At 46.1% G+C, this 988,622-nt stretch overlaps 3 protein-coding genes across 5 annotated transcripts; 1 reads left to right on the plus strand and 2 right to left on the minus strand.

The window, feature by feature from the left end:
• Positions 1 to 13,808: 13,808 nt before the first annotated feature.
• Positions 13,809 to 233,778, minus strand: LOC147731173 (glycophorin-C-like). The gene is made up of 3 exons (XM_086956165.1): positions 233,516 to 233,778; positions 76,808 to 76,852; positions 13,809 to 15,031 (listed from the first exon to the last, which is right to left on the minus strand). Exons 1-3 carry the CDS (start codon positions 233,553 to 233,555, stop codon positions 14,835 to 14,837), a joined length of 282 nt encoding a protein of 93 aa, XP_086812291.1. The 5' UTR covers positions 233,556 to 233,778; the 3' UTR covers positions 13,809 to 14,834.
• An 18,402-nt stretch (positions 233,779 to 252,180) lies between these two features.
• On the plus strand, positions 252,181 to 277,343 carry LOC147731174 (uncharacterized). Its single transcript, XM_086954159.1, has 2 exons — positions 252,181 to 252,741; positions 276,903 to 277,343. Exons 1-2 carry the CDS (start codon positions 252,181 to 252,183, stop codon positions 277,341 to 277,343), a joined length of 1,002 nt encoding a protein of 333 aa, XP_086810285.1.
• Positions 277,344 to 371,837: 94,494 nt separating this feature from the next.
• On the minus strand, positions 371,838 to 876,667 carry WIPF1 (WAS/WASL interacting protein family member 1). 3 transcript variants are annotated; one of them, XM_086956166.1, is made up of 10 exons: positions 876,451 to 876,667; positions 809,683 to 809,781; positions 732,530 to 732,635; positions 570,093 to 570,185; positions 531,591 to 531,720; positions 482,523 to 482,699; positions 424,567 to 425,496; positions 403,191 to 403,412; positions 383,255 to 383,368; positions 371,838 to 373,431 (listed from the first exon to the last, which is right to left on the minus strand). In XM_086956166.1, the coding sequence occupies exons 4-10, from the start codon at positions 570,144 to 570,146 to the stop codon at positions 373,376 to 373,378; spliced, it is 1,683 nt and encodes a 560-aa protein (XP_086812292.1). In that variant the 5' UTR covers positions 570,147 to 570,185; positions 732,530 to 732,635; positions 809,683 to 809,781; positions 876,451 to 876,667; the 3' UTR covers positions 371,838 to 373,375. The 3 variants fall into 3 exon arrangements, with proteins under 3 accessions (XP_086812292.1, XP_086812293.1, XP_086812294.1); XM_086956167.1 differs by lacking the exon at positions 876,451 to 876,667 and adding an exon at positions 841,041 to 841,059; XM_086956168.1 differs by lacking the exons at positions 809,683 to 809,781; positions 876,451 to 876,667 and adding an exon at positions 753,833 to 753,899.
• Between the last annotated feature and the right edge of the window lie 111,955 nt (positions 876,668 to 988,622).

Here is a 988,622-nt window from a genome sequence, read left to right on the forward strand (position 1 = left end):
ACTGCATGTCTGCCTTTGAATTGTATCTCAGCCTCAACATATCCAATCACAGCGCCAGATAGAGATAGCGCTAGGTACAGTCACTTAAAACATATTACTTCACTGGAAGACACCTCGGGTTGGCTTCAGCGATTGTCGCACATACTAGGGATGGAGAAGATATCACTCACGTTGGCAGGGAAGGGCTCGACTTTTGGCAAACTCTGGTAATCATTCTTAGCTCTCCTGGTCCAAGAATTCCAGGACCTTACGTGCCCCAGATACCTCCGTCTCTTACGTCTTATCTCCCTGGAGGCTCTTACTCAGCGTGATCCGCCACAGCGGTGAACCATTTACACTTAGACACGATTCCCAACACGCAGTGGACAGGGGGAGAGAATTGGGAGGGGGGGAATTGTTATTGTTTTAGATTTGGGCTGGCTTAGAGTAGGGTGGGGATTGCACACTCCAAGTGCACCTGACTGCTTTGCTGGCCGTCTTGGCCTGGCCAAACAGTCATGTGCACTTTGCATGTTCCCCACCAGGCTGCATTACACAGCCTGGTGGGGAAAATGCCCAGGCCCACAGTACCCATCTGAGCACCAATCCAGGGCACTCAGACCAATCACAACGCTGCATTGCAGCGTAGTGACTGGCTATGGGGAGCCTGGGTGCTTCCTGGTTCCAGGACTCACCGGAGAAGCAGGAGTAGAGATACGGCTGGTGGAAGAGGTAAGTGGTATTTTTTCCCCCTCTCTTCTTCTTGTACTCTCTATCTCGCTCCCTCTTTCTCTGCCACTCCCCTGGTCTCTTTCACCCTATCTTTGTTTCTCTCTCTCTCTGTCTAACCTTAGCTCTCAGTATTTTTTCTCGCCCTCTCACCAACAGTTCATGGTACCTAGGGACTGAATCCAGATAGGCGTATAAAACTACTCTGGCTATACGAGCCTGAGACCAGCCTTTGAAGATTTTAGTGTTTGAAATTGCTAGCTTTTAAACTGTACTTTGCCTGCAGTCGCATTTCTCGGTTAGACATGCATTTTTCAGCATTTGAGCTGTAAAAGTGGTAAGGGGTTCTGAATTCAGGTAGTATAACAAAGAGTGGGAGAGAGAAAGAAAGAAAACAAGAAGTGCATGAATCAGGTAGTGTATTTTCAAAATAGATTTCACTTTAGGGGGAAGCAAAGCTTATTGACTCCCACTACCCGCTCATACCGAAATATTCTAGACAAGCATGAAGCCCTGGTTCCCTCACCCGTGGGTAGTCAGACAGTATCAAAATACTGTATCAAGAAAGTCCTCTTTCATAACATGTGACTGTAGACTTCTCCCTTTGAGGGTCTGCCTGTTTGTTGTGCCGGTTCTAAACCTTTTTAGATTTCTTTTCAGAGCCACACTATAAGTATTACGGAGGGAGCACATATGGCACAGTTTTGGAGACATTGGCCCATGATGTAGCATCCAGACTCAGGCTGACTCATTATTCTCCTGAAACACCAGAGCATCTATCATTGGTTGTCAACACAAATGTAACAGAACTGCCTATTGCGCAAGCATTTGTTACTATGAACACTTGCATGTGTTATGGCTGTTTGTAGATGCGCCTTATGGTGGACCGCATTTCCCTCGGCAATTATTAGTTTTTCTCAACCCCGGCGACATTCAGATCTGCTGCTATTTTATTTATTTATTTTATTTTATATAGCGCAAACTTGGACCAAGGCCATAAGAGCATTTTACATGGGCTCCAGATTACATTTCACATGTCAAGTTTTTTTAGGCACCTGGAGATTTTGTGATATGCCCAGAATCACAGGAAGTTGAGTTAAGACGGGACTTACGTTTCCAAGTCTTGCAGCTTCAGCCGTTAGGTCACATATGCTAAAAGAGGGGCAGCAGTGTGAGCTTAAATCTTGGTTATTTTGCGGGTCTGTCTGTCTGAGGTCCCCTCCCACCCCCACCTCATCTTCACCACTCCCAAACCTCACCAGCTGCCACTGGTAAGGAGTGATTCAAAGTGGAAGATGTGTTACATATTGATTGCAATTTCCACCAGGACTATCATTTTGTGGATACTTCCTGTGCAGGGTAATAACATACAACTGCTGCATGGTCTTGGGGAGAAAGTCAATCTCTACAAACAAACATAAAGAAAATGAACATCATAAACAAGTAAATGATTTAAGTCCATTTTCTAAACATTAGAATAGGCTGGGTGAGTGTTTACACTTTTCTAATATCTCAGATCACCACCATCCTGACAGAACTCCATTGGCTCCCCTCACCAGCCTGCACCATCTTCAAAACCAGCTGCATCTTTACAAAGTCATTACAACCAGCATCCAAGCTTATCTTACAGAAAAGCTCACCATCTCTTGTGGTCTCTGCATATCCCCAGCCAGAACCCCACCAAACTGCAAACTAAATAATTTTAAAAAGTAAAAACAAGGCAAACTGGCTTTTTTCATCTATGCAGTCAGGATCTAGAACAACATCCGTGTACCCTTTAGGACCACCCCAACAATGCTCCAATTTCGGCAGGAGTTGGAGACACATCTCCCTTGTGGTAAATATTTTAGTAATTTACCTTGATCGGAATTTCTATAATATCAATAAGGTCAAGCATGAAGAGCAGAGTCCGTGGTAGTTAGAATTCAGGGTCTTTATTCAGTAACTCGAGTTAAGGGAGAGCTCCGTCACCTAAGGAGGCTCGGGAATAGTCTCTACTTTAATCCATGAAAACATGGCATTTATACATTCTTGACATGAAAAAGAGGAAGGAGCTTCCCTTGAGCAAATTTCAGTTACTTGTGTTGTAATCATACAGAAGTCATGGCAGAAGCGTCGTAACTGTGTCATAATCGTGAGGAAGTCACGGCAGAAGCAGAGTGTTGAGAAATAATCCTAGGCTGGTTCCTTAGATGAGAGAGAGAAATGGTCGTGACAGGATGTCTGGTGTCATGTCTTAGCAAACAGGAGCTGGTTTCTCGGAATTGGTCGTCGTGTCTTGGCAAACGGGGCTTATTTCTCGGAATCGGCCTGACCATAAGAGTGTGTGGTTACAACGGGGCTCGTTTCTTGGAATCGGCTTGGCCATAAGAATGTAAGGTTGCAGTTAGAGGAAGAAGTGCGTTGTGTGCAACCTTACGTTTATGTGCCTGGGTTTTCTAGTTACCATCATGATGAGCTCGGGACGAAAAAGAAAGGGTGTATAATGGGACATAAATAACGAAAAATATCCATTTTCCACATTTCCTCCTTGTCCCATAATATACCCTTTTAAGATTGTCTTTCTTAATCTACCTCTATGTTCATTAGGTTGTCCACTTGTTTCTGTAACATGATCTTTTCCTTCTCTTTCTTTCTAGTTTGGGGTCTGGGAATGCAGGTAGTGATACAGAAACTACAGAGTGCTGGGCCACACTGAATACAGAGGCAACAGGTGAAGAGAATGGCTAGAGCGAGACCTATTATCGTAAGGGTCTTCCATCCCCATGAGGACAGGAGGTCCCAGAGCCATCCCGTCAGGGACCAGGCAGCAGTGTCTGTATCTAGTTTCCTGGAAAGTACATGAAGGCGGGAAATAGCAGAATACACCGAGGGTGCATTATCTGGAATATATATACAGCAGCTGTACCCGATCAGTTCACATACGCCACCACGGTCGGCCAATATAATATCTAGAACCATGCTGTTCTGCAACGTCATGAGTCTGTCGGCAGCCATCTCAGCTGTGATGTTGCTTAATGCACCGGCTGTTTCGTTTATGGCTCCCTGGACTACACGAGTTAGTTGCCTTATGTGGCGGCTGTTGATCATGGGCCCACAGAAAGGGATGATTCCTTTAAAGAAATCGCCAGCCTCTTGGTCCGCTGTATCTTCAGCATCTATGGCCCCCCTTCACCGTCTATTAATTACGGTCGGAGGGTCACTTAGATGGTAATCTGCTGGGGCGGTGTAGGTAGGGGGGAGGAGCAATGCAATGTAGCACTTCCCGGACCAGCCTTGGGGTAGCCAAGTACGTGCGTGAGGTCCACAGATAAAATAGGTGTTGGGGGCAGTGGCCATCGTTGGGAAATTTAGGTCAGGTAGGGTAAATGTCTTATTACACTCAATGTCTCCCATTTTCTGACCCTTGCCCTTTCCTCTTACACAAAATAGGCCCTTATGGGGCACAGCCCATCCTCCCTGTTCTGTCTGTCTCTTTTGGACTGAAAACGTTTCCCTAAAGGAGGTAGTGTCGTTAAAAAGGGAATAACTGGTATTTTCATTATTATCTGCTCGTCCCCATGTCGCGGTGAAATTTACCATCTTTTCAACGGCTCGTACTGTCTTTGTTTTTATCTCGTTCCAGGTACTAGTGTTCTTGGCCTTGATCTCAGGAATGTTTCTAACAGAAGCGGAGAATATCATAGAGAGTGCATAGGTAGATCCAGCATAGCCAAAAGGGAGAGGGATAAAAGGCATTCCTCCGTGTACGGAATGTGGCATTAAACCACAGACCCAACAGTTGGTTTTGTTAATAACCATTTGGTGTTGGTGGAGTGTGGAGATGAATGTGTTATTGAAAAATTCTTTTCTTCTATTTTCGAGATGTGGAGGGAGATCTACATGTGAATGCATAGCTGTGTTATTCAAAAGCGTGGGGGAAGAAGGTGGGAAAGCTAGATGAAGGAACCAACCTAGGCAAGCCGTGATACAAAAAATAAGAATCATCATAGAGAGGAAGATTGAAACTTTGTTATGTAATAATTTTACGTATTTAAACCTATTTTCCATGATTGGCTGCTAGTCTGAGTCAATTATGCATACATGACCGGACACTTCCCAGCAACCGCTTCACCAGAACTATGTCTTGGACTTAATTAGCCACCGGTAGGTCAAGGTCAGATGCAATATCTCTAGTTTGTTTCTGATGGGATCGCAGCCGCGATCTGTACTCTTCTTGAGGGGAAAGTTCAGGAAGGGGTGAAATAAAGTCTGTCGTTTCAGTGTCTATATTCTCGGGGTCAGCAACAATGTCAGTAGGAGTTGGTCCGAAGAATTTCTTACAATGACTGACATGGAGCCACCCTTTTCTTCCTTCCACCTTGACTGCAGTCCTCGTCGTGAGTAGCACCAACTTGGGAGATGTCCACCTTCTTTCCAGGGGGCTGGCGCGATCAAAATTTTGAATCAGGATCCAATCCCCAGGTTGGATGGCGTGTTCCTCGGGCGTTGTTTTGTCTGGAAAGGCTGCAGCCACTTGTGAATGCAAGAGTGTAGTGCAGACATCAAAGAAGCTAGGTAATCTGTCAGAACATTTGAATCAATATCAGTTAACTTTCTAGGGGATGGGACACCCCAGATATTCGGAGGTCTCCCATATGTGACCTCATAGGGCGACAGACCCGTCCGGGAATGTGCCACCATTCGCATGTAGAAGAGAGCAACCGGAAGGGCTGTAACCCAGTCTATTTGTTTGTCAGCACATATTTTAGCTAGTTTGGTCTTTAAAGTCTGATTATGTCGTTCGACTAGGCCTGCCGCTTGGGGTGTCGAACACAGTGGAATTTCCAGGTGTATCCCAACAGTAAGGAAACAGCCTCCATTAGTTTAGAGGAAAATGGTTGTCCATTGTCAGAGTATATGACTCTTGGCAACCCATATCGGGGGAAAAATTCCCTCATCAATTGTTTAGCTGTCATCTGGGCACCGTAGTCTGGGACAGGGTATGCGTCAGTCCATCGGGTTAAGGTACAGACTACTACGAGGACATACTTATGTCCCCGACATCTTTCCATTTGTATGTAGTCCATTTGGAGGACTTCAAAGGGGTAATTTGGGCGATGGAACCCTCCTTGTTCAACCGAGACACTTTTCCCTGGATTGAACTGACAGCAAATCATACAGGTTCGTACTTTTTGTTTGGCTGCTGAGCGCAGGTGCTTGTTATGCCATACCAAATTTAGACTGTCCAACATCCCTTTTTCTCCTAGATGTGCGGGGCCATGGGTAGTTTCTATGATTACAGGAACCATTATGTCAGGGAGAAACCATTTGGACTTATCTTTTTGTTATCCAGCACTGATCTGTGGGAGAACCTCCCTCTTCTTTCCATTTCCTCTTTTCGGTCTCTGTAGCTTGGTTTTGGATATCTACTACATCTTTGGCAGGATCGATAACTGGATAAACAGTCTTAATGGTAGTTTCAGTATTCAGTGTTCCTGTCTGAGCAGCGTGTTTAGCTGTGGCATCCGCCAGAGCATTACCTCTGGTGACAGAGTCCATGACTTTTGTGTGTGCTTTGCATTTCAGTATAGCTACTTCTGCGGGTCTGTGTATTGATTCTAGTAGCTGAAGAATAAGATCCCCATGCTGTATCTTAGTTCCATGAGAGGTTAGAAAACCTCTCTCCTTCCACAAAATTCCAAAGTTGTGGACTACCCCGAACGCATATTGCGAATCAGTGTAGATGTTAACCCGTTTCCCTTTTGACCACTCGCATGCTTGTGTAAGAGCTATGAGTTCTGCTGCTTGGGCTGAATGCACAGGTATTCTGGCTGCTAGGAGGACCGTATTTTCTGTAGTGACAGCATAAGTGGCTGAAAGTTCGCCTGTTTGGAGGCGCATACAGGAACCATCTACGAACAGTGTGTGTTCGGGTGCACTTAAAGGTACGTCTACAAGATCAGACCGGGGTTTTGTGACTAATTCGACTATCTCTAAGCAGTCGTGAGTTTGGTTGTCTACTGGAACAGTGGGTAGCAGCGTAGCTGGGTTGAGGATATTGCATCGTTTGATGATAATGTGGGGTTGGAATAATGTGACTTCATAACCTGTGAGTCGAGCTATGGTCAAGTGTTGTGTCTGTGTCCTATTCAAAAGTAATTCTACCGCATGTGGGACTTGTACTTCAAGAGGATGTCCTAGCACTATGGAATCACTTTGTCGAATTGCCAGAGCCGTAGCTGCAACGGATTTTAAACAGGCAGGCAAGCCTTGTGCAACAGGGTCGAGAGTACTGGAGAAATAAGCACAGGGACGATGTTTATTGGCCTGTGTTTGTGTGAGCACTGACAAGGCTGTACCTTCCCGTTCCGTGACGAAGAGGACAAAAGGTTTGGCATAATCGGGTGTAGCTAGGACAGCATAATGCTTGTTTAAGGGTGTCAAAAGCAAAGGTATGGGCAGGTGTCCATGGCAATGGAGAAGGGGTGGCAAAATCGGAGGTCGTTAATTGTATCAGGGGTTTGGCCAAATAGGCGAACTGGGGAATCCACTGCCTAAAATAGGAAGTGAGGCCAATAAAAGCACGGACTTCTTTCTGTGTCTTAGGGACAGGAATGTTAAAAATGAGTTGGATCCTTTCAGGTGTGAGTGCCCTACCCTCCTTTGACAGAAGGTGTCCTAAGTATGCAACCTGCTGTAAACACAATTGCAATTTAGTGGGTGATACTTTGTGGCCATGTTGTGCAAGAAACATTAGGACAATTCGTGAGGCATGTTCGCAATCCGGTTCGGAACGTGCGGTGATCAGTAGGTCATCGACATATTGTAACAATGTCGTATTGGAGGGCAGGGCAATGTCGTCCAACTGTCTTTTAAGTGCCTGACTGTAGATACTGGGTCTTTATGTATACCCTTGAGGAGCTCTTGTGAAACAGAAACTACAACCTTGTAGTTAGAATCCGAATAGGTGCTGACTGTCTGGATGAATGGGTATACTGAAGAAAGCATTTTTAAGGTCAATAACGGTAAAATGTGTGGCATCAGGATCTATAGCTGTTAGCAGAGTACTGATGTCTGAGACCACAGGGTACTGTGGTACCACACATTTATTGAGCTCACGTAAGTCAACCACAAGTCTGTAAACTGGTGGTGCACCGTCATCTGTTTTCTTTCGCACTGGCAAAACTGGCGAATTACATATGTTGGAAGGTACCTCTCTGACTACTCCTTTTTGTATCAAGTCATCGATAATCTGAATAAGGGCTTGTTCCGCATCTGGAGGTAACTTGTATTGGCGGACACGAGGTAGGACAACACCTTCCTTTAACGTGACTATGTGTGGTGTAATATCCATGAATCCTACGTCAGTTGGATCCGTAGCCCATAATGTAGCAGGAATGTCCCTTAATCTGACATCTAACTCTCGAGTGGTGAAATGACCTTTGAAATCTCGGAGGAATAGTCGGATTCCTTCCGGGGAACAGCATATCACAGCACCCAGTTCCTTTAATATCTGGATGCCAAGTAGATTTTGGGGACAGGACTTAGTATGTACCAAATCGGTGGAAGTTGTAAGAGGGCCAACCTGAAGTGACACTGATTCAGAAACTTTGTTGATGACTGGTGTACCTGAAAAACCCAAGGAAATACTATTTGGGCCAGAGAGGGGTACCTTGGGAACTTCGTTGTTTTGTACTGTCGTCCTACTGGCCCCGGTGTCAATCAGAAATTTTGTTTCTTTACCTAGGAGCTTAGCATGTACATAGGGACCCTTTTGGTTGACGGGGACCGGGATCAGTGGACGACTATCGTGTTCCTCCCAGCTATCTCATGAAATCGTGGGGAATTCAGGATAGGATGACACTGGATACTGATAGAGTTGTGTGGCTAATTTAGTATCAGCTGGGGAAGTTGATGTTGGAGCAGAGGGACGAGTGGTATAGGTGCGAGGTTGTGTCTTTCCAGTAGCAATATCGTGTTGTAAGACTGGACAATCACGTACAAAGTGGCAAAGGCTTTTTGCAATAATTACAGGTAACCCTTTCTTGTGATACTGGAGGTTGCTTATGGGTCTGAGGAATTGTATTGGTCTGAGGAATTGTATTGGTCTGGGCTACCAATACCTTCATTTTAGTATCTTTTGTCCTTCTTTTCTCCTGTTCCTGTTCGTCTCTAATTCTGTTCTGATGGTACTGGAGCATCTGAAGTGCTTGTGAAGGGGAACTTGCTTGCCAAGTGCTTTCAACTTTTAATACTCTATTTTTGATCATAGGTAAAACATTTTCTACAAATTTTGAGACAAACAATCGACTATAGGCGTCTCCACCAGAGGAGAGACCGCTATTGATAAGAAAACATTTCTCTAATCTTGTATAATAGTCCCCTATATCCTCATCTGGTTTTTGTTTGCATGCAGAGATAGCATCCCAATCTTCCTTTTTAGTGGCCAACAACTGGGAGAGTATTTTCGGGAGAAGGCGAGGGAGTTCCAGAACTAGAGATCCCAGGCCTTGTCCAGGATCACGGGTATTTTCTTCTGTCTTTAAAGCTGCCCATGCTACCTTTTTCCCTTCAACCTCCCAATCTTTTCCCTTTAGTTTGTCGTATGTTCCTTGAGGCAGTAGGACTTTGAGGAGAATATTGAGATCCTTATAAGTAAAAGAACCCATTTGAAGAATATCCTTGAGTTCCCTATGGAATCCCGTAGGATCTTTTTCATGAGAAGGGACCATTTTCTTCATTTCTAATATCTCTAGTTTTGTCAAGGGAGTGTAGACAAATGTTTGTTGTAGCTTTCCTGCAGAATCTACGACGGGGTGCACTTCTCGGAGGGGAAATTGGCCTTGGCCGTACTGAGTGGGATTTGAGTCACAAACATCAGAAAGGTATTGGACATAGCGTTGTCGCTGATCCAGGAAAATGTTGAGGAATTCTTGTCCCCTTGCCACCCACCTCCCTTCTAGACAGTCTCGTAAGAGAGGATGTAACATTTTGGGCGGGTAGTCAGTGTCTTCGTACAATGTAATGAGGTGTTGAACCATATAGATGCTGGCTAGTCTTTGAGATGTCATAGGGAGCGATAAAAACATTTGAGCGACTATGTCAGGGCCGTATATATAGTATTGGGACACCCAATGGGTGCTTGATCGAGCGAGTTCTTTTTCTTGTGTGGTGAGTGGAGGTTCGTCGTCCATCCAATCATCCAGGGCTTCTTGTGTTAGTTGGAACGATCTATCTGAAGAAGCTGACAATGTTTTAGTCTTATTCCTGAGTTGTCCGCTACTTTGGGAACGAGGGATACGGGAACGTACTGCTCCTTGAAAAGTAGTTCCTTCTTCCCTGTCTTCGTCTGTACCCTGATTCTCGGTCTCCTGGGTCGGGGCATTTTTCTGGTGTGAGTCAGAAACCTTACTGGTAAAGAGAGGGATGAAGAGATCTATTTATTTTATTTTATTATAATTTCCCGCTACCACTGCTTGATCTAGCTGAAGTAGGTCGTCAGGAACCTTTTTCCCAGCACTTGAGATCATACGGATGAAACAGGTAATCATAAATCGTGAGAGACATTTTCTATGAGCGATAGGTCTATTTTTAATAGCCTCTTGTAGGACTTCTAAATTTTCTCCTGTTCGGAGAGCCTCGTAAATTTTATTCAGGCAATTTGTGATATTTGGTACCTCCTGTATGCTTTCTAGAGCTTCCTGTAAGCGATAGGAGACATCTGCTTGTGGACCTTCCCCTGGAGTCGGGTCGTACTCACATTCTAACATAGGTAAAACACCACCCGTAGTGTTAGGGATGGGTTCCGTCTGGGTAACTACTCGTCTGGCCGCTATTTGATTAGTATAAGCAGGAGGTGGTTCCATTAAATAGATGGTAATGAAGTCTTCGGGCACGGAGGGAACCTTAGGACGTGGAGGTGCTGTGGGAATGTTAGGGTCTGAACTACCATCGGACCCTGTCTTTTGCGAGAGGACGGGATATATACCCGTCACGGAGGCCGAGACCTCCCTTTTCTTTTGTTCGAAATTATTATCCTCATTCTGATCCTGTAACTTTCTCATCTTACTTTCTTCTGACATTCTCTTTGCTTTCTCCACTTTCCCTTGCTCTTTCTGTTCCCTTCAATGTGCTTCCTTTCGCCATATTTCGACACTCTCTAACATCGAGGGCCTTGTTTTCTTTTTCCAACATTTTTTTCAACTGCCATGATACAATTTAAATCCCATGTGCCACTCTTTGGCCATCTGATCGCAATTTCTAAATCTTGAGTGTAATCTTCCCAAAGATCTAAGTACAAGATGGCACCAATTCCATATTTCGTATACATGAAGTAACCAGGAGTATCCTTCGGGGGGACTGGTACATGTTGTTCCAGTAACCCCTTCCGGGTACCCAGTTTACACAATTTAGAAAACAAAGGCATTGCGTCAATATATAAAAAATTTACACTAGAAATGAAATGAAATGATTTCGCACTTGTATAGCGCACGACTACCCGTAGGCATCTCGGCGCTTGTACGAATACCGCCGAGGAACCCTTCCTGGCCTTTCCCTGTGAGGAGCCCACTTCTGGGGACCCCCAAAGGTGAAGTCAGGAATCCTCAGCGTTGTTGGGGCCGTTGTAGAGATTAAGCAAGCTATTGCCCAGAGGTGCAGAGTGGGACTCATGATTAGAATAGGCACCGAAGCGAGAATTATCAGGTCCGAGGAAATTGAGCCCGAGACCCGCTGAGGCGGGAATTGAACCCTGGTCCCGGCCAGACTACTGCATCAAGGTCTGCCGCTCTAACCATTGAGCCACACTTCTCTACTTGATAACTTGATATACCCTGAGTATCAGAGTACAAACATACCGTTTTCTAGAAACCTAGAACCCGTCTTGACCGTGCTCTGAAAATCAGAACCCGTCTTGATACACCCCCAGCAGTACTCACCGAGGTGCAGAGAACTTGAAGACCTTGAAGATCTGGTCACTGGACTAGTTACGCTGCGCTCTTGTTCAGGGACTTGTCGGGGTTCTGAAGACCTCGGACTCGGCAACTTCACAAGGTTCGGGCTCTGGGTCGAGACTTCCGCTGTCGTCCTTACCGCCTCGTGTGGATGGTCAGGCCGTGCCACAGCCTCTCCTTGGCACGAAGGAGTTCATGCAGGAACACCCCACATTGTGCACTTTGAAGTCCGTCAGTGTTCTGGAGAGACAGGTTCGGGTCTGCATCACCGGCGCGTGGGGAGAAAGGGAAGTCCCTATTCGGGCGCCAATTTACTGTGGTAAATATTTTAGTAATTTACCTTGATCGGAATTTCTATAATATCAATAAGGTCAAGCATGAAGAGCAGAGTCCGTGGTGGTTAGAATTCAGGGTCTTTATTCAGTAACTCGAGTTAAGGGAGAGCTCCGTCACCTAAGGAGGCTCGGGAATAGTCTCTACTTTAATCAATGAAAACATGGCATTTATGCATTCTTGACATGAAAAAGAGGAAGGAGCTTCCCTTGAGCAAATTTCAGTTACTTGTGTTGTAATCATACAGAAGTCATGGCAGAAGCATCGTAACTGTGTCATAATCGTGAGGAAGTCACGGCAGAAGCAGAGTGTTGAGAAATTACCCTAGGCTGGTTCCTTAGATGAGAGAGAGAAATGGTCGTGACAATATGTCTGGTGTCATGTCTTAGCAAACAGGAGCTGGTTTCTCGGAATTGGTCGTCGTGTCTTGGCAAACGGGGGCTTATTTCTCGGAATCGGCCTGACCATAAGAGTGTGTGGTTACAACGGGGCTCGTTTCTTGGAATCGTCTTGGCCATAAGAATATACGGTTGCAGTTAGAGGAAGAAGTGCGTTGTGTGCAACCTTACGTTTATGTGCCCGGGTTTTCTAGTTACCATCATGATGAGCTCTGGACGAAAAAGAGAGGGTGTATAATGGGACTTAAATAACGAAAAATATCCATTTTCCACACCCTAAAGAATCCTAAAACCAGCTACCTCTCCTAGCACTCGCTGAGTTTATGCTCATCTTTGACCATGTACAGAGCTCTGCTGCCGTTTGGCTAGGGTCGGGCTATAGAAATACCATATACATACATACATTACTAAATAATCAATCTTAGTAATTTTTCTTTTCGTATATATTCACTTACTAATGAATAGCCATGCATCCGAAAATTAACACATCACAATAAGAGAGAGGACATTCCACTGATGATTCCTAACTTCGTAAAAATATGATTCTCTGGGAATTTGGATCTGTGTCTTTGTGCTCATCTGCTGGCAGTAATTGTTGTTTTTATTTGTTAAGCAACACATGCAGGTTTTATTAAAGTTAATGAGTTGAAGGTAACCAAAAACGCTCACTTTACCCTTCCAGATATAATATTGTAAGTCCGTCCTTGGATAACATTCTAAGAAAACAAGTTACTTACCTGTAACTACAGTTATCCAGTATTGGTATCTTTCATAGATTCACATGCCTGAATCATTCCCCGTCGCCGAGGCGGGAGTCCCACAGTAAATAAAAAAGTAGTGCCAACGGTAGATAACAGTAGTAGGCCCAAAAGAAAAAAGGCCTGAGGCCTAGAGCTTAGTAGCCTATCTACATCATTATGCTAAAAGAACCAAACTTTGTTCACAACCAATCAGCTATCAGCACCCTATAGAACACTCTCTGCAGAGCCAGCTCTCCTCAGATTTTCACTGTACGTCGTGTGGAAGGGAGTCTTCCTGAGCGCCACTCACTTTTTTCTTCAATATGTCTGACAAGAAGGCCTTGTTCAAGCCCTGCAGAACCTGCGACAAGAAGAGAGTCCATGTTGATGATCAACATAAGGACTGCATCTACTGCCTCTACCCAAAGCATGAGGCAAAAGATTGTAAAATTTGCCGTACCTTCCCTTCTAAAACTCTCAGGGATAGGGAGGCAAGAGTCCTGTTGTGGCTTAAATCCTCTGTTATCTACCTTTAGCACTGCTTTTTTATTTACCGTGGGACTCCCGCCTCGGCGACGGGGAATGATTCAGGCATGTGAATCTATGAAAGATACCCCAATACTGGATAATAAACATTTCCACTGCAGCATAAAGTGTAGCGCTAGCCATCAGACTTCAAGCAAGTAGCAGTATAATTGAATGCACCAGTTTAATAGTATTTCCAATACTTTACAATACATAAAACATTCCACTGATAATGATGGACATGGTAGATGGTTTTTAGCAGGAAAGTATCAAAGAAAAAGTATGCAAAGTACGTGGTAATAGGGAGGGTAATGCTAGTTTCTATAGCTTCAGCAGGTCCTACTTAACAAATATTTATTTAGGCGTTTGCATTATCTGTTTGGTTCTTATAACGCTTCTTTTAAAAAACATGAACATCGCAACAAACAAGATCGATCGGGTGACTTTCATTAATGATAGAAGCGGTGATACAGCGTAATGAACAGCAAGCATGGACATTGTTGAGGACAGTTGTACAAAAATACACCCGAAACCAATTGGGTTCTTGTCTCTCTGCTCCAGACACAGCTTTTAAAGTTAGTTGCAAAATACACTCACAATTTTAAATTAATGTATACCTTAAACAGAACAAATCTCACACTCACACAAAAAGACCATTAAACATTGTGCCACTGCTTTGAGAAGTATGGACTTTTTCCTGTTGCTTTGAGTATCTCATCATGCACTATAATACGCCCATTGAAGAAGCTGTTCAGTTGTGTAGATTGTGTACTTTGAGCTCTGAATGGCCATTTTTGGTGGACTCCCGAAACAGATTCTGTATTATCTGTATTTTGATGTAGATTATTAATCATTTTTTTGTTTTTAAATGTTGCCAACAGTGTTTCTTTTGATGTTATCTCACCCTCAATTCAGTGTGTTGATGGAAAATCTGGAAAAGCAGGAGTTTTCACACATGGGGCAGGACACTCATCACGGATGGGATAGAACTGCTCCACGCACACAGATATGACACTCATGAGGAAGTTTTTGAAGGACTGACTTCCTTCTTGGGTTCTTTACATATAATAGATACTCTACTTTACTATTGCTCCATGTTCAATTTCAAATGCACACAAGCTTCAAATAATAAAGAGAGCATGAAGGGCTAGAAGGATGTTTTCTGTTTTTTATGTCTCTCAAAGTTATTGTTGTGGCTAAATAAAATACTCCTTTTTGCTATCGGTCAAGCCTTCCTGGAGGGAAGGATCATTTTTCAACGCAGCATCCGCAGTCTCTGCAAATTCTGTGCCCTTTGCCTCGTTGGTGCGATAGCTTCCCTTGTGCCGGTACATGTAACGCAGCAGCACGATCAGGAGACAGAGTACAACCACCACCACTGCAGCAATGACACCTATCAGTGAAAAAATTAATGTCAGTATGAAGTCACAAGCCTCTGCTATGATCCTAACTGCTGAAAAATATTGCATTCATTATCGTTTACAGATTGCATATTTTCTAAGAAATACAAAGGGCAAGGCATGCACTTCCTGCCAACCAAGGATATTTTCTTCTCCGTTGACATTCATAAATTAATGTACCTGATCCAGAAGTATAAATTCTGGGATGTGTAGCGTATTACTAAACTTATGTGTGGAAAATCTCTGAATTTCTTATGCTCCATGTGCATACTGGTTTGAAATAAGATATATTAAAAATATCTTTCAGCTTGATTCCTTCCTCTCAATCACAAGGAAAATATTATCCATTAAATCTATTTAATACTTCTATTCAACGATGAAAATTCGGAATATTAATGTATTTTCTGCACAACTTAGACCTGGTTCATTCAAGTCTGAGTTTAGAGTCATTAAATCACCTTTATATTTCTGGATGTGTCAGTCACGCCTTTCAGCTCAACCGTAGTCACTACAAGCTACTGGGCTTTCTTTCTTTGGGTACTTCCTTCTTCTCCAAGTGTCAATGGTTCAAGGGCTTGGTTAGTAGTGAAGAGCTCTGCTGTCGCTTCTTGAGCAAGATTGGATGAGCTGAATGTTTCTCCTACAATAATCCTATCTGTACCGCAAACTGTATGGTTCAAGGAGGGCCATCCATAAACTTTTCTCCTGTATATTACACATTGACATTGTTTCTTGATGTCTCAACTTTCTCTGTATAACATCTTTTTATTTCATATACTGTTCATAGCTTCAGATGTCAGGCCAGGGTTGGGGTTTGAAAAGTATCCGGGTTGTGTATGTTGGTTTCTCACCATGGAAATCGTCACCTTGTAAGTTACTCAACATCCTTTAATAAATACGTGTTTTGAGGAAGGTCCTACAAGTCTCAGCCCTCAACTATTGTATAAAGTCACCTGGAATTACTGGGCCTGCTAGACCTGTGGATTCTTCATTCTGTGGCCAAATCCTCTCCTATTAACACCTACTCCCAGCAGGTGGCAAATGGAACTGGGAGAAATATGCAGGATGAAGTGGTTCTCAAATGTAGGATGGGGTGGTTCTCAGGGGATCGGCCAGGTTGTTGGCAGGTAGAGAAGAGTTTCCCTGCCTTCTCTGTGACATAGGAAAGAATCAGGTATTGGCTGGGCAGCACTTGTGAGAACAACTCAAATTTGGGACCTTATTAGTGACAAATTCTTTAAACTGCTAAACCTATGGCCATTAATGATAACAATTAATTTCACGAAATTGATCAGGAGGATTCCTTCTCCATCAGTATGATAGATAGAGCAAGCACATTTAGTAATTTTAACAACTTTTTGGCCTCATTTATAGCTGTAGAACAGTGACATGTCACCTCAGATATGACAGTCAGAGGTAAGACGAAACAATTCTATGCCTCATTAAGTCCGAAAAGCGCAGTATTGCTATGCAAAGGTAGAGCTTGCCCCCTTTATAGCATTCAGCATCTAATGTCAACTACTCCCCAATTTGCATGACTTTTTAGAGATTTTCTTCAGACATCTTTTCAAATGATAATACATTTGACAGAAACTCAGATTAACAGTTGCACAACCTGCTCCTGAGAAAAGTGCTAAAAGGCTATGGAAAAGATACAAGAAATATAAACTTCCAGTCATTTGAGAATCCTCGTTTAGCAGCGCCAAGCTCAAAAGTGAGGATGAATATCTCCGAACTGAAAGCAATACTGACTTGTGTATAAAATTGGCACAACACAGGAAAGCAAAATGGTAGTAAAAGATTCCATCAGCCGATACAGCGATTTCAAAGCAAAGATTATCCGCCCGATTCATCATAGAAAATTGCGCTCGCAAAGGGCCAGATTCTGAGAATCTGGCCCTTTGCGAGTGCGATTTTTGCATTTGGGATTCATCATCCCAAACGATCTCGCAATTTTGCGAGGAATTACATTTAAGGAATCTCTATTTGAGATTCCTTAAATGCAATTCATCATGCAAATTCATTTTGCGAATTCGCAATTTCTGGCCGCAATTTACCGCGAGGTCAAACCTCGCGGTAAATTGCGAAAACTCAGAAAAATGCATTTAAATGCATTTTTCTGAGTTGCATGTTACACACACACATGTCCTTTGGACATGTGTGTGTGCAACACCTGTGTCAAATGTCATTTGAGGGGTGCTACAGGGTGTCCTTGGGACACCCCTGGCACCCTTCAAATCGCAATCTTATTTGCGATTAGCTAATTGCTAATCGCAAATAAGGAATACTCCCCATTCATTTTGGCCCATAGGAATGAATGGGGAGTTATTCCTTATTTGCGATTAGTAAATTGCTAATCGCAAATAAGGAATCATTAGGAATCGCAAATATTTTTGCTATTCCTACATGAATCCCGTTTTGCGAGTCCTCAATAGCGATTCGCTATGAATCGCTAATAGGCCCTTGCAAAACGGGAGATTGATGAATCAGGCTGTATGCAATTTCACAATCCTAACATTTCAGAAACATGTTCCATCTTGATTTTTCAGAGCGACTGGTCTGCATTCAGTGGAACACAATTTCTTTCATCTCTGGTCATCGTGCACATGATTAAATTTGAAAATAGCTGCTATTATTGCTTACTTGATAGCATAGTTCATATTCAGTGTACAGGGGTCAACATAAAAAAGGAGGTCAAATTACACTCAGAAGTAGATTTTTAAATCTATGTCTGAGTGTGGTTTTACTACTTTAATAAGTTCATGAATTCTTATTGGCGTCCACCTGCAAAACTGTGCCTGGTGCACGTAGCCATGCTGATTTCTTTTGGAAATTACTTGATTTCCAAGTTTGGAACCCCCTTTCTCTGTGTGGTGTTCCTGTGGCAGGGGAATGGATTTCCCTGTGCAAATGCTCATTATTTTCTTTTTTGCCTGCAGGTAAAATATTTTTCCATATAAAGAAATCATCTTCTCCTACAGCCCCCAATATATTTAGTGAATTTTCATTATTATTATTATTTATTATTTGTAATGCGCAACAAATCATCCCCAAGGGGATATCTCGGCGCATGGGTAGCAGACAACATAATTAGGGAGTGCTCATTAAAACAGCCAGGTTTTAAGAAGTTTCTTAAATTGCACCAAATTGGAACACGCTCAGATCTCATCAAGCAATCTGTTCCAGTGGGCGGGGGCTAGATGAGAAAAAGCCTGCCCGCCCATTTTGGTCTTCCTGATTCTCTGAGTCATCCACTTCCAACACTGGAGAGAGATTTATGTCAGCACTTGGATGTTGTACAAATATGGCCCTCCTCAGGGTGAAAAGAGGAAGGATAGGACTTTGTGAAAGCCCACAAAGGCACTAGTTTGAGTGGGTTCACATAATTATAAGGCAAATAACGCCTTGGAACCAGTAGCAACTGTTATGGAATCAAAGTGGTGGGCAGAGTGGAGAGAAGAATATAAAAAAAATTGCTTACCTGCTGTCTCTGTGCTCTTCTGCACCTCGACTCCCAGCAGTCCACAGGCTCCCCTACGTCAATCCAGACATTGCTGTAATGCCAGTATTACCCAGCATGAGAGAAGGGCGTGAATTGGTCTGAGCATGCTGATTCGGTGCTCCCTTAGGGACTACGCCCCAGTGCCTGTTCTCCACCCAGCCAAACCGGCATGCGCACTTGCAGCAATGCTACCACTCCTCCTCCTTGCTGCAGCAGTCCATCTGGATGGCCTTGGCCCCGCCCAAGTAAGTGAGTTAAAATAAAATGATAATAACCTGCATTATTATCATTTTATTTTTCATATATTCACTGCTGCAAGAGCAGTGGAGCGATGCTCCTCTGCCTTAACGGAGAAGGTGCTGCTGCTTGGAACAACCAGGAATATCGTCAGTCTCACCAACTGAGTGGGATTTACTTGATTTACTAGTGCAGAGAATTCTGCACTTGTGTGAGAGATCTCCACATACAAATAATCGCTTCCGCCTGCCAAATATCCCTTTGTGAATTACTAGCAGGCATGAGTGGGATAAATTTGGGGGGCGTGGCTATGCACGCAACGAGACAAGGCGTCCTCGGGTAGAGCTCCTGCGTGAGCTTCCCTTTACCGGGGCATTTCTCCGGTAATTACCCGGCACAGCACGCCCACACTACGGGAATTGCAGCTCGGACCCACAGGCCACCACCCTGCCCAAAATCGTGCTGCTGGGTGGCTCCGGACCGCACCGCACCGCGTCGGCGTAAACCATCACGCAACCCCGGGGTTCGCAGCGGAAGTCCAGGCCGCACTACTGGGCCTACAACGAGAGGAAGCAGTGACGAGACCGGACCGCGGCGCCGGGCCCGAGCTTACGGCCCGCCGCAGGGAGACCGAACCTGCACCAACAGTCCCTGCCTGTCGCCTGGTGCGACATCGTGGGTCACGGATCCGAGGCACACTTCCTGCCTGCAGCGCTCGGCAGGAGCGGAGCCTGCCGGACTGGCATTCCCGAGTGCACCCCAGTGCGTGACTACCAGGAGTGAGCGTGGGTGGCCCTCCGGGGGACCCCAGCAGCAAGCATCGAGCCCCGGATGGTAGGAGGGCGCGTTCATTGAGAGTGTGACCGACCGAGGCCCGGGACCCTGTAACCTACCAAGACCGCCCATACGGAGCGGCGCCCGGAGACCGCCGGGCCCCAGCCTGCGCCCCGCCGCAGGGAGACTGAGTCTGCACCGATACTCCCTGCCCGTCACCTGGTGAGACATCGTGGATCACGCACCCGAGGCACGCTTCATGCATAGAGCTCTCGGCGGAAGTGGAGCCTGCCGGCCTGGCACCCCTGACCGAAACCCAGCGCGTGACGACCAGGAAAAGACGCAGTGAAGGCCCGGACCTGTAAGTAGCTCACTGGGGGCCCCCTGCAGCAAGCGCGTCCCAGATGGCAGAAGAGCGCGCTCACTGAGGGAGTGACCGTCCGAGGCTCGGGACTATATACCCCATCAAGACCACCCATACAAAGCAGCGCCCGGGGATCACCCGGGGCCACGCTACGCCGAATCACCACAACGACACACAACCCGTGTGACGCGACTGCTGGTTTCCGTGGATGGCTGATAGATCGGATCGCTCGCAACGCCACGCGGCATAGCAGTGGACTGGCTGGGGCTGCGGACACTGCGGGGGCCCGGGGCAGGACATTCCCTGAGGGGCCTGCAGGTGGCCGCCGGGAAGAAACGCCGCTGCGCTCGGGACCCGGGACACATTCATGGGGGCATCCTGCTGTGAGTAAAATGCTCCACATACTCAGAGGCCGAACCTGGAGGGGGCGCGAGCGTCTGCAGTTCGGGGCCCTGTAACCCGCCGAGATAACACGCGCCACACAGCGACTGGGGGAACTGAGCTGTCGCACCCACTCATGTGGCAAGATCACCAGCGGGCACGTTACGCTGGAGGAGCGGATCACTCAAGACGGCGAACGGCGCAGCAGTGACCAGATTCACGCCATAGACCACACTGACACCCAGGGGCTGAGGTCGACGGGCGAACACGAGGCATGCAAGACGGCGATTTGGCCTAGGAGAGCTTAGTGGACACTACTCTTTTGTGGCAGGCTTGCCCACATGCACTAGAACGCTACAGCCTGCTCTGAACGGACATGTGGCGCTGTGAATACAGCCAGGGCCCTGCCGAGGCTCCTATCCCCCCTCTCTGCCCAGGCGTGCTTCCTTGCCTGCGCCTGTTGAGACCGAGACGACACCCGGGCACGGTGCTGGTCGCTGTACCCACTACCACATCACGGACACCCTCAACACTGCCCATGTCTGGAGGCGCCGGGAAACGTACAGGCACTGGTGGAGCGCAAACAAAAGGCAAGATGGATAAGCCCTCAAAAGAGGGGGAGGCCGACCCCGTAACGGCCAGGCTGGACACTGTACTGGCGGCAATGGAGAGACTAGAGGAATCGGTACAATCCACGCGCACGTCACTGGAAACGGAGATAGATGGAGTTGCCATTGACTTAACACACCTGAGAGCGGATCACAAGAAGCTCGCAGAGCGCACCACCACCCTGGAAAACTCTGTGTCGGACCTGGAATCCCGGGTCACTCAGTCAGATAAACTAATGAGAGACCTCCTCAACAGAGTCGAGTTCCTAGAGGACAGGGCAGAGGATGCGGAAGGACGGGCAAGACGGAACAACGTGCGGATAGTGGGAGTGCCGGAAAGATGGGAAGGGAGAGATCCCACGACGCACATGGAAGATTGGCTGCGAACACTGCTGCCGGAGGGAACACTGTCGCCTCACTTTGTGGTGCAACGGGCATATCGGGTTTCATCGAGGACTCTTCCGACGGGCTCCAACCCTCGTCCACTTCTCCTCCGAATCCTGAACTATCGAGACCGGGACTCCATATTGAGGGAAACTCGCAAGCTTCATAATATCCAGATTGATAATGCCAACATCATGTTTTTCCCCGACTACACAGTCCAGGTGCAGCGTCAGAGGCACTCTTTTCTGGCGGTGAAACGTCGATTGCGCCAGCTTGGACTCACATACTCACTCCTGTTTCCTGCGAAACTCCGGGTGGTGGCGCAGGACAAAACGCACTTCTTTACTAGCTCCGATGAGGTGGAAGCCTGGCTAGACAGTGGAACAGACAAAGCTCCTGCAAAACCAGCGGAAACTTTCCACGCGAAACGGAATAGAGGCCCGAGGCGGAGGCGCCGGAACAGATCATCGCCAGCACCTGCGGACCGAACACAACCGGGCACCAGCCCGCCCGAGGACGAAATGCACTGGGAACAACAGGACGCATTGCGCATAGCTGCGGAACTCAGCAATTCGCCAATCCCACATTGGATCCCGACAACCAGCCCTAGAGCCTTATTGAGTGATGACGAGGCTATATACGGACTGCCAGATTCTCAGATATCCACAGACCTACCAGATGTCACGCCGCAGACAGTAGACCTGTTTGGCTAAAAGACCGGTGCGCTCCTCTCTCCCCCCTCCCCTCCCCCCTTCATGCTTCCCCTCCATTGCCGGGCCGGGACACCTGGCCGACGAACCACAACGCCTGGCCTTGATTGGCGCTGACTGAGCGTGGGCACTGGAGTGGTGGGCCGCTCCCCTGGATCGATTGCCTGACAACTGGGGGACGCAGTGAGTATTGTCCAAGATTGCACGAGAGCTGACAGCTGGACAAGCACCCAATTCAGGTAACTGTGCCGTCCAGCGCGATCTGGTCTATTACCCCTTTGGCCTGCTGAAACCAGCAGACTCACGCTGCTGATACACTCCACTGACATGTGCCAGAGACAGCATATTGTCACTGCTCCCACCTGACCCATCACAAGGCCAGCTGTGAAAGATAATTGCTCCCCCGAGTGGGAGAATGTACATTCACGTTTTGCCAATTGGTCACGGCACCCTGCCTTGTGTGACAAGCAACAACACCCCCAGACTTAAATGTTGACTATCTCGATAGAGTGTTTGGATGTCTGCACGTTTTGCAGCCGACCTTTTGGTATTATTCCCTGTATTTGTTCTTCAAGTTCTGCTATATTTACTGGATGGTTTGTTAATTCACTGTACCCCTATTCATTCACTGCAGGTAACCATGATTGTGCCTTTGAAGCGGGTGGCGGAGGTTTTCGCGGTGGGACTGATGCCCCCAGATGGGAGGGGGGGCGTGATTTGCCCGAATACACGTAATGGCTGTAGTTAAATTTTGCAAATGGAATGTGCGTGGTATGCATACACCCTCACGCAGGAACCAGATTTATTCTTACCTAAAGAGATCAAATTGCGCTCCTACAAGAAACACACCTAAATAACGCAGAGGTGCACACTCTGCGCCGCAGATGGCGCGGGCAACTCTATGCCACGGCTTTCTCCTCTTATACCCGAGGTGCGCTCGTATGGGTTCGACCGGGAACTCCCTTTGAGGTGGAGGATTCCCACATCGACAGAAAGGGAAGACTGGTGGTGGTAAGGGGGCGCCTAGATGGACGCCCTGTAGTGCTGGCATCGGTGTATGCTCCCAACACGGACCAACAAGGGTTCCTCACGAAGCTCTCGGCGGTCTTGTCCTCCTGGCATGGTCTCCCATGGATACTGGGCGGAGATTACAACTGCGTCTTGGACGCCACACTAGATCGCTCCTTCCCGCCCTTACCGAGCGCGCCTGTGGTGGGATCTATGAGGGCTTTCACAGCCTGGGCCACGCAATGGGATCTGCATGACGCATGGAGATACCGCAATCCAGACTCCCGGATATATTCATATTATTCGGGTGCACATGACTTACATGTATGTTTGGACAGATACATGCTCACCAATGACCTACTCCCACTAGTGACCGACACCTATTACATGGGCCGCACGCATTCGGACCACAATCCACATGTTTTAGATCTAACATGGGCACACACGTATCCTCCTGTCCCCACCTGGAGACTGCAACCGGACCTACTACTTGACGCCCCATTTCGTGACTCCTTATTTGCGCAAATTGTTCACTATTTCGAGGACAACACGGGCACAGCATCCACCCCCCCAAATAGAATGGGATGCGTTTAAGGTAGTGGTAAGGGGCCACTACCTAGGCACGCAGGTTAACATAAGAAGGCAGCTGGAGAAGGATTTAACGAAGATCGAGGTAGATCTATTACGGAATGAACAAGGAGTGGACGGGGATGGCAGGGGAGACATACCGGAAATCCGGGCGGAACATGAGCGACTGATGGAGAGGCTACGCTGCCTTAATTATGCGGCCCATTCGGCACACACACACAACAGGGGTGACAAGCCTGGCAAATTATTGACCTGGCTGATCAGCAGAGAGGGCAGAACGAAACCAGTGACGGAGATACAGGGAGATAGGGGCAACATGCTCTACACGCAACAAGAGATACATCATGCATTTACCAACCACTATGACACACTGTATCGCTCCTGCCTGCCAACCCCTGCCGCGGACACTACCGACTATCTAACGGCGATACCGTTGCCGACACTGCAGGAGGCTCAACGCGATGAGCTGGCGGCACCCATAGCGTCGGATGAACTCCGCGTAGTCATTGCGGCGCTCCAACGGTAAATCCCCGGGTCCGGACGGACTCCCGGCGGAGTTTTATAAAGCAAATTCGGATCTGCTGATCCGGGAGCTGATCCGGATGTACAAAACGGCAATTGGAGGACTCCTCCCTCCCACCTACACTCAACGAAGCCACCCTGGTCTCCCTTTTAAAGCCTGGCAGAGATGGGACACAGCTGGGTTCGTACCGACCGCTCGCCCTCCTGAACACCGATTATAAAATACTGGCGTCCACTTTGGCCCAGAGGCTGGCCCCATTCACACCCACACTGGTCCATGCTGATCAAAACGGGTTTGTGCCCACGCGCAGCATCTCACACAATATCCGCCGGCTATTTAGAGTGCAAAAATACGCAATGGCACCATGGCCACGATCGGGGTGCCTAGTGCTTGATTTAGAGAAAGCGTTTGACTCTGTGGAGTGGCCATACCTCCGTGCTGTAATGCAGAAATTCGAGCTTGGAGAGGCTTTCACGGATATGGTCAGCCTACATTACCAGACACCCACAGTGCTAGTTCGAACCGGGGGCTTATTGTCCACTGCCATAAGAGTCAGGAGAGGCACAAGACAGGGTTGCCCCCTGTCGCCACTGCTCTTTTCTCTAGCAATGGAGCCGTTGGCGGAACTGCTGAGAGGTCAGGGTGAGGTGTGGGGCATCCCCCTAATAGATGGCACCCATGCGGTCTTGCTATATGCAGATGACCTACTTCTGTACGTTAGGGATCTCACACAGATACCACAGCAGCTCACCGACAATCTGTGCGCCTTTGCAGCCCACTCAGGACTCAAAGTTAACTGGGGGAAATCGGGAGTGTACCCCTTCAGCCCCGACATGCAGGAATGCGAGGTGCGACTGGGCGGTATGAGACTGGCCTGGCATGCTACCACCTTCCGATACCTGGGCATTCACATCTACCGGTCCCCGGCGGATGTACTGGAGGGCAACCTGGTCAGGGCAATCTCTTCCCTGCAAGCCCAAGTGGCCTTTTGGAAAACACTCCCCCTGAACGTCCCTGGTCGGGTCACCCTGGCGAAAATGATCGTACTGCTGAGGCTACAATACTTTTATTCCAATATACCGGTATATGTCCCCAACCGCATCTTCAGGGAACTGGAAACTATGGTTCGGGCGCTCGTCTGGAATACCGGTAGACCTAGAGTGGCGCTGAGGAAACTCTATGCCCCAACGGCAGCGGGGGGACTGGCGTTTCCCAACCAGGAGCTCTATTACTTGGCGGCGCAACTGCAATGGGTGGTTGGCTGGCTGGCTGGGAAGCACCTGGCGGACACGACCTCGGATACCCCAGCTCTGACTCACACTCAGATTCTCGCATTGTTTCACCCCCTGGCCAAACCGCCCCGCCCAACACAGTTACATTTAGCAGTGGCGTACAAATGTTACACGCGCGGCTTGCGGCTCACGCGGGCGATGTCGCCCTATGCGCCTGCACTCCCTCTTTTGGGCACCCCCAAGGATGGAGGAATCGTGACTGCGTCTGCACTAGAGCGATGGGAGCAAGCCGGGATAGACACGATGGCTGACCTCTACACAGATGGCGTCCTGATCCCATTCGAGAGGCTCATCACAGATGCAGATCTACCGGTGGGACAGTTCCTGTTGCACGCGTCCCTGATACGCGCATATACAAAAGTCTGGGGGGCCATGGCAGAAGAGCCGCAGACGCATCTGCTGATGCAGTACCTACATGTCATGGGAAATGGATCCCATGTGATACATTGGTTAGCACAGGCATTATTGTCACACACAGTTTGCACCCTTCAACCACTGAGGGACAAATGGGCGGCCGACAGAGGCAGAGACTGGACGGACAAAGAATGGGAGAAGATACTGGAAGGACCCATTAATATCCCACGTAATTCACGTTTCAAGATAATCCAATTCTATATTATACATAGAGCATATCTGTCACCGGACAAAATTAACCGTTATTTCGCAATAGACACGTCCGAATGCCCGCGCTGCTCATTGGTGAATGCAGATATCCTGCACATGCTCTGGGCTTGTCCTAGACTACAAACGTATTGGCAGGGCATAACGGCGCTGTTAACGAAAGGGGCAGGAGTAGAACTGCCGAGCACATGGGAGGCGTGCTTATTGGGATTGTTCAAAAGGACGAAACACACTAAAGTTCATGCCAGATTTTGGGACCTGGGACAAGTAACCGCCAAGAGGCTTATCACGAGGCATTGGAAGAGTAAAGACCCGCCGCAGATCCAACACTGGTACAATAACTGGGCGATAGCAGAGGGCACAACCCTCCGCAGAGAGGAGACGGCGGGACTGAGGGCCATACCAATAGCGCAACCCTGGGACGACATCCTAAAGTCCTTTTGTCAAGCGTGCCTTGACCAGGGAGTCACGTAGGCGCAAAGATTGCCGGGTAACATACACATGACAGATATACGGTGAGGCAGCCCACTCAGGGGAAATGACAGGATACCAATAGAAGACACCACGTCATACACGCGGCGCAAGAGGAAACACACGCATCGCCAATACGTAGCTCTAACCCACCCCACCGTACTCATCATCAGACACTGAAGCCGCACTGTAACCCCACGATAGACGAAACCTTCTGCCCCAACACCATGCTTCATGCACCTGACCTCGGCAACGTGAACCCATCGACACATACAGACATGTTACCTGATTATACATCTTGTCAGACCAGCTTCAATATACGAAGCTTTTTCTTGTTTCTTTTCCCCAGATATTATTCCGCCCCCATCTTCCATCATTTAGTTTAAGTATTTGTTCTCCCCCCAGTTGACTGAGTTCGTAGTTTCACAGAGACCTAACTCGGGGTGAAATAGCTGCACTACTGGATGCCAATCGAGCAGCCAGATACACGGTTGCTCCTCAAGGGGTTAGCAACAAGTGAGCCAATACCTGAGGAGACAATCCACATGACGGCTTCCCTGAGAATATTAAGAGAGGACACACATTGCACCACACAAATGGAGCGGGGTACTAACTAACACACACCATTAAGTCACATGGTATTCACAGCAGATCTGGGTGTTAGCCTGCCCGTATGACAACCCACTGGGCACACATTCACGACACATGTTGGGACATGGTCATGCGATAGACACCGTGGGCCAATTTCCTCAGACGCCATTCCTTACACCGTTACTGACCCAGAGCTCTGTGGAGATGGAAAGCACTCTTTGATACACAGTATCGAGAGGAAATGTTATATGGTTTGCATAATCCTTTTCCTTTCTTGCAGCGACAGCCAAGTTATGGGACGATTGTAATGCACAAGTTACTACTTGTGTAACGATATATCTGTAAGAGACATTAGTTAGTGATAGATTCCTTACCTTAGAATATCCCCAGGCGTCAGACTGGATCCGGAAATTTTTGCGTAGCAATACCCCTGCGCGCCGGTAGGCGTCGTCTGCGGCTCCGCGTCCGTCGTCGGCGTCGTGAGCGCCGGGATGACGTCGTCGGAGTATATAGACGGCGCCCATGCGCGCTGACGTCAGTTCTGATAACACAGCTTTTCCGCGCCAGATACGCAGAGCCATGATAGAACTAACACTGGTGCCATGAAACTAGGGCCCTGAAAGGGGATGACCTTAACCCTAATTATCGGTTCGCAGAACGGGGAGGATGGGAGGGCGGTAAGGAATCTATCACTAACTAATGTCTCTTACAGATATATCGTTACACAAGTAGTAACTTGTGCATCTGAAAGAGACACGTTAGTGATAGATTCCTTACCTTAGAATAGATACCCCAGCAATACCAACCCCGGTGGTGGGTCTGCGAACCAATATTACACCAGAAAGTCCTGGAGGACGGAACGGCCAAAGAAGCCATCCCTCCGGACTTGACTGTCCAGGCAGTAGTGTCTTGCGAACGTGTGCAGCGAGGCCCACGTGGCTGCCTGACAGATGTCCTGCAGGGGGACACCGCGGCCCAGGGCAGTTGTCGTTGCCGTGGCCCGAGTGGAGTGAGCCCGTAATCCAGCCGGGGGCTCCTTCCTCGCCATGGAGTAGCATGCTTGGATGCACAAGATGATCCATCTGGAGATGGTCCTCTTGTGTACAGCCTTTCCCTTCTTCGCGCCCACGTAACCAACGAAGAGTTGGTCATCCACCCGGAATTGGCGAGTGCGGTCTAGGTAGTAGGAGAGCGCACGTTTTGGATCCAGACGGTGGAGCCTCTCCTCCTCTTTCGAGGGATGCGGAGGCGGAAAGAAGGTGGGCAAAGTGATGGACTGCCCGATGTGGAAGGCCGTGACAACCTTGGGCAGAAAGGAAGGTCGTGTACGCAACACCACCTTATCAGGATGAACAGACAGGAAAGGTGGAGAAGAAGAAAGAGCCTGGAGCTCACTCACCCGCCTGGCAGAGGTGATGGCAACCAGGAAGGCCGTCTTTAGAGTAAGGAGACGAAGAGGGCAGTTATGAAGTGGCTCAAAGGGAGCACACATCAGATAGGTGAGAACCAGATTCAAGTCCCACTGGGGCATCACGAAGGGAACAGGAGGAAACATGTGCGTGATGCCCTTCAGAAATATACTCACAATAGGGGACTTGAATAAAGAAGGCTGATCTGGTAGCCTCAAGAAGGCTGAAAGAGCAGAAAGGTACCCTTTAAGAGTGCCCAGAGCAGAGCCCTGCTGGGCAAGGTAAAGAAGAAAGAGCAGCACTTCCGAAAGGGGTGCAGAGAGGGGATCCACAGCCTTTGCTGCGCACCATGCCACAAATCTGTTCCACCGGCAGGCGTATACCGACTTAGTGGAGGGACGCCTGGCTGCCAGAATGATGTCACAGACCTCGGGAGGCAAGTCAAATGGCCTCAACTGCCGCCGCTCAATCTCCAAGCTTGTAGGTGGAGACTGGACAGGTTCGGGTGCAGGACCGTCCCCTGCTGCTGCGACAGAAGGTCCTACCGAAGAGGCAGACGAATCGGGGGATCGACTGACATGCTGAGTAGCTCGGGATACCAGTATCTTCGTGCCCAGTCCGGAGCCACAAGGACGACCTCGGCCCGGTCGCGCCTGATCTTCTTCAGCACTCTGGGCAGAAGTGGTATAGGCGGAAAGGCGTACAACAGACCGCAGCTCCACTCGCGACGAAAAGCGTCTCCGAGCGAGTGCCGCCTTGGAAACTCCAACGCGCAGAACTGCTGACATTGCGCGTTCTCTTCTGTGGCGAATAGATCTAACCAAGGCTCTCCCCACTGTCGAAAGAGACCTTGCGCCACGTCCGAGTTCAGACGCCATTCGTGATCCATCATGCACCGGCGGCTGAGTTCGTCCGCCCTGGCATTCAGAGAGCCTGCCAGGTGTTGAACCACCAGGGTCACGCCCTGATGTTCCAGCCACTGCCAGAGGCGCAGAGCCTCCTGGCAAAGGGTCCACGACCCCACACCGCCCTGTTTGTTGCAGTACCACATGGCGGTGGTGTTGTCGGTGAACACTTGCACCACGCTCCCCCTGACAGAGGGGAGGAATGCCTTCAGTGCAAGACGAATCGCCCGCAGCTCCAGAAGGTTGATGTGGAGCCGGGACTCCGCCGGAGACCAGAGGCCTCTGATCTCCGCCTCTCCCATGTGGCCTCCCCAGCCCTGGAGGGACGCGTCCGTCACAACTACGTGCTCCGGCTGGGGGAGGGAGAGGGGTCTGCCACTGACCCATTCGCGGTCCGTGAGCCACCACTGCAGTTGCTTCGCAGTGCCCTCCGAGATCAGGACATGATCGGACAGGTTGCCCTGATGCTGGGCCCACTGAAACTTCAGGTCCCACTGCAGAGCCCGCATCCGCCACCTGGCGTGACGCACCAGAAGGATGCAGGAGGCCATCAGTCCCAGAAGCCGCAGCGTCAACCTGACCGAGACCCGGGATAACGGTCTGAAGACAGGAATCAGAGCCTGAATATCCCGAACCCGCTGCTCGGGTGGGTAAACCCGAAACTGCGCCGAGTCGAGAACCGCTCCGATGAAAAGGAGCTTCTGAGAGGGACACAGGTGCGACTTCGGCACATTGATGGAGAACCCCAGCAAGTGCAGGAGGTCGGCCGTAGTCTGAAGGTGGCTGACGACTGTCTGGGCGAGCCCGCCTTCAACAACCAGTCGTCGAGGTAGGGGAAGACTGACACTCCCTGCCTGCGCAGATGGGCTGCGACCACCGCCATCACCTTCGTGAACACCCGTGGGGCGCTGGTAAGGCCGAAGGGGAGCACGGTAAACTGAAAGTGCTCTAGGCCTACCGTGAACCGCAGGTAACGCCGGTGGGCCGGCAGGACGGGGATGTGGAAATAGGCGTCCTGCAAGTCCAACGCTACCATCCAGTCTCCTGGGTCCAGGGCAGCCAGGACCTGAGCCAAAGTGAGCATCTTGAACTTCTCCGTCCGGAGGAAGCCGTTGACGTTCCGCAGATCCAAGATAGGGCGTAGGCCCCCTTTGCCCTTCTTGGGCACCAGAAAGTAGTGGGAGTAACAACCACGTCCTACTTCTGGCCCAGGAACGCGCTCGATGGCCCTCTTGGCCAAGAGGGCCGAAACTTCCCCTTGCAGAAGTTGCAAGTGATCCCCCGACACACGGTGGTATTGAGGTGGCATGGATGGAGGGGAAGACTCGAAGGGGAGGGAGAAACCCCTTCGGACAATTTGCAGCACCCACCTGTCCGAAGTGACTGTATGCCAGTGGGAGAGGTGATGGCGAACCCTGCCTCCCACAGGCGTCACATGGGCCTGAAAACTCGGACTAGGAAGGTTTTGAGGCGGGGGCTGCTGAGGGAGGTGTGGACTGGCCTCGCCGCTGACCCCGACCACCGCCACGGCGGTTCCCACGTCCGCCACCGCGCTGCTGGACATTTTGCGGCGTGTGGCTGGCGGTCCGTGGTGGGGCGCCCCTTCCGTGGCCACGAAAGGAGCGAAAGGCACCCGATTGCTGGCGTGGGGCCGTAAGGCCCAAGGACTTGGCCGTGGCCCTGGAGTCCTTGAAACGTTCCAGCGCATGGTCTGCCTTGTCGCCGAAGAGGCGACGGCCATCAAACGGCATGTCCAGGAGGGTGGCCTGGACATCGGCCGAGAAGTTGGCGGACCTCAACCAGGCGTGGCGTCGAACCGCCACCGTCGTTGCCATCGCCCTACCCAGTGAGTCCGTGGTATCCAGCCCACACCGGATAGAAAAGCGTGCCGCATCTCGGCCGTCCGCAAGGGTTTGGCTGAGTTTAGCCCTGACCTCCTCAGGGCATTGTGGCAGCACCTCCGCAACCGTGTCCCACAGGGTGTGGGTGTAGCGGCCCAAGAGACAGTTGGTGTTCACAGACCGTAGCCCTAGGCTCACAGACGAGAAGACCTTCTTCCCGAACTGCTCATATCTCTTGGATTCCCTGTCGGGCGGGGCCGACGGGAATGCGGAATGGGAGGTAGAGGCCTGGATGACCAGGCTCTCGGGGGTGGGATGGGTGGACAAAAAGCATGGGTCGCCCGGTGCCGGGCGGTAGCGTCTGGCCACGTTCCTGTCCACAGGGGGGCCTGTGGCGGGCTTGGACCAAGTGCCCAGCAGAACGTCACACAAGGCCTCATTGAACGGCAGAAGGGGCTCCGTGGAGCCGGACTGCTGTTTGAGGACCTCAGTGAGGAGATTAGTCCTCACGGCCGCGACGGGGAGCTGAAGGTTTAAGGCCTTAGCTGCCTTCGTCAACACTACGCTGTAAGCAGAACCCGCCTCCGAAGCCACAGTCGGGGGCGACGTAAATCCAGTGTCTGGCGAGGTGTCAATACCACTGGCCTCCCCAAGCTCATATGTCCAGTCCTGATGCGACTGGCAATCACGTGCCAGAGGGTCCTCGGACCCCTCCCATTGCTCCTCGTCACCTGGCTCCTGGAGACCAGGATTAACAGCCAGGGCCTCCTCGTGGAGATAGAAGTCTCCAAAGGCTGACGGAATCGGCGCCCAGCGGCGCCCCTCCGACACCTGAGTAGGACCGTAGGGAACAATGGGGTCGGCAACCACATCGGCTGTCGGGGACGACACCTGAAGGGACGGCGCCGGCGAGGTCGTAAGGTCGACCGGCGAGGTCCCGGATCCGGAGCCGGATCCAGCGAGGTCGCGCGGCGCCGGGACCGAAGTCGCCAGCGGCGCCGGGCCCGAAGAACCCGACGTCGTCGGGGCCGAAGCGCCCGACCCGGAAGGACCTCCAGACGGAGCCGATCGGCCCGAAGGCGCCACGGGAACCGACTGAGGAGGGAGGGCCCTCATGGCCATGAGGTACCTCTCGACCTCCTCCTGCGGCGCGCCGTGCCCAGGGACCCGAAGGTGTGGGGCAGGCGGCGACGCTTGCGACTCCCGCGGAGCCGCGTGGGCGGTGTCGCCCGAGTCCCCGGCCGCATCGAGCGAGCGTCGGGGCGGGTCGGAGGACCGATGGTGTCGCTCCGACCTCTCATGCCTCTTACCTGAGGACTTGGAACCAGACGATCGGTGTCCACTCCCGGAACGTCGATGACTCCGACCTCGCGACCTGTCCCTCGACCTCCCGTGGGACCGGGACCGGGACCTGGAGCGGCGCGGAGCCGAGTGCCTCAGCTCGAGACGCTTGCGGGACCGCTCCCGCCTAGCCTTCGACGTCAGAGCCCGGCAGTCGACGCAGGTTCGATCGTCGTGGTCGAGGCCTAAGCACTTCAGGCACCGGCGATGGGGGTCCGTGACCGACATGAGTCGGCCGCACTTCGAGCAAGGCTTGAACCCGGGCATCCCTGGCACCGATAGTCGATAGTCGACTAAATAGAGGATCAAAAAGATCAAAAAGTTTTCAGTCAAAAAGTGACTGGGGGTAGAGCTTCTTCCGGATCTGCGCTAGCTGGCGCGGAAAAAAGAAGAACTGACGTCAGCGCGCATGGGCGCCGTCTATATACTCCGACGACGTCATCCCGGCGCTCACGACGCCGACGACGGACGCGGAGCCGCAGACGACGCCTACCGGCGCGCAGGGGTATTGCTACGCAAAAATTTCCGGATCCAGTCTGACGCCTGGGGATATTCTAAGGTAAGGAATCTATCACTAACGTGTCTCTTTCAGATGTATAATATCACCGCTGTACATGCTTATTGATATGCTTTGGATATGACGCTGCTCATTACTCCTCCTCAACCTATTGCTCTGTAATGAAACTATATGTTGCATTCTCAATAAAAAATATTCAAACAAAAAAAAATGAGTGGGATAAATGTTGTTGTAAACTTATATTATTACTACATTTACCTTTGTGACTAGACCCCATGGTCCATATGGATAAAAAATGGTGGACATAACTACAATCGTTTTTTTTTAATTTCTTTTTTGCCTCCCCTATGATTTATCAGTGCGTTTATCAGTCAGGTTTACATTCCGAGAACCATTAAATAATGACAGTTTGTGGTTTTACAGTGTTTCTTTGTTTGTGGCACTATATCCTTCTCTTTAAAAAACACATCATCTTCTATGCAATACAAAGAGAAATTAGTAATCTTCCCCAGGACAATCATATCACCACCTAATTAAAACGATAGGTGGAGTATAAAATAAACTGTTAAGGCCTGATTACGATGTAGGTCGGAAAGCCTCCTACCGCTCCTTGGAGGCTTTCCGACCTACAAGGTAGGTTTACATTCCGACCGCTGAATTATAATGTCAGCGGTTGGAGTGTAAACCGGCTGGGGAACCGACTGGGTTCAGACGGGCTCAAGGAACTTCCATTTCTCAATGGGAACTTGTGCTGCAGGCGGTTACCACTCACAGCACAAGCTCCCATTGAGAAATGGGAGTTTGCGGCCGTACCATGTGCGGTAGCCTCATAATAAGGTGTGCGGAACCACCGACCTATGCTCGGTCGGGTCTCACACGAGACAGTGCCGCCTGACATCGTAATAGGCCCTTTATTGTGCTGTGTTTTGAATCTTATCTGGCCGCTATTATGGAACTTCAGTAATGAATGAATGAATGAAACAAGTTTGTAGAGCGCAACAAACTTCTCCAATCGAAGCCTCCCGGCGCTAAGCTAATGAAGTGAAGCAAGTCCCTAGCCACAGCAGGATCTCTAAAAAGAAAGGAAGGCCTGTGTCTTCAGAAGTGCCTTGAAAATGGACTCTTTGGGGATACACCTAAGATGTTCTGGAATTGAATTCCACAAACTGAGAGCCAGATAAGAGAAGGATCTAACGCCAGACCTTGCTTTTTCAACTTAGGAATACACAAAAGATTTTGGCTGGCACAGTGAAGGGTCCTAGAGGGCCGATACTTTTTAATCTTATTCTGGATCTAGGCTGGGCCCATCTGATGTAAAACCCTGTAGGTGATCATGAGGGTTTTGAACTTTATTCTTTGCCTGATTGGTAGCCAATGTAGTGGTATCAGACCTTGCCAAATCAGTTTTTGCTTAGGAATGTTCGATACAATTTGAGCAGCCAAATTTTGAACCCATTGTAGTCTATTGATCAGCTCCTGTGGTGCTCTAAGGAAAGGGACATTGGCGTAGTCCAATCTTGATGTAATTAAGGGATGGACAATATCTTTGAGAGTATTTTCTGGCAGAAATGTTAAGGTTTTTCTCAAATATCTTAGTAAAGAAAAACAGACAATGGCAGTCGACTTAACCTGGGGTTTATATGAAAGGGCTGTGTCCATTTTTACCTCAAGATTTTTCGTAACAAGTGTGGGAGGAGGTTTGCCCAGCTCATTAGGTCATATTCTGGTCATATCAATAGAAGAAGGGGTGCCAAGAACGAGTATCTCAGAGTTGTCAGAGTTGAGGCAGAGGAAGCTATTTGCATCCACTCAGTCACTGCCAGAAAGCAGCCATGAAAGTTAGCTGCAATTGAGTCATTCAGATGGTTGAAAGCGTACATCAACTGAAAGTCATCTGCATAGGACACAACAATAAAGCCCCATACCTGTACAATGGAGGAGAGGGGGGGTCCATATGAATGTTAAATATAGCATGAGCTAAGGGCCGATCCTTGACGGGGCACCACAGTTCACTTCCCTATAGAAAGCAGTATAATGAGGTAAGTAAACTGTTTGTTTTCTGTCAGAAGGAAAGGATTTTATCCCATTCCAGACAGTGCTGACTATGTCAGCCTTTTCCAACCGCTGCAGTAAGATGTTGTGAGACACCATATCGAAAGCGGCAGACAGGTCAAGCAGTATTACAATCGATTTTTTTACAAGATCGAACCTAGTTTTAAGAAAATCTGTTACCTCTAAAAGGCTGGTTCTGTACTGAAACCATCATGAAAGCCAAATTGCGATGGATGTAGAGAACTGGTGTTTATGATAAACCTAGTAATCTGACAGTTGACCAAAGACTTTAACATTTTCTCTAAGGCACCTAGGGGGGGAAGATGGCGGCCGGCTGAGACGCTCGGTCGTGAGCTCCGGCAAGACTCCAGGGCGATACAAATCTAAAAAGTGCTTCTCGAGGCAGAACCAGCCAAGAAAATTATGAGAATTGTGGCGCTATAATGGATTAGTCTCTAGGGCCTAACTAGACACCAACACGCTCATAGAAAACAGCATCGTAAGAAAGGGAAAGCCCTCCCCGGCGGCAGCAGACAGAGCCTGATTACCTGACCGGAGCTGTGCAGCCGGAGAGCGGCAGCGCCTGCGGCATCGTCGGCAACATTTCAAACTCAGGCGGTTACGCCCTCACTCTGACTTGCCGATAACCTGTTTTGCGGACTGGCTGAGAGAGGCGTGCATGACAGGGGTGGGTCGCGGTGGTGGTGAGGCGAAGCCTGGATCCGGCAGTCAACTCATCGAGCGGAGACGGGCTGTGGGAGAGAGCGCGAGACGCTGCCCGGAATTACAGGAAGAAACTCGGCGAGATCAATTTCTTCTTCCGGGGTAAGAGCAGCAGAGACTGCAATGCCGCTGTGCGTGCTTGTATAGATGGGGCAGGTGCAGACACAAAAGTTTCAGTGAGAGCTCCACAAGGCAGCAGCGAGGTCTCCAGTACAGGGGATTGGAAAAGAGAGGGGAGCCCTAATCTGCCTAATTTGCCTAAAAACCGACTGAGTTTACTAGGAAAAAAGTGTAAAGAGAGACATTGTGAGAATTTTATAAAGAAAAATTTGCTGAAAATTCCTTGCTGGATGAATGAGAGGAGAAGTGAAAGTCTCTCCTCTAAGGAAATACTGGGAGAAGGGGGACACACATACAATACGCAACAGAGTGGAATTGAGGCAGAGGCAGAGAGTGTGACAGAGGAATTAGAAATTCAAAACAAAAAAGATCTGACATCACAAAATTCAGGGGAAACTGACAAAAAACACATTACTTCACCGCTGGGAAAAGAAAAAAGTATCAAAAACAAAAAGGCCTCCCACATTTCCCTTATTCCACTAGATCTAGATCGAAGAAGATACAAGTAGCAGGAGCCTTGTTTTCTGCGCTAGAGAGATCGGAAGAGGGGGGAGCAAGGTCAGCATACTGCCTCAGGAATCAAAATAGGTAAACAGAGCCTTTTACAGCCCACAAAAAGGTGCATGACCCCGAGAAGCACAAAGAAAAACGTGAAACACCCCCCACGTTTAGAGGAATTAACAGAGAATATAAAAAGTAGAGGCTCTAAGAAAAGCAAAGATCAGAAAATCAAGATTACACCATCCCTAAGATCATACTTTAAGGTACAACAAGTGGTGCAAGTAAGAGGAGGGGGTCACGGTCTAACATCCGTGCCAGTATCAATACCAATACCAGTACCTGTATTAGACAATCAGTGTGTCAGTCCAATCTCCGAAGAAGAATTGGTGGAGTTTGCTGACAAGGAGGCACCGGTGAAAGCAGATATGCAGTCGTCCCCAACTCAAAACACAAGTGTGACTTTCCCACTGACACAATCAATATCACCAAATCAGTCACCTGAACCAATACATCCAATACATCTACCACAAGCAAGCGCTATGATGACACCACGAGTCGAATTACAAAATGATCAAGAAATCGACCAAGAGACTCAAGAGGACGAACCAGAACAAGAACATATGGAGTATATGGCTAAAAATAAGACAGAAAAAATCCTGGAGGTGTGCATGGATAAAATGATGGATAAAATAATGGGGGAAATGAGAGAAAAATTTTCAATCTCAGAAGGAAACCAGAATAAAATACAAGAAGTTGTTGAAAGTCTAGACCAGAAACTAAATGATTTAGGGGTCAGAGTTACAGCGGTCGAAAATGAGCTTGGCTCCTTAAGCAAAAAAATAGGCACAAATCAAAGAGAAATAAGACATCTAAAAGACAGCGAGAAAGCCATCAAGGAGAAACTAGAATCCCTGGAAAACCAAGGAAGAAGGAACAACATCAGAGTGCTGAATGTCCCTGAAAATTTAGAGGGATCTGATATTAAGGCTTACGTTCTAACTCTCCTAGAAGAATTTCTTCCCTGGACGAAGGACTGTGACTTGGCCGCAGATATTCAACGAGTTCACAGAGACCCATTCAGAAAAAGTAAGGAGAGGAAAACTCCGAGAAAAATCTTGGTAAATTTCAGAACTTATTCCCTGAAGGAAAAATTTTTGAGTGAGGGTCTAAAAACTGGGAATTTCAATAAAGACAATTGGTCGTTCCGTATACGATCAGATATCTGTAAAGCCACACAAGACGGGCAATGAGAGCTAGGGCAACATATGCAGGAACTGAAGGCTCTGGGAGCAAGTGTACAACTGAAATTCCCTGCTTCCTTAAGAATAATGTGGCGAAATAAAATGCATAACCTAAGGGAGCCAAAAGAGGTAGAAAACCTTATTCAGTTAATAAAAGACCAAATCGAGACCGATAAACTAAACAAGGAATAATGCAGTTAATGAAGTACTAGAAGGAATAAACTTTTTTACTAAAAAGTGTAAGCAGAAATCAGGAAACTGGAAACTGGAAAAATACGAAAATACATATACATATACATACACATATGTATAAACATATAACGGGACAGAACATCAGCAGTTGAATATATACTGAGAAGCATTTACGCAATGTAGAACAAAAGAATAAAACACCTGGAGAATCGGAGCACGAAATCGGGTGTAATAACACCTGAAAGAAGAAAAAGGGAGGCTTCCCCAGGGAGGGAATCTCAAGTAGCACTCAAACACAAAAATGCAATTATGTAAATACACACGGGTGGGGAGCAAGGTAGGGAAAAAAAAAGAAACAAAAAAATCCTCAAAATTGGAATACAAAAGGAATAGTATGGGAGTTAATGGCTGCCTCAATCGAAACAACAACTTAAGATGACAAAAGAAAAATCAATAAAAATTCTAACATGGAATGTTAATGGGCTTAGAACTCTCTCAAGAAGAAGAAGGATTGTGGAATACTTGAAAGAAATAGATAGTGAAATTATTATTCTTCAAGAAACACATCTAATAAATGCAGAGTGGTCTCAATTGGTAAAAAATCTTCATTGGATTGGAGTAAGTGTACATACAACACAAGAGTGCAATATAAAGGGGGTGGCAATCATCATAAAAAAATCCCTGAATGCCAAAATAGAATCTAAAGAAGTAGATAGTAATGGTAGATGGGCAATTGCTAAAGTTAGAATTGAGGACCGCACCCTCACAATTGTGGGATATTATGGACCAAACAGGGATGATCCAGCGCCCCTTAAAAAACTGTACTCTGAACTTTTAACATTTCCAACTCCGATCGTCATGGGAGGAGATTTCAATATTATAGAGGATCCTAAAACAGACAGAATGCCTTCAACAAAACAATGGAATCTACCAAAAATGAGGGAATGGCTAGGGATCTACAAAAAAGACCTAATTCTGGAAGACATGTGGAAGCTAAAAGGTGTAAAAAACTATCCGTATACCTACCATAATAAGAAATTAGGACACAAATCCAGAATAGATTTCTTCCTAATGAACAAATCTCTGAGAGCGAATGTAAAAAGTATTGAACACCTACCTGCGCACTTATCAGACCACTCTGCGGTACAGTTAACCATAGCACTTCCACAACCCCATCTGTCCAACAGGTGGACAGCTGACCGATCAATCCTTAGAGACGAACAAAGTGTGGAGCAACTCATAACAACTTCTCTTCACTACTTTGAAGATAATGCTGTCGGAACATCTAAAAGAGTATTGTGGGATGCTTATAAAGCGGTAATAAGAGGTAAACTGCTTAGTTTGGGAGCACACAAACATAAAACAAAAAAATTAGATATTAAGAAGTTGGAACTGGAAATTAAAGAAGTAGAACTACAACTAGAGTGTGACACAACTCAAGAATCAAGGAAAAATTTAGAAGAGAAACATCGTAATTTAAAAGAGAACCTGACGGATTACCTGGAGAACATAGTCAAAGAAAAATGGGAGAACAGCAAATTAGCAAATTATGAATACGGAGAAGGTTGCGGGAAAATGCTAGCCTGGAAAATGAAATCTAATCAGACTAGAAATAATATATTAAGCATTTATACCCAAGACCAATCATCCACCTGCTCAGATGATGTTTTAATAAGGCAAGAATTCTCTAAATTTTTCACCTCAATATATAAAGAAGACATAAATCCAACAGATGAAGACATCAAGAACTACCTTGAGAATGTTCCCCTTCCAAGCCTGTCAGAGGAAGAAGCGAATTTCTTGAACGCTGAAATAACACCAGAAGAAATAAGAATTGCCATAGGTAATCTAAAGAGAGGAAAAGCTGGGGGTCCAGATGCGCTGCCCAATGAATTTTATATCGCATTAAAAGAAACCTTAATTGAACACCTAACAGAAATAATGAATAAGACTTATCTGGGACACGAAACGATACCTGACTCATGGAATGATGCGACGATTAGCATCTTACTAAAACCAGGAAAAAATCCAAAGAATTGCGCATCGTACAGACCAATATCACTTCTCAACTGTGACTACAAGCTGTATATGAATGTAATAGCTAAAAGATTATCAAAGGTTATGGTTAAATTAATTAACCCAGATCAAAAGGGTTTCATAAAGGGCAGACAAATCCAGGAAATTACGCATGAACTAGTGGCGACAATTGACGTAGCTGTCTGCGAAAAGTTACCTCTAACGATTGTTACATACGATGCTGCCAAAACCTTTGACCGTGTCAACTGGGCCTTTCTAAATAAAACCATAGAAAAAAGCAAATTAGGGAGCAACTTTAGTCACATGGTAAAAGAAATCTACACAAACCCAAGAGCAAGGATAGCAGTTAACGGGAAACTCACGGACAATATTAAGATTCAGAGAGGCACAAGGCAAGGTTGCCCCTTGTCTCCGCTACTTTTCAATTTGTATATTGAACCCTTGGCCTGCACTATCAGAAATCATCCGCTCATAACACCTTTCAAATATCAAAATTGGTCCAAGAAAGTAGCCCTCTACACTGATGATCTTATGGTGTTTACTGACAATTATAACTTATCTGAACTAGCGATAGAGGATGTAATGAACAAATTTGGCAAGGTTTCAGGTTATCTGATAAATATCGACAAAACAGAGGCAATGAGCTGGAATACTAACTTAAACTTTTTTTAAACCTTTATTAGTTGCGGTCAACCGAGACACATGACACTTACAGCATCAACAATCCAATAAAGCATGATACTTATGGTCCATTCATTAGAAAAGCATTAATCGTACATGGGCTGGTACATCACATTTAGGCCGGCCATCACCACATTCCCCAGTGATCTGCAGTGTGAGGATATCCAAGTCTGAACACACCACCTACACATTCATGGATATAAGGAGTGGGGAGCCCCCAGCACCCTCGCATACAGGTGTAGTGCCAATCAGGAAGGGGAGGTGCCACAAAACCCCCCGACCTCCTTCTGTCTCAGTCCTCACTAGTCCGCCAGTAACGGCACCGTATATAGTAGTGTGCCACATGTGTATCAATAAAAGGTGGTCTCACCCGTCACCCCAGTAAGCGCGAAGTGTATAGGCAATAGGAGTGCAACGCGTCTGGAAGGGGGTGCACAGTGGTCAACCATGCAAATGCCATCTCTACCGATGCGCAGTTATAGGACCCAATGTGTACATCCACCCCCTGCTGTTCTACAGTTGCAGGATATCAGGAGGGTCAGGAAGGAGTGCTCTGTAAGTAGCAGCGCATGTCTTGCAAGTATCCCAGAGTCCCCAGCCCCACTCCAGCGGTAAGCCTACCACCCCTGACCACGCAGGAGGGGCTGTGGTCCCACCCATTGTGTAATATATAGTATGGTGAGTGTATTACACGACATCCACTCGCTCAGGGGCCAGACAACAGACCTTCATCCCCAGAGGAGTCACTGTGAGTCGCCTGGGACATCCAGTAAACCTGCAAGGGGGACCAAAAATCACTGGGTCTACAGCGAGCGGGTAGCAATTCCGCATAGATGCCATGCTGGTCTTGGCAGTATGTGAGGTCGTCCAGCCATTCCTTAAACTTTGGTGCCCTGCCTCTCCCCCACCTGCAAGCGATCCTCCTCTTAGCCAGCAGTAGCGCGATATCAACAAACCTACGGTCCGCCTTGGGTACATCCTTGGTATACCCCAGCAACATCACCACCGGGTCCAGAGGAAGAGGGCCAGCAATCATGACTTGGAGCGCAGCATGCACCTGCGACCAGTATGCATGTATCGCTCCACACTCCCAGGCCAAATGAAGGAATCCCGCGCCTTCCGCACGACAGCGGGCGCACCTGTCATCCTCTGCGAGGTGAAAACGTAGCTTCTTGACTGGAGTATAATAATATCTCTGTACAAACTTGTAATGAATGATTTTCAACCGACAGCTGGAAGATATGTGAGCCGTGACCGAGCAGCAATACTTCCACTGCTCATCAGTGAGTTCGACATTCAGTTCAGAGCTCCAGTCAACCCGCGCTTTAGACAGAGCCGGTGGTCGCTGCCCACGGATGGCTGCATACAGTTTTGACACCAAGTGCCGGCCATCCGACACCAGCAGCACATGCAAGGGCAGTACTGTCCCCGGCTCCTCCGGGAAGCTAGGGAGTATGTCCCGCATACCCTGACGAAGTCTAATATAATAAAACGCCTCCATCGGTGTCGGGGGATCAGTATGAAATATCTGATCTTTGGTACGGAACAACCCATCCTGAAACAAGTCACCCCATGTAGTAAGGTGAACGCGTTTGCACATGGATCGAAACCCAGTTTCCAGCAAGAGCGATAGCTTCGGATGGTACGCAAGGGGCATTGCTGGTGAATAAAGCATGGGCGCGGCAAGCAGTTTAGTCACCCTCCTCCAAGAGTCAATAGTGCAAGTTACAGTGGTAGCAGGCGTCTCGACATCGCCAATCAGACCCATAAGCATGCCCTTGAGCGGGAGTGGATGTACTATCCAATCCTCGGCAGCAACCTGCGGCAGAAAGGGGGCAGGGCTAACCCAGTGATAGGCATGCTGTGCCTGAGCACTGAGGTAATACACTTCTAGATCAGGGACATCGAACCCGCCCCTGTCATATGGCTGTGTCAGAACAGTCCAGCTAAGGCGCGGTTGTTTGCCGCCCCAGAAGAGTCGAAGCAGCTCAGTCCGAAGCCTCTTAAAAAAATAGGTGCCCGGGTAGTAGGGAATGTTCTGGAATAGGTATAGGAAACGCGGGAGGATGACCATTTTTATCAGGGAGGCTCTGCCTGCCATCGAAAGCGGGAGGGCCAGCCAGCGGGTCACATTGTCAGTCAATTGCGAGATTGCCACCCCATAGTTCAGTCGGATCGTGTCCTCCCTATTGAGTGATATCTCAATGCCCAAGTATCGCAGGTCAGAGCCACACCACTCTAAGGGGTAGTCTAATGGAAATTGGGTAACTGAGGTTGTGAGGGGAAAGAACTGTGACTTCTGCCAATTAATGTGCACTCCGGATATGCCGCCAAACACTATAAATTCTCTCAGAAGTGGGTTAAGGTGCTGTTGTGGGTGTCGCACGTACAGTGTAACGTCATCTGCATACAGGGAAATCCCAATCTGCCGTTGGTTACAGTTAAAGGCGCTGGCCTTATGCAATTGCCGGATCCTGCATGCCAGTGGTTCAATTGCCAAGGCAAAAAGCAGGGGCGACAGGGGGCAGCCCTGTCTGGTCCCTCTCGTGATCGGCATTTGGGCAGAGAGCACCCCATTAATGATGACCCTGGCGACTGGAGAAGTGTAGAGTAGTTTCACCCAAGCAATGAATATCTGGGGGAACCCCATTCTGCCCAAGATAGCCATAAGATAACCCCACTCCACTGAATCAAACGCTTTGGTGGCGTCCAGAAACACAGCAGCAACCGGTAGCTCAGGCGCTATAGTGGGTATAAGGGAGAACAGCGTACGCAGGTTATGCGAAGTGGCTCGACCTGGGACAAACCCAGATTGGTCTGGTAGTACCAGGTTATTCATGAGCAGGGACAGCCTAGTCGCCAGCACCTTAGCAAGTATTTTTGCGTCGCAATTTAACAGCGAGAGGGGTCTATAGGCGTCGGTATCAACCAGATTTTTCCCCGGTTTCAGAAGTGAGGTTATCGCTACCTCCCTCATGGAGCCTGGCAGTATCCCCACCTCAAGCGACTCTTCGAAGACTTCCTTTAGCACCGGTGCCATGATGTCTATGTAGCACTTATAGAATTCGGCCGGAAGGCCGTCTAGCCCCGCAGCCTTGCCATTGCTGAGGGACATTATCGCTTCCCTGATCTCATCCAGTTCGAAAGGACATCCCAAGAATGCCCTGTCGCCGTCACTCAGCCAGCATAGCGCTATGTCATCTAGGAAGTTTCCGAATTCCACATCGCCCTCCTGCTGTGTGGTATACAATCGTTTGTAGAGCTGAAGGAAGGTGTCCTGGATCCTCTTAGTATCCTGATAGGACCTGCCGTCGCCATCAGTGATTTCTAATATGTGGGAGGCATGGCGCTGGTGTCTCGTTAGCGCCGCGAGTACTTTTCCCGGCCGGTCACCCTCACAATAGCGCCTAGCCGTCCAGTACTTGCCTCGGAACTTCACCTCTCTAGCAGCTTCCTCCTCAGAGGACGAGAGTTTGGCCCTGAATTCCTCCGCCAGGTCAGGGCGAGGATTTCTGACCATCTCTGCCTCCAGCGCTTTAAGCTCCAATTCAAGTTTAGACAATGTGCACACTATGTCCCTGAGTATACCACAGCTCTTAGAGATCGGGACCCCCCTTACAGTCACTTTAAAGGCTTCCCAGATCGTTTCTACCTTATCAACCGACCCCTTATTTCTAGGGAAGAATGCTTCTATCTCCTCGCCAAGATCATGTTTAAAGACAGGGTCAAGCAGGGCAGAGGGGAAGAGCCGCCACGGCGGACGCACTCTGGCATATCCAGGCATCTCTAATACAGCCAGTACAGGGCAGTGGTCCGAATACGTACGAGGTAGATGTTTCACCTGAACGACACCCCCAGCCAGCCCTCGCGAGATAAAGCAGTAGTCAATCCTCGCCCATGAGCGTGCGTGCGCCGTGAAATGCGTGCCCTCCCTAGACGCCGTGTGTGTGTGTCTCCAGCTATCTAATAGGCCTGCCTCCGTCAGTATACCCTGAAGAGTGTCTCGAGCTTTCGTGTTGTACTGCCCACTGCCATCTGACCTATCTGCCCCAGGATTCAGTGACAGGTTGAAGTCTCCCCCCCAGATTATGTGTGCAGCCTCGACCTCCAACACATGACCCCACAACGCTAGGAAGAAACCGGGTGTGTCAATATTGGGTGCATAACATTTAACAAGCATGACCACATCAGCGCCCAGCCTGCCCCAGAGTATCACATACCTCCCCTCAGTGTCCACCTTCACACCCAGCTTTTGGAAAGGCAGTGCTTTATTGACCAGAATAACCGTACCCCTCGAGTAGGTGAAATACGAGGAAAACTCCCTCACAGTTGCCCATCTACATGCAAACTTAGGGGCACTACGAGGGTTCAGGTGGGATTCCTGAAGCATCGCTATCTGCACATGATGCCTATCGAAATATGCAAGTACATTTCTGCATTTCCTGGGGTCATTAAGGCCTCGAACATTCCAGGACAGTATTGAGACGTTACTCAAGGCGGCATCACCCATGCTCAACATCGTATTCCTGAAAAAAGCCCATGGCCAGTGCTCCAGCCCTCATTCGGAACGTACCAATTACAAGTCTCTCTGCTGTTTGGAACCTCCGCATCACCCATCCACTAATGCATACGCACACTATGACATTGATCTCTGCATACATGTCATTAACATCTCCCGCAAAACAGCCTCTAGGCTCAACAACACATACCCCAACAGTCAGACAACCCCCCTCCCCCCACGTGTAGCATCCCAACCCCCACGCTCCAAGTCATCCCCCCTCCCACTGAAGCAACCCAAACTTGCCAGTACCGTAGTCCCCCCCCCCCAACCCGAACCCCGCACTCAAAAACCATAGAAGAACTGTGTGGGGAATCCCCTTCTGGGGGCAGCTGAGGTACACACCAATACACCCCTACAATCCCCTCCCGCCCCGCACAGATCATACGGGAACAGTCAGAGAAGGGGGGGGTGGTGCCTGGTATACATTACCCCTGCAGGTCAGAGCCTGTCCATCATATCAAGGTCTCTCGCGGCAACCTCTCCAGTTGGAGAAGATGCCAGGTAAGTAAAGTGAGCCATCCATGCAACTGCTGCTGCTCACGCCCCCTCTAATAGTTCCACTATCCTGGACATTCCAATATCAATCCCAACCCTGGCGCACAGTGTACGACCTGTCCGCCATTCCACAGCCAGTCCACACAGTGATGATACTGCAATCCAGTTCCTCAACCCTGATCAGGACAACCAGGGCTAAGACAGGCCACAGGATCCAAACCGAATGCCAGTTCAACAACGGGAGGTCACACAGCTAGTAGCAAAGAGGCACTCTCAGTCTTCAGCTTGCTCCTCTGGGACTCTGTCCGCATCTCCATTTTCCGCGTTTCGTCTGTCTCTCCTAGGAGCTCGGAGTTTCTCAATGTAGTCCTCCACCTGCTGCGGATTGGTGAAAAAATGTTGTTTGCCCTGATGGGTCACCCTAAGTCGTGCCGGGTACAGGAGTGCGTAATCCACTTGCATGTCTCTCAACTTTTTCTTTACCACCAAAAACTTCTTCCGCTGTTCCTGCACCAGGGGTGTAAAGTCCGGATACACTGAAAAGGGCACACCTTCGCAAGACAAGTTTTGATTCATCCGAGCTGCTCGTAGTGCCGCATCGCGGTCGCGGTAGTTAAGCAACCGGGCGATGATAGGTCGCGGCTGCGCCCCTGGCTTGGGCACTGGACCCAGAGAACGGTGCGCTCTCTCGACGATAAATTGACCAGAGAAGGCCTCCTTGCCCACTGCAGCGACTAGGATTTTCTCTACATATTCCTCTGTCATGTGCTTATCTAGGTTCCTGATCGATACTGTGACCTTATGCCCCTATTCGGCTATAAAGCCCTTTATTCCCTATATTGGCATAACCGTTCAAGTGCGATTTTCTGAAAAGTCATCTCTGGCCTCACACGAGCAGAGCCACAGAGCCACATTCCAGCATGACTCTCTGCTACTTCCTTTGCGACCAATTAGTGCAATGACAGAGCAGCAGTCACTATCTGATATTCCTAGATAACACTCCGAGTTCTTCAACAAGATAAAAACTTAGCAAACCTGGAAATCCCCGCTTGCTATGTTTTGATTAGTAATAGAACTCTAATGAGCAACTGATAACTGCCACTTCCTAGTGACATCTTTAATTGACGTCTTATGTCCAGCAAACTTGCGTCAAACCCGGCACCTGTCAGGTATAAATATTACCAACGTTGCCTTAAGCAATGAGCGTTGCCTGTTGCTGATGCCAGCTGCCTGCATGACCCGTGTTGGTAAAAACTAGCACTCTGTCGCTGCAGCCTGCTATCCTGTGGTGGTGAAGCTACTGATTACCATTATCGCCGCTACAGCGCGAACTGTGGTTCAGTACGCTTGAGGAGCCGTGCAGCCGTCCTCTGCGAAGACATCCAGCCCAGCTGCCCGCGGACGCTGTCACCCCTCCTTCCTCGACGCGCTGAGAGAAGCCGCTGCATTTCTCGTGCAGAGAAATCCAGTCCCGGCGCTTCCGGTTTACCCTCGCGGGTGACTGGGATATCGAGAGAGACCCCTGAAGGAGATACCAATCCTCCATCATTCTATTCAGAGGTATGGTGTTGACTAAACCCTTAGACGAGAATTCTTGAAACAAACCTTGGCAAAACCAACTTAACTTAAGCTACTTACTTACTCCCCCTTCTCACGTGTTAGGCTTAGGTCAGGCACACCGGGGTAGGCTTAGTTAGAAGCACCAGTTGAGTATGTTAGCCTAATGTATATATGACTGTATATATGTTTTATTACTTTTAAACCATTGTATGGCTAAGAAACCATATCAATGCTTTTACAGTTCTATTTCGCAATACTTATCTTACTGTACGTACTTTTTATAATAACAGTTATTGCAATTGTGGCAATACATTTCTCTTGTATGAGAAGAAAGACTGTTCAATAAATGTTAACCTTTATTGATAAACGCCCGTCTCTCTATTCTCTACATATTGTGAAAGTAAACTGCACCAGACTGACTGAGTGAAATCTATGTCTATTGTTTCACACGACCCTAGAGATCGACTCTTGATCTGAGGAGCAAAGTTGTCATGTTGCACGGTTGTTGGAAAACTGAATCCCTTCTTGTCTGTGCCAAGGAAGCTGATCACTTCCTATGCAGAGAAGAAAGTTTCCAGTGACCTCTGAGCTAGTTGGTAACACAACCCAATTAAGTTTAGCATAGTCAGTGGAGGCCTGGAATATAGCCAGTTCCACGTCGATACTACTGTTTATGTTATTCCAATGCGCAGGGCCTAGTGGGAAACTAGGAACTACACTACATGGCGCCCAAACGTTTGGTAAGGCGATAAACTAACGTAAGACTTGTAGAGTAACTCAGTCGTGCATATTTCACACCCCTTTCACCCGTAAATACTCCAATAGACGTCTGGAGTGGGTGAAAGGTTAAAATCCGCCCGACCTTAGTAGGAAGAGATTCCTATGTAAAGCTCTGGTTTATTCAACGTTGAAGGATACAGTGTTCCAAAATATTGTGCACCTAATCTTTGTCTCCTTGGAGACCTACTCTGCAAACCTGCATTTTTTGAAATGTCAGTGGAAAACAACGGAACCTCTGGGGCCGCAGTAGATGCGACTCAGCAAGGTCCCGAACAAGCAGACCCGGATGCTATTATCATCCCGGTCCAGTTAAGAAGATCTATAACTTTAAAACTTATAGAAAACGGACTGCCACCTCAAGGTGGTACAGTAATTTTCGTGATAGAGGCTCACGAGTATCGGCAGACAGAGGTATTCTATTCATGGATAAACTTTCCAGCGGTAAACGCTATAACAAAAGAGTTTCACTATTACAAAATAGAGGAACCTCCGGATGAGTACGCCCCTTTCGAGGAGGTTGAAATTCCACTTAAATTTCAAGAGCACCTGCTCTGGTTTAATGGCGCCCTAAAACACAATAATCACATAACCAGGCTCGGTCCACTAGGTAGACCAGGAGCCACGTGGCCGGTTCTAGCCAGCTACACACCACATCCTGACATTATAAAAATGTCTAAGGAAGAGCTGTTAGCACAGCTAAACACATTAATAAAAATACATAGGCAATTAGTCCAATATGTAATACGGACTGCAACAGTCCAGCCAGCTGTTAATACTCCACAGCTGACCCCTCATCAGGGGAACACAAATAAAATTACACCACAGAACATACAGTCATGTCTTGGTAAAACACCCGTAAAACGGGAACAAATTCCTTTCTGGTTAGCCCAGAAAATCACTCAAATAGAGGCAGTATTTCCTGATACTACCCCTATTGAGAAACACAGAATCTTGACCATCTGCCTTCCTATGGGAATCGCACCACACGTGGAGGACTGCGACACTTGGGGTACAGTCTTTGCTTCCATTTACACAAAAACACACGGTGTTCCGTCTATGGCGGTAATACCAGACGTGCTAAAACAGATTCAAAATGAATTCGGTCCAGAGCCCGCTTTAAATCTAGGTATGAAATTACTGAAAGACTTCAAGCAGGTCACGGCTATATTATTAGCCAATGTAAAGGGAGAAGCAGCATCTGTGGCGATTCGCCAGAAGTTGAGGGAAACAGATATAAAAGATCCTGTTGAGCTTGCAAAAATCATAGAAAAATGCTATGAAGAATTAGGTAGAGACAGCTTGGGTGGAAAACCAGTTAAACCCCAACTGCTCGAAAATCCTGAAAAATTATTTATTAAAAATAATTTAAATACTCCTAAAAAGAGCTGGGATGGAAATAAACAATCCACTCCCAAGGAAAAAGTTTTCCAGACCAGAGGAAGGTCTCCTCGACGGAGGGAAAGAACTCCGACTCGAGAACGCCAGTCTCCCCAACGGGAGCCCTCTGAGAAGAGATATAACCTTAGAAATAGGGATAATATAAAAAGACCTGATAGATATCAAAGTATTGATACACGTCCCTCTCGATCTCTTCCACAGAATTCGGAAAGAAGAGGACGGTCAGACCCAGGAGAGCACACCAAGTCCAAAGACAAGGAACCTGCTCAAAATAAGAAATCTCAATTTCCTAAAAAGAAGGTAGCCAGTATTAGAGTAATCAACCATGCCGAGAATACTGAGGACACAGTTGAAAAACGGGGAGTGGGCATTGACAATGTTGGACAGTGCAGCAGAGATCAGTATAGCGCGCAAGAACTTGATGAGTCATCTGGAGACAGTGGACACGAATGAATACATTCAGGTTGAAACTGCCGACGCCAGACTTAGCAAGCCCCATAAAATATACGAAATAACATTGCGTATAGAGGGTGATAAGACTAGGAAAATTAAGGGTCTGTTTTGGGATAAGCTCTCAAAAGGCTATGATATTCTGTTAGCTGAAAAAGATTGGCCCCCGGAGTTTGTCAGGGAGTGCCCTCGTGGCGAAGAGGTGATTATGCCTGCCTTCTCGAATCACATACCGATTCATAAAAAATACACATATGCAAGGAAATGGGCAGTAGCCCAGGCACCTGCATTGTATAAAAATCATGTAGGATGGGATGAGGATTCTCCTCCTCACAAAATCCAGCTAAAAAGTGAACCAACTGCCCAACGGCAGTATCCCATAAAGCAAGAAGCTAAAAAACAGGTCAGGGAGATCTTAGATCAACTTGAGTACCAGGGGGTGATTGAAACATGCACCTCTCAAATGAACAATCCTTTGTTTCCTGTCTCCAAGCCAGACAATTCATATCGTCTAGTTTTGGACTACAGACATCTTAATACATGTTGCAAAACTTTTGCAGTACAAAACTCGCATAGTGCAGCCCTAATGAATAATATAGTTAGGAAAAAATATAAAACGACATTAGACATTTCTAATGGTTTCTTTTGTCAAAACATTGCACCAGAAAGCAGATATCTGACCGCTTTCTCCGCATTTGGGTCGCAGAAAAAATTCTGTCGACTCCCACAGGGGTTCAAGAACAGCCCAGGACTATTCTCAGCTAGGGTAACAGAGTTACTACAGATCTATGATGATGAAGCATTATCTTACGTAGATGATATTTATCTCACAGACGACGACTTGGATACTCACTTGAAAAGAGTGAACACCATCATACTTGGGTTCGCAGCAGAGGGTTACAAATTCAACTTTAAAAAGTCCCGAATTGCCCATCTGACAGTACTATTTTTAGGGTACGAATTATCAAGTGAAGGGAAAAGCCTAGCGGACAACTTCTTAGAGAAGTGCGCTGTACTCCAAGCTCCAAAAACGCTGAAGAATTTACAATCAATACTAGGTTTTCTGAATTTCGGAAGAACTTACATCCTAAATTACGCAGAGAGGGTTAAACCTCTCTACGAACTAATTAAACCTGATTTAAAACAAATCAATTGGACTCAAAAACACACAGAAATTTTGAGATCACTGCAAACAGACATGTTAGCAAAAACAAACTTAGACACACGTGACAACACGATCGATCTTGTAATCCGAGTCATCCCAGGAAGATGCGGATTCACGTACCTAACCTCTAATGAGGGAGAAAAGGTACCAATTTCAATTAAATCTCACTTGTACACACAAGCAGAAAAAACATTCAGTCGCACAGAAAAAACTGTGAACGCAGTGCAAATCGCATTAGCAAATGAAAGAGAACTAGCACACGGCAAACGGATTAATATCCTCACAGCGGAATCCGCCTTCGAAGCGCTATTCAGCCCAATAAACCTGCCTACAGTGTCACTGGATCCGAAATGGATAGAGTGTATAGATTCTCTAGGAGCGGAAGACGTAAAATACTATTTCGCCCCGCAATACAAAGAACTGAATGATTTAGAATATGAAGAAGAATATCCTCTGCCAATCGAAATCCTGCCTCTCCCACAATACGCCTGTATAATCTATACAGATGGCTTTGTACAGCATTTTAATGTAGAGAGAAAATCCTACGATGCAGCATTTGCGATCATTAAATGTCGTTGGCTGTGCGGTAAAATCAAACCGAAAATAACAAAAACTGAATCAGTAAAGTACTGTTCGGCTCAAAGAACTGAAATCAGATCTTTAAAGATGGCGCTCGAAAATGCAGAACGCGAATTCCCCACACTTATCGTGTGCGATTCTCATTTTTGCGTCAATTCTTTCAATAACAAACTGCAGAGTTGGATCGAAAACGACTACAAAGATGACACAGGTGCCACAATAAAGCATAAAAAGCTCTGGAACGAGGTAGCTCTTTTACACAAAGAACTACAAAAGACTCACGTGATTCACGCACAGAGTCTTCAGCGTGATGGCGTTCACGTTGCAGGGAATTCATTGGCTAATACAGCCACCGCGGAAGCACCTAACCCGGCTTCCGTAGCCACAAAAAAGCGTACAGATAAGTACATAGACGGGGAAACCATGCTGGCAGTAAAAACGACCGTAAAAGGCGACTGTGCAGCACTACCCGTAAACTATCCACTCAATTATGCATACATAATCGATGCAAACTCCGTTCCGTTTGCTCGAATCCCTGGAGTGGGGGATAGAGTAATTCCAAACACGAACAGGAGAATATTTTTAATAGCAGATGCACATATGGGTTTGGGTCTGAGACACCAAACAATTAAGGTTTCTCTGACTGAATTACAATCAGTATACTGGTGGCCGGGAATGAGTGTAGAACACCAAATATATGCAAACAACTGTGAAAACTGCAATAGGGATCGCAGTAGCGAACCTTGCTACCGGCTACCAATCAGAAAGAGCATAACGCTGCCTACACCCCAACCTGCGTCCTATTAATTAGTTAAGATGAAAAGCACTTTAAAGATGAGTCCTCCAGCACTCGGCTGACGCCTAGAACTGTTATAAAAGATTTGCGAGTCTTTATCGGCACATACGCAATTACCACGTTCCATTCTGACCAGGGTCCTGCTTTTAGCTCTCGAGCTTATAAGGAGGCCATGGCCAGCATGGGAATTGGGTTGCGGTATTCTTGTCCGTCGCATCCCGAAGGGAATAGTGTGGTAGAAAGAAAAAACCGGGACATAAAGCAATCTATAACAGCGAAGGTATTAGGTTCAGGCGCTGGGTGGGTCAAACATTTAATAAGTGTCCAGACTAGTCTTAACAACATGCCAAGAAATTCTCTAAAAGGTTTCAGCCCATACGAACTATTGTTCGGAATTAGAATGAACGTTCAGGACCTCGATAGTCAGATGTCAGTGGTACAAGAAGAAACAAAGCACTTTGATGTAAAAGACCGTTTGGCTGTTTTACAGGAACTGAATGAAACAAGAAAATCATTAAGCAACATAAAGTTAAAGCAACAGCCAAATACCACTGACGAGGCACCACCCGCAACAGCCCCAGCAAGGCCTGTCTGGATTCCAAAGATTGGGGATCTAGTCAGAGAAAAGATCGCGGTTAAGAAGGAATTTGGGCCTTCTTACAGAAAAGCAGTACCTGTCTTGGCAGTCACCGGAACAAGATCAGTCGTGCTACCGCCCCTTGCTGGTAAAAAGGAGAACAGAATCGTGTCCATCGATCTGGTAAAACCACAAGCATGTGGCCTATAATCAACAGTAGGCCCAGTGGACTCCCAAGAAACAACAGAATACCCAAACTTGCAACAATCCAAGAGGTTCAAACTGAAAGACTCATCACATTCGATCAGCCTGCAGTGCACAATGAAGGACTATGCAATACAGCCATGGAACTCGTGCCTCTTGAAACACAGATTTAAACAGTTCGTCAAGAAACAACACCAGTCTACAATGATGTGGCATCAGAAAGTGCTACCGAGAGACAGATTGAAAAAACAATCCCATCAATTGACAGAACTGCCTCTGGTTATTTCATCAACTTCAACAACTTCTCTGAAGATCTGAACGTCCCCGAAGTGATGCCAGAAACAAAAAAGTCTTTTAAAGAAAAAGCAACGGAACTCTTTCATCAACTGAAGGAAATCTACCTTATTTCCCCTTGGCTAGAGTTCTGGTTCGGTCTAGGTGTATTTTTCCTCCTGCTTTGGCTCATCATGGTACTGTGTTTGGGAAAATTCATTGAAGGAAAATATATTACAATGGACACAGCAAGTCAGAACATCAACCTAGTCCTGAAACCACACAGATCATCCCACGTGAAGAAAAGAGAACTGTCAACAGTAAATGTCACAGCAATTCCAATACCTGGTGGGGTAGTATGGGAGAAAACAGACTATGAGATCTATGGTCCGGTCGAAATCCTGAAGTATCCTCATCAACTAAAGGTTTCCTTAAGTGACTTTGTTACACCAAGTACATTCTCTGATGATTGGGACTTTAACAGTATTAATGACATGATGTCTGATTTAGTAATGTCAGCTAGATTCACAGATCATGATTATTTACAAGGTTCATCTAGTTATGAGCAGTTATTCTGTTACACCCACTATGGGGATCATTACTTGCATAAATCTGCACAGCCTAGAAATGTTTTTATATATAATCAATGGGAACATTGTTCTACACCACCTAAAAGCAGTTCTAAAGCATTTTTTGAGAAATTCAAATACTTCTCAGGGTTTAACACCAGTGATGCAGAAACGTTTTATTACAAACTGTTAGATAAAACAGGAATGAAAACAATGCTGACAAATTCTAAATTGATATATTCAGAAGCATTTTATGACAAAATGATGACATTTGGTTTTGATTATTGGAAAAATAATATTGAAACGAAAACAATTTGGGGTACAAAAGATTGGCAGGTGCAAGGCATAGAAGCACTATTTAGAACCTGCATGATACCAGAACAAATGTTATTTTTAAATGACACTGTACACCAAACATCCTGTCTTGGCCTAGCTAAGAACAAAGAAATGAAAACACCGTCTATACCAAAGCCAATAGCTGAGAATGCAACTGCAGATAATGAGTTAGACGTGTCACACATTTTAAATTTCAACAGAACACATCCTGATTGGAAAAAGTGGTTAATCTGGCCTACAGACACAAATAGCTGTCAAGATAGGTTCCTGAATAAAACACAGGGTTTAAAAATGACCAGATTAGACTCAAGATATTCCCAGAGACAACATCCAGGGATTATAACGACATACAGTGTAGGGAAACTCTGCCTAGAATGGCTAACTACATCCACACTGGCTGAAATTAAGCAACACTTGTCTTTATTAAAAGATGGTGCTGATTTGCGCGATTTCATTCTTGGACCACGCAAACAGCGTCAAAAGCGTTTCATAGCGACCAGCATCTATGCTTCTTACAACGAGGCTTGGAAAGTAAAGCAAATTGAAACTGCTGAAAAGATACGAGAAATTGATCGTATTAATTTGGAGAAATCACTTTCTGTAGTAGACAATGGGTTAATGACTCTGTCTTCCAGAATATATTCTTTGGACAATATTGTATCCTCTGCCTTTGATGTGATAGACAGAGATTTGCTAATGTTACAACATGGCCAGTCTCAATTACGCTCTATTATAGAACTAGGCTGGACGCTGCAAAAACTTCGTTCAGGCTATGTGCCTTGGCGTTTGATAAACACAACGTCATTGTTTTCCATTTTTAACCTTACTGATAAACAGATCAGTTTGGCACAGAAAGGAGCAGACTATACAATCTTGAGCATCGAGAAACTCGAGAGATTACCATTGACAATGTCAGAAAGTCCTGTCATTGAATGGATAATACACGGAATTATCACAATTCCGATAACAACTTTCCGATTTAATAAGTGCCTTGAGTACATACCTGCTGGCCAGTATGAACAATTGGGTAAGGGATATGTTAAATCCGAATGGAAATTACCATACACTCACTCTTGCTATAGTGACAGCGACAAAAATGTATTTCTTAGTGGTGAGAACTGTAAACACTCACTAAGCGGTATACTTTTGTGTCAGGGTATTAATTTACACGGACCATGTGATGGAAATTCAAACAACCTTTCATGCCACCAGCTAGTCACACCTGCAACTCAGATAGAGCCCTTCTTTATGCAACTCGCAAACGGGAGTTACATTCTAAGAACGGATCACAGGTGCTGTGGCCTCGCGCCCGGACTAAGTTATCTAGTAGAAGTAACGTCCATGGTCAAATGCTGTATGCAAGCATTGTTCCCGAGCGGGCCTCCAGACATAGTGACTCCCCTCTGGCCTCGTCTGAATCTCTATTCTATACGAATTGATACATTAAGCAAAATGAAATCTGTGCTTTTACAGACAACAGTGCCTATAACGTCATCTAAAGAGACGTATGATCTTCTAGTCGCAAGGACGGCTACTGAGGTTCATGACCTTTTATCAACAAATTGCCCCGTGCATTTCGTAGAAATGTTTAGCAAACTCCTTAACATGTCTAGTGCTACAAGCATCCCAGGCATATTTAAGACAGTCTTTACGGGACTGCTAACACCCTTCCAGGCAATTTTGGGAATCTTTCCTAATTTTGTGCACTCCATCTTTGGTGGTATTCCACTATTTTTGGGACTCATCGCAGGGATTCTATTTTTGACCATCCTGCTACGTTATGGCAAGCCTCGGCTCAGACATAGCTCCCATGGGAATGGAAGAGACAATCCTAGCAATGCGCTACAGGGACAGGATAACTAACGTCCTCGGATTGGCCAGGCTGAGAGATCTAAACATGACCTGGTTCCTTTCATTCAGACCGATATGGCAAAATTGCATTTTACCTGTGCTACGGTGTATGCTTTGCGGCGAGGAATGCGTGTTGGACATCTGTCTTTCACTTCCATCAGCAGTACCAATGGACGTCAATACTTTGCTCAGTCCAATAACGGCTCACGCATTGTGTTGTCCCCAGCGGCTACCAATCCTGATGACGGCATTCGTGGAGACTCCTGTACTACAGCCAAGTGGTAACAGTGGAGCGAGTGACAAAAGCAACATCATCCAGGTACAACGTGCTGTGAGCATTGCTGGTCCTGCCTTCGATGACAGCAATCATTCTCACACCTGCCAAGTTACAGCGCTATCTAATTTGGTTGAACTATCACCTGATTTTGTAGACCAATTCTTTGCGAGCCTGTCTGATACGATGTTCTCACCCATAGAGAAACAATAACTTTTGAAAAGCTTTCCGACACACAGCGTTCCTATGAACTCTGGATTCGGCCTTCAGTTTTGATCAACAAAAACTGCCAGGAGCTTTGGTAAACTGATTTTTCTTTGAATTGGACAATTTTTAAAATATTGACCTTTGTCTCCTTTTTTGGCACGAACAATTCTTTGCTTAACGTAAAAACTATTCTTAGAGAACAGAAGCTTCACACTTCTATTTCTAAACACATCTAGAGACATAACAACATTACACCAGCCTCTAGCACACATGTTATTACAATGCATTTTTATGTGATGATTTATCTCGCATTTCTTCTGTCAGAGATACTTCATGTGTAAATCTTTTTGCATAATCGTTCATTGATTTTATATGCAATACCTTTTGAATGATTACTATGCTTTAAAACTACGTACAGTACCTAAATTCCATGTATTACAAGTACGCCTATTTCGAATGCATTTATGTATTTTGGGGTGGGCTATGTTACACAATGTTACACATGCATCTAATTGCTTAGTTTTAGTAATTTTGATGGACATGAATTCGTGGAGTGGGTGTCATGTGCTTATCTAGGTTCCTGATCGATACTGTGACCTTATGCCCCTATTCGGCTATAAAGCCCTTTATTCCCTATATTGGCATAACCGTTCAAGTGCGATTTTCTGAAAAGTCATCTCTGGCCTCACACGAGCAGAGCCACAGAGCCACATTCCAGCATGACTCTCTGCTACTTCCTTTGCGACCAATTAGTGCAATGACAGAGCAGCAGTCACTATCTGATATTCCTAGATAACACTCCGAGTTCTTCAACAAGATAAAAACTTAGCAAACCTGGAAATCCCCGCTTGCTATGTTTTGATTAGTAATAGAACTCTAATGAGCAACTGATAACTGCCACTTCCTAGTGACATCTTTAATTGACGTCTTATGTCCAGCAAACTTGCGTCAAACCCGGCACCTGTCAGGTATAAATATTACCAACGTTGCCTTAAGCAATGAGCGTTGCCTGTTGCTGATGCCAGCTGCCTGCATGACCCGTGTTGGTAAAAACTAGCACTCTGTCGCTGCAGCCTGCTATCCTGTGGTGGTGAAGCTACTGATTACCATTATCGCCGCTACAGCGCGAACTGTGGTTCAGTACGCTTGAGGAGCCGTGCAGCCGTCCTCTGCGAAGACATCCAGCCCAGCTGCCCGCGGACGCTGTCACCCCTCCTTCCTCGACGCGCTGAGAGAAGCCGCTGCATTTCTCGTGCAGAGAAATCCAGTCCCGGCGCTTCCGGTTTACCCTCGCGGGTGACTGGGATATCGAGAGAGACCCCTGAAGGAGATACCAATCCTCCATCATTCTATTCAGAGGTATGGTGTTGACTAAACCCTTAGACGAGAATTCTTGAAACAAACCTTGGCAAAACCAACTTAACTTAAGCTTCTTACTTACTCCCCCTTCTCACGTGTTAGGCTTAGGTCAGGCACACCGGGGTAGGCTTAGTTAGAAGCACCAGTTGAGTATGTTAGCCTAATGTATATATGACTGTATATATGTTTTATTACTTTTAAACCATTGTATGGCTAAGAAACCATATCAATGCTTTTACAGTTCTATTTCGCAATACTTATCTTACTGTACGTACTTTTTATAATAACAGTTATTGCAATTGTGGCAATACATTTCTCTTGTATGAGAAGAAAGACTGTTCAATAAATGTTAACCTTTATTGATAAACGCCCGTCTCTCTATTCTCTACATATTGTGAAAGTAAACTGCACCAGACTGACTGAGTGAAATCTATGTCTATTGTTTCACACGACCCTAGAGATCGACTCTTGATCTGAGGAGCAAAGTTGTCATGTTGCACGGTTGTTGGAAAACTGAATCCCTTCTTGTCTGTGCCAAGGAAGCTGATCACTTCCTATGCAGAGAAGAAAGTTTCCAGTGACCTCTGAGCTAGTTGGTAACACAACCCAATTAAGTTTAGCATAGTCAGTGGAGGCCTGGAATATAGCCAGTTCCACGTCGATACTACTGTTTATGTTATTCCAATGCGCAGGGCCTAGTGGGAAACTAGGAACTACACTACACCTCCATGCGACCAGTGTTGGTGGACTCCGGCACACCCGTGACGCGAATGTTATTGCGCCTACTCCTCGCCTCCAACTCCTCATTCTTTGCCGCTATCACACGTAGTATGTTGTCCATTCTGGAGAGGCGCGCGTCGTGGGATGCCGATGAATCCTCAGAGGCAGAAATACGCCTCTCTGCTTCTGTCAGGCGTTCTTCATGGACCTCCAGCTTCTGTACGACCCCATCCATCCTGGAGGATAGGCGGTCCACCTTGTCCACTATCGTGGCGAAGCCCTGCCTCATCTCTTCCAGCATCACTCGCATCTCAGGGGCCATGGATGTGGAGGGGGGCTCAGAGCCCGATGGGTCATGGGTACCGCCAGCGCCAGTCGTGCCACACAGCTGTTTCTTGGGGAGGGCAGGCTCGAAAGAAAGCTTGGGTTGCTTATTGTCGTTCTTCCCCATTTTGCTCCGCCGGTAGGGGCCTGAGGCGCCCAACGAGAGGCGATCAGTGTGGCGCTCACTGCCCCTCGCCAATCCTTTGTGCATTCGCGCCCCCCTGTGAAGTGCTTGCGTCGATGGCAGCACCCTCTGCGTGAGGAGCAGGTCAGCAGCAATAGAACGAGTCTCCCACGTCGATGTGGCCCAGCTCCAGTGCCCAGGGACAGCCGATAACGCTCACGCGGAGGACCGAGGCCCCAGCCAGTCACGTTCCGTGGGTGGCGGGCAGCACCGTGCCGGAAATGATTGATCAAAGTCCGCACACGAGAAACCCCCAGGGGGCGGTGGGGGAGGCAGGGGGAGGGAAGGCCCAGCGCGCCACCACCGGGCAGCAACTCCCGTAGTTCGACCACAGCCTGTGGCCACCAGTGGTCTCCTGACGTTCCTCGACCCCCAGGCCCCACAGGTAGCGAGCCCGCAAAAGGATCAGGGGCACCGCCGGCAATCCGCAGGAAGAGGCCGGGGTCCCGGTCTAGCACCTCCCGGTTCAGGCGGCAGTGTCCGGCACCACCCGCACTCCCAGTAGGGCTCAGGTCCGCCGTCCAGCACCACCACACGGTGTTGCAGCCAGAGGAGAGGGAAGACTCACCGCCACCGCCGTCCTCCAGTCTCCGGCAGGTCTCGCACCCCCTGGGCAGGTCACTCCGTCTCCGAGGCCTACCCGCCTCGTGGCAAGCCCCGACCTCGCGTGGCACGGCGCGCCGGTTCTCGCACTGCCCCTCCTCAGCAGCACGTCCCGGCCAGAGTCCTCGGTCGGCTAAGTTCAGCACCGAGCGTCGGATCGTCCCCAAATTTGGACTGGAGCCGCAGGATAGGGAGGCTCACACTCGCTGGGATTTTCAGGCGGAAATCTGCAGGCAATCAGGATGAAATCAGGATAAAGCTGACCAGGCAGCCAGAGCCTCACTAAAGTGCGGCCATTAGCTCGTGCGCCCTCTAGCGCCCTTAATACTAACTTAAACTTACCTCTTCTAAAGGATAAAATAAAATATTTAGGCATTACTATAACAAAAGATCTTGGAAAACTATCAGAAACAAACCTAAACATAACGGTGAAAGAAATTAGAAGACTCCTTAAAATCTGGTCAGGCCTGCCATTAAGTTTTTTAGGCAAATCTAATGCAATAAAAATGTCAATCATTCCCAAATTCACTTATCTCTTTAATAACATTCCGTTAGAATTTAAAAAAGAAACCCTAAAAAAAATACAAGGAGAAATATCTAGCTTCATTTGGTCAGCAAAAAGTACAAGAATCTCATGGAACAAACTCAGGAGAAAGAAGGAACAAGGAGGAATAGCAAGCCCTGACATATACGAATACTATAGATCCTTCCAATTTAAAAATTTTAGAGTCTTGTTAAAGGTACATCATGCCTATCCAATTTACTTACAACATCTAACAAACGGTGAAGATTTTTTCCTCTTTAAATTTGGTCACCCAAAATTTTTCAAAAAAGTAAAACTGAAGGTTCTGAAGAAAGCTGTTAAGCTTTGGAATCAGATAAGAATCGCCACAAAGATTCCCTACTACAGTAGCATGGCTCCAATATGGGACTCGCCAGGCACCCCAGAATGCTTAAGGGACTTACTATCAAGCCCACTCAGACAATCTGGAATTGAAAAATGGGGACAACTCCTGGTTGAAAATGTTTTAATATCCTGGGAACATCTACAAACAATAACAGAACGAAAAATCTCGAAGTTTAAATATTATCAGCTATGCAGTTGGGCAAATACCATTCCGAAAGGAGCAACAGATCCGAATAATTTAGAACCAGAAATGACGAAAGAAACGGTATTAAAGAAAGAGGTCTCAAAATGGTATTGGACTCTAATCGAATCCGGCGAAGAAAATGTTACTATACCTGAAAAGACATGGAAGAAAGATTTACCAAACAAAGCTTTGGATCTAAATCAAATTTGGAAAAAATCAGTAGAGAAATGCTGGCAGTGTGTAAAGTCCACAGCCCTAAAAAGAAACCATCTTTTCTCTATACATAGAGCCTATTGGACACCCAAAAGACTATCTAAATTTAAAGGCTGGACAGTAAAATCATGTGGCAAATGTGGCGAAGAAAAAGTGGATGATATCCACATGTTTGGTGACTGTCCAGCACTTACACAATATTGGCAAGAGATTGGTAAGACACTAACTGCAGTACTGGCATCACCTATAACTGTGAGTACTCTTTTAATTATTTTTGGGATCCATTGTACAACTCAACCAAATCTGATTAGGTTAAGTAAGCAGCAAGAAAATGTATTGTTCATTACGATCTTGTTAGCACGTAGAGAGATTTGTATTAACTGGATAAAACCGGCTCCACCAACCCATGAAAATTGGCTAAATGCTGTAATAAGAATTAGCAGATTGGATAGAAGAGGGAAACAACCCAAAAGAACGAAGTATTGGGAGATCTGGGAAAATTATATCATCTCCAGATGATAAACTAGAACCCCTCCTTGTTTCGAGGTTTTGGCTTCTTTTTCTTTTTCTTTTTCTTTTTTCTTTTTTGATTCCAATGATTAAGCCGAACAATAATTCCAGGCATGACGTGAAGTCTGCCAAACAGCCCAAGGGCCAGATAGTCCAAGAAACAAAGGAATTATTGAGCAAGATAAAGGTGTACGGAAGGAAAAAGACTGGAAAGTGCTAAGATAATAAGAAACTCCCCTTGTATCCATCGATAGACGATTAGGGGCAGTATGGTGGAACAATCGATCAAACACGGTCAAACTCCCAAAAACCTCTTTTTCTGCATAAACCGCAATATGAGGAAATAAAAAAAAAAAAAAAAAAAAAAAAAAATGCGATGGATGTAGAGAACTGGTGTTTATGATAAACCTAGTAATCTGACAGTTGACCAAACACATTTTCTCTAAGGCAGGGAGTAAAGAGATGGGTCTTTAGTTGCCAAGGTTTAGCGGGTCAAGATTAGCTTTTATTAAAAGTGGCAACACCAGTGACTTTTCCAGCTTGTGGAAACAGAGCCAGAGACTAGTGACAGATTAAACAGAGAGTTAATCTGCAAATTTAGAGAGTCGACGGCTCCTGCCAAAATGTAATGAGGACAAACGTCCAACGGGGGACAAGATCTAACTTTTTGAATGATCATTTCTGAATCAGTTAGAGATATCTTCTCAAAGATAGCTAGCTGGGGGTCATTATACTGAGAAACTGGTACGGGCAGAGACTTAGAAGAATCAGAGTTCTTAGAATTTATGAACTTAGAATCATTTTATCAACCTTTTCATGAAAAAGGTCGACAAGTTGTCAACAAGCTGCTGAGGTGACGTGATGGGTTGTTTACCAGCTTTGGGATTCAGGAAAGAATTTACAATTTTGAAAACAGTTGTGGGCACATTTTCTGCTTCTGCAATTTGTGTTGAGAATGTACAAGCTTTTGCTTTCTTGATATCTTTCCTAAACTGTTCGAGGGCGGATGTATAAGCAAGCTTGTCCTCCGCGGCAAAGGTACGTTGCCATTTCCTCTCTAGCTTTTTACATTTAAGGTTTTCTGCTTTCATTGTGGAGGAGAGTGTAAAGTTGTACTTCACCAAATAAAGCTCCTTGACACAGGTTGGTGAAGTAGGGTTTATTCCACAACATCAGCACCCACTCGACAGCAAAACGCCGGATTCATGAAATGCCACTCATCACTGCATTCCATGACATGGGCAAAGTTCCACAACCATAAATTACAACACATCCCCCCACAATAATGGAAAAGAGCAAAGCTGATAAAAGAAACAAGGATAGAGATAACATATTAAATTAGCAAGAAAGAAAAAACAAAGTAATATTGAAAACAACCTGCGAAGAGAAGTAAGGCGTTAATACAAATCATAATCCTTCAGTCTTGTAGGCAGATTCCTGCATCTACCATCAGAATTACCATCCACTCCATCACGGGTATTCTTACTCCAAGGGTCGTGACCACCCGAAGAGACAGAAGCATGAGCATTTAAAGATCTGCCAGTATACCTGACCAGATGGGCCATGCTCCACATGCAACCAGTATTAACTTTCACAACATTTTTTCTGATGGCAACAATGGTATATGGACCCAGGAAGATTGGATTTCCTTTGCAGGTATGTCTAGGATTCTTTACCAGGACTTGATCACCAAGATACCACTTTTTACTTCTCACACGCATCTTGGAATCATAACTCATCTGGTACTTATGCTGATAGTTGGAAATTCTGGAACGTCTTGCCTCAAGAAAAATCCCCATATTGTTACATGCAGGCAACCAAGATGGGTTCAATTTAGAAGAAGCTTTTCTTCCCCTCAACGCTTCAAAAGAGGAACTCCGCGTGACCACGTTAGGGGCAGTGCGGTGTGCCCATCATGCTTTCCATAAGACACTGCCAAAGGACAACCTTGACTCTAGTGCGCGTTGGGCACAGCTCTTCACAACTCTATTTAGCCTTTTGGTTAAACCATTGCCTTGTGGTGAATACAGAGCCGTCTTCTGATGGACTATGTTGAGATCTTTGAGGAAAATACACATTTCCTGGGACACACATTGTACCCCATTGTCCGTGACTAAAAACCTGGGCACTCCTTCAGAAACAAAAACATCTCTGAGAAACTCAATCACAGTCTTAGTATTAGCAACAGACACACATTTCGTTACAACCCACTTGGAGATATATTCCACCAATAAGAGGACAAATGTTTCATGGGTGGGCATAAGCTCAAAGGGACCAATAACATCCAGACCTAACTTTGTCCAGACAGCATACGGGACCTCAACGGGAGAGACAGGAGCACATGGTTGGTGATGTGAGTCTTGTAGTTGGAGGCACAGGACACACAGTTCTTGACTACATCTTCAGTCATGTAGTCCATACCCGGCCACCAGTATCTCTCCCTCACTCTAGCTTTTGTGAGGCTTCTCCCCAAATGACCTTCATGAGCAAGGTTAACTATCTTAGTCCTGAAATCAATGGGAGGAACTACTCTGTCCCACCTCATGAGGTTTCCACAATAAAACGATAAATCATCTCTCACAGACCAATAAGATTTCATTCATGATCCAAAGTTTTGCAGTCAGGCCACCCCTGAGTTACCCACAATTTGAGGGACAAAAGCACTTTGTCCTTCCTCTCACTTTCCAACCAGTCTCCATTGGATAGTGCTGGCTCTGCAACCCAGCTCACACTCTCAGCTTCGACATCATTCTGCTCACCCTCTAAAGACAACCGGGAAAGGCAATCTGAAGATTTGTTGCTTGGCCAGGTATATATTGTACACGGAAATTAAATTCCTGAAGAGCTTCATTCCAGCACTTGAGCCGGGTGTGATGTGCTCACTGTGGCAACATGAGAAAACCTGCCCTAGTGGGCGATGATCATTTTTGACCAGAAAAGGGATACCCCAGAGATAGAACTTAAAGTGATGTACAGCCCAAAACACACTCAGGGCCTCTCTCTTAATACCGGAGTAATTAGCTTCTGCCTCTCTGAGTGCCCTGGAGGCAGAGGCAACCACCCTCTCTTCATCACCAACAATCTGGGAGAGCACAGCCCCCAATCCCTTAAGGCTGGCGTCAGTGGTCAGGATGGCTTTGCACTTGACGTCAAAGTGCCCCAGAGTGGGCATCCTCCCAATCTCACTCTTGATGCTGTCAAAGGCTTCTTGGCACTCATCAGACCATTCGAAATGTACACCTTTCTTAAGCAAAGCCCTGATGGGTTCCGCAACACTCGCAAATCCCGACACAAACTTAGAAAAGAACTCAGCGAGTCCTAAGAAGGATCTCACTCGAACCTAGTCTTTGGGAGTAGAATATTCCTGATACTCTCTGCAAGCCATATTTTGGGCTGAATCCCCTCTCCGGAGATAACAGACCTTAATCCGATGCAACATTTTTGTTTTTTCACAGTAAGTCCCTTTTCTTTCAATTTCTCCAACACACAAATCAGAGTAGCGCTATGTTCTGTTACATTCTTCCCATAAACCAAAATGTCGTCCTGGAAGAACAGAATGTTAGGTATCCCACCAAAGACCATTTTCATGACCCTCTGAAAGTACGGTGCAGCCGAAGCCAAGCCGAAATGCATTCTCAGAAAGTGGTGAGCTTCCAGAGGTGTCACAAAGGATGTGAGGTGTCTGGAATCTTTATGCAGAACGATCTGGTGGTAGGCTGACGATAGGTCTAAAACACTGACGATTTGGGCTCCCTTGAGCATGCTAATAGCCTCTGAAATATTTGGTAAAGGTTGGCGATCAACCCAGATCCACTCGTTCAGCCCCCTCAAGTCCACACACATCCTCACGTTTGCACCACCATCCTTGGGGGCCGGAACAATGGCAGTGAGCCACTCTGATGCCTCTATTTCCTCGATAACCCCCAAATCCAATTGTTTCTTGAGATGAGCCTTCAAGGGTTCCACCATCATATTGGTCAGTCTCCTCACCTTATGCACATAGGGCACAGCCTTTTCTTTTAGAACGATGCAGTGTTGGAAGCCCTTGAGACAACCTAAGGCATCAGGAAAAAGTATCAGAGAATTTATCAAAATACTCATAATCCTGATTCTCAGAATCTACTAACATGACTTGATCTCTAGGACCGCTTGCACTTGGGTTAAGCAGGATACCCAAATCCCGCTGGTGCCTCCGCCCCAATAGGTTATCGCCTCTCTCAGCTACGTAGCTTTTGCCAACTGCATGTCTGCCTTTGAATTGTATCTCAGCCTCAACATATCCAAGAACATTGATCTTTGCACCCCCATAACTGCCAGGATTAATGTCCGAAGGTAAAAGTGTTACACAGTTCAACCCCACACACTCATCCCATTGTTTGTTGCCGATCATGGTGAAAGGTGAACCAGAGCCAGCTAACACCTCAAAATCATGTCCATCCACCACTATATCGAATTCTGGCATTACTATTTTTCCTGAATCAACACCACTCTCACTTCCTTTGACATTAAAGATAACAGTACGTACAGTTTCGGGCTCACTTTCCATTACACTTGCCGGAGGATCTGCAAAAACGAGCATAGTGTCCCTTGACACCACATTTGTTGCACACTGACCCTCTGGCATTACAATTAGGATAATTAGAAAAGTGTGAGAAACTTCTACACCTAAAACACTTCCGTTTCTGAAAATCACTCACACTTTTGTCACTAGTATTACAATCTGCGTTAGGAAAACGAGCTTCACGCTCTAGGCTTGTCGAAAATCCTTTGTTAGGACCACATACAATGCGTGCGCCCTTCTCAGTACCCTTATTCTTGTCCTTAGGTGAAACCTTGGCTATATTGTCACAAGACTCTGAACAGTCAGAACCCAATACAGCATTCACATCTCTTTGACCATCTTTTTTATCCTCTCAATTCTTTCTCATCTCTTTTACCCACGAAGAAGTGTTCTCCATACCTTCTACTATGGCAACAGCTTATGATAAGGATGGGTTTTTAGACAATAACTTATTTTGGACGCGGGTACTTTTGGTGCACCTCACCAACTGGTCTCTAACCAAAGAGTCCGCCAAATCTCCAAACTCACAGGTTTGTGCTAAAGTCCTTAGGGAGGCAACATAACTCCCAACTCGCTCAACGTGACCTTGAACCCTGATAAAGAACCTGTGACGTTCCAGGACTACATTGATGCAGATACCAAAATATTTCTCCAACACAGTCATCGACATCTCATAATCATCAGTTGGTTCAGTTTCAGTTTGTCTTTATTTCGAATAAAAGCAATTCATAAAAGACAACATACAAACCATACACAATAAAAGGGTTCCACTAGAGGATCCTTAATACAAATAGGATAATTACAACATACACGTCAATTAATACCGTTGGAATCCACAGAATACACAACAAACATGATACAAAAAAATGCATATGGTTAGGACAATCAATTTAAAAACAAATTCATTCTCTTAGCTCGGATCAACCAGGACCAACCCAGAAATTTGGCAACACAAACCACAACCGTTTCTGATCTGATTTCTTGTAATTTGGTCAATGCATCTCGATGACCGCTAAAGTTCAGGGATACACATATGGGTTTTAGCTACTTGTTACGAGGGGATCGATAGACAGGACAACCAAAGAATAGATGACCAACACTTTCTTCCTGGTCAGGACACCAGAAACACTTGCTTCCTGCTTTTGTTACCCACTTCGCTGTAAAGGAATTAACAGGCAAGGTACCTGTACGGAACTGGTGGTACAGTTTACGGTCTAATACTTTGGAGATCAGGTCCAAATACTGCTCTAAAAAGGGAATAGCTTTATGCATCAAGAATAAACCTGTTAAGTTTGCATCCGAAGATTGGGCTACTAAAATAGATTTTTTCCAGGCCCAAAAAAGGGCCTTAAACTCAGGTTTAGATGGAAAGATGCACCCCCCTGGGTTAGACCATAGCTCTGGTAGGCCCATCATGTGCAGAATGTTTTTGACTTCCCTGAGCCATGGTATCTTTAGCGCGCCCCACAATGATTTTACCTCATCAAGCTCACGGCAAAAAAGGCTAAGCTCTGGGGTTGTCCAGAGGCGGCGCCGTAGTGCCACTAGGCGATACTGTGCCAGCTCAGTGATAGGTCTACAACCAAGATCTAGTAACAGGGGTTTTATAGGTGCAGACTGCGGGAGACCTACCAGGTTCCGCAGGAATCTATTCTGGGCAATGGCCAAACATGATAAGTCCTTGTATCCCCACACATCAGCTCCATATAGGGTTGCAGCGATAATCTTGGCATCATAGATTTTTAGGGCGGGGTGATTCGTTTTGTAAAGGATTTCTTTTGTTCTTGGACCAGACAACCAGCCAAGCGATTAAATTTAAGTTTAGTTGTCTCCAGTTGGGGGTTCCAATTGAGTTGATGGTCAAGTGTCACACCTAAATAAGTCATGACCTTGACCTGCTCAATTGATGCGCCATTTAGTGTAACAGAACAATTGGGGGGGGGTTTCTTGCAGAAGACCATAAATTTGGTTTTCTCAACGTTAATCTGCAAGTCATTTTTTTTTACAGAACTCTGAAAATCTATTCAGGGCTACCTGTAACCCACCCCTGGTTTTCGAGAGGAGAAGGGTATCGTCCGCGAAGATTAACATGGGATATTTGAGTCCGCCCAGAGTAGGTGCATCGGACTGTGTGTTGTTGAAATATTGGACCACCTGGTTTATAAACAAAAGAAACAAGGTGGGGGCCAGGACACAGCCTTGGCGCACCCCTCGTTGAACAGGGAAGCTTTTGGTCACCTGTCCCTGACTCCCCCATCTTACCTGAGCGAAATTATCCTCATGTAAGCGCTGGACTAGACTCAACAACTCGAAAGGAAGGCCCATTTGTCTAAGAGCCTCCCATAGTTTCTTCCTAGGGACTAAATCAAAGGCCGACTTAAGGTCGACGAATGCGGCGTATAAAACCCCACCACCCAAAAGAACCACCTTCCAAAAGAGCAACGAGAAACGGAACACCTGATCTATGGTACTGGTACCAACTCTGAACCCTGCCTGCATAGGGGAAAGTATATTGTTCGAATCGATCCAGTCCTGGATTCTTAATAGAACCATCCTTGATACTATTTTCTGGATCGAGTCGATCAGGCTAATAGGCCGATAATTATTTGGAATGGAACGGTCTCCTTTTTTGTATACTGGCAGAATTTCCGCCCCTTTCCAGGATTTAGGAATCTCTGCCCCAGCGGCGATATTATTAGCCAGTTGCGTAATATATGGAACCCATAGGTCGAGGTTTAGTTTAAAAAGGTCGGCTGGTATGGCATCTAAACCAGGGGCTTTACCAGACTTGACAGACTCAAGAGCGTGAACGGTATCAGATTCTAGAAACACAAGTTCGGCCCCCAATTGTAGCTGGGTGGACTGTGATGCTATTGCAATGGGTGAGTCCAGTGCTACACTTGAGTCTTTAAATTGGGCCGAGAAAAATTCCACCCATGACTGTGCTGAGACATGGTTCTCCGGAGCTTGGGGAGCCGAATCCCTGCCCAGCCTAACAATCAACCAGAATTCAGTTTGGTTGGAAGATTCACATGCTCTGAGGAGGTCAAGCCAGTATGAGTCGTCCCAGTCCCGCTTGGCAACCCAAAGAATATGCTTGTAGCGCTGCCTGGCTATTCTAATATCATCTGTATTCCGGCCTTTTACAGCGGTTATTAGGTTGCTATGGGCATCTCTACAACTTTTGTTATACCATTTTTTGTGTGCCTTTACAATACCCGACTTTGACGGTTTGGTAAGGAGGTTTTTAAGGCCCAAAAAACACTCCTCATGAAGAGTGGTAATTGAAGAATCAATGTTACCTAAGGGGGATATAGATGACATCCTGCTCCACACTTTGAGAACCAACTCCTCAATCTTAGGAATAAGCTCTGGATTATCTAAAACTTTGGACCATTTAACTCGCCGCCTATAGTCACACAGAACTACATCAGACGTTAGATAGTTGGTTCCCATAAGGGGGGCATCCATACCGGAGACCAACATCTCCAGAGAAAGAGGATTATGGTCACTCTCAGGTCTGGGCTCCACCACCATATCTTTCACACATGACCATGATTCAATATTGATCAATATATAATCGATACGGCTAGAGCTCAGCCCGTTATCAAATGTTGCTGCCCCTAACTTATCGGAACATGTGCGCCCGTTTACTGCCCGAAGACCCCACTCCAGACAGAAACCCAACCAGTGTAAGGCTGCCTCGGTGCCCCTAACTCCCTTGATAATAGATAGCGGGGGATGTTCCAGACAGTATCCTCATCAGATCCCACATCCTCTGCCAAGGTAAGGATGGGCTCGAAAGATGTATTCATGTCACCCGCTATTATAACTGTCTGATCAGTTTTAAGTGTCTTAAGAAATTGATCAAGGTCATTCAGGACAGTTTGTTTCTTCCCACTAGGACGGCCACGGGCATAAACATCAATTAGGAGAAAACCCCTTGTATTGGCTTTACTAAGGGTATTACCCAAGAGGTCAGCATTCTCATCCAAGATTTCTTTTGCATGAAAACCCAAGTTGTTTTTAATCCAAATGGTTAGGCCACCAGAGGCCCTACCCTTGGGACCCTGAATAGCAGGTTTAAAAAAGTTTAAATAACCCAGCCTAAAAAGGGGGACAGTTGACCATGTTTCCTGAAAGACAACGATATCATAGGTGTCAATAAAATTGACCCAATCGTCGTTGTCCAAACGTCCCCGTAACCCTGCAATGTTCCAGGAGGCCACTCTTAAAGGGTTTTCCGTACCATTTGCAAAAGCAGAGGATGTCGGTTCCAAGCCCATTTCCCCTTTCCTGAACTTAACTGGGATATTATCTGAATCTGAAACTGTGCCTACACTTTTAAGAGGGGTGAAGCCATTTGTGGATGTTGTCAGTGGTGTGGATAGAACAGTCCCCCGTGGGTAAGGGGATTCCACAGTAGGCATAGCATCAACAGACCCCCCAAGTCAATCAACCTCCTCCAAGCATCCATACATATTGGAAGTAGGTGCCCCTTGCCACCAATTGTGCTGGCTGTAACCATCAACCCTACGGGCAGTCCATCTAGAGTTCTTGACGGTTGACCATAAACCCTCCTGCACTCGAGGCTGCCTTGGGGGATAGAAGAAGGTGAGGGGTCTCACTACTATTGTTGCATTAACTTCATGAGAAGGTCATGTACAAAGGTGCTGGGCTGTGTGGGGATCTGCAAAGGAAACCACTATGCAGTCGCCAGTTATGGACTTGTGTGTTGGGCCTATCCAAGGCACTCTACGTACCATTAATATACTGCTTCTTTGGTGGTCGGGGATCTGTTTATGTAAGTTAAGCCAATTAATGACTTTATTTTTCAGGGAGTGATGGTTCTCCTGGGAATGAGGACCTAGTTCAGGAACACCAGCTAATATAATAACATAAGGGCCAGCTTCCGGTGGAAGGTCAATAAAGCCGCCACGAAAGTTGGGACGACTAGCTGGCCGATGAGGATTGTTGACAAAGTCTGGTCTTTTTGCGTAGTGTAGTAAGGTTCGTGGATTAGGTTTCTGTTTGGGATTAACTGAACTTTGCAAAGGAAGAGGGCTTTGTACAGCTGGACTAGGAGTAGACACAACATGGTTTACAACAATTGTTCGGGGCTTTGGTACAGGCTTGGGTATTGGCGGAACTGCTGGGATATTTTGGGGTATTTGTGGGGATAGGCGCATGGGTTCTAACGTCTGGGTTTGTGGAATTGGAACAGTTTCGCGTGGGAGTTTTGCCTCCATTTCCTTTAGGCTAAGACTAGCCAGGGTGACTATGGTTCTATCCATTTCTAGCAAGTTATTCTCTATACGAGACAGACTGAGTTCCAAGGGGGTAAGTAATTTTTTTAATGTACCCCAGACTATTTTAAGGAATTCATCGTCCCCCCCCCTGTCATTCTCGGATCCGCTCAACCGACCCTCAAGTTCGTTCACACTGTTCGGGGCGGATAAGACATCCAAGGAGTGGTCTTCCACAGGTCTAGGTGAACCAAGTACATCTTCCCCACCCAGGGAACAAGAATTAATTTTAGTACTTTCATCCTTCATCCCATTGGAAGACAATGCCCTTCGGCTGTTAAAAAACTTTGCTCTAGCCATTTTTGCTTTTTTCCGTGCGTAAATGGACCTAGCAAGGCATTTCTTTTTATAGATGGCAGCTTTCTTAACCCTGCTTGGCGTCGGGGGAAGATTACTTTTGGAAGGGAAACAAATGCCTGTCACGCAGGTGGGTAGAGCAAGGGCCTGATTAAAATTCACAGGAGTAGGTAAGGAATTAGGGGGAGACTTTGGAGACGTTGGAGAGGCAGTGGTAGGGGCAGGATGGATAGCTGCCGTTATTAACAGAGAACGGGGACCTGATATTTGCTCAGGGGTACGGACAGAAGCAATTTTACCCAGGGATGATTTTTTAGTGCTGGCTAGGTGGACAGAAAGCCTTCGTGCCGCTTCAAGATCCAGAGAGACCCTGTGCTGCATTTTACTAATTTCCTCATCAATAGCCAAATTGGTTTTGATGAGAAAATCATCCAAGGTTCTGTTCGAATTATTTGCAGCCATAAGGGTTTTGCTGCGGCTACCCCGTGTGCACATTATACTAGATATGTGAATTACAATAAATACAAGGACAATACAACTGTATAATGTACCAGCCAGAGGGGGTGGCCCAGCCCTCTTAGTCCTCGAACGGCCTCAAACGGCCCAGTCTTTGTCCAGTCTTCGCCCGGGCTGCGTCCCGCGCTGCGGGAGGAGTGACCCCTATTATAGGAGGGTTAGGGGGTGGTGGGCGGGCCGGCAGGGAGAGTGGACCGGAAGTGGTCGACGGTCTATCAGGGACTCCTGGGAATTGGAGTCCCTGGCACGCTCGCAGCCCTGCAGCCCTCCGCCGAAGTTGAGGCGTCCGTGCACAGGTCTCCCTGACTGCTCCTCCTCACAGTGACCAAACGCAGCGGCACCCGCGGAGCGGGTGCGGTAAGGTCCAAAGGAAGTTCACGCAGTCCACAGTGTCCAGGCAAGGGTGAGCGCGACCAGCAATGCGCTTCTGCAAATTGAGAAAGTGTCCCAGTGAGGGCTAGTCGGCAAGGGGTTTAAAAGAGCCCTCCTGTGGGCGGGGGGCGGGCCGGCAGGGAGAGCGGACCGGAAGTGGTCGACGGTCTATCAGGGACTCCTGGGAATTGGAGTCCCTGGCACGCTCGCAGCCCTGCAGCCCTCCGCCGAAGTTGAGGCGTCCGTGCACAGGTCTCCCTGACTGCTCCTCCTCACAGTGACCAAACGCAGCGGCACCCGCGGAGCGGGTGCGGCAAGGTCCAAAGGAAGTTCACGCAGTCCACAGTGTCCAGGCAAGGGTGAGCGCGACCAGCAATGCGCTTCTGCAAATTGAGAAAGTGTCCCAGTGAGGGCTAGTCGGCAAGGGGTTTAAAAGAGCCCTCCGGTGGGCGGGGGGGCGGGCCGGCAGGGAGAGCGGACCGGAAGTGGTCGACGGTCTATCAGGGACTCCTGGGAATTGGAGTCCCTGGCACGCTCGCAGCCCTGCAGCCCCCCGCCAAAGTTGAGGCGTCCGTGCACAGGTCTCCCTGACTGCTCCTCCTCACAGTGACCAAACGCAGCGGCACCCGCGGAGCGGGTGCGGCAAGGTCCAAAGGAAGTTCACGCAGTCCACAGTGTCCAGGCAAGGGTGAGCGCGACCAGCAATGCGCTTCTGCAAATTGAGAAAGTGTCCCAGTGAGGGCTAGTCGGCAAGGGGTTTAAAAGAGCCCTCCGGTGGGCGGGGGGTGGGCCGGCAGGGAGAGCGGACCGGAAGTGGTCGACGGTCTATCAGGGACTCCTGGGAATTGGAGTCCCTGGCACGCTCGCAGCCCTGCAGCCCTCCGCCGAAGTTGAGGCGTCCGTGCACAGGTCTCCCTGACTGCTCCTCCTCACAGTGACCAAACGCAGCGGCACCCGCGGAGCGGGTGCGGCAAGGTCCAAAGGAAGTTCACGCAGTCCACAGTGTCCAGGCAAGGGTGAGCGCGACCAGCAATGCGCTTCTGCAAATTGAGAAATTGGTTCTCTGTCACCATTACCAACTGGAATCAAATCCAAACTGTCATAAATGTTTCTCCCCTCCACGCCCAAATTGTGGAGAAGTATGCTTGCTTCCTGAAGGCAGAAAACTTTTCCCCACCAATTGCCACTTTGTAAGAGTCGAAAAGATTCCTCCAACGTTTCCACAGAAAAACTGGATCGCCCTTATCTGATAAAAATGCAGGGGGTTGAAACATACTGGTCGAGGTTGCCATTGTAGTATGTGTACAGTTAAATCAAAAATTGTACCGTGCGGCAAAAGTGTCCCAAGATAAAAATGATGAAAAATTTTGTAGACAGCAAGAACAGCAAAATAGCTCCTTAGGTGGAAATATGCAGGCAACAGTCAGAATATGTGTACAATTTGAACTATGTGGGACCAGTGTTTAGATACAATATGACAATAATGTATATAAAACCAAAAACCGAAAAAACAAGAATTAGGGCGATCGTGGACACAGTGTCCGAAACTATCACTGCAACTCTCACCGTAAAATAAGACATACAATGTAAGTATTATTTCTGTTTTCCATAGAAACGCTATGACAAGATGACACTGCGGGTACAATTGACGATCCTTCCTCACGAAAATCCTTCCAAAATGGCCGCACGCACACTGTTGTCAGTACACAGCATGCGTTCCGGCTACGGGCATCAGAAAGAGGCTAGACAGCCTTGCGCATGTCATCAAGTGCGCGAGAGAGAGATACAAGAGCTCGAGGTGAGGCCAGCGTATGGAAGACGAGCCGTTAAGGGAGCTTGCGATGGGGCCGTTGAAAGGTAAGCCTTACGCCCTTAACTCTCTGCAAAATCTCAAAAACTCACTGTTTCTCAAATGTAATATCCCTTGCCACATCTGACGAGCGAAATGAAGGGTGTGTAGTTCTTGAGCCTTCTGTGTGGTCCAGCGAAGGTTCACAGGAAAACTTCTGTTACCGGTGTAGAGAAGGCAGGCAGGGGAATCGGTGATGGCAAGTCCTATCCCATCCTCGTCGCCAGTATAAAGTTGTACTTCACCAAATAAAGCTCCTTGACACAGGCTGGTGGAGTAGGGTTTATTTCACAACATCAGCACCGACTCTAAAGCAAAACGTCCAGCCGCATCACTGCATTCCATGACATGGGCGAAGTTCCACAACCATAATTTACAACTTAGAACCATGGGGCTGAGGCAGCATTTCTTTTCCAACTAGTCTTTTAAATGGGAGCAACGTTATCAAAAATCGCTCAGAGTTATGAATCAAAAGATTTGACTGTTTTATCTCTATCCCCTGAAGGATCCACCATGACTTGTAAGCATATCTTATTGAGGGCTAAATCATAAATGGAATCAGGGCCGGTGCATAAATACCAGTTTATTCTTAGATATCTGATACGGGGAGGACTTTAAGTAAAAAGGTACTAGGAGGTGTTCTGACCAGACTGATGGTACCAGCTTTGCCACCTCTAAAAAGGGGAGATTGGAAAAGATAACATCTAAAGTGTGTCCATCTTTATGCAAGGGGCCTTTCATTTTTTGCATTAGTTTAAAATCCGACATAGCATCAGTTAGCTGTCTAGCAGCTTTGCATTGGGGGGTTCATGAACATGTAAGTTGCAATCTCCCAGCACCATAACACCATAGTATTGTAAAAAGAAAGCAGTAATGGCATTAGATCAGGTCTCGCTAAACTGAGAGTTGCATTTTGGGGGACAGTAGATAAAAACTCCAGAGAGAAAAAAATTATCCGAAATTGTAAGTAAAAAAGCAAGTCTCTCATTCTGTCCCAACCCATCTAGATGCTGAATGGAGGAAAGAAACTTAGCACAGTAGATGACAGCTACCCGCCCCCCTACATTCTAAGTGCAAAATTGAATACGTTTCTGTTAAAAAAATTTAATCGCAAGTGTTATCATTTAAAAGATGTCCCATATCTTCAACTTGTCTTTAAATTCAACTGACCTTTAGGAAAATCTTGTTTACATAGAATGGGGCTGAATGAAACCGTTCTTCTGTTGCCTGGGTTCTGAGATCCTACGCTCAAAGGCAATTTAAAACCACAAATGAGCTAGGTATTGGAGCTACATCCCTCTGAAACACACGAGAGGGAGTGACCACATATGGGCGGATGAAACTTTAGGAGGGTCTCCTTGCTAAAGATCATTCTCCTTGCTAAGTCTGTAGAAAGTTGGGTAGCATGGCTGGCGTTGGTCGCATTCTGGGTGTGGATGGGCGCAGACAGGCTTGCCTTTGGCGCGCCACCTGCACGCGTCTCATTATTAAATGGTTGAGGCGGGTAAACTGACTCTCCCAGCCCAGGCAGAAGTGTGCAGGCCTAAAATGGCATCACCACAAGCAGTGCTATTGAGCAGACACCAAAAACAAATTCAATCAACATTTACCATTTACGCAACATTTAAAATCAAATGCGCAATTAATAATCCATGAGCATTTACAAACTCGGAAAGCACCCTATGGAATTGTAACAAGCACCGTTGATGTCATCAGGGTTAAGGTCATATGCCATCAGTTTGTGGGAAGATTCTGGCTCACAGTTCATATGTTGCCACTTCCTGTGATAACATAGAGGTCATAGGGTGTGTGATGCCATTTCCGCCAACAGTGGCAGTTTGGTAAATCGATGTCCATGTGTGAGAGCCCAATGCTGCTTCTTACATCCTCAGACATAAAGCCCCCACACACCTTTTGGAGAAATGCATTCTCAAAATTGAAACAGAGTATCTGCTTTAAGGTAAAACGCAGTAAATGAGAAACATATTGAAGATAACGAGCATTACTCTTGCACATACACACACATAGATTCAAGTCTAGAAATGCCTTAATGAACAGAATATACATTAAAATATCCAGTGCACAACATACAAAAATCAATCGACTATAAATAAGCTCAAACATTTCCTGTGTCAATAATTGTTTATATGTATTGCAAAAAGCACATTGTCTTACCTCCAATAATTGCTGAATCCATTGTATTGGCACTGTTGGCATCAGCTACAAAACAGTGCACATGGGGAAAAGTTAGTTTGAAACAAAGAGCGAGGAATGACAGCAGAATACTCAATACTTTGCACAGTACATGTACTTATTTACATTACACTGAATGAAATTATACGTTATTATCAATGAAAGAAAGACTGCATCTACGCACAATGCTGATGTTATTATGGGCAAATTAATGAATGGCATTTTACTGCAAATGTCATCCCAGGGCAAGCCAGGCCGAGAATAGTACTCGACAGTGATAGCAGCGTTGCTTTCCTGTTTCTACCCGTGAAGGGGGTGCAGAGGGCTCCTACCATCTTTCTAATGAATGTCGAAGATGACGTGTTTATAAAACATGTATTTTAGGTTATTTCCTAACGTTTTGTGCTGGTGCTCATGTGGCACAAAGTAAATTGTCAATTGCAAATGTACTTATATAGTGCTTATGACGAGTAGGGAAATATATATAAACTATGAACTCAAGCCTCCCCACCTTCTTGGCATGCTTGGAAAAGTTTGGTGGCCTTTTTTGAGAATATTGATAGGTGGAAAAATAAGAGAAAAGATGGCGGTGACTTTTGGGATATGTTGAAGACTTAATAAATTGACCTGTCCAATGATTACATCTTCTTAAAGCAGTTGGGCTATGCAGTAAGTCGTACCTGGCTAACCCAGTAATTCTGCTTGAAGAAGAGAGTCCAATTTCTAAGCACGTGGGCCTCTAGAATCCAGAATGGTCCTTATTACTGATTGGAGATGATATGAGGACAAAAAAATAAAAGGCGTGTACGGCCCCTGACGAGGCAAGTGATTTAAAGCCCTGACAAATGCTGCATTTTTTTTTTTTTTAAGTTTTTATTATTGATTCAACAATTTACAATTCAGGTTGACATTTACTAGTCGTGGAGAATAGCCTAGCTTGCCATTGACCAAACGAAGGGGGACTCAGATCTTTCCAATATGAGGCGATGCTTATCCTGAGAATAGTCATCGCTATAAAAATCAGTGCTCCTCCGGCCTTTGGATCTAGCTGGTCGTATGACCCTAGCAAAATAGTACAAGGTGTGAGTTGGATATTTGAAGATAGTAAATTGCCCAAAAATGTTTTACTTCTTGTATTAGCGGCTGGAGGTTAGGACAGGTGGCAAACATATGTACGATATCCGCATTGAATATTGTGCATCGCGGACAGTTTGCTCCAGAGCCAGATGACCATTTAGCAACTCTGGAAGGAGTTATATACAAGAAGAAGGCAGTCTTGTAAAACTGCGCTTGCAGTTTGGAAGAGAGCAAGAATAACTGAGCTTGATCATAAGCTGAACAAAAAACATTTGGTTGGACATAAAGTTTGAGCTGCCATTTAGCATCGATTTTATCTAGATCATCAGTCCGCTGTCCATTCAGAATGGAGTAAATACTTCCTATCCTAGCGAAATTAGGACTCATTAATTTATCAATTAAGACAACTGTATTAAAGCCAGCAGTCCCACCAGTTTTATGTGTTAAAAACCTCACGATAGCCTGATATTGAAAGATCTGATTGTCGCCCAGTTTATAAAAAGTTTGACGTTCTGAAAACGGACGAATATTACCAGACCTGAATAAGTCCCCTAGTTTATTAATTCCTGCAGTGTGCCAGTGTCGAGTATATGTGTTCTGAAATATCAAAGGCAGATTATCATTACACTTGACAGGAGTATAATAATTTAATTTGGATATTCCAAACAGCTTGCGAACATTGTTGAAGACCTGATACTCGCTGAGTAATGTCTTGAATCAAACTCGCTTAAAGTAACTAAGTTCGAGTTGCCGCCAAAGACACCCCTTTACCTTCTCTCCCAGAGTTAAAAGAAATGGAGAGGGCAGTCCTGAGGGGCTTAAGGCCCGATCTTCATGTAATAGTTCACAGGAATGTTGTAGTGCAGCGGCCCAATAATACAATTTCAAGTTAGGTAGAGCCAGCCTCTCCTTTCCCTAGGAAGAGAGAGTAGGTTAAATGCTCTCCTTGGCTGTGAGTATGACCAAATAAACCGAGAGAAAATTTGCTCAAACAGAGCTAATGATTGATTGTTAAACATTAGCGGAATTGTCCTGAAAAAATACAGAAGTTTAGGAAAATAAGTCATTTTTCAAACGTTACATCTGCCTACTATAGTATCCAGGTCAGAAACTATAGTGACTCCTAAGTATTTAGCCTTTTTAACGACCCTATCATCTACCCAACTTATCTTATGGTTTAAAACTATTTGCGTTTTAGACTTATTCAGGGCATAACCGGACAACAAACCGAATTCTTGTGCTTCTACCTCTAAGGCTCTGACAGAAATCTCAGGGTCGGGGGTGATAATTGACAGGTCGTCAGCATAGGCCATGATTTTAGTTTCCATGCTGAACCTACTGACTGGCAAAGTGAGAGGATTTGACTCAATTCTTTTGATCAGGGGATCGATGTAAAGAGAAAACAGCAGGGGAGAACAAGGACACCCCTGCCTGGTCCCTCTTGTAATTTCAATCTGCTCAGTCAAATGGCCGTTAATAAGAATTTTAGCAGAAGGGGCTACGTACAGTGCTTGAATTGCCTGCAATATTTTGGGGCCAAAACCAATCCGACGCATTACAGCCCATAGGAACTGCCAGGAGACCCGATCAAACGCCTTTTCCGCGTCCAAGAGAATCAGCGAGATCGGGTCTCCTGACACCTCCGCGGCGTCAAATAAGGTGATAGAGCGACAGATGTGCTCTGTGGTCCCTTTTTTCGGTATAAAGTCGTGTTGTCAATTAGAAACTATGGATTCAATGTTAGAAGAAAGTCTAGTGGCAATAATTTTGGAAAATGTTTTTGAGTCAGTGTTGATTAGGGTGATAGGGCGATATGATGACATTTCTAATGGGGATTTATCTTTTTTAGGGAAAATAACAATTTTAGCGGATGACCACGACTCCGGAGGTGTAACCCCCTCGAAGATTGATTTCACCAGTGAAGTAAATATTTCTTTAATTTGTGATGAGAAAATCTTATAAAATTCTACAGGAATGTTGTCGGTTCCAGCAGCTTTGCCATCTGGCAGGCAAGTAAGTGCCATTAAGATCTCGCTCCAGGTCGGGGACATTTCAATTCCTTGTCTTTCATCCTGACTAACCTTATGATTAGGGATGCTGTCTAAATATTCCTTAATTTTAACCTGTATGTCCGTATTAGTTCCTTCTATGTCTTCAGTGTAGAGATCCTTATAATAGTTTCTAAAAGCTTCCTTTATTTTACTAGGGTCAGTAGTTTCTACGTTATCTACATTTATTATATTGATGGTATTAGCCGTTGTCTGCTGTTTGGTTGCTATAGCAAGTTGATGGCCAATACGTTCTCCAAGTTGATAACATTTTTCTTTGGATGCTGCCCATTTCAGGGATATTTTTTCTGTCAAGATAGCACCCATCTCCGACTTAGTCACCATGACTGCAAATTGGGCCTCATCAAGTCCTGTCCCAGCCTGGACCTCGTGGATTAGTTTCCTCTCCGCTTCAATCACCCGTCCCTGTGCCAGACTAATTTGTGCCTTCTCTTCTCGATTCTTCCGGATAGAGAATCGGAGTGTCTCACCCCAAATACCAGCTTTAAGAGTGTCCCAGATGACAGCAGTAGAAGCTTTCCCAACATTTATAGCGACAAATGCTGCAAAAGTGTTCTGTGAGTGTGCAACCTCTGGTAGTTCTAGGCCTTTGTGTATTTTTGGTAAACACTAGCTTGCAAGGAAAACTGAAGGCAGGGCCGGACTTGGAACCCAAAGCAGCCCTGGCAATTTTGTTGGACCTGCCCCTCCTCACTGGGGGTGGGGGAGAGGGGGAAGGGTGGGTGCAAGTTTGAAGCACTGCTGCTTTTGTTATTGGGGGCTGATATTGCAGCACTGCTGCAACACCAACCCTAAGTAACAAAAAAAAACAAGCATTTGCAATGCAATAGGTCGCACATTTACGCTTGTTTGAGCTATTGGCATTGTACACATAAATAAAAGGCATTGTAATTTACAATATTAATAGCTTAAACTCTCGCAAATGCGAGACCTATTGCATTGCAATGCTTTTTAAAGCTAGGACATCCCTTGGTGCCACTGAGCACTATCAATCGTTAAATATATAAACACACTGTCCAGCATATGTAAGACATACAAGAAGCATCCTGGTAATGTACAACCTTTTTATCAATAAACACCCTTGTGTTACATCGGTTTATAAACCAATTGTTCCCTCTGTCACTCCCGGGTGGACCTCCTGGCTAATTATCTAGCTGCTTACAATCACTGCAAGCCAAGTACTGTACATCTGCATTTGGAATAGATCCCAGAAGCGTGCAATCAGTGAACGCCACAGGGGCCTCTTGGGTGGACCCTTTGGACATTTATTAGGCTGCCTGTAACCAGTGCATGCCAAATGCTGTCCTCTGTCACTCCTATAAACTGCATTTACCACTTATCTTGGCTGTCTGAACCAAGGCCTGGGCGAAATTTAAATTACGGAGGCATAATTCGCCACCAGGGGCTAGGATTATGTTGCTGCTTGGTTTACTCCATAATGGACTTCCTTGTGGCTTAAACTATCATCAGAATCTGGGGTTCTGTCACTTCTGGTTGCCTGTATATAGACTTCCAGGGGACCACTATTTTCAGATGGTAGCTATGTTCTTGCATGATTGCTCACTACATTGGTCTCGACAGAACAGCATGCGCATTCACCTAAATGAATGCCTACATGACAAATAGCATAACCTGGGAAAGATATATATGGTATGACCGATTGCATTACAATTTTATAACTCTAAATAACATATTGCATGACAAATTGCATGGAAAACCACTAACGAACTGTGTCACACCTTTGTGATAAACAGCATCACAAATAGTTTACTCAATGAGTATGACAAATATCTCTGTTGGAAGTATCCCACAGGGCAGCTGGCTACCAATCTACACAGTGCTTAAGTACCTTGTAAAGAGTAGGCCTATGTAAATCCTACTACAAATAAAAAATTGTAATGGTGTGAAAGATCTTGTATAGCTCAAAATACAATTTTAACCTCCATATCTGATGAACCCAATGATCCTCCAAAAGTATTTACCTCTGCATCCCGACCCTCCAAAGATTTCACTGACATCAACTCACTAGAGTGGGGAGCCACTCTTCAGGAATCATTGATTCGGCGTGCTTGTCCTTCGCGGAGTTGCAACAAAATTCCAACAGAAAGGAGTTGCCAACTGTCTTTAAAACAGTCAAGATTGTTGAAACTCACATTGTGGATCATCATTATGCTGATAAGATCCGACAATGCGATGACTGTCCCTAAGGAAATCACCAGGGGGGCGGGTCTCACATCAAAACCTTGGGTGTAATAGTGCATTATTTTGATCTTTGGGCAGAGCATCATCTGCGTTCTTTGAAACCAGCCCATATATGAGGCATAAACAATGCACATGCAAAACTCTTGAACAGAGTTTCCTTCATCCCATTAGTCAGTTCTGTCAGAAATATGCAGGCCGTTTAGGACCCCCTTTAGATACATTTTTGCAACCAAGGACAAAGTACAAGTTCCTCATTTTTGCTTGAGGTTCCTCTCCACACAGGTATGGGCATAGATGCCTTGAAAGTGAGCAGGACTCAGGAGATGTTATATAATGCAATCCTTCCAATCCCCTCGATTTCCAAACTGTTACTAGGCTTCAGAAGGAACAGAGGGTTGAGGATATCAGTGGTGCCCTTCTTATCTCCTCTCTCAAAAGCTGGGCCCTCCATTGAGATTTCCAGCATCTCCCTTTCCTCTAAGTTCACTGGAGACTCCAGATCTAGAGAGGTTAGTATTGTTTGTTTGGACCCAGAGAGGACGGGCTTGCACGATAAGGGAGTAACCCCTCATTTACCCAAAGCTATTCAGAATATGCGTGAGCCTTCCATGTTTAATTCATATGCGCAACATTGGAACGTTTTTCAGAATTTGTGTGTTTCCCATAATGGCTTCTTTGCAATGTGTTTTTCCTACAATTGTTCAGTTTTTATTTCAGTGCTGAAGGTGAAGTGGGCAGCCATAATAGCTTTTATGAAACTCTGAAGGCGCTTGGGTAATGGTGAGCATTTATTTTCAAGGTTTCTACTTGTTGTGTCCATCGGGAAGGCCCTTTGCTCCTCCAGTAATTCTCCCTTAGGGTTCCTGCTTACCTTCGATTTTAGGAGAACCTTGAGTATTTACCTTGACTGTTAAGTCTTATGGTATTGGATTATCGGTACTGAAACGATATAATGTATACCAAAGACGATGTAAATGGCCATATCAAGAAAATTAATAAAGTATGTTTAATTAAAAAAAATACCTTGACTGTTCACGTTCCTTTTGAACTGATAACCTGTTTAGGACTTTTAGAGCTTCAGCATTTGTTTTGACAATAAGCTAATGGATTAGATCTAAAATTCCACTGGTTTACTCCTTCGCAGATGTACAGATTCCAGAGAGCATTCATGGTAGATCGACCAGAAAGAAGTCTTCCAGCTTCTTGGGTTAAGCGTCAAATGATTCCTCTTTCAAAATGGTGTAGGCCAGATACCTGGACTACGCTTCCCACCTTTGGAAACCATTAAAGACTTCAATGTTTGGAAATTGATGAAAGGAACTTTGGTAGAGTTGTTTTTAGTCCCATCCCTTTGGTAAATCTTCAGGGAATTCTTGATATACAGACACACAAATAAATCACTGGCTGTAGATTTGGGAAGGAGAATTGTCTTTTTTGTCAAAGACGATGACCACTTTGCTTCGGTATTGCTAGTTACTAATGGCTAGGGCGAGGGAGGTAGAGATAATGTCCTGATTACTACCAATAAGCTTCACTACTCCTAGCCTTACTCATTCCACTCTATACCTACCCACCTGACCATTACGCTTAGGCCTTCACCTAGGTTTGGTTTGTCAGGAAGACGCTGGGAATGCCAGCTTCTTTATAACACCTAGTTTTGGGCGGGAGGGGGGCGGGGTTTTCATTCCAACATTTCCTCGATCAACCTGTCTAGAAGAGATGAACAGGGCCGACCTTTGATCACAGAGGCCTCGATTCCGATCCGGTAAAATCCCCGTCCGTACGAATCGTATCCGGAGCCGTTTCCGTATGACTCGTACACACACCGTACGACTCGGCGAGTACGATCCAGACCGGGTGATCAGGACGCTATTCGTACGGTCCACGTCAGGTAAGGGCGATTCGTACGGAAAAGCGCACAATAACATACACACCGTACGGCGCGTACCCCCCCATGATCGCAGGGGTACGCCACGTACCCCTGCGATCATGGGGGGTGCGTGCCGTACACCCAGCGTACATGGGGTACGCACCGTACACCCACCGTACATGGGGTACGGTGCGTACCCCATGTACGCTGGGTGTACGGCACGTACCCCCCATGATCGCAGGGGTACGTGGCGTACCCCTGCGATCATGGGGGGTACGTGCCGTACCCGGGGGGGGGTGTTCCGTACCTGTTTCGGTGCGAACTCTACGTTTACGGCTGTTTTCGGCTCCCGTAAAAAAAGGGTTGTACGGTGCATACCCGACACGGATCGTACTTGCTGGGTCGTAAAAACCAGCCGCGAACCGTAGTGATGTCGCGTACAGCGGGTTCCGAGTGAGACTCGTACGGATATTTGAGTTGTACGGAGTCCTGTACGACTCGTACGGAGTACGGCTCCTGGTACGGATCGTACTTCGTCGTACGTACGGGACGTTTACGGGTACGATTCGTACGGGGAAAAAATGCTCCGTACGACGATTCGGAGCGCATTTTACCGGATCGGAATCGACGCCAGAATGTCTTGGATATAACACCCCCCCCCATTTGTCCTTTTTAATTGTCTTTATATTAAACATTTTAGTGAAGGGGCAAGATTAAGAACCACCATGTAAACAAAAAAAAAAGCAGAAAAGAGCCTTTTATATTTTTGGCCGTTTTATATAGCGCAAACTCGACCTGAAGATATCAATCAGAACGCTTTACATGAGCACCAGTTATATTACAGAAGGACCCATTCATTTTGCTAGGCACGGGAGATTAAGTGATTTGCCCAGAATCACAGGATGTTGGGTGTCCCTGCCGAGACTCGAACCCGTTCCCCAGCTTCTAAGTCGACCGCTGTAGCCGTTGGGCCACTTCTTTGAAGCTAAATCATAGGGAGACTATTGCAGGAAGTTCCAGCGCCCCTCTGGAAGCTGCCGCCATGGGCGTGAGCCCAGCTCGCACATGTTAAAGGTCGGTCATGGAGGTGGATTCGCCTGACTAGCAATAGTGGCGTGAGCAGGACTAGGAGTACTGAAGATTACAAGGTGAATAATCAGGACATTAACATTTACTCTGCCTTTGGGAGCTAGCAGTGCTTGTTTATCGTCAGTAACAAAACAAAAAAACGTTTCTAGTCAAGTGAGCAGTGACCTGTTAGACGAGTCCTGTATCGCCGCGTATTTGGCTGCGCCTGTAAGACTGGAAACAAAGTCTCAGGGTAGCAATAAACATGTCGTAAAGAGGCGAGCAGCTGTGTTTATGGAGAAACAGGCCCCAGGTGCGCCACGTCGCGGCGGCTAACCCCAGACAGCAGCCCGGGAGTTTGTGTGTTGTATTTCAGACTGAGCAGCCCCTATGCACCGTATAAAAACACAGTCCAAAACAAGCCGTAGAGTTACGTGTTTACTATAGTGCTTTAAATCCGCTTAAAAACCCTGCAGATTCATGCAGCAAGTTCTGCTGTACCAAGTCCCAGCGGTGTGAGGGACCCACTGCACCCCACTGTGGGTCCCTTGTGCCAACCAAGGGCAGGGAACATTGTCCTCTCTTGCATTATTGGCCAGTGACGCTGCGGCCCACAGGTGCATTCATCAGCCTTCAAGCGGATCGCGAAATAACCCAGGGGACTGATGCATGAGCGGCTAAGATTTTTGTTTACAGAACAGGCTGAAATCCTGGTGAACTCGGCGTGCTTCTGCAGTAGATAATTGGTACCAAAATGTTTTGGATATTTATATAAACTATAGATTTGTCTCAACCTTTGCAAGAAATGCCATCTAAGTTTGCATTTAAGTGACTATTTCAATCAAACACCAGCACTACGAGGGGACAGGAAATGTGCACGGGTAACGAGTGCACATCTCCTGTCCGTACGTGTGCACATCTCCTGTCCCCCTTCGGCAGAGAAATTGAACATCTCCTGTCCATACGGGCCCAACACTGAAACTAGCTAGGGAGGGAGGGAGGGAAAGTGGAAGCGCGCCATGCACACGCTGAGTTCAAACATCAGCCCTACACGGGGACAGGAGATGTGCACGAGTATGGAGTGCAGATCTCCTGTCCGTACGTGTGCACATCCCCTGTCCCCCTTAGGCAGAGAAATTGACGACAATAGGTGTCGCCAAGGCTAGCAGCGCATGCACTGCGTTACTAGGTGAGATCTAAAAAGGCCCCCACCCTTCCAGACTCCCGGGAAAACGCATGATGGCCGCTACAGCCAGTCTGAATGCACCACATGAACAACACAATAACAGAGCACAGTAGCACATTAACACATCCCAGTAACAAACAGACCACAGCAAAATAACAGAATAACAATGCAAAACACATCCTACACAACAACACAAAATACAACATTAGTGTGTTGTTTTGTTGTCTGTTTTTTTTATATTACTGTATTAGTATGTTGTGTATTATTGGATTGTGGTTGCTGTGTTGGGTTCTTTCGTTGGCATGTTGTGATCTTATGGTGTAATTATCTCATTGTGCTGTATTGTATATTGTTGGTGTTTTGCAGTTTTTGTTCTGTGTGCAGTTTTGTTGCTGCATAGTTCCATTGCATTAGCCTAGCAATACGTTGTATTGTTGTGTTGTAATGTGGTGTTGTTGTGCTTTTACTGTTGGTTTGATGCATCAATGTTGTGACTAATCTGCAGTCCTTCTGTCTAAACATGAAGAAATATTTTGTCACATATCAGCACCATCACAAATCCACTTGTTTCATACAGTGGCAAATGGTGTTTGCACTAAGCACTGTGGTATTAAACACCCAAGGACATTCAATCATATCAACCAAAATGTTGTGTGATTTGACTGCATGTCATTTCTCAAAATGGAAAACCTTTAATCTGGGAACACACCTCCTAAGCAGGGAGTAGGCAAAGGTTAATCTGCAGTGGTGTGTAATGGCAGGGCCTATGTGTGTCACCACTAAACCCCCAGGAGATGCTTACATTTTCCAGCGATCACAGTACTAGTCAGGTCCATCCAACTGGATGTCCTTCTCTGCTCTTGAAGACTGGCTCCAATACTATCGCCAGCCTTCCTCCAAGCATTTCCCATTAGAATCTGCTGTCATTACCTCTGTGGTCCAGGGGGAGGGTGGTTCCAAAATGGGAGATCACAACCACCCTTCATTTCCATTTGTGTTGCTGGAGGCACCACAGTTCTTACCAAATCCTGTTGTGATGGTTCCAAGAACTGAAAGCCACATATTTTAGCTATGGGTGTAACCTAGTCTACAGCGTCAGGAAATTGATGCTAATATATGCCTCTGGAATCAGTTAAGCTTGAGTAGAGATGTGTATCTGACATCAAAGCTGACTTAAGAGGGACTGCAGAGTGCTCTTCTCACAGGAAGGGGCATTAACTTTAGTTCAGATGACTCCAACCAGTGCATCGCGAGCTACCAGTAGCTCACAGTAACCTTCAGAGTAGCTCTTTGCCTTGAGTTCATTTTTAACTAAGAGGTGTAATAAATAAGTGTTGCTTTACTTTTTAAAGTTAAGGAAAGGCTATGTTTAATTTACATTATTATCAGGCGGCAGATAGCAGAGCCTGATAATGAGCAGTGCTCCACTCACATTTATGACCCATGTTGGTCACAGAGGCTCAGAACAGAAGCACTGAGGTATTTAACTGTTAAATAGAAGTAATTCTGTACTCAATATTGGAGCATGAGAATAAAATGATATTTCTTTTTTTTGTGTCCTCATAAATGCCACTAGAAATATCAACTCTAGACGGGCTTTCTCCAGGCCACTAGCACAAACCAACTGTTCCTGTCCTGGAGTCTGTGGATAGCCAACGGAGGTCACCCAGAGGTAGGTTGTTTCCTAGTCCAACTCCCATTCACGATGTAGCTTGCCTCTTTGGGAGGACAGGACCACTAAACCTCTGGCATAATCATTGGACTCATTGAATATTATCTCTCAGACCATGCATTTAGTGAAGACCAGATGTTAATAGCACTTTCCTCGCCACACAACATGTCTAAACGACTAACAGCCATGATGTTTCTTAAGCAGTCTACGAATCTGGGGGCGTTTGCAGACTTCCACTCCCTACAGATCTCCCTCCTAGCAATAACAATAACATAGAAAATAAACTGTGAGGTACAATTTCTAATGTCATAGTCCTGGGGAAGACCGAAAAGGATCAGTCTAGGACTGCAAATGATTGGTGATAACACTACCTCCTCTATGAACCCACACACCTGTCTCCAGTAGCCAATGATGTCAGGGCAGTCGACAAACATATGCCTGTCGTCTGCAGCTGGAAACCTGCATCTCGGACAAAAATATACATCTGCTGAGATCTTAGAGAATAAAATGATATTTCTGAATTATTTTAAATTAGAGAACATTAAAATGAAGATTTAACTTAATGATTAAGTTAACTCTTCATTTTAATTTGCTCCCTTTTCATGTGTCACATTTACAAACAGCAGACATCTTGCTCCAGGTGGCTGGTAGACACAGTGCAATATGTATAACTGAGAAATACAGACGTTTTCTTTTAAAAGGGAGAAATTTGAATAGCAGAAAAATGTTTCTATGAAACATTTTCTTAATGTTTTTCTGTACATGAAATTAAGCCAATTAAGTCCTGATTTTTTGTGAAGCATGTTTCTTCAATTTAAAATTCCCCACTTTTAAACAAATGACTGTATTTTCCTGCCTTAAATATGGCACCGTATCTACAGGACACTGGCAGTAATATGCCTGCTGTTTGTAAAGACACTTTTACCATGGAGAAATTCTCCCATTTCAAAGTGTCTCATTTACACACCACAGCAGGCACCTTGCTTCCAATGGCTGGTAGACACACTGCTATGTTTATAACTGAAAAATACAGGCATTTGTTTTAAATAGAAGAAATTTAAAGTACAGAAACATGTACTTATTATGAACATTTTTGTAGAATAAAAATAAACGGTTGTATGTTTGTTATGCACATTTAACAGTGCTACATATGGTGAAAGATATGTCCTGTGCCTCAAGTACATACGGCACAGACTCTCAGTCACCCATACACATATATCCCAGTCATTCACGCATATGTTCATACATCCCCACAGATCATGCACTCACTGACACACATGGGAGCCCTATCATAGTATCCCTAGTCACAGTATTTTGTTCAAACCATAATATCGGGCTCCATGGACATTAGGTTTAAGGTTAATGATTCTGGACGAGGGGGATATCTGGTAACAATCCGGGAGTTAGTTGGCCTTCAGAAGCTCACAAGGATTTTCACTGATCAGAAGTAGCTCTCCTTACAGAAAAAGTTGGAGATTCCTGCCTTAGTTCTATCTGAATATGGGCCCCTATGTCTTCAGGTCGTGTGAAGGAGTTTGGATATTTTTTTCATCCACCCTGATGCAGTAACTCGTATGACCATCATATCCCTTAATGTCCTGCAGTGGTGCTATGGCTTTTAAAAATACTTTTCAGGCTAAAGGGTAGACATGTTACTGCTGATCCAAACTCACAAAGCAGACAAATAACTAGCCTTCGTCATTGGTAAGTGCAGGCACACATATTGGGGATGTGGTATAGCCAATAATCTTTCAGGAATGGCCACAATTAGAAACTTTTGTAATGTCTCCATTTTAAAATTTCCTATGGAAATGAAGGGGTTGGCCTCTTTTAAGTCGAGAAACAGCCTGCATTAATCTGTCGAGTCTTCCAACATGAATTAGGGAAAGGTTGAGCTTGTTTTGCAAGAATTGAGTGACTTTCATTCATTTATCTCCTGAAGTAGTTTCCGGATCTCTTCATGCAATGCTAGGTAAATAATACTTTTAGATGGAAAGGCATCTGCATTATTTCACCTCCAGGGTGTTCAAATATAATTAATTCTTATGCCTTTTCTAAACTACCTTCAGGATCTATCTATGTATCACTGATTGCACCTCTGTGGTGAAAATCCTTTGGATCTGTCAAATAAAGGAAACGTCCATGTGCCCTTGACCCGGCACACTGAGTAACGTTGTATCTTTGGGATTAGAGGGCTGACGTCCTTTGTAGCAGCATCTCTCCTAGATTGATACTCTCTTTGCTCAGCCTTCGAATACTAGCTGTTTCGATGATGATAGGGATCATGTCTGTGAAAGTGGCCTAGGTTTTCTTCACCTAGGCCATTTTCTCCTGCACCATTCTCCTTCTTGAAATCACCAATCCATCTATATTTCCAAACGGTGCTGACCCAGAAAAGGTAGGATGAGTAAGGTATTCCTGGCTGCGCTCCTGCAGCCAGTGGTCTTCAAGATTAAAACCAACATCCTGACGTAGTTGAACGCCACATCTAAAATAATCTTTTCTTATAGCTCCTTTATTTTTAGTAAGCCAGTATAGTGTTTCTACTGTTGAATGGTCCCAAAGTTCTTCTGGAGGTTCTTAGTAAAGAGCTCCCAGTAGCAGGTAGCAAAGACACCCAAATTCAAGAAAATTATCTGTTGTCTCTTATGCCTTCTTTTCAGACCTCTCCACTTTCCTACCCACCTGTTCATGTGGGAATGCATCTCTAGATCTGACTTTCCAGAGATATGGCCATCACAGAGCCCATTTCTAGCACCATCTGAAGCGTAGGTTCAGCCCCCTTCAAATCGTGTATCCTTACCATGAACATTAGCACCAATATTTTTTCCTAGTTCTTCTATTCTTCTATCTGTGGCTCCTTCACCACCTGTTGGATGGAACGTTTATCAATGTTGCCATGGAGTGTGTGCCTGTTGTAGTGTTGTGGACAGAAAATATTGTTTTCAAAGCTATTACTGACTTACTGCAGCACAAAAAATACCTTGCACTGCAGCTATTGTGCAGTTCAAGCCTGACATCATCAAGAGCACACATTGTCCTTCCAGCATGAAAAGCCTGCAATCGGCGACTGCATTCATCATCATAGGCTTTCCTCTGCTGTCATGTTGTTGCGTAGGGGCATGTAACGTGAAACTGCATGTGGGTTTTCTCAAGTGTCAAAATCAAGGGTTAGGGAGTGAAGAGGTAGTACTCGCAGGAGTACTACGGTGGATGCATCCTCCTCCAAGCAATGGTTTAGAAAAAAAAAGATCCACCTCAAAGAGGTGTCTAGAGATATAAGGCATACACAGTATTTGTTAAAATACCCCTCACACACCAAAAGGGCCCTTGGTGTCATGCTTCATCATCGGGGTCTTCCCGCCCCACTGCGGGACGGGCGTGCTGCGACTGGCGACTACGCTGGAGCACTTAGATTTTGTAAGTGCTATGTGAGGTGTATTCGTAGTGAGTGAAGTAGGGTCAGGGGTGAATGAGAAAGTGATGTTAAAAGATACCTGGCCTTATGGATACAAAACCACTTTATTTGGTCATAGGCTGGTACCGTTAAAAAAGTGGGTCGGAGGAATCACGCTGTTAATGTGCTGATTTTCCTGGGGATGTCAACATGTTTCGAAGCGGTAGAAGCTTCTTCGTCAGGACGGAGTAAGATCCCTCTGTCACTCACTATGTTGCTATCAATATGTGATGGAAAAATATATACAAGTGATCTAAAATACAATACCCATGTGGTACGAGTATATGGTTTTGTAAAGCTCTGTCAGTATTTCTGAGAATAAGCTAGAAACGTAAGGAGTCAATGCCCCATGAGCCTTCGGGTCGAGAGGTGAAATGAATCTTTCATATGAAGTTGTGAAGTGCTCGCTTCCTCTCTCATCATCCCAGGCTTCCGTAGGGTCATGTAACGTGAAATTGCATGTGGGTTTTCTCAAGTGACCAGGGTTGGAAGCACAGCAGCACTGTCTGCACCCATTGACGTGTAACAAAAGAATAGTGGCTCCAGCAGTAATGGGAAAAAGTTCTATTACTGCAAGAAATATGTGTTTTGGGTCTTTTTATTTTATTTTATTAAGTGTCCTATTTTCCAGTTCTGTAATAAGTACTTTTGAGGGAAATGTATTTATATGAACATCGTGTTTTTCTATTCTGTTCCAACAAATCTCCTACTTGGATGTTAGTTTTACTTGATCATATCCTTCCTCGTTCTGATGATTCTCGGGTGTTATTTTGCTTGATCATACTGTAATTTTTTTCAAGGAAACACATACACAAGGGTGAGATGGAACACCACAGGGGACATGACAGAAAAGATAGAGATTGTGAAAGGAGTCAGACAGGGGTGCGTTCTCACCCCACACTGTTCATCCTATACATCAATGGTGCAGTGAAGAGATTTAAGAAATGCAAACATGATGCCCCTAGAGTGGCAGGAATACCAACCCCAATATTAATGTTTGCAGATGGCACCCTGCTAATCTCCCGAACCCCTATGGGCCTCCAATCTGAACTGAACGCCTTTGTCACTTTTCGTGGGAAAAAAGGACTAGAAGTAAACTCGTCCAAATCCAAAGTTATGATGATTAATCCCCACAAAAGGTGCAGACGTATTGTGACTGTAGAGGTGCTTCCTCTAGAGGTAGTCCATCAATTTGACTATCTTGGGGTGAGACTAAGTGACACCCAAACATGGGGACCCCAGATGAAAAAAATCAAAACTATTCTCCATCAGAAAGCCTCTGCCATAGTGAGGCGCTACAAGGCAGCATCTGGAGGAGCTGTCTCCCCGGTTATCACCATATACAACGCTTCAGCCGTAGCATCAGCAACATATGGAGCCGAGATCTGGGGATATACCGATGTAGAAAGATTAACAAAAGTAGGAAATAGGTTCATTAAAACACTTTTTAAACTTCCCTTAAGCTCCCCTGCCTCTCCAGTACGCCTAGATCTGACTCACAACCCTGTTCATTTGACAGCTGTTTTAAAACCTCTGTTATATTGGGTCAGACTCTGGTCCACTCATGAATTTGCAGCATACAGAGAGTACTGCAAAACAGTCATGCATACTTTGCATGTTCTCCACCCAGGCTTCATTACAGCCTGGGTGGCGAATATGCCCAGGCTCCCATTCCTTGGCTGAGCGCTGAACTATGGCGCAGAGACCAATCACAGTGCTGCAGTCCAGAGTGGTGATTGGCTATGGAAAGCCTGGGAGCCCGGGTGCTTCCTGTTTGCACAGAATAAGACAGCCGGAGAGTGTGGGAAAGATCTTTTGGCTCTCGATAGAAATTTGAGAACACCGTGGCTAAAACACATTCAAGAAATAACACACAGATTAGGCATGAGGGAGCTATGGTTGGCCCCTGACTCAATAGTAAAAGGAGATGCTTAAGATAAAACAGTCTTATTGGAAGGCACTTTTAGTCCAAAGGTGGGAAGTGCACCAGACTAACACCCTTACAGGCAAGTTCTTGAACCACAAGAGTACACCAAGGTTCGAACTATACATGAACAGGATGTATCCAGATCAGTAAAAATGTTTGCATGTGCAATATAGGTGCGGGGTTTTGTCCCTGAGATCACACACTTCTAAATGGGCTATTGTACCCCGTCAGACCGATTCCTGTCCAAATTGCCCAAATTTAGTGGAAACGGAGTCCCATTTTATGTTATTCTGTCCCCTTTACAGAAAGGCCTGTAAAAAATGGCTGTTGGCCGCATGCAATCTCATGGGTGTGAAACATTACTGGGAAGTGGAGAGACTCTTTAACCCCTTCAGCGCGGATGACAAAGCCAGCTCGTCATGGGCGTTACCTGCGCTACGCGCATGACGAGCTGGCTTTGCCACGTAACGAGGGATTTTTAAAAATCCAGCGCACAGCGGGAAAACGCGGTAGCGCGCAAGCGGTTAAGAGTGACACTAGAGAACTTTTAGCTTTTGTGGACTCCCAGTATTTGCACATTGCCTGGGTATTAAGGAATAAGGCTATTCTCAACCTCGAAGCATGACAGAGAATTCGATAAGCACAAGCCCTGTCAGGACACCTTGTGCCTTCGTCGGTCTTGTTCCTTATTCCCTAACTATTGATCCATTTTTCTTATCCACCTAATATGTGATTATGAAATGATGCATACATATATATATATATTTTTTTCTGCATAGCCCCCCATGATTGCCATTTTGCACATCTTCCCTGCTGTAAATATATGAATTTCTCTTGACTGGTGGTAATAGTAGCCATCATATTGTATAATTGGTTGCATCGCCAGACCCACTACTTATTTATTTAGATGATGTCCCTTTCTCTCTTTTTAATGTTGAGACATTCACTTTTAACTTGCCTTTTATAGTATGGCAACTGTACCATGATGTTTTTATGCTTTTATATTGCTTAATCTCCTAATGTATTTAAGAGTACTCTTGCGTTATCAATTTGATGTATTTTATGGGCTGTGCCCGAAATAAACGATCTACTACTACTACTACTACTACTACTACTACTACTGTAATTGTACAGTTTATAAGATCTTTTAATTCACTTTACACTGTGCTTTGGTGCACTTGTTGTGCATTCAAGCAGTTAGTGTGGGCCTTGAACTAGTAAATTTTTAATGCAAACCTGAGCATTCAACAGAAAGCATTCTGGACCACTGGAGGTAAACCACGATGTAGCGGTTATAGGTAAATGATGACTAGGAGTTCAAGGATATTTTAGCAGTAACGTATTCTCCGCTAAGGCGAGAAAAGCTGCCCCACTGCTTTTCGCAGTGTGAAAAAAGGAAAAATAAAATAATAACTTGATGTTATTATCATTTTATTTGTCCCTGCTGCGACGTCTTTTAGGGACGGAGCGGTGTGGATATGCTCTGCTCTCAGAGCAGGGGGAGGAGTCGGTACTGCAAAACAGTCATGCATACTTTGCATGTTCTACACCCAGGCTTCTTTACAGCCTGGGTGGCGAACATGCCCAGGCTCCCATTCCTTGGCTGAGCGCTGAACTAAGGCGTAGAGACCAATCACAGTGCTGCAGTCCAGAGTGATGATTGGCTATGGAAAGCCTGGGAGCCCGGGTGCTTCCTGTTTGCACAGAATAAGACAGCCGGCCTGCCAGCAGGTAAGAGAATTTTCTTTTTAACTCCCCCTCTTCCCTTCTCACCCTTTCCCACCCCACTGATGCTTCCCGGGAGCAACTGCTGCTGCATTTTAGCCATTGAGTGCAAGGCGGATATGTCCAGCAGGTGCGCAAATTCTGAAAATAATTACAAGAAAAGTACGTAGTGTGAAGGAACTGTAAAGTTCAATAGGAAACCAGAAGAAAGAAAGTTCAAAAGAAGTTGTTTTTGCAACAAGGGGAATTCAAAGCAAAGACTATAAAAGCGATGTTCCTAGAAGTTACTGTTGTGACATCAAGGGTCATCTAGTATTTAATAAAACATGTCCTGCGATTAGACAAAACTGTACAGTATGTGGTATAAATATCATTACAAAACTATCTAGGTAGAGGTTGGATAGGGCAAAGTGTGTTGTGAACTGAGAAGTAGCAGAGTGAGTATTATTTTTTTTAACTTGCTTTCTATTCAGCAATTGCACAGTATATAATATAACAGGATGATGAGAATGAAGTTTACAAACGTGAAAATGTGATGAGAGTGAGAGAGAATTACATTTTAAACACTGCAAGCAGAGACCGTAAAAAAACCAACCAGTTTGCTTGATAGACTATTTGTGGGGTTGAGGTACACATGTATAACAACACCAGATCACCTTAAACAATTGTAGAGGATGACGTTTGGAGGAAGAATTTTATTAATAGGATTGGCAGGTCACTATTTCCATCTGACATTCATCCTGAAGGTTACAGCAGGGAAGCAAATTATATGTTGAGCTACCACAATTTGGTGTCCAAATTTAAGACTAGAAAAATAGTAGGTAAACTATATGTGGCTTGGAAGGGACCTTCAGTATTGGGATGGTAGGATCAGAAGAAGAGTCATATAATGTTGGATCCCACTAGCAAAGAACAGATATTGGTGATGGATGAAGGGGAGACTACAGATGTGTGCGAGTTAAACAAGCTTCCTTCTGTTTTTATTGAGGGTGTGATTGGAAGGGTGAATGGGTTAGAGCATAAGATTTTACTAAAGGAAGATGCATATCTTAAAATTCATGAAGTTAGCAATGTACCGAGGCTGTTAAGGGAAGAGCTGTACGGTCATTTAGGGAAACTTGTGGAGTTATGATGCCATCGAGTCTGATGTAGCGTCTGAATGGATTTCACCATTAGCTATATCACAAAGTGTGAGAAATTGGGTTGTTGGTTGAAGGGGTGTGAGCCATTCTCAAGCAAGAGCCGCAATCCTTGTCTGGATGAATCACAAAAGTAACTATGTTAACCTGTGCTTAACCCCCTGGTTGCTTGCCACAAAAGCAGTCAGGCTTAACTTAGAGGCAATGTGTAAAGTAATTATGCAGCAGTAGTAGCAAAGTGAAAACACATCACAAGAGAAATCCCACACCAATTTAGTAAGTTAGAGTAAAATATAATAAATTGACACCAAAAATCCAATCAGTAGAACCTGAGATATGCAATAAAAAATAATTAAGGCAAGTATAGCACTTATAATCACAAAGCGCTTCTCGCTGTTATCTGGTCGTGCGAGACCGGGTGAAAATCACAAGTTCAGGCTGACTGTGATGCAGCGCCGGCTAGATACAGTGACCAGGTTAATCCTGCTGAAAAAGTTACCTTGTAAAGTCATGAGCGAACAGTTCTGTTCATGGTAGAGGAGGCAGCGAGGAGCAGGGAGAGCGTCGCAAATGGTCATCAGAGCAACATGAAGCACAGACCTGGCATCACAGATGGTCGTCGCTGTAGCATGAAGATCCTGACGGGTATTGCGGACGGTCGTTGATGGAGATTTGTGTTGGCGGTCACCACGGTCAGACAATGTTGTATTACGAAGTGCAGATCTTGTTTTGCTGGTCGTTGCTAGTGGTCGCTATAGTGCGAAGAGTTGGGTTCACCAGAGCTTTGCATTGACAGTCAGCACGGAGGCAAGATCTTTGGGTGAACAGCCTTGTTCTCAGTCGTGAACAGCCCAAAACTTCAGGAATTCTCCTTATCTTCAAAGAGGCGCACCACTGATGCCACACCATGGGAGTAATGAAAGTTGAGGGGGCCCCCCCTGCAAGGTACATGGAGGGGCCCCCGCTTCGAATTGAACCCGGAGCTCTCAGGCCTGACTGCTGTGCAGAGGGGGCCCCCTGCAGGTGGGCCCCCCGCAAAGCGGGTGATGCTTGGGCCTGGGTTACGCCACTGTGCCACACCAAGGGTTCAGGACCTGGGAGGCACCTCTTGGGGATCAGGGACTCACTCCAGCAGGCTGGCAGAGCTCAGGCCAGCAGGGCACGTTCTGAGAACTCCTTTCTGTTTACCATTCCGAAGGTCAAAAAGGCTAGGTGTAGTGGCTGTTACTTTGCCTTTCTGGCCGCTATATTGTGGAATACCCTGTCTGCTAATCTTAAAACTGGCCAAGTCAGAAATCTCTTTTAGGAAACTTCTAAAAAATCATCTATTCTAATTCTGGCAGGACTGGCCAAGGCCTTGTATGGGTCTGTCTCAGAGCCAGAAGGCCTTTCAGGGTAGCTGTGCGCTATAGAAGACATCTTGAATAGAAAATAATAGAATAGGCAGGTCCAGTTACAGCAGGTCAGCTGGGCAGTTGCAGAGAGGTCTATGGTGCTTGCTGTGTCCCTGTAGGTCGTAACAGGTCAGTAAGCTGACCCTTGGAGTCACTTCTGCCTGGGATGGTAGATACAGCCCTCCCAGTCAGACAGCAGGACATGCCTCAAGAAGCAGGCCAGTCCTCAGGCAACAAGGCAGTGCTTCTTCTGTAGTATCCACAGGGCAAGGAGTGTACTGAAGAGTGGGTCTAAGAGCCCAATTTTATACTTGGGGCCTCCTTTGAAGTAGAAAAAGCTTTTGAAGTGTTTCCCCTTCAGAAGTGTCTGGAATTTTCTTTCTCTCTGCTGGTCCCAGTCTGCCTACAGGCACAATAGGCTAATGTCAAGTCCTTTGTGTGTGAGCTAAGTAGTGCATTTGAAGTGCAAGAGTGGTGAGACCTCTTGTTAGTTCAGGATGGCTCATCCTGCCAACACCCAGACACTCTATTGTGATACTGTCTGGGAGGAATACAAAAAAGTAAACTGCCAACCATACCTGCTAATGTGACCCGGGATACAGGCTGCAGTCATCAATGCTTAGGACAAGAAAAAGCCAACTTTCTGAAAATGGCATTTTCAGAACTCTGACTTAAAATCGGACTTTACTATTAAGAGGGTTGCTGATAAAGGTGGGAATCGAACCTGGCACCTATACACTGAGATCCTAGTGAACGAAGTTAAGGTTACGTATCTCAATCACAAGATTTACCGTTTCTTTAGGGAAAATGAACACTTGGTCAAATCGCTGATGATATATGGGATGCATTTAAATGTACTATGAGAGAGCAAATCATTAAAAGAATGTTCAGGAAAAACTGTGAAATTAAGTGAACATTCCAATATATTGGGGATGAAATTAAAAGGAAAGAAGAATTGTACAGACACTCCAATAACAAGTCCTTTTTTCACAAAATAAAACAGTTGAAGTACTCCTTTAATTCTATTGTCAGTAAAAGAGCCTACCTTGGTGTCCACACTCAAAAATCTCAACATTTGCTATTACGCAACAGAGTTGGTAAACTTTTACCCTCTTCTCTTAAATTTAGCAACCACAAAACCCAAATTACCCACATAACGGACCAGGATGCTTCTCAAAAATTCCACAACCAAGAGATTCTTGAAGTCTTTAGAGAATTTTACAAAAAGTTGTACACCCCGAAAATGTCTTGCTATAAAGCAAAATATCTTATTAGCTCTCTTCCTATGATCACAGCTTCTGAAGAAGAAATACTGTGCTTGGATAAACCAATTGAAATAGAGGAGATTGTTAAAGTGATTAAAGACATTTGTTCAGGCAAAGCACCCAGCCTGGATGGCTACCCGAGCGCCTTCCCTAAAACATTAACACCCTCGATCATCAAGCACCTTAAAAACATTTTTGATCAATGTGCTTTGTCGGGTAAGGTTTTAGGTAGGGCCGCTGAGGCTGCCATAGTAGTTATACTCAAGGAGGGAAAGGATCATTCTGATCCAAAAAACCTATGTCCCATTTCTTTACTACATATGGAAGCAAAAATCTTTGCGAAAATCCTAGCCAATAGGCTGGAAAGGTACATACTCAAACTTATCTATACTCCCAAACATGCTTTGTCAAAGAAAGGCTTGCAAGAGATAGCATTTGCACTTTTTGCCACATTCTTGAAAAAGCTTGACTCTCCACTGCTGACTGTGGTGATTGCTCTTGACGTGGAGCAATTGATAGAGTATCTTGGCCTTTTTTACACTCGTTCTGGAGTCTCACAACCTCGGTGACTCTTTCATTAACATGGTCTTGGCGCTTTATGCGAATCCCTAAGCAAATTTTAGGATTATTGGCACTACCTCTTCATAGTTTGAAATCCACCAAGGTACGAGACAAGGATGCCCTCTCTCACCCTTGCTCTTTCTTCTATCTATTGACGCATTACTTAGGTTTCTTAATGCAGACTCGAGAATTAAAAAGCCCTTCAATTCGGAACATACAAATTTAAAACAGCTGCATACGCAGATGACATCCTTATTTTCTCTGAAAACGTTGAATCTGCAATCCCTCCTATAATCAGCATTATCCACGAGTTTTCTGAGATCTCTGGTTATACCCTGTAAAGACAAAACTGAGGTATTCATCTTAAATCCACTTTGACTCCCTTCCCACCTAGACGATTCAGGTCTTAAATGGCAATCCACATGCCTTAAATATCTGGGGATCTGGTTCTGTAGGGATCTCATGGATACAGTACTTTTTAATGAATCTCACAGTAACGCAAATGTTAGGGATCTCCTAAAGGCCTGATCACCCAAATATATCTCCTGGTGATTTAGACTCCAAAAACTCAAAATGATGAGTACTCTGACAGTTAATTTTTTATCATCCATGCTCACCCTAAAACTTTCTCCCTCTTTCTTCCAAGAACTTGATAAGCTCACCTCCAAATTCCTTTAGAACGATAAGAGAGCAAGGATTTCCTACAAATCTCTCAGGAAGCTGCTACATTAGGGGGTTGCAGTCTCTAGAGTCACAAAACACTCCACCCTGGGTGTATATTGAACGCAAGCTTTGCTCTGCATTTAGCACATCCTCCTTTATCACAATGTCGAAGTTTACCACATTACACTCTCACCATATTCTCTCTGATACAGCCAGCGCGCTAAAAACCTTAGACAAATGACTTTTGGAGTCTATCCATAACTCCAGATGGGCATTATTATGGTTCAACCCTAAACTCAATACAGATCTTGATCTTAGCATCGCAACTGAGTGGGCCATCAAAGGTATCAGGCTAATTAGAGACCTCTAAAATAATAATCATGATCCCCTCCTCTTTTCATCCCTAGCTAGGAAACTCAATCTCACTAACATGGACTTTTATACATTTCTAAAAATCAAGGTTAGAATATCTAAACTTGTCCATGCTAGAGGAGGAGCTACGCCAGCAAGCAAGATGGCCGCATAAGCTCCCGGCTCCGCCGACCTCCGCCAGCAGCTCGTATATCCTGCAAGTTATCCTGTTTTCACACCGGACTCCCGTGTCCATGAGGAATGACTGACTCTGAAGGCGCAATCCCGATTTTTTATCACATCGGGTGACGGAGATACGCCGTGTTTCATTCTCGGCCTACCCCAGCGTGGAAGCCGGGGCCTCGATTTCCAACTCATCCGGGTTGGAATTGAACAACATCGGCTGTGAACTTTGGGCTTCGTCCGGTCTCCCGAACCTTCTCAACCTCGAAGCATGACAGAGAATTCGATAAGCACAAGCCCTGTCAGGACACCTTGTGCCTTCGTCGGTCTTGTTCCTTATTCCCTAACTATTGATCCATTTTTCTTATCCACCTAATATGTGATTATGAAATGATGCATACATATATATATATATTTTTTTCTGCATAGCCCCCCATGATTGCCATTTTGCACATCTTCCCTGCTGTAAATATATGAATTTCTCTTGACTGGTGGTAATAGTAGCCATCATATTGTATAATTGGTTGCATCGCCAGACCCACTACTTATTTATTTAGATGATGTCCCTTTCTCTCTTTTTAATGTTGAGACATTCACTTTTAACTTGCCTTTTATAGTATGGCAACTGTACCATGATGTTTTTATGCTTTTATATTGCTTAATCTCCTAATGTATTTAAGAGTACTCTTGCGTTATCAATTTGATGTATTTTATGGGCTGTGCCCGAAATAAACGATCTACTACTACTACTACTACTACTACTACTACTGTAATTGTACAGTTTATAATATCTTTTAATTCACTTTACACTGTGCTTTGGTGCACTTGTTGTGCATTCAAGCAGTTAGTGTGGGCCTTGAACTAGTAAATTTTTAATGCAAACCTGAGCATTCAACAGAAAGCATTCTGGACCACTGGAGGTAAACCACGATGTAGCGGTTATAGGTAAATGATGACTAGGAGTTCAAGGATATTTTAGCAGTAACGTATTCTCCGCTAAGGCGAGAAAAGCTGCCCCACTGCTTTTCGCAGTGTGAAAAAAGGAAAAATAAAATAATAACTTGATGTTATTATCATTTTATTTGTCCCTGCTGCGACGTCTTTTAGGGACGGAGCGGTGTGGATATGCTCTGCTCTCAGAGCAGGGGGAGGAGTCGGTACTGCAAAACAGTCATGCATACTTTGCATGTTCTACACCCAGGCTTCTTTACAGCCTGGGTGGCGAACATGCCCAGGCTCCCATTCCTTGGCTGAGCGCTGAACTAAGGCGTAGAGACCAATCACAGTGCTGCAGTCCAGAGTGATGATTGGCTATGGAAAGCCTGGGAGCCCGGGTGCTTCCTGTTTGCACAGAATAAGACAGCCGGCCTGCCAGCAGGTAAGAGAATTTTCTTTTTAACTCCCCCTCTTCCCTTCTCACCCTTTCCCACCCCACTGATGCTTCCCGGGAGCAACTGCTGCTGCATTTTAGCCATTGAGTGCAAGGCGGATATGTCCAGCAGGTGCGCAAATTCTGAAAATAATTACAAGAAAAGTACGTAGTGTGAAGGAACTGTAAAGTTCAATAGGAAACCAGAAGAAAGAAAGTTCAAAAGAAGTTGTTTTTGCAACAAGGGGAATTCAAAGCAAAGACTATAAAAGCGATGTTCCTAGAAGTTACTGTTGTGACATCAAGGGTCATCTAGTATTTAATAAAACATGTCCTGCGATTAGACAAAACTGTACAGTATGTGGTATAAATATCATTACAAAACTATCTAGGTAGAGGTTGGATAGGGCAAAGTGTGTTGTGAACTGAGAAGTAGCAGAGTGAGTATTATTTTTTTTAACTTGCTTTCTATTCAGCAATTGCACAGTATATAATATAACAGGATGATGAGAATGAAGTTTACAAACGTGAAAATGTGATGAGAGTGAGAGAGAATTACATTTTAAACACTGCAAGCAGAGACCGTAAAAAAACCAACCAGTTTGCTTGATAGACTATTTGTGGGGTTGAGGTACACATGTATAACAACACCAGATCACCTTAAACAATTGTAGAGGATGACGTTTGGAGGAAGAATTTTATTAATAGGATTGGCAGGTCACTATTTCCATCTGACATTCATCCTGAAGGTTACAGCAGGGAAGCAAATTATATGTTGAGCTACCACAATTTGGTGTCCAAATTTAAGACTAGAAAAATAGTAGGTAAACTATATGTGGCTTGGAAGGGACCTTCAGTATTGGGATGGTAGGATCAGAAGAAGAGTCATATAATGTTGGATCCCACTAGCAAAGAACAGATATTGGTGATGGATGAAGGGGAGACTACAGATGTGTGCGAGTTAAACAAGCTTCCTTCTGTTTTTATTGAGGGTGTGATTGGAAGGGTGAATGGGTTAGAGCATAAGATTTTACTAAAGGAAGATGCATATCTTAAAATTCATGAAGTTAGCAATGTACCGAGGCTGTTAAGGGAAGAGCTGTACGGTCATTTAGGGAAACTTGTGGAGTTATGATGCCATCGAGTCTGATGTAGCGTCTGAATGGATTTCACCATTAGCTATATCACAAAGTGTGAGAAATTGGGTTGTTGGTTGAAGGGGTGTGAGCCATTCTCAAGCAAGAGCCGCAATCCTTGTCTGGATGAATCACAAAAGTAACTATGTTAACCTGTGCTTAACCCCCTGGTTGCTTGCCACAAAAGCAGTCAGGCTTAACTTAGAGGCAATGTGTAAAGTAATTATGCAGCAGTAGTAGCAAAGTGAAAACACATCACAAGAGAAATCCCACACCAATTTAGTAAGTTAGAGTAAAATATAATAAATTGACACCAAAAATCCAATCAGTAGAACCTGAGATATGCAATAAAAAATAATTAAGGCAAGTATAGCACTTATAATCACAAAGCGCTTCTCGCTGTTATCTGGTCGTGCGAGACCGGGTGAAAATCACAAGTTCAGGCTGACTGTGATGCAGCGCCGGCTAGATACAGTGACCAGGTTAATCCTGCTGAAAAAGTTACCTTGTAAAGTCATGAGCGAACAGTTCTGTTCATGGTAGAGGAGGCAGCGAGGAGCAGGGAGAGCGTCGCAAATGGTCATCAGAGCAACATGAAGCACAGACCTGGCATCACAGATGGTCGTCGCTGTAGCATGAAGATCCTGACGGGTATTGCGGACGGTCGTTGATGGAGATTTGTGTTGGCGGTCACCACGGTCAGACAATGTTGTATTACGAAGTGCAGATCTTGTTTTGCTGGTCGTTGCTAGTGGTGGCTATAGTGCGAAGAGTTGGGTTCACCAGAGCTTTGCATTGACAGTCAGCACGGAGGCAAGATCTTTGGGTGAACAGCCTTGTTCTCAGTCGTGAACAGCCCAAAACTTCAGGAATTCTCCTTATCTTCAAAGAGGCACACCACTGATGCCACACCATGGGAGTAATGAAAGTTGAGGGGGCCCCCCCTGCAAGGTACATGGAGGGGCCCCCGCTTCGAATTGAACCCGGAGCTCTCAGGCCTGACTGCTGTGCAGAGGGGGCCCCCTGCAGGTGGGCCCCCCGCAAAGCGGGTGATGCTTGGGCCTGGGTTACGCCACTGTGCCACACCAAGGGTTCAGGACCTGGGAGGCACCTCTTGGGGATCAGGGACTCACTCCAGCAGGCTGGCAGAGCTCAGGCCAGCAGGGCACGTTCTGAGAACTCCTTTCTGTTTACCATTCCGAAGGTCAAAAAGGCTAGGTGTAGTGGCTGTTACTTTGCCTTTCTGGCCGCTATATTGTGGAATACCCTGTCTGCTAATCTTAAGACTGGCCAAGTCAGAAATCTCTTTTAGGAAACTTCTAAAAAATCATCTATTCTAATTCTGGCAGGACTGGCCAAGGCCTTGTATGGGTCTGTCTCAGAGCCAGAAGGCCTTTCAGGGTAGCTGTGCGCTATAGAAGACATCTTGAATAGAAAATAATAGAATAGGCAGGTCCAGTTACAGCAGGTCAGCTGGGCAGTTGCAGAGAGGTCTATGGTGCTTGCTGTGTCCCTGTAGGTCGTAACAGGTCAGTAAGCTGACCCTTGGAGTCACTTCTGCCTGGGATGGTAGATACAGCCCTCCCAGTCAGACAGCAGGACATGCCTCAAGAAGCAGGCCAGTCCTCAGGCAACAAGGCAGTGCTTCTTCTGTAGTATCCACAGGGCAAGGAGTGTACTGAAGAGTGGGTCTAAGAGCCCAATTTTATACTTGGGGCCTCCTTTGAAGTAGAAAAAGCTTTTGAAGTGTTTCCCCTTCAGAAGTGTCTGGAATTTTCTTTCTCTCTGCTGGTCCCAGTCTGCCTACAGGCACAATAGGCTAATGTCAAGTCCTTTGTGTGTGAGCTAAGTAGTGCATTTGAAGTGCAAGAGTGGTGAGACCTCTTGTTAGTTCAGGATGGCTCATCCTGCCAACACCCAGACACTCTATTGTGATACTGTCTGGGAGGAATACAAAAAAGTAAACTGCCAACCATACCTGCTAATGTGACCCGGGATACAGGCTGCAGTCATCAATGCTTAGGACAAGAAAAAGCCAACTTTCTGAAAATGGCATTTTCAGAACTCTGACTTAAAATCGGACTTTACTATTAAGAGGGTTGCTGATAAAGGTGGGAATCGAACCTGGCACCTATACACTGAGATCCTAGTGAACGAAGTTAAGGTTACGTATCTCAATCACAAGATTTACCGTTTCTTTAGGGAAAATGAACACTTGGTCAAATCGCTGATGATATATGGGATGCATTTAAATGTACTATGAGAGAGCAAATCATTAAAAGAATGTTCAGGAAAAACTGTGAAATTAAGTGAACATTCCAATATATTGGGGATGAAATTAAAAGGAAAGAAGAATTGTACAGACACTCCAATAACAAGTCCTTTTTTCACAAAATAAAACAGTTGAAGTACTCCTTTAATTCTATTGTCAGTAAAAGAGCCTACCTTGGTGTCCACACTCAAAAATCTCAACATTTGCTATTACGCAACAGAGTTGGTAAACTTTTACCCTCTTCTCTTAAATTTAGCAACCACAAAACCCAAATTACCCACATAACGGACCAGGATGCTTCTCAAAAATTCCACAACCAAGAGATTCTTGAAGTCTTTAGAGAATTTTACAAAAAGTTGTACACCCCGAAAATGTCTTGCTATAAAGCAAAATATCTTATTAGCTCTCTTCCTATGATCACAGCTTCTGAAGAAGAAATACTGTGCTTGGATAAACCAATTGAAATAGAGGAGATTGTTAAAGTGATTAAAGACATTTGTTCAGGCAAAGCACCCAGCCTGGATGGCTACCCGAGCGCCTTCCCTAAAACATTAACACCCTCGATCATCAAGCACCTTAAAAACATTTTTGATCAATGTGCTTTGTCGGGTAAGGTTTTAGGTAGGGCCGCTGAGGCTGCCATAGTAGTTATACTCAAGGAGGGAAAGGATCATTCTGATCCAAAAAACCTATGTCCCATTTCTTTACTACATATGGAAGCAAAAATCTTTGCGAAAATCCTAGCCAATAGGCTGGAAAGGTACATACTCAAACTTATCTATACTCCCAAACATGCTTTGTCAAAGAAAGGCTTGCAAGAGATAGCATTTGCACTTTTTGCCACATTCTTGAAAAAGCTTGACTCTCCACTGCTGACTGTGGTGATTGCTCTTGACGTGGAGCAATTGATAGAGTATCTTGGCCTTTTTTACACTCGTTCTGGAGTCTCACAACCTCGGTGACTCTTTCATTAACATGGTCTTGGCGCTTTATGCGAATCCCTAAGCAAATTTTAGGATTATTGGCACTACCTCTTCATAGTTTGAAATCCACCAAGGTACGAGACAAGGATGCCCTCTCTCACCCTTGCTCTTTCTTCTATCTATTGACGCATTACTTAGGTTTCTTAATGCAGACTCGAGAATTAAAAAGCCCTTCAATTCGGAACATACAAATTTAAAACAGCTGCATACGCAGATGACATCCTTATTTTCTCTGAAAACGTTGAATCGGCAATCCCTCCTATAATCAGCATTATCCACGAGTTTTCTGAGATCTCTGGTTATACCCTGTAAAGACAAAACTGAGGTATTCATCTTAAATCCACTTTGACTCCCTTCCCACCTAGACGATTCAGGTCTTAAATGGCAATCCACATGCCTTAAATATCTGGGGATCTGGTTCTGTAGGGATCTCATGGATACAGTACTTTTTAATGAATCTCACAGTAACGCAAATGTTAGGGATCTCCTAAAGGCCTGATCACCCAAATATATCTCCTGGTGATTTAGACTCCAAAAACTCAAAATGATGAGTACTCTGACAGTTAATTTTTTATCATCCATGCTCACCCTAAAACTTTCTCCCTCTTTCTTCCAAGAACTTGATAAGCTCACCTCCAAATTCCTTTAGAACGATAAGAGAGCAAGGATTTCCTACAAATCTCTCAGGAAGCTGCTACATTAGGGGGTTGCAGTCTCTAGAGTCACAAAACACTCCACCCTGGGTGTATATTGAACGCAAGCTTTGCTCTGCATTTAGCACATCCTCCTTTATCACAATGTCGAAGTTTACCACATTACACTCTCACCATATTCTCTCTGATACAGCCAGCGCGTTAAAAACCTTAGACAAATGACTTTTGGAGTCTATCCATAACTCCAGATGGGCATTATTATGGTTCAACCCTAAACTCAATACAGATCTTGATCTTAGCATCGCAACTGAGTGGGCCATCAAAGGTATCAGGCTAATTAGAGACCTCTAAAATAATAATCATGATCCCCTCCTCTTTTCATCCCTAGCTAGGAAACTCAATCTCACTAACATGGACTTTTATACATTTCTAAAAATCAAGGTTAGAATATCTAAACTTGTCCATGCTAGAGGAGGAGCTACGCCAGCAAGCAAGATGGCCGCATAAGCTCCCGGCTCCGCCGACCTCCGCCAGCAGCTCGTATATCCTGCAAGTTATCCTGTTTTCACACCGGACTCCCGTGTACATGAGGAATGACTGACTCTGAAGGCGCAATCCCGATTTTTTATCACATCGGGTGACGGAGATACGCCGTGTTTCATTCTCGGCCTACCCCAGCGTGGAAGCCGGGGCCTCGATTTCCAACTCATCCGGGTTGGAATTGAACAACATCGGCTGTGAACTTTGGGCTTCGTCCGGTCTCCCGAACGGAGACATACTCTACCTGTTTTTAACGGCGATTTCGTATCCTGCCTGCAACGCACACGCTACGGCGTGACACATCGTTTGCTGCGGCCCTGTATCCGACGCCCGGAGACACCATAAGCTTGTCGGGGGGGTGCGGACGGGAGCCCTGATCAGCGGCGAAGGTGCAAAATCGTGAGGTGAGAGCGCCTGTTGTTGGTGTCCGCTCCGGATTTGCCTGCTACCCCGGAGTAGTCGACCTCCGGGGTTCGCATCCTGGTCTGTCGCTTAGGGAGGGAGATGGAGGGGAAAGAAGGCACACCACCGCTGCACGCCGTAATGACGGCCATTAGAGCGCTTCACTCACAGATCATCGTCAACTACCAGGCACTGTCGGTAACAATGGACGATCTTTTCCGGAGACCGGACGGCGGCTTTTCGCCATCATCGCAGCCAGCGGTACTACCCACGGAACATCGTATGTCCAACTTTGAGGTCCCTGTGCAGAAGCCGGATTCCTTTTGCGCTGCTGATCCCTATAAGACAAATCACGCGCCCGTGAACATTGTCAGCGTCCCCTGCTTGAACCCTATCTCGCTGAATATCACTATGGACAACCTTGACTGCCTCAACAAGATCGCCTGTGACTATTGGAGAGTTTTCTCATCCTTCCACGCTTTTCCTCGCTTTCTCTGTGGAGATCGTGAACTTTTATCCTTTACATGGTTTGCTCATACTGACTTGAACTTTCATGAAAGCTTTACCTCTCTCATTGTTGCTGTGGCCTGGGTTCTAAGTGCTCCAGTGAAAATTCGTACTGGCCAGGGTTAACTTGTGGGGCTTTTTAGGGTGCGGGAAAATAATTTCATCTGCTGCTGGGATTGTGACCTGTGAAGTGCGGGAGTCAGGTGATATGTATCATGCTCCCCCGGATTGATAGTGTATTTCGCTGCATTCTATTTTGACCTTGTTTCCGGGTGGTCGCATCTGGTGGGGGGTAAGGGAGTCCGGGAGTGTGTTTTTTGTCTCTCCTCCTCCGCTTCTTTCTCTCTTTTAGGGACGTTTCTGGGCTACAGGCACGCTGCTAGTGGGTTAGGCCGTAGCCATTGCAGGGGTGCAGGGTGGTGTTTTTTTTTTTATTTTGCGTTTGTTCTGTTCTATGGCCCCTTTTTCTTTCTCTCTCTCTCTCTCTCATTAGGGTATTCCTCTGGGCGACAGGCACGCTGCTAGTGGGGTAGGCCGTAGCCATTGCAGGGGTGCAGGGTGGGGGGTGCGTGGGGGGTTTGTTATTTTGCCTTTGTTGTGTTCTATGGCCCCTTTCCTTCTTCTCGCAGGGTCCGGTAGCGATACTTTCGGTTTTCTCCTGAAGTATACAAGTGGGCGGGGTCTGGGGTGGGTGGCTATGATGAGAGATCGGTAGTTTTGTTCTTCACCCTTAGTGAACTTATTAGCGCTTGCATCTTTACTGTTGGTCTACCTTGATTCGCGACTACCTTTTAACACCTACCCGCATTTCTTATACCTCCGAGTGTGTGGCTCCGACTATCCTGTATCTTCTTCTTTATCTTGTCTTTGGGGGGGTGGAGGTCAAATATAAAATGAAACCTTATGTATATCCTTGATCCGAAATGTTTTCAATGCACCGTCTATCCTTTACCGCTGCCGGACCCCTGGGTTGTCGGCTGAAGAGCTGTGTTATTGGAACTCCTGATACGTGTCGCATACAGGTGGTGACCGGCCCCTGTCGTTGCAGGGCTACTTTTGTACTTTGTGTTGAACGATATAATAAAGGTTTTCAAAAATTAAAAAAAAAAAAAAAAAAACTTGTCCATTCTAGACAGTCTGCCCTAATCACACACCTTGCTCTCTGGCAATGCTCGGGGAATATAGTATCCAAAATCTATAAATTCCTATCCGACCCTCAATGCCCACTGGACTCAATTACTTGTGCCAAATGGTCTAAACATTTCGACGAGGGTTTTTTTCAGCATATTACACTATATGCCTGGCATTTGATTGGAAAACGTTCTATGTGTAATAAAAGTTATCCGTCTCTTATACAATCAAACTTCTTCACAATTAATCTCTTACTCTGGACCGCTGCTCGCCCATACAAATTATATTTACGAGATAATGATAAATGCTGGAATGGTAACTAGAAGCTTGGTACATACCAACACATGTTCTTTGATTGCAAGTTGTTAGACTCATACTGGGTTTTGATACAGAAGCATCTGTCAATAATCTTTAATATATCCATTACCCTTTCCTTCTCTTTGACATTCCTACCTGTTCCCAACCAAAGGTTATCACTTATTAAATGTACCAAGTTGCTCCCAATGTTATCCTTTGAGAGAAGATGGTATTGCAATAGTGAAAAACAAATTAGAGAGTTGTTCACTGCCAGGACATGTAAAACTTAAAAGTACATGTCTAACTTTTTAATGACAGTGCACCCTGCCCTATGGGCTGTTTAGGGCTTTCCCTATGGCGTGATGTATTTGTGTTAAAAAGGAAGGTTTAGGCCTGGCAAAATATTTATATTATAAACACAATCCAAAGAGAGGAGGGGGACTAGGAGCTGTTATGAAATATTATTTTAGGTCCTGTACCAATGCTCCAAAAGACATCGTCAAACACAATAAGTGGTATCAGTTCCTCATAGAGATAGAAAAAGATGGGATGCTCTGCATCCACGCGCAACTCTTGTCGGTTGCGCGTGGATGTGGTAGTCTCCAAAGACATATTGAGTGTGCGTGAGTGGGGAGTAATCCTCCTGTGTGTTCTTGTGCCCTCACACACCCTTGCGAGTGTAAAGCATCATCATTGGGTTGTGCTCCTCATGGGGGGGCGCTGCAGTCCGTCATGGGCCTTAAAAGAGGGGGTCCTCTAGGTTAAGCTAAAAAATTAGACGGAATTGGAGATTCGCCTTAAGCAAATGAAGGGAGGGACAGATATATTCCCGCTGCTCTAAATGCGTAAAAAGTGTGCAGTGGGGGGCGTGGCCGGGTAAGATGGCCGAGCAGACGTAATCTGCATCGGCATTCGGTTCGCGTGTTGTCGTTCAGGAATTACCAGCGGTTTCTCCCGTCGGAATCCCCTTCCACTCGCACCCACGGGGATCGGAAGATGTGAGGCGTCTGCGAAGGCACTGTGGCGGCTCTCTGGGGTCTAGGAAGGCCATTGCTCGCGGACTTTGCCTCCCGGCCGGGGACCCGAGATCAAAATGGCGGCGGCGCGGAGGTGCTGAAAGACGCGGCGCTGACGCTGCAACACGGCAGCACCGGCAACAGTATTGGCGAGGGTTCCTTCGCAGCGAAGAGGTCAGGAGCAGTTTGGCCAGGGATGAGTGAGGACGGCTGGACCCCTGAGTGGACGCTCAGAGGCGAGGAGTACCTCTGTGCCTAATTCTAAGATGGCGGCGGCGATGCTACTGCGAGGTGCCGTGTAGGCCTGTCATCCATTTGCTGAGGCCCGGAGAGTGGACATCTACAGCGCTACTTGGCAGACTGAGGGACCTGGCCCCCTGAGGCCAATCGCTACTGCTGAGCCCGGCGGGGAAGAGCTGTCATGGGGGCCCCGGAGCCATGGATGTCAGCCTAGGGACGTCCTCCCTTCCTTAAGCTGAGACGAGGGGCCACGAGGGTGAAACATCCACCTGCTGCAGCTGCATGGGCCCCCAAGCCCAGCGAGACGATCGGCCCTGGAATGATGTAAAGAGGGCCTGAGCCAGGTTACATTGAAATTGCCAAGCACCGGGAGGTTTCTTGAGCCTACTTCCCTCTGAGATTGCGACACTGCCTCGTGGGGCGACACGGAGGAGCCTAGGGAGGTCCTCTACATATGCCGCCGAAGAAGAACACGTCTAAGGGGACCAGCAAAGTGTCAGACTTCTTCACCGCGACCGACAAACGTCCGGCTCTCCGGGTGGACACTGACAAGGCGACCATGGCCCTCTCGAAAGCAGATTTATCATCTATGCTTAAAGACTTTAAGACAGAGCTGCGTACCGAGTTAGGCCACGATATTAAATAGTCCATAGACCAGCTGCGGGCGGACCTGTCTGAGCACTTGGCCTCTCTACAGCAAGATGTGGACTTGGTGGGCACGAGAGTCCTAGATTTAGAGACGCAACACCAAGAACACAAGCGACTGGCTGGAGAGTGCCGCGACGATATCCATGCTCTTAAGGAGCAGATACAGCAGACGCAATTAAAGGCAGAAGATTTGGAAAATCGGGCCCGAAGAGAGAACATACGTATTAAGGACCTGGAGGAAAGAGCAGAGGGGCCCGACATAGAAGCATTCGTGGAGGGGCTATTCGCAGAAATCCTGAGCCCCCAGAAGCTTAAGATCAAGCTGGATAGGGTGCATAGAGTGGGGCCCCCGCAGACCGGCGATCGACGGCGGCCTCGTGATGTGCTGGCAAAGTTCCACTCCTACAAGGTCAAGGAAGCAGTGCTGCAAGCGGCCAGGGCAAGGACTCCATCTCCTTTCAAGACTTCTCTTGTGCAATATACCAAGATGTTACCCCTTCGACGTTGGCGTGCAGGCAGACGTTGAGACCCATCACTACTAAGCTTCAAACAGAAGGCATCCGGTACCGCTGGACTTATCCATTTGGACTCAGTTTCGAGTACCATAATAAGCGGAGGCACATCACTGACTTGAAAGAAGGCCAGACCCTTCTGGGCCTTTCATTAGAGGACAGGGGCCCCTCACCTGATCCATCCGGAGACTCCTCGCGGGGGGCTTCATTCGCCCCTACCTGGATGCCGAGCTCGAGAAGGGGAAACAGATGAAGTCATCTACTTTAGGTTCCCTATGCTGCGAGGTGTCTGGGCCCACGGAAGGATCCTGTTCTGATCCACACCGATGCATCCAAGGTAGGAGGTTCCAAGGGCTCCGGAACTTTGACGGAACTGAGTTGCCGCTTGGCCCTCCCCAGCAGCGCCAGCCCCCAGACTGCCACTTTAAGGTTCTTTTGAGGTGGGGCTAGACTCTCTGTTATAACTATGGGGTGATCAATTGCTCTGAGCGCTGAGTAGTGGAGCCTTTTGCCCTCTCTCTGTCTATCTTGGGGGGAAGGGGAGGGCTCTTTCTTTTGACCGATTTGTCTGCTTGAGCCCTTGATGTTCTTGTGCTTTGTGCTGCGACCTGGCTTTGGCTTTGGGGGTACATGTGGGTGTTTCCACTGCTACGAGAATTCCTTTTTTTATGATCCTGTAGCGACGGGGCGCGAACTGGGTCCCAGGACCCGTTGTTCCCTCTGGTCGATGTGGGGGCGTGCTCGCCCTGCACTGCGATCATGTTGTGGTTTTTACTGCCTGTTTTTGTTACTTACTGTTTGGGGGTGGGGGGGGAGGGGGAGGGGGAAGTGGTGGCAGCACCTATTTGTTTTCACTGCGGGACTTTCTGGCTTATGAGATCTGTTGTTTTGAAGTTGATACGGGGAAGGATTAAGGGGGGCAGGGAGGAGGCTCTTTTGCTATGGGAGACAGCGTCGTCTACTAGACATCTTGGGGACCCACCTAGATACCTCAGTCGAAGGGATGCCTCCATAAGTAATTCAGCACCAGCCGCTGGGGAGGATGGAGGGCCGGGGACTACTGGGCATGGCGCCTTGAGTTTCTGCCCAGATGTTGATCTCCATTGGTACGTGGAACGTAAAGGGGCTTAATTCCCGCCAGAAGCGTCAAAAGCTTTGGAAATATGTTCTGGATCACCAGTTGGACATTGTAGCCCTTCAAGAGACCCACTTAGCTAAGGCGGAAGACACAAGACTCAAACATAAACAATTTCCACTCATTTACCGATCCTCAGCTCCCACGAAGCATAGAGGGGTGGCCCTTATGTTCCGCTTCGCCCTGCAATTTCAGCCTTTAGGGGTCCAGAATGATAGGGAGGGACGCTGGGTCATGGTGAAGGGCCGCCTACGGGGGAGGCTATGCACCTTCGTAGTGGTCTATGCTCCCAACTCTAGCCAAAGCGGGTTCCTCCACACGCTACTGGGGAAGATCACAGACTTTGCAGAAGGGCCGCTAATCCTCCTGGGGGACTTTAACTTAGTTTGGCAGAAGGACCTGGACAGCACCCATCCACAGCGATCGGATATGGGCACATTCGCACTGGACACGCAACAAAAGATACGTGACTTGGGACTTTTAGATGTTTGGAGGACTTTGTACCCCCATACCCGGGATAAAACTTTTTTCTCCCACGTCCATCAGTCCTACTCCCATCTGGACTATATTTTTGTTAGCCAGTCCTTCAGGGTGACCTACGAGAAGCCAAGATCTTCCCGTTGTCAGTTTTGGACCACAGCCTCCTCTCGATTTGTCTTCATTGGGGTGTGAGAGGCCAGGCCCCCACCAGGTGGTACTTTCCGGCGTCCTTGACTCGAGACAAGACTTCTTGTGACGCCCTCAGAAAGGCCATCGCTGACTTTTTTTCCCTTAACAAGCCAGAAGACACATCAATTTATACCACATGGGATGCCTTTAAGGCTTTTTGCAGAGATCAATGCGTGTCCCTCAACTCTGCTCTTAACAAACAAAGAAGGCGGGAGAGGGAACTACTGGAAGACGAACTTTCCACTTTAGAGCAGGCCCACAAAGCGAATCCGACCAGACAGACACATCGAAACTTGACTGCCGTCAGGGATAAGTTGAGGGCTCTTTACAACAATAGGGCAGAATATACTCTATTGAAATTGAGGCATCTATCGTACTTGCAGGGCAATAAAGTCGGCAAACATCTAGCGAGGCAGCTGCGAGATAAAAGGGGGCGGGAGTACATTGGGGGGATCCAGAACCCGTCAGGTGAAGTTATACATGGCGATGAGGTCAAAGCTAAGCTCTTCGGTGCCTTCTATAGCGATTTATATTCAGGGGACTCCTTGGATCCAGCCCAGCAGCGAGACTACTTAAGGGGCCTACCTCTGCCTCAAGTGTCTTCTGAGTGGAACGAGACCCTCTCGGCTCCCATCACTAGGGAGGAAGTGCTATCTGCCATCAAGGCACTGAAACCTCACAAGGCGCCCGGGACGGACGGATATACGGCTATCTTTTATAAGTCGTTCGCCTCTGAGCTCAGCCCGTTCCTGGTCCGCCTATTCAATCAGATGGCGGAAGAAGGAGAGACTTCCGGAACCATGGGAGAGGCCATGATATCGATCATACCCAAGCCAGGGAAGGACCCTAGTAGATGCGCCTCCTATAGGCCCATTGCTCTGCTCAATCTCGACGCGAAGCCGTACTCTTCCATACTGGCAAGCAGACTTAATGATTTAATGCCTGCTCTCATCCACCCGGACCAGTCGGGGTTTATTAAGGGGCGACAGACACACGATAACACACGACGCATAATCCATCTGATTGAGAAGGCCAATAAGTTTAAAGTCCCAGCTGTCCTAGTAGGGCTTGATGCCGAAAAGGCATTTGACAGGGTGGACTGGGCCTTCTTGTTCCAGACGCTGACCGCGTTCGGCTTTTCCTCTAGATTCCTGACCATGCTTCGGGCCAACTATTTGTCTCCCCGGTCTAGAGTTACGGTGAACGGGTGCCACTCCTCTTTTTGTCAACATTCAAGGGGTACCAGGCAGGGGTGCCCCCTTCCTCCCTTGCTTTTTGCCCTGAGCATGGAGCCTCTAGCTTGGCGATCAGAGCTAACCCCGACGTCAAAGGTCTGCCTTTCACAGGAGAGTCACACAAAATCACCCTCTTTGCGGACGATGTCCTCCTTTCCCTCTCCGAACCGGGACGCTCACTTTCAGCAGTACAGGTAGAATTGGAATGCTTTGAGGCCATTGCAGGCTTTAAAGTTAATCTAGATAAATCGTATATTCTTAACCTCAGTCTTCCCCACTCAGAGGTACTTCAGCTTCGAGCCCACACACCTCTCCCATGGGCGACAAACTCCATTCAATATCTGGGGGTCCAGTTGACACCTACGCTTGGGAAACTATATGCAGCTAACTTTCCCCCCATACTGACGCAGATCCAGACTGAGCTCGCTCGGTGGATGCCCCTATTTCTAACCTGGATGGGCCGGATCCATGGGTTTAAAATGTCCCTTCTCCCTAAATTGCTATACTTGTTCCAAGCCCTTCCTATTGAGTTGGACAGGGATTTTTTTAGGAGAATGAAGACTATGATTTTACGCTTTATCTGGCAGGGAGGCCGGGCGCGCTTTTCCTTTTCTATTCTGCGCCGCCCTCGGAGGACGGCGGAGTGGGGCTCCCGGATATCCATCTATATTATAAGGCAGCGTAACTTCGGTTACTGGTGGAATGGACACAATTGGAATCGGAAAAACATTGGCTTCATATGGATCGTAGCGTCACGGGAGGACCATCTGGGACTTGATCTGGAGGCCCAAAAGTGACAGGCCTAAGAACGTATACCTTAGCACTCCCACTCGCACAGCCTTGAGGGTCTTGCACTCAGTCTCTTGGGATGACAGATGGACGACCTTTCCCTCACCATTTACACCTATTCACTTTAATCCCGCTTTCCCTCCGGCGCTTCATGAGGGCCCCTTTGCAGCATGGAAGCAGGGGGGATGCCTTGCATTTACACATCTGTTCCATAATTATGACCCACTGTCCTTTGACAATTGTAAGCGGGATTATGGGGTGGGAGACACGGAGAGATACCATCATGCACAGCTCCTACACTGGGCACTCGCCCCACATGTACGGGACGCCGCTACGCGCCCCCTCACGAAACTCGAGACCTTTCTTACCAGAACCTTCTAGATGAAGGGTGTGATTTCCTTTTTATATGGGCTCCTACTCTCCACAGCGATTACTCCCCGGCCAAGATACATGTCCATGTGGGAGGGAATTTTGCAACGAGATATCTCTTATGAAGAATGGTCACACTTATGGTCAGACATCTCAAAATTTAATCACTTCATAGAGCTTAGAGAGGCACACATGAAGACCATGATGGACTGGTACCTGCATCCCTCTAGACTACGTCAAATCTTTCCTGGGTCCTCCGATAGGTGCTGGAGGGGGTGTGGATTCCTAGGGGACTTCCAGCACATCTGGTGGGACTGCCCTGTTATTCGGCCCTTCTGGCAGCAGCGTGGAAGAAGAGGGAAGCCCCGGCCATCTCCCTATGGCATTCCCGCGTGTGGAAGCTGCTGAGTCTAGAACGCATGGCCTATATTTTTAGGGATGACTTTAAGAATTTTACGTTCCGATGGGGACCCCTAGTGTCCTTCCTCTCGAGAGGGCTTCCGTCTGCAGTTTGTCCTTCTAGTGTGCGGTCCCCCCACCTTTTCCAGCTTTGAGGACATGAGAATGCTAAGGCCAGATTCTTTAGTTCAATTTTTGCCGCCACCACTGGGGGGGCGGGGGTTGGGGAGGGGGGTTGTGTTAGTTTGTTCGCTATTTTTGCTTTTCTTTTTTCCCTTCTTGACAAAAGCTGTCCCGAATCGATTGGCAGGGGGATGCGCTGACTTGCGTTCCTGCTAGCGACAGGCGTCCCGCCTTCCATAGGAGATGCAGATTTCTTAACTTGCTGATTAGAGTCTGGGCGCGGTTGATGCAATGCATTTGCTTTTTCCATTGGACAGGAGTTTTGCTAACCCCGTTCCCTTTAGAAGCTGAAACCCCTAGAGTGCTGCCTTGTTAGCCTGGGGTCGTTGCTCAGTTGGGCTTCTGCTCTGTCCTTGATTGCTACGCTTGATTTTGCATTACTGATTGCCTCCCCCTGCGTGGGATGATGTGCGGTATTGTCGCAAACCCTTTTTTTTTATATTCCAATAAATATATCTTTGACAAAAAAAAAGTGTGTAGTGTTTTTAAAAGGGAAGGGTGGTCGACATGTTTCGCGCTATCAGTGAGTCCCTAATGGATCCCTATGCGCTTCTTCAGGACCGTGAATCAAAAGTAGTGATTGTGGGACAAAGGGAACAACACCCTACAATCCCAATGTACCTATTCAAAGGTCAGGAAAACGTATTGCATTCGAGGCACGTCTTGTTCGTGTGCTCAAAACCCAAGCCTAGTGGAGACAAGAAAAAGAAAAGAAAAAGCAAAAATAAGAAAGTGGGAGAAATATAATTACATCTATTCACAATATACTCATCGTGCTGTGTAACCGTCATATCTGGAAGACCGGATGTGGCATAATACCAGTTTACACAGTGACCCTCAGGCCACCCACTTGGTCCCAAAAAGGGGGTGGGGGGAGCATGCTGGTCAATTTTACACAGAAACTGCTCGAAAGGATTTCAGTCATACTGATTTCTCTTAAACTCAGAAACATAGCATTGTGAAAGGGCTGTGACTGATGTCGACTAGTATTTAGGTCATCATGCTCATGAGGTGATTGTGCCTTATACTCCTTACCCAAGGGTTATTGGGGCTCTCCGTAACCTATGTGCACAGCCTCAAGGTACTTAAAATAGTAATGCAGTGCCCAAGTGTGACTACATGCATCGTTTGACATGCTCGTACGAGTATAGCTTAAATGAATTCAATATAAGAAATGGTAACCATACGCTCCCCGAGATGAAGTAGGGCCGCGTCGGCGTTTGATCAGGAAGAGAGTGGAAAGCTGTATGTAAAGAGTAAAAAGTGCCAGCATGTAAGTCTACACCGAAGGATGGCGCGAGGTCAGATTACCTTTTTTGGGGTGTGGCAGCAGCGGGAACTTACTTTATCACCCTCCTTCAGGAACCTGTAAACCTGTCCGTTGATCAGGTTAGCTGGTGCCTGTATGTCAGGAAAGCCCAGTAAATATAGTGGGACTGCTTCCTGGTCTGGTGAGAGGGCGTGTGCGTCCCTGCTCGCATCAATGGAGCGAGTGAGGGCGTTTGTAGCGTACGGCGGCAGCTATCTTCAAAGATCTTAAAGTGTAAATGAAAGCGTGCCATAATCCCATCATTGTATATGAGAGGAGTCATATGGAACTGGAGGATAAAAAAATTCAATAATACAAATATGGGTTCTCCTGGTATCTCGATATCTGAACTCACAGTTAATGTGTCTGGTTCTCATAAGTCATGTGTGATCTTGTATTGAGGTGCGCTGTGGGCGTATGTATCCCTCTTTGCATCAGTAGAGCGCGTAATGGCGTTCGTAACATACATCTTAAAAGGTCTAAAAATGCAGATAAGACCGTGCCATAATTGTAAAAATCAATGTAAAAGAGGAGTCAGAAAATGAAAACGTACTCCTGATGTCTCGATATCTGAGCTCACACTAACTATGTCTGGTTCTTAAAAGTCATGTGTGATTTTGTATACAGGTGAGCTATCTTTGTAGTCTAATTAGCTACCATGTCGTGTGGTGGTCATGATTATTGTGGGGTATGTGAAGGCTGTACAGAGAACCATCCCTGGTTGTAATATTTCATATCGCTCGACAACTGAATCTGCAAGGGAAATTGATGGCGAGCTAATAGCGTCAGTAATGTATAATCCTCGTCAATTGCTCAACTAGTGTTAAGGATGTTTATTAAGTGAGATGCCTGTTATCTAGTTGATGTCATGGGGACAGTCAATTCCATGCCTGGATGGTGGCAGACAGCTGGATGTGCCAATGTAAATTTCATCTGGTGCAAATTGCAGTAGTTTGCAAATATGTAATGATGACATATGTCCTAAGTGATAGTTGTGTCAGAAGACATCAAGACGTCAGCTCTGCCCAGGGGATGTCATCATTTAAACCACCCACATTACTCTGTAGCCTAAACACCCAACACTGTTTCTGTCTGAACAGCGCAGATGTTGTCCCATTTGGGTTTGATTCAATCACAGTCCATTGTAAGCTTTCTGGAGGATGATTTTTCTCCAGAAAATGATTCTGTAGTTTTGTCGTGGACCTCATGCATCGGATCGTGCTTTTATGTTCTCCGATGCGGACCTCCACTCGTCTGACTGTCATGCCTATGTACTTGGAGTCACATGGGCACGTGATCAAATGTACACAATTGTTTGTGTTAAAATTAGTATGGCGTCTTTGCTGCCACGGTCTCGTCATGCCCAAGTCTATCTCTTTGGATGGTTTTGTCTGAGGACAAACAGTGCAGGACCCACACGGGTAGTGTCCTACCACTGGGGGTAGAGCCCATAAAGTGGGTTGTTGTCGAATGGTGTTCTTGGGATGCATGTGCACAAGGATATCGTTTAGATTTTGTGTGTGTTTAAATGCAAACAAAGGTGCAGGACCTGGACTGAAAACTCCTGTCTCTATTATCGTCCAATGTTTTCTCACAATCTTTTGGATACGATTGGAATTAGGTGTGTATGAAGTTACACAAGTCAGGGTGTCTGTCTTAGTCTTCTCTCTGATTTCCAAGAGAGTTCCCCTTCTTGGCTCTTTTATGGGCTTTTCTAATGATTCTTTTGGGGTACTCTCTTGCTGTCAGATTTTCAGATAGTATTCTGGTCTGGTTCTCGAATTTGTTGAGGGTATTGCAATTTCTACAGAGGCGTAGAAACTGACCCACTGGTAAAATGTCCCTCAATGCCTTAGGGTGATGACTCTGATACATAAGGAGGCTATTCCTGTCAGTGGGTTTTCTGTAGTTGGTTGTCAGCAGGGTGTCCTCCTGTAGAGAAATGAGAAGGTCTAGAAATGGAATGTTATCACGTGAAATTGAGCCTGTAAATTTTAAAAAGGGATCAAGGGTGTTAATCCATCCAAAGAAGTTCTCGCATTCTTCCTCTGCCCCTTTCCAGAAGATAATGAGGTCATCAATGTAGCATTGCCACAATAAGATGTTGGTCCCATGGGGGTTGGTTGCTTTTAGAATATATTCTTCTTCGAAATTGGCCATGTAGAGGCATGCCAGACTCGGCGCGAAGGTACTCCCCATGCTCGTACCTTGTATTTGATGGCATAGTTTCTTTTCAAAAGCGAAAATGTTCTCTTCAAGAGCAATGGTCGCGCAGTCACAGATGAAGGTGACAGGTGTGGCATAAGGCTATGGGTGGAGTTTTCGGAGGGCCCTTTCCAGGACAGCGACTGTGGAGTCCTGGGGGATGCTTGTGTATAGTGCTTCGACATCCAACGTTACCAGGAGATTGATGGACCTTGCTTCTTCAAAATTCTCAATCAGGTTGAGGACATCTGTGGTGTCCCTCAAATACGTAGGAATTTTTGTGACCAAGGGGCGAAGAAAAAAAATCACAAAACTTGCTGAGGGGTTCCAGAAAGGAGTCAATGCCAGACACAATGGGGCGTCCTGGCGGTGGATTCAGCCCCTTGTGAATTTTCGGTATGCTGTAGAAATACGGGATGCGTGGATCGTCGTTGGTCAGAAAAGCTGCTTCATCCCGGGTAATCCAACCTTCCGTCTCTGCTTCGATAACTAGGCTCTGGATCTTGGTAGATAACGGTGTAATGGGGTCTACTTCAATTGGTTGATAGTACCTGCTATTCGATAGTTGGCGCTGGCATTCTGTCTTGTATGCTACCACGTCCTGAATGACAATAAATAAATAATTACATTGCCAGGTCGAAATGGCAGTTTAAAGCGGCACACACAGGTCTGAGACATGTTTTAAAGGTCTATTTAGTGGGTGGCACAATAAGTGCTGCAGGCCCACTAGCATTTAACTTAAAGGCCCTGGATGCCTGTAATACCACTTTACTAGGAGGGAGGAGCTTCGCGCGCAACCGGGATGGTCGCGTGAGCACAGGGCTCCCGGACCTTCGCCACCGCCTGCACTTATCCTGACTATAATCCTGGTTATGACGACGGATTATTGAAGATGCAACCCAGCTGATATGATAGCCGCTTTCAAAAATTGATTTGGTCCAAGGGAACCGATTTTATGACAATCTGAACTTTCCTGGCCTGCTCCACGGATCTGCCCTGGGCTCGAGTTGATGTTCTGCCTGGGCGGTAATTGAACAACAGCGGTTACCCTGATCCTACTCTCGACCCTGGACTTGGCTTTCGGTTTCGCTTTTGGCCCGGACCCTTCTACGCAGCGGATTTGACCCCGCTGCCCCAGGACTGCTTCACTTCGTGGTCCCACTTCAGGGCCGGGACCGTATATCAACGTTCGGTGTGTGACGTGAGACACACTGTCCTTCGGAGGAGCATCTGTGGGTGATTTGGACGTAGCCATTTTCACCAGATCTCAGGGTCCCCTCGGGGGCGCAGCTTTCAAGATGGCCGGCAAGCCCGAGGTTGAAAAGCGAAAGACCAAGACTGTTCACTGTGGGGACTCCATACAATCTAATGTCATGGACCGATGCGCCCATCCCAAGGGATCCCCCGGTGGAACGGGTAAGCCTCCGGTGGACAAGGGAGATGATCCTACGGCGGACGAAGACCTGACTCTGCGCGATGTTATGGGCGCCATTGTGAGTATGAAGACCTCAATCGGTGTGCAGTATGAAACCCTGGCACAAAAACTGGATACAGTGGCGATTGATGTTAACTTGATCAGGGCGGATTTAGCTAAAACGAACGAAAAAGTTAAATCCCTGGACTTGAAGACTTCTAGCCTCACGACGGATGTCTCCGACCTACAAACGGAGGTCCGTAATCTCCGGTCCTCTAATGACTCCTTCTCCCGCCGTTTGGAGGATTTTGAAAGTCGTGCTAGGCGGAACAACGTCCGTATTGTGGGTGTCCCTGAGAATTCAGACAACTTAAATGTTGACCTCATCGCGGAGGACCTCATCGTCAACCATCTCGCACCCAAAGGCCTGAGTAAATTCTTTGCGGTGGAGCGGGCCCACAGAGTGCCGGGTGGTAAACCTAAGCTGGGTGCTACCCCGCGGCCCATAATCGCCAGGATATTTAATTTTCGTGTTCGGGATGCTATCCAGCAGGCGTCGCGCTTGGGTGGCCCCACGAAATTTGAGAACACGACGGTGAGTTTCTACCCAGACTTCACTCAGTTGGTGCAGAAACAAAGGATGGGGTTTCAGGGAGTGAAGAGACGATTGAGAGATAGGGACATGAAATACGCAATGCTATTTCCAGCTCGGCTACATGTGGAACATGGAGATCGGACGTTCTTCTTTGATCACCCTGAGGCTGCAAGTGACTGGCTCGACACACTGCCCAGGCAGCAGGAACACCCTGAACACTCCGGTGGAGCCGGGGGTGGACAGATGGAACAGGAATAGTAATGGGACTTGGTTCGCTGGACTACATATAGATCTTTCAGCTATGGTTTGCAGATCCTTTAACTTGCTTGAATTGAGGTGGTCCTCCAGGGGTGGCGGAGGGAGTGGGTCTCTTCCTCCTCTGGGGTTTCTTTTCGTAGATTAGTTATTTGCTAGGGCGACAGGCACACTGCAAGTTGGGGGGCCTTTGAGTCTAACGCAGGGGTGCAGGGTGGGGGGTCTTGTTTCGAGGGTAGGTTGGGGGGAGGGGGGGGAGTTGTTATTGTTTGGTTCATTTCAAGGCACTATATTGATGGACTTTTGGACTTGGCTGTCGCGACTAATGTGGGGTGGATGCTGCGACCACGTTCGGGATGGGGGTAGGGGGCTAAAATTGCTATGTTGGAATGTTAACGGGTTGGGGGACAGGATAAAACGTGGTGTGGTGTTACAACTCTTGAGACGTCTCTCCCCTGATGTTGTGCTGTTGCAAGAGACACACTTGATAGGCAATACATGCCATGCCATGAATCGAAGGGGCTACCGTCTCCTGGCACACTCCAGCTTCACCACTGGCTCTAGGGGGGTGGGTATCTTGGTCAGAGTCTCCCTCCCCCTTGAGATCGATGCCGTCATTCTTGACGACAGGGGGAGATACGCCGCCAATACTGGACAATGGGAGGGGAAAGTCATCACTCTGCTCTCCGTTTATGTCCCACCTGGCCTTCAGACTACGACCTTTGCTGACTTGGGGAGGGTGATACTGGGGCTCCCAGAGGGCATCGCATGTGGTGGGCGGCGATTTTAACTCAGTGGTCTCCGGGAGTGTTGATCTCTACCCACCTAGGGATCTTGGGAGGTCCCAGTCCTGGCTGGGTGGCTTCCTCGACACTCTGGGATTGATAGATTGCTGGAGGCTGCTACACCCTGGACAATTACAATACACCTTTCACTCTGGTGCACACGGTAGCCTCTCGAGACTTGACTACATCCTGATGCCCGCAACACAGGCCCCGCTTGTTAAAGAGATCAGACATTTGGCTAGGGGTATTTCAGATCACTCCCCCTTATGGCTTGTAATGGAAACAGGGCCGGGAACTGAGGGCCGGGTAGCCCCGATCAACCCTTGGTATCTCCGTGACCCTAAGATCCGTACGGAATTGATCAAATCACTCGACCATTATTTTGTGGATAATGTGGGGTCTGTGTCATCGTCTGTCTCGCTATGGGAAGCCTATAAGACTGTCATCCGCGGCCACGCCTTATCGTTAATTAATAACGCTAAGAAATGTAAGTGCGAGGCAGTGGTCCGACTTGAAACTGAGATATCAGACATAGAAAGAGAACTGGAATCTGATGTTACCCAGGACAGGTTGCACCTTCTCAGCCTCAAACAAACTGACTATAGAGCATTGGTCACTGATGCCGCCAAGGTGATGAGTAGAGAGCAGCAAGGCCGTTTGTATGACGTGGGTGATAAGGCCGGAAAGTTGATAGCTTGGTTGGACAAGAAGGAGAGGGCTAGTCGTGTGGTTCCTTTGATTGAGAAAGCGGATGGAGTGAGAGTGACTGACCCAGTTGAGATTGTGGAGTGTTTTTCTGAGTATTTCCAAACCGTGTACTCCCCAGTATCGGACAGACCGGAACAGGACTCGCATCTGCTTCTAAGAGACATTGCTTTGCCCTGCTTGTCGGATCTGGATAGGGAGCTGATGGACGCGACACTCTCTGTTGAGGAGGTCGCGACCGCAGTCCGCTCTGTGAGATCGGGAAAGGCCTCGGGTCCAAATGGACTTCCCATTGAACTTTATAAGCTACGCCCAGATAAAATAGCACCGTATCTTCGCTCGATGTTTTTAGAATCACTAGAAGCGGGTACCCTCCCTTTCGATCAACGACTTGCATCTATCGTTGTGATTCACAAGGAGGGGAAGCCACGGGATAGCTGCGCGTCGTACAGGCCCATATCGCTCTTAAACGCCGAGCCTAAGATCCTCGCAAAAGTGCTCGCGAATTGCTTGATAACTGTCATCTGTGACTTGATCCATCCAGATCAGTCCGGATTCATTCCACACCGAAACACGGCATTGAACCTTCGGCGTCTACATGGTGCCCTCGCGAGAGCGTCCTCGTTGCGTGAATCGGCCATTTTGGCCTCTTTGGACGCCACAATGGCGTTTGATACGCTGGAATGGCCATACCTCTGGGCTGCCCTCACCAAGTTTGGCTTTGGCCCTGTTTTCATCAGTTGGGTGAAATTACTATATCACGACCCCTTGGCTCAGGTAGTTGTTAATGGTCGTGTTTCTGGCTCCTTTTCTCTCGGAAGGGGTACTCGCCAGGGGTGCCCGTTGTCCCCGCTTCTTTTGGCCCTTGCTTTGGAACCCTTGGCGGCTTGGCTGAGGTGGGAGCCGTCAATGAAGGGTATACGCTGGACCCCTGACTTCGAGGACCGAGTATCGCTCTACGCTGCTGACATCCTGCTATATCTCACGTCACCTCGGAAGTCGCTAGTAGTACTATTCGATGTATTGACTTCCTTTGGTAAAAATTCTGGCCTTGTAATCAATTGGTCCAAGTCCTGCATGTACGTTCTCTCGGGAGATTCTCCTCTCCTGCGGCGTGGGTGCCCAATACAGGTGGTACACGTGGGTTTCAAATACCTGGGGGTGTTTATCACCTTAGATCCTGTGGTTCGCTATGAACGTAACCTGCTACCCCCGCTTCAGCGCCTACGGTCCGATGTGGAGGCCTGGCGTAGACTTCCGTTGTCCCCGCTCGGACGAGCGGCTCTATTCAAGATGATGTCACTGCCCCGATTTCTATATGCCCTACAGAATACCTTTGATACCATCCCGGCCAGCTACTTTCGAGAGGTTGAAAGCTTGCAGAGACAACTGATATGGGGTGGGCGGTCCCGCATAGCCCTTGCCAAGTTAACACTTCCTTGGTATGACGGTGGAATCGCTCTCCCGGATATTAAGCGCTACTACTGGGCCTCCCAACTGGGGGCGATTAACCACGGCACGTACGATCCCGCGTCGAACCCCGCGTCCGAAATGGACAGATGGTTGCTGCCTGGTGGAGACTACAACAGGGCGCTTCATACGAAATCGGCTGGGAGGATGCTCACTGGCCCTACCAAGATAGCGGTGCAAGTATGGCATCGTGCTAACGATGCAATGGGATGGAAGAATAGACTTACACGCGCGACCCCTCTTTATGCTTCCGAGAGGCTGGGCTCCCTATGGAAGACGAAAGGTTTTGATAGGTGGGACCTGATTGGTATATGCAGGGTGAATGATGTATGGACTAAGGATAGGGTCAAAACCTTTGAGGAGTTGAGATTGGAGTATGACTTGAGTGACAAGGAGTTTTTAGATATGCTCAGATCCGAAACGCGCTTGGGGCGGTTTTCCCTCCGGGTACTACTGTTCCGGAGGCGTCGCCGCTTGAAGATCGGGTGCTGGATGGGCACGTTCCCGACAGTACGATTTCGCTTATTTACAAAAAGTTGATAAACAATAGGACCGACCTTCTACAGCGCCTCAGGGAAGCTTGGACCGGCGATGGTTTGGAGTTAGATGACGAGGACTGGCAGTCGGCCATATCCTCGCCGAAAGAGGTTGCAATTCCGGCCCGCCTCCGGTTTGTACAGCTTAAGATTCTCCACAGGATCTATGTTACCGGTCCACGCTTGGTCAGCATGGGTTATGCTTCGGATGGGCTGTGCAGGCGTGGTTGCGGCCTCTCGGGCACTTTTCTCCACATACTCTGGGAGTGCCCGGTGGTTGTTCGTTTCTGGAATCGAGTGCATGCAGTAATGGAAGAGGTCACGGGTGTTGCGTTGTTGCCTGAAGCCAGACGATGTTTGTTGAATGTTTGGGAACCAAATGATTATGATTTGACGCAGACTCAGTGGGTGACCCTTGGCAATATGATCGCTAAGAGGGATATCGCCCAGTTGTGGGGCTCTCACCGGCCGCCCACAGTTCTGGCATGGAAGGAGAATATGGACTGGTGCATGTTCAGGGAGAAGACGGTGTATGTGGCACGTGGCAGGCCTCGCAAGTGGGGTAAGATTTGGGGTCAATGGAACTCCTACCGGGGAGAAATATGTACCCCTCCCTTCACACACTTAGTGGCGGATCCTTCCTCCCCTTGACCCGACATTCCTGCTGTTGTGTTGCTCGGATTGTCTCCGGACCTGCTGCATCCCTCAATCCTCCCATCCGGCACTGTCAATGATTGTATTATGATCCTATGCTTTCCTCCCCGCAGGACGCTTCGCCATTCGCTTGATTGTACTGCCTTGTTATTTTTTCTTGTTTATGTTGTTAAAAGTTTCAATAAAAAGAAATATAAAAAAAAAATACCACTTTACTAGGGTCCTAGAAGTAAGTTTAAATGTGCCAATTGTGTGTAAGCCAATGTTACTATGTTTAAAGGAGACAGCACATGCAGGAGGCGTGAATGCAAAATGTTTGGGAGTGACTCTACAGAGAGGGCCAGGTCCAACGAACCAACAGCAAGATTAGGTTGTGTGTTAGCCTTCATCACCTAAATAGCAACATATATAGGTTTGCTTTACCCCGCATTGCTAAAATGTTAACTCTAGTTAAGCGTGCAATATGCTTTTCAACTGTGGAATTATCATCTGCTTATCATCTGCTTACACTACACCTCGACAGCAAGAAATATACAGCTTTCATTACTGCCCATGAGTTTTTCGATTTCAAACAACAAAGATTGATGTTTTAATATGATATATGTGTGTCTTTTAATATGCAATAAATAATTGAATCACATGTTCCTAACCAACAGATAAGGAACAACATGACAAGAGGCTGGAAAGAGTGTTGAGGATTTTGGGGAAAGGGGCCTTAGCCTGGAGTGCTCTAAATGTATATTTGCTGCCAAAAGTGGCATTTATTTAGCACATATGATTGATCAAGTTGATGTCAAATCTAAACCTTCTTTAGTTGCAGCTATCAAAAACGCTCCTCCACTGCCCAGTAAAGATGATGTGCAGTCAATATTTTCATTTAAAATATATTCCTTAGTTTGCAGAAAAGACAGGTAAAATATTTCCTCACATCTGCTACCGTGCAATGCTTAATAAATAGTATCTCAGTTTTAGCCAATCAGAGGACTGTAGGAGTGCCGTCTTGTAAACATTTATAAATTCATGCTACCGAGGACATTTACTATCTCATACTTTCACTGAAGATCAGTGCAGGCATTTTGGCACCCAAATTACACAATTAAATTCACACTTGTGAGAAGCTGGGCCTTTCTAGTGAACTTACTAACCCTATGTTCTACCTTCAAAACAATAATCACATCATCACAATATAAATGTCTTCTCATCCTTGAGTTTAAATAAAAGTGACTCAATTTACAACGCATTCAGAATTTGGAAGGCTGAACCTGACCCACAAAACTCCTTGGCATGAGCTATGAAAATCTACAAATGTTGTAGATTTCCAGGATTACACTTCATAACACATATCTTTCACTTGGTGGATTTCTCATAGGTGGACATTCGACCGGCTTAGATTTAGGGTTTGCAGTTTTCGTAAACCTCCACCTTCCACAAGGAAATATGCAAAAAAACATTTTGCATAAATCCCATTAACAAAGGACCTTCTGTGAGTTAGGTCACCTAGCCCACTCTTGTGAACACAGGTAGGGTGTACATTTGAGTGAGTTTGGTAAAATGTATGGCAAATATGTGTGATCATAAGACAATCCCTTATACATGTTTGGCCTTATCTGGTTGGAGGGCTCCAAGTACACCTAAAATCAAGCTTCAATTGACATTAACAGTCATTTTTTTAGGTCCCCCCTCTTTTTGTACATGCTTCCTAACCATGGACAGTAGAGAAAGAAGCCCCTTTGCACCATTACCCTGTTCAACAATATGTCTCCTCTTTTCCAGCAGTCGCTGACTGGGATACATATGTACCGGGCACAATGGCTGTTCCATTTCACTTGCCAAGCAAGGGGAAACAAACAGCTGAGCAACATAGCTGAAGTGATTATGACCCTTCTGTTCCGCATGTTAAACTGGAATTACAGGGTAGCTGTTGCATGGCTCCTGGTTATGCATGCAGCTTCCCCAAAGATGGGTAGCCTTCTTCCGCCAGCTTCCGAGCACCATCAGGCCATGGCATAACATGGCAGGCTACAAAATGGCCGGCTGGGCCTGCCACAGTGTACCCAATGGGTCAGTATCCAAAGGGTTCCTTGCTGCTAAGGTGGTCAGTGGGGCCACCAGAATAAGGTGGCGCTAACATGAACAGTGCCACTTGAGCACAACTTGCCCACTAGTTACCAGAGTCAGCTGGGGTGTACACACCGCACCATTTAGCTTTTTAAGCATTTTTATTATGCATTTGCATAGTGCTTACAAGCTGTTCTCAGTAATATTCACAAAATCAGTCTATTGAAAAGGAACACCGTGTTCACTTCTCTGGATTCCGTTAGGTGGAGCTTGAAAGTGCACCTGTACCGCCCTTCTGAAGTAATCCTAGCCTGCCAACAATCAGGAACAACCCGACTTTTAAGAATACGGTATGCATTTCAGAAATGTAATGCTTGCTGAGAAAGGCTAAACAAACTAATCTACAGATGCCTTGCAACATCCCTACTTTGCAGCATACTGTTTTGTGTAGAAAGATGCTTTTTTTGTCCATGTACATGGTGCCTTCTGTCGCGTTCATCCCTCTAGGGTTGTTTACCACCTCTGTGGGGTGCCTGATGTTGGGTTCTTGGAATTTCACACACTTGAAAATTCTCAGAATGTAAGGATGGGTGGTGGCATGGAAAGGCTCAAAGAGCCGGGTGGCACGGGAAAAACACGCTGTGGCCTATACCGCTGGAGGGCTTGAGCATTTAAAGAACGAACCTTGAAGAAGGAATTTCGTGTGCAGTTTACGTCGCTTCACAATTTAACAAGTTAGGCAACGAGCTGGACACTCAAGCCCTGAATCAGCTGTCTACTTTCGACTAATACTCTGCTGTGAATAGGTGTTATTAACAAACGAAATACGAACTTAGATTCCGCAATTTAAAGACAAGGTTTTTATAACAACACGTTCTATCGAGTTTGATGTGATCAGTACCATTAAGGTTAGTCAGTACAATAATTTCTTTTTTGTTTACAAAACAAGATAACAAGCACCCAATATTTAATCAATCAGTATTTGAAAAGCGCAACACTGTCACCCCTAGGGGTATTTGGACGCATTGGTGTTTCCTCCTAAATCGGAGTGGTGTCACATCCCCCATTTCAGAAGTTCTTTCTCTCGAAAGTTTTGATTTCATCATCCAGTGGTCTGATTGCAGGGCTTACCGATTCCAAGCAAATCCCGTTACACTGCCCATGCCTGCCAGATCTTGGTGTATTCCTCGGCCAACCCTTAGCTATATATACTGATTTCTCCATACCCACGTAATAATCCAGGCCCATTTCCATTCATTAAACGCTGGTTGGGATTGCATCTTTCCATCATGCCATATCTCTTTTAGCAACCATTAAACCCAGGTGAAGTAGGGCCATTTTGTACCTATCACTGTCCAGGTGTTCGCTTATATGTAGAAGTACAAGTTTAGAGTCTAGCAGGATTCTCCACCCCAGTACACATGAAGTGGACCGGGAGTCCCCAGAAGGCCCATTTTTCTACAGTGTAAGCCAGGTCGCCTTGGGTGTCATTGCCCCACTGACAATCAGTAGACTTCGACATTGGCCGTTGCAATTTAGATCCACAGAAAGCTGTGGAGAATGTAGTTAATTTTATGGGATAGAAAGCACTAGATCTCATAAGGGTAGTTCTGCAATTGAAAGAGAAACCGGGGCAGGGATACCATTTTAAAATTGGTAGCCCTACCTAATAATGAGAGGGGGGCAGTGACCACGTTTTAATGTCCGAACTTAATCTCTCCATTATGAGTTAGATGCAGGGTCCCCATGCTGGTTTTGAATCTAATGTGACATACACATCTAGGAACCTGAACCCTTGGCTAACCACCTGGAGGTCGGCCGCCCGCCCATCCCTGGCTCTGGAGGTAGCAGTTTGCCAGGAATACTGAGGATTTTGAACGCTGAGGTTCCTTCAAAGATACTAAGGATTTGGAGTGCGCTGGGACCAGTCACTTCAGGGTCAGTTAGGGAGATTAAAACTTTGTCCATTTATAGTACTACTTAGTAGGATAATTCCTCTCCCCATTCAACCCTGCTTATCTGCGAATCTAGTCTAAACCTTATACTAAGGGCTCTACCATGATGGTAAAGAGAAGTGGAGACAGCGGGCACCCCTCTATTGTACCCCAGTGTATTGGAAAGGCCTCAGAGGAATAATTCCCCACACTGGTGTTATGTATGCTGTGAATTTGGGCCCGAGGTTAAGTTGGCTATACAGGGCAAACAGATATAATCAACTTACAAAGTCAAATGCCTTTTCCATGTTGGCCAGCAAAACTACCCTTGGCCTCCCCAATCTTTCACCAGGGCCAAGCATTGTGGAGTATCCTAAAATTATGCCTGGTAGTGCTGTGGCACATGATGCCCAGCTGGTAGTTATGTATCAGGATGGGGACCACTCTTTGCATCCTGTCTGCCAATGACTTAGCAATTATTTTGACCACAAGTTTGAGGAGGAAGATTGGACAGTACGAAAACAGTTAACTGGTGGGCGCCCATGTTTTGGCACTTTATTACTTCTACCTTCTGAAAATCGGGAGGCAGCTGCCGCTTCTCTGTGGCTTCCCTTAGTACCTTGGCAAGAGGGTCTCTTCTTTATGCATGGATGCTTTAAAGATCTCGCCTGGGAGGCCATTCAGACCTGTGGTCTTCCCCAATTTTAGTTGGCTCAGGGCCGTTGTCAGTTCATCAGCTGTGAGGTCATCCTCTAGGGAAAACAAACCTGGTTTGATAGGTTTGAAGGAGCAGATCAGAAACAAACTCCTCTATTTTCTCCTTTGGTAGTGTGTCATTTGGGGCATATAGGTATAGGTAGCATTGTGCAAACTGTTGGGCGATGAGTCGAAGGTCTGTTATTTTCAGGCCTGCTTGGTCTGTGAGATTGGTGTACGGTGCCTAAAATTGTAGCAAAGACAGTGTAAAAATGTACTTCCCCCTATGTTAGCTACAGCTTTGTAAGACCCCCAATATTTGCCTTGCTTCATCCGTCTAGGTCTGTCAGAGAGTCTGGTATATGTGGGACAGTTCTCTATGTGTTATGTCACCCGAATCTTGACAGTTCGGGCTTTGTGTTTACAGATCAAGAATACAGGACTCTCACAGGGATATGGTTCGAGCTCATCTCCATTTCTCCCCTGTTGACTAGCTTATAGCCATTCCCCATAAGGTGGCAGTGAAGGCCTCCCATAGGGTGCCTGTAGAGTTCATAGAGCTGTTATTGTGAGAGAAGTATGAGTCGAATGATTCACCAATATGTTTTTTTATACTTTGAGGCCAGCAGAGACCACGTGGCCATGCTCCATCGAATCTGTGGGTACTGGTGTCGCAGCCTGAAGCATTGACTACCCGGGGAGTGATCCGAATGTCCCCTAAGATTTTGTGAGTCTGTTCCCGAGGCCTCAGAAAGAAGTTTAGGTGGGAAACTGAGTGGTGTGCGTGGGAGTGGAAGGTGTAGCCTGCTTCCCTCGAGTGGTGTAGTTTCCAAACATCCAGCAAACCCAAGGCTTCTGTGAAGGGCATTAAAACAGAGCACCCTCCCACCCTGCTCCGTTCACCTGGTCACCTGTCTACTATTTTATCCATAACTCCATTCCAATTCCCCCCTATAACCAGGTGCTTCTCTGGGACCTCACCCACCAGTATAGGGATGACCTTTAGGAATGTTGCCCCGAGTGGATGTGGGGTGCAAACATTGAAAAGTGTTAAAAGTTCGCCATACAGGAGTCCTGAATCTGACGAGTCTGAGGTGGTGCCAGGAAGCTTTTGACATTATCAAGAGAAACCTTTGTGGTGTTCCAGCTCTACAGGGGTTTAATCCCAGGTGCAAAAATGTCATCACCACTGATGCTAGAGTTAAATAATTAGTGGCAGTTTTGTCTCAACTCGATAACAGGGTGTGGCACGTCATTGCTTGTGCCTCTTGGGCTTTGACATCCAAGGTGGAAAGATACTCTAATAGAAAGGGAGACTTTGGGTTGCGTGTGGTGTCTCACGAACTTTAGACAGTTCATATAGGAGCTAAAGTGGTATTGAGGTGTGATCATAAGCCTCTAACCAAAGTATTTACATCACATGGTCTCACTAATGCTTCTCCTAGAATAGCCAGAATTTCTACGCATCTTCTGGACTACGTTTATGAAGTACAGTATGTACTGGGTGCTCATTATAAAATTGCAAACTTTCTCAGCAGATTACCTTTACCTAATAAGGAAGAGAGCAGGAGTGAATGGGGTGACTGCTCAGTGGCAGTTTTGTGTGGTGGAGATTTACAAGGTTACATCCCATAGAGACGCCCCAGATGTCATAGGAAAGAATTGGTGAGGACATTTTTGGCCCTGTGGAAGGAGAGGATGGTTTGCCCAAATTTGCATTTGTAGTCATCGATCACTTTTCCAAGTGGCCGGAGTTTAAGGTTGTGTGCAAAGCTGATGCTAACTCTGTGGTGGAATTTCTAGAAGACATTTTTCACAGGGAAGGTTCCCAAAACTATCATTAGTGACAAGGGCGGAGTTTTTGTCTGAGAATTAATGGGTAAGGCTAGTAAGGAACATAGGGTTTTATCACCCCGAAGTGGATGGTAATGTGGAATGTTTTAATCATGTGATCAAAGGTATCACTGAGTTATCTCACAACAACAATTTGGATTTGGAATAAGAAATCAAGGAAATGGTGTGTGTTAGAAATGGGGTAGCATGGTGCAGAGCGGGCGGGCCAAACTTCAGAGGACATGTGTGAAGCATCCACGCAGTACACACAGGCGACACACACGGCACACCACAAAAAGAGACCACACCAGATTAGGTGAAAAGAATAACTTTTGTATTGTGTCAAGCATACAATAGTAATCACAATAATGTCTATACCACGCCAACTGGCGCCAGGGAAATATATACAAGGGGATTATTTACATGGCAGGGCCAATCGGGTTGCTGCCAGAACGATTGCAAAGGGATAAAGGATAAATGAAAAAGGTAAGTCCATCAGTTTCAATGCTGCAATAAAGACCTAAAGCATTAGCATTCGGCATAAGGTAGGAACGAGAAGCATGAATCACAGTGACATACTACATTAGGCAGGAACATCTGCTGTAAAACCTCATAGCATGAAGTTCACCATAGGCATGGAATCAGGCAGGATCATTAGGCATTAGTCATGAGGCATCGATCACATTCGGCATGAAGTAACCTTGGACATAACCTTATGCAAATAAGTACCTTATACTTTATTCCCACACCAGTACCTTGGGCCACTCCTCAATGGGAACATCCGGCCTTCCATCAGAGCAAGGCATCCAGCATAAAATAAAAACATTAGGCGTAAATCCCATTAACAATGGGTACCACATTGGCGCAAATCAGGGCCGGCCTAAACAGGTGCATGGGGCAGTAGTATAAGCCCACTAGGTATAATCACAGGAGGTCAAGCACCCTCTGTAGGTCGGAAAACACTAGGCCCAAGACCTGCATTGGGATAAACACATCTGGCATGAAAGCAGTAGGCCTGACCTGTGAGCGTAATCTTATGCAGTAGGCATCATTAGGACGTAACCAGCACATGTATGCAGTATATCAGCATATGTAACCCTGGACCTAAACACATGAGGCATAACCACCCTAGACCCAGCGGAAACCTAGATTACCACATCCTGATATCAGGCAGGCATGTTAGGCACAAATTATGGGCATGAAGTATACAACGGATTAGGCTGGGAATCAACATGGCCTGAATCACATCCTGCATAAAACCCCTAAGGCCTAGACTCAGCACCTAAACATAAAAACTTATCAGTAAGCCTATACCTATTGGCAGTCCAACAGTCGGGGCATAAACATATACCAACCCTGTAGACATCGAGGAAAATCTGCCCAAGTTAGCGGTCACGTCAGCATGTGGGTTATCCTGTCGGTGCCACTTCGCCTAGGGAGCCCCCTCGTTGGGTCTCTGTTAGAAATGGGATCCTTGGCTGGCCAGGGCTTGCGCCAAAGTCAGTCAGAGACCACCACTCCTAAGTCAGGGCAAGGGAGTTACACGCCAAGATAACCCCTACTCACCCTCTAGGTAACGTGGCGCGAGCAGCAAGGCAAAACTTGGAGGCGATGTAAGTTAAGTATTTGCGCACGCACCCCAGCAACAACACCCAAGGCCCACCACAAAGGAAACTCCACACAAGGTTATATAAAAATAGCCTTTGTATTACACCAAAACACATTAGATAAACATACACACTTTACAATGTGCCAACAGGCACGGGCAGAATTTACAGGGGATATGTACAAGACAGGGCCACCTGGACCACTGTCAGGAATCAGCACTTTTAGAACTTAGCACTAGGTAGAATTAGCACTTAGAACATGGAATATAAATCACTGTAGCACAAAATAGAACATAAAGCACACAACCAGTAACTACTGGTAAAGGTAAGTACCACCTACGCAATCCTAACCACCTTAGGAACAGGTCACGCAGGGAACTAGGGCCTCACTAGCACCACCTGTACTAGCAAGAACAACCACCTAAGTATCTCAATACCTGTAGGGGTATAAGCACATAACACATGATGCATTAACAATACATTCAGCGGTGTAAGAAGGAAAACACATGATGCATCAACAATACATTCAGAGGTGTAAGAACAAGGCACATGACGCATAAAAACACATTCAGAGGTGCAGAAAGAACAATTGCGCCAAACTCACATAAGTCACCACCTGTGACTGTCCCTAGGCCAACTGGCCTCTCTAGGGCTAGGACGCCCTGTGTCCCAAAGTCAGGCAGGCTGCGCAGGCAGCCAAGCACACAGCCTAAACGTGGCAGTTGCCCACAAAGTGCTGGGCAACTGTGTAGCAATTGATGGGGCCAGCGTTGGAGCCTCCTAGGCTCTGGACAAAGGAAATGTCCCCTAGAGCCTCTCAGGGCTCAAAACAAATGACTGGCCCCCTTGGGCCTCGCTGGGCCCTTGAAACAACAATGTGGGCACTCAGGAGCCCCTCCGGGCTCGAAGGAATGACATGCCCTGGAGCCTCGTGGCTCTAAGAACAACTGTGGCAGGGGGGCGGCCCTCTGGGGGAGCCTCGCAGCGCTCCAAACAAACAATGCCCCCACGAGCCTCTCTGGGCCCGTCACTATCGTTGGAGTCCCTCCCGGGGGACTCGAAATGACAATTGGGCCCCTGAGCCTCTCTGGGCTCCTTCAACAACCAAATGCTGCCTCTTCGATGGAGCCCCCCTCCTGGGGACTCGAAGCAGCTAGGGCCCCCAAGAGCCTCTGGGCTCGAACAGAATGCAGCCTGAGCCTCCCCCTGCCCGTGCACACTCACCGGGCTCTCAGGCGGAGGCTCCTCGGTGCAGGCGGCGTCCTCCTCCTCCCCCGGTCCTGCTCCTGGGGCCGGGTGCTGGCAATGGCGGCGGGCGGGGCTCTCTTCCTCAGGGGAGCCCCGCGGGGGAACCAACACGCTCCTTGTCCCTCTCCAGGCGAGGGCACCGGGCGCAGGGTAGGCTCCTGCTTGCTCCAGTGCTTAAACCGGCGAGTCTTCGGTGGGAGGCGGGGTAGGCTCCCGCCCTCCTACTTCCGGTTTCCGGTTGTCCCGCCCGGCCTGCCTGACTTCCTGGTCGCGGGCCGGCGGCAATGTTTGGTTTGTCCCGGGCTGCGGCGGTGATGCGGGGGGACACACGAGGGGTAGGCTCCCTCCCGAATTTAAATATAAAGCGAGGTGACACTTGCTATGGGGGCAAACCAACGGCACCAGGTCCCTGGCGGGGTGGGCACCTGCCAGGGGTGCAAAAATCGGCAAAAAGCGGCGTGGGCAGCCGCGAAAGGGCAAGTAACACGCTCCCAGCGCTTAAGGACAATTTACAGCGCTCCCAGGCGCTAGGAACAGGATAACAGCGCTCCCAAGCGCTGGAGGGCAGGATCAAGCGCTCTCAAGCGCTATAAGGAAAATAAAAGCGCTACCAGGTCCCAAAAGTCCAGGGACCAGCACAGAAGTTCCTTTAAGCGGGCAGGGGGCAAGGCTGGGCCCAGAGCCAGCTCACTGGGTCTCCAGGCAGGGAGACAGTCCAAATGGCGGTCCTCTGGCCTAGCAACAGCAGCAGCCCCCTCAGGCAGGATCCTGGAAGAGAACAACATCTGTGGGGACACAGCCCCATTTTTATACACCACATTCCTTTGTCTAAGGGTGCAGGGTGGGGGAGAAACCCGTCGCAGCTGGTTTTGGAGCACTCTTGATGGCTCAACCACCCATTTCATTCACTGGCAGGGCTAGGGTCATCAGTCGCACCACAGGGGGCGGAGCCAGCATTGTCTGGGGAAAACCCAGCCTCATTCAGGACACAGGTACACTCCTCCCCAGCCATCAGCATGCTAATCTCCCACTCACCACCGGGCAGACCCATCCAGCCTTCCTGGAGCCAGGCTCACCAGCCAGCTCCAGCCAATCACACGCCAGGCATATTTTACACTAATATGCCAACTCCGAGAAGTGGCATTTGTACACAAGACACACTCATGCCACATATATCATTGCGAAGCATTCACTCTCACGAGTTCGCACATATCAAATTCGAACCTGTACACCCCACGCATCAGGAACTACCAGGGACACATACATTCCCCATGCATTCCTATGGGAGGGCAGGCCTATCTCATCACATGCACTCAGAGTGCGCACGCACTTTCCACTGGGACACAGTGAAAGTGCGCAGAACCCAAAAATCACTACCACCAGGTCACCATTAAAAGCAAAAAGTCTAGGGGTGAACCTGCCATAAGGGCCAAGTCCAACAGTCTCTATTGGAAGAGGTGCTCTTGTTGCAGCGGCCCGCTATGGCGGTGCCGCTGGGTAGCTCCCGGGACCCTGTGTCCCAGTTCACACTGGGGCCCCCACGTGCACTCCCACGTAACGGCGAATGCACGTTGCAGCTGCCCACTGCTGAGCGAGGCAGCTGGGAAGACCCCCATGTCCACTCCGGTTCTCTGAGAAGGACCCACGGGGGCGGGCACCGACAATGTGCCCCGCTGCCCCCTCCCTTCTTCACTGGTCCCCCAATGAGCCCCACTCACCAGGCTCTGGGGGGGGGGCAGTAGGCTCTCGACGTCTTTCTGCCTCCCGAGGCTCCTCACCGGCCAGCAGACTCAGCGCCAGCACGTGGCTCTTCTCTTCTCCCAGGGAGCCCCACCTCACTAAGCTTCACCCAGGCCCCCTCCTGGGACCCCAGGACTTGGGTGTGGAGCTCTCCAGCTCCAAACTCTCAGCTCCTCCTGCTTCCGCCCCCAATCCGGCTCCAGGAGGCCTGACTTCCTTCCCGGTGGCGGGGCGGGACTTCCGGGGGATGCTCCAGCCAATGCCAGCGCGGCTCCCCTGACGTCAGCGAGGAAGCGGTGCAGCGCTCTGGGACTCCCCGGCCGTCAGCGGTGATCCTTTACACGGCAATGAGGGGTAGGCTCCCTCCGATGTGGAAACACCATGCGGGGTAGGCTCCCGTCAATTTCAAACAGGCACTAAAAGGGTGGCAATACATGGGGTGGGCACCCGTTTCCTTTCTTCTTCTTCTGGCGACCCCCAGGCGGCGGTGATACTGGGCAGCAGTGAAGTGCGGGGTGGGTTCCCGTTGACTTCAGTAAGCACCACGTTGCGGCACACACGTGGGGTAGGCACCCGCTCAGGTTTTAAGTCAGCACAAGGGCGCGATCACGCGGGGTTGGCTCCCGCAGCGCTTCTATATAGAACAGTTCTTCCTGGCGCAGTTCAGGTGCTCGCAGGAATCAGCTCCTCACCTCCGGCGCTCGAAATATAGCGCCGCACTCACCAGGTGCTAGTCAGCAGGCCAGATGGGGACAGTTGTAGCGCTCCCCACCTCCTTATGGGCACAATCAAAGGTGCTCTTTGGCAGTCAGGTAAAGTGCTCTTCTTCTCCAGGCACTTGCCAGCAGTCAGGTACAGTTGTAGCGCTCGCGAGGCGCTAGGCAGGAGAGCAGCAAGCACTTCTGGGCCAGGTCAGCAGTCAGTGGGCACTCATCAGGACAGGGCGGTAGGTCCTAGAAACCATCCTTCTCTGTAACGTGGCACTCCTCCTGTACAGCAGCCTGAACTCCAGCAGCGGGCTCTCACTGGCCCTGTGGACATGGGGGGGGGGGGGTGCAGATGGGCTCAGGGGCCAGCACACAGGCCCATGTGGCGGCATCCCCTGGCAGCAGGTCCCCTCTCTCTCAAGTCCACACTCTGATTGAGCACATGGTGGCACAGCCCCCTACTTATACGCTCCTCACCCCACCTTCCAGACAGTGCCAGAACCTTCTAGAAGCGTCTGGGGAACTGGTTCTAACTGGCTCAGGGGGAGGAGTAGAGCACCCTGGGTGCCAGGCTTTCCCTCCAAAAGCTGGGATGGCAGGGAACCGAACAACTAGACTGCTAACCCACCACAGTCAGGTGGCACCACACACAGCCATGGCATCCATTTTAAATGCAGCATGTTACCAGGGTACATTCTCTTGATGGGGGCATTACAGGTGCACACACCATTGCATTACATTTCACATGACATCTCACACCACACATGGCCTATACATTTCTCTACCATGGTGGTGACATTCTAAAATAGGGCGGTGAAAAGCGAAAAGTTTTGGGAAAATGGGCCAAGTCCAACAGTGTGGGCATACAGGATTACCTTATGCTGTTCAACCGGACATGTTCCTTTTTATTTGAGGGGAGGAAGGACGCCAAGTAATAAGGACAACATGGGTTGAATACTTAACACAAGTACACTTGATTGGTTTCCAGGAGTTTTACAGAACATGTTGGAAAATGAACAAGCATAATACAAGAATAGGTATAATTTGCTATGTGAAAAAAGTTGAACTCATGGTAGGGGATTTGATCAAAGTCAAAAAAGGAAGATTGGGGGAGAATAGTATGAGCAGGTTGACCAAACCTTTTCATGTTGATAAACGTTTGTGCAATGCTGCATTGCTGAGTGATTGTAAGTATGGCATGCTAGTAGATTGCCTTTTCAAAGGAAGGAAAGGAGTTAAAAGGAGTTGTACCTAAAGTTGTGAAGTATGATTGGTTGGAGGATTTAGTCAGAGTACACTACCTGTTATAGCAAAACAGTCTCCGTCTGTGCAACCCATTATTACAGTACAGTCTGCTTTTGAGATTGAACAGAGTGTTTTCACATCTGTGACCAGTGGTGATGTACATCCTGCAATAGGAAGAGATTGTTCTAAGGATTTTATTGCGAGATCTGGAACGTCTTTTGTCAAGCCTAGTGCTTTAATTTTTTTGTGTGCTAGAATTCATATGGTTAAGTATTGATATATAATTTTTCCTTCTAATTTGTGCTAACTGCACATTCATTTATGCATACGTTTTTTGGGCAGTTCTATAGGTATTATGGTGCTTAGATATGAATTTACCTTGAATAAATGAAAAGACAAGAAGCATTTGGCAAAACAGGAACAAGTTGGTTTAATTAAACACTGCGGCCGGGAGAGCCTGTACAGAATGCGCCTGATCAAAGTCTCTCGATGTACAAAGTTTTGGCTGTCAATGTATACAGTTCATGAGGTACAATAAAATGTTCTCTACATTACTAAAGAGCATCTTAGTTGTAAATCAAGTACATGTGCAAAATCTGATAAGGACACAGATGGCTCTTGACCTCTGGGAGAGCTAATGTGGGCCAGTGTGTATGTGTCCAAATGTCTGGTGTGAAGAGCGCATGATGGCTATGTGTGATGTGCATGTCGTGTCCTGATTGGTTGGTTGAGTGTACCTAGCTACATGCGGTATCTAGCTTTATGGTATTTTTGGGGAATACAAGCCTTTGGTCAAATTGGGTATATGGGGGCTAACTACCTTACACTTGTTTATGGTACAACTATCTATCTGTGGAATCCAACAGGGTTTTCCCTGGGTGTGTGTTTGCCTGTAATTTATGGGGGAACCCCACCTGTGACCTGTTACTCGATAATCGTGGGCATGGTTCGCAGGATCGGCCTGACCACGTATCTCTGACTTGCGGTTGATGGGACGGTCACTTTGGGTGAATCCAACAGCAATGATGTGAGTTCATTGGAACTCCTAAGAATAATATGGCAGCCACTGGTATAATTTTTATCAACATTATCAATATTGTGCATACAGTTGTTATCTTGCACATTGGCATCGCTCTTACTGGTGTTGTCGAAGTTATGTTTGCCTTGGTCTGAACGTACATTGACATTGTTCTTATTGGCAACAATAATATTATCGTACAAGTATGGATTATGACATACATTGAAATCATTATTGCTGATGCCGGCGCTGCTGTGTGGCCACAAGTTACGGTATACATTGACATTGCGTTACCGTGCGTTGTCACAGGTGTGTGGGCACAGGCTATGGCATACTTTCAAATTGCATTTACTGATATTGTCGTTGTCGGGCCTGCACATATCACGACATTCATTAACATTGTATTCACCCATCCCAACAATTGAATTAATCTTCCTTTCCTTTGTTGATGGGGGAGATGTGTTGGGTTATTGGAATTTCATGCACTTGAATATTCTCAAGTGGGTGGTGGAATCTAAAGGCTTAGAGTCATGGATGACACTGGAATAGAAGGCTGTGACCTGTACCAATGGGGTGCTTGAGTATTTATGGAATAAACCTTGAAGAACGAACTGCGTGAGAAGTTATCTTTTATGTCGCTTCATAACTTAACATCTGCAAAGGACTCTCAGTACCGCAAATACTGGAGGGAGCCACAGTTTCCTACTGCACCGCACCAGTCATTTTCACTCTAGTTTGCATGTCTCATATGTACACCTTTTCCTTTCTTATGTGATCAGTCTTGATCTTCCTCTTCTCTTGTGTGTGTTATTTCTTGTAAAGGCTCATACCATGCTTACTCTATGTGTAATTTCATGCTCTCTAATGTGACGCATTTTAACACTTCATACCTCAATTTCAGGAAGTGTGGCCCTCCTGCTGACTAAGTCTATGAAACTACTGCTTGTTTCTTGGGTGGAGGAATAAGCTGAGTACCCGTACTGAAGACTGCCTGTGCACCATTCAGATTCCAGCCACCACAGGAGGTGAGGGCGTCAAAGCAGAGCTCCTCTGGAGACCAGCTACAAAGGCCAAGGTACACCTTAGATTCACATAATGGTTGGTACGGGTGTGGCTCTTGGAACCAAGAGACGTAACAGTAGGACTAGGTGAGGGAAGCGGGTGATTTAACCTTCTGTTGTCTGCTGTGGGACTCAGACCTCTGCAACTCACCAAGATGGACAGTCTGCTAAACTGATTTAACTTCTAGTTCATGATTAGTTTGTATCAGGAACCATCCCAATATTCTCCTCGAAACAGTAATATTTTAATGGGTAAGTACATTGAACAGGTGTTAGACCCCCATTGAATACCTTAGGTCATATGATGTGGTTGACCTCACACTGAGATACCTTAAGTGAACGCAACATCCACTGGTCCCTTGGCTAAAGCTTTCCTTTCTCTCAGAGACATGCTGGGAGCATTTGACATGCACTATGCAAAGGGGAGTGATATACAAGATGTCGGAAAGGGACTCACGGTCCACACTAATAAAGCATATCTTAGGAAGGACAGAACCTTCTGACCCGTAATAGATACTCGACGATGTGCACCACTTCTGCTGGGGGTCCACTGACCAAGATGCCAGGTCATGATGTGTATTTCCTGTGCCTACAGCTTGCATCTTGCTGGTGAACAGGTTTAAACTCCAAGCGTGCACAAAGAATGTCTAGCTCGAGCTAGAGGAAAAGTTATGAAGGCCAAATTAATGGGGCTACGGGACTATTATCTATGTTTTTGGCGGAGTTTATTGAATTCCAGTCAGCATTATTTAGGTGTGTTTTTACCCTGGGCAGTAAACTGTATTGCTGCATTCTGTCCTTTTTATGTGGTTTTGAGCAAACCTCCAGCCCAGAGACTGAGTAGCATAGTAAATCTTGAGTAATGCAACACAGTGCAAGTTGCTGCCTTGCTTTACTCTGCCGTGTGAAGATGTTCCATGGGTGAAGCGTGGATGTTCTCAAGCATCCACCCATAGATTTTGGTACTTTCCCAGATTTACTACTAATAGTAAACCTGGGAATGCCTCGAAAAGGTAATCTTTCCCAAGGAGAAGCGCAACAAGGAGAATTAACTTTATTTCACCGCTAAGGATTCCCTTCCTGCACAAAAAGGCATATCCTGTGTCACAAGTACATACCACATAGGCTCCCAGTCACCCTACACATACATCCCACTCTTGCACACCCATGTTCATACATCTCCAAAGACCACGCTCTGACATGCATAGCAGCCCTGTCATAGTAACCCTAATCAAACTATTTTGTTTAAACCATGGTATCTGGCTCTATGAACATTAGGCTTAAAGTCAAGGAAGCTGGGTGTGGGGGTGGCTTGTAACACTATGTAAGTTGTTTAACCTTCAGTAGCTCACTAGGATTTTCTCTTATCAGTACTAGCTCTCACTACTGAAAAAGGGCGGAGACCCCCGCTGTAAAGCATCATGATTAGATCATATACAATTGAGTGAAAATATAAAACTTTTTTTTAGCAACTTTAAGACTTTCCGTGTAAGGTTATTTACTTCTGGTGCTCACTGACAAAGAACCGTGATTATCGACTGACACAACAGTCTCCAACAGGAGTCTCCAACCTTTTTTTTGTAATAGGAGCTAAGTGCGCTCAATGGAAATTCTCCTGAGATACTAACAGTAGTAGAGTTGCAATAGTGCCCACATGAGACAAGATTACATTAGTGGTCATCCCATGCACCATTACCAGCAGTGATCACTCATTGTGTCATGCAGGGTTGCCAGTTGTAATGTCAAAAAGGCTTTGCTAATTTGGAATGCCTCTTCTTAGATAATGCATAACAGCTGCAACACCCCTTGAAGGCACCAAGGGCACTAACATGACTAAAATGCTTCCGAAAGTAGAAAGATTCATCACTTAAACGCTTTAAATATATTTTGGAAATGCAACCATTTTTTACAGACATCGGAAAAGGAATTCCGAAAATACACATCTTTCCGTCTCATACATACACTCTTCAAATTTGGTATACATATTTAAATTCGACCGAGTAAAAACCTTTATTTTAGTTGACAGGTCTGCACATAGGAGAGCTACTTACAAATAGCTGGAGAGTTAGTTACTTGTTGAAGAAGCCTGGTGTAAAAAATGTGACACACCAAGATATTCGATAGGGCAATGACACACATTAACAAAAAGCATACAAGTCTTGTGCAGCTTTTCATAAATCTTCCCTTTCTGTGCATTTCAAAATGTTCAATCCATGAGCCGGAATTAATCGTCTACCCAATATAATGTTATATTTCTTAAGATGGGGCGTTAGTCACGTAACATATGAATCACTGAGGCACAGATATCACCATTTACAAGTTCAAATTCACGTCAGTGATTCACAAAACATGAACTGAACTTTCTCAGAAATAAAACTTTGTCGCCAAAGTGGAATCTTCAATGTGAGCAGAGCTGCTAACTGCGGTGGGTTACGCACAGTCTAGGACTGGCACTCAAGGCAAAGTAGGTAAGCTTCCACAAAATTGAATGTGGGTTTTCACCAACGTTTTGAAGGCACACTGCCAACCAGGATGATGAGGATGTTGCTGATGATAACAATAACAACTTTTTTTTATTACCTAGCGCTTCGTACCACACTTCTGCCCTTTCTAAGCATTGTAAATAAAAGGGCGTCCTATTCCCAACATTGACCCTGTGGCATGCTCATCTCGGCAGGTGTCAGCAGAGAAAGTGAACGCAATCAGACATCCTGAAGGTCAGAAATGCACTGAAAAGCTGGGAATGACAAAGACTGCTCCACAGAATTGGTGGGAATGTGCTGAAGGGGTTCTTCAAAGGAGCAATAATAGAAAAAGCTCAAAACTGCAAACGCACTAGTACAATTTCGATTCAGGTATCAAATGTGCTCTTAAAGCACTTCAACACCTCGTCTGGGGTAGTAAGCACTATATAAATGTAATTAAGCGGGTCTGATGAGAGTGCAGCCTAACATAACTTCCACAACTGAGTCCAGCAGAATGGAGTCTTCCATGAAAAAGCGAATGGTGGAATACACAGGTAGATCTGGTGTTGGTAATGAATGTTTCCTGGTAAGGGGCGGCTAATCTCACACTAAACAATGATAAGTGGAATGTGTCTCTGACTGCAACGCTAATCTTTATCTGCTGTTACATTCCTACCACACCTTTCTCTGGTATTCTTAGTCACAGCTGGTGAATTGCAATACTAAAACGTGAAAAAAACGAGATTTTTTTTTTTCTTTTTTTGAGTTTTATATAGAGCGCGAACTCGACCCGCAGGTATCGGAGCGTTTTACATGAGCACCTGTTGAGGTACAGACGGACACATTTGTTTTGGTAGGCACATGAGATTGAGTGATTTGCCCAGAATTACAGGATGTTGAGCGTCCCTGCCGAGACTCGAACCCGGTTCCCCAGCTTGGAGGTCGACCCTCTCTCTAACCTTTAGGCCGCATCCTCTCCTACTTTAGTGCAAGGAGCCTGCAAATAAATAGGCCTCCTTAAACTTAACCCACCCCCTAACTAACCTCGACCCCTTCCTCAAAAGAAACAAAACAGTAGCCCACGCATGTTACTGCATAGGGAATCATCAATGCAGGTATGGGATTCATACCATGCATAAGAGCTGCACACAGCGAGGATTGATTGTACAGCGGACAGTGCGGCAGAGGGGAAGACAAAAAAGGGACTGTGGGGAGACAGCATCAACTGCAGTGGTATACAAAACCAAGGGGAGCGGTGCTTGGGTGAGGCTTGCAGAGAGGGAAGGACATTGATGGGGGAGGGAGAGTTTGGGTTGGTGAGGGGATGGTTGAGAGAGGTGGAGGTGGAAAATCTTCATGGTTAGTGTTGTCCTGTGTGGAAGTGTTGTTGCAAAACAAGGGTTTTCGAGATCCAGCTGTTTTAAAGTTACCACACATTTCACAGAAATTCCATAGCAGTTTACCACCAGCAAAGAGAATGTTGCTAACATGCCAATGAATGTTGTGAAAGCAGTTGTAAATTGGTTTATTGTTTTTTCTCTTTGTTTTCTCCGTGGTGCTTGTGACATGTTTGCACAACTCCGGTGGGGGAGGGGCGGGAGGAAGGAAGGCGGTGTGCTCTGGGAGGGGGCGGTGGAGCTGGGTCCCGAGCAACGTCAGCGACAGCAGATAGGGAGACCCATCATTTGCCCTGTCATTTAATTGTATGTCCTGGAATGTCAATGGCTTAACTACCCCAACAAGAGACAGCATCTTTGAAAATTTTGGGGGGACCATGGTGTGGGGGTGGTTGCTCTCCAGGAAACCCACTTGAAGAAGGGTGAGGACATTCGTCTTACCCACTTTTGTTCCTCGGCCACCACTAAGCAAAATGGGGTCGCACTCCTTTTCCACTCCTCGGTTCACTTCCTGCCCCACAACACGAAAATGGACACGTCTGGGAGATTTCTCCTGGTTAAAGGGGTCCTGATGGGTCACCCAAGCACCATTGCCATGGTTTATGCACCTAATTCAGGGCAGTCTGAATTTTTCCTCACATTTCTTATGCCGCAGGGGGTGGGGTTGCTACGGGGGACATAATTTTAGTGGGGGACTTCAATCTCATTAGGGACCCTGCTGTGGATACCACCCATACACATAGATCTGCTGGAGTCTTCACCAAGGCGCTCAAAGCTGCTTTGTAACAATTGGGGTTGATAGACACTTGGAGATCCCTCAACCCCACGACCTGGCATTACTCCTTTTTCCTCTCACTATCACAGATCATACTCTGGGATAGACCACATATTCACTAGTCAGGCACTTTGCCAGGCGATCTCAGTGGCACCCTTGCACCCAATTTGCTTATCATTCCATGCTCCTCTAGAAATAAGGATCAACTGGCCCGCACCTCGCTCTAAAGTTAAGAGATGGTACTTCCCCAACATGCTTAGCAGGGATCAACTCCTCCTTGACAGTCGATCAAGGAATTCTTCACTGATAATAATCCCAAAGACACTTCCCTCTTGAATAACTGGGATGCTTTAAATCTGTCATGTAGGGCATATGTATTGCCCTTGCTACCACTCTGCAGAAGCAGTGCAACGAGGAACGTTCATCCCTAGAGAGGGATTTGCAAGGCACAGAGAGGCTACATAAAGACACCCATCATTAATGACCCAAAGGAAAGTCACAGCGCTAAGAGGTAAACCCCATTCACACCAATAGGGCAGAAAAGTCCCTCCTGCGTCTACAAGCTAGGGGATATGATGGTAGCAACAAAGTTGGCACGCTATTAGCACGACAGCTTCGCGCCAAGCAGGGAAAGGAATACATCAGACAAATGATGTCTGGGGTGCCACGCACCATAGCGAGGAGGGGAAAGCAGGAGACTTTCATGAATGTTATAAATCTCTCTACACAGCCGACTCCCTAGATGAGGGAGCCCAATCCCAATATTTGGGGTCACTGGAGATCCCCCAGGTGCCCCCTGCCACCAATGCAATGCTCAGCCAGCCCATAACACACGATGAGGTTCAGAGAGTCATAGACGGTCTTAAACTTCAAAATGCTCCGGGTCCTGATGGGTTCAACTGCCAGTTCTATAAGACATTTGCCGCTGAGCTGACTACCCATCTAACAGATCTCTTTAATGAAATTGGGTCATCTCGGCGGGTGTCCCAGTCGATGGGAGAGGCGTTAATCACCCTGATCCCAAAAGCAGGAAAATGCCCCCAACAGTGCGCCTTATATAGGCCAACTGCACTTGGTTAGCAGATTAGAGGGGATTCTTCCTCACTTGATCCACCCAGACCAATCTGGCTTTATTAGAGGTCGTCAGACCCATGATAACCTGCGCAGGATTATGCTTCTCAAAGTGTAGAAGAAGCATATCCCAGCGGCCTTGCTCTCCTTGGATGCAGAGAAGGCCTTTGACCGGGTTGACTGGCCCTTCCTGATGAGTGTGATGCGTCGTTCCATGTTTAGCGACACCTTCTTGGGCATGGTGAAAGCTAACGATCACTGTCCCAAGTCCCGAGTTCTAGTTAATGGAGTAGCCTCGGATTTCTTTAGCCTATCAAGGGGCACAAGGCAGGGGTGCCGTCTCTCGCCCATGCTTTTCGCGCTCTGCATCAAACCCCTAGCTGCACTCATTAGGGCGAATCCAACATTCACAGGATCAGTTTTGGCTTGGATGAACACAAATCTCTCTTTTTGCAGGTGATGTCCTCTTACCCCTCACGGATACCATCACGTCCCTGCCTGCCATACAAGTTGAACTTACTAGATTTGAGGAAGTGGCGGGTTTTAGAGTTAACCTCTCAAAATCCTACTTACTTTGTCTCTGCCGCAGGAGGTGGTAACCACCATTACTGCAACTACGCCTTTTAGATGGGTACACAAAGAAATCACCTACTTAGGCATTAAAATTACTCCCCAAGCAGCTGACCTAAACTAAGCAAATTTACCCCCTTTGTTACGACAACTTAAATCTGACTTAAAAAAATGGGTCTCTGCTTACATCACTTGGATAGGCCGAATAAATGCGGTGAAGATGAATGTCCTGCCCCGGCCTCTCTCTCTTTTCCAGGGTCTGCCGATTGTCATAGACAAGGAGTTATTTGTTGAATTAAAGATAATGTTGACAAAATGTATCTGGCAAGGCAGCAGGGCTCGTTTATCCGATCGTTTACTGACCAGAGCACGATTAGCACGGGGGCTGCCTCTTCCAGATTTCCTCCTTTACTATAGAGCAGCCCAGCTTCGCGTCCAGTCTGAATGGTCCCTCAGGGTCGCAGATAAATACTGGCTCCATATGGATAGGCTGGTGGCGGGGAGAACTATATGGGACTTTCCTTGGAAACTGAAACAGGACCGACCAAGGAAAGTCTACCTTAGTATCCCTACAGCTACTACTCTTAAAGCCTGGGATATTGTCACCGAATCCTTGCCATTGATGACTTTCCCGTCCCCCTATACCGATCTTAATTTTAATCCTGCCCCCCCCCCTTGTGTTACAGTAGGGCCCCTTTGATAAATGGAAGGAGTGTGGCTGCCTAATTCTGACCAATAGGTGTTTTTTCGTGGGGAACTGCGCTCTTTTGCAAACTGTGTCTCCTCGTTTCATCTCACTCCCACAGAGGAGTATCATTATTTCCAGTTGAAACACTGGGTGCAACAGCCTAGGATGCGAATGGATGCGACCAGGGACCTGTTTCCTATAGAGAGATTTGTGCAGACAGTTGGTATGGCTAAAGGATGCATCTTATTTCTCTAAACTCTCCTCCTGTCAGCGGGCCCCTCTCAACCCATGCGCCATATAGCTTTTAGGGAGGGCATCCTACAAACCTCCATTATGGATAAACAATGGTGTTCCCTATATAAAGACATCACTAAATACAATTGCTCAATGTTTCTAAGGGAATCCCACTACAAGATCATGTATGACTGGTATCTCTACTCCCAGAAGCTACATACCCTTTTGCCGATCACGTAAGACCTCTGTTGGCGGGGTAGTGGGCTTCTGGGGGACTTTCGTCACATCTGGTGGGATTACCCTGCAATCCAGCCTTTTTGGAAGGAGATTCTTTCCCAAATCAGACAGATTTTAGGCTATCCAAACTCTCACTCTCTAGGGCATGTTCTACTTGGGCTGCAGGACCCCAACTTGAAGCACCAAACCATGGGAGATCGTTCCATTATATGGTTGTGTTTGGGGGTGGCCAAAATGGCAGTGGCTGCGGCCTGGAAGAAACCGGAGGCCCCCTCCCTGACTCAATCGCAAACACGGCTGTGGCAGGCGCTGGCCCTGAAACGGATGTCTGCTATCATGACGAATTCCCGTAAAGGGTTTGACTATATTTGGAGCACATTGGTGGAGTATCTCTCGGAGGGTTTGCCACTTTGTGACTGTGGTCCTTGACTGCGGGCCTTACATTTCTTTCAAACCTAGAGCAGCCAAACCCCCTGGTGCCCCCCCCCCCCAGGGGGGGCTGCGGGTTTTGGGGCACTCGCCCCTCCTTGCTTGTGCGGGTCTCCTCGCTCACCCCCTTGTCGGGGGTGAGAGATCTCCTGACCTTCTCCTTGGTTAAGCATTGCCCGCTTCACGCTCTCTCAAGATCATTGCAGCTATTAAGTACCACGGAAATGTTTGTTCGATTTCTTTTTCTTTTTGTTGATACTGTTGGCTCTTGTCAATATTTGCAAAGGTGCTTTGTGTGACATGGGGTTGATACGCGACATATGTTAGCTATTAATTGGGGGAAGTAGCACCTGGCTCTAGTAGAGGTTTTGCTGAGAACTTGGGGAGAAGATGTGTTATATCTCTAGCTATCTAATGCTCTCGGCTTATAGCAAGATTATGTTAAGCCCCACAAGTTGCATAATTGTCTGTTCTGTGCTTTTTTTTGTAATATGCTAATAAAAAGAATTTGACAAAAAAGAGTTCTAAGAAGCAGTACTGAGAGAGGCTTAGGCTCCACCACACGCCAAGTAGTACAGGGTTTGAATTCTGAGCAAGTGTGTTAGTCCACTTTCTTAGTGGTTCCATTACAGTTCGAAGATATCCACCCATCACCCTATAAAAAAGACCCCTTCTGCTGCCAGACTTCACCCCCCACCGCAAAGAGCAGCAACAGTGCATCTTGGCAAGTGCCTGAAGCAGCAGAGCCAGTCATACAAGCACAACGTGCTGTGGCCCTGCTCTGTGTAGTGTGGTTCCCCTTACCTAAAGTTGGCTGCGGCGGTGAAACATAATGGCGTGGCCGCCTTCAAAGGGAAACTTTCTGAATGGAAGCAGGGGATGGCAGGAAAGGGTAAGTTAATGACGGTGTGTTGAGATATTGCCCCAGGAAACAGTAACAACTTTACCATTGTCCTGCACAGTATCAGTCTTATTACTCTGGCACCTTCTTGGGTCACACCAGCCAGTCACTGTTCCCAGCGGGTCACAGGAGGCTGCATCAAAGCTGTCTTTACAAATGTTATAAGGCATCTCGAACGGCAGCCACATCCCCTGCTCTGTCTCTCGTTGAAGCATGCCCACTTGCTTATGTCAGAGCAGAGGCTGGCACAATCTGGGCATGGGACGAGGGGAAATGCCAGCCTGGAATAGTAGGGTATCTAAGGCAGGGCACACTGGCAGAACCCAGAGCGGGCTAAGCCAGCCACTCTGGCTTTCTTTGTAGATTTTTGGGTTGAGCCTGGTCAGCGCATGCACTGCTCTGCGAGGCATGCTGTATTAGAGTATGGCCTTGAAACCCTGCCCACTCTCCGCCCATATTTGTCAGTGTCTTTAGTAAATGCTGGCTTCTGATTCGTTAATAGGCTTGTTATTCCCTCCTTAGTACCGCATTGTCTTCATTGGTAACCTCCCATGAGGACTGGCCCTTTTACTTCAGTTGTTACACGATACGTCTTGTTTAGTCTGTAAGCACTATTTTCTTTAATGAGTTTCTCCTACGGCAGTCATGACATGCTTTCCTGCAACATTCAGCATGCCATACGTGCTTTTACTTTCCAAGCAACCTGGGAGAATGGCGGCCGTTTTTTTTAAATGCAATGGGTCTCGCATTTACAAGAGTTTGAGCTATTGGCATTGTAAATGACAATACATTTTATTTGTGTGTTAATTATCAAAAAGAGAAATAAAAGGCATTGTCATTTACAATGCCAATAGCTTAAACTCTTGCAAAAGCTTGACCTATTGCATTGTAAATGCTTGTTCTTGACTGTCACTATGTTTGAGATTTAAAAGTTGTCATTTCCTGTCTCTCAAAGAGACTACTGTTAAGAGGTTTCTACCAAGACAACTCGATACTCACCTATGTACAGACACTATTTTTCTCTTTTATAAAACTGCCATGGCAGCAACATGAACCGCAAAACATGAGACCCGCTCAGACACATCACTCTTGCCCTCAGCGTTTGGTGATCAAACTACTAGTTATTGTGAATAATAAATACGTTTTATTGTACACAGATGCATAAAGTTATTTAACGTCATGAGAAAATAGCGGCAGCTAGGTTAAATAACTTACTGCACCACCCACCTTAGTCACTCATGAAATTCCCTTATATCAGCGCTGCCCACCTCAAATGACCAGCAGCCGCATGGCCACAAATCAAATACAAATCATTCAAAAGGATGAGAGGCGACACACGTCCAAGTCGAAGTAGTTTAAGTATCTGTCCAATATCCATACAATATGCAATTTAATCCATAGTTCTCCGTTTTTATGAGCACATTTTTAATTTTATTGTTCTTTTATTCTTTTCTTATCACACTTGATTATTCACAAACGATGCAGTAAAAGTGTTTCGCCCTAACACACGGGCTTCTTCAGGGCTGCAGGTGCATAAAAAACACATACAAATATACATTTACCATTAGTAAAACAAAAGGATAAAATACACAAAACCACACAAAATAACACATATAAATTAAAACATCCAATCCCAATATAGTGTTTGATACAGCAGATGGAGACTACAGTGATCACACAGGCCAAATATTAAGATGATTCAATTAGGCAGTTTGCATTGACTTCCTATTTAACAGAGGACATATAGATGGTCATGTTCAAAAGCAAGCAACATACTGAATCGTATAAGATTTGAGAAACCTTACCATAGTAAAACATTAGGGCATAGACACAAAACATGTTAGTTTACACACAAAATTGAAAAGTAGGTAAGTACTGGTAAAAAAGGGGAGGTGAATATAGTGGCATTTCCAATGCTAAATCTTAGACAGTTAAGGTCAAATTGAAGGGCCATCACCTCAATGAGTATCACCACCTATACCGTAAAGATAAAAGACTAAGTCATAAGGTGTTCACCAGTAATGCTTACCACAGCAACTCTTGTATCAAATATCCAATTCCTCATACAAAGCAAACTAACAACTAGTCAAGTTTTGTTGCATGCTTCCATATGTCCTCCAACAGCTAGTAACCAAACAGACAACATTCAATGCTGGTCTTGAGACTCAGTAATACGCACTTCCATGTACACTAAAAGCAACCATTCCACCATATTCTCCCCTTAATTCAGGTCAGCAGAGAGATTTTTGTGATATTTAAGTCCAATAGTGAGATTTGCAACCAACCAGTATACCACCCTATGTGAGTATTACACAAATCTCATTTCCACTTGCCAGGGACTAAGAAAATGTATGGAGAGGAATACCTGTCCATGATCCACTTATACGTTTTCAGTATTTTTTTATTTTATTTTTTAATTTTATTGCATGGGAATTGTTCAATAATACACAACCTCATGCCTACAACCCTGGGGCCGGCAGCCTGATAACAGCAGAAATTTTACACAGCTTGAAGCCAACATCCCAAGGGGGAGGCAGCGTTATATATACCTTAAGTTCCATGTACTACATATGAATCATAACAATGATGCACTCAAGACCAATTACCGTAAATATCGTCATTGCTTGCTGCGGTCAGGAATCTGTTCAGCGCATATTATCACCCAGCGGATGTAATAGAAGAATGTAGCAGATCTAAACTACATCTCTCCCTCCATTTTTCTCAAAACCTTCCGAGGTTCCCATCTTAACTAACTGCTTGTTCCCCTGGCACAGAGCGTCCCTCTGGTCTCACATTAAGGTTAGCTTCGTGACAAGTCTACCACTAACAGGAGCAGCTCACTAAAATTCTCCGATTTTGGCAGGAATAAAGCATATCATGTGACCACTGTGTTATGGAGCATGGCCCCTCATCCAACACGTTGATACCCTGCGCTTTGCCATGAGGAGTCCCATATCCACTAGCTTACGTATTGCTTTAGGCAGGATTTTTAGAGTACCCCAAAAGGGCGATTGCGGGATCAGGTGTGAGCTCCATGTCTACCACATTACCCAATTCTCGGAAAATGGCCTCCCAATAATTAAATACTCCCGGACACTGCCACACTAGATGCATAAAGTCCGCAGGAAGGGCATGGCATCTGTCGCAGAACGCGTCCTCCCTTATCCCGTATCTATGGAGCCTCTCTGGGGTATAATATACTCTACTGATGCATTTGAAGTATATTAGTCTATGCCTGCCGTGTAATGAGATGCGTCTAGTGTTAGTGCAGCAGTAATTCCACATAGAGTCATCTATTATAACCTGTAAGTCTCTTTGCCAGGCCAGCCTGGCCGTCGTATATTGGTTGGCTCTAGGAGACATAGCCAATTTGTATATGATAGAGACCGTTTTACAGGGAGACTTGGGGCCAGATGTAGGTATTCCAGATTTACTGATTCTAAAATACGGAATTTTACTGATTCGGTATTTCAGAATCGGTAAATGGGATGTAGGTATTGATTCAGTAAAATTTACCGAATCGGTAAGATTCGGTAAATACCGAATCAGTATTTACTGATTCGGTAATTCCCATTCATTCCTATGGGCGGAGGCCCATAGGAATGAATGGGAATTACCGAATTGGTAAATACCGGTTCAGTAAAAGGGGGAACACATTCAAGGGTGGCAGGGTGTCACTTTGACACCCTGTTGCACCCCTGAATAGTGCATGGGTGCACATGTGGCACACATACATGCCCTAAGGGCATGTATGTCTGCCACATGGCACTGTTAAAAATTGCAAAAAATGGCTTTTTCAGGGTTTTCGATATTTACCACCAACTTGTAGTTGGTAGTAAATAACGATTCCTATAATGAGAAAAGCACTCATTTGAGTGCTCCCTACATTAAGGATTCGGTAATTTACCGAATCGGTATTTTAAGAATTCGGTAATTTACTGATCCCTTAAATTACCAATTCTGTAAATGACCAAATCCTTCAATTTGGCCTCCTACATCTGAAAAGCCTAATACCGGTCGGTAACGGCCGAAATTCGGTAATTTCGTCAGTTACCGACCGGTATTAGGCTACCTACATCTGGCCATTAGTTTTTATAACATAGGACAGTTCCGGCACCTCTGGGGGTTCGCTCAAGTCCTCCCTCAGCAATTCGCGCATAGCTCTGCGCACTCTATATATATATACTGAAATTGTTATAGCAAGGTGTTAGCATCTGCCGCACTCGCCGCTTGTTCCCACGTCTTAACCACCCCATCCTGAAACAGGTCTCCCGCAGTGTCAATGTTCAGTGTGTGCAGCACTCGAGTAACCCTACCGTCCTTGCAGGGGGCTATCTACAATGCCCATTTAATGGGCATAGCAGGTGAATACAGCAGAGCCCCAGCTTGTAATTGCAATAAGTTATGCCAAGCGTGGCGTGTCGAGTTAATGGAGTCCAGAATTCCGGTACTCCGGGTTCAAATAACGTGGCTGGGAGGGGGAGTGGCTCAGCAAATAGTTTTTCCATATAGAGAAACGGTACGTCGGGCGCACCATGTATCCAATGATGTGCTTGTGCTCCTTGTGCTGCTCTATAATATAAGTCAAAATCTGGCGCTCCCAGGCCCGACATCTGATGTGGTAATGTGAGTATTCGCCATTGCAAACACGCTTGTTTACCCGCCCAAGCCAGTTTTATCATTGATTTATTAAGTCTGTGAAAAAAGGAGCGTGGTAAGACTATTGGAATATTCGTAAAAAGAAACAGAAATCTGGGCAGTATCACCATCTTCATGATGGAAACGCGGCCGATGAGAGACAGCGGCAGCCGGATCCAGGACTCAATGTCGTCCTCCAATTTATCTATGGCAATGCCATAATTCTCTCTAAACACGGTCTCTGAGTCTGTGTGTAGCCGAATACCTAGGTACCTAATCGAATCTGTGGTCCATTGTAAAGTGTAGTCCATCTCAAAATTTACCATGACCGGGGTGAGCGGGAAGACAATGGACTTAGGCCAAGTAACCCATAAGCCCGATAGCGCACCAAAGTGGACTACTTCCCTGAGAACTGAGGAGAGATTGTGTTCCGGGTCTCGAACATATAATAAGGTGTCATCTGCATATGTAAACACTACTATCCTATAGGTCGGGAAACGAATGCCTTTATGTCCATGATATTCTCTGAGAGCACATGCCAGAGGCTAGGCAACCAGTGCATATAATATGGGAGATAGTGGGCAAACCTGCCTAGTCCCCCTGGTTATAGTAAATGAATCCATAACCAGATTACCTACCCGGATCTGAGCTGTGGGCGCATTGTACAATACGCCAATCAGTTGGAGGAAGACTGACCCCAGACCCATCCTATTCAACACGTGCCGCATGAAGGGCCACTCTACAGAGTCAAAGTCCTTCTCCATATCAAGGAAGACCGCCGACGCCTTAGTATCTTGGTTAACGTGTTGCATGGTTCTAAACACAGTGCGCAGGTTATAAGTCAGATTTCTATCAGGGATGAACCCAGCCTGCTCCGGAGCTACCAGCACAGAAGATAGGGGGGCGAGGCGGTTGGCCAGTATTTTAGCGAATATCTTGGTATCCACATTTAGCAGTGAAAGGGGGCGGTAAGAACTGCATTCCTCCGGGGGCTTACACGATTTGGGAATGGCGACCATGATTGCCTCCCTCATAGTCCGGGGCATTGTACCTGATACACACATATTATCTAATTGCACAGAAAGATGTGGGAGCAGTAAGTCGAGAAATGTTTTATAGAAGCAGACTGTGGGGCCGTCCGCTCCTAGGGCGCTAGCGGTTTTCATTCCCGCCAGGGCTTCCATTATTTTGTCCCGTTCAATGGGGTGCATGAGAAACTCTCTGTGTGTGTGGTGAGGAATGGCAATTTAATATGTTCTAAATAATCAAGTATTTCTACATCCGTGCCTGATGAACGAGAAGTATATAATTCCAAATAATACTGTTTAAATCTATCCGCAATGTCTGTTTCTTCAGTTAACATTGCCCCCTCCGTAGACCTAATTTCACAAATCAGCGTTTTGTCGCGCTTTGCATACTTGCCCAGGTGTTTAACTTCGCTAGCTGCAGCTTCCTGGTATTCACCTAGCGTGTCTTTTATTACACTTGCGAGGTCCTTGCCCTCACCTGCCACATGACGCAGTTCCAAGTCCCCCAATTTCTGTTCTAGGTCCGCTAGCCTCTGCCGTATAGATCGGAGAACCCCCGAGTGTTTAGCCATGGCCACACCACAAATATACGCTTTGAAAGCCTCCCAAACGGTCTGGAAGTTATCCACTGATCCTATATTGGTAGTGAAAAACGTATCTATGGCATCTGCCAGTTTCTCCTTGAAGAGGGGGTCAAGCAATGAATAAGGGGGAAAGCGTCATGTGAATGGCGGTATAGTTTTCTTAGGAGTGGCCAGGACCAGCAGCAGCGGCGAGTGATCCGAGAGCGTACGAGGGAGTACCAGACAATGACGGACCTGCTCCATTAGCGACTCAGTGGCTAACCAGTAATCTATTCGAGTGTGCAATTAATAATAGGCAGAATAATGCGTGAACCCTCCCTTGTTGGGATAGCGTTTTCGCCATACACCACAAAGGTCCCTGCTAACCATGACACTCTCCAACACCCGTGTTGCCGCAACAGGCCTCCTCGCCGGTCCTGCGGATCTGTCTAGTTCAGGATTTCTCACTAAATTAAAGTTTCCTCCTCAGAGAAACTGTGCACATTGGAAACGGTACGCCGTAGGTGCCAATGTCGTGAAAAACTCGAGGCAGTCATAATTGGGACCGTATCCATTCACTATAATCAAGTCCATGCCCCTGCCCCGGCATCTAGAGATCACAAAACGTCCTTCACTATCTGAGTGCAGCTGTTGAATCGTGTATTCAGATCTAGAGTTAACCCAAGTCAATACCCCCGTGCATGTGACGTAAATCCTGAGGTGTTGACATTGGCCAGCAATCCCCTACCACGCAGCAGCGTGCTAGACTGTGGGAGATGTGTCTCCTGGAGTAAGGCTAAATCTATGTTTTGCCTGTTCAAACAGCTCAACACCTTACGCAGTTTACGGTAGTCCTTAAGCCCTCAAATATTCCACGACAGTGCGTGTAGGGAGTCTATCTGCCTCGGAGCGCTAACCTCGCTAGGTGTTGTCATACTGCGTTTCAAGTCCCATAGTGATTCCTGACCTGCGCCACGCGTTTACAGTGTGTGCAACGTGTGTAGAACATAAGAAAACTACAATCAAACAATACACTCTAACATCGTCCCTTCCCCTCCCTCCCCCCACCCACAGCAGACCTCCCCCAACTTGGTTGCGCATCATCCCAGAATGCTCCCACTCAACCCCCCGCTACCCTCCCCAATCCAACAATTACAACTCTGGTGTGTGGCACTCGTGGCGGAGATTGCTCGGTGATTAGGAGAAAAAATGCAAACACTCTTCTGCTTCGCCTCAGGGGCACCGTCTGATAAGTTATACAGCATCTTCAACCACACCCCACCTATTAACGTAGTAGAGCGCCGAGCCATATACACCGACTCTCTATCCCAATCTGTACCTGGAGCCCCAGGTCACTGTTCCTGCGACATTCACACTAAGTGGGCCGGGTAGCTCGTGTCTGTCACTGGGTGCCACCCTGCCCGTTTGCTGTAAATGATTCCACAATATCACAAGTAAAGTACTAACATAGTTCGCCAGTGTTCAACTAAACATGGAATAAACAATTATTAGGCATTTCGCCCTCAGGACCTCCCAAACTCCCATAGTGCAATGCCCCCCTATAATACTCATCAGATAGCGGGTGCACTTCTGTTTCAGTCTTGTTCTTCCATCGATCCTGCAGCTGCTTCGTTGAGCAGGTGCTGTTCCAGGCTCCTGCGGTGTTCTTTGGACCAACCCTTTAGGGCCTTCTGCAGGACCTTCGGATCCTGAAAATGTGTGATCGACGCTGCCTATTAACTCGTTATTTGGCAGGATACAACATGGCATAGTCCAAGTCCAAGTCCCGTAGCTCCTTTTTCATAGGAGCGAATTGTCTGCGTGCCTCTTGCACATGAATGGTGAAGTCTGGATAAAGCGATATTGTAGAGCCTTCATACATCAGTGCTTGCTTTTCTCTCGCAAGCCGTAGCGCAGCGTCTCTGTCTCGATAATTGAGCAGCTTAGCAATAATCGGTCGAGGCGGAGCTCCCGGAGGCGAATGTGGGCCCAGGGAGAGATGTGCTCTTTCCACCACAAACATATTGGAGAAAACACCTTCCTCCAGTAGTGTGGTCAGTAGTTTTTCAATAAATTGTTCCATATTACCAGTGGAAGTCGTCTCCGGCAGGCCAGTAATTCTCAAGTTGCAGCGTCGCGAGCGGGCTTCTAAATCCTCTGTTTTATCTTGTAGGACGCGTATAACTGTCCCCAGTTGTTTGTGATCCGAATCAAGCGTGGTGTGCGCCTCCTCCACCTCCGTGAGTCTCCTCTCAGACATATCCAAACGTTCCGCATGTTTATCCAGACGTTCCACCATCCTATTCATCCTGTAGGAGAGAGCATCCATTTTCGTGCCTAGGGAGCTTTTTTCCATGGAGAGGAGCATATTGCGAATATCCGGGCCAGAGTCGTCTTTAACAGGGGTGTGTGACCTGAAAGCCTCGTCAGTGGTGGCGTCATGCGATTTCGAGCGTTTCTGCTCGAAGGAGAGTTTAGATTGTGCTCTATCAACTTTACCCATGTTGGAGGCAGGGTGAGTACGCCAGTCAGGGGCTCAGGAGCACGCCGCGTTAGCCTCCCGCCTCCAGCATGACCAGAGCTATCGCTATGTGCCCCTGGCGGTTGCCGTCTGCGTTCTCCAGCCAGTCAGGCGGTTGTCCATCAATGTGTGGTGCAGCAGGTCCGGCCTCAGAGGGGTGCTCCTCTCCAGATCCAGCCTCCCAGGTCCCAAAACAGTGTAGTCACGTGTGAAGTCCCACCGTGCCCACCCTAGGTGAGGTGCTGGCACCTGCAGGGTACTCCGCTGCCGATCTTAGGCGATCTCTCTGCCCTTTGTCCAGGCCCTTGCTGCACCTCAGACGTCTTCTCCCGAAGGTATATCCGTAAGTCCGTTCAGATTCTGTCCTCAGCTTCACTAGTGCTGGCCCTCGTTCTGTTTCACTGTAGCCACATGAGGGGCTCAGACACCTGTACCACACTGACCTCAGGTGCACCTGGTATTCCGCAAGCAGGTCGTTCTCTGACCCCCTTTGCCAGCAGGAGGTATAGCCAGGCCAAAATATAGGTAGCAATCCGCAGCAGGCGTCTTACCGCTACTCACTATCCCAGTGCGGAGTCCGCTTCTCTGGGAGCCTCAGCGTATCCTTATGAGCCCGGGGATGCTGTGCTCCAGCCACCGCCTTGCTATAGTGGCGGACCCTCTATATAATGGGTCCCGCCAAAGGTGTCGCTCCCCAGGCTTGTACAGGTACCAAATGCAGACAGGCTTTCTCGAGATCTACAGTGTTCCACAGCTCCGCGCTGCTTCAGTAAACGCGCCGCACCATACCTCTGCCCGCGCTCCTGATCTCGCGGTCGGTGGTGTTAATGGCGGTCCGTCACAGCGGGTGCGTCTCCACCGGCGCTGCCCTGCCTCTCCGATTCACAGCCTCGATGTTCCCTCCGGCGCTGCACTGAGTTCCTGGGCCAGTCCCGGTTGGCAAACACCGTCGGAAGTCCGAGGTTCTCCAGTGCCTGCAGGGTCGCAGGACGTTGCGCCGCACGTTGGCAGACACAACTTCGCCCTCAGCTGCACTCTAGTCCGGGCATTACAGGCCTAGCCACCAGCCAGCCACTCACGGCAATAACTCCGGAGCGGCTGGTCAGAGAAGCTGCAGGGTTCGCTCTCGGCTAGCGGGTGTGCTCCGATAGCCAGTCCTCTGTTGGGGAGAGTGTGGTTAATAAAGTGCGGTCGGATAATTGAAAGATAATGAGACGGCCTCACGGAGCTCGAGGCTCAAGCGGCCATCATGGTCGTGAGCAAGCTCCCCCCCCACGTTTTCAGTAATTATTAGTAATTTGAAGAATAATGTATGTTCATTTTCAACCAAATGCTCTGTGCGTCTGTTTAAGAACCATGGTCACATGGGTAGGAATACGAAGAGAAAAAAAATGAGCTATCTCTCCTAGTAATTCATGGTATACTTTTATCAAAATTTGGCAGTACACACAAAATTATCCAGTTTGCACCTCCAACATCTACACCTCAGCAGAAATACTGCATATGGCACACAAACAAGCAGAGAAGAAGCCACGCCTGTTCCATAAAGCCGGAGTGAATCCTGCATACCCCAGACTGCAAAAAAATGGCTGAGTTTGCTTACATTACCACGTTAGAGCCAGATCTGTTGGCTTTGCCAGTGCTGGTCTTGTTTAGGATATATGCCCTCTGCGCTAGCAGTAGCCAGACTTCAATGACATGGGTGTACAAGTCTAAACAAATGAGATATATATATATATATTTATATATATATATATATATATATATATATTGAAAACCAGTCCAAACTCTCAATTAAGAAAGGCGCTGACTCCGTGAATCATAATCCAAAGAAAATGTATTCTCTCAGTTGCTGCTTAGACGCGTTTCGGCGGCTTGCTCCCGCCTTGTTCACTATATATATATAGAGGAAGCCGGCATGTGATTAAAGAAAATTTGAGCACCGCAGAATCTGGTCCTCGCATTGTGTTCCTTGTGCGAGCTGTGACGAGCTGTTTCCGCGCGGGGAAAACTTTGGTTTTGCAATATATATATATCTATATATATATATATTTATATACTAAATACCCAAGTTACAGCGACGTTACAGTTAGGTTCTGAATTTACTCACACAAAACCATAGAAATTCAGCAGTTAGAGTTATTTCAAGTGACTATAACTCATGCCATAAGGTAACTACAGGTTTCTCTACTGTAAACGCAAATATTACATTGATATAATCAATGATTGTATGAAAGATGTTATGAGTGCTGTAATATCTGGGGTAATTAGCAATGCATAATGCATGGCGAGGGTGAGAGTTATAGTTACCTTAGGGAGCGAGTTATAGTTATTTGAAATAACTCTAACTGCATATTTCCACCCAGAGATACAGATGACAACTCAGCTTTCTCCAAATACAATCTGTTTAACAGCTCCTGCTTGCAGAAAGGGGAGTTATGTTTGCTTTTGCTGGGTGGGAGCTGTCAGCTACCACCAAGCAAAACCAAACAGCTACCTCCTGAGGAAGGGAACCTCTGGAGGTAGCAGGAGTCGGCCCTTGGGAGTTGCGGTCCCCAGGGCCATCTATGGCACCTTCATTGCCCAGGGGAGGTAGCGGTCTCCAGGCTGCATGGGCCCCCTGCATAACTTTACATTTATTGCCCTGGTGAGGTGGCGGTCTCAGAGGCTGCATGGGGCCACATGGCCCCCCACACATTATTTTACATTAATTGCCCTGGGGAGTTGATGATCCCTAGGACACAGAGGGCGTGCACGCCCCCCTACAATACAATGATTGTCCCGAGGAGGTGGCGGTCCCCCAGGCTGCGGAGAGCTATGCGGGCCCTATGCCTTCTTTGATCTTTAGCCCCAGGGAGATGGCGGTCCCGGGACTGCAGGACAGGGCAGCACAGGACCCTAGCATGTATATAAACAGTGCCCCCGGAGCGGTGGTGGTTCCCAGGGAATGGGATTGCCCCCGCATAAATAAGGAGCTGTGCAACCTAGGAAGGGGGCTTCTTTTTTCAATTTTGCCTGGATCCACTCATTAATTTACGGCACAATTGAAAATATATTTCGTGGGATTCAGCTTTAAGCCGAGTCTCAAGATGGCAGCCAACACGTCCTGGTAGATGTGTTTGGGGGGGGGGGGGGGGGGGGGGGGGGGGGGTGGTGGTGGTGGTGGTGTGTGTGTGTGTGTGTGTGTGTGTGTGTGTGTGTGTGTGTGTGTGTGTGTGTGTGTGTGTGTGTGTGTGTGTGTGTGTGTGTGTGTGTGTGTGTGTGTGTGTGTGTGTGTGTGTGTGTGTGTGTGTGTGTGTGTGTGTGTGTGTGTGTGTGTGTGTGTGTGTGTGTGTGTGTGTGTGTGTGTGTGTGTGTGTGTTTGTGTTACTATCCTTGTGGGGACTTGGGTGTGATAACACACTCACGCTGTGGGGACTTGATTGCACTGTGGGGACCTGAACCCAGGTCCCCACAAGGTAATGTCCTCTAAATGATAAAAAATGACTTCAGGAACATCTGTGTCAATTTTTACAAATTTTTAAAAAATTGTCTTGTGGGGACCTGTGTTTCATAAAGTGTGTTTATATTTTTGCTCGCTCTGTCCCCGTAGACAGGAGGCGGTACTGCAGTCTTAAACACACTTTGCATTTAAACACACTTTGGTCACCAGGAACACAAGTTAGCAGCAGAAAGCACAGATATTTCAAAGCAAAAGCTGCAAAACCCGTAGTTAAAACATATTTTTCATGCAAAGTAATATTTTCCCCATTTAATAAAGTAAAACTTCATTTACATGAAAATTTTGAATTCAGACTATTTGAGTTTAAAAATTGTTAAACATTGTTACAAGCAATTTGGATACGATATGAATCCCAGATTACATCACTATTGTGGTATGATCCTCATCTACAATTAAAGAATGTAATATAAACTGATCTGATCGCTTTTTACGAATTTGATTACATATTAATATGCACTTTGGAATACGTTCTTAAGCAGGGCCATAGTAATTGTAATAAATGTGACTTTTAGATTTAACCTAAATATTCTTCATGTTGAAGGCTTGCTCTCAATTAACTAAATACCTGACTTTCTGAGGGCTTTTCACAGGGCTGCTGGAGATGTTCACATTATTTTTAAATGGGAAATTCTGTGGTGTGTTTTGAATAACCTGCACTGAATTACCCGCTGTTAAGTTTTATATTAAATCCCATAAATTGTGAGTGCATCAAGCTAGTGCCTCTTCCTTCCATTCAAGGCTGAGGGAGCTCCCCTGGATTATTCTTTTGAAAAATAGCAAAACTACAGAACTTTATTGGCAATACTGGTTTAAAATAGATTCAGATTGCCCCTGCCTCATCTGAAAAAAGCTTGGAGGAAAATAAGTTACACTATAACATAAATATGAGATGAATGGTTTCATCTTTTTATTCTGGCACTTGTGGCACTACATTTAATATAGGGAAACATAAACAAAAGGACCATGGTGCCAACAAACATAAGAGGGCTAAGTATTAGAACCATCATTGATGGTGTACAAGTTGGCAGCAGTGAAAATGCAATCAGCTTAGCAGAAAGATTGATGTAAAATGAAAAGGAGATCTGGACTTATGGAGGTAAGGACAAAGATAAGACACATGTAGATAGAGCAAGACCTGCCATTCGAAAACATGTCAGCAACAACTGTGTAAGCCCATACAGCAAGGTTTGTCATGCAAGCATGGAAAAGGAGTCGAGAACAGGACTTGCTGGTGAAACATGCAACTAAGGCAGGAAGTCCTGCTGCAACGGTCGGGGTCCCTTGCATGATTTGCATGCATGCATTCCTGGGCTGTTACCTCTAGATCAGTGCACACTCAACAATCAAGTGTGTACACTGAGGACCATTTTATGGGTTTTTTGCAGTTTTATATAGCGTGAACTCGACACAAAGTTATTGGAGCGCTTTACATAAGTACCAGTTACATTACACAAGGACACATTCACATTTCACTGCCGCAGTCCAGCCAAGCATATTACAAGTTTCCCCTCCGCCACAGTTTTCATGGTGGTGAGCCCGCAATGAAAACTGTAGTGGAGAGGAAACAAAAAGGCTCCCTTCAGGGCCCCCTGTTGCCTCAGTGCCATGGGGTGCATGTAGGGAGGCACATGTTGTGCCCCATGTGTGAATATACCCCAGTATTGCAGCTGTGCATGAACTGATTTTGATGTTCCCATTGCAGTGCTTATTTCATATGCACCATCGTGGGTACGCCAAATAATTGCCCACCAGACAGGGGAAGAATCCTAATATGGTGGGTCAACCACAGGCTTGGCGGTGCAGGAGTGGGCGGTCCCACTCCCGCAATGCCAAGCTCATAATAAGGCCCATAGACTGCCCATTGTACTGTAATTATCCATTTTAATAGTACTAGCATAAACATTTAGCTCACCTACACTCATTCTTATGTATTGCATACATACATGTGTGCATGCTTGGTGCCATATGTGTTCTTGCTCAGTACATATTTGTAGTTCAAATTAGTTACAGTGAACTGGTCAGTCAGTCCTCCTACCTCATCAGATGCTAGGGTTTTATTATATTGTATTGCATTGCATTTGCATTTGTATAGTGTTTCCTACCCCATGCAAGGTGTCAAAGAGCCCTATAGTGGATGGTACACTACTTCGGAACAGAAGATTAGTGCTTAGTCTAGGTCTCCATTATATGAATTTAATACAGTCTATGGGGTACATTAAATTAATAAGAGTTAGGGATGACTATAGTGGGAAGTATGTGAGCCCATGTCAATGGTTGGCGGAGTAAATAGAGAAGATTAAGTATTGTTAGACTGAAGGGGCGTACTTTCAAAGAAGGACAAGTTGTGATCTATGAAAACTAGGTGTCAGCTTTGCGGAAATACAATAATAGAGAATTGAGCAGACAGATGTGTAACTTAGAGTAGGCTATACTCAGAGTGGAGGCAAGCAGAGGAAGGGGAGTACACAGAGACTCATTTGATACAAAGGAAGGAGAGAGAGAGTTAAAACACTCCATATTTTTAAATTAAGGTTCATTTTTCATTCAGACTTTTGGGAACATAGGGACAGGCTTATTAACTTTAGTGCAATGCAGTGAAACAACTAAAGTTACTGCACCGCATTGTGTCAATAGGAAAGACAAAACAGTGCCATAACTATAAAAGATTTGGCGCTGTTTTGCCCTACCCAGCGCTGGCGCACTTTTGGCTTCTGTGCCCCAATTTACACATCCTTGCACCATAGTGTAAGCGTGTGTGCGTTCTGTCACGAATAGGTATTGTCTTGGAAGAGGACCCACCCAATACAAAAAACTGTCCTTTCATACTTTTCCTATTTTGGATGTGTGCTGTATAGTGTAGCACACACACAAGGTTTGCAGTGTTTTTGGTGCAATACCCTGTGTACCAATGTTAGTAGATAGGAATTTTCATAAATTCCCAGTAGGGGCTGCATGGGAACACCCATACAACAGCCATGGAATCCTCTCTTGCCGCAAAGCAGTACAAAGTAACTCCCAACAACACAACATTTTACGCTAGGTTTGAATCACTTTTATGAAGTTTTATCTATAGAGATTCAAGAGTTCTTATAATAACAGATATGAGCACAGCATAAGAGATGAGGAGAGATGACTTAATGGTCATGAGGAAAGAACTGTGGGTGAGAAGTGACTTTCACTAGATGATTGAACTGCTGCAGGTACTAAAGGGCTTTTGTTTTAGAGAATGTCTTAGTGTGTTATTTTTGATGATGCAGTTAGGGATAGATTTGCAGACACGGTTTAGGGCCTTCTTTCTCTGTATGGGTCTATCTATTAGGTGCAGCTGAGAATGGTAAGCTACTTGTGGTTTACATATGGCATCATCTATTACACTTCTGGTTGGATGAGGGAATATAAATAGGTGCTCATCTTAATGTAATCATATGTGGGGCTATTCTCCCTGTTAGGGTTTCTTCCATATTATTTGGGTATATATCTTTTCTTTCTGTTAATACATATATATATTTTTTTTGAAAGAGAGGATGTGGCCTAACGGCTAGAGTGGTCAAAGTCGAATCTTGGGAACCAGGTTAGAGTCTCTGCAAGGACACTCGACATACTGTGATTCTGGGCGAATCACTTAATCTCACTGTGCCTAACAAAAGAAAAAAAGGAATTAATGTGTCCATCTGTAAGCGACTGTTGCTCCTGCAAAGCGCTCTGATACTTTCGGGTTGAGTTTGAGCTATATAAACTCTGAAAAAAAAATTAAAAATAATTGTGCGCTATTTCCTAAACCTCATTTCTAGGTTTAGTGCTGTTTTTCTTCCAGATATCATCACAAGATTGTTGTAGCCAAAGCTATAACATGCTTGCAGCTTATGTGCAGGAATTATTATGAAGTAAAGAATATTTTTTCTACTGCAACATTTGGAAGTCTTGGAGAAATCATTTGAGTACCCAACTAAAGTGGCATTACATATATTTTGAGCCATTATATTCAGTGTATCTGGACTTTAACACCAATATAACTGATATACTATGAGTGCTCCACTATTCTCTTTTTTCTTTTGTGTGGACAGTAAGGTTCAGTGATCCAAACATACTCGTTTTGGTAACAGTGGTGTTGTAATTTTTTTTAGCACCATTCGTGCCAGTCGCTTCTCCAACAATAGAGATGTGTGACTACTGTACCACTGTTGCTGTTTCTTTTGTATCTAAACATCTGTTCAGTATGCGCAATAACCATTTTTTTCCTTGCTGATGCTGATCACTTAGGGCCGGATGTATCATGAAATCGTTTTGCGATTTCTAAATAGCGAATTTTTGCGAATCGCTATTTAGAAATCGCAAAACGGTATGTATGTAAAAAATCGCAATTTTTTAGCGATTCCTTATCATTCTTTATTAGCGAATTTGCAATTTGCGAAATAGCAAATAAAGAATGATTTCCAATGCATTCCTATGGGCCAAGAGGCCCATAGGAATGATGGTGCAATAATTCTCTAATTGCGAATTCGCAATTTGCTAATCTCAATTTGAGAATTATTACAAGGGTGCTGGGGTGTCTCAAAGACACCCTGCTGCACCCCTCAAGTCTACATGTGTGTGCATGTGGCACACATACATGTCCTACGGGCATGTATGTGTGTCACATACCACCCTCACGAATGCCAAATAGGGCATTATTATGAGAAATCGCAAATTACCACCAACTACAAGTTGGTGGTAAATTGCGATTCCTTAACACAAATTCGCACTTCAAAAATGTATCATACATATCATTTAAGGAATCGCAAAATTTGCGATTCCTTAAATGCAATGGCAAAATAAGGAATCGCAAATTATTGCAATTCCTTAAATTGCGATTGTATGATACATTGGAAATAATGCAAAAAGGCCGTTTGCGAATCGCAAAGGCCGAAATTCTGCGAATTTCGGCCTTTGCAAGTCAAAAACGGCTTCATACATATGGCCCTAAAAGACCGGACCTATTGGCTTTGCTAGTGCTTGTATTTCTCTCTCCATTCTGGCACTTGTGAGCCTATATTTGTAACGAAAAAAATATTATAAATAGCCAATGCAGAGAAGTTGTGCCTGCAACCGAAGATGGAAAATCACACACATTTTACCTCTAAAAGTAAGGTTATGTAAAAAGTTCAGACTAATACAATGTATTTGACATTGCGTGCATTTAAAAAATACTTCAGCGTTAGTGCATGAGTAGAAATAGATTTGTTTTTAAAGAACTGTTTAGGTAATTTAATATGAAAAATGTTTCTTTCACAGGATATGTTATTAATTATTGTATGGGAATTTCATTATATTCTTGAAATTGTCGTGCAGATGCTAGTAGTTTTGGTTGGGTTTCCAAAAGTGCTAGTTACTGAAATGCCCAGGCATGTGTTACCGGTCTTCATTCTCGGCTAACTGTCCTAACCAGAAATATGTAGGCGCGGTATTCATTGCACCAGCCCTCCCAGCTCACCTGTCATATGCAAGTTGGGAGCCTCTCCTCGCGCTCTGTTGTCATGGGGATGGCCCAGGCCCACGGCCAGGCCCAGGGTTAGGTGTGAATGCTTCTGACCCAAGTTCAGCATAACAAAGGGCCGAGCGCTTGACGCTCTCGGCTCCATTCAGGCCTGTTCACACCCCGGCACCAGCGTCTATACAGAGTGAGCATTCCTTGGGCTCACCTGCAGCAGGGGGCTGTAGATGGGGGCGGGGGGAGCCAGTGGGGCTGATGTCTTCTGCTGGTTTCTGCTTCTCAAAGGAAGCTCTCTGGAGCCGAGTTTAGCAGAAAAAAATATCGGCTTTAACTGACTGGGGAAGCCTTGAATTGATTTAAGCAGGGCATGCACGTTTACAGCTTGTGAAAAACGAACTTTTTCAGAACTGCATACCTTCAAATCTTTAACGATTAGAAAATACCATGCCTACTTCAGAGGTAAATACTCAAGGAGACATAGCTAGGTGTTCCCAGGTTTACAACACTATATGATGTTTTTCTGCTTGGTGACAAACTTTAACGCTCTTTCTCCACATGTAAAATGCTCTGACGTTTCAAGCTGCTGGTATCAAAATTTAAATTTTACAATAAATATCAAAGTTATAAAATGTTTATTAATATGATGATCAGCGATGACAGCAGCAATTTGAATTTAATAAACCCACACCAAATCATTTGCAAGCAAAGCATAATTAATGATTTAGCAAAAACAAATGATTTCATTTGCAATTCTATATGTCTTTATAAAGTCCATTTAAACGAAACATTCAACGCTGGAAATACAGATGGTGAAGAGTGAATTATTCATTTTGGTAGGAACATTTAAGTGAATGGTTTTGAACCGCAACTTTTTCGGTCTCATTTATGAGAAAGTGATGCTCTATTCAGTCCAGAGCTTGCCTTATTAAAAAGAGAAGCACTTTCATTTCACAGCAGAATGATATACTGTACACATCACTGGGGGTTCAGCAGAGTCCCAGACACAATCTCTCAGTGTCTAGATTTAGGCCTCCTGTTACCTGTTTGTTGAGATGCAGAACAGCACAGGAGTTAGTGGTGCTCACCATTCACAGTCGCACAGTCAATGCCTCAGCCAGTGGGCGTGGGATTGAGGGCAGCAAACTCACATCTCAGGACTTTATTGATGGATGCAAAATAGCACAACAGACCTTTGCAGTTGTCACTAGTTTTCAACAGTCACAGCCTTAAGGCAGGTGGGAGTCCTTTGCTATGGCAGTATTTTCCTGCCTTCAGGACTGCAGCTCCACCTGTTCACATTGTCTTGATTCCAGATGGAGCACTGTCACTTTGGTTGATAGGGCTTCATGTAGTTACTAAACTACTGAGTCTGGTGGCTTAATGGACGAATGCATCCACTGTAGGAACCTGTGTTTGACCTCATGGTAACATCTTTGGTCGATAAAATGGGTACCATTGTGTAAAAATGAACGTCTGTTTGCTCCGGTTAACATGGCTTTATACATTGCCACCTCCAGAAGACTCGATGGTGTTTTTAGTAACATCCTGGAGTAGGACAACTGAAAGGCCCAAGCGTAGTATACTAGATCCGGTAGGGCTAGGCCCCCCTTCTCCCTTCTCCTCCTCAACTTCTTCCACGCAATTCTGGTTGCCTTGTAATTCCAAATAAAGGAGTTAAGCTCTCGCTGACATCTGTCCAACATCTTCACATCAAACCCCAATGGAATGGCACCAAATATAAATATAAACTTAGGAAGGATAGACATTTTTATTAAGTTGACCCTCCCCATTATGGAAAGTGGCAAGTGTGTCCAAGATTTCAATAGGCCCTTACATTCCCTGAAAACTCGATCTAGGTTAGTTTGGGCAATGGTCCCAATGTCTTGGGTGATTCGGATCCCGAGATAACGCATAGAAGTGGTGATATTAATGCCTAACCATGTTAACCGGAGCAAATTTACCAGCTGACGGATTTTTATTTAAATTTGGGAGTCAGAAATACTTCAAGAAAATAAGACTGAAAATTATACAGTCTTGGGCTAGGGGTTGGCTAGCCATTAGAAGTAGATTGGGGTTGTCCTACTATTCCAACTTCGCTCCCATATGGGACTCCCCGGGTTTACCGGAGTGTCTCAGGGATAGCTTATCTTCCTCACTAGAGGAAGCAGGAATTACTAGATGGGGAGAGTTATTGGTGGATGGATCGATACTTCCCTGGGATGTATTGCATGAACGTATAGGTCCAGCTTTCTCTAGATTTAAATTCATTCAGCTGGAAAGATGGGGGAGAGCCCAGCGGCGCAAAGATGCATTATTCGGGAAATCAAGCTCCCTGGAGCAGCTGCTACTAGAAAGACCTAGGGGTGGTAAGGAGGTGGCCTTCTGGTATTGGCAGCTTCTGGAGGAAACCGATGGGGATTTCACCCTTCCAGATGAATTGTGGAGCGAGACAATGGGCTTACAATGTGAGGAGATATGGTTAAGATCTTTTGCGCTCCTCTATAAAGTGGTGAAACCATCATGGCTGAGGCGTAACCATTTGTTCACAGCACACCGGGCTTATATGACACCGCAGAGACTTTCCAAATTTCTCCCAGACAAGAAGTGTAACAAATGTAATTTATCAGGAGCTTCTGATATTCACATGTTCTTGGAATGTCCCAACATCGGTCAGTTCTGGGAGGAAGTGCTGTCTACCTTAAATTGCATTATGAACACTTCATTAGTAATTTCATTGCCACTAATCATCTTTGGAATCGAGGACAGTATTTCTGGCGAAGCAAGATCTTTTCTGTTTTATGCTATTCTGTTGGCTAGGAGACAGATCTGCATAAGGTGGGTGGAAAAATCTGCTCCAATTTATTCGGATTGGCTCACGTCACTATACGAAACATCAAAGGTGGACATGGCTAGAGCTTGCAATATCCGTAATCTGGCTTTTTGGGATCTGTTGACACAGTGGAGATAGTGTTCCGGGGTTTTTTTTTTTTTTTTGTTTTTTTTTCCCGGGTCCTATGATTATGCCAACACTACTCCTTGGACCGGGTCTGGCCCCGATACGGTGTTTTGGTCCTGCAGGTTGAGACATACCTAGATGGAGTCAGCTTAAGAATTTACATTTCCCTTCTCCTTGGGACTTCTCTGCCACCAGTAAAATATCTCGGAGTCCAGTTCCAGAGATGGGTTTCATCTTCTTGGTTCCCTCTCTTGGTCGGGGACACGCAAGGTGGTTGGCATTTCCTAAGCAGTGGGTAAGGCAAATGAGGACAAAAAAAAAAAAAAAAAAAAAAAATGAACGTCTGTTATTCTGCATCAAGATACCCTTCTGGATGAACGTGCGCTTTACAAATACACATGTTGTTGTTTTAAGCATGCCACAGAAATTTGGGATTTGCTACAAGACTGATCACCAGTCCTGCTCTTCCTGCCCAAAACCTGTTTGACTCCATCCTCTGCTCACATTATTGCCACGCCAATCTCCCTGGATACAAGACTACTTGGGCGCCGTGTTGTGTGGCCGTACCCGGATGTGTGTGTTGTTTTACAGCGATCTCTGATTTAAAACCTCGCTGGTTGTTGCTTTGCTTTTAGAATTGCAGCGCATTGTTATTTCTTAAATAGCAGCTGGTAAAGCGCTTTTTAACCTTACCTGGTATCCTTGAGCCCTGTTACCCTCTAGATCACAGCCCCCACCGCTGCACGCCTCCCGCTCCGACCCCGGTCCACCACAGCCCAGGGCTGCTTGAGTGGAGGGCGGAACGGGGAGAGAGCGAGACACGCCCTCCCAACACAGCTGATCTACATCAGGCTCATAGCCTCGCGCCGGGCTCAGACTACTTGGCCGCCGTGTTGTGTGGCCGTACCCTGATGTGTGTGTTGTGTTACAGCGATCTCTGATTTAAAACCTCGCTGGCTGTTGCTTTGCTTTTAGAATTGCAGTGCATTGTTATTTCTTAAATAGCAGCTGGTAACGCGCTTTTTAACCTTACCTGGTATCCTCGAGCCCTGTTACCCTCTAGATCACAGCCCCCACCGCCGCACGCCTCCCGCTCCGACCCCGGTCCACCACAGCCCAGAGCTGCTTGAGTGGAGGGCGGAACGGGGAGAGAGCGAGACACGCCCCCTGTCTCCTCCCACTAGGACTATTAATGCAGGCCACTTCGAGATCGCGCAGTGGACGCGCGCAGCGGGCGCGCCTAAGGCAAGCCCGTCTGCGCCCCCCGTCCGCGCCTGTACCCGGCTCAGGGCCACATCCCCTGGTCCTAAGATCCCCCACCCTACTTGCACTCCTCTGCGCTACTCCTCCAGACGCCTAATGGATCTTAACATCGGTAAGACCAATCAACGGTGTAAGACACTGCCACTCCCTACTTCCTGCACCTTAGTTCCTGAAATCTGCCCAGGTTGTGCTTTCACTATCCCCTCTCCCCTTTCAGTTTCTTGTCCCCTGCCTAAAATCCAGAATCCCAGACCTCCCTACCGCATGGCACTGATCAATGCTCGATCCCTTCCCAAAAATCATCTGGAAATCAGGGAGTGTATCATTGACCAGGAACTAGATATTCTTTTCATCACAGAATCATGGGGGGATGCGGCCTCTGGCCCAGATTTCTGTGCGGCCACCCCTGAAGGCTTCGGTGTGGCAAGATTTGACAGAGCCGTGGGTAAGGGAGGCGGCCTAGCTATTATTTACAAGGCCACATATTCGGTTAAAATAGAACCTAGCCATCGTTCAGACTGTGAGGCCTTGGCCTACGCCATATCCCTTAACCACAACCAAGCCTTTAAAGGCATCCTGCTATATCGTCCCCCCGGTCCACGCACACGCTTTCTTGCAGCTCTAGACCAATTCACAGAGTTAACCCTAGAACTCCCTGACTACATGATTCTGGGAGATTTTAATTTTCACTTAGTGGCCGCAGATTACAAAGACACTCCTAATTTAATCACTGATCTTCAATCAGTAGGACTTCAACAATTAGTCACCGGCCCTACCCACCAAGCAGGACACACTCTTGATGGCCTATTCACCAACAATAAGGACATCTCGCTGCTTACTATCCTCCCTTTAGCGTGGTCAGGTCACTTTGCGGTTGTCTTTACCATGCCAGTTCATAATTCCAACCCCCCTCAGCCCAAAACCCATGTTCCCAAGAAAACCAGAGTTTGGAAGAACCTTGATATCTCACTGCTCTCCACTACGCTTATCAATTCCCCCTACGAGGCCTCTTCCGACCCTAGTCTAGGGTCCAAAAGATACCACAAATGGATCTTGGAGGCGGCTAATCAGTTAGTCCCGTCCAAACGTATTTCACCTAATCGCGCAGCACCATCTGCGCCATGGTTCACGGAGGACCTGAGACTGCACAGACAATACTGTAGGAACCTTGAGAGACACTGGCGAAAGCACTATACCTCCGTAGATAAACTCACATACAAAAGTGCCCTGGCGATATACAAAAGATCTATCGTTACACACAAGAGCGCCTATTTCTCATCTCAGATTGAGTCTGCTCAGAACTCAGCCAAGAAGCTATTCCAAGTTGTTAATCTCCTTGCTGATCCCCCCTCAGGCCCCTCCATTGAGGCAAAGATCTTTGTAATTCCGTAGCCACCTTCTTTGCAACCAAAGTTACCAAAATATACTCCACCTTTTCCTCCCCCAAAGGTCCGGAAGCTCCCCATCCTCCGTCTCTTTCACAGATGCCTACCTTTTCCTCCTTTCACGCAGTCTCGGTACAACAAATCAGTAAACTCACCACTGCAATTAGGTCAGGCTCCCCTTAGATTCTTGCCCATCCTCTATATCCAACTCCATCACAGAGGTCATTACGCCTCCTCTGACGGACATTTGCAATTCCATTTTTCAAACAGGGATTTACCCAGAAATATGGAAAAAAGCAGTTATCAAACCACTGCTAAAAAAACCCTCTCTTGACCCCGGAGATTCAGCTAACTACAGACCCATCGCCTGTCTTCCCTTCCCTGCCGAAATCTTTGAGTCTGTTATGAACCAGCAGCATTCTGAGTTCATCGACACGCATCAACTACTGGATGACACTCAATTTGGTTTCAGGAAGGGCCACGGAACAGAAACTGCCCTGATAAAGGCCTCTGATGAAATCAGGGCCATTCTAGACCAAGGAGGGGCTGCAGTCCTTATACTTCTTGATCTGTCTGCAGCCTTCGACACGGTCGATCACTCCATATTGATCGACCGTGTCGCATCCCTGGGGGTCAACCATCTGGCCAAAAAACTCCTCACATCCTTAATGGCTAACCGTACGCAGGCAGTTAGGCTAGGGGAATTTTACTCACCCTTCTTCACCTTACCCTGCGGGGTGCCCCAGGGTTCCTAGTTAAGCCCTACATTATTTTATATGTATGTAGCGGACTTGGCGAGGGTCATAAAGGCACATGGGTTGTCTCTAACCACCTACGCGGATGACACTCAGTTGGTGCTGGCTGTAAATAGGGATGGTCCAGCAGTTGCCTCGAGATTCCAGGAGGGGATGCTAGCCATCTGCTCCTGGATGGCGAGGAACTGCTTGAAACTAAACTCTGATAAGGCCGAGGTGATGACCTTTGGCAACCTCTCTCCGGACTGGTCTCCCATTTGGTGGCCAAAGCAGATGGGACCCCCTCCGGTCCCGGTGACCAAGGTCAGAAACCTAGGAGTCATGTTCGACAACAAGTTGTCTTTTAAACATCACGTGAACACCGTGGTCTCGTCCTCTTTTTACATGCTGAGAAAAATTAAAAAGCTGCTTCCTTATCTTCCAGCCTCAGCAGGTAAAACATTGATCACCACCCTGGTCTTTTACAAAATCGATTATAGTAATGCCCTCTTCCTCAACTCACAAGAACAAATCTTAAATAAGCTGTAGTCTATTCAGAATGCAGCGGCCAGGGTCCTGCTTGGTAGCCCTAAACATCACTCAACCTCCTCGGCCATACACCACCTCCACTGGCTACGAATCAGGAGCAGGATTAAGTTTAAGGCACTCTGTATCGCCGATAAGGCCATACACGAGAAAGGACCTGGTTTCCTTAGGAAAGCCTTTCGGATCTATGTGAATAGAAGATCGCTGCGATCAGCCTCCACCTTCCTACTACCTGTTCCTTGCACCAGAACCGCCAGCTGGGGAGACAGACGTTTCTTGGTGGCGACCCCCAGACTCTGGAACTCGCTACCCTTCGCGATCAAACCCTGTCCCACTCTCATTTCCTTCCGCAGATCCTTGAAGACCTGGTTATTTGATCAATGATTCTACCAGCTGGTTGTTTCTCATTGAAGTCTTTAATGTGCCGAGACACCTTAGGGCAGAGGTCTTCAATCTGTGGGGCGCGACCCACAGGGGGGTCGTGGAGTCCTTGAAAGGGGGTCGCAGATTCTGCAGAGTGCAGGTCAGGCGTTGATCTGATTGAGGGTGCTCACGGCGGAGGCCTAATTCACACCGAGGTGTGAAAAACATCCAAGCCTCATTAACAAGTAAAAGGTCTTTTAAAGACCTGTCAAGTACTCGGGTGTGGCTGTGTGTGTGTCCCTGAAGCTGTTTCAGCCGGGCTCACATACACGAGCTGGGCAGGAGGGGGTGGGGGGCTGGGGGGCTGGGGGCTGGGGGAGCAGGCTGCAGTGTGCATCATGCAAAGCATTATCCTGATATTAAAGGTAAGCTTTAACAGTTTGGGATAATCTTTATTCTTCTGTGCTGAGTTACTGAATTGTTCAATTAGTCACTCTTCCTCTACATAACCAGGGTTGGTGCCTCAATATAGCGGGCTAAGGCAGCAGACTACAGGCGCTATCTAGTGGTGGTGCCAAATAACAGCAAAAGTCCCCAAAAAAATACTAACACATTTTCCTTGAATTAAAAGGTTTTCAGTGGCAAAACAGAATTTTTCCTCGATTGCTGAAAATTCTTGTATTGTAGCATATTTAAAGTTATAGTAATGTGAAAGGGTAACTTAAAAAAATCAATGAATGTTGGATCTGAAAAGGAACACGGATTTTCTAAGTAAGTCTATTTTGCTGCACGTCTGGTAGATATTAGCAATAGTACATCATTTCATAGAAACAATGAATGGACTACAAATTGAGAGGGGGGGCCTGGGGGAGCAGGCTGTAGTGTAGCCCTTTGAGTTCAATGGATGTCAAGCGCCTGGAGCTGCGGGTCCCGTGACACGTGACACCCGCCCAGCAGGGAGGCACAGCGATGCCCTCCCATGAGCGGGAAAGAAGGAAGAAGGGTGGACGGATGAAGGATGGATGGATGGATGAAAGGGTGGATGGATGGCTGGATGGATAAAAGGTTGCATGGATGAATTATGGCTGGATGGATGTGTAAAAAGATGGATGGATGAATGATGGATGAATGGATGGATGAAAGGGTGGATGAAAGGGTGGATGAAAGGGTGGATGGATGAATGATGGATGTATGGATGGATGGATGAAGGATAGATGGATGAAGGATAGATGGATGAAGGATAGATGCATGGATGGAAGGATGAAAGGGTGGATGGATGGATGTATAGATGGATAAAAGGTTGCATGGATGAATGATGCATGGATGGATGTGTGAAAAGGTGGGGGGATGAATGATGTGTGGATGGATGGATGAAAGGGTGGGTGGATGGATGAAAGGGTGGATGGATGAAGGATGGATGTATGGATGGGAGGATGAAAGGGTGGATGGATGTATGGATGGATAAAAGGTTGCATGGATGAATGATGGATGGGTGTGTGAAAAGGTGGCTGGATGAATGATGGGTGGATGGATGGAAGGGTGGATGGGTAAAGGATGGATGTATAGATGGAAGGATGAAAGGGTGGATGGATGAAGGATGGATGTATGGATGGAAGGATGAAAGGGTTGATGGACGGATGTGTGAAAGTGTGGGTGAATGAATGATGGACGGATGTGATGAGGTCTAACAGGCGCATTTATGGTTGTCAAAAGTTGATGATGACGAGTACCAGTTTCTAGAAACTTTTGTTGGAAGGGGGTCCTTACGCCTAAAAAGGTTTTACAAGGGGGTCTCGGCATCACAAAGTTTGAAGACCTCTGCCTTAGGGTATTTGTCACGCAATACAAATTACGTAAACATAAACATAAACATCTCAAGACAAGCAGACTAGCGGAATCAATATTTAGGATTTAGAGTGGGTATCGTTTTTTGGGTGGTAAGGGAGTGTTTAGGGCTTAGGGTGGGTATGGGTCTTTGGGTGGCAAGGGATTTGTTAGGGTTTAGGGTGGCAATGGAAATTTTATTTTTAGAGTGGGTTTGGGTTTTTGATTGGCAAGGGATTGTTTAGGGTGGGTATGGTTTTTGGGTGGCAAAGGAAATTTTAAGGTTTAGGGTGGGTGTGGATTTTTGGGGGCAAGGAAAATGTTATGGTTTTGGTTGGGTATGGGTTTTTAGGTGATAAGGGAATTGTTAGGGTTTAGGGTGGGTATGGATTTGTGGGTGGTAAGTTACTTTCAAGGATTTAGGCTGGGTATGGGTTTTCGGGTGGTAATGAATCGTTTAGGTGTAGTATTTATATGGGTATTTGGGTAACAAGGGATTTTTCAGGGTGGTTATGGGTTTTGGGAGGCAAGTGAAATTTTAGGATTTAGGGTGGGTATACGTGTTTGAGTCGTTAGGGATTTTTCCGCATTTAGGCTGGGATGGGTTTTTAAGTGGCAAAGGATTTTTTAAGGCTTAGAGTGGGTGTGGATTTTTGGGGACAAGGGAAATTTATGGTTTTGGGTGGGTATGGGTTTTTGTATGATAAGGGGATTTTTAGGGATTAGAGTGGATGTTGTTTTTTGGGAGGCAAGGGACTTTTTAAGGTTTAGGGTGGCAAGGGAATTTTTATTTCTAGGGTGGGCATGGGTTTCTAATTGGCAAGGGATTTTTTAGGGTTTAGGGTGGGTATGTTTTTTAAGTGGCAAGGGAATTTTTAAGGTTTAGGGTGGGTGTGGATTTTTGGGGCAAGGGAAATGTTATGATTTCGGGTGAGTATGGGTTTTTGGGTGATAAGTTAATTTTTAGGGTTTAGGCTGGGCATCGGTTTTTGGCTGGTAATGAATCGTTTGGGTGTAGTTTTTATATAGGTTTTTGGGTGGCAAGGGATTTTTCAGGGTGGGTATGGGTGTTTGGAAGGCAAGTGAATTTTTAGGATTTAGGGTGGGTGTAAGTTTTTGAGTGGTAAGAGATTTGTTAGGGTTCAGGCTTGGTATGGGTTTTATGGGTGGCAAGGTATTTTTATTTGTGTTCAGTGTGGGTGTGAGATTTTTTGTGATGTTGTAGATTTTACAGTGTGTACAGGTTTTTGGGTCACAAGGGTTTTTAAGGTTTAGGGTGGGTGGAAACTGATTTTTTAGGATTTAGAGTGGGCATGCTTTTTGGGTGGCAATGGAACATTCAAGGTTTAGGGCTGGTATGGGGGTAATGAATCGCAATTTTCCTAATAACATGACAAGAGAATCTGGATTTCATTAAAGACACGGTGGCTAACATTATGCATATTTCCTTTATTGCTAACTCCAAGCAGCCACTTAGAAGCAATACATCATAATGTGAAACAGATCTAGAATAGAATCTTCCAGATGTACAATAGCCATGCACATAGGATAGTCTGCCTCTTCTGTATATGAGGTAATAAGGCAAGTCTTCTTCTGTGTAGAATTTTCTTTCTTTTTTTGTGTGTATTCCAAATGGATAGAAATAATGAAGATTGAATGAAGGGAACACAGAGTTAATTCTTTCTGAACATCTTCCGTGTGGAAACAGCAGTATAGATGAATCAGTTATGTTGAATTATCTGAAATAAGAGAGTATAAGTGCTCTGTTGTCATGTAACTGAGAAAGGCGTAATATCAAAGCGGGCCAGTTATATGACATTTTTAACAATCCATTGAAAAAAGATTTTATGAAACTTTCAACAATACTTTGAATAAAGGTTGTATGAAATTTTCAACAATACAATGAATAAAGGTTGTATCATAAATTATGCATCTATTGTTCAGTAATTCATGTATCCACCCACGGGAGGGCAAGGGTAGGATAATGTTATCCTCTGTGTCTTTAATGAAATCCAGATTCTCTTGTCATGTTATTAGGAGAATCGCAATTTCATTACAAGACCGGAGGCTACCATTATGCATGTTGGTAGTTTAGTAATACGACATCTGACATATGTTTAATAGGTTTACAATAGTGTTTAGCAAGAGTATTAGAATTTGACCAAACAGCTGCTTTAAGAATGTCATCTAGTTTACCCCCTTTTAAAAGTGATTCGCTAGCCATAACGCCCCTTATGAGTTTACCTGGAATCTTTTAGGTAGATACCAGCTGATTGCATTGCTTATTGAACCCATCTTGCTATAGAATCTGATGTAATGGGTTTGAAGGGTTTCACAAAAGGGATAAGTAATTGATTAACACCATTCGCATGATGTTCGCTTATTCTTGCATCTTATTATTTCATACATTCTACCACACAAGGTTTTTTGCACGCGTTAAACTTTGTGTTGAAAATTGTATCTGATATTGACTTAGTTCTCTTAATAATTTCGAAATTGACACCAAATGCATCATAGACTCTGAGATCCTTCTAGTGTTTTAACGTCTGGTACTCTACGGCAAGAGAGTAGGCAGAGTAGAAATGCTAGTTTTATGGAAAGTCTCTTCTTATCTAGGTTTCTGTTCTCAGGCCAGGTAGTGAAAGGGCATAGTAGTAACTTAACCCCTTCGATGCTAGACGAGCTCAGCTCGTCATGAGGCACAGTGGAGCTGTGCTGATGATGAGCTGAGCTCGTCATGAACAATGGGAGTGATGAAATATCAGCACAGGAGGAAAATATCAATAGCAGCGAAGGTGTTAACATCCCATAGGGTTTCATATTTAGGTTTAGGTGGTCTCCTTGGTTTGATACCTTTCATAATCCTGCATATTGTGGCATTTTTCCCTATGGTCTTGCCATTTATTACAGCATCTGTAGCAATTAATTGATCTGTAAGTAAGCCCTCACTCATATTGTTAAACTAAAAAGTTTGCTACGTGTACAATAGTAGCCTCCACAGAATTCAGGTTCCTCTCCAGGCACCAGCGTACCCAAGTTCTCCAGATGCTGTTGCATCTAGTGGGTTCCAGGAGCCCATGACTCTTGCAGGATGTCTCCTATAAGGCCTTCTGCGGGTGGAAGTAGAAAAGGTATTTCACAGGCTAATTCCAAGCTCATCGGAAACCATGCCTGGGAGGGCCAGAAAGGGGTTATTGGTAATAATGAGCATTGGTCTTGCCTAACGTTCCGGAAGACTCCCTGGGTCATTGCAAATGGGGGAAATGCATATGCTCGAATTCTTTTCTAGGCTGGAGAAGAGCATTGACGGCTTGAGCACCGGGGTCGGGCAAGCTGAAATATTTGTGCAGTTGGGATGTCAGTCTGCTTGCGAAAAGATCTACTTTCACAGGGCCCCAGAACTGATTTAAAGTTCTGAAGGCTTTCACGTTGAGTTTCCTGTTGCTGTGGGCTAGGAGGAATCTTGAATTCCAGTCAGCAGTGATGTTGCTTTTTCCTGGTAAGTATGCTGCTTTTAGGGCTATCTTGTGTTCTAGACAGAACATCCAGAGATTTTTGGCTAGATTTGATAGGTCTGAGGATTTTTTACCCCATAAGCAATTTATGTATGCCACAGCTGATATGTTGTCCATTTTTATAATAACCAATCTGCCTTTTAGGGATTGTTTGAAGCTCATCAGAGCGTAAAGGCCAGAAGTTGACTCTAGGTAGTTTCTGTGGTGTGAGCTCTCTGTATAGGACCATAGACCTCCCATGTTCTGGTTCTGTAAGCAAGCTCCCCAGCCATGATGGCTCACATCTGACTCTAGAATGGATTCTGAGGAATTTCCGAAAACGGCTTTGCCATTCCAGGCATCTAGATTCTCTAACCACCAGTTCAGTTCTGGTTTGGCTTTGTGGTCTAGGGTTACTTTGTCTCCGCACCATAGTCCAGCATGGCGGGATTTTACCTTCACTCTTCGAAGGGCTAGATAATGTAAAGGTCCTGGAAAGATAGCTTGGATATAGGAAGATAGGAGGCCCAGGAGTTTGGCTAGTTCTCTCAGGGACAATAGGTCTCGTTTCAATACAAGTCGTATTTCTTTGCGTATTTTCATGATTTTCTTCTTGGGTAGTAGCAAAAGTGTCTACAGTGATTCCCAATAATTCCAGAGTTTTTGAGGGATTCATGATAGATAGCTTTTTTGTTGTTTATTATGAAGCCAAGGCTCTCTAAGAGATTTACTGCTGTATTCAGGTCTTGAAGAATCTGATAGTTGGTATATAATGAGAATGTCGTTGAGATCGACTATCAGTCATATCTCTCTTTCTCTCAAGAAGGATGCTATAGCTCTCAATACCTTGGTGAAACACCAGGGAGCAGAATATAGCTCAAAAGGGAGAGCTTGGAATTGGAATAGACAACAGTTCCATGTGAATTGGAGGTATGGTTGGAACTCTGAGGCCATGGTGATTGTGAAGTAGGCACCTTTCAAGTCCAACTTCACTAGCCAGTCCTTTTCTAGAAGTATGTCTCTCAGGAGGTAGATACCATCCATTTTGAAGTGTTTGTAGATGAGATATTTGTTCAGTTCGCTCAGGTTTAGGACTGGTCTTCAACCCTTGTCTTTTTTCTCTACCAGAAAGATAGTGCTTACCAATTTCATATGATCCCATGGTACTTATATAAATGCTCCGTACTCTATCATGGGCATTACCTCTTCCTCTACTATTTTCTGTTCTGTGATCAGTACTAGGTTCCTTGGGAGTGAGGATTGTGTCAGTGTTTTCAAAAATTATATTTTTAAACCTTGAATGGTTTCTAAAACCCAGGGGTCTTGTGTAATTGTTTTCCAAGTCTTTAAAAAAAATCTGAGTTGACATAATCCTCATTGTCTGTAGTAGGGTGTTTGTTGGACACCGCCGGCAGAGCGTCCCCTTCTGTCAGGTCTGGCAAAAACACTAGGGTTGAATACTCGACGCATGCTGTTCTGAGCTTTGACTAGGGCTGTGGAGGTTGTGACATATTTGCCTAAGATCTTGATCATGTCCTCTCCAAATAAGAGTCTTTTGGGGTTTGCGGAGGCTTCTTTGTCAGCCAGGTCTCTCAACTCAGGGTTGATCTTGGTAAGGACTACTCTTCGTCGTATGCATTTATCCCTGCATTTGCGTTCCCTAATAGGATCAGAGTTTTCTGACTCCATCCTCTTTTCTTAGTTGATCCAAGTCTATCAGGGTACCGTTAATATGGCTGTCTTCCGCCATATCAATTATTCTAGTCAGCGGGCCTAAAATATCAAGCATGCAATCCTGGCAGGCCTTCAGTTACCTTTTCATGCCCTTCCTGGGGTCTTCCTGGGGCCTTCCAACGGGTTCATGTTTTGGTCTCCTTGTGGTGCAATTTCAAGATCTTGTGTATCATGACGAGCACTTAGATATTGTGTACCGCTTTGGACACTTTGATAGGCTGTGTCGCTAAGAACACCTGATACTTTTGAGGTACGTAGACCTCCCTTACAGTTTGAGGTGCTTAGACCTCCTTTATACGATGAGGTGCGTAGACCTACCAAATTATTTGAGGTGCTTAGAGCTCCCAATGTGCTCATGGGGCTTGCTCTTTCAAAGTTGTTTTTTCTCTTTAATCTTGTGCCCCCTTTTTTTATTGTATTCCACTTTTTGGCCTTTCTGTGTTTCAATAGTGCCATCTTCTTTCTCTATTAAGGGTTTTTTGGTTGACATGACCTGATTGAGTGTGTTGCGCATGCAGGAGTGCAACTCTTGTTGAGTTATCTTTTTCATTTCTTCATTATTGATGTTAGGGGTAAGTACCTCAAGGCCATCTGATTCTACATCAGGCATGTTGGATTTTATACTCCTTCACGGGTTGTAGTAGTTAGTAATCTATATAGATGACTTGGAAGGTAGGCAATCTGATTTATTAGTAAGGTTCAGAAGAGCTTATGTAAATTAGGGATTTAGAGGAGCTTATGTAAATTAATGCATTGTTACATCAGGTCTTTTACAGTTTATGCTCCTTTACTGTAAAATGAGGTATTTGGAGTAAAAATAGTTTGAGTATTTGCGGTCGCAGTTAGCAGCTGATCACAGGAGTGTCCAACTGCCAGACTTCCTGACATCGGATATGCTTGTGAGCGATCAGCTGTTGATTTACTGCCCAGGTAGCCCCTCAACTACAGATGGGTTAAATATTTTATTTTAATTTTAATTATTGATTTTTGTTATGGGTTCCCAACTTGTCTGTATTTCGGTCCGTTATTGGGTGGAAATGCAATGTGAGGTCCAGGGTGAGGGCGGAGAGTGGGGGGAGCAGGATTTCCAAAAGTTGGAAATCAATTAGGTGTGAGCCAAAATTTAAGAAGAGTTTGAGGTCAAAGAGGCATAAGTCTATTCAGAAAGGTATACAAATTGAATTGAGAAAACATACATACACATGTAGTTGCCCATTCTAGAAGATACAGGTCATACATGAAAGTGAAGAGAAAATGTACTTATCTGCCTGGAGCCACATTTAAAAAAGGCAGACTATCCTATGTGAATGGCTATTGTACATCTGGAAGATTCTATTCTAGGTCTGTTTCTCTTTATGATGTATTGCTTCCAAGTGGCTGCTTGGAGTTAGCATTAAAAGAAATATGCATAATGGTAGCCTCTGGTCTTGTAATGAAATCATTTAAGGTTTAGTGTTTGTATGGGTATTTGGGCCACAAAGCTTTTTTTATGGTGGGTATGGGTTTTTGAGTGGCAAGTGAATTTTTCGGGTTTAAGTGGGCGTAGGTTTTTGAGGGGACCTGGGCATGTCTATGATCACACATATTCTTTTTGACAACCGTGGTAATATTATAGTCACACACCATCTCTGTGGGGACCTGTGCATGTCTATAATCACACACTATCTCTGTGGGGTCCTGTGCATGTCTATACTCACACACTATCTCTGTGGGGACCTGTGCATGTCTATAATTACACACTATCTCTGTAGGGACCTCGACATCTCTATACCCACACACTATCTCTGTGGGGACCTTGGCATGTCTATATTCACACACTATCTCTGTGGGGACCTGGGCATGTCTATAATCACACACTATCTTTGTGAGGACCTGGGCATGTCTATATTCACACACTATCTCTGTGGGGACCTGTGCATCTCTATAATCACACACTATCTCTGTGGGGACCTGGGCATGTCTATAATTACACACTATCTCTGTGGGGACCTCAGCATCTCTATAATCATACACTGTCTTTGTAGGGATCTTGACATCTCTATAATCACACACTACCTCTGTAGGAATCTTCACATCTCTATAATCATACACTTTCTCTGTGGGGACCGGGGCATGTCTATAATCACACAATATCTTTGTGGGGACCTGGGCATGTCTATAATCACACACTATCTCTGTGGGGACCTCGGCATCTCTATAATCACACACTGTCTTTGTAGGGATCTAGACATCTCTATAATCACACACCATCTCTGTAGGGATCTTGACATCTCTATAATCACACACCATCTCTGTAGGGATCTTGACATCTCTATAATCACACACTTTCTCTGTGAGGACCTGGGCATGTCTATAATCACACACATTATCTGTGGTGACCGTGGTAATACTATGGTCGCACACCATCTCTGTGGGGACTTGACCATTCCTGTAATTACATGCAAGCTCTGTTTTGGCTTGAACATAATCAGCTTAGCATTCTCTGTATGGAGCTTTGTGAATACTGAAATGTAGTAAAGTTAGACTTTTGGTCGAAATTTACCTTTGTGAATCGGGCCCTATTTTAATGAGGACTTCAAGACAAGCATCTTCATGCACTATCTCTGTGGGAACTTAAACATCGCTATAATAACACACTATCTTAGTGGGGACTTGAACATAACGATAAAAATATACCAACTGTGTGGGGAATCGAGCATTCCTGTAATTAAACACATGCTCTGGTTTGACTTGAAGCACCAGGGGGTACCATGAGGCACAGGGTCAAGACTGATTTGCATATAGCTGTGTCTGAACTGGGGTGGCGAAGTGAGCTAAAGAACGATCATGAATTGCACCCAGATCTGTGACTGGGGATGAGTGTCTGAAAGGCTTCATCACTCCGTACATCATCTCCTTGTGTTTGCTTTGACTTGAACATCATCAGCTTCACATTCTCTATATGGGGCTTTATGAATATTGAAAAGTAGTAAAGTTAGACTTTTGGTCTAAATGTACCTTTGTGAATTGGGCCCTATTTTAATGAGGACTTCAACACAATCACCTTCATGCATTATCTTTGTGGGGACTCAAATATCGCTATAATAACACACTATCTTTGTGGGGACTTGAACATCGCTATTAAAACACACTATCTTTGTGGGGACTTGAACAACACTGTAATAGCACACTATCTTTGTGGGGACTTGAACATCACTATAATAACACACCATCTCTGTGGGGACTTGAACATCTCTATGGTAACACACCATCTCTGTGGGGACTTAAGCATTGCTATAATAACATACCATCTCTGTGGGGACTAGATCATTCCTATAATTACACACAACCTCATGAGCTTCACACTCTGTATAATGGGATTTAAGTTTTGAATATGCACACTATTTCTATGGAGACGTAAACACAGTCATATTCACCCACTATCTCTGTGGGGACTTGAACATCTATTTTGGCAAAAATGTAAGCAGTTAATCAAGCTCTGGGTTCGACTTGACCATATTCCTTATTTCCATATGTTAATTTCTTTATGTGTTAGTTCCCTTATCTCCTAAGATTTTAAGCACTAATAAATAGATTAAATACAGCTTTAAGGGCCTTTCTTTAAGCATGATATGATATTTTCTGGCACATTAACATAATGTGTCTTTAACGTATACCCCTAGTATATATTCAACAATTTATATATGGATAGATTATAATGCTGTTTGTGTATATTGTTGATAAAATAAACATTTAGCCATGTGCCTTCAACTGTATACAATCACAATAGTGTTACAGACTAGGTCCCCACAAGGATGGTAGCACGTGTTCAAGTCCCCACAAGGATGGTGCTGTGCGCACGATTAAATAACAATATATTTCCAAATTTGAAGCAGGATCCTGTATCAAGAATTTTTTCTCAACATTTTTCTATTATTAGTGTGTTTTAAAAACATTGGGAAAGGTTAGTCCCCACAAGGCTGGTATTCACACATAGTCCCCACAAGGATGGTAACGTGTGTGTGTGTGTGTGTGTGTGTGTGTGTGTGTGTGTGTGTGTGTGTGTGTGTGTGTGTGTGTGTGTGTGTGTGTGTGTGTGTGTGTGTGTGTGTGTGTGTGTGTGTGTGTGTGTGTGTGTGTGTGTGTGTGTGTGTGTGTGTGTGTGTGTGTGTGTGTGTGTGTGTGTGTGTGTGTGTGTGTGTGTGTGTGTGTGTGTGTGTGTGTGTGTGTGTGTGTGTGTGTGTGTGTGTGTGTGTGTGTGTGTGTGTGTGTGTGTGTGTGTGTGTGTGTGTGTGTGTGTGTGTGTGTGTGTGGGTTTGTGTTACTATCCTTGTGGGGACTTGGGTGTGATAACACACTCACGCTGTGGGGACTTGATTGCACTGTGGGGACCTGAACCCAGGTCCCCACAAGGCAATGCCCTTTAAATAACAAAAAATGACTTCAGGAACATCTGTGTCAATTTTTACAACTTTTTAAAAAATTGCCTTGTGGGGACCTGTGTTTCATGAAGTGTGTTTAGATTTTTGCTCGCTCTGCCCCTGTAGAAAGGAGACGGTACTGCAGCCTTAAACACACTTTGCATTTAAACACACTTTCTTCACCAGGAACACATGCTAGCAGCAGAAAGCACAGACATTTGAAAGGAAAAGCTGCATAACACAGTGTTAAAAATATTTTTCATGCAAAGTAACCTTTTCCCTCTTTATTAAAGTAAACCTTTATTCACATGAAGCTTTTGAATTCAGACCATTTGTGTCTAAAATTGTTAGTTGTTTTATAAACATTTCTAAAAGCAATTTGGGTCAGTTTCGAGTTAAGAACCTGTGAAAGTGCCTTGATACTGCGTCAGGATAGTCAGTGCTATATAGATAGACTTACAATATAATACGATCAACACAGAGCTGAAAATGACAAATTACACTGTTGTAATTAATCTTGTTAAATAGATAAATACGTTATGAATTCAGGGTAGCACATGAATGTAATAATTTGGACAGCTGACATTGCAGAATAACTACTTTTATCCTGTCTGAACTTTCTTTGATTGTACACAACCAAAATAAATAATACAAGCCACTTTTGTTAGTTTTAGTAATATTGATTACCTATTTTGGTGAAAAGCCCTTTTACAACAGTAAGTGATTAATAAATATGAAACGTAAAGACTTCACAAACACTTAATTTGATAATAACTACATCCTGTTTAAACTATCTTGAGGAACTGCTGATGTCGACGAAAAACGGCAGACAACGGCCCATTGTTCAGTTTAAACACAATTTATTATTGCAGAGTAATACAGCAAATTTTTTTAAGTATTTTTGTTATTTTTGTTAAGTGTTCACACATTCGTTATTTACATGTATAGTGTAAATAAACATAAGCATGTTGCCATTCTTAAGTGACTACTGCGTGTGTAGATGCGAGAATTGTTAACTTGATTGGTTTACTGCAAAAAGGTCAAACTTTGTGCAGTGTGAGCGCACACAGGGCTCTGTTTGGAATCCTCTGCTCTGTGTCTCTTTACATCACAGAGTTTGAGAGCAGGCAGCTGAGGTGTGGCTGTGGCAGGAGGAAGCGCTGATCCATAAAAGCGGCCGCTTTGGAGTGCCTTTCGCCTACACACACCTCGGGATAAAGGATTGTATTAGCATATCTATAGCAGGTGGGCAGACGTCCCATCCCCCAGAGCAGCCCCTGTGCTTTCAGCATTCTCCCCAGAAAAGCTTTAACAAGCAGTTTTCAGCCTCAGAGTTCCCAGTCGTGGGAAGTAAACGGTGGTAACACAGAGAGGCCTCACAGGTGCGCAGTCACCAAGAAGCCTTAACACTGTTTAGAAATAAAATATTTTTGTAAAAGAACTGAAAAGTTAAGTTAAATTGCTCCTTTATTATTCTCTGCATGAAAGGGTGCTTTTCGTTCTTAGGTTTCCTACTTCGTATTTTTTTTAAATGGACCGAAATATTACTATGAAATTAATACTTTTATTTGGTAAGCTAGTTTACCCGACTGCATGTTTGGTTAATCAATTGTGCACTTAGCAATTCAAAGAGGGCACTGAAGGTTGTTAGTAACCCCAGCAGTAGGCAACAGTCTGACATTTGAGCACATTTTTGTTTTTTGTGATCATACACAGGCTCTTTGCATCACATCACATTACCATCAGCCTGGAGTTGAAACAGAATGATGGTACACAATTTAAGAAAATAGCTCTTAAGTGACCAATGTTCTATGGGTCGAGCCAGGATTTCACACAAATGCTCTCATTAACGACGTATTTTATAATCCTCCATAATATAAATGTACAGCAATACCGTCTCTGTGTAAACTCTATTTTTTATTTATTTTACTTCTCAGAATGATCAACAACAGACGCAATCCAGATGCATGAGGTGTTTATATACTCTATAATCGCACCATCTGACACAGTAGTGTAACCTGAAAGATGGCTCGCACTGTCTGTCTGTATGCCTTGTATTTTACAGTTTATCTGAGCCCTGCAGTCGTAAGCAGAGGCTGTGTGATGTACGTTATCGAAGAGAAGAGTATTGCAAGTGCAGAGTGTAAGAACTGTATTTGAAGGGATAGCTCTACTGTAATTTATCTGGATTTTGCACCTTTAGGATCCTTCATGTGTCACTGATTATTGTAATCAGTACACTAGGCTTAGACCATGGGTACTCACAAACATTTTCCCAGGGCCTGCAAAGTTTGGTCGTTTGTGTGACCGAGGGCCGTAAGGATGCCAGCAGGGTGGCGTGCAGTCAGTGTAGGGGAAGCAAAGCATAAATATTTAGTGGCTGAACAAAACTGCTCAATGTTAAGCCGGTATACCTAGGATGAATCCGGACTTCTCCACTTGACCAAATTGTGTGATCTGGACAATTGTTTTTTTTTTTATTTCCCTCCGTTTTCTTTATCATCATATAAGAGGAACTTGAAATACATGACCTAAGGATGCATGCTATTCAAAACCATCTCCTGTGCTTGGATGTAGTCACTAATGGCAATGAAATACTTCTGAATGCACTGCTATACTTTGATTTACTAAGGTGAAATAGTTCTACAGGTCAACTAAATACACTTTTAGAATTTTGAAAAGACTATCGTATTTTTACACATTTGCTGTCTTTAAAAATGTAGGTGTTCCTAAAGTTAAGGGCCTTGTTACTGCCTTTCCCTAACTGCAGTTAACCTTTAAATGCGTTCTTGCTATATATTTAACATTTTTTTTCATGTTAGTGCTGAGTCGAGTAAACAGCAGCCCAGTGCTGCTGCCCAGGGGCTGCATGCAAGGGTCAGGAGGGCCGTCATTGCACACCAGACACCAGCACTTTCCAGGGCACTACATCCCCCAACAGGCCCAGCGGCAGGCACCGCCAACGCACACCAGCCATGCCAGGAGGCACATAAAGGCCACTCGGGGCACCTGCGGCATGGGAGCCCGTCATTGCACACCAGGCACTAGCAGTTTCCAGGGGATTACATCCCCCAAAAGGCCCATCGGCTGGCACCGCCAAAGTGTACCAGCAGCACCAGGAGGCGCATAAAGGCAGCTCAGGCTCCTGTGACTCCCGCGGCACGAGATGTGCGCTTGCCAAGGGCGGGCCCATCTACGCCTGTCAAAGCCCGGTGGAGGCAGGGCTGGGACACCCCTCTAACCCCAGTATTTCAGGTCGTCTGGAGCCTGCATCAAGCTGGGTAGGAAAGATCCAACCCTGAATTCTTGTCTAACTATCTCTATTATTGACTCATTATTATCCCTAGCTACTAATGCCATATCTAAAGAGCTAGCCCTTACAGAGCACAGACTCTCTCTGGGGGATGGTGCCTACGGCTCCAATGATGGCGAACAGTACTCTCTACCAGTACACCTGCTTCCTCAGAACTCAGTATCGAGCCCAAGTCGCGGCTTAACATTCAGGGGGCTTCCGAACATTGTGACCTCCCATCAAATAACACTGCACCTGTTATTGACATCCCTCCCTCCCGCACCCACTAACCTCACTGTCCCCTAGCCCCCTCCCTTTCTGACTACGAACAGTAAGAGGAAGAAAGGTCCCACTAAAGAATCTCCCTCAACCCGAGCAAAGAAACTCAGGAAATCATCTCCTCAACAAACAAGATCTAAGACCGGTTCTGATGTTTATAAACTCCCACAGTCGCTGGTCCTATTGGAAGACTCTCTCTATTAATCAGCCTGATATTATCACAATTGGATAATATTGAACAAAAAATCGAGGAGTTACTAGGCCCCAGTAAAGTTCCAACACAGCCACCCTTTACACAATAACCAACCATTACACCCTATGCACACCACAAATAATCATGTTGGTACCCTTGATGGAAGGAGGGGTAGAGGAGGGAAGAGTATGGGGTTTAGGATAAATGAAAGAGGGGAGGTAGAGGATATATTGATAGAGGTATAGGGTTAGAAATGGGGCAGTGCATTGGAGAGATTAGTAGAGTGAGGTTTGAGATGAGTCAGAGTGGAGGTAGAGAATATATTGCGAGAGATATATGGTGAGATCTATGGTAGTGCAAAGTAATAAATATAAAGATACATAAGTTCATGAAAGGTATCTAAATGCATAAGGAAGGTAATTTTTGTACAATACAGTTGCATAAACTAAGACTTTCAAGTGTTTTTGTACTTGTGTGTTTGTGTTAGGTATTAGATAATTCTGTACCATTGCAGACCACTATCCCACCTGAAATAAAGGAAAAAGCTAAAAACCTTTATTTTCACACTATAATTCCTTCCATCAAGCTGAATCTGTTATCAGTTTCATATCTATAGCACCAAGAGGCTCCTAGCGTACATGTTTAACAAATGGCCAGATAATACTAAAGAATGAAGAAAATAACAAAACACACACAAGCCAATTTGCCTAGTAAACAAAATATGAAATGAAGCTAAGAAAAAGTAATTATCCTAGGCTAGACCCATGGCCTGGGAACAAGCCTGGTGTTATATATCAGCTTAACACATTGGGCCTGGCTTCAGATGGAGGAAATTCTTACAAAGAACTGCCAGTTACTTGCAAGAGGCATCTTAAAATGTGTATTATGATGGTGTAACAATTGAATTACAGCACAGTGAATGTTTAAGATTTACAGGTTTTATCGGTCTATATTGAGCTAGAGGGTAAATCGAAGAAAAACGTGAAAATAAAGTGAAAATCCACAAATAAACTTACAAACTTGTCTGCAATACACTTACTACCAATCCAAAATTAGGACATGGTAGACCTATTCGACCATCATCTGTTTTTACAGTCCTGCAGACTTCTTTAGAAAAGCCAACCTACCCCTTGACTGGATGTATGAAAAATGGGCCCCATATGCCTCAAACAACATCACAGACAGGGACACCCCCATGCATGGCACCACTGGCCAGGGCCACTCAGCAGATAAGGTGCTTGTTCTGCTTCACATCAGCATCACATCTCTTGCAAGGACATGCCAGGGGCACAACTGCCTCAAGGCCACTTGATGAAAATGAGGCCACGATCTGCTTCGCAACAGCATCACTTGCAAGTACCACTACCACCCATCTATTGTACTGATGTCCGCGCCACTCAGCAGACATGGGGGCAGGTATGTGTGGCATCACTGCCCCAAGCACACACAGCTGAACTGAGGCCTAGCATGCGCCCCTGACCACCACCTCCATCACACTTGTGGTGTAAGGTGAGGACACACCAGGTGTCGCACAAATTCACAGCCATCATTCTCAACGCAGGATTTCTGCTCTCACTTCACCATGTTACCCTACAACCAACCCAGGAGTGCAGAAACCGAATCCAAGCACCTACATCCATCGATGCACAAGCATTGTGGGAAACCAGGCCTAACATGTTATTTCCAACCAAGTAACGCCCTTCAGTGGCAAGGTTTGTTAAAAATGATAAAAACAGATTGATCGTTGAATGGACCAGTCAAGCAATAAATTAAAGAGTTTCTATCCACTCGGCTGCTAGCGCTGTCCTATTAGAAGTTGGGCCACTGTCGCCAGCTTCTGGCGACAGCACCACCCCAGGCACCAACTGTAGGTGCTTCCATGCTACCTACCTCAATGTGCTGCTTTCATAGCCAGCACGAGCACTGTCTCCAGTGCCACAACCCACTAGGCGCTATATCCATGCTTACGCACATTCACAGCTCCTCTCTATCCCAACGACCACTTCCAACCAATGCAGGGGCCATAGGACGCAATGAGCTGCACTATCGCTCGTCCCTATTCACTATGTTCAGTCAGAAAACTGATAATGCGTGTAAACCTGGGATGTACTGCACGTACAGTGCCGGGTCACACGAAGAATGCCCTTACAGTACCCACAGTACGCCCGTGTGGTGCTCTTGACACAGCCCTCTGACAATTACCATTGCAATGTGTCTCCTCACCTCATGCAGATCTGCGGATTAAGTGCATGCTGCATCGCTCTCATGTGTAGCCTACACATCACAAGCTTGATTCCTGGCACAGCCACTCAACGTTTTGTCCTCCCAACAACAAAAGGAAGAGCACTGAATCTAACAACGCTCCAAGTACAGACAAGTAAGGACAGCTCCTGAGAAAAAAATCAGTTGAGGTATTCCTTGAAAAGTTGTGTCCAAAATGTCCAGGGCAGGTGGGGCCTCACTTGAGAGGTTGTTCATGAAACTCAGGCGCACACAACAGGACTCTTGGGGCAGGGTGTGGGAAGATGTGCACAGCAGGGGTAAAGGGATGGCCAGTGCAGGTGATGCTTTTCCTTTGTAAAGGAATTGCTGCTGGCTTCATATCCCCCTGCTGTGCACATCTTCACACTCCATACTGCACAGCACATCAAACGTGCTTAGGTAAAATCGCTGCTCCAGGCAAGGATATCACCTCGTGGTACCCCTCTCAAAGAAAACAAAAGGTAGGGGCCAGGGAGGGTTGCTGAAACCTTCAGAGGCTGGCTGCCTCCGGCTGGTTCTGGGCCTCTTTGAAGGAGTCTTTAAGATCACATTCTCGGATTCTAAAGCATCGGAGAATAAAAGTGGAGGCTTAATACAAATGAAAGTGGGGAAACGGTTTTCATACTTTCATTATTTTAGATCACTGCAAATCAGGAAAGTGTGTTGTGTTGTCATCTGAACCTTGGCAGCCCGGGCTGAAGTTGACGACGGGGGGGCTGAAGCCCGTTCAGCCCAATTGGTGTTGCACGCCTGGTGTAGAGTGAAGTGTAGTAGAGTAGAGTGGCAGAGAGTGTTGTAGAATGGCATGGAGAAGCATTGAGTGGAGTGTCATAGAGTGAATTGGTGTAGCGTAGACTGGAGTGGTGCCACATGGAGGGTCGTAGAGTGAAGTAAATTGGCATGGAGTGTAATAGTAGTGGAGTGGAGTGGCATAGAGCTGCATAGAGCATCGTAAAGTGGCATTCTGTGAGGTAGAGAGGAATAGCATAGTGATGAGTGTCATAGAGTGGACTAAAGTGACATAGAGTAGAATGGTGTAGAGGGTAGTGTTGTAAAGCGATGTAGAGTTGATTGGCATAGAGTGGAGTAAAGTGGCATGGAACATAGTCAAGTGTAGTGGCATAGAGTGTCAGAGTAGCATTAAGTGGCATAGAGTGGGGTCTCTTAGAGTGGCATGGAGTGGCATAGAGTAGAGTGGCATAGAGTGGCTAAAATGGAGTGTCAGAGTGAGGTGTCATAGAGTGGAGTGGTGTGGCGTAGAGGGGAGTAAAGTGTCAGAGTGGAGTGGACTAGAGCAGATTAGAGTTGTATAGTGGCTCAGAGTGGAGTTGAGTGGCCGAGAGATAAGTTGCATAGAGTGGTGTACCGTAGAGTGGCATAGAGTGGAGTAAAGTTGGTTATAGTGGAGTGGCGAAGAGTGACATAGAGTGGAGTGGAATAGAGTGTCATAGAATGGAGTGATGTAGAGTAGAGAGGTGTAAAATAGTGTTGTAGAGCAGCGTAGTGTAGAGTGTTGTAAAGTAATGTAGGAGCTACATCTTCCTCGGAGTCCTACATTTCCACCTCGACATCCTCAACAACACTGCCATACTCCTTAAAAGCATGAACAATATTAGCCTCACCCATCTAGTAACCAGCCATACTCACAACCCAGGACACATGCATGACCCCATCTTCACAGCCAGTGACCGTCAAGTACAGTCAAGTCACGATTTCACCTAGAGAGACCACACCATTATCCCTTCGTCATCAAAAGACCCTCCCAGCACTTCCACAAAGCCTCCCAGTTCCCCCTCCACAGCTGGATCACAGTGTCAGACAGGCAGTGGACCGATGCCCTCAACACTTCCCACCCTGATACCGCAGCAAACCTAGAACAGGCTGTCAAGAACGTCTTTGTCTGAATCACTGACTGCACCAAAAGAGTCGCCCCCACCAAGCCCAGCAAATGCAAAAGATCCACCAAACAGAAAAGTTGGTACACAATGGAACTAAGAACCATGAAACAACTACAAGCAACTAGAAAGGAAATGGAGCGGTAGCAAGGATTCCACAGACAGAGCCACCTTCAAGACAGCCTTCAACCACTACCACCAGCTCCTGAAGGAGATGAAGATCAACACCCTGGCAGACCGCACTAAAGCCAGCCCAAATCACAGCAAAGAACTCTTCAACAACATAAGAGGGGTTTCCAACCCCTCAGCTACTGAAATCATCATCACCCCTTCCCAGGAACTTTGTGACACCCTGCAAACTTCTTCCATGACAAGATCTCTACCATCTACAAAAACTTAGAACCCCAACCCGCCCCCTCTGACCTCATCAGCCACCTCGTGCATACAAATGTGACCCCTGAACACCTACTCACTTCCCGGGACCAGCATACCCCACAGAACACCGCAGCCCCCATAGACTACTGACCCTACCACATCTGCAGACTCTGGAGCAAGTAAATAAGCAGTAAGCTTACTACCATTTTCAACGCATCCATTGCCACCACCACCTTTCCCTAATAAATGATAGTATTCATAAGTTAAACCCCTTCTGAAGAAACCATCTGTCGACCCCACCAAACTCAAGAACTCCCATCCCATTTCTGTGCTACCCTTTTTCCCCCCAGAGTTCTCGAAAAAAAAACATCACTCCCCAACTGGCAGAACATCTGGAGAATAACAATCTTCTGGACACCTCCCAATCTGGATTTCACACAAACCACAGCACTGAAACTGCCCTGATCGCTGCCTCTGACGACATCAGAACCCTCCTTGACCGGGTGTAAATGGCAACCTTTATCTTCCTCGACCTTTCTGCAGCATTCAACACTGTATCCCACCAGACCCTAATTAAAAGACGTCATCCCATCGGAATCCAAGGAGATGCCCTCACATGGATTGCCTCCTTCCTCACTGGGAGAACCCAAAGAATCTCCCTACCTTCGTTCACCTTGGAACTCAAGAACATCATCGGCGGCATCCTTCGGGGCACGTCCCTAAGCCACACACTGCTCAGCATTTACATGGCCCCTTTGGTCAATATCATCAGAGCCCATGGACTAAACCTCATATCCTATAAACACAAAACCCAGCTCATCCACTCACTCTAAGAAGACCTCACCACCACGAGGGCCAACATCGGCAGTTGTATGAGTGTCACAGACTGACTGAAAAACAACTGCCTGAAATTCAACACAGACAAAGTGGAAGAGCTGACCTTCAGCAACACCTCCTCCCCATGTAACGACTCCTCATGACCCTTCAAACTAGGACCATGGCTCCCCATCAGTACCAGATGAACCATCACTCAAGTCCTAGTCATCAGCCGCCTGGACGACAGCAACTCACTATACACAGGAATCACCACTAAACTCCAGAAGAGACTACAAACCATACAGAACACGGTGGCCAGACTCATCTTTGACCGCCCCAAATAGACCACATCGCCCCTCACCTCCACTGACTCCCCATACAGAAGAGAAGTCAATTCAAAATGCTGATCCACACCTACAAATCCCTACACAACTAAGAACTAGCATACATCAACCACCACCTGAACGTCCAACAACTCTGCAGACACCTACGCTGCTCATCCCTCCATCTTGCACACAACCCCTGCGTCTGCTGAAGTAACAGTGAAGGGTTCTCCTTCTCCAACCTTGCTCCTAAATCCTGGAATGACCTCTCGTTTCACTTCCGGACCTCGATCTCTCTCCTAGAATTCCCGAAGGCACTTAAGACCGGACTGCTCAACTGAACCCACCCAAAGCAGCAAGTCCCTTAGCACCTGGATACCCTCACAGGTGATTAAACACACTTTATAAATCCTGCTTGATTGAGTGATTAATTAGCATTGATTAGCTAGAACACCTCAAAAGTGTGTAGGAAGTGGAAGCCACTTTCAATTATTGACTCATTCACCTCCAATTCAAGAGAAAACCTGATTCTGAAAAATCTGATTAGTCACAAGAAATGAAATACAGTGATAAGGAACTGGAACACTATAGTGAACATGTTAGAGGCTATATGGGCACTAAAAGAATATAGGGATGAATCTGAAAAGACATATTGGTGGAGCAATGTACTCTATCCAAGGAAGTGATCCTTCAAACATTTTGGGTAGAATATATAACTAAACTATTTGGTGTTCAAAACAGCATAGCCCCTGTGCTCATATTTTACAGTTCTGTTCTTATTGCAATTGGGTTAACAAATTAAAAAGTGGGAGTGACTATTCCAATTGATTAAGGGAATTTTTTGATATCATTAGGCTCAGATGGCCTAAATAAGACAGAATGTAAAGCAAGCTCGTATTTGGTGCACCATGGTCTTAGTCTCAATTTTTCCAGTCATGGTAGAGAGCTTCCATGCACTGCAAGTATGAAAGGGAGCACTATTGGTGCCTATCTTTAAGAGGATCAATAGTTTGATACTTCGTATTACAGACTGCTTGTCCTGCTATGTCCACCTACCAAAATATTCACCAAGATACTCTATTATGAATTACATACTTGGATAATCGTAAAGGAAATATTACCTTATAAATAGAAGACCATGTTGGCAATGTATAATGAAGTGACAATAGCACTCTTGGTTAGCCAGAGCTTTACATAGAATGTTGTTCCATATCATAGTGTGTTTGTCAACTTTTCTAGCACTTTTGAGTGTGATGCCCAAAAAGATTTCCTACTAGTGACTAGTTCACAAGAACTAAAACGAGACCTACTGGGTCTGAAATATTACAAGGCTGTGTGATTCAATATGGTTGCACATACCCCATATCATAGAGTACTGAAAGGTGCCATTGCTTGTTTGCCTTCTATGGCCTGTAGTCCTTTTTTTGAAATCGGAAAATTGATACACTGCTAATTCTTTAATCTATAGAAGAAAACCATGATTTCATAGTATGCTCTTAGAGAGCCCAGCGTTTTTGCACTAAACTTCAGCTTTAAGGAGAAGCTTGCTACGATTCAGTGCTAAAAATCGTACATGGAGCACTTAGTGGAATATCTTTTAAGCAAGGTCAGACATTTTGCTAATACAATTCACATTAGAGTAGAAGTGCAAGCACATAGACAGTTCCCGGTGTGCATGTTGCAGATAATCTCTCAGGAATGCAAGATTCGAGTTTAAAAAAATATATATTAACAGATTTAAGGTAGCGTGTCTTTTGTTTTCAATTTAAATTGTTCTCCGTTTCTTTCCCATATTGACTTGCTGGCTGTGTTTAAAAACAATTTGCCAGGTCAGTAAATGAGCCTTCTCACAGGCCTAAGACTCGAAGTTCCTATTCCCGTCACTGCAACCTTTTTAACAATACACTCGAAGGACAGCAGCTCTGCCCGATCCCTGCTCCATCCTCTGTGGCAACCCATCCCCCTCCCCCTCCTGTTGATGTGCAAGGTGAGGGCTCCCATTGTCATTCTTGTGGGCCAGGAAGAGGTGCGAACGAGCGCAGTCCCGGGCAGCTCTGAATGACAAAGAGCCTAGACCTTGACACTGCCAGCTGCAGCCGAGCCGCTTTAACCCTCTGACCCCAGTGTCTGTAGATGTCTACCAACTGCAGAAACAAACTGGAGTCATCTTCAAACCAGCAACTTGTAACATTCTTTACCTTATCTAATGAAGCTTAGCCCCACAGACGAAAATCCCCCCCAAAAAATGTATATTGCAATTCGATGTGGTAATTTTTTTTGCCATAGATAGCTCAGATTTCAACATTAATTTACGCACAAATGTTGCTAGCTTGCCAATGTCTGTGTGTGCGTTTTTTAATGTCCTTTACAGTCTATTGGTCCTTTTTTCCAAATGATATACCTTTTACACGAACACCCTATGAGTAGCATTTGTTTAATTCAAAAATCTTTCATATCTCGTGGTGTTTTCCTCCAAGGTCAATGACATACCCACATTAGTAGGTAGTATCCCTGCCTTTAATAAAACGTTGCAGGACTACTGCTCCGATCACTAACTTCTATTCTTGGCCATCTGTCATCATTTTTAGGTCTGGGCGAAACTAAAAAACACACTATCGTAATTTGTGCAATTTTAGGATTTCTTATTACTCGAAAGTCCTGAAATTATGCCATTTCTCTATGTTGTGTAAATATGTGTTTTTGACAGCAGCATGTTACCGCAAACATATGGGGATAACGCATATGGCCAGAACAAAAGCGGATGTTGCTCTCTTCACCTGTGTTTTTATGTGATTTTTCCCCACGAAATATGTCCTTTCATCAAAATTGACACGAGGACACATTTCATGCTAAAATATAGTGTTAAATGATGGATTCGTATTTTGCATTATTATGCATGATTTTTTTTTTTTAATGTAATGTAATTACACAAAAGCAAATTTAGTATACCCCTCTAATTTTTCTCATTTGACAAGCTCTTTGCCCTGTGCATGCTGCCAATTAGATGTCTAGGCTTTCTCTGATTGTCCCCTTTCTTTGGTGTACATGAACACAGAAAGCCACTCTCTTTCTGATTAGGCTAGCACTGTGTTGCCGACTATAGATGTGTTGTATTCCTACCAATATTATAATTTGTGTGCCTATTTCTCACAGCTCGTGCTCCATCAATAGGCACTACTCCCCAGAACAAAATAAAAGCACCTTTCTGGTAACTCACGCACAACAAAAAAACACTTCCCACATAGGGTGATAAATACAACATTCTGCAAGCCATGCACTCCCTGATGGTTTATTATGTCACCCATCCAAAAATGTGCTTCAGCATCACACACAGGGGTATGAAGCGCTATGTAGGAGCTATAGTACAATACAATTCAATGATAGCAGCACCCCAGTCCTTACTACTGGTAGCAGGCTGCTATTGGCTCTTAACCCCATCTGTGCCTGATAAAACTGCAACTGCTACGCATGTGTTCCATGCTCAGACTAGGATTTGTCTACAGTGAGCTCTTCTTCTCCTTCAGTCCTGGTGCCGCTGTACCTGCTGCACTAATGATAGCTGTGCCCCCGTGCTCTAACCTGGGGGCAGCTTGCACTGTGGTCCTCAGCCATCTGGGCCATGGGAGTAAGTTGCACTGGGCTCCTTACATCGTTATCCCTGGATTGACTCTACCTGCAGCACTAAGGTTAGCTGCATTCCTGTGCAGGAAGCATGCTGCAGATGGCTCCTCAAAGGTCTGAGACCCGGTGCCACTGCACCTGCTGCACTAAGGTAAGCTGCATTCCTGTGCTGAAGCATGCTGCAGACGGCTCCTCAAAGGTCTGAGCCCCGGTGCCACTGCACCTGCTGCACTAAGGTAAGCTGCATTCCTGTGCTGGAAGCATGCTGCAGACTGCTCCTCAAAGGTCTGAGCCCCGGCGCCACTGCACCTGCTGCGCTAATGATAGCTGCATTCCTGTGCTGGAAGCATGCTGCAGACTGCTCCTCAAAGGTCTGAGCCCTGGGGCCACTACACCTGGTGCACTAATGATAGCTGCATTCCTGTGCTGGAAGCATGCTGCAGACGGCTCCTCAAAGTTCTGAGCCTCGGCGCCACTGCACCTGCTGCACTAATGATAGCTGCATTCCAGTGCTGGAAGCATGCTGCTGACGGCTCCTCAAACGTCTTATCCCCAGCGCCATTGCGCCTGCTCAATCCCCATGTCTGGGTTTTCCCAGCAGTTCTCTCAGAAGAATAAACTTCAATAAAAGTGGTGATTAGTTTTCCCATTTACATCAGTCACCACATAGATCTCTATCGAAAGCTTACATGGAAAATCTTGAGGTGGCTCCACTAGGAAGCTTGTCTGTGTAGAGCGGGGTGTCATATAGTGGCCTAGAGTGTTTTAAAGTTGAGCGGTGCAGAGTGGCATGGAGTAGAGTGTAATTGAGTGTTGTGGAGTGGACTAAAGTGGAGTGTCAGAGTGCAGTGTGGGGGCGTAGTGTGAAGTGGCATAGTGTAGAACAGAATGTCGTAGAGTGAAGTGAAGTAGCGTAGAGTGGAGTAGAGTGTTGCAGAGTGGAGTATAGTGGAGTAGAGTAGTATGGAGTAGAATGGAGTGGCATAGCGTAGAATGCCATGGTGGAGTGGTATAGAGTGTGGTAGAGTGGCATGTGGCAGAGTGAAGTGTATCACAGTGGAGTAGAGTGCCCTACAGTTAAGTGGCGGAGAGTGTCATAGAGCAGAGTGGCCTACAATGAAGAAGCTCAAGTTTGACATCCTTCATGCCTTGCAGAATTCTTAAGTCCTGCTGCCGTCATTTACACTAAGATTCAAAAAGGGGGTGGTGATGAACAGAGTGTCTGAATTAAGCAGACCACTCTTACCCAGTCAAGAGATCAGGGCTTGATCCATCACCGTTATTTAGCTCACTGCATCACCCCAGTTCAGAACCTGGCTATATGCAAATTAGTCTGACCCAGTGCCTCATGGAACAGGGCAGACCAAACTACCAAGCCAATTCTTCACCGGAAAGGAGACAAGCTTCCGGGGACCGGTTTCTGGCATTTCAGCCGTCGTCGGCCCGGCTTGCTTGAATCCTGGTGGTGCAGTGAGCAAGGGACTCATGTCTGAGTATACCCTGCCACACTTGTGATGGCCAAAAACGATTCAAAAAGGTTCTGGGCTGAGCTGGGATGGTGCAGTGAGCTAAAAAACGGTGGTGGATCTAGCCCTGATCTCTTGACTGGGTGAGAGTATTCTGCTTAATTCAGAGACTCGGTCCATCACCACCCCTTGTTAAATATTTTGTCCACCCTAAGCGTGGAAGGGTATACTCAGATGTGAGTCCCTTGCTCATTGCACCATCAGGATTCAAGCAAGCCGGGCCGACGACGGCTGAAATACCAGAAACCGGTCCCCGGAAGCTTGTTTCCTTCCCAGTGTAAGAATTGGCTTGGTAGTTTGGTTTGCCCTGTTCCCATCATGCACTGGGACAGGAACAGACTAATTTGCATATAGCCAGGTTCTGAGCTGGGATGGTGCAGTGAGCTAAAAAACGGTGGTGGATCTAGCCCTGATCTCTTGACTGGGTGAGAGTATTCTGCTTAATTCAGAGACTCTGTCCATCACCACCCCTTGTTGTTAAATATTTTGTCCACCTTATATTAAATATTATTATAATTAAAACTCCCCTTTGCTCCTGGAGCATAGTGGATATTCCATTTTCTGAAAGGCAAGTTGTCATAAAGGTGCATTTATACCTCACACATGTGCTTTGTGACAATACACACAAGGCACGGTCTTACAGTGTCAACTTTTCTGTCTTACAGCTTATATAGTACAATTATGGACCAACCAAATGGCCTTGAAGTTCATATAATGAAAACGTTTTCTCTAACTTCTACAACACACATCGAACAGGTACACCATTGCAGCAGTAGTGGAAGAGTCACTCGGATATGCAACAGGTACAATACAGACAATAGTAGTACAAACTTACTTTCACACATAGGGCATGTATAGCATGGCCATACATAGTGAAACCTTGAATGTACACAAAATAGACACAAGAACTAGGACATTTTTCCTCAAGCGCAAGGAGTACAAACTTCCCTAATACACGCAGATCAGACACGGAGCATGCAGCAGCCCTGTAAGCATCTCACACCCACACCCACACACAGCATTTACAGTGTGGTAAGTAGAAATGCAAGCTTTCCTAACCCACATTCATATTAAGTACAAACAGCAGAAAAGCATGTTTTCCTCAGACAAAAACCTGTGCAGCACATGTTGCAGCAGATCAAGCTGATTAACTACTCAACAGAAGCACATTGCAGGAGTAAGACGGTACAGCCCAAACATTTCAGAACCACTTCCCAATTTTCAGAATGACACACTTTTGAGACTCTCCTAACTTTAGCAGTGAAGTTTCCATCACATTAAACAAGTGCAACATGGGAAGTAGTAGTGACTGACAATAGATGCACACTATAGCTAACTATTGTGGCAGCATCTCTTATACCTAGTTCTGTAGTGGCATACATAGAAAGACTCATGGTGATAGGCCCACAGGGAAGCAACCATACCCTGTAGTTACCCGTGGAGGAAAGCAGTGGTGGTACTTTTAAGGTATAAGGTGGGCTTGGGCTATTGAGTGGTGCTACATTTTTTAGGGTTTCGGGTAAATATAGATTTTTGGGTGGTAAGGGATTTTTTAGGGTTTAAGGAGGGTATGTGTTTTTGGTTGGCAAGGGAATTTTTAGAATTTAGGATGAGTATGGTTTTTTGGGTGATTGGGGATTGTTTAGGTACTTTGGTGTATGGGTTTTGAGTTGCAAGGGAACCTTTAGTGTTTAGGGTGTGTATGGGTTTTAGGGTGGTAAGAGATTTTTTTAAGGTTTAGGGAGGGTATTGGTTTTTGGGTGGTAAGGGAATTCTTGGGGTTTTGGGTGGGTGTGGGTTTTAGGTTGCAAGGGAATTTTTAGGGTTTAGGGTTGGTATAGGATTTTGGGTGGTAAGGTATTTTTTAGGGCTTAGGGTGTGCATGAGTATTTCCATGGTAAGGTTTTTTTTTAAAGGTTTAGGGTGGACATGGGTTTTGTGTGGGTATGGGTTTTTGGATGGTGATTAATCTTTTAGGGTTTAGGGTTTGTATGGGATTTTGGGTGGCAAGGGATTTTCTAGGGTGGGTGTGGGTTTTTGGTTGGCAAGTGAATTTTTAGAGTTTAAGATGGGTGTAGGTTTTTAAGTGGTACAGAATTGTTTAGGGTGGGTGTGGGTTTTTGGGTGTTAATGATTTACTTAGGGTTTATTGTTTGTATTGGTTTTTTGGGTGGCGAGGGATTTTTTAGGGTGGGTATGGTTTTTTAGGTGGCAAGGGAATATTTAGGGTTTAGGGTGGGTATGGATTTTTGGTTGGCAATGGAATTTTCAGCATTTAGGATGGGTGTGGGCTTTTGGGTGGCAAGGGCGTTTTTAAGGTTTAAGGTGGGCTTGAGTTTTTGGGTGATAAGGAAATTTTAGGGTTTAGGGTGATAATGGGTTTTTTGGTTGTAAGGTTTGCCTTAGTGTGTGGGGTACATATGGTTTTTTGGGTGACAAGGGAATTTTCGGGTTTAGGGTAGGTATGGGTTTTTGGCTGGCAAGGTATTTTTTAGGTTTTAGCGTGAGTATAGCTTTTTAGGCAAAATTCTTTTTTTAAGGCTTACTGTGGGTGTGGATTTTTGGGGGCAAGGGAAATGTTATGGTTTCAGGTAAGTATGGGTGTTCGGGTGATCGGGGAATTTTTACCATTTAGGGTGGGTATCGATTTTTAGATGGTAAGGGATGTTTTAGGGTTTAGGCTGGGTATGGGTTTTTGGGTGGCAAGGGAATTTTTTATTGTTTAGGCTGGGTGTAAGATTTTTGGTGCAAAGGATTTTGTAGATTTTACTGGGTGTATGGGTTTTTGGGTCGCAAGGGAATTTTTAAGGTTTAGGTTTGGTGTCAGTTTTTGGGTGCAAAGGGATTTTTTAGGGTTTAGGGTGGGCATGGGTTTTGGGTGGCAAGGGAACATATAGAGTTTTGGGCTGATATGGTTTTTTTGGGTGGTAAAAAATAATTTAAGGTTTAGTGTTTGTATGGGTTTTGGGGGCAAGGGATTTTTGATGGTGGGTATGGGGTTTTGGGTGGCAAGTTACATTTTTGGGTTTAAGGTAGGGGTATGTTTTTGAGAGGAAAGGGATTTTTAGAGTTTCGGGTAGGTATGGGTTTTATGGGTTTGAAGGGAATTTTTAAGGTTTAGGGTGGCTGTGGGTTTATGGGGGCATGGGAAATGTTATGGTTTAGGATGGGTATGAGTTTTTGGGTGATAATGAATCTTTAGGGTTAAGGGTGGGTATGAGGTTTTGGGCGATAATGCATCTTTAGGGTTGAGGGTGGTTATGGGTTTTTGGGTGCCAAAAGAATATTGAGGGTTTAGGGTGGGCGTGGGATTTTGGTTGGCAAGGTATTTTTTATGGTTCATGGTGAGTATATGTTTTTAGGAGGTAAGTGCTTTTTGAGTGTTTAGGGTGGGTATGGGTTTTTGGGCTGCAAGGGAATTTTTAGGGTTAGGGTGGGTATGGGTTTTTGGGTTGTAAGGGATTCCTTAGGGTTTAGGGTGGGACTGGGTTTTTTTGGGTGGCAATGGCATTTTTAGGATTTTGGGCAGGAAAGGGTTTTTAGGTGACAAGGGAATTTTGCAGAGTTTAGGGTGGGTATAGATTTTTGGGTGGCAAATTCATTTTTGGGGTTTTGGATGGGTATGGATTTTTGGGTGGTTGGGGATTTTTTAAGGTTTAGAGTGGGTATGGGTTTTTGGTTGGTAATGAATCATCTAGGGTTTAGTGTTTGTATGGGTTTTTGGGTGGCAAGGGATTTGCTAGTGTTTAGGGTGGGTGTGGGATTTTTGGTGGCAAGGGATTTTCTAGGGCTCAGGGTGGGTGTGTCTTTGTGGGTTTTTGGTTGGTAGGGGATTTTTTAGTTTTTAGGGCGGGTAGGGGTTTTGGGTGGCAAGGGAACCTTTAGGCTTTAGTGTGTGTTTTTTTTGGGCTGTAATGGTTTTTTTTAGGGTTTATAGTTTGTATGGGTTTTTCAGTGGGTATGAGTTTTTGGGTGGCAAGGGAATTTTTAGGGTTTAGGGTGGGTGTGGGTATATTTGTGTGTTAAGTTTTTTTAGGGTAGTTATGGGTTTTTAGGTGGCAAGGGAACATTTTGTGTTTAGGGTGAGTATGGGGTTGTTTGGTGGCAAGGGATTTTTTAGGGATTACAGTCAGTGTAGGTTTTCGGTTGGTAAGGGATTTATTTGGGGTTTAAGGTGGGTATGGGTTTTTGGGTGGCAATGGAATTTTTAGCATTTAGGATGGGTGTGGGTTTTTGGGTGGCAAGGGAATTTTTAAGGTTAGGGTGGGCATGAGTTTTTGGGTGATAAGAGCTGTTTTAAGGTTTAGGGTGGGCTGGATTTTTGGGGGGCAAGGGAAATGTTATGGTTTCTGGTGGGTATGGGTGTTTGGGTGATAGGGGAATTTTTAGCGTTTAGGGTGGGTATGGATTTTTGAGTGGTAAGGCTTTTGTAGGGTTTACGCTGGGCTTGGGTTGTGGTGGCAAGGGAACATCTAGGGTTTAGAGCTGAAATGGTTTTTTGGGTGGTAATGAATAATTAAGGTTTTAGTGTTTGGATGGGTTTTTGGGACTCAAGGGATTTTTTATGGTGGGTATGGGTTTTTGGGTGGCAAGTGAATTATTGGTGGTTAGGGTGGGTGTAGTTTGTGAGTGGTAAGGGATTGTTAGCGTTATGGGTGGGTATGGGTTTTGTGGGTTTGATGGGGATTTTTAGCGTTTAGGATGGGTTTAAGATTTTGGTGGCAAGGGATTTTGTAGGGTTTAAGTTAAGTATGGGTTTTTGTGTCACAAGGGAATTTTTAAGGTTTATTGTGGGTGTGGGATTTTGGGGGCAAGGGAAATTTTATGGTTTAGGGTGGGTATGAGTTTTTGGGTGATAAATGATTTTTTGGGTTTAGGGCAGTTATGGGATTTTGGATTCTAAGTTGTGCCTTAGGGTTGATGATGGGTTTGGGGTTTTTTGGTGCCAAGGGAATATTGGGGGTTTAGGATGGTTATGGGATTTTAGGTGGCAAGGTGTTTTTTTATGCTTTAGGGTGTGTATAGGTTTTTGGGTAGCAAGGTATATTTTATGGTTTATAGTGAATATAGGTTTTTGTGTGACAAAGGATTTTTCAGGGTTAGGGTGGGTATGAGTTTTTGGATCGTAAGGGATTTCTTAGGGCTTAGGGTGGGTATGGGTTTTTTGCGTGGCAAGGGAATATTAAGGGGCTCATTATGATAACGGGCGGATCGCCACTGCCCGTATGGCGGTGGCGATCCACCCGCCAAAAACCACCGCCCGCCTCTAACTTCCCCCGCCACATTACCATGGCAGGGGGGACCCCAGCGAACGGGAATACTGTCCGCCGGTTTTCCACAGGTAGGCAATCCACCCGATTGCCTACAGGGTGGAAAAGCAGTTTATATGATGGCAATGTCTGGTAGACACCGTCATCCATATTTGTATGCAGGCTGGGATGTGCCTTTCCGTGGTGGCAACGCCACCACGGAAAGGCAGGCAGGTTTTAACATTGGGGGCCCGTAGCGGGCAGGCAAGCTAGTGATAAATCCTGCTTATTGGTGAAAACAGAGTTAGAAAAAACACATTTAGAAGTGGGTATTTCTGTGTGCTTATGAGTTTTTGCTCCTGCCTGATGTGTATTGACCATTTGGTTTTGACTGGCAGAGAAGGGATGTGCATTCACTCTAGTCCCTGGGGTAGTTGAGGTGTGTCCTGCCCTGCGTGGGTGACTCAGTCCTAGGCTGAATAGACGTTTCCTGAATTTAGAGTGGCAGGGGGAGTTTTCCTTGCACCTGAATAGGCCTGGTCTTCATTTGGTGTGGTGCGAGGAGTTGCCTACCTTCCACAATAATGGCTCCACCCCCTGTGGTGTGTCTGGGGCCGAGGCTTTCAATATGAACAGAAGTGTTGTGCACTTCTAATATGTGGTTGAAGTTCCCTCAGTACAAAGACTTTGGCACTCTAAATACAGGGGCTATGACCCCATGAAAATAAAAAGACACTATGTGGGGCACGTACCCAATGACTGCTGTGTGCCAGGAGGAACCACCGTTTGTGAATACCCTCTTGTGAAACTAACCTGCTGCCTGCTGGGTGGCTGAAGTGACTGCCTCTCTGCTAAGGGACCTTCCGTGCTAGCCAGACTGTGCCCTGTTCTCTGCCCCAGTGTCTTCAGGGACGAGGTAGTGCTTGCCTCCCTGTTTGCTAATAGCGCGTGGTAAGCGTTTTCAATTCTGTTGCCCAAGGAGTTGGCTGTGCTAACCCCATACAGGAGCGCTTTTCCCCTGCAGCATGGGCAGCACAGCTCCCTCATCTAGGGCCTGAACATTGAGAAGGAGGAGGTGAACGGAACAAAACGCTCTCCCTCTTGTATTGCTTGCCTTTGTTTATGTGGGCCAGCAGCCGGGGCTCTGCTACATGGCTGCGAGGCCATGCACAAGCAGCAAGGAATATCAGCCCGGTAGTTCCCTTGGATGTCAGAAGATGTGGCCCAGCCGCACCCGGAAGTGACCAGAGCCTCACATGTCCATTCAGATGCTTCCACACGCAGCCAATGTGAGACCCTAGGTGGCCGACGTGAGCCCCTGGGTGCGGGCATTGCTAAGGAAGGCAAGAGCCTCCCAGCTGCACCAGGCCGCTTGCAGCGAAACATGAAGAGATTCGTACCCATGCCACACTACGGAGCTGTACCGGAGGCATTTGGCTCCCCTTGGCTTCTGGCCCCGTTGTTGTGAATAGTGGGGGCAGGTGGACCCATCACGCTAGATAGTGCGAGCACCCAGGGATAGTGTGCTCGCACCAACAAACAGACCTCCCACTGGGCTGATCTCCAGGAGTAAGATCCTTTGGTGTTTCCTTACCCCGCAGATCACCCCTGTACTTCCGTCATTCCCCTGCTTCCATGGAAACCGGTAGTGTTTCCTTGCAGAGAGTGCAGGCCAGTGGCCCTATCACACTGGTGAGCACAAGCACCCATAGACCGTGTTCTCTCCCCGTCGTGCAGGCAGGAGATCTTTTGGCGTTTTCTATCCCAGTAGGGCGTCTCTGTAATTCCTGGCATTTTCTCTGTTTCTACGGGAACCAGTGGAGCATTTTCATGTAGAAGGAGGCGGGGGGATGTAGAGGGGATGTAGTTGGGTGTTAACAAAGCTGGAAGCAACTATCTTAAAAGATTGCCCTGTCAGACTGGTGACACCGGCTCAAGCGGAAACATGTTTAACTAATCGTTATTGTCTTGATTGCACTAACTGTAATGTTAGGCCTTATGTTTTCAGTGTGGTGTTCACTTATAAGTATTTACTAAAGTTCACTAACATTGTTAATTATGACAATTATCCAATTGGCAAAAGTGCTGTATGACTTTATGTTATGTCATGACAAAGTGCCTAGTGGCACAGTGATTTATGTGATTGTGGTCTAACTTTTTAAAAATAAATAATACAAAAGATATTTTTATGTAACCTTGTGTGGAGTCGCTTTTTATGGTGTGCCTAAAGTGTCACTGTTGTGTGAGTGCGTTGTGCAAACGCTTTAGACATTGCCTCTGGGATAAGCCTGACTGCTCTGCCAGGGGTTGTCTTTGATGTGTTACTACCTTACCCTTACTAGACTGATGGGTTCTGCCCTACCATACCTGCATACCCTAGCCAACCAGAAACACCATGTCAAACAACTGGAATACTAAAAATAAAATGATAATACGGTCCATTATTATCATTTCCTTTTTTCCATTGCCCTGCTTTAAAGCAGTGGGGCGACGCTCTTCCACCTTAGTGGAGCAGCTGCCACTGTTGAAGTGGCTACATTAGTTTGCTAAACCACTAGATTATGACTATCTGTTTAAGTCTTCATAAAACCTATAATCACAAACATCACTGTGGAGACATACTATCTCTGTGGGGACTTGAACAAGTCCATAATCACACACTATCTCAGTGGGATCATGGATATCGATATAATCAATCAAACACTACCTTTGTGGGGAATTGAACCAGACTGTCATCACACACTATTTCTGCGGGGACTATGGTAACGCTATAATCACACACCAACTCTGTGAGAACCTGGATATTTCTATAATTACACACTATCACTGTGGGGAGCTTGACATCTCTATAATTATAGACTATCTCTGTGAGGACCTAGCACCCCTATAATCACACACTATCTCTGTGGGGACCTGCCATCCCCATAAACACACACTATCTTTGAGTAATTGAACATAACTATCATCACACATATCTTTATAGGGGTCTGCCATCCCTATAAACACACAGTATTTCTATGGGGACCTGCCATCCCCATAAACAGACACTATCTCTGTGGGGACCTGCCATCCATATAAACACACACTATCTCTGTGGGGACCCGGTTTCCCTGTGGTCACACACTATCTCTGTGAGGACTTGGGCATCCCTATAATCACACACTATCTCTGTGGGGACCTGGGCATCCTTATAATCACACACTATCTCTGTGGGGACCTGGGCATCCTTATAATCACACACTATATCTGTGGGGACCTGGGCATCAATATAATCAATCAAGCGCTATCTTTTAGTAATTGAACATGAATTTCATCACACATATCTCTATGGGGAACTGGCATGTCTATAATTACACTCTATCTCTGTGGGGACGGGGGTTCATATACTTTAACTTTGTGGGACTTGAATATGACTGTCATCACATACTATCTCCTCAGGGACATCAACATGTATATCATAACAGACTGTCTTTAGAGGGACTGGAACTTTACATGCATCACACACTTTCTCTATAGGTCAATATTCACCATCTTAGTGGGCCTCCCTAATCATGCACTATCGCTTTGGGGACCTAAGCTTCAGTATAATCACAACATATCTCAACATCACTTGAACATGACTGTAACTACACACTACCTGAGCAGGCACCTAGGCATCATTATAATCACATACTACCTCTGCAGGAGCCTCGGCATGACTGTTATAACAGCAAGCACCTCAGCATCATTGTTATAACACTCTCTATGTGGGGCCCTGAACATGACTGTAATCACATACTATCTCTGCGGAGATGTAACATAACAATAATCACACACTATCTCTGAGGGGACTTGAACATGAATATAATCACACATTTTGCCAACGGGGTCTTGAGAGTGACTATAATTAAGCGCTATATGAATTCTGAATGAATATCAGAATGACTCATCGTACATTTTCTCTACAACACTTGAACAACACTATCCTAATACTCTCTATGTGGGACTTTAATATGGTTATAATCACACACTATCTCTGTGGGTGCCCGGGCATTCATATAGTAACACACTATCTCAGTGGGGACTGGAACATGACTATTATCACACACTATCTCTGTGGGGACTTGAACATTACTATGATCACACACTATCTCTGTGGGGTCTTGAACATTACTATTATCACACACTATCTCTGTGGGGACTTGAACATTACTATGATCACACACTATCTCTGTGGGGACTTGAACATTACTATGATCACACACTATCTCTGTGGGGACTTGAACGTGAATATGATCACACTATCTCTGTGGGGACTTGAACATTACTATGATCACACACTATCTCTGTGGGGACTTGAACATGGCTATAATACCACACTATCTCTGTGGAGACCTGGGCATTCCTATAATCACAAACTATCTCTGTGGGACGTGTGCATTACTGTAATAGTGTTATTTCTGCATGAACTGCAGCATGACTATCATCGTACACCAAAACCACAATATCTGTAGGGACTTGGGCATCAATCTAATCATGCAATATCTCTGTGGGGGCTTCAAAATTATCATCATCATACACTTACTCTGTCAGCTCTAGAATATTTATTATAATATCATGCCATCTCTTTGGGGACTATTAATGCACAGCCATACGTAGATGGTGCCAATTGGTGAGGTTGATGAAAAACAACTAGGTGGTCAAATGGCAACTTGGTTTTGCCATCTGACCCCATTGCAGGATCTTAAGCCTCTAAATTAATTTAACTATGTGTTGTTTTCATATTCCTTAATGTTTGTGTGCACTCAGTAATAGGCTAAACATCCGTGAATCCCTGTCCATGCACTTTATATATAAGATCATTTTCTACTGTAATATGCATTATTAGACAAATCTCTGTTCTAGGTGCACCTAGGACATAGTGACCTATTCAAATTTGACTAAAGTATCATGTTGTGTATGTATGGCACTGAAAAATAGCATTTATCTATTAGATAATGAGTGTATTCAATCAGAAATGAGAATTATTGAGTAGGTCCCCACAAGGATGGTAACACATGTCCAAGTCCCCACAATGATGGTTCTGTGCGCGTGACTAAATACCAACATATTTGTAAAATTGAAGCAGGATCCTGTATTATGAATTTTTTCTTAACATTTTTCTGTTATTGGTATATTTTTAAAACATTGGGAAGGGTTAGTCCCCACAAGGCAGGTGAAAACACATAGTCCCCACAAGGATGTGTGTGTGTGTGTGTGTGTGTGTGTGTGTGTGTGTGTGTGTGTGTGTGTGTGTGTGTGTGTGTGTGTGTGTGTGTGTGTGTGTGTGTGTGTGTGTGTGTGTGTGTGTGTGTGTGTGTGTGTGTGTGTGTGTGTGTGTGTGTGTGTGTGTGTGTGTGTGTGTGTGTGTGTGTGTGTGTGTGTGTGTGTGTGTGTGTGTGTGTGTGTGTGTGTGTGTGTGTGTGTGTGTGTGTGTGTGTGTGTGTGTGTGTGTGTGTGTGTGTGTGTGTGTGTGTGTGTGTGTGTGTGTGTGTGTGTGTGTGTGTGTGTGTGTGTGTGTGTGTGTGTGTGTGTGTGTGTGTGTGTGTGTGTGTGTGTGTGTGTGTGTGTGTGTGTGTGTGTGTGTGTGTGTGTGTGTGTGTGTGTGTGTGTGTGTGTGTGTGTGTGTGTGTGTGTGTGTGTGTGTGTGTGTGTGTGTGTGTGTGTGTGTGTGTGTGTGTGTGTGTGTGTGTGTGTGTGTGTGTGTGTGTGTGTGTGTGTGTGTGTGTGTGTGTGTGTGTGTGTGTGTGTGTGTGTGTGTGTGTGTGTGTGTGTGTGTGTGTGTGTGTGTGTGTGTGTGTGTGTGTGTGTGTGTGTGTGTGTGTGTGTGTGTGTGTGTGTGTGTGTGTGTGTGTGTGTGTGTGTGTGTGTGTGTGTGTGTGTGTGTGTGTGTGTGTGTGTGTGTGTGTGTGTGTGTGTGTGTGTGTGTGTGTGTGTGTGTGTGTGTGTGTGTGTGTGTGTGTGTGTGTGTGTGTGTGTGTGTGTGTGTGTGTGTGTGTGTGTGTGTGTGTGTGTGTGTGTGTGTGTGTGTGTGTGTGTGTGTGTGTGTGTGTGTGTGTGTGTGTGTGTGTGTGTGTGTGTGTGTGTGTGTGTGTGTGTGTGTGTGTGTGTGTGGTCAAACCGCTCCCCCTTGCTGGAAGTGGACATTTCATCGTTTTCTCTGCCGCAGACATGCGGGCAAGGAAAGAGATTAAAGTATTGCTCTCACATGCAGGGAGCTGCATTTCCAGTAGCTCCCTGCATAGGAGGCAGGACTCGGCTGGGACCGCAAGGGGTTTGAAGCTTCCCCATTGGTCCCATAGCACACTGGGTGCCCTGGGGGATGGGGTCCCTGGGGTGAAATCAGCCCAGAGAAAGGGGCACGCCTCCACCATTAAATTTCAGCCAAGCCCAGGGCAAGAGGTCTCCAGAGCCAAAATCTTGCAGGGGAGGGGGTCCTCAGCCCTCCTCCCCATTAAGTCAGTAACGGCCAGGGGGGAATGAGGTCCCAGGGGCCGTTCTGGCCCTGATGCTCATTTCACAAAAATTAAACCTCAACAGGAAGCACTCATACATATAAACATAGCAGGTGCCCCCATTGAAGCTTCCCTTCTGTAAAAGACATATGATCCTAACTCCTGGGCTTGGTGAATGCAAAGCAAGTGTGTTTTCTCACAATTCCATACTGAAAAACAATCTGGAATCTTCTGTAGAGGTGACTGAATCATTGCTTCTGTAGAGGTGACTGAATCATTGATCTATTGGAGCACAATCTGTTTGTGACAGTGACAAGTGGGTTATTTCTTGTTTTCACCTGGTGAAATCAGAGTTCATGGTTTTCCCTTTAAATTGCTAGGAGTATGCAAATGTGGAAATCCCTTGGATGCTTCCCCGTTTGGCCCTGCCCTTAGTAGTTTCCAAAGGTCTTCCTGCCTTTTCCCAGGATGATGGACAACTTAACAAGGCGAATTTGGTGAGGAATTCTAGATGCTGAGGAATATGAGGGCATCTCTACTAAGCAGAGAAGCACTTATTCATATAGTTAAGAGGAAGGACCTTTGCTTGATGGAGATTTACCTCTTTGTAGTCTTGTCATCTTCTCTATAGGAGGATTGATGTTATCACATATTTCTGGATAAAGGAACCATCATATTGCTAAACACACACAAGGTCAGTGGTGACAATTCCACTTGCTTCATTACGCATCTGTGGTGCAGAATATGTACGGGACATTTACCTAAAGAGGTAGCACTTCATAATTAACCAGTAGAAAGAAATCCACTTTGGTAGCTATTTTGTGCAAAACTGTGGATTCTTGTTGGATAAAAGGGCAGATGTGGTCCCTGTGTGGCTGTGTCACTCACACAGCTACTGATACACCCACACAGACACTTAGACACCCACTCACATACTCTGACACTCATACGTACACTGGCAGATACACTCAGACACTCATGCACCCACTCACAGACCCATACAGCCACTCACACAACCCCTCAGACACTCATGTACCCACTCACAGACCCACTCAGAGACTCACAAATCCACTAGGAGACTCACCCACTCACAGACCTACTCAGAGGCTAATGCGCCCACCCACAGACCCACTGAGACACTCATGCCCAAACTCTCTCTCAAAGGTTACAGTTAGGAAATAAGATTTGAAAAACCTTATAAATTCACTCAAAAAATCCAAAGGCTACAGGGATGTTATAGTTTAGAAACAAAATTTTTTAAAAACCTAAAAATTCACTGAAAAAAACAAAGGTTATAGTGACATTATAGTTAGGCTAAGATTTCAATAATATAAAACCAGTGAAATTCAGAAATTATAGTTACCTGAGTTAATTATAACTTACGCCTGCGCAATGCACTCCTTATGACCTCACATATTATATCACTCATGACATGGTCAGTGACATCATTGATGACATCATCCACAGACCCACTCACACCCCTATACAACCTCATATACCCGCTCATACACCTACTCAGATAACCAATCACAGACCCATACAAGTACTCACCCAACCACTCTATCATCCATACAGCCACTCACGCACACACACTCACTCATTCTGCCACTCACAAAACCACTCACAGCTGCTCAAACACCCACCTATTCAACCACACAGCCAATCACTCACCCAAACATCCTCTGAACTAAGCCATTCACTCACCCATACAACTACTCACATACCCACAGAACTACTCAACCACTTAGGTAGTTATAGTTAGATCTGATTTTCCATAGACAGAGCGTTTTTTGGTTTGCTACTAACTTTGGCCCTGTTTGGCGAATCTTCATAAAACTTTAAAAAAAAACGTTCATTCACCTCAGCTTCTTCCTGTAAAGTTTCGGAGTGATCTGTCAAACAGGGCCGAGAAAAAAGGGGGGGGTCACAAAAAAACAAAATCACCATGCATTTTCTATCGACTTCTTTAGGCAAGGCTACAGCAAAACTGCTGAACGGAATTACACTAAATTCAGCAGGTAGTTACATCTTGGTCCACAGATTGTGCTTTTTGTGATTTGGTGTAAATTTGTTTAATAGTTTTTGAGAAATTAAGAGTCAAAAATAATTGTATATTTTGGCAGTCGGGCTCACAATAGTCTACGAAACTCTCACGGGAGCACCAATTAAAAAATTGAGCATTCTGATTTGTCCAGGGACCTTTATTTAGCTTGGGCCATCTCGCTCATGCAGGAGTCAGACTCCCAAGAGAGTGAGAATATGAGAACAATTTTGCTGAGAACATGAGAAGCAATTTGCAGACAGACATTACAGGACTAGGGGGCTTAATCCCCTGTCCTGAGCTCTTAAAAAAAAAATATATGGCAGGGCCGTAGTGGGCATCTAGCATTTTCCCGGTGGGCAGGAAGGGTGGGGGCCGGTTTTGGAGCAGTGGGGGGCATTGTTGTTTCTGTGGGCCAGTTTTGCAGCAGTGCTGCAATATCGGCCCCCATTAACAAAAGCAGCAGTGCTGTGGGCCGGTTTAGTGAAGCACCAGTGCTTCACACTAGCACCACCCCCTTCGGGGCCAGTCTCATTGAATTGCCAGGCCTGCTTTGTGTTCTCAGTCCGGCCCTGATATATGGGTGCAGGATAGTGTAACCTTGATCACCTAGGCCCCATGAGGGGGCCAGAGGAATCCCGAGACCAAAAAAGAAAAAATGCTGCAATCCAGCGACACCAGCAGGATCGAAAAAAAAACATGGGGGCAGGGTCCCATTTATTCATTATAAGCCATGGGGAGTCTGGGAGGAGGGGCTGTGTGGCCCCTTTCCCTAAGCATCCTGAGGCCCCAGCGATCCGACCTTTGTAGTCGAAACAATTTGCATGGGCAGAGGGGAAGTGCAGCTCCCTCCCCAAGCCATTAAAAGACCCGGGGAGCCCAACCCTGGGACCATAATTTAACTTAAAAGAGAGGGGGTTGAGTGACCGCCCGCTCCCTGAGCTTGAAAAAAGCCCCAGGAGTCCTCCTCGGGCCAATTTCTTTAAGGGAAGGGGGCCACCCGGCCTACCTCCCTGAGCCATTACTGACCCTGGGGAGCTCATCCCCCAGGGCAGGCTCACAGTCTAGATCCTGAGGTCCCTGCTCCCTGGACATTGTAATTACCCTGAACGTAGTAGCACGGGCAGCAAACACCAAGTCCGCTGCAGTTGTTGGGAGTCTCAAAAATGCTCCTCCCCACTGGTTGGGGACTTTAGCTCAGTGTTCCTGCCTGCAGTGATACGGGCAGGGTAATAGATTTAAATGTTGCTCCTGCCCACAGGGTGCAGCATTATTACTGGTCCCTGCAGGCAGTAGCAATGCTGGCTCATCCCGGCTTCCAGGGAGCTGGTTAGGGCCATGGGGGCCTTAGGGCTACACTTGATGCCCCCAACGAGATTATGGTGGGTGCCCTGGGTGGGCACCAGGGCACCCACCTTTTAATCTGAAGGGCCCGGGGGATGGGCCCAGGAAGGGGGCCCTCCCCCTAATATTAATACCGGCCTCAGGGGATGGGGTCCCCAGGCTGAAATCAGCAGATCGATGGGGGCGACGTGGCCCCCAACATTAACGCTGGGCCCTGGCATTTGAGTTCCCTGTGGCCGAAATCTGCCCAGGAAGGTGGTCTGTGTGTCACCTCCCCCTAATATTAACATAGGGCCCAGGCCAAAAGCGAACCTCTTCCCCTTTTAAACAGTGCCTGGTCCCGAGTGATGGGGCCCCCGGGGCTGAAATCGGCCTGGGGGGACACATTCTTCCTCCCCCTTCAATATAGTGGCTGGGTATGGGGGCTCTGGGGACAAAATCAGACCATGGAGGGGCCCCCTGCCCTTCTAAATGGTGCCAAGCCCCAGGGGATGTGGTCCCCGGCGATTAAATCAGCCTGGAGAATGGGGGCACACGTTCCACCATCCCCCTAAACATGTTGCCAGGAGATGGAGTTCCTGAAGCCAAATTCGGCCCGGGAGGGGGCTGCTTGCCCCCTTCTCCTGATAACTGCGCCAGGCCCCAGGGGATGGGGTCCCTGCAGCCGAAATTTGCCCAGGGAGAGGGGCTGTGTGCCCTATCCCCCAAACAAGCATGCTAGGCAATGGATGAACCTCCATAGGTAAAGCAAGTTTGTATTATTTGCAACATTTCCCCTATGCCATACACATCATGGGTAGCCGAGTTCATGGTGACTATGAACCACAAATAAAATGGTAACTGTTGGACCTGGGGTCTCCAAGTCACATAAGGTAGCTTGGCACTAAATGGCAAGGCTTAACTCCAAAGTACATGTGCAAAGTTTGCGTCACACCCACTCAGTAACTCAGTGCCCATCCATCCCAAAAATGACACTACACCTTACTTATTATAAAAGTAGAAAAGCTTTATCCTTTCTCGAGTTAGTTTTATAGTTGCATACAATTTTTCAAATCAGCATCTAGATTGTTTCTCTGTAATACCTGTACTTATAATCATTTATGAAGGTATTGGCACACAATTCAAAGACAATTCCTCCATGGCACTTTTAGATTGTCAAGACAGGAAATTCTTCATAATCTCATTACATTCCCTAGTAAAAGGTATATAGCTCTAGGGTCACTTCTACATTGGTAACTTGAAGAAAGATTCAAACAGCTTACTGACTGGTAGGTTAATTGCAAGATAACATGAATCCACCAACTCTTTCCTTACATTCATCTCACATTTGTTGTTCAGTACACAGTTCAAGATCCTTCTGGGAATAGGCTTTGATCTATTGGGAAGGCTTACTCATTCTATGAGGGCAGGTCCTTAAGGTTACCCAATCATTAAGGAGAAAGGCGCTGCACCATCAAGATTCCTCGCCTCCTATCTAAAATAGTACAGACTGCACTTTCTTTAAGTTATCTTCTTTACTTCCACCCTCAGATTGGCCCAAGTCTAGATAGAATGGCACCTGAGCGAATAAACCTTCCCCACACGCTTGTGTCAGCTCACAGTACAGTTGGTTTTCTTTCAGGGGCTCTTCCCTCCTGGTTCACCTGCCGGCTGACTGAGCCCCAACTTCCTCAAGTGACCGGAGGCTTTTTAAGCTTGCCCAGCCTCCCCCTTCCCACTTACTGCGCACTCGGTTGGGGAATCAGTGGGTCTGGGGCTTTGGCCAGTCAGGGAATTCAGTTCCCACCTTGCGCTGCCTTCTCTGGACAAGACGGGCCCTTAGCGGCTGACTGCCGGAAAAAGGGGAGATCTCCGCCTCCTCCTGCCGGTACTTGCTCCTCCCGCCGGCTGACTCACCCACAGGACCTGCGCCGTGCAGAGACACCGCCGCGTCTCCTCACAAGCTGCTCACTCGCTGAGACGCCTCTTCATAGAGCCGCGCTTCCAGCTCTGCGCAGGAGGTAGACGCCGACGCCACTCACCACCGGCAAGTCGCCTCAGGCTGCTCCTCCTCTGAGACACTCCCCCCAGGCTCTGCGCCACTGAGCCTGCGCGGAAATCAGACGCAGCTCTCCACTTTCCGCACCGCAGCGGACCTAGCAACGCCACCACACCAGGTCTTCCTCAAACCCCGACGCCACTTCCCTGGGCAGTAGGTCAGCCAGCTGCCGGGCCGTGCACACAGCACAGGTGAGCAAACCACCTTCAGCAACCGCCGGTCTTCTGACGCCAATGGGGGTAATGAGAGAGAAGGGGGGGGGGGAATCCCAGCGTCTCACTGTTCCTAACTTCTGGGAGTCCCTGAGCAGCAATCAGATTTAGAGGGCCCAAGCAGGGTCAGATCCACACGCAGGGGAAGTATCAACAACAGGGGATAGCAGCCCCAAGGGACCATCAACCCGCCTACAGTGCACTGTTCTCCCTGACTAGTGGTCTGGACTCCTAGCTGGACTCTCTCTGGTTTCTTTCCACTTCTAAAATGGCTGCCCTAGCGTTGACCCTTTTATAGGCTAGCCCCAGGCTTCCAGAACCAGCTGGAAGATTCTGGAGCGTCCCTATATTGTCCTATGGGTCTATCCTCTAAGGAAAACAGTTATGGCAGTTAATGACCACCATTTTGTGTATCCCCTACTTTCTAGTCAGAAAAAGCACCTAGGCCTCAGGAAAAAGGACTATGAGGGCCAAAGAGCATCTAACCCCTAGTCAACACCACAAAAATCCAGTAGACACAAAAAGATAAAAAGGGTTTGAGGGGCAAAAAGGGGACAAAAGAAATAATTAATTAGGAGGGACTACCAAAAGGCTTACAGGTCTAACAGTAACCTATTATAGTGCACACAGTGTTCAACCTGTATACAACTGTTTGAGGAAAAACAAGTTCCTCCAGTTACCCAAGCCATGTTATTTAACTAATGCAATACTACGGAGTGTCTTTACCTGTATCAAACCTCACTGAACTTTATTGAGAAATGAAGTGGATATAAGTGGAAAGGTAGGGACTGTTAACACTGTTTACTCTATAGAGATACTTTACTCTGTACCACACAGTTTGCAGACCGTTAAACTCTCATGAGAAATACACCAAAGAGTAGCACCCCTGAAACACAAAAAGGTCAGAGATACCCTGTTGAGAGCTTGGCTCAACAGAGACCTCAACTCTGAAGGAAGACAACTCAGAGCTGCTGAAAGACTCTAGGTAACAAACCAATCCTCGGCCAACCTTCTCTAACTCAGAACAGAATGCAGGCACTACAAAAAAAACATTGTCAAAGAGAAAACCACCTTCTTCCAGAATGCCCTAGACAAGCCAAAAAACAGCCCCTAAGAGCTCATTCAACATTATCTGAAATCAAACCTGCCAAAGAAAATTCCCCTGCCTCAAAACTACAATGTGACAACCTGGCCAAATTCTTCAATGAGAAAATCACCAAAATCGAGCTCTCCTTAGACTATCACCTGCAGACTCAATCCAGCGACTCTTCGCCCAAAATGGAGATAAACCCAACCCTAGTTCACTCCACGATCCCCAAAACAGACTCCTCCCTCTTTAACCGCCAAAGTAATCCATTCCACAAGACTCTCCTCCACACCCAAAAGGGGAAGGTCTTCAAACCCATCACAAATGAGGACATCTTCCTGGTGATTGCCAATCCTAAACCCTCCCCCCACTATGCAGATCCACTACCTGCCACCCTGGCTAAAAACCTCAACCTCACCTTAGCCCCTCTATGGACCAAGATCATTGACAGCTCTTAGAGCAACTGATGCCTGACTACCTTAAACAAGGCCAAGTCACCCCCTTCAAAAGAAATCTGATGCAGGCCAGAACGATCTCAAGATCTTTAGAGCCATCACCTACCTTCTATTCCTAGCACAAATCCTGGAGAAATGTGTTCTCTCCAGACTCAACCAACACTTGGGTTCCAACAACCTACTTGACTAACACCAGTCTGGATTCAGGAAGGATTGCAACACTGAAACAGCTATACTGAGTGTTAGACCTGTCTGGCCTTTTGCGTAGTCTCTCTAATTTATTATTTATTTTGTCCCCTTTTTGCCCCTCATGCCTTTATTTATTTTTGTGTCCACTAGCTTTTTCAAGGTGTTGGCCTAGGGGATAGGTGCTCTTTCGCCCTCATAGTTTTTCACCTCAGGCCTAGAGGCCTTCCCTGACAGGAATTAGTACAGAACCACAAAATGGTGGCTTCTAACTGCCACAACTGACACACCTGAGATCTGTCCCATAGGACAACATAGGGCATTCCAGAACCTTCTGGTCCCTTCTGGACCTCTGAGGGTCAGCCTATAAAAGGCGGAATGCTGGGCAACCATTTTGGTCTTGCCAGTGAGGAACAGCTAGAGTGAAGGCTGAGGTCTGGTAGGGGTAGGGTCCTGAAGGGTGGATTGCTCTACAAGGGTAACCCTTTGTCTAGGTTCTCCACCCCCCATTCCTGTTGACCTAGCCGAGTTAGTTTCGTCCTGCTGACCCTGGACAGTCAGGTGTAGGGGTTAATCCCAGTGGACTGTGAAGCTGCCAAGATCCCTGAGCTGAGAACAGAACTGAGTGCTCCTCCCCAATCACCAGCGCCTGTCCAGTACGGAGAGTTAGTAGGTCCTTGAGAAGGATAGAGAACTGGGAGCTTATATGAAAGGAGATCCATCTCTACTTCCCACCCCCTGGGGTGATAAAACAGGTTCCTGCCCTGCGTGAAGCTGAGTTTCCCCCCCCCCCTCCTTACCAGTGTCTGGTCCTGCAGCGTTAGAGCGAACCTACCCACTCGTGAGGACGAGTGGGGTGTGGGGGATAATTGAAGTCTGCTGTTGCCCTGATTCCGCCGTGAGCGGGTGCCTCTGGGGTGCCGATCGCGCTTCTGTATCAGCGCTGCTTGAGGAAGAAGGAGGAGGGGCTAGGAGTATTGTGCCGGCGCCACTGCGCATAATCCAGGTTGACTTGCTGATCTTTCCCAGGAAGGGCCTAGGATCGAGCAGGCCCACTGCGGAGCCACTATCTGCGTCAGGCGGGCGGAGCAGACTCGGTAGGCTGGTCCGCTTACTCGCCGCGCATGCGCGATTGCGCCTTCGCGGGGGAAAACCCTGTCAGCAACCGGCGAGGAAAGTCTTCAGGAAGCAGCCGCCGAGCACCAGGCTTCCCGCTCAAGTGCCGGGAGCTACCTCAAGGAGGTAGCCTGCTTCCCTGAGAAGAGAGGGAGTGGGGCGGCCCAGTTTTCAACAGGGGAACGCACCTCGAGTGGAGAGGTGCAACTGGTGTATCCTCTCTCCCTGCCCCGCGCTAATCAGGCGGAGGGACGAAAGGCCACAACTTCGAGCGGAGGAGTCTGGGCCCTTCTGTCTGTTTCCTCCCAGTCAAAGGAGACACAGGCCGGAGAGCTTATCATCAAACAAAGTAAGGAGAGATCTTTCAGGGGGAAGTTGGAGGCTTTAGTGTCTCTCTCAAAGGAGCAGAGACTTCCGGTTGGCTAACCTAGGATCGGGCGAGTACTGGGTAATGCCCACCTAGTTTCTGGCAAGGAACTCCTGAAATATAACTTTGAATGTAGGATGTTCTCTCTTTTGTGATCAGACAGCTATATTCGAACGCCATACTTTTGTTAGCTCTGGTGAAAACTTGCTTAAGAAGCTAAAAGCGAGTGAGGCTAGCCAATTCCTCTGAAATCAAAGGTGGAGAGAGCAAAGGTATAAAGCCCTTCAAGGAAGTCAAGTTTGGCAGGGTTTGGAGATTATTGTAATGTGCTGTTAAGTTGAAAAATTGTTTAATGACATGATTTGGCAACTTGAAAAGTATTAATATTCTCTTGACAAAATGTATTTTACTAAGCTGTGATTTCTAAAGACAAGAGAGCAAAGATTATTTTTATAAACAAGCTCATATTTTTCCAAACATTGGTGTAGCGTCATTTTTGGGTGAAATTGCGTTGGTTTACTGCTGGGTGGTTTGCAACCTTTACATATGTGCCTCTAGTGTTAGTGTCTTACCCTAGGCCAGGCTACCCTAGGTGACCTGACATATTTAGGTTCCAACAAGTTGGTGTCTAGCGGTGGGATCTTGACTGTGGTTGCAGCTACTCAGTAGTAATTGAGCGTAATTCACTAGCCTACACCAGGAGTTTTCTCCTAGCGGCCCTCCTAATTTTTACTTTTGTTTTTCCAAATTTGTTCCTGGTGGTGGGGTGGAGGTAGCTTCAGGTTGCCCTTGCAACTCAAATTTCCTTGTGTGTATAACTTGGTATTGCCTATTGTAAAATGGAGTTTGCACTAGAAAACCTAGACACCTATTCTGTGGCTCAGCTGAAAGATTTCTGCCAACAAATGGGGGTATTTTTTAAGCATGGTGCCAGGAAGGGGGAACTCCAGACCAGTCTAAGGGCTTGGGTGGAGGCAGACAAAGAAGGAAAGGAGGAGGATGAAGGGGCAGACCGGGACACGGTTGTGGAGATAGATGGATTATTCCACTCAGAGGGGGAAAACCTACTCCCAGGACCAGTGTCCTACTCCAGGAAGGGCAGTAGTGTCTCCGGGGGAAGCTTGACCGAAGCCGAGCTCACTGACAGGAGGGAAAAAAGGCAATTAAGATGGGAGTTGGCTAAGCTGGAGCAGGAGAAGGAAGAGAGGAGGATGGCTCATGAGTTCAGGTTGAAAGAGTTGGAACTCCAGGCTCTGCAACGGGGGTCCTCTCCTGTAATGAATGGTGGCAACGAATCCAAAGAAACAGCCAGGGAGTCCAGACCCTATTTGCCAAAAGACCTAATTGCTAGCTTTAGTCAGGGGGATGACATAGCCAAATGGTTGGCTGCCTATGAGGTCTCCTTAAGAGCCCATGGGGTGCAGGAGAAGCACTGGGGGGGGGGGTGGTTTGTATAAGTACATGCCTCCTACTGGTCGGGACACCTTGCTGGCCCTGGAACCAGAGGAGCAAACCAACTACCCCACCATGAAGCTAGCGTTGGTAAGGAAGTTTGGGCTTACCCCAGAAAGGTATCGCCAGAAGTTCAGGGGGAGCCACAAGGTAAGCACCCAGAACTGGGTGGACTTCCTTGATTATGCAAGAAAGGCATTTGAGGGCTGGGTCAAGGGCAGTGAGGTGAAGGATTATGAGGGGTTGTATGATCTATTTTTGAAAGAGCACCTCCTCGAGAAATGCTTTCCCGAGCTGCGCCAACACCTGGTGGACAGCAAGCTGACCAATCCCCGGAAGCTTGCAGAGGAGGCGGACATCTGGGCAAGTACCCGGGTGTCCTCAAAGGGGACTGGAGGGGATTCCCAAAAGGCCGGACAGGGCGCCCCTCAGAAGAAGGAGGGGGGAGATAAAAAGCGGAAGTTCTCTAAAGGTCCCCAAAACAATTTCCAGGGAAAGGGAACAGGTTTCACCCCTAAGGCAAACCCGCCCAGAAACCCTAATCCTGGCCAAAGCCAGCAGCCAAGGGTTCTCCACTGCTTTGAGTGTGGTGGTGTTGGACATTATAAGGGAGATGTCAGATGCCCAAAGAGACCACCCCCTCCCACCGGAGGAAAACCACCGGGAGTAGCTAGTGTAGCGCTCGGGGAGGAGTTGCCCTTAGATAAGGGGGTGAGTGGGCGGGTGTCACCTTAGTGTCCCTGGGGGAACGGGAGATGGTTCCTAAGATCCAGGTGCCCCCAAATACTGTTAAGTATGGGCAATGGATCACCATCAATGGCCAGAGAGGGGAGGCTCTGAGAGATACAGGAGCCAGTATGACTATGGTGAGAAGTCGACTGGTGTCTCCAGAGCAGGTGGTTCCCAATGTACTCCACCCCGCCGCGATGGCTGACGGCAGAATGGGCCACTATCCAGTGGCTGAGGTTCCCTTTGAGTGGGAAGGGGTTGCAGGTTCACTTTGAGTTGCCGTAAGCCCTGCCGTGCCAGTTGATTGTCTGCTGGGGAATGATATGGAGCACATCGCTTGGAGAGAGGTGGAATACCGGACGCACACCGCGATGCTGGGTACACCTGACTGGGCCTGTGTGAGCACAAGGTCTGCGACTGCCCGGAGAGGGAGTTCGCCTGGGTTGGAGCCTGGAACAATGGCCCAACCCGCTGCCAAAAAGGGACAGACCCGAAGTCAGGAAGAGCCTGCTTCGGCTTCCACACCCCATGTGACAGATCGGCCACCTGCGGTGGTGGACCAGGAGTCCGTGGAGGGGGAAGTAGTCTCGCTGGAGGACCTACCCATCCCTGCTGAGTGGCATGTGGAGGGAGGGCCTACCAGAGAGGAATTCTGTAAGGGGCAGAGGGAGTGCCCTACCCTTGAGGGACTGAGGCGACAGGCTGAAGCCCAGGCAGCAGGTGATGTTACGGGACACTACCACATTTACTGGGAGGATGGACTCCTCTACAGTGAACCCAAGGTACCCTTACCTGGTTCATCAAGGGCCTTGGTAGTCCCGCAACAATACCGAGCCTTTCTGTTGGAATTGGCTCATGCTATACCCTTGGCAGGACACTTAGGTCAGGACAAGACCTTTGCTCGGCTTGTCCTCCACTTTTACTGGCCTCAGATGAAAGTGGCGTCCAACACTTACTGTCGGACATGTGTATCCTGCCAGGCCAGTGGGAAAACAGGGGTGAAGCTGAAAGCTCCCCTGGAACCACTTCCAGTCGTTAGCACCCCCTTTGAAAGGGTGGGCATCGACATTGTAGGACCTTTAGATCCACCAACAACAGCTGGTCACAGGTTCATCCTGGTTCTGGTGGATCATGCCACACGGTACCCAGAGGCAATTCCTCTGAGGACAGTTACTGCACCTGTGGTGGCTAGGGCCCTAATGGGGATCTTTACCCGAGTGGGTTTCCCCAAAGAAGTTGTGTCTGACAGGGGGACCAACTTTATGTCAGCTTACATGCGGGCAATGTGGAAGGAGTGTGGAGTGACCTACCGGTTCACCACTCCTTATCACCCCCAGTCGAATGGACTGGTTGAGAGGTTCAACAAAACCTTAAAGGGCATGATTAGAAGTCTGCCCGAAAGCCTACGGAGGAAATGGGACGTCCTCCTACCCTGTTTGCTATTCTCTTACAGGGAAGTGCCACAGAAGAGAGTGGGCTTCAGCCCCTTTGAACTTCTGTATGGGCACCCTGTACGCGGTCCTCTCAGCCTGGTGAAGGATGGTTGGGAAAAGTCTCCCAGGAAACCCCCCCAGGACGTGGTGAGCTACATGCTGGCCTACAGGAGCCAAATGGCGAAGTTGTGGAAGCAAGCTTCTGACAACTTGGAGGCCAGCCAGGCAGTCATGAAAGAGTGGTATGACCACAATGCTCACCAGGTGGAATTGGAGCCTGGTCAGAAAGTGTGGGTGATGGAGCCTGGAGAGCTTAGTGCCCTTCAGGATCGCTGGACAGGCCCATTTGAAGTGTTGGAAAAGAAGGGTAAGGCCACCTACCTGATGGACCTTAAGACCCCTCGACAGCCCCTACGGGTGCTGCATGCCAACCGACTCAAACCCCACCATGAGAGGCCCGAGGTCATCTTAATGATGGTGACTGATGGGGGAGAGGAAGCGGAAAGCGAACCTCTCCCCGACTTGTTCTCGTCTCAAGAGAAGGATGGGTCAGTGGAGGGAGTGATTCTCTCTCCCACTCTAACTCCTGAACAGCGGGAGGACTGCCGCCAGATACTGGAGCAGTACTCTACGTTGTTCTCCCTTGTCCCGGGAAGGACTCACCTGTGTACCCATGATGTGGACACAGGGGACAGCCCACCAGTGAAGTCGAAGACCTACCGGCTGTCCGACAAGGTGAAGGCTAGCATCCATGGAGAGGTTGCCAAGATGCTAGAGCTGGGAGTTATAGAACCTTCCAAAAGCCCTTGGTCCAGTCCGGTGGTGCTAGTGCCAAAAGCCGCTCCACCAGGCACCACACCAGAACTGAGGTTCTGTGTGGATTACCGGGGACTGAACTCAGTTACAAAGACTGATGCTCATCCGATCCCTAGGGCGGATGAATTAATTGACCGGCTAGGAGCTGCCCAATACCTAAGTACCTTTGACCTCATTTCAGGGTACTGGCAGATCTCCTTGACAGATGGAGCAAAGGAAAGGTCAGCCTTCTCCACGCCTGAGGGACACTTCCAATTTTGTGTGATGCCCTTTGGGCTCAAAAATGCCCCTGCCACATTTCAGCGGCTGGTGAATCAGGTCCTCTCTGGAATGGAGAGTTTCTCCGCTGCTTACCTGGATGACATTGCTGTCTTCAGTAGCAGTTGGGAGGACCATTTGCAACATCTGCAAGCAGTTCTCCAGGCCCTGAAACAAGCTAGATTGACAATCAAGGCCAGCAAATGCCAGATTGGGCAGGGGTCGGTTGTGTACCTTGGACACTTGGTGGGTAGGGGGACAGTGCAGCCCCTGCAGGCAAAGATTGAGGCAATCATGGCCTGGGAACCCCCCAAGACACAGACTGAGGTCCGAGCTTTCCTGGGCCTCACAGGCTACTACCGTCGCTTTGTGAAGGGGTATGGCACTATTGTAGCGCGCCCCTCACAGAGCTCACCTCCAAGAAACAACCTCGACGGGTAGTTTGGACGAAAGCTTGTCAGCAAGCTTTTGAGAAACTGAAGCAGGCAATGCGTGCAGCACCGGTCCTGAGGGCCCCAGACTTCTCCAAGGAATTCATTGTCCAGACAGATGCATCAGAACATGGCATTGGGGCAGTGTTATCGCAACTAAATGAAGAGGGCCTGGATCAGCCTGTAGTCTTCCTATCCAGGAGACTGCTTCCCCGGGAACAGAAGTGGAGTGCAATTGAGAGGGAAGCTTTTGCGGTGGTGTGGGCTCTGAAGAAGCTACGGCCATACCTGTTTGGCTCGCACTTCCTGGTTCAGACAGACCACCGACCCCTTTGTTGGCTAATGCAGATGAAGGGGGAGAATCCCAAGCTGTTGAGGTGGTCCATCTCCCTACAGGGAATGGACTTCCGGGTGGAACATCGACCTGGAGTGGACCACGCCAATGCAGACGGTCTTTCCAGGTATTTCCGCCTTAGTGATGAGGACTCCCAAGGGGTTGGGTAGCTCTCCCCACTTTCAGCTGGGGGGGACGCGTGTTAGACCTGTCTGGCCTTTTGCGTAGTCTCTCTACTTTATTATTTATTTTGTCCCCTTTTTGCCCCTCATGCCTTTATTTATTTTTGTGTCCACTAGCTTTTTCAAGGTGTTGGCCTAGGGGATAGGTGCTCTTTCGCCCTCATAGTTTTTCACCTCAGGCCTAGAGGCCTTCCCTGACAGGAATTAGTACAGAACCACAAAATGGTGGCTTCTAACTGCCACAACTGACACACCTGAGATCTGTCCCATAGGACAACATAGGGCATTCCAGAACCTTCTGGTCCCTTCTGGACCTCTGAGGGTCAGCCTATAAAAGGCGGAATGCTGGGCAACCATTTTGGTCTTGCCAGTGAGGAACAGCTAGAGTGAAGGCTGAGGTCTGGTAGGGGTAGGGTCCTGAAGGGTGGATTGCTCTACAAGGGTAACCCTCTGTCTAGGTTCTCCACCCCCCATTCCTGTTGACCTAGCCGAGTTAGTTTCGTCCTGCTGACCCTGGACAGTCAGGTGTAGGGGTTAATCCCAGTGGACTGTGGAGCTGCCAAGATCCCTGAGCTGAGAACAGAACTGAGTGCTCCTCCCCAATCACCAGCGCCTGTCCAGTACGGAGAGTTAGTAGGTCCTTGAGAAGGATAGAGAACTGGGAGCTTATATGAAAGGAGATCCATCTCTACTTCCCACCCCCTGGGGTGATAAAACAGGTTCCTGCCCTGCGTGAAGCTGAGTTTTCCCCCCCCCCCTCCTTACCAGTGTCTGGTCCTGCAGCGTTAGAGCGAACCTACCCACTCGTGAGGACGAGTGGGGTGTGGGGGATAATTGAAGTCTGCTGTTGCCCTGATTCCGCCGTGAGCGGGTGCCTCTGGGGTGCCGATCGCGCTTCTGTATCAGCGCTGCTTGAGGAAGAAGGAGGAGGGGCTAGGAGTATTGTGCCGGCGCCACTGCGCATAATCCAGGTTGACTTGCTGATCTTTCCCAGGAAGGGCCTAGGATCGAGCAGGCCCACTGCGGAGCCACTATCTGCGTCAGGCGGGCGGAGCAGACTCGGTAGGCTGGTCCGCTTACTCCCCGCGCATGCGCGATTGCGCCTTCGCGGGGGAAAACCCTGTCAGCAACCGGCGAGGAAAGTCTTCAGGAAGCAGCCGCCGAGCACCAGGCTTCCCGCTCAAGTGCCGGGAGCTACCTCAAGGAGGGCTCCTGCTTCCCTGAGAAGAGAGGGAGTGGGGCGGCCCAGTTTTCCACAGGGGAACGCACCTCGAGTGGAGAGGTGCAACTGGTGTATCCTCTCTCCCTGCCCCGCGCTAATCAGGCGGAGGGACGAAAGGCCACAACTTCGAGCGGAGGAGTCTGGGCCCTTCTGTCTGTTTCCTCCCAGTCAAAGGAGACACAGGACGGAGAGCTTATCATCAAACAAAGTAAGGAGAGATCTTTCAGGGGGAAGTTGGAGGCTTTAGTGTCTCTCTCAAAGGAGCAGAGACTTCCGGTTGGCTAACCTAGGATCGGGCGAGTAAAGGGTAATGCCCACCTAGTTTCTGGCAAGGAACTCCTGAAATATAACTTTGAATGTAGGATGTTCTCTCTTTTGTGATCAGACAGCTATATTCGAACGCCATACTTTTGTTAGCTCTGGTGAAAACTTGCTTAAGAAGCTAAAAGCGAGTGAGGCTAGCCAATTCCTCTGAAATCAAAGGTGGAGAGAGCAAAGGTATAAAGCCCTTCAAGGAAGTCAAGTTTGGCAGGGTTTGGAGATTATTGTAATGTGCTGTTAAGTTGAAAAATTGTTTAATGACATGATTTGGCAACTTGAAAAGTATTAATATTCTCTTGACAAAATGTATTTTACTAAGCTGTGATTTCTAAAGACAAGAGAGCAAAGATTATTTTTATAAACAAGCTCATATTTTTCCAAACATTGGTGTAGCGTCATTTTTGGGTGAAATTGCGTTGGTTTACTGCTGGGTGGTTTGCAACCTTTACATATGTGCCTCTAGTGTTAGTGTCTTACCCTAGGCCAGGCTACCCTAGGTGACCTGACATATTTAGGTTCCAACACTGAGTATAACAGATGACAGTCACAATTCCCATGACTCAAACATATGCTGCCTGCTTGTCCTTCTTGACCTCTCGATGGCTTTCAATACGGTTGATCCCAGGTTACTTTTAGATGCCCTACAAAAACATATCGGAGCTGATGCACTGTTCTGAAATGGTTTTCTTGATTTCTACTTAAATGTTCACAACTCATTAAAATCAACAACTCCATGTCCGACATCTCTCCCATAACCTGAGGTGTCCCACAAGGCTGAGTCCTTTCTCCCATTCTCTTCAACATTTACATGGAACTCCTCACTACCACTGCAAAACAAGCAAATATCTCCGACCACCTATAGGCCGACAACACCCAGCTTTACCTAGAAATATCCTACCTTAATGACATTCAACGACTTAACTCCACACTCATAAAAGTTCAAAACTGGCTATCACTCAACCATCTCAAACTCAACCAAGAAAAAAACAAATGTTTTGCCTTCTCCAATCAAAACCACTGCACACAAATCCAAGAATGGATAAACAATTTAGACTCCCTAAACTGCAAGCTTACTCTAGCTGACTCAGCTAAATCTCTGGGGATCTCTCTGGACACTAAACTAAACATGACCTCTCACATAAGCTCCACAGCAAGGAGCTCCTTTAACAGCCTAAAACTCCTCAACAAAATCAAGCATTTCCTACCAGCTAATGACCTAAAACAGCAACACAAGCTCTAGTTCTGTCAGGCTAGACTATGGTAAGGTAATGCCACACTCACTGGAGAACCCAAAGCACACGTAGCCCCCAATGAGAGCCACCCTAAATGCAACAGTAAGAAGGGTCACAGGAGCTAAGAATCGTGACCACATCACACCTGTGCTGTAAAAGTTAAAATGGCTTCACATCGAAGCGCAGTGTTTTTCAAAACAGCCTGACTCACCCACAAAGCCCTACACACTGGCAGAACAGATTACCTCACAGCCAAACTCACAAAAGCAGGAAAATCGAGAAACCTAAGAGGCTCCAATATGCTCCTTCTCATCACCCCCAAAAGACACAAACAAAAAACTCTCTCACGCTCTTTCTCAAGCAATGCCCTTAAAATCTGGAACTCTCTCCCAATACATATCAGAACAAACCCCTCCTTCACGAGCTTCAAGAGACAATTAAAATAATTGCTCCTCAACTGTTCATCGCTATCCCTCTGGACAATAGCTGCTCTAAGTTACCTCAACTCCTCAAGAGCAATACTTCACTCTGACTGAATGGAACTTTTGCTACATGTTATTGAATTGAAATCTATCTAGAATCTCTGGTTATTATTGTACTGTTGACTATTTATGACTCATATACGTTGCTGTAAAGCACTCTGGTACCCCCTGGGTCGTGCCAGTGCTATATAAAACTCCTAAAATAAAATTAATTTAAAAAATCAATTAAATAAAAAGTTTCTACTAAGTACAGTGTACACTTTATGCAAAACTCATCTAAAGAGCGACTATACACTTAAAATGTAATATGATTTGGGTGAATTCATAGGACTAAGGGGCTCACAGAAAACCACACAGAGTTGCCTAAAATCTGTTTTTTCAACCGCTGTGCTCTTAAAGGGGGAAGATTTACCCACTTCACCCAATCCCAATCGAGGATCAGCAAACAAATTGCATAACATTAAGGGACCCCCTACACAATCCACACGATAGGACAATATGGAGTCCCGAAACAAAATTGTCTTTTCTTATTTGATGATATATTTTCGGGCACTTTACCTCTTCTTTTCAAACTTCATTCATGCTTTAGCCAACATGTGTTTTGTCGTCTTAGGGCATTCCCTATGACTTGATCAGGGCTGTCTCGCTTAGGAGCTCTAAATGGCCATTCCTCAGCTTACAGTTGTAATTCCGACCCAGAATAACTGTTGTGCAATTTACTGTTCAAATCAATGAAACACGTGTTGGCTAGTGCATGAATGAAGTTTGAAAAGCAGAGGCAAAGTGGCTGAAAATAAATCATCAAATCAGAGAAAGACAATTTTGTTTTGTGACTCCATATTGTTCTATCATGTGGATTTTGAAGCTTGTGCTTTCCCTTAAAATGACCACGGTCGGGAGTACTAGAGATCATACTACCTGCAGCCTTCATACTGTGGTGAAAACTTTACTGATAGCTCATCTTCTGAAGCAAAACAAGCTCATGTACAAAGGTTAGTACCAGGTGCACACAGTATTCTATGTTAAGTAGAAATGTTCATGCCGAGACGATTCTGTCCAATAACTTAAGGTTGCTTACAGTACTTAGTATGCAGCATGTGGAATCTTTGCCTTGCTGTAAACCTTTTCTGCATTACCAAAAAACTTGTGTGAACCACAATGAACAAAAGTCAACTGACCTGCAGTTATTCTTCAATACAAACATTTACAATTTATTCAATACCTCTACACACCTATGGTGCATTGGGAGCACATAAGAATAAATGATGTCATAGAACATGTCATAAGTGATGTCATAAGCAGTGCATGGCATGCAAACCTGCTCCCTGACAAGTTCTAGAAAGCGCTGCTATCACTGTAGAATTTCTGTGAATTTTTTAGTTCAAAACGTTTAGGTTTTCACTGATATATGAAACTAACTATAAGGTGAATTTAAAAAATATATATATATATATATATATATATTTTTTCTTATTTTTTTTTCTTTAGAGTGTACTGTAATGTTTCCTTGCTGTGAGCATTCACTATGTTCAATAAAAATGCAGTTAGTTAAGCATGAGCAGGCCTGCCAGCCTTTTCCTCAGCATTAGCATCAAGTTACAGGATGCCATGGCCTGATTGGTGGGCCTGAAACACGAATGAAGTGAGACAGCTTTTAGGAGCAGTGGTATTATCTTCGCGAGCACATGCTTTCATAACCCACCCCTTAATTATTTAGTTGGGCTAGCTCCAGTTGTCTTTTTTCAAGTGAAGTACAAAAAACGAAACGTGAATTCACTTGAATTCGGAATTTCTGTCAGAAAAATAAACAATATGAACATTCTGCCATTCGTTTGAGTTAAACTGCATCGTATTTACTACAGCAAACAAGAAAAGTATTAGGATGTTCCACTGTTCTTACTCTTTGCGATAATTACGAAAAAAAATTCAGGCAGGACTCGTTGGCACGAAGTCCATTTCGAATGTGTGGAAGTAGACGGAAACCTAACACGACTTTAATAATATTCAAGTGTTGTCGCAGTGGAACGGGCCTAACGTTCCCTCACCGGAAATGGACTTCCATGGTAACACAAATAAATAACCGTTACTCACGTGCGCCGTTGTCCACCAGCGAGGGCTCCGTCGACGCCATCGATTCGGTTTCGCTCTCAGTGTCCGCTAACCTGTCCAGAAGCAAAGGACAGACGGAGCGGAACAGCTGGGCGCCGGAGGCTCGTGTTTTTGATCCCCTGCCCGCTTTCTGACCCTCCAAAACTGGCACGGGAGACAGCGCATTCTCCTCTCTAGAAGGGAGGGGCTGCGCTGGTTATTGCAGATAGCAAGCAGTACGTTCAACGGTGAAGCTGGGCTTGTCTAACTGCCAAGCTCATAGCACCTCTTTATCAGCAGCTCTTCTCCTTCCTTCCCCCCCACGCGCACACACCCTTTCACACTTCTTTTTAAAAACGAGAATTAAGCTTATCACATTCTGACTAATAAGCCCCTTTGTGGAGGAAAGTCTCGTCACTGTACATACTTCCAAATATATTTTATGAAAACGTAACTCCTGCGAGCAGGGATACATCATAAAAATGTAATAATTATATCCAGTTTATCCTTACTAAGAGAAACTCTAATTTCCATGGCTCTTCTGATGGATGAATCTTTGCCACAGAGCACAACCCAAAGATATGTCTGAAATAATCATTGTTTGACAGCATTTAATGTTCAGTCAATGATGGCAGGTTTGATGACTTTTTAAAAGTTTTCTTTTCTTTTTAAGAGATCAGTCTGTATTTCTTTTTATTCAGATTAGTCAAATAAACCCATTTACAATAATGTTGAGACCATTTAGCTAGAACACGCATACAAAAAAGAAAAGCATCCATAAAGGAATTATTCTCTATTTTAATCTAAAGGACCTAACCTTTCCTAGCGAGAACTCAAAGAATTCTTTTTAGAAAAGAGCAAGTCAAATTTAGAGTAAAAGAATAATAACTATGAAAAAGTCTAACTCCCTATAAAGAGTAGTTCTGGACAATCGCCCAAGGTCCCATAGAGCTGCTGTAGCAACTGTCTGTTAAAACAGGTAAAAGTAATTAATCATAGTAGTTGCTATGATCAGCATAAAGATAGAAAGCCTCCTCACAAGGTCAAGGAAAATAAAGAAATTACTGCTAGCGGTAGTTTATGGCAATCTGGACTAGCACAACAAAGTGCTAAGGGACATGGTAGGGGTGCATAGAATGCCTTAACTCTAGCTAGGAACACATACAATATAGAAAGCACAAAACATGTTGCAAACTATGAATGTTAAATCATTTCTAACCAATAGGAAAAGATCTTCCGATGGTCTGTCATCTTCTTTTTCAATTCCAACGGTAAGCATCCATGTCAACATGTAGTTATTTGAATGTGGCTACAGCGTTTTACAAAAACTTACATCTGGGAAGGTTCTCATGAGAACCTTTGCAAGCCTACTCTGTTAGCTATTCAATATCTCATTGTGTAACAATGGACTGCTCTTATGAATTGAAACCTTAACATCTAGCATGTCCTGGTTGGACTATGGAATTTCAACCTACAGCAAGCATTTTCTTTCTTTAATATACTTGTTCATTAAAAGCACGTGGCAGAGGAAATTATCTAAAAAAAATATGAAGTCATATGATGTGAGGAAGAAAGAAAAACATTTTTCAGCAAACAACACTTTTTACGAGGGTGTCAAGTTATACAGTTCAGTTATAACATTAAATCAGCATTTACAAAAATGTAATTATTTTATTAAAGGGATAGGAATGAATAAAACAAATAGTGAAGCTTAGCAGCGAAAGAAGGATAGAAATGGGAGCCTTCTGCAGAAATAAGCAGCATTTTAACTTTTTGCACTTTTAATAATAGCAAAAATTTCTCTAACCACTATTTTGACATACATTTGTTAGACCTGGTGTCTTTGCAAAAAGAACAGACGATGGACGGAATGCTAAACAAATCCAACATTCACCCCCGTTACAGATATGGTTTGTATCCATAATTTTGTTGCACGCCATGCCATTCCATTTAGACCCAGCCATATGCAAATCAGCCTTGATCCTGGAAACCTTGTAAAATAATGTCACAATTATGTAACCAATATTTTAGGTTCCTGTTTCTCACTGAGGACACTACGCAATTGTTTTTTTTTTTACTGTATATGGAATTCTGTTTGTAACATATAAAATATGATTGTATCAAACTAAAACCATAGGTGTATGTGGTTTCTTCACCCTCTGACATAATTTTTACCCTTCTATTGCGATTGTGCAACTTATTATCACTATTGATTCTGTTATTCCACAGGAACCACTGTTTCTGACAATACTTTTAGAAAGTGGGCATTTTCTTGCTTTGCCATTCTGGACCTCTGCCTGCATGTGGAATCCATGTCTGTGGGAGGCTGACAGTTGGGCTATTAGTGCATTCACTCTAGACAGTCACAGAAAGGGAGCTGCAGTGTGCCCTGCATATACTGATGGCCCATCACCAGGCTTGTGGGTCTTCCTGAGCTGGAGTGGTGGGAGGAGTTGTCACGGACTCCTGAATAGGGCTGTGCCTATCCTCACACAGAGCTGTCTCCACCCCCGTCGTGTGTCCGGAGTTAGGTGAGGGAAAAGCAGGGTCTTGTGCACTACGGAGACCTTCCCTTGAAGTTTGCCTACTTCAAAGGCAGAAGCTGGTATACGCACTGGAGCTGTGACAACATAACTTCAGAACACTTCTGGACGAAGAGGACATTCCACCAGGAAGAAGAGCTGGATGCTGAACTCTGCTTGTTGCTTTGTTGTGCCGGCCTGCTGGTTGTTGCTTCTGGAGTGAAAGGACTGGACTTTCCTCTCTATATCCTGCTTTCCAAGGTTCTCCAAGTCCTTGTGTGTGCCTGCCTCCTGTTAAGAAGTCTCATGGCCATCAAAGACTTCACCTACCAGTGCCGTGGCACTTCTGCTGAGAGTCTATTCAACAAGGGGGAGCGAGGGGGAGGGGGCGAATTTCCACTCCACAGGGGTGGGAGGTCCAACTACAGCAGGTGCCCCAAAGCGTCAAAACAAAAAGGAGCTGTGCCGTTCCTCAGAAGGAGAAAGGTGTGAGTCACACTATGTGGTGTCACTGGTCTTGATAAGATCACAGTTGGGAATCCATTTTGTTGGATGTAATGCCCTCACACACACTTACAGGTGTCATGCTTCTTCATCTGGGCTGCTCCTCGATGGGTCGGCGGTGCAATACCCAATGGGCTCACCTCAAAGAGGGGCTCTTTACCGGAGATCTTTTATCCAACAGCCGTTTGGTGAAGTGCGGGTGTAGGGCCAGGGGTGGGTAGATTTGGAAGTGAGTTAAAATAAGGCTGAGAGTACCCATAAGAAAATCTATTTATTCTGGGGGCCTCCTGTCTTAATTAATGTTAATGTTAATGTTATATGGCATTTGTTAAGCGCTCGTACGCCCGGAGGCTTCATGGCGCTGTAGAAAGGAACAGGCGTGGCCATCGGTTGGTGGAGAAAAGGCAGCTTAGTGATGCGCCTGAGAGAAGAGCCAGGTCTTCAGAGAGTGTCTGAAGCTGAGGATGTTATCACTAAGTTTCAGATGAAGAGGGAAAGAGTATTAAAATGTGTGATAACAAGCATCTGACGGAAATTTATGTTCCTGTTTCAGTGCTGGTTAGTATTTATAGTGGTCAACATGTTTCTCGCATCTGTGTTAATTCTTTAGCGATTCTTCAGGACCTTAAAAACTATTAATTTGAAAATGTCTACACTAGAGGACCTCATTAAGTATCCGGTAGGCTAGTTTAGGTATCCCAAGAAGAGAAGTGCTTATTGTGTTCATGAGTCTGTGATGGGCAGGATCTCCCTGTAGTAGTGAGAAAAAAGCATATAAACAGGTATAGGTTTCCAGACCATCATACATTTCTCCAGAACACGCTTGATTAAGTGCAGCTGACGTGTTCAGTACTAAAAGGTGGTTAAAAACATTATGGTTAGATGTCCTCAGTGAGCAAGTTGTGTTCTGCATACCCCTGTGGATATTGAAGCATAGCAACCAGTGGTATAAAGAAAGCATTGGACTCACCTATTCTGCAAGAAACCCAGGCATCAACAGTACCCGGCGGTCTGCACAATAGTTTAGGATTCCATCAAGTTATGGCTGTATGTAAAAGGATTAATTTGTCAAGCAACAAGTGTAGTGTCATCTTATTCCTATTCTTAATGTTGAGTTGGTATGGGTTCTATTTTAACAAACTGGCTGTACAGGTTCCTAATTGTTATTTCAGTGACTACCTGTACGTATGTCTCAAGGGCTCTCTGGGTGTTTGAAGAGGCTGTTATTGTTTAACATCTCCTTGCAAGATGTTAATTGAGCCTCTGTTAATTTTATTCATGGCAATGCTGGTAGTATTTACATTGTGTCTTATAGCCGGCATTGGGTGTAAAGTGGATAATCGCATTTGTATTGTACGTGTTATCCCCTGCCGTATTACGGTTTCAACTGGGGCTTAAAAGGAACAGTGCCGAGTCCTCAATGTAACTCCATGTGCTCGTTTTCAATCTCGGTACCTTCCGGGTGTCCCACATCTACGTCTAATATAATTCAAACCGCTGCTAGTTTCCCAGCGTGTTTTAAGTAAAACTAGGTGGTGCTTGTGCCCTTCTCAGTGTTTGTAACTGTGGTTGTAGTTGATCTTGTGTTCCACTGTACACGCCTATTACCGCCCCTGGATATATGCATAGTGGTTAAATAAGATTACGCTATGTTCCCTTATTCAGTGTGTCATCAATCTGGGTTTCAAATCTATGGCTTTTTTTGGGGTTTATCACTAAAACTTCATCAAACTGGGGCTTAAGTCTATGGCGGTATTCTCGCTAAAACTCTGCTCCCTCTCTTAGGTGCGCTTCCTTATTAAGTAGAAAAACATATGGAGGCTAAATTCCGCTGGTTTCCTTAACCACAATATTAACAGTCACATTTCTCCCAGTCAGGCTTGTGTCTTTTACTTACAGTTATCACCTCCTTTGCCCGCCGATCTGATCTACCCCACGCCACCAGGCCCGGGAGGTGATTTCCCAGTGGGGCCATCTAGCTTATCTGCGTACTCCCTGGTCATGTGATTAGGGACGTTTCACTATGAAGGTCATATAATATGTGATTATCAGCGGGCGGTCATGATAGAGTGGTGTCTAGCGCTACATAAGTGTCTTCTCATGGCGTTATCAACTGGTGGTATATGGTAATAGGGTTGATATTCCCTTGGACCTCATGGTTGTAGATAAATTAAAATTTTTGTTTATGGCTTTTCTGCATCTTTTCGCCATGTAGGCGTTCAGTTTGAAGGTCATATGATAATTGCTAATCATCGGGCGGCCATGACAGAGTGGTGTCTTGTGCTGCAGAAGTTCCTTCTTATGGCTAAGTAAACGGGTGTTATAGGGTTATAGGGGGTGATATTTCCTTCGACCTCATGATTATAGGTAACATATATGTTTATGGCTTTTTAACTGCTACTTTTCGCCATTTGAGCGATCAAAGGTATATTGACTGCGTTGTTGGGCTCTAGTCATGGTGAGCATGCTTATATGGTATTCATGTCTATATGGCATAGCATATACTTATAGAGTGTGGCCTTGCCTACTTCAGTTCTTGATGTCTGTTTAGGGCGCTGTACTTGTTAAGTTGTTTGTTGACAAGTGCTTAGTATTGAGTGTGCTGTGCCCACTAGGTTCTTAGTATGGTGTTGACTTTTTTGTCACGTGGCCCATGTGAATTCCCAGATGGCCATGTTTAGGTTTTTGACTTCCTCCCCTAGTGTTACAATAGTAGCGACAAGGTTTATGGTAGCAATCCTCCCAGCTGGTCTAGACTGCCTTGCTCTCCAGAATCGGGTTCTGCCTGAGATTGTACTCCATAGGATTTCCTCATTAAGGCCTGTGTTGTCTGATGATAAGCGGTATATCCATCTTTGCTCTTTTATAAAGAGGTTCTGTTTGGTCGTGTTGGGGCTGGCTTCTAATATTAGCCACTGCAATGAGTATGCTGAATGTTTCTGTTCCAGGTAGTGTGTACACATCTTCGTGTTCGTCTTTTTGCAGCGGAAGTTGCTGCGATGCTCCGAGATGCGTATTTTTATGGGGCGTGTGGTCATGCCCACATAGTAGAGTCCGCATGGGCATGTCAACAGGTAGATGCAGTTGGTGGCATTGCAATTAGTGTGACTCCTCAATTCCCAGGTGAAAGAGTCATTCAGTCTAATTGTTTTGTGGGTGGTTGTGAATACACACGCGCTACACATCCCACATGGATAGTGGCCCTTGACTGTGGGTGATTGCCACAGAGTTGTTTGCTGATTCTGTGTCTTCTTTTTGGGCCTGGTGTGGGTGAGAATGTCTTTGATACTTCTAGAGCATCCACTACAGGGAGATCCAGCCCACCAGACTCATGAACACAATAAGCACTTCTCTTCTTGTGATACCTAAACTCGCATGGTCATGGGCTGGTTTTCCTTTGGCTCACCAGGTGTGTGCTCGAGAAGGATTTCCCTGTGTGGGGGTGGTCGAGAGGCCCTTCAGCGTTCGGTTCTTCGCCGTTGTTGCTGCGGGTGGGGGTTCTCTCCCTATCCCCCCCACACTGCTTGCCGTTGCTGCCTGGGGCTCGGAGCTGCCCGTGCGAGACCCTGCACCGTCCCCTGATCACCTCTCCTGCGCACGCTTTAGGGTTGCTCTTGTTTTCTCTGGCCCGCCAGGGTTAGCTCGGGCCCGTCCTCCCCACCCCCCCCCCCTCATTGTCCTCGCTCACCTGCCTGGTCGGCCGGTCAGTTCTTCCAGCTCTGGGGCTGCTCCCTCCGCTCTCTTTCACAGTGCCTGCCACGATCCAGGTCCCGCGGCGGTCAGCCCCACTGCCCCCTCAGTCCATTGGGTGGGTCGTCTTGGTCGTCGAGCTGTAACTAATACAGCTGCGTGGCTATTAGCTGACCCCCTGACAGGGCGTGAGAGGAGCGGTGCGTGAGGGCTGCCGCAGGTCGGTGGTCCGGGCAGGCGGGTCTAGCTGAGCGGGGGGGTGCCTCTGCAGTGCAGCACACGGGCGGAGAGGCCGTGATACGCTACGCCGCAAAAATTCTGAAGTTCAGCACTCCAGTGGATGGGACGCTGCCAGCTTGCCATTCAGTCAGCAAGCCGGGCAGACAGCCAGCCATCCCGCTATCCAGCCAGCCAGCCAGTCAGTTAGCCACCTAGCCAACCCCGCAGCCCCTGGCTTCTTTCTCAAAGGTCGGGCAATCAAAAACTCTGCTTCATTTGGCAGCGCCCCGCATTGGGAGTCTCACGCAGCACCAGCCCCTTCCTCAGCAGCCGGAACTATGAGGTCAGGGAAAGTAAGGAAGAATGCAGCAGTTCCCAAGCGGAGGAGAACTAAACAAGCTGACCCGGAAGAAGAGCTCCATCAGGGCAGTCAAAACCTGCCCAGAACCTCCCCAGAAACAATAAAAGGGCAAAACCCCTTCAGATCTCCAGCAGCGACTTACATAAAGTCAGCACTATGGAAAAGTCAAAAGCCCTAAAATCCTCGACTTTGCTCAACTACTTTAAAAAAGTCCCTCCAATGATTATCTTGTCATCTCAGCCGCAGCCCCTGTCCCCGTGGCCAATGAGGCCCGTAACCCCGGTTGTTCCAGCCGATTCAAGTGCTTCCTCTTGGTGTCCGCTACTCTCCCAACCATGGGCGTCTGAATTTTAAAACTCGGTCCAGCCTCCGGGAGTCTTCATCTTTGGAGGAACAGCTAGCGATCAGCCTATGGACCAGTCGGGTGATGCAATTCTCAATCAAAAGCTTGAAGTAAATCAACAAGCCCGTTTGCCATTGTGTCAGCTGCTTTTCTCTTCTACAATGGTCACAGAAGTAGCAGGCCAATCACAACCTCAGTTGGCGAGCCCCCAGCCAGAGCCAAGATCGCCTCTCGACCTAATACAGCTGCCTGAAACCGAATCATCACTTACCAAACAAAGTTTGGGGGTGCCAACGGGCCCCTCAAAAATTCCTTCAAAAATTCCTTCTGGCCAACTAACCTATGCGCAAATTCACGGCCAAAACATCAACGTCTGCACAAACAGTAGTCAATTACCTGACCCATTCCAAAACACAATTACTCCAAAGGAGCAGCCAATTGCTCTAAGCCCCGAGTTTGCCTCACTTGCTTCATCTGGTGCAACCAAGATATCACCTCAAAAACAGCTAAAATCCCCCGACCCCAGTGAGCAGCTTCTAGCGGACCTATCATTCTTTTTCAAAAACACCCAAAACTCTCCTAATCCAACACCTAGCAAAAACCTTCATAAAATGGAGCACACAGCGAGCAGTGTCTGGCCACAACTTCTACAGACATTTGAACACACAGTCACTGCTCTAAACTACCACTCAGAAAAGCTGGAGATCCAGGTTGACCTTTTAAATACTCTAGCCCTATTTACGTCAGGGATCGACAGCAAACTCAACAAGTTGAATAACCTAATAATAGGGGCCCAAGCATCCACAAACCTAATACAATCGGTTTGCTGCTGCTCCCCAATCATCGACTCTCTTTCCTCGCTTCCTGAACTGTTACCTTGTATAATAAAGGAAGTCAATTGTGTGAAGGGGGGCACCCCATCTACAAAATCCGGCTTGCAACATCAAAATCAGTCTGCTTCGTCTCCCCATCCGGCCAACACCTGGCCCATCACTAAAGAAGAAACGGAGTCCTCTGACGGAACAGCTCCCTGCTCAACTCAATGCAATGGGCCGGCGTTTGGCGGGCAAACACAAACCCTGCCGATGAGGGCTGCTCAACCTAAACTAACGACAGAAAACGGCGGGCCCCTAGTGAGCGCCTAGTTAGCGTCAACCACTCAGTCATAGGGCCGAGGGCTGGTTTAGTGCCCTTTATTAGGCGCACACTGGAAGAACTTCCAGCCCTCCCCCCACCGTGAAGCAAGAGAGAACGCAAACGTCAACGTAAAAACAGAAACAAAATCAGGGCCAGCGTTAATACGGTTCACCGGAAGCTCTTCCCCCTTTTTGAAAAAACGGTGAACAACAAGTCTCTAGGTGAGACGAGTGCTCCATCACCTCCATCGAATTCTCAAGAAGAAACACAAGGGTCTGACACCCAACAGGGTATGTCAAGCGTCCCAGACACAGGTTAATCGATCATGGAACCAGTAACAGACGAGCCAAGCAGAGCTACGGAAATTTCAGGGACGGAAACCAACAAAATTAACAAGGCAAAACCAACGAGGCCCTTGATAAACCAAGCAAAAACTAATCTAGTGTCGGATTTAGTCCCACTTGGAGCGGCCAATATCACTCCCAGAATGACCTTTAAAAAAACTATTCACAATAAACACGTAAATTGGTCTAGTCTTACACAACACCCATCGAAGGCCGTACACTGGCAGTCGCAACAGAAGCACGAACTGGATGCAGGTCAGCCACCAAATGAAACAAATAAGACTGATCAAGCGAATGAAAATGACCCGCCCCATTATCAGCTCCTACTAGTTCCAGAATATAAATCTAAGGGCCGCCAAGACATTCTTAATAGATCAAACATATTAAAAATAGCGGCGGGCATCCCGGGGCTTGAAGGCTTGGCCTCGGAGCACATTGAATCCATAGAGTTCCTGCCCCCCAGAGGCATCAACCATCCGAGGTAACCTTGGTGTCCTTTAAGTCGGCAAGCTGGGTTGGTGCCTTCATGGACCATAAGACCACCCTGCGAAGCTGGGGCATCGGAGTTTACCCATACATCATGCCTGGCTACCCTACCACCCTGCTATCCCAATCTCCATCACGTCAACAAGTTGTGAGTTCTAGACCGGCCACCATTGCAAGACCATACTCGATCCTAAAAAATGCATCAGGACCTCAAGATCTTTGTAAAACACCACTAACAGAGGTTCCTGACACTGATCCCAGTCAAGGATGGTGGTGGCTCCCCGCGATCTTGTCAAACAAAAGTTCAAAATGAATCCCAGTGGCAGGGTTTGTGGGTACAATAAATCAATCTTTGGACGTGCAAATGTGGCCAACAGTTTTCCCAACCATAGATGAACATCAAGGACATGACAAATTCATATCATGCTCCAGGAACATCAGCGGGCTCCACCACAAAATTGAGAATCAAGAAACTCTCTCTTTTCTATCTGAGCACACAGCAATAGCCCTTCAGGAAACTTGGGCATCTGATTGCCACAGATTTTAACAAAAGGGGGGAGAGAGAGAGTCAGTGGATTCAGTCTCCCTAGTTATATGAATAAACAAAGTAGAATCCACTCCGAGTGATGGTGATCCCTAAAGTGATGGGGAACACACAGTGTTTTTTAAATGCCCCTCACACACCAACAGGCCCCTTGGTGTCATGCTTCATCATCGGGGCCTTCGCACCCCTCTACGGGATGCGGCGTGCTACGACTCGCGGATGCGCAGGAGCACTTGAAAGTGAACTATGTGAGGGGGTGTGTGTTTACCTAAGTGTGAGTGAGGTGAGGTGAAAAAAAGTGAATGGTTAAAAAATACCTGGCACGTGGGAGAAAAATACTTTTTATTTAATCCCCGGCTGGTATTGTTAAAAGAAGTGCAAGGCGTGGTTATATGGATACGTATTAGGGTATCGTAACCACTATCTAGAGTGTCAACATGTTTCGGAGCTCGAGGGCTCCTTTTTCAGGACAAGGATAAGCACTTACCCTCCCCTTACTCACATGTAAATGTAAAAGTGTATTAAAAACAATTACAACAATGTGTAATGTTCCTAATTGTGTTATATATGTTAGTGAATGTAGTTGCGCCCAGTTGGCGATTGAACCTGTGGAGAGAAATGCACAGATAAACACATTGATCTATAATGTACAGACCAGTGGAGAAGAAAAAAGCTTCTGTGAATACAACAAGGTCAACCCAAAAATAATGGAACCCTGTAAGAAATAAAAACACAAATGGACATAGCACAGTACTTACAGACATATATACAAAACACAAAATTACTCTCTGCTCAGATGGAAAGAGAGCAAAAAGTAGGTAAGATAAGGCTTACTTAAAGTTCTCAACTATAAGACCTCATGAGCCTATGCGTTTATTGGGGGATCCTTCCTTTCTGCTCAGAAAATGACCTATAAAACATTAATATATGGGATTCAGTTGGAAATAAGGTACCAAATGCACCAAAGCGACAGAAAACTGCTCCTCTTTATGACCCAAACTCACGGTTACTGCAATGGCTAGTCTCCTGCCTTCCCTCAACGCGGCTCCGATGAAGTGAGCATGGATCGCGTCAAATCCCCTATATATACTCTCCCTGGAGGTAATTGGTGATAGTAAATTGAGTAATGAGGCCCGGGGGATGCCCAAATACGGAGATCGTAATCCCTGGGGGTCCGGTGTTGCGCGATTGGCTACCACTAACTAACGCGCATGCGCATACCGGCTTTTGAAAAGCGCATGCGCGGCACACTAAGCGACCGCGCATGCGTGAAACAGGGGCACTACGCCGCTTGTAAAAGATTGCAAACAGGGAAAGGGGTGTGCCTAGAGCAAGCGCGCTGAGACTAATGGAACCAGGCATGATTACGTGTTAAGTATGATAAACTAGGGCTGAAAACGAAAACAAGATTGTTTTCGTGCTAAATATGAAGGGGGGAAAAAGGTGACCTAGTTTATTAAAAACTCAGAAAGCTGGTGATCGAAATGAACATGCATTCGTGTTGGAGTTAAAAGGGCAACAAGGCTATTGATAGCTCACGAATTAATTCATAAAAGAGCTCACCGTATACAGAGTAATATGGGGAGCGCGTGGCTATAGAAATAGAGAGAATAATTCGCTCAGTGAGTTATTTGTCATAAGGGACCCCAGATGTAGTGAGAAAAGGTCCCTGTTAACTAAGTGATTAACTCATCTATTTGCATGGGTACTGATTAAATAAAGAGAGCAGTGGGAATGACTCAATGGAGGCAATACGACCTAATAAAACCCCAAAAAATCATGGTTTAAGATGCGGCCCAAGACATGCCAGCTGTCAAGTGCATTGACCGAATACAGTTTATCTTAAGAGGTTCCAAGGAATGGAATCATTAAGCCCAGTGGTGTCGGTTCCAAGCCGGAACACCCACCGTTGCTCCTTTTCCAGAAGGCCCATTTCTGAGGGCAGTTGTTCTATTACCGTCCACTGTAACTCATTGACACAGTGTTGGTGTTCAATGAAGTGGGCTGACATTTTTGTTGTGAGTTTTTTACACCTGATGTTACTTTTGTGCTCATTCAGTCTCACTTTCACAGGTCTTGTAGTCATTCCCACATATTCTTTTCCACATGGACACGTGATCAAGTATACAACATTCTTGCTGTTGCAATTTGTGAACACACGTTGCTCCCACTGTGTCCCATTTGAAAAAGTCAGAATCAAGCTTTTTTTAGTGAGATGGCAATTGTTACAGTTGCCACACGGATGGTGACCATGTATGCCCTGCAGTCTTGGCTGGTCCCTTTTTGGAGGGGGTGGTCTTGTGTGAACGAGCATGTCTCTCAAGTTCTTGCCCCTTCTGTGTGCAAAAAGCGGTTTCTCCAATGTTAGGCCGCCACTTGTCAAAGTGCGCCAGTGCTTGTTGACCAGTTTTGTAACTTGGTTTGTTACTGGGCTGTATGTGGTGACACATACTGTTCTTTCCCCTGCATTATCACTCCGTGGATTATCCTCCAGGAGGGCCTCACGGTTATTATTTCTAGCCCTTTTCAACGCTTTTTGGATCACAGTTTCTGGATATTTTCTCTGTCTCAGTTTCATGCTGAGATCCTTGGCCTGAGATTTGTATTTAGCAATGTCACTACAGTTCCGCCGTAAACGTAGGAACTGTCCGTAGGGTAGGTTCTCCCTCAGATGACGCGGATGAAAGCTGTCAAATCTGAGGAGACAATTCCTGGCCGTCGGTTTGAAGTGGGTTTCTGTTTTGAGGATGCCTGCTTCATGATAGATGTTTAAGTCCAAGAAAACCATGCTCTTGTTTGACACCTGGTGTGTAAATCTGAGAAATGCATTCTGGTTGTTAAGCCAGTGAGTGAACTCAGATACCGTGGTCCCATCTCCTTCCCAGATAACCAAGATGTCGTCAATATACCTTCGCCAAGTGCGAATCCTCGCCCTGTGTGGATTGTCTGGATGAAGGATTTTTGTAGATTCCAGGTGATGGACATATAGTCCGGCCAGACTCGGGGCAAAAGTACTGCCCATGCTGGTCCCATGTTTCTGCCAGAAGAGAGTGCCCTCATACTCGAAAAAGTTTTTTGTGAGGGCCAGTGAGATGCATTCCAATACTACACTCCGCGGGGTGTGGTATTCCCAATTCGTAGAGTGCAGTACCTCCTCAATAATTTGTAAGGTCTCATCATGTGGGAGGCTCGCATAGAGGCTCTCCACATCTAGGCTAAGGAGCATCTGAGAGGTGGGATCAAAAGTCTGGTTATGTAACAGTTGGAGTACTGCTTTTGTATCCCTCAGATACGTGTCAGTGGCTTGTACAATGGGTCTCAGAAACGCATCGGCAAACTTGGACAGTGGTTCCAAAATAGATGAGATGCCGGATACAATGGGGCGACCTCGAGGGTTTTCGAGGTTTTTATGCACTTTGGGTATGGTGTAAAAATATGGAATGCGTGGATTCCTCTGTATCAAGAACTCGGACTCCTTCTTGGTTATCCAATCGTGTGCAAGTGCCTCTTCCACCATGCCACCTATTTGTACTCGTAGTGATTCAGTCGGGTCTTCAGTTAGGATCTGGTAATTCCTATTATCGGAGAGAAGCCTTCTGCATTCTTTGTCATAGGCTGGGGTGGTTTGGATAACCACTGCCCCACCTTTGTCAGCAGGTTTTATAGTAAGGTTCTTATTCAACCTCAATTCCTTAATTGCCTCATTCTCCATTCTGGTCATATTCTGAAAGACCCTTTGTTTATTTTCCAAACATTTCAATTCTTGCATTATGGCTTTTTCAAAGGCCAGTACTTCGACAGGGAGTTGGTTATCCAGCGGTGTAAAGGTTGACCTAGGTTTCAAACCTGTATCTGAGGTCTCTGTAGAAGGTTCCTTATCTTTAAAGAAAGCCCGCAGTTTAATAGTTCTGATAAAGTCCTGCATTTCTTTATGCAGTAGAAAAATGTCAGGTTTGTTTGTGGGGACATATCCCAAACCTTTATTGAGTACCTCTCTCTGCAAATCAGTGAGGGGCCAAGGGGTTATGTTGATAACTAGGTCCCCCTGTTGCTCGTTGACGCCTGATTCGCTGTCATGCTCCTCGTCAACACCTGTGGGTCTGCCTCCTCTGTGGGATGCCAATTGACGTTGTTGCCCTTCTTGTTCCTCCCCCTGCGGGATCCATGGCCCCAGGATAAAAAAGGCTGTGCATTCTGGGGTGCATTGGTTTGATCTGGAACCCATTGAGGGTACATTTGTCCCATTTGTGGTGGGACAAACTGGTACTGTGGGAATTGAAAAGGGGGCTGATAAGGGTTGAATTGAGGTCCTTGAAAACCCCGCCAGCCTCTCTGGCGTGGAAATTGGGCTCTTTGTTGTCGAAACCCTCCCCTTTGCTTTCTTTGTTGAAAACCTCCTGACTTTGTGCTTGAGTTACTGCCATCCGAGTTGACACTGTCAGTATCGCTTGTGTTGTCTTTCATAACATAGTCAGCTCGTGTGTATGGGTAGGCTCTTTCAGGGGTAAATCGATCTTTATCTTTCTTCAGTTTGTTAAATTTGCTTTGTTTTAAGCTTGCCTCGAACTCTTTCATTTGTTGGTTCAGCTCTTCCAAGCCTTTCTTTAGATCCGCTGGTGAAATGAAAGCTTTTAACTGTACTTCAGAACTATTAAACTGCGGGCTTTCTTTAAAGATAAGGAACCTTCTACAGAGACCTCAGATACAGGTTTGAAACCTAGGTCAACCTTTACACCGCTGGATAACCAACTCCCGGTCGAAGTACTGGCCTTTGAAAAAGCCATAATGCAAGAATTGAAATGTTTGGAAAATAAACAAAGGGTCTTTCAGAATATGACCAGAATGGAGAATGATTCAGAAAAGGGGGTGGTGATGAACAGAGTGTCTGAATTAAGCAGACCACTCTTACCCAGTCCAAAGATCAGGGCTTGATCCATCACCGTTATTTATCTCACTGCACCATCCCAGCTCAGAACCTGGCTATATGCAAATCAATCTGTCCCTGGCCCAGTGCATCATGGGAACAACCACCCCTTGTTGTAAATAATTTTGTCCACCCTAAGCGTGGAAGGGTATTCTCAGATGTGAGACCCTTGCTCATTGCACCATCAGGATTCAAGCAAACCGGGCCGAAGACGGCTGTAATGCCAGAAACCGGTCCCCGGGAGCTTGTTTCCTTCCCAGTGTAAGAATTGGCTTTTGTAGTTTGGTTTGCCCTGTTCCCATCATGCACTGGGACAGGAACAGACTAATTTGCATACAGCCAGGTTCTGAAACTGGGATGGTGCAGTGAGCTAAAAAACGGTGTTGGATCTAGCCCTGATCTTTTGACTGGGTGAGAGCTTTCTGCTTAATTCAGAGACTCTGTCCCTCACCACCCCTTGTTGTAAATATTTTTGTCCACCCTAAGCGTGGAAGGGTATTCTCAGATGTGAGACCCTTCCTCATTGCACCATCAGGATTCAAGCAAACCGGGCCGAAGACGGCTGTAATGCCAGAAACCGGTCCCCGGGAGCTTGTTTCCTTCCCAGTGTAAGAATTGGCTTTTGTAGTTTGGTTTGCCCTGTTCCCATCATGCACTGGGACAGGAACAGACTAATTTGCATACAGCCAGGTTCTGAAACTGGGATGGTGCAGTGAGCTAAAAAACGGCGTTGGATCTAGCCCTGATCTTTTGACTGGGTGAGAGCTTTCTGCTTAATTCAGAGACTCTTTCCCTCACCACCCCTTGTTGTAAATAATTTTGTCCACCCTAAGCGTGGAAGGGTATTCTCAGATGTGAGACCCTTGCTTATTGCACCATCAGGATTCAAGCAAACCGGGCCGAAGACGGCTGTAATGCCAGAAACCAGTCCCCGGGAGCTTGTTTCCTTCCCAGTGTAAGAATTGGCTTTTGTAGTTTGGTTTGCCCTGTTCCCATCATGCACTGGGACAGGAACAGACTAATTTGCATACAGCCAGGTTCTGAAACTGGGATGGTGCAGTGAGCTAAAAAACGGTGTTGGATCTAGCCCTGATCTTTTGACTGGGTGAGAGCTTTCTGCTTAATTTAGAGACTCTGTCCCTCACCACCCCTTGTTGTAAATATTTTTGTCCACCCTAAGCGTGGAAGGGTATTCTCAGATGTGAGACCCTTGCTCATTGCACCATCAGGATTCAAGCAAACCGGGCCGAAGACGGCTGTAATGCCAGAAACCGGTCCCCGGGAGCTTGTTTCCTTCCCAGTGTAAGAATTGGCTTTTGTAGTTTGGTTTGCCCTGTTCCCATCATGCACTGGGACAGGAACAGACTAATTTGCATACAGCCAGGTTCTGAAACTGGGATGGTGCAGTGAGCTAAAAAACGGTATTGGATCTAGCCCTGATCTTTTGACTGGGTGAGAGCTTTCTGCTTAATTCAGAGACTCTGTCCCTCACCACCCCTTGTTGTAAATATTTTTGTCCACCCTAAGTGTGGAAGGGTATTCTCAGATGTGAGACCCTTGCTCATTGCACCATCAGGATTCAAGCAAACCGGGCCGAAGACGGCTGTAATGCCAGAAACCGGTCCCCAGGAGCTTGTTTCCTTCCCAGTGTAAGAATTGGCTTTTGTAGTTTGGTTTGCCCTGTTCCCATCATGCACTGGGACAGGAACAGACTAATTTGCATACAGCCAGGTTCTGAAACTGGGATGGTGCAGTGAGCTAAAAAACGGTGTTGGATCTAGCCCTGATCTTTTGACTGGGTGAGAGCTTTCTGCTTAATTCAGAGACTCTGTCCCTCACCACCCCTTGTTGTAAATATTTTTGTCCACCCTAAGCGTGGAAGGGTATTCTCAGATGTGAGACCCTTGCTCATTGCACCATCAGGATTCAAGCAAACCGGGCCGAAGACGGCTGTAATGCCAGAAACCGGTCCCCGGGAGCTTGTTTCCTTCCCAGTGTAAGAATTGGCTTTTGTAGTTTGGTTTGCCCTGTTCCCATCATGCACTGGGACAGGAACAGATTAATTTGCATACAGCCAGGTTCTGAAACTGGGATGGTGCAGTGAGCTAAAAAACGGTGTTGGATCTAGCCCTGATCTTTTGACTGGGTGAGAGCTTTCTGCTTAATTCAGAGACTCTGTCCCTCACCACCCCTTGTTGTAAATATTTTTGTCCACCCTAAGCGTGGAAGGGTATTCTCAGATGTGAGACCCTTGCTCATTGCACCATCAGGATTCAAGCAAACCGGGCCGAAGACGGCTGTAATGCCAGAAACCGGTGCCCGGGAGCTTGTTTCCTTCCCAGTATAAGAACTGGCTTTTGTAGTTTGGTTTGCCCTGTTCCCATCATGCACTGGGACAGGAACAGACTAATTTGCATACAGCCAGGTTCTGAAACTGGGATGGTGCAGTGAGCTAAAAAACGGTGTTGGATCTAGCCCTGATCTTTTGACTGGGTGAGAGCTTTCTGCTTAATTCAGAGACTCTGTCCCTCACCACCCCTTGTTGTAAATATTTTTGTCCACCCTAAGCGTGGAAGGGTATTCTCAGATGTGAGACCCTTGCTCATTGCACCATCAGGATTCAAGCAAACCAGGCCGAAGACGGCTGTAATGCCAGAAACCGGTCCCCGGGAGCTTGTTTCCTTCCCAGTGTAAGAATTGGCTTTTGTAGTTTGGTTTGCCCTGTTCCCATCATGCACTGGGACAGGAACAGACTAATTTGCATACAGCCAGGTTCTGAAACTGGGATGGTGCAGTGAGCTAAAAAACGGTGTTGGATCTAGCCCTGATCTTTTGACTGGGTGAGAGCTTTCTGCTTAATTCAGAGACTCTGTCCCTCACCACCCCTTGTTGTAAATATTTTTGTCCACCCTAAGCGTGGAAGGGTATTCTCAGATGTGAGACCCTTGCTCATTGCACCATCAGGATTCAAGCAAACCGGGCCGAAGACGGCTGTAATGCCAGAAACCGGTCCCCGGGAGCTTGTTTCCTTCCCAGTGTAAGAATTGGCTTTTGTAGTTTGGTTTGCCCTGTTCCCATCATGCACTGGGACAGGAACAGACTAATTTGCATACAGCCAGGTTCTGAAACTGGGATGGTGCAGTGAGCTAAAAAACGGTGTTGGATCTAGCCCTGATCTTTTGACTGGGTGAGAGCTTTCTGCTTAATTCAGAGACTCTGTCCCTCACCACCCCTTGTTGTAAATATTTTTGTCCACCCTAAGCGTGGAAGGATATTCTCAGATGTGAGACCCTTGCTCATTGCACCATCAGGATTCAAGCAAACCGGGCCGAAGACGGCTGTAATGCCAGAAACCGGTCCCCGGGAGCTTGTTTCCTTCCCAGTGTAAGAATTGGCTTTTGTAGTTTGGTTTGCCCTGTTCCCATCATGCACTGGGACAGGAACAGACTAATTTGCATGCAGCCAGGTTCTGAAACTGGGATGGTGCAGTGAGCTAAAAAACGGTGTTGGATCTAGCCCTGATCTTTTGACTGGGTGAGAGCTTTCTGCTTAATTCAGAGACTCTGTCCCTCACCACCCCTTGTTGTAAACAGAATGGAGAATGAGGCAATTAAGGAATTGAGGTTGAATAAGAACCTTACTATAAAACTTGCTGACAAAGGTGGGGCAGTGGTTATCCAAACCACCCCAGCCTATGACAAAGAATGCAGAAGGCTTCTCTCCGATAATAGGAATTACCAGATCCTAACTGAAGACCCGACTGAATCACTACGAGTACAAATAGGTGGCATGGTGGAAGAGGCACTTGCACACGATTGGATAACCAAGAAGGAGTCCGAGTTCTTGATACAGAGGAATCCACGCATTCCATATTTTTACACCATACCCAAAGTGCATAAAAACCTCGAAAACCCTCCAGGTCGCCCCATTTTATCCGGCATCTCATCTATTTTGGAACCACTGTCCAAGTTTGCCGATGCGTTTGTGAGACCCATTGTACAAGCCACTGACGCGTATCTGAGGGATACAAAAGCAGTACTCCAACTGTTACATAACCAGACTTTTGATCCCACCTCTCAGATGCTCCTTAGCCTAGATGTGGAGAGCCTCTATACGAGCCTCCCACATGATGAGACCTTACAAATTATTGAGGAGGTACTGCACTCTACGAATTGGGAATACCACACCCCGCGGAGTGTAGTATTGGAATGCATCTCACTGGCCCTCACAAAAAACTTTTTCGAGTATGAGGGCACTCTCTTCTGGCAGAAACATGGGACCAGCATGGGCAGTACTTTTGCCCCGAGTCTGGCCGGACTATATGTCCATCACCTGGAATCTACAAAAATCCTTCATCCAGACAATCCACACAGGGCGAGGATTCGCACTTGGCGAAGGTATATTGACGACATCTTGGTTATCTGGGAAGGAGATGAGACCACGGTATCTGAGTTCACTCACTGGCTTAACAACCAGAATGCATTTCTCAGATTTACACACCAGGTGTCAAACAAGAGCATGGTTTTCTTGGACTTAAACATCTATCATGAAGCAGGCATCCTCAAAACAGAAACCCACTTCAAACCGACGGCCAGGAATTGTCTCCTCAGATTTGACAGCTTTCATCCGCGTCATCTGAGGGAGAACCTACCCTACGGACAGTTCCTACGTTACGTCGGAACTGTAGTGACATTGCTAAATACAAATCTCAGGCCAAGGATCTCAGCATGAAACTGAGACAGAGAAAATATCCAGAAACTGTGATCCAAAAAGCGTTGAAAAGGGCTAGAAATAATAACCGTGAGGCCCTCCTGGAGGATAATCCACGGGGTGATAATGCAGGGGAAAGAACAGTATGTGTCACCACATACAGCCCAGTAACAAACCAAGTTACAAAACTGGTCAACAAGCACTGGCGCACTTTGACAAGTGGCGGCCTAACATTGGAGAAACCGCTTTTTGCACACAGAAGGGGCAAGAACTTGAGAGACATGCTCGTTCACACAAGACCACCCCCTCCAAAAAGGGACCAGCCAAGACTGCAGGGCATACATGGTCACCATCCGTGTGGCAACTGTAACAATTGCCATCTCACTGAAAAAAGCTTGATTCTGACTTTTTCAAATGGGACACAGTGGGAGCAACGTGTGTTCACAAATTGCAACAGCAAGAATGTTGTATATTTGATCACGTGTCCATGTGGAAAAGAATATGTGGGAATGACTACAAGACCTGTGAAAGTGAGACTGAATGAGCACAAAAGTAACATCAGGTGTAAAAAACTCACAACAAAAATGTCAGCCCACTTCATTGAACACCAACACTGTGTCAATGAGTTACAGTGGACGGTAATAGAACAACTGCCCTCAGAAATGGGCCTTCTGGAAAAGGAACAACGGTGGGTGTTCCGGCTTGGAACCGACACCACTGGGCTTAATGATTCCATTCCTTGGAACCTCTTAAGATAAACTGTATTCGGTCAATGCACTTGACAGCTGGCATGTCTTGGGCCGCATCTTAAACCATGATTTTTTGGGGTTTTATTAGGTCGTATTGCCTCCATTGAGTCATTCCCACTGCTCTCTTTATTTAATCAGTACCCATGCAAATAGATGAGTTAATCACTTAGTTAACAGGGACCTTTTCTCACTACATCTGGGGTCCCTTATGACAAATAACTCACTGAGCGAATTATTCTCTCTATTTCTATAGCCACGCGCTCCCCATATTACTCTGTATACGATGAGCTCTTTTATGAATTAATTCGTGAGCTATCAATAAGCCTTGTTGCCCTTTAAACTCCAACACGAATGCGTGTTCATTTCGATCACCAGCTTTCTGAGTTTTTAATAAACTAGGTCACCTTTTTCCCCCCTTTATATTTAGCACGAAAACAATCTTGTTTTCGTTTTCAGCCCTAGTTTATCATACTTAACACGTAATCATGCCTGGTTCCATTAGTCTCAGCGCGCTTGCTCTAGGCACACCCCTTTCCCTGTTTGCAATCTTTTACAAGCGGCGTAGTGCCCCTGTTTCACGCATGCGCAGTCGCTTAGTGTGCCGCGCATGCGCTTTTCAAAAGCCGGTATGCGCATGCGCGTTAGTTAGTGGTAGCCGATCGCGCAACACCGGACCCCCAGGGATTACGATCTCCGTATTTGGGCATCCCCCGGGCCTCATTACTCAATTTACTATCACCAATTACCTCCAGGGAGAGTATATATAGGGGATTTGACGCGATCCATGCTCACTTCATCGGAGCCGCGTTGAGGGAAGGCAGGCGACTAGCCATTGCAGTAACCGTGAGTTTGGGTCATAAAGAGGAGCAGTTTTCTGTCGCTTTGGTGCATTTGGTACCTATTTTCCAACTGAATCCCATATATTAATGTTTTATAGGTCATTTTCTGAGCAGAAAGGAAGGATCCCCCAATAAACGCATAGGCTCATGTGGTCTTATAGTTGAGAACTTTAAGTAAGCCTTATCTTACCTACTTTTTGCTCTCTTTCCATCTGAGCAGAGAGTAATTTTGTGTTTTGTATATATGTCTGTAAGTACTGTGCTATGTCCATTTGTGTTTTTATTTCTTACAGGGTTCCATTATTTTTGGGTTGACCTTGTTGTATTCACAGAAGCTTTTTTCTTCTCCACTGGTCTGTACATTATAGATCAATGTGTTTATCTGTGCATTTCTCTCCACAGGTTCAATCGCCAACTGGGCGCAACTACATTCACTAACATATATAACACAATTAGGAACATTACACATTGTTGTAATTATTTTTAATACACTTTTACATTTACATGTGAGTAAGGGGAGGGTAAGTGCTTATCCTTGTCCTGAAGAAGGAGCCCTCGAGCTCCGAAACATGTTGACACTCTAGATAGTGGTTACGATACCCTAATACGTATCCATATAACCACGCCTTGCACTTCTTTTAACAATACCAGCCGGGGATTTAATAAAAAGTATTTTTCTCCCACGTGCCAGGTATTTTTTAACCATTCACTTTTTTTCACCTCACCTCACTCACACTTAGGTAAACACACACCCCCTCACATAGTTCACTTTCAAGTGCTCCTGCGCATCCGCGAGTCGTAGCACGCCGCATCCCGTAGAGGGGTGCGAAGGCCCCGATGATGAAGCATGACACCAAGAAGCCTGTTGGTGTGTGAGGGGCATTTAAACAACACTGTGTGTTCCCCATCACTTTAGGGATCACCATCACTCGGAGTGGATTCTACTTTGTTTATTCATCTGATTGCCACACCATCATCGGGTTCATCGAATTCTGGAATCCAGCCCTTAGGGATAGCCCCCATGGTCATGCAAAAGGCTGCCTATCAACTTATATATCCACAAATTTGAAAGGCTCAATTAAACGTCTTTCAGTCAATGAAGAGTGGATTCTAGGAGTCCAAATCAATCGGTGGCGAAACCTTCGTTCACTACTCTATTTAAATGTATACATTAACCCAAGTTCCCGCACTAAAAAAATTCACATGGCCCGCTGAATTGAAATTATGAGCAACTTGGCCGCCGATTATCCAACTTCAGACTGTATCGTTACGGGGGATTTCAATACTAACCTATTTCAGGGACTAACTGCGGACACCGAGGAGCCATCCCTGTTTAACATCATTGAGGCCATAACTCAAACCAGACCGCTGAATCAACCCCATAGCGATCTAGGAGAGCTCTGTGTGTCAAGGCTTAATAGTGCAGGTTATGGTAATGAATGGTAGGTCAGCAGGGGACACTCCATCAAACTGGTCCTGGTCTATCGGTAGCCAACACTCCTACTTGGATTACACCATCTGTAATGCTGACCTCTTATACTACCTAGACATCTTCAGCATTCTTCCACGCACCGAAAGCGACCAAAGGCCCCAGGTTTTCTCCTTCAATACAAGACCAGGGACTCATAAATTAGCACCCCCAACTCACCAGGGAATATATTCCGAAAATCTAAAACGCTTGAAGTGGAGCGACGACAATGGCCCGAAAATCCTATAAGCATGCAAGGATTTTACAAACGACGGTATTAACCTAGATGCCTCACCGACCGCCACCTGGACGTCGCTTTGCTTCCACCTGACTAGACGCTTTCCAGCTAACACACAGAGTCACAGCCGAACTCAGACTCGCAAGTTTGCACCATCTCTAAACACAAAATCACTCAAAAAGGCAAGGAACAACGCGCTATGGCTACTTGTTAAATTTCCGGGCAACGGCGAAATTTTGAACAAATATCATAGAGCCCAAAAGGCTTTCAGGTCGGCGATCACCAAGGATAAGCTCATTTATGAAAATAACGTCTGGTGCAAGCTGGTGTGGGAGAGCAAGAGGAAAAACGCCAGGAAATTTTGGGCTCTAATCAATCATTCAAACTTGAGTTATTCAAGTTTTGGAAATGCGAACATTCAAGAAGCTGATTGGGCAATCTATCTTACGGACCACTTCAAGGCACAAGACAATCCAAATCCGGCAGGACATGGCCTGCCAGCAGAACGGGGTACTGGCCCTGGTATTAAAGGGCGCATTTCTATCGATCCAATAGACCGGTCGGACGACCCACACCTGGTGACTGAAGACAGGACAATTACTGCGATAACAAAGGCTAGACAAGATGGAGCACCTTGCCCTAATGGCCTGCCACAAAACTTGTTCAAATCAGGCATAACTTTTTGGTCTGGATTGTTAACTAATCTCTTTAATTATGCATTGAGAACTTCAGCAATCCCAGACTCGTGGTGGGGTGCAATTATTCATCCTATTTATAAATCAGGTTTGCGAGTTGTCCCCAACAACTACAGACTTATAGCCCTGTTGGATATCAAGGCGAAACATTATGCAGGGCTCCTTCTGGAGGACCTGAGGCAATGGGCAAATGATTTCAATAGGGTGCCAATGAACCAAACAAGGTTCACCGCTAATTCAGGGACCATGACCAACCTATTAGTGGTGTCATCTATTGTCGACAAAGCCCTATTAACATCCAGGTTTGTGTTCTGTTGCTTTGTCGACTTCAAAGCCGCATTCGGTAGGGTCCCTAGGGAGGCTCTTTGGGAAAAGCTGAGGAAGTGGGGAATCCCTAACAAATTATTGAATGCAATTATCCAACTTCACTCCTGCACTTGGGTTCGAGTAAAGTTGGGGTCCGGCACGCAGCTCTCGCAAAAAATCTCTACAACAAGAGGGGTTAAGCAGGGATGCGTGCTGGCCCCTCTCTTATTCAACCTGTTCATTGCTGACTTATCCAGTGCCCTGGATTGCGTAAACAGCCACCCGCCAAAGGTAGGAGGTACGGCATTAAGCAACATTTAATATGCCGAAGATCTGGCTCTGTTTAGTCTCACAAGGGTGGGGTTGCAAAGGCTTCTTGACACATTTCTACAATACACGATTAAAAATCAATTAGTTGTCAATCTGAAGAAGACCCAGGTTGTCGTATTTGGGAAAAAGCGATGGTCTTTTAACAACAACAGCCTCGCCATAGGTCACTCGTACAAATACCTGGGGGTCCACTTGGACTCCAGGGGCAACCTTACAAAGCAGCACAAAGAGATTGCTGTTAAAGCAACAATGCTCGTGGTGTCATTGACCAAGCTTGCAAGAAAATATCTTTCAGGCCCCACCCTGACCCCTCTCTTGGAAGTCCTGAAAGCGAAAATTGGCCCCACTTTGTCGTATGGCATAGGGATTTTTAATGGGAAATTAAACACTGCTCTGAATCGACATACAACACATTCTGCATCCCCCCCCACAGATTAGACTTGAGTTGGGGTTATTGAATTACGATGTTTCCTGTATCGGGGTATTCCTTAATCTTTGCCATAAATTAGGGCAATCAAACCCAGGTACATTAGAGTCTCTAGTTTGGCAAGAAATAAGGGATAAAAACCCAGGAGGAACCTTTGGCCGACTCTTTAAGGACTATATCCAACAAATTTCAGAAGAGGGCCTCTGGGCCCCTAATCCTGGTCAGTCTGCATTTAAGCTTGCAATTAAAAAAACATTAAGATCGCTTTCACTCATTACAGACAAAGCACTGTTCTCAAAACGAAGCCACGCGTGGGCAGGTATTAATTCCTACAATCAGCTAGCCCCCTCCACTTACCTCTCAAGTCCTTTTTCATTGTACTTAAAACGCAGCTTCATAAGCATTAAAATGGGTGATTGGCGATTCCTGCAAAACCTTCCCACCTGGCGCCGTATGGAAGGGGATACAACCTGCAGAGGGTGCGGCAAAGCAACAGAAACGCTACTGCATGTTGTCTGCATTTGCCACGCTTTCGACCCCCAACGCAGGCACAAGCTGAGGGGGGAATGGAATCGGCTGGGGGTTCGGACCTGTAGGCAAGCTATTATTGCTGCATTGAGCCCGGATAAGACGGACTTAAATATAAGACTGACAAACCTGATTCAGAATGCTTATCGTAATTTTAAACAAAAAAGCCTTGCTACTGCTCTACCCCCATCTGTTTTAAATTAACCAACCCCTCTTAAACAAAAACCAATCCATTAGGCAGCCAGCGATGAGAACAGTTTAAATAGTAGGCTGCGAGTAAGGGTTGTTTTACGTATGCACTCACAGCTTGGGAAGCGGTTTTAACAATTGACTGTTTGCATTGCTTTATTATGTATGAATAATATAAATCTGTAATTCTCTTTTAAAGATATTTGTTTTATATCTAAATAAAGATTTTTGATTTGATTTGATTTGATTCAGTCAATATACCCTTGATCGCTCACATGGCGAAAAGTAGCAGTTAAAAAGTCATAAACATATATTTTACCTATAATCATGAGGTCGAAGGAAATATCACCCCCTATGACCCTATAACACCCGTTTACTGAGCCATAAGAAGGCACTTCTGCAGCACAAGACACCACTTTGTCATGGCCGCCCGATGAATAGCAATTATCATATGACCTTCAAACTGAACGCCTACATGGCGAAAAGTAGCAGAAAAGCCATAAACAAAACACTTAATGTATCTATAACCATGAGGTCCAAGGAAATATCAACCCTATTACCCTATACCACCAGTTGATAATGCCATGAGAAGATACTTATGTAGCGCTAGACACCACTCTATCATGGCCGGCCGCTGATAATCACATATCACATAACCTTCATAGTGAAACGTCCATAATCACATGACCAGGAAGTACACAGATAAGCAAGAGGGCCCCACTGGGAAATCACCTCCCGGACCTGGCGGCGTGGGGTAGGTCGTATCGACGAGCACACAAGGCGATAACTGTAAGTAAAAGACACGAGCCTGACTGGGAGAAATGTGGCTGTTAATAGTGTGGTTAAGGGGACCAGCGGAATTTAGCCTCCATATGTTTTTCTACTTAATAAGGAAGCGCACCTAAGAGAGGGAGCCGAGTTTTAGCGAGAAAGACCGCCATAGAGTTAAGCCCCAGATTGATCAAGTTTTAGTGATAAAACCAAAAAAACGCCATAGATTTGAAACTCAGATTGATGACACACTTAATAGGGGAACATAGCGTAATCTTATTTAACCGCTATGCATATATCCAGGGGCAGTAATAAGCGTGTACAAAGATCAACTACAACCACAGTTACAAACACTGAGAAGGGCACAAGCACTGCCTAGTTTTACTTTAAACACACTGTGAAACTAGCAGTGGTTTGAATTATATTAGACGTAGATGTGGGACACCCGGAAGGTACCGAGATTGAAAACGAGCACATGGGGTTACATTGAGGACTCGGCACTGATCCTTTTAAGCCCCAGTTGAAACTGTCACACGGCAGGGGATAGCACGTACAATACAAATGCGATTATCCACTTTACACCCAATGCCGGCTATAAGACACAATGTAAATACTACCAGCATTGCCATGAATAAAATTAACAGAGGCTCAATTAACATCTCGCACGGAGATGTTAAACAATAACAGCCTCTTCAAACACCCAGAGAGTGCTCGAGACACACAAGGAGTATAACGTACAGGTAGTCACTGAAATAACAAATTAGGAACCTGTACAGCCAGTTTGTTCAAAGAGAACCCATACCAACTCGACATTAACCCCTTCCACGCTCATGACGAGCTGGGCTCGTCATGGCGTAGCCTCCTCGCACGCTGATGACGAGCCCAGCTCGTCACGTAAAGTGCGGTTTTAAAAAACTCAGCACAGGAGCGGAATTGGTGCAGCAGTGATGGTGTTAATAAGAGGAATAAGATGACACTACACCTGTTGCTTGACAAATGACGAATTACTCTCCTCTTCTTTGTGCTTCTGTTGGTGACTGTGTGGGACTGCGAGCTGCTGAGGCTCTCAGTGCTCTTCCCGCTGCTGCTCGAGGAACCCGCTCCGCGGGTCCCGCTTCGTGTGGGGATTGCATTGCCCTGCTGCTATTTCCGTGACGCTTGGGTTAGGAGGCAAGCACCCATCGTCTGTGGCGGTGTTTGTGGACAACTGCTCGTGCAGGGCTGCGAGCGAGGGCGGGCGCAGGACTACAAGTCCCAGGAGCGCCTGCCAGCCCCTACTGCTGACACCTGGGACGCTCTCCCTGCAGGCTCCTCCCCACCACTACTCCAGTTAAAAACACTGTGCACCTGGTCATCTGGTGGATTACTCTCCTCTTCTTTGTGCTTCTGGTGGTGACTGTGTGGGACTGCGAGCTGCTGAGGCTCTCAGTGCTCTTCCCGCTGCTGCTCGCGGAACCCGCTCCGCGGGTCCCGCTTCGTGTGGGGATTGCATTGCCCTGCTGCTATTTCCGTGACGCTTGGGTTAGGAGGCAAGCACCCATCGTCTGTGGCGGTGTTTGTGGACAACTGCTCGTGCAGGACTGCGAGCGAGGGCGGGCGCAGGACTACAAGTCCCAGGAGCGCCCGCCAGCCCCTACTGCTGACACCTGGGATGCTCTCCCTGCAGGCTCCTCCCCACCACTACTCCAGTTAAAAACACTGTGCACCTGGTCATCTGGTGGATTACTCTCCTCTTCTTTGTGCTTCTGTTGGTGACTGTGTGGGACTGCGAGCTGCTGAGGCTCTCAGTACTCTTCCCGCTGCTGCTCGCGGAACCCGCTCCGCGGGTCCCGCTTCGTGTGGGGATTGCATTGCCCTACTGCTATTTCCGTGACGCTTGGGTTAGGAGGCAAGCACCCATCGTCTGTGGCGGTGTTTGTGGACAACTGCTCGTGCAGGGCTGCGAGCGAGGGCGGGCGCAGGACTACAAGTCCCAGGAGCGCCCGCCAGCCCCTACTGCTGACACCTGGGACGCTCTCCCTGCAGGCTCCTCCCCTCTCACATTGACTCTATTTAGTCTATAGTCTAGTCCCGCTGCGCGGGAGCGACTGGGAGAAGCCCGGGACAAGGGTGGGACCGTCTGTGGCCGTCAGGGGCCGAAGGAGGCCGGGCTGGGCCAGGTCTCTGATACTTATTGTTTATTTATTTTACCCTGTTGTTGTGCCTCTTAGGTGTACCTAGTTTGTGGTTTAGGGTATAGATTGTTACATTTTGTCCTGCCGTTGATATGTCTAGCTCACTTCCATCTGGAGTGGGCGTTTCATTCCTTGGACCTCTTGATAAATATTTCGAGAAGGCACACAAGGAGATAGATAAGGAACTCCTCTTAGCTGAGAGACGCGCTGAGCGTCGTCGCTCTATTGAACATCTCAAGCAACTACCACTGTCCACTCAACTAGATGTAAATAACGTGCAGGAAATGGCTGCCCAAGGGAAGATGGCCAGTGAAGCGGACCTGTTTAGTCTGGACCAAATTTCCAGTATAATTCGGGTTCCTAATATATCCCCCCACGTTCCATTATCAATAGTGAGGGTCACTCAAATAGCCCTTCTTCCGCCTCTATTAGTCTCATTGACCTGAATACTCCAGCTGTTCAGACTACGGCCCCCAACCTGCACTCTACACTTACAAATCATTCTGTTGTCAATGCCGGTCTATGTGAGAACACTCTGTCACATGCTAATAGTGTCATTGGTTCTAAGCCCACCAAAACCAAAAGGGCTGTGAGCTCCCCAACAAGGAAAAAAGAAATAACAAATTAGGAACCTGTACAGCCAGTTTGTTCAAAGAGAACCCATACCAACTCGACATTAATAAGAGGAATAAGATGACACTACACCTGTTGCTTGACAAATGAATCCTTTTACATACAGCCATAACTTGATGGAAGCCTAAACTATTGTGAAGACCGCCGGGTGCTGTTGATGCCTGGGTTTCTTGCAGAATAGGTGAGTCCAATGCTTTCTTTATACCACTGATTGCTATGCTTCAATATCCACAGGGGCATGCAGAACACAACTTGCTCACTGAGGATATCTAGCCATAATGTTTTTAACCACCTTTTAGCACTGAACACGCCAGCTGCACTTAATCAAGCGTGCTCTGGAGAAATGTATGAAGTCACAATTTTCATGGTCTGGAAACCTATACCTGTTTTTATATGCTTTTTTCTCACCACTACAGGGAGATCCAGCCCATCACAAACTCATGAACACAATAAGCACTTCTCTTCTTGTGATACCTAAACTAGCCAACCGGATACTTATTGAGGTTCACTAGTGTAGACATTTTCAAATTAATAGTTTTTAAGGTCCTGAAGAATCGCTAGTGAATTAACAAAGATGCGAGAAACATGTTGACCACTATAAACACTAACCAGCTCTGAAACAGGAACATAAAATTCAGTCAGGTTTTTGTTATCACAAATTTTAATTAAGACAGGAGGCCCCAGAATAAATAGATTTTCTTATAGGTACTCCCAGCCTTATTTTAATTCACTTCCAAGTCTACACACCCCTGGCCCCACACCCGCACTTCACCAAACAGCTGTTAGATAAAAGATCTCCGGTAAAGAGCCCCTCTTTCAGGTGAGCCCATTGGGTATTGCACCACCGACCCAACGAGGAGCAGCCCAGATGATGAAGCATGACGCCTGCAAGGGTGTGTGAGGGCTTAACATCCAACAAAAGGGATGCCCAACTGTGATCTTATCAAGACCAGTGGCATCACATAGTGCGACTCACACCTTTCTCCTTCTGAGGAACGGCATAGCTCCTTTTTTGTTTTGACTTCTGCTGCGAGCCCTGACTTGCCAAGCGGTGGCAAATTCAGTTCCTGGCCCCTTGGAAGTGGAATCTGATAAATCTGACTTTTAGAGCCCTTGTTTCGGACGCAACTCCGCTGTGTGGTTGAAAAACCAATGCATGGCCGCTGTGCCACCAAAGAATCGACACAGTGCCTGCTGGGTGGCTGACAGATCATCGCAAGCTGAATCCTGAGCTACGTGTCACCAACGGCTGTGGCGCATGCTCTGACTCAGGCCCTGTTGTGTGGCAGAAAGTATAGACGCATCACCTACTTCACAGCTGAGAAATTGATGCAGTGTGATGTTCTGTTGCCACCTCTTTGACCCAGCACATCTAGATTTTTGACGCATCGTCCCTGGGTGCCAAGTTTTTCATTGTATGTCCTGAGATCAGCACATCACCTTCCTTCACAGTAAGGAAGGAACTGACACATCACCTCCTCTGATCCCATGGAACTGACACCCCCCTCCCCTGTGATGCAGTAAGGAACTGACGCATCACCTCCCCTGCGATGCAGTAAGGAACTGACGCATCACCACCCTTGGCAGTAAGGAACCAATGCATAACCTCCCCTAGGAGTAAGGAACCGACGCAATGCTTTACTTTTCCGGTGCCTCACCTTCCTGCACCTGTTTAAGCCTTGATTTTGACGCATCCCAGGTACTTTGTGCTAAACGGGAAGCACCCATAGTTTCTTATGAACTGAACTATTTTGAACCTTTTAAAAGAGACATCTTGACTTGTGTATGTTGGATTCTTGTCATTTTGGTCTAATTTCATTCAGATAAATATTGGTTATTTTTCTAATCTAATGTGGTGTCCTTTTGTGATGTGCTCTCAATGCATTACATTGTGTGTGTATACAAATGCTTTACACATTGCCTCTGAGATAAGCCTGGCTGCTCCTGCCAAGCAACCAAGGGGGATAACAGGGGTTATCTTAGCTATGAGACTCCCTTATCGTCACTAGAGTGAGAGTCCCTACTTGGACAGGGTGAAAACCACTGCCAACTAGAGACCCCTTTTCTAACAACATTAAAGCACATTTCCACATTGGTATGAGGTAAACTTACGTAGAAATGTTCAACTTCCACAATCCCTCGTCTGATTATTTTATTAATCATCAGATGTCTAGGTTTCTCATCTGAGTCCGTTTCAGAGTGCACTTTCATTGTCAGTTGAATCTCTTCTTTTTTTTTTTCCAAGCCATAAATTTCAATGAGTTTATGTAGTTGTCATTCATAATACCCCTCAAACCCAAATCCTTCTCATGCCATTTCTTTTACAACTTTTCATTACTCTTGTGAAATGTATATCTACAGCTCAAGAACAGTTAATAAATAAATATTAGACAAAGCCCCACTAGTACTATTGGCATTAGAATAGCCTTTAATATACCCATTCCTGCTGTTGAAAACGAATTTCGAATGGGGGCAACTCACCTTTCCAAAATGGTCAAACAAATCTGGTGATCCCAATTCACGTAAATCAGGTGCTAAACCTGATATATTCTTTGTGAAGCCTTTTATCTCCCTATGCTTATCAGGAATCTATGTATAGCAATAAGTTAATTTAAGCATTTTGCACACCACCCTTTTCTGTAAGATGTGTAAGGCAAGCAATGTTCCCTCTAATTGTTTTCCTCTGTGTGCGGCAGTGGAGGGTCTCTGTGCGCTGCAACCATGGCTATGTGCGCCAGGAACTAAACCGCGTGTGTCTGCAATGCCAAATGGCACTCAAAACGTTTACTTTAAAAAGTGAAAATATGGTGCATTTTCACACATACAGTGCCACAATAAGGGTATTAAGGGCAGTTTTCAAATTTATTGTATTGCCTGTATTTTCATTGTTGTGTCTGTGACTGCTGTTGTCTGTCTTCCCCGCTGCCTGTACGTGGTCCGTGACCCTTTTTCTTCCCTCTGTTCCCCTCGCTGCCCCCGTGCCTCTCTGCCCGTTCTGCCTTCTGTTCTTAGCTGCCCCTATATTTCTGTATTCTGTATTTTGCCTCCGTGCCATTAGTTTTTTGTGCCCGTCTGCCCTCTGTGCCACTCGTTTTTGTGCCCCTTTTGCCTTCTGTTCCACTTGTTTTCCCTCGTTTTTTGTGCCTTTCTGCTCTCTGTTCCACTCGTTTTGTGCATTTCTGCCCTCTGTTCTACTCATTTTTCCCTCATGTTTTGTGCCTTTCTGCCCTCTGTTCCACTCGTTTTTTGTGCCTTTCTGCCCTTCTGCCTTCTGTCCCACTCGTTTTTTGTGCCTTTCTGCCCTCTGTTCCACTCGTTTTTTGTGCCTTTCTGTCCTGTGTCCCACTCGTTTTTTGTGTCTTTATGCCCTCTGACTCACTCGTTTTTTGTGCCTTTCTGCCCTCTGTCCCACTCGTTTTTTCTGCCTTTCTGCCCTCTTGCCATCTGTTCTGCTCGTTTTCCCAGCCGCTGTAGCCTTTTGTTTAAGTATTGGAAGTAATCAGAGCCCCTTCACGGGCTCCAATTAACAGCAATACTTAAACAAAAGGCCACAGTCTGCCCCACGCTTTACTAACAAAAGCGTAGAGACAGTTTCCAAACACAGCGTGTGCTAAAGTACACGTTGTGTTTGGAAACTGAGTAGGCTTTTGTTAGTAAAGGGCGGGGCAGACTTTGGCCTTTTGATATGTATTGCTGTTAATCGGAGCCTGTGAAGGGGCTCTGATTAACAGCAATACTTAAACAAAAGGCCACAGTCTGCCCCGCGCTCCCACATAGCTGCAAGCGCCACAATCCCCACTAGCCCCCCCGCCTCCTTACCTGCACTCCTCACGCCCGCTCTGCCGCCACCGCATGAATCGCGCTGCTCGCTTCTTTAAAGAGTCCGGCGGCACGACTCTCTCTAGCGGCGTCCTGTGTGCGTGCTCCACGCGAGGTGATGCGCGCTGATGTCAGGGGAGGTGCGCGCGCGCCCTAGAGGGAACGGTGAAGGCAAGTCGATCCTGTAAAAACATTGACCGCAAAGTTATCAGTTCTGCACTAATTACAAGCAAAGATCCGGATGTGCTAGTTGCCATTTTGTCGACATCTGTTGACAACTTTCTAATGTTTTCACCATTTAAGATGATGCATACATGGTGAATGACCGCTCCAAAAATGTTTCCGACTGTCCAGTTTCTGTGTTTATACGGTGTTTCTGTCTGTGTGGTAGTATTAATGTTAGTGCATCTAAACTCTTCACATGGTACATCTTTAGAATTAACATGCCAAAATAGCAGATTTCCTCCCAGTTAGATGGAAATAAGTACGCATTCTGTACACAAATGTAATAAACCCTGGAATAGCATTTTTATCTCCCTGTAAAATTTGCCCAGATCCCCTTGTAAATTCAAATGTGTGTTCACTACTACTAATGTCTAGACCTATTGGATGTCCATCTTCTATACAAGCACATTTTCCCTATGGGTTGGCTGTCAAGTCTCCGTTTAGGGTAAACCATCTTCTTTCCAAAATAGTTTTCTTCCTTCTTCCAAACATTTTCTAAAACATCGCTCTTTTAGTCAGTAGTTTGTGTCATATTAGTGTATCTCTCTTTTAAAGCCATGATATAAGCCATCTCTTAAAAAGGTTAAATTGTTTTTGTAAGCCTTCACACTATCTATGGGTCTACGAGGACAGAAATAGTACCAGGATGTGTTCATCTCCTTTGCTTGTGAGTGTAAATTCATGTTCTCAATTAATGGTACACTGGAATGTATTAGGTCATGATTAGAAAAGAAATACCCAAAAACGTCCTGGCCTATAAACTAATGACAGTAAGATGATGCAAGAAATAGCATAAGATTAAGTCATGTGGTAATAGGTAACTTCTTCTTAAACTGATATAAGTAAGTGTGCATACCGATCCTTTGCATCCATTACGTTATTATTATTAGCAGAATAATCATTTTTCTTATAGCTGGCAAAGGAGTAGCTAAAGCGGTCTTCCTTAGTATGTTAAATAGGTGAATTATTAATGTTCTTTGCTTTAGACTAACTCTGGAGCTAAGTAAAATCCTGGTAATACTATAGTATAGCCTTATAGCCCGCCGTAGAGGGCTATACCGGCTATTAAAGGCCCTCTCCAGCGTTAAAGGCCCCGAGCCGAAGGCGAGGGCCTTTAACAAGGGAGAGAGACTTTAATAGAGGTATAGCCCATCTATGAAGGGCTATAAGGCTATTAGAACATTCTGCCACTAGAGGACAGAATGTTCTAACAAAAAAAACAAAGCCTTTTGGAAGCATGAGGGGACTGGAATCCCCTCAGGCTCCCTGAAGCCTTTGTTCACAGCCAGAGCTGTGAACAAAGAAACATTGGAATGTTGGAGCTCCAGGCTTATACCAGCCATTATAAACCCAGAGCACTCCATTGTTTTCAATGGAGCTCCCAACATTCCAATGTTCTAATGATCATTAATACAGTCATTACGAAAATTTAACCCACAATATATTTACATTTATTTCTAATGCAACACATTCTGTGAGTCAGTTCAATAGCTTGTAGCAAATTTTACTTTGTAGCTTTTTGGTGCGGCTAAACCTTTGTTTTTCTCTCTCTCAGTAGACAAGTTTCTAACCAGATAATCCTTAACCCTACTCTGTGTTCTTCTAAAATGTTTCCTAGTTCTTCTATAACTTTCAACTCAGGCCTAGGTTGATCTTCTGCAAAACGAAGAACTACAACAAAAGACATCTAAGAGGTACAGTTCAAAATTATTTCGGTCCAAAATTCCGTTTGGTTTAAAGTATTATTTTTCAGATAATCTCCATTAGAGTTGCTTTCTCTTTTTCAGGGAGGTTCAAATAGTTCAAGATTCACATTACACAAATCTTCCAATCTGACATTTAATGCTGTGTTCATAAAGTATGACCATTCAGGTGCTTAATATATGCAACAGGGTACTTGTGCTCTTTTCGATCTTCTCAGGTTTTGCTGATTTGGATCTAGGCCATCATCGCCCCAAAACTCAACCTCTTCAGGTATAATTCCTGGAATTCAGCTATTGAAGAACTTCTCCTCAAATTTTTGTTTTCATAACTCTTGTGGCCATTATGCTTAAGATTTGTTCTTCACGTTCCAGTGCTGGTTCCTTTGCCTGGATCTTCTTGTCTTAGTACCAAGTCAGCGGCACTCCTTCTCTGTGACGTGAGCGCTGCTTCTCCTCTGTTAGAGATCTCAATGCCACTCTGTGTAATTTCAGGTACTTGCACTTGACATTCCGTAAACTGATCTTCATCCCTTCTTTCTTCCAGTTGGTGGACTGACTCTCTGGTGTTGTTGGCCAGTGTGGTTTTAAAAAAAACTTTTATTTATTGATTTTCAAGATAAATACAGTACAGATCGAAGAAAATTACCAACATAGCAGTGTGTAAATTGCCATATGTACAACCTAATCATGAGTGAAAACAGTTTTCCTAAAACAATAGTTTAGTGACCTCAGCGATGCCCGCCATAGTTTGCAGAGACAACAGTTGACTTCAAGTAAATAGACAGATGTGTCTGTTATCAATTTGACAGTAACATATAGTGGCTCCCCACCATGCCCATTAATGCTATTCACAAAGTGAAACTTCTCCAATTCCCAATTAAGTCACATAGTTAGATACAGTGGTATGTGATTCACACAGGCCCAGCATTGACCCGGTCATCCACCACATCAGCAGGGCTGCCTCACGCAAACCCAGTAAATAAATGGTTCCCATATCTCCTTGGGCTCCCAGTATGTAGCCAGTTGGGTCTGTCCATATGTGTCATCTCTTTTACTCAATCCTTAAGTGTGAGTTTCCTCCTTTTACCCCAAATTAGAGCTCTCTGTCGTTTGGCGAACAGCAAAAGTAGCGCATGCAGTTTGCGTTTAACGCGTGTGTTTCTGACATACCCAAGCAGTCCCAACAGCGGGGGCGGGGACACCGCAAGACTCAAAATCTGATTTATGGACTCAAAAATTTGAAACCAATACTCAGTAATGGCCGGGCATTCCCATGCCATATGGAGGAATGAGGCAGCAGATGCCCTGCAACGCCAGCAACAGTCATCGTCCCTAAGTCCCATCCTATGTAAACTAATGGGCGTTCTGTAGTAGCGATGTATACATTTGAAGTGAATTAGCCGAAGCTTGTAGCTAGGTGATAATTCGTCTTTTGAGAACAACAATATAACCACTGATCATTAGTCAAAGGGAGAGGCAAGCCAGTTTGGTCTCTCGATTGGTGGTGCAACCATTAAAGCTGTTCTTCTTCTAGATTGCTCGCTCTTTTGGTGTGTGAGGCAAGGATCTACAAAATAGGGGGGGTGGGGTGCACACCTTAACTTTACATGCTCGAGAGATTCATCCAGTATTGACAAAGTTTCTCATTTGCGTGCTGGTCGGATTGGTGCCAAAACCCTAAGGCACCTGTTAATAAAGTGAATAGAGGGGGCAACTTGTTGCTCCAGCCGGCCGCACAATTGCATAACGCCATCTGGCAGACACTTTCTTCGTTTTGATTTTTTGACCAATATTTTCCACCATCAACCATAGTTATTATGTTAATCTGAAATTTTTCATCCTTTACTTCAATCCACACACGGGATATTTATGCCATTTTCAAATTTCTAATGTGAGTGCTGTTACACACCAAGTATTGTATGATGTTAATGAATACGTGTTTCTGTATTAATTTCAGCGCACCCTGACGAAGAGCACTTGATGCTCGAAATGCATTGGTTTTTTAATAAACGCTGTTTTGGATGAACCCCTGCATCTGTCGTGTTTGTGCAAGAGGTCTGGATGGGCACAGCACTCACATTAGAAATTTGAAAATGGCATAAATATCCCGTGTGTGGATTGAAGTAAAGGATGAAAAATTTCAGATTAACATAATAACTATGGTTGATGGTGGAAAATATTGGTCAAAAAATCAAAACGAAGAAAGTGTCTGCCAGATGGCGTTATGCAATTGTGCGGCCGGCTGGAGCAACAAGTTGCCCCCTCTATTCAGGCAAGGATCTACCTCACCACTTGTTACATTCTCACTAACGTGGCATATCTCTTTAAATACAATCCTGTCATTGCATGCTTGTGCATGCGACGTGTTTTGCTTTAAGCTGGTTCAGATTCTAATGTCTGGAACCTAAGGTTAGGGCTGTTATGTTTCAGATAAGCTGGACAGGGATTACTGGAAGATGTTACTTGTGCTGTGAATAAACTTAGACATATTTTTTAACAATTTAAATGGCCTTCTCAACTGTGGGAGAAAATTGCCTTTGATATATCAGGTCCTTTTCATATGCTGCCAGAATATTCACAATATGCATTAGTTGTGGTAGATTATCATTCAAAGTGGCCTGAAGTGAAAATTGTCCCCAAGGCTACCACTGAAGCAGTCATCGCATTATTTAAAGAAATTTTTACTAGGGAAGGATGTACATCTGTATTAGTTTATGATAATGGTGTTCAACTGACATCCATATTCTTAAGGAATGTAACATTGTTTATAGGTTGACTTCATTATACGAGTCACATGAAAACGGCCAAGTAGAAAGGGTCGATCGTGTTTTGAAGGGTTTTGGAGCGGAATCTGTCATGTTTGGAACAAATTGGATTAATGCTGTGAAGGAACGTTTATGGACTTACCGTATTACACCCCATACTACTACTGAGGTGAGTCCTTTTAAGTTGTTTAAAGGTCGTAATCCTGCATCAAGAGTGTTGTCATGGTGGTTAAAGGAGAAATGCAATCAGTTTTTTGTGAATAAAGAAAATATTGTTGATGTTGCCAGACGATTGGAGAGTAAGCAATTTAAAACTAAAGTGTGGTATGATAGGAAATGGAATGCAAAATCTCAAGAATTTAATCTAATAAATTTAGCGATCCTATTCAAATAAAAAAGTATTTTCAAACAGTGTTATGACACAAGATGGAAAATTTTGGAACATTAAGAAATTGGCAAAATGTACTTTTGTTAGAAATAATGAATTGAATTTATCTGATAAACAAAGTGATTTGATTGTAAATGATTCTATTGCTTATAGAGTTAAGGATACCAAACGTGTTATCAATTTGCCTAAGAGATATGTAAATTAAATAAATTTTAGTTTATTTTTTTGTTTATTAATAAGGGAGATGTGTTACATTCTCACTAACGTGGCATATCTCTTTAAATATAATCCTGTCATTGCATGCTTGTGCATGCGACGCGTTTTGCTTTAAGCTGGTTCTAGATTCTAATGTCTGGAACCTAAGGTTAGGGCTGTTATGTTTCAGATAAGCTGGACAGGGATTACTGGAAGATGCTACTTGTGTTGTGAATAAACTTAGACCTATTTTTTAACAGTTTTTGTTTGGATATTTACTACACCACTACAGCACAGTTAACAACAGCATGTGTAGTGAGGATCACCTGACAGGGGCCTTTCCATCTCGGTTCAAGGCAGGTCTCCTGAATGTGCTTCTTGATCACAACCCAATCACTAGGATTGAGATTGTGGCACAGTTCTAGATGCAGGTCTTGTGTGGCATCTGGGACCTGATAAGAGACAGAATGAACCACATCAGCCAGCACTTTGCAATAATCTATTATAATATTATTAGTGATAATCAAAAGAGTATTTGCAGGAACAGGAGGTAATCTCATTGCTCTGCCCATCAGTATTTCATGGGGGATAACCCTGTCTTCCTGTCAGGGATACTCTGGATACTCATCAACACCAAATGTAAAGCATCTGGCCATTTCAGAGAGGTTGGTGTACCAACCTTTCCCAATCTAGACTTGATGGTACCATTTATTTGCTCAACAATACCAGAGGCTTCTGGTCTGTAACTGCAGTGTAACCTTGGTTCCATCCGTAAGTCTGAGCAGATCTTCATCACTTCATTGTTGAAGTGTGTTCCTCTATGTGACTCAAGAGAAATCGGCATGCTGAATGTTGGTATTGATTCACATAATAACAGCTTGGCTACAGGAAGACTGTCGCTTCTTCTAGTTGGGTAAGCTTCCAACCATCTTGAGAAGATGCACACAATCACTAGGATATATCTCAGCCCATTATGCACAGGCATCTTGATAAAATCCATTTGCAGACTGTTGAATGGGCCACTTTATCTCCCTAAGTGTGTTAGAGTGACGTGCTTGTTTCCTTACATTTAACTGTAGACATGTTACATACCAATGGCAAACCTCTTATTCCAACATTCTGAATCTGGAGTTGTACCAACTATGCCTGAAAAGTTTCACCATTACGTCTCTCCCTATATGTGTGTATCCATGGTAGTATTGTGTCATAGGAAACAACAAAATGTCCTGTAATATCAATCTCCCATCTGCAGACATCCAGAAGTCGTTTGCATTTATCTTGCATCCTGTCTTTGTCCAACCATTCTTTTCTTCTCCTGACACATTTTCCTGCACTGAAAGAAGTGGGGCGACGTAACACCCCACTCCTGACGCACAGCTGTCGTTTATGCATAGTGATGCAACATTTGTTCCAAATTTGTCAAAAAAGGTTTTTATTTTCATTTTCTCCATAATTTGTTTAACAATCATCTTTTTATCCAGTCACACGGTGGCGCCTATGTTTACACAATCCTTGATGCTGAAGACATGCCAATACTGGGTTTACTCTGCAGCGTGGCGTATTACATAGGTATTCCTCATTAAGTTGCTTCCAATACCCAATGCATTTTGGGCCTTCTTTGGCCCTTCGTCAGGGGTTATCTATAAATTTAAAAACATAGTCATTAGCTACGTTTGTTACATAGATCATGTTTGCCACATTAAGTACATAAATGATATTTAAAACGTACATGTATACAACTAGAGTGAACGCCCTAATCAATGTATTGCCCGCTGAATTCCTAAGAGTGTACCTGATCATTTCCGTACCTATGCTAGAGTATATTAACCCCCTCTAAATTCTCATTACGTTGTTCCCTCACCAATGTGTACACACACCCACGTAATCCAGGTTTCCCCCCTTGTTTTACAAGACTTTTTCAAAAGCAAACCCATACCTTAAACAAACTGGTAACTGCTTGTTCTTCTGTCTTGTGACGTGTCCCGGCCCATTCCAATCCCTCCATTTACAATCTGCTAGTTCAATCAAACTACAAAACCCATAATGCACTTCACCTGTTAAAAGAATCTCTCAAATGATCCCGCTGCCAAATATGGCAATCATAATATTATTGGCAGCGGGAGCATTTGGCACAAGTCAATAACTGTAAACCACTCCAGTATATGAGATCTGAAACATTATGGGAGCTGGATTTGGTACCATAGGACAATAGAGCACTACTATTTCATTTGCCTTTCGTAAATCGTGACCTATCCTTTATTTACCAATGGGTTTCTGCAGATCCATAATTGGAGAGTTAGATAGCCTTCCAATTATTTCCTTCAGTATTCCTTTTTAGGTTTTGCCTGCACAGAGCTTGTACTGTGGTTGTGCAGTCTATTGTATTCAATATACATCTTAACAGAGGCTTACATACCGCCTCCTTGTTTTTTATTGGTTCCGATGCTTGTCACTTACTTTTCCTCTTTTTCTATTGCTTTTATCATAGGGTTTCCTGTTGTTCCTCGTGTACTTCTCTTATCAGTGTCTTATCAGTGTCCTATCACCCAGGTATTGTTTTTATGTTTTGCATTCACATTGCTTGCCCTGTGATTGTTTACATAATCCTTCTCTCCCTAGCTGCACATATTTCAAGCGTGTTTGTCCAACATCTGCACTCCTCTCCCAAAAGTGCTAAACCGACAGGGTCGCACCACATATGACTTTCAAGCCTTTACTAAGCCCCAGAAACAGAGGCCAAAGAGGCCTGCCCTGCAGTCAGTAATGAATAGTATTGAGAAATTGAGAACCATCGACTTCAAGTGGACAGATGGGACAAAAACTTATTCTAGTCCGCACAGCCAACAAACAACTTCAGTGATCTTATTTGCGCATTATATTGGCTCAGCTGACCCCAATACTCCAATTCTAGGCCACCAAACACATTAGCAGAACCACCTACTCCGGGCCGACTCCCAGTATATGTTCTATCTTATGATTGGCTGTTATGCAATCCGGAAGTGCTAAAGTTACTGAAAATGACATCTGTTAAATCAGCCACGGAGGAAGCACTCTGCACATGCAGTAGAAGTGAGTGACCATCCATGTAACAGACAGGTGGTCATCATGCTTACTGAACCAGTGGTATGTTGTTTGTGTTCTCTGCTAAAGCAACTTGGACACTGACTGAATGTGCCTATAATGCGTTGTATACTTAAGTGGGTGCTCCAAGGCGCTTTGAGTGTACTCTATGATAATGCATGCCTTGGTGCTGGTCATTAGACTACGAGCTCTAGATGTGGTAAATTGGAGACTATAAACTGCTTTATTCCTTTCATTGTTCAGCAAATAGTTCTTTTATCCATCACCATGGAGATGATTGAACCAAATTGCTTATATAGGTTCACAGCTGTTCTCTGCCCCTTGGAGCAGAATGGAATGCTAGGCTTTCACCTCAGAACATTTCACAAGAGCCTTTTACTTAGATGTTTTGTGGCTACCCTCGTTGGTAAATTCATCAGCTTCTTTATTAACTTTAGTGTAGCCATCAGCTCATAACATCACTTGGTGGACTTGGTTCTTGTAATTTCTTACTTATATTTCCCAGTATGAGAACAAATTCCAAATGAACCACTATATGTATTTCTTTGCCTTTCATCCTAGGCCAATCCTGTTACTTCCCCCCTCTGACACCACTTTGGTGTGATGACTTGGAGGCAACATGATGTCACACAAAGATCAAAAGAAAGGAGGCTACCTAGACATGCGATAAGGCGATGCACAGCTCAGATACCTGTGGACAACAATGCTCAAAAGGATAATGGGAATCTATCAGCTCTTTCCCAGCCTTCCACCTCTGCTACTCTCTCCAGAGACTTGTTCACCCATAATGTGACTGTTGCTCTCATAGTATGGATCCCTTCAGCATTGTTCCCTTTTACCTTTGTTACTTCCAGTCTGATTTTAATGTCCATAAGAGGCATAAGCTTGAACCAATTCCTTTGATCCACCTTTGGACTGTGTTTCCTCTGTGAAAATATATAACTATATACATATATATAAATATAAATATATATATATATATATATTCACTGAAAAAAACATAGGTTTCAGACATGTTATAGTTAGGAATTAGCATTTAAAAAACCTTAGAAATTCACAGAAAAAAACATAGGTTTTAAGGGTGTTATAGTTAGGTGGACATTTCACTTGTACAAAACCATTGAAATTCCTCTGTTATAGTTAGTTGTACTCACTATAACTCACACACCCGCAATCCACTGCTGCTGATGTCACATATTACATCATTCATATGTCAAATGTCCACCTAGCTATAACACCCCTAAAACCTATGTTTTTTTCAGTGAATTTCAAAGGTTTTTTCAATGATAATTTTTAAATGTATTGTTAAATTTATTTTTTTCATATTGTTTTACTACATTTTTTTAATCTATTTATTTTTAAGTATCTTATTTTTTAAATGACATTACACATTTTTAATATATATATATATGTATTTTGTTAAAATTTTTTAAAAAATCATGTATTTTATTGTATATTTTTTAAAATATATTTATATTTTCTTTATTGGTTTTTTTCCTTCAATTTTTTTGGGGGGGTCGCGCACCTTACTCGATCACTGCGTGGAATCTAGCCGCCATTTTAGAAATGTTGTGTAGGATCCGGGTAGGGTGTGCGACGGGTGCAGAATTTCGTGCACGATCGCTATGGGACTGGTACGCGACTCCAGGCGCATACGCGACACATGCGCATTACTTTACGCGGCGCTTACGAGTGACGTCATATACATGTTCGTGCGGTGGGTGCGGGACTCCTGCGAAATTTTTAAATGTCTAAATGATATAGATATAGATATATATATATTTAATATACATAGTAGGGCAATACATTATCTAACCTAATCATAAAAATAATATATTTTTACATTTAATAAACTTATATTAGTTTTAAATGCAATTTCGCGAAGTCCCGTTGGGTGCGTGCTGCCTGTGCGCAGGGTGCCCGGACCCCATGTGAACTGAAAAAAAAAAAGATTTGATTGGTTCATAACTTTTCCCATTGTAACTATTGAAGGACCCCACTCACTTCAATCATTATTCTTAGAGCTTCTTTGGAGACAGATCTCTTAGCTGAGAAGTACTTCTTTTGGATTATTTCTTTTCAGATATTTTCCAAATTGAGGACACAATGGCTTCAGGACAACAGCCACCACAAGAATCGGACCATTCTTCGGACGAAGAATTTGTTGTCGAAGTTTTTTACCTACCCAGAAGGACAAAAGAAGGTGAATGCCACGAAAGTCACCTGTAAAATCTGTGGTAGCATTTTTTCAAGAGGCAGTGCCAACAAGAAGTACTCGTGCGGCACTGCAAGTATGTACAAACATCTTAAGAGTTTGCACCCTGTTAATCTGTCTCGGGAGGAGTGCAGGAGACTTCGAGACAACCCTCCACCTGCAGTGACAAGTAGTTCTGCCAGTTCCTCTTCACCAGCACGTTCGGAGATACGTAAAGAATTTGCACACCTAAAAATACACTGCATCAAGTGCAACCAACTTCTGTGCTACGGAGAGCAGTCTGTGGACTTAGTCTGTACAGCACGATGAAACTACTGCTGTTAGATTTTTTTTCTGGGCTGTTAGTTCCTGAAGTTCACTGTTTTTTCGTCCTTTTTTTCTTTTGGAAAAAACAACAAAAATCACAAAATTGTTTAAAAAACTACGAAAAATATATAAAACAAAAAAAAAGTTACTTTTAGAACTAACTTCTCTGGTTAAAGAAAGCTATATTTGTATGATAGTGTAGGAACGTTTGTTTGAATGTATGCATAGTGCATAATTGCTTCCCTCTGCACTGCTGCTTAAACTGCAGCAATGCGGTGACACAGGCACCCTTGCACCATGGCGCAAGGATATCTGTGTCATGCAGAATTTGTTTTTGTGCAGGAAGACACACCTTCCATCACAAAAACAATATGTGAAGGCATTTTTCTCCTTCAATGTATGCTGTGCATTTTAGCATACAGTCAAAGACAAACAAGCATTTGCAATGCAATAGGTCTCGCATTAGGAAAGTTTGAGCTATTGGTCTTGTAAATGACAATTTTTTTATTTATGTGTTGGTTTTGAAAATAGCTAAATTAATAGCTTGGTCATTTACAATGCCAATAGTTATAACTTTCACAAATGTGACACCTATAACCTGGGGTTGTGCTGAGAGATGCTGTGGTGGTGCTGTGGTGGTGCTGAGTGATGCTGTGGTGGTGCTGAGTGGTGCTGTGGTGGTGCTGAGTGGTGCTGTGGTGCTGCTGGGGTGGTGCTGAGTGATAATGATGTGGTGCCGAGTGATAATGTGGTGGAGCTGAGTGGGGCTGTGTTGGTGCTGAGTGGTGCTGTGGTGGTGCTGATTGATGCTGTGGTGGTGCCGAGTGGTGCTGTGGTGGTGTGGTGGTGCCGAGTGATAATGTGGTGGTGCTGAGTGATAATGTGGTGGTGCTGAGTGATGCGGGGTAGCGCTGAGTGGTGCTGTGGTGATGCTGAGTGGTGCTGTGGTGGTGCTGAGTGGTGCTGGGGTGGCGCTGAGTGGTGCTGAGTGGTGCTGGGGTGGCGCTGAGTGATGCTGTGGTGGTGCTGAGTGGTGCTGTGGTGGTGCTGAGTGTTGCTGGGGTGGCGCTGAGTGATGCTGTGGTGGTGCTGAGTGATGCTGTGGTGGTGCTGAGTGATGCTGTGGTAGTGCTGAGTGATGCTGTGGTGGCGCTGAGTGATGCTGGGATGGTGCTGAGTGATGCTGGGGTGGTGCTGAGTGGTGCTGTGGTGGTGCTGCAGTGTTCCAGAGGAACACTACAGCAATAGGAAAGTTTGAGGTATTGGTAATGTAAATGACAACTTTTTTTATTTATGTGCTTGTTTTGAAAATAGCTAAATTAACCCTTCCCATGCTGGTGACGAACCCCAGCCATCACGCCCCGCGGTGGGCGTGTGCTGATGACGGCTGGGGTTCGTCAAGGCCCCGCCCTGTTCTTTTGTTCACCGCACAGCGGTAAAATCGGAGTCGCAGCGAAGGGGTTAATAGCTTTGTCATTTACAATGCCAATAGTTTTAACTTTCGCAAATGTGACACCTATAGCGTTTGTTATGTAATATGTGTTGAATTTAAGTGACTTAGATGTATTGATATTACAAATAACAGTGGCTTTTATTTATTTTTAATAATTAGTACTTAAATAAAAGTTATTGTAATTTATAATGGCAATAGCTTAAACTTTTGTATTTAACTTTTGTGAAGATTATTTTCAGTGTATTTTATTGTGACGAAAATCCAAGAACAGAAGTGTAATATTAACATCTTTTTGTGACATTTGTAATAAAGCTTGAAACATTGAGAGAACATATTTGAACCAGTTGTTGTTGAATGGTGGCACAGAGTGATGTTGTGGTGGCGCTGAGTGGTGATGTGGTGGCGATGAGTGATGCTGTAGCATTCAGTGATGCAGTGGTAGCGCATAGTGATGTTGTGGTGCCCCCGAGTGATGCTGTGGAGGTGCTGAGTGATGCTGTGGTGATGCGATAGATAGAGTGAGTGCGATAGATAGATAGATAGATAGATAGATAGATAGATAGATAGATAGATAGATAGATAGATAGATAGATAGATAGATACAGTGAGGGTGATAGATAGAGGGAGGGCGATAGATAGAGGGAGGATGATAGATAGAGTGCGGGCGATAGATAGATAGAGGGTGACAGATAGATAGATAGAGTGAGGGAATCACAGGAGTGACAACAAAAAATACAATGGTGTATAACCAAAAAATAGTCCACTCACAACAACAATTTCAGCGGACACATTTTTTTCCGTAAATGAATAATACTATTAAAAAATAGAGGGCTAAGTTTATTCCATTTATTTTTTCTACGGTACACGTACTATCTCACACGTTCGATAGAGTGTGGGCGATAGATAGAGTGAGGGCGATAGATAGATAGATAGATAGATAGATAGATAGATAGATAGATAGATAGATAGATAGATAGATAGAGTGAGTGCGAGAGATAGATAGATAGATAGATAGATAGATAGATAGATAGATAGATAGATAGATAGATAGATAGATAGATAGATAGATAGATAGATTGAGGCCAATAGATAGATAGAGTGAGGGCAATAGATAGATAGAGTGCAGGTGATAGAGAGATAGATAGATAGATAGATAGATAGATAGATAGATAGATAGATAGATAGATAGATAGATAGATAGATAGATAGAGTGAGGGAATCACAGGAGTGACAACAAAAAATACAATGGTGTATAACCAGGAGAAAATAGTCCACTCACAACAGCAATTTCAGCGGACACATTTTTTTCCCGTAAATGAATAATACTATAATAAAATAGAGGGCTACGTTTTTTCCATTTATTTTTTCTACGGTACACGTACTATCTCACACGTTTTCCAAAGAATGTACATAACCTATAAAATAGGCCCAATAAAACCTTGAGTGAAAGTGCACACGCAAAATACTAGCCTAAGAGGTGTTGCAGCTATCATATATTCTTTCAAATTTCTTTGACAAGAAATGCTAGTTCCAGAAAACAGGTCCTTACGACAAGAAAACAAATAAGGACAAGCATACGTAAATACGTAGTGAAATGACTCGGCCTAATTCCTGGGTGCAGGGAAGGATATGGACCCCCTGTCTGTTGTTTGAAGGCTGAAACACAGCAATAAACAGTGTTCAGTGTTGGGCCCCTCAGGCCTTTCTGCCCGGTGCAACTGCTCCGCCATTGAAAGCTACGCACCTGGCATTACCCTATACATTCCATGGTTTCCGCCAAGCTGTAATGTAACTTATTAACATACTGTTATCTCAAGATTAATAATTACTCTTTTACTCAAAAATCCAAAAGCATGTCCTCTGGGGATGCCCAGTGTACATTTCTAACTACACTGCTAAATGCAGATGGCACCCTTAAATGAGTGCCTCTGGGCATCACAGATTCAGAAAAGGGGGTGGTGATGAAGAGAGTGTCTGAATTAAGCAGACCACTCTTACCCAGTCCAAAGATCAGGGCTTGATCCATCACCGTTATTTATCTCACTGCACCATCCCAGCTCAGAACCTGGCTATATGCAAATCAGTCTGTCCCTGGCCCAGTGCATCATGGGAACAGGGCAGACTAAACTACCAAGCCAATTCTTCACCAGAAAGGAGACAAGCTACCGGGGACCGGTTTCTGGCATTTCAGCCGTCTTCGGCCCGGCTTGCTTGAATCCTGATGGTGCAGTGAGAAAGGGACTCATGTCTGAGTATCCCCTGCCACACCTATAGTGGCCAAAAACGATTCAGAAAAGGGGGTGGTGATGAAGAGAGTGTCTGAATTAAGCAGACCACTCTTACCCAGTCCAAAGATCAGGGCTTGATCCATCACCGTTATTTATCTCACTGCACCATCCCAGCTCAGAACCTGGGTATATGCAAATCAGTCTGTCCCTGGCCCAGTGCATCATGGGAACAGGGCAGACTAAACTACCAAGCCAATTCTTCACCAGAAAGGAGACAAGCTACCGGGGACCGGTTTCTGGCATTTCAGCCGTCTTCGGCCCGGCTTGCTTGAATCCTGATGGTGCAGTGAGAAAGGGACTCATGTCTGAGTATACCCTGCCACACCTATAGTGGCCAAAAACGATTCAGAAAAGGGGGCATCACAGGGCATTCTATGAGGGCACAAGTTGTGACAAGCTATCAGCGTACTTTGAGGGAATTCAGGGGGTATAGGTGGTTATCTGACAACATTCGTCTACACGTATGCACTGGTTTAGTGATTGGTACGGGGCCAGCACCCCTGCAGCCAGCTGCTAGAACAGATCAGAATGTGTCTACCAGGGGCTGTGAGCAAAGGCAGCGGCAGCAGCATGCTGGGCAAACCCCAGCACAGGAGGTGGGGTGGGGGAGGAGGCGAGGGGGTGGAGAGAGCCTGAGGGGAGAGCGGAGAGTGAAGAGGTGTGTAGCAGGTTGTAAGAGGGTGCTAGGAATGGCCAGAGAGAGCGAGGGAGAATGATGACACGTGAGGCGGAGGGAGGGAAGTGGGAAAAAAGTGAGGGAGGGAATTGAAGCCGACAAAAATCGCTGGAAAATAAAAGGGGGCCAGGTCGGAAAGAAGGGGGCGGTTATGTTTCAAAGGGGGAGTGGATAAGGAGGCTAAAAAGCAAAGGGCGAAGCATAGAGGTGAAGAGGGAAGAAGGTGTGAGGCGCAGGGAGCTGAGAGAAGCACAGACGTTTAGTGAAGCAAGAAAGATTAGGATCAAGGAGCAGTGGGAAAAGTAAGATGAAGACGCAATAAGAAAGTGGACGGGCAAAAAAGGCACGGAGAAACAGAGAAAATAAGTTCAAGGAGTAGGCAGCGTGGAAGCAAACGAAGAAAGAGAGGCGAGAACGGCTTAAATGTAGTCATGGGAGAGAAGAAAGGAACTAAGAAAGAGGGAAGTGGAAAAGCAGAGTGGAGAGATGGTGGAAAATAAGGGGGAAGAGGCAGAGTGTGGAAGGGAGAAAAGTGGGGAGGGAACGATTGTCTTTTTCAAGCAATTAAATTAGTTTGCAGCAATACTGCCAAATCTGAAGTGCGTCTCTATGTGGGATGCATAACCATTTTTTATGCTACTTCTTAATTCTCAATTTGACATGGTCCGAGCCCCGTTAACATATCTTCAAAACAGAAAGACAGTCCTCTTATTGTAGACATTTCCACAGTAAATTACTTTTAAGAGAAATGTCACAAATCCATTCTCAATAGTCACGTCTTTGAATTTATGACTAAATCTACTGCACCTTATTCATTCTCTTCCGAACACTTTACTCACCGTTTCCGAGTTCTGCCAAGACATTTCTTTCCTGATTGCGAATGTATTTTCTAGATTAAATTCCCGTCTCTAAAGCCTGTCTAAATACGCCAGTGCCGCACAGAAGTTTAGTAAAGCAAGGAAGATAAGGATCAAAGAGCAGTGGGAGAAGTGAGACAAGGCGCTCAGCAGAAGGTGCGGGGGTGACCCTGCTTGTCTGCTCGCCACCGCATCACAAGATTCAGAGGCAGGGGAGATGAGAAGAGGTTGGGGAGTGGGAGATGCAATGCGAAGGGGCAGGCAGCTTACAAGAAGCACACTGGGTGGGAAGCAATGCGGACTAAACTTATGGCTGCATTACCCGTTCATTTGGAAAAAGGAGAAAAGCCGCAAGGGAGGGGTAGGCTCAGAAGAGATTCAGTAGCCGTTGGACGAAAAGTGGTGCAGCATTTGGAGTCGGGAGGCACACTTTGAGATGTTATCATCCCCCTCACCCCGCCCCTTGCATGGGTCTCATCGGAGGATATTAGGACAAAGTTGCAAGAGTGGGGCAGGGAACACAAAATAAAAGTGAGCACGCCGAGGAGCTAATCGGACAAATGCCAAAAGGTAATAGCCAGTGGCGGCTGGTGACATTTGAAAGTAGTGGGGCGTAAAATGTCAGTCAATGCAGAAATTGATTTTCAGATTGTAAATTGAATAAAAATAAATAAAGCCCTTTCAGCCTGATGGCCGTAATGCGCCTGCCACCTTCTAGCTCAGCACTTTGTCATTAAAAAAACGTTTACCATACCCTCTTATTTGTTCTGCTGCTGCAGAACAAACTACCACAGTGAGCAGGCTGTTTGTCTGCTCTTATCGGATACTTCAATTTATTTTAAAAACAGCAGGCCCCGGTATTGATTTTACAGCCCCACTGGGCTGCCTGTTGATATTGTTCTCGCAGTTTATCCCAGCGAAGCGTTCCCATCGGAGGCGCATTTTTTAACAGACATGCAAGGAATCGCTCCTTTGCCGTATAATTGTGAACGTGTGAAACAGAACCGGTAGGTAGGATTCTTTCCGGCTGCTCTGTTTCACAACACTCTTTGCACAACTGACGTCAACAATGCACTCAATTGATAGTCTGCAACGGTCCCAGACAACACTAATTTATGTACATTCAAGATGGCCTCTTGCCCGTTTTGTCTGGGCATTCTCGGTACTCGTGCCTTGCAGTTGTACAAGTAACAAACTGAGGAGAAAGTCAAACTTTAACAGACAGGTTCTATAACAATGATGAATATTAGGCAGAGATACTTGCCTGTAGCGTCCTTCTATGTCCTCCATATTGGACGCGGGAGCGTGCCTTTACATTCGCATTAATAGCTCTTGGACATTTTGTCATGCTTTTTACTTTGTTACTTCTCTTGCTCTTTGGCCTATTTTAAAAAAAAGTTGTTTCCCCGCCTTAATGATTGTACTAACCTAGCGTTTATACCAACAATTATAGCGTTAAAATTCTAGGATGGAGGAACTAGTATTCCCAGCAAAAACAGTAGTCACTGATCCATTGGTAACATCTCCCTCCACCTTTCAATCCCTGAAGGAAAGTGAAGTAGTTCTAAAGAGGCAATCGTGGCTCCATGACCGGACACTGAGAACAGGATTAAGCATGTTCCAAGCTCATTCAGCGCCCACAGAGAATAAAACTCTATAAATAAATATAAAAAACTTACCTTGGCAATGGCTTCCCGAGTTCCCGCTCTGACTCTTGAGTCCCGAGACTGCTCCCGCCATCCTGAAATTCGAATGCCTCCGCTCTCGTCACGGAAGGCTGCAGGCAGCCTCCCTCCCCTCCATGGCAGCCGGCGCTGATTGGTTCGGCCGGCTGCCCTAAAAACGTCATTCCACTTAGTCTGCATCCTGCAGAACAGAAAGTGGGAGGAGGCTTGGGGGAGCGGCTTGCCCTCTGTTGCTAATACTGTCTGTTTGGACTGCCTCTCAGGCTGTCCAAACAGTCCGTATTAACAACATTGGGCAAGCCACTCCCCCAAGCCACTCCCCCCTTCCCTGAGACTCGAGTCGGGTTAGTAACCAGGAAGGAAGTTCTGTTCTGCTGACTGTAGTGTTTTCTCGCCGTGCGAGAAGGGCAGGCAGAAACAAATGGTAGTTATAAATAAATAACTACCATTTGTTTCTGCCTTCTTCTCGCACGGCGAGAAAACAGGGGGGGCGGCGCCCAAACGCCCCCATGGGGAAACCGCCACTGGTAATAGCATCAGCAATTGTCGCTGCGACGTTGAAATGGAGAGGGGAGGAGAGAGAGAGCGATGAGGACACAGAGTTGGAAGAGGCAGGGGAGGCTGCAGGAGTTGACAGGGAAAGAAGACAGAAGTAGGCCTATGCAAGTTTTTGCTATGAACAAGAGACCGGTAATAATAAACAAGTAATGAAACGTATATCTAGGTCTGGAGCGCGAGAGGAAGAGAGCCCAGGAAAGAGGAGCGCAGCAAGGCACAAAAGTGTGTAAAGAAGGTGATAGATGGGGGTGCGACGAGAGAGAAAACTAGGGAGGCGGGGGAGCGGATCCCTTTGAAGTACGGCCTCGCGGCCGTGAAAAGGGAAACAGCAGGGATGTAATTAGGGGGGAGGAGAAGTGAGGCCAAGCGCGCGCTGGGGTGAATGCCTGAGGCCGCTGGGGAAGCTTCAGATGTCTGTGGGAGGGAGGCTGATGGGTTTGATGTGGACGCGCGTTCCCCACGAGTGCACCACATGAACTGGACTAAATCCGCGATGGTTTCAGAGCTTGGTTTGCCCTCTATACTCTCGTCTATTTATCCCTTATGGGATAGAATAGTCAAGACCTAAAAATGAGAGGAAATCAAAACAATTGTTGTGCCTTGTTACACCAATTGGAGGATGGTGCAGCATTCACACACATGTCCAGATTTTTGATTTCTAATAAATCTGGAGATGTGTCTTGTTCTATGAGTGTTCTGTGCAAACACACTGTTATGGAACGCCCCTTCAACATAGGAGTTTGAGGCTCTCCATGCCCTAAAGCAGAGGTATTCAAACTTTTCCAGGTTGAGCCCCCCCAGCTGAATTCTCCCAGATGTTGGGCCCCCCACCACCCGACCGAAACCTCGGGAATCCGGCACACCACATGATCGACTGCAACGCGCACACCACGGGCAATATCCGGCAAACAATGCTCAACACAACAAGAGTGCCTAGCAAACTGCAGGCCTGTGAGTGGGTGTGGCGAAACGACAGAGGCGTACCACACAGCTCAAAACACAATCCTCCAAGGAAAAGGAAGTCATCACAACCCTCCCCATCCATCATGTACACCTTGTCATCCACCAACTCCCCCACCATTCATTCCGTCCCTCCATCTGTGCCCCATCCACATCCAAACCCCTTCAACCACTTGCAAACCCATCCACCATCCATCCCTCCATCCATCATCTCACCCAACCATCCCTCCATCCACCATCCATCCATCCATCCCTTCACCCAATCCATCCACTCTTCCACCCATCCATCCATCCACCCACTCATCCATCCAACCACTCACCCCTTCACCCAAGCTATCCTCCCACTCATCCATCCACTCCTCCATTCATCCATCCACTCTTCCACCCATCCATCCATCCACTCCTCCACCCATCCATCCACTCACTCATCCATCCAACCACCCACCCTCTCACCCATCCAGCCATCCCCCACTCACTCATCCATCCACCCAGTCACTCATTCGTCCACCCACTCAAACCCCCACTCATCCATCCACCCACCCATCCATCCATCCATCCCTCCCGCTCTCCACCCTCCCCCCACTCATGCATGCACTCTCTGACCCATCCATCTCCATGCTCCTCTCCTCACCCATCCATGCACACACCTGCCCATCCACTCTACCAATCATTCATCCATGTCCTCACTCATCCATCCATGTACTTAATTTATGCATCTATGCAAAGTAAAGACAATGAAGGGCTCATTAAGTGTAAACTGGAGACAGATGAAAGCGGTTATAAATTCCCTCATTTAAACATTTTAACATTTTTACTGGCAGCTTGTGAGAAATTGATTGTGTTGCAGGGTGACAGCGCCTAACTAAGGAAAAATACTCCCACTTAATGCCTGAAAGGCACTTCAGAATTGTATGAGTAACACCAGAGGAGACGGCACAAATATGGCAACCAAATATAATGAATGCACACAAATGTCCCTAGATGCCCTTTCAAAATATCCTCCGGTGGCAGATATAATACAGCCCCCCAGAAACTAATCTGACAGTGTGCTCAGGTGCAGTGGACCATCCAAGTGTCCTGCCTGAAGCGGCGGGGTGCAGAGTCGGGGGTCTCTCAATGTTTTATTCCACGGCTCCCCCTCCATGCCCCCCTCCTTTGCTTTACAAGTGTGAGTTCACACAGCGCTCTGCCCGCCCATCCTCCCAGAGAGCCATACACTGCAGCCGGGACTGCTCCTCCGATGCAGGGGCCTTTTGTTTTTGCGTTTGAGGAAACACACAAATAAAAGGCTCCTGCATCCGAGGAGCAGGCGCGCCAGTGTAGGGGTGGTAAACAGATAGCAGGGCCGCCGAAGTGCGTATATTTTTAGGATGACGCGCACAGTCAGTGTTTTATTTTTGTCATAAATGAAACCGAGAAAACTAACACAGATGGGTCTTGGTTTAGAACTTTGCAAACAGTTTAATACCCGTGGGCCTTTAATGCCTGCAAGGCAAAGGATGGGCTGGTGGCTCGGAGATTTCGCGAGTTGAATTGTAAACTTGGCATTCAAAGTGAAAGTGTGCATCGAGGGCACGGCACAACAAGGCTTACAAGCCCTTACTTACCGAGTTCTTTCTGAAGAGGGTTCAACGAGGCGAGGCACGGCACGGGGAGGCGGACAGGAACAAAGCTACTGAAACGCCCAGTGCTGAGCAGAGTAATGGGAAGACTATGCATCAAATCGGAAATAGACGCGTGCGTACGTACACACGTAGGGCAGTGCGCTCTTGGGCCAAACTATTTGGCCAAACCATTTTTGAAGTTTCTTTTCAACCCCCAGCCCCCCTCTGCAAGTTTCTGCAGCTCCAATTTCCCACAATGGTGAATGGCGGCGCGGCGCCCCGGGCTTCTCATCGTGGCGCACCGGGGTGCCGCGGCGCACAGTTTGGGAAGCACTGACCCATACAAAGGGAAGATCGGAGTGGAGCGCGCGCCCCCCCTGGGATGGTGCCGCGCCCCCCCAGGGGGGCGCGCCCCACAGTTTGAAGAACCGTGCCCTAAAGCCTAGCTCACTGAATGAGTACATGCATACTGACTGAATGATTACACTACTAGAACGAGAGACACTGGGTAAATTCTGAATTGGTTGAGTTTTACTTTAGTGAATGGATTAGTACATGATACTGAAAGAGTCACTATGGGAATGCAAGAGCAGTTACAGGGTGTTTGCTGTAGTGTATGGTTACTGACTGAGGAATTGTAGGCCTGAAACACAATTGTGTACTTAGTTAGTTAATTAGAGTCCTCCACCCAACACGTAGAAGTCGTGCACCAAATGTGTTGGAGGTGCGCACCCTACACATTATGAGTCGTGCATCCAACGTGTGCACACCAGGGGGCCGCACTGAGAGCTGGGTGCGCGACTCATAATTTTACCGTAAAAAAAAGTAGCCCATATCCCTAATTTCTTTTATCCCCGGGCACCCCATCCCCCGGGACTTATATATAACGTTGGGGACCGTGTGGGGAGCCCCAATGCCCTCACGGTCCCAGCCGGCTCCCCGCGTCCTTCAGGAGCCGGCATTGCTTTTCCACATGGGGAGCTGCTAACATGCAGCTCCCCGTGTGGAAAAGCAATTTGGTTTGGATTTTGAAAGAGAGAACAGGTTTCCCTGCTCTTTCTTTCAAAATCCAAACCAAGTTTGCTATGGGAGGGCGGGAGCCGCGAGACTCCCGCCCTCTCATAGCAAACAGCTGTGTCCCGGGGGTGGGCACCCCGGGACACTGCAGGAGCCGGCCATGGGGGATGGCGGTCTCCAGGGCCCTCAACGGCTCCAGGAGGGGGGCCATGCAGCTCCCCACCCACAATACACAAAGCCCCAGGGGGTGGTGGTCCCCTTGGCTTGGGGGTGCCGTTGAGCCCCACCACCCACTTATTTTGCTAGGGGAGGCCTTGGAGCCCCCCCAACCATTTATTTTGTACCCCCAGGGGGTCTACCGAAGCACAAAATGGCTGCCAACACTTCCTGGTTTCGAATGTTGACAACAACCAATTAACATTCAGCGCGTGATCGAGACGGTGCGCTCAGGATGCGCAGGTCCACCGCGGCCATATATCTATATATATATGTACTTTCAATTGTGATTTTCTCAGGAACTACTGAACGGATTTACACCATTTAAGCAAAAGGCACGAGTCTGAACTAAGGACTACCTCTTTGCCAAATTTGGTGTAATTCCGTTCAGCAGTTCGGGCTGTAGCGGAGATGAACGATTCCTATGGAGAATTGCAAGGGGAAAACACGTTTTGGGACCCCCTTATTTCTCGGCCCCGCTTCACGAATCACCCCGAGACTTTCAGGATAGGAGTGGACCGGAGCTGGCCATTAGTTTTCAAAATTTCACGAAGATTCGTCAACCGGCACCAAAGTTATTCCAAATAAAATGTTGCGGATTTCCTATGGAAAATAGGTCCTAACTAGAACTACCTACTGGCAACCGCCAGTAAGTTATATATATATATATATATCTATACTACTATTATAAAGAGAGAACCGAAACCTTTTGGCAAGGTAAACTCGGGAACCACAGCGCCAATCCACACACCCAATACATTGTTGTAATCCTCAGGGTGTGTAGATGGACATAGGCTGCATAAAATAAAAAATAAACGTAAATTAAAAAATTTAAGTTTAAAAACAAAGTAGTCCCCTAAAACAAGCGCCGGCCGCGACATAGCGCTGACCGCGACCTACACCTGCGTGATGACGACAGGCGGGGAGGAGCGGTGACGAGAGGCGACGTGCGGCGAGGAGTGGCACGGTGGCTCAGGTAAGGGGAGGCGGGAGGTGGTCCGGGCAATGTCGGGGCGGGCGGGGGCCCGGGAGTGGGGGCTAAGTCCGGAGTGCGGCTGAGGTAAGGCAGAGGCGGGAGGCGGGCGGGCAGCAGTATAGGCAATGTCGGGGCAGGCGGTATGGAGGCCCGGCCGGGACTAAACAAATGCTCAAATGCTGCCCCCAGCCCCCTTCTGCCCCGGGCAACGCCGGGGCGGGCTGCTAGTGTATATATATATATATATATATTACCTTCTGGCGGTCGCCAGTAGGTAGTTATAGTTAGGATTATTTTGTATAGGGAATTCGCAACATTCTATTGGGAATAACTTTGGCGCCGGTTGAGGAATCTGCCTGAAAATTTCCTGAAATTTCTCAGCTCCTTGCCTGAAAGTTTGGGGGGGGATTCGTCAAGCGGGGGCCGAGATAAAAGGGGGGTCCCAAAACATGTTTCGCCCATGCTAATTTCCATAGGGCGGTTGGACTCACTTTTAGCCCGAGCGGCTGAATGGATTTCCACCAAACTTGGCAAAATTGTAGGGACTGGTAGCCCGATGTGCCTTTGCTATGTCTCAAGATATGTGCTCCAGTGAATTTTGACTAATTTAGGTTCCAAAAAATATATATATCTAGAAGCGCGACCCGGTACGTGCACCGGGGCGCGTACCAGCACGCTACGCGAGTTCGCGCACGGAAAGCTGATTGGCTCTCGGGTGTCTGTCAACATTCCAAACAGTCCGGAGCGGCCGCCATCTTGTGTCTCGGTAGGATCGAGACACAACAGGTGGCAAAAACAAAGGGGGAAATGACCAAAAGGGGGCAGGGTAGACCCCCCCTGACCACCTAGGTTTGATGTGGGGGCCATAAAAGGGCTCCACGGGGCAAAAATCGTTTTTTTTTCTTCGATTTGCACGGGAGAGAGTTTTTAAAAAATGTCGCTTTTTTTATAAATTGGAGGTAGTTCTAAAAAGAACAGTTTTTTTCTTTTTGTTGTTTTATATTTTTTTTATTGTTTTTTTGAACATTTTGTACTTTTTTTGGCATTTATGAACAATTTTATATTTTTTTGTTATTTTTATGGGGACAAACAAAAAACAGGGAATTGTAAACGGCTCAACTGGAGCAAAAAAAATCAGGAAAAAATTAAGGTTTTTTTGGACAAATGTGGTTGTCACCAGCACGGTTGATGAGTTTAATGCTTTGCTCACCATAGGTAATTGTTTTTCCACAAAATATACAAACGATTTTGTATTGTCCAAACTGGGTTTGTATGTTTGGGACCATCTTCCTTGTCTCTGGACCCGATGGAGTGGGTTGCTTACTTTTGGAGGGGCTGGGTGAAGATTGGGGAGGGTTTCTGGTCATTTCTCGGACCTCTGCCGCAGCATAGTTGTTAGGGTGCCGGCGTTGCATGTGGCAAATCATGGTTTTATTGCCAAAAGAGTACTTTTTGTTAGTGTTCCCCCTGGAAAGTACAGTTCCACAGATTAGACAAGTAACCCTTGGCGCATTTACTTTCTTGAGGTCCTTTGGGATTGAAAAAAACTCCCAGATAATGTGCTCCTTTGGCTTATATGGGGTAGTATCTTCAGGCAGGAACCTCCTCCTCTCCTCCTCCTCCTCTTCTTCATCTCCACCACTGTGGTGTTGTGGTGGTCCTCTTGGTGGTGGTGGTGGTGGTGGTGGCTGAGATGCTCCTGCTGCTGCTGCTACTGTAGCCATTTCTGAGTACAAATAGGTAGTAATAGCTCTGGAAACAGGTCTTCCTCACTCAAAGTACAAAGTGAAAATGAGGAAAAAAGGTGGGGGCTTTCATCATTAGGAAAACAAAACTGTCCTGAAACAATGAAAAGTGTTATTCTCAGGTCACATGACCAGGGCTTTCATCATTTGGAAACCAAAACTGTCCTGAACCAATAAAAAGTGTTATTTTTAGTAAATGGAAATGATCTCCATAGTATTGACTAATAACATCTTCCTCTTTGGTGATCAAATATACCACCAACGAAATGGAGCTGCCATGGGCTTCTTCTTCAGCCCAAGCTATGCTTGCATAGCTATGGGCTGGTGGGAGGAGGAGGTGGCATGGAGCAGAGAAAACTCAATCTTCACCCAACACATAGTCACCTGGAAAAGATTTATAGACGATTTATTCATTGTATGGAAGGGGAGTGAAATAGAATTTCAACAATACTTCGACGTCTTAAACAAGAGCACTCCAGGTCTACAATTCACATTTGTGAAAAGCAAAGATAGAATAACCTTCCTGGATACAGAGGTGTATGTGAAGGAGAACCGTGTAGAAACAACCTTACACCGAAAGGCAACATCAACAAATGCCACCTTGGAAGCTACCAGCTTCCACCAACCTGCTTTGATCACAAGCATCCCATACGGAGAATTCCTCAGGATAAAACGTATCTGTAGTGAGAAAGAGGAATGGGAAAAACATAGTGCAGCAACCATTAAACGTTTCCAAAATAGAAAATATGGCAAAAAACTGATTGACAAATGCTGGGATAGAGCCAACCAGAAACAAAGGTCGGAGTGTTTGAAACCCAAAGAGGAACTGAACAATCCAGATGAACCAATCAGATTAATCCTAGATTACAGTCAGGAATCGAAAAAGATCACACAAATATTGAGAAAAAATTGGAGAATTTTACAACTAGACCCCATAATAGGACAACAAATGGGGAAACATCCTGTGATAACATACAGACGAGCAAAAAACTTAAAGGATCAACTAGTGCACAGCCACTTTATCACGAAAAAGAAAAAAACTACGTGGTTACAAACAACAGGATTCACAAAATGTTATAACTGCAAAGTGTGTAAAATTGCTAATCCAACCAAGGAAATAACAATGACAAACAAAAAAGTATGGAAAATAAGAGAATTAATAACATGCAAAAGCCACTACACTATCTACATGATAGAATGTCCTTGCCAGCTCCCTTATATAGGGAGCACAATTTGTGAATTAAAAAAACGCATATTGGAACACGTGCGGGCCACTGTTAACAAAGACAGAGGAAACACAGTGGCCAAACACATGGAGACACACCATAATGACAACTGGAAACTGCTCAAATTCTTTGGATTGGAAACAATGTCTTTGTCAGAAAGAGGTGGCCATTGAGAAAAACTGTTGCGACAAAAAGAGTTGCGTCATATTTTGAACTTTCGCACAATGACTCCTTTTGGACTGAACCAGTCGGAAGAACTGTACATTCACATATAACAGATTGATTTCTCTATTAACTCCGTAAATACTTATCCCACATTCCACACAATCAAAATTAACTAAACAGAACAGATACACCTTTGTAAGGATAAGAAGGGTTGCGTAGGCCCACTGAAGGGCGGTAAGGACATGAGATATGCGAGAACACTGATTTAAATATCTCACACTTTTCAAATGTATCATGGTGAATGCGTGAATCAAACCGTAAATCAATTGTAATCACCACTAACTCATTTATTGTACATGAAATGAATGTCGATAATTACTGTGGGGACAATGTTTAATATTAATTAAAAATCTCAGAATTCCTATCATGGTGACAGGAACGAGGTTAATAACGTGATCATTGTGGGTGGGATCTCCTTCTTTAAATAACAACTAATCAAACTGTGGTTAGCAACCGTGAACAAGGTAGAAGGAGCTACCGAAACGCGTTGGGTATGCTGTGTTAGAAGCGGAAATGGATTTAAGAATAAATTAATTTTGTCTACACAACTACGAGTGACTGGAGTGGCGGCTTTATTGGTTTTCTTCAGAAATCGTTGTTGGAATATATATATATATATATATATATATCTATGTCCGTCGAGTGACCTCCCGAAAGCTCAGGCATTTGGCCAAAAATTGGTTGACACAGCGGCTTGGCCGTGGGGAGGAGCAACATCACAGACTGGAGAGAAATGCATATCCAGTTTGGAGAGGCTGTTGTTTGTACTAACTAAAGCGATTAGCACGGAGTCTCTTATGCTAATTAAGCCTGCCATCCCGCTCAGCACCTACTAAGGATGACAATGAACCACAATGTGCACAGAAACATTAGAACTTACCAAAAGTGCAAACTGATGCTCGCATTCAGGACTGCATGTCCCAGCATTCAAAAAAACCTGCCCGAGAAAACGCCCAATGAGAGGTGGAGCAATACATCAATTAAAAGCTGCCAATGAATGAATGCGAGGCTTCGATGTTTCTCTGCAGGCAGCCCAAGAAGAAGGGGATTCTTTCCTCGAAATGCGTTGGCTTTTAAAATTGAAGAGCGGAAAGGCAGACTGCATTTGACAGCCATAGGGCGAGGCTCCGTCGAGTGACCTCCCAAAAGCTCAGGCATTTGGACAATAATTGGTTGACACAGCGGCCTGGCCGTGGGGAGGAGCAACGTCACAGACTGGAGAGAAATGCATATCCAGTTTGGAGAGGCTGTCGTTTGTACTAACTAAAGCGATTAGAACGGAGTCTCTTATGCTAATTAAGCCTGCCATCCCGCTCAGCACTTTCTAAGGATGACAATGAACCACAATGTGCACAGAAACATTAGAACTTACCAAAAGTGCAAACTGATGCTCGCATTCAGGACTGCGTGTCCCAGCATTCAAAAAAACCTGCGCCAAGAAAACGCCCAATGAGAGGTGGAGCAATACATCAATTAAAAGCTGCCAATGAATGAATGCGAGGCTTCGATGTTTCTCTGCAGGCTGCCCAAGAAGAAGGGGATTCTTTCCTCGAAACGCGTTGGCTTTTAAAATTGAAGAGCAGAAAGGCAGACTGCATTTGACAGCCAGAGGGCGAGGCTCCGTCGAGTGACCTCCCGAAAGCTCAGGCATTTTGACAAAAATTGGTTGACACGGCGGCTTGGCCGTAGGGAGGAGCAACATCACAGACTGGAGAGAAATGCCTATCCAGTTTGGAGAGGCTGTCGTTTGTACTAACTAAAGTGATTAGCACGGAGTCTCTTATGCTAATTAAGCCTGCCATCCCGCTCAGCACCTACTAAGGATGACAATGAACCACAATGTGCACAGAAGCATTAGAACTCACCAAAAGTGCAATCTGATGCTCGCATTCAGGACTGCATGTCCCAGCATTAAAAAAAAAACCTGCCCAAGAAAACGCCCAATGAGAGATGGAGCAATACATCAATTAAAAGCTGCCAATGAATGAATGCAAGGCTTCGATGTTTCTCTGCAGGCAGCCCAAGAAGAAGGGGATTCTTTCCTCGAAACGCATTGGCTTTTAAAATTGAAGAGCGGAAAGGCAGACTGCATTTGACAGCCAGAGGGCGAGGCTCCGTCGAGTGACCTCCCGAAAGCTCAGGCATTTGGACAAAAAAAAAAAACATATATATATATATATATAGATAGATATATATATATATAGATAGATAGATATATATAGATATATAGAGATATATATATATATATTCATTCACTACTCTTCATTCTCCCAATATCACGCATCCATGTCTGAACATCACCAATATATAAATTGTATATTATGTCTATTAATTTATTATTTGTGATAGATTTCTTCTAGTTAGTCTCTGTACCCCAAACTGCCACTCCTGCACTTTTGTGGATGCACTTTGTTGTTGTCGTCCTGCTTAAATTCCATATACTTCTGAAATGACAGGCTTTTTGCTATCTTTGTAAAATGTTTGGATATCGCAGTGTTATTTTTTACCTACTGTTTCATGTACATATCATATAGTTTTGGAAAACTAACTATGGTTCAATTATGTTACTTAATATTTCGACTTCATACTTCTCAATCCTTGCAGAGGGCGCTATTCCAAAGTCCTTGTTTTGAAAAAGGTACAGGTGTTAAAAGTTAGGCTGCAAACGTCAACATTATCGGCGCCATCTTGCTCTTTTTTTCGAGCCCATTCGTGCGCGTAAACGGCAGCCATTTTAAGCACCATGGCCTCCCTGCCCCTCGCTGATAGCCAGCGTGTCTCTCTCTCCTAACCTCGCAGGCATCCCCCGCACGCTGACAACCCCCCCTCCCGCTCTCACATGCTTTGGGTCATAAACCCCTCTTCAGCGCAGCTCTGCCTCGGAATCCCATCCTGTTCTCAGCGCAACACCTCCCTTCATTCCTTTCATGGTCCCAGGTCCTTTGATACAAACCCCCTTTTCCTGTGTGCACCGTTTGTCTTCCTTGTTCCCAGGCTGCCACCTGGCCCTGCGGATACTGTTTATTGCCCCCCCCGTACAGTAGGAAGCTTCCCCCATTGAAGGACCCTCGAATTGATCAAAGCCCCCACCCTATGAGATCCGATCAATCCCACACATTCCGTGAATCGGCGGAATGTCCAGCTGCGCGATAATCATCATCTGTTGTGGCCGGGGTGGGGACTTCAACTGTAAATGTGTGTGGGAACGGGCCTAACGCGGGGATTCCAAGGATGTCTTTCCGTACATCAAAGGGTTGACAGAGATGTGTTTTATGCAATAAAGTAATAAACCTGTGTATAAGAGGCCAGGCCTCGGAGATGCAGTTAGAGCACCTCGTGACGATACTTGCTGTCCGAAACTGATGTGTTCTCCTCCGGAGAGAATAAACCCTTGTTTCCTGCCTTCCTGTCTCCAGCGCCCGCCTCTTCATTGATTAATATTTTGTGGGTAAAAGAGGCGACACCGCCGGGCAACACTAAAGGGTCTTTGGTCATTGGTTGTCTAATCACCCTTTTACAATTGGCGTCCCAAGCGTGGGGCCCATCAGCGACTCGTGGATCCAGTGGGAGAGGTCCTGACGACAGAGTGAACGACTGCAACGATCGGGAGTGCACCTGTCCGATAGACCCTCGTCTGACAGCCGATCATCCGAACTTCACTGGTTCCGAACAGACCTCTCTCGAGTGATCTACGGTCCTGACTGGGAACCATCAGGAGTGCCGCGAGGATTACGAAGAAAAGAGGACGATCGGGCGCTGGATTCGGAAGACAAGAAACTGTCCATGCGGTCCGGGTAAGGTCGTGTAAACACGACGAATTGCGAAATAATTGTTTCATTGATTGAAAAAAATACTAGTATTACTCTTTGTTGATTTATTTGGAGATTCGCTGTCTGCAAACAGAGAAACAACAGGCTCTCTCTTTACAAACAGTGAAGGATAGGTAACGCATCCGTCGTGCCTATCTTTCTCCCCCACTGATTAATTGCCCCCCCCCACTGATTAATTGTTTGAACCCGAACTACTGTTCGCGGATCATTTTCTGGAGATTCTCTGTCTGCAAACAGGAAATAATAGGTTCCCTCTTTGCAGATAGTGAAAGGGTAGGTAACGCAGACCTTTGCGGGCCTACTTATTCTCCCCACTGACCATTTTATTGACCGAACATTGATTGGTTCATGAGGTATTCACTGCCCGCAAACAACGTAGAATAGAAATATTCTGTCTAGTCTTTGCACGCAGTGATAAGATAGGTAGTGCTGACTATTATCCCTATTGTGATCCGTCATGCCTGTCTTCTCCCCACTGATTGGTAGCCTGTTTAGCCCGGACCGCTTATTAGAGATGAACCATCCGGCTCCACTGGAAGGCACCCCTAATAAGGACATGTTCATGAAGCATGGATTGATCGCTATAGCTTATAGCAAGCTGTGGCATAAATATACGAAAAAGGATCGAGAAAGTCAGTGGCCACTGATAGGGTCCTTCGATGATGATAAAATAAACGCGCTAGAAACAGCCCTTGGTAAAAACAAGACAACGCTATGCTTCATAGTTTCGGCATGTGGCGCAAAGAAACTGAACAACGTAAAAAGAGAACTGAGAGTAGGTTGGGAAAGGAGCTGCGAAAAGCAGCCCACCTAGCTGCTCAGAAACTAGAAGAAGAGATAAAGGAAAGAGAGGAAGCCAAACAGAAACTAGAAATGGAAACATCAAGCCAGTGTCCGGTTAGAACGTCCTCCACGCTCTTCCCTGAATTACCCTCGAAACGACGAGCCAACGATGATCTGCTGCTAGGTCCTCCGATCATCTACATGCCCCCTCCATATGCCCCTTCCCAACCCTTAGCACAACGCCCACCACCCCCAGGTACAAACGAGAGTAGCGCCACAGCTTCGGCCCCCATGGCCTCTGTGCCAGCCGAACCCCTTGTATTAGATACTACACAAACGACAACGTTAGGCGACCCTGAGGGTCGAAGGGTTGGTTCTGCAAGAACAAGCAGACTTAGCAAAGATGAGCGAGCAGGGATTGACAAGATAGCAAGGACACTGGTAGGAAGGAAGGAAAATGAAGAGTACATCACGGATATGTTTAACTCGTATACGGGGAATCACAGACGACATTTTACCGTACAACTGTGTTACCATGTCTTGAACGCATACGAGGACCGATATCGAGACAAAGGTCCCCAGAGCCTAACGACTCTGTACCGGAAGGTCGATATCGGGGATGAGGGTGAGTGTGATGTGACGGACCTCCTTATGCGTACGCTTGAGGTTTTCCGCCACCTCACTGAACGAGAATCGGCAACTAAACCCACGACATCCGTAGCGACCGAACCACAAACTGAACAATCTAACGCCATGATGCCGATACGAGAGGCTGCCCCTTACTGGGTTCCTCCACGAGGTGAAGGGACTAACGATGATGCAAACCACAAAGATGCAAAGGGAAGGGTAGTGTACAACTGGGTCTACCAGCCATGGGACCGGCAAGAGATTCTGACATTCCGGAAATCTCTGCCTGACCTACGTAAAAACCCCACTGCCTTCTATACTGAATTAGGTACAGCCCTAGGTTCAACGATTATGACCCTGGCTGACATCGACTTGTTTTTCGGGTTATGTCTACCAGCTGATGTGTGGAAGCAAATCCGGAAAGTCGACCACCTTGAGCTGTTTGGACATACCTGGTCACAACTCGATGGCATTGATAAACAACGGGAACCTGGACAAAAGCCTTTGAAATCCATTTTAGACCTCCCCGATAAAATCGTACAGAAATTAAAAACCTTGATTCCAGAAAAGAAAGTGGACTGGTCGATAGTAACGGCCTGTCGCCAGAAACCCCAGGAAGATGTATCGGACTACTTCTCTCGGTTTGAAACGGTGTTCTCCGATTACAGCGGCCAGGACCTGACCACTGCAACCGGACACCATCTGTTTGTCCAGAATTATGTTAAGGGTCTGTCACCAGAGGTCTCTCAGAAACTGCAGGCCAGCGAGAGTAGTTGGGCGGCCTCCAAACCTACGGCTATCCTCCAGATGGCCCAATATTATGAACATCAGAAAAATGAAAACGATAGAGCAACAGAGAAAAAGAAGAAGGACTTGAAAGAGAGGGTGATGATTGCTCAACTGCAAGGGGTGACTATAGGACGAGACCAATACCGGGGAAACTATCAGACGAACGTCCCTAAGACTGCACCTCCCAGGGACCGCACTTTGACTCCCCACATTGGACGTACAGACATTAGAGAGGACCAGTGTGCTTTCTGTAAAGGAACTGGCCATTGGAAATCCCAGTGCCCGGTTCTTTTGGAAATAATCAGAAACAAAGACCCCAGGGACGTAGCAAGTGGGACGAGAAATAAGGGACAGCAGCGAGGGCCCCCAAATGACACGACTAACGACAGATCAGGCAGACCAAATACATTTGATCGACCCAGACAGAACCAATGCCAGCAATCTGATTACGATGACGTCCACGACTTTGCATAGGACTGCCAAGGGCAAGGGAGGGATCCAGTCGAGCTCTATGTTGACCAGCAAGGCCCTTACGTCACTGCTAAGGTCTTGGGTACAAAGTCTCCATTTCTGGTAGACACTGGCGCAACACGTAGTGCGTTATCTAAACGACTGATTCCAAGGGCACCCTTGTCTGGCTCACTTATAACATTGACAGGTTTCGATGGAACGCCCTCCACTAACCCTTTGTCCGCCCCGATCCTCTTTGACTTAGAAAACAACACCACTGACACCACGTTTTTGCTTTCCTCCAATAGCCCTGACGCCATTATGGGACTTGACTTATTGAAACACTTCCGAGCGACAATTAGATGTTCTCAAGACGGAGTTCGAGTTTTTCTTTACGACAACCCCGTCCTGCTTAGACATTGCCCTCCCAGACACATGTTTTCCATCACCGACGCTGACACATCCCTGCTTGACACTCTGCCTCCGTATCTGTGGGCCAAAACGGATTCTGACGTAGGGCGCATGATGATTGACCCAGTGCACATTACTGTCCGACCAGATGCAACACTCCCAAAACTTCCACAATATCGGATATCGCCCGAGGGCGAGAAGGCATTGGTAAAGATTATTCAGTCACTGATAGACGCAGGAGTGGTAGAGGAAGTGGTTAGCAACGTTTGCAACAGCCCTATCATGCCCATCATCAAGAAACAGGGAGAGGGAGATGAGAAAGCATACCGCTTTATCATTGACCTACGAGAGATCAACAAAGTGGTGGTACCCCAGTACCCCGTGGTCTCAGACATCACCACCATCCTGACTTTGATTCCCTCTACTGCCACCACCTTCACTGTCATTGACCTCAAAAATGCATTCTTTTCCATCCCCATCCACCCAGACAGCCGATATCTCTTCGGCTTCACCCTAAAAGCCCGCTCATATAGGTTCTGCCGAGCACCCCAGGGCTACACAGAAAGCCCTAGCATCTACAGCCAGGCCCTCAAGAGACAACTGGATCAAGTCCAGTTGCCCGATGGAGTGGTGTTAGTGCAATATGTCGATGACATCCTTTTGGCAGCCGACACCACTCCATTAGCAGTTACAGCCACCATTCAACTCCTGCACTTCCTTGCAGAAAATGGCCACAAGGTCTCCAAGAAGAAGTTGCAATTCTGCCAACCCCAGGTCACTTACCTAGGCCATCTTTTGTCCAAAGATGGAAGAAAACTCACTCCCGACCGGATCCAAACCATTCTTGAAACCCCTGTCCCTAAGACTCAGAAACAGGTTCGCTCCCTACTAGGCCTCACCTCCTTCTGCCGACAGTGGTTTCCAAACTTTAGCCTCATTGTGAAACCACTGCTTTCACTGCTAGCTAAAGACGTACCTTTCCCACTCCCTTGGACCCCTGAGTGTCAAACCTCCTTCACGGAACTACGAGATGCCCTTTGTTTGGCCCCTGTCCTAGGTACCCCCGATTACACAAAGCCCTTCTCCCTTTACACTCACGAAAGGGAGGGGTGCGCTTTATCTGTCCTGACCCAGTCCATTGGCCCAAAACAACGACCGTGTGCTTACTTCTCTGCCACTCTTGACCCTGTAGCCAGAGTCTTGCCTGCCTGCCTTCGAGCTGTAGCTGCTGCCGCAATCTCTATCCGACAGAGTGAGGGGATCGTGCTCTCGAATTCCCTCACGGTACTGGTACCCCATGCAGTTGACACCCTCCTGAACCAAACCAAGACGCAACACCTGACGAGTGCACGACTGACTGGATACGAACTGACTTTGCTCGCACCCCATATCACCCTGAAAAGATGCACCACACTGAACCCGGCAACTCTATTACCCTTACCAGAGAACGATCCCAATGTGCACCCTGTACATGACTGCGTGACCCTTACGGACGAACAGACTAGAAGTAGGGTTGACCTCAGAGACACGGCTTTTCCTGACCCTGACGGAGAGCTGTGGGTGGACGGTTCTTGCATCAAACTCCCCGATGGCACCACTTCAGCTGCCTATGCAGTCACCACGGCTCGAACTGTAGTCGAGACAGCCCGCATTACGCAACGATCTGCCCAGGCAGCGGAACTGATTGCCCTGACACGAGCCTGCATTCTAGCAGCAGGAACCACAGCGAACATTTACACCTGACAGCCAGTATGCCTTCGGGGTGGTTCACCATTTTGGGCTCCTTTGGAGGGAAAGGGGATTCTTGACCTCACACGGCACCCCCATTTTGCACGGGGATCTAGTCTCCGCCTTGATCGAAGCTGTCCTTCTCCCCAAAAAGCTTGCAGTCGTCAAATGCCAGGCACACAAAAAGGTGACAGACATTATTGGACAGGGAAATGCACTAGCCGACATCACTGCACGAACGACAGCTGAAAGTAGGGCGACAACACATATGTACGTGACAATGTCACAAGCAGAAAAATGGACTGACGCTAGGGACACTATTAGAGACATTCAAATGGCTAGCACACAACACGAACTCACTGAATGGACACGGTGGGATTAAAAGATGACGAAGGCTGCTGGCGGACAAAGGACACAAACAAATGGTTGCTACCTGACTCGTACCTGATTCCCATACTGACTATGGCACACTCCCCTGCCCACATAGGATCAGCCCCCATGATTGAACTTGTCTCCAGAGTTTGGCACAATGATAAAATCACAGACTCCGCCAAACGTCTGGTCCAGCAATACTTGATATGCCTGCAACACAACCCCGGGAAAGGAGCTGTGGTACCCCGGGGAGGGTTTGGGGTCCCAAATCACCCGTTTGAAGTCCTGCAGATGGACTACATCCAACTAGACAGATGTCAAGGCCTGAAATATGTACTTGTTGTGGTATGCGCATTTAGCAAATGGGTGGAAGCATACCCAACCCGTGACAACACTGCTATGGCCACAGCAAAAGTACTGTTAAAGGAGTTTTTCCCCCGTTACGGCCTTTGTCGTATTTTATGGAGCGACAATGGCCCCCACTTCATAGCCTAAGTCATCCAGCTCATCTTAAAGGGGCTGGGCATCAAACAGAAGTTCCACGCAGTCTTCCACCCCCAGTCTGCTGGACTTGTTGAGCGACACAATGCCACACTAAAGCTCAAACTGGCCAAGATAGTGGCTACCACGGGTCTGAAATGGCCAGACGCCCTCCCACTGGCATTGCTATCGATGCGTTCCACCCCCACCAAACATCACTTGACACCTTATGAGGTTGTTTTTGGTCGGCCCATGAGTGTCTGGTCTGCACCGAAACCAACTTCCATTCATGACGTCCCGGACGTCCTAATGTCCGATTATCTGTATAAATTGACTGAAACTCTGTCTGTCATTCATCAGCAGGTGCAGCAGGCCATCCCCGATGCTTCCAGGGGTCCGGGTCACGCCATCCAACCTGGAGATTTCGTACTGATCCGCAACTTTCAGCGGACGAAGAGTTTGGAACCCCGGTGGACGGGCCCCTGGCAAGTGTTAATCACCACCCGGACGGCTCTTCGTGTGGAGGGGAAAAAGCACTGGCTGCATGCACACCACTGTAAGAAGGTCTCCTCGACCCTGGCCACGACAGAAAACATCGACAACCAAGAAGAGCTCCTGAACAAGGACCGACCGTCGCTAACTTGCTATCCTGATACCGAAGCACTTGAACTTTCAAAATTCTCTGATCCCACTGTGCCATCCAGAGAAGGGTATTTCCTGTGTCGAAAGGAGGGAGCTTCGGCTAAGTAGGCCACGGACTAAGTTGAATCTCAGAACGGTGACCTAATCACAACCAAGGGTTACCGGGAGAGAAGCTAAACGAAGTCTGTGGTTCTGCCCACCACCGAGCACCTTGAAGATCATGGAAGCGCCAGATAAGAAGATGATGGAAGCGCCAAATAAGAAGATGATGGAAGCAACAGGAAATACCCACTACAGAAACCCAAGAACAGACAGACTCCACAGCTCAAAGACAATTGCACTCTTCATCACAATCCTTTTCTGCTTTCTCCTCATGACCACACTCTGGATTATGGAAGAAAATGCACCTGCTCACGAAATATTCCTGACCACTGCTCAGCCAACCACCATGAAGGAACATTATCTGATTTCGCTCTCTCCTCAACTCAGAGAGAGGCGAAAGGAGTTTTGGAATAACTCTTTCGTACAGCTACTTCACCAGCACAATCTCGCCACCAATGCCACCAACTGTTGGATCTGTGGGTTGCTACCCCACGCCACTGGACACTCGATACCATTCATCCCTTCACCCTTCTCAGTTCATGGCTCCTGCCTTGCTTGGCTGATCCTCCTGCAAGAAGGCTATAAGGACAATACCACCTCCAGCAAAACCGTAACGCATTTCTTCCACGGGGTCTGGCAAAACAAAGCAAAGACACACTTTTGCCCGCAGACCTCCAACGACTCAATCCACCTGGACATCCCTGCTAAAGAACGAATTGAAATGCAGGTGTTCAACAATCCCACCAGACCCACCTTCTCTTACCTGCGGAAACGAACGGCTGCCACTCTGACTGTGGCCCTGTCAGTCATCAACGTCACAGGCCACATGTGCATAGAAGGGCTTGGGACACAGCTGGTAGGCCACAGTGCTTGCCGTTTTACCAGAACTTTGGACTCTTCCGATCCACCTTCCTTTGTGTCATCCCCAAACATGTATTTCGTCTGCGGCACGAAGGCGTACACCTGGCTCCCCAAAGGCTGGGGGGGCACTTGTTTCATTTCCTTCGTCCTTCCTCCGACTTATGTGGCTCCAGCGAATCATCATAGACAAAAACGAGCCAAGGACATTGAACAAGCCGACTCAACAGGAGCGCAGTTCCTCGATGCTATGAAGGGACTCGTTCCCCTCTGGGGCCCGATGGCAAACAGCCGTGCCATCCGACATCTGACTCAGGCAGTTGAGACAACAATGAACATCACAGCTGGTATCCTTGCTAACAACACTGCCGAACTTCAAGCAGTCCGCTTGGTGGCCCTCCAGAACCGCCTTGTCCTAGATGTGGTTCTTGCGGACCGTGGTGGAGCATGCCGCATTATTGGGTCCAGCTGCTGTACATACATACCGGACAACTCGCCCTCAGTGTACAAAGCCATCGAACATCTTCACAGACTCTCTTCAGAAGTCCACCAGGAGCAGGAAGAATGGTCGCTTGGTGGTTGGTTCTGGAACACCGTTAAGACCTGGGGCTGGAGACTGTTCACCATTGTCCTGATTCCTGTAGTTGTAATATGTGGTCTATGCTTAGGAATTCAATGTCTGCCACCTCTGTGTTCATTATGTACAAATTGTATTTGCCCTAAGACTGTGGACTTTGGAAACGAGCGCATGAGAGCATTATATGATGCCGAGGTTAGGAATTTGATGAAAATTGACATTGAGTAGGCAAGTTGGCTAGATATGTTGAAAAGGGAGGACTGTTAAAAGTTAGGCTGCAAACGTCAACATTATCGGCGCCATCTTGCTCTTTTTTTCGAGCCCATTCGTGCGCGTAAACGGCAGCCATTTTAAGCACCATGGCCTCCCTGCACCTCGCTGATAGCCAGCGCGTCTCTCTCTCTCCTAACCTCGCAGGCATCCCCCGCACGCTGACAACCCCCCCTCCCGCTCTCACATGCTTTGGGTCATAAACCCCTCTTCAGCGCAGCTCTGCCTTGGAATCCCATCCTGTTCTCAGCGCAACACCTCCCTTCATTCCTTTCATGGTCCCAGGTCCTTTGATACAAACCCCCTTTTCCTGTGTGCACCGTTTGTCTTCCTTGTTCCCAGGCCGCCACCTGGCCCTGCGGATACTGTTTATTGCCCCCCCGTACAGTAGGAAGCTTCCCCCATTGAAGGACCCTCGAATTGATCAAAGCCCCCACCCTATGAGATCCGATCAATCCCACACATTCCGTGAATCGGCGGAATGTCCAGCTGCGCGATAACCATCATCTGTTGTGGCCGGGGTGGGGACTTCAACTGTAAATGTGTGTGGGAACGGGCCTGACGCGGGGATTCCAAGGATGTCTTTCCGTACATCAAAGGGTTGACAGAGATGTGTTTTATGCAATAAAGTAATAAACCTGTGTATAAGAGGCCAGGCCTCGGAGATGCAGTTAGAGCACCTCGTGACGATACTTGCTGTCCGAAACTGATGTGTTCTCCTCCGGAGAGAATAAACCCTTGTTTCATGCCTTCCTGTCTCCAGCGCCCGCCTCTTCATTGATTAATATTTTGTGGGTAAAAGAGGCGACACCGCCGGGCAACACTAAAGGGTCTTTGGTCATTGGTTGTCTAATACCCTTTTACACAGGGCCACTAGAAATATCAGATTCTGTGGCATTTTTATTTTCCATAAAATTTTGGATTTTCTGAATTTGCCTCATATCCTGCTACATTATTTGTATATTGTATAAAAAAAATCTATTTAGCTCAAAATGATCAATAGTTACTGTTAGACCTGGCAGCTCTTGGCGTGGTTACCCCTGTTTCTGACCTGTTTTTGGAGTGTATGCTGGATTTAGTTTTTGCTGGTTTTAGGATTCTAAGCTCTTTACCTGCTGACTAGTGCTAAACTGCATGAGCTCCCTGCACTAAAGTGTGAAGGTAATTGGTCTCTCCATGATTGGCATATTTAATTTACGTGTAAGTCCCTAGTAAAGTGCACTATGTGCGCCCAGCGCCTTTCAACTAAATGCTACCCGTGGACCTGCAACATTGAATGTGCCAACCACAAGTAGCCCTGCAATCATGTCTCAGGCCTGCCATTGCAGTGGCAGTGTGGGCAGTTTTAAACTGCCAATTCAACCAGGCAAGTGCACCCACTTGCCAGGCCCAAACCTTCCCTTTTATTACATGTAAGGTGTAAGGATCCGGTCTCGGTTTCCGCAGGAGTGCCAGGAGCCGATGATAATCCCAACCCCTCCTTCCTACACCACCTGTGCCTATCAAACACTAGGACACAGGGGTGATATGGAGGGAAAGGAGGGAACAAAACAAGGAAAGTAGGGGGAGACAAACACTGGACTCTTTGGACACTGCTCTCTTCCGCTTCTGTCTGATGATGAAGCTACAAGGAATAAGGGGTTAATACAACAACAATCAATACGCCTATCAACCCCCTCAATGGTATTATATAGACCAACAATTACCTGAGAGCATACAGGTGTGTCAAGGAAAACAACTAGGATCTCTTCTGGAAATGTATATGTATTCATAAACTCTTATGGAAATCGGATATGACCTAAATTGAGGAATAGGTTCTTGTTACTTCTGGTATGACCTTGAATAGTTCCTATCTTAGGTATGAATCTCTTTCTTACCTAATCGAATTCACTTCTCAGCTAATGGACTGATGTAGTACAAGGTTGGAATCACAGCAATGACTACCTGTAGGGTAATGAGTACATACATAAACACCCAGATAGTATTCAACAAGAACACAATGTAAATATAGTGCGCTACAAGCGCTTTACCAGGTCTTCTGTCCTTGCACTGTGATAAATGCCAGCATCCGGGAAGTCCAGAGAATGCAAATAATAAGGTAAAAAGGGAATAAAGAAAACTCGCCAGGCGGACCTCAAATCCCACAAAGCCATGCAACAACACACTCCCCTACTCCCGCAAATACCGGCCGTTCGGCGGGACCATAGTCCGGCCCAACGACGAGTCCGCAAGTAGCAGGGTGTATAGAATCACAATGACCCCCGGGTAAGACAGCCGGCACTGGACGAGAGAAATAATAAGTAATAGCACCCACGTTAAACAGAACACGTGGGGCTATCTGGTAACTGAGGCAGGGAAACTCCGTACAGCCTTTACGGAGCGATTACCGAGAAACCCTGGGCTTGCAATGATCAGAGATGCCAGGGATAACTAAGGGATCGTTGTCGGAAGCAATAGATCATTGAATGGCAGCTTTGAATATCCGGGCGTACAAGATACAGGTCCGCTAATGTGACCCCACGCCAGGAATCAAAATATAGCAGAAACCAGCACAGCAAAGGAGAGCTGAGCCCCAAAGTCAGGAACAAGTATCCGCCACCAAACTTAGGCAGAATACGGAACGCGGCCAAGCGGAAGTGACGTCGTAACCCACGAAGAAACTAGAGCGCAAAGCGTTAGACGCCCAGGGAAACGAGCTTATGTTCCGGCCCAATTCCATCGTGCATGCACAGTTCCTCGAGGCCATCTTGCATTGGTCTCGATACTTCGTCTGTACTTTCCGCGGATGCTAGGCAGGCATGACATAAGGCACCCATAAGGTGGGCCCTAGGCAGCCCTATGGACAGGGTACAGTGTATTTAAAAGCTCTTATTACAGTAGGTCACTGAATATATTTGTTTTTTAGTTGTGTATAAGCTCATTTTCTTACCTTATAGAACTTGGTGCTTCAACACAGGAGATTTTTTCATAGTGTTGTCTTAAAGAAATTGCATTAGCCGACCGGCACATCTTCCAATAAGCTTCACATACAGCAGCTGCCAAGAATCGATATTCTGTGAGTCATGATTGTTCGCCGCCTCTAAAATGCAACACTTTTGTGACAAATTGATAAAATGCATCTCAAGGAGTTGGCTAATCCAGGAGGCTGCCAGTTTAATTGAGCTAAATAAGGCTGCTGTGGGTAGGTGTGCCAGGCCCACTCTGCACTGCACTTTAGAGAGAACCCATGTTGCCTGCGCTCGCAAGTGGTTCCTACCCCCTGGCTTTTGGGGCAGAGCTTCCCTCTGCATTTCATGGAACGTGTGTCAGTGTGCATCAGTGCTTTCTTTTATTGTTACAGCATTATGGTATATTTGTGATTCCATGAACATAGTTTGCAAGAAAGCATTGCCTTTCTCAATAAACAAGTCATAAGACTTTAATGAACTTTCAATAACTTATATTACACAACTGATCATCAAGCTACAACTTACAACAAAAAAAGCTTATTATTAATCAGATTGTGAAACCTACTGTATTTACCAATGCTTTTTATAACATGTCATCTATTACTGGTTGATTTCCTGCAATCGTCTCTGGGGTCAAATGATATGGAGGTGTTCTGGGATATGCAGCATCTGGTTTCACAGTGATTTAAACTGGTTCTACACCTTTAATTAGTCTGATGTCTTTCCCTGTAAAATTCCAAACTCCTGAATTCACCATTTCTTACAAATTTTCAGGTAATTAATCAATAATGAGCAAAGGCAATATTCCGGTCTCAACTTGTTGTTTAACTATTTTAAAATCTACATCCTTATCATGTGTTTGGAATGCCACACTGTTGGACTTGGCCTTTTCCCCCCAAATTTTTCGCTTTTTGCCCCCCTAAATTGAATGTCTCCCCCATGGTATTAAACATATAAGGACCATGTGTGGTAAGAGTTACCATGATGTAAAATTACATGCTGTTAAATGGTGTACAGAAAATATCCCCCATTTTGAAAATGTACCTGACTAAAATGTACTGTGATTTTAAAATGGATGCCAGGCCCACTCTGCACTGCACTTTAGAGAGAACCCATGTTGCCTGCGCTCGCAAGTGGTTCCTACCCCCTGGCTTTTGGGGCAGAGCTTCCCTCTGCATTTCATGGATCGTGTGTCAGTGTGCATCAGTGCTTTCTTTTATTGTTGCAGCATTATGGTATATTTGTGATTCCATGAACATAGTTTGCAAGAAAGCATTGCCTTTCTCAATAAACAAGTCATAAGACTTTAATGAACTTTCAATAACTTATATTACACAACTGATCATCAAGCTACAACTTACAACAAAAAAAGCTTATTATTAATCAGATTGTGAAACCTACTGTATTTACCAATGCTTTTTATAACATGTCATCTATTACTGGTTGATTTCCTGCAATCGTCTCTGGGGTCAAATGATATGGAGGTGTTCTGGGATATGCAGCATCTGGTTTCACAGTGATTTAAACTGGTTCTACACCTTTAATTAGTCTGATGTCTTTCCCTGTAAAATTCCAAACTCCTGAATTCACCATCTCTTACAAATTTTCAGGTAATTAATCAATAATGAGCAAAGGCAATATTCCGGTCTCAACTTGTTGTTTAACTATTTTAAAATCTACATCCTTATCATGTGTTTGGAATGCCACACTGTTGGACTTGGCCTTTTCCCCCCAAATTTTTCGCTTTTTGCCCCCCTAAATTGAATGTCTCCCCCATGGTATTAAACATATAAGGACCATGTGTGGTAAGAGTTACCATGATGTGAAATTACATGCTGTTAAATGGTGTACAGAAAATATCCCCCATTTTGAAAATGTACCTGACTAAAATGTACTGTGATTTTAAAATGGATGCCATGGCCCTGGGTAGTGCCACCTGACTGCGTTAGGTTGGCGGTCTAGTTAATATTACCCAGCTACCTCTAGCTTTTGGAGGGAAAGCCTGGCACCCAGGGTGCTCACCCCCTCCCCTAGAACCAGTTTAGGCTAGATGTGCCAACATTCTAGAAGGTCCTGGCACTGCCTGGGAGGAGGGTATAAATAGGGGGAAGTGTCGCCAGAGAGTCAGTCAGCGCTGGGTCAAGGAAGAGAGGGGACCTACTGTGAGGTGCTACCGCCACATGGGCCTGTGAGCTGGGCCCTGCACCCCTATAAACCCCCCCTCTGCTGTCCCCATGGGCCTCTGACAAGGGAGGACTCTTCATAGGTCCCTGACGCTGTGGGACCTAGAACTACGCCAGCGCTGAGGGAAAGAGGTGCCCAGAAGAGGAGGAATGCTGTGGGCTTGAACCCCCCAGGAGGTGAGGAGTGTGCCCCTGGGGCTGGCTGTGGAACTGTTCGCCCCCCCTCCGTGAGCTGCGCCTGTCAGACGCTGTTGGGGAGGTTGGTGCCCCTGGAGAAGCTGTGGCCCCCTTTGGATGCACAGGGCTGTGAGGAGCCTACTTGGAAGCCCTGGTTTGCCTACCTAAGCGCTGTAAATTCCAAGACTGTTGCTGCCCTGACCTAAACTGTACTGCCTGGGAGGCGCTATAATTTGGAAGCACTAGAGAAGGACTGGGAGGAGCTGCGTGTCCCTAGAAGCCCTGAACTGCCTCTATTCTGGCGGGCTGAGAGAGAGGAGCTGAGCGCTGTGAATAGCGCCGTGGGTGCCTACCCCACGTGGTGGTGTCCTTTTGCTGAGGAGATAGTGCCACGGGAGCCTACCCCTTTATTGACGCCTCACGCCGGTTGGAACTGCCCGTGAAATAAATAATGAAATAAAAGGGAGCCTGCCCCTTATCGCCGCCAGAAATCACCGCCGCGGCCCGCCGCTGTGGGAGGCATCGTTGTGGCGACCCCCGGTACCAGGAGGGTGCCGCCGATGAGGAGGAGCGGGCCGCGCTAGGCCCTGAAGCCGGAGAGGCCGGCATCACGTGGCGGGGGCACCGGTGACGTCACCGGTCACATCCCCAGCCCCGCCGCGCACTGATTGGCCTGCGTGGCCGTGCCCCTGGAAGGCCGCGCAGGGATTGGCTGCCGGAAGCTGAGGCAGGAAGAAGCCGGCCGGCGGTGTCGCGGGCCCCCAGTGAGCTGAGGGGAGCCCCGATGGTGTAAGAAGACCGGAGCGGGAGCCTACCCCGCCGGTCTGCGGCCGCGGACAGAAGCTGTGGAGGAGGCGGGGCCGGGGCACACTGTCGGTGCCAGCCCCGCCGCCACAAAAAGAAGCGTAGCCGTGGGGAGAGTGCGGAGGGCGGGAGCCTACCCCGCCTGCCAAGGAAAGCCTGGCCGCAGGAAGACCCTGGAAGACTGGAGCAACGTCGCGGCTGAGGGAAGCCCCGGGTCCCCTTGAGGGAGCGGAGGGGCCCGGGTGAAGCCGCTGTGAGGGAGAGCGGAGGGCGGGAGCCACCCCGCCTCCGCCAGGAGTGCCGCAAGTGTTGTGACTGACTGCCAGAGCACGGAGGGGGCCCCGAGGCACATTGCCGGTGCCTGCCCCCTCCCCTTCGAAATCTGGGGGACGCCTGCAGGACTGCAAGAGGCCGGTGAGTGGGGCCTCTATTAAACTGTGTAGGGGGGTGAAGAGGGCAACGCGGCACAAGGTCGGTGCTCGGAGCCCCCCCTGTTGGAATCTGGGATTGGGCCCTGTTGGCCCCATATACCCCGGCGGTGACCCGGCACAGAAACAGGGCCTTCCTGAAGCAAGTAGGGGGACCCAGAACTGCCCCTCCCCTCAGAAGGACTAGAGACTGGCCCCCTTAAGGTACCAGAACTGGGCCCTATGCCTATTAAGGATTTAACCTCGCGTTGGGGGTACTGGTGATTGTAAATACCTAAGGAAAGGTGCCTACTTACCTGATGTTTCCTGCCTGTTGGTTGATCCATGACTATTGAAATGATGTGCAGGTGCTGGTTCCAGGAAATGCTAATTGAGCTCCTTTTTATTGCATTCCTTGCAGGGGCGGGCTTGGTGGAATGTTTATGGTGAAGCTACCAGGGTCATAGAATTGCACCCCTGTGAAATGTTTTAATAGGGGAAGGTAGTGAGAGGTTGACTACCCCCCTTTACTCCTGCGGTGGGAGGATTAGTAGACTAAGCTGCATTGTGATGACATGCCCAGTGTTACGCCTAAGCTAGGGGATTGATGCCCAGGTGCAGTGGGATTCAAGCCTGGTTTATATGTTATTGATGCCAATGCACTACCTGATGTTTGTGTTGCAGGTTGGGGGCTAAGGAGTCATGCTCCCCAGGTCTTCTCCCTAAGGCTATAACACTGGAGTTCTGAATGCCCTGCAGATCTTGCGAAGGTGGCTTAATAGTCCTATGGTTATACCCGCCTGCTAGTGGATGCTGGGATGCCATGATGTCTTTCCTTACAGGGGTTATGCAGGATGTTGTCTTTTGTAATTACGGCCTACTACCAAGGATGAAGGCCTGAGCTGGCCCTGCCTGACGCGTAGTTCCCTAGGTGGAGGGGGGAAGAAACCTTGTGTTTTATTACAGGTATTCCTGCCTGATGTTATTGCCGGGTGATTCCTATTCTTTTTGCAGGAGTCGCCAATGCCAGCTATTTTGGATTCTTACCCCTAATGTTTGATTACCTGTTTAATGGGCGTACACGCCAAGTGAATTTTTCCCTTACATAGATGTCATTGATGTTACGTGCCAAGTGCTAACCTTTTGATATTTCAGCTATGGACTTTGGACTCAACCCTTTTTGTCCCATGTAAATAATCCCCCACTGAAGTACTTGGCTTGGGTGCCAGTTGGCGCCTTGTTGTGATTACCAGTGTATTTTTCCTTTTTACCTTACAGGTTGGAGATATCACTAAACTTCTTCTTTTCCAAACAAAGGTGGAGTTGCGTCTCTTTTGTAGTGTGCCTGGTGTGTCGACTGTGGGTACTGCGTGAATGCTTCACATGTCCTCGAAGTTTGGCCTGCCCGCTTGATGCCATGCTACCCCCTTGGAGATTTGGGTAACCCCCATTTCTTACATTGGTGGCAAGCGGTGGGATAGGACTTGTGTTTGCGCAGTACCACTGCGGCCACAGGTTACACCACAAGTAGAGCCTTGTGGTGGGGATTATTGTTTGGAAGATTGTTTGCTAAATTGCTTCCTCCTGAAGAGTGTTCTGAACTGTCCCCTTGTTCCACTGGGAGGGTGTGTCCTGGGTGTACCTCGCCACGATGGGGTTGATTTACCAGGAAGTGGAACTGATGGAGTACACCGAACAGGAGGTGATAGACTTCCTCCTGGAGAGAGGGATACCCCCAGTAGGGAACATTAGGAGGAATTTGTTTCTCTATGAGGCCCTCAAGAGGGGAGAGCCCTTAGAGATTGATGGGGACTTATCTGACTACCCCCCGAGGTGTTGAAGGGTCAGTGGGTTAGAGACCAGAGAGAGGGCTCCCCATCCAGAACCCTGGGAGGTAATTACTCCGATGAGGAGGAGGAAGAATTTGAGAGGGCGGAGATGCCAGGAGCTGATGAGGACACTGTAGATAGGGAGTCCAGCACTGGGTCCAGCCCCGGGGGCACTGCCCCATCCCTTTCCCTGTCCCCAGAAGAGTGGGTAGATAGGAGGGAAGAGAGGGAGTATCAGCTGGCGCTGGCAAAGCTCAGGCATGCCGAGGGCTTAGCGCAGCTGAGGGTAGAAGAGCAGCGACTAGAGACTGAAAAAGTCCTAGCGCTGGAGAGGATGGCGGAGGCGGAGAGGGCCTTCGCCAGGGAGAGATCAGCTCAGGTGGGTAGTTTGTCCCCTGAGAGTGGTTTTAGGAGTCTGGATTCACCGAGGTGGGTGGGATCCAGTGGTGGCAGCGAGTGTAGGTCCAGTGCAAGGAGTCCCACTCCCGAAGCCCAGGAGACTGTGCCTGATTCCCCGGAAGAGGAGGACGGGTTAGTGTTCAGGGGTAGGGGAAAGCTGTCCCATCAGTCCTGGGGAGAGTTTGAGGAGGAGTGTTGGACTGTACTGGAGGATTGGGTGGTGAGGAGAGCAGTGGAGGATTGGGAAGGGCTGTGCCATGCCGTTATCCGGGAGCACATGCTGAGGAGTTGTTTCCCAAGACTGCGTCACCATCTGTTGCAGTGCGGGTTCTCAGACCCCAGGGAACTTGCACAGGAGGCAGACCTCTGGGTAAGTGCCAGAGCGTCTGGGAAGGCTGAGGGGAGTGATCCTGAAGGGAGTGAGACGGGGAGGTGTCCCAAGGTGCCCCAGCTGCGGCCACCGGGCCTGGAGTGTTCTTTAAGAGAACCCCAGCTTGGGAGGCTAGGCTGCCCCGATGTGTCATCCAGAGGGAGGGATCCCCTTATGTCAGGAGGACCCGGAGCATCAATACTCAGAGCTCCAGTGGTTCGGGGGTCTGACCAGTCACAGGGTTTAGATCCTGGACTGGGGTTCCAGGTTCAGGGGTTGCCTGACCTGGAGGGTGGGGTTCCTGTAATGCAGGTCCCTACCAAATTGACTCCCAGGGGTACCACTCCCAGTGGGAGGGTGCGGAACTCTGGGAGGGGGTGCAGAGGGAGGAAGGTCTCTTGTCTGTCACCGGCTCAGCCACAGGGCATAGATCCCGGGTTGGGTCGCCAGGGACAGGAGTTGCCTGCCCTGGTGGGAGGGACCTCTGTAACCAGGGTCCCCCCGGAAGTGACTCCCAGGGGTACTTCTCCGGGTAGGAGGGTGCGGAACTCTGGGAGGGTGTGCAGGGAGAGGGAGGACTCGCCCCTGTCACCGGTTCAGCCTGTGGGTTTCGACTCCAGGTTGGGGAGAGAGTTGTGTGAGGGTGTCCCCAGGCGTAGGAGATGGAGGAACCCTAGGAGGAGAAGTAGGGGGAGGAGAGCCTCGCCCCTAAGGGCTGGTCAGTCTGAGGGTGTAGATCCCAGATGGGTGGACCAGTGGCAATTTGGAGAGAGGAGAGTGGTTCAAGAGAATTCCAAGCCTGAGGCTAGAGCCTCCCACTCTAGGAAGGAGAAACATCCCACTAGGGAACACCCGTGGGGTGGTTTTGTTAGTGAAGGGGTTGCGAGAGAGAACCATTGGGTTCCAGAGTGGAGGAGAAACTGCAGGTGCTCCTGTACTTGCAGGCCTGCGTCCACCTTTTTCCGCCCCAAGCAGGGAAGTCCATCAAGGCAATGATTGGCCTACCCTGGCTTTTGGCTGGGGGGGAGTTGTGTTGGACTTGGCCTTTTTCCCCCAAATTTTTCGCTTTTTGCCCCCCTAAATTGAATGTCTCCCCCATGGTATTAAACATATAAGGACCATGTGTGGTAAGAGTTACCATGATGTAAAATTACATGCTGTTAAATGGTGTACAGAAAATATCCCCATTTTGAAAATGTACCTGACTAAAATGTACTGTGATTTTAAAATGGATGCCATGGCCCTGGGTAGTGCCGCCTGACTGCGTTAGGTTGGCGGTCTAGTTAATATTACCCAGCTACCCCTAGCTTTTGGAGGGAAAGCCTGGCACCCAGGGTGCTCACCCCCTCCCCTAGAACCAGTTTAGGCTAGATGTGCCAACATTCTAGAAGGTCCTGGCACTGCCTGGGAAGAGGGTATAAATAGGGGGGAGTGTCACCAGAGAGTCAGTCAGCGGTGGGTCAAGGAAGAGAGGGGACCTACTGTGAGGTGCTACCGCCACATGGGCCTGTGAGCTGGGCCCTGCACCCCTATAAACCCCCCCTCTGCTGTCCCCATGGGCCTCTGACAAGGGAGGACTCTTCATAGGTCCCTGACGCTGTGGGACCTTGAACTACGCCAGCGCTGAGGGAAAGAGGTGCCCAGAAGAGGAGGAATGCTGTGGGCTTGAACCCCCCAGGAGGTGAGGAGTGTGCCCCTGGGGCTGGCTGTGGAACTGTTCGCCCCCCCTCCGTGAGGTGCGCCTGTCAGACGCTGTTGGGGAGGTTGGTGCCCCTGGAGAAGCTGTGGCCCCCTTTGGATGTACAGGGCTGTGAGGAGCCTACTTGGAAGCCCTGGTTTGCCTACCTAAGCGCTGTAAAATCCAAGACTGTTGCTGCCCTGACCTAAACTGTACTGCCTGGGAGGCGCTATAATTTGGAAGCACTAGAGAAGGACTGGGAGGAGCTGTGTGTCCCTAGAAGCCCTGAACTGCCTCTATTCTGGCGGGCTGAGAGAGAGGAGCTGAGCGCTGTGAATAGCGCTGTGGGTGCCTACCCCACGTGGTGGTGTCCTTTTGCTGAGGAGATAGTGCCACGGGAGCCTACCCCTTTATTGACGCCTCACGCCGGTTGGAACTGCCCGTGAAATAAATAATGAAATAAAAGGGAGCCTACCCCTTATCGCCGCCAGAAATCACCGCCGCGGCCCGCCGCTGTGGGAGGCATCGTTGTGGCGACCCCCGGTACCAGGAGGGGGCCGCCGATGAGGAGGAGCGGGCCGCGCTAGGCCCTGAAGCCGGAATCACGTGGCGGGGGCGCCGGTGACGTCACCGGTCACATCCCCAGCCCCGCCGCGCACTGATTGGCCTGCGCGGCCGTGCCCCTGGAAGGCCACGCAGGGATTGGCTGCCGGAAGCTGAGGCAGGAAGAAGCCGGCCGGCGGTGTCGCGGGCCCCCAGTGAGCTGAGGGGAGCCCCGATGGTGTAAGAAGACCGGAGCGGGAGCCTACCCCGCCGGTCTGCGGCCGCAGACAGAAGCTGTGGAGGAGGCGGGGCCAGAGCACACTGTCGGTGCCAGCCCCGCCGCCACAAAAAGAAGCGTAGCCGTGGGGAGAGTGCGGAGGGCGGGAGCCTACCCCGCCTGCCAAGGAAAGCCCGGCCGCAGGAAGACCCCGGAAGACTGGAGCAACGTCGCGGCTGAGGGAAGCCCCGGGTCCCCTTGAGGGAGCGGAGAGGCCCGGGTGAAGCCGCTGTGAGGGAAAGCGGAGGGCGGGAGCCACCCCGCCTCCGCCAGTGCCAGGAGTGCCGCAAGTGTTGTGACTGACTGCCAGAGCACGGAGGGGGCCCCGAGGCACATTGCCAGTGCCTGACCCCTCCCCTTCGAAATCTGGGGGACGCCTGCAGGACTGCAAGAGGCCGGTGAGTGGGGCCTCTATTAAACTGTGTAGGGGGGTGAAGAGGGCAACGCGGCACAAGGTCGGTGCTCGGAGCCCCCCCTGTTGGAATCTGGGATTGGGCCCTGTTGGCCCCAGATACCCCGGCGGTGACCCGGCACAGAAACGGGGCCTTCCTGAAGCAAGTAGGGGGACCCAGAACTGCCCCTCCCCTCAGAAGGACTAGAGACTGGCCCCCTTAAGGTACCAGAACTGGGTCCTGTGCCTATTAAGGATTTAACCCCGCGTTGGGGGTAATGGTGATTGTAAATACCTAAGGAAAGGTGCCTACTTACCTTATGTTTCCTGCCTGTTGGTTGATCCATGACTATTGAAATGATGTGCAGGTGCTGGTTCCAGGAAATGCTAATTGAGCTCCTTTTTAGGTCTCGCCTGTCGATGCGCATGCGCATCGAGCAAGGCGAGAGTATTGGGACTTATCCACTCTTTATCCACACTGCAAGGAATCGTGGCGATTCCTTGCAGTGCCCGTGACTTTTAAGCTCAATGCGCATGCGCATTGAGCTTAAAAGCGCGTGCACGTCCGTCTTTGTTTACCCTCTCCGCCCCCTCCCCTTCCCGCCGTGTCGCATTTCTCCTCCCCCCTCCCCTCTCTTCCCTCCGTCTTGTTTATTTTACCCGCTCCGCCCCCTCCCCTTCCCGCCGTGTCGCATTTCTCCTCCCCCCTCCCCTCTCTTCCCTCCGTCTTGTTTATTTTACCCGCTCCGCCCCCTCCCCTTCCCGCCGTGTCGCATTTTTTCAATAGAGGTTGCCAGATAGCTTCATGGCTGCTAGTCAGTTTTTACATCTACAAACTCAAATATCAAGAAAAAATGCATTTCAAAAGAAAAATAAAGTTACATAACCATTTTAATGTAAGTGGCCTGTTATACAGCAGGAGTCTAGCTTCATTCTGTACAGCGTTATATTTCCCCTGTCCCAGGCTCACCCCTCTGCGGGACGTGGGTGTGTTTCCAGCTGAAAGCGGGCTGGGCTGCCAAGGTACGGGGAACAAGCGCTCCCTGGCACCACATATTGCGATCAGCTGGTATCCCTTTTCCTCCAGAACATGCAGTGACTCTACGCATTGGCTGCAGTTAGATTACCTTTAAGGGCACGATTACCGATGTCGAACATAGACGGCCAGCCATCTTGAGAAGCTATTCTAAACGTAATTGAAAGATTGAGAAAACATCAAAACACGGCTTGGCTAATTCAATTCCTTTCTTTATTAGTGTTGTGTGTATAGGCTACTTTTTATTTATTTTCGGGAGTATCGTTTTTTTGTTGACAAGATTATGTATCTCGGATTACATCATAAAATGTTATTCCTGTCTAGCCACAATAGAGAACCGCATTACACATCTTCCGAGACTTTCTTTTACTTTTAGGTGGTTTTGAATCGGCCCCATTAAAACGGTTAGGCTTTTCACGTAGGCATAGACAGTCACCATATTTGAGTAGATACGTTTGCCAATAGTTGTCTATCAAGTACTGTATGCAGTTTCTAGTGCTAAGGACGCTGCGCAGCACAAAGTGCATGTTTTCATTATACTCTGAAATGAAGCTTTTATAGAAAGGACGCGCAAGCGATTAAAGTCTGTTTCAAAGCACACTCAACAAAAACGGTCGCCTTGAATACTGTCGTTGGACGGGACCTCTGATTGTGTTCTATAGTTGCTCTCAAAAGACTGTTTACTTTACGACTCCTATTTCCCACGTCTTTACCATCTCTGGGTCGCTTTATGCTTTTGTTATTTCCTTTACAGATATTTACGTAAACACATCGCCCTCAAGCCAAATTACACTTTCTACACGTGTCTCCCCTTTGGCTGGCGCGCGCCCTGTCAAGTGGCCTCATGTCCTAGACGCCTAAAGGCATGCTTGACGTTTTTAACCTCCAGCACTTTGCATGATGGGATGTTGAGTCCAGGCTTGCAAGTGTAAAAGCGAAACTGCAAGCCCCAAAATGCAGTTTGCGATCGTCTTGGAATCGGGACAGGCTGACGGCGCAGCAGATGGCGTGGGGCCACTAGACAGTTGGTCATGCTGAATCTAGTGTGCCCGCCTCCCATGGAGGCTGCCATTATGCCTTTTCTCTGGTGCTCTCGAGTCGTCTGCTCCGACCTGCCCCTTCCTCTGGGCCCTGGCACTCGGCGCAACCACGTTCTCCGCCTTTTACTCTTCCAGGCAGTTGCAGCCGTTGTCCCAGAGCACTCCTGTTTTGAGTGGGTGGTCGGTAACTTGATGCCCAGTTGTATAGAAGGGATGTGTTAGTAGGCACTGACTCATTTCCTGGAGTTTCATTAACAGAAGCCGAGAGGAGCTCCGCCCTGCTGTCGCCTCCCAGCTCCTTCTCTCTCTCTCCTCCAAAGGGGGTTATTAGAGCCAGTCTCTCGCTTTCCTGCCTCACTGTGAGTTGGCCTGGCAACAGGGCAGGGAGGAATGCTAGGGCTTTTGTCGGAGTTGACACTTTGGCAGGCTGCAGCAGGGTAAGCGTTTCATTACTTACACCTTATTCTTACTCCTTCATGAACAGGGTGGAATTGCGGGCTCAATATGAGCAGGGTCGGTTTACCTGGGCTGTGGGGGATGAGTGTGAATTATTTGCCAAGGTAGCCCGGCGGTTTTAAATGAGGAACCACATCTTTATCAATAACACACCTTTTTCTTTCTGCACAAGCAAATTATTTGTCGCGCCGCCAAGCTATTTTTGCTTTTAACCCAAAATGCCTTATTTCCAGTGTGTAGCTTCTCAGAACGTGTTAAGTAAGGTGCGTATACTTTGAAGGGTCTCCGATTTAAAGCTATGGATTTTTATATTGGAATACTCTGGTGCGAGTTTACTTTTTCCCTTCAAGATAGGAAAGTCTGTACTCTGATAGAGCGCCTTGATGCGAGAGTCTGGAGAGGGACGTCATGCCCTGCTGCCACTACATTGTCTACACCGCTGAATGTGGCGCTGGGTTAGTTTGGGTTTACATTGTTTGCTTGGGATGCAAGGCTTCGCCTGAGCTGTTTCTGTTTGGGTCACAGTACAAGCAGGTCGAGTTGGACTCGGATGTGAATCACACAACTCCCAACATGCATTAGGAGTTGGGGCTCGTGTATAGAGACCAGGTAGCCTTATTAAATGGCCTTGCAGAGAAATAGGATATCTGAATGAGGTCCGTGGCCATTGTTTACACCCTTTGTGTATATATCTAAAGGTAATTGGAGAAACCCAGCGGTACTCACAATATTCAAGCTGCAGCATTGATGTGCACTGTACCTGCGCTCGCTTGCTGGTTGTGAAGTTTTTTCTCCATTTTATGTGTTTTCGTGTGGTTCTAATGTGTTTTCGTCCTTTGGAGTGGCTGATAGCTGGCATACAGATACTCTGTAAAAGCCAACCAGATATGCATTCCAGTTTTTGCCGGCACACGTTCACGCTTTGGAGGCCAAAACTGTTATTGCCTATACATTTTATTAAAGTGCTGCTCTTATACACATTTGTAGAAGTCCTACCATAAAACACAGATGAGCGAATTCCATAATTGTGTTAGTCCCTATACAGTTAGAACCAACGTTTGCAAAAGACACAGATTCCATTGGTGTAATTTACATTCATTTTGGGACGACCTTTGCAAAATGTCTCTTGCTCTTTTGCACTTGTGAAGCCTTGGAAATATCAGCACCAATTTCAAAAGTGCAAGTTGTGCTTGTAACCTGCCTCCTTGTTGGTAAACAGCTACTTTGATTGCCAGTCATGCCTCACTTCTTTTGTCTCTGATCTGTTAAATACAGCAGAGCCATTTTTTGGTGTGGTCTTGAGTGAATGAAGTTCATAGTGTATCTAAAAAGTAAAAATACTCCTTGGCACTTCATAAAGCCAATTCTACCTGATATTACATTGGCAAAGTAGTTTGCATTGAAGATGTAACTGCTAAATGGAAAACAAATAACCATACAAGAAAAGACTTCAGAATAAAGCAAACAAGGAAAGTATTATATTGGATTCAGTCATAATTGGTTGGTCCCGTTACTATCAACGCTGATGCACTGGTTGTAAACCCCCCCCCCCCCCCCCTCCTTTTTAGGTCTCGCCTGTCGATGCGCATGCGCATCGAGCAAGCGAGAGTATTGGGACTTATCCACTCTTTATCCCAACTTGCAAGGAATCGTGGCGATTCCTTGCAGTGCCCGTGACTTTTAAGCTCAATGCGCATGCGCATTGAGCTTAAAAGCGCGTGCACATGCCCCAGCCGCCTGCCTTGCCTACTCTCCCGCCCCCTCACTTCTTGATTGCACGGCCGCTAGGCCGTGCCTCCCCTACTCCTCCTCCTACTCTCCTCCCCTCCCGTCTGTTCCCGCACTCCTCCCACACCCCCGCTCCGCCCCCTCACTCTCTCTGCCCGCCCGCTCTCCACTCTATCAGGCAGCCAGCCGCACTCCTCCCACACCCCCGCTCCGCCCCCTCACTCTCTCTGTCCGCCCGCTCTCCACTCCATCAGGCAGCCAGCTTCAGGAGAGCAATCTGGAGAGCAATCTGCGGGGTGCCGCCATTTTAGCAGCACGGGCTTTCCCGATCACTGGACACTTACAAATTGGGCAGCAGCATTGAAGGCTTTGCTGCCTTACAAAACCGGCTCAGCGTGGCTGTCGCAACGCAAGTTTCCGTGTCTCCTGGAAGGCATCAAGTGCAATACTCTATTCCTCGTGGAACAGATCCAGCAGGACAGACGAGTACAAGAATAGTAGTTTGTATCAAAAGCATGACCTTCATTACCGCATGATAGCTGGGTGTTAATCAGCATGGCTAAGTCTAATTCCTTACGCACGGTGACATTTCTAATGTAGCTTCAGCGCCATCGGAAGTATAAAGCACTATATCCGTATCATACCATTATCGGCACTACAGGTCTTGTGTTGCGGATTGAGTTTCCTTTTAGAGGAAAGTTTGGTTCTGATTTGCATGTGTGCCAACTGGGGCCTCTGGTCAAGAATTGTAACTTCTGTCATTGCACAGAGCCCTAGAACTTTGGGTGGCTGATTATCTCACAAGAACATAAACTTTACACGAAAAAACACGTCCTTTTGGCAGGGCCACTGGAGCTTACTTGACTAACTATTTACACCTGTTGGCTGGAGACTGTCATGTCTGGGTTCATTATGATATTCCGAGCGTTAAAACATACACTGCCAAACGCGCCTTCACATCCTCACCCCCTCATCCTCACACACCCTCACTCACCCTCACCCTCACTCACCCTCAACCACTCACCCTCACTCACCCTCACCCTCAACCACTCACCCTCACTCACCCTCACCCTCACTCACCCTCACCCTCACTCACCCTCACCCACACTCACCCTCACTCACCCTCACTCACCCTCACTCACCCTCACTCACCCTCAACCCCTCACCCTCACTCACCCTCACCCACACTCACCCTCACCCACACTCACCCTCACTCACCCTCACTCACCCTCACTCACCCTCAACCCCTCACCCTCACTCACACTCACCCTCACTCACCCTCACTCACCCTCAACCCCTCACCCTCACTCACCCTCAACCCCTCACCCTCACCCACCCTCCCTCACCCTCACTTACCCTCAACCCTTCACCCTCAACCCCTCACTCACCCTCACCCTCACTATCACTCACCCTCACTCACCCTCAACCCCTCAGCATCACCCTCACTCACCCTCACCCTCACTCACCCTCAACCCCTCACCTACCCTCACCCTCAACCCCTCACCCTCACTCACCCTCAACACCTCACTCGCCCTCACTCTCACTCACCCTCAACACCTCAACCTCAACCCCTCACCCTCACCCACCCTCACCCACCCTCACTCACCCTCACTCTCACTCACCCTCAACCCCTCACCCTCACTCACCCTCAACCCCTCACCCTCACCCACCCTCAACCCCTCACCCTAACTCACACTCACCCTCACCCTCACTCACCCTCACTCTCCCTCACTCACCCTCACTCTCACTCACCCTCAACCCCTCACTCACCCTCACTCACTCACCCTCACTCACCCTCACCCACCCTCACCCACCCTCACCCTCACCCACCCTCACCCTCACCCTCACCCACCCTCACCCTCACTCACCCTCACTCTCACTCACCCTCACTCACCCTCACCCTCACTCACCCTCAACCCCTCACCCTCACACAGTGCAATAGGTCTCGGAGCATTTGAGTTAGAGCTTTTAGATTTGTTTATGGCTTTTTTTATTTGTAATTCTTTAGCATTGGCTACAGGAAACAAAAATGCTAAAGATTTACAAAAAAAAACCATAAACAATTCTAAAAGCACTAACTCTAATGCTGCGAGACCTATTGCATTTCCAATGCTTGTTATTGCATTCCTTGCAGGGGCGGGCTTGGTGGAATGTTTATGGTGAAGCTACCAGGGTCATAGAATTGCACCCCTGTGAAATGTTTTAATAGGGGAAGGTAGTGAGAGGTTGACTACCCCCCTTTACTCCTGCGGTGGGAGGATTAGTAGACTAAGCTGCATTGTGATGACATGCCCAGTGTTACGCCTAAGCTAGGGGATTGATACCCAGGTGCAGTGGGATCAAGCCTGGATTATATGTTATTGATGCCAATGCACTACCTGATGTTTGTGTTGCAGGTTGGGGGCTAAGGAGTCATGCTCCCCAGGTCTTCTCCCTAAGGCTATAACACTGGAGTTCTGCATGCCCTGTAGATCTTCCGAAGGTGGCTTAATAGTCCTATGGTTATACCCGCCTGCTAGTGGATGCTGGGATGCCATGATGTCTTTCCTTACAGGGGTTATGCAGGATGTTGCCTTTTGTAATTACGGCCTACTACCAAGGATGAAGGCCTGAGCTGGCCCTGCCTGACGCGTAGTTCCCTAGGTGGAGGGGGGAAGAAACCTTATGTTTTATTACAGGTATTCCTGCCTGATGTTATTGCCGGGTGATTCCTATTCTTTTTGCAGGAGTCGCCAATGCCAGCTATTTTGGATTCTTACCCCTAATGTTTGATTACCTGTTTAATGGGCGTACACGCCAAGTGAATTTTTCCCTTACATAGATGTCATTGATGTTATGTGCCAAGTGCTAACCTTTTGATATTTCAGCTATGGACTTTGGACTCAACCCTTTTTGTCCCATGTAAATAATCCCCCACTGAAGTACTTGGCTTGGGTGCCAGTTGGCGCCTTGTTGTGATTACCAGTGTATTTTTCCTTTTTACCTTACAGGTTGGAGATATCACTAAACTTCTTCTTTTCCAACCAAAGGTGGAGTTGCGTCTCTTTTGTAGTGTGCCTGGTGTGTCGACTGTGGGTACTGCGTGAATGCTTCACATGTCCTCGAAGTTTGGCCTGCCCGCTTGATGCCATGCTACCCCCTTGGAGATTTGGGTAACCCCCATTTCTTACACACACCATCTGGTGTACAATAGTGCAATTTAACATGCACAGAAAACTCCTTCCTAACAGGTTCCCAGGATGTGAATCACAAACAACAAATTGGTGCTTTTCTTTAATTGTGCCTATTTTTACGGGAACATTTTCAAAACTAGATGTTGATTTTATTTGTTAATCCTACAACTTGGATACTTTCCCCCAAGAGAGGCAAGTCTGGGACTTCCACTGTTCTAACTGTGGATTTGGTAGCACCGGTATCAATAGGAAATTATACGGGATGCCCTAGACAGCATTGTCAGGATGATATCGTCATTCCCTCTTCCAATTTCCAACTCTATGACAGGTGTGACAAGCTGTAAACTTTTTCATAGCAACAATAGCTGATCCATATCCTGTACCTACAGGAACACCTCTACCTCTACCTACTGACATATTCATTCCTCGTTGATATCCCTGAAAAGCAGACTATGGCACAGTAACTCCTTGCATGTTTCTTTGATTTCCTACAAAAGAAGGGTTCTGAAAACCTTTCTGAGCCAGTTTAATTTGTGCTAACATGCATTTTTCTTTACTCCATTTCTGCTTCATGTCTAACTGATCGCTGCCGTATTTTGCAGATGTTCTGTTTTTCATGGAGTGATTTATTTTGCCAACCATTCACGATTTGAGTTCTGTGTGAACAGATCCTTGGCTACAGCCTGAAAACGAATTGAGAAACAAAAATCCCCATAGCCTACTCCTCAGGATATCCCTGCCCACTGTGCTGCTGAAATACCTACAACAATCTCTCATAATACTTATGTACAGGCTCCTTTGACTCCGGTGTGGTTCTTTTAATTTTGAGCCAATTCATATCTTTCCAGAGGTACTCTGCCTTTCAAAAAGGTATTAACTCCTTCATACTTCATCACCCTAGGATGTGGAGCATTTGTTTTAGCCATTCTCGCTAGTACCTCTCTTGGCCACTGTACCATGGTCTTACATTCAGCTCATAAATCAGCAAGCACCACAATGTAAAAAAATATTCAAATCAGTCCACAACACCTTTGAAATATTTATGGACCTTTCAGCTTGCGCTTTCCACTGCACCAGCTTGTCTCTCAATTTAGGAAAATTGTTTGTGAATGCTGGCAAATCACTGTTGTTACAAGGAGCATGTACATACATTCCTCCTATGATTTCTCTAAGTGGGTAAACTGTCACCTGTCTCTCACTTCCTTCATCTTTCTTCCCTGTATTAGCTGGGCCCCTTCTTTTTCTTCTCATGTTTCTTAGCCCATTTGGTTTAATAATGTTCTGTTTCATTCCACCTGTAAATGCACTTGACCAATTCTATAATATGCAAATGCAGTCCTGTAATCCTCATTTTCTCGAATGCTGGGTCATCCAATTGAACTCTATAGCTTCTGTGTAGATGCACATCTTTTGTAAGATTTTTTCATATTTTTGAGGCAGTTCAGTTATTTTGTCTTGAAGTAATGCTGCCCTTCTCATAACCTCTTTGTCCAGTACATGAATTATTTCCTTTGATATTGTTCTATGTACTCAAACTCCAAACATCCCCTTAATATTTCCTCCAGTTCAACTTTCAGTTGAGAAACGTTTAATGGCTTTTCCTTTTCAACTTCTGATTTCTCAGGTGTTCTTGCACTCTCTGCCTTACTAGGTTATGCTGTTTTGTCAAACCAGGCTGGTATATATACCTCTTTAGTCGCACTGGGCGTACTAACATCCCTCCATCTATTAGTGCTTGCACCATTAGTGGTGACTTCCAGGCGACTATCTATGAAGTTCGGGAAGTCGGACAAAACCTGAGGTGGGTAAACCTCTGGCAACTAGTTGAGTCTCAGATCTTTTCTCCACAGATTGAACATTAACAGGTACTTGTACTACACCAGTTACTGCTGCTGTAGTAGTCACTGCTGGAACATTAACTCCTGGTCGAATTATTACTGGTGAGGTAATCTGCAATATTTGTTATGGTCATTCAATTGGGGGTGCACCTTGATGTGCGGGAGCAGTTGACACTATTGAATTAGTACTAGCGCCTGATTCACTCTGCTCTGCAGAAAATCAATCATTTTCATAAATCAGTACTTGCACTACACAGCACGTGAAACACTATTCCGATCTCCCTGACTAATTGATATTAAAGACCATGCAATCACCTACGATATCTGTTGGACTTTTAAATACAAACCCTACTGCTATCCTAAGTATCGACATCCAGTCTCCCCCTTAAGCTATATGAAAATAAAATTCAAGCAGTACCAATCAACACAAACAGAATTACACAGTCAAATCACAGAAAGCTTAATCTCAACAACCCGAAAAAAGTAACTCTGATACCTGAAAAACAAATTTCTAACTTGGATAACTCACTGAAATCAATAAATTGCCTACTACTAAACTGTCGCTCAGCAAAGAAACATGCCGCAAACATTGCTGACCAAATCTTGAGCCAGGAAATTGACGTGGCTAGCCTAACGGAATCGTGGCTCACTGAATCTTCTTTCCTGTGCCTAGATATGTTGTGTCGACCAAATTACTTTAGTGACAGACTAGATAGGCTAAGCAAAATGGGGGAGGCCTGGCCTGTATCCATAGATCCAGCATCGCCATCTCTAAAGTTCACAAGAACCCCCTGGAAACATGTGAGTACCTCGGTCTCTCTTTAAGATCTTCAGATAACAAGCTCTACAAACTACAAGCGTCTACCATCCTCTAGGTAATAATGTCTCATTCATTGACCAGCTAATGGAAATTATTACAGCCAATTCTGCACCTCACTCCAATTATATTTTTCTAGGGGACTTCAATCTTCACTTGAATGACCTTAAGAATATTCAGGTCAATACTATTGAAGATTTCCTCGCAGACCAATCATTGCTGCAAGCCTGTGCGCTACCAACCCACACTAAATGATCTACTCTAGCTTGGATCTTTTCCAAAGAAAACGCTGTTGATACTATCTCTAGTGTTCCTTGCGACTGGTCAGATCACTACATCAATACTTTCAAATTCCATTCACAGTTAGGAAACCTGTTGCGCAATCAATCAAAAAGAAGCCTTGGGTTTGTGACACTAATGGCCTGAACATGGAGAAACTGGCTGCACTCTGCGAGAAAGATCTTCAACCGCCTAATAACCTGGATGACCTCAACAAACTCACGGATCACTACAACCTCACAATGACAAATATAATTGATACAGCATGCCCTGTAAAATTCAAAAGAAGTCAGGTTAAAGATTCAAACCCATGGTAAACGGATCCCTGAATGAAGAAAGACGAAAACTCAGGCTAACAGAAAGGAAATAAAGACAACATCCTTCACCCCTCCCCCCCCCCCATTTAAACCGGCTAAGAAAGACCAGGAACGCCTACAATAAAAGTGTGCTAATATAACAAAAAACCTTGTTTATAAGGGAACTCGATATCGCAAGCAACAGACCAGGCAAATTATTTGCACTGTTAAAAGATCAATCTAACAAAATGGCCAAATCCTCTCTATCAACATCTAAATCATAAATTACTTGTGAAGAATTCTCTTTATTCTTTACAGCTAAAGCCTGCTCCCTGGAGAGGGAACTCAAGAATGCTGCAGAAATTCCCTCAAACCTAAATAGTACTTTTGCTGAACTTCCATTGCAACTCGCACCTTCAACGACAAAAAAAAGGCCAGTTGGCCAACCTTCAAGCTTTTTAACCATCAGGACATTGCCAAAACCTTGCTGATCATAAAACCCAACAACCACTACAATGATCCTATCCCTTTAAAATGTTGTTCTATAATCAATCATATGCTCATCTCCAGCTGGACTAAGATTATTAATGCTTCACTTCCCCAAGGTTCCCTAACTGACAGTCTAAAAACCGGAGATGTCATCCCTTTCTTAAAAAAAACCTACAGAGAGCCCCTTGGACCCAAATAACTTTCGACTGGTTTCAAACATTCCCATGCTAGGCAAAGTTCTGGAAAAATGCCACAACAACAACTGAGCCAAAACATAGCCAAATTCAAGATACTAGACGACTGCCAAATCAGGGTTCAGACTAGATCAAAGTATGGAAACTGCAATCCTGCACATAGTGGATAACTCTCTATTCGCTCAAGACCGTAATGAAACTTGTCTTCTAGCTCTGCTCAACCAATCGTCCGCGTTCGACACCGTAAACCATGACAAATTACTAGACCATCTTGAGAAAAAGATAGGATTAGGGGGAACAGTCCTAAATTGGTATGAATCCTTCTTATAGCACTGATCACAAAGTTTCCTGGTGAACCAAAAACTGTCTCCAACATCCCAGATTGAAATTGGAGTACCACAAGGTTCAACCCTTTTCTCCTCCCTATTCAATCTGTATGTCGAACCACTAACAGAAACATTATAGCAAGCAAACATATCCTACCACATGTATGCAGATGACACAACTGTATATGAAGATTACATCGTTGGAAGGGATCAACACAATGAATCAGGCATTAAAGATGACCGTTCAATGGTTATCTAGTAATCATCTCAAGCTTAACTCACAGAAAACCGAATTCCTTCCTATTCCTCCGCTAAAAGCTCAACAGTGATATATGAATGGACTAAGATGATCACTGCGCTAAACAGTACCCCAATCCTAGTGGACTCTACCAAATCCCTAGGAATCACGCTGGACAAGGCTCTAAACATGCGTTCACACATCAATACAATGGCAAAAAAATGCCCGCTTCCATCTGAGCTATCTTAGAAAACTGAAACCGTTCACCGATACAGCTGACCTCAAAACGGCAGTCCAGGCTTTGGTCATCTCGAGGATTGACTACGAATCCACAACTCTTATAGGTCTTCCCAAGATCTCAACAGCTCCCCTAAAAGCCTGCCTTAACGAAGCAGCTAGACTCATAACATGGTCTAAGAAATTTGACCATATCACTCCACATTTGAAAGCGATCAATTGGCTTCCTTACGAAGCTAGAATCCACCTAAAGATGGCATATATCACTCACAAAGCACTACACTACAATACACCTCTTTACCTGGCCCAGAAAAGTACATTATTCAGAGTCAGCAGAGTCTCTCGGAGCACCGGAGATATTTACTGAAACCTACATTCTTCCACAAGAAGAGAACATATGATAGAGCTTTCTCTGGAGCTGCGCCAAGAATCTGGAGTCAGCTTCCATTGTACATTAGAAGAATCACGTTCACCGCCCTATTCAAAAAGGAAGTTAAGGGGCTCAATACGATGGCGGAAGCACCGCCACCGTCAGCCATGCAGAGGCGGTCCTTCCACCATTGGATCCCGATTTTCCCACTGCCAAATTAGGATGGCGGTGGGAATACCAATCTGTCTGCGGCGTCTGCCACCAGAAGTAATCAGTCTGATTGTTTGGCGGACAGACAAGGGGGCATAAACTGGTGGCGGTGACTAGCAGGCACCGCCTACCAGATTACAATGCTGGCGTCAGCCAGCCCTTCAATGGCGGTGGAAGCGCCACGGAAAGGCTGGTGGAAGCTGGTTTTGGGGGCCCGTTGTGGGCCCCCTCTGAGTTGGGGGCGGAGTGGCTGCACTGGCGATGGGGGGGGGTTCCCTGCACTGCGTGGCTAGTGCAGGGAAATGCACAGTATGGCATTTTGACACTGCGTACGGGGCTGCAGCCAGCAGCACCATCTGCAATGCTAAATGCCCTGGATGACCGCCGTATGTCTGGTGGACGGTCCCATACACTGCAACGATGGTGGGTGGACTCAGTTCCGCCCGCCATTGCAATGAGCCCCTATTTCCTTCCTTATGAGCAAATTCCTCCCATAACCATTAGTGGTCTCTACTAGGGGTTTATTAGAAATCAACAGTCACTCTCTCGTTTTTCATCTATCGGCTGCTCCTGTAGATACATGGTACTGGATAATAGTTCAGACATTTTTTGATATTGGAATTTCGGGGTAACTTACTCCAGGTCGATATCATTGATTGAAAAGTTCAGCCAAACAGCCTCAGGAAGTATTTGTCTGATCACAATATTGCTTCAAAAACTGATACCATGCAATAATCAATATATGTATTAATCGTAGAGGCGAATTGGTGGCCACTTTTAGAATGATCATTTACATGTGGTAGCCAACTTAGAACTACAGAAATGGAATGCTTTTGCACTGTTAAGCGCTCTGACACCCACTTGTGGGTCATGTTTGCGCTATAGAAAAAGAGGAATTAATAAATAAATAAAAGTCACATGTGGTGAGGGGTCTTGAAGTCAATATTTGTCCAATATTTCATCGCCTGAATCACTATTTGACTCATCCCCTTCTTTCTTAAAGGAATCTTTGTCCTTTTCTTTCTGAGGTAAGCACTGGATATAATCTAGCCCCTTCTGTAATAGCTTTTCTTCATCTACACAGCTCTTTACCCCATCGGGCATTCGCATAATTTTCACCGCCCTATTAGTCCTCCTCTGGTATTTTCCCCTGGCAACTTTCTCCCAAGCATTACATTCTTCATATTGAATGGATCTAGGTGATGGCTTCATTTCGTACAATTTTCCTTTAAAATAATCAAGAATCCTGGTGTTAAATGTCCCATATATAGGAAAACTCAAATCACCCTCATTCTCAGTAATTCTACTCCATTGGTGAAGCCAAAGACATGTGCTTAAACCATGTGTAGTAGTCATAACGAATGCAGGCGTATCCTTAGGAGATGCCTCTTCACCTTTCCGTAAGGTAATAGTAACATCCCTTCTCATCAAACGCTAAAATCTCAAAAACTTTTCATAATGACAGGTCAATTTGAAAAGCACGATTAAACTGAATGTTATGATTTTGTTCCGTATATGTCAATTTTCTGTTGAACAAATTGAATTTCAATTATGATTTTTCACAGTCCTTAATAAAAAATCCAAATACACTATTCACTTTTAGGGAATCCAATCCAAGGGTGGCACCGCAACGTCACCAACCAATCATAGCTCGAAAATACAGTAACCAACCAATCCCAGTGCAAAACACTATGATGCACAACTTCAATCCTCGCAGAAGCCCACCCTCCTTTACAATTTTCTTCGTACTTGCACAACTAGAATTGTCGACTTTTAAAACACTTTCTTGTTTGCTCTACTGGAAGAAAAAGTTTTCCACACAATCAAGAATATTTTTAACAATCACAAGTGAAATCTCGACCAGCATGAAACGGATCAATGTTGATCAGTCACAACAAATTAATAACCCTACGCCACTGGTGTAGGTGATGGCCTCACACATCACACTTTAAAATCTTTGCTAACAAATGTTCAATTATTATGGTATTCCAGGATCTTTCAACTTTGACGAGTCTGAAATCGTCACCTTTTGACACACTTAGCGAGTATTTTCTCCTTACAAACACATTCTCATCAAAAATTCAAACCAGAATAAAGACACAACCACATTGGATTCAGGTATCAGGAATTTTAAAATACTTCTGGGTAGTATTTTATAGCTCCATTCATTGTGTTAAGCTTCCAATCTGCTACCAGATATTGCGAGCGTGCAAATCTCAGAAATATTTTATAAGTAGCTCTACTTTTAAACTTAGTAAGCTAAACTCCAATTTCCACGCCTCTTCAGGTCAATGAATCTTTGCCATCGTATTAGAATGGAACACAACCTAAACATATGTCTAAAATAAATGTCTTACAGCATTTAATGTTCAATCATTGCTGAGAGTGTTGAAGAAGTTTGAAAAGTTTTATTTTTTCTTTAAGATATTGGTCTGTATTTTTGTCTTTTTATTCAGATTAGTCCAATAAATCCATTTACAAAAATATTGAGACCATTTAGTTACAACCAGCATACAAAATAACTGTGTGTCCCATAAAGGAATTAGTCTCTATCTTAATCTAAAGGACCTAACCTATCCTAGGAAGAGCTAAAAAGAGCTCTTTTTGTAAAACAGCAAGTAAAATTTTGAGCAAAAGACTGATAACTATGAAAAAGTTGAACTCCCCATAAAGAGTATTTCTGGAAACCCAGCTGAGTCAGACCTCGAAAAATCATAAAATTGTTACTAGATCTGTAGGTCTAGTGACTTAAATGATCTACTCGGCCTAGTTGGAATACTCTTGATGCATAAATTGGTCTTAAATGTGATGCTGGCCAAATATTTTAAATCACTGATCTGCCATTTTCTTCATTATCACATATGAGAACACCTTCAAACATGGGAGATCAGCATGTCTGCTGTACATTTGATACACCAAACTTTTGCTCCATATATAATACAAATCTAGCCACATACCGGATACAAATGACCCCTAGCTTGCCTCTTAGATCTTTAACAGCATTGTCATCAGGCTGGGGGCAGAAATGTTTCTCTAATCATGTTTAAAAACTATCACTTGTAATAAATGCATAACTAAAGCATGACGTGGTAGTACACTGTAATTTGCAATCAGCAGATTTCACATTGAAGTGGCCACAACATTTTCTACTGACGTGGTATTGCTTATAAACTTATATAGTGTACAACTAATAATATTAGTAAATAAAATTTCTGCAAATAAGTGTAATTTGCACATCACCAAGTAAAGTGTTTTGAATTGTTTTGCTCCTATTTAAATCTTTGTTTGCATCACACTTCTTATTTACAAAAAGATGTGCTTTCATAATGCGTGATATATTTTGAAAAAAGTGTACTATCCACTTACAGGCTTACTTTAAATGTTATGTGTTAGGAAAAAAACTGAGAAGAAGGATACACCAGAGAATTACATATACTCATTTTTGCCCCTCAAGTCCATTGATATGTGCTATGCTCTGCGTTGTGCCAGAAGGCACCAACAAGATATAGCTCCCCGAGTCTGGCCTTGGGGGCATACGTGAACAATTACAAAGAAGACATTTGATAGGTAAGCTTTAATAAGAAATTTCTCCACAATCCCTCCAACCTAGAAGGGAGAGAAAGTCAGTTCCAACCCAGGGCACTTCATAATGCAGTGGCCCTGCTGGGGTACCTGAACAAAAGCAAAGTACTCAAGAAGTACCATTCAGACATTCGGGGGTAGGGCAGGAGGGTCTAGAACCACCAGCAGGTGAGTTCCACCTTCCACCAGCCTGGTTCCCTCATAAATCAGCAACCCCTCCAAGAGTCAGTCCAGTGTCAGCAACCAATTCTTGGGTATCCCCCGTTATTCTGCTGCCAAGGACACCGCCATAGGACGAGGAGGTTACTGGCAAACCTGTCCTCCCCCATCAATGCTGGCAGAGATCCGCAATAGCCCCTAGGATGGTCTGTATGAAAAGGTCATTTCCGGATCCTGGGTGAGGAAGACGGATGCTTCCAATGCCAAATCTTACCTTGTTTTGAAATCTCTCAGGATTCAATTGCCGGAAGAGAGTTGCATTGTCTGTACCCTGAGATGCATCCACCATTACTGCTTGAAGACCAGTAAGTCATTGCTCTGTAGAGTATTTCCGTTGTATACGATTCCTAGGAGTACTTATCTGTTCTGCAGATTCACTTATTAGTTATACTTTGGGGTTGTGAAATTTCCCCAGGGGAAATATCTACACGGCCCACCCAATATATTGGCAGATACCAGTTTGTCCATTCTCCATTACAGATTCCTCATTCAGGGTAACAGACCAGTATTGGATTGGCACCCCTCCCACCCCTGGTTTTATTCTGGTGGTTTGTCCCTCTTTGCCCTGAGGAAGGTGTCACCCCAACATTGGTGGTTCACCAAAAAGCGCATTGGACCAACTCCTGATGGACAAATGGAAACAGTCTACCTGCTTTATAAATGAAATTAGAACTATATATGTACTATTATTTGCATGACTGTATATCACAGTTTAAATATTTCTCCTTTTCCCGTTCAGTTGTTTATAAAAATGTATCAGAATTTGTACTGTATTGTTAATTAAGTACGATTTACCTTGGCAAACTTCTGTTTCAATTTTATTGGTTTGATGTTATGTATGGGAGAGAATGAGGTACGTGGGCTTGATTTATAAATGCAATGTTGATGCTTCTGATTGTTAGGTGGCGGTCTTTATATAAATTCATGTATTATAAAAAAAACTCAAATAAAAAAATATATTTTTTTGGGTTGTCCGCCATGATCGTTTTTGTATATGTTGTATTAATGATGAAAGAAAATAATAAATAAGGATTTTTGCTTCTTAAAATAATGTTGCTTATATCTAAGTTTGGAGTTACATCCTCATATATATCCAAGAGAGTGTTTAGGTTATGTTCATACTTTCTGTGTCATTTCCCCAGGAACCTCTCTCCCCAATTGCTTACAGAGGCCCTCTGTTTTCTGAAATATTAAAAAGCTCATGAACCCTGACAGACAAGTGAACACTGTCACTGTGAAACAACTCCACCCTTGTTAGATGGAGTAAACCGCGCTGTACTGTGCCCATTGAGGAGCCCACCCGGATTTTTTGTACTGAGTGGGTAAGCGTCTTCATTGACTCGTTTTTTGGCCCTGATGGGAGCTCCTGGGGCCAGGTTGACTGTGGGGTTACCTCAGACCACAAGATTGATGTGAATGGTAAGTGTTTCCTAACTTTAGACTGGATAGAGAACAGTGCCTCTCGTTCTCCTCATCTACCCAGTTAGACCATGTCATTGCCACGGGCATGAATAATAAGAATATCTAGGTTGCCACCAGCCCCTGCAGGGATCATTAAGTACTCTTGGGATGCCCTACTGGGGTTAAGACCAAAGGGTGAAGGCCACTCTGACCTCAACCTTAGCATTTGTTCCCCAACTCTCCTCCATTCCCCCTCCAATAAACGTTCTAGGGGTCATAATCTGATTTCAGCCAACGACTCAGTTGAAACTATGTCACCTGATCAGCAACAAAGAATTGATCGTAAGCTAACACCTGAGACCTTCGTATGTATGTTACTAAACACCAGATCTTTAGTAAAGCACCATTTACAGTTTATAGACCTGGTCCAAACGCTTCAAGTAGATATTGCCTTCGTAACTGAAACATGGGCAGACTGTAGTTCGGGCCCAAAAATGGTTGTTGCCACTCCACCAGGTTACTCCATTTATTGGTTAGACAGGAAATTAAAAAAAGGGGGGGGGCTAGTTGTTATATTTCGTTCTTACCTTAAAACCACCTTTGAGCCATTAGCTACCTTGGGCTTCGAGGCTATAGTATGCTTGATGCAACTGCTAGACCTGCAGCAGTTTAGGGGAATCTTAATTTATCGTCCTCCGGGACCAAGAAATAGCTTTGCTGATGAACCAAGTCTGACTCTCGATTCACACATTCTTAATGCTAACTTCTCAGTATTAGGTGATTTTAATTTCTTTTTGGAAAATGAAACCAACGCTCACTCCTCTAAATTAATTGATGCAATGAATGCATTAGGGCTATCTCTAGTCTCTAAAGGCCCAACGCATAAGACTGGACATATGCTTGATAGGATACATTAATCTACTCTCATCTCTTCCTCTTACCTGGACAGATCATTGGGCAGTTAGCTGGCAGGTAAAGATGTAGAAAGTGTCCAGTGTGGAGATATAGTCCAACAAACCTCTAGCAGAACCTGGCATAAGATACAGCCAGTTGAACTGAAAGCTATCCTCACATCGGTCCCTTGGCAACCAGCCGATAACCTGGAGTTGAGTGTGGAAAACCTTTTGCTATGGCTAAACTCGGCGCTAGACATTATAGCCCCGGTTAAACAAAGAACCACAACTAAAAGGAAAGTTCCCAGCCCTGGTATAATGAAACCCTTAGGATTTCGAGGCGAGACGGCCATAGGCAGGAACAAAAATGTAGAAAGGAGGAGAAAATTATCTATAAGAATAAATTAGCAGAACATAAAAAATGTATTATTTTTCCGAGCAGATTAAATCAGCTCATAATGCTAATACAACTCTTTTTCCAAGTAATAACGAAATGGGTGATACCAGTGAGCCCAGACACTGCAGTAAACAATCAAATGTTTGTGACAAGTTTTCAAAAAAAGGTTACTAACATCTTTAATGATTTCAACTCAGGCAATACCACCATTCAATGGGATGGGCAGTCCTCAACTCCCTCATTTCTGCACGCCAATTTCTGCCACTTTATCGCCACATCGGAAGAACGACTTTTAAACCTAATTCCTTCAATCAAATCTTGTTCCCGCAAGATCCTTGCTCGCCAAAGGTAATGCACTAGATTTCTGCACAAGTGGAACAAAACTTGGGACAATTATTAATAAAATGTTCAGCAAGGGAATTTTTCCTGCACAATGAAATATTGCCTCTGTTCTGCCATTGCTGAAGGAGGATAATTTGAATGTATTGGATCAAAACAACTATAGCACTATACCTAGAGTCCCCTTCGCTGCCAAACTGGCAGATAAAGTGATGAATGAACAACTCTCAGAATACATTGAGGAAAATTCCCTTTTGGATGACCCACAGCATGGGTTTAGAAAACATTGGAGTACAGAATTTGCTCTGATAGTAGCTACGGAAGATATCCAACAAAAGATGGACAATGGAGGAACAGCGGACCTGATCCTGCTGGATCTCTCCTCTGCATTTGATACGGTCAATCATGAGATCTTGGTTGTCCATAGGCGGAGATTAGGGAAAATGCTATGGTACTAGAGCTTCTCAAATCATTTTTGGTAACTAGACAACAAAACGTATCACTGGGCAATTTTACATTAAGACCGTTCTGCTTACCCTGCGGAGTTCTGCAGGGTTCAGCCCTGAGTCCTACGTTATTCAATAGTTTACCACCATTAGCGACTCATTAAAAATTCTGGCTTCATATGCCGACAATACCCAAATCGTGGTGTCACTAACAAATACCGAAGAGAAGACAAGCTCTGCCTTCAAAGTGTGCATGAGCAATTTCATCAACTAGATGGACAAAAACTGCCTGACATGTATTTTCTAACTTTTCCTTAAAAATGTCTTGTTAGTAACAACGTAAAAACGGCGATACTCTGTCTGCTCCTCTAAACCAAAGATAGTTTTTTCACTCTCTTCAAAGAGAAAGTACTTCCTATCACTACGAGTAATAAGCACTGTTTACCCTTCACTTAAGCTCGGGGAGGACCTATTACTAGACATCTGTTTGCTACAGCGCTTAAAGCCTGTTGTTTTTGGGGGTCACATCCCTAGCACACCGGAAAAAAAAGTTGAGATGAAATGTCTCTGATAGACTTCAAGGAAGATCCCGATCCAGGTCTGGTGGTGCAGAAAGAAAGGAACTGATCTCAGCACGTGGAAGTGGCACCTATATAGGCCAGCGCATTATTTCCTGATCGGAATGGTGTCAGCGCAAAGTTACAAGGGGCCATCTTCTAGCGCACAGAGGTACTGCAGAAAGGTTTCTGGATCCAGTTTGCCGCCTGGGGAATATACAAAAAATGAGGAATCTGCAGCTAGAACTTTCTATCAGAAAGCTATCTAGTAGTAGGCCCACTTAGTTTGCCATCACGCCTCCCTGTCTCCCCCGACGGGCTCTTACTGCTAGCCGACACCACCTATGCCTTTGCTCTGGTCTTTGCAGCCTGCCCTCTGTCCAAAGCAGCTGCCTACCTTCTGACCTTGGCGCGCGGGCCAATATTTCCAAGCCACACAGACTTGCTGCCCTCAAGCCCGTTGCCATACCGCTTAGCACCTTCCTTGAAGGCGAGCCCAGCCCACACTCATTTCCCCTCCACCTTGACCTGGTGCCAATAAATCCTTGCATCCGGCTTCCTTTAAAAGCCGGATCCCATCCCTCACTATTTCTTCCTGTTTCCTCCTCTGCCAACCTACCTAATCAAACCACTCAAATGTTAAAATTGCTGCCCTGGCCCTGATTGCATCCAAAGAGCCATCTTACCTTGAAGGAATTACGGGGCGGGGACTAGAAGCTCCCAAAATGCCTTTGCCCCCACCACACATACCATGCCTGGCCAATTACAGAGCAGTGTCTCTGGACTGCTTCAACTGTTGGGCCAAAGAGGTCCCCCAGCAACCATAATAATAGCGAGCACTGCTAAGCAAAGGCAAGACACAAATACATATTGTTTTACAAACATGTTTCCACTGGGAATCGCATGGTTTTGTGAAACAAAGAAAGTGCATATGTGCTAGAGTCTGGGACAATGAGTAAGGAAGAATACAGTCTTGCATTTGTTACAAGAATATACACTTTTTGTGGCTGATCAAACTTATTAACAACTTTCACATCTCAAGAACAAAGAGGTGACAGAGAGGCTTCTAGTATCATAGATGTGTGCTTCCTTTAGGAACCTTTAGTATGCGCAGGAAAACATATCTCTAGTAGTTGACAGCACCCATTCTGTGCACTTCAGAGCAACATCTATGAATGACCTGAGGTAATGCGTCCATATTGTGGCCGTTCCACTAGTAATGACCTGATGCACTATACCCTCTCTGCTGACTTTATAGTAATCTTCAGTAACAACTTGGTGGTACTGCACCCTTTTGGCTGACAATTTGCTACATCTACTCTGTATTCTGCCATATGTTCTACTAGATAAATGGTTTTCTTCAATGTGCTGATTGGCTTCCTTTCTTTTGCTTGAAGGCGCCTTGAATCTGAATGTTTTCTCCATTTGTCATACAAAACAAATACATTCAAATACTTCAGAATGACCTCTAGTAACAACCTAAGGTACTGCAACGTTCTGTCGACTTCAGAGGGCCTTCTAGCGCTGACCTTTGGTACTGCACCCTTTCCGCTGGCTTCAGATGGATTTCTACTAGTGACCTGAGGCACTGCCCCTTTAATGTCACTTTGGAGGGATATCCAGCAACAGCAAGTGGTACTACACTCTTATGTAGCTGGCAGCATAAGTAGGACAGAGCAGATAAAGAAATCCCTGCTGGGGAAGAGTGGAAAGGTATGTAGTGTCATCAGAATAACTATAATGTCATTTACATGTGGAAAAGGCTAACTGTAATATCTACAAATGTAGTGTTATTTATATTTTCAAATGGAATATGGCAGTATTACAGTGATGGTTCAAACATGAATATGTGGAAAATTTATGAGTGATGGTGAACATTTCAACATGCACTAATGATAACAGAGTGACGGGCAAATCTGTACCAGCATAATGTAGTAATCAGCATACAATGGGTAATTTGGCACTGGCTTAATGGCCTTAATGCTTGACATTTTTTTGGCAATCCCGGAACAATGGTGGCTACCTTTGCTATAATGTTTGTATCGGCACATTGTGGACATTCTTGGCACCATAGTGTCCACCACAATAAAAAATACTGGTATATTTTTGCATTTTTAGAACAATTTATATTGATGTATGAGGCCTCAGTTTGTAAAAGTGGTGTAACCTATCTGCGTTCAATCAGCCTTTAAACTAATCATGCAATCACCAAATCATGGTCATCCATCAGTGCACTCATGTATTCAACGACTGGTGAATTCACTCACCATATACTTATATATGCACTCAAGTCACGTATTCACCATTTCATGCATGCACTAACTCATCCATTCTACTGTGACTCATCGTATTACCTAGCTTGCCCATCAACACAACCACACAAACAAACTTGCAAGGAAGAGTCACCTGACATAAAAATTGCCAGAAACATTGACTTGGCAATGCTTGCTAGGCGTGACTTTGATTGGATGACTAGATTTCAAGTGAAATCTATCGTTAATATTGAAAATAACAAATGCAATCAGTCTTCAGTTTTCTTTCCACTGCCACTAGTGCATTGCACCAGGCTATACTTTTAGATAGATCCGTTTGCAGACATCCCCGTTACCGAAGTTTGTGTTGTATTTGTCATCTGACAAGAAAACGTTCTCTGCAATGTTACATTTTTTGAGACTTGAGAATCCAAAATCGAAATGTCAAACTATATTTTACTACCATTAATATTCACTTTGTATTGACTTTACATCAGTGCTTAATTTGTTAAAAAAAAAAAGAACCAATTGCCAGGCTCTCAGAGGCCACTGCAGGTGCAGCACACATTGACCCTGCCTTTGGGCCAGTGACAGTAATAAAAGAACTACTACAAGTGTGACAATTCGGACTATTACAGACAGTGGGGTAGCAAGGTCAGGTGGTACCCGGTGCGGAAAACTTGTCAGCCTTCTTGAGGTTAATTCATTGTCAGACAAAGTTATTAAAATAGTTTTAAATAATATGTTTTAAAAAAAAGTGTTGTGAGCTCAAAAAAGATGTTTTTATTTTAAAAACACATAGTTTTGCCATTTTGTCACCCGCCTCAGTGATGACACCCGGGACGGCCCGCAACCACCACACCCCCCTTCCTATGCCCCTGATTACAGGCACCCAAAGCTAGAAGAATGGCTTGGATTGCAAGCAATAGTAATTTCTTATGTATATTGAATAAATAAATAAATAAACTGCTGTTGTGGTGGTCTCTAAATTAGCTAGACCACTGCCACAAGTGCTGGTGTTGAAAATGAAGTGCTGGTGCTGAGCAACGTAAACCACTGGCTCAAATAAGGCACAGCTTTACATGTTAAATCATAGTGACACGAATCCTTTCTATAAAAACATGCAGAGTTAAGGGAAAGCAGTGCACTCAATGGTATACTGAAATCAGTGGGGTTCCCTGACTCAACAAATAGACAGATTTCAGGAGAGGTTCAACACCTCAGCAAAGGCAATTAAACATAATTGTGTAGCAAAGGTTTCTGAGATAATTCAATGCAAGGGTGGAGGTTTGGTGTGGTTTGCTGTAGCTCAATTATCGGTCTATGAGAAATGATACCGCGCCTTAACCATCGCAATTGACCCTAAAGGCCTGGGTAGAAGTTGTACTACTTACTGCCGGACTGCGGATTTTTAGCCTTACTTTCTGCAATATTTCCGCGGACTGGTTGTTTCCCGACATTACGACGGTTTGACCAAGGCAGATATACTTTTCCTGTCTAACCACACCTTTGTACAGTTTCAAGAAAAGATTTTTCATGATACTGGCTCTTGAAAAATAAGAAGGAATAAGGGATATAAAAAAGATTGGGACCACAACGTCCAAGGCCAGTATTGTGGTTCCACCCTACAAATTTATTCATACATTTTTGCTGCCCTGATGAAGTTCCTTTTACAGGAACGAAACGCGTTGGCTGTTGTCGAGTTGTTTTTATGAAGAAAAATAAAAGAACTTTTTGAAATAAAGCGACCAGTTTGTGACTTCATCCCTGGTGCTGCCTCCACCCTTGCATTGAATTATGTCTCTGGATTTCCAGTGGAACCGAGCTGCAGAAGGTCCTGTGGTGGGCTGGCACAGGACATTACTTAATAACGGCCTTTATGATTGATGTGCTCAGAGCAGAGTCAGCTGTAGGTTCATTTTGTTGTATTAGTTTCTGAGATAATTGTACTACTGAATATCGACACCAAGAGTATTGTGGTACAAGAATATTAAGGACAGGATATCGAGGGACTAAATATCAAAAGGTAAGTGCATATAGGGAAGTATAGATTTACTATTCCTAACTACACCTACTCACCTTGAAGATATATGAACAGCAGGTGCAGTGGCGGCTGGCATGTACCGGGACAGAGGGTGGGTACATGCACGGGGGAAATATTATAATTTTTAAAAAAAAGACTTACTGATGTGACGTCCTCGCTCCGGACCTCTCCGTCACTGCAACCAGATGGGGGAACTCCCTTGGCCAATCCGGACACAGCTCACATGCAGCATGCGAGCAGTTCCAGGATCAATAAGAGTGGCCTCACTCTGCGTTCCACAGTGCCCTGGAGACCTGCACAGTCTCTCACCCCAGCTGGCTTAAAACAGCTGGATTGAGATGTTTAAAGTGCACATGTGGGGCTGTCCATCGCAAGACAGCCGGCCCAAACGGCATGTGCACTTTAAACAGTGAACACCAAGCCCACCCTCCTCCCTGCTGAGTGACCATGCTGCTGTCACTTAGCAGCGGCCCCGTCCTGACACTCGCTCGGAACGGGCGATGAAAAATAAAATAGTAATGAACTTGACTTGACTCCAGTGGCTTAGTGAGCCAGACCCGTGCTCACTAAGCCACTGGAGTCAAGCTATCCTGGCTGAAGAAGGCGGATAGCCAGAAACCGGACCAAGGATGCTTGATTCCGGACCAGGGAAGACATGGTTTGGCAGTTCGGGCTGGACTGTTCCAATGAGGCACAGGGTCAAGACTGATTTGCATATGGCCATGTCTGAACTGGGGTGGCTTGGTGATCAAAATAACGATGGATTAAACCCAAATGTGTGACTGGGGATGAATGTTTTGCCATTGTGCAACATTCCGTCCATCATCTTGTGCGTTTTGCTACACTAGCAATGTATGTAACGGAACTAAACTTAACCAAACGAAATCATTTGAGACTAGCAGCTTTACGACCTTTATTAAAAAAAACATTTCTATGGACACATGCATATATGGACATCGATTCTCGACACATACATGACGCACGTAATTTGCACTGTAAAGAAACAGATCACACCCCACATTTAAGGGGTGCACGTGTATGCCTTGATACTAGTCACTGCAATGCTTCCTTCTTTACGTTGTAAGACTTGAAAAGGTGCGTTTGCAAGCTACATGATTGTTTAAGCAAAAGGATGCATTATCATACTGAGCTATATTAATTATTCTTTGTAAACAAAGCTTCTGTTGAGTGAAATGGGACTGTCTTCTGATTACAACAGAAAGTACAGTGGTGCCTCTAAATTTGCCCAAGATCTTCATTCTCACCCTTTGACAGCCTGATCCACCATGATGTATGGCATTCAGGGCTACTCAGACTGTAGGCATGGCCAACTTGGCACCCCAAAAGAACAGGAGTCGTGAGCCCACTCCGACCCTGTCTAGCACCTCAGATCGAGCCTAGGATCCCCCAACGTCGTGGACGCTGTCCCCGAGAGCCCGGTGACAAGCGCTGCTGAGTGCGCTGAAAACGGAGCCCCGGAGGTCGGAAAACCTCACGCCCGATGCGTGAGGTTTGGCATGCCAGCGGAGAAGAAGAGCGGGAACGTGGAAAGTAAGGCGGGAGCCCACCCCAACCTCACCTGGTAGCTGTGGTGGTCGAAGAAAAGTGAGCCCTGATGTGCGCTGCCCCCGAGGACGCCGGTCGGTGAGTCCAGAGTGAGCTAGCAGTGCATGAATCAGGAGAAAGCCTTGTGTGTGACTGCAGTGACGGTGGCCATCTTTAAGTCAGGCGCTCGTCAGGACAGACCCCTTAGCTTTCAACGAGCGGCCATATTGAAGTCAGGCAAGGAAAGATAAACAAGCATTGGCCAACGGAGATAAACAAGCACTGGCGAAGAGCATACAAGCATTGGTACATGCAAGGAACGAGAAAAGATAAACAAGCATTGGCAAACGGAGATAAACAAGCACTGGCAAGAGCAAATAAACAAGCACTGGCGACAGGCATACCAGCATTGGTACCTGCAAAGAAACGAGCATTGGTATATGCAAATAGACAAACATTGATACATGCAAATCAACAAGCATTGGACAAACATAAACAAGTATTGGCGAAGAGTAAACAAGCATTGTTACATGCAAAGAAACAAGCATTGATCCATGCAAAGAGACGCAAGCACTGATACATGCAGATCAGCAAGCATTGGACAAATCGTGGTAAAGGAAGAAAACAGGCATTGGTGAAGGCCAAACAAGCATTGGCGAAAACCAAACAAGCATTGGCAAAGACCAAACAGGCGCTGGTGAAGACCAAACAAGCAGTGGCGAAGGCTGAACAAGTGTTGGCGAAGGCCAACCAAGCACTGGCGAAGAACCAACGAGTATTGATAGGAGCAAATAAACAAACATTGGTATATGCAAATAAACAAGCATTGGCAATGACCAGACAAACACTGACGAAGATAAATAAACAAGCACTGGTAAATGCAAAGAAGTAAGCGTTGGTAAGGCAAATAAATAAGCGTGGATAACGGCGCGTGGACAACAATGAACAAGTCTTGGCGACCAAACAGAATAAGCACATGCTAACACGAGAGTGAATCAACTACCAAGCAAGAGCAACCACAAGAGTGACTTAACCAACAAGCATTGACAAAACAAAGGTCAGCACGGGTGGAAATACGAACAGTGAGATGCGCAGTGGAGAATGTAATGAAGTAACGCGTGTCCATACAACAACAGAAGCGACAAGCAAACATAAACAAAGACAACGCATAAATAATTACAACGGAACGAGCACAAGCCAATGCAAGCGTGGAGTAGCCGATGAACACACACAACCAGCAAGTGAAACCCAACATTGTCACTAACCATGGATAAATTCAAGGGTGCAATGTTGACCAAACACGAGTGCACTGAAGGAAGAACTAATAATCAAGCTCAAGCTAGAACACAAGCAGAAGCAACTGAAACCCGAAGAAAAGTGGACAGCACAATGCCCCGCGTCTACGACCGTTCAGAACCTTCTTCTCTCATGGCGGGAGGAGACGTAACTCAATGTTTCAATCCACACCTTGAAGTATCGCCCCCAGTGGCACGGATTGACGATTGGATCCAGGGCCTCAAACGGCACTGGTGGCTGGAAGCATTGGACAATTTCTTGAAAGCCAACGGTGAGCAAAGAGAAAGAAAATGTCTGGTGCTACTCCTCCATCTGGTGGGTCCCGGGGGCCGATGCCCAATTAGAACTTTTTCCAAAGAAGAAGCAAACTTCTATGATAGACTCCAAGAGGAGCTCTGTGCCCATCTCAATGCACAGGCAGAGGTGGATCATAATCGCATGGTCTTCAACACAGCACGGCAGGAACCAGGCGAACCATTGCCGCATTTCATCACTCGGTTGCAAAGTCTGGTACAAGGCTGCCATTTCAACACGTTTACGAATGAGGATGCTGTTCGGCTCTGAATAATTGAAGGCTGTGAAAACCCCGAAACAAGGCACAAAATACTGAGAGGGCATTGGTCGCTAAAGGAAATTATCAAGAAAGCCGAAATTGGAATGCAAGTCCAAACAAGAGACAAATTGAGGGATGTGCATCTGAGTACAAAACTTCAAGATACCTGGGAAGAGAGAACCCAGAAATCCAACAAACACAAAAGGAGAGAGAGAGAAGGCAGACCAGCGAAAAGACAACGGGGGAGACACTGTGACAAGGAAAGTGACAAGGAGCACTCAGAGTCAGATTACTCAGCGTCCGACCACTCAGAATCAACCAAAGATTACTCAGAGTCAATCATCCAAATAACAACTCCCAGGAGTCATTTAAAGTATGACACACGCTACTCTGACGAGGAGGGAGCGTCCAGTGGGACAGATTGCACTCCTGGACAAGATGGCATTCTGCATAAGTGGGGGAGAAAGACAAACCATAGAAGAAGGGGCCGCAAAGGCCAACACCGCAAATCGACGCCGGAACATCAATCGCCAAGGAGTGAAGATGAGTCTGAGGAAACAGCTGGCAGGAGAACACATCACCAACAGATCAGAGATATTAGAGCACCAAACAATCGGGAAGAAGAACCAAATCGCGCAAGACGGACTGGTCCTTCACAACAACAAGCAAGAAAAGATCCATGCATCCATGGGCCCCGCGACAACGAACAAACAGAGCGGAGGTGGGTAACCTCAAGCGAGAAGGACGAAGAGGCAAAAGCTTGGGATCAAGCACAAGGAACAAACAGGGAATCTTCAAACAATCTCCCAAATGAGACAACATTGAAGATGTTCCAACAAAGACACACGGAGAAGCTTTTCAAAGACAATTCCGAGGTGGAAAGCAGCTCGTCACGGACTACCCGGTTCCGAAGACCACCTGGTAAGACATTCTCAAAGCAACACTCACAGAGGGAACTGACAGAGCACCCCTCTGATTCAGAAAGCACGTCTGTTCGATCCTCTGAGTCGGCAGAGTCGTGGTCCCGACAACGACCACGCGCAACATTCTTAAAGGAACATTCTCAGAGGGAAGTGACGGAGAACCCCTCTGATTCAGATAGCATTTCGGTCCGATCCTTTGAGTCGACAGAGTCGTGGTACCGACAACGGCCATGGCGCCAAGCACCTGAACACATCAGCGAACCAAGGGACACTCTTCCCGTCAAGAGCGACATGTCTCACACCAATGTCAATGCACACTCGATCACTCCACCTGACAACCTGTCACATCGATCACAGGTGCATCGCGACACAAATACTACACCGTCACCCCGGGTAGGGGCAGCAAGGTTGACTCGAAGGTCCTGGTCCTGGTCCTATAAAATGGAAACAGACATCGTGGCCATTAGCACCCAAATAAAGACGGACCAACCAGTCGATCTGCAAAGGAAGCCGGACACGTCAGGAGAGCCAAGTCATCATCGGATAAGAACGAAACACACAAATACCCAGCCGGTTCCAAGGTTTGCCTGTTCTAGGCGCGAGCAGGAGTGGGAGAGACAACCCAAGACAGCCAATCAATCTCCAAGCCATACCAAGATGACCTCCCCAGTTCATACCCCACCGGCTGGCATCCCAGACTCGAAACAGGAAGAAGTGTTGTTCTTAACCTGACAAGGCAAAAGGAAGTAAAAATACATGCAGACACTCGGAAGGGAACTAGAATTACATCCCCTTGGAAAAGAGGCCGAGCGTCACGTGAGCACGAGTCACAAAGGACGACAGACTGCCGATATCAAACTGAGCTCTCCATAGGCACCTCAGACACTGAAGGCTCCATCTGTCCAGAATTCAGCAGCAGAACTTGTCTATTCAAGGACGAACCAGGGGTGATCACGAAGGGGAAAGGAACCATGTTGACTGCGGAGTCCGAGCAGCGGCTAGTCACGAGAAACATCTCACACTTTAAGGAACTGTCACGGGGCACCTCCAGAACCCTGATGAGTGAAATGGACACTCTCAGTTCGGATGAACTGCATCCTGATGATCGTGAAAGCACCGCTCCGATCATTGAGACACTGAGTACTAATAGTCCGAGAGTCAGGTCGCCACAACCTCATTGCGACATACGTCCACCCAAGAGACTGATCGTAGTGATGGACTGAGAAGTCAGTATGTTTTGTTTGTTTTGTTACAAAGGGGGGAGATGTTGTGAAGTCAACACACTAGTAGTTGGGAGTGGGCGGAGCTAGGGGGCCAGAGGAGGAGCGGACACAGGAAAGGGTCAGTTAGAGTAGGGACAGAGTATGAGCAAGATGTACAGAATAAAGCTCCAAGTTATACAGCAGTAAGTGTTTGTATTTATTGTAGCAGGATGCTACAATAACTGATTATTTACTCTCTGCCCGAAGAATTCATTCTTTCATTAGTTTCTCTAAATGTATTGCATTCTGAACAGACTCTGTCACAGCGCTCAAAAACGAGAAGGGATTCTTCAGGTCAGTATCAGGCTATTTATTGGCCTAGTGATCTCAGTCCACATCAAGAAGTCATTAGCCAATTAACGAGGACTGACTACTTCTCTGATTGCTTAACACAACGTTTTAGATGTATTAGAAGCCAGCATCAAAGTGCATCATATGCTGGAGAATTAATAAGCCTAAATAAATCCGAAATGTTTAAGCCTCTTTACATTTTTTCTGTACTTACTTTGCAGTCACTTTCAAAGAAGGACCTATTGAAGCCAGAAGCATGCTTGGAGATCTAGTCTCTGTGGGCGGTGCAGGATACCTCCTTCTCTGAATTCTTATTTTCAATGCAAGACAAATGTCTCCTGATCCGGTTTCCTACCAGAGCTGTGAAGCGAAACAGTACAGCTTCATCCTGTTGTGTGGTATCTGTGTGTAACTAAGGTGAAAAAGTCGGAAGGCAAAAAAATGGCTTTGTAATTTAGACTAATACATCATTTAGTTCTACCACAGCTTTAAACATACAGGTCTGCTATTGTATCTGCAACACCACCTCCCATCTCAGCCAGTGCACATGAAGTCTGAATAGTGGTAACAACTCATGTCAACGCTGACAATCTGCCTAACACTGGAGGGAGAGAAGAGTTCACCACACCCCCACCCCCACCCCCACCCGTAAAATAACTGACATCAGCCACACCAAACCTACAAAAATGCCATCCAAACTGCATAGTCTACAAAACACACAAAGTTCAGAATTAGGAGAAATTAAGGCAATTCAGCTCAAAATGAACATGTGTAGTAAATATATACAAATATATGTAATCTTTTAATGTATATCTTTCGTTTTTTGAAACAGCAAACCCCAAGGATTAGCAATGGCTAAAAGAACAATACTCTCTCAGGGAAAAATATATTGTCGGCCCTGTACACATGTTCCTATACTGTCTGGCCTATTTGAGCCTCCCTTTGGGATTGAAGATCCCATTGCAGCTGTACTGAAGGCATTCAGGGAACTGATTCCTTTAAATGTTAAATAGGTACTTTGTTTTACTATTGGAATGAGCTATGGCATCCAGGGAAATAATTCCTATAAAAGGGACCTTCATTTTATGAAATAACTTCTTGGCTCATGAATAACAATTGAATAGTTTGTACCATCAACCTAGCTATAGATCACTTGGGTCCTAAGGAACCTATGGCTGCGGAGCATGGCCAAGAAATATCTGTTGGATTTGTGTATTTTGTCTAATGCATATTGTACATAATTGCACTTTTACATATAATGTATGTAAAACTTTCTGCTAAACTAGCTCGACTTTTGAAAAAAACAGACAATTGTATAGACTGATTAACATGAAAAGCTGCAACAGTCTTATGTACAAATTGTAGGTCGGTTTCTATGATTGTTTTATACTTGGGTGGCATATTCTGTCCCCCTACATCACCATGTTTTGGATATTGGAATTTATATTAATCTTATTTTCCGTAGCATTAGCAGATACGAGTACCATTTCTGACATGCCCATTGAGGTGCAATTAGGAACATGGCCATGTTGGATCATATCAACGTGTTGACCACTTAATGACTGGAACTGGTGGGAAGTATATGGAAATAACCTGGCAACTTATTGATGTCGTTTCACCTTGTAATATAGGGTATTGATGTCAGAAACACATTTCTAGAAGTATGCGTTTGTGCTGGAACCAAACAGTTCTATGTCTGGTACTCCCCAGAGTTGGAATATGGGTGCCATTAGCGTGACATGCCTAGCTGTTTGCATATGTATTTTCATCTCCTGGAAAATTAAGTGAACAAGTTCAGTGTGTCTCTGTACTACTCAACACCGGATGTCTTGCTCTAGTCTTGAAAGTAGATAAGATAGTGTCCCTCCCTATTAATTTAGTAAATCGTCGTTCCTGTGTGGATTGGCATTATTGTACAACCTGACCATGAACTTGACCATGGAGAGCATTTAGAGGTAGCAGTGTTCAACTTCACTTCATTAATGTGTATTTGCCACATACTTCGGCAACCACTGTCCCTTGATGTTTATTAGTCCCAGATATGCTCCTCAGCTCAAGTGTAATGAATGTGTTGTGGCTGTTATTGAGTCTGGAGGTTTAAATTCTCGACAAATACTTCTTGAGTTTTACAAAAAAGATTTAGTTCTGTCAATATAGTACATTAGAGTTCTTGTAGCAACTAATACATGCAGGGCTCTTTTGGGTACAGTGTCTGGTGAGGGGAAACGTTGGGGAGCTCGATAGCTTGGTTAAGGAGTAAAGAAGATATCACTGTGGGGAGGGACTTGGAGTTAATTCCAAGAAGGACCCTGTCGTTATGCACCTGAATGAAGCGTTCTTCCAAGACAAGAGTGTGTAGCTTACTGATCAGCCTTAAAGATTTACTAGCCACTAGGAAAGTGACTTTCCAAGAGAGTAACTGTAAAGAGCATGAGTGCAACGGTTTAAATGGCGATCCCATAAGTCATGCAAGAACAACACTGACGATCCAGAGAGGAGCAGGTGGAACTGAGTTGAAAAACTCTTCTAAAGCCTTTTAAAAAGCTTTAATGACAGAAATACGAAATACTTTGGATTGTACCATAATCACCAGGTAAGAAGCAACAGCAGCTAGGCATGTAGGTTAACCCTGACATTTGGTGGTGATGTAGATAGATATCCTGGACCACAGATTTGAGGGTGTCCCGGTGTTTCGGAATACTACAGTGTACAAACCTTTTGCATTTTCTGGCATAGCACAAATGTGTAATATGCCTGTGCTTCTAACAGGGTATCCATGCATTCTTGGTAACCAAACTCTAAAACTCCAGGTGCCAAATAGCTAGGTTGAGCTACCTGGAGTCTAGAAGTCTGATCCTGCCTTGGTGCTGCTTAAGAAGGTCAACCCTGTTGGGAAGTTTCTCATGGGGAGTGACAAACATCTCAAGTGTTTTGTGAGACAGGGTAATTGTGGCCCAGTGGGAACCACCAGGAGGAGAGTGAGAGATATTTGTCGGTACTCCCTGACCACATATAGGAGGAGTGGGAGAGAAGGAAACACGATGGCAGATATCCCTGACCTGTTCCCCCACAAAGCATTACTCAAGGACTATGGGTGATGGAATCTGGAGGTAAAGTTTTGGTATTTTGCTTTTGTGAGTAGCGAACAGATCTATTTGTGGAATGCCTTGTGGGTGGAGTTCCCATTGGTGGACTTATGGATGCATCCTACTGAGCAGGTCTGCAAAGTCGTTATCCGCTCTGCTAGGAGGTGTATCTGATGATGTATGCCCAGTGTCATATGCACTGTGCTTATGCTTAGAGTCGCAGAGAGTTGGGCCATCTGGTTTTGGTAAGTAGCACGTGAATCATGCTGTCCATTTTTACAAAGACTAATTTACCCTGGATGCCGAGGTGACCACAAACCCTGAATTAATGTTGAAATGCGCCCCCTAAACTAGAGAAAAATACACCCATGGTAATGGTCACTTGCAGAATAGGATCTTTGAAGGGCCTGACTTTCAAAAGGTTGTTGCTCTTCCACGATTGCAAAAAGCAATGGGCACTGGTCCTTATCAACACTCGATCTTCGAAGTGACACTCCTCCTCCATTGTGACCATCCTCCTCTTCGTGACCCTCTGCGTAAGGCACTCCTGTGAGTGGCACATATGGAGTCTGGCATAGGGAGCTATAGCTTTGCAAGAGGTGCATTATTGTGCCTCTCCTTCAGAGGAGAGCATTTACCACTGGTAAGCATTTTGTGAAGACCCTTGAAGCTGTAATGACCCCTAACAGGCAATACTTTGAATTGGTAGTGCTGCCCACTTACCAGAAAATGGCTGTAGCACTGATGAGCAGTGTGGATGGGTTTGTGAAAGTAGGAGTTCTAGAGGTCTAACTCAGTCACGAAATTCCCTTTTTGGAAAAAGTGGATGACATCCTGCAGAGTTGTCATGCGGAACTGTTCCAAGAGCATATGCTTGTTCAGAGGTCAAAGATTGAGGTTCGGCCCGAGAGAGCCATTCTTTTTTGGGATTAGGAAATATAGGGCATAAACTCCCTTGCCCCGATGTTGACGAAGTACGCGCTCTATTGCTCTTTTGCTGAGAAGTGCTTGGACCTCCTCCTAGAGATGGCAAAAGTGTTCTGCGCTCACGGTGTGTGGTGTTTTGTGGGGTTCAAATGAGTTCTAGGCAATAACATGCAGAATGATTGCACTAACCCACTGGTATGAGATGATTTGCTCCATACATGGACAGAAATATTGTAACCTCCTCCCCAACAGGTTCTCTGTAATAGGGGGGGCAAGTCAATGTTTGAAGTTCTAGACTCCTTTACAGGAGTCCCCTCTACCCCATGTCCTCTATTGGAGTTGCTACCCCTGTATGCTCAGTGGCCATAGCCCCTACGGCCCAAGTGGTGGTCTGCTTGATCGCGGAGGTGGTTTTGGTACTACCCTGTACTGCTGCTTCCAAAAGTATCCCGTAATCACTGGGGTCTGGAGTGCACCTATTGACTTTGCAATATCAGTGTCCTTTTTAGGTCGAGCCTTTGCAGCACATGCGTTGCAAAGGAAATCGACCTCTTCCGAGCGCTTAGGCTTTTCGGCCAAGCACGTGCACACGTTGCCATTGCCTTCAATGGCAACGCGTGCACGTTAGGAGATCCACTCGCCGGAGCGCGCGGCCCATCTGGTCAAAATTATCGCTCCCGCAAGTGAATCCCTCCACTCTGCTGCCGCGCGAGCACTTTTTTAAACTTTGTTATCGGGTGACGTTTCTCCAGGGGTGCGTGGCACAGAACCTACACCCCTGCTGCTCTATCACAGATTGTTTGTGTGCAAACATGCTACAAAAACTGCATTTGCAAAGGGCAGAAACAGACATTCATTGGTGCTGGTGGGCTGCACAGAGCATTGTCTGAGCGCAATTAAAAAAGTATTTTGGGCAGGCTGGAAGTGGCTCGACATCTCGAACACTCACAATCGGGATGTTCACATTCAGCAACACTATTCCTACCACCCATGTTAATGTTGTTAGTTCCTGGGGCGGTCTTGTTTACATTGCAGTGCTTTCTTATGTGCACAGGCAGCAGCATACACAAGTGGTCTCGAGGACTGCACCACATTCCTTTGCCTGCTGGGTTCCCATGTGATCCTTAATTTGCTATTTCATTGTAAAATAAAGTTGTGTGAAAGCGCTGGCACAAAACCCCTTTCCTGAATCGCAGCGTGTTTTATATTCCTTCCTACGTATGTAATTTTTTTGGGCTTGCATACCCGAGCGGTCTTGATAGCACTTATGACCCGTGCATTCCTCCGACCACTGGGTCCTCGTGCGATCCTTATTATATTATCTTTTTCTGTCACCTTTCCAAATTGAACTTAAAAAACAAACCTTGAGAAAGCAGCTTAGTCCATTCATGATGGGCAATGTTTCCATCAATCGGAGTCGAATGTATGTGTGTTCTAACAGGGCGGACAAGTACACAAAACACAGTGTCCATCTTCTATCTTTACCACTGCATCTGCATCCTCTGTTGGTGTGCGTCCTCAATGAGCTGGGCGAAGAGTCGTCCACCTCCCACCACAAGATGCAGTCGCTTATGTGAGGACTTACTGGTTAAGTGTTGAAGTTTTTATTTTATACTTGTTTTTTTTTTTTGCTTCTGGTGCAAGAAGGAGGTTTCTTCTTTTCCGTCCAAGGGAGAAACTTAAAAAAAAAAATTCTGACGAGCGAGAGAAGTGAAAGTCTGGTCTGCGGCAGAGTTACATGCACCACGCTGGTACGTGGTGCAGGCAATCAATACGTCTGTTATCGATCCCTCTGCCCCTGTCAGTGCTGCGAGGGGTGGGGGCAGTTGTATTCTATGTCAGGACGGAGGCTCCGATTATGCTTATCTCAATTTCTTTACTGAAATACAGCAGCCAATCAAGATACAGTAAAGAAAAAACGAAAAACTACATTGCCCATAAACGCTGGGTAACCATAGAGTACATAAACAATATATAAAGAGTCATAGAGGTCCCAACTTCCTCTTTCTTTGCTGCTCCGCAGCCAGTTAAGTGCACTTTTCATCTACTTTGCATTTGTGCTAAATTGTTATTATTAACGCGCTTTAGTTGCTCTGTTTAGCGCTGTTATATGCTAATTTCTGAACCTTCCGGTTCCTGCGCTTTCAATTACTGCTTTGTACGCATTACTTTATTGCCTTTTTCGCCGCTTGCGCTCGGCGTGGTTCGGGGGCGTGTGCTTACCCCCCCGGTTGCAGGCTTGCCTTCGGCGTCTGTTTGTTCGCTTTGTGGAGCAGGAGACGGGGCTGAGAGACGCGCATCCTTCTCGCGCGTCTCTCATTTTCGGCAGGCTCGCTGGTCGCGCATGCGCAGTATCGCCCGTCTTGTTGCCTCAGCGGCCGACGGAGGAACTGCGCTTCATTTGAGGAGACTTTGTTGCTTTTCCTGCGCGTTTCCAGTTATTTCTCCTCAGGAGTTAAGTGAATTGGCTTCTGCCTTTTGCCCACCTGCCTGGTCGTTAGGCCCCTTACGCCCTGGTTCTAATAGTTCTAGGGTTGTAAAATTTGGAATAGGCTTTGCCTAGAGTGTTTTTGCAAGCCCTCCCTCCACACTTTAACAGGTTCTCCTGCTGTGTTTGGCTTGCTTTGGGGTGTACACTCCCCCCTGCATTGCCCTTTGGGTGTTGATATTTATAACTTCTCCTCCTTTGGGCATTAATACCTTTTCTGGTCGAAATGGGTGACTGTTATGAGGATGAAGATAACTTTTATTATGCTGAGGAAGATCCCGCAGGCTCTGTGCGTCCTGAGTACATAGATCAGGCTTTATTTCATGCTATTGCCCCTCTCAAAAGGCATTTATCAGAGTATGCCGCTCAGCAAGGCTGGTTGCCCAAGTCGGGACGTTCCAAGAAGTCACCTAAGAATCCACATATGGCAGATTTTTTAAAATTGGCGAAGACTCTGTCCTCTTCCAAAACTTCTAAGAAATCTTCTACTCCTCTTCAGGCGCCACAAGATTCTCCCATGACGGATGACTCTTCATCCACGGATACATCTTCGGAACCTGTGATTCCACCTCCTAAGAAGAAGGCTCGCAAGGAGCACTTCGTGGATGCCCCCTCCGTTCCCCAAGTGTTAACCTTTGACCCAGATGACATCATCCATCCCAATTCTTCTGTTTGGCTGCCATCCCCTGAAGTTGCTGATTATGTACAATCTCACATTCGTCGCCCTTTTGATAAAGATTTTCGCTCTCGCTTGTGCTCGGAGTGTCCCCGTCCAGATCTTGCAGACAAATTGGCTGATACTCCCGAGGTGGATCCGACTATGGTCACCTACATGCGCAAGTATTCCAAGGATCCTAAAAAAGGTCTGGATAGATCCTGGAGGTCCTGCCAGGACAAGTTGTTGGATCTTTTAGGGCCCCTTACCAAGATTTTGGATTTGGCGTATTGTGCCAAGAACTCTAACTCTTTGATTGATCCTGAGGAACTGGTGGCATGGTCCCAGAGGGCCATCTGCATTTTGGGCAACGCTAATTGTGCCCTGTCCTGAGTGCGTCGTCGCTCCATTCTCATGAAGTTAGATTCTAAATTAACGGATCTCGCTCCTTCAGAATCTGGCTCCTTGGCGCAAGGTTTTCTCTTTGGTCCTCCCTTTCTCAAGGAATTGACTAACTTTGTGGCGACGTTCAGTGGCCTTGATAAAGCGTGGTCCAATCTGCGTCGTGCCTTCCGTCTGGTTTTTGGACGGGCCGGACGCAGGGGACGTTCGTTCGGCCAGGGCAGTAATCAACCTACCCAATGAGGTGGTCAGTCCAAGAGAGGAAACGGACAGGACAATTATGGTTCAGGCAAAACCAGATTCTATCCTTCACGCAAAGGCAGAAGTCACTACAACAAGGGCGGCTACGGAGGTGCTCAAGGAGGACGTCAGGATTCCTCCAATTCAGGTGAGCTTGATTCTGGCTTCCGAAGTTGTTTTAGGGGGCAGACTGAAGTATTTTCTCCACAATTGGCGGCTAACCTCCAGCGATGCCTGGGTGTTGGAGACGGTGCAAGGCTTAAAACTAGAGTTTTACGAATGCCCTCTCCAACACCGCCTTCCGCAACCCCATGTTTTTTCCCAACTAGATCAGGACTTCATCTCCGAGGAAATCGAATCTCTTCTGGCAAAAGGAGCCATCATTCCTTCTTCCCGTCATCCCGACAGCTTCGTCAGCAACATTTTTCTAGTGGAGAAAAAAGGGGGAGGTTCCAGTCTGGTCCTCAACCTCAAAGATTTCAACGGTGGAGTGGTGTACCGTCATTTGAAGATGGAGGGTATCCATCTTCTTCGAGATCTACTTCAGGAGGGGGACTGGATGGTCCGTCTAGACCTGAAGGACGCATACCTTTCTGTTCCGATCTATGTTCCTCACCGTTGCTTCCTTCAGTTTCAATGGCTGGGGAATTGGTTAGAGTATACTGTCCTCCCTTTTGGTCTTTCTTCATCTCCGTGGTGTTTCACGAAGCTCATGCGTCCATTGATGGAATCTTTGCGAGCCCGTGGAGTCCGCCTGATTGTCTACCTCGACGACATTCTTTTGATGGCTCAGTGCCCTCTTCTTTTACAACATCATTTACAATGGTCCACAGAACTCTTACAGTCTCTGGGATTTCTTGTGAATCCTCTGAAGTCAGACTAGCCCTCGCAGACGATGGACTTTCTCGGGTTCCGCATCGATTCGGTGGCCTGCCAGCTCCTTCTTCCCGGTCAGAAGATCAGAGCGATCAAACGGGAGTTGCGCATGGTCTTGTCCAAACATGTGGTCTCTTTACGGACAGTGGCGCGGATTGTGGGTCTGTTGTCCTCTTCAATCCAAGCCATTTTCCCGGGTCCCTTACACTATTGCGCTCTTCAACGCCTCAAGATCAGGCATCTTCAGAAGGGACTTCGTTATTCCGATCTCATTCCTCTTTCGGAGGAGGCTCGCTGGGAAATGTTGTGGTGGCTGGACCACATGGAGTCTTGGAACGGTCGTGTACTGTTCGGGTCGAACTCAGATGTAGTTATCGAGTCGGATGCGAGTTTTTGGGGATGGGGAGCCCGGTGCGGTTCTCTGACGACAGGAGGCCGTTGGTCCCAGGAGGAGTTATCCCTCCACATCAATTGTCTAGAGCTTCTGGCGGGCTCTTTCGCGATCCGTTGTCTCTCTCCTCAAGTGTCGAGCTGTTGCATTCTCCTTCGCATGGACAACATCTCGGCAGTGAGGTATGTCAACAAGCTCGGGGGCACCAAGTCCAAACTCCTGTCAGAGATTGCGAAGGACTTTTGGCATCTGTGTCTGCAACGCCAGATCACGATTATTGCCGAGTACCTTCCTGGTCGCGACAATCGTATAGCGGGTTGGAACTCTCGCAATCTGCGGGATTACAGTGATTGGCGGCTTCACCCTCGGGTGTTTCGGATGTTGTTACGGACTTGGGGTCGTTGCCACATGGACCTCTTTGCCTCTCGCCTGAACAAACAGCTTCCCCTGTTTTACAGCTGGCGTCTGGATCCGGAGGCTCTCGCCACGGATGCCTTTCTCCAGTCTTGGCCGCCTCTCCTGTGCTATGCATTTCCTCCCTTCATGATGATTCCCAGGGTTCTGGCCCGCACAAGGTGTTTTCTTTCGGAGATCGTTCTCATCACTCCTCTTCGGAGGGCTCAGGCTTGGTTTCCAGTTCTTCTGGAGAGGAGTTGCTCCCCGCCACTCCTTCCCAACAGGTGGAACCTGTTACTGGAGCCTCATCCCCTCATTCTTTCGGGACATCTCCGTCTTGTGGCGTGGCGGATTTCGGGGGACGCTGGCAAGTCTCTGGCCTTTCTTCAGACGCTGCCCGATTTATCGGTGAAGCTTGGGCCCCCAACACACAAACGTTACGCGTCAGCTTGGAAACGATGGTGTGATTGGTGTACAAAACGGTCAGTGGATCCCTCTTCTGCAGATGTCACTTTAGTTCTGAATTTTCTTGCTTCTTCAGGATTGGCATACAGAACGGTAAATAACTTTCGTTCTGCTATTTCTGCTGCCCATGTTCCTGTGGATAGTAAGCCTGTTGGGGAACATCCTTTGGTTTCCAAATTACTCAGAGGCATTCGGATGGTAAAACCTCCTTGCCCTAAGTATGTCGCCTTATGGGATGTCTCCGTGGTTCTACGTTTCTTGAATTCTTGGCCTGCCAATCCCTTACTCTCTCGTAAACAATTGTCGGCCAAACTGACTATGTTGCTATGCCTATTGTCCTGCAAGCGCGTGTCGGATGTTCGTGCTCTGGATCTTGCCGGACGCACTTTCTCTCCGGAGGGTGTTTCATTTGCCATTTCTCGCCGTACTAGGTGTAACCCCTCTTCTGCGTCTTATCCTTCTTTTCCACACAATCCGAAGCTTTGTGTGGTGCAATGCATTAAGGATTACGAGGTGAGTACTGCACCTTTTCGACATGATTTGCAGGGTCAGCTGCTTATTGCTTTGCAAAAGCCTTTTAAGCCTGTTTCTCCCACTACCTTGGCACGTTGGGTACGCTGGCTCATGTTGGAAGCGGGCATTGATGTTTCAGTCTTTGGGGCCCACTCTGCTCGGGGAGCCATGGCTTCTAAGGCTTTTTCCTTGGGGGTTGGCCTCCAGGATATCATGAAGGCTGCTAATTGGTCTTCGGAATCTGTTTTTAAAACGTATTATTTCAAGCCTATTGTTGATGTTGCTTCTGTTGTGGTGGCTAAGCTTTGAACAAGCATAATCGGAGCCTCCGTCCTGACATAGAATTTAAAATTTGCTAACATTCGTGCCAAGAATTTTCAATTCTATTAAGGACAGGAGGCAAGGATTATCCCACCCATATTTACAGTCTTTATATTGTTGAATTTCTGCTGTGCCATTATGCTGATTATTCTATGACTTGTTTCCCACCCTGTTTTGAACCTTGTACTTTTTCCTTTTGGAATGGCCTTTACGGCTCTGTTTTTACTTCTTCCAGGCTCCGACCTTAAATGAGGTGTGCTGCGAATTTCTCCTTTTCTTTGGTCTACTGTTGTTCCTGTGGCTCCTTCGTCCCTACTTGCGGATGATGACTTCTCCGTGGGACGGCCTTGATGGATTGCTGGAGTTTCTGTTGTTCTTCCTGAATTATTCTGGACAAAGAAAGAGGAAGTTGGGACCTCTATGACTCTTTATATATTGTTTATGTACTCTATGGTTACCCAGTGTTTATGGGTAATGTAGTTTTTCGTTTTTTCTTTACTGTATCTTGATTGGCTGCTGTATTTCAGTAAAGAAATTGAGATAAGCATAATCCTCGCCTCCTGTACTTAATAGAATTGAAAATTCTTGGCACGAATGTTAGCAAATTTTAAATCCTATGAGCACTTTTAAGAAGGCTGCGCGTGATACCACCATGCTGCAGTGCAGTGTAATCACACTTTGTGTGCACGGTAGAGTGCAGTGTATTTACAGTATTGTGGTCTTGTCGATTTGGCATGCTACAATGCAGTGTATTTACTCGTATTGTGGTCTTGCTGTCGGTTTGCAGTGATACATTGCAGTGTTTTTTTGTTGTTTTTTCCGCCGACACCCGAGCCCGGCCTAGCTCTACCCCCTGCCGCCATCTTGTCTCCTAGCATCCGGGAGGACTGGCCCCCGTTCCTCCCAGCCCCGCTCCGCTAGACCTCCATCCCATTGCAGTGTATTTACACGATGTTGTGATTTACACTGATACAGTGCAGTATATTTTCACGATGTTGTGATTTGCACTGATACAGTGCAGTATATTTACACGATGTTGTGATTTGCACTGATACAGTGAAGTGTATTTACACGATGTGAATTGCACCGATACAGTGCAGTATATTTACACGATCTTGTGATTTGGCATGCTATAATGCATTTTAATTACAGGGCATTATGAAGTCGCTGTTTATTTGTCATTCTACTATGAGTGTGTAATGTATACATAGTGCTACGCTGGTGCTGTTGATCTCTCACACGTCACAGTGCAGTATATTTACACAGCGATGCAGCCGTGAATTGTTCACATTATAGTGCAGTATATTCCTTGGATGGTGCTGTGGGGTTGGCACTATAGAACCTGTGAAGGAAACACTCACTATCCTGACACTTTGAAGGGAGTCTCTAGGTTAAAACAAAAAACGGTGATTTTTAAATACATTTATCAGACAGAAAGACTAAACGTGGGGCAGTTTGTGTATCTTAGTAGAAAGAGAAGAATTTAATGGAATGTGTTCTAGGTCTGAATCCTCTGACCCAGTCTGAGGTCTGCTCTCTTCCCTCTCCCCAGCAGCTTCGCGGTGCAGATCCCACTGGCCCAACCCAGGCAGGGTTCGAGCCAGCTCTGTGACATCTAGCAGTGTCTTCTTCTTTTGACACCTACCATCATTAATCGACCTGACACTTGCCATCACTGTTTTAATTCTTTTGCTTTTTGCTCGTGTTTTGGTGTCAAGTGCCTCGTAACTGTTTTACTGTTTTGCCTGTACCTTTATTCTGTTGCCTGATTCTGTGTATTATATTGCTCTCCCGCTTCTTTCCCACTGATTCCCCGCCTTTATCGCCCGCCTTTCCAGCTGCACATTTCTACCCCCCTCCCCTACATAATGGCGGCTGCTGCACCTAAGGCAAGCCCGTCTGGACCCGTCCGCGCCTGGACCGTGCCTCAACCCCTGGCCCCAGCGAGAGCCACGCCACCCGACGACGCTACAATGCCAATTTCCTCCACAAACTCAACGCCGGCTGATCACCCAACTTCTTCCAGGCCACACCAAAGCTCACCCACAGACCCTTCTCCTGCCGAAGCTGCAGCTTCACCAGCCACCGAACACCTGCACATCCTGCCCCACCCGCCAGGACAGGATGCAACCATCTCAGATGCACACTAATCAACACCCGCTCCGTCCACAGGCATGCCATCTAACTCTGGGACCTACTCGACTCAGCCTCCCCGGACGTCGCCTGCCCTAGCGGAGACCTGGATGAATCCCTCCTCGGCACCAGACATTGCCATAGCCAATCCGGACGGCTACCTGCTCAAGTCATCAAGAAGATCGTCAACAGACAACTGACCCATTTCCTTGAGGAGAACAACATTCTGGACCAGTCCCAATCCGGATTCAGCTGCAATCACATCATCCAAACCGCCCTCATCGCTGCCACCGACGACATCAGGACCCTGTTGGACAACAGCGAAACCGTGGCCCTCATCTTCCTGGACCTCTTGGCCGCCTTCGACACAGTCTGCCATCACAACCCTACGTACATGCCTCCACAACACAGGGATCCGCGACAAAGCCCTAGACTGGATCACCTCCTTCCTCACCGACAAAATCCAGAGGGTCCGCTTCCCCCCCACCGATCTGAAGCCACCAAGATCACCTGCGGCGTGCCCCAAGGATCATCCCTCAGTCCAACCCTTTTCAACGTCTACATGGCAGCGCTCGCCAACATCGTCTGATCACACAACATCAACATCGGCTCCTGCATCGACGCAACCCAGTTGATCCTCTCACTCATCAAGGACCCCCCACCATCAAAACCAACCTCCACGAAGGAATGAAGGCCGTCGCCGACTGGATGAGAACAGTTGACTGAAGCTAAACTCCGACAAGATGGAGGTCCTCATCCTCGGCTCCACGCCCTCCGCCTGGGACGACTCTTGGCGGCCGGCCGCTCTGGGAGCCGCACCGACACCCACCAACCACGCACGCAACCTGGGGTTCATCCTGGACTCATCGATCTCAATGACCCAGCAAGTCAATGCCGTCTCCTCCTCCTACTTCAACACCCTCTGCATGCTTCGCAAGATCTACTGATGGATACCCACTGGAACCAGAAGGACGGTCACCCAGGCCCTCGTCAGCAGCAGACTGGACTACGGCAACGCCCTCTACTCAGGAACCACGGTCAAACTCCAGAAGAGGCTACCGCGCATACAGAATGCCTCTGCACGCCTAATCCTCGACCATACCCCACCACACCCACATCACAGCCCGCCTAAGAGACCTGCACTGGCTCACAGTCAACAAGAGGATCACTTTCAAGCTCCTCACCCATGCTCGCAAAGCTCTCCACAACGCAGGTCCAGCATAGCTCAACAAATTACTCACCTTCTACATCCCGAACTGCCAGCTTCGCTCGCTGACTTCGCCCTTGCCACAGTTCCACACATCCACATGACGACCACCGGCGCCAGATCTTTTTCCTACCTCGCCGCCAAGACATGGAACGCCATCCCACCCATCTGCGACAGACCCAGGAGACGTCTCAAGACCTGGCTGTTCGAGAAGTAGCTGCACCCCCCTCCAGCACCTTGAGACCCTCACGGCTGATTAGTGCGCTTTACAAATGTCTGATTGATTGATTGATCCCTTGGTAGGATGACGTCAATAGTCTTCACTTTGGTCGTCATTAGGTTCAGGATGGAATGGGACCTCAATCATCTGGGGGAATGTGGGGGCTGCCCGCATCTGACTAAGAATGCTGTGACCCTTGAGGGGAGAATTGTGGGGTGGATGAGGGAAAAGTAGAGTGAAAGGAGGAGGGCTAGCAGCCATGTCCCTCAGTCTTTTGGATGTTGGCATTGGCTTCAAAGGGATGTCTGGAGTATGTTCTGCTTCAAAGGCAAACCTCCTTTACCTTAGTAAAGGCTTAGCAGTATTTGGGGGAGACACGTGGGCGGAGATTATACGCATGTGCGGATAAATAACGATGCATTTTTAGCTCTCGTCCAGCTCCTCCTGTAGCTTCTAAATTATTGCCCTCTCGGAATAGTCAGACCCAGATGCGGATTGGGGTCTCAATGCAGATGCTGGCTTTGGCTCTGACGGAGTTGCAAGTGTTGACAGTGTCTTCAGCTTTGAAGGGTGTTGAGGCATTTCGATGATGGAAGTGCTTTTCGTACTTGAAGGACGATGGGGTTGATATCCTTTGGTGGATCCTGTCTCAGCTCTGATGCCTTCCCTAGGAGTCATCTGGAGCCCGAAAGTGGCGGAGGACCCAAGAGTGGCCATTTTATATGCACAGGACAGTATGCCACTCTCTCTCAAGAGTGCTGCTCTGGCTCTGAATGCGGCCACGTATGCGGTTAACAATGGGCTTCAGACTTACCATACTCACAATTCTGGGTATAGTCCGTGTGCAGGGGTCTATATCAGGTGAAATGGATGGAACCCCATATTACACCTGTTAGGAAGGTCTGGGCTGGAATGGACACTTTATGGGCAGGATTGGTGTGACAGGATGCCTGATGTCTTGAAGTCTACTTCCTTCTTGGCACAGAGGGGATCCGGTTTCCCGAAAATGTTTGGGGCTTCTTCAGATGGCAGTCTCTGCATCTAGATGTGGGCCCAGCACCAAGGGACTTTTTACACTGAACACTGAGACAGAAGAAACAGTCTGTCTCTTTATGATCGGGAGACAAAGATTGCAGACTCTATGGGGATTGGCCCAAAGATACTTAGAGTGGCATATAGGGAATAACACAAAGGGCTTTTGTTCCATCACCTTTCACGCATCAACAGTCTTTGACATTGAAAACTGAAGACTGAAAACCAGAGGCCCTGGAAGGGTGGGGACACCGATGACTCCGTGTTGTGCGACAGTCTCCAAAGCGAATTGGCGTGGAAAAACAGCAGCAGAGAGTGACAGTTGGTATCAAATTGTTTTTCTCTAAGGCAGGGAGTAGAGGGTTGGACCGTGAAAGCTCGAAACAGAAAGCGGATCAGTGGAGAAAAACAATCTAATACTGGAGTCAGGCCCATTCGCGTTGTCTACTAAGGGAGGAGTTACTCAACACCCTGTGACTCCAAAAACGTCTTTGAACAATAACAACTTGCAACATCCGAGTCAAACACCAGATGGCAGGAGTATGACGAGCATGTATTTCTACAGCCGCGATTTCTACGAACAAAGGTTTCTGCATTGTGCACAAAGTACCAGCACATACTAATGTGACTTCTGCTGTTGTACGCCAGTGGCATAGCCTCTCATCTTACCACAGAGAAAATAACTTCAGAGAAAGGGTTATGAAGTGTTATGTAAATTAAATCATACAACATTAAGCATTCAGGTAATGTAAGCCCCTTCTTTCAAAAGGAGCATCAAATGTGGGTATTTTTCACCGACAGGCTACCAAGCTTGTTTAATAATTAGTGCTACCTGAAGGTGCCCAAAGATTCAATCCTCTGGGGCGGCATGAGAGCGAGTCATAGCAGATTCTTTTTCCCAAGCACTCAGGTAGGTAATATATACTGCTCAGAGGACTGTTTAACTTGTAGTAAGCCCAAGTGTTTGCTTCTGAGAGACTTCAAAAATACTGTGTTGATAAGATGGGAGGTGGTTTACCCAAGCGGTTAAGTGTTTTATCAAATATGTGTTTCTAATATTTTGCCATTGAACATTCTGGGTCACACATACTTGGACACACCACAAGCCATCCAGTTAGTACAGTCAGGCAGTGCACCAGGTCTGTTAAGTAACTGTTATTTCCTGCTTTCCCAAGTTTTTTACATGGCTACTTCTTGCCTCAAAACTGTGGGTGTAATGAGGTCACAGATTTAACAAACTCACAGCCCTAATGGACATGTTACTTACCTTCGGTAACTACTTATCTGGTAGAGAAATAATCTAGCCGCAAATTCCTTACCTTAGAATTTCCGAGGCTAGATCCGGAAGATTTTTACTTGAGCAATACATTTGCATCACCTATATAGGCGTCACCTCGGTGCGCTGATGTCAGTAACTTTTCACACCTTTCCACGCCAGAAGTGCAGAGTCATGAAGTGTACTGACAGGGGTGTATCAAGAACAACTAGGGCACTGAAAGGTATCAGCCCAGACCTTTACAACCTGTCCCCAATGTGGGGAGGACGTGTGGGTCGGTAAGGAATTTGCAACTAGATTATGTCTTTACCAGATAAGGCATTACCGAAGGTAAGTAACTTGTCCATCGGATAGAGGCATCTAGCCGCAGATTGCTTACCTTAGACTAGATACCCTAGCAATACTATCCCCAAAGGAGGAACTGCGAACAAGTTTAGACCCAGAAGTCCCGACGGACAGAATGACCAAAAAGGCCATCCCTGCAGACATGACTCTCCAGACAGTATAGCTTATTGAATGTGTGCAGTGATGCCCACGTTGCAGCCCGACAAATGTCAAGGACTGGAACCCAATGTTGCAATGCTGTGGTTGCAGTCTTCGCTCTGCTGGGATGAGCGCTTAAGCATTCAAGAGGCTGTTTCTTGGCCAGAGCTCAGCCAATTGTGCTGCAGACGATGACCCATCGTGAGATAGCCTTCTTCTGCACTGCACGACCTTTCTTTGATTCAACATACCCCACGAAGAGTTGCTTGTTCACCTGGAACTCTTTAGTCCGATCAAGATAGAACAACAACGCTCTTTCTGGGTCCAGACAATGTAGTCGGTCCTCCTCTTTAGAGGCCTGTGGAGGAGCATAGATAGTGGGCAAGGTGACTTATTGCCCCATGTGCAATGGTGTTACAATTTTTGGTAGAAAGAGGCCCTTGTGTGAAGCACTTAAGGAAGATGGTCAGGAAAGGAGGCTTGGATGACAGAGCCTGCAATTTGCTCGCCCTCCTGGTAGAATTATTGCCACTTAAAAGGCTATTTTAAAGGAAAGCAGCTGGAGGGGGAAGTTGTGCAGAGGTTTGAACGGAGGGCACATCACGTAGGTGAGAACCAAATTAAGGTCCCACTGAGGCATGATGAATGGGGCAGGTGGGAACATATGTACAAACCCCTTAAGAAACCATTTTATACTAGTGGATTTAAATAAAGAGGGCTGGTCTGGGAGCCTCAGGAAGGCAGAAACGGTCAAAAGGTAACCTTTAAGAATGCCCAGAGCAGAGCCCTGCTGGGCCAGGGTCAGAATAAAGAGAAGGACGTGAGAGAGGGAAGCAAAGAGAGGGTCTGTAAACATGTCTGTACAATCTTTTACACATTTCTGCCACCGGCATGTATACACAGTATTGGTAAAGGGACGCTCGACTGTCAAAATCACATCACAGACTTCGGGAGGAAGGTCGAATGTTGTCAACTGCCACCACTCAATCTCCACCCAAGAAGGCGTAGAGTGGACAGGTTCAGGCGGAGGACCCTTCCCTGCTGCTGTGAGAGAAGAGCCTCCCAAAGGGGCAGTCTGATTGGAGGATCGATGATCAGATGGAGAAGCTTGGGATACCAGACTCTCAGTATCCAGTCCGGAGTCACATGAATGACTTGGGCCCGGTCGCTCCTGATGTTCTTGAGCACTGTGGACAGGAGTGGTATTGGCAGAAAGACGTACAGGAGGCCTGAGCGCCACTCGAGATGAAAAACATCGCCGAGCAAGTGCCGGCTTGGAAATGTCAGCATGAAAAACTGCTGACATTGGGCATTCTTCGCGGAGGCAAAAAGATCTAACCAAGGCTCTCTCCACTTCTGAAAGAGATCTTGCACCACCTCCGGATGCAGATCCTGTGCAGTTCCCTCTGAGATCTGGACCGTGTCAGAGAGATTATCCAGATATTGCGCCCACTGGAACTTCAGGTCCCACTGCAGAGCGCGCATATGCTATCTGACGTGTCACTAACACGATACAGGATGCCATAAGGCCCAGCAGCATCAGAGTCAGTCTCATCGAAATCCAGGATACAGGCTGAAACATCGCTATCATAGCCTCAATATCCTGGACTCGCAACTCGGGAGGATAGGCCAGAAACTGCACTGTATTCGGACAGCTTAGATGAAAGGGAGCTTCTAAGAGGGAGTCAGTTGTGACTTTGGCACATTGATAGTGAAACCCAGCGAAAGCAGGAGATTCACCGTAGTCTGGAGGTGGAAGGGGACAGTCTGAGGGGAGCTCGCCTTCAACTGCCAGTCATCGAGATGGGGGAAGACTGGCACCCCTGATCTGTGCAGATGAATTGCGACTACCAACATCACCTTGGTGAACACCAAGGGAAGCTGGTAATGCCAAAGGTGAGCACTGTGTACTGAAAGTGCTTGTGGCCTGCAGTGAACCGCAGGTAGAGCCGATGGGCAGGCCAGATGGGAATGTGAAAATTAGCATCCTGCAAGTCCAATGCTACCATTCTGAACTTTTCCTTTTTGAGGACGTAGTTGAGGGCTCACAGAACTAGACCAGGACAAAGGCCTTGTCCTTTTTTAGTACCAGAAGGTAGCTGGAATGGCAACCACTGCCTACTTCTGCACCGGAACCCTCTCTATGGCTTCCTTGGCCAAGAGAGTCCTGCCTTCTTCCTGTAGCAAGTTCAGGTGGTCCTCCATCAGCTGGTCGTAAGTCAGAGGCATGGAGGGAGGGGTAGTTTAGAAGGGGAGGGAGTAGCCCCTTCGGACTATCTGAAGAACCCACTTGTCTGATGTGATGTTTTGCCAGGGGTGGAGGTGATCGCTCATTCTGTCACCAACCAGCCAGCCATGATCTTGAAGGGCCAGACTAGGAAAGTTTGGAGGCTGCAGTGGGAAGAGTGGACTGAGTGGACCTCTGGCCACCTGATCCACAGGGTCGAAAGGGGTGCATGAATGTTGCTGAACTTGTGGGGTCTTGTGGCTGGGATATGGCTGGTGTGGCTTAAAGCGTCTGCCGTGGCCAAAAAAGGGCGAAAAGCAGATGGGTAACAGGTGGTCACCAAAAGTCCTTAAAGTGCCCCATGGCCATATCTGTCTAGTCTTCGAAGACACGGGTGCCATCAAAGGCCATGCCCATAAAGAGAGCCTGGACATCCCCAGAAAAACTAGAAGTTGTCAGCCAGGATTGGCATCAACAGCCACTGATGACATTGTGCTGCCCAGCAAGTCGGTGGTGTCAAGCCCACAATGAATGGTTAACTTTGCTGCATCTCTTCCATCTGATATCACTTGGGAGAGAATGGCCTGAGCCTCCTCCGGGACCTGTGGCAGAACTTGTGCAACAGTTTCCCACAAACAGTGGGCGTAACAGCCCAATAGGCATGCAAAGTTCACTGACCGCAATGCAAAGCTAGCAGAAGAAAAAATGTTCTTGCCCCAACTATCCAGCCTCTTGGATTCCCTGTCCAGGTGTGCGGAAGGGAAAGAGCCTTGTGAGGTAGACATCTGGACCACCAAGCTCTTGGGCGTAGGGTGGTTGGCGAGGAATTTTGGGTTGCCCGGGGCAGGGCGATGGTGGCGGGCGACTGTCCTATTCACAGCAGCCTCTGTGCTGGGCTTTTGGACCAGGTTCCCAGAAGGACATCAATCAAGGCCGCGTTGAAAGTCAGAAGCGGTTCCGAGGAAGAGAAACCTGGCTGCAGGACCTTTGTTAAAATGTTCACCTTGACTTCCACCAAAGGGAGCTGAAGGTCCAGGACCTCGGCTGCTCTTCTCACCACCATAGCATATGAAGTTCCCTCCTCTGTAGCCAAGGTAGGGGGTGGAAGCAGACCACAATCTGAGGAAGTATCCATTCAATTGTTCTCACTCAATTCCTCATACCAGTCCATTTCGTTCTAAGGAAGGGTCCAGCGACCCCTCCCAATCTTCCTCCATTCCTAGCCCTTCAAATTAAGGCTGAGGAACTGACCTAGGACCCAGATCGCTGGGGTTAAGAATGGGGCTGGGGCCGCTGGGGGTGCTGGAGACGTCTGGAGTCTTGGCGTGGGGGCCGACAGTGGGTAAGGTCGCAGGAGCACGACCCGCACCGGTCTGGATCCACCACCAGATCCGAAGGTTCACCGGGAGAGTCAGGTCACCCAACGTATAAGGCGCAGGGCGTCAGAATTCTTTAAGCTGGGCAGTGGTTGCTCCGACTCCTGGAAAGGCAGGAAGTGTGGAACCGACCCAGGCGCAGGTTCTGGAAAACGAGGCCTAGAGCATCGAGACTCCTCCATCACGTTGGCCGATGGATGGGGACAAGTTGAAGTGCGTATAAAAAACACAACTTCTTGTGTTTCTTATGCCTCTTACCTGGAAGGACGAGGACTTAAGACTGACTGAGTGGTGTCCGGACCTTCCTCACGACTGGGACCAGGGCCACAAACAGCTTTAGGGACCGCTCTCTCAAAAGCCTTCAGTACCATAACCTGGTAATCGGAGCACGACTTCTAGTTGTGGTGACGTCCCAGGCACCAGAAACAAATTAAGTGTGGATCAGTCACAGACATGGCACGAAGGCAGGCGCCGCATGGTTTGAATTCAGTAGTCTTCTTTGACATTGAGGAAAAACCTACCGACCAAACATCATTCCACAAAAAAAATCAGCTTCAGCCCAAGCCTCTTGTTACGGCGGGCAACACGGCAGGGTCACCACCCCTATTATCTCTACACAATCCAGTGGCAACTTTCTTTTTATAAGAAAAACACTGGCGCCGAAGCCTCAATGAATAAACGTGTTTAAACGCAACACAAAGTCCCTAAACATCATCTACAAAACATTGAAAAAAGTGACAGAGTGGCACACAGAAATGGGGATCAAAGCATTAACACCTGCACCAGTCCTAAAATCCCTGATAATTATATCGAGCAAGATAAGGTGCAATGGGCTTAGGACACAATCCCCTAGGTCCTAAAGAGCGAAACAGGAAACAACTTTCTAATCACTCCAATACAATATAAGCAAAAAAGCCCTGCACACTTCCATGTGTTAAATACATGTACATATCATTATCAGACCATATTCACAATGCAATTGATTTACAATAAACTGTTGTTTTCCCAAGAGAAAAAAGTCGGTAAGATCTTGCGTTGTTAAAAATCATTCTTTATTCGTATTCATTAAAATTCGAAACCGCCAACGCGTTTCGTCCTCAAGCGGACTTCTTCAGGGTTTGAAATGTAAAAGGTACTCATTCATATAGTTGTTGCCAGTTTATAAAACCCAACTGATTTGAATACTATGTAAGTTCAAATATATAGGTTATGTCCATTCAGAAGCTCATGATTTGATAAAGTGTTTCGGCGAATGTAACGCCCGTCTCCATGCGGTCATCTGGCTCGTTAAGGATCCAACAACTATATGAATGAGTACCTTTTACATTTCAAGCCCTGAAGGAAAGGTATTCTGGATAATGCCTGATGCCTGGGATATTCTAAGGTAAGTAATCCGCGGTTAGATTTTGCGATCAGATTTTGACAATGACATTCCTACTGCTTACCTGGTGCTGATCCGACTCCTTGTTTTTTCAGGGTTTGGGAGTGAGTGAATGCTCAATTAGCTGGTCGGGACCTGTAAGCGCACATCAGTAGGAGCTCCCTCCGCAATACCATGCCCCTGGTATGCCAGTTCAATCTAGACTTGCCAAAGCTCTGTGAGGATTGCTCAGTGGTCATGCATGCCAGGATCACTCGTATCAGGGATGGTATTTATGGTTTAACTCTTTTATTAGAGATTGCCACAGAATCAAGCACAAAGCCCTAAATAGAAATCAGATTAAGGGCTACACAGAGCCTTGCAATATGGCAAAGGATGTAAACACCCATGAACAATAAAACAATAATAACAATAAACAAAATCCCCCTCCCACCCCCCTATCCCACCCCCGTCCACTGCAAGGAAAAATGACTGCAGAGTGGAGCAGTGATAGCATCAATGTAACTTATGGCATTGTAATGTCAGGCGTGGTGAGGTGCAAGAGACGCAGGTACCTGGGACATGCGAGTTCCCGAAACTCCTGACGCAAAATGCCTAAGAGTGGTTGCCAGATTTCTCCGAAGGTCGAGCCCTTCCCCACCAGTGTGAGTGATATCTTTTCCATCCCCATCATGTGCCAGAGACGCTGGAGCCAGGCAGTGTAGGTAGGGACCCGTGGTGTCCTCCAGTGGAGCAGGATGTTCTGAACAGCCGAGCCCAGTGCCATTGCAATCTGATGACCCCTCAAAGATTTAAGGGGATAAGTAAGGGGATTTGGCACCCCCCCAAAGGTTGTATTCAAGGAGTCTGGGAAGTTCTGTATCCAAGTGTTTGTCTATATCAGCTATAATCTGGGACCAGTATTGCTTTAAATGTGGACATCCCCAAAGAATGTGTACCAGCGTGCCTGATATCCCACACCCCCTCCAGCAGTCCACGCTCTGGGAAGGGAACAGTGCTGTGTATGCGTTCTGAAGTATAATACCAGTAAGCGACCAATTTGGTCAGTGTGTCGGTAAGGCCCATGTTGCTATTGGTGTGCCTGGCCCTATAACACATCCCCTCCCATTCCTTATTAGTAAGTGCCCTCCCAAAGTCCTTCTCCCACCTAGCACGACCAGCATGGTAAGTAAGCTTATAGCGTGTGATCAACATTTTGTAGAGATCCAAAATCAGTTTCTTGTCGGAGCGTGTGATTAACCCTTTCTCATATGAGGTGAGGTGTCGCTGTGCCTGTGGCCTAATGTCTGGTGAAGTGCCCAGTGGCGAAGCTGAAGATAGTGTGGCCTCTCTGATTCGGGGAGGCCATGGTCTGCCTTAGGTTGAGGAAAAGGAATTACCCTCTGTACATCAAAGAGGTGATCCAGTGCGCAGCACTCCGTAGCTCTCCAAAGTAGGAAAGAAGACTACCATCCCAGGGCAAAATCTGGATTATCGTGAGTGGGGAGGGAAAGGTCGTCAGTCCATGTCTCCTATTGGTCTGGTCCCAAGCGGTCAAAATAGTGTGTGGGATCTGGGAGGCATATAAATTAGGGGGCCGATGCGTCCTACAGAGGAAGGTAATCTTCTTATGGGAGGTACCCGCTATTGCCTGATCTTGAAACAACAAACGTTTCTCTGACTCTGTGCGGTGCCACTCGACCAAGTATCTCAACTGCAAAGCTTTATCATAAAGTTGAATATCTGGGATGTCTAGTTGACCTTCGGTGTGTGAGAGAGCGCCAACTAGCTGTTTCAGCCTTGGTTTACGGCCTTGCCAAATGGAAGATGAAAGCTCAGATTGCATGCATTTTATCCAGCCTATTGGGGATCACTGGGGAAGGGTCTGGAAGACATATAGTATCTTAGGTAAAATCGTCATTTAGATAGCAGCTATCCGTCAAAGCCACGAGATAGGATAATGCTTCCATCTCTGCAGGTCCGATCGGACCTGGGATTATAGCTTGGCGGGGATGGGATTTAGTCTTTCTGCCCAGCTGGTTTACTTATGAAGGCTAGTGGTGGGTTTGAAAGTATCAGGGATTTTCAATGAATGCGACCACAGCTTACCAAATCTACTTTATGATGTCTCAAAGTTCTTCCACCCAACCTGTGTCAGCACAAAGGACAACCTCAAAGGCTCTATTTAAAACAGGAAGTATGTTTCAGAGGAGGGGTCAGCCACAACTACGTGATAATGTTGCCATGTTCCTTGAAGATAGGAAATAAAGAGATCGATACAACTGTTTCACATTATTATAAAGATTTATTTGGATAAAAAAATGTTAAACGGAGCAATGCATTTTTAGTAATTTTTTTGGCGATTTTACTGCAAATTTAAATACATATAGTAACTTTTGTGCTAAAATGCTGCATTTAGTTCATTATGCCATCAAACCTCTCTGCTGCAAAACAAGCAGAGAGATGAAATACACAAACGGCTGCTGCCAGGGACATCTTGAGGTACTGCTAATACCTCAGCAAGTGCAGACCCTCCAAGGGGAAAACATAATTCAGAGTCAAGCTGCTGAAAAGTGGTATGTAGGAGAATGAAGCAAAACTCTGCTCCCTGTATCTGGGTATGTTGTGTGTACCTATGAGTTTATGAGGCGCAAAATGAAGTAAAGCGGAGAACAGCCAGTGTGACTGTCATCTACGTTTTGTTTTTAAATTCTTAGGACACCAAACTTGTTGGTACCATCAGACATATTTCTGTATAATTATATAATTTATTTATTGATAATGAAATACGTAGCTATTATTCTAAAGCGGTTGTTTAAATTTGATTCTCCTATAGTGCCACATTTGTACAAAGACATTTAGAAATATCGTTAATTGCCTGTTTGTTCAAGCCTTTGTATGTACTACATTTAGACATTAACACACAACAAATAATCCAACATTATAATGCGGTAAAAGTTGAGGACTGGTCTACAGTACAAGTTAAGTTTACATAAATGGTAGTTTTACACTCAAATGGGATAAGTGCGTTTCCCTCTACATGTATTTTGGCATAAAAAAGAAAAAAAGTAAGAAACAATCAGATAATGACCAAAAAGTAGCAAGGCTTTGCAAAAAAGAAATAATAAAGGCACGGCAAGAGCAGAAAATCAGCTTCTTGTTGAGGATTACTGAGGACCCCATGGATATTACTTTAGCTACAGTAATACCATACCAGCACAAAAAGTACACGTTTCCATGTTGCACGGTGCCAACAGGCACTTTGTCATTGAGATTTTCTCTGCACAGCAGAAAAGATAGTCTTCGCATAAATATCCTCAAGTTCTTTTAAAATGTGGCTTCAATAGCCCTTTGGAAGTCAGCAAACAAGCAGCGAATGGCTAGGAATGCGATAAACATGCAGCTACTACAGGGCATCCTAAACTTTGAAGCCAATTGACTTTTTTAACAGAAAAGGGGTAGCTCGGCCCGAACCACCGGGCATCAAAAATAGTACATTATGCAGAAGTAATCTGTTTTAACAATAGTTTTTGAAACAGACATTCTTAAACCCAGCTTCAGGACTCAGTGTACATCTTTCACTGAATTGGATCCTGGAATTTAAGATCCACAAAGACCTAGCTAGCTGTGTAATCTAGCAAATTAACAAATATGTGAACTATGACAACATGAGTTGAAATTTGAGAAAGAGATTTTCAAACAGTTCACATGGTTCATAAAAATTGATAAAGCTAGGTTGGTGGATTTTAACCACTTTTGCATAGTATGTTTTGCACAGACACAAAAGTGACAGCAGCAATCCAATTAAGATTTGGCACCCATTTCACCTTGGTATAGGTGGCAGTGGGGGAGCTCCTCTTTCTTTCCTGCCGGAGCTACCTAAAAGAAAAAGAGCATTATGTACACTTTTGTCATAAATACAATTGCATTATTCTATGAACACATATGAAGTTGCAGAACGATTTCTGTGTCTGCCCTGCTTTGCGTACCTGTTAAGAGTGCGGATCACTTTGTATTATACATGTAGTCAGATAGTACATATGCACTTTATTACTATTTAAAAAGTTTGGGGAAATGGCCATTTCTCACTAGAGAAACCTGCCATCTATCGACAATGTCAACAAATGCTTGAATTACTTACCTATAATTCTCTTACTCTGTGTCCATTCTTCCATGTTTCAATCACAACAGATGAGGAATCCAACCTACCAAAGACAGGCAGTCCACTCACCTATACCAATCCAAAACATGTTTTTCCATCTTGATTTAGGACCATAGCACATTCCTAATAGATTGAACTAAGGGTTTAGTAGATACAATAGCTAACTTTAAGGCTTTATTAATCATCCTATTACTGCGTTCCACCAACCCATTGGCACAAGGACAGTATAAAGGGGTAGTCACATGTTTAAGGGCTAAACTTTGGCGAACATTCCTAATTTCTTCTGTAACTAGTTGTACTCCTTCACCTTCACCTGTGAAAACTTCAGACAAGAAACAAATACGGTTTTACGAACTTGATAGTAATCCTCTTCGAAAAATAATCTACTAAAAAAAGAATAAATTTCTCCTGCATTCCTGTCACTGTAATGGGCCAATTACGCCTAACCCCAATTTTTCCCACACTTTAATAAGAACGTCCGCTAGTTGTAAAGGGGCTCTTCGAGTACTCCTTTATCACTTAAATCACAAGCATTACAAAGTTAATAAATAGCCTTACAGTTAGCTATGGTATCTACTACACCCATAGTTCAATCTACTAAGAATATGCTATGGTCCTATCATACTACTCCCAACACTGTTACATGTTACTCTCCTTTCTGTTTGTTGAGGGAAAAAAAAAACAGGTTCCAAACTTACTCCTAACTGGCTTTTTGAAAATAATTTTTTCCAGATGGAAAAACATGAGCTCAAAGACAAAACGTGTCAAACATCAAAGTAGATATAAAAAGGGTAATGACACCGTTAGCTTTCTCATTTCAGACGTAACAGATGAGGAATACTCAAGCTAAATCAAGAAGGTGAATGTTAAAATGGAAGCCCAAAGAACTCCGGGATACGATTTAGGTGAGAAGATTTATTCTCGCTAACAGGTGCTCCCAAACAAACAATTACACATCTCAAGAGTCTAAGAGAACCCTCTCAACATTCTAACCTGCACTCCCGTTGGGTTCTAGAAGTTTGATGGGGCATGAAATTATGATACAAAGGTGGGGGAAAAACAGCTGGTAAATACCAACTACACAATTTACCGAAAATGCTAAACAAAGAAGTAAATATATAAATAATAAGAAATTACAACAGTACTGTTCCTGTAGAAGAAAGAAAAGGTAGGGGGCTAGGTTGGAGAACCCACAGGGATCCTAATCATTATTTCTTAGTTTCCTCACACATCCAAATGAATGTCATGCTTCATCATAGGTTGTGCTTCTTGTCAGGTCAGTATTGCAATGCAAAAAGGATCTTTATTGGAGTTCTTTCTAGTATTAAGCCGTAATGATGCAGGACAACGTGAAACGTGTAGGGTGGAGTAAATGCAAAATAATGTGCAAAATGAATTAAAATGGTCTAAGGTATACCGAACTGGTTTTATTGTGATGGTTCCCTTGGCAGAGTTAAAAACAATGAGAAGGGGCTATTACAAGGGCTCAATGGACCAAGATAGCCTTAACTTATATGTGCAGTCAAGTCGGCAAGTTTCACGCCTATCGGTCCCACCAGTTCTTCTGCCTTTCTTCTGGACATAGAAGATCCCTACTCCACACCTATGGAGTGATGTATAGTGCCAGGTACTTTCAAATATGAAAGTACCTTATTATAGGATTGTCCAACCTAGGTAAAACATAGAAAGATATTACAAAACCAGTTTTTATAACATTTGTCAATTGGTGCTTACGCAATCTGTCAACACAAGGCACAGCGAAGAGTACCAATTGCACAATTACTGAACTCCGTGCCCTGGATACAGTCACATGATGGATGTGTAATACTTTAAGACATATTGTATTTGTCTACTTTTTTATACTCTCTTTCTTAAGATGTGTTTTTGATTGTTGTACTGTATAGGGATACTGTTTTTTCCAGAAACCCAAAACCATTTTTAAGACGAATAAATGAATGAAAATATTTTTTTTAAACAGAGGTTCCTGCTATTCCTTGTTTTATATGGTTCGATCACCTCTTTGAAGGATTAGTGTATTAAGGGAGGGAGATGTTTGGTTTCCATATGACAGTTTGATTGTTGGCTGAGTGTGGAACAAGTTACCTAAAGGGAAACGACTTACTTGTTCTTGTATATTTAGGCCTGGAATATCTAGTTACATAGTTATGAGAAGCTCTTCATACAACTGTGGTCCGTTGTGTGCATGCGAACCAGTTAAAGGTACAGAGTCCACTGACGTGGCGGTAACCTGCTTACGCATGCAAGGAGGAATGATGTATTGTCTGCGGGTCCCCCCAACAAGATGAATGCAGCTGCCTTATTGAACTAAAAATTATACTCCTGCAAAACCAAACGAAGTCCCCGTTGGGCCGGGGGCTGTGTATATAGAGGTTATGGAAAGGACCGTAGCCTATGAATGTATGTCAATAGGGGGACTTGGAATGTGATCACTAGCGATTCTGCATATATATATGACAGCACTGCATAAGGAATACACAGTCCGGGTAAGGAAGCTCACCAGAACGTGAGGCACAACCAGATGATACAGGGTTCCAGATGATACAGGGTCGCGGATGGGACCAGGTCAGTGCACGTGACAATTCCCAAACATAAGGAAGTTGCTGTGAGGGTCGGTTAACCAGACAAATCACTTTTAAGGCAAGAGATGCTGCTTCCATAGGTTATTTGAGCTATTGAGCTTGCCAGGGACCCTTACAACATAGAGGTAATGTCTACAATTAATAGAGAAACACTTGAGGGAGATATGTTGGTATTAGCCAGCATGAGATGTTGAAAAGTTGAATAATAAATGAATGCAAACGGGGCAGTAGCCTAACAGTACATATATCCTCTGTGATCGGTATTATACGTGTAACAGGGTGTTTAACTGCAAATGGTTACAATTCACACCGCAGTATATCATCATTTAGACACTAAGTGTTGGTATAGAGGCAGAACACCCATTGTAATTCTCTTCTAAAGAGGGTCATACTACTCCATAGGTGGTTGGTTCCCAAGATAGTCCACCGTAGATCATCAGGTGTATGATTGAATCGCAGAAATGGACAGATTTTTTATGGTGTTGCGTTTGCATTGGATATTGCTGCGGTATTCCATCATCTTAGTTTTTACCGGTCTAGTGGTCATTCCCACATATTGCAGGTCACAGGGGCAGGTTATAAGATAGACACAATGCTTGGTATTACAATTAGTGTGATTCCTTTGTGACCAAATCTGCCCCAGGCAAAGTTGGATCTCTGTGGGACATCTGGTCAAGTGGCAAACCTAACAGGAACCAAATGGGTAAAGACCCATGACAGAAGGTAGAGTTTAAAGGGAATTCTGTTATGGTATAAGTGTGGTTCTCGGCTTGGTGTGTACCAGGAAGTCTTTAAAATTCTGGGTACACTTAAAGGAGAAGCGGATCGTGGAATTTCCAGGGACCTTGAGTGTAACATAGCCAGTGCTTCATGAGGATGCCTTGTGTGCAGTTGGAATTCGAGGTAAAGGTGGTCGGTCACACAGGTTAGAACGTTCTCCATAGGTTGGTTGTTGCTTGCCTGGCCTTCTGTATGTATGTATGAACATCCTTCACTTTGCGGCAACTCTTAAGAGCCCTTTTTAAAGCATGAGTATGTCTACCATGGGGAGAATTGAGCAGTCAGTGTGCTATATGAGAAGCACCCATTTATAAATAATATAAAAACTGGTTATATAATTCTTTCTATGTTTTATCTAGGTTGGATAATCATATAATAAGGTATTTTTCCTATTGTGGAGTACCTGGAACTACACATCACTCCCTAGGTGTGGGATAGGGATCTTCTAGGTCATGAAGAAACACCAATGCTCTGGTGGGATCTATAGGTGTGAAACTTGTCGACCTGACTGCACATACACGTTAAGGCTATCATGGTCCATTGAGCTTTTATGATAGCCCCTTCTCATGGTTTTTAACTCTGCCAAGGGAACCATCACTTTAAATCCAGTTCGGTATCCCTTAGACAGTTTTATTTAATTTAACACTTTATTTTGCACCCAAAGGAAATGGTGAAAATGCAAAAAGGATTTACCGAGGCAATGGACATGAGAATGCATTTATCTCCCTAGCCCGCTCTTCCTGAACCATTGAACAGAAGCTTGGAAAAAGGGAGTTCCGTTGGTCTACAAAAATGTCTAAAACCGGTGTGACCACCTCATACAATCTTGTGACATAATCAGGACTCTTGAGAAGATGGACACTTTCTGCTGAGTATTTCTGCTAATAAATTCTGCACACCTTTTTTTTTAACTTTATTTTCCATTTCCAAAATACAAAAAGTCTCAGCATTCAGATATGTAGTACACTGCCGCACCGCAGTAAGTAACTCCATGTTGAATCATACAGTGAACATTGAATACATTTGCCGAGATGGTCTCCCCCACCCTCCAACCGACTTTGCATCAGTAACTGCCTATCTATGTAACCAGAACACCCAGACAATGCTTTCCAACCCCACAATGTTCATCTGTAATCTGAGAAGGTTGAGTCCAACCCCCTGTAAGATTAAATATATATACAAATGGGTGCATCTGAGAGGCGTATGCCCACCTTGTAGTGTGTCACCCCACTCCTGTGGGGAGCAGCCCGTCCAGGGGTTGTGAAGAGGGGGTGGTGTTCATGTCCACTAAATAGGCTTTGAAGGGGCCCCAAATATCCTTTGGACGCAACGCTGCAGGTATGGTGTCCACGTACAGATCGCTATTCGTGTTACAGTAGGATAAACTTTGAAGCCAGGCCTTGGTCATTGGAGGGAATTCTGCACACCTTTAATATGAACTACAGATAGAGATCCAAAGAATTTCTCTGCCCAGTGAAAAATAGCTGTCAAAATCGTATAAAGTGATATTGAATATGCTCCTCTGTGACTGACTATATAAAATTTGGCTTGCCTATTTGCCATCCTGAGCAGAACTACCTTTCCCATCAAAGATAGGGCAAATTCCATTTGAGCCAAGCAAATCACCTTCAGTTACCTACAAACAGATGAATGTCTCCTTTTCAAATGATACCATTGGTGTTTAGGAATCTGATCCTCCATCCATGCACCTCATGTCCTGACTGAGGTTATTGATGGTCACCACTGTACAATTTGAAGGAGAAAACACAGTTTCCTAGGATGAAGTCCTGTGAGATCGGGAGGACAAGACATTAGTAGCTCTGGATGAATATTTGAACAAGGAACTGCCATCATTATAGCTGCCATGTCCCCTTGAATCTGTTGCCAGGATCTTACTGCTGAATCCTCCTGTGTCAAGATGGAAGTGAGGTGTGATTTGATCTTCTGAAACCTCCACTGTGAGAGCATCACTTTTTCCAGATCTAGCTTAAAGTGGGCTCCTGTAAACTCCACATCTTGTGAGGGCTCAAAAGGAGATATTTCCCAATTTATTAGGAACTTGTAATTTTGGAAAGTCTGCAGCAGCAAATAAACTGGATTCTAGCAAAAATAAATTAACAAGTCTAGAAACAGACGTAACACAATGCAATTTATGTGCATCAGCCCCATTAGAAAGAGGTCTCACCAGTTTTCCTTGCCAAAGCACAGAATCTTCTTGCATTTTCTGCAATATGTGGTAAGTATTGTCAACCATGAACATGGAACCACCTCTCCCTGCTGCAGACTGGCGCTTTACCTGTACAATACTTATTGGGGATTAAGACACATCGGTGCTCTATTAGGCCGCTTGTTTTGAAGGAGTATGGGCCACAATGTCTTTTCTGCAGTACTTGATTGCATAATGTGTACGTTCACTTTCTTTTCTGCCCTTGGATGAAAAAAGAACTTCCAAGCAACTGACTCTGGCTCGATTTTTAGGGATTTTAGAAGTTGAATGAATTTTAGTAACATCACCTTCTTCCAGTCCAGCTGGTGGAGGTTGTGTGCTGCAGCATACCTTTTTCAGTCTGGGTGTTGAGCACCTTGGACATCTTCATTTGTAGTTAAAGTAGATATATGTGCTAAAATGTTCTGCTCTCCGCAGAGTAGAATTCAAAATGTGTCTCAAAATGGTAGTGCCATAGTTTGTTTGGATCTGTATTTTTTTCCACTTCTACTCAGGCTTCTCCTTTCTTTTATTTTTCGCAGAGGGCTTGTAAAATGCACCAGAAGGCGGGCCTTCCATTCCAAGTATCGCAGCATTAGGACTAAGCACTGCAAATCATGTGATATTTTGGAAAAATCAGAGTTTGGTAGGCCATGTGTCTAGATTTGAAGGTGGGAGTGCCAACTGATACTGGGGGCTTTACTAAAATGTGTGGGGACCCCATCTCTCGCTACCACCTAAGCCTGAACAGTGCATACTTAGGTACGGATGCCCATCTGTGCAACGCGGGTGGCGTTGGGGGACGGAGGGGGGGTATGGGATGGGTGTTTAATTTTTTTTTTTTAAATCACCTCCGGTCCTGCTTCGCGTCTCCTCTCTGCGCCTATCGCATTACAGGAAGCAGGCTGCCTCCCTCTCCTCCCCTAAGCCAATCATAACACTGCAATGGCAGCGTTTTAATTAGCTAGGATGCCGACCCCACAGGCGTCGGGGGGGGGGGGGGTATTTTCTCTATGTAGGCTGCAGATGCAGGATGCAGTGTGTGCATGACTGGTTTGGTCGGCCCTGGGGCCGACCAAACAGTCAGCGCCCATAACAGTGGGCAAGCCACTCCTCCCCTTCCTGGAACAGGAACGCCTACCATTTTATGTTTCTGCTTCTCGTTATGCGAGAAAGCAAAGGGGCGATGTTCCTCCGCCTACGTGGAGTAGCAGCCCTGACTTGAACGAAAAATAGATACCATGGTGACAGGCCCAGGGTTGTTGAGGGATGACCACCGAAGGCTGGCAGAGATGGTCACCACCACAGAGCACACCTTGGAAGATATACCCCCCACCCACCCCCGAGATGGCATCCATGCACAAATGGGTGTCAAACATGGAAAGCAAAGTAAAGAAATTGGAAATTCGAGTGGAGGATGCTTAAAACAGAGCCAGAAGAAACAATCTTTGGATTATCAGACTGCCAGAGCTCATTGAAGGCCCAGGAGCGAACATGACAAGAGCAATGGCTCCACAACGAGATAGCTCCAGAGGGCCTCTCCCCCTTCTCAGTTCAGCTGTAGCTCCTCCGCTAAGGCGGAGGAGCTTTGATTCACTGCGCAAAATAGGAAAAATAAAATGACAATAACGTATCTTTATTGTCATTTTATTTCTGATTGCATGCAGTCAATGGCCTTTTTGGGGCCGGCGGGGCTGGCCAGGCCAGAGCAGGGCAGGAGTGCTGTGCACTCCCAAAGTGCGCATAAACTGTTTAGCCGGCCCGCTTAGGCCGAACAAACAGTTCAAGCACACTTTGCATGTTCCTACCAGGCTGCATTACACAGCCTGGTTCGGAACATGCACAGGCTCCCTGTTCGAGTCTGAGCGCCGATCTATGGCGCTCAGACTAATCACAATGCTGCATTTCAGTACTGTGATTAGCTCAGGGGAGCCTGTGTGCTTCCTGCTGCCAGCCAGGACTGGAACCTGGAAGATGGAGAGGACGCAGGGGAGGTGGTGGGCGGCCGTTGTAAGGTAAGGGAGTTTTTTGTTAATTAACCTTACCACCTAGTCCAGTAGCAGCCGTTACTGCCCCTTCTAGGGACCTCAACGTGCGCACCGAGAGCCAGCGACCCCTCCATTGCCGGGAGAGGGCCCCAGACCTGTAGTAGTTAAATTGCTACACTTCAAGGATCAAGATGATATCCTCAACCAGGCACGCCTCAGAACGGACATTATGGTGGAGAACCACAGAGTGATGATCTTTCCAGACTTCACCAGGAAAGTCCAAAAACAGAGGGCCTTGTTCACAGAAGCTAAAAAGTGACTCAGAAAACTTAGTATAGCGTACGCTATACTATTCCTTGCCAGGCTTCAAGTAACTCATAATAAGGAAGTGCACTTTTTCACCTGGCCTCCCCTGTTGAGGGATTTGATTGAGAGCCTGCCCAGACAAGCAGACAACGTGATCGTTGCTCCCCGGAAGAAGCCCCAGAGACCACTGAGGAAGAGGGCGAAAAATGGAACTAGTGCAATCCTATCTGACTCCCATGCGTTACAACAACGTCCACGAGCAATGGAGGTAGTGGCGGCTGTCACTGGAGCGAGATCTGGCCCTTCTTCAATTCGGAGAGATGAAAAAATGAAATACACTGCCTCTGACCATGCCTCGGTCTCGACTCTCAACTCCAAGGACTCTCTTCCGCTGGTTACACCTAGCACCTCCGACGAAATTATTTGACATTAACTTAGTCGATGAGGTGGCTAGGTAATGTATAACTGGCATAATCCAATAAATAGGCAATAAGTTTCACATGTTCATTATTGGTTCCAGGGTTGAAATTGGTTTATATTTTCCTGAATGCAGCCTGGGTGATGTGATGGGAAGCCGGGAGACGTCCAGATAGGCGCACCCCCGCGTGTTCCGAAGTTGTGCATGAGATGTGTGCAAGAATGTTCAATGTTTGCTGGTTTGGATGGGGAGTCTTTTTCTTCTTATCCTGGGGTTGGGGTACTGTTATTATCTCAGGAAATACATGTGGGATTGCCTCCGACTGCCAGAACCTCTCACAAAGTGGATCTGAGAATCTGGGTATCCAGGAGAGCTGGGGCCACCCAACCAGCGATCCAAGGCACCACTTTGACGTCCCCTCATGGCGTCCCCATCACCTATAACTTCATTAGCTGGTAGATTACATGATCTTTTTCTCAAATTCTGAAGATACGAAGCTCACAGTCTTTATGTGCTATCCTACCGGTATATTTTACACTTTCTGGGCCCAATGCTTTCTTCACTTTTTTTTGTTACTTGAATCCGGTAAGACGTGAAAGGCACGCATTCCAATAACACACATTTGATCCGGTTATTTTCGCGCTGCACTGGCTGAGAGTTAACCAAAGTTAACATACATTGCATCCTACACCTTCTTGTATGCAACATTCTACATATACAATTTATTTTATTTTTATTTTAAAAGTTTTATATAGCGCGGACATGATCTTTGCAGATATCAGAGCGCTTTACATAGATGGTGGCGTACTCATACCAATAAATCAATAAATCAAAACAGTACAAATAGGTTACATAGAGGGGTACATGATGGGGGCGTAAAAATACAAATAAATCAATAAATCAATGAGACTAAAACTCAACCTCATCCACCCCCTTCTCAAGCGGAGAGTTAAGGGAGGGCCGCGTGGAGAAAGAGGGAGGAATCCGTATCAAGAGCATCTCTGGGTGTCTTCTGATCCGTGGTCTTTATTTAGGGAGAAACAATTAAATGTACTTTCAGAACAAATGAATAATTAAATAAAGGCACTCACAAAGAATTACTGATGTTGTGAGTGTAGTCATTCAATATTACAATGTAGGCACAACTTGTATTTACTAATACATAAAACCTATACTTTTAAATATATTGTTTCTCTGATATATTTATGATAAAAATCTCATGTACAATTTTTTGCAACTTACCCCTGTTTTCATTTCTCATCAGTTTGCTGGGATAACTTTTGTTCAGTGGCACAAATGGCTCTGGAGGTGGAAAATCAGACACTGGATGGAATGAAAATCTGTTTTCCCAGTCATCTGAGAAGAGAAGACACATTTCAGTTCAGAACATTAGGCACCAGCTACAAGCTTGTGGCATCACAAAGAGCACAGGAGAATGGATGACAGAAGCCGATAGGACACTTACTGCAGAGAAGGAACAATATTACACCCCGGGCGTGGGGCAAGGACAAATGATAATACAGATCATTATAATATCAAGAATGGGGATCTTCAGTGACATCAGAAAGAGGGAGTGTGCACTAGCCGCAGAGAGACATTTGTCTATACCATGGGATCCCAATGATTTAAACGGATTCATGCAGTGTGAAGTGACTGGATCTCCAAGAAGTCAAATGTAGCACGCAGAAGGGAAAGGTGCACGGTGAGCTGTGTATGATCAGTATGTAGGACATATTTTTGTGAGTTTGGACAGTAGATAGTTTATTTTCAAATATAGATTTTCATATTGTGAAATAACCAAAAAACACTGCAACAAAAGAACTGGTATAAAACGAGCGCTCTGGGCACCAATCAGGTTCAAATGCAGCTTATTCGCAGATGTTGGCGTAAATACTTTGCATCAAATGTTTAGAACAGTTGGTTATGTTTCGGCAAATAGTCAACACTTCTTTGCCTAACTTTTCAAAATTCACCTTGCTCATGCAACTCTTCATTGTCTTCCTGCTTGTCATACAGGTATTCCTATTTATTTTAGGTAATAGGCTATAAAATTACACTTTCGTTTTGGCCCTAATATCGAGAAATCTACATATTATTTATCATCAATATAAAAAAAGATAATTCTTTGGCAACCTTACGAGATAAAACATTTACATCCCGTAGTTTTTTTTTTGAAAATTTCTTTATTGGCAGGATAAACGAAGGTATAACAGTCAGAGCATAACAGTTCTGTACTTAAGTCTCTTATTTGCACCATATGACCGCTCTGTCAGGATATACACATTTCCATTTTACTATATGTTACTGTAACACCCCAACTAAACTCCCCCCTCCCTTGCCCTCCCCCCCTTCAGGCACTTCCTCTTCACTTTTATACCAGCCCTTGATGTCAGACATTCCTACACGTGTGCATGGCGGTTATAACAGCATCCCTGTTGTATGCGCACTAGGGGCTCGTGGGGTTGGGCACTGTTGTGTGAGTGCCATCTGTGGTCGTGCACCTCTATATTCGCGCGATGAGTCCTACCTGTTGGTTGCCGCCGCTTATGTGTCAGTCTATGAAGTGGAACGACCCTCATTCCTGGTGTCCCAAGTCTATGGTGTGTTCTGAATCCGAGTCGTTCCCCGACTCCAATGACCCCAACAAAGCATTCCAGTCTAGGGAAATGGGGAGCTTCCTAAGCCCTCTGCGTTCTTCGCGCTGCAACGTCGTACTTTCAGCCTTTCCCCACCTCACTAGCTCCGCCCTCCACATCTCAGGGTCTGGTGGCTTGGGGGACTTCCACCTCATGGTGATAGCACGCTTCGCTAAGATCATGGCTAAGTCTGTGAACCGTGTACCTACGCTCTTTCTCCGCTCCACAGGGCCCAATCCCAGGAGGGTATATTCCAATGTGTTGTATGGTTTGGAAGGGACCAGCCTGGCTAAATCAGACTGCACGGAGGCCCAGTAGTACCCCAGCTTAGGGCAATCCCATAGCATATGAACCAGTCGGGCATCTTCCCCCCCACATCTTGGGCATGTATCAGGAGTGTTTGGGAACATAGTGTGCAGGCGGTGAGGTGTCAGATATGCCCGGTGGAGGAGCATGAGCTGTATGAATTTAAACTTCTGGTTCCTCGATACCTTTTTGGGGTATCTCAATATCCTGTCCCATTCCGTATCCCTGAGTGTTCGCCCAATGTCGTGTTCCCACTCATCTCGTAATGGTTGTAGTGATATGGCCCTGCCCTCCCTTATGCCATGTGATATCCACCTGGTCAGGTGGCTGCCAGTCCCCATTAGATACTGCATCGTGATTAGCGGGTTCGTGGGTGGCTCCGTCCCGTCGGGGGCCCATGCCTGTGCTATGTAACATTTCACACCTGCGTGTAGCAAGAATAACCTCCCGGGTGAGTGGTGTGTAATGCGAAAGTCTTCAAAAGCCATCATCTTGCCATCGTTAAAGAAATCCCCCACCTGGGTCACTCCCAAGTCGTGCCAATCTGTAAGCAAGTGGTTTGATAGTGTTCGCAGCCCAGCTGGTAACCCTAGTAATGGTATCGTAGGGGCATAGGTTGACGTGGGAGATGTGTATTTCACAGCCCGCCTCCAGTGTTCAATCGCTATGCGGAGAAGGGGGGGTGTGGATCTCGGGATCCCCGCCTTCGGGAGCAATAGGGCATGGACCCTCCCTCTATTCCATTCTGAGTCGGCCATATCGATTTCGTGCAAGTTGCGTCCTGCCAGCCAGTAGGCAAGCCACTGCAGTTGACATGCAAAGTTATATGCCCGGAGGTCCGGGACCCCCATACCACCCGCTGACGTGGGAAGCTGCAATTTCTTTAGGCTGATACGTCGCCTCCCGGTGCCCCAGACCAATTCCGTCAACAGGGTGTCAAGTGTTTTGAATACCGCGGCGGGAATTTTCAGCGGTATTCCGGTAAAATAGTACAGCAAACGTGGCAGGACCACCATCTTGGTAATAGTCACCCTGCCCGCCACCGCTAACGGGAGCGTGATCCAAAATCGCACCTGCGCCCTCAGCTTCGCAATCGCCCTTCCCACGTTGCCCTCTAGCAGGTCCCTTGGATCTCTATACACTTGTAACCCTAGGTAGCGGAAAGTGTGCTCCGCCACCTGGAAAGAGTAAGGTGCAAAGGGAAGATGAGTTTCCATCCTGGTTGCAGAGAAGAAAAACCCATATGACTTGGGTTCGCTAATCGTAAGGCCCGACATGGTGCTAAAGGTATTAAATATTTCGGGCACCGGGTCTAAGTCCCCTCCCAGGTCTCCGAAATAGAGTATAATATCGTCCGCGTACGCTGATACCACATGCGTCGTCTCACCCCTTCGTACACCTCTGTGCTGCGCGGACTTCCGGAGTCTGCATAGTAGAGGCTCTAGCGCTAGTATGAACAGCAGCGGGGATAATGGGCATCCCTGCCTGGTACCCTTGGCCACTGCCAACTGCGCCGATATGCACCTATTTGTGCGGACCCGTGCAGTTGGGTATGTGTAAAGTAGCTTCACCCAACTAATGTACTCGATCGGTAGCCCAAAACATTCGAGTACCGCAAACATGTAGTCCCACTTGATGGAGTCGAAGGCTTGCTTCAGGTCTAGTGATACACAGCCCTCCGTCCCCGGCCCTCCCGGTGTACCTAGCATGATTTGGCTGAGGCGCCGCAGGTTCATAGCAGTGCTTCTGCCCGGAACAAAGCCACACTGGTCTGGGTGTATGAGCGACGGAATGTATTGAGTCAGTCTGCTCGCTAGTAGTTTACTTAATATTTTGTAATCCGTGTTTAGTAGTGATAACGGTCTGTAATTTGCCATGCATTGGCCGTCCCTATCCGGTGTCAGCAGTGATACTATTAGTGCTTGTAGCGTGGTCTGTGGAAGACCCCGGGACTTAAGTGCCTCCCTATAAACCTCCAGTAGTCGTGGTGCCAGAAGATCTATGAAGGCTCCATAGAATTCCACTGGTAGGCCGTCCGTGCCCGGGGCTTTGTTCCGTGGAAGGGCGCGGATGGCCTGTCTAATTTCTGCCACTGTGATGGGCCTCGCCAACTCTTTCCTCTGTCTCTCCTCCAGTTTTGGGATTTCCAACCCCCTCATGAAGTCCCCGAGGGCTCCATCTACCATAGGGTCGTGCGGGCCGTATAACGTCCCATAGTAGTCTTGAAACGCAGCGTTCACGCTCAGTTGTGTTGTGGCCATGGTCCCCCTCTGGTCAAGTACCTCCATTATTGGCAAGTGTATCGGGTCGTCTTTTACCAGCCGGGCTAATAAAGGTCCCGCCTTGTCTGCCTGTGCATGTTGTCTACTCGTATACTCTCGGTAGTCAAGGATACGCAGCTCCTCTAACAGTTCTGCATGTTGAATGTGTGCTTCTTGTAGGGGCGTGAAAGGCACATTCGTGCCGGCAGCTTCACTCTCCAGTGGCGCCAGTCTTCCCTCCACCTCCCGGAGTTTGTCCATCACAATGTGCCTCATGCCCACCCGTGTGCTCATCGCTTCCCCCCGAATCGTGACCTTGAAAGCATCCCACTCCACCTGGCGGGCGCTCGCTGACCCCCTGTTTATGTCAAAGTAAGTTACAATGGCCATCTCTAGTGATGCGCGGAAAGTCGAGTCCTCTAATAGGTCCGGGTTAAGGCGCCAAGTTGGTATGGGAGTTGGGATCCTACCCCACTGAAAAGTGACTTCCACCGGACTGTGGTCTGAGAAAGTTTTCCCCATGTGTTCCGCCGTTAGGATCGACCCCAGGAGTGGAGTGGTGCAGAACACATGATCTATTCTGGTGTGTAACTTATGCGGTGGTGAATAGAATGTATATTCCCTGTCCAATATGTGCCTGCCACGCCATGCATCTGTTAATTGCCAACACTCTGCCCACTGCGCTAGCGCCTCAGCCTGTTTCCTACTTTCTGTGGCCTGTAATGGTGGGTGCGATCTATCCAGTGAGACATCTAGCACTGCATTAAAATCCCCTCCCAGTAACCAGGGAAAATCGGCCCAATCAGCCAGCACTCCGCTGAGCGTCACCAGGAACGCTGATTGGTTCGAGTTCGGCGCATAAACACTCCCCAGCACCACAGGGCAACCATCCAACAACCCCCGGACAAATACATATCTGCCATTCGTATCCGCCCTCAGCTCCACCAGTTTGAAGGGGACCGAGTTCCTCAGCCATACAGCTGCCCCTCTCGAAAATGCTGAGTAAGAGGTGGCGAACAATTGACCCTTCCACTTCTTAAGCAATTTCCCACTTTCTGAGGTCGTTAAGTGGGTTTCCTGAAGGCAGGCAATATTGACCTTCCTGCGATTCAGTTGAGCTAAGATTCTATGCCTTTTGTGGACTGACCCCATGCCACGAACATTCCAAGTGCACAATTTATAGTCATTAAGGGTCCCCATCCCTAGTGGCAGCAGGTGTAGTCGATGGATTCCGCACCATGGAGCGGGTATAATTAAACAACCCTGAGTCTCGTGCCCGTACAAGAAACAACCCCGTAACTCCCAGGTCCCCGAACAAAACCTTCCGGGATCCAAACAGTAGAGCCCAACGTGGGCTTGTCTTACGGTTAAACATGTCTATACGGTGGGGGTCTGGGGCCTCTTACACCAGTCCAGAGTCAGTTGGTAGCACTCCATCGCACCAAGAGCAAAGAAGGCCCCCCCTCCCCCCGACCGCCTCACAGATAGTTCATACATTACCATCCGGCTTGTCGCCTAGTCCCAGTCACAGGTCATGTGCTTCTTGTGCCGTGATCTTGGGAAACAGCTGCAGGCTATCGGCGGACCCTGACACCTCCGTGTGGGTGGTAGAGCGGCTGGTCGAGGCGGCAGGGTCCCGGGCGTCGTGTTCAGCCAAGGCGGCTGATGTCAGATGGACCGGCCCCTCGGTCTTGGCCGATGACGGTCCCCCAGAGTCCGCGTGCCGGTGCGTGTGTTCCTTGGTCGCTCCCCGCTGGTGTCGGCCTCCTTGGTGCGATGATCCCCCGCCGTGGTCCACCCCAAAGGCATCCTGCGAGTTCGGGGGTGTCAGTGTTACCTCGATCCATTCCGCCGCCTCCTCCGGTGATTCAAAAAAGTAGGATCTATTGTTATAAAGCACCTTGAGTCGTGCCGGAAACAGCAGTGCGTACTTCAGATCTCTGTCCCGCAGCATGCGCTTAACTCCCAGGAACGTCGAGCGGGCCCTCTGCACCGCCGGGGTGAAATCTGGATACACAGAGATAGTCTTGTCCTCAAAGCGCAATGGGGCTTTCTCCCTTGCGGCCCTCAGGACCGAGTCACGGTCCTTGTAGTGTAGCAGGCGGGCAATTAAGGGGCGCGGTGACGCTCCCAGTTTAGGTGGCCTTGCCGGCATCCGGTGCGCTCTCTCCACGCTATATAGTGGCGTGAGGTCTTGGGGATCCACTATCTTTTTTAGCCAGTCCTCCACGAATTGGGTAGGGTCTTTCCCTTCGCTTTTCTCTGGAATACCCAGTATGCGCACGTTATTGCGGCGGGCCCGCCCTTCCGCATCATCCAGCTTGTCCCAGATCGATTGGATCTGCTTGTCCATTTGCTCTAGTTTCGTAGAATGGGAAGTTTGTTGTGGTATGAGGTCGTCTAGCGCTATTTTGTGCTCTTTGACTTTCTCCGCCAGCTTTGTGTGGTCCGCCTTGAGCAGTGAGAGGCTCGTCGCCATGCTGTCCATTCGGGATTCGAGCGCCTCCCTGGACGCCTTGATCTCCATTAGTATAAGGTCCAGTTTCGCATCCTGTGAGGATTTGCCCGTCGGGGGAATCATCTCCGCGTTCGAGGACGCCAGCGGGTCCTCCGAGCCTGTGGACTGAAGATCAGCTCCAGCTCGGTGGTCCTGCGCCTTGGTCCTGTTCCTGCCCATATTGCGCGCTGGATGCGTCCCCAGTGCTATCGGTCTGGGCCAGTGGCGAGGGGGTCCCCCGCCGAGTGATATGCCGGTGTCCCCCACGTACAGCCGCCAGGGAGGGGTCACCCGTCGTCGCTCCTCCACGTCCGGCGTGTGCAGGAGGCCTCACCAGCTCCCCCCCCGGGGCCCGGCAGGCACAGTCTAGGGGGTTCAGGAATGGCGTCCAAACAGCTCTCCCAGGAGCTGGCACCTCTTACCCTTATTGCTCCAGGAAAGGGGGGAGGTAGGGGGTCACTCGAGGCTAAATGGTGTCTGAGGCGGGGTGCCTAATATCCCGCTGCCGCCCCGTACCCTGTACCCTGTACCTTCCGGCCGGCGGCCCAAATCAGCTGACAGTGTCCTCGTGGTGGGGGGGGGGGGCCCTGTCCGGCCCGCTATCGACAATGACCTGCGCAGTCCCTCCGGGCAGCGGCACTCGGAGCAGGGCAGTCCTGGTAGCGTTTCCAGGGGGTCCGTTGTGCGTGGCGGGGAAAGACGCGCTCAGGCCGTTAACCAACGCGGTCAGCGCCGCTCTCTCACCCGGCAGACAGGGCGGAGCGGCAGTCCCCGCAGGCAGCGCCCTCACCAGCTTCGGTCTCCCAGGGTGATCGGCAGGTTGCTGTCAAGTGTCCCTCACATGAGTCTTCCGCCGGCGTGTTTCGGCTCACCGCCCCTCTGCGTCCCAGGTTGCACCCGCAGCAGCCCTAGCCGGCTCCGGTCACCCCCACACTCCAGACCGCCGCTTCACCTCGAGGGCCAGGCCGCTCCCGAATCACCGCCGGTAGGCAGCTGTCCGCAGTCCTCCACAGCCGCTGATCGGCGTCGGGGGTCCGCACCGCCTCCCGGGGCCGGGGGGTGTATCTTGGCAATCGGGGGGGGGGTAGGGGGGTACAGGATATTCCGCTAGTTTAGGTGATTATGGACGGAGCCTCTTTAGATCACGTCCGCCATGTTCGGTCCTTGGCCACGCCCCCCTACATCCCGTAGTTTAATGAACATTTTAAACAAGCATTGCAAAAGCCAATAGGTCCGGCTTTAAAGGACTATTGTATGATAATGTCAAGCATTATAAGTTAATAGCATGGTGATGGCTATGTATATGTGTGGAAGCAATGAACTGTAAAATAATACTGGTTAAGGTTAAAAGAAAATGGGACAGTTGCACTTTCAAGTCAGACCTAAACATCCATGTAGGTAAAAGACTGCCCTCCTCCCATCTGTGCTGCTGCCTGAGCAAACCACCATAAATTATCGAGTTAAGACACTTTAATAGCATTTGAAGGAAATGGGTGTGCCCGTGAAAGTTCAAGCTCAAGAAGCTGGATAAATAAATAAAATGATCCTAGCTGTGCGGAGAGCAAACGCTTTTTTGTGGAAGGTCACAACTTCTGCCCAATCAAAACATGTCAAGATTGTGGGGTGGAGCCAACTACATGAAGGTTGGTAGCTTGGACAGCCCTGTGTTCATTAGAAGCTGCGCCAAGGTCATAGCCTGTGGAGGCAAGTAGTCCAGTGGCATCAGCGTAAGAGCCATCGGAACTGCCAAACCATCAGAAGTGGGTCCAGACTTTGGGAGTGGTCCAGACAGGAATGCAGCCGTCCTGAAGCTATCCAGCAGTGCTTCCAGAAGGCCCTGACTTGGGCAGGGTTGGTGGATGAAGTCATACATTCTGGCTTCATTTTTTACAATGTAACAATCCACTCTGAGGATTAGCCAGGAGTTTGGGACATCTTAGGGTACATACCTGTCTCAGTCAACCTTGAAAAGTCCCATTTATCTTCAACCCACAGAGGATTTGACATTTTTAAGAGCCCTTTTTCACCAAAAAGCAGAAGATCTTTCTTACTCAAGATAGTATAATCCAGATACCGTCTCTTCTGACATCCCTGTTACAATGAAGAGCAGCACCTTATGAAACTGGTTAAGAACTCGGGGAATAATGGCAGCCACAGCTTTCATAGTTCCGTAGGTTCATTTCCATCCTAAGTTCCTAGTATTCTTCATTTTGGCACATTGGTCTGCTGCCACACATGGATAGGTCGTTCACTTGAAAGTATCAACGTCTCAGAGTCTCTGGCTTCATGGCTAAGCACAGAAAAGATCCTGAAAAGGATATCCCCATATCCTCAAAGAGGATTAGTCCTAACAACAAATGTCAGTAAAGTAAAGTGGGAGTGCGTCTTGGGAGCGGTCTGCTCATGGTCATTGGTCTCCTTTGCAAGTCTACCAGTCCTCTAACTGGAGGGAATGGACTGCTATACTAAAAGCCCTAATTATTATTATTATTATTATTATTTAATTTTATAGAGCGCGTAGTCACCCGTAAGTATCCCAGCGCTAAAATCAGTACAACTGGAAGTTGACAGGGGGAGGGGAAAGACAGTTTAAGGGAAGAGGTGGGTTGTCAGTTGCTTCCTGAACCGTAGGTAGTTGGATTCCGTTCTCAAGTGGTGCGGTAAGGCGTTCCAGAGACGTGCGGTGTGAACCGAGAAACGTCTTCCTCCTGTTCGGGCCTTCTTAATTCTGGGGGTAACAATGAGGTGTTCCTGGTCCGAGCGGAGGGATCTCGGGGCTTTGTATGGTTTGATGAATTTTTTTAGGCTTGGGGGGCCATTGTTTTGGAGCAATCTGTGAGCAAGGCAGAGAGCCTTGAACATCACCCGTTCTCTCACCGGAAGCCAATGGAGACACTTTAGCGCTGGTTTGGCTGAGGCTCTGGCGGGGGTGTTAGTAAGGATCCGGGCAGCAGCATTTTGGACCCTTTGTAGTTTGTTTAGGGTTGCCTCTGGGGCCCCTAAGTAGATGGAATTGCTAAAGTCGAGCCTAGACAGAATCAGTCCTTGGATCAACAGTTTTTGGGAGTTGTGGGGGAGTAGGGGCAAGATCTTTCGAATAGACCTGAGCAGTCCAAAACACGTCCCGGCTACCTTTTTTGCCTGTGTTGTAAAAGATAGTTCCTTATCGAGCCAGACACCCAGGCTTTTTACCTCTGGTTTCGGATCTGGGATCGGGTCTAAACAAGGTGGCCAGATGTTATGAAGTGAAGTGGGTCCCTTCTGACCAAGGAGGAGAATGTCAGTCTTTGAACCGTTGAGTTTCAGCGACGATCTATTCATCCATCCTTGTATCTGCGTCATACAGTTGTAAAGGTCCGCAGGTTGTTGTTTAGGATGAGAGAGGGACACCACTAACTGAGTGTCGTCAGCATAGCTGACGATGCTCACTCCGAACGGGATAACAACCTCCTCCAATGGGGACATGTAGATGTTAAATAATGTGGGGCTCAGGGAGGAGCCCTGAGGCACACCACATTGGAGGGGAGTGTCGGAGGAGCAGGTGTTATTCTCCCAGCTTTGAAAGGAGCGTTGACTCAAAAAGGACGATATCCAGGACAGGGCAGTTCCTTCAACACCAACGCTCATGAGTCGTTGGATAAGGAGCTGATGGTTGACGGTGTCGAAGGCCGCACTGAGGTCGAGGAGGATCACTGCCACTGATCCTCCTTCGTCTAAGAGTGCTCTAGCCTCCTCCACCGCCATGAGAAGGGCAATGTCGGTGCCCTGCCCGGGGCGGAAACCTGTCAGCGAGTTTTTTAGACGGTTGTTGTTCTCCAAAAATTGTGAGAGTTTTCTGTTCACAATTTTTTCCGCGATCTTGCTGGTTCCCGGGAGAAGGGAGATTGGTCTATAGTTCGCCAGGCCAATTTAACTCCCCCACACAAGACCTCCATAGCAGAGATAAGACTCCCTCCAGCAAGCTAGGGACTGGACTTGCTTGAATAGAAACTGAAACTGCACTTCCCTGCTCTCAAAGCAAAACAACAAAAAGAGGACTAACTATCTATCTTCACTATTTGGTGGCCATTTTAGATTGGTCTCTCTCCCTCTGGGGCGGCCATCTTGGACTAGTCATTCTCTCTATCCGACCATTCCCTAAGACCTGGCCTTGTTAGATAGCACACTTTACATAGCTTTGTATTTAAACCCTCATGTGACTAAGAGTCTACCTTTGATTGCAGTACTATACCTCTACTTGTATTTTGTACATTTTGTGTAACCTGCACAAACCTCACTCTTCTTACTAGTAATGTACAGATCGCTACCTCAATTATTTCTGGCTGCTCGCTAATGTCATTTCTGCTTCATGCAGCTTTTGGTTGCACCGGTACCTTGTATCAGTATATCATTCTTTGATTTGTTTATTGTACTTTTTGTAAGCTGCACGTATTTCACTTTTATGCCTGGAATGCAACAACTGATACCTCACATATACCATCATGCAGCTTCTTGGTTGCACCGGTATCCTGTTCTCAGTACATCATTAGTACCATTCTTGTAGTTGTCTATTGTACATTTTTGTAAGCTGCACCTATCTCACTTTTATCCTGGAATATCTCACTTTTATCCTGGAATGCACCGATTGATACCTCATATATTTACGTATATTTTTGTACATTGTGTAAACTGTATCGTGTGCTACCTCATATTTTTTTGTATCCTGCCCTTATATACTATCAGTACTATACCTACACTTACACCTTGTACTTTGTAATTCACCGTATATACCGTATGCTACTATTGTGTATCTAGTGCACTTGCACCTATTGACACTATGGTTTTAGGGCATGTGAGTCCCCATCCGAAATGGCCAGCTGGACTAGGAGTCTGCAAGACTTGTAGGGCGCCAGGCCAGTAGATATTTGTTGGTGTTGGAAATCGCTTTGCATATAGTATATTCTCCGCACCCTGCCCTGAGCACCTCTACTGATAATCTTAAGATGTTGAGGCTGGTTTGAACACCTAGGCTTTGCTAGTCCCAAACGGCACATGAGCTCTGATATCCTCACCTTAACGTCCGGACTATGTGCCCCCTTTATGCCCTTCTATTTCTCTTCTCCACCGCTTTCCCAGTAACACCTTCCTCTTATCCCCCCCACACTCCTTCGCCACTTTTCACCATCATGGCCACCCCCGAGTTAAGGCTGGAACTAATTGCTACAAAATCATTTATCCTCCTAGCCTGTCTAAAGCCGCAACTAAACAATGGAAACATAACACTATTGAACGTTTCCCAGATTCCCTTTTTGTGGATCAATTTTACAATAGTCGTTTTGGGAGGCTAAAAAATGATTTCATTTTCTTCACTCATGACATCCCCTCCTGGTCCAACAGTTTTTACTATTCCCTCAACGTCACCTCCTCCTCCGCTATCCCCCATGGGAAAAAACTAAAAATTTCCCCCTCTGCTTGCTTCAAAGGTAACCTCACTATCTCACTCTACAACAACGGTACTGTCCTGATCCAAGGCACAGACAACTGCCTCTCGCTCTTTGACTGCCTCTTCCCCTCCTTACTCCCCTCCTCTGCAACCGGATTCCCCCATCACTCTCCTTCCAGCTCCACCCATTACTCCCTTTCTCCTCCGCAGACCCCACCTCACTCCAATTGGCGGCTCCCTCGAGGAGCACAGGTCGGCCCCCTTCCCTCCCCCTCCCTTGTGACCTCCCCTCCTATTCCTCCCCCCTCACAGTATATCCCTTCACACATCATTTCAACCTTACCACAAGCCAATACGCTCCTCGTCCCATCTGCACCATCCCGTTTCTCCAATCTCTTCTCCTCCCCCATCTTCCTTCCCATCACCCCCCTTTTTAGCCCACCTCTCCTCCGTCCCTCTCCCCAAGTGTACTTTCCTTATGCTCCCCTCACCCCTTCCATCCCTCCCCCTTACCCCCTCCTCCCCTCGTTATTCACCCCGTCCTCTCCTCAATCCCACCGCATCTCTCTCCTCCCTCCTACTCCGCCAGGAATGCTGCACTACTCCCCTTCCCCGCCCGGTAACCCCCTCCACTTCCCTCCCTCGGGCCCAGCAGAACCACTTCCTCTCTTCAACTCCCCTTTCTCCCAACACCCCTCACTCTGCCTGATGCCCGTTCCCTCGCAGCCACCTCTCCTAGCTGACAGGTCCTCCACAACCACCTCACCTCTTTTCCTCCCAAACCTCCTACATTCTCATGACGCCACACAGGCCTCCCCTCTCATTCTACCCAACCGCCGAGTTCCGCACACCTCTCCCCCTAAATTTGTCCTTAATTCCTCTCCCTCTTGCAACACCAACATAGACAACTCTCCCTTAACCTCCGTTTCACCAACTCCCGCTCTCACCCACTACCCTTCCCCACTTATGAACCCCACACCCAAAATTACCTCCTTTCCTGCCACCTTTCCCTGCCTGCCACCACCCACTCCACCCCCCCTTGTTTCAATAGAGCCACCCAACCTTCCCCAACCCAACCTTCCGTGCTCTGCCCCATTCTCACTGGAAAACACACTAGGCTCTCTTATCACCTCCATCTCCCAGCTTACAGCTGCCATTTCACTTTTATGCTCTAAGATTGTCACCCCTTCTTGCACCGCTACTCCTTCCCAACTTCCCACGAGATGCACCTCGCCCCCTCACCCCAGTACAGCCAAGCTTAACCTATCGTCGGGAAACTCTGTTAACTCACTCAAGCCCTTGAGCGCCACCCCTCCTCAACCGACATACCCTAGCAACCCCACTATCTACGCCATTCCGATCATCACCTCTGTCAGAACAAAGCATCCACCTAAACCCCCCCGAGCACCCCCTCATAAGTACAATATCCCGATCACCCTTCAGAGCCCTAGTGCCCCCGTCACCAAAACAGTCTTGACAGAGCTGCGCTGCATGCTTCACAACTGCAGATCTGCAGTAAAACACAAACTTGAAATCTCCGATACCATCACCCTTCATAATATTGACATGCTCTTCCTAACAGAGACCTGGTTCAAAGATACATCTCACTCTATATTTGATCTCCTATTACCCACAGGCTACTCTTTACTTAGGAATGACAGAACTGACAACACGGGGGGCGGTGTTGCAGTCATCTTTAGAAACACCCTCCAACTCAAGGCCTCTCCTAACAGCTCCTCCAAAACCTTTGAATGCCTTTCTCTTGAGCTTCAATTGCAACACCGTTCACCCCTCAGATTCCATGTCATTTACCGCCCGCCTCGTAGTGGCCCTTCGTTTATGGATGAACTCACCGACTTCATCAGCGACCAATACTCGCGAAGTGACAATCAGACCTTCGTGGGTGACTTCAATCTCCACTGGGGAGTACCGCAAGACTCCTCTGCGAACTCACTGGCCACTTTCCTATCTACTAACGATCTTATCCAACACTGCACTGAATCAACCCATTCTAAGGGCGCAATCCTGGACCTTGTTATTTCTAAAGCAGGCATGCTTTCTACCACTACCCCAATTCATGTAGATTGGTCTGACCACCTCCTCATCTCATTCTCTCTTCAACTTTCACACTCTATAACTCTTGGCCAACCCAAGAGGGCCATCTCATGGTTCCGGGATGCTAAAAATATTGATGTCGGTCCCCTCTGTGAATCAGCTTTGCTATCTCTTCCAAGGCTCGACCCGAACCTAGATGTTGACGAACTCACCTCTCAAAGCCTCACAGTTCTTGCATCTGAAATTAATAAAGTCGCTCCACTCAAAAGCAAAAGGTTAAGGCCCACTCCCTCAGCACCTTGGTTCAACAAATCCCTTTATGAGGAAAGGAAGCAGCTAAGATCCCTGGAGAAACAATGGAGGCAAGTGCCCTCCTCCGACAATTTGGCCAAGCTTCGCTCAGCAAGATCCAAGTACCACAAGCACATCTTCCTTGGGAAAGCGACACACTTCAAAACCCTCCTTGACTCCGCCAAAAATAGACCCAAAAAACTATTTGATCTCATCAAAATGCCTAACTGCTCTCCCCCAACCTCCAAGGTGGATGATTCTACAAAGAGAGCAGCGGATTTTGCTATTTTCTTTGATGAAAAAGTGAAATCACTTGTGGATCAGGTCGCTCATCCTACCCCTCCAGAGGAGCGCAAATCCTTAGCCATTTGGCAGAGCTTTGACCCTATATCTGAAGATGCCCTTCTCAAGTGCATACGAGAAACGAAGCCATCCAACCATTCTCTTGACCCTATCCCCAGTGCCATTGCCATTGACTTCTATACCCATTCCCTCTCCTATTGGACCACTCTGATCAACCTCTCCCTCTGGCAAGGCTCCCTTCCTGCCTCCTTCAAAACTGGGCAGGTCACCCCTCTTCTGAAAAAACCCACTGCCGATGCGAATGACCTCAACAACTTCCGCCCCATCACTAACCTTCCCTTTCTGGCGAAGATCACAGAAAGATGTGTAGCAAAACAACTCTCCTGTCATATCAAGGACAATGACCTTCTAGACCACTGTCAGTCCGGCTTCATCCAAAACTGCAGCACTGAAACAGCCCTACTGCAAGTGGTTGATGACGCGTTGAGGATACTCGATTCAGGGGGGTCCTGTCTGCAAATTCTCCTTGACCTCTCCGCAGCCTTTGACACTGTCAATCACAATACCCTCCTCAATATTCTTCAACAGAGAATGGGCATGGAGGGCACTGTGCTTAAATGGTTTGCATCCTTCCTTTCTGGCAGATCCCAAATGATCAAAATAGCGAACAGTCTTTCACCTCCTGTGGCGGTAGGTCAAGGTGTTCCCCAAGGCTCGATACTTGCTCCCACACTGTTCAATCTCTATTTAGAACCACTGGGAAATCTCATAAGTAAATCCGGGATTCACTATCATCTTTATGCTGACGACACTCAACTCTACCTCAAGATTGCCTCTACTCACGATCTTTCCATCCTAAGCTCCACTCTCGACTCCATTCAAAACTGGATGTCAACTCATCAACTGATTCTGAATCCCTCCAAAACTGAATTCCTCCTCTTCTCCTCCTCACTCTCTCCTCCCCCGGTTCAATCATGGATGGATCAGATGAATCTACTAAACAATAAACCCATCATTGTCGACAGCGCCAAATCCCTTGGTGTCATACTAGACAAAAAACTTAATCTAATTCCCCACATCAATTCCATTGCGAAATCAGCTCGATACCAACTGCGCCTTCTTTGGGGAATCAGTCGCTTCTTCGCGGAGCGGGACCTTATAACCCTGGTGCAAGCACTGATCCTCTCCAGACTCGACTACTGCAATTCTCTTCTTACGGGCCTCCCCAAATCCCACTTGTCCCCACTTAAGTCTGTTTTCCACTCAGCAACTCGTTTCATCTATGGGGCCAAAAGAAGCGATCACATCACACCGATGTTATCTACCCTCCGCTGGCTTCCCTTTGAGGCTAGAGCTATCTACAAGACCGCTTGTATCACCCACAAAGCCCTGCACTCCTCTTCTCCTCTCTACCTGGCGAATAAACTGAAACTCTCTGGAGGTTCTAGACCTTCACGCAATGCGGAGAATCTACTGCTTGAACCTCCCACTTTCAAGAAGGAAAGAACAATGGCCCAATCATTTTCAGGCAACGCAGTGAGAATCTGGAACTCATTGCCGCCTCAGCTCCGGACCACCGCCTCCTCCCAGGCCTTTAAAAGGGACCTCAAAGCTCTCCTCCTCCAGAGACACCTCCAAAAGTAACTCCCTTCTGTCTGAAGGAAGATCTCCCACTACTGATAATTTCTACTTCTCATGTCCATGGAAGTGCCTTCCCAGTGTGTTCTTGCGGTTAGAGTGTTAATGCAGTGATAATTTCTACTTCTCATGTCCATGGAAGTGCCTTCCCAGTGTGTTCTTGCGGTTAGAGTGTTTGCCTTTTATTGCAGTATTATCCATGTACCTATGTTTGGTACCCTCTTGCAACTTGCACTCACCACTTTGCCCCTGTAACACACGGTTTGCTTCCTCTCACAGGTTTTTTACCTTTGATACTTGCACAAGTGCCACTTTTGCCTACGTAATCGTTTGTTCTTGTGCTTGAGTGTGTAACATATATTGCAGTATTATACCACAAATTATACTCTATTTTCTCTTGTAGCCTGCACACTTGTCACTTTTCCCTCCTGTGCACTATTTACTACCTCATGTATTTTTGGTAGCCCACATTTTTACTACCTCATGTATTTTGTTTGCTCACAAGTGTCACAATTACCTTGTCTACCTCATGTATTTTTGGTTTCTCACAATTTTTACTACCTCATGTATTCTTGGTTGCTCACAATTATCACTTAACCGTATGTAACGTAACGAATGCCTCTGCAATCTGTTGCTCATGTAACGTTCTCAGTTTGTATCTTTTCTGTCCCTATTGTGAAGCGCTCTGACACCTTCGGGTAAAGTCCGCGCTATATAAAATTGCATAAATAAATAAATAAATAAAAGGGTTTTTTTAGAAGTGCCTTGACGACTGCCGCCTTCCAACTGGGGGGGACGACTCCTTGTTGGAGGGAGGCGTTGATGAGGTGAGTGAGAGAAGGAGCGATCGAGGGTGCTACCTTTTTGAGAATGCGTAAAGGGGCCGGGTCCCTTGGGGATCCGCTTTTAATGACTTGCAGCGTATCTTCGACCTCTTCAACTGTCACCTGTCCCCAGGAAGTGAGGCATGGGAGAGTCGGAGGGTTGCTGGCTTCTCTCTCCTCGCTCGAGCTTGTGGATGGAATGGAGTCAAGAATTTTTTGGATTTTCTCCTTGAAGAAATTGGCCAGCTTGTGGCACTTTTCCTCATCAGCTTTGGGGTCTGGGGGGGTCTCTCGGTCCCGAGTCAGGGACTTTGAGGAGTTCCTTTAAAATGGTAAAAGATTCTTTACTAGAGCTAGCGGAGTGTTCTATTCTATCTTGAAAGAATAGACTTTTGGTATCGCGGAGAGCAGTTTTGTAAATTTGTGAAGCGGTGTGATAAGCTTCCTTATTTTCATTGGATTTGTCCTTCCTCCAAAAGCGTTCTGTTCTCTTGCATACCTGTCTCAGCGATTTAAGCGCCGGAGTATACCAGGGAGCGGGAGCCACTCTTTTTGTATGTTTGAGAGTGGTGGTTTTGGGGAGGAGTTGGTCCAGTGAGGATGTGAGCCAGGAATTGAACTGCTCGTCGGCCGTGGCTGGATCCATGGAAAGGGCAGGTGTCGAGTCTGAGAGTAGACTGGTCCACTCTACAGGTTCAAGCTTGTGCCAGCGTCGGTCCGTCACTCGGATTTTAGGGGGTTGGGGGAGTGCCGTGGCAAGGTCCCAGGAGAAGGGAACAAGAAAGTGGTCTGACCACGGAAGAGGGATGGGGGGATCTGAGGTGATATCCCCAATATTGGTCAGGACGGGGTCCAGAAGGTGACCTTTATCGTGGGTGGGTTCGTTGTTGACAAGTCGGATGTTAAATGACCTCAGGTCCTGCAGGAGATCCAAAGCTAAGGGGTCTGTGGGGTCGTTAAGGTGAAGGTTGAGATCGCCCACGAGGAGAAAGTTCGAGGCAGAGGAGGCTGATTGTGATACCATGTCAATGAGGGCGTTGAGGAAACTCCCTGTTGTCCCCGGAGGGCGGTAGATCAACAGTCCTGAGATGGAGTGTGTCGGGGAGATTTGAAGGGCGAAATGGCAGCTTTCGCAGTCTGCAATGTTGGCGTTACTAGTCCTACAGGCGAGATGTTCTCTGTGGATAATTGCCAGCCCCCCTCCTCTCCCTTTAGGTCTATGTAAGGTTTGAATGAGGTAGCCTGGGGAAGGGCAATGACAATGTCCGAGTCCGTGCTCGCAGAAAGCCAGGTTTCTGTAAGAAACAGCACGTCCAGGCCATGATCCTGTATCAACAAGTTGATTTCGTGCGCATGCTTAGGAAGGGAGCGGCAGTTAAGGAGGCCAATCTATAGTCCCGGCTTTCCCAAGCCCTGATCGGCTGGGTTACATCGTACACAGTTGGCGAAGGGTTTACCTTCAGCGTGGACGTAGTGGCAGTCCTGCTTTTTTTCCTTGCGAAGGGCTCGAAGCATGTCACTTGTGTACACCACACGTTTCTGCAGCGGATCCGGCAGAGTTCCTGGGCCTGGGTCCGGCTGGGCCCGGACGGGCCCAGACGGGCTTGCCTTTGGCGCGCCTTCGGCGCGCTGATGGCGCGCCCGTCCGCTTCGCGTCCGGGTGTTACACATCTTTTTATGCAGAGAAAAGAACGAAGGGGGGTGTGGCCTGGAGAAGTGGGCGTGGCCTGTGAGCAGGCTCACTCGCTGATGGCGGTGCTTGCAATTGAAACCCCTCCCCCTTCATCTGGGCATCATGTCAAAACAAACAATCTGCTTTACAGAGTCCACAAAAATGTCCAGGGATGGATAAGGTATTTTTCTCTTAATCAAGTGGTACGGGAAATATTCAGGTGGGCAGAGGTCCATGTCTTGCCTTTATCTGCAGTTAGTCTCCTGGGAAAATGGCATGAGGCTACCAACCTCCTCAGGTCATCTACGGGTTCGGAGGCTGAGCTTACACCAGTTATAATTTTCTAGGTATGTTACCCTAGACTTAGACCACGATAAACAACCAGATACAATAATAAACTATAAAAAAAACGTTGGCAACAATTGTTTATCAGGTGTCCCTCTACATAGAGTATTATGACCCTTTTTGTATGAATGTTTTTTAAGAGAACGTTTTTACTTGTTTTGTCAGTATCCATGCTTAGGGTGCATTAGCAACTATTAAGGTTTTTACATCTAGTTCAGATCTCTCTTCTATTGCCTCTTTAGCACAATGTCTATTGCACATTTTTTCTACTCATAGGCCAGTGATGCACTCTACAGTCCCTACATGGGATGTACCTTTATTTTTAAGAGCTTTGCAAAAACCTCTTTTGGGCCTCTACTTTAATTAATTTTAAACGTATTGCCCACAAACGTTCTGTTAGTGGCTATGATCTCAGAGCAAAGAGTGGGTGAACTAAGGGCTTTTCCAAGTCATTAGCCATATTTACGTTTTCCCTGATACAGAGTCTTTGTTCTGGTCCATCTTTCCAACAGAAGGTTGTTTCTAATGTTCATCCCTTAAGACCTTTAAATTAAAGTATGTCACTCCTTCACGGCAAGCTTTCAAACAAGAAATTTGTCCAGACATGGTGGGGAATCAGCCACTTTCTATCAAGTAACTGCATCCCCACCATACCTGGTGGAGTTCTTTCCCTTACTCTAAACACGGCAAAAAAGCCACCAAATTTATGATTATAAATCTTCAATTTTCTGGTAGATTTTCCATTAGTATATTTTACTCATTTAGGCCCAAAGTCTCCGTTTATGGACACTCTAACTTTAACTTGATACAGAAGTGACTTCACCTGTTCAACCTGTAAATATTCAAGGCTAGATTTGCGTATATGACCAAATACTCTATGATATACAAAAAAATCTGGCAGTTAATAACAGACTAAAATATTTCTCACCTTCACAAGAGTCCTTGAAGCCATTTCTAATTGAGGGTGGTATTGAGGGAGGAAGTGGAGGAGGAGCCTGTCCCGAGCCAGGCCTTTCAGGTGGAAGCGGAGGCCTTGATCCCCCTCGGGGTGTTTCCATTCCACCTCTTGGCGGGAACGGAGCTGTTGGTGATGGTCTTGTGACACTACCATTTCTGTTCACCATAGATGGAGGCGGTGGAGGAAGCGGCCCTGAACAAGAGAATAAAATATTTCAATGTTTAGAGTGTGATAAAACCAAAGGTATATTCCAAGTCCCTGCAGCTCCACCCTTCTTGGGGCCCTAAATTCAGCCTATAACTAGCTGAGAGATTTGTGCCCTATTTGACACTTCACCACGTTCTGCAAGGTGTCCCCACCAGTTTGGGCTACACCGCATAAGAAAAAAGTTTTCGTCCTAACAGTAATAATCGTAGATATCATATAGCATTATGCTGCAAAAAAACAAAGTGCAACTTCTCTGTGCTTGCCGATTTGTCTATCTGTGAAATAGGTCCCTGAAAGCGTGTATGATATAACAAGTCATAGCTAATGGTCAACATATGTTTCGACATAATTTAATTATAATATGTTGAAGGGCTCCAGATAACCAAACATTGTTTAAATATTGATAAATGCTTTTCATTCCAAACAATCTATCAGTGTTGCAGACGCGTGCTAAAGTTCAAGCTACCTTACCGTTCAGCTTCCAAGCTTAATCGATAGCACTCGTACGCTTATCGCAAGCACCATATTTAAGATTATTTGTCTTCTACTTATATTCTTGGCCACTGGAGCTATGAAATAATGGAGGCAGATCTGACTAAAGTATGCTGCAAGAAGGGGTAAAATATGTGGAATAATTCAGCACGTTCAGCTGCAGTGTTATATCCTTACTTTGACATTTTAACACACGTTAATATTGTCAGGGAAAAGTTTTCACCTAATAGTACAAATTTCACACTTGAAAACAGCAATTGGCTGCTAAAAGGTGCGCCCCATTTACCTCTACAAAGCTTCTGTCACTGGGCACTATTGGTGGACGTTTCTTTTAGCAACTAAGCTTAATGAGCTGCAAACATTTTTCGGTGGTAATCAGCATATTACGCAACAGGAGGTGGTTTATGTGGCAAATGCCGTGAACCCATAATTATGCAAAAAACGCTGGGCGCCCGATTCACAAAGGGCCTCTGCACTCCTGGTGGAGGCCCTGCAATCGTGGTGGTGTGTCTGCATTGCAGCTTCTCATCGTGAAGGTCTCGCCACGAGTGCGGGCCCACCGCCACGACTTTCGGTGCCTCTGCCACGAGTGCGGAGGCCCTTTGCGAAGTGGGCCGTACGGCTGCAGGTTTGCATAATTGCTGTGGCACCTCAGAGCGCTAACTATGTTATAATTCCAAATTGGCAAATTTCACTACCTGAGCATTCTTTTCACTGCACATTCAACATATTTTATTTAGACTGAAATATATGCGCCATATTCACTTTGCAATTTAAACTTCTCTGCTAGACTTGCCGCTGCAAACAAATAATAAAATAAAAAAATTCTCTCTCTCTATATATATATATATATCTATACACGATCCAAACTCCTGCTGCACCTCCCTCTCGGATATAGGTTCCAACGAAGAAAAACAGGTACAGACCACTCCACAGCGCTAAGATTAAATTCAAAGGTGGTTTATTGACCCCTTGTCGCCAGCATATATATATATTTATTTTTTTACACACACATATATATATATATATATATATATATATATATATATTACACATGTAAATCTGCTTTTATAATTCACGAAATCAGTTTTGTACTACCAAAATAATTTACCTATTCAGAATTACGCAAGTGAGTTAATCTCCTCCAGTGGGTAGAGAGTAGGCGCTTCAGGTCTCCTTTGCACTGGACGTTTTTTAGATGTAACATATCCACTGCATGCTAGAGACAGAATATCATCTGTTGTGGATATTCCTTCTATCAGAAACTATATTGATACGTACCGAGAAGGTCGTCTACAGGATATCCTATTTTGATTCACTCCTACAGTGTTTCTATAAGGTCTTTTATTAGGAGACTTTTATCAGCTCGGTTTTTAACACTTGCGGTTCAATACGAAGAAACGACTTAGCTGGTGGTATGCCCAATATCATTAGATAACTATTTGGTGAAACTTAAGGATCTCATCCTATGATCCGTTAGATATCTGGTCGCATTTATCTGAATAGAACCGTGATCTATTAAAATACATGAAGTAAATTAGTGGCTTGTCCTGAAGAAGGCGTTTGGATTACGCTGAAACGCGCGTCGATAGAATACATAAAGATTGCCACCTTTATACATTTTGTATATTTTATCAAATTGTAATGAATGTGTATACTAATTTCTGTACTGCTGTATTAATGTTGGTTTCATTTTTATGTCCTTTTTTAATATGATTAAAAATAATGTGCCTTTTCACATGATTCTTGCTGGGCATTTTTCCCTCAAGTGCATTTAGATATATGAACTGATTAATTTAAATTGCCTAGGAAGTTTTTTCTCTCATATACTTGAGATATAGTGCAGATGTGCTCTGCAAACTTGAGTTCCAGTGGGATAGTGAAAAACTTCGTTTCTTCACAATGGATGTCAAAAGTTTATATACGTGTATCAAAATGGAATGTGGCCTTGAGGCTCTGAAGTTTTACCTTTACAAATTTAATGCAAGTCATTTGGAATACAATCTTATGATATTTCAAATGGTTGAAATTGTATTAACAAAAAAAGTATTTCTTCATAAAGGAGATGTGTGTCTCCAGAAACAGGGAACAGCCATGAGTTCCAGGTTTGCTCCATCCTATGGGTCTATTTGAGGTGAAGCATGCCTGGGGCCCTGACTCACATGATTGGACAAATAATATCATCTTCTATGGACGATATATTGATGACATTTTAATGATATGGAATAGAACAGCTGAAAATGTACTGTCCCATCACACCTATTTTAACAATAACAGGTTTAAATTGAAACTGACCCTTAAGTATCACTGTCAGAACATGGACTTCTTGGATCTGACATTATATGTCAATCAAAGAAAAATTCACAGTGACATCTTTAAGAAGCACACAGCCTGTTACGGTGTGCTACATGCCACAAGTGCCCATTCTAGATCCACCATAAATGCCATTTCTTATGGGGAAATGGCGGGGCACGGCAGAATTTTAGCCGGGGCTAAGAGTTCAATAGGAGATTCCAGAATATCAAACGGGATTTGAAAGAAAAAGGCTAAAATAATCATTGCCTCGATGAAGCTGAAAGAAAGGCCCTTAAGCTGGATAGAAAACAAACCTTAATACTAAAAAATACCTCTAAAAAGAGGGAATCCCAGATGGACAGGGAACAAACTTTTATTACACAGTATAACATGCACAGTAGTCACATCTTTGATGTATTAAGTAGGAATTGGCATGTTCTGGTCTATGACACATTACCAAAGGGGGTTATATAACGGGGTTTAGGGAATGGTACTAACAAAATAAGATAAGACATACATGAAGTAAATCCTGATTAAAAATTGAAAAGGAGTCTGTGCCGTATATAATAATTGTGTCTGACTGTGCAGCTTATACAATTATTCAAATGTATGGTGGGGGCTGATAGCCTTTTCTGATTGTTTCTGTGGAACTCTTTTCCCGTATGGGAAGTATGAAAGCTGGTTTTCCAGATCGCTGCACCACTGGAGTGTACACACTTTATTAATAGTGACCAGTGCAATTTTGCTGTCTCAGACTCATTTTTGTAAATCACTCTTTTGAAATGGCTGGAGTACTACTTGGATTTGCAGAGGGGTGAAACCTGGTAACCGGTCCTAGGATGCTTGATTCTGGTCTAGAGAGGACCTGGCCTGGAAGTTTGGGCTGGACTGTTCCTATGCGAGAAGGATCAAGACTGATTTGTATATGGCTGGGTCTAAACTGGAATGGTGTGGCGTGCAAAAAAACAATGGATTTAACCTGGATCTGTGAGCCGAACTTTGACTGTCGTTGGAAAGGACAATGAGAGCCAATTCTTCAGGCAGTAAATTAAATTGTAAAAAAATTGTAAATTGATACTTGTATAGCGCACTACTTACCCACAAATTGTACGAATACCGCTGTGGAACCCATCCTGGCTTTCCCTGTGAGGCGTCCACTCCTGGGCACCCCCAAGGTGGAGGCCAGGCATCCTTAGCGTTGTGGGGGCTGTTGTGGAGATTAAGCAAGCTATTGCCCAGAGTGGGACTCCATGATTGGAATAGGCATCGAGGCGAGAATTATCAGGTCCGTGGAATTTTGAGCCCAAGACCTGCCGCGGCGGGGAATTGAACCCTGGTCCCGGGCTAGTCCTCTGCATCAGGGTCTGCCTATCTAATCATTGAGCCATACTTCTCCGCATCAACATCAATGTGCCTGGGCCGGCGTGGGTTGTGATGCTGGCAGAGGAGTCGGAACAAGAGCTGGAGGCAAGGTAAGAGTGGAGGGTCCAGCTGGTACCAAGCGTCAACCCACAGGCGGTATCCAGGTGGATTAGGAGTTTGTTGGTCCTCTGCGATCCACACACAACTGAGCAAATACTGCTCTGCAAGTGAAAAATAGTCTTATGGTGAATACACACCGGGGTTGTGGTGGGCCGCTCCTTTGCGCCTCACGGTTTCTAGCCCCTCGTCCAATAAATACTAGGTGCACAATTGTGCTTTAGGGGGAAGAGTTTCTCTCTCTGCCCCCAGCTCTTCCAGGCGCACACCAAAAAACAGATCGCCACTAGCAAAGCTGTATGAGGAGAATTTAAAACAAACACTGGTAAAGCCAATAGGTCTGGTTTATGCGACATCTACTGGCTTTGTCAAATGTTTTGTCATATTGCCCCGTAGAACAGCTGGAGTCCAACATGGTTGAACGTAAGCAGGGCTCGAGTCAGGGTACCACGTGGGTGGGCGGCGTCCCCCCACTTAGTTTACGGGGAGCTCGATAGCTGGAGTAAATAGAGCCACACATTTACTCTTTGGCCTCTATGGGGCGAGATATCGCTCCAGAGAGGCCAAAGAGTGAATGTTTGGCTCCATTTGCTAAGGGGTGAGCGAGGGGAGGCAATGATTCAGATGGTGCAAGCCACCTTTCGTGACGTCACTTTCTGTTGTGACGTCAGCGTCCCCCCACTTTTTAGGTTTTGACTAGCGATGCATGCGTACGAAGTACGCATGCGCTAGGAAAAAATCTTATGAGCTGTGTTTGGAGTCGGGTCTACGCCCCCTCCTCTCATTGGCTAGCTCCATAAATGGAGACTAGCCATTGGGAGGAGGGGGCGTCCGTCAATCTCGGACCAGATTCGGGGGCGTTCCCGAGAATTTTTGGCTTTTGGCTACGTCACGCGACGTCAGCCAAAAGCCGGGAACGCCCCCGAATCTGCTCCGGCATTGAAGGCACCCGGAAGAAGTCCAGGTGACTGCTTGCTTTTTTTTGTGGTTTTTTTTTGCCCGTTCCCACCCCCTCTCCCGCTCTCCGTGTCACCGGCCCCGTTCCCGCCCCCCTACCGCTGCCTCGGCTCCCGTTCCCGCCCCCCTACCGCTGCCTCGCTCTCTGTGTCTCCCCGGCCCCGTTCCCGCCCCCCTACCTCCCTCGTCATTTCTTGCCTGCATGCTCCTAACGCCCGTACCTCCCTCGTCATTTTTTTTGAATGCATGCTCCTAACCCAGCTTATATTTTCCTGGTTCACACGTTCTTGATGCAATATTACTTGAAAAGTATATGGCCGCATTTGTTTATGCGTGTCATAAAACGCTTTAAAGGTCTCTCGTAAGATATAATCAACAACCGATCATATAATAAAGCAAATATGTTTAAAGATAAAATACGTTGAGACATTTGCTGAGCCGAATTTGCGTGATTAAGAGAACGTATCGCGGGCTCCTCTCACTCAGGGCTTTGGTCGCTGATTATCCCAGAAATCAGGTGCATTGGATTGCTGCTGCTTGTTGATTGGGCGCCGGGAGTGAAGGAAAGAAAACACTCTCCGCCAGCTGACGAAGCGAGGAAACGGCTGACGTTAGCAATTTCAGAATACATAATGAAAAACATGCAATTACGTATTATAAAGATCATTGGAATGCCTAATATACTTTTAATATAAATGTTCTTGCTGTATTGTCCCCGTGCTAGAAACGTTAATGTTGTGTTCTTGATGCAATATTACTTGAAAAGTATATGGCCGCATTTGTTTATGCGTGTCATAAAACGCTTTAAAGGTCTCTCGTAAGATATAATCAACAACCGATCATATAATAAAGCAAATATGTTTAAAGATAAAATACGTTGAGACATTTGCTGAGCCGAATTTGCGTGATTAAGAGAACGTATTGTAGACTAAAATGTCAGCTTATTTCATAGGCGAGAGATAGGAGTTTTTCTGTTTTTTTAGAAATGCACTTTCCGATTTGGGTAAAATTCCTGAGTTGGATATTCCTATTAGCATTTTCTGGGACCAGGCAGCCTTCCTATAACCAGAGAACTGAGGCGTGTGCTGAGTTGTATTGGTTACAATACCGTTCTGCGCATATGAGGATACGTGCTGACTTATTGACAAAACCGCTAATATTGTGCTAACATATGAAGTCTGGTATATATTCCCAAAACATGTATTTATTGTAATTAAGCCACATATCAATGAGTTGTATTGTTTGTAAAGCTATCGGTCTTATTTTGACCATTGTATTCAAACAATGGCCGCCCGTAGCCCTTAAAATCCTTTCTAAAATATGCGTGAAATGCATTTTTGTTTTGAGTGTAGATGTGACCCTCGGCACGTTTGGCCGGTAAAGCATTCACCGTTTTGCTGCCAGGTGTTCCGTTTCGTGTTTGTTTCCCTCATATTTAAGACATGAGTTAGGGCTAGAATGTCATTAATGCCGTAAGGGCTTCCATCATCTGTCACAGGTGAGGCTCGTTGGTGCCACGGATCATCACTCCGGTTCTATGCATGCTGATAAGCAGATGGGGCTGCCCAGATGTAGTGTCCCGAACTCACCACAGCAACTGGAATGTGTTTTTTTTAATTGAATGCTCAGTCATTGAACTATAAATATAGGGCCATGTTACGTTGGAATGTGTTCGTGCAGGGCACAGCTGTGTGTTGGTTTTTAGGTGAATGAGTGTATTGCTAAAGCACAAACACTTAACTCGGATTTTCTCGGAGTATGTGCAGCAGGCAGTATAACTGGAAAGGCAGGCAGTCCACGCCCAGTGTTTCCAAGATGCGCTCTCTTCAGCACATGCTCTCACTCTGAAAACAACCCGAGTTAACGTTATGCTTTTTAGAAAGTGCCTTGCATATAAACAGGAAGTCATCAATGCCGTGCAGGAACGCATTCTTTCATGACACCACCCCAGATCTTGTCTATGGGTTTAGTATTTATTGTCATCTCACATAGTTCTGTTTAATTATATTTCTCTTAAACCTGTTCCCCACTTATACATCTCTCCTGCGTAGTCAGCATCCATTCCACAATGCTATAGTTTACTGGTCCTCTCCAAAGACTGTAAAGAGAAAAAAAGTGCCTATTTTTCTGATGTTTAACCCATTACATTTCTAGTGCGCTAAAGTCTCGTAATCTTCCAGTTCTGCATGTTTGTTGTTCTGGCAATGTGCCCCGTTGTAGCATCAGCCAAAGGATGCCAGCTGGTTAATTCAAAGTATGTCTTTGTTCCCATATTTGAAGGAAACGCTTCCGTCGGTGTGACCTAGTCTGAAATGTAGCCCGTAGGACTCCCCGCTCCTCCAGATGGCCTACATCATGCTCCGAGAGAAAGGGCTTATCTTGGAATACGAACCCTCGCCACATGTAAGCGCTGCACACAATGTTCTTAAATCATAGACGAAACGTGCCATTATACGCAACCAAACAATAAGTATAAACACATAACCGTAGTACTCGGAAAATCAGTGCATCTAAATTGGACTTGAATAGTTATCAAACTTCGCGTCTTTTTTCGCTCATGAGCACATGACTTTTAGTATAGTTCTCGTTCTTTGCCCATATAAAAGAGACTAATGCATGTTTTGCTGATAACTAAATCCGTTTCGTCCTTCACATATATTCGATTTCAACGGTTAGAAAGGCAACTCGGATTATTTACATATATTAACCCCTTATTGACAGGCATTCCAATTGTTCTGCCATCACCGCATGAAACGTCTCCGAGGCTGGCCCCGCATACTCTAAACATTACACAGTTAGTGCAGTTTAGGTGTTTTGTATAGCTACGCGTGCGTACAGATAGATGAATAGATGAGCTTTTAGGCAAACACGTGGAATACGTTCACTGGGTTTGTACTTTGCTTTACAAGTCTTCTGTGCTGCAGAAGGCTTCTGCATCATGCAAAGGGGAGCAGCTTTTAAAAACTGTCAGAATAACACTGCGTCACTCTTAAATCATATTTGGTTGCAGAATGTTTTGCTTAAAGAGAATGCAGTGTGTTAAGAGAAATATAAATCTGCATTTTAGTGACTTTTTACTGTGCATTTATTTATGTGTAATTGACGCATTTGTACACGTGACACGAACACTTTGTTTTTCTCGGTAACACTTGGAGGAAATGTTACCAAACAAACAAAACGCACCCCGCATAAAGCGAAGTACTTTCTCTGGGGTAGACCTTTCATTCATTTTTTATGTTACTTTTTCAAATGTAAAGATTCTTTAGGGGAGATTGAATTAGAAATAATACTTTTTGTATTTCTGTATTATGCGGCCATGACCCTTTCGGTGGTGGTCAGAGGTTCTGGTGCCAACCTTCCGTTTTTAGGTCAGGCGGGTTCCAGTCTGGTTTCCCATCGGCATTTTGGAGGCCCATTGTTTGGGATTGTTTTTACCTCAGTCCCCAACCAAATTGTATTAAAGTTCACTTTGAATTCTCAGAGTGTAAACATACACATACTATAGTAATTTGTGACTCTCAGCCTCTTCGCTTAACAGAGTTTTTCTTTCGGATCAGTGAGATGTTTAAAAGCGCAATGAGAAATCTTGGTAGATTGTGATCACCTTGTACATGTCCACTCTTCTTAATATCAACAGAGTGAGCTGTGTGTGTGTGTGGGGGGGCCCTGTGTGTGTGTGGGGGGGCTCTGTGTGTGTGGGGGGGGGCTCTGTGTGGAGGGGCTCCTCTGTGTGGGGGGGCTCGGTGTGGGTGTGTGTGGCATTTGCGAGAGATTAAGCTATTGGCATTGTAAATGACAATGCCATTTGTTTATCGGGGATCAAAAAGAAAACATAAATAAAAAAATTGTCATTTACAATGCCAATAGCTCTAACTTTTCCAAAGGCAAAACCGTTGCATTGTAAATGCTTGTTTTAGGACTTGTGCCCTGAACGTAAGACAATAAGAGCGCTAGGACTAGGTCAACATTGGCCACGTCAAAGTGAGTGAGTGATAGAGTGAGTGTGTGTGTATTTGTTTTTAATTTTCAGCCATGCTACTGGGCAACATGACAAAAAACATTGACAAAACCAATGTATCTTGCATTGGCTTTTTCAAAGCTTTTTTAATGGAGTCGCACGTTAATTTAAAATAGTTTTTCCTAATTCCAAGAGGGGGCGGCATTGCACCAGAAACTGAACATCTTGCATTAAATGCAGTTCTGTACAGACCAGTAATGTTACTATGAAAGAGCACACGGCAAAAACCAAACAACTACACACTGATTTTAAAACTGAATTAAATCGGCTACAGATTCGAAATCCATCTCTCCTAATACCTACCGCAATAGAATCAAATTTGTTCACACTAATATGGTATCACTTCTTACTTCTCTAGCTTATAAACTGCCATTGAATATTAGAATTCTGAAATGACCAGAGATCGTTTATGTCAGCCTCCTTATTCTCCACTAGTGTAGGGCCGGCGGTAGATGCTGACGGACGCCGGACGGGATACTGAGTCACAGACGTGACGGATAGTCAGTGCGCATAGGATACCCATCCGCCGAGAAATCCGTCCCGATGCCCTTACAGGTCTAGGAGAGAGCTCCCTCGCCACGAGTCCACCAGCTCCCTGCTCTCCTCTGGCGACACGCACGACACACCCGTCATTCAGCGTGTTTGCTGTGCGGTCAGACCCATGGCTAGTAATGAGGGGGCCAGAATTTGGGATACATCTCCGCCTCATCGATGACGTGTTTAGCATCATCTTGACTTTAGGAGGCCCTCACTGGCCTGCCTTTTCTTTCGCGTCGGGTCTCCTGGATGGCTCGGAGACTGTGTATGGCGCTTTATTAATAAACAAACAATACAATGAAGGCCAGTGGACGAATGCGTCCAGCTGGAAATGTGAATGAATGAATGAATGTCCGGTGGTGAAGGGATGGGCGACTGTCGTTTCACAGATCAAAGACTAAAAGATGGCCAAGCATGAAACTTTGCGGATGGATATGTGCATGAATGATTCAATTCAGGCGCGCAACACCCATTGGGCTCACAGGGCTTCAGCCACCCCCCCCCTCCCCCCCCCTCGTGCCTGTCAGCCCGGGATGACACGTCTTCGCGGGCTGGTGAGCACCTAATTGCACCCGAGTACTTAACAGGTCTTTAAAAGACCATTCATTTTAAATGAAAATGAGGCTTTTGTTGTGTTCACCCATTCTTACAGCGACTTTGTCTGTGGTTGGAAGAATTAGCCCCTCCCCCAAATATTTGTAAACCCCCCCCGAAATTTGGCTCTAGTTGCCAGCCTGATTTAATTATGTATGTATGGGTGGGGTGGATACATACAGAAAAGACCACAGGGATGAGTACATGAAGTGAAATGGACGAAAATGAGAATTCATTTGTGACCAAAACGTGAGTGGTTAATGAATGGATGGTAAATGATTGTGAACATGGATAGGTGAATGAATATAAGCGGACTGATGGACGAGTATGAGGATGGGGGGGGGGGGGGGGGGTTAATGGTACGGACGTGGATTATATGGGAGGCAAAGCCATGAACACATTTTACACATCGCGAGGCAAGCTGCCCCAGGCTCGGATGCAAAGGGTGAGAATTATGAGATTTAATATAACACTAGTTATTCCACACTGATCACGTTCTAGCGCATCTTCTAGGCTGCCATTCAAGGCCTCGAATATATTATGTAGTTGTGTACAGAGTACAAGTCCAAAACACACACAAACATCTCGGCTTCATCTCTTGGACCCTCAGCGCTGGAGTCTGCAGGCCATGCTCGTCCATCTTGCCTGCTGATGATGCAGCTTCACTTTTCGTCCCCGCAGCATCTCTCGTAACCAGTATCTATGGCCATGGTACTAGTCCTAGATTATCTCGGTTTAATGAATAATCCGGGTGTCAATTTGCAGAGGCGTTAAAACAACGTCGCTTGGGCCTCCTCGTTAGTTAGTTACACTGCTACCAACTACGTGAATTTAGGTCAATGCAATCCGTAGTTCTCACTGTGCAGGCCATCCACGTGCAAATTACCACAAGAGCTGTAAACCATAATCCGTAATCACAAATGTAGTATGCGTAAACCTTCTATCAGCCATAAAATGGCCCCAAAAGTAAATGTTTATTTATGAGGGTCTGAAAGAAATTAATTCGTGTAAATACAGCACCCGCAAAAGACGATTCGGTATCGGACCAAGCACTGAGAACTTAAGGTGAACATGGAGACAACCTTTTCCACAAATAGAGTTCCAGGGAGTCCCACGCGCCCCTACACTTGTGACGTGCCAGACACGGTGGCAAACTACCTGAACCACACCTCGCTGAGAAAAGCCCGTCAATCCACTATACCACTAACGAGTACCGTCCAAGACCCAGGCACACGTACCTAGCATCTTTTTTCATATCAGAAAAAAATGCAAAAACGCGGTACTGCCACTCGGAGTACAACTATCACCCAAGGAAGCCTGCAGGGTCTGCAGATCTTGGCTGCTTTCACAACAACTATCGAGGAACCTTTCCTGAAACGAAACTCGGAGAAGTGACAATCACCACTGCACCACAAACATGGAGACATCAGTCACAGGGAATACCCACCCCAACAATTACGTGGAGGGTGACTTATTCTGGACGTGGAGCGCCTTTGGACACGGGTGTCAGGTGAAGCCACTTAAAAAGGACCTGGTCGTGTGTGCTCCGAATCCAGAGGCTACGTATGGACCACCAAGAGGGGGAACTGTTATTGTAAAAGTGTTGTGGGGAGGAAGTGGGTTGTGTGAGCAGTGAACATGCAGAGAGAAGCACAATGAGGGAAACCTATAGACGGACTCGGTGGGGTTTGCGTTCCGGCGTTGTGACCTCCTCAACACCTCCAGCATCAATGGATGCACCAATGGGAGCCGAGGACTCAGCTCGCAGTGTGGGGTCCGTGGGCTCCTTGCACCACCCTGTGCCAACATCATAAGGAGAGAAGGGCGGTAAACAAACCGACATTCCCCACTCCCCCTTCTCTATGCCAAAGCACACAAGGGAACACGCCGCACAAGCCTCATCTCCACAGACCAACCTAGCTCTACTGTGCGTGTGCGGGGTGGGGGATGGAAATAGAACCTTCTGCTTCATCAATTCAGCGAGATGGGGGTTTGGTGGGTGGGCACCTCGTGCTGTGGTCCGTGGTCTCCAAGTAAAGGTCAAAGGGGAAAGAAAAGGTTCAAGTGGATTGCGTCCCTTAACGCAGATGTTATACCGGCAGCAGACACCATACCACCGTAATACAACACAAAGAGAAGAAAACTACTACCTTCCCTATCAAAAGGCGCCAGCCTGCTGCCCCAGCGAAGATACAGTTCGCCTGCCATTGCACTGATGCAAATCTATAGGTTATGAACGTCAGCTACAATATCCCAATGGCTGATGAATGTGGATTGATCCAATTGTGAATGGCGACTCTGACGGGGACGGGTCGTTCTCCTCTCGCTGGCACTGCACAGTCAATGTGTATTTGTTTGCATAGTTAATTCAAACCTTTTCGTACAGCTGTAGATAAAACAATTTCTTACAATGTCTAACCCCGCTAATGTGATAGAGAGAAAAACAAATAAAACATACTCCTGTCAGTAAAATAAGCGGTTAAAAATGTACGAGATTGGACTTCTTGTGTGCAGAAAAATCAATGTCCTCCGTCTTGTTTGGCTCATCTGGTTCCATCATTCTAGTTGGAAAAGTAAGATTTTTTTCGTGTTTCGATTTTAGTCCCCTTATTTTCGGTTATAAAGTGCCTTGTAGCTGGAGCAAAAATGATCCCCTTGAATCGGGTTGTAAAGTGGGGGTGACTTGTGCAAAAGATTTTTCCTAAAATACATCCAGGCCATTGTCATTCACGGGCCCATTGCCCCAGAGTTGTTTTAAAATCGGTTTTAGGAATTGTAATCCCTGGCACGCTAGGAAGACTGGGGTGCCACGTAGCCAGGTGATTAATGCTTGCCTGCAGGTGCGAATTTGTAGTTCCAAAAAGATTGGCTTCAACAACATTTCCCTTTGAGCCATGACCACCGGGAGTAGACAAAGGATGTGTATAATGTCTCTTGTTTGTATCCAAATAGAAGACAAGTTGCATTTTGTGACATGTTTTTCCAGGTTGGGAAGGAAATCTTTAGTGTCTAAAATCCTGAACTGATGTAACATGAACTACTGGTTTAAGGCAGGGGGAAACGGGCAGACAGGAACTCCTGGGGTACCTGCTTTTTTACGAGTTCATTACTGTCCAGGCATGCCGTTTCATTGTGAGTGGATTTTTGTCGATTAAAGGAGACAGAAGGCGGGTTGAGGAGTTGGTTACTCTGTAAAAGGCGGCTTTTCCCATGCTACTGCTGGCCCATGCATCTTGGATTCCTAATTCCATTATTGCTTGACCTAAGTATTCTCCCCAGGAGCATTTTTGGTTGTTCCTCGATTTCGATCCAACATAGGTTGTTAATGGAGCCAACCTCAGAGGTACACAGTCTCCAGCAAAGTTTGACACAAGCATTCATTCTTTGAAGTGTTTGATTTTTAAAGCTAAATTCGAGACAAACCTGGGCTGGAGACGCTGTTTATGGTGAGGAAAACACAGTTTTGTATACTCTTGTTTGGAGCTTATTAACTATTGCGGTTTCCCATCCATGCATGATTTCCATGCCATAAGCCACTGTTGGCATGAGCTGCCTTGCATGACAGTGAGTAGATGATTAAATGATGGACAGCTGAGTTTCTTTTTTAGAAGTCTGAACCCAAAGATTAACGACTGTGCTTTTGCCTGCATTGCAGCTAAACGAGGTTTAACCCCTTCGCGCTCCGCAAATTTTCACGCTGTGCGGGGGTTTTAATTAGTGGGCGGGATTCGGACGGCCCGTCGCCGCCAGTCAGCACACACCCACCATGAGGTCAGACGGCCAGGTGCCGTCTGAAGCACACAAGGGGTTAAAAGCCATTTGATATTCTACGCTGATGCCTAAATATTTATATGTAGAATCAACCTCGATCTTTTTATCCTCTATGAACCAGGTGAATGAATTATATTTAGTGTCAACCAGACGGACCACTTTGGTTTTAGGTTTAGTTCTAACCCCTAGTGGTCCATGTAGGTTTTTAGAGCATTCATACTGCGTTGCAGGCCTATTGGTGTTTAACTCAGGAGAACAATATCGTCCGCATTCTGCAAGCATCCTATTTTCTCTGTTGCCAGGAATGGAGGATGGCTATTCTTTTGTGGAAGGTACCATATAAGGTCTGCTAGATATAGGTTAAACAGACTTTAAGGCCAGTGCACAACGCTGGTTAAGACCGTTCATTTTGACAATTGTATCCGTGACTTTACTCCGGTGTCCTATTTTGACCTGAACCCAGGTTTCTGTGTACAACGCTATAATTGCCATTAACAAGTCTCTCGGGATGCCCCATTCTTCCAATTTTGCCCAGAGACGGCAGCATAGGATCCAGTCAAAGGCAGACTTGATGTCAAAGAAACATGTGAGCAGCTGAGTTTTACTCCATTTAGCTTTCTCTGCTAAGATGGTTTGTGCTGTTAGGTTTGTGAGAGTCCTAATGCCTGGACTAAATTTGGTTTGTATTCGTGGTATCAAATTTTTTTCAATGATCCATGCTTGCAGGTTTTGGAGTAAAACGGGCACGTATAGTTTTGCTTTGACATCAATTAGAGCGATTAGCCTGTAGTTGTTTGGTGAGGATGGACTTCCATTCTTATAGATTAGTTGAAAGATGTTACCTTTTCACCATGAATCTGAAGTGATATTTGTGCAAAAGATTTGGTCAAAAAGAGGTGCTAAATAGTGAGCCCAGCAGGTAATGTCCTGCTTATAGTGAGTGTTAGTGGATCTGTTCGGGCCTGTGGCCGCTTCTGCCTTCAGCTTCCTTGGTATAAAATAATATACACCATCGAAACTGCGTTGTTCTTGTGATTTCTTGTAAAACTCTGTGTTTCTGCAGGGTATGTTTGGCCACCATGTGGTTGTGGGTACTAACTCTGTGTAGAAGGCTGGCTTAGTATGTGGTGCACACTTGCAATAAACCCGACAACCCTTGTGGTGGTTTTAATGGTCTTAGAGAACAATAAAAAGCTCTCCAAGTGGTAGCTGTGGACAGCAGCCTTCAGGCGTATCCAGAAGGCGTGTTAAGCAGCTTGTTTTACCAGATCTAATCATGTAGTGTGGGTTAAACGAAAAAGAACCACACAGTGTATAAATAAAAATATGTCTATTTATTACATAACACTCACTAACACATTGGTGTATATCCTACCTAGAGATATCAACACAAATACACAACAATACTTCAATTGCAAATAATTAGGCACAATACACAGGGGTCTCCAGCGGGAGACCAAACCATATACTAAAAAAGTGTAATGCGAACTGTGACCCCAGTCAGGACTTGGACCAGGAGACTCAGAATGCTGGGGACACAAGGAACCAACCACAGTAAGTATCCAGGAACCTCTCATAGGCTGTGTGCAGAGTGGAAACACAGCTGCTTACTCCATACAAGTCAATGGTTGGAGTTTTGAAGAAGGACCCATCCCAGTGGACCCTGAAGAAGACCGAAGGTTGGAGAGTCTCCCCAACCGTGGTCACCCCAGGAAGCAGGACACCTACACCAGGGAAGCCGTATGCTTAGGTGCGAAGTGACATCGGAAATTGCCATAGATTTGAAAGGAGGAATTCAGAAAAGATGCAGCTGGCGAAGATTGTGCAAAAAAATCGGTGGAATCCACGGGTGGGTTCTGGAAGTAAAGAAACTACAAACAGAGGGAACAGAGTCTATGCCACTCGGATGTGACCAGGAGGCACGGAAGAGCAATGCCCACTGATGTTGGAAGGCGCAGGAGTGATGATGGGGACCATGTCGCTGCACCTGTGAGGACCAGGCGACGCAGAGGAGAGGAACACCAGGAGCCATGCACAACAAGCTGCCCAAGTCAGAAGTTGAGAACCAGGGGGGTCGGTGTCCAGCGGGAGCACCAACAATATTCCAGGGAGCACTTTGGAGAGATAGGCCAGGGGGTCTAAAGATAAAAGTCCTCCTATGTCTTTTTATATACAGGGGGTCTTAAGGAGGTAATGGTCCTATGACCCTAGTATCTTTCCTAGTATTTTGCCAACATGTTCCAGCCCTTAAAAATTGGCCTCTTGGGCTTTCTTCAGGGCAATTCGAAGTTCCCTTCCTGGTTACAATGAAGGCCATACCTAATATTTAATTTGGAGGATGCAGAAAGCTACACCAGGCCCCAAGGATCATGGGTGGTGTAGTTCTGTGTATTTATTGACAAAAGGGACCAATGGGGATTTGTACCATAGTAGGTCACGTTGATCTAGATGGCAATTATTTTCATTAGTCCACATGATAAATAATCACAGCAATTGCATTATGCTCATATTACTACTAGGGTAGACATAGGAGGACTTATCTTTAGACCTCCTGGCCTATCTCTCCAAAGTGCTCCCTGGAATATGGTTGGGCCCTCCCTGACTTTAGTAGTCGGGGTGAACCAGATGATGAAGCATGACACAACTAGAGTGTGTGAGGGTTATTAAACAAAAAGGAACTGCTTCCTTCCCCGCACTATTGTGGTATCACCACGAGAGTATAGCACTGAGCCCTTATAATTTGGATGGGATACTCATAGTAGTTAGTGATTTGTCTCGGGAGGATGTAGCAAAACCTGGCATACTTCTCTACCCTTCCAGCCTAGGTGGAGGTCTCTTTACCCTGGCTTAAGTATAATAGGGAGCACCAACAAGTCTTGGCAGCTGTAACCAGTGTGGAAAACGAAGGAGGAACATTGGGACCAGCAAGGTCCAAGGGACTCACCACAAGCAGGAGAGGCAGAGAATGCCTCAAGCAGGAGAGGGCTACTGGAGCAGAAGAAGACCCTCAAAAGGACCCACAGGCCGAATGCACAGGAGTCGCAAGAGGACATCGAGCAGCTCATCAAGAAGGAAGGCCCGTTAATAAATAATCGTCCGGACCCTTTACTGCATCTAAGACAAAGTTGGAAGGCGGACCTGGTGGACTTAGAGGATGATGACTAGCGTGATGCCCTGGCTTCCCCCAGAGAAGTAGCTACCCAATGAGATTGCACCTGGTCCAATTGAAGATTCTTCATCGAATATACTTAGACGCTGGGACCTTGGTTAAGATAGGTAAAAGGGATGACCCCCTTTGCCTCCAGCAATGGCAACAGTCGGAAACCTTTTTCCATATCCTTTGGGATTGCCCATTAGTGCAGTCCTACTGGAGCAAGGTAACAAAACAGACGGCGAGAGCAGGTGGCAAGGTGCTGAAGGCTTCCCCCAGCTATGTCTCCTAAATATTTGGGAGGACACTGACCCAACACTAATGGAGCAAACGTGGGCCTCACTGAGGAGGGGGGGGGGGGGGTAATCGCAAAACACAATATCGCTGAGAAATGGGGAGTGGGGGCGGTCCCAGCTCTGCGCGACTGGGCAGCTGACAGAGAGGGCAATGATCGCTGAGAAAGAGGTTTTTAAAAATAGGGGTTGCCCTAAGAAATGGGATCATAAATGGGGGAACTGGGATCGATACAGGGGTAGGACCTGGTTGTCCCCTACTGTGGAACTGCGACGTAAACGACAGAGGCTGCTGGATATCTCTGGCATTGATGATGTGCCCTTACCTGGCACTCACTAAGGGGATCACTTCCGTATCAAGCAGGGAATGGCGTAGGTATTGTTTCTCAAACTTAACCTACTATGTGTGCATTATTTGATGGTTATACCTACTAACATTGATATGACTGAACGGAGGGGTTTCAACAATGCTTCCCAGATTTCAACTGTATTGAACAATGTACTTATGTGCTGTGGACTTCATTATTATGTAATTGCTGCTTTAGGTTTTCCTTTTTCAATAAAAAAGTTAAAAAAAATAAAATAAAAAAAAGTAAAGAAGGTAGGCCCACAGTGCAGAGGATGCAGTGAAGACGCTGTACTTGGCAGGAAGAGATTATGGAGGCTGGAGCTTCTTGTAGCCTGAAGATCTCTGGAGTGCAGGCCAACAAACCTTGGCAACATCAAGTCTAGCAGTGCACAGAAGTTCAGGCCCAGTGGTGCTTATGAGGGATGCAGACCTCAAAATTACAGAGACGACAGGCCAGGACTTGAGGAAGTTGCAGAACCACCAACTGTGTTGCTGAGCCTTTCGAAGTCAGTGGGACATCAGAAGAAGCAGACCGGTCAGCTTTGTTGCGGTGCCTGCAGATGCAGGGGAGTGACTTCTTCACTCCAAGGGAGATTACTTTGGGTGTCCTTGATGCCCATAGGTCTGTTGAAGATCCTGAAAAAAGCACACACACAGACGATTAAGAAAACTTGCAGAACAGCGAGACCAGGAGCAGCAGGAGTCTTCTTTGATGCAGTCTCGGTCCAGGCGAAGTCCTAGAGTCCAGAGAGTCGAAGAGTAACATGGTTTCAAGCTTGAGTCTTGTCCCACAATGCATCTGAGGACCCACTCACAGGTAAGCCCTTAAATACCCTAGGAAAGGGGTTAGGACGACCCAGGGGTCCCTCCCTGAAGAGGGGCTGGACAGAGGAGAGGATACTCCAATGCCCTTTGTCCAGTTTTGCACCAGAGCGGAAGCCGGGGGCTCATTGAACTGGCTCAAACCGGACTATGCAAGGAGGGCACCACATGTGCCCTTCAAAGCAGTCTGGTGGTGCTAACAAGCACCCCCACTCCAGCCCAATCTACTAAGTCCTGTCTGGGAGGTAGTCACACCTCCCTGTGACTGGAAACCTATTGTTCTACCTTCCCCTGCTCAAGCTCAGCTCAGCAGCAGGAGTGCAGAATTGTATGTAGCTTGCTGATGGACCCTGGAAGGCTGTTAATGGGAGTATTGGGGGCTTCTTAGAGGAGCCCCTAGTGCCTGGAATCATACCTCCAACACTGGTAATCGTGTAGGGTAGGATTCCAACATGTTTGATAACAAACATTCCCAAGTTCGGCACAGCCACTACATAGTTAGCCATTGCGTATTGAAGGATGGCCAGTATATGTATCAAAATGGCTGACCGCACTTACAAAGCCTGGGTAATCTACTCAGTGGTTTGTAGGGGTGTCCTGCTCATGCAGGGGCACCCACACACTTATAACCCAGCACCATGCCTTCAGGATTGAAAGGCCTGCTTTAGGGGTGACTTATTGATTTAAGTGTAGTGACATCAGATATAAGAAAACGTATATCTGTCATTCGTGGTGCTAGCACCAATTCACAGAGGCTGCAATTGCAGGCCTGTAGTAACAGTTTGAGTGGTCTCTCATGGGTGGCACAATACATGCTGTAGCCAATGAGAGACCCCTGGTGTACCTATGCCCTGGGTACCTCAGTTCCATAAACTAGTGACTTATAGGGGTACACCAGTAGCCAACTGTGGAGGTATAGAAGTACTTACCATAGTCAAATTTAGATAGGAAACACAGTGACTGGGGTCCTGAGTATCGGATCGAAAGTCAGACTAGTCAAAAAAGCATACTGACTTCAGCAAAAAGGGGGGGGCAACCATGAAAGCAGATCCTACCTCCCTACACTCTGCCTCTTGGGAATCCCAGGTTTTTATAGGACGGCAACTGAACAGCAGTGATTTGATAGCCTTCATCCTCACCGTGAATGGCTGGCAGGGCATACATTGATCAAATGTGAGCTTCCCAGGATTTCACTGCATTATTCTGGTGGTTTCTCGTTTAACTCTAGGTTTCTGCAGGGTCCGCTTGGCCACGATGAGATGCAGGTTCTGCCTTTGCTTCTTTGGACTCCCAGGTTTCATCTTTATGTGATGTTGACAGTCCTACTTTGATTTGGTGGCCTTTGTCCTCACTGTGATTGGCTGGCAGGGCATACATTGATCGAATGTGGGCTTCCCAGGATTCCACCGCAATCCCTGCATTTTGATGTCTGGTCTTTCTAGATAGTAGCCCATGTATCACTTGTCAAAATGTTTTGCTGTTTGGTTGAGTGCTGGGCCATAAGAGCTTGTTCCAAATTTCTTCATGGCATCTTCTTTTTACTGTTCAGCATTCCTTGTGAAATTGTAGTCACAGGGTTCGCAATGTGTTTTTTTCCAACCTCTTCCCATTCTTACTAGGAGTAAAGTGCTACAAGAATTGGGTCAAAGACCAGTCGCTCTCCAGATCTACTGAAGTCAAAGGGCCAGGAACCTTAGTCATCAAAATTGCTCATTTTACTTTCATGAATTAACCATGCACATAAACCCATTTTTTAAACAAAAATAGTTGTTTATGGGATTGTTTGTTCGATTGGCTCACTGAAGTGTACTAGCACTACATTTCCCAAAAAAAGCTGCATTGTTTAACGGAAACCCAGGGATGGAGCATCAAGGTTTTGTGGCATTGGTGGCATCTGTTAACCTTAACCAAACATATATACATTAAAAATCTAGGGGAAGCCTCGTATCCCTAAAAGTCTTTGCATTAATTTGATTGCATGCTATGGGAGGGCCAGCTCCTGAGAGCATATAGTGGTCTGCAGAAGAGTCTACATCGTTAAGATGTATGATGTTCAATACTTCTACTGATATGAAATTCCCCAAAAGTATTTCTCTACACAGAAATAAGTATATATTTGAAAGTGTAGGGGATCAGATTGACCAAACTGATAGTAATGAAGTGCATTAAAAAGGCAGACACTTTTCAGTCTATAAAAATCTTTCAACATGTTCTCAATGCACATCTGTGCGCATTTACCTTCGAAAAGCTAAGGAAACTGATTTGATAAATATTTTTTGATTACGTTGTTCAGAAATAGTAAGTAATTTAACATGCTTAACTTTTTTGTCATTTCATATTCTAAAAGAAAATGTTTAATATTGAATGAAAATATTCTATACCTGATCTGCCGGGTGGATCTCGAACTGGTGGCGGTGGCCTCTCGTTTGCAGCTGGAGGAAGAGGAGCTGAACGTGGTGTCACAGGTGTGGCATTTGAAGATACGCCACCTAGGGATATGTTTCGCTGGGGAAGTCGAGGCATATCGTCATTTCCACCTGGACCTGGAGGTATCGGAAGTGCACCAGGCCTGCTTGGAGGTGGAGGCGGTGGAGGAGGGCCTTGATTGACAGACAAAGGCCGTGGTGTGGATGGTACAGGAGGCTTATTGTTTTGAGGCGGTGGTGGAGGAGGAACATCTCGGGTGAGCGGTGGCCTATTTCCTGCTGGAGGGGGAGGGGGCCTGTCATCTACACTGACTGAAGGCCTAATTCCTGCTGGAGGGGGAGGAGGCCTGTCATCTACACTGAATGAGGGCCTATTTCCTGCTGGAAGGGGTGGGGGCCTATCATCTATGCTGAATGATGGCTTATTTCCTCCTGGAGGGGGTGGAGGCCTCTCATCCATAGGCCTTCCAACTGGAGGAGGAGGTGGTCGATTTAGAAATGGAACTGAAGGTGTTGACGGTGATATCTGGCGGGCCTGCCCTCCAAAATGCGCATTTCTGCTTGGTAGAAAGGCTGGAGGCGTAGACCCTAAGCTGCCCTGTCGGCTAACTCCTGGTACAGGCAGGGAACCCCTGTTCTGCAGAGATGATGGGACCGGCCTCGGTGTGTTGGGTACAGGAGGAGGAGGAGTAGCACTCCCTTCAAATTTTAAAGCAAATTCAGGTCTTGGCGGGGGCATTCGGCTCCTCTGCGGCTCTGGCAGGTTGCTTCTTGGCCCAAAAGAAGGACCTGGTCCTCTTGGAGTACTGCTGGGTGGTATGAATGGCCTTGCAGTTGTAGATTTCCCGCCTGGTGGTAGCACTGCGGATCTGCACCCTCCGGAGTCTTAAAAATAAGGCGTCAATGGCAAAAGTTAATACCACATAAAATGCGACAAGTCTATAGTGAATATATTTATATAAAACACATACTTTCAACCATTCATCTTTTATATACATTCTATTAGAATAATGTAAAAACTAATGACACAAACTTGTTTTACATTTTAATCGTATTTACCTTTCAAAGTTTAAGAAAATGGAAACTAAAAAGCAATTTTGCTTCGTTGTCTGATTAAAGCGTTCGACACAAGCAATAATTTTAAATCAAGGAACGAGGCAGCACACCATCCATTCCTTTACTTAGTATGTTTGTACCAAATGTAGGTTTGCCAGATGACTCCGTGTAGCCAAGGACGCAGTGCTGAGGCCCGGACTATTCTTTTACAAATCATTCTTTTTAAGGGTGTTAGTTCGATTGGATCACCTGAGGTGATTTAAGATTACAACAAGATGCCTTATGATGTAAAAATAAATAAGTAACACAGGACTGGAGCACCACAAACTTAGTAGCAAGGCGTCATCTGGTACCCTTAACCAAATGCAAACATATTGCTAGACCATGGGTACTCACAGTTTCCCAGGGGCCGCAAAATGTGGTCTTTGGTGTGACCGAGGGCCGCACTAATGCCAGCGGAGGTTGTAAAGTTGGTGTAGGAGAAGCAATGCATGTATATTTAGTGGCTGAATGTAATTACGCAATGTGCAACCAGAAAACCTGGGATGAATCCTGGCTTCTCCATTCGACTGAATTGTGTGATCCTAGGCAATTGTTTTATTGCAATATCCCTCCTTTTTCTTCATTATCACATATAAGAGGAACTCAAAATACATAACTGCTGGATGCATGCTATTCAAAACCATCTCCTGTGCTTGGACGTAATCTCTAATGGCATTGTTGACAGGGTGAGAGGGGTAAAGCATGAACGTTTCTAAATTGATGTTTGAAAACCATCACTTAAAGAAAAATTCTTTTAGCTGTACTGCTATAATTTGATTCACTATAGTGAATTGGTTCTACAGGTCTACGAAATACACTTTTTAAATTTTTAAAAGACTATTGCATTTTTACACGTTTGCTGTCTAAAAAAATGAAGGTGTTCCAAAAATTAAGGGCCTAGTTACTTCCTTTCCCTAACTGCAATTAACCTTCAAATAAGTATGCGCTGTATATTTTTAAAAAAATGTCATGTTAGAGCGTCGAGTAAACATCAGCCCAATGCTGTTGCTGCTGCCCAGGGGGCCGCATGTAAAGGTCAGGAGGGCTGCATGCGGCCCTGACCGTACTTTGAGTATCACGGTGCGAGACGATAGGAAGAAACCGTTGCTAAGCTTAAACACATTTCAAGAAATGACAACTGGTTTAGCAGATCAATCTTTATTTTCTTGTTGATTGCAAAACGATAAGAGCATTTACCTAAAAGCAAATTATTTCCCAACACATTAACAGAGCGCCAATGACTGGGAGTAAGAATTGCCTACCCGGCTGTATTTCCAAGAAATTTGGTGGTCACTAACATAGGCAAGTGGAATGGTACGAAGTTAGACACGGATGAACAGCAGCACACTATGTTAGTGCACAGATGGTTGAATTTAGAATGTTGACATGTCTCATGATGGTTCAAGATTAAATCTAATGGACTACCTACCTACTCCTACATTTTGAATCTGTAAGTATGAGAGGGAATACCGGGGACGGTAAATGTTTACCAATTATACAGAAGCTTTCCTCTCTGGATTGTTATTCTTCACTATACAGGAAGAGGAAGTAACGTGTTAGAGTGGGTCTACTTTAAGAGCATGGGGCCTCTACTATGCAGAACCAGGGAATTGTTTTAATAGCACAGGAGGGTGCACTTGTGGAAACAATGATGGAGTAGCTGGACTCCTGTGTCTCCAGTTTCAAATAGGTTAGCTTCTCACTCATTCAAATAAAATTAAAAAAAACTATTCCTTTCAAACGTTTACTTATTTATTAGTCACAGTCATCTTTAGTTAAATCAATTTCGAATGTGTTATATCCAATGCTTCCTAGTCCTGGCTGCTCAGCCTGCATGAGTGTGATGTCATGAAATGTTTGGTGTGTGTGCATGCTTTGAATGAGTGATCAGTTAGATTGAGTGGGCTGAGCAGCAGGATGCTGCTCCCGGTGGGGGACCTTGTACCAACTTACTTCAACCATTAAATCTACTTGACTACATCTTTGGCTCCTGGTCTACCTATGATGACAGTGCTTCTTCAGATACAAAAATGGCGACGATGTTAAAAAGAACCACGCGTGAAGAGCCAAGAAATTACAGATGGAACTAAAAGAAGATGGCTAGAGTCTGAAAAGAAGCCTGAAAACTAAGCCTGAGCAACGCCTGGGATGGCCCACCGGTGTCTTTTCCAACAGACAGTCCACAAAGGTATGTGTTGGGCGTTGGACATTATGTGGCTCGAGTGACTTGAAACCTGCTTTTCTACTGACTATTTAGTATGTGCTTGGAAGTACCTGCTAGTGTCTGGGACCTGTTCATGTAGGAAGCGCACCAAAAGTCAGTGACGGAGTGTGTTGTAGAGAGTGTGCTCTGATTTCACCAGCAGCGGAGTACAGTGCACGGTAATGCACGATTAAAGTGCTGTGATGGCACCAGCGGCTGAGTGTGAACAAAGTTGGTGTTAGTAGTACCGGCAGGAAGCGTGAAGGAGAATTAGTGAAGCGGGAAGGGAGAATTAGCGTTGAAGGCAAGCTTCTCTTTAAAAGTAAACAAAGCCTGCTGGTCTTGAAGGTAAATCACCCTGCTGTGCACATGTGTATCCAAGTGCGATGGAGATTAGCGCTGAAAGGAAGCTCTTCGTTAAAAATAAACAAATCCTGCTGGTCTTTGGAAATAAATACAAATCGTTTTATTCATATGGGAAGCTGCTCTAAGATAAATGTGGTTTGGTATGCGGTGAACTGTGTCCAGTTCCACTAGTTGGCAGCACAACTTAAATGAGGAGGTTACAGAAAGTTAAAGTGTAAATTTTCGTGCTGAACAAAGTTTGACCTTGTGCACCCAATCCTGCGTGTCATATCTGCTTGAAGGAAGCAGAGTTTTAGTGAGAAGGAGCGGCATTTGAAGGAGTTTATCTACACAAGATCAAAGCGCAACTAAAAAACTGTCAAGAGTATTTCAGATTGTGACTTGTATGGATCGGGGGCAGGTTTCCAACGAGATGTGATTGTGGAAACAGCGCTGCTTTCAGTGAGTCGGAGTCGTGAAGCAATGTCTTGTGAAATAAGGAATCTGTGTGGAATAAAGAATAGTTTAAATTCCCACCTGAGAAAGACAAATATGTGAAGCGTCACTTTTAAATGCAATGGCTGGTCAGATTTCTTTACAACTGGAAGCCGCCAGTCTCTGTGTCAAGTTCAAATCTACGCTTTTAAGAGACTGAACTGCATGTTTCGATGCATCTTAAGGTTGGAGCTGCGCATGTATCAACTTACAAGGAAAGGAGAGAGTTTAGGAACAACTGCAAAATGTTGGAAGCAGCGTCACCGGAGAGGTTTGATTCAAGACTTGTTATCTGGTGGAGATGTTATTCTAAAAACTCCATTTAATGACAACGGTGACTACATTGTGTTGTTTTAGATTATTATTTTGATTATTTCTGCTAAACAAGGAAGAAGACATTTCATGTTTTACCTGCACAATTAATGCATGTTGTACTGTGGTAATGTTATGTAAGACCCTTCAACCAAAATTTAATGTGAATGTACTTCTATATTATTTTAGCAGCTACTGTTATTTATATGCTGAGATTTTCTATAAAATGTCTGAGGTATGTAACGTGTTTTGTCCAAGCATGTTTTGTGAGTCATGTACCCTGTGTTGTATTTTTGTTGCTTTTCCCTCACACGTCAGGGTTGCGATGGGAGTGTCCTAGGCACATCAGGGTTGCGATGGCAAAGTCTTTTGATTGCACGTCAAGGTTGGGTTGGCAGTGTCCCTCGCACGTCATGGTTGCGTTGGCAGTGTCCCTCGCACGTCATGATTGCGTTAGGAATGTCTTTTGCCTCGCACGTCATGGTTGCGTTGGGAGTGTCCCTCGCACGTCATGGTTGCGTTGAGAGCGTCCCTCACATGTCAGGGTTGTGTTGGGAATGTGCTTTGCCTCGCACGTCAAGGTTGCGTTGGCAGTGTCCCTCGCACGTCATGGTTGTGTCCCTCGCACGTCAGGGTTGCGATGGGAATGTCTTTTGCCACACACGTCAGGGTTGCGTTGGCAGTGTCCCTCGCACGTCATGGTTGCGTTGGGAGCGTCCCTCACGCTTTAGGGTTGTGTTGGGAATGTGCTTTGAATCTAACGTCAAGGTTGCGTTGGAAGTGTCCCTCACACATCATGGTTGCGTTGGGAGTGTTCCTCACACGTCAGGGTTGTGTTGGAAATGTGCTTTGCCTCGCACGTCAAGGTTGCGTTGGCAATATCCCTCGCTGTTTTTTGCGTTGGCAGATTACTCAGGAGTAGTGCTGTATTGTCAGTGTGCATTACATTTTTGTTTTTCCCTCGCACATCATTTATTGTGCGTTATTACATCCTTGCTGGAACATGTGCAATTTTTTTTTCATGTTCCTTTGCAGAGGGAGATAGGTGTGTTGTGGTGATTGGTGGTGTTCTTCAGAGTGTACTGGGTAAGTGTGATGATTGCATTTTCCCTGAAACATTTGCAATCTGTTTTGATTGCAATCTTTTAAATGTGAATTTACATGTTTCATTACCATTCTATATGAAGAATACAATTATTTATGCTATATGTTCTTAAGTGAACTATAGAGTAATCATTTATCTCTTACCATCTTATTTGACCCTATTGACTTTAATATCCTAGAATGCTATTTGATTTTTGTTGTGACCTAAGAATGCATTTGCCTATCAGATATCATTTTTGTGACCCAATTGGACTTCTAAAGGAAGGAGATATGTTCTATCCTATGATTCCTAGACCTGGCTGCTCAGCCTGCATGAGTGTGATGTCATAGAATGTTGGGTGGGTGTGCATGCTTTGAATGAGTGACCGGTTGGATTGAGTGGGGCTGAGCAGCATCATGCTGCTCCCGGTGGGTCACCTTGTACTAACTTACCTTAACTAATAAATCTACTTGACTACATCTCTGGCTCCTGGTCTACCTATGATGACAGTACATCTTCAGATACAAAAGAATGATAGTCAAAAAGTTTCACTTTTTCTTCAGAGCCAAAGCTTGAATTAGTAGATGCTCTAATCATAATGCTATAATCAATTCTTGAATAGTCAACGCTTGCTGCATTTCAAGGCTCCCGTGCAGGGCGCACGTAAGGCGTGCACAGAGTCTCAAGAGAATGCTTGCCTTCATGGCCGATTACTTTGGTGGGGGACATAGCGGGGTCTGTGGTTCTGGTGCACAGATATATGCTCCTCATTTTCCAACAGTGGGATGACCTAATATCCCCCACTCACGTTACACAATGGATATTGTGACATAGGCTAAGTACTGGCAAACACAGCCTCACATAGGGGACCGTAAACTCATTTTTTTTTTAACTAGCAGTACGTTATATAGTTTTACTTGAAAGGGGTAAGTGCAAGCCCACACCCAAAGCATGTGGCCTTTGTACCTGTACCCCTCAAGGGAAAGGTACTATGCCCTTCTCGCTAAAATCTGTGCAGTGCACATAACCAGTATCATTCCTAGTGTCCTCTGTGTGTGTATTTTGTTGGTTGTGTGTGAAATGTTTCATATGCATGAGTGGCTTGGTGGCAGTGTGCACTGAGGTCCACTTTTAGGACGGGACAGTCTCTACAAAGAATCGTGACTGGGGGACAGTAATCTGAAATGATAGGTGTCTGTTGAGCCATAGGATCAGATATCTACTCCCCTGCAAAGAGCTTTCTGACTATCCTGGTACATGAGCTCCCTTTCCTGTGGTACACACACTGGGCTTCTGCTAGAAGCATTGGTGCACTGGATGAGAGCTTCTGGTATCAATGAGAGGCTAATCTGCTAAACTTGAGAATCTGGTCCTCCCCTTGCTCCATCAGTTAAATACCGGAAGATGCACTGTTTCCTCATCTGCACAGTGTTCACGTGTATGCCTTGGCTCACTCTAGCTTACCACAACGAAGGACCAATACATGCCCTGTCCAGCCAGTAGCACAGGTTACAAGTTATGTAACGATATATCTGTAAAAGACATTAGTTAGTGATAGATTCCTTACCTTAGAATATCCCCAGGCGTGAGACTGGATCCGGAAAGGTTTTTCATCAGTAGTACCCCTGCGCGCCAGTAGATGGTGTAGTGTGGCTCCGTGTCCGTATCTGGCGTCTTAAGCACCGAGATTACATTACGGAAACTACTTAGGCACCACCCATGCACGCTGACGTCAGTTCTGTACACGACTTTCCGTGCCAGGAACGCAGAGCCATGCAAGAAACTGACCACTGGTGCCATGAAACTAGGGCCCTGAAAGGGATGACCTTAACCCTAGAAATCAGTTCGCAGAATTTGGAGGATGGGTGGAGCGGTAAGGAATCTATCACTAACTAATGTCTCTTACAGACATATCGTTACACAAGTAGAAACTTGTGCATCTGAAAGAGACACGTTAGTGATAGATTCCTTACCATAGAATAGATACCCCAGCAATACCAACCCAAATGGTGGGTCTGCAAATAAGATTACACCAGAAAGTCACAGAGAACAGAACGGCCAAAGAAGCAGTCTCTCCGGACTTGACAGTCAAGGCAGTAATGCTCGTTAAATGTGTGCAGCGAAGCCCACATAGCTGCCTGACAAATGTCCTGCAAGGGAACGCCGCGTCCCAAGGCAGTAGTGGTTGCCGTAGCCCTGGTAGAATGGGCACATAGCCCCACAGGAGGCTCCTTCTTGGCCATGAGTAACATGCTTTTATGCACAGAACAACCCACCAAGAGATGGTTCATTTGAACACGGCCCGACCTTTTTTGGCGTCCGTGTAGCCAACAAAGAGCTGGTCATCCACTCGGAACTGTTGTGTGCGCTTCAGATAGAACGAGAGCGCATGTTTTGGGTCCAGACGGTGGAGCCTCTCTTCCTCTTTTGAAGGATGCGGAAAGAAGGTGGGCAAAGTGATGGTCTGCCTGATGTGGAAGGGCGTGACAACCTTTGGCAAGAAAGAAGGACGGGTCAAGGATAGAAGGAATAAAAGGACCTCAGAAAGAGGGGCAGAGAGGGGATCCACAGCCTTTGCTGTGCACCATGCCACAAATTTGTTCCACCTGCAGGCGTATCCCGTCTTAGTGGAGGGAAGCCTGGCTGACAGAATGACATCACAGACTTCGGAAGGAAGATCGAAGGTTGTTAACTGTCACCGCTCAATCTCCACGCATGGAGGTGTAGGCTTAACAGGTTCAGGTGGAGGACCGTCCCTTGCTGCTGCGACAGAAGATCCTCCCGAAGAGGCAGTCAGATCGGGGGATCGATCACCTTGCTGAGTAACTCGGGATACCAGTATCTTCGTGCCCAATACGGAGCCACAAGGATAACTTGGGCCCGGTCGTGCTGAATCTTCTTCAGCACTCTGGGCAGAAGTGGTATAGGCGGAAAGGCGTACAATAGACCACAACTCCACTCGCAAAAAAAAGCATCGCAGAGCAAGCGCCGCCTTGGAAATTCCAATGCGCATAACTGATGACATTGTGCATTCTCTTCGGTGGCAAATAGATCTAACCAAGGCTCTCCCCACTGCTGAAAGAGACCTTGCACCACGTCCGAGTTCAGACGCCATTTGTGATCCATCAAGCACCGGCGGCTGAGTTCGTCCACCCTGGCATTCAGAGACCCTGCCAGGTGTTGAACCACCAAGGTAATGCCTTCATGTTCCAGCCATGTCCAGGGGTGCAGAGCCTTCTGACATAGGGTCCAGGACCCCACCCAGCCCAGTTTGTTGCAATATCACATGGCGGTGGTGTTGTCCGTGAACACCTGCACTACACTTCCCCGGACAGAGGGAAGGAATGCCTTTAGTGCAAGACGGATCGCCCGAAGTTCCAAAAGGTTGATATGGAGCCGAGACTCCGCCGGAGACCAGAGGTCTCTGATCTCCACCTCTCCCAGTGGCCTTCCCATCCCAGGAGGGACGCATCCGTCACCACTGTGTGCTCCGGTTGGGGAAGAGAGAGGGATCTGCCATTGACCCAATCGCGATTCGTGAGCCACCACTGCAATTGTCGTGCAGTGCCCTCCGAGATCTGTACATGATCAGACAGGTTGCCCTGATGCTGCTCCCATTGGAACTTCAGGTCCCACTGCAGAACCCGCATATACAAACTGGCATTTTGCACTACAAGGATGCAGGAGGCTATCAGGCCCAGGAGCCGGAGGGTTATCCTGACGGAAACCCGGGATAAAGGCCGAAAGATCCGAATCAAATCTTGAATATCCCTTACTCGCTGCTCGGAGGATAAACCCGAAACTGCGTCGAATCCAGAACCGCTCCGATGAAGGGGTGCTTCTGAGCTGGACTCAGGTGCGACTTCGGCACCTTCATGGAGAACCTCAGCAAATGCAGGAGGTCGACCGTAGTCTGAAGGTGGGTAATGATTGTCTGGGGCGAACCCGCCTTTAACCAGTTGTCGAGGTAGAGGAAGACTGACACCCCTAACCTGCGCAGATAAGCTGTAACCACCGCCATCACTTTGGTGAACACCCGAGGGGCGCTGGTAAGGCCGAAGGGGAGCAGGGCAAACTGAAAATGCTCCTGGCCTACCGTGAACCGCAGGTAACGCTGGTGGGCCGTCAGGACATGGATGTGAAAATATGCATCCTGCAAGTTCAACACTACCATCCAGTCTCCAGGGTCGAGGCAGCCAAGACCTGAGCCAGAGTCAACATCTTGAACTTCTCCTTCCGGAGGAAGCGATTGACGTTCCTGAGGTCCACGATGGGGCGCGAGCCCCCCTTGTCCTTCTTGGGGACCAGAAAGTAGTGGAAACAACAACCACGTCCTACTTCCGGCCCAGGAACGCGCTTGATGGCCCCCTTGGCCAAAAGGGCCATATCTTCCTGTTAGAGAAGCGCAAAATGATCCCCCGACATGCGGTGGAACTAAGGTGGCATGGCTGGGTGGGTAGACTCAAAGGGGAGGGAGTAACCCCTTCGGACAAGTTGCAGCACCCACTTGTCGGAAGTGACAGAGCGCCAGTGGAGGTGGACTGAACCGCCCACTGGCCCCTTGTACCCCGACGGCGGCCTCCATGCCCACGGCCGTGCTGAGTTTGATTCTGTGCAGGCTTCGGACTGAACACGCGTGCAGGGGTGCCCCTTCCGTGACCCCGAAAGGAACGAAAGCTAGACGTGGCTGGGCGTGTGGTGGAGAGACTCAAGGACTTGGTCATAGCCCAGGAGTCCTTAAAACGCTCCAGAGCTCTGTCCGCCTTATCGCCAAACAGGCGAGTGCCATCAAAGGGCATGTCCATGAGTAAGCTCTGGACATCTGGTGAGAACTCGGTAGATCTCAACCAGGCGTGGCGACGAAGCACCACAGTCGTAAAAATTGCTCTACCTAGTGAGTCCGCGGTGTGCAAACAACACCGAATGGCGAACTTAGCTGCATCTTTACCCTCAGAAACAGCTTGAGAAAGCACAGTTTGGGTCTCTCCAGGACACTGAGGCGACACCTGTGCAACTGTATCCCACCCCGCATGGGAATAGCGGCCGAACAGGCATGCGGTATTCACCGACTGCAGCACTAAAGTGGCTGAAGAGAACAACCGCTTGCCGAACTGCTCCAGCTTCTTAGAGTCCTTATACGGCGGAGCCGTGGGAACGGCAATCTGGGACGTCAAAGCTTGGATGACCAGGCTCTCGGGCGTAGGATGAATGGTCAGAAAGGAAGGGTCACCCGGCGCCGGGCGATGACGCCTGGCAACATTCTTATCCGCAGGGGCCCCTGTGGCTGTCCGCGACCAAGTGCCCAGTAACACTAATCTCCTCAGGGAGGAGATTAGTCTCCAGGGCCGCCCTAGGGAGATCAAGGTTGAGGACCTCAGCAGCCCGACGGAGCACCACCGTGTAAGAAGTGCCCTCCTCCATGGTAGGTGGAGGAGAGGCAAACCCCGGGTCAGAGGAGATATCAAGGCCACCGGCCTCCTCTAACTGGTCTGCCTAGTCCTGCTCAGAGTCACACAGACTAGCAAGAGGGTCCTCGGACCCCTCCCAGTTGTCCTCCACCTCTGCCATATGTGGAACAGACTGCGGCGGCAGTACAGTGACCGTGGAAGAAACAAACGGTGCCGGGAAAGGCCCCGGACGGGGCCGTACCGGCGCCGTGTCCCAATGCAGATCCCAGGTGGGGGATAATATTGTCCTGGGACCTGGGCAAGGGCGGAACAAATGGTCTCCACTGCGGCACTGGTAAAGGGTTTCAGGCAGGACACACGCTTGGTTCTAAGCAAGGCTGGCAGTGGTTACTTTACTCACTAGCACATCTCACATTTATATGAGACCTTCTATAAATTTCCCTTCATCAGCTGAACAGAGTACAACCCAATTTGGAATGAATATAATAATTGTTTTGTCACATTTCACAGCTACTAATTGTATATATGGACAGAGCTATTTGAAACTACTCGTGGTACTGTCTTGTGCGCAATGCATTATGGGTAGGATGGATTTACCACATCTTCTGCAGGGTGCAGAACCACATGTGGTACTGCACCCTGCAACATGGCTGCAACCTGGCTAGGAAAAAACATTGCCATTTATAATGCCAATATTCGAACTCCAACAAATATGAGACAGATTGTATTTCCAATTCAATAGGTCTCACATTTGTTAAAGTTAGAGCTGTTGGTGTTAAAAAATTACAATGTTATAAACTTTAGCTTTTTTATACCATTGGCAATAGTGCTATGCCAATATAATAATTCCACTGCAAATAAAACAAAATTAAAAAACATTGTTATTTCCAACGCCAACAGCCCTGACAAATGCGAGACCTTTTGCACTCCAAATGCTTGTTTAGTATCTCTTGCCTCCGTCTGTTTAAACCTGCATATGCGACTTTTAGTGGGTAAATGTGGTATTACACCACAGTCGGGGGGGGGGGGGTAATCTTGGGAAACCATGAGTCAGCTTCCTTAAAGAATGGCAAAATTGGACTTCAGTATTTAATTCCTGCAGGACTGATATTTAATTCCAAAATACAGCGTAACCATAACCTACTGAAGGCCCATATAAACTGCTCTAAACTGATGTTGGTAATGAAACTTCAAAATGTACATAAGTGTTGGCCACACATTATTGCCTATTGTGTGTTACAACTCTGCGAAAGAGATGGTTTTGAAAACACCGACAATATAAACTGCCGGTAGAGAGGTCGGATGAAGAAAACTTTATAAGCAAGTTTATTAATCTAAATTCAGGAGCCGACGTTCCGCATGTGAGCCCACGTTCAGCATGTCCTGACCCCAGAAAATCGAAGGTGTATACCCTTTTCCATGCTCATGACGAGCTCAGCTCGTCATGAGGCATGGTGCTCCGGTGCTCATGACTAGCTCAGCTCGCCATGAGCTGTGGAACGCTCGTATGCGGGGATAATTCCCCTGCTGTGCTGAGCGTTCCACGGGAGTCGATGCACCTGTGATGAGCTGAGCTCGTCATGAGCACCGGAGCGCCATGCTTCATGACGAGCTGAGCTCGTCATGAGCATGCGGGCGCTGAGCGCGCCCCCCTGCCCCCCAGCACAGCGGGGGAATTACCCCCGCAGAGAAGGGGTTAAGATTTAACTGCAGCTGGATACCATGGAGAAGGAATGCAGAGCGAGAGGCAGCATGAAAATCAACACATACAAACAAGTGAGCGTGCTTGCACGCTGAACAGATGTATAACAACTGTAATGTAATGTAGGGCTTTAAGTGGGCTGAAAAAACGGGGGGGGGGGGGTTCTCAAAGGGGCGTGGCCAATGTAATTAGGGGCGCGGCTGACAAACTTAAGCTAAAAATCTGTGCTTAGCATAGTGTACCACCTGCCTTGTATTTTGCTGTTTCGGTCATTGCATCCAGATATATGATACAACAAGTAACATTATACCTACAACAAGTCAGGACCATTGGCTTTGTCAATGGCTATTATTTGCATAAGCTAAATAAGCAGCAACGAAGGCTTGTTATATATATAATAAAAAAGCTTCGACTTAAAGCCCTGGTGACACAGCAACAATGTTGCTGCTCCTGAGATGCAAAAAGAGAAGGGAAATCCAGAGAGAAAAAGACTCTTTAAAGGAGTTCTCTTCCCCTACAACGCTCACGCTTGCGTAATGCCCTACCGTCTCCACTAGTGAAAAGTGAGCAGCGCAAATCGATGTGCCCGCTGTCATTGAAGTCGGTAAAAAAAAACAGACCGCCTGTGCCAGGGCATAGAACAGAGCCCAACAGAGACCCATTTCGAGCCCCCCTTTAACCCCTTCGCTGCGGGGGTTATCCCCCCCGCTCTGCTGGGGGGAGGGGGGCGCGCACAGCGCCTCGCATGCTCATGACGAGCTCAGCTAGTCATGAGCTACGGCGCTCATGACAAGCTCAGCTCGTCAGAGGTGCATTGGCTCCCGTGGAACGCTCAGCACAGCAGGGGAATTCTCCCCGCATCCGAGCGTTCCATGGGCCATGACGAGCTGAGCTCATCATGAGCACCGGAGCGCCGTGGCTCATGACGAGCTCAGCTCGTCATGAGCACCGAAGGTGTTAAAAAACTGCTGGTGCTCAGACCCGTGCAACCCGGCCCACTTAAAGTCCTGATGTAATGGCCACAAAGAAAGGGCAAAGTGTTACACTACACTGCTGCTACGTGTACAAAACAAAGCATGGCTTTTGATCTGACAGACTGTAGATGGTGCCTTCAGTAAAGGCTCGGAAGTGTTCAGAGAAGACTAACACGCACAGAGAACACTTCTGCGCATGCGACAACTAGAATTCAGCACTGCCTACATGTAAAAACGATTTAGAAAAGGGGGTGGTGATGAACAGAGTGTCTGAATTAAACAGACCACTCTTACCCAGTCCAAATATCAGGGCTTGATCCATCACCGTTATTTATCTCACTGCCCCATCCCAGCTTAGAACCTGGCTATATGCAAATCAGTCTGTCCCTGGCCCAGTGCATCATGGGAACAGGGCAGACTAAACTACCAAGCCAATTCTTCACGAGAAAGGAGACAAGCTACCGGGGACCGGTTTCTGGCATTTCAGCCGTCTTCGGCCCGGCTTGCTTGAATCCTGATGGAGCAGTGAGAAAGGGACTCATGTCTGAGTATACCCTGCCACACCTATAGTGGCCAAAAACGATTTAGAAAAGGGGGTGGTGATGAACAGAGTGTCTGAATTAAACAGACCACTCTTACCCAGTCCAAAGATCAGGGCTTGATCCATCACCGTTATTTATCTCACTGCCCCATCCCAGCTTAGAACCTGGCTATATGCAAATCAGTCTGTCCCTGGCCCAGTGCATCATGGGAACAGGGCAGACTAAACTACCAAGCCAATTCTTCACCAGAAAGGAGACAAGCTACCGGGGACCGGTTTCTGGCATGTCAGCCGTCTTCGGCCCGGCTTGCTTGAATCCTGATGGAGCAGTGAGAAAGGGACTCATGTCTGAGTATACCCTGCCACACCTATAGTGGCCAAAAACGATTTAGAAAAGGGGGTGGTGATGAACAGAGTGTCTGAATTAAACAGACCACTCTTACCCAGTCCAAAGATCAGGGCTTGATCCATCACCGTTATTTATCTCACTGCCCCATCCCAGCTTAGAACCTGGCTATATGCAAATCAGTCTGTCCCTGGCCCAGTGCATCATGGGAACAGGGCAAACTAAACTACCAAGCCAATTCTTCACCAGAAAGGAGACAAGCTACCGGGGACCGGTTTCTGGCATTTCAGCCGTCTTCGGCCCGGCTTGCTTGAATCCTGATGGAGCAGTGAGAAAGGGACTCATGTCCCTCACCACCCCTTGTTGTAAATATTTTTGTCCACCCTAAGCGTGGAAGGGTATACTCAGATGTGAGTCCCTTGCTCATTGCACCATCAGGATTCAAGCAAGCCGGGCCGAAGACGGCTGAAATGCCAGAAACCGGTCCCCGGTAGCTTGTTTCCTTCCCAGTGTAAGAATTGGCTTTTGTAGTTTGGTTTGCCCTGTTCCCATCATGCACTGGGACAGGAACAGACTAATTTGCATACAGCCAGGTTCTGAAACTGGGATGGTGCAGTGAGCTAAAAAACGGTGTTGGATCTAGCCCTGATCTCTTGACTGGGTGAGAGTATTCTGCTTAATTCAGAGACTCTGTCCCTCACCACCCCTTGTTGTAAATATTTTTGTCCACCCTAAGCGTGGAAGGGTATACTCAGATGTGAGTCCCTTGCTCATTGCACCACCAGGATTCAAGCAAGCCGGGCCGAAGACGGCTGAAATGCCAGAAACCGGTCCCCGGTAGCTTGTTTCCTTCCCAGTGTAAGAATTGGCTTTTGTAGTTTGATTTGCCCTGTTCCCATCATGCACTGGGACAGGAACAGACTAATTTGCATACAGCCAGGTTCTGAAACTGGGATGGTGCAGTGAGCTAAAAAACGGTGTTGGATCTAGCCCTGATCTCTTGACTGGGTGAGAGTATTCTGCTTAATTCAGAGACTCTGTCCCTCACCACCCCTTGTTGTAAATATTTTTGTCCACCCTAAGCGTGGAAGGGTATACTCAGATGTGAGTCCCTTGCTCATTGCACCATCAGGATTCAAGCAAGCCGGGCCGAAGACGGCTGAAATGCCAGAAACCGGTCCCCGGTAGCTTGTTTCCTTCCCAGTGTAAGAATTGGCTTTTGTAGCTTGGTTTGCCCTGTTCCCATCATGCACCGGGACAGGAACAGACTAATTTGCATACAGCCAGGTTCTAAAACTGGGATGGTGCAGTGAGCTAAAAAACGGTGTTGGATCTAGCCCTGATCTCTTGACTGGGTGAGAGTATTCTGCTTAATTCAGAGACTCTGTCCCTCACCACCCCTTGTTGTAAATATTTTTGTCCACCCTAAGCGTGGAAGGGTATACTCAGATGTGAGTCCCTTGCTCATTGCACCATCAGGATTCAAGCAAGCCGGGCCGAAGACGGCTGAAATGCCAGAACCCGGTCCCCGGTAGCTTGTTTCCTTCCCAGTGTAAGAATTGGCTTTTGTAGTTTGATTTGCCCTGTTCTCATCATGCACTGGGACAGGAACAGACTAATTTGCATACAGCCAGGTTCTGAAACTGGGATGGTGCAGTGAACTAAAAAACGGTGTTGGATCTAGCCCTGATCTCTTGACTGGGTGAGAGCATTCTGCTTAATTCAGAGACTCTGTCCCTCACCACCCCTTGTTGTAAATATTTTTGTCCACCCTAAGCGTGGAAGGGTATACTCAGATGTGAGTCCCTTGCTCATTGCACCATCAGGATTCAAGCAAGCCGGGCCGAAGACGGCTGAAATGCCAGAAACCGGTCCCCGGTAGCTTGTTTCCTTCCCAGTGTAAGAATTGGCTTTTGTAGTTTGGTTTGCCCTGTTCCCATCATGCACCGGGACAGGAACAGACTAATTTGCATACAGCCAGGTTCTGAAACTGGGATGGTGCAGTGAGCTAAAAAACGGTGTTGGATCTAGCCCTGATCTCTTGACTGGGTGAGAGTATTCTGCTTAATTCAGAGACTCTGTCCCTCACCACCCCTTGTTGTAAATATTTTTGTCCACCCTAAGCGTGGAAGGGTATACTCAGATGTGAGTCCCTTGCTCATTGCACCATCAGGATTCAAGCAAGCCGGGCCGAAGACGGCTGAAATGCCAGAACCCGGTCCCCGGTAGCTTGTTTCCTTCCCAGTGTAAGAATTGGCTTTTGTAGTTTGGTTTGCCCTGTTCCCATCATGCACTGGGACAGGAACAGACTAATTTGCATACAGCCAGGTTCTGAAACTGGGATGGTGCAGTGAACTAAAAAACGGTGTTGGATCTAGCCCTGATCTCTTGACTGGGTGAGAGCATTCTGCTTAATTCAGAGACTCTGTCCCTCACCACCCCTTGTTGTAAATATTTTTGTCCACCCTAAGCGTGGAAGGGTATACTCAGATGTGAGTCCCTTGCTCATTGCACCATCAGGATTCAAGCAAGCCGGGCCGAAGACGGCTGAAATGCCAGAAACCGGTCCCCGGTAGCTTGTTTCCTTCCCAGTGTAAGAATTGGCTTTTGTAGTTTGGTTTGCCCTGTTCCCATCATGCACTGGGACAGGAACAGACTAATTTGCATACAGCCAGGTTCTGAAACTGGGATGGTGCAGTGAGCTAAAAAACGGTTTTGGATCTAGCCCTGATCTCTTGACTGGGTGAGAGTATTCTGCTTAATTCAGAGACTCTGTCCCTCACCACCCCTTGTTGTAAATATTTTTGTCCACCCTAAGCGTGGAAGGGTATACTCAGATGTGAGTCCCTTGCTCATTGCACCATCAGGATTCAAGCAAGCCGGGCCGAAGACGGCTGAAATGCCAGAAACCGGTCCCCGGTAGCTTGTTTCCTTCCCAGTGTAAGAATTGGCTTTTGTAGTTTGGTTTGCCCTGTTCCCATCATGCACTGGGACAGGAACAGACTAATTTGCATACAGCCAGGTTCTGAAACTGGGATGGTGCAGTGAGCTAAAAAACGGTGTTGGATCTAGCCCTGATCTCTTGACTGGGTGAGAGTATTCTGCTTAATTCAGAGACTCTGTCCCTCACCACCCCTTGTTGTAAATATTTTTGTCCACCCTAAGCGTGGAAGGGTATACTCAGATGTGAGTCCCTTGCTCATTGCACCATCAGGATTCAAGCAAGCCGGGCCGAAGACGGCTGAAATGCCAGAACCCGGTCCCCGGTAGCTTGTTTCCTTCCCAGTGTAAGAATTGGCTTTTGTAGTTTGGTTTGCCCTGTTCCCATCATGCACTGGGACAGGAACAGACTAATTTGCATACAGCCAGGTTCTGAAACTGGGATGGTGCAGTGAACTAAAAAACGGTGTTGGATCTAGCCCTGATCTCTTGACTGGGTGAGAGCATTCTGCTTAATTCAGAGACTCTGTCCCTCACCACCCCTTGTTGTAAATATTTTTGTCCACCCTAAGCGTGGAAGGGTATACTCAGATGTGAGTCCCTTGCTCATTGCACCATCAGGATTCAAGCAAGCCGGGCCGAAGACGGCTGAAATGCCAGAAACCGGTCCCCGGTAGCTTGTTTCCTTCCCAGTGTAAGAATTGGCTTTTGTAGTTTGGTTTGCCCTGTTCCCATCATGCACTGGGACAGGAACAGACTAATTTGCATACAGCCAGGTTCTGAAACTGGGATGGTGCAGTGAGCTAAAAAACGGTTTTGGATCTAGCCCTGATCTCTTGACTGGGTGAGAGTATTCTGCTTAATTCAGAGACTCTGTCCCTCGCCACCCCTTGTTGTAAATATTTTTGTCCACCCTAAGCGTGGAAGGGTATACTCAGATGTGAGTCCCTTGCTCATTGCACCATCAGGATTCAAGCAAGCCGGGCCGAAGACGGCTGAAATGCCAGAAACCGGTCCCCGGTAGCTTGTTTCCTTCCCAGTGTAAGAATTGGCTTTTGTAGTTTGGTTTGCCCTGTTCCCATCATGCACTGGGACAGGAACAGACTAATTTGCATACAGCCAGGTTCTGAAACTGGGATGGTGCAGTGAGCTAAAAAACGGTGTTGGATCTAGCCCTGATCTCTTGACTGGGTGAGAGTATTCTGCTTAATTCAGAGACTCTGTCCCTCACCACCCCTTGTTGTAAATACATGTAAAAACAGCATGCGCTCAAGGTACATTCATAGAAAACATAGGACCTAATGATCTGTGGCAGTTGTCTCAAAAAACTACTTGTACTGTTGAATTCGCACAATTACCCAGAATTAAGCCATAACAATTCTCTAATCACTACGCCCCCTACCGGTTGATAGTGTGAGTTACACAATGAGCAGCATAACCGCACACAACTACTACATCATTAGAGGAGGGTGAGACTGTGACAACAAATTAACAGGGAGAGCCGAGGGTCTGATTGGGCTCAAATAGCACATGCAGGAGCACAGTCTTGAAAATGTTTGGCCGTAATACTGTCCAACAAACACCCTATAAAAATAGGATCTTTAAAATTCAAAAGGGTACTTTCTTTAACATGCTGAGGCGGTTCAACTTAGTGCATCAGATTAAATCACAGCATTGAGAGACATTGGTTAAAAGTGACCCCTTTTTAAACTTGAACTTAACAATATTGGTGTCCACCCAGCTCCCGCCATGCCGTTAGTCATGTGCATCCTGTATGTGGTCTGGATTCTTAAAGAAGAATCAGTATAGTCTACTTAAGCTCAGGCACTAGAGGTGCACACACATATTTGAAAGTGCTTTCAAAGGAAGAAGAGTGAAATAAAATATTTGCCTAGGATCATATAGTTTGGTCAAGCGAGGAAGCCGGGGGAAAGCCCTAGGTTTTCTGATTTCACACTGTGCCATTCAACTACTAGATGGTTATCTATTCACCTCTAAAGTTTTACATAAAAAGCGGATCTTTTTTCTCAAATTTGTGGCGCATTTGGTGGGGTCAGCAGAAACCACATTAAAGCACGTTTGATTTTGGGCTCCCGGGTCAAAGAGGACCTCGAACTGTGTCAGAGCCAGGCATCTGGCTCGAGCGGTCAGTGGCTCGCCCACTTCCATAGTTTCCAAGAAAGCTGTGTCTATTAATAGATCAGCCACGGAGTTGGAGTAAACAAATGAATTGAAAACAAATGCGGGCACAATTTTTCGCTGACGGAAAAATTGTCATTTTAGAGGCTAAGAATCTAAAAATAGATATTTTTGTGCAGTGAAAGTAAAGTTCAGTATTAGGAGTCAAGTGATAGAAAGCAGTTACCAGATGGTAAATTTAAGGTGGGAAGCCAGTAGCTCCATGGTAAATTAGGCCCCGATGTGAAGGTGACCGATGGCCGAATTCTGTTAATTATTTATTGCTGTATTTATCAACCCTTATGAGACTGGGGTATTCAAGACTAAATTGTAGACTGTGTGTATGTTATATTTGAAACATTCATCTAGTATTGTTTAATAATATGTGAGATACTTTGGTATCCCTAATAAGGCATACTCTTAATTTTCTTATTACAAGCGACTTATGAGGTCACATGTTTGCAATAAGAAGAAAACGTTACTGGACAAACGGCTCAAAGATGAAACTGCAAATACGGGACACATGTTCACCCTGGTACAAATGTTAATCTCAAAATCCGGTATTTAAGGGCTCATGCGTTCACAAAAAAACTAACGCGGATTCTGCAAGTTACTCCATAGTTCCATACCTTATTGGAACTCCACCTGCAGCATAATTACTTTCTATCGTCATCAAATTCCTTGGTGTACTCTACGCGTCTCTGAATGTATGGCTTATGCCATGGTGTTCTATCAGTATACTATCACTCCGGAGATACATTTTCCAACATTGGGAAGTCAGACTGAGGAAATTAGGTTGACAAAACTATTACGTGGAAAAGCCGCACATCAAGAGAAAGGTAAAGGGAGAGGGTGTATAGGGTGGGGGAAAAAGTAGATGAGGTGGGGAAGTAATGAAAGTAAAATAAAAAAAAAGGCGTAAAGTAGGATGGTAGATGACATATGGATATTAAAGAAAGGGAGAGGGAGGTAAACAAATAGAAGGGAGTGAAAGGGGAAAGGTAACAGGGGGAGCCTAAAGAGGATGGGAAAAACATAAATGAGGCGAGGGAATAGTAAAAGTTTTAAAAAGCTGTAAAGTGTTAAAGTAAAAGACGTTTGGGTATTAAAGAAAGGAAAGGGACAAAAGGGGAACTCCCTAAAAAAAATTAAAGTGTTGACACCCCCTCTAAATAATAAAGTTTACATTTAGTTTTATAGAGCAAATGACCAGAGGCGCCTTGGCGCTAGCGAACTGTCAGAAGCAGGAAGATCTATGCTGGTTAATTAACAAAAAGCTAGGTTTTTAGTCCTTTCCTAAAGAGAAACACGTTTGTATATGCCCAGGTAGCTTGTTTCATGCTTTTCCAATAGACAGTAAAAATCTCTTCCCACCCCAGAGTGATTTTTTAAACCTCAGGATTCTTATGTTCCTGGAGAAGGCATAGCGTAGTCTTTTAGAAGAATACCAACAGAACGTTGACTATAGGTATTCTAGTCCAGAGTCATGTAAACTTTATGGGTCACACAGAGAGCCGTTAAAGTGATGCATTTCTTCACCGGCAGTCAGTGTAAGTCAACAATTGTCTGAGAGACGGACTTGAAATTTGGTAATGTTTAATACCAGCCAGCGGCATTTTGTAAAATCCGAAGTTTGTTCAATAGTTGTTGTTGTGGATATATATACACACACCCATAACATAACGTGTATTTGTAAAGCGCACTTATCCCCAATGGTATCAAGGCTCTGAATAACAGATGCTTATTGCTATCCAACTCAATGGTACTCATTTCATCAACTTAAGAAGGATGAAAGGCTGAGTGGACCCTCGGGGATTTGAACCTTTGACCATTCGGTCAAACACAGGGCCCTACAGTGGACACATTAGTCCACTAAGCCAGGCATTTCAGTAAACAATTCTAGATATAAGAAGGTATCAATTACTGTTTTTCTGAGTTCAAAACAAACAAAAGGGAAGATTTTCCTCAGAGTTTTCAACAAATAGAAGCATGTTGAAATTACATGACTGATGTGGTCAGTGAAGATAAGGTGGTCGTTCAAACAGACTCCAAGATTTTTCACTTCCCTGACCGGACAGGGCAAGCTTTCTAGATCCTCTGGCCACTACACGGGAGACCAAAATGAGATGTTGTGGTCAAATAGAAGGATCTCGGTCTTCCCGGAGGTGAGTTTAAGACCATGTTTGTTCATCTATTTTCTCTCCTTCTGCATACCATTACATAAACGAGAGTCTACCTCAAGCAGGTCAGTGGAAACCGAAATCACTATCTGGGAGTCATCCGCATAGAACCCAAAGGAGCGTATAAGCTTTACCAGAGGGGTAAAAAAGAATTCAACAGAGTGGGGATTAATGCTCTGTCCTAGGAGACCCGACACAGAAGAGAGAATGGCTAAGAGATGAAATTCGCAAAAGTTACTGCTTGCTCGCGTACTGCTAGAAAGGACCCTAGCAAAGCCAGGGCGGAGTCCGAGATTACAATACTTTTCAAGTGGGCCAGGAGTACTACACGATTGACGGTGTCAAAAGCTGCTGACAAATCTAAAAGAATGAAAGCAGCTTTGCCAACATTGTCAACGATCTCTGGTATCTTCTGTAACTATAATCAGTGCCGATTCAGTGCTGTGACCACCTCTAAAACCATGTAGAGATGAATCGAGCAGCTGGTTAATAGCAAGGAAAGATGAACATTCTGCATTCATGGCTTTCTCAGCTATTTTGGCAGGAAATGGAAGTAAAGAGATTAGGCGATAACTATGGACTTCAAAATGGTTTAATGAGGGTTTCTTTATTAAAGGTATGATTGAGGCCTTTTTCCAGGTAGTGGAATGAATCCAGCTTTGAAAATACTATTTAGGAGTGTGCTAAGTATGCAGAAGTTTAGGCGGGCAGGGATCATTGATCATATGATTTAGTGACCTCAATTAGCTTAAAAATAAATAAAAAACGAAGAGAAATATTTCTTCAAAATAGTTTTTCTTCATATTGGTTTCGTCAACTATAAAGAAAAAAAATATGTCCAAAGGTTTTGACTAGAAATGTTTGATTTGTCAGAACCATTTTAAGTATGTAATTCCTCAGCAACTAACCATCATTCTATCATCCACATTAGTTGTAAACTGAATTAGTTATAAGTTGAATCATTGTACAATCTCACAATGAAAATCCATAGTGCGAAGCAGCAATGATCTAGATAAAAAGTGGATTTGGCCTCATCACTGTATTGACAGCTGTCCGAGTATGCATTTATTACCATAATAGTGGAGTCAGAACACACCCCTGTTTTAAGCCTCTGTGTATATTTTATTGGTGATAACAATACTTGGACCAAGCTTAATTTTACTCCTGTTTTAGAGTAAAAGTGACAATGGCTCTCAGAAGCACAATGACTATGCCCCAACCTTGCAATCTGGATCACAGTGTACCACGATGGACACAGTGCAAAAGCTGTTTCATAGTTGATAAATACTGCTTGGAGAAGTCTTCCTGTTGCACGGGTTGTGAGATTCATCAAAACTGACAAAGTAGGTGAGCGGTCTTGTCTTCAATGTCACAAAAAGCACAGTTGATGGACAGAATGTAGAACAATGGGTTAGATACTGGCTATATGCGGAGTGCAAAAAAACGATGGATTTAGACCCGATCTTTGTACTGGGGTGAATGTAAGACATTGTTCTGCATTCTGTCCATCAACTGTGTTTTTTGCAATTTTCACCCCGAGTGGGCTGGGTATGCTCGGACGTAAGTCCCAGGCTCTCCACATCACTGGAGTCAAGCTATCCAGGCTGAAGAAGGCTGACAGCCAGAAACCGGTCCTTGGATGCTTGATTCCGGTCTAGGAAAGACATGGCTTGGTAGTTCGGGCTGGACTGTTCCCATGAGGCACAGGGTCAAGGCTGATTTGCATATAGCCATTGTCTGACCTGGGGTGGTGTGGAGTGCAAAAAAACGATGGATTTAGGCCCATATCTTTGTAATGGGGTGAATGTAAGACATTGTTCTGCATTCTGTCCATCAACTGTGTTTTTTGCAATTTTCACCTCTTGTGCATGTACCTCTGTGCCCTTCCCACTACCCTTGTTGCTGCCTTTCCCCTCCACATGCCAGGCCATGTTGGTGGCCTTCCAGACCCACTATCAGACCCTTATAATAATGTTTTTTTTTTTTACTTAAGAGGCCGCAGGGCTACATAATTTTTGTAGGCGTGCATGCATATTTAAAGCATTTACGTGCCTACAAAATGATGCGGCCTGCAACTGCGTTGTACTTAAAAAATGTTTATTCTTTTTAAAAAATCTTTCCTTTATGCTGTACAGCATCTGCTTCGATGTTGTACACCACCAAGAAAAAAATCGGCAGCACCAATAAGTCTCTAGGGTGAGACCTATTGGCTTTGCCAATGCTTGTTGTGAATCTGAAATCGATCTATCTGCAAACCTCTACCGCCAAGGGGGGCGGGGAAAGATGGCGGCTGGTCAGTGAGCCCGGTCGGGAGCTCCGTGCTGACCTCTTGCTGATAATGGCGCATTCAAGCTTACGGATTGTAAGATAATGTAAGCAGCCTCATCCTACACAAACTTATCGGCGCTTGGGAACCTTGCTTTGGAATCTCGCTTATCTACCAGTTTGACTTACGGTAATGGCAACACTTTTGATCTCGGCAGCTCTTTTCACCGCGCCTGACTCTACCTAGCCTCGTCTAATTACGTCAAGACTCTCCTCTTGTAGTAGCGCGAGCCCCCTCGGACATGAGTAAGGGCCCGGGGATATACGAACAAAGACCCGTCTTCAACTTGCAGCCTCTCCTGTGGGTTCACTGGGCAGGCGTGTGAGTCGGGTGCCGCTGTTGCAGCCAAGCTCCGTGTTCCGGTCTCTCCTCGGCCGATGGGAGGTGGCCTCTGAGGCTACCAAGAACTGCCGGAGGGCCGCGAGGAGAATCACCGTCTTCTTCCGGGGCAAGGGAGGAGGCGGCAACACACTCTGCGCTGACGCCGCTGGTCCCCACAATGGCCCCGGGCTTGGGGGTACAGTAGTGAGGCTCGGTCCGGATTCAGAAGGACACGACTCGGAGCTCCCTGTGGGATCCATCCTGATTGTAGACACGGAAAGACAAGACACAGAGAGTCCTTCTTTGCACCACATGATCCGGGTAAGCGAGGGGGGGATCTCGAAGGCGGGGGGCGGCGCAAAAGGGCCTGGTAGGGCACAAACAGAAAGCAACGAAGGTGAAAAGGAGAATTTTGAAGATATCAACAAGTCGAGTATTTCTTCCGGCTCTGGTACCGGAGTGCTCCCCTGTCTTTCTATCAAGGGGGGGGGGGTCAAGGCGTGGCAGAAAAATCACCTGAAATCTCGGAGGCGACAGGGCTGGCATCTGATTGCATAGGAAGATCAACATACTGCTTAAGGAACAGGCAATTTTTAAAATTTAACCCTGTCACTAGTATAAAACCCCCCGCTCCTCCCCCACCCCGAAGTACTAAAAAAAAAACCTAGGAAAGCCGGTAAAGTACAGGCTAAGGGTGGGAAGACACTTAAAAAACCAGGTGGCTCCACTGATTTACGAGAGGGGTCAGACGCCTCGAAGATCAAAGTAACTCCCTCATTAAGATCCTTTTTTGAAATCCAAGAGCAGAAACAGGAAAAGGAAAAAAAGAAGGAATGCGAGTTTAACCTCACTCAAGCGTCTAGTGGTCCCGATCTCAAAGTAGGAGTTCCCCCTAGCACCAACCACAGCTCCCACCAAACCTCACCCGGCTTGATGAGGTCTACTCTGCCTCACCCTCTAACAGAAGATGAATCCTCAGACTCCCAAGGCCTTCTCACTACTCAATCTGAGGCCCAACCTGAGACCCCAAATTTAACCTCTGACCAATCTCAAAACCTGACAAAATCCCCCACTGAAGTCTTCCTAGAGAAAATGTTGGATGAAATGAGGTCCAGATTTGAGATCTCGCAGGGAAACCAAGGTAAGATCCAGGAAGCCTGTGATCTTTTAGACACGAAACTAAACCCCCTTGGAGACAGAGTCACGGCAGTGGAGGCGGAGGTAGTCTCAATAAGCAGAAGAGTGGAATCTAACCAAAAGGAAATAGGAAAGTTGAGAGAAGCCGATAAAATCTTTGCAGATAAGTTGGAGATGCTGGAAAATCAGTCCAGACGCAATAATCTGAGAATTTTAAATGTTCCGGAAGGCAGAGAAGGTACGGACATTAAAAAGTACATTAGAGGAGTATTTCCCATGGTGTAAAGATCTAGGATTAGAGGAGGACATACAGCGGGTTCACAGAGACCCCTTTGGTAAAAGTAAGGAAAGGAAGAACCAGAGAAAAATTCTGATTAACTTTCGAGCATATTCCATCAAAGAAAGACTACTAAGTGAAGCAATAAAAAGTGGCTCCTACAACAAAGACGACTGGTCTTTTAGGATCAGATCAGATATCTCCAAGGCTACCCAAGACAGGCAGTGGGAATTGGGGCAGTTGATGCTGGAGTTGAAAGCTTTGGGCGCCTCAGTCTAGATGAAATTTCCAGCATCTCTACGGATAATGTGGAGAAACAAAATGCATAACATAAAAGGTCACCAAGGAAGCCGAAACATTCCTAGAACAACTGCGTGATCAGATGAGGAACTAGAGGGTGCCTTATGTTTCCTCTTAAAATGTTTACAAGCACGGAGCTCAAAGTGGGCTTTAGCAAGCCCAAGGAAGAAGAAAGGGAGGTTTCCCCGGGGGGAGTCTCTTTTAATCTACCTCTTTTTTACATACACACCACTGAATTAATGAAACAAAAAATCAAAAAATTATGCACGGGATTCGGGAGCAAATTAGGGAAAAAAAAGAAAAAATGGTCCTCAGCTTTAAACAGAATGAACAGAAGGAGAACTCGGAGTGCCCCAAAAACAAAAAAAAACCACACATAAAATAAATAAAGATAATACCCAAGTTAAAATTATTTCTTGGAACGTCAATGGTTTAAGAATTAAGAGTAGAAGAAGGAGAATTAGAGTATTTAAAAACCGTAGATAGTGAAATAATAATACTCCAGGAAACACACTTATTAAAAAAAAGAGTGGGAAGACATCGCGAAAAAGCTACACTGGGTTGACTCATATATCTGTACCAACCAGGAGTGCGTTACCAAAGGCATCACCATCCTCTTTAAAAAATCTCTGAATGCCAAAGTGGAAGCTTATGAAGTGGACCCAAAGGGGAGATGGACCTTGGCTAAAGTAAGGATTCGAAACAACGCCCTAACTGTGGTGGGGTATTATGGTCCAAACTCGGATGATCCGGTCCCGCTACAAACCCTGTACTCTCACCTACTCTCGGTTCCCTCCCCAATAATCTTAGGTGGAGACTTCAATATAATCCCTGACCCAAAAATAGACCGACTCCCCATAAGAAAACAAACAACTTTGCCAAAAATGAGAGACTGGTTAGGGGTATATAAAAGAGATCTGAGGTTAGTGGATATCTGGAAATTAAAAGGGGACAATCAGAACAACTTTACCTTTAAAAATAAAAAACTCGGAGTACAATCAAGAATTGACTTTTTCCTCGTAGACCACAGTTTGACTGAAAAAACAGTCAAAGTAGAACACATCCCTGCCCATCTCTCAGACCACTCAGCAGTCCAGATTACCGTGAAACTAGAGCCAAATAAAGACGTCACTAGATGGACTCTGGATCGTACAATTCTTCTAGACCCCCAGATCATCGACCAGCTAAAATCACGGACTAACATTTTCTTTGAGGAAAATAAAGAAGGTACTTCGGGCCAGACTACTTGGGATGCGTATAAAGCAGTAATAAGGTGATATATCCTTAATGTAGCGGTGCATAAATCGAAGGGCTTAAAACAATCTATATTAATCTTGGAGGGTAAGATCAAAAACCTGGATATACAAATAGATGCAGCTAACTCCTCCGCTCTTAAAGAGCATTTAGAGGCGACCAGATTGAGCCAAAAAGAAAATCTAGCTGAAATTCTTGAAAATAAAGTGAGAGAAAAATGGGAAGCTAGCAAACTAGCCCATTACGAATATGGGGAGGGATGCGGCAAACTTCTTGCCTGGAAAACTAAGACTGAACAAACCAGGAATAAAGTTGTCTGTGTCGACCCTAGAAATCATGTAGAAAATTGAGCTGATGATACTGTAATAAAACAAGAATTCCTCTCTTTTTTCTCTGATCTATACAATGAAGATTGTCATCCAAACTTGGAAGAAATAGATCACTTCCTGGACCCCCTAAACCTCCCCACTTTACCCCTTGAGTTAAGAAAGGAACTAAATGCGGAAGTCTCGATTCAGGAAGTGGAGGAGGTATTAAAAAACCTTAAGAATGGCAAAGCAGCTGGTCCTGACGCCCTTCCTAATGAATTCTACTCAAAATTAAGGGAGGTCTTGATCCAACCTTTAACATCACTGCTGAACAAAATATTCTTAGACAAATCCAACCTTCCCGACTCATGGAACGAAGCCATAATCACCATCCTCTTAAAACAGGGCAAAAATCCAAGAAAATGTGAATCTTATCGTCCTATTTCGATCCCTAATTGCGACTACAAAATTTTCACTCAGATTATGGCGAAGAGACTGGGAAAAATAGCAGGGCTCTTAATAAACAACAATCAGAAGGGTTTCATACCGGGAAGACAGTTACAAGACCTAACGCAGGAGCTGTTTGCCGTCATAGATATCGCTTCCAATGAGAAAATCCCCCTATCAATAATTACTATCGACGCCGGAAAAGCGTTCGATAGAGTTAACTGGGTATACCTAAGTAGAGTCTTGGAAAGATTCAACTTAGGGGGAAATATACTAAACATGGTCTCTAAAATATATACCTCTCCTAGAGCCCAAATCTTAATAAATGGCAGTCTGACCCCAAATATACAGATAAAGAGAGGAACCAGGCAGGGGTGTCCCCTCTCGCCTCTCCTTTTTAACTTTTATATAGAACCAATGGCGGAACATCTCAGAGCAGACCCCCTAATCTCCCCATTTTCCTTTCAAGATTGGTCTAAAAAGATCGCGCTCTACGCAGACGACCTAATGATCTTCACAGACAATCTTAGGGGGACACTAACTGTAGCTGAAGAGGCATTGATCAGGTTTGGGAGTATTTCTGGCTATCAAGTGAATCAAGATAAGACAGAAACTATGAGTTGGAACGACAACTCTTCTAGCCTCTATAACAAAGACAAAATCAGATACCTTGGTATAGATCTAGTTAAAGATTTAGATAAAGTCACCCATATAAACCTCCAAAGAATAGACAAGGATGTTAAAAAGTTATTGAAAGTTTGGGGGGGTCTCCCTTTGTCGTTTCAAGGCAAATTGAACTTAATTAAAATGTTAATCCTGCCAAAGTTTACCTTCGCCTTTGGGGCCATCCCTCTTGAATTTAATAAAGCAACATTAAAAAAAATCCAGAGTGAGATTTCAAGTTTCATATGGTCCTAAAAAAATCCCAGAATTGCCTGGAACAAGTTAAGAAGAAAAAAAATCCAGGGGGGAATTGCAAGTCCGGATCTCTATGAATACTGTAGAGCTTTCCAATTTAAGTCAAATAGAAAGCTTCTAAATACTTTTGAATGCTACCCATTGTATTTCCAAATTATGACTAGTAAAACTAGCAACTTCTTATATAAATTCGGACACCCAAAATACTTAAAAAAAAATAAAACTTAAGATGTTGAAATCTGCGGCCAAACTGTGGTTTAGCATAAGATGTACCCTAAACATTCCCTATTACAGCGACCTAGCCCCCATTTGGGACTCCCCTGGCACCCTAGAGTGTCTTAAAGATAAATTAGCTCTCCCGATAAAAGCAGCAGGATTAACCTTGTGGGGTCATCTGATGTCTGAAAACAATCTTGTGGAGTGGAATATCTTATCCTCCAAGACTATGGGCTCTCTCTCTAAATGTAAGTTTTATCAGCTCTCTGGTTGGTCGAAATCGCTAAAAGAAACTAGAGCTGGAAACCCCTCCCTGGAAAGTGAAATGCAGAAAACCGACACTATTCATAAAGAAATCTCGCTATGGTATTGGGCCTTGATTCTGGCAGGAGAGGAAGATTTCAGGATACCGGAGAGAGTATGGGGGAAAGATCTGCCGACGCTGGAGTTAAACAACCAATGGCAAGTATCTAGAGTAAATGCTGGACAATTTTGGCCTCAGCTGCCTTAAAGAGAAACCATCTTTCCACCTCTCATAGAGCCTACTGGACTCCTAAAAAATTATCGAAATTTGCTGGGTCGACAGTAAAAGCCTGCCCCAAATGTGGGCTGGAAAGAGCCAACGACCTACACATGTTTCGGCAGTGCCCCCTTCTCGACGGCTTCTGGAATGATGTGGGTAAGACTTTGGACGGGGTGTTAGGAAGACATCTAAATGTAAGTATTGACTTAATTATCTTTGGGGTAAGGAGCTCTAATGCATTAGATAAGCGTTCTACTCTTCAGGAAAATCTCCTTTTCTTACTAATACTGCTTGCAAGGAGAGAAATATGTATAAAATGGGTAAGCTCTGCTCCTCCAACTCATAGTGAATGGTTAACTTCCATATTAAGAATATACAGGCTTGATAAAAGAAAGGCCCCCAGAAAAAACTTAAGTTCTGGGAAATCTGGGAAAACTACCAGCAAGGTGTAAATTAAACCTTGGAGGTATTCTAGAATTGATATTGTCCTAGTGATTGGCATGACGAACGTTCACAAAAGTCCAATGATTATGTGTAAGCAATGGAAAGGGAGGAGAAGGCCTGCTTGAGTAGCCATAATGGCTAGCTCCACCCCCTGTACTGAATCCTTCAACAAAGTAATGGAAATAAGGGGGCCCTTCTCTCTCCTAACGACGCTCCAGGGGAACTGTCCAGCTACACACAATCTATTTCAGGACAGTGAAGTATAAGAACCTAAGAGAGGTTGGGGCCCGACAACTCCTTACTTTTAATATTGCACTTATGAGGACTAGAAAAAAAGAAAAAAAAAAAAGATGGAACCCTTCCAGCTGTCTGAAATACTATTAGTTTCTAGGCTGTGCACAAATAAAGGGTTTAAGATATTCCATCAAAAATATATGTTGTTTTTAAAAGAGAAGCCTGGCAGAATATTGGGGCCTGGCAAATCATCACTAATAAAGCACTTCAAGGATTTCTTAAACTCAATTTTGGTAATGAAAGCCAACCTGGTTTGACACGTTTTGTGGGTAGGTCAACCAAGGGGATTTTATCCGTTACATGGAGCTCTTTTATATATCAATCGCTCTCCAATGGTGGGACATAGTTCACCCACGTCTTGTTTCCTTTGGTGCCAAATTTATTGAGATGCTTCCAGAACTTGTGTGGGTCCTTGCTTCACATACCTCAAAAAGGTGCAACAATTTTATTTACCCAGCCTTTTCTTTCGCCTGCCAGATACATTTCCTATAGGCTGCTCCTAGCTCTCTTACCTCATTTAGAAGTGATATTTCATTATTAGCTGACTTTGCTTTTTGTAATGTCTTGTTTAATTAGTTCTTAAGCACTCTTAGCTGTTTGGTGTTACTAAGGCTTCTTGCAGCTCCCTGGTACGGTTCAGTGGAGGCAAAATGTAAAGTAGAAGGGATTGCAGTGCTGCAGCAAAGTCATAAAAACCCCATATCAAACCATGACTTATTTGTATATTCCAGTGAGTTGTACCAGGTCAGTAGTTACTTTTCTTTTCTTTACAAAGTACTAATTTGCTCTTTTCTGACGCTCATGGCCGGAGATGGATCCAACCATAGTTACCATCTCGTGGTGGGAGTGATCACTATAAAGGAATATGTTATGTGTATATGTAAAATGCACTATCACCTACAAGGGTATTCTGGTGCTAAGCAGATGTGTGTGAATAGACCGGCCTATGGTAGGTTGGTTGACTGAAAAGCTAGGTCTTCAGCTTCTTGAGGCATTCAGGAAGAGAGGATGAGGCTCTGATGTGCAGTGGTAGGCCGTCCGTGTTTTAGAAGTCATGTAAGAGAATGTCCAAACCTCCTGATCTGGTTCTTTTTTTATTTTTATTTTATTTTATAGCTTTAATGAAAATACAGACATTACAATATAAAATTTTATCAAAAGAACACTATTGACGTGACAGAAATATAAATTCATCTACAAATTAAACGCATGAGAAATAAAACACGATAATCATATGGAGATACATCCGGGAGAAAGGGGGGGGGGTTCCCTTGTTTCAGTTTCACTGTATTTTGTTTTAGTTGGCATGGTATACGACACAGAGTGCATTCGCTTGGGTTTTTGCCGTGGTGCAGTGTTTAGTAGTGTATGGGGGGAGCACTACACCAACAGTTCAACCTGTGTTATGCACCGGTCTAATATCTGCACTCTTGGGGTTGCCTGCGGATTTGGTGGGTGGGCCTAGGAAGCCTCAGATGCTTGCTGTAGGTACATGCGATATATGCACCATATAGCTCGAGGTCTTGAGGTTGGGGGTTGGAGTGTGGCATAGACCTCTGTTTGCAGACTGCAATAGGCCATACTGTGTGCCCATGCTGTGTTTTTGGGCCTTGTTTTTGCCCTACCAGGTACAGCTATTTCTCTTAGCGAGCATCAGGGCAATAGCTACGACCCTTCGGTAACAGAGCTTCATACGGTTGACCAATCCCAACAGTCCCAATCGCGGAGAAGGAATAAGAGGAGCATCTATAATTTCAGCTATTGTTTGGAAATTTCTATTCAATATGGTTGTATTTGAGGACAAGACCAGGCCATATGGGCAAAGTTGGCATCTTGCATGTAGCATTCGGGGCAGCTAGATGACCTGGAGGGATCAAACCTGGCTAGTTGTTGGGGAGTTATGTAAATCCTATGGATACATTTAAAGTGAAGGAGCTTATGCCTATTGTTCGGGGATATTTTTAGGAATTGGGCAACACAATATGTCCATTCCTTGTCTGTCATTCCTGATCTGGTTCTGTGTTTGCGTGTGAGTAGGAGTCCTGCAGAGCAGAGGAGTCTGAGTGGTTGGTAGAAGTAGATGTGACTGTTAGGCAAGTGGCCTAATTTGTATAGTGCCTTGAAGGTGTACGTGTTGGGGAGAGGGGGAGTTCGAATTGAGCATGTTTGTGTATCAGGAGCCAGTGTAGTTTCCTGAGGTTGGTGTGATGCGAGTTCTGTGAAGAAGGTTGAGGATGTGTCTAGCTGCTGAGTTCTGGATTGTTTGTAGTCTTCTAGTGAATTGCTTGGTGATCCCAGTGGAGAGGGTGTTTTTATAGTCCAACTTGCTGGTCACTAAAGCAATAGTGGCAGTTTTTCTAGTCTTGCTTGGGAGCCATTTGAAAATCTTCCTCAGCACCTTTAGGGTTTGCAAGTAGAATGCAGAAACAAATTTGACTTGGTCACTCATGTCCAGTTTGCTATGATGATTATTCCCAGGTTGCTGGTGTGGGTCCGAGTTCGGCTGGCCAATAGTTGGAGGCCCATGGTGAAGTGTTTTTGCCCAGGATCACTACTCCTTTCTGTCAGTGTTCAGCCAGAGACAGCTGGTTTTCATCCAGTTAGCAACTTCAGTCAAGCAAGGGGTGAACTTGTTTCTTCTATTGGGGGTCTTGTCAGAGGGAGAATATGAGTTGTGTGTCGTCTGCGTAGGAGAAGATGTAGATCTTGTATGAGTTGAAGAGGGTGGGGCTAAACAAAGAGCCTTGAGGTGTTCCATAAATGAGCTTACGTGCTTGCTTCCAAGAAGTAAGGTGTCACACAGACAGCTTGTGTTCTGTCTGTCAAGAAGGAGCGGAGAACAGGTTTTTGGAGGCCAATCTTGTGCAGGTGCCTGATGAGGATGGGGTGTGAGACTATGCTGCAGAGAGGTCTACGAGAATGAGGGCTACCGAGTCTCCTCTGTCAAGGGACATGCAGATGTAGTCTGTGGCGATGATGTTACTGTTTCTGTACTGTGGTTGGGCCCGACACACTAGGGACCAGGTCTTCTAGGTGAAACGTTAAGGTATCCAAGTAGGATGAAGATGCTGTTGTTGATGATAAGGGGTGCAACAAAGTCAGTGATGCCACTTGTGAAATTGTTGCAGGGTCCTGGTGGTCTGTATACAAGGGTTCCGCCCAGGCAGACGTTAGCTGGGATGTCCATATTGAACACAAGGTGTTCTATGTAGCTGGTGGGGGTGTCCATATAGGTGGTGGAGCTAAGGGTATCTTTGAATACGACAGTGACTCTCTTGCCTAACAATCTTGTGGTCGACATGGATAGCTGTAGCAATGCCCGTAACTGAGGTTGGGTTTACCCATGTTTTCGTAACCAGGTCTGGAGTGTGGTTATGCAAGAGGTCCCATAGCTCCATGGCGTGTGTCGTGAGTGAGCGGGTGTTGAGAAGCATGCATGTGAGTGTGGCATGTTGCTTGGGCGGTGTTTGTTCCATTGAAGAAGAAGGTGGCTGGTTTGCCCAGGGGTGAACTAGTGGGGTGCTGAATGCTGTTGGTGCAGGGGTGTAGGGTGTGGGAAAGGGCATGAGAAATTGCAGGAGGAGCATGTGAACACTCCTTCAGTGATGTGTGTTGTATGGAAGCAGTGCGGTGAGTGGTGGCCGGGGTTGAGAACATGGAGGAGCACAGAGCACAGCAGGGTATCAGTGAATAATGAGAGAGCCAGGGTTTCTAGTGCAGAGTCCGGTCCAGGTACAGACATGCTTGACTCTTGCGCACCTGTGGTACGTCTGTGCTGCAACAGTCATTAAATAGCTCCTTGGGAGTAGCGCAGGGTACCGTAGGCAGAAAACCAGCAATATCACTTACTAGGCAGATGGTTGATGGGAATTCCATTGATGCCACTTCCTGTGCAGATGGGCAATGGGAAATAATGTCCTCTTGCTTGGCTTCTTTTTTAAAGACTGTTTTCATGGGAAACAAGTGATGTCACTTCCTGTGCAGGTGGATGATGTGGAAATCCAGTGATGTCACTACCTGTGCATCTGGGCAATGTGAAATGAAGTCCTTTTGCTTGGCTTCTTCTATCTCTTGGGTAAAGTGATCACTACCTGTTATTGGGAATTATAAACATTCTCTTCTAACAGAGTGTAGTCCACATCTATCACCTAGAGGACAATAGATGCGCGTAACATGGAGGTGGTCTTTGGTAAAGAGGCCATTTAATGTGCATAGGCCAAAGCTATGCAATCTTATAGTTTATATCTTTACCGTATTGGGGAAACAAAAAAAAGGGAATACCCCAGAACACACTGTCTAGGAAACACATGCATCATTCTTGCCACATAAAAATAGTTTAGATTATAACCACCCTTGAGCACCATGGAAGCATAATCGTGCTCTGCTTTTAGTTTACTAACTTTGGAAGTGTGAAGAATTCTTTCTTTTTTAATAGGCAGTGAGAGTTAGTTGCGAAGCCTGTGTCTCACATTAGCAAATAATATCATGGAAGCTAATGTTATTTGGCAGCACTATGTCAGGCATTTTCAGGGCAATCTCAGGTACGTGGGAATGACCAGAAGAAAGATTAAAATGCGTATTGGGGAGCACCGCAGTAACGTGAGATGCGGTAGGAGTACCACAAAACTAACTGCTCACTTCCTAGAACGAGGCCACTGTCCTAACGACATCAGATGGACAATAATAGAGCAACTGAACCAGACCAACGAGGGTAACATCTTTGAGAGGGAACAAAGATGGATTTACCGTCTTTCCACGCATACACATGGCCTCAATGATGATATACCTTGGGGGTCAGTGATGCGGAGGTAACCATTTTACCGATACTAGCTGTGCCTTTGTCTGTGGTTGCCAACCTTTCTAGATATAATAATTTTTCTAGATATAATATATTGTTTTCCTGCTCTTAGAGCTTCTGCTAGGCGCTCTTTCTTGTGTCTCCTCTAAAGAAATGTTTGTTTTTATCGAGCAAAACAATAACTGTCACTGTGAAATTACCCCATACCTTTTTTATAACATCTTTTGTAGTAAGAACCCCTTTTTCTACGGTTGTTTTTTTGCAGAGAGGTTCTGTATCAGTTTAATTTGGGTTTTTCACGAACAAAGAAGGCTAGTTGTTTGTATGCATAGAACAAAAGGGTGGAGAAGGGCCCGAGGGGAAGGAAAATATTTATAGACCTATGGATATCTTGTCCCCCAACTATACAATTCAATAGACGAAAGATACCATAGGTCTCTATTTGATCCTATCACAGTGCAGAGCCTATACAGTGTTCTACAGAGATAGCTGAGAAATGAAAAGTCACTGAAGTTCAGGAGAGACACACAGAATAGTGAGTATTAAGATACAGTTCAGAGTAGGAACCCTTAAAAAGTACCCATCAGCCCACTCAATAGTGGAACTTCGTCATCTGGGATTTCATGTTTGAAAAATGGTGTCCAAACAGCCCTTCCTCAAGGAGTACTTCCTCAAGGAGCCCAATCTTTGCTTTAAAAAAAAACCCCAACCTGAAAAACCATCTTGTAAGGGGCAAAATCCAAGAAACATCTGGAAGCAGCCAAACAACCATAACTGGATTGGATCCAGTTTATGGTAACCATAAATGTGGGACATGTCATATCTGCCCACAGGCCATTGTTGGTGATACAGGTTTCAGGTTTTAAAGTCTTTATTTCGATTAAAAAAATCATAAAAGACAATTAATAACAAACATTGATTAGCAATAAATTCATTAACAATAAAAAAAGCATTAACAATGTAAAGACAGTCCTGAGTCAAATTTTCCTTGAGGGGAAAAAGGATTACAAATAAATTCCAAACAGTAAAAAAAGAAGAGGCGTATACCATCGGTGTGTTAAAAAAAAAAAAGGTCTAAGTTAGACTAATGTTTTGCCCTGAGTATCCAGGCCCAGCCCAGGTATTTGGCCGTACACACTGTAATAACTTCTAGTGTGTTAGTTCTTAATACATGAATGGCCTCCTCAGATTTTCTAATGGGCAGGCGCTGAAACAATGGTTTTAGCCATTTAGCCCTAGGAGCATGGTATCTAGGACAAGCAAACAGAAAATGGCCCACAGTTTCCTTATGTCCTGGGCACCATTTACAATGATCCGTGGTACTTGATGGCCAGTTTTTCGTGAAGGTGTTCAATGGCAGTGAGCCCACCCGGAACTGGTGAAAGAGTTTCCTGTCTAAGGATTTGGAAACCTTATCCCAATATTGTTCACGAGATGGGTCCAGTTTGAAGGAAAGGAACCTACCCGTGAGGTTAGTAGAACTAGAGGCATTGATTCTGGTTAGACGAAGCATGGACCAATACAATTCTTTTAATGCCAATTTGGAAGGGAAGGTAACGGTGGCAGGAGATATCCATAACTGCTCTAGGCCCATATCCATCAGGATGGATTTTACCGTTTGGAACCAGGGAATTTTCTCCGATCCCCTGATTGACCTAACTTCTGCTACCCCGTTTGCAAATAGTGTAAGCTCGGGGGAGGTCCATAGGCGCCTCCAGAAAGCAACCAGTCTAAATCTGGCCATCTCATTAATCGGAGGGCATCCTAAGTCCAGGCAGAGGGGAATAGAAGGGGACGACTGTGGCAAGCCTACCAAATTTCGGAGGAATTTACACTGTATTTTATACAGACCCGTAAGATCCATATGGCCCCACAAATCTGCACCATATAGGATCGCAGGATTGGTTTTGGCATCATAGATTTTAAGAGCTGGGGTGACCCGCTTGGTGGTAGATTTCCTTTGCTCGCTAAGGAGGCAGCCAGTAAGTCGGGCAAACTTGAGATGTTGAGCATCAACTTGTGCTTTCCACTTCAGACGACTATCTAGCGTAACCCCCAGATAGATCATGTTCTCCACTTGATCCAACTTGATTCCACCCATACTAACTGAGCTCCGGACGGGACAGTTCTTAGTTAGCACCATGAATTTGGATTTTCCCACGTTCACCTTAAGGTCGCTGATGACACAGAACTCCTCGAAGCGGTCTAAGGCCCGCTGTAATCCGCTGCGTATTCTGGAGAGGAGTAGGGTGTCATCAGCAAAGATGAGCATTGGGAAACGCTGTCCTGCCAACATAGGGGCATCTGTCGGGGTCGATTCAAAAAATTTGACCACTTGGTCAATGAACAGTAAGAAAAGGGTAGGTGCCAATACACACCCCTGACGAACACCTCGGGTGACAGGGAAAGGTTCGGTCACTTGGCCCTGTCCTCCCCATCTTACCCTCGCAAAGTTCTCCTCATGCAATTTGACTATCAGGTCGAGCAATTCTACAGGCATTCCTAAATTCCTCAAGACTCCCCACAATTTGTCCCTCGGGACTAGATCGAAGGCGGACTTCAGATCAATGAACGCTGCGAAGATGGTACCGCCGCCAAGCTGCACCACCTTCCAGTAGATCAGACAGAATCTGAACACCTGGTCGATGGTGCTTGTTCCTGATCTGAAGCCCGCCTGCATGGGGGATAAAATGTCCTCCATTTCGATCCAGCCTTGGACCCTACCCAAAACCATGCGAGCGATGAGTTTTTGCATAGAGTCAATAAGACTAATCGGGCGGTAGTTTCCTGGATCAGACCTACTGCCCTTTTTATAGATCGGTAAGATCTCCGCCCCCCTCCAAGATCTAGGTATTCTTGCACCTGCGGCTATGGAATTTGCCACCTTGATGATATATGGTATCCACAGGGCGGGGTTGTCTTTAAATAGATCGGCGGGTATAAGATCCATACCTGGAGCTTTCCCTCGCATAGTGCAATTTAGTGCCAGCTCGACCTCACCTTCTGTGAAGATGATTGTCTCGCTATGGGTAGTAGGTTGGTATGTCGTTTCCAAAATACTGGAAGGCATAGAAACCTCGCCACAAAACTGAGTTGAGTAGAAAGTCACCCACACGTTAGGGGGCACATGATTTGAGGGAATACGTGCGTCCGGGTCCTTCCCCCACTTAACTAATTCCCAGAATTTAATGGGGTTATTGGACAAGGAAGCTTCCAGTAAATCTAGCCAATACTTGTCCTCCCACTCCAGTTTGGCTTCCCTCTGTATTTTCCTATAGGTTTGTCTAGCCGCTTTCACTAAGCCCATATTCCGAGACTTGACTGCTTTAACCGAGTCAGTGTGGGCTTCCCTACATTTTTTGTTGTACCATTTCTGGGGGCGGGTAGATGCCTTGTGGTTTCCCTGCCGGCAAGGTTGCGAAAGCAGAGATTTTAAATCGTCAAAACAGCGATTATGCAGATTAATGGTAAGCACAGCTATTTCAGAGTTGTCCCCCAGCTCGACGTGGGTCAGCATTTCATTATAAGTATTATTTACCACGCTGAGAATCTTATTCCTCAGTGCCTCATCTTCCTCAACTTTTGACCATTTAAGCCTCTTCCTATCATTTGTTAAATAGGTGTCCCCCGTCTGTGAGGTACCGGGTCCTGCTAGTCTCGCTAATCCTGGCAACCCTAGTTGCAGGGTCAGAGGGTTATGGTCACTTTCTGGACGGGATGATACCTCCATGTCCACCAACAGGGGCCAGTCTCCTACTTTCAGTAGGATATAATCAATGCGGCTTCTTCTTAACCCATTATCAAATGTGCATTTGGCTTCCTGGTCAGATTTTGTCCGACCATTACAGGCCCGAAAGCCACAATTTAGACAAAAGGCCGTCCAATTCACCGCTGCCTCAGTGGCGGGTACCGGTTTGATGGACAGCAGGTCGGGTATGCCCCATACTGCATCCTCCGCTGAACCCCAACAGTCCCCAGGGTCTAGTAAGGGTTCAAAACAACAATTTAGGTCCCCAGCAAGGAGAGTAACGCTATTGCTATCTAGGGCTGCTAGAATAGGGTCCAGGGCCTCCAGCAAAGGTGGCGTACGGCCGCCCAGCAAACCACGTGCATATATGTTGAACAGGATCAGGTCCCGATAGCCAGACCTGCTCAATTTAACTATGAGGAGGTCCGGATTTTGTACACATATCTCCGTGGTGTGATATCCCAGGGATTGTTTCACCCAAATCAGTAGCCCCCCTGAGGCCCTCCCTTTAGCATTTCCAGTAGTGCTTCGAGTGGCTGCTTTATAAAAATTAACATAGCCATGCCTAAAGATTGGGTCAGTGGCCCAAGTTTCCTGGAGTAAGATGATATCAAATTTCTCCATGAACTCCAGCCAATCCTCAGAATGGTTACGACTTTTAACCCCAGCAATATTCCAGGACACAAGGGCAAGAGTTTCCGATGTGGGTACCGCTGCAGGGACCACCACCTCTGAAACTACAAGCTTATCCTGTCCAGCCTCAACAGCCCACCCATTTTCAGAACTTACAACGATGTTCTGACTATTTTCTTTCAACGTTGTGGTGGTTCCCCCTGCCCTATACGATGGTCTGCCCAACCCAGTTGATACTGGGGCCCTCTTACACTCCTCTGCCATAATTGTAGACTGTGGGGACTCCTGACCCTGCCACCAGCTCCCTACCCAGGGGTCAGCTTTTTCTACATGGAGTTTTGGAAGTCAATCAATGGCCTCGAGATCAGACAGAGGACCAAAATGATTAAACAGGGGAGGGAAAAATGGTAGTTGCGGTGTCCTTATCATGGGGTAGCTCCTAAAGGTGGGCCGACCCTGTTTAGGGGCCTTCAGGGCGAGTGCCTGTCTTTGTGGATAGAAATATGAGAGGTCTAGGGTCTGGACGTCCCCCTGCCTAGCAAACCTGGCTTCTCTACAGATTGTGTCCACCACCCATGGATCCCTGAACGATATTAAAATACAGTCACCCTCCAGATCTTTGCTACCCTGGCCCACCCAGTCAACCCTTCTCACAAATAAGATTTCTGTAGGCGAAGAAGGGGGTAGGGGTCTGTTTTTATTCAGCCAGTAAATGACCTTGTTACGCAGGTCACCATGAGTCTCCCTTTTGCCAGATTGTAGTGGGGCTACACCAGTCAGTACCATAGTGTATGGTGTGGCCTCTATGGGGATATCAACCCGGGGTGTTGGATGTCTGGAGTGATTTCCCACCAAAGGGTTTTGAATACTATGTTGATTTACTGGGGGGCCATGTGAGGAAAGGCTATGGGTGGCTGTGCCAGGTTTTGGCAGGGAGGGTGGTTTGGTTGTGTTACGTCTAGTGGGGGTTGATCTAACCGGTTTATTCACGGGTTTTGTCAAGTGGGTACGTTGGGGCATGGTCTCTGGTACCTTACTTGGAATATTTTTAGAAACACCACCCCTGTTTAATCTATCAGTTGCTGTCCCTGGGGGTTTATTGTTGCTGGGATTACCATTAACAGTATTCGGAATGTTCGATATTTTTGGGACAGGAGGAAGAGGTTTAGCCCCCCCTGAGTTAATACCAGGCATAGACAATAATATGGCAGAATTCGCATTGACTACTGCCTCCAGTGCATCTATTTTCAATGTCATTAATCTAGTCCGCTCCAAGACAGGTAATAAAAGGTTTTTCATCAAAGCCTCTATCTTAGCCAACAAGGAATCATCGCTGCTTAGGCATGTTGGGCAGGGGTTCGAGGAGCCTAGGGAGATGAGGGAAGGGCATAAGGCATTAGACAGTGTATTGGTACATTGTGTTTCGCTGGTGCGGCCTAGTGCCGATGGAGGATTACCAGCGGTTTCTTTTAATTTGGGCAACTTACATTCTCTCCCACCCTTGTAACTCGTGTCTTGTTTTCTCTTCCTTGAGACCTTGACTGTACCCAGAGAGTCTATGTGGACTGGGTCATTAGAGACTGTTTTGGGTGAATCAGGGGGTAAGTCAACAGATTCCGAGCTATATTCGGAATTTTGACTGTCCTGAGTATTAATTTCCCCAGTCACTTCATGATCATCTGATGGGTGAACAGGAGGAGGTAATGTGTGTGCAGAAAGGTCAGTCCCCTCGCTATCCATATGAACTATAGCCTCCGTAGTGTCTAGATGTATACAATTAAAAGCTGCGTGTGCTTGTGCGTGAGACACGGGACTTGGAATCTTGGCCAGCCTACCCAGTGAAGAACGTTTTCCGCTGACCAAGTCAATGGAGAGACGTTTTTCCACCATTGCGATTTCCTTTTCTAGGATACCCGTGGCACGTGTAATAAAGGCGTCTAGTGGACCCGAAACCACTCCTGAGGGTGTTTGAATTTGGACATTACGTGTTTTACCAGACCTTAAAACCATGATTTCTAAAAAGTACCAACTGCAGTAATCCGAGCTAAACACACTCTTTACACAAAGAAGGTGATAAATTAATAGTCCAATCAGTCAGTACAAAGTCTCTTATGGCCTTCCAAACTATGGGACACCAGATCGCCTACCTTCCTTGTTTCACAACTAGCCAAGAGATGTGGGCCGGGGCCGTCCTCTGCCGTCCTCGAACGGCCTCAAACGGCCCGCTCTTAGCCCGGTCTTTGCTCCGGGCTGCGTCCCGCACTGCGGGAGGAAAGGTCCCAAATATACCGGCGTACAGGGAGGTGGGCGGGCCGCCAGGGAGAGCGGACCGGAAGTTGTAGCCGGTCTAGCAGGGACTCCTGGGTAATGGAGTCCCTGACGCTCGCAGCCCTGCAGCCCTCAGCCACTGATGACAGAGTCTTCCCTCTGGAAGTCCTGGGCAGTTGCCCCTTGCTTTCTCTGGCGATGCGGCACCCGCGGAGCGGGTGCAGCGAGGTCCGGTGTCGGCTGACACAGAGTCCGGTGAGCGCGTCCTAGAAGTGCGCTGTCCGCTAGGTAGACGAGAGAACAGGAAACCCACTGGTGATTTTGCAGGTGAGGATTTAAAGGCACTTCAGGTGGGCGGTGGGCCGGCCGCCAGGGAGAGCGGACCGGAAGTTGTAGCCGGTCTAGCAGGGACTCCTGGGTAATGGAGTCCCTGACGCTCGCAGCCCTGCAGCCCTCAGCCACTGATGACAGAGTCTTCCCCCTGGAAGTCCTGGGCAGTTGCCCCTTGCTTTCTCTGGCGATGCGGCACCCGCGGAGCGGGTGCGGCGAGGTCCGGTGTCGGCTGACACAGAGTCCGGTGAGCGCGTCCTAGAAGTGCGCTGTCCGCTAGGTAGACGAGAGAACAGGAAACCCACTGGTGATTTTGCAGGTGAGGATTTAAAGGCACTTCAGGTGGGCGGTGGGCCGGCCGCCAGGGAGAGCGGACCGGAAGTTGTAGCCGGTCTAGCAGGGACTCCTGGGTAATGGAGTCCCTGACGCTCGCAGCCCTGCAGCCCTCAGCCACTGATGACAGAGTCTTCCCTCTGGAAGTCCTGGGCAGTTGCCCCTTGCTTTCTCTGGCGATGCGGCACCCGCGGAGCGGGTGCAGCGAGGTCCGGTGTCGGCTGACACAGAGTCCGGTGAGCGCGTCCTAGAAGTGCGCTGTCCGCTAGGTAGACGAGAGAACAGGAAACCCACTGGTGATTTTGCAGGTGAGGATTTAAAGGCACTTCAGGTGGGCGGTGGGCCGGCCGCCAGGGAGAGCGGACCGGAAGTTGTAGCCGGTCTAGCAGGGACTCCTGGGTAATGGAGTCCCTGACGCTCGCAGCCCTGCAGCCCTCAGCCACTGATGACAGAGTCTTCCCCCTGGAAGTCCTGGGCAGTTGCCCCTTGCTTTCTCTGGCGATGCGGCACCCGCGGAGCGGGTGCGGCGAGGTCCGGTGTCGGCTGACACAGAGTCCGGTGAGCGCGTCCTAGAAGTGCGCTGTCCGCTAGGTAGACGAGAGAACAGGAAACCCACTGGTGATTTTGCAGGTGAGGATTTAAAGGCACTTCAGGTGGGCGGTGGGCCGGCCGCCAGGGAGAGCGGACCGGAAGTTGTAGCCGGTCTAGCAGGGACTCCTGGGTAATGGAGTCCCTGACGCTCGCAGCCCTGCAGCCCTCAGCCACTGATGACAGAGTCTTCCCCCTGGAAGTCCTGGGCAGTTGCCCCTTGCTTTCTCTGGCGATGCGGCACCCGCGGAGCGGGTGCGGCGAGGTCCGGTGTCGGCTGACACAGAGTCCGGTGAGCGCGTCCTAGAAGTGCGCTGTCCGCTAGGTAGACGAGAGAACAGGAAACCCACTGGTGATTTTGCAGGTGAGGATTTAAAGGCACTTCAGGTGGGCGGTGGGCCGGCCGACAGGGAGAGCGGACCGGAAGTTGTAGCCGGTCTAGCAGGGACTCCTGGGTAATGGAGTCCCTGACGCTCGCAGCCCTGCAGCCCTCAGCCACTGATGACAGAGTCTTCCCCCTGGAAGTCCTGGGCAGTTGCCCCTTGCTTTCTCTGGCGATGCGGCACCCGCGGAGCGGGTGCGGCGAGGTCCGGTGTCGGCTGACACAGAGTCCGGTGAGCGCGTCCTAGAAGTGCGCTGTCCGCTAGGTAGACGAGAGAACAGGAAACCCACTGGTGATTTTGCAGGTGAGGATTTAAAGGCACTTCAGGTGGGCGGTGGGCCGGCCGCCAGGGAGAGCGGACCGGAAGTTGTAGCTGGTCTAGCAGGGACTCCTGGGTAATGGAGTCCCTGACGCTCGCAGCCCTGCAGCCCTCAGCCACTGATAACAGAGTCTTCCCCCTGGAAGTCCTGGGCAGTTGCCCCTTGCTTTCTCTGGCGATGCGGCACCCGCGGAGCGGGTGCGGCGAGGTCCGGTGTCGGCTGACACAGAGTCCGGTGAGCGCGTCCTAGAAGTGCGCTGTCCGCTAGGTAGACGAGAGAACAGGAAACCGAAACTGATACTGTCAGTACCAACACTCGCACAATATCCGTACGACGCAATGCCAACATGACAAATTGTCGTACTAGTAACATTATTTACCTGGTATTGTGCCCATGTAATCTCCCCTATGTCGGGGAAACAGGCAGAGAATGTTGGGTACGAATTGGGGAGCACAAGTCCAATATTAGGAATCAAAAAGCAGCAGCCCCATTGGTAACACATTGGATCGAGAAAGATCACAAAGAACAAGAACTTCGCTGGTTTATCTTGGAAAAGATAAAGACCAGCCCTGGAACTGACTCTACTAGCCTCCGTAAAAAACGGGAGGTATTCTGGATTTTCTACCTGAATGCTGTTGAAAAAGGACTTAATGAGGAATGTCCTTGGCACCAAGCAATCTTGTAGATAACCCCTTGAGATCTGACTCTGAAATTATATGGAAAATAGGAAACACTCAAAAAGCACATGGCATGGTGTAGAATTTTGTATCTTTACAAAAATATACATGACATAAAATGAATTAACACTATGGACCCTCTGGAATTGGATAACTCTCTGACCCCAAATGGTTTTTATATAATGATTAGAACCATTAGGCTCCTTGGCTATTGCGATTGCATTTAGCCGGTTTTCCCAAAATGGCCGCTGCGAGGCTTCTAAAATGCCCACAAGGAGATTTACCTTAGCGTATGAACACTTTATTGGTTTACACAAGATGGCGGTAGGCTCTCGTGTAGGAGAAAGGAGTCCCTTGTCTATGTTCGGTAACTTCCGACTCAGCTGGGGTAGTTTTGGGAAAGCGTGAAAACAACTGCTTATTTAAACGCAACCGAAGTTTGCACTGGCGAGTGTCCTGTATCCCGCAGTTGGTCGACCGGTGCAGTCGGCGGAACCCCATCTAAAAACGACGAACGAGTTCACGATGGTAAGTGTCCCTGAGCGATCGTCCGAGTCTGTAACTGAATCAGCAAATTCTTACTCGTAATGGGTCCTATTATTTTTCTCATTCGCCCTCAGGAACCCATGTGACCCGTTTCCCCTCGTTACATTAGGCTGACCATTGAAGTCGGCGGAATCCCATCTAAAGTCGCCCACACCCTTCCTTGAAGGTAATTATTTTGACTAACAACTTGGATATCCCAGAATGAATAGGGTCATCCATATATGTAATGGGCTTCCCTCTTTGTTGATTGTTAATAGGACGCCATTCAGAACTACTCGATCCGACCGTTCCGTCTCAACTTGCGATATCAAAGGCACCTGATTAGCGTTCAAAGGTAATTATTACAAGGCGACAATTTATTGTTTCCAGACGGAATCAGGCTATCCATAGATATAATGGGCTTTCTTCTTTTTATTGCCAATAGGACTCCCATCAACTGGCGTCATAAAACACAGTAACGCAATGGGCTTCCTTTTTGATTAATTGCCAATAGGACTCCTATCCACTGGCGGCAGAAATTACAACAGCGATACATCGCTTTACGTACGATCGCTTTGGTATGTGTTCTTGACCTAATGGGGGGCACTTCGTACTGTAAGTCCATAGGGTAGAACTATAGGCATGAGTTACATCTATATCTCCTTTTTCAAAATAGAAAGCACGACGGACAATCACCAGCCGCCCTAAATCGTCAGAAATACGGCTTTCTGTGAGTTACGTCTATGAACACTCTGTATCCCAAAATCTAATTCCGCCGGATGAGGCCTGTTGGAGAACTAATACCTTGGTAACTAAACCTTGCTTCTCTCCCAGTCTATTGCTGAACTCTAGAATGTTATGTGGGCTATAACAATCATGTGTATCTTCTCATTAGGTAGTGATTTGAAACTATCACCCCCTGGTGAGGTGAGGTGTGACTCATTTCTACCATCGCCCGAAGTCAGTTTAATAAAGCAAACAGGTAATTTTTGCGAATAGGACTATCTGTTTAGAGCCGAGTTAAATCAACCTATAAGATCCTTTTGGTCATTGATGGGAATTGAGCCATTTGTTGTGTGTTGTCTGACATCACAGTAGCTCAGACAAAAGGTTAAAAGTTGCCCATCACTAAAGAATTTAGGAACTAAAATTAATATACTTAATATAATAGGAGAAAATCTTTTTTGCTACATTTTGTAATTGTCCTATTAGATTTTCTATTGTATCTGAGCTTTCGAGTGTTGAAGATTCCATCCAGATGCGGGTTTTTACTGTCAATAAATTAAATCTAGGATACAGATTAATACCCTTGTATAATATGGACTGCCTGTGCCAATATTGTTGCCCGAATTTCCTATATGTAATAAAGAATAGTGTGTTGGGAGGTGGGGCCCACCTTTAGTGATGAAAACAACGACAACAACCCTCCTTGCAATACCTTGGGCCTAAATATAACTGTTGGGTCATTTGTGTGTGAGAATGAATGTGTGGATGTATTTATACTAAAATATGTGTATTGTGTTAGAAATTATGCTCTACTGTTCATTTAGCCTAGGCTATCACTATGCCTATCTCTGATTCCACGTAACAGGGAATAGTGTCTCTAGATAGTTTGATGCTGCACAGTTTCAAAAGAGTCAACCATATATATATCATACCAAGATGTACTGTGTATTTAAAAATGGATAACAATGTAAATTGTATGTTAGATGTTTCCTGATATTGCACATGTAGCTAGAACAAAAAAACTAAGACATTGCTTTTTACTTTCAGATTTTATTCCTGTTCCCCACCCAGTTTACTGCCCCAGCCCTGACGAAGGTGTGGCCACATTGGCCTTTCACCGAAACGCGCGTCGGCATGTGTTTCCAGGAATACGGCACTTTGTCCTAACTACACCAGGACCCGTATTAATATCATCTGCCTGGAAAAACTTCTCGATCTGGGCAACATATTGACCATCTATTGTTGCTCACGCCAGGACTAGAAGAATGAATGGATGAATGAAAGTTGAATGTTAGAAATATAGATAGAGTAAACTTCCCTATAAGTGAGTGTGTAAGTATGTTTGAAGTGTGGTCGTTACTGGGTTGGTCTTAATTCAGTTTAAAAAAATTTTTTGGTGTCCCTATAGTATAAATTTTCCCTATTGTATATGTTTCCTTCTGTTCCAAAAGTATCACTTGAAACCAAAAGCACTATTTAATCTTTACATGTTTGTCACTTCAAAATCAAAAAATATATCTAAAAGAAAGAAATAAAAAATATATATTTTTCTAATATATCCCGTTGAGTCTATTTGGATTGACTTTGTGTTTGTGCTGTGCAGTTTCAGCTTCTAGGTTAATCACCCCCTTTTGCATTATGTTTGGATCCTCTGGTTAGGGCCATTATAACCCCAGGCAGGGTACCTTCTTTCATTCTTTTCACAGTTGTTTTTCCCCCCCATGGCCTACCTATATCTTTAAGAAACCCTACGGGGAACCCCCTTCTTTCGCTCTAGTTATAAGCTGACCCGGCCTTCATTTTCCTTAGATACTCTGGGCGTGAAGAATTCCCCCTGCCACAAGCCTAAGGGGCGTCACCACGAATAATTAACTGTGAGTGTCGGATTCTGACATAATTCAATTTACTGATTCTTCCAGTTTGAAGATGTTTTTAACATATTTATTTTCAAACGAGCACTTTTTGAATGTTAACTATATATGGTAATCCCTCATGACACGTTTAGTATAATGTAATACGTGGTATGTTGAGGTGTAGACCCTACTGGCTAATATTACGCCATAAACGCTGCTTAGTTTAAAGCAGAGTTTTTTTCACAGGCAAAAGTTTTGCAATCACAATGGGTGAAATTGTCTGCCCAACGTGAACTGATGGGACATATTGAAGCATTTTTATGTCCCCAAAAACATTGATTGTTGGGTGAGGTTCTAAGGTGTGTGTGTGTTTTTTCAAATGACAAAGTTTATTGCGTTTGATTCTTTTAATGGGGAATTGTTTAAAAACCTGTCTTTTGTCTTTTTGTTTTGTTAATATATTACAGATTCCCCGTCTCTCACATCTTGGAGAGGTCGCACGAGGCAGTACCTGTGCAACTATTACATTCAAGGTTGTAAAGTTTTTGTGTCCCACACCATTAGGTTCTGGCGCCTTAGCGTGCGCCAACCGCGGAGTGAGGACTGTTCTTTGGTCCTGATGAATGCTGAGCTGACTTTTAGCTCTTTAGCAGAAACATGTCGACCCTTCTTTTTTGATTTATAGGACTTTATGGTTCAAATTAACATAACCATTTATACGTCCGCTATTTCACTGGTTTTAATGGAGTTAGAACTACCCCCTTATTAAAAGAATGTTCTGGTTTGGGGAGTAGTCCACACTCCTTTTAAGTCACTTTTTCACTACACTTTTGATACTATTCTTTCTATAAGGACCCAATGAAGACAACTGGCAAACGACTCTGTTGGTGCCTGACGGTTCTTTTTTTCCCCACAATGCATGCCAATTTTACCTCCCTGCTGTCTGTGATCTTGTTTTGGTGGTAGAAACTAAACTTTTCTATGACCCTTTTTCCTCTTTTAAAGTATTTTCATCACTCTTTTGTTGATTTGAATCTATTACTGTTAAGGGGTACAAGAGTGGCCTTCTGACCCTTTCTCTCTTGTTGATTGCATTATTTATTATTTTCAGGGCTCCACCAATAATTCCAGGAACTGATAGTAATCAAGATACTATCAGGGAATGGGCTTGTGAGTTGACTATTTTAGGGATGCTTAATTTCGTTCCCAGGCCAACGAAGACCAGCCTTCAAAGTGGCCCTGATTGGAAGTGCATACACTTATGTCCATCCACTGTCTTGTTCTTAATTAAAACACATTTTTTCCACAACATTATTTTATTGTTGACAGCCAAAGAACACGGCACCTATGGTGCATAGAAAAGATAACAAAAATGGATATGAATATTTTCAGCATGAACATGACAATGGTCATACAAAGGATTAATTACAAAAAAAGATAACTAAAAAACAAATAACTGTGCCACGTTGCGTCCGCCTGACGGGGAGAATTGTTGCATATATATGGAGAGTCTGTGCCACCTGCAATCACATTAAAGAGCAGGATGTCCAGGCCCATACAAAAGTCCAGACCCCTTTTCCATACGCCAATCAAAGGCGGGGAGTCCTCCTTTCAGGCTTGGGCGATGTCCCTCTTTGCCAATGTAAGGCCTAAAAATAAAAGGTGACACGTACACCTGCTACCACCCAAGTCTTCTGTAATATGTAGCATGGCCAGTTTTGGGGAGGATGGGACGTCCCAGCCCAATACTTCAGATAGGCATGCAAACACTCCCCTCCAGAACCTCCACAGGGTAGGGCAGGACCACACAGTATGTAGGAAGGTACCCTCCAGTGACCCACAGCGCAGACAATGCGGAGATGCAATAAGCCCAGCACCCTACAATCTGTGCCTTGTGTAGTAAGCTCTATGGAGATATTTAAACTGGATAAGGCGCAGAGGGGCCGCGATTACTGCACTGCGCGGGGACTCCAGGGTCTCCACCCAATTCTCTTCCTCCAGGGGACCCAGATCTTGCTGCCACACCTCTCTAGTCCTATGTAGGGCAGTGGGTGTGTTATTGATGATTGTACAGTATATTTTGGTAATCTTGTGGTCTCCCAAGTCCCCGATAAAGACTTTAGCCTCAACTGGGTTAAACTCTGCTATTTCTGTGAGGCCGGATATATAGGGGGTGAAAGCATGCCTGAATTGTAGGTAGCAGAAGAATTGTGTGCGGGGCATGTCATATTTCGTTTGAATGTCAAGGAAGGACTTAAGGGAACAACCACGTACGACCGCCTCCACCATATCTATTCCAATGGCTCCCCAGACCCGAAAGCCAGGCAGTTGTGCCAGCTCTGGCAATTGCACATTATTTCATAGTGGAATTTCCCTGGCGATTCTCCCCCCCACCAACACATCTGGCGGTGCGCCGAATTCCAGATCCTAAATATCATGTCAGTGGCGGGTGGTAGCTCCTTTAGCAGCTCAGTCGAATAAAGAACCATGTGCAAGGTATTGTCTCCCAGCAGCCACCGTTCCACGGTGTACGCCTGGTCACCACGATCGCCAAAGCACCATTCATTGAGGACAAGAAGGTGTGAGGCCAGGTAGTACGCTTGGACGTCTGGGGTAGCCACTCCACCGGAATGAGTAGATTGGAAGCAGGTCCGCAGCACGACTCTCAATGCACTGCCCCTAATAGAGAAATCGGGCAAGAATAGCGTTCAGTTGGCGAAACCGTGTCTGCTTGTTTGGGTAGGGGTTATTTTGTAATTGATAAAGGAGGCGGGGTAGGAAATGGCAGATCTACCAAAAAGAGACAGAGGCATAGGAGACCATATACGCGTCTGGTCACCCACCTGTGTCCACAGGTGGGTGAGGTTTTTGTTCCCTGCCATTGTCTGGGACGCAGAGAGAAAGACACCCAAATATTTGAAACCATCTGGAACTACGACTACGTCCTGCGATCAGTCACTCATTAGTTCCCCATCCCCAGCGGCTACAAAAATTATTTTCCCCGGTTCATGTATAGACCAGAGTTCTCGCCAAATATTCGCATAATGCGAAGGAGGTGAGGACGAATCCTGTCAAAGTGAGTGAGAGAAAATAAAACATCATCGGCATACAGCGCGATGGGATTAGAGATTCCCGGTGCCCATTCAAAACCGCACATCTGGGCGTCCACTCGAATCCAGGTCGCCAACAGCTCCATGGCGAGCGCAAAAAGATAAGGGGAGAGTGGACAGCTCTGGCGTGTCCCATGTCTAATAGGAAAACATCTGGAAGTCGAGTAGGCTACACTGACCAGCACAGTGATATCTGTATACGGTAGGCGAATAAGCTTCAGTAGCCGGGGGCCAATATTAGGCGGCTGAGCAGGGCAAAGAGATACGTCCAGCTAAGGGAGTGAAATGCTTTGTTCATGTCCGCCAGAAGGAGTGCGGGGGTGGGGGCACCAGAGACTGGTAACGGCGGCTATAGATTTATGCACACGTCCAATATGCTGCGTGTCGAAAATCCTGCCTGGTCCGAATGGACCAACTCTAAGATGTGTGGGACCAAACGATTGGCAATCACCTTGGCCAAGCTCCACATTGAGTAAAGAGATCGGGCGGTAGGACGAGAATTGGTCTGGGGGCTAAGTACGGTTTTAAGAGTTGCGGAAGATGTTTCTCAAAGAACTCGCAGGGGAAGCCACTCGGGCCCAGTGCCTCACCCGCCCGCATACTGAGCAGTGCAGTCACTAGTTCCTCTAATGACAAAGGAACATCTAAAGCGTCTCACACCTCATCGAATAAGGCCACAGTTAGCAATGGCGGACGGGTCAGTAAGAACGGTCTCGTCTGGGCACTATATACACATGGGAGAGTCTGGGGGCGCAGCGTCTTTTGACAAAGACGGTGCTACAAGGCACTAGATTTGCCTCCCCACTGATCTATTCGGCTGCAAGTGGTGAACCAGTAAAACCTGGCATCATCCAGGAGTTCTCTAGCGTACTTCTGCTGCATATTGACCAATTGTCAGCACAGCAGCGCCACCCTCCATGGCCCTACTCGTGCGTTCCATGTCGAGTAACTGGGCCTTGAGTCATATTAGTCGCGGCGCTGTCAGTAACTCGCCGTACAAAAAGCAATGTCTGCCCCCCTGAGGGTGGGTTTCAACGCCTCCCATAAAATAGCTGGAGAATCTACCGATCCTGTGCTTAATGAGAGGTAATCTGCAAGAGATTTATGGATATGTGCTCTATACTCATCGTCTTGTAGCAGCCACGGTGACATCCGCCACTGAAACTGGGAGCGCCTGGGGTCTAGAGACAAGAGAAGAAAAACCGGCAAGTGATCCGACAAGCTGCGACGAAGAATGTCAGCTGCGGTAATCTATGAGTATGAGACCCTGAGAGAAAAAGATAGTCTAGTCGTGAGAAGGACTCGTGCGGCGCTGGAGAAAAATGTGTTTGCGCATGTAGTGGGGTGCAAGGTTCTCCACGAGTCAATCCAGCCCAACCCCAGAACCAGGGGTAATACTTTAGAATCCTGGGTCCCTGTCATGCGAGCCGCGGCACGCCACCTATCTTACGAATGAGACATTACATCATTCGAGGTTAATTTAAATTAACGATTAAGCCAAAACTCAATCTATACATATGTGTGCAGGTGCCCAGTTCTTTTTGTTGAAGAATGCATGAAGACCTTGGGAAGAAGATACAGTAAATTATGGTAGAAAGCGGACTACACTAAATCTGCAGTTCTTGCTTGGCTCTGCCAACTTCAAAATGAGGCTAAGCTTATTTAACAGGGAAACACAAAATGCCTGTACGTGTAAAATGTGGGTTAATGTGCAATAATTCAATGGCTTTGGTAATACTTTAAGCCAGGGTTCTTTAAACTGTGGGGCGCGCCCCCCTGGGGGGGCGTGGCACCATCCCGGGGGGGGCGCGCGCTCCACTCCGATCTTCCCTTTGTGCCCGTTCCTTTGTCCCTGTGGCAGCGCGATGTAGAGACTCTCTGTGAGGGCGGGCGATTTCCGTCAGAGTGGGGCTGCAGCCGGGGCCTAAGAGCTGAACAAAGCTCATTAGCATGCAAATGGTCTCTTTAAGAGGTGTGAAGTGCTCGGGTGCGGCTGGCTGGCTGGCTGGCTGGCTGAGTGTGTGTGTGCCCAGAAGCTGTGTCAGCCCGGGCACACACAGGCATGGTGAGATGAAGAGGGAGAGGGAGGGAGGAAGGAGACAGAGACAGATAGACAGAGGGAGAGCGAGGGAGGGAGACAGGCAGACAGAGGGGGAGCGAGGGAGACAGAGGCAGCTAGAGGGAGAGCGAGGGAGGGAGACAGGCAGACAGTGGGAGAGCGAGGGAGGGAGACAGGCAGACAGAGGGAGAGCGAGGGAGGGAGACAGAGGCAGACAGAGGGAGAGCGAGGGAGACAGACAGGGAGAGTGAGGGAGGGAGACATGCAGACAGAGGGAGAGGGAGGGAGGGAGACAGGCAGACAGAGGGAGAGCGAGGGAGGGAGACAGGCAGACAGAAGAAAAGCGAGGGAGGGAGACAGAGGCAGACAGAGGGAGAGCGAGGGAGACAGAGGCAGACAGGGAGAGTGAGGGAGGGAGGGAGACATGCAGACAGAGGGAGAGCGAGGGAGGGAGACAGGCAGGCAGACAGAGGGAGACAGAGGGAGAGCGAGGGAGGGAGACAGGCAGACAGAGGGAGAGCTAGGGAGGCAGAGTGAGGGAGAGTGAGGGAGACAGAGGGAGAGCGAGGGAGGCATAGTGAGAGAGAGCGAGGCATAGTGAGAGAGAGCGAGGGAGACAGAGGGAGAGCGAGGGAGACAGAGGGAGAGCGAGGGAGGCATAGCGAGGGAGACATAAGGAGAGCGAGGGAGACAGAGGCAGCTAGAGGGAGAGCGAGGGATGTCGGGTGGAGCCGGCCACCAGACATCCGTTATGTTGCCATGTGGGTGAATAGATGTATGGGTGGAGTGGTGGATGTATGGGTGGAGTGATGGGTGGAATGGTGGATGTGTGGGTGACATGGTGGATGTATTGGTGGGGGGGTGGATGGATGAGTGAGGGGATGGATGGGTGGATGGGTGAAGGGGTGGATGGATGGTGGGAGAGAGGATGGATGCATGAGTGGAGGGATGGATGGAAGTGGATGGATGTGTGGATGGTTGGAAGGGTAGATGGATGGGTGGAGGGATGGATCAGTGAAATGGTGGATGGATCGATGGGGGGTGGATGGTGGACGAGTCGGTGGGTGGATGGGTGAGAGAGGTGATGGATGGATTGATGGGTGAAGGGGTGAATGAATGGATGGATGGATGGATGAGTGAAGGGGTGGATGTGGGGATGGATGGGTGATTAAGGAGGGTGGATGGACGATTAAGGAGGGTGGATGGACGATTAAGGAGGGTGGATGGACGGGGGAATGGATGGAGGAGTGAAGGGGTGGGTGAGAGGTCAATGGATGGATTCATGAGTGGATGAGTGGATGGATGAGTGGGTGGATGGGTGAAGGGTGGATGGAGGGATGGGTGGCTGGGTGAGGGGGGAATGGAGAGAGAGGGGGAGGATGGATGGATGGATGAGTGAGGACATGGTTGAATTATTGGCAGAGTGGATGGGCAGGTGTGTGCATAGATGGGTGAGGAGAGGAGCATGGAGATGGATGGGTCAGAGAGTGCATGCATGAGTGGGGGGAGGGTGGAGTGCGGGATGGATGGGTGGGTGGATGGATGGGTGGGTGGATGGATGAGTGGGGGGACGGATGAGTGACTGGGTGGACGGATGAGTGACTGGGTGGATGGATGAGTGACTGGGTGGATGGATGAGTGGGTGGGGGGATGGCTGATGGGTGAGAGGGTGGGTGGTTGGATGGATGAGTGAGTGGATGGATGGATGGGTGGAGGAGTGGATGGATGGGTGGAAGAGTGGATGGATGAATGGAGGAGTGGATGGATGAATGAATGGAGGAGTGGATGGATGAGTGGGAGGATAGCTTGGGTGAAGGGGTGAGTGGTTGGATGGATGAGTGGGTGGATGGATGGGTGGAAGAGTGGATGGATTTGTGAGGGGATGGATGGGTGAGATGATGGATGGATGGAGGGATGGATGGTGGATGGGTTTGGAAGTGGTTGAAGGGGTTTGGATGTGGATGGGGCACAGATGGAGGGAAGGAATGAATGGTGGGGGAGTTGGTGGATGACAAGGTGTACATGATGGATGGGGAGGGTTGTGATGACTTTCTTTGCCTTGGAGGATTGTGTTTTGAGCTGTGTGGTACGCCTCTCTCGTTTCGCCACACCCACTCACAGGCCTGCAGTTTGCTAGGCACTCTTGTTGTGTTGAGCATTGTTTGCCGGATATGGCCCGTGGTGTGTGCGTTGCAGTCGATCATGTGGTGTGCCGGATTCCCGAGGTTTCGGTCGGGTGGTGGGGGGGCCCAAAATCTGGGGGAATTCAGTTGGGGGGGGCTCAACCTGGAAAAGTTTGAATACCTCTGCTTTAAGCAGATGTAATAACTATTGCACATGCTATAAATTTGTTCTCACCAGCGAGGGTGGAGAGAAATTTCAGGGGTGAATATGGTGATAAGCCACCACCAGTTGGCAGCGGGGGTATATTTGTGTCATGTTCGCGGTTGAAAAGGCCTTGGTTTCGGGTCAAGGTAATGTGATTCTTCTACATGACCCTATTTGTATTCTATAGGCCTGGCCATTTTTCCCTTATTCTTTTCAAACCAGTCTGCTACTAGACTGATATGCATGTTTTGTCAGCTGCCAGCTGGGTTTCTCTGTTCAGCTAAATGCTTGGGGTGGCCTTCATGGGTCGTGTCTGTGTAGGTGTTCGCATGTCTGGACAGGGGTGGAGACATTGCTATGCGAGCGCAAAATCCCCTGCTCATTGGCATGTTTAGAGAGGTTGAGTCACCAGTGGAGTTTCTTGCAAGAATTTCCTTTAAAACTGGTGTCGTCAACAGTATGAAGCATATTCACAGATGGTGCCGGCTTGTCCTATGCCTGTGTTATTTCCCTCCGTGGGAAAAGAGACAAAGCCCCTTGTATTGCGCTAATTCTGCCCTGTGACGAGTGTCAGATATTCCCCTCTTTCCAAGGCTTCTTGTGTTATGATGGTAACAGTAACTCCCATCATTTCTGGGAGCATGAAGAGTGTGTTGAGTTTTGAGCAACATGACCAATTGTTTCTGGTGTCTTTTACCTCTCCTTTTCCCCCAATTTAACAGCTAATGTAGTTGTCCCAGTTTCATTTCAATTGCCATTATGTATGTTGATAGTGTCTGCAAAAGGTCCACTTGCATCTCTAGTTTATCGGTGTGTAACGAGACAGCATTTACTAGTACACCACGAGAATTATTCCGAGAGTTATACCCTTTGGGGAGCTGTTGCCTTTACCTATTAGCTGAGAGAATATGTCACAAGATCTAAGTTCTCCCCCTGAGACAGTGGAGGATGCTGTTATTGAGATCGATTCAAAAAGCTTTGTGACTGCATTTGGACACGGGAGGGTTATTAGAGTTTGCCAAAAACAAGTCAGGCTATTGAGGGTTTATGATTAAAACTACTGGGGAAACACAGACATTAGGAGTTACAGAACATGAGTAGGCTAATTTTACAGGCTCTTCGCCCCAGTCAATAGCAGGAGATGGGTATAAAAGAGGAAACACTTCTTTCTTATGAAGAGGCAGAGGCTTGTTTTTACCACAGAGGTCCACTTGCATGTGACAAGACTGAGGCTTGGTCAAGCATGTAACTTAGTATGAGCCCCCTATCTTGGTGATGTGTGCAATAATGGGTTGCATGTTGGCCACAGCCAAGTCCACACACCCAGCATTTGCCTAATCCCCTCAAAGTGCCTGGCATGAATGCCTGTCCACTAAGATGCAGTCCAAACTTTGTTGTGTGGCTCAACAATGTTGCTCAGTGCCTCACTATCTTCAGAGAGGGCAGTTTGGGCATGTGTCAAACGAACAATGCAGTTCACCATCATGCGCACCCCCCCTCCCATGAGTCTAGCACACCCTGAAGGTCGGCACTACGTTTAGTGACAAGCATAGCAAAAATAGAAAAGGGCCGTTGTAGGTCTGCTGCAAGCCTTCTGGAGTTACAGATCAGTTTTCAGAATCCATCAGCATTCAATCTGTGTGAAGAGATCATAGATGTTTTTGGTTGGCGCAAGTGAGGTGGGTGCCAGGAGCACCTTGGAAGGAGAGTTTCATGCTGCAGAACTAGAAAAAAGCAAGCTGAAGCAGATATGAAAGTGAATGGGGCGAGGGGGCTGGCTACTGGGATTGCAGGTCAACTTTTAAGCAGCAAGTAGTCTGGTATTAGAAAGCCATACTGTTTGGATATTGTAGGTAAAGCTCACTGTTGAGAGTCAATGCAATAAAAGCTACACACAGGGTTCACAGCCTCCATGACTCACCAAACTGAACCTTCTTGATGACCACAGAAGTATAGGTTGATTGACCGGCACAAGGGGAGGATCAGTGGCTTGGCTGGAGTGCTGGCTGACAGGACAATGGAGTTCGGCTGGCAGGCACAAACATGGGACCACCAAATCGAAATCACTATTGCAGGTTTTAATTTCCCTTGTATACAGTATGGCAGCGAAGAAGAGTATAACCATGGTGCTGTTGATTACGTAGAGTTTGACAGTAGAAAAATACTTAAATGAGGGGCCACAAGCTGCACACCTTGCCCCTGTTGCACTGACTTCGGTGGCCCAATTGTCTACACAACACCCTGCTGCTCGCTCAAATTACCCCGGCTCCGCAGGCAGATGGGAGAGTCTGGTTGTAAGGGGTCTGCCAGAGAGAGGCAAGAACGTGCATGCAGGCCTTCAAGGGCACGAGTGAGAGGGGCGGCTTCCATGGTATTGAGCAGGACGTGGAGTAGACGGTTTAGCCAACAGTCACTGTAGTAACAGTACCTTTCTTTTTTTCCACCTGTCACAGCTTTACTTATTATATGGCATAAATGCAAATAAAAATGTGGCTGAGCTAGACACCGCAGTGAGCGCAACAGCACAACAATATGAAGTGAATTATGATAATAAATACAACTAAATGTGATCATGTAAGGCACAAAATATGTCATTACCACTGCAAGCTGAAAGCTACCATCTTAACAGATAGAAAGAAGCAGGTATGAGTCTACTTTTTACCATTTCCTCGGTTTCCAGCTGATTTAAGCTTTGGCATTCCTCCTTGAAATAATCCTCCTAAACCAGGTCCTCCACCACCACCAAATCCAGGGCCGCCGCCCCCGCCACCACCACCACCACCACCAAGGCTTCCACCACCTCCTCCTCCGCCTCCTCCACCAACTGATCCTTTGGGTTCTGTCAAGATATAAAAATTATCAGGTAGAATGACACCAAGTATATGCACAATGATGCATTTTTTCTTGAAAATAATTGATGAACATTAGGGTTATAGTATAACATCTATGAAACCATCTGACCTGCAGTTAAGGTGCCTGAGAGAAACGAAGTACAACACCATAATGAAATGACAATGCCTCTTAGACAAACTTGTTCATGGTAATTTATGACCTCACTGATTGCTGCTGGTACAACCAACCGCATACTCAGGCACTGCTCATATAATTGTACTATTGAGACATTAGATCACAGTTTTCTAGCTTGGTTTAACATGAGTACTCAGCTTACATGTTTTCACAATACTTAAAGGGACGTACAATAAAAGTGTCATAGAGATACCTCTATAGTTGTAGTGCTGCACAAGTAACTGTTGCTTCAGCATCTCTACTTTGCAACACTGCATTAGTGATCACCTTTGTCTCTCTCCGACTCGTAGTGTGCTACTGCTGCGCCCTTTCAGATCAACCAACATGTATTATACCTTCGCACCACAACCTCAGAGAGGATGAGCCACCGTTAATATTTTATGCAGCGCTCTGCCCCTTGCTCATCCACTCTTACTCTGCGCTATCTTGTCTCTACTGTAGTCTTGCATTCATCTGTTCATGAAGACTTTATTTTTTATATTACCAACACACAAGTAGTTGTCTGCAATTGCTTGTTTAGCATTATCAACATAAAAGCATTATTAGCCAAACGCAATATTGCAAAGCAAGGCTCCAAGGAATGGATAGATACATTATTATGAAAGATGTAGATCCATATACCTGGCAAGAGGCAGTCGGCAGAAACATGCCAACCTCTGGTGTCCTTGGACATTCGGTCTTGGTTCAGGTATCAAAGCACTGTATTCGAATATGATCGCTATATACATCGCCAGAAACCTGATCATTTATTCAGCAGTGCTCTTGACATTGGTAAATGTGCCTTGTATAACTTTGTCTCCCTGTAATGGACTACCATGTAACTCAAAAGTCATACATTGACTTATGGCGTATTTGTATATGTTCTATTGAGTAACGCTGCCACATACAATGTTGGGATTTTTCCCTAAAACTGTGCAAAATGCTAAAACAAAATGTTAATAAAAAGATTTAAACAAAAAAAAAACATTGTGTCCCTGTGTTAATGTGAAAAAACTATACTATGCGATACAAAAATATACAACGTTGGTCTCCAATCATTCCTTGTCATATCCCTCATGTTGAATGGCTTCAGTTCTGTTATACTATAGAAGACTGGTCAGAATAGATTAGAACAGGGTCCCCTTCTTATAACTTGGCACTTTCTTCCAATATTACTGGATCACCGGGCACAACCACCATTCATGTCAACATATGTCATCTACATTGCCATGCATCTGTTTTAGCTTATTGGTTGTCATATACAAATTGAACATCGATGTATACATCGCCTCTCTTTTCTGAATGCTTTTGAATATTTTGATGATGCCGCTCTCTTGTCTTTAACCCGGCGAGTCTCCAGGTCCTTATTAATTCCTTTAATGATTTGATGCAAAGCATAGATTTAAAGATAAATCCAGGGAAATCTTTTACAATGTCACGTCAAAGCATTGAAGGAAAAGCATATACCTTCTTTTTTAAAAGGCACCAAGATTGCAAGCATGTAGCAATTCTGCTACTTAGGCTTGATGCTCTCAGCTAATAGGAGTTGGAATGTGCTCAGCGCGGTGAGTGCGGCTAACAAGTCCAGGAACATTGAGGGGATATTTAGATTCGCTGCCAAACTAGGTAACAAACCTACACCAGAAAAGTTAACTTTTTACAGTGCTAAGATGGAAACTGCTGTAACATATGGAGTGGGTATCTGCAGGCTTAGTTGACAACAATATCCTACAAAGACTAGAGGACACATTTCTGAGAAGGTTGTTAGCGGTACCAAAATAAATGCACGGATCTATTGTACATATGGCCTTTCCAGTCTATTTTGGATATTATAGCGGCCAAACGTTTGCTATTATGGCACTCCGTTTGGACAAAACCAGAGGCTCAACTTACCCAAGAAATACATGGATTGCATGGCCCTATGGATCAGGCTCACAAAATACTGTGGTTGTCCCATGTTTATAAGAGCTTGCAACTGATAGAAGTAAAGGATACAAACCTGTGGGAGTAGCTAGAAAAACTCACATTTCCCTAAAACCGTATTAAAATAGTATGTCTGAGATAAGTGCTTGAGAACAACCAAATTTAGGGAGGTGTCTAAAAGTTCTGTGATGGCATATACATCATACCTAAGCCATCAAGGCTTACAGAGTTATCGTCACAAGATGGAAAACATTTACCACAGATTTCTCATAAGATTCCATTTCACTACAATACATCATCTGGTAGCTTTCCAGATGAGAACAAAATGGACCCATAATGACGTTAAATGCCCATCTGACAATTCTACGACACAATCCACCATGCATGTAACCCTCTTTTGTAAATGTTATCTTGAATGTACATAAAAGTATGTAAAGACTCTGTTTTTTCATGAAGGTTTGTATAATTATCAAAAAGCATACCCCATTTTAATGGGCATGTTTGACATCAAGGTCATTTATGTTTTAGCAAAATATTTTATAAATGTTATAGGAATAAGGAAAGGACTGCTGGAAAACCTATAGCACTTTATTATTGATAGATTCAGTCCATTTTCTTTTAGCACTGTGCAATTTAGATCTTCAAAGATTAATTCTTAAGATTGTGACCGATATTTTCTTACTTGTTTGCATTTTAACTAGAAATTCAATTTGAGAAATTGGGTATCAGCACATTGCAGTTTACTCATTGCTTTTATTTTAATCAGAAATTCTATCAATGAAAATGGGAGTGGAGTACTGTCTTTTTTATTTTATTACCTGTATTTTGATGGATGATTTTTTTTTTGTGATGTTGTGCTTTTATGGTTTATTAACGCTATAAACTGAATAACGTTTATTTGATTGAATATTTTTTAAACACCCCGCCATAGTTATTACCATTGGGTTGCTCAACCTTATTCTTATTCACCTGATATGTACAGCACCTGGCTACTCGACAATGGGCTTCCCCACGCTTTCAACAACTGCTGGAGGGTAGTTAAAAATTAATGAGATTAGGGTAACAGGTAAGCTTTTAGTTTCTTTCTAAAACTCATAACAATGTTGTCTTTTCTCAAGCTAATCAGCAGAGAGTTCCAGAGTTTGGGTGCCAGAAAAGTGAAGGAGCGACCTCTACTTCCAGCACTGAACTATGGGAACAGCAAGAAGCTCAAGATTGCTGGTCCTGAGAGTCCTGTTGGTCCGATGGGAGGTGACCAGCTTTTGGAGAACACGAGGGCCCATTTTATATTTTGCCCTATGTGTGATGCATAGTGCCTTGAATTGTACTTTACATCTTATCGACAACCAGTGTAGATTTTACAAAGCTGCACAGGTTGATACTGTTTTAGGGATACCTAACAGAATTCGAGCTGCATTTTGGATCACAATTCTCTGTGGATCCATCCGGAGCCACTTCAGAGTTTTCCTTAAGGCTCTCATAAGAACAAAGCAGCTGCCAGGCAGAACGTAACAACTACACTTGTTTGCTTATAAGGAATACAAAGACCTCACATCCATTTTTGAAAAGGGCTGAAGATACAGAAGGAAAAATGCACAGCAGCAATCTTCATAACCTTGGGATCTCTTCAGAGGTGGAAACCCTGAGCAGTTCCTAGAAAACTGGATTTGTACCTGATCCTAAAAGACAGCCTGTCAGCTTGCTTTATAATGGAGCAAAAACACAACCCTAGTCTTGTGACCCTGTCCCTTCTGGAATGCCCACATGACTTGTCATTGATAGACTATTCGACCACAGACAGATGAAGAAGCTGCCTTCAACAGATTAGGTTTATATCATCTAGGGCTGTGGTCTTTATGGACTAGACCCAATTCGTTCAGCGACAACAGAGGTCACATGAAGACGTAAAGAAGAAATCAAGAGCCATGCACTTGGAGTACTAACGTCTGTTCCGGGATTTGTCAGTATTCCAATAGTATTTGTCCTTCATGAAGCTTTCTCAGACTGGCCCATGGAGCCCTAGGGGCCTGATGGCTAGAAACAGTGGAGGTTGATACAAGTCTCCACAGATGCACCACAAGGAAACAAAGCAAAGGAGAAAGGACAAAACGGGCACATCACCATAGTGTGATCAGTGAGCGGCTTGATAAAGAAATGCAGGTGGAGCTGGACTGGAGAGCAGCCGAAGATTCTAGGCCATAAAGAGGATTCCAGCCGACTCTTTGTATGACTTTTCCCTTGGATGGGTCCACTGAACCTCATGCTTGAAAGACACGTCTATCTTAGTAGCTGGCTAAATGGAGGATGCTTTTGATGAGGCCGCTGGGGCTGCTAATGAATACGGTGTACAGGAGCATGTACCAGCACTGAGATTCACCTTCAATTTGATTGGGAGTGCTGTTGAGGGACAACATTTCAGATTAGGCTGGTGAGTAACAATGGCAGCTTCATTGTTGCATCCCCTAGCAAGGTAACATGGTGCTGTGAGCTCCAATAGTTTGGGTTTAGGTTATATGAGGCTGAACAAGGGAGACAGATGCTTTTGAGGCTGATGTGTACGATGGGAGGGTTCTTCAGGGGGAGATAGGTTTTTGAGGTAGTGTAGGGCGGGGTTGCAATGAGGGGGATCTTCAGAGCGGTCGTGGGGGGTGGAGTTGTACTGTTTTTTCTTTCTTTTTCTATTCAAGCGTGACTCAGGGTTCGGTGAAAAAATCCCAGCAATAGTGCATGACATATGCGGACGCCATGGGGGAATCACACACGTTTTGAGTGTTAATATGGAACATTAATGGACTGGGTGGCAAGATTAAATGGAGTACCATATTGCAATACTTAAAGAGGATGTTTAGACGTGAGGTGGCTACGCCTCTCCTTGGCACCAAGTGCAATTTCCTGTGTATATATGGCACTGTGAGTGTCCCGCAAGTAGTCCCGACTAACCACATATTGAGTGTGGCCATACTTGTTAAGAAATTCTCCTCCTTTGAGGTCACAAACACCATCTTTCATAGTCAGGGTAAATACCCTGTAGTATTGGAGTTCTTTCAGTGACACCTCTGGACATGTATGCTTTCCCACCTTTAGTGAACACAACCCTGCGGTTAATGATTTGGCTGCTCCCACCCCTCGGTACATCATACTTCTGTGAGAGCTGGGTCACTTTAATGAGATAACACATCACAGTCTGGGCTGTCAAACCTCAAGGGCGAGTAAGGCATCTAGGGGCTTTGTGCTGCAATACTGAGCTGTGGTCTAGTGCCTTGGAGAGGCATAGTGCTTCTGGCATCCTAGGGAGGGGCATATATGTTTTAATCTTTAGCCCACAACCACCGTTCTATCTGTTACTACTTCTTAAAATTCGCGATTGAGCTGCACTGTGTGTCAGAAGTCCAGATTCTAGCACAGAGCATCTCTGACCATGCATAGTTGACCTGGCGATTGAGCATCAATATGGGGGCAGAGAACATTTTGGAAGATGACTGCACTGAGGTTCATGGAAGATACATTTACTGAAATCTGCAAAATACTACTTTCATTAAAATAAAGGTTTGGTCCAGTTCTAATGTGTTCTTTGAGAATCTTTTAAGGCAGTGATCCAAGGCAAGGTGATGGCCTACTTGCAGAACAGGTAGATAGGGAGGCGGACACAGTTGTGTTGAAGGAGACACTATTGGACCCTGGAAAGAAGAGCATGTGAACACCGGGGAGGAACAGAGACTATCATATAGAGTATACGCTTACATTGCTGAAACAGACAGCCAAGTGCTGCTAAGAAGAGGTTGGGCACTCACAACAGGAGATAATAATTAGGAGACAAGGAAAGAAAAATGCTATATTATCTCTCTGCAAGTGAAAAGGCAGACAGACTGGTTGCGAGGATAAAAAGTATCAAAAATTAATGGACTCTAGGACCCTGCAAATAGCCCAGGCAGAATACTATGGGCAGTTGTACTTCAAAGTTTGCTATAAACTGGTAAACTAATATGTGCTGCAAGCCCACCGGCCAGAAGTAATTGGGTGTGCTTGTCAAGTGTGACCCTGATGTGGCATGTAACTCTATAGCTCCTATTCAGGAGGCTCTTAGAGTGGATCTGTGGGACTGGAACAGGATATCAGCATCTCATACAGACTGTCAGACAGACATCTGAGGTCCCAGGGCAGGTCTTTAGGGCAATGGGAGGACAGGTGTCCTCGTTGCAGTAGAGGTGAAGGTATGAAGGGACGGACTCCACAGGATGAGCCAGATACATGCTGTCACTCATGTATTAAGGTTGAAGTGTTAACCTGTTTAAAGATGCCAATCTGCTAAGTCTCTTGAACTGGGGTCAAACACTGGAAGATCTTCCACTGGCCACACAGTGGTGCTCAATTATTACTGCAGCGCACTTAAAAGACTTGGGTGGGTTTGTAGCATAAACAAGAAGACCCTACAACGGTTTCATGTTTGGCTGGGAGAGGTGGCGACTTGCTGGTATTCTGTTTCTGGGACTTGATAGCTAGGCCAAGTTTGAGGGTATGTCTGAGTGGGTGATCACATTGGATCCTTTGACGACCTGTCCACGTATGACTTTCAAAAGTCACAATTCTATAAATTCCTGCATCTTTAAAAGCCCTACCTTCACACTTCCATTGTCCTCTTTAGGCTAAACACAGTACTGAGAGTCTTAAAATAAAAGCGGTGTCAAGAACGTATAGAACCCCGATCACCAATGCACCAAATCTCTTTATATCCATCAGAGAAAAATTGGAAAAGGGCGTGGGAACCCTTACTGATGAGAAGAGTGGACCCGTAGGTTACAATCGCTACGCATGAAATATCCATGTTAGCAAGGCAATCACTTGATCACATTTGAAAAAGGAAAATTTCATTCAGAAGCACCTGAACTACCTGAGGTGTTTTCGCCACATGGGAGATTTTTACCACACAGCATGGAGAAGCCGGGTGATCTGGAGATAATAGGAGGAGAAGGCCAGCATGTCATCTGCAGTCATAGGTTCCCAATGGACATCAATGATGGTCTTCTTAGGTTTCATCCATTATTTGAAGCTTAATATTAACACTAAAATTCTAGTCAATAAATGCTATCTTCTAGCTAAGCGAGTCCTACAGCACTGTAGGCGAGAGAACAAGTGAGAGGCATGCATAGGTTCTCCTGGCTGGAGGCACCAATATACCAAATGAGGGAATGGCCTTGTAAACACACAAGTTTGGGTTGTTGGGAATGCGTCATATTGCAGCTTCCCCTGCAGCCGATCCTGTTATCACTTTTCCTACGATTGGGATAGGATTGTCCTAGTGCTTATTTGTTCTTCATAATAATTGTTCCCTTGAATGCCTGTATATGTATAATTTCGGTTGTTGGATTTAACTTCAAATTCAGTATTTTGGTGATTAACCTGTAGCATGTATTTTTGCTATTGTTTTTCATTACAATATGCCACATGCTGATTAATGTTCAAAGTAAACAGAGACAGGGTCAAGACAGCCAAAACACTCCGCTGATGTGCATCTTGGATAACATGGAGAGGCTATTTTATTTATCTGCAGGGTCTCTTATTTTGGCACAGCAGCAGTTGTGTAGATGCGTTAGAACATTAAACACAAGGGATATGGTTTTCAGTGCTTTCCAAAGAAGATGCTTCGAGACCTTATCAAATGTCGACATAAGTTGTCCTTTTCTTAATCTACTGAATCTTGTCAGACACGGAGAAATGCATTACCTTCTGTGGATCAGTGTCTGTTCTCGAAATAATTAGTTTACCAAAGATTTTCACTGGGTGTTAATTTGCTGGATCATTCCTGCAACCTTTCTTATAAATAAGTATTGCCCTCAAATCTGATTAAGGAATGGGGCACCTTTCATTATGACATTGGACAGATGTAGTATATACAGGGCCAACAGTTCTGCTTCAGACATATGAATGAGAAGGTATTCTGTCGAAGAGCCAGGTCTTGAGGTGTTTCCTGAAGGTGAGATGGTCCTTGGTCAGTCGTAGGTGTGCGGGGAGGAAGTTCCATGTTTTGGTTGCCAGGTAGGAGAACGATCTTCCTCCGGTGGTGGTTCTTTGGATCCGTGGGACGGTGGCGAGGGCGAGGCTGGCAGAGCGTAGCTGGCGGGTGGGGGTGTAGAATGAGAGGCGGTTGTTGAGGTATTCACGGCCATTGTCGTGGAGTGCTTTGTGTGCGTGGGTGAGGAGCCTGAACGTGATCCTCTTGTTGACGGGGAGCCAGTGAAGGTTTCTCAGGTGAGCGGATATGTGGCTGTGGCGGGGGGATGTCGAGGATGAGTCGTGCGGAGGCGTTCTGTATGCGCTGGAGTAGTTTCTGAAGTTTGGCTGTGGTTCCTGCGTATAGGGCGTTTCCGTGTGAGTTTAGGAAATAGCTCGCTTAATCTTCTCGGGGGGCCCCAGCGCTGGGACACCAGTTCGGAGGTAGCTGTGCGCTTTACAAATACTGGTATTTCATTTAATTTCATACACCATGCCTAGCAAGATTGGGCTAAAAGCCTACCTGAGCACTTAATTATTATCCTTTCCATCAGCTGTTGCAATTTGACTCCTTTGTTGACACAGAGACAAATAAATAAATAAAAGAAGTACAAACACAGTTTTTCACCATGATGTGTAGCTGTGGTTTGACATCAGTTTCTCTGCAACAATATGTGAAAAGGTAACAAAGAAGGTGGATCATGGCTTTAAACCAGCGAAACCTGTGTTTATGAACAAATTAAATTACTTATGCTTAAATTGATTGGCGGTTCAAGGAAAGGTAAAGTCACCTTGTAGACATAGGTTAATGAGTACATTTGTGCGTAGAGTCCAATGTATATCTCCTTATCAGTTATGGTCACTTTACTTTCAAGGCAATGCAGGAAGAATGGTGCAAGGTTTAAGAGTGCAACCACATCCTTTGAATTTTAATTAGTTCCGTCCTCCAGCGCAGAACAACTAGGCATTTATCAGATTGGTTCAGCATGCAAAATGAAAACATCCCCATTGGCTTTGAAGGATAGGTCAAGCTACTTCAGATACATACACACCACAGCCTTTCCACCACTGACCGGAACAACTGCATGAGGTTAAATATCACCTATTCTTCTGCATCATATTAGTAGACATATCAGAAGCAATATCCCCAGATGGAAGGTATACATTAAACCTAAAAGTTATTCACAGCATCCATCTCCTGTAGCCTCACTGAAAATGGAGGCAGTGGTCCTAATCAGCATGGACAGGTCACTTGCATAGTTAAGGTGTTCTGGTCAAATCCGCTTCGAGATAATGTATTTATAATCTGATATACAGTCAATATTCAACGGTTGGGGGCGTGGCTAGCAGCCGACTGTGATGGCCGCGGACTAGAGGAGCTCCCGTCTCCCCATGGTCGATACTGAGTCATCCGCAGCCATCCCCAAGCAAAATTAGAGAGGCAGTGTGGCGATTTACCCCGAGACCCAATCGGAAGCTTACTAGCCCCAAAACGGGAGGGAACGGTGCGTGATCGGCGTGGCCCTACTATCGGAGCCTCCTGACTGCCGGAAAAGATGGCAGCTCCCCGTCGCTGATGGTCGCGCCAGGGTGCTCTGTATGCCCAGAGTGCCTGGAGTCAAGGAAGTGGAGGTGCGGTGGATCGGCCGTGGTGCCGTTGCAAGAGGCAGGGGAGCAGCGGTATGCTGTCGAGGTGGCCGGCGTGCCCCCCGGCGGACCCAGGAGCGGAGGGCCTACACGAGGCCCCAGTGTCGGGGCCTAAGCGGAGGACACTGCTGCAGCCGGCCCAGAGATCGACTCCCGCCCAGGAGGGAGCGGGTGAGTGGTGGTGGCCGCCGGCCTTTTCTACGGGCCCGCGAAATAGAGGCACCTTTGGGGGCAGAGACAATGAAGGTATGCTGCAGGGGCCCCGAGCAGTCACATGAACCCGGGTGCCCCATTGTGCGTCCCGACCGGGGCTGGGCCCAATTGAGCGCCGCTTTTGAGAGACGGCCTAGCGGCAGGAGCATGGTGACACCCCCCCCCCCCCAGATCCTGGATGACACTGGCTGATTGAGGTCAGTGGGGTCTTTGTGGTAATGCTATACCGGTGGCCGGAAGGACCGGGACGCTAAGCAAAGTCCCGGCTTGACAATTAGTCAGCTTCATTTCTTGACTTCAGCTTGAGGGCTATTTTGGTGAACACTATTATGCTCTTTCAGGGTGCAGCCAAATGTACATATTGATGTTTAAGTTGGGGCCTATTTAACTATGATACTCCGGCGCAGGAAAACACTACAACGCGCCAGCTTATAGATTACCGGGGGATATTGCAGGCTGGAGGATGCCTATGTCAGCAGCCACTATCTCAGATAAACAACGGATTTTTAGGGACCTGCTGAATTGCGGAGGCCCTTGATTGATAGCCGGCTATAGGGGGAACACCCCTGAGGTGGGGTCAGGAGCTGGGAGTCGACGGCTGGCTGTGGTGTCGGGCGGCATCCGGCACGCTTCCCTCCACGGCCTGTGGACTGCACCTACGGACGCTTTTGGAGATCAGAGTGGTGTATGGTGGTACCTGCGGGTGTCGGACAGCAGGAGCGGAGGAGGAGGGGATGAGTGTGTCTTCCCGGGCTATCGGCGAGAACATCCACTGCCAGTGATATATCCCGGGGGCACAGTAAACAAGGCCCGGTGGTGAATCCGGGGCTGTAGCGGCAGGCCGAGAGGGGGACGTGCGGACTCGCGTTCTTGCCCTGGGCCGGACAAGTGGGGCTGCGTCCATACAGCAGTCGAGAAACCAGTGGGAGGACGTGTGGTGGCTGGACTCGTCTCCCGCTCCCCCACGTGCATCAAGTAGTGGTGCTACTGACGCAGTGTCAACATGGCGACTGGGGGAAAGGGCCTCAGGAACAATACCCAAAAGCAAATGGCTAAATTTGCATGGGCTAAAACTGGCGACAAGGGCGACTCCCCGAGATCCGACAAAGAATCCGACACGGGAGGAGGAGCTACACTAGAAAGCAAGATGGCCGCATAAGCTCCCGGCTCCGCCGACCTCCGCCAGCAGCTCGTATATCCTGCAATTTATCCTGCTTTTACACCTGACTCCCGTGTACACGAGGAGTGACTGACTCTGAAGGTGCAAATCCCGAACTTTTTAACTCATCGGGTGACGCAGATACGCCGGGTTTCATTCTCGGCCTAACTCAGCGTGGAAGCCGGGGCCTCGATTTCCAACCCATCCGGGCTGGAGTTGAACAACATCGGCTGTGGACTTTGGGCTTCGTCCGGTCTCCCGAACGGAGACACACTTTACTTGTTTCCAACGGCGATTTAGTATCCTGTCTACACCGCAGACGCTGCAGCGTGACTCTTCGGTTGCTGCGGTCCTGTATCCGACGCCTGGAGACACCGTAAGCCTCCCGGGGGCGACGGACCGGAGCCCTGACTAGCGGCGAAGGTGTAGAAATCGTGAGGTGAGGGCGCCCATTGTTGTCTGCTCCGGTTGTGCCTGCTAGCCCGGAGTAGTCGACTTCCGGGGTTCATATCCTGCTCTGTCGCTTCGCGAGAGGAGATGGAGGGGGCAGAAGGCACACCATCGCTGCATGCCGTAATGGCGGCCATTGGGGCGCTCCACTCGCAGATCATCGTCCAATACCAGGCACTGTCTGAAACAGTGGACAGTATCTGCCGGAGACCGGACGGTGACTTTTTGGCATTATATCAGCCAGCTGTAATACTCATGGAACATTGTATGCTCAACTTCGAGGACCCTGTGCGGAAGCCGGATTCCGTGTGCGCTGCTGATCCCTACAGGATAGATCGCGCGCCCGTGAACATTGTTAGCTTCCCCTGCTGGAGCCATATCCCGCTAAATATCGACATGGACAACCTTGAGTGCCTCAACAAGATCACCAGTGGCTATCAGAGAGTTTCTTTATCCTTCCACGCTTTTCCTCACTTGCTCTGTGGATACCGTGAACTTTTATCCTTTCTTCGATTCGCTCATACTGACTTGAACTTTTATGAACGCTCTGCTTCTTTCACTGTTGTTGTGGTCTGGGTTATAAGTGCTCTAGTGAAGAATCGTACCAACCAGGGTTAACTTGTGTTTTTTTTTTTTGGGGGGGTTTGGCATAATATTTTAATTTGCTGCTGGGATTGTGACCTGTAATGTACGGGAGTCAGGTGGTGTGTATCATACTTCCCCGGATTGATTTTATATTTCGCTGCATTCTATTTTGACCGTGTTTCGGGGTGGTCGCATCTGGTGGGGGGTAAGGGAGTCCGGGAGTGTGTTTTTATCGCTCCTCCTCCACTTCTCTTCTCTTTTAGGGATGTTTCTGGGCGACAGGCACGCTGCTAGTGGGTTAGGCCGTAGCCATTGCAGGGGTGCAGGGTGGGGGGGGTTTGTTATTTTGCCTTTGTTTTGTTCTATGGCCCCTTTTTCTTTCTTTCTCTCTCTTTTTAGGGTATTCTTCTGGGCGACAGGCACGCTGCTAGTGGGGTAGGCCGTAGCCATTGCAGGGGTGCAGGGTGGAGGGTGAGGGGGGGTTTGGTATTTTGCCTTTGTTTTGTTCTATGGCCCCTTTCTTCTTCTTGCAGTGTCCGGTAGCAGTACTTTCTGTTTCATCCTGAAGTATACGAGTGGGCGGGGCCTGAGGGTGGGCGGCTACGATGAGAGATCGGTTGTTCCGTTCTTTACCCTCCTTGAGCTTGCTAGCGCTTGCGTCTTTACTGTTCCTTTTAAATTGGTCCGCAACTACCTTATTACACCTACCCGCCTTTATTATACCTTCGAATGTGTGGCTCCGGATATCCTGTATCTTCTTCTTTATCTGGTCTCTGGGGGAGGGGGTGGTGGGTTAAACGTAAAACGAAACCTTATGAATATCATGCGAACTGCACTGTGTTCAATGCACCGTATATCCTGTACCGCTGCCGGACCTCAGGGTTGCCGGCTGAAGAGCTGTGTTATTGGATCTCCTGATACGTATCGCCTAAATGTAGTGTCCGGCCCCTGTGGTTGTAGGTCTACTTCTGTAATTTTTGCTGAAACGATATAATAAAGGTTTAAAAAAAAAAAAAAAAAAAGAATCCGACACGGCACCACAGATGAAGCCCCTTGAACCTACCCTTCATGATGTAATGGCGGCCATAAGTGGAGTACGCACGTCCGTGGACTCGGTAACAGTGGAGGTTTCTCTCCTCCGAGCCGATTTTCGCAAAATGGACGAGAAAGTCAAGGAACTTAAAATAGTTACCACGGCCCTCCAGACAGACACCTCTGAACTGTAAACGCAAATGCTTGAACTACAATGGACAAATTCTAACAGGAGGGGGGAGAGAGAGAGTGTCAGTGGATTCAGTCTCCCAGGTTACATGAATAAACAAAGTGGAATCCACTCAAAGTGATAGTGATCCCTAGAGTGATGGGGAACACACAGTGTTGTTTAAATGCCCCTCACACACCAACAGGCCCCTTGGTGTCATGCTTCATCATCGGGGCCTTCGCACCCCTCTACAGGATGCGGCGTGCTGCGACTCGCGGATACGCAGGAGCACTTGGAAGTGAACTATGTGTGGGGGTGTGTGTTGTTACAAAGTGTGAGTGAGGTGAGGTGAAAAAAGGTGAATAGTTAAAAAATACCTGGCACGTGGGAGGAAAAAATACTTTATTTAAATCCCCGGCTGGTATTATTAAAACAAAAGTGCAGGGCGTGGTTTAGATAGATACGTGTTAGGGTATCCAGACCACTGTATTAAGATGTCAACATGTTTCGGAGGTCACAGCCCCCTTCTTCAGGTCAAGGGTTAATGCACTTACCCTCCCCTTACTCACATGTAAAATGTAAAAGTGTTATTAAAATTTTTTTACCACAATGTGTAATATTCCTAACAGTGTTTTTATGTTAGTGAATGTCGTTGCGCCCAATTGGCGTAAAAACCTGTGGAGAGAAATCATAGATAAACATACAGATCTATAATGCACAGGCCAGTGGAGAAGAAAAAGCTTCTCTAAATACATCAAGGTTGAACCAAAAATAATGGGACCCTGGAGAAAAAAATAATATATATACACAAGGACACTACACAGTACTCACAAACATACGCACAAAACACCAAAATTACTCTCAGCTCTGATGGAAGGAGAGCACACAAAAAGAAAGATAAGTCTTACTTAAAGTTCCCAACTATAAGACCTCATGAGCCTATGCGTATATTGGGGGATCCTTCCTTTCTGATCAGAAATGACCTATGACACATTAATGTCAGGGGTTCAGTTGGCAAACAGGGTACTGAATGCACCAAATATAAAGAAACAAATGCTCCTCTCTGTGGTCCAAAACTCACGGTTACTGCAATGGCTAATTGCCTGCCTTCCCTCAACGCGGCTCCGATGAAGTGAGCTAAGATTGATTCAAGGCCCTTATATATACTATCCCTGTTGGTAATTAATGGTAGTAAATTGGTTAATGCGATCCGGGGGATGCCCAAATACGGAGATAATAATCTCCGAGCGTCCGGTGTTGCGCTAGCGGCTCACACTGCTTTACGCGCATGCGCATACTAGCTTCTCCGGTACGCATGCGCGGCACACAGAGCGACCGCGCATGCGCTAACGGAGAAACACTGTACTGTTTCCCAAAGAAGGAAAGCAGCGCGCTTTAAAAAAAATAGCTGCCTTTGCTTCGAATTAAGCGCGTTTGTGGTAAATTATACGCATAGGGAGGCTGGAAGACACATGTCTTTATGTACAAGGAAAGGCTCAAACTTTAATATTTAATAATAAATTAAAGGAAGCCAAAGAAAGCTTATTCATATTGGGGGACCTCAGGAGGCATGGTCCCTGCTGATAGGTAATAGATCCTATCTTAGAGCTGATAAGCATCGCTTTATGCTTGCGATATGATTTATTAAGACCCCACATTCATGTTTTATAGATGTAACCCCAAATACATCAGCTGTTAATTGCAAATGACCAGATAGAGTTTATCTTAGGAGGTTCCAAGGAATGGAATCGTTGAGCCCAGTGGTGTCGGTTCCCAAACGGAAAACCCACCGTTGCTCTTTTTTCAGGAGGCCCACCTCTGAGGGTAGTTGTTCTATTACCGTCCACTGTAACTCATTTACACAGTGTTGGTGTTCGATGAAGTGAGTTGACATCTTGGTTGTGAGTTTTTTACACCTGATGTTACTTTTGTGTTCATTTAGTCTCACTTTCACAGGTCTGGTGGTCCTTCCCACATATTCTTTTCCACATGGGCACGTGATCAGGTAAACAACATTTTTACTGTTGCAATTTGTAAATGCACGTTGTTCCCATTGTGTCCCATTTGCGAATGTTAAATTCTGGCTCTTTCTAGTAAGGTGGCAGTTGTTACAGTTGCCACACGGGTGGTGACCATGTATGCCCTGCAGTCTTGTTTGGTCCCTCTTTGGAGGGGAGGTCTTGTATGAACGAGCATATCTCTCCAGTTCTTACCCCTTCTATGTGCAAAAAGTGGTTTCTCCAAAGTCAGGCCGCCACTCAAAGTGCGCCAATGTTTATTAACCAATTTTGTAACTTGGTTGGTGACTGGGCTATACGTGGTGACGCAAACTGTCCTTTTCTCGGCATCATCTCCTCGTGGGTTATCCTCCAGAAGGGCCTCACGGTTGTTATTTCTGGCCCTTTTGAATGCATTGTTAATCACAGTCTCCGGATATTTTCTCTGTCTCAGTTTAATGCTGAGATCCTTGGCCTGAGTTTTGTATCTGGCAATATCACTGCAGTTCCGACAAAGACGTAGGAACTGTCCATAGGGAAGGTTCTCTCTCAGATGACGTGGATGAAAACTGTCAAATCTGAGGAGACAGTTCCTAGCTGTCGGTTTAAAGTGAGTTTCTGTTTTGAGAATGCCTGCTTCGTGGTAAATATTTAAATCCAAGAAGACCATACTGGTATCCGATGCCTGATGAGTAAATTTCAAAAAGGCATTCTGATTGTTCAGCCAGTTGGTGAACTCAGTTATCGTGGTCTCATCTCCTTCCCAGATAACCAGAATATCGTCTATATACCTCCGCCAGGTGCGAATCCTCGCCCTGTGTCGGTTGTCCGGATGAAGGATTTTCGTAGATTCCAAGTGATGGACGTACAGTCCGGCCAGACTTGGGGCAAATGTACTGCCCATACTGGTCCCATGTTTCTGCCAAAAGAGAGTGCCCTCATACTCGAAAAAGTTTTTCATAAGGGCCAAAGAGATGCACTCCAATACCACATTTCGTGGGGTGTGGTATTCCCAACTAGTAGAATGCAGTACCTCCTCAATGATTTGGATGGTCTCATCATGAGGGAGACTCGTATAGAGGCTCTCCACATCTAGGCTGAGCAGCATCTGGGAAGTGGGATCAAAAGTCTGGTTATTCAACAGTTGAAGTACTGCTTTGGTGTCACGCAGATACGTATCAGTGGCTTGTACAATTGGTCTCAGAAAGGAATCCGCAAACTTGGATAATGGTTCCAAAATGGATGAGATGCCGGAGACAATGGGGCGGCCTGGAGGGTTTTCCAGGTTCTTGTGCACCTTGGGTATGGTGTAAAAATACGGGATGCGTGGATTCCTCTGTATCAGGAACTCGGACTCCTTCTTGGTAATCCAATCGTGTGCAAGTGCCTCCTCCACCATGCCTCCTATCTGGACTCTCACTGATTCAGTTGGATCTTCAGTAAGTATCTGATAGTTTCTGTTATCGGAAAGAAGCCTCCTGCATTCCTTGTCATAGGCTGTGGTTGTTTGGATAACCACTGCCCCACCCTTGTCCGCGGGTTTTATAACGAGGTTCTTATTCATCCTCAATTCCTTGATGGCCTCGTTCTCCAATCTGGTCATGTTCTGAAAGACCCTTTGTTTGTTTTCCAGACATTTCAATTCCTGCATCATGGCCTTTTCAAATGCCAGTACCTCGACCGGGAGTTGGTTGTCCAATGGTGTAAATGTTGACTTTGGTTTTAAACCAGTATCTGAAGTCTCTGTGGATGGTTCCTTGTCCTTAAAGAATGCTCGCAGTTTTATAGTCCTGATAAATTCCTGCATTTCCTGGTGTAGTAAGAAAATGTCTGGTTTATTCGTGGGGACATATCCCAAGCCTTTATTCAATACCTCTCTCTGCAGATCAGTGAGGGGCCAGGGGGTTATGTTGATAACTAGGTCCCCCTGTTGCTCGTTGACGCCTGATTCGCTGTCATGCTCCTCGTTACTACACGTGGGTCTGACTCCTCTGTGGGATGCCAATTCACGTTGTTGCCCTTCTTGTTCCGCCCCCTGCGGGATCCTTGGCCCCAGGATAAAAAAGGTTGTTGATTCTGGGGTGCATTAGTTTGGTCTGGAACCCACTGAGGGTACATTTGTCCCATTTGAGGTGGGACAAACTGGTATTGTGGGAATTGAAAAGGGGGCTGATAAGGATTAAATTGAGGTCCTTGAAAACCCCGCCAGCCTCTTTGACGTGGAAATTGGGCTCTTTGTCGATTTGTTGTTATTTCTGATAACCTTCCTGCTCTCCTCACCAGACATCATGGAGGATGAACATGGACTGACCTTTAGCGAGGATGATCTTGATCGTATTCTAGCAGATGACAAACCCTTTGAAGGCCTCAGTAACAGTGACCCGGGCCCTGCTGTAGCGGAATGGGATGAGCTAATGAATACCCGCAAAACCCAAACCAGGACAGCCCTTCATGGCTTACTGATGAGGGAGTATTTAAGAAACAAGATGGCCCCACAGGGTTTACTGGTCAAAACTGAACCGTTCATCTTCAAAGATGACCTTGTTTTTAAAAAAGCATGGTCACTCATCTCATGGCACTGCACCAGGGATTGGCTTGTACTTATAGTCCAAACTGCCGCAAGGAAGTCAGTGGAATTAAAAGTTGAGATCTAAAGACTTGAAGTGCAGCTAAAAGCTTTCATTTCACCAGCGGATCTTAAAAAGGGCTTAGAAGAGCTGAACCAACAAATGAAAGATTTTGAGGCCAGCTTGAAACAAAGCAAATTCAATAAATTGAAAAAAGACAAAGATCGATTTACCCCAGAAAGAGCTTACCCCTACACTCGAGCTGACTATGTCATGAAGGATAATATAAGTGATACGGACAGTGTCAATTCTGATGGCAGTAACTCAAGTAACAAGTCAGGAGGCTTTCAGCAAAAAAAGCAAAGAGGAGGTTTTCGACAACAAAGAGCCCAATTTCCACGTCAAAGAGGCTGGCGGGGTTTTCAAGGACCTCAATTTAATCCTTATCAGCCCCCTTTTCAATTCCCACAATACCAGTTTGTCCCACCTCAAATGGGACAAATGTACCCTCAGTGGGTTCCAGACCAAACTAATGCACCCCAGAATCAACAACCTTTTTTATCCTGGGGCCAAGGATCCCGCAGGGGGCGGAACAAGAAGGGCAACAACGTGAATTGGCATCCCACAGAGGAGTCAGACCCACGTGTAGTAACGAGGAGCATGACAGCGAATCAGGCGTCAACGAGCAACAGGGGGACCTAGTTATCAACATAACCCCCTGGCCCCTCACTGATCTGCAGAGAGAGGTATTGAATAAAGGCTTGGGATATGTCCCCACGAATAAACCAGACATTTTCTTACTACACAAGGAAATGCAGGAATTTATCAGGACTATAAAACTGCGAGCATTCTTTAAGGACAAGGAACCATCCACAGAGACTTCAGATACTGGTTTAAAACCAAAGTCAACTTTTACACCATTGGACAACCAACTCCCGGTCGAGGTACTGGCATTTGAAAAGGCCATGATGCAGGAATTGAAATGTCTGGAAAACAAACAAAGGGTCTTTCAGAACATGACCAGATTGGAGAACGAGGCCATCAAGGAATTGAGGATGAATAAGAACCTCGTTATAAAACCCGCGGACAAGGGTGGGGCAGTGGTTATCCAAACAACCACAGCCTATGACAAGGAATGCAGGAGGCTTCTTTCCGATAACAGAAACTATCAGATACTTACTGAAGATCCAACTGAATCAGTGAGAGTCCAGATAGGAAGCATGGTGGAGGAGGCACTTGCACATGATTGGATTACCAAGAAGGAGTCCGAGTTCCTGATACAGAGGAATCCACGCATCCCGTATTTTTACACCATACCCAAGGTGCACAAGAACCTGGAAAACCCTCCAGGCCGCCCCATTGTCTCCGGCATCTCATCCATTTTGGAACCATTATCCAAGTTTGCGGATGCCTTTCTGAGACCAATTGTACAAGCCACTGATACGTATCTGCGTGACACCAAAGCAGTACTTCAACTGTTGAATAACCAGACTTTTGATCCCACTTCCCAGATGCTGCTCAGCCTAGATGTGGAGAGCCTCTATACGAGTCTCCCTCATGACGAGACCATCCAAATCATTGAGGAGGTACTGCATTCTACTAGTTGGGAATACCACACCCCACGAAATGTGGTATTGGAGTGCATCTCTTTGGCCCTTATGAAAAACTTTTTCGAGTATGAGGGCACTCTCTTTTGGCAGAAATATGGGACCAGTATGGGCAGTACATTTGCCCCAAGTCTGGCCGGACTGTACGTCCATCACTTGGAATCTACGAAAATCCCTCATCCGGACAACCCACACAGGGCGAGGATTCGCACCTGGCGGAGGTATATAGACGATATTCTGGTTATCTGGGAAGGAGATGAGACCACGATAACTGAGTTCACCAACTGGCTGAACAATCAGAATGCCTTTTTGAAATTTACTCATCAGGCATCGGATACCAGTATGGTCTTCTTGGATTTAAATATTTACCACGAAGCAGGCATTCTCAAAACAGAAACTCACTTTAAACCGACAGCTAGGAACTGTCTCCTCAGATTTGACAGTTTTCATCCACGTCATCTGAGAGAGAACCTTCCCTATGGACAGTTCCTACGTCTTCGTCGGAACTGCAGTGATATTGCCAGATACAAAACTCAGGCCAAGGATCTCAGCATTAAACTGAGACAGAGAAAATATCCGGAGACTGTGATTAACAAGGCATTCAAAAGGGCCAGAAATAACAACCGTGAGGCCCTTCTGGAGGATAACCCACGAGGAGATGATGCCGAGAAAAGGACAGTTTGCGTCACCACGTATAGCCCAGTCACCAACCAAGTTACAAAATTGGTTAATAAACATTGGCGCACTTTAACGAGTGGCGGCCTGACTTTGGAGAAACCACTTTTTGCACATAGAAGGGGTAAGAACTTGAGAGATATGCTCGTTCATACAAGACCTCCCCCTCCAAAAAGGGACCAAACAAGACTGCAGGGCATACATGGTCACCACCCGTGTGGCAACTGTAACAACTGCCACCTTACTAGAAAGAACCAGAATTTAACATTCGCAAATGGGACACAATGGGAACAACGTGCATTTACAAATTGCAACAGTAAAAATGTTGTTTACCTGATCACGTGCCCATGTGGAAAAGAATATGTGGGAATGACCACCAGACCTGTGAAAGTGAGACTAAATGAACACAAAAGTAACATCAGGTGTAAAAAACTCACAACCAAGATGTCAACCCACTTCATCGAACACCAACACTGTGTAAATGAGTTACAGTGGACGGTAATAGAACAACTACCCTCAGAGGTGGGCCTCCTGGAAAAAGAGCAACGGTGGGTGTTCCGTTTGGGAACCGACACCACTGGGCTCAACGATTCCATTCCTTGGAACCTCCTAAGATAAACTCTATCTGGTCATTTGCAATTAACAGCTGATGTATTTGGGGTTACATCTATAAAACATGAATGTGGGGTCTTAATAAATCATATCGCAAGCATAAAGCGATGCTTATCAGCTCTAAGATAGGATCTATTACCTATCAGCAGGGACCATGCCTCCTGAGGTCCCCCAATATGAATAAGCTTTCTTTGGCTTCCTTTAATTTATTATTAAATATTAAAGTTTGAGCCTTTCCTTGTACATAAAGACATGTGTCTTCCAGCCTCCCTATGCGTATAATTTACCACAAACGCGCTTAATTCGAAGCAAAGGCAGCTATTTTTTTAAAAGCGCGCTGCTTTCCTTCTTTGGGAAACAGTACAGTGTTTCTCCGTTAGCGCATGCGCGGTCGCTCTGTGTGCCGCGCATGCGTACCGGAGAAGCTAGTATGCGCATGCGCGTAAAGCAGTGTGAGCCGCTAGCGCAACACCGGACGCTCGGAGATTATTATCTCCGTATTTGGGCATCCCCCGGATCGCATTAACCAATTTACTACCATTAATTACCTACAGGGATAGTATATATAAGGGCCTTGAATCAATCTTCGCTCACTTCATCGGAGCCGCGTTGAGGGAAGGCAGGCGATTAGCCATTGCAGTAACCGTGAGTTTTGGACCACAGAGAGGAGCATTTGTTTCTTTATATTTGGTGCATTCAGTACCCTGTTTGCCAACTGAACCCCTGACATTAATGTTTTATAGGTCATTTCTGATCAGAAAGGAAGGATCCCCCAATATACGCATAGGCTCATGAGGTCTTATAGTTGGGAACTTTAAGTAAGACTTATCTTTCTTTTTGTGTGCTCTCCTTCCATCAGAGCTGAGAGTAATTTTGGTGTTTTGTGTGTATGTTTGTGAGTACTGTGTAGTGTCCTTGTGTATATATATTATTTTTTTTCTCCAGGGTCCCATTATTTTTGGTTCAACCTTGATGTATTTAGAGAAGCTTTTTCTTCTCCACTGGCCTGTGCATTATAGATCTGTATGTTTATCTATGATTTCTCTCCACAGGTTCTTACGCCAATTGGGCGCAACAACATTCACTAACATAAAAACACTGTTAGGAATATTACACATTGTGGTAAAAAAATTTTAATAACACTTTTACATTTTACATGTGAGTAAGGGGAGGGTAAGTGCATTAACCCTTGTCCTGAAGAAGGGGGCTGTGACCTCCGAAACATGTTGACATCTTAATACAGTGGTCTGGATACCCTAACACGTATCTATCTAAACCACGCCCTGCACTTTTGTTTTAATAATACCAGCCGGGGATTTAAATAAAGTATTTTTTCCTCCCACCTGCCAGGTATTTTTTAACTATTCACCTTTTTTCACCTCACCTCACTCACACTTTGTAACAACACACACCCCCACACATAGTTCACTTCCAAGTGCTCCTGCGTATCCGCGAGTCGCAGCACGCCGCATCCCATAGAGGGGTGCGAAGGCCCCGATGATGAAGCATGACACCAAGGGGCCTGTTGGTGTGTGAGGGGCATTTAAACAACACTGTGTGTTCCCCATCACTCTAGGGATCACTATCACTTTGAGTGAACTACAATGGAGGCAGGACAGAATGTCACAGCAACTAGACGATTACAAAGGAAGAGCCCGCCGCAACAATGTTCGTATTTTGGGGGTTCCAGAAAAAACAGAGGGGCCTACTGCAGATCTATTTGTGGAGGACCTCATCACGAAACACCTCAAGCCGAAGACTCTGTCCTCCTACTTCTCGATTGAAAGGGCCCATAGAGTGCCAGGAGGCAGACCGAAACCTGGAGCCCCCCCGAGACCCATCATAGCGCGAGTCTTCAATTACCGCGATAGGGACATCTTACAGATGGCACGCTCGAACCCCCTCTGAAGATAGAGAACTACGAGGTAGTCTTCTACCCTGATTTTACGGCTAAAACTCAGGCACAAAGATGCAGCTTCTAGGCCGTGAAGAGGGAACTGAGGGACAGAGAGGTCAAGTATGCAATGTTATTTCCTGCGAAACAGAGTCGAATTGGATGGTAAATCCTGTTTTTTTGATTTACCAGAGGTCGTCTGAGAGTGGATGGAGGGCTGGTCCACAGTAGGGAAGAAGAGGGGGGACCGGCGGAGCCGCCCAAGCCAGCCCAGTGATAGGACAATAACCCCCCGGATGATAACGCTAGCCGCCTGGAGGAACAGGACTGAGACTCAGGAGTCTTGGGCATAGTCGGCCCATGCTGGGACACTCAAGAGAACGCAAGTAATGGGGTTGAGGGGGGTTGAGAGATGGGGGTTTCTGTTTAAAATTGTGTGATTTGTTATCGAGAAGTTACTCCCAAGTACAGATATGCCCTGTTTGTCTATTTGCATATATTATGGGGGCACTCCGATGTTTACAGAGTGGATGGCTATACTTTCATGCTCTATGATCTGACCCATGGAGGGACGGGGCAACGGGGCAACTTTCCCCATGCACTAGTACCTTTCTGGGGAGGGAGAAAAGCACTCTGCCAAGTTTGGGGGTGGGTAGTTTTGAATCCACGGGCAGGGGGGCAGGGAGGGGGAGTAGGTGAGGGTTGGGGGGATAGGGTTTCTTTCAATGTTGTCGTGTTTCTTGATGATCGGACTGACTTGCTACAATGTTTGAATACGCAAGTGAATGTAGAATTGCATAGACTAAGGTTGTTTATTGATGATCGAACTGACTTGCTACAATATTTGCTTATGCTAGTTAATGTAGAATTGCATAAGAAAATGCGGATTCTTTCCTACTCACAATATGGTAATGATATATTGAAGGTTGAACGACAGTTGCTATGTATACAATATGATGTACTCTCCTACGCAGAATTGATACGTAGACAGGGATGTGAGCTGAAATACAACCATGGGGGTGGGTAGTAAACGTACTTTAACTGGGATGTCCTGGAACGTTAATGGGGTGGGAGATGAAATTAAGAGGGGCATAGTGCAACACTAGCTAAAGAGACACTCGCCGCACGTCGCCCTGCTACAAGAAACACACCTAGTAGGTCAGAAAGCCAAGGCCCTCACGAGATGGGGATATAGGCTCTTGACCCATTCGGACTACACAACGGGCTCTAGGGGCACGGCAGTCCCAGTGAAGAGATCCACACACCTAATCATACACAAGACATGGACGGATAGCATGGGCAGATTTGCAGGGGTGGAGGCACAGTGGGATGGGAAAACTGTCAACCTAGTATTGGTCTACCTTCCACCTACGGCTTCCAAAACGGCGTTGGAAGACCTAGGCAGCTATGTAGCCAGACTTCAAGAGGGGGTGCTAATGGTGCTATGGGGGGAGACTACAACTTGACGATAGATGATACCAAGTACCAACACCCACCTAGGCCCCGGGACGGAGCTAACAACCAACTACCGGATTTCATACAAGCACTGGGTCTCGCTGATGTGGGCCAGGCGCTCTACCCCACTGACAAACAGTATACCTTCTTCTCCAACACACACCGCAGCCTCTCCCGTATTGATTGCTTTCTTACGCATCTGTCATCAGTGGGTTCATTTGCACAATACCCCGTACTGCCTAGAGGGATTTCAGACCACTCTACGATCTGGACACAATATACACATTGGGAACGCCAACCCCCCGCCACCCTGGTGATCCAACCATGGTTACTACGTAACCCAGCTATTCGAGACGAACTCCGCACGCAAACGGGGAACTATTTCACTGAAAATGTGGGTTCAGTAGATTCTGCACAAATAATATGGGAAGCATTTAAGGTGGTTATCAAAGGGTTGGCCCGGTCGGTAAAGACGGGATACCTTATTAAGCAACATGAACTCCTGGTCAAAGTGGAAAATGAACTCCGGGAAAGGGAGAGGGAACATTCGCTTATTCCATCGCCGGATACAAGTCATCGGCTGTTCCTGAAGCAGGAGGAATTTAGGATAAAGGCTAGGGAGCAGGCAGTGGCCAAGCAAAACGCGATACAACACAGACTATATGACCTCGGGGATAGAACCGGCAGGACATTGGCGTGGCTGGGGAGACAGGAACAGGGTTCCAGATGGGTCCAGATGCTGAGGACCAGGGATGGGGATATGGTAACACGACCACTGGATATAGCGAACTTATTTGCAGGTCACTTCGAGAAGGTATATACCCCCTTGACAGCCTATACAGCTGACGAGTCTCGTCAATTACTTCAGGACAGTAACGTTCCCTGCCTAGCAGACAGAGAGGGACGAGATAGATGCCGACTTCTCCACGGACGATATTGTCCCTGGGACAGCTTAAATCAGGAAAGGCCATGGGACCAAACGGTGTACCAGTAGAATTTTTAAAAGCGACGGCCTCCTTGACTGTTTCGCATTTGTAAGCCATGTATGATGATAGGATACGATACGATAAAAAGAATTTATATAGCGCACGTTCACCCACGGTTTCTTGGAGCTGAGTATGTGAAGGGCGAAAGCAGAGTACGGGTGTGAATTAGTGATCGTAGGCCTGGGATAACAACTATGTTCAAGTTGGCGTAGGGTGGGTGGCAGTGAGTTCCAGAACTGAGGTGCTAGGAACGCAAATCTAAGCCCCCCATGTTTCTTACGCTGGAAGACATGGGGGGTCAGAAGATTGGCATTAGCAGAGCGAAGGGTGCGGCGGGGATGTGGCACTGAATTCTGTTGGCTATGAAGAATGGCCCGTGAGATGCTAAAGCTCTGTGGGTCAGACAGCCGATCTTAAGGAGGCTACTTTGGGCAATGGGGAGCCAATGTAGGCTCTTGAGGAGGGGTTTGGCCTGGTGCCATTTAGGTAGGCCATAAACAAGTCTGGCTGCTTGGTTCTGAACCAACTGAAGCCTCTGCAATTGATAAGCAGGGATCCCGGCATACAAAGAATTGGAATAGTCAATTCGCGACATGACTAGTGCCAGGGTAACCTGAACCAGGGCCTCGAAAGAGGAATTTGCTAATTTTTCAAATCCTGCGTAAATGAAAAAAACAGGAAGAGACTACAGAACTAATCTGAGTTTTTAGTGTCAAGTCGCTGCTAATTGAGACCCCCAGGCTCTTAACCGTACCGACAGGGGAAGGTGGAGGTCCCAGGGCTAGTGGCCAAAAGCTAGGATGCCAGGTCTTAGAAGGGGGACTAGTAAGTACCAGCTCGGTCTTACTTGGATTTAATTTAAGCTGGCTTGAGTTCATCCATGTGCTAATGGACGTCATGGTGGACTGAAAGACTTCAATTGCAGGGGCAGATGGATCAATGGGAAAGACGAGCTGGATGTCGTCAGCATAGTTAAAAATAGCTACGTCCCTCCTCCGTAAGTCTGATATTAGTGGTCGGATGTAAAGGTTAAATAAAAGCGGGGAGAGGGAGAAGCCCTGGGGGACCCCGCAGGTGAGTTCCTTTTTTTCCTGACGCGAGGTCGAAATGAATGATGAGAGCTTGGAGGTGGGACAGCTGCCTCTGGATCAGCGCCTGGCCTCGATTGTTGTTATCCACAAGCAGGGTAAACCAAAAGACAAGTGCAGTTCTTACAGGACGATCTCTTTGATTAATGCCGAGACAAAGATCTTGGCGAAAGTATTGGCTAACATGTTAACGTCCGTTATTACAACACTGATCCATTCAGATCAATCCGGCTTTATGCCAGGGCATAACACGGCTCTCAATTTGCGTCGGGAGCATAATAAGATGGCAAGAAGTCCGTACATAGAGGAAGATGTGGCGATCTTTTCTGTTGATGCCTCTATGGCATTCGATTCCATAGAGTGGCCATATTTATTTGAGGTGCTACGGAGAGCGGGGCTAGGCCCCAAATATGTGGCCTGGGTAAGAATCCTACTTACGGGAGTGCTGGGGCAGGTGAAGGTTAATGGTTTTACTTCCCGACCGTTCGAACTCCGCAGAGGCACAAGGCAGGGATGCACGTTGTCCCCGCTGATTTTTGCCCTTGTGTTGGAGCCACTGGCAGCCTGGATACGTAGAGACGTGATGGTGCGTGGCCTGTGCTGTGCTGGGCGGATGAGGTGAAAGCTCGTATTTCGCTGTACGCAGACGATATCCTATTGTATCGGACATCTCCATACAAGTCTATTAGTGTAGTCTAAGACATATTTACAAACTTTGGTAAATACTCAGGTTATGCCTCAAATTGGCATAACTCAGTTCTCTTCATGCTGACGGGGGAAGCGCCACGCCTCCCACCACATTGTGCACTATCGGTAGTAACAGATGGTTTCCGCTACCTGGGGATCTTTATTACTCCCGTCCCATCCAAATTCTTCGATTCAAATTTGGCCCCTCCTCTGGCCAGATTACACGCGGACGTGAAACACTGGAGGACTCTGCCTCCAACGTTGGTGGAGAGGGCGGCATTGTTTAATATGCTAGCCCTTCCACAATTTCTTTATGTCCTCCAGAATTGCCCCCACAGAATCCCAGACTCCTACTTCAAAGCAGTAGAGTGAGGTTACCACATTACTGTGGGATGGGAGAGCCCCCAGAATTGCTCGACAGAAACTGACAAAAGGATGGTACGACGGGGGCATAGCCCTTCCTGACCTACAAATGTACTATTGGGCGCCACAGTTAGTGACAGTCAACCACTGGGTGCATTTCCCCCGGGACGATCCGGCATATGCCCTGGATAGATACCAAACCGACCGCTCTGGACACTTTTGATAAGAAGAATTCAGGGAAATTCTTTGAACCAATCAAACATACCCTGGACATTTGGCGTTTGGTCACGGCTCGACTGGGCTGGCCGACACTCTCTCGCTAGCCACGCCATTGTGGTGTACGCAGAAGCTGGGAATACTGGGATAGGGATACCACCCTGGATTTGATAAATGGGACTTCATAGGGATATTCACAATGAGAGATCTGGTCCACAAAGGGGCAGTTTTGACCTTTAGAGAGCTACAGGACAAATATCAGTTATCCCAAGGAGAATCGTACAGATATTTACAAATCAGACACGCTCTACACACAGCCTTTCCATCCCTCGCAGACATTCCAGAGTCGTCGCCGCTGGAAGATCGCCTGCTCGATGGACCCCTCAGATCTAAGGCAATATCCCTAACTTATAAGAAATTAAGTAATACCCTCCCAGATTCATTCTTGAAACTCAGGGATCGATGGCAGGAAGACTTGGGTCCTCTCGAGGACGATGACTGTCAGAAGGCGCTAATGTCCCCATGTGAGGCGCCCATATCTCAGAGACTTCGCCTGATCCAACTTAAAATACTTAACCGATCATATTTCACTGGGGTGCTACTGGCTAAAATAGGGACCAGGCCTGATGACAGGTGTATAAAGGGCTGCAGCAACAGGCCTCATATTATCATTCTCTATGGACATGCCCCAAGGTACACCCATTGTGGGAGGGAGCCACGACTCACATGTTTAAGGCCCTGGGTAAAGATATACAATTGACCCCACATCTGGGACTACTAAACATCTGGGAGACCACTGACTTAACAGAGATCGAACAACAGTTCACAATATTGGGGTACACTCTGGTGAAGAGGGAAATAGCCAAGGGTTGGGGTAACCAAAACTCACCCCGTATCACCCTATGGGTTAGGGAAATGGATAGATGCATGTTGGCGGAGACAGAGGTCTACAAGGAAAGGGGCTGCCCAAAGAAATGGGACAGGAAATGGACACAATGGAACAAGGACAGAGGGGATCTTTGGGTCTCACCCACGGTGGAACTGGAATTGCGTAGACAGGAGAGGATGGTAGAAAATGTATCCTAAGTAACTATGTATAATGTTGAACTGAAATTTGCGGATAATGTACAAGATATCGTTCAATCATGTAATGTACTTCTGATTGAATAAACAAAGTAAAAAAAAAAATACGGTAGGCTAAGAAGAGGTCTGGCAAATCATGAGCTGTAGGTTGAACAGGAACATCAAAATGAGGATGTAAGAGTGCAGGCTGAAAAAGAAGCAGGAAATACGGAGGTGGAGTGCATGGAAGTATGCACGGATGGAGAGGCTTTTTTGCAGGTTTAAGATGGCAGGCGATTTTTGAGGAGGTTATTGGAGGTCAGTGTCAAATCCTGATAGTTCCAGAGATTGTTGAAAGTCTCTCCTCTATTCCCAGGCTCCTTCGGACAGACAGACCACATTCCCCACACAGAGGGAGGTTGTAGCAGGAATGCAGAGTGGATCTATCACACAAGATGCGGATGGCCGTGCATTTGGGCTCACATATTTGTGTTATAGCACGTACGCACATCATTCCAGTGGAGGAAAATCTATGCAAACCATTTAAAGGAGAAGGGCCAAGAACCTGTCATGGTTTTATTCTAAAAAGAAGCATATTCCAGATCCTTATCAATGAGCGGGAGGAAAAATAACTTCTTAGGATGGAACATGCAAATCAAAATTGCAGTGGTTTAGGACTGCTCGTTCTTTTGAACAATTTGAACCAAACAATTAACTCTTCACTTCTGCCAAAAGAGTGTTTTCCAGGATAGACTAAGGTGACAGCTAGAAGGAGATCAGACATCTTCAGGTCTTTTTTCTACATAATGCCAAAGACTTGAATTTAAAAATGCAGCATAAAGCACATAATATACTCTGCAAATCATTAGTTAAATAGAAAAGATTGAATTGTGAAAAATATCATGAACACATACTAAATCAAGCAACACAAAGTAAAGGACAAGTTACTGACCTTCCAATGACACCATATCCTGTAGGGACAGGATCTAGCTGCAGACTCCTTATCTTAAAATCCTCCCCCAGGAGCCAGGCGGGATCCAGACATTTTCCCAGCAGTACCTCTGCGTGTCGGTACAGGGCTTTGAGCAACGTCGTCTCTCGAATGTGGTGTCAGCAGTCCATAGAAGCCCTCCCCCGAAGCGATGATGTCTGTTTCTTTTGTGACTATTTCAGCGCCAACAACGTGGAGCCACTCAGAAAAACAATCTCTGGAAACTGTGTGCCAAAAAAAGGTAAGAATCCTGTATCGACAAGTATAGATTGAAAGAACCCGTAGAAGTATGCAAAGAGGAGATCTTGGAGAAAACAGGGCCTTTAGTTCGCAGAGTGGGGAGAATGGGTGGGCCAATTAGGAATCTGCAACTAAATCCGGCCTCTAGCAGATACAGCATTACTGAAGGTAAGTAACTTGTCCATCTGATAGAGACATCTAGCTGCATATTACTTATCTTAGAATCAGATACCCAAGCAATATCATTCTTGGAAAAGGGGCTGCAAACCAACCTTGCCAAAGATCCACAAGGAGGAGAAGTTGGTCCAAAGATAGAAGTGATCAGACTATCCAAAAAATGATAGGTGAAGCAAGACGTGCACTGAAGGACTGATGTCTAAGAAGGACAAAGGAAAGCCAGAAGGGAGTAGAAAGCAAAAAGCCTGAAATAAACACGTAAAGAACCAGTAAAAGAGGCAGTCCCAAAAATGGGAGCAACGGGGCCAAGGACAATTGACTATAGAGTACAGGCTCAAAACCAATGGAAGGAGCATATACAGCGAGCTCAGCTGCAGCTCTTTATTCATTCAATGAATAAAGAGCTCCCCCCGATCGTCCAGGAAACTACCCTGAGAACAGAGTACAAAAAAAGGGACCTCCAATCATAGAATGATGGGAAAAAGAAAAAGAGAGAGCAAGTTATGCCAAAGAGCATCGCTTGAAAAACACTGAGAACCTTGATAGATATAGAAAGCAACAGCTGAAATAATGGAACGGAGATACGCATTGAGAGAAGGAAGGAAAAAGCAAGTGCAACCAAAAAGGTTGAACAAGGTCACCAACAAGGATGTAGGTAAGATGCAGAGATGGACACCGTACAGAAGGCCAGACTACCATATGTGCAAAAACACACATTGAATTAAAGAACAGGTACAAGAGATCCATTCAAGAGCTAGGTATATACATGCAGAGGCACCCAAAGATAACTGTGTATAAGGATAAATATGCATAGAAAAAACATAGAAATTCCCATAGACACACAAGTCATACAGGGTACAGCAAAAGTATATCCAAAGGGAACCCACATCCTCTGCCAGTGAGTGGGAGGATGAGAAGTGAAGGAAGGATACTCCAAGAACAGAGGTAACCAAAAGGTAAAATAGGAGTTTACAACAGTAACTGAGGTGGAGTCAGAGAGACAAGGCTGGGAGACCGCAACACAATGTTAAATAAGAATAGGGAGAGGAAGGCAGTGCCCACTATACGAAACAAGGGCAACCGCCCAGGGACTAACGCCATTGACAGAGGAAGGATGCCAGCAGGCGGTAGCAGGAGTAGCAGAGAATAAACAGCATGTGGAAAGCCCACCATAGAGAAGAAGAAGCAAACCGCTGGGGTGAAACAAAGGGCTGGCAGAAACTAAGGACAAGTTTATTATGATAATCACACATAGACCAACTTATGGAAGCAGAAGAAACCAGTAACAAACCTGCCCAATGCTTAATGGAAACTTTAGAAAAGTTAGGACATGCCCAGGAAAAGTAATGAACCCCCCTCCCGCCAATGAAAAGGGGGGTGGGGACGCCATTAAAGGCGGGAGTGAAAGGAGGAAAAGTAGGGAAGCCAAGCATCCTGTAAAATGAGGATACCAGACACGTATCCAAACAATCAAGGGGACCAGTGTCCCAGGTAAGAGAAATAGCAAGAACAGCATACACAACAGCTACCCCATAGTGTGATGGCAGAGATGTATAAAACATACTCAAGAATACCAAACCGATAAAGAAAAACAGTCTCAGGAGCACGATTAGGCTGGAGTGGTGAAACCCATGCCTGAACTAATATGAACACAACATGAGCAAACCATGCATTCCAGAGAGTAAAACAAAACAAGAAAAGGGCCTCACCGAAGAGGGTTGAAGAATGGAATGAAAGCAAATTAGGCCAAAGAGGTTTTCAGTCTGTGGCACCAGCATAGCCCATATGGACATACGGGCAGAGGAATGAGGAATACGAAGTCCCTACGAGGGTACTAGTGCATAGGTAGCTCACAAAAATGCCTCCAAGGCATACAAAATACAGCCCCCAAGCACAGGGAACAGGGCCACAGTGCATCCGCACAACATAAACAGAATACCTGCCACAGAGTAAATACTCAAGTAGGAATATTCAAGCGGCAAAAAGAAGCCATAGAACAGACTTCCAGAAGAACTCAAAGTAAGATATGTTCCAGATGGCTGGAAACTAAACCTGTAACTGACAGCATGAATAGTTTAGTTTTTACATTTATAGGGCGCAACAGCTACCCAAAAAGGGTTTCCCGCAAAACACACAAGATGATGAACGGAATGTTGCACAATGGCAAAACATTCACCCCCAGTCACAGATCTGGGCTTAATCCATCGTTATTTTGCTCACCAAGCCACCCCAGTTCAGACTTGGCCATATGCAAATCAGTCTCGACCCTGTGCCTCATGGGAACAGTCCAGCCTGAACTGCCAAGCCATGTCTTCCCTGGACCGGAATCAAGCATCCTAGGACTGGTTTCTGGCTCTCAGCAGTCATCAGCCAAGGTTGCTTGACTCCAGTGGCGTAGTGAGCACGGGACCCACGTCTGGGCATACCCTTCCCACATAAGGTGAACAGCAAAACACACAAGATGATTGACGGAATGTTGCACAATGGCAAAACATTCACCCCCAGTCACAGGTCTGGGTGTAATCCATCGTTATTTTGCTCACCAAGCCACCCCAGTTCAGACATGGCCATATGCAAATCAGTCTTGGCCCTGTGCCTCATGGGAACAGTCCAGCCCTAACTGCCAAGCCATGTCTTCCCTGGACCGGAATCAAGCATCCTAGGGCCGGTTTCTGGCTCTCTGCCGTCATCAGCCAGGATAGCATGACTCCAGTGGCGTAGTGAGCACGGGAGCCACATCTGGGCATACCCTTCCCACATAGGGTAAACAGCAAAACACACAAGCTGATGGACGGAATGTTGCACAATGGCAAAACATTCATCCCAGTCACAGATCTGGGTTTAATCCATTGTTATTTTGCTCACCAAGCCACCCCGGCGCAAAACAAATCAGTGCTCAGAGGGAAAAGAATACAGTCACACAGTTTATCTGTCAAATAGCCAAGTTTTTAAAGACTTACGAAACTGGGTATAATTTGGCTCATTTCAGAGTGCTAGGGGTAATGAATTCCAGAGCGAGGGGCCAAGGTAAGAGAACGATCTACCACCCATCTGGGCTACTTTGGAATTGGGGGTGATGAACCTTCCTTGGGTAGCAGAGTGGAGATTTCAGTGAGGGAAGTAAGGACTGGCCAAAGACTGAAGGTATCGAGGAGCACAGCAAGATTTAATTTTGTGCATATAGGTTAGGGCCTTGAATTTTATTCGATTTTCGACTTTTAGCCAATGTAACTAACGTCGGTAAGTAGAAACGGAAGTGGACTTTGGGACACCACACAGAAGTCTGTTGGCAGAGTTCTGTACCATCTGTAGTCTATGGACTACACACTTGTTTGATCATAGGTAAAGTACATTTCCATAATCAAGCCTAGATGTAATTAAAGCATTGATTACGGGTTTCCTAGTGGATTCTGGAAGAATCCAACAGATTTTCCTTAACCATGTAGAATGGTGAACAGGTCGCTGCGACTTTGACTGATTGGGCATGCATGCTAAGTTGGCCATCAATCATGATGCCCAAATTTCGAACTTGAGGGGAGGGGGACGGAAGATCACCCATTTCACATGGCCAATGCAAGGGTTCCAGAGATCTTTGTTTTTTCCTAACACCAATATCTCCGTTTTCCCCCCGTTTAATTTGAGAAAATTATGCTGCATCCAAGATGCTATGTTGTTCAAACCGATTTTGAGGATAGAAGGAGTGTTATTGTTGAATGAGGAAAGGGAGAAGATGATTTGAGAATCATCGGCGTAAGAGAAAAGGGATAAACCAGAGTTTTCTGTTACCTCAGCCAGTGGTCTTACATACAGGTTGAATAGCAGAGGGCTGAGGATGGATCCCTGTGGTACCCCATGGGCAAACAAGTGAATTTCAGAGCAGGCTGTTTGTAAGCAGACTTGAAAAGTACGATTTGAAAGGAACGCAATAAGCCAACTTAAAGCAGGTCCATCTATTCCCTGTGATCTTAATGTGTTTATCAATACAGTATGGGACACCGTATCAAAGGCGGCGCTTAGATCAAGTAAAATAGGCGCAACGGTGTCCCCATTGTCCAGGTGATGACATATGTTTTCAGTGATCCCAAGTAAGGTGGTTACGATGGATCATAGCATGCTTCCATGTTGGTGGAATAGTAGCTTCCTGCAATGATGCGTTAAGGAGGTTCGTTATCACAGAAAGTGAGGAAGAACTCAATTGCTTTAGTATTAAGACGGGTAAGGGATCATTGGGTGATCTAGATTTAATATTATTTAGGAGTTTTATTAGGCTTTCTGTACTAAGTATAGGCCAGATTTTAAGAGAAGGGTCGAGGAGAGCCTGAGTTTCTGCTTGACTGAGGAGAGGGTTTGTATCGTCAAGAAGGAGTGGAAGCTGGGGAGCTGCGTTTTTTTTTTGCCTGTTTCAATACAATGTCTTGGTATATTGTATCCACTTTTTGGACAAAAAAGGAGGCCAGGGCGTCACATTTAGACTTGGTTAGTGCAGGAGGTTGTGTAAATGAGATGAAAACTACCTACAGAAAGCAGCATTACCACACTGGGTGTATCCCTGGAGGGGAGAGAAGCACTCCAACCTATGAAGGTGGAAAAGGGTCAAAACAAGGGGATACAAGCTATCCCCAATTACATTAGTACAACAACAACAGAGTTAAGAGATTACCACCCAGGGGCGGCAGCTCCGCTATGGGAGAGGAGCGTTGCCTCACTGCTCACGCAGCAGGCGGAAGAAAAATAAAAAGACAATAAAACTATTTTATTGTAATTTTATTATAAAATGACAATAAAACTATTATATTGTCATTTCGATTTTGACTGCCAGTGCATGATTCTAGGGCGGGGTGGGGTGGGCCATGTTGCATCAGCAGCAAGGGGGAGGGGAGTAGTTGTAGGCAATTAAAAGTGTGCATGCCAGTTTGGTATATATCCAGGCTGTTCCTTGGAGATATCTCCAGTGCTCAGAGCACAGGCTCCCACTCCCTCTTGGAGCGTGAGTCCGGCCTGCTCTGACCTATTTCAGCACTGCGCTCATGCTGGGAGTAATAGTATGAGAGCAGCGTTGGGATTGTGTGGGTATTCTGTGACCGTGTGCTCCAGGGTATTGGAGTGTCGGGAGCAGAGGAGCAGCGAGGGGCAGTGCGGGAGCAGAAGATCGCGACAGCCCGGCAGAAAAAGGTAAGTGGTATTTTTTTTTCCCTCCCCGCTGCCCCCCCCCCCCCCCCCTCCTACCCCTGCACCCAAGGTCGGCTTGGCAGCAGCCGCCGCTGTTACCACCATGACTATCTCTGAACCGGCATAAAGCCAAGTCAGCATGTGCACCAAAACGGGAGGTGCCATCAAAAGGCATGTCAATCAAAGTAGACCTCGGAAAACCTGGAAATATGTAGAGCAATAGAAGAGGCCATAGCCCAACTAACAGTATTGATAGTATCCATACCACAGCGGTTGCTAAGTATGGCAGCTTGTTGCTCATTTTGTACCGGAGGAACAAGAGCATTCTGGGCGTCCTCCAGAAGGGAGGAAAAGAGGCATTCCACTGAGTCCCACAAGGCTTCAGAGAAGTGAGCAGGTCTATGAGAAATATTCAGAAAGTGCAGGGCAGCACTAGACGAAGAGAAAATATGCCTGCCAAAAGTGTCAAATTTCCTGTCCTGTCTTTCCGACCGACAGGGGGAAGAAAATCAATATTTTGTGTGGCCAAAGCGGCATGAATTACAAAGTTATTAGTAGAGGGATATCGAAGGAGACAGGCAAGATCCTTCGGGCCGGGAGATGCCTGTGAGAAATAGAGCAATACACAGGGAGCCCAGTTTCAGGTTTAGCCCCAAGTAGCCAAAAGGATATCGAAAAGACAGTCACTATAAGTAAGTACAGGCTCAACATTAGACTGGGCAGGGTGTAGAACACCAATTATGGGGTCTGTTGACAATTCCACCAAAGGAAGATGTAATCCAGGGCAACCAAAACTCGATTGATCATGTCCGGCAGTGCGGAACTTGCCTCCATAGCTTAACCACAGGGAGACAGGAGGCTGGAGAAGATACTAAGCCATTGGCGTCACCCAAATTAAGTAACCAGCTAGATAGCATTGGGGTGGGGGCGATGTACAGAATTGGAGCGAGACACACCACAACGTCTGTAGTACTTCCACAACTATGGTCCTCAGAAGGAAAAACCAGAGGGGAAAAGGATGGGACGGTCGGCTCCATTGGTGCTGCATCCAACACAGTGACTGATGCCAGGCGATGCCTCGACATCCAAAGAACCATCGATGGGACCACTATCGGAGCCGGATGACAAGAGCCTGACATGGACATTGGAGTCTGCAGAGCAGAAGTCGAAGGTGGGAGCAGTGATGGGCTGTTCATCGACACCGCTAGGGTGGCAGACACAAGAGGCTTGATCTGAAGCCAAGGGACTACACTCACCCACTAGGAGGCTTACGGACACTGGCTCTTCCCTCATGCCACACTACCGTATAACAAGCACCCCCCTTTAATGAGTCATAGATTATAATTAGAACTAACTGGATTGGAACAGCAAAGACTTAACCTCCTTCCCCGACCACAAGATGGCCGCCACAGTGGACCTCACCACGATGTACTTCTACTCCTGGACAATAAAACAACTGGTCATCGACCAGGCCTTGATCATGGCCCTCATCCAACCTGGATACTGCTCACCCTTCAGGAGATTTACCCTGTGAACTTTCCCTCGACCGCTGAGACCTTGCTTCCTGACCGATGCCCGGTAAAGCTACCTTGATAGCTATTGGGGAGATGGGCTGTAGATTCCCTCCTCGGACATCACCTACCCAGCCGGTCATTGGGCAGACCTTCCTTCTTTTCACTTGCCGTTCTCTCCCACCTCCCCCTTTTATCCTACCCTTTACCCCTCTCCGCACTATTCTTTTCTCGTCTTACCTGACCCGGATCGTAGCCCACATCCGACATTGATCAGAAACCCCATCCTGCTCACCCATCAGGACATTTATTCTGCAATCCTGCCCTCAACTGGTGAGACCTAGCATTTTGACTGTTGCCCGGTGGAGCTACCTCGATAGCTATAGGGAAGATGGACTGTGGACCCCCTCCACGGCCGTCACCTACTAAGCCGGTTATTGGACAGACTTTCCTTCATCTCTCCTGCCGTTATTTCCCTCCTTCCCCATACACCCTGGTCTCTCACCCCGCGATAATCTGACACTCTCTGAGTACACCTGATCACTATCCTGACAGCGGAGTCCGAGCATTATGTCCGACGCCCGTTCAAACTACTCTGCTCAGCTAGTGAGGAGATTTGCCTTGGTTCATCTCCTTGACCGTCACCTACCCAGCCGGACTTTGGGCACAGTTTCTTCTAGTCTCCCTGTCTCGCCCATCCCCCCTCATCGAATTTCTGTAACTCTGCTTTTTTCTTGTCTCCTAAATTTTGATTGCGCTTGAACAAATGTAACATGTTTGCCTGTAATTCTGATCCTCATGTAAAGCGCTCGGATTCCTCCGGGTCTAGCCAGCGCTATATAAAACTCAAATAAATAAATAAAGGGAGAAACCACCGGCAAAGTCACATGCACGGCCTCATGCACCTCCGTGGGGCCAAAGGGCACTCCAGAGGGAGGGGACGACCCTGGAACAGAAAGAAGAGATTGAGAATATTGTCTCATTCTGGTCAAAACGCCCCGTCCCCAGGATAGGTGAGGAGACGAGGGGCGGGCTCAGATCTCAGCACTTCAATAGAAGAGCGAGGATCAGTGGTAGGTGATGAAGGTGGAAGGCGATGCAACTTCTACTGCCGGCACCGAAACGTGCTCAGATATCAGAGGGGAATGACACCTGTGGGAATGTCCCCTAGAGTGGATGTGCGGTCGGCCCTTAGAGCATGTAGGACGACTGTGAAATCTGTGCTGCCAGGAGAGCAATGCAAGGTTCCCTGGGGCTTTTGGTCAGAGTTGTCGACAAGAGTTGCACTTGTTGAAGTCGTGGTGGTCACCCCAACACCACATGCAAACCGAGTGAGGATCCGTGGCGGAAATTTGTCATCCACAGGACTCTCAAGGATTGAACCAAGAGGACATTGAATAAGAAAGAAAAGAGGCCACAGTGCCCTGCCGACAAAAAACTTAAAATAGGCAAAAAACAGCCTGCGGAACTGGAGAGCCGAATCGTATTGTTAGCGCAGAAAAGAAGGAACTGACATCAGCGTGTCAGTGGAGGGCTTATATGGACTCAGCTGAAGTCACATTCGAGAGAAGACATCGCTGAAGAGTAAATCTATGCCCTCTACCGATGCACAGAGGTACAGCTGGAAACATTTCCAGGTACAGCCTGGCTTCTCGGGGAGGATTCTAAAATAAGGAATCTGCTGTTGGATGCATCAAATGAGGACTTCATTATAGCAGATAAAATAAAAACCAAACAATATTCCACATTTAAGTCTACTCTAGGACACTGAATGGAAACTATGGAAGTTAAACTGATCTCTAGGCAAGTGGGAAGATTAATATAATGTGAGAGACCTAGAAAGTTCACAAGTGCCATACTAAGACAACTGAACCCATCACTCTGTACATGCCCCGAGACCCTAATACGCTCACTAGAACTTGTTTTGGTTCCGGAGGTGAAGAGCGACATTCAGCGCATCACACTGCCCGATGAGGCCTGGAGGCAACTGATCTGGGCTGTTAACTGGTCTGTGTTGTTTCTACACAGTCTGCACTAGTCTCAAACAGACATCTAAGTTATATCACATTGTATTGCAAACTGCATGCATTTTTTATGATCCAGAACATGTCCATGAAAGAAGCATTTAACACAAATGCCGTCACTGCGTTCAAAATGCTCAGTAGGAACACAAATACAGAAACCTGGAAACAATGGCCAACATCTAACTTTCTGACCAATTCAATATGGCGGAGCCTGCTGAAGCTATTACAGAAAAGGCAATCTTCGAATCTAAACTAATTTATTAGAAATGAGATCCTTATTTTGATTAACAAACCCAGTTAGGTTACCCAGGTTATTCAAACCTTCTTTTCTCCACCTTACAATACGGGAAGGCGGGAGAACTGGGAGGTTCTTAGCGACAACACATTGAACGCTTTGTTTATAGCTCCTTTTTCTTTAATTGGAGCAAAGAGGTTTCCAAACAGAAGCTCAAACACAAGTTTAAGAGGATAGTATGGTGGACCTGTGGGGAGGGGAAATAAATGAAACGAGAGAACATGAAGGGAAGAAAATATGCGAGAAAGATGGATGGGTGAAAAAAGGGATTGACTGAGGGATGGATAGATTTGACAAGAATGACGAAGTGGATGGATGGAAGCAGTGATGGACCGAGAGAAGGTAGGATGGGTGGGTGGAGAGAATGGGTGGGAAGAAGAGTGGATAGATGTAGAAAAGGATGAATGCATGAAGCAGAGGATATATGGATGATTTAAAGAAAGAAAGATGGATGAATTTCTGGATGAATGAGTGTAAAGAATGAAGAACAGAAGGATGAAGTAGGTATGGATGGAGAAAGGAAAAAAGCAAAAAAGACAGGCATGGAAGAAGGAAAGCTGTACGTAAAAGAAGTATGATGATAGTGAAGAATGGATGGAATGGTGGAAAATGGGAAGAAAAAAGATGAGAGAAGGAATGAAAAGAAATAAGGAAGAAAGACTGAAGAAGAATAGGGGGTAGCAAATTTCAGAAATCTCTGAGGGATAGCAGTCGCCAGAATGCTTGCTGGGCTCACTCAAAGCACTCGCTCACTTATTGCCATTTGTGATATTGTTCAGAATGGGGGTTGTTTTATTTTTCTGGCTTCTCTCTTGCATGAAGGGTTCCTTACCTCAAGAGCTGTTTGAGGCTTTTAATTTCATTTTACCTCAAAAATCAGTCCACATGCTTGCATTCTAACTTAGACTTCAGCTGAGCATTACATTCCACTGGTCTCTATCCTTTTCAGCCAATTGCTAAGTGCCTGCAAACTCGCCTGCTACCCAGAGGACTCTTTAAACATTCTGACTGGTGAAGAACATGTTGAAGCAGAGGCTCTGCCTTTACTTGGCCGACCAATCCTTCCGCCATATTGGATAGAGTGTGCTGGACTGACCTGGCACTAGCTAGACCTGCCAGTGACAGGCGCCCTGGCGAACACTAAAGAGAAATAGGACCATGCCGCTGCCTCTTCTTTCAGTGTGTCGACTTGCAACGTTTGCAGCACGCCAATGTCGTCAAACTGATATTCTGTGCAACTTGGTGCGACTTAAGTTGCCTATATGTTTATTATAAACCCGCAGCACAGAAATAAGTGGTAACATTGGAATCGCACTGTAATAAATTCCAATAGGCCACCTCCGTAACTATTCATTTCCTATTCTTTACCCTTTCATCTTTTTGCAGAACCCAAACGCTTACCCGATCAATACAATGCGATGCTTATATTAATGCATTTATAGAGGTTTTTAAAAATGAAATCCTAGTGCGTCACCAAGTGTGGAGCATCAACGAGAACACCGGTCGCTCCAAATGTCATAAAAATAAACTTAAAAAAGGGTAAGACACTCCTGTCATTTATACAGACCCCCCTGGGTTAGACTTAAAAACATAGAGCTAGTTCTGAAGTTCGCAAATTTACTCTAAACCTCTTTTAGGATACTGGTCACTAACTTCCACCAAAAACGTTTCAAGTCAAAAATGTAAAGGAAATGTCAAATTCTCTAGATTTGTAAAATATTATTTTGCTTGCACTTTTATTAGGTGAACTATTTTTTCACACAAGAATTTTAATATTACGATGAAAGTATGTATTCTAATAAATAACCAGCAGGGGTCAGCAGCTAAACACAAGGTTGCAAAATCTTTTTTTAAACCCCAAAGCCCGAAACAAACTTAGCCACGCAGATCATGCACGGATAACCTTATTGGTAGATACTTGAATATAATTCTCTTTTCGAAACAAAGTCTCCCTTTTTCTCATCTTTATTGTTCTGAACAGATCGTGTCCTTCGTTTGCATTTTCCAGTCATCAAGACCCTGACCATATGCCGATCCTTACTGATGGGTAGCTGGGTTAGTTAAGATGGCATCTGACAGCCGTGGTAGGGTAGGATCAGGTCCAAAATACAGCCCTCATTTTCACGGGCAGCTCTTCTGCTAAGGCGGAGAAGTGCCGCCCCACTGTTCTTTGAGCAGCGGAAAAAGGAAAAATAATCTGATAACAGCACGATGGTATTATCATTTTATTTTTCTGTACTTAAGCTTATGGGGCGTGGCTAGGCTGTCGTCACAGGCAGCAGCGGAGGAGTGGTTGAGGTACTTAAGTACGCATGACGGTTTGACCGACCATCTTGGACTGACCGAACAGTCACGCACACTTCGCATTTTCTCCACCTGCTGCATTGCACAGCCTGGTTGGAGAACATGCACAAGCTCCCACTCCCTGTCTGAGCACTGAACCATGGTGCTCAAACCAATCACGACGCTGCTGCAATGCTGACAGCAGTGTCATGATTGGCTTAGGTGAGCATGTGTGTGCTTCCTGCTTTTGGCAAGAACAGAAAAGAATGGAGGCGGGGTGGGGTGGCAGCAAGGTAAGTCACTTTTATTTATTTTTCTACTCCCCAGCCGCATCCGTACTTCTTGTGGCAGCCGCCACTGATCATTTTCCGTACATCTAAAATACACCACAGCCAGGACTGCAGATGCGATGTTATCGTCCCCAAGTGACAAAATCCTGGATCATAGCTTTTCATCGAAGTCACGCCACTCATGCACGTATTGCGCCTCCTGTGCCCCCGACGCTAGGTCTGGAGACAAGGTGGCTTTCTTTTGCATGCATGGAGAGCCAACTAGCAGAAGTCTGGTGGAAGAGGTGACTTGGTGCATTGCTGCCCACCTCGTGTGCGGGGATTTCTGGAAAGTGTTCTGCTTTCTTTTGGCTAGGTTCACGCTATAGAAATACCATGTGCATGCTTACATTCCATAGCAGGAGACGGAGACATTCCAGTCCTCAAGCAGTGCTGGAACAGCCACAGTGGTCATGGATTTATTCACTCTTGGTGAGTCACCACGTTCAGTCTAAATGAATCCAACAACCTGCGGCTCTGCTGGAATAAAGAGGTGGCAATATATACTGCCATATTAAGCGCTGACAGCGAGGAGCACCTGAAGGGATTCTCAAAGCATTGCGAGGGACCTGACACGGGTGACATAATAATAGAATCTGCTGAGAGGGATCCTGAAACTTGTACAAAACTAAAAAAACTGTCTTGTGTCCTATTTCATGCTACACAAGAACATTCATTGCTTAGAATATTTCTTTAATTTAATATGGCGAAATCATAGTGAAACACCTACCCTCTTTTCCACACTTGAAGGCAAAATTTACAAATTTAGCTATCAAACGGTCACAAATCATTGTAGGGTGCGAGTCTCCAGCAATCAAAAAGAAGCTCTTACAGAAGGCTTGCAATGTTGTAGTCATTTTAGCCACGGCCAAGCACAGGGGAATTCCAGAGATGTTTCACCATCATGAGTCTGTGAGTCGAGCTATCTGCAGGATCAAGACAGTTGGGCATTGGATGGCTCTGCTCCAAGACAGTGCTGTCACTGTGGTCACAGCCTCCTGCATGGAGACTAACAAGTGGCATAGCTGTGGAAGAGTTGGATAATTCCACAAAGTATGCATCATTAAAGAGACAGTTGACACATTGCACTCCTTACTGTGGGATGTGAGAGACATATCAGATATGTTGAAGCAGGGATCCATCTAGAGCCATTCAGAGAACAAGAGACATAGAAAAATAAAGCAGTTCATAAATCAGTTTTCATTTCCTGAACAAAGGAAACTCCTAATAAGACATTTCTTCTCTAAAATAAGTAGCGATTTCAATAAGGATTATTAGCTTATTGAACTGGTGCAAGAGATTCATGTCAATTTGGTAGAAGTCCCTTTCTTGGTAAATACAGGACACGGTCAATACCTTGGCTGATGAAGAATCCACTCACATGCATACAGAGATTCAACTACAGCCAGCAACTGCACTAATATAGGTTTATGGTTCCAAATGCCTTTCTTTGCAAAGAGCTTACGAATTCCACAATAGTGTGATTAATGTGACATCAGTGAAAATTAGGGTGACACTGGCTCTTTGCAGAGTTTCGGGTCTGGGCCCAAGATGGGGTTACTTGAGGTACTATTATCAGAAGACCTTGCTTAAGGGAAACTTTTCCCAAACGTTTTCCAAAGCGTAGGTAAACTGCAATACAGAAAGGTAAGTATTGAAGACTCAAAGGTGGCTGAACATTTTTGCGGCATCCCTTACAGCATCTACCCACAGGTAGGGCAGAATTCAATTGTCTTCTGAAAAAGTGAGTGGGTGGAAAGACCCACTTCATTGGTATCTATAAATTATTTTTGTGCCAAAAGACAATCAGGAAAACAAATTGTATTGTATGTATTATAAATTATTTGTATAGCGTGGCTATCGCTCCAAAGGAGCATACTCGCGCTGGGAAAAGATTTAGATAACGTTTAAAATTGGTGAGATTTATTGCGAGGGATCAGATAAGCGTGATGCGCAGGGCTGCGAAAATCCAGGTTTTCAATAATTTCCTAAAACAAGGTTCTGAATGAATGGATCCCAGATGGCAGGGGAGCAAGTTTCACTATCTAAGCAAGTGGGCAGGGACATAGGGCGTGAACCTGACCGTAGAATATTTAGGTCCTGACCCTTGGATAGCTCTAAAAGCGATTACCAAGATCTTAAATAGCAATCTTTTGTGAATGGGCAACCATTGTAGATACTTGAGGGTTACTGAGGCATAATAGAATTGAGGTAGTTTTAGCACCAGACTTGCCGCAGCATGTTGCACTATCTGAAGTTTTTTTCAGTATTGTCTTATTGGTACCTGCATACTGGCTGTTGCAGTAGTCCAAACTAGAAGTGATGAGTGCAAGGGCCACTGTCTATCTTGGAGTTCACAGGATAAGGTCGAAGACCTTTTTAGGGTTTTTATCAACTGAAAGCACTTTCCAGGCACAGCTAAAAATTGTAGCCGAAAGGAAATTGCAGCGTCGAATTTTACTCCTAGATTCTTAACCACCTCTACCGTGTTAGGTAGAGGGGGAGTGTCTTTTGGCCACAGTAAGCTAGGATCAAACGGATTGGACTTTCCTACTAACATGACCTCAGTTTTTTGAGTATTACATTTAAGATGATTAAGTTGCATCCCACGGATGACGTCTGTAAGTCATCTCCATATATGTGTTGACTGACAAGTAACGGAAGCTGCAAACAATACAAACACAGGGAGAGCGAGACTGTGCTCCCCACACCAGGGATATAATGCACCAGCTGAATGCTGAACAGTTTTTAGAAAGTTGGAACTGGAAGAAGCACCTTGCAAGATTAGCAGATTTGTCAGCCTCTAGGGTAGGCTCTGGTGCAGACGTATGTCAAGAGGAAACAGATGAGATGATCTGAAGAATCCCAAATGTTCTAAACTACAGTGTTGTCATTCTTTTACCTGAAAAAATAAAGCGAGAACATGATGACACAATTTGCAAAGTCTGCAATGCCCTAAATGAGACGGGTCTCACAATTCGGTGATTCTTTCTGTAAGGGGTAGGGGAACATCTTCTCGAGCTACCTGAAAATATGTCAGCTCCAGCGCTCGATGATGTATCATCTCTGTATTCATTCGTGGTTATGGCCAATAGCTGTGCAAGAGAATTTGGCTTCGATATTCCACTTTTAAGAGGTCTCTTCAAGCTAGCTCTAAAACACTTAAATCAAGCATCACTACAACCAACTATATATTGACGCGCCTCTGCACACTGAAGTGTTTTTGAATGACAATCCTTTAGGATTAGGGTGAAACACTAGCTCAGCATGAGGCTGATCCCGATTCCCCTCCATGCTCCACTGCCTATCCTATTCAGAGTGTAATGAGCTGAAACAATGCCTACTTTCAGGGAGAAAAAGAAATCCCAGTCCCAGGTCCCCCATTGCTGGAAAGTTTATAGGAGACATCATAGAACAGGCTCGCCCTTTTGTGTTGTACAATAGTGAAATAGTCAGAACATCGTAAGAAGACCCGCAATGTACAAGCCATGTCAGAATGGATTGACTCTCAGGAGTGGTGAGTTCTTTTAACAATGAAAGCTACATTCTAAAGGACAGATATTCTGACATGTCCAGATGGAGTTTGGGTAACACCTGAGCCATATAATCACAACTTGTCAAGAAAGGTGCCCTGTAATGGAGATCAGATTGAAACACCACCAGCAAAATGAGTAATATGACGGTTTAAGGGATAATATGACTCGTGAAACAGTGCGGCATATAATAAATTATAAGTAGGATATTATGCTATTAGCAAATTTGCTTATCCAAATGCGGTTTCCAGAAGATATGGCACAGCAGAATATTATGCAACTATGCAAATGCCAATTGACATGACAAGCACCTGACATGATGATATTCACCTGGAAATGCTGGTCCACGAAGGAAATGCCCACCGTCCCACGGAAGCTTTAAGACCTGTCTAACGGAATGTCATGAAACCAATGAATACCATCAAGATTCCCGGTTACAGACTAGGTGCCTCAACCATTTGGATAGCTTCTGTGAAGTCCTACGTGTGAGATTACTTGAGGTCTAGCGAACTGAAAACGTAAGATGGAATAGAAGGCCGCTTTTGTATGCGACATTAAGAGGACATGTCACAAGGCAAGACTGTTAGTCTCCATTTTTCTGCAAAACATCGCTGTGAGCTCTTACACATGTACTGATGTTTGAGAAAACACCACAAAAAAGGAGATGCAGGTCTACATACACATGGTATAAATTGGGCGTTTTGCTAAAAGGTCAACGCTGGTTCCACCTTGGAAGTGAATAAAAATTCATGTAAATTGTATCTAATACAAAGTATTTATTAGGCACACTATAATTTCTACATGACTAAGAATTCCGATGTGCATTCCAAGGCTGCGATGCCCCTACTTTTATATGCTTATGAGGCATTTTTACTCATTGGGGGGCATCTTGATCAAATTACCTGACGTCTTTTAATACACTCGTAGATTCCTTTTAAATAGTCTCTGCACTTACCTTGAGCAGAGCGAGACAGGGCTAACGCGCCTCTTCTCCTGCTTACCGACTTGGGGGGCCCGTCCGTGCCAGCGGACCCGCCATCTTGGGTGTAGCAGAGTGGCGGTCTAGTCTCACAGGACCCGGGGACACAAAAGCAGACGCTGGCGCGAGCGCGTACCGGACGCACTGGCGGCGCGCCAAAGGCAAGCCCGTCTGCGTCCGTCCGTGCCAGGGACACGCTCAGCGCCAGTCATGCTGCCCCTTTGGGGATGGGGCGGTGGCCAGCTGCTTGGAATGATCGCAGATGTTACACCAGCGAAGAACTGACCAGCATCGGTGAGCAGGGTATTGACAGGGGGGCCTTGCTGTTGTCTAACACAGCCTTCCCAGTATCAGATCTGTTGGTGGGCTTTTAAATGTGAGATCTCTACCTAAACATAGGGTTGAAATACAATTGGTGCTTGAGGCCCATGAACGGGACTTTCTGTGTATGACGGAAACATGGATTGTGCCAGAGTGTGAAGTTGACGCTGGGGATGCCTGCCAGTCAGGATTTAAAATCCGGCATAGGCCTAGGGCTAGTGGAAGGGGGGGTGGGGTGGGTGTAATTTTTAGAGACACACTGGACTTGCACGCCCTTGAGCTTGATGCATGTGATGGCTGTGAACTATTTGGATTCACGATCAAGAACGCACAAAGGCATCTCTTAATGGGCATTATCTGTTATAGACCTCCCGGGGTCTTCACCATAGCCCAGCAGTTGTCACTGCTGGAACTGTTTACCAACATGGCTGCTACTTATAGCCAATTGGTGATCCTTAGAGATTTTAATCTTTGGTTGAATGGCACCATGAACACAGGCCTCTTTAACGTGACTCTTTTCATGTGAGGGCCTTGGCCTCTACCAGCGAGTCTCCCAGGCCACTCATATAGGGGGCCATCGTTTGGACTTGATTTTCTCCGAGACCAATCTTCTTATGGTGGGGGATGTTTTACCCATGGCCTGGACCGACCATTCTTTGATTACATTTCAAGTCAGGGACATCGACTACTAGGACATCTAGCCTTGTGAGAGAATATGCTAGCAGGGATTGGAAGTCCCTTGTTCGGAAAAAGGGCGAGTCTCCTGTGTTCAGGGTTGAAGAGTGCTTCTCCCCGGTTGCGCAGATAGAGACGAACTACGCCGCTCTCTGCTCAAAGATTGTCTCGGTTTTGGACTCCACTGCTTCTTTAAAATGTCACAGGAGCAGGGGGAGACCTTCATCTCCCTGGTTTACAGACAGCCTAAAAAACCTGAGGCTGGATTGTAGGCAAGCGGAGAGGAAGTGGAGACAGGCGTATCTGGAGAGGGACAGGCTGGTTTGGAAAATAAAGCGGACAGAATATAAGAAAGAGATCCACAGAGTTAAAGCATCGCATTTCTCCAAAATGATTATCGATGCCCGGAATAGCTCCTGCAGTATTTTTAACATTCTAAACAGCCCTATTAGTCCGGACTATGTTAAGAAAGAGATCCCCCCCCCCCTCCCAGGAATTGTGTGAGAATCTAGCTGGGTTCTTCCAGGTTAAAATGAATAAGATCATTGAAGACTTGAGGGGGGGGGGTCAGCAACAACCCAGAGTTAACATCCCAGACTCCCCGGTATTGGTCGAGTGTGATAGACTACTGAAGCAGGGCTCAGTCACTACATCATCCCATCACTATAATCTTGGAGCCGCTCATGAGCAGGGAGGAGATCAGTCCCTTTTGGAATTCTCGCAGTTGACTGCAGATGAGTTTAGGGGAGTGGCCTCTGGTATTACATCTGGGTCTCCACTTGATCCGCTTCCACTGAAAATCTGGAAGGAGTTTGAGGTTGAGCTTTTTCCTACGCTTCGTGGATGGCCGGCGAGAGCTTCTTCCTCCAAGGCCTTGGCCCAGCTACACTGGCTCCCGGTGACACAGAGGGTACAATTTAAGTCTCCCTGTCTGGCCTTTAAGGCCCTGCATGATTTGGGTCCAGTTGGCCTACAAAGGAAATTCAGGTGGCATGCTCCAGCCCGCAGCCTACAATCCTCTTCTGCTAGGTTGGTGACAATACCTAGGTTTAAGAAAACCAAAGCAGGAAGGAGATCGTTTGGCGTAGCCGCGGCGAAATTGTGGAATGCCCTCCCGGCTGAGCTAAGACAGATCTCCGATCTCCTCCTGACTGAAAACACTGCTCTTCCCGAAACCCTAGCTCGCCATTGGCTGCCTCCATCATTATGAGTCTTGTCAGCGCCAGGATGCCTTCTCTAGGTGATAGTTGCGCTTTATAAATGTAATAAATAAATAAATAAATAAAATAAACGTCACAGTCTCCCCTTCCCCCTTATGTGCAGCATTGATCCCTTCATGCTACATGGAAGGCCACACAGCACTAAAGACCTTTCATAAAATATCGACATTAACGTAAATCTGCATAATCTCCTCTGCTGTATGCTGCCTGAATACACAATCATAAAAGAGCAACACGGTTTCCTTGTTCCCAGCTGCAAATAATTTCAAAGTTCCACGTATTAAACCCATGATTACCGAATTCCACATGGGCACAAAGCTTTCTATCTGAAATATTTCTAACAGGCCTGAGCAAAGTAAGCGTCGCTGAAATTGAGCAAACACTTTCAAATGTTACATATTAACATCTGCTCCCATTCATCAGTCAAGGGAATGATACATTAGTAACATAAGAACTCCTTTGACATTTCTGCATGTGAGAGCTTTTGAGCTTTTCAAATGGAGCTGCGACCTTTCCTTCTAAGAAGCATAGGAGATACCTCTAAAATTTAACAAATAAAATATTCCTGCAAAAAGAGGAAAGTAAGAATATGCCATACTCACTTTCTATGATGGGTGCACTTTTGTCGACTGTAACGGCCTTCTTGAGCTTTCTTCCTTTATGGATATCCGATAGGAGAGCATTTCTTCCCGCTTGCTCATTTCTGTTTAGGGGCGGTTTCTCTGTGTTTGCCTATAATGTAAAAAAACAGAATTTTACAGAGTACCCACCATAACCTGCAATGGAAGGCGGTGGAAATACCAAATTCAAACAATATGTGTTTATTGTGAGGACTTACTGAAATATACTCTCAATGGTTTAAAATAAAAAAGTGAGGTGTAAAACTATGTATCATCATGCAATCACATCAAATACAATCATAGTAAAAACATGAGTTTTAAAAGAAGAAATCTTTTACCTGCAACCAGCCCTTATGAAAAGCCTGTCCTTGAAAAAGCTCACAATCAAGACGCTACCCACAACAGCAGTCACCTTAAACGAGAACAATCATAAAAAGTATTTCAAATGAACACTGGTGAGTCAAGAGCTCAATCAAGGGTGTGGAATTTTCTAAAATATCTACTTGTCAAAGCGATAGGATGCTACAGAATCTGTGTGGGTCATTTGATGCATGCACTAAATTGACAGGTTGTAGCAGCTTTCAGATTATAGCAAGACTCGGATGATACCATCTTTTATTACGTCAGAGCTTGGATTCTAGCAAGTCTCCGATTAAGTCACATTTCTTATTGTGCTGGTCTGTGAACATGCCAAGGATCTATTACGGTCAAATCTTCGAATAGTCCTAGACCTAGTTTATAAAAGGGCTGTGTTTAGAGTAGCTTTTTGATCACAGTATGGCTCTAAATATGCCAGCACTTTGGTTCAACTAGAGTTAATATTACACAAGAGTTCAAGATATACCCCTGTTATAACTATAACAATGCGTGCTTTCTTACTTTAGGTTTGAAGGAAGCATTGTGTGAATTGTGGTGGAAAACTTAACTTTATGCATTTACTTGCTCTCACAAAACTTTACTTTCAAAATAAACCCTGAAAATATTCATGCTACATTTTTCCAAGTTACATCTGGGTTTAATGAGACCAACCAAGAGTGTGAAATTTGCTACTTGGCCACACTCAGTAATTCTCGAGCAAATCATTTGATTTCACTTTGACTCCATTGCCACATCAATGAGCAAATACCAGGTGCTAAATCAAGGACTTGTTTATATTTTACAACTTAGATGAAATCTGCAAGTTTTTGTAGAGTCAAAATGTTATGGGCTCTGTTGGACCTGGCCCTCTGCAGGGTCACGATAAACATTTTACCTTTTACCCTCCATTTTTGCTAAATTCGTTTTTGTTGGCCTTGGGACCCAGCGCACTTTACCACTGCTAACCCACTAGCGCGAAAGGGCTTGTGCTCCCTCACCAAAGCATCTTTAAATTGGCTTGTGCCCAACTGGCATATTTACTTTACTTCTAAGTCCCTTGTAGAATGGTGTACCATATAAGCAGGACCTGTTAATTAAATTCTTCTACTGGGCCTGCAGCACTTATTGTGCCACCCATTTAAGTAGCTCCTTAAAATATGACGTAGGTCTGCCACAGCCTGAATGCAGTTTTAAGCTGCTATGTCGACTCTGCATTGAAACACCCTTGCCAAGCCTTAAATTCCCCTTTTAATAAATAAAAGTCATCCTTAAGGTGTGCCAGAAATAGCCTATAGATCAGGGTGCAGTTAACTAAAATGTTAAGCATGTACTTTTAAGTTTTGCAGGTTCCTTTAGTAAAAAATTCTCAAATTCGTTTTTCACAACTGCAAAGCCTACCGCTCCCATAGGATAACATTGGGAATTCCTTATGACATTTAATAAGCTGTACTTTCTTAACAGGAACTGGTCATGTTTGGTGTCTTGGAAATTTGCTTGATCGGCCATGTGCTGGCAGGATGGTCGGTGTATAGCTGAGCACAGCCGCACTCACAACTGAATAGCCTGTGCTGTGCCTTCAAACAAAGGGCTTAACATCCCCACATAGTTACTGAAACCAGCTTGGAGCAAGGGCAGGGAAAGCAACAAAGTCCATGCAGTTCAAAGAGACTGTCTAGAAGCTTCTCCCACCTTATAGAACAGGGCTCAAGGGTATAAAAGTAGGACCTCAGACACCAACTCTTCAGTACACTTCCGGACTTGTGGATACTCTGCCAGAAAGGAGGACTGCTGTGCTGCTAGAAGGACTGTCGCTCTGCTGGACTGCTGTTCTATAAGACTACTGACCTGCTGGACTGCTGCCCTGTTTGCCCTGTTGCTCTGTTACCTTCAGTCTAGGGACAAAGACTAGATCTTTAACTGTCCCAGGACACAGGATCTCTAGAGTGACTCACAAAGGCTAGTTTGCTGGCCTTCTATTCAGAGCCACAGGGGAACGAAAGGCTTCCTCCATCTTGAACCTATACCTGGACCCAGCCTGAGTGAGTCTTGAACCTCCAAGTGGTGCCCCTCTACTCCTGGACCCTTTGATGTAGCGCTAAAGGTGCTGACATAGCCAAAATCCAAAAGTGGGGACTTAACACCTTTTTGCTTAAAACCTGCTCTGAGAATCGGAAGTAGAGGGACCAGCTTGCTCGCCTATCCGCCGAGAGGCACCACTAGTAAGATTGACTTCGCGACTTCTCCTGCTCTGTTCTTCCCCGTAGCAGCAAATCCGTTTAAGCGATCCTTCACCAAAGAGGTAGCCGACCTTGTGGAACTGTCTTTAGCAACAGCCCTCTGCCTCGTCCGTTGGAGATTTTCGATTTCCATTTCAGAGACTAAGTCCAAATGTAGAAATCTTTATCGCAGGTTTAACTTAAGGCTATAGGGCAATGACGCTCCCTCTTTGGACACTGCCTTGACCCACTTAACTTTTCGCAAGTCAAAATGTAAGCGCTAACCGGCTCCAATCCATGTCTTGTATCCAAACCGCATTGCAGCGCAGTCGGACATATTTTCCGACTTTGATCCGGTCTCGTGCAACTAGATGTCAATGGTTGCCGATTTCATCTTTTTGGCGTAAAGTTTTACTAAAAACGTAAAAAATTCATAACTCCAGTTCTATTCCGTGGACTTTTGTCATTTTTGTGTCAATTAAGTTATTAAAATGTACTCAAATTTTTTTTATTTGGCTTGGGATTTTTCTTGTGCTGAGTTTTCACTTTATTACTGTTTGTGTGCTGCATAAATACTTTTCATATTGCCTCACAGCTAAGCCCAACTGTTTTTTTGCCACGCTACCCAGGGTCCCCTGCTCACTGTGCCACTGGATTCAAGCTAGCCTGTCTGATGAAGGTAATACCCAGAAACGGGTCCCAGGATGCTTGTTTCCAGTCCAGGGAGGACCTGGCTTGGCAGTTCGGTCTGGACTGTTCCCATGAGGCACAGGGTCAAGACTGATTTGCATATGGCTGGGTCTCAACTGGGGTGGCATGGTGAGCAAAAGAACGATGGATTTAACCCAGATCTCTTTACTGGGGGTGAATGGATGATTTATTCAGCATTCCGTCCATCATTTGTTGTGTAGCCCACTACCCAGTTATGCACAGGTTGATTTAGTAACTTTTTGCAAGGTACTGTGGCTGTTGCTCGACCACCTCAGTCAACCAACAACCCCATTTATAACAGGCCCGATTCCCAAAGCTATTGATGCCTGAATGTTTTGCCTACACATAGAAAAGTAAATTTTGCACTCAAATGGATTCACGTGTGTTGGAAGCCCCTGCCAGTTTGTGTACACCCACAAACCTACATGCGTAAAGGTAGTCACCAATTTCGTTCCAACTCATTCCCACACAGAAAAAAGTCAGCTATTTACTCCTGATAGGAGTACACAAACTTTTCCAAGAATGTGACAGAATATCCCTCTCCAATAAAACGGTACATCAGTAGGAAATTGAGTCTTCCCAAATTGTAAAATATTTTTCTCCTAGATGAAAAAGAAAAATAAACGTTTTAACAAGTGAACTTGTGCTTTCTCAGCAGATTTTCACATAAGCAAATACATTCTTGTACATTTGCTCATGCGAAATGGAATTCATAAATGTTCACTAAGAGTATGGTTTGCAGGTTCTCTTACGTGAACTCATTTGAATTCCTGAAAGTAGTATACCTGCACCAACGTGAGGATTTTCTTTAAGAATGAAGCCCCTAATTATTATTTTTTATATGTTGTCTAAACACATTTTCTCTGTTATTATTTTTTTACAATATTGGCGTGCAGTATACACTTTTGTTTTAAAGAAATGAAGCGTAAGAGAAATAGTATGTAAATTTGTCTCTAGCATTTGCATAATAGTTCAGCAAAATTGCCTGTCTTTGATCTTTCTTTCAAATTGCAAATATTTTTTGGGTATATTATATTTTGTAAACAATCAATAACCTTGCCTCTGTTCTTCTGCATTTATTTGCACATAATCAAGGAACACTCAGTTAACATCATAAAAATCCACAAATACTTTATATTTTGCAAACATATTTTTATATTGGAACCACTGGAAGTAATGCAAGCTGAGCCTACAGCTTTCAGTATTTTTTTTATGGCGCATGCCCTTACTACTAAAAGTTTTGACTCGATTAACTATATATACACAATATGTAACTTACTGCATATATTTAAGCTATCCTGTTTTCAGTGTTATTTTATTGTGGATTTCACTGGTGATTTCTCAGTGTTTCCCAAATCTATTGAAATCAATGCTTACAAGTATTTATTCAGCTGCCTAACTCCCAAACAAGACAAAAACTGTGCTTTCCCAATGTTTACAAAACATGTTTTTTTTGCAGTCATTGTTATAAAGTACATATTCAATTTAAATCAAATGTAAATCAAGGTATGTATTGTCTTCCCATTGGTAGTGCATCTAACAGACTTTTGTTAAGACTATTTTAAGCACAGAATGCTTGGTGTATTGCACTCTCACTCACACCTCAGACGTGCTATTATATATATGAAGAATATGTTACTTTCAGTAACACTTTTTCTGGTAGACAATGTAATTAACTGAAGATTCACCACCTTGTGAATCTCCCCAGGTGCCAAACTAGGTTATGAACTGCATAAGCTCTTGCAATAGCTCCTTTATGCAGATAGGTGGCAGCCTTAACTTCTGTTGGGACTCTGTCCAGCCTCCGGACAGGACGACACAGATCTGCAACCTTTTAGCAGAATTGATGTGCAAAAGTCAAAATTAAGCATTTATCAATAAACCTGATAGTTTGCTTTAGACATTAACTTGAAACCATATTGTAGAAAATGCACACAGGAAAAAGCAAAAGTGTACCAAGCAGCCATATTAATTGGTAGGACGCAGTTTGCTTTCCTTTAATAAACATAGGTTTTGGACATTGCTAAACCATGCAAAAATGTACTTGATAGCTTGACCTTACTGTGACTTGCACTTCTCATAACTACAGAACTTTTTAGTTTATAATGAAACATCTATCTTAAGAAACATGTTCTCGTTTGCACTAGGCTTGAACTTCCCATGCATCTTGTGTTCATATAATGCTGAATAGAAAATTGTATAATTTAACAATGACTCTCACATTCAAGAAATACGAAAAGCAGTACCTTCTCAGAAATGTACAAGTAAACATTTCTGTCGTTAGTGAAGCTCATTGTTACAGTGAAACATTGAATAAATGGCAGAATAGATTCTGCAGCAAGCTTACCTGGGAACTCAGGTTAACATTTCCATATGCACAAATGTTTAGTGATATCTGTTGCATACTGATAGTAGACTGTCTATTTCGTATGGTTTCCATGGGAAAGGAAGAACAAAGACTGCTCACCATCCAAAGATGTCTGCTCATTGGATGGAGGTGATCGAACTTGCAACTTTGTAATTCTACATGTTCTTGCTTTTTATATTAGTGCATGTTTCTAGTTTATTTCAGAGACTCTCCACATGCATTCAGACCCAGAGACTCTTTCAGAGAATTTTAACTATCTTTTTACTTGGGGGAAGAGCTTGCCTAACACCAATATGGCCGCAGCTTGAGCGAGCTCCGGCGGCCGCCCGTACCATGCTGCAAGAATTAGCAGCATCCAGGCTAATAAGGAGATGTTAAGCAGTGTCACATGAGCGTGAGTGTGGAGAGCACAAACTGCAAGTTTGGTGGTCCGTCATGGCCCCTACGCCTATTGCCATTGTGTGGCAAAATAGTGGTCTACCTGTGGGCCTCGAGTGCAGAATACGCAGCAAGACATGGCAGCGGCGTCGCATCTCCCAGATCCGGACGCGCTGCCTGAGGTTTCCGAAGTGGGCTCTGCCTTCCTGGCCCTGGTGGGTGACGCCGTGGAGTGAGGTGGCAATGTGACAGCTGCTGTTGGAGCAGCTTGTGGAGCTTCTGTGACACACCGCTGCGGCACGCTGGTGGGCCTACTGTGGTGCGCTACGGGCGATCGGCCTGCGCATCGGAGGACACTGCAGCCAAACGGAGAGTGGTGGTGGACCTGGTCTCCCTCTGGCCTGAGGTAGGAGTGACCCCCCTACCCCGATCTCCGGTGGCCCTGCTGGGCGTGTAGGGACAAGGGCTGCTTTGTCTTGCAGCTGTTCCAGACATCCTGGCCCAGTCCTGCAGGGCTGGTGTGTGGATCGGACTGTCTCGGCGGGGGAATCGCGGATCCAGACAAGTGAGGGGCTGAGCCCCTGCGGCGCCCCTAACGGAGACTGCATGTGGCTCCTGATGTGATCCTTTGTTGACTTTCAATTGGAGCGATAGTTGGCCCCCACATGTATTGCAGCATAACCCTCTGGCTGGGTGCGGACAGTGTGCTTGTCTGGTCGCGGAGTGTCGGCGCTGTGCACAGCCAGCGGTGAACAGATTGCACATGGGATTGCAGAAGAGGGTCCAGTGCCCGGCAGCGTGGAGGCAATGGGGAAGGGCGACAAGACACAATCTAAGATCCACTTTGACCAACGTAAATCGGTCAGAAATAGAGAAGAAGACCCAACCCTATTGCCCTCCGAGCACAGTGGTGAGTCAGCTGCTTCTGGGGACGACATTCGCCATATCATTGCAGCAATGCAACAGAGCCTGGCATCTATAGATGATAAGATTGACTCCCTGGTTTACCAGTTAGACAGCCATGTCCGAGCGCGTGTACAAACACGCCGGAAGGCTAGACATGGCGGACCACAGAATATCGGAGGCAGAGGAAGCACAGGTTGAGATGGGGCAGCACAGAAACAAATGGCAAAATTATTGCTGACGATGTGCGACAAGGCAGAGGACCTGGAAGAGCGATTTCGGCTCAACAACATGCATATTCTGGGCCTACCCGAGACCACAGTCACTCGGAACATGGAGCTATTCATCAAACAACTACTGGTGTCCCTGCTGAGCCGCGAAAAATTCTCTGAGGTATTTGTCGGTGAACGTGTGCATTGATCACTGGGCCCCAGACCACCGCCAGGGGCATCACCTCGCCCCCTGATTGCGCGAGTACTAAACTACAGGGACATGGATGCTGCATTGAGTCACGCCAGAGAACTAAAAGTGCTTAAGTATGAGGGATCAGAGTTGGCCCTTTTTCTGAACTTCACCCCACTGGTGCAGGAGGCACACAAGCAATTTGGGCCCATGAAAGCAAATTAAAAGAACTGCAAGTGGAGTATGCTACGCTCTACCCTGCCAGGCTCAGGGTGAACTTTGTCGGCAAGTCCAAAATATATGGAGACCCTAAACCGCTGCAGCAGGACCTCAAAAGTACAATACAGAGAAGCTACAGAAAGCAGCGTGGTTATCGGCAACTGAGAGCGGCGATGAGCTGGTGCCCACGGAACCGGAGAATCCATTGGAACTAGGCACCTCGGCGTCATAGGTGGAAGACAGGTCACACATTTGTTTTACAGACACTATGGACAATTATTGGAACTGAGATCCTCTTGCTCTATGGCCGCAATACTGCAGACTTACCTCAAGGACTAATAAAATGTATGGACACTGCACTCATATATAGTTCCAATATTTAAAGGCCTGGACAGCAACTCATCGCATGGGCAGTCAGAGGACATCAGAAGACACCTCCGGTCTGGTAACAACCGCCGAGGGTATTACACCTCTGGCAGTATTTTTGGGGTAATTTCTTTCGGGAGGGTGGGGGCTGTTCACAGAGGCCGGGGGGCAGTTATGTTGTTATATGTGTGCCATGTCATACTGTTTGGACATGGTGTGGGAGGGGGGAGTTATTTTAGTTTAGCAGCTAGCAGGCAGCAATTGTTGCATCAACATGATCTGTGCACATGTTACATGGTGACATACGCTCCACAACAGGCGTCGGTATACACATGTTGAAAATACACATGATGCAGGCCACAAACGCTAACACCCGCATTAAATTTATGTCCTGGAATGTAAGGGGTCTCAACGACCAAAGAAAAATACAAAAAGTGGTGGCTTATTTGCATAGACACAACATGGATGTGGCTATACTTCAAGCAACCAACCTTACCCCAAGATTCGGGCTGTTGACCCCTAGAAGAATGAAAGGTGTGTGCATTTCGGCCGGGTTCTCACCTCATGCTAGAGGATTACTTATTTTGGTGCGCAAAAACTCAGTCTTATAGATACAAGAAGTAGAGGTGGACACAGGGGGCAGGTACGTGATTGCTGGATGCCGTAAACATAGTTTTAATGTGCTGCTGGTGAGTGTCTATGGGCCAAATCATGACGACCCACAATTTTACCACGCACTACAAGGCAAAATTATGAGGCACTCCCATATGCCAATACTTTGGGGGGGTGACTTTAATTGTAAACAGAACCCAGACTTAGATAGATCAAAAAGCACCCCTAGATGACTGTCTCACGCTGCCAGCACCATAGCCAGTATTGTAGAGGCGGAGGCGGAGGGTCTCTCTGACGCCTGGCGTCACCGCTCTCCCCTGGGTAGAGAATATACAAACTATTTCTCAGTCAATCAATCAATCAATCAGTGACACTTATAAAGCGCGCTACATACCCGTAGGGTCTCAAGGCGCTGGGGAGGGGGGGTGCCGCTCCTGCTCGAACAGCCAGGTCTTCAGCTTCTTCCTGAAGGAGAGGTGGTCTTGGGTCAGGCGCAGGTCGGACGGGAGGGAGTTCCAGGTCTTGGCGGCCAGGTAGGAGAAGGACCTTCCTCCTGTAGTCGCTCTTCGGATGCGGGGGACGGCGGCGAGGGCGTGGTTGGCAGATCGGAGGTGGCGTTTGGGAGCGTAGAAGTTGACTCGGCTGTTGAGGTAGCTCGGGCCTTGGTCGTGTAGGGCTTTGTGTGCGTGGGTGAGGAGGCGGAAGGTGATTCTCTTGTTGATGGGAAGCCAGTGAAGGTCTCTCAGATGTCCGGAGATGTGGCTGGATCGTGGGATGTCGAGGATGAGTCTGGCTGAGGCGTTTTGGATCCGCTGGAGTCTCTTCTGGAGCTTGGCGGTGGTCCCGGCGTAGAGGGCGTTGCCGTAGTCCAGCCGGCTGGTGACGAGGGCCTGGGTGACGGTCTTCCTGGTCTCTGAGGGGATCCACCAGAAGATCTTCCGTAGCATGCGTAGAATGTTGAAGCACGCCGAGGAGACGCTGTTGACTTGCCTGGTCATGGAGAGGGAGGAGTCCAGGATGAAGCCCAGGTTTCGTGCATGGTCTGTCGGTTTGGGTGCGGTGCCCAGGGCGGGAGGCCACCAGGAGTCGTCCCAGGCGGAGGGTGAAGAGCCCAGGATGAGGACCTCCGTCTTGTCCGAGTTCAGTTTCAGGCGGCTGGTCGTCATCCACTCGGCTACCTCTTTCATCCCTTCGTGCAGGTTGGCTCTGGCGGCGGCGGGGTTGTTGGTCAGGGAGAGGATCAGCTGGGTGTCGTCGGCGTATGAGATGATGTTGAGGTGGTGTTTGCGTACGATGGCCGCGAGGGGGCTCATGTAGACGTTGAAGAGGGTGGGGCTCAGTGATGATCCTTGGGGGACGCCGCAGATGACTTCGGAGGCCTCTGACTTGTACGGTGGTAGGCGGACTCGCTGTGTTCTTCCGTCGAGGAAGGAGATGATCCATTCCAGCGCCTTGTCCTGGATTCCGACGTTGCTGAGGCGCCGTATTAGGGTGCGGTGGCAGACCGTGTCGAATGCCGCGGAGAGGTCTAGGAGGATGAGGGCCGCCGTTTCTCCTTTGTCCATCAGGGCTCGAATGTCATCGGTGGCGGCGATGAGGGCGGTCTCGGTGCTGTGGTTGGCTCGGAAGCCGGACTGTGAGGGGTCGAGGGATCCGTTCGTCTCGAGGAAGGCGGCCATCTGCTTGTTGACGGTCTTCTCGATGACTTTGGCTGGAAACGGGAGAAGCGAGATGGGGCGGTAGTTCTTGAGGTCGGTGGGGTCCGCTGTTGGTTTCTTGAGTAGAGCGCTGAGTTCGGCGTGTTTCCAGCTTTCGGGGAAGATGGCGGTGTCGAAGGATGTGTTGATGATGTCTCGCAGGTGGGGTGCGATGACAGCGTCGGCCTTGTTGAAGACGTGGTGAGGGCAGGGGTCGGTTGGTGATCCGGAGTGGATGGAGTTCATCGTGCGGGTGGTGTCTTCTGTGCTGATCGGGGTCCAGGCGTGGAGGGTGGTGGTGGGGGGGGGTGGCAGGTCGGTCGTGGTGTGCGTTGGTTGGTTGTTGAAACTGCTGTGTATGTCCGTGATCTTGTTGTGGAAGTATGAGGCGAGGGAGTTGCAGAGGTCTTGCGATGGGGTGATGTCGTTGTTTCCTGCGCTGGGGTTGGAAAGCTCTTTCACGATGTTGAAGAGTTCCTTGCTGTTGTGTGCGTTGTTGTCCAGCCGGTCCTTGAATGCTGTTCTCTTGGCGGCGCGGATCAGCTGGTGGTGTTTCCGGGTGGCCAGTTTGTAGGAGGTCCTGTTGTCCGTTGTCGGGTCCCTTTTCCAGACTTTCTCGAGGGCTCGGCAGTTCTTCTTGGAGCTCTTGAGTTCGTCGGTGAACCATGGGGCCTTCTTGCTGCCGGGTCTGCTGGGCGGGGTCCTCAGCGGGGCGAGTTCGTCCGCGCAGTTGCTGATCCACTTCGTGATGTTATCGGCGGCCTGGCTGGGGTTCGCTGAGCTGGCAGGAGGGTGTTGGCTCAGGGAGGTGGCGAGCTGGTCTGCTGTGATCTTGTTCCAACTTCTGCGGGCGGTGTGTTGCTGGTGTTGGTGGGTCGTCGTTCTCTTGAAGGTGAAGTGGACGCAGCTGTGGTCCGTCCATTGAAGCTCTGTGGCGTGGCTGAAGTTGATGTCTGTGCTGGATGAGAAGACGGCGTCGAGTGTGTGTCCGGCGAGGTGGGTGGGGGTGGACACCAGTTGCTTGAGTCCCAGGTTGGCGAGGTTGTCGAGCAGGGTGCTGGTGTTGTGGTCGTTGTTGTTCTCCAGGTGGAAGTTCAGGTCCCCCAGGAGGATGTAGTCAGCGGAGGGGAGGGCATGCGGGCTGACGAAGTCGGCGATGTCCTCGCTGAATTGCGTGCGTGGTCCAGGGGGTCGGTAGATCAGGGTGCCTCTGAGGGTGGTGTTCGGGTTGGTGTGGATCTGGAAATGCAGGTGTTCGGCGCTGGTCAGGGTGTTGTCGGTGCTGGTCGTGAGACGGATGGTGTTCCTGTGGATGATGGCGATGCCTCCTCCCATCTGGTTGGCGTTTCGGTCCCTCCGGACGATCTTGTAGCCCTCCGGGATAGCGATGGCGATGTCGGGAGCTGAAGAGGCGTTCATCCAGGTCTCCGTGAGGAAGGCAACGTCAGGGGCTGTGGCGTCTAGGAGGTTCCAGAGTTCGATGGCGTGTCTGTGGACGGAGCGGGTGTTGAGCAGGATGCACTTGAGGTGGGTGCTGCTGGAGTTCGACTTGGCGGGTGCTGGTGCGATGCAGGTCCGGATGCAGGAGAACTTGCAGGCGTGGCAGCTGAAAGGTCCGTGGGTGTGTCGTGGTGTGGCTTGATGGCATTCTGGGAGTCGGCCGGGGTTGAGAGCGATGAGGGTGGCGGCGGAGTACGTCAGGCGGGTCGGTCGGGGTCTTCGTGGGCCAGGGGTCCTGGCGCTGGTCGCGATCCGGTCGCGGACGGGCGCAGACGGGCTTACCTTTGGCGCGCCTTCGGCGCACCATCGGCGCGCCCGCTGCGCGTCACCGCTGCGCGTTCGCACGGTCGCCATTTAAGGCGAAGTGCGCGGGTGGGCGGAGCAGCTGGGAGGCGGGAGCGGGGAGGGTACAGAAGAAAAAGGGGCGGGGCTAATGGCGGTGGCGGGAAGCGGGAGCGGGGAGGGAGAGTGGCGAGGTAGGCGGGCAAGGAGGAAGGAGGCAGGCGCAATGGAACACGAAGAGAAAAGCGTCACAGCAAAGCAGGCAATAATACAGGGAAAAAAACGGGGAAAAAGCAGTGGAAACACAAACTCGGGCACAGAAAGAAACAAGCACAAATTTTCGACAAAACGGCCGAAAACCAAAGGGGAGCGCTCAGGGCAGCAGCGAGGACGGCGCTGATGCAGAGGCAGGCACTGGGGGCACACGCAGCAGCTGGTGGCCGTGCGGCGCGGGGGTGTCCCACAAGTGGGTCACACTCACCTGCGTCGCACGGTCGCCATTTAAGGCCAAGTGCGCGGGTGGGCGGAGCAGCTGGGAGGCGGGAGCGGGGAGGGTACAGAAGAAAAAGGGGCGGGGCTAATGGCGGTGGCGGGAAGCGGGAGCGGGGAGGGAGAGTGGCGAGGTAGGCGGGCAAGGAGGAAGGAGGCAGGCGCAATGGAACACGAAGAGAAAAGCGTCACAGCAAAGCAGGCAATAATACAGGGAAAAAAACGGGGAAAAAGCAGTGGAAACACAAACTCGGGCACAGAAAGAAACAAGCACAAATTTTCGACAAAACGGCCGAAAACCAAAGGGGAGCGCTCAGGGCAGCAGCGAGGACGGCGCTGATGCAGAGGCAGGCACTGGGGGCACACGCAGCAGCTGGTGGCCGTGCGGCGCGGGGGTGTCCCACAAGTGGGTCACCCCCCCCCGGTCAGTACACGACACACACTAGAATAGATTACTGGTTTGCATCTCAATACTCTTTACTGGATACTGATTCCAGACTGAACTGGGTAACGCAACTGACAAATTTTCGCCACACATTTGGGTATCATACCCACTATGTGTTCCATTTGGGAGACTTATACAGCTAGATTCATCAAAGATAACTGGGCTCGCAAAGGGCCAGATTCTGAGAATCTGGCCCTTTGCGAGCGCAATTTTTGCATTTGGGATTCATCATCCCAAATGCAGAAATCGCTAATTGCGAAATCGCTAAATTGCGAGGAATTACATTTAAGGAATCTCTATTTGACATTCCTTAAATGCAATTCATTAACCATTTTTAAATTGCGAATTCGCTGTTTTTGGGCCCTATTTACCGCAAAGTCAGGCTTCGTGGTAAATAGCGAAAACTTAGAAAAATGCACTTTAGTGCATTTTTCTAAGTTGGATGTTACACACACACACATGTCCTTTGGACATGTGTGTGCGCAAAATCAGTCTACATTGACATTTCAGGGGTGCTACAAGGTGTCCTTTGGACACCCCTGGCACCCTTGAAATCGCATCCTTATTTGCGATTAGCAAATTGCTAATCGCAAATAAGGAATGACTCCCCATTCATTCCTATGGGCCTTTAGGCCGAAAGGAATGAATGGTGAGTCATTCCTTATTTGCGATTAGCAATTCGCTAATCGCAAATAAGGAGGCTGTAGGAATCGCAATTTATTTTGCGATTTCTACATGAATCCCGTTTTGCAAGTCCTTAATAGCGATTCCTTAATAATCGCTATTAAGGACTCGCAAATCGGGACATTGATGAATCTGGCCGATAAACTCTACATAAGGGGAATGGCGATCTCTAGACACGCTAGAGTTTTAAAATCTATCCATACTCAACTACAGAAGGTAGAGACCACGCTTAAAAAATTGGAGAGGATACTCCAGGACAGCGGGGATCCCCAGTTACTCTCACAAATCAGGGTGCAAATTGATTAATACAATGAGTTGGCAGACGCCAAAGTTAAACACTTAGGGAAATATGCCATGGCTAGGGTGTATGTGGAAGGTGACTGACCCAGCGTCACGTTGGCAGCGGTAATGAGACAAACTAGGACTGACTGTTATGTCTCACAAATACATAATGAGGGGGGTGAATTGGTAAGCAGCACGCCGGAGATAGTGGAGGCCTTTGCGAATTACTACACTAGCTTATACACCTCTACTGGGCCCATAGTCTCGGAGGAAGATGAAGAATATCTCACACATATAGGGATGAAATGGTTAGAAAATACGGGCAGAGAGGCTTATAGCCCCTCTTTGACCAACGGTGATCCTAGCAGCATTGAAGGAAATGCCTAATGAGAAGGTCCCTGGGGCAGATGGCCTAATGGTGGCCTTTTACAATGCATACCAAGACAAATTGTGCCACACCTAGTAAATCTCTTTGAAGATATGGCAAAACAGGGGATAATGCCACCATCAATGCGAGAGGCCACTCTGGTCACTCTGTTGAAACCGGCAAACCTCCTGACCACTGCTCCTCCTACAGACCCTTATCCCTACTTAATACATACACAAAAGTTGTTTGCCAAGGGGCTAGCAAACAGGCTGGCACCCCTGCTGCCAAAATTGGTAGGGCCGGAACAGACCGGGTTCGTGCTGGGGTGCTCCCTAACGTGCCATCTGAGAACTCTCTTCTGTACCATAGCAAAAATTAACCCGAATGTCAAAGCCGCTGCTTTATTTATAGATATCGAGAAAGCATTTGACTCGGTGGAGTGGAGGTTTCTATAAGCAGTCTTAAGGAGGATGGGTGCAGGGGACGTTTTCTTAAAACTAGTGGAGGTCTTGTACGCCCAACAGGTGGCCCACTTGCGTGTTAACAGCACTTTATTGTGGCCGGTAGCCATTGCCAGAGGCACAAGACAGGGATGCCCGCTTTCCCCCCTTCTATACGCCCTGGTCGTGGAAACCCTTTCTTGCAAAATGTCATACATATAGATGCAAAAACAGCAGTTGATGGACTAAATGCAGAACAATGACATACATTCACCCCAGTACAGAGATCTGGGCCTAAATCCATCATTTTTTTGCTCTCCACACCACCCCAGTTCAGACATGGCCATATGCAAATCAGCCTTGACCCTGTGCCTCATGGGAACAGTCCAGCCCAAACTGCCAAGCCATGTCTTTGCTGGACCAGAATCAAGCATCCTAGGACCGGTTTCTGGCTATCAGCCATCTTCAGCCAGGATAGCTTGACTCCAGTGGTGTGGAGAGCATGGGACTCACATCTGAGGTATGCTCAGACATGAGTCCCTTGCTGACTTTGCCACTGGATTCAAGCAAGCCTGGCTGAAGACGCCTGTAATGCCAGAAACCGGTCCTAGGAAGCTTGTTTTCAGTCCAGGGAAGGCATGGCTTAGCAGTTCGGGCTGGACTGTTCCCATGAGGCACAGGGTCAGACTGATTTGCATATGCCATGTCTGAACTGGGGTGGCAGAGTGGGCTAAAGAACGGTGATGGATTAAACCCAGATCTGTTGACTGGGTGTGAGTGTTTGATTGGTTCAGATGCTCAGTCCATCACCACCCCCTTTTGTACCGCTTTGTTCGCCATAAGTTGCCAGGGTATGCTCAGACGAGAGTCCCTTGCTCACTTTGTCAATGGATTCAAGCAAAATTGGCTGAAGACGACTGTAATGCCAGAAACCGGTCCTAAGAAGCTTGTTTCAGGTCCAGGGAAGGCATGGCTTGTCAGTTCGGGCTGGACTGTTCCCATGAGGCAGAGGGTTAGACTGATTTGCATATGGCCATGTCTGAACTGGGATGGCAGAGTGGGCTAAAGAACGGCGATGGATTAAACCCAGATCTGTTGACTGGGTGTGAGTGTTTGATTGGTTCAGATGCTCCGTCCATCACCACCCCCTTTTGTACCGCCATGCATATAGAGGCATACATTCCCTGCACTATAACCTGACCATTGCAGCTTATGCAGATGGCCCATTACCTATATACATAACCCGGAGCTTAATCCCAAACTGATGCTCCAGGAGGTGGAGCGATTTGGACAACACTCAGGGCTATTTATCAACTTGCACAAGTTGACAATTTTTCCCCTTAGAGCAGCTACTGTCCCCATTCATACGGAGTACCCTATTGAGTGAACCACAGATCCAGTAAGATATTTTGACATAAAGATACATATTGATACTGATGGAATAAGGTCCGAAAATTATGGGTGTGCAGTACAAAAACGAACAGAAGCCATTGATAAGTAGATTAAACTCCTGCTGTTTCTTGTAGGCCGCACTGCATTAAAAAAATGGTGGTGCTTGCAGGTTTCCTTTTTTCTTTGCCAACATCCCCATTAGCTTGCCTAGGGCTTTTTTCCATAACCTACGCACACCACTAACACGGCTCACCTGGGCCGGTAAGCAGCCTCGTGTTAAATGGGACATATTAACTAAACCGTATTTAGAAGGGGGGTTGAATGCTCCAGACTTGGAGAGAAACTACAGGTCTGCACAAATACTGCATGCCACACTAATGGATACCGGGACGCTCCTTCGCTGGAGCAGCTGTGCGCATAATAAATGCCATTAACATAACATAACATAACATAACATAACATAACATAACATACATGGCCCACATAACCTGCCACAGCTATATATTGAACGTAACATGGTGTCTCCACTCCCTCTACCAATATGACTGATTGGTGGCTTGCTGGGAAAGCCCCACATAATAGACCCCATAGGGTGTGCAGGGTCTCAGCTACAGAGAATTGCTGTTACCCAACAACTTAAGGCAGTACACTCTCCAAAACTCCCCATAAAGTGGTATGATTGGTTTCCGCTCTGTAACGATTGGGCAGCATTGCAAACTCTACATAAACTATAGATAGCGCAGATGGGGGACCTATTTCTGGAGGACATAGTGAAAATGTGGGAACAAGTGGCCTCCCAGGCCCTGAGGGTGACTACGCTAGATGCTTAGCAGTATTACAGAGTGCGTCAAGCACTGCACGCGACATTGGGAGCAGACATGACTGAGCAGCAAGAAATTAAATCACCGACATGTCTGTTAAAATCCAAACCCCCACAGCATGGAATCACAATACGTGATGCCCTCATAAAACAGCATACAACTCCGATAAAAAATAAATTTCAGCAGGAATGGGAAGACAAACTAGGAATAGAAATTACTGAAGCATAGTGGACCCATTGTTTTCATAACACTAAGTCTATTTTGCAGAATGGGCGGCATAGACTAGTTCACTTTAAATATCTCCATAGAGTATACTATACTCCGACACGTCTATATAAAAATGGGCTGAGGGCAGAAAAGTGTATAAGATGTAAAGCTGCAGGTACCAATTTCATACACTTGGCGTGGGACTGTCCCGAGATTGGTGCTTTTTGGGGCGAGGTGTTCGTTGCATTAAAAGAAATGTTGGAGCTGGCATTGCCAGAGACACTGTTAGTTGCACTTCTAGGGTATGATGAGAATACACATAAATCTGTACGCAGACTGGCAGCCATCTGCATATTACTAGCGAAGAGAAGGATTGCGGTGAGATGGATGCCTGGTTCCTTACCCAAATTGACGGACTGGCACACAGACCTGGCTTATTGTTCTACGCAGTCAGAATTACAATGCATTAATGCCTGTTAAAGGTCAACCTAAAGATATACAGGGGCCATATCAATCGTATTTGTTGAAGCAAGCTGCAGAGGCCACTACACAAGTAGAACAAGACAGAGTAGGTGTTGGTTGAACAACACCTACAATAGCAAACTAGCCTAATGATACATGTGGGGTGTAGAGGGATATGTATAAGTCGTGTGGATGCAGGCATTAAAATTGTAACTATATAATTTGTGTCTACTGGTTGCCACTACAGCAAATCGTTGAGGCGCTCCGTAGGACTTGGTCATGCTGGGTGTACATTGGTTATTGTATGGTATGCAAGCCATATACACTGTCCTAGCGTTCCGTTTAACTCATTGTGTGTACAGACAACATTGTATTGTATATATGCTGCTTGCACTGCTGTAACGTTTGAAAAAATTAAATAACGTTTTTTTTTTACAGAAATCTTTTTCCTTGCTCCCCTTCCTCGACGGTTGTAGCTACAACTGCCTTTTATGCACCATACCTTTCCTGTTGGGACATGATTTGTACAGATTGCTACTGCAACTGTATTTTGATGCTCTTTGGATATTGAGACTTAGCGGAGTTTCAAAAACTGCTCTTTATGGGGAGTTCAACAACTTTATTTGAAGTTTGTGCTCTTCTAATCTCACTCTTTTCTTGAACCATTTATAGGTTCTAATAAATCCTGATTCTGATCCTACATTTAGAATAGGGTTTAAACCTTTATGGAATGCACTATTACATTATTATGGATTCTAACCCTATTTTCCCGAGATACTTCTGTAAACTGATTTATCGGATTTACTAATTCAATAAAAACAAAAATTACTTTACTAATCTCTTTAACGAGAATAAAGGCTTTCAAACCAAATCCAAACTCTCCCAAACTCTCATTATTGACTGAACTTAAGTATAGGTACATTTTAAGTGTCAATGTAGCTCCCAATCAAAAACGGTGTAAAAGACTTATCGGCTAAGAAGATGATCTTGGCATTGAGCTGAAACACATTATTTTAAGTTACAGGTTAAACCAATACCGTTAATTTAATCTATACTCTTTCCATGTTATCAGATGCATAATCGACCAAAGACTAGGAGTAAACTGGGGAGGTATGTACAGAAATTAGTGAGCATAAGGAGTAGTTTCTGTCCTGTAACTCCAGTTCTGTAGTAGGGGTATCTCTGTTATAGTCATAATCTAGTGAATAGTCCCGCCCATGTGCGTGGACCCCGGCAATCAAAAATAATCTCTTAAGTTGCCAAAATCATGCAGAAACTGCAAAGACACTTAAGAGAGAATTTAAAGACAAATAATGCAGCCTATATCCACAGGCTACACTGTCCAGTACTTCAACTAGAAATTCCACCAAATAACACCACACATAATACAGCCAGCCCAGTTTCTACCATAGAGAAACTTGCCTCCACCATCAAAAAGACTCTGGAATGATAGAGAGGAAGGCATGGACAGACAAGCCCCATAGGCTGCCATTATGTGGCTTAAATAGGATACTGTGCCTTTAAGAGAGCCTTCTAGAACTTTCTCCCAGTATCCCAGAATGCATAGCAGGTCCCTCTACTTTCAGTTCTTTTTGACAGGCGTAGCACGCCAGACCTGTAGCATTACGTACATGAATACATATCTCCACCGGGGAGGAGGGCGGGCGCTTATGACTATAACAGAGATACCCCTACTACAGAACTGGAGTTACAGGACAGAAACTACTCCTTCTGTAGTAGGGGATCTCTGTGTATAGTCATAATCTAGTGAATAGAATGGCAAGCCCATCCCCACACCAAAGCGGCGGCGGAGAAAGAAAATAATGCCACTACTGTGCGAACAAGTTCCGCAGCGAAGCCTGCCCCACCTGAGCATCTGCTCTGGCATCAGTGTCCAGACAGTAATGCTTAGCAAAGGTATGAACCGACTTCCAAGTGGCTGCCTTGCAGATTTCAGCAATCGGCACGTTACGGAGCAGAGCCGTCGTGGCAGCTTTGCCCCTGGTGGAATGAGCCTTAGGCTTACCTCCTAAGGTCTTATTAGCCTTTTGGTAACATAATTGTATGCAGGACTCAATCCACCTAGAGATGGACTGCTTAGAGGTCGCAAGACCCGTCCTGACCGATCCGTAATTGATGAACAACTGGCCAGACCTACTAATATCTTTGGTTTTATCCAGATAAAATTTCAACACCCTCCTAACATCCAGGGAATGGAGAGACCTCTCCGCTGGGGATGAAGGGTTCTGAAAAAACGTAGGCAAAGTTATGGTCTGGTTGACATGAAAATCAGAAATAACCTTGGGAAGAAATTTAGGGTGAGTACGCATAACAACCTTAGCAGCATGAAACACAGTATAAGGTTCAGTACAACACAACGCCTGAATTTCATTCACCCTGCGGGCCGATGTAATGGCCACGAGGAACGCCGCCTTCCAGGACAGGTGCTGCAACGAAGCCTTATGAATAGGTTCAAAAGGCTCCTTCATCAATCCGGACAGCACCACATTCAATTCCCATGAAGGCGAAGGAAGCCTGACAGGAGGGAATACTTTCTTCAATCCTTCCAGAAAATCTTTGATCACAGGGATCTGGAAAAAGGAAGTCTGTGAAGGGCATTTCCTGTAGGCAGTCAATGCAGCAAGATGAACCTTAATGGAATGAACATTAAGGCCAGACTGCGCCAAATGTAAAAGGTAAGGAAGGATGATATCTTCCTTACAGGTCGTAGGATCATGGTTCTTAGACTGGCACCAGATACAAAACCTCTTCCACTTGTAAGCATATGAAGTCCGAGTGGAAGGTCTCTTAGACTCCTTCAGTATGTCCATGCAATCATCGGGCAGATTCAGATGGCCATATTGCACTATCTCAGGAGCCATGCCGCCAAACTCAAAGACGAGAGGTTGGGGTGTAACATCCATCCCCCGAACTTCGTGAGAAGGTCCGGCCTGCACGGCAACCGAATGTGAGGAAGGAGAGACCGGTGAAGTAGGTCCGTGAACCACCACTGTCTGGGCCACTCCGGGGCAATGAGTATCATCCGAGCCCTGGACCGGGCCAGCTTGATGAGCACCGCCGGAATCAGGGGAATGGGAGGAAAGGCGTACAGAAAGCTGTTCGTCCAGTCTATCCATAACACATTCCCCAGCGTCCCTTGCTGGAAGTACCTGGAGGCGAAGTCTCTGCACTTGCTGTTTTCGGCGGTGGCGAACAAATCTACGTCTGGAGTTCCCCACCGTGCGAAGACTTCTCCTAGTACTTCGTCTTTTATGACCCATTCGTGGTTTTCCTGAACCAGCCTGCTCAGTGCGTCTGCCTGAACATTCTGCACACCTGGCAGATGGGTAGCCGTTATCGTCAATCCTCTGGCTAGGAGCCAGTGCCAGATCGCCTGCGCCTCCTGTGACAGGGTGCGTGATCTCGAGCCCCCCTGCTTGTTGAGGTAGTACATCGTGGTAGTATTGTCCGTCTGTACAAGCAGAGAGTTGGTCTGGAAAGGCGGAAGGAAGGCCTTCAGTGCCAAGTGAACAGCTCTGAGTTCCAGGAAATTAATGTGATACGTGGCCTCCATCGGCGACCACGTTCCTTGAATCTGTAGAGTCCCGGAGTGCGCTCCCCATCCCAGGAGAGAAGCATCCGTCACGACAGTCTGGGTGGGAATGTCCTTGTGAAAGGGAACCCCTCTGAGGAGATTCTCCGCCGAACACCACCACTTCAGAGACTGAAGAGCATGCAGCGACAGTCGAATCTTGTCGTCCCAAGATCCTTTCCTCTGATCCCACTGGTCCTCCAAGCACTCCTGCAGCGGTCTCATGTGCAGCCGTGCGTGTGGCGTCAGGAAGATACAAGAGGCCATCGATCCCAGTAGAGAAGACACCGTCCTCACTGTTGTAGATGGAGTGGTCATAAGAGCCTGAGCCTTCCGAAGGAGAGATAATCGTCGCTCTTCCGAAGGAGACACGCTTGCTGACAGCGTATTGATGGAGGCTCCCAAGTACTGTATGCATTGAACCGGAGTCGGGACAGACTTGGCCATGTTGATGTGCAGCCCCAGCTTGTTCAAGAGAACGCACCTCTTCTGGAACTGTGCTCGCGCTTCCGAGAAGGAGGATGCCTTGATCAACCAATCGTCCAGGTACGGGTAGACGAACACCCTGTTCTTCCTCAGGTGTGCTGCTACCACCGCCATGCACTTCGAGAATTTTCTCCGCGCAGACTTCAGTCCGAATGGGAGTACTGTGTATTGATAGTGATTGGTGCCGACTTGGAACCGCAGGAACTTCCTGTGTTTGTGTGCAATGGGCACATGGAAGTAAGCATCCTGTAGGTCTATAGCACATAGCCAGTCTCCCTGTTGCAACTGAGGATAAATCTGATGCAACAACAGCATGCGAAACTTTTCCCTGTGAATCCATTTGTTTGCCTGTCGCAAGTCCAGAATGGGCCTGAACTCGATCTTGTCCTTCTTGCGAACCAGAAAGAACCGGGAGTACAGACCTCTTCCTCTCTGAGACAGAGGTACGCCTTCTATCGCCCTTTTCCTCAACAGGATATCCGCTTCCGCCTGAAGCTCGGGCAGCTGAAACTGCGAGCTGACCGGTGGAATTGCTGGAGGAGGGCTGGTGAACCGAAGACTGTATCCGTTGCAAACAATATTCAGCACCCACTTGTCCCGAGTAATTTTTCTCCACTCTGCCAGAAAAAATGGAATGCTTCCCCCTACCGGAGTGGGTAACAGATCCGGAGGAAGTAGGTTCCTAGGGCCTAGACCCAGCCTGGCCCTTGGGCGCCGGAGCCGACTGCTGGCCTCCTCTGCCCTTCTGGCGCTTCTAGAACGGCTTACGGAACTGTTGTTGATGTTGCGACTGTCCCGAAGCCTGGCCACGTCCACGGCCTTGCCCACCGAACCGCCGTTGGAAAGGGCGGTACGTCTTCTTGGTCTCTTTAGGCTTCTCCAGGCCCACAGCCGTGAGCGTCTCGGCCTCCGCCTTCATGCGGGCCATCTCATCGTCCGCATGCTTCCCGAAGAGGGTCTCGCCGGAGAATGGTAGGTTGGCGACCCTCTGCTGTGCGTCCGGTTTCAGGGACGTAAGCCGGAGCCATGCGTGGCGTCGTTGGTTGACTCCATGGCAAAACCCATGAGCAGCCAACAGGGAAGAGTCCGCTGCAGCGCTGATAATCTGGTTCGCCACCAGCATCCCCTCATTCAGCACTTCCTGGAAGTCCTCACGCTTCTCGCGAGGTAAGTGCTCTGCAAACCGCTCAAGGGAGTCCCAGAGGGCGCAGTCGTATCGGCCCAACAGCGCCGTGGCACTCGCAGCTTTCATGGAGGTAGCGGAAGTTCCACAGACTTTCCTCCCCGCCGAATCCATCCATCCATCTGGACTCCTTATCCGGGGAAACCGTGGATGACGGGGTGGTGGCATGTTGTTTGCGGGCCGCCGTCACAATTACAGAGTCCGGAGGGGGTTCCGTTCTCAGAAAGGCCGGGTCCGAATTGGGAGCCCGGTACTTTTTGAGCAACCTCGATGGAGCTGCCTTCGTCACCGCAGGGGTGAGAAAAAGGGCCATAGCCGGTTCCTCCAGGCCCGGCACCAGAGGCAGGAGAGGACGAGACAGGTGTTTTTGATGCAATGTCTCAAAAATGACTGAAGTTTTAGGAGTAGGCACCGTCAAGGATATGCCCAACTTCGCAGCGCCCCTTAAAAGGACGTCATGGAACGCCACCAGGTCATCAATCGGGGACACCCTCGTGTCCGGTGACTCCGACAAGGTAGGAGAATAGTCCCTGGTCCCAGAGGACCTTGTGTGGGAGCGAGATTCGTGCCTCCTATGGCGGCGTCTTAACCTCGTGGACGATCTGTGTCGCGATCTCTCCCTTCTCCCAGAGCGAGAGCGAGACCTGCCAGCCCGTGGCAGCTCCACCGGTTTCCGTGGCGGGGTCTTCCTTGGCTCCTCTCGGGGTCTCGGTTTTGAAGTCCCCTTAGGAGGTACAGGCAAAGACGGCAGCGAAGTGGACCTCGGCGGAGGAACCTTCGGCTGCAGGGCGGGCCCATGCGGAGGGACAGGAGGTGGTGGTGGGTCGCCTGAAGGAAGTGGAGGTTTGGGTGGAGGATCCTCTTTAGGAACAGGAGGAGGAGTCGGCGACCGAGGCCGAGATGGCGTGTACACCTCTGAGTACACTGAGCCCGGTGACCCCTTAGGGGAAGGGGGCTGAGATCCAGCCCCTTCAGCAGGTGATCGCTTCCTCTTGCGTCCTTCACTGGAAGCAGCGTGACTTCTGGGACTAGAATACCTCTTGCGCCGTTTTGGAGAGGCTGAATGACTTCCAGACGCCGACCTCTTTCTGCTCGACGCTGAGCGTCGCTTTTCTGGCATCGAACGACGCTTCCGTGACTCCGGCTTCGAACGCCGCCTCCGCGACGTCGACCCTCTCTTTCTCGACGTCGAACGCCGACCCCTCGACGTCGACCTCTTCCTCCTTGCCGTCGTACGCCGCCTCCGCGACGTCGAGCGTTCCGTCCTCGATGGCGATCGATGGTGTCGCCTCGACGGCGAGCGTCTATGCTTGTCACTTAGTCTTCGGCGTCGATACGAAGACCTTGACGTCGACGAAGACGATGCCGTCGACGGTGGCTTCGACGGCGACTTCTCCATGATCTTCGACGTCGAGCCGTCACGCAGTCTCGACCCGGAGCCCCGGGGAGAAGGGGAGCACACCGCCGTCATCCCTCTCGACGTCGTCGTCGATGCAATCGACGTCGACGGAGACCGGGACCGTTTGCTGGACTTCCTGCCTCTGGGGAGCCCCCCAGAGGCCTCAGCAGAGGCAGAGGGAACCTTCTTAGCCTGCCTAGACCCACCTGCAGTCTGCAGACGCCTCTCCTCAAGGCCAGAAAGCCTGATCTTAATCCTGTCCCTCAGAGTCCGAGCAGTAAACTGCTGGCAGATGATACAGTCCTCAGGGACATGATCTTCAGGGAGGCAGACGATGCAGACATCATGGGGATCACTCTTGGCCTTCTTCCTCCCACATGCTGGATACTTATCAAAAAGGCCAGGCATTTTAGAGCCCTAAAACGCCTGAAACAGCACACAAAAGAGAAAGAGAACACCAAGAAAGTAAACTGAAACACTTTTAGAACACAAAAGTGCCAAAATATCCAATAAACCCTTGAAACAAGGGAGAGCTCAATGCCAGGGTCCTGTGAGCAGGAGCCGGAAAAAAGAACTGAAAGTAGAGGGACCTGCTATGCATTCGGGGATACTGGGAGAAAGTTCTAGAAGGCTCTCTTAAAGGCACAGTATCCTATTTAAGCCACATAATGGCAGCCTATGGGGCTTGTCTGTCCATGCCTTCCGCTCGATCATTTCAGAGTCTTTTTGATGGTGGAGGCAAGTTTCTCTATGGTAGAAACTGGGCTGGCTGTATTATGTGTGGTGCTATTTGGTGGAATTTCTAGTTGAAGTACTGGACAGTGTAGCCTGTGGATATAGGCTGCATTATTTGTCTTTAAATTCTCTCTTAAGTGTCTTTGCAGTTTCTGCATGATTTTGACAACTTAAGAGATTATTTTTGATTGCCGGGGTCCACGCACATGGGCGGGACTATTCACTAGATTATGACTATACACAGAGATCCCCTACTACAGAACCAATTTTAATCATTTGTAAAACGTACTGGTCCTGTGAGAAGAAGCACCAGTATGGCAGACAGTGGTGGATTCTACCACACACAGGTCGAAATGTTGAAATGGAGAATGAACTAAAGACGTTTAACAACAGTGGCTGGTAAGGAGGACAATGAGGAGTTTTGCTTTTGGTCTCATCTCTTGGAAACTCCGGTACCTCTGGCCGTAGAAAAAGTAAGTGTGAGGAGCTGTACAGGATAAGAGGGTTGCCGACAGCAAGAGTCCCCTTGAGTGTCCTCGGAATTCCCTGTATTGTTGATGGAACTAGCAAGCAGGGAAAGTGACCGCAGTAACCAGGATGAAGCTCTGCTGACTTTAAATGTCTCTAAAGCCATATCAACCTTCTGGCCAAACAGACTAGTGCCATAAAATGGCATGACCATTAGGGAAGCCTGGACATCACCTCAAATGTAGTTGGAACACATCAAGACATGTCACTAAGGATGACAATGGTGCCACAGTATTCGGAACAGAATCTACATTGCCCAGGTTTGAATGCAAAATATGCTTTGAATCATCTTAACCATCACAACACTTGCAACACCTCAAGCACCAAGTCTTGTCAAGAGAAAAACTGTATTCAGGAAAACTAATGCCAAACAGGTAGAAGGGGAAAAAAATACGTGCCCATGGCTTAATTTCTTTTGACTCTCTGTGCGATGGAGAAGGTGGAATTCAGGTTTACTTTCTTCTTGGGAGCCTGCATCGCTAGGCTGCCTGTGGATCCATCAAAAGTTTTGGATCACATGGGGTTTTCCTGTGATGCCTTCCAATGGCGTGAAGAAGAACCTGGCTAGAAAATGGCATAGACCATATAGCTGAGAGTGTCAGAGGATCAATGAAAGGTAACAAAATTTCAGATAGGAAGTTAGCCTTAGTCTCTTGAGTAGGAAGCAACAAATCCAGGACTTCCATAGAGCTCTGAACCACATCTGCACAGGAGGAGCTTTCCTCCATTAGGATTTCTGCGATGTATCCAAGCCACTGGCATTTTGCAAAAGCAGACATTCGTTAGCATCTGTATATCGAGGTGGAAGCAAATGATCCCGCTCCTGATCTTCATGTGGAATGTGCTGGAAACCTTAAAAGTTTCTAAATCCAATTCAAACCTGTCCTCGGTCCTTTGGAAATGTTATGGTTCTGGATGATGGCTGCAAGCAAGAAGTCTCAGTCCAACTCTTCTTTAACAAAACTCTGCTCCAGGATGGAAACCAAACTCCAAAACCATTCCAGTATGTTACTTTTCTGAGACCAGCCCCTTCCTGTCAGATGGTTCCTGTCATGACAGTTTATAAAGAACCTCTGGTCCTAGTACCAGTGAGTTGCGACTCCTGGGGCCCTGCTGTTGGATTCTTTGTTCCTTTACCGCTCTAGTATCAGCCTGCTCCAGCTCTGTTCCAGTCCTGCTGGCTTCAGTTTCAGTCTAGACCTACCAACTCCAGCTCTGCTCCAGTTCTGGCCTTGCTCAAGCTCTGCTCTAGTAGTGTCTTACTTCAGCTGTGCTCCAGGCCTGTCCGCTCCAGCTCAATTCTAGCCTTAGTCTTTCCTAGATCCAAAGCATCAGCCTTGCAAGAATTGTCTCCCTATTGATACCTGGAAGTTTGAAGGTTTTTGTGCCTCTGGCTTTTTTCTCCTTGTGAGGTCCAGCACCGTTTTGCAGATACATCCTCAATGTAACCCATGTTGCAACTGAAACAAACAGTGTGGCTTCTGGAATAGGTTCCACTTTCCTCAGGGCCTCTAACACAGAGGTGAAGGATCGACCCCCTATATCCAGGCCTTTACAGGAAGTACTACTGGAGAAGTATGGCCACTAGAAAATAGCCATTATCTTCTTTCTCAGCATTTGCTTTGGTAATTCAGTACCACAACATTGGACCATCTCTACCCAAAAATGTTTCCAGATCTGAGACTGGAGTCTGTGATGGATTCGAAGCTGGCACTGCTGGAATCAGAGCCAAAATAAACAGAGAACCAGAATGCAGGACAGGCAGAGGAATGGAGGCATGGCCCAGCAATGTCAGTGGAGTGGCCTGACTTACACCAAGGTTAGTCAAGACCGACGGAGGGCCCGCAGATAGGAATTCAAATGGAGGCTCAGAGAGGTAAATGTGGCTGGAAGGCACACCAGAGTGAGCAGGGAGGAGCTTAAATGTTAATGTCTGCAGCTTGGCCTCTTTAAAGGCTGAAAGTTACTGTGGAGAAGACAATGGCCTAGGGAACTCAGGAGCATCAGACCCAAGGCTGAAATTAGATTGGACTAAGGCACCATGGTATGTGCCAGAAGTTGCAACTGCTGACTGCCCATTCTTCTTCTGGATCGGGAATACTTGGGCATCGGTGATTTATTCGAATTTCTTGTGCTTCGTCCTCAGCTTGGTATTGAACTTGGCTTTAGACCTACCCAACGAGGACCACAGCCTAACCCATGATTTTAATTGCATTAACAGTACACAAAATACAGAAACGAGCATTCATCAAACAAATACTCAAATTATGAAATATTTGATTTAATTCATAAATACAAAAAAACTAATCAAAAACGTAACGGGGAGGTTAGAGATTTTCTAAATTCAATTGAGACCACTCGTCATCCATATTATATCGTTTGATGCACTGGACTGCTCCCATATATCAATCAGGGGATCCAAACTTAATTTTAAGCCTCAAATTTCAAATTCCTATATATATATACACACACACACACACACACTTTACTAATCTGTTAATATTCTAAGGAGTTGCACCCTCCCTGAGTAAGAGTTATGTTTCCCCAGGGCTGAATACGTATTACGCTAGAAAGTAATGAAAGGACTCAATGCTTTAATAAAAAAGGATTAGAAGTGGAAACCTTTATCTGAATCTTTGGCTTGGTCCAGACTTTATAGAAAGGACCATATTATTTTCAAAACCAGAAATGCACAACACATGATGATATGAACATCAGGGTGATTTTGAACTATAATATTTTTTGTTTGTAATCTTTTTTACATTTTTTTTCCAGCATTTCAAAATATCAAATCATGCACTTGACCGTGCAAGCATAAGAGTATCCATCTCGTTGTGACCAAGGAAGTAGCCAAGAAAAAATCATAATAGCAAAAGAAATAAACCCATACAGCGATGGAATCTCGTATACAACATTTTGCCAGCAGGATGGATAGACATGTCAATAGTGTTTGCATGAAACTGTGCATAGTACAATATAATAAAACTAAAAAGGAAAAGTTACACACAAAACAAAAGGTCGGAACAGCAGTATGTATAAAGGCTTAACATCAGGGAGACCTACAATTCATCTATAAAGATAAGTATTTATGGGGTAATGTTATTCATCGGTTATGCGGTAGACCTGGGCTTAGAAATAGAATTTGTATATGGTTTGTCACAAGTCCCAGGATTTCATTTCCCCCTCCTGAATGTATTGTGATCAAAATCCTGGAGTACTATAAGCTTAGGAGTATTGAAACAGGTATATTCCAGGCGTGTGACAATCAATCAAGGGTCGCCAGATGTATGTAAATTTAATGTCAGAGTGTGTAATTCTATGTGGTAAAAGTTCCATGGCCATCAAATGCCAAGGGTGTTGCAATCATAAGGCCACCAGGGGTGCTGAGGATCGTTGCCAATGAAGGGCTATAAGTTGCCCAACAGCATTTAGCATATGGCTCGTCAATCACCAGTCCGTTTAGGTCATTGTCTCTAACTCAATAGGGCGTATGCCCAAAACTGATGTGCAACAGGATGTGGGATAGGGATACCGAACACACCTTTAATGTGACCCCAGATTTCGTTCCAATAACTGGCAATGACGTTGCATGCCCAACATGTGTTGAAAAACGCCAGGGGTGGAGTTGCAGTGCCAAAAAAAGATCTGATGAAGTGTGGTAAAAGTTGCGAAGACGTATCACTGTCTAATACCAACCTGTCATAATTTTATATGCTGACTCGCATTGTGGTATACTGCTGTAAATCCTAGGGATGTCTCGCCAACTGCCTCTGGTAAATACTCTCAGTTGTATCGGCTTGCCACTGTGTTTGATATGTGTGCAAACACGTTGGGCTAGAGTGTTGAAGGACCTGGTAAGTGCAGGATATTAAACCTCTTGTATCCTCATAGGTTCTGACTAATGTTTCAAAGGGAGTAAATGGTCTTGTTGACCCTTGAATATTCATAGGATCTAACGCCCAATGGCAAAGCTGGCAATATTGCAGCCTAGCGGTTTCAGGTGTTTGGAACTCCTGTTGGCAGTTTTCAAAAGATTTAATGGAAGTTTCTGTAAACAAATTGTGCAGAATGCAGGAGTCCCCCTTTTCCCTAGGAACTGAGTGAATTTCCAGGGCTGGGGTAAAATTTAGGTTTCGGGTCAAGAGAGTGTTTGGAGAGGGGATCATAGTAAGCGCACTCTTGTCCAGATCTCCAGAAGAGTCCTGGTAGGGGTCGCGATGTAGGCACTCCACAGTCTGGCATGTTTAGGAAGCCATGCATGATCCCAAAGGGTCTACAAGCAAAAGCCTGATCCATATGGAACCAGTGTCTCGTTTTTCCTTGCCGTCCATTCAGATATAAAACTGAGATGGGATGCCCTGTACTATTCAAGAAGATGAGCGATCCCCCCCCCCCCAGGGAGCATCACAACAGAGTTCAAGAATCTTGGTCATTTCCCTACCCAAATAAAAGCTTGGCTGTCTTGCTGCGGATGTTAGATTTCCTCCTGTGGAATGGAGGTTGGTAACATTTAAAAAAAATAAAGAATCTTTGGGAGAATACAAATCTTGACAGCACTGAGACGTGCCAGCCAGGTTATATGAAAGAGGTCATGTGCGAAAACACTATCTGTGAATATGACCAGCATACGGGATGGTGGCATTGGACCCTGTCTGTCGAAGAATAATAGCCAGGGTTTCAACTGCTAAAGGAAATAACAAGGGAGACAGTGCACCCTTGTCAAGAGCCTCGCCTTAAGTGGATTGGCTGTGCACGTTGTCCATTAACCTAGATGGTAATGGTAGGAGCTGCATAGGAAGCCATAATGCGGGAAATCATGTTCGGCCCGAGACCTATTTTCCCAAGCACAAGCGAGAGAAGGCAAGGGGGGATGTTAAGGTGATGGTCCTTCTCCACCAGGTGAAGAATTGCAGGATGTTATCTGCCACCTGTTGGTTATGAAGGAAGTCGATCTGGTCAGGATCAAGTAAGCTAGGGAGATGCGGCTCCAGGCAGTTCACCTGACATCTGTGTTTGAGAGTGTAATAGGGAGATAGGAAGCACATAAAGGGGGATCCTTGTCAGGTTTAGCGATAAGGGCAATCTCCACCTCTGCCATCGATGGGGTGAGTCCTGTTTCAGACGAGAATGTGTTAAAGAGTTTTAATAAATGGTCCTGGATGGAGGAGAAAAAGGCCCGGTAGAAGGTCACCATCAGGCCATTGGGACTGGTTGCTTTATCAATGGGTAATACTCGCAGAGCCCGCTGAAGCTCAGCAAGGGGGATAGGGGCCTCAAGCAGGTAGGCATGGGTCGGTTTGCTAGGGTTCCATTGACAGGAAGCCAGGTAAGAATCTATATGTGCTTGTGAAGTGTTGTTCTCAGTATATAGAGATCGATTAAAAAACATTGAAATGCCTGTTTCGCCTGCTCGGCAATGGCCGAGCACTCTGTATCATATTTAATCTTAGCTATATGTGTACATGCATATTGTTGGCATAGGCTACGGGCCAGCAGTGCTCCCACCTTCTCTCCACCTTCGTAGTAATGCTGTTTTAATGCAAGTATGGATCGCTCTGCTCTATTAGTTGCATGTGTGCTCAACTGGACTCTCAGCAAAGCCAGCTGCCTCTTAACCTGTTGGCCAAGGCCGCGATTTTGCGGCAGTGCAGCACTTCCTCAAAAACGGGCGGGGCCGCGTCGGCCTCTGGAAGTGCGCAGCACTACAAAGGTAGTGCTCGCGATGTCCAATGGCCAACAGCAGCACTTAAGGGGTTAATGCGTCAGGAGGGGGCAGATTGATCAACTCACTCAAGTCTTAATTTCAGATGGTGGATTAGTTTCTACCAACCGGGACTCCCTAGCACGAGCTATTGCAATAGAGGAGGTGACTCCCTTGATGGTAGCCTCAAAACCACCCCGGAATTTGTGTCCTGAAGTCTCTGGAAGGTCATTAAGTTCAAAATAATTCACAGTCCCTTTTTGGATTTCTGCTCCATCTACTGGGTCCCTTAGAAGGTGTGGCAGAAATTGCCAAGGCATCACATTCGCCTTAGACTCTCATCCCAATCCCACAAAGCCTCAATGTTTACATGATCAGATATAGAGATATCTGATATGGAAACAGAAATCCACTCTTGAAGCAGAGAGTGGGTGGTGAAGAGGCGATCTATTCTGGAATAAGATGTGTGTACACGTGATCAAAATGAATAATAGTGGGTGTCAGGGTGTTTATATCTCCAGGTGTCTATCAGTCCCAGGTCAGTAAGTTCTCGTTGGAGTGCTGCAGACATTGCCCCTGTGCCCTGGAGGTAGTGAGGTCAAGTTGGGGATCCCATACTAAATTGAAGTCTCCACCCATTATTATGTCACCACTCACAGTCGCCAGCTGGTAATGCAGTAAGTCCTGCAGGAAGAGATCTTGTGCCTGGTTTGAGGAATAAACATTAAAGAGTGTTACTAAGCAGAAGCTATGATGCATGGTAACCTTCACATAACGGCCATTAACATCACGTACAATATCCAATGTCTCAGTGCAAAAGCCCGCTTTGCACATGATAATCACTCCCGCCGTCTTAGTAGAGGTATGCGTACTAAAATGGTGTGAGTATTTTGGGTGACATACGTGGGGCAGTCCTACCATAAGAGGTGGGTCTTCTAAAGGAAAACAACATTAGGACCCTGTAGCATGAGATAAAGCCATATTTGCTTTCTCTTATTAGGAGAGTTCAACCCCTTCACATTAAAGGAAAGTAACCTGGTGTGTCAAGGTGTGGTCATGGTCAGAGAGAGTAAGCAGAGTAACAGAGCTTTCCAGGTTAGACGAAGAACCCAACAGATCAAGATCATCTCCTTGCATACAGGCCATATACCATTCCATTGGTATTGGGGATGCTGTGCCGATGGGTTGAAAGCCCTGTGAATGCCGGGGTTTGTCGCAAACGGTGATTGGAAAGAAACGTGTGTGGGGCATGTTTGTGGACAACAGGGCAGGCCTCCCCAGCAGTGTAATCGACCTACAATAAAATAAGGTTAGATCACAACCACAATCATGATGAGACCAACGTGGTCTAACAACTCTATTCAAGTCCTGTTGTGGAAAGCAAGGTAAATAGTCGGACACACCGAAGTCACCTTGCAGGGGTATCAATCGAGGTGGGACAGCCGCTGATGGCATGGAATTACTCAACAACAGAGAACACATTCCGTTGCCAGACAGGTCGGATAACATAGCACAGAAGTTCGCTGGAGGTCCCAGATTCCAACAGCCAGCTGAAATTGTTTCAAGAGAGAGATAAATGCAGTGTATGACAGTGAATTGATCCTATATGTTTTTACATCTGGCAGGTTTCAAGCGGGTGAGACATACTGTTTGAACAGCAGGGTGGGCCAGTGCAATGTAATTGCTCCATGTCTGGACCGCTATGTGGAATTTCAGGCTCACGCTATGGAATGACCTAGTCCCTGGAGAGACAGGGACTGTACATGAGTCTGAAATGTTCCAGAGAGATGAGTCCCATGGACTATCGCTCACATGGAAATGGGAATAAACTGGGGCTTTTCACGGTGCCCAAAGCCGATGAAGCCGGAGAGGATTGCTTATCCATTTCACGAAGATGTTGAATAATGTCCTTTTTAGTTGCCTGGAAAGTCGTGATCTTGGTTTAGTTATCAGTACGGCACGGCTGTACTAAGGACCAAATTGGATGCAATAAGTCTCTGGACTGTATCTGTATTTATTTAAAGTTTGAGAAGTTGTTTAGCTTCCGTTAGCGTTAGCTTCCAATTGCTCGTTTTTGCCCTCCCAAGTGAATATGATAGTAAATGGGTAGCCCAACTGATAATGAACATTGAGTTCCCACAGTTTGTCTGTGACAGGACAGGAGTCTTTACAATGACATAGGGTAACAGGAGAGAGATCTTAGAACAGTTGAATTGTATGGTTGCGAAGGTAAGGTCCGCCTCGTTTCTCATAGCATTAAAGATAGTCTCTTTCTCAACAAAAAAATGGACCCACATTAGGATATTTGGAGAAGAGTACGGCTGTCCTTGGGAGGGGGATGGGAGCCACTCAGTGTGCTCTATCTAAAGCTCGTGGTAAGGCGTTGTTTCCCCTCGAATGACATGGAGAAGGTCAGCAGTGTAGGCCATTATGTCATCACCCTCTGCGCCTCTCATCACTCCGCTTATACGGATGTTATTCTGTCAACTTCGAGGTCCTCTTGCTTCATTTGGCGCTCAATATGCTGCAATTCTAGAATTGTCACCCTCCACCATAGCATTTCCTGGTCTTCAGCGCGGGTATCAATTGTGCGTTCCAGATCGTCCACTCTCTCTCCTATGTCCGTGGCCTCTCTGCAGAGATCCTTCACGCAGGATTGAAAACCCATTTTGAGGGAGCTAATTTCAGGATGGATTTCCCATAGAAAACAGCCCATGTAGGGCTGCAAGATGGATAACAGAATTGCGTCTCCGGCTGCACCAGTGGGCGAAGAAGCAAGAGGAGGAAAAGGTTCCATGTCTGGTGCTGGGGTTTTATTACACAACAAAGGTGACTAGAATGTCTCTAGACGATCCCCCTGGGGTGTCCCTTGCTATTTTGCCTCGATTGATGATTTCTGCCACCAAGAGGTGCAGGGGCACCATGGTTGCTGTAGATTTGGGCAGCATCTACAGATCTGTTGGTAAAGGCTACGTTCCCGGTTATAGCACCACAGCATGCGCTGTGCTCTCCAAGTGCCAGGAACAGTCGAGAAGGGAACCAGGTCCTGGTTTCTCTTTAGGTTCGACACCACTTAATCCAGGATGGTCCCTGGCACCAAAAGCGCAAGTTAAGCATGTTTGAGGGGTCCCTTAACACCAAAAACTTCTGGACCAAATGCAGGGCTAAAGTGAGCATATTAAACAGAGAAGAGTAAGCAATCCAGGCTACTACTATGCATGTCCACTAGAAGAGCTGCCGAGGAAGGCCACGGTCCCAAAGGACAAAGAAAAGTAGAGACTAGACCTGCAAATCAAGTTCGAAGGCTCTTTGCTATCCCTGGCACTGCTCTTGTGACCCCCTGGCCTCAATCTCAATGGCAATACCAGGGACAGATGCAAAACCGGGCTATGATGAGCCCTGCTTACTTTCTGCTGATACATACACTCTATCTAGGAAATATTAATTAATTACAATGTGCATCGCAATTAAGAATGCATTTATTTTCGGGAATAAAAAACTTTAAGTGCATACGATGCACACTTTAATTAATAAAGTGTTATCCTGTAGGTGAACTAACAAACACCCTCATTTCAGGATCTGCCGGCATTAACTTGGGCATGCAGTGCTAACCTCTCTCTGTCCTGATATAATGCAGCGCCCCTACCAGATTTCTTTCTCCAGGCTCTAATGCCTTCTGCTGAATGTAAATATTTCATTTACATGGCCATTCAAAAACAACATTCCTTGTTTATAGCACCACCTCCTACTGATATTTATTGCAAACAAGCATTGGCATAGCCAATATGTCTCGCTTGGGACCTTATAAGTTTTTAGCTATACAACAGTTGATGTTGTCGCACAGGAAGAAACGGAAGGATAAAAATTGGAATGTTGAAGGCTTATACCAGTCATTATTAGCCCAGAGCCACTTCATTGTCTTCGGTGGAGTGCCCAGCATTTTAATTTTCTAATATTTTAATAATGAGCACAATCACATCCCATTAACAATAAGGACATAATTCAGGTTACAGCAGTATCATAGCAGCATCCTTAACCAGAAGGTTTCACCTGAAACGTATCTAAATTAGAATGCAATCAAATAAACATACTCATAAAATAGTTAAGTGCAAAGATGGTACTGTGTTCCAGTTAACAGAGGTCTAGAGATAAAGCAGGAGGTCCAGTATATTGGTGGTTTGAGCAGAGTCGAGGGATGAAAGGAAAAGGACAAATAAAAAAAATTAAAAATTTGTTTAAAAGGGGAAAAAGCAATCGAAGAACAATACGTGTGGTAGTGACTGTATAGCAATTGATGAGAAGTATAGCGATTAGTGGAGAAGTGTGGCTTAATGATTAGAGCGGCAGACCCTGATGCAGAGGTCTAGCTCGGGAACAGGGTTCAATTCCCCGCCTCGGCAGGTCTTGGGCTCAAAAATTCCACGGACCTGATAATTCTCGTCTTGGTGCCTATTCCAATCATGGAGTCCCACTCTGCAACTCTGGGCATTAGCTTGCTTAATCTCCACAACGGCCCACACAACGCTAAGGATGCCTGGCCTCCACCTTGGGGGTGCCCAGGAGTGGACGCCTCACAGGGAAAGCCAGGATGGAAAGCCAGGATGGGTTCCACAGCGGTATTCGTACAAGCACCTTGAGACCCTTGCGGGTGAGTAGTGCGCTATACAAGTATCAATTTACATTTACAATAAAGTGCCCATAAAAATTATGAAAAAAAGTACCAGAAGTGCTTCAAGAGAAGCAGTTAATAAAACCATGTGCGAGGAAATATCGAGTTGTGCAGGAAACTCAGGGTGAAGAGCCTCCTCTAAAAGGCAAAACTTGTCTCTTTATGTTTAAAGTGAAACCAGATACAGTCAGATATATGGTGCACGTTGTTTAGTTTTTAAATCAGTCGATCTTCAGAAGCCATCAACATCAATTATTTCATTCATTCCTCAAATGGTGGTGGGTGTGCGGACTTTTCTTTCTTCAGTGTACATAATGTAGCCTCTTCCAGTGCTGTGGCAAACAGTCTCTTGCAGTGGGGTGTCATACGTAGAAAGCCGGAGATGTTCTGGAGCAGAGTTGATTATAAACATTTCTTCAAGCGTCAATGAGTAGTCTGGAATGTGAGTGGGGGCCATGATGTTGGGGGGGTGGGGCGGCAGCGGGAGGGGCAATGATTTGCTTCATTTCTAAAGTCTGTGAATTTAGAAAGAGCAGAACATTTGTACCTCTCTGAGCACCATTGTTATGTGGCAATATGCTTTTTTAAAAGTCAGGTCTTGCGCGCTTCGTAGGCGAGACCTGAAAATCAAAACTCAATGGTAAGGCCAATAGGTCTAGCTTTGAATGCTGATCTTAAGCCTTTACCATTTCTTGAGTTCATTACAAATAGTTTTTTGTGACATATTATAAAAGAACAATTAATAAATGGCTGATGAATCATGCACACGTGTACGGACAGGTGTAGATTTTCAAATGGTTTTGTAATTCAGTTTTACAGAAACCACACAAGTGTCCACCTTTAAGTTCACATACAGGGGCACAGGTGGCTATTTTGGAATGCATCTGTGATAACATTTTACAGAAAAAAATTTAAAAGAAAAAATTACATTTAGCAGAAGACATTGTGCTCTAGAGAAAGATTAGTCAGGGGGCTAACTGTATTTCTGAGATGAAATACAATGTAGCAGGACCTACTATCGGCATTTTTCAATGTCAACTCTCCCCCTTGTTCTGGAAAGACATCGGGCACTATGATTCTCACTTGCTGGGATGCCATTCGGTCAACGGCTGTGTGACATCACTCCTGCTACTCCAGGCTTTTTGGTGAATCATCAATGCTATGTAGCAGGGGTCTCCAACCTTTTAGGTAATAAGAGCTACTTATCAACATAAATCACTGAGAGCTATTCATATTATTAGTACCGTAATAGGGACTACATCAGGCTGTTTACATTAGTGGCCATCATATGCAAGATTACCAGCAGTGATCACCTCAGTGCATCAAGAGGGTTGCCAGTAACAATGTATAAGAGGCTTTGTCAATTTGGAATGCCTTGACACGAAAGCAATCATATAAGCAATAGGTCTCCCCACATGATTTATCACTCAAAAATAGACTTTAAATATATTTTGAAATTTCGGTCATTTTTTCTCCAAACATCACTATACGAGCTCTGTAAATACACACTTTTAATATACACTTTGGCATACATATGTTAATTTAACCAAGCAAAACGTTCCAATTTAGGAACTGGGACGAACACAGGAGAACTACTGGTGGTAGCTGGAGTGCTACCAATTAGCTCACAAGCTACTCGTTGGAGAAGCCTGCCCTATACAGTGTAAATAGACTAAATAGAGCTGATAGAACACCTGCCAGTTTGTGGCAGATGTCATACAACCGCCAAACTCTACATAACTTTATTTATGTGGGCATGCCAGCATAACCGTGTTAAATAGAGATAGTCTATAAACCTCCTTTGGATGTGATCTGTTTAATTTGACGGACCTTCCATCTAGTTTATTGTTATAATTCCAGAGAGTACAGTTTATATTTGCTAGCATTCTTATGTTTTTTGTCTAAACGGTAGGGCATTTTAAGTACGGATATATAAAAACTGATGATATATATAAAAACTGATGATAACAACAGAGATCTTCTTGTCGTAGTGCACATAAATCATTCAGATATTTTCGCGCAAAAAAAACTATGAATGGATCTAGAGAGGTGAGCCGGTACTAGAATCGATGCAGTACTTGAGTAACATTAAATAGAGTTCACCTGCAGACACCAAAAACAATAACCAGCTAAAGCCTGTTTAGAAGCAACTAAACAGATTAAAATAAAACCTAATGGGGCAATCTCTCCAATGTTTAATCTAGTTAATTAATTTTCTTTGATCCTGGTGAATTATCAGGAGTGATGCTATCCTTTTCCGTGCAGTCAGCTAAAAGATTTGTAAAATCCAGTAAAATCATGCAATTGGAGAGAGTCTGGGAGGGATCCCTTGGATCATACAAATCTTCCTAAAATGTTCTTTTAAATATGTCTATGTCCCTCCTGGCAATTATCATGGAACTATAAAAGCAATCCAAGCAGTACATCAGTGAAACTAGTGTACAAACAAATATGACAAATACCTTCATAAAACTGAAAAGAATGATGGGATGAGTTTCAAAAGAATGAACCAATATTTATGTTCATTTGTAACAAGCCAAATATATTGAATGAGAATACTTGCTTAAACAAAAAAAACCATACAATTTTACCTGTGAAAATGTTGGTGGTGGAGGAGGTGGCGGTGGGGGAGGTGGAACAGGCATGGTCTTCAAATAGGCCTCCTTCTACTTTGCCTTTAAAATCTGAAAAGGGAAAACAAATTCTGAGATACTGTGTTTGTTTTATATTTCATAAGAAGGAAATTCACTGTACTTAACAACCAAGCTCCTAAGTAGGTGTGACTTGCAATGCAAACAAGGGGTATACCTGAGAGGATATTTTAGTCTTTGTGAGAAAACCAACAAACGTACTAACCACATACAAGTCATTTATATTTCTTGATATATTATTTTGATATATTATTTTTGCTTATATCATTTTCACCAGCATAATTTGATTTATGTTCTCAAAACATTGAAACCATGATTAAAATCCAACATGATAATTTATGGCCAGAGGTTATCCCAATAAACATACCAAAATCTGGAAATTGTGGGCCGCGTACAGACACATACCCTTTGAGGCAAATACCATGGGGGACCCCTTATTGATGCATGATGCAGGTACACACAACTGATATGGCTACTAATCCAGGCGACCACACACCCGGCTTGGGGGGCACATTGCTACTTGAGACTAGGGCACAGACTTAGGCGCAGGCTATGGCTTGGTACGATGCGGTTTTTATTGTTGCTTATGTTCAAATGTATATCATGCTTGATATTGGATATGTTGTGGAATGCTACTACTGTATGCTTACAATTATGTTTAGCCATATCTCCTTTATCATACACTCATACCGTATTGAGGTCTATAAAACCAATAAAATAGGTTTTGAAAAAAAAATGATTCCAACCCGATATCAATATTTTTTAAATATAAAGCGACATATCTGAATACATAACGGTCATTTAACTATTTGAGCACAAATTATTCAACAAAAGCTGAATATCTGAATTTTGACCCAACACCAGCCAAGTAACCACTAAAGCAGAACCATGGTAAATCCCTTATGTGTTAGCACATTTATAGAAATATATACTCACTTGTAAACACTTATCTCTTACACGGACTTTTGCAACTCAAAACTACACTCAACATTCTATGACAATAAAAAAAAAACACTGGTGGGTTGAAGCTAATGGCCATTCGTGGATAGAGACCTGGATGAAGTTGATATAACTATGTTACACGTGACATAGTGATGAAAGAGGTCTTACAAGGCTTACAAATTAATATACATTTGATGGTCCAGCAGGTATCTAAGTATTTACAAAGCATTATCATCATTATGCTTTCTATTGTCGTAAAAAGTTGAATAAAACTGTCTTGTTTAGAAATAGAACCAATCTTTTGATGGTTAAAATATTTTTCTCCAAGGTGGTAGAGGTTCACCTTAAGGGTCCACTGTTTTTTTATTACTAGATACCTAGTTCAGTAAGATAATGATTAAACAGAAACATCATAAACCAGTCACAAGCAAGCATTAAAACCTCATCTGTATTGTCAGATGAGAGAACTGAACTTGGTTTTGTATTGTGACCCAGAGAAGCTCATTTTGGTGAATGTTATTGCTGAAATGCTATCAACTGACAGAGCACATGGCTTCGAGTCGACATTAGAAGCCAAGCCTTATGTTCAGTAATTTGAGGGGCGAGGGGATTGTGCAAATGGGTGGGTGCGGGGGAGTTTAAGTAGCATAACATTTAGAGTAACATAACATTTCTTTTGGCAGTGGGGTCCAACTTATGAGGCTACAGGAGCCTGTCCCCCACCCAGAACAGGTGGTCAGTCACATGGCTGGGGAGAGAAGAGGGACCATCGTTGAAATCCTGCTGAAAAAGAATGGAATGAGGCTACTATGGAAGGAGAGACCTATACAAACATCATAACAATCTAGCAAGCCTTTACCTCTGCCCATGAAAGATGCCTGCTTTTTTGGGGGAGTATTGGGTTAAATTATGAAACAACAGGTGAAGATTAATTAGGCCTATGCAAAATTTCCACTACCCAGGCAAAATCTAGCATAATGTGAGACATTCTATTGTGTGAAATGTATAACATTGCGTACAGTAAACGGTCACATAATTTCTGCACAGTGGAGACTAGTTCGAGTGGAAAATTATATTAAATCAAACCAGACATTTATGCTCAAACCATTCCCATGTCAGTATCTCCCATTGCTTTTGTATTTTTGTATGAGAAGTATGCCCTTGTGCAATTGCCCCAAATCCAACTGCATTTCGTGTAATGTTGCCCAATTTTCCAGACAATTACGTGCATTATTACACAAAATAAAATGTTGTAAATGTGACATACCCCAAGTTGCAGTCATGGTTTTTGCTCTCATTGAATGGTATATGATCAAGTGGCTTTGCCTGTCTTGATCGACATTCCTGGCTCTTGCCAGATGGATGGCAATTTAAAATGTGGTATAGTTCAGCAATATTAGGTGGATTTTGTGCCTTGGTGCTGGTTTGAGTCAATTATGGCAGTGGCACTGCAAAAAGCTACCAGAAATAGCTGAATATTTTCAAAGAAAGAGAGGCTGCCTTCAGCTCCAAGATGCTGATGTGAAGGCATATCTTCATGGGACCATATGCCATGGGTCTTTAAGGAGCATGCTGTGCCCCCCCCTCCCCCCGCCCGCCCACCAAACTCCAATGTGTCTGGGGTAATCAAAGTCTGAAGCACCAAGGCCTTGGATAAACAGTTTTGAACCATTTTCTAGGGCCCATCAGACTAGATCTAGGAAAACGCAATGCAATACAATGATGCCCTTTTTATTTAGTTAAAGTTTTTAGTGCATCGCAAAGATCATGGCTTTCGGAGGAGGGCGGGGGGGGGACATACGACATTTGGTTACCTTTAAAATCTTCCAAAGATAGGAAGAGGGCTTTGTAAATACATATAAATTTGAAATCCATGAAAAACAACAAACTCAAACACCCAACACTGCTCAACGGGAAGGGAAAAGAAAGCACATGGCATATGCGCAGGTCACTGCCTTCATTTTTGGTCAGAAGCTTCAACCCAGAGTCTTGTCTCTGTCTTTCATCTGCGTATCCGGCTTTGTGGAATTCAAGACAATAGTGAATGTTAAGTCACCGGCCATGGACAAAACAGGTCCTACTGTCCAACAACCTTGCTATAACCCTGCCAATCAAACACCCGTGAGCTTTTGTTCTTTTCTAGTTGCCTCTGAACCACCTTGACAGTTGTCCTGCGGCTGGATTCTGTCAGCATCACCTTTCCTGTTGAGTATCTTGTGTTTGCTTTCCGTTTTATGGGTGCCTCGACATTTGTAATTCTCAGTTTTGATTTCTGGATGAGTACACTAATCCTCCCCTCACAATATCAGTCAAGCTGACTCTCACTGACCAGTCACGAGCGACTCTGGTGATTTATGTGTGAAAAAACTGTTGTGTTGGCTAGTTCGGGGAGATGATGAAAGAAGGTTGTGAGCCTACAGCACGAGGACATTAATGAGTGATTGCAGCAAAAGGCATAATGGATTAAGTTTGAGGGTCTAGGGGATGTCTTCAAAAAAGCAAGGCAGTGTTTCTGGCGAATTTTGCTATTCGGCAACTCGATTTTTTTATATTTCCTGGATGTTACGCCTTTCCCAAGGAATTGTCAACATGAAACATCTGGAGCACGGTTGCACTGGGGTTGCAGATGTATGACAGCAGCGCTACGGGCCTGCAGAGGATGATTTCATTACTCATGCATTAAGTTCCTAATACAGGACCCATTAAGGCAACAGTCAATACTGTATATTCTATGTGCCATTGGACTAATTCTACAATTACTTGTCCGAAGGAGCTAATTCCGTTTTCTACTCAAGTTATTTTCGAAGAACCGTGAGATATATTTAGAGCAGAAATAGGGGGACAGACTACTCAATAAATAATATCAATGCCGCAAGTGCTGTCGCATATCTCAAGGCATCACAAATTTTCGTTGAGGTACACAATATTCTCACAGTAGGAACCCGTGGTCAATTCATACTGTTATGTCATCAGAAATTAAGAACTAGTCAATTGTCTTGGTGGTTGAGTAAATGATGGCAAAACAAATTGATTTAACCTTTATGTTGACATGAATACTGTGTAGCTTCCACCTAAAGCACATTGTGAGTTACGTTTTATTGAGGACAAACAAAATCAAACAATTGGTTGGAGCCAACATGTGGTTTATCTTGTGGTGATGCTACACACAGTTGTCACTCCAGGACACAGGGGCACACTGAACATATCAAAACAAATGTAATAGTTGCAGTTAATGCATGCTTTGCTTTCAGCAGAGAAACAATCAATGCTGTATAGAGGTCGCGACATATGAATAAATTGCTGAGCCGCTGTGAACATTCACTTTTTAAACTTTATTGTCCCGAGCCCCGGGAAGACAACCATTCGTGGGCACCAGCATTCGGCCTCTAAAATGGCCGCCCGCGTAATACCAAGCATGCACTGGTGTCGGCGCTCAAACACTAGAGCGCAACACCACATGCTGCAACAAGAGCTAATGCTTTGTCAATGACAACACTTAGTTTTCATAAAATAATGTAAGAGGCCCATCTATATCAAACTTGCTTTGAAGAACCCCTTTATATATACAGCCTTGTGCACGCACCTTGTAATGAAGCATCATTAAGTATTACAAGATCTTTAAGAAACTGTGCACCTTGGCAGGGAGTGCAAAGGTTTTGTCCCCCTCCGTGTCCAATAATGTCCTAATCTCCTACAAAGGATTCTCCAACTGCACTGGTGGGTTCAGTATGACGGAGTAGATCGCATTTATCTCTGCTGCAAATTACCTTACTTGAAATCAAAGATCAGTCACTCCATGGTACTGGCGCATCTGTAAGAGGAGGATCTTGAAAAAGATCCGAGCAGTCACATTAAGATTAATAAGGGCATGCTCTCTGCATTTACCTTTGAAGAAGTGAAGCAGGCAGGCAGAATGTCCCAAAGCATTGCCTAGAAAGGGTAGTGGTAAATCGTAGACAGATGGCTTTGACGATTACAGTAATCTATGTTGATTACCATACTCCATATTTTGTGTGACTGTAAAGGACTAAATGAAGATCATTTTCTACACATATTTTGAAATTAAATTAATTAAAATCAGGATTTATGATAATATGCCACAATAACTCAAAAAAGTTTGGTAAGTAGAACAATTTTCTTGTGAGTGCTTACAAGTTGATTGGATTCCAGCCAATCAAATTAATATGCGGTTTACATATAATTGCACTTGTTCCACACCCTTATGGTTGAGGGCACACAGCCTGAAGAAGACCTCAGCATCAAGTAATCAGCAGGGTCGAAATGCATTAACAAAATACTCTCAGGCACAAGTACGAATTGTCAGGAAACAAATATATTACTTCCGTCCATTGTCGGAGATTAATATCTGCACCTGAAGCTTGCCCTGATCTTGTTAAGGACTGATGGTAAGACATCCACACACATAGCTTGCTAATGTCACATTTCTAGTGTGCAATACATATATGTTAAATTTTTAGTTGAATATTTTACAACAAAAGGAGATGAGCCCAACCCTGGTAAAATGTGGATCCCCGCTTATCAGTTACAGTCTGTGATGTAACTTTAAAAAAATGTATAAACACAACAAAGGAGGGAACTGAACACATTTTATTTTGAATAATTGTTTTAAGGCAATTGCGGTCTGTTCTCCATTTTACATTTGTTCTTTAGCCCCAAGACGCCTGTGGGACTCATTGCGCTTTGCAAGTAATAAAAGAAAAGAAAAGTAAAACAACATTATTCTGAGTCAACTCTTATTAAATTAAAAGTGTGCACAATTATTGTTGGTCTATCCTTTTTGTTGGCATTTTAGAAAACCAAGGCAGTGTGAAGAGTGTTGTCACCACATGACCTCTTCCGCTTCCACAGCCAGCTCTAAGACATATGCTGTTAAAGAGGAACGTGCATCAGCACATGTTTCAGACGTAGAATTAAAAAATACAGAATCAAAACTATAGCAAAAAATTGTGGGGCGAATTCCCTACCACCCCCTATTCAGATTCCCTTCTGTTGCGAAGGAGGTGAAAGACGAGCATGCCAGCATACCTGCAATTCCCAGCACATTTTTCAAGGAACTGAACACATTCAATTTGCTGCATATGCAGTATTAATAACCACACCAATCAACTTTGGAATGAATAAATAAAACACAACTACCGGAAAATGTATGTTTGTTGTTATAAACCAATAAGATACCTTTCACCTTTTCAAAAACCTTTAACATAGATAGGCTCAGTACAAGGATATGGATGCTAAGTATGGGACAATGGTAGTCACCAATTTTTTGTGGGATGCATAGTCGTATTGGAGCAAAATTCTAAAGGTTTAAAGTTAGGGACTAGAATAAACTCATGTGGATCAAATAATTTTTACGTTTTTATAATAAATATTAATCGGATTGATTCATAGTGCATTTATATGTTGTACTTATGGAGAACGTAAATATTTCTTTAAGGGCACATTTTCTAAATTTGGCATGTCGCAATCATGAATTTTATAAGAGGAACATATATATGTGTGGATGTTTTAGAAGGAGAAAGCTGTGCAAGATATAAAAACACTGAAAATGAGAAAGACCATTTATGGGGTCATGGAGGTAAACTAATAAATCCATTTAAAACTTATGTTTAGAAGAATCTAGTAGGTTAGATGTGATGGAGGCGCTTAAAAATAAACAAGTTAAAAAGTTCAACATCAAATTCAATCGTTTAATAGTTTCTGGAAATAAAATGGGTACATGTCAAGCTATTAAAAACAATAGTAAGTCAAAATTATAAAACTATTGAAGGGAAAATATTTTCATACCTATAACCATTTTAATTTCTAAATATGATTAAATAAATTAACTGTATGAATTATTCATTATTTAAGTTAATAATTAAACAATCTCTTGCCCCAAGATGGTCTTCAGGTGTTTACACAAATATAATTTGAATATTGAATAGCGGTGCAAAAGCGATTTTCTCAAAGAAAATGCACCATAAATATATACTAAGGGCAACACAGTGGGTTTAGCAGGGTTGAATATGCTACAATTTCTGGAGCAAACTCTAAATACATACTAGAATCCCCTGGCTAAATTTCCTCCACAAGATTATCACTAAAGTGAAGGAGAATCAGTCAATGGATTGGACCCCCGATATAGAGATTCCTTCAGAAATGTGAAGACCTTCAGTTCCCTCTAAACTTCAATTGAGGTTCTTGGTATCTAGTTCAGCAACAGCAGGCTGTGGTGATGAGGGGGCATTTAGAATATTTGAGGTCTAAATGTCTCCTGCATTGTAGAGAAATCCTGTAATAAAATCTTATTTCAATGATTTTGTAGGCTCAATTTTGAGAATATCACTCTTAAAAATATCAGGCTGGCAAACAAGAAAGCAGTATTTAATAAATATTCTTCTTTGGGGCTTATTTAAGTAGAGCGAACATTATGTGACTGGTCAAAATCTGTGAACTATTTTTTCCTCCTGAAAAGCAAGGTACTGTGCTCTTCGTTTTGAAATGAAGCGGTCCATAAAGGTTTTACGGTGTATCGGCAGGTAATCAATTTTTACATTTTTCCTTTATAAGTTTCAGTAGCAAACTGTTTTTCAGAAGTTCCAGACGGCACTGTAGGAGGAATATACCCGAAGGCTTCAGTACAAGAGCCATTTCGCAAGCTCGGCGCCTGCCACCGATCAACATGAATGACGAGCAGCTTTAGCTCCAAACTGACAACCCACTGAGGCCATATTAATCCATTGAACAACCACTTTGAACATGACAAATCAGCCAGGCCTCCAACTGTACACTAGTTAACTGAGCCCCTTTGTGTGTAGTAAACTCAACGTTCCTATTGTTCAATCTACTGAAACAACGGCTGTCCACTTTAATACATCACTAACATTAATGTCTCACCAGAGCTGGATGAGCTGGATGAGCTAACCGGCTAGTAACATTTTCAATTCACGTGTCAAGTGCAAGACAATATTAAGTCTGGAATAAGACACAACTACTCACAGAAAAGACCTCTGCTCCATTCAAACATTAAATATTCAATAGATCAGCATCCCATGCAATTCCAAATGACCAGCGTCGTTGCTATGGGAGGCGGGACACATCCCTGTTGCCCATCCCGGTTTGCTGAGGCCTTTTTATCCCATTCTCTTTTACTCCACTCTCCATGGAAGCCATTTCTGAATTTAACCTAGCTTTTGTTTCTTACAGCTCTTAAGTTTTAAAACAAAGTATGCAGCAAGCATGTGTGTAAGAGACGTCTGGGTGGCTGACTCTTGTGTTAAACCTATTGTGTGTATAAGAGAAGACTGAACATTTGCTGCTCATGCTTCATATGTTCTCTGTGTGAGAAAAGTTTGCCTCTGCTGGATGTGTTCTGTGTGTATGGGAAGCTTACAGAGCTGCCCAAGTTGCACGTCTTTGTCAGGACAGCGTGTACCGATCTGCAGGTCGACATGTACAGCCTGTGTGAGGGAACCTTGCACAGCTACTGGCTGTGCTGCTGTGCTATGGGTTGGAAACTAGCCTTGTACCGGCCCTGTGTGTGGCTGAAATCAGTCTGTGGATGTTCGGGTTCCCGTCTAATGGGGATCAGGCCTGCCTGTCGGGGTGGTGAAAAGGGGACCCTTCCAAATGGAGCAGGTCCACATATGATGTGCATGTGGCTGGCCTCTGTCTGAAGTGGCACAGTGGGCAAAATAATGGACTGGAATACAGCCATGAAAAATTACCCGGGGCTGCGGCTATTCCAAGCATCATTGTTTTGTTTCTTTCTGTGTGAGAGAAGCTTGGTATGTGGTTACCCACGCTTTGGGTGTTTTTGTATTCTCTGTATGTGAGAGAAGCTTGCTCTGCAGCTACCCATGTTTTTGGTACATGTTCTATGAGTTTTGCATGTGAAATATTGTTTTCACTATGAAAAAGCCAAGCCGAAAGGACTGACTTATTTAACTGCTGGATTATTTCACTACTAAAGGTAAATGCAGTCTCAGCGTTCTGAAGGGTGCCAGCCTTTTGGTTTGTGTAAAATAGAAAGTGGGTGGGGTGATTTATGGGCCCGTTTATGTACAATTTCAGTAAATAGGCCCTTTGTGAATGCCAAAATGAACCATAAACGTACCAGCCTGCAACTGCACAAAAGCCTTCATGAAAAGCACATTGACCATCTGCACAGCATACTTTGATGAGGTGTTCCTGCTTCATAATATGTTTTTGTTGTTTGGCAAAGCAGCATGTAGTAGTCATTCAAGAACAAATTCGAGCCTCAGCGAGATAAGGCACATTAAAAGGTAACAGACAACCACGTGCTGGTGCCCCGACTGAAGCTGTCCTAGTGAGGTGAGCAGAAAGCTCAAATATATGTGTGGCTATTCACACATTTTACTTTTTTGAGAGAAACTCCAAAACACTTGTACTTTCTCTAACAAGGCACTTTCCTGATCCTCTCTCAAAACCGGGACATGCATTAATGTTTTGTCTGAACGCCGCAACGGTCCTTGAAAAACCGGGACTGTCAGGGTTAATCCGGGACATCTGCTCACCCTGACGTGCTCCTGTTTTGAACCTCTGTCTTGGCATCTTCTCGTCTTAAAATGTATTTCTAACATTTCTTGTTAAAGCCACATCTTCACTCCTTTGTGGATCCTCCCTTCAGAATTTATTTGACGCCCCATGTACAAGGATCTCTGGACCTACCACCATCAACGACTTAGGCTACCCCCTGGATATATGGATATATATATATATATCTAAAAACACATTTTTTGCTCCATTAATTCATTTCTGTTTAAATTATAGTCTCTCTGGCTGAGCATGTATCTCAGTACAAACAAATGTGAACATTCAAGAACAAAAGGCTAAGCCATGCTGCCTCTTGTCTACCATTACATGATCCAGACAGCAAAGGGACTATTTGCTATCTCATTGAGGAGGGCTGAAGAAGAGAAATACGCGAGATGGCTCCGGACTGGTGCACGCTGTACAGAACCTACCTCCTGTTGCTTTAATGTTAAGCTAAGGGGGATGCTGTGGTGCCCAATATTTGAATCTAGCGACAACATACAGCATGCCAGACTGCATCAAGGAAATTGTAAATGCCACAGTGGAGAAGCGTGGCTCAATGGTTAGAGTGGCAGACCCTGATGCAGAGGTCTGGACTGGGACCAGGATTCAATTCCCGCCTCGGCGGCTCTTGGACTCAATCTCCCCGGACCTGATAATTACCGCCTCGGTGCCTAGTCTAATCATGGGTCCCACTCTGTGACTCTGGGCAATAGCTTGCTTAATCTCCACAACGGCCCCAGCAGCGCTTGGATGCCTGGCTTCACTTTGGGGGTGCCCAGGAGTGGACATTTCAAAGGAAAGCCAGGAAGGGTTCCACAGTGGTATGAATACAGCGATACGAGACCTCAGGGTAGAAGTGCGCTATATACATTCAAACACACACACACACACAGGAATGTAGATAAAGAAACCATTATCACTGGTGATATACTCAAAAATGGAACTTGTCAGCAAAAATAAATAAAACAAAAAATAAGAATCCCCTTCACACAGGTTTCGTAAAGCTCTGAACAGCCATGCACTCCTCCTTTACGTATCTAGCTTTTTTAGAGATTGAATGAACTCTGGCAGACTGCAAAGGTGTAAAGCCAGACTTCAAAAGAGGTCTATCAGTTTGTTTTTCAAAGGATTTATCTGGGATTTAAGACAGGGATGTTTTAGCAATTCTAATGCGACTTTTGTATTGCATTCTTGCAATCTGAAGATTTCCAAGTGGGGCTTACGATTGGCATCCTCTCCTTTTGCTTTATGAATACTTGGAACACTGCATTGGCTTTACCATTTAGATCATGTTACTGCCCAGGATCCCAGAAAAAAATGAGGTTGCCAATGTGTAGCTGCCACTGCAAAACTCACCGTGCTGCAGGTTCGACCAATTATAGTGGCGCTGTTTAGACGCCCCTGTATTTTTTGTTTGTTTAAGGTGTGTTCCTTCTCTGTACACTACTGTTGACACTTTCGTTGTTGGCTTCATTTCTGCTCTTTGTAGCATCTTTATAGCCCGTTCATTCACTGGTATATTGTAAGATTGCCTACAAGACATTGTGCTTTATAATAAATTAATTCTAAATTCTTTCGAAACGAGAAAGGAAACCAGCAGAGGTCTACAAAAAAAAAGCAAATATGAATTGAACAAAGCGGAAGGCTGCCAATAATTTGAATTTGCTTCTGATTAAACAGAATTCGAGAAGGTTTAAGATCCGGCAGGTTTCAGTGCCAAGCATAACTTTTTACAAAGAGTGGAGTCCCTAAATCTAAACCCTACTGGAAGAGAAGATTGGGACAGATGCAGCTCTGTTCTGTCACTTCCTGTCAAAGCAGTCAACAGGAAGATTAATGCGCAGAGCCAACCCGCAGCCATCCTGTTTCATATGCACTCTTTTCACAGCTGCAGTGACCCACTGGGGCTTAACACATACAGACCTGTGAGCATCCTTCCTGCACGAAAGGAAAACGCTACAACTTGGTATACTGTTGTGCTTTTGCCGCATAATTATAGTTTCCTTCATTACAAAATTAAGAAACGAAAACAAGCCAATATTTATTCTTTAGATAATTTTAATTAGAAGTCGCCTACATTGGCAAATGAAAGAGCCAGCGTAAAATGCCATTCTTTTCGCACCAAAGAAAACCCATGCACAGTACTATATGACCCCCATATCATTGGGACACCTAATATCAGAGCATTCTGGGAACTGTAGTCTCGGTTCCAATGAACCCAAGCAATTCATGTCCAGGACTGGTAAGGTTGTGGTTGGTCAACATGGAACCATCTGGTATCACAACATATGCTAAACACACACTTCTCATTGACTCTAAACTATACCAATGTAGCTATGATGATTTTAGATAGTCACTTTTTAAATTGAAAGGCTTTACAATGAGCATGGAAAGATGCTATTTTCTGTTGCACACAGAGTTGGACAGGACATTAGATAAAGAAAAAAATGGGCTAGTTCAATTGAAGCGACACATTTATCATCTGGTCCCTTGTGTTTTGTGGAATAGTCTCTATACACTAGTTGCATCTGCTGTGGCTTTGATAGCAACACCAGTCGCAGCTACTGACCTTATGCCATGGCCTCTGCTCCAAATGTGGAACTGATGTCCGTACTCTAAACGGTGACAGGCCTGCCCCTTATCGGCTCAGCCTTGCGTATGTGATTGGTCAATGTGCAGTTACAGACTTGCGTGCACAGCCCCACACCGAGGAGTTCATAGTCCTGACTTTTCCATCTACAGAAGAGTCTTAGAAGCAGTGGGTCTCATGGTCTCTCTCCAGCTGTGAACTCTGGATAAGCCTTTGTAGATGGTGGGCATCTTAAAAAACAGGCAATGAGAGGGTGCCTGGCCATGATGGCATCCAGAGAACATCAGCTGAATTAACCTCAGCCGAGCGTGATTCCCCATTGAGGGACTCTTGCCCCACTTTACCATGACTGCCTACTAGTTTGCGGAGAGGGTTCAGTGGTGGTGCAGCCTGATCGAGGGTGAGAACAAGTGGCACCTTGGCATGCAAAGACATTGCTGGCCGTTTCGGGTGGGGTGCAGGAAAAGTGCTGCCCAGGGCACAGGTAAGATATCTTGCATGGCAGTTGGTGGACATGACTCTAGTGTAAGAAGGGCAGGAAAGAAATAGATTTTCCACCTAGTGTCAAAATTTCTGTTGTATTCTTGCTGCTCAGCCTAGAATGTTTGGTGTGCGAGTTAGTTAGCTCCTTTTATTTACAACAATTTATTTTTTTAAATTGTTAGGACTGACACATTTTTTCGTGTTTAGAAATATTGCCTGCTGTTGCAACTTTCATTCAAACAAAAATACCCGTGTGTCCTCAGTAGTAAGACTTAAGCTGCAAAGGATTTTCATGGAAGAACAGAAGCAAACATAACAAACAAACCCAATATGCCGCACATCTGTGAAACCCGAAATGAGAAAGTGCTGGATGAAATACCGGGCCTAAATTGATCCCTTTAACTACAATCAGTAAAAAAGTAATCCCAGTTAGTCCTGGACCTGTACCCTTCTGACAGTTTTACACGCCTGTTCAATATCAATTTTAGTTCAAGAAGCATTCCTACCAACACATGGCCAGAACCCTGGTCCATTGGACATGAAAACGTTTTTTTTTATCAATACGAAAGTGTATTTAAGCAAAATTGACTTCTCTATGGTTTTTGACAATGGAAATTAGCCTGAAAGGCCCTTAAATGAACCCTTCTGGTTCTTGTGGATAGCCTATATACAGAGAGGTGTTTTGAGGAAGGGTGGACAATCTACGTAATTTACAGAATCAGTTAATAAATATAATTTTCTCTCATGTGAAGATATTAACAAGCACTCCAATATATTTTCAACAGATTAAAACCAATTTCAAACAGTTAACAGTAAACATCCTCTATGCAATTTATAACACATATGAAGAGGGAGAATGAACAACATTGTGAGGCTAGAGATTTATTGGCTACAACACGTTTCTCAGGTCGAGAAATTCTCAGAGACGTGTCCAACAGGGAGCATATGAGCATTTACAGGTAATGCTGACAACTGAGGGATAGAGAAAACGGTGATATTTTTTTGAGAGAACTAAGAAAAGGGACATGCTTGGTGTAGTACCAACTGGCGAAACAATGAAGTGTTTCATATGTTTAGGGAATGAAAAATGCCTGCATGCGATTGGCAAATAACACCTATAAATTACTATATGGCAGGAAAATGTAAGGAGAGTGATGGGAATGGATGATTGTGTGTGATCATACCTCGTGACAATGTATTGAATGTTCCATCGCTCTTCTAGCATGGGAGTGACTAAGGAAGATTTTTAAATCTTTTAACAGTTCTAGGTTACACTACCTATGCGTCACCCATCGACTATTTGAACTGAACACAAAATACAGAAATGTAAGTACCCAGAAAGCCTATTACAATTGCTACTACAACCAGGAATATGAAATCCTGAAATGCACCAACGCTAAACCTAAGCCAACCTAAAGCTTAGACCTCACCCTAAATCTATTTTCAAATATATTTTTTCAAAATGAAAGTATTTCAAGTTCTCATGTTCATGTTTTGGGTTTAACTAGAATGAATGACTGTACACCAATCGAAGTATGCCTTTTTGCACAAATTTTGTGTTTTGAATTCCTGCATAAATCAGCATAACAAATATGGGCAAGTGGTTTGCCTAGATTACCAACTGTGTTATTTTCCTCGTCACAGTTTTAAGGGTATACGGGTTTGTGAGGGTAGCCAGTCATGTTTGTCTGCAGACTCGCTTGGGTTTTCTTCCTTCAGGTATATGTTCTGGCGCTTTAGGCTTAGTAGGACTGATAGAGCGCCATGTTGTTTGAAAATTGTAGGGGTGTACTATAACCACGCATAGTCAGCACCCGCATATTTAGAGGACTGTGTGATTCTTAGACATGTAGAACTAATCGAGAGTACTGCTAAGTGTAGAAGTGTGCTCATATCATGTGGAGACTAATGTAGTGCCAGATTAGAGAATATGCCTTAAGAAACGTTGAAATTATTGCTTTGTGTTTAAAATGTTGCATTAGATTGTGAATGTGCCATATTAAAGCTGCACATGTAGGTTGCCTATTAAAGAAACGCGTGATGCTAACATGAGAAGGAATAATGTTTAGAAATCTAATGAAATACTGCTTTACAATGGATTAAATGTAATGTTTATGTTGTTGTATTAGAAATGCATTTAAAAGTAAAGGCCCGAGACATGAAATCGCCAGCAGAGGCTTAACTGTATTTCCTAGTTTGGCTAACATTACAGGTCTGAAAAATAGTTTCCTTGGGAAAAAAGCTCCTTTCCACAGTTGAATTCGAAATGTAACTTAGGGCGTGTGTAAGATTGTTTCACATGCATTTATTTTGCAGGTGCAAGGCCACATAGCTTGTTAGGCAGAATAATCCATTGTTTTGGGAGTTAGGCTGGTAGGAGTGAGAACGAAGGGAGTCTACTGGTATGCACAACTGCAACATTTGGCAGAGAAGGTGCCTTGGACCCAAGGACACAGCAACGGTTTTTGGACAAGGATGGAATCGTGGTGGAAAACTCCAGAAGCAGACACCTGCCCAGAGGGGGTGTGACTGAGGCGTGTCTACTGTGTTGGGATTTTGCATTAGGGAAAGTGCCCCAAGGGAGGGGAGGCCGTCGTAGTAGCAGTTGGAGTTGGTCTGGGTCCTGTCTAAGGCAGTCCTGCTGGAGATGCAGTTAGCCAGGGGTTTTAGTGTGAACTAGGCAGAAGAAAGGAAGGAGCATCTTAGAACGAGCGCAGTAGCTTTGGCTACTTACCTGGAAAAAGTGAATGCGCTTCTTAGGGAGCCTTCACAGCTGACACCTTTTTCTCTTGCCTGGGAGGTATGTTAAGTAGGGATGTCACCTTAGAGTTAGTGTAGGGACAGACTAATCGTTTCTTTTCCATTGGAGCAGATGCAGCCAAGACTTCAAGTGGGAACAATCATAGTATGCCTAATGCTTGTTGAACTTACTCTGCTTTTCATTTTGAGTAGATTGAGACTATTGCGTAGGATTATGTTTGTATTAGTGCTAGTTTAATTCTTGAACCTCTTGTTGAGGTGCTTGTATGTTCAGTTATTTTTGGCCTTGTAATAAATCTTTTAACTTTACTTCGTAGTCAGTGGTCCTTTTGATTGGGATGTATTTGGTCTTTGGAAAATTGTCATAAGTATGAAAATAGAGAACTTCCCTTTACACTTCTTTGCAGACAAAAGAGATTCAGTCGGCCAGGGATTCTAAGGATTGGTTAAGGAAAAATCTGTATGAGAATCCCAGCGTCATCAGTTTCAACGTCAATAGGTCAGCAGTATTGGCTGTTATTTATGATGCTTTTCTTCCTCACGCTCTGATTTGTCCTATGCAATCTGATCAGTTACTGGTCATGCATAAAGCTACCAAGCAATGCTTTCGGATCATAGGGGAGAGGAGTTGGCCTAATGACTAGGGCGGTCGACCTGAATCTGGGGAACTGGGTTTGAGTCTCGGCAACGACATCAGATCATAGGGAAGAGGAGTTTGCCTAATGGCTAGGGCGGTCGACCTCGAATCTAGGGAACTGGGTTCGAGTCTTGGCAACAACGCTGAACATCCTGTGATTCTGGGCAAATCACTTAATCTCCCCAGTACTAACAAAAAAAAAATGAATGTGTAACGCAACTGGTGCTATGTAAAGCGCTCTGATACCCGATACCTTCGGGTCAAGTTCGTTCTATAGAAAACTCCGTAAAAAACAGGAAAGGGCCCTTTGGGTGGGGTCTAGATATTCTTGCACATTCAGTGTCTCTCTTTCCACATGCTATCAGTGACACCGCCACTGGCCTCCCTTTGGTTATATAAAGGCCTTGGGAAAACCTGAGGAGTTCAATAATTGTGGAACGCATTGGCCTAAGTAAACCCCCTTGACTCCTACCCAAGCTGTTGACATAATATTCAAGTACAGATTGTACAAGGATGCTTGATTTGCTATTCTCTGATTTAGTTCTATATGAAGAGACTGAGCCTGCCGGACAATCACGTGCCCTGCATTGATCGCTGTGGAGCGACTTTTAGCCTAATTGCATAGTGTGCGGATACCGACAGAATGGCTTACTTTTGACTAATTATGAACACGCTCGTATTTTTCCATCTAAAAATGATCTCATATTCATAAGACATCCACTCTAAAAGGAAAGAATCCGGCATGTGAAATGGTCTTGAAGGCACAATAAAACCGCTGTTTGGCCACTGTGATCTCATCTTCCTGTTACCAAATACTTCAGAAAAAGGGGAACTTTATAAATAAATGAACTCTTGGGAATTCTTCGACTATGCCTCTGGTTTCAGGATACAGCAGAAAAGCACTGAAGAAAACTCTGTTTTGCAAGTACTGTACGGCTGTTTCTCTTGCACACTGCTCACAAATTAATTTAGTTTAAAAGAAGGGTAACTGAACACTTTAATTTAACTATTGCAGATGCACAACACAGCTATTCGTAAGAAACAGATTTGACACAATATTTAGGATGAACGTGCCCTGATTACCAACTATTGCCATGTTTGCTCAAAGACTGAATGTTAAAGTTTTGTCTCGAGTTACTGTGTCAATATCCCAACCACAGGAGCGCTTGCGCACTTTATGAAGACTAAATCTAACTTGGAAACATATTTTTCGCTACAAAAAGTAGCTTGAGACGCAGAATGTTTTGGAAATTTCTCTGGCCAGCAGAGACGGATTCTGCAGCCGTCCGATTCCCGTGCATGAAGTAACTGATGCAACGTGAAATGTACACGAACACATCATCTGTCTACACAATGTTTTTTTTTTAAACAAACTTTATTAAGCACCAAACATCGATTGCGAGTTGTCATATCTAGTACATTGTGGCAGTTTTCTATTTTCTTATCGTTCACAAATGTTATCAATATGCATTCAGAGATCTGCTTATTTATAAATGAGTACAAATTAAACCATTTCGTGTATCAATGACAACATAATTACATACACGGTGATAACAGAATGGTTAGCATAATATGCAATATACTACCAAACAACCCCATTAACAAACAGTACATTCCCGCCCCTCACCCTTTACTCCCCCTCCTGACCTGTCGGTTTCTTTGTGCCATTCAACTTTGTGTGCTTGTAAATACATCACTTGGTATGACCTACTATTGACGTGTGGACGATGAAGTGATTTGGACATTTCATCTGAATCTAGAACCGCATACTACTGGTTACACTGCGGGTTAAGAGTATTTGGATGTGGGGTAAGATCTAGTGTTTTGAAACCTTCTAGCATGAGATCCCATTCCATGGAGATGGTATGCATTCATAGTCCGCACGCCTCTTCACGTGTAATTGCCATGCTTTCGGCACCGCACCAGTGTACCACCTCTCCCTGCCAAGTAGGTAAATTAGGACCTCTAGGGGATTTCCACCTCATGGTGATAGCTTGTATGGCCAATATGAGGGCAAGATCAAGGAAGCGCAATTGAACCTTCAAAGAGCTTGAGCGTTTGCGAAGGCCCGTTAGACACTCCATGATGTTATCCTCAATCTGCAATTGTGTGCTCTACCAAACTGCGGATCGGACCCCTCCCCAGTAATCTCAAAGCTGAGGGCAAGCCCATAGCATGTGTAGAAAGCCCGCCTCCTCAGACCTGTACCGTGGGCAGTAGTGTTGGGCATCAAGGAATATGTGATGTAGTCTCTTCGGGGTTAAATAGGATCTGTGTAGTACCATGCATTGTATGAATTTAAATTTGGCGTTGAGGGATACTTGCTTGGGGTGCTCTAGGATACTTGCCCATGCTTTATCAGTTAACCCAGCTTCAGTAGCATCAGACCACTTAGTTCTGAGATCAGTGAGAGGGGTGGAGGCCTGTGCCCGAATAGCCACATAGAGCCATTTAATTAAATTGAGTCAACACAATGTTTATAAATCAGGCTAATGGAAGATACAATGAAAAATGTTTTAATTTCCTGAATCATTAACTATGAGCATGCCATCATGTTTCTAGAAATAACATAAAACGAACCAAATTATGTATGATCAGGCAAGAAAAATAAAGGTTTTTTGCAAGAATGCCAGTCGTGCTGTTACAAGCCGAGTCATTACATAACGGTAAGTACATCATGAGAACCTTTACATCGCAATTTTTGTAATATTAGGAGTGCCTTTACTTTGCAGTTTTAAGGTGTGTGTGTATATATATATATATATATATATATATATATATTCACTGAAAAAACAAACCATAGGTTTCACACATGTTATAGTTACCTGGACATTTCACCCATACAAAACCATTGAAATTTCCCCATTATAGTTAGTTCAGCTAACTATAACTTGCGCGCCTGGATTGCACTGCTGATGACATCACATATTACATCACTCATGACATGGTCAGTGACATCACTCATGACATCACTGCCCCCTTTTTGTGTTTTTCGCGTTTCTTTTTCTGTTTTCTTGTGCCTCGGTTCTACCGAGGCACAAGATGGCTGCCAACACTTCCTGGTTTGGAGTGTTGACAGACAGTTTTTAGCCAATTAGCATGTAGCTTGTGCTCGTAATGGTATGCGTACTGTCCTTGGACGGTACGCGTACGGTACTTATTCTATAGATATATCTACGATTTTACTTTGATTTTCTAAGGAACTACTGAACGGATTTACACCATTTAACACAAAGCGTAATCTGCGAACCAAACTACCTTTTTGCCATATTTGGTGTAATTCCGTTCAGCAGTTCGGGCTGTAGCCTCACTTAAAGAACCCTATGAAAAATTGCATGGGGAAAACACGTTTTGGGACCCCCCTTTTTTCTCGGCCCCCACTTGACAAATCACCCCAAAACTTTCATGGAAGGAGCGGAGCAGGCCATTTTCTTGGAGAATTCATCAACGTCACCAAAGTATTCCAAATAGAATGTTGCGGATTTCCTATGGAAACTAGGTCCTAACTATAACTACCTACTGGCGACCGCCAGTAGGTAATAAATAAATATATATATATATATATATATATATATATATATATATATATATATATATCCACTACAACAAAGCTCCTACTGCAACCCTTCGCCTACGTGGGTGTGGCTCGAGCCGGCGGAGCAGCCGGAATCAATATCCAAAAAGTAACGGCGTTCCTCACGAGCACTCAGACAAAGGACCACACAGCAAACCACAGGATTACCAAGATGATAGATTTATTCCTCCATAAATCTCGTCGTGACGCGTTTCGCACTCCAGAGAGTGCTTGATCACACACAGGGTGTGATCAAGCACTCTCTGGAGTGCGAAACGCGTCACGACGAGATTTATGGAGGAATAAATCTATCATCTTGGTAATCCTGTGGTTTGCTGTGTGGTCCTTTGTCTGAGTGCTCGTGAGGAACGCCGTTACTTTTTGTATATATATATATATATATATATATATATATATATATATATATATATATCAAGGCCTCTGTGTAGGCCGAAACGTCATGCTGTGTGCCGCTTCCTCGAGGGTACAATAAAGATGAAAATTGCTCACTGCACCTGAGGTCTCCTTCTTCCTTCCTGCGCAGCGGTCTCCTACATTCGGGCTCCGGGCGAGAGGTTGCTGAGGATTGTTCCATATATATATATATATATATATATATATATATATATATATATATAAATATATATATATATATAGACTAAGTAATTTGAAACATAAAAATTAGAAGTTTGAAATCGTGGGATGATAAATTGCTTATGTCTCACGCAGTCTATTGTACTTGGGTAGTGGAGTATATAAAATGTATGTAAAAACAAATAACATGCATAAGATCGATCATATTCATGACAATATATACTACTCATAGATGGCGCTGGTTAATGTCAGTATGCTATAGTCCTTCCTTTATTGCGGGGATAATGTTATAAATACATGCCGATGTCTAGTGGCTACTGACATCGAGAAAGGCTGTGTGCCGAAACGCGAACGCGTCTGTCTGTTGTTTAAAAATAAACTAACCTCTGGAAATCAGCCCCGGGAGTGTGGATGATTCTTTGCAAGCTGGGAAGAATTTGGAGCACAATATATATCTATATCTATATATCTATATCTATATCTATATCTATATCTATATCTATATCTATATCTATATCTATATATGGAAAAAAAGCTCTAAAGTTATGTTATAGTTAGGCTTGGTTATAATATCTTACTTTGCTTTAAAACAATACCAGACTAAAGCTAAAGTTTAACGTGACATTAGGGGAAAATGTCAGTTAAATAGGTACATTTTAAACTCAACAAAAGAATTGAAATTCACCAGTTATAGTTAACCCTTCCAGATAGGTCGCTCCCCCTCCGCACAGCACCGCCTGAGCTCGTTCTCTCCCTCGCTGCCCCCGTGTCTCTCTGCCCGGTTTCCCTTCTGCTCCCCTCGCTGCCCCCATGTCTCTCTGCCCGCTTTCTCCTTCTGCTCGCCTCGCGGCCCCAATGTCTCTGCCCGTTTTTGCCTTCTGTTGCCTAGCTGCCCCTGCATTTCTGTGACCTTTCTGCCTTCTGTGCCACTCGTTTCCCCCTGTTTTTTGGGACCTTTCCTGCCCTTTCTTGGGACCCTTCTGCCTCTGTGCCACTCGTTTCCCCCATTTTTTGGGACCTTTCCTGCCCTTTCTTGGGACCCTTCTGCCTCTGTGCCACTCGTTTCCCCCCGTTTTTTGTGACCTTTTCTGCCCTTTCTTGTTGCCCTTTGTGCCACTCGTTTCCCCCCGTTTTTTGTGACCTTTTCTGCCCTTTCGTGTGACCTTTGTACCTCCTGTGCCACTCGTTTCCCCCCATTTTTTGTTACCTTTTCTGCCCTTTCTTGGGACCTTTCTGCCTCTGTGCCACTCGTTTCCCCCCGTTTTTTGTGACCTCTTCTGCTCTTTCTTGTGACCTTTGTGCATCTGTGCCACTCGTTTCCCCTCGTTTTTTGTGACCTTTCTTGTGACCTTTGTGCCCTCTGTGCCACTCGTTTCACCCCGTTTTTGTGCCCTTTTCTGCCCTTTCTTGGGACCTTTCTGCCTCTGTTCCACTCGTTTCCCCCTCAATTGTTGTGCCCTTTTGCCTTCTGTTTTCTTCATCGCCCCTCGCCTCTGCGTCCCCGCCCCTTGACTGCCCATTCGCTGCCCCCACTACCGCCTCCCAGCTGCTCCTCCCTCCCACCTCCCCATATATGCCGGCCGCTGCGCGATGAGGAGCGAGACCCTTCACCCTTCCAGGTAGGTCGCTCCCCCTCCGCACAGCACCGCCTGTGCCTGTTCTCTCCCTCGCTGCCCCCGTGTCTCTCTGCCCGGTTTCACCTTCTGCTCCCCTCGCGGCCCCCGTGTTTCTCTGCCTGTTTTGTCCTCTGTTGCTTAGCTGCCCCTGCATTTCTGTGTCCTTTCTGCCTTCTGTGCCACTCGTTTTCCCCAGTTTTATGTGACATTTCTGCCCTTTCTTGTGACCTTTTGCGCTCTGCGCCACTCGTTTCCCCCCATTTTCTGTGACTTTTTGCCCTTCCTGTAACCTTTTTGCCTTCTGTGCCACTCATTTCCCCCTGTATTCTTGTGACCTTTTTGCCCTTTTTGTGACCTTTCTGCCCTCTGTGCCACTCGTTTCCCCCCTCAATTGTTGTGCCCGTTAGCCTTCTGTTTCCTTTGTCGCCCCTCACCGCCCCCGCAACTGCGTCCCCTGCAGCTCCGCCCCCTGACTGCCCATTCGATGCCCCCACCTCCCAGCTGCTCCTCACTCCCACCTTCCCACACATGCCGGCCGCTGCACGGACGTGCCGCTGGCACGCAGCAAGCCTGTCTGCGCCCGACTGCGCCCAGCACCAGAACCCCATGCTCCTGCACCCGCCACCACTACGACGCTAGCACTCTGCACGCGCTAAACCCCGGACGGACCCACAACTGCTTCAAGGCCGCCCCAAAACGCACACACGGTCCCTTCACATGCCGGAACTGCATCTACACCAGCCACAGAGCCGACAAATCACCGCAAAGAAAGACCTCAACCACCTCCGATGCATACTACTGAACACCCGCTCCGCACTCAAGCACGCCCTCGAGCTCTGGGACCTGCTCAACACAACGTCCCCAGATGTCACCTTCCTGACAGAGACCTGGTTAAAGAACAACTCCTCCGCATCCGACATCGCCATAGCCATCCCAGACGGCTACAAGATCACCCGCAGAGACCGCACCAACGGAGTCGGAGGAGGAATCGCCATCGTCCACAAGAACAGCATCAGGATCTCGACTAGCACCGACGATGCGCTCAGCACTGCAGAACACATGCATTTCTAGATCGACACAGACCCCAACTCCACCCTCAGAGGCACCCTCGTCTACCGACCACCCGGACCCCGCCCCCAGTTCAGCGACTACATTGCCGACTTCATCAGCACGCACGCCCTGACCTCCACCGACTACATCCTCCTCGGAGACCTGAACTTTCACCTTGAGAACAACATCGACAACAACTCCACAACCCTGATCGATAACCTCGCCAACCTCGGACCGAGACAACTCGTCGCAACGCCCACCAACTCCGCTGGCCACACGCTCGACCCAGTCTTCTCCTCATGCCCGCATGCCTCAGTCAGCCACACCACCGACCTCCTCTGGACCGACCACTGCTGCATCCACTTCAACTTCCAGAAACCCACCACACACCACCGCACCCAACAAATCCCCCGCCGCTGCTGGAGCAAAATCACTGAAGGCCAACTACATGCAAACCTTGCTCTCAGCCCACCCACCGAACTATCCAACACCGACGTCGCTGCCCACAACCTCAGACGCTGGATCGAGGACTGCGCCAACACCCTCGCCCCGCTGAAGAAACCCCCACACAGAGACACAAGCAAGAGGGCCAGCTGGTTCACCGAAGAACTCCTAGATTCCAAACAAGCCTGCAGGAAACTAAAGAAGAAATGGCACAGTGAACAAACTCCGGACAGCCATGCAGCACACAAGGACGCCATCCGCAACCACCACCACCTCATCAGGGTTGCCAAGAAGACCTCCTTCAAAGACCACCTCGACAACAACGCACACAACAGCAAGGAGCTCTTCAACATCGTGAAGGAACTGTCCAACCCTAGCTCCAACACCAACGACATCCCGCCGTCGCAAGCCCTGTGCGACTCCCTCGCCACCTTCTTCCACCGCAAGATAGCAGACATCCACGACAGCTTTAACACCCAGACAGCCCCAACAGACAGCAACTCAACAGACCCTCCGCACACCATCGACCACATCCCCTTGCTTGCCTGGACCAGCGTGAGCGTCAATGACACCATCAAGAACATGAGCACATTCCGCTCCGGCTCACCGTCAGACCCATTCATGCACCACCTCTTCAACAAAGCAAGCAGCTCCATCGCACCCCACCTACGCAACGTCATCAATCTCTCCCTTGGGACCGCGACCTTCCCAGAAAGCTGGAAACACACCGAGATCAACGCCCTACTCAAAAAACTCAAGGCAGACCCAAGAGACCTCAAGAACTTCTGACCCATCTCTCTACTCCCCTTCCCGGCCAAGGTCATCGAGACAATCGTTAACAGACAGCTAACCCGATACCGCGAAGAGAACAGAATCCTGGACCCTTCCCAGTCAGGGTTCCGCAGCAACCACAGCACTGAGATCACCCTCATCGCCGCCACCGAAAACATCAGAACCCTGCTAGACAACGGGGAGACTGCAGCACTCATCCTCCTAGACCTCTCCACCGCCTTCGACACAGTCTGCCACCGCAGACACCGCGCACCCCTCCACGCCGCAGGGATCTGAGACAAGGCTCTGGAATGGACCACCTCCTTCCTGTCCGGCAGAACCCAGAGCGTCCGTCTCCCCCCCGTTCCGAAGCCTCCAAGATCATCTGCGGTGTACCTCAAGGATCCTCCCTCAGCCCAACACTGTTCAACATTTACATGGCCCTGCTCGCACACGTCACCCGACAGCACGACCTCAACATAATCTCCTACACCGACCACACTCAACTGATCCTTTCCCTCACCAAGGACCCCATCACCGCCAAAGCCAACCTCCATGACGGAATGAAGGCCGTTGCCGACTGGATGAAGATCAGCCGTCTGAAGCTGAACTCTTGACAAGACGGAGGTCGTCATCTTCGGCTCCAACCCGTCAGCCTGGGACGACTCCTGGTGGCCAACGGCACTGGGGGCAGCCCCGACCCCCACCGACCAGGCACGCAACCTGGGAATCATCATCGACTCAACGCTCTCAATGACCAAGCAAGTCAATGCAGTCTCCTCCTCCTGCTTCAACACCCTCCACAAGATCTACAGATGGATCCCTGACAGATACAAGAAAGACAGTCACCCAGGTCCTCGTCAGCAGCAGACTCGACTACGGAAACGCCCTCTACACGGGAGTCCCGACCAAGCTCATCAATCGACTACAACGCATCGAAAACGCCTTGGCATGACTGATCCTCGATATACCACGACACAGCCACATCACCTGAGAAACCTACACTGGCTTCCCGTCAACAAGAGGATATACTTCAAGCTCCTCATCCACACACACAAGGCACTCCACAAGACCAGCCCAGCCTACCTCAACAGACGGCTCTCCTGCTACACCCCCAACCGCCAGCCACGCTCCGCCGACCTCTCACTCGCCACTGTCCCGCGCATCCGAAGAACAACCACCGGCGGGAGATCCTTCTCCCACCTCGCTGCCAAGACATGGAACACCCTCCCACTGAGCCTACGACAGACCCAAGACCTGCTGACCTTCAGGAGGATACTAAAGACCTGGCTGTTTGATCAGTAGCGGCCCTCACCTCCCCCCAGCCCCCCGCGGCCCCTCGCGGGTATGTAGTGCGCTTAACAAATGACTGATTGATTGAACTCAAATAACTATAACCCGCACCCTCACCACACACAGTGTTGTCATCAATGATGTAATTTCAGATGTTGCATTGATGTTATCAATGAGGTCATAGAGCATGTCATGAGTGATGTAATATGGCATGGTAGATGAACTTTTTTGGGGAAAGTTTTGTTAAGGTTTATCAATCAGTGGCAAAGTTATTAGCAAACCAACAAAATTAATTTCCAATGTACTAACTATAATTACACAGTAGTGAATGCCACTAAAATGGATATATATCTATATCTAAATTCTCAAAATTAATTTAAGTAAAAGAAGTTTAACAACTTTCTTTTAAAAGTTTTGAGAAATTAAAGACACACATTTTGGCGTTAAGGTATACACTGAATGGCTACTTATAGCGTCGGATAATCCAAAGGGACAGTGCTTCATTCATTTGGAGCTTTACCCTTAGGCAACTCAAGTTCGCCATCCAATGTATCCCCTCCCATCCTTCGTTGGCACAAAAAAGAAACACCTCACAGTACGACATGTTAACCTATTGTCCGATTATCCTGGAGGTGACTTGGTCCATGCCACCAAGGAAGGCACCTCACACACCCAGGAAGCTGATAAAGTCTTAGACATTATAATAGATGGCCCTCCGAACTCTTGTTGTTGCCTAATATATATATAGTGAAGGGACGCCAGGACAATTGCTGTGAGTTATTCCATTGCATAAATGAACCACAACTTCCCCCACCACATATTAAGTGCAGGTACCTGTGGCTTTTTCTACAGCTAAGCCATACATAGACGTGGGGCCAGTAGAGGGTGAGAGAATAGGTTTACCCATCTGGGTTGTCATGGGGTATAGGTAAAGTTCTCCCGGGTCTCCCAGGAACTAGGAGTGGGTCTAGGGGCAAGGAGACATTAGCGATTTACTGTATCGTAAGGAGGACTTTGTACCAAAATATGTCTCAAATCCTCAGGATTCCTCTGTAATGTCTATATCCAGTTTACTTTTCCACTGCAACACGTTTCTTGTTGGGGCGAGACCTAAAATATAACGGTACAGCCAAGAAATCCCTTTAAGTCGAATATTATTGGTGTATACGGTTTCTATTGGTATCTCATCCCATAGTGATACTCTGCAAATCGGCTCCAATCCCGTCAAGTGTAGTGCCTGCCTAACCATACAGGTGTCCCAGGGGGTCAAAGCATATTTCTCAGTGAGTTCCTCCCTTGTCTGCAGGTCCCCATCATCGTATAATTCCTTCAAAGCAGGTGACCGGCCCTAGTCCCAACAAAATGGACCTGGGTCTGATTTGCCTGGAGGAAAGTTGTGGTTATTGACAGGGTGTAAGGGGGTCAAACGGAATTTGTAGGTTGGGAATGCATGCTTTCGTCATACAATTTGCAGTAATTCAGTAATGTGGCTGTTAGTGGGAGGGTAGAAGGGTAGTCTGTCCAGGCCGAAACCACAGAAGTTCTCCAAGGTGGACCGGGGAGAAAACTTGTTCCACACGTACCCAAGTGTTTCCCTCTGGATCATAGTTCCAAGGGAAGGACGTATCTGGGCCTCCAGATTGTACGTTATAATGTCCAGGAGACCCATATCCCCTTCAACTGTGGGGTGGGGCAAGGAAGACTTTGCCACTCTTGGTGGTTCAAAAACGTCCTTACGATGCAATGATTTCTGATGTAACTCCTTAGATTTAATGGCGTCTGATGTATGGCCTAAAAGTAAAGGTAACCTACCACTTTGCAATCTGGATCCTATTTGCAACCTTCATGCTTTCATTTGGACTGATGACTGTGTGGAGGTTGCTCAATTATTATTTGGACTTGACAATGCTGTTGAATGCTATGATTTACTGGTGTGACCCACTGTCAATCTATACTACTATTATAAAGAGAGAAGTGTGTTCTTTGAGCCAGGTAAACTTGAAAACTACACCACCAATCCAAACACCCAATACATCTTTGAAAACGTCAGGGCAAGCCGATGGACATAGGCTATATTAAAAAAACAAATATACGTTCTTTAAAAAATGTTATATAAAGAAAAAAGTAGTCCCTTGGAAGAAGCGCCGGACGCGACGTGCGTGCTGACATCAGGAGCGTGGGGAGGAGCGGCGTGCAAGAGGAAGAGCGGGGGACGTGAGCGCGGGGAGGAGTGGCAGACAGGCGGGGAAGAGCGGTGAGGAGTGGCGGACAAGCGGGGAGGAGCGGTGACGACCGACGAGGAGCGGTGAACTCAGGAGCAGGTAAGAAAGACTCCCACTGCTCATGCCTCTTTGCGGGTACCGCGGTGACGACCGGCGAGGAGCGGCAAAGCGGTGTACTCAGGAGCAGGTACGATAGACTCCCACTGCTCATGCCTCTTTGCGGGTACCGCAGCAGTGAAAGCCTTGCATGCTATGTTGGGTACATCCGGCTACCGAGTGATGCAATTCAGTGGCCTGACTTCCACCCACATCCTGAGGATACGCTACGCTTTCTGTTGCCAAACCAGCTCAGGAGCCATGTCTAAGCTGCCGACAGAACACCAGGAGGAAGCGAGCACCCGCGGGTGCGCTCCGCGGGGCACAATGACAACGTTGGGGCGGGCAGGGGCACTGAAGCAGCCTTCACGTCGGGGCGGGGGCCCTGAAGCAGCCTTAACGTCGGGGCGGGCGGGGGCCCTGAAGCAGCCTTTTGCTCCCGGACAACGTTGGGACGGGCTTCTAGTCTGACATATATTAACCTCAAACCTGTGAACTGCACTGTAAATCTCTTTAGGTTACATTTTTTACTGAACTGCTGCAAGGACTACAGAATTGTACTTCAAGTAAACCATCTTCTGACGTTTCATGATATCCAGGGCTACACACTTTGTCACGGCCACTCTTCCTATGGGTCCTACAATCTAGATCTCCTTGTGGCTACTTATCATGGCGAGGATGAGACCAGCTAGCAATTTCTGACTTCCATCCTCAGTATACCAGTCTTCTCAGAAATGCTACCATCAGTTGCAACATGTAGTGGGACAGTTCTCCCTTGATTTTCTGTATGTGGGCACAGACTATTTCAAGCTTTTTAAGGTTACTCTTAAGTTCATGGGGCCCTCTGGGTCCGAATCTTGTAGAAGATCCAAAAGCAAAACGATCAAGCCCAGCTCAAACCAATGAAAATCAACAGAGTGAAACAAAGAAGAGTGCCAGACAAAAGGGATGTAAGACATAGCATAAGATGTTCTGTATGAGGCTGTACCCTTTAACCCCTTCTATGCTGATGACGAACCCCAGCCGTCATGCACTACGGTGCTTGTGTGCTGATGTCGGCTGGGGTTCGTCACGGCCCGCCCCTGTTCGTGCCGTTTACAGCACACCAGGGGAATCGCGGCCGCATGGAAAGGGTTAAAATTCACAGGGATTTTTTTGAGAGACAAAAAGATTTTCTCCTCAGACATACTCAAATGTGTGAATTCATGAAGTATAAATGAACAAGATCCCCGGTCATATATTTTTTTTTAACTTTTATTTATGAATGAAGAGGCAGTTACATCATCACAACGTTCCATTGCCATATTTACACTGTGCATGTCCACATTGTCTAATATTTAAACGCATATGTACTTTGTATCTCCGGTTCTAGACATCATAGAAAGGCATAAATGAATTCCAACTGTGATAACATATTCCCCCACAGAACCAGGAAGGATCCCTCAAATTAAAGAGGAAAGCATAAAGTATAAAAACAAAAAATAAAAACAAAGAGAAACAAAGAAAGCTGTCCACATCAGCTCCCACGCACTTTGTCTAATTCTGTAAATCCATCATTCCTATAGGCTGACCCACACATACTGAGTAGGTACACCCCTTTCACGTTCTATTAAGCAACTGAGGTTTCTTCTTGGTTGAGCGGATATGTTCTTAATGGTTCCCAAATGTCCCTGGGCCTCGAAATCTCCGGCAGTTCCTCAGCATAGGCCACCAAATTATCTTTGCAGTATACCAGGTCTTTGATCCATAATCCCACCTTCGTTCTGCGCCTGCCCCCCCCCATGTCATAGCCACCCTTCGAGCCGCCATCAGCAACGCAAGGCGCACAAACCTGCCGGTTACTCCTTTGATGTGCAGCGCACAGCATAGCAAGCAGGCAAGTGGCTCACATCGTAGCCCCACATTCACCATTTCATTCAGACAAGTCACCACTTTTTCCCAGTATTCCCATACCGCCTGACAGTCCCAAGCCAGATGCATAAAATCCGCAATGTCGCGGCCACAGCGCCTACACTCCGCAGATGCACGCAGTCCATACCCCTGCAGTCTCAGCGGAGTATAGTATACCTGATGTATGTATTTAAAATGAATAATCCTCAAATTGCCATTCATACATAACGTCCCCGTTAGTCCACGCACGTATTTCCAGTCCACTTCCGCAATGGGTTCAGGCATACACGCGGACCACCTCTCCCAGCTACGATCCTGGTCTTCCACAGTCTCAATCTTTATCATTTTGTATAGTTTTGAAACTAAACCTCTATTGCTGGGGGCAGGGAGTATGTACTGTAGTAATGTCAGTGCAGGTGGTTCCTGTGGGTATGTGGGGTAGTGCACTTTGAGTGCATGCCGCAGCCTATGCACCACAAAAGGAAACGACGACTGATTATTGATGCAAGTCAGATCTTCTTCCGCCACAACTGAGCCATTTACATAATCATCTGCCATAGTTCTGAGTCCTGCCTCAGTTAACAATCGGAGTGACGGCTTTTCCTGTGTTATGGACAGTTCAGCATGATGCTCCAAGTGTAACGGCGGTGCGTAGAGTGGCAGTTTCTGTACCAGTCCAATATTCCACCAGGCAGATATGGTTGTATCCACCGAGTTGATTTCTGCCCTCGGCGTACCTCGCCGGCGATGCGTGATAACGATGTGCAGCGGGATCGGGGCCGCGTCCCCCTCCTCCACCGCGACATGTGGTGTGAAGGCGTGCGCCCTATACCAGTAATACAGATATTGAGCTTGTGCACTTAAATAGTACACATAAAAATCTGGGCCTCAAAGCCGCCTCTCTCGTACCCCTTAGTCAGAATCGACCACTGTACTCGAGCGTGTTTACCTCCCCATGCCAACCGAATCAGCTGACCTCTTAGCATCTTAAAAAACTGCTGTGTAAGTACTAGGGGAATATTAAGAAATAAATAAAGGAATCGGGGCAGCACCACCATCTTTATCAATGCAAGTCGATCTGCCAACGACAATGGCAACGTTATCCAATTATCTACTTGCGTTTCCAGCACTGTGTAGGCTCTGCCATAGTTCTCCCTAATCACAAATTGTGGGTCTCTGTGCACCCAGACCCCTAAATATTTAACCAGATCTGAGGTCCATATCAACGGAAACTCTAAGTCCGGACAGGTAGTCAAACTGGTCAACGTTATTACAAAAGACGTGTCCCAATTTATAATAAGCCCTGACATATGGCCAAACCTGACATTCTCTGAGCAGTTGTGCTAAGAATTTGGACGAATCCCGTACAAAGAGAACCATCTCGTCCGCATAGAGTGAAATACCCACCGGGCGATGGTTAAAGTTAAGCGCCGCCTCACGGTGCCTCTGTCTGATCACACACGCCAGGGGTTCTAATATCAGAGCAAAAATTAATAGTGATGGGGACACCCCTGCCGCGTGCCTCTTGTAATAGGAAACGGGTCCGACGTGAGACCTCCTACCCGCACCCTCGCCCTCGGTTTGGAGTACAGCACCACAATCTATTGCAAAAATAGCGGTGGGAACCCCATACGACGTAATATATAATAAAGATAGTGCCACTTGACCGAGTCAAATGCCTTGGCCGCGTCCAAAAACACAGCCGCCGCCCTCAATTCTGGCTTCAGAACATGAAACATGGAGAAGACCGTTCGCAAATTATATGACGTAGATCGCTCGAGTATGAAACCTGATTGGTCAGGTAGAACCAGTTTCTGCATCAGTGGTTGTAGTCGGGTCGCTAGGATCTTGGCCAGAATTTTAGTATCTATATTGAGCAAAGATAGTGGGCGGTACGAATAGCACCTGTCGATCGGCTTATCTTTTTTATGCAATGTTATCACTATCGCCTCTCGCAATGAGGGGGGCAATTCCCCAGACTCATGAGCCTCAGCATACATTTCAAGTAGATGGGGCGCCAGAAGGTCAGCATACTTTTTATAAAATTTGACTGTCAGCCCATCAGGACCAGGCGTCTTCCAGTTAGCTAAGGATGCAATTGCGGTTTTCACATCCTGTTCATCTATTGGTGAACACAGATATTCTCTGTGGGCATTAGATAGCCAGGCACATGCCACATCAACCAGGTATGCATCCAGCCTTCAAGGTCTGCTGCCTGGTCTTTAAAGCCTTAACTGGTCCCTCCCCTGTTTTCCTGAAGTCCCTGATCACCCCCTACTGTCCTCCCCGCACCCTGAGGTCCACCCACCTTCAGCTTCTAGTCATCCCCCGTTTCAAACTCACTAAATCAGGCGGCCGCAGCTTCTCTCACTTGGCTCCCAAGCTATGGAATTCTCTTCCACTATCACTTAAGACCTCTTGTTCCCTCCTATCATTTCGTAAATCTTTAAAAACTCTGCTCTTTTCACATTCCCACTAAACTCCCCTCGCCCAGCCTCAGTGTCCTATCAGCGCCAGGAAACTCATGGTGACAGTGCGCTCAATAAATTTCCCTTAACATTAACATTATCTGCTTCTGACACTGTCCCGTGGGACTTATATAGATCTGCATAAAAACTTCGAAATTGCTCCAGTATGTCTCCCTGTTCAAGATGATCACCCCCCCCAGGTCATCTACAATCCTATCTACTCTTGGTTGCTCCATCCGTGTCTTGATCCTAAGTGCTAAATCCCACCCTGGTCTGCCTCCCTCCCCGTATCTTCGAGCTGTGAATCTACGTGACAAGTATTTGACTTCCGAGTCTGCTAATTCCTCAAATTCCTTGACTAACCTCTGCAGCTCGGCTAGTGTATCCATTCTAGGGTCTGCTTCGAATTTACGCTCCAGATTCGCGCAATGCAGCCTCTGTATTTCCCAGTTGTGTGCGTATGTCTCTTAATAAGCCTGCCGCTGTACTTATACAGACCCCTCATATGGTAACTTTAAAGGCCTCCCATAGGGTGGCTGCTTCAGCAACAAACCCCTTGTTTAGTTGGAAGTATTGTGTAATGGCTGTCCTATCCGTCGACTCATACACTGGGTCGAGCAGAGCTTCAGGGCGCAGGCGCCACATGAACAGTGGGCGTCGCGTTGAGGGGAAGGTCACTTCCAGTACGATGGGATTGTGATCTGACAGCGTATGAGCCAGTGGTTGAATCTCCCGAATCCAACCCATCACCTCCTCCCCCCACTGGCCAATAATCCAGTCTCGACCAGCTTCCATAAGCTGGCGTTGCGTGTTTACCTGCTTTCACCTGTGGGCTCCTAATCCGCCATACATCCAACATTCCAAATTCTTCCATTACACATCTCAGCATCTGAGTCACCTTGGGGGTATGGTGTGACAGGGGGTTGGACTTGTCCAGTTCCGCATCCAAATAAGTATTGAGATTACTGCCCAGCAATATTGGGACCTCTGGCCATTCTCTCAATACCCCACGCATTTTCTGAACACAGGTCACATCTGCTATGGGGCCATATCTGCCACAGACCATCGCACATCTACCTTCGTCATCCACGTATGTGTGTAAAGGCTGAAAATCCACTCCCCTTTTGATCAGGATCATGACCCCCCCTGGCATAAGAAGAGTATGAAGCCGATAATCTAAAACCCTCCCACCTACTGGCTATTTCCCCTTCTGTATATTTGGTGAGATGTGTCTCCTGCAAGAGTGCTATGTGAATTACATGCCTATATAAATATGTCAACACCTGCCTGACTTTTTTCGATGAGTTCAAGCCTCGGACATTCCAAGTCAACAACCTACATGTATCCGTCATGCCCCGCCAAGTGGTGACATCTTATGCTATGTCGGTAGCCCCAGTCAGGGTGTCTTTCATACCGATCCAGCCCTCCAATCATTGAACCATTTATTGTGCTTATCGAAGTCCTCACGTCGAAAATCAAAATAGAAATCATAAAACATACAATACATAATGAACCCCTTGTTCGTCCTTCCCACCCTCCTCCCACTCCAACCTCCCAATCAGGTCGAGATATGCTCCCTTCACCCTTCCAACAAAAGTCAAGAAACTCCATGCAAACCACCACTCGGGGATCTCCCGCTAGGGGAAGTGGGCCAGCAGCGAACACCCACACCGTAATGTGGTTGCCGACCTTCAACCAATATGCCCCCTCCACCCGCCTTTTCCAGTCAGGCCTTGAGTATGGGAGCCAACTTTATACATCAAACAATCCAACAGGTTAGGTCTTCAGTAAATTGCGAGTCATCTTATCCTCACTCTGGGCAGGCAATGGTGCCCGCATCGCTTCCATCAACCTTCCCTATGTCCCCCTTTTCAGAGCATTGTGCCAGCCTGGTCATCACAAATTTTTACCCACTCAGTCCGCATCGTTCAGACCAGAGTCTTCAAGTGTCTTATCATGTAAATGAGCCGTCTTTCTACCTTTGCAATTATGTTTTGTAAATTTCAGCGCTGATTTTGCATCAGTAAAGAAGTGTGCCTGCTCCTCGTGTGTAATCTTGAGCTTGGCCGGGTAGAACATGGCGTACGGCACAGATGCCTCACGCAGCAGTTTTTTCACCGGCACAAACTCCTTCCTCGACGCTTGCACTCCTGGGGTGTAGTCAGGAAAAAATGATAATTTGTCGCCTTTATAAATCACCGGTTCCTTTGCCCTAGCCTCGCACAACACAACATCTCTATCTGCATAGTTCAAAAGGCGCGCTATGATAGGTCGAAGCGGCGCACCTGGCTTGGGCCTGGGCCCCAAGGATCTGTGCACCCGCTCTACTATCATGACAGCGGAAAGTGCAGGGCCAAACAGTTCACGCAGCAGTTCTTCAATAAAGGACTCCATTCTGGATATGGTCTCCGATAGGCCTATAATGCGCAGGTTGTTGCGCCTGGAGCGCGCCTCTAAATCCTTGTTTTTAGAGCTTATGACCGCAAGTATCTTTTCCATCTGCAGGATCTGTGTTTTGGATTCAGCCTGCGCATCATGAGTGTCCGAGACTCGGTTTTCAAGAATGTCCAACCGCTGTTTGTGTTTCTCAACCTTTTTCTTAACCACATCCAACCCAGCAGCTAGAGCGTCTATCTTTCCATCGATAGTTTTCATGCCAGCTCTAAGTTCCAGTAGCATAGAGCGTGTGCCATCAGCTGCATCATCTTCCGAGCCCTGGGTCCCTCCCGGCGCTCCTCCGTCTCCAGTGCCATCCGCTGTGCGCGTGTTGCGCTTATTTTCAAATTGCAACTTGACCTGCCGAGGTTCTATCTTCCCCATAGCGAACGCCCCTCCAGAGACTTGCCTCAGGTTGCCTCTATAAATGGGTTCCAGCCCGGATGTCACAGTCACAGGCTAAGACGTCCCCGCCGCAGCACTCTTTCCAAAATGGCGCAGATCAATTCTCCCCACTGCGAGTGAGATTTCCAAGGCCAGACCCTGCTTAGGGCCACAGCGCCCAGACCCAGTCTTCTCTGCTTAGTGGCGTAAGGCTTATGCAACGTGTGACCCCTCGAGAAGCTGGCCTTGGAGCTCAGACATAAAGCTACATGCTCCCCACCTCCACGGAACACCAGGTCAAGGCAGTTGCTCCCCCCGTCCGCCCGGCAGCCCCGGTGGCCACCCAGACCCCCCCGATCCGAAATCGAATCCGGGTTGATCCCGATGCCCACAGCCAGAGCCCCCCAGCTTTCCGAGGTTAACCCCCAGCCCACCCTGTGCCCCTGCGAGTGAAACTATGAACTCTAGCTCTCCACTGCCCAGCTGGCTGCGCCACGCCGCACCCCAGTAAATGGCGTCCATCACTAGCCCTACCGCCCAGCAGTCCTGGCCCAATCAGTCGCCTCACTTACCCCTGCCGAGCTCCTCCAGCCGTACTCCCCAGAAGAGACCAGTCTGCACTCCAATCCTCTTTGCCTCAATATCGCCTCGGGTCTTCACTGCAGGGGAGCCGGCCTACGCCTGCGACAGCGCTCCTCTTCTAGAGTCCACACCGCTGGCCTCAATGCAGATTCCACTCCGCCCAACAGTTTGAAGGCGTCCCAGACATTGTAAACTTTCTCCTCGCCCGGGCACTAAGCGCGCCACCGCTGCTCCTCACAGTTCTCCGTCGGTACCAGAGTACACCCGACATGCTGCACACTCCCATGGGGCCAGCTCTGAAGTTCAGCCCTCACTGTCCTCTCGCCACCATTTTCCATCGAGCTCGTTCTGATCTCGCAACCACGATAGCTCCGCTATTCTGCTAATGTGATCGCTGCATTACCTCCAACGCAGCTCCCAACATCGAAGCCGCAGTTGCGCCACAATTTATTTGTGGGTGGGGGCTCTGCTTCAGGATGGTATCACAGGATGAAATTATCGGCTAGCGGAGCTCCTTCACCAGACAGCCATTCCGCGTCGTGCCGAAGCCACGCCCCATCCCCGGTCATATATGTACAATATCACTGAACATTCATTTTGCTGCCAAGATCACCTGCATAATGGCCTGTCACAATACTTCTCTCCCTAAGGAAAACAAAAAAGTGATGTATGCAGCACTTGAATGAATGTTAGCTGCTGATAATAGAAAGGGCCCACACCTCACTGTGCCTTAGGACTCAAGGTGAGCCTCACTGATGAGGCCAAATAAAGTCTAAACTGAGGCATCGCCCCACACATTTCCCAAAGGTTTGCTCCCCTCTTAGATGACCATTAGCGGGAGCACAGCCCCAGAGAGCCAGATCAGCCTAGTGTCCTGGAATGTAAACAGACTGCTGGACAAAATCAAGGCAACAGCGGTTCTCCGCACCGCTAAGAGGCCATATGCTGATGTCCTATTTCTCCAGGAGACCCATTTGCTGGGGAACAAAGCACCCTTCTTATATATTCGATACTGATTCAAGCATATTTTCCACTCTGGGTTTGTGAGGAGGTTCAGCGGTGTGGCCATACTACTCTAAGGTCACCTTCATTATGATATATAGCCCTTACTGGGCTTCTATACGGGGAACCGTTAACATTGGTAAACGCCTACGCCTCACCCTCCATGACTACATCCTTTCTAGAGGTTATTACAAAACTATTAGGAGAGCTCCCAGTGGTAACCCTGATACTGGGGGGATACTGGAACGGGTGCATGATATGCTAGACAGACTTCGGAGCCCAGATAGAATGGGTGGAGACGATTCTCTACTGATGTCATTCATGGAGGCACTGAGCCTCTCTAATATCTGGCACCTGTTTCACCGGTGAGAAGTGGCTAAATTTTTTATTCTGAGGCACACTGCACTCTGGTATCAAACAAGGGGAATAAAGGTGGACGATTTTTAATGGGGTCCAATGTACTCGTCCTAGGAAGCAGTAAACAAAGAGTATTGTACAGAGTTCCCCGGTGGGAGCCAATGGGTTAGCTCAGGGTGACTTTTCTCTCACTGATTATAAAAGGGTGAGTACATGGTGTAGACCCTTTTCAGAATGTAAGGATACCTCACACAGGTTACCGGCAGGATAACAACTGTTATCCCAACCGATGGCCGTCCAGCGTCATCATCGGTATCCTGCTCCTACGACAGGCTGGCGGTGCAATGCCCGTCGGGCAGCAGGGGGAGCTGCACTTTGGCGGAGATCTTTTATTCCGAGCCAACGGGTGTGTGTGTGTGAGGGCCTCAAGAAAGTGCAATAGTGAGCGTGAGGGTGTGTGTGTTAAAAAAAGTCAGTGAAGTCCATTGGGGATTATTTTAATAGTCAGGCTCACTGCTTTATTAAAATGAAGGGGTATTAAGGAGTGATGGGCAATGGGACCAATCCTTATTCAACCCTTGATGTGAATGCGGTCGACATGTTTCTTGCCATAAGGGCAATTTGTCAGGACCTTAGTGCTCATATGATTGCTGGGGTCCTCTCAAGTAAGAGGACTCCGGTATACGACCTGTATAGTATCGCACAGAAAATGGTTCCTTGCGAGGGACCTCCTGGGAACTAGAGAAAAAATATAAATTTACAAACATTTACTGGTATTGAAGTTTGTTGTACCCAGAATACATCATATGGTGCCTGTATTAACAGTGACAGTGATATGTTCCCAGAGGGCAAAAACTGCATGATTCATGGCAGTGTTTTGGAGGGACTGTGAGAGAAAAGAGATGAAAGGTACAGAGCGCGAAAGAACTACGTTCTGTAATAAGCTGTCATGCTGTACATTTGTAGCATGCATCATGGTGAAAAGGCTGGACTCACGGCGGTGAGACATGCTGAGAAGGGTGTGTAATTACAGTTAAAGCCAGTGGTAATGTTGAACCCTAACACAGTCAGGTGGCGTGAGGAGCCTGTGTCTAAAAAAGTATATATAGACTAAAGAGTTTAGCCACATTAACAAAAACCGCACAGATAGAACGATCATGAAAAAGTTTGACACTCTGTCTTTTTAAGTTTGGTTTAAGGTCGGCGCCGGCGTGATAGTCGTGATAAACCGGGAGATCACAAATAAAATGCCCTGCTCGCCGTGTGCACGTGAGAGAGGACAATATCAATATCAATATCAGGGATGCGCTTACCCGTTTGGTTCCTCCTGAAGGTCTCACGAGCTGTCCAGGTGGGGCCAGCAGCGAGTGAGGAGATCCTACAGGGAGAGTAAGGCATCCCGCGGGACCGTTAGGAAAATACAAGACGTACGGTAACCCGTGGGATGGAGTACCGCTGAGTAGTGAGTTACTGCGTGTCTAGCAGAGAACACGCGGAGTTCAGGGATTATCTCAACACCTTACCTCAAAGGTCGCTGGTGGCAGGCATCTAAGCACCTACCCCTCCCACGAAAACGCCGAGGTCAGGACAGCCAGCGAAGTAGTGGGGCACTGTCTGGTGTAGATAAGGGCGAGTTGAGCGCGCACCACACGAGATCCTTGAGGGACAATTTACCTTTCGGACAATTTCTCCGCCTTCGGAGAAACTGTAGTTCAACCACCGATTTCAAACAGGAAGCACATTCCTTACAAAACAAGCTTCGGGACAGGGGCTATCCCACACGTCTTCTGAAAACCTCCACCAAGAGAGCCCTTAACAACAATAGAGAATCCCTTCTCGAGGTGCATCCCAAAGAACAAGACGACACGATTACCTGCGTGACCTCGTTCACGAAAAACTCACCATTCATTAAAAAAACCATCAATTCACATTGGGGCATTCTCAATTCTGCAGGGATGGAGCTATCGCGCCCACGTTTTGCTTTCAAGAGGACGGCAAACCTAAAGGACACCCTAATCCACACCCGTCCTAAGAAAACTAGCACCCAAGCTGTCAATACTCTCTGGGATCTCCCTCCAGTAACCGGGCACTATCGCTGTGGTTCCTGCGTCGTATGCCCCCAGACCATCCAGGGCAAAACCATTGAACTCCAAAGCGACTTCACATGGACAATGAACAAACACACCAATTGCAATAGCTCTAGATGCATTTATGTTTTGATTTGCCCTTGTGAGATGTTGTACATTGGGATGACCATGCGCCCTGTTAAACATCGGATAATGGAGCACAACAGCAACATTCGGTGTCACAAGACACACACCAAGCTTTATGAACACTGCAAAGAGAACAATCATTTCCCAGAAAACATTCTGTGGACTGTGCTTGAATGTTTACCAGCCTTCAACCAACAAGCCCTCTTCAGACTCGAACAGAGATGGGTACATCGATTACATTGCGATGAACTGGGGCTGAACGATGGGGTGCCCTGGACAACTCTCGCCAGATAGTCTTCAATCGGGACTACATTGTCCATACCCAGACAATTACCTACACGTCTTACCAGACAACACTGCCCTTTCCAAGATGGCCCCCGTATTGAAGTGTACTTGCCGCGCTGTTTGAGCAAATCCTTCTTTGCTCTCTACTCCCGCTTGCCGCTGCCTAGCAACCGGAGGGACACGCCCCCTTGGTGCGCGCTCAACTCGCCCTTATCTACACCAGACAGTGCCCCACTACTTCGCTGGCTGTCCTGACCTAGGCGTTTTCGTGGGAGGGGTAGGTGCTTAGATGCCTGCCACCAGCGACCTTTGAGGTAAGGTGTTGAGATAATCCCTGAACTCCGCGTGTTCTCTGCTAGACACGCAGTAACTCACTACTCAGCGGTACTCCATCCCACGGGTTACAGTACGTCTTGTATTTTCCTAACGCTCCCGCGGGATGCCTTACTCTCCCTGTAGGATCTCCTCACTCGCTGCTGGCCCCACCTGGACAGCTCGTGAGACCTTCAGGAGGAACCAAACGGGTAAGCGCATCCCTGATATTGATATTGATATTGTCCTCTCTCACGTGCACACGGCGAGCAGGGCATTTTATTTGTGATCTCCCGGTTTATCACGACTATCACGCCGGCGCCGACCTTAAACCAAACTTAAAAAGACAGAGTGTCAAACTTTTTCATGATCGTTCTATCTGTGCGGTTTTTGTTAATGTGGCTAAACTCTTTAGTCTATATATACTTTTTTAGACACAGGCTCCTCACGCCACCTGACTGTGTTAGGGTTCAACATTACCACTGGCTTTAACTGTAATTACACACCCTTCTCAGCATGTCTCACCGCCGTGAGTCCAGCCTTTTCACCATGATGCATGCTACAAATGTTCAGCATGACAGCTTATTACAGAACGTAGTTCTTTCGCGCTCTGTACCTTTCATCTCTTTTCTCTCACAGTCCCTCCAAAACACTGCCCTGAATCATGCAGTTTTTGCCCTCTGGGAACATATCACTGTCACTGTTAATACAGGCACCATATGATGTATTCTGGGTACAACAAACTTCAATACCAGTAAATGTTTGTAAATTTATATTTTTTCTCTAGTTCCCAGGAGGTCCCTCGCAAGGAACCATTTTCTGTGCGATACTATACAGGTCGTATACCGGAGTCCTCTTACTTGAGAGGACCCCAGCAATCATATGAGCACTAAGGTCCTGACGAATTGCCCTTATGGCAAGAAACATGTCGACCGCATTCACATCAAGGGTTGAATAAGGATTGGTCCCATTGCCCATCACTCCTTAATACCCCTTCATTTTAATAAAGCAGTGAGCCTGACTATTAAAATAATCCCCAATGGACTTCACTGACTTTTTTTAACACACACACCCTCACGCTCACTATTGCACTTTCTTAGGGCCCTCACACACACACACCCGTTGGCTCGGAATAAAAGATCTCCGCCAAAGTGCAGCTCCCCTTGCTGCCCGACGGGCATTGCACCGCCAGCCTGTCGTAGGAGCAGGATACCGATGATGACGCTGGACGGCCATCGGTTGGGATAACAGTTGTTATCCTGCCGGTAACCTGTGTGAGGTATCCTTACATTCTGAAAAGGGTCTACACCATGTACCCACCCTTTTATAATCAGTGAGAGAAAAGTCACCCTGAGCTAACCCATTGGCTCCCACCGGGGAACTCTGTACAATACTCTTTGTTTACTGCTTCCTAGGACGAGTACATTGGACCCCATTAAAAATCGTCCACCTTTATTCCCCTTGTTTGATACCAATTTCAGCGTGCTTCTCGCACGGGAATTTTTTGTCTGAGGTTACCAGGGGCGAGGAGCTCTCGCTTCTCTGGGCCAAACCGCAACAGTACACACTGTGAACATCATTCTGTTTTGACACTCTGTTCTGGCTTACGTAGTACAGGGCACCCTATCCACACCGCACTTCAACATGGAGGATGTCCCGGGTCTTAGCTTTAATGAAGACACCATAGCTGAAGCGCTAAGGAATACGCCATCACTACTCAACAATCCCCCTGCCGCCACATCTGGAGCATCCTCTGATGAGTGGTCCATACTGAGTGAAATGAAGAAAGAACTAATTAGAATAACGATCCATGGGATTATGATGACAGAGTACCTGAGGAGCAACATAGCACCACAGGGCCTAATTGTAAATATCATCCCTAGATTATTTCTGGATGACAAACGCTTCAAAGTAGACTGGTGCCAGGTTTCCTGGAAATGCACCAAGGACCTGCTTTTTCTGATTAGCCAAACTGCGAAACGATTGTCTGAAGCGTTACAGGAGAAAATTTCTGCCCTGGAAGCGACCATGAAGAACGCCACTTCAAAAAACAATAAAACAGCATTCACCACAAAACTCTCCGAGATCAACCAAGAGATGGCTGACCACCACGATTTCTTACTCAAACAGAAAACTACTAAATTGGAGAAGGACATAGCCAAATTCGCAAAGGAGAAGGTATATCCCTACCTTAAAGATGATTTTAAAGGGAAGAAGAACAACTATTCGTCGGACGACAATTCTAGCACGGACACCAGACGTGGTTCCACAAGCAGTGACTCCAGTGGTGGCTATCCGGCAAGGAATGCACGACCTACGCGTCCCTGGCAACAGGGATACCACCAAGGACCAGTGTTCCATGGCCCACCCCATATACCACCACCGTGGCAATATCCCTTCTACCCACAAGGCCCCCCGCAATTCTACCCCCTTAATCCGCCTCCTTTTCAAGGCAGAGGTTGGGGCAGAGGAAGAGGGCGAAAGCGAGGCGGGCACAAGGGAGTACAGTGGCAGGACCAGACGCCAGAACCAACTGGGATGGAAACCAGGAGCGCGACCACCAGAGGGAGACGAGCTTGATCGTCAACCTATCAAAAAGAACCCTCTCCCCAACAGAGAAGAGCGTTCTGGAAAAAGGCCTTGGATTTGTCCCCACCCCGACCCCTGACTCCTTTCAGGAAATGATTGAGCTCAAGCAGTTCTTCAGGAAGATACGTCTCCGGGCCTTCTTCGATAACCGACCAGAAGGCCCCAGTGAAGACACAGGTTTAAGGAAACCTTCCACCTTCACCCCCTCTGATGGGATGGTACCACCGGAAGTCCTGACTTTTGAAAGAGCAGTCCTGAGAACCATGCAGAATAAACCTTCAATCAAACCCTTTAACAACCTGTCCAATGCTGAAAGACAGGCAGCTACCTCCCTTGGTAGGGACACCTCAATTGTCATCAAGCAAGCTGACAAAGGGGGAGCTACGGTCATACAAAACTATGATGATTATGACCAGGAGTGTAGACGCCAATTAGCTAATACAACTCACTACAGACTGCTGACGGAGGACCCCACCAAACGACTGACCACTACCGTGATGGCTCTTGTCATTGAGGCAGAGACAAATGAGTGGATCAGCAAGAAAGAGGCAGAATTCCTGGTGACAACGGACCCTGTCATACCGTATTTTTACACTCTGCCCAAAATACACAAGGGCACCACCCCAGTTCCGGGGAGACCAATTGTGTCCGGCATCGGTTCTATTTTGGAACCCCTGTCCCAGTTTTGCGATGCATTTTTTCAGCCATTGGTGAAACTCATCCCGTCTTATTTACAAGACACCAGAGATGTGCTACGTCTTATTGGCGACATGGATGGCAGAGAAGATATCGATCTCCTCCTCACCCTCGACGTGGAAGCGTTGTACACAAACATACCTCAACAAGCAACGCTGGAAGCAGTAGACTCACTTCTACGACAAGAGGATTGGGTGTCCCCGACCCCGATATCATTCATAATGGAGCTGGCACACATTGCACTCACTGAGAATTTTTTCAAATATGAATCCAATTTATACCACCAAGTCCGTGGAACATCGATGGGCTCGACCTTTGCGCCGAGCCTGGCGTGTATCTATATGGCATCATTTGAGAAAAATTGCATCTACCCCCCAGAACACAATCCATATCGTGAAAATCTCACGTGTTGGCGTCGATACATCGATGACATCCTGGTGTTCTGGAAGGGTGACCGAATGACATGTGAGGCCTTCTGTGCGTGGATAAACCAACAAGACCCATTTTTAAAGTTCACAGGCACGATCTCCAATAAATCCATACCTTATTTGGACCTTACCATATCCCTGGAACCGACCATTATCAGTACCACTCTATACAAAAAGGACACTGACAGAAATAGTCTATTGCCATATACTAGCCACCACACGAGATCCTTGAGGGACAATTTACCTTTCGGACAGTTTCTCCGCCTTCGGAGAAACTGTAGTTCAACCACCGATTTCAAACAGGAAGCACATTCCTTACAAAACAAGCTTCGGGACAGGGGCTATCCCACACGTCTTCTGAAAACCTCCACCAAGAGAGCCCTTAACAACAATAGAGAATCCCTTCTCGAGGTGCATCCCAAAGAACAAGACGACACGATTACCTGCGTGACCTCGTTCACGAAAAACTCACCATTCATTAAAAAAACCATCAATTCACATTGGGGCATTCTCAATTCTGCAGGGATGGAGCTATCGCGCCCACGTTTTGCTTTCAAGAGGACGGCAAACCTAAAGGACACCCTAATCCACACCCGTCCTAAGAAAACTAGCACCCAAGCTGTCAATACTCTCTGGGATCTCCCTCCAGTAACCGGGCACTATCGCTGTGGTTCCTGCGTCGTATGCCCCCAGACCATCCAGGGCAAAACCATTGAACTCCAAAGCGACTTCACATGGACAATGAACAAACACACCAATTGCAATAGCTCTAGATGCATTTATGTTTTGATTTGCCCTTGTGAGATGTTGTACATTGGGATGACCATGCGCCCTGTTAAACATCGGATAATGGAGCACAACAGCAACATTCGGTGTCACAAGACACACACCAAGCTTTATGAACACTGCAAAGAGAACAATCATTTCCCAGAAAACATTCGGTGGACTGTCCTTGAATGTTTACCAACCTTCAACCAACAAGCCCTCTTCAGACTCGAACAGAGATGGGTACATCGATTACATTGCGATGAACTGGGGCTGAACGATGGGGTGCCCTGGACAACTCTCGCCAGATAGTCTTCAATCGGGACTACATTGTCCATACCCAGACAATTACCTAAACGTCTTACCAGACAACACTGCCCTTTCCAAGATGGCCCCCGTATTGAAGTGTACTTGCCGCGCTGTTTGAGCAAATCCTTCTTTGCTCTCTACTCCCGCTTGCCGCTGCCTAGCAACCGGAGGGACACGCCCCCTTGGTGCGCGCTCAACTCGCCCTTATCTACACCAGACAGTGCCCCACTACTTCGCTGGCTGTCCTGACCTCGGCGTTTTCGTGGGAGGGGTAGGTGCTTAGATGCCTGCCACCAGCGACCTTTGAGGTAAGGTGTTGAGATAATCCCTGAACTCCGCGTGTTCTCTGCTAGACACGCAGTAACTCACTACTCAGCGGTACTCCATCCCACGGGTTACCGTACGTCTTGTATTTTCCTAACGCTCCCGCGGGATGCCTTACTCTCCCTGTAGGATCTCCTCACTCGCTGCTGGCCCCACCTGGACAGCTCGTGAGACCTTCAGGAGGAACCAAACGGGTAAGCGCATCCCTGATATTGATATTGATATTGTCCTCTCTCACGTGCACACGGCGAGCAGGGCATTCTATTTGTGATCTCCCGGTTTATCACGACTATCACGCCGGCGCCGACCTTAAACCAAACTTAAAGACAGAGTGTCAAACTTTTTCATGATCGTTCTATCTGTGCGGTTTTTGTTAATGTGGCTAAACTCTTTAGTCTATATATACTTTTTTAGACACAGGCTCCTCACGCCACCTGACTGTGTTAGGGTTCAACATTACCACTGGCTTTAACTGTAATTACACACCCTTCTCAGCATGTCTCACCGCCGTGAGTCCAGCCTTTTCACCATGATGCATGCTACAAATGTACAGCATGACAGCTTATTACAGAACGTAGTTCTTTCGCGCTCTGTACCTTTCATCTCTTTTCTCTCACAGTCCCTCCAAAACACTGCCATGAATCATGCAGTTTTTGCCCTCTGGGAACATATCACTGTCACTGTTAATACAGGCACCATATGATGTATTCTGGGTACAACAAACTTCAATACCAGTAAATGTTTGTAAATTTATATTTTTTCTCTAGTTCCCAGGAGGTCCCTCGCAAGGAACCATTTTCTGTGCGATACTATACAGGTCGTATACCGGAGTCCTCTTACTTGAGAGGACCCCAGCAATCATATGAGCACTAAGGTCCTGACGAATTGCCCTTATGGCAAGAAACATGTCGACCGCATTCACATCAAGGGTTGAATAAGGATTGGTCCCATTGCCCATCACTCCTTAATACCCCTTCATTTTAATAAAGCAGTGAGCCTGACTATTAAAATAATCCCCAATGGACTTCACTGACTTTTTTTAACACACACACCCTCACGCTCACTATTGCACTTTCTTAGGGCCCTCACACACACACACCCGTTGGCTCGGAATAAAAGATCTCCGCCAAAGTGCAGCTCCCCTTGCTGCCCGACGGGCATTGCACCGCCAGCCTGTCGTAGGAGCAGGATACCGATGATGACGCTGGACGGCCATCGGTTGGGATAACAGTTGTTATCCTGCCGGTAACCTGTGTGAGGTATCCTTACATTCTGAAAAGGGTCTACACCATGTACTCACCCTTTTATAATCAGTGAGAGAAAAGTCACCCTGAGCTAACCCATTGGCTCCCACCGGGGAACTCTGTACAATACTCTGTTTACTGCACACTGCACTCTCTCACCTTGACTATTTCTTTCTTCTGAGGAAAAGACACAGAGTGACAGACGCACAAATTCTGCCCCGGGGTCTCTTTTATCATTCCCCCATAAAAATCAGCCAGCGAATGGGAAGCTATAGGACTCCTCTATGATGAAGACTATCTGCATGTTCTCTTCATGACACTTAACTCACCTCCCACATAGGGGACACATTAGATACTTATTTCAGCCATAAGCAGGAGTTTGTAGATACCCTGTGCATCCTACGGAAACCCCTTCAGGGTACACTTCAAGGAGTAATAATTAGCTACTTGACCCGGAGGAAAAAGTGCAGAAAATGGCAGACAATATGCGACCTAGAGAGACATATCCAAAATCTGGAAATGCAATCTAATGACAACCTAGAGCCGAGGTTGTGCAGTAATATCACCCGCACCAAAGCACAGTGTGGCAAACACTGCTTGAAGAATCCAAGACTATATGGCTAACCTCACAATCACACCTTCACTAATGGGAAGACAAGGTCAGTAAATTACTTCATTATCTCTGCTCTAATATTACACATCATATTCAGATTTCATACCTTCACAACCCAATGGGTCAGAAAATTACTGAGCACAAAGCAACCGCCTGTTACTTTGAACAATACCATACACGTGAGTACGCCTGTTGTGACACTCTACCAGAGACACTGAATTGCAGCTTACCTTCAGACAACCCTCTTTGTACCCTGTCCGACACAGAGCTGCAGTCCCTAGAAGATGATCTCCTAACTGGAGAAGTCATGGCGGTCTTGGGCTGGCTGCAATCTGGAAAAACGTCAGGCCCCAATGGATTTCCTGGCAAATTCTTCAAATTGTTAATGCACAAATTAGGCGAATCCTTAAGTGAAACACTGAAAGATTAAGTTAAAAACACACCTGGCTGCCTCCTGACTTCTGCAGTGCAGAGATAGTGGTGATTCTTAAACCATGGAAACCTCAAGATTTAGGTTTCTCCTATCGCCCTACCCCTCCTGAATATCGAGGTCAAGATCATTGCCAAGGCACTGGCTGACCGTATGGTCTGAGTCACCTACTCTCTGATCCACTCGGATCAAGCAGACTTCATGCCCAAACGAGACACTTAACATCAGAAGATTGCATACAGCCATAGCTCTAGCGGACAAACGACTGGTGGCAATATTGCTGGCAGGCATAGAAAAAGCCTTCAATTCAGTGGCTTCTCCGGTGTCTCAGCTTTGGGCCTAACTTTACCCACCTATGTCAGACTCCTGTATACTGATACAGCTCATGTAAGGGTAGAGACCAAGCTATCCAAACCATTCCCTATAAGGAGAGGCATGCAGAAAGGGTACCGGTTGTACCTGCGTTTATTCGCCACTTTCACAGAACCTCTGTCAGAAAGGTTCTGGATCGATTCATAGATAACGGGACTCAAATGGGGAGCAGGGCTCTCAGACAGAATGGCCCTATAAGCGAACGACACACTAATCTTCTGGAATGACCCTGAAAGCTTAGGTCCAAGGGCGGTCCAGATAATTGGACTATTTGAGGAAACCTCTGGCCTCGCCATTTATCTAATTAAGTCCTCCGACTTCACAGTACGTACCTCTCCACCCTCCGAGCCTACACTGGGTATCTGACATTCCAGTTGTCTCACAAGGTTTTAAATACTTGGCAGGCTAAGTAACTCTGAAAGCCACAACTGCGAGGGCGATGAATATTCAACCATTGTTGGGCAGCCTGACGGCTGATGTCAAGGCATGGTCAACACTTCCCCTATATCTCATGGTGCGCTCAGTCATTTTTAAAACGGTCTCGCTCTCCCTTTTCTTATATCAACTACAAAATTACCCATACAAACTACCACAATCCTTCTTCCGGAAAATACAATCCATACTTAGCAACTTTTTATGGAATCATGGCATCCCTCGCAGTACACTCAGCAAATGCTTTAAATCCAAATACGACTCGATGTCGCAGCAGCGGACATCGAGTCATTCCATAGGGCCGCTCAGTTACTGGACATTAACAAATGGTAGTATGATATTCAGGGGGACGCAGCCTACATCTCTGAGACATGGCACCCCACGGCACAACAATACATCACCTATTATATGGAGAGAGGGTGAGAATGAGCGGAAGCTATGGCATCATCAATACATTCAGCAATAGCTACACAGCTTCTCCTTCCCCAGCTAAAATATTTCCATAGATCTTACCTTACAAGACAAGGGTTTTAAGGATGGGGTTGGTTGTCTCTTCCCTTTGGCTGCAATGTAATGCCCAGGAGGGGGACTTCTTACATACCACATGGGGATGCACAAAACTATGCACCTACTGGGAGCGAGAACTCTCCTGCTTGGGCCAGGACCTGAAGTAGCACATACCACAAAACTCAAAATTGATTCTCCTCCACACCACCATTGATCTTGATATGGATCATTACAAATTGATACTGCTCTTGCTGGGACGAACTGTGATCAAAAGGGATATTGCATGACAATGAAAAGCAGAGGCCAAGCCTTTGCTGGAAGAGTGGAACAGAGGATTAGACTCGTGCATAAACAGGGAACAACCAGTCCATGATGCTAGAGGATGCTCCCAAGAAATATACGCTCCCACACTGACTTTAGATAATTAAATTTAAACATTTAAAGGCCCAGGTTTGTGACTCACGACCAGTGCCCTATTTTATATGTAATGGCCAGGATGGTGAATCAGCAGGATGGAGCGGATGGCAAGCATAGCTCCTCTGTTGCATTGTTGATATGTTGTACTTTGTTCCAACAGTCTCAAAAATCAGTATAGGGATGCATGCGCTCAAATTCAGAGGGCACATGTCAGAGACATTCTAACTGGCCTGTTCATATGGCAGCAAGACAACAGCTGATGGGCATAAGGCTCCTCCAAGACTATAGAGGCATAATGAGCAAAAAACACAATGGATTCAATAAGGCCCAGAGTAATTACCAGTGGGTAAGATAAATTCAAGCATTACCCAATCACTTTTTTGGTGTTCTCAGTAGGATTTCCCAAGTGTGAGAGGGAGGCCCAGATTAGGGTCAATTAGTTCATTGTGCTGTATGGTTCAAGTTTCACCTTTTGATGAGGCTGAACAAGTCCAAAATGGGACAGGTATTCAAGGAGTCCTGGGGTTCCTGTTCAGAGGGAACATGGCCTAGCCCTTTAGGCTGGGCTTTTCTTACTAGAGCAGCACCATGGCCTACTACCATAGGGTTGGCCCCAGTTTGCAGTGATAGAGTAAGCCAAAAAATGCTTACTGCAATTATCACCGGCTGAGAATAATTCAAATATTCTACCTATCACTTTATCTGCTCTGGGAGACTAATGACTTGTGACAGTTGCATAAATACAACAGAACTGCATTTTACTATTTGTGGAGTAAAGGCTTATGGCCTCTCTTCAGCATATTGGCAAAATTCCACTCAGCCCACACTTAACGTTAGTCCTTTACTGCACATTTACAATGGGACAAATGTATGGTTGGTGTTCTATGTGAGGTCACACATGATTTAATCTTATTTAATATAGCTGACGCAAGCCTTCTAAACATCAGAAGGATACAAACCCGAAAGTTAGCCAGTGGGGAGAAATGAAGTCCTACCCTGACCTTATTCCCGAGCTTATGATCACAACACCCACATTTAATGGTAATCTCGGTGAGGACGCCGACTTGTTCAACAACTGGATTCTCAATTCTGCCTCTAATTTATTCCCCCTTGCCCATTCCAACAGCTGTCACTCGAAAGTCTCAGCTCCTTGGTTTTCACCTGCTTTAGTTCAGTTTGAAACTTAACTGCAAAAAAAGTAGAACGAGGGCGTCAAACCTACAAACAACATGATCTTAATCAATATAGGACTGCCCAAAAGACATATCACAAATCCATTATGGGACCCAAACAAATGCAATTATTCTTAAAAAGATTGAAGATGCTCGGTCTGATTCAAAACTGATTTTCAAACTGGCTAAATTAGTTCTTCAAACAAAAGCTCTCGTTCAGGAAAATCCTCCCTCAGGCTCTTTGCAATCAAATCTCGTTTTTTTCAGATACAATTTCCATCATTCAGCAGGGTTTCTGTCCAATTTTAAGTACCGTTAATTTTAGGGTTTAAATTCATAAGTCTATTGTATTGATCTTCTGAAAACCCAAAAGTTTTTAATTTATCCATAGTTAACGAATGAATGCGTTTTACGCATACACAATAGCTCTAGAAATAGAGTCTTAGGAGAAAAGCCTCCTCTCCAACCTGTAGGTTGTGCAGTAATAGGTAAAAAAAGGAGAGGTACCCCTTAAGTTTATCAATTTTAAGTACCACCTTAGCAAATGACTTGCCTGTACCTGTCGGCAACACTATCCCAAAGGTGGGGTTATTCCAATTTCAGAGGGTCTCTTCAGCACTCACTCGTCAAGCTATCTTGACACGCAAATCACAAAAACAACGTAAATGACCAGACCGCAAATGTCAATCGTTCATGGCACTTGTACTATTTCTATAGCGCAAAATGGGTCCTCTAGTTCAAAATGGACACAAGAACTTTTTTCAGGCTCAAATATAGTGCAAATGCCAGATTTGCAATTCGTGTAAAGTCACATAATTTTTGGGACATTTCTTTTAATTAGCCAAAAGCAATTTATGCAAATCACGCCCCGCCCACCTGCCCCTCAGTCCTAAGATTAGGTTTGCATTTTAAGTGGTGAACGTAAAAGGCACAGAGAGCAAAACGTTGCACAGGTGAAACTTATTAAAGGGCCCGTATTTTCTTTTTGTCTGCAATTTGTCAGATTTAAAATAGAAAGTAAAAAAATGATCAGCAACTCGTACGTAAAGTATTCATTCAATGGAAAAGGCAAGGAAACATTTACATTGTAGCCTCAATTTATGATAAAACAATTAAATAATCAAGAATTTCAAATAGAATAAACAGGCTTCCAACGTTTTACAGCTAATTTCAACTAAACGGTACTTCAAGGATTTCTAATTTTCTTAGCTTTTTATCCTATATATGTGGGCAATGTCCACAAGGCAGACTGTGAAAAAAAAATGTATCTTGGAAGTTAAAAATCAATCAAAAACATTCACAGGGGAATTCATATTGAAATTACACATTTTTACACAAGCAATTCCGCGAACTCGTGAGTTTGTACAGAAATCATTTAATCGTAATTAATTGTTATCATCAAGTGCTATTTTATAGTTGAATAGATGACAAGTTCAAGCATAAGTAGACGTGTTTTCCTCGGTTTCAAACTTTATTAGGATGCGTTCCAATGCACCAGGTCTTTCTAAAATGCACAAAACATAAGGATCTGTTTTCAAACCCAATAAAGCAGAAAGAGAATAAAGGAAATTGCCCAGTTGTAAATTGCAAAGCAATATGCAGCAGCTAGGCTCACCACACAGCAAAGGCAGAGTGAGTAAAAACATCCTTTCACCCAGAGTTAACCTAGCTTATCCATGCACAGAGGAACCACTCTAAAGGGAAAAGTTGGTATTATTTTTTCGGAAAGGCCTTTTAACTAAGAGAAATTCCGTTACTTAAACGAAAAACGTCATCTTATTCCTGGAGAAGGGCGAAATTTGCATAAATTGCCCTGGGGTACTTACCTGGCAGGTAAAGACTGTACCGGTATCAGAAGTTCAACTAGTTTGGGAGAAAGGTACGTCTAGACCTATGTACAGCAGTGAGGAATGTTTTAACTTATGATCAACAACTGTTGCAGGTGTGTGCTAGCATAATGCGCAGTAGTTTGGCCAGTCAATTGTGAATGTAAAATAAAAGCAGGGACTTTAAGTGGGGCATCATGATCAAACATCTGAAGGCAATCCTGGCTGGGAAACTCAGTATATCCTGTGGCAATCAACTGTTCCATCAAGAACAGAAACGGCCCATGTCAATGATGTTGTTTAAATATACTGCTCTGGCTAACTGCAAACTTAGGGCCCGATTATGACTTTGGGGGTCCGGAGGCTGCAGGATTTCAATGCAGGTGGTGAGACCACCTCACAAACCGCTGCCAAGATAGGAGCTCCCGCGGTGGGGTTGATGTGGACAGCGGCAGTCCATGGTGGCAGTGCTGGTGTCGGCACCGCGGTGGCAATTATGACTTGCCTTTCTGTCGACGTTTTAATGGTGGGGAGCTCACCATGCAAAGGTTGACGGAAAGGCAGGTAAATGGCCACAAAAAGGGCCGCAGGGCGATTTAGCCCATGGGGACTGTGGCCGGGTGCGCATGTTGTCCCCCCTATGCCCGCACTGTTGTGCGCACACATACATAGGTGAGTTTTTTGGGCATCGCGCACCTCCATATTTTTATGCTGCAGCCCGCTACTGGATAAAACGATAGTGTAGATATGATGATTTTAGCTAGGCAGTTCCATAACCATGGAAAATGAAAACTTCAAGAGTTTGGATCTTTCATCTTTCTAGGACTATGAATAATTCGATTCTAGTACTTTTTCAGCCTCTGTGCTTCATTTTTTTTGCAGTCTTCATTTTAGATTTTCGGCACAAACAATACAGAATTATAGGCTCATCCGAGCAACACAATATGGTATCGTAGGCTGGGAAGTTGTCTTTAACAGCAGATCCCCACAGTAGCAACACACGCCGCCAGCACTCTTAGCGCTCCTAATCCAGGTAGCCAACAGAAAAGGTAGCAAGAGGAGGAGGGAAACGGCCACGATAGCAGAAGTGGAAGGGCGGGAGTACGGAAAAAGACCATGGTCGCCCGCATCCCTCCATGCAATGGTAACAACCGTAACAACGAAACCTATCCTGGACACAGCCAAAGGCACAGGACCCTCTTAGGCAACTGCTCCGGTCTCATCACTGTGCGTCATTGAGGAATGTGGTCCATACCTGAAGGTAGACTTCCAACTTATTGAGCAAATAAATGAGCCGCTCATAGGATGCCATTTTAAACATTTCCATCAGCCATTCAGCATGCGTAGGAACATGTGAGGAGTGCCACTGCTGCAGGATACACAGCGTACCGACGTAAAGGCCATGGCCAGGAACATCATGCCAAGACAACTGGGGAACAGTGGTAAGGTCATACAAGAACAGGGTGGGGCGGGAGAGTGGAGAGGAAAAAGGAAGTAGCGTATGACATAGTGTTACCTGTACCTTCGCCCATAGCCCCCGAAGGCCAGCACAATCAAAGAGTATATGCAGAACATAGCAGCAGGGTAGGGCACAGTGCCAGCAGTGTAAGTAGGGAAGGAGGCCATTGCGTTCCAACTTTAGGGTGTCCAAAGCCAATCGTCTACTAAATTAGGGAGATAAAACTTCATTTTGGACTCCGCTGTTGAGATCCTCTAGAACAGAGGTCTTCAAACATTTTTGCTCTGAACCCCTCTAAGCAAAACGTTTTGAAGTCGGGCCCCCCTCAAAACCTTTATGGCAAGGATTGAGGGAGCGGAGGAACATGGCTGAGTGCATGGAGCGGGATTTAGGAGATTATTTCAGTAGTTCTGTTTCTGTAGCTCCTAAGCCACATTTAACATGAGACTTATAAAACAGCAAATGCATCAAACAAAAACAAGTATTGACCCAAACATACTGCTCCCCTAATTGGGGTGTTGTGAGCCTCTCACACTCCTGGACTACAATGCAACTACACCTGCTAATGATAACGGCAGTCCTAAGTAGCAGGCTATCTACTCTGCTTTTTTTCACCCCTTCCCTACCATGCCTGAACATCACTCCAATCTCGAAATAGACACTCTGTCCCTTTCGGAAAAAAGGAGCTCCCATATATTGTGGCCCCTCAGTGCTGCTGCATCTGCTTCATTAATGAGAACTACTGCTTCGCAAAGAGGGAAGTCTCCTCTGCCGTTTGATAAAAATATGGATTCCAATCTTGCCATACCTCCACCCTGCCATCTCCCTAAGGCCAAACGTATTAATTTCCCCCTTCGTTGGGCCTTTGCTCCGAAGCCCACATCGGCACTGGTAAGTGTGCACCGGGCCCTAATACAAGCAAGGAAGGATAGAAAACCAGCCAAAATTGGGGTTTGGTTGGCTTCTCCTAATGCTGGGCCCTGGTGCCACTGTACCTGCAGCACCAATGACCCTCTATGTTAAAAAGCTAGATGGGTGACCTAGGCTCTAATCACAGCAAGGAAAATGGGTCACTAACTCTACTTTTTCATGGTAAGACAGCCATAATTGAGCAACAGTGGACACAAACACAACTGGCAGCAGTATCTGCAGCGCTAATTAATGGCCCTTTTTAATAAAATTAAAAAAGGGTATATTGTCGACTTCCTTGGGTATCTCTCTGGGGAAGATACCTCTGGCCATTTGTAAACATAACAAGCATTGGAAATGCAATTGTTCTCACATTTGTTGGAGTTGGAGCTTTTGTCACTATAAATGCCACCGTTTTTTTTACCTATGCAAAACATATACCCCACCTTACTAAAATAAACGTTGTGTTTTTTTTAATGTAGTAAACCTACAATGGTGCCGTAGCACTAGGAGTGCAAATGACAGTTCTGACTACACTAAAACAAGCAGTGTTGTGAGGGTTCAGTACCACAGGCTGTCACTAGATGTCCCTTGGGACCTCTTTTCTCCACATATGGGAATGCACCCATCAACTTGACTAGGCAAAGGATATGGCACAGCGGTGAGAGCCGCCGAGAAATGAGCTGGGGATCCCTGTTCGAGTATGCTGTCAGGATCAACTTCAGGTGATAATGAGCTCATTACTTAAGTTCCCTGCTATATAAACAAAAGCAATTGCAAAGTAACAAAAAATGAGCAGTGGCCTTGGAGGGGTGGTGGGGGCCTGCAAGCAGTGTTGTGGGGTTGAGGGGAGGCATAGGGGGATTAAGGGTTATGAAGCAACTGAACCAGTGGTGTGGGATGGGTGAAGAGGAGGCATGGGATATAAAGCGATGGCAAGCAAATGATGCGACTGCAGTTTTACTGCACAAGTAAACAGAACAGTTAACAAGCAAATGCAGGCCAACTAAAAAAAGAGTTCTCTCCAAGTATAAATAACCTGAACAGTAAGAGGGTCAGTGCTCAAGGGAGGAAATGAAAAGCCTGCATTTCTAAAAGACACAGCATGTCTCGAAGAGACAGTGCAAGTGCTGCCTAGGCAAGACCTACAAATGAGTCCCCACACAGTGCTCCCTGTGCTGGGAGATCTCTTTGACAATATCCATGAATCTCACTCCTTTCCTCTTTCTCTTGGACCATTACTGTGAGGCCTGAGGGGTCGAGAGTATCAGGGCTCTCCATTGAATGCAACCATTCGGGCATTCTCCCTACCCCCTCATGGACTCCGCCTTCACAAAAAAACTGTCTCTGAACTCTTACTGCTGACTTTGAGGTACCCCTGCCTGAAAGTAAAGGATGTGGTCGTAGTGCAGAGAGTTAAAGAAGAAACAAACCTTCTTACCAGCCATTAATGAATTGTGTTACTTAAAGCCAGCGCCACTGGAATTAGGATTTTCTGCAGCAGCAGCGTTGTCTGCATAATTATGGGTTTACTGCATTTGCTACATGATCCATCATTTGCCGCATAATCTGTAGATTTTAACAAAAAGGATTTGATTCTAGCTCGAACGGAACAAAAATTACTTAAAACGTGGCAAAGTGTTTTGGAGCGTGGAAGGTTCTTCACGTAGATTGACTGGTAATCTTGCAATTGCTTATTACTGTATTTGGGTGTTAAACTGGTTCTAATGAGGTGAAATATTTCCCCCTGACTGTGTTACCAGGAGATAAAATGGCAAAAGAATGAAATTATGCTAACCACAAAATGTGCTGCACTGCGTTGCATAAATTAGTTGCATTATTTAGTCAACCCAGCCACATAATTTAGTCCTCTCTTGCTGAATAATTCCAGTGGCTCTTCTAAAAATGTTTGCATTAGATATAGTCTAATTACTTATTACTATACTATATTTTGTAAGAACTTGTTTTGTCTCAAAACTGCATCATTTTGCAGCAGCCTAGCTTAGACTGTGTGAAATACTATTTAAAAATAATGACCACTTATTCATAGTGCTTTCTGACACAGGCAGGGACCTCATAGCACTATAAAAAAGGCCACTGGAATTATGCGTCAGAAGGCCAGATTATGCTACACGCTTGACTAAAATATGTGGCAAGAAAAGGTCAATTATGTGGCATAATGCTGCATATTTTGTGATTGTATCACTGTATTATGTCATTTTTAGGTCGAGCCTAACGCAGCGCACATGCGCTGCACTGGCAAGACTTATAGTAAGAGGGCTTCAAAAAGCTCACCACACGCTTGTGCGTGTGGCCTATTGCTTGCGGTTACCCGCATAGGCACCATCGGTTTTGAATTATCGTGCCCAGACGTGTGCGCGATAATTCAAAACAGATGTCTCGCTGTGGCGCACGCACACCACTCGCTGGCTTGTTTATCTGGTCCCTTGAGGCTACGGGTTTGTTGATACATTTGCTGACTCACTCATGCCGCACGCAATTCACAGGATGTTTTAAGCATGCAGAGGCCTGGGCCAGTCAGTCGTAGCACGAGCTTGGTCATTCATTGGTGGTCAAAGTTCGCGTAATTCCCCCAACAGCGCACTGACACTCCCGGGGCGATGATTCCTAAACCGCAGTCTCTCTGGATGGGGCTACTGGGTGTAACACTGTAGCCTCTGGTCCCCTCTCTCATTCAGATCCTGCGGTTGGACCCTCCACGGTTGTTTCCTGACTCCATACCCTCAGGCTAAATTTTTTCCTTTCTGACATTTCTTTTCTTTTTCCCTTTCTTTTGTACTAACAGGCCGCGGCCTGGGCCTGGAGCCAGGGGATGCATTCCTGCCATTGCTGCAACAGGTATGTGAACTGATAAGCTAGACTGAGACGGAAGCGGCATCTTCACAGGGGGCGTTGGGTAATGGCAACGTTTACGTACCTGCCAAGTAGGAGGTCATCAGATTTGGTCCCTGTGACTCACACTCCTATTGTTAACACTCTTAACTATGACACGTCAGTGTGTCTTTACTTCCATTGATTTCAAACGCCTCTCCCCCACCATACTTTTATTCAGTCTACACTAGCCTTGCTCTCGTGTACGACGTATTATTACATCATGCTGGTTGCAACTGCAGTCTGCTCTTTATTTCAACAGGAGAAGTATAGGATTCGTCAATGTTGTAAAACATTGTCCAACGTCTTTGGTCTTGTCCTGGGTCAGTCTAGTGAATACTGGGAGTTGTAGTCCTTCAGTTGATTCAGTTCAGTTAGCACAGCTGAAAAGAATGAGATCTGCAAGAAATTTCAGGATTTAGCGCATTACGCTTTCAGTGACACTGGGTCACCTGGTGACCATACTGTTTCACCATCAGGGTAAGTGAGATATGATGATGTCAGGAGGGAAAGGATTTTGCGGGCGTCCAGGGCAATGCATGTGGTGCGACCGTAGGACTGCTTACTGATGTGAGAGGATAGCATTGTATGAAGGCTTCAGGTTCTCTTTATGTAGCCTAGTTCATATAAGTAACCGCACTTCAGACTCGGGAGCGAGCAGGCGGCTGGCTGCGCTTGTTCTTCCTTACAGCGCGCACACCACTCGAGGGACGCCGTTATTTATGGCTCCATTTGTCTCTGATCACGACGTGACTGCTTTCACCCACCCTCCCGTTCGTTGCTTGTTTATATATTTCTAATAGTTGCATACTTTAAACAGGTTACCTGTGTCCAGAAATCTAACGCTCTCCATGTGTCAGGATTAAAAAAACCTGATATCTAGAGGTATTTACCTAGATATTTTATTTTACTTTTTTTTGTCCAACGTAGTATTTGTAGTGCTTGTTGAAATGGTAAAGACCAGGACATGTAAAACAAACAAGGTGGTGTTTAATTGTTTTGTAATATGAAAATCCCTAACAACGCTGTTCAATCGCTTTTTACACTAATATTATTCCCGCGCTCTCTGAGAATTCTCTAAATGTTTCCCGTTTATTTGGCTCATGCTAATTCTCAGGAAGCATGAAAAGGGGCTAAACTGCAGTCGAACTAGAAGGTCAGAGGTCTAATCTCGGTTTACTTAGTCGCATTGTGTGATCCTGGGCACAGTGGTTATGTCCCTCTACATAAGGTACTCGGAGGGGCTCCTAGAGGGGATTACGTTCACGGTAGCGCCCTACAGCACAGTTCACTCATTAGAAATCTGTGCGCCTGGTCTTCTTGCATTAAGGAAACCAAGATGAGGCCACGCCATCATGGACACGGTGGTAATTCCCCAGCTTTGCTTTTACAAAGCTTTTTCAGCCGCTTTAGTCGAAATGAAGGCTGAAAGGGGTTACCCTGATAACAAGGAGCCACCTGGAAACCTTAAACTACCAGTGAAGGGTTGCGCCACTACAGATAGGTGGTGGATTCACTTGCCTGCCTCCTTGGGACTAGAGGTTTTCACAGGAGAATGCATGAAGGCAACTCGTTTCATGCTCAAAATAATGGCTGTGCTGGGAGTGCCACACAAACAGAAAGGGTCGGAGGCTGCACATAACGTAGGGTACAGTGCCTAGATGCCATTAACATGCTCCCGCCGGATGCCAGCAACTTACGGTGTGGCCTTGCTTCAGACGTTTACATTGGTTGCATCAGTGACAACACTGACAGAGGTCACATGTGCAGCCATGCATGTCACTGCATGCAGGATGTCACAGCAGATACCGCTTGTGTTCGGTGAATGGCGTCTTTGTCAGCAAAACGATCGCGGCCGCCCCATTGTAAAGCTCTTGCACCACCCACCACCCTCATCAGTAAGTAAATAATGCAGCAATGTGACAGCAATTACACGTCAGTTTTGTTGATCTCTGATGCTCGTCTCATCCACAATACACGGGTATGAGTGGCGCTATAAAACTAATTAAATTCACCTGAGAGAGAGTGGTTATGGAGATTGAGGGGCTCGGTTAAAGGGTGGTAGTGAGGGAATCCGTGAGGACGGTGGTCATTGGGGGGCGTCAACAAACATTGTCCCACTGGGCCCCACCAGCACTAAAGCTGGCCCTGGTCGGAAGTTCGACCTACTACTGACTTGACTTAGCCGGACTTTGCTGATAAGCCTGGCATCGCAGTGACTGCGGTTTCTGAAAAGCTCTCTGAAGGCAAAGGGGACATTTTGAGCAGAGATCCGAGTATGGAGCTGATAGCACATCATATGAAACACTTGCGAGTTTGTAGGTGACACTGTGTCCTCTGTGGACACAGAACTACCGAAGGCACAGGTTGGGAGTCGCAGGAAGTTATTTGGGTCACATAATTAGTGATGAAACTATTGCAGTGATCAATGTTTTTCTATATTTTGTTTCAAGAAAATATGTTTTTTCTAGCGGCAGGAAAAAGGGCATGAATTTTCATCCTCTGACATGGTCCTTAAAACAAGACAATCATGTTTTTAAGAATGTGCGCCTCGAGATAATCTAATACTGGCATTTAATTAACAAGCATTGGCATAGCCAAGAGGTATCGCTTTTGAGGCCTTATAAGTATTTCGTAATGCAGCACAATTTCCTAGGTGCCACAACATCAACTGTTGCATGGATAAACACTTAAAAGGTCCCAAAGGCGAGACCTATTAGCTATGACAATGCTTGTTACACTTGTTAACACTGTTCAGGCATATATTGCCCTTCAAATGTACCAGTTTAACACCCACATATAGCAATAAGCAACAGAAAGGTGGCCAGTCAACCTTTGCAAAGGGCCTTCCACTGCAGGGCAACACGTTGCTGCATTTCAAGTAACTTCTAAACTATTTGAGCTAGAATTCTTTTTTGTTAAAATCTTCAAATTATGCAGCAGATGATGGATTATATAGCACAAATCCATAATTATGCAAAAATGCTGCAGCCGCACTATTGCATAATTCTAGTGCCCCTGATTATAAATACTATTCCTCAATGCACCAATGAGGGTTCAATTATGTGTCGCTTAGCTTTAACACACACAGACATCTGCTGTGATGATATTTAATAACCGAGGTTTCATAACCTAAAAGAGTATATTGATTTCCGGTTAGTTTAACCTGCATTTACTTTTCAATTATAAATTAAGCAGTTAGTACATTATTTTAGAATCGGTTTCCTGACGGTGAAAAAACAAAAAGATTTTAGAGACGTCTTTGACCCTCGCCCCAACGGCACTCTGAACACTTTTCGAATTGTTTTTAATCCACTTCAAGGGTTCTGTGTAAACTAAGACAGCCTGGAAATGCAGCAAATAAACAAGCCCACACTTCTGGGCCATCAACATTTACATGCATTTGCAGAGGCATTTGTGTCCCCCCTCGGAACTCTTCCACAGCCCACAAGGGGTTGCACCCTACAGTTTGAAGACTTCTGTTCTAGAATCTCAGCCCAGTCCTCCTTGTTATACACCACCTGTAGGAGTGTCTGCCAGGATGCCCTCAGCCAGCTCGGGCGATAAAGCAAAAGACACACAATTGATGGACGGAATGCAGAACAAATCAAAACATTCACCCCCAGTCAAGAGATCTGGGTTAAATCCCTCATGCTTTTGCTCACCATGCCACCCCAGTTTAGACCTGGCCATAAGCAAATCAGTCTTGACCCTGTGCCTCATGGGAACAGACCAGCCTGAACTGCCAAGCCAGGTCCTCACTGGACCGGAAACAAGCATCCTAGGACCGGTTTCGGGGTTTCACCCCTCTTCAGCCAGGACAGCTTGATTCCAGTGCCACAGCTCGGTGTCACAGGGATTTACGTTAATGTGGTAGCCGCCCCACACCCGGAAATAAGCAACAATGAGGGAGGACTCCAAGTCTCACAGTGGTGCCTTTAGGCAGCTACGGATAAAATGGCAGAACTATTAATACTGCCAGTACTGGCGTGTGGGGAGGTGAAATTCATCTTGGAGTGCCGCAACGGGCTTGAGGGAACCATCAGCAATCAAGTGGGTGAGTGTTTCTATGTTTTACATTTACACTCTTGTCCACCGGCCGCCATTCAGGGGCGTCGGGGGAGGGGGGCCCCAGATATGGATGCTGGCGTTCAGCCATAGTGGGGCCTCGCATGCAAACAGTGCTCAACTGAGAAGCGGGCGTGTGCCAGTTTCCAGGCAACGGCCATCGCCTGAAGCATTGGGTTGGCTTGAAGAATATCTTATTTACACCTGACCGAAATTCACAAACTGGTTCCTCATAGGTATAAATGCATTTACTACTATAGAATTCTCCACCATAAGTGTGAAGAAATAGGCAGTAGTAAATCCTAATCAAGGCGTGGGAAGGGAGTGATACAAAGCACGGCTTGCTTTGCAGGTTTGTGAATGCCCATACTATAAAACAAAGATTTATTTGTGAGGTTCACAAACTGAAATCCGACCTGTTCCCACCCTGGAAGGGATAGGGACTGTTACTCCAGCCTCAGGCTGCGGTGGCTCCTCTTCCAAGACTGTAAATGCAGAGGCTCACTCCCACATATGGAGGGGGTTTAGAGGATGCTCTCTCTTGCCACAGGGATAAATGTTTTTGCCACTGAGAAAATACAGGAAAAGAAATAATGTGCCATTGTAAAACGGGTTTCATTCCCCTGTGTGAAAATCTACACAATGTAGATTTCCACTGACATTCTGAAAATGATGTCTGGAAACATGCGAGATGTGAATTTCTGTCCATACTTTTACATTTCTTATGTGAAGTGGTCCTGTGCGTTTCTATTGATTCCCTGGGTAATCTTTCCGATTTACTCTTGACCCAAACCTCACATGTTTTAGTTTCCACCATGCAGTTTGCATTATTCATCTCCACCGCTGCTACTGCAGACTGGTTTCGGCAACCCTCACATGATAACTAGTGAGTGGCCTTGGGGTACGGGAGAAGACTTGATAGATGGTCCCCAGAGCAAATGCTAAACCTGTACAGATCGATATGCTGCGCTAAGGTCACCTACGGAGCAGAAGTATGGGGCTTTATAGACAAACAATCACAGCAGATCCAGGTGGAAGAAAATAAATTCCTTAGAAGAATGATGAAATTGCCACAGAGCACCCCGGCCTTCATCATTCATGAGGAAGTAGGGGAGCCCTACATTGAAGTCCGTATTAAAATTAAACCTCTCCTTGCTTGGATTAAAATCTGGATTAATCCAGAAGCGGACCTTACAAGACAAATTTTAAAAGACTGTTTGAAACGTGACAGAGGGGGTCACATACCATGGCTGAAGTATATAAAGGACTCCATGGAGGCAATTGGCTGTAAAAATCTCTTTACAGACCCAGAATCCTTAACCGGTCAGAATAAAACAATGGTTAAAAAACTTTTCTCAGAATGGACAATTAGGACTAGAGCTGAGGTAGAGCTGAGGTGGAAAAATGTAAGCCTACTGTTTTATCTTACTGTCTATTAACAAAGAAACAAGGAATGGAACCATACCTCGCTGTGATGCACAACGCCCAGGATCGATTCTATATGACTCGATTCAGACTAAATATGCTGCATCATTTACTTGCTGTTCCCTCTGGGTTCACTCTCACAGTGGAGGCGAAGGGTACCTGCGGCTGCGACTCTAGGTCTCCGCAGGATACCCTTCACTTTGTTCTGTTATGCCCCTTTTATTCTGTCCCAAGACGCAAGTTTTTAGTAGGGATCCTGAAAGAAACCAAACTTAGACAAGCAAAAATGGCCTTGAGGTTTCTTCAGGAAGCCTCAGATGCTCATACGTTGTTTTGTACTGTAAGTTTTATCAGGGTTGCAATGCGGTTAAGGAAAACGAGAGAAATAATTGACCCTAATGCTATTTAAAAAGAGCCCCATGTAAGGAAATTCCCTCTAACCCCTTCGTTCATGAAATGCATTTTTAGCCTATTCTTATTTTTAACTCACTTTTCTAAATCTGTTTTTAATATGTGTATTTATTGTGTATGTACTTTTATGGTGTCTTTTTAAGTGCCGAATAAAGATTTATAATTGAATTGAATTGAGTGGCCTTTCACAGCTGCCACTGCTACATCTTTCTAGCACTGTAGCCAAATTTGAAACTTTGTCTCTAAATCCATAATAAAACCTAAAAAAGATAATGTCCACAATACGTCACCTAAATGTGCCAACTACATATGTAGAATCACTCTTATGTGCTCGAAAGAAGACATATTTGGTGTAAAAAAAATAATATAATATATATCACCACCACATGAAACATTAGCCACACCCTCTTCACTGAACCTGACCCCAATCTGTGCCCCAAAACTTGAGACCCAAGTACGAAGGTCCTTGAACTACTCAGCACTGTGAGGTCATACTAATAGCAACACACAGCTATAAAAATCTCTTAACATAACAAATATAAACACAAATTGTTGTAAACAAGTAGCAACATTATGTATGTCATGTTATCGTCTGGGATGGTTACAATTCACATTGTCTGGCAAGCTACAAAGATGAATACAACAGTTTATTCAGAATGTAGGAATGATTAATTAGCTAGTTAAATGAGCAGGAACGAGTCTACCATTTATGGCTGGATAAATAAAGATAAAATAACAGAGCCCGCATCTAATTTTAGCTGACTAGAAAAGAGGGCTTAAAGGGACAGCAAAAGCAACAGATGAGAAAACATTGGTGTGTCTTTTGTCTTCCTTTAGACGACATTATCAAAACATGTATTATCCGTCACCTTTCAAGTGTTCCTCAACTTAAAAGCTATTTGTTGTCTGATTGAACCTTCAACAGTATAGCATAATTCCAGCATAGAGTACACTAGCTTGTTTAGATTCACAACACACATTTTTTTTAATGGTGATGCATATATGTGAGTGAACGAGGGTGTCTATAGAATGCATTTTCGACAATGCACAATGAGTGGCTTCTCTTCCTTCCTATTAAGCAAAAAGTTGTCAAGTTACAATGATAATGAACACCACAAAAATTAAGACCACGATAGCACCACATTTTGAAAGCATCTATTTGTGTGCGTGATCACGTGGCCTGCATATCTTGTGTTAATGGGGAGTCAAGAGCAGCTAGTGAAGGCTCGGTGAAGTAGGCAGATTTCTCCCACCTTCATTTCATCCTGATGGGCAGCGGTTAGTGTGTGGGCCCGAGGAGGGCAGAGCACAAGGCAGCAGAGCCTTAAACATGCAGCCCAGATATGCATGCACTCTAGTCCACAGGTTCCAATCCCAGTGAAATAGTTCTCTAGTTTACCCTGCCGATATGTATGAGCATGCTGCAGATCACAGGCTTGCATCCTTTAACCATTTCACGGTCAAATACATTTGAGGCCCTGAGTGTGCAACATTCTCCTCCATGCAATGCGCAGTCTTGCCTGCCAAGATCTGCTGGACACAAACCCATTGCTGTTGAGGGTACCATAACCCAATATGATACATTGATCGGTAAAATTCCTACTGTGGAAATCTGTCTGTAATTTCAAGAAAACATGTTCAAGTTTCAATTCAGTCAGCTTGGCTTTTAATATTGCTAAATTCCATAAAATGAGTACTACTAAATTGGATGATAACTATTATTCTGAGTACTCAACTGTAGAATTGTACCAGAGCACAAACACTCCCGAGGCCAAACTTTACTGAATTTGCTAAAGCATGTTTTAACATCGGTATTTATGATAAATGAGCTTTACTCTGATGCTGCACTGGTGTGGTAGGGAAATCTTCTCACATAGTAAAGACACTAACAACAATGAAGATGGACTAGGAGGAGCCTTGATTATGTGTTAATCAGTTTTGCTCTAACTCGTCTTTGTACTGAACACTCTTCCCCTCATCCTCCTTATAATTTTCCTGGCACTTTTAATGGAGAGGAATTGGCTATGGCAAAATGTTCTTTTTTTAATGAAAGGATATTTTACTTTAGTAAAGTAGTCTGGGCACGCCTCATTTAGTAAGGACTAACAGGTACATGCATCAAAGGATTTTGCGATCGCAAACGGTGCGAATCGCAAAAATCGGCCGTTTGCGATCGCAAAATCTGCTTTTGGATTGCATGAAGGGTGAAGGCCCTAGCAATATGAGAATTTGCAAATATTTGCGAATTCTCAAATTGCGATTGCATTTAAAGAATCGCATTTTGCGATTCCTTAAATGCAATGCATGAAACTTTAAAAAATTGCCATTTCGCAATTAGGGGGAGCAAATTACCATGAGGTTGAACCTCATGGTAATTTGCGAAAACTTTGAAAAATGCACTTTTGTGCCTTTTTCAAAGTTTCATGATGTGCACACACATGCCCTAAGGACATGTGTGTGCACAACATATGTGCACAGATTGATTTCAGGGGTGCAACAGCACCCTTGAAATCGCATTCTCAATTTGCGATTCGCTAATTGCTAATCGCAAATTGAGAAGGTCTTCCCAGACAATTTTAAAATGGCTGCTATTTAGACCCTAATATTTGGTTTGTACACATGTTCAGCGCCAGGATGCTCCTTTCGGAGCGACAGTTAGCACTTTATAAATAATCTATACAAATACAAATACATTCATTCCTATGGGCCTCTAGGCCCAAAGGAATGAATGGGGAGGTATTCCTTAATTGCGACTCGCAATTTGCGACTCGCAATTAAGGAATATTAAGAAATCGCAATTTATTTAGCGATTTCTTGATGCATTGCATTTTGCAATTCCTTAATTGCGATTCCTTATTTTTCGCAATTAAGGAATCGCAAAAAGCAATATTGATGCATGTACCTGTAAATGTAGGGCCTGATTCATAGTTTGGCAGAGAGCTCCCTCTGTAGCAACAGATAACCCTCTCCGCCATACTAAAGGTCCGCCCGCATAATTTGTGGTACTTCATTATGTCCTTGGTGGAGATTACTCTATCTCCGCTGCCCACATACACCTCCGGTGGCCCGAGAGTAAGAGCCATCGGAGGTTCGGTCGTTTGTCAGCCCACCCTATTTAGAGTGGGTGGACAAATGGACAGTTTTCACTGTCTGTCACCGCCAGGTAAAATTGGACAGTAAGGGACAGTGAAAACTGTAAAGTGACCTACAAGCCATGGGAGGAAATTCACATTGCAAGATGGTAATTGATTTTTTACATTTTTAAAAAGAATAATCAGCTTTACAAATTTCGCTTTGGTATTTACGGTTTGAAAATAAAACATTTAAAATTTGCCACACGGCTCCATTAAGCTTTCAAATAATTTCAGGAACCGCCATGACAGTGGCTACTGTAAATACAATATTTATATGCTGGGCCAGCTGACATCTTTAAATTTGGTGGCAGAATACTCCGTCAGGGCAACAAAGTACTTTTCACTGTCACCCTGCTGTAGTAAATGCCTGTGTGCCAAAACTCTAGACCAGGCCTTTTACTTATTTAGTAAGCACATGGAACAAGCCCTGGCAAAGCCAATAAGTCGGAGGTTGGATAGCATCCTTTTTGCTTTGTCAGTGCTCATTTTTGTTTCATCACAGTGCTTCCAAAACATCCTTTGGGGAATAATGCTGGGCCTTTGTCAATTTAGAGAAAAACCATTGGCTAAAAGGCAAAACATTTTTTTGGGGGGGGTCTCAAAAAATCACAGATTGCCATAGCAGTCAGTGGCACTTAAAGGAATACTATGTGTTTTGAGGAGTTCCTTGTGAAAGAGCAGAATGCCATCACTTGGCAAGACGTTAGCCTAGAGGTCTCGCCAAGTGATGGTGAGTGCTGACCCCTCTCCCATGCTGTATGCTGTAGGGGGCGGAAGAAAAATATGAATGACACCATACAAATGGCTGAATAGGGCTGCCTGAAAGCCCCAGTAAGTATGTTACAATTTTAACAAACTATGGAGGCGGGACAGTCAACAAATTAATAGGGCAAGTTGAGTTAAGCCAAGGGTCTGGCTGGGCCCTTAGAGGTCGTGCATGAACCGTGCCCCAAAAATGTTTGACGTTTGAATCATACAACAAACATCACGTAAAACATTAAAAGGTATCTCCAAATTCAAAAAAGGCTATTTTTTTTTTAACATGTAGATAGAAGCTTCGCGTTCTGGTTTCACTTTGCACAAATCAGCCTCTAAACGGATATCTATGGGTCTATGCTTGTAACCTTAAATGTTAATGTTTTGTTTTGTTTTCAACTCTGTGCACGAGGATAGGGCGAGGGTGACAGGCAGAACGAAACCACATTAAAGATCGGCTCGTTATGGGTTCGAGCCGGTTCCAACAGGACCTTGGGCCGAGCCAGACCCGGGCTTCAGGCTCGAGCTTTCAATGTCTCGCCTACCTCTGGCAAAATCAAAAGGTCTCACTAACACTTGCCCGAAAATACTGTTGCTCTGTGCACAGCTGCCAATGCATACTGGGCAAGCACAGTTCTCTGTCGGACGCAGATATCAGTCAAACATATTCATGAATTTACTCAGAAAAAAAGATTTTCAGTTGCCCTGGCAATGCATGATGAACAAAGCTGCAGACCATGAAAATATGCATGTGGGGTTTCCAGGCCTGTAAAAGCCCGTTGGTAACAGTATAAATAACAGGGCCGTGCGCCTTCTACACAGAAAGGCCCTGCCCGGGAAACATTCCGGACATGACACCCACAATATGCTGTGCTTCGTAAGGTTTATTCAACTCGAAAACAACGCTGTCAAGTTCAACCCGTTTTTATCGTTGCAGCTGTTCCGGAATCTACAGCTCAATTCCGCTCTCAACTCTTAACACCACATGAAATCCATTTATCAGATTTTTCACCGTAACCTCCGCGTTCGAGGCATCTGTGGTTATCTGGAGACTGGCACCAACATTTCTAAACTGCAAGACACATTTTTTTCTACTTGGGGAGGAGGGTGAAAGGGGAGGGTTTTCATCATAATATGATACTGTAAGGGTATTTTCTAATCTTGGAGGAACAAAGTACCTAGACAAATTTAAAATCATCTTACTTTAGGGGTTTACATGGTTCATGCACCTAGGCTAAAAGCCTTAGGAAGGAAGGGGAAGTCAACCCATGGCCATTTTGTTTCCGGGAAGCACTGGAACCCCCACTCATGCAGGGTTCCAAAGCAGGTGGATTCTCAGAAATTTTAGCCTATGCGCATTGTTTTTTCAAGCAGTTTCTGATCCAACAAATGTGAGATGATGAAAAGTACATAAAACCGGTCTGAGCATTCAACACTCAAATACAGGTTATGTTACTTCAGATTTCTTGGGGAACAGAAGCAAAAAACAACCAATCACATCTGCAAGGAAAAAGCAGACACAAAAGAAAAGGTATGGTCTGTTGACGTCATCTTTCCATTCATTGAGCTGAAGCCACGTTCGGATGCTGTGTAATCAATATATTTTGTGGGTAGGTTTAGCGGTCCACCTGACTAGCAATTCCCAACACAAATATTTACACCCCCTAGTTAACTCTAAAACTATACCCTCCTTAGCAAATCTGAATACGTGCTCATAAGCAAGAAATGCTGCAGAGGTAAGAAACCTCACATGAAAAGGACACTGAAACTTGGGTATCTGACGCTAATTCTCCAGAAATATTGCAGAGATCCTTCATTATTTTTAAATAAAATAGATCCAATGGGAAAACAATGGTGCGCCGGTAGCCATTTTGAAGAATTCTCTTTTATTACTAATTAAATCCACTAACTTATCAGTGGAGTAGAGAATATACGCTTATACATCTAACCTCCTCCTGCAGTTACTTAGTCTGTTCATTGGATTTACTGGCACCCAGACTGCACAATTGCATTTCCAATACCCTAATATAAATTGGTCAGTTCACCACTGACTTAAGACTCCAAATTAATCATTATAGAAGACTTTAAGTACTGGGTTGATTGCCGCAATGACCACACACAAAGGAACTTTACAATTTACTTAAATGAATAACCTCAGATTAAAAAAACTGAGCAAGCAACTCATAGAGAATGCCCAATCTTTGATCATTAATGGACAAATTAGATGTGCCCCAATAATCTTGTTAAGAGCTCTCCATGGTGGGACCCCTCCAATATCAGGTTTCAAGCTAAATTAGCCCAGCTCCTCCCATAAGTCCTATTCAAAACACAAGAACATGGAAATACAATGTACATTATTTTTCCAATGGTCATCTCAACCAACAGAGGCACTTGTCCACTGTAAATCCCAAATTACAAATAACGTAGGAAACATGCCATATGGTAGCTGAGCCAAAGCAAACTTACAAAATCTGAGTTAAAACAAAACCTGGAAGGTTGTTGATGGCATTTGAAGAGGCAATGACAGTAGCATTCAGAAAAATTTTAAGAATCTATAAAACAATAATTATAAAACTAAACAAGAATTGTATTTAAACAGCATCCCATCCACCACCAGCCCTCAAAAAGCAGTATTTCAAATCATTAAAGAAATAGTCGATGAGACACAGAGTAATCAGGAAGCCACTTGTGCAATCAAACAACATTTTTATAGAAAAAAAATCACTCACCTCCGAGCAGATACTGAAAAGGAGTAATTTTTTTTATATAACCAATACTACTATTGATACAACTGGCCCAACAGTCTCTTCCTTTCAACTCATCACAAACCATGTCCTTTCAGCTAGTCTTTCAAAACTATCCTCAGGAGCTCCATCAGAGTCAAGTCCTTTAAGCAACTGAAGGGTCCATTACTTGAACCACTCAGGACTCTGCTCAACTCCTTTCTTTGGAGAAGGAAAATGACTGATTAGCATATGGCTTATTCGTGTTAAAGGGGGCAAAGTGGACAGAAAAAAAAACCCATGGCCTGGGATGCAGCCTGAGGAATTACCACTGGCTGAGATTAATTCAAGCTTTCTATCCATTGATTTTTTGTTTTCTTCAGCGCAACTTCCACTCGAACGGGGTATTTTGCCGAAACACTACAAGGCAGCAACTGTAATCCATTTTTATTAAACCTGGGGCTAAGTCTATGAATATGAAAGAATTTCAACATGTTTCCTTTCTCCAAGTGGCGGCCACATTCCTGAAAGTCCATGTAATCAATAAGCTAAGTACTCACATTCAAGCTACTGGAGTATTCACGTATGATACAGGTGAGAGGAGGCTAGCAACACGGGACTTGGGCAGCAAGCTTCACCCAAAATATTGGAGTTGGCAGGCTGCAGAGTATCTTCTTGATCCTGCCCACTCGCCTTTCATCATCATGTCCCGATATTAGATGTCACTATTGAAAAGTGGCTCCCTTAGTCACACCCAAACACAGAGACACCCAAGCATTAACTCAAAAATATGCAAATACATTTTCTTTTAGGCCTCACAACAGCCTTGGATCAGGCTAATAAGAGCGTGACTGAGATTGATTCAAGCATCACTCTCGCGGGGACATGGCTTTTTATCCCTTTTGGGATACGCCTAAGACTGATTGGCATAAGGTTGTCCCTTTTAAGTGGTTACCACTAGGTCAGATTACCTTAAGTTTTTTACCCCATCCCTTTTTAAGCTGTCTCAGCCTCTAATGGAGAGCGCATAGGTTTTAAGACAGTTAATCAGGGTTACCCGAACCATGCATGAGGCAGCTATGATGTAACAATTTTCATTAAGGGGGGCTGTGCCGGCACAGGGCACTGTTACAAGAGGCCCAGAAATGCCAGGTGGGACTGGTATCACTGGGTCTGGAGTTACCACGGACCTTTAATCTTTTCCGTTATATTTTGGATACTAAAAGCAGGTGGAGTCTAAAAAGAAAATGTGTGGGAGATTGAGGAATCAAGGTTTTTGGATATATATTTACAAATTTACCAAAGTGATTACACAGTCCCAAAAGGATTGTGAAGTTTCATTCATTTCACATCTCGTGATTTAATGGATCTGCTGGAATTGCTAACTCCAGAGGTACAGAATTAACAGCCTACATCCGTACAACACATCTGGGGTCCATAACATCTAAGACTGCCTTCAAGTTCTTTAAGCTGGTGGAGTAGGCGAGTAGCGGGGAGAAAACCACAGCAAGATCCCTTTTGTGAGATCTTATGAGGGCCTACGAAGAAAAATGCATTCGATGCACTTTCAGAAGTAAGATCCATGTACAGCTTCACCAGTGCACCCCCCTACTGTGACATCAATTTCAAGCTGAGCCCCTCAAAATTCCTTGATTTCCAACAGAGCAACAGACCACTGGATTTAACTGCTACAGAAACCACAGCACACACCTCATCACAATGTGATATTTAATTAGCATCCAATTATCAGCCTCAGCTGCTGCTGAGGGTAAAGTCTACAATCAGATGTGTACATGGAAGGTAGGGCAGGAAGCATCAAACATGGAAGCTCAAACTACCAGGTGGCATGCTAGTAAAGAGAAATCCGGAACATAATACTCAGATGAGGTATTAAAGTAGAAAGAACATATCTACACAAATGCAAACATTTCATAGACAAGGGGGCAGATAACTCAAGGCATCAAGCATTAACACACTATGCACTTTGGGGTACTTACTGTACCGCAGTAACTAATGTCTTACATAGGGTGTTGTGATGACTAGAACATTTGAAACTGGCCTGTGAATGGGAGGTAGAATTCACCAACATAAAACGAAGTATTAAAATAGTAGGACTGTGGAGAGAATCTGCTGTCAAAAGAGATAATGGGGAGAAAAGATTATGAAAGATGAAGTTCATAATACATTTTCATTTTAAAAAATATTATTATTCCAGACGGTTTTAATATAGAAGAGGGTTCACTCGTCATTTGGAATGATTTTCTACCTTCAACATTTTCTTGGTACAATTGATTTTTAATAATTTTTTTAGGATGTTACAATTTTAAAAATTCTGCTTTGTGATCTCTTGGAGTATGTACTTCCGTATCGCCTACTGAAGCAGGATGTATATATATATATATATTACTTTCTGGCGGTCGGCAATAGGTAGCTATAGTCAGGACTTGGTTTCCATAGGAATAGAGCTTTTTAATTTGCCAATAAAATGATATATGTAATATATGTATGTATATATATATATATATATATATATATATATATATATATATATATATATATATATATATATATATATATATATGCAAAACACTCTATATCCTTCTTCGCTTGCTCTGCGCTCGGGACCCACGCCTCCACGCCAACAAAGAAAAGGAACGGACCACAGGAAATCAGCAAGATGTAGTTTTATTTAGTCTCTCACGGAACCATCAGCGACGCGTTTCGAGTACAAGTACCCTTGATATATCATATACCAAATGCCCTGAGCATTGAGAAGTCACACGCCATATCCCACCTTCCAGGATAAATGTGCTGCTTGCATCTTGATTTCCTGGTTCTATTATAATATTTCGCCGACGCGTTTCGGGGCTCCAGGCCCCTTCATCCTGGGCATGAACACACGAACTCAAAGATCTGCATTCAATTGTTTTTTATTTCACCTCAGCCCGCCTCATTTTATCAGGTGTTTGACACTCGGGGTGTTGTGGGGCTTGTAGTTTAGCCATGCAGAGTCGGGTTCGAGTCTTTAAGTTCAAATAAAGTCATTTTTAGGCTCTGAGTGAGTTCCAAGGAAACGGTGGTGCAAGCCCATTGTGCACTAGGGACATGGCACTGTACGAGATCGGAACAGTTCCCCTTCGCTGCGGGGCTAATTTCCCCACAGCGCGGGGGGAGGAGGGCCGCGCACGGCGCCGCTGTGCTCATGACGAGCCCAGGCTCATCATGCAGCACGGTGCTCGTGTGCTGGTGACGAGCCTGGGCTCGTCATGACCACGCCCGCGCAATGGAACGCTCAGCACAGCGGGGAAATTAGCCCCGCGTGTGAGCGTTCCACGGCTCATGACGAGCCTAGGCTCGTCACCAGCACACGAGCACCGTGCTGCATGACGAGCCTAGGCTCGTCATCAGCACAGAAGGGGTTAAGCATAGGATTAGCACAGTGCCATCCATACAGAGACAGAAAGGGACAAAGTATTTTGCCATTTCTACTGCAAAGTCTTTAAGAATAGGACTAGCACAGTACTGTCTATACCGAGCTGCAAAATGCCAAAAAATCCATTTATTACTCCAGGCACAGTATTACAGTTTTGAATTGGTAAAATAGCAACCAAGCCAACCTGAAATTATTAAAATCAACCCCAGACACAGTGTTTTGCTCTCATTAGAGCTCTTCAGAGAGGTGCCAATGATGACTACACTGCTCACGAGTGCAGACAAGGAATAGGCGCAATGGCTGTTGGATTTTCTACATAGATGGTCAATACAACTAAGTAAAGGTGGATCTAAAATGAAGGATTCATGCAGGTGACAGAAAAAAATGTCAGGGGCAGTCCATCTCCAATAATTATTTTGCTCCATATACCTTCTCAGTGCAAGCTTCATGAGGTATTAGTTGTCCGGTAGCATTTGGTCATCAGGCCCTGTAGTGTTTGCTATAAGATTAACCTACATACCCTGCAACCTGCACTGCCTCGTGAGATTGGAATAAATACCTGCCAATCCAGCGGCGTCTTGAATGGCTGGGAGATTGAATTTAAAAGATGATGTATGGATTATGATTGGCAGTAACTGCTGCCCAATGCAGCATCAGCACTCACTTTTTTCATTTAATGATTGTTTCACCTTTGCTGAAGAAATTGGGATAGTAAAACCATGACAAAAATAAGTAGAAAAAAAACATTCAACCAGAGCCAATTTAAATTCAGTAGATAAAACAGGGCCATTCAAGTCTCCCACGTTACATGAGATCACCACACAATGATGGCTTTTTCTCTGGGACAAAATCAATGCCCCACCGTCCCGAGGACTCTGAGTGGGTGACTAATATTTCTACTCTATGCCTAACTTGAAAACTGATCACACCTCCTCCAAAATACCACGGAAATCAACTGGCTGCCAATCCCGACATCTCGAATCTCCTACATGAAAAATTAATGTATCAGTTTGTGTATGAACTATCGCATCTGCATGGGCTCTCGCAACCACATTTGAGTACTTTCACCAACAAAGTTGCCACCACATCTACAAGACCATAGTCAGTATGGGGAGGCGAGGTGGTTTGAGAGGGGTGGGACTATGCATTATTGAGTGCTGTTCTTAACAGTGACAATGTAGTCAGGCTAGGAGTGTGCTTGGGTGTCATCACGGATGGACAGGTGGAAGGACATGGAGGAAAATTGTGCAAGACCGAGAATAGTCCACAAGCAAGTGCATAACAAAACCACAAGGGCTACGGAGAAGAAACAGGAGGAGCAGACTAGGAATACAACACTCTGACTGGTACCGAGAAAACACCCAAGAATAATTTGCAGAAAGAGAAAAAGTGCAATCATTAATACTTGACATTAACCAATAGGCACAAGAGAAGACAAGAGCATGCAAATTTTTTACCTGTTGGGTATAGCACAGAACACAGTACAGAAAATGTGTAGTACGGAGGTAACTGCAGCAGGCACACAGCTTCACAGACACAGTAGTGTCTGCACCTGATCTATCACTCATAATAGACACTGTCACTCATAACAGGAAAAAGCACAAGGCATTCCCTTTATTGATGGTTGAGGATTACACAGAGAATGTTCACTGGTTTGGCAAACAAATAACAGGGCTCTGCAGACACTGCTCTTTTAATACATAAGAAACACAATAAATAATGTGAATTCCATACAACCATGCGACTTAACGTGTATTCTACAAGAATGCCCAGAAGTCCTGAAAAAGAAAAGAAAAAAAATGAAACCTACCCTTTATTCATTATTTGAGAAACGAGTGAAGTAGGTCAATTTTCCAGTATGGGGGAGGCCTTAATCTAAAACAAACAAAAAAACATTTCGCCCTGGGATCACAATAATCTGTAGTTTTACACTAGGCTCGCCTGGCAGGCTTTTAGCACAAAGGCATGAATGGTTCATTTCTTAATCCTTTACTTATTCTTTTTGTCCTGAGCCCAGGATAATAAAACTTTGTTTGTGCTACTGTCTCTTTAACATATTCATTTATTTTGTTGTGCAAATGAACTGTCAATACAAAGTGAGGTTTTGTTTGCTTATGTAGGTGTGGTGTTTTGAATAAGTCACGTCAAATCACTCGGACATACAGGAACATAAAACACAAGAATGCAATCACAAAATAGCCAGTCTTGGCTCATGACAAGTTAACGCCTTCCGACAAGCCATGTAACAGGAAGGTGTTCACAGAATACAGACAGATGTAGTGACAACCAGTATACCTTCAGAATGCAAGCGGCTAAGGTCACTTTAACGCAGATAAAGAAATCTTCTTTCCTGTGAAATGTAAGGCCTGACATGGATTCCAAAAACACACCTTGGTTTTAGGATTTCAAAAACGCTTACAACATGCCAATTCTCCCGGTAGCCATTCAAGTAAACTTCCTATTTTCCGTTTACCAGAAGTTCTAACAGATCAGGACATGTACAAAGGCAAATGTATTCTCCAGCATGCCTCTTTCTGCAATTTACAACAAAAAGGAGGTGAGGTCTAATGGCTAAATGGCTGGCATTCTAAGCTCTGCAACTGGGGCTTCAACCCTAGCTTCGTCATGTGATCAACACCACATCAGGGGTAACAAGCGCTATATAAATGCAAACCCTTTTCCCTCTTCTATCCCTCCACTATCATTCTGAATCAAAATAACTGACGAGCCTATCCACCACTCAAATTACTTTAATATTTCACGATATTAATTAAACACTAATCCTGGGTTCCGAAGTAACGCCCTACTCGCCGAAAAAAAGCGCTTCAACGCCTTGTTAGGGGTATTAAGCGCTATATAAATGCTATCTCAATCACAACTGTATGAGTCCGGGGAAAATACTTATTCGCAAATTGAGATGCAGGTACGCAAGACAAACCTATTTATGTTCAATTCTAGCTATCTATCATTGGTTTCTTCTTTAAAGTAATAAAGGCACAGAATATCAACTTCAAAGGTACCGGTAAAACAAGTTCACGGTTAACATTTTCATGTTCATTGTTAAAAACTCAAAGTATTATGAGACAAAAGAGGCAACTTTTTCTGGCTTAATCTTTTTTCCAACTAAATCTAATCAGAATTACACTGCAGCATTCTGAAATGTATTTAGCTTCAAAGGCCACTTACTCTTCCATTACAAACAGACAAACATAAACCAGTATTTGTATCTATCAGCAGGAACTTTTATCTATCTATCTATCTATCTATCTATCTAGAGAGAGAGAGAGTGTGAGAGAATGAGTGTGCGAGAGAGAACGAGTAAGCATGGAATTTCAACAAACCTCAATTTCAGTTTGGATATGTTTTTAAAGTATATATGTATAAAATAGAGCAGACAAATATTATTTGTCGATAGCAAATGTTCTTGTGTGCAACAGAGAATTTAGCTTGGGAGATTTCTGTTTAAATCTCTTCAAGAGCTAGTAATAAAATGTTACAGTTCTTAACAAATGATACAATGACTGTATGACAGTATACACAAAGTGTGGGAGTGATGGAGCGGTTGTCTTTCATCTCGGTTGGCTGAGACCTTGCTAATGGAATTTTGTGTCTAAGGTGTCATAAGGCTGTTGAGTGCTGCTGGCCAGATGGTCATCGGGTTCCAAGAAATACGTTTTAAGTTTAATTTCATTGCAGAAGGGAGGTAAAAATCAAAATTTGTCATTGTTGGTATTACTATTGGCTTGAGGGCCAATAGCAACGCCTTAGCTTTATCCAAGGATGCCATAGCTGGGGTGTTGGCCTAATGATTAACTAGAGGGGTCACTCGAGAAGGAGACACAGGAGGAATGAGAAATTTGCAGACGGCTTCACTGACTGGAGAGTATTTGTACCCACCTGACACAAGACTGCCATCAGATCTTAAAATAAATTACTATGCATAGCGCTATTATGTACATAAAACTAACTTAAAAGGTCACATTACAATACTATACATATTATGATGAGAAGGTGGAATGTAATAAACATCATTATTTAACTCTTAAGACACAAAGTAGTCAGATGATCAACATGGCTTTATTACAAAGTTACCAAAAATGTTAAAGAATTGCATTGCTACTAAGTAGCTAACAGAGTAGCCATTTAGCCACTTGGCAAGCAATCTTCTGAATGACTCTTTCATACAAACCACACATGGGCAGTCACGCACAGGCATAATATGCCGCCCCACATCAGAATAAAGATTGTCCTCTTTAACTCATAAAATTGGCAATTTCTTAAATGATAAATAATTCAATCGTATTGCTTTATTAACCTTTCTGCTTCCTCAAGTTTGCTCGAAAATGCACCATTTGTCCACTCTTTTTTTCAAAGTTCTCGCGGGGAAGAACCCCCCTTAAGTTGCTCAGGCTCGCTACGCTCGCTCGCCATAATGCAGTCCAGCACTAATTTTACAGCTCACCACTTTCAAATGTCACCAGCCTCCACTGCTACTATATGTTCAAACCAATCACTCAATCAATCAGGGACTTATAGAGCGTACTACTTACCTGTAAGGGTATCAAGGCACTGGGGGGAGGGGGTTCAGGCAGGTCAGAGGTCATCTGAAGAGCCAGGCCTTGAGGTCCTTTCTGAAGCCTTGCAGTGTCGGGCTTTGTCTAATGCTGAGGGGGGAGTTCTTTCCAGGTCTTGGCTGCTATGTAGGAGAAGGATCTGCCTCCCATTCTGGCTCTATGGAAGCAGGGGATTTCGGCTAGGGCTAGGTCAGTGGAGTGGAGGTTTCTCTTGGGGGCGTGGAAGGAGATTCTATCTTTGAGGTAATGGGGTCTGGTGTTGTGGAGGGCTTTGTAGGCGTTTGTGAGCAGCTTGAAGATTACTCTTTTTCTGACGGGGAGCCAGTGGAGGTCTCTGAGGTGCTGGGTGATGTGGATGTGTTGTGAGAGGCTGAGGACGAGTATGACTGCGGTGATCGAAGGTCTGGGGTTTTTGAAGGAGAGATTTGTTGATTCAGCATAGAGAGCGTTCCCGGAATCCAGCCTGCTGGTGATGAGTGTATGGGTGAAGGTCTTCCTGGAAGGGGGGGGGGGTCCATTTGAAGGTCTTGCGGAGTATGCAGAGGGTACTGAAGCATGTGGAGGATACAGCGTTGATCTGTCGGTTCATGGTGAGAGAGGTGTCGAATAGGATGCTGAGGTTGTGGGCATGATCTCTGGGGGTGGGAGGGTTTTTGAGGGCGGGGGGGGGCACCAGATGTCATCTCACGTGGTGGAGGTGGATCAGAGGATGAGGACTTCCGTTTTCTCCGAGTTGAGCTTCAGGCAGCTGCTGCTCATCCAGGAAGCAAAGTCCTTCATTTCTTCCTAGAAATTGTGCCTGGTGATGTCGGGTTCTTTGGTGAGGGAGCGGATGAGCTGGGTGTCGTCGGCATAGGATACTATGCCAAGTCCATGTTTTCTGGTGATGGTTGCAAATGGGACCATGTAGATATTGAAGAGTGTGGGGCTGAGGGAAAACCCTTGGGGTACTCCGTATCTGATCTCTGTGGGTTTGGAGAGGAAGAGCGGGAATCTTATCCTTTGTGTTCTGCCGGAGAAGAAAGAGCGGATCCAGTCTAAGGCAGTTCCCTGTATGTCGGCGTCATAGAGTCTAGCGGCTAGTGTGCGGTGGGAGAAGGTGTTGAATGCTGCTGAAATGTCTACTAGGATGAGGGCTGCAGTGTGGCCTTGATCGAGGAATGCGCGGATGTCGTACGTGGTGGCTCGGAGGACGATCTCAGTGCTGTGGTATCTGGATTGAGACGAGTTGAGGATGTTGTTGGATTCTATGAAATGCGTCAGCTGGGTGTTGACGAATTTCTTGGTGACTTTGGTGGCGAAGGGAAGGAGACAGAAGAGCCTGTAGTTCTTGAGGTCCGTCTGGTCTGCGGAGGGCTTCTTGAGGAGGGGTTTGACTTTGGCACATTTCCAGTCATTGGGGAACGTGCCTGTTTCGAGGGTGCAGTGGATTGTCCATTGTAGTTCTGGTTCTGTGGAAGATGTGTGGCAGGCAAGGGTCAGTGGGTGTTCTAGAGTGGATGCTTCTCATAGTCTTTGCAATGTCTTCTGTGGTGACAGGGGTCCAGGTGAGGAGGTTTGGCTGCGTGGTGTTGAGGGTGGATGGTGTTGGGTCGGTGTTTTGGACTTGGTCGTCGAAGTTGTCGTAGAGTGTCCTGATCTTGTGGTGGAAGATGGAGCCAAGTTTGTTGCAGAGGTCCTGGGAGGTAGGGATGTCAGAGGTTTCACTCTGGGGTCTGGTGAAATATTGTATGATATTGAAGAGTTCCTTGGAGTTATGGGAGTTGGAGAGGATTCTGTCCTGAATGAAGTATCTCTTTGTAGCTCTGATGAGTTGGTAATGTGCCGTTGTGGCAACCCTGGCTGTGCGTGCTTCCAGGGTTTTCCTATTCCTCCATGCTTTCTCCAGTTGTCGGCACAAGTGTTTGGCTTCTTAGAGGTCCGTGGTGAACCAGGTGGCTTTCGTGTTGTGTAATCTGTCAGGGTTGTGTGGGGGGGGGGGGTGGAGCGTCTTTGTGCAGTCGGCGAGCCATTGATGGAGGTTGTTGGCTGCAGAGTTGGCATTAGTCGTGGTGGGGGGGAAGTGGAGCTGAGGGCGGAGGTGAGGTGCTCTTCGGTGATCTTGCTCCAGTTTCTGAGTGGGAGGCGTGGCGTCTGCTTGTGTGCGGTGGAATTCGAGAAGGAGAAGTGGAAACAGTGGTGGTTCGTCCAGAGAGGTTGCATGGTGTGACTAAAATGAATGTAGTTTCCTCCGGCAAAGATGGGGTCGAAAGTGTGTTCCGCCGTGTGGGTGGGGGTTGTCATGAGTTGCTTCAGTCTGATGTTGGCGAGGTTCTCTAGGAGGGCAGTGAAGTTGGGGTCATTGAGGTTATCCAGGTGGAAATTCAGGTGTCCGAGCAGTACGTAGTCCGGGGCTGCAAGGGTGTGGGGTGTGATGTAGTCTGCAATGGTGTATGTGAACTGGGAGCAGTGTCTGGGAGGTCTGTAGGCGAGAGTTCACGTAGAGTTGTTCCGCAGTTGGGCTGGATCTGGAAATGGATGAGTTCCACAGGGGGCAAGGTGTCGTTCGAGATGGAGGTTGTCAGTCGGAGGGAGCTTTTGTGTACTATGGTGAGGCCCCCTCCAGGGTGGTTGGGGCGGTCTTTCCTCAGAATCTTTTACCCATCGGGGATGGCGGTTGCGATGTCGGAAACAGAGCTGTGTTGTTCCAGGTCTCTGTGAGGAAGGAGATGTCGGGCGAGAGGGTGTTCAAGTTCAAGAATTTATATAGCGCACTACTCACCCAGAGGGTCTCAAGGCGCTTGAGGGAGGGAGGGTGCATTACTTATCGAAAAGCCAGGTTTTTAGCTGCTTTCTGAAGGAGAGGTGGTTCTGTGTAAGGCGGAGGTGAGTGGGGAGAGAATTCCAGGTTTTGGCCGCTAGGTAGGAGAAGGATATTCCTCCCATGGTGGATCTGTGGATGCGTGGAATTGCGGCGAGGGCTTGATTGGATGATCGTAGTTGGCGGGTGGGTGTGTAGAAGGACAGTCTTGTGTTGAGGCATTCAGGTCCTAGGTCATAGAGGGCCTTGTGAGCGTGGGTGAGGAGACGGAACGTTATTCTCTTGTTGACGGGGAGCCAGTGGAGGTCTTTCAGGTGACCGGAAATGTGAGCTTGACGAGGGATGTCCAGTATGAGTCTGGCTGAGGCGTTTTGGATGCGTTGGAGTTTTTTCTGTAGTTTGGCAGTGGTTCCGGCGTAAAGGGTATTTCCATAATCCAGTCGGCTAGTGACCAGTGCGTTGGTGACTGTCTTTCTTGTTTCGGTGGGGATCCAACGGAAGATTTTTTTGAGCATGCGTAGGATGTTGAAGCATGATGATGAGACGGCGTTGACTTGTCTGGTCATCGAGAGGGAGGAGTCCAGGATGAAGCCCAGGTTACGTGCGTGATCTGTAGGTATGGGTGCTTTACCCAGGGCCGGTGGCCACCATGAGTCGTCCCAGGATGAGGGGGATGATCCTAAGATGAGGACTTCAGTTTTGTCTGAGTTTAGTTTTAAACGGCTGTTCTTCATCCATTCGGCTACTTCTTTCATTCCATCCTGTAGATTGGTTTTGGTGGTGTTTGGGTCTTTGGTGAGGGAGAGGATCAACTGGGTGTTGTCTGCGTAGGAGATGATGTTGAGGTTGTGTTGCCGCGCGATGGATGCGAGGGGACTCATGTAAACGTTGAAGAGGGTGGGACTGAGTGATGATCCTTGTGGTACCCCGCAGATGACTTCGGTGGCCTCTGATTTGAATGGGGGGAGGCGGACCCTCTGGGTTCTTCCGGCGAGGAACGAGATGATCCAGTCCAAAGCTTTTCCTTGTATTCCGACATTGCTGAGGCGTTGTATGAGCGTGCTATGACAGACTGTGTCGAAGGCGGCGGAGAGGTCGAGTAGGATGAGGGCGACCGTTTCTCCGTTGTCTAGAAGCGTTCGGATGTCGTCTGTACCTGCGATGAGGGCGGTTTCGGTGCTGTGTTTGGCTCGAAAGCCGGACTGTGATGGGTCGAGGGTATTGTTGGATTCAAGGAAGGCGGCGAGCGGACTATTGACGGCTTTCTCAATGACTTTGGCAGGGAATGGGAGGAGTGAGATGGGGCGTTCCAGAGGGGTCTGATGTGGGTTTCTTCAGAAGGGCGCTGAGTTCGGCATGTTTCCAGCTTTCCAGGAAGGTAGCGGAGTTGAAGGAACAGTTGATGACATCGCGGAGATGGGGTGCGATGATGGAGTCTGCTTTGTTGAAAATGTGGTGGGGACATGGGTCGGTTGGTGAACCTGAGTGGATGGAGTTCATCAGGAGTATGGTGTCTTCAGTGGTGATGGGGTTCCAGGCACAAAGGTTTTGAGAGAGCTGTTTTGGTTCGGAGGTGGGTGGAGTGTACTGATCTCCGGATTGGTTTTCAAAGCTGTTATGTATGTCGGCGATTTTGTTGTGGAAGAAAGAGGATAAAGAGTCGCAGAGGTCTTGAGAGGGAGTGATGTCGTTGGTGCCGGCGGTGGGGTTGGTAAATTCTTTGACGATGTTGAATAGTTCCTTGCTGTTGTGGGCGTTGTTGTTGAGTCGATCCTTGATGGTTATTTCTTGGTGGATCGGATTAATTGGTGGTGTTTGCGGGAGGCGTCCTTGAAGGTGGTCAGGTTGTCGGTGGTTGGGTTTTTTCTCCAGGTTCTCTCGAGAGTACGACATAACTTCTTGATTTTCTTAAGGTCATCGTTGAACCAGGGGGCCTTTTTGTTACCTAATTTGATCTGGTGGTTTTTCAAGGGTGCTAATTTGCCAGCGCTGTGAGTGATCCATTGTGTGAGTTTGGTGGCAGCATGGTTTGGGTCCGATGATATGGCAGGAGGGTTTTGGTTAAGCGATGTGAAGAGTTGGTCGGTGGTGACTTTGTTCCAGTTTCTTCGTGGAATAGGTTGTGGGGGGTTTTGAGTCGTGGTCTTTTTGTAGCTGAAGTGAACGCAGCTGTGGTCTGTCCAATGGAGAGCTGTGGTGTGATCGAAGGAGATGTGTTTGCTGGAGGAGAAGATAGGGTCGAGCGTGTGTACGGCAAGGTGGGTGGAGGTGTCAACAAGTTGTTTGAGTCCCAGATTGGCCAGGTTGTCCAGAAGGGTGGTGGTGTTGCTGTCGTTTTTTCTGTTCCAGGTGGAAGTTGAGGTCTCCCAGTAGAATGTAGTTCTCGGAGGTGAGGGCATGTGGGCTGATGAAGTCAGTGATGTCTTCGTTGAATTGTGTGCGGGTTCCTGGTGGTCTGTAGATGAGGGTGCCTCTAAGTGTGGTCCTGGGGTCAGTGTGGATCTGGAAGTGAAGGTGTTCGGCGGTCGGGAGGTTATCGTCGGAGCTAGTCGTTATTCGGATGGTGTTCTTATGGACGATGGCGATTCCTCCTCCTGTTTGGTTGGTGCGGTCTTTTCGGATGATCTTGTAAGTGTCCGGGATGGCTATGGCGATGTCGGGGGCTGATGATGCGTTCATCCAGGTTTCTGTAAGGAATGCGACGTCCGGCGATGCAGTGTCGAGTAGGTCCCAGAGTTCAGTGGCGTGTCTGTGGACCGAGCGGGTATTCAGCAGGATGCATTTCAGGTGGTTAGAGTGGGAGCTGTGTTTGGAGGTTGTGGATTTGGTGTGGGTCCTGATGCAGGCGAATTTGCAGGATTGGCAGGCGAAGGGTCCATGGGTGTGTCCTGGGGCGGCTTCGCAGCATTGTGGTGTGCGTCCAGGGTTAAGGGCAAGGAGGGTAGCGGCGTCATACGAAATGCGGGTGGAGTGGGTTTTGCGAGGACCAGGGGGTCTGGCGCTGGGCGCGGTCCAGTCGCGGACGGGCGTAGACGGGCTTATGTTTGGCGCACCTTCAGCGCGCATGGGGCGCGACCGCTGCGCGTTACCGCTACGCGCTGAGGCATCTATCATATGCGGATAGTGGAGGGGGAGGGGCGAGGGAGGGTCAGCTGGGAGGTGGGAGCGGGGCGGAGATCCGGGCAGGGAGGCACAGAAAACAACAACAACTAAATCAAAATGGCATCAGCCAAAATCGAAACCGGATTGGGGCACAAAGAGGAATAACGCGATGCTGATGGCAGTGGCACCGGTACAATCAGGCAGCAATCAGTTAGACAGGCAGCGCAGCAATCTTTAAAATATGATTACAGCGTAGTTTGGCAAACAGAGCGCTACGATTTCACAATGCTCAACTATTTAACAGACTCTCAGGCAATCTAGCGCTACAGGGTACTTGCGCCCTCGAAGCAGGCAATGGCGTATGTGGGAGCGAGGTGAAGAAGCAGAAAGCAGTCCAGGTGGCAGGCAGAGCGGGGAGCAGCATCAGGAGCGACCGTTTCTGTAAGGAACACAGCCGGTCACAGCGCTACAGCGGGGGAGCGGGGCTTACGGTATCAGTGGGAGGGAGGGTCAGCTGGGAGGCGGGGCGGAGATCCGGGCAGGGAGGCACAGAAAGCAACAACAATAAAATCAAAATGGCATCAGCCAAAATCGAAACCGGATTGGGGCGCAAAGAGGAATAACGCGATGCTGATGGCAGTGGCACCGGTACAATCAGGCAGCAATCAGTTAGACAGGCAGCGCAGCAATCTTTAAAATATAATTACAGCGTAGTTTGGCAAACAGAGTGCTACGATTTCACAATGCTCAACTACTTAACAGACTCTCAGGCAATCTAGCGCTACAGGGTACTTGCGACCTCGAAGCAGGCAATGGCGTATGTGGGAGCGAGGTGAAGAAGCAGAAAGCAGTCCAGGTGGCAGGCAGAGCGGGGAGCAGCGTCAGGAGCGACCGTTTCTGTAAGGAACAGGACGGTCACAGCGCTACAGCGGGGGAGCGGGGCTTACAGTATCAGTGGGAGGGAGGGTCAGCTGGGAGGCGGGAGCGGGCGGAGATCCGGGCAGGGAGGCACAGAAAACAACAACAACAAAATCAAAATGGCATCAGCCAAAATCGAAACCGGATTGGGGCACAAAGAGGAATAACGCGATGCTGATGGCAGCGGCACCGGTACAATCAGGCAGCAATCAGTTAGACAGGCAGCGCAGCAATCTTTAAAATATAATTACAGCGTAGTTTGGCAAACAGAGCGCTACGATTTCACAATGCTCAACTATTTAACAGACTCTCAGGCAATCTAGCGCTACAAGGTACTTGCGACCTCGAAGCAGGCAATGGCGTATGTGGGAGCGAGGTGAAGAAGCAGAAAGCAGTCCAGGTGGCAGGCAGAGCGGGGAGCAGCGTCAGGAGCGACCGTTTCTGCTGCCTCTGTGCACGGAGCGTACGCTGAGGAAGTTGCAGCTCAGGGATTTGGGAGCACTGGCATCCAGAGAGTTGACGGTAGCTGTCTGGGTATGGAGGTGTGTGAAGGTGTGGCAGCAGTGTCGGCAGGAGAATGGGCCTTGGGGTGTTGATCAGCGTAGAGAGCTGGCAGTTGTTGCGTCCAGGGTTGAATGCGTGGAGAGTGCTGGACTCGTAGCGGCGGTGGGTAATTTTTCATGTAGAGCTTTTTACCAGCAAGGATGTGCACATTTTGTGCCAAACCAGTACAATCCTGATCTATAGGGTCTCCTGTAATTTGTGTTTATTACACACTGCAGCATTTTCGCTTAGAACTGTGAAGCTAAATGTGTGCCACACCAGCAGGCGCTAAACAAGAAGCATCCACCTTTGACTTTAGATACTGCATGCACACTACATCCTGGTGGTATTTATTGTGCCTCGGGTATGCAATGGCAGGCATACTTTACTACAATTTTTAAAGCTAACAACCTCTGAAGAGTAATTCGTAAAATAGCAATAACTCCCCCAAGAATAATACACGTAAAAATCACTTTTGTGAACCCCTTTTTACCAGGCTAACAGTTTTGCTGTACTGTAACTAGAAGGCACTTCATAACACGTGTGCTGAACTGCAGAAGAAAGAAAGGAAGCTACCCGTTGCACTAAATTTAAACCCAGGGCCCCAAGTTTGCTCAAAGATTAGCGGGAACATTACCCCCACAGTTTTTACATGCCGTGTTTGCTCATTGTGTATCCACCCATGAGACAGTTTAGTAGGATATAGCGCTTGCTGCAGAGCTGCATTTATCCGGCAGGTCTGCACAGTTGGCTACGTCATCTGCTTTGATGCATCATGAAGATAGCTAAGATGGTTATTGTGCCTGCTGGATGCAGCGTGTTGCCTTTAACCTGCTAATCACAAGTCTGAATCCTGGAGCGAACGCTGGGTGAGTTATGTGACTACCAAGATTTATGCATATATCACCCACAGGACAGAAGTTTGAAATCCTGGACGGCAAAGACATTCTGTTGGGGCCCATAAAATCAGCAGCTTTGGCAAATAATAACCATTATTAGGCGGTCACAAGCAATTAGGTTTGTGGTCAGAGTTGTGTGCACATGTTCATAATTATAACAAAACACATTGCTTATAACATGTATTAAGTAGACATTGAATCGACCTGGCCTTACTTGGATAACTGACGCATCACATTAGATGTCATGGAAAACTGTAATACCGCAGGTGATATTGGGACGTCTAAAATTAGTATGGCATAGCAGCGATACCCAGCTGGGTAGGGGAGGGCAGGGTGCGACAGTATTTCACCTGCACGCTCTGACACCTGCTCGCAGCCATTACCCCAACTACTCCAAATACGCTTGCCCGATAATAAAGACGTTTACAGTTTGACATTCCTTAACAGCGGCAGGCAGACTGTTTCTTACGCTATCGGATGAAACTTCTTAAAATTACAGTACGCAGTCCCTCAAGGGCATATTAAAAACCTGAGCAAGGTGCTGAAAAGAAACAGGCGACTGGAATGAGACCAGAAAGTAGCTTGAAGTACACCAACATTAAGAAAAATCTAAGCAAATAATGAAAGACGACCCCTGTCTACTAACGGACCCGAATGCTGGTTCTGCCTTTATTCAGTAGAAGGCACTTAACTTGGTCCTCAGATTTAACCAAGGTTGGTCAACACAAAAGCTGTGTCTCCTTGGACTTCTGATACCACCCATATTGGACTAATGTTCACCCTACAAACAAGCGAAATGTCCCATCCTCTATTAGCCATCTCCATTAGGCACTTTAAATAGAAATACAGAAGCGTTGCTACTCACTTTACAGAGTAACTATTTGTTCCTGTGGCGTGCAGATACTCTGTCAATTGGATCGACCTCAAAAACCCGAGTGGCAATCTTTTCGAAAACTCAAAACGTTGAGAGGTGCGGAGAAACAACTGCGTGGGACCGGTATGAGTGGTAAAATTAATGTACGGGGAAAGGTACATTGGGCGGTGCAATGATGGTCCCTGCAAAGGGGGTGGGCGAGTTACAAAAATAAATTACAAATTGTATATTGCTGGGACAGCCCATCCTGGGCGTAGGGAGTCGGAGGATAAAGCTGCAGCAGTGGGTGAGTAGGGCTCGTGTAGAAACGTTTTAAATCTACTTACAATATTTCAATAAACGCACACTTTAAATTTGAGGGGGTAAACATCGACTCGAGAGGTTTCACATAGCCCGACTCCATCCCACCAAAATTTCAAACCGGGTGGTATTCAAGAACCCCGCCTCAGACTAATAGGGGCCCTCATACTGGTGTGCAATTAAAAATAACCATAGTGGGGTATTTAGTCTCCATCTGTGCGCTCTTCTCGGTGGTAGTTTCCGTCCTGGTTTGGTGACACAAGGCACCCAGACAGACAAGTATTTTCAATTAAAGTAAAAAACCAGCCATGATGAAGCTCGTACATCAAGGGCGGTGTCGTCTCCACAGTAATCGTGTGGCGTGGCTCCCGAGGGCACCTGTGCAGAATGTTCACCTTGTTGCGGAAGATGATGGATGGTCCGGGCCTGCGTGATTTTTATATTCACGGCCAGACATATTGAAAGAGCCCCGGGGTGATGTATGACTCTGCAGTGGAAAGTTTCATTGAGAGGAGACATTATTTACACTGAGAGGGGTTCCATGCTGCAGGACATGAACTGCTCTTTACAGCACAGGCGCAGACTGCAATTTGCATGGTATTTGGATGGGCCTTACAAACAAAACAAAAAAAAACGTGGTTACCGACTTAAACAAGCGTGACCCATGCGGCCCGCGCTCACAATGACAAAGAAAGAGTGCGTCCCAGCTAATGAAGGAGACCGTGTAACACCGCAAGTGAGAGATCCAATCCCAGTGGGCTGGGCCAAAAGTGGACAGGGCGGTAACAAGGAGGGACTAATAAGCCTCCTTTTCAATTGTGTGCCAGCGTTTAGCATGGAGGATGACGTCAGCAAATTAAAAAGATGGGTGGGGCTTCAAGTCCGCCTCTGAAAGCTTCGGAATCCGTATGATTCCAAGAAGCCCTTGCATGGCGAGGGCAGCGCATGCGCGCTGCTAATGCCAGGCAAGACCTAAAAAGGCTGGCAGAGCAGACCAGCAGAAGAGCAAGGCTCTCCCACAGGACTACTAGGGATGAGGCGCAGGCAGGAGCTTACGGGTGGAGGAGGGCCTCCATGTTAATGCTCTTTCAATTACAGTGATAAAATATTTTACTATACCGCCCTACTATGTTTTGCGAAGCCTATGTTGATGCTTTCCTGTTGTCATGTAAATAAAAAGAGGAATACATAAAAAAAAACCTCTACATATGAAAATTCTAGCACCAGTAGCGCCAATAGACCAAAAGGCTCAGCAATGTCAAATCAGGAAGTAAGTTTTGGTGTAAAGTTCCAAGGGAGGAGCCCAAGCACCATTTACAGCTGTTTCCGATTTAATGGCAATAAGGATGTGGTGTTTATGAACTCAAAGAACATAGCCATGTTGGGGAACTGCAGAATAACAAGTTACATTTCCTTCTCACTCGTAGTATCGTCTTTGATATATATCAGCGCAAGCTTATCAACTTTATAAAAATAGCAAATGAATTATTCCAGTTAACCACATTTAAAAACAAATTCAAAGACAAGTGTATGCTCACAAGGAGAAAGGCAAACCACATTTCCAGCTGAGAGTTTGAGAACCCCACAATATGTGCATTCTGTATGAAATGAGCAATGGCTGAAGTATGACTAGTGCAATAAGTATGAACCCTTTCCGTGCTCATGACGAGTCCAGCTCTTCATGCTGCACGGTGGTCCAGTGCTCATGACGAGCTGGACTCGTCATGCTGCCGCGGAGCCTCCCACATGTGGTGAATTTCCCGTCTGTGCTGGCGTTCTAAAGGAGTGGGTGGAGTCATGACGAGTCCAGCTCGTCATGAGCACAGCTCCAGTGTGCAGCATGACGAGCTGGACTCATCATGAGTACTGCGGCGCCGCACGCGACCCTTCCCCCATGCACAGGAATTAGCCCCACGTGGAAGGGCTTAATGTACCTTAAAGAATCTATTAGATTTTATGATAAACTATGCACACTAACCCTCTTTTTTCTGATAGGCTTTGAAGAAGCTAACTAGTACTGGTAGCCAGGTCTCTAAAATGTGCTTATATATATATGGATTTACTAAGGCAATACTTGTGCTGCTAGTAATACAAAATGCAGCTAAGTCTAATCTGAGGTGGTATGGTAAGCAAAAGAACGATGGGTTGGAATTTTATGCAGAGCGATTGCGAGTGGTTAAACTTATTGCAAGCATCCTCCCATCACCTTTTGAGTGTTTGATGTACAGACGTAAAGTGACCATGGGTATGCCCAGACGTGGGTCCTTTGCTCACTGTGCCAATGGAACCAAGCTAAACCAAACTAAAGAGCCCTAATCAGGGCGAAACCGGACTTGGGTTACTTGTGTTCTGGTTCATAGAGGGCCAGGCGTGTAGGTTCGGTTGGACTGTTCGTATTGAAGCATGGTCAAGACTGATTTTCATATAGCTGGGTCTAATCTGAGGCGGCATGATGGGAAAAAGAACAATGGGTTGGAATGCTACTCTGAGCGACTGCCAGTGGTTAGAGTTATTGCAAGCATCCTCCCATCACCGTTTGTTTCTTAGAAGAGTAAGCAATGGTTAGTCACATGCAAAGATCAATTGCGAATGGTCAGTGGGGCTTGGTAAGGGTCAGTCACATGACAGACCTGCCTCTGAAAGAATAAATGAGCCAGTTCAGATTCAGTCACATATCATTCCAGTAACTGATTTATTAGTGATAGTCTCAGAGAGCATCACGTAAAATGCTGCCGGGGCAGGGGCAAAATCAGATCAGAAGGACTAAAGGCAGATGAGCATGTTAAGCTACAAAGCTGTGATCATGGAACTTAAAACAGATCCCTGGAGGAGAGTCAGTAATTTTAAGAATGTAGTAATTGTACTCATTTATTAACTTTTATTTAAAAAAATCTGTAGCCCAAATATAGATTTAACTCCTACTTTATGAAAACAAGGTAGAGTAGAGGCCTTGCAGGTCTATTCACTTTATTAAACTACTCTATGTGCAGGCCCAGAGGACATTTTCCCATTTAAGCTCTGCAGGTAGCTGCATAATGTACGGACTGTATTTATTTACAATGAGCTGCAATTTTTTTAGTATGTGTGCAATCTTCTTACATCCACTGCGTGTAATAAGTTCCCCAGTGGGTAGGATGCATTTGCGGGGTGGGGGGCCAGAAGATAACACAAATGTACGTTTTATGCGAAATCTAAATTGCAATTTTGAAGGCAAGGTTTATGATGATTTATCTAAACCTTATTTCAATGACCTACCCCAGACGATTATGAACGCAAGGCTCGAAAATTTCCCATGTCCTGAGTGTTTTAATGGCCAGTAAGAGAACTCCCTCTCCGGGGGTGAGGGGGGGGGGGGGGGGGGGAGTCGATTTATGCATATTTTCAGAACGTGGTTCTCTTCATTTTGAACAAATTATTTTCCATTCCCACGAATGAGATAATCACTTAACTAAAAAGTTGACTGTTTATACCTTTTAAAAAATCCATAAAAATGAATGCTATATTTTTGGTAAGCAGTAGTTGTAGACAAGATTTACTCAAAAGACCTGTTACCTGCTCATCCTAAAAGCTATCTGATTTCTAAAAGATAGATAAAAAAAACTATTCCGTTGAAATGCATATTCATGTTCCATACTGATATTTAGAAGCCACCTACGGACACGGAGAGATTCAGATTGCTTGGAGAGGGCGATCTGGGAATTTTTCTGCGGTAGCAATCTGCAGCTAGGAGAATCCCCTACACCCTGTGTTGTTTTGATCTTAAACAGAAACTTTGGTATGCAACCCTAGAGTGGCAACCTTGGATGGAGAAAACAGAGCAAATTACCACTTAAATGCATAAGAGGTCCCTAGATTATGTGGCTGTAACAATATTAAATGTAAGTAAATTAATATTGTACTGATGAATAAGGACTATACCTCAGAGCTAATGTATTACCAGCCTCTCGCATAGAAAACTGGGCACAAACTAGCAAGAAATTGCGGAAAATAAGAGACAGAAATAGGTCTGTACTGTTTGGAATCTATTCCGGGAGTGACGTAAATTTGGTGAGAGCTTCTAAATATCTGTCATCATAGTCTTATTTTTCAGATGGAACATATTTTTACCACATGCAGTATTCAGAGCTCTGAAACTCATATTTATCTAACTGAATGTTGCTTGACACTGTTAGATCATACATTTTAAATGATCATTCTAGGACGATATGGTCATTTAGTTGGTATATGTATGTTATAAATACGAATGACCTTTATTCACAAAGAATGGTGCGACTGTATTCGGCATGGCAAGCAAATTACAGAATAAAAGAGGAGAACCAGTTTCCTTGGTAGGCAAATTACAGAATATAAAAAGATAACCAATCAACTTCCATGGCAGGCAAATTACAGAATAAAAGAAGACAACCAATCAGCTCCCTGAAATCTACAGGCACTTTGGTTTACAACCAGACTCCGACTCTACAATCTGCAGACACGTCCTCCCTGTCAATCAAAGACATCCGGCACAACAGCTGAGGCTCTGCAACAACACCACATTGCCATAACCCCTCACAAACGTTAAAACTGATCTCAGAGACACAGATAATAGAGCCTATGGAGATGAAGTACCAAAAATTAAATTCAAGTCATATTAATATTGGTCCCGGGCAAAATGTCCATTGTGCAGCAGTAGTCTCGCGTAATTTCGTCTACGCGTATTGCCCCAAAACTCGGAAATTACGCAAGTATCTGTCACACTGCATACCTGCATTCGTTTCACAGCAAAAATCTAGCACTGGCGGATGGGACCAACAAACATGACCAGAAGGCAAGCGGCTAGCTGTTTGCGAAGATTCTGGCAGTTTGCACTATTTCTTTAGCAAAAAATTTATCCTCGCATCCAAATGGACAGAAGGACGTTTTTCACCCAAAAATATAGTGTTCGAAGTCAGAAAAAGTTTCTAAAATTTCGAGTACTTATGCAAAAGTAAATATGGCAAATTTTGCACATCTAAAATTAGAATACACAGGTAGGTTTCCTTCATACCTCTCTCATGCAAAGTTCGACTTTTCTAAACGATCAACACTAATACATCAGTATTTGCCCTGGTAGTTTTTTTAGGGGAGTAGTATTTTTTTCCAAAATACATCTCGAGGGATTCTAGCATCCAGCTATTTCAAACACGTTTTAAAATGCCATACGTTATTATTTATTTATTTTATATGAGACCTTAAATGAAGTGCAGGCCAAGCGCCAAGGAATTTAAAGCAGTTTGCAGTGTACACATTTATTGTAGTACAATCATCTTAAACATGAAGTGCAACAGACAAGAATTATATGATATGCGTGGGTCTGGAAAACACCAGATCACAAAAACCAGGATGTAGTTCGGATTGTCGTGGGAATATGTAATTGGGGAGGTTTTGAAAGGCACACGGGATAGATTAATGATTTTACATAACACAATTATATATGTGTGTTACATTAGTCATGTTTAGAACTTCAGGCATAGAAAAGTAAAGACATTTTCTCAAAAAGCTGCTCAAGTACCGAAGCCTGGATAAGAACACAGGTCTCGGGGCAGCAAGTTCTGCAACTGACTCAAAGTTATGTGCAACAATGACAGTAACTCGTTTCATAAAGCTGCAGACTGATTGTGTTGTGATCATATCTAGGACTCAAATTAAATTTTCACGATTTATGCCCTTATGTGGTTATAACAAATCATAGCCTTATAAAGGCATAAGAATCAGATCCATATTTAGTAATAGCCAATGTAAACCAAATACAGCAAGGCTACTTCCTTAAGACTCCTAGAAAGTACAACGAGTTCTTTCAACAAACCAAACCTCCAGCAACCTGGGAATTCCCCATGCTTTTCTTTTGATTTGTCCTAGAACTTCTGCGAGCACTAAAAGAATGGCCAGTTCTTAGTGACATCTTTTATTGACGTCTTATGTCCAACCTTACGTCAAACACGGCACCTTCCAGGTATAAATATACCAGCGTTTGCCTTAAGCAACACAAGGTGGTGTGGAGCAGAGCGGCTATCTACTTATCCGAAGCCCAGCTGATGCGAGTGCCGAAGGAAGCCGTCCCTCCCATTTTGACGCACTGAGAAAGACGCTGTCTTTTTCTCCTGCTGAGAAAATACAGCTCCAGTGTTTCCAGTAACCCTTGCGGGTTACTGGGAGATAGAGTCCTGAGAGCGAGATACAAGACCTCCTTCATTCTAGAACCAAGGTACGGAGCTGATTAGATCCTTAGAGAATTCTTGAGTCAGATTCTTGGCAAAAACTAACTTAACTTAAACTGCAGCTCATTTACTCCTTCCGACGTACTAGGCTTAGGTTAGGTACATCGGGGTAGGCGTATTTAGAAGCACCAGTTGAGTATGTTTAGTCAAAATGTTATCATTATGTCTAACTGTGTATATTTTATACCTTTTAAGTATCATATGGCTCAGAAAGCAGATCAATGCTTTTACAGTATTATTTCATAATACTCCTTTTCCTGTACGCACTTTACTTTATAACAAGTATTGCAATTGTGGCAATTCATTTCTCTTGCATGAGAAAGAAGACTGCTCAATAAATAACACCTTTTATTGAAAACGCCCGTCTCTCTATTCTCTGCACTCTGGTGAAACTAAGTATGCATGAGTGACTGAGTGAAATAGCTATCTATTGTTTTCACACGACTCTGGAGGTATACTCCTTATTCTGGGGGAGCAAAGTTGTCATGTTTATGCGGTTGTCAGAAGCTGAATCCCTTCTTGTCTAATCAGGGAAGTTCACTCCTCCCTGTTCATTCGAGAAAGTTTCTAGTGACCTCTGAGCTAGCTCGCAAACCTAAATTAAGTTTAACATATTCAATAGAGACCTAGCGTGCCCACTGAAGTAAAAGCGAACTGAAAAATCATGCTAAGCGACTCTGTATGTGCTGGGGTGACCAGACTTTGAGAACCAAAAAGCTGGACACACCGGATATAAAAGTGGGACTAAAGCCTTTAGTCTTACTTCTATATCTGGCCTGTCCCGGGTTTTGCGTAGACTTATAAATATGTGTGAGTTTGTATATACATATAACCTACTGGCGGTCGCAAGTAGGTAGTTATAGTTAGGACCTATTTTCCAAAGGAAATTCGCAACATTCTATTCCCAATAACTTTGGCGCCGGTTGACGAATCTTTCAGAAATTTTCAAAACTCATGGGGCGCTCCGGTCCGCTCCTATCTTGAAAGTTTTGGGGTGATTCGGCAAGCGGGGGCCGAGAAAAAAAAGGGGGTAACAAAACGTGTTTTCTCCATGCAATTTCCCATAGGAAACTTTTGACAAAGCTACAGCCCGAACTGCTGAAAGTAATTATACCAAATTTGGTCGCGTAGCTCCGCCCATGGCCTATTGGTGTGTTACGTGCACCAGAGGCCATATGTCTTTAATTATCGCCGCCGTCATGGCCGCGATAATTGAAGACATGTGCTCGCAGTGGCACGCGCGCACCACTCACAGGCTTTTTTTTTTACAATTGGATCGCTTTCGCGATCGGTTGAAGTGCCGCTTGTTTGAGAGGGCCGCTGGGCGTGCTGACAGTAGTTTTGTGCGGAGCAGCTGAGTTCTGCTTCCCTCCCTTTTTGCTGCCGCTAGTATCAGCATCTCTCCCAGAAGTCACTAAGCAACGACCTCCTCGCCCCTCCTCAGCAGCTCAGGCATCTCCTTTTGTTGCTCTTTAGAATGTCCCTGGGAAAGGCAATGGCCCCCTCTTCTCCTGCCATTCAGATTAGCTGGTAAGGTCTCTTCGGTACTTCTGTTCTTTCCACCGTCCCCACACACGGGGTACGGGACGACAGACTTACCAAATGGGCCACGGTTGGACTACTCTCCGCATTCTTTTTTTTTTATCAATCATGCTTTATTCGATTTAGAAATACAAATCATAAAAGCAAACATATTAGGAACAATTCCCTCCCTTTTTGCTGCCGCTAATATCAGCATCTCTCCCAGAAGTCACTAAGCAACGACCTCCTCGCCCCTCCTCAGCAGCTCAGGGATCTCCTTTTGTTGCTCTTTAGAATGTCACTGGGAAAGGCAATGGCCCCCTCTTCTCCTGCCATTCAGATTAGCTGGTAAGGTCTCTTCGGTACTTCTGTTCTTTCCACCGTCCCCACACATGGGGTACGGGACGACAGACTTACCAAATGGGCCACGGTTGGACTACTCTCCGCATTCTTTTTTTTTTTATCAATCATGCTTTATTCGATTTAGAAATACAAATCATAAAAGCAAACATATTAGGAACAATTAAAAACAGATAACCATTGGTAAAATACACATGTCCAAATCGAGACCAGTTGATATTTATCCAATAGGAAATGCATAAAATATATTTATAATCAATTCATTGATGTACAGAACTTTACTACAAGTTTTAAGAAGCAATTCAGTGCATAAATGACATTATCTTTCTCCAGTTGATGCAATTTTATAAAAGCTCGTTTACATGTTCGAATCCCCATGACCTTAAAATTGGTAGTAAAGTATGCCCTGCGTGGTGCCTGATAGTACTTGCAGAATAAAACGCAATGAATATCAGATTGATATGAGAAATCATCGCAGGGACATACAAGATTAGACATGGTCCAGGTGTTACGTTGAGGGAAAGTAGCAAATCGAAAGAAAAAACCTAACCTAAAACGGGTAAGCAATGAACGAGCATAAGGGCTAATAACTCGAGTTAGGTATTTTTGTAGCCCTTCGTGAGAGGTGATTTGCTGGTATCGGAGGATAGATTGTTTTCCTTTTACTGCATTCCACCTCTGAGTAACAAGGTGATGTAAAGCCATCTTTTTAATTAAGGTTCTGGGTACCTTCTCCATCGTACTGGGTTTTATGAAATATTCCGTGTGACCGAGCTCGCTAAACATGTTTCTAACATAGCGTAGCCATTTGATTTTGGACACCCAGTCAAGCAATAAGCAGTCCGTTATTAAATCCCTATTTAATAGGGTTTCTGGGGTAACCCAGATCTTAAGCCATAGAAGGATCGGGGAAATCCTTACGGTATCCGTTATGTGGGAAAGGCCCGCTTCTATATGGGAAATTTATGAGGATGTAGTCTTTGGTACCCCCAACAGATAAGCTAGGAACTGATTTTCACAAATTTGTAACCCCGGTGCTTGTTCGATGCCCCAAATACCCGCTCCGTAGATTGCAGTTGAAATGCACTTGGCTTTGTAGATATAGATTAGTTAATTGATTGGCTTCCCCCCTAATTTATTTGAAATATTTCTCAGGGCGCCGATCGAGCACAGTTTTCTGGCATTTATCGCTGTTTGCCAGGAGCTCCCTCTATGGAAATTTACCCCTAAATAGGAGAAAGAGTCTGTTTTCAATTCTCTTATTGTCCGAAAATATGGGGCAGTATGTTTTTTTCCTACCCTTCCCGCAGACCATTGTAAAGGTTTTAGAAATGTTTATACTCAGGCCACGAAGCTTCATATAGGTGTTAAATTTATTTATAGTTCTTTGTAGCCCGAGTCTGGTCCGTGACATTAATGCCGCATCGTCGGCGTATAGTAAAAGGGGGATAGGGGTTCTTTTAATGGTGGTGTAGTCAAATTGAAAGTTCCTCCGATAATGTCCAATTGAATTAATATATAGAGTGAATAACAGGGGTGCCAGAATGCACCCCTGTCTGACACCCCTGTCTATGGAGAATTTGTCAGTGCATTCACCCCTGGGGCCGTATCTGACCCTTGCACCCACCTCTCTATAGAGTTCCCTAATGTATGATAAAATATGACTGTCGATCCCCATGTCAGTTAATGTCAGCCATAGGAATTCATGATCTACACAGTCAAAGGCAGAACTTAAATCTATAAAAGAAATAAAAAGGTTGCCGCTATTAGCCTCTGTGTATTTAGCTATAAGAAGGGACACATTTAAACATTGTTCCATTGTCCCTTTTCCTGTTCTAAAGCCATACTGTAACTCAGAAAAAATTTGATTTTCCTCCCCCCAGGTTTGTATTCTATTTAGGATGATACGGCCTGCTACCTTTGCTAGGGCATCCAACAGTGAAATGGGCCGATAGCAGGTCGGATCACTCCTCTTGCCCTTTTTAAAGATAGGAATAACTATGGCGATATTTTCTTGTCAGTAGGGATTTGACTGTGGTTAATATTTTAGAAAAGGATTTCATTACATTATTCGGTGTCTCTTCGGGCGATAAACAAGTCAGTATGTCTTCGTAATTAGAAGCTACAAGTTGGGCCAAAAAGCCCATCGGGTCTATTTTTTCCCATTTGATAGTGTATCCGTTTTTTGAGGCTAATCGTATTTCTTGGGTATATACGGTATTGGCCACTGCCCTGTATGTTGGGTTTTTAACTCTGATACTAAACACTATAGGGTAATGGTCGGAGTGAAGAGCCTTGCCCATTTCCCAGGTGGCCACTGTCCCTGAATGGGATGCATAGATTAAGGTGAAGTCGATTATAGTGTTACACCCCCTTCAATTGAAGGTTGGCTGAAATGGTATACTTGGGGTACAAATCTCGTTAATGTATATTAAATTGAAATAAAAAAGTATATGATTGAATGAGGTACCACTGACGAAGGAGTAAAATGGGTAGGGCAATCTTCCCCGTTGTCCGATAGGCTGCACAAACCATATGGACCGTGGGGACAGATTGTACAATTGAAATCTCCAACCCAGAGCATGATGTTATCACCTACCAGATGGTCATGTAGGGAAATCAATGTCGAAAGAAGTTTGCTCAAATGGCCTCACTCCTATCAGAAAGAATATTATTATAGAGGTTTAATATAATAACGTTTTGTGGGGAGTCCCATTGTAAACACAATATCTGATAAAATTCGGTCTCCATGAACCTTTTAATTACAATGCTCCTGTAACAGAAATGAAAGTGCAGAGACCCCCTTTATTACGGCCATGAGGACTTTGAATGGCTGGGATATGAAAGTTTGGTAACCATTAATATGGTGAGCGTCCCGGGACCAGGTTTCCTGGAGACAAATTACATTGTGTCCAATGACGACCTCCAACCAGTATTTTTGGTCGACTTTGTCCGCTAAACCAGCCACGATCCAAGAGAGGGAACTATATATGCACTCCTCAGATTTCAAAATGTTTATAGGAGGGGGATCAAGAATATTACACTGTGGTGGAGATGGATCAACTGCAACAATAGTTTTGGGAAATTGATCATTCTCTGTTGGTAGGGGCCCTTGAAACATAGTTGGGGGCGTGAGTTCCCCCGCGAAAGGGTAGATATTTAAGCACCCTGTTAGTTGGGGGATCAGTTGGCGGGAGTGGTCTGGATCCTCGCCTGCCATAGTGGCATTTGTTTAATGTAAAGCAGTCGGATGTTCTAGTTAAAAGAGCATGTGTAATCAAAATGTATAAGTAGGTGTTTTGTAAGAATGCATGTTTATTTATAAATTTGTGGTATAATGCGTTCTGACAAATACTTGCTTAAAAGTAAAAAGTAGGCTTTACTATTCTGTAGCGCAAGTAGGCTATAACTCCGACTGACTCATTCTTTAGTGTATTAAAATTTTAAAGACAAAGCTGCGTTTCCTGCAGAATTTCTGCCGGTCTCGGAAAATTGCTGTTTCGCTATAGCCGCCTATTTCTGCAGCAGGGCAGGCAGTGTGTGAGTGTGCAGGGTGAGCAGTGTGTAGGGTGAGCAATGTGTGAGTGTGTAGGGTGAGCAGTGTGTGAGTGTGTAGGGTGAGCAGTGTGTGAGTGTGTAGGGTGAGCAATGTGTGAGTGTGTAGGGTGAGCAGTGTGTGTGTGTAGGGTGAGCAGTGTGTGTGTGTGTAGGGTGAGCAGTGTGTGTGTGTGTAGGGTGAGCAGTGTGTGTGTGTAGGGTGAGCAGTGTGTGTGTGTAGGGTGAGCAGTGTGTGTGTGTAGGGTGAGCAGTGTGTGTGTGTAGGGTGAGCAGTGTGTGTGTGTAGGGTGAGCAGTGTGTGTGTGTAGGGTGAACAGTGTGTGTGTGTAGGGTGAACAGTGTGTGTGTGTGTGTGTAGGGTGAGCAGTGTGTGAGTGTGCAGGGTTAACTGTGTGAGCGTGCAGGGTGAGCAGTGTGTTAGCGTGCAGGGTGAGCAGTGTGTGAGCGTGCAGGGTGAGCAGTGTGTGAGCGTGCAGGGTGAGCAGTGTGTGAGCGTGCAGGGTGAGCAGTGTGTGAGCGTGCAGGGTGAGCAGTGTGTGAGCGTGCAGGGTGAGCAGTGTGTGAGCGTGCAGGAAGAGCAGTATAGTAGTGTCCTGGGTGAGCAGTATGTGAGTATGCAGTGTGAGCAGTGTGTGAGTATGCAGGGTGAGCAGTGTGTGAGTATGCAGGGTGAGCAGTGTGTGGGTGTCCAGGGCCAGCAGTGGGTGCGCAATGTGCAGGGTGAGCAGTGTATAAGCGTGCAGGGTGAGCAGTGTGTGACGGTGCAGGGTGAGCAGTGTGTGAGCGTGCAGGGTGAGCAGTGTGTGAGCATGCAGGGTGAGCAGTGTGTGAGCATGCAGGGTGAGCAGTGCGTGAGTGTGCAGGGGAAGCAGTGTGTGAGTGTGCTGGGTGAGCAGTGTGTGAGTGTGCTGGGTGAGCAGTGTGCAAGTATGCAGGGTGAGCAGTATGTTAGTGTCCAGGGGCAGCAGTGTGTGAGTGTGCAAGGTGAGCAGTGGGTGAGCATGCAAGGTGACCAGTATGTTAGTGTGCTGGGTGAGCAGTGTGTGAGTATGCAGGGTGAGCAGTGTGTGAGTATGCAGGGTGAGCAGTGTGTGTGTGTGTCCAGGGCCAGCAGTGTGTGAGTGTGCAGGGTGAGCAATGTGCACGGTGAGCAGTGTGTGGGTGTGCAGGGTGAGCAGTGTGTGGGTGTGCAGGGTGAGCAGTGTGTGGGTGTGCAGGGTGAGCAGTGTGTGGGTGCGCAGGGTGAGCAGTGTGTGGGTGCGCAGGGTGAGCAGTGTGTGGGTGCGCAGGGTGAGCAGTGTGTGGGTGCGCAGGGTGAGCGGTGTGTGGGTGTGCAGGGTGAGCAGTGTGTGAGTGTGCAGGGTGAGCAGTGTGTGAGTGTGCAGGGTGAGCAGTGTGTGAGTGTGCAGGGTGAGCAGTGTGTGAGTGTGCAGGGTGAGCAGTGTGTGAGTGTGCTGGGTGAGCACTGTGCGAGTATGCAGGGTGAACAGTGTGTGGGTGTCCAGGGCCAGCAGTGTGTGAGTGTGCAGGGTGAGCAGTGTGCAGGGTGAGCAATGTGCAGGGTGAGCAATGTGCAGGGTGAGCAGTGTGTGAGTGTGCAGGGTGAGCAGTGTGTGGGTGTGCAGGGTGAGCCGTGTGTGGGTGTGCAGGGTGAGCCGTGTGTGGGTGTGCAGGGTGAGCGGTGTGTAGGGTGAGCAGTGTGTGGGTGTGTAGGGTGAGCAGTGTGTGGGTGTGTAGGGTGAACAGTGTGTGAGTGTGTAGGGTGAGCAGTGCGTGAGTGTGCAGGGTGAGCAGTGTGTGAGTGTGCAGGGTGAGCAGTGTGTGAGTATGCAGGGTGAGCAGTATGTGAGTGTCCAGGGCCAGCAGTGTGAGAGTGTGTAGGGTGCGCAATGTGTGAGTGTGCAGGGTGAGCACAAATGACGTGCTTTGGTGCCAGTGAAGTCCAGTGCTTTCACTGGGACGTTGTTCTAGGCACCTAGAAGACCTGGCATATGTTAGTTGAGGAACAATGGTGTGGCGGTGTTAAAGACAGGGGCACTGCTTTCAGAGTCTTTGGCTCCTAAGGGGGACCCCAATCACCTGCCAGCTCTTACACAGGAGCGCAACATTACCATGCTCCCCCCATCTGACCAAAGCTTCCATTCCAGACGACAGACCTCGGTGTCTCACAGAGGATCACACAACACCACACCGACACACACCACACCAAATCACCACACACAAACACCACACCACCACACACATATAACACCACACACATAACTCTACATACACAAGACCACACACAACACCATACTCACACACACACTCACCACCACACACTCACCACACTTTCACCAGGTAGACACAAACACACCACCAGCCGTCGGTGCACACTTTCAACAGGCACACTCAACACCAGCCATCACTGCACGCTTTCACCAGGAACACACACCACCAGCTGTCAGTGCACGCTTTCACCAGGGACACTCTGTCGGGAGTCAAGAGCTAGGAGCCAAGGATCCACAGTAGTGAAGATAAATCCCCTTAACCTCCAAAAAACAACCACAGGAATGCTTTGTAGTATACACTCCTGAAGGCTGTTCTCTAAAGGTATGGGGGAAAATTCCAAGGATTGTCCACCACTCTCCCCATACATGGGGCAGAATCACAGGAAGGAAGCAGGTCTGTCTGGTCGCGAGGAGGCTGTAGGGAAAATAATATGAGGGTACCAATACACTGTACTAACATTCACCTACAGGTACATTGACATGTGATTAGAATCACAGTTCACTTACCCCAGTCACGTCCATGAATGTCCTTGAAGCAGGTTACAGGTAAAACAAAGGGCTCCGGTAAGAAGGAGTCCTTATACCATTGAATGGGCTACACAGTATCACATTCACACGACATTCAGACCAAAGGAACAAATTAAAAATAAAGGGGGGAGCAAGGGGACTTGAGGAGCAATGGCCAGCTCTTCAGGGAATACGAAGAGCGGAGCATGTACTCAATCAAGAGAGGCGAAGCCCGGCCCGGGTCCAAGCACCAGGCGGAGCAACACTCTCTCAAACGGGATGAAGGAACCTCTGCAGGGCGAGCCGAAAGGCCCGAGGTTTCCGTCCAAAGGCCAGGAGCAAAGGTGAAGGTGAACCGGCTTCTCTCACAAGCCAGAACCAAGACGTGAGTAAGAATGCGCGGGAAGATCCGCGGTATAGGAGAGGCCGGGGATAGGGTGTTCCACCGAGAACGGTCTCAGAACCAAGAGCGACTCCAAAACAACCCTCGAACAGAAGAGTGAAAGGGGAACAAGAAATGCAGGACTGGAACAGGGAATCGAGCGAGACGCTGTGGGAATGGCGGATAGCTCGTATCGGAAACAAGGAAGGGGGCGTGGTCACGGAAGTAAGCGAAGCGTCGGCTTACGGGTAGAGCGTCTCTTTATGTCTGCTAGGGACCGTCCATAAAGGACCCTCTTCTTGGCAGAACGTCAAGGGAGTGGAAATAAATTGACACGGGGAACTCGCCTAACCACATGTCAATGTCTATTTCTCGCTGTATGTCTCAAAACCCTAACACACACACCACCAGCTGTCAGTGCACGCTTTCACCAGGGACACACACCACCAGCTGTCTGTGCACGCTTTCACCGGGCACACACACCACTAGTTGTCAGTGCACGCTTCCACCAGGCACATACACCTCCAGTGCACGCTTCCACCAGGCACCACGCGCCCCCCCTCCCCAATTATAAGAATACATTTTTTTTTATTGTTTTTTAAAAGGAAAGGCCGGCCCCGGGGGATGGGGTCCCGGGGCCATAAATGGCCTAAGGAGGGGGATACACAGCCCCCCTCCTAAAATGTAATAACAAACAAAATGGCCACGCCCCGGGGGATGGGGTCCCGGGGCCAAATATGGCCTCAGGAGGGGGGCCACGCCGATCCCTTCCAAGTTTAAGTGAAATAAATAAATAAATAAAAGAACAACATCACGCCGGAGGCCCTGCCCCCTCCCTGCAGCACTCTGCAAACGCGCCCGTGGCGCGTTAGCAGATGGGGAACCAATTTCCCTTGAATACTGGGGGTCCCTGGATCAACTAGCCCACCAGGAACCTCCAGTATGCGCCAGGGAGCTGCGTTGCAGAGAGGTGTTCTGAGACCACGCCCCTTTTACACCTCTCTGCAACACAGTTCTGTGGTGCTTCATGGAGGTACATGGTGGGCTAGTTGCACCACAGGGACCCTCAGGATCCAAGGGGAGTTAATCCCCCAACTTACAACGCGCCACGGGCGCGTTTGCATAGTGGTGAAGGGAGGGGGCAGGCCTGAAGTGAAATATGTGCAAACATGCCCTGTGGCGCATTTTACGTTGGGGTAATAATTCCTCTTAAATCCTGAGGGTCCCTGGGGGCCAACTAGACCACCATGTACCTCCATTAAGCTCCACAGAGCTGCGTTGCGAAGTCTTGTAAAAAAGGGACGTGGCTTCTGAACACCTCTCTGCAATGCAGCTCTCTGGCACATACTGGAGGTACCTGGTGGGCCAGTTGTCCCCAAGGGACCCTCAGAATTGCGTGTGTAGATCTTGGAATTACTAAATAGGTGTGTTATAAGTGGAGTGTGTGTATCAAAGGTTATATTAGGGTGAGAGGAGGTCTGACACTATCACAAGGATGATGTCATCAGTGATGTCATTGAGATGTCAACAGTATGTCATGAGTGAGGTCACTGACCATGTAATGAGTGACGTAATATGTGACGTCATCAGCAGTACATTGCGGGTGCGCAAGTTATAGTTAGCTGAACTAACTATAACAGGAGAATTTCAATGGTTTTGTACGAGTGAAATGCCCAACTAACTATAACGCCCCTGAAACCTACGTTTTTTTCATTGAATTTCTAAGGTTTTTTAAATGCTAATTCCTAACTATAAGCGGTACAAAAGGGGGTGGTGATGTACGGAGCATTCAGATGCTCCGTCCATCACCACCCCCTTTTGTACCGCTTTTGGCCGCCATAAGTGTGGCAGGGTATGCTCAGACGTGAGTCCCTTGCTCACTTTGCCACTGGATTCAAGCAAGCCAGGCTGAAGACGGCTGGAATGCCAGAAACCGGTCCTCGGAAGCTTGTTTCCGGTCCAGGGAAGACATGGCTTGGCAGTTCGGGCTGGACTGTTCCCATGACACAGGGTCAGACTGATTTGCATATAGCCATGTCTGAACTGGGGTGGCAGAGTGGGCTAAAGAACGGTGATGGATTAAACCCAGATCTTTTGACTGGGTGTGAGTGTTTGATTGATTCAGATGCTCCGTCCATCACCACCCCCTTTTGTACCGCAATTCCTGTAAATGTAAATGTATTTGAGCTTATATAGCGCACAGCTACCCACAAAGGGTTTCCCGGCGCTTGCTTAGGGAACCCGTCCTGGTATTCCCCTGTGAGATAACCCTGGCAGGGTATCCACAAGGTGAAAGCCAGGCATCCCGCCGCGAGGGGCCGTTGTGGAGATTAAGCAAGCTATTGCCCAGAGTCGCAGAGTGTGAACCCGTGAGTTGAGAAGGCACCGGAGTGAGAATTATCGAGTCCGTGGAATTTTTTTTGAGCTCAAGATCCGCCAAGGCGGGGAATTGAACCCTGGTCCAGGGCCGATCCCAGCTTCCGGGTCTGACGCCTCTAACCACTGAGCCACACTTCTTCTTCCTAACTATAACACGCCTGAAACTGAATATGCTACTTACCAGTATGCATCTGTTCTTGGCATGTAGGGCTGCTAACATTCATATCTTAGCATTAGATCGCCACCTAGTGTTGGGTCCGGATGATCGCACATTGTTGTCCTGGAAGAGTCTTCGAAGTATCCTGAGATGGGTGGCTCCTCCCCTGGACTACAGTGCGCATGGGCATCGGCTCCATCCCCAGATTGTTTTTCGCCATTGTGGCAGAGGATGGAGTGAAAAGTGTAAAGGATGTCCATGCTAATGATAGAATACAATAGTATATCTGCAGCTGCGACAGGCACCGGGGAGGAGGGTGGGCGATATGAATGTTAGCAGCCCTACATGCCAAGAACAGATGCATACTGGTAAGTAGCATATTCAGTTCAAGGCATGTGGGCTGCTAAATTCATATCTTAGCATAGAATACATAGCAGTCCCTCCATCAGCGGCGGTTGCCCGTGCCAGCTGCAGAAACCTGAAAGAGTGTCTTGAGAACAGCCTGCCCTACAGCCGCTTGCTGTTTGGAATGTACATCAACACAGTAGTGTTTTGTAAAGGTATGTGGTGTAATCCACGTGGCTGCTCTGCAAATGTCCTCTAGAGGAATGTTTCCTAGGAAAGCCATGGATGCCCCCAACTTGCGTGTGGAGTGTGCCTTTGGGGGTATTGTTAAAGTGCGCTTGGCTTTTTGATAACAGATTTGAATGCACTTAACAATCCATCTGGCTATTCCTGCTTTGGAAATCGGGTTGCCCTTGTGTTGTGGTGAGAAGGCAACAAAGAGTTGTTTCGTCTTCCTAAAGTGTTGTGTCCTATCTATGTAGTACATCAATGCCCTCCGTACGTCTAACGTATGGAGCATTCTTTCCGCCACTGTTTGTGGGTTCTGGAAGAATGCCGGCAAATCGATAGTTTGGTTGAGATGAAAATGTGACACCACCTTTGGAAGGAATTTGGGGTTAGTACGTAGCACTACCCTATTTGGATGAATTTGAATGAATGGCTCTTGTATTGTGAGCGCTTGCAGCTCACTAACACGCCTTAGTGACGTAATAGCAATTAGGAAAGCAACTTTCCACGTTAGGAATTGCAGTTCACACGAGTGCAGTGGCTCAAATGGTGGTCCCATCAGTCTGGTTAGGACCACATTGAGGTTCCACACCGGAGCTGGCGGTGTTCTTGGGGGAATGACTCGTTTCAGACCTTCAAGAAACGCCTTAATGGCAGGCACCCTGAAGAGCGAGAGATGCTGCCTATTTTGAAGGTAAGCTGCGATAGCGGATAGATGTATCCGAATAGAAGTGAACGCTAGTTTGCACTTATAAAGGTGTAACAAATAGCAAATGATGTTAGGGATAGATGCATCTAGCGGGTTTATGTCATTGTCTGCACAGTAAATGACAAAACGCTTCCATTTTGCGGCATAGCATGCTCTGGTTGATGGCTTCCTCGCCTCCTTGATGATGTTCATGCATTCAGGAGGTAGGTTGAGGTATCCAAACTCTAAGACTTCAGGAGCCAGATCGCTAGGTTGAGCTGTTGCGGATCTGGATGCTGAATTTCTCCATGGTTCTGCGTCAGAAGTCTGGGCGTAAGGCGCAGTCTTTGATGCGGCACCACTGAGAGTTCGAGGAACGTGGTGTACCAGGCTTGGCGCGCCCACGTTGGAGCAACTAGGATGAGTGTCATCGAGTGTTGCCTTAGTTTTCTCGCCACCAGTGGTATCAGAGGTGTCGGGGGAAAAGCGTAAGCAAATTTGCCTGACCAGTTCATCCATATCGCATTGCCCTGCGATTGGGGGTGTGGGAACCTGGCGGCGAAGCTTTGGCATTTTGCGTTTTCCCTTGTGGCGAACAGGTCTATGTCTGGACGACCCCACCTTTGGAAGTACGGCTGGAGTACCGATGGATGTATCTCCCACTCGTGCATTTGATGGCTGTATCTGCTGAGCAGATCCGCCATCTGATTGTCCTTCCCTGGGAGGTGTTCTGCCATGAGGAAGATGTTCCTCTGAATGGCCCACTTCCACATGCTCTGAGCCAGGTGAGACAGCTGTGGTGAGTGGGTGCCCCCCTGCTTCTGGATGTAGTACATCGCGGTCATGTTGTCCGTCCGGACTAACACCACTTTGTTGCACAGATGTACAATGAAGGACTTGAGTGCCATGAAGATCGCCATCAGTTCTAGATAGTTGATGTGCATCTTCTGTTGCTGCGTCGTCCATACTCCCTGCACCGTGTAAGTGAGCAGATGAGCTCCCCATCCCTGGAGAGATGCGTCCGTTGTCAGGATAACCTGTGGCACTGGCTCCTGGAACAGTCGGCCCTTGCAAAGGTTGTGTGGAGGCCACCAATGCAGAGAGTTGTATGCCCGACTGGTAACCAACACTAGGTCTGTTAATTGTCCCTGAGCCTGTGTCCACTGATTTGCTAAGCACTCCTGGAGCGGGCGCATATGCAACCGTGCGTGAGGGACTATGAAGATGCAGGAGGCCATCATGCCTATCAACTGCATGAACACTCTTGCTGGAAGTGAGTGTCCCGGTCTGAACTTCTGGATTAAAGACTGTATGCCGTCTATCCTGACCTGGTTTGGTTGCGCCTTGGCCGTCAGGGTATTGATTGTCGCACCCAGAAACTGCCGGACATGTGCCGGCTGAAGGTGTGACTTTGGGTAATTCAACGAGAAACCCAGGTCGTGAAGGAGGTGAATGGTAGTCGACATGTCCGCGGCGCACTGCTGTTCCGACCTGGCTTGAACGAGCCAGTCGTCGAGGTAGGGGTAGACATGGATGTTCTGCCTCCTGAGGTGCGCGGCTACTGTCGCCAGACACTTGGTAAACACCCTTGGGGCAGTTGTGACTCCGAAGGGTAGGACTTTGAACTGATAATGCGTGCCCTGGATAGTGAACCTGAGGTACTTTCTGTGGGACGGATGTAGCGGAATGTGGAAATAAGCATCCTTGAGATCTAAGGTTGCTAAGAAGTCTCCTTTGTTTAACATAGGAAGAATCTGTTGCAGTGTAAGCATATGGAAATGCTCTGACAGTATGTACAGATTGAGGGGACGGAGATCCAGAATTGGTCTGAGAGATCCGTCCTTCTTTGGAATGAGGAAGTACAGGGAATAAACCCCTGTGCCTTCCTCCCCCGCTGGCACGAGCTCGATTGCCCCTTTTTGCAGCATCACCAACACCTCCTGCTGCAATAAGTGCAAGTGCTCTGCGGACATAGGTCTTTGCCTTGGTGGAATGTTGGGTGGAGCGGATTTTAACTCTAGACAATAACCGTACTGGATAAGCTGTCGCACCCACCTGTCTGTGGTGATGTTGATCCAGACGGGCAGGAACTGCTGTATTCTCCCCCCGACAGGTGTTAAGTGGTCGGGGGGCAGTGACAGAGAGTCACTGGCTGCTTGGGGCAGAGGAGCGTGAATTGTTGCCTCCTTTGCCGCGTCCTTTGTTGCTGTTTCCCCTGTAGCCCCTCTTGTTTTGTTTGGGGTACGAGGATTGTGCTCCACCTCTAGGGAACTGTGACTGGTGACCGAACTGTCCTCTGGTGACTCCACGGGCACCTGAGCGACGAAAATTATTGCCACGAAACTGCTGCGATTGTAGGGCCCCCATAGATTTAGCAGTTTCAGTGTCTTTTTTAATTTTTTCCAGGGTGGTGTCAACATCTGGACCAAACAGTCTATCCGGATTGACTGGTTGATTAAGTATGGTTGTTTGAATGTCAGGTTTGAACCCCGATATGCGGAGCCACGCCTGTCTTCTGAGCATGACACTGGTGTTAATGGCCCTAGCGGCTGTGTCCGCGGCGTCAAGTGCACACTTTATGGCCGCGTTGGAGATCAGTTGTCCTTCTTGTATAATCATTCTGGTGCCCTCTTGAAACTGCGGAGGCAGGTGTTCCACAATTTGCTCTAGTGTGTCGTAATGTGATCTATCATATCGTGCCAGTAGTGCCTGTGTATTAGCAATACGCCAGAAATTGGCAGCCTGCGCAGCCACTCTTTTGCCTCCTGCCTCTAGCACTTTGGACTCCTTATCCGGGGGAGGAGCGTCACCCGTTGTTTGGGAGTTGGCCCTTTTGCGTGCGTTTGCGACCACCAGGGAGTCAAGCGGCAACTGTCCTCGAATGTAAGCAGGGTCTGCAGGCGCTGGTCTGTACTTTTTTTCAATACGTGGGTTGACCACCCTCGCCCTGGTAGGCTCTTTAAAGATGTCCGCAGCATGCTTGAGGACCCCTTTGAGCATAGGCAGTGTCTTTACAGTTCTTTCTGAAACTGAGAAGGTGTCGAATAGAAAGTCTTCCTCAACTGGGTCAGCATGCATGTCCACATCATGATTAGCAGCTGCCCTCTCAATGAGTGCATGAAAGCCTGCAGAATCCTCTGTAGGGGATGCACGTGTACTGAAAGTCTGTGGGTCTTGTCCCATATCTTGGGTGCCTTGGTCCCCAATGACATCATATGAATCCGGCTGTGCATCAGGATCATTGGCTGGGAACGTGTATTGTTCATCTTCACCATAGCCCTCACTTTCAGAGTGGTCCGGGGACAGTGTTGGGCTCCTTCCCTGAGGAGGCTGGATAGGTTCCATGAGGCCTGAGGCGTCCTGTGGAAACTTTTTCTTCTTTAGGGGAATGACATAGGATTCCACCGGCTGCGAAGTGATCTTCCTTTTGTAAAGGGTTAACTTCCCCGTGTCCGCATCTATGAAACACTCCGAATCCTCTTCTGGGTCGAGCACCTGACCTGAAGATGCCCCTGCCGTAGAAGATTCCGACTTCTTTGGCGTCGATTTCGATGAAAAGGCCTTCGGCGCCACTTTTGGCGGTAGAAGGAAGAGGAGTTTACTTGCGGGCTTGACCGGGACGTCTGCCGCCTTCTGCGTCGATGGCGTTGGCGTCGACGAAGAAAAAGCCTTCTCCCTAATTCTTTGTAGAGAAGAAGCAACGAGAGATGCGTCGGTGACCGACGTCTTTGGCACCGACGCGGTGGCCTTCCCTTCGGATGCGACGTTCCGTTGGTCTTTTGGAGGGATGGACGGCGCCGATCCCGAGTCCTTGGAGCGATGCGCAGATGTCCCCGTTGGAGCCGGGGCTGTGTCGCTTGCTTTGGCTGGCTTTGCCTGCGCCGGTGCGCTTGTCTTGTGCGTGCCGCCCTTCTTAGAGGATCTCTCCTCCGGCGCCGATTTTGGCCCTGTGGAATCGCCGTGTTTCTTCGACTTCTGCGGACCGGAGGTCGACGGAGTCGATGAGGCTGCCGGTTTATTTGTCTTTTCTGTTACGACCGCCATCTTAGGGACGAATGAGTCCTTAACTTTCGGTTTCGGTTTCGGGTCGGCCATTTTAGGTGCAGTCGAGACCGTTGCTTTCAGTTTCGGTTTCGAAACCCTCGGCGCAGCAAGTATGTCCGTGGCCGGGCCAACAGGCGGGGCCGTGGCTTGCGCTACAGGGTTTTGGGTAAGGCCGACAGGCGATCCCGCGACCCTCTTCTGATGTTCGTCAACTTCGTGGCATAGCTCGTCCCCTGAGCTATCTTCCGCGGCCCCATAAACCATATTGTCGTCCCCTACCTCGTCGACGTATTCAAGGCCTTGACCCACGACCCCGTCGTCGTCATATTCCGGATCAGCCTCGACCTCCGTCTCGGGCGGGGAGATTTGAAGATGATGGCTCCGGTCTTCCTCTTCTTGGTCGTCGAAGATGTTTTCTGGATCCGGGGCCGCCTGTTTGGCCACAAGGCGCACCGCGCGCCGAATCGTGAGAGTCTTCTTCGACCTGAAACTCGCACAGGCCCTGCAACTTCCTTCGTCATGGTCTGGCGAAAGGCATTTATTACAGACCGGGTGCACGTCTATATGTGGGTATTTGGACCCACAGAGCGGACAGAGCTTAAACGGACTCCGCTCCATGTTGGGAACTTGGTGTCGAGTCGCGATGAGAAGGCCTCGATGTCCGAAGAGTGGTAAGAAACTCCGCTGATTCCGGCTCCGAGAGACGGAAGAACTCGAGACCGTACGCAAACAATACCGACGTAAAGAACCCAAGGCCTTTTGGCCTTTAAAATTGATGTTTATTCGGTTCCGACGGAGAGACGTCGAGACCGCATCCGAACCCAATGGCGGAAAAAAACAATCTGGGGATGGAGCCGATGCCCATGCGCACTGTAGTCCAGGGGAGGAGCCACCCATCTCAGGATACTTCGAAGACTCTTCCAGGACAACAATGTGCGATCATCCGGACCCAACACTAGGTGGCGATCTAATGCTAAGATATGAATTTAGCAGCCCACATGCCTCGAACCTATGTTTTTTCAGGAGTAAAAGTAAAGTAAAAGGAGTAAACCTCTCCAAGTATGTGGCGTTTTTATCAGGGGCAACCTGTTGTGTTTGGATTTTGAGCGGTACGCCTAGCCGCGAAAACGCCCTGCTGCTTATTAGCGGACCTGCGATGCTGCAAACTCGGCCCAAGACAAGGACTGGAGAGCCCATTATCTGAAGGATCTAAATATGGCAGCGCTTGCAGTGAGCCTCAACTCGAAGGAACCCACATGGGTAAAGATGTTTTATTGAATCCAGCAATTCACGGCAGCACCCACTGTGGATCTATTATGGGGGACTACGAGAACCAGCAAGCCTTGGGGCATACGCCCACTGGGGCAGGACTCGGTATTTATTAGTCATTCCCAAATGGCAGCCGTGACTTTGTTTTATGCCAGCGATCAAGGACAGAGGGTTGTCCGAAACGCGTTTGGCGATATAGATGTGCCTGGAATTGGGGGACTGCCTGTCTCTGCAACCTCCAATAAAAGGAGTAAACCTCTCCAAGTATGTGGCATTTTCATCAGCGGCAACCTGTTGTGTTTGGATATATATATATCCTATGGTTTTTTCAGTGAATATATATATATATATATATATATATATATATATATATATATATATATATATATATATATATATTCACTGAAAAAACCATAGGTTTCAGGCCTTGTATAGTTAGGAATTAGCATTTAAAAAACCATTGAAATTGCTCCTATATAGTTAGTTGTACTAACTATATTTCGCGCACCCGCAATTCACTGGTGATGATGTCACATATTACATCATTCATGACATGGTCAGTGACATCACTGATGACATCTCAAATGACATCACGGATGACATCTCATTTGACATCACTGATCACATCACTGATGATATCATTCATGTGTGTGTGACTGAGGGACTTTGTCGATGCTCTGAATGACTCAGATGTACACCGAATCCTCGTCCTAGTAAAAATACGGACCACAACCCATTCACTTTATCTAAATGCCTAGCGAAAGAAAATAGCCGTGCATTTTTGATTGGGGGTCTCAGTTAACAACACAGTCCCTGCCGCATATGCTTTAAGTTGGTTGTCTGTACTCGGGAGAAGCATGCTTGATCTATCTAGACGGATGGTTTTCTAACCATTCAACAACGAGCGCAGTGTGTTGCAACACTATGGAGTGTGGGTAGCATAGTTCTCACCAATAACTCTCTATCAGCCTTTTATTAGCTATTTAGCTTGTGACGCTCCATTTTATGCTCTGTCTGCTTTCATACATGTACAGGTGGCTGTGACATATTCCAGTCATTTTTGGGACACACGAAAATTTGGCACGGTGTCTCACAGAGTGGTGCTGGTACACACTGACTTAGCACCCTCGAGGTAAATATGCCTTAACTGTGTGCCAATATGTGCTGCATCAGATTTGCCCCCAATGGGAGGGGCATGAACGGCGCTTTCAGCGTTTTGTTGTTTTATTTCTTCACACAGGTCCAAACTCTTCTGAAAAGACTGAGAATAGATAACCCCTCTTATGCCCTGATGAAATCGCTGAAACTTGGAGCGATGAAACATGTCGGCTTGAGGATATAAATCACCATGGTATACAAGTAACCATTTTTAATTGGTGGGGTTTGCTGCGACAGAATAAAAAACGAAAAGCAAGCAAAGCCCTGCTACACACAAAAATCTTTTTGTGGTTGGTTAGGGGTCTGTTTGTTTATGTACACAACAATTTGGTGTCAGTGTTTATAAGTTTGTCACTATTAGTGTTTTTCACTACTATTCTCACGTTTGCACGACTACTTTATCTAGTGCACTTTTGTCTTTTCACATAGAGAGAGTGGCCAATGATGAGAAGTGGGTATACCGGCAATTGCTAACCGGGAACCTCCTCGGGTTGTTCTACCGTGAGGTACTCTCTCTATTTTTCACACCTTTTCCTGGGTGAATTGTATGTGGTCCTGTGTGATTTTATATTGAAGAAGTACGCATCTTGACCTAAGGATTTATGTTATTAGACATATCCTGGGGAGTGACACTGACAAGCAGTCCCTGTCTCTTGGTCCTATATATGGATGCGGTTGCATATAGGTGAGGCCTCAATTGTTTGAATACAAGATGGCTGCCAACAATTTCTGTTTTAGAGTGTTGACAGACAGTGGCAGCCAATCAGCATGAAGCTCGTGCACGGCAAGGTGCGCGCACGGTGCGCACACGGTGCGCGCTTATAGATATATAATTGATTTCAACTTTAATTTTCTCATCAACTACTGGAGGGATTCACATAATTTAAACAAAAGCGTGATCTGCGTACCAGACCCTACCATTTTCCCAAATTTGGTGTAATTCCGTTCAGCGGTTCGGGCTGTAGCCGTGTCTAAACGTCCTACTTTGAAATGGTCGAAATGAACTTTGTGCAGGCTGCAGCTCCTGAATGCACATGGGTTACAAACTACAAACACCAAGAGGCAGCAGGAGCGCCACACCCACTGGGGCAGGTGCTTATAATTAAAACTGTGTAGCTGATGATTCATTCCTGAAAGCAGCCACTGAAGAAAGGATTGTTTATCCTGAAACTCGTCTGGCAGTGTCTTTTAAACTGGAAGCCTGTGACTTTGTTAGTGACTGCTGGCAAATGCTCGTGTTTTATTAAAGAACCAAAAGAAGCTTCCTGTGGCCTCCCTCATTGTGCTTTCCTGGTGTTGGAGATATATATATGTGTGTATATGTGTGTGATATATATATATATATATATATATATATATATATATATATATATATATGATACACTGTTAAACATGTGCACACACAGCAAACACAAGGAGATGATGGAGTGCTGAAAGATTTCAGAAACTAACCCCCAGTCACAGAGCTGGGTTGAATCCATCATCATTCTTTGGATCACTACACCACCCCAGTTCAGATCCAGCCATATGCAAATCAGTTTTGACCCTGTTCCTCATGTGAACAGTCCAGCCCGAAATGCCAAGCTAGGTCTTTGCTGGACCGGAAGCACGCATCCTGGGACCAGTTTCGGGGTAACACCCCTCATCCGCCAGGCTAGCTTAAAACCAGTGGCAAAGTGAGCAAGGGGCCCAAGTCTGGGGATACCCTGGCAACGTAGGGCGATCAAAGCAAATATAAGGAGATGATGGACGGAGCGCTGAAACTTTTCAGACACTCAACCCCAGTCAAACATTGCCTCACAATTGTTCCCCCCAAGGCCATGTGTTCTCCAGGACAGAAGATGCCAGACTGCATGACGCAACACAGATGAACCCTTTCATACTACACAGATTACAAAATGCTTTATGCGTACAATGCCCCAGCTATCCACTTGAATCACCTGACTTCACCCCCTTGACGTTACTCATCAAAAGCCAGAGTGCGGAACATCTAATGTCTAAACTGTACCAGGCTTGCATCACATTATTCCCCACTAGGGATTCTGGAATAAGGTAGACATGGGAGTGGGACCTGGGCCACGCCATATCCAACTTTCAATGGAAGTACTGCGGCACACCAACATGTAAAATCTCAATGAACCATTGTCACAAGCTGCTCCCTTTCAAATTTTTATGGTGGGCATACATTATCCCCCATAGGATACACCGTATGGACAATGCTAGATCACATGCATGTTCTAAATGCCAGGCTCCTCACGAAGACGTTTGACACATGACTTGGACATGCACCAAAATAGTCACATTCTGGGAAGCCGTACACACTGAACAATCATGCATGATACATCAGACGCTAACACCTGACCCATTACAGGTACTACTAGGGTTGTGCATAATGCCTCCAAAACAAGCCGCAGATTTTTAGCGATAGCATTGTTGCTGGCGAAACGTGAAATTGCAATACGCTGGGGCGTCAAACAGCCACTGGCACCAAAGTGCCTGATTACCAGCTTAATATACTGCAACACCAACAGTGACTTATATTCTCAACTCCAACCACCTACCTCACGCGACATCTGGAAACCACTACAAACATACCTTCTAGAAACACAAAATGACGCAGATAACCTCCCAGACTAAGTGACCTAACGAAGAATGCACTCCGGGCCCACGTTCTATTCATGGCACACATCGTATGACTCTGGATCAGGTTCATTCTAGCGATGGGAATGCAAACATTAGAAATTGTGAAATGATAAAATGGTGCAACTGTTAGAAGATCATGTAATGCTATTAATGAGATCAGAAATATAGCATGGCATGGGACCTAAAACTGTTACAATCCAATGGGAGTTAACTGTATGCATAAAAAGGGAAAAAATAAAATAAAAAAATGAAAAACATTGCCTCGCAACGTAATGGTATTTCACCTCTTTCGCTTGTATATCCTTGCTCTGTTTTTCTGGAATGCTCTAGACAGGTCATATATTCTACAGATCATGTAAAATAGTAACCCTGTGAGCGCGTATTGAGGTTTCTGGACTCTGACTACTTATGGGGATATGGAGTGCTAAACATTTTCCTTAAATTGCTTGTGTACCAGCTACCATTGTCTACGAAAGTACAGGGCCAAATTAGACAGGTGTCTACAGACTTTCATAACTGGAACTATGCAGTAAGTCACTTGGGCTCCAAGCCACTGGTGTCTTAACTAGGTTCTATCTTGCAGGTAATCACTAGTCCAGGCAATGATTTTTTTGCTAAATCGGAATACTTAGTAACAGTTTGCTTTACCTCCTCTAATAATAATAATAATGGTACAGATACTTTAGAGTGGAACCTCAGACCTGGCATAATATAGTTGCAGCTGTCAACCATTTCAATGAAATCCTATCAGTGGCCAGATGCACACAGATGGGTAGTGTCACGTAGGAAACTGAGCTTTTCCAACAGGTTTAAGTTTTTTTTTAAATAAACCCAATCACAGGAAGAGATTTGAGCTTGAATAGTTCAACAAGCATTACTAAACCCAATAGGTCTCGCCCTTAAGACCTATTGCCTCTGTCAATGGCTTTTGTTCATGACGTATGATGCTGATAAATGCGGATGTAGAAAAAAAGCTGGAACAAAGGGGCAATGAGGTGGCTGCGTTATTTTGCACGTGAGAGAAAGTATGCGTGCATGTGTCATCATGTATATATGCCTTCAAAATTACATAAGTGCCTTCTCTTTTTTAATTTACTAATTCGAATTGTAAATTTGAAAAAAAGAGTACTGTGAAAGTGCCTTTTTTGATAAGTATAAAAGAAGCAAAAAATATGATTTCTAAGCGTGCTTACAATGGAGGACGGGGAGGGGGCAGGAAGAAACGGGGTGTAGGAGGGAGAACACAACACTCCGCACGGGGAACATATAGAGAACAATTTAGAGCAGAGGAAAAGAGAAGATCCTGAGCAAGAGAACTGGAAAACACCATTCACTTTTCTGGGGTGCGCATAATACGCTAACAGTATTGGGCATTTAAAAAAAAATATTCCTCTTAAACATTGGTTTTAATATGACAAAAAAAAATGCTATGTACACTATATCTTGAAGAGGGTACCCATATAATTTGCAGCTTTTGATTCTTATACCTATTTTAATACGGTTCTAATTACGCCGACAAATTTATCAAGCTTGAATTCAATTGTATTACCTGCACTACATCTCCCAGAATGCATTATGATTTTAAATAAAATCCAGAATTAGAGTAGTGTGTCCTTGGTGACATGGCCTGCTCTGGTAACTTTACTTACAGGCCATGCTGTGACCTCAGCCCACTGAAAGGCCTCAGTAAATGTTCTGTAACAGCATGAACTCTCAGCACTTTACACATGGTTTGACGCAATACACAAGGCACCATTTTAATCTACAAACCTGCGTAGGAGTATTTAAAATGGTTAAACTCCTAATAGGATTTAAATTGGCCCACGTGCAGATGTAGTACAAATTCTCCGGCATCACTGTCACTGTGAGGCCTTTTAAACTTAATAGATGTCTGATTCCAACAAAGACTGCAGAGAATATTGCAAAATACAAAGCACTGCCATACTCTAGCATCAACAAACTAGTGGCTTGAAGCAACTGTGTTCCTTAAAAAAAGGCTGTTCAGTGCAGAGGAGGACAAAAAGTTATATTTGCCCAGTCCTACACCACCAACATCAGGCTTTCCAGAATGTTCCATAGCTAGATGAGGTTGCCTTGACTACTGAGATCTAGTGTTATGTTATATTATATTTATTTGTATCGCACATGGCTACTCACCAGAGTGTCCCGGTGCGTGCAGTGGAAAAGGAAGCTAAAGCCTAGCAGAGCTAGAATAGAGGAATTTTTAGTTTTTTCTTAAGGATTATAGGATCCTGGATGCCACGCAATGCCAATGGCAGTGCGTTCCAAGCCAAGCCACCTTTCCGAACAAAAGAGCTCCCACCAAGGCTTTGGCGTTTGAACCTAGGGGTTTGCATTAGTAACTGAGAAGAGGAGCGAAGTTGTCTGCCTGGGTTGTAAAAAGCAAATCTCTTCTGTAGGTACATGAGGCCAAGACCATAGAGGGCCTTATGAACAACGGTCAGCATTTAAAATTTTATCCGAGACTCCACTGAAAGCCAGTGCAGGGTGTGCAGATGAGCGCGCACACTACACCTGTTAGACAGACCCAGTAGGAGTCTAGCTGCCGAGTTTTGGACTACTTGCAACTTCTTTAGGAGGTAGCCAGGTATACCCACAAAGAGTGCGTTCGCATAGTCCAGACGGGACAGGATCAAAGCACGGACCACCGTTTCTTTGGCAGGTTTAAGGAGAAGAGGGAGAAACTTCCTCAGTGCCTTCAGGGTGCCGAAACAGGTCCCGGCCAGCTTCTTGACCTGTGTTGAAAAGTTACAATTTTCATTGAACTACACACCCAGATTTTAGAGGCATTTCTCAAGGCATTTCTCAATGCACTAGGCAGGGGCAAGCCAGGTGGCCACAGCCTCTCTCTGCAGTTGGCAGGAAACGAGCCGTATAAGAGGACCTCAGTCTTCTCCTCATTGCACTTCAGATGCCCCTGAGCGAGCCAGTGAAAGACAGAGGATAGGCAGTGTTGTGAAGCAAGGACTGAGTCATCGTCCCTACCCCAAGAGAACAGTAGCTGAGTGTCATCAGCGTAGGCCATCACCTTAGCCCCTAAGGATTCCGCTACATAAACCAGGGGGGTGACATAGATGTTAAAAAGTAGGGGACTATGGGATGACCCCTGCGGGACATCAGTGGCCACCTGCTGAGGCACCAAGGCAGACGGTGGGAGCCAGACCTGCTGTGACCGGCCCTCCATAAAGGACCTGATCCAGCACAGCACAAACCCGGAAACACCCATCTCAGAGAGGCGATCAAGGAGTAAGGAGTGGGGTACTGTGTCCAACGCCGCTGAGAGATCTAGCATGACTAAAGCTGCTCTCCCGCCGGCGTCCAGACACTCCCAGTTTGCCTCCGACACCTCCAACAACGCCGATTTCGTGCTGTGCAATGACCGGAAACCAGATTGAGCCAGGTGCAGCAGACCCTCCACATGATTGGTAAGTTGAATCGTAACCACTTTTTCGCAGACTTTAGCCAAACTTGGAGGAAGCAAAATAGGACAATAGTTACCGGGTAGCAACGGGTCAAGCGATGGTTTCTTCAGAAGAGGAAGGATTAATGCCTGCTCCCAAGACACCGGGACCATGGCCTCCCGAAGAGACATGTTAACCATTAGATTGACTTCGGGATTAATGACATCTGCAGCAGCAGCAGCCAGGAGTCTAGCTGCGCAAGGATCGTTTGGAGAGCTTGAATTTTGAGTGAGCAAGACGGATCGATTGACATAAAAGTGGAGAGCAACTTAACAGGGCCAGCCGCCAATGGCCTCAGTGAGGCAATTGGGGGCACCCTAGTAGGGGCAGCAAGAGTATCTTGTACACTGTGTATTTTATCCAGGAAGAACTTTGAAAGATTGTTGCACCAGGACTCCGAAGCTGCGTGGCATGAGCCTAAGCAGTGGTGGGACATAAAGCTTTTCACGATTGCAAACATTTCTTTTGAATTGTTGTTAGCCAGGTCGATGCGTGAAGTGTAGTAACGGCCTTTAGCAACCACAATGGCAGCATAGTAGCTTTTTTGTTTGGCTCTAAGTGCAAGTTTAGCTTTGGAACAGTAGCCACTGGAGCGCCACGCCCTCTCCAGTATTATGCAATCATGTTTCAAGGCTTTCAACTAGAGAAAAAACCAGGGCTTAGAAGGGGAGTCTCTTGTCAGCTTAGGCAGACGCGAAGCAGATAGGGCAGATACCGAATCCGCAATCCAGTCCGAAAACCTGGAGACATTACCCTCGAGGACTGTGAGGCAGCCAAAGAACTAATGAACTGGGGAGGATCGATTCTGCTATAAGTTGAACAGCGCAGGCTGTGGGCCAGTCTTGCAGGCCGCGTGACTTCCCAGGAAAAATAAATATAGGGAAGTGGTCCGACCAATAGACAGGCAGGGGCTTTACAGCCATAATGGGAAAGTTTGAACAAATAGGGTCTAAGGTGTGGCATCCATGATGGGTGGGGCGCCTTGATACCTTCGGGTTTAGTCTGCGCGTTATAAGTTGCATAATAAATAAATAAATAAATGGGGTGACTGACCCATTGAGAAAGCTGCATCGTATGAAGAGAGTCAAGAAAGGCAGTGGAGTCACACCCCTCGGGTTGGTCAAAGTGAAGGTTTACATCACCTTGGACCAAATAGTGCGAAAAACGCAGTGCCCGCTCATCCACCGCATCCCTCCAAGATTTAAGAAAGGCACCAGCTGGGCCAGGGGGATGATATATGAGGGAGCCATCTAGGGTGAAGTGGGCTGTAAGCCGCATACTGGAGTCCATGGCCTCACAGTCACCCCAAGGACTAGATGTTTCACTATGAAGAGCCCAATTATCCCTATACAGAATGGCCAGCCCCCCTCCCCTACACGCAGGGCGGTCCACTCAAAGAAATTTATAGTCAACCGGCGTGGCCAGAGCTACAATAGGGTTAGAGGAAGCATCTAGCCAAGTCTCGGTGACAAACAAAAGATCTAACGAATTGTCAGATACCAGGTCGGCTATGTCCACATAGTGCTTTTGTGACTGGATTCAGCGGATTGGTTGCCTGGATGTCTCTGGTAGTTCAGTTAGCTATGCAAGTCATAAATGTACCTTACTCCGATCAGTCCAGCCGCGGTTTGTGCAGGTAACAGCTATGGGGCAGTGGGACTGCATGAGGGAGATTTGGGGAGACAATGCGGAGGTAAAATTAAATAATTCATTTTCCCTCAGCTTCGTCCCTCGAAATCCCCATGCACTGGCACCACTGCTGTTACCTGCACGGACCGTGGCTGGATCAGTCAACTTCGCCAGCATCACACAGCTAACCTCAAGTGCCGGAGTGAGCCCACCCACCAGCCCCCCTCCAACTTTTTCTCAAGGTGTGGTGAACAACCTGCCCTCACGTTAGAGGAGCCAATGATGGAGGAATAACTTCCAAAGCATCATGATAAACCAAGTTAAGGTACTGCTGAGTAAGCATGGGCGGAAAATCCGTTCCGCTCGTGGATTTTCGGTAAATTCGCAATCGGCAAACTCTCGCGAATTTACCGAAAATCCGCAAATACGCACGCAGCAGATTTTTTTTCTTGGTGATACAATATTGCGGCGTTCACTTACCGTCATTCAGCATTTGCCGAGTTGGTTTTTTTTATATTTTGCGAGTGCCGCGCCATTTTGGATCTTGCTGCGGGATCCCGCGGGAGTTTGGCGACCCATCGCGAAAGTTCGCAATTGCGAACATGTAGGTGCGGGCGGGCAGCAACAATCTCGCACTCGAGAAATTACAAAATTTCAATTCCGCACAAGAAATCCACTAGCAAGCAGCATAGACCTTCTGAAAATGATGATTTTTATCAGAATAACTCCTCAGGTTGACATTTGCCTGCACTTTTTTGGATTTGAGGCCTTTTGACTTTCTTTGGATCACTTTTGGATTAGAAATCAACTTTCACAAGTAAGTTTGTTTGGGGCATTACAGTTGCTGTTCTGCAGAAAAACAAGTTTTGCAAAACTGAAAGCCCTCAGCAGGTGCAAAAGTTCACTCATCATTAGTAACCATTCCCTGTAGTACTTCCTGAGGGGCCCCTCCAGAGTTCAGTTGCCGATGTTTGTTTGGGGCATTACAGTTGCTGTTCTGCAGAAAAACGAGTTTTGCTAAACTGAAAGCACTCAGCAGGTGCAAAAGTTCAAACTCATCATTAGTAATTGTAACCATTCCCTGTAGTGCTTCCAGACTGGGGCCCCTCCAGAGTTCAGTTGCTAGTTGCAACAATTCTATGACCCGGTTCTGACCCTCACAGCAGGCTCATAGAATAGCTACCTTAGGCCACACAGGTCCTGGAAAAAAAAATTGCACTGCAACAGAAAGCAAATTACAGATAAGGAAGCAGGTGCCAGACTGGAATTTTAAAACAGTGACACATTAATAAATCAACCCCAAATTAATTCAGGTCAGTTGAAGCAGGGCAGGTGTGCTTGCTTTCCCCCCCCAAATCTACAGTGATAATGAACCAGAGGGTGGCATTGATGTACCAGAGGGTGGCAGTGGTGAAAAAGAGGGTGCTGGGAACCAGTGATGATGAACCAGATGTAGAAACAATATAGTCGCGACCGTTGCGAGCCGACAAGTAAGTTCGCAATTGCGAACTGGTACGAAACCCTCGCGAACTGGCAGAAACCCTTGCGAACACACACAAAAAAAATCCGCAAATTCGCGGATTTTGCGGATTGAGAGTTCGCAAATTCGCGAACCCCAGATTCGCAAAATTCGCCCATGCTTACTGCTGAGTGAACCAGGAATAATGACTCACAGTTATTGTTCATGGAAGTGCATGATAGAATTGTGTGTGGTCAAAATAAACAGAGTCAGACATGTGATACATTGCATTTGCTTATTTATGATATTTATAGCGTGCACTCGAGCCTCAGGGGCAACAGAGCACTTTACGTATAACATTCCAACTGTATTATGGGGGGAGAAACAGTGTGACTGGGATCTAGTCGCAAGGAAGGAAAATAATTCAGCATAAAAGTTTGAAAAGGTGCTTTTACAATTGTTCCCAAGTTTAAAAAAAAACATTTTATGACATTTTTAAAGTACCACGTGGGCGAGAGGCTGACATAATCCACTTGATAACAAAATATCGAAATGTTAGCAGCCATGGAAACATCACTGGGTACAGTTTGTATACAGAACAAAAGAAAACAAAATAAGAACTGTACGCACACTTTCCCACCCCACCCGCATTGGCAAGGAAAATTCAGTACACATATATGCCCAAAAAGAGGAAACAGTGCATCATACATTGTGGCCCACAAACTTCTCATGAGGCTATTCTTACGGGGATTGCGAAGGAAGAGAAGGGAGATCAATGCCACGGTATGCAGCCCAGCGAGACCATATCTTTCTATGTTTTTGGGGGCAGCCCCTCGGTTGAAATGCTGCCATCTCCGCACTCGTGCATTTATCTAGCTCTTTTCACCACTTCCCTATCGTCGGCGGCAAAGTTCCCTTCCACAACTGGGCTTATCCCTCTTGGCGATTGTAAGGGCGAGAAAAAGTAAGTGTTGCTTATATCGGTTTCCTCCGATGTCCTCTGTGCTATGCAGCAGAAACAGTCAGGGATCATACGGCAGGTGCCAGGACAACACCTCTTTAAGGCATGATGATACCCTGCGCCAAAAAGTCTGTAAGACTAAGCAACTCCACACTGTGTGGAGGAATGTCCCCTCCTCCAAATCCCAGTCTAGGCACTGGGGGGATGGCACAACACCCATCTTCCAAAGACGAATACGTGTGTAGCACATGCGATGCACATACTTGAACTGAATAAGATGGTATCTGAAGGCTACTGCAGCGCCCCGAGGGCTCGCTATTGCCTCCGCCCAGTTATCGTCCATCATGACAGGGATGTCATCCTTCCACGCCTTCCTTGTTCTTTGCAGAGTCGTGGTGGAATGCGTCATCAGCATTTGGTATATCTGTCTTATTTTGTGTGCACCGAGGTCGCTTATAAGAAGGCGGCCTTCGAGCGGATGAAATTCCGGGAGGTCAGTAAAATTTGCAAGCGCGGGACCAAAGCATGACGTAATTGGAGGTACCTGTAGAACTGGGTTTTGTGGAGATTAAACTCCTCCTGCAGTCGCTGGAAGCATTTAAGGATGGTGCCTTGCACAATGTCCCCTAATGTGGAAATACCAATCTGGTCCCACTGACGGAACCCCTTCAGTGCAACCACCTGGCGTAAATAAGTACCATGCCACAAGGCCATCTAACTAATACATTAGTTAGATGGAATCTTTCCACGTGCAAAAACTGACATTCATGATCTCCTTATAAGATTGCCCTCTTTCCTTTAATACTTTTGATAACAAGTCAAATGTGATGAATATAAAGTATAAGTGGCTTATACGTTGAAATGTAATGCTCAATACGTTTCTTATTTCCATATGTATTTGTTAAACAACATCTCCCAGGATGCTTCATTATATGCTGATGGGTAGTAAATGTATAAATAAGGAACATAGAAAAAAGACAAGTGGCAACACTGTGATCAAGACCTGCGGTCGAAACGCGTAGGTGAATGGGGCTCCTAGAGTCTCTTGAATAAAACCCTTACTAAAGCAATTGGACGAGTGCAGACTATATATATATATAATATATATATATATATATTTACCACTCCAGTGATAGATCCACCAAAAGGAGAAAGACGCGAACGCTGGCTGCAGTGACTTTTTATTTTGCCAGTTGCGAAATGCTCTCAGACAGGATGACGCGTTTCGGCTAACCTGTAGCCTTGCTCACATATATATATATATATCTTACCTTAACACAGCTGCCGTCTCCCGCGCATCAGCTCTTCCTGCTTCTGCCTCTGGGCACCGGCTTTCGGTCTGCCCTGCGGCCAATCCTGAAGCTGCTCTTGCATGAGAGCGGCTTCATGATTGGCCTGAGCACCTGCAACTTGCGCTCCCAGGCTGACTGGGAGCCTGTGTCTGCTCTCTCCAGCCCCAGCAGTTGAGGCTGGACATCGCTTCACTGTGTAGGAGGGGTTTGGCCGGCCTGCGACGGCTGGCCAAACCCCTCATATGCAGTGAAGGGAGTGCGCACCACTCCCGCCACCAGCACATCATCCCCATGACTTGCCCCCAAGACTAGTCAGAGTCCCCGGGGAAGGTCCAGGGGATTAAGATAAAACGATAATAAAAAAGGTTTAAAACCCGTTTCATTTTCGTTTTATTTTAGTTGCTGGAGGTGGGGGGGTGGGTGGTGGGGCGGGGGGGGGGGGGTTGGACGGGGGCGCTCCTCGGCTCTAATGGAGCACCCACAGCTGCGTTTTGCTCCTGACCAGGCAGTTGAACAATTCTTTACCGGGAGAATATATTTTAAGTAAATTTAGCTTTAAGTATACAAATACCCTTGAACTGACTAAAAATCTGTACTAGTGTCCCAAGTTGACTGAATGGAAGTTTGATGGTTGATAGGGTTGTGGCATAACGACCCAATGCTCCTTCTGTAAAACTTAAAAAAATCGGTTTGCAAAAAAATTAAGTATACAAATACCCTTATAACTTTTGACCTCCTCTTCATGTATACATTGTGCACGGAACCTGAGAAGATCAGAAACAAAGCTACAGTGTGGCTCAATTGCACCGCATTCCTGAGACTCATTTTCCAGAACACAGACTGTACCAAGCTTCCAGGCGCAGGACCGTGAATCAAAGGATTAAAAACTGTAATAAAGTAACACATTTGTGTGCCCTTTTCTCAAATGTAGCTTACCGAAAGCCTCAAAGTAACAAACCACGTATTTGTAAAGCGCACATCCATCCTTAGGTCTCTTGGCACTGAAATAACAGATGTTTATTAATACCCAACTCAAGGGTACTCATTGTATCAACCTCGGAAGGATGAAAGGCTAGGCGAACCGACCAGGATTCAAGTCTGTGACCACAAGGTCAAATACGGATCAGTGGATGCATGAGCCCACTGAGCTACCATACCAGGCAATTAAGTGTTGAAACCTACTGAGAAGATTGATGCACCTGCTCAAAAGCTGAACCCCCAGCCAAAAGGCTATTCAATAACTTCAGAATGTATACCTTTATAAGGAGCATCTTTTACTTATATGGCCAGAGTGTAAGACATGCGCCAAACACTAATGAGAGATGAATGAGGCACAATACTTGTAACTCATTCCTGTCCTTTCAGCAGTGTCCCATCACCAGTGTGACATGACATGTCTTACCACCAGTATGTGAAGTGACATCACATGAGGGGGAGCTAGTGGAAAAACAGAAAACGCATAACTGGCTTGGGTATGTATACTCTAAGGTGTGTAGGGGCAGCCCTACTTTTACATTCCTACCCATAGTCAACGTGACTACGTCAGACCGGAAGAAGCGTGCAATCATGGAAGCTCTGCCGGCTTGGAGTTCTCACCACCACTGGAGGTGGGTCTCCACACTGCCAGGCAGGTCAAAAGGTACAAGAGCAAAGGGGTCATGATTATTGCAGGAATAAATCGTGGTGTTTCTGACACTATATAACTCATGGCATTTGATTATGGGCAGTGACACCACAGCTGGCACAATAACTCATGCAAACGTAATTTCTAGAAGAATAACTCGGGGAAGCATGCTCGCTTGGTAATCACCGATGCGGCATGAAACAGTTCAATGTAAAAATGGGATGCAAATACAGTCACAAAATAACTATCTTGGACAGAATTATATATATATATATATACACACGAGGAATGATTACGGATACCAGCTTCTTGGTAGTTAAGGTTTATGGCACACACAGATACTGGTATGATCAATTTCCGATAGCACCAAAAAAAAGCAGAAAAAAACGAGACCTCGAGAAGCTTATTCACGAATTAGGAAAAGAGTTCCAAGAAATATCATAGGCTTGAGAGCCAGCAAAAAGAATTAATGGCCTGAAAACTCAGGTGACCGAATTTGGGTAGAGTAACACTCAATTCATATTGTTTGGTTTTGAGGAAAATAATTTCGGTGTAAACATAGATCAAGGAGGCAGAATTCCATAGCCACCTGCATAAATCCCCAGAACACCTGAATTTTTAAAGCATCTAGGTCAGCAAACTTTATCTTAAAAAGGGCACAAGGACCAATCACAAAGTACAGCCAGACAGAGCTTTTAGATAAACGGATTTCTTCCCCACCCCGCAAGGCAAAGACTAGATGCGCGCATATGCTTTCTTATTTTTACAAAAATGAGAGCTCAGAAGGGATTTTGAAAAATAGAAAAAGGTGTACACGTTTAATTTGATCAAAAACCCTAAGGAGAGCAGAAAGTTATTTTTGATTTGCTCACCCAATGTAACCTTCCATAGGCTTTTATAGAAGATCTGCAGAAACCTGCTTAATTCTTCTGAGCAATGCGGATCTCTACCTGAGTCAATCAAGTATTCGCAATAGGAAAATTATATATACCTGTGAGCGGACTTAAAATCAAACTCCAAACAAAGCATGAGTGGATGCAAATGAACAGAGGAAAAGGTCCATTTGTGGTTTTATAGTAGGTGATGTAAGATCTTACTCAGCAGACCCCAGCAGAGGCGTATTTGCTGAATGCAATTGATACACTTTGGTCTTTCGGCCCGAATATATCTGGGAAGGAGGGTGGGTGGAGGGTACTAGGAGCGGGCGAGTCACATTGCATTACAACTGTCTCCAGCAGGCTCTGCGAGCTACCCAACAAAAGTACTTGATCTAAGGTGTAAGTTGCAGAGAGAAAGAACAGAGGGAGAGAAGAAAGACGGGAAGGGGGGGGGGCAAGCTCCATGCGAGAAGGGCTGAGCAGGACGGGTAGGTTTGGAAAAGGTCAGATTAGAGTGACAAAGAGGACCGGAGAGAGGACAAACGTGACAACGGACAGGCATACTGAGTGAAAGTATAGGAGTGGCCAGGTGAAGGCTGTTGACAAAATCAGAGGTACCTTGAGCGCCAGAGCTTGGCGCCAAGGTCCAGCGAAGACTGAGCGAAGGGCAGTGTGTGTGCCAGAACGTTTTGGGGCTTGCAAAAGAGGTAGGGTTAGTGAGTGCCATGCAAGATAGAGGGCAAATCAAAATATACAGCTTTAAGATGACAAGGGAGGGTAAGGCGGAGATTTCTCCGAATACTCCAGTAAATACTCAAGCAAGCATGTACCATGAACTGCATTTATCATAATGCTAAGGGACGAACTGTGCTGGGAGGTGAAACAGTGTGCTCCCACCCCTTTCTGAGACAGCAGAGCTGCATAGAAGCCCCAAATAAGGAATGTGAGGATCAAGTAAAAGTCCTACTGCAGCATCACAAAAGGCTTGGGTGGGAACATGTGTATTAGGTGTTCAATAAACCGCATCACAACAGGTGATTTAAACAAGGACAATTGGTAGAGCAAACACAAACAGTCTGAAAGGGCTGAGAAATAACCTTTAGTACCCACTGCAAGACCAAGCTGGGTCAAAGACCAAACAAAACATCTGACAGTCTGGTTTGTAAGCTCTGTATTGCAGACGGGCATGATGATATCCACAATTCTCAGACGGTAGTTCAAACACAGTTATCTGCTGCAGCTAAATCTCCACACATGGAGTTGCAGTTCATGCAGGTTCATATGCAGAGCACTGCCCTGCTGCTTAGACAGAAGACCCTCCAGAGGTGGCTGCCTGATCGGAGGACAGATGCTCATGCCGAGAAGTTCCAGGTACCACACTCTCATGGTCCAATCCAGAGCTACTGGGAGGATTTGAGCCTGGTCGCTCCTCATCATACAAAAAGTTACCTTGGAGCTGGGCTAATGAGACCTCAGATTACACTGTAGAGCCGTCATGTGTCGTAGTCAACAAGCCAGATGCAGGAACCTAACACAACAGCCTCAGAACTGCTCTCCAGAACCGAAACTGAAACATTAGGATGATAGCCTGAATGTTATGAAATTGTTGTGACGGAGGGAAGGCCCTGCACTGTACCCAAGACAGCTCCTAAGAAAGTAGGCGTTAGAGGATTAGTCAAGTGCAACTTTGAAACATTGATCGAGAACTTCAACAATGTCAAGAGGTGGTCGTCATGTGGAGGTGGTACCAGACTGATTGCGCCGAGCCTGCCTTGAACATCCAGTCACGGAGGTAGGGGAAAACTGGTACCCCCAACCTCTGAAGATAAACAGCAACCACCACCATCACTTTCATGAACATCTGAGAGGCGCTGGTGAGGCCAAACGTGAAGCACGGCAAATTGAAAACGCTCCTGGTCTACATTGAGCCACAGTTAATGTCTGTCAGACTGCAGAATGAGTATATGAAAATACACATCCTGCAGGCCCAAGGCCACCATCCACTTAGCCAGATCCAAGGCAGATAAAAATTGGGCCAGCACAAGCATTTTTAAGCTGTCTTGCGGCAGGAAAGCGTTCAGAGGGAAAAAGGTTTAAAATAGGCTGCAGGCCTCCATCCTTTTTCAGCACTAAGAAATAAATTGCTAGAGTAGCAATCTGGTCCCTTTCTTTGTGGCCAGAGCCTTTTTAATGGCCCCTATAGAAGGTAGATTTCACACCGCTTGCAGCTGTGGGAAGATGCGATGGGTCAGAATGGAATGGAAGGGCATAGCCTCACTGAGCAATCTGGAGGACCCATTTCCTGGACGTGTTGGGACAGTGGGAGAAGGTGATGGATCCTGCTTCGCACAGGGTGGGTAGGTGCCTCTAAGTAAAATCTAAAGTGGCAGTGCAGCTAATGCTACAGGGAAGCTGGACTTCGAAAGCTCAGTGCCCTTGGGAACTTGCACGGTGCCTAATTGAGCCCTATCCCCAGGCACCAATTGACTAGAGTGACTTCTGCGGGGACAGAGGAGCCTTGTGCTACTTTTACACCAACCCCCTTGTGTAGACTCAGAGAGGTTGAAACTGGTGGGAAAACTGTCTGGCAGGAATGGAAAAGCCTTAAGACCATGCTGTGATCTGACTCTCCTTAAAATGTTTTAAGGCCAAATCACCGGTTTCACCAGTTATGAGGGATCTATCAAAAGGCATATCCAGGAATGCTTGCACATCTCCTGAAACCCAGTGGACTGCATCTGTGCATGGCGAAGGAGCACCACACTTATACCAACTACTCAGCCCAAGCAGTTGGTCATATACAGGACAGTACAAATTACATATTTGGTCGCATCCTAAATAGTTTGAGCCAGGCAGGCCCTACATTGTTCCAGAATACTATACAAGGTTTTGCGGACTACGTCCCAATGGGCATGCATATATCGTCCTAGTTGGTAAACTGCAATGACAAACCTCTAAGCCAGGCTGACCGAAAAGAAAGTGCATTTCCCAAATACCTCAATTCTCTTTGACTCCCTTTCTGGGTCGGAGGAAAGAACTGGGGTACACCATGTTGGTGGAAGTCTGGGCCACCACACTGTAGTAGTATTCTGTGTCAGGAAATCAGTATCGCCTGGTGCCAGTCTGTGGCTTCTTAACATCTGCCTGTTTACTGGCAGGCAAGAGCAAGGCTTAGACCAGGCGCCATTCAGAGAATCAGTTAGGGCTTTGTTGAATGTGAGTAAAAACTTGAAAGAAGCAGCCTCAGGCTACAGGACTTTAAGAACATTTGCTTTAACTTCAGCAGAAGGCAGTTGTAGGTCTAAGACCAAGGCAGCACGTTGAATTAAAACAGCCAAAGTAAGCACCCTAATCTGTTGGGCGTACTATGGTGGCAATAAACCCTGTTTTAGGGGGAAGTATTCAAGCCCACTGGCCTCCTGTAGGTCCATAAATAAACGGTCATCAACATAATGATGGAGTAATCTTACCCATCATTACCACTGTCATCTTCTCGAGGTAAACTCCGATCCGAATTTGAACCAAAAAGATGATGGATCCTCCGAGGACAGCTTCGTGGTAGGGGTGTCATTCTCAGAATCAGGTTCTATAGGAGCACAGGAGTGGGGTCAGAGTTTAACTTCGGTTGTGAGTCGAGATGGATTAGGTTTGGGGGTCAGACACTGAGTCGGCCCTGGACAGCCCTCCAGCTTGAGTGGCATAGATAAAATAGGAACTAGTGCAGGTCTCAGAGCTATAATGGAAAGGGGCACCGGAGTCAGTGCAAACACCGGAGGTCGGTTCAAGGAATTAAGAGGATGGAACCACTGGCTGGAAGCCCCTATGGATCCTTGGGGTCCAAAGGTGTGCCAGAGGGCGTGGGAATTGAACCAATAATAAGCAGCTTAGCCTCCTTAAAGTTGTAGCATTGCGGTGGGGTAGACAACGGCCCAAATTACTGGTATGCATCAGGATCAGTTGTGGGATAGACTCATCAAGTGTGGATAGAGAGCAACACTAACTTCTCTTTTAATACAGAATGGTGGCACGCTTCCCCTTCTTGTGTTTCCTCTTCGTTCTGGACTTTGACTTATTGGAAGGTTTTGATTGCAAAGAAGATCTGTATGTATCAGAAGCAACCTCGAGAGCAGAAGTGAGTCCGCGCCCTCCAATTAGAGCGAGAATTACTGGAGGTTGGTTTCCTCTTTCAATAAACAGCGACGTACAGCGTTGGTTCATGGTCTCGGATCATGTTCGAGTGCATGATGACACACACCGTGCTACTTGGAGTGTCCAACAATAGTCACCTTATTGATAGTGTTAAAGATAATGTGACACAATCTTTCAACTATATTATTGTTTATGTCAACAGTAATATCCGTCACATCAAGGGTGAGGCCGTAAACATTACATTTGGTGTGCAAGTTATATTTTTATAAACAGAAATATAATTATACAAGGACACATCTAACATTATCACATAGATTTCAGTGGTGGAGTTGGCAATTTTACAAATGACTGAAAACTCGCAGAAGATTTCAGGTGTGCAAAGTGGGATTCATTATAGTTAAAAGACGCTTTACTTTAGAGACAGGAGAAGTTTAATAACATGGTGTTGGACTTGGCCCGTCTGGCAGGTCCGCCCCTGAAGTTTTTATGGTATATGTAACCTGGGGATGGTTATTCCCCCTTGAGTGCGTGTGAAGAGAGAGCGACCTACCCTTCCATAGGAATACATGGGGAATGGATGTGTCCTCTGTAGTTCCCGATGCGTAGGGTGTGCAGGGTCAAGTCTGGAATGTATGAACTCGTGAGATTGAATGCTGCGCAACGGTATATGTGGTATGAGTGTCTAGTGTAGAAGTCCCCCTTTTTGGAAGTTGGCATATTTGTGGAATGTGTGCCTGGCGTATGATTGGACGAGGCTGGCTGGTGAGCCTGGCTCCCAGGATCCGGGAGGGTCTGCCCCAGTGGTGAATGGAGTGTTTAGCATGCTGATGTGAGGGGAGGAGTGAGCCTGGGTCTGCTTGTGGTTTGACTGTCTGGGTTGAGTGTCATGAATGAGGCTGGGTTTTCCCCAGACAATGCTGGCTCCACCCCCTGGGGTGCGGCTGATGTTCCTAGCCTGGCCAGTGTAAAGAATCCCCCCATAACCAGTTCCAGCTGGTTCTCCCCCTGCCTGCCCCTTCAGACCAAGAATGTGTGTATAAAAAGGGTGCTGTGACACTCTGGACTTGTTCTTGTTCTCAACTTGAATCTTCCAGGGGCTGCTGCTGCTTGGGCTCAGGGTTGGCTTGCCTCCCTGGGCCCTGCCCTGCTCCTGGACTTCTGATGGCCTTTCCCCCCTAGGAGCTGCTGTGCTCCACCCGAGGTCCTGGACTCTGATGGAACTTTTGCTGCTTCCTGTGCCTCTAGCGCTTGGGAGCGCCTTACCCTGCTTATAGCGCTTGGAGCGCTCTGTTTTCACTGGGTGCGCTGGGAACGCTGTTCTGACTGAGCCTGTGCCCACCAGGTACTTGGCCCGTGCTTGGGAACATTCCTGAGACTCAGCGAGTGCCTGCCTCGCTTTACTTCCTGCCTTTGTTGTCCTACGAGGGAGCCTACTCCTCATCGATTTCCCCCCGAGTTCACCGCCGCCGCCCGGGACCCTAGGGACGTCATCCCCGGCTGGTATTGGTTGCCGGCCCGGGATTCCTCAGCGTCATTCCCCCCTGGCCGCGCCGTGATTGGCTGCCGGCCCGAGAGAAGGAGGAGGCCGGCCGATGGAGTGCGACTAGGCAGGAGCGACGAGAGCCAACTCCGCGCTCCTGCGTTACCCCCGTGAAACTGCCGACCCAACCCCTGGGCTCCCGAGAGAGAGAGCCCCGGAGCACGAGAAAAGGCTGGCGCAGCAGAGGAGACCGGCCCACCAGAACCGGTGAGTGCTGCGGCGAGCAATAGAGAGGAGGGGCGTCGGGACACATTGTCTGTGCCCGCCCCTCCCCTCGAGTGAATCCCCGGATTGTGCCCTGAGGCCCGTGGGGCCCCCAGTGATGCCGGGTCCCCCGGGGGGGACCCCGCCTGCCCACAGCTTGTTTCTAGAGCCGGCGAGGCTCCACCTCTGGCCCCCTTCGCTCCTCGAGCCCGGCGAGGCTCCACCTCTGGCCCCTTCGTCCCTCGAGCCCGGCGAGGCTCCACCTCTGGCCCCTTCGTCCCTCGAGCCCGGCGAGGCTCCACCTCTGGCCCCTTCGTCCCTCGAGCCCGGCGAGGCTCCACCTCTGGCCCCCTTAACTTCCAGAACCCCGAGAGGCTCCACCACTGTCTCTTGCCCTTACGAGCCTGCGAGGCTCAGCCCCAGCCCATCTGTCCCCGAGCCGTGAGGCTCCCCCCTGCTGCCTAATTATTCCGAAGCCTGCGAGGCTCCAACGTGATGCCCCCGTCATCTACAGCTGTCCAGCACTTCGTGGGCAGCTGCCACGTTTAGGTTTATGGTAGGCTACCTGCAGCCTACCCTGACATTGAGACTTTGGGCGTCCTAGCCCCCGAAGGCCAGTGGCCTGTTGAGAGTACTAGCTAAATGTTAATTGTGCTCCTTGAGAGTTATTCCATGTGTCCCTCCTACAGGTACCTCTGTTGTGTTGTGTACCTTGTCCCTTCCCTCCTGAATACCCGATGTCCCCTGTATGTGATCCCTGGTCAGAGTGAGTGCTACTGCTAGTTCTAGGAAGCTCCCAGTTGTAATATGTTCTAAATGTCGACTCCATCATGTGCACCTTCCTGGCAGTGGTCCCTTGGCCCTGCCCTGTACCTTTTCCCTTGTAACCCCTGCCGTGCCTTGAGCACATTGTAAAGTGTATGTTTCTATGTGTCCTTCTGAATACAAAGACTATTTTCATATATCCTTGGTGTGGAGTTCCTTTTGTGGGAGGCCCGGGATGTTGTTGCTGGTGGGTGCGTGCGCAAATACTTCACATGTCCTCCGAGATAGGCCTGACTGCCCGCGCCGCGTTACCTAGAGGGCGAGCAGGGGTCGACTTTACATAGGAGTGGCGGTCTCTGACTGGCTGTGGCGCAAGCCCTGGCCGGCCGGGGGTCCCATTTCCTACACATGGTTTCTCTCAATACATCTAATATACCTTTTCTTGGCCTGAGAAAGTCGACACTACCTTTTCTCTGTTAAGAACTAGCAAAGCTGATTTTGAACAGATCCTGCAACTAGTGTAATACTGTCTGAGCCAGAAATCAGCATACACTAAAGATTCCGTTTTTTTACTCTAATACGTAGACACTCAGACAGTATGGCAGGGCAATAATTCAGTTGCTCATCTAGAAGTTCACTACAACGAAGTTTAGAACGGAGGGCAATAACAAATCTCCACTGCAATTTACCAGATAGAGACAAACCATAACATATCAAAGAAACATGGCTTAGGTTGAATTGTCTCGAAACAACCCACAGTTGTGGAGGAGGGTGGATGAGGGTGGAATGACACATCTCACGGAGAGCCTCCATTGGGAATGCCTACTGTGCCAAACGTATGCAGGCTACATTAAGCATCTAGAAAATACATAGAAACCTCTACTAAACATAAAAACCATTTAACAGTCACTATCATTTTCGTCAAGAAGAAAAAAAAAGAAAATAATATGTACAGAGTGTTTCTCCCTAGTTTTTTTCATTCGTAAGGAACTCGCATAACCACACACGCACACTCAGGATTCCAAATCAGCTGCATTTCTGGAGGTCAAGACTCAAAGTAGACGCAGGATTGCCTGCTGCACCTCAGGAGGTAGCATAGATGGCTAGTCACATTTGTCATGTGTTGTGGTTGTCTCAAGTTGAAGACTCTGCAAGGAAAGACCAAGATCAGTTCAGCCATAGTTGTGAATTGATCACCAACTCTTCCAGTGATTAATTAATAATTTCTGTGTACAGAGGTAAAGCACACAGCAGCTGGCTGCCGTGGCGGAGGTAGTTAACCCAGAAGTCAATAATAACATCAATTTGTCTCTGCAATCCGGCACGGTACCCAATGTATGGAAACAGGCTAAATAGCTCCCCCTGCTCAAAAAACCCTCTTCTAACCCCGACATTTTGGCCAGCTACCGGCCAATCTCACTCCTTCCCGCGGTGGCTAAGGTATGTGAGAAGACAGTCTACAAACAACTGTCTGCGTTTGTGGAAACATCTGGTGCCCTGCACCCGGCTCAGTCCGGTTTCAGGGCCTCGTATAGTACAGAGACTGCTCTGGTCGAGATGACGGAGGCGATTAGAGAATGCCGTGACTCTGGCGGCAGAGCGGCCCTGTGTTTACTGGACCTCTCTGCTGCATTTGATACGGTTCCATATCGCCATCTACTTGCCAGTCTGTCCGATATTGGAATTTCAGGACAGGTGTGGAACTGGATTGGTTAATATAACAGCTGCCGCATTTTTCATCTAATCCTAGAAGTATTACTACGGGTGTTCAACAGGGCTCAACATTGAGCCCACTTCTCTTTAATGTTTATGTGACACCACTAATTAGTTGGCGGAAGGGCTGGGCGCTAAAATTATAGCCTAAGCCGACAATACCCAGCTGTTTTTTACCTGGAAAAAAATGAGGTATCTCTTGACGCTGCAAACAACTGCCTGACGGAGGTTTTGAAATGGTTAGCGCAGGCACAACTCAAATGTAACGGGGATAAGGCTGAGGTTCTCCTCTACGGGTCTTTCCCCGCATAGTTTTAGGGCCGACCTGTAGCCCGAGGGATACCCTATGCCAAAAACCATGGGTAGCCCAGCTAAAAATCAGGGGGTATTGTTTGGCGAGGACCTCAGATTCCTTTCTCAGATTAATAAACTGGCGGGAGTGTGCTTTGGCGCTCTGAAACTGCTTAAGAAATTTTTGCCGCTACTGCCGAAAGCAGCTAAAGAAATGGTGACCCGCGCTCTTATCCTCTCGTGGCTGAATTATGCCAATTCTCTTTATTTTGGCCTTCTGCGTTACTAGCGAAAAATGCTTCAGATCATTCAGAATGCGGCCGCTAGAATGCTACTGGGTATTCCTGGTAGATCCCTCATTAAGTATTTTCTTTGGGATTTGCACTGGCTCCCGGTTGACCAACGCATTCTGTTTAAGGAACTGACCAGTGCCCAATCTGCGTTCTACAAAACAGGACCTCTATATCTCAGAAAGCATTTCGAGTTCTATATCCCATCAAGACATCTTAGGATGTTCAAAAAGCAGGTAAGACTTGGCTTTTTTAAGATTTCCAGTTGCGTCTCTCACTTCCGCACTCTCCCTGCCCAGGTTTTCGCATTACATCAGACCGTCATTTTTCCAGGACTTAATATAAATAGTGTCAACTAATATTTCTATAATTTATGTGTGATATCATAAAAATAGTCCTAAATGTTGTTCTTAATTATTTTAGACTTCCAGATTTCCTGTGGGCAACTCACAGGTATCCAACTTCTTTTTAACAAGTATTAAAAAGTTTCTAAAATTGGCGTTCATTTTAATATTCGTTGGTCTAAAACAAACTACCATGGCATGTCTGCAGGTACGAACACCTATGTCAATGAAGCAGTTTTTCAAATAACGTTTTCTTTCCGCCATCATTACTGCATATGTACAAACAAAATGCAAAATACTTTCGTCCCATAGGTTGCATAGTCTGCACATAGTCGGCTTAGATGGTCTCAACCAGGGCACTACATGATTTAAGCTAGATAAGTTGCCGAATCGTGCTTTCATAAAAGTGTTTTTGGTTTCTACAGACGATGGTATTTCTAAATATGGTTGGACCTTAAGACTTGTATATTCCTGGACCTACATCCATGCGTGGGAGAAGAGGAGGAGGAGGTCTGTCTGTCTGTCTGTCTGTCTGTCTGTCTGTGGGGTGGTGGCAAAACGCATATATCCACAACCAAATTCTGTATCCCTTCAGGGCTGTTTGCCAGGTTGGATAGTTAACAATTCCTACATCAAACAGCCCAAAATGCAGCCTTCAGACCCTCAGCACACATGGGGTGTTCTCTATGTGTAACACGGACAGTCTAGTCCTGTCCTCAAGTTTAGTACTTTTCTCCCCATCATTGCCACTCCAAAGCACACATGAAGGTTGCTGTGGGCTGCCCAGCTCAGCATGGGATCTAGAGGGTGCAGGTGTGGATTGTTTTTCCAGGTGTGCGTGGAATGTGGCTGATGGGGCAAGGAGTAGCCATTGGAATGCAGTGAGTGGGGCTGACCAAGGTCTGTCCTACTGTCAATCTAGAATAGCAGAGGATGTACCGAGAGTGGATGAACATGGTATTTTTTTCAGAACAACAACACTGCCAGCCCCCAATGTGGCCTAAGGTAGCCCGATGTCCACTGGCCAAATTGCCTTCATTTATAACACTGCAAATATAAAACATTGTGTACACTTTCTTAAAAATAATCAAAAATACATAAATGGCTCTACGCAGATGCAAATAAGTTTGATTATCATATAAGCAGAATACATTTAAAACTAAAGTGTTGCAAAACCAACTTCCTCAATCTCTTAAAAACACTTATTCAGCAACATTTAATGTATTGCATATGTAATAAGACGGGAGGTTAGCCAAGTATGAGAACAACTCATGTACATGGTTCTACAGCAAGAGAGTTTGAAAGACAAAAGTACAGCACTTTGATACAGCACTGCAGCCTGTCAGATACTGGAGGACAAGTCTTTTCAAGGTTTCAAGGAAAGTATGCCAAGTATTACGCTGCCCAAGCACACTTAACCATACAAGGCTATGAGAAGGCCGGGAAGGCACTGTGTGCTGTTTTGCTTCGTGAAAGCTTGAAATAAGGAAGTCATGGTGCTTGAAACTTGCCAATAAATGTGAAAAACTCTCAAGGGTTTCCGAAGAAAAGAGGTGACAACATATGTGGTTCCCTTCAGCAGACAGACTACTTTTAAAAGACTGAAAAAACTGACCAGCTATTAGGAAACAGTTTCCTATCCTAATTTCAAGTTTTTATTGCAAAACGGACCAGCACAACCTTTGCTGAAAATGTTTTATTTGACACATGTCCTAAACAACTTATTTCAATTAGCCTCAAACCTCTATTTTGAGCTGACGAAAAGGAATCCCGTTCATTAGGGTCGGCTACAGACAGCTTCAGCCGTCTTGATGGTCTCATATTATAAAACAATCCTACATAAAGCAGGGAACCCGAGCACACAGAGGGGCTTGGGGTCAGCCCTCTTCAGTTCAACTATGATTACCTGTTTGCTACTGTCCACCACGGCATGCAGCATGGAGCTACGGATCAGCCCACTTCAGCCATAAACGCTTTTACACTTTCAGGGATGGCATTGCATGTGCACATTCGCCTACCAACGATTCGGGGGGTTGTGCTTCTGAGTGGGCACCTGCCTCCTGAGATTCAAATCTTTGCTTCCAGGTACCTTGGATCCTTACAATGTCAGGCTTTATGCATGAGGCAAGCAATTTTCAGTTGAGTTCAGGCCTCGAGAGGGAGGCGGTTGAGAGACCGAAAAGATGGGGTAATGTGGTCAAAACATCTAATACCTGTTACCAGTCTAGCTGCTGCTTTGAGTGGAACAGTTCTCGATTTGGGACTTGAAAAGGGTGTAGAACCATATTCTAGTCTTGAGAACACGAATGATTGTTCTGCTTGTTTGAAGTGTGGAGGTGGCAGGAATGATTTCAATTTCTTCAGTAGTTTGAGTTGGAATAACACACTGTGCCTTGTTGAACTGATATGAGCTAGCATATTCAGATTCTTGTCCAGTGTTATTCCAGGGGATTTAGTGGAATCAATAATGGAAGGGTTCAGTTGAGGGCGCCTAGGTGCATGAGCCAGTCTTGGATGTGTGTGGAGTTGTTGAGGGGGAGAACAGTAGGAATTCTGTTTTCAGCGAGTTCAGCTTGAGGTTATTTTGAGTTAGCCAGGACGGAGTTCTGACAAGAGTGTAATTTAGTTGCATGATATCCTCAAGGGAGGATATCATTAATTATAACTGTGTTGTGTGAGTACATGTGGTATGCAACATTCAATTGTTTTAAGATTTCTGTTAGTGGCTCCATGTATAGTTTAAAGAGTGTGCTGTAAAGGGTTGACCCTTGTGGGACTCCGCATCTCAAAGGCATTTATTGTGACTGTGAGACTGTGGTGGCCAGAGAATATGTTAGCGCAGCCCACCCTAAAAGTCTAACGAAGTAGTCAAAACAATTCTTAAGGTGCTCTAAACAAAGGGAAGGGTTGACACTCTAATAACACCTCTACCCAAGGAATAAATCAAAATATATTACAACAATCCTTGTGAGGACTCGGGAAAAATACAGAGAGTGTTCGAACATTTATCCAGATTCTGGTTCCTTTATTCTTTTCTTAAACGCAACTAGCCAGCACAGTTTTCATCCAGCATCATCGCCTAGACTTTATCAGGGCTTCAAAGCATATGCTTAATAGACTAGCATAATCAAAAAAATCGCCAAAACCAAAGTCCCAGCACCAAATCAGCCGCATGTGTGATTCATGCTAAAACGTCAATACAATCACTATTTCTCACCAATCAGATCCATTACAGATTCACAATATCAAGTGAGAACATCCATGCATGCTTATTAGCAAAGGGACATGGCCAGAAGCGGTTGAATTCGTTTACAACACATGTCCGTTACACAAGTTCATGCAATTCTTCATAAAATCACACTATTAATAAAAAAACATTTAAAATACAGAAATCCACGAGGACATATGTTGGTGGTTAAAGAAATCATTGAACCTTCCAAGTCCATCATGTCCACTTAAGTATGTTTAAGAGGTGTTGCATTGGGAGTGAGTAATTCATTTCAATATCAAAGTGAATAGGTGAGTTTTCCCTCAGTACAAAAAGTGAAACCGACCTTTATATCATTTCTCATAGATGACCTGGCAACTCTTTAATCATCAGCATGCCCTTGGAAAGTTAATAATCGCAGCAAACTAACTGAAACTAAAATGTTTTTTTTTTTTAAATAAAACCGCATTGCAAAAGAATTCCGCACATAGTAAGTAGTTCAGTTCCATAAACAGCATGTAATACATGTATCTGTGATTGTATCCTGTCAAAAGAGAAATCATCACCAGACGCTGCACCAAATACCTCAACCATCACCAACTCCTCAACACGTCTCAATCTGGTTTGAGACCCAACCACAGCATGGAAACTGCCCTCATCGCTGCCACGGATGACATTCGCATGACTCTGGACAGAGGATACATGGTGGCTCTCATCCTCCTCTACCTCTCCTCATAATTTGACACAGTCTCTCACCTCATCTTCATCCAATGCCCTACACAACATTGGAATCCAAGGACACACACTGATGGATCTGCTCCTGCATGACTGGAAGGACCCAGTCAGTAAGCCTGGCACCATACACCTAAGACACCTGCGACCTCAGCTGCGGTGTTCCACAAGGATCATCTCAGAGCCTAATCCTTTTCAACGCATACATGATGTCTCTAGCCAGCATGGTCTGCTCTCGCAATATCAATATCCTCTCCTACACAGATGACACGCAACTCATTCTTCTCCCTCATGGGCAAGAATAATGGTAGCCGGATCAAGTTCAATGCCTTCATGACAAAGTGCCCACTGAATGAAGACCATCTGTCTAAAGCCGACACCGACAAGACTGAAATTGTGATCTTTGAGCAGATCACATCACTGTGGGACTCCACCTGGTGGTCAACAGAGCTAGAACCGGCACACACCCATGCCAAGAACCTCGAGATCATCATTGACATCAAACTCGCCATAACTGCCCAACTCAATGCCATGATTGCCTCATGCTTCCATACCCTGATGATGCTGAGAAAAATTATCAATTGGATCCCAATCAACACCGGGAAAACAGGCAAGCATTCCCTAGTCACAGGTAAGCTGATCTACGGGATCAACAGAAAACTCGTCAGAAGGGTGCAGACCATTCAGATCTCTGCAGCCAAAATCACTCCACCTCCCACGCTGCATTCACATCACACTACACCTGAAGGAGCTCCACTTGCTCCCCATTCATGAACAAGCACAGTTCAAACTACTCATCCACACTTTCAAGGTACTGCATAACACTGGCCCAGCATAACTCAACAATCACATCGATATTCAGAAACCTTCCAGACACCTCTGCTTGTCCAAATCCCTACTTGCATAAATCCCACTCATATGGAAAACCAGATCAGATGGTCGAGCCGCCTTCTACATTGTGCTCTAAGCATGGAAAGACCTCCTGCTACACATAAGAGTCCTCCTCACTACTTGAATTGTGTAAGAAGCTAAAGACCTTGTAATCCTTGCATTCCTAGTCTTTCAATTCCGCCACTAGGTGCACACCATTAAAAAGACATCCCACCATTCATCATTACTTAATCCTGTCTTAAAATGTAGCTAAGTGGGGGGGGCGTGGCTAGCAGCCGATGATGGCGGCAGCAAACTAGAGAGGCTCCCGGAGTAAGGCGGCTTCTCGCATCAATCCGCATGCCTATCCGCTCAATAACAAACCCAGACAAGGTGCCTCGGGTCCGGTGACCGAACGGCACTTGGCAGAGAAGTTTTGGAGCAGCGGTGCCCCGGGAACTGTTGGAAAAGACGACATCCGTACGCGGCCTGGTGACACGAGCATAGCAGCGGCGGCTGGTTTGGACGCTGCCCGGGCGGAAGTGGGGCCTCGACTGTGCTGTCAACCGCAAGTGCCCGTAGTGAGTACGAACCAAGCGAAAACGGCGGTGAGAGTCCGAAGCCCCCGCAGATCGTCTAAAGGCTAAACATATCGCTCCAACGATAAGACCTTGCTGCGGGTAACGGCGACGCTAACGGCAACCGAAGCTGGAAAACAAGTGTGTCATTTTATATTACATCCGCCACTGTGGGCACAAACTTTCTCGACTGACCGGGCTGGGCGGCCTGTGCCGAGGTCTCCGCAAGCTCGACAACGGATCCTAAGTATACCAACGCAATTAAAGAAGGGGTGCACACCCGAATGTGAGGATCCGGCCCAGAAAAGCCCAGCTACTGTGTGGACGGGGCGCCGCTGAACCTCGGTCGACCACTCGCCGCGAACAATCCCTTGGTAAAACATCACCACAGGCTGCGCGCAACAGTGCCTGAACTCTTGGTGTGTGAACATGGCGGGCAGAGGGTCCAGAAATAGTTCCACCCAAGCTAAGCTCGATAAATTTGCCTATGAGAAACAGTCTCGCTCCCAGACGGAACAACGCAAGTCTCTGGGCAAAAGCACGGAAGGAGACGGTACGAAGAAAGCCACGCTGGAGGATGTACTGAACGCCTTAGCCCAGGTGCAAGCGACTGCAACGGAAGTAACCCTTATTCGGGCGGACCTCCAGAAAATGAGCAAAGGGTGAAGCAAGTGGAGGTGGTTGCTAAATCCCTGGTGGAGGATGTCTCAGATCTACAGGTGCAAATGGAGAAACTGCAAGCCGATAACAAGTTGCTCAAGGAAAAGCTGGATGATCATGAAGGACGCACCCGGCGGAACAACGTCCGTATTTTGGGGGTCCCAGAATCTGAAACCACGGGTGCTATAGATCTATACGTGGAAGACCTGATCAAGAACCAGCTAGCCCCCAAGGGTCTTTCAAACTTCTTCACGGTGGAACGGGCCCACAGAGTACCGGGAGGAAAACCCAAACCAGGGGCCTCACCGCGTCCGATCCTGGCGAGACTTTTTAACTTTCGGGATCGCGACACCATCCTTCAGGCGGCCAGAGTGGCGCCAGCCATTCAAATTCAAAATTCAAGAATATCCTTTTTCCCCGATTACACGGCGGAGGTATCACGACGGAGGAGGACATTCTTAGAAGTAAAAAAGACGTTGCGTGAGCAAGAATTACCCTACTCCATGTTACTCCCGGCTCGGCTACGGGTGGTCGCCGATAAGAAGGTCTGGTTTTTTGACTCTCCCGAGGTGGCCAGAGACTGGCTTGATGGCTGGCGCAATGTGGATCCCCCGCGTAGGTCTGGCAGAACGAACCACAGACATCGAGACAACAGCCGGACTGGCTCACAAACGTCAGACAGAAGAGGCGCAAGCAAATCGCCGACACAAGAACTATCGGAGGCTGCCGGGGGGATATAATGTGGACAACCCATGTACGAATTAGACGCTGACTCCTTCATTGACAAACTTTGCACAAAAGTCGTGGGTGGACACTGGCCTGGGTACCCTGAAGGGAGCAGGGAGGACGCCTGGTCAGGGAGACACTCTCCCCCAACGTGCAAGTTCTCTGTTTTTGGGATGGGTTAAGCGCTCTGCTCAGTTGGGGAGGCGGGCAGTTGAAGGTCCGTTAAGCAGGGAGGGGGTGGGAGAGGGGGGGTTGTTGGTTGGAAAATTAACTATGTCGGTCAAAAACTGGTGCTTTTTGTGTACATAATATAGCTGGAAGGGTAAACCTAAGGGGCCGGATACTCCTCCTAGATTCATTTGTGTGTGTCTACATGACTGGAAATGGCGGATGGTCTGCTACGTAATGCGGGGGACGCTGAGTCACGGACACGTGGCTCCCCCCTTCGAATACTGTCGTGGAATGTAAGGGGACTTGGAGATAAGGTGAAACATGGCCTGGTACTGAACGCGCTGAAGAGACAAAAACCCCACCTAGCACTGTTACAAGAAACACACTTGACGGGGGGCTTCTAAGGCCTTAGACAGGAGGGAGTACAAGATGGTGGCCCACTCGGAATTCACCTCGGGCTCCCGGGGCACTGGCATCTTGATTAAAAAATCCTCACAATTTATCCCACTGAGCACGAAAACTGACGGGCAGGGTTGCTTCGCAGCCCTGCAGGGACAATGGGAAGGTCGCCCCCTAACTGTGGTATCGGTATATGTCCCGCCATCCCTTCACACAATAATACTTCCGGCACTCAGTGACTTTTTGTTGTCTGTCCCCGAAGGCGATATAATCTTGGGAGGGGATTTTAATGCTACAATAGACACACAACTTGACAAATTCCCAGCAACGGGCCCGACCGGGGGATCCTCCCGGTTTCAGCGTTTCCTAACAGAAATGGGCCTAGTAGACATCTGGCGGCACGTCTACCCCCAAGATAGGCAATACACATTTCATTCCACGGTCCACAACAGCCTTTCACGAATTGATTACTTTCTAGCTCTGGGTGACGGCTTACAACAAGTCGATACCGCAGACATCCATCCTAGAGGCATATCGGATCACTTCCCGATCACCCTAACAGTTTTCCCATCCAGGCATCAAACCTCAAAATCCCGAAAATTAGGAAAACCCTCCAGAAGGCTACAACACAATATTTCGAAGAAAACGTGGTCACCGTGACCTCTTCAGTGGTGCTATGGGAGGCCTACAAAACGGTGTTGAGGGGGCAGGCAATAAGCTCCATCACGGCCCACAAAAAGGAGCAAGCAGCCGAACAGTCTATGCTCGAATCGACACTGCGCGACATGACAACTTTGCATGAGGCAAACCCCACAACAGACACAGCGCATACACTCACACTCCACCAACAACTATACACGGAACATGTTCGGCAGATGGTGAAGGGCCACATAACTGATACACAGAACAGGATATATGATGTGGGAGATAAGGCGGGAAAGATGCTGGCCTGGCTCGATAAGAGGGGGGTATTTCCAGAGGGATCCAACAAGTGAGAGATAGCAGCGGCGAAATTCAGACAAGCCCTGAACGGATAGTGGAAGCATTGGCGGCACATTTTGAGGAAGTTTATACCCCAGAACGGATAGTGTCTACTGACATGGCATGGGAGGCACTAGGTAGGATAGAAACCCCAATATTGCAGCCGGAAGCAGCAGCCGACTTAGATGCGGCCATCACTAGAGATGAAATACAGTTGGCCATACGAGCGCGGAAACCTGGCAAGGCTCTTGGACCAAATGGCATTCCAGTAGTATGGTATCAGTCTCAGTCAGAGGAGCTAAGTGCACATTTACTTGATATGTATGAGGAATGCCTAGAAAGGGGTGAACTTTTGCTTGATCAGAGAACGGCCACTATAGTAGCGATTCCTAAACCCGGGAAACCGCAAGAGGATTGCTCCTCGTACCGCCCTATCTCTCTGCTGAACGCGAAGGTAACATTTTGGCCAAGCTCCTAGCCAACCGGTTGATGACATCTATCTGATCTCATACATCCAGATCAATCTGGGTTTATGCCCCATAGGAACACGGCACTGAACCTTTGCAGGGTACATGGGGTACTGGTGAGAGCAGACTTGAATCACGATCAAGCAGTAATACTGGCCCTAGACGCGAAAATGGCATTTGATCTAGTGGAATGGAGCTACCGGTTCGAGGTTCTGGTCTGTCTGTGCTTTGGCTCGAAATTTATATCATGGATCAGACTGCTGTACACTAAACCAATGGCACACGTGGTAGCAAATGGCCACATTTCCCCGAACATTCCCACTGTGGAGAGGCACCCGCCAGGGCTGCCCCCTCTCACCTTTGCTTTTCGCGCTCTCCCTGGAGCCACTAGCTAATTTGATAAGGCAAACGCCCTAACTTAAAGGGGTACAATGGTAAGAAGGCTGGGAAGACCAACTGTCCCTTTACGCGGACGACATGCTGGTGTACTTAACAGACCCAGAGCGTGGTGTACCGGTGCTCTTGAACCTGTGTGATTATCATGGTAAGATTTCAGGTTACACGATCAACTGGAACAAATCAGAAATGTATGTTCTGAAAGGCCCGGTCCAGGTGCTGGGCCCCGACTGCCCCTTAAGGCTAGCTGGCTCCTCTTTTAAATATTTGGGGATCCATGTTACAATGGACCCAACGGTATTTGTACAACTGAATCTGACACCACCCCTGGAACGGCTTAAACAAGACGTCAAGTTCTGGGCGGGGTTGCCCTTGACAATGCTGGGAAAAGCAGCGCTATATAAAATGATGTCCTTACCCCGCTTCCTATACATACTAGAGAAGACGCAGTTTCCAGTGGCGCCAGGGTACTTCAAAAAGGTGGCAGCAGTAGTTTCTGGTCTGCTGTGGACCAATCGCCCGACGCGTATTGCACAAGCCAAATTACACAGGGGTTGGTATGATGGTGGAATCGCATTGCCGAATCTTAACCTGTATTACTGGGCAGCTCACCTTAAGTCCATTAACCAGTGGATACATGCTCCACAGACTGACCCAGCTTTCCAAGCAGATAGGGCACAACTGGGTACCGACACTGTGCTGGCCCCACTCTACGACCTGCGTCGAGTGCGAAAATTAACGGGACCTACTAGACTTACCGCAGCGCTGTGGCATACGGCACTAGCGGCGCTGGGCTGGAAGGGGAAAATTACCAAACTCACCCCGCTCTGGGATACCCGTGCCTTGGGAAATTTGATATACAGCAAGTGCTTCTCTCACTGGGACACCATTGGGATATCCACGGTGGGTGACATGTGGGAAAGGGGAGCGGTTATTACATTTGGAGAAAAGACCCATCACCGGACAACATGACCACCCTCAAGCTCGCCACCCGAAAGCACCATCAACTGATTCACGCCACCAAGAAAACAGCATTCAAGGAACGACTGGACAACAACGCACACAACAGCAAGGAACTCTTCAACATCGTGAAAGAGCTCTCCAACCCCAACGCCGGAAACAACGACATCACCCCTTCGCAAGACCTCTGCAACTCCCTCGCCTCCTACTTCCACAACATGATCGCTGACATACACAACAGCTTCAGCACTCAACCGACGAACACCACGACCACCACGACCGAACCACCGCCCCCCACCATCACCCTCCGCGCCTGGACTCCGATCAGCACCGAAGACACCGTCCTCACGATGAACTCCATCCACTCCGGATCGCCGACCGACCCCTGCCCTCACCACGTCTTCAACAAGGCAGACGCTATCATCGCACCCCACCTGCGGGACATCATCAACACCTCCTTCGACAACGCTACCTTCCCGGAGAGCTGGAAGCACGCCGAACTCAGCGCTCTACTAAAGAAGCCATCAGCTGACCCCACCGACCTCAAGAACTACCGCCCCATCTCGCTGCTCCCGTTTCCTGCAAAAGTCATCGAGAAGACAGTCAACAAGCAGCTGGCCACCTTCCTCAAGACGAACGGATCCCTCGACCCCTCGCAGTCAGACAAGTCAAAGCCGTCTCCTCGTCGTGCTTCAACATCCTGCGCATGCTACGTAAGATCTTCCGGTGGATCCCCACCGAGACCAGGAAGACGGTCACCCAGGCCCTCGTCACCAGCCGACTGGACTACGGCAACACCCTCTACGCCGGAACCACCGCCAAACTCCAGAAGAGACTCCAGCGGATCCAAAACGCCTCAGCACGACTCATCCTGGACATCCCCCATCGCAGCCACATCTCCGGACACCTGAGAGATCTGCATTGGCTTCCGGTCAACAAGAGAATCACCTTCCGTCTCCTCACCCACGCACACAAAGCCCTACACAGCCAAGGCCCAGGATACCTCAACAGCCGCCTCAACTTCTACGCTCCCAAACGCCAGCTTCGATCGACCAGCCACGCCCTCGCCGCCATCCCTCGCATCCGTAGAGCCACCACAGGGGGACGGTCCTTCTCCTACCTCGCCGCCAAGACATGGAACTCCCTCCCCACCCACCTCCGCCTGACCCAGGACCACCTCGCCTTCAGGAAGCAACTCAAGACCTGGTTGTTCGAGCAGTAGCAGATCCCCCTCCCCCAGCGCCTTGAGACCCTCTGGGTAAGTAGTGCGCTATATAAATGCGATGATTGATTCATTGATTGATTGAGGGAAATGTACGAACTGGGGCCACAAGAATCATACCGCTATGTCCAGATACGCCATGCTTTACTCACAGCCATCCCCTCCGGGGCGGATATACCAGAATCATCCCCGCTGGAGGATCGTCTTCTAACCGACTTCATGATTGAACGAGCGACATCATTGACATACCACAAGCTCCTCAATAATTTACCTGACCCGCTGACCTCATTGAAAGAAAGATGGGAAGGGGAAGTGGACGCCCTGGACAAACACGAGTGGAATAAGGCACTAGCGTCCCCAAAAGAGGTAGGCATCTCAGCCAGGCTGAGACTCGTACAGCTTAAGGTCCTACACAGAGTGTACTACACAAGGACACTATTACATCGCATCCACAGAATACAACATCCTTACTGTCTCCGTGGCTGTGGGGAGGAGGGGTCCTTCTTCCATACAATCTGGGACTGCCCACATACCCAAGACTATTGGAGACAAATAATGCGCACTGTGTCACAGACTCTGGAGACCTCTACTTCCAGAACCGCGGCAATGTCTCTTAAATGTGTGGGGACCGAATGACCTGTCCAGATGTGGCCAACTTTGGGTTACGTTAGGCATGATAGTGGCCAAGAGAGATATCGCACAGCGCTGGGGGGCGGCAGAACTACCGACAAAGTCGCAGTGGTGCATGAATATGGATAAGATAATGGTGACAGAGGGCGGTATACTTGAGTCGTGCATACCCGGGGAAGTGGAACAAGATATGGACCCCATGGAATGTGTACCGAGGTGAAATTTGTGATCCTCTGCCAGAGGACGACCCGTTGGAGTCAGATGAAGAGGGGGAGATAGGCTGAGGGGTCAAGAGAGGGTTGCAGAGGGGAGAGGATAGTGTGAATGGGAGGGGGCCCGGGTCCCGAGGAGTTGGCAGTATGGGTAGACCGGGTTGGGACTGCTATACAGTAACACATAGGTACATGGGCGTCACTGCCCGTCACCTTGGGTTTGAATCTGTGACTATAAATAGTAACACATACTGTCGGGTAGACTTTCAGTACAGCTATACAGCAATAATTACTTTTGGATGACCGCAATGTGATTTCCTCATTGTTATTTTTTGTTATTTTCATAAAAAAACAGAAAACCAAAACCATTACTGATTAGCAACATAACGTCAGTTTTGTACCTTTTTACTTTGCCGTGTGATGAAACCTTTTACTTTTCAGCAACGTCATCAAAGTATGGACTTATCCTCATGCACGACATCCAATGCTCAATTATTAGCGGCCGGCCCTTTGGGTTGTAGGCGAATGGCTGTGTATTTATATGAAGGTACAATAAAGGTTTTAAAAAAAAATAATGTAGCTAAGTGCTCAAGCATTGGTATCAGAGAAGGTCTTAAATGCCCTGCTAAGGTTCAGCATAAAAGTCATAACTCACATTATTTTCAATATCCTTATCTAAACTGGTCTCAGGAGTGCTAACATAATTATACCTGTCGACCGATTAGAATGCAAAATCACATTACAATTTCACAAGACGCCACTGACCTCATGTCCTCACTTACAACCTCCAACTGGTAAGCTTAATATATCCACTTACAGCGAGTCTTAATAAATCTTCGGTATCTTATTAAGTATAGTCCCACATGTGAAGAGGCAGTCATGTGATCCCAAGGTATTTCCCTCCTCTGAAATCACAGATAAAACCACCATGTGTAAAATCTCCCACAGCCCAATTTGAAGTATTAGCCAATTTAATCCTGCAACTATGCATCACTCACTGAAAGGTTTTCACCTACCTGTCATTAGATCACAGTACTGGCAACACGGGTTCCTAGACTGGTGACATCAAAAATGTATCTGATCACAAACAGAGTGTGTAATCATGCAAACTCATTAATCAGAGACAACCATCTTAAGTTGACCAGTTTCCTGCTTAACACACATAATTACTCCACAAAAGTGAAATTCCATGCATATCCTCAAATTTTAACCAAGACCAAAATATGGATCACCACATTTGGGATAAAAAAATATGTAGCACATCATAAATTCCAAGTCAAAGAATTATATTTCTACCTAGAGGCATCTGAAATAGTATAGGTGAACATGGCATCCTATATGGCTGCCACTTTAAGTGTATCTAATCATAAATCAAAAGAGAGGAACAGACTTAAATGGCCCATGTATTCATATTTAGATCAAAGTCACTACAATTATTACCTCACTTGAGATATACAAATGTGTGGTATGCCTTAATTATCAAAAGCGAAAAACCAAGTTTCTGCTGAGAAGGGTCCATAGCTTTCAATATTTTGAAAAAATAGTTCAACATTCATCCTAAAATCAACAATGAACCACACCAATATTAAACGACAGACTTACCTCTGTGATGCCAATTAAGACCTGTATTAGGGCATTTCTAAAAGGCGATTCAAAGATTGCGTGTCTAATTTAGGGAAATAAGCAGGCGCGCTGTGATCAGAGTATTATACATTATGAAGGCTGTAGAATTGGGACTCCTGAATTGCAAATCTATAATAGTTCTGTCATCGTAAGTCTGATAAATTCAGTATAGAAGGATACACATGCCTGAATGACACTCCTCTACTATGACAGTACTAGAGTCTGAAGCATATCCTCCCCTTTAATAACTGGTTTACATTGACATTCTCCTTCATACACAAAATATAATTCTTACTGTGCATCAACTTGTTAATTTAAACATTTCTAATACAATACTCCAGTATCACAACCTATGTATAAGCACACTAGCACACAGAATTATTGTTAATATGACAATCACCCAAAGAATTCTGCAGTTTTTGATAAGTATTAATGCTGTATTGTATTCAACATGCAAAAACCACAGGTGATGGACAGTATGCAGAACAATGTCAAACATTCACCCCAGTACAGAGATCTGGGCCTAAATCCATCGTTTTTTTGCACTCCACACCACCCCAGTTCAGACATGGCCACATGCAAATCAGTCTGACCCTGTGCCTCATGGAAACAGTCCAGCCCGAACTGCCAAGCCATGCCTTCCCTGGACCGGAAACAAGCTTCCGAGGACCGGTTTCTGGCATTCCAGCCGTCTTCAGCCCGGCTTGCTTGAATGTGTGTGGAGTGTGGAGAGCATGGGACTCACGTCTGAGCATACCCAACCCACCTGTGGTTTTTGCATTTGTCACCCCGAGTGGGATGGGTATGCTCAGACGTGAGTCCCATGCACTCCACACCACTGGATTCAAGCAAGCCGGGCTGAAGACGGCTGGAATGCCAGAAACCAGTCCTCGGAAGCTTGTTTCCGGTCCAGGGAAGGCATGGCTTGGCAGTTCGGGCTGGACTGTTCCCATGAGGCACAGGGTCAGACTGATTTGCATATGGCCATGTCTGAAATGGGGTGGTGTGGAGTGCAAAACAACGATGGATTTAGGCCCAGATCTCTGTACTGGGGTGAATGTATGACATTGTTCTGCATTCTGTCCATCAACTGTGGTTTTTGTATTGTATTCAACAGCCCTTAATTAACGTAAAATCAATATCCTGCTACCATGCCTTGAACGTACGTGTATGTGTTGAATACCATGACATTTGATAAAGTCTTGTGACTTTAAAGAACATGACAGACTATGTACCACTAGAGGGGCTCTCAAGTGTTCAAATATTCGTTCCCTCAGTGGCCAGATAGTATTGCCTATATACATTAATCCACATTTACAAACAATTGTGTACATAACAAACTTTGTGTAACAGGAAATATATGTGCGTATTCTTATCACCATATCTGCATGCACTTCAATCTTCACACTTAAAAAAAACATTTATTCTTTTTTTGTCAACCACTGCCCTGTATCTTTTCATTGAGGAAAACTGGGGCTTACTATATTCCGTAATATAACACCACTGTTGATGGCCATGCTGGGGTTATTAGTAAGCCATTTGGCTGTGTTATTGTCAATTGTCAATATACTCCAATGTCTTTTCAAAATCCTACTAAGTTTCTCAATAGCACACTCATATGATGCTATGAGCCGCAAAGTGTTAATTGGTGTTTGACATGCACTTGATCTTTTGTGCTCCTTTAAAGTACCCTTTCTTTTGAAACAAAAAATTCTATCAAAAGCATTCTCAATCACCTTGGTTTTCTACCCCCTTTCTAAAACCATCCGTCATGTCTCTTAAAGTGTGTAAGAAAACATTCTTCACTGCACTACCATCTAACCATCATCATCTCACCGTACAGAACAGCTTGTAGTTGAGAACTGAGATGAGCGCTGTCGGCATGAAGTATTACATTAGATGAGGTTGCCTTTCTGAAGGGTCTACTTTGTATTTGGTTTCATTTTATTTAAAATCTCCACATCAAAAAAACTAATTCTCTCAGAGATGTAATATAGCCTTATAGCCCACCGTGGAGGGCTATTAAAGTCCCTCTCCATCGTTAAAGGCCCCGAGTCGAAGGCTCGGGCCTTTAACGCTTATAGCCCATCTACGAAGGGCTATAAGGCTATTAGAACATTCTGTCACTAGAGGACAGAATGTTCTAAAAAAAAAAAAAAAAAAAAAAGCCTTTTGGAAGCGTGAGGGGATTGGAATCCCCTCAGGCTCCCTGAAGCTTTTGTTCACAGCCAGAGCTGTGAACAAAGAAACATTGGAATGTTGGAGCTCCAGGCTTATACCAGCCATTATAAGCCCGGAGCACTCCATTGTTTTCAATGGAGCTACCAACATTCCAATGTTCTAATATTGTATTGCGACTTATATAGCGCACGTATCGCACGTATCACCCGAAGGCATCAAGGCGCTTGCCTTGGGAACCAGTCCTGGCTTTTTCCCTGTGAGATAACCCCTTCTGGGCATCCCCAAGGTGAAAGCCAGGCATCCCGCAGCGGGTGGGCCGCCGTAGTGGAGATTAAGCAAGCTATTGCCTAGAGTTGCAGCGTGGGACCCCATGATTAGAGTAGGCACCGAGGCGAGAATTATCGAGTCCGTGGACATTTTTGGGCTCAGGACCCTGCAGCGTCGGGAATTGAACCCTGGTCTTGGGCCAGACCTCTGCATCAGGGTCTGCCGCTCTAATCAGTGAGCCACACTCCTCCACATTCTGTCCTCTAGTGACAGAATGTTCTAATAGCCTTATAGCCCGCCGTAGAGGGCTATACCGGCTATTAAAGGCCCTCTCCAGCGTTAAAGGCCCCGAGCCGAAGGCGAGGGCCTTTAACAAGGGAGAGGGACTTTAATAGGGGTATAGGCCATCTACAAAGGCCTATAAGGCTATTAGAACATTCTGTCACTAGAGGACAGAATGTTCTAACAAAAAAAACAAAGCCTTATAGGAGCAGGAGAGAGGATTGGAATCCCCTCAGGCTCCCTGAAGCCTTTGTTCACAGCCAGAGCTGTGAACAAAGAAACATTGGAATGTTGGAGCTCCAGGCCTATACCAGCCATTATAAGCCCAGAGCACTCCATTGTTTTCAATGGAGCTCCCAACATTCCAATGTTCTAATTAAATATACATTTCATGCTACTGGGGCTCTGATCAAGATAACCAACAATTGTTTCAGTTGTTCTAGGGAGCCTGTCCAGATCATTAGTATGCGGTTAATAATGCGACCCCCAGTAAAAAATGTAATCGACATACAAGGATCAATTTGTTCCCCAGAAATATCAGTCTAATATGTATATGTTTTCCAGCCCTGATGAAATCCAGGCAATGATGCTTGATTAACAATCGTTGACAAGTTTGCGTTCAAGAAAAGAATAAAGAAATCGGAATCTGGATAAAGAACAGAAAACTCTATGTGCTTTCTTACATGTGCTCACAAGAAATGTTGGAATAGGTATTCATTGTTCTTCACTTTTACCATCCTTCTGAACTACAGTCTGAAACCTGGAGAGTCCATCATTTTGCAGAACTGAATATCTATGAATCGAGCCACCAACTGAGATTAACACAAATCTTCTAGCCAAAGTACACAGTCCTGAAATGTCTATCATACTACCTACCAAACTAATAATCGGGCAATTTTCAAACTTGTTATCAAGACATTTGCTGACATGGTCAAAAATCACTGTTCAGTTTGATGAACTGACCAATACTCTTCGGATTGTAGCAGCTACAGGCAATGTAAAACTAGTCTCCCAAATTATAATTCTGACATGTATGACAATAGGGTGGAGTATTGGCATTAGTCTTTCATAAACATCATGGGATGTGATATAGGCATCTGGCATAGATATGCACCTAAGAGGTGCTGCACAAACAAGTTTATAATTAAATCTGTAAACTTTGGATCAGACCTTATTACTATTTCTTCTCCTAGCCTGTCTGCAATTGTATAAAAGGGTTTCAATTTACGGGTTGTGTTAAATGAATATAACTTCGTACCGTTTGCTCAGGCTACTTACTGAAGTCTCGGGGTAAAGTAGTTTGTTAGTCAGCTCAGAATGCTTTATCGTTTTGCTTGATGAAAGAGTATTAAGAGCTAATTGCATTTTACCTTTCACCACAAGGTCAGTCTGTCACGAAGAATACAGCTGATTATCCATCCGAAATTAGTAACATACACCATAACAATATTATTCCACCGTTTATAAGCACTGGTATTCAGTGAAGTAAAAAATAACCTATACTACACCAATTGAATTTTAGCCTTAACCAAAGGAATTTCAAGCAGTTTAAAATAAAATCGGTGTTTTAGCATTAAAAAATTATGTTTTTCTGAGCTCACAGGGGAGTTGGAGACATGGGGAGGCGCCCTAAATGAGATTGACTGGCAGGACACGAAGATTGCCTCAACAAAGATAGTGATTTCTGCCAGGGTGAGAATGATACAGCTTAAGTACCTACACATAACTTACCTTACTCTAGGAAAGCAAAGCGAACATGCATTGGTAGGTACTGGCACTGTGATACGGGAAATCTGAAACTGCACCCCCCGTACCACAAAGATAAGTGAACATGGGGGTGATGTGGGTAGTAACAAACATGCACATGGTGCTGCCTCCATCTCTAGACGTAGGTAATAGTTTGTAATCTGAGTTGAGAAGATTACTTGCTGTGTAGGATAAGGGCCCCCTACCACCTTTCACAGCTTCAGAAAGCGGGCTATGACTTTCTGTAGGTACTACACCAGTTTTACCATCAAGGTACTTACATAGTTGTAATTTGTTTGTACACTTTAAAACATTAATGCAGAAAACAGTTAAATCATTATGATAGCCTTTTACAGAACGCGGGTAGATTAGATTCTATAGAATGCTTTCAAAGCAATTGTGTGCTTGCAACTTCCTTCCTAGAGCCATTGTCTTTCTATCTGGTTAGATGACAGGCTTACAATGGACGTTCAAGTGAACCGCTTGCGGCAAAATACTTTAGGAGTGTAAGTCTTAAGTAAAGTGTTGGATAACCTATCCCACCGTACAGAGACTCGTCATCCAGGCTTTGATCGTAGCTCGGCTGGATTATGGGGATTCCCTTTATGTAGGCTACACAGGCTGTGTTAAGAAGAGGCTACAGACTATTCAAAATGCTGCTGCACAACTTCTCCTTAAAATCCCAAGGCACCGGTCTGCAAGGAGGTCCCTGGCCAATTTACATTGGCTACCCATAGATCAAGCTGTCCTGTGCATTGGCTTCAGGGTTTTTTTTTTTTTTACAGTAAGGGGGCCTCAAAGTCTTCATGCCCTTCTTAAACCTTACAAACCCGGCAAATCTTTAAGATCCTCAACTTCCGGTCCAGACTGGCCATAGCGGGTACCGGGCAATCCCTGGTGCGCCGCACGGGTGAGGGCCGTTTTTGTTACAGGGCCGTTTATGCAGCATAGCTGCAAAATCGGCTCTGTAACAAAATCGGCCGAAAACCGGCCCCGGCAAAGAGTTCGGCGGCACCCCCAACCCCTCAGAGTGGGGGGGGGGGGGATTGGGGGGGATTGAGCCGGCCGAGCACTTTGCCAGGGCCGATTGTGGTTCCCAGTCTGGCCCTGCTCAACTACCTTTCTTCTTTTTTTTTTAAATGGCACCCAAAAGCTGTAGATCTGGATGAGATATTCTGGAACTCTCTGCCTCTCTCATTGCACCAGTCTGAATCCGAACCTGCCTTCAGGAAGGCTCTTAAGACTTGACGTTTCTCTAACCTTCCCCTGCTCAGTTCCTAGCTGGGCCGAATTTTTTGATCTACTGGTGTAATTCAGCACTGAGAGGTAGCCATGTGCTCTACAAATTGACTTGGCTATATTCGATTAGATGTCTGCAAAGGTATAGAGAGGTGAAAAACCAACATATTGTTTGAAGGTTAATGAAAGTGGGGAACCAGGAACCGATATGCGGTCCATTATCATCATCAGAAAGCTTTATTTGCTTTAAACACAATCATAAAAGCATCACAGACATTAAATACATCATCTTCAAAGCAATACAAGTATACTATACATATAAAAACCAGGGATCTTAAAAAAGAAGAGACCTTCATTTAAAGACTGCAAGTTTTAAAAAGCTACCAGGGTTGAAACAGACCTCGATATCGGGCAACATTCGTAAATAGTTGAAATTCATGCATATTAAGATTTGTTTTTTTAAATTTCCGGGTAAAAAATACGTAATATTTACGAAAGAAAATAAAGTGCTCAAGAGATTGCACAGCAGGCTCATCCCATAGGCAAACTAGCACAGCATCAGTATAAAACTGCGCCAGGAGAAAACAAAGTAACGATCTAATAGTACCAGGCGAAACTTGGATAAGAGTGCACATTCCCAGGTACTCAACACCTAACTCAAATCTTGCTCGAGATCAGGTGAGGGTTGCATGATTACATAGTCCCAAAGGAGAGATTTTTGCAACTGCTCCTATTCTCTGGAGGCCCGCTATAAGACACAGAAAGCTATTTTACCTCTGATATCAGCCTTGGTGACGGAGGTTGGAGATAAAAACATATCCTCCCATCCGATTTCCTTAGCTACAGATCTCACATAACTCAACCAGGAAATACTAGGACCCTTCTCACATCTCAGGCAATCAAAGATTATTTCCTTTTTAGGGGAGGGAGACTCATTTGCCCAGAGAGAAGCCCAGATAACCAAAGGGGCCGGCTTAATCTGATCAGTTACATATGGGATGTCAAACTCCTCATTAAGGAAGAAATGTGGGGTTGAACGAGGTAACCTAATCCCAGGAGATAGTGGCAGAAGCTATTTCCCCTCCACCTGCATCGATGCAGCATCCCAGTAACCCCAGACCCCTACACCATTCGTGAAAACCAGTAGGCACTTTTGCCACTAGTAGTAGTAGGGACTGTACTGGCTTATTCCCCACTCTCTTGGAAAAGTCAAACAGTGTATCCACAGAATGACTGAAGTGAAGATACCGCTTAGCTATGCAACGTGAACATGTGGATCTCTGATCAAACACAATCCCCAAGTAAGGAAATGTTGTGACCCTTTCAATACGTTTGCCTTTAACAAGAAATACGCCTACCTTCCCAACTCTCTTCTCGCACACCATATATTTGATTTTAGCTATATTGGTGTCCAGATCCAATCGGTCCATAAAAATCAAAAAACTGCGATTAAGTCCCTCAAGCTATTGGGGGTATGGGACATTAAAACAGCATTGTCTGTGAAAAGCAGAGCCGGAACATGCGCTGACTTTATCATGGGCATATCCTTCCCTGAAACTATTAAGAAAGCATTAAAACGTCGATGTCGTTCAAAAGCATCAGTCTATTCTTCTCCTGGCCCAAATCTAAAAGAAGCACTGAAACCACAATGTAGTGCCCAGGGAAAATTAACCAGAGTCTCATCCAACCATAGGGTCAAATTAGCATCCTAAAACTTGCTGTAGTTAACCCTGTCGAACGCACTTGATAAATCCATAAATTAAAGGAATAACTAGTCCACTTTAGGAAATGTGTATTTGTTGACGATTAGAGGGAGGTTAAGGTCTTGCTCAGTAGTGCGGAGTCCTTCCCTAAACTTATATTATGCTTGGGAGATCACCTGGTTGGCTCTAGAACAGTCCTCAATTATTCTAAGCACTATACGTCCAATGACCAGATCCAGAAGGGGAATCGGGTCTGTAACATCTTAGATCATTTTTTACAACTTTTTCTTATAAATTGGGACAATTACTGCAGTATGCCATGACTTTGGGAAATAACATAGGGGTGTATTATTGATCACTTCCTAAAGACTGGGGCCCAAAATTCCACATTCCCCTGATAGAGGTCCATTGGGACCCCTTTTGGTCCAGTGCTTTCTTGGAATGGCTCTATGATCGCCTCACAAACCTTCCCTGAAAGCCCTAGTTCAAACGTTATTGATAATGGAAAGAAAGAGGAACTAGCGATGGGCCTACTGCCCATGGACCCGTCTTGGGAATAGATGGCATTAAAATGAGTGACCCATTTGTCGGTACTGAAGTTGGTCCCCAAACCGGCCAACGCCATTTCCATAAGTTTGCAACAGAGTCTTTAAGTCGTATGGAAGACACAAGCCATCTCGCATCTCTTGCTTAACAGCTTGCTTTACATTCCTAATAGCTGTTCTGTATGCATCTCAACACAGACCTACCTAAAGCCCAGAAAACCTTCCCAAATTGGGTGATTGAGGCACCAAGTTTCCTGGAGCAAAATAAGATCAAAGCTGGCTATATAGTCAAGCCAATCCACATCCGCCATTTTAGAAAATAACCAGCCACACTCCAGCAGATTAATTTGGACCGGAATACACAACAATCCCCAACCACAGAGCTGAACAAAACTGCACTAGAGGACATAATCCTTCTTTCAACACTCCCCTTGGCCAGCCAACTTTAGCTTACACTATATCCTGGGATACAATATCTGATAGGGAGGCCTGCCTACATGGAACCAGAGTAGGAATTAGGCTCCTACAAAGAGGCTGTTAGTAGCTACACTCTGATGATACCAGTCCAGACCACGGAGGTCAATTAATGGTGTTTATCTATAAGAATAGGAGATTCTAAGGTCAGACCTCTGTAGAGTGAGTGGGGAGCAAAGCAGAACGGACCCAGCTTGCAGGTGCCTGTAGAAATACTCTAAGGGAAAGGCTGTTGTTGAAAGCTCCTCAAGACTCGTCTAGCAAAAAGGGTACCTAAAATTCATATTAATACAATCTCCACGAAGAGTCTTATAAGAAAAACAATTTGGTACACCCGTCGAACCATCCCATGTTCTGATCTTGCAGTGTAAAACTCGAGTGGTCAGCTAACCAATGGCAAGCTTTGTTCTTAAGCTGGTCACAGGACTCTGAAGAGGGGTCCTCAATTTTGGGGACATTCCCCAAGACCACTACAAAGGGACAGCTTTCTGGAGGAAGGTTAATATGTGGAAGAGCATTACTATGGCAGGGCAACCAAATTAGCACCCTGAGAATGGCCAACCCCTTGGAACACCCTATTTAGGTCTGGGAATAATGGACATCTCTGATGGGCCTCGAATTACAGCTTGGGTAAAATTCGACAACAAAGACTCCAAGGCCCTGGCTTTGTTAGCTTCATTAGCAGCAGATGCAGGGGGGATTGACAGGGGTATAGCATGGAGCGCCACATGGACCAAACCCCAATGTCCAAAGCGATTAGCAAAGAGTCCAGGGATTTTTACCACTTCAGCTTCAATTTTGACAAGCATGTCCATCAGAGGCGGCAGGCAGGATTTAAGGAGCTCATTTAGTTGAGAGAAAAAAGGAACCCAAGTTGCCATACACAAGTGCTCTTGTGCGTCATCACCCAAAACCACAGGGTCGATGCTATTGACAGTACCTTTCCTACCTGCATTAACGTTTTTCGATTTTCGCTTGTGCGTGGCAATAGGACTTCGGCAGTGTGGTCACACCTGTGCTGAAGATCCCTCAACTGGTTCAACAGAAAATGTTACCGCACCGACCACGGAAATCAGGAACTCCCCATGATTAACTTGATCTGAAATGAGAGCACCCACAAAGAATGATACAGAGTGCCCCCCAAGTCCAAGAAAAGGCACCGCTCAGCCAAATCTATTTCCTTTGTAATGCCCCACACTGCTCTGGCCAAAAAGTTATCAATAGTCAAAAGGCCACATGGGAATTTAGAGGGTATAGCCTTTCTTTTCCCCAACTCCAGGGCCCAAAATCTAAGCTCTCCATGAGAACAAAAGACCAGACAGTTTCATAGGAGACAGGAATGTCTAACTTTCAGTCAGGCAAGGGAGTTCAGGGAAGATGATGACTTGTGGAGAACTAAAGGAGTAGGCCCAGCCCAGCCATGTTCAACCTCGGACGGGCGCAGATGGGCCCGCTCTTGGCCTGGGCGCATCCCACGCTACTGGACAAGCAAAGCGCTTTGAAGCGCTAGTATGAGTGTGTCCCTCCTCCTCCTTGCCACACACAAGGAATGTTTGAGAACGTAGTCCCACCCCGCAACGGAGTCAGCTCAAGGTCCAATGATGAGGGAGAAGCAAATCGATGGTCTGAGTGTGCCCCTCCTCCACACCACGCACAAGGAATTCTGGGGGAAGTAGTCACAATCCACTCAGCAACAGATTCAGCTCGAGGTCCTGCGTTGCGGGATAAGCAAAGCACTTTAAAGCGCTGGTATGAGCGTGCCCCTCCTTACTGCACACAAGGAATGCTATGGGGCATAGTCCCACTCCAGCCAGCAACAGAATCAGCTCAAAACTGCGCTGCAAGAGAAGCAAGGCGCTTTAAAGCGCTAGTATGAGCGTGCCCCTCCTCCTCCTCGCCACACACAAGAAATGCTGGGGGACGTAGTCCCACGCCAGCCAACAACAGAGTCAGCTCGAGGCCCCGTGATGTTGGAGAAGCAAAGCGCTGGTATAAGCTTGTCCCTCCTCATCGTCGCCACCCACAAGGAATGCTGTCGGACTTAGTCCCATCCCAGCCAGAAAAAGAGTCAGCTCGAGGTTCACTGGAGAATACTGTCCTCCTTTACCTGCTAAGAGAAAGTCATGATGATATGCAGGCAAAAGCTTCACACTGAGCAATATGTTCTGGCCTCATTTAGAGATGGAACAAACATATGGATATTTAACTTGCTGGACTACAGGTCAGAAGTGGGTCTTGAAATGAATTGCCATATATGAGAGACATGTATGTCTGTGGTACACTATTGGAATGGAAGCTAACCATTATTAAAAATACTGGGTGAAGGAAAATGTATCTGCAGCCTCACTGAAGAATTGACTCGCTCCATCGACTAACAGAATGATACCTCAAAGGAAAAGGGAAATCACTTCTATCTCAAACATACCACTAAGTATCCACTTACCCAGTAACAATACATACAGATATTAACTATCCTTATTGTGTCTCCATATTGCACAAGAGTAAGGCCAAAAAGAAATGTTCTGAACTGGCACTAGAATTTACAGGGAACTGGACTGATAGCAATATAGACGAGCAGATCCTTCTAGCCCAGAGAGAACATGTATTCCTTGGACTGCAGTCTCCTAAGACTTGCTAAATATTTACTACATTGAAAGTTTCTTCCCTTAAAAACATTGTTTTATATTCAGAATTGGAAGCTGGGGAGGACTTTCTGAGAAGCACATATTGAAATTCACTCGAGAATTTTCAAGACAAGCAAGCTTTCAGACTACAGTTGTGGAATTCATTGTGTTCTGGGACTTTACAAAAAGTTGCTTGGGCGAACAGAAATGGAACGAAGCTATAAAAAAGCATAGCACTTCACAATAAGGAGAGGCGTCACCTCACGCGGATTCTGCCAGAATGGATGCAAAACCAGAGGACGTGGAAGAACTTCTCTCTTCAGTGTGGATCAACAGTTTAGCTACTTTGGGTATTCTTTTTAGTTTTGAACACCTGTAAAGGCACATACTGGAAGCACGTTCGGTTCCTCTGTGATAGGGGAGAAGTTCTTAGGTTTGAAGCATAAATGTCCTATCATTTCACTCAAACAACTAGCTATCCAAGACTGGCATGAAAAGGCAATCCCCCTTCAAAAAGACGCAACACATTCATAAGTTAAATATCAGACAAGAGTCCAACCAGCATGAACCAAATGTTCTGTTTGGAAGACACCAAATCAGACATCAGTTTACCTGAAGCTTACGATGTCTAAAGTGAGCCACAGGGAAGACATAATAGTGACAAAGGTCCCACAGCCACTGATGGCCCCATGGAACCAGGCAGAGCAGTTGGTGCACAGCATTTAAAACTAAAGAACCTTGGCAAAGTAGGTATGTAAGATATTGCTCCAAATGTTCCTCTCATTCTCATCAATGGCTGCAACCTCCCATGAACATGACCCCCCAATTCTCACGTCCGCCAAACACCCATGGTGCTGCTACACTGTGACAAAGGTGAAGCACACCACATCTCTACTGAAAGGAAGCCTTGTCGGATCCCAGAAAGCTCCAATGCCAATAACAGATGTATCTAGTAAGCCATGTTTAAGAAAGACAGAGTTTTTCTATATACTACCAAAATGTAAATGCTTTTTATTGACTCTCGAAAAGGTATGTTTGCGTGTGAATCAATCACAAAAGATGGTGATCTACTGCTGTGTTTACATTTAGCAGTACTGGAACTCAGGGCTCCAAAAACCATTTCAGGTTTTTCTATTTCCATCTCATGTCATATCATGGTTACCTCTACACTGTGCAAAACATGCAAATGTGAAGGTATCAGGGCACCATTTACAACAAGTCTTATTAAGTGTGGTATTGAGGAACATACTGGAAGTTCCAGGATCCGTTAAAGGAACTCTGCCTTTGATCTCTTTCTTTTATATGGTGATGAGACTCATCAGTAAATTGTATTATATTCCTAATGGATGCCAGTGGGCACTTTATTCCATATATAAAACCATACTGGAGCGTTGTGCGATGCACTCCTTGAACTGAATATTCATTTCCCCACACTCAACAGGTATTACTAAAACATAATGATAATCATGTTATCCATCTGAGAATGATCAAAGACAGACTTCACCCTGGAGGGATCATTCGAAGCAGTGACCTGCGGGAACTCTTCCATCCTCTCCTGAGCTTGAGAAAGGGTCTAGGTGCTTGACCCCAAAATAATGGAGTGAACATACTTGTTAGTTGCCAGTGTTACATTTGTAGAGAAGACTGCCAGCGGCAGGCACCAGCATCATCTTTGAGGACCATGACATATTTTTCCATCATCTCAGGCAAGAGAGTGAAAGGCAGGAAAGCGAGAAAGGAGGAGGTAGAGAAAGAAATGAACATTTTTTATTTTATTTTAATGAAAACAGGGATGAAAAAGATCCTGCAAGAGTGCGATAATGAGTTAGGAAGTGTAGAGAAGTTGAAGAAAGACTTGAGAGGTGGAAGGAAGACTACGAGCACTTAGTATTCATCAACCCAGGCATAAGGCAGCACCAGCGGCGGTATCCGAGGATAACTGTTGGGCCTCTGTATTTACAAATGATGCACCACAATTCGCCATGCCTACATCTACTTCACGGTGTCACGCCAGACACTAACAAGCACAGTGCTAAGTAAAAAGAAAATGTATAACGTAATTTGTTTTATCGAAAGACTTTCAACAAAAGCAAGGAGTCATATAAAGCTACATGATTAAAAGAAACACAGTTAATTGAGGTAGTTTAAGAAGTGTTTCCTATAAAAGTAATGAGACCCTCTAGATACACCCATTGGTGTTGGCTTTCTTACCAGTTGATGGGATCTCCTCTTACTAGGGAAAACGGCTTCTTCAAAAGTGAATTCGGGCACCAGTCATTCCAGCTCACTTATTCATTCGTATTCGTATTGTTAAAGGCTGAAATAAAAGCGAGTCTGTTACACATTTTAACGCATTCCGATGTACGTCATATCCATAGATGTAACATTTTCATTCAGAACTGAACAGTACACACACAACGTATACACATTGATATTTAAAATCGACAGTACTTCTAATGCTTCTCGACTTCCGTGTTCACATTAATATTGGATTTTAAGCGACAACTCATGGTTCTGCTCATGTCGTCATATCTAGCAGCATCTCTGCAAACAAGAAAATGCCTTCAGCAGCAACGAGTGACTTCCTACGCAGGCTAAGCTTCGTGCTTACTTCCAGCGTAACATGCAGCGTTATTTGCTTCTCTTAACCTGAATTTATTTTTGCTACTTCCCCAGTCACGGTCTCACCGGAAGTTGCGAGGTTCTGCAAAACGAGAACTTCCCCTCTTACTTGCACCGCTTACTTCCACAATGCGCGTTTCTTCGCAGGATGCTGGTAGCGCCCGTAAATGGCTGTGTACATTTCCACACAAACAGCTATGCTGTCTGCAGAGAGCAGTTTTTCTGTGTGTCTGCTACAATAAGTGGAACCCAATCAAGAACGAGTTCGAAGGCACGTGTGAAATGCACGCCTTCCGTATTCACACGGACACATCCTAATGAAATAAACTTCTGAAAATCCTCTGTGTGAGGGCCACTGTCAGCAACCACAATAGTGACAGTGGAAAACCAGGGAACCTCCCACCTGTCATTATGAGACCTGCAATGCAGCGCCTAGTTCCTCGACAATTAGCAGGGACCAGATCCTTTCAATCCCAAAATACATGAAATATACTCAAATCCCACATTATATGCAAGTATAAACCTGGGCAATGTTTAGTGCCTAGAAGAGCAGATGCTAGTGGATGCCTGACGCTTGTGGATGTCTGATACTTGTGGATGCCTGACGCTTGCGGATGCCTGGCGCTTGCGGATGCCTGGCGCTTGCGGATGCCTGACCCTTGCGGATGCCTGACCCTTGCGGATGCCTGACCCTTGCGGATGCCTGACCCTTGCGGATGCCTGACCCTTGTGGATGCTTGATGTCTGATGTCCGACGCTTGTGGATGTCTGACGCTTGTGGATGTCTGATGTCTGACGCTTGTGGATGTCTGATGTCTGACGCGTGTGGATGTCTGATGTCTGACGCTTGTGGATGTCTGACGCTTGCGGATGTCTGATGTCTGACGCTTGCGGATGTCTGATGTCTGACGCTTGCGGACGTCTGATATCTGACGCTTGCGGACGTCTGATGTCTGACGCTTGTGGATGTCTGATGTCTGACGCTTGAAAATGTCTGATGCTTGTGGATGTCTGACGCTTGTGGATGTCTGACGCTTGTGGATGTCTGACGCTTGTGGATGTCTGACGCTTGTGGATGTCTGACGCTTGTGGATGTCTGACGCTTGTGGATGTCTGACGCTTGTGGATGTCTGACGCTTGTGGATGTCTGACGCTTGTGGATGTCTGACCCTTGTGGATGCCTGATGTCTGACGCTTGTGGATGTCTGATGTCTGACGCTTGCGGATGTCTGATGTCTGACGCTTGCGGACGTCTGATGTCTGACGCTTGCGGACGTCTGATGTCTGATGCTTGTGGATGTCTGATGTCTGACGCTTGAAAATGTCTGATGCTTGTGGATGTCTGACGCTTGTGGATGTCTGACGCTTGTGGATGTCTGACGCTTGTGGATGTCTGACGCTTGTGGATGTCTGACGCTTGTGGATGTCTGACCCTTGTGGATGCCTGATGTCTGACGCTTGTGGATGTCTGATGTCTGACGCTTGTGGATGTCTGACGCTTGTGGATGTCTGACGCTTGTGGATGTCTGACCCTTGCGGATGCCTGATGTCTGATGCTTGTGGATGTCTGATGTCTGACGCTTGTGGATGCCTGATGTCTGACGCTTGTGGATGCCTGATGTCTGACGCTTGTGGATGTCTGATGTCTGACGCTTGTGGATGTCTGATGTCTGACGCTTGTGGATGTCTGATGTCTGACGCTTGTGGATGTCTGATGTCTGACGCTTGCGGATGTCTGACGCTTGTGGATGTCTGATGTCTGACGCTTGAAAATGTCTGATGCTTGTGGATGTCTGACGCTTGTGGATGTCTGACGCTTGTGGATGTCTGACGCTTGTGGATGTCTGACGCTTGTGGATGTCTGACGCTTGTGGATGTCTGACGCTTGCGGATGCCTGATGTCTGACGCTTGTGGATGTCTGATGTCTGACGCTTGTGGATGTCTGATGTCTGACGCTTGTGGATGTCTGATGTCTGACGCTTGTGGATGCCTGATGTCTGACGCTTGTGGATGCCTGATGTCTGACGCTTGTGGATGTCTGATGCTTGAGGATGCCGGACGCTTGAGGATGTCTGACGCTTGAGGAGGTCTGATGCTTGTGGATGTCTGACGCTTGTGGATGTCTGACGCTTGTGGATGTCTGACGCTTGTGGATGTCTGACGCTTGTGGATGTCTGACGCTTGTGGATGTCTGACGCTTGTGGATGTCTGACCCTTGCGGATGCCTGATGTCTGACGCTTGTGGATGTCTGATGTCTGACGCTTGTGGATGTCTGATGTCTGACGCTTGTGGATGTCTGATGTCTGACGCTTGTGGATGCCTGATGTCTGACGCTTGTGGATGCCTGATGTCTGACGCTTGTGGATGTCTGATGCTTGAGGATGCCGGACGCTTGAGGATGTCTGACGCTTGAGGATGTCTGACGCTTGTGGATGTCTGACCCTTGCGGATGTCTGACCCTTGCGGATGTCTGACCCTTGCGGATGTCTGACCCTTGCGGATGTCTGACCCTTGCGGATGTCTGACCCTTGCGGATGTCTGACGCTTGCGGATGTCTGACGCGTGTGGATGTCTGACGCGTGTGGATGTCTGACGCGTGTGGATGTCTGACGCGTGTGGATGTCTGACGCGTGTGGATGTCTGACGCGTGTGGATGTCTGACACGTGTGGATGTCTGACACGTGTGGATGTTTGATGTTTGTGGATGTCTGACGCTTGTGGATGCGTCATGCTTGTGGATGCCTGAAGCTTGTGGATGCCTGATGCCTGACGCTTATGGATGCGAGACGATTGTGGATGCCTGACGCTTGTGGATGCCTGACGCTTGTGGATGCCTGACGCTTGTGGATGCCTGACGCTTGTGGATGCCTGACGCTTGTGGATGCCTGACACCTTTGGATGCCTGACACCTTTGGATGCCTGACGCCTTTGGATGCCTGATGCCTTTGGATGCCTGATGCCTTTGGATGCCTGATGCCTTTGGATGCCTGATGCCTGATGTTTGTGGATGCCTGATGTTTGTGGATGCCTGATGTTTGTGGATGCCTGATGTTTGTGGATGCCTGATGTTTGTGGATGCCTGACGCTTGTGGATGCCTGACGCTTGTGGATGCCTGACGCTTGTGGATGGCTGACGCTTGTGCATGCCAGACCCTTTTTGGATGCCTGATGCTTGTGGATGTCCGATGGGTGATGCTTGTGGATGCCTAGTCCTTGGACACTACTATGCTGTGTTCCTGTAGTCCATGTTTAGTGAACTCTGTCATTATGCCACCTTTTACACTTCCTTTAGCTGAAAATAATGCAAAATCTTTGAAAGCTCGAAATTCATTAAGTTATAAAGGTTTCCTGCAAACAAATTAAATTGCAAAAGCTAAGAAGTGAGACATCTACCACCTTTGCCTCTGCTTCCCAGCAATGTTCCACAAGAGCAATTTCTACCACAGTAGTTTTAGTTCTTGTGGATGTCTGATGCTTGTGGATGTCTGATGCTTGTGGATGTCTGACGCTTGTGGAGGCCTGACGCTTGTGGAGGCCTGACGCTTGTGGAGGCCTGACGCTTGTGGAGGCCTGACGCTTGTGGAGGCCTGACGCTTGTGGAGGCCTGACGCTTGTGGAGGCCTGACGCTTGTGGAGGCCTGACGCTTGTGGATGCCTGACGCTTGTGGATGCCTGACGCTTGAGGATGCCCGACGCTTGAGGATGCCTGACGCTTGAGGATGCCTGTCGCTTAAAGATGCCTGACGCTTAAAGATGCCTGAAGCTTAAAGATGCCTGATGCTTAAAGATGCCTGACGCTTAAAGATGCCTGAAGCCTTTGGATGGCAGATGCTTGTGGATGCCGGACGTTTGTGAATGTCTGATGATGATGTTTGTGGATGTCTGATGCTTGTGGATAGACACTTGTGGATGTCTGATGCCTGATGTTTGTGGATGTCTGATGCTTGTGGATACCGGACACTTGTGGATGTCTGATGCCTGATGTTTGTGGATGCCTGACGCTTGTGGATGCCCGACGCTTGTGGATGTCTGATGTTTGTGCCCGACGCTTGCGGATGCCTGACGCTTGCGGATGCCTGACGCTTGCGGATGCCTGACGCTTGCAGAGGCCTGACGCTTGCAGATGCCTGACGCTTGCAGATGCCTGACGCTTGCAGATGCCTGACGCTTGCGGATGCCTGACGCTTGCGGATGCCCGACGCTTGCGGATGCCCGACGCTTGCGGATGCCTGACGCTTGCGGATGCCTGACGCTTGCGGATGCCCGACGCTTGCGGATGCCCGACGCTTGCGGATGCCTGACGCTTGCGGATGCCTGACGCTTGCGGATGCCTGACGCTTGTGGATGCCCGACGCTTGTGGATGTCTGATGTTTGTGCCCGACGCTTGCGGATGCCGGACGCTTGCGGATGCCTGACGCTTGCGGATGCCTGACGCTTGTGGATGCCTGACGCTTGCGGATGCCTGACGCTTGCGGATGCCTGACGCTTGTGGATGTCTGATTCCTGACGCTTGTGGATGCCTGACGCTTGTGGATGCCTGACGCTTGTGGATGCCTGACGCTTGTGGATGCCTGACGCTTGTGGATGCCTGACGCTTGTGGATGTCTGACGCTTGTGGATGTCTGACGCTTGTGGATGTCTGACGCTTGTGGATGTCTGACGCTTGTGGATGTCGGATGTCTGACGCTTGTGGATGTCGGATGTCTGACGCTTGTGGATGTCTGATTCCTGACGCTTGTGGATGTCTGATGTCTGACGCTTTTGGATGTCTGATGTCTGACGCTTGTGGATGCCTGACGCTTGTGGATGCCTGACGCTTGAGGATGCCCGACGCTTGCGGATGCCGGACGCTTGCGGATGCCTGACGCTTGCGGATGCCGGACGCTTGCGGATGCCTGACGCTTGCGGATGCCTGACGCTTGCGGATGCCTGACGCTTGCGGATGCCTGACGCTTGCGGATGCCTGACGCTTGTGGATGTCTGATGCCTGACGCTTGTGGATGCCTGACGCTTGAGGATGCCCGACGCTTGCGGATGCCGGACGCTTGCGGATGCCTGACGCTTGCGGATGCCTGACGCTTGCGGATGCCTGACGCTTGCGGATGCCTGACGCTTGCGGATGCCTGACGCTTGCGGATGCCTGACGCTTGCGGATGCCTGACGCTTGCGGATGCCTGACGCTTGTGGATGTCTGATGCCTGACGCTTGTGGATGTCCGATGCCTGACGCTTGTGGATGTCTGATGTCTGACGCTTTTGGATGCCTGACGCTTGTGGATGCCTGATGCTTGTGGATGTCTGACGCTTGTGGATGTCTGACGCTTGTGGATGTCGGATGTCTGACGCTTGTGGATGTCGGATGTCTGACGCTTGTGGATGTCGGATGTCTGACGCTTGTGGATGTCTGATGCTTTTGGATGTCTGATGCCTGACGCTTGTGGATGTCTGATGCCTGACGCTTGTGGATGTCTGATTCCTGACGCTTGTGGATGTCTGATTCCTGACGCTTGTGGATGTCTGACGCTTGTGGATGCCTGACGCTTGTGGATGCCTGACGCTTGTGGATGCCTGACGCTTGTGGATGCCTGACGCTTGTGGATGTCTGACGCTTGTGGATGTCTGACGCTTGTGGATGTCGGATGTCTGACGCTTGTGGATGTCGGATGTCTGACGCTTGTGGATGTCTGATTCCTGACGCTTGTGGATGTCTGATGTCTGACGCTTTTGGATGTCTGATGTCTGACGCTTGTGGATGCCTGACGCTTGTGGATGCCTGACGCTTGAGGATGCCCGACGCTTGAGGATGCCTGACGCTTAAAGATGCCTGTCGCTTAAAGATGCCTGACGCTTAAAGATGCCTGACGCTTAAAGATGCCTGACGCTTTTGGATGTCTGACGCTTTTGGATGTCTGATGTCTGACGCTTGTGGATGCCCGACGCTTGCGGATGTCTGACGCTTGCGGATGTCTGACGCTTGCGGATGTCTGACGCTTGCGGATGCCTGACGCTTGCGGATGCCTGACGCTTGCGGATGCCTGACGCTTGCGGATGCCTGACGCTTGCGGATGCCTGACGCTTGCGGATGCCTGACGCTTGTGGATGTCTGATGCCTGACGCTTGTGGATGTCTGATTCCTGACGCTTGTGGATGTCTGATGTCTGACGCTTTTGGATGTCTGATGCCTGACGCTTGTGGATGTCTGATGCCTGACGCTTGTGGATGTCTGATTCCTGACGATTGTGGATGTCTGACGTCTGACGCTTTTGGATGTCTGATGTCTGACGCTTGTGGATGTCAGACGCTTGTGGATGTCGGACGCTTGTGGATGTCGGACGCTTGTGGATGTCGGACGCTTGTGGATGTCGGACGCTTGTGGATGTCGGACGCTGGTGGATGTCGGACGCTGGTGGATGTCGGACGCTTGTGGATGTCGGACGCTTGTGGATGTCGGACGCTTGTGGATGTCGGACGCTTGTGGATGTCGGACGCTTGTGGATGTTGGATGTCGGACGCTTGTGGATGTCGGACGCTTGTGGATGTCGGACGCTGGTGGATGTCGGACGCTGGTGGATGTCGGACGCTTGTGGATGTCGGACGCTTGTGGATGTCGGACGCTTGTGGATGTCGGACGCTTGTGGATGTCGGACGCTTGTGGATGTCGGACGCTTGTGGATGTCGGACGCTTGTGGATGTCGGACGCTTGTGGATGTCGGACGCTTGTGGATGTCGGACGCTTGTGGATGTCGGACGCTTGTGGATGTCGGACGCTTGTGGATGTCGGACGCTTGTGGATGTCGGACGCTTGTGGATGTCGGATATCTGACGCTTGTGGATGTCGGATTCCTGACGCTTGTGGATGTCTGATTCCTGACGCTTGTGGATGTCTGATTCCTGACGCTTGTGGATGTCTGATTCCTGGCGCTTGTGGATGCCTGATTCCTGACGCTTGTGGATGTCTGACGCTTGCGGATGTCTGACGCTTGCGGATGTCTGACGCTTGCGGATGCCTGACGCTTGCGGATGTCTGACGCTTGCGGATGCCTGACGCTTGCGGATGCCTGACGCTTGCGGATGCCTGACGCTTGTGGATATCTGATGCCTGACGCTTGTGGATGTCTGATTCCTGACGCTTGTGGATGTCGGATATCTGACGCTTGTGGATGTCGGATTCCTGACGCTTGTGGATGCCTGATTCCTGACGCTTGTGGATGCCTGATTCCTGACGCTTGTGGATGCCTGATTCCTGACGCTTGTGGATGTCTGATGCTTTTGGATGTCTGATGCTTGTGGATGTCTGACGCTTGCGGATGCCTGACGCTTGCGGATGCCTGACGCTTGCGGATGCCTGACGCTTGCGGATGCCTGACGCTTGCGGATATCTGATGCCTGACGCTTGTGGATGTCTGATTCCTGACGCTTGTGGATGTCTGATGCTTTTGGATGTCTGATTCCTGACGCTTGTGGATGTCTGATGCTTTTGGATGTCTGATGCTTGTGGATGTCTGATGCTTGTGGATGTCTGATGCTTGTGGATGTCTGACGCTTGCGGATGTCTGACGCTTGCGGATGCCTGACGCTTGTGGATATCTGATGCCTGACGCTTGTGGATGTCTGATTCCTGACGCTTGTGGATGTCTGATGCTTTTGGATGTCTGATGCCTGACGCTTGTGGATGTCTGATGCCTGACGCTTGTGGATGTCTGATTCCTGACGCTTGTGGATGTCTGATTCCTGACGCTTGTGGATGTCTGATGTCTGACGCTTTTGGATGTCTGACGCTTGTGGATGTCTGACGCTTGTGGATGTCGGACGCTTGTGGATGTCGGACGCTTGTGGATGTCTGACGCTTGTGGATGTCGGATGTCTGACGCTTGTGGATGTCTGATTCCTGACGCTTGTGGATGTCTGATTCCTGACGCTTGTGGATGTCTGATTCCTGACGCTTGTGGATGTCTGACGCTTGTGGATGTCTGACGCTTGTGGATGTCTGACGCTTGTGGATGTCTGACGCTTGTGGATGTCTGACGCTTGTGGATGTCTGACGCTTGTGGATGTCTGACGCTTGTGGATGTCTGACGCTTGTGGATGTCTGACGCTTGTGGATGTCTGACGCTTGTGGATGTCTGACGCTTGTGGATGCCTGACGCTTGTGGATGCCTGACGCTTGTGGATGTCTGACGCTTGTGGATGCCTGACGCTTGTGGATGCCTGACGCTTGTGGATGCCTGACGCTTGTGGATGCCCGACGCTTGTGGATGCCTGACGCTTGTGGATGCCTGACGCTTGTGGATGCCTGACGCTTGTGGATGCCTGACGCTTGTGGATGTCTGACGCTTGTGGATGCCTGACGCTTGTGGATGTCGGATGTCTGACGCTTGTGGATGTCTGATGTCTGACGCTTGTGGATGTCTGATGTCTGACGCTTTTGGATGTCTGATGTCTGACGCCTGTGGATGTCTGACGCTTGTGGATGTCGGATGTTTGTGCCTGATGCTTGTGGATGTCTGATGCTTGTGGATGTCTGATGCTTGTGGATGTCTGATGCTTGTGGATGTCTGACGCTTGTGGATGTCTGACGCTTGTGGATGTCTGACGCTTGTGGATGTCTGACGCTTGTGGATGTCTGACGCTTGTGGATGTCTGACGCTTGTGGATGTCTGACGCTTGTGGATGTCTGACGCTTGTGGATGTCTGACGCTTGTGGATGTCCGACGCTTGTGGATGTCCGACGCTTGTGGATGTCCGACGCTTGTGGATGTCCGACGCTTGTGGATGTCTGACGCTTGTGGATGCCTGACGCTTGTGGATGCCTGACGCTTGTGGATGCCTGACGCTTGTGGATGTCTGTGGCTTGTGGATGTCTGACGCTTGTGGATGCCTGACGCTTGTGGATGCCTGACGCTTGTGGATGCCTGACGCTTGTGGATGTCTGTGGCTTGTGGATGTCTGTGGCTTGTGGATGTCTGTTGCTTGTGGATGCCTCATGCTTGTGGATGCTGACGCTTGTGGATGTCCGACGCTTGTGGATGTCTGACGCTTGTGGATGTCTGACGCTTGTGGATGCCTGACGCTTGTGGATGCCTGACGCTTGTGGATGCCTGACGCTTGTGGATGTCTGTGGCTTGTGGATGTCTGTGGCTTGTGGATGTCTGTTGCTTGTGGATGCCTCATGCTTGTGGATGCTGACGCTTGTGGATGCCTGACGCTTGTGGATGCCTGATGTTTGTGGATGTCTGATGTTTGTGGATGCCCGACGCTTGTGGATGCCCGACGCTTGTGGATGGCTGACGCTTGTGCATGCCAGACCATTTTTGGATGCCTGACGCTTGTGGATGTCTCATGGGTGATGCTTGTGGATGCCTAGTCCTTGGACACTACTATGCTATGTTCCAGTAGCCCATGTTTAGTGAACTCTGTCATTATGCCACCTTTTACACTTCCTTTAGCCGAAAATAATGCAAAATCTTTGAAAGCTCGAAATTCATTAAGTTGTAAAGGTTTCCTGCAAACAAATTAAATTGCAAAAGCTAAGAAGTGAGACATCTACCACCTTTGCCTCTGCTTCCCAGCAATGTTCCACAAGAGCAATATCTACCACAGTCGTTTTAGGTCTGTAAACCGCAGTACAAGTACAATTGCTGATCCTGGAACCTTACTCTTAGGGTAGTCTTTTCACTGTTCAGTTTGTCGATAAAATACAGTGCAGATAATGTTTCTGCCAAATATGGCGCAATTGGTTTTACAGTCATCTTAGGCTACTGCCGAGTACAGGCTGAGGGTACAGGAGAGTAAAATGAATTGCCCAAACGTGGGACGGCAGTTAATTTAAAGATCCAGAAAAATACAATGAACTTGTTAAAGCTGCAGAATATCTTAAGTGTTCAGCAAAAAATGCCTTATCCCAGGCCCAATCAGAAAGGCAGACACTGCTAACAAGGACTGGCAAAGACAATAGGTCTTCCTTTTTTAATTTACGCATATGTTTTAGTTATGTGATACGTCTAGATACAACAGACAGCTCAAAGGAGCATTCAAATACAGCGCAAGTGGCACGTTTGATTCACAACATTTTAGTTAACAGGTTTAAAGCTATGCCCCAAATTATATAGCAGTAGCCTGTGGTGTGAGAGACAAATGTTGGGGTGAGGAGGATGGAGGGGGGAGAGAGTGCACTGTAGAGGAAGATGCTGAAGGTGGGAGGGCGGGAGAGAAAGCGAAAGTGTGAGAGAAGAGGCATTGCACAGAGGGGGTCGGGGGAGAGCATTCCTTTGAAGTGTGAAGCTCTCGGCATTGCTGTGGCAGCAAACGGCAAGCGCGTGCACGGGCAAATGCACTCGGCGTAATCCGTCTGGTTCAGCTTTCCTGTTTCACCTCTATATGTCTCGACATCTGCCAATGCCAGAGGCATTGGCAGAGGTCGAGACCTAAAAAGGGGAGAAGAGGTCAAAGTGTGATACCAATCAGCTGAGATGGAGAATTCTATTTTTAATATCTGCATGCTATTCCGAAGAATTGAGCAGAACTGTTCGATGAAAGTGTTCGGTTGTCTGGCAACATCAATCTCTAAGGTTTTACAGAATAAAGAGAAGCCAGTGGAGAGGCAAAGCAGTTAAGTCAGAGAAAACTGCTTAAGATTTTTTTTAAGAAGGCTATCGTCTGACCAATCTTTAACTACGTAAGAAATGCAATTTGCTTCTGCGATGAACTAATTAACTTATGCAAACTTTAGTATACAAAGAGTTTCCAACTAAGTTATATGATCCAAAGAAGTTACTTTATTCATAGGTACCTTTTATTGCTATTTTTAGCTTTCTATTTTTAATTACATTTTCTTTTTCCCATATTTGAGGGGAATTGAGGGAACGTACAATTCAAGTTCTTAGTTCTTTACACCGGGGGCGCCGAAACGCCGGATTATTTTGCAGCGCCCGGAGGCGCATAAGTGGCAGCCGCCCCTGCTGCTGAGCGGGGGTCATTTGCTGGCGGGGGCTCTTACCTGTGGGGGCCCAGCTCCTCACCTATCTGCATCACACCCACTGCTGCTGCACTGGCTCTCCCCCTCACCGACGCCGCTCCTGACATCGCGGTCGCGGCGGGGAGAGACCAAAAACTTCAAATCCCGGCATCCCCTCACTGCCACCGGGGGCGCCGAAACGCCGGATTATTTTGCAGCGCCCGGAGGCGCATAAGTGGCAGCCGCCCCTGCTGCTGAGCGGGGGTCATTTGCTGGCGGGGGCTCTTACCTGTGGGGGCCCAGCTCCTCACCTATCTGCATCACACCCACTGCTGCTGCACTCGCTCTCCCCCTCACCGACGCCGCTCCTGACATCGCGGTCGCGGCGGGGAGAGACCAAAAACTTCAAATCCCGGCATCCCCTCACTGCCACCGGGGGCGCCGAAACGCCGGATTATTTTGCAGCGCCCGGAGGCGCATAAGTGGCAGCCGCCCCTGCTGCTGAGCGGGGGTCATTTGCTGGCGGGGGCTCTTACCTGTGGGGGCCCAGCTCCTCACCTATCTGCATCACACCCACTGCTGCTGCACTCGCTCTCCCCCTCACCGACGCCGCTCCTGACATCGCGGTCGCGGCGGGGAGAGACCAAAAACTTCAAATCCCGGCATCCCCTCACTGCCACCGGGGGCGCCGAAACGCCGGATTATTTTGCAGCGCCCGGAGGCGCATAAGTGGCAGCCGCCCCTGCTGCTGAGCGGGGGTCATTTGCTGGTGGGGGCTCTTACCTGTGGGGGCCCAGCTCCTCACCTATCTGCATCACACCCACTGCTGCTGCACTCGCTCTCCCCCTCACCGACGCCGCTCCTGACATCGCGGTCGCGGCGGGGAGAGACCAAAAACTTCAAATCCCGGCATCCCCTCACTGCCACCGGGGGCGCCGAAACGCCGGATTATTTTGCAGCGCCCGGAGGCGCATAAGTGGCAGCTGCCCCTCCCGCCTCGCGGGACTCGCCGGGCTAAGCCCGGGCAAAGGGCGGGCCCTCTGTGGCCCTCTGGAGGCCAAAGGAGGACGGGACGGGCCACCCATCTGACATTTCCTTTGAAGAGGTACTGAAATTTCATTTTTCATATTGTGATTTTCCTAGCCATACTGCTTTTTCATTATGTCCTTCTGGGAGGATCTGAACGCACTATGTGGAACCAATTATATACCGGACATACTGCCCACCATAAGCAAGGACACCAGTCCAGATGATGTAAACGCCACCCTGCTGGATCCACTGCTTCACTTGACTAAATACAAAACCTTAGCCAATACACCTCCGGCGGTGTTTAACATTCGCGATGGCGATATTGTTAAAGAGAAGCAAGCCAAAAATCCAATCGTACGTACTTGTCCTGCTCTTCTCCCCTCCAACCCAATTACACCGACGGGGGAGACGGTGTATGGAAAAATAGAAAACCGTGCATCACCCCTTCAACCATCTTTGTTGGCCGAGCTTGAACATTTGCTAACATCTCTCATATCACCACTGGTGACCAAAATGAACGATTTGGGGGACAGGTTATCCAGCATTGAACAAACAATGAAAACGCACATTTCACTAAGTATAAAACCGGTATTTTCCAACTGTCCTATCCCCCTCACTATTCCGGAAATACCTATATCAAATATCCGTAAGAACGCCTCCTCGCAAACATTGTCGCCTGCTACAGGCCTCAAACCGGCCAAAATTCACCCGCTGATAAAACATACTGAGGCCAAACCCGAACTTGTTAAAATGCTACGAATTGACTTGCCACCTGAAGCCGCCCCTTATGTGTCAGTCATATCTGGGGTCCCACCTTCAAGCCAGGGAAAATATGAAACACGTCAAGACCTTTTAAACAAGGTCATGCCCTGGCTACAGACCAATAGACCCTTGCCACCTAACTTAGATGGTGGAATTTTAAGTGTCAGGAGGGTGGGGTGGCTGGGCGCACTGCCAAAAACCATCCCTGGGGATTTGGTGCTAATTAAATTCAAGTACATGAACATAGTCCCTTTTTTACGATCATGCAAGCACAAAGAGTGGGATGGCCCAATTCGCATCTGGGATTTACATGACTTTTATCCGAGCATCCCACCTATTCCGTCATCAAGAACAGCAGTAAACAATTATAACGTCTGGGGTGGGGGACCATGTGTACCTAGTGCCCCTAGCTTCCTAGCTCTTAACAGATTCGAACCTTTGTTCAAAAAACGCACTTTCCGACCTAATAGCACTGTGTGTCCTAGAGGTGTTCCATTTGACAGGGTATTGTTTTAAATTGTTTTTCTATTGATTAGCTGTCCTCTCTTATCAATTTAATCGTGTTTTAGAAATTGATATATAATGAAATATTGTTGTATTTATCTATGTTTTGTTGTTGCTTTTATGATACAGACTTTTAGTTTCAAGTTGCAGAAAGATTTCAGTCTTATTTGAATATGTTTTCAACATTTGTCCTGTGCAGCACAGAAAGAAAACACTTACTAAAGATGGGCATTTGTAATGTGCAAAGCGTGCAGTGTGAAGATTCGAGCAATGGTCCTGCGCGGGGTACAAAGTGGTGCCCAAAATTGTGTTACACAACATATGAGGTCAGACTTTCTGTACAAACTCATTCATAGCGGTGTGTGCCAGCTAGGCAGTGCGACAGCTTGGAAGAGCAGTGGCACAACCACTTTTAGAGCTAAGTGTGCAGCTATGTGGCCCTGTCTGCCAATTAAGCTAATGAGCACGAGAGCCTTCCATAGGAGTACAGTCATATACTGCACAAAGCCCAGGCTTACTCAGTCTCTTGCCTTCTGCCCCAGGCACCTCCTACCCTGCCCTAGAGAGGCACACTACCAGCAATCCTGTTTAGGTCTCGGCTAAGCGTGCGGAAGCGCGTTCTCGCCGAGAACCTATTGTTGCTGTGTCTGCTTTCCAGGAGACCATCCTGGCCGCGCACATCGCCTTGGAGGCGATTTGATACGCGCAAGCGCTCGCTGTGGGCAGCTGCTGTCGCATATTCACACAGACACACACACACACACGAGCGTCCATGCACGCACGCACATACAGACACCCCCCCACATATAGACACGCGCACACACACACGAGTGCTCCCCCCCCCCCGTCGCACACAGACACACACCAGTTCACCAAGACCCCCCCCCCCCAGCCCTTTTTAACTTACCGGGCCAATCTCGGGGGACTCCGCCGCTGCGGCTCTTGCCAGCTCCTTTCATGGGGCTCCCTCTTAGTCAAGGGAGCCCGGCAACACTTGCGTAACCTCCTGCTGGCGGCTCCGGGGCTCTCCCCCGCTCACAGGAGCCCCGGGCCGCGATACGCATTTAGTCCGCCTGCCTCCTCTTCCGGTCCGGACGCGGCCCCGCCCCAGTCACAGGCAACATTGCCCGACTTCCGGTGTGTGCGCCAATGGAGACACAACACTGCAGAAAGGTGTGTTTTGAAGGAAGTTCATGTATGTTTTTTACTTCTTACTTTTATTAATATGCTAACCTTTTTTTCTACCATCCACTATTTTATGTTGTCATTCGTAATAATCGGTGCGTTCCTTATCTTGTATTACCTCCACTCCCTGTGCTCATTCACTTCCCAGGCCTTGTCTTCATGCAGTTTCTAATCCCATATTCTCGCCCTATCTCAAACCGCTTCTCAACTCTCTTGCCCTCCTCATTTAGCTTCTTTGCCATTTTCTGGCTTTTGTTGTCTTTCTCTGTCTGACTGACATAACTATCTATCTATCTCCCCTTCTGTCTTACTTTCACTTTCAAACTCTACTTTTCTACGTCCCTTTCTTTTCACCCCACTGGTTTTGCCGTGTCTTCCGCTCCTTCGCCTTGCCTTCCTTAACTCAACCGCCTGGCTCTCTATCCCTCCCTTTTCTCTAAATCTGCCTTGCGTTGTTTTTCTCTTTTACTCACTTTCTCTTGCTCGCTGCACCTTTACTGCATTTCCTACACTCTCACAACCATCGCTCTCCCATGGTCCCTACAGGTGACGTACCTCGGTGTATGCATTGGATAACAGGCTGTTTAGATGCACAGTCGGCCCCCTAATGCACAGGTGCCAGTAAGGGAGGAGTGAGCCTGGGGGCTGCGGCCTGCCGTGTCCGGCCACGCACTGTGGTTAAGGGGGGGATGGGGGGGCTGCTGACCGAGTGGAAAGTGCTTTTGAAAGCAGGGTGGAATTGGGAGGTCGTGAGTCGGCGGCGTGAGGGAAGACCATCCCAAAGCAAAGGGTGGACGTGTTTCTGCAGATTCCTCCCTCCCTGCCCATGCATGCACACCTTGAAAAGGCCTGCAAGCTTGTCCCTCGAAAGACAAGACGGTGGTATGGCGCCGGACAGCTCGCCACCAAATGTCGGTTCATGCCACCAGTCACTCAGGAGATTATGCATACCTTCACTTCTGGAGGAAGGGACTTGGCAGTCATGGAAACAGAACTTCATTTTTCTTTCGTAAAAACCTATAGAACATTGTTCTCTCCTGATGCACTTCGAAGTAAAATGTGGGCAGCGGAGTAGTCGCAGTTTACAGCTGAACTATTTGAGACTGTCTGCAGAAGTGCTCTCCGTGGCTACCATTTCTACTATTTCTCTCTTATCTCTGTTCGACCCCTTTCTCTCTTTTTTTTTCCTGTCTATCCCACCTTTTTCTCCTCGCCGCTCTTCTGACGGTCTCGTCCACCCTCTCTTTCATTCTCTCCTTTTCTGCTCCCCTATCTTGCTTTGTGTGGTCTCTTGATCTATACCTGAACATCTACCCATATATTTGGACGTAGCTCAATAATAGTCCCTAGAAGATGCGAGAAGGGGGCCATAAGGCTTGCACTTTTGTAACAGGTAGCACATATTTATATTGTTGAATGACGGCGTAAAGTAAATAAAATGTGTATAAGGGTGCCTGTTGCCTAAAGGCAATGCCATTTATTTAACGATTAAGCTATTGGCAATGTAAATGACAATGCCATTTTATTTATGATTTAATAAAAAAAAAAAGTCATGAGCAATGCCAATAGCTCTACCTTTAATAATGCCAAGACCATTGCATTGCAAATGCTTGTTTTGGATTCTGTGATCCTTTCACACTAGAGAATTTGAATAACTCAGACACAACAGTGAGTTCACCATATCAAGGAGGCCCACACGTTGCCAATGTGGTGTACATTCCTTGAACCACAAAAATGCAATCGACCTGCCTGTATGTCTGGACAGAACCGGATCAGAGCAAGATGCAATTCCCTTTTAGAAATCCCTTGTTAAATGCAATTGGATTCTTTTTAGTCTTGAGACGGAACTCTGTTTGCTGCAGATGTAATTAGTGAGGAAGCCTTTACACAAAGTGGCATCGTTTTTGGTGGGTTGGGAGGATAGGAGTAGTTTCAAAGAGAATGTGCTCCATTGCCCAGCCATGGATCTCCATGGCCATAAACAAAAACATTTGTGTGTGAATAGGAGGGTGTGAGAGCAAGGTTTTATCTTCAAGGGTTTCAGAATTCCCTGGACTCTATAAAAAGAAAAATCACCTCTTTACAAAATTTCACCTGTGAGGACCAAATATGTATGACATAGGAGGAACAAGAAACAAGACTTGTGACTTTCTCGTGTCCGAAAGACATTTTGGCAAAGACTCCTTTGTCAGTACCAATCACAATATCTTAGTTTTCAGTGCTTCCATGCCAGCTGGGTAATGTAAATCAAATAAAATTGGAGGATAAATGGAGTAGAGCAGTATATTGTTGACTTGCAGTATATAGAATCAATTCTGGAAGTTGAATAATGCAATTTTTAGTGCTCGATGAACAAAGGTTCCAAGCAGTGAACAAAATTGGTGAAGAATGAACAGCCAGCACGTGTTTCGCCCCTTCACTCTGAGCAGGCCAGGGACTTTCTCAAGGCAGCAAGTCAATGACTTTGAATTGAGGTCAGAATGGAAAACAAATCTGAAAAGAGATCATGAGCAGCGCTAGGCAGCTTTAAGATGTATGCTTGCAAGAGCGGCAATGATATCCAAAGGAGGTCGAAATACTGAAACAAGAGAAAGGTCACAAACGGTGCCAGGTAGTGTCTTGCGGTGCGTGGTCATCTGTGGTCCTGTGGAAAATGGTCCAAGGTGGAGATGAGGTGACCAGAGGTCATGGAGGAACTTTTGTGGAGAAATGGAGCAGGGAATAGAGCTGCCGGATCTGGGATGCTGCCACGATCCCACAGAGGCCTGGAGAGCATTGTACCAAGGAAAAGACTAGGATGGTGAGCATCACTCCACTATATGTGCCATGAAAAGACCCAGACACTGGGAATAGCTGCATTAACTCCAGTCATAACCGTGAAACTGTGCTAAAGAGCTGGTCAGGAGGATAAAGTGGCAGATTCTCCTTAGCTGGATTAAAAGGTTTCTTCCTTTCTGCTACATAAGGAACCGTCAGGGAGGCTATACTAAAACAAGGTTAAGGCTGACCTTTTCCTTTGGTTTTCCAATACTGGCAACTATTCACTTTCTTTCTCCGTGACAGAGTACAAAATGAAGAGTGCATGTAGTGGGGGGACACACCTAGCCCCGCTACTGTAGGCAAAGGACCAGAGATCAACAGGTAATGGAATAAGGCAGAAGGCACCTTTTCCATACTCTGGTATATACCAACACTTTCTCTATGTGCATCTGCAAGAAGACTAACATTGACCCAGGGAAGACACATCCATAAAATAAGCCTCTTGACCTCCCAACAGCAACCCGACCCTCCATCACTGAACTGCTGTATCTTGAACTACTTTTTCTAATAAAGACTGCAACTTTAAGACTTAAGGTACCTCCTTTTCTCAACTACTAACTACCTATTGTTATTTTTTGCACTTTATCTGTATCCAGCAAATCTTTTTTTCTCCTCAACCTTTGATTTATTTTAAAAAATTAGATTTACCTAATGTCTTAACTTTCTCAGCTTATAAATAAATGGATTATTAAGCATTCTCTAATTCCAGATTGCACATTTTATATTATTTCACGAGCTCCCCTACACTTCTAGTGAGAGGTCTAGCGTGCAGCCTGCACCAGCACAATTCGCAGCTTGGAGACTTTAAAGAAATAGCAATTCTACAGAGGTGGGACCTATCAAAACTCACATTTAAGTTGGTCACTCGTTGGAGAAGACCTGGATGTCTTTCTTTCCTTTAGATACCCGAAAATACATGTAACATGAGACAAAAACAGAAGCTGAGACCTAAATATAGCCACACTGTTTCAAAGAGCGAGTCACGACATGGAGGCCTGGCGAATGTTGCCTCAACCTATTGCGAGGAGGGAGCATTGTTTAAGATGATCTCACTCTCACACATTCCCTATGTAATGCAAAACTGCCCTTGACTCCTACTCAATTCTGTGTCTGTAAGCATCACAAATCTAGGGTTCAGTGATGGGTGGAGCTTTGAGGTGGGAGAGATTTTTAGGGGTCAAACATGGGTGGAGCTTAGGGGCAGGGGCGGCCTTAGGCATGTGCAAGCTGTGCACCTGCACAGGGCCACCAAACCCCAGGGGCCACCACGCCAATATATATCCTTAATATAATAATCCTCTGAGGATGGATACATATTTACGTGGTGGCCCCTGGCAGGGATTTGGCGGACTCCGGCTCTGTTCCACTTCTAAACACCCTGACCCCCCCCCCCCCCCTCTTTGTGGCCTCCGCGCTCTGCCCCACCAGGACCCCCTCTTCCGGGGCCCCCTACCTACGCTCCCTGCCCACGGCCACCATGAGCCTAGAGCTGCCCCTGTTAGGGGTTAAGACCGTTTTTTTGGATTCAGGGATAGGTGGAGATTTGGAGTAGCGAGGGGGTTTAGGGTTTAGGGATGGGTGGTGGGTAAAGGTGAGAGATTGCTAGGGTTCAGGAATGGGGTGGTGGTTAGGGTTGTAGAGACATTGTTAGGGTTTAGGGATGGGTAGACCTTAGGGGTGGGTGGAGATTTTTGGGGGCAAGGTTGGGTGGAGCTTAGAGGTTAAGACAGGTTTTTCGATTCAGGGATGAGTGGAGCTTTGGGCTGGAGAGGGGATTTAGGGTTGGGTGGTGGTTAAAGGTGAGAGAGATTGCTAGGGTTCAGGAATGGGGTGGTGGTTAGGGTTGTAGAGCCATTGTAAGGGTTTAGAGATGGGTAGAGCTTAGGGGACGGGTTCTAAGGGTTCTGCGATTGGTGGAGAGGAGTCTTTAGGTTTCAGGGATTTGTGGAGCTTAGGGGCGGAGAGGAAGTTTAAATGATCAGGGACTTGAATTAAAAGCATCCAAATTAAATGTCTTTCAGTGTAGCACATCCATGGTAATGTTCCCCGTGTACAAAAACAAAAAACCTCTGAATAACACACCACCGGGAAACAAAGCATCCGCTTAAATGACATACAAGATAGAGGTTTGGCCCATCACATTGGACCCTAAAATTCTGACACAGGGGATAATGAAGGAATGAGCAGGGCCCAGGAGCACACACATATTAGTGGAAATAGGCATGGTGGTTGCAGAAAACATGGCACTGACGAGGTGACAGACAGCCCACCTGAACAAATGGTTCAGAGGCCTTTACTAATGAGCCAACGCTGAAACGTTTCGCTATAGGCCCGGGGATGAGTAAAACAGCACAAACCCCTCACTCGTCTATCCCTCCACTATCCCTTTCAGTCCAAATACCACCGCTCAAATAAATATCATATTTCCCTATACTAACTCATCACTAATCCGTTTTGGGTCCCGGAGTAGCATGATACTTGCCGAAAAGCACTTAGACGCCTTATCAGGGGTAGCAACCACAATATCAATGATATTCCAAGAACATCTGGGGCCTATGATGAGCGCACTTCCAGGGGGTCCTCTCAAACTGTAGGACAATATACATTTTGGACGTAACGCAATTCATCAGTCAATGTTACCTACTGAAATGATGTCATGTTGCTGTATTAAGCTGTAAGTTATATTTATGCTGTTACAACAATTTAAAAAAAAGAGCTGCCAAAAGAAGCCCTTACCAACTATGTTGCCGGTTACTTCTGACATGCTATGGGAGCATCACTCTTTCTTTCTGATAAACCTGTCACTGGATGCAAATCAGGATGCAGAGAGCTGCGTTGCCACCACCGCATGCCTGAAACCATGAACCCCGACTCGCAGAGGCTACTACTTGGAGGCAGGAGGATCCCCCCACGCTCCACGTCATTGGGGACACAGTTGGTACTCGTTTGTGGTCACAGGAATCCTAATACAGGGTGGTATTGGTGTTCTTCTACTGCACTGATAGGACTCATTAATGCACCTGATACGAGGGATTTGTAGGGTTAAGTTCAGGACCCTAAACAGTGTCCGTGATGACTGGAGGTAAGTACCCTAGGCAGGCTCAAACATCGGTCCACAAACACATGCTGCAAGTTCTACAGCGCATCCACCCTCTGGGAATGCAACTTGTAGACATTTTATTTCAGTTATATTCTTTAAATAAACATACATTTAATCACCAAACCAAAAGCAAAACCCAGGTGCAAAGGACCAATCCATGTTTAATTGCACAATTCTTCCCTTCTATGAACACCGCAAGTTAAGGTGCAAGTCAAATGTTCAACAAAACGCCCTTTCACAATTGTAGGACATTCACGAAAATAAACTGGTGTGTAATGGTAAAAATATCACCATTAGGAGCAAAATCGTTTACGCAGCAGAACGAAACTGTAAACAATGCTCAAGTTTCGAGAAGAAACCAGTGAAAGCCTTTCCTGCGCGCCATGCCAGCTCCAGCTTATCTCTCCAACGAGCGGCTAAAAAGTCAAGATAAAATGAAGAAAACCACACCCAAACAAAAACCCACCTAAGGTGCGCGCCTCGAGCACAGGAGCTCGTGAACCGGGATTAAAGTAGAGTGTTAAAAAGCCACTGACCTGAGCTTTGGAATCGGCCTGGCAGCACCGAGAAGGTTAGTTCCTCTACCCCATCCACAGAAGCTCATTTCCTGTAATGTGCATGTGACATCTCACTTCCTCAATGCACCTCTACAAGGGGTGTTCTTCCTTTTTTTTCTCTTTTTTGCTGCAGCACACACGTCAGCAAATGAGTTAACCCTTATAACGTGGAGGCAGCTCGGGCGAAAACTCCCCCCACCCAAACATTAACTTACAGGGGTAATGTATTAAGTCATTATCGTTCCTCGCTTATCTGTGCTATTGTATAGGTTGTGTTGGGAGGGGAGGGCCTGTTTGCTTACCCCTACTAAACTTATAGTAAACATTCTAGTGGACGGGACGTCATGTTTCTTTTATCTGCCGCTCGTTGTCTTCTCCCCAATAACAAACGAGAAGGTGGAGTTAGGGTCACAATGGGAGAATTTTGTGTACACCGCATATTATTTGGGGGGGGGGAGGTGATTTGTCGGCCTACAGATATCGAGATTTAGGTTTGGGTGGAGGTTTTTGAAATAAAAATAATAAAACGCGATTAACTTTTTTTTTTTTAACCAGACTTCATTCAGGAGACCAGACACTGGTAAAGAAATAACATCCAACACAAGTCGGCAACATGTATGTAGGAATCACAAGTCAGATGCACACAGCTGCTAAGTTTCAGAGCTCCATGCGTGATGTGCTGGTTCGGTAAAGATAATAGTCTTGTTTATTCATTATGAAACAAGACTAAACGTCCCAGAATTCAAACCAAACACCTGGACCGGAGCAGAACTTCAGTCAAGGAACTGAGAAACTGGACAGGATTAGTTGTAGGAAATTTGCCTTTTTGCGTTGTCAACCTGGATTTTTCACCTTTTCATGGACCCTGTATTTCGCAGGCTTTAGATGTGTACTTTACCTCTGCTAATCAGTAGTTAAATGCCTGTGCTCCCCCTTTTGAACATGGTCGATTGGCATAGCCTTAACTGGCATATTTAAATTACCTACAAGTTCCTGGTCTACGGAGCAAAGTGTACCCTATACGTTATATTTCATAGTTGTATGATAGAAGCACACATTGCTTTATCCTGAAATTTCAAGGTATAGGCATAAATGGTAAAGGGGTGTGGGGCTAAGGTCACCATTACCCAGTCCCCTTTACCGCGCTGTCCCTTAAACTACTCCAACCCCTTTCACTGCCCTATAACTTACCCGACCACCCAGCCCTAAAAATTACCCCATCTACCCATTCCCCTCCCACTGCCCTAAGGCCTAAAACCCTGCCCCTTTACGTACACTGCCCACCCCCACACTGTCCCTTAAACTACCCCAACCCCTTCAACTGCCCTAAAACCTATCACGACCCCAACCCTAAAAGCTACCCTATCTACCCATTCCTCTCCCACTGCACTAAGGCCTAAAACACTGACCCATTATGTACACTACTTCAACACCCCAACCCTGCGCTGTCCCTTGAACTACCCTAACCCCTTGCACTGCCCTAAAAGCTACCCGACCCCCTCCCAGTCCTAAAAACGACCCCCGCCAGACTTACCTCACCGGGCGTCTTACGTCTTCCAGCAGCCAGACAGCGCATATCTGTGCTTACGGCATATGCGTGGTTACGGCAAGCGCGATGGAGCTTGCGTAGATGGAACAAATGTTGTTCAGACTGCGGTGTTCTGATGGTTCCCCAAATGTCACAGATGGACTGCAGCACTCATTGTGCCATCCACTATAATGACAGTGTAAACATAACTACAAGTCTATCCTCTGTAGTCTGGCTGTACACTTTTAAACTTCAAATTCGACCCGTCAAAATAACACCCCTTGACAGGCCTAACCTTCCAGTGAAATAGAGTGCCTGGAGGCAATTACCACTTGATAGGGTGATGGATTAAATCAGTCATTGGACCCACCTTCACAAACCTGAGTGAGATCACTGGTCTAAATTGAAAACTTTTTTGGGATTTAAATAACTTTTGACAGCAATAAGGCCATAGGGACGTGACTTTACCAATCATGCTAACAGCTTGCAACATGCTACCGAAAAGAAAAACATGCAAGGCTCATCAACAGAACCTCAACATGTGCATTTGTATGCCCAAGATTCCTGTCTGGTGTGAAAAAGTAAAGAGGCATAACAAGCGTGTGAAGCTGCCATATCCTTAACACCTTGGCTGCGGCGCGAATTCCGCTGCAGTGCTGGACATTCCATTCTTGGGAATGGTTCGGACGGCCCAGGCCGTCATGCAAACATGCCCACCATGACTCATGACGGGCATGAGTCATGGTGGGGTTAAAGGACAGGAGTAGGGGGAGTGCCTGGGTATTTCAGTTTGCTGGTGTTTGCAGCCTAGATGCATTGTAGTAAACAGGACAATAATCACACTGCACTGGTGCCTCAATCTGCCATATCAATTGGGGAATTATGGAAGAAACATGATCAATGAAACAGCAGCAAGGCACTTTAGTAATGGTGCAATTGCGGCAACAACCCCGACCATTTGGATGTTATGTGAACCTGGAATCCATGAGTATCTAATTTACCAGTAAATTATTTGTAGGCCAGCATGCCAAAAACAAGATGTCATAACTCTGTCCCTGAAGAAAGTAACAAGAAAAGTAGCACTGAACAATGTAGTACTATTTCTTATGAAATATTTGCCAAATCTTTCCTTGAGATCTCAGCAAATCTCTTATTGCCTTTGGGGACGCTCTGCATAAAATACACTAATCTGCACATTACACACATATACACATACATACAGATTCATTCACTGAAAAAAGCACATGATTCAGGGACGTTATAGTTGGGAATTAGCATTTTAAAAACTTTAGAAATTCATGGCAAAAAACACACTTCGAGAGACGTTAAAGGTAGTCTGACATGTCATTCGCACAAAACCAGAGATTTTCAGCCATTCTAGTTAGCTGAGCTAACTAGAATTTACGCTCCCGCAATGCACTGCTTATGGCGTTACATTTACATCACTCATGACATGGTAAATGACATCACAGATGGCATCATCTAGTGAGTGGAAGGGTTTCTAAAAATATTTTGAGGCTTAAAGATACATACTAAGCTACTACATTACTTACATTACCACTGTGCTGTACTACTGAGGGATACTGTCATCTGAGTAGCTATCTGATTCAGTGTTTGAGTGGCTGTATGAGAGTGCGAGTGCCTGTATGGGTGAATAAGTGGGTGCACGAGTAGCTGTATGGGTGAGTGAGCGGCTATATTGGTGAGTGAGTGGTTATGTGGGTGGCTCTATGGGTGGGTGAGTGGCTGTGTGGGTGCGTGAATGGTGCATGGGTGAGTGGTTGTGTGAGAGACTGTATTGGTGAGGGAGTGGTTGTATGGATGGGTGAGTGACTGTATGTGTGAATGAATCAGTGTGAGTTGCTATATGGGCGAGTGAGTGGTTGTGTGAGTAGCTGTATGGGCAAGTGAGTGATTGTGTTGGTTCAAGTTCAAGAATTTATATAGCGCACTACTCACCCAGAGGGTCTCAAGGCGCTTGAGGGAGGGTGTGTGCATTACTTATCGAATAGCCAGGTTTTTAGCTGCTTTCTGAAGGAGAGGTGGTTCTGTGTAAGGCGGAGGTGAGTGGGGAGAGAATTCCAGGTTTTGGCCGCTAAGTAGGAGAAGGATCTTCCTCCCATGGTGGATCTATGGATGCGCGGAATTGCGGCGAGGGCTTGATTGGATGATCGTAGTTGGCGGGTGGTGTGTAGAAGGACAGCCGTGTGTTGAGGCATTCGGGTCCTAGGTCGTAGAGGGCTTTGTGTGCGTGAGTGAGGAGACGGAACGTTATTCTCTGGTTGATGGGGAGCCAGTGGAGGTCTTTCAGGTGACCGGAAATGTGAGCTTGACGGGGGATGTCCAATATGAGTCTGGCTGAGGCGTTTTGGATGTGTTGGAGTTTTTTCTGTAGTTTGGCTGTGGTTCCGGCGTAGAGGGTATTTCCATAATCCAGTCGGCTAGTGACCAGTGTGTGGGTGACTGTCTTTCTTGTTTCGGTGGGGATCCAACGGAAGATTTTTTTTGAGCATGCGAAGGATGTTGAAGCATGAAGATGAGACGGCGTTGACTTGTCTGGTCATCGAGAGGGAGGAGTCTAGGATGAAGCCCAGGTTACGTGCGTGATCTGTAGGTATGGGTGCTGTACCCAGGGCCGGAGCCCACCATGAGTCGTCCCAGGCAGAGGGGGATGATCATAAGATGAGGACTTCCGTTTTGTCAGAGTTTAGTTTTAAACGGCTGTTCTTCATCCATTCGGCTACTTCTTTCATTCCTTCGTGTACATTGGTTTTGGCGGTGTTTGGGTCTTTGGTGAGGGAGAGGATCAGCTGGGTGTCGTCTGCATAGGAGATGATGTTGAGGTTGTGTTGTCGTGCGATGGATGCGAGGGGACTCATGTAAACGTTGAAGAGGGTGGGACTGAGTGATGATCCTTGTGGTACGCCGCAGATGACTTCGGTGGCGTCTGATTTGAATGGGGGGAGGCAGACTCTCTGGGTTCTTCCGACAAGGAAAGAGATGATCCAGTCCAGACCTTTTCCTTGTATTCCGACATTGCTGAGGCGTTGTATAAGGGTGCTATGGCAGACTGTGTCGAAGGCGGCGGAGAGGTCAAGTAGGATTAAGGCAACTGTTTCTCCGTTGTCCAGTAGCGTTCGGATGTCGTCTGTAGCTGCGATGAGGGCGGTTTCGGTGCTGTGTTTGGCTCGGAAGCCGGACTGTGAGCGGTCGAGGGAATTGTTGGATTCAAGGATGGCGGCGAGCTGACTATTGACGGCTTTCTCAATGACTTTGGCAGGGAATGGGAGGAGTGAGATGGGGCGGTAGTTCTTAAATTCAGAGGGGTCTGCTGTGGGTTTCTTCAGAAGGGCGCTGAGTTCGGCATGTTTCCAGCTTTCTGGGAAGTTAGCGGAGTTGAAGGAACAGTTGATGACATCGCGGAGATGGGGTGCGATGATGGAGTCTGCTTTGTTGAAAATGTGGTGGGGACATGGATCGGTTGGCGATCCTGAGTGGATGGAGTTCATCAGGCGGATGGTGTCTTCAGTGGTGATTGGGTTCCAGGCGCAAAGGTTGTGAGGGTGCTGTTTAGGTGCGGAGGTGGGAGGAGTGGACTGTTCTTCGGACTGGTTTTCAAAGCTGTTATGTATGTCGGCGATTTTGTTGTGGAAGAAAGAGGATAAAGAGTTGCAGAGGTCTTGGGAGGGAGTGATGTCGTTGGTGCCAGCGGTGGGGTTGGTAAATTCTTTGACGATGTTGAATAGTTCCTTGCTGTTGTGGGCGTTGTTGTTGAGTCGATCCTTGAATGCTGATTTCTTGGTGGATTGGATCAATTGGTGGTGTTTGCGAGTGGCATCCTTGAAGGTGGTCAGGTTGTCAGTGGTTGGGTTTTTTCTCCAGGTTTTCTCGAGAGTACAACATAACTTCTTGGATTTCTTGAGGTCATCGTTGAACCAGGGGGCCTTTTTGCTACCTTGTTTGTTCTGGTGGTTTTTCAAGGGTGCTAATTCGTCAGCGCTGTGGGTGATCCATTGTGTGAGTTTGGTGGCAGCTTGGTTTGGGTCCGATGATATGGCAGGAGGGTTTTGGTTAAGCGATGTGAAGAGTTGGTCGGTGGTGATTTTGTTCCAGTTTCTTCGAGGAATAGGTTGTGGGGGGTTGTGGGTCGAGGTCTTTTTGTAGCTGAAGTGAACGCAGCTGTGGTCCGTCCAATGGAGAGCTGTGGTGTGATCGAAGGAGATGTGTTTGCTGGAGGTGAAGATAGGGTCGAGCGTGTGTCCGGCAAGGTGGGTGGGGGTGTCAACAAGTTGTTTGAGTCCGAGATTGGCCAGGTTGTCCAGAAGGGTGGTGGTGTTGCTGTCGTTTTTCTTTTCCAGGTGGAAGTTGAGGTCTCCCAGTAGAATGTAGTCCTCGGAGGGGAGGGCGTGTGGGCTGATGAAGTCAGTGATGTCTTCGCTGAATTGTGTGCGGATTCCTGGTGGTCTGTAGATGAGGGTGCCTCTAAGTGTGGTCCTGAGGTCGGTGTGGGTCTGGAAGTGAAGGTGTTCGGCGGTAGCGAGGTTATCGTCGGAGCTGGTCGTGATTTGGATGGTGTTCTTATGGACGATGGCGATACCTCCTCCTGTTTGGTTGGTGCGGTCTTTTCGGATGATCTTGTAAGCGTACGGGATGGCTATGGCGATGTCGGGCGCTGATGAGGTGTTCATCCAGGTTTCTGTTAGGAAGGCGACGTCCGGCGATGCAGTGTCGAGTAGGTCCCAGAGTTCAGTGGCGTGTCTGTGGACTGAGCGGGTGTTCAGCAGGATGCACTTCAGGTGGTTAGAGTCGGAGCTGTGTTTGGAGTTAGTGGATTTGGTGTGGTTCCTGATGCAGGCGAACTTGCAGGAGTGGCAGGCGAAGGGTCCATGGGTGTATGTATTGGCATTTATATAGCGCACTACTTACCCATAGGGTCCCAAGGCGCTTTGACCGCTGCGAAACCCTTCCTGGCTTCCCTGAGAGATGGTCTGTTAGAAACGGGATCCTGGCTGGCCAAGACTCGCGTCAAGGTCAGTCAGGGATCACCATTCCTAAGGTCAGGGCAAGGGAGTTACACGCCAAGATAACCCCTACTCGCCCTCTAGGTAACGTGGCGCGAGCAGCAAGGCTAAACTTGGAGGCGATATGAGTTAAGTATTTGCGCACGCACCCCAGCAACAACACCCAAGGCCCACCACAAAGGAAACTCCACACAAGGTTATATAAAAATAGCCTTTGTATTACACCAAAACACATTAGATAAAACACACACTTTACAATGTGCCAGAGGCACGGGCAGAATTTACAGGGGATATTTACAAGACAGGGCCACCTGGACCACTGTCAGGAATCAGAAGTAGCACTTTCAGAAATAGCACTTAGTACCTAGAATATAGCACAAAATAGCACACAACCAGTAATCACTGGTAACCAGGGTCTCACTAGCACCACCTGCACTAGGGAGAAAACAACCACCTATGTATCACAATACCTGTAGGGGTGTAAAAACAGAACACATGATGCAATGCATAACATTCATTCAGAGGTGTAAGGGGGAAAACACATGATGCATCACAATACATTCAGAGGTGCAGGACACAATAGCGCAAAACTCACATTAGCCACCACCTGTGGCAGTCCCTGTGTCCCAATGTCAGGGCCTAAACGTGGCAGCTGCCCACGAAGTGCTGGGCAGCTGTGTAACAGAGTTGGGCCACCGCTGGAGCCTCGCAGGCTCTGGCCAAAACAATGTGGGCAAGGAGGGAGCCTCTCAGGGCTCTGAAATGAAGATGTGCCCCTTGAGCCTTGCTGGGCTCTTAAACACGAACGTGGCACCTTTGAGCCTCTCTCAGGGCTCTAGAACCACAATGCCCTTGGGTGCTGTGGAGCCTCGCAGGCTCTGTAGAACAAATGCCCCAAGAGCCCCTTGGACTCTGTAAAAATGCGGCCACTGGTGGAGCCTTCAGGGCTCAAAACAAACTATGCCCCCTTCTGGAGCCCTCGTGGCTCAAAGAAAGACTGCCCCTCTTTGTTGGAGTCCCACTCGGCGGACTCTCGAGACACCAATGCCCCCAAGGCGAAGCCCCACTCACCGGGACTCACGAGGCAGCTCCTCTCGGTGGCGGTCTCTTCTCCACCCGGTCCTGCTTCTGGGGGCCGGGTGCTGGTAGTGGCAGCGGGCGGGGCTCTCTTCCTCGGGAGAGCCCCGCGGGGGGAACCAGCACGCTTCCTTTCTGTTCTGGGCTTCCCTTCTCCGTGGAGCCCGGAGCACGAGCAGGCCCGCCCCCGTCTTCCCGGGCTTTGCCTGGCTTCCGGGTCGCGCTGCAACCAATAGCAGCTCGGCGCTGGGGGGGAATGGAGGCGGGACTTCCGGGTCGCCGTAGGCAGAGCGGCGGCCCGAGGGGGACTTCACGATTCTGGGCAATGCCGGGTGGGCTCCGGCTTCTTCAATAAACAAAACGAGGTGGCACTCGTTATGGCGGCCAGGTCCCTGGCGAGGTGGGCACTCGCCAGGGGACTTCAAAATCGGCCAATCAAGCGGGCACACGCCGGGTGGGCACCGGCCGAAAACGACAGCGCTCCCAAGCGCTAGGGGGTCGCAATAAAGCGCGCTCAGCGCTATAAGCAAACGAAGCGCTCCCAGGCGCTAGGAAAATCAGGAAGCGTTCACCAGCGCTAGGGACAACAGAGTCCAGCACAAGTCCTTCCAGGGGGGCAAGGCTGGGCCCAGAGCCAGCACACTGGGTCTCCAGGCAGGGAGACACCCCAAGTGGCGGTCCTCTGGCCCAGCAGCAGCAGCAACAGCCCCCTCAGGATCCTGGAAGAGAACAACCTCTGTGGGGACACAGCCCCATTTTTATACACCATTTCCCTTTGTCTGAGGGTGCAGAGTGGGGGCGGAACCAGTCGCAGCTGGTTCTTGAGTACTCGGTTTACCTCAACCACCCTCTCTATTCACTGGCAGGGCTTGGGTCATTAGACACACCACAGGGGGGCGGAGCCAGCATTGTGTGGGGAAAACCCAGCCCATCCAGGGCACAGGTACACTCCTCCCACACATTACTCATGCAAATCTCCCACTCACCACCGGGCAGACCCATCCAGACTTCCTGGAGCCTGGCATGCCAGCCAGCTCCAGCCAATCACACGCCAGCACCCTCACAGCACACGTACAGCCATGTCTAGAAATGGCGCTTCCCTACTAGACACATACATGCTGCATACACCGTTGCGCAGCATTCACTCACACGAGTTCACACATACCAGACTCAAGCCTGTACACCCCACGCATCAGGAACTACCAGGGACACATACATTCCCCATGCATTCCTATGGGCGGGCAGGCCTAGCTCAGCACATGCACTCAGAGTGCGCACACACTTTCCACTGGGACACAGTGAAAGTGCGCAGAATCCCTAAAATCACCATCACCAGGTCACCATTTCACGCAAAAAGTCTAGGGGTGAACCTGCCCTAAGGGCCAAAGTCCAACATAACCCCCTTCCAGCCAAAACGCAGGGGAGACCAATCACCACCGTGATGGACTTCCCTGCTTGGGGCGATAGAACACGGACGCGGGCCCGCAACTGCAGGGACACCCTCCTGTTCTACGCCACGGTGAACCCATGGGATTCCTTCTCAACACACTGTCTGGACCAACTGGGCTACCCCACTGGTACTCCCAGGTTGTCCGCGGCCAGGACCCAGCCTCTCTCAGGGCTCTAGAACCACAATGCCCTTGGGTGCTGTGGAGCCTCGCAGGCTCTGTAGAACAAATGCCCCAAGAGCCCCTTGGACTCTGTAAAAATGCGGCCACTGGTGGAGCCTTCAGGGCTCAAAACAAACTATGCCCCCTTCTGGAGCCCTCGTGGCTCAAAGAAAGACTGCCCCTCTTTGTTGGAGTCCCACTCGGCGGACTCTCGAGACACCAATGCCCCCAAGGCGAAGCCCCACTCACCGGGACTCACGAGGCAGATCCTCTCGCTGCTGCCAATGTTAGAAACGGGACCCTGGCTGGCCAAGACTCGCGTCGAGGTCAGTCAGGGATCACCATTCCTAAGGTCAGGGCAAGGGAGTTACACGCCAAGATAACCCCTACTCGCCCTCTAGGTAACGTGGCGCGAGCAGCAAGGCGAAACTTGGAGGCGATATGAGTTAAGTATTTGCGCACGCACCCCAGCAACAACACCCAAGGCCCACCACAAAGGAAACTCCACACAAGGTTATATATAAAAATAGCCTTTGTATTATACCAAACATACATTAGATAAAACACACACTTTACATTGTGCCAGAGGCACGGGCAGAATTTACAAGGGATATTTACAGGACAGGGCCACCTGGACCACTGTCAGGAATCAGCACTTTTAGAACACAATACTTGTAGGCCTAGAACTTAAACATAGAGCCTAACGGACAGTACCTCCCGACCTGGTTGCAAGGATAATGCGAGTGACCTTCTTAGTAAACTTGAGCGGGCGGCCCAGCGAAGCGGCACGACTTAGGGGAGAGTGGTGCGGCTCGAGGCTTGAGCGGGCCACCGGCAAGGTACAAGCGTTTCGCTGGGTCGCCTGCATCCTGCCTTCCCCTCCTCTTCTGAGCCGCACACATTGGTCGCCCCAGAGAAACGCTTGTACCTTGCCGGTGGCCCGCTCAAGCCTCGAGCCGCACCACTCTCCCCTGAGTCGTGCCGCTTCGCTGGGCCGCCCGCTCAAGTTTACTAAGAAGGTCACTCGCATTATCCTTGCAACCAGGTCGGGAGGTACTGTCCGTTAGGCTCTATGTTTAAGTTCTAGGCCTACAAGTATTGTGTTCTAAAAGTGCTGATTCCTGACAGTGGTCCAGGTGGCCCTGTCCTGTAAATATCCCTTGTAAATTCTGCCCGTGCCTCTGGCACAATGTAAAGTGTGTGTTTTATCTAATGTATGTTTGGTATAATACAAAGGCTATTTTTATATATAACCTTGTGTGGAGTTTCCTTTGTGGTGGGCCTTGGGTGTTGTTGCTGGGGTGCGTGCGCAAATACTTAACTCATATCGCCTCCAAGTTTCGCCTTGCTGCTCGCGCCACGTTACCTAGAGGGCGAGTAGGGGTTATCTTGGCGTGTAACTCCCTTGCCCTGACCTTAGGAATGGTGATCCCTGACTGACCTCGACGCGAGTCTTGGCCAGCCAGGGTCCCGTTTCTAACATGGTCCCTTAATGGGTATCTCCAGGGTGAGACCAGGCATCCCCGGCGGTCTGGTGGGGCCGTTAGTGAAGATGAGGCAAGCTAATGCCCAGAGTTGCCGAGTGTGATCGCTGATCAGAGTGGGCACCGAGGCGAGAGAATTATCGAGTCCGCTGACCCTGGTCCAGAAACCTGCCGCGCCGGGAATCGAACCCTGGTCCCGGGCCGTCCTCTGCTCTCGTCCTGGGGCAGCTTCGCAGTATTGTGGTATGCGTCCGGGGTTAAGGGCAAAGAGGGTAGCGGCGTCATACGTTATGCGGGTGGAGTGGGGTTTGCGAGGACCAGGGGGTCTGGCGCTGGGTGCGGGCCGGGCGCGGTCGGGCGTAGACGGGCTTACCTTTGGCGCGCATGGGGCGCGTCCGCTGTGCGCCGAGGCATCTGTCATATGTGGATAGTGGGAGGGGCGAGGGAGGAGCAGCTGGGAGGCGGGGGCGTGGTGCAGAGCCGGGCAGGGAGGCACAATAACAAACCCCAAAATGGATGGCTGCGAGCCAAAATCGAAAGAGGATTGTGGCACAAACAAAATAAAACGCGAACAAAATGCAAATGGCACCGGCACAATCAGGCACAAGACAGCAAATTAGGCAAAGGCAGCATAGCCCAGTACAAAGATATTGCAAGCGCACTTTCGCACTATAGCGCTATAATACAGAAATAATGTGCAGTCAGGCACTACTGATGTCGTGAGCAATGCGAGCTAGCAGGAATAAATTATGCAGTCTGGCGCTACGATACCAATCAGCTGTGAGCAGGGAGCTGGGAGCAGCGTGGGGAGCGACCGCTTCTGATCGGATCAGGACGGTCATGGGTGGGTGAGTGGCTATGTAAGTTGTTCTATTGGTGTGTGAGTGGGTGTGTGGGTGTCTGTATGGATGACTGAATGGCTGTGTGAATGGCTCTATGGGTGGGTGACTGGGTTTGTAAGTGGATGCATGGGGGAGAAAGTGGCTGTTTGAGTGGGTGTATGGGTAAGTGAGTGCACATTTGAATGCCTGTATTGCACAGTAAGTAAGTGGCTGTATAGGTGAGTGGGCCTAGAAGTGCTTGTATGGATGTGTGAATGGGTGTGCAAGTGGTTGTGCGGGTTAGTGAAAGGGTGTCTGAGTGGCTGTATGGGTGAATGAGTAGCTCTGTCAGTAGCTGTATGGTTAGGTGAGTGTGTGGTGTGTTACTTGTCAATGAAGGAGTGTGTGTTAGTTGTATGGGTCTGTGAAAAGGTATGTGAGTGGGTGCATGAGGGTTCTATGGAGTATGAGGGGGTCTGTGAGTGGTACGTACTGTGGATGATGTCACCAGTTATGTCACTTGACCATGTCATGAATGATGTAAAATGTGAGGTCATAAGCAGTGCATTGCGGGGACTTAAGTTACAGTGGGCTTAGGTAACTATAACTGCTGAATTTTACTAGTTTTGTACGAGTGAAATCTGAGCCTAACTATAACGTCCCTTTCACCTTTGTTTTTTTAAGTGAATTTCTAAGGCTTTTTTAATTCTATTTCCTAACTATAACATCCCTGTATCCTTGGGTGTTTTTAATGAATTTCTACAGTTTTTTCAACGTTATTTCTGAACTATAACTTCACTGTAACCTCCGTTTTAAAAAACATTATTTTCTGAGATTTTTAACAATTGTATTTCCTAACTGTAACCAGTATCCTTTGACAGTGAGTGTGTGCACGGATGTCTCATTAGGTGTGTGTGTGTGTGTGTGTGTGTGTGTGTGTGTGTGTGTGTGTGTGTGTGTGTGTGTGTGTGTGTGTGTGTGTGTGTGTGTGTGTGTGTGTGTGTGTGTGTGTGTGTGTGTGTGTGTGTGTGAGAGAGAGAGAGAGAGAGAGTGGGTGGGTGGGTGTGTGTGAGTGGGTGGGTGTGTGTGGGTGGGTGTGGGTGGGTGGGTGGGTGTGGGTGGGTGGGTGGGTGAGTGAGTGAGTGAGTGAGTGAGTGAGTGGGCCTGTGAGTGGATGTGCGATTGGATCTGTTAGTGGGTGCATTAGTCTGAGTGAGTCAGTGAGATGGTGTGTGAGTGGGTCTGTAAGTGAGTACATGAGTCTGATAGCATCTGAGTGAGTTTGTGTGTGGGTGTATGAGTGTCTCAGAGGGTATGTGAGTGGATGCATGAGTCTGATTGGGTGAACGAGAGGGTGTAGAGTCTCTGAATGGTTCTGCGAGTGCATGCGTCAGTGTCTGAGTGGGTCTGTCAGTGGGTGAATGAGTCTCTGAGTGGGGTCTGTGAGTGGGTGCGTGGGTCTTTGAGTGGGTGCATGAGTGCCTGAGTTGGTTACCAGCGGAGCTGTGAAGTATGTGCTTTTTTAAAGAGGCATAACACAGGCCCCTTCGCAGAAGGGGCTGCAGTGGCCTATGTTATGCTCCTAACTATTATCCACTGCTCCAACCAGTATTCAATTCCATTGCTCTTCGGTTACAGACACAGACCTTTGCAGTAAATTAACTAATAGAGGTTTCATAAAGTACGATAGCGCATTTCCGTCCGATAAACTTAATTTGCATTTATTTTAGATTTAGGCTATGGGCTATTTTTTTATGTGCATACCTTTGTGAAAGACTGAAAAAAATGTGTTTTTCTTTTTGTCACGCCTGTGACCCCGCACCCATTCTCCACAGCATCACAGTTCCCTTACTTTTTAGGTCTCGCCTGTCGATGCGCATGCGCATCGAGCAAGGCGAGAGTATTGCGAGTTATCCACTCTTTATCTGCACTGCAAGGAATCGTGGCGATTCCTTGCAGTGCCCGTGACTTTTAAGGTCAATGCGCATGCGCATTAAGCTTATGCGCATGCGCATTGACCTTAAAAGTCACGGGCGCGTGCATGTCCGTCTTTGTTTACCCGCTCCGCCCCCTTCCCGCCGTCTCGCATTTCCCCCTGCCGCATCAAAGGCTTTCACGGCCGGCCGGCCATGCTTTCAGTTTCACGACCGGCCGGCCGTGTCAATTACATTTCTCTCCCCGCTCCGCCCCCTGCTGCGGCCGTGTCGCACTTCTCCTACCCCCCCTCCCCACAGCAATGCCCTCCGTCTTGTTTGTTGCAGTCTGTCTTCCTTTTGTCTCTCCCTATCCCTCTTACTTCACCTCATTCTCTCCCCTTCCCTCTGCCTCGCCATCTCTTCTTTCCCTCTCGATTCCCCGTGTTTCCTCCTTTCCCCCGCCTCACTCTCTTCACTATATGTCTCACTCCTGATGTTATTAGGTTGAAGATATTTCAGTGACATATATATTTTTTAAATATAGCACTGTCCCATCCTCTCTCATCAGCCCTTGTTGTGCAGTTTCTCATTGTTGTTTACCTCACAGTCTAACCCATGGCGTCCGCGCCGTCCCGGCTAAACACAGCAGTGTTAGCGCAAATTCTGCGTTTAATCCTGTTTTATCCGCCCTGCTCCACCTCATTGTCTTGTTGATGACCATTTAAAGGGCGGCGAAGAGGTCTCAGCTTTGCGACGTCACAATAGTGGAATGAAACCATTCACTACATTGAAAAACTGTTCGCAACTATGCCTATAAAATGTAAGGCCCTTTGTACGCAGGATCCGCTAACCCTGTGTAAAGTCTATTCGCTCCCACTAAGTTTATTTATTTTAGTTTACATTTATTTTATGCATTTTTATATAGCGGGACTTTACCTGAAGGTAAGCGCTTCACAATAGGAGCAGTAGTGATACATGAGGAGAACATTAGATAGATAGTAAGTTAGAACATTGCTTTAAATATTCTTTAATACATACCTCTTCCCTGTGATCTAATTTGAAAATGTTGGCTTGCGTGCTATGTTTTATCATGCACACATTAAGTGTGTTAAATTAAAACTTAGTATGTTAGAGTATGTGCCCCCACCTCCCTCCCACCTCCAGCGAAGCCCGCAGTGCCCCCCACCTCTCTCCCACCTCCAGCAAAGCCCGCAGTGCTGCCACCTCCCTCCCACCTCTAGCGAAGCCCGCAGTGCCCCTTCACCTCCCTCCCATCTCCAGCTAACCCACAGTGCCCCCCCCACCTCTCTCCCACCTCCAGCGAAGCCCGCAAGTGCCCTCCCCTCCTCCAGCCATGCCCTTCCACCTCTAGCGATGCTCGCAGTGCCCCCCACCTCCCTCCCACCTCCAGCGAAGCCCGCAGTGCCCTCCCCACCTCCAGCCATGCCCTCCCACCTCTAGAGTTGCCCGCAGTGCCCCCCACCTCTCTCCCACCTCCAGCGAAGCCCGCAGTGCCCCCCACCTCCCTCCCACCTCCAGCCATGCCCTCCCACCTCTAGTGATGCCTGCAGTGCCACCCCACGTTCCTCCCACCCCCAGCGAAGCCCGCAGTGCCCCCCCACCTCCCTCCCACCTCTAGCCATGCCCTCCTACCGCCAGCGAAGCCCGCAGTGGCCCCACCTCCCTCGCACCTCCAGCCATGCCCTCCCACCTCAAGCGATGCCGGCAGAGCACCCCCACCTCGCTTCCACCTCCAGCCATGCCCTCCCACCTCTAGCGATGCCCGTAGTGCCCTCCCACCTCACTCCCGCATGGGCCCTTTGGTACTCCTAATGCCCACTCGCCCACCAAGTGCTCTTTCAGAAATTTGCAGAGGGCAGGGTCGTGTGCACTAGTGACACAGGAATATAGTCACACGAGTGCTCAAAAGCGCACAACTACTACAAAAGTTCCATATATATATAAAAAATAGTGCGTTCGAAAGTAGTTTGCTTAGTGGCTTCAACACTCGTTGCTGACATCTGGTGTGGACGGGTTGAATCGTGTAAGGGCCGACTCTGCCTTTTATCCTTCTACGGTTGATAAATTGACATTGGTAGGCAATTACAGCGCGTTGACATCCCAAGGTCTGCAGTATTCTGGAGTTTGTGAAGACGAAAGGTATGAGATTGTACAGTGGAATGCTGAACAGTTTAATGAATTTTTGAGCACCAAGATCTGTATAGGGGTTATATATATAGCCTCTTTGATCATTCTGTGTTTTATTGGGAAATGCGAAGAATATATTTGAAATGTGGCTCTGATTTAAAACTGCCGAGTCCTTACAACGTGAGAGCAAAGGCTGAGTTTCAAATTATAATATCAATAACTCGTCTTTTATATAACACTTCATACCACATTCCTAACGTGTCTAAGCGCTGTTACTGTTACTTAATTAAATGATACTTGTGCACTAGTGACATGGGAATGAAAAGACACGTGAGTGCTCAAAAGTGCACAACTACAATGAAAGTTATATATATAAAAAATAGTGTGTTTCAAAATAGTTTGCTTAAGTCCCGGGAGGTGGAAACAGCAGGCAGCTGCCATGATTTGTTTCCTTGTGGGAAACATTCCTTCAGCAATCAGTTTACCAGTCCGGCAGGAAGGACTTTGATTACTATCTGTGTCACCATCTTTTGTTAATCTAGGAGCAGGAGCCCCAACCTAAACATTGATTGCTTTTCACCACATGCTTGCTGACACACTTAACACTTTCTCCATGCCGTCTGCACTTTCACTTTCATTTGATTTGCAATGATGGCCGCTGCACACACCATTCTCGGAACGTTGCCCTTGAGCAATGGCAGCCGCTTTTCGATTTTATTTTCTGCGTGCCTTCACTTATGTTTCGCAATGCCCTGCTTTCCTGACACAATGTGATCCGGGCTTTAGGCTTATATTCATTCACAAGGGGGGAGTTGTCCCCAGTTTTCCACTTAGTCAAATACATTTTGAGCGTTTCTTAAGATCGCTCAGGGACATGTAACTGACAACTGTCTCGGGCAGGGCACAAGTCCTAAAAAAAGAAGTGGGGGGACTCTCCAAGTTAGGCGTGGTCACAGGAAGTGACATCACGACAGGAAGTGACATCACAACAGGAAGTGACATCACGACAGGAAGTGACATCACGACAGGTGTGAGCAGGACAAATGCAAGGCAGGGAGATCTGTTGAATAGGATGGCTCCCATCTCTCCCTCTGTCCGCACCATCTCTCCCTCCGCCTGCACCATCTCCCCCTCCGCCGGCACCATCTCTCCCTCTGCCTGCACCATCTCTCCCTCTGCCTGCACCATCTCTCCCTCTGCCCGCACCATCTCCCCCTCCCACTCCGCCTGCACCAGCTCTCCCTCTGCCTGCACCAGCTCTCCCTCTGCCTGCACCAGCTCTCCCTCTGCCTGCACCAGCTCTCCCTCTGCCTGCACCATCTCTCCCTCTGCCTGCACCATTTCCACTCTACCTGCACTATTTCCACTCTGCCTGCACCATCTCTCCCTCTGTCTGCACCATCTCTCCCTCTATCTGCACCATCTCTCCCTCTGTCCACACCATCTCCCCTCTGCCTGCACCATCTCCCCTCTGCCTACACCATATCCCCTCTGCCTGCACCATCTCCCCTCTGCCTGCACCATCTCCCCTCTGCCTGCAACATTTGCCCTCTGCCTGCACCGTCTCACCCCCTGCCTGCACCATCTCATCCCCTGCCTGCACCATCTCATCCCCTGCCTGCACCATCTCTCCCTCTGTCTGCACCATCTCTCCCTCTGTCCACACCATCACCCCTCTGCCTGCACCATCTCCCCTCTGCCTGCACCATCTCCCCTCTGCCTGCAACATCTGCCCTCTGCCTGTTCTGTCTCCCCTCCGCCTGCACCGTCTCACCCCCTGCCTGCACCATCTCATCCCATGCCTGCACCATCTCATCCCATGCCTGCACTATCTCTCCCTCTGCCTGCACCATCTCTCCCTCTGCCTGCACCATCTCTCCCTCTGCCTGCACCATCTCTCCCTCTGCCTGCACCATTTCCACTCTGCCTGCACCATTTCCACTCTGCCTGCACCATTTCCACTCTGCCTGCACCATTTCCACTCTGCCTGCACCATCTCTCCCTCTGTCTGCACCATCTCCCCTCTGCCTGCACCATCTCCCCTCTGCCTGCAACTTCTGCCCTCTGCCTGCTCCGTCTCCCCTCTGCCTGCACCGTCTCACCCCCTGCCTGCACCATCTCATCCCATGCCTGCACCATCTCATCCCATGCATGCACCATCTCATCCCCTGCCTGCACCATCTCTCCCTCTGGCTGCACCGTCTCTCCCTCTGGCTGCACCGTCTCCCCCTCCGCCTGCACCTCCCTCCCCTGCCTGCTGCTCTTTTAACCCTTTCCTCATCGCCTTCTCCCCCCCATGGTTTCTCCCACAGTTTTTGGCTCTTCTCAAAGTGACTGAAATAAACTCATGAAATGCGCTTTGAATTTGTGCACGCAAATTTGCGCCTACCCCGCTTCGATGTGCTGAGTATCGGAGCCTTTTTTTAATACTTTTGTATGGTTCAACTGAACCTCCATTGTCTAGGGCAGGCGTGGCAAACAGGGTGAGGCCTTTTTTCGTTCCTCCTGCCATCCTACACACTCTGTGACCTACCTGCGTTTGGCCCATCATAGCGCTGTCCAAAGAAATCAAATGGTCTTTTCAGTGCTTCTCATAATAACATCTGCAATAATGCAGGACAAGCCTCGCAACATATATACACGGATGATTCAAAAGGTTCCAAAAATTAACTGCAAATGTGACTTTTTACGAAACTCTGAAAGTTCTTACCATTAGAGATTGGACCAATCTTGACTTTGTGTTCACTGAATGTGGTGTTCCCCAAACGCCCACATGCACTCGGAACATGAATACGACCAAGATCGCATCTCCGAGCAAAAAGAATAGCGAGCAGAAGGTCAAGGGCGGAGCTCATTTTATACTCAAGCCCCTCCCGACAAAGCCACTGCGCTCGCAGAACTGGGAAAAGGAAGATTCTGGCATCCGTCCATTTCCCTGCACTATAAACAGCATGGGACAATACGGACGGTGTTACATGAACAGTAAATAAATAGCGAGGAGTTCATTTTGGTGTCAGCCCTCTGCTGGTGACACCCGGTGCGGCCCGCACCTCCAGCCCCCCCTTGTGACGCCACTGATCACAACCATCCCCAGAAGAGCTCTCTTGTCCAATGATCTAACCATTCATCCTTCCATCAAACCCCTGATATCCACCATTCCAAATGTACATTGTCATCTATTAATTCTTTTATCCATCATGCAGTCTTTCACCATTCATTCTGTCCTTCCATCTGTGTGCCCATCCATAACCAAACCTTTTCAACTATTTGAAAACCTATCCATCGTCTATCTTTCCATCCATCCTTTCAGTCATCCATCCCTTCATCCATCCATTCACTCACTCATCCATCCAACCGTGTACCATTTCACCCAAGCATCCTTTCACTCATCCATCCACTCTTCCACCCACCCATCCATTCACTCATCCATCCAACCATTTACCCTTTCACCCATCCAGCCTGTAAGACAATAAGAAATGTACATTTGTCAGGTGTCATACCTGATATGTATTGTTAGACAAATTAATTATCATAATGTTATCGATCTAGTGAAGATGGAAGGCTGATACAGCAGCATGAGATTAGGGTACCCAACACTTTTACACTCGTTCACTGAAAAACGATTGCATCATATTATGGTGAATATTGTGTTGAATATACCGAAGTGCACAAACAGGTTTAAAAAAGCAGTCACAAAAGAAATATTTCCGGGGTGTCTGTGGATTCTTGTGCAAGGGCTATTAATCCCAAAAGTTACAGTGGAGTGGTGCATGCTTCCTCACCTTTCCAGTAATTAAGCGGGTGGTTCTTGCCTTTTATGCACAGCCAGTTGCGGGGTGTTCGCCTCTGATTTGAGCAAGCAGGCTGGAGAGAAGGGACTAACATACCTCTTGGGAACTCGACTCACCGATTAACAGCCCTGCAAGAGCCTTCGCTGCTCAGATTTTTATTTTATTTTAGACAATACTGTGTGAAAAAACAGCCTTAAAATAATCGAACTTTTATTTGAAACACATTACACCCTCCGTTCATTTTCAAATGTTGCACATCGTGTTGCTTTCAACATATGCCAAAAGAAGAGAGAGAGAGACTCCTGACCCTGTGGCAAGCAGCATACTTCTGGTGAGATTTTTGGGAATGCCCTTGACCAGCTGTTAATGTTGCCGGCAGCGCTACCCGTAGGAAGCGGCTCACCACATGCTGTAACACCCCAAACTGGCCCATTGACATTCTGTATGTGGCAATCAGCCCCATACAAAGTGACAATGGGCGGGGTGGGGCTGCTCTTGCACTTCTAGTGATTGCAGGAATGGGGGCGGGCAGGTGGAGAGAGGGCGCTCTGCGCCAATGTTTTGAAGCATGTGCGATGCAGCAGAAGGTGGCATTTATTTCAAGCCCCCCCACATCCTGCTCGGCGCCGCGGCGCCCCTGGCTTCTCATCACGGCTCACCGGGGTGCCGCGGCGCACACTTCGGGAACCACAGCATATGGGGATGATGGGCGAGGCCGGGGACGAAGGAAAGTCTGGAGCGGGACGGCGTTTTGATTGAGCAGGGTGGACGGCGTCCACCCTGGAAAACCCTGGAAAATAAGTGGGGGGATGCCGTCCACCCGCGTGGTACCCCGACTCGTGCCCTGGTCTCGGGGCTCCGTGTGAAGTAATTAGCTTCAGCTCCAGGAACATGGACACAAAGCTAAGGATCTACTTTGAAGGTATTTTATTTTTGGTACATATAAAGTACACGACTTCAAGAACACCTGTGAAGCCTGGGTTTCCCAGAGAGCAGAACCGGTTCCTCAATTGCATTGCCGAGTTGTGAATCACATTCATATTAAATGATAAGGGTGTAAGCGGAAGTCATACCAGGGTTAATCAATAACAAAAATACACCTAAATATGTTATGACCATTTCCATTAAAATCACTCATACTAAACAAAACGAAATTCACCATGCATACCAAAACAAATATGTTCTATCTATCTATCTATCTATCTATCTATCGCCCTCACTCTATCTATCGCCCTCACTATATGTATCTATTTATCGCCCTCACTCTATCTGTCTGTCTATCTATCGCCCTCCCTCTATCTATCGCCCTCCCTCTATCTATCTATCGCCCTAACTCTATCTGTCTGTCTATCTATCGCCCTAACTCTATCGATTGCCCTCACTCTATCTATCTGTCTATCCATCTATCGCCCTCCCTCTATCCATCTATCGCCCTCCCTCTATCTATCGCCCTCACTCTATCGATTGCCCTTACTCTATCTATCTGTCTATCTATCTATCGCCCTCACTCTATGTATCTATCGCCCTCACTCTATCTATCTATCGCCCTCACTCTATCTATCTATCGCCCTCACTCTATCTATCTATCGCTCTATCTATCGCCCTATCGCTCTATCTATCGCTCTATCGCTCTATATCTATCTATCTATCTATATCTATCGCTCTATCTATCGCTCTATCTATCTATCTATCGCTCTATCTATCTATCTATCTATCTATCTATCTATCTATCTCTATCTATCGCCCTCACTCTATGTATCTATCTATCGCCCTCACTCTATGTATCTATCTATCGCCCTCACTCTATGTATCTATCTATCGCCCTCACTCTATGTATCTATCTATCGCCCTCACTCTATGTATCTATCTATCGCCCTCACTCTATGTATCTATCTAGCGCCCTCACTCTATGTATCTATCTAGCGCCCTCACTCTATGTATCTATCTATCGCCCACACTCTATGTATCTATCTATCGCCCTCACTCTATGTATCTATCTATCGCCCTCACTCTATGTATCTATCTATCGCCCTCACTCTATCTATCTATCTATCTATCTATCTATCTATCTATCGCCCTCACTCTATGTATCTATCTATCACCCTCACTCTATGTATCTATCTATCGCCCACACTCTATGTATCTATCTATCGCCCTCACTCTATGTATCTATCTATCGCCCTCACTCTATGTATCTATCTATCGCCCTCACTCTATGTATCTATCTAGCGCCCTCACTCTATGTATCTATCTATCGCACTCACTCTTTGGCCCTCACTCTATCTATCGCCCTCACTATATGTATCTATTTATCGCCCTCACTCTATCGATTGCACCCTCAACCCCTCACCTACCCTCACCCTCAACCCCTCACCCTCACCCTCACTCACCCTCAACACCTCACTCGCCCTCACCCTCACTCACCCTCAACACCTCACTCGCCCTCACCCTCACTCACCCTCAACACCTCAACCTCAACCCCTCACCCTCACTCACCCTCACCCACCCTCACTCACCCTCACTCTCACTCACCCTCAACCCCTCACCCTCACCCACCCTCAACCCCTCACCCTAACTCACCCTAACTCACACTCACCCTAAATCACACTCACCCTCACTCACCCTCACTCACCCTCACTCACCCTCACTCTGACTCACCCTCAACCCCTCACTCACCCTCACCCTCACTCACCCTCACTCTCACTCACCCTCACTCTCACTCACCCTCACTCTCACTCACCCTCACTCACCCTCAAACCCCTCACCCTCACACAGTGCAATAGGTCTCGGAGCATTTGAGTTAGAGCTTTTACAATTGTTTATGGCTTTTTTTATTTGTAATTCTTTAGCATTGGCTACAGGAAACAAAAATGCTAAAGATTTACAAAAAAAACCATAAACAATTCTAAAAGCACTAACTCTAATGCTGCGAGACCTATTGCATTTCCAATGCTTGTTTTTGTAATGCACTTCAACACCTGGGACGGCAGCCATGCGGACTCCCTCCCGTTTGAGCCAACACTGCTATTGCACAGCTCCCTGTGTGCAACATCATTTCATCTCTTTCCCTGCCCACATGTCCAGCGGGCAGGAAAAGAGATGCAACATCCGCTTCCAGTGGGTGGAAGCACTTTGACAGCTACTACCCACTGGAACTGGAGCCTTTTCTTTTGCTTCTCTTGCCCACCAAAAGCAAACAACTATGTCCTGGTTGTGGGCACACGGGACATAGCTGCAGCTGGCCCTGGAGAGTGACGGTCCCGAGGGCCATATATGGCTCCAGGAGAGGTGGGGTGGTGCGCATGCCCCTCTCACATTCTTTACAAATGTTATTTGGCCCCAGGGAGGTGGTGGTCCCCAGGGCCCAGAAAAGTCCTTGGGGCCCACTCATTTTGTGTTATTCAGCCTCAAGGAGATGGTGGTCCCAAGGGCTCGGGGGTCCGCGTGCCCTCCTCAATCAATATTTCTTTATCATTGAGGAGGTGGGGGTCCCCAGGGCGTATAAAGCCTCAGGAGAGGGGCCTGTGTGCCCAGTGCTTTTACTTTGTGTGGAAATAAAGCCCCTAAGAGGTGGTGGACCCAAGAGCCAAATGAGAGGGGCGCGTGCGCCCCCTCCTTCTTAAAAAATATGTCTCCGGGACCTGACCTACCTGGGGGCTGTATCGCATTTCCCTGGCAAATTATTTTAAAAAAAAATGCTTTTTTTGCCCTGGTGACCAGCCAGATCAAAGGGGCCAGGTTATTCCTACCTTACCCCCTTTTCTTTTTTTTAAACATTAATTGGTTGGACTCGGCTGAAACTGAGTTCAAAGAAGTTTGCAAACACTTCCTGGTTGAAGTGTTGGCAGCCAAACAGATTTGAGCACAGGGACTGTCGGATCCTCAGAGTTCCGCATTCCTATACATACAAATTTGGATTTCTTTTAGCAATTCAAAAACTACTTAACAGATTTACACAAAATAACAAAAAGGGTTCTCTGGACCAAGAGCTACCTTTCTGCCACATTTGGTGTAATTCCGTCCAGCAGTTTGGGCTTCAGTTTTGTTTAAAATCTCTATGAACATTAACTTGGGAAAAAAACCTTTTTTTGCACCCTCCCGCTTTCTCAGCCCTCGCTTGACAGATCGCCCCATACTTTTCATGCACAAGAATCACTGGTGCACTATTGTTTTTGAAAATTTCTTGAAGATTTGTCAACTGGCGACAAAGATATAGGCAAGTTAAAAAACGCTTTTTTTATTGAAACATGGTCCTAACTAGAACTACCTACTGGCGACTGCCAGTAGGTAATTAATGTCCTATTACGTATGGTAATCTTCATTACTCCGGGTCCCGTAGTCCTCTACACCTTCGTATACAAATGAGATAATTCTATCTCCGACAGAAAAAAAGAAAGAAGGAATGCTGGACTTACCCCCACCCCCCTCCCGCCGGGAGTACAAAAGGGTACAAGTCCCAGCATTCCTTCTGAAATACCAAGCCCAAGATGAAGGCCTACACACAAAGGGAGGGAGGGAGGGAAGTCACGAAGGTGTCGAGGACTACGGGACCCGGAGTAATGAAGATTACCATACGTAATAGGACATTACCCCCAGGTCCCTCCGTCCTCGACACCTTCGTATACAAATGAGACATACCAAGCAGCAACCCGGCATTCATCCACAAGAAAAAACACAACAAACCACCAGGACAGCAGAGAAACCCAGAGATTTATTGGAAACACAGAAATCAAGGGCGAGCACAACCCAACACTCCCAAAGCAAAACCGCCCTCCACACCCAGCAAATTGGGAAGGCGATAATGCTGGATGAAAGTATTGGGAGAAGCCCAAGTGGCCGCCCTACAGATCTCAGAGAGAGGAACACCCCGGACCTCAGCCCAAGACGCCGCCACCCCTCGAGTAGAACGACCCTGGACACCCACCGGAGGAGGGGAACCAGAAATAGAGTAGACCAAAGAAATGACCTGCTTCAGCCATCTATTAATCGAGGCAGAGGAAGCCTTGCGGTCACAGGAAGCAGCCCCAAAGGAGACAAAAAGGGAATCCGAAACACGAAAGGCAGAAGTGCGTGCCAGATACACACGCAGAGCCCTGCACACATCCAGCAAGGACCAACAAGGATCCCCCGGGGAATTAAAATCAGGGCCCAAAGCAGGTAATACCAACTCCTGGGCCCAGTGAAACTGAGAAGCGACCTTAGGCACGAAAGCAGAATCAAGGCAAAGAACCACCCCACCCTCCGAAAAGGACAAGAAAGGTTCACGCGCCATCAAGGCCCCCAACTCACCAAGGCGGCGAGCAGAGGTGATGGCCACCAGAGACACCACCTTCAAGGTAACAAACTTCAAGTCTACGTCTGACAAGGGCTCAAAAGGAGGATCCAGCAATGCCCGAAGGACCAAAGACAAATCCCACAAGGGAAAGGAAGGCCTGGACACAGGACGAGAAAGGGAAAACCCACGGAGAAGACGAGAAACCAAGTCCTCATCATCCGACAGGGACCCCCACGGGGAACGAAAAGCCCTCACAGCCGCCCACTGAGCCCGCAAAGTGGACACAGCCCAACCCCTCTCGAAACCTTCCCACAAAAATTGAAGTACAGTCTGCAAGGAACACAGCAAAGGGGAAAGGCCCAACCCCGCACACCAACGACTGAAATTACTCCAATGACGATCATAAGAACGGGGGGGTAGAAGGTCTACGGGAACCCTGAAGAGCCACAGCTAAATGCTCAGGGAAGCCACGTCGCCGCCACCCCTGCCTCTCAACCTCCACACCGACAGCCGCAACCGGAGAAGAGACAGGGACGTGGACGAACGCAGGGGAGACAGGGACAGGGGGAGAAACCAAGGGCCCTGGATCGCCAACAGACGAACCGTCGGAAACCAAGTCCTCCGAGGCCAAAAGGGCAGGACCACAACCACATCCAGAGACTCCAGACACAAGCGCGCCAGAAACCGAGGAATCAGCACCAGGGGAGGAAAGGCATAAAGCAGGCGCGGAGGCCAAGGAACCGACAGGGCATCCACCCCCCAACAACCCTCCTGCTGGAATCGGGAGCAGAAGCGAGGCAGCTGCGCATTCTGCCGGGAGGCAAAGAGGTCCAGAAAGGGACGCCCAAACCTCACGCACACAAGCCGAAACGCAACCTGGGTGAGAGACAACTCCAACGACCCCGGAAAGCAACGACTCAGGGCATCCGTCACAAAGTTGTCCACTCCCCGAATGTGAATCGCAGTCAGAGAAAGAAGGTGACACTCCGCCCAACAGAACAACTACAGCGTTCAGAGAGGCCGAACGGACCCCCCCTTGATGGTTCAGATACGCCACAGTCACCACATTGTCGGAATGCACCAGAACGTTCTGACCCAGGAACAGGGCACGAAACCCCATCACAGCCCGACAAACCGCCGTCAGTTCCCTCCAGTTGGAGGAGCGGCGATACTCCAGGACGGACCAACGACCCTGAAGGGACTGAGACCCCAAGGTTGCCCGCCACCCCAGGGAGCTCGCATCCGTAGTCAAAACCAGAGAAGGGGAAGGCTGCAGAGGGAGACCCTGAGACAGATGCAACCCGGTCGACCACCAAACAAGAGTTGGGAGGACCACGGGAGACACAGGCAGACGGAACCCCAAATTCCCAGACACAGGATCCCAATGGGACAGAAGATATCTCCACAGGGGGCGCAGGCGGAACCGAGCCCAAGCCACCGTGAAGACAGTCGCCGCCATCAGACCCATAAGCCTCAACCAGAGGCGGACCGGAAAACAACCCCCTGCCCGAAACAGCCGAGCCAGGGAAACCAGTGTCAGGACATGAGGGACAGGCAGGAACACACGGTGAGGTCCGTACGAAACTGGGCCCCAATGAACACTAAGTCCTGAGACGGGGACAACTGACACTTCGGGATGTTGATCAGGAACCCGTGCCGACACAACGCGGAGCAAACCAACTCCCGCGCCTCCAACAACAGGACCCGGGATGGAGCATGAATCAACCAGTCGTCTAAGTAGGGGTACATCATCACCCCCTGAAGATGAAGCCAAGCCACCAAGGGAGCCACCACCTTTGTAAAAACCATCGGGGCAGACCGCAGACCGAAGGGCAACACACGAAACTGGAAGTGACGCCCCTGAACACAAAACCTCAGGAAGCAACGGGACCGAGGATGCACCGGGACGTGGTAGTAGGCATCCTGCAGATCCAGGGTACACATGAAGTGACCCGGAAGCACCAAAGGAATCACCCGCTGCAGAGTTTCCATGCGAAAGGGAATCTTTAGAACCCACCGGTTCATGACTCAAATCCAGAACCAGGTGGTAACCCCCCGTAACCTTGGGCACAAGAAATATCAGGGAATAAAAGCCCGACCCCACCTCCGCCGGAGGGACCTCCTGAATGGCCCCCTTCAGAAGAAGAGCCTCCACCCCTTGAGAGAGATGACCTCTTTTGGACCGGCAAGCAGGCCAGGGAGTCGGGCGGACACCGGAGTCCGGAGGGGGAACAGAGAACTCCACCACATAACCCTCGCGCAAGATGTCCAACACCATAGCGTCGGAACAGGATTGAACCAGGCATCCAGGAATAAGTGCAGCCGCCCTCCTACCAACAACCCAGGAACCACAGCCAAAGAGTCAGGAACGAGGCTTAGCAGGAGAAGGGGACCTAGCCTTACGATCCAGACCCCGACCAGAAGAAAACCTCCCCTGGCCCTTCCGAAACTGCCTACGAGAAGAAGGGCGGAAGAAAGGCCTAGGCTTAAAGGGAGCAGGGTCAGCAGAAGAAGCCTTAAAAGAAGAAGAGTGCTTCTTTTCCTTAAATAGCTTGTGCAATTTGTCCTCCAACTCCCCCCCAAACAGCATAGAACCCTGGAAGGGCATACGCAGAGCACAAGACTTCTGCGCAGAATCCTTCTTCCAGTCCTTCAGCACAAGACTGCGCCGAGCCGCCACACAAGCGCCGCCGGAGAGGCCAGCCGCCCGCACCACGTCAAAAGAGACATCAGAAAGCAGCTCCACCTGACGCTCTATGTGGCCAAGAAGAGTGGAACAGTCCGTGGCATCATCCATATACTGATAGAGGGACCTAATGTCACACAGCAATGACTGCGACACGTAAGTACCATAGACACCAGCCCTCAAGGCCAAATGGGAGCCAGAATAAACCTTCCGGAGAGCAAAGTCAGCCTTCTTGTCCACAGGATCCTTCAGCACAGCGTCCTCCGACAATGAAGTGCGACCCACCAAACTTGCCACAAAAGAGTCAATGGGGATCGAATCCGGGAGCTCCGAAGCCATATCCTGCAGGGGGTAAAGCCGGGCCAGAAAACACGGAACCAGAATACGATCCGGATCAGCCCACTCCCGCTTCAACACATCCTTAATAAAGGGGTGCACCGGGACATCCACCGTGGCAGAACTCTGGAACTGCCTCAGCAAAGAACTACCAGAAGTACTGGGGGTAGCCACATCAGCCAAGCCCATGTTCTCCTTGACATGACGCAAAATATCCGGCAGAGCGTCCTTGTCAACATACTTCTCCTTGAGGTCAGAGTCCCCTGCCACCGCAGACTCATCCCCAGAGGAGTCCGAAGAAACAGGAGCAGAAGCCGCCCCCCTGCTGCGAGCTCTGCCAGCACCCATCTCAGCAATGGTCTCCTTAATCAAGCGCTTCAAACGCACATCAACACCCCCATCAGGGCGCCTGGACTTGGCCCTAGGAGAAGGAGAACGAGATGAACTCGAGGAAGAGGAAGACGACCTCTCCCTATGCCGTCGGTTCTTAGAACACTTGCGCATCCTCAGAAAACGGCCAAAGAAGCACAGCACAGCAAACAGAAAGCAGCAAGAAGTAGGAATCGCCAAAAACCGCTACGCGGTACTCACCACTGCCCCGCCATTTAAGCACCAAACAATCAGCCCGGGGCAGGAGCGCCTGACCCTCATGAGGACAGAAGTCAGGCCGAGGAAACCGGAAGGCGTTATCACAGCACAGCCAAGCCGGCTTCGAGCAGGAGGCCACGCCCCCCAGAAAGCCAGGCAGACCGGGAGGGGCGACCATCGGGCAAGCGCCGGACCACGCGGAACACCATCCACGCGCGGCCAGATCAGCGCGAAACAGCCCCCACGCCACTCCCCCCAAGCCCGGCAGAAAGAATCCAGACAACGTCCAAGTAGGTCCAGCGCGGGAGCTCCGAGCTCCTCGCGCTTCAATCTCTACTGTCAGAATGACAGAAAAAAAGAACAGAGGGAATGCTGGGACTTGTACCCTTTTGTACTCCCGGCGGGAGGGGGTAAGTCCAGCATTCCTTCTTTCTTTTTTTCTGTCGGAGATAGAATTATCTCATTTGTATACGAAGGTGTCGAGGACGGAGGGACCTGGGGGTAATATATATTAATGTGGATATATTCCATGTCTTGCAATGATCCGGGCACATCCACCTATACGGGTCGGTGTGAGATAACAGGTGCAAGTCCAGTTTACACATTCCAAAGCCTACTGTACCTGCTTAGCAAACACAGAAATTTTGGCAACAAAATAAAGTTTGCAAAACGCATCCAGGAGTGCAAGCATTTTGTGTTTGCTAAGCAGGCGCAAATATCTTTGGATTATATATATATATATATATATTTAAGTTAGCCATAGTTAATGTAGGTTTCCATTTAAGTGATTCATACAAACATGAAAATATACTTTTGGCTGCTGTGTACCTTCTCTCATTTCAGGAACCAAGTTGAAGTAGTTTACATTAATTAAAACGCTACAAAATGTCTTGATTTCCGTGGGAAATTTTTATCTGTCTGTGTTCGACTGGGAGTGAATAGTGAATTTCACACCAGTGCAGTCTAGCAGAAAACATCTGTTCTGTGATGGTTGGAACGAGGGTTAGGCGGCACCACCACCCCATATCATGAAATGTTTGAGCATGATGGAGTCCTCTACCTGAGAACCATGGGGAGTGTTGCATCTTATTGAGAATTTTATGATTTAATTGTGCATTGCTGAGCTAATCAGATTCAGGTGCCCCTTTCCACTGTCTCGAGACTAGACATTCACTTTTGCTCCTGCTCAAAGAGTTAGACTCCTGAGCAAATCCATTCTCATTTACTTGACTGAATCTTTATTTGATTCTGCCTTTTAGTGACTTAGCTTTCTGGAAGATTCCTGCTTCACTTCTCTCACATTGTTCCTGATTCCTTCTAGTTTAGCATATTAGGGAATCTTCCTTACAATGGAAACTGAATTTACTATACTACCCAACACATTTATATGTTGATCGTTGATTTATGACTAATTCGAATGCAACTTTACTAATCTGTCAATAAACCTTTATGGTTTGAAAATCTATTACTACCAGTAATCATTCTGTGTCCCTGTAATCCATTTTAATGGAGTTGTTGAATTAAGCCTCAGGACCAGATCAAAAGGTCCATCTGTTCGAGTGCAGCTTGTCCTTGAGTTTACACCACCTTAAAGAAATGAAACCACTTGCTCACTCCATTCTAAAATCCCCAATCCACCTCCATTATACCACAGAATCCCAAACAAATTCACAATATCACCAAAGCATTCTTTTTCTCGCCTGTTGGTGCATGTGACCCAAAGTAATGGGTTGTGACGTAGCACAAAAACGAAAGAAAAACAATCACTTCTATGATATTCTCATCTTCAAATACATGCAATGTACATTAAGTTGTCATTTGCCTAGAGGTCAAGCAGACACAAAACAAAGGGATCACAATTTGGTGACACTCTTTGCGACCACTAACGAGGACTTACAGGTCACAGAAAGTTGAGAGATAACATGGACTGTTATTATATTAACAGGGGTGTGTGGCCCACCACATATTTATTCAGGTGCTTGTAGACCTCTTTTCTTAAACCTCACCCATAAAAAGGCACCATCATCTGGGCAGCTCAACAACATCCATCGTTTTCAAAGCTTGCCTAACCACAGTCAATTATTCATTTAGTGTTTGTCTATTAATCTGGGGAAAAATGTATTAAAGTATTCTGCACTACCATAATTTAGTTGTCACAGATTCCATTTTAAATAAAATCAGTAGCAAGTAGCAGCACTGTGAAGTCTTGCTTGCTCAGTTTGAAATGCATCCTAAGGAGGCTTTATTTTATGAGGTATATGACAGTGAAATAGAAGACAAAACATCTGACACTCTGAAAAGGGTACAAAGCTATCTGCACAAACAAAAACATTTTTTTCAGTCCAAAATTGTAACAGCTGGTGCCTGCAAAGTACTTACGAAGTACCTGGAGTCCTCTGTATCAGAGGAAAATATTTTAAGTCTCAGCTACAAAATTGTAGCCAATTATTATACTTGTTTTTATTATGTATTAAGTTTATTACTTTTTTATTACTCTTAATCACTGATAATGGGGTGGGCGCAACAGCAAATTCCAAGAATTGCAGTCTATCAAGGAACATGGATGCAAACTGTTTGAAAACTATCTCAAAAGCCGATTCATTTTCCTTCACAGACTATGGCTATCACAGTGAGTCAAGAAGAATGGTTTAGCATCATCCTTTACTACAGAGTAACTCACAACCTGTTGCCACTTCAAAGTTTGAATAATCCTGAGAGAGCCCCAGTTTTAATGGAGCCTCTGGAGCAGAATTTAGATTAAACATAGCAAAGCTGGAGCCAATCACACACCAGAGCGGACAGTTCAACTCAAAGTTTTTACGTAGGTTTGTACGTACATAGCCCGATGACTGACAAGGAATAGATGCGGCGGATATGCCTTTTCCACATTTGGATCACCAGAAATAAGGACAACTCCTTTCAGTAGCCACGGTGTTGCCACCCACCAGAATTTACATGTAGGCAACAGGTGTTCTTCAAAAAGGAGCCACTAAAAGGAGGAAAAAGCCAAATGGCAGAAAAAAAACCAGTGAAGAAGTCTATGTCCAGGGTTAATTCAGATAAATAGGCAAAGAAAGGCAGGCACTGGACTGCAATGAGTGGAGTTGGATCTGGAGTCAGGATTCAGGGAGCTGAAGATGAAGTAAGAAAATTATTCCTGAAAGAAAACTGTTTGCATGTTTGCAGTGCTGCATCCCAACCCGGAAAACAGCTGGGTCGAAACGGAGGGGGCGTAGTGTGCAAAATAATAATGGAATGGGATGCAGCCCGAGTAATTACCAATGGCTGAGATTTATTCAAGCATTTTACCCATTACTTTTTCTACACTTTAGGATGTCATCCTAAGTGGGAAAGGTATGCCCACTGTGTCACAGTTCTACCTGGGCGATGAAAAGGCAAAACCGTTCCTTGGTTGCTGGTCTTCCGGTTCACGGAGCACCTGGTTTTTCAGTTTGATCTGGATTGCTCCCATCGGAGCAGGGTCAAGACTGATTTGCATGTACCTGGTTCAAAACTGAGGTGGCATGGTGTGCAAAATAACAATGAATGGGATGCGACCCCAAGTAATTACTAGTGGCTGAGATTCATTCAAGTATTTCATCCATCACTTCTTGTATACTTCAGCGTATTATTCTGTAGGCACGTGCATGCGTGATGAGGACGCGTGCCTGTGCCTACAGAATGTTTTAACAGCGGCATCAAACCATATTTTTTTTGTTATTATAAAGCACTGCCTAAAAGCATTGGTTTTTACCAATGCCAATCAGGATCATCTAAAGGGACTGGCAAAGCTAGTAGGTCCCAAAGGTGAGACCTACAGACTTGGTCAATGCTTGCTACAATGCACGTCACATACTGTGGTAGAATGCTCACACAATCATGTAGAGAACAGGATCTTTGGAAAGAAGTAGCAGAAATGGAAAGGTATAATCTCAGATTTGACCCTAAATGAACTGATCACAAGAATGAAAGTAGCATTTTGTTGTAGTAAATATCTGCACACAATATTAGAATTCAAAAGGAAACGAAAAGAACCCACAGGAGTTCATCATAAGTGTAATGACCAAAATGGAATGAATAGATAGGCCTGTTATAAAACATGTTGGATTGCAACCACATTCAATGAGGTTTCCGAGAATCCGGCACAAAAGGGGGCCGCATGCACACGCTCGATGTCAATGGCTCACTTGTTTCTCATTTTAATAACTCCATACTGTAATGCATGTGCATAAATGCACAAAGAGAATTAAGTCATATAAGAGATACAAACACGTACTAAAACCTCCAAATACTTACAAAATGAAATCAGCAAGCTTCAGCTTGACCACGAGGTTCTGTTCTCTGCAACCATGAATGCAGTTTGTCTCGGTTATAGTTTTGATTTTGGCATAAACTACAACAAAGACTCGATGGCTGGACAATAAATGAAACAAATCAAACTCAGGAACCAGGCAAACAGCATTCACTTTTTGAGTTTCGAAATATGTGGAGCTGAACATATTGGAAACGAGTGGGGTATATCCCCACCAGAAATAGTTCTATTCTTAGAAAGAGTACTTTAGAGTTGCAACCGTACCAATGGGTGGAACAGAGCTACTGGCTTCCATAGACACATTGGCCAACAAGCATAAAGACACCCATGCAGGCTGTCAACACAAATACAGGCAACCACAAACAGATAACTTATGCGCAGATATCCATGAACACTATTAGCACGCATATAGGCCATGCACATATAGAAGAAAACAAATACCTGCAAAAAGGCCTCAAATCAAGTTGGACATTTCAGCTACTGCTCAGTACTTGGCCTACAGTATTTTGCATGCCAATGCCACATTCTGCTGGCCACTGAAGCCTAAGTGGTTAAAGGTGTTACACATCACATGGGTCACCTGCCAGCTCTGCACATTCACTAGTGTGGAATATTTTTTTTAAATAAATAGACATTTGGTCTTTACGATTTTCACAATTGGATATATTTCTTGCACAGTTTTCAAGGGATTTAATACGTTTGCTAGTATTACGTGCTTTTATGAGGACTTACATTCTGGAAGAAAATAAGTTCAATAACCAGCCGTATGCCGCTAATGAGAACTCTCAACAATGAAAAATGCAATGTATTATTTTAACATGTCATATACACAGATATCTTTTGTAAAGTCAAAGCCTAATTGATTGTGAACCCTGGTTTTTCTCTGAGAAATATTTGATTCACTTTTGAAAAAGAAATACAACCACCCCATCACTGAATTGGTTAAAGAAAATTTGGACCGGGTATGTCCTGCCATGGTAATATTTCTTGAATTCTCAGCTGCTTTTGATACGTTCTCACACTCCTACCTTGCTAAATAGAATCGAATTAGCAGGAGTATAGGTTCCGGATTTTACATGGTTAAAATCTTTCCTGGAGGACTTATCTCAGAGTATACACCTTCCTCCTTTCACATCTGTGGCGCCATCCCAGTCTGGTTACATGCCAATAACCACGCCAAACACGGAGCTTAGTACCACACATCTTTATTCTGCTGCATGTAACTGACAACTCAACATTCTAAAACAAGCTTCCATGGCATTTTGCTCTGACACTGAAGTCACAGCTCTACGGAGTCCATCAGGAGCCAAAAGAGTTCCATTCTAAAATATCGCAAGACTCTAAATCTCCCCCTCAGTTAAATAAAAAATAAATTTTCTTTTTACAATTAACCAAATATTTTCATATATAATCAGGAGTAGATGTACTTTTATTTGATTTTGGTTTAAATCATAAAAAGAGCGGGTTAACTGCTAAAACACGTTGACGCTTGTGACTTAAAATTCATGAATAAAATACACATTAATTAATAACTTCACGTTAAAACCTTTCTGATCAGTGAAACAGAGGAAACAAAGAAAAAAAAAACAGTACAATTAGTGCCTTTAGTCTTATGAAAATTATTCTAGTTTAAGTTGACTGATTCTTATTCTTATATTGGCTCGAGATCAAGTTCTGTGTCTTTCTTTTCTAGTGCTTTTGCCGCTAGGCTTAGGAACTTTAATGATTTACATGCCAATTGCACTGTTGATCCCCCTAGACATTTTATTACTGCGGATCTGCAGGTCCTTATCTGCTCTTTTTTCATTAACGGCCGCAGCAGTTCTTTCAGTTTGGATGATAATGCCGGACAAATACAAAGTAACTGGAGCACTGATTCATTTCCTTGTCCACAGAGGCGGCAGTCCATTGAAGGCCAGGTGTGTTTCCATGTTGGCGTTAGATCTTTAGTCGGGTACACTCCCAGTCTAATTAAAATTAGTTGCTGTTTCATTCGGTTTGCAAAGTGTTCCAAAAGATATGATTGGGGCTTTAGCTTTTTATATGTTGGCAGCACCATCCATGCATGTGTTTTCTTGGACAACGTGGCTTTATCCTGTTCTTGGGACCTTTGATTAATTGTTTTGTTGACCAATTGTTTAAACTCCGGATAGGCCGTTATGGTGTGCCATGCTTCCTCTAAATTTAAAACCTCGATCGATTTCTTTAGGATTGAATAAACAGAATTAGTCAATTTGGATTGCTTTTCGACCTCCAGCCAACAATAATGTGCCAGAGAGTCGTCCTTTGCTTCCCGCATTCTCCAGTAGTATTCTACCAGCGCTCCTTGTCTTGGCATGGTCTGATTTTTTAGCCCAAATTCAAGTCTAATCCGATCTTGAGAGATGTGGCGTGGAATGTTAAACAATTTTTTAAAGAAGCTGGTTTGGGCAATATTCAGAGATGTTGCATCCTTAGCGTTTAAAAGTTCAGAACCATATGTAATTGCAGGTAGAAATTTTGATGCCACAACCTTAAGTAAGTGAGTGGTAGAACTGTCACTAAGTTTCTTTTGCAAAGTTTTGAATGCAAATGATAGCTGTTTGGATTTTGTTTTCTCTGTTCTTGATGTAGTTTGTAGTTAAGGTGACAATCCAAAGTAAATCCCAGATACTTGTATGTCCCCTCGCAGTCCAAACAGTTGCTGTCGATCGTCCAAGTAAATTTTGGTATTTTTTTCTGTCGACTAGAAAAACACATGACATATGTTTTTTTGAAGTTTATCTGTAGTTGGTTTAGGTCTGTGTATTCTACTAATTTGTTAATCAGTCGTTGTAGCCCACGAGGCGTTTGGGAGAGCAGCACAATATCATCTGCATATTGTAAACTTACTGTTCTCACGTTCCCCAGTTTTGGGGAGTCACCTAATGTTGCACGTAGGTTGTAGTCTAGGTCAGCTGTATATATGTTAAATAGACAGGGGGCCAAAACGCACCCCTGTTTTAGGCCATTGGTGGTTGTAATTTTGCTTGTTAGAGTTCGGCCGTCTCCCATTTTCACTTGAACCCATGTTTTTGAATAAAGGTTGATTATCGCATTCAGTAGATTTGTCGGTGCACCCCAGGATTTCATTTTTTCCCACAAGGCTTGTCTAGGGACCTTATCAAAGGCCGCCTTGAGGTCTACAAAACACGCGTACAATACTTTTGAATTTAGGATAGATTGATTAGCCAGGAGTGCTACGGCAGATATGTTTGTCAAAGTACCCATTCTGGCTCGAAAGCCCGTCTGTGTGTTGGGGATCAGTTTGATATTCTCTACCCAATCTTCTAGATCTTTAAGCAAGTTTGCCGCGTACATTTTTGCCTCGACATCTATGAGGGCTATTAGCCTATAATTTGCGGGATTTGCGCGAGCCCCTGATTTAAATATTGGGTGCATATATAATCAAATTTCTTCAATCAACCTTCTTGGCACTTAAAGTAAATACATACGACAGGCAAAGCAGAGTTTCTGGTTGAAGTTTAATTCGAACATAACAGACCACTGGTGAGGACCGGAATGGTGCAGACTCCAGCTTCCAGCTCAAGACACTGTTACAACATGAACCACATTCAGAATTCCATCCTAAATCATAAAGGCATCATGACACCAAGCAATAGAAAGGCTTGAAGTAAAATGAACTACAAACATGGTCCCTTTTAAATATATATCTTATAAGTAATGTCTATATACCCTTTCCCTAAGAAACAAAACATATTAAAACTTAGCCAACTTTTGAAACAAAAATAGTAAAAACCAAGTCATAAATATTAAGACACCTAAAGATTGTTAATCAATTGTGCTATGCATGTGTGGGTTTGCATCCCATCCTCGTTGCCATCTAAAGTAAATACATACGGTAGGCAAAGTTAAATTTCTTAAAAATTCAAGCCGAACAGCCCACTGGTGAGGAGCGGAATGGCGCAGCATGGAAAGATGTAGCATCATATGGAGCATCAGGTTTTCTCCTTTGTAGTTGGTGGGCAATCACTAGACCTCCTGTCTTAAATTCAATTTCCTTTGCATGTGGCCCCTGGCCAGCATAGGCTTTCATCTTTTCTTTATTAACCAAGCCCTTCATTCAACTTGTATTATCACCTCCTTCTCTTTTGTTGGCCGACTGAGGTAACTTGGTCGTCAGTGCTATCCTGAATATCAAAGTCGCAGGACTTTTGACCGTGGTTAAGTGAGGTGTTGAACAATAGGTTTATAGGGTGGTATTCAACACAGTTTGCAAATTGAGCCTTTCAAAAGGTGTACGTTGTACCATTTTCTTTAGCACACTCATAAAACGCCCAACGAGACCATTGGCCTGTGGCCACAAAGGTGTACTCTTCTAATGCTTTATGTTCAGATGCTCTAGAAAACACTTGAATTCTTTACTGTTGAATGACATGCCATTATCAGACTTCAAAATGGCTGGAAAGCCCCATGAGCAAAAATGCTGTCCAGTCTCTCAATGACTCGCTCATGAGTTGTGGATGAGAGAGCCTCTATTGTGGAGGGGGAAAAAATGTGAAGGCTATTATTCTCTCCCATATATGCTTAGGGAGTTCTGACATGGTAAGAGTATGTTCGTAGAGAGGCAGTTACATTAATTACAGAACTTGAGTTCTTTTTCAACCTTATCAAATAAATACAGAAACCAGACTCTATATCGGAGCGCTCTCTTGGTGGCAACAAAACCAGAATGTTCATCGTGAGCCACTTCAATTATCTTAAACTCTCCGGAATTAGGATTCTCGACCCTCGCAGTACAACTCTTTCCTGAGTTACAGATCGCTCATCTCTAATGTTTTTGTACTTGTGGTATTCACCAACACTGGTGGGAGGTCGAGCATGTTGGTTGGTTGTAGTGCAGCGCAAAATCGGTCTACTCTATACACATCACAAAATATGATAAATGACATGAGAAAACGTTCACAGAGAGGTGACAAGAAAGTGCACGTTTCTTACTTAATTCAATGCTCCTTGAGATAAGCTGCACTCAATTTAGTGAAAGAGTGCATTTATTTGGAGAATTAGAGAATCTACTCACAAGGGTATTATTAAACATGTTGATTGAGATGTTTTTATGAAGTTTGATTACTATTAATATTATAACCAACCTCGCTCTGTTTGAATAGACTTTCACTAATGAAGAAATCTGACTTTCCTAAATGTGTGCTATATTGGTTGAGTAACCCCATGTAACCTAATTTTAATACATAATCATCTTCATATGAGTAGAAAGCTACTGAGAGCCAAACGATGGTAGAAATGTAATTTATGCATTAATGTTACATGAATGCACATTCAAAATAAGTTCTCAGTTATACTTGCCTTTGCCAAATATGAATATATACTGGATGATTTATACAATATGAACTAAAATGTGTTAATGAGTTTATATCCGTTTATGGTAATTAGTGCACACCCATATTAAATGTACACCATTGAATGAAATGTTTAACTTAGAATGATTCTAAAGGCCGGTATTCCTACAAGCGATATCATGTGGATTTCTGTGTTCTCATTCTGCCAGGTGGACAATTCTTGCAGATATTCACACGCAGTTAGTTTAGAATAGATACATTTTGTATCAGAAATAGATACATGGCCTGAGCAACAGACCTTGACAACTAGCTCATAGGAAACCTGCAACCGAATAAAGGACTATTAGGTTTTAACCTGAGCGTGTGGAGATGTTCCCATGTCTCTAGTGTGGGATTTTGCCTGGATGTTGCAGTCGGCATCGTGTGACTCGACCTTGAAAATGAAACAAATACAATGGACTTCTATTGATGATGTGACAAAAGGGGTGTGCTTTTTTACTTTATAGATTATAACTTACCGACAACCCGAAGTACTAAGAGAACTGCCCGCAGATTCCATGGAGATCGCTTTGGACTTTGTATGGACTTCTTTGCTGATCCCCTACTCTGCAAACTCTATGCAGTGCCTTCCTTGGACTCTTACCTAAAACCTTTCACAATTCCCTACATCCCCTTGAATGGACTTCGAGATGTTTTACTTCTATGCACTGTCAACTACTTCCCAGAATGTGGTTAAAGCTGAAACTTATTCCTAACCTACTGAAGACTCAAGAATGAGCTTCTGCAATGTGAATGTTTGTTTTACCTATACTCCTGTGCTTCGTCCCTATCTCTTAATTGGAACGCTTTGATTTCAGAACTTTTTGGTTATTCGAGCCATTCCTGTTCCGTGGATTTGCTTGGAATACTTAGATTACTAATGTATAGAAAAGACTAATTAAGATCGTTTTGCATCCACCAGGTGCTTATGCTATTCTGTATTGCAGCAATTGGGCTGCTTGTTAGTTTAATCCTTGTTCGCCTTAAGTTCTTTTGGAGGCTTGCCCTTCCTGTTGTAATTCAGTATCTCTATAGTATGGTCTTAAGAGTGGTATATTTGAACTTGATTACTAATTTATATTAGAGCATTGGAATGTGGAGCACTCCATTGCAGACAATATAGTGCTACGTCCTTCCACGGGCCGGTAAAGGCCTGCAGAGCAACAATCCAATGTTGTATAAACAAAGGCCTATCGGAGCTCAAGGGGATTTCAATCCCCTTGGGCTCAGAGAGGTTTTTGTTTAATTTGTTGGAACATTCTGCCCTATAGTGGCAGAATGTTCTAATAGCCTTATAGCCCTTCGTTGCTGGGCTATACCAGCTAAAATAAAAAATCCCCTCAGGCTTCGAGAGGGCTTTGTTTAAACAACATTGGAATGTTGCTCTACGGACCTTTACTGGCCCGTAGAAGCACGGAGCACTCCATGGTCTGCAATGGAGTGCTCCACATTCCAATTTTCTAATAGCCGGTACGGCGGGCTTTAAGGCTATAATAAAGACCCTTGAACTTGGCTACTGATTCCTGGTCCTCATTGTGTATCCAAACTGGTTGCATTGTTAATCACAATTCAGTTAATTGGGCATGAATAGCTAACTCTCTTTCACCTCAGTGCGACATAGAAAAGATCCATCGGAGGACCAAAATAGAAAGTAAGCATGAATAAGAAGAAGACAAAAGAGTAGAATGTTGGCCCAGAAACGCTGGATCAGTTCCATGACTGATGTGTAATTATATCTTTCAACTTCAGCATGCCACTATCATGGCTCGTGGCAGTGATAATCTGGGCTAATGGTACAGCAGCTGGCGTATTTTACTTTACAATGAAATTAATGTAGGCTTCAGGCGTCTTGGGTGGAGAACCTTGTATGTGAATAGGCACTCTGGAAAAGTAGTCAGCAGGGTATTGATTCTTCCCTATCTACAATGGTGCAATCATACTCTTGTAATCTGAGTCCCTACCGTTCAATGCGAGGAGGCATCTTGGCTTTTGGACTGCCTGAAATGGTCAACAAAGCTTGATGATCAGTTAACAGAGTAAAAGTCTTGCCATACAGTAATAGATGAAAATGTTCATGATCCCATACCAAGGTCATACTTCCTTTCTTGGGTTAAGAGTAAGCACGTTCCATATGGGACAATCTTCTACTGGCATATGGTACAATATGTCTTTGAGCATGTGGTTGTTCGCTGTGTGGTGCCAGGATAGCGCCTAACCTAATAGGGCTCGCATGAATAACAATCTTTGTGTGAAGCTTTGGATTGAAATAGGCCATTTCTGTAGCAGTTCTAATGGCTTGTTTGATTTTCTTGAAACTTCTCTCACATTCCTGGGACCACTTGAATGCAACATTTTTCTTTGTTAACTTGTGCAAGGGAGCACTTATGGTCCCAAAACCTTGTATGTTTCTTGAACAGTAACTAGCCATCCGAAGAAATTATCATATCATAGAAACATCCTGTGGGGGATTAGCATTAGACAGCGCTTGCACTTTAGCAGGATCGAGTGTCACGCCCCCATTAGAAAAATTATGGTCAAAGAAATTTAATTTAGTCTGGTGGAACGCACATTCAATGTCAAGCCTGCATCGGTCAGTAAGCAACATACTTGAGTGAGAGCTTTATCCTGTTCTTTTTGTGTAGCTCCGAAAATCAATTTGTCATCGCTTTATTTGAACCCACTCACAACTGGCTGTATGACACATCGAATGACGTCTTGGAAAAGTTCTGCAGTCGATGACACACCAAAACGGAGTCTTTTGTATTGAACAAGACCTACGTGTATCGAAAAGGTTGCGCTATACCTGCAACATTTTTCAAGTTCAAACTGATAACCTTTATTTAAATTAAGGCAAGAGAAAACCTTGGTATCATTTTGTTGCGTTATGTCAGCAATATATGGACCTGGATGTTGTTCTTGTTCAATTGCCTTGCTTGCTTGGCGGATATAAACGCATATGTGTGCATCTCCTTCAGTGCCCTTTTGGGCACTACCACAATGAGAGAAACCCATGGCGTCAGACCAGTTGAACGCTCAATAAAGTCATGTTTAAGTAAGGATTAAAGATCTTTCGAAGCAGCTTTTTGTAAATGAAAAGCAACTTATCTAGGTCTCTGAGCAACAGGACGAACATGGTCATTAATGTGTAACTTTACTTTCATAGTCTTTAGCCTCCCCAAACCATGAAACAATAAAGGAAATTAACTTACTATTTTGTGGCGAGCATTCAGGTTGAAATTCAAAGAATCAGTCCCATATCGGCAACGGTACTAAAATTGAGCAGACAGGCACTTGCAGCTGTACCCTGGAGCACATAGATGGGTGTTTGAACCTTTGTTTCTTGTGTTTGAATATCAATACAAATTAATATTGACTTTTTATGGGGGTCAATGCAGCCCAAGTATATACTTTGTTTTTCAATGTCGTGAGTTGAGGTAATGGAGATAATTCATGATATTTGTCTTCAGCCATTATATTGATCGATGCACCACTGTCAATGATAAAAGGTATCAAGCAGTTATTTTTTATGTTATTATCAGACAATGTTTGTATGACTTTAATGCTTTGGCAAGTCGACTTTTCTCTGACATACATTTTTCCTCGCATGCGGCCAGTCCAACATGCGCTCTTTTCTCGAAGGTAAACACTGGTGTAAACCTATTTCTCAATTTCACTGGATGCGGAGTCGGACAAACTGCTTGATGCTGATTTAGATGGCAATCAACTTCATTCAGTGTCAATTTGCCTAGATCGATGTCGCCGCCTGACATTTGTGGTTGCTTCGAACTTTGCCTCTGGAATAATCTAGCCACCATTTTGTCTCTGCACAAACTGTCACAAATGGTTCTCTTTCTCACAGCTTTTACATATCTGTCCAAAAGCATGACATTTACCTTCATGTGGAAATGAAAATATACATCTAAAAAATAACTTATTTTAACTTGTAGACAGCACTTTTTGTCCTTCAGTGTTTTTTCTGGCTTACTTTTTATGCTCATGAGTGATCCACTTTGGGTGCTTTCGGACTCCATGTCAGTGGCTGGTCTTTCAGCACCATCCTCCCCTCTGGCAGCCATCAACGCTCACTCCAGACTAAGAGTTTCTATCAGCATTTGTTGTCTGAATGAATCTGACAAGCATCCATCAATAAATCTAAGTTGCATTGCTTCCTCATCATTAAATTGATTGAACTTACAGTGTTTGATTAGTATATCAAGTCTATCCACAAATTCATCAATGGTTTCAGCAACTTCTTGATGTTCCTGACTGAAAATATATCTTTTGTAAATCAACGTTTGGTACTGGATTGAACTTTAGATTCAGCTTTTCTTTAATCTGACAAGAAGCAATTTCTCCGTCAGTTTGCTGCATTTTCTTTGGGACTTCTTTCACATCATCACCAGCAAGATGTTTGAGATACTTGATAATTTTTTTAGCAGTCTCTACAAGTGCATCAATAAAATGATCACGTCTCTATCCACGCAGACCATCTGTCATCATTATTTAGCTTTTTGCCAGAATCAAAAGGTGGTGGCAGTTTCAAGAAGGCAGCAGCATGGTAACCAATTACGGGAGTGGCAAACCTTGAGAGTGGAGCTCTTTCTGCTCCCGTTGACTGTCCATTTGAGCTTGTGTCATTCATTCTATTTCTGAGGCCTTGTGATGGACCAGCCTTAGAGTTGTCATGGACAATAGGGGAGGCAATTACCTTTTCTCCTGTCTCTACTGGAGCCCTTCACTTGCTGGAGACCGCTGAAGTGGATTTGAGCAGTTACCTAGAAGCCTTGGTGGTGGGCCTCCTCGGGTATTGGACAGCTCTTTAAGCACAACCTCTGTGCTTCTTCTTGGGTCTTCTTGTCCGGTACTGAGGTCGTAACGCTCGGCTTATCGAGGCTCTGGTAAGTGCAATGACAATATACTTCTTTATTGCTTATTCTGTCAGCCTGCATTTCTGCCTATTTCAATATGTAATCACCTTTTGCAGTATCGCTGCGTATAAGATGCAACTTTATCTTGTGTGGCCGCGTGGTACCTTTATGTATGGATTGAGCATCAGGTTCCCGACCATCAACGTGTAAATTCTTAGCAATGCTTCCATTGTCTTCATGTGCTTTACAGTAGCAGGAGTTGCACTTTGACTCCACGTGCTTAAAGCGTCGACTCTGAAACCTAGTAGTTTTGTAGATGAATTGGTTGTCTTTGGAAGTAAAATTACTGACTTTTAACAGTAAACGTGGCATCTGATGGTTTAGGAAACATATGCAGTACCTGCCCAAGGGAATCACCCTATGGTTTTAAAAGGGCTCTCACCCACTGGGTTTCCAAGTGGCATGCTTCATCAGAGTCCTCATCCAGATTCCTAGTGTATCTGGATGGTCTCAAAATTTGTAGCAAAAGGGAGCTCTTTGGTCATTGGGCGAGACCCTACAATTTAGAGCCTGTACTTCACATCAAAAGGATCAGACTGCGCAAGGAGTATATCATCAAGATTAATTTGAAATCCCACAGAAGATTTGAGAAAAACTAAGAACAGCCCAACCAGTGCTGTTCAGGTAATAATTTTCGAAATCTTAACTAGAGAAAACTAGGCCGTAATTTACTTTAAGTGAAATCTCATTATGAGTCAATAAAATGATAAAATACGTAAAATCCAACTTAAGATATTCATTACTGTTTTTTCTCTCAACATTTGGTCACGTGTCCTAACTCGGTATCCCTGTTTCGATTAATACAAAGACTGTCAAGATGTTTTTAGCAAAAGGTAAGTTCCACCATTTGGAATGGTATAAGGTTTGTTTGCATACGTATGGTTTAGATCTAAAAAAAAAATTGTCTTACAGTATTGGCAAAATTCAAGAGAAACTATCTGAAGAATCCTAATAGTAAGTCCACAACCTAAGACTATTTGGAACTTAAATTTGGAACACAAATGAAAACAGAATATAAGGAAAAATATGCTATTCCTACAGAAGTCAGGGCTCCCAAAAGCTGAATGAGTATTCTATTAAACATGGGGAAACGTTGTTTTTTTTCTTTCTGAATAGGATTACTGGCAGTGTTCAAGGTTTTAGAAGCTGCAATTGTTCTGTGCACTGGGTTCTTAAGAGATAAAGAATAACAAACAGACAATAAAATCAATACATGGCAATTGAAACTATTAAATCAATATTAAGGTATAAGAACTCTATTCCCAAGACATGACTTGCAATCGTGGTGACCACAATGGGTTCGCCATCTGTATAAGCCTTGTCCTTCCCATTTTTCTTTGCTTGTAAAAAGGTTCTAGGACTTCAGGTGGTAGCACATGGTGACTCACCTGTTTCTCACTATTTGTGTTGGCTATATTTGAACTTTTTACTCATTTTAAGAAAATAAGAGCTAAACCATTTTGAGACTAACAGAGAACTTCTCATAAATACAGTAACAATTTTTCTTGGAGGTCCAGGTCTCAGAAATCAGAATACCTTTCATCTTGGCTATGATGAATAAGTTTGATTCAAAAACCCTGAACATTTACAGGAAACAGTCAAATCCAAGCAAAATGTCCTGTAATTTAATCAGGATGATACAATTTGCTGTTCTTATTGTTTTGTTCAAATACATAAGAGATAAGGAAGAATCATCTCTAGAAGCATGTAGCTTGTACGAGGAAATGGCCCTCTTTATTGATCAATCAAGTCCTGACTGTATGATGAAAGGGTGACCAGAATGAATGAGCCCTAATAAAATAAAACTGTCTTGAGTACACACACTCTTATTACTGAAGGAGGACTAGGATACCGAGAATTAAAGACAGCACACAAGGGTGAAAAGGAAAGAAGCTGTTGCATACAGAGGGCTCAAAGGAGGATCATGCTTAACTGTCAGTGTGTCATTTGACACAATGCCTTCCTGTACCTGCTCCCTTTTCGTTCACCTCTGCAGATCTGTCAATTATTTTCAGAAAGTGATAGCTTTCAGGTTTTTTTTCTTTCTTTACTTTTACATACAAAAAAGCAATTGTAATACAAACATGACCTTGTAATGATGTGGACAAGTACTATTTCAAAATGAATGCACATAAAAAGCCTTAGCCTGAGAGATTGGTCTCACTGAAATATAACGTTAAGTAATTTAAGCATTGTTTGAACACATCCCAAAGTTTTTTTTATTTTTGGTTAGCAATAAATGAGAAAACATTTCTTAAAAATCTTAAATATAGAACAGAAGACTGTTGCAGAGTTTGGGTAACCAGTCCGTTGGTGAAATGTTTTAGTTTTAATAGCAAAAGGTTATGTTTCTTACACAGCACTTGTGAATAGAATAACTCAATTGAAACAGAAAGGAGGTTTATCACAATAATTTTCTTTTTCAGTTATACACAGAAAGAGCATCCAAGTAAACAGAAAGAGCATCCAAGTTGTTCAGAGTCTGACTCATTTTCCTTTTAAGTTATAAAGAGAAAGAGCATCCAAGTAGTTCAGAGTGTAGTTGATTGCTTGTTCTTAAGTTTTTATCTACAAAGTCTATTCTCTCCAGAGTCCTTTCCAACCACTTCCCGCATCGGATTGTCTTTCGAACAACAAATGGCAAAACAAGAACAAAGTGTATTGGAATGTTTCAATTTAAAGTAAATACACATGAGTATTTATTTAACTTTATATAAAGCAAACTTCGCCATAAGGTGTCCAAGCTCTTTTTATGAGAAAAGTTAAAATACAAGATTTAACTTTATTACATTACATTGTCTTAAGGACGGGTCTATCTGTAGGAAACCAAACAGGGAGACTATAAAGTTTGAGTGGTGATATTACAAACAGAAGCTATAGGATACAGACACCCAGACATATAGTCCGCCCAGTCACCAAGAAGAAAAGCCAATACCATGGGCCACCGCGAGCCCGGTACAGATTCATCGATTCATCTACTATCCTTGTTGCCAGAAACAGTGTGGTCTTGGCAAAGGGCCAATGGAGTCGCTTTTTACATAGGTGCAGTTCCAGGTGACCTCTTCCAACGTTCTTGAAATTAATTAATTGTAATAATGTAATTAGAATATAGAGCAAGGTAAATTACTAGGGACCGGTGGCAGCATAGATAGGTGATTAGCCATTGTTTACTTAAATATAGCTGCTGCCATTAAAACCTTGTTTAATAGAAGCAGACGGCTGAGAACTAGTTGATGTCACATTATCCAACCTCATCACAGCATCACGTTGAGGATGTGAGGGTAAAGAAAAAAGATGGCGGCATCCACACTGTTTTCTGGCGCGTAATCACCATTGTTCATCACAATGACCATCTACTCCATGTGACGATGATCACTGCATTGCTGGAGGGCCAATCCCTCCCCAACTCGCCAAAGCTGCGGGCTGCTGAAGTGAAGTTAAGCGGTGTGGTGGCGGATTTGCATGCAAGCACAATGGGTGGCCCAGAGAACCAAATGGCCCAGGGGCCTGTCAGATAATGGGAGTGGAACATGTTATTGAGTATACTGTGAGCATACCTAGCCTCAGAGAACACCAGGCGTATGCTTCTCAAATCTTCCAGTTTTGGGAGGGAAGTCTGAAAGCCTTCATCAGTTGGAAGAGACAGAGGAAGCCATCATGATCCATACTGATGGACCGTGCAGGGCTGGGGAGTTGGGAGCAAAAGCATCGTTATAGCAGCCAGATTAAGAGGTGAGTAGTAAGTTACAGGTTGTGGGGTGATAGGAGTTTCAGTGGTAAAAGCACACAAAGGGGAAATACTGACAAAGCTCCTACTTACCTGCTACCATGGATTTTCATACAGTCGTCGATGTCTAGCTAAGGTATGTCCTCCTCAAAAAGCACATTTCTGAAGGTAACAGGGGTACACTTCCCTAGCATTGCAAACAGAAGATAGTTTCTTTCGAAAAGGGACGAACTTTCAGACATGCCCAGACTACATGCTCTCCTGTTCCAAGTAGCCTCTCTAACAGTTAGCAGATAATACAGACCCATGGACATAACCTCCTCTGTGTATAGTAGAATCGCCGAAACATTTCATATTGGATCTCTTGATTTCACATACCAAGAGATGTATTCTTTACAAAGACCCTTACGGACAATTTATAAGTCAGATCTTTATCTGCTCTCAAGTTTTGCACCCAATTGTAGGTCAATGGCCCAGCTAGGTTATTGGGAAGAAGTTTCCTATTAAGTGGGTTAATCTTTGATATGGATCATCTGTTTCACAAACACTGGTCATTTCTCCTGGCTTTTCTCAGGACATGCTTAGACTTCAAATTATTTCTCAGATGACTTAAGGCATCTAACTTCCATGCCCTTTCCATTTCTGTATATGCATAGTGCTACCTGTCCAGGCCATGCCAAGACGCCTAAACACCTACCATTAGTTGTCAGAGATGATTACGTTATTGAGTCAATCCTGGATTTACGCCGCAAAGCATTTGTACAACAATCAAATGCCTCAAGATGGACTGGGAAGGTTTATTTAGTATTGTTATTAATAGATCATAAAATTCTACAGTTTGGTTGCTCAACCTGTTGCATGCAATACCAACTTTACTGACACACTGAGTAGCTATGATACACTCATGTTCTAAAAAGAGATTCTAGTTATGGCAATTTAAGTCCGCTCATAATGCCCTTGGAGGCAAAATGGCTCCCTCACAGATTCCCCAGAGACTTGGTCACCTACGATTCACTGATGTATGCCAGCAGGGTATTAGATTCAGTCTTTAGAGCAACAGCCAAGGCAGCACATTAAAGTAATCACTATCCAATTTAAGCTGAAATGGCAAAATCAGAACAGTCTATCCAAGCCTTAGAATCTTCTCCACAGCATTACCTTGGAAGAGTCCAAGTTCATTTTCAGGTCAAAAACAAAAGAGGCAGTGTAGATCACCAACAGGTACATGCAGTTTATCAATAGTTTATTCATTGGGTCCTAAATGGAAGAGTGGCCTACACACAGAGTGAGGTTAAGTAGTTTTCATTTTGGCATCAAGTTTGTAAACTGTAAAAGCCACATCACTGCTCTTTTCAAACAGGCATGCTGTCACCAGTTGCAGAGTGTTTGTCAATTTTCTAGTGGATTTCTCTTGTTTGTCCTAATCTGGGTCTCTAAAAGGCTGAAGAGCTTGTCTACGCCCAATACACCTCTCTACGGATTCCCAGATATGCACTGGTTATCAATGTGTGGAAATCAGTCCTTGCGACGTTCCCAAGGATGTTACTAGAAAGCACCATGTTGGGAAACACAGAGGGAATTTGGCAGCATTTACTCCCTAGATTGGTCCTTCACTTTCCTCTGAGCTCCAGCTCTCGTTGCCTCCTTGAAGACTCTCTGGTCAACAATCCTTACCAGGCATGCTTCTTAAGACTGTTTAGAATGATTTCAGTCAGATTATAATGGGAACATGGCAGGTTTTGGAAGAACCTTTAAACTGGATAGTATTAAATACATGACAGTGGATCTGCATAAAATGATACAGAGCACATGCAAAATAAGCTGGTAGGCGCTGACCCAATTGGGTCTTTAACTTTTATCACACAGCTGAATCATAGGGCTGATCTCTGTATTCCGTCTGTATGGTTTATTTTATTGTCTTCCTTAAGCAATTCCTCATTTAAAATAGTTTGTTTTACTTATGCGCAAGTGGAATGTTTGCACATGCACTGATCTGAGTTCATGTCCAGATGGTTTATTCTTCAATGACTGTCAATGGTAGCCGCCAACAACCTGCATCGAGGGGATAGCGGTCGCCCATCATCCCTGGTTCCAGATTACTCGCTCATAAAAGCACGTCACGCTCCCGCAGCTGTGTAGCCGCTGACATCCTGCATCGAAGGGATAGCCATGTTGCCACCGCTGGGAAGACTATAACTCCCATCATCGCCTGCTCTGGCTCCTGATTACTCGCACATAAAAGCGCACCACGCTCCCACGGCGCAGGACGCGTGTGGGGACCCGCACGGGCCTAGTGCGGGCCAGACCACATCCGTAGGAGGCCGGGCTGGGCCCCCCTCTAATGGGATCACCTCATTAAGGTGCAGCAGAATGGGAACGAAAAAGGTGATCCACGTAGCTACGGAGGAGGTAACCATCACTTCATTTTTGCCTAAAGAAACAACTGCCCTGGAAAAGGAGATTACCCTGACGGAAAGGCGGTTGTCTATGGGGGTGAAAATGGGCTTCCATTGCTATCTGGTCCGAATGCTATACCTCCATTAGTTGATCAGATCATCGTCTGTGAGCCTGCCCACATGGTATCGCCCGCATCTTCTTGTTTCATTGCGGGCCAGTCATTCTCCCAGGAAACAGTTTCTGCTTGTAAAAGGAAAAGAGGCCTGACTAACCCTGCTCCAGTTAAGATCGCAAAAAAATCTAGATAGGTTAATTCCTCCCAGAGCGCAGCGTCTAGTCATGCCCCCCACCAGCACACTGCAACGTTGACTTTGAACTGGCAAGAATTCCAAGATAACTTTACACAGTTAATACAATCCATTTTTTCATGTTTAGATGCTATTGATCGTACTCTTGCTCATCTGGTCGCTAAAAGATCATTGTCACAAACAGCAGGGGCAATTCTGTAGCCTCAGACAATTTATCTTCCAACAGTGGGATTACCAAATACAACTTGTGCCAGGCTTGTCAAAAAACCTTTGCTGTAGACCTTCCAAGTTTAGAGTTGACCAGTACAGTGAATTTGGCGAACCCAGTAAACCTTGCCACGGTGGCCCCCGACCCCACTGGCTTTTCCATAAGCCGTAGTATGCAGCAGGGGGGTCTTGCAAAAAAAGTAGCTAGTGAGCATGCAGTTCCAAGCAATATTACACATAATTTGCAACAATTCCTCCCTATAAAGAGAAGTAAACCTTTGTCTTTGAACTTACTGCCAGCGGCATGTCCATTTGTTATAATTATGGTAAATGTTCCATTACATAGAGCAGATCAAATGAATCAACTCTCCAATTAACGGCCAAGGCCTGGCACTGGCTGTCACAAGCTGCTGATATAGGTCACCTCATACAAGTTCATTTGACTATGGCCAGAAGAATTCCCTGGGTTGGGTCTGATTTAAAATCGATTGAAAAAAATTGCATTATTCTTAACTTTGATAATCGTTGGCAGGTAGAGGATTAGTTATGCCAACTACCTGGAGCACCCCTATCACAGTCTCAGATTAATACCGTCCCATTGGGTCTTTTCGATAAGCCACCTTTTAGGTATAAAACCAATATACAAAGCCTGAGTCCTTCTGTAAATAGTAATTTAATCTGTACATCTCAGTTGGCCAATAGCAATATATCTATATCAAACAGATTTGCCATACTGGAAAATATGGATTGTTACGACTGACTTATCCTCTATAATAAGCCCCTGCACTCCCCAATATATTGGTGAGCAGAGTCTCCAACGGACCAATTGATGTAAATAACCTGGGCGGGCTTTATGGGCCGGACTCTAAAATGCAATGTATTAATAAGCTGCCCAGTGCAACAACAACTAACCGTCAAGGGGAGTATGTGTCCCAGTCAGATCAAGTAGGGAATTCACTTCTTTCATGGAACATAGCAGGTTATAGTAACAAAAAAGGAACCTTGGTTTGGCAAAGTGACCTGCAGAATTCTGAACTTCTTTGTTTCCAAGGAATTTTTTGAATGGCTATCGCTCCTTTTTTCACCCCAGCAGTTCCTTCAAACTCAGGTAGAGCAGAAGGGGGCTTACTAATACTTATTGCTAATACATCTCACTTGAAAAGGTTGTGTTTTTGAACAGCTCACCTCATTTTCATATTCTAATGGCGAAAGGACGGAAGAACTTAGACTTACTGTTAATACATTTTTATAACAGTAACTTTGCTAACCCAATAGCAGTGGTTGATGAGTTGGGGAAAACTGTGAAGGAACTGCTTTGTCACCATCCAACACCACTATTCATTGTCTGGGCTGGAGATTTTAGTACACATATTTGTAGGCACACTGATCCGCATAGGTTTGGGTTCATCAACCTAAAGGGCAATCAGAGTTGCCATTTTAACCATCGAAATTATGGTAATGCCCTAAATAGTTTACTGCGTTTTAACAGGACAAGGGAAACCCAAAAGGAATAGCACTAGGGTCCTTGGGCTGTAATCTATTGTACAAGACAGAGGACCCTAGTAATTTAGGATCATAAGAATGATAGACATATACTAAATAGTATGTATGACCTCTGTCCAGCCGGACAGGATTTTATTCGTCAAATCTTTTATATTGGTTCATATATTCAACATTTATACAAAAGTGGGCACAGCCTGTGACCCACAGGAGACAAGACAAAACAAGTGACAGAAAATTATGTAAAAGCGCACAAGGCGGTCTGTACTAGTATTCAGTTTTACAGACTAGGATTTATTTAAAGCAAACCATTGTTCTAGGCATTTCGTGATTTCAAACAAACATATGGTGCAGTAAGGTCGACGACGTTTCGATGCAACTTAAGAATACATGCATCATCATCAGGACAAAAACCAATGAGTCATGTTTGTCTTGAGACTATTTATTTAAAGCGAGTAGCACACCTAACGACCTAAATTCCGCCCTCACAGATGCATTGCCATATCCATGCGGCGTATTTAACTTACCACCGCAAATCGGATTAATTGAAACCAGGTACTGCAAGATCCATGCGCCGTTTCATACTTTCTTACACCGAAGTAATTGCTAGTAGGCATTCCAACCTCCCCTCACCCGCCTTAGCACACAGTCCAGTGCGCCGAATAGTAATCACTGCGTCGATATTCCTTTTTACAACCAAAAATCACGGGCTAGAGCACACGTCTTTTTCACTGCGCCGAAATCTTTTTTTTTAAAATTGAGTGTGACTGCCTTTTCATTTAACACCATATGGCCTCAGTCATTTTTTCTGGTAATAAGCATGTGCTAGAAATCACGGAGTATAACTGAAAATAGCTCTCAATCAAACCGGTAATCACCACCAAGTCACTCGAAATTTTCACAACAGCACAAATAAGTACTTTATTCGCTTGGTTTTTGTCGAAACTAAATATAAAATGCAGTCATGCCTAGCAATGTCAAATTCTAATGAAAACTCTTTGTTTATGTTTTTTCCTAATTTTCCCTCCTTTCAACGTTTTTTCACTATTATGTAAACTGCCATAGAGGCTATGCAATTGTGGAAATAGTCTCAAGACAAACATGACTCATTGGTTTTTGTCCTGATGATGATGCATGTATTCTTAAGTTGCATCGAAACGTCGTCGGCCTTACTGCACCATATGTTTGTTTGAAATCACGAAATGCCTAGAACAATGGTTTGCTTTAAATAAATCCTAGTCTGTAAAACTGAATAATAGTACAGACCGCCTTGTGCGCTTTTACATAATTTTCTGTCACTTGTTTTGTCTTGTCTCCTGTGGGTCACAGGCTGTGCCCACTTTTGTATAAATGTTGAATATATGAACCAATATAAAAGATTTGACGAATAAAATCCTGTCCGGCTGGACAGAGGTCATACATACTATTTAGTATATGTCTATCATTCTTAGAATCCTAAATTACTAGGGTCCTCTGTCTAGTACAATACTAAATAGTTTACTGATCACATGGGAGTTAGAAATTGCAAATCCAATATGCACTGTTACGAGCCAAAAGGTTTCAACCTTCTATCGGACAGGTTCCACCTCCACTATTGATTTCATAATCACACCTGTCTCCTGCAGTGGTAGGCCCAAAAAATCTGAGATAAAGAGGACTGAATTTAATACATTGTACTCTTAATTGGGGAACCTTTAAAAAATCTTGAGTTAAATATGCCCCCAAACCCGTCCATAACCAGGAAAAATGACTATATCTTAAAATGGGAGAAAATTAACCCAAATTTAGTATTGAATAATATTGTGTCCTCCATCTTCCGGGAGTTCTGCTTATGCCTAGACCCACTAACCAACGGAAATTAAGTTGTGGGAGCTCTCATGAAAATGTTACCATCTATAAGAGATCAACTAACTTGTCAAGTTCCTCGAAATATTCCCCTGCCTTCCCGGTGGTTTGAATAAAACTGCTCTATTGACCTTCGTAAAGCTCTTAAAATGCAACCTAGAAATCAAGATATTATTAGAAACTTTAGGGCTATATATATAAATCTGCAAGGCAGGTGAGGAAAAGGCAGCTACTGGCGGAAACCTGGGAGGCCTGATTATGTAAAGATAGCAAGGCCTTCTGGAAAGTGGTCAATTTCCCATTTTTATCGGGGGAAAGTGGACCATCATTGGACCTCCATATAGATGCGGAAAGTTGGTAAATCAATTCCAGAACATATTCCAAAATCGGGCAGCTATTAATGTGGAGGTCCCGGTGCAATCCCCTGGTGTTCCTCCAGCCCATTGCCTGCCTGGAGGCAATCTCTGATAATCCCAATTTACAAGAAGGGGGATGGCACAGTTTCTGCTAATTACCGCCCAATTTCCTTTTTTTACAGCACGGCTAAACTAATAGATAAATTGTTACTCAACAGGCTGGAGTACTGGACGATGGTGAACCATGTTCTTGCAGAAGTACAAATACGCTTTTATTGCAAGGGGAGGGGACAACCTAGACTTAGGTGCAGCCAAATAGGCCACTGCAAAGAAAGGCCATTTATATATAGGCTTGATGCTTTTATCTGCGATCTTTGACTGCGTGTCCCACAGTAAATTGTGGGCCATTATGGAAACAATGTGCGAGGATCCTTCCATAATTTTTTCATAAAAGAACTTTATAGAGAAGCAGAGGCAGCAATTCGGTATGGGAAACAGGGTGAATGTTCATAACCTTTCAGAATTGTAAAGGGGGTCAGACAGGGCTGTGTCATTACTCGATTTCTTTTCTCACTATAGACAAACAAATTAAATAAGGTGCTGGCGAAAAATGTAAGGACATCCCGGCGGTAGGCTTACTACCTTTGCCCGTCATCCTTTATGTAGATGATGCTGTCTTATTGGCTAGAACTCCAATGGCCTTACAGCTTTCCATAGAGATATACTCTGCCTATATGGCAGAGTTAAGCCTATATGTTAATAAATTCAAGACTTTTGTGATGGCTGTGGGCAGGGATAGGAAAAAATGAATGAGGCTCCATTTAGATGACAGAAACTTAGAGAGAGCGGAGAATTTTACGTATTTGGGGATTCTTTTCGATGCTTTTCTAAACTGGTCTGAGATGGTGAGTACCAGAGTAAATCAGATGACCAAAAGTATAGCTGCCCTCTGGAAGTTTGCTTTAAACCTAGGAAATTAACCGATTAAAGAAATGTTAGAAATGTACTCGGCGAAAATGTGATCTATAGCCACCTGTGGTACAGCAATTATGAGCACAGCACAAACTGATTCTCTCCAAGTTATAGAGGACAAATTCCTAAAAGGATTACTGTCTCTCTCCGATTCGTGCCCCTATTTTACTGTCCATAAGGAATTAGGCCTTCCTTTTATGAACAAAACCATTAAAATGGCCCTGTTAATAGCATTGTTAGCGATATGGAAAAGGAACACGGTCCAACAAAATTCAACTGTGTTAAAGGATATTTTATCTTTGGATCGAGCTTCCTCTATTCCCTGGTTGGTCTAAGTGAAACAGTCTTTTAGCGAGTTGGCTTTGGCGATATTGTACAATTCCCCATCTCAGTGCAAGACCTTCTCTAAATCTAGATTAAAGGAACTCTTTATTGCCAAATGTACTCAAGAAAGATAGTTAAAAAATGAAAGCAACATTTCATTCACTAGTTATCCAGCACTGTCATCTGTGGCATTTGGGCACTCATCTTATCTCTCGTTTGTGTTTCTAACACCATGCACCGTTTTGTACTGGGAAGGGTTAGATTGAACTTTATTCCTCTAATAATGGTTGGCTATCCTGCACAAGCATATTCGGTAAATCAGCTGTCCTTGTGACAGTCTTTCCAACCAATCTATCTCTCATATTCTATTCTTTTGCTCATTTTATAAGGTTGAGAGGAAAATATTTATCATTCCATTGTTGAAGAAATTTAGCTTCCGGTCGCACAAACAGGCTCTTGCCGTAAAACGACAATTGGAATCGCCATACATATGTTTCACAACCACGTCCTTTTTACCAGCTGGTTTAAAGACTAGAAAGGCGTAATCCTCTAGGTGTCTGCTCTAACTGTTTGTAACCCCTTGTTTATAGCAGTTTGTGTAAACTAAGTGATCCAAAGAGTATTGTTTTTCATTCCTATTTGCGTGTTTTGTTTAATATTTGAAGCTACCAGGTTATTATAACTTTTAACTTTAAATTGGCTGTTTTTATTTTTAATCAGTGCCTTTTAATAATATTTCTTCTGGTACTATAAATGGATATTTTAACCATCGAGCTATTGTATATAAATTGATTGAATGTGATGGGTTTTTATTAGATGTAAACTATTTATGATTTTATGTACTTTTATGCATTTTTTATAAATGTGAAATAAAGAGGATGATGATGAGGACGACTGTTAATGTACTGCATCTGACCAGGCTCGAGCTCGCCCTTTTGTAAGGGGAAAGGGGAGGGCGAACAGAAATTTGATTCAGTGCTGCCCCAGCTAGGTTTGTAGGGTTTGTCGCACAACACATGCATGCACCGAACCACACACTGTTCTGTATGTGCATTTCTATGGAAGGAGGTATAATGCAACACTGCAGCACCTGGAGATGAGGGCACTGTGCTTAAAGTGCTAACTAGTGGTCTCAGTCATGCACATATCATGCATCACAAATTAATCTACCTCTATGACAAAAGTTCTGTTCCAATCATTACGTTTGTCCTCACTGCAAATTAGGTGGATACCCCATTACATGTGTTCACAATTCTACTAGGAAAAAAGTGGGAATATATTAACATATTATCCATACCAAAGATGCACATATGAAGACGTCCTCTCAAGTCTCTCTTGTTCTCTTTTGCTGAGACTCGCCAAATTAGCCCATTCGACTTTATACTTCCCAGACAATCTGTGAAGAAAAGAAAAACAGGAAGAAGAACTTAGGTTTCATATTACTACTTTCTTGTAAATATTAATGTTGTACCAGAACTCTTACGCTGGTTAGGCCTCTGTTGCCATAACGTTCCTGTAGAGACTGTCAAAATGTTACGGTTTAGCAGGAAGAAAACTAACTATGGATGTCTCTGGAGAGAATGACCTTCAATCTTCATGCCCACTGGGGCACTCACTCTACGGCCATACAATCCCAGGTGCTAATTGTGCACCCGCTAAATGATGACACAGAGGTATGTCATGTTCACCTAGATCGCAATTGGACTGCATTCCAAGTTTCAGAATTTTGTGCCAGGTTTTACCTGGCTGGAAATCGTGTGGGTAAACAGTTGTATGCATAATTAGCACAGTATTAGAATCCTGATTTGGGTTCAAACTCCCATTTGGACCAACTGGGAACTGGCATGGCCCTTGGAATGAGAACCTGAGCAGCTAACTAAATATACCCGTTAGTAAGTTGTACCCCTAAATAAACAGCCCTCTCCTCAAGATTGGAGAGACTGGTAGAGGGGTACTTCTAATTCAAATATAAACTTTCCTACTTTGACAATTATGCACTGTTGACTCACAAGCGGCTTACGCATTTACTTAAAAGATTAAACCATGTTGATGAAAGATCTACACAATGCTGCATCAAGCAAATGTTTAAATACAGCAGTGTAAGGCATCTTTAATGTTTATTATAGGCTGGGAAAGGTGTGCAATGGACCAGTCACTATTTACCTATCCTCACTAAATGCAAAAAGCATGAACAGCAAGTTCCATGCATATGTTCTACAATTCGATAAGTAACAATGAAAGAGTGACTACAAATGTAACCAAAGGAGGTTTCACTGAGCAGCAACAGACAAAACCAGTGTTTGTAAAAGGAATCTTCACTCACCGACCTGGTCGGTGACTTGCTTCATCACAGGGTTCCACCAGAGAAGCAGAGCGCTTCCCTGGTGTGCTTCTACGCCTGGTTTACAGCGGAGCGGGATGTTCAAAGGCGTGTTCAAAGGCGTGTGTGCATTGGTGGACAAAGTGAGGTGAAATTAAAATGTGTTTGGTGCTAGCCAATCAACAACTTTATTAAAGGCTGACCAAAGACCGTTAAAAGGGGTGAGATTGATGTAAACTAGTCCTGTAAAGTGACTAGTGGCATCCAATTGGTGTAATTAAGAATTGGTCAACATGTTTCTGCTTTTAATGCCATTCGCAAAGCATTCGTCAGGACCTAAATAGAGTTCCACGGCGGTATGCGCTTGCTAAGGGGCACCCTAACGTGTGGAACGAACCAGTATGGTACAACTCACGGTTATACTGAGAAGGCCTTGCGTGAATTCCTAGACCTTTGGAACATAAGTCTGTGAAGTTATCCACTTCATGGAACTAACAGGGAGGGGGAACAGGCACTCTGGCATTTCCCGTCTCGCATGTTCCATCAAGAAAGCTTGGGAGACCCGTGCTAGGTTTCTTGATTGATAAAAGTTTTCACAGGTTTTTTCTAAACAATTTCTTTATGTCTTTCACTGTAAATGAAATGGAATGAACAATTTACGGAACTTATTGATTGACGCTAAGTTTCCGTTTACTTCTGTGCTAAATAAATTGTGCATTGAACATATTGGACTGGCCAACAGTTGATTTATACAATGTATTTATTTGACATTTGATGTTCTGAAAGAAATTAACACTGACCCCTTCATATGTATCTAGGTTTCTTGATGGAACATGAGAGACAGGAAATGCCCGAGTGCTCAGTGAAACCTCCTTTGGTTACGTTAGTAGTCACTCTTTCGTTGTTACTTATTGATTTACAGGGGGTGTAAGAGTGCCTCTCTCTCTTGTTGTTAAACATATATGTTCTACAATTGCCCAGTGTCAGAATTTTGGAAAGAGCTTTTTAAGATCATGGCAGGCCTCACACAACATTATAGTTAATTACAGGATGTTTTAATTATTACCAAAATGCCTCCACTTGTTACTGTTTGTGGCCGTATAATAGGCAGTATAAATAAGGAAACACCAATCACCATGAGACGGAGTGTCTTTCAATAGAAATTAATGTAACTGTCTATTAATCTAATCTCTATAAAGAGAAAATTAAATGGTGACCGGTACAGTGATACTGGCACAATAATATCAAATTGTAAAATAACCGTGCACTCCTCAGTACAGTTTAATTATTCATTTTTTATTATTCTTTCTCTGCTATTCCTCCCTTACATTTTCACATTACTGATATTCCTGTAACTTGATTATCCTCTGAACTTACGAAATTCCTTTGGTTCTTGTCTTGAGATTTGGATTTGTACTTTATGTTGAAAAAGGCCAACAAGATATGTATTGCGTTTCTTTCCATTATGCTTTTATATAGGTGAGCTACTCAAACGCTTAAACTTCTCGCGAGTTTCAAATTGAGCATCCTATGACATAGTCTGGTGTCTGGCTGGGTGGCTAAACATCCTGCTTTTCAGTCACGTGGGTTTACTTTCCACCCAGATGGTATTTTACTGACACGCCCAGCAAATGCCAGTAATTGTCAAATCCTAGCAAATAAAGCTGCCCATATTTCTTTTAATCAGTGCAAAGAAAAATGTCCCTGTCTCGAAGACACGGTCTGCTACAGAGAGGATGAGGCTACTAAACACCCTCCCCAGACACCTTGTCCCCTTTAAAGATACCGATGTTGCTGCTACAATTGAACAAGGAAATAAGAATATAGGGGAATGTGGATGGAAATGAATGAACTGCAGCATGCAATATCTAAAGAGCAGCTAACGGTTTCCACCTTTAACAAAATAACTGGAGCCAAGCAGGGTAGTCTCTACCGAGGGACAAATACGTGCGGAATCAGACCCAAAAGGGGCAATTCGAAAGAAATCATTCCTACTGAAATGGATTATGTAGCTAATGCACAAAATAAAGTTTTAAAGCACGATTGCCTCATAAAATACTACAGGGTATGCTTTGCAAAATCGGGCGTAAGGAGTCTCTTTTAAGTGATGTGCAACTCTAAGTTGCTTTAAACAGCAGTCAGGACAGCCCATACTCTCTAGCAACATGATATCTCAGACCTTGTGACCGGTGGTCATGTCCCTCCCAGCAGCTGGCAGAAGTACCCCCTCTCAGGCTCCGTCACCTTTCAGCAGATGCCCCGCCAAGGTTTCTGCCAATATGGGAAATTCTTTATCACTACCAGAGTCCACCAAGTTGTGATGAATCTGCTCCCTTAACCAGGAGTTCCTCATGTTGCGACAAGTCTGAATCCCACTCCGTTGTCCCTGCATAAACACCCAGCACTAATGGACTAGGGACCAGAAAATTAAATTTGACGAGGCATGTGACAGCAGGTTTACAATATACCCACTGGATCGTTCCTCTATTCACCTTTACTTAACAAACTATTCCACCATTTCAGCTATTAAGATGGCATTGAGGAGAAAGAATGCACAAAATATGGCAGATGTCTAATTAAAAGTTTAAAAACATCGGGAACAAACTAAATTTAGAAAACTCTGGCTGAGGCAGTCAGAAAAGGCCTGAGGTCTCAAAGATCAATCTTCGACCCTCTTCTTTGCTCACTATACAACACCTCTCCATGTGTCATCATCTCCTCCTTTCAGCTTCTTATACAAATTCTACTCAGGCAACACCCAAATCATCTTGTCCTTTCCAACTTCTATACCTCATACCCAGTCCCACATCTGCGACTGCCTCGCAGTTATCCATCACAGGATTACTTTACAATTGCTCATGATCAACTGCTCCAACATTGTAGCTTTATACATCTAGTCCTCTAATGCACCCACCCCTCTTACCAATTCCACTCTACTTCCCCCTGACTGGTTTCATTTTGCTCCATTATCTGTGTATCTTGAGCCCATTGCTGAGGATGGAAGCCTTCATCACACTAAAACTATCACAGCATGCGTTCAATTAATTAACATAGCATATGCAAGGTCTGTTCACCAAGACCATTCATTACAGACAAAACACTCATTAACCAACTGGTCCTTAGCAGACTGGACTACTGTAATTACCTTCCCAATGTTTCCTAGGCACTTTTAGACAAGGATCTAAACTTTGATACACTGAATTTATTCAACGGTCCTAGGCACAGCTGGCTCACCACCAAGAATAGGACACTATAAAGACTCCTATATAGGCTTTCAGATCAATAACCTGCTCCCTAGCTACAGCTCGAACACCTTACCAGAATACACTCCAGCTCAAAACGTTTGCTTGGCCAATCAAAACCTTCAGGCAATACCTAATCCACCCTGTGCCACTTCCAATTTGTGAATTTGTTGTACCTGTTAGACCTTCTTCACTCGAACTCCTTACCGCCCGTTATTCCGACACTGACCTGCGCCATGTTCAAATTCACCCTATATCCACACATCTGCTGCAGGTAAGATCAGTAACTAGGTAGTTTGATGTATAAACATAAATGGCACGTCTTTTTAAATGAAATTTGTATTTATTTAGCTAGTAATAGAAGGAGTTCCTTGTTATGCATTTTCTTTTGGCAATCAGATTCAGACACTGGAGCATTTAATCAAGACAAATTGCTGCTTCCTCCAAGTATGTAAACAATCCAGCATTCATTACATATGTACCGGCTCAAGGCTATGTACAGCATTTCTTAATAAACCAAACCGTTACATTATGGAAAATATGTATGGTACTTGTGGTAAATATAATTTACTGTATACTTTTTTTCCGTATAATTACTGACAAGTAAAAGAATAGCTCAATCAAATGAAAGGCAGAGTCCGTGGTGTCAGTCTTAAGGGCTTTAATTCATAATGACTCGAGTCATGGAAATCAATTCCATCAATACAAGGGTTCGGGGGTATATGCAATGATGGCAAAAAGATGTCAACGATTTATTAACAGTACATGACATATATAGTAAAATGACACAATGGCAGTGAATACAGTAGGCGTGACAAGTGAAATGTATATGATAAGAACACATGTGCGTAGCAAAAAGGCGTGATCAAGGGTGTGCACAGAGGCGTGTACTAGAAACGTCACAGAAAAGTGTCATAAGTGGGTGGATACATAGAGAATTCTGCAGAGTCAGCTGGAAACTGTAACTTGGGTGCGCGCGCAGCTGATATGACGTGTACCTGGAGAAAGCTAAGGGTCTGACTTTTAGCACTAGTAGAAGAGACAGAAGTCTGGCATGTCAGATCGACCTGTTCCTATAACATGTCTGATATCTGATGTTTGGGGTAAGTGTAATCTGAAGTAAAAGGTCTCTCGGGCAGAGGCTATTCTATACTAAATGCATATGTGTCTAAGTGCAATGCGCAGGGCCATGGGCCTACCATGGTAACGGGAGCTATGAATTACATGAGGAAGACAGGGAGGCTTGGCCCTTTGCTCTGCAGCCGGGGATATGTTTACCTATTTCACTAGACAGGAATGTGTTTTCGAGGAGGCTGAGCCAGCTACACTGATAACTTGAAGGCAAAATACTGTTTGGCAGGCAGGCCAGGCCGAGCCGGTCACCGCTTCGCTTGGCAGGAAGTAAGGCAGAGGTCAGGGATACATCTTCACGCTGCAGCTTTCGGAAACAAAGACAAGAAAGTGGTTCGAGGGCAGGAATCAGGGCCTAGCTCTGCAGAACCAGGAAAAACGTGAAAGTGCACCATGTAAAGACGTTGGCAAGGCATAGTTAGGAACTGAATTATCAATTCATTCATGGTGGATCTGATAGAGGACATGTTAACGTTGGACGCAAATGTATTTGCGTCTTCAAATTCGGTTGCGGAGGGAAATTACATGCACCTTAATCTCGTACATGGAGACGATGGGGTACTCGTTAGGGGACATACCTGACCATAAAATTTCAATTACCTCATACTTCAAAGAGGTGTGCGAAATGGTAGGAGCAAAAACGTTGTGTTGGACCTGGCCTTCTCTGCAGGATTACCCCCAAACATTTTGCCTGCATCTTATTTTTGCTAAATTCGTGTTTCCTGACCATAGGACTCTGTGAACTTTACCACTGCTAACCAGTGCTATAAAGGGCTTGCGGTCTCTCCTTGAAACACAGTAGAATTGGTCTATACCCAATTGGCATATCTAATTTACTTTTAAGTCCCTAGTAAGGTGGTACTTACTACAAGTGCCCAGGGACCGTAAATTGAATGCTACTAGTGGTTCTGTAGCACTAATTGTGACACCTACTTAAGTAGCCCTTTTAAACAAGTTTTAGACCTGCCATTGCTGCCTCTGTGTGTGCAGTTTAAACCGCCATTTCGGCCTGGCAAAGTAAACCTTTTGTCAGGCCAAAATGTTCCTTTTTAGGGCTCGCCCCTTGCGATGCACTGCACAGCAGTGCTCGCGCAGGAGCCCTTTTGTCCGGGGTCTGAAAACTGACCCTAGAATCGCACTCGCTCATGTGTGTGCTTTTCCTGTTGGGTAAAGCTATTGGGCTTTGCGTGCGTGCTTTTTTTAACAGAGCACGCAATAGGCCAAAGGCGGGCACATTGCTGCGCCCATGGCCTATTGATGTCTGTTACGCGCACCAAAGCCCATATGTCTTCAATTATCGTGCCCAGACACGGGCGAGATAATTGAAGACATATGGCTCGCAGTAGCGCGCGCATCACTCGCGGGCGTTTTTTTTGTTTGACTGGTTTATGAAGGTTAGTGGAGCGTAATTTTAAATAGGATTTGTCCAAAGAAACCAGCCAATAGATACTTTAATTACGCTAGCAAAAGATTCATCTGAAAGCCTTCCTGGCGAAGCACAGCTTTCTTCATGCCTTTTCTAAACAGTCGATACAGTATGGGAGCCATCTCTCCACTGGAATTGGCTTGTCTTCAGAATGTCTGCTGCCCAGTGCAGTGCGTTGTTGTGGACCTTTCTCTGAGTTAGACAGAGGTTTAATGTTCAACTGTGCTAATCTGAAGCCACGCCTCACTCACCAAAAGGACCTCTGTCAACAAAAGATGGAGGAATCTATACCCACTCCCACTCTACCCCCAGTGGATTTATGTGTCAGTGAGATAACCCGACAGATGGTTTGGGTGGGAGGCACATCCTTGTACAATCGGAGCACATTCCCTTCACTGGCATCACCGTTTTACAGTTCATCGACAGCTGCGCCTGGAACATACTGAGGATTGTGCAGGAGGGAAAGTTGACATGTGTGCGCGCTGAGGGAATGCTGTCTCCCATTTGTAAAGCTAGTATGTGGGATGGAGCAGCCCACATACTTATTCAACAAAAATCAACACAAGCAGGGGTCCATTTCCCATGCTTGCTTCGGGGTTCACAGGACCCTAACTCTGCCATTGGCTTCCGTGCTGCCCTTCTGAGGTCTCAACATGCAGCCTGGAGTTGTTTTAGCCTACGGTATTGAAACAGTTGTGCTGCTGTGCAGTTTGCCTGAGGTGTCAAAACTGAAGGGGCAGGGCATGCTGAGAAGTCCAACTAACCAGGTACAATGCTTTTCTAGAAGCAGAGTAGCTCGGTGGGTCAAGCACCCACCGAGAGAGAATACGATTCATTCTCGATGGGGCTGGCTCAGCCTTTTATCCTTAGGATGTTGGTTAAATGCGTATTGATGACCTTGGTGCTTACCAACTGTCTAAACTCCGGAAACAATAGATGTCATGGTGTCTGCTTAATAGGGAGACATTATTTTTTCCAAGGGGTTCTGCTTCGGGGTGGGTTTATACATATTTTACTGAACGTGTCCGTCAAAAAGAGACGGTCTTTACAGGATAAGTGAAGTGTTACTTTAACCACTCTCTGCATGCAGCGGGTAACGGAGCGGGACGTTCATATAGATGGGCAGGCCATATAACCTGTGGTGACCATCTACAGGTGGCGAACTGGAGAGGCCACCCTGCAGGCGCAGCTAAACTCACCCAGTGTGCAAGTGTCCCAGAATACCTCACAATCACCAATGTATAGAGGGACTTCGTTGAATGCAGCTGAGGCGCTGCTGCAGCCCTTTACATTAAAGAATATTAATGTGAGGTTTTAAGTTGACCGACATTTGTAACTTAAAGGCGCACACAAGCCTTTCTCCATATTACCCTCTGCCCAGATGCAGGAGTGATAAGGGGGAAGAGCAGCAGGTCACTGCTACAGGGCAGCTCATGCGGTCGGGTGACTGCGCCTTCTGCAGCCGCCCTCATGACGCATGTGCGGCCGGCCTGCAAGAACTCTCATCACACCCGGTCATTGCCAGACCCACATGCACTCACCCCAATGGACCCCTACGCACACGTGCAGAGATGTCCATGGCTTTTAAATGAACCAGTGGGATCCTTCGAGTAGCTGCCTTTCACACTCTAGTGCCTTGAAAACCTCTGAGGTGCGCAAACACTTTAAAGAGTTTGATAACAGAGCACAACATTGGTAAGATAGTATAGCAGAACATAATGCTTCAGGCCTTGCAAGGAGCATGGTAAATGTTCTATAAGTAACAATATAGTACAATTGAATACAATTTAAAGATGGCAGAAGCGCAGAAATAAGCAAATTACCATTATTAGTATTCACAAACGAGATCTCTGTCGTATTAGGAAGCCAAACATCATCTTTTACAATATAATATTCGAGAAGACACAAATAGCGGAAACGCACTATATATACCTATCAAGCAATTGCACGTTATTAATTTGGCACTTAAGACCGCAGAAACGCAGTATAAAGCGCCATCTAAAAACAAGATATTATTAAAGTACACAAAAATTATAATCGTCTGAGTGGGCAGCCTTTCACATCCTCAACATATGTCATTATACATTAAATCATACCAGTGGAGGTAGTGCACTATAAAAAGGCAAGTATCACAATGATTTATAACTATAGCGCCTCCATCCAAAGCGCTTTACGTACAAAACAAAAATGTCATACAATTATTACCCAACTGATTTGCAATAGATAAAGCAAAGCTTTCACTGGAGGTATTTAAAAATTTATAAATGTGCCCGCCTAGATCGCTCCACTCTGTTATGAACCGAAAGTAATACGTTTCACCATTTTCAGGTGCTGGATAATGGTGCGTGAGGAGGACAGATGCATCCTGGCACAAAACACCAATCAGTAACCAAGATGCCACCCCTGCCCCTTCCCTGCATCCAAGAAGTGGCTGCCATTACCTTGCAGTCAGTTAATTAGACTTGACACCTGGCTGGCCTCGAGTAAATAGCTGGGGACATGTGAGGGAAAGAGCATGCCCTGGGACCTGCCCCCTGTAATTGGCAGACTGAGGGACCAGTGGGGATGGAGCTTGGCTGCTCCGGGCTCCCAAGAAGCTCTTTTAACAATCCTTGTCCGGAGCCGGGCCTCCAACAGATGACATCTTCTGTGGCCCGGAGAGCGCTCCAGAGGAGGATGGAGTGACGGAGAGACAGAGTGAGAGCGCAGTGTAATTGGCTTCCGCTAGAAGCATCTGCCCCCTCTGCTTACTCTCACTTCTCTCAAATTAATGTGACAGTCCCCAACCAACCAATGGCCCACCACGCTCCAGAAATAAGACACGGAGAGCTGAGGAGTCTGTCTCAGCCACGATTATTTCTCCATTATTTGAATACGCCAGTGCTCCGTGCAATGTAACAACTGTCTAAATAAGCATTTGCAATGCAACAGGTCTCGCATTATTTAAGTTTGAGCTATTGGCATTGCTAAATAATGCAACACCAATAGCTCAAACTTTAATAATGCGAGACCTATTGCATTGCAAATGCTTGTTAATAAATAGAAGTCACACCTAGGGTAGACCCTGGACAGCCTACAGAGCAGGGTACAATGTATTTAAAAAGTGGGACATGTATTTTTAAGTTTAACATGCCCTGGTAGTGAAAAACTATTAAAATAGATGTTCACTACTGCAATGCATACACTCTCATAGGATAACATTGTAGTTACCTTATTGTTATGTTATGTTATACCGGGGTTTTATATAGCGTACGGCTACTCAAAAGAGTGTCCCGACGCTTTAAATTGCACACTAATCTCATAACACAACAGGGAAAGTAAAGTAAAAGACCGAGAGAAAAAACCAGACAGGACCAAAAAACTAAGAGGTAAAAAGCCAGGTTTTGAGCCCCTTCCTAAAAGCCAACAGGTTTGGAGTGCTGCGCATTACATTTTGGAAGTGCAATTCTCAAATGGGATTAGGCAACTAGTTCATATTTGGTGTCTTTGTAATCAAAATTTTAAATCCTATCTTATGGAGAAGTCATATTTTAAATTGTAATTCTGAAAATACCACTTTTAGAAAGTTCGCATTTTCCTGACCTAGCCATTTAGTGCCAGTAGCCTGTACCCGAGTCACATGACTGGGTGTAGCTGACAGTTGAGTTTCATTTAGTCCTCCTAGGTAGCCACACAATAGGGAGCTTAGGTGGGTGCCTTAATGGGCCATCAGTGGCAAGATGGGAGGGAAGAGCTGGGCACAGCCCCACTTCCTCTTAAATAGCCTGTGTTTTGCCTCCACACAAAGGTCTGAATACCCCCTGTAGTTAGGCTGGAGCCACAACGGAGAAGGCAAGATGTCTGGGAAATTCAAATGGAAACCTCTAGAAGCTTCTACCCCAATTCAAAGGCACAACTGAGAATAAATACTGGAACTCAGACACCAACTCTTGAGTACACTTCTGGACCTGTAAATACTCTGCCAGAAAGAAGAACTGCTGTGCAGTTACAAGGACTGCAACTCTGCTGGACTGCTGCTCTAAAGGAACTGTTGCCCTACTGCCCTCTGAGCTGGGGAAGGAAAACTGGACCAGCAACTTCATCTTGAACCCAGGACCCCAGACCAACTCTAAGGGCTAAGCTGCTTGCCTCCTGATATAAGCCGTAGGCACATAACATGCTCCCCAACATCCTGAAACAGCCCCTTGACCCAGCTGGTGCCTCTCAGGTCCTGGACCCTTGGCGTATCTCACAGGCACAGAAATCAAGCCTCTGGGCTTTTCGTGCCCACTAACGTTTGCACCAAGGACATGCCGCTAGCACTGGAAAATATCATGAAATGCCAACCAGCCCGTCTCTTCAAACTGCATCATCAACCGCCTACGTGGGACCGCCAAGGTGAATCTCCAGCCCTCCCATACACAACGCCTGGCCTGCTCTTCATGCTACATGGACAGCCTCCTGCAACGCTCTCATTGCGGCCCTCTTCAAGGAGAGCGGGATTCCTGGCTTAAAACTTGAGAATGTAAACCTTCAGCGGGACTAACCTGTGACTGTATCCGACCTGAGGCCCATCACAATTGGCCTGAACTTTTGAATTTGGCCCGAACCAGCGCTACCAGATAGCTGCAGTTGGCACTTTGTGCTTTTAGGTGCTATTTTACACTTTATTTTTTTATTTATTACTCCAGTTCAATTACATTTAGCTCTGTTTATCTAATTTGTGTGGGATTCTTTTGTGGTGTGCTTTCACTTTTTTACGGCTTGAAATGTTCTCAAATCCTTAACACATTTGCTCCAAGTTAACCTTGACTGCTCTGTGCCAAGCTACCAGGGGGTTGAGAACAGGTTATTTGAGGTTTGCTTGTGCCTTATCCTGAGAAGAATTGGCGTTGCTGCTGGACCATTGCTCCCATCCTAGTCAACCAGTAACCCAATTTCTTACACTTGCCATTTTGAAAAGAATGAGCACTCACAAGAGTAAATGTAAAGAACTGCTTTTGTAAAAGGAAGTATATGCAGTTAAGAAACAAACACACATACAAAGAAATAAGGAGTCATATTAATGTCAAACGCCACAACCATAACAGGGATTATCTAGGTAAAATTTTAAAACTAGAGCGAGAAAATGAAAGTGCGAGGAAGAAGATAAAAAACCTTAACTATCTGCCTAGGAGTAATAGGGAAGGTTCTCCACGTAAGGTGATGTATGAAAGATGTGGTCTGCCAATGAGAATGGTGGCCCTAAATTAGTGTTACAAAGGGTAGGTTCATAGATTATACGAATATGGTAAATTAAAAATGGCATGTTTATATTTAGAGCTGATAACAATTTGCTCATGATTTGTGCATTTAACGGCACCAGATGGCTCTTCATTACTGTATGTCAAAGTGGACTGTAGAATCCAGGATGGCTACTTCTATTTCTCTGTACTGGCAGTGACTGTGGTTTGGATTCATGGGGCACTTGATGTTTTCATGCCATTTCCTTGATGAGATATAGGTTGGGTCAATGCACTCAATTACAGCCCGGTAACTCCACACCCAGTAATACTAGCAGGTAAATGCAGGTCCAGAAACACTTGGTATGCTATTGCACCTTATAAATCTGATTGCACAGTAGCCAACGAAAACTCATAGTGTTGGGTCCAACACGCGGAATTACCAATTGCGGCATTAACACACCTAGCTACCACAGGACTCCTAGTCAGGTTATCTGTCCTGGTCTGCATAAGAAGGCAGAAGACATAAGAGTAGGTAACAACGCACCTGTTACAGAGGCCAGTATGGAACCAGTAGGTTGCTCTTTTAAACACCTGTAGGTTGACTTAGTCATTCATCCCTTTGAGTTAAAAAACATGGGGAGGGGCATGGAGATAAATAAGACAAGAAAATAACACACTTGCTGATATTCATGAAATAAAAATACATGTTATAGTGTTCACCTGCCACAGTCGCAGGTTTTTCTTCCTCCCACGTCTATCAGCCCAGCACCCAAAATTGTACACACAGGCTGATACGCAATCAAAACACAAACACTCCATGTGTACTCTAGCTGCCAGGTATCCACCTTTCCTTACCCAGACAGATGTGTACACTATACACACAAATACACTCTTCGCTCTTCATGCCACTCGTAGGTTGCTTGCATTCCTCAACTGCTTCAATTACCATACAATAATACCAAAAACGAAGCGTGGGCAAAATTGAAGAAATTTTAAAAAAATGCACCTTAGTGCATCTAGGCAAGCGACCTGGTTCATCGAGAAAATGTTTCTCACAACACATTTTCTGCTTGAGCCAGACCTCTGAAAAGACTGCGCTAAACCTCACGTAGGTGTAATTTCGGACAGGTCAAGTAATTTGTGTAATGCAATACTGAGGAAATTACACATCTGTAACATGTAATTTCACCCAGGCCTAGTAAACGTATGACATTTCTTTTCCCAAAAAATTTAGTAAACTGCCAACTATCTTTTCATGCAACTGCTTTTACACTCACCAGAGCAATCTCCTAGTAACTGGTCATGCTGCCCCATCTTCCAACCTGAAGTTTAGTCAATCAGATAAAAAGTACTGTACGACAATGCTTCTGAAATATAGGCATTAAGAGCACTGGTCTAGCTTCAAAGTGAAGAAAGATGAATGCAAATCAGGTATTTCAAAAGAATGATTAGGGACTACACATATAGGAAACGAATGGAGATAAATAAATGAGGCCCCAAAGCTAATTGATAGGAAACCATTCTGAATGCTTACTTATTGGCTACATGAGCGGACATCTATAAAAACCATGAATAATTTATCCAGATCGCTTTTCTGCTGATACATCAGATATTCTGCATATGAATAACAGATTCTTACCTAAAGCCTTAGCAAGATGCACCACTTAATAGGACAATAGAAAGAGGAAAGGTTGATTAGTTACACTATGGAATCTCTATGGACCTGGTGAAGACTAAACATCATATTTGAAAACAATGCTTATATCTCTGTTCAATTCCCTAATAGTCTCAACCCAGATTTGGAATAGAGGCTTGGTCCATAATCCACCATTTGTATAACAAGTGCATCTCCAGCAAGCCTGTAAACTATGGGATTAATACCCTTGCATACAGAGGGACAGTCACAAGCAAAATTGTTATTGGAAACACTACAACCATTGGTGGAGGGTCTTCTCAACCAAACAGACCAGAAAATATGTGGCTGTTCTCTAATATTATTGAAATCTAATGGGGCATTAAAGAAATGTTTTCTTGATTATCCCCAGATCTTTTCACTGTGTATATGCACACAACAATTAGAGCAAAATCAGCCTTCAGGGAATTTAAACAACTATACCGAAAGCGATTCTAGCGCCTTTTTCTAATACCGGCATATTATGAAGTACTTGGCAGTAAGTCTGTAACATTCCATTCTACGTCAGGACTGGAGGCGAGGATTATGCCATCTCTCTTCACTTTTATTAACAGCAGCCAATTTAAAACAACAAGACTACATTTCCTATGAACCCTAGTGAAATCTGTAGTCAAAGAAAAGTGTCCAATTAGGAACAGTCCTAGATCCTACAATCTGGTCACTCCACCATCCACCTAAAAAGGCTGAGGTTTGATTACCTGCCCTAGGCACATCAGACTTGGTAAATGCAGCAGCAAGCCTTTAGTGCTCCTACTCAAAACTCAATACCTCTGTCCCGCCGTAGCCTTCAGCATGCAGTAGCCTCTTTGCTAGCACTCTTTACATCCATCTTCAGCATTAGGCCCACAAATATCAGTATCTATTAGTGAGAGGCTTCTTCAGCGGTCAGACAGCAGACAGGGTGGGGAGGAGGTAGTTGTGGCTCTCAGATGCGTTTTCCAGCTTGACCTAATATCTCTCAATATATTATGATTTCTAACATTGCAGTGTTTTGAATCCTCACTCCGTCTTCCCTCGTCTGCTCTTATCAACCGATTTTTCACTTGTGCTGTAACCTATTTTCTTTTTTCCCTTGCATATTAGCTGTCCAGCACCCACTACCTATCCCAGGTCAGACTGCTAAGGCACTGTGTCCATGATACACTACTGTTTGATCTGGTGAGATGCTATCATTTTACGAAAGACTCCTCCATCCACAAATTATCCTTATTATCTTGATATAGCTCCCTCTTTTCTGCTCTTCTGGTCCCTCTTTTCAGCTGTCGCTTCTCGGCACTTTCTGATGACCCTAGAAAGCGTAAAGCACTCTGCTTTAAGAAAAGTCAAGAGGATCCTCAGACAAATCATTCTGAACACCAATGTTAGGATATTGATTCAGGTCAAAAATCACAAAAAAGAGACCAGGGAATGAGCCTTCTTTGACTCCCCTTCCAATGTCTTTAACTCACACAAAAAGAGAAGGACTAATAAAACCTGGGCCGGGGATGTTAACCCAATTTAAATTACAAGGTTCCGGTCCCCTTAATTATATACAAAGAATTCATAAGCCAGAAACAGGAGGAGAAGGGAAATTGAACAAGCACTGGCGTTGCCAATAGGTCTCGCAGTAGGAAAGTTGGAGCTATTACAATTGCAAATAGCAATGCCTTTTATTTTTGTTTTCATTTTAAAAACATAAAGGGCTTTGTCATTTACAAAACCAATAGCTCCAACTTTCCTACTGCGAGACCTATTGTGCACTGCACAGTGTGGGTGAAAGTGGCGTTGCGTGGGTGAGTGGCGTTGCGTGTGTGATTGTTGTTGAGTGGGTGAGTGGTGTTGCGTGGGTGAGTGGCGTTGCGTGGGTGAGTGGCGTTGCGTGGGTGAGTGGCGTTGCGTGGGTGAGTGGCATTGCATGGGTGAGTGGCATTGCATGGGTGAGTGGCATTGCATGGGTGAGTGGCATTGCATGGGTGAGTGTGGCGTTGCGTGTGTGAGAGTGGGCTTGCGTGGGTGTGAGTGGCGTTGTGTGTCTGAAAGTGGTGCTGTGTGGGTAAAAGTGGCACTGCGTGGGTGTGAGTGTATTTGCGTGGGTGAGTGGCGTTGCGTGGGTGAGTGGCGTTGCGTGGGTGAGTGGCGTTGCGTGGGTGAGTGGCGTTGCGTGGGTGAGTGGCGTTGCGTGGGTGAGTGGCGTTGCGTGGGTGAGTGGCGTTGCGTGGGTGAGTGGCGTTGCGTGGGTGAGTGGCGTTGCGTGGGTGAGTGGCGTTGCGTGGGTGAGTGGCGTTGCGTGGGTGAGTGGCGTTGCGTGGGTGAGTGGCGTTGCGTGGGTGAGTGGCGTTGCGTGGGTGAGTGGCGTTGCGTGGGTGAGTGGCGTTGCGTGGGTGAGTGGCGTTGCGTGGGTGAGTGGCGTTGCGTGGGTGAGTGGCGTTGCGTGGGTGAGTGGCGTTGCGTGGGTGAGTGGCGTTGCGTGGGTGAGTGGCGTTGCGTGGGTGAGTGGCGTTGCGTGGGTGAGTGGCGTTGCGTGGGCGAGTGGCGTTGCGTGGGCGAGTGGCGTTGCGTGGGCGAGTGGCGTTGCGTGGGCGAGTGGCGTTGCGTGGGCGAGTGGCGTTGCGTGGGCGAGTGGCGTTGCGTGGGTGAGTGGCGTTGCGTGTGTGAGTGGCGTTGCGTGTGTGAGTGGCGTTGCATGTGTGAGTGGCGTTGCATGTGTGAGTGGCGTTGCATGTGTGAGTGGCGTTGCGTGGATGAGTGGCGTTGCGTGGGTGCGTGGCGTTGCGTGGGTGCGTGGCGTTGCATGTGTGTGTGGCGTTGCATGTGTGAGTGGCGTTGCATGTGTGAGTGGCGTTGCATGTGTGAGTGGCATTGCGTGTGTGAGTGGCGTTGCATGTGTGAGTGGCATTGCGTGTGTGAGTGGCATTGCGTGTGTGAGTGGCATTGCGTGTGTGAGTGGCATTGCGTGTGTGAGAGTGGGCTTGCGTGTGTGTGAGTGGCGTTGTGTGTGTGAGTGGCGTTGCGTGTGTGAGTGGCGTTGCATGTGTGAGTGGCGTTGCATGTGTGAGTGGAGTTGCATGTGTGAGTGGCGTTGCATGTGTGAGTGGCGTTGCATGTGTGAGTGGCGTTGCATGTGTGAGTGGCGTTGCATGTGTGAGTGGCGTTGCATGTGTGAGTGGCGTTGCATGTGTGAGTGGCGTTGCATGTGTGAGTGGCGTTGCATGTGTGAGTGGCGTTGCGTGGATGAGTGGCGTTGCATGTGTGAGTGGCGTTGCATGTGTGAGTGGCGTTGCATGTGTGAGTGGCATTGCGTGTGTGAGTGGCATTGCGTGTGTGAGTGGCATTGCGTGTGTGAGTGGCATTGCGTGTGTGAGAGTGGGCTTGCGTGTGTGTGAGTGGGCTTGCGTGTGTGTGAGTGGCGTTGCGTGTGTGAGTGGCGTTGCGTGTGTGAGTGGCGTTGCATGTGTGAGTGGCGTTGCGTGTGTGAGTGGCGTTGCGTGTGTGAGTGGCGTTGCGTGTGTGAGTGGCGTTGCGTGTGCTGCCTTCATTGAAAGGGATAATCTAACTCCTGAAATGTTCTTGATTATATAACCCAAGATCAAACAAAAACTAATTAACTATTGGAAGAAAAGCACGAGACCTTTAAAAAACACTTTCCTCCTTCACTAAAACATGAAGGTATACACCAAATTCAATAAACTGGGTTCTAGAATATTAATTTAATGTAAATATAACTGGTGTGGCTCTGATTTTATACTTTGCTTATACTTTTTTGTTAAACAACTGTGTAAACTAAGTGTTCTGGCATCTAGATGCGACGGACCACACTGTAGAAAACCTCAAATCCAAAACCGTGGCATAATGTAAAGAACAGGAATTATTACCACGATAGCCCATTTTATTGGCTTTATAGCTAAAACAAGCAACTGTAAGATCAGTCAAAGCTAAAAACACATTGGGATTTTGACGAGAACAAAACATTAAGTGCCCACATTTTGAAAATCACTGGGATTGTTCTCGCTATACTAATGTTTAAGAGGAAAAAAGGTCAATGAAACTCAACTGCGTGTACCAGAGATGAGGAAGAAGAACTGTTAAACTAAAGTCATGTAAATAATTACAAGGAAGGACGGGTGAGAGACGCATGGAGAGCAGCAGCCTTTGATGTGCTGGCCGGCCGACAAGTGAATAATTAGGGGAGGAGAAATGCTGGCATGAGGCCGAGCGCACGCTGGGGTTTTAGGAAAAAAACAGAGGAGGTGGTCTTAGGATACGTGAAAGGAGAGACTGAGGTGGAGTGGACTGGAGGGGAAGGAGACCTGGCCCGGAAGTTGCTTAAAGAAGAGACACGTGAACACTATAAAAGGCCTAGTTATTTATTATAGATTTTACATTTTAAAATATTAAAATCAAACATAAGAGAGGTTTTTGAACAGCGCACACCCCGAACTCACACATTCAAAGGTTCTGTCATATGTGATGTACACAAAGGCGGCTTGGTGAAAAAGATTTTGCCCAGGATCACACACATTAGTGAAGCAGGGATGCCGGGATTAATCTTAGACGTTTCAAATTCACGCTGCATTTCAGCCATCTTTCATTTATAACGTGGTTTCACTTCAATAAAAGACCATAAACAATGAAGAAAACGTTGTTATAATAATAATCTACAACTTAAATTAAACACATTACTGAAGCTTCCTAACAGTTTGTGCCGATCAAAGATGATTTTCTTTGGAAGAGTGAGGTGTATGGAAGCCGATGGGCAATGAAAGTCGGTGTGCTTACTGCTTTGGAAGAGTGAGGTGTATGGAAGCCGATGGGCAATGAAAGCAGCAGCCTTTGATGTGCTGGCCGGCCGACAAGTGAATAATTAGGGGAGGAGAAATGCTGGCATGAGGCCGAGCGCACGCTGGGGTTTTAGGAAAAAAACAGAGGAGGTGGTCTTAGGATACGTGAAAGGAGAGACTGAGGTGGAGTGGACTGGAGGGGAAGGAGACCTGGCCCGGAAGTTGCTTAAAGAAGAGACACGTGAACACTATAAAAGGCCTAGTTATTTATTATAGATTTTACATTTTAAAATATTAAAATCAAACATAAGAGAGGTTTTTGAACAGCGCACACCCCGAACTCACACATTCAAAGGTTCTGTCATATGTGATGTACACAAAGGCGGCTTGGTGAAAAAGATTTTGCCCAGGATCACACACATTAGTGAAGCAGGGATGCCGGGATTAATCTTAGACGTTTCAAATTCACGCTGCATTTCAGCCATCTTTCATTTATAACGTGGTTTCACTTCAATAAAAGACCATAAACAATGAAGAAAATGTTGTTATAATAATAATCTACAACTTAAATTAAACACATTACTGAAGCTTCCTAACAGTTTGTGCCGATCAAAGATGATTTTCTTTGGAAGAGTGAGGTGTATGGAAGCCGATGGGCAATGAAAGTCGGTGTGCTTACTGCCCTGGTGCGGGTGCAGCATGCAGTATTGTTGTAGGGCTCCACATCATATATAACACCACACACCCTGAAAATGGCGAGGAGGGGGGGCAAGGGAGGTGGTGAACTCAGACAACGGGAGGGGGCGGGAGCAAAGTTAACTTGGACAATGGTGGCGCACAGAGAAGACCTTGAAACGCAAGCAGGAGGACGGGACGGGCTGAACAAGAAGTAAAAGCAAACTTCCAGATTAATACTTTCTTCCCCCAACACGTGTCCCTATCAAAACGAATGTAACCCACTTACTCGGGATACATCCTCATCCATGGACGTCCACAGAAACTGAACACATCGCACAAGAATGAGATTCCAAAGGCAGGGGAGAGGGGCTGCCCCAGGACCAGGGGAGGCTAAGATAGCAGGGGGAAGGAGAGCGAGCTGTGAGGAGAGGGTAGAACGAAACCAGGGGAGTCTGAGATAGCAGGGGGAAGGAGAGCGACCTGCAAGGGCTTGTTTAATAGAACATAGGTAAGCAGTGGAGGTGAACACTTGCTTACATGCTCACTCAGATGCGTGCACTTGTTTAATTTTGTAGTTACAGCTAATGTTCGTAAGAGACTTTGATTGCATAGGGAATGTTTCCTCATGTAAAAAGACTAGGTGGTTTTGACATGATGAAGTTAAAGCGCGGAGTGAAAAATAAACAAATGAAAGACATCTAAAGTCAGCTTTTGGTTTGACAATAATAGGTCCGAGTTTCACTCGACCTAAAAATTAAACAGACAAGCGGAAAACGAAAGCCGTGCAAAACTAGATGGGCCGGCCAGCAGTGAAAAAAGTAATGTTTCGGGAGAGCCTGGTGCGGGAATGCGAGCGAGGGGAGGCAGGCAGATTACGAGGGAAGCCGGATGGGGGCGGGAAAGCCTGGTGGGAGGCGTGAACGCCGGATGGGGGCGGGAAAGCCTGGTGGGAGGCGTGAATGCACGAGGGGAGGCAGGCGGGAGGCAGGCGGATTGGGAGAGAAGCCTGATGGGGGCGGGAGAGCCTGGTGGGTGGGCGTGAATGAGGAGAGGACTGGGCTGGGCTTGCATGCGATGCGCGTGCATGTACACGGGCACTGCATGAAAACCGCGGGGCTGAAAGCCCTTTGGTTTGAAGATGTTTTCGCCGACATGAATTCTCGCTACGCTCGATGCGCTTGCGCGCATCGATAGGTCGCGAGACCTAAAAATGTCTTAATACTGCCCTCACCCACTCACAATGCAGTGGCATGCTTCATCATAGGGCCGCTGCAATCGTCCAGGCGCAGACCAAGGCACTGCACGGAGCGCTGTATTTTTTTTAAGTAGTGAGGGAGAAAAAGAACAGAAAGAAGAGGAAATTAGTGATAGGGAAGAATATTCCCTAAAGAAGGGATCTTTAGTGCAGAAAGATAATAGAATACAACTGTGTAAGGAGATACCTTTGTAATACCTTTATTCTTGGTTCCCCTTGACAGGATTAAAAATAATGCAATCTGGGAATATTCAGGAGGGGTAATTACCCCTAAATCCCCACTGCAAGTACCAACATGTTTCGGCCTTCCATTTTAGCCCCCATGGGTCATCGAGGCCTTCTTCAGAGTGTAGATCCCTTAGATTATATGGTCTTGACACACAATTTGGTCTTTGCAATTAAAAAGATTGTTTGTATGTCAAATTTGTATATGATGGGCCTTCTACTTTTCCAGTAGGGTATTCATTTTCCGAGTTTATGAGTAATTCTCTGAACCCGGGACCATCGTGGGAACGGTGTCTGGTCAAACTTTCATCCAAGATCGGCGCGTGACCTCTTCTCCCCAACTTGGGTCCTCTGACGATATTGAGCCAGGTCCCTTTGTTCATCTGAGAGATAACAGATGAAGTTTAAATACCATGTAAAGTTTACTTGCTTGGCAAAAAAACAAAAAGGTGGCTAAGTACCAGTTCTCTCTTCAATGCAAAGTCATGCCGTTTCTTCCAGAAAGCGACTTCCGAAATAGTGTTCAAGCCCTTCTGCACGTTTCTTGAGGGTGATAATGCCCTACTCCATGGCTTTCCAGACTCCACACTGGAACCCATTGGGGGCATACTATGGGTTCAAGCAAGTCTCATTCAGGGTCTGAAGAAATATGATCACATTACCCCATCCTGATGGAATACTAGTGGCTCCCCTTGCTGTCCCGCACCATCTTCCTTGCTGCCCCACACTATCTTCAAAACAGGTGGAACAACATCCCCATATCCATCAGACCGACCGTGCTCCAATTCAGAAAAGAGTTGAAGACTCCTTTTAAAAGAGCACTTCCCACAATGCATTAACCATCCACAACCCAGATTCCTCATCTACTACAAGTTGACCTTATGCTCGTCTTTGACCATGTACAACACTCTGCTGCCTTGTGGCTAGGTTTAAGCTACAGAAATACTGCACACGTACATAGAAAACCTACTTGTATAAAGTGTGGGCATATCTTAAGAAAAATTTGAGGCTGCCAATATGCAAGTGTAAAAGCATCCATTCTTTTCTGAATGATTTGAAACCAATCACTCGGCAGCATTTAAGGGAACAATAGGCATTCTAGTCTATAAAATCCCGGAATTGAGATCTACCCAGCATATAACTTCTCAAATCAAGGTGATTTTAGATTTCATTAAACTTGATCGACAATAAACATATATTACAGAAGCTACCCTGGGGAAACCCCCAAAAAATTACCACAAAATGAACTTATTGTATTTATAAAGAAACTTTGGAAACTGTGCAAATAGCACATCAATATCTGTAGACTTATTACGTCTCCAATATGACCAACTGAAGAAACTTTGCCAATGTCAAAAGAGAATACATAATTTCATGTAGTACATTAATTTATGCCATTAGCCAGTTTACCAAACAGGTGGTGCAGACTACGAGAGGAGGCACTTTGGGAATTCTTTGTGATCTGTTTATGAGACTTCATTTACTCCCAAACATTACTACTGTTGTTGTTGAGGGATTGATTGATTTTTCTCACAATGTAATGACCCTTGCAGCCTGACAGACGTCTTGTCACAGAACATTAGCAGCAAAGATCTGGGGCTGGATCAAGTAAACAGATTTATGCCTCGGGTAGTTTCATACAGGGAATGAAAGGGGGGACTGCTGGCAGCGTTCTAACATGTGGTGTAAAAAGCACTGCACACTTTGCTAATGACAAACTCAAATCAGCTGCTGATTCGTACAATTAACACATCCAACCACTGAAGCAACTCCATAAACTGCGTTATACAGCACAACCAGTCTCACAGCAACAAACTACAGGTTGAGTGTTAAGCTTGCTATCTGGTTTAGTGTCTGCTGCATGGCTACCTATAAATATGTGCATAAAGGATACATAACGGGTAACATTTGCTGCATGGCTACCTATAAATATGTGCATTAAGGATACATAACGGGTAACATTTGCTGCATGGCTACCTATAAATATGTGCATTAAGGATACATAACGGGCAACTTTGCTATCGAGGGGCTCTGCTGACCTCATAAAACATTAATCCAGGCTGAAGGACACGTGTTTTGTAAATGTCAGCAGATCCCCGAGATAGCAATAAAGCACCAAATTGGACAGGTTATTCTTTATGTATTTTTATATTTGACCTTTATTTTGAGGCAGCTAGCTGAAAAGGTGTTCTTTCATATAGGGAAATATTTATTGAAAGAGTAAGTGAAATGTTGGACTAAGCTCTTTCCGTGTTCTGTTGAAAATAGATGAGAAAAATAATGATGTGTTTAAGAGTTTAGAATAAACATCCTTTGCTTTGCTAAGAAAAGCAATCTGCAAAAGGGAAGGCTTATTAACACTGCTTTCTGCAAGCTGCAGTTAAAAATGGGCACCGACTGGAATGAGTAAAAAAATAAAATGGAAATGTTAAAGCTGTGCAGAGTGGTTTGGGCCAGTCAGATGAAACAAATATTTTGCAGGGACCCACGAAATATTTTCCATATTTCACAGGGAATAGTGAAATATCTTCCATATTTCACGGGCCCCAAGACAGATATAGAGGGAAAGGGAAAGAACATATTAACCCATTGTGTGTTCACCTGTGGTGTATGGCTGCCCGCCCACTCCTTTACAGCATAAGTTGTTCTGATGCTTTAGAAGAAACAAGACGCCTTTATCTAAAACCTATTTTGACCGTTGTTCTCACAGCCTATCTCGAGTTCTGAGGCTGTGGTGTTATCAGTAAAATATGTATATCAATTTAGCAAGCAGACTCTGCAGAACTGTAGAGGCACAAGTGATGGATAAAACAAACCAATTATGCTGAAAGAACAGCACTGTGCATGATATCAAATGTCTTATAGGATGAAAGGAAAAGTGGCTGCTTTGTCCGAAAGAATAGATTGAAAACCATACAAGATTTTAAGAGACTTGCTATTTACAAGTTTACAATCGAGCAATTTGTTTGAAACAATCTTAAAAGCATTTAGCCATCACTATGTAGCACTGCACTGTAGCAGTGGATACCCAATTAGCATTTAACAAGGCAACTGAAAAGTTCAGGTTACAAAAATGGAGACAAAGACACAGGTAAGAACTGCTGCAGGCCAAAGAAGGTAATCTCATCTAAATTCAGGGATGGATACAGGAGGGTACAGATGTGAAAGTATGTACTGCGGAGTCAAAATCTATAGATTTAAAGATCATGGCCCCAACCATATATTGGGTTGCAATGCACCAGATGGCTTAACATCCAATTGCTAAGATTTTGGCACACACTATAGGCCCTCATTGTTAGGTCTCGTCTGAGACAGCTGACATGCTGCCACTTGTGAGACATTTTGTTAACTAAAAGGGGTTTGGAACGGATTACCATTCTTTGGCTTCATTGCCATTCTTATTAGCTGGCTCCTGATTGGTCAGCGCATGCCAGAATTACTTTCTCTTCGTTTGTTTTTCCTTTATGTGAAGCCTGGACCAAGGACTGGTTGCCTTTCTTTTGATTGGTGTCCTTACCCTGCTCTTGCTGGGATTGATGCACTTTTTTTCTTCTTCTCCAGGCTTCATAATTATTGCTCGTTTCCCAACCTGCATCTCCAGTGTTATTGCTTACCTCTCTCCACCCTCCCCTGTCATTGCATGCATAGTTATTGTTGCTTCTCTATATCCTGTTGTTGCTTGCCCATTTTTTTTGCTTGCCCAGTGCCCCCTCCCTCCATTGTTGTTGTTGCCCCTTAGTTGCTGGCTAGTAATTCCTTCCCCTATTCTCTCCGTGTGAAACCCACCACAACCCCCTCCCACCCGTTGCTGCTTGACCCATCTCAACCCACCCCCCACACAAAAAGAAGACACTGACAAAGCCAATTAGCTCTGGCATGCATAAGAGCTATTTGGCTTTATAAATGTGTATTTCAGCCATGTTTTACAGCAGTGGGCTGCTATGCGGCGTGACTGAAATTAGACCAAAAAACAAACAGCATCATCACGCAGTCCGCGCTTATCACGTCATAGCACTTTAAAACAAATTACTTTCAGTCCTGCTGCACAGCAGCCAAGCTGCTACTCAACATGGCAAAAATAACTATCCAGTGGCTTTCATTCCCCTAGAGTGGAAATCTTTAAGAGTAGCTGTGAGCACAGTAATGTCTGTAGACTTTCTGCTGGGAAAGGACCTAGAGCACACTATCTAGAAAGAGGTGGAGCTCAGGTCTCCTCTGTAGAGGTTAGGATTGTCTCAGTGGCTGCTAATGACCACACGGTCCATGGCAGTCATCATAGAAGTTAGAAGGACCTGCAGCCTGAAACAGTAGCCCAGGTCAGCGACAGGCCAAGGCACAGGACAACTGCGACAACTCGGGTGATTTCCGAATTATTGGGAGAATGGTCTCCTGTAAAGTGTGCCTAATATCCCCAAGCATGGGCAAACAATGGGTGTATGTGGTTCCCCAGAGCTACATAGGACTTACCACTAGAGCTGGCTTATGAAATACCCTTGACAGGACATCTGTGGCATGCTAAAACCTTTGAGCAAATAGTCACCCATTTGTTTTTTGCCCCAGAAAAGTACATAATCAAAAGCATTATGTAGGTCCTGTATTATCTACCAGGCCAGTGGTAAGTCGGATGTAAAGTCCCTGCAACATTTCCCCATGGCGGCAACTACCTTTGAGAGGGTAGGTGTGGACATTGTTGGCCCTCGAGACTCCAAGATTGCCTTAGGCAACGGGTTTATCCTGGTCTTGGTGGACCGTGCCACAAGTATCCTGAAGCCATACATTTCAGGACAGTGATTGTGCCCATGGTGGTCAGGGCATCAATAGGGATCTTTACCAGTGTGGGTTTCCCCAAGGTGGTTGTGTCTGACAGGGTCACCAACTTCAAGTCTGCCTAAATGAAGATGATGTGGGAAAGAGTGTGGGGTACCCTAAAAGTTCTCTACAAACCTCCAAACAAATGGGCTTGTTGAAAGATTCCACAAGACCCTTATTGGCATGATTATCGGCATGTCAGAGCCCGGAGTTGTATGTGGGACTTTTGATGCCATGCCTTCTCTTTTCTTGCAGAGAAATGCCCCAGAAGGGTGTGGGCTTTCGCTCCTTTGAGTTCCTGTATGGCCGCCCTGTTATAGGACCTCTCAGTATTGTCAAGGAGGGAAGGGTGCAAAAGCTCCCACGAAACCCCTACAAGACGTAGTGAGCTACATGTTAACCATCAGGGCTACGATGAAACACTTCAGGAAGGAAGCCACTGAGAATCTTGAGACAAGCCAGAAGGTGATGAAACAGTGCTAGAACAGGAAGACCACTCTGGTAAAATACCAAGCTGGCCAAAAAGTATGGGTCATCGAGCCCCGAGCCATACTGGACAAGTGGATAGGACCCTATCAGGTCAAGGAGAAAAACAGTGAGGTTACCCACCTGGTGGACCTGCAGACATCCAAGAACCCCTTATGTTTTCTGCATGTGAATAGTCTCAAGCCACACTTTTAAATGTATGAGTTAACAATGCTCATGGTGACAGATGGTGATGAGGAAGAAGAGAGTGAACCACTCCCAGAACTACAGTCTTCCAAGGAGCAGGATGGGTCAGTGAAGGGCATCATCATTTCCACCTGACAGAACAGCAGCAGAGAGATTGTTGCCTATTATTGGGACAGTTCTCTCTTTTCTCATATACCAAAGGGCTCTCCGATTGGCGCACCCATGATAATGATACAAAGGGCAGCATGCTTGTCAAAAATAAAATGTACAGGCTGTCTGACAAAGGAAGAGCCAGCATTAAGTATAAGGTTTCCAAGATGCTGGGAGTGCTTGCGCCCTCCTAGAGTCGTTTGTTCCAGCCCAGTGGTTTTGCTACCAAATGCTTCCCACCGGGGCACCACCCCAGTACTTAGGTTCTGAGTAGACTAAGAGGCCTCAAAGCAGTCACCAAGACTGATGGTCAGCTCATTCCCAGAGCTGAGGCGCTCATTGGTAGGTTAGGGGCTGCCAAGTTCCCCAGCACCTTTGATCTGACATTACAGTATTGGCAGATTGCCTTAACCTAATGGGCCAAGGAGCCGTCACCATTCTCCTAACCAGAGGCACATTTCCTGTTCAGACATATGCCCTTTGGGTTGAACAATGCACCTGGAGTATCGAGTCCCAGCTGCAGTGCAGGCTATCTGGATGGTTTTGCTGTCTTCAATTCTACCTGGGATGACCACCTATCAAGGCCAGTAGGTACCAAATACAGAAGGACTCAGTGGTGCATTTAGGCCATCAAGTTGGTGTGGGCCGTCTACAACCTCTCCAGCCCAATATACAGACCATTAATGCTTGAGAGTCTCCAAAGACCCAGACCTGGGGGACAACTTTCTTAGGCCTCACTGGATACTACAAGAAATGTGTTAAGTGGTAAGGCAACATTGTTGTCCCCTTGACTGACTTGACTTCCAAGAAGCAATCAAAGATAGCGATCTGGAAAGAGGCGTGCCAGAATTCTTCCTAAGAATGCCCATGCAACCCAAGTGCATCCCCTCCCCCCTTCCTTCTGCCAGTGGTGCAGTCCTACTTGGCAATTAAATAAGGCTTTTTCCCACAAAGGGTGCATTTCACTGCATGGTAGGTGGAGAAACATTTACTTTTGTAATCTATTCCAACTTGTCTTTAACGCCTGGTATTGATTTCATAGGGCACATGCAGTGGATCTGAATTTATGGCACAAATTAAAATGGACATGTTTTGTGCCCACCTAGGATAGGTGAAAGTAAATGAATATTTTAGAGGTCTCTGATGCACTATCATATGACAGAAGAGACAACCCCCATTATGCAAAAATACCATGTAGGACATTTAAAACACTATTTGGTTTGAAATGCAGCAGAAGAGAATACACACATCATATGGGTGGGGTGATGTCTTACACGTGATGTCAATGAACTACTTCACTGAAGCCAGGTGAAGCCTTTAATAGCAACCAAGTTACAGCTAGAGACGTGCCAGTGAAATCATAACCTTTTGCAGATTGTGCCACTGCTGATGTAAACAGAAAGGTACACCATTTGTTAATGCACCAGATGTTCGACTAGGACTGGAGATGGTTAGTGGAGCACTATGGTGTTACCGTAATCCATATATGCTTTATAAAGAAACAAAGAGGTTCAGGACTAAAACAATTACAAAGAAAAACATGCCCAAAAACTCATATTTAAATGAGAAGGCAAAGCCAAGATCTTTGTAAACCGAGGACTAAAACCATGGAAGAGACTGCAAATACAACTTAATGACCAGCATAGCGTCATGTGTTAATTAATAGACAAGTTTATAAAGGAAATTGTATTGTTTCTCTTGCACCTGTGCTCATATTTATTCCCACTAGAGGAACACAATCAAATGGAAATTAGTCAGAAAACACTGATCGTGTCTGAGTCATATCTACTTTTTAAATGTGTGTGAACTACAACAAGCAACAAACAAATCCACTGTACCACTGCTTAATAAGCAAAACAATATTTTCAAAACAATGCCTCTAAGATGATAAGAGGATTTGCTGTTGGCAGTTTTCGATCAGTAAACTGAAATATCACAATTGTATAATGTAACAGCGGCGACAGCTTCACGAATCCAAATTGCAGATAAAAAACATTAAATTTTTTTTCAATAGGAACCCCAACCCACCTCTAGAGGTGTATTCTCAGAGGGCACACTGAGTGGGCGCTATGTCTATGAGGCACAGTCAATGCGCCTTCTAACAACCTCTTTTCCTCTGTGCTGGTATCCATAATACAGAGGCCAAGTGTTTTCCTCATTTGCATTGGGCCATCCCAAAATGCAAATGAGCGAAAGCCCCTTTAGACCCTTCGATGCGCCTGCCGGCCCACGGCCATCGCGAGCACTACCTCCGTAGTGCTGTGCACGTCCGTTGGCTGACGCGGCCCCGCCCACTCAATAAAAACCGCTGCACTGCGGCGTAATTGCCGCAGCGTTTAGGGTAGCGCCATGCTTCATGTGCACCAGAGCCATCGTATTACAAAAGGGGTACAAATGTCTGCAAACCCTTTGGTAGCATCAAAGTGCCTTGGGCATAGAAAACAGACACACATTTCTGTTTAGCCACTGAGGCACTGTACGATTTGCAACCTCAGGTGGACAATTCAAATGCGGATTAGCCCATGGCAGGTATCCAGCTTTTCTAATCTCAAAAATGACATGGTGAGTGGTCCTCTCCCTTTTTTACTCTGCAAACCTAATGATGCCTTTCATAGTTAGAATGATATCCCAGATTCGTCAGGAAAGCCTTGGCTTATAGATATCTCTACGAAAGTCACAATATGACCCCCATAATCAACGGAATCAGACGACTATCAACATTACAGTTAAAATGGTGCTCACACTTCCGTTAGACTCTCCCTTTTCATATCACCAGAATTAGAAGGGAAGCATCAGGGCAACGCTGGAGAAATACGACCTCGGGGACGACTACATCGACATGGTGAGACTGCTTTATCAAAGGCCAACCGTGCGTGTGCACACGGGCCGGCTGTTGTCGGACGCAATCCGGGTGTGGAGAGGGACCAGGCAGGGTTGCCCCCTGTCCCCGTTGCTATTCTCGATGGCCATGGAACCCCTTGCAGTGCTGTTAAGGGCGCAGGGAGAGGAGTGCGGGATCCCGCTGGCGGATGGCCAGCACACGGTCTCGCTCTACGCGGACGATTACTCCTATACATCAGAGACCTGACCCTTATACCGCAATCCCTGTCGGATATCTTTCGGACCTTTGAGTCCATGTCGGGACTCAAAGTCAACTGGGCCAAATCAGGAGCGTACTCCTTCAGCCCAGAAACACGGGAATGCGACATCAACATCAATGGCGGGAGACTCACCTGGTACCCTACAACGTTCAGGTACCGCGGAATACGCATTTACAGAGACCCGCTGGACATACTGGAAGGGAACCTGGTAAGGGCTATCCCCTCCCTACAGGCACACATAACGTTTTGGAAGACCCTCCCCCTGAACATGCCTAGCCGCATTGCGCTCACAAAAATGATAGTCTTGCCAATACTATTATATTATTATGCCAATGTCCCAACATATGTTCCAACTCGGTTATTCCGGGAGCTAGAGACACTACTCCGGAACCTCATCTGGAACACCGGCAGACCCTGTGTAGCCTTGAAAAAGCTAAATGCCCCCACGGAGCCCGGGGGCCTCGCGGTCCCCAACCTGGAACTGTATTATCTGGCGGCCCAGATGCAGTGGGTGACGGGATGGCTAAGCGGCAGGAACTTAGACGATACCGCTACGGACACCACGATCTGGACCCATGCACAGGCATGCGCTCTGTTTCACCACCTGACCAGAGCCCCCTGCTCAACACAGCTACATGTGTCTGTAGCCCGCAGATGCTTCCTGCGCACCTTAAAATTAACACGTGAGGTGAAGCCCTATGCCCCGGCACTCCCGCTATTGGGCACCCCCAGAGACGGCGGAGAGGTGACAGAGGCAATGCTGTACAGATGGGGGCAGGCTGGGGTGGAGACACTGGGCGACTTGTACGCGGACGACGCATTACTTCCCTTTGAGGCGCTGGCGAGAGACACAGGCCTACCAGCCGGACAATTCCTCCTACATGCGTCCATAACACGTAAGCCGCCGACACATCACTGCATACAATATCTCCATGTTATGGGCAACAGCACACACGTAGTCCACTGGCTGACACAAGCTCTCCTGACACACACACACAACACCCTACCCAACAATTACAGGATAAGTGGGCGGTGGATAGAGGGAGGGCATGGACGGACAAAGAATGGGCAGTGGTACTGGCCAGCCCAATTAACATCTCACGCAACTCCCGATTCAAGACAATACAATTTTACATACTACACCATGCTTATCTGTCACCAGACAAGATTAACACATACTCTCGGCTACTAATACCGCGTGCCCCAGATGCTCCCTGGTCGATGCAGACCTCCTACACATGCTCTAGGCCTGCCCCATCATATCAACATATTGAAACACAGTGACCACCCTGCTGAAGCGGAGCAACGGCGATGACCTGCCGCACACATGGGAGGCTTGTATTCTGGAACTATACAAGAGGACCAAACTAAACAGGGTGCCGGCCAGGTTCCAGGACCTGGGACTAATCACAGCCAAGCGCTTGCTCACCAAGCGGTGGAAAAAGAACGAACCCCCACACGCCAAACATTGGTACGCCTCCTTTGATAACTGGGCGAGAGCGGAGGGTATCGTGCTACGCAGGGAGGAGACGGCGGGACTGAGAAAATTCCCCATTGCACAGCTTTGGGACGAAACCCTGAAATCCTTCCAGCAGGCGAGCCTAGACCAGTGGATCACTTGAGTGACACCCATCTCTAAGTCAGACCTGGGCAATGGCAGAGACAGAGCACATCATACCCCCACTGACGCCCCACCGGCCCAACCTGGTGAAAGACAACTCGCACCTGCATGACGAGACGATGTTGCAGAGACCTGACATGACACCTGCCCAGGATCCCCACCGCCATGACACCGACCCCCCGGTGCCAATCGGACTCTGCTGGACCGCTCCTTCCCCTCCCCCGCCTCCCCTCTCCCCCCCACCGCCTTCATGGCGGGGACCTACCCCAGAAGTGACTTTGACAACCATGCGCCCTTGCCCCGGAACTGGAAGTTTACCTCTGCGGACGCACATTGACACTCTTCCCGACACACCAACCGTTTACCCTCACCTTTTCCTTTTTAAGCCATCTTCCTTTCCTTGTTCTCTCTCTTTTGGTTAAGTTCGGGTGTCAAAACAGTTCCTCCTTGGACACGTTCGTTATGAAACTGTGAATATAATATTAGTTATAAATAACTGTCTAATCAGGATCATTTCACACTGCAACTTAACATTGGGGGAGACACCACAGGCTGGCTAATGAATGAGATCAGGGGAAGGCGCACAAACGAGAGAACACACCGCCCCACATCACATCTCATCCCCATGTCTCAAACCACAATGCACAAGACACCATACGACGTCACGTTTGCGGGTACAGAAAGTCACCATCTCTTTCTATATTCTACATTAATCCTGTCAAAGCAATGCGATGTGTGTTCAACAACTTACCATGTTTTACCAATGTATTGCATAGTCGTTATGATGATGTGCAGATTATGTCTATCATTTCCTTTTGTTTAATTACTAAGTGTGTAATGGACTTAAACGCTGGAAAACTAATAAAATATATTCAAACAAAAAAAAGTGTCATAAAGTGCCAGCTTGTGCTATCTGCTTGCGCTGGACCGGGTGAAATCTGAAATGTCAAGCAGACCTCGCTGGGACACGGGTCGGATACAGACGCCACGCAGGCTACGCTGAACAGTACTTTTCTAGAGGATAAGTTGACGGCGAAAGCACTATGCGTAGGTTCCGAGTCACACAGTTGATCCCGCATCAAACCCCTTACGATGAAGGTGCTGCGTCATCATCAAGCCTCGCAGTTAGGTCCCTCATTTTTTAACCCCTTACAATGGAGACGAGTCATCGAGCCCCGCTGCCAATGCTGTAGAGTCCTCCAAGAAGTGCTGCATCAGCGTCAAAGGCAAATACTGCAGTTCCTACCAGCGCCAAGCAGGCGATGAGTGGATTCTTGCAGAACAGCACAGGAAACCCCACCTTCAAAGCTCAGAAAGGGATTGGCACCACTTGACAGATTGCAGGCAGTCTTTGATGTCCTTGAAACGGGAGGCAAGCAGGCAAGCTCTTTGGGTCACTTGGTTTTGGGGGATGTAGAGATTCAGGTCCAGTCCTTCTCATCGACGGTCAAGGGGGCAGCAGGGCAGGCGCATCAGAGCAGGAGTCCAGCGCCAGGATTTCTCATACTTCTTCTGCCGTGAGTCTTCTGAAACTGGTTTGTGCAATCATATTTTCTGTGGTAGATCCCAGGGGTGTGACTATGGCTGTGGCCGATTAATTATAAGTAGCCCCCATTGTGATTCGAAAAAGGCACAGATAAGTTTGCAAGTAATTCTCTGCAACATCAGGAGCCAACAAAAGTCTGAGAGCTGATGTGAAATGGATCACAAACTTTGCATTTCACTTTCCCAATGCGAGTTCCACAAAACTGTCTTGTATTTGTTATTTGTGAATAAAGTGTTTCAGTGTTCGGTTCATCAATGCTATTGGGTGCGGTCACTGAAATGCCATTCCTATAGCGGTTGCCAAATTTTTGTGCTACTTTTAGGTCTGTAGCCTGTCTGGTTTTTTTCCATAAGCCAGTGCTGTGCAGCGTCCGCTATATGATTTTTGTTTTTATTTTACATTATGCTTTTTATGGGCTGTCAGGCGTTTTTTACCTGGCTACCGGTTAATACGGGAACTGTACGCATACTGCCCATATTATGTTGCTCAGTAGCTAAAAGCACCTAGGCAATGTGCAACTGGGACCAACCTTTAAAGCTATCACACTACCTCTGAAGTGCACAAAAGCTATACCACTACCTCTGAAGTGCATAATAGTGTTACCATCATATTGCACAAGCAAGATAATCATCCCAGTCCTTCAACACACACTAACTCAACCCAATTTTGAGAAATAGAACTGATCCCATCAGAAATTCCAGCTAGACCAGTGACAATGGTCAACAATAAAGAGTATGTTTTTCTCTCAAAAAGCTCAAGTCCAAGTTCAGCTGAGAATATCATAAATTAACTCTTATTTAAAAAACAAAGCACTGAGGGGCCTACACTTGAAAATGTGTCACTGTACAACAATAACATATGTTGGAAGCGACCCCACGCCTGCATCCTAACTCAGAAACATGAAAGGCATCACTGTACCCAGGCCTCAGCTAACACACCAAGGCTTGAACCCTCTGTGCATACATTTTAAAATTGCCAATAAAACGGAAGAGCTTAGGTGCATCGTCCAAACTTTTTCATGTAATTAGTAGAATGCTAATGACCTTCCCCGTGTTAAATTATGTTATGCTAAGAGAAGGCTTCTGCAAGAAGCTGGCGACCTGGCTTCACGTATAGCCCCCGGCACGGCTAGTGTCCAACCTGTCCAGTGTCTGGATAACCTCCAGGGTGATAGTGCACTTTACAATTACGCTTAACATATCGTAATATAACATTAATAATGGCACTGCATTGTGCATTTTGTATCGGAGTACGATCATTAGTCAGTGTGCGTGGCGTTGCTATTTCATGTGTATGACTGGTTGTGTTTCGGTTTGGTGTGAGTGTGTAACTGGAGATCCTTACCCATTCGGGTATTTCCATCTGAAGTGTTGGTGTGTTCACTGCCTTCCTTGCTGCGTGTGTATGAGATAACTGAGGCTATGGTCTTTTAATATTGTCCACACTGTGCCTTTAAATCAGTCTAGCTGGGTGAGATGGGTGTGTGCTGGCGAGTATACCATGTGGTGTCTTTGGGAAGGTACATTATTTTATGAAGAGCGGAGTGCGGTTTTGGACTCCGTGAGGTTCAGCTATATGGAGCCACTGAGATGTGCTGGATGCATGTGCTCTGTTGAGGGTGTGATTGTTTACGGTTGGGATTGGTGCAATTGTGAGCTTGATGATGACCAACTATATGGTTTAACTGAGCTTTGGGTTTTTTCCTCTGCATTATGTCCAATTGGTTCTGTTGGATGTTGTCGGCAAACCAATGGAGTAGTTGTGTGCAAGGTGTCTTTGATGTACCAGTTGTGTGTGAATTTGAATTTAAAATATTTGTAAAGCGCAGCGTTCACCAGACGGTTTCTTGGCGCTATAGAGGCAAAGTTAACAGAAGAGGGACAGAGGGTAGGTTACTGCGAAAAGGCATGGTTGAACAAAAAGGTTTTTAAGCCTTTGCGGAAAAGAGAGTAGTGTTTAGCCGACCGCAGATGGTCGGGAAGGGAGTTCCAAGAAGTGGGTGCCAGGAATGAAAAGTTGGCCCCTCCCCACTTTTTCCGCTTGTAACGGGGTACCTGCAGAAGGGATTGAGAGGATGAGCGAAGCTCTCTGGCAGGGACGTATTCCTTTATCAAGGAGGCAATGAAAGCAGGAGCTGAGCCCTGACGGGCCTGAAAAACTACACAGCCAATTTTGAAGAGGGAACGCTCCCTGACAGGCAGCCAGTGGAGCGCCTTCAGCAAAGGAGTGGAGTGGTGGGAGCGGGAAAGGCCGTACACTAGCCGGGCCGCCTGGTTTTGCACCAGTTTGAGCTTTTTTAAACTGTAGGCTGGAATGCCGGTGTATAGGGCGTTGGCATAATCCAGCCGGGAGATCATAAGGGCAGACATGATCAGCTTGAGTGCCAGGGGGGGAAAGAAACGGGAAACAGTGCGGATTGTACGAAGAGTGAGAAAACAAGAAGAGACAACAGAACTAATTTGTGAGTGTATGGTGAGGTGATTATTCATTTTGATGCCTAAAGTCTTGACAGTAGAAGAGGGGGTGGGAGGGAGACCTAGGGAAGAGGGCCAGAATAGTGAGTTCCAGGGACTGGAAGAGCCACCGGTGAGAACCAACTCGGTTTTATCAGGGTTCAGTTTCAAGTGGTTGTGGCTCATCCAGTCCCTGATGAAAATCATAATAGATTGGAAATTAGAAATAGAATGGGACGAGGGAGAAAGGCTAAAGATGAGCTGGAGGTCATCCGCATAGTTGTATACGGTGACCTCCATCTGCTGAAGAGCAAAGATTAGAGGATAGATGTAGAGATTAAACAAAAGAGGGGAGAGAGAAGAACCCTGAGGGACACCGCAAGTGATATTAAGTGGAGTTGCCGTAAAGTCCCCCAGCCGGACAGCCTGGGTGCGGTCCCTCAGGAAGGACGAAAGCCAGACCAGGGCTGAGCCCCCGATTCCCGCCGCTCTGATACGTGAAAGCAAGATGGAGTGGTCCACCGTATCAAAAGCGGCGAAAAGGTCGAGGAGCACCAGGGCCTGGTGTTTGTTTTGGTCCATGCCCTCCCTGAGGTTATCCAGGACCGACACCACAACAGACTCGGTAGAGTGCCTGGGTCGAAAACCCGCCTGGCGAGACGCCAGGCCCCCGGTTGCTTCTACGTGGGCACTGAGGACCGATGTAACATGGCGCTCAAGCACCTTGCCCAAGAAGGGCAACAGGGAGATGGGACGATAGTTGACTGGGGCGGAAGGATCTGCTCCAGGCTTCTTTAAAATAGGCACTATTGTGGCTGTTTTGAAAGCTGATATCACAACCCCCTGAGCAAGGGAGCTGTTGAGAAGAGTAATCGGGGGCTGAGTGCAAACAGAATAAATCTGTTGAAGAATGCGGGCCGGGCAAATATCTGCCGGAGAACCCGATTTTACCTTGGGAAGTGTTTCCAAGAAAACTTCTTCAGTGAGAGGGGGGATTGAAGAAAGACAGCACTGAACTATGCAAAGCTCTGGACAACTAAGTGGAGCTTCAGACAATGTGCAGAGCTGTGTGTGCTATTATTTTGTGTACTCTTACAAGCTTGTCGATACCCAATGCAACAGAATATCTCAGTTGTATTGAATGGGTGTTGAAGGGCAGTGCGTAATGTGCTGTGTTGGTGGTTTATTGCTCGGAGGCACGTGCCCCTGTGATGGGGATACCTATTGCGTTCCATCAGCAATCTCCAAGTTCAGCTAAACCTACCAGATCCATCATCATCGCACTTTAATGTTGCAGGCGCAAATCTTAGGCGATACAGACAGCAGCAGCGTACGACTCCCAGAAGTTAAAGAGAGCAGTCTGGTAGATTGCAATGATCAATCAGCACATCAACTGACGAGAAGGTTAATATTTCCTCAGACATAGAGGCTGCCCTCTGTATGTGCATACAAGCCACTGACTATTACTAAAAGCATTCGGATAGTTCCGATGATTCATTTTTTATACACTCTCCTCACCTCATAAATAATTGATGAGATATTGCATTTTGGGTGAAACCACTTTCTATCAAGATTATGAATCACAGGTCTCCAGAACAAACTCTCATTCTGTCTGGAACTCACCTCCTACCATGCCAGAGTCCATCAGCTATCATGGCTGACGGATGTGGTCATAGCAGGAGGGAATGCCATGCACCCCGGGAGCTGGTTTTGGAGAACTAGGATTCTCAAAATGCATTGACGATTTGGTGTTCCCGGCCAGCGGCAGGATCATGGAGGAGCTCTGTGGTCGTGTCTGCCAGTGAAGTTGTGGAGATAGGCTGGCAGTCAACAAGCATTGCCATAGCCAATATGTCTCGCCTTTGGAACCTTAGAAGTGTTTAAGGCAGATCTATTGGCTTTGCCAATGTTTGTAAGCTTTGCTGTAGAGAAGTGAAGTATTAAAATGGATGTCACTTAATTCCAAGGTTTCTTTGGCGACAGAAGAAATAATGTAACTGCATCGCAGGGATACATGTCTGTAGAAACAACACACAATTAGGGAAATGTATACATAACTGGCAACAATAAACGGATCTGCTAACGAGCTGCACTGCCCTCCCCAGGGACTTCTGGTACTTCCATTATGGGTGGGCGGAATTTGGGTAATCGTGTTACGCAAATCTCTGCGTAACGGTAAAAATCTCTGCGAACATGCAAAAATTCTGCGAACACGCAAAAATTCCGCGAACACGCGGAATTGCTTGCTCGCGATGCTTTTTTACAGTTCGCAATCGCAGTTTGCGTGCTCTGGGGGAAATATCTTGCAAACACGCATTTGAGAACGCGAACAAGCAAAACATTTTGCGAAGTTGTGGAATGCAGAATTTTGGGCAATTTTGCGTTCTCCGCGGAACGCGAAATTACCCAAATTCCGCGAACGGAACAGAATTTTCCACCCAGGCCTAGTTGCCATCCACCCTCCCACGGCATTACCAGCCCTGGAGTCACATATTAAACATTAGAAACACATAAAAAAAGATAAATTGTGCAGAGCTTGTTGCTGCCTGGGCTACTCTATGCAGCGCTCAGGAAATGTATGGAAGAATATAGAGGACTGTTGTTCTCGCAAATAACTTACTAGCGTTTGGTGACGGAAAATGTTCTCTGAGTTTTACCAACCTGCATTAGATTACACAGGGCCCCGAGAGAAGGGGTTGGTCGCACTGGACACCGGGTAGGGACTGCTTCACACACAGCTGTAAGGCATGTATATAAATCGTAGAAATAAATACAGTCATTTGGTTGTAAAGCCAAGAGTGGTAGTTGCAAAAGAAGCCAACAGAGCGGCCCGGCTCTACCTTGCACCCTCCAGCAAAACTTGCTCTGTTTGTGGCCTGCCTGCTTGCTAGGGATTTGTGGTAGTAGAGAAGTGTCAAAGAGGCTGCGGGTGCTGGTTTTTTGTGGTGGTGGAGAGAGGTGAAAGAGGCTGCGGGTTGCGTGCTGGGGATTTGTGGTGGTGTAGAGAGGTGGAAGAGGCTGCTGGTGGCGTGCTGGGGATTTGTGGTGGTGTAGAGAGGTCGAAGAGGCTGAGATCTGGTGGCGAAAATCAGCGGGTCATCCAGCCGTCCATCTTTCCGAGGTCGGCAACTCAAGTATAATTAGATGGGATAATTGTAACGCTTGTTATTTACCATTCAAACAAATGGTGAAACACGGTACGAAGCGCAACATAACAATATTATTAGTGAAATGACCGACCCAAACACGCATACAGGTTCCAAAATTAGGACTGCGCCTTGAGAAGAGTGACAGTCATGAGACGGGGCCGATCACTTAAGATACTACTAATATTATTATTAACCTCAGATACTGAAAGTTTGTTTCTTTTCAAAAGTCCTTGGACTCACATGACCTCACTTTTAATGGTTGGTTAATCTGTCCCTGGGGCTCTGGTGAAAACACTTATTTTCTTTAATGAAAGTAGACAACACCCCCGCAATACCTCTCCACGTACCTTTGGACGACAGCTGTGTTTTTGGCCCTTTTTTTGCAGTTTTTTATAGCGCAAGCTCGACCCAATTGTATTAGAGCGCTTTATATGAGCACCAGTTACAAATCCCAAGGACACATTAATTTTTGGTAGACACGGGAGAGATTGAGTGATTTGCCCAGAATCACAGGTTGTTGAGCCGAGGCAGAGACTCAAACCTGCCTTACACTGCTGCTGCTGAAGGGGAACTGACTCATACTGGTGCAAGCATCCTCTTACTTTTCTTTAGTAAAGAATCACAAGTATGATTAATAAAAAGTGTTCTAATGCTCACTGGATGCAAGAGACCCGCTTCTCATGCTGCCTCCCACCCCTCCCTCTGCTCCTGGATAAACCCGTTCACACCTGTGCCTCATCTCCCGAAGTTTGGAGCATTTGGAACCAGGTCAATCAATCACGTGATCGAGGCTTCATAACAAAAGATGGAGAAGGAATCATGGCACAGTATCTCCGTGTGGCAATACAACGCTCATGCCAGCAAAAACTGCTGCCCACACAGATCTGTAGCTCTTTACTGTAGCTGCACGAGCATCAGGTTTTTGGCACTCATGGATAGTCGCTGGTTTGTGAGTACCAAGAGTCCAAGACGCACTTGTGAGACAGGTGAGACGCCATGGGGATCCATTTCCTGAGGGTGCGCATGCAGTGTCATGAAGCGAATTGCTTTAACTAACATTAAACAGAAATAGAAAAGGCAAGTAGTCACGCTGATGTGCGGTGCCGTGCATAATAAAAACTTTTTTTTTTTTTTTTTTTTTTTTAATCAAAACCAGTTACATCCTCCAGGTCATTGTAACTGGATGGAAGAGCCATGGAAACAGAAAACAAGCACAGCCGCTAAGTGAAAGCGACCGCGCTGTGTTAATTAGTAACATGATCCGCAACAACAAGGAAGGAATGCAGCTGCCATGCTGCGCGCTGCTGCTCGCTCACGAGACTCAAACGCTATGGGAGTTAAAGTTTAGAGAAAAAGCGTGACATACACCAGTCTTTGGCCATTTGCGTGCTTTCATTATTGAAAGCCACACGCAAAGGCCAATGTAATGTGTGGGAGTTGCCAGACCCACACGGAGAAGTCTCTGGAAGTTTGGAGTGCTCACAAGAAGCCTCCCATAGAGCAGCACATGTGTGCTGCGCTAGGCTCGACCTAAGCACTAGATGTGAGGAATTGTGGGCAAAATGCACCATGTGCCATTAGACTTTCCTACAGCCAGTGAGCAGGATCCATCCTTGGTGCTTCCTCACCATGCATTGCCTAATGAAACAACACATCACAGGTTCGTGTGAGGGGCTACACAAGCTTTACACTGTACCTCACAGGTAAAACAACAAAAATCAGTGCAGTGGTCTAAAGTTTTTCACCCAAGTCTGCCACTAAATGCCAGGTTTTCCAAATAACATAACTACCTAATCTTGATTCCATCTCATGCTTCCTTATTATACTACACTACAACTCCTGTTTAATTATCTTACTGCTGTTTTCCATCCCTGTTTTCTCCCTTTGTTATTCTTTATTTATCTTTCTCTTTGTTTCTCTGGGTAAAAGTCTTACGATAAAATTATAAAACCCGGTCCCCAAAACAAGTGCCCGCGCCCATGAACTTCAAACATCAGCACAAATTAAACGATAGCTTTTAGGCACGAAGTGTGATCCCACTTATCACCCTTTGGTTTCTTTTGCTTCCTTCACCCAGATAATGTGAAAATAATACAGTACCTTACTTTCTCCTTCAACCAGTAAGTGCCCTACACCCTGAGAATAAATAGCAAAATCTGGTACAGGTGGAAGAAGCGCCTTCACGAAATTTGTACAGCAACTTGATCCCAGAGTTTGTGATTTATGAAAGGTCTAATTTGTGCTATGTAAAGTTTATATATCCTCATGAAGTGTGGCACTATTACTATATTTGAGCACAATTGTTACTTGCTTTTTATTAGACATGCAGCTGCGTAAATTCCCAATAAATAGAACGGATAATCTTGGACTAGGTAGTCAATTCGGGACCGTTTTGTGTGCTCAAGTGATTGTAAACATAACAACAAGCACATAAGAGCCATGTAAACAGATCCAAACAGGCAAGAAGATGGTGACGCATAAGAGGAAACAGGGTTTTATAGTTAAAGGCAACAAGACTGGGAAGTGCATTTGGTGACCAGCAACAGTATGTGAAGAAGTTACATAGATCAAAGACAGGGCACATATACAGAAAAGAGACTGTCGGACCTAGAATATGATGTTTGCTCTGGCAATAGAGGGTCTGTTGAACAGCTCTCGCTGTAGCTCCATAAGCATAATTTACATGATATGGAAGAAATGAGGGGCAATAATATAGCTTTTCTAGGACTGTGTGGGAACTATTGTCAACTAGACCCAAAAAATGAACTGCTTTGACAACAAGCCTTTGCATTTTGGGAAGCTGTTGGTGAGAGGCATGTATGAGACTGTGGTAAGCATATGGAAGTGAGTGAGCGAATGTGTGTATTTTGATGAAATCTAAAGGAGTTTTTCCTGCACTAGAAAAAAGTTTGCAGAGAAAAATAAATAATACACATGATGTGAAGAAATTAAATGGATTGTTAATTTGCCAAAGCTAGTAAAGAAATATTATGATTAGTGTAAAATAACTCTGCACTGAGCCCAGTGGCGGCTCTTCTGCTAAGGCGGTGAAGCGTCGCACCACTGCTATTTGAGCAGTGCAGAAAAAAAAGAGAATGATAATAAAAATAAGTTATCATTTTATTTTTCTGTGCAGGACTGGAGCCAGGTCAGGGCGGGGCTGAGCACAGTGAGGAGTGGTTTGCACTCCTCAAGTGCGCATGAATGTGCCCTCCTGGGTCGGCCAAACATTAATACGCACTTACCATGTTCTCCACCTAACTGTGTTACATAGCAAGATAAAGAACATGCTGAGGCTCATAGGCTCTGTCTCAGCGGATGTAGGTCAGTACAAAGTGATCATTTTGATCGCGGTACTTGACAGCGCAGTTTTCACAACGCAAGTCGTTACAACGACTTGCGTTGGAGGGCGCTGGATTGTGGAATAATTTAATAATTTTCTATTCCAACTCCAGCCCACGTAACAGTAGGGAAGGTGTTGGAATAGAAAAATCAAACTATTCCTTAAGCAAGAGCGCCATCCAGCGCAAGTCGTAGTAATGACTTGCGTTGTAATGGCAGCGTCGTAAAGGACACGCGGTGTAAACACCGCGTTGTAAAGGATGTTTCCCGTCTGAGCGGCGGACCAATAACAACGCAGTTCATGCAGCATCGTGATTGGCTGGGAGAGTCTGATACTGGTGCTGCCAGTGCAGACGAAGAGAACGGAGGAGAGGCGTGTGGCAGCTGTGTTGAAGGGTAGGGACGTTTTTTATTCATTCCCACCCCACCCCACATCCCTGTTCCGAGGTAGCCACCACTGAGCCTTCATCACACTTGTGCCAAATCGAAGAATAACGTTTTTTTAAAGTAAAAGTCAGACAGGGGGGTCTTTTGTATAATTCTTCTAGTTGGTGTTCCCTGCCCCCAACTTATTCTCAGCAGGGGGTCCTCTTCTTCTGCAACCGCGCTCTCCTGTGTCCTTTTTTCTGCTCACTACAGTCACTAATCCTCTATGATCCTCTGAATCTACACTACCTTCACCATTTCTCTTCTGTCAGCTCAATCTATCTGCAGATGTAGACCACTCCACACTACCCTACTCCATGAAAAAGTCAGAACTTAAGTCACATAAGGAAATGTACCAGGCTTGAACGGTCTCGGTACAAAGTGCTATCAAGAATACACAGGAATTTTAGTCAAGCACCCTTTACCACTAAACAAGGAGGCAAAAAGGGAAGAGAGTCTTCCAGAGGTGATCCGAGAGGTTATTCTGAACACCCACTAAATGTTCATTGGACAGGCTGCTATCACTTCTAATAGTGGATTGCAAGATATTAGCTAATGGCATTTCTAAAAGGACATAATGGGTGGCGCTTGCACTTAGGCGTGGTGAAAGGCTTAATAGGTTGTCAGAAAAATGTCCTGATAAAGAATTATGAGTGCCCTAGTTTCGAGTGACTGCACTAGGTGCTGACCGGAATGTAGTTTGGAGAGCGGTTCATAGCATCGCAGTACTCAGTAAAAAAAAAATGCCATAATGTGGACGGTCTTCGCACATCAGTGAGGCACCAACAATGGATGCTTGAGCCTTAGAGCATTGTGTAGTGATGATATACAGTTAACACTGGGAACAGTGCTTGAAATGAGCAAGTACTATCAAGCACTGAGTAAGTGCACTTCTGGCCAACCAACATGAAAATACACTGGTCCCACAGAATTTAGACTTGCAAAGCAAATAATAAGTCTTTTATCAATGCGGTCCGCTTTTGTCCTAACCTGCGCAAACTGTGTTCATCTATACTACTATTATAAAGAGAGAACACAAACCTTTGAGCCAGGTAAACTCAAAAAGTACTGCACCAATCACTACACACAATACACCATTTGAAAGGGGAGATGTAGTAGAAGGACATAGGCTATGGATGTGGACACCATATACATAAAAAAAAGCAAAAACGACAAAAGTGGGAAAGTAGTCCCTTGTGGGTGTAATAATACAGTGCCACAGAAAGGACATAGGCTATGGATGTGGACACCATATACATTAAAAAAAGCAAAAACGACAAAAGTGGGAAAGTAGTCCCTTGTGGGCGTAATAATACAGTGCCACAGAGAGCAGGCTTACAAAAAGGGCCGCCTATCATTTGCGTTGCTTCGCACAGCCCACCAATCACGACACACAATGATTAACACACACACGAGTTGCGATACAAAAATATAACAAATGTTTAACCATTTGACAAACGACAATGTTGTCACAGGGGAAGGAAAGTAAACAAAAGAGGTGCCCATTTCTTAGACAAGAAAGCCAATCGACTGAACATGAACGAGACTTTACTCACAAGGCTCCGAATAATTACGTATGCTGCGGACAAAATTTAAAACTTACACAAACACTTCCGAATTTCAAACACTCTGCGTTATCAGCGGAACACTGCCAGTACTTGCGCCGATAAAAACAAAAAAAAAGACATTAGTAAAGGGATCGAAAACGTAAACAAGGAAAGCCCCTTTCAGAAACAAGCAATTTCAGGCAAAAACATCTGAGCGACCACTGTAACACTTGCTGCACCTGCGGCGCAATTTATAACATTTGTGAAACAACAACATTCGCACACAGGGGGAACACTCTTAACAAGGACAGCAAAACAAAATTAGGTATGGCTCAGTGAAAACCTGCGGATTAATTAAACACACATTACTACGCAAACAAAAAGTAAAGGCAACACTGAACATTGGCCATACCCGGACAACGTCGGGACGGGCTGCTAGTCAATAATAAAGAGAAGTTTTAACGAGAGAGGCATTCAAACATGTAGGGAGGCAATAAATGCAAGTCTCAACCCAGGGGACCCGCAGCTAAACTGTAACCTTGTGAGATTTCTGACAATGGCTCCAATTGATATATCCAAACCTAATTCCACCATCAAAGTAAACAGTGCATCGGGCGAAGGGACGGATGCCAGTCATACGAAAGACACCCCCCCCCGCCCTCTGTTTCTATTTCACAAACGGAACATATTTTTCATCAGCCATTAACAGTTTTTATGAGGTGATATAGTTTTTCTGTTTACAATGCACATTTGCACAAACAGATTTGCACAAGTTTTTAGTCCAATAACCGTGGTTTTAAAAGTCACTTTACTAATGAAGCTATAGTTCTAGGTTTACAATGCACGCTCGCACTTTTTTCCTTAACTTATCCCTAATTGGTATAGTATGAAGTCGTTATAATGACAATATTTTTACGGTTTTAATTAACTAAAACAAATAATTCAATTGAATTTAGTACCTGCACTTCTTTAATTTGAAAGGAAGAGAATCAAAACTTCTGAGCAGTGCTGCAAAACTTTTAATGGGAGGGTACCAGCTCTTCTCAATAGCAAAAGGGTAGCCTGGGGCTCAAGAGTACCTCCACTTCTATATTTCCATTTTAAGCACTGGCTGAAAACACACATGAAAGAGGTTTTCAATTAACTATTCACTAATGAAGGGGTTCATCCTGTTGCTAGTATCATCATTAAATACTAAAAGTCATATGAAATAGTACTTGACAATAACTATTTGAGATCTAAAAAATAAAGGCACAAAAATTGCTTTTGATCACAACTTTCTTGTTTAACGAATCAGTATACACTAGACCCATCTCCAAAAGTAGCCTAATAGGTTGTATCCTGGTTGTGCCTGCTACAAAGATTACAGGGAAAAGTTTCCCTTAAGTATGAAGGCACAGAAATAATAAAAACAGCCGGGCACTCAGAATCGTTCAATATGGCCCATCTTCTGCCTGGGCTACACCTTGATATCAAAGTGCATCTCTAAGAAATCCTTCCTCCAATTGCTTACATAGAGGGTTGTTTAAGATCACACTCCTAATACGCTTGTGCTATGCAAAAACGATTTCCTCTTGAAATAATGAATTAGCTGTAGCAGGCCTCCACATCGAGGCACTTGATAATGGGTTGTAAAATGTGTTTTTACACTGCGAAACAGAAAACCTTTCTCCATACTATTGTTTCCCTCTGGTCCTCACCTAATCCCTTTATCCTAAAAAAAAAAGCATGTAGGTCTATCTATATGAATTTCTTGAAAGAGAAGACAGCAAAAAAGTAGAGGGAAATGCAAATCGTGTTTGAGAGCGCTGCACCTTTATCAGTTAACAAATAAAAATTGAGCAAAGAGTTCAAAACTCAGAGGGTTCATAAAGGCAGCTCCGAAGAGGGAAATAGAAGTAATTAGCAAGGATGTGCAAAATGCAGGAGTCTTCCTTCAGGATGTGATCATTCCATAGTTTGAGAGGGAAAGATTACCTGGACCAGAATGCCCAATTCATGACATGAGAATACCAAAAACAAAAAAACGCATAAGAGGCTGTCCTGAAAAGCCTGGGAGAAGGTGCCAGGCTCCTGCCTCAAGGAATGGGTTTAATAATGACAATAGTCAGTGCTGTTCAGTTGGGCATTAATGGCACTAAACAATAAGCGAACATTATTGCTAGAAAGGTGCACTATGATAGTTCAAGAACACCGCAGACCACTGTTGGAGAGGAAATTATATTACACTACTGCAGACACCAATAAAATATGATACGAAATTATACGTGGTGGAAGAGCAGTGCAAGTCCAAATCTCATGCTGATGCAAAAAGTGGTGAAGAGTTCACTACAAAATAGAGTGAATGACCTGCAAGTTATGAGTTAAAGGAAAACCCACGTTTGTAAGCTTGAAGGAATGTATGGTCTTAGCACAAGCCCATATTCGGTTATCCCTGTACATTGAAAACATGATTGAATAGGAGCAGGAGATTGAATTAGCCAAGAGTACAACAAACCTGATAAGAAGTCTTGGGAGCAGAATGATAAAAAATATACGCAAATACACATGCATTCAAAAGAAGTAAATAAATGCTATGTTAAGCATTGTTGGAATTACAATAAAGAATGTGTAGGCAAATAAGTTAAGAGGTTAGGGACACAGGTGACAAAATGTTTTTTGTAACCAATATGCAATGCCTAAGTAACTCATTATTTTACCTTTTGTAATAAGCATTGTTCATGTTGCTATATAAGTGTCTGCCTGTGTAGCATCAAATTGAGACCAGCTGTTTGCCTGTGTGGAGATGGCCACTCTTCCTGCCGCGATAGGAAAGAGCTGTGTTTGTCGTGCTAAGAGGAGTGTTGTCTTTTTTTTAATCTCAGTTTCCCCACAGCATTTGGTGAGACAGAGAGTCCCTTTCGCCCTCAAGCACCTGCTGCCATCGGAATATCATCAACCCCACTGCATAGATCATTGTGCATTTTTGATGAGGTTAACAGACACTGTGTTGCCTAAAGTTCTGCCTATTCACGGATCAGGTAGGACTCTGCGATTGCCTTCTTTAAGGTGAGGAAAATGCGGGCTTCGTCTCATGTTTTGTACATGAATTGTCTCTTTGGCAATGGTAAACGCAGATGTAATGTAAATATAAGGTTATCAGAGGCAAGATTGTGTACATGTGTTGCATAATAGTAAGTTAAGGCACTGCGTAGTCGGTAGAGTACTTATCCCAATATAAACTTGGAAGTGTTCAATGTGGGTGATTTGAAGTTGGGTTTCTAATATGTGTTCCAATATTTGACATGAAGGGACAGCTGAAAGGCCGATGTTGTTAAACTTTACCTCCAAGTACGATCTGAACACACAAATGACCATACTGAACCTAAAGTCCAGAAGGAACTCCATGGTCTATGAGACTCATGGTTTGATTGCTATCCTCTCTTGAATGCGGAGGAAGTGGCCAGTTGCTGATTACCATTTAGAAGTAGTTGAAGTGTTCATATTTTAAAATATGTTGAAGGTGAATGTGTGTATGCACGTAATAGAAATGTTGTATAATGTTTAACATTTGACTGAAAAGACAATGTATGGATTTTTTTTTAATAAGGATTAGTGTAAAAATGTTTTTAAAAAAGTATTGAGAAGATAGATAAAGTTACATTGTAAATGTTGTTAGAAATGGGTGTGGGAGGGCGGCGGGGGACTATGGAGACTCCCCTAGAGCATACGCTAAAGAACTTTCCAGGTGGTCAGAAGAAAATACATAAATACTATAGTGAGTGGTTTAATACTACTCAGAAGCACACGTAACCCTGATCAAAGGAAGGGACCTTTGATGAGAAAATATTAGTGCACATTGTTACACTCCTTAAAAGTAAACTTATATCATCTGATGAATTCTCCTTTTTCGCTGACAAAATCACAACCTTAGGAAACAAACTCAGATCCGCCACTTACTCTCAACCCCTTTCTAATCTCCCTCTTCCTTCTGCGCTGCCCACACAGGTCTCACCCAAAAAACTAGCGCGCTGGACTGATTTCAAACTCTAAGACAAACCCTCCGTCTCGGAAATCTTTTCCACCTTAAACCCAAACAACCACTTTAATGACCCACTCACTTTAACTGCCTAGATGCCACCGCCCAATCCATCATTCCTAGCTGTACAACAATAATCAACGTCTCCCTTCTTCAGGGATCAATACACGACTCTCTGAAAGCCGGCCAAGTCCTCCCCATCTTAAAAAAAGTTGCTTGATCCTGCCTCCCCAGACAACTTGAGACCTATTTCTAACATCCCTCACTTATCCAAAGTTCTAGAGAAGTGTGTGCAACAGCAGCTAAACCAGCATATCGCCAATTCCCATCTACTAGAGGTCTTCCAATCTGGCTTCAGGCCCGGGCACAGCACAGAAACCACCATTCTCCACATTGTTGATGATGCCCTGCAAGCCCTTGACCAAGGCAAAACCTGCCTACTAATCCTCCTTGATCCTTCCCCGGCCTTCAACACGGTCAACCACGAAATACTACTCGAACGCCTTAAACCCAGGATGGGAAAGGATGGCGCTGTTCTTGAATGGTTCAGGTCCTTCCTCTATAACCGGTCACAGAGATTCTTAATTAACTGCAACCTGTCCCCTCCTTTGCCGGTCACTGCTGGAGTCCCCCAAGGATCAACCCTGTCCCCAACCTTCTTTAACCTTTACCTAGAACTGCTTGCCAAAGTACTACACACCACAAATATCTCCTACCACATGTAGGCTGACGACACCCAGATCTACATCAAAATCTCCTCCCTGGAGGAGATTCTTTCCCTGAATTAGGCCTTGAAATTGACTGTCCTCTGGCTCTCCTCCAACCAACTCAAACTCAACGCAAAGATGATAGAATTCCTACTAATCTCACTTCAGAAAACCAACCACGAGACTCAGATATGGATTAAGGCCATCACAGCCTTAAACTGCCCTCCAACTATTGTAGACTCGGCTAAATCCCTCGGAATAACCCTTGACTGCAACTTGAACATGCAGGACCACATTAACTCGATGGACAAATCAGCCAGATTCCACCTGAGCTACCTAAGGAAATTGAAACCCTTCCTTGACACTCCCAACCTAAAAATGGCAGTCCAGGTACTAGTCATCTCCAGACTAGAATATGGCTGCTCTACCCTCTCGGGCTTACCCAAGGTCTCTCTGGCATCTTGAAGTGGTGAAGTGAAGTGGTGTGGCTCACTGGTTAGAGGCGGCAGACCCGTAAGCAGAGGACGGCCCGGGACCAGGGTTCGATTCCCGACGCGGCAGGGTCGTGGACCAGGGTCATCGGGCTCGATAATTCTCGCCTGGGTGCCTACTCCAGTCAGGGACCACACTCGGCAACTCTGGGCATTAGCTTGCCTCATCTTCACAACGGCCCCCCCAGACCGCCGGGGATGCTTGGTCACACCTTAGAGATACCCATTAGGGACCATCTCTCAGGGTGAGCCAGGACGGGTTCCCCAGCGGTCGAAGCGCGGAGATACTCCTCCGGGAGTCGATTCTAGCGCTATATAAACCCGCAATTATATTAAATTAAATCTTTAAAAGCCTGCCTCAATGCGGCCGCCAGACTACTAACAAGCTCAAGGAAATTCGACCACATTTCAACTCATCTGAAAGCTCTGAATTGGCTTCCTCTAGAGGCAAGAATGCAACTCAAATTGGCATGTATCACGCACATGGCTGAGTGAGTGACTCCCAGTTTTCAGGAAACCAGAAGCACACTTTACACTACATTTAGATCCAGCCTCTGCCCAGGATAGTAGAGAGAAAGAGCAGGGTCCAGGAGACCATGACAATCTGTGACATGTTTCATCAGCAACATCGCACTTATAACAGAAGAAGGATGTAACAGGAAGGGTAGTTAGGGAGCGGATGTCTACCCCACAACAAAGAGATGGAGATCATTGCTAGATGGAATGACTATGTAGACAAAGCTGTTAGTATGGCGTAATGGCCAGTATCTCAATGAGAGAGAGGAGTATTTTAGGAGAACTAAAGATAATTTACCACCTTGGCAGAAGGGGAATATAATAGTTTCACCTGAAAGAGTTCAGGAATGCTTATCACAAAGTGAAGACAGAAGGGATGTGACAGAAGCAGGGAGAGAAGGACAATATGATAATCTGCCATGGTAAATTCAGGGAAGGTTTGGGAGAATGGCAAATAGTGCTGAGTAAATGCATAGGCGTGTAGACAACATGGGTAAAATACTTCGAACTCCAGAAGCTAAGCGCTCTACTTATGACATTAACATTCAAGAAAGGTCCCTTATTGATTTTGACCATATCAAGGAAGCAATGGAATTGCCTAATCGAATAAACACTAGATGAGGAGAACAGGACATTTTCGCAACAACTAGGAAACCCCGAGCGACTAAGCTTGAGCAGTGCTGTTTCAGGGAACACATGCCCAGCCAGGATGGGATCTTGTGAAGCTATGTGAGAATAGACCCTATGTGATAGACCAATGCAGCAGATCAGTATTCAATCCGTTTTTTTTTTACACAGTACTGTTCTCAACCCTAGTGATATAGTTGCTGAAGGAGAAAACAGTTGATACAGTGGTGTACCTTATGTGGATACTTTAGCAGGATAGCCTGAAGGTTTGGCCCCACAGATGAGCCCATAGCCACAGGAAGGGTCCTTTGAGCCATGTTACATGGCAAATGCTGAGGATTGTATTCTTTATGGCGAGGAAGAACCAGAGTGGGATTTCCCTACATACGGAAACATTTACGTGTGTGTCACAAATATTCCATACAGCATAACCCTCAACATTCTGTCACTCTCTTATCTGATGCCCCTGATATGCACAGAACCTCACTACACTCCTTGGCCACAAATGGACAAGGAGAATCTTATAAAGCTGTTACCGCTACTTACAGAGGGAGCAGGGAAATGGATCAGAGCTTTTAAAAAGGAAACTGCAGGTATTACCCTGTTAATAAGTGGCATGAAGAGTGTACTTAGCTCTCTTACAGGAGATTAAACAGATACTGTTTTTCAGAAGGCTGAAGTGAGAAATGTTACCCTCACTTAGACTAGGTAGGATGGTTCTCCATTTAATTTAGTTTGGACAGTAGTCTGGGATCAGTTGAGGAAAACATACCCAGACAGGCAAGACGTCGGGTTCCTCATCGCTAAATGAATGCAGCCAAATGAGGACTCCACACAGTTTCTTAGCAGGATGAAGGAGAATTGGACTCAAAAAGCATATCATGGGAATTAAAAGGGGGAAATGCTGTGGTGTTTTACAATGTAGTGAAGGAGGGTTTACCCTCTGATGTATAGGATAATATAATGGCATTAGAAGCCATCCCCTGGACAGAGATACAGGCATGAACAATCTATTTTTTTATAAAAAGAAGCAGGTGAAAGAGAACCAAGCTGAAGGTGACAGAGAAAATAACAGCGAAGTTAGAGCAGCAAAAGTTGACAAAGAATGGGGCAGTGGAAGGAGCTGTAGTAGCAGCCACCACTCAGATGACAGCAAAGTGTCAGATCTGTCCCAGGGACCACCCAAAAACAGCAGAATCCACAAGAGCAGGATAGTGCAAGAGCACAATGAAGTAGCAGAGCAGGAAGAGGAGGAATAATAAAAGGGCAGGATAGGTCTCCAGAGGATGGATCAAACATGTCATTATTATCATAGATACGGACTTTTTTTTTTTAATAGATTGCAGGACTTTCTTATAGATGGGATGAACAAAATGGAAGGACATGACTTTACAATCAGCCAGGAAATACAGTACTGCAGCCATAGTCGAACCCTCAAATAATATATGTACCTCAGACACCACCACAAAATGTGCAGAAACAAGCAATGCCTCGGGTGCAACAAATGCCGCCACAGCAAAGTTACCAAGCACTCCCAATGGCGACTCAATCTCAAAGTGGACAGGGAGGTGTAATTGTGAGAGGAGGAAATTCTTTCCAAATTATGTGGGAGGATACATGCAATGAAGGTGCCCACAAAGCAGTTCTAGGAGTCCAGTATTGTCAGTAATGTACAGGACGGATGAGGAATCCACTGTGACAGTAGCTACGAATAACAAGAGGTATGCATTCCTCAGATTTGGGAGCAACCCGATCTTGTATTAGAGAGCTAGACATTCCAATTTATAACATCAATGAATACAAAATGATTCTCTGGGGTAGTGATGAGGGTTCCATTTACTAAACCAGTGGAGATGGAAATAGGAGGAAGGCATTTGCTGGCTCTTTACTGTTCTCTCCAGCTGCCCCAGCAAATCTATTGGGGAGAGATCTTATGACCAAATTAAATAGGACTATCTATTTTTAGCCTGATGGAACTAGGATTTTTTCTACCCCTTTAGTTTCACCTTCCAGGATCATGGCTGTAACAGTATATTTGTCTACTGGAGATCAAATTAGAGTTCGACTCACTGATATAGTAGCATTTACCAGAGGCCCATAGGAATGAATGAGAAACCATTTGCAATGTGCGATTACAATAGGTAATCACAAATTGAGCATGCAATTTCATGGGTGCTAGGGGGCCAAAAGGCCACCCTGATGCACCCCCAAAATTGGCTTGTGTGCATATGTTGCCCACACATATTTCCCAAGGTGATGTGTGTGTGTGCCACAGTTTTTGAAAATTACCATCAACTTGCAATTGATGGTAAGTAGTGTTTCCTGAATGCGAAGTCGCATTTAGGAAAGGCTTGTTGCATCCCAAATAGGGAATCAAATTTTATGATTCCCTAAAAGCGTTCACAATTTAGGTAATTGCAATTAATTGCGATTACGTATTTTGCAAATGCAATGCCTTTGACGCATCTGAAAAGGCCTTTTACCGCTCATAAACGGGCCGATTCTGCAAATCGGCCTGTTTGCGACTTGTAAAATGCTTGATGTATGTGGCCCTTGTTCTGACATTTGACCTCTGTCATTGAAGTGCAACAAATGTGCCAAGATAAATACAGAAGTCAAAGGCATCTTTATTTATTGCTTGGACTTTAACAACCAAACAAAAATCAGCTTGCGAACCACAGTTTGGGAGCCACTTAGTTACGTTATTTTTTGATGGATGAATCTGGAGGGTTTGCTAGATTGCTAACAAATTTGCTAGGGTACTACTGCAGGTGCTTACTGTCCAGCAAATACAAAAAGCTATTTAAGGCAGATCAGCCACATATGATGTCCACAGACCTGCTTCATTGCAGCCCTCCAGACGGTTCATCTCTGAGCCACTGCTCCGTCCACTGATGAATCCTCCAAGCCCCCGATAGATAAGTACCCACTCTTCTGCTCTGTCTTACATCGGTGCCCACATAGCTCAGAAACATGTGAAGACACTTCATCTGCAGTTCTGCAACAAATGCGCCTGAAATGTCACGTTTACAAAGTAATGGATTATCCCCTTGTTCCCCATCACAGTCCTTACAAGCGAGGGTTTACCTTGTGCACAGACCTATTAACAAGCAGACAGCATGACATCATAGTTCTAGCTGGTGTGGACAGTGGAACATCCTTTTTTATTTGTTTAGCTAAACACTTATAAGGTCCAAAGGCGGGACCTATTATCTATGCCAATGCTTGCTGAAAGAGGGAGCAGTCCTAAGAGTGGGCACAGAATTTAGCATAATTGGTGAGGGTTCTTTCTGGTGGTATAAACATCTGCACCCTCTGTGGAATCAATACCTACCTAGAGTAGGTATTGATTTCTGTCATGATGTTTGGGATAGCTTTGTCTGCTTTTTCAGTGAAGATTAGAAAGCCATTGGTGTAGGCTGCAACTAGTTGCCTACACAATCATAATTGGACACCTTTGTTGTCGTCATTCGCTTTTAGAGAACATAGGAGGGGTTCAATAGGTAATAGGAACAGGAGGGGAAAGAGAGGGCATCCTCGTCTGATGCCTTGAGCTAGAGGAAATTAGTTGGGATAGTCGGTCATTTATCCTGACTTTCACCGCTGGAGCAGCATAGAGGGCCATTCTCGCCTAGTTGGAATTTGCGGAGTTGCCTTGTGTAGAACGGCCCAAGAGACCTTATCAAAGGATTTTTCGGCATCAAGAGCCATCGCCATGGTGGGCGAGGACAATGACCAAGCTTTTGCCTGGTGTGAGGGATTAAATGGCAGAGTGGCTTTCGTCAAAGGTAATTGGAAACTTAAGTAGGGATCTGTCCTCTGCTGAGGTCGATGGTAGTGAGCAGGTGTTCAGGTATGAAACTCAGTCTTTGGGGTTGATTGTGTTGTTTGAAGTGTAGAGGTCAGAGTAGAAGTTATCATCTCATTATGGGAGATTATTGCGAGTCCTGATTTGCTTTTAATAGCCACGGTGATAGTTTTGTATTTGGAGTACTTTAGATAGTTTGCAAGAGCCTTCCCCGCTTTCTTTCTAGTGGTCAATTTTTCCGCATTGGCAATATCCACCCATTTCTGCACTACAATACTTAGTAATTAGATGTACTCAGATTATAGTTTGCGCTGCTTAGGAAGGTCTTGGGAGCGAGCAGAGTGTCTGATGGTTTTCTTTAGGGACTTGATCTCCCATTTGATAGAATCAAGACGTGTGTTCATGGATTTGTTTCTGGAGGCGGCATGGTTCACTGAGGTACCCCTGAGAGCAGCCTTCATCGCGTCCCATCTAATTGAGTCAGAGATGTCACCTGCTCGGTTTTCTTGCAGGAATTGTTGGCTTGTTTCACTAATTTTGGATTTGGATTGGTCGTCCTCCAGGAGTGCGTCATTAAGCACCAAACATTTGGGGGTGGGTGTGTGGCTGCGAGTGAATGTTCAAGCAATATGCATGCATGGTCACTAATTAGTATGGGATTAATCTTGGGGTTCTGTGCCGCGGAACTAGAGATCTAACTTTTAGAATATAATCAATTCTCATGAAGGTATGATGTGGAGAGGTGTAAAATGTGTAGTCACCACAACTATGGTTTAATAGTCTCCATGTGTCACTGAGACTGTTGTTCTTGCAGCATAGTTTCATCTGTTGTGAGACCTGCTGCCAAGAAATGTGTGTCCTCCCTCATGCTGATGCCAATGTTATCTGGAATTTCTGAGACGTGCTTATCTCACTGAGACTAGGTATGATGGTTCTCCATTCAATTTAGTTTGGACAGTAGTCTGGGATCAGTTGAGGAAAACGTATCCAGACAGGCAAGACATTGGGTTCCTCATTGCTCAATAAATGCAACCAAATGAGGACCCCACTCAGTTTCTTAGCAGGATGAAGGAAAATTTACCTCAAGAAGTAGGTCAGGGTTAGGCACAAACGGGGGAAATGCTTTGGTGTTTTACAATGTAGTGAAGAAGGATTTACCCTCTGATGTATAGGATAATATAATGGCATTAGAAGCCAATCCCTTGACAGAGATACAGGCAGGTATAATATATTTTTATAAAAAGGAAGCAGGAGAAAGAGAGAACCAAGCTGAAGGTGACAGAGAAAGCAGCAGCGAAGTTAGTGCAGCAAAAGTTGACAAAGAAGGGAGCAGTGGAAGGAGCTGTAGTAGCAGCCACCACTCAGATGATTGCAAAGTCTGTTGTATTGGTCCCAGGAACCACCCAACAACACTACCCACAACAGCATGATAGTGTAAGGGCACAAGGAAGTAGCAGAGGAGGACGGCGAGGAATAGGAAAGGGCAGGATAGGTCTCCAGAGGATGGATTAACATGTCATTGTCATAGATATAGACATTGTGTTAGAGATTATACGACTAAGAGATGGGAATAACATTCCGATTTACAGAGACATTTCGGGACGCGAGCCACTGCATAACATTGAAAAATACCAAAATTGATAGACGCGGTGTTGGTGGTAACCAGAGCGAACTGGAGGGCTGATTAGCCCCTGTGACCACTTCCTGGAAGCTGAATTTTGAGGCCTAATATTTAGTACATTTAGGACTCCTGAGGGATCCGAATTACAAGAAGTCTCCACTTTTATACCATTGCTATGACAATTAATGGTCTGAAGATTGAGTATTTTAGGAGTCTACTGAGTGGAAGTATATCAACAGAACACCATTGTGGGGGTCTACAAATATTCGAATCTACTATACCTGGTTCTGAATAGACTAGGTATCCAGAAAATTAAGAGGATTACAAATTCACGCAAAAATCTTTGAGACCAGCTTTGTCAGTCTAGAGTGTGCCTCATTTCTAAAGAAAGGAGACAGACACTGCATATTCTTAGGAGGGAAAAAATCTTTCTTGTTGTCCTGAAGAAGGTGGTGCTACTTTGTCAATCGACCGAAACTCGCGGACGCCCATCGCTGTTAAATTTGAGGAACGATGTGTTATATGTTCAAAAGGGCACAGATAACTTAATAATTCCCTTGACTCCTTCAAAATTAACAATGTTTTAATGACCAATGTGTAGGTCTTATCTGTCATCTCTCTTGTTAAAGTGAATTTGTGCAATATTTTTTTTATTGATTCTTTTTATGTAACTGTATAAGTTACTCCATATTGTTTGATACATTAAATACTGATTGATATTAATTGTCTTGTGGGTCCTTTTCTAGATGGGTGCAAAACAATGCATGGATTGTAAGAAGTGGAGTACGTATGAGGTTGAAGAATAGATTCCTCCAAGAGATTTAATTGTTGACACAACTAAATGGAATGACATGAGTTTACAATCAGCCAGGAAATACAGTAGTGCAGCCGCAGTCAAACCCACAAATAATATATGTACCCTCAGACACCACCACAAAATGTGCAGCAACAAGGAATGCCTCCGGTGCAACAAATGTCACACAGCAAAGTTACCAAGCACTCCCAATGGCGAATCCACCTCAAAGTAGATAGGGAGGTATAATTGTGAGAAGAGGACATTCTTTCCAAATTATGTGGAAGGATACACACGATGAAGGTGCCCACAGAGCAGTTCCATGAGTCCAGTATTGTCAGCAATGCACAGGTCAGATGAGAAACCCACTATGACAGTAGCTATGAATGACGAGGTATGCATTCTCCAGATATGGGAGCAACTCGATCTTGTATTAGAGAGCGAGACCTTCCAATGTCGAATATATCAATCGACACACAAGGATTCTCTGGGGGTGGTAAAGGGAGTTCCATTTACTAAACTAGTGGAGATGGAAATAGGAAGAATGTACATTGATGTCTGCTTACTGTTCTCTCCAGCTGCCCCAGCTAATCTATTGGGGAGAGATCTTATGACCAAATTAAACATGACTACTATTTTTTAGCCTGATGGAATTAGGATTGTTCTACCCCTGGAGTTCCACCTTCCAGGATCAAAGACTGTAACAGTAGACCTGTCTACTGGAGATAAAATTAGAGCTCGACCCACTGATATAGAAGCATTTACTACAGCAGTGTACACAGTAATAGCAGACACACCAGCATTATAGAGAAGAGATGTTCAATTACCTAAAGAGTTTAATTTCCAGCAACAAGGGCAAGATTCTTGGAAACCTGAAAATGAGTTGATTACTAAAAATAAGGCCTTTAAGATTGCACCAACCTAAAGAACTTTGGTAGCCAAAGATCATGACCATGTCTTGTGGGCATGTGTTACATTTACTGAGCCATGAAAAATGGTTAGGGAAATATTGGATGATCAACTGTTTGATAATGATTCTAAGAAAACAATTGTATTCTTTCAAGATGTGAGACAATAGGTATTTGATTACAGCAGTTTAATAGCGCCTTCGATAGTTTCTATTAAACAGGTGAAAGACAGAAATTGACATAACAAATGCCCCAGTTTTGTGAATAAACCATGGAGTTTTTTTCTCTTTTGTCATTGCAATGTTCAAGGGATGACATCTGTCCTTAAGCAGAAATACCCCTTAGGACACAAACCCATTGCATATTTTAATGGACAATTGGATTCAGTGATGAGAGGGCATTATCCTTGTGACCAAGCTCTTGCCACTGCAGTGCACAGGAGCGCCCCCGTTTTCATGGGGGCACCTTTGTCTCTCTATGCAGAACATGTAGTGTATCATATCATTCAGAAGGCTAAGACTATTCTAACTACAGAGTGTATCAGGATATGAGGTGATACTGTCACTACCATCTTTGAAAGTTATGAAGTGTCATACAGTGTACCCTACGCCATTCTTTGCGAATCCTATATTTTACTCTGAGGATGATGCACATTACTGAGCAATGTATATTCCTAATTAATCTAGTCAAGCAAAAGAGGTACCCATTCCATGTAGCATGGTTTATTTTGTTGATGGTTCTTCTACTACTGACCAGAACACAGTTGTAAGACATTCAGGTGCAGCAGTGGCCCTAGCACAACATTATGATTCTTCAGACACACTCCACATAGTAGAGCAGGTAATACTACCAGCACATTATTCTGCACTAGCAACAGAGTTCATAGCGGTCCTTAAGCAGGGAGTAAGAAAAGTAATCACAATCTTTTCAGATTCGGCTCATGTGACTACAATTGTACATTCCAGCATTATGAGATGTAGCAGGAGAGGCTTCCTTAAGTCAGACGGACGTCCTGTAAATCATAGGAATCTTTTAGAGGCTTTAATAGAGGAACTTGCGTTACCAGTGGCAGTTATGAAACGTGTGGCACACACAAATTAGCAGGATTTTGTGTCACACTGTAATGCACTAGCAGATTGGGCAGCTGAAGATGCAGCTAGGCGCACACCCCGCCTGTGCCATCAGGGTCACAAGTAAGTATGGGCAAATTTTGAGGATCTGCGGTCCACAAATTTGCGCAAAATCGCAAAAAATCTGCAGATTTTCCTGCGAACTCGCTGATTTTTTTGCAATTTGCATCTACTCAACTGGAGTACTTTCTACTGGCTGATCAGTAAGTGCTACCTCGTTGGGTAAATGTAAAGTGCTTTTCCTACACTGCAGCTGCGTAAAGGGCCAGAAGATTTATCTCCACTGACCATGTGTACCTGTAACTTTGCCACCGCGCCAAAAGGTGCCAAGGTACCTTGAGTGAGCTGTCCATCATAGTTGGGAAAGGGCGGGAAGACGTTTGATACCGCTAGTGTGTGGTGCAGGGCTTCTATGCGTGTCAATGCCTCTTGTGTATAAAGGGTCAGAGAGCGAGCAGGGCAGCAGGTGAGGAGAAAGCAGCCTCCTGGTCACAGGAACTACACGAGGATTGCGCTCGAGAACTCAGGGATGCAAAGACCTCCCTCGGGCATTACAGCTAATTTTCGATGGCAGATATGGGGTTAAAGCACACTTGCCCAGCCTCGACCGTGCTCACTAATGTTTTGGGCTTATTAAAAACGTTACTGAATTTGAACTTCAACTCGGGCACCTGCTATATCTGTAAGTGCTTCCTGTTGAGGTTTCATTTTTGTGACCGAAGCCTCGTGCCATAATGAATCCTGCCCTGCATAGCTATCCACGAAGATGCCACCGTTTTGTCTAAAAATTCTACTCAACTGGAGTACTGGCTAATCAGTAAGTGCTAACTCGTTGGGTAAATGTAAAGTGCTTTTCCTACACTGCAGCTGCATAAAGGGCCAGAAGATTTGTCTCCACTGACCATGTGTGCCTGTAACTTTGCCACCGCGCCAAAAGTCGCCGAGGTCCCTTGAGTGAGCTGTCCATCATAGTTGGGAAAGGGCGGGAAGACGTTTGATACAGCTAGTGTGTGGTGCGGGGCTTCTATGTGTGTCAATGGTGCCTCTAGTGTATAAAGGGTCACAGAGCAAGCAGATCAGCAGGTGAGGAGAAAGCAGCCTCCTGGTCACAGGAACTACACTGGGATTGCGCTCGAGAAACTCAAAGACCTCCCTCGGGCATTACAGCTAATTTTCGACTGCAGATATGGGGTTAAAGCCCACTTGCCCAGCCTCGACCGTGCTCACTAATGTTTTGAGCTGATTAAAACGTTACTGAATTTGAGCTTCAACTCAGGCACCTGCTTTATTTATATCTGTAAGTGCTTCCTGTTGAGGTTTAATTTTTGGCCCACAGGAAGCACTTACAGAGTTAAGGCAGGTGCCCGAGTTGAAGCTAACTTTTGTAACCATTTTAGAATGGCGCCGGCAAGCTGCCAAAGTTGAAGTTCCAACTAAGCAACTTTAACTCTGGCAGCTTGACGGCGCCATTCTAAAATGGTTACTAAGTTAGCTTCAACTCGGGCACCTGCTATATCTGTAAGTGCTTCTTGTTGAGGTTTAATTTTTGTGACAGGAGCCTCGTGCCAGAATGAATCCTGCCCTGCATAGTTATCCACGAAGATGCCACCGTTTTGTGCAATACCTCTACTCAACTGGAGTACTTTCTACTGGCTAATCAGTAAGTGCTACCTCGTTGGGTAAATGTATGGTGCTTTTCCTACACTGCAGCTGCGTAAAGGGACATAAGATTTGCCGCCAGTGACCGTGTGTGCCTGTAACTTTGGTCCCTTGAATAAGCTGGCCATCAATAAAAAAAAAAAATCCGCCCACGAGCGAATTTTGCAGCAATTTCGCGGATCGCGAAATTGCCGAAAATCCGCAAATTTCGCGAGCGGAGCGGATTTTTGGCCCATACTTAGCCACAACATGTCCCTGTTTTAGTGGCCCGACTGTCTCGCCGTCTGAGTCTGAATCTGACACTATCACTGATAATGTCATGTCTCATTATGCTGAGACAGCAATTTACATCTTCAAGTGTTTCTGAAAGCTGCTCATTCATAAGAGAAACAGTTATGGGAGTCTAGAGGATACTCCCGGCCAGGGGATGATTTAGTTTATAGACAAATATCTACAGGTAAACCAGTGATTTCTCAGGTTTTACTTATGATAGCTCTTGATCAATTGCATTTACCAGCCCACATCTCAAGAGATCCTTTGTCAATGCAAATACAAGACTGGGTTGTTCCCAACTTACATGATGTGCTTACCGAATACCTACATAATTGCAGGGTTTGTCAACAATTCTCTCCAAACGTACATTGAAGTTGATAAACTACCATTCCAAGACCACAATGTCCTTTTAAAGGGGTCTAAATTGCCCTTGCAGACATGTTAGACAGGTGACACAAATAGTGGTATCTTATAGTTGTATTTTGTCCTTTTCCTCAATGAATTGAAGCAGGACGTGCGTCCACTGTGATGCTAAGTCAGCTGCTACTTTTCTGATTGGTGAGATGATTCCCTACCTCACGCCAGCCCCACATCTGAGACGGGACACAAAAGGAGCTAAGTTCTGTATTTGGGTGGGGACTGATGATGGAGAGCGTAGTTTTGTAGATGCGCTCAGGAGTTATAGACAGACCCTACTGCATTGATGGGGCCACCCAAATAACCACCAAGTTTACCAGTATGGCTGGTAAAACGTTTTAATGAGCAGAGTCACGTATCTTTTTAGTCCTGAAGAATGCCTTTAAACTTTATTGAGTCTTACCTGGCAGAAACATGTTGACCACATAAGATAGGACAGTTTCATTACTTCTGTCCACTCAATTTTTAACTCTATCCACTAGGGGCACCAGAATAAAGGACAATTTCCACCCACCTTGAGATAATTTTAGCGACACTATCTTTGCACTCTGCCCCTCAGTATAGTACCTCTACATTGCTCATCTTGATATAGAAAACACCTCCGCTCCTCCCCTTTCTTCTTTTGGGGAGTCATAGCCCACACTGGGTACCTTGCAGTTCCAGTGTGAGGAGGGGAACCAATGATGAAGCACATCACTTTTGGGTGAGTGAGGGTTCTCGTCCTAACAGCAAAGTGCTCTCTTGCTCTGTCTGATCACTCCTTGGGAGGTCACTATCCTTTCACACTTGCACCACCCAGACGTACTTATTGTGTGTTGGAACTGTGAATGCTTAACAGGCTACCAAATGTTCTGCTATGCTGGGTCACATCTAATTTGTTGTTCTGCTCATCCCATGCACCCTTTTGTATACCTCCCTTCTGTTGCTACATTGAAGCCAATATAGCATATCTGACATTTCTGGCTGTCACCAATTTCAAGTGGAAGGAAATGTATGCATTTCCATGCTGTCTGAATGGGTGAGTGAGTGAGTTCTGCTAGTAGAAGTGTTTTCTATACATTTCAATACGGTGAAGCAGTGCCTCGACAACCCACAGCAGACCTTGTTTCCTTACCCTGGATTGTCTGTAAACCCTTAGACACTAAAGGCATTACTTAACCGGGGTCTCAGTGTTCTTAAAAACTTGGTGAGGCTTTGAAGTTCATTGTGCACCAACCATCCAGCCCAGAGAGGTTGGAGCCATGATAAAGGTTAATAGGCATGCGCCGGCGTGCGGGTGGAGTAAAGAAGAGGGAAGACCTACATAACACTCAAAGACCTATAACCTGCCATTAGGTAACTACAAGACATGTAACTAGGGCAACTGAAAGATGGTGGGTGCCGCTTGGCAGCAGTTTAAAGCTCTGTTGTCCATCCGCTCTCACATTCAGTGGTTGAACATTAGGATTTTAGTTCTGCCATGGGGGTGACATGCGAGGAGCCACACCATTGTTGAGTACTTTTGCTGCCCTTGATATCTTCCATTCTAACAAATGTCTGACCAAGCGCCTTGCCCCATAAACATGGCGGGCTGTGGTGGGGCTAAACCCATCCTGTGAGCCTCACTTCAAGAAGAGAATCTACCTACTACTTGGGATCTTTTATGAACAGATTTGGCTCTGTAGCTAATTTTTGTAGCTTTTCAGTATACTGTAGGAGGTTTATGGCCAAGAAGCGCCAACGCCACCCTTCTTACCCTAACTTGTAATCCAAAAACAAGCACTAGTCCTGCCGCTAACTAAGCAATTTGCCAAAAGGCTAAGGCTTCCTACACTCAAAACAGTGATGTCAGCTTCTGACACACCAACACTCAAGGGATGCCATAGGAGGGAGCAAAGGAGACTGAGCAGGCGTGTGGAGGGACTCCAATAACTGGAAATGTTGTCATACTGTGACACTGTGGAGATGGGTACAGCCATTATAGAAGTACACGGAAGATGGGTATTTCTGTTACTGTGGGCACGTGGAAGCTGGCCTAACAGCTAGAGCAGTCGACCTCAAAGTTGGGGAACTGAGTTCGAGTCTCGGCAGGAACGCACAACATCCTGTGATTCTCGGCAAATCATTTAATCTCCTGTGCCTAACAAAAATGAATGTGTCCGTCTGTAAAGCACTCTGACACCTTCAGTTCCAGTTCCCTCTATATAAAACTCGTCCAAAAATATATAAATATATGTGATCAAGACGAGGCTGAAATGGGTCATGGCGAACTGTGTGGAATAAAGTAATGGCACTTACATTTTGAGTCTGCGTCCCAGCGTTTTCTTTGATGGTATTGATGCAACGGGATTGGAATATAACTGTGGGCACGTAGAAGTTTGCTTTATTCGTTACTGTGGGCATGTGGAAGCTGGCAATATCTGTTACACATGGCATGTGGAAGCTGGCATTATCTGTTACTGTCGACATGTGGAAGCTGGCAATATGAGTCACAGGTGCCAGTGTAGAATAGCAATACCTGTTAAGAGGTTACCCGTATAAATATGTCCTTGATTGGGATCATGTTTCTTAGAATGGGGTAAATATATGTTCCTTCATTTGGAGATTAACCCCCGAAGACTGTTTCATTAGTTACTGCATCTAATAACCACAGTCTACCAAGAAGAGAATATTTTTAAGTTAATGACTGGCAAATACCTGAAAGCTCAAGTGGGGATAGTGGAGTTAACGGGCATAAACATATAAACTCATCACACAGTTTTACACGCGACAGACACTTCATGCCAAGAGGTACCCAAAAGCAAGTCCAACATAAACATGGCTGGTTGTTTTTTTTTTGTTTTTTTAAACCACCGGATGCTGTAAATGCCACTTATTTGTAACTTTTTACATTTCAAAATGCAACGAGTCTGCATTTTGTTGCATGTGTTACCAACACTAATAGGGAGAGGGTTAGTCATTACAGCTCATTCTGTCAACTTTCTGCTTTGGCAGTAGCGGGCCTCACCTCACGCTAAAACCACTTCCTGCTGACGCCTCAAGATCACCCCATCCTGCAACTTCCTGCCTCTGACCCTCAAACAGGGGGCTCTCCCCCCTCACTTACCTTCAGGTACACCCATGCCTGGCCCTTCTACCAGTTCTGACTTTTAGCTAACCCCACTTACATTCTGGGCATTGTAATTTAATGAATCCCATTATATTTATTTAAAAAAAAAAGGGGGATATTGATTATGAAGACTGAATGTTTCAGGGAAGATGGGACAGTCATGTGACATAGGGCTGCCTGGCAGTTATGTTACCCTTCTCGAAATGTGTCTACTAAACGTGTTGAGCTGTTTAGTCATAGGCCTTTGTTTTCTGATAAATCGGCGAAGCAATTAGGTTCAATCGAACATTGAATAAACTGCAATTACAGTTAACACCAGGCTCAATCTGTAAGGTGTGCTCTTGAACATGACATCACGCAAATTCTACATTTAATATAAACCAATATTTTAGCCACCCATACATAGTGTGCCCAGGTGGCTCCATGCCACCAGGACATCACTTTTCCATACCTGGACTTTGCTTTTACATAGTATTGTAACTAGGAGTTGGCCCAACTAGCTCAGGTAAAGTGAAACAAGACTAAAACTCCCATAATACTGCAAAATTGTCCCGGAGTTGAAATCCTGGGTTCCACTGTTGCATGGAGCCTTGTAGTCACCCTATCGGAGGGTCCGCAAACATGTAGCGCAATGCAGACACTGTATCAACTACAAACATGCATAGCAAATCTTGAGGCATGTTAATACATAGCTCTAAAATGGCCAAAGATGGAAGATTTTAGATTACAATGAGTGAAAGGCAAAGACAACAACCTTGTTGAATGCAAGGGTATTAAGGGTTCACAAAAAAGGCCATGTACCATAACTGACACTGTGTCACGAAGTCATGAGAATGACTTTCAAGCCCCTTTTTTTCAGCTAACAACAAAAATCATTCTTGGAGCGGCAAGCAATGCTTATAGTGCCAAAGGTGAACCACATTATCTATCTCCGGCTTCTCCAACCAGTAGCTCTCCAGCTACCGGCAAGCAGCTCTCCTACGTGCAACCCAGTACATACTAAGTTTGTGCCTAATTGAAGTATTATTCTTATACCAAAATTGAAAAGAGTGTAATCAGCTAGAAAATGTGTCTATTTTTAGATATCATAAACTGTCTTTTGGAGACAAGTGGTTGAATTTCCAAAATATTTTTAAAACTGTGATAAATCATGTGGCACCGGGTTGACTTATTACTAATAATATAATCTCGGTGCCAGGTGCATTGCAGCTGTGGTTGTTATGTATTACACAGATAGCGGCATTCCCCATTGGAAAAGCCTTTCTTACATTACAAAAACAACAGTTGATGGACAGAATGCATAACAATGTCATACATTCGGGCTGGACTGTTCCCATGAGGCACAGGGTCAGACTGATTTGCATATGGCCATGTCTGAACTGGGGTGGCAGAGTGGGCTAAAGTACGGTGATGGATTAAACCCAGATCTGTTGACTGGATGTGAGTGTTTGATTGGTTCAGATGCTCCGTCCACCACCAACCCCTTTTGCACCGCTTTCTTACATTACAGCGGCTTGATACCCTCACGGGCGATTGGCTGCGCTCTACAAATTCACATCACATTGCTGCTGGCAACCATACCTGATGGGCTGAGATGATCACTGCTGCTAATGTAAAGCTTGCATTTGGTAGTGCAATCTTTTTCTAATGTGGTCTCAATACAACTGTAGTGGCTCAGGTTGATTTTCATTGAACATATGTAGCTCTTATTACAGAAGAGGCTTGAAGCCCATGACCCATCTTCACCGTGTAATACTTGTGGAAGAAAAATGGAACGTACCACGCGACAGGGAAGCAGCTGACAGCTCTGGGGTGTGCTGCCCAGATGTAAGAAACATGGCTACAAGTGAGCATTGTCAGACGTTTCTTTAATTATCTTGAAGAATGAAATATACTGAGGTCGCAAGCAGTATTAAAACGTTGTTCATGAAATAAATGTGCCTCGTGCAGCTGTGTTCATTCACAAATCCAGGGGCAGCAGTGAATTCGAATTCAAAGGGCAATTCTTTCGAAGTCTCCTTCCAGACTCCGAGAAAGATCCGTTTCTGCTGCCCTATCAAAAGGACCTTTAAGTTAACGTGGAACTGCCTGTTTTCACAGTTGACCCGTCGGTTCACCAGCTCACGTGATTAAGAGTCAGTCTTCTGTTGAACGCGATAGAATTTCTCCTTCGCACCCTTTTTCTTGAAATTCAATATGTTGTCACGTATCACGTGCAATGGCATCATTATCTGTTTCGGTTACAGCATCAAAGACAACGCAGAAAAATATGGTGTCACGCGGATCCGATCACTCAGGGTTTTAAGGCAGAGGCCCCTGTGGTGCAGGTGGGACCCCCCACCACACACACTTTAGGGGCCCGTTTCACCCAAGGCCAATGAATATCTATGCGCTGGGAGACTTTAGGGGCCCTCGTCACAATTTGGTCCCTGTGGGGGTAAACTGTGTAACGCCACTCTGCAGCATGTCTGATTATGGCCCTTTCTTTACATTCTTCTACCCGTATGTTTAAGTTTCTCATTCTAAATCTAGGACTACAAGTACCAGAATGCAAAGGAAAAACCTGGGGCATCCTTTCTCTTTTGAGATGCAGAGTGCACATACACTCCACTTCCCAAGCACAACTAGGGCCGGTCTGGTTTCAAAATGATGATGTGTCGCTGCTTTCGCGTGGACACATAATGTACCAGAGCGGGAAGTTTGCGGTTTTGGAAGGACAGACGCGCCGAGCGGCTCCCACCCACTCACAGTGTAGCCCGTGGTTAAGTTTAAAGGTATTGGTCATGTTTTCCGAACTCAGCCTTATAAGCAACGGCCTTTAAACTACAACTGCAAGTAGGATGTGGCCAGCTGCATGGAAGAATTGTACTTTTAAATTCAACGTTATACTCAAATGATGAAATCGCAAGCGTGACTAAAAATAAATATCTCCGCAACAGACCAAAAAAAAAGCAAAAATAGTTCCTCCCTGAGTTGCGCCAGTAGCGCAGCACATCCGAACGCTCAGACCTAGGCAATCGCTGTCTACGCATTAGCAATACTTATCTCGTTAATCAGAATTAAAGCGGATTTTGTGTGTTCAGCCGCTCTATCTTTGCCCGCAGATACTGACAACCCAGGGCAGTTTCCGTTACACTCTCAAAGCCACACCCATTCCCACACACACACCAAAAACATCTGCTGAAAGTATTTCTTCGAACCTCTCTCTGCAACGTGTGCCTGCCCCTGGTAGCGGCACGCGCCTCCGGCAGGGCTCGCTTACCTCATTTGGCGTGGTTTCCCATCCTCCAGGACACGCCGGGCCCCGGTGCTCTGAGGGGCAGTGGGGCGCACTTCAAAACTGAGGTTACTTGGCCGAGGGAGCCTGTATTGTTTTGGAAACGCGCGAAGACTGAGGGGCTGAAGTTAACAGGCTTCTGTTTTTTGCCCAGCCTTCAGCACAAAATAGCCAGCAGAACTTAGCAGCCGCAGTTCAGCACAACCAGCACTTAGACTTCCTGTCTCTTTCTCCTTAAAGAGACAGTCCCCATTAACTCCTTTCGGTGGGTTTCCTAAAGCAAAGGAAATAGTCTTCAGTTCGACGGAGGAGGGTTTGTGGCTCAAAACCCTCAAAAACACACAGTGGGCATACTTATTGAACTAATTTGACTTTTAAGCACACCCTGATATTCAAATGCTAAATTAAATATTTTTGAGTTCTTAAAAAATAACATTGTACACTTTAAACAGTTGCTATTTAAAATGTGAGTCCCAGAAATGAAAGATGTTATCTCGCATGGACACTATTTAATTAGTACTTTCCTTTCCACCTGGCGTTGTGCAGGTGTTTTTGCAAGAGCTATACATTGTACTCAACAGAAAACCCGGTTTCATATACAACAATTCCTACAATAAAACTCGAATCTGTTTTGACTGAAGATCACAAATACATTTTAAAACAAGCCTGTAGTTTCGTGGGTAGCCAGCGTTCACTCTATAGGGCCGTCTAGAAGTACATCTTTCCCTTATGAAAGGAACTTACTGAACTATTTGTAAATTTAAACCTTTTATAATGTTGAGGGTGAGCATGGCATCACCGAAACTAGCTATAGTCTGGGGTACAGCATTCCAAATGTTTACATTGCTCAGTGGAGGCGGAGTCTAGTTTTTATCTTTAGAAGTGTGTGGCCAGTTGAGTGATTGCTTCAACTTTAATGAGTTAAGTCAATGCTTTCCAAACTTCTTAGGACCACAACCACGTTTTTGCATGACAAACATTCACGACTCATCTAGCTTTAATGGGTATGATGATTCAGGCGATTTTTTAATGTAACTAAAGCTTCGTGTCTTAGTGCACTGTTAGTTACCAACAGTACATTTTTCATTAAAAAGGCCACTAAATTTGCACAGGCATACAGTTTTACTGACAAAATTATATTGCACACAAATAATTTGTTGAAATCGGGGTTCAGTGAATATTTATTATTTGCGCGTCACAAAGAAAAGCTGTCTAGATTTGTTTGATCTTATTAAAACCTTTGTTTCCATCACACTGAAGAATTACCAAAAAGTGCTCCATTTTTGCTTTCTGAACTGCTGAATGTGTACAGGTCACTTAACAGGTATTTCCATGTTGTGTGTTACAAAAATGTCACCGTACAGCCTTTCATTTCACACTTTGTACCCCAGCAAGATTGCCACATAAACCACTTCACTTTTGTTTCTCTGACTGTAAAGAGAGATAAGTTTACAAACACCAATCTCCATGTTAAAATAAATAAGTAGAAATTTGTCAGAAGACTTAGTCTGAGATTTGACGTCTAAGTGCAGCAAATTTGACAAGATTAATGCAGAAGTTAAGGGCATCTTTATTTACTGCTTGGACTTTAACAACCGAACATAAATAAGCTCACGAATCTCATTTTGGGAAATACTAAGTTAATTTATTTTCCGGTGGAAGAATCGGATGGGGGGTTTGCTACATTGCTTACATATTTCCCTGCTCACTGTCCAGCAAATACGAAAAGCAGTTTGAGGCAGATCTACGACATATGCTGTCAGGGGGCGGCTTTAGACATGTGCAAGCTGTGCACCTGCACAGGGCCACCAAACCCCAGGGGCCACCACGCCAATATATATCCTTAATATAATAATCCTCTGAGGATGGATACATATTTGTGTGGCGGCCCCTGGCAGGGATTTGGCGGTCTCCGGCTCTGTTCCACTTCCAAACACCCTAACCCCCCACTCTTCACTGGCCTCCGTGCTCTGCCCCGCCCGGACCCCCTCTTCCGGGGCCCCCTACCTACGCTCCCTGCCCAGGGCCGCCATGAGCCTAGAGTCGCCCCTGATGCTGTCCAGAGATCTGCTGCTTTGCAGCTATCCAGACTGTTCATTTCTGAGCCACTGCTTCGTCCACTGTAGAATCCCCCAAGCCCCATATAGATAAGTACCCACTCTTCTGCTCTCAGTCTTACATCAGTGCCCACATAGCTTAGGAACATGTGAATACACTTCATCTGCAGCTCTGCAACAAATGACCCTGCAATTTCACTCTTACATTGTAATGTATTACCCCTTGTTCACTGTCATTATCACAGTCTTTACAAGTGAGGGTTTACCTTGTGCACAGACCGATTAACATGCAGATAGAATGACAAATACATCATAGTTCCACTGTCCGCACCAGCTGGAACATCCTTTTTATTCCCAAATGTTTTTTAATTTTTCAAAAATATATGTAAAAGAAAAACAAAAAGCTGATACATAGTGGATGGTATTTGCACTCTCCAGGGTAAGGTATACAGCAGCATACAATTTCGTTGGAAAACATCATTATGATATACAAAATGTGGTATCTGGAGTGGAGTTAACAATAGTAGGAAGGGTGACTTTGGGGTTACCAGAGGTAGAGATGAGATATGATCAAATATGGGTGGGCCATGCAGGAAAACCACGTGGTAGAGGAGAATAAGCCAAAGGCACTCGAATTAGTGAGAGAACGAAATACCAGAGTATGCAAAAAGAGAGAGAGAGAGAAATAGAGGACAGGGTTGTGGGAAGGGGGACAGTCCCCTGGTCTGTAGTGGAGGCAGGTGGGGTTAGGTGGAGGTAGGTCTGCAAGGCATAAGACGTGTGGTCGTAGTATTAGCCCTGATATTCGAGAGTTATGGAGGCTCCACTTTTTGGAGATTAAGGTCGAGGGTGTCCCATAGGCCATGCAAGCGTGAAATGTTGTGTACTTTTTATACATGATGTTGTCAGCACTTCTGGTGGTACACAGAATGTTCCACCACCTCTAGAAGGGGATTTCTGTGGTGGATTTCCATTCTAGTAGAATTGTTTTAGTACTTAGGACTAACATAAGATAGAGTAGAAGAGAATCTTGTGAGGATAGGTTGATAGGGTGGTGTGACGCTAGGTCAAGTGCTGAAGTCAGCAGGTTTGGGGAGAAATGAATTTTAAAGATGTCTTGAATGGTTTGTAGTATTTTGGACCACAGAGGTTGGACCATTTTGCATGTGCAGAACATGTGTTCAATCGACCCAGTGGATTCCTCACAGTGCCAGCATTTGTCTGATTGAAGGGTCCCCAGTTTGTGTAGCCTAGGTGGAGTCCAGTAGGATGTGTGAATCGACCAAAATCTGGATTGTTCTATTCCAGGTAGAGTCACAGAAGTGTGAGGTCAGGTTTTCTAGAATATGTGGTGACAATTTATTTTTCAGGTTTTTATTGAGGTATAGTCTTGGAGGTTCTAAAAGTTTATAGATGTGAGATGCAGCATGACCTATTCTTTTGAGTTTCCTTAAAAGGTCAGGGAGATCTGGTTTGTGCAGTTTCTAGAATCTCCTAATTGATCTTTTAAGTTTTAAGAAATTATAAAATTCGATGGGGGGAGGTTGTATCGCAAACACAGTTCAGCAGAGGGGATGGGATTTAGTGTTGACCCTAAGTCTCCAATGCATTCATGCCTCTTTTGGCCCATTGTTTCCTGAATAGGGTTCTGCCTTCTAGTTTGATATTATGATTATGCAGCAAAGAAGCTATGGTAGAATCAGCAAGATGGTTGGAGAGTGTTTTGTCAATGCGTAGAAAGGCTGCTACAGTGTCTGCTATTATGGGGGCAAGAGTGTGCCACGGGTAGTTTTGAGTCCGCAAATAGATAGGGTGTAATTTAGTGGGATAGGGGAAAGTAGTTGTGATTCAATTTGCAGCCAAGGGGGTGGGGGCAATCCTTGGTCTTGTTAAGCCACCAGTTACCCCGAGCCGATAGGAAAGCCTGTTGTTATCTAAGGAAGTCAGGGATGGTTAGGTCACCTCTTGTTTTGTTCAGTTTAAGAATAGTACCAGCAATCCTAGGCCTCTTCCCCTTCCATATAAAGTTCGAAACATCCTTGTCTACTGGGCTAAAGAAGTGGTTAGATAGGTTTATGGGGAGCATGCTTGCGAGGAAGTTGACTCGTGGGTATGTCAACATTTTCGAAATGTCCGCCCTGCCCCACCAAGTTAAGAGTATGGGAGACCAGGAGGATCGTAGATCATTAATCTTGGCAAAGGTTTTACTCTCATTGATGGATGCATGTAGGTCTTTGCCAAACCAGATGTCAAAATATTTGAGCATCTCAGATTGCCATTTCAGGCTAGAGACGCCCAGAATTCTAGTGGTGCAGTTGATATTCATGGGGAAGATTTCCGTTTTGGATCAGTTGAGTGTAGCCAGATACTCTAGAGTAGCTTTGAGCGCTCCGACAGTGATCGGTCAGTACTCGGAGGTTCCCGTGTGGTGCGGCCCAGTTGAGGTGAGTGGAGCCAGGGCCTCGAGTGGAGAGGTTGCCCCGGTCTGGTAGAGCTGTTGCGGCGGCCCCTCCGGGAAGGCCAGGTGTTAGTGGGCCCTACGACTGGCGAGTTAGGAGCGCATCGACCCCCTCCCCCCCGGAAATAGCAGGCTTCGACAGTACGAGGGGTCCCCGGCCTTGGAGGCAATAGTAGCTCCGGCGATTACAGGCAGCCAGGACAGCGGACGCATGGCGCCGGGCCTGGGTGGCGGCACAATGCGTTCCCTGGGGTGCTGCTGGGCCTGTGTGGCGTGAACCCCCCAATCCCCCTGCGGTGCCTGTGCGGAGGGGCCATAGTGCGAGCGACCATCTCGAGGGCCTGTGGACCCGTGGGTGAGGCCCGTGGAGCTTGGGGGAGTCGGGTGCTGCAGCGGAGACGTGCGCTGGGCCAGCGAGACATTGGTGGTGAGTGAACTGCCCTGGCTGGTGCCCTGGGCCCCTCGTCGGGAGAGCGGAGCAGTGTGAGGGTCGGGCGCGTGGCCCGGAGGAGAAGGAGCCCCCTACGCCCACTGAGCGCTGGTTGGTTTCAGGGACTGGTGGCGCTGCTTGCAGTGGATTCTGGTGGCAGCATAGTGGACCGGCTGGGGCCAATGGGGCGGCCGCTGAGCCTGCGACAGAGACAGGGGGCCTGCAGGTGATCGTGAGGGGGCCTCCGGACAGTACTAGACCTGCCTTGGACCCACAGCGACGAGCTTGCATCATACCGGTGAGGAGAGAGCGGGGGGCGGGCTGGCGTCCGGAGGTTCCCCCCTGGCACGGAAGTAACTCCTGTGAAGGGCCAGACGGGCGATCTGCCCCAGGTGGAGGTGAAAGGGTGGCGGACCCTGGCGGGGGGTGCCTGCTGACAGACACTGGCCAGCTTTGTCGCTGGGGGCCCACTTCGCAACGTGAGCATCAGGGAGGAAGATCCTAGGAGTGGGCCCAGTTGGGTGGATATCTGGAGACAGGTTGCCATGACAAGAGGCAGAGGTGGAGGGGGCGCCGCGACTCATGGGCCCATTGATAAATTCACCGGGCCTAGTGGAGGGGCCGGAGCGACTGGAGGACAGCAGGAATCCGGGCCGGATAATGCAGCTCTGATGGCGGCGATCACGCAGTCCCGGGATGTATTACATGCTGAAATTGGCGCAGTGGGGGCAGAAGTCACGCTCCTGCGGCAGGACTTGCGGAATGCTGTATCTCGCATCACGGAGGTGCAGTCGAGGATCTCGGGGGTGGAAGATTAGGTCGCAGCCCTGAAGCTTCAAAATGGAAAGCGTCCAGAAGGGTCTGGCTCTGCCGGCCGAAGATGCAGAGGGACTTGCGCGACGCAATAACTTGCGCTTTGTTGGCTTTCCGGAGGGCTGCGAGAAGGGCGATATGGAAAAGTTCCTGACACAATGGCTGGCTCCCTCCCCGATGCCCTGTCTCGCTGCTTTGTGGTGGAGCGGGCTCACCGGGCCCTAATCCAGAAGCCTCCTGTGGGGGCCCGGCCGCAGTCATGCATTGCAAAATTACTGAATTACCATGACCGCGATGTCATCCTGAAACAGGCCAGGGCTAAGGAACCTCTACTGTATGAGAACAGTCGCATTATGATTTTCCCAGATTACACGCGCCTGGTGCAGAGTGGTTTCAGGCAGCCAAGGCCCGTCTTCGAGACCTCAAACTCCCATATGCCCTTCTGTTTCCTGCCCGACTAAGGGTGGTGTTCCAAGCACCAGTCACTTTTTTGATACCCCGGAGGAGGTCTTTAAGTGGACTGAAGAGACAGTGAGGGTGCGACCACATACGCCGCCGGGACTGGACTCTGACTCCTCTGTGAATGAGGCCCCATCGAAGAATGTCTGGGGATCCGGCCGGGAGGTAAACTGGTGATCCCGGTCATGACAGCACTCCGCCTCTGGCGGGGTCATGGCCCCGGAACCCTCAACCTCTGGGCACTGAGCAGCGGATCTGTGAATTGTGCAGTGTGTATTCTTTATGGAGGTTCGCTGGCTCCCCTTCTCAGGGGATCTGTGGTTATGTGTTTTGATTCCTTGCTGCAGGAGGAGAAAATGATACGGGCCGTCCCCCCCCCCCCCTTTTCTGGGTTTGGTACTGGGTGGGGGCAGGTTAAGATAATAAGAGTTATTGGATGGGGATTCATTGGCATGGGAGACCTCAGGGCCCACGTTTGGGATGGGGTGCCCACCTTGCCGCGACAGGTACTTCAACTGTTTTGAGGTATTGGGGGAGGGGGTGAGGGGTCAGTTGTTTCGGATGGGTTTGTCTGGGTGGTGTCGCACAGCCTTGGGGGGTCCTATATGTTTGGTTTTTACTTGCCTTTATGTCCTTATGTCTGTGAGACGCTTGAAGCAACTCCCAGATGACGCAATGCGCTGATAAAACCCTGGGGCCCCACAGTACCCTGCGTATACTTAGTTTGAATGTCCGTGGGGAGTTAGATAAGATCAAGAGGGGAGCGGTGCTAAGACAGGCGAAACAACTTGGGGCTGACATCCTCCTCCTACGGGAAACCCATATACTGGGCACTAAAGCCCTGTGTTTGCAGCAATTTGGTTATCAACAGGTCTTTCATGCTGGATTTGTGAGGGGGTCCAGGGGAGTATCTATACTTATACACCGTAGAATCCCCTACACTCACACAAAACTCTGGACAGTCACACAAGAAAGGTACCTGGTTGTTCAGGGTACGGTGGGGGAGGTTCCTCTGGTCTTGGGTTGTGTCTATGCCTCGCCGCCATTGCAGTGGTCCCTTATTGAGAAGCTATACACGATCTGGGCGGACATCCCGGATGTGCTGGCGGCTGTTGGAGGCGACTGAAATGATGTCCTGGATGTTATCAAAGATAGGTTTTGGCAGGGGGGCAGTGCATACGTAGGCCACCCCACAAAATTACAGGGTATAGTGGGGGGACTGGACTGGGTGGACTCGTGGAGGCATCTACATGGTGAAGCACAGGAATATACATTTGTCTCCGTTGTACACAAGTCCTTCTCTAGACTAGACTATATTTTTGTACCTCGGATGGCGGCTGGACGAGTGGAATAGGCAACGATTTTCCCGCGGGGCCTATCGGACCACTCGCCGGTATATGTGGAGCTTCGGCTGGGCTGGGGGAGGCAGCCTTTCCGATGGCGCTTGTCGGTGTGGCACCTTCAACAGGAGGAGTATAGACGACACTTGCGAGAGACGATTTTCAACTATTTTGCTGGCAATGTTGGTTCAGTTTCAAGTTCCAGTACGCTATGGGAAGCATTGAAACCTACGCTGCGGGGGGGGGGGGTTAGATATTGCCTGGTGCGCTGCGGCGGGAGGCTTTGGTGCACGCGGAGGCTGAGGTGGGAGAATTGGAGCGCCGGGGACGATCGACGGTGGAGGCTTGTGAGGTGAGCCAGCTTCTACTGGCACAACAGTCTTATGCGGCGCTCCTTCTAGATGAGGCCAGACAGGTGTGGATAGCCACGTGCAGTAGAATCTGCCAGTGGGGAGATAAATCAAGCAAAATGCTACATCGGCTCTGTCTAGGAGTCTTTAATGCGCAGAAGTTCCCCGGGATTTTAGATGGAGCAGGGGATCCGCTGACGGATCCCGGGGAGCTGGCAGAGCGCTTCCCCATGTTTTATATGGATCTAGATGCCCCTCGGGAATGCCTGTTGGCTGATCTGGTTGACAAATTCATAGCTGACCTGCCCCCTAGGGCGGTGTCCGATGAGGTGCGAGATAAACTGGAACGTCATCTGGCAGATGAGGAACTGGGCACAGCCCTGGGGGAGTTGAACTCCGGGAAAGCCGAATTGTTTCCCCAGTGAGTTCTTCAAGAAATACAATACTCAGTTGGCCCTGCACTACCGGCCGGCGTTGGAGAAGGCCAGGGCTCGGGGCAGGCTCCCCCCGGATTGGAGGCATGCGGAGGTGGTAGTATTCCACAAGCCGGGTTGTCCCCCGGAGCAGCACGCTTCCTATGGTCCGATCTCGCTCCTCAACGTGGAGGCCAATGTCTTGGCCAAGGCTTTGGCCAATCGACTCCTCCCCCATAACTCGGGACTGGTCCCCCCGGACCAAGCTGGTTTCATGCCTCAGAGGGCGACCAGACACAATATCAGAAGGACGCATGTGGCGATGGCGGCTGTTAGGGGTACTGGGCAGCAGGCTGCGATTCTCCTTGCTGACATGGACAGGGCATTTGATTCTCTAAGTTGGGTGTATTTGTTCTCGCTGCTTCCACAGCTTAACCTTGGACCTCGCTTCCTGTCCTACCTGCGCCTTCTTTACACCGTCTTAACGGCCTCGGTTCGCGTTGCGGGAGCAGTCTCCTCTAAATTTCAGATTCAGCGTGGTACCCGGCAGGGGTGCCCTCTGTCGCCATACTTGTTTGCCTTGGCTATGGAGCCTCTAGCGACGTGGGTGCGCATAGATGCGCAGATGAGTGGGTTTGAATGGGCGCAGGGCCCGTCAGACAGAATCGCGCTCTACGCAGATGACGTCCTCTTCTTCCTCACGGACCTTAATAGATCAGGACCGCCTTTTGCGGATCATGCAGATTTTTGGGGAGACGTCGGGGCTCTATATGAACCCCCACAAGTTCACACTGTGGGTGCTGGGAGAGCGACCCATGCAGTAGGCGACTGGGCCGCTCCTGGTAGCGGTAGGCGGACTTAAATACCTGGGGGTCTTCCTGTCGGATGTCCCGGCCGTGTCCTGGGAGCGGAATCTGGTGCCGATCTGGGATTGCGTACGAGCCGACCTCAAAACCTGGTTGCGTATGCCGCTTACCATATATGGCAGGTCGGCGATTTTTAAAATAGTGGCGCTCCCCCACCTGCTGTATCAACTGCAGCATCACCCATACCCGATATCCCCAAGCTGGTTTCGCCAAGTAAACACTGCGTTGGGTCAGTTCGTGTGGGGGGGGGGGTGGTACGTGTGGCATTGCGCACGTGCTTCCTCTCCACCTATTGTGGGGGTCTAGCGACATCGGATATCCTCTCCTACTACCAAGCCTCTCATCTACTGGTGTTGAATGAGTGGTGGTACGGGGATAGGACTGACCCGGCATATGCCATGGAACGCTACCTGATGGGATCGAATACACTACACACCATCCTTTACTCGGCATCACTGTGGAGTGCGCTGCCCGCGGCCACTCGGGTGGTGTTTCACATCTGGCGGCAGGCTTTGCGCCGGATGGGGTGGTGGAACACCCTGACGGCGGAGACTCCTTTGTGGCATAATGGACGGTTTCCTGCCCTGGCATCGCTGCAAGGCTTTAAGGGGTGGGAGCGCATTGACATCTCGACCTTGGGGGACGTGATGCAGGGCACAACGCTTAAGTCCTTCCAGGACCTTAGGGAAGGCTTTGAGATGCCCAAATCCCAGTTTTTCAGATACCTGGAGACTCTCCCAGAATTCAGCCTGCTGGAGGCGAAAGTGTTCATGGGGGATCTGGAGACAAAGAAAATATCACACATTTACCAGACACTGGTCACACACAGTTCCCCCACACTACAGAAGCTTAGGGAGCAATGGGAGGAGGACATGGGTGGGCTAGAAGAGGAGGACTGGAGGGAGGCGCTGGCCGCACCCCGGGGTGCCACCATAGCTATGCGTCTTCGCCTTATCCAATTCAAATACCTACATAGGGTCTACTTTACAAGGGTTCGTCTTTGGCGGGCAGGACTGATTGCCTCACCAGACAGTCTCCGCTGTCCCAGGGAGGAAGGGACGTTTCTACACACAGTCTGGAACTGCGGAGCTCTTAATCGATTCTGGATTGGGGTCTTGGCCCGTCTGTCTGAGGTATTGGGGTGGGAGCTTCACTGCACTCCACAGTTTGCCTTATTGCATGTCATGGATGGGGCGGGGTGCAGCATATACAAACGCCATTTGATGTTGCTGGGCCTCACGATGGCCAAGAGAGACATTGCTAAAGGGTGGAAAGACCCACGGGCCCCATCGGTGGCTGTCTGGAAGAGGGGACTTGATTTTTACATGGGACTGGAGCATCCGATCTTTGTGGCCAGGGGGTGCCCGCGGAAGCATTTTAAAATTTGGAAGCACTGGGCGGATTATAGGGGGGTGTGGCTGGAGCCCCCAGTGGAGCAAGACTATCTTCCTCAGAAGGGGTGATGGGGAGAATGCTGTGGAGTGTGGGGTGCGTAACGGATGGGACAAATGGGCTTGCCTATATTTTTCTTTTTTTTGTTGTATGTTATTTATTGTGATAGAATTGGATCTAGAGCTGGCTGTGCGACTTGGGGGGGGTTGGTTGGGATGGGTGTGGGGAGTTGGGGGGATAGGGGTCTGGGCGGGAGGACTGTGGGAGGGGAGGTTGGGTAGGAGGGGGGTCTAGCGACATCGGATATCCTCTCCTACTACCAAGCCTCTCATCTACTGGTGTTGAATGAGTGGTGGTACGGGGATAGGACTGACCCGGCATATGCCATGGAACGCTACCTGATGGGATCGAATACACTACACACCATCCTTTACTCAGCATCACTGTGGAGTGCGCTGCTGGCGGCCACTCGGGTGGTGTTTCACATCTGGTGACAGGCTTGGCGCCGGATGGGGTGGTGGAACACCCTGACGGCGGAGACTCCTTTGTGGCATAATGGACGGTTTCCTGCCCTGGCATCGCTGCAAGGCTTTAAGGGGTGGGAGCGCATTGACATCTCGACCTTGGGGGACGTGATACAGGGCACGACGCTTAAGTCCTTCCAGGACCTTAGGGAAGGCTTTGAGATGCCCAAATCCCAGTTTTTCAGATACCTGGAGACTCTCCCAGAATTCAGCCTGCTGGAGGCGAAAGTGTTCATGGGGGATCTGGAGACAAAGAAAATATCACGCATTTACCAGACACTGGTCACACACAGTTCCCCCACACTACAGAAGCTTAGGGAGCAATGGGAGGAGGACGTGGGTGGGCTAGAAGAGGAGGACTGGAGGGAGGCGCTGGCCGCACCCCGGGGTGCCACCATAGCTATGCGTCTTCACCTTATCCAATTCAAATACCTACATAGGGTCTACTTTACAAGGGTTCGTCTTTGGCGGGCAGGACTGATTGCCTCACCAGACAGTCTCCGCTGTCCCAGGGAGGAAGGGACGTTTCTACACACAGTCTGGAACTGCGGAGCTCTTAATCGATTCTGGATTGGGGTCTTGGCCCGTCTGTCTGAGGTATTGGGGTGGGAGCTTCACTGCACTCCACAGTTTGCCTTATTGCATGTCATGGATGGGGTGGGGTGCAGCATATACAAACGCCATTCGATGTTGCTGGGCCTCACGATGGCCAAGAGAGACATTGCTAAAGGGTGGAAAGACCCACAGGCCCCATTGGTGGCTGTCTGGAAGAGGGGACTTGATTTTTACATGGGACTGGAGCATCCGATCTTTGTGGCCAGGGGGTGCCCGCGGAAGCATTTTAAAATTTGGAAGCACTGGGCGGATTATAGGGGGGTGTGGCTGGAGCCCCCAGTGGAGCAAGACTATCTTCCTCAGAAGGGGTGATGGGGAGAATGCTGTGGAGTGTGGGGTGTGTAACGGATGGGACAAATGGGCTTGCCTATATTTTTCTTTTTTTTGTTGTATGTTATTTATTGTGATAGAATTGGATCTAGAGCTGGCTGTGCGACTTGGGGGGGGGGTTGGTTGGGATGGGTGTGGGGAGTTGGGGGGATGGGGGTCTGGGCGGGAGGACTGTGGGAGGGGAGGTTGGGTAGGAGGGGGGTCTAGCGACATCGGATATCCTCTCCTACTACCAAGCCTCTCATCTACTGGTGTTGAATGAGTGGTGGTACGGGGATAGGACTGACCCGGCATATGCCATGGAATGCTACCTGATGGGATCTAATACACTACATACCATCCTTTACTCGGCATCACTGTGGAGTGCGCTGCCGGCGGCCACTCGGGTGGTGTTTCACATCTGGTGACAGGCTTTGCGCCGGATGGGGTGGTGGAACAACCCTGACGGCGGAGACTCCTTTGTGGCATAATGGACGGTTTCCAGCCCTGGCATCGCTGCAAGGCTTTAAGGGGTGGGATAGCATTGGCATCTCGACCTTGGGGGACGTGATGCAGGGCACGACGCTTAAGTCCTTCCAGGACCTTAGGGAAGGCTTTGAGATGCCCAAATCCCAGTTTTTCAGATACCTGGAGACTCTCCCAGAATTCAGCCTGCTGGAGGCGAAAGTGTTCATGGGGGATCTGGAGACAAAGAAAATATCACGCATTTACCAGACACTGGTCACACACAGTTCCCCCACACTACAGAAGCTTAGGGAGCAATGGGAGGAGGACGTGGGTGGGCTAGAAGAGGAGGACTGGAGGGAGGCGCTGGCCGCACCCCGGGGTGCCACCATAGCTATGCGTCTTCGCCTTATCCAATTCAAATACCTACATAGGGTCTACTTTACAAGGGTTCGTCTTTGGCGGGCAGGACTGATTGCCATACCAGACTGTCGCTGCTGTCACAGGGAGGAAGGGACGTTTCTACACACAGTCTGGAACTGCGGAGCTCTTAATCGATTCTGGATTGGGGTCTTGGCCTGTCTGTCTGAGGTATTGGGGTGCGAGCTTCCCCACACTCCACAGTTTGCCTTATTGCATGTCATGGATGGGGCGGGGTGCAGCATATACAAACGCCATTTGATGTTGCTGGGCCTCACGACGGCCAAGAGAGACATTGCTAAAGGGTGGAAAGACCCACGGGCCCCATCGGTGGCTGTCTGGAAGAGGGGACTTGATTTTTACATGGGACTGGAGCGTCCGATCTTTGTGGCCAGGGGGTGCCCGCGGAAGCATTTTAAAATTTGGAAGCGCTGGGAGGATTATAGGGGGGTGTGGCTGGAGCCCCCAGTGGAGCAAGACTATCTTCCTCAGAAGGGGTGATGGGGAGAATGCTGTGGAGTGTGGGGTGTGTAAAACGGATGGGACACATGGGCTTGCCTATATATTTCTTTTTTTTGTTGTATGTTATTTATTGTCATAGAATTGGATCTAGAGCTGGCTGTACGACTTGGGGGGGGAGTTGGTTGGGATGGGTGTGGGGAGTTGGGGGGATGGGGGTCTGGGGCGGGAGGACTGTGGGAGGGGAGGTTGGGTAGGAGGGGGGTTGTTTTTCTCCCTTGTTTCATTTGTAAATGTATGCATATACAGTGAAAAGTCGATTGCTGCTGATGCTACTATGTTAATACCTGCAGTCTTCCTTGGGTTACAGGGCCCTGCATTACTTGTGCAATCTGACAATAAAATGTGTTAAAAAAAAAAAAAGTTGACATATATGTTACAGTCTATATTAATGAGTAATATCGGCCGGTTGTTTTTGATGTCGAGTGCATCCTTCCCTTCTTTCGGGATAACACCTATGGTGCCTCTGAGGCTGAGCCAGAGACTCAGCCGGTAGAAGCATACCACTGGAGCAAGGCAGGAAGGGGTTCTGCTAGGAAGGCAGGGAATGTTTTATAGAACGCCAGTGTGTACCCGTCCGGGCCCGGAGCTTTGCTTGGGGGTGAGGAATTTAATGGCCGAGTGGATTTCATCAGAGGTAAATGGAGCATTTAACAAGGATTTGTCCTCTGCTGAGGCCGATGGGAACAAGCAGGTGTACGGGTACGAAGCGCAGTCTTTTGGGTTGATTGCGTTGTTTGGAGTGTAGAGGTTGGAGTAGAAGTTATGAAAAACCTCCAGAATATCAGTAGGGGAGGTTTCTGCAATGCCTGATTTGTTTTTAATGGCCGATTCGATGCTCTTGTTTTTAAGTACTTTAGATAGTTTGCAAGAGCCTTCCCAGCTTTGTTTCTAGTGGTCCATTTTTCCGCTTTGGCAATATCCACCCTTTTCTGTACTCTAATACTTAGTATTTGGTTGTACTTAGATTGTAGTTTGTGTAGCTTAGGAATGTCTTGTGAGCCATCAGAGTGTCAGTTCGATTAGTTTAGGGACTTGATCTCTGATTCAAAAGAATCGAGAAGTCTGTTCATGGATTAGTTTCTGGATGTAGCCAGATTCATTAAGGTACCCTGAGGGAGACCTTCAGGGCGTCCCATCTAATCGAGTCCGAGGTGTCACCTGCTCTGTTTTCTTACAGGAATTATTGGATTGTTTCACTCATTTTGGAATTGGATAGGTCGTCCTTCAGGAGTGCGTCATTAAGGCGCCAAACTTTTGGGTTGGGTGCGTGTCTGTGAGTGAAAGTTCAAGCGATATGCATGCATGGACGCAAATTAGTATGAGTGCAATCTTGGGGGTTTGTGCTGCGGAGATTAGAGATTTATCTATTAGAAAATAATCAATTCTCCTAAAGGTGTGATGTGAGGAGAAGTAAAATATGTAGTCACTACCACTCAGGTTGAATTGTCTCCATTTGTCGATTAGATTGTTGTTCTTGCAGCTTAGGTTCATTTGTTTGTGAAACTTGCTGCCCAGAAATTTGTGTGCAGAGATTCTATCTAGGTCGATTCAGAAAATCATTTTTGTCCACCATAAGCGTGGAAGGGTATACTCAGATGTGAGTCCCTTGCTCATTGCACCATCAGGATTCAAGCAAGCCAGGCCGAAGACGGCTGAAATGCCAGAAACCGGTCCCCGGAAGCTTGTTTCCTTCCCAGTATAAGAATTGGATTGGTAGTTTGGTCTGCCCTGTTCCCATGATGCACTGGGCCAGGGTCAGACTAATTTGCATATAGCCAAGTTCTGAGCTGGGATGGTGCAGTGAGCTAAAAAACGGTGATGGATCAAGCCCTGATCTTTGGACTGGGTAAGAGTGGTCTGCTTAATTCAGACACTCTGTTCATCACCACCCCCTTTTCTGAATCATTTTTGTCCACCATAAGCGTGGAAGGGTATACTCAGATGTGAGTCCCTTGCTCATTGCACCATCAGGATTCAAGCAAGCCGGGCCGAAGACGGCTGAAATGCCAGAAACCGGTCCCCGGAAGCTTGTTTCCTTCCCAGTATAAGAATTGGCTTGGTAGTTTGGTCTGCCCTGTTCCCATGATGCACTGGGCCAGGGTCAGACTAATTTGCATATAGCCAAGTTCTGAGCTGGGATGGTGCAGTGAGCTAAAAAACGGTGATGGATCAAGCCCTGATCTTTGGACTGGGTAAGAGTGGTCTGCTTAATTCAGACACTCTGTTCATCACCACCCCCTTTTCTGAATCATTTTTGTCCACCATAAGCGTGGAAGGGTATACTCAGATGTGAGTCCCTTGCTCATTGCACCATCAGGATTCAAGCAAGCCGGGCCGAAGACGGCTGAAATGCCAGAAACCGGTCCCCGGAAGCTTGTTTCCTTCCCAGTATAAGAATTGGCTTGGTAGTTTGGTCTGCCCTGTTCCCATGATGCACTGGGCCAGGGTCAGACTAATTTGCATATAGCCAAGTTCTGAGCTGGGATGGTGCAGTGAGCTAAAAAACGGCGATGGATCAAGCCCTGATCTTTGGACTGGGTAAGAGTGGTCTGCTTAATTCAGACACTCTGTTCATCACCACCCCCTTTTCTGAATCAGATTCTATCTAGGGCACCGCCCATTGGGAGATTGAAGTCACCCCTCACGATGATGCCAATGTTATCTGGAATTTCTGAGATGCGCTTATCCAGGTCCTGCCAAATGGCGACCGAGATATCATTAGGAGTGTAGATATTTACTATGGCCATCTCTCTGTTTTTCTGTAATACCCATGTGATTAACCATCATCCCGGGGGTCATGTGAGTGGGAAAGGATGGATGTCTTGGAATTCTTTGCAAATAAGGTAATGACACCATTTTCTTTTTGCTGTGGCTGGGGAAAGTAATGTGTCTGTGACCCAGGGGCAATACAATCTGGCATCTTTGACTGACTCAATATGAGTCTCTTGTAGGAGAATGATGTTTCCTTTCAGTTTATTGCAGTAATCTGTATTTCTTTTCCATTTTACTTGTTGTGAGAGGCCCTTAGTGTTTAAAGAATGGATTCTGATGTCAGCCATCGGGTAGTGGTAAGGTAAAGCTGAGAGGTTAGTCAAAAGTTGATGTTGGAGTGCAGATGGCCATGTGGGACAGCAGGGGGGTGTGTGATGGGCCTGAGGTGGTGGTGGCGAAACCTGCGAGCGAGCAGATCTAGCGCGGGCTTGCAGGGCTCCGCAATAACTTTATATCAGGATTTACAGCCGGCGATTGGGGGAGTGAGATCATGGTCCATGGAGGAAGACTTGCAGACCTGTTTGAGGGAGCATACACATCAGTAATACTTTCATGGGGGAGGGGGCTTGGGACAGAGGTAAGCGAGAGAGAGAGAAAGAAAGAGGAAGAGAGAGGAACATTTAAACCAAATCGAACCCGAAAACCTACCCAGCCCACCACCCCACCCTTGAAATGCAGGTGAACTGCACTTCCCCACCTCTTTCTAGAAAAGAGGGCAGGCAGGCCGGCCTAAACTTTGGCAGGAGAGCTCCATCCTAATGGTACGACATCCTAGCGTAGAATGTACAGCTTATTGTAGCACAAAATGTACACCCTAAATGCAATGACAGAGAGCCATGAAGTGTTCAAACAGGATATATTAGGAGGACACTGTAGGCAGACCATCATACGTGATCAAGTAGCCTATCCGCAGTGTCAAGTATGTAACAAAGCACTTTAGTACTTTAGTGTGAAGGGTGGCGAAAAAGTGCACTAAAGCGGGAAACACTAAAGCAAGCACAAGAGTGTAAGAGTGCTATAACAATGAGGCGCGCGAACACGCACAAAACCACAAGAATAAGTGCACTCAAAAAGCACAGTGAAGCATAACATCCAGAAAGTGTTATGGGATTAGAACTGAACGTTATGTAACACCCATAAGGTTAGTACTGAACAATATTGTTAGATGGTTACCGCCAGTATAAGCCAAACTGGAGTTTTGGTGCAGAGAAAAATGAGTTATGGCAGAACATTCAGGATCATGACAATTTCCCTTAATGTGAGAGGCTCACGGTGGCTCAACAGTGTATGATAGTGTAGAGGCGAAGGATACACGCGGTTAGGTGTACACAGGTGTACAAGAGCACAATAACAAGCACATGGAAAAAAGTGTAGCGGCCAACCCAGATGTCCGGTGAGGGATAGGGTCAAATGAACATATCTGTTTGAGTGGTTGTGTCCAGAAAGGCGTGAAGGTCGGCAGGAGTGCGGAAGACCCTTGCTTTGCCTTTGAAGAATATGCGAAACTTTGCTGGGTCGGTGAAGGAGAAGGGAATGTTGCACTCTCTCTGTCCTTGATGCATTGCCAGGAAGCACTGTCTTTGTGGCCATAGTTAGTCCTGGGCGATCGTGATGCATGATCCATTCCATTCAGCTTCTTCATTTTTCCTCATGTGTGTGAGAATTATTTAGGTGTGGCGATAACGCAATGGTTTGAAGATCATTGATCTAGGGCGAGTGGAGTGACCAGGTGCGGAGCTGGACAGAGTGCCCAAAGAGATCCTGTACTCCCTTTCGATTTCAAAGTCTTTGTTGAATTTGATGCCCGCCCAGTGTTAGTGGGATCCAATATTCCAGGAATTCAATGCAGGAGTTGGCCTCTTTTTCAGTGTTCTCAGGTAAGCCAAAATACTTGGATGTCCTCTCCGGTTTCGGTCTTTGAGTTCTGAGAGTTCTCTTGGCATCGTTTTCTTCTGCGATATGAGTAGTCCAAAAGTTTTACAGTTGAGCTGTTGGAATCATGGAGCTAGTTATAGACTCTGCTTCATTGAGTCTGCTGGAGAGACCCCTCAGATCATGGCGGAGAGCTTGGATGTCTTGTCTCATGGTATCAGTGCTGGATTTATTAGCTTGGGTGAAATCATGGAGAGGACCCAGACGTTGGATAATAATTTCCATGTTATCAGCCATATCCCCTTAGGTTAATTAGAGAATCGGGAAGTGGGGGATCAGGTTTGTGTCGCTTTCAAAGAGCTTTGCTGTCTTTGCAGTCTTTTAAATCTTTTCCTTTATGGTCAGACATTTTGATGAGAGAGGCAGAGTGTGAGTCAGAAAATAGGCCACACAGACTGATGGTGGTTGACCTGTTGTCTGTTGTTGCCTACTGTTTGCTGGTAGTTATCTGTTGGCTAGATGTTACTCTGCGTAGGATTTTTCCCAAAGGGTGCTAGATGATTAGAGGTGATTGGGGATACCACCTGCTGGTTGCTGTTGTCTACTGGTTGTTGGTCGTTCTTATTGTTGCCTACATTTGCCTACTGTTGTCTAATTACTGCAGGCCCACTGGCTGTTGTCTTATGGCTGCTGGCAGTAGACCTATGCCTGTTGCTGAATTGCCTGTTGGTATGGTTATCTGGAAGATTGTTTGTTAAACAGTTTGACAACTTCTTGTCAGCTGACCTATTGATTGTCCTTGCTCCAGGTGTCGGTCCTGTTCATCACCCCCACAAAGATGCAGATAAAAAGTAGGCAAGAGAGGGGGGCCTGAAAGGGTTCTGTGTATTTCTGATATGTCAGCCAAATAGAGCAAAGCTAAGCTCAGAATAAGCACGGGAGACTGTGATTCAGCTATGATATGGCTGCCATTTTTAGGTCAGGCAATGAGTTGTGCACTCCAGATGAGTCGCAAAGAAAAACGGTAAAGGACCAATAACCTGAGGTCTATGGAAGTTCATGATGTGCATCAGAGCGCTCGTTTGGACTTGGAGGATTGCAGGAGTCGCTCTGCAGATGTAAAGATTGAGCCGCTGGGTGTTGCATAGGCCTCTAATGGCAGCCATGTGGTGGGCTCAGTCATATAGGCTGATGCTGCTGTAGCTCTGCTGGTTCTCAAATAGGTGGCCTCCAGGTGCGTGACATAGTGGCACACAGTTGGGGATGCAGAGTGGCTCTGGAGCAGAGCTGTCAAAAGCAGGTAGGCTCTTCACTGTGGTTGAAGCTGAAGCTCCGTTAGATCTCAGGGAGGCGGCTCCAGGTGTGCGGCACAATGATGCACAGTTATGATAGCAGGGAAGCTGAGAGGGTTTTAGGCACTGGAGCAAAGTAGGCAAGCTGTTTATGGCAGTTGTGGTGGTTTCAGCAATTGGGGGTGCCTGCTACTTAACTGGTACAGAAGGTGTTGTACAGCTGGAGAGGTGCAGCCGCGAGGCGTGGTCGCATCAGTGAAGTGATGCTGTGCCAAAGATAGCTCTGACCCCTGCAGTTGAGATGCTGTTTACACACACCACAGGTATGATCCTAGTCATTGCAGACAAGTGTTGGTCATGAGGCCAATAGGGGGTGAAGGAGCTGTCAGTGATGGTTCTTAGTGATGGCGGACGCATTTTCAGCAACAATGTCCTCAAAGACCCTAGTGGTTTAAAAAAAGTTTCCAGTGGATCAAATAGCTGGAATCATTTCTCGGTGGCACTGCAGGGATTCAGCATTGTTTGGCTGATGGTGGAGTTACTTCATTTGTCCGGATGCACGGTTAAAGCGAGAGAAGTGGGCGGATGGAGGGCGGAGCCGACAGTCTAGGAAGCCATCGCAAGCATTGCCCTCCAACTGGAACATCCTTATAACAAGCCTTAGCCTACTCCCCATTTCCACACACACACGTTTCTCTGTGCCCTTAGGGGTTCAAGCTGGTAGGATGGTAGAATTCTGATATGTATCTCTTATATTTCTACAGTTTCTTCATTTTGTGAAGATATCCGCCGCTCCTGCATTGTGGGAGCTCAGATCAGGCTGGCACAGTTGCTGGAGCATTTGGTTCTTGTTTGTGATGAAGTGCTTCTGCCCACCAAGCCCAGCTGGTGCTTGACCCCTTTCGATAACCCAGTAGCCCACTCTCCTCTTGGCGCCTCTTTCCATGCTCTGTGTGGTGCAGCCTGAGTGTCGCATGTGGGTGCCTGCTGAACCATAAAGCAGTGCTGTCCTATTAAGGAGATTGACCCTTGCTACGGGGACATCTCCTTTATAGTTTGCCAGTGACTGCTCTTAGGAAGTGTTATTTTTAAGAGTGCTGCTTCTGCTGTGCCTCCTCTGACAACTGGCAGTCACCTTACCTCAACTGACCCTTGTTGGAAGGCATAGGCTGCAGGCATAATCCTGTGCCTGGTCTCGAAAATGAAGAAACCCTCTCATCTTTGGAAGTTTTCATTGCAGGTGCTTTGCATTTTCCATGAGTTATGGTGGTTTCTTATAAGCACACCTGTTAAGATAGGTGAGTAGGAAATTATTTTCCTCGTTTCTGTTGTACTCTTTTTCTCTACGGTGGGTCTATGTCTAACATGTGCTTCTGACTTTGTGAGGTGGGGTTCTATTCTCCAATGTGCTTTTCCTCACTGACATGGGTCTTTGTTGGCTGCAAAGCTCTACTATCTGCAGTAGGGAAGTGTTTGTTTATTTCTTGTTGCCATTGAGAGTTCATGGTGACTCACGTCCTTTAATTCTTAGATACCATGTTTTTATCTAGGTCTTCGTTTTTATTTCGATTTTTCGTCCATATTGTGGGACAGGAAGAGCTGTTCATAGTGGGTGGCAAAATAAGCTGTCTAGGGGTGCTGATCAGTATCTTCCACATATTATACAAGGCTGTGGTTCATGTTCAGGATCCCGTTTATATTCATTCCTAAAAATTAAATGAGCTCTCATAGTGGGCGACAAAGGAAGCTTTTTAGAGGCTCATTTCAATGTCTATACTGCGCACTGGGACATGTGCAACATCCCAGTATGTGTAATGTTTTGAGTGTCCAATGTCAGCCAATATTTGGGTCAGCTATAGGTTTGACAGATGGGTTCTATCACACGTTTGTTAGGTTTAATGTGTAGAGCAATTTGGCTGGGCACAGTAGAGTTGTGTGCTAACTGCGTCCTTTTTTTCTACACTGTAGAGCGGGGCCTCATTCTCCCGAGCGGTTGCCGGGTGATGTGAGGTCTTCACCCACATAAAGCTGGGTGAGTATCACTGTGTGGAAATGCCTCTGTGTGATTAAGCTATTATGCTCCTTTTGTATTGCGGAATGTAAATTATTCACGCAGGTGTGTATATCTTTGCGGTTTTTGTGTATTCATGCAGTTGTATGTGGGTAATCTTGTGCTGGTGTGTATTGTTTTGTCTCTTGATAGGAAGAAGACATGTCCCTCTTCCTCCAGTGGACATTGGAGCACAAAGTTGCTGGTAGATATGTAACTTTTCCTAAGTACATCTTATGTTATTCCTCATTTCACAAAGCATTTTTAGTTGCAGTAGCTATACCATATCTAAGGTCCTGAAGAAAGCCGAGGTAATTCCCCTATAGGCTGAAACATGTCGACCGCCCTGCACAGCGCCAGAGGGTAGTTCTAATGTTTAACTACTTGACGCGTTTTTAACTCTTGACACCTAGATTTCTGTCCGAACGTTTCCTGAGTCTTGGTAGTCAATTTTATTCATCACGATCACTTGAGCACTGCACTTTATTCACATCTCTTTTTGAGGAACATTTTGGCCTGAGTACCGATATCCATTCCTGGCACTATATGGTCGGGTGTGATATCGAGTGATCATCAATTCCCACATGACGAAATTCCACCATAAGGGTGGGCTGAGGGGATTTGTTCTGGCCTTTGTGACTCAAGAGCATGCGCTCACACATGCACCCAATGGTCTCACATTCACCAGTTTAGCTACACACCATTCCCAGACCTGGTCTGCTCTGTTGTGTGTTTTGTATCTTTGCAGTAGGGGAGCGAGCAGTCAGGTCGTTAAATATTCCCCTTTGACCCTCCTGTGTTTTCTTAGACTCACTTCCTTACTCAAGTGCCTGTTGTTTTGATTGAATTTGGAACTACGCCCACTGGGTGTTCTTTGGCTGGACTGGAATTTTCATTCACTGAGCTCATGCAGTGTGTCAGGATAAGGTCTAGGTATGTCACTGACTCTGCTGACAAGTCAAGGATACATAGGTCTAGACACAGACACTACAAACGGAAATGTAGAGACAATAGCTCTTAGTCCTCTGCTTCTGTGTCCCCTAGTAGGGACTGCTTTGATCCTTCTTCAGAAGATACACTTTATGGTGCTCATTTAGGGGCCTTGGATCAGCTGTTGGCTTCTGTGACATCTTTACAGCTTATGTCTTTGATGGAAGCAAATTTGCAGGCTGTTCTGGATCAAAGCTTGCCTGTCATGCCTTTCTTACTCTGCCTTCTCCTTTATCTAGGAGCAAAATTAGCAAATACGTGAGGGGAGAGGCGTTGGCAGAATTGATACGTTCAGGAGAATTTAGGAAGTATCTGTGCCATCTACATCTGAGGCTTCTGTGGAGGAGAAATACAATGTTTTCAGGTGCTACCAACAGATCAGAGACCCAGTTTAATTTTCAGACACCAAGACACATTCAGCAGTGCCTGCACGTTGTTTGCTTTTGTTCCAAGCAGCAACATGTTGGTGGGGGGAGGGTGTTCAGAATCCATCTGGACACATAACAAAGGGGCCATCAGGCCTCCTTTTGTTCCACTATCCCGTCTGGGAGCTATCAGGAGCCTCAGACCTAAAGGTGAATGCAAGGGAGGGGGAACAAAGGCACACAGCATGTTAGGTAATAATTAGAGAGAGACCCCGTTACACCCAGGGGATTGAAGTACTAATCATTAACTAATGTGATGTTTATGTATATTTTCTTGAATGCATTTGTAATGTACTGTTTTTAACCTTGTGGAAATATTCACAAAACTTTTTTAACAAAATTTTTTTTTTAAATAAAGAGGAATTATAGAACTCATTGTTTGGTTTTCAAACATCCATTTCTAATATATGGGCTATGTTTATGTAAAGTATACACTATTGTGTATTGTTAGATTGTGTCCCCAAGGGATATTCTTTTTCACACAGCATGTTATCCTTTCACAAGTGCTTACGAGAGGAATGCTTTTTACTTTGTTCAATCCCTGTATATAAGAGATATGCACCCTCAAGAATATCAGATGTGTTGGTCTGTCCCACTTTTTACACAAATATCAATTAACATAACATTATTTTGTTTTATTTCTTTTATAGCACTACTCATCCTAATGCAGGGTGTTTCAGCAATTAACATCACATGTACACTTTATACATTGACAATAAATCATATAAATGTCGAAATCAGCGTACAGGATGTGTTACATAAAACAGTGAGGTTTACACGGTGTAGGAGTTATATGTCCTTCATAGCTCGCTGTGCTAATTCGAAACGATTACAATTTATGAACTACAAGTAACAAAAGTATCACTGTGTAAAAAGCAGTAACAAACCTACCTAGCTACATTAAATAAAATCTCTCATCTGCATGTTACATGATGTGCTTTGCAAGTTACACATGAACCCCCTATGCTACATAGATTCAAAAGTGGGACTAGACAAAACACAGATCTCTCCAGCAAATGTGTTGCCCTTCAAAGTTATCCTACTATTATTATTTTTGCCTGCGATTTACTGGGCTCACAACGATCTCTGCAGCAGGTGCCTTAACACCATAAGATATTTAAAATGCAGACTTTGCAATCAGATAAGCAGAATACATTTACTGTCATGTTTCTCCTTGTTGCAAATGCCTTTGTGGCAGATTTAAGAAAAATATATACATAGAGGCCCACATTTTACGTTGGGGTTGCGCCACTTGTTTTGGAACAACCCTGGCGCAAAATGTAATTTGTTGAACCTCACAATGCGCTCAAATGTACTCATGATAGACATGTGCAACATATGTGTGAGGTGTTAAGATCTGATGTCACTTCGTGTGATGTCACTTCCTGCAAAGTCATGAGTTGTAGGGCCACTGCCTGTGATGCCTCACTGTGATGTCGCACTATGATGTCACGTGCCATGATGTAACTTGCATACTGCCTAACGTAGTCGCCCCACATCTGTTTTTTAGGACTTGCGCACTGTATGGCACCATGTTATCAGTGAACTGCAAACTGTGGAAATCCCTATTGGATGATCAGACTCTACCCTTCTCTCTCATACTGTTTGATTTAATCTGGTATGTGCCTGCTGTGTGACCCTGTTCTTACTTTACTTCTTTTGTACTATATGCACTGGTATTATCTGTAATAAAACCTACTAAAAAAGAAGTATTCCCCCTTGAAGGTTTTACAGATTAATTCCCTGACACCTTAAAGACTGCCTCAATTTTTCTCTGTCTGTTGGTGTCTGTGAATATATTGATGGACATTGCTCCCATTGTAGATTCTAATGACAAAAAGGTGAAGCGTACTTTCAAAAGAGCTCACTTAGCAGCTATGTTCTGGTTGATAGTTGATACTTACCTTGTTTATAAGTTGCAATCTCTGTCTCAACACATTTATTCACCAATTGCCAATGGCGTAGCAAGGCAGCAATCGGCCTTAATGCAGCAAGGAAATTGGGCCTCCGTCACCTGGATTGATAGTAAAAAAACACCTACTACTTAGGATAAAAAGGGAACCTCATACCACTCTGCCCTGGTGCCACTGGACCTGCTGCACTTATGATAGCCATGTCCCTGCTGACTGAGGCTATGTGATAAGGTGAGGACTTTGGCTCTTTTCTGCAGGTATGGAGAAGCAACTTCAGCTATCTTCTAACTTGGCTTTGGTTTGGTTGCCCTGAAAGGAACAGCTTTGACTGCTGTGTCAGTGGTCGCTGGTTGAATGCTGTACTGGATGAGAGCCTGGAAGGGGGGAACTTCAATGAAATCTTGTCTCCTGAAGAATTTGTATTTGGGCTGGGGGAATTACATGCTCTTACCACATGGTGCTTTACAATATGGGTTTACCACACAAATTAATGTACATTTATGTAACTTACACCTACAAAATATATCTTTATATTGCATTTCTTACCGTGCATAAGAAAAAAAATATTTTAGAAAAAAATGATGAAGTAATAACAAATGGAAAAAGAATGGAAAAAGTATATAAACATTATGTTTAATTAATTGTCCCATGAAAGACGGAACAAAAGGGGGTGGTGATGGACGGAGCATCTGAATCAATCAAACACATACCCAGTCAGAAGATCTGGGTTTAATCCATCACCGTTCTTTAGCCCACTCTGCCACCCTAGTTCAGACATGGCTATATGCAAATAAGTCTGACCCTGTGCCTCATGGGAACAGTCCAGCCCGAACTGCCAAGCCATGTCTTCCCTGGACCGGAAACAAGCTTCCGAGGACCGGTTTCTGGCATTCCAGCCGTCTTCAGCCCGGCTTGCTTGAATCCAGTGGCAAAGTGAGTGAGGGACACACGTCGGAGCATACCCTGCCACACTTATGGCGGCCAAAAGCGGTACAAAAGGGGGTGGTGATGGACGGAGCATCTGAATCAATCAAACACTCACACCCAGTCAGAAGATCTGAGTTTAATCCATCACCGTTCTTTAGCCCACTCTGCCACCCCAGTTCAGACATGGCTATATGCAAATAAGTCTGACCCTGTGCCTCATGGGAACAGTCCAGCCCGAACTGCCAAGCCATGTCTTCCCTGGACCGGAAACAAGCTTCCGAGGACCGGTTTCTGGCATTCCAGCCGTCTTCAGCCTGGCTTGCTTGAATCCAGTGGCAAAGTGAGCAAGGGACTCACGTCTGAGCATACCCTGCCACACTTATGGCGGCCAAAAGCGGTACATCACCACCCCCTTTTGTACTGCCATGAAAGACGGAGCCCTCAATTTCTCACCAAAAACGTTGTGGCGCACAATCATGAACAAATATCACTTTGCCATGTATTGATAGGTTTATAAAATGTACATTTCCAAATCCTAGTTATAAAAATAATAATGTATACGATTGAAAACACATATATAAGATGCCTGCCAGTGATGAAGTGTAATTTTGATCTCACTATGATACTGAAGGAGTACATTATAATTCTGTGTAGCCAGCACTCGAACATATTTTGTATGATTAATGTCACTAAGGAAAATGGAGTATTGCATATTTAAAGTACTCCACGAGAAGATTTTGTGCATGGAACATGACTAATAAAGGTTTATGTAACATTTACATATTCATGTGACAGAAGAAGTAATGTGTCTCATTATGAGGTTAATAAAATAGAATGAGTATGTATAGACTAATATTTGAACATTTATATGTGTAGCAAGAATTATTTCCATGCAGGTGCATTTGGAATGACATCTTCGTAATTATTTACAAGTTATTCATGTATCTAATACTAAAAAGCTGCTTAGAATTGGACAAGTAGAAAAGGTCTAGATGGCTTAGCTATGTGAAGTTATCTTTAGCTGAGATTGGTCTCCAAGAGCTTTTTAAAGATCCACTAACCTGTAGAAAGATCTCTAAACGGTAGGTCAACAATATGTTTTTGCTGATGGCTGAGTACAAGCGCAAGGAACTCCTTATAGAGAAACATGTAGCCAGGGCATTTGGCCTTAATCCACCAATATCTGAAGGAGGTTTTTCCTACCTATCAAATGTAAACTGGATGCAACACAGAATTATATTACTGAGGTTCCGTACTAACCTGATCCCTCCCATGTTAGGATATCCTGCAAAAACATATAATCACGCCAACTTAAGTGCGTGTCCATGCGATAACCTATCATCACAAACAGACTTATATATATTTCTATTTTGCAGCCTATATGAGAAGGAAAGGGATATCTACCTTAAACCAATTTTAAAGAAAATGAACTTCAAGCAGTGTCAGGTAGCATTATATTTCCTAAAAACAATCCCTGACCCTTTGATCTGCGTAATTCCTGTGGGCTTGTATGAGGAAGAGGAAAGGGATAGAGCGTAGATTTCCGAGTCTGCAAAACAATATTACAAGCATCTAGACTGAGTATATGAAATGTTTTTTTCTTTTGAAATGTTTTTAACGTATCTTCATCTTTATTTAAAAAAAAAGTGATTACATTTTTCGTACGTTTAAAAGATGGAATTTCGAAATAAATTTTAATATGAACTATTTATATTGTGCTTTTATGATCTTTTTATATGATCAAATAAAGATGATTGAATGAATGAATATTCATGTATTAAGAAGCTGTATTTATTATATGTGTAGAAATGCGCACGTATTCTGTAACCCTGTGCACTGCTAAGTTGACAACAGTGGTCCTTGAGAAAACTGTTTAGTTCAAGCTCACATTAAAGTCTAACTTGTAATTCATATTTAACCTTCAAAGTAGATTGCATTTGCTTGTATTTATGTTTCCACTGCAGGTGTGAACATAGCCTCATTAGTTTGCATAGAAGGGTTTTGTTTTCATTAGATAGTAAGGTAAGAGAAGATGAACTTTGGCAAGGAAAACTGCGGTAACAAATAAGGACCGAGTTCCCATGGAGGAGGAAAAGAATGAACAAGGATGAATATAGTTGCAACTTATAGATGTGGGAAGGGTGGTGCATGTATCCAGTTGTGCCAGAATTCAGTAAAAGTACTAGCAAGAGTCATGTGGAATTGTCTACCTTGAATACAAAGGATATTTTTTGCTGAATTTTAGAGAGGGTCAAGAGAGACATCCTAGGACTTCACGTGGAGCAGATCTATGCATCTGCTTGTGTGGCTTTATGCTACGTGACCCATAGGTGGAGCGCCTTCTACTGAAGACGCTGACACCTTTCAAATTTCACCTTCACTAAATGCTTCTTAGTTTAGAGTTGCCCCTTTAAGGAAGTGTAGGGAGTGATAGTTTGCTCATGCTTACCTTGGAGCAGTTTATTTATTTGTATTTTTTTTTTAAACTTATTTTTATTGCAGTGTACTCAGACAAAAATACATCAAGAAAACAATGTCAAAGTATCTTAGGGCATACATTGAATTTTACGTTAAGCATTTCACCAGGTAATGAATGGATAATCAACATAGTGAAGTATCAGTCTCCGCTTATCCCCACTATGCCTCCCTATAGCCCTCTGTAACCCCTGCCAGTTCCCCCAAATCTATTCCCATTTCTTCAGACACCCTATACTCATGTATATTGTGTGCTCCGCTTGCCAGCACCAGTCAAGATTAATTTTCCAGTCCTCCATTTTCGGCTGGGCGGGAGCCCCCTAGTTTCTTGCAAATGCTCTGCTTCGATTCCACTGCAGCTAGAGCCAGCCACAGTTTTGTATGCTTAGGCAAAGCCTCATCTCCCGGGAACAGCAATAGGAACCACATCAGCTCCACTGGGACCTCCACCCGCACAACCTCAGGCATAATCCTCCCAATTGCATTCCAGTATTTCTGTGTTGCCGTACATTTCCACAACAGGTGGTAGAAGGTTCCCTACGGCCCACATCCTCTGTGACAAAAGGCATTCGCAACATGACCTAGTCAGTGCAGTAACATTCAGGGGTAGTATATTCGATGGAAGATTTTTAATTGAATGAGGCAAAATCGGGAACGTATTGCTACCTCCCTCGGGCCCTGTATGGCCTCTGCCCAGTCTTCATCATCTATGTGGGCCACATCACTTGCCCATGCTGCTCTCAGTGGCCCCAGGCAGCCCGGGCGTTATTTACTATATTCTTGTATATTAACAATTTTGCGTTCCCCTCCAATGGGTCAGTTAGTAGCTGGTCCTCTAGTGGGGATGATTCTGCCAGATCCTCCCCTTCTCGGATATAGACTCGGAGTGCATGTCCCAACTGCATATATCTTAGCCACTCTCCCTTCCCGATATCATACTCTAGCTAAAGAATGTCAAACATAACATATGCTTGCCCCCTCCAAACATCACCTAATGTATCCAGTCAGAGAAGTTCCCTTTTACCAAACCTGTATAGCCTGCCCACCCTGTTAAGTCGGTCGCTATCCCAAAGTGGGCTCATCACTGTCCCTTTACCTTCCCAGCCCAGATATTTAACCGCTGCCCTTCAAGCCCCTATAAGCGATCTGGTATGTCGGGAGGCCCCTCTCTGCTTTCCTATCGTACAACAAGGGCCACCCACCTGCGGTATTAGTAGGGACTTATCCCAATTTATGCAGCACCCTGAGTACTCCCAGACGATGCAGAAGATTTGTAATGTCCTTTCAATCGATTGCCTTGGTCTCCCCACGTAGAGCACAATATCATCTGCATACAAAGTGATGGGCTCATCCCATCCATCCCACACTGGAATGCCCTATATCTGAGGGTCCTGATGGACCCACACCACCAAGGGCTCCAACGCAAAGGCAAATAATACTGGGGACAAGGGTCATCCCTGTCTCGTCTCTTTATTGCCGTGGGGACACAGTTGCGTTGACCCTCACTCTGACTAATGGTTACTCATATAACAGCTTCACCCAGCCAATGAAATTCGTCCCAAACCCTAGGCGATGCAGCACTGCCAATAAATAACACCATTCCATGCAATTGAAGGCTATCCTCGCATCCAAAGATAGGGGGGCCGCCGGGTCAGCGGAGTCGGTTCCCGTGATGTGCAGGATTCCAAATAGTCTACATAGATACAGTCTGGTCCCCCTACGCGGCATGAATCCAGACTGGACTGGATAAATGAGAGAGGAGACCACTGTACACAGATGCATGGATATAGCCTTTGCCAAATCCTTCAGCTCATAATTGTGGAGGGAGATCGGTCTGTATGTCCCGCAGTCCGCTGGGGACTTGCCCTCCTTTGGTATCACCACTATCACCGCCGTTCTGTGACCGGCGGTAAGACACCTACTGATTCGGCCTCTTTAAACATCTCCAGGAGGTGTGGCATCATTTTATCTAGCATGCATTTAAACATTTCCACTGGCAGGCCATTAGACCTCACTGCTTTCCTGTACTGTAGAGCCCTGGCCGCTGAACTAATCTCCTCTACCGACAAGTCACCTTCTAATTTTTCCCTATAGTCTGCGGTAAGCTACAGTAGGATTATGCCTCTTCTAAAATCACTGCAATCCAGGTACTTGTTTCTAGTCAAGGATAAATATAATGTTTCATAGTATGTAGCAAACGCCGCCCGCTATCTCTTTCCCAGTTACATTTGGTCGTCAGGCTCTATCTACTATCCCCAGGACCCAGTTATTCGCTACTGATTTCTTATCTAGCCACACCAGTAAATTGCTGGCTTTGCCTCCCACCTCGTACAACCTGTGTTTTTCAGTGCCCCTATCTGGGCCTGGGCCTGGGCATGTCCCCTACTCACCCTTTTGAATGTCTGCCAGATCGTCGCCATTGAACCCACTGACCCTAAGTTCTCCGCAAAAACTATTTGTCTCATTCTCATACTGTCTTTAAATTTCACATCTTTTAAGTGCTATGGGTCAATTTTCAGGGGTAGAACATGGTCCGCATTGGAGCCATCAGCAGGGCCTCCACTGGTGAATGGTTGGTCATACCCCATGCACCATACTTTGCACCCTTAAAGTGTCCCGGTTAGTGGATCTGTGTGATCATGTAGTCCAATCTGGAGAAGCCTCCGTGGGCTGCCGACGTGTGTGTATGTTGTCTAAAACTGGGATGGTGGTGACACCAGACATTGCCCAAACCCATTGCCACAAGGAATTCCCTCGAGGTGCCCACCCTTCTCTCGGAGGTCACCCCCCCTAAAACATCCACTTCAAGTGAGACCACATAATTCGTATCTCCCCGGGAACTCTAGGAGTAACGGGCCCAGCCCATCTAATGTTGGAGCCTGCAGCCAAGTCAAACATATACCAAAAAGAAGTTTAGCGATTTCCCCTCCCATTGGCCGCTCACCACCACAAACCTCCCCAGTGAATCTGTCCATCCTCCCATTGGAACAAAAGGGAGCGTCTTTTTACACAGTACCCAAAACCCTCAAGAACCAGTTGCATATCTCACATATGCTATCAGCGTGCACCCAAACCTATCCAGCGCCTTGCAGTGTTTGCCCTGTAAGTGTGTTTCTTGTAATGGAACAATATCTGGGGCATGTTTCTTAATGAATTGCATAACCGCAGAGCCCTTGATCTTGCAGTTAAGGCCATTGTAATTCCAGGACAACACTTTCAGCGATTACGCTTGTGGTTCAGGCATAGCGACGGTTACATACTGCAATCCCCAGCTGATTACCTTAATGTTAATCAGGCATGGTCACAGCCCTTGACACCCTCTGGCTATGTGATTTACCCCCCCCCTCTCCAACTAGAAATCTTTTATAACCATTCCCTTTTCCCCAATTCTGTTCTCCCACCCTGCTACCCTGCTAAATTGGTTGTGCTTACCCTAACTACCCAACCTGCAGAGCGCCTGTTGAACATTGAATAACTACAATAGGGAGTGTCTCAGCCATGCCAAGACAACCGGTAACAATTCTGCACATTTCAACCCCTACAGGTAAACAAATCACCCTCTATGGTCTCCAAGTGTCTCAGATTATTATTATCATAGGTGGCGTGTATGTCCCTTCATATTCTGTTCCTGACTATGGGTTCCGGTGTTTCACTGCCACCTGGAGCCTTGCCCTCTATCAGTGTTTATTTCACTCTTACCTTCCAGGTGGCCCAGTACATCAGTTCTCTTCAGCATCACCTGTTGGTCATCTGTAGAGATCCTCGCTGCTTGTCCCGCCTGCAACTCCCTGGTCTCTTTACTCCGCTGAGGCCTTGTCTCTGTCCTTTGCTTCTGTTCCACCCAACTGTTTGCCACCCCTCTAGCTTTCTCTGGGGACGTGAAGTGCCATGTTTTGCCCTCTGCAATTACCAAAAATTTTGCTGGGAAGAGCATCATATACTTAATTTTTTGTTCTCTCCTCACTGCTTCGAAGCTTCTTCATTGACGTTGAACTTGCAATGTGAAATCAGGAAAGAAGCGGGCCCAGGCGTTCTCATAATGTATGTCACCCTTTGATCGTGCCGCTTGGAGGATAACATCGCAGTCACGGTAGTTGAAGATTTTTGCAATTAACATACGTCAAGGAGGCCCCAAGCTTGGGCTGTGGCATCAGGGCTCTATGCGTCCACCCTACTGAGAAAAATTTTGACAGACTTTTCGGCTTTAATGTATTCAAAATAAGGTCTTCCACAAAGTGGTCTGCACTGGGGCCCTCCGCCCTTCCCGGACCCCACCACCCTGGTGTAATTCTTTCTTGCTCTTCCTTCCTGGTCCTCAAGCTGTGCCCCCATGGACGTGGCCTGTTGCATTAGGGTTTGCATCTGCGCCTCTCATTTTATTCTATTTCCTGATTATTTGCATTGTCATCATAGAGTCAGTTGTCTGCTTTGTATTATATAGGGTGAATCTCTTCAAGAGATTTGGACTCATATTGCTTGCTCTGTATTTCTATATGATAATGTTAAAGCTGGTCTATATCGATTTGTTTTCAAATTTATAATTAAATCCTACTAAACTCAGATTTAGTTGTCAAGTGGATTATTGTGTGGCCAAATTGGTTACACTGTTCTGAAATTCAAATGTGATTGTTTTCTCCCTCTTACCCCTCAAGCTTCTACAAAGACCTTCTGATTGGAGATACATGTTTAAGTGGGTCCAGGCTCTTGCACCACCATTTTGTGACCACTTGTAAGGTGATCATTGTGGTGACAGGATCACAAGTTACTGGAGAGGTGCTCTGCCAAAGTGGCAGTGCCATCTGCCACTCTTCTCAGGTAAGCACAAGTATAAAAAAAATTAGAAACCACTACACATGATAAACGATATACGTTAAAAGTACAATTGCACTATACACCTAATAATTATACATGTTCTTCTATTAAATGGAGAGTAAATTATACAGATAAATTGGTTCCCAGACCCTAAAGAAAATAATCTCAACTAGAAAAATCAATAAACAGGAAATCTAAATAACTATATTATCAAAGAATCAATTACATTACATGGAGGACCCAGGTGTGAGCGAGGAGCCAGGTGTGAGGAGGAGCCAAGTGCGAGCAGGAGCTGCAGGTGCAAGCGGTTGTGTCACCTTGCCAATGTAGTGCTCGTGGAAGAAGGATTGAGCCCCAGTGGATTTACGATTTGGGGCGAGAGATGTATCCAAGACCACCCTCCCAACACACTGCCTACCATATTCCAGTGTGCAGGCGGCTTTAGGGAGTTTAGCCGCCCCAATTTCAGAATCATGGGCAAATCAAGAAGGTGTGTTCAGAAGGACTAGGAGGGATCTGGCTTAGTGTCTGTTGTTTTGCTCCTATCCACTCTGGTATTTATGCTTAACGCTGGATACAGTGTGTTTTGTTTAGTTTTTGCAGGCCTGCAAGCATGCAAACTAGAGCAAACCATAAATGAAAATTGACTGACTCCTGGGAGCTGTAAGTCAGCGGTTCTGCATGCGCCCTGGGGTGTCCGGTGCTCTGCTGAGCCCAGTGCCCGAATGAACTTTGATTTTTAAACGCTTCTTTCTTGGTTCTCCTCGGGATGACATTAACCGGATACGAAGTCTGTTTCAAGCGGGTGAGGTGACTCTCTGCTTTGTAATCCTGACTTACCTGTAAGGCATGTAAACAATACAAAGAGAATCCTATCTGCCCACGAGAACTAGGGTAAACATAATATAATATGACAATTGTCCACTGGGACTCAGTTATCAATACACCTCATATGCTTTCGAGGTATGCAATGTAATTCAATCATTCACTTCATGCTGAATACTGCAAAAAGTGATCACAGAACACTTCTTCGTAAAATATATATAATGCAATAATAGTGCATACGATTCAGTGCTTAGACAGTGAATACATATATAAAAACATACATGACACTGTACAAAGTCAAAGGTTGAAATATGATTAAAAAAAGTTATGGAACAAGTTAGTATCAGTACGAATACAAAATCTTTATATAATTAAAAAGCGCCAAACATCCAAGGGAGGGGGTGTCGATTTTTAGACACATTTCTACTTGTCTGGTCTCCTCAGAATCTTTTATCATCCGTTGTCTTATCTTATAATGCTTTTAAATATTATTGATAGTTAGTGAAACAATAACCTCATTTGAAATACCAGAGACAGCTGAAGGGCGACCAGGTATTCATCTAAAGAGGAGCAAATAACCTTGTTTCTAATTAAGCACACTTTAGCATATTTAGATGGTCTCTTTTCTGAAGATAGTCACACACATACAATGTGCCTGATAGATTTAGCCTTTCTTCCTGTCGAACACTTCAGCCTAATTAGAGGACATACAAGTACTGGATTTCGAGATCAGAGGCCAAATAGCAGTGAAAGTTTACCTAATATTTGTTGTAGTAACTTGATACTTTAAATTTTAACTTTTAATTCCATTTATTTAAATAGAATTTTTTTTACAACGATGAACAATAATTTCTGTGAATTAAAAAAAAAAGTTTAGTTAAAACACAGTCCCCATAACCAGACAAATCCACTCTTGGAGGAACCATGGTGAAAGGGAAACAGCCCAAAGAAAGCTTTCCTCCGGGGTCAAACAGCACCAGGTTCACCAACGAAATGGGAGGACCCAGCACACAATGCCTGTGAGGTGCCCGCCTCCACTCCCATCACTCAGGAATACCTGGGCAGCGTAGTCCAGGCAATCTGCTGTGAGATTGGCTCCTTAACAACTGACTTTAAAACATTTCTCCAGGAACTGCGCAAGGAATTGTTATTGTTTTTTGGTTTTTTTCCTTCGTGAAACATTAATCCCCTGTTGACGCCTGGAAAGCTCATCAGCATGTGCCCGTCATTAAAAGGAATATCTAACATTCGCATCTTAAACATTTTGCAACAATTCTATAGTTTCACCGCAGTTCTAAATTAAAGTGTAAAATAAAATTGATATTCTCATAATATTAGCACATTGAATGCATTCAAATAAGATGTTATTCTTATATTTCTCAGATCGCTTTGAGGAAATGGGACAGTGTGAATGGCATGTGATCGGGGGGGGGGGGGGCATTAGGACACCTCCAGTGATCAGACCAACCAATTTTAATCGTTTTTAACTATTGAATTGTGTATTTTTCACTTTGACTACACCTGAGCTGTACTGGTGTGTTGTGACCCCCTGCGCTCAGTAGCGGACCCCTTGTCACCCCCTTCCCTCTTGCTCCGGTCCTGCTCTTGGCCGAGTGTTGACGCCGAGAGCAGAGCACCGGTTTTGGCGGCCATCTTGGGTCGGGTTGTGGTTCGGGACGCAATTTCAGCGTCATAAAAACGGACAGGGATGACTCCGCGCAGCGGACGCGATCAGCGGGAGCGCCGGATCTGCGCCGGAGTCGTGCCAGAGTCCTGCCCGTCTGCGCCCGTCAGCGTCACGGCAGCGGTCGGCGCGGCGGAGGATTCTGGCCTTAGGCTTACTTATTCTGCAGCAGATCTACTATCCTATAACCCTAATACTGTGTCCTGTCGGTCGGTTTTCCCAGGCCGTCATAAAGGTAAATGCCGCTGTCCTGGTTGTGGTTGGTATCCTAACATATATAGGGCTTCTGAGGGACCCCACGTACTCCCCGTTAACAACTTTAAGTGCTTATTGCTAAACACCCGCTCACTGCATAGGCACGCTTTGGATATTTTTGAGTTACTGACTGTTGAGAAACCACTCTGTCTTATGCTCACAGAAACGTGGCTGAATGAGTCCTCTAACCCGGATATCTCGGCAGCTATTCCCCCCGACTATATAGTCTTTAGACAGGACAGGGCACTGGGTAAAGGTGGAGGTGTGGCACTTGTAGTTCATAGATCCTTTGCTTGTGCAATTATTCCTTCCTCGCCCATTTCTGGCTGCGAATCCCTCGCCTTTTCCATTGCACTTTACCCGCACCAATCTTTCTCAGGGCTCCTAGTCTATAGACCTCCTGGTCTGCGGGGCTCCTTCTTTGATGAGCTTCAATCAGCTATCACTACCCTATGCCTAAAGGTGGAACATTGTATAATGCTTGGGGATTTTAACATCCACATGGATGTCGAGTCGGACAGTGAAGCTATTAAAATCATGGACATCACTGTTCCTCTCAGCTTAACACCTTACATCTCCAGTGCAACTCATGATAAGGGTCACATTCTTGACCAAGTATTTTCCACCTTTCCCCTTATTATGTCCTGTCCCATTCCTGTCTTATGGTCTGACCACTCTTTGATCAGCTTTCTTATTCAAGGCAGAAGTAAAACTTCTTGTATCAACTCGGACCAACTCAGGCACCCCAGTAGACCCTTTCACAAAATCACTCCTGAGAGTTTGGCTCAAGCGTATCAAGACCAGCCCTGTACCCTATCCGGTCATCTGGAGAAGGACCTTGAAACCTTTCAGAATTGGTTGATTGAAAGGCTTGATGATCTTGCCCCTCTTTCTACGCCACGTTCTTCTAGCAAGCGTAGTTCGGCCCCCTGGTTTTCTAAGTCACTTGCTCTTGTTCGGCGTAACTGTAAGTTAGCCGAAAGATTCTGGCGGAAACAGTACGATCAGGAAGCTAAGTCCGCTTACAAACTATCGATCAAATCTTATCACGCTGCCATCCTGGAGGCCAAAAAGAATTATTTTACCAACAGAATTGAATCTGCGTCAAATTCCTGTAAGGAAATTTTTACCATCGTCAAAGAGTTTGTGTCCCCCAAATCTTGTTCAGTCCAGCATAAGTTTACCGAACCCTGGGTAAAGGAGCTGGCCATCTTCTTTAATACAAAAATCAAGCTGATTCAAGAATCCTTTTCCCCTGCTGCCCCCAATGTATCTCTGATTGATTCCAATCTGCTGTCTTCCCCATCTGACACATGCCCCACTTTATCGGAGTTTCCACCTCTATCGGAATCTTCCTCTCTGGATCTTCTACTCAGGATTAAATCAGGTTCTCCGCTTGACCCTTGTCCAGCGACTTTTCTTGCTAGCAATGCTAAGGTTCTAAATTCCCTGATCTACCCTGTCCTGAACCTATCCTTGTCTAGCGGCATTGTTCCGCCAGCCTGGAAGAAGGCAATGGTTGTTCCCCTTTTAAAAAAACCAGGCCTTGATCCAGAGATACATGCTAATTACAGGCCCATATCTCTCCTGCCCAGTTTAGCTAAGATCGTCGAGAAGCACGGTCACTCTGTGCTTTCTTCCTTCCTGGAAGATCACGGGTTACTCCACTCTACCCAATCTGGTTTCCGCTCCAATTTGAGCACTGAGACCGCTCTATTGGAAGTAAATGAAGCCATTAAGGAAGTTCTCGACGCTGGTGGGAGAGCTATGCTGGTGATGTTGGACCTGTTGGCGGCCTTCGACACCGTCCCGCATGAGGCCCTCTTGAGAAGACTTCATGAGATTGGTCTACGTGGGACGGTGTTGAGCTGGTTGAGATCTTACCTTGCGGGTCGTCGACAAGTGGTCTGGGCCCCGCCGTACTCCGCAGAGGTGCCGCCTATGGATGTCGGAGTCCCACAAGGGTCGGTGCTTAGCCCGACCCTTTTTAACATCTTCATGACTCCACTGGCGGCACTTGCGGAGTCCATGGGTGCCCAGATCATATCATACGCTGACGACACCCAGCTTCTCTTCACCTGTAAGAAGGGCATGGAGTTTGACGGGGAGAGCATCCGTGGTTGCCTTGGGGCTGTCTTCGACTGGTTTCAGCGAAGCAGCCTCAAGTGCAACCCTGATAAATCTGAGGTGCTCTTCTTTGGCTGTCAGGCAGATCCGCCCTGGCAGGAATGGTGGCCGGTGAGCATGTCACCACCTTCCTCCTCTTCAGTGGTCGCAAAAAACCTGGGGATCAAAATCGACAACACCCTTTCGCTAAAAACACAGATCACAGGTCTCACCTGTACCTGTTTCGGTCTGCTAAAAATGCTGCGAAAATTTCTTCCTCTGCTTCCTCTAGTTCACAGGAAACTGACGGTACAGGCTTTGATCTGTTCAAGGATTGACTATTCAAACGTCCTCTACCTGGGTTTACCAGATTACCTCCTGCATAAACTTCAGGTAGTACAAAACTCCGCGGCAAGGGCAATTTTTGGCCTACCTCGGCAAGCTAGGGCATCAGAACTGCTTGCTTCCCTTCATTGGCTTCAAGCGGATTACTTTCAAGGCTCTCACATTAGCCCACAAGGCACTTCATTCGGTGGGGGCCTTGTACATCCAAAGACGGCTTGTTTTGTACAAACCCACTAGATCTCTCTGATCTGAATGTCTTGGCCTTGCAACGGTTCCTCCCATTAGGAGGGTCAGGATAGGGGGACGTTCCTTTAAACATCTCGCCCCTAAACTTTGGAACTCCCTTCCTGCTGATCTTCGTCTTACTTCCAATCTGCTTGCCTTTAGAAAGGCCTTGAAAACTTGGCTTTATAATCAGTAATTTGTTATGTTCTGTTTTCTCCTTTTCTCTGATGTGGGTCAGAAAGCGCTGGGACACTCCTCGGAGTAGCCGTGCGCTATATAAGCAACCCCCATTAACATAACATAACATAACATAGGTGAGAAAGAAAGGGGCAGGGCAGAGCGATAAAAAGACAGATGTCCGATGAAATGGACAGAGCCACAGACAGGATGACTGGAGATGACAAGTAATATCACGGACTGTCGCCTTTGGGAGGGGAGAGGGCCCCCTCGAGGCGGGTGGCTCTCACATTCCATTTCACTATTTTCAGCTCATCTGTGCCACCACATGAGAAAAGTAACCATTTTCAGATCCACAGTGACCGCACACCAAAGAGTCCAGCCTGAAGTGCTGGCAGTGCCTCCTTTAAGCAACCCGGGCCCAACTAATAATGAGGCCAGACATCACCGCTCCACAGAAAACATCTTAAAACAACCAACTTCAACAAGAAACACACAGTTACATAAACAGCAAATTCATGCTAAGAATGGAAAATATATAGCAATTCTAGTATGTTTTAACATCTAATCTTTTACCCTCCCCACTCACAAGGCATGGCAACCACCCAAGCACGTGGCACTTGTTTCAGCCTCGCTGGGCTCCCCCTGAGGTAGAGGTGAGATCTTGCACCTTAGGGCGCTCTTTAGAATCTCTACCTTGTCAAACCTCTCTGCGGTGGCCATGGCCTTATACAACAAAATCTATGACTGAACGGTCACGCATATCCCACGCCTACACTCCATCCTACGTGCTTCGACATCAGGTCCAGCTCAGATCAAACCAACTTTAAAGAGGGGGGGGGAGTAGTGGCAGCGCCAACTGAGGAGTCAGATCCAGCAGACTATACCATCCAATCAAAGGGTTGGAAAGTATCGTAATCTGGCACAAAATGTGGACCTCTTGCCTGCCTCATTGGATCGAAGAAAATTTCACACAGTTCCACAGAAACCCAAAAAGGCATCTTTCATGAGCAATAACGCAAAGCGACTATGACACCGATCACCTGGATGGGCCAGAGACACCCGAAGCTCTTATTTTGCTGTTTTCTTTACGTAGCGCATGTGGAGATTAAATTATTAGCCCAGAATCACAGGATGTGGAACCCATGTCGAGACTCAAGCCTGGTTTCCTAGTACCAAAGTAGGCGGCTCTGACCATTACACCACATCCTTCACAATACTAGAAGAAGCTGAGTCAGTGCTTGGGCGCCTGAGGCTTTAGGCGCTACAGAGGTACACCGTGATGTCAAAATCTAGTGCCGCTCTGCCCCTTACCTGGTTGTTGAGCAGTTTCTTGAAGCGGCGTTCCCCACAGCATGACTTGAGGCGCTTCAACAGAGAACTGGAAGTAAGCGAGGATGTCGACTTACAGCCAGAGATATTGACCTGGGAACTGAGGAACCGGGTTCGGACCCAGCGTCAGCGCAATATCCTGTGGCATCCAGGTTTTGGGGTTGATGCCTAAGTCGCAGTGAAAGGGACATGAAAATCACCATTGAGGTCCGCGTCTTTGCAGCACTCAGAGGCAGGGAGGAGATCACAGGGAGGCTTCGGCCTGTTTAGGTGAGTGCAGGCTGGAAGTGTGAATGAATGCTCTTGTAAAACGAATCGGTTAGCGGGTAGCATGGTATCTAGAGGGTATTACTGGTCAGCACTGAACATGTTCAATTTGGTATTTGTTAAATTTCGAGAAGAGAGTGTAACCAATAGAATATTTCCAGCCAGTTAACGTGGGAGATGTTGTCGCGTAACGCCTAGAGCTGCTGCCTTTGGAGCTTGAAGAAGCGAGCGCAGCGTAGGGTCCACCATCCTGTGGCATAAGTAACTGGTGCTTACGTAAAGCGCTTAAGGTCATTGCGGCATTATTCAACCCAGGTCCCCCCAAGCATACCTCAGCTGAGTCTAAATGTTAATTAAAACTTTGAGCACACGCTTGGTGCCCTGAATGTGTTTAAGCGTGTTTGTGTCTGCACATGGCTAGTTCTTGAGCATGGGAAAGTTAAAATTGTGCATGTACCAATACCTGAAGGGGCTGTCCTATCCGTGGTGGATCAGTACATGGCTGGACAGCCAAGAATGGCTTGAGTTGGGATGGGCGGAGCCCCCTCAATACTTTAGAGAAACGGTCAAAACAGCGCAGTGGGGAGAGCGAAAAACTGAAAAGTCACACATTACACACTTTGAAACTTCTCCCATTGCACACACACAAACAAATAACAAGCGCTGGCCATCTGTTTTCACTTAGACGCTTGTTTATATTTGCGTTGCGCTTTCACTTTAAGTGAAAGCACGATGCAAAAATAAATACGCGGCTAAGTGAAAACAGCTAGCCCCCTAATAAAGATAAGAAATTGCTTTGCGACTGCCGCAAAGCAGACGAGCCAGTCCGCATAGGCCGGGGCAAAAAAGGCGAAAGGATGGCAACAAAAATCCCCCATTTCCAATGGCAGGCCACCGTTTAGCATAACCGGTGACCCAAGCCAATGAAAATGAGGGACGGGGCTTAGAGTCTGAAAACCCCTTATCCACAATATCTCTCGCCAGCAAGCAGCGCATGCGCTGCAATGCTAGGTGAGGCCTAAAAAACAGACTTTGCTGCAATAACTTGCGCATCAGGGGAGTGGCGAGGGGTGTAGAAGGAGACAAAATAATTGGTTTCACCCGCAACTTACTCCAAGCAATTAGGATCCAGTCCAACTTGACCGGGTGCACAGAACTCTCTTCTCAACACCCCACATGGTCAGGACCCCGACATACTCACTCGAGTCCAGTTCTTCGAAGGTAAAGAGGAAGTCATGAGCAAAGCGGGTAAAAGCAAACATAATCTTCAGAGGCTCGACCATCCAACTTTTTCAATTCTTAGCACCAATCACCCTCAAAAGACTCAACAACTTCAAACCGGTAACTGATCATCGTAGGAAGACATCAAAAACCAGCAGGGTCACCAGTTTAACCTAAGCTTCATGTGGACAGAGAAAACACTAAAAGTTTGCTCGATCCTGAAAGCCACAAAACTCTTGGAGCTGGTGATAACGGAGGATTCCAAAAATGGTACTCCCCACTCAAAAGACCTGACTGTTGTTCTGAATGGCACATAGTCACAGAAGCGCCTGGCCAAGATCCTCAGAAATCTGAAAGGCAGACGCTATAGCCCACCTGCAAAACATGAACTTGGACTGCTACCCAGCAGGTTCCTACCCCATTACGACAGACCTGTGAGTGATTAGCCCCTGCGATGACTTTGACCACCCGAGTGGGCCACCAAAGAGGCTGGATTGTGGTCACGCACATGCGGACATGATCTGTTGGCCCTGTGCTTTTCCACCTCCTTGCTTCTCTCTTCTTTACCATGCTCTGTGGGTCCCCCCATCCTTCAACACCCACGTTAGAGGGTTGCACCTCCTGTTGGTGGGACCGATCCAGCACCCACACAACACACCTAGGGATGTTATATTTTGGCCCAGTTAACCTTGTGGTCTAATATGTTCTGTTCATTGTTATAGTTCTCTTAACCCAGGGATAATAACGGGAGGAAGGGACACAGGATATGGAATGGGGGGGAATCACCCATGAGGCTACATGCATGCTCCAGACTCATTGGATAGGCTTCCTTAAACTCCTCTCCCTGAATGGCCAAGGGCTCAACTCTCCCAATAAGCATACCCAAGTCTGGCTATACCTTACACACCATGACCCCAACATAATCTTCCTACAGGAGAACCATCTCATCAAGAAAGGCCAGTCACACGTGTGCCACCTACAATTTCACTAGCAATTCTGGACCTCCGCCACCAGGAAAATGATTAGAGTTGCCATACTTTGCAAAGAAAAGATAGGAAAGGGGCAACAGTCTGTCTTCAAAGATAGGGAGGATCACTTCCTCAAACTCCATCTACTGAGAGAGGGCACCCCCCTGACACCCCTAAATATATATGTGCCCCTAACTTCGCACAGGATGTTTTCTTACACACCCTCTTTAGAAACCACATTAAGGACTTTAAGAGGGACATACTAGCCAGGGGCGACCTTAATCTGGGCTAGGGCGTAATGCAGGAAAGAAGCAGAACTCATACTTGGGAACTAGGGCAATGCCGGCCATTCTCAAGAAGAAAATCACAGAGTTAGGCCTGATTGACATTTGGCAATATCTCCACCAGGCACTAGGAACCACTCCTAGAAATCCTAGGTCCTCAACTCATACTACCCGATTGACCACCTATTTGTATCTCCCTCACTCCTGCAACATGCAGGCATGGCGAAGATGTCAGATATCTTCATATCAGAACACGCCCACATGGAATTTTCTTGGTCAAGCAGCCATGGCCTGCCACCGGGCCACACAAGCTGGCACCTAAAACCCAATATCCTACATGACCTGGAAACAGGGGCGACGGCCATCAAACATTATTTCACCATGAACACCCACCCAATATCTACCCACACAGGATATGGGATGCCTTTAAGGTGCCAATACGAGGCACGCTCATCACACTTGAAATTGAAAGGGCTATGGAATCCCACTTGTTCAAAGACATCCTAAGAGTCAAAATAAAGGAGCTGGAATGCCAGGCTAGCCATACCCTACCAGAGCATCCCTAGGAGGCTAGCCCTCCTATGCAGCCAACTCAGAGCATACAGGAGGAGCGTGCTGAACGCTCCCTCTTAACCATAAAACAGCACTTCTAAGACAAGGGGGGGGCAAGGTGGCAACCCTCCTAGAATGCAAACTGTCTTTTAACAGGCTAAGGCATACATAGACTGAACTGAGGGGGCACACGGCACCTGAGCGTCCAAGGAACCACAGAAACAGAAAGAGTTCCAACAGTTCTATCAAACCTTGTACAGGTGGGATGCTGAAGACCCCCCAAAGACATACAAGCACACTCATTAACATGTGACCGGGCTCCTTTACATCTAGCACAACTGGACCTCTTGAAGGCCATGATAGAGCGTGCTGATATTTTGGAGACCCTCCGGGCGTTCTCAACCGGGAAAACCCCAAGGCCCGACGGCCTCCCTGTGACATTCTATTAACTATTTATCTTTACTCCTAGACCACCTCACCCTACTATTCAACTCCTTTACTCCTGCCACAAGCCTAACTCCCACAATGTGTGAGGTGGAATTGGTCCACATCCTGAATCCCGGGAAAGACCCGACAAAATGAGCCTCTTACTCCCCACAGCACTTTTAAACATATATGTGAAGCTCTACACTAAAATCCGTGCTTGCTGCATGGAGCCCCTCCTTTCCAGCCTAATCAATCTTAACCAAGTGGGCTTTATCAGCAAGCATCAGGGAGCAAACAACATTCAACGCAGGCCCCACCTGGTGGAAAAGGTACACAAATATAACATTCCCTCCCTACTCCTATCTCTGGGCACAGAGAAGGCCTTTGACTGGCTCTGCCTGCCCTTCTTGACGGCAGTCTTGCATAAACTTTCAGTAGGGTAGAGAATGATCAACAGGATCATGGCAGCTTATTTACTACCACATCCGCCTACATCCGCCTCAACGGACTATGTTCCTTCTTCTTCAAGGTAGAAAGGGGGCAAGAGGTATGGATGCCCACTTTGCTTCTTTTTGCCTTTGGGTTCGAGTCGCTGGCCATCCAGATCAGAGATACACCAGAAATTTATGGAATCCCCATCGAAGGTAGCACCCTTAATTAGATCTTGTTGTAGATGACCTCCTCTTTAAGCTAACTGACCCCGTGGACTCGCTACCTGTGGTGGTTCAGGCATTCAACAGCTTTGAGAGAGTATCAGGTTTCAAAATTAACATAGAGAAATCCTGGGCCCTTAACTGACCACACCCATGGCCCAACTCCCCCGTCTTGAGACCCTGGCCCCATTCCACTGGGCACCCAATTCCATTTGCTATCTGGGCCTCACCATAAACCCCCGTCTAGAGAACTGGACCAAAACCAACTTGCCCTTTCTGCAATACAACATTCTGAAGGATCTCAGGAGATGGAAACCCCTATATATCTCAGAAAGTCTTTTAGCACGCTGTGTCAACGTTCTGCATTCACCACCTACCTTTTGTTCCCCAGAACGAAGATAACCCTTGTGAATTTGGAGTATTATGCTTGGTGGGCATGGGGGCACAGTAGTAAAGTCTGTTCCTCAGATCATGACACCACCGCAGATCGCTGTGTTGAGGTGTATTATTTACTTATTTCCCAGTTTTGGCGTCATACATCTTTGCTTAATTTGAATTGAAAATATATTTAAGATTAAAATTACAATTAGTTTGATATTTAAATATAACCTTACGTAAACATTCACTATAAAATGACTTACATAAGTTAGCACCTTGTTTATTTCACTCTTTTTACTTTGGCAAAGAAACGTATTGTTTTATAACGAAATACCTAGACGAACCATACTTTTAAAGCTTGTAGTCAACCATCTAAGGCCGTGTCCTTCAGGCTCAGCTTAGTTCCCTCTATTTGTAATGCGTATGTGCCTTGTTGTTTGGATGCTTGATCCTGGACTATTCAGGAGATGCTCAAACCATCCTACAACTGAGGTCCCTGGTGCAGTGTCCATCTAGGCCCAAATTCAGTCGTGGATAATGCTCTTGGATTACTGGATGGCAGAGCCTTCCATAAATTGAGTAATTCACAGGAAGTCAATCTGCTTCTAGGGAACGTAAATGGTTCCATTGATCACATCTGGCCCCAGACATTGGGGAAGGAGTGTCCTGCAGGTTTCCCACAATATTATACAATCTCATGGTCATTTTTAGGTCTCGCCTGAGCCACGCATGGATTGCTCTGCGAGACATTTAGTGGGTGGGCTTTTAAAAGTCCTACCACAGCTTTTTGTCTGGCATAGAGCATGCGGTTACGCTCACAATAACGAGCAGAGGCGCCATCTGGCTTTCCTCTCTCGTCATGGTGCGCGCACACCGTACACCACTCGCCAGCCTGCGTTCACTTTACTTTTGCCGTCAAGCGCGCGCGCACGCCCCACTTGCATGCTTTTTAAAAATTTAGCGCGAGGCGCGCGCACCACGCACCACTCGCGTGCTTGTTCTTGTTTCTTTCATTTGCGTGCTTGTTCCCCTTACCATGCACCCATGGTTATCCCCGTGATTCAGACATTGTCTGGCGTCTGTGCTCAGCTATGCCACCATTCACCCTAAATCCTAACTGCCCAATAAGTGTTCCCCACTCATAATTAGAGTAACACCAATGAAAAGTAGTTTGCTACCTCCAACCCGAAGACTGACGACTTTTCAAGCCAAAACTGCTTTGGAGAAAATACATTTCCCGATTTCTTATTTTATTTCCCGTTATCTTATTCTAAATGTTGCCTGTATGAAACCCATGAAGTCACTGCTTCGTGTCCACGCTCAATTACTCTCTCACTAATAAATGTAGCCTTGGGCGCTCACTCCATATATCCCAGACTGGTGCCACCTAATAGCTTACCAGGTGATATCTGGTTCTCACTCTAGGCCGCTGATGCTGCAATTTTCGCTTCTCTAACAAAATACATCTGGCGCCACGCACGTCACTGCTGGCAGCCTGATAAACTCTAAGGAAACCCTCGCTCTTCTGCTCACATTGACCTGCTTGTCATCCATTTACTGCGTCTGCTCTTATCAGTCTACACTAGGATAACCTCCTTCTGGTTCTGTAAGTGTAGAAAGTTCCCTAGGATGAGTATGCCAAGTGATCACTCAACCGGAGGTGGCAGCAGTAACATCCTAGACCGCCACGATCACTTCCGGAGTGGGCTCTTCCGGTGCAGCAAGACAGAGGCGGAATCTTTTGGTGTGAGTGGGCGGTCTTTTCTCAGGTTGTGTCGCTTTCCTAACCAATCACAGGATTCCTTAGACAATATGGCTACGCAGACCCTAGTAGTTGAGTTCTTCGTTTTACTAGTCAGGCTACTCTACTTTATTTGTCACCTATATTTGCATTACATTTCTTAAAAAGGACGTGGGCCTGTTGTCTGTTGAAGTCCGGTAATGTGGAAAGTGAAGAAGACCGTCTGATTTTTAAGGTTCTCTACCGGGATTGGAAGGTAAAACTCTTTTTTTGTTTTTTTGTTTATACATAACCATGCTTAAGTTTAATGGGACTTACAGACAGGCATGTGTAATAATCAGGAAAGTGAAACTGAAAGTCCCAGCATGCTTGATTCCGTTGGCTGTAAAATGGGGGCTTTTTAGCATGAGGCTCGTACAACAACAAAGTAAAGAGAGGAGGCTTAACCAGGGGCGTAACAAACACCCCCACAACCCCCGCAGTGCGGGGGCCCTCAGGCTTCAGTGGATGAAGGGGGCCCCTCAGCTCTTCAGTGAGAGCTGTAAGAGAGGCTTGCGCTGAAGCAAGCCTCTCTCCCTCCAAAGCAGGTGCAGGCTGTCTGCAGCATGCTCTGAGCCCCTCGCCCCCTCCTGCTGACTGAAGAGAAACAATATTTCAACTGACATTCTTTTTTTTCAGTCAGAGCACGCCAGGCCCGGAAAAAGGATAGAGGTTGGGGCCCTGTACTCTTGAAACACAGCTTTCAGGGAGAGAGGTTAGACTGGTAAAGAGCAAGACAGATCAACATTCAGCAGCGTTGTCGGTAAGTCTAGCAGTTCTAATTGTGAGCTATTTTAAAAAACATGCTATCTTGTGGGTTGATAACAAATGCCTAATATGTTTTAAAATGCAGCATTTACATTTCTCAACTACAGATAGTTAGGTTATCTGGGATTTTAATTAGTCCCAGATGTAAATCTCCTCCTGTCGCTGACCCTTTTCTCTGTCTCACAACAATTTTATTATCCCCGACCCACCCTTCTTGTTAGTTGGCACTAGCTTGGTTTTATTTTACCTTTGCCAATGCTTGATTTCTTGTTTCACGAGCATTGGCTGCCGGTGCATGGCTCCCACGTGCGTGCCTCGCACTTCGGAGTTGAGGACACCCGTCCCCCGTTGCTGTAGATGCTTCGGTGCTGTTGCTCCACCCCGGTGTAGGCTGCCAGCTCCTCACTTTGTCCCTAAGCCTCTTACTCAGCTCTTACTCAGTTCACAGCCTCACATCTACCGGGGCACATGAGATGAGCTACCGGGAGTCGTTTATGTTGGTTTTAGCGATGTTCTGTGGTAATGTTTGCTGTGCTGGAAGGAGAAAGTGCTCCTTCCTGACCACCTCTAAACAGATGCCAGGGACTACAGAGAAAGGGGGCAGGGATTGACAACCCTTGTTGCATGTGACAATACATTACCTAGTATTACATTCTCTCTATAATGGTGAGTTCAAGTCAGAACATGCCAAATGTGGCCCTCGTCTAAACGCACTGCAACTGGATGCCAGAGACACAATAATCACTATTCGGCTCCCGGGCATCGGCTAAGCTTTATCCAAATAGTTCTGAAGTGCTGCTCACTTGGTTTAAGAAGTCTTTTCTTGCACTTCTTCGCAAACAGCACGTTACAGAGACCGGTTTGTGTGCAACCCATTACTGAAAGAAATTGTACCTCTGCCAGTGGCATAGCCATAACCTTTTTTTGAAATAGTGACAAGTAACACGCTTATGCTTTTTGTGAGTGCTATAAAACACATATAGGCAGATCTACAAGAAAGTGCAGCACAAGCCCCTTGGTTGCGTCACATTGCGGCACTTTTAGAGTACAGGAATGCGACATATCTACAATGATGTGTCGCATTTCTGTGCTCTCCCGTGCTCTGGACCAACAAACAGCTGCCATGCACCGGGGCAGACACACTTGTACCATGTTGCAAGGATGCCTGCGCCATGGGGAGATTGCTTTTGTGAAGGAAGGGACTCCTTCCTGCACAAAAGCAATCACTGCAGGCATTTTCCTCTTTCAATGCGTGCTGTAGAATGCAGCACGCATTGAAAGAGGAAAAAAACAAGGAGAAATTAAAACATTTCTCCTCGTTTCGCTTGGCCACGCCACCTCTATGGTGGCGTAGCAAACTGACGCATTTCCAGGTTTACGATTTCTCGTAAATCTGGAAATGCATCAGTGGAAATGGGTGTTGCGTGGGAACACCCACAGAAACACCCATGTCCCGCCCCTAACTCACAAAGTGTTGCATGAACAGGGGGCGATATTTACAAGCACAGGTTAAGTCACGCAGGGTGACTTTACCTGTGCTTGTAAATATCCCTTAGCAGGCTGCGCCACCGGTGCGTCACACAACATCAGGCCCGGACTGGCCGTTGAGGGCACCGGGCAATTCCCCAGTGGGCCGCATGGTTGGGGGCCGGTTTTGGGCCCCTGGGGCCGTTTTTGTTACAGGGCCGTTATTCTGCAAAAACGGCCCTGTAACAAAAACGGACGAAAACCGGCCCTGTCATAGAGCGCGGTCGCACCTCTCCCCCTCCCCTCTCCTCCCGGAGGGGGGGGAGGGGGGCCGGCCGAGCACTTTGCCAGGGCCGGTTCTGGTTCCCAGTCCGGCCCTGCACAACATGATGCATCGGCGGCGCATGGGGATTTGCTGTCTTCGTCTTCCTTTTCTCATCTTTGTTTCTTTCAATCTTACTTTCATTACTCATGCACTTAATTTACTAACACCAATTTTTCCTCCTTATGCCTACTATTGATTTTTGTTTCTACTCATATGTTTCATACTTCCTCTTACTGTATTACATAACCTCTTCATTTTACCTTTCTCTTACACCTCATATTTGTTCCCACTCTTACGTTTTATTATTCCAAAATACTCTTGCTTCCACTTACAACTTATTACGCTTATTTGCCCATGCTCTTACTCATTTCTCCTCTTACTCCTATTATGTCTACTTACTGCTATTCTTACTTTTGCTACCGTATTTGCCAATGCCCTTATTACCATTAACGTAGTCCTACATACTCCTACTTACACTCTTACTCCTGCATACTCCTACTTGAACCTACCTTCCACTACTTTTACATCTACATACTTCAGCTCTTCTGCTTAGCCCTTCGTATGCCTATTCTTACTCATACTTGGGAGAGGAGTTGGCCTAACGGCTAGGGCGGTCAACCTCGAATCTGGGGACTGGGTTTGAATCTCGGCAATAATGCTGAACATCCTGTGACTCTGGGCAAATCACTTAATCTCCCCGTGCCTAACACAAATGAATGTGTCCCCATGTAACGCAACTGGTGCTCATGTAAAGCGCTCTGATACCCGTTACGGGTCAAGTTTGCGCTCTATAAAACTCCGTAAAAAAAAGTCTAAAAATGAACAGGATTTGCTGGGACGCATTGGAAGGTAATAAGCATTGAAAAACATAAAAGGTGTGTGGAGGGTCCAGGGGAATCTTTACCGACCTGTCTGCTCATACCCCTTATATCAATATACAATACACAAAGGAGCAGACCAGGTCTGGAGATACTGCGTGGTTATACCAGTCGCTGCGGTGACATATAGTGCATGTGTAGGTGAAGGTTACTGTCAACATATAATTGATAACACATTTAACATAAATTGTTAAACAAAAACCTAAGCAATTCCCATCAGACCACCCTTTATGGTGGAGTATACGTCATGTGGGGATTGCTAAACATTCCGTCCGACCATGTAGTGCTGGTCTTGGAATGGATACCAGTGATGTAGTCATAATAAACCTCCTAGTGTGATGCTAGTGACAGGGTGCAGTGCTAGGGTGATAGTGATAGATAGAAAATGGCTACGCAGACTCAGAGGAGGGTTTTAACGAAAGTCCATGTGCCAAAAGTTAAAAATGCGCCACGTAGTAAAAATGCCTACTGGCACAGTGCAAGGCGGTCGACATGTTTCAGCCAAAGGGGTGATTACCCCGGCTTTCTTCAGGACCTTTAAACATAGAGTGGCTACTGCACTATATTGGACATAGAAAATGTACTACAACACAATACATGAGTTATTCATCTACCAGGAACTTCAATACTTAAGTGTCCACTGGAGGGAGATCAGAGTGTTTTCTTCCTATCAAGAGATATGAAAACATATGATCAGACAACGCTTAACTCCACACACACAGCTACATATGTACACAGAAACTGAACAACCACACTTGCAAGAACAATTTGCATTCTGCATTCTTTAAAACAAGCATACTAGCTTCATCACCCTGAGGCATTTCCTCACGATGATACTCACCCAGCTTTGTGTGGGTGAAGACCTCACCTCACCCGGCGACCGCTCGGGAGTATGAGGCCCCGCTCTGTAGTGTAGAAAAAGGGGTACAGTGAGCACACTCCTTCGCTATACCCAGTCCAATGACTCTACACTTCTATCCCCACAGACGTGTGAGTGCAACCCAACTACCTATCCAAGTGACTGACATCCAAGGATTCCCATCAAGATATTCTATATACACTTATGTGCATGATTCAATAGGTTATCTTTCAGTGACACAACAAAGGGCTGTGCACTGACCTAAGGCCACAGTGCATGGACAATAGTGGAGGGTGCTGTAAGGCACCAATAGATAGCCAGCTATGACACATATTGTCATGTAATTCCTTCATTACTTAGGGGCATACTTGACAGAAAGACTAGGGACTAAATATGATGAAAAGCATATTAGCTAACAGTGGATATGCTGACCCAATCTATGCTACACGTTCTATTGCTTGGAGATTAATGTATCAACCCCACCTCTTTGCTAGAGACCAAAATGAAATTGACCAAGAAAAAAAACGATTCGAATTCGGTGGAAAATGGGGCAGCAGGCGGCTCACCTCTCCGTCGGTGCCTCCTGGCTTGCAGCGAGCGGAAGTGGAGGTGTGAGTTGTGCCGCCCTGTCCCCTTAACCACATGCGCGCTCCTCTGATTCTGCCCATATGCTGACTTTTTAAAAAACCCATTGTTCATGACGAGCTGGGCTCGTCATCAGTGTTTGAGGAGGCTACACCATGACGAGCCCAGCTCGTCATCAGCCTCGAAGGGGTTAAGTATCATGCGCTAATTGGCTGCATCGTCTAAGTAATGGGAAACGGACGGACGCGAGTGCAAAACATGGCACTGCTTTTCCGCGCATGCGCGGTGTCAGCGGGACGCTTCTATGCCGCGCATGAGCATTAGAATACGGACGCCCATTTGTAGCGTCAATGCGCCGCGCTGATCATAAGAAAATGCGCCTTAGGAGACTCGCATTACCAGGTTTTCAAAGCCGCTGTTAGAATAAACAGGCTTTGAGTGGGTCTAACGTAGTAGATCAAGGATTCTGTACTCGGTCACAAGGACACACCGGGGCATGTGTTAAAAAAGCGTGTGTCAGCCAGCCCTTCCACTTAACAGGAGAAGAATCCCAAAATAGTCACTAGGCATGTCATATATCATGTGAAGTCTGTCAGCTATAACTCTACAACCATACGTGTCTAGAGTTAGAAGAAAAGCTTGACTATTTCTTGCATTAGTGGCATTGACAGAGAAATTGCCATCATAAAGAGGGTGCTAAATTGGGCCTCTTTTTACTGATTATATCTGTTGCACACAGTGAATGTTGTTAAACTAGGAGTGTCAGGAAATGTAGGCAGGAGGGCAGCGTCCACAATTAAGTGGGGAGAGCTGTGGATGCAAACAGTATTTGCATCTATATCTGAATGACCCGCAACTAGACAGTTGCTCTAAACATGAAAAACATAAAAGGTGTGTGGAGGGTCCAGGGGAATCTTTACCGACCTGTCTGCTCATACCCCTTATATCAATATACAATACACAAAGGAGCAGACCAGGTCTGGAGATACTGCGTGGTTATACCAGTCGCTGCGGTGACATATAGTGCATGTGTAGGTGAAGGTTACTGTCAACATATAATTGATAACACATTTAACATAAATTGTTAAACAAAAACCTAAGCAATTCCCATCAGACCACCCTTTATGGTGGAGTATACGTCATGTGGGGATTGCTAAACATTCCGTCCGACCATGTAGTGCCGGTCTTGGAATGGATACCAGTGATGTAGTCATAATAAAGATCCTAGTGTGATGCTAGTGACAGGGTGCAGTGCTAGGGTGATAGTGATAGATAGAAAATGGCTACGCAGACTCAGAGGAGGGTTTTAACGAAAGTCCATGTGCCAAAAGTTAAAAATGCGCCACGTAGTAAAAATGCCTACTGGCACAGTGCAAGGCGGTCGACATGTTTCAGCCAAAGGGGTGATTACCCCGGCTTTCTTCAGGACCTTTAAACATAGAGTGGCTACTGCACTATATTGGACATAGAAAATGTACTACAACACAATACATGAGTTATTCATCTACCAGGAACTTCAATACTTAAGTGTCCACTGGAGGGAGATCAGAGTTTTTTCTTCCTATCAAGAGATATGAAAACATATGATCAGACAACGCTTAACTCCACACACACAGCTACATATGTACACAGAAACTGAACAACCACACTTGCAAGAACAATTTGCATTCTGCATTCTTTAAAACAAGCATACTAGCTTCATCACCCTGAGGCATTTCCTCACGATGATACTCACCCAGCTTTGTGTGGGTGAAGACCTCACCTCACCCGGCGACCGCTCGGGAGTATGAAGCCCCGCTCTGTAGTGTAGAAAAAGGGGTACCGTGAGCACACTCCTTCGCTATACCCAGTCCAATGACTCTACACTTCTATCCCCACAGACGTGTGAGTGCAACCCAACTACCTATCCAAGTGACTGACATCCAAGGATTCCCATCAAGATATTCTATATACACTTATGTGCATGATTCAATAGGTTATCTTTCAGTGACACAACAAAGGGCTGTGCACTGACCTAAGGCCACAGTGCATGGACAATAGTGGAGGGTGCTGTAAGGCACCAATAGATAGCCAGCTATGACACATATTGTCATGTAATTCCTTCATTACTTAGGGGCATACTTGACAGAAAGACTAGGGACTAAATATGATGAAAAGCATATTAGCTAACAGTGGATATGCTGACCCAATCTATGCTACACGTTCTATTGCTTGGAGATTAATGTATCAACCCCACCTCTTTGCTAGAGACCAAAATGAAATTGACCAAGAAAAAAACCGATTCGAATTCGGTGGAAAATGGGGCAGCAGGCGGCTCACCTCTCCGTCGGTGCCTCCTGGCTTGCAGCGAGCGGAAGTGGAGGTGTGAGTTGTGCCGCCCTGTCCCCTTAAGTATCATGCGCTAATTGGCTGCATCGTCTAAGTAATGGGAAACTGACGGACGCGAGTGCAAAACATGGCACTGCTTTTCCGCGCATGCGCGGTGTCAGCGGGACGCTTCTATGCCGCGCGTGAGCATTAGAATACGGACGCCCATTTGTAGCGTCAATGCGCCGCGCTGATCATAAGAAAATGCGCCTTAGGAGACTCGCATTACCAGGTTTTCAAAGCCACTGTTAGAATAAACAGGCTTTGAGTGGGTCTAACGTAGTAGATCAAGGATTCTGTACTCGGTCACAAGGACACACCGGGGCATGTGTTAAAAAAGCGTGTGTCAGCCAGCACTTCCACTTAACAGGAGAAGAATCCCAAAATAGTCACTAGGCATGTCATATATCATGTATATCAGGAGAAGAATCCCAAAATAGTCACTAGGCATGTCATATATCATGTGAAGTCTGTCAGCTATAACTCTACAACCATACGTGTCTAGAGTTACGCAGTATCTCCAGACCTGGTCTGCTCCTTTGTGTATTGTATATTGATATAAGGGGTATGAGCAGACAGGTCGGTAAAGATTCCCCTGGACCCTCCACACACCTTTTATGTTTTTCATGTTTAGAGCAACTGACTAGTTGCGGGTCATTCAGATATAGATGCAAATACTGTTTGCATCCACAGCTCTCCCCACTTAATTGTGGACGCTGCCCTCCTGCCTACATTTCCTGACACTCCTAGTTTAACAACATTCACTGTGTGCAACAGATATAATCAGTAAAATGAGCCCCAATTTAGCACCCTCTTTATGATGGCAATTTCTCTGTCAATGCCACTAATGCAAGAAATAGTCAAGCTTTTCTTCTAACTCTAGACACGTATGGTTGTAGAGTTATAGCTGACAGACTTCACATGATATATGACATGCCTAGTGACTATTTTGGGATTCTTCTCCTGTTAAGTGGAAGTGCTGGCTGACACACGCTTTTTTAACACATGCCCCGGTGTGTCCTTGTGACCGAGTACAGAATCCTTGATCTACTACGTTAGACCCACTCAAAGCCTGTTTATTCTAACAGCGGCTTTGAAAACCTGGTAATGCGAGTCTCCTAAGGCGCATTTTCTTATGATCAGCGCGGCGCATTGACGCTACAAATGGGCGTCCGTATTCTAATGCTCATGCGCGGCATAGAAGCGTCCCGCTGACACCGCGCATGCGCGGAAAAGCAGTGCCATGTTTTGCACTCGCGTCCGTCAGTTTCCCATTACTTAGACGATGCAGCCAATTAGCGCATGATACTTAAGGGGACAGGGCGGCACAACTCACACCTCCACTTCCGCTCGCTGCAAGCCAGGAGGCACCGACGGAGAGGTGAGCCGCCTGCTGCCCCATTTTCCACCGAATTCGAATCGGTTTTTTTCTTGGTCAATTTCATTTTGGTCTCTAGCAAAGAGGTGGGGTTGATACATTAATCTCCAAGCAATAGAACGTGTAGCATAGATTGGGTCAGCATATCCACTGTTAGCTAATATGCTTTTCATCATATTTAGTCCCTAGTCTTTCTGTCAAGTATGCCCCTAAGTAATGAAGGAATTACATGACAATATGTGTCATAGCTGGCTATCTATTGGTGCCTTACAGCACCCTCCACTATTGTCCATGCACTGTGGCCTTAGGTCAGTGCACAGCCCTTTGTTGTGTCACTGAAAGATAACCTATTGAATCATGCACATAAGTGTATATAGAATATCTTGATGGGAATCTTTGGATGTCAGTCACTTGGATAGGTAGTTGGGTTGCACTCACACGTCTGTGGGGATAGAAGTGTAGAGTCATTGGACTGGGTATAGCGAAGGAGTGTGCTCACTGTACCCCTTTTTCTACACTACAAAGCGGGGCCTCATACTCCCGAGCGGTCGCCGGGTGAGGTGAGGTCTTCACCCACACAAAGCTGGGTGAGTATCATCGTGAGGAAATGCCTCAGGGTGATGAAGCTAGTATGCTTGTTTTAAAGAATGCAGAATGCAAATTGTTCTTGCAAGTGTGGTTGTTCAGTTTCTGTGTACATATGTAGCTGTGTGTGTGGAGTTAAGCGTTGTCTGATCATATGTTTTCATATCTCTTGATAGGAAGAAAACACTCTGATCTCCCTCCAGTGGACACTTAAGTATTGAAGTTCCTGGTAGATGAATAACTCATGTATTGTGTTGTAGTACATTTTCTATGTCCAATATAGTGCAGTAGCCACTCTATGTTTAAAGGTCCTGAAGAAAGCCGGGGTAATCACCCCTTTGGCTGAAACATGTCGACCGCCTTGCACTGTGCCAGTAGGCATTTTTACTACGTGGCGCATTTTTAACTTTTGGCACATGGACTTTCGTTAAAACCCTCCTCTGAGTCTGCGTAGCCATTTTCTATCTATCACTATCACCCTAGCACTGCACCCTGTCACTAGCATCACACTAGGATGTTTATTATGACTACATCACTGGTATCCATTCCAAGACCGGCACTACATGGTCGGACGGAATGTTTAGCAATCCCCACATGACGTATACTCCACCATAAAGGGTGGTCTGATGGGAATTGCTTAGGTTTTTGTTTAACAATTTATGTTAAATGTGTTATCAATTATATGTTGACAGTAACCTTCACCTACACATGCACTATATGTCACCGCAGCGACTGGTATAACCACGCAGTATCTCCAGACCTGGTCTGCTCCTTTGTGTATTGTATATTGATATAAGGGGTATGAGCAGACAGGTCGGTAAAGATTCCCCTGGACCCTCCACACACCTTTTATGTTTTTCATGTTTAGAGCAACTGTCTAGTTGCGGGTCATTCAGATATAGATGCAAATACTGTTTGCATCCACAGCTCTCCCCACTTAATTGTGGACGCTGCCCTCCTGCCTACATTTCCTGACACTCCTAGTTTAACAACATTCACTGTGTGCAACAGATATAATCAGTAAAAAGAGGCCCAATTTAGCACCCTCTTTATGATGGCAATTTCTCTGTCAATGCCACTAATGCAAGAAATAGTCAAGCTTTTCTTCTAACTCTAGACACGTATGGTTGTAGAGTTATAGCTGACAGACTTCACATGATATATGACATGCCTAGTGACTATTTTGGGATTCTTCTCCTGTTAAGTGGAAGTGCTGGCTGACACACGCTTTTTTAACACATGCCCCGGTGTGTCCTTGTGACCGAGTACAGAATCCTTGATCTACTACGTTAGACCCACTCAAAGCCTGTTTATTCTAACAGCGGCTTTGAAAACCTGGTAATGCGAGTCTCCTAAGGCGCATTTTCTTATGATCAGCGCGGCGCATTGACGCTACAAATGGGCGTCCGTATTCTAATGCTCATGCGCGGCATAGAAGCGTCCCGCTGACACCGCGCATGCGCGGAAAAGCAGTGCCATGTTTTGCACTCGCGTCCGTCAGTTTCCCATTACTTAGACGATGCAGCCAATTAGCGCATGATACTTAAGGGGACAGGGCGGCACAACTCACACCTCCACTTCCGCTCGCTGCAAGCCAGGAGGCACCGACGGAGAGGTGAGCCGCCTGCTGCCCCATTTTTCACCGAATTCGAATTGTTTTTTTTCTTGGTCAATTTCATTTTGGTCTCTAGCAAAGAGGTGGGGTTGATACATTAATCTCCAAGCAATAGAACGTGTAGCATAGATTGGGTCAGCATATCCACTGTTATCTAATATGCTTTTCATCATATTTAGTCCCTAGTCTTTCTGTCAAGTATGCCCCTAAGTAATGAAGGAATTACATGACAATATGTGTCATAGCTGGCTATCTATTGGTGCCTTACAGCACCCTCCACTATTGTCCATGCACTGTGGCCTTAGGTCAGTGCACAGCCCTTTGTTGTGTCACTGAAAGATAACCTATTGAATCATGCACATAAGTGTATATAGAATATCTTGATGGGAATCCTTGGATGTCAGTCACTTGGATAGGTAGTTGGGTTGCACTCACACGTCTGTGGGGATAGAAGTGTAGAGTCATTGGACTGGGTATAGCGAAGGAGTGTGCTCACTGTACCTCTTTTTCTACACTACAGAGCGGGGCCTCATACTCCCGAGCGGTCGCCGGGTGAGGTGAGGTCTTCACCCACACAAAGCTGGGTGAGTATCATCGTGAGGAAATGCCTCAGGGTGATGAAGCTAGTATGCTTGTTTTAAAGAATGCAGAATGCAAATTGTTCTTGCAAGTGTGGTTGTTCAGTTTCTGTGTACATATGTAGCTGTGTGTGTGGAGTTAAGCGTTGTCTGATCATATGTTTTCATATCTCTTGATAGGAAGAAAACACTCTGATCTCCCTCCAGTGGACACTTAAGTATTGAAGTTCCTGGTAGATGAATAACTCATGTATTGTGTTGTAGTACATTTTCTATGTCCAATATAGTGCAGTAGCCACTCTATGTTTAAAAGTCCTGAAGAAAGCCGGGGTAATCACCCCTTTGGCTGAAACATGTCGACCGCCTTGCACTGTGCCAGTAGGCATTTTTACTACGTGGCGCATTTTTAACTTTTGGCACATGGACTTTCGTTAAAACCCTCCTCTGAGTCTGCGTAGCCATTTTCTATCTATCACTATCACCCTAGCACTGCACCCTGTCACTAGCATCACACTAGGATGTTTATTATGACTACATCACTGGTATCCATTCCAAGACCGGCACTACATGGTCGGACGGAATGTTTAGCAATCCCCACATGACGTATACTCCACCATAAAGGGTGGTCTGATGGGAATTGCTTAGGTTTTTGTTTAACAATTTATGTTAAATGTGTTATCAATTATATGTTGACAGTAACCTTCACCTACACATGCACTATATGTCACCGCAGCGACTGGTATAACCACGCAGTATCTCCAGACCTGGTCTGCTCCTTTGTGTATTGTATAGGTAATAAGCATTTGCAATGCAATTGGTCTCGCATTTGTGAGAGTTAGAGCTATTGACGTTGTAAAGGACAGTGTATTTTACTTATGTGTTTTCTGCTTGGAATGGAGTGAATTTATTTATTTATTTATTTATTTATTGACATTTGTAGAGCGCGACGAATACCCGTGGGCGTCTCGGCGCTAATTAAGGGATGGATCAGCAACTGATGTAGAGAAGATATACATGGCTATTGGTCAAATAACCACGTCTTTAGCTGTTTGCGGAATGTGAACAGGGAGGGACTTGCTCGGATATGTGCAGGAAGGGTGTTCCAGAGTCTAGGGGCGGCAACCAGGAAACGCCTGTCGCCCCAGGTGACTGTTCTAGTGCGAGGCACAGCCAAGAAGTTCTGAATAGAGGAACGAAGAGATCGGGTTGGGACATGATGGAGAAGATTCTGTTTGAGAAAGTGGGGACCTTGATTATTGAGTGACTTGTAAACAATACACAGCGATTTGAATTTGATACGGCTGCGTATCGGGAGCCAATGGAGATCCCTAATGATGTTTGTAACTGGTGCGAACTTGGGGATCCCAGCCAGCATTCGTGCGGCTGCATTTTGGATTGACTGCATCTTATTTGTCACTCGGACTTGGGCATTTAAGAATAGAGCGTTACAATAGTCCAAGGAGGACAGGACTAGTGAGCTGACCAGTGTTTTCCCGGCCGTGTTCGGTAGGAAAGGTAGTATTTTCCTAATCATTCTCAATTTCATATGAGCTGAAGCCGCAGTTTTATTCGCATGTGCCATAAAATTGAGGCCAGCATCGAAGATGACGCCTAGATTTCTCACTTTGCTAGCTGGACTCGGCGGGGGACCGAAAGATGGTGGCCACCAGACAGGTGACCAGCCCGGGGAGAGGTGACCGAAGATGACCACTTCAGTTTTTTCTGAATTGAGTTTCAGACAATTCCAGACAATTTCAGACAGTTTCAGACAAAAAGTGTAGTTATGTGGAATGTTGCTACATGGCATAGACTGGATTTATGGATTTCGTGTTGAAAACCGAATTAAATTTAAAGCGCTGTGCTTTAGGCACAAGATCAAAGCCGGATAAGCACCCCTCTACCTTCAAGCCCTTGTCAGTCCTTACCATCCAGCTCGTACTCTTCGTTCCTCATCTCACCATCATTTCAACGTTCCCAGGTTCAAACTTACCAGAATGGGAGGTAGTTCCTTTTCGAACATAGGACCCAGGCTGTGGAATTCACTTCCACTGACCATACGGATGGAAAATAGTCACACGCGATTTCGCAGAGCAGTAAAGACCTGGCTCTTTGACCTCTAGTTCTTCTGTCTCATGTTGTCGGTCTGTCTTTTAGCGCCGGGAAACCCTTACGGGTAGCTGTCGCGCTCAACAAAATCAATTAATAAATAAAATAAAAATAAATAAAATATGTGGAGTGTATTTAAGCAATATGGATGAGAACATAATTATATGGAGGTTAATTATGTGGTACTGAGTGGTATTATGTGGAGTGTAATTATGTTGTGTGATTAATTATGGGGGGATGAATTGTGGAATTGTGTGACATGTAGAATTATGTGGCATGGTGTGGTGTATGATTGTGTGGAGTGGAATTATCCAGCATGTTGCAGAGTTGTATTTTGTGGAGGGTAATTCTGTGTTTTGGAGCTGAGTGTCAATATGTTGTGTGACATATAATTATATAGGTTGAAGTGGAATTATGTGTAGTTGAATTGTGTTGTGTGGAGTGTAATTATGTGGTTTGGAGTGTTATTAAGTTGTGTGGAATGTTATTATGTGATATGGAATTATGTGGTATGGAGGGAAGTGGAAATATGTGTTGTGAGGAAGTAGCCGGTTTGGACGACAATCGTACCTTACCGTGGACTAACAATGGACTGCAACACCCACGATCCTTTACTGTTTCTTCTCAGGAAAGCGAAAACGCCGAGTACCGTAACCCGGAAGGGGAGGAGCATCAACCCGGAGGTGATACGGCAGAACGAAAAACAGAACGCCATAAAAACGCAAGGGTGGAAACAATCAGCGTCCAAGACGGAGAAAGGAGTACCGAGAAGGAGACCGAAGACGCGGGACCCGAGGAGACCCAGTTCAGCCCCGAACAGGACGTCGAAGACGACAGCTGGTGCGAGGACTGGTGGTGTCCAGTGGATGCTGGAGAGCGGCCGTGACTCTAGGAAGAGTTACGGCAGGGTTGGTGAGTGATACCGACTCAAGGGAAATTGTATTGGGAAGCGGGTGGAAGAAGACACGGGAAGGGAAATTGAGTGTTTATGACCGTTGCTAGTTAAAGGGCACTATTCAATTGGGTAAAGCCAAATCACGAGTATCCGTACGGGGTAGTTTAAAGTTCTTGATAATACGGTTCATCCTGACAGCCCTATTTCTTTTTGGCACGGTACACGTTTGTCGAGTCTTGCCCTAAGCTCTGCGACTGATCGTAGTTATGAGCACTCAGTACCTGCCTAGGCACAATATAGCTTCCGCCAATATCCTGAATTTCCCTTATCACTATTTTCTCCCACTTTCCCTTTCCCCACACGTTACCCCATCAGGTTTCTTTTTGTCCCTAGTCACGAAAGGTGTGGTGACGGTATTACTGCTGTCTCATAAACTTACTTTAGAGTTCTCACGATACCCTCCTTTATCTCTCTTCTCTTATGAGCCACCGGGGCAAACCGCCACGTCCTGAAGACCTGACGAAAACCGCCCGAACCCTTTCATCGCCGGAGACCTCCCCGGGGACCTCAGAGGAAGAAGAAGACGACAAGTTTGAAGATTCCCTACCTACACCCGTTACCTCATCCGTTGTATTCAATAAACCTGTTTCCTTTAAACCACCACTACCGCCTCCACGCCTGTTTATCAGACCCGCCCTCTTACAAGTGGTGTCAGAAGTGGGATCTGAAGGCAAGATGGAGGCTGCCATGGCAAAGATGGCCGAAAATCAGGAACACCTGGGAAAAATCATGGAACGGTTTCTAAATGTCGTTGAAGAGGACCGGGAAAAGATTCAAAAAGTTATTTCGGGTCAAGGACAAACCCATGAGGCTGCTATGGGTAAACTTACTGAAGTACTAGGACAACAAAAAGGCCCTACCACTCTACCTTCAGTTGTACTACAGAGATATGTAGCGGGAGAAGACCCTGATTTTTCCTTTAACACCTTGGCTGCTAGGCGTTTTCCCCCCCAGTGCTGAAAGCTCCAGATTTTCATAGTTTCATGACGAGCTCAGCTCGTCATCAGCACAGCTCAACTGTGCATCATGACGAGCTGAGCTCGTCATCAGCATCGAAAGGGTTAATAATTTTGAGAGAATGGCCACTGCTGCCTCTTGGCCGGCGGACAAGTGGGGTCAATATTTGGGACCTTTGTTATCAGGTGACTTACAAGCTGCGTATCAGGCAGCAACATTACAAGGTGCGGTCCCTTTTGCTGATATTAAAAAGTGTATCCTGGAAAGATTAGGTATAGATGAAGAGACATACAGGGTGAAGTTGAGACAAATGAAAGAAGGCCCTCAGGAAACCCCACGTGCTTTATATTTCCGAGTGAAAGATATGACGGATCGTTGGCTTAAACCTGCTACTACCAACAAGGACGGAATCATGGCCAAGATCTATCTAGAACAATATCTGACATCGCTCCATCCCCCAATTCAAAGATGGGTGCGACAACAGGCGAACCTTACCCTAGAAACAGCTGTTGAAATAGCAAGCGCTTATCATAGAGCATTAGACTTCCAAAAAGGAAGAGACAAGACTACAGGGAAAACCGGAAACCATACTGGAATTAGGCATCCCCGGCCTACTACGCCCAAGAAACCTGAAACCCTGGCTTTCATTCCAAGCCCTCCCCCTTTGAGTGCTCCATTCCCTATAGGACCCCCACCTGCAGGTCCACAGTGTTTTCAGTGCGGAGGAATGGGCCATATAGCAAGATTTTGTCCACAGAAGGAAGAACCTATGGAGATAGGAATGGTTCAAAATTACTACTGTTCCCCTAAAGAAAGAACAACACCCCCGTATAGATGTACTGTGTCAGTAAATGGACAACCTTTAACTGCTTTAGCGGATACGGGGTGTTTACAAAGCGTAGTGAGACCTCAGGATTTGGGAAATACGTTAGGACCCATAGAGGGAATGGTGGCTATTAAATGTGTTCACGGGGATACAAAACCCTACCCTACTGCTCAAGTACAAATTCAACATTCTCAGGATGAGGGTACTCCCATGACTGTGGGGCTTATACCACGTTTGCCGGAACAAATAATCCTAGGGAATGATTACCCCAAGTTGACTGAACTGCTACAAAGTTCTCCTAGGTCCGAAGACAATTGGTTGTCAACTGCACCCTTCTCCACCGACCCCCGGAAGGAGTGGCCCCTGTCTAAAGAACGGAAAAGTAAAAGGCAAAGACGGGCAGAGAAAGGGAAGGGTCACATAGTCATGCCGGTAATCCCTGAAGAGAATCCCTGGGAGACAGACAGAAATTTTCATGCGGCTCAGAGAGAGGATCCTATACTACAAGAAGCATGGAGTAAAGCCCATGACAGTGAAAAGCCACAACATGTATGTCCATACTTCTTTGTTAAAGGGGGTTTGCTATACAGAAAAGGGGGTCCCAGTCAAAAAGCACAGTTGTTAGTCCCCAAATTGTTTCAAGACAAAGTGTTGTATCTAGCACATAGCCATTTGTTGGGGGGGCATTTTGGTGCAGAGAAAACGGAGAAAACTATCCTAGAGCGGTTTTTTTGGCCAGGAATATATCAACAGGTGAAACGATATTGTAGGGAGTGCCCGATTTGTCAAAAACATAGTCGATACCAACCTCCCAGAGTTCCTTTGCGTCCCCTTCCTGTTATTGATGAGCCATTTAGTCGAGTAGGCATGGACATAATAGGACCCCTGTTGCCTTCCCGTAGTGGTTGTTGTTATGTCTTAGTACTGGTAGATTATGCTACTCGATTTCCAGAAGCAGTACCTCTTAGACGACCAGATACGACTAATATTTCAAAAGCTATGATTGGTATTTTTGCCAGGGTAGGATTTCCAAAAGAAATCCTAACAGACCAGGGAACTCCTTTTGTGTCGAAAATGATGAGAGAAATTTGTGCTCAGTTGGGTGTGAAACAAATTAAAACAGCAGCCTACCACCCACAAACCGATGGCTTGGTGGAAAGATACAACTCCACCATCAAGACCACGCTAAAAAAAAAATTGGCGCTAGAAGCCCGAAAGTGGGAGGACATGCTTCCCTTAGCACTCTTTGCCATTAGATGTAAGGAACAGAGAAGTACAGGGTATTCTCCCTTTGAGCTATTGTACGGACACAAACCCCGTACTTTGCTTGATATGGCTGTAGAACAATGGGAAAAAGAGCCGGACAATACTAAACCTCTTCCGGGGTATGTCTCAAACTTAAAAACACATTTGAGACAGATCCGAGATATTGTCCGTTCCAATTTGGAGAACGCCCAAAGTGACCAAAAGGGGCAATACGACAAAGGGGCTAAGAATAGGTCCTTTCAGGTAGGGGATCTTGTATTGCTCATGATGGCTACATCAGATCAAAAGTTGTTAGGACAATGGCAGGGTCCTTATAAAGTCATTGCACAGGTTACTCCTGTTACTTATCGCATCGAAACAGATGCCAATAAACACGTAACCCAGATCTATCACATTAATTTGCTTAAAAAATGGGAAGGACCCGCCCCAACAACAGTGCATATGATAGAATCCTCTACCCCCTTGTTTCAACAGAGTATTGATGCTGAATTATCAAACACTCAGAAAGAAGAGCTGACAAAAAAATTGCAAACTCTGTCCCATGTCTTTTCCACTCAACCAGGGAGGGTTACTTTGATCGAACATGTCATAAAAACTCCACCGGGGAAAAGAGTTAAGTTGAGACCCTATCGTATACCTGAAGCACGTCGGCAGGTAATACGCGAAGAAATACAAAGCATGCTAGAAATGGACATTATTGAACCATCCAGGAGCGAATGGAATTCGCCCATAGTACTGGTGCCAAAACCCGATGGGTCAGTCAGATTTTGCATTGACTTCCGTGAAGTAAACAACATTTCTGACTTTGATACCTACCCCCTCCCTCGGGTGGATGAAATGGTAGAGAGGATAGGGAGAGCCAAGTATATTAGTACCTTAGATTTATGTAAGGGCTACTGGCAAATACCTCTCCGAAAGGAGGACAGAGAAAAAACTGCATTTTCCACCCCAGATGGATTATATCAGTTCAAGGTAATGCCTTTTGGATTACACGGGGCGCCAGCAACATTTCAGAGAGCCATGAATATTGTATTGAGGCCACATACCAACTATGCTGGGGCCTATATAGATGACATTGTGATATACAGTGATAGCTGGGAACAACATCTCTCACATCTATCTCAAGTGGTCCAAACCCTGGGGTCATATGGATTGAGAATAAACCCTGCCAAAAGCCATTTGGCTGCCCAGACGGTAAAATATCTGGGTTATTTACTAGTAGAGGGAGTGATAAGACCACAGAAATCAAAACTGACAGCCATTTCACAAATACCCCTCCCCAGAACAAAGAAAGATTTGAGAGCCTTTTTAGGGCTGTTAGGGTATTATAGAAGATTCATCCCTAATTTCTCTCAGCTAGCTGCTCCTTTAACGGATCTGCTGCAGAAAAACAGTCAAACTGAAAAAATCCTAGAAGTTCCCCTGTTTGAGGTAGTAAGGGCATTCAACACTTTGAAACACTCACTAACCTCAGATACCGTGCTGATCAGTCCTGATTATTCTAGACCTTTTATTCTGCAGATCGATGCTTCTGACCAAGGCCTGGGAGCAGTTCTTTCACAGGAAACACAACAGGGGGAGAAACCGATTTTGTATATCAGCCGCAAATTATTCCCTCGTGAGAAAAACTATGCGACTATTGAAAAAGAGGCTCTAGCCATCAAATGGGCCATTGAATCCTTGCGGTATTATTTGGAAGGGAGGGAGTTTACGCTTTTTACTGATCATGCCCCTTTAGAGTGGCTAGCCAGAAATAAAGGCCATAACGAAAGGGTACTTAGATGGTTTCTCTCCCTACAACCATACCGATTCCAAACCAAACACAGAAAAGGAAAGGAACAAGGCAACGCGGACTACTTATCTCGGTATCCCCAATGTACAGACTCTAGTAGAAGGACAGCAAGGGAAAGGGGATGTGAGGAAGTAGCCGGTCTGGACGACAATCGTACCTTACCGTGGACTAACAATGGACTGCAACACCCACGATCCTTTACTGTTTCTTCTCAGGAAAGCGAGAACGCCGAGTACCGTAACCCGGAAGGGGAGGAGCATCAACCCAGAGGTGATACGGCAGAACGAATAACAGAACGCCATAAAAACGCAAGGGTGGAAACAATCAGCGTCCACGTTGAAGACGGAGAAAGGAGTACCGAGAAGGAGACCGAAGACGCGGGACCCGAGGAGACCCAGTTCAGCCCCGAACAGGACGTCGAAGACGACAGCTGGTGCGAGGACTGGTGGTGTCCGGTGGATGCTGGAGAGCGGCCGTGACTCTAGGAAGAGTTACGGCAGGGTTGGTGAGTGATACCGACTCAAGGGAAATTGTATTGGGAAGCGGGTGGAAGAAGACACGGGAAGGGAAATTGAGTGTTTATGACCGTTGCTAGTTAAAGGGCACTATTCAATTGGGTAAAGCCAAATCACGAGTATCCGTACGGGGTAGTTTAAAGTTCTTGATAATACGGTTCATCCTGACAGCCCTATTTCTTTTTGGCACGGTACACGTTTGTCGAGTCTTGCCCTAAGCTCTGCGACTGATCGTAGTTATGAGCACTTAGTACCTGCCTAGGCACAATATAGCTTCCGCCAATATCCTGAATTTCCCTTATCACTATTTTCTCCCACTTTCCCTTTCCCCACACGTTACCCCGTCAGGTTTCTTTTTGTCCCTAGTCACGAAAGGTGTGGTGACGGTATTACTGCTGTCTCATAAACTTACTTTAGAGTTCTCACAATACCCTCCTTTATCTCTCTTCTCTTATGAGCCACCGGGGCAAACCGCCACGTCCTGAAGACCTGACGAAAACCGCCCGAACCCTTTCATCGCCGGAGACCTCCCCGGGGACCTCAGAGGAAGAAGAAGACGACAAGTTTGAAGATTCCCTACCTACACCCGTTACCTCATCCGTTGTATTCAATAAAACTGTTTCCTTTAAACCACCACTACCGCCTCCACGCCTGTTTATCAGACCCGCCCTCTTACATGTGTTTTTTCATTTTTAGGATTGTAATTATGTGGTATGGAATGTAGGATTAAATTATTTTTAGTTGAATTGTGTAGCATGGAATTATGAGATGTTCAAATGTGCTGTGTCCGGTAGAATTAGGTGGCGTGGATTTGAGAAAGCTGTGCATGCTAAGGCTTTTATGTCATGGGGTATAAAGTTGACAATTGTTTATTTTTGTTTGTAAAAATATTTTGGGTTGTTTCTTTACCTTCTGCTACATTTCTGAACAATTTGTTAAGCTAAATTGTAATGTATTGTGTGCGCATGCAGGGAAGAAGGAGTGTCTGGCAGATAGTGAAAAAATCATCCTACGTCTCAGTAATTCCAATCCTAGAATGAGTTACCGGTTTGCTTTACAACGACAGTTAGTGAAACAAGTAAGTGCTTTGCCAGCCTGTATAAGTAGCAAAGGTTTTAAAGGGACTTGTTTTCGTCAAGGCATTGCTTTTCCCAGTTCACACAAGGGGTAAAAACATCTCCAGATAATAATAGGAATGACAGGAAGGTGCGATAGCAGAATATTGATACGTGTGGATCTGGTGATACTGGAGGCAGCAAGTGCTTGATACGCAATTTGCATAGTAAAATACTATATATTTTTTTTGTTATCCTCCTTTAGTTATTAGTAAGGAAGGGGGAAGAGAAGCGTTCACTGACAGCATTCGGTTAGTCTTAGGGAGACAAAGAATGCTGTGGTCTGAGGTAGATGGCACCCAGAAGGCATAGGTATATGTATGAGTAGCTGCCATTGAAAGGATGTGGAAATGCACTTTATTTGTTGCTGGTATTGATGGCTACTGTGCGGTTGCAGACTTCGCTGGGCTGACAGTGGGTGGGGAAATGCTACTTTGTCACTGTAGGTTTAATTACATGAAAGGCGCATTCTCTCTGGTGTTTGTCCTTGGAGTACTTGCTGACTGGTGCCACACGTGGGATGAGGTTTGCCTTTGACAGGAGGTATGGTTTAATGGGGTACATAGTGTAAATTAATGTTGAGGTGAGGAAACAATAATTTGACCCTGTATACATTTAATATTATTGTGTGCATCATGCAGAGGATGAAAAGTTGCAGGAACGGCTTTGATGCCGTAGAGGCTAGCAGGAAGAATTGTTTTGGGGTGGTCAGTTGAAGAGATTGTTGAACATGTTTTAAACTACCACAGTGTCATTGGGGAGGGCAGCAGCTGAAAGGCTCTGTCTTTACTGGTAGGCAATGGTTAGATGGGGACCGGCCATCAGTCTTTCTGTCGGTGGTGGACAGGGAGCAGTGGGTGGCGGTCACAGGTTTGCAGTGACATCCGAGGGGTGGTTTTAAAGGCGGGCGGAAAAGCATAATTGCGTGTTTCATAGGGGTGAGAGTAGAGTGTAATGAATGCGTTAGTAGCAGGCACAACGGAAGTGGTAGGCGTTTGGATGTGGTTAACTGAGTGGGCTTCGCTTGGAGGTGTGTCATCAAGTAGGAGGATGCGTTTAGTGGGCCGGCTGGAGGCAGTGTTATGTAACTTTGCTGGAGGGCGCAGCACCAGTATTTACTGATGTATGTAAATCGCCCGATGAGAGGGCGGATGTGACGAATGGAGGAACCAGAATCCTTTTTTTATACCTGCAGTATGGTGGGTCACTGGCCTGAGAGCTCTTGACTGGCATGGAGAATGGGGGGCCCCCTCCATGTACTTTGCAGGAGGGCCCCCTCGAGTTTCATTACGCCACTGGGTTTAACCCACGGTCCTGGAAGATTTGGACCAATGACGTTATCAGCGTTACTTTGTCCTGGCCTGTATGGCAGGAAGCTGGTATTCAGACTATAGATCAACTGTTTCACAACAATACTTTTAAATCCTTTTCTCAACTCTGTGAGGAGTTCCATCTGCCACCTACACAATCCTGTAAATACACTCAGCTTCAACAAGCTATCACAAAACATTTAGGTCCTCCGTCTGACTTGATATCTGTATCTCCTATTTTATCCTACCTGCAGTTATGGGGGAACCTTAAAGGTGTGACTTCTGGTCTTTATAAGATGTTTTTGCATCCTCTATTTTCGCAGCCGCTCTCAAAGCTCTCCAGATAAAATGGCAATCTCGCTTATCAGTTGTATATTCCAATACTCAATGGGATCAACTATTGGAAGGGTTACATAAGGGTGTCCGAGAAGCCCGTCTTAAATTTTGCATTTTTAAAATTATACATGAATGGCACTGGTCTCCAGTTAAATTGCATCATGCTAAGGTATTATCACATACTTTGTGTTGGAGGTGTTCAGCTTCTGGTTGTGATATTACGCATATAGTTTGTGAATGTCCCCATACGACACCCTTTTGGCTTTTTGCACGGAAGACATTGGCTAATACCATGTCACTTCCTCTACCCCTTACTTCTCTAAATATTATTTAGCATGATTGTCGTAGCCTTCCGAAGCTTTCTAAACCACAAATTTGTCTTCTTCATATTGCTCTGGCCACGGCCAAAATTTGTATACTGCGGCACTGGAAATCTCCTCTGTCTCCTTCGCAGGAAGAGTGGTTGGCGCCGATGATGCAAACAGCTCTACATGAACGTACAATTTATAACTTGCAAGATCAAGCTTCCATTTTTCTCCAGGTTTGGTCCCCTTTCCTGGAAGCCACTGTGAATAGTGACCCTGTTTCCACTCCTCCTTCTCCTCTGATTGTTATTCCTTCTTAATTCTATTCTTTTAGGTTCCTTTTTTCGTATTACTCAGCTTTACATTCTTTTCCCCTTACTTCTTTTCATATATACTCGTGTTGCTCTGGGATTCTTTCTTATTCTTTCTTTTTCTTTTTCTTTTCTCTTTCTTTTTTTTTCTTTCATTTTTCTCTTTTTTCCTTTCTTTTCTTCTTCTCCTACAATGTACTTATTTTGCAATTTCCTCATTATTATTATATTTAGGATTATGGAATATATGATATTTTTGCGTCCTCATATTTATTATACCTTATGTAACTATTTTCCTCATTAGTACTATTTTTCATTTTTCAAAAATGTTATCCTGCTTTATTATTGCATTTGTATTTTCATCTCAAAATTTTTAATAAAAAATGTCAACACAAAAAAAGCCAATAGGGGCACATGTGTCATATTAATTGTAACACCCAAAAAAAAAAAAATAACAATAAGTGGCTGTATTATCCCTGCTGAGCAAAATAGTGCCGCTTTCTGTTAAGGTGACTTTTGTTTTAGTAATGTCTTCTTTACATTTAAATGCTGACACACTGCACTGTATTGTAAAACAATGGAATGATGTGAAAGTCGTGCTATGCTTTTTTTCCCATTTATTATTGTACTGCATCCCATGATGCTTTGCAAAACTTAGGTAATTCCGTAGAAAGATTGGCGAAATGTTATTTTGAATGTGCTTTCAAATGCATTGATTTGAATTAGTTTGACAAGGTTGGTAAAATGTTATTTGTTCAGAAGAGCATTGGAAAACCTGAAATGCTATTAAGTTAGAAGTGCTGGTAGCTGCCTTGATTTGATGTATGTACTAATGACACACTGGTAATGAAGTACGTGTGTTTTGGAATCCCGTTCAAACTTCACATTTATCAAGGAGTGGCACAACCCCAAGAAACAAATAGTTATAATAAAATGTGACAGTTGCCCTACATAGCAGGATAGTATCACTCTAGTAACCAGTAAACCGCACCATATCAGACAAGGATAAGAAGTAACTGGAATTGATGCTAGGATGTTTTTCAAGCCATCATTACATGGCATCCCATGATGCTTTGGACCACCTAAGCCCGGGTGATTTACATATTAGTTAACATGCAAATATAACATCTACAATGTAAGAAGTATCCCTTTTAAACGCACTGACATTTTGGAGAAATGGTAGTCATATAATGTGATTTGAAATAACTATATTTTGTCCAATACATTTATTTATTGCAAAAGTTGAAACACGCTAGTTGAATTTCTGTGAGGTCTGCATGATAAATTGAGTTGAACTTCTCTTGGCTTAGTGCAGTAATTTCCCATAACCTTCACAAAGTTTATTAAATTATTGGAACTGGCTGGTTCTCCCAAAAACTGCAGCAGTACAAGGAAAACACAGTGTGCGACGAGATGTAAGTGTGTGAAGTATTTCAAATGGCATGCTTCTGCGGGCTTTCCCTTTGACTGCACCGTTTCTTCTGACTTGAGAGGGGCTTCCAGTGATGATTTGAGTTAAAGCATCCTTTCTGCTCATTTGAAAGGGGCCCTAAGTAAAGGGGAAGCACCTCTTCTGCTAAATTTTGAGGACATTCTAGTAAAGACTTGAGGTACTGCATCCTTCCTGCCTTTCTTGTTAGGGTGCTAGAGTCGAAGATGGAATATACCACTGATGTGGTGGGCCGTAAAAGGTCAGTAGGTTGATTTGGTGTAGCGTAATAAAGACAAATTCAGTGTTGTCTGAATTTGTATCCGAGCGCAGGTTGGGAATCAAGCACCTTCCTGGCGGCGGCTCAGCAATCGACTGGACACCAAATCAACCTACTGACCTGTTTTTTACGGCCCACCACATCAGTGGTATATTCCAACTTCGACAGTGCCATGAGTTCCTTTGGCTACGTCTAGACAACGTATTGACTAATTATGGTTTTCCGCATTAGTGAAATACACCTCTGTACCCTGACAATTCCATGAGCTCCTCAGGCCACCTCTAGCCCACGCGTTCACTAATTACGGCTCACCATATCAAGGCACTGTACTTCAAGCCCTGACAGTCCCAAGAGTCCCGCCTAGATATTCAGGCCGGCATCCTTGCGCCTCACGCACCGCTCAAGGCAGAATCAACCCCGACCTCCTTGACGTCCCTGAACAGCCTCAGACTAAGGTTTTCCACAGGCGCCCCTGCACTACTTCCAGCTGGAGGTAGTCCGAGACCAGCGATTTCTCCAAGGCTCTATTAATTAATACAGTGAATCCACTCAGGAGGCCTCCCAGGAACCACTGAGGAGACCGCGCCCGTGACCCAGCCCCGGTCCACTCTCCTAACCAAATGAGATTTCAGACTGCTCACCATGGGCCTCATTTATGAGGCCTCGCGTCAGTTTTGCGCTTCCGATGCGTCACTTTTTGTGACGCATCGGGGGCGTAAACCTGCCTCCTGCTGTGCACTATTTACAAAGTGACGCATCTAAGCAGATGCGTCACTTTGTAAACCCCTGCGCTACATTATACCTGCATCAGGTATAAATGTATGCAGGGGGGCGTTCCCCCGCAAAAAGCCTCGTAGAAGTGACGCAGTGAAATCTATGAGATTTCACTGCTTCACTTCTAGAACGCCTTTGCGTCAACATCTTGCGCCTGCCTCACAGCAGGCGTAAGACTGACACAGGATCTTTCATATGGGGCTTGCCCCATGAGAAAGGACGCATTGCTGGAGTTGCGTCACTTTTGTGACACACTCCAGCAATGCGTCACTTTTGCGCTTACAGATACGTCAGAAATACTGACGTATCTGTTACTCCTTGCGACATGATGTGTCATACATTAAATATGACGCATCAGGTATGTTGCAAGGAGTGCGCACTGAGAAGTGACGCATCGCTGCTTTCATGCAGCAATGCATCATTTCTCATAAATGAGGCCCTATATGTCCTGAAGATGATCTTAAGTTTATAAGATCGAAACGCCGTCGACCCTTACAAAAGGAACTCTTTCCATTGTTTACATTTACATGGAGTTCCAATTGTCTTGTTGTCAATGCGATATTATGTCTTTTAAGCCACTATCACCTTGTCACATCACGCCCACTTTTCACTTTTGTGAGCACCTGAGTATTAGAGTACTAAGTTTAACTTGTGTAAAATAAACTGTCTATTTTACACGAAATATGTTCCACCATATGAGCCACCATTTGAACCACTGTCTTTCCTAAAATATATGATCACCCCCGGTTTGCATATAGGAGCAACCTTGTTCTCTCATTCAACCAAAAGCCAGGTCACAAAGTCACACTCTCACTTACTCATGTACCACTGGTAACTGAAAACTTTGAAAACGGTGTTCCATAAAAGGCAGGAACATATTGTACCTACCACGTGAGAGGAACAAGCCCCAAAGAAAGGAGTTGCGCCTTCACACACCCCATTGAACGATTTTTAAAATTGGAGAAAAATGGAGCCTTTTCTAGGACACTTTTCCAAACAAAACAGGCTGTTATATGAAGGGGAGCCCATACTTCGGGGTCCGCCACCGCACACAGGAACATCATTTCTCTATGTCTTCATCAACAAACTATGCGCTGATGGAAAGCGAGGATGCAGATTTGGGAAATGCACGTGCAGTGTGATTAACCCAGGTCCTAACACTTGTTGTCACTAGCCCACCAGTAACAAATGCCACTTATTATTCTTATGCCATTAGAGAACATCATCTGTTTTAAATACTATGTCAGGTCACATAATGAACAACCCTTACCCATGCTCTTTAAAATAAACGTGCTCTGAAAAAAATACCAACCACATTGCCATTTCATGCTAGTGTACACTGGTCACCCTATGCCAGGTTACATATTTTGAGCTATGTTTTTAATTTAGCACGTTCTTCACGAAATAAACTTACATTACATGGATATTAAGTTTATTCTAAACTATGTCCAACATTTGTCCTACTAGAGGACATCAGAAGAAACAAAAACCTGTGTCTTATACAAGGGTGTAATCTGAGAGACAGGACACATCAGTAGACACTCCTATATGCTCATGAGAAATATCAGTTCAAAGCAGTGGTCCTCCCAAATAACGTTACCCCTTACTTTTGTTATTCAAAACAAACTGGCCCCTATAAAGACTACCTATGTTCATCTTGCTGATAGGATGGTGAAAACAATATTTAAATGTAGGTAATATGGGGAGAGGGGAAACAGCCATTACAACGAACCCTTCACAGTGCCTGCTATTTCATAACATGTCATTACAACGCAAGTGCCATCACAATGCACTGCTTTCACAACGCATGCCATTACAACGCATATGCTTTTACCATGCATGCTTTTACAACAAATTTCATTGTAAAGGCAAGGCATATGCGGTTTACATGTAAGTGTGTGTGTGTGTGTATGTATGTGTGTGTGTGTACATATATATATTCACTGACAAAACCATAGGTTTCAGGGACGTTATAGTTAGAAATTAGCATTTACAAAACCTTAGAAATTCACTGAAAAAAACCACAGGTTTCAAGGATGTTATAGTTAGTTGGACATTTTACTAGTAGAAAACCAGAGAAAATCGGCCGTTATTGTTAGTTCAGCTAACTATAACTCACGCTCCCGCAATGCACTGCTGATGACGTCACATATTACATCATTCATGACATGGTCAGTGACATCATTGATGACAGCACTGATGATATGTCAAAAAACAATAGGCGAGAAAGGGTTTCTCCACAAAGTGGAGGGAGGCACTCCTGGTCCCCTAGACCTTAGAAAATGTAAACAAAAGAGGGAGGAGTATCACCAGTGAACCGGCTGATGGTTACAATGGAGATGGGGAAAGGATGAAGGCACAAGGAAAATGTTCCTTGTTTTAAAAGACCCCTCACTCACCAACCTAGTTGGTGACATGCTTCATCATCGGGGTCCCACCCGGAAAGCCGAATACCGTCCGGGTGTGCTGCGACACCTGAGTTACAGTGGAGCGGGTTGATTTATGAGTGCGGTACAAAAAGTGATGTTAAAAATTGGCGCAGTATACCTTCAACAAAACTTTAATCTGAAGGTACTGGACAGTATTAAAAACAAACATAAGATATTGAAGTAGGTTAAATTGACCAGCTATATCTATGTGTGAAGTGCTTGGGTCTACATGTTTCAACCTGTTCGAGGGATTTCCAGGTTTTCGTCAGGACCAAAAAGATGTTAAAAAGAAAGGAGCCTGGGCGGTATACACGCGCTAAGGTGCACCCAAGCCTAGACTCTCGGGCACTAGCTGTAAACTCACAGCCAGGCAAGTAGACTTCCAGGGTCTGACCATGTCATGAATTATGTAATATGTGATGTCATCAGCAGTGCATTGCGGGGGCACGAGTTATAGTTAGCTGAACTGGATGAATTTCTCTGGCTTTGTACGAGTAAAATGTCCAACTAACTATAACATCCCTGAAACCTGTGTTTTTTTCACTGAATTTCTAAGGTTTTTTAAATGCTAATTTCTTTTTTTTATTTTTTTTATTAGAGAAATGACATAATAACAGAATCAAGTAGAGGAGGAATAACAAAATACATAATATCTATGTCATTACCCAAATTTAGTATTTTCTACCACCCCCCACCCATTCCCTCCCCCCAGATCGCTACAGGAGGATGAAAAAGAAGAAAAAGAAGAATAAAAAGAAAAAGAAAAGAGAAACAGGAACAAAAGTTTACAAAAGCAAACTTAAGATTAATCAGGGCCTAAATCAAAAGAACACATCAATTTCATCAAAAAGTTAATCAAACTTTCCACATCCTTAATTTTCGAGATTTAGCCAATTTGTTAAGGGTTCCCAAATGAATTCCCCCTCTCTCCGAGCCCTTGTGCCTCTCCTCTTAAAAATCAGTAATTCCCACTTCCCAGCATTTATAAATTTGCTAAACCATTCATGTAGTTTCGGGGGAACAGGGTCTAACCAAACCGTTGCTATACACAATCTCAATGTAGCCATGGCTACAAAAAATAGCTTCCTCTCTGGTTCAGTCATATTCAGAGCCACTACTCCCAGCATTATAGCCTGTGGTGATAATTGTATCGTATATCCAAACACCTGTTCTAACCGTTGCTCAATTTTATTAAACAATGGAGTCAAGCAAGGGCAGGATGAAAACATGTGAATACTATCTACCGCAAACTCCCCACATCTGGGACAATTAACTCCTGCCACCCCGCTCCATTGTTGTATACGATGTGGGGTTATATACAGATTTAGCCATGTCTTTAAACATTGAACCTAGAGGTTTGCGGATATAGTAGCTGTTCGACTAAAGCCTAATGACTCTTCACATACATCCTGTCCAGCATGTAGTTAAATGCTAATTTCTAACTATAACGTCCCTGAAATGTGTGTTTTTTTCTGTGAATTTCCAAGGTTTTTTTAAATGCTAATTTCAAACTACAAAGGTAGGACATGCTCAGGAAGAGGAAGAAAGGTGCATAAAGAAGTAAGAGAAATGCAGAAAGAGGAAACAGAAGCCCAGAAAGATGAAAAAAGGTACAGAAAGAAGCAAGAGATGTGAACAAAGAACCAACAGAGGAGCAGAAAGAGGCCTTGTTGCAAAGTCATCATGTGCCCCCAACTTTTTGCTGACGGGTACTGGCGATAACTAACTGACAAATCAGGTCCAGAGCCAGTGCTATGCTGAAAGACACTTAGAATACAGTGTAAACACCTACATACACTGGGTTACACTATGGGTTGGGGTTCCACTGTGATTGGCATGACCTCCCCTGTATGGCCCTAGTACATAAGAGGGAAAGAGGATTAAAACTACCTCTAACTAAGAGGTGCAGAAGGGGGCAAAAGAATAGCTGAAAGAAGCAACAGAGGTGTAGAAAAAAGCAAGAAAAGTGTAGAAAGAGGCAAGTGAGATGCAAAAACAGGCATGAGAGGTACAGAGAGAGGGAAGATGAGCGTTGAAAGAGACAAAAGGGGTGCACAAAGAAGGAAATGGGGTGCAGAAAGAGGCAACAGACATGCAGAAAGAGGGAAGAGAGATGTAGAAAAAGGCAAGAAAAGTGCAGAAAGAGGCAGAAGTGGTATATAAGGAGACAACAGGGGTGCAGAAAGAAGCAAGAGAGGTGCAGAAAGAGGCATGGAAAGTGCAGAATGAAGCAACAGGGGTGCAGAAAGAGGCAGGAGAATAGTAGAAAAGAGCAATTGGGTCATTGCATCTGTACTTGGATACTGACTGAATTATTACAGTACTGAAAGGAGAGAGCCTGGGTAAATTTATACGTTTTTGGGTTTTGGCAAAGTGTTTGGATTAGTAGATGGTGCTGGATGGCTGACTTGAGGAGTGCATGGGGAGTGACAGGGTGATTGCTGGAGTGTATAGGTACTGACTGGGTAATTGAAGGTGTGAAAGACAAGTGTGAAGGTGGTTAGATGACTGCATGCGTAGTGGACAGGGGTTTGTAGCAGTGCATGTGTTAGAGCCTGGGTAACTGCTTGAGTCCTTGGGTACTGACTGAATGATTAGAGTACTGCATGGAGGGTGCCTGGGTGAACTTATAAGTGGTTGGGTTTTGGCGCAGTGAATGGATTATTATAAGGTGCTGAATCGGTCACTGGAGGAGTGCAAGGGGAGTGACAGGTTGTTTGCTGGAGTGTATGGATACTGCCTGGGGAATTGAAGGTGTGAAAGACAAGTGTGTAGGTGGTTAGAGGATTGAATGCGTAGTGGGCAGGGGTTTGTAGCAGTGCATGTGTTAAGGCGTGGGTCACTGCATGAGTACTTGGGTACTGACTGAATGATTAGAGTACTGCAAGGAGAGTGCCTGGGTGAATTTATAAGTGTTTGGGTTTTGGCGCAGTGAATGGATTATTATAAGGTGCTGAATGGGTCACTGGAGGAGTGCAAGGGGAGTGACAGGTTGTTTGCTGGAGTGTATGGATACTGCCTGGGGAATTGAAGGTGTGAAAGACAAGTGTGTAGGTGGTTAGAAGACTGCATGCGTAGTGGACAGAGGTTTGTAGCAGTGCATGTGTTAGAGCCTGGGTCACTGCATGACTACTTGGCTACTGACTGAATGATTAGGGAACTGCAAGGAGAATGCCAGTGTTTGGGTTTTGGCGTTGTGTTTGGATTAGTATATGTGCTGAATGGCTGACTAGAGGAGTGCAAGGGGAGTGACAGTGTGTTTGTTGGAGTGTATAGATACTGCCTGGGAATTTAAAGTGCGAAAAACAAGTGTGTAGGTGGTTAGAGGACTGCATGCATAGTAGGTAGGGGTTTGTAGCAGTCTATGTGCTAAGACCTGGGTCATTGTATGAGTACTTGGGTACTGACTCAATGATTAGAGTACTGCAAGGAGAGTGTCTGGGTGAATTTATAAGTGTTTGGGTTTCGGTGCAGTGTTTAGATTATTACATACTGCTGGATGGCTGACTGGAGTAGTGCAAGGGGAGTGACAGGGTGTTTGCTGGAGTGTATAGGTACTGCCTGGGTAATTTAAGTTGTGAAAGACAAGTGTGTAGGTTGTTAGAGGACTGCATGCGTAGTGGACAGGGGTTTGCAGCAGTGCATGTGTTAAGGCCTGGGTCATTGCGTGAGTACTTGGGTAGTGACTGAATGATCACAGTACTGCAAGGAGAGTGCCTGGATGAATTTATAAGTGTTTGGTTTTTGACACAGTGAATGGATCAGTACATGGTGCTGGATGGCTGATTGGACAAGTGCATGGGGAGTGATAGGGTGATTGCTGGAGGGTATAGGTACTGCCTGGGTAATTGAAGGTGTGAAAGACAAGTGTGTAGGTGGTTATAGGACTGCATGCGTAGTGGACATGTGTTTGTAGCAGTGTATGCATTAAGGCCTGGGTCATTGCATGAGTATTTGGGTAGTTACTGAATTATTAGAGTACTGCAAGGAGAATGCCTGGGTGAATTTATAAGTGATTGAGTTTTAGTGCAGTGAATGGATTAGTACATGGTGCTGGATGGCTGACTGGGGGAGTGCAAGGGGAGTGACAGGGTGATTGCTTCAGTGTATAGGTACTGCCTGGGTAATTGAAGGTGTGAAAGACAAGTGTGTAGTTGGTTAGAGGACTGCATGCGTAGTAGATAGGGGGTTGTTTGCTGGAGAGTATGGATACTGCCTGGGGAATTGAAGGTGTGAAAGACAAGTGTGTAGGTGGTTAGAAGACTGCATGCGTAGTGGACAGGGGTTTGCAGCAGTGCATGTGTTAAGGCCTAGGTCATTGCGTGAGTACTTGGGTACTCACTGAATGATTAGAGTACTTCAAGGAGAATGCCTGGGTGGATTTATAAGTGTTTGGGTTTTGACACAGTGAATGGATTAGTACATGGTGCTGAATGGGTCACTGGAGGAGTGCAAGGGGAGTGACAGGGTGATTGCTGGAGAGTATAGGTATTGCCTGGGTAATTGAAGGTGTGAAAGACAAGTATGTAGGTGGTTAGAGGACTGCATGCGTAGTGGACAGGGGTTTGCAGCAGTGCATGTGTTAAGGCCTGGGTCACTGCATGAGTATTTGGGTACTGACTGAATGATTAGAGTACTGCAAGGAGAGTGCCTGGATGAATTTATAAGTGTTTGGGTTTTGGCGCAGTGAATGGATTAGTACATGGTGCTGAATGGGTCACTGGAGGAGTGCAAGGGGAGTAACAGGGTGTTTGCTGAAGGGTATAGGTACTGCCTGGGTAATTGAAGGTGTGAAAGACAAGTGTGTAGGTCGAGGAACCGAAATTGATTTCCGGTAGTGTAACGCATATAATCGATTATTAAGAATTAGCATGATGTATCTAGATTACTCACCTCAAGTACGCAAACACTAGCATACACCCAAATCGCAGTAATTTAGGGTTCTAACATACACTGCATTGCACGTTTTACACTTGCTTGACTTGACCGACGCCATTTTGTGGCCTCGCTCGAAGCCCTACATTAGCAGACCCCATTCATTTCTTGCACCGAAGTTGTTCCCCTGAGAAATAGCCCAACTGTTGCAAAACTGCTGTCTCTGCTCGCTAGGCCTGTCAAGGTTATAGGTAGAAGGAGGAGGCCCGATAGGCACATTCCGGGAGGGGTGCGGGCGGACTCTCTTGAAGTTAGCAGAAGGGAGTCACCCGTACGACCTTGCTAATCTAGGATGAGCTAAATCAAGAGCGCTTTGTCTCCCATATATGGTCTTTCCCTCTGCAGCAACCTGTACCAACTTGTATTTTTCCATCTTAGGTAACGGTTTCGAGAATGTAACAGTATATATGTGATGTTCTGACAATGTGCCAGCAGTCTTCTTGGCGGACCTCGTGGGGTTAGGTCGCAAGGAGCTCCTCTGGCAGAGTTTGTTTGTTTTAATAAACGATTGGACCTTCTACACTGCCAACTGACTGATTATTGGTAATGGGAATGGGATTGGTTGTAAGTATAATTCATATTGGATGGTGGTAAATATTTTTCGGGACTTCAGTTGGCGACTCCGCCTAGACTCCGCGTTGGGGTCTCTGTAATCAGAAGAGAAGCGGGACATTGAAAGGGGTGATTTTGATCGGGGGTTGAAGAATAGACCATAAAAGAATTTGGGGTCTGCTCCGCTCTCCCGATCGCGAGAACCCCAGCTGCTAGTGGCCCCACGCCGGAGTCCTTCGGGTGTAACCCGAGAACCAGCCACGTTGGCCTTAGCAGGAGTTGGCAGTGAAGAACGTACAATCTGACCTGCGTGCACCAGGTGAGTGTCTTGTCTCGTTTTGTGTTGGATAACGTTTTTTGCAATTTTGGACCTGGAACTTGGCATTTGGTGACCTATGGTCACGGAGAAACTTTGGAGATAGGGGGTCTGACGGGGCAACATTGAAATTGCACGTGCAGATGCCTCTGGTTTGGTCTGTGAGGAATAACTAGAGATAGAGACTAGACGCCTTTGTGGGAATTGCGTTTTTCACCAGGCCGGACTGCTCTCGGGAACGCCAGCAGTTGAGATTGGGTAGCACCCGGACAGATCTGGAGCGGCGCTTGAAAAAGCAGGCTTAGCCAGAATAGTTCGGGAGGTGAACCATGAATGCTGTCGGATGGCCCGTAGGTCGGTCTGTGGTTTAGAAACCTGTGTAGCTATCTCTAGGCAGTCTAAGGACAAGACTGTTATAAGAAGACGTTTTGCGGCTTTAACAATTTGAAAAGGGTTCTCCATAGGTGGGAGTCGACGGGCTCCACCTCTTGTTTGCAAATATCTGTGTTTCCGTTTGTTGATGTCGAATTGAAGATTTGTTTTTCGATGAAAGAGTGACTTTGAATGAAAACATGGCCATGTGTATGAGAGTGTTATGATTAATGATCATTGATTTTTTGTATGAACAATAACTCTTGATTCTTTTTGAGCTCAAATTAGGTAGAAAGGGGCAATGCAGTGCTTTAGTAAATTATGCTTTGGCTGTGTTCACCGAGGGAGCACGAGGTTGGACGAAAGTCAGCCAGCCCCTCCGGAAGGAACACCCAGCCATGATATGTATTGCAAGCACGGGTTAGGTCCCCTTCTTTTCAATACCTTATGGCACAAATACACCAAAGATAATGTGGAACTACAGTGGCCGAAAACTGGGTCTTTTGACGAGAAAAAGATTCAGTATTTACAAGAGCGTCTCTTTGCTAAGCGCAGTAGACAGGCTATGTTTGACACCCTTAACAAATGGCAGAAAGAGGCAAAGAGGAGACGCATTCGGTCCGAGAAACTTCTAAAAATACAGCAAGGGCAAACTGTAACCCAGAAAGCCATTGCACATGACAAAAATAAGACAGAGAAAAATATTGAGTACGCGGATAGACAGTTTAGGTTGCAGGTGGATAAGAGTTATGTAACACGAAATGAGACAGAAGATGAGATAGAGGCTCTGTTAGATAAAAGACCTCCCCCACCGTATGCTCCACAGTGCATATACCCTGCGGTACCCCTTCAAGTGGTGGCTGCGCCCCAAACCTCCGCACCGGAGGAACACGGGTCTCTCACCCTTCCGGGGAATATCAGTGCCCCACCTACCTCAGTGAGACATCTGGCCACCCTCGTCCCTGACCCCAGGCATTCCCTGGAATCACCCCATGCACTGTTGAGTGTCCCGAGCCCCGTATGGACTTCCCAGTCAGCCGGCACAATGCCCGGAGAATCGGGACAGACACCAAAAGGGGGACCGGGAGGTTTAGACGGTAAACGATTGTTCACTAGAGCATCTGTGGAGTATGGCGAAAAGGAAGCATTAGCAGATCAGGCCGCCCAATGGATGCAGAATGATGTATATACGGTAGCCGACATATGGAGTACTCTTAGGGATCTAGAGCCGGTGATGCAGCAACACGCACTGTACCAAATGTCTAATTTCCTCATGGGAGCTTGGGAAGTAAGCTTCCGAGATAGAAGTGCCCCTCAGATACTATATAACATCCGAGATTGGACCCATAAATTCAATTTGGATCTACAGAAGGTATATAAGAATGTAGACACATTGGTGAAATATCGAGGCAGGATGTTTTTAAAGAGTCCCAATTGGACTTCTCAACATCCCATGCGAGAGGTACACCCTATTTACCATCCTGAAATTCCCGAAGCACGCGATGCCAACAACCAAGTAACATGGGCTCGAGTAGATGCCCGGTTCCAGGAGCAATGGGTGTACACTCTGTGGAAAAGAAGCAAAGTTCTGGCTCTAAAATCCCAACTACCTGATCCCCGTAAAAATCCCACCGCCTACTACAAAGAACTGACCGAGGCTGCGGCCTCTGCCGTAATGACCCTGGCCGATGTCGAGTTATTCTTTGGGTTACTAGTTCCCGTTGATATATGGCGGCAGGTACACGACACTGATCATGCTGAATTAGGGGGGACCTGGGAAGATTTGAGAGGTTGGGACTGAGATCGTAAACCCGGGGATAAGCCTAGGAGTTAAATAACTTCTCTGCCGGCAAAAATAATAGCATATATGCACACCTTGATACCTACGCGAAAAGTTGACTGGGATAAACTGACAGCTTGTAGACAGAAAAAGGACGAAAGTGTATCCGACTTCTTCACCAGATTCGAAGGAGTCTTCATAGACTTTAGTGGGCGAGATTTGGCCACGGAGGGTGGAATTAGATTGTTTGTGAACAGGTTTGTAACGAACTTGGCCCCGGATAATTTCTGCGCGGTTACAGGCTGCAGAAAGAACCTGGACTACCTCCACCCCTTCCGTGATTTTGAGTATGGCTCAGTACTACGAACATAGAGAAAATGAAAGTAAGGATAAAGTAGAGAAAAAGGCCAAAGACCTCAAAACTCAGGTGCTGCTTCACCAAGTTGTCCGAGGACAAGGAAGGGGGAGAGGAGCCAGAGGGCCCGTGTCCAGAGGGGCGGGCGCAGGCCGTGGCACGGGCGGGGCTCCGACGGTAGGGATAAGCCAATGTTCATATTGTAAAGAGGAAGGGCATTGGAAAGCGCAGTGTCCGTTGTTGCTTGCCCAGAACGGCGCAGTCTGAGGGCGGGGACGAGGACGAGGCGGCCCCGATCGGAGTGATATGAGCAGAGAGGAAGGATCAGGCAAGTCTGAACGAAATCATTTCGATGGTCACCAAGGCAGGCAATATTATCATGATGATTACGCATTTGAGGATCAGGATGCGTATGTCCACGCATAGGACAGCCAGGGACAGAGTAGGGGCCAAGTGTCGATATCGGTCAATCAACAGGGACCTTATGTAAAAGGGGAATTGATGGGGACTTCTGAGAATTTCCTAATTGACACAGGAGCAATGAATAGTTCAGTTGCTTGATCATTGGTTCCAGGGGCGTCTCTGTCCGGGCAAAATAATGTTTCCGTGGGATACTCAAGAGTCCCGGTTGTCAGCCCCATCTCAAACCCCCTCCCCTTTACGATCGGTCCGCCACTATTGAATCACCTTTTCTGCTAACTTCGCATTGTGGGGAGAATTTGCTAGGCTTGGATATGCTGAAAAAGTTGAATGCCAAAATACATTGCTCCCCTGATGGGGTTTATTTAACTATACAGCCTTACACTGACTGCATGAAACAATGTTTTGCTAAAAACGAACCTCTTCCCCCTGAGTTTGATGGCATTCCCGCTTCCTTATGGGCAACCGAGGATGCAGACGTGGGTAAGTTGGATATTCCCCCGGTTCATATTACGTTGAAGAATGGTGCAAAATTACCACGCATCCCGCAGTATAAAATTGCACCAGCCGGTGAACGGGCTCTACTGTCCATTATTCAAGATCTCATTGACAAAGGGGTAGTGGAAGAAACTGCTGCCAATATTTGTAATAGCCAGATTCTCCCGATTCTGAAACAGGGACATGGTGATGCTTACCGTTTTGTGATTGATCTCAGAGCCGTTAATAAAATTGTTGTGCCACAGTATCCTGTGGTAACAGACATCACCACTATCCACACGATGATTCCACCAACGGCCCAGTATTTTTCGGTCATAGACCTGAAGAATGCTTTCTTCAGTATCCCTATCCATCCCGATAGCAGGCAGATCTTCGGATTCTCGTTATCTGGCCGAAGCTTCCGCTTCTGTCACGCACCTCAAGGCTATACTGAAAGTCCGAGCATCTATAGCCAGGCCCTTAAGGCTCTGTTGGACGACCTGGCCTCGCCAATGGATAGCAAATTTTTCGCTACTCGCTAAACCTTTGTTGCATCTGACTACTAAAGACGTGCATGAACCCCCTCCCCTGGACGGATGAATGTCAGCACTCTTTTGACTCTTTAAAAACTGCTTTATGTTCTGCTCCTGTCTTGGACACTCCTGACTACCGTAAACCTTTTGTACTATACGTGCATGAGGTCGACGGTTGCTCACTCTCAGTGTTAACGCAGGAATTTAGTGGTAAGCAAAGACCTTGTGCTTATTTGTCAGCCACATTGGATAATGTCGCCAGAGCACTTCCTAGCTGTCTGAGGGCCACGGCAGCTGTTGCTGTGGCCATCCGGCAGTCGGAAGGACTCGTTCTAAATTCCAACCTGACAGTGATGGTGCCGCATGCTGTGGACACATTGCTAAATAAAACAAAAAGCATCTCACAAGTGCACGCCTCACTGGGTATGAATTGACATTGTTTGCACCACACATCACGATCACACGATGTGCAACACTAAAACCAGCCACACTGTTACCACTCCCTCCGAGTGAAACTACTAATGATACACATGATTGCATTTACCGTCCCGAAGAAGAGACAAAAGGGAGAAATGACCTTACCGACATTCCTCTATCTGACCCTCAGGGGGAGTTATATGTGGATGGGTCCTGTTTTAAATTAGCAGATGGAACAACAGCTGCATATGCAATTACGACTTTGAAGACAGTAGTCGAAGCATTTCGAGTACCCCACCGGTCATCCCAAGCTGCTGAACTAGTGGCTTTACTACAAGCCTGTGAATTGAGTGAAGGACTCGAAGTTAACATCTATACAGACAGCCAATACGCCTTCGGCGTGGCCCATAGTTTTGGGCGGCTGTTGAGGGAGCGGGGTTTCCTTACTTTCCATGGCCAGAAAATACAGAACGGCCCCCTGGTATTACGGTTGTTGGATGCCCTCACTCTGCCCAAGAAATTAGCCATAATCAAATGCAGTGCACACAAGGCAATAGTGGATGAAGTGGGGGAAGGGAATGCTTTCGCAGACCAGGTGGCCAAGCAGACAGCTCAATCCCCAATGTCAGCTATGTTTGTGATGACCTCCGCAAGATGGGTGGAGGAATCCGAATTGTTTGATAATACTATGGAAAGTGTGAGAGAATTACAGAAGGAAGCCACCCCTGCCGAATTAGAGAAGTGGGAAACAGAAGTAGGGAGACTGGATGAGAATAATTGTTGGGTTGATCTGACAGAAAAACAGAGGTGGTTGCTACCCAATGCATTAGTGCAGGCCGTTGTAACTATGGCCCACGGTCCTGCCCATGTAGGAGTCAAAGGTATTTGTGGACTCCTAGACCCAGTATGGAATAACCCTAACATACAAAGGACAGCTGTCCGGTTAGTCCAATACTGCATGGTCTGTTTGCAACACAATCCGGGGAAGGGAGAAAATGTCCTGAGTGGGAACTTTGCACCTCCGACGTTACCTTTTGAAGTACTCCAGATGGATTACATCCACATGGAGCGTGTTAATAATTTGAAATACGTTTTGGTAGTAGTTTAAGCCTTTAGTAAATGGGTTGAGGCCTACCCTACCAAGGAGAATACTGCGAAGGCCACTGCGAAGGCCTTTCTCAAGGAGTTTGTACCACGATATGGTTTGCCCCGTTTGATCTGGTCAGACAATGGGGGACACTTCCATGGGGCCCTTGTTAAGCATATTTGTGATGGCTTACAAATAAAGCAAAAAATCCACGCGGCCCGACATCCACAATCAGCAGGGCTCGTGGAAAAATACAACGGGATTTTAAAACTCAAAATGGCTAAGATTCAGGAAAGCACAGGGTTGAAATGGCCTGACACCTTGCCCTTGGCCCTCATGTCACTACGGGTTACCCCACATTCTCGCTCCGGCCTCTCTCCTAATGAGATAACATACGGCCGGCCCGCTAATATATGGGGGGTGCCCAGACCACGATCCTTTTCTGATATAGAATATCCTATGTTGATTGATTATCTGTATGCCCTGACTAAAGATCTCCGTTCTATCCATCAGCAGGTAGCATCTGTACTGCAGCCTCTGCCAGAGGGCCCCGGACATCGACTACAACCCGGCCAGTGGGTTCTGGTAAAGAAGTTTGAACGAGACACCAGCCTGGCTCCAAGGTGGTCCAAGCCACGTCAGATCCTACTCGCTTCCACTTCCACATGATCAGCGACGCCCAGGGGGAATTCTGACACAGGAAACTGAGAGAGCTACTGCATTCGTTCCCTTTTCTGACGCCTGCGAGACCGAACAAAGGCAAGAGGAGGGAGTGACGAGATCGGGTGAACCGGTCTCTGCTGAATCTGCAATTGCTTTAAATCCTGTTTTGAATACCCCAGCAAGCGAAAGTTCTAATGAGAAAGAGATACCTACAGAGCTGTTTTCTGATCAGGAAGTTCCGGGTCATGTGCGATACAACCTGCGGCCCAGAAAACATCACGGTGCCTCAGACCCCACCACTAGGAGATAAGGAAAGTCTCGATTGAATAGATAGGGTTTGCTAGTTTGCAGGTCTGAGGTACTGAGCAAGACACTGGACTGAACCCGTTGAGAGCTGGAACTTTGATCACTGTGCTCTGTTCAGAAAGAAAGACTTACTCTTGTGAACGGCCAGGTTGTACAACAGGATCATTCAGACCACAATTCTTTGTTTTCTTGAGATGAACGATAGGAGTCTACCTGTGAGACTCTGACGGACACAGGGAGAAGAACCCTCTGGCAGAACGGACTGCTAGGCCCGAGTTTATTTTTGGACTTTTAGCTAGGAATGTACCCTTTTGGTCGTATTGTACTTGAAGAAGAACTCCCCATTGCACCTCGATACGTGCCGTTCTATGAACCAATGTTTTCAACTTGGACCACGAGGGTCAAAGTAGCCTTTGTGTTGGTTATAACTGTCATAATAGCTATTTTTATGGGCTTTTTCATATATTTAGAGCATAAATACCCTTTGCAAACTCTTTTACCCTCCACTGTTACACCGCCTGAGCATTTCATGCTCACCCTAGCACCCCACAAAGAACGACATCGCCAGACCTATGCGAAAAATGTATTTGTAGAGATGCTTCATCAGACGCACAGTGCTACCAACATTACTGACTGCTGGGTTTGTGGGCTCCTGCCTTCTGTTGTGCACAACCATGATCTGTTCCTCTTGCTACCCCTGTCCTATTTAGGGAGTTGTGAAGCATGGTTTAAAATGTTTTCCGCTATGTACAATCATTATATAGAAAATACCAAACAGTACACCGAGAAAGATTATAATATGATTTTAGCATACATCGAAGAGCATCAGGGATTTGACCCAGAAGGTAATGAGGGACGGCGATCGTTAGATCCTCAGGCTTGTATGAATATGTATACTGCGGTTAAGAATAGTACCTGGTTGCAGGATGAACTCTATGATTTTGACCATTTCAATGATTCCCAATACTTCCAGCATTTTGTTCTTCGAAATGTTACCAGTGAACGCATTGTACCCATTCCTATTTTAAACACCTCCTCCGATTTCTGTGTACAGGGAATAGGGCATGTACAGGTTGGTGACAGTGTCTGTAATTATACCTATCGTATGAAGATATTTAGCAGTCCACCATTGTTAACGCCACCCAATGTGTATTTTGTATGCGGGGAAAATGCTTACACTTGGTTACCCCGTGGTTGGGCTGGGCATTGCTATCTGTCCTTCCTGTACCCGCCTGTATACATAGCACCGTCCGACTATCATAGAACACACCAGCTACACTCAGCGAGAGCAGTACCCAATAGGCAACGTAGACAGCTCATAGCAACAGAAGTCGATCAGACTGACACCTCCTTGCAGCAGTTCACGGATTTTAGCAAAGGTTTGGTCCCATTCTGGGGACCTATATTTAATAGCAGAGAAATAAGAAGGTTGTCCAGAATAGTAGAAAATGTCATTAATATCACTACTGATATCATGACCAACATTACGGTAGAGCTTCAGGCGACCAGGCTCGTTTCGCTCCAAAACCGTATGGTTTGGAACGTTAGCTTGGCCGATCGAGGCGTAGCATGCCGAGTGATTGGCAGCTCCTGCTGTGTATATATTCCAGACTCCGCCCCCACTGTTCATTTGGCCATTCAAAAGCTGCATCGCATAGCGGCCGAAATGCATACCGAAAATGGATCCTGGTCACTGTCCGGCTGGTTCTGGGGGCTTCTGACAACTTGGGGATGGAAAGTGTTGTTAATATTGGGTGGAGCGGTCGGTATCATTTTCACCTGCTGCGTCCTAATACAATGTGGTCCAGCTTGTTGCTTCTATTGTGCTTCCAGTGTGCGTTCCTGCTCCAGTTTCCACTAAGATTCAGATGCTCCAACAGGAGATTTGTGAAATAATGGCTATTGATGAGGAGGTTTTCCAAGATTAGCACTCCCTTTTTCTTTAGCTACATCACGCTAAAAGGAGGGTTTGAGGAACCGGAAGATTTCCGGTAGTGTAATGCATATAATCGATTATTAAGAATTAGCATGATGTATCTAGATTACTCACCTCAAGTACGCAAACACTAGCATACACCCAAATCGCAGTAATTTAGGGTTCTAACATACACTGCATTGCACGTTTTACACTTGCTTGACTTGACCGACGCCATTTTGTGGCCTCGCTCGAAGCCCTACATTAGCAGACCCCATTCATTTCTTGCATCGAAGTCGTTCCCCTGAGAAATAGCCCAACTGTTGCAAAACTGCTGTCTCTGCTCGTTAGGCCTGTCAAGGTTATAGGTAGAAGGAGGAGGCCCGATAGGCACATTCCGGGAGGGGTGCGGGCAGACTTTCTCGAAGTTAGCAGAAGGGAGTCACCCGTACGACCTTGCTAATCTAGGATGAGCTAAACCAAGAGCGCTTTGTCCCCCATATATGGTCTTTCCCTCTGCACCAACCTGTACCAACTTGTATTTTTCCATCTTAGGTAACGGTTTCGAGAATGTAACAGTATATATGTGATGTTCTGACAATGTGCCAGCAGTCTTCTTGGCAGACCTCGTGGGGTTAGGTCGCAAGGAGCTCCTCTGGCAGAGTTTGTTTGTTATAATAAACGATTGGACCTTATACACTGCCAACCGACTGATTATTGGTAATGGGAATGGGAATGGTTGTAAGTATAATTCATATTGGGTGGTGGTAAATATTTTTCGGTACTTCAAGGTGGTTAGAGGACTGCATGTGTAGTGGACAAGGGTTTGTAGCAGTGCATGTCTTAAGGCCTGGGTCACTGCATGAGTATTTGGGTACTGACTGAATGATTAGAGTACTGCAAGGAGAGTTCCTGGATGAATTTATAAGTGTTTGGGTTTTGGCGCAGTGAATGGATTAGTACATGGTGCTGAATGGGTCACTGGAGGAGTGCAAGGGGAGTAACAGGGTGTTTGCTGGAGTGTATGGATACTGCCTGGGGAAATGAAGGTGTGAAAGACAAGTGTGTAGGTGGTTAGAGGACTGGGTGCGTAGTGGACAGGGGTTTGTAGCAGTGTATGTGTTAAGGCCTGGGTCACTGCATGACTACTTGAATACTGACTGAATGATTAGAGAATGACAAGGAAGGTGCCTGGGTGAATTTCTAAGGGTTTGGGTTTTGGCGTAGTGTTTGGATTAGTATATGTGCTGGATGGCTGACTGGAGGGGAGTATTGGGAGTAACAAGGTGTTTGCTGGAGTGTATACGTACTGCCTGGGTAATTCAAGATGTGAAAGACAAATGTTTAGGTGGTTAGAGGACTGCATGCGCATTGGACAAGGGTTTGTAGCAGTGCATGTGTTAAGGCCTGGGTCACTGAATGAGTACTTGGGTGCATACTGAATGATTAGAGTACTGCAAGGAGAGTGCCTGTATGAATTTATAAGTTTTGGGGTTTTGACGCAGTGAATAGATTACTGCATTGTGCTGGAAGGCTGATTGGAGGAATGCACAAGGAGTGACAGGGTGATTGCTGGAGTGTATCGGCACTACCTGAGTAATTGAAGGTGTGAAAGACATGTGTGTAGGTGTTTGGAGGACTGCATGTGTGTTGGAGAGGGGTTTGTAGCAGTGCATGTGTTACAGCCTGGGTCACTGCATGAGTACCTGAGTACTGACTGAATGATTAGAGTACTGCAAGGAGAGGGCCTGGGTGAATTTATAAGCGGTTGGGTTTTGGCGCAGTGAAAGGATTAGTACCTGGTGCTGAATGGGTCACTGGGCTGCGGGATGGCCCCTCTACCTTCCAGCCTCTATACAGCTGATCTAATACCAACTATAACGAAGTTGAGAAAGTTCTTCTCCACACTATGTGCAATTCATAGTCCTGCTCTCCACTATGTAGGGTATACAGTGTTATTTGATCACACCCCCATTGGACTACCACAGTCACAACTTTGCAAGCCTATTATAATAACATTGACTTAAAACTAAATTTGATAAAGATCCAGCAATAATTTATGGAGGACTGTAGGAGAAAGGATCTCCCAAACAGATTGTCATCAGTACTTGGAAGTGTGGCAGAACAGCAAAATGGGACAAAGTTGCAACCTTCAGGGCACTTGAATTCATGCCAGGTATTTGCTGCTCCAACTAAGGCAGCTATACTCTAAATTAAATGCCCCAATGGGTGCCGTGTCCCCTGTGCCCTAGCCTGAAAGGACAACACATGGAGCCCGTTGAGTGCATGCAGGATCCTTTATTAGCTCCGCCAGCAGTGCATACAGGCACTTCTTCCTCCTCGTGGGAGGAGGTAGTAATGCCTAGTGACCCGCTCCCTCACCGGAAGTAGTGTCGGTCTCCAGTCAGTAACCCCCCCATCTGCCCTGTGCCAGGGCCAGCTTTAGCTCTGGTGGCACCCAGTGCAACAATGATAGTTGGTGCCCCCAATGACCACCTCCACCACGGATTCTCTCACTTTAATAGTGGCCAAATCTCCATAACCACTCTCTCTCAGATGCATTGAATTCATTATATAGCGCCACTCATACCAGTAAAGTATGTCAGAGCACTTTCCATCACACACGCATTACACAGACAATCATACTTGTGTAAATCAGTGTATAGGAAATGTTACATAAGCGAAAGGAGTAGAAGTGTAGGAGTCACATGTCATCCATACTGGTAGACAATATAGTTTAGGAGTGCTTGGTGTGGAGAAGCACAAACTCAGAGTCAAAAAAGAAACACCATAGTTGGGAGTTTTCTTTAATAATAAGTACCCATTTCTACCCAACTTAACACTTTTTGCAACATTAATCAATTGTCTATACTTTGCAGAGAGTATGCAGTTCTATGATGAAAGTTAATTAATACCTCACTATTCTATATTAGGACTTTAAGTTATAAATTGCAAGTAACACAAGGATGGCTCTTTTAAAAGCAGTAACCTGCTGATCTATTTACATTAAATGCACTCTGTAATCTACTTGGTACACATTATTTGCAGTAGGCATATTAACCCTCTGTGCTACCTTCACATAAGTCAAAAACCTCAACTACACAAAACTCTGATCTCTGTCCAGGAAGAACATTAATCACAGGAGTTATCTTGACATTTTTGTGAGGCCCTGTAATTGCAGGAGGAAAGGAACGCAGCAGCAGGTGATTTAAAAGCATAATAAATTTGCAAACACAGGGGCATATTACCAACAACTAGCGATAATTTTTGTCTCTAACTTGTTTAGAGACAAAAATTATCGCCGCACATCGGCGACTTTTATCGCAGATAAACCTTGCTATTAGCAAGGTTTATCGCAAATGCGATAAAAATCGGCCGAAATGCATGAATATCGCTGAAAAGTCAGCGATTATCATGCATTATCGAGCAAATGCTCTTAGCCATGTTATCCACCTCCCATTGGATAACATGGCTAAGAACTGCTCAGGGCAGGTGTTACCTTTTGGAGATATTCGCGCTTAGCGCGAATATCTCCAAAAGTTGGTAATAGGAGATAGCGATGTTAGGGACTGTTTCCAGTCGCTAACATCTTGGCACGCCCACTTTGCATGTCATTAGTGATAAATATCACTGACATGCAAAGCGGGGCCCAAGATGGTCGCTATCTCCTATTAGCTGTCACTAACTGGTGTTAGCCACAGCTTGGTAATAGGGAGATCATTTTATCTCCGCTTTCTTGGCTTTTAAAGCCAAACAAGCATTGGAAATGCAATAGGTCTCGCAGCATTAGAGTTAGTGCTTTTAGAATTGTTTATGGTTTTTTTTGTAAATCTTTAGCATTTTTGTTTCCTGTAGCCAATGCTAAAGAATTAAAAAAAAATAAATAAACATTTCTAAAAGCTCTAACTCAAATGCTCCGAGACCTATTGCACTGTGTGAGGGTGAGGGGTTGAGGGTGAGTGAGGGTGAGTGAGGGTGAGGGTGGGTGAGGGTGAGTGAGGGGTTGAGGGTGAGTGAGGGTGAGGGGTTGAGGGTGAGTGAGGGTGAGGGGTTGAGGGTGAGTGAGGGTGAGGGGTTGAGGGTGAGTGAGAGTGAGGGTGAGTGAGGGTGAGTGAGGGTGAGTGAGGGTGAGTGAGGGTGAGTGAGGGTGAGTGAGGGTGAGTGAGGGTGAGTGAGGGTGAGTGAGGGTGAGTGAGGGTGAGTGAGGGTGAGGGTGAGTGAGGGTGAGTGAGGGTGAGGGGTTGATGTTGAGGGGTTGAGGGTGAGTGAGGGTGAGTGAGGGGTTGAGGGTGAGTGAGGGTGAGGGTGAGTTAGGGTGAGGGGTTGAGGGTGGGTGAGGGGTTGAGGGTGAGTGAGGATGAGTGAGAGTGAGGGTGAGTGAGGGGTTGAGGGTGAGTGAGGGTGAGTGAGGGGTTGAGGGTGAGGGGTTGAGGGTAAGTTAAAGTTTGTTTAAAGCCCTATATGCTCGCAAGCTCGATGCGCATGCAAATCGACAGGCGAGACCTAAAAAAACGTAACTTGTATTGTACGAAACAGTTTCTACAGGGATGACTATCATTGGTGCAGCAGATTAAGTGGTACCAGGTCACTGGCGTCTAGTGGGCTGACTGCAACACAATTGTTTCTCTTTTGACAATCCATTCTACTCAAAATCCAGACCCACGCTCACTTGTTTTCTGGGCAGCCCCTCCCCCCCCCTTCCAACTCACCTAGTCAGCCGGTATTTTATTGTAATGTAATTGTATTTATAATATAAATAACTGACCAACATATCCACCACTCAAAGCGCTATATACATTTTATATAGCGCTTACTACCCCTGAAGTGGTGTCAAAGCGCTTTTTCAGTGAGTAGGACGCTACTCCGGAATCCATAAAGGGTAAGTGGTAAATTAGTATAGTGAAATATGAAAGTAATTTGAGTGGTGGATATGTTGGTCAGTTATTTAGATTGAGAAGGATAGTGGAGAGATGGAAGAGGGAAAAAGGTTTGCATTTATATAGCGCTTGCTACCCCTGATGGGGTATTGAAGTGCTTTTTCGGCGAGTACCACGCTACTCTGAAGCCCAGTTTATTGAGAAAATGATATGTTGTTAAACAAACTGCAATTCCTTTTAAGTACAAAGGGAAGGGGTCACAGAGTACTGTTAATACGCAACAGACAAAACTAAGTGTGAGAAATAGAAAAGAAATGAGATCAACTTAAGGGTACATTGTTATTTAATCACAATGCGCCCAAGTAAAATATATTATACACACAATTCATGTTATCATCATAAAATTAAAAGTGCCCCAATAGGGTGAGGGAAGGGAGGTGTCTGTGAGAGGAGATTAGTGCAGGATTCGGGCAGTGGTATAGTGGAGGTCAGGCGACCTTAATCGCAACAGTTTCTAAACCTGGCTTCCAAACAGAGCCAGACACATAAACAATTAATGTACATAAATCACATTATGCCATGCTTCTAGGATTGCAGTATAAATCACGCTCAGGGTAGAGGCTGGCAGGTGGACCTGTTGTGGACATTTCAACCCCACAAAAAGATAGGTAATGTTAGGACCTTAAAGGAGGGTCTTCCTCAGGACAGGGAAAGGGGAGGGGGCTCAGACTACCTAGTGCCGGAAACATTCAAAAAGAAAAACTAGACTAAAAAACTGGTCACACAGGATCCACAAAGCTAGAGTACGTGGTGGTGGAAAGAGAACATTAAAATTAAAAAGCAGTGAGTCATGTAATCACACACCGGTCCTGGAGCAAGGACATCTATTCAAATAATTCGCGGGAGAAAAAGTACATCAATGCCTGTAGCGGGGATTGTAATAAACAGAAAAGCAAGGCAGCGATTAGAAACAAATCAAAACAACTAGGAGTGCACAGTGGCCGAGGTAGAACCAACGGTGAAAATCAACTCACGAGAGATGGGCTCAATAAGTCACCGTCCTCATTGCGACTTCATTTCAAATAGCCGCCTAAGCACAATAAATCGTGCCGTAATCCTAGGGAATACAAAAGGAGACCCGTGATTAGCCAACCACTCCACCCGAGCATAGCGAGTTCGGTACGGGAAAAGTAACAATCCGGGGTGTATCACAGAGGAAGATGACATACCTGCGGGCTCAATTCATCTGTTGTCCCGGGGCGGGGGCCGTAAATCTGGAAAGTCGAAGCGGTTTTAGGAGCGACAGCGCAGTTTAAAAAGCGATCTTCAAGGGAAGCGACGCGCACGGCCGCCATCTCACGCTGGATGCGTGGTTAAAAAAAATCAACAAACAAGCCGGAGGGAAGAGAGGGGAGGGGGGAGGAGAAATGCGACACGGCGGGGAGGGGGCGGAACGGGGGAGGGGGCGGAGAGGGGAACTGGTCACACAGGATCCACAAAGCTAGAGTACGTGGTGGTGGAAAGAGAACATTAAAATTAAAAAGCAGTGAGTCATGTAATCACACACCGGTCCTGGAGCAAGGACATCTATTCAAATAATTCGCGGGAGAAAAAGTACATCAATGCCTGTAGCGGGGATTGTAATAAACAGAAAAGCAAGGCAGCGATTAGAAACAAATCAAAACAACTAGGAGTGCACAGTGGCCGAGGTAGAACCAACGGTGAAAATCAACTCACGAGAGATGGGCTCAATAAGTCACCGTCCTCATTGCGACTTCATTTCAAATAGCCGCCTAAACACAATAAATCGTGCCGTAATCCTAGGGAATACAAAAGGAGACCCGTGATTAGCCAACCACTCCACCCGAGCATAGCGAGTTAGGTACGGGAAAAGTAACAATCCGGGGTGTATCACAGAGGAAGATGACATACCTGCGGGCTCAATTCATCTGTTGTCCCGGGGCGGGGGCCGTAAATCTGGAAAGTCGAAGCGGTTTTAGGAGCGACAGCGCAGTTTAAAAAGCGATCTTCAGGGGAAGCGACGCGCACGGCCGCCATCTCACGCTGGATGCGTGGTTAAAAAAAATCAACAAACAAGCCGGAGGGAAGAGAGGGGAGGGGGGAGGAGAAATGCGACACGGCGGGGAGGGGGCGGAACGGGGGAGGGGGCGGAGAGGGGACATGCACGCGCCCGTGACTTTTAAGGTCAATGCGCATGCGCATAAGCTTAATGCGCATGCGCATTGACCTTAAAAGTCACGGGCACTGCAAGGAATCGCCACGATTCCTTGCAGTGTTGCCAAAGAGTGGATAACTCGCAATACTCTCGCCTTGCTCGATGCGCATGCGCATCGACAGGCGAGACCTAAAAAGCGGAGATAAACCCCCTTGATAATATGCCCCTCAGTGCCCCCAGGACCCTATTCGATGGCACTGGTTGCACCGCCCCAGACCCTGTGCAGGGTCCTAGTGCCCGCCTGCACATTCGTTCTGACAACCGGTACATCTATTCTTGAGCTATTTAGTTAAATTCCTTCCAGCAATCACATACGGCTCACCCACGTATGGTTGAAAAATTACACATTGATCTTGGTAAAATATGTTTGGCAGCTGTCGGCTTTGTTTTTGGCCTTCCAAACTGCTTGCTCCCCTTCTTGCAAACTAAGACTCGAATTTTGCCTGATAAATGTAGCTGAGATAGCGGATCTCCAGTGAGCCAAATTCTTTGGCAGATTGTAAAACTCAGAGGAAGGGTTTTTAAAAAACGTGATTTGGAACGAGATGTGAGATCAGCATGAAAACACATCCCGCTTATGGTATTCCGAATTTGTACAGAATTCTTAACACTTTGAGTTTGAGGCTGACCGTTGAATGGAACAACAATACATTTTAAAGCGTATTTGAGCCCATGGAAAGAATTATGGCAATTTGGATCTTCTTTAGCAAAAACGTTGAGAAACTAGCCAATATGTCCCGAGGAAAACTATTACTACCTACATTAACCTCCGCCTTCACCCAGAATTATCAGAGACCGAATAACTACGAGGACATCTGGTGGTGGGAGGGTTGTATGACAAGGAATATCTTGTTAAAGGAAGTACCTTTTCCTTTTGTTCCTTTAGGCTTGGTTACTCTCAAACATTTCCCCAGGGGCCACAAACTATGGTGTATGATGTGACCGAAGCTCGCATTAATAACAGCATGGTGGGAGTGAGGCTTTGTTGAGGGTTAAGGTCAAGTCAAGTCAAGTCATAAAATTTGTATAGCGCACTACATACCCAGAGGGTTTCAAGGCGCTTAGGAAGGGGAGGATGATTATTTGTCAAATATCCACGTTTTAAGCTGCTTTCTGAACGCTAGGTGATTCTGGGTGAGGCGAAGGTAAGCGGGGAGTGAGTTCCATGTTTTGGCAGCCAGGTATGAAAAGGATCTGCCTCCCATGGTGGTCTTGTTGATGCGAGGTACAGTGGCAAAGGCTTGGCTGGAAGAGCGAAGTTGGCGGGAGGGGGTGTAGAAGGACAGACGAGAGTTGAGGCAATCTGGTCCGATGTCGTATAGTGATTTGTGTGCGTGGGTAAGCAGTCGGAAAGTGATCCTCTTATTGACGGGTAGCCAGTGGAGGTCTTTAAGGTGACCAGAGATGTGTTCGTTGCGTGGGATGTCTAATATGAGCCTTGCTGAGGCGTTTTGGATTCGTTGTAGTTTCTTCTGGAGTTTAGCGGTGGTACCTGCGTAGAGGGTGTTTCCGTAGTCCAGTCGGCTCGTGACTAGAGCGTGGGTGACTGTTTTCCTTGTTTCGGATGGGATCCAGCGAAATGTTTTTCTGAGCATTCGAAGAATGTTGAAGCAGGAAGAGGATACGGCGTTGACTTGTCTGGTCATTGAGAGTGAGGAGTCCAGGATGACGCCCAGGTTCCGTGCGTGGTCTGTCGGGATGGGTGCTTTTCCGAGGGCTTCCGGCCACCAGGAGTCGTCCCATGCAGAGGGGGATGTACCTAAGATGAGGACTTCTGTTTTGTCTGAGTTCAGTTTCAGACGGCTTTGTTTCATCCATTCGGCGACTTCTTTCATTCCTTCGTGTAAGTTAGTTTTGGCGGTGCTGGGGTCCTTGGTGAGAGAAAGGATCAGTTGAGTGTCATCCGCGTAAGAGATGATGTTGAGGTTGTGTTGGCGGGCGATGGCCGCGAGGGGGCTCATGTATACGTTGAAGAGGGTGGGACTGAGTGAGGATCCTTGAGGTACGCCGCAGATGATTTCAGAGGCCTCGGACTTGAATGGTGGGAGGCGGACTCTCTGGGTTCTTCCGGTGAGGAACGAGGTGATCCATTCCAGTGCTTTTCCTTGGATTCCGATGTTTCTGAGGCGTTGTAAAAGGGTGCTGTGGCAGACTGTGTCGAAGGCTGCAGAGAGGTCGAGGAGGATGAGGGCGACTGTGTCTCCATTGTCCAGTAGAGTTCGAATGTCGTCTGTTGCTGCGATGAGGGCGGTCTCAGTGCTGTGTTTGGCTCGGAAGCCAGATTGTGAGGGGTCGAGTGATTTGTTGGCTTCGAGGAAGGCGGCGAGCTGGTTGTTGACGGCTTTCTCGATGACTTTGGCCGGGAATTGAAGAAGCGAGATGGGGCGGTAGTTTTTGAGTTCGGTGGGGTCTGCTGTTGATTTTTTCAGAAGGGCGGTGAGTTCAGCGTGTTTCCAGTCTTCTGGGAAGGTAGCGGAGTTGAAGGAGCAGTTGATGACGTCTCGGAGGTGCGGTGCTATGACGGAGTCTGCTTTGTTGAAGATGTGGTGAGGGCATGGGTCCGTGGGGGATCCAGAGGGGATGGAATTCATCAGGCGGATGGTGTCCTCAGTGGAGATTGGGTTCCAGGCGTTAAGGGTGTTTACGGGGGGAGGATGGTCAGCAGATGGTAGGGTGGGTTGGCTTCCGGGTTGGTTGTCAAAGCTGTTGTGGATGTCAGCAATCTTGTTGTGGAAAAAAGAGGCTAGGGAGTCGCAGAGGGTTTGAGAGGGGGTGATGTCGTTGGAGTTGGCCGAGGGGTTGGAAAATTCCTTGACGATGTTGAAAAGTTCCTTGCTGTTGTGGGCGTTGTTGTCAAGTCGATCCTTGAATGCTGTTTTCTTGGCTTTTCGGATCAGTTGGTGGTGAGTACGGGTGGCACTTTTGAAGGCGTCCTTGTTGCTGGTGGATGGGTCTTTTTTCCAGGCCTTTTCAAGGGAGCGGCACAGTTTCTTGGACTTCTTGAGATCATCGTTGAACCATGAGGCCTTCTTGTTGCCAAGTTTGTGTTGACGTTTTTTCAGTGGTGCTAAGGTGTCGGCGGTGTTGGATAACCAAAGGGTGAGGTTTGAGGCGGCTTCGTTGGCGTTAGAAGAGAGGGCTGGGGAGGTTCGAAGGAGCGATGTGGAGATCTGATCCGTGGTGATTTTGTTCCAGTTTCTTTGTAGAGTTGGTTGGAGGTGGATGATGGGTTTCGGCTTGTTGTAGGTGAAGTGAACGCAGCTGTGGTCAGTCCAGAGGAGATCCGTAGTGTGGCTGAAGGAGACATGGTTGCTGGAGGTGAAGATGGGGTCGAGTGTGTGACCTGCGATGTGGGTGGGGGAAGTGACCAGTTGTTTAAGTCCGAGGTTGGCGAGGTTGTCTAAGAGGGTGGCGGTGTTGCGGTCGTTGATCTTTTCAAGGTGAAAGTTGAGGTCTCCCAGAAGGATGTAGTCTTTGGAGGGGAGTGCGTGTGGAGTGATGAAGTCCGTAATGTCTTCACTGAATTTTGCGCGGGGTCCTGGTGGTCTGTAGAGGAGGGTGCCTCTAAGGGTTGTCTTGGGGTCGATGTGGATCTGGAAGTGAAGGTGTTCGGAGTTAGCGAGGTTGGCGTCGGAGCTGGTAGAGATGCGGATGGATTTCTTATGGACGATAGCGATTCCTCCTCCTGTATGGTCGGTGCGGTCCTTGCGTGTGATCTTATAGTCATCAGGGATAGCGATGGCGATGTCAGGGGCGGAGGAAGCGTTCATCCAAGTTTCCGTTAGGAAGGCGACGTCTGGAGAGATGGTGTCTAGTAGATTCCATAGGTCAATGGCGTGTCTGTGGATCGAGCGGGTGTTGAGGAGGATGCATTGTAGGAGGTTGGGGTCGGGAATCTGTGGTGTGGTCGTGGCGGAGATGTTGTCGGTGCCGCTAAATTTGCAGGAGAAGCAGGAGAACGGTCCATGGGTGCGTCCAGGAGCGGCTTGGACGCAGTTGGGGGCGCGACCGGGGTTAAGGGCTAGGAGGGTGGCGGCATCGTAGGTAATGCGGGAGGAGTGGGAGGGACGGGGGCCAGGGGGTCTGGCGCTGGGCGCGGTCCAGGCGTGGACGGGCGTAGACGGGCTTACCTTTGGCGCACCTTCGGCGTGAATGGGGCGCGGTCGCTGCGCGTGAACGCTGCGCGCGGGAACTCCTGTCATAAATGGATGGTGGAGGGGGAGGGGCGAGGGCGCTTCAGCTGGGAGGCGGGGCGGGCTAAGGAGGACGACAACAACAACAAAATGGAGGTGGAGGGGTCAGGGCGGCAGGAGAGCTTGGGGGGGAAACGCAAGTATTGCAACAGGGTCGCGCTGGTCAACAGAATGCAAATTAGCAAAAGCGGCGATATATAAATAAATTAAACAGCAGAGTCACGCTGGCAGTAACACACTGCGAGTGGGCAGATCGGCAAATTCAGCAGATAAAATAGGCAAAGCAGCAAACAGAATGGGCAGAGCGGCAGTTCCAACACGCAATTATTTCCAGCCAAGAATAGAGCAAAAGCGCTGCACAGACGATACCTTAGCAGCAGGGGAGCGACCACTCAGATCGGAAGCGTAGAGCGAGTAGGGGGAGCAAATCACATACATGGTGTGGTCAGTGAGTCATCTAGTCATTTTAAGGGTTTCTTTCCATACTGCCCTCTAAATTAAGTCCCTAGTCTCTAGAAGAGTCATAGATGTTACAATACTGTGTCATTATGTATCTAAATTGCTATCCCTCTACTGCACCTTGTGGTAAGCCTTTCTGCTTGGTATCACTACCTTAGGAGACATGCAGATCCGACTGGGAGGGGGAAGTTAGAGAGGTGAGTCAAAAAAGTTGTGTTTATTTCTCATTGGAATTATTGCTTTTATCACATCAGATAAAAAAAAACCGCTAAACAGAGTTACACCAAGCCTGGAATGAAACTAACACTTCAAGCATACCTTTCTTGATTAGATGTACATCTGTTTAGTAGGGTTTGAGATCTTTCTGTTACCAAAAAGTTACATAAAGGTTAAAATGTTACAAAAAGGTGTCAACCACTCTAGAAAAGTACCTCTTAATGTCTCGTTGGTTAATTAGCAAAACATCTGCAAGTCAGGATTCTGCAAAGAACTAAAGGATGCAACATTTTGAAATCGAGGGAACATTTTTCCTTTCATCCAATGCAGGAACATTGGATCCTTGGACGATAATAAGCTCTGGGCAAAATGATTAGCTGGTAGCAGAGGATTTTGTTTTTTGTGGTGGCTGTTAGAGGACGCCAAGCACTTAAGCCTGTGTCCTGCACAGGAGTACAAGAGGGCAGGTGAAGTATCCCCTGTACTCAGCAAGGATGTTGGGGTATTTCAGAGAGGCAGATACAGAGCGTAAGCAAAAAAACAAATCTGCCTTTGTTCAGAGATCAGGAATTTGCTAGTGAATCCACAATACTTATTAGAAAAAATATATTTTAGTGCGAATCCTGAAAAATGTACAAACAATAGGTATTTCAGAATACAATTATACATGGACAAAGATAATTTGCAGTTAGGACTCTACCCAAGGAGTGGCGTGGGATCGGACCGTAGGCCCGGCCCTGTGCCAAGAGCCCACTGCAGATGGCCAACAGCCATGCACAGTTACGTAAGTGGCAAGGGGCCGGTGCAGGACTGGGTCCATGCAGTTGTATATCGTTACAAGGCATGCTTGTACACCTAATGCTGTTACAACACAATTGTTTACCCTGCCTTGCTGTCGGAGTGCGCTGGAATTTGGAATAGTATAATTTACTATTCCAACTCCAGTCTGTGCAACAGTAGGGAAGGTGTTGGAGTTAAATCCAACACCTTATACCCCCTACAGCAAGCCATTCTTATTGTAATGGCATGCGGGTTAAAAGTATGAGTTGTAATGCATGCTTTGTAATGGTTGTTTCCAGGTCCATGCTGCATTGGCCTGGCTGTAGAGTTGGCCATGAGCTGAGCTTTTTGTGACTCAGCTTGATTGTGTGAGTTTGAACCTGGTTAAATTGGATCTTTCTTGATTTCACATGAAATGTATAAGAAACAGTTCAATATGCAGACTAAAAAGCTTGGTTGGGGCTGAACCCATTACAGTGGGGTTATTGTGTACTTCTTGTGGATTGAGACATATGGCCACAGTAGATTTAAATCTATTAAAAATGCAATCTATTCAAAATCATGTCAGTGGGTTGTTGTTGTTAGAGTATGGTTTCTAAGGTTCTATTATGGTTAATAAAAGTTTGACCTATGTCAATACAGGTCGATAGATGTGCAATCCATTAGGTTTGAGCAGACTTATTAGTTTGAGTGTTGACAAGTGACTGGAAAAGCAAAAGTTCCTTTTCAGATGGTAGGAGCACTAGAGGCGCGATAGTGAGGTCATAGGTATTTATTTATATTAATTATTCTGGTGTAGCTCAGTGGGGTTGTTCCAACTGACAATTGATAAGCAAGCTTTAAGATGCTGTTAAAAAAATATACAGCATACGTTACTGTGGTTAGTTCAGTGCAGTACGTCATTTAAGTTCTGCAGATTAATTCTGTCTGCTCTTATAAATTCCATTAGTGTTCATGAGTGCACTTTTGGATAGATTGATAGTTTTAAATTCTGACTTTTGCAATCTATCAAATATTCTTTGAGCTGGACAGAGGACCTTCTACTGGACTCTTTGATCAGAACTCGTTGCAGTTTTAGCCTAAGACACCAGGCCAGTTCTAAGCAGAGGCGGTTGCTGCACTCCAATCTGGATATAATGGAGGCAGACATATGGAGGAATGCTTGCTACCAGGAGCGAATGATGAATGTTTTTTAAGTTCCTCTACACAGAAAAGCCTTAATGTGTGATTAATATTAGTAGTGCTGACACCAGGGCTTTGAGTGGGATGAAAAAAAATGGGGGGGGGGGGGGGGGAATCTTTCAAGGGGCATGGCCAATGTAATTAAGGGCGTGGCTTAAAAACACATAACCGTTAGAAATACTTTTATTTAATTTGTTAAAATCTTAAAAGGGTGGGACGTATCACCATGTGGAAAACAACATCATATAAAGTGAAACCTTCCCCCATGTACTGGGGAACAGAAAAAGATGACAAAAAAGGCGAAACATGCCCTTGTGTGCTAGGCAACATTACGCAAGTGTGCATGCTGAATAAAACCAGAAAAGCGATTTTTAGAAGGGGAAGGATAGCCCTTACTTTAGAAGATTGGAACCACCAGAAGATTGTTATAACAAGGATGCAGCACAGGTTAAAACTTGTGCTTGAATAAGCATGACTATTCCCCTTATCTCAAATAAAGTGCTTTAAATGACATAGTAAAAGGGGAGAGGGAGGAGAGGAAGCTGCAAAGAGCATCAAGGAAGCTCTGGGTCTGGGTGCAATACGTTCATGTTTCACAAGTCCTGTTTTGCTGCAGCCTTCTTTTCGAGCTCTTGAGCTACAAATGTCAGGAATTTGATTGTTTTGCAGGAAAGTTGGATCGAAGAGCCGCTGACACATGTTATCACGGCCGCTCTGCAGGTCCTGACTTGTGTTTTTCGTAGCATTGGCCTCAGAAGTATCTTCATTAAATTGTATAGGGCCAGGCGGATACATAATAGATATAATAGCGACTCCTCTCCCTTATCACAGAGGTGACAATCGAGAGATGGCCAAGTCTGTAACCATTTTGGGGTGAGGTCTTTAATCAGAAACCACCCCACTCTAAGTAAACATGGTTTCCTCTTATAGTGATCTCTGAAGTATTCTTGTAAATAGGGATGTTGTTTAAATTGTTTGTACATTGGTATCACCATCCAGGCGTGACGTTTGCCAGCCACTAGTGCTTTATCAGTTTGCAATGATACTTGTTTAATAGATTTATTTGTAATTTGTTTAAAAGCAAGATATGACATTGGGGTGTGCCAAGCTTCCGCCAGAAAAAAACCCCACATAAGCTAAAAATCTGTGCTTAGCATAGTGTGCGGCCCGGCTGGTATTATGCTGTTTCTAGAAGCTAGATTGTGGACCTTAGTACATTCTGTGTTAATGCAGGACTCCATTTCAGGTGGCCATGGTGAGAATAGTGTAAAGCTTGGCAGTTTCGTAGGCATAGATGTGTTAGTACCTCCTTTAGACCACACTTTTTCTGTAAATGTACCATAAAACATTTTCATTACTGAAGCTTCATTAATTATCTGAATTCATGGAGAACACAAATTCTGTTGTAAACTTACGTCTACCACTGAATTTAACTTTGTAACGAGGGTCCCATACGTTTTGTGGGGGATGAGTTAAAAGGATAAATCAGTGGATAAAAATCGTGGATCAAAATAAATAATGCAAAGGATATAATCAAGATCTGCATCAGAGTGAAAACCTCGAAATTAACCATAAAACCACTCCAAGGGAAGGTGAAACCCAGAAAATAATATTAAACAACAACTCGTAAAACAATCTGTTTGGAGCCTGATAATTAAAGCAAACACAGGAGACGAATCAACTGCAGATACAGCAAAAACATTTGACCATTGCATGGCCATTGCAAGGAATAGGCACTGATTCACACCTGGGATTCATTTAATGGAGTGAAAAAGGTGGACAGAGTGAAGGTACAATCAGTATTTAACCATTATTGAATGCAGCAGTATGAGGATTCCATTCCTTCCGTTAATACAGAACTGCATGAATATTTGAGGGAAGTGGAAAGGCTCAAAATTGATTTGAATCTAGGAAGTAAGCAGCTATCCCTAACACCATTGCAAGAGGTACAGTGTGTTTATCAAAAGACAGGGCAACAACTAAGAACCTGGGTCACGTGGTATATGCAATAAGTTGCATAAACGATCTAATTGCAAACATTGGCTCATCACATTCCTTTGTTGCATACAGACACGATTTTACCATACGTTCCAGACAATCTGCTGGGAACAGTAACGCCATTTATCGCAGGTGAGGAATATAGCCTTGCTTTACGACAGATTGCAATGTGTACATGAACATGATATGAGTGAGGGCACAGGTGTGAAAATATATCTTGTATTAATATCTGTAGACTCTGGAAAGGCCTTTGACCTGGTCTGCTAGAAGTACCGGTGGTTAGTCAATTGAAATATGTGACTTTACCACCCATTTGAACAGGGGTGTGGAGACACTTTGTTATTCACTGCAGGTTTCTGCAAAAGTAAATAGCAGCCTTGTCAAAGGCAATAACAATAGAATTCCATCATGCATGTCTCTTGAGCCTTTATTTGGTTGCAATCTAAATCAAGTCATTGGGTGAAAATACTTGCAGTGTCTCCTGCGCTTTTTTCACCTGTGTTAAAATCCTGGTCCCAATGCATAGATGTATATACCGCTGGTCTGCTAGTATAATACCTCTTGTCTGACCTATTTTCTTTTAGATTGACCAGAACAGGTTCTAACAAGCCAGTACCCCACACTTGATTACAAAAAAACTAATGTTATTATTTTCTTTACTTTATTCATTCAAAGTTTTCTACAAGCATTAACCACATGGCTGCTGGGCGTTTTCCCCCCCCTGTGCTGGAAAATGCCATTTTAGTGGCACCATGACGAGCTCAGCTCGTCATCAGCACACGACACCCGTGGGTGATGACGAGCTGAGCTCGTCATCAGCATCGAAAGGGTTAAAAACGTTTTTATCTTGTTATTATTTTCATATCTTTTTTCAATACATGTCAATAAAACTTTATATAAACATTCATTGTATACAAAACGTGTGAGTCTTTATCAAAATCACAAAGATATTGATAGAGCGAGGTGAAGAAACAAAATTTTGTATACCCCTCGTGAAGTCATTTCCTCATAACAGTAACTTTTATTAATTGTGTGGTTTGGTATACTAATCAACGTAGTATAGAATGCACACATAAATACACGTGGGAATATTATTCTGCTTGCATGAAAAACTATAATTGACTAATTTAGTAATGTTGTCATGGTGTTTATTAATGCAAAGCTTTAAATTAATCAAAAGCGGCATAAATGTGCTTTCTTTTTATGTATTTCGTGGCAAAAACATGGAGACAGGCGAGTATACCATGCATACGTGTTGCTTATTTGCTAGGTAACAACTAACAGGGAAAACCTTAGTATGGGGGAAGGTAAACAGAAGGGCTATATTTCAATAATTAACATTTATTTGTGTTTGTTTCTATGATAGTTCCCATTCTGGCTTGTGAGGCCAACTTAAAAATGGAGGTTTTCGATTACTGTGACAATAAAAGATACAGCACATGTGCGGTTAGAGCCGAGATTGAATGTGAGCTGCCTGTGCCTGAGCGAGAGCGGTTCAAGGATGGCTTGCCCTGAAAGTCCAGATGACTGCCAACACAATGTGAACATCTGAATTTCAAAACGTGGGAAAGGAACCTCATATAACAAGTTGAGGATGTGACCAAGCTGGACACTTTTAAAACAATGAACTCTTTAATTTCAGTTGATGCTACAGAAATGAATATTAGAATGATGAGCTGATGCTCATCTACCCTCAAATTGTCCAATTTGTACTGATAGTTACTTTTGTAGATAGATAAAGTTAGTGAAATAGGGTATAAAAAGACGTGACTTTTCTTAAGAAAAAGCTCTCTTTTCGATTTCCTCCTGAGATGCTCCGGAATGCTGATTTTTCCTGAGATGTAAGACTTTGAATAACTTTTCTATTTACTTTGAATGAGAAATGAGTTTTAGATGAGGATATTAGGAGAAAATGAACTTTGGGAGCTATTTGTCTTTTACTAATACGTATGTCCTGAAACCTTAATAATAATGTCTATTTCTGGGAGCTTCGCGCGCATCCAAGATGGCCACGTGAGCAAGGGGCTCCCGAGACCCTTGTACCCTCCCGCATATATCCTGTCACTGATCCTGTTTGCTGTTGACATCTTTGAGTAGATGAACTACGGGAGAATTGAAAACTGAAAAACGCGTCCCGATCGGACCCCGGAGGCCGGAGATGTGGTCTGGGGAAGTTTGCGGCCCACGTCTCCTGGAGGCCCAGCGCTTTGGTTGGCATGGTGCCCGAGGTGTAATTGAACAACATTGGCACAGGTTTGCGGAGGCGTCGGTCCAACCTCACTTTCACTTTCGGTTTTGGCACTTGGACTGGTCTCTGAATCGGAAGGTGTCTCATTGTGGCGACGGCCCATACCCCTGTTGGTGCTTGAGCGTCATGGACAACATACGAGGTGTCGTGCCTTGGGGACACGCCACCCCCTTTTTTTTGGGGGGCTAATTCGAGTGCATAGCCCGAGAGTCGTTTTGCATTCTCCATTTTTTACATCTGGGCGGATAAGAGACTTTGGGCGAATATCCTGGAAAAGAGCTCCTATCTACTGCCTGCCAGATCGGAGACTTGTTCCCCCTTCTCTTGAATTGGACACCAACTCGGGATTGTCCTGAAATGGCGAGCAAACCGGAGAGAGACAAGCAGAAGTTGAAAACCACCAGAAGGGGTGGATATACCCAGTCCAATGTCATGGATCGATATGCCCAAGTTAAAGGGTCGCCCAGTGGACCGGGTAAGTCGCAGGAGGAGGCAAAGGATTCCTCGGGTCCGGCGACTGAACCAACGTTGCAGGACTTTATGGCCGCCATTGACTGTATCAGGTCGTCCCTCAGTAAGCAGATGGAGACCCTGGCACATAAGTTAGATGCTGTGGCTATTGATGTGAATTTGATTCGCACTGACCTTACAAAGACAAATGAGAAGGTCAAATCGTAAGATATCAAGACAGCGAGTCTAACGGATAACGTTGTCGAGTTGCAGACCGAGGTCCGAAATCTGAGGGCCTCGAATGACATTGTTGTCCATCGCCTTTAGGACTTTGAAGGAAGGGCTCGAAGGAATAATGTCCATATAATTGGAGTTCCGGAAAAGGCGGAGGATCAAGCGGCGGATCTTTTTGTTGAAGATCTTATCATGGAGCGAGCCCACAGGGTCCCTGGTGGAAGACCTAAAGTGGGCGCCCTGCCGAGGCCTATTATAGCGCGGATCTTTAACGTTCGCAACAGAGACGCTATCCTCCAGGCATCTCGTGCGGGTGGGCCCCTGCAGTTCGAGAACTCATCTATCAGCTTTATCCGGACTTCACTCAGGCGGTCCAAAAATAAAGACTCCGTTTCCTTGGGGTGAAGAGGAGACTTTGTGACATGGGTCTCAAATATGCCATGCTTTTTCCGGCCAAGTTGAGGATTGAACACAATGAACAATGAACAGGCCTATTCCTTTGACAAGCCCTAAGTGGTGGCCGATTGGTTGGACACTTTGCCGGACCAGCAGGATCCAGAGAGACAATCTGATGGGGCTGAGGGTGGAAATATGGAACAGGAATGAATATCACGTGTCTGGTCCCTGGGGTCGCTAGGGTGTTTCCTATTGTGAGGGTTCTAATCTCTATCCTATTCCTTTGAAAAGCCCTAAGTGGTGGCCGATTGGTTGGACACTTTGCCGGACCAGCAGGATCCAGAGAGACAATCTGATGGGGCTGAGGGTGGAAATATGGAACAGGAATGAATATCACGTGTCTGGTCCCTGGGGTCGCTAGGGTGTTTCCTATTGTGAGGGTTCTAATCTCTATGTGTAGTTTCATGCAGATGGAATGGGGGGGTTACTGGGCTACCGGAGGGTCTCTCTCCTCCTCAGCTTAACTTTTTGTAGTTTAGTTTAGATGTGGGGGCGACAGGCACACTGCGAGTTGGGGTGGCTCTATAGTCGAAAGCAGGGGTGCAGGGTGGGGGGTATTGCAACGGGTTGTTTGGGAGGGGGTGGTAAGGGGGTGTTGGTTTTCAGTTTCGTTTTTCAGCAAGGCGCTATATTGAAAGACATTTTTATTGATGTGCGTGACTCGGAGTGGGGATGGGTTTTCTTTCTGTTTCATTAAGGGGGGTAGGGGGTTGAGGTTGATGAGCTGGAATGTGAATGGGTTGGGGGACAAGATTAAATACGGGGTGGTGTTGCAACTCCTGAAACGACACTCTCCGGATGCGGTTTTACTTCAAGAAATCCACTTAGTTGGTAATACATGTCATGCCATGAATAGAAAGGGATATCGTTTGGTGGCTCATGCTGGGTTCTCATCCGGGTCCCAGGGGTTGGAATCCTCCTTAAGAACTCTTTTCCGTTCGAGGTGAAGTCCACGGTCCTTGATGAGAGAGGACGCTATGTGGCTGTTTCTGGAAGGTGGGAGGGCCGCGTGCTTTCCCTGGTGTCTGTTTACGTTCCTTCTGGCCTGCAGTCTACGACCTTTACTGACCTGGGACGTGTTCTACTAGATCTCCCTGGGGATTTCTGATTCTGGGTGGTGATTTTAATGCAGTGGTATCTGGAGTGTTGGACAGGCATCCACCTAGGGTTCTCAGGGGGTCTCATGGCTGATTGCCTGACTTCATTGACACAATGGGCCTGGTGGACTGCTGGAGGCTGCTACACACTACTCAGCAGCAGTATACTTTTCATTCTGGTGCCTATGGTAGTCTATCCAGGATAGACTATGTGTTAGTGCCTGCTGCACAGGTGTCCTATGTTGCTGAGGTCAGACATATGGCTCAGGGTATTTCCAATCACTCCCCGCTTTGGTTTTGGTTTGAACTGGTGCCGGGCTCTGGGGGGAGGGTGGCTCCTATTAACCCATGGTACCTTCGTAATCCCAAGACTCGCAGCTAACTAATTAAGGCATTGGAACATTATTTCCAAGAGAATGAGGGTTCGGTTTCTTCCTCAATATCATTGTGGGAGGCTTTCAAGACGGTGATTAGGGGTCAAGCTCTCTCTTTAATTGCTGGTGTTAAAAAACAGAAGGAAGAGGATGTGGTGAGGATAGAGATGGAAATAGCTGATTTGGAATTGGAGTTGGAGCGAGAGGTTACCCGCTCTAGACTGCATGTCCTGCACTTGAAGCAGCTGGACTATAGAACGTATGTAACGGATGGTGAGAAGGCCCTTAGTTGGGAACAACAGGGACGCCTCTATGATGTTGGGGATAAGGCTGGCAAATTAATTGCATGGTTGGACAGAAAGGACAGAGCTAGTCGTGTCGTACCGGACATTGAGATGGAGGGTGGGGCTCTGGTCACCGACCCGCAAGAGATAGTGGCATGCTTTGCTGAACATTTTCGCTCTGTGTACTCTTCCATGTCGGATGGACCGGAGGAAGACTCATGCTTGTTGTTGCGAGACATCGGGCTTCCGTGCCTGTCTGAGGCGGACCGGGACCTTATGGATGGTAAGATCACTGCAGATGAGGTAGCGTTAACAATGCGATCTCTGAACTCTGGTAAGGCGATGGGTCCCAAAGGCCTCCCGATTGAGCTTTATAAGCTTCGCCTGGATAGGATTGCTCCGTATGTGAGAGACATGTTCCTGGAGTCCCGGGATCGTGGTCTCCTCCCACAGGATCAGAGATTGGCTTCGATAGTTGTAATTCATAAGGAAGGAAAACCGAGGAATAGGTGTGCTTTGTATCAGCCGATCTCACTGTTAAATTCTGAACCTAAGATTCTTGCTAAGTTGTTGGCTAATAGACTGATAAAGGTTATTAGCGACCTGATTCACCCAGACCAGTCTGGCTTTATCCCGCACAAAAATACGGCGCTTAACCTTAGGCGCCTGCATTGGATTCTTGCGAGGGCCTCGACGCTACGTGAGCCGGCCATTTTGGCATCATTAGATGCCACAATGGCGTTTGATACTGTTGAATGGCCGTATCTGTGGGTGGTGCTAGCTAAATTTGGTTTCGGTTCAGATTTCATTAGCTGGGTGCGTCTTCTTTAAGCAGACCCTCTTGCCCAGATAGTGGTTAATGGTCGCATCTCGGAGCCATTTTGTCTCGGGCGTGGTACTCGTCAGGGTTGCCCGCTGTCTCCTTTTTTATTCGGTTTGGCCATCGAGCCTCTTGCGGCTTGGATCCGCTGGGAGCCCTCGATGAGGGGTATTAATTGGTCTCCGCAATTTGAGGATCGTATCTCCTTATATGCAGACGACATCTTGCTATATTTGACCTCCCCCAGAAAATCTTTAATGGTACTCTGTGATGTTCTGACCTCCTTCGGTAGAAACTCTGGTTTGGTCATTAATTGGGCGAAATCCTATTTGTACGTTCTCAGTGGCGAGATACCAATCCTACCACGTAACTGTCCTATCCAAATAGCACGAGAGGGGTTCAAATATCTCGGAATTTATGTTTCGATGGACCCTGTGGTTCGATACGAAAGGAACCTTCTCCCTCCCTTGACTTGATTAAAGCGTGATGTTGCGGGCTGGCGGAAACTCCCATTGTCAATGCTTGGGCGTGCGGCCCTTTTCAAAATGTAGCTCCCTCTTTTTCTGTATGCCCTTCAGAACACGCTTCATATCGTCCCAGCTAGTTACTTTCGTTTGGTGGAGGATCTACAGAGGAAGCCCGCGTATTGCGCTAGCTAAATTAACGCTCCTGTGGTATGATGAGGGCATCGCTCTCCCTGATATTAAGAGATATTATTGGGCTTCGCAGTTGGGAGCCATCACTCACGGTATGTATGGCCCTGTGTTAAACCCCGGTTTCGCCATGGATAGGTGGTTACTTCCTGGTGGCAATTATTATAGCACGTTGTATTCTAAATCTGTGGTGAAGACTTTGACGGGGCCGACCAGGACAGCCGTGCGGATCTGGCGCAACGCTACTAGTTCGTTAGGATGGAAGGACCGTCTAACTTTGGCTACCCCACTTTTCAGTTCTGACAAGTTTGGCAAACTGTGGAACACTAAAAGGTTCGACAAGTGGGATCTCATTGGCATCTCTAAGGTGGGAGACATATGGGTGAAGGGACAGGTGAAATCGTTCGCGGCCTTACAGACCGAGTTTGAATTGGGAGGGACGGAATACTTCCGTTATGCTCAGATTCGACATGCACTAACTTCCGTTTTCCCGGAAGGGGAAGAGATACCGGAGTTTACCCCGTTAGAGGATCGTATCTTGGATGGCCATCTGCCTGATAGTACCATTTCCCTGGTATACAAGAAATTGATTAATCACAGGGCAGACCTTTTATTGCAACTGCGTGATCAGTGGACCCGCGACGGACTTGAGCTTGATGATGAAGACTGGCAGTCGGCGATCTCCTCTCTGAAGGAGGTCGCGATTCCAGCGCGACTGAGATTAGTTCAGCTCAAAATATTACATAGGGTATATGTCACGGGTCCCCGTATTGTCCGGATGGGTCTTTCTGAGGGGGGTCTGTGTCGGAGGGGTTGCGGTCAGCTGGGGACATTCCTCCATATCATCTGGGAATGTCAGAAGGTGTTTGACTATTGGAGTAAAGTCCATGCGGTGATGCAGGAGGTCACGGGCGTGGCTCTC

Source organism: Lissotriton vulgaris, chromosome 2_1 (assembly GCF_964263255.1).
Source record: "Lissotriton vulgaris chromosome 2_1, aLisVul1.2, whole genome shotgun sequence".
Classification (NCBI taxonomy): Eukaryota; Metazoa; Chordata; class Amphibia; order Caudata; family Salamandridae; genus Lissotriton; species Lissotriton vulgaris.

What these genes read in the sequence shown, in the direction of transcription:
- LOC147731173 (XM_086956165.1), bottom strand. Translation starts at nt 233,555, where the DNA reads ATGGCGTCGACGGAGCCCTCGCTGGTGGACAACGGCGCAC. An exon ending in GCTGGTGGACAACGGCGCAC is followed by an intron (nt 76,853 to 233,515) that starts GTGAGTAACGGT and finishes ACTGTTTTGTAG; the next exon opens with CTGATGCCAACAGTGCCAAT. An exon ending in GGATTCAGCAATTATTGGAG is followed by an intron (nt 15,032 to 76,807) that starts GTAAGACAATGT and finishes TTTCACTGATAG; the next exon opens with GTGTCATTGCTGCAGTGGTG.
- LOC147731174 (XM_086954159.1), top strand. Translation starts at nt 252,181, where the DNA reads ATGGAGAATGAGGCAATTAAGGAATTGAGGTTGAATAAGAACCTTACT. An exon ending in CCTTACAAATTATTGAGGAG is followed by an intron (nt 252,742 to 276,902) that starts GTACTGCACTCT and finishes ATTTCTTTTCAG; the next exon opens with ATATTTTCCAAATTGAGGAC.
- WIPF1 (XM_086956166.1), bottom strand. Translation starts at nt 570,146, where the DNA reads ATGCCTGTTCCACCTCCCCCACCGCCACCTCCTCCACCACCAACATTT. An exon ending in CACCACCAACATTTTCACAG is followed by an intron (nt 531,721 to 570,092) that starts GTAAAATTGTAT and finishes TTTACATTATAG; the next exon opens with GCAAACACAGAGAAACCGCC. An exon ending in CTTCAAGGACTCTTGTGAAG is followed by an intron (nt 383,369 to 403,190) that starts GTGAGAAATATT and finishes TTCTCTTCTCAG; the next exon opens with ATGACTGGGAAAACAGATTT.